Genomic DNA, 1153433 nt, shown 5'->3' on the forward strand with positions numbered 1-1153433 from the left:
TTACATACTGCTGACTGAATACTTCTGCCTTTAGATCCTCGCATACATACTCCCCTTGTTCATTAATAATTCGTGGAATGTTTCTAGGAACCTGTTTCTGCCTTGAAGTACCTATAATACCCTCCCATTTTTCACTACAATTTGTAAGACGGCCAGTTATGCTTGCCATCATGTTATCCTTAGCTGAATTTTTTGCTAGTTTCAATTTCCTTGTAAGTTCCTTCATGATTGACTCCACTACTGCAGACACTACTATTATCCAGGTTAATTCGCAAAATGATCTAACCTCCAAGTCATATTAGATATTCGGCTTCGAAATTCTAATGTGAAGCGTAAGGCTGAGAGGCTGCATATCCCTAAGATGACTGCGTACACGTCGTCCAAGTCTTACCATGAAGCGTAACCCTAATTGTCTGCACACTCCTACCATAAATACATACACACCCTCCAATTCGTATCATGAAGCGGAACAAAAAATACTTGGACATCCCTACCATAACCCTCCAATTCGTATCATGAAACGAAAAAAAAAAAAGTACTTTGACATCCCTAGCATAAATACATGCGCAACCTCCAAGTCGTATTATGAAGCGTAACAAAAGTGCTTGGCCATCTCTGTCATGATTATGCGCACGGCCTCCAAGTCGTATTATGAAGCTTAACAAAACGTACTGGGGCATATAAACCATACATGAAATACGAAAAGAAAATACAGTGTCCTGACGACAATGTAACACTCATAAAATTCCCACATATCATGGTCATATATATTATTTCAGTAGTATTGTTCCCTTTTGCGGCGCTCACAAGTAACAGATCGTGGCAAACGTGCATTCAAAAGAAAGAGAATAGACATTAGCAGTGACAAATTGCGCTCTCATTTCATAAACATCGATATTAATTAAAATGAGTTTTTAAAAAATTGTACAAAAGATGCGATTTGCAAATACCGTTGCTGTAGGAAAATACGCGCCATCATTGCTGACCACTGCACATTTTGGCCGCTGGGACGCTATTTTATACCATTATAATATGCTGTAATTATCAGTTAGAAAAGAATGATATTAAAATCAAAAATTACTTCCGGAACATTCGTCAGTATAATAATCCACTTGCATTTGCTTCCGTTCAAGTGGATACCATAAAATTTAAAAAAATCAAAAATTGCATTAAGTGGTAAGGCTATCTAAAATTGTACTAATTTGTGTATTCCTTAGTTCACCAGTAGTTAAGCAGGCGGCTACCCCTCCATATATTTTATGAAAAGGCGAGGTTTCTCCCACGGGTCCCTAGTAGTATAGAATGAATTCGTTAAAGCAACGTAATTCGTGCAAAGCGATACGAAAACAATAATGACGCTTGTAATAATTCTCGTGGTCTAACTAATGCCGTGAAGATCCGATTGACCTCATACGCATGGCAACATAAATTCTCCAACGCATTGAAAATTACACCAAACTCACTCGCAGTAAACTATCAATCTCCCGAAGTCGTTTTCCTAACCATCAATGTTTCCAAACGCGATGCATTTTGTTACGTAAAAATCTGACAGAAAGATGAAATTGAATCCCCAACATGCAACACGCTGTCTTAATCCTGTGCTGAAAGTTATTTCATCCGTGAGGTCGGAAAACAAACTACACATCCTTTACTCAACAGGGAATCGTCATATGGCCTGAACTAAATTTATATAAGGTGTAACGTTCCAGACGTTACAGTGTAATTATGTTAATTTTATTATGTGTAATTAATTCAGGAATTTAACGTCATGATATTTATCTTGGTATGTAATTGTATTATAATTCATGTTTAATCATTTGCTCACTATCATTTCATTACTTTGTAACTACGACTTGTAAACGAGGGTTGAATATCCTCATATTCACTTAGATTCTTGCGACAGTCGGTTAAAATTAACTTGCAGTAGATTTCCTCTATCTTGCCACATCACCGAGGAAGAAGGAAGGACAAATTTAGACATCAAGTTCTGAGAAAAGCGAGCACGTGTTCACGCGTCCTAACGTAAGCTACCGTATTTCGACCAGAATTATTCAAACTGTTCACCGCCTATATTTTCAAAGGAGCGTCATGTTGCCATGGATACTGAGTGAAAGGACGAATAGAAGAACAGTTGATATCTTGGTTATGGCCCGTCAACTCTAATATCTGGAGTGGGGAGAGACGTGTCATCTGATTGGACCACGTGTAGCGACCTGTAATTAGCGCGAGAGAAGGTTATAAAAGGGCATGTTGGAGCTCTTGGCTTCATCTTCTACGAGTCTCTCTGCATTATTATTGATCTTCTACTGGACTTCTACGAGTTATTCTACATCTTCTACGTGATTTTCTTATTGATCTTCTACTTGATTCTTCGTCTCGATACTTAGAAATTCTGAATGAGGGGTGTAGAGCCACTCTCATCAGGAAGTACGTACAGCACGGCTACAAGACCGGTTTGAACCAGTCTAAGTCAATAGATAGTTTTAATCTAGATAGAAATGAAACTTCAGAGAACATTTTCAGTAAAGTTGGAAGGATTCTTAATTGAGTATCCTCTCCATATAACCCAAGGTGGTTCTTCTAACTATGACTTAGGGCTTATCTCCAATATATGGGATAGAGCATAATAGGGAGTGTTAGTTTTGAAGTCATCTTCCAATTAGTGGTGGGTGCAATTTGCAAGGCAGGAATGGTACTTAGCTGCAGATGAAGAGATCTCAAAGACGACCGATGATGTTCCCGCTACAAGGATGGAAGCTTTCCCAGGACCAGCAGAACAAGACTACATGGTGAGCAAGCGAGTTAAAGATATTGCAAGTTTTCGCGAAGTAGAGTCATTCAATTTTTTGTTAAATTCATTTTCTATTTTAAATTCAGTTCTCGTTAAACCGTCGTCATTTATATTAAATATAATAAATAGTATTTTTCTAGTTCACTTTAATCAATCTGCCTTAATTAGCCTTTTGATTTTTAATTCTCCTGCTTAATGATTAGTGCACTATCACCCCACCCCTGTGATAAGAGTCCGTCCAAGCTTGATTATAAATTTTTATCTTTAAGTCCTCAACTTAAAGATTGGCGCCCTTAGCTTGAATGGTTGCATTTCTCGTTCGATGATTGTTCTCCGAGAGGGGAAGTCACAAAGGTAACAAACGAAAACAATCTTGAGGGTAAATATCGGTTGTCTTCGAAATATGCGTCACAACACGCACACTTGGAGCAGTCCCTCTCCATTCTTATTCGCTACACAGAGCTTAAATCTGGGATCACTACAGGATGTCGTCTCCTTAAATAGCCTGTCTCAGAAATATTACCGTATCTCTCAATCAGACACACCCTGTCTCGAAAACTTTTACCAACCTCGATAGCTGCAGTCGCTTAAGTGCGGCCAGTATCCAGTATTCGGGAGATCGTGGGTTCGAACCCCACTGTCGGCAGCCTTGAAGATGGTTTGCCGTGGTTTCCCATTTTCACACCAGGCCAATGCTGGGGCTGTACATTAATTAAGCCCACGGCCGCTTCCTTCCCATTCCTAGCCCTTTCCTATCCCATCGTCGCCATAAGACCTATCCGTGTCGGTGCGACGTAAAGCAACTTGCAAAAAAAAAACTTTCCTTTACGATATTTGCAGGGCCTTTTCCTCTCGGGAACCTGCCTCAAAAATTGCGTGGCTTATTTCATTACAAAATATATAGGGCGCACATCGGCGTCAAAAGTATTCCTTCATCGCTATTCCCATAAATATTTCCTTCATAACTCCGATCCATTTCTTTTCAGATCTTAATTAATATTTACCCACAAGCGATATCACGACCAAATGCGTTCATACAAATCTCACATTGTTACCTACTTTACCCTGGACCTCAGAGACGAAATAAATGCCGCGATTCTAAATTGTCATATACACGGTGTCACGAAAGTAAATTTCAGTACCCAAAAATATCCCCTTTTCGCAGGATTTCAGTATAACTTCAAATGCATAATAATTTTGACAGACCTGTAATTGAGCTGCTGATGTGGCGTCTTCATGGATACATCTTGCAAGCCAGCTAATCTCTAAGAGATTTAGCAAATCATACTAACAATAGCCATTTTTACTTGAACCAACTCTTCATCTACACACGTAACACGTACATTTGAACTTCCTGATGCAATGAATTTACATACAAAGATAACACTTCGTTTTGTACACACGAAAATCTGAACTGTGCTACACCGCACCCCTTTGACTGCAACTTATGAGACTGTAGGAAGCTCCTACCTTTGACAAAGCCAAATGGCTACCAATTGAACTGTGAGAAATGCTTTCCCCCGTCTGTCTCGACGTCATCTTTCATCCCTTTCCAGGTAACTAAGACTGTGTTATCAAGAAAAGCTAGCTTTCTTAGACCTCTATGCCTCCTGTATTAAACTTTATAAAATATTCTATACAACTACACCAATGTTCCCTCGCATAAACACAAAGATCGTAGACTTTGAAATCAGAGTTAATTGTAATTTTATTTTATTTGCACTTTGAGAATTTTCACGCCTCTCAAGTCCGACGGATTTTGAGACTTTCCGAGTCTACCTAATACAATGAATTTACACAAAAAGATAACACTTCATTTTGTACACACGAAAATCTGAAGTGTGCTGCACCGCACCCCTCGACTGCAACTGATGAGACTGTAGGAAGCTGCTACCCAACAACTTAGAAAGTTTGTATCTTCCTCGTCTGTTGCGGACGAACGCAGCTTCGGCCCCTCGACCTGACGAATTGTATGTGTTGGCTTCTGGAGAAGTGGGGGTATTTAAGAAGAACCCGGCACGCTAAATCATGCATCCTCGATTATACAACGTAATGACATCTTCTGGACTACTGGGTCCATTCTTCTGTAACTCACTCCAGACATTCCTCAATAGAATGACAATTACGATGGTGGTATGCCCTGAATTTTCATGTCCTTCCAACGGTCCTTATTAATTAATTTCACTGCTGACCTTTCCCGCGCCGTTCGGGGGGATGACCCTGTCTCGTGCCGTTTTCACCCTGGTGACTAGAAACTGAACTTCCTTTATGTAGGTAATTAACCATATTCTTCCCTGTAGACTGAACTATACCAAATGGTTTTATAAATTTCCATTAGTTATTTCCCCTTTAATGATGTGCTGAGAAATCTCCATATTCGTAGCCTTAACTGATCAGCATAATTATGACTTTCCGCAACACACTGAAACATCCCGTTCTTGTTCGATGTCTTTGGTCACCTCCCGCCTTGAGTAATAAGCAAGGAACATGAATCTAATTTTGCCTGTAGGCTGGCAATTTACCAAAATGGATGCTCGCTTTCTCCTCTCGCATTTGGCCCTACATAGCCGTGCGACGGTTCTTTGGAAACGTACAACTATGGGCTCAATACAATCCTCCCCAAACAATCTGAAGTCATTTTGAATTTTGTTCCACAAAACGTTGATAAACGCCATAAATAGAAGTGTATTAGTCCCGACATTATAGGAACTTCGTCGGAGTATTTACCTCCCGTTTTTACTCATTGTGTACGGTCTAAAAAATCTCAGATCCACGGAACCACACGTTTATCAGTTTTTATTTCCACCAATTTTCGAATCAGAACGTCATTGGTAATCCGCCTGGAGGCCATGATCGTTAAGGCATCAGGTCTGTATCGTCGCTGCGCGAGCAAAACCTCGTATTCCACAATGCTCTTCCTATCCAGTATTCTCCTTAAGACTGGTCACGCCCCTCAGCTACATATTAGTATTAGTAAAACTGTATTTCCTCCGGATCTATACAGTATTTGAGCCTAACGATCTCTATGGAGAAAATAGAAATGCCAATAGTAGACGAGCTGCTCGACTAAGTGGTATGTTCCAAGCTATCAGTGGAAAGATGGCGTGGAATGACATTTGTAGACAAATAAGTTTGTCTTGTGTCTTTAAAAGTAGTAAAGATCACAATATGAAGATAAATTTGGAATTCAAGAGGACAAATTAGGGCGAAAATTCCTTTATAGAAAGGGGAGTTAGGGATTGAAATTACTTACCAAGGGGGTGTTCAATAAATTTCCAATTTCTTTGCAATAATTTAAGAAAAGGCTAGGAAAGCAAGAGACAGGGAATCTGCCACGTGGGCGGCTGCCCAAAATGCAGATCAGTAGTGATTGATTGATTGATTGATTGATTGATTGATTGATTGATTGATTGATTGATTGATTGATTGATTGATTGATTGATTGATTGATTGATTGATTGATTGATTGATTGATTGATTGATTGATTGATTGATAGTAAACAAAAAACTGAAACTCAAAACAAAAAAATAATGGCAACACGGCAACAAGCAATATAAGGTTAACTACCTCCCTACTTTCTGGGTAAGTGATGGCATGTGTAGCTTTATCTCTCCTGATCTAGCATAATACCTGTATGCTAGGACCCCCCCCCTCCGGTAACACATGCTCTCACCTCCCCCCTCTCCATCACTGCTAGCCAGTAGTGATGAAGGCCACCATTCTCCCGCGCTGAGTGAGTGAATTTTAACGCTTTTCATGTGTCAGGATTACCCACTGCCAGATTCTTTCTCCTCTTGACACAACTGAGGTTTATCTTTTATGGCGGCTATACTTCTGCTTCTAATTCGGTTCAAAAACTTACATAAATTACCAACACACTTCCGTTCAGACTCTAACCCCCTTTAAAAGCTTATCTCCATTACACGGATGAGCAATCAACTTCAACTGCTGCTCACTCATAAACATACGGCTCTCTTCAATCGTTTCTTAACATACTGTCAAAAAATGGAAATTAGTGATGTGCGCGAGTGATGCCTGGAATCGCGGTACTCGACTCTTTCGAGTCCAGGCTCGGGCTCGTTTCTCTTGCGAAGACTCGATGACAGCATGACGTCACACGTTCGCTCTCTCGCCCGCTCTTGGATGGACCATATGTACAAGTGGTCACCGAGGTTTTATGGGATTGCGATAGACCGGTACGATATAAATATTCTTAATGAGGGAGCAAAATAAATAATCTGAATTTGATGATGACTTGCGAAAAATAATAGTACAACTATACGCATAATAAATTATGAAAATATCCGTTCACGGCGTCTCTCACCCACTCCACTGAATATGCCCTATATTCTAATAATGATAGCACAGATTATCTTGCCTTCAGCCCAACTTGGCAGGTTAGATACCGGTTTAGTCCGGTGGTATTTGAAGGTGCTCAGATACGTCAGCCTCGTTTCGGTAGAATTGCTGGCACATGAAAGAACTCCTGGGTGACTAAATTCCGGCACCTCGGCATCTCCGAAAACCATAAAAATGTATGTAGTTGGACGTAAAACTCATAACATTATTATTATTATTATTATTATTATTATTATTATTATTATTATTATTATTATTATTATTATTATTATTATTATTTAAAATCACTTTCACGGTGTCCGGCTCCATGGCTAAATGGTTAGTGTGTTGGCCTTTGGTCACAGGGGTCCCGGGTTCGATTCCCGGCAGGGTCGGGAATTTTAACCATCATTGGTTAATTTCCCTGGCACGGGAGCTGGGTGTGTGTGTTGCTTCAACATCATTGCATCCTCATCACGACGCGCAGGTCGCCTACGGCGTCAAATCAAAAGACCTGCACCTGGCGAGCCGAGCCCGTATTGGGATCTCCCGGCACTAAAAGCCATACGCCATTTCATGTGTTTCAAAGTCACGGTATGCCTACAATCGTCCGAGGGGACAGGTGAATAGTTTATACTTACATCATACTTTCGGCAGATATAATGTAGGGTATTAAGATTAGGCGTCCAGAATGTGATGTATGTACACGAAGCAAATCATCAGATAGAACGTCATTCTGTTCTAGCTAAACAATGAACGCAATGAACAAAATACACCCTCCGTTTTAACGTTTATCATTGCAACACATGACTATGCAAAGGAACAAAACCGAGTGTAGTCTTTAGAAGTTGAGCGAAGGTCGAAGAACAGCTGCGGGATGAAAGCAGTACTTTTTTTTTTGCTATTTGCTTTACGTCGCACCGACACAGATAGGTCTTACGGCGACGATGGGATAGGAAAGGCCTAGGAAGTGGAAGGAAGCGTCTTTGGCCTTAATTAAGGTACAGCCCCAGCATTTGCCTGGTGTGAAAATGGGAACTCACGGAAAACCATCTTCAAGGCTGCCGACAGTGGAATTCGAATCCACTATCTCCCGGATGCAAGCTCATAGCCGCGCGCCCCTAACCGAACTGCGTGTTTCTGTGGTGATTTGTAGTGTAGTGTGTGAATATGAAGAGGAGAGTGTTGGGACAGACACAAACACCCAGTCCCCGAGCCAGGAGTATTATTCAGAAGCGATTAAAATCCCCGAACCGGCCTGAAATCGAACCCGGGACCCTCTGATCCGAAGGCCAGTACTCTGACCATTCAGGCAACGAGTTGAACAATAACAATAAGTGATACCACAGCACATGTATGTTTCTGAACGCCCTACACATGTATCTTTGCAATAAATTCTCTGGCAGTAATATTGTCATTATTTCGCACAATATTATTACAGGATTTCCTACAAGGACGTCGCGGGAATAAAATTTCACAGCTATCAACAAATCCCTGGTGGCTAATTCCAGGCTGCACATTAATAATAATAATAATAATAATAATAATAATAATAATAATAATAATAATAATAATAATAATAATAATAATAGAACGCTGTCGTTATCGACATTTGAAAAGGTCCCCACCACAGTGTGGAAATTGTCCCCATCCCACGCTCATCTTCGGTCCTACGTGTCTATCTTTCAAGTTGACTGCTTGTTAGTAAGTCATAAATATTTTGCCTATGATGATAATAATTATCGTAACAATCAAATGATTGACGACCGATGACTCAATAAAACCAATCATTAGCAGCAAACATATTGCAATCCACATCACAAAAATATTCTGTGAGTGATCCTGAATGCCGTGGAATCCAGTACAGTACAATAGATTATAGTTCTAAGACATGTCCACAGATAGCGACACTAGTATGCTTGGACTCGAGTCTGGAGTCGAGTATACCGATTCTAAGAGCACATTACTCGATTCTACTCGATTCCGTCGCTAGCCCATCACTAATGGAAATCCTCTCTCGTTTCGGTAGAATTGCTGGCACATGAAAGAACTCCTGGGTGACTAAATTCCGGCACCTCGGCATCTCCGAAAACCATAAAAATGTATGTAGTTGGACGTAAAACTCATAACATTATTATTATTATTATTATTATTATTATTATTATTATTATTATTATTATTATTATTATTATTCAACCTCTATTTATATATATATATATATATATATATATATATATATATATATACCTACCTAATAACGACCAAATTAAACCACTTCTCACCGTCCTATTTGCATTTGCCTCTCTCAAATTCAACATCTGATTTACCCTCATAAACACCTTTAGGGTAGCTCCCTTCCTACAATCGGCTACGAGCTCTTGTTCAGCAATATCTCTCGCCCTCATAACCAGATGTTTTCAATACGCACCCCTTCTCCTCCCCCATTCAATATTATAAAACTCACCTATCTAAGGCATTCTTCACCTTATCTACCCAGCAATCACCATAATTGCACTTCATTTGATACTGGTAAACCGACTGCAGATTAAGGCCACCTTCGCCTTCTCTCAATCTGCACCAGTAACTAAACACTCTTTTTAAAACGTCAATCATGATATACTCTTAACACATCACCCTTACTCCTGCACTCGCGGTACACAATGGCAACCCCAATAACAATCTTACAGAACTTACTCCCTCGTATCTTGCACAACTGCATTATGGATATTGTCTAATCTTTTCTCTACGATCTCGTGACTTTATTCCCGATTACTAGAAATCTTGTTATTTAACTGTACGATATTGTTATTATTTTCAGTACATGTTCCCTTGACTTCCTCAATCTGTGTATGAAGATCGTTCCGACTTTACTCCATTTCACCTCTAAGGTCAACACACTCTTTATTTAACTTATTTTCTAATAGATATTTGATTTGTTACCTCTACTATCTTAGTATTTATTTTGCAGTTTAGTGATTCACTTAACCCATCTATTTTATCATTGGTCAAATTAAAATTATCGTTACTACTACCAATCATTTCTCTCGTTCGTTTATTACAATTTTCGTTATTTATATCAATCTTTTCTCCATTTTGCTACTTAACTGTTTACTATTTTCGCTACTACTAACAATCTTTTCACTGGGCTCCGTCATTCTGGCCATCAGAAAATTTTAAAAATCTTGGTTCAACTCCCCTGAGATTTCCTTTTCAGTTCCGGTGTGCTTCAATACTTCTGCACTTTTCTGAATTACCTCGGAAACTTCCAACGGGTTCACCAGCTCCATATTTTCAACCTCAATTTGTATGTTCGTAGAAGCAATAGCCTCCTTGTCACGTAACTTACAATTATCTTCTTGTCCATCTTTGGTACACTAGTAATAGTATGCGACCTCAAATTGATTTCCCTTTTCAAATCCCTTGACATACCCCCAAAGTACAAATATGTAACACAAAATTACACTCCTCACATTTACCGGTTGTAATTCCATTGGCTTAGATGTGCATACTCTTCCCAAAATCAACCTATGGTATGCTGTCATTCAGAACAAGTTCTGAATTATTCGAGCCTGACGTTGGGATGACACTTTGTTACTTAAGTAGGGTCACACGTACATATAACTTTATATGGATGATAGTCTTGAATATCTGTAGGGTGTAAGGTAATAAGCTTACTTAGAAAGCATAACATATCGGTTCTGGGAAAAGGAGATTGGCGTTCGGTTTCCCCATTAAAATGTGAGGTTATCTGATCTACTACAGAAATGAAACAATCAATTATATTTGGTAATGAACAAAATATATTATTTAAAAATTGACTTTAACGAGTGAGACTTACTGCGATAATTCAAAAGATAATATAAAACTCTGACTTTATAACTGAAGGAAACTGTAGGGATAAAATTCTTCTTGACTGGACATTTAAAAGTTATACAAGAAATTTATCCCTCACTGTTCACTTCACTGTACCTCGAATACTTTGAGTGTTATAACGACGTATTTCTTTGAGTTGGAATCAGCTATAGGTATCTAAAGCCTACTTTTGTGATGTATCCTTTTAGTTTCACAGACGAGATATATAATGGCTTGAAATTATATTCGCACTTCACAATCAAATTTAGAAGTAATTCACTGATAACTGTTAGTCAGCATTACGACGACTCACTATTCGTCTGTCACCTAACTGACACATGAACTCAACCTAACAGATGCACGAAACACACTCCGAACATATAATCCATTTGATCACTGACGATTACGTATCCATACCACTGTACCCCATTCGTCTCCTTCCATTTGACTCTAACTGACTTCATGGCAAGTCTTTCCATTCATCTCCTTCCAACCAACTGCTTCCAAGCAACTGAACTACCCAACTGACTGACCAGCTGAGTCCTTTCCATCCAAATGACTATCCATCGACCAAGACTCAATCCATCTGACTGACTCTATAGATTTTTTTTTCGGGGGGGCCCCCGAAGCCCGCTCCCCCCGCGTGACCAACGACTCAATCTACATGGCCTCCGACATGCTATTATTTCTAAGAAGAAGAAAGAGATAGCAGGGAGGAGTGGGAAGTGATACAAGGAGTATCTGCCTGTTTCCATGTCAGACACGCTACCAGGCGATATTGTGTTAGGTATATGCTATTGAAGTATGGTATTGAAGGGTCAGGGAAAAACCACATAGGCAGAAAGAAGAAAGAGCCTACATGTAAAACCTGACATCTTGTGATAGCACATGCAAGGATGTGGGCTGGAGAAAGACCAGAGGTTGTGTTAGTTAGGAACAGGTAACATGCACAAAACATAAACCAATTCCTTGCCATTCCATCGCCTGGGGATCAGTCCGTCTGGGCACTGCTATGACTAGCGCGGTCCTTGCCGGCTGCGGAGCCATGCGTCGAGTACCACTAGGGCCCGTCGCACGACTCCATCTCCTTGGGGTACCTCGTACCCAGTCTCCGATCCCGAAGAATGAGGCCAAGCCCGCCGAGGCGGGGGCCTCCTGGAAGGGGGTGGGTCATGGCGCCGGGCCTCCTTCCTCTCTGCCCGCGCCATGGCCCGGTAGACAGGGCAACTGCGATGGGAGGCCGGGTGGCCTCCCGAGCAGTTGGCGCACACCGGCGCGTCTCTAAGTGCTGCGCAGGCCGTGTAGTGGTGATCACCACCACAGCGGTTGCACCTCACCTCAAGCCCACAGCTGACCTGACGGTGGCCCCACCTCAGACAGCGGAAACACTGTAAGAGCTGCTGAGGGGGACGTTTTACTCTCACCTGACCAGCGCTGCCCGCTGAGGTCCTCTCCTGATTGGCTCCTCGGTCGACTGCGGTCCTGGGAGCAGTCCTGGGTTGCGGCTTGGCGGTCCTCTCCTGGTGAGCCAGCCTCGCCTTCTGCTTCCTGGTGCGGCGTCGTCTTCTTCTTCTTCCCGGGGGTTGCTTCTCGGCGGGGGAAGAGGCCTCATCCTGGTGGCCCTCCTCCCGGCCTGGTGACTCCGGGGTAGTTGGTGGCTCCGCTGCGTCGCCATCTTCTTCTTTCTCCTGGCTGGCTGGCGGCGGCGGCGGCGTCGGTCGGTCCCAGGGGTTGCTTCTCGGCGGGGGAAGAGGCCTCGTCCTGGTGGCCCTCCTCCCGGCCTGGTGACCCCGGGGCAGCTGGTGGCTCCGCTGCGTCTCCATCTTCTTCTTTCTCCTGGCTGGCGGCGGCGGTGGCGTCGGTCGGTGCTGACACTCGACTGCGTTCCCTGTCCTGGGGGGCGCACATCGAGGTCTGCAACTCGACAGACGTGCAGGCTGGCTGGACCTGGGCAGCAGTCTCAGTACGCCAGGGGGCGTCCTTCTCCACCGCTGTGCTGCTTTCCACCATCACGGGCGCGTTCCTGGTTTGCGCCCGGGTAACAGGCCCTTCCTGGTAGGCCTGCGTCTGCGACCACTTCGCCCAGGTTGGTGCCTTGTTGGTCTGCGTGTACTTCATAAAGTACAGCTTTCCAACTGAAGTCGCGCCGTCGCGGCGCTCGGAAGCGTCGCCGTCGTCCTCGGTCATTGGCTCCGTCTGAGTGGCTGCCTCCTGGTAGCTCGAAACGTCCAGATGCTCCCTGAGTCCTGGTAGCCGGGCAACCTGGAACTGCTGGGACGCGCGCTCCTCGTAGACCTCCTGCGTCGTTAGGGCGAATGATGATCGCCCAGGTAGGAGCAATAATGCCGATGATCGGCAGGAGAGGCTCTCCGATGTACTCCGCAGTCGCATTGAGGTGGTCGAATACGTGCAGCGTCCCCTGGTGGTCGTTCTCCCCCAGCCGGTTGAACACCACCAGTCCCGGGCGTTCAAAGCTGGGGACATCCATCGTATCGAACGCGTCCAGTAGCTTCTCGACGGCTCCCTGGTAGTCGTAGTCGACCAGTCTCACTGGTGGGGTCGGCTTCTCCATCCTGGTCCTCCTGTATGAATCATGAAACAGAAGAAAGAGCGAGCACTGAAAAGTGCTACAGCCCAGACAATGCTCCTTCGAAGATGTACTAATAAGTACAAGTGCCTGGCTGATACTTGAGAAGTACAGAGCGCCTGGCAAGGAGAGAGAGAGCGGAGCGAGAGGCACGTACGACCTCTCGCTACGACAGTCAGCTGCTCCTTGACTCTATAGAAGACTCGTCCTTGTATATATAGACACCAGTTGTCACACCTACGTAATCTCCAAAAATAGCAATGATCTCACTCCCACCCAGCTACAAGTGTTACATACCGTCGCTTCACCGGTAGAAGGTTGTATTCCACAAAGCTCTTCTTATCGATTATTCTCCTTAAGGCTGGTCACGCCTCCAAGCCACATATGGTTATGCAGTCCATCAGAATAAATTTTGTTGTGTTCATTTTCCTATGCCCATGTGTAAAGGAAAATTAACCTTACTGTACCGTACTAAACGAATATATGCTTGCATTACGCATTTACGCACTCCTATTGTATAATGCATGTAAGGTTCATTTTCGGTTACTCGTGGCACAGGAAAACGAACACAACGGACATTGTTCTGATGGACTGTATATCCATATGTGGCTGGGAGGCGTGACCAGTTTTAAGGAGAATAATGGATAGAAAGAGCTTTGTGGAATACAACGTTTTACCGGTGAAGAGACGATATTATGTTGCAATAGCCTGGGGCAAACTAAGGACTTCCTAAATATGATCTCATAGCTAAATGCATACAATGATACAGCGATGACTCGACAGTTATGGTAGCAGTATTGCAACGTGTGTTGCAATGTTTTAAAAGGTAGTATTACAAATAATATATCCATATCAGATATTAGTCATTAAGTCTCACGTAACATTATTCTGATGCTAATATACACACACACACGCGTACATCTTAACACAATAAATCAAACACAATAATTCAGGCGATAATTAATGCATAGCGAAATCAGATTATAAAATATAATCACACAATAATAATAGTTACAATAATAGTAATAAAATAATAATAATACAGATAAATAATAATAATAATAAAATAATAATAATTTGTACCGCGAGGGCACATCCACCCCGTGTATTCAAATCAAGTGCCTTGTGAACTGACATCTTACTCTTAAAACTCTAAACAACTAGTGCAAGAAGTTTGGTCGTTGGTCAAGAGATGTGGCTACTAAAGCGATAAAGTAATTTGTTATTTTAAGGTTTCCTGAACTGAGTTGATTGGTTTTTGTATTTGTGCATCGCAGTTGTCAACACTTCGATCCCTTTCCGCCAACTTCAAAATTAACCAGTTGGAAATTTTCTGTATTTAATTTTCAACCAATCAGCGTTTTCTTCTACATATTTAGTTATCCAATTAAAAATTGGGGGTGTGTCCGGCTTTAGCCCAGATCTTTCTCGAACCTTCCTCTCGGGTATAAAAGCTGGCAATTTTTCGAGCTACCTTATCTTCTTGATCGTCTAGTGTTGTGAGTGTGTGCTAATAGCGGAGACGGGGGCGTTTCGCCCCTCAGCGAGCAGTCCAGCGCAATAAGGTACTAACTAGGCGATAGCCTCTGAATGCTAACACGAGGGGCAGGTTTCCTGGCTTTAAGAATGTAACTTTAATTTCCCACCTTGAATAATGTAAACTTCTTCTTCAAATGTAGATCTCAGACTAGACTAATAACTTAGCCCAAATTCAGGAATAGAGAGTGCGACACCATCTCGACTTCCCTATCAACTTGTATTTGAGGTGACTATGTTCATGTAACCGTTTCCTATCTGTAGCATTGTAACTTAAATTTTCTCCGTCTAGTCATCTCAGTAGAATAGGATTAGCCTCTGTAAACTTCGGGCCAGAAGCCCAAATAGGATTTTAATCTTGTGTGCACTTTTCTAGGAGAGCAAATATCTGCCTCCGCATCATTTTGATTTTTGGGCCAGTAACTTTAACCTCTGTTTTTTTTTCTTCCCATCAAGGCCCGTTAAAGTGAGTATTCGATACTCCTGTAAAACTTAGTTATTTCTGTTAAGTGTTAAACTGTTGAGTGCTGAATACAGTGAAATCTGTTTGAACCATTACAACATTTAACTTTTGCTGATTCTTGCATGCAATCATCTTTGGTCACTTCTTGCACGCAGCGGCGTGTTAGATACCTCAAAGTTGACAGTGAGAAATTGGAACCATTGTTTGAAGCTTTTTTTGTTACACTAAGTTCCAAATGAGCTCGACTGGATTTAGATCACTGTGATATGGAGTTAATCGCAAAACAGTAAACCCACTGTCTTTCAAACTCCTGCCCATCGAGTATACAGGTTCCGCTTTATTTTCTTTTACAATTTCCATCAACTCACCCTTTATAACGTCTACAGTCACAGCAATTATGTTGCCCTCGAACCACGAGACTAAAATGTCTGCGAGCAGCACGTGTAGATTTTATTTTTTTGAACGGTATGAGACGGTGCATTGCCAGCGACTACAATGCAGCCAGGCAGGAATTTGGGATGAGTCTCACTTGCAGCCACTTAGTATAATTTGTGCTGTTCATGTCACCGTGGTAATCCTGGGGTGGTGACTACGAGCCGTAAACCAGCTCTGCACCTTGAATGAGCCCTATTTCACCACCCGCATGAACGAAAATGGCTCTTTGGCCTACACTGCAAATCGCTATAACCCCTGGAACACCTTCGGGCTGCCAGCTCTTCTCGACTGCATAGTGGGTGAAATAAAGAATTTGTGTACACGACAGGCTTTTCAGGTCCATTTTTCATTCTGCCTCAAAGGTCGGAGAAATGGTGCGCGCTGTGCAATAGTATTACAACGCTCTATCAATATATGTCTCACATTTTTACAACCTTTAAATTAAACCCCATACATTTCGTGAATCTCCAGAATGTGTGACTCCATCCTGTCAATGGTTTCTTTTTCTTATGACAACATGAATAAGTCTACGTAAACTGGGGATTTTTCTGTCGAACTTTATAACATTCTAGAAATGTTCGGCGCACAACCCTCTTATCGAATCCGGGGAACTCTGTCTTCTTCCGGCGAGGACGACGTTTGCCTGCGGTACGAATCAACGTTCCACCTTCTGCAACTTTTTCACACTGCCTAGCAATATTACGCACAGTCCTTTCACTTCTAACGATAGCTTTATCAGACCACTCCACAGCTTTCTGAAGAAGGATTACGAGACACCTCATTTTATTTCTTTATTATTTATTAAACGTTCTGCTCTGAGATCAGAGAACTTAGGGCGATTTCTTCGGGGGCGTTTGTATTCTAAATACAATGTAATGCCATTTCAGACTGTGTATAATTTGCTCGAATGTTTACAAGCTTTCGAATACGGAATAGCAAGAGGCATTCAACGGGCAGGTTCGACCTTGGCGCAGTCTGATGGTACTTGAAGGTGCTCAAATACGCCAGCCTCGTCTCGATAGATTTACTGGTACGTAAAAACTCCTGCGGGACAAACTGTCGTCCCCTCGGCGTCTCCGAAAACCGTAAAATTAGTAAGTTGGATGTAAAATCCAATAACGTTATTAACATGCAGCCGAGCTGAGAGGCAGTGGCACAACGACACACGGGTGTAGACTGTACCGCGCGTTGTGATTCAACTTATTGCGCCACACACAACTGTTCATCCGCACGAATCCCGCCGGCGAAGACTCGTGCAACGGATAGTACGGTCGAGCCGTCAGAGATTCCTACACTTCAAGAAACAACAACTAATCGACTGGAAATAGATAGCACCGCATTCCTTTCCCAGAATTCCTTTCTGCAACAGACTCACAGCTGATCCTGCACTTTTTCCTACGATATTGATATTTCTATCCCAAGCTCATGGGAACGTCTCTATTACTTGTAGATATAAAATCACGTTCCGATCCTCTTCACTCAATACTAAAGTGGAAACTGTACAAAGTGAAATGAAGGAAGGTAAAGCTGAAATGACTGAACAGTTAGAGAACACTCAGACCACGCTTAAAACAGAACTTTCTGAAAAGTTAGAGAACACTCAAACCGTGCTCAAAGAGGAACTCACTAAAAACTTAACCGAAAATCTAACCGAACAGTTACAAAACACACGCACTGCATTGAAAGATGAACTGACTCAAAATTTAACTGAAAGTTTTACTGAAAAAGTAGAAGACACGCGGGTCATGCTCACTAGTGATGTAAAACTCTGTGAGGAAACACTTGACGATAAAATTTCTCATAGTCAGGGCGAATTGATGAAGGAATTTTTGGATAATCAGGAAAGTTGTTAAAACTTTGTGAAAGGAATAGGGCTCAGACTAAGCATGAACTACATAATTTAGCTGTCGCGCATAAACAGTTAATCAAGCAGATAGGTGATGTAGACATATCATTCACCAATAGCTTACAGGAGACTAAGGAGGAAGTACAGGCACAATGTGAGAAGATGTCCCAGAAGAATCTCAGGTTGAGGATAGGGTTAATGTGATTGAGACAGAGACACGTAATAACCTCAGTGTAGTCACAACAAAGGTTCAAGAAACCATGGAAAGGCTAGATCAGGGACTCAAAGCAGTAGAAGCCAACCGTGTGGCAGATCAAATGATGGTTACACAACAGTTCCATGGAATGAAACGAGGCATAGTAGAGTGGCAGAAGGACATGAATACAAAATGGGAAAGATTAGACAGAGATCTTATCCTTAGTGAAGAAGGGGTACGAGAAGAGATGAAAAAGGCTATGAGTAGTGAATTACATAAACTACAGGTGCAAGGCGAAAATCTGGCAACGTTAGTCAAATTTGTGACTGAGGAACAAGCCCAGATAAAGAAACATATACATCAAACCGTGACAACACCCAAGTTTTCGAATAATAATCCTTTTCGTGAAACATTCATGAATCAGGAATCTACTACTCAAACAGTCTCTGCGGAGAATGGACAAACAGTCGTTACACAGGCTAGTCTTATTAACGTGTTGAAAATCACAGATGAGCAACCACGGAAGTTCAATGGGTGTAATTCATTAACTCCAAAAATGTGTTTGCGGGATCTTAAATCGTATTTCAAAGAAATGCAGATACCTGAGGGAAAGAAGTTAAGGATCGCGGAGAGATACCTTTAGGGAAGTCCCAAAACTTGGTTTATTGGATTCAGATTTCTATTCGAAACTTTTGAGGACTTTGAAAAGGCTTTTCTTAATCGTTTCTGGGGAACGGATGCACAGCAAAATTTGAGACTTGAATTATATTCAAGGAAATACAATTCAAGTATGCCTACACGCTACAGTGACTACTTCTTACATCAATTGGTTAAAATGAAAGAGTTAGATAACCCTCCGTGTCAGCAGGAACTTGTACTGTGTGGAGATGAGAAGAATGCACGAATGAGGAATGTGGTCTGCAAGCACGAACTTCCTGTTCTGCCCAGACAGAAGGGCTCTTATCTGTTGTTATCTGCTACACGAAAACATTGACTCACACTTTGCAGTTTTCTGGATTACAACTGACAAGAGCGAAGAGCTACTAGTAGAAGTTAATATAAAGTCACCTGGCTAGTAGCGGAGTTACTATGGTAACCACTGCGTTACGGGCTCTGCTGATGAAAACCCCTTCGCCCCGTGCCTCACCGGGCATGTGCATTCTTCTGATATCCCAACAATACAAGCGATAGTAAAGCAATTTCCTCCCGATGTTCAGCGTATGATGATTACGGCTAAGGTACAGAGCCCGTAAGAAGCTGAGGGAATCTTGCGGCAGCTCGATAATACAATAAATTTGAGTATGCCTAGGCAAGCTAAAAAAGGAGAACATAGGGCATTCGTGATAGACGCTGTTAAATCCAATGGTAGCCAGGAAAGTAAAGGTCAGGATACTGGAGCAATTCCAAGACGCAAGCAGGAGGAAAGAAAAGGAAGGAATGGTCGGGAATGGTCGGACAGAACTATTTGTCATTGAAATGAAATGCTATGTTGAGTGACGATAGCGGTCAGAGATTTGTTGAGGTCCATATTTAACAGAATAGTGTGATATGTGATGTCATTCTCAAAGGAAAATTGAGAGATATGCATTAGCTGTTGACTGGAAAATGTAGAGAAATTAGCGATGCAACTGATGTGAGTTGAACGCCGGCATTATGAAGCCGAAGTAACATAGTATTGAAAGGCAGATATGCTAATGAACCAGTTGAAAATATTAAGTAGTTGAAAGGACCTAATGACGCTTTTGTAGGCTACTTGTGACGCAACATCGATTATTGATAGGTAATACTTTAGTGATCCGCCTCTGTGGTGTAGTGGTTAGCGTGATTAGCTGCCACCCCTGGAGGTCCGGGTTCGATTCCCGGCTCTGCCACGAAATTTGAAAAGTGGTACGAGGGCTGGAACGGAGTCCACTCAGCCTCGGGAGGTCAACTGAGTAGAGGTGGGTTCGATTCCCACCTCAGCCATCCTGGAAGTGGTTTTCCGTGGTTTCCCACTTCTCCTCCAGGCAAATGCCGGAATGGTACCTAACTTAAGGCCACGGCCGCTTCCTTCCATCTTCCTTGCCTATCCCTTCCAATCTTCCCATCCCTCCACAAGGCCCCTGTTCAGCATAGCAGGTGAGGCCACCTGGGCGAGGTACTGGTCATTCTCCCCAGTTGTATCCCCCGACCAAGAGTCTGAAGCTCCAGGACACTGCCCTTGAGGCGGTAGAGGTGGTATCCCTCGCTGAGTCCGAGGGAAAAACCGAACCTGGAGGGTAAACTTATGATGATGATGATGATGATGATGATGATGAAAACTTTAGTGAATGTTTAGATTGCCACTGAAATATTGTGTTGATACGTGGAACACCCAATTGATTTATTCAGATTGTTAGATTATTGCTTACCTTCAGAAACTACTTTTTGCGTGACACTACATATTATTATTATTATTATTATTATTATTATTATTATTATTATTATTAAAATATTTTTATATTTTATTTTCGGCATTAGTCATTAGTGTTATGAACCTCATTTTATGAGCTTATATAATGATTTTCACTGTGTATCAAGTTGAATTAACCACGAAAGTAATTGGTTTATGGTCGTGGTCAATGGTTGTTTCAGTGAGTTTACTATTACTTGGACACTGAAATTAACCAATAATCAGTTGAACTAAATGCGATAACCTGATATGATGAAAAAGAAATGAAATATCGTATGGCCTTTAGTGCCGGGATATCCCAGGACGGGTTCGGCTCGCCAGGTGCAGGTTTTCTATTTGACTCCCGTAGGCGACCTGCGCGTCGTGATGCGGATGAAATGATGATGAATACAACACATACAACCAGCTCCCGTGAAATTGGAATTAACCAATTAAGGTTAAAATCCCCGACCCGGCCGGGAATCGAACCCGGGACCCTCTGAACTGAAGGCCAGTACGCTGACCGTTTAGCCAACGAGTCGGACACCTGATATGATGATTTTCTTTGAGAAAAGTTGTAGATACGACTTTCAGTGTATATTTGTAAATAGTCAGTGATAGTTAGTTGTTCCAATTATTTTTGTTAACGTGTTAGGCTATTTCATTTGGCTGTGTCTCTTGTTGTAAATAATACAGTACTTTTAGGATTTATTATTTTTTAAGTGGGAGAGTTGTTTCTCTTCGATTTAAGTTATATTCATTTAGGGTAGGACTCGCGTACAATATAAGGAGATGTTGTATATTCTAATGCAACAACAACAAACCCCGTGAATTTGATGTGTTACTGAACTGGATGGTCTGAACTAACATGTATGTATTTTACAATTGTATGTTAATGGAATATGAATTATAGTTGGACGGTTCAGTAACTATTTGGTAAAGAAATTATTATTATTATTATTATTAATTTGGAAAAAATATTCTGTAGGCAGTTGACTTTTCTTTATTTTACACAGTGAGCAGTCTCTTTCTTTTGAATAGAAGCATGTCATGGCAGCTGTCATTAAAAACAAGTGTTTAATAAAAGTATGTAAATGAGAGTAAATTGTAATCACCGGTGGTGTGATCTATTGGAATGTGAACGTTCTGAATCATTAATTTCATATATACAGTGGTAATGAATTATAGTGGACACCAGTGGTTAATTATTATTATAATGGTTATTATTATTATTATTATTATTATTATTATTATTATTATTATTATTATTATTATTATTATTATTATTATTATTATTATTATTTTCAGTATGTTATTACTATGATTTACCTAGTATTTTGGAAGGCCTAATATAATGATGGAGGCATGTTATCAATCTTTTGAAGCGGTTAATTATGCATTTTTGGAATTAATTATAATTTTAATTAATTAGAATATGAATATATTTATTTAATTTTAGGCAACTTCTGAGAAATTGTACTATCGTTTTTAATTGAGTTTGGTGTATGATTGTTAGCACTTCTGATGCTTGACTTTGGTTAGCCACTGGAAAGTCATTTCGATAAAATTATTATTATTATTATTATTATTATTATTATTATTATTATTATTATTATTATTATTATTATTATTATTATTATTATTATTATTATTACATTTATACATGGTTACTATTACCATATTACCGTGCAAGTGTGTACATTTACACAAGTATTTAATGAATTTAAGTAACAGATTTGGTAATTAATTATAAAAAATTACGATTTAATTAACAAATTATTTATCATAAGAATTAATCAGTGATGTGATAACATATTTTATTTTATAATCATTACTCTTGGATATTGTGACATCGTAACATTAAAGGTTTGAGTCTAAGTTTACATCACATTCACTAATTATGGATTAATTACATTACTTCATTTTTCTTAATTATGATTAATACATTTTTTTTACAATTTTGAAAATCAGTCTGTGTTATGATTTTATTTAGTTAGATTACTATCCTTAGTTTAGTTATACCTTATGCATCCCTAAAATCGACGACAGGAACTGATCGCGACTGAGATGGATCTCACAGCTTCGGTAAGTATATTCTTTTCAGGGGCAGCCGTGGCAATAGTGATCTTCAAGTTAACACCGAAGCAGCTCTAAAAGGGTGCAGTAGAGCCCATCTGGTTACCTGTTTCAACAGCACAGGAACCCATTTTTCACTCAAGGAATTCTCCCTCATAAAGTGACACCGAATTCCGTTCTTCCGACGAAGGACTTCAATAGCATTTCACAGCCATGTGTTCCAACACGTGTTTTTAACTTCTGCCCAGGCATGCAGATGCTAGTAGTACAAAGAATGCAGATGGACGATGTATGGAAGACACTTTATCGATGGCTGACTTCTAAACCCTCGTATTTCCCAATGCTCTTCCTATCACTTATTTTTGTTAAGAGTGATCACGCCTCCCAACCACACATGGATATGCAACCCATTAGAACAATTTTCGTTGTGCTAATTTTCCTACGGCAAAGTGTAAATGAAAATGAAACTTAAATACATTATACTGTAGGAGTGTGTAAATTCGCCATGCAAACAACGTCCCTAAAATACGATATCGTAAGGTCCATTTTCCTTTACACACCGGCATAGGGAAATGAACACTACGAAAATGAGCCTATTCTGACGGACTGCATATTCGTATGTGGATAGGAGACGTGACCAGTCTTAAGGAATATAATGGGTAGGAAGAGCATTGGGACATACGAGGTTTTAGATAGATAGGTAGATAGATAGATATGGTTTATTTTAACTGGCAAAGTTAGGGACACGTGTCCCTGTCTTACACTTAACCAGTGAAATACATAAATAACATAAAAATACATAAAATACTGAATAAATGAAAAAAGAGACTGAAACAAATTACTATGGCACTATGCTATCCTGCTGTACATAAAAATATCTATTATAATGCACAATATAAATTAACGTTTTGCTACCTACGAAGAAATAATAATAATAATAATAATAATAATAATAATAATAATAATAATAATAATATAGATAAACCTCCTAATATTTACAATTAATTTGTCCAATTCCAGAAATATATCACATTGACGAATGTTACAGTTTTCGTGTGTTTACAGTGGGTGCAAAACATCACAAAATGGGGATTCGGGATAAGGATAACTATGCAGGAAAACCACAGCTGAGTACTCTCTAACACTATTTATGACTAATAATAGGAAGAAGAAGAAGTAAAAGGACCATGAGGAGAAGAAAGCTTAGAAGAAGAAGAAGAAGAAGAAGAAGAAGAAGAAGAAGAAGACTGTCGCACTACGAGCTCGCTTCATAAAGATATTTTGAGCACATACTTTTAAATCTTCCGTGGTTTGATATCCCTCTGACCTCTTGCGGAGGAAGTTCCATTCACGGCTGGCCACAACAGTGAAGGAATTGTTGTAGGTTGAGGATTTATGCTTAGGAATAGCGAGTAATGTCGAGCTCAGCACTCTAGTGTTTTTATCATGGTGTTCAGAAAGGCTGTGAAATGTCCGACTCGTTGGCTGAACGGTCAGCGTACTGGCCTTCGGTTCAGAGGGTCCCGGGTTCGATTCCCGGCCGGGTCGAGGATTTTAATCTCTCTGATTAATTCTTCTAACCCGGGGACTGGGTGTTTGTGTTTGTCCCAACACTTTCCTCTTCATATTCACACAACACACTACACTACCAACCACCACAGAAACACGCAATAGTGATTACATCCCTTCATATAGGGTTGGCGTCAGGAAGGGCATCCGGCCGTAAAACAGGGCCAAATCCCCATGTGCGACACAGTTCGCACCCGCGACCCCACAGGTGTGGGATAAGCGGTAGAAAAAGAAGAAGAAGAAGTTCAGAAAGGCTATGAAATCGTTCATACAGGTAAGATGGGGATTGTAAGGTAAGGATTCGGTGCAATGAAGTCAGGGTATGCAGCTTGCGTCTGTCTTCAAGGCGTAGCCATCCGAGGTCGACAGTAAGCCATCGTTATATTCCCAGTGTTTAATAAATATTTTGCCGTGAAATACAAAAGCTAGGATAGACAGAGTGTTACTGTATCTGTGCAAAACAAACGAATATTATAGAATATTGCAGTTGCTTTCAGCGATCACCACAGTATAATTACAAATTTTTCAGGCATGAAGTCGAATTTGGAAAATGAATAAACAATTTTCTAGAAATGAGCAGAGTATTCAGCGACTTAGCGCTATGTATCATCATTGCTAAAGCGTTATAGAAATATAATGCATTACTGGATGGAGGAATTGAAACCGGTAATTAAACTAGGAATATAGAATATGAACATCTCTTTGAATTTAATAGTAATTTAGAAGTTTATGTGCTAATAATGTCCGACTCGTTGGCTGAATGGACAGCGTACTGCCCTTCGGTTCAGAGGGTCTCGGGTTCGATTCCCGGTCGGGTCGGGGATATTAATCGCTTCTGATTAATTCTTCTGGCTCGGGGATTGGGTGTTCGTGTATGTCCCAACACTCTCCTCTTCATATTCAGACAACACACCACACTACCAAACACTACAGAAACATGCAATAATGATTACATCCTTCCATATACGGTAGGCGTCAAGAAGGGCATCCGGCCGTGAAACAGGGCCAAGTCCACATGTGCGACGCAGTTCGCACCCGCGACCCCACAGATGTGGGAAAAGCGGCAAAAAAGAAATAAAATAAGAATGTGTTACCAATGTGCAATTTACAATCCGAACGAAAAACGTGGAGATGATGAAAACCTACAACCTGTTATCCAGTCAATGACCGGGCCAGGGATGGGATGAATGAAGCCCCCAACTTGCGGCGAGGATAGGAATTGTGCCGGATGCCGAGGCTTTCGCACTCCACTGGGGCAATGATTAATGACTGACAGATGAAATGAAATGATAGTGGAGAGTGTTGCTGGAATGAAAGATGACAGGGAAAACCGGAGTACCCGGAGAAAATCCTGTCCCGCCTCCGCTTTGTCCAGCACAATTCTCACATGGAGTGAACGGGGGGGGGGGAAATGTGGAGAAAACGTCTAAAATGGAATGAAAACGATTAAACAGGCCATCTTACGACTAAAGGAACAAAATCTACATAGTTCTCAGCAACACTAAAAGATCTTCCCACTTGGAAAAGGAAAAGATCGATGGCTTACTTCTAAAACCTCGTTTGTCCCAGTGCTCTTCCTACCCATTACATTCCTTAAGACTGGTCACGTCTCCCAGCCACATATGTATATGCAGTCCATCACAATAATTTCCGTTGTGTTCATTTTTCTGTGTAAAGGTGTAAAGGAAAATGGACCTTACCAAACTGTATTGTAGGGATGTTGCTTGCAAGCGAATTTACGCGCTCCTGCCCTATAATGCATTTAAGGCTCATTTTCCTTTACACATAACAATAGGAAAATGAGCACAAAGAAAATTGTTCTGATGGGCTGCATATCCACATGTGGCTGGAGGTGTGACGGGTCTTAAGGAATATATTGGATAGGAAGAGCATTGGGAGATACGAGGTTTTAGAAGTAAGCCATCGAGATGTATTTGTACCTCATTGTGAATGTGCTTATATCTGCTAACCAACAATTTATCACAGTTCCGGCAAAAGGTTATACTTCAAAATGCCCTTCGTATCCATTATTTTCCTTAAGACTGGTCATGCCTCCGAGCCACATATGGATATGCAGTCCATCAGAACAATTTTCGTTGCGTTCATTGTCCTATGCCGGAGTTTAAAGAAAAATGAACCTTACCACACCGCACTCTAGGAATGTGTATTTGCACGACTTATTTACGCATTCCTACAGTATAATTTACTTAACGTTCATTTTCCTTTACAAACCAGCATACGAAAATAAACACAACGAAAATTGTTCTGATGGTCGGCATATCCGTATGTGGCTGGGAGGCGTGACCAATCTTAGGGCAAATAATGGATAGGAAGAGCATTGTGAGATACGGCCTTTTTCCCGAACTGCGACGAATTAATACACCAGTGGATAGATCTGAAAGGAACATTCATAACTTCAAAGATATGCTTCTCCGACATTTACACGAAATGTTCGAAGAAGATAACGTATCTGACATAAAGATGAAAAACATGCTTTCCTTTATAAAAATGTACACGGATACAGAAGGTAGTGCCTTCCTCGCATGACCTATCACGAAAGCTGAAATAAAAGTTTCTCCGAAAAGATGCCGCCAAGAAGACGCCCGGGATGGATGGCTTCCCTCACGAACGTTACAAACGCTTCTGGCGTATCACTGGAGACGACCTTACCCAAGTCCTTAATTACACATTCTACGAAGGATTTACGCCGGCAATTACGGAAGGCATTGCTATAATTACTCCTAAGAAAGCAAGCTACCGATATGTGTCGGATTATAGACAAATAACGATAATAAAACATTATAAATAATTTGTCAAGGTAGTAGCTGAAATGAAATGGCTTTTAGTGCCGCGAGTGTCCGGTCCCATGCTCGGCTCGCCAGGTGCAGGTCTTTTGATTTGACGCCCGTATGAAATCTGCACGTCGTGATGAAGATGACATATACACCCACCCTCCCGTGCCAGCGAAAATAACCAATGATGGTTAATGTACCGTATGTACACCAACTCCGCACATTTAAACTAAGCGCCTTTTAGAAGGCCATCTGTAATATGAACAGTGTAACTTCTAGCGAAAGAAGTTTCGACAATTATCATCAGATGTCTCTACTATCTACGTATGTGCCTCATCTGGCGGGAAGTGGAACGATTAATTTTCAAAGAAATTTGTAATTTCGAGGTTTTCAGAACTGAAATATTGTTAATTATTTTGTTGGTCTTAGGTTACTAGCCCTTCTATCTCTTCCCGACGCCTTAATATTTTAGTCAATAAGGAATTTTATACATTTATTGAATCAACCAACAGGAATTGTGGGTGTGTTCAGGGCTTCGGCCCGGACAATTCTGGAACCTTCCTCTCCTCTGTAAAAACTGGGATATTTTGGGCCATGTTGTCTTTCGATCGCTTCAGTCAAGAGGTTTATTCTGTGTTCATAGAGGCAGGGGGGGCTTGCCTCGTCCACCTCCGATAGGCACACCATCTCAAGATAATGGCCGACATTTTTTAATCATTTAAGAGCTTCAGAAAGCAAACTCGAGGGGAAGGCATCTAAAACCCTTTCTTAACGTAAATCTTTGAACAAGTCTAAAGACCTTACTCTAACTTAGGGAATAAATACTGTAAACCCTCTTTTATTACCCTTCAACTTGGTATTGAGTTGACTACGATTTCGTAAACTTTAAAATTTATCTCGTCCTTTCGTAATTTAAATATTCTCTCCATCCAGTCACTTCCGTGGTATAGGCTTAGCCTCTGTAACTTCGGGCCATAAGCCCATTTAGGGTGTTAATGATGTGAATTTCAAAGGAGTCCATCTTTTCGACTCCAAACATTTTGATTTACGGCCAAGAAATTCAACCTTTTTCCTTTTTTACTAAGGCCATGTAGAATGGGCGCTTAGTGCCTCTGTTAAAGTTAACTTCTCTTATTTAATTTCGTATTTAAATGTAACTTAGACTGTTGAGCGGGTAGGACAGTGGAAACTGTTTGAATTGATCTTATGTTAAAGTTAACTCGTGCCTTGGAGAGGCTTGAATCTTGTAAAATTTTGGAGACTAGCCTCCTAGAAATATAAGTGTATTGAGAAAAGACGCTATTTTGGACGTAGTGAATTATGGAGCACAGTCCCCTAGAGGGGTAATTGAATGGAGCAGTAGTGCTCTTGTGAAATTTGTAACTTGGGAGCTTCAAGCTCATTATGTTAAATCGTTGTTGTCTGATTGTTCTAGGCTTTTCTAAATTGTTACTCGAGCTCACGAGCTAACTTTATCTATCCAATGAAAAATAAAGATAGAATTTTAGAGTTTTAAAATGAAAAATTTGATGTGTTCTCCATCCATTCATGCCCGCACCTTCTTTCACCTCTGTACACCACGGTATTCCTTAACAGTTCAAGTTCCCGACCCCGCTGGTAAACGAACCCGGGACCCCTGTGACTAAAAGCCAGCACGCTAACCATTTCGCCATGGAGCCGGACAAGGCAGCAGTTAATAGTGTAAGACAATGAACCTAACTGTTTCATGTCATTGCCATACGAATATAATATAATGTGAATAATATTAAATGAGGTAGAGTTCATATTTGAAGCAGCATATATGTAGCAATCCGGCCTGCTGAAATCCTTAACGGCACACGTGTAAAGGAGCAGCGGAAGTTGCATCAGAAATATGGTCATGGAATTTTCCAATCTGAAGAGAGAGAAACGTGAGACTGATATAAGACAGTGATAATGGGGTAGTCCGCCTCCGTGTTGTAGTGGTTAGTGTGATTAGCTGCCACCCCCGAGGCCCGGGTTCGATTCCCGGCTCTGCCACGAAATTTGACAAGTGGTACGAGGGCTGGAACGGGGTCCACTCAGCCTCGGGAGGTCAACTGAGTAGAGGTGGGTTCGATTCCCACCTCAGCCATCCTCGAAGTGTTTTTCTGTGGTTTCCCACTTCTCCTCCAGACAAATGCCGGGATGGTACCCAACTTAAGGCCACGGCCGCTTCCTTCCCTCTTCCTTCTCTATCCCTTCCATTCTTCCCATCCCCCGCAAGGCCCCTGTTCAGCATAGCAGGTGAGGCAGCCTGGGCAAGGTCCTGGTCATCCTCCCCATTTGTATCCCCCGACCCAGAGTCTGAAGATCCAGGGCACTGCCCTTGAGGCGGAAGAGGTGGGATCCCTCGCTGAGTCCGAGGGTAAAACCGACCCTGGAGGGTAAACAGAAGAAGAAGAAGAAGAAGAAGAAGAAGATATTGAGTTAAGTTGGCAAAATTTTCGAATCAACGTGTCACGAGGTAGCGCGCGAAGGAGGAGTTGATGCAGTTACAGGAATACCAATGTGAAAACACTGTGATATAAGTCTCAATCCAGAAGATATTATTATTGAAGGCAAATAAGACGTTCATATATTTATAAAAATGTAGTTAAGATATCCTGGGAGCCTCCGTGGCTCAGGCGGCAGCGCGCCGGCCTCTCACCGCTGGATTCCGTGATTCAAATCCCGGTCACTCCACGTGAGATTTGTGCTGGACAAAGCGGAGGTGGGACAGGTTTTTCTCCGGTTACTCCAGTTTTCCCTGTCATAATTCATTCCAGCAACACTCTCCAGTATAATTTCATTTCATCTGTCATTCATTAATCATTGCCCCAGAGGAGTGCGACAGGCTTCGGCAGCCGGCACGATTCCTATCCTCGCCGCTAGATTGGGGATCCATTCATTCCATTCCTGACCCGGTCGAATGACTGGAAACAGGCTGTAGTTAAGATATCCTGGCAAATTTCTGTGATTAGATATGTGGTTACCAGAGACAGGACGTGATGCAATCGAGCCAGGGAATCCCTGAGATCTTTGGTCTACAAAGGCACAAGGACTGGACGACGCCAAGCACTGAGGAGGAGAGCCACTCTATGCTTCGGGATCGAGTATGTCGGACGCGTGTTGTGATCGTCGCCTTAAAACGTGCATTCTGATCATTTCTTGAGAGACGAACAATAACTTTCTTTCGATTCTGGACTTAATCCGCAGGAATTGTCCCCTAAATGAATTAACAGTATAAAATAGTCACAGATTATTAATTATAATGGTTAAGTACCGAGAGACTTTCTTCAAGCAGCATTTGAATTAGCTAATAATAAAGTTGCGGGGCTCGCTGGAACTTGAACTAACATTGAATACAATACAGATCAAACTGTTACGTGAATGGAGTGTTTTTGAGAAGAACTATTTATTGCATTTTGTAAATTTTTTATAATAATTTATTGTATGCTTAATGCTCAGTGAATCCCTGGATCGTACGGACACGAGTGTATCGATTGTGCCATAAATAAAATTGTGTCGGGACCATGAAATTCAAGACGAGATTCATGGAGGAGAGCCCTAAAGACGTAATGGAGTGAGCACCGCATCGATGAGCCGACCCAGTGGCTGAGATGGTACATTGCTAAATCATAGAGCGGAGCAGACAGGGATGAGTACATCTGATTAATTTCATTACATACATGACTAGCTGCCTGTGTACTGTACATTTGTAAATAGTAATTTCTTGCATGTAAAGTTTAAAATTTATTTCATTTAAATATGTAGCTGAAGTCAACTAGATTTATTTGGTTCATTTGTGGTACTAATGCCTTGGGGGTTTGTATTTGTGTTTATAATCTTCGTGTGACAGTGTTCATTTGATCTTCAGAATCTACTCTTAAGCCTGTGTTATATAATCTTCAGAAATAATATCAGCGTGTATTAATGTAATGTTCGTAAGATTAGATGGCTTTTAGTACATTTTAACTTGTTCGTGGGTTAGCAGTATGGCATGTTGCATGATTTTTCGCTCTTCGAGAGATATTCATCAATGTTGTGCTACGCATTTCAACCAGTGACCATCAGTGAATATTACAGTTTATATTTGGAGTCAATGTTCATGGATAAGGGATTTGATATTTATTCAGGTTAACGATATGTACCGTGAGTTAGTTCACATTTTTCAATATTTCGTTATTGAGTTTATTTTATGCCTTGTTTGAGATATGGTACTTTAACATTCGGAACGCTAGTGAGAGGAAGAGAACCAGTGATAATGTGGAATGAAACATGACGAAGTTGATATTTGAATCCAAGAGATTAAAGTATTTTGAGAAATAATATTTGTGAATCCCGGCGAGATTTGAACCTGTGGATGTTATAATTGAAGGCAAGGTATTGTGCATTCCTGAAGGTAGATTGCAAGGAATATTTTGTTACGAGCCTAAGGAGGCCAGTTAATACATGGTATTTGAAAGAGTCTGGGTGAGCTCTCCGTGTACGGAGATACCTCGGAGCGCTGAGAGATATATTAAGCCAAGGTGCGAAGAAACAGATGTGTTTATTTTCAATTCAAGACTCCCCACGGCATAGCGTTCTAATGTTAAAGCTTATACCTCGTTGAGTTACTGTCATTGAAATCGAATTACTATGTTATCTGATATAAGTCCAATTGATCAGGTGGGACCACAGCACAAAGCCATTTACATATTTAACGTCATCTGAGTGTCACTTTAGTTAAAGGTTAGGGAATTGCATGTTACTGTAACTGAATATCTTGAGGGACATATCTTCGACTCTCGACCAGGTCAATGGACATGAGGTTCACTGATGTCCATCATTTCTGGACTTATTTTGTTGTTATGTGTGAGTTATATGTTTATTGTGTACTTGAAAACTCAAATTCTGTTTTGTGGTTGTTGAGATTGTATTGATTGTGGGTTCAGTTCCATATGGTTGGTATGTTTGACGCAGGGGTTCCATTCCCACTGCAGTAGAGCCACTGTAGAGGTAAGATTTTGAGGATTTGTGTTTATTTATATTACATAGGGCCCTTCGCTGCAGAATGTTTTATTCAGTGTGATTATCAACGTGTAGTTCTTGTGTTGGTGTAACTTGGTATTGAGACGGCTGGTTATGTGTGTGTGTGTGTGTGTGTGTGTGTGTGTGTGTGTGTGTGTGTGTGTGTGTGTGTGTGTGTGTGTGTGTGTGTGTGTGTGTGTGTGTGTGTGTGTGTGTGTGTGTGTGTGTGTGTGTGTGTGTGTGTGTGTGTGTGTGAAGTAAAAAAATCTAATCAGATTTTCTCATGTAGTAATTTGATTGGATGTATCCGTTAGTCCGCGTCCGTTTCGTGATAGTTATTGTAGATTAAATTCGGCAAGCACAGAAAGATGGTGATTTAATAAATTGTAAATGGAATTAATGAATTTAATACATTGTAAATAGAGGTTCGATGGAATTAATGAATTTGATAATTGATAATTCGACCATTTAATAATTTGCCTTTAATTTTATAAAATTTAATTTAATGTTTTAATGAATGTAACTTAAATTAATTTGTCAAATTTGGTTTGGAATTAATGTTCAGTAATTTAATAATGAAACCCAATGAAATAATTAAGAAGAAATTAATTAATAACTGAAGTCGGTAAAAATTTGTTGTAAGGAAGCCGTAAATATGGATTGATCAAACTATGCAATAAGGTTTCAACCACTCAATATGTATTTTCTCAGGAGTTTGAGATTAAGAAAATTTTGTTTTCTGTCAGTCATTTAATGAGCGGAATTGAATTAAATTTTAAACAATCCGACCTATTAAATATAACAAACAAAGCAGTTGTGCTTATTGGAAGAGAATATTCAGAGGATATAACCGATTTTATTATATTGATGAATAATTATGGGTTTCAGGTGACTAAGTGAGAGCTGAGTAATAATTTTTATTTTTATAGTGTTGTCATGTATTTTCGTTATCGTTCTGCCAAAGACTTTTAATAAATTTGTTTGAAAAAAGGTTCTCATTCATACTATTTTTATTCGTTTTTGCACTTTTATCCTTCCTGCTTATTAATTTAAGATTAGTTTATTTTATTTTGTAATATCACCGGGGTCCGCCTCTGTGGTGTAGTGGTTAGTGTGATTAGCTGCCACCCCCCGAGGTCCGGGTTCGATTCCTGGCTCTGCCACGAAATTTGAAAAGTGGTACGAGGGCTGGAACGGGTCCACTCAGCCTCGGGATGTCAACTGAGTAGAGGTGGGTTCGATTGCCACCTCAGCCATCCTAGAAGTGGTTTTCCGTGGTTTCCCCACTTCTCCTCCAGGCAAATGCTGGGATGGTACCTAACTTAATGCCACGGCCGCTTCCTTCCCTCCTCCTTGCCTGTCCCATCCAATCTTCCCATCCCTCCACAAGGCCCCTGTTCAGTATAGCAGGTGAGGCCGCCTGGGTGAGGTACTATCATTCTCCCCAGTTGTATCCCCGACCCAAAGTCTGAAGCTCCAGGACACTGCCCTTGAGGCGGTATAGGTTGGATCCCTCGCTGAGTCCGAGGGAAAACCGACCCTGGAGGTTAAATAGATTAAGAAGAAGAAGAAGAAGAATATCACCGGGGATCACCCGTGTACGACAATGGAATTCTGACCGGCAAAAAAATCATACGCTGGAAGGGTAGAGAGAAGTTGTCGCCGAGAACGTGGACCCAAATTGATTATGGTGATGATAGAAATTTGAGGAAATTTTGAAAATACCTTAATTTCGTGTTTCACGATTTTTATATATATATTTTAGTAAGTGACGTGTAAATGTAATTTATTTTAGCGAAATGAATGAAAACAGATCACGAGTACCAAATTATATGAATACAGTTTTATGACTGTCACATAGTAGATATGTCCGATGAATAGATAGATTGTGTTAAATCCAAATGAGGTTAAAGTGTCTAGTTTATTCATCGAATATACTTAGCCAGGAACAGTAGTTAAATGATATTCGCAGTTTTTCGTGGAATGGTGCGATGACCTCGGTCTCATTTTGTGGAAAATGGCAGTAACAATTCTCTGATATCAGTTTACGACGGTACAGGCCTTTGGTTAGGTCGTATTCACCGTAATGCTGAGAGCATGTGTTTGTCTACTGGCATGTACTGTATGTAAAGTACGTAATAAATCGAGAGTGTCGCGATATTCGGTTATTCTGTTTCGTAAATCATTTTGGGGCGTAAGTTCATAATATATATTTCGAAAATTTCTTTCGGTGAATGTAATTATATAACTTTGTCAAAATGTAAGTTGAAGAAGGGAAATCTTCTAAATGGCAGTATTATATGCCTGAGCTTGGACTGACATAGTTTAACGTAAAGTAAAGAAGCTGGAATCAGAGTTACAAAGTATTATTTGGTGGAGATATGAAATTAAATTATCATCCTTCAATGATAATGCACCGGTAGGTCAGAGGCGATGCCCATTTTCTCATAGTAGCATATGGTTGACGTAAAAGAGATGAAGGGTCTGATGACCGAATTTATGAGGGAGATGATGACGGATATTAATGTACAGTTTCAGAGTGTAAATGATCAGTTTAGGGAAGTTATGGAAGGCGCAAATGAACAATTGGAAGGCATTAATGAACGGTTTAGGGAATTTATGGATGGTGTAAATGAACAATTTGAAGAAGCAACGGAACGTGCAAATGAACAGTTTCGGAAGGCAAGGAAGGTGTTAACGAACAATGAGAAGTTAGGGATCAGATGGAAAATATTAAAGAATAGCTGTCAACAGAAATAACCATAGCTAAGGAAGGTTGTGATAGAAATGCTCAAAGATTTGAGAAACAGATAGGGGAAGTACGAGTGGAAGCCAGAACTCGCAGTGACAAGTTAGAAGAGAAAAGAGATCAGTTTACCATGACAGTAGCACAAGATGATGCCAGTTTATCTTAGAAATTATTTCAAGTAGAAACTAAAGTAGTGGACCAACAAAAATTCGTGAATACTTTTAAGGATAAGATAATCGGCGTGGAAGAACGATTATTCTAACGGATGCTAAAGTCACGAAGTTGGAGAAGGAAACCCAGGAATCTTTTGTACAGGCTGGTAATGAATTTAGTGACCGGCTACTGCAGTTAAGGGATAATGATCATGGAGAAGTTAAGAAGGTGGAAGACCAGGTCAAAGAGGTAATCGCAATGAATAGAAAGGAAGTATTGGAAGAAATAAATGGAATTCGGAAGGATCGTAGAGCTGAAGGAAACGAGGTAAACAGACGGGTTATTGAATGGGCACACAAATATCACAAGACTGAAGTGAAGGCGGATATTCATGAAGCTCTAATGAAGGAGATGAAGGAAGAAACAGGACAGATAAAAGGAATATACCGTATTTTGAATTTATGAGGTTATCAAAGAAAGTTCACTGGCGGACCCGAAATAACTCCCAAAGGTTTCCTTAAAGAAATAAAAGAATGTATTCAGGACCATGGGTTTCACTCAGACAGGCAATTGAGGACAGTGGAACGTTTTGTTGATGAACAGCTGTTGATTTGGTTTAAAGCTTTTAAATACTGTTTTGAAGATTATGAGGGATTCATGCGAGCGTTATTACAAAAATACTGGGGACAATATGTTTCACAGCGCCTTAGACTTGAGCTATATTCACGCAAATTCCAGAGTACAGTACCCACAAGGTACGCAGTTTACTTCAGTGGGCAGCATTTGAAACTTCGCGAATTCGATAGTCCGCCTCGGGTGGAAGAGGTGATAGCATCTATCGAAAGACAATTACCAGTAGATGTACAGTACAAAGGACACTGATAGCAGCTAACGTCAAGACACCTGTGAATGCAGAAATATTTTTGTGGCAACTGGACCAGACATCAAATGTATGCCATTCGAGGGGTAGGAAATATCGATGTAGTCCATACAGTTGATTTAACTAACGGTAACTGCATGTCGGATAGGATGACCCAGGGAACCAATACTTACGACAAGAGAAATTATGGGAATCAAAATAGAGAGGATCGTGGGGGAAACCAAGGCAGGAATTGAAGAGGACAATCATTCGGAAGAGGAAGATTGAATGACAGGTGCCTTGAACTTAACTACAATCCGAGCTATGGAGGGAACAGGAGGCAAGGATACAGATATAGATATGGAAGGTTTACATACATGAAACGACCATATCCACAGTATAACGGATAAGGTGATGGGAGAGGTAGACCAAGAAGGGAAGAAGATGACGGATCAGTTACCCAAGCAAGGAGGAATGAATCGACGAAATACGTTCAGGAATTGGCCACAAAAGAAGTATCATCGGACCAATGGAAAGACGCAATTCAGCAAGGAAATAGAGAAAGGAGTCATGAGGCTGAATAGCTATGAATATCATACCCAGAGACAGAGAGAAGAACCCAGGTGCTTAAATGTGAACGCTCCGAGGTTTTCAACAGAGGGAAATGGAGCTAACAAAAGCTCAAATGTAGAACAACATGATATAAATGTTTCACGATTAAATGATCGGGATGAGAATGGATGGACAATCGCAACTATCGAATATGGATAGCGATATGGTTTCAACAGCGAGATCAGAAGACCTTGTGGAAGACAAGGCTATATTTGTCAGTAATTAAGTTAAGCAATTACCAATCATTCATTTTCGAGTTGCCAATTTGAAGATTAGACGTTTGGTAGACACTGGTCCAGCGTTAGCGTGACTTCTCAAGCTTTGGTTAATGAATTACGGAAGAAATGCCAGTTACCAATTATTCCTGTAGCGTCAGTCAAGATCCGAGGCATCATAACAGACAGAGTTACGAGATGTAAAAATTAAGCATATGTGGATGTCGAGGTTGGAAATGATACCATGCCTCACCCATTTATCATCATGCGTCGAATGGAATTTACCAGGATTATAGGGGTCTATTTCCTCCCAGAGTTTAAAGCAATCATTGACATGGAGAAAAACATAATAAAATTTAATTTCAGTAATTACCAGTCAGAAGTTCAACTAAAACAATCATTAAACTTCGGGGGAGAAGGAATGATTTAGATGAAAGTACATTCAGTCGAAGACACATTTGAAATGGGCATCAAAATAAGGAAGCTATTTTAGAAGAATTCGGGGAAATGATTTTCGCAATAGAGAATGAAAATTATCTACCAGATTTCGGCGACAAAGTGGAACCTAATTTTCAGAAGCCATGATAGGGGATGAATATAAATCGAAAGTGAAAGGAATTTTAGGCTACCATAAGACAGTATTCGGATCGAAACCAGGCAAAACTCCTTATTATCAATGTGAATTAAAGGTTAACAGCAGAAACCTTTATCCTAAAGTCAGGGATGTAATCAAGGAAATGGAGGTTAATGGCCTCATATCTAAAACTCCTACTCCATTCCTAAATCCAGTAGTAATTGTAGAGAAATCTAATGGCAATAGACGTATTTGTTTTGATGCAAGATCCATCGACCAACCACTCGTACCAGAATATGAACAAGCACCACTCAATGTGGAATCGTTGAAGAAATTTAGAGGAAAATATTACTTCAAGACCTTCGATTTGACATGTTCGTTTTGAACACTTTAAGGTACTTCGTAGGATACCAACCTTCCTTACCTATTAGCAAATCGGCATGAGATCCTTCTCTTGGGTCATTTATGGGTTCGATAGCTGCAGTCGCTTAAGTGCGGTCAATATCCAGTATTCGGGAGATAGTGGGTTCGAACCCCACTGTCGGCAGCCCTGAAGATGTTTTTCCGTGGTTTCCCATTTTCACACCAGGCAAATGCTGGGGCTGTACCTTAATTAAGGCCACGGCCACTTCCCTCCCACTCCTAGCCCTTTCCGGTCCCATCGTCGCCATAAGACCTATCTGTGTCGGTGCGACGTAAAGCCAATAGCATTTATGGGTTCTTCGTCACTTGCTTATGGAAGAGGCGGGTTTCGGAATTTTAAACTATTTTCTATAATGAAAGGACTCCAGTTAAAGAAATTGATATTTATTTATTATTGACGATGACGTCGAAGGAACTTGTGATATTATTTTCATCTCTAAACAATAAACTCAGTCTTGTCCGTTAAAAAATAATAACAATAATAACGACTATGAGAGACGCTGGCTATGGATACCTTAATTCAACTGCCCGAGGGGCATCCTTGCTAGAAACCACTGTCTTAATTTAAGAATGAAATTAAGAAAGTCTGGAGATCACTAAGATCGGATTCCATGTGAGACTGCATGTACCACCATAATGATTCGTGATGATCCAGCCCCCGTAACACGAGCTCTGGATTCTTGGTATAATTAAGGCAGTCCAGTCGGTATGTGTCACACAGTGGTTGTACGGCATGGATCCTTGATTGAATCGATGTGACCTGCAACTATGTCAGGGACCGACATCTAACTTTGTGATTTACGTTAAAGTCATTGTGGAAGATGACCGCAAGGAAAATGATGCTATAATGGCACATGGCCCTAACCTAAGTCACTGAGGTTGATGACTCCATGACCATCCAAACTTCTAAGCTGAAGGTTGAACACAATTAAATTACAGTAGTCGATGACCAAGGTTTCCACATTAATAAATCCCCAGCACATCTGGTTCTGAACAAACCAAAATAAAAAATAATAACAACAAAAAACGCTCACGACACTTGTGGCAGTAATGTCCCTTGCTATCGGACATGTCCCCTTAAACGTTACGTTAATAAAGTTGAGATTTCCCAGCAAATAAAACTAAGATTTCCTGAATACATTTTTCAAGTTAGCCACTTGGTTTTAAGCCAATTCCCAAAACACGATTCCACTGAATTTAACAAATTAATAAATGAAGTAAACTCATAATCCTAAATAACAACAAATTTTATCTACCCCGGACGAATGGTTTCTTTAAACTCCCTAACAGTTTAACTTCATTTTTATTATCACTCGGATCTGTTTATCAGAAACATTCCTTTGTTGAAAATAGTGATCTAATATTGTTTATGCTCTAAGTTTTCTACACCGCAGCTAAAAACCGGAATACATTGATATAATTGCCAGTATCATTTATTTATTTTATGAAGTCACTCAAGTTTACATTATTACAGTAATAATTATTAAGATACTAACTTGAATAACCCTAACCGTAAATTCTATAACTTTATGGAGGACGCAAAATAAAACAACCCATGTCAATTCGCTTACAGCGCCTACGGTTATCCCATAGACTAACTCCGGCAATCCCTACATTATACTTTCAGGTCGATGAGATTGTGTGTCGTAATGCACCTCGCCCAACTCCAGGGTGGATGGACTCCTGCATCCCATGTACTCCACAATGTGCCATTTCACTGTTTGCAGTGAAGTTTATCTGGAGCAAAAATGGTGACTGCCGTAAGAACGCCAGAAGTAAAACGTCAACATTTGCATAAAGACGACATCGGAATATTGTTAAAATTTATTATTCAGAAGGAAAGATTCGATTTCGCTAGAGACATATCAACAGAACAATACACGAAGCATTTGGAAGAAGGCTGATTGAGAAGGGAGAATATATAGAGCTGAAGATAAATAATAGTAAACATCTTCGCAAGTAGTACAAGTCATCGGCGATATAGAATTTATAACATTTCATGATATAAAACTGCACGATCTAATTGGCAAAGTACCTCAGTGCTCACGAGATACCGGCAAGAAGTCGTATATAGCGAAAGGATTCAATATCAAGAAGTCGCGGAATAATAACCACTGTCGCGCAAGAAATAGAAAGAATATATTACGGTTAAACTGAAGCCTTACTAGACATATTGAAATACTCTAAAACATCATAAGATATCATAATAAGAAGCAGTAATTACAGATGAATAATACATCGTAGTAGGCTTTGTTTCCAGAAAATGACGAAAATGACCATGTTGATCTGCTTTTCTATTTTCACTGCGCAAGAAACCGACTACGTCATGTGCTAGACGTGCAGAGGCGGAGGCTACCAAGATGATGGTAACATGATCGACAAGTCCAGCCCATGAGGACCGTAGATGAGCGAAGACCATCCCTAACATTCCCGAGAGGCTAATACGATGCCGTGAACCCGAGCACTGCATGTCCTAGCCAGCTGGACATGTGACAGCAGCAACGAGAGCAGGAGGAATATATAAGTCTTGACTAAGAACATTCTTCCAGTAAGTAATTCAGATAATATTTATTTGGGGAGTGCCATTTATATGTACATTCCTTACTTGAAAGATTTATATAAAAGTGCTATTTTAAGTGTCCTATAAGAGTGATGTTACGTGAATAGTCAACTGAATTCACAGTATCAGAGGTTATTAGGTAATCATCTAACATGAAAGACAAGTCCATTGATATAGGAAGTGATTAACCAGTGATAATTTAAATTTTGCGTTCGTAATGTTGCCAATGGTGAATGAAAAGAGCTTAATTCATGTAAATGCGATATTATGCGATATTGTGGTTAACATTAGGTTTATATTAAGGCATGTACTATTAAGCTGAAATGAAATGAGATCGTATATAGGTTACTATAACTTCATAGGAAGACATAATAAGATAATTTTTGGAATTTGAAGAAAATTTGAGAACAAAATATGATCTTTAGATGAATGATTAACGATGAGAGAGTAACATGCTTCAAGTTGAGATGAATTATTATGTTGTTATATATTAGGATGAGACATGAGATGTGTTGTACGAAATAAATGAGTTATATATGAAGAATGGTAGTATGGTATGAGGAATAATGATGGTGATGATTATTATTACGTCGCAAATGAAGAGATAGATAATTTCTAGAAATGAAATTATGTTAATTGACGCTATTCGTGACAAATAATAATTATAATTGGTTCTCAAACATATGTTATTTCTTCAGGAAGCTTTACATAGTACCAGTAACGATCCATATAACATGCCTAACATAACTACTTAGGTAATCATCGAAAATGATTCCATACATAGATGATAGCATGAATGTAACCTATTTATGTACATATTCCTAACCACAGATATTCTTACTTTGATAAGACAGGCTTAGAAGATTATTTATTTACATTATATGATATCACTGGTAACATTATTCATATTTGAAGGTTGATGGTGGCAGAGTCTTCTTACAAACCAGATTTCTTAATGTCTAGTTGAATTATATTAGATACTTGTTAGATGTGAGTGATAGCTGAATGTTAGGGCACATATAATTACTTAACTATCACATGAGAGTATATTTTTTGAAATTAATATTTATTTAATGGCCAACTCAACTAATAACAGTAATAACATTTCGGTTGTTTTAAATAGAGGAATGACTTAGAGGGTTATTTTTTCTTCAGTGCCAATGAAATACCGCATTGAGAACTCGGAAAAGTTATAGAATACATGTGAAATGTTTGTGATATTTGAGAAGAAAGTTTTCTTTGACAAATAATATCGCTGATAGAATGTGTTAGCTACTGACAAATGAGTTTGTCATACTGCGAATTGAGTAGCGAATAATTAATTAAATCAAGTGAACGTTTGTAGGACCAGATTATGTGATAATGAGAGAAGGTTATAAGCGTGATTCTGATTTTATATGTATTTAAAGCAATGTAAATTTCAATTTGCTGCCAATTAGTCTGTTTTTTTTGCTAATTAGCTGGAGGCCTCTAATTTTAAAATACTTTGAAAGCATTTGATGAGATGTGACATCAATTGATTATTATTCATTTCTTTACTGATATTCAAAGCACTTAAAGTACTTTCTCAAAATTTTCTTCATTTTAATCAAAAGTATTGTATAAAAGTAATGAATCTTTCAATGACTTCCTGGGATAAGCATTTAGTTTTTAAGTGAATATAGATTAATAATTATGCTATAATAGTTGGAAACGAACCGGATTCGCTACTAGGAGACGTCCGTTGCGTAGGTTTTGTTTACCCGATAGTTTACCACGATGGTGTTTTCTCTCGTTACGGAACAAATAGCCCGGAATTTCGTCCGCATTTTGGAAATTGATGTTGTCTTCGAGCTAGTCTGGATCTTACGCGACCCAACCTGGACGCGGGAACAGCGCAACAAGCATGACCTATCACAAAAACCTACATTTGTGCCTTGGAAACCAACAACAACATAACACAATCATCCATCACGAACTCTATGGATTTACAAGCTATCGTGAAGTTCAAATAAAATAATCGCGAACTTTGTACATCCCTCTACAACAAACAACACCACTAGCGATTGTCAAATTTTTACATCCCTGAAAGTGGTTATTTGCAACATAACGTACCATCGTGTCATTTCCATCGCTTCGCTAATGAATTCAAGTTTCTACTAAAACGAATCTCTTCAATGAGAGCTTATACCAAATAATTACTGAAAATGAGAAATCTTATTTACAATTTCTTTCTAGCAATAAACAGGTTCGACCGCCTAACAGTTGGCTTGCATAAAGGGAACACGACCCTCCCTCGATACCGCTTAACAAAAACACACATGTTACCTTAACTTGCATCAAGTGAAATCCTCGCCTCACTGGCAATTCACGTGAAATATCATTCTTGACCCACATAGATTATGCGAAGATATTTAATTTAAAACGTCACTTGAAATATTCTTATTCATCACGGTCCTACGGTTTCACAAGGAATCCTAGCTATGGACGGACTCTATTCCCATATCATTAAATTGCACAAAATAAATCTCCGGGTTCCCTACAATGAAAATCCCGGCATAAAGTCTCTTCAACACTGCAGGATTTCAATAACCTGATCCACATTCCTCCCCATTTACGCAAGAATCATTCCACTTGTTATCACGAATTATATACACAATAATATTAACAATATGGAATAGCACTCTTGGGTAACACACTATGATGTTACATGAAACATTCTGTGACAAACTAATCATCTCTCCTCGCATGACTGAGATTGACAACACAATATTTCCAAACCGAAACTCACAGCTTGACTTACAAAAATATTTATAGTTATTTTCATCTCATCAATTCTACACAGATTTTAACAGACTTTTGGAATAGCACCCCCTTTAAGAAATCACACCGGTCTCGCCTTGTAACTTCCCTGACAAAATTTACATCGCCGAACACACTAAGGTGTGCCTTCCTCAACCGCTGACACTCCACTATTATCGCTATTATCGCACACTCGCTCTAAATGGTCAATCACGGGCAACACTTACAGGAAATTTATCTTTACAATGAACAGAATATTGTGATAAGTTAATGTCTTAACTTTAGCAAACAAAAAATATAGGAAATAGACGTATGGAAATGACACTCTGCTCTAGACATTATATTCGCTTTACAACCATCAAATATACTGCTATACAACACTTCACACGCTAGTTCCGCGACTTTCCGATTATTCAAGAAAAATAAGAAATGACCTATTGTCATATTCGTCTGACATTTTCACGAAATTAAAGGGTGACCAAAGTGCGTCCCAGATACACAAATAAATGGTAAATCATGAAATAAATACATGCACTTTATAACAAACGTAGTTCACGTACCTGTAGTCGTACGTCATCTCTCATCTTAACAGGCCCACAGACTCTTTCAATCTTTATCTATCCAACTCGACAGACAGCGGCTTTACACATATATTCTTCATTTCGATTATTTTTTAACATCACTCATCTGAAAAAATGGCATAAACAAAACATGCCCTTCACACGTTCTCTTCCTCGCGAACCGAACACATTCGTCAAAACACCGATCCGCACATGCAATAGAGTTAAATAATATAAGGTAATTTAACTGCAGGACTTCGGCATTATAATGCCTGAACTTGAATTTATATTACGGTTCCACGTGGGAATACCGTTAATTTGACTGACAATCTCTCTCCGCTTGGATAAATAGCCACCTTTGGCCAAACTGCCTTCCCTTCTTTGCAAGGCTTAGTTTACACAACCGATATTAACCGTTATTGTGAGAAGCGTGCGGTCGCTTCAGATTCACTGAACAAAATGCGGGGTTGCAAAATGGTGCATCATTCTTTTATAACATTTACTCCCACTCCCATGCCATTAGCATTTACAGCCAAAAATTTACACACATTTTCCCACCCCATAGAAATGTACTTATGGCTGATCACGACATAACACATAATTGCTTAATTTAGTAGCGGTGTTAATGATAATCATTTAAGGGTTTCTCTTAATCTACTGAGTTGTTTAATTACATCATAAGCTAGGCGCTGTATTTTTGGTCGATGTAACAAAGTTTAAATGAACAGGCGCGTCTTTTGACAATTTTCCTTTTGTAATCATTTGGGGATCTAATGTGTTTACAATTAAGAATCAAATTGTTTCGCTTACGATTTCCTGACGTTTACTACGGTAGTTTCGTCGCCAATTCTTCTTAAAATGTACTTCAAGTAAAAAATAGTTCCGCCGAGCTACTTCGTATCCCTGCACATTCTACACGTGCGAGTGACGTAATTTCTCTAGCGTGAGAATGAGGACCACCACCTGTTCTCCACGTGCCTTCTCTGAGCAGAGATAAAATTGCAGATAGAGCTCATGACGTGTAATTTATATGGGGCCAAATGTAATAAATTTAGTACTCTGGCTCATTATGACGCAAAAGTCATGGGTTCATATCTCCCCAATACAACGTATTCCTTTCGCGGAGAGGTAAGGAATTCTACTTTACCATAATCCAGATGGTGAAATTTCTAATTTCGACGTCAGATGAAGGGATGGCCTTTGAACTATAGCTTCCACTCAATAGTTCTTCCCTCTTCTGCGGCTGTTACCTCCTGGCGTGAAGATACTGGTTGATCCGCTCAGCTTCTTCGTCGTCCTGCGTCATCATGTCCACCTCCAGTTAATTGAACTCGATTAATACTGGCAACTCGGCTGTTTATATCTATCATATGACGAATTTAAGTTTCCGTCAAAATGAGGTGCGTTTGGATTAAGATTTCTATTGTGATGGTACGTCTTCCGTATTGCTCCTGTATTAGACAGATCTTGGATTCCTACACAGTCAGTGTTCACTCCTCTCTGCTGGATACTCTCCATCCACTTGTCTCGTTCCGTACGTGGTCTAAGTCCTGTAATTAGTGATGGGCTGCGAATGGACTCGCGAAGACTCGAGTCTGGGATCATAAAACTCGAGGTACTCGAGTCCGGACTCGAGGCCGAGGACGCTGGCTGCGTTATCTGCGACCCGTGTATGGAAACAACACGATGCTTAATATTGTAGGTAGGCCAAGGACAAGTATTGGGTCCGTTTCCCAATAATGCACAGTAATAATGTACAAACTGATGCTGCGAATCGGTACTTAACATTACTTTAAAGAAGTGTGTACACAGTCACCCTTTGAAACAGTCGTTAATCCCGAAGCATACACACAGTACCTTATCGAAAAAATAACCACGATATTGTACGGCAGGACAAAATACCGGAGGTGGAAACAATATAATTGTTATTCTTGGATAACTCACCAAATGCCCAGAGCATTCCTTCAATCAATTGAACGTTGTGGACGTTCATCTAGGGCATTCGCTCTTCTACTGCACAACAATATATACAGCCGAACATGTACATTATGCCGTATTCACATGAATGTATATGCCTACATAACAAAACCATATTGTAACGTAAACTAAGGAACGTATGGACACAGGTGCTTATGAAGCACAGTCCGCCTCCATGGCTGAATGGTTAGCGTGCTGGCCTTTGGTCACAGGGATCGCGGGTTCGATACGCGGCAGGGTCTCGAATTTTAACCATCACTGGTTAATTTTGCCCACACGGGGGCTGGGGTGTGTGTTGTCTTCATCATCATTTCATCCTCATTATGACGCGAAGGGCGTCGACGGGTGTCAAATCGAAAGAGCTACATCTGGCGAGCCGAACATGTCCTCGGACACTCCTGGCACTAAAAGCCATACGCCATTTCATTTTACCGGCGCACAGTGTGAAATTGAAGAGATCAGGCAGGACAAAAGTACTTTTTCGACTAATCTATTTATATTATAAAGGGCATTATTGTACGCTCGTGACTATAAAAAGAATACCTGACCGCAAAGCTTTTAAAGCTGTGTGTGGTATTTCTGATCTCTACAATTTTGTGAACATTGCACCCCTTACCGAACCTTGCGTCTCGCACTGTCAATTGTCTGCAGTGTGTTCAGATGAATCTACGTAACTAGCGATTGTGTTAAGATATTTTTAATGTGAAATAGGGATGCAGCTAGATTGTTATCATTCTTTCTTAATCTGCTTACCCTCCAGGGTTGGTTTATCCCTCGGACTCAGCCAGGGATTCCACCTCTACCGCCTCAATGGCAGTGGCCTGGAGCGTGAGACATTGGGTCGGGGGATACAACTGGGGAGAATTACCAGTACCTTGCCCAGGCGGCCTCACCTGCTATGCTGAACAGGGGCCTTGGTGGGGGATGGGAAGATTGGGAGGGATAGACAAGGAAGTGGGAAGGAAGCCTACAATGAGTAGTTAAATTATGTTTCTAATCTTCACTCCGTATCTCAAGTTACTAAAGGCTAACCTACTGGGCAATATAATGCAAATATGCAAACTCATATACTCACCCCGAGGTGGTGCAGCTCCTTTCGGGAAAGCCCCCATTGCAGGTGAGCTGCATGTACCATTTCAATCACATACCAGCCTTCCTGACATTCTAAAATTTCTGATGGTACCGGGAATCGAACCCAGACTTCCAAGGATGGGAGTTTAAAAACTACCCGTTACGCTACATCGGCGCTGTAATGAATGGGCCCAAGTAAATATAGACGAAGAAGGAAAGGAAGATGTCATTGTGTGACAAACTAAACGAATGGCATTTCGAAACAAATATGTTACGGTCTTACATTCGCGTGTTTCACGTTATGGTCATCATTTACATAGCTGTTGTAATAGTGCTTAATGATTGGGGCATTTCTTCCGACTGCTCGGCAACAGGTCGCAGTTACGGATCGTGACGTCACAGTGGACACTCGAGTACTTCGCACGGGTTACTCGGCGAGGCTTGGACTCGCCAGACTTGATTCTCGCGAGTCCAAGCGTCACTCGCACACATCACTACATGTTAATATACAGACACCTCCCCTTTTTCTCTCCTCAGATTCATGCCAACGATCAGGACGTCTGGAATTATCATAACTATTCCATCTCTTATTCTGCCCTAGCCCTTTTCCATCCCATCGTCGAAATAAGTCCTAACTGTGTCGGTAAAAAGGATGGAGTTTATCCGACAAAATTCATTAAACTCAACCACAGACATCATGAGAGATTAGGTTCACTCTGCCATCTCGTGGTGTATAATATAAACGAAACATCGGAAGTGATGAGCAGACAGCCAGACTGCGACAAATTAAAAATGACCACACACGGTAGCTGAGGCCATTATTATTATTATTAATATAATTATTAGTAGTAGTATTATTCGTGCAGAAGAAATCGGCATCCCCACAACAAACAAATGTAACATCCTACATACCAAATTCTGCATAAACATACTTACTTCTAAAACCTCGTATCTCCCAATGCTCTTCCGATCCAATATATTCCTTAAGACCGGACACGCCTCCAGCTGCATGTGGATATGCAGCCCATCTGAACAATCTTCGTTATGTTCATTTTCCTATGGTTATGTGCAAGGTAGTTAGAGTAAGAGGTAGGGATCACGCGCAGGTCTCCCCACCACGCTTGGCCGTCGATGACGTCAACATGAACCCTCAGCGCCTTGTCTTCTGCATGAGGTAGGCTAATACACTGCTGTAAGCTATTCTGTTTTAGCCACAAGATAACTTCATTGATACCTTAACATCACCTAAGAAAATGCATTACACTTCACTATTACAGTAGAGTAATAATAGGAGATAAATACAGTGTGAATCCAGCTGCGTTTCTGAAGTATTTAGATCTGTATTAAAAGGTTGTAACAATGCTAAGACTGTGATCGCAGTGGAATGACCATTCCATATGTTCATGTTCTCAACACCTATGATAACAATAACAAGGGGCTCTAATTGTTACAGACTCGAACATTAAAGCTTGATGACTGCAAGAAATATGTCCGTTGTTACAAGCAATATTGGGAAACTATATACACTGTCAACAACACAAACAGCAAATGTTAGGAAACTGTCCACAACACAAACAGTACAGTAAATGTTCTTCTCCAAGTACCAGGAAATGACAAATTCCACGTTAACATTAGATAGGCCATATTAATGAACCTTTATGTTAACATTCTTAGCACTGGTTTCATATACAACGTAATAAATTGCCTTTCATAAAAAAAATAACAGGTATGTTATACACAAAGAATAATGCTGATATTAAAAAAATAATATCAAACACACTTATCCACAGCATCAGTGGAATTTCTTTGCTCTTCTTCTTTCTTTATCGGTGTTGTATTAACTGAAACCCGGTCTCTTCAATGTCTTACTTTTGTTTAAAGCGTCCATTCGAATAAAAGAACGGCTTCTCACGAAGCAACTTGCAAGCTCATAAATTTCGGGGAATTTCTTTTTCAGGATACCCGTAAGGTTTGTGATGATGTTAGAACCCTCTTTCAGTTCTTTCCCGTGGTAAAATTGAAACTACCGAGCTCGATAGCTGTAGTCGCTTAAGTGTGGCCAGTATCCAGTATTCGGGAGATTGGGTTCGAACCCCACTGTCGGCAGCCCTGAAGATGGTTTTCCGTGGTTTCCCTTTTCACACCACGCAAAAGCACGGGCTGAACCTTAATTAAGGCCACGGACGCTTCCTTCCCATCCTAGCCCTTTCCTGTCCCATCGTCGCCGTAAGACTTATCTGTGTCGGTGCGACGTAAAGCAACTTGAAAAAAAAAAATTGGGACTCTGTTTTGCAATTTAATTTCCACCCCTTGTATTTTGACCTGTTTTCTCTCCGTAATTACTTTCTATATCGAGGTTCTTCTTCTTTATCCTAAAAGCTATATAGCCAGTGAAGTCTTCAAGCAGCTCCTTGGTTTCACGACTGTCCTCCAGCTGTTTTACTAGATCTTCAAGGGCTTTAACGAACCCTTGCTTATCCTCCGATAAAAAATAGGATGTTGTGGGCTCAACACTGGCCTTAGACTGGCACACGATATCCGAGTTTTGATCGAGATCATTAGTACATATTTGGGCATAATATTTCATAATCTTCCGGAGAACAGTTGGAATTTCTTATCGCCTCGGAAGCATTGAGGCTAGAAGCAATGATTTCACCTTTCGCGTCACAGCTGTCGGAAGAGGATCATCATAAAGCCTTCCGAACCCTCAAAGCTGAGAAAGATAGCTATCGATAATGTCTTGATTACTTCTGTCACCATTTATTTACGTCAGTGGTTTTAGGGAATACATGAAAGTTGTTTCGTTCCTTCACGTGCCTGCTATGATTTGTGCAGCCTGCAATGGCATGACAAAGCATACTGAAAAGTGTACATTGTTACTGCTTTTTACGTTTTATCTCATAAAATAAACACACACGGTTTCTTATACACCACAGATATGTTACTACCGTGTATTATTAGCACCTAGCTTCTGCGTGCACAGCGATTCTTATTCGAACTACCTCTACCTCATTCAGGCAGATTCAACGCGAGGGTCCTGCGTGACGTCACAGCTCTGCTTCGCCACTGCGCACCTCTCTCGTGATCCCTACCTTGTATTCTACGTACCTTGGGTTATGTGTAAAGAAAAATGAGCCTTAAATGCATTATACGCTAGGTGCGCGTAGGTTCGCTTGCAAGCAACATCCCTTACAATACAGTATGGTTAGGTCTATTTTCCTGTACACGTTAACACAGCTAAATGAACTCAACGGAAATGATTGTGATGGACAGCATATAAATATGTGGCTGGGAGACGTGACCAGTCTTAAGGAATATAACTGGTAGGTAGAGCACTGGGATATACGAAGTTTTCGAAGTAAGCCGTCGACATGCAAAATAATAGAACTAAATTGGACCGCTCTATTGCACGGGATTCGCTTCAAGTTTGCAGAAATGCTCTCGCGAACGCTAAACGTCCTTGAAATACTCGGTTTGTAAACATTTTCGCCTGATCTAATGGACGGTACAATGCACAAATATATACTAACTGTTCCACAATGGATGTGTCCGACTCGTTGGCTGAATGGTCAGCGTACTGGCCATCGGTTCAGAGGGTCCCGGGTTCGATTCCCGGCCGGGTCGGGGATTGTAATCGCTTCTGATTAATTCTTCTGGCTCGGGGACTGGGTGTATATGTCCGTCCCAACACTCTCCTCATCATATTCAGACAACATACTACACTACCAACCACCACAGAAACACGCAATAGTGCTTACATCCCGCCATAGAGGGTTGGCGTCAGGAAGGGCATCCGGCCGTAAAACAGGGCCAAATCCACATGTGCGACACAGTTCGCACCCGCGACCCCACAGGTGTGGGAAAAGTGGCAGGAAAAGAAGAAGAAGAAGAAGAAGAAGAAGAAGAAGTTCCACAATGGGTGTGGCTCTACCGAATTTATAATATCAAGTGAGACTCTCGAGGTACTCATGCCAATTGCGACCAAGAGGCCTAAGCCTCTCTTATATATCAACTTACCGGACAACTGAGTTGATATATCACATGTTCCAATCATATTGAAGTTTTCTCTCCCTCTACTACATCAATCAATCAGTGCATCATGTCCATTCTAGTAGCTTCTTCTTAATAAGTCGAGCTTTCCCGCTTCGTACATAGCGTCCCACGCTAAGAGGCTCATGGGGTGTTGCGGTATTCAAATTGAAACGAACATGGAAAGTCTTAGATGTTGGTCTTGGCTGGCTGCTGTCTTGAAATTCCAGGAGCAAGGTAGCCTCCGCCTGGGGTGATTTAATACAGCTTCCTGTAGTCGTGAGCGGTCAAGTAAATCGTTAAGTTAATTTTAGCGTGTATCTTGCACTATACCAATTGTATGAAACATTTCTTTTCAGGTGTCGCTAATATTAATCGTACAATATAATGGAATGAAACGACCTCGATGTTACACCAGGATATAAAAGAAGGTTGGGATAAATTTCCCCATTGCGGTGTTTTATACAATTGTACGTAGCTTTTTCAAGAGTACGCAGATTCGTAGACGTCAAAGTACAAATGCAATCAATTTGGTTTGCAAGGAAAATCTACAATACCTGTCTTGATTCCATTCGAATGCCGTATAAAACCTGGAAACATACCAGGAAAATGCTCGGGCTGCACCTTAATGAAGGCCACTGCCGCTTCCTTCCCACAGCTTGCCCTTTCATGTCCCATCGTCGCCATAAGAAAATACTTCCATATGCTGTCAGTTTTGTGTAAATATTTCTGAGATTTTGTAAATACAATGAAAAGTTAGTAGAAAATCATTTTACCGCTCAGTCTGCTGTAAGTCATCCGTACATTGTGACAATTAAAGAAGCAAAGTCATCTCCGTACAGCCATGAAGGCCCTGAGAGGGGTGGAAGATGTAGGCTTCCACTATCCGTACCCTCGGCACTTGGTGGGATAGAGTGGTTATTTCTACGTCCGGTCGCGTTTGCCCCCAGGAATTAATCTGGTACTCATTTTTGGTGTATGCTGAGTGAACTTCCTGATGGGGAATCGAACCCACATTCGTCCGTGTGAATCGAGCACGCCTTTATCGCCTCAGCCAGGCAGCCCCTATTGGGACAATTAACTAAGAATGTACTGAAGAATACATTAGGTAGGGAAGTTCGATAAAACAATTGTACTAACAAAATGTAAGTGGAGTATTGTTTACAACTTTTATTTTGCCATTCTAATTTGATACATAACTGGTATCTCAACGCCGTACATGAACAGCTTAAATATACTTCCTTATGAATTATTAGCACTCAACTATGTGATCTCTACTACTAATATAAAAGGCACACATTAGCACTGAAATATCTCTATTACTAATTAAAAAGGCACACAATTATAGGATCAAACCACATTACAAAAAACGAACTGTGGTGTGTAGAATTCTATGTTAGAGACTATCCTCTAATATTTATATCAACTGAACGTTGGCATGTGTACTGTTATGGAAGTTAGAAACCAATAGCTCGGCCACCACCATCCCCTTCTGCCAATTTCTCATGTATATTTTAAAATATATGTATTGAATTCTTTCATGCTGAAAATAACATAGTACGTTATTTCCTGGTGAAAAAGCAAGGAGACACATATACAAAAATTCTTGCTTCTGAGTGCAGTAATTTATGGTACATGCATTTTCTAGTAACGCAGATTGCACTTGATGCAAAATTAGTAACTTAAATACGTACTAAAATTTAATAGATAAGCAAGGATATCATGATATCCCTGGAGTTAAAAATCATGTATTATTATTATCAAACACGTAGAAAACTACATAACAGCAAACAGGAAACATGTAAACATAATACTACAAATACAGTAAGTTTATCAGCCAAAATATCATGAAAAGGAAAAAAGAATAAAATACAAATTAAAAGTTACTTACAAGTAGTTTAACATAATAATCACATGTATTCGCATTAGGAAGCAAATTAAATTTTCATAGGAACGTAGAATATTTCCCAAACATAGAGTAACCAAATTACAACGCCTGGAGTTTTTGTACACTGTGCATTGTGTGTAATGTGTGCATTATATCGTCCAGCCGAGAAACTTGCCTCGCATGACACTGTGTCAGTACTTGAAGGCTTAAACAGTCGTCTATAGACTTCGGTACTTGATATTATTTGGGGGCACATTTTCTAATAAGTATTGTACTAGCAACTCAAAAGAGAAATTGTCTGCCAGGTCCTGCAGGGGTTCGTTTTGGTCTCCAAAGCTAGGTTGCGATGTTGACGGTTGCTGTTCTTCTTCTCCCACAAAACTTTTTGAACGTGTAATGCTTGAAATATCTTGTTCGACGTCCATAATTGTTGTCATTGTCCCGTTGGTTCCAGCAGATATATTTTTGTTTCGACGCTGCGTTTTCAAATGTTTGGATTTATTGTTTATAAAATATTTCATCACCCGTTGCACTCTTTCTGCCATTATACGTAAGTCACAAAGGGGAACGTCCACAGAAGGTTCGTCCAGGTGGGTACGTTGAGAAACAGGAAAACAATCTCGCAGCAAATTCATCATGGTTGCAATTGGTGTTTCCTCATTAATTCTCCTTTTGAGCCCTCTTAACATCGCTCCCCGGCGCATTGATCTGTTTCCTATGCTTCTTATGAAAATCTCCTGAAATTCTTCACCATCGGTGATAAATTTATTATTATCATCTGAGTCCTGGGCATTCATAGTTGTTTTAAATCGGTTACCAGATTTAGAACCAGCGGATATAATTTCTCCAGTTACTTTCAAGTCATGAACTCCTCCACTACTTGGAGATGTTGACAGTATTCTTACTTTTGTACCCGAAGCCTTCTTTAGATGCTGAAATGGGCTAGAACACGAAGGTTCCTCTGAGTTATCGGATTTTCTGGCTGTGAGATCGTTAAGTGTGGCATAGATATCTGGAGAAATATCTTCTGTTTCAGAATCATGAGAGGCTTCATCCTCTGGAATGTTTTTCTGCATGAAAAACTGAATGATTTTCACAAGTGCTTCAGAAGTTGTTAAAGGAATATACACAGTCACTTCGGATTCATTTTGAACAGAATAGTCATATACCTGTTCTTCACTTCCTAAATTAGAATACGTCGAAGGTGATTTATCACATCTTCTAAAACAGCCTTGATTGTCGGAGATGTCACTTGTCGTTCTGGATGACGCAGCGATCTGAGGTGTTCCGTTCTCTGTAAGTGTCAAATGGAAAAAATATGACATTATACTTACTAAAACTATATAAAAAGTCATTATTCATTTATTATTTAGCTATACCTTACCCGTCCCCCTTGGGTTGGAAGATTTGGAGCGACTGCCTTGATGGGATGTTGTTTTGCGTTTTGTCTGACTTGTCGGCATGAGGTTCGTTCGTTCCAAGTAATTCGATCCATATGCTTCCTCCTCCATTTTCTCATCCGGCGTTTTTTCTAAAGAAAATAAATTTAAGACATTAATAACTAATCTTGGAGGAGGCGCATGTAAAGGAAGAGAAAAATGAAGCAAGAGAGGCACGGGTTAAAGAAGGCAATGCAAGTGAAACATTTGTCATAAATTGAGAGGAATAGTGAACTTCATTTAAGCCTTATTCTCCAGAAGGAGATAAATTTAAGTAAATCATGATAACTGTTATGGTGATGGTCAGGAGAGTTTCCTCTAGCACTCGTTACAAATTCTTCAACTCATTTGTGATCACTTTCTCCGGACGTAGTGTGACCGTATGGGTCATACACGTAATTAATTAAAAATTTGATTTAGGCAGTGGAAACTTTTGTCAAGCTCCTTTGTCCATATTGGACTGAAGTTGGATCAGGTTGCATCAGTTTGCACAACACCTCCGACTTGGTGGTGTAAACACGAGTCCGTCATAGCTGTAGAAATCACCAGAAAGAGAGCGAGCCATGAAAAATGACAAGGAAGGAAAATATATAGTAATAACTCCGCCCACTAAAAATGGCCGAAACAGGATAATGCCAACTTGTAAGCTTGATTTGTATTGTAAGATTTCGAGATACGCATATTAATTAGTAAGGGAAAACTAGGCATGTCATATGTTTTTATAGCAGACCTCTGCAAAAATTAAAATTATTTATAAATTTTTAACGTGTGGAAAATTACGCCCCCAGTTGCTGAGTACGCGGACTCCGGATGGGGGACCCCGAAGAGGCATCATTTTGATAATAAATTTCAGATAAACTGTCGATCGATTTGTTTTTCGCACATAACAAAATTACTTAAAAGTCTGAGTCACACATTTGAGCGCACTGTCAATGTCACACAACTCGTAGAACCACCGATATGCAAAATATGGTGGGGACTGTTCACCGTCTATTGTTCATGCAGGGGTGAAACTATATAAGGGCCCGTCTTGTTGAGGAAGTTATTACTTGACGTGAAGGATTGGATTGGATTGGATGCAGACACACGGCCCGCTGGTGTCCTGCCTTACCTGTATTCGGGAGTGCTAAAATACATTGTGCCAGTACTCTGTGTGAAAAACTTTGTCCAAGTTACAGATAAAGTTAAAGTACAGAAAGTAGGCCTATGTGATAATTTTGACTAACGGGACAAGTATATCGCCGGAAATTCGATGCCGGGAACCGTGATAAAGTTTCGAAAATTGTATTAGTGAATGACGTACTTTAATCGAACGTCATTAGACTTGTTACAGTGAAGAAGAGGTCCCTAGGATTATGAAGGTGCTCAGCAGGACCAGAAGAGGATTCGAACCAGTGATCCACGCCTGCGCTATAAGGGTTTAAACGGCGCCAAGAGCCTTCCAATGCCCGAACCATGGATTTCTCGACATGACGATGAGTACATCAGATTTAAAGTATTATCCGAGTTAATTGCACGGTTATTTTCATGTAAATATATAGATCACATAAGCTAGGTTAGTAATATAAATTGCATGTATTTTTGAATCAGGGAGAGACTTGTGAGTGATCTTGATATTTTATTAAATAATGTTTACCTAGATGCGAACGGAAATTCTGTAATATGGGCTAAATTTTCGGGCCTGTAAAATGTAAATTTAAAGTAACGCGTGTGCATGATTTAATGATGAAATATCATAAAGGTTGAGAGTGCTTTAGATTGAGAGGGTAAATATAGATTTGTTTTATTGAAGATTCCAAACGTTAAAATTAATATCTTCCCTTATATGGAATATTTTAATCTAGAATATATTGGTAATGCATGACGACAGTGTCTTCAAAATGCCAGTATTTCATAATAATCATGCTCGTAGGAAGGCACTCTGGCTTTGAAGTAAATTTGCATGAGTAGAATATCGATGGCCTAGATTGAATACCTCGTATCTCAAAAAGTTCTTCCTATCCATTATTTCCCTTAAGACTGGTCACGCCTCCCAGCCACACACATGAATATGCAGTCCATCAGAACAATGTTCGTTGGGTTTCTTTTCCTATGCTCACGTGTAAAGGAAAATGAACCTTATAAAAATTATACTCTAGGAGTTAGTAAATATCTCACACAGACATACTTTCTTATAGTTCGGTACGGTAAGGTCCATTTTCCTTCACACTTCGGCATTGGAATAAAGAACCCAACGAACATTGTTCTGATGGACTGCATATTCATGTGTGGCTGGGAGGCGTGACCAGTCTTAAGGGAAATACTGGATAGGAAGAACTTTGTGAGATACGAGGTTTTCATTCTAGGCCATCGATATAGAAATTTGTGTAAGTTGTGACAAGCCTGGACACTAACGAACGTCCTCCCATCTTTAGGTAAAGTTTTCCTTCCATGTCAAGAAATGGATGCTTTTCTTTAAAATGAGAATAAAGGTATGGATACGCTTAAATCCGTTTGAGATGTTCGTCTGAGTTCAAATTTATAGGAAAACATAGGCTGATAATTCTGTGCGATCGACTAGGTGTGAACCTGGGTATTCCAAGTCTGTGGATGTGACACTGAAAACATTAATAGTGGCTTAATGTGAGTTAAATAATTGTAAGTGGGCAGAGAATTAATAAGCCCATGAAGCTTTTGAGTATGATAAGAGGATATCAGTTGAAATGATATGTACACTGACTGACAGAGCAAATGCAACACCAAGAAGGAGTGGTTCGAAAGGGATGAAAGTTGGGGGAAAAACAGAGACGGCACGGACGAATAATTGATGTTTATTTCAAACCGATATGCAGGTTACACAATGCGCACGGCATCGACTCAGTAGGATGTAGGACCACAGCGAGCGGCGATGCACGCAGAAACACGTCGAGGTACAGAGTCAATAAGAGTGCGGATGGTGTCCTGAGGGATGGTTCTCCATTCTCTGTCAACCATTTGCCACAGTTGGTCGTCCGTACGAGGCTGGGGCAGAGTTTGCAAACGGCGTCCAATGAGATCCCACACGTGTTCGATTGGTGAGAGATCCGGAGAGTACGCTGGCCACGGAAGCATCTGTACACCTCGTAGAGCCTGTTGGGAGATGCAAGCAGTGTGTGGGCGGGCATTATCCTGCTGAAACAGAGCATTGGGCAGCCCCTGAAGGTACGGGAGTGCCACCGGCCGCAGCACATGCTGCACGTAGCGGTGGGCATTTAACGTGCCTTGAATACGCACTAGAGGTGACGTGGAATCATGCGCAATAGCGCCCCAAACCATGATGCCGCGTTGTCTAGCGGTAGGGCGCTCCACAGTTACTGCCGGATTTGACCTTTCTCCACGCCGACGCCACACTCGTCTGCGGTGACTATCACTGACAGAACAGAAGCGTGACTCATCGGAGAACACGACGTTCCGCCATTCCCTCATCCAAGTCGCTCTAGCCCGGCACCATGCCAGGCGTGCACGTCTATGCTGTGGAGTCAATGGTAGTCTTCTGAGCGGACGCCGGGAGTACAGGCCTCCATCAACCAATCGACGGGAAATTGTTCTGGTCGATATTGGAACAGCCAGGGTGTCTTGCACATGCTGAAGAATGGCGGTTGACGTGGCGTGCGGGGCTGCCACCGCTTGGCGGCGGATGCGCCGATCCTCGCGTGCTGACGTCACTCGGGCTGCGCCTGGACCCCTCGCACGTGCCACATGTCCCTGCGCCAACCATCTTCGCCACAGGCGCTGCACCGTGGACACATCCCTATGGGTATCGGCTGCGATTTGACGAAGCGACCAACCTGCCCTTCTCAGCCCGATCACCATACCCCTCGTAAAGTCGTTTGTCTGCTGGAAATCCCTCCGTTGACGCCGGCCTGGCATTCTTAGCTATACACGTGTCCTGTGGCACACGACAACACGTTCTACAATGACTGTCGGCTGAGAAATCACGGTACGAAGTGGGCCATTCGCCAACGCCGTGTCCCATTTATCGTTCGCTACGTGCGCAGCACAGCGGCGCATTTCACATCATGGGCATACCTCAGTGACGTCAGTCTGCCCTGCAATTGGCATAAAGTTCTGACCACTCCTTCTTGGTGTTGCATTTGCTCTGTCAGTCAGTGTATCTATGATGAAACTCCCTCTCGCCATTTAGAGGCTAGCTACTATCACTGGTCACCTGTTAAATTTTATTCTTTAGGCGTGGGATGGAAGCGGACGTGGTCTTAATTAAGGTCCAGCCCATGCACTTGCCTGGTGTGAAAATGGGAAACCACGCAAAACTATCTTCAGGCCTGCTGACAGTGGGGTTCGAACCCATTATCACTATGTTGCTCGGTGGAATGTTTGCTTGCATGACTGTCTGCATGACAGGGGAGACCGGGGCTAGTTGTTACAGGGGCAGGTTGTTACAAACATCTTTTTGAAAGAACCAATAGGAGCATCGCACCCCTCTGCATACAATGCGTTGACCTTGCCGTCCCTCACAATCCAAGGGAGTCTCAGGCTGCGTGTGGATCTGTGAAATTTTTAAAATGGAAAAGTTTATTTTTGCTGTGTGTTTTGGCAGCGTCTTGCACCTTTCCGATCTTTAACAACGTGATCAAATATACAGGTAAAGAGATTTTTTTTTATGTTGGTGATTTAAACCCTCAGACATAAGCCTTTGTTTTCTAATGTAAGATAATTCTGTCTTTCCTCTGTGATTAACTGTAACACAAATTATAAGATGGCGGCTACTGGGGATAGTTGTTACTTACCACGCGGGGCATGTTGATACATGTAACAACGTACCCCATGCTGTTGTTATTGCGATTCTCTCGTTTCTTACAGAGAACGTGGTTCGTTCCCCCTAAGAAGACAACTGAAAGGGGTAACACAGACATGGAGACATTCGAAGCAGCCGCTTTAGAAGTAAGATCAGATAAATCTTCCATTAGGAAAGCTGCTATAGCGTTCGGAATTCAATTAATGACTTTGCATCATTTCACAGTATCTCGAAAGTATTTCCTCGGGAAAAGGAACATGTGAGGAACAGAATTACCAGCTGCGCTAACTGCGAACTAAATTTCCCCTTTCCCCTGATGTTACTGCACCAACTTGCTTTACACCTTTTACTGCCAAAATGTTGCTGGGACCCTGAACTCTTGTGACAGCTGTTTCATCGCAGTTCCAAAGATCTAACGCAGACGATTCTTCGTGGAACAAGCCTGACTCAAGCAGATCCACAGTTACCATTAGCACGGATAGTCTCAAATTACCAGAAACATTAGAAGATTCAAATTCAGCATTACGGCATGTTTGAGACATAAATGATTTTAGAGAGGCATATTTTCATATTTTTTGTCTTCACTGTAGGCTATGTGAATGAACTTAAGCTCAGACCATTATAAACTTAGTAGAGTATTGGTTTAAAATGATGTTAATTAGGTCATAGGGGGAGGTGATAACCTATTTAATTGTGTGTGTACGGCCAGTCCTAAGCCATAAGCCTGGTTGGATCCTGAACAACTCCGCCATCAGCTGTCATGGATGGTCTAGGCATCACTGAAGAGGCGTACAAGGGAAATGAGGAGTGAAGTAGTTTCCCGTTGCTTTCCTCACCGAGCCAGGAGTCGCGATTACATATCAGTCTGCCAAGCCCACTGAAATGCATGCACCAACTGACCTGATGAACAATATTTTCACACCATTCATAGCAGGGACTGGCTGTATAGGCCTAAGGAATGATATTACTAGCATCGCTCATACCTAAGTCACTTTTCATATTGTCAAAGCCAAGGATAAGACTGAACAGATAATTATGTTATATTTAATGAATGGGCTAAACATATTTTGAATTTAAAATGAAAATTATAAATATTTATCATATTTTCAGTGACATTTTACTCTATGTAACAACGTGCCCCTCGCATGTAACAACCTGCCCCGTTGTGGGGCATGTTGTTACAGAATACCTAGGGCCTAAGCAGATAAAAATATATTATATTGACAAATGTGTGCAAGAATTAAAATAAAAATGTTTAAGGTTCCACCTTGTTCAATACAAATACACTGTTGTTAGCTGATGATGGTGCTTTAATAGAGCGCCGAAACTAGTACTGCAATAAAATATATCGTTCGCTTTCTTTAAAAACCTCGTATGTCTCAATGCTCTTCCTACCCATATATTCCTTAAGACTGGTCACGCCTCTAAGCCACATATTTATATGCAGTCTATCAGAACAATTTTCGTTGTGTTCAGTTTCCTATGCCGTTCTGTAAAGGAAAATGAACCTTAAACATACTATACTGTAGGAGTGCGTAAGTTAGCCATGCAAACAGCATCCCCACAGTACGGTATGGTAGGGTCTATTTTCCTTTACACTTCGGCATAGGAAAATGAACACAACGAAACTTATTCTGATGGACAGGATATAAACATGTGGCTGGGAGGCGTGACCAGTCTTAATGAATAGACTATAATTAGTAGGAAGAGAATTCGGACATACGAGGTTTTAAAAGAAAGCCATCGATATGTTGTAAAAAGCCATCGAACAACAGTGTATTTGTATTGAACAAGGTGGAACCTTAAAAAATTTTATTTGAATTGTGATCTCAGTTCAATACGGGCAAATAAGATGAAGTTCCTCACGTTTAATTAAAAATGTGTGCAAGTTCTAGAATTTTTCAACTCCTATTCTTATGATAAAAGTTTGCCATTTCTATCAGCAAAATTGAAATTTAATTTACTATTCACCTTAAAATTTTAAAAAATGAAAACCAAAAATCGTAAAAACATGCCCCGGTCTCCACGCACTCCTACGTACAATGTAGGGCCTACTCTTCCTATCCATTATTATCCTTAAGACTGGTCACGCGTCCCAGCCACTAGTGATGGATTGCGACTGGAATCGCGAAGAATCGATTCCATATGCCTGAGGAATCAGGTACCCGATTACGGTAGGAAGAACATTGGGAGATAGGGCCTACGAGGTTTTAGAAGTAAGCCATCGATATGCAGCCCATTAGAACAATTTTCGTTTTGTCCATTTTCCTACACAAATATGTAAAGGAAAATGAAAAAGCCTAGCCTACATGAATACATTATAGCCTACTGCAGGAACTAATGCAGGAATGTGTAAATACGTCATGCAAACATATATTCCTACAGGGCTATACGATAAGGTTCATTTTCCTTTATATACACACTTATACGTAAATCAACACAACGAAAACAATTCTGATGAACTGCGTATCCATGCGTGGCTAGGAGGCGTGACCACTCGTAAGGAAAATAATGGGTAAGATAAGTATTGTCAGATACGCGGTATAATTTAGACTGTAAGTAATATACTATACTGTTGTTCAGTATTCTGGTATGTAGCAATGGACCAGGACAGAATGTTTAGAGATAGTCAACACGTCGAGAAATTTTCGGAGATCGGATTATGTTGCACTACCATCACATAAGCCCATTCGCAGAATAATTCAATTCAAATGGACATGTTTACATTAAATCCCTGAACATTGCCATCTAAATTTAAGGACGTTATAAATCTGGTTCTGTGTCATATAGCGGTCCCTAAACGAACGTTTTCTGTCTTCACTGATTGAGATAATTGTAACAAGAGGAAGTAGAGGTTTGAGAGAAGTTTACCTGGCCACCGCCATCTTAAATAGGAGGGGGAACTGTAGTGGTTGGTTGCACGTGATCTATACGCTGGGGAGGAAGGCGGGCCTCACATAATGCACCTGTTCAACGTTGCCAAAGGATTCTCTCAAGACATTCAATTCATGGTCAAACGACAATTTCTTTCATAGTTTATTGTTGCACAAACATAATAGAGTTTAACTGTTAATTTTTTACAAATTATGACATAACCCTTTCTAGTGCAGGACCGAAATGTACGTTAGGGTTCATCTATATGTACAGTGTGGCCAAGTCGAGTCCAACCGCCATGTTTTAGCTAACTACTCAATCAGCTGATAGATAGAGACGGAGAAAAAATAGGTAATGCGCTTGATTTAGGCTGTTGCGTGAAAGATGTGGATTGAAGTAGGTACATGGATAGCCTACATTTGCACTGATAGGCCCTAAAAGACTATGCTAAGTCCACTCAATTATGAAGTGTTTGAAAAGGGATGTAACTGAAACTACCTCACTTCTTCCTGGTCTTTTTCCAACTACTTGGGATTACTTGTGGATTAAGTCCAGTTTTACGGCCGGATACCAACCCTATGTGGAGGGATGTAGCTATTCACTATTGCACGTATCTCAGTGGTGTTTTATAGTGTGGTTGTGTTACGTGTATTTAAGTATGTATTAAGACGAACACTAACAACCAGCCCCCAAGCTAGGTGTATTTACCAGACGCACTTAAACTCCCCGATCCGCGGCCGGGAATCGAACACAGTACCCTGCGAACCGAAGGCCAATACGCTAACTACTCAACCAAAGAGCTGGTCATCGGTGCTAAATTACTGTTAGTTGCATATGCTGCTACCTTTCCGTTATTAACCGTAAGTACTGTGCTTGTACGGTAACCTATATTACGTCAAGTAGAAAATCGATGGCTTGCTTCTAAAACCGCGTATGCCCCAATACTCTTCCTATCCATTATTTTCCTCCCAGCCACATAGGGGCATGCAGTCCATCAGAACAATATTCGTTGCGTCCATTTTCCTATGCTAAGGTGTAAAGGAAATTGAGCCTTCAATAGCTACATTATATTGTACGAGTACGTAAACATCCCTACAATACGGTATGGTAAGGTCCATTTTCCTTTACACATTGTCGTAGGAAAATGAATATAACGAAAATTATTCTAATGGACTACATATAAATATGTGGCCGTGCGGTTAGGCGAGCCAAGCTGAGCTTGCATTCGGGAGATAGTGGGTCTGAATCCCACTGTCGCCATCTCGGAAGATGGTTTTCCGTGGTTTCCCATTTTCACACCAGGCAAATGCTAGGGTTGCACCTTAATTAAGGGCACGACCACCTCCTTCCCACTCCCAGACCTTTCCTATCCCATCGTCGCCATAAGACCTATTTGAGACGGTGCGACGTAAAGCAGATTGTAAAAAAATAAAAATAAATTAAATTAAATATGTGGCTGGGAGGCGTGGCCAATCTTAAAGAATATAATGGGTAGGGAGAGCATTGGGACATACGAGGTTTAAGAAGTAAGCCATCGATATGTTAAAATAGGAAGACCTGTTTTGTCAAGCCTCATTAACACTCTGGATAGGCCTATTACAGGAATCATGGTTGCAGCACATAAGACAGGAAGTTGAAAGCATGACACAGGATTTACATTATGACACGTTTATTCACAAAATATGTTTCATACTGTATCTTTCACATAATTTTGTTTTACATAAAGTTTTTAGTCATACAAAATTCATTCACACGTCAGTAGATGAACCCTTCACCCAGACAGCTTTTTCAGTTTCTTGATCCTTGGACGGTGAGTTCTGAAACATACAATCATACAGTTAAATGTCTATGGTTATACACCGTTCTTTGCAAAAAATGTACACATATTGCTAACATTGACTTGCCACTGCATGTAGGCCATCGGGGGAACAGGGATGAAGATAAATGGAACAGACTGTAGTAGATCAAATCTTGCTGGTTGTAAATACGCCCTACGCATGACCGCTTTGCTTCTTTAAAGATGTACCGTCAAATAGGCGCTTCAGTACGTAGTTGTTGGTTCAAATCTGTGACTTGAACATATGTTTGGTTCTCACCCTCGCATAATGTGTTGTGGGAGTACGAACTGTCCGATATTAAGAAATTTCTGTTGGAGTGCAAGGACCAAAGATGGGGAGGGGAAGGTTCTCAGAGATTTAAATTCCTTACTATCCAAGCAGGCCTGTTGCCAGAAATGGCTAGAAATAATAGGATTTAAAACTGCACACATTATCGCTGTTATCAGTGCAAGGATGAAAACCACGGAACCCTGAAGAGAACTACTTCCCTGGATCGTTTATTTCACTCGTTGAATATTGTACCTCTAAAACTGAAACTCGAGGGGCTGCCTGGCCGAGGGGGTAAAGGCGTGCTCGGTTCACCCGGAAGGACGTAGGTTCGAATCCCCGTCAGGAAGTTGTAAAAATTTAAGAAACGAGATTTTCACTTTCGGAGGTACATATGTCCCTGAAGTTCACTCATCCTACACCAAAAATGAGTACCAGGTTAATTCCTGGAGGCAAAGGCGGCCGGGCGTAGAACTAACCACTCTACCCCATCACGTGCCGCGGTTAACAATGGTGGAAGCCTTTACCTTCCACTCCTCCAATGGCCTTCATGGCCTGTACGGAGGTGGCTTTGTCTCTTAATACTAAAACTCGGCTATATTTCAGTCTTGAAACACAATTTTGATTCATTCGTATTGTTACGTGTCAGTCCTGTCGTTCGGTAGGCCTACTTTCAGGAAGTGGCTACTGAGTCAACTGGAAGCTGACATCCTGAATGCATGGCCGGACTCTCCTGGTATTGTTCTCTTCGGTTGGTTTTACCCTGCACCTTCTGGAACACGAAACAGGAACGTTCCGTCTCTATCCGAGTCGTGAATATTCTAGTAACACATCATCGCGATATACATATAAGGCCGCCGCTCGTGAGTATTTGTTGTAGTGTTGGAGTATGAAGAGTGTGGTGGGTGTTCCAGCCGTAAGTGTTGGAGTTCAGTCGTCGGACTGACGCGACAGTAGTTTTGGCTGCCGTCAATGTCCCACTGGTTCAGAGTATCTGAGCGGAGTACAATTTGTAGGCCTATACTGCGTTGGAATCCTGACTGGAGTATTGGACGTGTACCGACGTTGGGTGAGCGATTGGAGCTTGTCGGCAGATATGCTGGTTGTCGTCGGTGCAGCGCCGGAGTCAGATTACCTTCGTGTACTTTTAATTTCGTGTGGCTATTTCTAGCCGAGTGCAGCCCTTGTAAGGCAGACCCTCCGATGAGGGTGGGCGGCATCTGCCTTGTGTAGGTAACTGCGTGTTATTGTGGTGGAGGATAGTGTGAGTTGCAGGGATGTTGGTGACAGCACAAACACCCAGCCCCCGGGCCATTGGAATTAACCAATGAAGGTTAAAATCCCCGACCCGGCCGGGAATCGAACCCAGGACTCTCTGAACCGAAGGCCAGTACGCTGACCATTCAGCTAACGAGTCGGACTCTTCGTGTACTGAGTTGAGTACTACCTGCGTACTGCCTTGGAGTATTGTGTGTGTACTGCCGTGGACTGAGGACCGACATGGAGTCAGCGTGTGGAGCAGCTGTTGTGAGTGTAATTGGAACAGTGCTAATGGTCGTTGTTGTGAGGAGTATTGTCCTTATTGTCCTGCTGGTTAGCTCTGTTGAGCTGATTCTGTTTAGTTGTGAGTGTTAAGTAGATCACTTTGGTTGACTGTGTGAATTTCTGGACTTACTCTGGAGTCGAACCAAGGATTAGTCACCATGTGTTGTTGCAGGTCAGCAGCCCTGTTCGTATCTGTCCACCTGTAGCTAGTGTGTGAGGTGACTGGACTTGAGAGCAAAAGTTCAAGTAAGGCGAGCCTGTCGGGTGTTATCGACGAGCCGAACCGCCTACTGTGAAGAGGACAGAACCCTGTAAATCAGGCAGCAATTCGTTAGTGTGGTCATTCATGGTTGAATAGCAATGTCTGTGTGTACGAATCTAGGCCATCCTAGAAATTAAATTAGGCCCTAGAGCGATTAAACAGACTGTGTTTTATTTGCAACAGTATTTTAAGCCCATGATTTTCAATACCTTATCTTTCCTCAAAGAGCTGTCAATTTAAGAAACTCTTCATAGCGTAGTGTAGCTTATTCGGCGCTCTCCTGTGATGTTCAGAATTATGGAATCGCATCTCGACATAATCAATTGACATTGAAATATGCTCAGCAATGGGATACCGGCGCCCGTGATTAGTCCCACTATGTGCGGAGCACCATGGGTCTGCGTTGCTTGTGAGTAGTACCCTTATGTGCGAAACACCATGGGATTTTGTTACCTGTGAGTGGTGCCATTGTGTTTGACATACCATGGGACTACATTAACTGTGGTTAATACAACCATGCAAAAACACCTGTGATTAGTAGTCTACCAATGTAGGAGGAACACCATGGTACTGCTTTCCCAGTGATTTGTAGTCTACCATTATGAAGGGCCGGCGACCTGGATTTTGGAACCCTTTAGATAATAATGCTTCATCCCAGTAATTCAGGCTTTGTGAATTGGATCCACTGATTGTTTTCGTTTCACTATCATTTTTTCTTCATCATTCGTTTTAGATTCTAGTCAGTGGATAAATTTTGAAGTTTCAATTTTCGTTTCGTTCACCTCGTACCATTATGGGGCGATAACCTAGCTGTTAGGCCCCATTAAACAAACAAACAATATCATCATTATCTTGATGTGATCGTTGCATTAGGCCTACATCGCAACCCACAACCGAGGCGCTGAAGTTATCTGCTTAACTTCGCTGCTGACGTGATTTAGAAATGAAGGTGCACCATACTGGTTTAAAGAGCCCGGGGACTCGTAGTCACATAGAGATCCAACGAGGGAACGTCTAAGTTGTCTTGCCTATGTGTATGGACGAATTATAACTTACGAGGGGAACCCGCCAATTGTAATAATAATAGCCTAATGTTACTTGCTTTACGTCCAACTAAGTACTTTTTTCGGTTTTCGGAGACGCCGAGACGACGGAATTTAATCCAGCAGGAGTTCTTTTACGTGCCAGTATATCTACTGACACGAGGCTGACGTATTTGAGCACCTTCATATACCACCGGACTGAGCCAGGATCGAACCTGCCAAGTTGGCGTCAGAAGGCCACCGTCTCAGCAGTCTGAACCACTCAGCCCGGCCCCGCCAACTGTAACAACCCGATCTGCCAGAAACTTCACTCAGTGAAAGAGGGGGTCGGCTTATCCGTACACTTGACCGTACCGGGCGAGTTGGCCGTGCGGTTAGGGGCGCGCAGCTGTGAACTTGCATCCGGGAGATAGTGGTTTCGAACCCTACTGTCGGCAGTCCTGAAGATGGTTTTCCGTGGTTTCCCATTTTCACAGCAGGTAAATGCTGGGGCAGTACCTTAGTGAAGGCCACGGCCGCTTCCTTCCCATTCCTAGGCCTTTCCCCTCCCATCGTCGCCGTAAGACCTATCTGTGTCGGTGCGACGTAAAGCAAATAGCAGAACACTTGACCGCTTCCGAGAAAATGCCCGTCGAAGTTTCCGACGTGTTTACGTGCCTATTAGCGCGTATCAAGTTGAAGCGACTCGGGCGTAGTGGTTTTCGCCGCGGCTTTGCTCTTTTGCGTCCCGTGTTCAAATCCCGATGAATTGTACGGTTTTTTCATGTATTTATTTTAATCGATTGACGATTACTTCATAAATCGTTGTGTTGAATATATTTAGAAATATCGTTGTCCGTTTTCGTCTACTGATTTTCTGCGTGGTAAATTAATTTGAAACATCAACTGTTGTACACTCATCGCACAGCAAAGGGATGTGAGGACTAGACGCGACGCTATAAAAATCCACGCATTGCATAATCTATTGCAAGTGCCAGTTTTCAAAGAATGATCCGTTGTGCGTGGCTTGTCGCAGACTTATTGCTAACATGTGAAATCTTCCATAATGTTAACGACATTTCTTTCCCAAGTGACATTCCCACCCAGAAATGTAACTATGGCAAACCTGCCTTCGCGTGAAATTTTCTCTCGGAACTCTATGACCTCAAGGGCAGTGTCCTGGAGCGTGAGACTTTGGGTCGGGGGATACGACTGGGAAGAAGGACCAGTAGGGGTACCTCGCCCAGGCGACCTCACCTGCTATGCGAAATGTATATGTTTCAAATGTTTCTACGATCGGTATCATCCGAAGGAATTCACCGTATCTTCCTGAAGCGTTAATATAAGAATGAACTTGCAGAACATTGTAATCCCCGAAAAATACCATATATATAATACATACATAACAGTAGGCCTACGCCTCTGTGGTGCAGTGGTTAGTGTGATTAGCTGCCACCGCAGGAGGCCCGGGTTCGATTCCCGGCTCTGCCATGAAATTTCAAAAGTGGTGCGAGGGCTGGAACGGGGTCCACCCGGCCTCGGAAGGTCAACTGAGTAGAGAGAGGTTCGATTCCCATCTTAGCCATCCTCGAAGTGGTTTTCCGTGGTTTTCCACTTCTCCTCCAGGCAAATGCCGGGATGGTACCTAACTGAAGGCTACGGCCGCTTCCTTCCCACACCCTTCCACTCTTCCCATCCCCCACACGGCCCCTCTATAGCATAGCAGGTGAGGTCGCCTGGGCGAGGTACTGGTACTTCTCCCCAGTTGTATGCCCCGACCCAAAGTCTCACGCTCCAAGGCACTGCCCTAGAGGTGGTAGAGGTGGGATCCCTCGCTGAGTCCGAGAGAAAAAGCAACCCTGGAGGGTAAACGGATTAAGAAAGAAAGAAAGAAAGAAAGAAAGTCTACGGGTAAGCTGAAACATGTGTTCGCTTATTTCGACCCCTCTTTCGCCGAGTGAATTTTCTGGGAATTCGGGTTGTTACAGTACACTTGACGGAGTCCGCTCGTTAGTCGCATTCTTGCGCCTATTAAGAATCATATTCCTTCTTGTACTTCCTCCCCCACGCAGTTAAGAGGCTTGCGTGTGTCAGCGATCCCAAGAGCAATGCCAGCGGGAGTTTCTGCTCCTGGCAGGACCACCGAAGCCGGTAAGGTTGAGGAACGAGAGAGAATGACAGACTTTCCTTATCTATAATTGCCAGGTTTACGGTAATAAATAAATAAATAAATAAATAAATAAATAAATAAATAAATAAATAAATAAATAAATAAATAAATAAATAAATAAATAAATAAATTCATGGCAGCTGCGATAGGGAAGGATGGTGCAGTTGGCAGAAGAAACACTCCACTCTCTTGGGGCTAATAAAGACAGTAACCACTGCCTCGCGGAGGGGATGAATCCTCAAGGATTGAAGAAGAAAAAGAAACCTTACAGAAAATTAGCCTGCTTGGAGGCTTGGGTGCCAGCCTCAACTCCAACGTCGGGTCTGTGGGCTATTAACTTGCATACTTTAAATACTTTTACCGGTATTCATAAATATTTGCGAAGCGTTGCCGGACGGTCACGGTGAGAAGTATGACCTCCGAAGAGGCCTGGTGCGGATCTTTTTCTCGTAGACGACCTATTAGGCGACCTGAATGTCTGTGAAGACGAGGGCCCTACCTAGGATGATTTCTAATGCTGAATACGCCATACGCACACCCAGCCCCGAGCAATTGGAATTAACCAATTAAGGTTAAAACCCCCGACCCGGCCGGGAATCGAACCCGGGATCCTCTGAACCGAAGGCCAGTACGCTGACCATACAGCCAACGAGTCGGACACTTCATCAGTAAGAGAGTGGAATGGGATAGGTATTCACTATTGTGTGTTTCTGTGATGGTTTGGAGTGCGATGTGTTGTGTGTAGATGAAGATGTGGGTTGAGGCAAATACAAACACAAGCACCTAGCTCCCGAACCCAAAGGAATTAACTATACGCAGTTAAAACCCTCGACCTGGCTGGGAATCGAACCTGGGCCCCTCTAAACCGAAGGCCAGTACGGTAAAATGAAATGGCGTATGGCTTTTAGTGCCGGGAGTGTCCGAGGACAAGTTCGGCTCGCCAGATGCAGGTCTTTCGATTTGACTCCCGTAGGCGACCTGCGCGTCGTGATGAGGATGAAATGATGATGAAGACGACACATACACCCAGCCCCCGTGCCAGCGAAATTAACCAATGATGGTTAAAATTCCCGAATCTGCCGGGAATCGAACCCGGGTCTCCTGTGGTCAAAGGCCAGCACGCTAACCATTTAGCCATGAAGCCGGACGGCCAGTACGGTGACCTTCAGGCACGGAGCCGGACACTACTAATACTACATTATACGACACAATATTCTGTCCAATCACCCGTTAGGCTACTTGCGGAGAAATTAACTACACCTAGATTAGAAGAAAATTTGAGGGCTTTTTCCTGCAACATTGTTCCATTTACAACTAGGTTAATTTCTTAGCATGTTCTCTTCCTCGTGTGCCTGCCATTAACGGTTACGATTTGCAATACAGTTTTGGATTTTACTTATTCCGCACTTAAACTCATTTGCTACACTACATTGACATCTTCCTTTATCAGTCTGCTTTATTACAGAAATTCGTTCTTCCTATGAGAGAACATTCATTTTCTCTTTCACTGCTCTCTTATAACAATGAGAATCAGACATTCCAAGAATAGTGAATGTAGGAGTGTACAGGGATGTTCAAAACAGCAATGTAAATGTATTTTTCACAGCTTTCTGGTCGTCTGAAAGGGAATTTATAACCACAATTGATGGTAGTTGATCGGGGAAACGGGTGATCATCTTGAAGCGGGTGAAATGTGTTTTGTTCTTATGAGAATATTAGTCTACTCTATGTCCGGTAAAAGTTGTCGGGAATAGGGGTAGTTGTCTTAAAGAAGGGAGTGGGAGGGGGGTTATCTAGAGATGTTTCACTGTATGTTACTTGATTGGAATCCGCAGAGTGCTCGGAGCAGGGAAGGGCCTAAACATTCGTGGAGAGGATGAGGACGTACAACGGGGAAGGAGCTGGAGGGATGTGAAGAGGACAGCGAGCAACAGAATGAGATGGCGCAGCTTCGTGTTCTAATGGGAGCTAAAGGAAATAAGTAAGTCTTGCACTTACAAGACTGTACAAGGAAGCTGTTTATGTTTTAACCAATGGCCCTTGATATAAAAAATGATGTAGCAGGCGTTGAATGATCCATCCAAAATAGTAGACTAGCCTACTGTTACTAGACACTCACTGGAATAATTCTTTCCCCAATTTACGTCGTGATGAACCATCATTAGGCTACGAACTATGCCTTGTTCATTCCCTGAGTTATCCATCTAGGAACTTCTGAAATTAAGGGCTATGTAGGCATTCCACAGTCAACTCATGAGTCCTGTGATCCGGCACGTATTGGGTCAAAACAGTATCCTAGCTAACATATCAGAATGGAGCGCATGACGGGGTTAAGAAAATATAACACATGAAGATTTTTTGTTAACAAACTGTGATGCAGGTTAAACACTGGATGTGTAATTAAAACAGTGTGTAAGAAACATCCTACCTTCTACTTTGTGCGGTAAAGTATGCAAAAGCCCACTGTGGTACGGACGACCAAGCAACAGCTTTTCTTGATAGAAATAGCGCACACAACTCTCTCGCTTGCCATCAAGCACTGCCATGGTGTTTGTCGAGAAACCCTCAACATTTTCCTCACAATGTACGCCGCAACATTCTGAAATAAAGTAAATTTGATGAGCCCATTTCTGAAAAGAAACATTGTTTGAATTACACATGTGAATAATAAGACAATTTCTGTTCTCTACTAACCAGCCTTCTAACACGGTTAACCAGTGCCTTCCGGATCACAAACAAGGCGTAACGTTGCAGGGATGGCCTCATTGTGGAGTACATTAGAGTTACTTCCGGTAAATCCGTCCCTGAAACGAATCCAAATAAAACAATTATTTAAATTACTCTGTGCAATGTGCAATGAACGATCAGTAGTTCTGAGGGAATGATTTAAGTTGGCGTAAGTCCTGACCTTCATGACTGCGGGAGGAAGTGTAGGCTAATGTTAAGAAACCGCAGGTGGTTAGATGAGTTAGGACCCTTACTACCGTACTTTGATGTATAGGCGTACCGTACACGTGTAATTGTGGGACTTAGTAGGCTATATCTGTATAGCGTGCTGATTCAACAGGCGTTCTGCAAGAGTGGTTACAAAGCTGATCATCTTAAACGGTTTACCACAAAGAAGGAGTCTGATGGAGTGAACATTTGTGACCAGTGCAACCGGTAGTTATTCATTTACTGCTCATGGTGTTAGTTAAAATCTAATCTGAACATTTTTTGAACTCTGATGATGACTAATTTGTGCTCTTTTTTTTCTATTGGTTTTAAGTCACAGACTTTAACAGATCTTATGGAGATGATGGGATAGCACTGGAAAGGTGGCTCCATGGCTGAATGGTTAGTGTGTTGGCCTTTGGCACAGGGGTCCCGGGTTCGATTCCCGGCAGAGTCGGGAATTTTAACCATAATTGGTTAATTCCCCTGGCACGGCGACTGGATGCATGTGGCGTCTTCATCATCATTATTTCATCTTCATCGCGACGCGCAGGTCGCCTACGAGAGTCAAATCAAAGGACCTGCACCTGGCGAGCCCAAGTCCTCGGACACATCCCGGCACTAAAAGCCATACGCCATTTCATTTACTGGAAAGGAAACGACAGTGGCATTAATTAAGGTAACCTAAAGACCCAAAATTTTACTAGCGTGAGGATGAGAATGGGATGTGACGGAAAACCATCTTTGGGTCTGCCGACAGCGGGGTTCCAACCCACATCTCCCGAATTCAAGCTCACAGCTACGTTGTCTAAACCACGCAGTCATCTCGCTCGGTGGAGAAAGAAGCGACTGTGTTCTTAACAGAGGCACAGCTCCAACATTTGCCTGGCAAGAAAATAGGAAACCATTGTAAAACATATTCAGGACTGCCGATTGTGGGATTCGAACCACCACCTTCCAAGCGCAAGCTAACAGCTACACGGCCTAAGCCACGTGGCAGCTCACTCGGCATCAGCTAGATTCCATATTAGGCATAGGAAGAGTTACATTGGCCAAATTTCAATGTTATTAGTGGTTTTTGTGTTGTTTGCGTGTCGCTTTCGATCGCTGTATCAAATGAATTTACTAGAACAGCGGCTGCCTGTGTTAATATTTCCGCGTCATTAGAGCTGCAGCTGTGCCGTATCGTTAATCCTTCTGATCAGGTGTCAAGTTTCAGGCATGGAATTGAGTTTAGCCCACAAATATAGTTTACGGAATTATTCAATAAACCATAGGCTATTTGTGGGCTGGTTTCCAAGCGATCGGTCAAACTGTTTAGCCTACTGCTTTCTGTCAAGTTTCAGTAAATGATGGGTGCATACGAAAACAGTAAGGGTGAAAAATACAGCTCTATCTAACGGCTGTAACTGCTTTGAACCAAGAACTCAATCTATCATCAGTTCTCACTATGACCCGATGAAATGAAATGTCGTATGGCTTTTAGTGCCGGGTGCAGGTCTTTCTATTTGACTCCCGTAGGCCCTGCGCGTCGTAATGAAGATGAAATGATGATGAAGACAACACATACACCCAGCCCCCGTGCCGTAGGAATTAACCAATTACGGTTAAAATTCCCGACCCGGCCGGGAATCGAACCCGGGACCCTCTGAACCGAAGGCCAGTAGGGCTGATCGTTCAGCCAACGAGTCGGACCTTATGACCCGATCATCGACATAAAGGCCTTAATTACCTAATATAATCTACCATTGATCCCAAAATCAGCATGGCCAACACCATTTCACTTGGTATTCAGTCCCATGACTTCTCTAGTTCTGCGAATCCGTTTATTCCTCTCGTAGAAATTTTTATTGATGCATAGGCCTATTGAAAATCTAGTCCCGTGGTCCTCTGTAGTCTGAAACTGTTCTGGTGTACATACATACGTAGGCCCACACCATTGACTGTACCCTCTTTTCTAAAATGTCTGAATACCTTGACTAATATAGGCTACTGGTCAAATAAATACCTCGTTAATTATTGTAATTGTACCTGATTCAAATTCTATACGAATCTAAGAAGCCACTTCATTCTTGCCTTCCCAGTGTATATCATTGTTTCAGGTCTAATTTCCTTTTACAATGAACAGATTTGGAAAATATTCCTTCCATCTGCCCAGTGATTTCCTAGAATAGGCCGACACAATAAGTTCCCCCTGATTCAATAGCTACTTTTGACACTAGTTTATTTACCATCGTCTCCACTCCTAAGCTTAATTTCATTGCCATCATGTTCTGCTCCCTATGGAATTGAATGGCGTATGGCTTTTAGTGCCAGGAGTGTCCAAGGACATGTTCGACTCGCCAGGTGCAGGTCTTTTGAATTGACTCCCGTAGGCGACCTGCGCGTCGTGATGAGAATGAAATGATGATGAAGACGACACATACACACAGTCCCCATGCCTGAGAAATTAACCAATGATGGTTAAATTTCCCGACTCTGCCGGGAATCGAACCCGGGGCTCCTCAGACCAAAGGCCAGCGCGCTAACCATTTAGCCATCTGCTCACTATGAACTCGGTTGTTCCGGGCTTCAACTGATTCAATTTTTGCATTGAGAAGATTTTCAAAACATTCCTTCCATCCACGCAGTGATTTCCGAGAACTGTATTACAGTAGGCCTACATGTAATTTTGATTAATCCAGTTCGGAGGAAGACTGTTTGTGTTGCAACGAACCCTTTTCCACATCGACCATCACTCTAACGGTTTAGATACTGCGAGTGGATTGGTAGCCCTTGCCTCCTGAGAACAATGAGGTCAATGATTTAGAATATTTAGGGGAGACCGGGGAAGTTGACGATGATAAGCTTTCTTTCGACATTCCGCCGGAACATGGCGCGTTTTGCGGCGGTGATGACATGCTTATTGCTGCTTACCTTTTCGTGCAACAGTACTGCAATATTCAAAGTTCTTGTTTAAATAGCTTTTTCATAAATTAGGGAAGTTTAATATTATGTAAATTTGTCATCTTGCCCCGTGCCCGGGGTAAGTTGACAAACCTATTGGGGTAAGATGACGAGCACTCTTCTCAACTGTTTCAACACGGAACTTCACTGAAATATGTTAAACACACCATCAAAACGTGAAGTAACTTAATTTTAACTATGTAATACACAAGGAAATACATTTCTAAAGAACATATAGAAAAATGTTAAAATACTTTAAAATAAATTAAAAATAACTTTTAGAAGATTATGTTAAAATTAATAACTACTGTGCACTAGGCCTACATTACATGCAAGAACTCTGAAAGAAAACAGTTTTAAACTGGAATATACTCAGTACATATCACAGACAAACCGAACACTACCTTCATAAATTGAGCAGTCTTCATGCCACCACACTTTACAATTACAGTATCACACACTGATCCAGTCTTCATTTAGAGGATGAACATAGGCTAATTTTATTCACTGTTCTTCCATAACATCTTCCAGTTGTCACTGCTGGAGAACAATCTTCCTCATAAAATATTTGTGGGTTGAATGGGTCAATTCCACATGCTTCAAATCTTTCAATAACGTTGCTCATAGTTGCATTACGAGACATCTGAGATTCTTTGACAGCATGCATTGCGACTATCATGCTAACTTCATCCCAGTCCCGTCTATCCATCTTCCGTTGATAATTTCTAGGTATTTCTGTAATTAGCGTAAGGATACCGGTGACTACGTGTAGCCTATACCTGGCTTGGTGTAAGATGACGAATTCGACATCTTGCCCCAAGCTACTTAGGAAGCGGTTTGCCCTTATAATAGACAGGCGTCTTGCAATCAAGATTCGGTTAACACTGAAGTAAGTTGGAAATACATTGACATTTAAAGAAAATAAGACAGTTAATTCATTCTGTGAGCACACTAGTAGTAGCAGCTTCCTGCACATACCTCAGATATTTTAGTGTGACAGCGCCAGACACCCCCCTACCACTGCCTGTTACAGATTGAAAGAAATTTCCAAGGTCACACGGTAGCTAACTTAGTGAACACAATACTACAAAAGTTATGGTAGATTCGTCATCTTGCCCCGCTCGTCATCTAGCCCCGGTTTCCCCTACCCAAATTATATTCATTCCCCTTTACCTTCCTTTTCTTAGATACTTTATTACAATCCAGAAAGGCTTTTCTGCCACCTGACCTAGTCTTTTTGGGTCATTTCCAAATATTCCTATGATTTCTTCTTGAACTCTACAAATATTTGTTTTGCTCTACTTCTTTCCTCTGTGTACAATTCCCTATCTTCATAATTTCTTGTTTGGAGCGACAAAAAACCCTTTGCGTTTACAAGTTTCCCTGCGGTTTTCATTTCACCAAGATTTTCATTTTTCAGATATTCATAAACAGTCATTCCAAAGTAGCCTATTTCCCTTAATGTTCCTATCTCAGTATCCTTGTATTTCACCCATTGACTCTCTATACCCTCAATCTGATTATTCCCTATTCTTTGGAAATTTCTACAAATCGTATCTAGGCCTATGTAACATACTTCTAACTTTCACCTTGGAGATTTTCTGCTCTTATCCGCCCGCAGACGGACTTGACTTTGTCTATCCTAGGCTTCGTGGGACTCTACACCATTGTCTGTATCCTCTTTTCTAAAATTCCTGTAAACACCTTGTCTATTATAGGCCTATGATGCTGTGTCATCGGAAAAACTCCAGAATTTTTCGCTACTTGCTTTACGTCGCACCGACACAGATAGGTCTTATGGCGACGATGGGACAGGGAAGGGCTAGGAGAAGGGAAGGAAGCGGCCGTGGCCTTAATTAAGGTACAGCCCCAGCATTTGCCTGGTGTGAAAATGGGAAACCACGGAAAACCATCTTCAGGGCTGCCGACAGTGGGGTTCGAACCTACTATCTCCCGAATACAAACTCCAGAATACTGGTAGGCCTACATTTTTCTAGATTCAAAATCAGTTATGATTATGACATATCGATGGCTTTCTTCTAAAACCTCGCATGTCCCAATGCTCTTTCTACCCATTATATTCCTTGAGACTGGTCACGCCACCCAGTCACATACTAATATGCAGTCCATCAGAATAACTTTCGTTGTGTTCAGTTGCCTATGCTAATGTGTGAAGGAAAATGGACCTTATCATACAGAATTGTGGGGATATTGTTTGCATGGAGAATGTACACACTCCTGCAGTATAATGTATTTAATTGAAGGTCCATTTTCTTTTACACAGCAGCGTAGGAAATCGAATACTACGAAAATTGTTCTGATGGGCTGCATATCCATATGTTGCTGGGAGACGTGACCACTCTTAAGGAAAATAATGGATAGGAAGTGCATTGGGAGATACGAGGTTTTAGAAGAAATCCATCGATATTAGGCGAAGTATCCGGCACTCTATCCATCGCCATGCGTAGTGGTGAAAAACTATGGTATAACTTTACATCCCGCAGCCCAACGTTTATAACATTATAAGGAAGTGAAAATAATGCAAATCTTACTTGGAATTTCTTTTAGAGGAGAGATGTGTTCACTGCGATATGCATATACTTGGAGAATGCATTTATTATTATTATTAGACTATTATTATTATTATTATTATTATTATTATTATTATTATTATTATTTGGGCCCCATTAGATGGCAGTAAATCGCCATTGCAGAGCCACCCAAGCGCTGGGGGGAGATGTGGGCGTGGCGTTTCGTTGCGTATTTGCCGATGGAGAGAGGAAGCTGCCACGATTGTCTAGCCCAACGACGAATCACGTGAGGATCTAGTCTATCGACCTCTACTTGCAATGGCGATCAACAGGAAAGGCTAAGAAAGTACTGAATTTCCCAAGGGTTGACCATTTATAATTGTATGTATGTATTAGTGTCGTGCATTGTTCGAACTTCAGACGGGTAACCAAGACAGAACATCTTGTCCCTTGCTGCATATGCAACCAATATCATGCATGAGTGGAGCGTGTAAGCTAAAATGCCCGAGTTTGCTCCAATTCGTTCGACAGGGCATGTTCGAAGCGAAGCTTGCTGACTAGGGAGGATGGCCTTGCTTGCTTTACTGACGGAGCAAGCCATGTGGTTTTTCCAGATATAGGAAATCACTTGTTTACATAGAGCAAAGCCCGGGAATTCGAAGATATAAACGGGCGAAGGAAAACCATCTTCAGGGCTGCCGACAGTGGGGTTCGAACGCACTATCTCCCGATTACTGGATACTGGCCGCACTTAGCATACCTATATATACGAGGCCGCCCGAGTTTAGTATATTGTATAATCACAGTCTAAAAACACGAGTTTAACTATTGACAGTTACATGCCCAGTCATAAGTCCACCATTGAGGCAAAAGCGAATCTTTTGATAGATAAAGGTGCGCGAGATAAACAGCAGAGTACGGCTAAACAAGAATGAGGGTAAGCGAGCACGTCCACCTGTGCCTGAGACAGCGCATGGAGGTTACGTCTCACAACTCACGAGTCTCAAAACTCACGTGCTATAATTAGTAACAAATAGTATCAAAACTCACGACTACAAACTGGTAGCTAAAGTAAACATTCTAATGATTCTCAGAATTCACGAATCCTGACAGCAGGTGCTTGCGATGACTCACGCTTCCCTTCAACCCATGTTTTTCCACCGACTTACGGCAGTCACCCCGGTGGCAGATTGCCTATCAGTTGTTTATCTAGTATTTTCTTAAATTATTTAAGAGCCTCTGGATCCCCTTCTTAGTCGCTTCTTACGACAGGCAGGGGATGCTGTGAATGATATTCTGCTACCCCGACCCACGGGGGAAAAATAATGGTTAGTGAATGAAAGAGACCGAGGTGTATAATTATCATTATTTTTAAAATATTTTGCTGTTGTCTTAAAGTTAATATAATGAAATTCTTACCTTTCACATACATTTATAATACTGGCGTGTGGTCTCCGAAGAGATCTGGTGCAGGTCCTTAGGGTTGACGCCGTATAGACGACCTGCACGTCTGTGAGGATGAAGCCCTACCGAAGATGAAGTATATTGTTGAAGACGGCACGAACACCCAGTCTCCGAGCCAAAGCCATTAACTAATGAAAGTTAAAATCTCTCACCCGAACGGAAATCGAACCCGGGACCCCCTGGGCCCCTTGGACCAAAGGCCAGCAAGCTACCAATTTATGCATGCAGCCGGACGACATTAAAATTAAAGTAGGTAGATTGTCCGCTGCTAGTTAAAAGAAACTGCCAGTTTTAGTATTGGGGCTTAGTTCCATAATGCGGTCAAGACAGTTAATTCACTCTTTAGTTCCAACATTTGGAGATTCATTTGGGAAAAATGTGTATTTCTAATTTTCGTAAGCGTTCATCTATTCGCTTATTTCAATTGGTTATCTACTCGACACACATAAACCGAAAAATAAATATCTATGACGCATCCTATTATTCCGCGCGATCTAACGGAATGATATTTGAAACTCATTCGATCATTTTATTTGATTATTCATTCGATTATTTATATAATCGGATGGAAGTTATTTGATTATTAAAAGTATTCGATTATCCCGTCACTAATACGGTGGACATTTATCCATTCAAAGAAGGACTGGCCCTGCTCGTAAGTTTTGAGACTGGCGCAGGTAGAGACACTTTCTCTTTCTAATCCTCTTCTAGGAATTCGTGAGTTTTGACACTGGCCCAGGTAGAGAAACTTGTTCTTACTAATCCTCTTCCTGGAATTCGTGAGTTTTGAGACTCGTGAGTTTTGAAACTCGTGAGTTTTGAGACGACACCGCGCATGAAGGAGCGAGTATGAACGGACAAGTTCGAACGAACATAACTCGCCTCGCCTATGAGAAGCCTGGTTCGGTCATAACCATACTCGCCAAATATGAACCGAGCATAGAGCGTGTGTTGCACGACACTAGTATGTATGTATGTATGTATGTATGTATGTATGTATGTATGTATGTATGTATGTATGTATGTATGTATGTATGTATGTATGTATTATTGTTGTTGTTGTATCTGTATTCTTCTTATAATTACTATTATTATTGTTTGATTCAAATCTGTAATCTGATTTCGCTATGTATTAATTATCACTTGCTTCATTGTATTTAACCAGTATTCGGGAGATAGTAGGTTCGAACCCCACTGTCGGCAGCCCTGAAGATGGTTTTTCGTGGTTTCCCATTTTCACACCAGGCAAATGCTGGGGCTGTACCTTAATTAAGGCCACGGCCGCTTCCTTCCCACTCCTAGCCCTTTCCTGTCCCATCGTCGCCATAAGACCTACCTGTGTCAGTGCGACGTAAAACAACTAGCAAAAAAGTGTATTTAATTTATTATGTATACACTGACTTAGCTAATATCATGGGATAGTCACCTAATAGCGTATGGGGCCTCCTCTGGCCCTGCGAACTGCAGTGAGACGCCGTGGAAGTGAGTCGACAAGTCCCTGGTAGTCCTCTGGACGCAGCTGACACCAAATCATTTGCAGAGCGGCCGCCAATGCTGGTCTGTTCGTGGGTGCAGGATCCATGGCACGGAGCCTGCGTTCCAGGTCTCCCAGATATGCTCGATAGGGTTCATATCGCGGCTCTTGGTTGGCCATGGCAATCGTTGGATCTCCGCTGCATGTTCCTGGAACCATTCCCGGGAGACGCGGGAGCGATGTGGTGGCGCGTTACCATCTCGAAACATCGCAGAACCGCTTGGGGGCTCGAAGGTCAAAAATGGGTAGAGATGGTCTCCGAGCAGCTCAACATATCGCGTACCATTCATAGTCTCTTCCAGAACAACTAGGGGGCCATTCCATACCAGGAAAATGCACCCCAGACCATAACAGAGACACCAGCGCCCTGGACCTCACCTTCGAGACAGGCGGGATCCATCGCTTCATGTGGTCTGCGCCATACACGGTGCCTCTCATCGGCATGTTTAGAAATGGGCCAATGTCATTCAAAAATACCGACAGTTAAATTATCATATAATTAACATTGAGAGATAAACCTGAATAACTTTAAGTCGTTCATCTGGGGATCTTCCTGTTTCTGATGATGAGGGTAATGATTGTGGTTTAAAGGAGCTTAACATCTATATCTTAGTAGTCTGTGAGAACGGAAAAATTGGAAGATTTCCATCTAAATTCGTATTTTCTGGAATATTTTAAAAATCGGAAGATCTTCCAAAATTTCGGAGGTTCTGGCAACACTGGGCGTGTGGCCTCCGGAGAGAGCTGGTGCAGGTCTTTCGAGAGGACGTCGTATTTTGTCGGGTTGAGTAGCTCAGGTGGAAGAGCGCTGGCCTCCTGAACTCAAGTTGGCAGGTTCGATCTCGGCTCAGTCCGGTGGTATTTGAAGGTGCTCAAATGCATCAGCCTCGTGTCGGTAGATTTACCGGCACGTAAAACAACTCCTTCGGGACAATATTCAAGCACCTCGGTGTCTTCGAAAACTGTAAACGTACGCGTAGTTGATGGGATGTTTAAACGATAACATTAAAGGGGGCTCATAGACCGCGAGATATTAAAATTTCCGTTTTTTCTTTTTTGCATTTATATGAAAGACCGTGCCTTTCTTAGTAGGCCTACATCTGTCAAGTTTCATAGCTAAATTCGGCATTTTGGCAGAGATATAGCATATTGCGTGAGACCATGTGCGCATCTGTCAATGGAGTGGGTGTGGCATCAACTGTCAGTGTCCTCAGTATAAATTCTCGGTTACTGTTTTCGTATCACCGGACCGATTGCAGATTTGTTGTGGACTAAAAATGGCTGCCTGTAGTTCGAGAGACTTTGGGTGTAGTCAAGAAACCATTAACAGGAAGGTACAAGCTTCTTTTGTTTTGATATGTATTCCGGTTCCGATGTATTCCATGTGGTGAGCAGCAGTTTTGTGGTGTGTTATCTTTGTGAGTATTTATATGTTATTTCGGAATAACAATGGGAAAGAAAGGTAGTGTGGCGAGGTCCAGAAAGAGGCGTTTCCTTGGAAATCAACATACAAACAGGGATAATGAAGCCAGTGATCTTCAGTGACCTGGAACTTCAAAAAATAGTGAATCTGCCAGGAAGCATGATTTGAAGGTTAGGAAGGAAGTACACCGACAAGTGAAGAAACTGTGCATAGTCTACATAATGTTGGTTACAGGATTATATATCTTCCTAGTTTATATACTGCTATAAGTGAGAATCTGTGTTGTAAAGTCTGCCATAACAACATTACGTTGGTATGCAAAACGCCAACGAATCCTTCACTAATAAAGTGTGGACAATTTGCCCAAAAACACAAACAGTGGAGGAAAAATCGTGAGCATTGCTGCTTTTAATGCTGTGAATTCATTCACTGATGGCAATGCTAGCAAATTACAAGTGTTACAGAAACTGGATGTGACTGCGGGGAAGATATCAAAAACTGTTCTGAATCAGCGAGATATTCTTCGAGTGAAATCTGCAGAGAAGAGGCATCGACAGCCATCCAAGGAGGCAAGGAGAACCCGGAGAAGACTCAGACTTGAAAAACGAACTAAAAACATTGAGTTGGAAGGTGAAACATATGCTCCAGGAGCTTTTTGAGCACAGTGTAAGTCGATAGGAAGTGTTGAAATTTCAAAGCTATTTTCCCGAAAGTTTGTTTTTTTGGAGGGGAAAACACAATATCTCCGGAACTTGGCGCTTGGCATTAATATCCCTGTTAATGATCTCTACAGGATGAAGCACGTTCATGAAGTTATACTTTAAAGTAATTAAGATATACTTGGAAAATAAAGCAAAAAACGGTTAAATTTTTGAGAGAGAGTTTAATTTTTTAATTTTTTAAAAACAATTTCCATTATAACACTCATAGTGCTTCATTCTTGAGATTTAAGAATCGTCTTCACAGGAAAAAGAATCAATCAATTCAGATCAGTATTTTTTGTTAAATCGTGTTTTTGTGCTTTATAAAGTTAAAAAAGTCACGAATATGTTTTTTGAATAACTCATATAATACTTAATAGACTGTTCCCATTCATATATGAAATGGAAGCTCTATGTGTGTACTTTTTTTTTGCTAGGGGCTTTACGTCGCACCGACACAGATAGGTCTTTTGGCGACGATGGGATAGGAAAGGCCTAGGAGTTGGAAGGAAGCGGCCGTGGCCTTAATTAAGGTACAGCCCCAGCATTTGCCTGGTGTGAAAATGGGAAACCACGGAAAACCATCTTCAGCGCTGCTGATAGTGGGATTCGAACCTACTATCTCCCGGATGCAAGCTCACAGCCGCGCGCCTCTACGCGCACGGCCAACTCGCCCGGTTATGTGTCTACTATAAGTATGTCAGTTTTTATAATTCTATGTTACATATCAGTGAAGCTATAATGTAATATTTATCTGTATGCGCAAACCGACTCTCGCGGTGTACGAGCCCCCTTTTCCGGTGGTATTTGAAGGTGCTCAAATGCATCAGCCTCGTGTCGGTAGATTTACCGGCACGAAAAACAACTCCTTCGGAACAATATTCAAGCACCTCCGCGTCTTCGAAAACTGTAAACGTACGCGTAGTTGATGGGATGTTTAAACAATAACATTAAATTATTACGGCGTATTTTACAAATATCTTCTAGAGGAAAATTACCCCATATTCAAGAACTTGCATGGAGTTTCTCACTTCGTCGCTGCCGGGACAAAACCTCCTATGTGAAATATTTTAGCTTAGAACTTTGGCCGGTAAAGTTCTGTCATCTAAGGTGCAATATTGTGTGAATATTGTCAAGGCATTCTCGCTCTTCATAATGTATGTGCTGCGGGTCAGTAGGCCTATATCTCCAAAAATATTATCACATAGGAGGTTTTGTCCCGGCAACGACGATTTGTTTTTGGGACTAGGCCCTACTTATTGTTGCCAGTAAACCTTTTCATTGTTGAACTTTACAAAATCACAATACAGAGATAACGTGAGTGACCAATATTTGAAATAACTTATATTTAATTTATGCACTGAATAAAAAAAATGTTTCATTATCTCCCACTAAAATACATTGTAGCCTACACTAAAAGAATTCATAAAGCCTAATAACCTACATAAGGTAAATCCGGGACAGATGCCGCTCCGGTAGAGATGCCGCATACACTGTAGCTAAACGTTCCCATCGTTACAGCTAGATGGCAATATGTGTGGTTTTTCAGTTTCTAAGGAAGAACTAGGCCTACTGTCTGCGAGTGTGACGAAATTCGCTCGTATATTACGCCAATTATAGCCGATATCTTGAGGCGAGTAGGCCTACATGTTTCCTCTTGACCAAGTTTTTCCGTGTGTTAATTTATCGTATATTAAGTTGGTTTCAAATGCTTAAATCAGACGTTTTTAGTACAGTAGAAGTCAGAACCATAACTGTAATTGACAGTAAGCTAATTTTGGGCCATGATACTCTTCAGGTACGACAACAGGAGGGTGCGGCGTCTCTACCTGATAGTTGGGAGAGATGCCGCACAACGATCCGACTGAGATGTCTCATTGCTATCAGATTCTACAAGCGATCTGGAAACATTCAATACTATTCATAGTGTACCGGTACTTTATTTGAATATTTTATTGTCTCACGATTCTTAATATACATAATCTATTTTTATTGCTTTCATGGTAACATTATCTTGTTATATAAAATTATATTATTTTCAGAAATAAAAATTTGCGACATGCCTACTCAGTATAAAAGTAAGGGCACTGTTAAAAGACCTCAATGGACAGAGGAACATTTAAGAGAGGCTGTTAAAAGACTGAAAGCAAAGGAAATACTGGTCAGGGTGGCAGAATGATACTACACTCGTAGAATTCCGGAACGAACACTGAAACTTAGTATGTAGTCAGGAAATCTGGAAAAAGGCTTTCTGGGTCCAGCAGGTATAGCTACTTCAATAATCACCAAAGTCAAAATTATATTTAAAAAAAGGATGACTGTATCCAGTGTTTGAGTTACAACCAGTGACTGCATGCATCTTGCTCTACATATAACGACTGTTGCAGCAAAATTACTAGAGAACAAAGTTTTAAGAAATAATCTGTAAAAATTTGTAAGAGGATAAACATCAGTTCTTGATTCAAGAATCCTGCTTTAGACATGTTTTCAAATGACTGTGTCAGGACAGAATTACATTCATTACGATTTTGATGTTTCCTTTATATATCACGCCGGCCCCGTGGTGTAGAGATAGCGTGCCTGCCTCTCGCCCGGAGGCCCCGGGTTCGATTCACGGCCAGGTCAGGGATTTTTCTCTCGACCTGAGGACTGGTTCAAGGTCTACTCAGCCTACGTGATTAGAATTAGGGAGCTATCTGACGGTGAGATGGCGGCCCCGGTCTCGAAAGCCCAGAATAACGGCCGAGAGAATGCGTCGTGCTGACCACAGGCCCCTCGTAATCTGCAGGCCTTCGTGCTGAGCAGCAGTCGCCAGGCAGGCCAGAGCCATTTCAAGGGCGGTAAGCGCCGTGGGGTTTTTATATAACACCGTGAAGAATCAATTGCACATGCACATTCATAGTAAATCGAAATTAAAATAAGATTAATTTAATGTTGTAAATTATCAGCTAGATTCCTTTACATTGAATGATTATATTATATGGATGTAATTGTCTTGTAGTACGTTCTAATATTCGGTTATATTAAAGTTGAAGAAATTGGCTTAAATTTGATTTTGTCATTAATTATTTTACTTGCGGCATCTCTCCCGAGCAAAGTCGGCGTCTATACCGGATACCAGGGAGAGACGCCGCTGATGCAACAATTCCTTTGTTCTCTCCTTTCTCCCATTTACTTTCAATTACCAATATTTTGTTCATCTCTGATCAAATGTACATGTTCTCAAATTATTGTCGAAGAATTTGCAACAATTTTTAAAGTAAATATACCGAGATTTAACAAAAGACATAAAAAGTGCGGCAACTCTACCGGAATTACCTTACTTCTTAGGGTTTTTCTTAGCATTCATCGACCGGAAGGTCTTTTCAGACAGTTCGGTGTCATCGTATCATTGAGATACACCACCCGCGGGTCACGTGTAGGGCACTTTCAAGTAAAATCTACAGATATGAAGTAAGTCCTCATTCAGCGCCAAAGCATGAAAAACTCAGCGAAAACAGTCGTCAGTTTTCAACAAGGATCTGATTGGAAACCATGTGTGTACTAGGCTTCGACCTTTCCAGATGCAAGTGGAAGGACATCATCCGGATCCGCATAGGACAAGGGAGATATCTGCATAAAAGGAGCTGGACTGCTTTTGCAAACTGTGAGAGTATGACCAACCTAAAACGTTACAGCATATAGTGGACGACTGCCTCATATGAGAATTTAACTGCTGAGATGTGAACATTCATTATGCATCTGCTGAAGCGGTAGAATGGACTGTGAGGTATTAAGATTGCACCAATTTAATACTTACACCATTTGTATACATTCTGTATACATATGTGTGTGTGTACTGTATTCAGTAGTAGGGATGGGTTGCGAACGGAGTCGCGAAGAATCGAGACTGTTGCCTCTGGAACCGACAATCTTGACTCCAGTGTCAACTCTACAGATGCACTAACGCCATCAAACAACTGTTTTCGGAACTGCTTGGAATTATAGTTCCACGTTCCTCCCTTGATAACTTGTGATACGATGAATACAATATGATTACAAGCCAGCAAACATTAAATATTGTTTCGGGTTATTATCATCGTTATTGTTAGTGTTGTAGGTCTATTTTAGCGACGACGATGATGATGACGATAATGGTGGTGGTAATAATGATCTGACAGTATAGGCCTACTTTTAAATAATCGCCAATATTAATTTCAGTGACTATGATTTTACAACAAATATTTGACCAATTAGGGCCTATTGAAAATCCATAGCCTGTTTCCAGTCATTCGATCGGGTCAGGAATGGAAGGAATGAAGAGCCCATCTAGCGGCGAGGACAGAAATTGTGCTGGCTGCTGAACCCTGTCGCACTCCTCTGGGGCAATGACTAATGAATGACAGATGAAATGAAATGATATTGGAGAGAGTTGCTGGAATGAAATATGACAGGGAAAACCCGAGTACCCGGAGAAAAACCTGTCCCGCCTCCATTTTGTCAAGCACAAATCTCACATGGAGTGACCGGGATTTGAACCACGGAACCCAGCGGTGAGAGGCCGGCGCGCTGCAGCATGAGCCACGGAGGCTCTTTTTACCAATTGTTGTGCATCATAATAGCCACCTCTGCATTCTAGGGAGGCCCAGGAATGGATTCCTGCCTAGTCAAGAATTTTTACCTGTATGTCAGCTTTCGTGATGACGGTGAGGTGGAGGCCCTAGTCTAGAAAGCAAAGAATAACGGTCGAAAGGATTCGTCGTGCTGACCACACGTCACTTCGTAATCTACCGGCCTTCGAGCTGGACAGAGGTCACTTGGCAGGCCAAGGCCCAACAGGGCTGTCGCGAAAAGGGTATTTTGTATATAATAATAATAATAATAATAATAATAATAATAATAATAATAATAATAATAATAATAATAATAATAATAATAATAATAATAATAATAATAATAATAATAATAAATATTCTGACACAATAATCTTCAATAATCACCAACGTGGACTTGAACTACACAATACAATCAACTTTCATTTACTAATGGAGTATTACAACACATTTTTCACCAATTATTGTTTATAATATTAATAATGTAGTGTGACAGAATCTTAAGTAGGCCTAATCGCCAATATGAATTTCAAGTTCATAATAACAAAACACCGGTGAGCGTATTACGTAGACTATAATATAGCCTAACAACAAATTATTTTCAGTTATTGTTTCTAATAATAATAATAATAATAATAATATATTCTGAGAAAATATGCTTAAAAATCACCGATATGTACTGCGATTACACAAAAACAAAAACACTTGAGTACATCAACTTTCGCGATGACGGTGAAACATGCGCGAATTATAATATGGGCGTCATTGGTGTAGTTCAATCATGAAACGTCTTTTGTGGAACGAATATTAGGCCTATTTAGTGTTCACTGTCCGCTAAATAGCCATCAGCATGTATGCGAGACAACATTGGCGGGTTTGGTTAAGGCTTCATTCACAGTGTTTATTTTTTAATGGTTTTATCTATGTTCGAATTACGTTAGTGGCTTTACCCATGTTAAATTTGTTTTCATCTTTCATGTGTAGTTTATAATGGTTTACCGTCGATATCTGTTCATCAATTTCCTGATCATGACAAATAAAGACGAAATTAAATTCCCGTGGTCTGCTATGCCGGTACTTTCTGACTTGACATGTTTTATTTTATTTCAACTACACCATCACGGTACAATCTTCGTCTTGTTAACGATACCGTACTTCATTCTACAATACTCTTATAAATTCCCAGTGGGAAAATGAGCATTAACATGCATGATATTCCATGTTATTTTCCACGCTTCGACATACTAGCGGCCCCGCAACCAGCGTAAAGTTAGCTTGGAGTCGCGAGGCTTCATGCGAAGCGACCATGCGGCCCCGCAATGCGCATGAGATTAACTTTGGAGTCGCGAGGCTTCATGCGAAGCGGCCATGCGGCCCCGCAATGCGCATGAGGTTGACTTTGGAGTCGCGAGCTTCACGCGAACCGAGCCCGGTGTTCGGAGTCGATGGAGTCGGCACTCTCGATTCCAGGCTTCAGTCGCGCCCATCCCTATTCAGTAGAGTTTCGGTAATGTGAGACTACCTCGAACTAGGCCTATAAATAACTTGGACTTACGACATTACGCGAAATAGCCGGTGAAGCCTACATGAAAAGTTTACGTACCTTAAACTTTGCAGCACAGTAGTTTAGAGCACAAAACATACAGATTGCCTTACACTAAAATAGACTGTCAAGTGTCTTTTGATAAAATAAAATAAACTACTTAAGCTAAACATTGTAGAGCCTGTTTCAATAGTGATGAAAATCCCCACGCCCATACGCATATTTCATTGCATTAACAAAACTGTCAAATGTCTTCTGGTTTAACGAAATGCACCGTTACCGACCAGCAAAGTCATACCACGGACTATGGTCATACCACAGTCTAAAGACGAGGTTGCGTGCTGGTCGAGGTCGCCTCGGTCTATTGTTCGACATAATGCAACGTGCACTTCGCTGTGCTCATCAGCGGTACAATATCTGCCACATCCTCGTCACTTTCACATTGTGTAGCTGCACTCATCATTTCTATTATAGATTCATCCGTAATTTGCAACTTCTAGCTGTTCATCGCCCTTTAACTACTCCACGATTTCCGTCTCGTCGGTGCTTTCACAAACTGAAGTCCTGTAAGTTAGACAATGGCTGGTCGTCTTCAATCGTTGTTCTCTTCTGTAACGGTTCAAATCCCGTTACAAGATGATATCTGTATTTGTATTATTATTATTATTATTATTATTATTATTATTATTATTTCATCTGTGATATTATTACTATTACTGTAACTATTATTATTGTTCAATTCAATTCTGCAATGCTTGTCGCTTGCGTGATTGTAGTCAAATTGTTACGTATATATGTGTGTGTAGATTAACACTAAAAAGTTGTACAGTAAGAGTTGCTGTATATCAGATGTGGATGTAGTGTGTGCAATAACTTCTGACATTGTAATATTGCGAAATACTGCTGGAGTAACTGTCGAGTCATTGCTACGTCATCGTGAGCATTTAGCGGTGAGCTTACTTTCTTGGAGATACCCAAGGTGCCGCCGGCGGTTTCACCATAGGGTGTAACATTTGTCGCGAGGTGGGAGTAGATCATAGTTATTCCTGGAGATAACGGAGGTGTGTCAACTAACGTCTATATAAGGTGGCTGTATATTGTAGCGTCAGTCATTGAGTGAACGAGATGGAATGCCTCAGTCGGTCATTAAGTCAACGAGATGGAGTGGCCTCAGTCGGTCATTAGTCAAACGGAAGGTGAACTGTGAAGAAGTCAATTGGAAGGAGAGGCCACTGTTGGTCGGTCAGTGCAGTTGGATAGAATAGGCTTGCCACGAAGTCATAGAAGGTGTAATAAGTTGATGACTACTGATAAATAAAATCATGAATAAAATATATATAAATAAAATTACTCAAAAACTTAATAAAATTAATAAGCATAATTAACCGAAATGACCGTAGTATGGGCGCCAGAGTTCACCAGAATGGATCCCTCGAATTTAGATAAGAGCTTGATAAACTTTATATCCCGGGACGTGTACATAATGCTGCGTACTGGTACATCTGCTGCAGGCCTTACCTAACCTCCTGAAAACGACTATATAGGTAGGAACTGCACCTAGGTTCATCAATAACACTGATTCTAAAATAGCTAACTATATTCTTAACAAATTCCGTGCATGAGCACCTCATCAACATACAACATTATACATATAATACACACATAAAATATTGCTGGAAGACTCCATATTTACAACAACAACAATAATGAAAATCGTGGGAAAACGAAAGCGAGAACTAAGCTACCATTTGTAGATGGTCCGATGAACAATGTACATGTATGAAGATAAATACCCTTCACTGTCTCTATATCAATTCGACTTACCGATTCTCATAATCGGCAGTTATCACATCACACAGATACTGTACCTTGTACTACTGTGTTCACATATTTTAACACTTGTTGTAAAGATATATACACACGTCTGTCGATCCTCAACATAAATTATGGAAAGTCTGAGATAGCTTTCACCAACATATAATGCTAGGCCGCCACAAGTGCTACCATACTTAATGCGCAAGCACTCTCCACAATCATCCACTTTACACGAACATAACAAGACTACGCTCCACGAACGTTTGAAGTCCAGTCCATTGCAGCCGTGTCACTCCAGTACCGTGTATCAGCACTACTTCCTTCCCGTAGTTGTCGTTCAGTTGTAGTTGTAGTTATCTTCCTTCTCGTTCCTTTACAATCACCCTTACAATGTTTTTTCATAATGTCCCAGGTTGCCGCCGTATGATCCTTTATAGACATAAACATCCCCCTCCTCTCAGATGATACGTCTGGATTGGTGCTTGCCCGCCAATCATGAGTGATCTCTAGTCAAGACCAAGCCCTGAACTACTTCTTCCTCCCAAGACAATAACAAACTCTCGGGAGTTTTACATGAATCACCAAACTTCCCTGGTACAACAACAAGCTCATCTCATCAGGCTGGGATATATACATGACTAATGGAATTTCCTGACACAAGTACATCACAACACACACTGGGGTAGCCAGATGACTCATTCAAATTACCAGAGTTATTAAAGCAATGTTTTCCCACTCGTGCAAAACAAATTACTCATACCTACATATGTGGATATCTTCCAGCTTACCAATATAAATGGCAAAATATATAAATGAAATACTAATAATAATAATAATAATAATAATAATAATAATAATAATAATAATAATAATAATAATAATAAATCGAATACTGACAATAATATCTCTAACTTCTACATATAATTCGGGGGTGTGATATATGTACTATCACAAAGGATAGACTTTCCATGAAGTCATATAGGACATACTTACCAAGAAGTCATCACATGGATACTTAGTCGTCAGTGAAACAAAGAGGATATATCACCAAATTAGGCTTGATACATCTACAGCAAATACCAATTCAAAGGAATACGTCGTCATTACACTCAAAGTGTTGAAGGTACAGTCAAGTGAACCAGTGAGGGATAAATTTCGTGTATAATTGTTAAATGTTCGCTCGAGAAGAATTCAAATTCATGCCTAGTTTCTTTCAGTTGCAATGTCATACTTTTATATTCTCATCTGTTTCATCGCAGCAAGACTTACTCTTTTTTCTATACAATTTAAAGAATATATTTTGTTCTATCAAATTAATTTATTGTTTCATTTCTAGAGTAGAATTCCTTAACCTCAAATTTAATGGGGAAACCGAACGCCAATCTCCTTTTCCCAGAACTTATATGGCATGTTGTCAAAAGTAAGCTTATTACCTCACACCCTAGAGATATTCAAGATTCTCATTCTATTATTGCTGCACTGAGTTGTAGCTGGCGTCCTTCAAATAACGTATGTCGATGGCTTTCTTTTAAAACCTCGTATGTCCAAATGTTCTTCCTACCTATTATATCCCTTAAGACTGGCCACGCCTGCCGGTCATATATTTGTATGCAGTCCATCAGAATAATTTTCGCTGTGTTCATTTTCCTTTCCTATTGTCTAAAGGAAAATGGACCTTAACGTACCGTATTGTAGGGATGTTGATTGCATGGCAAATTTACACACTCCTACAGTATAATGTATTTAAGGTTCATTTTCCTTTACATATTGGCAGAGGAAAATGACCATAACGAAAATTATTCTTTTGGGCTGCATATAAATATGGGACTGGGAGGCGTGACCAGTCTTAAGGAATATAATGGATGTGAAGAGTATTCTGACTTACGAGGTTTTTAAAGAAAGCCATCGATGTGTAAGTAATCAGGTAAGAACCAAGTGTGAGTACAAGGTCCAACGATTGAGTATTTTATTTAATTTTCATATTTTCATTTATATGCAGATTAGTACGTTTTTATGTAAGTAAGCGAGTTAGGAACAACTACACTTCCTCACTTTCTGCACTTTCTTTCTTCAAAATTTTGTTCTATGACTTGACTCCCGTGTGTTGTTCTCAGCATTCGCCTTGTATAAGGCACCCGTGCACTGAAAACTGACAATATATTATATTTGTTCATTCAAATTTTTTAGCTCGTTTTAAAGGGAGGTGGTACCCCCTATCTTTGCAATGTTAAATTTACCTACTTCATGTACATTTTGTGATAACTGTCAGTAATATCACTTTGAAATTTGGTATTCATACAGCTTACGGGCTTTTGCGACAACAATTGTTTTTAGACTTTGAATAATAACCCGACTGAATTTTTATAATTTTTTAACGGACACCTATTTTATTGATTTTTTTACAAATTGTAGACAAATAAAATTTTATGAAAACACAGAAATGAGTAAAACACCCAAGAGTATAAGCGATTAAAATTGTTTGCTCATACGCCTAGTACTACCTGAAATATTGGTACCTTTTCTTAAAAAACCTCAAATGGAGAAAACGAAGGAACAAGTTAAGATTGCCTTTTTAATGCATACCAGCACCATATTCTGGATCATCGGGGTCATCAGCATCTTCCCTAGACCTTTCCTGGCTTCTCTGCACAGTTCTTAATGCTTTGGAGATAACAGAAGCATCCAGGTCAGAACTTTTCCTCCTCATATTAGCAATTTCTTGAAATGTACTGAGAGTGTTCACTCCTTGCTCGATCCCTAATTGCTGCATAACTTTCATCCTACCAGCACGTCCCTCATTGAAAGTAATTACAGCATCATAAACACCAATGCACAATGACTGATATCCTAAAAACACTGTTTTGGAACCCTACTCCATACGACACTTTTTAAAAACTGATTTCTGTCTAGGCATTTTGAAGACTTATTTACAACACGTTTTCATATGAGGGAAACATACAATGAACAGAAATGAAATGGCGTATGGCTTGTAGTGCCGGGAGTGTCCGAGGACATGTTCGGCTCGCCAGGTGCAGGTCTTTCGATTTGACTCCCGTAGGCGACCTGCGCTTCGTGATGAGGATGAAATGATGATGAAGACATCACATACACCCAGTCCCAGTGCCAGCGAAATTAACCAACGATGGTTAAAATTCCCGACTCTGCCGGGAATCGAACCCGGGACCCCTGTGACCAAAGGTCAGCACGCTAACCATTTAGCCATGGAGCCGGACACAACGAACAGAAGAGCGAGAATATGTGACACAGGCTAGCCACAACACAAATGAACACAACAAAAATATTCCCTTTGGTGTTCAACAACATTACTTTCACCACAGGAAGTAGAATATCAGAGTATATTTAAGCATTCTAACTCAAACTGAAAAGGGGGCGTAACCTCAAGTATCAACTTGACATTTAAATTGTATTTCAGGGCGTTAGGAATGATTGTGGCTAATCCTATTACTCATACATAATTAAATAAGTTACACTTCATTATTTAAAAATCCAAAAAAATATTAATGAATTATGGAACCAGAGGGGTACCAAGTCCCCTTAAGAGAATATCGAACTACCGAGACCCGAAATACTGAGACTCTACTGTAGTCCCTATATGTAATACCGTTAGCCTCTAGAATTCATACATTGTACGATGAATAACGTAATAATTGTATTCATTTCTTTATAGTCTTTTATTTCTGAAAACAATGTCTTGATCCGGCTTGCAGTGACACTTACCTGTAATTCGTCCATTAATTAGGACTACTGGCATAGGCCAAACTACTTAGACCCGACTATATTTGCACCTAACTGAATCCGCCGGGCTGAGTGGTTCAGACGGTTGAGGCGCTGGCCTTCTGACACCAATCTGACAAGTTCAATCCTGGCTCAGTCCGGTGGTATTTGAAGGTGCTGAAATACGTCAGCCTCGTGTCGGTAGATTTACTGGCACGTAAAAGAACTCCCGCGGGATAAAATTCCAGCACCTCGGCGTCTCCGAAAATAGTAAAGTAGTTAGTGGGACTTAAGGCAATTATTATTATTATTATTATTATTATTATTATTATTATTATTATTATTATTATTATTATTATTATTATTATTATTATTTCCGGCTCCATGGCTCAATGGTTAGCGTGCTGGCCTTTGGTCCAGAGGGGCCCGGGTTCAATTCCCGGCAGGGTTGGAGATTTTAACCTTAAATGGTTAATTCCCTTGGCTCGGGGACTGGATATTTGTGCTGTACCCAACATTCCTTCAACTCACCACACACAAAATTATCCTCCACCACAATAACACGCAGTTACCTACACATGACAGATGCCGCCCACCCTCATCGGAGGGTCTGCCTTACAAGGGCTGCACCCGGCTAGAAATAGCCACACCACACGAAATTATTATTATTATTATTATTATTATTATTATTATTATTATTATTATTCAACTGAATCCTTCCTTGCCACTTTATACCATTCAGTAAATAATCCATATATAGTCTGGACCTACTATGAACAACAAAGGTGAAAGATTATAATCTTATCTAACCCCTGTAACTACTTTAAATCAGGAACTCATTCTGCCAACAATTCACACAGCGGCTCGATTGTCAACATAAATGTCTTTATTAATAGCCTATAATGGTAGTGGCTTTACGTCCCACTAACTACTTTTACGGTTTGCGGAGATGCCGAGGTGCCGAAATTTAGTCCCGCAGGAGTTCCTTTACGTGCCAGTAAATCTACCGACACGCGGCTGACGTATTTGAGCACCTTCAAATACCATCGGACTGAGCCAGGATCGAACCTGCCAAGATGGGGTCAGAAGGCCAGCACCTCAAACGTACGATAAATGTCCTTAATTTACTGTAATAAACTACTGCTAATCCCATAATCCTTCAGTACGACCAACGTCCTTTCCCTTAATAAAGAACTCTGTCATAGATCCTATGGCGTCTCTAGGTCTACGAAACATACATCGACGTTGCGCCCTCGAAAACTGCAATGTGAGGATTGCTCGAAATTCAGCGCGCAGTATTGAATTTTAGACGGATTCTTATCAGGCAAAGTTCTAAGCAGAAATATTTCACATAGTGGTATTCGAAATATAACTGCCTATTTCTCCCGTAACATTTTTCAATTACTTGGCGCATACCGAAAGTCTGGTCCTGACAGCTTCTCTGTGGTCTGAAACTATACTGGATTTCATCCAACTTACTCTCCACCAATAATCGCATCCTCCTTTCTAAAAAGCCTGTGATCACCTTGCATGATTAGTTTATAGCCTACTGATCAATGAAATAAATATAGCCTAGCCTAGTTGTTGCAATCCTTCCCATTCCATTGCTTATACTCTAGGCCTATGACTAATAAATGAGCAAATACTGTTTTCGTCCAGTCAGAAGGTACCTTGCTAATCCTATTACTCCATGAAGCCATTTAATTCCTGCCTTCCTATTATATTGTATTACTTTAGGTCTAATTTCGTCTATTCCTACTGCTTTATGACGCTTTGTGGGCTGTAATCACGGCCTACTTCGTGAACCATGAGCAACGGTTGAGTGGCCTCGTAAATGGTCCTGAGACAGTAGCGTAGCCAGGCTCGGCCGATGGGAGCTTATAGTTACAAACTGATGATAGAACACGCTGAAGGTGCTTGTGCGTGTGTGGTGCGCGCATGCATGACTTGTCATTATAAGGACACTGATACAAGTGAATTGTGCTGATATTCAGATTGCAGTACACTAAAAAATATCATATTAAAATACAGATCAATCACAATGCGATCAAGGTCAACAGTTCTACAGCCAATGGTATGTTCAGTTTACAATCCAGAAGCCAACATTCGAGGCTTCTTAGAAAATAGATTCAACAGATCTGTTGGTTCTACAGTTATGTCTCTGAATGTTTATAGCCAGTTTCTGTTTATTTTGTTTTTGTAAATTTTCCAATTGGGGGGGGGGGTTCTAACCCCTCCCCCCTCGCCCAGTAACACCCCAACCATCTTGTCTACGCCCCTGTCCTGAGAGTCGAGATACCGTTCACTATGGGTTAGAGTGAACATCACGCACGTATTCTGAGCCGTGACACTCTGTGTTTAGGTGGCCAGGAATATAGCCTAATGTCACTCAAAAACAGAACGAGCGCATGGTATTGTATTCTCCTCGTAGGCCTACCTAATGTTTTATCAGAATTAATTTTCATTATTATGGAAATATAATCTTCCACGTTAAAAACGTATCCTGTGGGTACTTAAAACTAACAAAATATATAGGCCTAAGTTACATAAGCTAGGTTCAATTTTTTTTCTAGTCGGGCTGAGTGGCTCAGACGGTTAAGGGGCTGGCCTTCTAACCCCAACTTGGCAGGTTCGATCCTGGCACAGTCCGGTGGTATTTGAAGGTGCTCAAATACGACAGCCCCGTGTCGGTAGATTTACTGGCACGTTAAAGAACTCCTGCGGGACTAAATTCCGGCACCTCGGCGTCTCCGAAGACCGTAAAAGTAGTTAGTGGGACGTAAAGCAAATAGCATTATTATTATTATTATTATTATTATTATTATTATTATTATTATTATTATTATTATTATTATTAATTTTTTCTAAGAAAATGTCCCTGCCAGGAACTTTTACAGTACTGTAGGTACAATGTGCTCAATCTTCTTTTTCTTGAGCGACTGTACAAATCACCGATGATCCATAAACCGTCAAATTTGAGACACTTGGGCTATGTGTAAGCAGGGTAGCATCCCAGTTCACAGAAAATATGCTAAACGCGCTCAGAATGTTTTAAGCACGCCTCGGATCTACTGTGTGGGAGTATCGGATACAATTTCCACCTGATAGGCTCTAAATGATAATATAAAAAAACCATGGTGCAACAGCCCCGAAGGGCTTTGGCCTACCAAGCGACCGCTGCTCAGCCCGAAGGCCTGCAGATTACGAGGTGTCATGTGGTCAGCACGACGAGTCCCCTCGGCCGTTATTCCTGGCAGATAGCTCCGCAATTGAAACATGTAGGCTGAGTGGACCTCGAACCAGCCCTCAGATCCAGACCTGGCCGGGAATCGAACCCGGGGCCTCCGGGTAAGGGCCAGGCACGCTAACCCTACACCACGGGGCCGGCTCTGAAAGATAATAATAATAATAATAATAATAATAATAATAATAATAATAATAATAATAATAATAATAATAATAATTTCATGTGGCATTTCTTGAAAGGCAGACCCTCCGATGAGGGTGGGCGGTATCTGCCATGTGTAGGTAACTGCGTATTGTTGTGGTGGAGGATAGTGTTATGTGTGGTGTGTGAGGTGCAGGGACGTTGGGGACAGCACACACACACACAGCCCCCGGGCCATTGAAATTAACCAACGAAGGTTAAAATTGCCGACCCGGCCGGGAATCGAACCCAGGACTCTCTGAACCGAAGGCCAGTACGCTGTCCATTCACCAACGAATCGGAGCAAAATTCGTGTTCTCGTACCGAGGTGGTGCAGCTCTTTTCAGGGAGATCCCCAATGGAGGTGAGCTGAATGATGATGATAATAATAATAATAATAATAATAATAATAATAATAATAATAATAATAATAATAATAATAATATACAATTTGGTCCTATTGGCAGACTGTACTGAAAGCTTGCTGTCTAATATCTCGGAGTCAGAAAAGAGATGCGGCGAGTTGATATGAAAATTAATATTTCCATAACTAAGGTGATGTTCAAAGGAAAGAAACTTAAGAGGCCGGGATAACAAAACTGGAGCAGGTGGATCATTTCAAGTAGTTAGGATATGTATCATTTCAGGATGGTCGTAGCTTATACTAAGTGAAATTGAATCACCGAGCGAGCGGCTGCGCGGTTTAGGTCACGTAGCTGTCAATTTATATTCGGAAGATAGTGGCTCGAACCCCACTGTCGGCAGTCCACCAGATGGCTTTCCGCTGTTTCCCATATTCAACCCACGTAAATGCTGGGTCTGTACTTCTATTAAGGCCATGGTCACTTCCTTCCCACTCCTAGATAGGCTATTTCCTATCCTATCGTCGCCATGAGATCTATCTGGGCCGGGGGGAGAAGAACAAATGAATGAAGGTGCAGTAAAGCTAATGCAGTGAGATTGCAGTTGTGATCAACGGTATTCTGTACGAACGAAATGAGTTCTCGGACGAAACTATTTTTACGTCGGTCTGTCTTCTTTCTTCAGATCCTCCACAGAGCGTTGGCGTCAGGAATCATCCGACCTCAAAATTGAGCCAAATCATCATCAATTGCCGATCCAATTAATGGGGAAAAGGCCAGGATTAAGGATAAGATTGTTGCCGAGGTAAATAGCTCAGACTGTGGAGTGCTAGCTTTCTGAGCGCAAAGTGCCTGAGATTTACGGGGATATTAAAGAAATTATGCAGGGCCAAATTTTCAGCAACTTGACGTCTCCCAAAGGTTTAAGAGAAGGTATTTAATAGAAGGTAACACCATTATTATTAGTAGTAGTAGTAGTAGTAGTAGTAGTACGTCTCACTAAGTACAATTTTACTGTTTTCAGAGCTTTTACTCAGGAGATATTGGGTTTGAACCCTACTGTCGGCAGCCCTGAAGCAGGTTTTCCGTGATTTCCCATTTTCACACAAGGCAGAAATGGGACTGTTCCTTAATTATGGCCGCAGCCGCTTCCTTCCCACTCCTAACCCTTTCCTATCCCATCGCCGCCATAAGACCTGTCTGTGTCGGTGCGTCGTAAAACAAATATTGTAAAAAAACTGTTGTTAGAGACGCCGAGAGGCCGGAATTTTCTCCCGTGGGAGCTCACTTAAATCTGTCGACACGAGGCTGACTTATTTGGGCACCTTCAAATACCATCAGAACGAGCTGGGATCGAAACTGTAAACTTGAGCTCAGATAGCCAGCGTTTTACTATCTGAGCTACCCATCCCTATTATTATTATTATTATTATTATTATTATTATTATTGAGTTTATTGCCACTAGGTGGCACAATGTTGGACAGTTTTGAAATACAAGAGTGCTTCTGCAAATAGTAGGTGCAGAAGCACCATTATGAAATAATATGGATAGTTCAATTGAAATGAGGGTTTGATCATTTTAATTGCTTAAAATATTATTTTAAAATTGCACAAAAGAGTGAAATTTAGAGCCGGGTTGAGTGACTCATACGGTTGAGGCGCTGACCTTCTGACCCCAGCTTGGCAGGTTCGATTCTGGCTCAGTCCGGTGGTGTTTGAAAGTGCTCAAATACGTCAGCCTCGTGTCGGTAGATTTACTGGCACGTAAAAGAACTCCTGCGGGACAAAATTTAGACACATCGGCGTCTCCGAAAACCATCAAAAGTAGTCAGTGGGACGCAAAAATAATAACATTATTACTTAAAATGTGGATTTTAAATGTTTTAAAATCAAAAATAATCTGTTGAGAACAAGTGAATACTTGAAAAGAGGAACTAGTATTAAAGAATAATTAGTTCTGACTTGGGTCTATAAGGTGTATAAAAATTAATACGTTTTAGAATGAACTAATAAATGTTTTTGTGACATTTCTTCACACATCATTTCTTACAGTGCTCTCTTGGGCCGCAAAAAAGGCTTCACGGGCCACATGTTGCCCGCGGGCCGCCAATTGGAAACCCCTTTTCTATAAGCTGAGTAAAGGCAGTAAACCCCAAGATCATGAGCATCTCTAGGAGAGGAAATCTCTTTTTAAAATGTTTCGTTTCCTTATGGGAATCGATCCCAAATCAGTTCAGATGAAACCAGCACGTCCTCACGACCTTTATCAAGTGGATCCAGCAATCCAGCAAGCACCTACCTTTTCTAAATTAAACGATCATCAGCAATAAGTAACGTTATCTAACATTTCGCTATTCGTTATTCCTATATAAAATACAACAGTTCCAATTAGACCTATATCAACTTAAAGTAATCGAAGATTAGTCTGGTTCTTTGGCTGAATGGTCAGAATACTGATCCAGAATGCCCCGAGCTCGAACCCCGACCAGACCACGGATTTTAACAGAGTATGGTTGATTCCTCTAGCTCGGGGATAGGACGTTTGAATGCGTCTTAACACACTTCTCTCCATCTATATAAGTTTAAAAAATCCACCTTACTATCTACCATCATAGAAACGCGCAATAGTGAATACATCCCTCCACACAGAATTGGCGACAGGAAGGGCATCTGGACATAAAACTGGACCAAACCCACATCGAGTACCTTCTTCTTCTTCGTCTTCGTTTTCTTCTCCTTTCCTGGCCGTATGTGTGCCCGCAATGGACACTCCCAAGTATCACTCAGGGTCGGCTCTTCTGATCCGTAAAGAGTAGGCTACTCCCTCCGGTTGGAGTACCAACCCCAATAAATTGCGAATAGGGCCAGGAAGAAGAAATAATCCAAAATCAAAATTATGTAATATACATTTGCAATAATAGCCTAATAAAATACAGATTACAGACTGATCTCTCACAGAAATTCTATAATAATCTTATTGGATCTCGTTTCGAGACGAGCATTATATTTCTTTTGATGCCCTGGACCCAGTACAACACTGACCTTTGAATAATGGTGTTAGCGTTGTCTGCATCACATTTCATTATTTTCTGTTTGCTCTGCCACAATTTGAAGCCTTTTTATTTTCATTGAGTTCGTGCATTGTTCGCCAGGAATGTTTTGTCTACGTGGCACCACTCGAACTTTCCCAGTTCTGAGAACGCACGTGTGGTATTAATAATCAACTGATCTTGACTTGTACGCGTCATCACTCTTGCTTGTCTCACATCCTCACGTCCACTAATTTACTTCGAGGACAAAAGAATTAGGTCTTTTCTTTGCGAATATACATAATTCTAATCAATATTAAATAAATAAATAAATAAATAAATAAATAAATGCATACATACATAATTTGGGCAGATAACCCTTTGGCATTCTTTCGTTAGAATACACTTGTGAACACGATTTACATCTTCTTGATCAGTCTACTTAAAACTGCTACTTTTTTTTTACCAAGGGCGAAGGTAGTCTAGAAATTGCGGAGGACAGGGAAGCTAGAATTTTTAAACAAAACCCGTTCTGTTTTCACAGGCTGAGGTGTCGGGGAAAGAGGCCCCCATTATGGTGCACCATTACTGGACCTGTGATGATTTTTAATTTCGTTGCATTAATTCGTAATCATTATGTTTGGCTCCTTGGCTGGATGGTCAGACTTGTGGCTCTAGCTTTAGAGTGTCGCGGGTTCGAGTCAACGCCGGGTCGGGAATTTTAATTCCTCTGAAATGCCTCTTCAAATGCGCACAACACACCACACTACCAACCACCACATAAATGTGCAATATTGAATAGATCCGTCCACATAGTGTTGGCGTCGGGAAGGGCATCCGATCTTAAAACAGGACGAAGTCCATATAAGCAACACAGTTAACACCGCGACCCCACCAGGGTGCGGGGGAGAAGTGGCGGAAGAAAAAGAAGAGGAGGAAGGAGAAGAAGATATTTCATTGTTGAAGAGGTTATCAAATATATGAAACTCTAGAGCCTACTCCTGGCTATGCGGCCAGTATTGAAAGACTCGGGGAACGCGTGGATCGATCCCCACTCATGACAGTATTCATATATTCAAATAATCTTGCTGTATTCTATTCTACGCGAACGCAGGGACGGAGACATTCTGATAGGCTCCAGTCGCTTTCCTCCCAGTTTCTTACCTTGGCCCTTCGCATTCCTGAAACACATGAAGACGCTGGTGGCAGACCAGTCCGCTGTCACCTGCTCTGTTCCGAATCACAGTGATACCAAGATCTATCACACTGCGCGTATGAAGAGTTACGCCGCATTGGAGGATAAATCAAGGAAATAAAAAAAAGCTAATTAGTAATTCTTCCGGCCTCGTGGTGTAGGGGTAGCATGCCTGCCTCTTAACCGGAGGCCCGGGGTTCGATTCCCGGCCAGGTCAGGGATTTTTACCTGGACCTGAGGGCTGGTTCGAGGTCCACTCAGCCTACGTGATTAAAATTGAGGAGCTATCTGACGGTGAGCTAGCGGCCCCGGTCTAGAAAGCCAAGAATAACGGCCGAAAGTATTCGTCGTGCTGACCACACGACACCTCGTAAACTGCAGGCCTTCGGGCTGAGCAGCGGTCGCTTGGTAGGCCAAGGCCCTTCAAGGGCTGTAGTGCCATGGGGTTTGGTTTGGTTTGGTTTTAATTAGTAATTCTGTGTTCTGAAATTATGTTCGGTGATATAGCGTTGTTTACACCTTTAGTGTTTTCATTTGTTGCTAGAAAATACAGTACGGTAGTTATCTTCTGTTCAATATCGCTGTAATACAGAGTGTTCAGTTCAGTAACATCAATGATGTTCATTATTTGGTACCACGACTTCATAGCATGTAGGCCTACGTGTTCAAAGCTTGGTAACTCTGTATATCAAGTAATAATAATAATAATAATAATAATAATAATAATAATGGCGTGTGGCCTCCAGACAGGACTAGTGCAGCTATTTCGAGTTGACGCCTGATAGGCGACCTGCGCATCTATGAAAATGGGGCCCTACCTATGATGAATTCTAATGCTGAAGACGGCACATACACCCAGTCCCCGAACCATCGGAATTAACCAAAGAAGGTTAAAATCCACGACCCAGGCGGGAATCGAACTCGTACCAAAGGCCAGGGCGTTGACCATTCAGCCATGGAGCCGTACGTCTATCAAGTGAATAAGTTCAATAGACCTACTTAGGAGAAGTAATTCAGCCATTAGGCTTGAATCCCGAAGCAAACAAGGAGAGGATCTCCCAGTTTCTTGCCGCTTCTCATTCCTGAAACACATTAAGACACAGGTCGCAGACCAGTCCGCTGTCATCTGCTCTGTTCTGAATCATTATGATAACAATCCTTTATTTGTAACTAGCAGCACTGTGGCCTCGTTTAGTTCCATACCTATTATCTCTAAATCATTACATACTGAGTCAAAACCACCGTCGTCGTAGTCTTCCCCTACTTCTCTTACCCTCCATGACCGAATCCATTATTCTCCTAAGTAATCTATCCTCTCCCATTCGCATCACATGACCTCACCACCGAAGCCAGTTTATTCGTACAGCATCATCAATCGAGTTCATTACTAACTTAGCCCTTATCTCCTCATTCCGTATACCCTTCTCTCATCGTTCCCACCTGTTCATACCAGCGATCATTCCCGCTACTTTCATGTCTGTTACTTGTAACTTGTGAATAAGGTATCCTGAGTCAACCCAGCATTCACTCCCACACAGCAAAGTTGATCTGAAAACAGGCCGGTGCAAAGAGTTTCGTCCGGGAGCTGACTTATTTCTTACAGAATACTGTTGATCACAACTGCGAGCTCACTGCATTAGCGTTGCTGCACCATGATTACTACACTACCATCCTGACAGAATACACATCCTAAATAGGCTACTTGAAATGATCTACCTGGTCCAGTTCGGTATTCCCAGTCTGATATTCAATTCAATTTTCTTCCCTACTGGCATAGCTTTACTGTTGGAAATGCTAATTATCACATCACACTCATCGCGCCTGTTTTCAGTTCCAAGATAATAGATTGCAGGCTTTCAGCACAGTCTGCCATTAAGACCAGGTCGCCAGCATAGGCCAAACTGTTTTGTCTATTATATTTACACGTAACTTAATCCATCCCTACCACTTTATATCCTTCAGTAGATGATCCACCTGAACTAGGAACAACAAAGGTGAATGACTATAGCCTTGTCTATCACCTCTAAGCACCTTGAACCGTCCGGCTCCATGGTTAAATAGTCAGCGTTCTGGCCTTAAATTCAAGGGGCCCGGTAGGCCGGGGACTTTAACCTTAATTGGGTGTTCGTGCCGTCTTCAGCATTAGAGAGGTAGTGTCCTATTCTAACAGACCCGCAGATCGCCTATCAGGCGTCAACTCGAAAGACCTGCATCACGTCTCTGCGGAGGCCACACCCCATTATTATTATTATTATTATTATTATTATTATTATTATTATTATTATTATTAGTAGTAGTAGTAGTAGTAGTAGGCCTACCTTGAATCAATAACTCAACTTACCATCAATTCTCACTGCTACCAAATTGCCTTTGATTGCTTTTAATAATCTACCCTAATTCCATAATCCCCCAAAAGCAAAATCAAAGTCATCTCCGTACAGGCCATGGAGGCCCTTGGAGGGGTGGAAGGTAAAACCTTCCACTATCCGTAACCTCGGCACTTGGTGGGATAGAGTGGTTAGCTCTACGCCCAGCCGCCTTTGCCCCAGGAATTAACCTGGTACTCATTTTTGGTAAAGGCCGAGTGAACCTCAGAGCCATGTGCACCTCCGGAAGTGGAAATCTCATTTCTTAAATTTTACGAATTCCTGACGGGGATTCGAACCCACGTCCTTCTGGGCGTCCATAATCCCCCAGTACGGCTAAAATCTGTTTTCTTAAGTACGCTGTCATATGCCTTCTCTAGATCTACGAAACTATTGTCTATTTCCATCATAGCATTTTCCAATTAAGTGGCTCATACCGCTTTGCACTGTGGTCTGAAACCACACTGTTTTATGAAAAATTCTACCCGTATTCGTACTTAGTTGAATGCACACCAGATAGTTGTCTGTATCATCGAAAAGTCCCCGGAATACCAGCTCATTCCTGACAAATTTCCTGAATTCAAAGTCACTAACGGAAATTTACCCATCGCCTTTCCGTATCTTTCATTTCTACTTCTAACTCTCGCTTTGAAATTGACCATCTAGCGGCGAGGATAGGAATTGTGCCAGCTGCCGAAGCCTGTCGCACTCTTCTGGGGCAATGGTTAATGACTGGCAGATGAAATGAAATGATAGTGGAGAGTGTTGCTGGAATGAATGATGGCATGGAAAACCGGAGCACCCGGAGAAAATCCTGCCCCACCTCCGTTTTGTGCAGCACAAATCTCACATGGAGTGACCGGGATTTGAACCACGGAACCCAGCGGTGAGAGGCCGGCGCGCTCCCGCCTGAGCCACGAAGGTTTACACTGGTTTACATCCAACTTATTTACCCTCAACAATTGACTGCACCTTCCCTTCCGAAATGCCAGTGAACAACTTGCCTGGTAGACCTATAGGCCCTACTGACCGGGCGAGTTGGCCGTGCGGCCCGCTGTGAGCCCGCATCCGGGAGATAATGGGTTCGAACCCCACTGGTTTTCTGTGGTTTCCCATTTTCACACCAGGCAAATGCTGGGACTGTACCTTAATTAAGGCCACTGCCACTTCCTTGCCATTCCTAAGCCTTTCCTGTCCCTTCGTCGCCATAAGACCTATCTGTGCCGGTGTGACGTAAAGCAAATTGCAAAAAAAAAAAAAGACCTACACTGATCAATCAAATACCTCGATAGTTGTTGCAATCCTTCCTGGACATTCTCTTGATGTTTCTACTTCGGCATCCGTGAATGCTACCCATTCTCTTTCTATATCCTAAACTTTCTTATTTGTGTATTGTTTGCAGATCAGGTAGTTGTCTGTATCATCGAAAATTCCCCGGAACACCAGCGCATTCCCAACACATTTCCTGAATTCAAAGTCAGTAACGAAAATTTATCCATCACCTTTTCGTACCTTTCAGTTCTATTTCTAACTCTCGCTTTGAAATTGACCATTAGCACTATCCTCTCCTTGCTGTTGACATCGACTGCGATTTCACTCAGTGCTCCATAAAACTTGTCAACTTCATCCTCATTTGCACCCTCACATGGTGAGCAGACTGAGGTAATTCTCGTCCTAATTCCTCCAACAATTAAAAAAGCCCACATCATTCGCTCATTTACGTGCCTAACAGAAACTACGATGCGTCCAATAGTATTCCTCATGAACTGTCCTTCCTCACACTCTGCCCCTCCCTTTTTAACAACTGTTAAGAATATTTTATACTCTATCTCTCCCTCGTTACTCCCTCCCCAAACCTCAGCTGACTCAGCTAGTTCTGCTTTCTTTCTTCGATAAGCCCCATTAATATTAATAGCTCCCCATGGAATTCCAATTCGATCCCCAAGTTGTTTCCATGTAGTCCCTCACCTGTCACATACAAGTAGGACTCCGTTACTTCTATATGTCCGAGGCTTACTTAAGACGTTCTGAGTTCGGCAAATTCTATGAAGCAGGATGCTACCCTACCTGCACACAGTTCCAGTGAGAATCCCTCCTCTAATGGGTTAGGGAACACCGATGAATTGTACAGTGCTAGCCGCTTGAGCACAAGGAGGGCCATGACTCAGAATATGTCCGAGATACCCACTGCTATTCCATAGCAACTACTTCCCGAGTCTCAGGACCATTTACTAGGCTACTCAGCCGTTTTCACGAAACCAACTCACAGGCTTCTGAACTTTAGTCATAACGCTCACTCTCAGTCATACCTTTACATCACTTTTATTATTATTATTATTATTATTATTATTATTATTATTATTATTATTATTATTATTATTATTATTATTATTCATTTACTCACGCCTTTACACTCAGAAACTACTAATAAACAAATCCGACAGGCGCATAGTCCAAACCATAGAGCAGGCGCATAGCGCCACGTCGTCCATGTTGCAGTGTGAAACCGACTCACGTGGGGGTAGTTCGAAGTAGGTTCTGAGAGGATATAAGGAGAATTCTGAAACAGTTAGGCCTACATTCTAAAAGGCCAAGAAATCGGAAGGTGAGCGGTACCCTGCTTGGCTTTTGTGATTAAGCGTAAATTACAATAAAACCCGAGGGCATAAATGGGTACCTATTTATGACGGAAATACTTAAAACCGAAAGGGACCTTCCATAGGTTACAACCTCATTATGATCGTACTTTTTAAGTATCACATCCCCGTGAGAAACACTATGATTGTTTGTGAATTATTTGTTATAATGTAAGGGACATATTTATTCCAGTTACCGCAACATATCGATGGCTTACTTCTAAAACCTCGTATTTCCCAATGCTCTTCCTATCCATTATTTTCCTTAAGAGTGATCACGCCTCCCAGCCACATATGTATATGCAGCCCATCAGAACAATTTTCGTAGTGTTCAATTTCCTATGCTATTTATGTAAAGGGAAATGGACCTTAAATGCCCTACAATGCAGTATGATAAGGTCCATTCCCCTTTACACAATGAACACAACGAAAATTATTCTGAGGGACTGCATATTCGTATGTGGCTGGGAGGCGTGACCAGTCTTAAGAAATATAATGAGTAGGAAGAGCACTGGGACATACGAGGTTTTAGAAGTAAGCCTTCGATTATAGCCTTCAGGACAATTATAGAAAGAAAAGAACACGAATGTCATACTTCAGTGAACCGTATAGGCCTACCATCAACAGATGGCAACAAACGTGAGCTCTCAAGGGCAAAATATATACACAAATTTCACTTATAAGGAAAAATTCACTGAAGATCAATTGGCACTAGTAGTACCTATCAGTGAAGCAGGGGTGTTTTATAACGTAAGCAAATCTAACTTGCGTAATCGGACGTACTTTTAAAATCCCTTATCCAACAATTTAATTCATAAAAATTCGCCATTAGTAAAGATGGGTAGTACGTTTAATGACTTATTCAAAAACCACGGTATAGATATCTCAATGTCACTAACAGACTTCAAAAAAATGTCTAGTGAATTTCTTTAGTGAATATACTGAAACAATTCACAAATAGCATCTCATAAAAAGAAAATAGTTTTCATTACACTATCTCTTTGTCAATAATACAAATGGAATTCAATTGTCTATAAACTTCGAGATATTATTTTTTACACTGTTAATCATGCACCTGACCTGTTCGCATATGTGTGTGCCTGCACATAAAGTTTTAGTTCTTCCTACTCATGTAATCAGGAGCCGGTAATTGCAGCACTATCTAATCCTGATCTGTATATAATCTATTGGTTTTTTGTCATTTTTTCTTCTAAATTTGTTTATTATAATTTTTCAAAATCTGTTGTTAATTTTTCGTGAACTTTTTCTGTTTTGCAACATATATCATTGTACTATATTTTGTAATGTCTGTTGTAATTGGAGCGCAACTCTGTTACAGACATGTGTTATAAATAAATAAATAAATAAATAAATAAATAAATAAATAAATAAATAAATAAATAAATAAATAAATAAATAAATAAAATGCTGCTTCAACAACAAAATAATAATCATAATAATACAGGGATGCATAAAAAGCAACACAGGTAAAATTTCACTAAACTGCCACCTACTAAATTAGGCTTAGTTTAAAGCCCATCATAAACTAATGCACATCCTACATTTGAAGTAGGCCTACAAATAGGAGGTAAATCGGAAGAAAAGAAAACATCCTGCTGGTAAAAGGTGGGGTGGAAAAATTAAACATTGTTAGTACTGAATCTGGCTTCAGTTTAACTCCCACATCAAATGCTTCATTATCAACATATTCCGGTAAAAAACGTTTAGAGCACAATCATGAATGCTTTCCGGGCAAGAAATTCTCCTTAATGCAACTACCCATTGTTTTTTTTCCTTGTCTCATCAGCAGTAATACTGAAATCAATTAAAGCACAATATTCAAAATTGCAGTACCCGGGAACCAGGAACTGTAACCAATAAAATAAATAACCGGTACACGTAATTGTACACATTCTACAGACGTGACAATGACTTTAAAACCCTTACATCATCATAGTTTGTGACTGTCTAGAAACCACAGATTAATTTAGGTAAATATTAACTTATCCGTGAAACGAAACACCAGATCATTTCTTGAAAGTCTCCTTGCACGCATACGCTACGCAATAGTGCACCATCGCTTCATTAACAGCAGCTAAAAGTCACTTTTAAATACGCTAATCACACTATTCCTGCCTATAACACAATGTTTAAAACTCTCGCACTGTTTGAGATACTTGCTTCAAAAATGTGACCTGATCAGTCATCTATTGGATACATGATCGTATTTCCAAACACATCTGCTTTCTGGCATCGACTGTTGTTTCAGTATTATTAAACAAACTAAAGTGGCGGAGGACAATCCCTAAACTAGAACGACCGTGGAAAAGTTGCTTATATCAGTCTACAAACATCTCACTCAACGTTATCCACACACACCTGTACAATCAACTCAAAAACAAGGAGAAAGCACGTCAATCACACATCCTAATTTTCTTCTCGTTTGTCGATGCGACGTAAAGCAGATAGTAAAAAAAAAAAAAGCTCTGCACGTTGGTCTTTTCCTTTTGTAAATCTGGTGGTGTAAACCTTAATGAAATCCATAAGCTATGCATACCAACAAGAGTGGTACAAACCATGATTCGATAAATCTTTTCATTGCACCTTGCCTTGTTCATATAAGAAGAGAAAATATAAAACAATTGCTTACTTACCGATAGACATCCTTGAAAGCAAACAAAACGCTCTTTTCTTCCTCAAAAGTTCACTAAGTCAGCCAGTAATTCAAAACGCGTGCGTACTGCTCGCTGGGTACCTTGCAACTGGCTCGGAACTGGCGCGCTCTAGACTCCAGTGTCAGGCTTCTCGTCCACTGGAAGCGCAAACCTGCGAACTGCGAGTTCGTCCGAAATCGTGTGTACGCTATTGTCCTTTGGATGCGTAGGTGTATGTGTGAGATGATGGCGTCTCCTGAAGATTTGTGCGAGCGCTATGCATTAAGATACACCTCTGTTAGCGAGAAGAAGAGCTCAGAAAAGGAGACGGAAGCGGGTAATGTTGTTATCGAAAAGGCAATTGTTTGGTGAATTTTCACATATATGGGCTGATCTGGAATAGGACGAAAAACAGTACTTTGGCAATGCTCGCATGACATGTGAAACATTTCGATACATATTACAAAAAGTACAATATTAGTTAAAGAAGTACACTAACATTCGAGAAACTGTTTCACCTGAAAAACGTCTAGCTGTAATTTTGAGGTAAGCAATGTTCATTTTGAAATGGGAAGCTGGAGAATTTCTCCCCTTCTATTTATTTTTTTCAATTTTAACATTCATTTCCTAATTCCCATCCATTCAAAGGAAATCCTCTCTTATCCAAGAGTATGTTTTGTAACAGTCCGCCTCTGTGGTGTAGTGGTTAGCATGATTAGCTGTAATCCCCGAAGGCCCGCGTTCGATTCCCGGCTCTGCCACGAATGAAAAAGTGGTATGAGGGCTGGAACGGGGTCCACTCAGCCTCGGGAGCTCAACTGAGTACAGGTGGGTTCGATTCCCTCCACAGCCATCCTCGAAGTGGTTTTCCGTGGTTTCCCACTTCTCCTCCAGGCAAATGCCGGGATGGAACCTAACTTAAGGCCACGGCCGCCTCCTTCCCTCTTCCTTGCCTGTCCCTTCCAATCCTCCCATCCCTCCACAAGGCCCCTGTTCAGCACAGCAGGTGAGGCCGCCTGGGCGAGGTACTGGTCTTCCTCCCCAGTTGTATCCCCCGACCCAATGTCTCGCGCTCCACGACACTGCCCTTGAGGCGGTAGAGGTGGAATCCCTCGCCGAGTCCTTGGGAAAAGCCGACCCTGGAGGGCATGCAGATTAAAAAAGGAAGAAAGATGTTTTTGTAACAGCGAGAGGTAAAAATAGCGGAAATGATTCTCACTCATCAGTGCGATAAAGCTTGGTTCGAGCGGCCATAGCACACGGGAGTAGCCTATGTGTGGAGTTTCGCCGTCAAGTCACAGAACGATAACATTTATCTGAAATGAGAAACTGCGTCTTTATTTTCAATAATTCAAACACTGGAGCCACTGATTTATTCTATACGGCATTTTTAGAACATATTTTACAAAAAATAACAGTCGTAGGCATGAAATGATTGGACGGTAAAGTATAAATATTGCTAGAGGCTTTTAATAAGTAAAGTAAATTCGTGTCCTAATCCGGAGGTGGTGCAGCTCTTTTCAGGCACACCCCCAATGGAGGTGAGCTGCATGTACCATTTCAACCACATACCAACCTTCCTGTCATTCTTAAATTGCTAGTAGTACCGAGAATCGAACCCAGGCCACCGAGGACGGCAGCTAATAGTGTTAACAGTTACGCTACGGAGGCGGACAAGTTTTTAAATGAAAATTACACTTTGAACTTGTGTTGTAAAGAATCTTCAGATACAAGAATCAAGTAAAGTGGTATAAAATGACGACCTATATAAAATTTACCTGGCTCACCCATTTCTCTCGCCACCTCATTCCATAACAACGTTTGCACATCCCACATGTGGTAATGAGATTATCGCTGGTCCCACAAATACTTCCCATCTTGTACCGGAAGTATCAGCCTTTCAGCACTGATGATAAAACGCAGCTCTTCGGCCGAAAAATCCAAACCAATCTGGATAGTTCGCAGTTCGCAGGTATTCGTGCGTTCACTGACGAACAACGCCGGTTCCAATGGATGCAGTCCCGCTTGAATTCAGCAGTTTGGATCGTTCGTCCGTTTTCGTGCGTGTTCGTACGAATTCGTCATCGCAGCTTTTTGCAGGTTTCCGCTTCCAATGGACGAGAGCCCTTAGTCATGGCTGGTAAATAACGTAACGAGTATTTCTAACAGGTACGCGCTTGTAACGGTTACAGGAGATATCCGGTTCCTGAAATAAGTGCAACTCGACAATAAAAATCCACAGCCTGTTTCCAGTCAATTGACCGGGTCAGGGATGGAAAGAATGAAGCCCCCATCTAGCGAAGAGGATATGAAATGTGCTGGCTGCCGAAGCCTGTCGCACTCCTCTGGGGCAATGATAAATGACTGACAGATGAAATGAAATGTGAATAGAGTGTGTTGCTGGAATGAAAGATGACAGGGAAAACCGGAGTACCCGGAGAAAAACCTGTCCCGCCTCCGCTTTGTCCAGCACAAATCTCACATGGAGTGACCGGGATTTGAACCACGGTATCCAGCGGTGAGAGGCCGGCGCGCTGCCGCCTGAGCCACGGAGGCTCTGCAACTCGACAATACTGGAGTGAACTCGGTTAACACCGGCAACGCAGGGCCGTACTCGCTAGCAGTAGCCGTCTCTATTAACTATTAGTAATTTACTCTTGTCCGACTCGTTGGTCGAATGGTCAGAGTACTGGCCTTCGGTTCAGAGGGTCCTGGGTTCGATTCGCGGCCGGGTCGGGGATTTTAACCTTAACTGGTTAATTCCAATGGCTCGGGGGCTGGGTGTGTGTCGCGTATTCAAAATTAGAAATCATCCTAGGTAGGGCCCTCATCTTCACAGACATTCAGGCCGCCTAATAGGCCGTCTACGAGAAAAAGACCAGCACCAGGCCTCTCCGGAGGCCATACGCCTTTATTATTATTATTTTACTCTTAACGCGGATTTTTATCGTCACAGAAACTCCGGCAATACCCGAGTGAACTCGATTAACATCGGCAGCGCGTAGCCGTACTCCCCAGTAGTGAACGTCTGGTCGTGCAGGTTGCGGAAGAACTGTCAAATGGCGTAAAAGATGGATTTCAAAATATTGAATTCAGTAAAACAATTGCTCTATGTACATTCCTCGACCCACGCTTCAAACTCCTTGCCTTCGAGTATCCAACCGCTCGCCAGCATTGTAACTGAACGGTTTAATGTGGTTGCAACATGGGCACACTGCGAGATAACTTTTTTCAAAGCCGGAGCAGTACACGCCTCAGCTCCACGAAAGTATCACAGGTCATCTTCTTAAGTGTAAACAGCCACTAATATTGTGTTCAGAACTTCATCGCTTTTAAGCTTGTACTTTGCATTCATTTACAGTAATGAAATGAAATGTCGTATGGCTTTTAGCGCCGGGAGGTGTCCGAGGACTTCGGCTCGCCAGGTGCCGGTCTTTTGATTTGACGCCCGTAGGCGACTTACGCGTCATGATGAGGATGAAATGATGATGAATACGACACACACACCCAGTCCCCGTGTCAGGAATTAACCAATTATGGTTAAAATTCCCGACCCTGGAGGGAATCGAACCCGGGACCCCTGTAACCAAAGGCCAGCACGCTAACCATTTAGCCATGGAGCCGGACTCATTTAAAGTGTTCTTATATTACGTAGGGTTAAATTTGTTGTATTTTTATTATTGTTAAAACTGTCCGACTCGTTGGCTGAACGGTCAGCGTACTGGCCTTCGGTTCAGAGGGTCCCGGGTTCGATTCCCGGCCGGGTCGGGAATTTTAACCTTAATTGGTTAATTCCAGTGGCACGGGGGCTGGGTGTATGTGTTGTCTTCATCATCATTTCATCCTCATCACGACGCGCAGGTCACCTACGGGTGTCAAATAGAAAGACCTGCACTTGGCGAGCCGAACCCGTCCTGGGATATCCCGGCACTAAAAGCCATACGACATTTCATTTCATTGTTAAAACTTAAAGCCCATCAGTGCCTTGGCTTTTCTGTAAATAGTCACCGTAATTAATGTTGTATCTTGCATTCATTTACAGTATTCTTATATTATGCAGGGTTAAATTTATAGTGTCCGCCTCTGTGGTGTAGTGGTTAGCGTGATTAGCTGCCACCCCCGGAGGCCCGGGTTCGATTCCCGGCTCTGCCACGAAATTTGAAAAGTGGTACGAGGGCTGGAACGGGGTCCACTCAGCCTCGGGAGGTCAACTGAGTAGAGGTGGGTTCGATTCCCACCTCAGCCATCCTGGAAGTGGTTTTCCGTGGTTTCCCACTTCTCCTCCAGGCGAATGCCGGGATGGTACCTAACTTAAGGCCACGGCCGCTTCCTTCCCTCTTCCTTGCCTATCCCTTCCAATCTTCCCATCCCTCCACAAGGCCCCTGTTCAGCATAGCAGGTGAGGCCGCCTGGGCGAGGTACTGGTCATACTCCCCAGTTGTATCCCCCGACCAAGAGTCTGAAGCTCCAGGACACTGCCCTTGAGGCGGTAGAGGTGGGATCCCTCGCTAAGTCCGAGGGAAAAACCGAACCTGGAGGGTAAACAGATGATGATGATGATGATGAAATTTATAGTTCTTTTATTTTTATCATGATACCGATAACACTTGAAGTACCTATTTAGTATTTGTCTTGGTTTTTCTGTGAATATTTATTTACGTTTGTACTTATCATTCATTTATAGGAGTCTTAAATTACGAACGGTAACATTTCTTGCATTTTTGTTATGGTACTGTTAAAAGTTTAAGTTCTTCTTTAGCACTTACCTTGGTTTTTCTGTAAATAGTTATTTAAGCTTGTATTTTGCTTCAATTTTCAGTACAGTACCTACTGTTATATATTTTTGGCGTAAAATTATGTTTTAATTTTTTACTATGGTAACTTCAAGCAGTTAGTTATTAGTTATTTAAACTTGTATTTTGCATTAATTTACAGTATTCTTACATCATTTAGGGTTTAATGTGTTGTATTTTTATTACAATATTGTTAAAACATAAAGTTCCTATTCAGCAGTTGCTTTGGTTTCCTCTAAATAGTTATTTAAGGTTGCATTTTACATTCTTCTCCAGTATTCCTATGTTATGCAGGGTTAAATTTTTGATTTTCTTATTATGATATTGTTCAAACTTCAAGTTCCTATTTAGTAGTTGCCTTAGATTTTCTCTAAATATTTATTTAAGCTTGCATTTTTCATTCATTTACAGTATTCTCATACTATGTAGGGTTAACTTTGTTGTATTTTAACTGCAGTATTTTTAAAACTTCAAGTTCCTATTTAGCAGTTGGCTTGGTTTTTCTCTAAATATGTATATTTATTCGGGAGATAGTGGGTTCAAACCCCACTGTCGGCAGCCCTGAAGATGGTTTCCCGTAGTTTCCCATTTTCACACCAGGCAAATAAATAAGGCCACGGCCGCTTCCTTCCCACTCCTAGCCTCTTCCTGTCTCATCGTCGCCATAAGACCTGTCTGTATCGGTGCGACGTAAAGCAACTTGTAAAATATTTATTTAATCTTGTATTTTGCATTCATATGCAGTACGGTACCTACTCTTAGATTACTTAGGGTAACATTCTCTTGTATTTATTAGTATGGTTAAAACTTCAAGTTCCTATTTAACAGTTAGCTTGATTTTCTCTAAATGGTTATTGAAACTTATGTCAGTCCGATCCATGATCGTCCAGTCTGTAGGGTCTGGCATCGTGGTTAACCGGTTCGACAGTCGGTGATGAAAAATGAAACCACTTTTCCCTTTGCGAAAATCATATTATCATAAAGTTATGTCTCGCTGTCATGGCCATCCATCAACGGCTGCTAATAAGACAGCCTGTACGGTTGCTAAGTAACATTGTCTGACCCTTCATCCATACCTTAGATCACGCCTGCACGGTTACTACGGTTACACTTTCTTCGCAAATTTTGTCGCGTTACGTTACAGTTACGTGCAGTGAGCTCGCAGTTGCGATCGACTGTATTCTGTAAGAAGGAAGTCAGCTCCCAGACGAAACTATCTTTACATCGGTTTGTTTTCAGACCAACTTTGCTTTACGGGAGCGAAAGCTGGGTGGACTCAGGATATCTTATTCATAAGTTAGAAGTAACAGACATGAAAGTAGCAAGAATGATTGCTGGTACAAACAGGTGGGAACAATGGCAGGAGGGTACTCGGAATGAGGAGATAAAGGCTAATTTAGGATTGAACTCGATGGATGAAGCTGTACGCATAAACCGGCTTCGGTGGTGGGGTCATGTGAGGCGAATGGAGGAGGATAGGTTACCTAGGAGAATAATGGACTCTGCTATGGAGGGTAAGAGAAGTAGAGGTAGACCAAGGCGACGATGGTTAGACTCGGTTTCTAATGATTTAAAGATAAGAGGTATAGAACTAAATGAGGCCACAACACTAGTTGCAAATCGAGGATTGTGGCGACGTTTAGTAAATTCACAGAGGCTTGCAGACTGAACGCTGAAAGGCATAACAGTCTATAATGATAATGTATGTATGTATGTATGTATGTACGTTACACAAATTTTCGGAAGACCCCAGCCACAAGATATTTATACCAAAAAATCACCACCTGAATGTTGGCCGGCAGGGTAGAAGAGGTGGTGGTATACAATGTCTAATCACTAGATTGCGTGCCAGAAGCCTGGATTCAATTCCAAAACTCTCTGCAGTGCTCATATGGGGTGACGTCATATGACGCTGTTGATGGTGATTCGTCTTTCGGATGAGGACGTAAAGCCTTGAACAGACATCTTGGTGCTATTCGACAGGAGTAGGCTATTTGCCGACACCGGATATCACCCTCTCCCTTCCTACTATCATATATCACGTCATTCATTTCATCTCATTAATTCCTCTGTCCGGCTAAATGGTTAGCATGTTGTCACAGGGGTCCCGGGTTAGATTCCCGGGTTAGATTGACGTCGGGAAGGGCTTCCGGTCGTAAAATTGCTACGAAACTTCATCTCACTTCATACCCGACCGTACCGGGCGAGCTGGCCGTATGGTTAGGGGCGCACAGCTGTGAGCTTGCTTCATCCGGAAGACAGTGGGCTCGAACCCCACTGTCGGCAGCGCTGAAAATGGTTTTCCGTGGTTTCACATTTTCACAACAGGCAAATGCTGGGGCTGTATATTAATTAAGGCCACGGCCGCTTCCTTCCCACTCCTAGCTCTTCCCTATCCCATCGTCGCAATAAGACCTATCTGTGTCGGTGCGACCTAAAACAAAATAGTATTGTTTCTCTGAACATTAATTTAAGCTTGTATTTTGCATTCATTTGCTTCTTATATTATTTAGGGTAACATTCTCTTGTATTTTTTAATTATTGCAATTACCGTATTGTTAAAACATCAAGGTCCTATTCAGCACATGCCTCAGCTTTTCTCTAAGTAGTTGTTAACTAGCAATTACCCACGGCTTTGCTCGCGTGAATTTCGTAATTTTATCAAAATAATCGTTCCTCGGCATTGTACAAATAGAATATATTATCTGAAAATTCCGAAAGTACAAAACGCACCCAAAAATTGAGTTTCATTTACCCCAGAAATTCCTTTTAAACCATGTTTGTGGTATTATCTTTTGCGGCTAAGACGACCATGCGACATAGAACTGTACATGTGAGAAACAGTCTTTTCTCAAGACGAAAAATAAATACATGTATTTTTTATTTTTAAAGGAAATTGCGAATACCTATTCCTACATCTGTAATATCTTCAGTTTTTGAGATATACATAAGTATCCCCATAAAAATAATTCAACCCCTTGATAAGTCCTTCCCCAACCCCACCCCATCTAAATGTATTTTCCGAAAACAAAAATACATGTTTCCTTATTTTTAAAGGAGATTTCCGATACCAATTTTCACGTCTGTAACATCTTCAGTTTTTAAGATATAAGTATCCTCATAAAAAATAATTCAACTATTTTTCACTTCTTTTCACCCCCCGTTTAGTGCATTCTCCGAAAACAAAAAGGTACAGGTTCCAGTATTTTTAAAGGACTTTCCAAATACCAAGTTTCTTGTCTCTAACATGTTAAGTTTTTGACATATAATGTAGATATACCAGTACTCATTTAAAAATTCACCCGCTTTTCCAAATCTTTCAGTCTCTTGAATGGATTTTCCGAAAACAAAAATATACGTGTTTCATTATTTTTCAAAGGAGATTCCAAATACCAGTTTTCATGTCTGTATGTCTGTAACCCCTTCAGTTTTTGAGATAAATGTACAGTCATAAGAATAATTCAACTTCTTCAGCTTCACTTTTTTCGACCTCTCTCTCGCCTTAAGTGGACTTTCCGAAAACTAAAAAAAAAGTGTTTCTTCATTTTGATAGGAAATTCAAAATACCAACTTTCACGTCTCTAACAGATTCAGTTTTTAAGATAAAGTATCCTCATAAACATATTTAAACTCCTTGTTTACTTATTTTCAACTCCACACACTTTACGTCGATTTTCCGAAAAAAAACAACAAATGCGTGCTTCTTTATTTTAAAGGAGATTCCAAATACTAATGTTCACGTCTGTAACAGCTTCAGTTTTTGAGATATAAGTATCCTCATAAAAGTAATTCAAATCCTTCCTCCCCCCTTTCCTACCCGTTAAGTTGATTCCCCCCACCCCAAAAGTGCGCGTTTCTTTATTTTGAAACGAGATTCCACATACCAATTTTCACGCCTTTAACATCTTTAGTTTTTGAGATGTAAGTATCCTCATACAAAGAATTCAACTAATTTTTTAATTCATTCACCCCCTTAAGTGGATTTTCCGAAGACAAAAGAACACGTGTTTCTTTACTTTGAAAGAAGATTCCAAATACAAATGTTCATGCCTCTAACACCTTTAGTTTTTGAGATATAAGTATCTTCATAAAAATAATTCAACTCCTTTTTCACCCCAGCCCGTTAAGTTGATCTCCCCACCCCCCTCCAAAAATACGTGTTTCTTTATTTTTAAAGGAGATTCCAAATACAAATTTTCACGTGTGTAACCTTAAGTTTTTGAGATACCAAGATATAAGTATCCTCATAAAAAATAATTCAACTATTTTTCACTTCTTTTCACCCCCCGTTTAGTGCATTCTCCGAAAACAAAAAGGTACAGGTTCCAGTATTTTTAAAGGACTTTCCAAATACCAAGTTTCTTGTCTCTAACATGTTAAATAATTAATTTTTTTCACTTCCTTTCACATTCCCCACTCAAGTGAATTTTCTAAAATCTAACAGTACCCGTTTCTTTAAAAGAGCTTCCAAATACCAATTATCACGACTGTAACACGTTCAGTTTTTGAGATAGGCTATATGAATCCTCGTAAAAGAAATTCATCTCCGTTTCCATCCCCCTTACTACAAAGTTGATCCCCCCCCCATTTGCGTGTTTCTTTATTTTTAAAGGAGATACCAAATACCAGTTTTCACGTTTGTAACACCTTTAGATTGTTTGGTGTACAGTATATGCATATATTATCATAGAAATAATTTAACTATTTTTTCAATTCTTTCACACCCTCCCCCCCGTTAAGGTTTTTTCCGGAAACCAAAGAATACGTGTTTCCTTACTTTAATGGAGATTCCAAATACCAATTTTCACGCCTGCAACATGTTAAGTTTTTGAGATATACTGTAGATATGCTAATTTCAAAAATTCACCCTTTTCAGTTCCTCTTAATTAGATTTTCCGAAAAAAATATTTATGTTTCTTTACTTTCACAGGAAATTCCAAATAGCAGTTTTCAAATCTGTAATATGTTACGTGCCTGAAATAATTTGCAGATATAGTCTTTTTAAAAATTCACCCAGCTTGTCATTCCTGTTCACCCCCTATTCATCGGATTATCCAAAAACACAAAAATACCTGTTTCCTTATTTTCAATGATGAGTCCAAATACCAATTTTCATGTCTGTGACATCTTCAGTTTTTGAAATATAAGTCTCCTCTTAATAGGTTTTCAACCAATTTTCCCCCTTTTTCACCCCCCCCCCAAAGGGATTTTCCGAAAACAAAAAATACGTGTTTCTTTATTTTTAAAGGAGATTCCAAATACCAATTTTTACGTCTGTAAACGTTTAAGTTTTTGAGATATAGATATCCTCATTTTAAAATTCAGCCCTCTTTTCACCCCCTTAGTGACGGAATATCCAAAAATCCTCCCTTAGTGAGCACCTACACCCTAGTATAAATGTATCCCCAAAATTTAATTTCTTTATGTCCAGTAGTTTTGGCTGGGCGATATATATATAGATACTTTATATATATAGATAACATGTCCTGACTGACTGACTGACTGACTGACTGACTGACTGATTCATCATCGCCGAGCCAAAACTACTGGACATAAAGAAATGAAATTTTGGGGATATAATCATATTAAGATGTAGGTGCTCGCTAAGAGAGGATTTTTGGATATTCCGTCGCTAAGGGGGTGAAAAGGGGGGCGAAATTTTAAAATTAGTGTGTTTATATCTCAAAACTTTAAAAGTTTACAGATGTGAAAATTGGTATTTAGAATCTTCTTTAAAAATAAGGAAACACGTATTTTTTTGTTTTCAGACAATCCCAATAGGAGGGGTGAAAAAGGGTAAAAAAGGGGTTGAATGCCTAATCAGGATACCGGTGCTTATATCTCAGAAACTGAAGATATTACAGACCTGAAAATTGGTACATTTGATCTCTCTTAAAAATAAAGAAACACGTATTTTTTTGTTTTTGGAAAATCCAAATAATGGGAGGGTGAAAAGGGGGTGAATTTTTAAAATGAGTGAATCTATATCTCCAAACTTTTAAAGTTTGCAGATGTAAAAATTGGTATTTAGAATCTTCATTAAAAATAAAGAAACACGCATTTTTTTGTTTTCAGAAAATCACAATAGGAATCGTGAAAAGGGGTGAAAAATTGGTTGAATGCCTTTAATGAGGCTACTTATATCTCAGAACCTGAAGATATTACAGATCTGAAAATTGGTGTTTGGGATCTCTTTTAAAAATAAAGAAACATGTATTTTTTTGTTTTTGGAAAATACAATTAATGGGGGGGGGGTTGAAAAGGGGGTGATTTTTTAAAATGAGTGTATCTATATCTCAAAACTTCTAAAGTGTATGGATATAAAAATTGGTATTTAGAATCTCCTTTAAAAATAAAGAAACACGTATTCTTTTGTTTTCGGAAAATCCCAATAGGAAGGGTGTAAAAGGGTGAATAATGGGTTGAATGCCTTTAATGAGGCTACTTATATATCAGAACCTGAAGATATTACAGACCTGAAAATTGGTATTTGGGATCTACTTTAAAAGTAAAGAAACACGTATTCTTTCGTTTTTGGAAAATCCAAATATTGGGGGGTGAAAAGGGGGGTGAATTTTTTAAAATGAGTGTGTCTACATCTTAAAACTTTAAAATTTACAGATGTAAAAATTGGTAGTTAGAATCTCCTCTAAAAATAAAGGAACACGTATTTTTTGTTTCCTGTAAATCCCAATAGGAGGGGTGTAAAAGGGTGAAAAATGGGTTGAATGCCTTTAATGAGGATACTTATATTTCAGAACCTGAAGATATTACAGAACTAAAAATTTGTATATGGGACCTCCTTTAAAAATAAAGAAACACGTATTTTTTAGTTTTTGAAAAATCCAATTAATGGCGGTTAAACAGGAGTGACAAATTGGGGTGAATTTTTTGAAAGACTATATCTACAGAATATCTTGGAAACGTAAAATGTTACAGACGTAAAAAGTGGGTGTTTGGAATCTCCTGTAAATGTAAAGAAACATAGGTGATTTGTTTTTGGAAACTCCACTTAAGGGGAACTCAAAAGGGGTGAAATTTTAAAATGAGAATTTTTACAGTATATCTAAAAAAACTTAACATATTACAGAAGTGAAAAATGTTTTTTTTATCTCTATTAAACATAACGAATCGTGTACTTTTTTTTTCAGAAATACCACTTGGCTGGTGGGGGATGGGTAAAAGTGACTGAAAATGGTGTTGACTTCTTTGAATTAGGCTACTGATATCTCAAAAATGAAGATGTTACAGACGTGAAATTTGATATTTGCAATCTGCTTTAAATGTAAAGAAAGACGTATTCTCGGAAAATCCAATGAAGGGGGGGGTGCAAGAATTGAAAATTTAATTGACTTTATTGTATGAGAATGCATACATCTAATAAAAACTAAAGTTGTTACAGACGTGAAAATTCGTATTTAGATCTCCTTTAAAAACAAAGAAAAACGCGTTTTGGTGGGGAAACCATCTTGGAGGGTGGGAGTGTAAAGGAGTTGAATTCCTTTCATGGGGACACATAAATCAAAACTGAAGAAGTTAGAGTCATGATAATTGGTATTTAGAAGATCTTTTACTATTAAAGAAACAAGTATTTTTTGCGGGAAAATTCACTTAGGGGGGGGGGGAAGAGTAGTGTGAAATGAAGTGAAAAATGTAAATAATTTTTATGGGGATACTTATATCTCAAAACTGAAGGCAATAGACGTGAACATTGGTGTTTGGAATCTCCTTTAAACATAAAGAAACAAGCCTTCTTTTAATTTTTTTGGGGGGGGCGTGCGGGGGTGGCGGTAAATAAACTTAACGGCGGTGGGGTGTAGAAGGAGGTGAGACCAATTGATTTTACTGTTCCTAATGTACTTATAAGTATCCTCCGTTGCTCAGGCGGCAGCGCGCCGGCCTCTCACAGCTGGGTTCCGTGGTTCAAATCCCGGTCACTCCATGTGACATTCGTGCTGGAAAAACCGGAGGCGGGACCGGTTTTTCTCCGGATACTCCGGTTTTCCCTGTCATCAGCCACTCCAGCAACACATAATAGTAATAATAATAATAATAATAATGTTCCGGACCGTCGTCAAATGTGCGGACCGCGCTGGCAACGGCTCCTGGACGAGTAATGACTAAGAATGCAGTCCGGCCGCGGGTTCAGTGCCGCCAAAGCACCCAATATGACACCGCGCCGGATCTCCTGAAGGATTTTATACATATTACAATTATCATAGGAAAAGATGGCAAAGATTTACGGACTCAACTGACCGGGAGGAATACCTGAGCCTAGCCCGGGAAGTACGAAATCGATTGCTGGAAAGGAAGATTGAAAAATGGGAGGAAACGTGCCGTAATCTAATAGAAAACGAGTCAGATCGGGAATTTTGGTGGGTTCTCGCAGAAAACGAGGCAGATCGCGAATGTCGGTGGATTATATATCTAAAACAATAAGCATTCAATTATAAATTTCAGTATAATACCGTAGCGAAGCACGGGTATCTTGCTAGTTTTATATATATATATATATATATATATATATATATATATATATATATATATATATATATATATATATGTGCCGTTTACATTTATTTTACAGTACAGCTCTCTGTTATTGAGTAGGATTCCTTTTTTTTTTTTTGTATTTTCGTTCTTTTTTAAAAATGATCAACTTAATGTATTTCTCCATGGATGTCGGTTGTACAATGGTTACGGAGAAAATAGTACATAGGAGGAAATTACGAAGCTTAACCCACCCTACTTAGGTTTACCTTGCAGACGTTAACTTACAGGCAGGAAGTGATATTTCCATGAAAATTGTGCCTGGTAAATAACTTAACAAGGATCTTTCACCAGTACACGCTTGGGACTTGTAACAATTACAGGAGATACTCAGTTACTGAAATAACAGCGGCTCGGCAATACTCGTGCGTACTCGGTTAACGAGAGCACCGCGCGATCCTACACGCTACCAGTAACCGCCTCAAGTAATCAGTACTGACTCGTAAACGTTTAAGGCTGCTCGTCTACTGGAAGCGACTACACGCTATTACGACATGAGGCGACTACAGGCGACTTTGTTTCATGCGATTACACGTGACTGGGGTCGTCACTGCAGGCGACTTCGCGCGGCCGTCAGTTGGCATCTGTACTCCGTACAGGTCTGCGTGTGTTGCCGTAGTAGACGTTGCCAAGTTATTAAACGTATTAATATTCTGTGAGATGGATGATGAGGATTTAGTTTACATCCTGGAGAGTCCCTATCTGACGAGGCGTCAGAGGAAAAATCGCAAAAGAAGACATCGGTGCTGGGTAAACCCAATAGTAGCTGAAAGGAAGCCAATGGGATAATTCCAGCATCTGCACAATGATTCAGTCAATACTGATCTGCATTTAGGGCAGTCGCCCAGGTGGCAGATTCCCTATCCGTTGTTTTCCTAGCCTTTTCTTAAATGATTGCAAAGAAATTGGTAATTTATTGAACATCCCCCTTGGTAAAGTGATATGAATCGTTATTAAAATTTTTTATATTTATTTATTTTTATTTTTAATTTTATATTATTTTTATATTTATTTATATTTATTATAGAATCAAAGATCGAATTAAAGATTGTTTTGAAATTATAAAAATAATATTTTAAATAGTAATAAAGTTATTTGTTCTATGTACCGCTAACTACATTTTTATCATTTTTGGAGACGCCGAGGTACGGGAATTTTGTCCTGCACGAGTTCTTTTACGTGCCAGTAAATCTACCAACACGAGGCTGACATATTTTAGCACCTTGAAATACCACAGGACTGAGCCAGGTTTGAACCTGTCAAGTTGGGCTCAGAAGGCCAGCGCTCTACCGTCTGATCTACTCAGTCCGGCATATTATATCAATCAATCAATCAATCAATCAATCAATCAATCAATCAAGCAATCAATCAATCAATCAATCAATCAATCAATCAATCAATAAATAAGAGTACGTACCATTATCAACACCCACTTCCTCTGCATCCTTCGACCATAGTTTGCGTTGTATATCTCGAGAATGATAGCGTTTACCGTTCATATTCCATAGTGGTGTTCTTTCACAAACCGTACTTATCAACTTTTCACTATCTACAACCATGACAAATGTAGTAATGATGAAAAATAATTTTGCATATGACGACGACAGACAACCGGATGCTTGCAGGAACCGTGGAGTACAGGAGACTACACGCGGCAAATCCCATTCGAGTGGGATCTGTCGCTTGTCGCCTGTTGTCGCCTATAATCGCGTGAAGACAGCTGCTCGAGGTCGCTTGCAGTGGACGCGGTTCCGTTACAATCTTCGCTTTGGGATCAGTCGCGCTAGTACGCACGTAGTCGCCTGAAACCGTAATCGCGCGTATTATTAAATTATTTATTTATTTATTTATTTATTTATTTATTTATTTATTTATTTATTTATTTATTTATTTATATAATATGCCGGCAAAGTCGCGCGGCCGTACTCGCTACCAGTTTCCATCACAGTAATCACAGTTTATGCAAGTTATTTCAGCTTGTATTTGTGTTGTGTTCCTTGTTCATGCTCCTATTAAACACTTGCCGTGGTTTTCCTATAAAGTTATTTAAGCATGTATTTATTTTACATTTATTTACAGTATCCTTCTGTTATTTGGAGGTAGTTTTTCGTCATTCTTAAACTGATCGACTCCATGTATTTTTCCGTGAGTGAAGTAAGCCTATCTGCGGTAGAGTGGTATTTACATGAAAGGGAATTATGACTTAACTTACGCTCCTTACGTAAACCTTGCAGTTGGTACACATACTATACTTCCCTAATGCTTCCTGCTTCGAACGGCATTTGGCCTACTAAGAGACCGCTCCTCACCCCAAATGCCTGCAGATTATGAGGTGACGGGTGGTCAGCGTGACGAATCCTCCCGGTCGTTATTCTCGGCTTTCATGACCGAGGCTGTCATCGCCGTTGAAAATCCTTGACCAGCCCGGCACGCAACCATATTTCCTTTGTACAGCGAATATTAAGTACCACTCCTGTAGGCCTACTAGAGGTTATAATAATAATAGAAATAATAATACTCTTATTGACTTTACGTCCCACTAACTACTTTTACGGTTTTCGGAGAAGACGAGGTGTCGGAATTTAGTCCCACAGGAGTTCTTTTACGTGCTAGTAAATCTATAGACACAAGGCTGACGTATTCAAATACCACCGGCCTGTGCCAGGATCGAACCTGCTAAGTTGGGATCAGAAGGCCAGCGCCTCAACCGTCTCAGCCACTCATTTCGGCACTAGAGGTTATTTTTAACCGTTAACGTTAACGAGTATTTTTGAGTAACCGCTCCAGTTATATCCCTATCCAGTGTTACCACTACTTACCGCAAATGTTGCAATAGGCACTACCCAGAAGCGTACTTCTGACTTTTTTTCCTTTTTTTAAAATTTTTTTTGGCATTTGGTCCGTAAGACCATGCTGCCAGCTCTGTACATTTAGAAAACATGGACCGTTCATGGTATTGTGACTAATTGGTGATGGAAAGCCACGGTACGGGAACTTTGGTTGGATATTTTTTTTCCTTTGAAAATTAGTCTGTAGGGAGTGAGCACTGAATGCCACCCGTTGTCAGCGTTTATAAGTATGTAGAGAAGTGTGAAACGACAATGAGCTCTCGTGGCCTAATAGGCCCTTGACAAATTGACCGACGGCTGTTAGTCTTGCGAAAACACTGCATATATTGGATGAAAGTGATGGGGTCCTACTACTATTGATATCAATGTGAGGCATCGGAGCTGCTACTCTGTTTGGTAATATTTGGAGGTGTTTAAGTACGCCGGCCTTCTGTCGGTAGATTTACTGGCAGGAAAAGTAACTCCTGCGGGACAAACTTCTGGCACCTCGGCGTCTCCGTAAATCTCCAAAATTAGTTAGTGGGATGTGCTTTCCTCACTGTGTCAGAAAGTGCTGTTGCAGCACTGGTGACCCTGTGAGGGACACTTTCATAACACTCAGACGCACTCAGACGTACTCTGAATGTCACTACTCAGCACGAGCCATACCCCATCAAGTTCCATCCCGTCACAGGCATGGATGAGACTGGGATTTCACTGGAAGCTAGGCCTGTATTTTGCTCTGGCCTATGTCATGAGACGAATGCAAAACTACTCCATCCATCCAGAAATTGCAGTAGGCGAATAAACGAGTATTTGCCCTAATATGTGTTGAATTCCAAATTTATCTTTATATTATGATCCTTTCTACTTTTAAAAAGTTAATTCAAGCTTCTTCGTCGATTAATGTTAATCCACGCCACCTCTCCAGTGACAGACCGAAACATAACGCTTAGGCGAGCAGATCGCCTCCTTACTCCCAAGCCTTCCCAACCGAAAGTTTGCAGCATTTCCGTAACATTACGGTACTCCTTTTTGTCGGACACCTGGAAAATATAGTGCTGCTTTCCTTTCGATCTTTTCCAGTTCTCATATGAAGTAATCCTTGTGGGGGTACAATACACTGAAACCATACACTAATTGGTGTCTTACCAGCGACTTACACGCCCTCTCCGTTACATCCTTGCTACAGACCCTAAATACACTCCTAACCATGTGAAAATACCTTTATTTACAACGTCGTTAATGCGATTACACCAATGCAGATCTTTCCTTACGTAAACACCTAAGTACTTGCAGTGATCCACCCCATCAGCACAGTAATTCAAAGTGAGAGAACTTTACGTGGAAGCTACAACCTGACAACATCACACCTTCGTCTGCTGTCCATCTCACAACTTCGTCGAGTCATAGAGATATGCTGTATGGGCTGGGTGGAGTCAGGCCAAGGCCGTACCTTGTGGAGGACGTTAGGGGGTTTCAAACCTCTCTGAAATAAAAGCGAAGTTGACAATTTTAAACAGCATAACGATACCTCCCTTCTAAAACCTCGTATCTCCCAATGCTCTTCCTATCCTTTAGGCTATTTTCGTTAAGACTGATCGCGCCTCCCAGTCACATACGAATATCCAGTCCATCATAATACTTTTCGTTGTGTTCATTTTCCTATGACCGGGCGAATTGGCCGTGCGGTTAGGAGCGCGCAGCTATGAATTTGCATCCGGGAGATAGTGGGTTCGAATCCCACTGGTCGGCAGCCCTGAAGATGGTTTTTCGTGATTTCCCATTTTCACACCAGACAAATACTGGGGCTGTGCCTTAATTAAAACCACGGCCGCTTCCTTCCCACTCCTAGCCCTTTCCTATCCCATCGTCGCCATAAGACCTGTCTGTGTTGGTGTGACACTAGCAAATAAAAAATAAAGCATTTTCCTATGCTAAAGTGTAAAGGAAAATAGACCTTACCATACCGTACTGTGGGGATGTTGTTTCCAGTATAATGTGTTTAAGGTTCATTTTCCTTTACACCCCGGCTTTTCTGAACACAACGAAAATTGGTCTGATGGACTGAATATAAATATGTGGCTGGGAGGCGCGGCCAGTCTTAATTAGAAGAATGGATAGGAAAAGCATTTTGAGATATGACCTGCCCGAACAGCGACGATTTAAACACATAACGTCGTTGCGCCTCGAAATACCGCTATGTGACAGTGGTGAGGAGATAAATACTGACCCGCAGAACATGTATCGCTCAGAACGGAAATTCGTTGATAAAATTCATGCAATACGGAACCTTAGATGATAGAACTTTCTGGTCAGAATTCTAAGCTGAAATATAGTCACGTAGCAGGTTTTCTAGGTGCTATGACGATATAAGGTTGGCTATCCATGAAATTGTAGGCCTGCTTGGATTTTGCACAGTTTTAATATTTCTAGGTTCATAGAGTACGCTCACACACACACACTCTCTCACAACAAACACACACACACACACACACACACACACACACACACACACACACACACACACACACACACACACACACACACACACACACAAAAGCGCACTGCGACTGCTTTCGGTAACGCGAATTTTGTCAATACAGTTACACCGCAGACCTTATATTCCTGAACTAGCAAGATACCCGTGCTTCGCTACGGTATTATAATGAGATTTATAATAGAATGCTTAACGTTTTATGTATAATCCGCCGAAATTCGCGATCTGACTGGTTATCTGACAGAATCCGCCAAAATTCGCGATCTGACTCGTTTTCTAATAGATTACGGCAAGTTTCCTCCCATTCTTCAATCTTTCTTTCCAGCAATCGATTTCGTACTTCCCGGGCTAGGTCCAGGTATTCCACCCGGTCAGTTGGGTCCCTAAATCTTTGCCATCTTTTCCTATAAGAATTTTTAATATGGATTAAATCCTTGAGGAGATCCGGCGTGGTGTCCTCTTGGGTGCCTTGGTGGTACTGAACCCGCAGCTGGACTGCATTCTTAGTCATTACCCGTCCAGGACCCGTTTCCAGCGCGGTCTGCACATTTGACGACGGTCCAGAACATTATTATTATTATTATTATTATTATTATTATTATTATTATTATTATTATAGATGTTCTGGACCCCATAGCAAGATGCAAGATCGCTACTTGGCGGTAAATTACATCTGCTGCCACTGTCATTGTTAACAATGAGACCAGCACCATTACCGCGCGTAGCCAAGTGTGCGGGATTTCTGGTATTACGAATGACATACTCCGTGCGTTGTTGACCTTATTATAGAGGTGAACAATTGGACGGTCAATCTCATTCCTATCGTTTATTTCCCAAAGGTGTTTAAAATTTTATTTATATGCCAGGAGAATCTACTGTAATCTAAGAACGTTCTCCGAAGCAAAAGATGGCTATTGAAAACGAACCCAGGAAAGATAAAAAATGATCGGTTTATGATCAGAATAAGTACATCGGAAATCTACAGCCTGTTTCCAGTCATTCGACAGTGTCAGGAATGGAATGAATAAAGCCCCCATCTGGCGGCGGCAATAGGAATTGTGCCGGCTGCCGAAGCCTGTCGCACTCCTCTGGGGCAATGGATAATGAATGACAAATGAAATGAAATGATATTGGACAGTGTTGCTGGAATGAATGATGACAGGGAAAACCGGAGTGTCCATAGAAAACCCTGTCCCGACTCCGATTTGTCCAGCACGAATGTCTCATGGAGTGACCGGGATTTGAACCACATAACCCAGCAGTGAGAGGCATGCGTGCTGCCACCTGAGCAACGGAGGCTCCTTATAAGTACATTGTAAACAGTAAAATCAACTATTCTCACCTCCTTTTACACCCCACCGCCGTTAAGTTTATTTACCCCCCCCCCCAAAAAAAATAACAGAAAGGCATGTTTCTTTATGTTTAAAGGAGATTCCAAACACCAATGTTCACGTCTATTACCTGCTGTTTTGAGATATAAGTATCCCCATAAAAATAATTCACTTTTTTTCACTTCACTTCACACTCCTCCCCCTCCCCAATTTTATTTTCCGGCAAAAACCTTGTTTCTTTAATAATAAAGGATCTTCTAAATACCAATTATCACGACTCTAACTTCCTCAGTTTTTGATTTGTGTGACCTCATGAAAGGAATTCAACTCCTTTTCAATCCCGCCCCCCAAGATGATTCCCCCCCCAAAAAAACACGCGTTTCTTTGTTTCTAAAGGAGATCCAAATACCAATTTTCACGTCTGTAACAACTTTAGTTTTTATTAGACGTAAGTATTCTCATACAATTAAATCAATTAATTTTTCAATTCTTTCACCTCCCCCCCCCCCCCCCTCATTGGATTTTTCGAGAATACGTGTCTCTTTACTTTTAAAGCAGAATCCAAGTATCAAATTTCACGTCTGTAACATCTTCATTTTTGAGATATCAGTAGCTTAATTAAAATAATTCAACACCATTTTCAGTCACTTTACACCCCCACGCCCCCCCCCCATCCAGCCAAGTGGTATTTCGGTAAACTAAAAATACACGTTTCTTGAATTTTAATAGAGATAAAAGGTACCATTTTTCACTTCTGTAACATGTTAAGTTTTTGAGATATACTGTAGAAATCCTCATTTAAAAATTTCACCCCGTTTTTAGTTTCCCTTAAATGGAGTTTCCAAAAAAATCACCTATGTTTCTTTATATTTACAGGATACCACTTTTTACATCTGTAACATTTCACGTTTCTCAGGTATTCTGTGGATATAGTCTTTCAAAAATTTCACCCCAATTTGTCACTCCTGTTTAACCGCCAGTAATTGAATTTTCCAAAAAAAAAAAATACATGTTACTTTATTTTTAAAGGAGATCCCATGTACAAATGTTCAGTTCTGTAATATCTTCAGTTTTTGAGATATGTGTATCCTCGTTAATGGCATTCAACCCATTATTCACCCTTTTACACCCCTCCTATTGGGATTTTCCGAAAACAAAAAATGCATGTTTCTTTATTTTTAAAGGAGGTTTTAAATACCAATTTTTACATCTGTAAACGTTTCAAGTTTTAAGATGTAGATACACTCATTTTTAAAAATTCACCCCCCTTTTCCCCCTCCCATTAAATGGATTTTCCAAAAACAAAAAAAATACTTGTTTCTTTATTTTAAAAGGAGATCCAAAACACCAATCTTCAGGTCTATAACATCTTCATTTTCTGAGATATAAGTATCCTCATTAAATGCGTTCAACCCTTTTTCACCCCTTTCCCCCCCCCTCCTATTGGGATTTTCCGAAAACAAAAAAATACGTGTTTCTTTATTTTTAATGAAGATTCTAAATGCCAATTTTTACATCTGTAAACTTTCAAAGTTTTGAGATATAGATACACTCATTTTAAAAATTCACCCCCCTTTTCCCCTCCCATTAATTGGATTTTCCAAAAACAAAAAAACACGTGTGTCTTTATTTTTAAAAGAGATCAAAAGTTCCAATTTTCAGGTGTAATATCTTCAGTTTCTGAGATATAAGTACCGGTATCCTGATTAAAGGCATTCAACCCATTTTTCACCCTTTTTCACCCGTCCTATTGGGATTTTCTGAAAACAAAAAAATACGTGTTTCCTTATTTTCAAAGAAGATTCTAAATACCAATTTTTACATTTGTAAACTTTTAAAGTTTTGAGATATAGGTGCACTCATTTTAAAATTTCACCCCCATTTTCACCCCCTTAGCGACGGAATATCCAAAAATCCTCTCTTAGCGAGCACCTACATCTTAATATGAATGTATCCCCAAAATTTCATTTCATTATGTCCAGTAGTTTTGGCTCGGCGATGATGAATCAGTCAGTCAGTCAGGACAAGCTATTTTATATATATACTAGCAAGATGCCCGTGCTTCGCTACGGTATTATACTGAAATTTAGAATCGAATGCTTATTGTTTTATATATAATCCGCCGAAATTCGCGATCTGACTCGTTTTCTGAGAGAATCGGCCAAAATTCGTGATCTGACTCGTTTTCTAATAGATTATGGCAAGTTTCCTCCCATTTTTCAATCTTTCTTTCCAGCAATCGATTTCGTACTTCCTGAGCTAAGTCCAGGTATTCGACCCGGTCAGTTGGGTCCCTAAATCTTTGCCATCTTTTCCTATAAGCATTTTTAATATGGATCAAATCCTTCACAAGATCCAGCGGGGTGTCATCTTGGGTGCTTTGGCGATACTAAACCCGCGGCCGGTTCAATCGTAGTCATTACCCGTCCAGGACCCGTTTCCAGCGCGGTCCGCACATTTGACGACGGTCCAGAACATTATTATTATTATTATTATTATTATTATTATTATTATTATTATTATTATTATTATTATTATTATTATTATTATTATTATTATAGGTGTTCTGGACCCCATTGCAAGATGCAAGACCGCTACTTGCCGGTAAATTTTATCTGTTACCATTGTCACTCTTGAGAATGTGACCAGCGCCATTCTCGCGCGTACGCAAGTGTGCGGGATTTCTGGCCATACGAATGACATACTTCCGTGCATTATTGACCTTATTATGGAGGAGAAAAATTGGACGGTCAATCTCATTCCTATCGTTTATTTCAAATGTGTTTAAATTTTTATTTATATGCCAGGAGAATCTACTGTAATCTAAGAACGTTCTCCGAAGGAAAAGATGGCTGTTGAAAACGAACCCAGGAAAGATTAAAAATGATCGGTTTATGATCAGAATAAGTACATAAAAAATCTACAGCCTGTTTCCAGTCATTCGACAGGATCAGGAATAGAATGAATAAAGCCCCCATCTAGCGGCGACAATAGGAATTGTGCCGGCAGCCGAAACCTGTCGCACTCCTCTGCGGCAATGATTAGTGGATGACAAATGAAATGAAATGATATGATATTGGACAGTGTTGCTGGAATGAATGATGACAGGGAAAACCGGAGTATCGGGAGAAAAACCTGTCCCGCCTCCGGTTTGTCCAGCACGAATGTCACATGGAGAGACCGGGAACTGAACCACGGAACCCAGCTGTGAGAGGCTGGCGCTTTGCCGCCTGAGCAACGAAGGCTCCTTGTAAATACATTATGAACAGTAAAATCAATTGGTCTCACTTCCTTTTACACCCCACCGCCGGAAAGTTTATTTAACTCCCCCCCCCCCCAAAAAAAAAGCAAACTAAAAGAAGGCGTGATTCTTTATGTTTAAAGGAGATTCCGAACACCATTGTTTACGTCTATTACCTTCAGTATTGAGATTTAAATAATTCACTTTTTTTCACTTTCACACTCCTCCCCCCCCCCCCAAGTGAATTTTCCGGCAAAAAATACTTGTTCCTTTAATAGTAAAGGATCTTCTAAATACCAATCATCACGACTGTAACTCTGTAACTTCTTCAGTTTTTGATTTATGTGTCCTCATGAAAGGAATTCAGCTCCTTTTCACTCCCGCCTCCCAAGATGATTTGCCCCCCAAAACACGTTCTTCTTTGTTTTTAAAGGAGATCCAAATACCAATTTTCACGTCTGTACGCCCTAACAACTTTAATTTTTAATAGATGTAAGTGTTCTCATACAATTAAGTCAATTAATTTCTCAATTCTTTCACCTCCTCCCCGGCACTCCTTCATTGGATTTTCCGAGAATACGTGTTTCTTTACTTTTAAAGCAGATTCCAAATATCAAATTTCACGTCTGTAACATCTTCATTTTTGAGATAACTGTAGTCTAATTAAAAGAATTCAATACCATTTTCATTCACTCCCCCCCCCCCTCCACCCAAGTGGTATTTCCGAAAACTAAAAATACAGGTTTCTTTATTTCTAATAGAGATAAAAAATACCATTGTTCACTTCTGTAACATGTTCAGGTTTTTGAGATATACTGTATAAATTCTCATTTTAAAATTTCACCCACTTTTTAGTTCCCTTAAGAGGAGTTCCCAAAAACAAATCACCTATGTTTCTTTACATTTACAGGAGATTCCAAATACCACTCTTTACGTCTGTAACATTCTACCTTTCTCAGATATTCTGTAGATATAGTCTTTCAAAAATTCACCCCCAATATGTCACTCCTGTTTAACCGCCATTAATTGGAATTTCCAAAAACAAACAAAAAAATACGCGTTTCTTTATTTTAAAGGAGATCCCATATACAAATTTTCAGTTCTGTAATCTCATCAGTTTCTGAGATATATGTATCATCATTAAAGGCATTCAACCCATTTTTCACTCTTTTACACCCCTCCTATTCGGATTTACAGAAAACAAAAAAATACGTGTTCCTTTATTTTTAAAGGAGATTCTAAATATCAATTTTTACATGTGCAAAGTTTTAAAGTTTTGGTATATGGATATACTCATTTTAAAAATTCACCCCCCTTTTCCCCCTATCATTAATTGGATTTTCCAAAAACAAAAAATACGTGTTTCTTTATTTTTAAAAGAGATCAAAAGTACCAATTTTCAGGTCTGTAATTCCTACAGCTTCTGTGTATAAGTACCGGTATCCTGACTGAAGGCATTCAACCCATTTTTCACCCTTTTTCACCCGTCCTGTTGGGATTTTCTGAAAACAAAAAAATACGCGTTTCTTTATTTTTAATGATGATTCTAAATACCAAATTTTACATCTGTAAACTTTCAAAGTTTGGAGATATAGATACACTCATTTTAAAAATTCACCCCCTTTTCACCCCCCGATTAATTGGATTTTCCAAAAACAAAAAATACGTGTTTCTTTATTTTAAAAGGAGATCCAAAACACCAATTTTCAGGTATGTAATATTTTTTCAGTTTCTGAGATATAAGTATCCTCATTAAATGCGTTCAACCATTTTTCACCCCTTCCCACCCCTCCGATTGGGATTTTCCGAAACCAAAAAATAAGTGTTTCTTTATTTTTAATGAATATTCTAAATACCAATTTTTACATCTGTAAACTTTCAACGTTTGGAGATATAGATACACTCATTTTAAAAATTCACCCCCTTTTCGCACCCCCCCCCCGATTAACTGGATTTTCCAAAAAAAATACGTGTTTCTTTATTTTCAAAGGAGATCCAAAACACCAATGTTCAGGTCTGTAATATTTTCAGTTTCTGAGATATAAGTATCCCCATTAAATGCGTTCAACCATTTTTCACCCCTTTCCACCCCTCCTATTGGGATTTTCCGAAAACAAAAAAATACGTGTTTCTTTATTTTCAAAGAAGATTCTAAATACCAATTTTTACATCTGTAAACTTTCAAATTTTTTAGATATAGATACACTCATTTTAAAAATTCACCCCCCTTTTCCCACTCCCGTTAATTGGATTTTCCAAAAACAAAAAAATACGTGTGTCTTTATTTTTAAAAGAGATCAAAAGTTCCAATTTTCAGGTCTGTAATATCTTCAGTTTCTGAGATGTAAGTACAGGTATCCTGATTAAAGGCATTCAACCCATTTTTCACCCTTTTTCTCCCGTCCTATTGGGATTTTCTGAAAACAAAAAAATACGTGTTTCTTTATTTTCAAAGAAGATTCTAAATACCAATTTTTACATTTGTAAACCTTTAAAGTTTTGAGATATAGGTGCACACATTTTAAAAATTCACCCCCTCTTTTCACCCCCTTTGCAACGGAATATCCAAAAATCCTCTCTTAGCGAGCACCTACATCTTAATATGAATGTATCCCCAAAATTTCATTTCATTATGTCCAGTAGTTTTGGCGCGGCGATGATGAATCAGTCAGTCAGTCAGGACAAGCTATTTTATATATATAGATAGATGTGAGTCTTTTATTAACATGGCAATTGCTTCGTACACTTCTGATTGCGGGGAGGATAAAAAGTATGTTAAATGGGAGTTGTAATTTGAGTTTAAATAAAGTCTTTATTCATTTTTGCCGGTGCAAATGATAAACATGACATGAGAAGACAATGTGATTGAGATCAGCGATTGCTTGACATTGATAGAATAGTAGGGCGAGTCGAGGACTCCTATCCGGTTGGCTTCAAAACTGCCGTGGTTGAAACACGTGCGAGTAATAGAAATGACATATCGGCGACAGGCATTCCGCTTTCCGCTTGGAGAACCAATGGAAGTAACTTGTAGAGGTTATAGTTGTAGAACAGCGTGTGTTTTCTCCGCTGCATTTTTGTGATATTCCAGTCTTCTTCGACGTGTCTGGGAGCGTTGTTTGGATTCGTGGCACATAGTCTCTGACGGGTTCGCTGGTGAATCTAGGCGTTGACCCGTGTGAGTTGCTGCTCTAGCGGGATGGTTGACGTATTTGTTATGCTGATACCGATACCTCTATGGGTAGACATACAAGGGAAGTGCACCTCGATACTGAGACGTGAATGTTGACGAATTCTCTAAATGATTTGGACTTGATGGACCGTCAATTTGTATGTAGTACGTGACTATAGTGTCTTTGTAACTTCTAAAGGTTTGACGTTTAGACTTGTATCCCGGCGTGGACTGCGTGGATCCCTTGGTCGGCGGTTGCAGTATAGGCTAGCAATCCGACTGACCAATCAAGCAGAGAAGGTTTTGCCACGGCTCTACCGTGGTTCTACCCCTCTGTATTCGGGAGAAGGAGAGGGGCTGGCAGCCCGGAAAATGGTTTTCCACTGTTTCCTATTCTCCTGCACTAAGGCGAATGGCGGGACAGTTCCTAGTAGGCCTACAGGACATGGCTGCCAACCCATCACATTCTCCGAACATTTCCTTCACCGTAACAAATCTCCTAGCTTGAGAAATGGCGTCACCGTCTAGGAGGCCCGCTACCCCCTTCAGGGCGGGAATGAAAACACTGAATATTAGTGGTAGGATCCCAGGCTAGTCCAGTAGGTAAGTCGCACCAGACTTATGTCAGAGCTATTGTATTTCCTGTTGGTTGTCGGATATGTTTCCTAACTGCGCACGAGTTAAAGTTATTAATAGGATTAATTAAATTCGAATATCACTGAAATAAAAACACCGATAAATATATACTTAAATGTTGGTTCATTTTACTTTAATTTTAATTTCGTGTGGCTATTTCTAGTCCAGCGCAGCCCTTGTAAGGCAGACACTCTGATGAGGGTGGACGGCATCTGCCATGTGTAGGTAACTGCGTGTTATTGTGGTGGAGGATAGTGTTATGTGTGGTGTGTGAGTTGCATGGATGTTGGGGACAGCACAAACACCCAACCCCCGGGCCATTGGAATTAATCAATGAAGGTTAAAATCCCCGACCCGGCCGGGAATCGAACCCGGGACCCTCTGAACTGAAGGCCAGTACGTTGACCATTCGGCCAACGAGTCGGACGTCCATTTTACTGATTTGTATATAAATTCAATTGCCGCCTAGGATACATTGACAAATGTCAGAATCAGAATTTAGCACCTGATCCCTTGTATTTCCCCAATTCTGATGCAAAGAAAGTATCGCGGTAATCAATAAATAATCAACAGCCGATAGATCGAAAACTAATAATAAAACACGCTAAATCCAGTATTAATATCCAAATGATAACGCAATATCATTTCCAATTCTAGATGTAATCTTACTTCACATGACTGGAATCTATTTTGCATGAATTAGGCTACTTATCGTTCTTCCTTAAAAATAATGTAAAAATATTCCAATATTTTTTTTTTAATTTGCTTTACGTCGCACCGACACAGATAAGTCTTATGGCGACATATGCCTACGCTTAGGAAAATGAACACAACGAAAATTGTTCTGATGGGGTGCATAGGTATATCCATATGTAGCTGGGAGGCGTGATCATTTTAAAACCAAATAATGGGTAGGAAGAGCATTGGGAGATACGAGGTTTTAGAAGTGAGCCATCGATTTTTAAATACGCCAAAGATGCAGAAAATACAATTTAACAACTTATTAATATATACACATGCAGACATTCCACTCTATAAAACTCTATAAAAGGGTTGTTCATATGAAACCAAAACGAATACATATTATTATAGCGTCAAAGGTAACAAAATGAATGTGTCACACTTGCATCTACCAGAACATTTCCTTCTACAAATACACATAATAGATATGCTCAAAAATATGTCTCTGATGGTGCAGGCAGTGCTGAACACGTTTCGCAGCGTCTGCGCGGACACGTCTCAACATTTCAGGTGTCACTGCAACACAGGCCTCACGAAATCGTTGATGTAATTGTTAAGTATTTCCTGGCTAAGTTTCGTACACTTTCGATTTGATATAGCCCACAGAAGAATGGCCACTGTCAGGGTCCACTACGACCTATCCACCGTTTAGGATATCCTGCATCAAGATGTTCCCTAACGGCTCAAAAGTAGTGAGGTGGGGCACCATCATGCTGAACAAATGTTGCAGTACTAGCTGCAGAAGAATATCTTCTAGAAGGTTTCTTAGAGAGAAGTCGGTCTCTAAAAATTCCAGGTAACGCCTGCCGGTGAGCCTAGGGGCTATAAAAACAGGCCCTCTGACGTAGTCTCCCAGAATACCGCACCACACATTAACCCCCACTGGAGTTGCATATGCTGTGCTCGAACCCCGTGGGGGTTTGTTGGAGCCAATAATGGAGATTGTAAGTGTTGACGATGGAATCATACGAAAAGTAACATTCATCGCTCCACAGGATATTCCTGAAAAAATGTGGATCTTGCTATAATGGCGCGGGCTATTCTTCGGCAACATGTTATCCTGCGGTCAAAATCATCTCCTTATCTGTCTGTCTGTTAGGTCATCAGCCCAGAGGCTGGTTGGATCCTCAAATAGCACCACCAAAGGTTATGCGGTTATAAGGAAAACCCAAAAACAAATGGCAGCACCAAAATGAGGCGTACTAGGCAAGATGACGAGTGAGGTAGTTTGCCATCGCTTTCCTCACTGGGTCAGAAAGTACTATTGCAGCACGACTGACCCTATGAGCATCACCTTTCATAACACTCAGATGCACTAGTCATGCTCTCAATGTCATTACTCAGCACTACCCATACCACAGCAACTTCCATATTGTCACAGCCATGGATGTAGACTTGGATTTCGGTGGAAGCTACACTTTCCTCTGGCCTGTGCCAGGAGATGGATGTAAAAGTACTGTATCCATCAAGAAATGACAGCAGGCAGCATCTCCTTATATGGGTGCAATTTTCTCTCCTTCACGATTCTTTGTATTGACGTACGGGATACTCCACGTTCATCCGCAGCTCGTCTTTGCCCTAAGTAGCATTAAACATGTGCACGTTCTAAGAGTGATGGTTAGTACATTATTATTATTATTATTATTATTATTATTATTATTATTATTATTATTATTATTATTATTATTATTATTATTATTATTATTATTATTATTATTATTGTTGTTGTTGTTGTTGTTCAAATCTTGCGCCAATTGAAACTTCTCTACTGGAGAAACCCGGAACTTTAACAACTGAACTAACTCTACGGTTCATCAGAAGATGTCACTGAGTGTTTTTGATTTACTTTTGTTTTTCATTGATCAAGAAGTGTGGACATTCTCTAACAGATGTCTCTACCAAAAACTATGATAACGCACTCTGGTGTAAAGGAAAGAACCTTCTTGGAGAAATGTTGTATTCATAAGTTTTGTCTTTACTAAATTTTGTTCTGTGGTTTGTGGGTTGGCAACATTAATCCTTTCTTTCCGCCTGTTTTGAATTTAGCCAATCAGTAATTTCTGTAATTAATTTTCCTCCAATCATAGCTTTCTTCTTCAAATTTCCATGTGTAATTATTAGTCAACCAATAAAAATTGAGTGGGTGTGTCTACTCATTCCTGAAAGGTCTCGAATTTTCCACGAGGGTATAAAAACTGCTGATTTTCTTGTCTCCGGGCCACTTCAGTAACATCTAGATTAGGGTGTGGATATGTAGCAGGGGGCGGGAAGCGCCTCTTTCTACGGGCAACAGATCTCCAACAAGGTAATGGCCTTTTAACATCTTTATTTCGTGCTAGCTCAGCAGTTTAACTCTCGAGGAGGGTTCGAAACCTTTAATATGTAAACTATTAAACATGTAAACCCTTTTCCTGGTAAACTTCAGTATTCTTGAACTTTAATTCGGGGATAGAGAGTGCTTTACCCTCTCGAGCTCCCCTTCATTTGAAATTGAGGTGACTACGTTTTCGCGACCGTTTCTTTTCTTCCTTAATGTATTAAAGTTTTCTCATACGAGTCACCTCCCTAGCTTGGGATTAGCCCCTGTGTATCGGCCTAGCGCCACTTAGGTTTTAAAATGTGTATTTAGGAGTGCAAGTTCACGCATCCAGTCCTTTCTGTATTTTCGGCCAGTAACTTAACCTTTTTTTTTTCTTCATTCGAAGGCCCTATAGGTTGGGTACAAATACCCCTGTTTCTTGTAAGTGCGCCTTGAGGGCAGTTAGAAGTAAAGGTTGTTGTGGCCTTTGATAGGCTTGTAAAATCGAGAGCGGGTCTGCTCATTCTTGTATTTTGATGGGGGCCTATAGGAGGCTTAACATGGTAATTAGGAGAATGTGCTCCTTGGTATGATGGGGTTTTCTGCCCCTTAGTTCAAAATTGTACCTTGGTAAAGTTGGGCTAATAGCTAAAGGATTGTGAAAGTGGGGCACGAAGCCCAAAACTTGTAAAAATCCCTCAATTGGTAAAATTATTCTTGTACCTGCCTTTCATTATTATTCCATCCAATGGCAAATTGTTTTCTTCGTCTTGGACCGGATTGTTGGTTATTGGTTGACTTGCTGTTATTTGTTGAAGTCTAAAGCTCTTTGTTAAATCTTGTTAAGTTTTAGCATTTTTGAAAATATAAACTTTATTGAAATTTTAATTCATCTTTCGGACTTGTAGTTAGACCCATTCCAGCCCGCACCATCCTTCACCTCTGCTGTTCCACAGATACCTCGGAACAAATATTATTATTATTATTATTATTATTATTATTATTATTATTATTATTATTATTATACATACATTAGCATTAAAGACTGTTATGCCTTTCAGAGTTGTCTGCAAGCCTCCGTGAATTTACTAAACGTCGCCACAATCATCTATTTGCAACCAGTGCTGTGGACTCATTTAGTTCTATACCTCTTATCTTTAAATCGTTAGAAACTGAGTATAACCATCGTCGTCTTGGTCTCCCTCTACTTCTCTTACCCTCCATAACAGAGTCCATTATTCTCCTAGGTAACCTAACCTCTCCTCCTTCCGCCCCACATGACCCCACCACCGAAGCCGGTTTATGTGTACAGCTTCATCCATCGAGTTCATTCCTAACTTAGCATTTATCTCCTCATTCTGAGTACCCTCCTGCCATTGTTCCCACCTGTTTGTACCAGCAATCATTCTCGCTACTTTCATGTCTGTTACTTCTAACTTATGAATTATATATCCTGAGTCCACCCAGCTATCGCTCCCGTAAAGCAAAGTTGGTCTGAAAACAGACCGATGTAAAGATAATTTCGTCAGCGAGCCGACTTCCATCTTACTGAATACTGTTGATTGCAACTGCGAGCTCACTGCATTAGCTTTACTACACCTTGATTCAATCTCACTTACTATATTACCATCCTGGGAGAACACACAACCTAAATACTTGAAACTATCGACCTGTTCTAGCTTTGTATCACCAATCTGACATTCAATTCTCTTGAATTTCTTACCTACTGACATCAATTTAGTCTTCGCAAGGCTAATTTTCATACCATACTCATTGCACCTATTTTCAAGTTCCAAGATATTAGACTGCAGGCTTTCGGGACAATCTGCCATTAAGACAAAGTCGTCAGCATAGGCCAGACAGCTTACTACATTTCCACCTATCTGAATCCCTCCTTGCCATTTTATACCTTTCAGCAGATGATCCATGTAAACTACGAACAGCAAAGGTGAAAGATTACAGCCTTGTCTTACCCCTGTAAGTAAACTGAACCAAGAACTCATTCTACCGTCAATTCTCACTGCAGCCCAATTGTCAACATAAATGCCTTTGACTGATTTCAGTAATCTACCATTAATTTCATAGTCCCCCAGTATGGCGAACATCTTTTCCCTCGGTACCCTATCATATGCTTTCTCTAGATCTACGAAACATAAACACAACTGCCTATTCCTCTCGTAGCATTTTTCAATTATCTGGCGCATACTGAAAATCTGACCCTGTCAGCCCCGCTGTGGTCTGAAACCACACTGGTTTTCATCCAACTTCCACTACTGATCGCACCCTCCCTTCCAAGATGCCAGTGAATACCTTGCCTGGTTCACAAATCAATGAGATACACGATAGTTGTTGCAATCCTTTCTGTTCCCTTGCTTATAGATCGGTGCAATTACTACTTTTGTCCAATCTGAAGGTACCTTACCAACACTTCATGCTAATCTTACTACTCTATGAAGCCATTTCATCCCTGCCTTCTCACTATACTTCACCATTTCAGGTCTAATTTCATCTGTTCATGCTGCTTTATGACAATGAAGTTTATTTACTATCCTTTCCACTTCCTCAAGCGTAATTTCACCAACACCATTTTCCTCCTCCCCATGAGCTTGGCTGTTCGCAACACCACCAGGAAGATTTCCTTTTACGTTGAGAAGCTGTTCAAAATATTCCCTCCACCTCTCTAGTGATTCCGTAGGATCTATTATGGGTTCACCTGAATTACTCAAAACACTGTTCATTTCCTTTTCCCCTTTCTTCCTAAGATTCTTTATTACTGTCCAAAAAGGTTTCCCTGCTGCTTGACCTAGCATTTCCAGGTTATTACCAAAATCTTCTCATTACTTACTTTTGGATTCAACAACTATTTGTTTTGCTCTGTTTCTTTCATCTACGTACAGATCCCTGTCTGACTCGGCCCTTGTTTGGAGCCATTTCTGATAAGCTTTCTTTTAACGTTTACAAGCTGCTCTCACTTCATAATTCCACCAAGATGTTCGCCCTTTCCCATCTTTACACACAGTTGTTCCTAGGCATTCCCTTGCTGTTTCTATTACAGCATCCCTGTATGCCACCCATTCTCTTTCTATATCCTGAAGCTGCTTACTGTCTACCGTTCGAAACTTCTCACTAATCATATCCATATACTTCTGTATAATTTTCTCGTCCTGGAGATTTTCTACCCTTATTCGTTTGCAGACAGAGATACTTAGTTCACTACAGATCAGATAGTGGTCTGTATCATCGAAAATCCCCGGAAAACTCGTACATACCTAACAGATTTCCTGAATTCGAAGTCGGTTAAGATATAGTCTATTATGGATCTGGTACCCCTAGCCTCCCATGCGTAGCGGTGAATAGCGTTATGCCTGAAGAATGTATTCATAACAGTTAAACCCATACTAGCACAGAAGTCCAGCAAACGCTTCCCATTCCCATTAGCTTCCATATTTTCCCCACATTTACCAATCACACTTTCGTATCCTTCAGTTCTATTTCCAACTCTCGCATTGAAATCTCCCATTAGCACTATTCTATCCTTGCTGTTGACCCTGACCACGATGTCACTCAATGCTTCATAAAACTTGTCAACTTCATCCTCATCTGCACCCTCACACGGTGAATACACTGAGACAATTCTCGTCCTAATTCCTCCAACTGACAAATCTACCCGCATCATTCGCTCATTTACGTGCCTAACAGAAACTATGTTGCGTGCAATGGTATTCCTGATAAACAGCCCTACCCCATACTCTGCCCTTCCCTTTCTAACACCCGTCAAGTACACTTTATAATCTCCTATCTCTTCCTCGTTATCTCCCCTTACCCGAATATCACTTACTCCTAGCACATCCAGATGCATCCTCATTGCTGACTCAGCCAGTTCTACTTTCTTTCTTCCATAAGCCCCCTTAATATTGATAGCTCCGCATCGAACTCCATTTCGTTCACCAAGTTGTTTCCAAGGACTCCCTCGCCTGTCAAATGGGAGTGGGACTCCGTTACTCCCATAGGTCCGAGGCTTGCTTAAAATGTTCTGAGCTCGGTAAATTCATGAAGCAGGATGCTACCCTATTTATACATAGTCCAAGTGAGGATCTCTCCCCTAACGGGGTATGGACCACCGGTGGATTGTATAGTCCTAACCGCCTGAGCACAAGGAGGGCCATGACTCAGAATATGTCCGAGATGCCCACTCCCATTCCATAGCAACTGGTATCCCGACTCTCAGGACCACTTACTAGGCCACTCAGCCGTTGCCCATGGTTCACGAACTGGGACGTGTCTACAGTAATCCACACCATGAACCTTTATTATTATTATTATTATTATTATTATTATTATTATTATTATTATTATTATTATTATTATTATTATTATTAGTTGTATTTTATCAACACAGTAAGGTGAAGTTAATCTTACCGTGTAAAGTAATGCGTTCAAAGTATTGCAGTACATCGTGCACAACGTCAGTATTGTCGCAGACGTGTCTGTCCCTGCTCATACATGCCTTGAACGATCCATTAGCTCTTAATTGCAGCTCTCTTTGGCGAAATAACGTGTATAGAATTCAGCCGCCTGTTTGGAAACTCCTGTGCATACCACCTGCGAACTTCGGTTGCGTTCTGACTAGATTTTCCATGGATTAAATTGATGCTTGTGTACTCGTCGTTGCTAAACACACTAGCCATTACCGATATTGCACCCGTCCACCTCCCGAGTCCCAGACTAGCATTTATCTCAGGGGTGTCGGTTCATTATTTTAAGTCCACGCATATATAAATATAGAGGCATAATAGAACACGGGAATTAACGGAGCAATTAAAATTAAAATGGGGAAAGCTCGATTGTAAACTTGAATTTAAGGACTCCATGATAGGACTAGGAAGTTGCAGTTAACTTTAAAAAGGGTATCATCTAACTACAATAAAAAGATTATGAGAATGGTTTCCTTTGAAATAATTGCCAGAAGGAGCAGTTTATTACGCCATCCGACGTACGAAACTTTGATACATTTGGCAATGATATTTAAATTTCCACACATGTTACATAAACAAATCACTTGCTATACCGCAAGTGGTATCAATATGTTGCTGGGTTGCTTCTGAAAGAAATTACAAGTGGAGTATAACTTACGGATCGATTCCATTTGAATCGAACCGTTGTTCAAGGATATAGCTTCCTTCTATCGGGAGCCCGAGCATAACCCATGTTACGGTCGGCTTCTCGATTTAACTAAGATGACGTACCCCGGCTATATACATTTTTCCAAGACCGGTACTCGGACTGGGTAATGTTTCTCGTGAATTACGAAAAATGGATTACACGGACAGTTCCTATCTTACGATGTCCAGCTGATGCCATACCACTGAATTAGCATTTATATTTTATTTACACATATCTGAAATGTTACAAAGTAGCCTCAGTAGACTACTGCCACAGATGACATAACGAGAAGCGGTGGGAAATACCGTGCCGAAGACCTCCCCTCGCATCGCAAGCGAAGTAAACAAACACACAAAGTATTACTGTAACTCGTCCCGTGCGGAAACCGTACGATAACGAAGTAACAAATGACTATAATATGTATTATTCTTATTATTAAAACTACTCGAATAGAGGGATGTTGTCACCACTTATTTAATTCACTATCGTCAGAATATTCATTCATCCCCGAAATTATCATCCTTGAAATTATTATTATTATTATTATTATTATTATTATTATTATTATTATTATTATTATTATTATTATTATTATTATTATTATTATTATTATTCTCAACGGTTCCTGGCACTGCCACGTTTGATTAATATCGTCATTATTATGCGGGACGCAAACACAAATGGTTATTACTGTTATTATTATTGTTATATCCCTCTTGTAATTATTATTATTATATCCCTCTTGTGGTTATTATTATTATTATTATTATTATTATTATTATTAATGAATAGGTGACTCGAGATATTATCATTATTATTGAACCGGTCACTTCCGCAAAAATATATTAAGATATCGGTCGCGATTACAATTTTTTCGCTGTTCAACCAACGACATCATTACTATTATCATTTTGACAATTATTATTAATCTGACCGCGATGATTTATCATCGTCCTAATGTTGTTATTATTATCATCGGTTGCATATTATCATTTAGATTCCCGTTTAACATCTTTATCAACGCTCATTTAATCAAGGCGGTCCAATCCTTTATCTGCAATATTTATTATTATCATCACGCCATCATGATTGTCATCACTCGTCATTACAATGATTACAATATACGATCATTTATGTGGAATCTGAACTCTCATTATCCTTAGATCCGTAGTATCTCGACGAATAGCGGTGCAGTCTATTTATTTCGTACATGCTATCACGGGTTCGAATTCTACCCGCTACGTAACTCAGTATTTCTCTGTGACACTGCCCGTACATTTTACACTCATTTCAATATCCTAAGTGTCTCTCGTACGGAATTTATATCCCTTTCTATCTCAATATTCCTTGATTCATTTATTTCTCACAGAATTATCAACTGACTTATTTATTCCACTTCTGACATCGTACGACCTTTTATTATCTGACTGCAGGTTCTTTAACATTTTTCTATCTCATTTTGGCCTACGCCTTAATTCATTCTCCACAAATAATCGTAACATCTTGAAATTATATTTACCAAAATTTGACAATCATGGTTTCGTAATATTAGTCCTACGTGTTCCGGCTACTGAATTGCAAATTTAAGACACGACATTTATACGTAAAAAAATATTGGACCGTAATTTAAACCACACGTTCATTAACATGTACGGATTATTAGCACCGATCTACATTTCAATATTATTAATTTATCAAGTTAAATTACCACACACTTTAATTCCGAATTAAAAACGACCTCCCGTCATTAAATGATTCCCGACAAACTCAACACCTGATCACTTAAATTTTATTATTACGCACTGCTCACTAAAATTTCCAATATCTCATGAATCATTATTATTATAAATATCGCTTCTCACAAATTTAACAACTTCACTTTGAAAATATGAACACACTGATCAACAACAAAACACAACTGGTATGACAAGACTGGACTTTCCTTCAATGTCATTACATAACTCGTTAAAATGACAAACAGAAAAGCACATATCGGGTCTATTAGACTATGATAACAAAATCAAATGTTAAAAAAAAATATTCTTGACTACAAAGAAAATATGAATGCATGCATGACTTAACGTACTACCCTATATCTACAAAATTTACATCTACAACAAACTGAATACATAAAAAGACCCGATTATTTACATTGTTATTATTTAATACTGTCCGTGCTACAAATTTAGGATGGGGTCGTTAAGCGACTCATCTTGTTACAGAAGGTAACCAAGTCTAATCAAACCGGGCGAGTTGGCCGTGCGTGTAGAGGCGCGCGGCCGTGAGCTTGCATCCGGGAGATAGTAGGTTCGAATCCCACTATCGGCAGCCCTGAAAATGGTTTTCCGTGGTTTCCCATTTTCACACCAGGCAAATGCTGGGGCTGTACCTTAATTAAGGCCACGGCCGCTTCCTTCCATCTCCTAGGCCTTTCCTATCCCATCGTCGCCATAAGACCTATCTGTGTCGGTGCGACGTAAAGCCCCTAGCAAGAAAAAAGTCTAATCAAATTATTACCATTTTTCCAATCACGCTAACATTTCCCAAATATTATCTACATTTCAGTACTCATCTTAGTTATTGGTAATCCATTGCAGCTTGGCAGATGAGAGGCTCCTTTCGTCCCCTATCTGCCGTATTACTCCTCCATTCTTGATGGCGTAGTTCCACAAATGATTTCCTGGCACATTACCATTTTTACACTAATACCTTAATTATCACAATACTTCACCATTGACAATGTTAACACTGGAAACTTTACTTTTATAAAACAAATTAATACCCTAGACCCAAAAATTTAATATTTTACACTGTTTTAAGCTTCGTCCAATTACCGCACACATGGACATGGACACGAACGACGGTGTGTCGAATTTTACGCCCGTCGCGATTTATGTCGTCCGACGCGATACGCCTGTTTCATACGGCCCTCTTGAAGTGTTCACGATAGCGGTGCGATATTCCAAAGTACAGGCTATTATTCCCTCAAAGTACTGTTCGTCACACAGTATGTTATTTACGTACTTATTGCGGTGCAATTTATATTACTCACCCTTGCAATGCAATTAATTGACTTCACTATGATATTTATAACTGGCACACACTGTCCTAAGTTAACTACTTTCAGTTCATGTTGCTTGAGCGCGATCACATTTTATAAGTACTGGCGGATGCTCGCGCCATTAAATGTTGAGTTACTGTACGCCCGACGGATTTGAAGTCAGCTGCGAACGACGGTTCAGCTCCAGAGATTCATTTCAAGTGTGGTTGGCGAGTATCCCTTGCGCCCGTATATATGGATGAAGCTTTCCCTCGCGGATTCATTGACGTCATACCCATGAGGGAGGGGGTGGATTTTTAATATCGGCACTTGCACTCCGAATTGGACGTTAAAATTTATATCAAATTAATCCACTCCTCTAGCTTATTTGCTGGATTAAATATGAACTCCTGACGATCATAGATTTAGGAGATACGGGTGGATTTAGCTCCTCACATTTCGCGCCTTTGGGAAGCGTCCCTTACAACGTGGTTTTCGTCCAGCCAATGACATTCAAGCTGTCTGGTTTCCAAGAAATCCAGCCTTCAATTTATTTAATTCGCCAATAATTAGCGATTATTTTTCTATACGTGACATCTAATAAGTTCATTACATCGATCCGTGTACTCACAATAATTTATTACTGATTACTTTTGAAGTTACGAGAATATCTCATCCATCATTCCTTAAGATGGTATCCCTGAGTCTCCATCTAAATTTTCGTGATTGGCCTGCAAGTGGTCACGTGATTTAAATTTCAACCTGCGATTACCTAGGCTAGCGAATGTCCTCGCAACCACTGTACTTTTCCATTCAACCTTTCCTGGAATTCATGACGTCGCGGAAGTTTCCGTCCGCCAAAAATATCCCAGCGCACTACTCATGTTGCAAGCTTCCTTTGTGTCAAACTACCCCCTTCTCTTTCTGACCAAGACTTATTTGTGGACTTGTATTTTTCTGGTCGCCAACTAATGGGCTCTCCTGCTGTGAAGCAGCTAAATGTTGTTGTGTCGAGCTAATCCGTCAGGCTCCAGTCTGTCGTGTTCCTTAGCTCATATTTCAACACTACACAGATGAAATATTTTCAACTACACTTCTGTATTTCAATAAATGTACTATTTCCCTTCATAAATCAAATCATAATTGACTTTGGGCCTAAGTCACTCGGGTTCAATATGTAGACAGCAAATGTAATACTATGCGGTCGAAAACGAGGTTTACTAATGTAGGGGGTTGCATTAAACGGGTGGCGCTGAGAAACATGCTGCGACTGACCGTCCGGTTGATATCTCTTCGTTGGAAACTCATCGCATGCAGCCTATTTTTCATGTTTCACTCTGGCAAGTCCATCTGAAACCCACGAATAACTTTCCATTGTTCATCATTCTTGCTATAACAACCGATTTCAAACAAAAATATTTAAAATTTACATTTTTCTGGGGGAGGGAGGTAATTTACTTACAGGGGAATTAAATATCCCGTCTCCGCCGGTTACTGCCTCAAATAAACACTAGTAGTTAAGCCCCATGACCCTTCTCCCCACCTCACAACCCCCACCATTGCTTTCTGATTTCGCATTCTGCGGCGACACAGGACACCTAGCAGGGCCTAAGTGACCTTCCGCTTAGCTGGGGACACTGACTACATCACCAACGACCAGTGGACTAAGGCACCAAACGTTTCTCTTTTTATCATATCTATCATGAAACGAAGATTAACATATTTAGCATATAGGCAGGATAACATAGCTGATATGGTCAGTATTGGAGAAAGTTATTATGTTAAGAGTTCTTTGAGCTTTATACGCTATTCTTACCACCTCGTAACACCCTCTTGCATGCTACAGGCAGAATTACGTCACGCCACGCCACGTCACACCTACATCATCAGCCAATAACTTCTACTGACTTCATTTATAAATTATTATTATTATTATTATTATTATTATTATTATTATTATTATTATTATTATTATTATTATTATTATTGCTACGAAGATATTATGGAGAGCAGAGGTAAAAGAAGGTGCGGGCATGAATGGGTGGATATACGAAAATCGAAAGGTTGAATTAAAACATAAAAATTGGTAGTTTTAATTCTTTTCTTAACCTTTCCCCTTTCCTTCTTTTCAAATCTTAATACTTTGACAATTAATGAACAATTGGTTACAAAAGTTAGCTCGTAAGCTTGAAAAACACTTTTAGAGAGGTCTAAAATAATCCAATAACAATTTTACAGGTTGAGCTTGAAGCTCCCAATTACAAATGTTCCTTGAGCACTACTGCTCCATTCAATCAACAGTTAAAGAGACGGATCTCCCAGTTTTTACACCGAGGGTAAGAGCACCTTTGCTCTATCAATTAATTAGGAATTTATTTCCGAAATTCACACCTTCCAGGCCTATAAAAGGCACAACTTACGTTTAACAAAATTAAACATTATTCACTGTCTTGACTGCTCAACAGTCTGATACCTTTAACATAAAATAAAGGGAATTAAACAGGGGTAACCAGTACCCATTCTACATGGCCTTTGTTAAAAACAAAAGGTTAAATTACTGGCCCAAAAACCAAAATGGTAAGGAGGCGAACTTTTGCACTCCTAGAAATTTACTTTAAATACATAAAACCCTATTAGTATTTATGGCCAGACGTTACAGAGGCTACTGAGATGACTAGGTGGAGAACAATATTAAATTTACAGAAATTAAAAGATAGAAAAGGATACACAATCATAGTCACCTCAAAATCAAGTTGAGAGGGAATATGAGAGGATACCTCACTCTCTATTCCCTGATTTGGGTTAAGTTCTTTTCGACTGGTTGGAAATTTACATTTAGAGTTTGAAATTTACATTTTAGAAAACTAAACTTAAATTACTAAAGATCTGAAACTTTCCCCTCGAGCTTTGAAAGACTATCAGATTTTAAACTGGATCTACCATTACCTTGAGCTGGTGGACCTCCCGCAGATAGATAAGGCGGCCCCCCGCCTCCGTTACGAACACACTCTAGACTGGATTGATCACTAAGACAACCTGGTCCAAAAAGTGCCAGCTTCTATAGTAGAGGGGAAAGTTCCAGGAAACTCTGGGCTAAGGCCCGACACACCCTCAATTCTCGTTGGATAATCAAATAAATACCAGAAAGTTGGCGGGAAGAGATAGAAGTGTTGTAAACTTTAGCACACTGAAAACAAAGTATAAACAATTCAGTTTAGGAAACCTTAACATAAAAAAATACTCTAGAATTTTAATAGTTCATCTTCACATCAGAGGGCACATCATACAGTAAGTTTATAGCAGCGACATCTGTTGAGAAATGTTCAAACTTTTTGTATTACTTGTTGCAAGCCTCATATATCAGATGGCGTTCTCCAAGGCGCTTAATTTAAATGCGTGGGACGGGTGTACCTCCGGTACAATTATTATTATTATTATTATTATTATTATTATTATTATTATTATTATTATTATTATTATTATTATTATTACACTGGCGCAGAAATATTCGATTACCAAGAATGGGTTGTGTTAGATTAACGAACGTTGGTAGCCGTGTTTATACATCTGAAGGACGACGTTGATTCAAATTTCCCCCAAATCGCATTAGTGGGGCGCTAGTAGAGGCCCCATGACGTTGCACATCAGGTTTGCTTTAAATACGGTCTGTATTGTGCGCGAGGACGAGCTTGGAAGTCACAGCGAGAGGACGTACGTGCTTCCCGCTGACTCATTTTCCTCGCCATGCTATCTGCACTTCCCAAGTACTAGTCAGGCAACTGTACTAGTTGGTACATTTCCGAAAGTGCTTTTGTCTAAGCTGAAGCACTTCTCAGTGCTAGCATTATCTTTCAGGAGCTTTATTCCAGGACCAGGATGATTACGCGGACAACGGCGAGGGCAGCCAAATGAAGTGGGTGACGGCCGAGATAGACTTCCGGCGCTTAGTCCGAGACCTTTTTAGCCGAGTGCCATCAGCGCCGGAAGACAGCACGGGACCGGAGACACCCCCACCAGTGCCGGAGCCGGAGCAGGAGATCGAGGTGGAGACGGAGCCGTACAGGAACGGTTCTGACCACCCTGACGGCTTCTTCTTCTCCGAGGGCTACACGAAGCCGGAGTACGAGGCGCTGCTGGTCTACTACAGGCCGGGGCTTCTGTGCCTTCTGAACGTGGCCTAGTCCTGGACAGAATGCGGCGCCCTCTCCAAGAAGGCAAGATCATCTCGAAGACCATGTCCGTGGAGAGCTTTCTCCCAGGGGGCCTCATCATCAGGAATCACGATCAGGAGCGGATGCGCGACGTGGAGAAGGAATTCTCTACTCTGTTTCAAGTCATCCGACTACCAGGGAGGGACGGCGTGCCAGGGATGAACGCTGGCGCTCTCAGGAGCAAGGCCGAGACGGAGATGGAGACAAGGGAGGCATCACCCAGACGCCGAGGAGGATAAGGCATAAGGCGGTTAACACCGACTCAGTCCAAGCCACCTAGCCGGAGGCCAACGACGCCACCACCCAGGTGGTGCGCGCCGCTCCGCGGAGCAACGACAGTGCGACCCAGGCCGAGCGGTTCGGCTCTGCCAGGTGGACGCAGACCGAGGTCCCGAAACCCCCAGCGGTGAAGTGGACGAAGTGAACGCAGACCATGGCCTACCAGGCAGGGCCTATCACCTGGGCGCAAACCAGGAAAGCGCCCCAGATGACGGATGGCAGCACAGCAGGGGAGAAGGACTCCCCCTGGCGTTCGGAGGTTGCTATTCAGGCCTGGCCTGCCAGCGTGTCAGTCGAGATTCAGACATCGATATGCGCCCCACAGGACAGGGAACGCAGTCGGTTGTCAGCACAGACCGACGCCACCGCCGCAAGCCAGGAGGAGGGAGACGCCGTCTCTACAGCGGGATCACCAGCAACCCAAGGGTCACCAGGCCGGGAGGAGGGCCAACAGGGCGAGGCCTCTTCCCCTGCCGAGAAGAGACCCCCACCCCAGGGAAGAAAACGCCGCCCCCGGACCAGGATTAAGACGACGCTGGCCCACCAGGAGAGGGCCGTCCAGCCGCAACCCAGGACTGCTCCCAGGATAGCAGCCGACCGAGGAGCCAATCAGGAGAGGACTTCAGCGGGAAGCGGAAATTCCAGGACCGAAACGTCTCCCTCGGCAGCTCTTGCAGTGTTTCCGCTGTCTGAGATGGGGCCACCGGCAGGAGAGGTGTGGGCTCTTAGTGAGGTGCAACCGTTGTGGGGGTGATCACCCGGCCTCCCATCGAAGTTGCCCTGTTTACCAGGCCATGGCGCGGGCAGAGATGAAGGAGGCCCGGCGTTATGTCCCACCCCCATCCAGGAAACCCCGCCCTGGTGGGCTTGGCCTCGTTTTCCGGGATGTGTGACTGGGTCCGAGGGAGGCCAACGAGGCGGCGCTGTGCGGCGGGCCCTTGTGGCTATCGACTCATTGCACCATATCCTCTCCTTAAATCCAACTAACTCAGTGGGGGGTGGTAGAGCGCGTGATGTACGAAGAATGGGCGTAAGAAAATATCTAAATAAACTTATACTAATTAGTATATGGACAGGAAATATGGAAGCATATTTTGAAATCAGGAATATATGTAAAGCGTTAGAATGGATTTATGGGTCCAAAACACAAATACGGTTCTTACTAAAATGAAATCCAACATAAAATTAGCAATCTCGACCCCAAAATCGACCGTACAAATGCCACTCGCACATGATATACAAATGAATTATAACATAATGAATTCAAAGAAAAGAAAAACGGGCAACTACCCGTAAAATAATGTTATAAAATCTATTTACATGGAGATTTGATCCGTGTTACGAATTAATTGTGTAGCTGCACCAGCTAAGCTCCTAAGTCCATTTGCCCTAGGGCATCGATCTTAATCGTCAGTATTATGTTCCGGAAATACTAATACACTAGTACAAAAATAACTGACTATCTATATTTACACTCCGACATATTCGGATACAATAAATAAAACACATTGGTGCAGGGTGGTTCATAAACACACCGAGCTCGATAGCAGCAATCGCTTAAGTGCGGCCAGTATCCAGTATCCGGGAGATAGTGGGTTCGAACCCCACTGTCGGCAGCCCTGAAGATGGTCTTATGTGGTTTCCCATTTTCACACCAGGCAAATGCTGGGGCTGTACCTTAATTAAGGCCAAGGCCGCTTCCTTCCCAGTCCTAGCCCCTTCCTGTCCCATCGTCACCATAAGAGCTATCTGTGTCGGTGCGACGTAATGCCAATAGAGAAAAGTTCCTAAACATTACCTCCAAAATTATACACTGGTTCTAGTGTATGAGTCCGTACTCATATGCAAATTGGACCGGACAGAACTGGCTTCACAGCAAATTAGCTGTCCAGCTAAATATCCCAAATTTACACCACACGAGACACATAAAAACAAACAGATATACTCACACAAATAGAACAAACCTGTGGATAAAAACACGTAAAGACAAGCATATAAAATAATAGAGATATCAGGGATCGAACCCGACTTTGGCAGAATTCGTAGGCTTGCGTCTAACACGGACACGGTTGTCCATCTCTCTTGCTCCACGTGGTTAGGTCGATCAGCTGTTTGGAACGCAAAACATTATCTAACAGGCAAGGAAGTGCATATCTCTGGGAATACGTAATGAGGCCTTATAAATTCACTTTTACTTGACACGATGAGGGCTAGCCCTTGGCTGTCAAACGGGCCAACACGCTGGGGAGCTTACACAATGGGTCAGGCCTTCCGCCTACAATACGTTTCCTGAACGAGGAAACAATTTTTTTCATACACCTTCCCTCAGCTGTTACTTTCTTAAGCAACTCATCAGCTGGCTAATTATCTCCTATACAAACATGGCTCCCAGCAATAATACGACATTTCTAGCCTAATCACAAACATGTGGCCCCAAAATCACCCCTCTGGCATTTCAAGCCATTCATTCACTTTGCATGTCCTCGGTTCGATCCCATGATGTTCCCAAACTTGCCTTCTCGATATAAATGATATTATTCTGACCCAACGGTGAACATATTGTCATATCTTGGAGTTACTGAAAGTATCCATGCCACATGCATAGAACAACCTAACTAAACCACGTTACTAATTATCTGAATATAATCCAACGCCGCGGGCGTACAGCCCGTTTGATATTTTAATGAACTCTACCCGGAATATCTCTATGATAAATGACATAAAAGAAAAAATAGAATAAACTAATCAAGCAAAGAAAACCATCTATCATTATCCTATGATTACCATTTTTCCCATCTAGGTAAATATGTACACTTCAAATTGGCTAACAACATGCACACCAGTCCTGACCAAATTTAACGTTAAACAAACTAGAATAGAAACAATTGCCACTCTGGCTGACATTTAATCACTGAAATACTCAAATTAACCCTACTCTAGTGTATTAATACTTCCTAAAACATGCTTATATGGACATTAGAACTTAACTTTTTGCAGCTTCTCGCCATTCACCACGAATCACATGCCCGCTGTGTCACGATCGCCTTAGCCCATGGTGACAGCTGTCAGCAAAGCTTGAGTGGTGCTGGTTTCGATTCCTCGTACAGCCATCTTTGTCTTCTTCTCGTTCCTGGAAGAGTCGAATGCATATGCTAATTGTAGCGTTAATTGTACCTCTATTTCACTTGCAGGTCTCGAGCTATTATTCTCAGATTAATAAATATATGGAATATGAACGGTACCAGACCGCACTTGGTATTTCGAAGTATTTGATAAATACCAAGGTAGAGTTAAGTATCTTTTAAAAATACTTTTAGTCACAAAGCAAATTATTAGTTCTGGAACGCGCACATAGCGTGTAACGGACTTTGATATTCACAAAGAAAAATATCACCTCTCGCGGAGAACCACATGCACCACGTGCAACTCACTGAAAATACTTCTGGCGAATGAGAGAGCTTCACGTTCAAATGGGTCTTATTATCAAAAGCGCTCAAGTAATCATTATTATCACTTAGAAGTGAATGAGTGAGTGAGTGAGTGAGTGAGTGAGTGAGTGAAGTGAAGAGTCGAATAGATATGCTAATTGTAGCGTTAATTGTACCACTATTTCACTTGCAGGTCTCGAGTTATTATTCTCAGATTAATGAAAATATGGAATCTGAACGGTACCAGACCGCACTTGGTATTTCAAAGTATTTGATAAAGACCAAGATAGAGGTAACTGTTTCCAATTTCCCATTAATTCGGACCTGTCGAATTTTAGCTTGGTGGCGAATATCCTTGCTTGAATTCAAAGGATCCCAGTCCTGTGAAGATGAAGTTGGTCAACCTGATTTAGGTTGTCTCGGGGTTCCCGACGTCCAAATTTTACCTCTCCCCTAGCTCGTATCGGTTGGATTTGAAAAATATAGTGGGGTCTGCGTGCCTGGTTACATAGCCAACGGTTCGATTTGAACTTGAAAAAGTTTGTTGGTAATGGAAAAGTAATGGGCGTGCCTCGCCTATGTCGCGCCTCTTCTGACTTCCTGCCTTCACTCCCAGCTCTTTGCATATACATAAAATAAAATAGTTATACCGTGTCATAAGTAAATAATTGAGGCAGATACGATATGGCTCATCATGGCTCCGCAACCGGCAAAGCCCGCGCTAGTCACGGCAGTGCCCAGACGGACTATCCCTAGATAACTGGACAGGGGAGAATATGGATCATGGCTGGTGCATGATACCTTTTCTCTACTAACACAAACACCTGGACCTATTCAGAAACCATATCCTTGCATGTGCTATCAGAATTTGTCAGGTTTTTCATGTAGGCTCTTTCTTTTTCCGCCTATGTGGTTTTCCCTGACCCTTAATACCACGCCCTAACACCACATACCTAACACAAATTCTGACCTTGGTAGCGAGTCTAACTCGGAAACGGGCAGATACTCCTTGTATCACTGCTCACTCTTCCCTGCTACCTCTTTTCTTCTTAGAAATAAAAGCATTTCGGAGGCAATGTAGATTGAGTCAATTGCCACGCGGGGGGAGCGGGATTCGGGGGCCCTCTGAAAAAAAAGAGAGTTAGTTTCTTGCGAGATTGGACCGAGTGACTGTGAGTGGGTTAAGAATGCCTTTACGACGACGAATAGGCCAGTATCAACAGCTCACTGTGGTTGACCGAGGCCGTATAATAGGGCTAAGTGAAGGTGGATTTTCCTTCCGCCCTATTGCAGAACGACTTGGCAGGAATGTCTCCACTGTGCATGCGAGCTGGCAGCAGTGGTCACTAGAACGTACGCTCGCAAGAAGACCGGGCTCCGGACGTCCCCGTGGCACCACCGGCAGGGAGGACCGCCGTATTCGGCGTATGGCTGTGGCGCAGCGAACTGCGTCTGTAGCAGTAAATCGAGCGGCAGTTGGCACCACAATGACGCAACGAACTGTTCGAAATTGGTTACCTGAAGGACAGCTCCGAGCCAAACGCCTTGCAGCGTGCATTCCACTTACCCCAAACCACCGCCGTCTGCGACTTCAGTGGTGTCAAGCGAGAGCTCATTGGAGGATGGAGTGGAGGTCCATTGTGTTTTCCGATGAAAGCCGGTTCTGCCTTGGTGCCAATGATGGCCGTGTGTTGTTTGGAAGGGGGCCAGGTGAGCGCCTGCATTCTACCGGTCTGCGGCGTCGACGCACTGGACTTACACCGAGAGTTATGATGTGGGGAGCAATTTCCTATGATAGCAGGAGCACTCTCGTGATTATCCCACGTAGCTTGACAGCAGATAGTACGTCCGCCTGGTGATTCGACCTGTTGTGCTGCCATTCATGAACAGCATTCCCGGGGGTGTTTTTCAACAGGATAATGCAAGATCCCATGTCGCTGTTGCAACCCAACGTGCTATACAGAGTGTTGACAAGTTGCCTTGGCCTGCTCGATCCCCCGATCTGTCCCCAATCGTGCACGAATGGGACATCATTGGACGACAACTCCAGCGCCATCCACAACCGGCATTAACCGTCCCTGTATTGCCCAACCAAGTGCAACTGGCATGGAACTCCATCCCACAAGCTGACATGCGGCACCTGTAGGTCTACGACACAATGCATGCACATTTTCATGCCTGCATTCAACAGTCAGGCGATTACACCGGTTATTAATGGACCAGCATGGCACATTTGCGATGGCTTTTCTCTTGCGGATATTAATCTGTAGTCTTGTACCTTCAATCAATTAAACATGTTACCTCGACAAATATATTGCCAAAATTTCATTATTCTACATTCATTATTTCATGGTGTTTGGATATTCTTTCCACCAATGTATTATTATTATTATTATTAGCAGGAGTGGTTTAGTAGAAAACACAAGGTAATGCCTGGAAACTACTGTGTGTAAAGGTAGGAAAAAGCGATCATCTTGGTGGAATGATGAAGTAAAGGCTGGTTAAAAACGTAAAAAGAAGGCGTAGGCTTATCAGAAATGGCTCCAAACCAGGAATGATGCAGACAGAGAATTGTACGTAGTTGAAAGAAACAGAGCGAAACAAATAATATTTTTTTACATTTTTTTACAGTTTGCTTTACGTCGCATCGACACAGATAGATCTTATGGCGACGATGGGATAGGAAAGCCCTAAGAGTGCGAAGGAAGCAGCCGTGGCCTTAATTAAGGTACATCCCTAGCATTTACCTGGTGTAAAAATGGGAAACCACGGAAAACCATTTTCAGTGCTGCCGACAGTGGAGTTCGAACCCACTATCTCCCGGATGCAAGCTCACAGCTGCGCGGCCATAACCGCACGACCAACTCGCTCGGTGATAGTTGTTGAATCCAGGAAGAAACCATGGGGAGATTTCGGTAATAACCTGGAAAGGCTAGGTCAAGCGGCAGGCAAACCTTTCTGGACAGTAATAAAGAATCTTAGAAAGGGAAGGAAAAACCCAGGGAGTCAGTGGACAGGTGGAAGGACTATTTTGAAAATGTCCTCAGCGTGAAAGGAAATATTTCTGTTGACGTGGCGAACAACCGAGCTCATAGAGAGGACGATGATGTGAAAGAAACTACACTTGATGAAGTGGAAAGGATAGTAAATAAACTCCATTGTCATTGTACCAGTTTATAAAATGCGTACAAAATTATCTTGAAAGTTACGCGTATAAAGGGGGAATCTTTGTTCTGCAGATTATTATTATTATTATTATTATTATTATTATTATTATTATTATTATTATTATTATTATTATTATTATTATTATTATTATTATTATTATTATTATTATTATTATTATTATAAAGGAAACGAAATCTTAGTTCTACGCTGTAAAATGGAGACTGGTTGGCCCACCCTATGGCAGGCCTCGCTAGTTAATTCTCACGTCTTGCTGGCGCCTGAAGGAACCATTGTTTCTGGTGTTCTGGAGATTATCAGGGAGCGTGGGAACGGCGCACAGTGGGCCAGAACTGTAACGTACCTGGGAAAAATTACAAAAACCATGATTTTCTTGTCTCAATTTCTTCCTTCCGAAACTGTAGGCAAATGACCAGGGATAATTTCAACCCTGGTGACAACATATAAACATGTATGGCTAGAAATAACACTCTTTATCTCTCCTTTCTGGAAGAGGCAAGTTGTGTTTTTGCAGTGAACTTCGCCTTTCGCTAACGTAGTATCAGTGGACGGTAGTGAATAGGCCTAAAGCATGGGAAAGAAAGCTACAAGTATGCAGCTTCATATTAATTTAATTGAAACATAACTATTTTCATCATTTTTTTTTTTTTGCTATGGGCTTTACGTCGCACCGACACAGATAGGTCTTATGGCGACGATGGGATAGGAAAGGCCTAGGAGTTGGAAGGAAGCGGCCGTGGCCTTAATTAAGGTACAGCCCCAGCATTTGCCTGGTGTGAAAATGGGAAACCACGGAAAACCATTTTCAGGGCTGCCGACAGTGGGATTCGAACCTACTATCTCCCGGATGCAAGCTCACAGCCGCGCGCCTCTACGCGCACGGCCAACTCGCCCGATTTTCATCATTATTCCATGCCAATGACATATATCATGTAATGTGAATAGCGCGTGAAATTCTAACTCTACAATATTTACGTAGAGTTATAAAAATGTATCCAAATATTCCTGCCTGCATTTTGTTACCATAATGTAGAGAAATTCATGAATATTACGGCTAATGTCTCTTGCTTGCACTCTTCATAGAAGAGTAACTCTATCTGCAGTGGCGCGTGCTCTTCCGCGACCCGTAAGTTAATAACACACCATCAGCTGTGTGAAGTGTTGCGGGACAAGAATCAGATTGGAAACGAGGTAGTGGATTATGTATTTTTTTTACAGGTTGCTTTACGACGCACCGACACAGATAGGTCTATGGCGACGAAGAGACAGGAAAGGGCTAGGAGTGGGAAGGAAGCAGCCGTGGCCTTAATTAAGGTACAGCCCCAGCATTTGCCTCGTATGAAAATGGGAAACCACGGAAAACCATCTTCAGGGCTGCCGAGAGTGGGGTTCAAACCCACTATCTACTGAATACTGGATACTGGCCGCACTTAAGCGACTCCAGCTATCGAGCTCGGTGGATTATGTATTATCAATGATGAACATTCAGGACTGCTCTCCAGACGTTTTACAATATACATTGACAGTGAGTGTTTTCAAATATCGGTACAAATTTCTACAGCGATGGAAACGAAGTTATAGGATGAAAGACAGGTTTTTAAGAAGCAATTTCAATTGGCTAGCAAAGGATTTACATATTTTTGAAGAAGTACATAGAGCTGCAGTATCTATTCTTCACACGAATAGTTCAGCTCGATCCATCTTCATTGCATCCGGAGATAGTGGGTTCGAACCCCACTGTCGGCAGCCCTGAAGATGGTTTTCCGTGGTTTACCATTTGTACACCAGGTAAATGCTGGGGCTGTATCTTAATTAAGGCCGCGCCCGTTTCCTTCCCACTCCTAGGCCTTTCCTATCCAATCGTCGACATAAGACCTATCTGTGTCAGTGCGACGTAAAGCCAGTTGTGAAAAGAAAAAAAGAAGAAAGATTCATCTTCAGATTTGGAAGGCCTAGAATACTCTTCAAAGATAGCTGATTGAGAAGTAAACGGAGAAGGTTAGATACTTTAATACATCACAATTTAAATATGACCAAGGTAAATAGCAAATCCGCCTGTTGCCATTTCTTGATGGATGCAGTATTTTTGTATCCGTCTCTTCGCACAGGCCAGAGCAAAGTGTAGCTTCCACCGAAGTCCCAGTCTCATCCATGGCTGTGACAATATGGAAGCTGCTGAGGTATGGGTGGTGCTGAGTAATGACATTTGGGGCACAACTAGTGTCTGAGTGTTATGAAAGGTGTTGCTCATAGGATCAGTCATGCTGCAGTGGCACCCTCTGGTCCAGTGAGGAAAGCAATGGCAAACTACCTCACTCCTCATCTTGCCTAGTACGCCTCATTTGGGCTCTGCCATTGGTTTTTGCAGTTTCCCTATAACTGCATAGCCTTTGGTGGCGCTATTTGAGGATCCAACCAGCCTCCGGGCTGATGACCTAACAGACAGACAAACAGATAGCAAAATATTTATAATGCTTTGACAGCAACTTCTTCGCAGGTTTGGAACATATGCGGCAGTACTCCAAAACAATGAATGGCATTAATGTAGCGAACTGCAGTAGCATTGACACGATGCATTATTTTGGACTTTCTCCTTTGTGTGACTGGATTCGATTGAGTGCATTTTACACATTGCATACAGGAATAATATTCGAAAATGGCAAGAAAAGAAAACTGAGGAAAAAGCAATGGTTGGAGAGAAAAAGCGCATAATTCAACAGAGATATCGATCCGAAATGGGACTGATAACTGATGAACCAAGAGCAGGATGCAGTGGCACTTCAAACGACGGAAACCTGTTTATTTTTTTGAGAACTATACGTTATAAGTCGAATTTACATGTATCAGTGCAGAAATTATCAAACTTTTTTTTCACGGTATTACGGACCAGATCAAGTGGCTACAAAGTAAACGTAGAAGTTGTCAACAAGCATGCTCTGGAAACTGCAAACTTATATTAGATATGCATTCATGGTTTTACAAGCCTCCTTCTGTCCAAAAAAAAAAAAATAATAATAATAATAATAAAAAATAAAAATAAAATAAAAATAAAAATAAAAATCAAATTCATCGTGCAAAATTAATACATGCCGCTATTATGCCGACTGGAATGCTATCACAAGAAGACGTAGAAGTAGGAAATGAGCACTTACGAAGGTACAAGATAGAGCCTTGAGAGGAAGTACTCTAGAAGGTATACCGTATAGGATGTTTTTAATCTATTACTGGTAAGTTCTGACCCCAATAATTTCACATCTAGATCTAACTGCAATATCAAGGAGCAAGAAGAAGACATCATATCATTGGACGTCCGTTGTTTGATGAAGTAACCAGTGCCACCTGGGCAGTGATGAAGAAGATGATCTTCCTACAAATGACTAGTGTAACAGATGCCTGCCACAGTTCCAAATAGGTAAGTTCGGTTGTTACTAAAATGTAACATTTGTGATGGCTGACCACTGTGCTCAGGTGAATAACGATGACTCACTTCTAAAACCTCGTATGTCCCAATGGTCTTCCTGCCCGTTATATTTCTGAAGACTGGTCACGCCTCCTAAGCCGGCCCCGTGGTGTAGGGGTAGCGTGCCTGCCTCTCACCCGGAGGCCCCGGGTTCGATTCCCGGCCAGGTCAGGGATTTTTACTTAAACCTGAGGGATGGTTCGAGGTCCATTCAGCCTACGTGATTAGAATTGAGGAGCTATCTGACGGTGAGATAGCGGCCCCGGTCCCGAAAGCCAAGAATAACGGCCGAGAGGATTCGTCGTGCTGACCACACGACACTTCGTAATCTGCAGGCCTTCGGGCTGAGCAGCGGTCGCTTGGTAGGCCAAGGCCCTTCAAGGGCTGTAGTGCCATGGGGTTTGGTTTGGTCACGCCTCCTAACCACATACGAATATGCAGTCCATCAGAATAACTTTCGTTGTGTTTATTTTCCTATGGGGACGTGTAAAGAAAAATAGACCTTATCATGCAGTATTGTAGGGATATTGTTTGCATGGCGAATTTACACATACCTAAAATATAATGTAGGGTATTTAAGGCCTATTTTCCTTTACACAAGAGCATAGGAAAATGAACACTACAAAAATTGTTCTTTTAGGGCTGCATATCCATATGTGGCTGGGAGGCGTGACCACTCTTAAGGAATTAATGGATAGGAAGAGCATTGGGACATACGAGGGTTTAGAAGTAAACCATCGATATGTTGCTTTTCTTTCTCCTTTAGTGTGACTTTTATGTTAACCTGCCTTATTTCATCACACCATATAATATTAAATCATTATAGTAGGGGGGAAGCCTCCGTGGCTCAGGCGGCAGTACGCCGGCCTCTCACCGGTGGGTTCCGTGGTTCGAATCCCGGTCAATCTATGTAAGATTTGTGCTGGACAAAGCGGAGGCGGACAGGTTTTTCTCCGGATACTCCGGTTTTCCCTGTCATATACCATTCCAGCAAAACTCTCCAATATAATTTCATTTCATCTGTCATTCATTAATCATTGCCCCAGAGGAGTGCGACAGGCTTCGGCACAATTCCTATTCTCGCCGCTAGATGGGGGCTTCATTCATTCCATTCCTGACCCGGTCGAGTGACTGGAAACGCTGTGCATTTTCATTATATTAGGGGTCTATCTATCCAAATTGTATTTTATGCTAAGTAATTTTATCCCGCTTGAATTGCATTCTGGCCCACTATGCAATTAGGGGGTTTATATCCTAAGACGGGAGCTAGAGTCCATGATCCTAATTTTCGTTCTTAGTCAGAGTGAACGTCGTAAATCTAACACGTGGAATTCTAATGAGGCCCCTCAGAAACAACAAACATTCATTTTATCATATTCATTTTATTTTATGGTGTGTCGCAGATTCACCATGGTTGTTAAAGGAGAAAGCCTAGTTACGTTGAGCCAGAGAAAGTAAATTTATGTCTCTAGTATTCTTTTCTTGTCACAACACGTTGAATGACGCTACTTATTTGCGAGGTCACGTTTTTTATCAATGGTTTTACGTCGTAGACCCTATTAACTCGGACAGGTTTTCGGCGACAATAGAAAAGGACTGCGAAAAAGGCCGCGGCTTTAATTATTGTACAGCCACAGAATTTGCCATGGGTGAAAAAGAGAAAACACCGAAAACCTTTCTTAGGGCTGGAGATATTAGAGTTCGAACCTAACATCTCCCGAAAGAAAGCTCACAGCCACGCGGCACATTACCACGCAGCCAATTCGCTTCGTTTGCGAGGTCATGTTATATAGCGCAGACGTCTTCACGTAGTTGTTCTAGGGATCCGGTGTTACTTGGGGAGGCCTAAGATTCACCGCCATCTAGCACCACGCGTGACGTCACGCAAAGCCTAACATAGCCGACTCCACTCCTACCCGAAACAGTCTCTTACTGTAGCACCCGACAGGGCCCAGCGGCTTCGCGCGCTCCGGGACTCGCATTGTGTAATAATTTCAGAAAATACTGAAATATACACTTTCACTGTAGTACTCATGATGACATGAGATCATCCCCAGTAGTCATTATTAAAAGTAACTCGAAGTATATTTTAAAATTCGAAGTTATTTTTCTTTTCAGACATATAAATACAAAGTACACAATAAATTAGATATTAAATATCACTTTGTCAGAAATATAATGCTGAACTTCAGCGGGATAGGAATATAACTTACCATAACATAATTATATTCAGGATTATTTTTTAGTTTTGTACCTTCAATCAGAATCCTTGGAAAACTCTCTGTAAATAAAGAATAGTCACTGTTACAAACATAATATTTTCATGACAGCAAACGATATGTTTAAAATTCAGTGTAACTTTATTATTGAAGTAAAACGGAGATTCGTTTAGTTACCAAATCTCAATAAATAATACAACTGCACAAAGATAATACGGTACGGGTGTATTCTGCCCGAACGCAGGTCCGAACCTCCGCAGAGGTGTGCCTGAGCCGGAGTTTACGTACGGTAGGGTGGCCAGTTCCTTTCCGCTCCTCCATTCCCTTATCCCCCACCAACAGCGCGTGGCAACCCACCCAAATCTTGACCACGCCCAATGTTGCTTGACTTCGGAGATCTCACGGGATCTGGTGTTTCAACACGGCTACGGCCGTACAAAGATAATACACACAATTTTATTCATGAATAGCTGGTTATCTTCCTAGAAATTATGTCTTTAGTTAATTTCCGTTCAACCCAAACCTCGTAATTATCTCTGTTTCTGTTTATATCGCCAGGACAGTGAGAAAGTGGTGGTGATTATTGTTTTAAGAGAAAATGCATCTGGGCAACCATCAACGCTTAACAAACTGACCACAGGAAGAGGTCCGACACTTCGACAAATGAATGAATCGGCCAAAGAAAGACAAAAGTCACACAGGGCGTGAAAATGAAAGATTTCATTCGCAGATCTAATACCGCCGGGGTCGAAAATGAACAACAGTTGACCAAGAGAGGTTGGATAGGAGTGATGAAAGTGTAGAGCCTGTCACAACTAACGCGTTAGATGCCATTACTTAGCAAATTCATAGATTAATATAATGCAAGGGCGGTCAGTGGTATTGTTGCAGGGTTGCACAACTCCCAATAATTTTGCACTTCATTTGTCATCTTTTCTTCTAATGTTTTAGTTTAATAAACCTAACATGTATTCGAAAACATGTTAAAATCAACCATCTTCGGTCGTTCGCTGTACTAATGCTTTGTAACAGACCAACAAACATAGCTGGCTTCAAATCAAAATCAGGGGTGTCGCTTTCCTATGGCAACTCCCTAACGGACAGCATAGCGCAATGTACTTCAGCAGGGACGAGCCTAAGCCTGCATAGTATCAGGTAGTGAGCCGTATCCTCCCGGCCCATAATAATAATTGGAATATTATTTGACCAAATATGTGAAATTTATTTATAAAGGTTACAGTCCAATATGTTAAAGCATCGTAACCCAAGATAGTTAATACCGGATGTTGAGCAAGACTGTAAGTCGCTGGATGTTGCTTCATATTTCCGTATGACCGTGAGAAAGTAAGCGTACCCAAGCGTTGGCAAGGACGACACGTGTATTAGGTGCTGACCAAGCGAGATATTTCAACCAATGGGAACTTAAGGATTTGGCAAACCTGGAGGCTACACCGCGCCAAATATTAATTCCAGGATGACCAACATGCTCTGTGGATAAAGTCAGTTTCTGTAGACAATCGGTTTTCCACAGCTTCTGAAGTTAGATATATTTGGAAATGTATTATAGAAATTGGTGGAAGAGATTTGCTAATGTTTGAGCTGTGTTTTATAAATATATCACAATAAGTATTGTATCATCATACATGACGAACTCTATGATTGGTGGTTGGTTCAGATACCCGGGAACCCCAACATTATTAGCGTCACCGAAGCCTCCTCAGTAACCCAAGCTCTGGAGAGCGTCACTCTGTAGTTGAAATTTGAGCAGTACGGATGTACTAACTCGTCTCTCTGTAGTAAAAGTTTGAACAGTACGGATGTATTAACTTTGTGACTGGCGTTATTTCAGTAATAGTAACTGGTTATCATTGATACTGTAAATTGTGCAGTCGTAATATTTACTGTACTGGAGTAAATGAAGTAGTACAATTTTGATAGAGTTTACTTTTAATCGATAAAGACGGTGTAGTGACCGCTGAGTAACAAGTGTAGTGGAAACGTGCTAGTGTTTCACTATTTCGCGACGGGCGCGTATTCGCGTGGAACTTCTGTACCGAACCGTGTGCTGCTTTGTAAACTATTTTTACCCTTTAAGTGAAGTGTGTTATATATATGTGAATCAGTGGGTTAGCTGATCTGGTAAAAGAAAGGGTATTGCGGCTCGCAGCATTAAGCAGCGAAGAGATTATCAACTATAGTCTTCTGTGTTCCAGTGAATTGTTTTCCAGCAAGATGATGGATACGCCTGCAGAGGAAGGAAGTGCATTCCCACATGTTAAGGATGTGATTAACATGGAATAGAACCCAAAAACAGTGGGGATGTAAGCTGCTATCCTGGTTCCCCGGGAGTCATCTAAAGTAAGACGCACGTATTATATATGGCATGATATGTGAGTTATGTTAAGGTACTAGGGCAGTGTAGATATAATTTTTATTTTCATTTAAAGTAAGCCTGACGGCATGTATTGGTTTAACTTTGTTACTATGGTAGATTCGGATACGAGATTAATGCATGTTTATTTTATTTTCATTTTGCTTTATGATTAGATGTTTGGGAAAATGAGGGATTAATAGGATCAGTTATTGTTGTAAATATAGTACTTAGCGTAGGATATTCCGAGTTTTCCTTAAATATATGCTAGAAGGGCTAGATCGACAGGTTCATTTTTATATTACGTCAAACACGTATCAATTCATTTTATTTCGGTTATTCAGAGAGACAGGTATAGCTATTTTGCATGATGCATGGTTTTACAGAAGCTGCCAGAAGGAGCTGCAGAACGTCGTTGTTAAATTAAGATCCTTGAAGTTAAGTTGGATTCTGTTTGCCTGATGGTCTGCCAAGGACTCGAACAGCGTCTCGTTATGTGGAAAGGCCAGTGGGATTTATGAGGAATGATGAGATAAATATTGCATGCTTAATTATAATGTATTGGTGCAGGCTGATTGTATGCCTGACAAGATAGAGAGAAATTGTGCAGATGTGTGTGCCTGCCTAGCGTCTTCTGAGTATATTGTGATCAGAATGGACAGTGTTAATTCCAGACTATTGAGTCTGATGTTGTTAAATGGCCCAAGCATGCTAAGAAGCAATTAATATACGGGAGTTTCCGTGTAGTTGATGATGGGCGTTATCTCATGGCAAATTGATTCCTGGCCTGTGTTATCGGCATGTGTGAAAGAGACAGTATTTCCTTGTGGCGGCCTCGGGAGACAAAATTCAATCTTTAGCGTAGTGGAGTTCTATATTTCTTTACAGCTCGTAATCTACCCGGAAGTACATGACGGATGACCGCGCTGTTGAGCGCTCAAACGCAGCAGAAGGAGGCAATGTTGCCCATTGTTTTCTTCATGACATCAAGGATTATTTATATGTTTTTCTCTTACAGGATGGTTTTACCTTATTATTTTGTGATTGTATACCTTGTCTCATTGTTTTTAAAGGGAACAGCCCGAGTGCTGATGTATTGTTGGTTTATCTAGTTCTGTCTAGATCTTTTGTAGTGAACCGGGATTCACATTAGAAGCAGTGTAGCATTTAAGACTTTACTCGATATCCGATGTATATATATGTTTAGTTTGATTATTTGAATTATTGTAAATATAGTGTAGGATTTGCCCCTAGTATTTTGCATTACTTACATAGCGTCCGGTGCGTCTTAATTATTTTTCTTTCCGTCGTAAATTTTCATATGATGTAACTTTGATTTTACGGAAATAGTTTGATGACTCTCGGGAGTAACTTAATTTTGAAACCGTATCGTTGGGATGCGATAGTGTGAAACTCCATACTGAAACACCACGTGGCAGTGTTTGCGTACACTTGTTGCCATATAACATAAACATTGGACTATGAGAAGAAATTTAGTCGTGATTTTTATAAATGTTCTTTGTTGAACTTGTTTTTCCTTTAAATGTCAGATTTGTATTATCATTCCATTAACGTTTTTAATTTCGATTTGTTTCTATACTTTGAGATTAATTTTTTACAAATTTTTATTTTTCTTGATTCAATTTATTTTCGTGTGATTTGATCGGGGATATTTGTTAATAAATCCATCTTACCCCCTATGATTGTTTCTCATTCGTGTTATACCTCCATTTCCTGTCATTGATTGCTATTATAGTGTAGAACTTCGACTTTTATCCTGACCCAATCGACAACCAACCCACACTCTGCCCAACCCTGAGTTAGTCGGATGTTCATACAGGAATGGAGGCATCGTCCTAGAGGGTATTTTCCCCTGGGTACGGTACAGTAGCATGCTCGCCAGTATCGGTTTCAGGATGTTGCATGAAACTAGCAAGCCCCCTTCCGAGAAACAGTTCCAAATGTTCCCATCAGATTGTGCAACTCTGCAGACATTACTTAATTCCTACTTCCTCTCGCAAAAGTAATTAATTTCCATTGTTTAAATTTACAAATTTCATTTACGTTGCACCCATGTAGATAGATCTTACAGTGACTATGGGCTAGGAGTTGGAAGGAAGCAACTGTGGCTTTAATTAAGGCACAGCCACAGCATTTGCCTGGTGTGAAATTGGGAAAATGCTGAAAACCATCTTCACGGCTTCCAACAATAGAGTTGGAACCCACCATACCCGAATGCAAGCTCACACCTACGCGATCCTAACCGCATGGCCAACTTTCTGGGTAATTTCTTTTCCACGCCATACCAGACCACCCACAATATTTTCAACATCTTGCTTCAATCAAAAACAGGATGGCAAATTTTCAATTCAAGTGAGACAAAAATAACTGTGCCAGGCTGAGTGGCTCAGATGGTTGAAGCGCTGGCCTTCTGATCTCAACATGGCAGGTTCGATCCTGGTTCAGTCCGGTGGTATTTGAAGGTGCTCAAATACGTCAGCCTCATGTCAGTACATTTACTGGCATGTAAAAGAACTCTGGCACCTCTGCGTCTCCGAAAACTGTAAAAAGTAGTTAGTGGGACATAAAGCCAATAACATTATTAATAAGAATAACAGTAGTTATAGTGCATAATTAGCATCTTATTTCCTGGGTTGTAATTGCCAGATATATTACAGTTTTAGCAGGAATGTGGTTCATTACTTAACGATAATAGTTTCTTGTTATTTCTGTAAGCTATGAAAATGTGACACTGAAAATGTTGGTGCAACACCCAGCTTCGGATACCATCAGCCGTCACTGATATATATCATCATGCGCCCATGCGATTTTAAGAAGCGCAATGTTATTTTTATCAAGTAATAAATTAAAATTTGCCAGAATTTTCTCCAAATGGCTCCTAAAATCACTAGAAAAGCCACTAGTTGCTATCTTCACTAAATTACTAAAAACGACTCCAAATCTAGCAACTAGTCTCTAGAATAGACTAGACTGATGTGAATGAACACGAACATAGCATGCGAGAACGAGAGATTGACAGTCGATATACGCACCGCGATATACAAGTTTCAATAAACATCGCATATTCGCACGCATTTCTCGTATTAATAAATTTTGATATTTCATTTGAAAGTGGCCAATGAGCGAAGGTCTTCCGGCTACTTGCGTACAAAGCTGATATAGCGAGATTTGAAAACAAATGTTTGAAGTTCACCAAAAAATAAGCTAAAATCGGGAGAAATAATAGAATAAGTGGGAGGCAGGAAAAACTGTCGAAAATCGGGAGTCTCCCTCCTAAACCGGGAAAGCTGGCAGGTATGTAAGTTTTAATCTTCAGTGTTGCCTCTTTCCTACCACCTGTGGTACTACGGGAAATATGATCGATATCGATCAGTGAATTCCATCGAATTTGTACCGCATAAGACTTCATATAACACCCTGCTGTGCATCCAATGAACCACTCTAATCAAGCAGTCAGCTACTTGCACCTACTGTAGGAAGCGCGAGTTAAACAATCTTCTTATACCGGGTGTATCGGCACTATATCTACAAAAATCAGGGATGCTCTTCGTGTTATGCTAAGAACGATGGTGCAATCGAATTGGCGGAGAAAATTTTTCGTTTTGAGAAAATGAGGTTACTTTGTTACTTCCGGGTGGGCGATTCAAATTGACAAACTCGCTGTATTTGCTCTGCCAGAGTACAAGTTGCTGCCATGCTTCAGGGAAGAGAAGGGGAGGGAGAGGAAGTGGGGTTATGAGGAACAGACAGGGATAATGCCCCACGCACATGCACAAGTTTCCTCATTCAACTCGCACAGGATTGTCCTTGTCGCTTAAAGGCAATATCCACAGTTTATTTATTAAACAGCCGTAACACACTACAATTAATTAACTGTAATTAAGAGACACTTGTCAGTCAAGGAATGCACCAGATCGTTTCTCATCTCATCTGTCGGTCACAGTAACATTCTTTACTATTTAACATACTCAAAGATGCAACGCTGCGACCCTACGATTGTGTATTTCTTCACTCACAACAGGGTAAATAGAATGAAATACTGAACAAAGGAAACAATACCCCAAATGGTTTGATTACAGTAGATGTTCAATATGCACCCCTCCTACTTCGATACACAGTTCACAATGGTGTAGTAGTGGCCTTTGGACTCTGTTCAGGATGTGTGGGATGTGTCACGAACGACCTGGAAAGCTGTCTGTACCTATTCTTGGTACAAGTTCATTTTTTCTTTCTATGGGGTTACATATTAGTTCATTTGCGCAGAAAATTTTTTACACTGCCTACTGGGACTGGCAAGCAGCTATGCAAAGCAAAGCAAACAAGAAACTTGTTCGCTCTTCTGACGCACAGCAGAGGCAACGGCTGGCTCTCTGTCATAGCAAATACGGCAAGTTCGTCATTTTGAATTGCCCACCCAGAAGTAAGAAAGTAACCTCATTTTCTCAAAAAGAAAATTTTTCTCTGCCAGTCTGATTGCACCATTGTTCATAACATAAGACGAAGAGCATCCCCGAATTTTTTGTCGGTATAGTTCTGATGTACCCTTTATAGAGCAAGTTCTCACCACGTAGAGAGAGGAATCCCATGAGTTTACAATGGCCGGGCCGTCCCATATTCTTATGGGTGCAGACGTTTCTGAACTTTCATACAGAAGCGGTGAAATGACAGTACTGGGAGTGATGATACAGATGAAGAGAATGATAGTGATTATCTCCACAAAGAGACGTGGCAATCCAGGAAGATGAAGACAATAGTAACTTAGTATCTGTAGATATAGCAACAGCAACCACTCAGTCAAACTTACAGAGGGTATAGTGGTGCAATACATGATCTGAACATTACACGTGAAATTCCTTCACAGGTCAACCAAGTTTCAAAAGGACTTTGACAATGTGTTGGATACCTTTTTATTACTTCTTCATGACAAAGTTATTGAACTACGTGGTGAAAACTTGCTCTATAAAGGGTGTATTAGAACTATACCGACAAAATCAGGATTTGAGGCTCCATTCTAAAGTCCAGGACACACATTAGGAAGCCGGAGCCAGTGGTGAAGGAGGAAATGTATGTGCTTCTGGGACTTGTAATGTTAATGGGTACTATAAACAAGCCTTCCTAAACGACCTATTTAGTAAGGAAACACCAATTTTTGGACAAGTGATAGACTTGAGTGGAATCATGTTTTCCCACACGAAGCTGACCATGTAATATGCAAAATGAAAAGAAACTGGTGCATATAGTATGCATGTATAGTGTATATAACATAAATGAGTGTGTGTGATCTAATTACTGCATACCAGTGAACATATTTTATGTGCAAGTGAAATGTGTACCCACAAATTTATATTTACGCTACTGCTACAAGTCATTGGACCTTTCACTAAGCTATTCCACAGCATGGCTAGAGGTCTTGGTAAGTTGTCTGAATGATTTTAGTATACTGTCAATTCATTCTTGAGATATAGAATGTTTTGTGTTACACATACAGAATATTGAGTCACAGTGAATTTCATTATCACCAATAGACTGACAGGCAAGGAAATTAAGTATTGACTGGAAGGGTCAATGCTCACTGTACCGGGTGGTACACCTCCACGCCGCTAATTCAAACTTTGCGCCAGTTGAAACTCCTCTACTGGAGGAAGTCTGAACTTTATCTACTGTGTTAATTCTCAAGTTTCTCAGAAGATGTCCCTACTTGTAAATTTTGAAGTTTCTGAACTGGGTCGTTTTCGATGTATTTTTGTTTTGCCTGTAGTAAGAAGTGTGGACATTCTCTTCCAGATGGCACTACTGAAGAACTACAATTGTGCACCCTAGCGAGAAGTGAAAGAACTATGTTTTTGGAGAAATGTTGTGTTCATAAGTTTGTTCTTTGTTAAATTTCTTTCAGTTATTGTATAAGTTGGCAATATTAAACCTTTCTTTCCGCCAGTTTTGAATTTAACCAATAGGGAATTTCTGTAATTAATTTTCCACCAATAATGTGTTTCTTCTTCATCTTGTGTAGGGGTTTTCGTGGTTAGCCAATAAATTCTTGTGGGAGGGTGTTCTCATTCCTGAAACGCCTCGAACTTTCCACGAGGGTATATAAACTGCTGATTTTCGGGTCTCCGCGCCACTTCAGTAACATCTATCAGTGTGTAAAGTACGTAGCAGGGGGCGGGAAGCGCCTCTTTCTTCGGGCAGCAGTTCAGCCACCAGGTAATGGCCGTTTAATAACTTCTTTTCTTGCTAGCTCAGCAGTTTAACTCTCGGGGCAGGTCCGAAGCATTTCTACCATGTAACTTTTCCCCTAAAATGTAAAGACACTTAGTATCAATTCTATCTTTTAAACTACATATTGGGATAGAGAGTGCTTAACCCTCTCGAGCTCCCACTCATATTGCGTTGAGGTGAACTTATTTTCTCAACCGTTTCTTCCTTAATGTAATGTAAATTGTCTCCTTCTATAAGTCACCTCTCTAGTATGGGATTAGCCCTTGCAGTAACGGCCTAGTGCCAAGTTAGTTTTATATAAAGTGAATTAGGAGTGCAAGAACGCCTCCTCTCAAGTTGGTATTTTAGAGGCCATGTAATTGACCTGTTTCTTTACTTAATAGGCCTCAGTAGGTTGGGTATTTTTACCCCTGTTTTCATGTCCTCGGAGGACAACTTGAAAGTGGAGTTTGGTGTGGCCTTTGATAGGCTCGAACTTAAGAGCAGGTTGCTCTTTCTAAAATTTTGTTTTCTGCGCGCCTCGAGGAGGCTTTACTGTGTAATTGGGAGCAAGTGCTCCTGGGCATGATAGGGGTCTTCTGCCCCCTTGTTCAATTCTATATATCGTAAAGTTGGGCTTATAGCTCAAGAATTGTGAGTCTGGCTCTCGAAGCCCAAATCCTGTAATCACTGTAATTGTACATTTTCGAATTGTGTTTCGGCTACTGAGTACCTGTTCTATTTGTTATTTCTTAATCTTGAAAAGAAAATACACTGACTGACAGAGCAAATGCAACACCAAGAAGGAGTGGTCAGAACTTTATGCCAATTGCAGGGTAGACTGACGTCACTGAGGTATGCTCATGATGTGAAATGCGCCGCTGTGCTGCGCACGTAGCGAACGATAAATGGGACACGGCGTTGGCGAATGGCCCACTTCGTACCGTGATTTCTCAGCCGACAGTCATTGTAGAACGTGTTGTCGTGTGCCACAGGACACGTGTATAGCTAAGAATGCCAGGCCACCGTCAACGGAAGCATTTCCAGCAGACAGACGACTTTACGAGGGGTATGGTGATCGGGCTGAGAAGGGCAGATTGGTCGCTTCGTCAAATCGCAGCCGATACCCATAGGGATGTGTCCACGGTGCAGCGCCTGTGGCGAAGATGGTTGGCGCAGGGACATGTGGCACGTGCGAGGGGTCCAGGCGCAGCCCGAGTGACGTCAGCACGCGAGGATCGGCGCATCCGCCGCCAAGCGGTGGCAGCCCCGCACGCCACGTCAACCGCCATTCTTCAGCATGTGCAAGACACCCTGGCTGTTCCAATATCGACCAGAACAATTTCCCGTCGATTGGTTGAAGGAGGCCTGCACTCCCGGCGTCCGGTCAGAAGACTACCATTGACTCCACAGCATAGACATGCACGCCTGGCATGGTGCCGGGCTAGAGCGACTTGGATGAGGGAATGGCGGAACGCCGTGTTCTCCGATGAGTCACGCTTCTGTTCTGTCAGTGATAGTCACCGCAGACGAGTGTGGCGTCGGCGTGGAGAAAGGTCAAATCCGGCAGTAACTGTGGAGCGCCCTACCGCTAGACAACGCGGCATCATGGTTTGGGGCGCTATTGCGTATGATTCCACGTCACCTCTAGTGCGTATTCAAGGCACGTTAAATGCCCACCGCTACGTGCAGCATGTGCTGCGGCCGGTGGCACTCCCGTACCTTCAGGGGCTGCCCAATGCTCTGTTTCAGCAGGATAATGCCCGCCCACACACTGCTCGCATCTCCCAACAGGCTCTACGAGGTGTACAGATGCTTCCGTGGCCAGCGTACTCTCCGGATCTCTCACCGATCGAACACGTGTGGGATCTCATTGGACGCCGTTTGCAAACTCTGCCCCAGCCTCGTACGGACGACCAACTGTGGCAAATGGTTGACAGAGAATGGAGAACCATCCCTCAGGACACCATCCGCACTCTTATTGACTCTGTACCTCGACGTGTTTTTGCGTGCATCGCCGCTCGCGGTGGTCCTACATCCTACTGAGTCGATGCCGTGCGCATTGTGTAACCTGCATATCGGTTTGAAATAAACATAAATTATTCGTCCGTGCCGTCTCTGTTTTTTCCCCAACTTTCATCCCTTTCGAACCACTCCTTCTTGGTGTTGCATTTGCTCTGTCAGTCAGTGTATAACCTTGTTAAATTTTATCTTAACTTTAATTTCGTATTTTGAGACCTGTTCACCCCCGCACCTTCTTTCACCTCTGCACATCCACTATACTCCGTAACACTCACAATTAACAAAATGTACAGACAGGTGGAAACAATGGCAGGAGGGTAGTTGGAATGGGGAGATATAGGCTAAGTTAGGAATAAACCTGATGGATGAAGTTGAAACTGTATGCATAAATCTGCTTTGGTCGTGGGGTACTGTGAGTTGAATGGTTATTTATTTATTTATTTAGCGTATGGCTAGAGATACCGCGTCTATTGTTACAAGATCTACACTATATACATATGTCCAGATTGTTTATATAGTCTATAGCCTCTGGAGTCGCAAAAGCAAAGTCACTAGCGCTGCCATTGTATTTTCTAGTCCTGCATTCTTCGATGATGTGCTTCACTGTCTGTTGTGTAGCGCCACAGTCACACTCAGGCGTTGGGATTCTGTCCCACTTGTAGTGGAAGGCTGCACAGTTCCCGTAGGTGAATGGTTGTGGATAGGTTACTAAGAAAATGATGGACTTGGCCACAGAGGGAGACAGAGGTGACGGTGGCTAGATTCAGTTTTTAGTAAGAGGTGTGGAACTATTTTTACAAGTTGTTTTATGTCGCACCGGCACAGATAGGTCTTGTGGTGATGATGGGATAGGAAAGGGCTAGGAGTAGGAAGGAAGCAGCTGTGGTCTTGATTAAAGTACATTTTCCTGGTGTGAAAATGAAAAACACGGAAAATCATCTTCATGGCTGCCATCAGTGGGGTTTGAACATGCTATCTCCTGAATGCAAGCTCACATCTGAGCGCCCCTAAATGCGCGGCCAACTCGCTCGGTGGTGTAGAACAAAATGAGGCTACAGAGCTAGTTGCAAATAGAGGATTGTGAAGGCTCCTAGTTAATTCACAGTCTTGTAGACTGAGTGCTGAAAGGTGGAACAGTCTATGATGAAGATGAATGTAGCAATTCCACAAAACGTCCTTCATTTTAACCATGAGTCAGGCCACTGTTCCATGGACTAACTACTAAGGTTTGAGTTCAGTTTCAGTTTATCCCTGATCAGGTTCCTCCAATGATTTGAATGGCTATAAAATTACTATTTCTGTGGAAAACTAGGGCATTTTTTAAGATAATACTCTACTTTTCATTTATACAATTACAATTATTTTTGTGTGCAGGAACCGTTCATTTTTATTTATTTTCTTCTTACAAAATGCAGCCCTTTGTTTCTTTTTTTACTATGATTTTATGAGAATATCTGATTTTTATTTATTACACCTCACCTATCACTATTCTTTTCTTTTAGGACTGTGAAGAATAATCTTCCTTTACATGTTTTCTAAATGTAAGCACTGTCTCTTATTTTTATGTCACTTCATTCCATTTAATTTCTCTCCCATTTTTCATAATTATATTAAGAAAAAGCATGGTATGTGTTGTATGTCCGGCGCTCTCTTCTCGCTCCGTCAGCCAGCTGCACGCGCGCCTGTGTATCATTCTGCTAGCTTCGACGCGCAGCCCTCAGTGCGCGTGCCTGACCATCGAGTGTACTATAAATAGGAGCTCCCGGCCTGCTCACTTGCCCACTTGCCCCGGTGTCCAGCTCCAGAATACACCCTACGTCGAGCACGGAGGCTACTCCTCTTGAAAATGTGCTTCGACCAGGTGGACTGAATTTCTGGCAGTACGAGGTTTCACCTCTGGTCACCGCTCCCTTACCTGTTTCCGCTGCCTATGTCCCGTAATTCTTTTACAAGCCATTGTCATTCCCTAATTTATGCAAGCTCCCTTAGTTTCGCTAGGTGGAATTTCTTCAATCAATTGAACTTGCTTTTTAGGAATTCAGGCACTTCAACAAACATTTATGTTAGTGTGCCAGATAGTTCTCGACTATCAAAGTGTCAATTCACAAAGACTATCTTTTCAAGATAGAAGTGTATATAAAGACTGCAAACCTGTACATATTGTATAAAGACAGACTTTTCTCAAGATTCAATATTCCTCTTTGCTTCAAAATAAATTTCAGTTATTTGTGTAAATATCATAAAGTGAAGCAATAAAAGTTGTGTTCTGTAAACTTCAACCTTGGTTACAACAGTATGATATTTCAGTAAAAGAGTATGCCTTTAAATGAAACTTGAATCGCCTTACTAAGTTCTTAGTGAAGGTTACCTTCCTTCATTTTCATTTCTTGCGTCCAAATTTGGTATCCATGTATATTTTACTGCAAAATGGATCAAATCTTCATTTGACAGTGCTTGCAAAGTTATTAATGTAGAGTAATTTAATAGGTCCTATAATGACGAAAATAACACTCACTTTTTATTACAATGGTCGGGCGCGATGCCATTTGACAGTAAGGTCATGCTCGAGACCACTAACATTTCAGCCGGCCTTCACACAAAAGAATTACAGTAGAAGTCCGCTATAGCGAGTGCGGCATATAACGAGAACTCCGTTATAGCGGCAACATTTTTCTGTCCCTTCAAAATTCCTATATTAAACTGTGTATCGTCCTTTGGTTACAGCGAGAACCCTATCACTGGCGCATCCGTTATTACGAGCCATTAAGCGCGCGCGATTTCTCCGTTACCGATATTTATGCTCCCCAGCGATGATATTGCATGCGATCGATTACCTTCGGCATCGTTTCCTCGCCATGTGCACTAGCGATTTCTCTCGTCGACATTCGAAGGCGATGTCGGAGTCGATTAGTAATATCCGTCGACAGTTGTTCCGTAAAGAAAATTCGAAATGAAAGAGAACATATTTTCGTAATAAATGCGTAAATAACGTGTCCGATAACGGTTGTTAACTCGTTAAAATTAAGGCTGACTAAACGACCGCTTAATTTTGAGGCTAAATACTGCAATTAAGTAAGAATGGGATACACCTTGAGATATGGCAGAGTGCTTAATTGATTTCAGAGGTTGGTTTATATTTTGTCGCGTCTGGTTAAATTACGGAAAGGCTAATATGAAAATTTATAGCGAGAAAGGTATAGTTTCTCTACTGGCGCTTGAAGTGTGTTTTCATCATATGTATAGTACGGTTAAGTTAGGATACGTGACGCTGTTTGAATAAGAAAACTGAAACGTTTGCAACAAAATGCTATCGATCATCTTCGGTACGGTATAGTTTTCTCACTTTGTGCATTTGCGAGCTCTCTCGTTGACATTCAAAGGCGATGTTGGAGTTTATTAGTAATACCCATTGACTGACGTTCTCTAAAGAAAATTCGAAATGAAAGTGAAAAACACGTTTTCGTAATAAATGCGTAAATAACGTGGCCGATAGCAGTTGTTAACTCGTTAAAAATAAAGACTGAAGTAAACGATATCTTAATTTTAATGTTATATACGGAAATTAAGTAAGAATGTGATACACCTCAAGATATGACAGAGTACATCACTGATTTCAGAGGATATTTCATATCTTCTCGCGTCTAGTTACGGCTATTTACATGTAAAATTTTCGCGAGGAGGTTATTTCTCTACATACGTTTCAAATATGTTTTCATGATAGGCTACATATACGGTTAGGTTAGGTGACGCTGTTTGAAGAAGAAAGCTGAGGTGTTTGCCGCAGAAGTCTCTGGAATGATACCGTATTTCTCCGAATCCAAGACTTTTTCTTCTCAGAATCTCATGCGAAAACTCAAGGGTTGTTGCATTTGCGGCCTAACAGTAAGTTAATGGATACCACTGGCATCTACCGCGGTAACCACGCTGCTTCTTTTCACACGGGCACAGAACTCGTTGACAATAAACGACCGCCTCTTTACTACACATCGCTAGCCGCGACAACCGGTTGTACAGAGCCTGTGTGTTTCTCAAATCTGCAGAATGGCATCAAAGCCTGCGACCCTGCGAGCCTCAGTGGCAGAGTCATAACGCGTCTATTGTACTTGACGCTTAGTAAAATTAAGGTTTATAGACAGCAGGAATATTTTCGTGATGGATAGTCGTATTGTAAAGATACGTGGGAAAGGTATTGCCGGCAAATTTTCAACGGGTTCTAGTTGATATTATGATGCCAATTATAAGTTAATGTTTATTAAACACTCGGAAATGTAGAATAATTGTGCAGCCGCAAGAAAATACGGCATAGGCCTAACTAAAGCCAATATTTAGCGTTAGCGTGAAGACAAAGAGAAAAAAAAAATGCGTACTGTACAAAAAATACATTCAGTGGTCCGCAAACAAGGACGCTTTAAAGAAGTCGAAGATGAAATTGTGAGGTATGTGCACGAAAAAGCAAGGGCGGAATGGCCATACCGTGGCGCAATAAACTCGTTCGTTGACTTTCAACGTTCGCGATTAGGCCAATACATCGCTAGCCGCTGAATTTGGCCGAATCCGACAAGCGAGACGTGCGTGTAGCGGCAGCCGGTTATATCTGACGCTGCGTAAAAGTAACAGTTTTACAGACAGCAAGAATAATTTCCTGATGGATCGTTGTATTGTAGAGACGCAGGGAATAGGTATTGGCGGAAAGTTTTCAACGAGTTCTCTTCGGTATTATGATGCCAATGTTAAGTTAATGGTCCTTAAACCCGCGGAAATAAAGAATAATTGTGTGGCCGCCAAAAATAAAGAAGTACAGCGTGACGAAAGTCAATTTTCGGCGTGTAAAAGTAGTCTAAAATGCCTAGGGCTCCTGATTTAAATTTTTTGAAGGAAAAAGTGGGGTTCATCTTGGATTCGGAGATATACGGCACTATATTTTTTTCAGAATGAAATTAAACATACACCTTCACGTAGTATCGGATTACGAAACAAACAAGTAAGCCGTAGTGTGGATATCATCCTCGGAAACGCACGTTTTGACAAACTGATTGCCGTTTCATACCGATTTTAAAGTGCATGAAGGTTTTGCCGACTTTTATACAAAAATCGGATATAACGACAATCCGTTATAGCGAGTAAATTTTTCGCCAGCATGAATTCTCGCTATAACGGACTTCTAATGTACAAAGAAATAGGAGAATTTGACTGCCAATGAAATGACATATGAGTGCGTGTGGTTCCTTCAACCCCCTCTCTTACCACATATTCCAGATCGCGCCAGGAGGCGTGTGGGCAGGCAGGGAAGCAAGTACCTTCTCCTCTGTGCATGTTTGGTTCATGTTAGATCTCCTGTCATTCGCTCTCTCCCCTCGCTCTTCAGGTGTGTCTGTGTGTTATGCTTCAGCATGGATCTGACCAATGAGAGGGAGAGTGAAAGCTGGTACTAGGCAGTTCTGATTTCCTTAAATGAAATGAATATTTCTGTCCCGAGATTTTAATGAACACTAGTCTACACCAAGGACTGATGAACTGTGCATGTTATCAAGCCCTCTTACTTCAGTCAGTTGACTTTAGGGCGTTTAATGTCTACAATATCACCTTACATTTGACTATTTGTTCCTTACTAATGATGGCTTATTATTAAAATTTATATTAATACTAATTTCAACTGGCTGTTGCTAGACTAATGCAACCCTTGTAAGTCAGACCCTCTGACAAGGGTGGGTGGCATAATCTGTGTATGCGAAACTGAGTGTTAGTGTGGTGGACGATAGTGTTGTGTGGAGTTGCAAGAATGTTTGGGACAGCAAAGTCATTTACTCCTCAAGTAAAGGGAATTAACTGTGTTGGATTAAAATTCCTCGACCCAGCCAGGAATAAAACCTGGGGCCCCAGGGACCGAAGGCCAAGATGCTGACAACACAGCAATGGAGCCAGACAAACTTGTGTCCCTATATTCCTCGAGGTGGTGCAGCTCTTTTCAGGAACACCTCCAGTGGGGGATAGTTGCATATACAGTTGTTCAAGAAAAGAACGAGTGCATGGTATTATATTAGTTCCTCATAGGTACATTTTTTTCTCAGAAGCAATTGAACCAATAGATATGTTTGTATCTACATGGGAGGTGAATTGTATTTTAATAATAATTTGAACTGTGCAATTGTCGGGCTGGGAAGCTCAGGCGGTAAAGCACTGGCCTTCAGAGCTCAACTTGGCAGGTTTGATACCAACTCAGTTTGGTGGTATTTGAAGGTGCTCAAATATGTCAGTCTCGTGTCAGTAGATTTACTGGCACATTAAAAATCTTCTGCAGGCCCAAATTCCAGGATGTGATTAATTTCATTATTAAACCATACTGAAAGTCAATATATTAAAATTTACAACTAATTTATTGAAAACAACCTGTACAGTACTTTACAGTTTTCTTAAAAATTGAAATCTACCTGTTCAATACTTTACAGTCTTTATGACTGTACCGGGTGGTACATCTCTACGACGCAAGTTCAAATCTTGCACCAACTGAAACTCCTCTACAGGAGAAGCTCTGAACTAATTCTACGGTTTATCAGAAGATGTCACTGAGTGTTTTTGATTTGCTTTTGTTTTTCATGGATCAAGAAGTGTGGACATTCTCTAACAGATGTCTCTACCAAAAACTATGATAAAGCACTCTGGTGTAAAGGAATGTACCTTCTTGAAGAAATTTTGTATTCATAAGTTTTGTCTTTACTAAATTTTGTCCTGTGGTTTGTGGGTTGGCAACATTAATCCTTTCTATCTGCCTGTTTTGAATTTAGCCAATCACGAATTTCTGTAATTAATTTTCCTCCAATCATTGCTTTCTTCTTTGAATTTCCATGTGTAATTATTTGTCTACCAATAAAATTGAGGGGGGGGGGGGGTGTCTACTCATTCCTGAAAGGTCTCGAATTTTCCACGAGGGTATAATAACTGCTGATTTTCTGGTCTCCTGGCCACTTCAGTAACATCTAGCTTAGTGTGTGGATATGTAGCAGGGGGCGGGAAGCGCCTCTTTCTTCAAGCAGCAGCTCTTCAACAAGGTAATGGCCTTTTAACATCTTTATTTATTGCTAGCTCAGCAGTTTAACTCTTGGGGAGGGTTCGAAACCTTTCATATGTAACCTACCACTTTAAAATGTAAATTCCTCTTCTGTGTATGTGAAAACTACAAATCGCTTTCACTGTAAAGCGGGGATAGAGAGTGCTTTACCCTCTCGAACTCCCCTTCATTTTGAAATTGAGGTGACTACGTTTTCATAACCGTTTCTTCTCTTCCTTAATGTATTAAAGTTTTCTCATATGGGTCACCTCCCTAGCTTGGGATTAGCCCCTGTGTATCGGCCTAGAGCCACTTAGGTTTTAAAAAGTGTATTTAGGAGTGCAAGTTCTCGCCTCCAGTTCTTTCTGTACTTTGGGCCAGTAACTCATCCTGATGTTTTGTTTTCTTCATGCAAAGGCCCTGTAGGTTGGGTATTAGATACCCCTGTTTCACTGTATGTGTGCCTTGAGGGCAGTTAGGAGTGAAGTTTGTTGTGGCCTTTGATAGGCTTGTAAAATTGAGAGCGGGTCAGCTCTTTATGGTGTTGTGATGAAAGGGCCTTAGAGAGGCTTGAGATGTAAAGTGCGAGCAAGAGCTCCATGTAATTAAGGGTTTTCTGCCTGTTGGGTACATGTGGTTGTGAGCTGAGGGCTGAGGAATTGTAACTTGGGGCACGAATCCCAGAACTGGTAAGAACCCGAAAATCGGGCTTACCTTGTAAAGCTACTCTGGTACCTGATTTTGTTATTTTGTTATTTGTTATTAAGCTCAAAATTCTATGTTACCATTGTTAAGTTTTGAAAATATAACCTTGTTGAAATTTTAATTCATCTTTCAAACTTTTGTAGTTGAGACCTATTCCAGCCCGCACCTTCTTTCACCTTTAACTACCACGGATATCTCCGTAACAATGACTATGATATAATCATTCTATTAAGATTGTTATGGTACATGTTTCACCTGTCATAGCAGGCAACATCAGCCATAAATTCTACACGCTTAAGTCAGAGCTCAGGAATGAATGTTATATTTAAAATTATCCTTAGAAACTAGTTGTTTACAATGATTTACAATGATGTATAAGAACATTATGGTCATACTTTAGATTGTCTTAACGTTTCAATGGTTTATCATATTTGTGTTCCCATCTAATGGAGACAATGTGAAAATAGTATTAACATACATAATATTGACACTAGATTGACAATTGAAGTCAAATAGGAGTCAAAATATTTACAACAGATTTTTCAGTATGTTCAAGAAATCAATACACTTACCTTAAAATGATTTGTGGATTAGCTAAAATATTCTGTAGATTAAAATCTTCTCCTTGTTAAAATGAGAGTATTAATAACATTCGAAGTGAAAATGCTGGTTGGATAGCAAGTCTAGCTTGTGAAGGGTGCTGTAAAGTATTGAACAGGTGGTTTTCAATAAATTAGTCGTAAATTTTAATACAAAATACCAGCACTTCGGCATGTCCAAAAGCTGTAGAAGTACACTAGTTAGTGAGAGGTAAATCCAATAACATTATTATTAAAATTGTCTGATAAAATATTAAAAGCGAGGAACGTACAATACCATGTGCTCATTCTTTTTTTCTTCCGAGCAACTGCACCTTCTGCAACCACATCCCAGCCCTCCTGCCAATTTTAAATCTCTGGCTGTAATAGGAATTGCACCCGGTCTTCCTAGGACGTTAGATAATAGTGCTAACTGTTGAGCTACGGAGATGTACATTAAAATACTGTATAATGTTCTAGTATACTACATCCTTGCCTATGTAGGTCAACCTTCTGCTCTACATTTTTGTACCCAGCTTGGTCTAATAAACTATTTCTCATTTGTTCCTTGAATGGAAATGGTCAATGTGCTTTCTGACAAATGAAAAACTACAATGTGTAAACTGATGCTTTCTATTTTAAGAACTACAGAACTCATAGTTATCAAAGATAATCTTTATTAATTAAATTCTATATTCCACATAAGATGGATGGGATACTAATTTACTTACTTACCACATACCATTGCATCAAGTAGAGTTAATAAGGAAAATGATATTAAATAAAACATTCAATTTATCAGTATACAATTTATTTTTGGTACTTAAGGAGACTTTATTCAATATGAAAATAAACTTTGCATGCTGAAAAATCACAATTGCAATATGTCAATAGCAACTTGACTGGCATCACTTCTAAAGCAAATTTGAATCTTCATGTAAAATATGCCGAATGTGGATACCAATAGCTGCACCATAACTATGGAGTTCATTTAGTAAAATAACAATTTTTATTACATATAATTTGTATTTATGTTACAAATATATTCATTAACTTCACGCTAATATTTTTCAGCATGGTTTCCAGTAACATTTCTTGTGAAAAATCACTACAGTTTATCAATTATTGTAACTTGGAAACATTTCTTTTTGGGAATAAGGAACAAGACAGGGAATGCCACCAACATTGCTCACATATTTCTCGTTGGAACCTGTTCTCTGCAAGCTTTAATAATGAAACTTGCTCAGTTCAAGTTAACTAACATGTCATTAATATTTCCTCAGTTAGTCTTACGAATACCATTCAGTCACATTTCCACAATTCCACACACACATCCATTCATGCTACTCCACTCTCACCAATTGCCTCACTTTTTATTGTCAGCATAGCACACAACAGCAATATGCACAAGAACACAGTAACAAGGTCAGGTTTGGCATCATATGGAATTCAAGTATGGTGCTTCATGAGAAACTTGATGTTAAGTCTCTTTTCACAGTTATAAAAGATCATGGAGCATCTTCCAACACCACACCTGTCCACACATGCTTCAACACATGACATAGCGTAGATAACACAGACGGCTCGGCATTATGGCAACGCGAGTTGGGAAAAAAGCCTTGAAGCTCCAATTTCCTGCTACCTAATTTTATTCTTCTCTTTTTGAGGTTCCAAATAAATGGGTGTGATGTTTGATGGCTTGTATTTGCTATAAAGAGAAAAAAACCAAATGCACATTAGTCACATAATATGTAACTTATTAAAAAAAAAAAAGAAAGATCAATGCATTACTATATCATTATTATGATGTAGTAAGTCCTTCCAGATCACTTAAGAACTGTACTGCATGGTACATACTTGAAGTGGCAACTCATTGTAGTTCGCTCCCCAAATAGTGGAAGGACCTTCACACCATTTCAATCACAGTTCTCTCTTTGAAAGGAAAAAAAGGTCATTGTATGGTCTTTGAACACACACACAGTATCTATTGCCAATTTCAGGCAAATTAATAATGATGCTGATTATTTTCATGTCAGCATGGGAGAATAATCACTCACAAGGAAGTGCAGTGCATCCAGAATGTTTACGAACTCTCACTGCCGTAGCCTATTTGTAGAAGTTATTTTTCTGACAATATGCTGTAAAAAACTGACTTGCGCCATAAGAAAAGATGCAGAGTAAAATTAGTAAATTCTCACTTTCCCCCCTTTTTGTCAAACTATTTAACTAATCTGGAGATGTGGTGGGGGGAATTGCCTTCCATTTCTCAGAGCCTAGTATTACCATAAAGTAGGTTTTGCTGTAGCTAATACAAAAGTCCAAGATCAGAAAATTTTCAGGGATATTTCAGTAATCTGTAAGAAACTTTAAATAAATATTACAAGTACCTAACCATGTTTGTAAACAAGTATTATACACTTTAAACATTACAATAGACAAAAGCATATGTAATTGCATTAGTGGTATAGAGATGAAAAGGCTGGAATAAAGACACACTCACAAGGGAACATCCACAATGGTGAAGTCGCTGATCGCGATGAAACTTAGCAAACACATTGAGGTACATGTAAAAACAATGCCAGCATCAATTTTAGGCGCCAACATTCATTAGCGCGTTAACTAAGGGGCCTAAAAGTTGCGACATTTCAAGTTCTGCGCGATCAGCGATGAATGCCTGCTGGCCAATGCTAAGCCGGCACACACACTTCCCGTCTGGAGACACACCCTCTGCACCGCCTTTTACCCTCCAAGTGGTTCTCCCCGGCACGTTACCCTCCCTTCTCCTCGCGCTTGCCGGCTGCTTGGCTGTGGAACGAGACCGGCGCTATATTTTGCTTCTTTACGTACTATAATTATTGAAATCCTTTAAATCACATTCCGTTTCACACATAATGATAATAAATAACCTAAACGTATTTACTCATATTTTATGCAAATGTTATATTTTCATTCCTGCTAATTCCGGTGGGTTGTCAATTCGTGGGTACAACCCCGAGTTAAGCACCATCGGGTGTGGACAAACGTGGTATAAGGTACCGCGTCCGACCTAGGCTTAAATTATTATTTACGTCTGAAACACCTAGAAGCTGTCGGTAGTGTCATTTAGAGTGGACATACATATGAAATTTATTAAAATAAATCACCCACCTTGAAACAACGTTAAATATCCTTTTATTTAAAGAAATTACGTGCCCGGGTAGAGGATCTCAATGAATGTAATGAGATGTTGTACCTCGGGATATCAAAATATGGTTACAGGTCCAGACCTTCTTTTCAAGTCCACTCCCCTACCCCCATTTTGTGTACGCTATCAGTTGTGTCATAACGAAACGAAATCACGAACAACAGCAATTATAAACTCAGAAACTGCTGGTATTTCCCGTATTATGTACTCTGGTATAAGGAATTTAGATATAATGTTTTTATTTGTGCTTGTATTGAACGATGTATTTATGTTTTGCAGTGAAAGGCACAACACATTTCAATTGCAGCCATGGTTGTCGAACATAAATCAATTAAATGCACAGACAACTTTGATATGAATATGACATGGAATGATTGACGTAATAAGCAAAGTCTTTAAAAAGAAATAAAGATGTGCATTTATATATGCAGTAGATATACCGTAATCACAGGCAGAGATGTAGTCCTACTTACTCGTACTTTTGCGCTATAGCTGACAGAGGTCTATGTATTCAACAAGTAGCCATATTAAAGTATCACACTACAGTCTTCTGGGTACAATGGCAGTTACATACGTAAAAGTGTACATGGCTACTGTTCGAACTGGTACAACAATGTAAACTGCCTATACAATGTGGAAATTCCAAGGGAGAGCTATGAGGAAGGCTGATAGCGTACGCAGTGTAGCACAGGTTCTGTTCGACAGCTAAGCAGACGGCAGCGCGGGGAGAGGGAAACGACAGGTGCTGAACCAGGCAGGGCGGAGGGGAGGAGGAGCAGAGGTGTGGCACAAAGCAGTGTTCTGGCTAAGCGTTGGTCAGGAGGAATTCATCGCTGTTCGCGGAGAACTTGAAATGTCGCAACCTTTAGCCCCCTTAGTTAACGCGCTAATGAATGTTGGTGCCTAAAATTGATGCTGGCATTGTTTTTACATGTACCTCAATGTGTTTGCTAAGTTTCATCGTGATCGGCGACTTCACCATTGTGGATGTTCCCTTGTCAGAGGCTGCTCTGTTTATTTTACAGAAATTGGTCATATTCCTACTACAGTAGCAGCTTCAATAGCTAGCACACAGTGTTTGTTTCATGGACCTCTAATATACTATTATATTAATATTTTCTCTTCCTGACATTAACAACCAATAGTTAAAGTTTCAAATATTACACAGATATATTACCTCTGTATTTTAAGTTTTGGGTAATTCAGGCGAACTCATAATAGAACCCAGGGAATCACTGGAGAAGTCGAGGGAATATTTAGAATATCTTCTCAAAGTAAAAGGAAATCTTCATGGTGGTGTCACGAACAACCGAGCTCATGGGGAGGAGAGATGTGATGTTGGTGAAATTATGCTTGAGGAAGTGGAAAGGATGGAAAATAAACTCCATTGTCATATATTAGACCTGAAATGGTGAAGTATAGTGGGAAGGCAGGGATGAAATGGCTTCATAGAATAAAAGACGAGCATGGAGTGTTGGTAAGGTACCTTCAGATTAGACAAAAGCAGTAATTGCACCTATCTACTGTACAAGCAAGGGAACAAGAAAGATTGCAACAACTATCGATGTATCTCATTCATTAGTATATCAGGCAAAGTATTCACTGGCATCTTGTAAGGGAGGGTACGATCAGTGGTTGAGAGATCCTAACCGACCTTCCTTAGTCAACTCTTGTACTTCTCCTACCCCAACGGTATTAGGTTTCAAAGGTCTAGGAATCCTTCATTTTCATGCCCTTCATGGTCCTCTCTTTCTTTGCCTGATACCTTCATTTTTTGAAGTATTGGACACCTACCATTTTTTCTTCTGATTAGTACTAATAGAGGATGGTTGCCCAGTTGTACTCGCCCTTAAAACAGTAACCACCGCCTTTCCTTTCATTGTTTTCACCCCACATTAATTTGTATTAACCATTTACACATTTTCTTGACTGGGGCAAGAATCACTATCACAAAATATCCTGATCATCGTCATCAGCGATCTGGAGTCTTTCTGAAGTCATTTGGTGACAGAATTTCAAAGATAGCGACTTTGTCATATTTTAGAGAAAATTCTGACGAATTTTAATTTATAACTTCATAAATTTTGTGAGCCAAGTAGTCAATAATATAACATTGCACTTTGGGTAACTGCATGGCCATGTGATGCAATATATTAATCTGTGCATTTTCAGTAATGGCATCTGAGTGCATGACTCATTCATACATGTGGAACATGAGTTCGTATTAATTTTGGAAGGCTTATCAGATACTGCTCATCCTATCCACACACTTCCTGTAAGGGAATGGAGATAGGTAATTTTAATTTTCCTGTGATGAGATTGAAGAGTTGATGACAACATTGGAATTACTTTTCATTTGATTATTTCAAAAGCCTTCACTCTTCAATTGCCCCAATCATTCAAATGGATTTTCAAATTAATAACATTACATATATACATGATCATTAAAGACTGTTATGCCTTTCAGCGTTCAGTCTGCAAGCCTCTGTGAATTTACTAAACATCGCAACAAACCTCTATTTGCAGCTAGTGCTGTGGCCTCATTTAGTTCTATACCTCTTATCTTTAAATCGTTAGAAACCGAGTATAACCATCGTCGTCTTGGTCTCCCTCTACTTCTCTTACCCTCCATAACAAAGTCCATTATTCTCCTATGTAACCTAACCTCCTCCATCCGCCTCACATGACGCCACCACTGAAGCCAGTTTATGCGTACAGCTTCATCCATCGAGTTCATTCCTAAATTAGCCTTTATCTCCTCATGCTGAGTACCCTCCTGCCATTGTTCCCACCCGTTTGTACTAGCAATCATTCTTGCTACTTTCATGTCTGTTACTTCTAACTTATGAATAAGATATCCTGAGTCCACCCAGCTTTCGCTCCCGTAAAACAAAGGTGGTCTGAAAACAGACCAAAGTAAAGATAGTATCTTCTGGGAGCTGACTTCCTTCTTACTGAATAATGTTGATCGCAATTGCGAGCTGACTGCATTAGCTTTACTACACCTTGATTCAATCTCACTTACTATATTACCATCCTGGGAGATCACACAACTTAATACTTGAAATTATCGACCTGTTCTAGCTTTGTATCACCAATCTGACATTCAATTCTGTTGAATTACTTACCTACTGACATTAATTTAGTCTTTGAAAGGCTAATTTTGATACCATACACGTTGCACCTATTTTAAAGTTCCAAGATATTAGACTGCAGGCTTTCGGGACAATCTGGCATTAAGACCAAGTCGTCAGCATAGGCCAGACTGCTTACTACATTTCCACCTAACTGAATCCCTCCTTGCCATTTTATACCTTTCAGCAGATGATCCATGTAAACTATGAACAGCAAAGGTGAAATATTACAGCCTTGTCTAACCCCTGTAAGTACCCTGAACCAAGAACTCGTTCTACCATCAATTCTCACTGAAGCCCAATTGTCAACATAGATGCCTTTGATTTATTTTAATAATCTACCTTTAATTCTGTAGTTCCCCAGTATGGGGTACTCGGTACCCTATCATATGCTTTCTCATGATCTACGAAACATAAACACAACTGCCTATTCCTCTCATAGCATTTTTCAATTATCTGACACATACTGAAAATCTGATCCTGACAGCACTTCTGTGGTCTGAAACCACACTGGTTTTCATCCAACTTCCTCTCAACTACTGATCGCACCCTCCCTTCCAAGATGCCAGTGAATACCTTGCCTGGTACACTAATCAATGAGATACCTCGATAGTTTTTGCAATCCTTCCTGTTCTCTTGCTTATAGATAGGTGCAGTGACGGCTTTTGTCTAATCTGAAGGTACCTTACCAACACTCCATGCTAATTTTACTACTCTATGAAGCCATTTCATCCCTGCCTTCCCACTATACTTCACCATTTCAGGTCTAATTTCATCTATTCCTGCTGCTTTATGACAATGGAGTTTATTTATCATCCTTTCCACTTCCTCAAGCGTAATTTCACCAACACCATCTTCCTCCTCCCAATGAGCTTGGCTGTTCGTAACACCACCAGAAAGATTTCCTTTCACATTGAGAAGCTGTTCAAAATATTCCCTCCACCTCTGCAGTGATTCCCTGGAATCTATTATGAGTTCACCCGAATTACTCAAAATTCTGTTCATTTCCTTTTTCCCTCCCTTCCTAATACTCTTTATTACAGTCCAAAAAGGTTTCCCTTCTGCTTAACCTAGTCTTTCCAAGTTATTACCACAATCTTCCCACGACTACTTTTTGGATTCCACAACTATTTGTTTTGCTCTGTTTCTTTCATCTACGTACCAATCCCTGTCTGCCTTGGCCCTTGTTTGGAGCCATTTCTGATAAGCCTTCTTTTTACGTTTACAGGCTGCTCTCACTTCATCATTCCACCAGGATGTTCGCCTTTTCCCATCTTTACACACAGTTGTTCCTAGGCATTCCCTTCCTGTTTTTACTACAGCAACCCTGTATGCCACCCATTCTCTTTCTATATCCTGAACCTGCTTACTGTCTACTGTTCAAAACTTCTCAGTAATCATATCCATGTACTTCTGTCTAATTACCTCATCCTGGAGATTTTCTACCCTTATTCGTTTGCCTAGAGATACTTAGTTCACTACAGATAAGATAGTGGTCTGTAACATCGAAAAATCCCCGGAAAACTCGTATATTCCTAATAGATTTCCTGAATTCTAAGTCGGTTAAGATATAGTCCATTATGGATCTGGTACCGCTAGCCTCCCACGTGTAGCGGTGAATAGCCTTATGTTTGAAGAATGTATTCGTAACAGCTGAACCCATATTAGCACAGAAGTCCAGCAAACGCTTCCCATTCCTATTAGCTTCCATTACCAGATATTGTAATAGGAGTTGAATCATGGCTGAGAAGTGATATAATTGGATGCAGAAAAATTCTCACGGAACTGGAGTGTGTGTTGTAGAGATAGGATAGGAATAGTAGGAGGGGAGTATTCATTCTGGTGAAAGAAGAATTTGTAAGCTACGAAAAAGTTAAGGATGAAAAACATGAAATTCTGGGTGTAAGGCTCATCTCTAAAGATAATAGGCAACTTGATGTATTTGGAGTGTACAGACCGGGAAAGGGTAGCGCTGACGCTGATTCAGAATTATTGATAAGATAATCAGCTATGTTGGAAATGATATGGAAAGGAATATGATAGTAGCAGGTGATCTCAATTTACCAAATGTCAATTGGGAAGGTAATGCAAACGACAGGAAGTATGAACAACAAATGGCAAATAAGTTAATATGGGAAGGGCAGCTGATTCAGAAAGTGATGGAACCAGCTAGAGGGAAGAATATTTTGGATGTGGTGCTGATAAAACCAGATCAGCTCTATAGAGAAACCAAAGTAATAGATGGTATTTGTGATCATGAAGCTTTTTAAGTTGTTGTTAAAAATAAATGTGAAATAAGGAAGGTATTAAAATTAGGACTATTAGGCAGTACCATATGGCTGATAAAACAGGCATGAGGGAGAAAAAAAAAAAAGTAAATATGATTGCTGGAAAATGGTAAATGAAAATGTAAACAGACTCTGGGATGGGTTTAAAGCAATTATTGTGGAATGTGAAAAAAGGTTTAAAGGTGGTAAGGAATGGTAAAGATCCACTATATTATAACAGAGAAGTAAGGAGACTAAGAAGGAGGTGTAGGTTGGAACGAAATAGAGTTAGAAATAGTTATGGAAGTAAGAAATTGAAGGAACTTACTAGGAAATTGAATCTAGCAAAGAAGTCAGCTAAGGATAACATGATGGCAAACATAATTGATGGTCATACAAATTTTAGTGAAAAATGGAAGGGTATGTATAGCTACTTTAAGGCAGAAACAGGTTCAAAGAAGGACATTCCAGGAATCATTAATGAACAAGGGGAGCGTGTATGTGAGGATCTTCAAAAGGCAGAAGTATTCAGTCAGCAGTATTTAAAGATTGTTGGTTACAAGGACAATGTCCAGATAGGGGAGGTGAGTAATACTAATGAAGTATTAAAATTTACCTATGATAACAATGACATTTACAGTAAGATACAAAAGTTGAAAACTAGAAAAGCACCTGGAATTGATAAGATTTCTGGGGATATACTAAAGGAAATGGATTGGGATACAGTACTATAACTGAAATAAGCCTACTTATTTGATTATTGTTTGGTTGAAGGAGCTATACCAAATGAATGGAGAGTTGCTATAGTAGCCCCTGTGTATAAAGGAAAGGGTGATAGACATAAAGATGAAAATTACAGGCCAGTCAGTTTGACATGCATTGCATGTAAGCTTTGGGAAAGCATTCTTTCTGATTATATTAGACATGGTTGCAAAATTAATAACTGGTTTGACAGAAGGCAGTTTGGGTTTAGGAAAGGTTATTCCACTGAAGCTCAGCTTGTAGGATTTCAGCAAGAAATAGCAGATATCCTGGATTCAGGAGGCCAAATGGACTACAATGTGATTGACCTATCTAGCGCATTTGACAGGGTAGATCATGGAAGACTACTGGCAAAAATGAGTGCTATTGGACTAGAAAAAAGAGTGACTGAATGGGTGGCTATATTTCTAGAAAACAGAACTCAGAGAATTAGAGTAGGCGAAGCTTTATCTGATCCTGTAATAATTAAGAGGGGAATTCCTCAAGGCAGTATTATTGGACCTTTATGTTTCCTTATATATATCAATGACTAGCTGATGTACCCGTGCTTCGCTACGGGATTCTCAGAAAGACTGACTTGGTGGTTTTCCTAACTGAAGTCAACATAGGTCATTACAAAAACGTCAGTAGGAATGTAGCAATTAAAAGCAATGTTATATAAAATACTCGCTCAGGTGAAAAACCGCACACTTTCTCACTTTAAACGAACAATACTACGGTGCTGATCTAACAGTCCAAAGTTCCAGAGCTGGAATAACAAGGTCGCAGACTGCCGTGGACACTCCTCTGTCATTATTCCATTAAATATGCACACTACTCGTTCCAATCAGTGCCTCAGAGTAGGGATTGAATAGCTCGAATACTATGATGAACCAGTGAGTTACGTACCAGATATATCAGAAAAATGTATGAACCAGAGGAATGGCATGCTAAAGAAGAAAGTTATCTTACTCCCCAGCTACTTTCCGCCAATATACACGCACGCTGTTACAGTCGGTACGACCAGGCGAGTTGGCCGCGAGGTTAGGGGCGCGCAGCCGTGAGCTTGCATCCGGGAGATAGTGGATTCGAACCCCACTGCCGGCAACCCTGAAGATGGTATTCCGTGGTTTCCCATTTTCACACCAGTCACACCAGGCTGTACCTTAAAGCCAAGGCCGCTTCCTTCACACCACTATTCATTTCCTATCCCATCGTCACCATAAGACCTACCTGTGTCGGTGCGACATCAAGCAAATTTAAAAAAACCTCGGTACGCTGCAGTAATACTATCTATCGGAGATGAGAGGAAACAGAAGACAAAAAGCACATCACAACAAACAATGGTCAAAGTAATGTTATTGTTGATACAGTTTATGAGCTTTCTATATTGCAGGCTTTCACATTAGTTTTCTTTCGACTCTGTGATATTAGGGTGTCCTACAATATTATTTATATCATAGACTGTAGTTCCTTATTCTCAGACTTTACATACCGATTTTCACTAAATTCTGTTTACCCATTTTCTCGTGACTCGATGCTGATATGGACTTAATAACAAAAATCCAAATTCATGAATATCTCTGATTATATGCGGTACGGAAACAATGTATAAGACATAAGTGATCGGAAATTTAATAACATCTTACATAACTACCACTAACTTACGACATAAATAAAGTTATGTTAGTTATGTAGTATTTATCAATACGACCACTAATAACATAAATAACTTATTTGAGAATTACATTTCAGGCCTTCCCCTAAACTACCATTTCACTCAACGTGAATAAAATAATTTGTAGCCTAGATTGCAGTGGCTCATCAACCGACATTACATACCGATTTTCATTAAATTCTCTTCAGCCGTTTTCTATTGATGCGTGTACATACATACTGACAGACAGACAGAAATTACGGAAAAGTAAAAAATGCATTTTCTTGTTACCGGGGACATGACCGATACAGAAATACCATACTTTTCAAATTCTGAGCAATGTACAGACAAAACTCTCATTTTATATATAGATTACATTTCAGGCCTTCCCCTAAACTACCATTTCGCTCAGTGCGAATGACATTATTGATAGCCTAGATTATAGCGACCTATTCCCCGACTTTGCATACCAATTTTCGTGAAGATACGACCACTAATAAAATAAATATTTGACAATTAAATTTTAGGCCTTCCCCTAAACTATAATTTTTCTCAGCGTGTATAGCCTATATTGTAGCGAATTATTTCCCATCTTTGTCTAGCGATTTTCATTAAGACACGACCACTAATAACATAAATATTTGAGAATTAAATTTCAGGCTTTCCCCTAAACTACCATTTCACTTAGCGTGATTAAAATAATTAATCGCCTAGATTGTAGCGGTTCATCACCCAACTTTACATTCCGATTTTCATTCAGTTCTCTTCAGCCGTTTTCTCGTGATGCGTGTACATACTTAGACAGACAGAAATTACGGAAAAGTAAAAAATGCATTTTCTTGTTACTGTGGGCATGACCGATACAGAAATGCCATTCTTTCCAAATTCTGAGCAATGTACAGACAAAACTCTTATTTTATATATATAGATATGTGAAATGAAGTGGAATCAGAGATAAGGCTATATAATAATTTTGTGTGGCTATTTCTAGCCGAGTGCAGCCCTTGTAAGGCAGACCCTCTGATGAGGGTAGGCAGCACCTGCCATGTGTAGGTAACTGCGTGTTATTGTGGTGGAGGATAGTGTTATGTGTGGTGTGCGAGTTGCAGGGATGTTGGGGACAGCACAAACACCCAGCCTCCGGGCCATTGGAATTAACCATGAAGGTTAAAATTCCCGTCCCAGCCGGGAATCGAACCCGGGACCCTCTGAACCGAAGGCCAGTATGCTAACCATTCAGCCAACGAGTCGGACAGAGATAAGGCTGTTTGCAGATGATGTTATTATGTACAGAGTAATAAATAAGTTACAAGATTGTGAGCAACTGCAACGTGACCTCGATAATGTTGTGAGATGGACAGCAGGCAATGGTGTGTTGATAAACGGGGTTAAAAGTCAGATTGTGTGTTTCACAAATAGGAAAAGTCCTCTCAGTTTTAATTACTGCATTGATGAGGTGAAAGTTCCTTTTGGGGATCATTGTAAGTACCTAGGAGTTAATATAAGAAAAGACCTTCATTGGGGTAATCACATAAATATGATTGTTAATAAAAGCTACAGATCTCTGCACATGGTTATGAGGGTATTTAGGGGATGTAGTAAGGCTGTAAAGGAGAGGGCATATAAGTCTCTGGTAAGACCCCAACTAGAGTATGGTTCCAGTGTATGGGACCCTCACCAGGATTACTTGATTCAAGAACTGGAAAAATCCAAAGAAAAGCAGCTCGATTTGTTCTGGGTGATTTCTGACAAAAGAGTAGTGTTACAAAAATGTTGCAAAGTTAGGGCTGGGAAGACCTGGGAGAAAGGAGACGAGCTGCTCGATTAAGGTACTCATCGACCCTCCATACAGCGATTTTCAAGAAAATTTTGGAATTTTTTTTATTGGCCCATACGAATGTATGTTTTATCTAGTTTGCAGAAATGTATAATTTATATAGGTTTTCTTGTTATTTAGCTTATTTGTATACATTTAAATGATTGGTGCGCACGTGTTTCAGCAGCTGTCACTTTGACAACTTGAATTTCTGGCTTGATATTTCAATATCATTTCATTCAAAGCGCGGGATGTGTTTGAACGCTTGATTTCTCATACTCATGAGTTAGTTTTCCTGGTGGGCAGCAGATAGAAGCACTAACTATGTTGTATTCTTTGAATAAAGGAAGAACGTCTTTCTTCCTTGCCACGTGGTCATGTGAGTGATAGTTATTTTGTACATGTGGTCTTCATGTTATATTTTGAAAGATGGGCTCCAAGTCTCGTACGCAAAATAGAAGGAAATCACACGTGTTTCAAGGGAATTAACACGCTGAGACACCTACGGAATTTCAAAATAACAAGTGTTACTGATAGTGTGAATAATCATGTGCCAAAAAGTGATTCACATAGGTTAGGTTCAGACATTGTAAATACTGACGTATTTAGTGATGTTAATTTTTGTTCTGGGAACGTTCTGTTTGATTTAGAATGTCTACATACCATGATTTTATTTGTAGCATGCCCTGAATGTTTGACATGTGGTAGTTTAGTAATAAACGAAGTAGATAATAAGAGATTGGCTGGGCCATTTCTATATTATTATCATGTAATATGTGTGGCTATCAAACACAAGACAAGACGAAAAACCCTATAACTTGGAGGAATGGACAGTATTTGCCACTTTAACAACGGTTGTACGTCAGAACTGGACATTCTCAAGAAGGCTGGCATCAGTCCAGGCAAGTATACAGTGTCCAGCGTAGGTGCCGCAGATAAGGAGCACCTTACTGTGGCTCTGAATCAGTGTACTCCGGAGCAAAAACAACGTCGGTGATACTTACGGGCGAGGAGGAAGCACACGATTGATCTAAAATCCCGAGAAGAAGGCACCACCTATGCATCAGGAGGCTTTTAGGAGCATAGGAGTAAGCTACTTTACTCTAAATGTGTATCTCAACTTTAAGTGACTTTTTCTCACGTTTCATTTTTTTCAGCATTTGTCATTATTTTGGCAAATGAAATCTACACTTAGAATAGAGATATGAACTTCATTCAAAAGCTAAATTGTAGCTAAATAACTCAGCTATGTTGTATAGCAGAATAATACAATTACATTGAAATTAAGGGTGCGGACCCCTGCAATTAAATTATTTTTCTCTATGAGAATAATTCAATTTATGGAAAAACATGAATAAATTTGGCCCTATGAAATCTACGAAAACTATTCTGCTATGTAACACTCAGAATGTATTGCAAAGCAATCTGAAGCAACAATGAGCCTTTTATGTTGAATAGGAGCAGAGATATTACGTCCCAAAAATGCTTGTTATTTTTTCAAAATTTCTTTGGAAAAAAAAAAACAGAAATTCATTTTGGATTATTTTATGCCAGAAATCCACTAGTTTGCACCCTTAGAATCCATGATATAGGTTTCAAGAAAATAGAATAACTTTGCAGAAATTTCATCACTAGTGTCGATGAGTACCTTAAGTGGTATGTACTGAGCTGTCAGTGGAGATATGGCGTGGGAGGACATCAGTAGACGAATAAGTTTGAGTGGTGTCTTTAAAAGTAGGAAAGATCATAATATGAAGATAAAGTTGGAATTCAAGAGGACAAATTGGGGCAAATATTTGTTTATAGGAAGGGGAGTTAGGGATTGGAATAACTTACCAGGGGAGATGTTCAATAATTTTCCAATTTCTTTGCGATCATTTAAGAAAAGGCTAGGAAAACAACAGACAGGGAATCTGCCACCTGGGCAACTGCCCTAAATGCAGATGAGTAGCGATTGTTGTTGTTGTTGTTGTTCACCACATGTACCAAATCACCCTTTCATATCCTTCAGTTCTATTTGCAACTCTCGCATTGCAATCGCTCATTAGCACTATTCTATCCTTGCTCTTGACCCTGACCACAATGTCACTCAATGCTTCATAAAACTTGTCAACTTCACCCTCAACTGCACCCTCACATGGTGAATACACGGACACAATTCTAGACCTAATTCCTCCAACTGACAAATCTACCCACATCATTCGCTCATTTACGTGCCTAACAGAAACTATGTTGCGTGCAATGGTATTCCTGATAAACAGCCCTACCCCATACTCTGCCCTTCCCTTTCTAACACCCATCACGTACACTTTATAATCTCCTATCTCTTCCTCATTATCTCCCCTTCCGTATATCACTTACTCGTAGCACATCCAGATGCATCCTCTTTGCTGACTCAGCCAGTTCTACTTTCTTTCTTCCATAAGCCCCATTAATATTGATAGCTCCCCATCGAATTCCATTTCGTTTACCAAGTTGTTTCCAAGGAGTCCCTCGCCTGTCAAATGGGAGTGGGACTCCGTTACTCCCATAGGTCCGAGGCTTGCTTAAAATGTTCTGAGCTCGGTAAATTCATGAAGCAGGATGCTACCCTACTTCCACATAGTCCAAGTGAGGATCTCTCCTCTAACGGGTTATAGACCACCGGTGGATTGTATAGTCCTTGCTGCCTGAGCACAAGGAGGGCCATGACTCAGAACAGAATAAGCGATTATTTTATTTTCGATTATCCCATCACTAGTGCCAAGATTTCATGTAGCACTTTAAGATTTTGGAAATAATTTGAGATCATCAGATTTCCCTGCTCTTTATCTAGTTTCATGCACCATGGATACGAATTGGTATAATAAGTATGTTGTAAACTGTAAATTCTTGTATTTCTAAAAGTAATTATGAACTTAAAGAGATGACTGGCTGCAAAGGTAATCTATTTGCATTATGAGTCCTGAATTTATTTCTTCTTCTAAAATGTGTTCAATCCTCTACATAATCAATGCGCAAGAGTATACCATGGATATATGTCAAAACATTAAATTTTGCACCTAATTCAATACTGGGACCCAGACTTTTAAATTTTTTCACAGTAATTTCAATTTTAGCCGGGCCTGTGGTGTAAGGGTAGCGTGCCTGCCTCTTACCCGGAGGCCCCAGGTTTGATTGCCGGCCAGGTCAGAGATTTTTACCCGGACCTGAGGGCTGGTTCGAGGTCCACTCAGCCTACGTGATTAGAATTAAGGAGCTATCTGACGGTGAGATGGCGGCCCTGATCCACAAAGCCAAGAATAACGGCCGAGGGAATTCATCGTGCTGACGATACGACACCTCGTAATCTGCAGGCCTTCGATCTGAGCAGCGGTCACTTGGTAGGCCAAGGCCCTTCAAGGGCTGTAGTGCCACGGGGTTTGGTTTGGTTTTCAATTTCAATTTTAATTTTGCATTGAACCTAAAAAAAGTATCAGTTTATCATGAATATTAAACTGTTTTATTGCTTTCCAGATTTCTTGTTTTCGCTAGTTGCTTTACATCGCACTGACACAGATAGGTCTTATGGCAACGATGGGGTAGGAAAGGGCTAGGAGTGGTAAGGAAGTGGCCGTGGCCTTAATTAAGGTACAGCCCCAGAATTTGCCTGGTGTGAAAATGGGAAACCACAAAAAAACATCTTCAGGGCTGCCGACAGTGGGGTTCGAACCCACTATCTCCCAGATGCAAGCTCACAGCTGCGCACCCCAAACAGCACGGCCAACTCGCCCGGTTCCAGATTTCTTCATGTTTTTACAAACATACCATACTCCTTCAAACTGCCAGCATTTTTTTCATCACAGACATCTGATTTGATGTTTAGTATCCAGCCATAAAACCAGTTTGATGGTCTACAATGATCTCATGGATATATGAGTAAACTGCTTGAATAAGTCACAAACACTTCACATCTACTGCAGTGATATATGCAAGACTATTGCATTTACATGAAGTAATTTAGTATTAAGTAACACAATGTATATCATTCAATAACATATATTTTTTATTTATTTTAGTACTTACACATAAAGCCCAAGTCAAGGATTAATAAATATGGTAGTATAAAATAAAACAGTATACTTACGCATACTCCGAATTAGGAACACCAATTACAAGCATCTCGCTGCCCTTCATATGCATTCTCCACATACTTTTGTGATAGCCTCGGGCATCAAGATCCCATATTTTGAAGCACTAAAATGGAAAATATTAATGACAAAGATTCTATAGTTTAAAGTAGCAAAACAACAAAACTACAGTTTAAATATAGCATGCTAACTAACTGGAGCGAGTATTTTAATAACAGAGAAATTATTTTAAAACATATCTTTCAAATTACTTTTGTTAAACTTCACACTACGAACGCTGTATAACTACCACACTTAATAATTATCCAGATATTCATGTTATTACTGATGACATTTTTAATATGAACTGTCGTCAACCAATCTTCTTCTTCTTCCTCATTCCCCCTCCTCCTCCTCCTCCTCCAGGCCTTTTACCAATTACTTGGAGTCAGCACTTTGTATGGATTTAGCCCAGATTTACGGTTGGATGCCTTTCCTGATGCCATCCATATATGGAGGGATGTTTTCACTTTTGTGTGTTTCTGTGGTGGTTTGTAGTGCGATGTGTTGTATGCAAATGAAGATGTGTATTAAGGCAAACAAAAACACCCAGCCCCGAGCTAGAGGAAAATCCCCGACCCGGATGGGAATCGAACCTGGGGCCCTCTGAACTCACGGTCACTACACTGACTATTTGGCCAAAGAGCTAGAGAAGTCGTTCACTAATCGTTGTTTCATATTCATCACTTCTGAAATGCTCATAACCATTATTAATGCTGCATCCAGTAGCACCGGCTTTTGTGGGGCACTATGCCTCTCAACCTCCATCAATATCTTGAGGGACTGGGTGTCATTCTGCCCATCAAAAAATATTGAACATTCCATTTCATTGTGATACCTGGTTGTGATTCCTGTATCAACATCAACAACAGAGGTGACCATTTTACATCGTTGTTCCAATGATGAAGTTGCAAAACTGCACTTTTACAGTATGGGCAAAACCCTCTTCATTACATACATACAATATCATTATAGACTGTTATGCCTTTCAGCGTTCAGTCTGCAAGACTCTGGGAATTGACTAAACGTCGCCACAATCCTCGATTTGCAACTAGTGTTGTGGCCTCGTTTAGTTCTATACCTCTTATCTTTAAATCGTTAGAAACCGAGTCTAACCATCATCGTCTTGGTCTCCCTCTACTTCTCTTACCCTCCATAACAGAGTCCATTATTCTCCTAGGTAACCTATCCTCCTCCATTCGCCTCACATGACCCCACCACCGAAGCCGGTTTATGCGTACAGCTTCATCCATTGAGTTCATTCCTAAATTAGCCTTTATCTCCTCATTCCGAGTACCCTCCTGCCATTGTTCCCACCTGTTTGTACCAGCAATCATTCTCGCTACTTTCATGTCTGTTACTTCTAACTTATGAATAAGATATCCTGAGTTCACCCAGCTTTCGCTCCCGTAAAGCAAAGTTGGTCTGAAAACGGACCGATCTAAAGATAGTTTCGTCTGGGAGCTGACTTCCTTCTTACAGAATACTGCTGATCACAACTGCAAGCGCACTGCATTAGCTTTACTACACCTTGATTCAATCTCACTTACTATATTACCAGCCTGGGAGAACACACAACCTAAATACTTGAAATTATCGACCTGTTCTAGCTTTGTATCACCAATCTGACATTCGATTCTGTTGAATTTCTTACCTACTGACATCAATTTAGTCTTCGAGAGGCTAATTTTCATACCATACTCATTGCACCTATTTTCAAGTTCCAAGATATTAGACTGCAGGCTTTCGGCACAGTCTGCCATTAAGACCAAGTCGTCAGCATAGGCCAAACTGCTTACTACATTTCCACCTAACTGAATCCCTCCCTGCCATTTTATACCTTTCAGCAGATGATCCATGTAAACTACGAACAGCAAAGGTGAAAGATTACAGCCTTATCTAACTCCTGTAAGTACCCTGAACCAAGAACTCATTCTACCATCAATTATCACTGAAGCCCAATTGTCAACATAGATGCCTTTGATTGATTTTAATAATCTACCTTTAATTCCATAGTCCCCCAGTATGGCGAACATATTTTCCCTTGGTACCCTGTCATATGCATTCTCTAGATCTACAAAACATAAACACAACTGCCTATTCCTCTCGTAGCATTTTTCAATTACCTGGCGCATACTGAAAATCTGATCCTGACAGCCTCTCTGTGGTCTGAAACCACACTGGTTTTCATCCAACTTCCTCTCAACGACTGATCGCACCCTCCCTTCCAGGATGCCAGTGAATACTTTGCCAGGTATACTAATCAATGAGATACCTCGATTGTTGTTGCAATCCTTCCTGTTCCCTTGCTTATAGATAGGTGCAATTACTGCTTCTGTCCATCTGAAGGTACCTTACCAACACTCCACGCTAATTTTACTACTCTATGAAGCCATTTCATCCCTGCCTTCCCACTGTACTTCACCATTTCAGGTCTAATTTCATCTATTCCTGCTGCCTTATGACAATGGAGTTTATTTACTATCCTTTCCACTTCCTCAAGCATAATTTCACCAACATCCTTTTCCTCCTCCCCATGAGCTTGGCTGTTTGCAACACCACCATGATGATTTCCTTTTACATTTGGAAGATGTTCAAAATATTCCCTCCACCTCTCCAGTGATTCCCTGGGATCTATTATGAGTTCACCTGAATTACTCAAAACACTGTTTATTTCCTTTTTCCCCTCCCTTTCTAAGATTCTTTATTACTGTCCAGAAAGGTTTCCTTGCTGCTTGACCTAGCCTTTCCAGGTTATTACCAAAATCTTCCCATGACTTCTTTTTGGATTCCACAACTATTTGTTTTGCTCTGTTTCTTTCGTCTACGTACCAATCCCTGTCTGCCTTGGCCCTTGTTTGGAGCCATTTCTGATAAGCCTTCTTTTTACGTTTACAGGCTGCTCTCACTTCATCATTCCACCAGGATGTTCGCCTTTTCCCATCTTTACACATAGTTGTTCCTAAGCATTCCCTTGCTGTTTCTATTACAGCATCCCTGTATGCCACCCATTCACTTTCTATATCCTGAACCGGCTTACTGTCTACTGTTCGAAACTTCTCACTAATCATATCTATGTACTTCTGTCTAATTTCCTTGTCCTGGAGACTTTCTACCCTTATTCATTTGCAGACAGATTTCACTTTCTCTACCCTAGGCCTAGAGATACTTAGTTCACTACAGATAAGATAGTGGTCTGTATCATCAAAAAATCCATGAAAAACTCGTACATTCCTAACAGATTTCCTGAATTCGAAGTCGGTTAAGATATAGTCTATTATGGATCTGGTACCCCTAGCCTCCCATGTGTAGCGGTGAATAGCCTTATGCTTGAAGAATGTATTCGTAACAGCTAAACCCATACTAGCACAGAAGTCCAGCAAAAGCTTCCCATTACCATTAGCTTCCATATCTTCCCCACATTTAACAATCACCCTTTCATATCCTTCAGTTCTATTCCCAACTCTCGCATTAAAATCACCCATTAGCAGTATTCTATCCTTCCTGTTGACCCTGACCACGATGTCACTCAATGCTTCATAAAACTTGTCAACTTCATCCTCATCTGCACCCTCACATGGTGAATACACGGACACAATTCTTGTCCTAATTCCTCCCACTGACAAATCTACCCACATCATTCGCTCATTTACATGCCTAACAGAAACTATGTTGAGTGCAATGGTATTCCTGACAAAGAGCCCTACCGCAGACTCTGCCCTTCCCTTTCTAACACCCGTCAAGTACACTTTATAATCTCCTATCTCTTCCTCATTATCTCCCCTTACCCGAATATCACTTACTCCTAGCACATCCAGATGCATCCTCTTTGCTGACTCAGCCAGTTCTACTTTCTTTCTTCCATAAGCCCCATTAATATTGATAGCTCCCCATCGAATTCCATTTCGTTCACCAAGTTGTTTCCAAGGAGTCCCTCGCCTGTCAAATGGGAGTGGGACTCCACTACTCCCATAGGTCCAAGGCTTGCTTAAAGTGTTCTGAGCTCGGTAAATTCATGAAGCAGGATGCTGCCCTACTTGCACATAGTCCAAGTGAGGATCTCTCCTTTAACGGGTTATGGACCACCGGTGAATTGCATAGTCCTAGCCGCCTGAGCACAAGGAGGGCCACGACTCAGAATATGTCCGAGATTCCCACTCCCATTCCATAGCAACTGGTATCCCGACTCTCAGGACCACTTACTAGGCCACTCAGCCGTTGCCCATTGTTCACGAACTAGGACGTGACTACAGTAACCCACAAACATGAACCTTTTCATTACATATTAAAAATCAGGTTTTATTGTGATTCAGTTGAAACCAATGCAAGGTAAACTAACTTTCAAAATTCTTTATAATTATATCTCTTAGTAAAACAAATTATGAGAGCTTACATTCCAAAACAAAATTTGCAACTTGACTAGAGTGACAAATGATATTTCAGATCATTGACTGCCTGTACATTTAATAGTACATACTGAATGAAAATCTGCCTTAAGATTGCTGTGTTTATTATAGCTATTAAACACCATAAAGTCCTGGAATAAAACACCATATTCCTCTTAAAATTGATCATATAAATAATAATAATAATAATAATAATAATAATAATAATAATAATAATAACAACAACAACAATAATAACAATAACAACAACAACAACAACAACAACAACAACAATAATAATAATAATAATAATAATAATAATAATAATAAAAATAATAACAACACATCAGCTTTACTCTTAACCAATGCATTATTAACACAATGATTATTATTACAAGAACTAAAAAAAGGGATTAATTTTGTGCGGCATGAAAGATCTTAAACTATAGTGAAAAAAAATCAGTTTCCAAGTCTTCAAACACATTAGATACAGGTAAGACATCACTGACACTGATGCAAAATTATTTGATAAGGTAATTATATGTCTTTTCATGAGAGTTTAATCTTGATATAAACATGGTATGTCCACACCTCTGCTAAAGAAAGAGTTGTGATTCGCTGAGCATGAAGTACCGACCTCCACCCTGCCAATGTCTCGTGTTCAGATGTATAGGGCTGCGCATCGCATATGACAACAGTGCGAAGATCTGAACGTCTGAATAAATGACTAAACCTGGATTCTGTTCACTTAGTTTAATGAACACATTCACAGCGGTTTTCCTCTTTTGTGCTTTACTACACACAAAGGTCTTACCTCCTGCTCCATTTCTCTCACTATGAATATGGACTCACAGGCAACTGCAACAAGCAACACCTTATCTCCACGCTGTACAGCTTGGGACTTTCCCCCACATTGAGAAGACTTCCTGTATTACACCACGCCTTGCGCCTTCATTTCTCGTTATTTAATCACTATGCCATAAAACAAAGCATATGACAACCATATTTTAATTTGATTACGTACTCTTCCAAACCCTCTAAATGTAATAAACTAAACTAAAATAAAATAAAATTAATGCGACATACTACTTTTCTTTGAGCTTGCATACAGTCAAGCGAGTGAGACTGTGGCTTCTCGAATCAACTACGTCTATGTCGACGTGTAAAGGCAAGGTGCTCCGCCTATTTGTTTACACCAGGATTAAACTCTCGAGAAAAGCGGTATAGCTATGTGGGGAACGATACAGAGAGGAACGTTATTGTAGCGGGTGATCTGAACTAGTCAAATATTAACTGGGAAGGGAATACAAATGACAGAAAGCATAACCAACAAATGGTGAATAAGTTATTATGGGAAGGAAAGCTGAATCAGAAAGTGATGGAACCAACTAGAGGGAAAAATATTCTAGACATGGTGTTGATAAAAGCAGATGAGCTCTATAGGGAAACTGAAGTGGTAGATGGTATACCTGATCATGAAGCTGTCTTTGAGTCAAAAAATAAATGTGTTAGAAAGGAATGTGGTAAAAGTAGGACTACTAGGCAATACCACATGGCTGATTACAGGGGAATGTAGACAATTTTAGAAAGCAAATATGATCAATGGAAAATGGTAAATAAAAGAGGAGTGTAAAAAACAAATATGTAACTTTAAAAGTGGTAAGGAATAGTAAGGACCACATTATATTATAACAGGGAAGTAAAGAGATTAAGAAGGAAGTGTAGTATAGAACAAGAGTTAGGAGTGGTAGCGTGAGTAGGGAGAGATTGAAGGGAGCTCACTAGCAAAATTGAATTCAGCAAAAAAGTCAGCTAAGGATAACATGATGGCAAACATAATTGGGAGCCACATGAATTTTAGGGAGCAATGGAAGGGCATGAATAGATACTTTAAGGCAGAAACAAGTTTCAGGAAGGACACTCCTGGGATCATTAATGAATAAGGGAAGTGTATATGCAAGGACTTACAGAAAGCAGAAGTATTCAGTCAGCAATATGTAAAGGTATTTGGATATAAAGATAATTTTCTGATAGAGGAGCCAACTAATAATGGCAAAATACTGAAATTTACCTGTGATAATAAATAAATTTATAAAAAGATACAAAAGTTGAAAGCTAGACAAGGCTGCTGAGGTTGATAAAATTTCTGGGGAAATATTAAAGGGTACAGGTTGGGATATAGTGCCATATCTGAAATACTTATTTGATGACTGTTTGCATGAAGGATCTATACCAAATGACTGGATAGTTGCAACAGTAGCCCCAGTGTACAATGGAAAGAGTGAAAACATAAAGCGGAAAATTACTGGCCAGTCAGCTTGACATGAGTAGTTTGTAAGCTCTGGGAAAGCATTCTTTCTGATTATATTAGACATGTTTGCAAAATCACTTACTGGTTTGATAGAAGGCAGTTCAGTTTCTTTCTTCTTTTTTTTTACAATTTTGCTTTACATTGCACCGACAAGTCTTATAGCAACGATGGGATAGGAAAGGCCTAGGAGTGGGAAGGAGGCGGTCGTGGCCTTCGTCAACGTACAGCCCCAAGATTTGCCTGGTGTGAAAATGGGAAACCACGAAAGCAGTTTGCGTTCAGGAAAGGTTATTCCAGTGAACCTCAATGTGTAGGATTCCAGCAAGATATATTAAATTCAGGAGAACAAATGGACTGTATCGCTATTGACCTTTTTAAAGGATAGGGTAGATCATGGAAGATTACTGAAGAAAATGAGGGCAACTGGACTAGACAAAAGAATGCCTGAATGGGTGGCTACATTATTGGAAAGTAGTACTCAGAGAATTAGAGTAGGTGACACGTTATCTGATCCTGCAATGATTAAGAGGGGGGGGGGGGGGGGTTTCCCGCAGGGTAGTACTATAGGAAATCTTTATGTTTTCTTATATATATATATAAACTAGCAAGTTACCCGTGCTTCGCTACGGCTTTAAAATGAAAGTTATTATTCAAAGTTTTACATTTTGGAGAGTCCACTGTCAGCTGAGCCTGTATTCTACGTCCTCAGTTTGTATGACGAACGGTTTTGGGAGAATGATTATTTATTTTAAATCTACCATTCACTTGAACCCCGTACGGAAAAATTTGAATGTTTAAAATCATATCTGATTTAAGATCTAGGATGTAAAAGTGACCAACCTGTGAAATTTTGATTTGTACATCGAACAGTAATGGAGTAATGAATAATTTATTACGGGGTGAATGTTTTGAAATATTTATTAACATCTAGGATATAGAAGACAACCCTTCATAAAAAAGTTATGTTCCTGCCTAAAACGGTTTCGGAAGAATGGATATTGTGTTTTTCAGAGTCAACTACCATCTAAACCTCTTAGGGGAGAAATGTTTTGAAGTATACGGTATTTTACACCTAGGACATAAAAAGAAGACCCTTCTTGTAAAATTACAACTTCGTACGCCAAACGGTTTTGGAGGGATGAATAATTCAGTTTACAGAGCTAACTTCATTTGATACTTTAGCGGTGGAACGTTTAAAAATATTTCTTATTTCACACCCAGGATTTAAAATTTATATACCGCTATTTGAAATTTTATCTTCGCACATTAAACCATTTTGGAGGAAGGAATTAATATATATATATTTTCGGATCTTAACCACCATTTACCTCTCTGAGGGGTTAAATTTGTTTCAAACCTTTTGTTATTTAACACCTAGGATATCATTTGACATTTGAGCTTCGTAATTCAAACGGTTTCATATAAACGTATATTTTTGTCATCATTCCTCACCCCCCAGTCAAAACCCCTTACAGGTGTATTGTTGTAAGTCCACTTATTATTTGTATCCTCATAAAAAGAACTCAACTCCTTTTACACACCCTTAAGTCGATTCCCTCGGGCCCCATCCTCCCAACAAAAAATGTGTTACTTTATTTTTAAAAGAGATTCCAAACACCAATTTTCATGTCCGTCACATCCTTCGTTTCTGTGATATAAGTATCTTCATACAAAGAATTAAACTCATTTTTCAATTCATTTACCTACGCATAATTGGATTTTCCAAAAACAAAAGAATGCATGTTTCTTTATTTTTAAAGAAGATTCCAAATTCAAATTTTCAAGTCTATAACATCTTCAGTTTTTGAGATATAAGTAACAGAACTGACAAACGGAGTGATTTTTTAAAATGAGAACATCTCAAAAATGTATTTGTATTTTTATTCTCTTTTAAATATAAAGTAACACATATTTTCTTGTTTTTGGAAAAATCATTCGGGAGGGGGGGGGGGGGTTTCCACAAAAGACTGAAAAAGGGATTGAATTCTTTTTATGTGGATACTTATACCTCAAAAACTGACAATGTCACAGACATGAAAATTGATATTTGGAACCTCCCGTAAAAGTAAAGGAACACACATCATTTTTCTGAAAATCCACTTAAGGGGAAATGTTAAAGGAGTGAATTTTTAAAATGACCACATACCGTATAGAGCATACATCAAAAACTTAACACATTATAGACGTGAAAATTGGTATTTTTAATCTCTTTTAAAAATAAAAGTAACACGTATTTGTTTCTGGAGGAAAAAAACAATTCAGGACTGGAAAAGGGGTTGAATTCTTTTATGCGGATACTTATACCACAAAAACTGAAGAGGTTACAGACATGAAATTTGGTATTTAGAATCTCCTTTAAAAATAAAGAAAAACATATTTTTTTTAAAAATCTACTTAAGGGATGGTGAACGGGAGTGACAAAGGAGGTGAATTTTTTAAATGAGTATATCTAAAAAACATAACATGTTACAGACGTGAAAATTGGTGTTTGGAATCTCCTGTAAAAGTAAAGGAACACGCATAATTTTTCTAAAAATCCACTTAAGGTGAAGTGTTGAAGGGTAAAATTTTTAAAATAAGCACATACCGTATACAGTATACATAAAAAAATTAACACATTATAGACGTGAAAATTGGTATTTTAATAGATATAGAAATATATTTATTTAAAGTTAATTACAAGTAGGACCAGAGGTCCCTTTGGCTGTAACTAACTGCTACTTTAAATGTATCACCTAACATACAAAATCTAATAAAAGAATACATAAAAAGCGTAAGATACATTTTCCCACTGAGGATATACGAATAAGATTAAAAACTAAACATCTAGGAGATTACAATAATACTTTTAACATTTCATAAACATACACTATACTAACAAGGAAGCGAAGACGAAAGAGAAACCTAAGAATTTTAAAGCCGAGGATGAATTAAGAGTAAAACTGAGCATCTAAAATGTATCTAGGGGGTTATGATATTTCGTACTATTTAATTAATTTGGTGAAAATTCATTTACATGGCTTAATAAGTGGAAAGGTAGCGAAATTTAAGAAATTTTTTCTGAGTTCCCACACTACTTTGCTGAATTTCATATAGTTTTTTTTTTTTTTTTTTTTTTTTTGCTAGGGGCTTTACGTCGCACCGACACAGATAGGTCTTATGGCGACGATGGGATAGGAAAGGCCTAGGAGTTGGAAGGAAGCGGCCGTGGCCTTAATTAAGGTACAGCCCCAGCATTTGCCTGGTGTGAAAATGGGAAACCACGGAAAACCATCTTCAGGGCTGCCGATAGTGGGATTCGAACCTACTATCTCCCGGATGCAAGCTCACAGTCGCGCGCCTCTACGCGCACGGCCAACTCGCCCGGTTTTCATATAGTTTAAGATCGTTGTATAATTGAGAGGCAGTGACAATGAACGACTTACTGCACTTTACCGTACGATGCTGTGGAACCTGAAGGGTGTTAGCTTTAAACCTATTGTCCCGATCATGCACTTGGCTCATCTGAACAAAGGACTTGGTCAAATATGGGGGAGCATTAGATTTTAAAATTCTCAGAAGTAAACAAGCAGCTGAGTACGATCGTCTATCCCTGAGTTTCAACCACTCTGCGGCTTTGTAGTAAGATGTTACGTGACAGTCTTTACGAATATTGAAGAAGAATCGAACAGAGGCATTCTGAATACGCTGGAGTTTGCTATTATATTTCTCGGAGATATCGCTGTAAATTACAGCGCCATAATCTAAAATAGGAAATAAAATAGTTTGGATCAACAGCTTTCTCACCGAGAAAGAAAGATACGGCAAGTTTCGTCGAAATTGATGCAATATGCCAGACACTTTCTTGACCAAGTGCTTGGCATGGCAGGTCCAGGACCGAGTATTATCCATTAAAATACCTAAATTCTTAACACATTCCTGATACTTGACTACAGAAATGTTTATAATTACTGGAGGAATGTCCCTGCTGAAAAGATTTCATAAGTTTCTTCGATATCCTAGAAATATAGCTAAGGTTTTGTTTTCATTTAATAGTAAATTATGACTTAGTGTATATTGATGTAGCCTTTCTATATCTAGATTTATTTTACTAATACTTTCGACAACATGATCTGATTTGAAACAAATTTAACCCCTCAGAGAGTTAAATGGGGGTTAACATAAGAAAAAAAAAATTAATTCCTTCCTCCAAAACGGTTTAACGTACAAAGACAAAATTCCGAATAGCAGTATATATATATTTTTTTAAATCCCAGGTGTGAAATATGAAATATTTTTAAACGTTCCACCACTAAAGTATCAAATGAAGTTAGCTCTGTAAACTAAATTATTCATCCCTCCAAAACCGTTTGGCATACAAAGTTGTAATTTTATGAGAAGGGTCTTCTTTCATGTCCTAGGTGTAAAATACTGTATACTTCAAAACATTTCTCACCTAAGAGGTTTAGATGGTAGTTGACTCTCAAAAACACAATATTCATTCTTCTGAAACCATTTTAGGCACTAAAATAACTTTTTCATGAAGGGTTGTCTTCTATATCCTAAGATGTTAATAAATATTTCAAAACATTCACCCGTTAAAAAGTATTCATTACTCCATTACTGTTCAACGTACAAAATCAAAATTTCACAGGTTGGTCACTTTTATGCCCTAGATGTTAAATCAGATATGATTTTAAACATTCAAATTCTTCTGCAAGGGGTTCAAGTGAGTGGTAGATTTAAAATAAATAATCATTCTCCCAAAACCGTTCGACGTACGAACTGAGGACGTATTATACAGGCTCAGCTGACAGTGGACTCTCCAACATGTAAAACTTTGAATAGTAATTAATTTTAAAGCCGTAGCGAAGCACGGGTATCTTGCTAGTACTGTAAATATGCTCATTTTTTTTATTTACTCCCTTTAACACTTCCCCTCAAGTAGATTTTCCAAAAACAAAAAAAAATACACGTTTCTTTATTTTTAATGGAGATTCCAAATACCAATTTTCATGTCTTTAAACTGTTCAGTTTTCAAGATGTAGATACACTCATTTTAAAAATTCACACCCCTAGTGGTGGAGTATCCGAAAATCCTCCCTTAGCGAGCACCTACATTATAATAATAATTTCATTTCTTCATGTCCAGTAGTTTTGGCTTGGCGATGATGAATCACTCGGGACAAGTTATTTTATATTATTTTATTATTATGCGTGAATGGTCCCTTTCGGAACACACGAAGCTTTATTTACAATTTCGTTTGCGGAGGATCCAGGATGCTTTAATAATAATGTTATTTGCTTTATGTCCCACTAACTACTTTTTTTAAGGTCTTCGGAGACGCCGAGGTGCCGGAATTTAGTCCCACAGGAGTTCTTTTACATGCCAGTAAATCTACCGACACGGGGCTGTCGTATTTGAGCACCTTCAAGTACCACCGGACTGAGCCAGGATCGAACCTGCCAAGTTGGGGTTAGAAGGCCAGCGCCTTTACCGTCTGAGCCACTCAGCCCGGCCCAGGATGCTTTCATCTTCTGACTAAAGATCCTCTTTCTTTCTTCCGTCCACTTGGTACCTGCTCTTTTTGGTACTTCATTCTCTGGAGTAACTTCCCACTTGTCAATTTTCTTTCTATATATATTTAGATTCAAAATGTCTTCAGGTTGAATTTGTGCGTTCTTCATGTCCGCTTTTGTTTGTTGTATCCAAAGAAAATTCTTCAGTTTATCAACTCTTTCAAGAACTTGGTGGGTTAGTCTGGTTTCTGGAAGCCTATTGACATGTACAAAAAATTTTAGCCTTCTTTTCCTGAGGTCTGCCGCAATATTAGATAATTTTTCTGTGGATTTCCGGGTTTGGAGGTGGTACCCTTCTCCCGTGTGTCTTGGTCCTAAAATTTTCCTCATGATTTTTTGCTCTTCTTTTAGGATATTTTCCAGCTTGCCCTTTCTATGAAGCATTAGAGATTCCCCTGCATATAAAGCCTCAGGTTTGATTACAGTATTGTAATGTTTAATCCTAACGTGGAGAGACATACTTTTTTATTGTTGTAGATTTCTCTTGTTCTCCCATAAGCTCTTCTGAGTTTTTGGACACGGTTGTTTTGGGCTATTTTCTCTTGTCCGGTTGGTTAGAGGATTTCGCCCAGGTATTTGAAGTGAGGGATTCTGTTGATTTGTCCGTATTTTGTATTGAGACTATGGATGTCTAGTTTTGCACAGAAAAATTCAGTTTTTTGGAAGGAGATATGAAGTCCGACCTTTCAGGCACATTCTTGGAGAATTTCAACTTGCTTTATTGCTGTGACTTCATTGCTGGACAAAAGGGCCAGGTCATCTGCGAAGGCTAAGCATGGAATTTCAAGCTTATTTTTTTTGTGTCCCAATGTTTACTGGGTTCCAGCTATTTTGTGCTTTCAGTTCTTTTTCCCATTCCCTCATCACCTTATCTAGGACAAGGGTGAAGAGGAGGGGTGACAGTCCTTCTCCCTGCTGGACACCAGTTTTTATCAGGAATTCGTCTGAGATTTCTCCCATGAATTTCACTCTTGACTGTGTCAGTGAGGGTCTGTTTGGTCAAGTTTAGCGTTTTGGAGTCTAGTCCCTGTTCCTTCAGGATGCTGAACAGAGATTGACGATCAACTGAATCATAAGCCTTCTTGAAATCTACGAAGGTACAGATGATTGGAAGGTATCTGAGGGCCCTGAATTTTAGAGCGGTTTTGAGGTTGAAGATCTGTTCAGTGCACGATCTGTGAGGGCGGAACCCAGCTTGATATTCACCAATCTTATGCTCTCGTTGTTCTTGTATTCTTTTCAAAAGGCATGCAGAGAAAATTTTGTAGCCGACTTCAAGGAGGGAGATTCCCCTATAATTGTTGACATCAGTTTTGTCTCCTTTTTTGTGAAGTGGGTAAATCAAGGCACTTTTCCAGTCTTCTGGGGTTTTTTTCGTTTTTCCAGATTTTCGGTATGATTTCTGTAAGTTCCTTGAGTGAATTTGGACCAAGATTCTTAAGGAATTCCGCAATAATCCTGTCTCTTCCTGAGGTTCTGTTGTTCTTTAGTCGTTTAATGTGGCTCTGAACTTCTTCCTGGTTTGGTGGAGGTGATTCTGGGTGCTTCTTCAAGAAATCTTTCAGTGGGTTCGGGGCAGTTAAGAAGTTCTGAGAAGTACCGTGCAAGTTCTTGGCAGTTTTCTTTATTAGTAAGCGCCAATTTTCCGTCTTGTTTCCTGAAACATAAGTTCTGTGGAATGTATCCTCGGATTTTTTCTGTGAATGTTCTGTAGAAATCCCTTGTGTTGTGGTTTCTAAAGTTTTCTTCAATTGACTCCAGTTGTTCTTTCAGGTGCTTTCTTTTTTCTTGCCTGATGGTTTTGGATACTTGTTTTCTGGTCTCATAAAATTCTCGCCGAGTTTTCTGGGATTTTATACTGTTGTATTTATGAAACGCAGATTTTCTTATGTCTAGGGCTTGGTTGCATGTTGAGTTCCACCAGGGGTTTTTTGTATTCCTTTTTTAAGGGTACAATTTCTTGTGCCTTCTGTATGATTTTGGTGTGGAATTCTTCCCATGTTTTCGCTTCTTTTATATCCGTAACAGGAATCCTTTTTATGTCAAATTTCTGTTGTTGGCCTTTCTTGGGATGGTATTTTCGTGGAGTAAATTTTACTTTAACTCTTGTGAGATAGTGATCAGAGTTGATGTTTGCTCCTCTTCTCACTTGTACATCATGTACCTCTTTCTGTAGCTGATATGAGATAGCTACATGATCAATCTGAAATTCGCCAATGGATTTAATGGGGGACCTCCAGGTTTTTTGTTTCTTGGGATGCTTCCTGAGGGATGTGGACATGATTTTAAGGTTGCACTGGTGACATAGTTCAATGAATTTTGAACCGTTTTTGTTGGTAAATTTGTGCGCCGGGTAGAGCCTGACAGTTATCCTGTGTTCCTTTTCTCGGCCGATTTGTGCAATGAAATCGCCTAAGAGGATTTTGACGTCATCCTTTGGAATTTTTGACATTACTTCTTCAAGTTTGTTCCAAAATTTGTCCACGTTTTGGGGATTCTTCTTGTTGTCTATATTTGTAGGGGCATGTGCCTTTATTAATGTATATTTTTTATTGGCACACTGAATCATCATGGTCATTAGGCGACTGTTGATGGAATTAACTTCTTGGATCGAGTTCAGTATACTTTTATGTACTACGAAGCTCATACCAAATAAAGGGGTCCTATTTAGAATCTTTTGGTCTGTTTTACTTTTGAATATATGGTAATTTCCATAATCCAAGGTGGCATCATCAGTAAATCGAGTTTCCTGCAGGGCAAAGATAAGAATTTTTTTCCGATCAAGTTCTGTGACTACATACATACATACATACATACATACATACATACATACATACATACATACATCATCATCATTATAGACTGTTATGCCTTTCAGCGTTCAGTCTGCAAGCCTCTGTGAATTTACTAAATGTCGCCGCAATCCTCGATTTGCAACTAGTGTTGTGGCCTCAATTAGTTCTATACCTCTTATCTTTAAATTGTTAGAAACCAAGTCTAACCATCGTCGTCTTTGTCTCCCTCTACTACTCTTACCCTCCATAGCAGAGTCCATTATTCTCCTATGTAACCTATCCTCCTCCATTCGCCTCACATGACCCCACCACCGAAGCCGGTTTATGCGTACAGCTTCATCCATCAAGTTCATTCCTAAATTAGCCTTTATCTCCTCATTCCGAGTACCCTCCTGCCATTGTTCGCACCTGTTTGTACCAGCAATCATCCTTGCTACTTTCATATCTGTTACTTCTAACTTCTGTGACTAAATTTAGAAATTTTCCTGGTTGTATCAAAGTGTTGATATTGAATCTACCAATGTATGTGGGGGTTTTGTGGGATAGTTTACCAGAGAGCTCTGACTCACTCCCATGTTTTCGTGGTTGTCCAGGCTCCGCAGAATCCAAAAGCCTGGTTGCCGTCTCAATGCGAAGGGTGGACTGGGTACCACCTGTGGTAATGTTGTTACTACGCTCACGAATCATGTTTGGCTTGTAATAGGAGATCCAGCAGTGCTGGGTGCTTAGAACCAGGGATTGTTAGTTCCTGGAGCCTGGTATTGCCGCCGCACCTACAAGGTGTCAGATGTGGACCAGGAAGCTGGTGGATAAAACTCAGACACACCTGGATTTTAAACAGGCTTTTTATTACTATCCCAAAAAGCAAGGGTGCCTCTTCCGCCAGTTCCACCATACCAATGATCTTCATCTCCGCCTTCACTGCCGTTGAGGTCTTAACTCGTAACCCTGAGCTGGGACCCTTACCAGATGACGCACACCGGGTCAGTGTGCTCTGGGCCTCACATAGGTAGGGGCGCCACACCCTGGGCAGGGCTGCCTCCTAGGAGGGTCCCTACCTGCTACCTTCCAAGTTATTACATATATATAGATGATATGAGTAAAGATCTGGAATCACAGATAGGGATATTTGCGGAAGATGTTATACTGTACAGAGTAGTGAATGAGTTTCAAGATTGTGAGCGACTGCAGGGGGCTTAAACGATGTAGTGAGATGGACAGCAGACAATGGTATGAACGTAAATGGGATGAAAAGTCACGTTGTAAGTTTCCTCTCAGTTTTAATTATTGTGTTGATGGGGTGATATTACCTCATGGGGAACAATGTAAGTACCCAGGAATTAATAAAAGTAATGATCTTCACTGGGGTAATCCTATTAATGAGTTAGTTTAGGAAGGTTATAGATTATACTCATAAAAACAATAATAATGATATGGTAATAATTGGGGGAGATCTAAACTTGCCTGAAGTTGAATGGAATGGAGCTGCAAGTGAAGCCCATGAACAGAAACTGACAAGTAAGTTAATTTGGGAGGGAGGATTTACACAAGTAGTACAACAACTGACTTGTCTCAATAAGTTGCTAGATGTATTCTTGGTTAAACCTTGGGAAATTGTTGATAAAACTGAGGTAATTGAAGGAATAGGTGACCATAAGGCTGTAATAATGGATGTAGGACTGGTACCAAAAATGCTTAATAAGAGGGTCACAAAAGACAAGAAATTATACAGAAACTAAAGTTGATGAATTTGGGACTTACCTTAAATCACAATTCAGTTGTTGGATAAGTGAAGGGAGTAATGCGGATACATCTTGGGCTAAATTTAAAGGAATCATTTGGGAAGGAGAGAAGAGATTTATACCTGTTAAGAAGGGTAAAATGACCTCAGACCATGTTTATTATACAAGGGAAAAAAGAAAAAGAAAATGGAGAATAGTAAACAGGAAAATCAAAGAGGGTAGGGAGAATAGAGAAACTATACAACAGTCAATGAGGGAACTGAACAGAGTGAAAAAGGAATCAAAAGAGAATTATAATATGCATGGCATACTTCAAGAGGGTAATGACCACAAAGGGAAATGGAAAAAGCTGTATTCATATATTAGGAATCAAAAAGGAAAAGGAATCCAAATTCCAACAATGGTGGGAGAAGGGCGTGAACACCATTTAATAGATACTGAGAAAGCAAATCTATTTAGTAGGGAACAGAAATTCAGTAGAAGATTGTCAGGAGTTGGAAACCATAACAGAAGATAGAGAGGGAGAGACACAGAGGGAAACAAGAAGCTTCTCATTCACAAATGAAGATATTTTCAGAGAAATACAACTGCTTCAGCAAGGAAAAGCAGCAGGAAGTGATTAAATTACTGGGGAGGTATTAAAGACAATGGGGTGGTACATAGTGCCTTATTTAAAATTTCTCTTTGACTATGTCATAAATAATAGTGTAATACCAAAGGAATGGAAGGAATCTATAATAACACCAATTTATAAAGGAAAGGGTGATAAAAAAGGAAACCAGAGAACTACAGACCAATCAGCCTAACCAGTATAGTTTGTAAAATACTGGAGAGTTTAACAGAAAAGTACATCAGAGGGATATGTGATGATAAAAATTGGTTCATGAGGAGCCAGTATGGATTTAGAAAGAAATTTTCTTGTGAGGCACAACTGGTGGGATTTCAGCAGGACATATCAGATCAGTTGGATTCAGGAGGTCAGTTAGATTGCATAGCCATAGATCTTTCCAAAGCCTTTGATAGAGTGGAATATGGAATATTATTGAAGAAATTCGAGGGAATAGGATTGGACGTAAGGGTTATATGTTGGATAAGAACATTTCTAAATCCAAGGTTCAGAAAGTCAAAGTAGGAAATAATATATCACAGGAAGAGAAAGTTTGGAAGGGAATTGCACAGGGTAGTATAATTGTCCCATTTCTTTTCTTAATATACGCAAATGATTTAGGGAACATTACAACATCAAAAATAAGATTGTATGCAGATGACATTATTGGTTATAGGGAAATAAATAACATTGAGGATTGTTCAGAATTTCAAAGGGACCTTGAGAGTATCCAACAATGGGTTGAAGAAAATAATATGAAAGTTAATGGAGGCAAATCAACTGTTACAACTAGGGCTCGGATTCAAGCATATTAGCATAATTTTTTCCTGAATAGTACACAATGAAAGAAGCCTTTCGGTGGTATTTTCATCTCTCTGGGACCAACAGAATTTAAATTTATTGAGCATATAAATGCATAAAACTGCAGTTTTCAGAATAGAAGCATATAAATGCATATTCTTGTGGTTTTCGTCTAAATAGTTTGTTTTCCTTCGAATTCCCCCACGAATTCGGGCCCTGACCATCCTTAAGGTTCGAAACCAGAAATAATTATTGAAAAGCCTATCTGGTGCGAATAATAGAACTGTAGGTTTTTAACCTTTAGTGAGGTCATTCACACACCCTAATTGGCCTCTGCCGGATTAGAGTGCGACTCGTCAAATAAGCGATGGAAGACCCAAGCATCCTTTCACTTTGAAATGTGAGGTATTTTAGTGGTGTGCCTATTTTTGGAACCAGTATTGTTTAGGTGGCTTTTCCCATGAAGTGGTGGAAGATCCGACTGGGTCAAGTCAAGTTTCTGAATTCTACTCTTAGTTCTCAGTTTGTAATCATATCCGTATGTACCTATCAAGTTCTTGTGATTTCTAAGTACGCGATGCCTAAAGTTAAGGAATCTATGAGAGTTTTACTCTGACGATGTGCAAAGGAAGACCCTGACTCGTTTTCTACTGACGGGAAAATTCTTTTCTGCAAAATGTGCGAAAAAGAGGTAAGTTCTTATTGACATTTTCACATCTACGTTCTTAAAGATATTACTGGTCAAACGGTTGAAATTTCAAGTAAGCCGTATGTGCAGCATACGATGCATTGTATTTCGTATCATGGCTGACAGACGTGCGTGAGATCAGCTCCTCAGTCAAAGTGAATTAGCAGGTGATATTTCCTAGTGATATATATCAAACGTTGTGTTAACGTGTGCAAACATAGTCTGAACGTGTTTTCAGTGAAAGTGTCTCCCTGTCGTGGCCATATTTTGTTTTATCATTTCATTCAATATTTCATTGTGAAACAAGATGACCAGGAGCAACAAGCACAACAGCAAGGTAGCGAGTGGTAGTGCCAACCTCATGGAAGAGACCGTCACAAGGATCCTGAATGAGGCTCTCAGCTCGGGTAAGTTTCTGGACAGAATTATAGAGGCGATATCGGAGCGAGTGACTACACTTGTCGTAAAGGAACTGGAGAAATCTCTCCAGTTCAACGCTGAACTCGTAGCGGATTTAAAGAACAAACTTGAGTGTCGGGACAAGGAAATCCAGGCACTTAGGAAAGAATTCGAAGCTGGAAGCGACTCTCCCAACAATATAGTAGGAGAAATAATCTTAGAATCTTTGGAGTGCAGGAGAGCTCACAAGAGAATACTGACGAACTTGCCGCAAACATCTTCAGAGATATAGGCGTGAATATAAATATCAATGATATTGATAGAAGTTACCGTGTTGGGCCTAAATCTGTAGGGAAAACTCGGCCTATCATTGTAAAGTTTACTTCCTATCGTACACGACAAGAAGTATTCCGTAACAAAAGGAGACTAAAGGGCACTCATGTCACTGTCCACGAAGATCTCACGTCCACTAGACTCTCGATACTGACGGCCGCCATTCACCGTTTCCATGTAAGCAACTGTTGGACTGCAGACGGTGATATCATCATTAAGAAACCCGATGGGGGCAAAGTGCGCATTAAGCGGCTGTGTGACTTACCAGAGGATAGAGATAGCAACTAAACGGACAATTCACTTGACTGTTCTGATCTCTATTTACTATATTTCATTTTATATAAATGATCACCTTTGTGTAATTTAATTAGATTAGCTCACTGTAGTTAGTTTATTCATTCACTTAATTATTAATTTTTCATAAGGTGGCTACGAGAACTAATGGGTCACTCTCCTCTGACAGTACGGGACATTCCTTCCCAGCCACAATCCCTTTCAAGGCCTTACTCACCCCTCCACTCTCCACAATCAGAACATGACCTTGTGACAACTGTCCACTTACCCCTCCCGGAATTATCCCCTTTCCTTTTCTCTCAACTAGAGACCTGCTCCTAGCTAAAGTTTCCTCTTTCACTAAAGGTCTCCATATAGCTCATCTAAATGTACATTCATTGTCTGCCCATTTCCATGAACTTACACCGGAAACAACAATGCCGAATGTCGGCAGCTTATAAACGTGACTATGTCTTGCGATATGAGTATTTTGCGAACACTCCCTACTCACCACACCGCCACGTCACACACGACAATCGACTTAATGATTGTCAAGAATACAGACAAAGTACTACAACACGGACAGACATCTGTACCAGGAATTTCAGCTCATGACCTAATATACTTGTCCTACTCCTTAAAGACTATTACATTCAGAGATTTCTCTAAAACTGACTACAGTATGTTTACTGAAGACGCAGTAAATGTTCCATGGCACCATATACTGACAGTTGACGATGTTGACATTAAAGTACATATATTTAACGAATATCTGACAGCGCTCTATGATTGACACGCCCCGCCGAAAACAGTACGGGTAACACGAGCCCCAGCACCGTGGTTAAACCTGCAGCTAAAAGAGTTAATGGCAAGACGAGATGCCGCACACAGAAAGTTTAAGCGACAACCGACACAAGACAATTTTGATGCATTTAAACAGCTACGAAATAAAACATCACAGGCAGTACGCAACGCTAGAATTAGACATGCACATACCCTGTTAAAACAAAATACTAAACCTGGTATGGCTTGGAAAGAACTAAGACACTTGGGAATAGGTAAACAAAGAGACGATCATCCTACTGACATATCCCTGGACTCCCTCAATACATATTTTACCACTCCCGGACATACCACTGACAGAGAAAGGAAACATAGAACAATATACAGCAATTACAACTCCCCTGCACCTGACAGAGAAAAATTCTACTTTTCACATGTGACACCTTCGCAAGTTAAACAAGCCATATTTAGAATAAAATCGAAGTCCAAAGGGATAGACAACATAGAAATAGAACTTATTAAGACAATAATTGACATAATTTTACCTACTATAAATCACACATTTAACCATTCACTAATGACTGGCGCGTATCCCTCCATATGGAAAGCTGCCGTTGTTGTCCCGCTCGCTAAAAAATCACCGCCTGAAGACGTAACCGACTATAGACCTGTGAGCATATTATCGGTCCTTTCAAAAGTCCTAGAATTCATTGTACACCAACAAGTCTCCAACTACTTGCAAACACACGATATTCTTGACGAAAACCAGTCTGGTTTACGACGTTACCACAGCACTAGTACTGCACTACTTAAGGTTACCAACGACATTCGCAATGCGATGGACAAAAGACAAGTTACCATCCTAGCTCTTCTTGACTTCTCTAAAGATTTCGACTCAGTTGACATAGACATACTACTTTCCAAATTATTTAAACTCCAGTTCTCGACAAACAGTCTTCAGTGGATGAATTCATACATCCGCGGTCGTCTGCAGTGTGTAAGAAATAACAGTAATGAATATTCTTCCTGGCGATCCATAGAAGTTGGTGTTCCACAGGGGTCTGTCCTAGGACCGCTTCTATTTTCTGTCTATATCAATGATATTACGTCGTCGCTAAACAGCTGTAGACACCACATGTATGCTGACGATATACAATTATATTTGCACTGTGAACCGGAAAGACTAACTGACGAAATTAAAAATTTCAATAGAGACTTACAAGAAATCTGTAACTGAACTGACATGCATGGACTTAGATTAAATAACGTAAAATCTCAAGCTATATTAATTTCACATCCTCAGCTTTGTTCAAAAATCATAAGCAACTTCACTTTACCAAACCTCTACCTACAAAATTCACCCATTGATTTCAGTGAATCTGTCAAAGATCTCGGTGTTATTATAGACGAACATCTTTCCTGGAAGCAGCAGGTTACCAGCATCTCCAGGAATGTATTTGCGACACTTAACTCACTTAGAAGATTCCGCAACATATTTTCTCGAGTATTAAAAGAACGCCTCATTTGCACTCTTGTATTACCTCATTTCGACTACTGTGACACCGTGTACAACGACCTGACTGCTACTCTTAACGACAAACTACAATCCGCGCAAAACGCCTGTATTCGCTACATATGTGACCTACGTTACTTTGACCATGTTACACCTGCCTACGATGAACTCGATTGGCTAAAACTCAAACAGTGCTGTAATCTTCATGCTTTATGCCTTCTTCATCGAATACTCTCCTCATGCTCACCTCCCTACTTGTACAGTCAATTTCACCACCTCTCATCCAATCACAGTTTCAGAACATGGTCAAAATCTGATACACTCTTATCTATTCCACCTCACCGCACCATACGATACACAAACTCATTTGTTATTTCTTCGGCACGACAGTGGAATACACTACCCGTCTCTGTCAGAAGAGCCTCACCTGCTAGTTTTAGGCAACTCTGTCACTGGTACCTAGTAAGTAATAGATGAAGTCCTATATTGTTATTTGTATGTTAAGGAAATTTTGTAGATTTAGCCTTCCTCAAACTATAGACTTTATATAATCTCACTGTTATTATCAAGGTTAATTTAATTTAGGTAATCATGTCATAATTGTGTAAATAATCATCTTCATCATCATCATCATCATTTTTCTATTTTTCCTATTTTTAATTTTTGCTTTTCATCATAATATTGCGTTGTTTAGTAGTTGCAAGATGTTTCAATTGTAAGTCTATTTATTTTAATTTGCACATGTAGATACTGTATTTTCTGGTTAGATGGAAGAGAGGGCCTAATGGCCTTAATCTTGCCAGACAAAATAAATCCATTGTATTGTATTGTATTGTATTGTACTACGTAGGTAGAGAGAAGTCTAAGAATTTGGAGCGTAGACCCGTTAGATCCTCAGATTTTACATTTCCGAGACGGAAATTGACGTTTGGATTTGCTGATTTTTCATGGGATCATTGAGAGGGTGCTTGTATTTCTACTGCAGTATTTGAAAATAATTTCATATTCCATAATGCTTTATTTTTGTTCATTCAATGTATTTTTTCTCACTTATGCGTACCTACCTATTTATTTTAGGGACTGCCTGGCCGAGGCGGTAAAGGCGTGCTCGGTTCGCCCGGAAGGACGTGGTTTCGAATCCCCGTTAGGAAGCTGTAAAATTTAAGAAATGAGATTTCCACTTCCGGAGGTGCATATGGCCCTGAGGTTCACTCAGCCTACACCAAAAATGAGTATCAAGTTAATTCCAGGGGGCAAACCCGGCCGGGCGTAGAGCTAACCACTCTACCCCATCACGTGCCACGGTTAACAATGGTGGAAGCCTTTACCTTCCACGCCTCCAAGGGCCTTCATGGCCTGTACGGAGGTGTCTTTTGTTTGTCTTTGTTACCTATTTATTTTCAGATCAAGATTTCGAAGGGTTTTCAATTTTCCCAACATAAAGCCACAGGTGGGCACTCAGCAAAAGTTGAAGAATTTAAAAAAAGGAAATCGAAGAAACAAGCGCTGATACAACCTTTGTTCAATCAGCAACAGCACTCGGACGAGTTCTCTTCCACAGTTTGTAGGACGTTTTTAAGCGCCAACATACCCCTCTACAAGGTCAAACATGCTGAGATTAGAGCTCTCTTCAAGGACTTAGCAGGAAGAGAGTTGCCTCATGAGTCGACCCTACGTAAAAATTATGTGTCTTCAGAGTATGAAAAGGTACAAATTCGTGCACGATTGCCGTATTCCGCATTCTCGTTTAAACAATTTAGAAGTAATTTTAACAGGTAATCTCTTGATAAAACCTTCATTCCACGAAGAATATGCATTCAGGTACTTCCTTCACCAGGTTCTACACGCATTCAGGGATGACATCGGGAGCCACCCAATTTGGTTATCTATCGACGAGACCACAGACAGTTGTGGAAGATACATGGCCAACGTTATTGTTGGAAAACTCAATCCCAGTGAACCGAGGAAGGGCCACCTAATTCTGTGCAGAGAGCTAGATTTGACAAACCATGGTACCATTGTGCGAACAATGCAAGCAGCTCTGCGTAAATATAAATTTTTGTTAGTTTATTTTTCGAGCGTTTTGCCAAAGAAGAACAAGTACAGTCTGGCTATAATTTCAATGCATTCTACGTATGCTCATTGAAGACTCTGATAATTCTGATAGTTACAGTTCAGTTATTATGAGTTTCGACTTGACGTTTGAGCGCTGCCTTTTGGCGGAGGGTAAGTGAATTAATCGACAGCCAATCATAGGCAGCCGATCGCTCCGAAAGAGCGCGTTAAACTCGAGTTCCGGTTAGCAGTGTTGTCGTCCTGTTGTTTACGGTAACCACGTGCTATCAGCTGTGTGTCGTATTGAGCTCCGTTCTTTTCGCGGTCTTTGTGTGTCTTTGTGCTAGGCTGTTGTTCGTTTATATTTCGTAGTGTAGAGTTTATAAAAGTATTGTTTACTTTTTTAATAGTATAGCGCGTTATATTGTAGTGAATAGTGTGTAAAAAGTGATCTAGTTTATATAGTAGCTTAGTTTAATATTTCGTTCGGTAGTTATATTGTAGGTTAATTTTAGGCCTGTGTGTGAATTTGATATTCTGTCATGTCGACGCCTACGTCTAAGGATGAAACTCCCAAGAGAAGAAAGCCCTTCGGACGCGGTACTCCACTAAGGAGCCAGGCCCGGGAAATTGTTTGCAATGTTAGGGAGTATTTCGAGAAGGAGAAAGATAACGGCGCGCCTCTCTTGCCTGTTGCGAAAGCAGTTCAGAGAACAGCTGATGCGACCAAAATCAACAGGAGCACAGTTATAAGCATAGGGAAGGAGAAGTACTCTGCCGAGGACCAGACAGCGGGGCCGTTCAAACTTGAAACTCCAGGAAAGAATAGGAAAAAGCCTAAATCTGTAACGGAATTAGACTCTTTTCAACAAGATGCTATTCGCCGGCATATTTACGCCTATTACCGTAGGAAAGAATATCCTACTCTTGAGAAATTGGGTCGTTCTCTTGAAAGCAGTGAACTTTTTAGTGGGAGCAAATCTTCTCTTAGAAAAGTAGTTAAAAATCTGGGTTTTAGGTACAAGAAATTTAACGGGCGAAGAGTGCTGATGGAGAGAAGCGATATCGTGATGTGGCGGTGTAGATTTCTGAGAGAGATTATAAAGGAGAATTTTGATTCTATTGTATGGTTGGACGAAACTTGGGTTAATGCTTCTCATTCCCAGAGCAAAGGCTGGACGGATGATTCAGTAGAAGGCACTATGCCAGTACCTGTTGGGAAGGGGGGCAGAGTCATAGTGATTCACGCCGGTACTTCGCAAGGTTTTGTGCCAAATTGCTTGTACATGTTCCGATCTAAGAAAACCGGAGATTACCACGAAGAAATGAATAGTGGCACATTCCAGAAATGGTTTGAGGAAAGGCTGCCGAGCAACTTGCTTGAAAAGAGCATTATAATCATGGACAATGCCCCCTACCACTCCGTCATTCTTGACAAAGCACCAACAATGGCGGCTAGAAAGAATGAGCTGATTAATTGGTTGAAGGAGCACGATATTTCGGTTCGCGATGACATGAGGAAGGGAGATCTCATGCAACTTGTGAAACAAAACAAGCCCCAGCGCCCAGTTTATGTGGTGGATGAAATAGCTAAGAGGCATGGCCATAAAGTAGTTCGCCTTCCACCATACCATTGCCATTTTAACGCGATAGAACTGATTCGGGCCCAAGTGAAGGATTATGTAGCTGAAAATAACCGACTCTTCACAGTTTCGGAAGTTGAAAGACTTATTTTAGAAGCCATAGGCCGTATAAGTGCGGAGGACTGGAGCAACGTTGTGAGACACACGAAATCAGAGATGATTAAAGCTTGGGAGAAAGAAAGTCTTACAGACGATTATGTTGAAGAGTTTATTATCTCTTTAGGGTCAGGCGAGAGTGACACCTCAACAGACGATGACAATGCCGATAGTGACTCAGAAATGAGTGGTGTGTTCCCTTTGTAGGATTATTTCCTTCATTAGGGGAAATTGAATCTAACAGCAACGCGAGCTCTTCTACATGGTGAGTAGAAATTTAATTTAATTTACTCACGTTTTATCTTTATCTTTTCGAGCATTGATATATGTTTGTCTTGTAGTCTTATCCTAAATGTGTTGTGTATTGTTGTTCATCTTATGTGAGTTATGTATGTTGCTACAAAGAATAATTGATTATAGACATATTCCAGTATATATATTTCCGTTCGTGTTGTGTATCGTAAATCAGCTGTTTGAATTCGTAGCAGTTTGGCACCACAGTCTGACTTCCGGTTAACTGTCAAGTCGAAACTCATAAAAACGGAACTATAAATATCTATTCATTCTTCATACTTGCATTCTTAATTCACCAATACGGACAATGAAGCTGATAGATTATAATATCTCTTATAGTCGTACGACATGTCAGAATCCCATTAACTAAACTGTTCACCCTTCATTTTATGCATTCCTGTTTCAGGCTTGCTGTGGCCAACCTTTTCTTTTCTGCTAGGGGCTTTACGTCGCACCGACTCAGATAGGTCTTATGGCGACAATGGCATAGGAAAGGCCTAGGAGTTGGAAGGAAGTGGCCGTGGCCTTAATTAAGGTACAGCCCCAGCATTTGCCTGGTGTGAAAATGGGAAACCACGGAAAACCATCTTCAGGGCTGCCGATAGTGGGATTCGAACCTACTATCTCCCAGATGCAAGCTCACAGCCGCGCGCCTCTACGCGCACGGCCAACTCGCCCGGTCCAACCTTTTCAGATGAGGAGGTAAACAAAGTACACAATTAAATAAGCATTTAGTAGGTTCCACCTTTTCAATACATTTACAATGTTGTTATCTGATATTTACAACATTATTTATTACAAATTACAGGACATGTTTCGGTGTACAATTTTTAACACCATCATCAGCTGCATGAAAAGTGTATAGAAACTTGGCGGTCAAAATAATGAACAGCATATTATCATACTTAACTCCTTATATACAGGCAATAGAATGTTGTTATAATTAAATTTAACATCTTATTATGCTAGGTTAAAACTAATTTGTGTGACAAGGAGATTCTTGCAGGTCAAAATATAAAATTCTACATTTGGTTTATGAATGGACTTTGGTTCCTTAATGTCTAAAATATTATACACTCGTAATAACAGTTTCACATGCGATCCTAAATTAGAGGATTGAAGTTGAATCTTGAGGTGTTGATGTGATTTCTTTATTTCACAATATTTGAATGATGATGCGTCCCTTTGACTGCTACTACAAAACTTTGTGGTATTTGTTACATTACGGCGACTGTTATCCTTCGTGGTTCTACTTCTTCCCCCTCGAGCATTTTCAGTCGCTGTGCATTTCATTTCCATTTACTAGGGTTAGAAATTTAAGTGTGATCTTTCAAGTGAAGATGTTATATAGTCATCACCACTAGAATCACTTGGTTCCTCGACTGTTTCCTCACTGACTGGAATACTTGTCTTAATTCGGCATGTTCCTCTGTATACTCAGAATTGTTGTTTAAAACTTCCAGAGCTAGCTTTACTAGTCTGAGGCCCACGTCTATTAGAGGATTCCTTGGGATACATAGCCAAATCTATAACATAGCAACGGGAAGCCAAAAGGTTGTTTTATGAAACTCAATTCATTAAACTACCGGGCTGAGCACAATAAATAGGCCTTCTCAAGAAGATATCACATGGTAACGAATCACTTTAAAGTTTTTAGATAATTCAACAACTGATGCAAGTGGGCCAAGGCACAATTTATTAACATAACCTAAAAATTGATAACTCTTAAAAAACGTGTTTTATTAGTACCCTATGAAGTCATGATCCAAAATACTCAAATGGGTTCCTTATGAATTTACTGTTTTGTTTTTCTCTGTTCAGCCAGAACAACTAATATAAACAGATTTCATGTTTTAATTTGTGCACAATATTTGAACTTAATATCTTCCCTTATTAGAAAAAAAAAAAGTTCCTAGCCTTCACAATTCTATAAAGCTACTAGCAAGGTACCCGTGCTTCGCTACGGTATTATACTGAAATTTATAATTGAATGCTTATTGTTTTAGATATATAATCCGCCGAAATTCGCGATCTGACTCGTTTTCAGCGAGAATCCACCAAAATTCCCCATCTGACTCGTTTTCTATTTGATTACGGCACGTTTCCTCCCATTTTTCAATCTTCCTTTCCAGCAATCGATTTCGTACTTCCCGGGCTAGGCTCAGATATTCTTCCCGGTCAGTTGGGTCCGTAAATCTTTGCCATACCGTATTTTCCTATAATCATTTTAAATCTGGATAAAATCCTTCAGGAGATCCGGCGTGGTGTCATATTGGGTGCCTTGGCGGCACTGAACCCGCGGCCGGACTACATTCTTAGTCATTACCCGTCCAGGAGCCGTTTCCAGCGCGGTCCGCACATTTGACGACGGTCCGGAACATTATTATTATTATTATTATTATTATTATTATTATCATCATTATGTGTTGCTGGGATGAATGATGACAGGGAAAACCGGAGTATCCGGAGAAAAACCTGTCCCGCCTCCGTTTTGTCCAGCACGAATGTCACATGGAGTGACCGGGATTTGAACCACGGAACCCAGCTGTGAGAGGCAGGCGCGCTGCCGCCTGAGCAACGGAGGATCCTTATAAGTACATTAAGAACAGTAAAATCAATTGGTCTCACCTCCTTTTACACCCCACCGCCGTTAGTTTTTACTGCCAACCCCCCCCCCCAAATTAAAAGAAGGCGTGTTTCTTTATGTTTAAGGGAGATTCCAAACACCAATGTTCACGTCTATTACCTTCAGTTTTGAGATATAAGTATCCCCATAAATATAATTTACTTTTGTCACTTCATTTCAAACTACTCCCCCCCCCCCCCAAGTGAAATTTCCCGCTAAAATACTTGTTTCTTTAATAGTAAAGAATCTTCTAAATACCAATTATCACGACTCTAACTTCTTCACTTTTTGATTTATGTGTCCTCATGAAAGGAATTCAACTCCTTTACACTCCCGCCCCCCCCCCCAAGATGGTTTCCCCCCCAAAACGCGTTTTTCTTTGTTTTTAAAGGAGATCCAGATACGAATTTTCACGTCTGTAACAACTTTAGTTTTTATTAGATGTATATATTCTCATACAATTAAAGTCAATTATTTTTTCAATTCTTTGACCCCCTCCCTTCCCCCCTTCATTGGATTTTCCGAGAATACGTATTTCTTTACTTTTAAAGCAGATTGCAAATATCAAATTTCATGTCTGTAACATCTTCATTTTTAAGATATCAGTAGCCTAATTAAAAGAATTCAACATTTTCAGTAACTTTCACCCCCCCTCCACCCAAGTGGTATTTCCGAAAATTAAAAATACACGTTTCTTTATGTTTAATAGAGATAAAAATACCATTTTTCACTTCTGTAACGTGTTAAGTTTTTTTAGTTATATTGTAAAAATTCTCATTTTAAAATTTCAACCCTTTTGGGTTCCCCTTAAGTGGAGTTTCCAAAAACAAATCACCTATGTTTCTTTACATTTACAGGAGATTCAAAACACCCACTTTTTACGTCTGTAATATTTTACGTTTCCAAGATATTCTTTCAAAAATTTCACCCCAATTTGTCACTTCTGTTTTACCGCCATTAATAGGATTTTCCAAAAACTAAAAAAATACGTGTTTCTTTATTTTTAAAGGAGATCCCATATACAAATTTTCAGTTCTGTAATATCTTCCGTTTGTGAGATATATGTATCCTCATTAAAGGCATTCAACCCATTTTTCAGCCTTTTACACCCCTCCTATTGGGATTTGCAGGAAACAAAAAAATACGTGTTCCTTTATTTTTAGAGGAGATTCTAACTACCAATTTTTACATCTGTAAATTTTAAAGTTTTAAGATGTAGACACATTCTTTTTAAAAATTTCACCCCCCTTTTCACCCCCCAATATTTGGATTTTCCAAAAACGAAAAAATACGTGTTTCTTTACATTTAAAGTAGATCCCAAATATAAATTTTCAGGTCTGTAATATCTTCAGGTTCTGAAATATAAGTAGCCTCATTAAAGGCATTCAACCCATTATTCACCCTTTTACACCCTTCCTATTGGGATTTTCCAAAAACAAAAGAATACGTGTTTCTTTACTTTTAAAGGAGATTCTAAATACCAATTTTTACATCTATAAACTTTAACAGTTTTGAGATATAGATACACTCATTTTAAAAAATCACCCACTTTTCACCCCCCCCCCCCATTAATTGGATTTTCCAAAAACAAAAAAAATACGTGTTTCTTTATTTTTAAAGGAGATCCCAAACACCAATTTTCAGGTCTGTAATATCTTCAGGTTCTGAAACATAAGTAGACTCATTAAAATCATTCGACACCTTTTTCAACCTTTTTCACCCTTCCTATTGGGATTTTCCGAAAACAAAAGAATACGTGTTTCTTTACTTTTAAAGGAGATTCTAAATACCAATTTTCACATCTATAAGGTTTAAAAGTTTTGAGATATAGATACACTCATTTTTAAATATTACCCCCTTTTCACCCCCCCTTAATTGGATTTTCCAGAAAAAAATACGTGTTTCTTTATTTTTAAAGGAGATCCCAAACACCAATTTTCAGGTCTGTAATATCTTCAGTTTCTGAAATATAAGTAGCCTCATTAAAGGCCTTCAACCCCGTTTTCACCCCTTCTCACCCCTCCTATTGCGATTTTCCTAAAACAAAAAAATACGTGTTTCTTTATGTTTAATGAAGATTCTAAATACCAATTTTTATATCTGCAAACTTTAAAAGTTTGGAGATATAGATTCACTCATTTTAAAAATTCACCCCCCTTTCACCCTCCCATTAATTGGATTTTCCAAAAACAAAAAAATACGTGTTTCTTTATTTTTTAAAGAGATCTAAAGTACCAATTTTCAGGTCTGTAATATCTTCAGTTTCTGAGATATAAGTACTGGTATCCTGATTTAGGGCATTCAACCCATTTTCCCCATTTTCACCCCTTTTCACCCCTCCTATTGGGATTTTCTGAATACAAAAAAATAGGTGTTTCCTTATTTTTAAAGAAGATTCTAAATACCAATTTCTACATCTGTAAACTTTTAAAGTTTCGAGATATAGACACACTCATTTTAAAATTTCACTCCTCTTTTCACCCCCTTAGCGAAGGAATATCCAAAAATCCTCTCTTAGCGAGCACCTACATCTTAATATGAATATATCCCCAAAATTTTATTTCTTTACGTCCAGTAGTTTTGGCTCTGCGATGATGAATCAGTCAGTCAGTCAGTCAGTCAGTCAGTCAGTCAGTCAGTCAGTCAGGACAAGTTATTTTATATATATAGATTACGGGTAATTTCAGGTAATGATATTGTTATACACTTTCATAAGTTTACCAAAATGTGCCTTGATTTGTAACAATGAAAATAACATTATTCAAATTTCCCTGAAAATTCAGACTGGCAACTTGACCATTTGAACAACATTGTTCTCAAGGAAGCTGCTAAGGCGTTACATCGTTACATCTGGAGAAGGTGTCAGATGAGTTCATATCAAGAAATGAGCAAGTAAAGAGGACATTCCTTCAGAAAATGTATCTGGGAAGCAAATTTCAATGTCATGCTTACTTTTCCTCTGTTAGACCAAAATGTTAATATGTCTTGAACATAAATGGCAATATTCACTTTAATATTAATGTTTTCTTTCTTCCAAATCTCAATGTTCATATCGAACATGCCTCATGCCTACCCTAAAATTAATGTAAAGTCTGTGTCACTGGCTACATGATTGTCTTCATGCATCTCAAGTTCAATGATAAAGTGAGTGTTATACAGCTGATAGTAAGAGAGGAGATCCGAGATGAAACAGTTCTGTCTCTATATTATCTAGCAAAAAACATGAAATAACAGATATCTAAATTCAACTAAAAAGAATCATACAGACTATCAATCTTATATTTGGCTGTCCTTGAAAGATGAAGTATGATGAGCAAATGTACGTTATATTGGTAAAGTTCAAATGTGTCATTAGTTAGGCAAATAAATGTGATGAAAAAGGAGCAGCCAAACTTCCCTTTTCTCCCGATCATATTTATCCTGACCCCCAGCAGGTGTATGAGTGGATGAGAGAGTCATGACACTGGCCAAAGTCAGCAGGAATTACATGTGCTCTCTTTGCACCTTGACTCTTAGTCTGACATCAAAAAGTACATCATAAACCACCACATTAAAGCATAAGCTGAATTTTGTGATATTTCTACAAATAATTACATACAATAGCTAACAAATGGATCATCTTCAAGTTGTCATCAAGATGCTCCCCTAGGGATTTACTATCCTATTTTGGATTTCCTAACAAATCTTAAACAAAATCTGTTATCAAGACTCCATTTGTTGGTACTCTTCCAGCAGTTTGGTCACCCCTGCTTATTAATACTCCTAACATACTTTTTGAATTCCCATCACAATGGACTATGGCTAATACTTTTAAACACCATTTGGACTCAACTGATCATCAGTGGTCTGCATTTAGGGCTGTTGCCCAGGTGCTACATTCCCTATCAGCTGTTTAACCAGCTTTTTCTTAAATGTTTTCAAAGGACTTGGAAATTTAACCCTTATTCCTCACCTTATAAATCAATGTTTGCCCCAATTTGTCCTTTCAATTCCAAATTTGTCTTCATTTTATGATCTTTTCCTCACCTTATAAATCAATGTTTGCCCCAATTTGTCCTTTCAATTCCAAATTTGTCTTCATTTTATGATCTTTTCTACATTTAAAAGCTTCACTCAAATTTTTCATTTACTAATGACATTACAAGCCATTTCTCCACTGACAGCTTGGAACATACTGTTTAGTCTAGCAGCTCGTCTCCTTACTCCCAAGTCTTCCCAGACCAAAGTTTGCAACATTTTCGTAACAATACTCTCTAGTTGGAAATCAGCAACAAAAAAATCATGCTGCATTCTCTGGCATGGGTCCCATATGCAGGAACCATACTCTAACCGGGGTCTTACCAGAGACTTACACACCCTCTCCATTACAATTTTACTACAACCCTTAAATACCGTTCTAACCATGCGAAGAGATTTACATCCTTTCTTTACAACTTCATTAATCTGATTACTCCAATTAAGATAATTCCTTATATTAACACCCACCGAGCTCGATAGCTGCAGTCGCTTAAGTGCGGCCAGTATCAGTATTCGGGGGATAGTGGGTTCGAACCCCACTGTTGGCAGCCCTGAAGATGGTTTTCCATGGTTTCCCATTTTCACACCAGGCAAATGCTGGGGCTGTACCTTAATTAAGGCCACGGCCGCTTCCCTCCCACTCCTAGCCCTTTCCTGTCCCATCATCGCCATAAGACCTGTCTGTGTCGGTGCGACGTTAAGCAACTTGCAAGAAGTACATTAACACCTAGGCACTTACAGTGATCCCCATGGGATACTATCACCCCATCAACACAGTAATTAAAACTCGGAGGACTTTTCCTCTTAGTGATAATTACAACCTGACTTTTTATCACATTTACCATCATATAATTGTCTGCTGTCCATCTCACAATAATGTTGAGGTCTTTTTTGTAGTTTCTCACAATCTTCTAACATATTTACTACTCTATACAGTATAACATAGTAATACTCTGAGTTCTATTTTCCAGAAATTTACCCACCCATTCAACCACTCTTTTGCCTAGTACAATAGACCTCATTTTCGTCAGTAGTCTCCCATGATCTGCGCTATCAAAAGCCTTAGATAGGTCAACAGCGATACAGACTATTTGACCTGAATCTAAAATATCTTGTTGGAATCCTACAAGCTGAACCTTACTGGACTAAACCCAACCTGCCTTCTATCAAACCAGTTAGTAGTTTTGCAAACGTGTCTAATGTAATCAGAAAGAATCTTTTCCTAGACCTGACAAACAGCACATGTCATACTGACTGGCCTGTAATTATCTGCTTTATGTTCATCACCTTTTCCCTTACACACTGAGCCTACTATTGCAACTCCCCATTCATTTGGTATTGCTCCTTCAGGCAAACAGTAATCAAATAAGTATTTCATATAATTATGGCACTATCTCCCAACCCATTCATTGCCTTTAGTATATCCCCGGACATCTTATCAATCTTGGCTCTTTTTCTAGCTTTTGACTTTTTAATTTTTTAAATTTAAAATTGTCTTTATCATCATAGGTGAATATCAGTAATTTGCCAGTATTAGTTGCGTCCCCCACCTGAAGTTATCCTATTACCCAACTACCTTTGGACTCTATTTCCTTACACAGAATATCTGAACACAACAAGAGAGAATCTCCATTATGAATGATGTAACTGCAGTCAACATGGATACCTACAATTTATAATGATAGTCAGAGAGGATTAGGCAGTTTGTTGGTAATGTCAGAAAAATAAATGCTCCAAATCGCAAACTTTGGTTTCCAAACCAGTGAAAAACAGCAAGCAAAATTTCCACTCATCAGGAGAAAAGAAATTGCTCACTTTGCTCATAAATATTTGCAAATTAATGAGCACAATATGTCCATTACACTAAGTATCTGTAATACAAAGTCCTATTTTTACAGTTTGTGAAGTCATGAACTTGAGACCTAAAGAATTATATTAAAACAAAAAACAGAAACAAAAGGAATATGAAACAAGAATATTATAGGAATAAATTCAATGTTTAAGTTCAACACGATGATAAAACATGTAATCGTACCTTAGCAACTTGTAACCACGTCACAAAATCTTTTGGTTCTTCCATCTTGATGAACATCACATTAACCTCTCCCTGAAAAGAAAGTGAGTCAATTAAGGTAAATCATTTCAAAATTTGCAAAATTTAAATATAGAAGTTATACAAACTAGCAGATACATTATCTTTGAACATAATTAAAATACGGTACATGCCAATATATAAACAGTATTGAAATTCATGCAAGTGTGTTAATAGACAGGGTATAGCTGCAGTCATCTTCCCAGCAGTGTAAAAGAAGTTGTGCAGTTGTTACTGGAAATGGATCTGTCGATGGAGTAAAAAGTGTTCATAGTTGAGTATTACTTCCGCTTACAGGAGTGGTTGTGAAGTGGGACAGAGTTTGAAAAAAGTTGGCAGAACAATTCTGAGAAAGATTTGACAAGACAACAAGTAACACAGTTATGCTATCTACTATTATGAAATTTCACTGTACTCAGAGACAGATCCAGGATTCCCTAAAGGGAGGGGCTAACTTAAATAATACCATACCACAAAAAAAAAAAAACCACGAGTAATTGGGATATTTTACTTCCTGAGTGTACCTCCCTATAACCTTTCCAAATATATTTCCTAACTTATACGTACCACTGCGGTTTAACCCTTAATCGGGCGCGCTCTTCCGTCGAAGACTCTCGGGCGCGCGCGGTATTTTAGACCGCAGCGATTATTTTCATAATTTATTGTACGGCCTTGGAATCTAATAAAAATGTTGAAGTTTAATACTGTTGCAAGTAAGTTTACTTTTATTTAGAAAATATTTGAAACATTTTTACGTACTCAATGACCGTATTAGAAAAATAAAAACTTGTTGAAAATTGAGTTCATTTACAAATACATTTTGAAAGCTTTGAAAAATAACTTTCCGTTCTATTTATTTGTTCTGGTTTGTAAAATGGAAGCTGTTTGAACTAGATATATATTTATTCTCCCCTTCATCCACTGTCATTGTAATATTTCTGGCATAAGTAATCATAAATTAAAACACCATTTTTTCAGAAATATTTGTATTTCTAATTTTACAGCATAAAAACCACCTTTGTGAAAAACATGTATATGAGAGAATTATACAATATTTTACGTATATTTGAGTTCATATTCAAGTTTAATTTTGCACTATTTTCTTAATGTGAACACACTGAAGAATTATTGTCATTGTTTTGACCAAATATTGGTATAGTCGACAATCTTTTGTACAATATCGTCTGGAAAAAATAGCTCCCAGGTTTCAATTGGAGTTTTAACATTACTGGCTAAACCTTTAGACCTGTAAGGCATGTTACAATATTATGACCTGGTCCACGACCGGTCCTTGCGAATGTTGGGTGCGCACGCCATTCTGTCTTACCGTTCTTGCCTGTCAAATTCACTTCAGAAACACCAGCACCGCATCCGTCATCATGGTCAGTAACCTGAAGATTGTCAGTTTCACCATCATCACTTTGTGGCTGCTGTCTGGAAGTATCTTCTGCTGCCTCATCAACTTCTTCCAATAGGCATCCTACTGTTTTGTCTCTGTCTTTCACAAATGCAGTTATTCTTTCACTTTTTTCCTTTTCAACACTCTCTATCAATAATCGGATCCTTTCCTCTTCAGCAGGATCCATATTGAGATGTATATGCACACGAAAACTAAACGAATCTAGTAAAACACAGCCGGGCGTGTACTGGTCACAACGACCGACACACAAGTTACACTAACGGGCGCATCGGGGTAAAAGACCACAGACTGACTCGAACACCTACCATCCTGTCTACAGGGTGTCTGAGGAGGGGCCACCCTATCAGGTGGCTAGATGAACTCTTGGGGGAGATAGTCTGGAGGAGGGGGGGCATAGCTGACCTTCAGACGGATTCCCTGACCAAAACTTTTAGAGGTCGGTCGTTTCGACCGCTACGCGCCCGATTAAGGGTTAAGTGAAGGCCATCTGAGTGCACATCCCTATCTCCTACCCACCCATTAGGATCTAGATATCTCACTCCCAGTTTCCAAAATACCCACTCCATATTCTCATTTAAATCCCCAATCACCCTCCAGTCAGTATCCCTCCTACACAGTATTCCACCAACAACAAACTGAGTCGGTGCGACGTAAAGCCCCTAGCAAAAAAAAAAAAAAAAAAAAATCACCCATGCTGCATTTACCAGATTCCACACATCCCCAAATATGTTAGTACTTATAACCTGCTTGCCTTACATTGTTGGTACCAACATGAAACACTACCACCTTCTCCTTTCCCTCCTCCTCCTCTTCTACTTTACTCTACATCTGCCTCAACCTAATTCCTGGATAACACTCTACCCTGGTTCCCTTTCCTCCACATACTTTCCCCACATATCTAATAATGGAATCTCCCATGACCAGATCCTCAACCCTACGCACTTCATTTGATTCCCTCCCCTCCTGGTCAACCGTATCATTTCTGACAGCGGCAGAAGCTACTTCCTCCTGCCTTTTCTCCCTCCCATGACCCTGTTCCACCTGTCTTTTCCTATCCTCTATTCTACATTTCCAGTTCCTAGCTTTTTCCTTCCTCCTACTTCCACTCTTCTCAGCAACAGTTCTCTGTTCCTCATCTTCCCTCGGTTGTTCTACCTGCAGTGACTTGTACCAATTTATCACAGACACCTATTCTGAATTCTGATCCTGAATAGAGCCTTTAGCCTGCAATATCCTTCTCCTTAGAACATCAGACCACCTGTCTTCTATAATTCCCCCTCTTTCCTTCCCATCCCTTTTTTACACCTACTGTATCCTGTACATTGTTTGAGGGAGGCCTACCTTCCTTCCTGTCTTCTAAGAGAATCCAAGTTATCTCCCTCAAACTCTCCAACCCCTCCCTCATACTCCTTAATGCCTGGCCACACCCACAGTTCCTACATTTGCACTCCTTAGCCATTCTTTATGGAAAAATGAAAATAAAAAAAAATAAAAAATAACTTATTATGTGCAAAAAAGAATTAAAGGAAAGAAATATTGTCTAGGATAGTTCACACAGATCACACGACAATAAGGTAATTAACATACTACTGCAATACAATACTACTTAGTCGAACTCCTTTTATCCTAGGATCCAGAATTACCTCTCTGTCTTTCAGCCAAACAAGGGGAGAAAGCTGGTGTGACTAAGATGAAGGGAGAATTATGGGAGAAAGTTCGACCTTGAGCTGAGAGCATGTATACATACTACAGGGTATACCTTGTATTTATATTGACACATGTAGAATAAACAATGCAAGATAAAGTGGGGATTATTTTTCTCTCTGAATAAAAATTAGGGTGCAAAAGTTCCATACATACATACATACATAATACCCCTATTACTTCATAATTCTGAGGTGGAAATTATTATACAAATACCATAATTGCAACAGTGTAACATACCTTTCTTTCAGGGATAAAATTTTCTTCACATGGCGACTTGCTATGGTCCAGGATGTTGCCTCTTTTGATCATACTGATAATAAGCTCCTCATAGTTATTCTTCTTGACACTAGAAATTTTGATAGATATTAAATCACATGTATGACAACAAATATCATTAATGATTATTAATTATATTACCCTTAAAAATCATCACAAAAATGTTCTTGATATTTTTACAGACTGAAGCTGCCACCATGGTCTAAGATTTAGAATGGTAACTAGCCACCCAAATGGCCAGGATTTGATTCCCAGCCCTACCATGGATGATTAAAACCTAGAATAAAAACTGGAAGAGAAGAGAAGAGAAGAGAAGAGAAGAGAAGAGAAGAGAAGAGAAGAGAAGAGAAGAGAAGAGAAGAGAAGGATATGAATCCCTTCAGCCACCCACAAAGTGATTTTCCATTAATTTTACACTTAATATCAAACTTACAGACAAGAACTGGCTCTTTTCCAAGCACAGTCCCTTATATACACACACAATGTACAAGCACGTGGCTAGACATATTAAAAGAATTCACTTGCAACATGCACAAGGGGCTGTCATACATGGTGTCCATAAGATCATGCATGAAGCAACACATTGTTTACAATGAAATAATGCTATAAAAAAATCCATTATCCAAACCGATTATTTTAGACAGTGAACTTGATAAGAAATTAGAATACAATCTATTTACTGTAAGTTGTTTACGTGGTACATAAAGAAAAGTCTGCACTAGACAAAGCTGTACAGGTTTTTACATGGTAGATAATATATTAATCTTTGCACTTCTGTTGAGAACATACCAGTGTAAACAAGATAATCAACATTTGCGTAGCAATTCTTGATTTGTTATTTTAAACCCAAATTAATAACCTTTGATAAACATATATAATAACTAGCAAGAAACCCGTGCTTCGCTACAGCTTTAAAATGAAAGTTATTATTCAAAGTTTTACATTTTGGAGTGACCACTGTCAGCTGAGCCAGTAAAATACATCCTCAGTTCGTACGTCAAACGGTTTTGGGTGAATGATTATTTATTTTATAATCTACCACTCACTTGAAACCCATACGGAAGAATTTGAATGTTTTAAACCATATCTTATTTAACATCTAAGAAATAAAAGCGACCAACCTGTGAAATTTTGATTTTATACATTGAACAGTAATGGAGGAATGAATACTTTTATCAGTGGTGATTGGTTTGAAATATATGTTAACATCTAGGATATAGAAGACCACCCTTCATAAAAGAAAATGTCATGTTCATGCCTGAAACTATTTTGGAAGAATGGATATTGTGTTTTTGAGAGTCAACTACCATCTAAACCAAGGAAAACCATCTTCAGGGCTGCCGACACTGGGGTTCGAACCCACTCTCCCCCGGACGCAAGCTCAAAGCTGCGCGCCCCTAACAGCACGGCCAGCTCGCCTGGTCACTTTAAAAATTCACGAGACTTTTCACCCCCTTTGCAACAGAATATCAAAAAATCCTCCCTTAGTGAGTACCTACATTGTAATATGAATGTATCCCCAAAATTTCATTCCTTTATGTCCAGCAGTTTTGACTCTGCGATGATGAGTCGGCCACAAGTTTTTTACATATATATATATATATATACTAGCAAGATACCCGTGCTTTGCTACAGTATTATAACGACATTTATAATTGAATACTTAACGTTTTATATATAATCTGCCGAAATTTGCGATCTGACTCGTTTTCTGAGAGATTACGGCCAAGTTCCTCACATTTTTCAATCTTTCTTTCCAGCAATCGATTTCGTACTTCCCGGGCTAGGTCCAGGTATTCCACCCGGTCAGTTGGGTCCCTAAATCTTTGCCAGCTTCTCCTATAAGCATTTTTAATATGGATCAAATCCTTCAGGAGATCCCGCGTGGTGTCGTCTTGGGTGCCTTGGCGATACTGAACCCGCGGCCGGATTACATTCTTAGTCATTACCCGTCCAGGACCCGTTTTCAGCGCGGTGCGCACATTTGATGACGGTCCAGAATATTAATATTATTATTATTATTATTATTATTATTATTATTATTATTATTATTATATATTCTGGACCCCACAGAAAGCTGCAAGACCGCTACTTGGCGGTAAATTACATCTGCTGCCATTGTCATTGTTGAGAATGTGAATGGAATGAATAACGCCCCCATCTAGCGGCATTGATAGGAACTGTGCCGGCTGCCGAAACCTGTAGCACTTCTCTGGGGCAATGATTAATGAATGACAAATGAAAGGAAATTATATTGGACAGTGTTGCTGGAATGAATGATGACAGGGAAAACCGGAGTAACCGGATAAAAACCTGTCTCGCCCCTGTTTTGTCCAGCACGAATGTCACATGGAGAGACCGGGATTTGAACCACGGAACCCAGCTGAGAGAGGCCGGTGCGCTGCCGCCTGAGCAACGGAGGCTCTTTATAAATACATTATGAAAAGTAAAATCAATTGGTCTCACCTCCTTTTACACCCCACCGCCGTTAAGATTTTTAACCTACCCTACCCCCCCCCCAAAAAAAACTAAAAGAAGGCGTGTTTCTTTATGTTTAAAGGAGATTCCAAACAGCAATATTCACGTCTATTACCTTCAGTTTTGAGATTAAAATTATTAACTTTTTTTCACTTTGACACTCCTCCCCCCCCCCCCCCCCCCAAAGTGAATTTTCCGGCGATTATACTTGTTTCTTTAATAGTAAAGGATCTTCTAAATACCAATTATCACGACTCTAACTTCTTCAGTTTTTGATTTATGTGTCCTCATGAAAGGAATTCAATTCCTTTTCACTCCCACCCCTCAAAACGGGTTTTTCTTTGTTTTTAAAGGAGAACCAAATGCCAATTTTCACGTGTGTAGGCCCCAACAACTTTAGTTCTTATAAGATGTAAGTATTCTCATACAATTAAGTCAATTAATTTTAGATTCTTTCACCTCTCCCCCCCCCCCCCCCCATTCATTGGATTTTCCGAGAATAGGTGTTTCTTTAGTTTTAAAGCTGATTCCAAGTGTCAAATTTCACGTCTGTAACATCTTCATTTTTGAGATAACAGTATCCTAATTAAGAGAATTCAACACCATTTTCAGTCACTTTTACCCCTCCCCCCGTCCACCCAAGTGGTATTTCCGAAAACTAAAAATACACGTTGCTTTATTTCTAATAGAGATAAAAATACCATTTTTCACCTCTGTAACATGTTAAGTTTTTTGATATATACTGTATAAATTCTCATTTTGAAATTTCACCCCCTTTTTAGTTCCCCTTAAGAGGGGTTTCCAAAAACAAATCACCTATGTTTCTTTACATTTACAGGAGATTCTAAATACCACTTTTTACGTCTGTAACATTCTACGATTCTCAGATATTCTGTAGATGTAGTCTTTCAAAAAATTCACCCCAATTTGTCACTCCTGTTTAACCGCCATTAATTGGATTTTCCCAAAACAAAAAAATACGCGTTTCTTTATTTTTAAAGGAGATCCCATATACAAATTTTCAGTTCTGCAATATCTTCAGTTTCTGAGATATATGTATCCTCATTAAAGGCATTCAATCCATTATTCATGCTTTTAACTTCTCCTACTGGGATTTACAGAAAACAAAAAAATAAGTGTTCCTTTATTTTTAAAGCAGATTCTAAATATCAATTTTTACATGTGCAAACTTTTAAAGTTTTGAGATGTTGATACACTCATTTTAAAAAACCAACCCCTTTTCATTCCCCCCCCCCCCCCTATTTGGATTTTCCAAAAGCACAAAAAAAAAAAGTTTCCATATTTTTAAAGTAGATCCCAAATACCAATTTTCAGGTCTGTAATATTTTCAGTTTCTGAGATTTAATTACCCTCATTAAAGGCATTCAACCCCTGTTTCACCCATCTTATTGGGATTTTGCGAAAACAAAAAATACATGTTTCTTTATTTTTAAAGGAGATTCTAAATACCAATTTTTACATCTGTAAACTTTTAAAGTTTTAAGATGTAGATACACTCATTTTAAAAATTCATCCCCATTTTCACCCCCCATTATTTGGATTTTCCAAAAACGAAAAAAATACCTGTTTCTTTATTTTTAAAGTAGATCCCAAATACCAATTTTCAGGTCTGTATTATCTGCAGGTTCTGAAATATAAGTAGCCTCATTAAAGGCATTCAACCCTTTTTTCACCCTTTTCCACTCTTCCTACTGGGATTTTCCGAAAACAAAAAAACGTGTTACTTTATTTTTAAAGGAGATTCTAAATACCAATTTTTACATCTATAAATTTTAAAAGTTTTGAGATATAGATACACTCATTTTAAAAATTCACCCCCTTTTCACCCCCCATTAATTGGATTTTCCGAAAACAAAAAAAATACGTGTTTCTTAATTTATAATGAAGATTCTAAATACCAATTTTTAATAATAATAATGATATTTGTTTTATGTCACACTAACTACTCTTTAAGGTTTTCGGAGACGCCGAGGTGCCGGAATTTAGTCCCACAGGAGTTCTTTCACGTGCCAGTAAATCTACCGACACGAGGCTGTCGTATTTGAGCACCTTCAAATACCACCGGACTGAGCCAGGATCGAACCAGCCAAGTTGGGGCCAGAAGGCCAGCGCCTTAACCGTCTGAGCCACTCAGCCCAGCAAATACCAATTTTTACATCTGTAAACTTTCAAAGTTTTGAGGTATAGATACGCATATTTTAAAAATTACCCCCCTTTTCACCCTCCCATTAATTGGATTTTCCAAAAACAAAAAATGCGTGTTTCTTAATTTTTTAAAAGAGATCAAAAGTACCAATTTACAAGTGTGTAATGTTCGGATCCCACTATCGGCAGCCCTGAAAATGGTTTTCCGTGGTTTCCCATTTTACACCAGGCAAATGCTGGGGCTGTACCTTAATTAAGGCCACGGCTGCTTCCTTCCAACTCCTAGGCCTTTCCTATCCCATCGTCGCCATAAGACCTATCTGTGTCGGTGCGACGTAAAGCCCCTAGCAAAAAAGAAACAAAAAAAGCAAAAAAAAAAAAAACAAGTGTGTAATATGTTCAGTTTCTGAGATATAAGTACCGGTATCCTGATTAAAGGCATTCAACCCACTTTTCACCCTTTTTCACCCCTCCTATTGGGATTTTCTGAAAACAAAAAATACGCGTTTCCTTATTTTTAAAGAAGATTCTAAATACCAATTTTTACATCTGTAATCTTTTAAAGTTTTGAGATATAGATATTCTCGTTTTAAAATTTCACCCCCCTTTTCACCCCCTTAGCAACGGTATATCCAAAAATCCTCTCTTAGCGAGCACCTACATTTTAATATGAATGTATCCCCAAATTTTCATTTCTTTTTGTCCAGTAGTTTTGGCTCGGCGATGATGAATCTGTCAGTCAGTCAGTCAGTCAGTCAGTCAGTCAGTCAGTCAGTCAGTCAGTCAGGACAAGTTATTTTATATATATATATATATAGACTAGCAAGATACCCGTGCTTCGCTACGGTATTATACCAAAATTTTTAATTGAATGCTTATCATTTTATATATAATCCGCCGATATTCGCGATCTGACTCGTTTTCTGAGAGATGACGGCAACGTTCCTCCCATTTTTCAATTTTTTTTTCCAGCAATCGATTTCGTACTTCCCGGGCTAGGTCCAGGTATTCCACCCGGTCAGTTGGGTCCTTAAATCTTTGCCATCTTTTCCTATAAGCATTTTTAATGTGGATCAAATCCTTGAGGAGATCCGGCGTGGTGTCGTCTTGGGTGCCTTGGCGGTACTGTAGCGGCGGCCGGACTGCAATCACATGGAGTGACCGGAATTTGAACCACGAAAGCCAGCGGTGAGAGGCCAGCGCGCTGCCGCCTGAGCCACGGAGGCTCCTTATAAGTACATTAGGAACAGTAAAATCAATTGGTCTCGCCTCCGTTTTCACCCCACCATGGTTAAGTTGATTAACTCCGCCCCCCAAAAAAGAAGGCGTGTTTCTTTGTGTTTAAAGGAGATTCCAAATACCAATGTTCACGTGTGTTGCCTTCAGTTTTGAAATATAAGTATTCCCATAAAAATAATTCACTTTTTTTTTCACTTACTTTCACAATACCCCCCCCCCTGAAGTGAATTTCCCGGCAAAAAATATTTGTTTCTTTAATAGTAAAGGATCTTCTAAATACCGATTATCTTCAGTTTGTGAGATATGTGTCCTCATGAAACGAATTCAACTCCTTTTCACACCCACCTCCAAAGATGATTCCCCCCCCCCACGCCCCAAAACGCGTCGATTTAATTTTAAAGAATATCTAAATACCAATTTTCACGTCTGTAACAACTTTAGTTTTTATTAGATGTAAGTATCCTCATACAATTAATTCAATTAATTTTTCAATTTTTAACCCCCCCCCCTTTCCCTTAATTGGAATTTCCGAGAATACCTGTTTCTTTACTTTAACAGGAGATTCACAATACCAGTTTTTACGTCTGTAACATTTTACGGTTCTGAGATACAGTAGAAGTCCGCTATAGCGAGTACGGCATATAACGAGAACTCCGTTATAGCGACGTTTTTCGGTCCCTTCAAAATTCCTATATTAAACTGTGTATCGTCCTTCGGTTACAGCGAGAACCCTATCACTGGCGCATCCGTTATTACGAGCGATTAAGCGCGCGTGATTTTTTCCGTTACCAATATTTATGCACCCCAGCGATGATATTGCATGCGATCGATTACCTTCGGCATCGTTTCCTCGCTATGTGCACTAGCGATTTCTCTCGTCGACATTCGAAGGCGATGTCGGAGTCGATTAATAATATCCGTCGACAGCTGTTCCGTAAAGATAATTCGAAATGAAAGAGAGCATATTTTCGTAATAAATGCGTAAATGACGTGTCCGATAACGGTTGTTAAATCGTTAAAAATTAAGGCTGACTAAACGACCAGTAAATACTGCAATTAAGTAAGAATGGGATACACCTCGAGATATCAATCAATACTGATCTGCATTTAGGGCAGTCGCCCAGGTGGCAGATTCCCTATCTGTTGCTTTCCTAGCTTTTTCCGAAATGATTTCAAAGAAATTGGAAATTTATTGAACATCTCCCTTGGTAAGTTATTCCAATCCCTAACTCCCCTTCTTATAAATGAATATTTGCCCCAGTTTGTCCTCTTGAATTCCAACTTTATCTTCATATTGTGATCTTTCCTACTTTTATAAACGCCATTCAAACTTATTCGTCTACTAATGTCATTCCACGTCATCTCTCCGCTGACAGCTCGGAACATACCACTTAATTGAAATAATAACATTAAGTTATTTATTAGACCACGTAATCAATACAAAATCGTCTTGGATGATTTACATAAATTTGTTAGCTAATAGTGGTACATGTTTCACCTTCCCTGAAGGCAACATCAGCCATAGTCTTAACCTTAAATTAAAAATAAGCGTCTAAATAACATGTAGTAATGAAATGAATTTCTAAATCTTGACGAGATTTGAAGTAAAATAACATTAAAAATAACGATGGTTTGAAAATAAAAATAACGATGGTTTGAAAATACAATGTGATGAGATATAATAGTGGAAGTATTAACAAAATTAACATTAGAAGGCTGCTGAAATAAGTACAATGGATAAAACAACAGATTGTTATACAACAAGTAGTAAGATTGCATAAAAGTAAAGTTGATAGTCTGGCGGTTATAATTAGACGATGGCGAAAAATCGTATATAATCAAAGTAAAGAAGAGAGAATAAAAGTCAAAGTTAGTCGAGAGATCCGAAGTTAATCATGATCTTGAAGATAAAAGATGAAAGTCAGATGCATATGGTGAGGTTGTAGAACACGTTGAGGATATGAAGTTGGTGAATAGAAGTTGAAGAACAGTTTCAAATAGGATCACTATGGACCATCTCAAAATTTGAAGTGATGTTCAAATGTTGTAAATTGTGAGTTTGTAGATATTCTAGTTGAAAAAGTATATAAAAGTGGAATCATTTGACGGTGACAAAGATAGCTTGTAACATTATAAGTTAGAAGTATTTGCAACAGTAGACTTCTTGCTACGTGTGTTATAACTGAAGTTTTGTGCTGGAGGGGGATCTGTTTTCAAAACAGATGTTCAATGTTACAAGCTATCTTTGTCACCGTCAAATGATTCCACTTTTATATACTTTTTCAACTAGAATATCTACAAACTCACAATTTACAACATTTGAACATCACTTCAAATTTTGTGATGGTCCATAGTGATCCTATTTGAAACTGTTCTTCAACTTCTATTCACCAACTTCATATCCTCAACGTGTTCTACAACCTCACCGTATGCATCTGACTTTCGTCTTTTATCTTCAAGATCATGATTAACTTCGGATCTCTCGACTAACTTTCACTTTTATTCTCTCTTCTTTACTTTGATTATATACGATTTTTCGCAATCGTCTAATTATAACCGCCAGACTATCAACGTTACTTTTATGCAATCTTACTACTTGTTGTATAACAATCTGTTGTTTTATCCATTGTACTTATTTCAGCAGCCTTCTAATGTTAATTTTGTTAATACTTCCACTATTATACCTCATCACATTGTATTTTCAAACCATTATTGTTATTTTTAATGTTATTTTACTTCAAATCTCTTCAAGATTTTAAAATTCATTTCATTACTACATGTTATTTAGACGCTTATTTTTAATTTAAGGTTAAGACTATGGCTGATGATGCCTTCAGGGAAGGCGAAACATGTACCACTATTAGCTAACAAATTTATGTAAATCATCCAAGACGATTTTGTATTGATTAGGTGGTCTAATAAATAACTTAATGTTATTATTTCAATCAAATATCATCAATACGGACCAAAAATGATATTTATTACATGTAACATACCACTTAGTCGAGCAGCTCTTCTTCCTTCTCTCAATTCTTCCCAACCCAAACATTGCAACACTTCTGTAACGCTACTCTTTTGTCGGAAATCACTCGGAACAAATCGAGCTGCTTTTCTTTGGATTTTTTCCAGTTCTTGAATCAGGTAATCCTGGTGAGGGTCTCATACACTGGAACCATACTCTAGTTGGGGTCTTACCAGAGACTTATATGCACTCTCCTTTACATCCTTACTACAACCCCTAAACACCCTCATAACCATGTGCAGAGATCTGTACCCTTTATTTACAATTCCATTTATGTGATTACCCCAATGAAGATCTTTCCTTATATTAACACCCAGATACTTGCAATGATCCCCAAAAGGAACTTTCACCCCATCAATGCAGTAATTAAAACAGAGAGGACTTTTCCTATTTGTGAAACTCACAACCTGACTTTTAACCCCGTTTATCAACATACCATTGCCTGCTGTCCATCTCACAACATTTTCGAGGTCACGTTGCAGTTGCTCACAATCTTGTAACTCATTTATCACTCTATAGAGAATAACATCATCCGCAAAAAGCCTTACCTCCGATTCCACTCCTTTACTCATATCATTTATATATATAAGAAAACATAAAGGTCCGATAACACTGCCCTGAGGAACTCCCCTCTCAACTATTACACGGTCAGACAAAACTTCACCTACTCTAACTCTCTGAGATCTATTTTCTAGAAATATAGCAACCCATTCAGTCACTCTTTTATCTAGTCCAATTGCACTCATTTTTGCCAGTAGTCTCCCATGATCCACCCTATCAAATGCTTTAGACAGGTCAATCGCGATACAGTCCATTTGACCTCCAGAATCCAAGATATCTGCTATATCTTGCTGGAATCCTACAAGTTGAGGTTCAGTGGAATAATCTTTCCTAAAACCGAATTGCCCAAGATATCTGCTATATCTTGCTGGAATCCTACAAGTTGAGGTTCAGTGGAATAATCTTTCCTAAAACCGAATTGCCTTCTATCGAACCAGTTATTAATTTCACAAACATGTCTAATATAATCAGAAAGAATGCCTTCCCAAAGCTTACATACAATGCATGTCAAACTTACTGGCCTGTAATTTTCAGCTTAATGTCTATCACCCTTTCCTTTATACACAGGGGCTACTATAGCAACTCTCCATTCATCTGGTATAGCTCCTCCGACCGAACAATAATCAAATAAGTACTTCAGATATGGTACTATATCCCAACCCATTGTCTTTAGTATATCCCCAGAAATCTGATCAATTGCAGCCGCTTTTCTAGTTTTCAACTTTTGTATCTTATTGTAAATGTCATTGTTATCATACGTAAATTTTATTACTTCTTTGGCCTTAGTCTCCTCCTCTATCTCGACATTATCCTTGAAACCAACAATCTTTACATACTGCTGACTGAATACTTCTGCCTTTTGAAGATCCTCACATACACACTCCCCTTGTTCATTAATTATTCCTGGAATGTCCTTCTTGGAACCTGTTTCTGCCTTAAAATACCTATACATACCCTTCCATTTTTCACTAAAATTTGTATGACTGCCAATTATGCTTGCCATCATGTTATCCTTAGCTGCCTTCTTTGCTAGATTCAATTTTCTAGTAAGTTCCTTCAATTTCTCCTTGCTTCCACAGCCATTTCTAACTCTATTTCTTTCCAGTCTGCACCTCCTTCTTAGTCTCTTTATTTCTCTATTATAATAAGGTGGGTCTTTACCATTCCTTACCACCCTTAAAGGTACAAACCTGTTTTCGCATTCCTCAACAATTTCTTTAAACCCATTCCAGAGTCTGTTTACATTTTTATTTACCGTTTTTCACCGATCATAGTTACTTTTTAGAAACTGCCTCATGCCTGCTTTATCAGCCATATGGTACTGCCTAACAGTCCTACTTTTAAGACCTTCCTTTCTATCACATTTATTTTTAACTACCACAAAAACAGCTTCATGATCACTAATACCATCTATTACTTCAGTTTCCCTATAGAGCTCATCTGGTTTTATCAGCACCACATCTAGGATATTTTTCCCTCTGGTTGGTTCCATCACTTTCTGAATCAGCTGTCCTTCCCATATTAACTTATTTGCCATTTGTTGGTCATGCTTCCTGTCGTTCGCATTTCCTTCCGAGTTTACATCTGGCAAATTCAGATCTCCCGCTACAATCACATTTCTTTCCTTGTTGTTTCCCACATAGCTGACTATCCTATCAAATAATTCCGAATCTGCGTCAGTGCTAGCCTTTCCCAATCTGTACACTCCAAATATATCAAGTTGCCTATTATCTTTAGAAATGAGCCTTACACCTAGAATTTCATGTGTCTCATCTTTAACTTTTTCGTAGCTTACAAATTCTTCTTTCACCAGAATGAACACTCCCCCTCCCACCATTCCTATCCTATCTCTACGAAACACACTCCAGTGCCGTGAGAACATTTCTGCATCCATGATATCATTTCTCAGCCATGATTCAACTCCTATTACAATATCTGGTAAATATATATCTATTAAATTACTTAATTCTATTCCTTTCTTTACAATACTTCTACAGTTCAACACTAACAATTTTATGTCATCCCTACTTGATTTCCAGTTCCCTGTTCCCTTATCACCGCTCCCTAGACCATCCCGTTTCCCTGAATGTACCTCCCTATTACCCTTCCAAACAAATTTCCTAACTTATATGTACCACTGCGGTTTAAATGAAGGCCATCTGAGCGCAGATCCCTATCTCCTACCCACCCATTAGGATCTAGAAATTTCACTCCCAGTTTCCCACATACCCACTCCATAGTCTCATTTAAATCCCCAATCACCCTCCAGTCAGTATCCCTCCTACACAGTATTCCACTAATAATAATCTCCGCTTTCTTAAACAGAGTGCTTAATGGATTTCATAGGTTAGTTTGTATTTTGTCGCGTCTGGTTAAATTACCGAAAGGCTATTATGAAAATTTATAGCGAGAAAGGTACAATTTCTCTACCGGCACTTGAAGTGTGTTTTCATCGTACGTAGGATACGTGACGCTGTTTGAATAAGAAAACTGAAACGTTTGCAACAAAATGCGATCGATCATCTTCGGTACCTACGGTACAGTTTTCTCACTTTGTGCATTTGCGAGCTCTCTCGTTGACATTCAGAGGCGATGTTGGAGTTGATTAGTAATACCCATCAACTGCTGTTTTCTAAAGAAAATTCGAAATGAAAGAGTATAACACGTTTTCGTAATAAATGCGTAAATAACGTGGCCGATAGCAGTTGTTAACTCGTAAAAATAAAGACTGCATAAACGATATCTTAATTTTAGTGTTATATACGGAAATTACGTAAGAATGGCATACACCTCAAGATATGGCAGAGTACATCCCTGATTTCAGAGGATATTTCATATCTTCTCGCGTCTAGTTATGGCTATTTACATGTAAATTTTTCGCGAGGAGGTTATTTTTACATGCGTTTCAAATATGTTTTCATGGTAGACTACATATACGGTTAGGTTAGGTGACGCTGTTTGAAGAAGAAATCTGAGGTGTTTGCCACATAAATTCTCTGGAGTGATACCGTATTTCTCCGAATCCAAGACTTTTTTCTTCTTCGCAGAATCTCATGCGAAAACTCAAGGGTTGTTGCATTCGCGGCCTAACAGTGAGTTAATGGATATCACTGGCAACTACCGCGGTAACCACGCTGCTTCTTTTCACAAGCGCACAGAACTCATTGACAATAAACGACCGCCTCTTTATTACACATCGCTACCGGTTGTACAGTCAATCAATCAATCAATCAATCAATCAATCAATCAATCAATCAATCAATCAATCAATCAATCAATCAATCAATCCTGATCTGCATTTAGGGCAGTCGCCCAGGTGGCAGATTCCCTATCTGTTGCTTTCCTAGCCTTTTCCTAAATGATTTCAAAGAAATTGGAAATTTATTGAACATCTCCCTTGGTAAGTTATTCCAATCCCTAACTCCCCTTCCTATAAATGAATATTTGCCCCAGTTTGTCCTCTTGAATTCCAACTTTATCTTCATATTGTGATCTTCCCTACTTTTATAAACGCCATTCAAACTTATTTGTCTACTAATGTCATTCCACGCCATCTCTCCGCTGACAGCTCGGAACATACCACTTAGTCGAGCAGCTCTTCTTCTTTCTCTCAATTCTTCCCAACTCAAACATTGCAACATTTTTGTAACGCTACTCTTTTGTCGGAAATCACCCAGAACAAATCGAGCTGCTTTTCTTTGGATTTTTTCCAGTTCTTGAATCAGGTAATCCTGGTGAGGGTCCCATACACTGGAACCATACTCTAGTTGGGGTCTTACCAGAGACTTATATGCACTCTCCTTTACATCCTTACTACAAACCCTAAACACCCTCATAACCATGTGCAGAGATCTGTACCCTTTATTTACAATCTCATTTATGTGATTACCCCAATGAAGATCTTTCCTTATATTAACACCTAGATACTTACAATGATCCCCAAAAGGAACTTTCACCCTATCAACGCAGTAATTAAAACTGAGAGGACTTTTCCTATTTGTGAAACTCACAACCTGACTTTTAACCCCGTTTATCATCATACCATTGCCTGCTGTCCATCTCACAACATTTTCGAGGTCACGTTGCAGTTCCTCACAATCTTGTAACTTATTTATCACTCTATAGAGAATAACATCATCCGCAAAAAGCCTTACCTCCGATTCCACTCCTTTACTCATATCACTTATATATATAAGAAAACAAAGTTCCAATAATACTGCCTTGAGGAATTCCCCTCTTAATTATTACAGGGTCAGATAAAGCTTCACCTACTCTAATTCTCTGAGATCTATTTTCTAGAAATATAGCAATCCATTCAGTCACTCTTTTGTCTAGTCCAATTGCACTCATTTTTGCCAGTAGTCTCCCATGATCCACCCTATCAAATGCTTTAGACAGGTCAATCGCGATACAGTCCATTTGACCTCCAGAATCCAAGATATCTGCTATATCTTGCTGGAATCCTACAAGTTGAGCTTCAGTGGAATAACCCTTCCTAAAACCGAATTGCCTTCTATAGAACCAGTTATTCACAAACATGTCTAATATAATCAGAAATAATGCCTTCCCAAAGTTTACATACAGTGTCCAGTACCTGTGTGTTTCTCAAATCTGCAGAATGGCATCAAAACATGCGACCCTTCCTGGAGAAGATGGCGACTACTGTGTGTGAGTCTGTGATATCCGTTGTAGATAATGGTGTAAGATGCAGTGAAAAATGTGGCAAATGCAGAAGAGTAGTTAAAAATGGGATTCTGTGTCGTAAGTGTGATGAATGATACCATTTCCGTTGTGCAAATATTGTAAATAGGACTGATATTGAAGAAAGTGAGTGGCTGTGTCCCGAGTGTAAACAAACTGATAGTGAGGCAGAACAACAAGAAAGAGAGACTTACGAAACTATAATTAAGATTTTAGGAGTGCTACAAGAGGACTTATGCGCTCTGAAACATGAAAATGAATGCTTAAAGGACAGAATAAAGAAACTGGAAGATAAAGAAGACATTGGAGAAGAAAGATCGCCGTGGACGGAAGTGACGCGTGGCCATTTTAAGCCTAATGTTAAACATATGGGAGAAACTACGTACAACTTAAAACCGGGAAAAAACTCTTTGCAGTGCCAAAATAGATTTCAGTTATTGCAGCAAGTTCCAGAAGAAGACACACCAAGTTTTCCAAATAATTTTAAATTCAGTGGAGGCAAGAAAACCAACCGAAAGTCAAGATCGCCAAAGATTCATCTCTACGCAGACAGTCAAGGGCGGGGTATTGCAGAAGGCATCAAGGATGAGCTGCAGAATCCAGAGACTGAGGTTTTAGGACTAATAAAACCAGGTGCCAAAACTGAAGATGTCCTTTCAAGTTGTGATCCTGTGTTAGAGAAGGACAATTATGTGGTGATTGTGAGTGGTACAAATGACATTGCTGCAAATGAAGGTGAGGAACTAATTACGACTCTCAGAGGTAAGATTTCCAAACTACCTGACTCAAAAGTAATTGTAGTAAATGTACCACCCAGGTATGACCTTTTAGAGGACTCATGTGTGAACAAAGCTGTACATGATGTAAATATAAAAATCAAGAGATTATGTAAGAGTTTTAGAAATGTCTATGTAGTAGATACTTTAGGTCTTGGCAGGCAAATGTTCACTAGACATGGGTTACATCTAAATGGTAATGGAAAAGCAACTCTCTGTAGACAAATTGCTACAATTATCAACAGAGATTTGCAAACTAATCGGTACTTAAGAAAACCCATACCACTAAAGTGGCACATACAGGGAAACTTGCCAGAAAACCCAGACCCTTAAATCAAGATCTATGTACAAGGATCTGGGTTCCAGGGAAGTTCTCAACTCATGAGTCAAACGTTACCCAATTGCAACAGTCAAGTTTTAGGGAGGAAGGAGGTCTGAGATTGCTCTTGGTAAACTGTCAGAGTGTAGTAAATAAACAATTAAAATTCGGTACATTGATGGAATCTTATGAGACGGATGTGGTAAAGTAAAGTAAACTCGTGTCCTCATCCTGAGGTGGTGCAGCTCTTTTTAGGCACATCCCCATTGGAGGTGAGCTGCACGTACCATTCCAACCACATACCAGCCCTCCTGCCATTCTTAAATTTCTGGCAGTACCGGGAATCGAACCCGGGCCCCCGAGGACGGCAGCTAATAACACTAACCGTTACGCAACGGAGGCGGACGACGGATGTGGTGATAGGAGTGGAATCGTGGTTGAGAGAAGGGGTGGGTAATACAGAAGTATTTCCAGAAGGGTATACAGTCTATCGTAGAGACCGAGGAGATAAAAAAGGAGGAGGGGTATTTATTCTGGTGAAGGAAACTTATTGTTCGCATGAATGGTTTACTGATGAAAGGGATGAAATATTAGGGATAAAATTAGTTTGTGATAATATGAAGGAGGTGGGAATTATAGGAACATATAGGCCTGGAAGAGAGGAAAGAGATATGGAAATATTTGAGAAAATAATAGATAATACTCATAAAAACAATAATGATACGGTAATAATTGGGGGAGATCTAAACTTGCCTGAAGTTGAATGGAATGGAGCTGCAAGTGAAGCCCATGAACAGAAACTGGCAAATAAGTTAATTTGGGAGGGAGGATTTACACAAGTAGTACAAGAACCAACTCGTCTCAATAACTTGCTAGATGTTTTCTTGGTTAAACCATGGGAAATTGTTGATAAAACTGAGGTAATTGAAGGAATAGGTGACCATAAGGCTGTAATAATGGATGTTGGACTCGTACCAAAAATGTTTAATAAGATGGTCACAAAAGACAAGAAATTATACAGAAAAACTAAAGTTGATGAATTTGGGACTTACCTTAAATCACAATTCAGTTGTTGGATAAGTGAAGGGAATAATGTGGATACACTTTGGGCTAAATTTAAAGGAATCATTTGGGAAGGAGAGAAGAGATTTGTACCTGTTAAGAAGGGTAAAATGACCTCAGACCCTGTTTATTACACAAGGGAAAAAAGAAAAAGAAAATGTAGAATAGTAAACAGGAAAATCAAAGAAGGTAGGGAGAATAGAGAAACTAGAAAACAACTAATGAGAGAATTGAATAGAGTGAAAAAGGAAGCAAAAGAGAATTATAAGAATGGCATTCTTCAAGAGGGTAATGACCACAAAGGGAAATGGAAAAAGCTGTATTCATATATTAGGAATCAAAAAGGAAAAGGAATCCAAATTCCTACAATGGTGGGAGAAGGGGGTGAACACTATTTAACAGATACTGAGAAAGCAAACCTCTTTAGTAGGGAATTCCGAGATTCAGTAGAAGATTGTCAGGACTTGGAAACCGTAACAGAAGATAGAGAGGGAGAGACACAGAGGGAAACAAGAAGCTTCTCATTCACAAATGAAGATATTTTCAGAGAAATCCAACTGCTTCAGCAAGGAAAAGCAGCAGGAAGTGATCAAATTACTGGGGAGGTATTAAAGACAATGGGGTGGTATATAGTGCCTTATTTAAAATTTCTCTTTGACTATGTCATAAATAATAGTGTGATACCAAAGGAATGGAAGGAATCTATAATAATACCAATTTATAAAGGAAAGGGTGATAAAAGGAAACCAGAGAACTACAGACCAATCAGCCTGACCAGTATAGTTTGTAAAATACTGGAGAGTTTAATAGCAAAGTACATCAGAGGGATATGTGATGATAAAAATTGGTTCATGAGGAGCCAGTATGGATTTAGAAAGAAATTTTCTTGCGAGGTACAACTGGTGGGATTTCAGCAGGACATATCAGATCAGTTAGATTCAGGAGGCCAGTTAGATTGCATAGCCATAGATCTTTCCAAAGCCTTTGATAGAGTGGAACATGGAATATTATTAAAGAAATTGGAGGGAATAGGATTGGACGTAAGGGTTATACGTTGGATAAGAACATTTCTAAATTCAAGGGTTCAGAAAGTCAAAGTAGGAAATAATATATCACAGGAAGAGAAAGTCTGGAAGGGAATTGCACAGGGTAGTATAATAGGTCCGTTACTTTTCTTAATATACGCAAATGACTTAGGGAACAATATAACATCGAAAATAAGATTGTATGCAGATGACATAATTGTTTACAGGGAAATAAATAACATTGACGATTGTTCAGAATTACAAAGGGACCTTGACAGTATCCAAGAATGGGTTGAAGAAAATAATATGAAGATTAATGGAGGCAAATCAACTGTTACAACATTTACAAACAGGAGCTTTAAAACTGAATTTGAATATACTTTGGATGAGGTAGTTAGCCCAAAAGATGGCAAGTGCAAATACTTAGGTGTGAGATTTGAAAGTAATTTGCACTGGAAGGGTCATGTTGATGACGTTGTTGGGAAAGCATACAGATCGTTACATGTCATAATGAGGCTACTTAAAGGATGCAACAAAGAATTAAAAGAAAAAAGTTACTTAAGTATGGTTCGTCCATTATTGGAATATGCAAACAGTGTTTGGGATCCTCACCAAGAATACCTAATAAAAGAACTAGATGGTGTGCAGAGGAAAGCAGCAAGGTTTGTAACAGGGGATTTCAGGAGAAAGAGTAGTGTATCAGAAATGTTAAAGGAACTTGGGTGGGAAACTTTAAGTAAGAGAAGGGAGAAAAGTAGACTTATAGGATTATATAGAGCCTATACAGGAGAAGAAGCATGGGGAGATATCCGTGAGAGGCTTCGGTTGGAAAATAATTATATTGGTAGAACTGACAACAAGTACAAAATTAGAAGGAATTTTAGCAGAAGCGATTGGGGTAAATTTTCTTTCATTGGGAAGGGCGTGAAGGAGTGGAACAGTTTACCAGGGGTAGTGTTTGATCCTTTTCCAAAATCTGTACAGATATTCAAGAAGAGAATAAACAACAACAGAGATAATAAATTAAATGTTAGAGGGCATTCGACCAGTGCAGGATATTGTAAATAATAAATGTGTGTGATTAAATTAATTCCATCCCCTGGTCTAAGGAGTTTGGACAGCCCAAGTAGGGGACTGCCTGTAGGGGTGAAGTACAGTGGGGACTTCGAGGGCCCTGGGACCGCTACGGTAGCTGTGAAGGCCCTTCAGGAACTCTGAAAAGTGGTGGCAAAAGGGGCTCTGGTTAAGACGCAGCAGGTCGTTATGCTACTTAGGTTCCAAAATGGGTAAAATATAAATATGTAAATAAATTCAATGTTAATTTTAATCTTATACCAGTTGTATAGTATTATTAGACGTAATTTCACATACCGTACTGTATATGAGTTGACTATGTTTGTAAGATATTATAAGTAGAATTTTGTAAACAATATAAATTTATTAAGGATGATGTGTGTGTTTAATAGAAAAAATTATTAGCGTAAATTGTATAATATTGTATTCTAGGAAAATTTTCTTCGTCTCCTGTTAATTTAAAATTTAGTGCTTGACAATAATGTATTTTAGTGTACCATTTGCCACCGAGGTAGACACCTCATTTGCAAATAAAGAGATTTTGATTCTTAGAAAAGCCATGGCTACTCAGTGGCAGAGTCATAACGCGTCTATTGTACTTGACGCTTAGCAAAATTAAGGTTTATAGACAGCAGGAATATTTTCGTGATGGATAGTCGTATTGTAAAGATACGTGGAAAAGGTATTGCTGGCAAATTTTCAACGGGTTCTAGTCAATATTTTGATGCCAATTTTAAGTTAATGTTTATTAAACACTCGGAAATGTAGAATGATTGTGCAGCCGCAAGAAAATACGGCATAGGCCTAACTAAAGCCAATATTTGGCGTTAGCTTGAAGACAAAGAGCTAAAAAAATGCGTACTGTACAAAAAATGCATTCAGTGGTCCGCAACAAGGACGCTTTAAAGAAGTCGATGATGAAATTGCGATGTATGTGCACGAAAAACGCAAGGGCGGTTGGCCATACCGTGGCGCAATAAACTCGTTCGTTGACTTTCAACGATCGCGATTAGGCCTATACATCGCTAGCCGTTGAATTTGGTCGCACCCGACAAGGGAGACGTGCATGTAGCGGTAGCCAGTTATATCTGACGCTGCGTTAAAATAACAGTTTTATAGACAGCAAGAATAATTTCCTGATGGATCGTTGTATTGTAGAGACGCATGGAATAGGTATTGCCGGCAAATTTTCAACGAGTTCTCTTCGGTATTATGATGCCAATGTTAAGTTAATGGTCCCTTAAGCTGCGGAAATAAAAAATAATTGTGCAGCCGCATAAAAAAATGAAATACGGCGTGACGAAAGTAAATGTTCGGCGTCTAAAAATAGTCCAAAAATGCGTAGGCCTGTATGATTTTACAAACTTCTTTTTGAGCCTGATTAAAATTTTTTGAAGGAAAAAAGTGGGGTTCATCCTGGATTCGGAGAAATACGGAACTATATTTTTTTCAGAATGAAATTAAACATACAGGTTTACGTAGTATCGGATTACGAAAAATAACAAACAAGTAAGCCGTAGTGTGGATATCATCTGCGGAAACGCAAGTTTTGAACAAACTGATTGCCGTTTCATACCGATTTTAAAGTGCATGAAGGGTTTGCCGACTTTTATGCAAAAATCGGATATTACGACAATCCGTTATAGCGAGTAAAATTTTCGCTGTTATGAATTCTCGCTATAACGGACTTCTACTGTATACCGTAGATATAGTCTTTCTAAAAATTCACCCCAATTTGTCACTCCTGTCTAACCCCCATTAATTAGTTTTTCCTAAAACAAAAAAAAAGGTTTCTGTATTTTTTAAGGAGATTCCATATACTAACTGTCTGGTCTGTAATATCTCCAGTTTCTGAGATATAAGTATCCTCATTAAAGACATTCAACCCCTTATTCACACTTTTCACCCCTCCTATTGGGATTTACAGAAAACAAAAAATACGTGTTTCTTTATTTTGAAAGGAGATTCTAAATACCAATTTTTACATATATAAACTTTCAAAGTTTTGAGATAAAGATACATTAATTTTAAAACTTCACCCACTTTTCACCCCCCCCCCCCATTAATTGAATTTGCCAAAAACAAAAAAAACCGGTGTTTCTTTATTTTCAAAGGAGATCCCAAACACCAATTTTCAGGTCTGTAATATCTTCAGTTTCTGAGATATAAGTATCCTTATTAAAGGCATTCATCCCATTTTTCACCCATTTTCACCCCACCTATTGGGATTTTCCGAAAACAAAAGAATACGTGTTTCTTTATTTTTAATGAAAATTCTAAATACCAATTTTTTCATCTGTAAACTTTCACAGTTTTGAGATATAGATACATTCATTTTAGAAACTCACCCCCCCCTTTTACCCTCCCATTAATTGGATTTTCCAAGAACAAAAAGTACGTGTTTCTTTATTTTTAAAAGAGATCAAAAGTACCAATTTTCAGGTCTGTAATATCTTCAGTTTCTGAGATATAAGTACCGGTATCCTGATTAAAGGCATTCAACCCCTTTTTCACTGTTTTTCACCCCTTCTATTGGGATTTTCTGAAAACAAACAAAAATACGTTTCCTTATTTTTAAAGAAGATTCTAAATACAAATTTTTACATCTGTAAACTTTTAAAGTTTTGAGATATAGATACACTCATTTTAAAATTTCAACCCCCTTTTCACCCCCTTAGCGAAGGAATATCAAAACATCCTTTCTTAGCGAGCACCTACATCTTAATATGAATCTATGCCCAAAATTTCATTTCTTTATGTCCAGCAGTTTTGGCTCGGCGATGATGAATCAGTCAGTCAGTCAGTCAGTCAGTCAGTCAGTCAGTCAGTCAGTCAGTCAGTCAGTCAGTCAGTCAGTCAGTCAGGACAAGTTAGTTTATATATATAGATGGGTGGAAAATGAAATTCCAACACCAAGAAGGAATTGTACTAGATAAACTGAATTCGGGAGGCATGTTTCCATATCTGAAAGATGGCGCTTATTCAAATTTGCTCGCTAAATGACAAAGAGTGGTACTAGCAGTGCCATTTTGACCTTGCAAAGCAAGTTTTCTTTAAATATGCACTGTACACTTTGTGAGCATTTATTATAGTCTGGTGTTGACATTGTGAAGTGTGTGCGAGTCAAAGATGCCTTTAAGTAGACAAAGAAGGCAGTATCAGCAGCTCACTGAGTTTGAACGAGGCCATGTAATACAGCTTCGAGAAGGTAATGTTCTTTCTGCGATATTGCAGAAAGACCCAGCAGGGATGTATCCGCAGTGTATCGATGTTGGCAACAAAGGTCACGGAAAGGCACTGTCTCAAGAAGACCAGGGTCAGGCTGCACACGGGCCACTACAGGGAGGAAAGACTCCTGTCTTTGCAGTATGGCTCTAGTGGAACGTACTGCATCTGCAGCAGCCATTGGAGTTTCAGTTGGCATCTGAGCGACACAGTGAACTGTAACAAAAGGATTACTTTGTACTTGAGGGACAGTTCCGAGCCATATGTCCTGTAGCATTCATGCCACGAACCCCAAATCACTGCAATTGGCAACTTCAGTGGTGTCAAGCTAGAGCTAATTGAAGGTTGGAGTAGAGATCTGTTGTTTTTTTTAGACGAGAGCCATTTCCATCTTGGTGTCAGTGATGGCCGTAGGTAGGTAAGATGGAGGCCAAGTGAGCACTTAGAACCAGACTGTCTGCGGCATCGACACACTGGAGCTACACCAGAAGTTATGATCTGGGGAACAATTTCCTTTGACAGCAGGACCACACTCGTCATTATTCCAAAAACCTTGACAGGGGATTTATACATCAGACTGATGATTGAACAGGTTGTGCTGCCATTCACTTGCAGTATTCAAGGGGGTGTTCTCCAACAGGATAACACTCGTACTCATACCGCTGCTGTCAACCAACGTGCTCTACAGAGTGTCGACCAATTGTCTTTGGCCTGCGAGATCACCTGACCTTGCGCCCATTGAGCAGGTATGCAACATTATGGGATGACAAATCCAGCATCATCCAATACCAGCATTAACCGTTACCAATTTGACTGACCCAGTGCAACTGGTGTGGAACTCCATCCCACGAAATGACACATGACACCTATACGATATAATGCACGCATGTTTGCATGTTTTCATTGAAAGTTGTGGTGACTACAGCAGTTATTAATGTACCACTATGTCATATATCTTCTCGCACATACTTGAACCTGTGACTTGAAACAAATAAGCATGTTACCTAGACAACTACTAATCCTAAATTGCATTCCTCTAAACTAATGTCTTCTTGGTGCTGTGTTTTCATTTTCCACCAATGTATTTTATAGATAATTCACAGTTGTTTGTGTCGTCATTGGAACAACGCTGACGTCCTGCCATCTTTCCTCTTACTCTCTCCTCACTTCACTGTTTTCTGCCGACTGTGCTGATGGACAATGGTTTTACATGGCTGCCAATGTAACAAATATATAGTGCATTAACCATTGTTTGGACGACCATTAGTGTGAGACATGATGCCTCCAGGGAGGGCCATTTTGACCCCCCAACGGTTACTGCTAGTAACTGGGTTAGGTTAGAGTAATTAGTTCATGCAGTGACCTTAATACTTCCACTATCAGTATCAAAATTAATAATAGTATGGTTAGGTTATTATTTATGACAAAATTACTGAAACTGAATGGGTAGATCCTGTTCATCTAATTTTATCCATTTCGATGATTTGTTTACCTTACGCACTTTTTTACTTCATTATATGAAAGTATGTGATAAATCACGAAATACAGCGATCACATCCCATCTGCACAGTATCGATCGAACTATATTTGATATTATCTGGATGTGAAGCTTCTACAATTTGTCAAATTACTATTATGTTATTTTTCTGTGTCGAACTGTGTTGTTTATGTACTTTATGTACAGGTTACCAACGTTTCAAATACACTGCAGCATTTTTGGTGAAGGCCACTGATGTACCCCTACTCGATATGCGACAGTGTCTGTAGAGAGCTAAAATCAAGTTTGAAGGTGATCACAGTGCCTCACTTTATGTAGTCTCTCCTCCCTATAGCTTCCACAAGTCCTGGGGGCATCTTGAAACATCTGGAACATACCTCTCGCTTGACGGTCAGCTGTGTGTAACTTGAGGGTTCATCCTGTATGTTTGTGGTCTGACCTGAATATTGGTAATCGGATGCCTATTATACACAAATTACCAATATGAAGGTCAGACCATGAAAATACAAGATGAACCCTCAAGTTACACAACAGCACCAAAAACTCGCAGCTGACTGTCAAGTGAGAGGTATGTTCCAGACATTTCAAGATGCCCTCTGGGCTTGCGGAAGATTGGAGAGGAAAGACTACATAAGGCGAGGCACAGTGACCACCTTCACAGTTGGTTTTAGATGTCTGAGGAGACTAGTTACCTTGGATTGAGTATGGGTACACCAGTCAACGTGACAAAGAATACTGCAATGTATTCAAAACATCGGCAACCTGTACATGAAATACATAAAACAACATTGTTCCACCTGGAAGAAACATTTAATAGTAATTTTCTTATTTTCCTTGGAACTAACAGATTTCCTGAAACTAAGCTCACTGGAGAGGTGGTTAAGGGTAATATTGAGTGTGTGTTAATTAATGACTTTTTCTCTTCTTACCTCTCGATTGGCTAGTTTTTGCGGCATTGGCTATTAATTTGGGTAATTGTTTTTTTCAACTGTCGTTACGTTATGGGCGTATGTGGAGGGGTGTTGATTATTTTACTGCTTTTTGCTCCCTCTACTTCATCTTTTTTTTTTCAATTTTATCAATTTTGATGACTTATTTACCTTACGCAGTTTTTTACTTCATTATATGAAAGTACATACTAATGGGTAGAAGACTTATAGCCAGCTACGAGGAGAGGGTTACGTGGGTTTATTGATAATATGGACCAAATATAAAGTTTATAACTTAATGGGAAGGATACAGTCATCAGTATGTTTGTATGACCTGATGATTTTGAAATTCATACCCAGAACATTGAAGAGTTGATGAAATTGTTGACAACCAATGTTAAGAAAGAGGGACAGGACACAGAAGGGGATACTGATTATTTAGAGTTTCTCAGTTCTTGTATATTTAGAGGAAGGTGTAATTCTAGACTCCAAACGCCTGGGGAATTCATGCCAAGTTTCCCCCATAACATTGCATGAGTATATTTGGGGACTACCTTCTAATGGCAAAAAGGCATGCAGTGTTGTGGCTAGCAAGGTAGAAAGCAGCAGGGGAGGGCAAGCGGTGTGGTTGAGCGCGAGCCTGAACTGCTGCTGTCCACATTCCTGCACTCAGGCTACCTGTAGCTGGCGTTGGGAGTATCGCAGCATGTTGGTAGTCCTGACAGTCCACCGTGCCGCAGGATGCCTGGGTAGAGGAGTGGGGCAGTGCGTAATGTCAAGGTTACTTCTGTGCCAATTATGAATTCTTTTTACACATATACAGACCAATCACCAATCCTGTTTACAATAGTAATGGATGACATCATGAGAACAGCAAAAGCAGCATATGGAGGAAGAGAAATGAACATGATGTTATTTGCAGATGATATTGTGATTTGGGGAGAAGACGACAGGAAGGTTCAAGAACAGTTGAATGTGGTGAATGGGAAGATTGAAGAATGTGGATTGAAAATAAGTGGAGAAAAGAGTAAAACTCTTGTTATGACTAGAGGGGAGAAAGAAGGGAAAGGTCAGATTAGACTTGCAGACAAGCCCTTGGAAGTAGTGGAGACATTTAAATACCTGGGGGAGTGAATTAATGGAGAATGCTCGACTGGAAGCTGAAATTAGTAAGAGGATTCAAGCTGGAAGCTGTTTCTATCATAGTGTAAGAAACATGTTATGTGACAAAGATGTGCCAATGGAAGCAAAGGAAACCATGTACAAGATGTATTACGTACCCATAACAACTTACGGAGCAGAAACTTGGACAATGACAAAGAAGGATGAGAGTCGAATACAGGCAGCTGAAATGAAATTCTTGAGGAGTATGATACAGAAGAGTAGAAGAGACAAAATAAGGAATGAGAAAATACAGGAAGAAATTGGAGTGGAAAAAATGAATGATAGAATAGAGAAGAGCCGACTAAGATGATTTGGGCACATAAAGCGAATGAGCGACGAAAGAATGCCAAAAAAGGTGATGGAAATGCAAATCCAAAGAAGGAGAGGCCGTGGACGACCACGATTGAGATGGAAGGATACCATCCAATGCAGCATTATAGAAAGAAACCTGGACTGGGACACAGTGTTGGAGGAGGAGTGGTGGAAAGACCGAAGAAAGTGGAGAGGAACCATATTTGCCCCTACCCGGCTACAGCTGGATAAAGGGAAATGATGATGATGATGATGATGACAGACCAAATATGAAGTTTATAACTTGTAATGGGAAGGATACATTCATCAGTATGTTTGTATGACTTGATTTTGAAATTCATACCCAGAACATTAAAGAGTTGAGGAAATTGTTGACAACCAATGTTGTACAAATATTTTCCTTGTATAAGCAATAACCTTTATTAGAATAAAACTGATATACCTTTTCCTAATCTTCATTATGAACAATGAAAATGAAGCTGTTGTACAATATTCACATGCTTGCTTGCTTGCTAGGGTATTCCTATAATTGCAGTGATTACCTGGACTACAGCAAGATACCCATATCTACAGTGGTTTTAAAATGCATCCTACCGAGCTCGATAGCTGCAGTCGCTTAAGTGCGGCCAGTATCCAGTATTCGGGAGATTGTGGGTTCGAATCCCACTGTCGGCAGCCCTGAAGATGGTTTTCCGTGGTTTCCCATTTTCACACCAGGCAAATGCTGGGGCTGTACCTTAATTAAGGCCACGGCCGCTTCCTTCCCACTCCTAGCCCTTCCCTGTCTCATCGTCGCCATAAGACCTATCTGTGTCGGTGCGACGTAAAAAAAAAAAAAAAAGCATCCTTGGACCTAAAGCACACACCAGGTGACTACTGTATTTACTTACATGTTTATATATGTACCATATCAAAGTCTATATTAAAATATAAATCTTCGTGTATGAATAAATCTATTTCAGCAACTGAGAACATCAACTTAAATTTTATCACCCATGCACGGCAATTGTGATCAATGAAGTTTTTACAAACTGATAGGCATATTATTCTTGCTTCATCGTGGTGAAAGAAGAATTTGTAACTTATGAAAAATTAAAGAGGACAAATATGAAATTCAAGGTGTAAGGCTCATCTCTAAAAATAGTAGGCAACTTTATGTTTTTGGAGTGTACAGGTCTGGGAAGGGCAACGCAGACGCTGATTCGGAATTATTGGTAAGATGATCAGCTATGTGGGAAACGATATGGAAAGGAACATGATTGCAACAGGTAATCTCAATTTACCAAATGTCAATTGGGAAGGTAATTCAGACGACAGGAAGCATGACCAACAAATGGCAAATAAGTTGATCTGGGATGGACATCTCAATCAGAAAATGATGGAACCAACTAGAGGGAAGAATATCCTAGACATGGTGCAGGTAAAACCAGATGAGCTCTATAGAGAAACCAAAGTAATAGATGGTATTAGTGATCACGAAGCTGTTTTTGTCATAGTTAAAAATAAATGTGATAGAAAAGAAGGTCGTAAAAGTAGGACCATTAGGCAGTACCATACGGTGATAAAACAGGCATGAGAGAGTTTTTGAAAAGTAACTATGATTGATGGAAAACGGTAAACAAAAATGTAAACAGACTGTGGGATGGGTTTAAAGTAATGGTTGAAGAATGTGAAAACAGGTATGTGCCTTTAAAGGTGGTAAGGAGCAGTGAAGACCTGCTATATTATAACAGGGAAGTAAAGAGACTAAGGTGGAGGTGCAGGTTGGAAAGAAATGGAGTTTGAAATGGCTGTGGAAGTAAGGAGAAACTGAAGAAAACTTACTAGGAAATTGAATCTAGCAAAGAAGTCAGCTAAAGATAACATCACGGCAAGCATAATTGGCAGTCATACAAATTTTAGTGAAAACTGGAAGGGTATGGCAGAAACAGGCTGCAAGAAAGATCATTCCAGGAATCATTAATGAACAAGGGGAGAAGGCAGAAGTATTCAGTCAGCAGTATGTTAAGACTGTTGGTTATAAGGATAATGTCCAGACAGAGGAGGCGACTAATAACAACAACGACGACGATGACGAAGCATTGGAATTACCTACAATAACCAAGATTTTTTACAATATGATACAAAAGATGAAAACTAGAAAAGCAGCTGGAATTGATATGAATTCTGGGGATATACCAAAGATAATGGGTTGGGATATAGTACCATAACTGATGTATTTATTTGCTAGTGGCTTTACGTCGCACCGACACAAATAGGTCTTATGGCGACGATGGGATAGGAAAGGCCTAGGAGTTGGGAGGAAGCATTAAGGTACAACCCCAGCATTTGCCTGGTGTGAAAATGGGAAACCACGGAAAACCAGCTTCAGGGCTGCCGACAGTGGGATTAAAAACCACTATCTCCCGGATGCAAGCTCACATCCGCGCACCTCTAACCGCACAGCCAACTCACCTGGTAGTATTTATTTGATTACCATTTGCATGAAGGAGCTATACCAAATGAATGGAGAGTTGCTATAGTAGCCCCTGTGTATAAAGGAAAGTGTGATAAACATAAAGCTGAAAATTACAGGCCAGTCAGTTTGATGTGTCACATGTAAGCTTTGGGAAAGCATTATTTCTGATTATATTAGGCATGTTTACACAATTAATAACTGGTTCAATGGATGGCAATTCGGGTTTAAAAAAGGTTTAAAAAAAGTTATTCCACTGAAGCTCAACGTGTAGGATTCCAGCAAGAGGTAGCTGATATTTTAGATTCGGGAGGTCAAATGGACTGTGTCGTGATTGACCTATCTAAGGCATTTGATAGGTACAATGCTGTGCTAAACTTAAGGACGAAAGTAACTTCCGCATGTTGTGTCACTGCCAAGAAACATAGGTCGATGAAACTTGAACCACACATAGGAAGAACCGCTACAGTATGGTATGGTAGCCAACGAAAGGAATACGCGATGAGACTAAGAGAAATTATACTTTTGTATAGATACAACAAATTACAAAGTCACTGCGACTCATGATCGTCCCCTGGAGATCACAAAAGAAGGGACATGATTCTTAAAAGGATGTGTGATCACCACGGACAGTGATGTATGCTCTGCAACGTGTTCTCATGCTAGCCACAAGATTGGTAAGGAGTTCTTGTGGCATGGCATTCCATTCCTCCACTAGCACGGTTGTCTGACTTGTTGGCTGAATGGTCAGCGTACTGGCCTTCGGTTCAGAGGGTCCCGGGTTCGATTCCCGGCCGGGTCGGGGATTTTAACCTTCATTGGTTAATTCCAATGGCTCGGGGGCTGGGTGTTTGTGCTGTCCCCAACATCCCTGCAACTCACACACGACATACAACACTATCCTACACCATAATAACAATCAGTTACCTACACGTGGCAGATGCCACCCACCCTCGTCAGAGGGTCTGCCTTACAAGGGCTGCATTCGGCTAGAAATAGCCATTTAAATCAAAGAATTTCATTTTTGTCCGTATTGAACTGAGAATGGAAGATAGGAAACTTAAAAGGGGCCACCTTTTCAATACAAATAAATGTTATAGTTTATTTACAACATATATTTACACTTGGAACTACTTTCGACGCTGTTTGGCATCATCTTCAGCCAAAATGTGGGAAATAGGCTAGCATGTAGACATTTATATTACAAGGTGTCACATTAGTGTGATTAAATGAGAGAACATGAAGACGCGAAGTACAATGACAGTTTCAAAGTGGTCATGAAGGGTGAGTCAAAATTGTATAAACATGAGATAACATAATCACTTAAACAATAAAACATATAAACATATAAACTGTAAATAAACCATGCAGAAGTACGAGATGATTGGCACTGGAGATTTAAATTATTTCAGACACTCTTCCATTGAATGTTGCCTGCCGCGAGTGTAGTACAAAACATACGTTATATTTCAATAAACACAATCTTCTCAAAAATGTACATAACATTATAAAAAATATTTGGGTTGAGGTGAAATTTGGCAGTTAGGGATTGAAATCACTTATTCAATAAGCACCAATTCAAAAAACAGCTGTAAAGAGTGAGACAAGAATTGCACAAGCGTGAGTTTGGATTCAATAAATGCAAAAAACACATGAGACACACTCGAAAATGTAGGTTCGTAATGGATTTGGCACAAAAGGTCTGCGTTCAATCATTCGTTGAATGGCACCGGTGCGAAAAAAAAAGAAAGATAAAAGAAAGAAAGAAAGAAAGAAAGAAAGAAAGAAAGAAGAAAAAAGAAAGATAAAAAACCCAGCAAGGTTGACAACTGCTGGATGGTCGTTGGTGCACATGGACGTGCCGCAATAAGTCCAACATGTCCCACACGTGCTTGATGGGATTTAAGTCGGAGGAACTGGCAGACTAGTCCATTTGCTGAATATCCTCTCGTTCTATGAGATCCTCCACCTGCACTGTTCAAAGCTGTCGTGCATTCTCATCCATAAACATGAAGCCAAGGCTGAATGCACTCCTGAAAAGTTGCACTTTCATTCATTTCCACTGAGTAGTTGATATGTTATGTTGCTTTATCTATCATGTCCTTAAGTTTTGCACAGCAGTGTAGACAGATCATGGGAGATTACTGGCAAAAATGAGTGCAATTAGACTAGACAAAAAAGTGACTGAATGGGTGGCGAGATTTCTAGAAAACAGAACTCTCAATTAGAATAGGTGAAGCATTATCTAATCATGTAATGATTAAGATGGGGGTCCCGCAGGGCAGTATTATTGGACTTTTATGTTTTCTTATATATATAAATGATTAGAGTAAAGATCTGGAATCACAGATAAGGCTATTTGCGGATGATGTTAAACTGTATAAAGTAGTAAATGAGTTGCACGATAGTCAGCGACTGCAGGGGGACTTAAACAATGTAGTGAGATGGACAGCAGGATGAATATAAATGGGATGAAAAGTCAAGTTATAAGTTTTACCAAGAGGAAAAGTCCTCTCAGTTTTAATTACTGTGTTGATGGGGTGATAGTATCTTATGGGGAACAATGTAAGTACCTAGGTGTTAATGTAAGGAATGATCTTCACTAGGGTAATCATATTAACGAGGTAGTTAAGAAGGGTCTAAGATCTCTTCACATGGATATGAGAGTATTTAGGGGTTGTAGTAAGGATGTAAAGGAGAGGGCATATAAGTCTCTGGTAAGACCGCAGTTAGAGCTTCAGTGAAATAACCTTTCCTATACCCGAACTAACTTCTATCAAACCAGTTCGTAATTTTGCAAATGTGTCTAATTTAATCAGAAAGAATGCTTTCTCAGAGCTCACCAACTACACGTGTCAAGCTGACTGGCCTGTAATTTTCCAGTTTAGGTTTGTCACCCTTTCCCTAGTACACTGGGGTTACTATTGCAACCCTCCATTCATTTGGTATAGATCCTTCATGCAAACAGTAATCAAGTATTTCAGATATGACACTATTCCCAATCCATAGCCTTTAATATATCCCTAGAAATTTTTTCAATCCCAGCTTTTAAAAATACTAATAATGTCACTGACCACAGTTTGAGCCTACAATTTTGTTTTTTCCAGCTCTTGCTGGAAACTTCTTTCAAATGAATAATCTCTTTCTGGTCAGGTATGATTTAGCTTTCTGTGCCACCAAACAAATGCTTTGTAACTGTGCAATATATTACTGTATACATCATCTGAAATGCCCGTACATCATCCCAGCGGATTTATTATTTTAACCATTATGGTTTGATTTCATTCTGGTCCGTACTGTCTTTAATATACAACTGAAAGTCACTGTTAAAAATGTAAGTTCACCATATCGATACTATAAAAAGTTATTTAATGTTTTCTGTTGATTCACAGTGGCATTATACTCAAAAGGCCATTTGCCAATTTTGGCTTAGCCATATCACCTGAATATACATTACTTTGACTATATTAGGTAAATCAAAAACCTATTAAGACATACAATACTCTACACAACATTCCTAAATATACAGAGATACTGCAAGCAAACATTATGGTGCAGTAGAAGACAGAGAAATTAAGGAATGAACTAGAATGTAACATATTACCATTAACATTTATGGAACAACAATGGATAGAATCTGAGTAATATGCTAATTCAATATAATTCTTTTGGTGACAATGTGCATTTTTGCCACAAAATAAGTACATTAGAAGATGACTAGTAACCTATTATGTGGACAGATTAACGCTGTTTTTTTTACTAGTGGTTTAATGTCGCACTAACACAACAAAGATTTTTGTCTATGTATGGGAAAGGGCTAAGATTGGGAAAGTAATGGTCGTGGCTTTAATTGGGGTACAGTCCCTGCATTTTCCTGGTGTGTATATGGGAAACCATTGTACCTAGCTATCTAATTCGTTAGATAAAATGGCAGAGATCGCGGTTCAGAACGGATCAAAAATCGTCCGGATCCAGGCTCTTAGGACCTATGCTAAACCTCAAAAAACTAGTCTACTTGATAGAAACAATAAGATAAAGTCACACATACAGTATTTATTAAGGCACCAATGAACTAAATTGAGAAAAAAGAAGCTGAGTAATTCTATTACTAATATATACAAACACATGATTAAAAGATTGTGGTGCAGGGCCCGTGAACGTTCGTTAATAACGTAGTCATACACAGGATAAAGGATAACATTGGCGGTAGGCCACAACTTATGGACTTTGATTCCTTTATTTATTGGAGTTTTAAGATTATAAGAGGGAATTCCTATTACCTGGAATTCTCCCTCTCGAAATCACTCTTGTGATTGACATCGTTGAAAAATATCAATCTCAATTTAGCTCCTACTGCTTGCCTTTCTTTCTTGCTCACCACAAAATCAGTTGTTATTCTTCATCATTTTCAAGATAACGTTCCTGCTGTAAAGTCTACTTTAGAGCGGGGAAGACATAGTGCCACAAGGAGTAAAATATATGTGCAATGAATAAAAAATAAATAAAAAAAAAGGGAAAAAGGTTTACGTCTACCTGGGGCGCTTGATGTCACGATAACAAAATGCCCTCCCACAAAAGAACAGGGAAGGTTATGTAATGGCATACAAAATCCAAGAATTAAAATTAGAAACACGACGAGACATTAACACAGTCATTCAAAACTCAATCGCACAAGTAGGGAGATAAACAAGGAGACCAGAAAATATCGGATTTGGAATGCAATCTTATCACATGTAAATAGAGCACCAATAGTGAGTAGCTCCACATATCATCTCATACGATGGTAGAATCCCATCACTTAACTTCTGTACAAATACACATATTTCTGTGACAGGTAAATGAATGCAGTTTGGGTTCATAATACCTTACCTCGGCAGAACGTGTGGACAGATATGCAGTGGGAGCATGCATGACTGAACCAACAGTGCGTACCAAGAAAGGTCTCCAGTAAGCCATGGCAAATAAAAGAAACAGGAACAAAACCAAATGTCATCAAAATATCTCACGTTGTTTATAATCAAGATTCAAGGAACACAAAAGGTAAATAAGCGAAACCAAGGACACTGCCACACGGAATGGGCTGGCTGAATAATGAAAGAATAAATAAAATCAAAATAACTAAAACACCTCACATAAAGGAATGCAAATAGGAAACAATAATACAGGTTATCGTGTCCGCCAATACACATGCATAGAAGTGAAGCAAAACATTAACTTGGCATGAGGTTAATATGCTACTAAATATAAATTATAAGACTTCCACCTGGAACTATGCCTTACATACCATGCAAATACGGAGGTCATTAGAGGATCCATCCTAGTCAGATTATATATCGTAACATTTAATATAAGGAACACAATCCCTAATCGGGATAGTGAAAGACAAAAATCAGGTTAGCAAAATTCACGGAATAAAATAGCTCTTTCCTGCAGGAGATCAAAGATATTGTAACAGAGACGACAGAGATCACAAGAGCGATCTCACAGCCATCTGTTGTGACCACCATATTAAAATCTCACATCAGTAGGACAGAACAGATAATCCAGAGTCAAGAAAAGGTTTCTTGGCTCACCATGGAAAAACATCCTAATGGTTGCCAACGGTGGTATTCAAACCCACTATCTCTCAAATGCAAGCTCACAGCTAAAGAACATAGTTGGCCAACTTACACGGTTGCACTAAGATAAGTTCTTGGCAATACTAGGATAGGAAAGGTTTGAGACTGGGAAGGTTACAGCCATAGCCTTAATAGAGGTACAGCCATGGTATTTACTAAGTGAAAAATATACGAAAAACACAGAAAACCATCTTCAGGGCTGCTGACGACAGGGTTTAAAGCCACCACATCTCCCAAATGCAAGGTTAAAACTGCACAACTAGTGTGATGTAGCCAATTTGCTCACTAGGTAATATGACTCCAGCTAAATGCCAAGTCAGATGATGGTGACTCTGGAATGTAACGAGATGTAAGAAGGCATTAGTTGGTGAGGTTTGTTTTCACAAAGGACCAACAATAATGTTTTGTACGCACTATTTCTGGCACCCATTCCTTCCAATAACCATGTCATTTATTTGGTTTTGTAGTTGTTTGAAGTAAGTTTGGTTTAATTTATTGCTCATATCATGCTTACAGTATTATTATTCCACTGTGTTATCTCGTCCGTTTCCAATTCAGGACCAATGAAATAAAAGCTTTGGAACTCTGAAATGCTGTTTTCATACAGAGCATGTGCCAAATTTCTCCAAGTTCTCTCGAGATCAAGGACACCCCAGCAGATGACAATTTATGTATTTCAAAACAGAATGTTGGTATCTTTAACAGATCAGGGGATATTTGAGCTGGACATCTTATCTGAATAACTCTATTTATGAATTGGGATATTGTAGTGAACAATCTCTTATACAAGGTATGTGTGAAATCTTGAGCAACAACCTTTGTCAATGTGGTATATGCTCTAAAATGAGTGGTTATATTTCATTAGGACTGAAGAAGGAAGCAACCATAGAAACTGTAGAAAATAACTTTTGCCCCATTCTCCTGCACTCTTTCTACGCCAGTCAAAATAATTCTTAGAATGTAATTTTAAGATTCTTTTGATTTAAAGACTTAGAAATTAGATTCACTGGAAGTTATGGCATTGCTACTTGCGTAAAAAGTAACAAATTTTACTTATGTAATAAGGAGAAATATTCTCCTAAAAAGAAATATTGACGAAAAAGTTTTCCCCCATATCTTTTAAACTTTGTAATCTAACAGTGGTGATGGTGATTATTGTTGTGAGAGGAAGAACAACTGGGCAATCATTCTCTCCTAACATACTGGTGCAGATCAAGGTTATGGTGCTATGGAAGCACAAGTTGACCCTTCTTATTGTGGAATTGAATTACAAGCTGGAAGGTACATGCTCCTGCCTTATTTAAATTTGTTTTTGAAGCAGTCTACTGCACCTTAGTGTCCACTGACAGCATTTAGTAACCGGCCCGTATACTTAAATTTTGTGTCAAAGTAATCTTTACAATGATCATAAAGTTGAAAATCCATAATTTAAAAATTATATCAACTAAAAATAAAGGCTTGCTCTGCTTCAAAGAATGAATGTAATACAAAAAAATAGCAATTTGTCAATCATAGTTGCAATGGAAGACATCAGGACCAACATTAAGAGAAAGCTGAAGTTATGATCTTTACCTGTCAATATTTTTCAGTTCCACATAAGGTTGTGTATTAAAGGAATGTTTCTTGAAATAAACATCTTGAAAGTAGGAATTCATGTTAAGGCCAGAGGCTCCAAAATGGTAAGTTCGAGAAACATCTGGAATCACACACTCTCTTCCCTTGCGTACTTCAGGTAACCGCATCCACATGTCCCAGTCCCACATCTTCAAATAAGAAGTTAAACAACAGTTAAACAATGAAATATTTAAGAAAAGTGAAATACAAGAAAAAGGTGTAGTACAAAATAGTCCAATTCCCGTTTTTAAATTACAGATTTCACTTAACAATCATATAGTAAAAAGTAACCTAGATAGAACATTCATTAAAACAAAATCACATTTACTTACTGTGCAACCATTAAAAGTTCAGTTTTATAAGTGGGGAGAGGATAGTATAAGGAAATAGCAGACAGCTAGAGGCAGGACATGGCACAGAAAACAACACAGTAGGAAATTTCAGTCATGAACATAAAAGAGTCTCTTGAAGTGGAGCTAAAGTATGACCAATAAATGCCCTTTGCAGGCTGTATCAACAGATATGTGGTACCTTTATGCATAAAGAACAGAATTTTTGTGAATGAGCAGTTCAAAAATTAAATAATATTCTGTAAAAGGTTTACATGCAAATTTAAACACTACATTAATCAAGCGCCCAGGTTTCTACTCAAAATCACTACCTAGAGAGCTGTTATTAAATATGTAACTGACAGGCAGGTGAAAACTAATTTTTATTTTTTTATTTTGCAATTGGCTTTATGTAACACCAACATAGTTTTCTCATCACCATAAGATTTAACATCATGCATCTCAAATTATGTTATTCTTTTCTCATACTAAAGGTTAATGCAACAGGCATTTAAAAAGTCTGACAAGTCATTCCCTTGTCGCATATTTACAGGAAGACTTCCCTTGAAAATATATTTTGAATTCACATTTGGAATCTAAAAAAAGCAGTTACATAAAATTGTAGTGAAATATGAAGTACAAATAATTATAATAACAATAATAATCATCATCTTGGCCCTCCTCCCAATTTCTTGGGGTCAGTACAATGTATTTATTTATTGTATTTTTCTTCTGATATCTGGAGAAGCTATACATGCTAAAACAGGTAACCACTGAATGGGAGTGGACCGTATGCAAATAAGGATAATTCTTATCGTGTTGATTACATGAATGTCAACTTTTCTTGTATGGACACTGTTTCTCCACACTAGAGTACTACATCCAGCAGCCGAATACTCAAGGGTAAGCTCAACAGAGTACAGTGTATCTTCATCTATTCCATTGATGCTTCCTGGTGGTTTGTTGAGATGTACAGTTGAGTCTAGTTTCTTTGAGAGGTTAGTGCAACGTTATTTATACAACAAGGACCAATCAAGAGTTTCCCCTAGATATTTTGGAAAGTAGTTATGAGGAGATCCCACAAAATATCACTTTCAGCTTCCTGTGTGCTTCCATGTTACGCAAATGGAATGCTGTAACTTCATTCTTATATGGATTTGACTGTCTCCATTTCTGAAAGTAGTTGTTTAATACAACAAGGGCATTAGTTGGTATATCCTCAAAATGTGAGAGATCAATGCTTCGACATTTCAGCGCTCCTTGAGGCAGATCATTATTTAGAGTTCTACCCCTACTAACTTTTCCATTCAGGAAAACTGCAGAGCACCTATCAGAGAGTGCAGAAAATGCCTCCTTGATCATGGTGAACTGCAATCGGGCATTCCCCGGATAATGGTATTATATTGGCTAATTCTTCCATAAAGGTGCTGCAACACAGCAACAAGTAGATAAGCAGGAAAATTAAGATAAAAGGCATGTAATAGATGAATAAGTGAAAAAACAAAAAATCCAACACAAAATGTGTATGTTGTCGTAGTCTTCAGATTAATTTACACGGGACTATAAGATGGCTTTAATGTTATGATGCATGGGCTTATGGTGGTAGAATGCTGCAAGTAAGTTCACCAGACAAAAAATTAGTCACCCTAGTGCACAAGCACAGATGGATTGTTAGGCCTCTACAAATGGCGCAGCGAACAAGTTCCCTACTCAACCGCATGCGCACTGCCTCGACGGTGAGCAAATGGCAGTAGTGATCAGCGAGACATTGATGTTTCAAGCTGACAGTGCAAGTCAAGATGGGTAAATTTAAGGATGTGACAAGAGTGGCAAAAAGGAACAATCGTGTTTAGTCGTTCCCATGGCTATAAGGTGCGTGAAGTTGCTGGATTTGTTGGTGTTTCACAGCGGACTGCTCAACATGTCTACAAGCAGTAGTGTACAACATGTGGCCACAAAACACGTCATCAGAATTTTGGTCGGAAAAAGATCCTGACTGAGAGGGACCGGAGACCCGTTTCATGGCTTGTGAATCAAAATCTCTTTCAAATCCAACAGAAATTGCTGCAGTCAGTAAATAAAGATCCATCCCAACCTGTTAGTGAGAGAACATTGCGACGGGAACTGCATTCAATGAACCTTTCGAGCCAGTCACCTCGCAAGAGGCCACAGCTCACACGGGCGCATAAAGATGCGCGTCTTCAATGGGCTATATATCACTGAATGTGGGCAGTAACTGACTGGCGGAATGTAATATGGTCTGATAAATCGTGATTTTGCCTGTATTACAATGGTGCACACCATAGAGTGCGCTGAAGACCAAATTAAGCATTTCATCCTGGATGTATACAAGACCAGGTTCAGCCGGAGGTGGGTCTATGATGTTTTGGGAGCATTTTTCGTATAATGGATTGGGCCCGCTCTCCGAGGTGACCACTAAGATGAACCAGCATGTTATTTAAACTTTCTTTCTTTTCTTTTTTGCTAGTTGCTTTTCGTCGCACCGACACAGATAGGTCTTATGGCGACTATGGGACAGGAAAGGGCTAGGAGTGGGAAGGAAGTGGCCGTGGCCTTAATTAAGGTACAGCCCCAGCATTTGCCTGGTGTGAAAATGGGAAACCACAGAAAACCATCTTCAGGGCTGCCGATAGTGGGGTTCGAACCTACTATCTCCCGAATACTGGCTTTAAACATCCTGGATGATCAAGTGTTGCCTTTCAGTCAACATCTGCATGATAAGTATGCTACTGATACCTGATTTTTCAAGATGACAACAGCACAGTTCATCGCGCTGGATGCATATGTGATTGGTTTTATGAACATGAAAAACACAGACATCAGCATCGCCGCAATTTGGTGGAACTGCACAATGAAATCCTCAGCGAGTGGCTTAACCTGGATGCGACGTACCTACACAACCTTGTGGACTTGCTTCCTAACCAAATCCAGGCGGTTATCAAGTCCAGAAGTGGAGTTACATGGTATTAAATGACACTTGTAATGATTTCTCAAGCTCTCAAGGAGCTTCCTATATCATAACAGAAAAAATATTAGTAATATCTTCACTGAGCACGTGGCTATGATGTTTGGGTCATGTAGCTATTAACTTGCATTCGGGAGATAGTGAGTTCGAACCCCACTGTCGGTAGCCCTGAAGATGGTTTTCCGTGGTTTGCCAAATTCACACCAACCAAATGCTGAAGCTGTACCTTAATTAAGACCATGGTCGGTCCTTCCCACTCCTAGCCCTTTCCTATCCCATTGTTGCCGTAAGACCTGTGTGTGTCTGTGTGACATAAAGCAAACTGTAAAAGAAAACTTAAAAAAAAAAAAAGTAATGTATTCTTGTTTCTGTCCAATTCAAGAAGATTTAGTGAGGTGGACCAATATAGTATTCAGATATTAGAGTTTTTTTTTTTTTTTACATGCCTATGAAGCTTTTTCTCAAGGCTGGGATTTGCTTAGCATGTAATTACAGAAGAAAATTTAAACTTTCTTGCAGTATTTCAAATCATGTTCTGACATGCAGTGATAACAGTTAAATATATATGCTCAACAGCACAAAAATTGGCCATCGGAGATGACTTTCTTTCAAAATCTTCTACTTTGAGATAGGATGGACATACTGTGCAGGTGGTAGGATTTCAAGTATCATCTCTTCAGCCACCTGCTACCCACTGTTAATGAATATCCTCGCATTTCAAGAATGTTTAAAATTAAATTTCTTTGCCGGCCAATTTTTGTGCAGTTGAGTGGACATGTAGGTAAAGACTGGTATTAAAAATTAGCAAATAAACATAGAAAATCGGCTGAAAACTGATCCAAAGTCTCAGCAAGATGATATTAGAATGTAAGGAAAACAAATAGGCATGTCTTTCAGCACAGTTCTCACTTAAATTAATTGTGTTACAATGGCTATATCCGTTAATGATACAACAGGTAGAAGTTGTGTTGGTGTAACTTTGGAAATTGATGTAGGATAAATAAGTACAGATAGCAAGGAATACAGTTGTAGGTATTAAAAAACTCTTAAGTTTTCATCCCGGAGTCTGGTTTGATAATCAAATAGCACCATCAATGGTCATGCGGTTATAGAGGGAAGAAAAAGAAAAGATGATGATGATGATGATGATGATGCTTGTTATTTAAAGAGGCCTAACATCTAAGGTCATCGGCCCCTAGTGGAATGAGATGGACAACATGAAATGATACGATAATTAAAATTTTAAAATGTATCCACTGACTGGAGTTTAAGAAAATGGATATGAAAAATGATTATGAGATTAAAACAATCAGTCGATCTAATTCGCAATGCCTTATTTTCTAATAAAATAAAAGACAATGCAGGTGACAAAGGAATAAAGGCATTGCCTTATCTGCTAACTCATTTCCTTCTACACCCATGTGGCCTGGGAGCCTTACCGAGCTCGATAGCTGCAGTCGCTTAAGTGCAGCCAGTATCCAGTATTGGAGAGATAGTGGGTTTGAACCCCACTGTCGGCAGCCCTGAAGATGGTTTTCCGTGGTTTCCCATTTTCATACCAGGCTGTACCTTAATTAAGGCCAAGGCCGCTTCCTTCCCACTCCTAGCCCTTTCCTGTCCCATCGTCGCCATAAGACCTATCTGTGTCGGTGCGACGTAAAGCAACTTGCCTGGGAGCCACATGAACGTGATTCTGGTGCCGGCATCTGAACACCCGGTCAGAAGGTCCTGGATCTGCTGCACCAGAGGGTGCCGAGGGAAACAGGTATCAATAGACTGTAGCGAGCTCAAGGAGTCAGTACACAGAAGGAAGTATCGAAGCTCATCGGACAGTGCATACTGCAGAGCTTCAGAGACAGCATAGAGCTCCGCTGTCTACACACTACAGGTTTCTGGGAGAGCAAAACGAAACCTATCATTGTCGACAACGAACGCACAGCCCACCTTCGTTTCTGTCCTTGAAGCATCCGTGTAAACGATGACTGAACCTGGATACCGGCCAACAATGGACAGAAAGAACCTCCGATAAATCGACGGGTCCGTGCTTTTCTTCGAGCCAGTGTACAGAACCAGGATTAGTTCAGGTCGTCGTATAATCCACGAAGGTACCCCACTTGGTTGTCTGACAAGGCAGGGAACCGAAGGTAAATCAAACATTCTGTAACAGCTATCCAAGCGTATTCCAACCGGCTGCGTTGCTCGAGGATGAGCATTGTACAGCGGACGGTTTCCATTGTGAAATACGCAAGGATAGCTTGGGTGAAGTGGCATCTGTCGCAAATTTGCAGCATAGGACAGAAGCATTTGCTGGCGCCTCAGGCGTAAGGGCAGCACACCAGATTCAGCGAGCAGGCTAGCAATGGGGCTTGTACGAAAAGCTCCAGTCGCCAACCTAACCCCGCTGTAGTGGATGCTATTCAGATTGGCAAGCACGCTTTCCCTTGCTGATCCATATGCTGCACTGCCGTAGTCAAACTGGATAATATATGTGCCCTATAAAATTGTAGGAGCACAGTGCGGTCTGTACCCCAATTAGTGCTGCTAAGAAACTTCAAGATATTCAACTTCTTGGTGCACTGCAATTTCAACTGGCGCACATGTGGCTCCTACGATAATTTGCTATCGAAAAGGAGCCCAAGAAATCGGTGTCAACTACAGGAAGAGCAACGTTCCCTAAGGAAAGCTCAGGATCCCCATGAAGAGTGTGCTTCCGTCAAAAGTGGACTACAGTGGTCTTCTCGCTTGAAAACCAGAAGCCATGTTCTAAAGTCCACCCTTCCACTCTCCTAATAGCTTGCTGTAATTGCCACTCTGCAACTGCCATATTATGCGAGCTATAACGCAGAGCAAAATCGTCCACATATAGCGACGGTATTGCTGCTGAACCAGCAGCAGCGACCAATACCGTTGATTTTTTGTAATAACAAAGTTTTTATTGTAATCCAGCTGTTCAATACATTATAATGTTGTAACATTTAAAATATCTTCATTAACTGACAAGTTATTTGTGGGACATGTTTCGCTCCCAGCCAGATCTGAATCTCGACGAATGGTTATGTTCGTAAACAATGACTCCAGAACTATTGAAACATTTTTTCACAAACTTAAACCTACTCTATTAGAATATCATAAATTACATAAACTTTGATCATGCCTTAATAACATGGGCTTAGTAGGAGATATACATTAAAATTGTGGTAGAATGAGTTATTCTAAAATACTTAAAACAAGTAGCATGTTTAACATCTTTGAAATAGGCGAAATTCAATCTTAAGAACTAAATTTGAAAATTTCTTTGCAATGAGATCTGGTAAAAAAGTTTTGTATCCTTTAAGGACAAGAGTCTATAAAGATTCAAAGATCTTGTTGATTTGATAATTGTACTTGTAACAGGATAATATTGGTCTTCATGAAATTTAAATGCTTGTTGTCATTTGACCTCGGCAAGTGCTGTTGAATAAATAGCTCTTGTTGACGTCGGTGACCATATGTTGAAATTACAGACTTAAAAATGTATAATTGAAAGGGACGTAAATCAAAGATCGTGGTTAAAAGTTGTTAAGTAGTTTATCTTGTATTTCTGTAACAAGAAAAGGAATCTTGTAAGTAATCGGAAGTTGTGTTGCTAGTTAATTGCGTGCTTCTCGAACTTTACTTACCCCTCCAACCGCCGTTTGTCAGTTTGGTGTTAACTAAAGTATGACGACTGCTTGTTGTTCCTGTCTACTCCTAGTGTTGTATGAGTGAGGTGGTAGGAGTTGAGGGGAGGGAGTAGGGGTAGGAGGAGAACTGTTAGTAGGTGTGGTTTTGGAAGGGCAATGTCTAGTAGGGGCGCAGGGAGGGGTTGTGTTCTTTAATGTTCCATGATTATTATTTGTTTTGGGGATGAAAACTCTGGCAAAACTTCTTTTTCTAGATTAAGCGTTTGTAAAAGTTTAGGTAATTGTTTGTGTAAAGGATTTATTATTATGATTTCGTCATTTAAATTCTTTTCTTTATTGAAATGCTGGTCTAAATGGATATAGATATTTTCTAATACTGTCATTAATTTTCCCTTTTCTATCTTTTTGATAATTCTTAGGTCTTTTTCTACAGTTGTAAAATGGTGGCCTGATTCTCTCATGTGAGCACTCATCACAGAATGTTTGTTGTGTTTTGCAGCGTTAACGTGTTTTAAGTATCTTGTGAGAAAGCTATGGCATGTTATGCATGTTAATCTATAGATACCAGAATTTAGATAAGGGTTATTGTTAGAATTTATACTATTGTGGTTGAAAAAAATGTTTCTGTTTGTATTTTGTGTCTTGAACGCTATATTAACTTCTCGTTTTTTATTAGGATTAGTTATTTGATAAATGGCTGGATTAGTGAATGTAAATGTTGCAATTTTAGACTTCTTAGTTTTTTGGGAGTAAGATAAGTTGCTAACTTTTATTTTACTTTATTGATGATCAGGTTGATCATATTTATTTTGTATCTGTTAGTTGAGGCCAGATCTTTTATAAATTTGAGCTCTTTTCTTAAGTTAGTATCTGAGAGGGGAATTTTAAAGGCTCTATAAACCAAATTGAAAAAAGCTGCCTGTTTATGTGATTTTGGATGGAGTGAATCATTTTTTATTGTTAAAGGATCGTATGATGGTTTTCTAAATGTTTGAAATTCGAACCTATCTCCTATTCGTGTTACATTAATATCCAGGAAGTTTATTGAATTGTTGCTTTCATCTTCTTTCATAAATTTTCTATTTGGGTCAATATTATTTAAGAAATTTAGAATTTTTTCACAATCGGTTTTTTGACTATCTATTATGACAAAAGTGTCATCTACATACCTGATCCAAAGACAAAGTCCTTCTACGTTTGTTTTTATTTTGTTTTACTCTAAATGGTCCATATATATGTCTGCCAGTATGCCCGACGTGGGGTCTCCCATTGCCAAGCGTGTTTGATGGTAAATCTTTTTATTAAATGTGAAATAACGGTTTAAGGTACATTTTTTAATAAGTTAATGAATTCTTCTATTTCGCATTTACTTAATTTACTGTGTATACGGAGATTGTGTTTGATGATATTGATAGTTTCTTTAACCAGTATATTTGGATACATGTTGGTTACATCAAATGAAACCATTTTATGTTGTGGTTGTAAGTTGAATTTACTTAGTTTATTACAAAATTCTATTGAAATTTTGCCTGTCGATTCGCTATTGAACTAGAAATGTCTTTTGAGGAAGTAATGTATAAATTTAGATGTTTTATACGTAGGACTATTTCTACTGTTAATTATAGGACGTATGGGTATGTTGGGTTTATGTAATTTGGGTAATGCTCTAGCTGTTGGTAACTTTGGATTCATACTTATCATTTTTTGTGTTCTTGTTCAATAAATTAAAATGTTGAATTCTTAAGGATAATTTTTAGATTCTGTTGAATCTTATTTATGGGATCTTGGTTTAGTAGGGTGTAGGTTTTATCTGAAAAGAATTCTTCTGTTTTTTCACTACAGTCATTTTTATTTAAAAGGACTGTGGTTTCACCTTTGTCTGCTTTGGTAACAACTACATTATTTTTGCTTAACTTTGTTTTTAGTGTCATTATTTGTTTTGTGAGAGTGGGAAATAATCCACACACTCTAACTGGTGGTCTGCTAGTTTTACACTTGCTGGACACCCTTCTCTGTTGACTGCCATCACCACTGTCTTGGTCTTGCTGATGTTGAGATTATATTTCTGGAACTGGGATTTCCATATGTTGAGTCTGGTCTGTACTTTCTCTTCTCTTTCACTCCAAATCATGATATCATCAGCAAAGGCCACTGCATTCAGTTCACCTAACTTTTCCTTGACGTTCTCCATTATATTGTCCATAACAGTGATGAACAGTAGTGGGGACAGTGCACTTTCTTGCTGAACTCCACTCTTGGTCTCAAACCAGGATTATCAACCTTTCCCAATTTGTACACAGCTAGTACAGTCTTTATACAACATCTGAATTTTCCTTACCAGTCCTTCAGGCACATTCCTTTTCCTCAGGTGCTCCAAGATCTTATTTCTTATAACACTATCATAGGCCTCTTCTATATTCAGGAATACAATGACCAGGTTCTTGCCTTTCTCCCAATATTTTTCCATCAGCATGCAGGTTGCTAAAAATTAGATCCATTGTTGATCTTTTACTTCTGAATGCATATTGCTCCTCCTCTAACTGTGGTTAATGATGATTCTCAATCTTCTCTAGAATTTTTAGCCCATGAGACAGCAGTGTTATTCCTCTATAGTTGGTGGGTTTCCGTCTGCTGCCTTTCTTAAACAGGAGAATTGTAATGCCCTTGCTCCAAACTGCAAGTATTTTGTTGTCTGTTCATACGGCATTTAGTACTCTGTGCAGCCACTGTATACCCTGGATGCCTGCTGCCTTTAAAATGTCTGCATCTTAAGTTTTCCTTTAGGCATAGATTTTAAGGCTGTCTCAGTTTCTGTCCAGTGATGGGAGGTTCCCCATTGTATGCTTGGATTTCCAGTTCTGTATTTTGTTCTTGAACTGGTCTATTCAGTAGGTGGTCGAAATGGTTCTTCAGGACTTCTCTCATGTCACTTTCTGTCCTAACCAGATTTCCATTTTCATCTTCAAGTGCCTTTATGGTATTCATTGGTTTCCTTTTACCTCTGATAAAACTATACAGTAGTTTCTTATTGCCTTTGCTGTCTTTCTCCAGTTTCTGAGTGAATATATTCCATGCCTTGGTCTTTTCTTCTGTACCTGTTCTTTTAATATTCAGTTTCTTCTTTCCGTATATCTGTTCGAGGTTTCTGATCTTTGCCTCGTCTCTAATAAGATCCGGTTTATTTTTCTCCCGATCCCTCTCTTTCTGCAAGAGATTTCTTTCCCTGATTGCTGCTCTCACTCTTTCATTCCAACAAGGTGTTTCCTTCTCTCAGAAGAACTAAATATAGAACTATATTTTACAATTGGCTTCACGTCGCACCGGCACGGATAGGTCTTAGGACGATGATGGGATAGGAAAGGCCTAGGAGTGGGAAGGAAGCGGCCGTGGCCTTAATTAAGGTACAGCCCCAGCATTTGCCTGATGTGAAAATGGGAAACCACAGAAAACCATCTTCAGGCCTGCCGACAGTGGGGTTCAAACCCACTATCTCCCAGATAGAAGGTCACAACTGAGTGCCCCTAACTGCATGGCCAACTCACCCGGTATATACGAGGGTTGGGGCAATAGTCATGGCAACTATTTTTTTTCTTGAAGATACCAGTCCGGTTGGAAAATGTGACATATACAGACGAAAGGACAAGGTGTTAACGACATGTGTGGAAAATGAAAAGCACTGAAATATCGTAACACACTAATTTATTACGGTAGTATACAAGGCAATATGGCCTTCCTGGTGCAAAAGAATCACAACACAGTACACATAAAGTTGACATGACAAACCTGGGCCTAAAGACCCTCAAAGCAGTCTCCTGCTACTGACACCACACACTGCCAACGATTTGGGAGGTGCTGAATACCATCTGCCTCAGCATTTACCGCACCATGTGTGAATCGGGTCACCTGTTGGCGCACAGCATTAGCAATGTCCTCTCGTGTTGCAAACCGCCTACCATGAAATGATTCCTTAATGTTTAGAATGAGATCAAAGTCACAGGGTAAAATGTCGGGGGAGTACGGTGGGTGCTCTAATTCCTCCCATCCCCAACGTCGCAGTAGCTGCCCTACACACTCTGCTTTATGTGGTTTTGCATTGTTGTGCAGGATTGTTGCACTGTCCACAAGATCCGGACGTTTCTCCCGAACGCCGAGTCGTACCTGTCGCACCAGGAAGTCCCTGTAGTACTGTGCGGTCACTGTTCTGCCATGTGGAACAAAGTGGCAAACAATGACACCCCTGACGTCATACGCGACGATCACCACCAATTTGACTGGGGAAGGATTCTGACGGACCTTCTGCCTCCTTGGTGATCCAGCATGTCGCCACTCCGTGGACTGACATTTCAGTTCTGGTTCGTATGCCCTGGCCCAAAATTTGATGGCGATTATTCGTGACAAGAATTGATCACCGTTCTGTTGCCAGTGTACAAGGTGGTCGGAGCATACTGCATAGTGCACCCACCTTTGAACTTCCGTCAGTGCATGCGGTACTCACTGTGATGCGATTTTGCGCAGTTGCAGCTCATTACGCAATATACTGTGGACGGTGCGTTTCTCGATGCCACTTGCCCTCTCTAACTCCAGTAGCGTCCATCGTCTGTCTTCATCCAGGAGCTGCTCGATGACGGCATGTGCCACGTCGGTCCGCACACTGACAGATCATCCTGAACGTTGCTCATCACTGGTTGACACGTCCTTGCTGAAACTTTCCTACCCACCATGCTACTGTACGGTTTGGTAGGGCATTATTCTCAAGGGCTTCCACTAATTCACTGTGACATTCCATCGCATTTCTCCCTCAGAGAACGGCTATTTTGATGTAAGCACGCTGCTCAACACGGGATACATCCATCTTGCATGACACTCACCAGCCGACTGATTTCACAGCCCTCGCTGCGCTACTACCAGCATACACACTGCATACACACTATGCCTGCAGAACTTCCACATGACACATATACGTTTGTGATCCATTCACATATCTACAAGAAAAAAAAAATAGTTGCCATGACTTTTTCCCCACTCCTTGTATATAGAACTATTCTTACCGACTGGCATCAGGTGATTTGAAAGTTTTTATGAACAAAATACCCTGGAGTCATTTCTGAGTTTGATGTGTGACATACTGCAAAAAGCTTCGGTAAAAAGCTGAAAGCAGTAGTGGCCATGGCACCTGCAATATTACAATGGAAACACAATATTATTAATCATCTTTGGTGGTCAGCTATGGCGTGAGAACAATGAGAAGCATCGTGTTGAAATGTTTTTGTCCATTCCAAACCATTTTTTTGTGATATACATTCCTGGTTAGGAAACACTCACTTTCACAAACATGATCAAATGGGTGAAACACTTAGATACTCTAAAGCATTAAAAAAAAAGTGGATTAACAGCAAGGTCTACCGTGAGAATAAAATGGCTGGAGGTAATTGGAATGGTTGACACTAATGTGTATTAAGCCTATTTTTACAACCGGATTCCCTTTCTGTCCCCAACTCTAGAATACATCGAGACAATTCTAATCCTAGTTCCTGCATCACCGACTGAGTTGGCTGTGCGGTATGAGTCTAGTAGCCATTAGCTTGCACCTGGGAGATGGATTCAAAACTCAATGCTAGCAGCCAAGATGGTTTCCTATGGTTTGCCATTTTTACACCAGACAAATGCTGGGGTTGTTCCTTAACTGAAACCATGGCTTCTAAGTCCCAGCCATTTCGCATCCTACTACTGCCACCCCCCCCCCCCCCCCCCGCACATACACACACAACTACCCAGACTACTCAATTACTCATTCATTTTAATGTCAAACTAAGATATGTAGCATGGTTTTCCTAATGAACAATCCCACTTTGCATCCCCCTCTTCCGCATCCGTTAAGAACACCTTGCTGAGTTCATAATCGTCTGCTTAGGGCCTTCTGCTGAGTTTTTAACATTTTATTTTTATCTCGTTTAATACCAACAGATGACTCAACAATAGGAATTGTTTTTAGGATGTAGTGACTATTGGATGTGACAGCAGGTGGCATAATCATTGCTAAAAATGTCCTTGAAAGTGTGTGACATAAACAAATATGCATCAGACAGGGGAGTGCAAAAAATCAGTCCCAAACCATGATCATTGAATAAATGGGATTGTACAAGAGGTCATCTTACGTCCAGTGTTCAGGCATGTAACAATTGCATCCTACCTTGGTAATTTGCATTGTGTCAGCAGCATATAAGTACGTCACTCTCCAACATGTCTGACTATGCTATCCATAGATTGAACTCAGTGTCGCCTCATCATACAACCTTTGACGTCACACCGATCCAGACGGTTTCAGATTGCGTAAACTCTCTGCTTGTGATCTATGCATTTCTGTGAACCTCAGTATAAATAGGCCTTACCATGCAGTTAACAAAACAGTCCACGTTCATGATTGGTGGTGATACTGATCTCATATTCCCACGTATTTGGGAAATTTAATTGAGGAGCTCTTCATCTGGTGAGTGCAAGAGATGTAATTTAACACATCTTGGAAACTGGACTCTGTGCTAGGCCAGCTGTGGTCTTACTTTACTCTCACGTCAAGGCAAAATAAAGGTTAGCATGGCAGTGTTCAATTTACGAGTGCTGGACACTTAAGATATTTGTGATTTGTCTTTTAAAATCCATCTACCAATGGACTTGGATATGCATTACGTGAGATTTAACTTTGTCCATCTATGATTTCGTTTTAAACCTTTCTCTCCGGATGACAACTGTTCTTGTGCCTTTTCACTTGCTCCCCCTTTCTTTTCATACGTATCAAGTGTATTTCCTTTTCCCTTATCATTATAAGAGGTTAATGTTCTCTTCTTATGTTTCTCTTCCATTGTAAATATTCTATCAATTGGATTGTAATTTTATAGCTTATCAACCCTAGCAGCTGTCATATTTTTGCAAAGGCTTGGCTATCCTTTTCTTGTTAACTATAGATTTTTTAAAATTGCATATGGTCTAGGAACATTTCTTCTTAAGCATTCTTGTTGTTAATTCTAAACTATACCTACTTTAAGACAGGTTGTTAACCCCTTGATGCCTCCTTATGTCATACAGACCTCCTATTCTCCATCAGCTGCCAACCTCCATGTGTGGTAAAGACCTAAATAGGCCTAAATTAATTTTGTTCTAGCTTGTAAAGTTATAAAGTTGTGGAGATGGAAATGGTATATTTGTGAAGTTGAAAATCTCTGCCTTCACTCTATGTATCAGCTCAAATCAATGTTTTCTTTTCCTTTCTACACAGTTTGAAATAATCTGATCTTTCCTCTAGAGAACATATATACTTACATTTCTGCTGCATTCTAGTGGATATACGTATCACAACACGTTTCCTTATGTAAACAGATAGCATAAATCACACTCTTTCCACTGATATGCATGTTGAGATTATCTGTTGAGGATTCATATTATTCTTTCAATGCCTCAAAACCTCTTAAGACTTGTAATTACTTGGCTTGCTGTCACTTTGAGACACAATACTGCATGGTGCAGAAGTATGGAATGGCATAGTTTGAAAGAAAGTGAAGTAATTAAATTTAAACAAATCAGAAGATACCATTATTACACTAGACTGAACTGAGTAAAGTGAGAGTGGATGCATAACACAAGGAATGGGGAGTGCATGCTACACGCAACCAAGTTACACATGACGAAGCACGCCTAATTGCATGCCCTCTTTCCGATAAACTTATCATCCCATTAACCTGGGATTTGTGCTAAATGAATCTAATTTTTCCAGTTTTTCTGCTCAAGTTTCGGAGGCAATGATTATCATAGTTTTTATTTATCGCGTAACAACCCACGCAAATACAAGTACATCACTTTTATTCTGTATAAAATATGGAAGGTTTCTCCTCCATCAGAAGACTATTAAGAAAATAAAGTGAATGAATGTAAACTACATTCTAGTTAGTCTTTACTGTGGGCCGATGACCTTCGATGTTAGGCCCCTTAAAACAACAAGCAGCAAGTCTTTACTGTAAACACTTGAAAATAATCTGAGTAAAACTGTTGTAACATTGATGTTTTAGAGAGATCACTGCATTTTCTGAGTGCTCACACCTGAATCACCTTCATCTGCTGGGCAATGCAGCACTCAAATGTTCTGCATCATTGAGGGGTTAATCAAACAATTTTCTATATACAATTCATGTTTTCTTACTTAATTTTCTCTTTAAGATCTTTTTATCTGAATTTCTCTTTGTGAAATTCTTGTAAGAATGTAGTGCATTTATATTTTTTGCTACATACATACATACATACATACATACATACATACATACATACATACATACATACATACATACATACATACATACATACATACATACATACATACAGTCGTCTTACTCTCCTGTGAACCATGTGGCCTTGCCGCGGTGGGGGGCATGAACGTCCCACATAAGCAAATAGCCGAGCTGTACATACAACAATATCAGATGGGTATCTGTCAAGAGATCAGACTAATTAATGGTTCATGAAAGAGGGAAGCAGCCTTTTGGAAGTTACAAGGGTGGCAGTCTAGTCTGACTGATATGGCCTTGTAATAATACTTAACATGGCTTAGCTGTGTTGATAATGCTACACGGCTGAAAGCAACGGAAAACTACAGCAGTAACTAAATCCCGAGAACAGACTGGAAAGAAATAGAGTTAGAAATGGCTGTGGAAGTAAGGAGAAATTGAAGGAACTTACTAGAAAATTGAATCTAGCAAAGAAGGCAGCTAAGGATAACATGATGGCAAGCATAATTGGCAGTCATACAAATTTTAGTGAAAAATGGAAGGGTATGTATAGGTATTTTAAGGCAGAAACAGGTTCCAAGAAGGACATTCCAGGAATAATTAATGAACAACGGGAGTGTGTATGTGAGGATCTTCAAAAGGCAGAAGTATTCAGTCAGCAGTATGTAAAGATTGTTGGTTACAAGGATAATGTCAAGATAGAGGAAGAGACTAAGGCCAAAGAAGTAATAAAATTTACGTATGATAACAATGACATTTACAATAAGATACAAAAGTTGAAAACTAGAAAAGCGGCTGGAATTGATCAGATTTCTGGGGATATACTAAAGACAATGGGTTGGGATATAGTACCATATCTGAAGTACTTATTTGATTATTGTTTGGCCGAAGGAGCTATACCAGATGAATGGAGAGTTGCTATAGTAGCCCCTGTGTATAAAGGAAAGGGTGATAGACATAAAGCTGAAAATTACAGGCCAGTAAGTTTGACATGCATTGTATGTAAGCTTTGGGAAGGCATTCTTTCTGATTATATTAGACATGTTTGTGAAATTAATAACTGGTTCGATAGAAGGCAATTTGGTTTTAGGAAAGGTTATTCCACTGAAGCTCAACTTGTAGGATTCCAGCAAGATATAGCAGATATCTTGGATTCTGGAGGTCAAATGGACTGTATCGCGATTGACATGTCTAAAGCATTTGATAGGGTGGATCATGGGAGACTACTGGCAAAAATGAGTGCAATTGGACTAGACAAAAGAGTGACTGAATGGGTTGCTATATTTCTAGAAAATAGATCTCAGAGAGTTAGAGTAGGTGAAGCTTTGTCTGACCCTGTAATAGTTGAGAGGGGAGTTCCTCAGGGCAGTGTTATCGGACCTTTATGTTTTCTTATATATATAAATGATATGAGTAAAGGAGTGGAATCGGAGGTAAGGCTTTTTGCGGATGATGTAATTCTCTATAGAGTGATAAATAAGTTACAAGATTGTGAGCAACTGCAACGTGACCTCGAAAATATTGTGAGATGGACAGCAGGCAATGGTATGTTGATAAACGGGGCTAAAAGTCAGGTTGTGAGTTTTACAAATAGGAAAAGTCCTCTCAGTTTTAATTACTGCGTTGATGGGGTGAAAGTTCCTTTTGGGGATCATTGTAAGTATCTAGGTGTTAATATAAGGAAAGATCTTCACTGGGGTAATCACATAAATGGGATTGTAAATAAAGGGTACCGATCTCTGCACATGGTTATGAGGGTGTTTAGGGGTTGTAGTAAGGATGTAAAGGAGAGTGCATATAAGTCTCTGGTAAGACCCCAACTAGAGTATGGTTCCAGTGTATGGGACCCTCACCAGGATTACCTGATTCAAGAACTGGAAAAAATCCAAAGAAAAGCAGCTCGATTTGTTCTGGGTGATTTCCGACAAAAGAGTAGCGTTACAAAAATGTTGCAATGTTTGGGTTGGGAAGAATTGAGAGAAAGAAGAAGAGCTGCTCGACTAAGTGGTATGTTCCGAGCTGTCAGTGGAGAGATGGCGTGGAATGACATTAGTAGACGAATAGGTTTGAATGGCGTCTATAAAAGTAGGAAAGATCACAATATGAAGATAAAGTTGGAATTCAAGAGGACAAACTGGGGCAAATATTCATTTATAGGAAGGGGAGTTAGGGACTGGAATAACTTACCAAGGGAGATGTTCAATAAATTTCCAATTTCTTTGAAATCATTTCGGAAAAGGCTAGGAAAACAACAAATAGGGAATCTGCCACCTGGGCGACTGCCCTAAATGCAGATCAGTATTGATTGATTGATATGTCGAACAAGCAGCTTTCTCTCTGTGAATGATGTAATAATTATGGCTTCCTCCACAGCACAATATTCCGGGGGTAAGATAGCCCCCATTCGGATCTTCAGGTGGGGACTACACGAGAGAAGGCAATCAACAGGAAGATGAATACCGACATTCTGAGAGTTGGAGCATGGAATGTTAGAAGTTTGAATTGTTGTGATATGTAGAGAATCTAATAATGTTATTTGTTTTACGTCCCACTAACTACTCTTTTACGGTTTTCGAAGATGCAGCGGTGACGGAATTTAGTCCCGCAGGAGTTCTTTTACGTGCCAGTAAATCTACCGACACAAGGCTGACGTATTTGAGCACCTTCAAATACCACCGGACTGAGCCAGGATCGAACCTGCCAAGTTGGGGTCAGAAGGCCAGCGCCTTAACCGTCTGAGCCACTGTAGAGAATCTAAAAAGGGAAATGGATAGACTGAAGTTAGATTCAGTTGGTGTAAGTGAAGAACACTGGCAGGAAGAGCAGGCGACTACAGAATTCTCAACACAAAATCAAACACAAGAATGCACAAGTTGGTTTAATAATGAATAAGAAAATAGGGCAACGGGTTAGCTACTATGACCAGTACAGTGAAAGGTTTACCGTTGTCCTGATAAACATTAAGTCAATGCCTACCACAATAGTGCAGAACTATAAGCCTAATAGTTCTGCAGACGATAAAGAAATCGCAAGAATATATGAAGAGAGAGAAGATTTAGTACAATATGTAAAAGGTTATGAGAATCTAATAGTGATGGGATACAGGAATACAGTGGTAAGCTAAGGAAGAGAATGTAATACATTAGAAGAATTCAGACTGGGACAAAGGAAAGAAAGACGGAGTCGACTGATTGAATTCTGAACTGATCATAATTTTGTCCTTGCTAATACTTGGTTCAAACACCACAAACAACAGCTGTATATGGGGACAGGACCTCGAGTCAGAACTATAAGCCTACTAGTTCTGCAGAGGATAAAGAAATCGCAAGAATATATGAAGAGGGAGAAGATTTAGTACAATATGTAAAAGGTTATGAGAATCTAATAGTGATCATTATGATCAGGCAGAGATTCAGAAACTGGTGTTGGATTGCCAGACTTTCCCAGGAGCAGGCGTGGATTCAGATGACAACTTGTTGGTCATGAAACGACGCTGAAGAAATTAAAGATAGGAATGCAAAGAGACGGGATCTAGACAAGTTGAAAGAAAAGAGTATGAGGGACTGTTTCAAGGAACATGTTACACAAAGACTAAATGAAAAGGCTGAAGGAAACACAATAAAGTGAAACGGGAATGCCCTGCGAGCATTCGCGTTCATGTATTTCTTGAGGAGAACTCGCTAACACTCGGCTGTATGGATTCAAAATGAACGCCGAGCGCGCAGGCATTGTGGGGGAAGCATGCAAGCAAGCGCTGCTACAGAGTGCCAGCCAAGGCCAACTGACGTCACACCGAAAGTTCTGTTCGATTCTATGGCATTTCATCATGAACGGAAGGTTAAATCGTAATTTCGAGAACGTCACCTTGCAGGCCTAGTCAACAAATGCTACTACCCAAAATTTCATTAAAATCGGCGGAAGGATGGCTGAGATATGAATTTTTTAAGATGCTCACATTTTCAGTCTTGCCGTCCGACCTTGGGCAATAAAAGGAGGTCGCCAGCCTAGAGTGTGTCAGTGTGTGTGCGAGCGAGCACATCATCGTGAACCAGTCGCCTCGCTATGTGATACGGTTTGTTACTCTGTCCGGCTTAGGACCGGGGTTCGAAAGTACGTAATACTAGTGTTGAAAGCCTTCTCTGTGGACTCTAACTTCGTGTGTAAGCGAAAGCTTATTCAAGGATAACATTGCTCTGTCGAGCCGAGTAACATCATTTTGTTTTGTGAATTGTGTAATTGAAGGGACTGTATAGTAATCACTTGATATTCTGAAACTGTGCTTAAAGGACTTAGGGCATAAAGACTGTGCTTTAGTTGTTTCCTCTACAAGAGACTGTGTTAGGCTATTTCGTAAAATTGTGCCCTAGTTAAAGAATAACTCTTTTATGGACAGTGTCACTTTGTTTCATAAAGGACAGTGTCGACATTTTCTTTTCATAAAACTGTGCCAACTTCATTTTTAAAAGACTGTGTCAATCCATTTCACAGAACTGTGCGAACGTTTACTTCCATAAAACTGTGCCGATATTCCCTTTCAAGGACAGTGCTGATTCATGGAATACGGTACCTTTATTTCATTTCAAGGGACTATGTTAATTCCCCTCATCAAGACTGTGTCTAAATTTGCGTGTAATAGTGCCTCAGTGAAAATTTTACCTCTGAGAAATTACTTGATTTTTGTTAAGACTGAGTCGTAACAGAACTTGGTTCTCTTTCACAAGACTGTGTCATAAACTGTTTCCTTCTGTCTTCGCAGAAACTTTAATTTATTTCTACGAGTGTGTGTGCTAGGACATTGCATGTACTCATTACAAACAGTGCAGAGACTGTGTCCAAAGGACTTAATTTATTTTCTTTTGCACTGAGATTGAGTGAAGTGGTAAACCATCGTATCTCAGAAAGCTCCAGATTATTTTCATTGCTTATCACTTCATGTTCGATAGTGACTATTGCACGAACAATATTAATTATTCTCACAGAACTGTGACTTTGAATTCATCTCTTTTTTTTTCTCAAATGTGCGTCCAACACCATTTATAGTGGAACCTATTCGGCCAGTAAACAGTGTCTTCTCGCTTTAATTTGCAGTGCAGTGCGGAAGAGAAGTGTCGCATCAGATTCCATTGACATTCTGTGCAAAAGTTTTACATTTCTCTGCTCCTTTCATGGGACTTAGTGGAATACAAAACTCAACAACTATTCCAAGCTGCACTATCATCAGACGACTGCCCCAGGTTCGAGTCTCCTTCAACATCAAGGGCTGACAACAGCCGTGGGTCGACACTGACAACGTGGGACGACGCCGACGCCTCAGAACGACGTCTCCTCCACATCTTCAAGGACATTCAAACTATTCGTCTGTAAAAGGTGATATAATTTCTATGCATTTTTAAAAATAAACTGCAAGTTCCACTTTAAATATGAACTCATTTCACTACCCTTCTCTCGTACTCTCTAAAGCATGAACCGTACACGCCTTGGCGTTACCCATGCTCTCCGCAAAACTGAAATACAGGCGTTCCTGTTTCAAGAGGAAGAATGAGCAGTTATGAGGAATGATGTCAGTAGGGCTGCTGAAGAAAGGAAAGATCAACTAACAATCAATGGACAACTCAGGAGATACTAGACCTGATTAACAAATGATGAAAATACAAGAATGCAAAAAATGAGGAGGGCAAAAAAGAATACAGGCAATTAAATGTAAAATAGATAGAAAATGCAGGAGAGCTAAGGAAGAATGGCTGAAAGAGAAGTGCAAGTATGTTGAAGGTTGTATGGTCAAGCAAAAGTTAGATACTGCATAGAGTAAAACAAGGAAACTTTTGGAGAAAGGAAAACTAGGTGTATGAATATAGAGATCAGATGGAAACCACTTCTAGGAAAAGAAAACGAGGCAGAAGGATGGGAGGAACATGTACAACAGTTGTATCGAGGTAAAGAGGTAGACGACATGATTCTGGAACAAGAAGAGGCTGTTGATGCTGACAAAACGGGAGACCCAATATTGAGATCAGAATTCGACAGAGCTTTGAGAGATCTAAATAGGAAAATGGAGCCTTGAATTGATGACATACACTCACAATTACTGACTACCTTAGGAGAAACCAGCATGGCAATGTTATTCCATTTAATGTGGAAGATGCATGATACAGGAGAAGTGCATTCCGGTTTTCGGCAGAATGTTGTGATATCTATTCCCAAGAAAGACGGTGCTGAGAAGTGTGACAACTACTGCATCACTAGTTTAATATCTAACGCCTGCAAAATCTTAACACATATTATCCATAAAAGAATGGAGAGACAAGTTGAAGCTGAGTTGGGAGAAGATCAGTTTGGCTTCGTAAGTAATGTAAGAACACGTATAGTGATTCTGACCTTACATCTGATCTTAGATGACCGAATTAAGAAGGATAAGCCCACGTACATGGTGTTTGTAGAGGTACAAAAGGCATTTGATAATGTTGATTGGACCAAGCTCTTTGAGATACTGAAGGTGATCGGGATCAGATACCTAGAAAGAAGAATTAGCTACAATCTGTATAAAAATCAGTCTGCAGTGATAAGAATCGAGGACTTTGAAAAAGAAGCAGGAATCCAGAAAGGACTAAGGCAAGGCTACAGTTTATCTCCCCACCTTTTCAATGTTCACACAGAACAGGCGATGAAGGAAATCAAAGAGGAATTTGGAAAGGGAATCACAATCCAAGGAGAGGAAATCATAACCCTGAGATTTGCTGATGATATTGTTATTTTATCTGAGTCTGCAGAAGATTTGGAGAAATTGCTGAATGATATGGACAGAGTCATGGGGAAGGAGTACAATATGACAATAAATAAAGCCCAAAACAAAAGTAATGGATTGCAGTCGAACAAAGTCGGGTGATGCAGGAAATATTAGACTAGGAAATGAAGTCTTAAAGTAGATGAATATTGTTATTTGGATAGTAAAATAACTAAAGATAGCAGAAGTAAGAAGGACGTAAAATGCAGACTAGCACAAGCAAGGAAAGCCTTTCTTAAGAATAGAAATTTGCTTGCTTCGAACATTGATTTAGGAATGAGAAAGATGTCTTTATAGACTTTTGTCTGGAGCATGGCATTGTATGGAAGTGATTTCTTTTTGCTAGTGGTTTCACGTCGCACCGATACAGATAGGTCTTATGGCGATGATGGCATAGGAAAGGCCTAGGAGTTGGACTGAAGCGGCCGTGGCCTTAATTAAGGTATAGCCCCAGCATTTGCCTGGTGTGAAAATGGGAAACCATGGAAAACCATCTTCAGGGCTGCCGACAGTGGGATTGGAACCCACTATCTCCCGGATGCAACCTCACAGCCGCGCACCTCTAACCGCACAGCTAACTCACCCAGTGTATGAAAGTGAAACATGGATGATAACATAAGAAAGAGAATACAAGATTTTGAAAAGGGGTGTTACAGAAGAATGCTGAAGGTGACATGAGTAGACTGAATCACGAATGAAGAGACACTGAATCGAATTGGTGAGAGGAGAACAATTTGGTGAAATTTGACCAAAAGAAGAGATAGAATAATAGCACACATCTTATGACATCCAGAACTTGTTCAGTTGGTTTCTGAGGGGTGTAGGAAGTAAAGCAGATTAGAAAAGATGTAGTAGTTACCTAGAAATGAAAAGGTTAACACAGGATAGGGTGGCATGGAAAGCTGCATCAAACCAGTCTATGGACTGATGACACAAACAACAACACCTTCTTCATGGATCATTATGCCTTTCAGCGTTCAGTCTGCAAGGCTCTGTGAATTTACTAACCGCCGCCACAATCCTCTATTTATAACGAGTTGCGTGGTCTCGTTTAGTTCTCTACCTTTTATCTTCAAATCATTAGAAACAGTCTAAACATTGTCATCTTAGTCTCCCTACACTTCTCTCAGCATCCACAACAGAGTCCATTATTTTGCTAGAAAACCTATCCTCCTCCATTCGCCTCACATGACCCCACCACCAAAGTCGGTTTATGCGTGCAGCGTCACTCATCAGGTTCATTCCTAACTAAGCCCTTATGTCCTCATTCTGAGTACTCTCCTGCAATTGTTCCCACCTGTTTGAACCAGCAATCATTCTTGCTATTCTCATGCCTGTTACTTCTAACTTATGAATAAGACTAGCAATTAGACGCGGCTTCGCTCGCGTGGATTTTGTAATTTGATCAGAGTAATCATTTCTCGGCATTGTACTAAGAGACTACCTGAAAATTCCTAAAGTGTAAATACTCACCCAAAAACTGAGTTTCATTTACCCCAGAATTTATTTGTAAACCATGTATGCGGTATTACCTTTTGGAGCTAAGACGACCATGCGACATAGAACTGTACATGCGAGAAACAGTCTTCTCTCAAGTCAAAAAATAAATATATGTTTCTATATTCTTAAAGGAGATTATAAATACCTATTCCCTCATCTGTAACATATTCAGTTTTTGAGATATACATAAGTATCCCCATGAAAAGAATTCAACCCCTTGATCAGTCCTTCCCCCACCCCCATCTCAGTGTGTTTTCCGAAAACAAAAATACATGTTTCCTTATTTTTAAAGGAGATTCCAAATATCAATTTTCATGCCTGTAACATTTTCAGCTTTTAAGATATGAGAATCCTCATAAAAAATAATTCAACTATTTTTCACTACTTTTCACCCCATGTTAAGTGCCCTCTCCGAAAACAAAATGGTACAGTATTTTTAAAAGATCTTCCAGATACCAAGTTTCTTGTCTCTAGCATGTTAAGTTTTTGACATGCAATGTAAAATGTAAAGGCGTATGGCTTTTAGTGCCGGGAGATCTCAGGACGGGTTTGGCTCGCCAGTTGCAGGCCTTTTTATTTGGCTCCCGGAGATAATCTGCGCATCATGATGAGGATGATATGATGACGAAGACGACACATACACCCAGCCCCCGTGCCAGGGAAATTAATCAATGACGGTTATAAATCCTGGCCCCGCCAGGAATCGAACCTGGGACCTCTGTGACCAAAGGCCAGCATGCTAACCATTTAGCCATGGAGCCAGATGAGATATAATGTAGATATACCAGTACTCATTTTCAAAATTCATCCGCTTTCCCAATTCTTTTCAGCCCCATAACTGGATTTTCCGAGGAGGAAAAAAACAAAAACAAAAACAAAAAAAAAAAAAACCAAACGTGTTTCATTATTTTAAAGGAGATACCAAATACCAGTTTTCATGTCTGTGCGTCTGTGACATCTTCAGTTTTTGAGATAAACGTATACTCATAAGAATAATTCAACTTCTTCTCGACTTCTCTCCACCCCTCTCCCGACATAAGTGGACCTTCCAGGGGAAAAAAAAAAATAAAAGTGATTATTTATTTTGAAGGGAAATTCAAAATACCAAATTTCACGTCTGTAACAGCTTCAGTTTTTAAGATAAAATATCCTCATAAACATATTTCAACACCTTATTTACTTATTTTCAACCCCACACCCCTTACGTTGATATCACGAAAAAACAAATGCATGTTTCTTTATTTTTAAAGGAGTTTCTAAATACTAATTTTCATGTGTGTAACATCTTCAGTTTTTGAGATATAATTATACTCAAAGTAATTCAACCCCTTTTTCACCCCCCTTCCTACCCATTAAGTTGATTCCCCCTCCCCAAAAGTGCGTGTGTCTTTATTTTTAAATGAGATTACAAATATCAATGTTCACGTCTTTATAACACTTTTAGTTGAAATGAAATGGCGTATGGATTTTAGTGCTGGGAGATCCTAGGACGGATTCGGCTTGCCAGGTGCAGGTCTATTGACTTGACTCCCCTAGGCGACCTGCACGTCGTGATGAGGATGAAATGATGATGAAGACAACACATACACCCAGCTCACGTGCCAGGGAAATTAACCAATGATGGATAGAATACCCTACCCTGCCGGGAATCGAACCCGTGACCCGTGACCAAAGGCCAGCACGCTAAACATTTAGCCATGGAGCCGGAAAACATTTTAAATGTTTTGAGATGTAAGTATCCTCACACAGAGAATTCAAATAATTTTTCAATTCATTCACCCCCTTAAGTGGATTTTCCATAGACAAAAGAATACGTGCTTCTTTACTTTGAAAGAAGATTCAAAATGTAAATGTTCTTGCCTCTAACATCTGCAGTTTTGAGATATAAGTATCCACATAAAAGGAATTCAACTCCTTTCTCACCCCAGCCTGTTAAGTTGATGCGTGTTACTTTATTTTTAAGGTGATTCCAAGTAAAAATTTTCACGTGTGCAACCTTACGTTTTTGAGATACAAGTTTCTACATAAAAATAATTAAATTTTTCACTTCCTTTCACCCCCCCCCCCCCCTAGTGAATTATCCGAAAACCAAAAAAACTTGTTTCTTTGTTTATAAAGGAGCTTCCAAATGTCAATTATCACGTCTGTAACATAGTCAGTTTTGAGATATATGTTTCCTCACAAAAAGGAATTAAACTCCTTTTTCAATGCCGCCACCCCCACAGTTGACGTTCCTCCTCTCAGAAATGCGCGTTTCCTTATTTTTAAAGGAGATTCTAAATACTAATTTTCACGCCTGTAACATCTTTAGTTTTTGAGATATAAGTATCCTCATACAAAGTATTCAACTAATTTTTCAATTAATACACCTCCCTTCAAGTGGATTTTTAATAGACAAAATACAGTATTACGTGTTTCTTTAGCTTGAAATAAAATTCCATATGCAAATTTTCATGTCTGTAACATCTTCAGGTTTTGGGATAATAATATCCTCGTCAAAAGAATTCAACTTCTTTCTAACTCCAACCCCGCCCCGTTAAGTTGGTTTACCCCCACCAAAAAATGCGTGTTTCTTTACTTTTAAAGGAGATTCCAAATACCTATTTCCATGTCTGAAACGTTCAGTTTTGGGATATAAGTTTCTCCAGAAAAAGTACTCAATTTTTTTTACTTCCTTTCACACTCCCCACTCAAGAGAATTTCCCAAAAACAAACAGTACTTGTTTCTTTAAAAGAGCTTCCAAATACCAATCATCATCTGTAACATCTTCAGTTTTTGAGATATATGTATCCTCGTAAAAGGAAATCATGTCCGTTTTCGTCCCACCCCCTACCAAGTTGAATCCCCCCATGCAAACGCGTGTTTCCTTATTTTTAAAGCAGATGCCAAATACCAGTTTTCACTTTTTTAACATCTTTAGATTTTTTTGGTCTGTATACATACTGTACATTCTCATACAAATAATTCACCTAATATTTAAATCCTTCCACCCCCCCCGCCCCCGTTAAATGTCTCTTCCGAAAACCAAAGAATATGTGTTTCCCTATTAGCAAGGAGATTACAAATAGCAATTTTCACGTCTGTAACATGTTAAGTTTTTGAGATATACTTTTTTTTTTTTGCTAGTTGTTTTACGTTGCGCCGAAACAGATAGGTCTTACGGCGACGATGGGACAGGAAAAGGCTAGGAGTGGGAAGGAAGCAGCCGTGGCCTTAATTAAGGTACAGCCCCAGCATTTGCCTGGTGTGAAAATGGGAAACCACGGAAAACCATTTTCAGGGCTGCCGACAGTGGGGTTCGAACCTACTATCTCCCGAATACTGGATACTGGCCGCACTTAAGTGACTGCAGCTATCGAGCTCGGTTTGAGATATACTGTATATACTCTAATTTTAAAATTTTACCCCCTTTTTCAGTTCCCCTTAAGTAGATTTTCCGAAAAAAATATTTATGTTTCTTTACTTTTACAGGAAATTCCAAATACCAGTTTTCAAATCTGTAATATGTTACGTGTCTGAGATAATCTGCAGATATAGTCTTTATAAAATTTCACCCCGTTTGTCACTCCTGTTCACCCCCTGTTCACTGGATTATCCAAACACCCAAAAATACGTGTTTCTTTAGTTTCAAAGGAGATTCCAAATTTCAATTTTCATACCTGTAACATAGTTTTTGAGATATAAGACTCCTCATAAAATGTGTTCAACACCTTTTCTCCCATTTTTCACCCCCCTTAATGGGATTTTCCGAAAACAAAAAATACGTGTTACTTTATTTTTAAAGGAGATTTCGAATACCAATTTCTACATCTGTAAGCTTTTAAGTTTTTGAGATATAGATATCCTCATTTTAAATATTCACCTCCCTTTTTACCCCCTTAGTGACGGAATATCAAAAAATCCTCCCTTAGCGAGCACCTACATGTTAATATGAATGAATCCCCAAAAATTCATTTCTTTATGTCCAGTAGTTTTGGCTCGGCGATGATGAGTCAGTCAGTCAGTCAGGACAAGTTATTATATATATATACTAGCAAGATACCCGTGCTTCGCTGAAATTTATAATTGAATGCTTATTGTTTTAGATATATAATCCGCTGAAATTCGCGATCTGACTCATTTACTGCGAGGATCCGCCAAAATTATCTGACTCGTTTTCTAATCGATTACGGCAAGTTTCCTCACATTTTTCAATCTTTCCTTCCAGCAATCGATTTCGTACTTACCAGGCTAGGTCCAGGTATTCCACCCGGTCAGTTGGATCCCTAAATCTTTGCCATCTTTTCCTATAAACATTTTTAATATGGATCAAATCCTTCAGGAGATCCGGCGTGGTGTCGTCTTGGGTGCCTTGGCGGTACTGAACCCGCGGCCGGACTGCATTCTTAGTCATTACCCATCCAGGACCCGTTTCCAGCGCGGTCCGCACATTTGACGACAGTCCAGAACATTCTTACTACTACTACTACTACTACTACTACTACTACTATTATTATTATTATTATTATTAGATGTTCTGGACCCCACAGCAAGATGCAAGACCGCTACTTGGCGGTAAATTACATCTGCTGTCATTGTCATTGTTGACAATGGTGGCCAGCACCATTGTCGCGCGTAGGCAAGTGTGCGGGATTTCTGGCGATACAAATGAGATACCGTGCATTATTGACCTTATTATAGAGGTGAACAATTTGACGGTCAATCTCATTCCTATGGTTTTTTTCAAATGTGTTTAAATTTTTATTTATATGCCAGGATAATCTACTGTAATCTAAGAACGTTCTCCAAAGGAAAAGATGGCTGTTGAAAACGAACCCACTACAGATTAAAATTGATCGGTTTATGATCAGAATAAGTACATAAAAAATCTACAGCCTGTTTCCAGTCATTCGATAGGGTCAGGAATGGAAACAATAAAGCCCCATCTAGCGGCAACAATAGGAACTGTGCCAGCTGCCAAAGCAATCCTCTGGGGCAATGATCGGTGAATGACAAATGAAATTAAATATTGGACAGTGTTGCTGGAATGAATGATGACAGGTAAAACCGGAGTAACTGGAAAAAAACCTGTCCCGCCTGCGTTTTATCCAGCACGAATGTCACATGGAGTGACCGGGGTTTGAACCACGGAACCCAGCTGTGAGAGGCCGGCGCGCTGCCGCCTGAGCAACGGATGATCCTTATAAGTACATTAAGGACAGCAAAATCAATTGGTCTCACCTCCTTTTACACCCCACCGCCGTTAAGTTTATTTACAGCCAATGCCCCCCCCAAAAATTAAAAGAAGGCGTATTTCTTTAAGTTTAAAGGAGATTCCAAACACCAATGTTCATGTCTATTACGTTCAGTTTTGAGATATAAGTATCCCCATAAAAATAATTCACTTTTTTCACTTTCTTTCACATTCCTCCCCCCACCCCCTAAGTGAATTTTCCGGCAAAAAATACATATTTCCTTAATAGTAAAGGATCTTCTAAAAATCAATTATCTCGACTCCAACTTTTCAGTTTTGATTTATGTGTCCTCATGAAAGGAATTCAACTCCTTTTCACTCCCGCCCCCCAAGAGGGTTTCCCCCCCAAAACGTGTTTTTCTTTGATTTTAAAGGAGACCCAAATACCAATTTTTACGTCTGTAACAACTTTAGTTTTTATTAGATGTATGTATTCTCATACAACACGTCTGTAACATCTTCATTTTTGAGATATCAGTAGCCTAATTAAAAGAATTCAATACCATTTTCAGTCACTTTTACCCCCCCCTCCACCCAAGCGGTATTTCCGAAAACTAAAAATTCACGTCTCTTTATTTTTAATAGAGAGAAAAAATGCCATTTTTCACTTCTGTAACATGTTAAGTTTTTGAGATATACTGTAGAAATTCTCATTTTGAAATATCAACCCCTTTTTAGTTCCCCTTAAGTGGAGTCTCCAAAAACATATCACCTATGTTTCTTTACATTTACAGGAGATTCCAAATGCCCACTTTTTACGTCTATAACATTTTACGTTTCTCAGATATCCTGTAGATATAGTCTTTCGAAAAATTCACCCCAATTTGTCACTCCTGTTTAACAGTCATTAATTAGATTTTCCAAAAACGAAAAAACACTTGTTTTTTTTATTTTTAAAGGAGATCCCATATACAAATTTTCAGTTCTGTAATATCCTCAGTTTCTGAGATATATGTAACCTCATAAAAGGCACTCAACCCATTATTCACCCTCGTACACTCCTCCTATTGGGATTTACAGAAAACAGAAAAATACGTGTTCCTTTATTTTTGAAGGAGATTCTAAATATCAATTTTTACATGTGCAAACTTTTAAAGGCTTGAGACATATATACACTCATTTTAAAAGTCCACCCCGTTTTCACCCCCCCCCACCCCACTAATTGGATTTTCCAAAAGCAAAGAAAATGTTTCTTTATTTTGAAAGGAGATCCCAAATACCAATTTTCAGGTCTGTAATATCTTCAGTTTCTGAGATTTAAGTATCCTCATTAAAGGCATTCAACCCCTTTTTCACCCCTCCTATTGGGATTTTCTGAAAACAACAAATACATGTTTCTTTATTTTCAAAGGAGGTTCTAAATACCAATTTTTACATCTGTAAACTTTTAAAGTTTTAAGATGTAGATACACACATTTTGAAATTTAACCCCCCTTTTCACCCCCCATGATTTGGATTTTCCAAAAACGAAGAAATACCCGTTTCTTTATTTTTAAAGTAGATTCCAAATACCAATTTTGAGGTCTGTAATATCTTCAGGTTCTGAAATGTAAGTAGCCTCATTAATGGCATTCAACACATTTTCACCCCTTTCCACCCTTCCTATCGAGATTTTCCGAAAACAAAAAATATGTGTTTCTTTATTTTTAAAGGAGATTCTAAATACCAATTTTTACATTTATAAACTTTAAAAGCTTTGAGATATAGATACACTCATTTTAGAAATTCATCCCCTTTTCAACATCCCCCCCATTAATTATATTTTCCAAAAACAAAAAACATGCGTTTCTTTGCTTTTAAAGGAGATCCCAAACACCAATATTCAGGTCTGTAATATCTTCAGTTTCTGAGATATAAATATCCTCATTAAAGGCATTCAACAAATTTTTCACCCCTTTTCACCCCTCCTATTGGGATTTTCCAGAAACAAAAAATACACATTTCTTTATTTTCATGAAGATTCTAAATACCAATTTTTACATTTGTAAACTTTCAAAGTTTTGAGATATAGATACACTCATTTTAAAATTTCAACCCCCTTTTCACCCCCTTAGCGAAGGAATATCAAAAAATCCTTTCTTAGCGAGCACCTACATCTTAATATGAATCTATGCCCAAAATTTCATTTCTTTATGTCCAGCAGTTTTGGCTCGGCGATGATGAGTCTGTCGGTCGGTCGGTCGGTCGGTCAGTCAGTCAGTCAGGACAAGTTATTTTATATATATAGATAGATATTCTGAGTCCACCCAGCTTTCACTCCTGTAATGCAATGTTGGTCTGAAAACAGACTAGTATGAGGATAGTTTCATCAGGGAGCTGACTTCCTCCTTACAGAATATTGTTGATTGCAACTGCAAGTTCACTGCATTAGCTTTACTGCACCTTGATTCAATCTCACACTACCATCCTGGGAGAAAAAATATCCTAAATACTTGAAATTATCTACCTCTTCTAACTCTGTATCCCCAATCTGACATTCAATTCTTAGATTTATGACGTACCGACATCAATTTAGACTTGGAAAGGCTAATTTTCATAGCACACTCATTGCACTTTAGTTCAAGTTACACGATATTAGACTGCAGGTTTTTGACGCAATCTGCCATTAAGACCAAGTCGTCAGCATAGGCCAGACTGCTTACTACATTTCCACCTAACTGAATCCCTCCCTGCCATTTTATATTTTTGAGCAGATAATCCATGTAAACTACGAACAACAAAGGTGAAAGATTACAGCCTTGTCTAACCCCTGTAAGTACCCTGAACCAAGAACTCGTTCTACCATCAATTCTCACCGAAGGCCAGTTGTCAACATAAATGCCTTCGATTGATTTTAATAATCCACCTTCAATTCCATAGTCCCCCAGTATGGAGAGTATATTTTCCTTTGGTACTTGTCGAATGCCTTCACTAGATCTAAGAAACATAAGTTTAACTGTCTATTCCTCTCGTAGCATTTTTCAATTACCTGGCGCATAAAGAATCTCTGATCCTGACGGCCACTCTGTGGTCTAAAATCACACTGATTTTCATCCAATTTCCTCTCAACCACTGATCACATCCTCCCTTCCAGAATCCCAGTGAAAACCTTGGCTGGTATACTGATCAATGACATACCTTAAAAGTTGTTGCAATCTTTTCTGTTCCCTTGCATTCAAATAGGTGCAATTACTGCTTTTGTCCAATCTCAAGATACCTTACTAACATTCCGTGCTAATGTTATTAGTCTATGAAGCCATTTCATCCCTGCCTACCCACTATATTTCACCACTTCGGGCCTAATTTCATCTATTCCTGCTGCTTTATGACAGTGGAATTTATTTATCAGCCTTTCCATTTTCTTATATGTAATTACACCATCATCATTGTCCTCCTCCCCATGAGCTTGGTTGTTCGTGACGTCACCAGCAATTTTTCCTCTCCCTTCATAAGATACTTTATTACCATCCAGAAAGGTTTCCCTGCTGCTTGACCTAGCCTTTCCAGGTATATTACCAAAATCCTGCCACGACTTCTTCATGGATTCAGTAACTATTTGTTTCGCTCTTCTTCTTTCATCTGCATACAATTCCCTGTTTGCGTCAGTCCTTGTTTGGAGCCACTTCTAATATGCCTTCCTTTTACATTTACAAGCTGCTCTCACTCCATTGTTCTACCAATATGTTCGCTTTTACCTACCTTTACACATAAGTTGTTCCTAGGTATTCCCTTGCTATTTCTATTACAGCATCCCTTTATGCCACCCATTCTCTTTCAATATCCTGAATCTGCTTACTGTCCACTGTTTGGAACTTGTCTTCATTCACATTGATGTACTTCTGTCTCATTTCCTTGTCCTAGAGATTTTGTACCCTTGTTCATCTGCAGACAGATTTCACTTTCTCTATCCTAGGCCTACAGATACTTAGTTCACTAGAAATCAGATAGTGATCTGTATCATCTAAAATTCCCTGGAAAACCTGCACACTCTGAACAGATTTCTTTAATTCAAAGTCTGTTAAAATATAGGTACATAGTCTATTATGGAATTGGTGCCCCTACCCTCCCATGTGTAACAGTGAACAGCCTTATGCTTGAAAAATGTATTTGTAACTGCTAATCCCATACTAGCACAGAAGCCCAGCAAGTGCTTCTTGTTCCTATTAGCTTCCATATCTTCCCCACATTTGAATAAAATTTCATACGACTTACGTCAGTATTACCATACACGACACCAACAACTTGCTAGCAGTAATAAATAAGTAACGGTTACAAGTCATTTGCAATTTTACAAATTGGTAGCCTAAGCACTTTAAGTAGAATCGTAAGACCGTAAAATACCATGAAGATTAAGGTGAATTTACATTAAAAATATGATATTTAGAAGATCATTTCACCGAGTGCACATAAATAACTATGACGAAATGAGATGAGCTGAGATGATTAGTGGTGGTGTTGATTATTGTTTTAAGAGGAAGTACAACTAAACAATCATGAGAGTTTTCCATTGATGGTACATGTATAGTTAAAGTAGAAACAGTGAGTGGAAAATGGAAGAGGGTGCTGGATTCCTTTCAGACATGAAATTATTTCTGTATTAGTAAAAACATGAAAGAACAGTATTCTTATAAAAACAATCATCATCAGTCATCATTAATTTCTTCCAGTGAGCCAGATAGGATGTTTAAGAATGATGTGCCTCCATTAATTACGGTTCTGGTATGCTTCGTTTCTCCCTAGGGCATCCTATGTTTCTCCTCTCTCCTCTACGTCTTCTCTTATCTGATCTCACCACCTTTTTCTAGGGTGTCCAACTGGTCTTCGTCCAGGAACGATCTTTTCTTGCTTGATGATGCTTGTTGTTTAAAGAGGCCTAACATCGAACGATCTTTTCAAGATACTTCCTTGCTGTTCGAGTCTCCCGCATCCGCTTAATGTGTCCTAGCCACTTCAGCCTTTCTCCCACGGTCAGGTCGACCTGCAGGTCTCTTTATATCTGATCATTCCTAATTCTGTCCTACCTTGTTTTCTGTACAGCTGATCTAAGGAACTTAATTTCAACAGCTTGCAGTTAACTTCTCTTTTATGTATGACGCAATTCTCCAGACTATATGTCATGATGGGCAGGAGATGTCTTAAACAGGATCTGTTTAGCCCTCTGAGGAACTCCCTTGTCCCATACTATGTTAGTATTCCTCCCATGTCTCTGATAATGATCCCGTCCTCCGTTTCAATAGCTTTAATTTCTTTCCTAGTTGATGTTTTACTTTTCATTAACCCGTATAACATTTTCTGATTTCCTTTACTATCTTCCTCAATTCCTTGGATGAACATTTCCCAGCTCTTCTCCTTTTCTTCTTTCACTACTCTTTGTACCCAAAGAATTGAGGAAGATAGTAAAGGAAATCAGAAGAAGTTATATGGGTTAATTAAAAGTAAAACATCAAATAGGGAAGAAATTAAAGAAATTAAAGCTTTTGAAAGAGAGGATGGGACCATTAGAATCAACAATAAGAATATTTAAGAAAACTTCCTAGACCACTTACAATTTCAAAAAATCGTAACGGTTAACAAGAAAAGAGTAGCTAAGCCTTTACGAAAATGTGATGCTTGATTTATGAATTTCTTGATTTATGAATTTCATTTTCCGTATTGACATTTACCAATCTTCATAAAAGGAAAGAAAAATTCCACCTAATCAATACATTTATTTTCTTGTAAACTATTACAATCTAGGACCGGTTTCGACCCTTCATAGGTCATCCTCAGCTATCTCAGAATGACATTTGCATTTCTATCTTATACCTCTGAAAGACCTTCATGATGTATTGTTTCATAATTTTTCAGTGAAAACTTATCTAAAAACTTACAAATTTCTAAGCGTTGTGTTAAAATTAAAAATTAAAATTACAAAACTTTGTCTATTATATACATGCCCTTGGGCTGACAGAATGCATCCTTGGGTTGATTAAGCACATATCTTAAGTATTGCTTATTCTGTTGAATCGAAACCCTTTTATACTTATGTACAATCGTGAATAGACTATCAGTAAAATTTGATAAAATAAAGCTTGCGTGATGATTATAATAAAATATCATGTTACATCTTTATACCTTATTGCTGGAGTGATATTATTTTAGGCAAAATATAAATGCGTGTTGACCTCTATAAAATATTTTTACATAAACACACTAATGTATTTTAAAGTCTAATCATTGTACTTTAAAGTCTAAAATACTTATTGCTTGGATCTTGCGTTGTTATGTGGTAAAATATTATAACAATTTGTCTTGTATAACATCAGATATTGATAATGTTTGAATATGCCGTGTATGGTTGGCTTTTAAACCTAATGATTAAATGTCAGTTCCTTCTTGCATAAAATTACAAGTTTCATATTATGTTGATTATGTATTGTATGAAACACAAATGTCTATTAAATTGAATGCTTATCATTTATTACAGAAGTTTTAAAAACACTAGAATGTCTAGTAATATAGTCAGTGTGTTTAGTGACACTGAAACGTGTTGGCCTTGATTCTTGCGTTATATTTCCATAATTTGCCTTTTCTTATATATGTCGAATGTTGAACTTTATAGGTTCCATTTGTATAACTGTGAAATGGATCAATATAAGCTTGATACGTGTTAAATTATGGAATATATGTATGATTCAGTTCTGGCCTAACTTCTGGAGTTTTCTCCCATCAAATGCCGTAAGACTGTGGTGGTTCCTTTCCTTTTTTTAAGGCTGGTAAAGTCTGTAAGCCAAAATGAATGAAGTGAGTTAGATTTCAATAGAAGTGTAATATTGTGTGAATTTGTAAAGCCTGAATTAATTTACTTACTGCTGGATGTTTGAAATGCAAGTTTCTTGGCCGTTTGACGAGTAATGTACCTCGTACTGATGGTTCTAGTGTTGTCTGTTGTGAGAGGGGCGGAGGGATAAGCAGGGGAGGTTGCGTAAGTTATATGGGGCGTACAGGCAGGAATTTCACGACTAGATATAATGAGCACGTAAACGCAATTAGGCATAATCATTTCTCGGCAATAGGGCAACATATGCATGAATATAAGCACAATTTTACGGACATAAATAACGATTTAAAAATATTAAATGTAGAACCTAAAGGTCCTTTGCTTAATATAAGTGAAGAATTATATATAACACTAGATCAGTATGCAAATCCTAATTATAACATAAATGAGTTATCCGAAAAAACTAATATTTTGTTCAATAAAATCGTTCCTATCTTAAAAAACGACTACGTCAAAATAGTCAACAGACGACGTCATACACAAGCTACGGCGCAGACAGCGAACCTCAGTGACTCCGCCCATACACACGTAACAACCTCCCCTGCTTATCCCTCCGCCCCTCTCACAACAGACAACACTAGAACCATCAGTACGAGGTACATTACTCGTCAAACGGCCAAGAAACTTGCATTTCAAACATCCAGCAGTAAGTAAATTAATTCAGGCTTTACAAATTCACACAATATTACACTTCTATTGAAATCTAACTCACTTCATTCATTTTGGCTTACAGACTTTACCAGCCTTAAAAAAAGGAAAGGAACCACCACAGTCTTACGGCATTTGATGGGAGAAAACTCCAGAAGTTAGGCCAGAACTGAATCATACATATATTCCATAATTTAACACGTATCAAGCTTATATTGATCCATTTCACAGTTATACAAATGGAACCTATAAAGTTCAACATTCGACATATATAAGAAAAGGCAAATTATGGAAATATAACGCAAGAATCAAGGCCAACACGTTTCAGTGTCACTAAACACACTGACTATATTACTAGACATTCTAGTGTTTTTAAAACTTCTGTAATAAATGATAAGCATTCAATTTAATAGACATTTGTGTTTCATACAATACATAATCAACATAATATGAAACTTGTAATTTTATGCAAGAAGGAACTGACATTTAATCATTAGGTTTAAAAGCCAACCATACACGGCATATTCAAACATTATCAATATCTGATGTTATACAAGACAAATTGTTATAATATTTTACCACATAACAACGCAAGATCCAAGCAATAAGTATTTTAGACTTTAAAGTACAATGATTAGACTTTAAAATACATTAGTGTGTTTATGTAAAAATATTTTATAGAGGTCAACACGCATTTATATTTTGCCTAAAATAATATCACTCCAGCAATAAGGTATAAAGATGTAACATGATATTTTATTATAATCATCACGCAAGCTTTATTTTATCAAATTTTACTGATAGTCTATTCACGACTGTACATAAGTATAAAAGGGTTTCGATTCAACAGAATAAGCAATACTTAAGATATGTGCTTAATCAACCCAAGGATGCATTCTGTCAGCCCAAGGGCATGTATATAATAGACAAAGTTTTGTAATTTTAATTTTTAATTTTAACACAACGCTTAGAAATTTGTAAGTTTTTAGATAAGTTTTCACTGAAAAATTATGAAACAATACATCATGAAGGTCTTTCAGAGGTATAAGATAGAAATGCAAATGTGATTCTGATATAGCTGAGGATGACCTATGAAGGGTCAAAACCGGTCCTAGATTGTAATAGTTTACAAGAAAATAAATGTATTGATTAGGTGGAATTTTTCTTTCCTTTTATGAAGAATGTGATGCTTGACGCTTGTTGTTTAAAGGGGCCAAACATCAAGGACCACAAAAATATTACACAAAGGGCAATTCAGGTACAAAGATCTTACAAGAGAAAATTAACTTTTTTTCAATTTGCTTTATGTCGCACCGAGAGAGATAGACTTATGGCAACGATGGGACAGGAATGAGGTAGAAGTGGGAAGAAAGCGGCTGTGGCATTAATTACAGTCCAAGCATTTGCTTGATGTGAAAATGGAAAGCCACAGAAAACCATCTTCAGGCTGCTGAGAGTGGGGTTCAAACCCACTATCTCCCGACGCGAGCTCACAGCTGCGCGACCCTAACCACACGGCCATTTCGCTGGGTGAGAAAATTAAGTAAGAGATAACTTTGAAGGTATAGAGAAAACCGTCTGATTAACAACCTGTTTTAAAGCAGGATTTTCTTAGAATCAACAATAAGAATATTCCTATACCACTTACAATTTCAAAAGTCATATCAGTTAACATAAAACAGTATCTAAGCCTTTACGAAAATGTGATGCTTGATACTTGTTGTTGTTTAAAAGGTCCGAATATCTAGGTCATAGGACCACAAAAATATTACACACCTACTAGGCTTGATCAGTTATAAAATTGCAATCCAATTTATAGGATAATATTTACAATAGAGGAGAAATAAAAATAAAACATGAACCATTTATAATGATAAGGGAGTGGTGGAGAGATAGAAAATTGTGGAGGTCTATGATTCACAACCTGACCCAGAAGAATGGAAATGGAGCAGAAGTGATAAGGGAGACAGAATATACACTTGAAGATAGGCACAAAAAGGAAGAGGGATCAAGCGAATGGGTAACAAGCAGAAGTCATCCATAGAGAAAATAAAAATTCCTAGTAGACTAATCTTCATAGTGATATGATAAAGTCAACAGGTAGACAAATTAAATCTCACGTAATGTACACTGACTTAGCAAATGTCATGGGATAGCCACCTAATACCGTGTGGGGCCTCCTCTGGCCCTGCGAACTGCAGTGAGACGCCGTGGAAGTGAGTCGACAAGTCCCTGCTAGTCCTCTGGATGCAGCTGACACCAAATCGTTTGCAGAGCAGCCACCAATGCTGGTCTGTTCGTGGGTGCAGGATCCATGGCACGGAGCCTGCGTTCCAGGACATCCCAGATATGCTCGATAGGGTTCATATCAGGGCTCCTGGGTGGCCATGGCAGTCGTTGGACCTCCGCTGCATGTTCCTGGAACCATTCCCGGGCGACGTGGGAGTGATGTGTTGGCGCATTATCATCTTGAAACACCGCAGAACCGCCTGGGCGCTGGAAGGCCAAAAATGGGTGGATATGGTCTCCGAACAGCTCAATATACCGTGTACCATTCAAAGTCTCTTCCAGAACAACTAGGGGGCCCATTTCATACCAGTAAAATGCACCCCAGACCATAACAGAAACACCAGCGCCCTGGACCACACCTTCGAGGCAGGCGGGATCCATCGCTTCATGTGGTCTGCGCCATACACGGTGCCTCCCAGCGGCATGTTGCAGTTGAAATCGTGATTCGTCTGACCATATCATGTTACGCCATTGTTCCAGTGTCCATCCCTGGTGACTGGCAACAAATGCGCGTCGTTGGGTTAACAGTGGCACCCGTGTGCGGCGCCGGCTCCCATACCCCATAGAACCCATTTTCCTATGGATTGTCAACTGGGAGACGTGTCTAACACGGCCTGTGTTGAATTGAGCCGTGATTTGTTGCACGGTTGCCCGTCTGTCACTATTGACAATCCGTCTCAGACGTCGCCGGTCACGGTCATCGAGGGTGGCTAGACGGCCGGTCGTTCATCTGTTGTAGATGGTGACACCCGCATTCAAGCATTCACAATATACCCTGGACATGGTTGATTGTGTGAAGCCGAATTCCCGCACCACTTCCCATCCGTCGGGCACCGACCACCATACCCCGTTCGAATGGTGTCAGCTCACGACGACGTTCCATGTTACACCTCTCACATGCACAGCCACTGCTCACAAGGTCTCCTATACAACTGCCAGTGGTACAGGGGGCGTGTGGTGTGCAGACAAAACACCTGCGCATCAGTTCTCCGCTATCCCATGACATCTGCTCAGTCAGTGTATATCCAAGTCCACTGGTAGATGAATTTTAAAAGACAGTCACAAAAATCTTAAGTAGCCAGCACTCATAAACTGAACACTGCTGTAACATTAATTTCGCCATGACATGAGAGTAAAGTAAGATAAAGAGCTGGCCTAGCACAGTGTCCAGTGTCCAAGATTTGCTAAATTATGTTTTCTTAGACTCACCAGATGAAGAGCTCCATAGTTTCAGTTCACAAATACAAGGGAATAGGAGAAGATGAGTACCATCCTCTAACTAGCACCAATGATGAACTTTGACTGTCTTGTTAACTGCTTGGTAGGACCTATTTATACCAATGTTCACAGAAATACAAAGAAAACAAGCAGAGAGTTTACACAAACCCGAAATGTTTGGAACAATGTGACACTGAAGGTTGAATGATGAGGTACTATAATCTATTAGCTTCATAGTCCGCATTGATAGTTCAAGCACACAAGTATGAAGGATGAGTTTTCCACCTAATCAATACTTTATTTTACATAGTGTCAATATCATTTACATAAAAGGACAGTACCGGTTTCGACCTGTAAATAGACCATCTTCAGGTGTTGAAGAACCTGCTTAATAGCGAATGTACACAATAAATACTACTAAAATTAAAGTTAAACAAGAATGCCTTTAAAATAAACATGAATGCCACTATTCTAAAAGATAACTGGTTGGTTATCAACATCCGTTCAACTTCATAGACGATCGGGATCTTTTGGCCGGTTGTTTAGCGGCATAATGTGTATCAGCTAGCAAGTCGGCTGTTACCTACATAGAGTCGGGAAGTTTTTGTTTAGTAATAGTTTATTCACCTCACTAATAATGGACATGGAAAATCTCATCAGTTTTGTTAAAAAATGTAATTTCCTCTACGACAAGTCTCATAAGTATTATTGCAACAACAACGTAAGAGAGAATGCCTGGAAGGGAATGAAAAACCAAACAGGTTAGAATATTCAATGTCGTGGTAGATTAGGCCTATATGGTACTTCATTTATTTTGCAGTTATTGTTGACCTTATTTCAGAAACATTACAGTATCATGTTGGAGTCCATATACAGTACGGTATGTCAGTACGATAATTGACATTGCTTGGAATGTACGATCTTTAAGTGTTTATTATACAGTATTTACCATGAACAATTTTATAAGTGGCATTCCCTACATTCGTTGTACATGTATTCGTAACAAACAGTAATGCATAAGAAGCTGCTCTGTTGTGGACAAATACATTTTAAGGTTTTTAATTTATGTTCAGGCCACCTCAATGATTTCACCCGTTGCGGCAGGCAACTTACTGCATCAAAGTTTTATCAAACCATCCATTGTGTGTTTTATGTTTCCCGCGTAGAATCCTCTTCGATTCTATTCCGCTAGATGTGAACGGTGGAGTGGAAATTTCGACTGATGGGTTCGATTTCTATAGAACACTTTTCTGCCTTGTCAATACTTTACATATTTTATTATACTTAATTACCATACATGTTTTGAGAGCTAACTACTCTCTTCTTCAGCGGTGCCAAAACATCAATAATCTTTGGTCTTGGTACATTGGTACACATATACTTATCAACAGAACAATTATATATAAATCCAGAAATTGTTAAAATACTTCTTTGTGTTTCAACTTTTACTTACTATGTCATTTATTACAGACTTTAAAATAGAAATTTACAAACTTACGTGCAAGTTCCAAGAGCAGAGCAGATTTAAAATTTACTCTTACTAATTTAATAGATTTTATTCATTTATGACTTGAAAATTTCTATTTTAAAATCTGTAATAAATGACATAGTAAGTAAGTAAAAGTTGAAACACAAAGAAATATTTTAACAATTTCAAGATTTATATATAATTGTTCTGTTGATAAGTATATTTGTACCTATGTACCAAGTCCAAATATTATTGATGTTTTGGCACCGCTGAAGAAGAGAGTAGTTAGCTCTCGAAAAATGTACGGTAATTAAGTATAATAAAATATGTAAAGTATTGACAAGGCGGGAAAGTGTTCTATAGAAATATGAATGTAAGTCAATATGGACAGGATTAACCAACATGGTGAAAATAATCAATTCTGATGGGTTTGATTCGATTCCACAAGGTGAGAGTGAGCATCTGGTGTTCCTGTTGTCATAGCACGACGTCGTATGGCCTTGGCAAGCCTGGACAGGCTCCGTGACAACAGAGACATACCGCAAGTGCGCAAATGGTCTAACACAGGGTGCAACTTGCGCAGAGACTGGAGGGTTCTAATCATGAGCTGCTTTGAGCAGACGTTTCCTATCTCAAGGGGCTCTAAAATCTGAACTGCTTAACCGGGAAATATATTTACAAAAATATACATACATCTTAATGCAACCACCAATCAAGGGACCAAGAATATCACACTTCTTAGGTAGGAAAACTTCTTATGCGGGAACTTCTTAACCAAATTTTACTGTATTACCAACTGACTTAGTGTCGTTTTTATGCTCACAGAGGAACACCAACTACTCTTTTAACCTATTACCGCATTGCACTCAGCATACAGCTCTCTGCATATGTTGTGGCTACCAATGCCGCACAAAGGACCCAAATCTATAAAAAAGTTTAAGGGTGTCAAAGCCTTTGAACTTGTTTTTCTGTGAGGCTCCTCAGCTTCAGTTTTTTATTTGTGACTAACAAGTTGTCAAACTTGTACAAATTGTGTATTCAAACCTGAACATGTAGCATTATTATGCTTTTTATTTTAGCTTGTTATAGACAGTTTTAATTATAAGGGTCAATTTTGTATGTTTAAACTTTACTATGTATCTTTGTATAATTACCCTACTTGGCTGATGATGACGTCCATGGATGTTGAAACCGGTACCATAAATAAATGAGGTTGTAATTTTAACCAACTGTCCGACTCGTTGGCTGAATGGTCAGTGTACTGGCCTTCGGTTCAGAGGGTCCCGGGTCCGATTCCCGGCCGGGTTGGGGATTTTAATCTTCATAGGTTAATTCCATTGGCCCGAGGGCTGGGTGTTTGTGCTGTTCCCAACATCCCTGCAACTCACACACCACACATAACACTATCCTCCACCACAATAACACGCAGTTGCCTTCACATGGCAGATGCCACCCACCCTCATCAGAGGGTCTGCCTTACAAGGGCTGCACTCGGCTAGAAATAGCCACACGAAATTATTATTATTATTATTATTATTATTATTATTATTATTATTATTATTATTATTATTTTAACCAACAACATATCTTGTATTGAAAAGGTGGATCTTGTACAATCTAATTCATTGTTTTTTTTTTGTATTTTTTTTTGTAGGTGAGTTACTGTTCAGGACAATACATTATAACACTCCTGGAAAGTTCAGTGTTTAAAAATGGTAAAGACACCACCTTTGGTTTACACATGCAACCATAATACAAGCAAATAAAATCTGTTTTATGCAGGGTGATGTATGTGCCAGGACATTATCTGACTTTTATGATATCCATCTGTTTTCTATTTCATTCCATCTCTTATGGAATAGTGTAACATTTGCCTAAATGGACTTATTGGAAATTCTAACTTTTCTACTTCAACACTGCATTTGTCGGCTGCAATCTCTTCCCTCCCTGGTCAACCACCATTCACTGTCCGTGCATACACACACTGATCGCTGACCTGCTCTGTGGGCCGTCACCTATGTCACCAACTCCCAGAAGATTCAAAGGACTCTATCTTCTTATAGTGTGTTCTGTGAACTGTGCTATATAAACCCCATCGCTCAAGCAGTACACTCTCGACTCCGAGGGCTCCACTTCATCTCTTGTACCACTGCCCTTTATTCCCAGACTTCAACATTGTACAGATGTTTGGTGAGCAAAAGAGACATGTTATAAAATTATGGGCCTTAGTTTCTTATAGCCCCTCAGGCTTGTTTCACTTCTCAGCTAGCCTTGCTTATGTGCTTCGGCAGACTATTATTTACGAGTGCTGGCCACTTTCATGTTGTGAACAGCCTACCAAAAGTTTATACAGTACATCCTGTGCAAAGCGAGCTTGTGTGTGGATATTTTAGTCACGTATTCAACGAGGACTCTTCAAGTCTGTTTAATGGATGTTCTTTAAAAATCAACTTCATTGTATTCCTAGGGATGTTTTCTCTCATTGTGAACTCACCTTTTCTCCTTCCCTTTCCTTCCACGGTTTAGTGTGTTTCTCTGCAAGTTACTTATACGGCCCCAATTCGTATGTAATTCCATATTCCATTATTTGTAGACAACTGAAAATGTTGGCAAATTGTGGTTCCGATATAGTTATACCTGTGATTCATTTTACATTTTTTTGTAACACTACATATTTTTACACATTATATGAAGAATGTAACATTTTTATACATATCTAGGTAATTATTAAAAAAAATTGCATCCACTCGTTTAATTTTCAGACTATAGTCAAATAACTCCCTCGGGGGAGCCTGCTAACCCCTAGAGGGTGCGTCCCCGGGTGGCAGATAGTGGGACCCTACAATTCAGTAGGGCTGGTTGAAATACCCAATACAACCCATGGACCAACAGGCAGCCCAGTTCCTGGGGGCTTTAAAATACTGGGCCACCCTCTCTCCAGGGGTCACAAATATGGAGGGCCCAAGCCGAGGGTATGGGTGAAGACCCCAACGGCATCAGTGACAGAGAAGGTGGACTGTGGTACGAGATCGGTGGCAGAAGAGGGAAACTTGTAGCATCTGTACTCCAGGGGAGCAGCTACAGAAGGCGTATGTACTCCAGTGGAGTGGCCTAAAATAACACCTGGCAGTAGGTATAAAATGCCTTTGGGAGTGGTGACCCCATCGCGATAATAGCCTATATATGGTATGGTGTTAGGAAATCAACCTCGGAAAAGGCTAGAGCATCCCCGGCTTAAAGCGATGTGGAGTTCTCAGGGAACTGGGGGAACTGTGAGAAATGGGCGGCTAGTAACCAACATTAAGATAGTAATGGTAGCCTAAATCTTATGACCCTTACAGGAAAGGCAGAGGAAGTAATAGATTTCATGGAGAAGGGGAAGATGGAAATGATGGAGCTGAGTGAAGAAATTGAGGAAAGGATACAAATTATATTGGAATGGTGGCCAAGAGGCAATAAACGGAGTGGGATTAATCATTTCAAAGCAGTTGGAGGAGTATGTTGAAGTGGTAGAATGTGTGAGTGACAGAATAATGAAGATTAGACTAAAGATGAAGAATGAAGTGACTGACTTCATACAAGTGTATGCATCACATATGGGAAACAGGAAAGAAGATATTGAAGGATTCTTGGAGAAAGTAGAAAGAGAAATTTCAGGTGTGGAAGTGGTTATTATGGGAGATCTGAATGCACAGGTCGGAAACGAGAGACAATGAAAGGAAGAAGTCATTGGACCATATGGATATGGGAAAAAGAATTGCTAAGGAGAGGAACTAGTGGACTTCTGTGAAAGGAATGGACTTATAGTGGGGAATGGTTTTGAAAGAAAAACAGCAGGAAAATTATGAGATATGAGTGGGGTGACAGAAGAACAAAATCAATAATTGACTACTTTTTGGTGGAAAGGACAAATTGCAGGAAGTTCATGGATGTGACAGCTTTACCAGGAGAAGCATCTGATGGGGACCGTAGAGTTGTGGTGGCAAAATTACGGTTGGGACAAATGGAAAAACTAAAAGATAAGAGAATGCAAAATTAAAGTATGGAAACTGAAAGACGAAAATGTACAGGATGATTTTCAGGAGAGATTGAAGCAACAAATCCCAGTTACTGAAGTGCAAAAAGGTAGAAGAGGAGTGGGCCAATTTTAAAAAGGCATTTGTTAGTGCAGCAGAGAGTGCTTGTGGCAGGACATCTACAAGGGTGAAAGAAAAGGAGACACCGTGGTGGAATGAGGAAGTGAGGAAAGTGGTGAAAGAAAAGAAGACAGCCTGGCGAGAATGGAGCCAAGATCAAACAGAAGAAAGCAAAAGGAAGTATCTCAACAGTAAACGGAGATGTAAGAAGGTGGTAGGAGAAGAAAAGAAGGAGTTGGGAAGAATTTACATAAAAAATGGAAGCGGATGTAAGTGGCAGTAAAAGGATACTATATGAACTTATAAGAAGTAAGAGGACAGAAAGAGTTACCACAAAGCTAGTGAAAAAATAAGATGGGGAACTGTTAACACACCCAGAAGAGATAAAGAGAAGATGGAAGGAGTATTTTAATAAGCTACTGAATGTGAACAACTGTACAGGAGAGATAAGAGTAGAAGCAATACAGTGTGAGGACTCAACAACAGAGGATGATATAACAATGCGGGAGGTGGAGTTAGCGGGATAAAAGATGAAGATGGGAAAAGCAACAGGGATGGATGAAATCAGAGTGGAAATGATAAAGGCTGCTGGACCTGTTGGTCTGCAATGGTTGTACCAACTACTAAAGTATATGTGGAAATACAAATGTGTACCAGAAGACTGGAAAAAAGGGATAAATACCAGTGTTTAAGAAAGGGGACAAGAAAGTTTGTGGTAACTATAGAGGAATCACACTTATACTGAAGGTAGTTAAAATACTGGAAAGGATATTACAAAGAAGAATGAGAAGAAAGATTGAAGGAGAGTTACAAGAGGAACAATATGGCTTCAGGAGTGGAATATCTACAGTGGACCCAATCTTTAGCATGAGACAGCTGATGGAAAAGAACTGGTCATGACTTTCATAGATATAGAAAAGGCATATGATAATATACCCAGAGAGAATGTTTGGGAAACCATGGCTGAAAAGACTCAGAAGAGAAATGTTAGAAATGGTGCAAGCAACGTACAACAAGTGTGTTAGCAGAGTACTGACTCCAGCTGGAAAGACAGAATGGTTTAGGAACAAGACTGGACTAAGACAGGGGAGTGTGCTCTCACCTCTTTTGTTTATTACGGTCATGGACAAAATTGTAAAGGAAACAAAGGAAGCCTATGGAGATAAAGGGGTGAAGATACTGCTATTTGCAGATGATGATGTGATCTGGGGAAAGGACAGCAAGAAGTGCAACAACAACTAGATGTACTGAATGAAAACATTGAGAAGTATGGCATGAAAATCAGTAGAGAGAAAAGCAAGACTATGGTGATGTCGAGAGGGGAAAGGCAAGGAAAGGACGCTGTGCAAATTGGAAGTCAGAGTCTGGAAATTGATGACAGCTTCAAATACCTAGGAAGTGAATTAATGCAAAATGCTACGGTGGACATGGAGATTAGCAGGAGGGTACAGCAAGGTAATGCATTCCACCAAAGTGTAAGAAAACTTGTTTGGAGCAAAGAAGTACCAAGGAAAAGTAAAGAGATAATGTAAAAAATGTACTATGTACCCATACTGACTAATGCAGCTGAGACTTGGACTTTGACTAGCAGGCCAGAAAGTAGAATTCAAGCCAGTAAAAAGAAATTCTTAAGAAGTATGATAGGAAAGACAGAGTGAGAAATGAAGATGTTAGGAAGGAAGTTGGGATAGGAAAGCTAAATGAGAAGAGAAGAAAAGAATAAACTAAGGTGGTTTGGACATGTAAAGAGGATAGAGGAGAATAGAATTCCAAGACAGATGCTGGAGGCAAAGTGCAAGGGCAAAAGAGCAAGAGGAAGACCTAGAACAAGATGGATTGAATAAGTAAAGAGCAGCATAAGAAGACAAAATTTAGACTGGGACAAGATCGTGGAAGAGGAATGGTAGAAGGAAAGAGGAAGATGGAGAAGTACCATAAATACCCTGACCTGGTAGGAGCTGGATAAGGGAAAATAATGATGATTATGATGATGATGATGATGAGTAAAATAACTTGTGAATTTGATCTCATAAGGAATATATTTCAATTTCTACAGCTGGCTTCAATATTCCTTTAATATTGGGTTTCTAACTCTCTTTCTGTGAAATACAGTAGGTCCAAGTGCCTCACTACATACTACAACACTCATCTGGGATGAATGGGTGCCTATCATTGGTCAGACTCCATGCAGTCTTGAAACAAAATCTAGTTTGTTCAAGCTCTCTGTCTGTTCACAAGATTATTAGTGGTGGACAAGAATAGCTCATAGAAGATATTTCACCGAGCCAGATTTTTTTTTTTTAAATATGCACTGGTGACTTCCTATATGTTGAACGGTCCTTCTCAGCCTACAAGAGAATTTTATCGGATCAGCACCAAAAAATCACAATGGAAAACATAGATAAGTACTTGGTGACACTCTGCACATCACGATAGAAAGTTACTTATTTTCTTACTGAAAGTTATATTGACCACCTAATCCATACAATATTTTTTACTACGACTAGTTTTGGCCGATGTAAACGGCTATCTTCAGCTATTCATAGCAAGATAGTTTAAAAGAAGGACATAGTGTCATTAAAATTGAATATCTTAAAACAAACATCAAATAGAACTGAATCTTAAAAAGCTATGACCACAAACATGGTCGCAAAAACACGCATATATACACAATTAAAATATTCAGTATGGTCCATATGCAAGGATTATTTATTTTGATGAACACTTGTTAATTAAAAATGACAATCTATCACTGTCCGTTGATACCCGTAAAAGAGTAAGTTGTGAACATGCATATTACAAGGTGAGGACTTTATAATGCACTCCTTGTGAACACCAAAACTGTCGTGTTAAATTATCACAGTGTTGAGCTTAAATAATAAATAACACTTCTATGTTTAACAACCTCACAACTACAACTACCGAAATAGAAGTGGCTACTAAAAAACTCTTCATCAACAGGAAGAATTACGCTATGAAATAAAAAACAGAATTCAGACCTTCATTCAGAGTTTAAAAACCAACAGTTACAAAACTGTTGAATGAGAACAACTCAGCGACTTAAAAAAGAAAATTTAGGAAGCGGATAAAGGTAATACTACAGTGATCCTTGCATATGGACCATACTGAATATTTTAAGCTCTCCCCAAGATCCACAAGGCCAATGTTCCCATGAGACCAATAATAAACTGTAGACCTAGCCTATCATACAAACTTTCCAAATCTGTCCAACATTTTTTAAGCAGTTCCTTGCAGACAGAACAGTTAAAAATTCTATTCATCTCTGTAATATCTTAAAAAACTTTATATCACAAAAACCGAAGAATTCCTTTCAGACAAAAATTTAACAAAGTCAAAAAAGACCCTATTTATAAACTTCAAAGAGATGTCAAGCAGACTCTCAAATACAGCACTTCCCTTTTCACTAACTCTGAAATACAGAAGTTAATCAGCATGAACCCTAAACTTCTGAAAGCCAAAGCTCTCCCCTAGATTCACAAGGAAAATGTTCCCATGAGACCCATAATAAACTGTAGACCTAGCCTATCTTACAAACTTTCCAAATTAGTCCAAATTTTTTAAGCAATCACTATAAATGTCTTGCAAATAAAACAGTTAAAAACTCTATTCAACTCTACAATATCTTTAAAAAAATTTAAAAAGGCTCCATATAATACCTTGGCTTCATTTGATATCACCAATATGTATCCGTCCGCCTCTGTAGCGTAACGGTTAGTGTGATTAGCTGCCGTCCTCGGGGGCCTGGGTTCGTTTCCCGGTACTGCCAGAAATTTAAAAGAATGGCAGGAGGGCTGGTATGTGATTGAAATGGTACATGCAGCTCACCTCCAATCGGGGTGTGCCTGAAAAGAGCTGGACCACCTCGGGATGAGAACACGAGTTTACTTTACCAATATGTATCCGAGCAATCCCATAAAAGAAAACATAACTACTATTAATCATAATTTATGAGAGCACAGTAACTTGAGCACTCTTGAAATTGAAGAGTTTATGAACATTCCAGAGTTTATTCTCAATAACAACAATTTTATCTTCTATGATATAATTTACAAACAATATGGTCTTCCCATAGGTTCGCCGGCCTCGGGGATCTTGGCCGAGATATACATTGATCACCTTGAGCACACAAGCATTGATAACATAAAGAATATTGAATACAGGTTAAGATACGCGGATGATGTCCTCGTAGTCATGGACGAATGGTCAAATGACAGTGATTTTTTATAATTTTTAGAATTTGCTTTACGTCGCTCAAAGCAGCCCATGGTTAGAACCCTCCAGTCTCTGCGCAAGTTGCACCCTGTGTTAGACCGTTCGCGCGCTCGCGGTGTGTCTCTGGTGTCACGGAACCTGTGCGGGCTTGCCAAAGCCATACAACGTCATGCTATGACAACACGGACACCAGATGCTCACTCTCACCTTGTGGAATCGAATCGAACCCATCAGTCGAAATTTCCACTCCACCCTTCCATCTAACGGAATAGAACCAAACGGGGTTCTACGTGGGAAACATAAAGCATGCAATGGATGGTTTGATAAAACTTTAATGCAGTAATTTGCGGGCCACGACAGGGTAAAGTCGTTAATCGAGGTGGCCTAAACATTAATTAAAAACCGTAATGTATATTTGTCCACAACATTACTGTTAATCTACCACAAAATTGAATATTCTAACCTGTTTGATTTTTCATTTCCCTGCTTATTTCCTTCCAGGCATTCTCTCTTACATTGTTGTTGCAATGATACTTATGGGTCTTGTCGCAGAGGAAATTACGTTTTTGAACTAAACTGATAAGATTTTCCGTGTCCATTATTAGTGAGGTGAACAAAAACAACTTCCCGACTCTATGCAGGAAACGCCGACTTGCCAGCAGCCAGCTGATACACATGCCGTCAAACAACCGGCCGAAAGATCCCAATCGTCTACGAAGTTGAACAAGTGTTGATAGCCAACTGGGTGTTGGTGGGAGGGACACAGAGGCATTGCAATAACACGTGTTGGCATAAAATTGAAAGTTATTTTTAATTTTACCTTTATACGAGCTAAACATTGTATTATTGTGTCACTCATAATTATTACATCGCATTATTAGAACATAGCACAAGAATGAGGAGACATGAAATAAAATTTTCGCGGGGAAAGAAACTGTTTACGTTTAGATGTGCTAGCATTGCTACTGCGCCTTTATCACTCCCACGTAATACCACAGATACTTTCCATGCACTCATTTCTGCAACTTCGAACCTGTGTTTCTTTTCTTCATTACGTATAGCATGAAGAGGATTGAAGTGGGAAAATAAACGCAATACTGGCTTGGCCATGCAGTACTTGTGAAAAAGCCAGAAACTACGCCCGTTGCCATGACAACCAGTAGGTATGCAGGGGTGATTTAGGCCTAGGTTCTAAGAATCTCTAAGAATAAGTTGCCAGATTTCCCATTTGCTGCCATTATCTTTGAAGCAGGTGTCGGGGGGTGTGAGGAAGATAGAAAGCACATGCTAACAAACTGCAGTACATGTTTTGTCTTTGCGTCTTGTAAGCCTAAGCTACGGATTGCCAAGCATAGTGTAGCATCGTAATTTGTATGAATAGGAGTCGGTGAAGTTAGTTGTACTTGTAATATCAACGTACAAACGTTTTAAGTGAAAATGAGCGGAACTCAGAAGAAAGAGATCAAGCGAAAGGCACTAATAATAAAAGACAAAGTGGAGATTATAAGGAAAGTGGAGTCATCTACACTTTCCCGGGTTGCTTTGGCAAAGGAGCTGGGGATGCCGCCGTCTACTTTGAACTGCATTATAGCAAAGAAAGAACAGATCTTTGCTTCTGCAGGGAATACTTCAGCAAATTGCAAGGAAGTTAAATCTGATGAAATAGAACAAGCTCTGCTAATATGGTTTAAACAGCAGCGAGGTTTAAACATATCTTTCAGTGAGACTATTGTGAAGGAGAAAGCCGAAAAAATTGCATGTAAATTAATGGTACTTTTTACCGTGTCGAACGGGTGGCTAGACCACTTTAAAAATCGAGCCGGCATCGTTTACAAAACAATTTGTGGCGAAGCAGAGAGTGTAAGTGCAGAGGAAAGGGAAGCATGGAAGGAAATGGTTCTGCCTGCTAAAATAAGCAAATCTTGCAACGTTTTTAATCTCGATGAATTTGCACTTTTTTTATCAGCTTATTCCGGATATGTCTACTTTTGAAGGGAGAATCTTGCCACAGGGTAAAATTAAGTAAAGTGCAAGTTACGGTATTGGTTGGTGCTAATATGGAAGGAACTGAAAAACTACCTCAAATGATGATAGGGAAGTCTAGGAAGCCACGTTGTTTAAGAAATGTCAGGAATTTACCGTGCAAGTACACCAGCAATAAGTCAGCTTGGATGACAAGTTCCCTGTTTGAAGAGTATATGCAGGCATTAGATGCGAAAATGGGGAGCTAGAACAGGAAGATTGTGATGTTTACGGACCACTGCCCGTGCTCATCCCAAGGAACAACAAGGTAGAATTTTTTCCACTGAATACTACATCGGAACTACAGCCCATGGACCAAAGAATTGATAAGGTATTGAAGCAGAGGTACCGAAAATCAATTGTGCACCGTATGCTGCTACTGCTACGCATGGAAGCAGGCAAACCTATCTATAAACCATCTCTTTTGGACACAATGCATTTCACTGCCTCATTATGGGATTCAGTGGAGCCTCTAATAATAGCAAATTGCTTCAAGAAAGCAGGCTTCGGTGGTGGTACCAACAGCATTGTTATGGAAGATGGTGATGAGCAGCCTGGGTGCTGAAAAACTATACAGGAGAAGATGGAGATTACCAGAAGTTTCAACGACTTCACTGCCATTGATGATATGGTAATCACTCAATTCTATTGAAGTGCGATATGGACCATGAAGCTGATTTTATGTAATGGTAATCACTTGCGAGGAGCAGGCCATTGATCAGATCTGCAAGGAAATTCAGGCAGGAGACGAGGAGAATGAAGAAGAAGAAGAGGTTGAGGAAGAGCATCCCCCAAGACCATCGTGCAGTGAGGCAAGCATCTGCCTTGAAAAACTGAGGCGGTTTATGGAACGTTCAGCCAGTGTGCCTCCGAACACATAAAGGCAATGTGGGAAATGGAGAGGTTTATACTTCAAGAATGCAGTAAAAACCTGAAACAGTCAACCCTGGACAATTTCTTTTCCAAGTAGGAGCCTAGACTTTTGTGTTTGAAAATGTATTTAATGTCTAATGCAGTACAGAATTTATATTATGTACAGTTCCCATTTACCGTTTTAATGTTCTTAGTATTTCTTCTTATTTCTTGTGCAAGGTTTTATATAATATGTTCCCTTCTCTTATCAAATATATTTATAATACAATATGTTCAATTATTTTAATTTATCTCTAAAAATATTGTCATGATAATCGAATTTTTATATTGTGGCTTTCTGTTAGCAGCTCTTAAATATCGGCCTATTTCGGTATTGTTCACAAACAAGGAAATCTGTTGGCTGTGTGTTTCACATGTATTTCAAAGAACAGAATAAGTTTTTGGGCATTACCCCTTTTAAGAAGTTGGTTTTTTTTTCAGTCCCTTGAAAAACTTCTTAACAGAGTTTCACTATTACACATTTCACTGATACAACATTTTAATGTACATATTTTGAACTTAGATATTAGGCCTACATAAAAATCCAGGCCCAAGTTATTTGTGAATGTGTGTAGGGTTTTTGCGATGTTTTCATAGTATTGTAATTGCACTGATCTTAAATTCTAATGGTTTAAAAAGTTTCTTCAAAATCCAAGCTTGTTTGGTTCACTGTACTGCCTACTTGTTCAAAGGTGCTATCTTGGCAGATTTGTTGTAATTTTATATTGTGTTGCCTATATCAAGAGTAAGATTTAATCAAAAGCTAAAAGTTATGTTAAAGATATATCGTCTTGTTAGCTGCTGTTATTGGGGTTTTTAATATATATATAAAAAGCTGTTTCCAAAGATGATTCTTCTTCTCATCCTACATAACCTTAATAAATGTTTATATTTTGTACCTACCATGGAAACCTCACTTAGCCCAGCCCCTTCCATTTGCATTGCGATCTTTTGATTATTCTAGTGCATACTGTATACCGTATACATGGTTATGAATATCAATCGTATTTGAGGAGCAGCTAAACATCACATGATAACAGAGCATGAAAACTCAACCCGAACGTCAAAATAGGGAGATCGAGTTATCACAACCAACCAACCAACCAACCAACCAACCAACCAACCACCCACCCACCCACCCACTCACTACTGATCTGCATTTAGGGCAGTCGCCCAGGTGGCAGATTCCCTATCTGTTGTTTTCCTAGCCTTCTCTTAAATGATTGCAAAAAAATTGGAAAATGATTGAACATTTCCCTTGGTAAGTTATTCCAATCCCTAACTCCACTTCCTATAAACGAAAATTTGCCCCAATTTGTCCTCTTGAATTCCAACTTTATCTTCATATTGTGATCTTTCCTACTTTTAAAGAGACAACTCAAACTTATTCGTCTACTGATGTCCTCCCACGCCATCTCTCCACTGACAGCTCGGAATGTACCACTTAATTGAGCAGCTCGTCTCCTTTCTCCCAGTTCTTCCCAGCCCAAACTTTGCAACATTTTTGTAACGCTACTCTTTTGTCGGAAATCACCCAGAACAAATCGAGCTGCTTTTCTTTGGATTTTTTCCAGTTCTTGAATCGAGTAATCATGGTGAGGGTCCTGTACACTGGAACCATACTGTAGTTGGGGTCTTACCAGAGACTTATATGCCCTCTCCTTTACATCCTTACTACAACCCCTAAATACCCTCATAACCATGTGCAGAGATCTGTACCCTTTATTAACAATCATATTTATGTGATTACCTCAATGAAGGTCTTTTCTTATATTAACACCTAGGTACTTACAATGATCCCCAGAAGGAACTTTCGCCCCATCAACGCAGTAATTAAAAGTGAGAGGACTTTTCCTATTTGTGAAACTCACAACCTGACTTTTAACCCCGTTTATCATCATACCATTGCCCACCGTCCATTTCACAACACTATCGAGGTCACCCTGCAGCTGCTCACAATCTTGTAACTTATTTATTGCTCTGTACAGAATAACATCATCTGCAAACAGCCTTATCTCTGATTCCACTTCTTTACACATATCATTGATATATATATATATAAGAAAACATAAAAGTCCACCAATACTGCCATGAGGAATTCCCCTCTTAATTATTACAGGGTCAGATAAAGCTTCGCCTACTCTAATTCTCTGAGTTCTATTTTCTAGAAATATAGCCACCCATTCAGTCACTCTTTTTTTCTAGTCCACTAGTACTCATCTTTGCCAGTAGTCTTCCATGATCTACCCTATCAAATGCCTTAGATAGGTCAATCGCACAATGCAGGCCACTACGTAGGCTACTTGGAGCCGCCAGCAGTGCCAATGCACTACGAGAGACTTTGTCTCACCTCCAAAAATCGATGCCTGTCTGGCCATCCTGGTAAGCCCTACAATAAAATATATAAACAGGAAGAAACACGTGCCAGACTACCATTCTACCATCTTATGGTATCCAACCAAGTAAGTAATTTAATTCAGTAAATGATGAAAGAGGGTTACATAAGCAGAATGCAAGCTTGTACATTTGTGTGAATGCTGATATCATGACCACAGCCATGTGATCTCCAGTGTTACATGATCACTGAACCACACAAACGTGACTTCTCATTTCAAAAATCCACATGCACTGGCCAGGATTCAAATTACAGCTGCCTTGATGAGAAGCCAGCGACTAAGCCACTCGGCAATGATGTCCGTGTTTGAATTAGAAAAGGAAACTCTCATAAAATGAATGCATATCCACAGTTATATCGTAAGCTAGCAATGTACGACCCTTCACAAAATCAAATCTTCTGTAGCATGTGGATATCTCAGGAGATAATGGTAACTGAGGAAAGGAATTTCATTATCTGGAAAGGCTGTTAATAAGAAATTGAAAAATCTACATGCTTAAAAAAAAAAAGTTTCTCCAAGTGTCAAAGTACTAATATCTTGCTCTGAAAACAAATTGTTTAATATGTAATTAAATCTACAAACATAGGTCTCTTAAATCATTCATCTTAAGAATATTTGTTCAAATGGCTTGCATAATTCAAAACATCTTTACCACTGCTTTACTGGACTGGGCAACTCAGGCAACAGAGCACTGGCCTTTTCAACTCAAACTGACTAGTTCAATCCCGGCTCAGTGCGATGTATTTGAAGGGGCTCAAATATGTTAGCCTTCTGTCGGTAGATTCACTGGCAGTAAAAGAACTCCTGTCGGACAAATTTCCGGAATCTCGGTGTCCCAAATGTCATAAAAGCAATTTGTGGGACGTTTAACACTAGAACAGCTGAGAATCTCACATTCCTAGAACAGCGGTAAGGGGTAATTTTGACACTGCATAAGAAATGCTTGGAAACATTCAATTTTTTTTTTTTTTTACAATTTGCTGACGTCGCATTGACACAGATAGGCCTATAGATGGTAGAAATAATAACAGTAAGTTATTTATTAGACCACCTAATCAATACAAAGTCTAGTCTTGGATGAATTACATAAATTTGTTAACTAATAGTGGTACATGTTTCGCCTTCCTTGAAGGCATCATCAGCCATAGTCTTAACCTTAAATTAAAAATAAGGGTCTAAATAACATGTAATAATGAAATGAATTTTAAAATCTTGAGGAGATTTGAAGTAAAATAACATTAAAAATAAGAATGATGGTTTAAAAATACAATGTGATGAGATAATAGTGGAAGTATTAACAAAATTAACATTAGAAGGTTGCTAAAATAAGTGCAATGGATAAAAACAACAGATTGTTATACAACAAGTAGTAAGACTGCATAAAAATAAAGTTGATAGTCTGGCAGTTATAATTAGACGATGGCGAAAGATCGTATATAATCAAAGTAAAGAAGAGAGAATAAAAGTCAAAGGTTGGTCGAGAGATCCGAAGTTAATCATATTCTTGAAGATAAAAGACGAAAGTCGGGGGCATATGGTGAAGTTGTAGAACACGTCGAGGATAAGAAGTTGTAGAATAGAAGTTGAAGAACAGTTTCAAATAGGATCTCTATGGACCATCTCAAATTTTGAAGTAATGCTCAAATGTTGTAAGTTGTGAGTTTGTAGATATCCTAGTTGAAAAGTCATATAATAGTGGAATCTGTAAAAGGAAGCAAGAAACGTAGAGTTAATTGTGTGAAAAGATAATTGAAAATATTGAAGTAGAATCGTGTGCACTTACCATTTGACGGTGACAAAGATAGCTTGTAACGTTATGAGTTTGAAGTACAGTAGAAGTCCGCTATAGCGAGTACGGCATATAACGAAAACTACGTTATAGCGACGACATTTTTCTGTCCCTTCAAAATTCCTATATTAAACCGTGTATCGTCCTTCGGTTACAGCGAGAACCCTATCACTGGCGCATCCGTTATTACGAACGATTAAGCACGCGCGATTTTTTCCGTTACCGATATTTATGCACCCCAGCGATGATATTGCATGCGATCGATTACCTTCGGCATCGTATCCTCGCTATGTGCACTAGCGATTTCTCTCGTCGACATTCGAAGGCGATGTCGGAGTCGATTAGTAATGTCCGTCGACAGTTGTTCCGTAAAGAAAATTCGAAATGAAAGAGAACATACTTTCGTAATAAATGCGTAAACAAGGTGTCCGATAACGGTTGTTAACTCGTTAAATATAAGGCTGACTAAACCGCCGCTTAATTTTGAGGCTAAATACTGCAATTAAGTAAGAATGGGATACACCTTGAGATATGGCAGAGTGCTTCATTGATTTCAGAGGTTAGTTTATATTTTGTCGCGTCTGGTTAAATTACGCAAAGGCTATTATGAAAACTTATAGCGAGAAAGGTATAATTTCCCTACTGGCGCTTGAAGTGTGTTTTCATCATATGTATAGTACGGTTAAGTTAGGATACGTGACGCTGTTTGAATAAGAAAACTGAAACGTTTGCAACAAAATGCTATCGATCATCATCGGTACCGGTACGGTATAGTTTTCTCACTTTGTGCATTTGCGAGCTCTCTCGTTGACATTCAAAGGCGATGTTGGAGTTTATTAGTAATACCCATTGACTGCTGTTCTCTAAAGAAAATTCGAAATGAAAGAGGAAAACACGTTTTCGTAAAAAATGCGTAAATAACGTGGCCGATAGCAGTTGTTAACTCGTTAAAAATAAAGACTGAGTTAACGATATCTTAATTTTAATGTTATATACGGAAATTAAGTAATAATGTGATACACCTCAAGATATGGCAGAGTACATCACTGATTTCAGAGGATATTTCATATCTTCTCGCGTCTAGTTACGGCTATTTACATGTAATTTTTTCGCGAGGAGATTATTTCTCTGCATGCGTTTCAAGTATGTTTTCATGATAGACTACATATACGGTTAGGTTAGGTGACGCTGTTTGAAGAAGAAAGCTGAGGTGTTTGCCACAGAAGTCTCTGGAATGATACCGTATTTCTCCGAATCCAAGACTTTTTTCTTCTCAGAATCTCATGCGAAAACTCAAGGGTTGTTGCATTCGCGGCCTAACAGTAAGTTAATGGATACCACTGGCAACTACCGCGGTAACCACGCTGCTTCTTTTCACACGCGCACAGAACTCGTTGACAATAAACGACCGCCTCTTTACTACACATCGCTAGCCGCGACAACCAGTTGTACAGAGCCTGTGTGTTTCTCAAATCTGCAGAATGGCATCAAAGCCTGCGACCCTACAAATTCTTAGAAAAACCATGGCTACTCAGTGGCAGAGTCATAACGCGTCTATTGTACTTGACGCTTAGTAAAATTAAGGTTTATAGACAGCAGGAATATTTTCGTGATGGATAGTCGTATTGTAAAGATACGTGGGAAAGGTATTGCCGGCAAATTTTCAACGGGTTCTAGTTGATATTATGATGCCAATTATAAGTTAATGTTTATTAAACACTCGGAAATGTAGAATAATTGTGCAGCCGCAAGAAAATACGGCATAGGCCTAACTAAAGCCAATATTTAGCGTTAGCGTGAAGACAAAGAGAGAAAAAAAAATGCGTACTGTACAAAAAATACATTCAGTGGTCCGCAAACAAGGACGCTTTAAAGAAGTCGAAGATGAAATTGTGACGTATGTGCACGAAAAACGCAAGGGCGGCTGGCCATACCGTGGCGCAATAAACTCGTTCGTTGACTTTCAACGTTCGCGATTAGGCCAATACATCGCTAGCCGCTGAATTTGGCCGAACCCGACAAGCGAGACGTGCGTGTAGCGGCAGCCGGTTATATCTGACGCTGCGTAAAAGTAACAGTTTTATAGACAGCAAGAATAATTTCCTGATGGATCGTTGTATTGTAGAGACGCATGGAATAGGTATTGCCGGCAAATTTTCAACGAGTTCTCTTCGGTATTATGATGCCAATGTTGAGTTAATGGTCCTTAAACCCGCGGAAATAAATAATTGTGCAGCCGCCAAAAATAAAGAAATACGGCGTGACGAAAGTCGATGTTCGGCGTCTAAAAATAGTCAAAAAATGCGTAGGCCTACTGTAAGACAAGGCATTCATATGATTTTACAAACTTCTTTTTGAGCCTGATTAAAATTTTTTGAAGGAAAAAGTGGGGTTCATCTTGGATTCGGAGATATACGGTACTATATTTTTTTCAGAATGAAATTAAACATACATTTTCACTTAGTATCGGATTACGAAAAATAATAAACAAGTAAGCAGTAGTGCGGATATCCTCTACGGAAATGCAAGTTTTGAACAAACTGATTGCTGTTTCATACCGATTTTAAAGTGCATGAAGGGTTTTCCGACTTTTATACAAAAATCGGATATAACGACAATTCGTTATAGCGACTAAATTTTTCGCTGTTATGATTTCTCGCTATAACGGACTTCTATTGTATTTGCAACATTAGACTTCTTGCTACGTGTGTTATAGCTGAAGGTTTGTGTTGGAGGGGGATCTGTTTGCGTTGATGTAACTATTGGCTTGTTTGTAGTATTTGGAGGGGGGCTGCTATTGGTGGGAGGGAAGGAAGAGAGTGTATTACTGCGCGTGCTGTATCGGTGTAAGGCCATTGGAGGGAGCGATGTTACGGTGGGTGTGGCTATGGGTTTATTGGTTGTATTTGAATTAGAGGTACTAGCGGTGGGGGGAAGGGAGGGGCGTATATTAGCTGTAGAGGAGGTGGGAACACTAACTGATGTGAGGTTGAAGATTTTTAAGAATATGTTGGTGAGGGGAGTTGATTCTCGTAATAAAATAAGGATCTGTTCATACAAGGGGCTTTTTTTTTATCAATAGTGTCATTTACTGTAGGTTCTTATCTTTATTAAAATGTTGGTCGAGGAAAATAAATAAGTTTTCATATTCTGTCATGAGTTTACTTTTATCGACTCCTTTTAGGATATGGAGGTCTTGTTCTATTGTGGTGAATTTATGCCCTGTGTCCCTCATGTGGTTGGCCATTGCAGAGAATTTGTTGTGTCTTTGGGCATTGTAATGCTCGGCGTATCTGGAGGAGAAGCTGTGGCCAGTTTGGCCAACATAAGAAAAATTACAAGTAGAGCATTTCAATCTGTATATTCCTGATCCAGAGTAACTATTGTCTGTGATGTTAATAGAGTTGTGATTAAAGAATAAATTACGATTAGTGTTTCATGTTGTGTAGGCTATTTTTATTTCATGCTTCATTAATGAATTGGTTATCGGATAAATACTATGGTTAGTGAAGGTGAATTTAGTGTATTTTGGTTTGACGGGTATCGATGGAGTTAAATTTGTAGCTAGTTTCAGTTTGGTTTTATTAATGATTTTATCAATCATACTCGTGTTAAATCCATTGAATTTAGCAATTTCCTTAATGAATAATAATTCTTTCTTTAAATTAATAGAGGACATAGGGATCTTTAATGCTCTATATATTAAACTGTGATAAGTGGCTTTTTTATGTGAGTTGGGATGTAAAGAATAATTTTTTATGGTTATTGGAGAAAAGGTGGGTTTTCTGTATATTTGGAAGTCGAGTTTGTTCAATGCTCGTGTGATTTTGATGTCTGAGAAGTTCAAAGAGTTATTGATCTATCTTCTTTAGTGAATTTAATATTATTATCTAAGTTGTTGAGAAATGATAGTATGTTATTGCTGTTGTTGATTTGTTTATCAATGGTAGCTACGGTATCGTCAACATAGCGATGCTAAAGACAGAGTCCGTTGATGTTATTAATAATATTACTATGTTCGAGATTATCTAAGTATATATTGGCTAGTATTCCAGATAACGGGTCTCCCATCGCTAGACCTTCCTGTTTGTAAATTTTCTTATTGAAGGTAAAATAGTTGTTGTCTAAAACGAAATAAAGTAATTTTAACCATTCATCAATTTCGATTTTACTCAATGTGCTATGTTTCAACAGATTGTTTTTTATGATGTTAATAGTAATAGATGTGAAAGCTGGTATTTTGAATTTCCTTTCAAAAATAAAGAAACATGTATTTTTGTTTTCGGAATGTCCACTTAAGGCGGGAGAGTGGTGGAAAGAAGTGAAGAAGATGAAAAAGAAGTAGTTGAATTATTCTTATAAGTATACATTTATCTCAAAAACTGAAGGTGTTAAAGACGTACAGACATGAAAACTGGTATTTGGAATCTCCTTTAAAAATAACAAAACACGTATTTTTTTGTTTTCGGAAAATCCAGTTAAGGGGCTGAAAAGAACTGGAAAAGCGCGTGAATTTTTAAAATGAGTACTGGTATATCTACATTATATGTCACGAACTTAACATGTTAGAGACAAGAAACTTGGTACCGGTATTTGGAAAGTCCTTTAAAAATACAGGAACATGTACCTTTTTGTTTTTGGACAAGGCACTTAACGGGGGTGTGTGTGAAAAGAAATGAAAAACAGTTGAATTATTTTTTATGAGGATACTTATATCTTCAAATCTGAAGATGTAACAGACGTGAAAATTGGTATTTGGAGTCTCCATTAAAAATAAACAAACATGTATTTTTGTTTTCAGAAAATGCACTTGGGTGGGGGTGGGGAAGGATTGATCAAGGGGTTGAATTCTTTTTATGGGAATACTTATGTATATCTCAAAAACTGAAGATTTTACAGATGTGGGAACAGGTATTTCGAATCTCCTTTAAAAATAAAGAAACATGTATTTATTTTTTCGACTTGAGAGAAGGCTATTTCTCACATGTACAGTTCTATGTTGCATAGTCATCTTAGCCCCAAAAGATAATACCACAAACATGGTTTACAAAGAATTTCTGGGGTAAATGAAACTCAATTTTTGGGTGTTTTTATATTTAGGGAATTTTGATATACTGTACGAGGAACAATTACATTGATCAAATTACGAAATCCACGCGAGCAAAGCCGCGGGCAATTGCTAGTATGTACATACAGGCCGACAGACAGAAATGACGGAAAATTAAAACGTGTATTTCTCCTTGTTAATAATAATAATAATAATAATAATAATAATAATGTTATTTGCTTTACGTCCCACTAACTACTCTTTTATGGTTTTCGGGGACGCCAAGGTGCCAGAATTTTGCCCCGCAGGAGTTCTTTTACATGCCAATAAATCTACCGACACAAGGCTGACGTATTTGAGAACCTTCAAATACCACCGGACTGAGCCGGGATCGAACCTGCTAAATTGGGGTCAGAAGGCCAGCGCCTCAACCATCTGTGCCATTCAGCCCAGCATTTCTCCTTGTTACTGTGGTCACGACCGGTACAGAAATAACATTCTTTTTAAATTCTGAGTAATGTACCGACACACTATTTCATTTATATGGAGATAAATTAAAATTAGTCAGAATTGTCTCCAAATGGCTCCTAAAATCTCTGGAAAAGTCACTAATCGTTATCATTGAAATTCTGTCACTAAATTACAAAAAAGAATCCATATCTAGCGACTAATTTTTAGAACTGACTAGACTGATATGAACGAACAGGAACATAGCACGCAAGATCGGGAGACTGACAATCGATATATGCGTTGCGATATACGGGTTTTGATAATCATTGCACATTCGGGAACATTTCTCGCATTAATAAACATCAATATTTAGTTTGAAAGCGGCCAATGAGCGAAGGACTTCTGGCCACCGGCATAAAAAAAGCTGAATTGGCGGGATTTGAAAACAAATGTTTGAAGTTCTCAAGAAAAAAAAGAAAGCTAATATCGGGAGAAATAATCGAATAATCGGGAGGCGGGAAAAACTGTCGAAAAACGGGAGTCTCCTGCCTAAATCAGGAAAGTTGGTAGGTATGAACATGTAATGATTAACTGCAACGAACTCAAAGTGTCAGTACAGAAACTGTAATGCTGCTGCTCATTGGACAGCATGTACTACAGAGCTTCGAAGATTACATAGAGCTCTGCTGTATACATGTTGCAGGTTGCAGGAAGAGAAAACTATCATCATTCACAATGAATGAACAGCCCACCTTCCCCTCTGCTCTTGAACCATTTGTGTACAGCACATCTGATCCTGGATACAAGCTTACAACCGAGCTGAAAATCCTCCAATGAATGGATCAAGCAGCCCAGATAGAACTCTCTAGGCATGCCGTTGTCAGTGATGGATTGAGCAGCTTGAAATCCACACTGGTACTCTGACAACAGTACTCTTTTCTTCAAACACTATACAAGTTGTCAATGTATCATCCTCTTAAACAGCTTACAGAGACAATTTGTTAGACATATCAGTCTCTAGCTCCCTGCTTGCTTTAGATATTTGCCAGGCTTCAGGAGAGAAATTACTATTTCCTCACAGCAATGAGATGGAAATTCCCCTTCCAACGAGATTTGGTTGAAGACTCCTAGATAGCCTAGGCTATCCTTACTGAGATATTTCAACATATGGTTGTGGATGTTATCTGGTATAGGAGCTGTGGCCTTACAAAGTGCCAAAGCACTCTGGAGTTCCCAGTCCATAAAGGGCATCTTCTGAAATGTGCTGTGTGGGGACCAACATTTTCAGGTTACTGTTGAGGTACAGAAGAACAATAAAAAAATTGTTAAGAAGAGGCCATACTTTTCAGCATCGACTCAGTTTATGTAATTTTTTGTCGAACACTAACACTAAACCATGCCTTTAAAAAACCACACTATTAAACAACGAATGACATGTTTTGTTCTTGAAAGAATACCATCAGATTCTATCAAATCACATTTCTTTTTTTAACTGATGAAAATTGTTTAGAATTGTAGAAAGTTTAAATTCTGTTTATAACTTTTAATACTTGAAAGTTAGAACTTACCATAACGATGTGTTCCAGTAATACAACCTCTCCCCTTGCTAGTCCAACAAAGAGTGCAATAAGCTCACTGACGTGAGTCCAGCTGGCTAGTTTGTTGGCAACCTTCCGTTATGTCAATTGTAATCTTAGTTTCATTATTAATGATTTAAAAAAAAAAAATGTTATTGCTTCTACGTCCCACTAACTACATATTGTCAGTTTTAGGAGATTATTAATATTATTATCGTATTTCAACTGATTTGAAAATTATATAGGGGTTGTTTAATGAGCATTTAATGGGCTGGCTGGCTTACCGGTAATTTTACATTAATTTTAATGATGGTGGTAATACTAAAACTACCAACAGACTTCCACAAATTGTGCTGACAGCACCAGAAAATGACATAATGGAAAATTTTGGTAAATTATCGAAAACCACAGAAAACCATATTAGCATCAAAGTTAGCTCGGCCGAACCTGGTGTGTTCGTTGCCTAACATCATGGTGTATTCATTAGGGGACAAAAAAAATTGTTTCACCAAGATTTGAACCTTACCTGTTATGGTAGGCACGAATTTGTAGCCTACTCTCCGCTACGTGGGAATGTATTAAGCTTATAATTTTACAGTGCTGCATGCAAGTGGATGTCACGTGGAGGAGAGAGAAGTGTGAGCAACTAACACAATGAGTGAGAACTAAGAGCCGTGTTGCAAAACACTCAGCTGACTGTACGAAGCCGAATATAGCTAAAGCGGACTTTCTTATATTTCATGTCTTCAGAGATGCGTCAATTGCTGATTGTTCATCTGTACAGGGTGCTCCCACCCAACAGGGTATGGATACCATCTGGGCTTTTGTATATAGCTGCACACATAAGAGGCCCTTACCCAAGCAGCACGCACATTAAATGCTGAATGGGTCACACCCTCAAGAAAGGACTGATGACTTTATACGGCAGGCTACGGATCACCTGTGGACATATTCACACCTTCTCACCCACAGGGGTCCAATTCAGGAATCCAATTTCACAGTCCAGAATCTTGTTATGGTTGCCCCCTTACGACAAGCAGGGTATACCATGGGTGTATTCCATGCCCCCACCCACAACAGGCCTATGGCCATACCATGTTGAATAGACAGGTTCTTGTACGATCACCACAGTTAAGCAACATTGTGCGGGGTCAGTACTTGGATGGGTGACTGCTTGGGGAACACCATGTGCCGTTGGTTCAATTCCCTTTTAGGGGCTACCTGGCTGAGGCAGTAAGGGCGTGCTCGGTTCACCCGGAAGGACGTGGTTCGATTTCCCATCAGGAAATCATATATTCATATATTTAAACACCTTGTCAATACAATTAACGGTTTGTTGTTATTAAAAAGCCATAGATGTTTCGAGAAACTTGAACTGTTCTCTTCTTCAGTGGCGTAAAATTACCAAACATACTCTTGGACTTGTTGCATCATTATAATCCCAAATTCTTAACTTGATACATTAAAATACATAATACAGGACCTGTTTTTTTTTTCTTTCAGTATTTAGACAAGCAAGTATATCAAACCAAAGAAAGATCGAGAAGAACCATGAAGTAAATGAACTGATTGAGACAGTGAGAGCTGCTAATAATTAATGTTTTAAGACGCATCAATCTGGAATTTTATACAAACTCTCTTAGCAAATTTTTCATTATATGTTTTGTATTGTTAAGGGTACTGTAATCTAAGATTTTAATTGATGTTTGTAATTTATAAGATTATGCATTTAATGTTTTTAAATCATTTAATGAAAATATTTCAACAGTTATTATATATGTTTAAGATTATTTTGATGTTTCAAGTTAAGAATTTGGGATTATAATGATGTAACAAGTCCAAGAGTATGTTAGGTCATTTTACACCACTGAAGACAAGAACAATTTAAGTTTCTTGAAACATCTACGATTTTTAATGACAACAAACTGTTAACAGTACTGACAAGATGGAACAAGGTGTTTAAATAAATAAATGTACGATTATCAATACAGATGTAAGATAGTTGACGATTATGGTTAAATTAATTAATTCCCCGTCAGGAAGTTGAAAAATTTAAGAAACAAGATTTCAACTTCCGGAGGTGCATTTGGTCCGGAGGTTCACTCACCCTAAGCAAAAATGAGTACCAGGTTAATTCCTGAGGGCAAAGGCGGCCGGGCATAGAGCTAACCACTCTAACCCCCATCAAGTGCCAGAGCTGTGGATAGCGGAAGCCTTTACCTTCCATCCCTCAAAGGGCAAGGCCTGTACAGAGATGACTGCTTTGCTTTGCTTTGCTTTGCTTTGCTTTGCTTTGCTCTGCCCTCACAGGAGGGATTTCTGTCTTAGTCATTGTTCGATTGCCCAATTTCACAAGCTCGCAATGTTCTTATCTGAATTGTACATCATGTTACAATTTCACATCAAATCAGCAGCATATCCGTATTTGGAATTTGTCACATTTCATCATGTTGCACCTTCTTTACTGTCTTCCTTCTTCCATGACGGGGCCTATAAGTCTGTACGTAAACATGACATTATGTGTTCCTTAGGACGGACCGAGTTTGATTGTACACTCAGAACCAACAATTATTATTATTATTATTATTATTATTATTGCCATATGGCATTTACAAGCATAATGTGTAAAAATATAAAATAAACATATAAATTACAATATAGAATTAATTAAACTAGAATGTCCAGCTTCGACAACCAGTCCACTGCACTTGGTGTCAAATCATGCTGAGCCCGTAAACCGTCCTTAAATGCTGACAGTGGACAGCTCTCAACAACATGAAACAATGTCTGCTTCTCAGCACCACACTCACACGCAGCACTTACACAATATCCCCATTTTTTCATAATATATCGGCACCTGCCGTGGCCTGTTCTGAAACGGTTGAGTTTTGACCACTCATGTCGAGGAAGATCGAAACCTGGCACTTTCTTCGTTGGGTCTTTAATCAGAAAGGCGTTGGTGGATGGACACTGTTCCCATCGCTGTCTCCTTTCTGCTGTTACACTGAATTTTTCATAGGAGTGTAGATCAGTCCAGAGTGGATTCAGGGATTTTAACCTCATCACAGGTGGATCTGTTAAGGCATTGAACAAGAGCGAGTTCCTGTGTACAAAGGTCTTCTTGAGCAACTGTACTTTTGCTGCTTTTCTCTTCAGATCTGGAAGAGCAATGTTTGCTAAAATAGGCAAAATAGGCAGCCACTGAGTAGGAGTGGACCTCACTGCACCAGTAACAACTCTCATGGTTCCATTGAGCTGTACGTCAATCTTGCTCGAATGTACGCTGTTTTCCCACACAGGAGCACAGTACACACCAACCGAGTATGCTAGAGAAAGTGAAGCAGTGCGAAGAGTGTTCGCATCTGCACCCCAGTTGCTGCCCGCTAATTTATGCAGCAGATTTACTTGTACTCAGCTTCTTTGACAGATTCAAGTAATGCTGTTTGAACGACAAGGATCGATCCAATGTGACACCCAGATATTTTGGGAAGAAGTTGTGGGAGACTTCTGTTCCGTTAAAAACCACATGTAGCTTGCGATTATAATCTATTATATAATTATAATTATATAATCTATTATAATCTATTAGTTTCATGGTCCGCATTGACAGTTCAAGTACAAGTATGAAGGATGAGTTCTCCACCTAATCAATACTTTATTTTACATAGTGTCAATATTATTCACATTGAAAGACAGTACCGGTTTCGACCTGTAAATAGGTCATCGTCAGCTGCTAGAGAACTTACTTAATTGCGACTGTACAGAATAAATACTACTAAAATTAAAAATGAATGCCACTATTCTAAAATTACTTAATGTTAAGATATATACATATGGTACAGTTTTGGGGTTAAGGGGCTATTTCCCTGGCCCTATGATTCCTACAAATTTCAAAAATTACATTTACTGAGGTTGGAATTGTACAGTTCTTAGAGTTTATCAAGAATCACCGACATTCAGGTGTCAAGTTATCTGTGTTAAATGTAGCTTCCATGTTATGCAAGTGGAATGCTGTTACTTCTGTTTTACTAGGATTTGGCTGGAGTCTCCATTTGTGAAAATAGTCACACATGGTAGCTAGGGCCTCTGTAACTACATCCTCACAGTGTGCCAAATCCGTACTCTGAGTAATTAAAGCTAGATCGAAGTTGTTCTTGGCAGGTCATGGATGTAAAGAATGAATAGAATGAGAGACAGTACTGACCCTTGTGGTAAACCATTATTTAGAGATCTCCACCTGCTTCTTTCACCGTTCAGAAATACAGCAAGTCGATGGTTGGATAACATGTTGTTTAGTAAGCATGCTAGCTTCTAACAAGGGATGACTTGAACAAACTTGAGCAACAGTCCCTCTCTCCAGACCGTGTCATAGGCTGATGTAAGGTCAACAAAAGCTGCAGCAGTCTTCAGTCTTTTCTGGAATCCTGCTTCAATCTGTGTTGTCAGTGTTAACACCTGATCACAACAACTATGATTCTTTCTGAAACCCCCTTGTTCAACTGGGATGACTTTCTTTTTTTTGCTAGGGGCTTTACGTCGCACCGACACAGATAGGTCTTATGGCGACGATGGGATAGGAAAGGCCTAGGAGTTGGAAGGAAGCGGCCGTGGCCTTAATTAAGGTACAGCACCAGCATTTGCCTGGTGTGAAAATGGGAAACCACTGAAAACCATCTTCAGGGCTGCCGATAGTGGGATTCGAACCTACTATCTCCCGGATGCAAGCTCACAGCCCTGACTCTTTCTATTGCTTCCTGGATACGGTCAAGTATCATTCTTTTGAGCATCTTGTAGATTACGCTAAGGAGTGAAATTGGTCGTTAATGTGAAGTATCAGCTCCTTCCTTTCCAGGTTTCAAGACTGCAATTGCTTTGGCTTGTTTTAACAACTTAGGTAATTTACCAGTTTGTAGAATTTCATTGAAGAAGTTGACTAGCCAATGTTTTGTACCAAGGCCTATGGCCTTCAGAAACTCAGGATAGATTTCACCCAGATCAGCAGTTTTATTTATCTTTATCTTGGATAGAGCCTTGTCCAGTTCTTCGGTACTGAAATCAAAGGAATACTGCGGATGGGATGTCAACTGAGATCTTCTCGTTCTTAATTGCTTCTTAAAACCCCTTGCGTGTACCTTATCCATCTTCGCTCTAGAGATTTGTGTCAGTCTGGAGGCAATGGTGTTTGGGTTCATTGGCCAACTTCTGCGTTTCATAGTAGGGTCACTACCAAGTTTTCTTATGAGGTTCCAGGCTTTACGACTAGAGTGTGTAAAGTCCATCTCTGCTGTAGTTCTGTGCCACTTCTCTCTCCTAGATTTATTTAGAGCCCTTAGCAACTCATTAGCTGTCGTTTTATTAGGAGAGTTCTAATATTCGGTGTAGAGCTGATTACATTCTTCTGACCATCCTGGTATATACGTCTTACGATATCCCCGGGGAATGAACTTCATAGCATTAGCTTTTATGGCGTTGACATATCTTCTGTCATTTTCAGGAACTGGTGGTATCCACTGTACAGTGTTGTCAAGCCCTTTTGCAAATTTATCCCACATTGCTAGTCAAAAATTCCACTGAGGTTGTGGTACTGAAGACACAAGAGGGATCTCAGTGCCATAGTGAATAATAACTGGTCTGTGTTGACTGTGAGGAAAGGAACTGATGACCTTTCGTTGTACCATGTGTTGATTCTCAGGAGTTGACTGTGACACTATGCACAGGTCAGGAGAACAATCCTTTGCTATCTGCCAGAATGAAATGTGCCAGGATGCTTAGCATTGTGGACAAGTTGTAGGGAGTTTGCTTCAGGTTGGACCCATTGTCACCTTCAAATTCGTATCCCCATGCTGGGCTGTGACTACTGAAATCTCAAACGTACAAAACAGGGTGATCAAAAACTTTTAATGATCGGCTGGACCAACTGACTCCTGGTAGTTTATAGACATTCACAACAGTAATGCCTGAGATTTCCACTGCCAGGACAAAGATATCTGTTGTGCTGTCTTCATAAACAACTTTAAAATCAGTTAACTGGGATCTGATGTACATTGCAATCCCATAACGTTCATCATTGATTGCCCCAGCAAGATTGTAACCACCTATTTTTCCTCTTCTGAAGAGGTCTTCACTGTCACTGGTGTGTGTTTCCTGTAGTGCAATCAAATTCACATTGTTCTCCAGCATAAGACGAGACACATACTGACTCTTTGGTGGTGATATTGATTCGATGTTTAAGTGACAAATGCGGAGATTGTTACCAAGTCTGATCGACATGTGTTCTGGTTGGTTCTGAAAAGGACTGTTAGCAGACATAGTACTTGCTATCATCTGCTTGTTGCTGTGTAGCAGCGCCTTCGTGGAAGAATCAGCCGGTGTACCACCGTTGCCTAGGGAACGCCCGAATGCCTTATCTAGCACTCTTCGGGGAGGCTCCTTCCATGTTCCCCAGAACCAACAATAGTGTTCCTTCATTGTAAGTACCACAACTAGTGGGGAACAAAATGTTTCAAGTAATTACCACTGAAGTATTCTGAACTTTTTGTTTTTATGTGCATTTTATCATTTAAATAGATAGTACAGTAGAGTCTCGCTCATCCGACCTTCGCTTATCCGACACTGGTAGACTTCAATTGAACTTTTGGTGGAGACTAAATTCAGGGACACCCAGTGTGGAGGGTGCGACGTGGGACAAGCACTGGCCTGACCGCTGGCGGTAGGACCGATCTTTTTTTTTTTCAAGGACATGTGCAGCGAGTCTTCAGTCATTGTTCATTGTAGTATTGGTTGGGTGCGGATGTTATAGTTTTCATATACTCTGTGAGTATGGCGAGTAAACGGAAGAAAGTGATTGTTTCTATGGAAGACATGATGAGTGCATTAAAGAGACTGGACACAGGGGAAAATCTTCAAAAAGTGGCTTCAGCTTATGGTGTTGGACGTGTTACAGTGGCAGACTGGAAAAAAAAAAAAAAAAAAAAAAAAAAAATTAAAAAGCGGTACTCTACCAGAGCAGCAAGTGATGCAATGAAAATGAGAAAAACAATGAAAAAATGTGAGTACGAAAAAGTAAGTGAAGCACTATTTCTTTGATTCACTCAAAAACCAGGAAAAGGGCCTGCCAATATCTGGCCCCATTCTGCAAGAAAAGGCGGTGTATTTCCAGGAGGAGTTTAATGAAGGGGACCCTAATTTTACTGCCAGTACTGTTTGGCTTGATCAGTAGAAAAAACAGTGCAGCATTAGGCAGCTTAATATCTGTGGAGAAAAACTGTCAGCTAAGTCTGATGAGGTTGTGAAATTTTAAAAGGAATTTCAAGAAGTAATTCCTGCTGAAGGATTAACCAGTGATCAGATTTTTAATTGTGATGAGACTGGGCTATATTTCAAGATGCTGCCATCAAAAACTCTCACAGCCCAAGCCGAGATGTCTGCACCTGGCTACAAGCATAGTAAGGAAAGAGTTACTGTTCTTGCCTGTAGTAATGTTACTGGGAAATTGAAAAGCAAAATTGCTTATGATCGGTAAAGCAAAGAAGCCTAGGGCATTTAAATACATTTCTGTTAATGCTCTTCCAGTCCATTACATGAATCAGAAGGCTGCCTGGCTGTCTGCTGACATCTTTAAAGACTGGTTTTTTACACAGTTTGTTCCAGATGTAGAAAAATTTCTAGCTTCGAACAATCTCCCTAGATAAAAGCACTTCTTCTATTAGACAATACTCCATCGCACCCAAATGAAGAGCAACTTAGAAGTGGTGACATCAAAGTCATGTTCCTCCCTCCTAACGTGACGTCATTATGCCCGCCAATGGACCAAGGTGTGCTGGAAACATTGAAGAGGAAATATCGGTGGAAACTCCTTTCATCCCTGATAGAGGAAATGGACAATGGCAACGACATGATAGAAAAGTTAAAACGAATCACCATGAAAGACGTGGCATACTGGATAGTGCAGTCTTGGGAAGAACTTGAAACAACGACATTAGCAAAGTCTTGGAACATATTGTTGAGCGAGGTTCAACGTCGAGAGGAGGTGGTACAAGAAGACATGGAAAATATTGTGCCCTTACTGAACTGCATTCCTGGCTGTGAGGATGCTACAACTCAAGATGTGAGTAAGTGGTGTGCACAAGATCAGCTGTTTGAACTAACTGACACTGATATTATTGGTTTTGTGAATGCTAATGAAAATGAAGATGATGATGAAGAACGAGGCATTGCAGAAGAAAAAGGAGAAAACGATGACTCACAGTGAAGGATTAAGTGCATTGGAAATGGTATTAACCTACGTTGAGCAACAGCCGGAAGCAAGCGCAACGGAGGTGTTGATCTTTCATCGATGGTGGGATCTCGCAGCAAGAAAACGTGGATCAGCAGGCAAGCAGACATTGTTGACAAGTTTCTTCTCGTAAGACATTTGGAATGTTTTCGTTCAATACTGCATGTACTGTACAATTGAACTGATAATTCAATAAATAGAGTACCGTAAAACATGTCATTGTTTTAGTACTACAATATAACCTTCCTGTTTGTTTCAGTCCATTTTCAAAGTTATTCTGTATTATCTGACATTTTCGGTGATCCGACGTACTCCAGGTCCCGTTTAGGTCAGATAATCGAGACTCTACTGTATCCTCATAATGTACAGTCCAATGTGAGTAGTGATTAAACTTGAAGTATTTCATGCAAAGGCAAGTGATAAGCAAAGATAATTGTTTACATGTTAACATTACAGACAAGACAAACGCTGGCAGCCAGGAATGAGTTAGCTGGAAAATTTATAATGTCCAATAACGGCCCATTTATATTGGTATAATAAATTTACTCATTCGGAACAAATATTTCAGATTCCCTACGGGAATCAACATCTAATCATCTGATGGCCAAGCAGGCATCAATTTTTGATAATGAGACGAAGTGTCTCATAGTGCATTGGCACTGCCGGTGGCTACAATTAGCCTACGCAGTGGCCTCCCCGGTATGCACTAGCCAGCGTCTTGGTAGGTGTGCTAGGTACCAACTGATGAGTCCATCCTAGCACACGAGGGCGAAACGCTGGCAGCCAGGAATGAGTTAGCTGGAAAATTTATAATGTCCAATAACGGACCATTTATATTGGTATTATAAATTTACTCATTCGGAACAAATATTTCATATTCCCTACGGGAATCAACATCTAATCATCAAGACAAACACATTCATGCACAAAGAAAGAAAGAAAGAAAGAAAGAAAGAAAGAAAGAAAGAAAGAAAGAAAAGAAAAAAAAAAACAGATATAAGTAACATACTGGTTTACTGAAATCTGTGGTCTATTTTAAAGCAATCTACAAACCCGTTTTCTATTTGTACAAAAGGGAGAAAGGTACAGGGCAGATATAGCAACAACTCATAATTATACCCTATTAAAATTATCTTTCTTTACATCTGCTAATACTACATATTCAAGAAATGTACCCCTGTCTCTTTGTCCCCTTTATACACAGATTATTTCTTGCATGGCCATACAAAATGACATTTTCCCCTTAACAAGTAGATAAATGCAACTCACCAGTCTGTAACTGCTTTTAACATTCATTGTATCTTTTGGCAATGTAATTTTAATGTGTTGTCCAAAACTGAAGGCCACCGTCCCTTTTCCATGTCAGATTAGATCATTGTAAAATAAATTCTTGACTATAATTAAAAATCATGACAAGAATATCTGACAAGGTATCTTCAGCTAAGAATAACTGTCTCTTCCTTCCTTCCTTCCTTCCTTCCTTCCTTCCTTCCTTCCTTCCTTCCTTCCTTCCTTCTTTCTCTTCAATTCTTCTGATTGTCTGCCATAAAAAAGTAGTCCACAAAATACAGTTGAACATTTTCCCATCAAACTTCTTGTATGGTTTTCTAGATGACTGATAAAATATTTCAATTCAGATTGTAGCTGCTGGAGAACCATACTGATGAGTAAAATTCATGTATGCTTTTCTAGTCGAGTGATAAAGCATTTCATTTCAGATTGTAACTGGAGAAGTGTACTGATGAGAGACCTAAAACTGCCATTCTGACAGTGTGTTGTGATGTACTATTTGAATCACACATCCAAATGTCTAATTTAATTACTTTAAAATAATAATAATAATAATAATCATCATCATCTAAATTTCACTCTTCCATCTCTCTACTTTTATGGTAAGTGCTGGTATGACCACTATATTGACAGCAAATGGGCTCTGTTGTTTCCAGTTCATCAGTTAATCAACTCAAACTGAATATTCGGCCAATCATTCAAAATATCTCTCTCTTTTCTCCCAAATATGTACTGCACCAAATAACAGAAATGAAGGAGAGACAAATTTACGCAAAATATTCAGTTTGAAATATCTACAATGAAGATCTGGCAAGAAAATAAAAATTAATTCACGCTCTTCATATTTCACCAAAATGTATTTTTATCTCTCCACATGTACATAAAAAAGTAAAATTTGTAATATTTTGTTTCCAGGATATGATATGCTGTTTATGTTACAGTTCATTACCTACTCAACTTCAATGATCACCGTAATAAAATTTCAATTAACAGGCTCCTGCTGCATTTACCTAATCTCCTTTAGTGGTCTGGAACCAATATGGCAAAATTCATACACAGTTTGGAAACGAATGTATTTATTAATGGTAATTACAAAGAAAGAATATTTCTTGTATTTCACTCTTGCAAAATATTCACAATTTTATTTTTCTTCCTCTTTTATGTAAGAGCTCTTCAAAACACTTACTGCTCCTCCGCCTCATCAAACAGAGGTAACATAACTGAAGGATAATGTTTGGAACCATATTCCTTCCACACATTCTTACATTGTTCAGTGTGACGTCAATACGCTTTGCAGTTATCATATTCATACACAATGTATCAGGATGACATGAGCACTGTAGGAGGTATATGCCTCAACATTCTACCATTACACTATGGTAAGTTTTGTTATGATCTGTTTTCTTGCTTTCTATTCAGTACTTTCATTGTCTGTCAGGGGGATTGTCCAAGAAAAAAATGTCAAGCTTCATTTATCCAATGTAATCCATTTGTATTTTTTTAATTTAACATGTTAATCTTCCTTTTTATTCTATGACTTAAAGAGAGGAGCTTTCATGTTCAAACCTGAAGTCACATGGCTCATCATATACAGAGTAACTGCTCATGGCATGAAGTATTAAGTTTACATAATGCAGATCACATAGTAGCCAGATTTCATCATAAAAAAATAGATTATTTCACTCAGGAGCAAGCAAAACAAGATGAGGGTTTCATGGTGTCACTCCAATAATTTCCACTGCAAACTCACTGTGACAATATTCTTTATGAACTGATGGAGCCAAACCTCATGACAAGAATTTTACCAAAACTGGATTTCAGGTTAGCTGCTATTGCCAATTCTTCATTGCATTCACATTATTTAAAAGGCTAACATTGTTAAGCTGATAATTATAAACAGCAGAGAAATTTATCACCAGTTTCACAATGGTATCAAGTGTTAAACCAGGACAGCCATTACTGACAGACACCTGGACAATATGTCTTTCTTTATTAAAACAAAGTCAAAAATTAATGACTACTTGCAGGAGAGCATTCATTCAGGAAGAAATAGTTCCATCTGGATTCCAGTTATAATCATTGAAGTGCAATTCTAAATGTTAGTGGCATGATACTGCAGTTAACAGATATAGTTCTTCATTTTTATTTCAGTAAACTATGTTATTCATAGTAATGGTGACCATTTTGTAACACCACCTTACTGTTTACAGAAGTGTTACCTGCTCTTTCAATAGGTTAAAATAAAATATCTCTCAGAAAGCAGTATGTCATATGGATCTCCCTACAGATTCACAGTTTTCAGACTTAGGTTTTTTGTACATTTTTCCTTAAAGTTTGCCATCCTGCAAATAAAATAATGGGAAACATCTCCAGATTACTGATATAATACATATAGTGTACAACTATACTGAACACTTTTAGGTACTCAAAATGTTGCGACTTTTCATTTTGTTTGTTCAATTCATCTCTAATTTGATATCTCAAAGTAATCTATGTATTCTTGCAGATATATTCAGAATTACAAAACTATGTGGTGAACTTGTAGAAGTTTTCCAGTATTTCTGTAATTATATTACGAATTGCTGAATTTTCATTCACTGTACCTTTCTGCCCCTTTTGTACATAGTTATTTTACATACATTCTTCAGTTTCTTCAGTAAAATATATATTTCAACTTAACTCTGATATGCCATCATGATCAACAAAATCATACTTCGGTGGCTGAAGAAACTGAGCACGACACTGACCTTCTCTGGAGTTGGCCACTTAGATTCCAGTTCATCTTTGTAGAGAGAACGTTTGAGAATCCACCCAAGACCAGGCATTGTTTCCACTCGATACAGAAGGCTGGGATCATCACTAGTATGTTCATAACCTTGATCGTTCCATGCAGAAATACAGTAAACTGTATCATCTTCCTCCAGCAAGCGGCGAGTTTGACTGAAGTAGCTTGAAATAAGAAAAACAAAGAACAATTAAAACAAACAATTGAAGTGCGGGTACTCTTAAGTACAGTGCTACATAATACTTCAAATTACAATTTTATTAAAGAAACATATGAGGAAGGAAGGAAGGAAGGAAGGAAGGAAGGAAGGAAGGAAGGAAGGAAGGAAGGAAGGAAGGGGCAGACAGATGACAGGATACTACTATAAATACATATTAGTGGTTGCTCTGGTCTAGGGGTTAGAATTGTAGTTTTCCAAATGCCTGGTTCAGAATTCATTTCGACTCTGCTATGAATTCATGACCAGTTTGAAGATCTAGAACAGGACCCAGCATCAGTAATAACTGAGAACCGAAAAGAGTTAAAGAATTAATACCCCTCCCCTGACCATCTGAGTGATTTTACATGGTTTCCAACTTCTCCTCAACACAAAGACCGCAATGATACCTAATATGTATGTGCATCTAAATTTTAGCCCCTATTAATTACACTCTCTCTCTTTTCCTCCAACCATACAGGTTAGAAAATAGAATTCAAATGCATTTTGATTATTTGTTGGAGGTGCTCCTTAACATAGCCATTATTTTGAATCTTGTCCTTACAAGCTTCTTCCTTTCCCTGTAGACTTTGTAACAACTCTGTGTTTATAAACTCTCCCCACAAAACCCAAACTATCAATATATTGGATTCTTATTTCAGTCACTACATATCTGAATGATTATAAAAGGAGCTAAAAACCTCATAATCTCTTATTATACATTGTCTGTTGTCATTTGATGCATCATATATTTTTTTCAGCATAAAATAGCACCATTTGATATACCAAGAGATCTGGGTTTCTACTTACGAAGGAATGGTACGAAGTCAGATGGCAAATTTTGATTTTATTTTTACATACTTGTGAAGGTCTTTCTAAGCTGAAACAGGTAGTGGTGGTGGGTGTCTAATTTTTCACTAGTCCTTTTTAATGAGGTATTTGGGAGATCCAAGTTTGCGCTGCACACTATGAATAGAACAGAAAGTGCTGGTACACATCAGTACTCACAGCCAGCAGCTGTTTTGCCTCACTTCCCTCTCTGCACATTGCGTTCTCCACCGCCAACCACCCCATACAGTTGCCTATAGTTGTGTTTACGGGATGAAGAGTCCTATTCCATATGGTCAAGTTATTCATGACGGCCAGCTATTCTATATGCAGGCAGGCGCACTGGATTTGTTGCTTTTTATGAGCGCTTGTGACATTATTGCACCTCTTATTAATGCTTACAGCATTAATATTCAGGAAGGTAAAGAATTTTCTGACAAAGAGCAAATCATGTGCACATAGATAAGGACAATGTTTGATGCAATTTTGGAGGAAAAGTGCAAACTTTTTTGGAAAGATAAAGAAGCTGGTTTTGTTGATTCAACAGACGAAGATGACATCGGGGAAGGGACACCATCATTGAAAAAAGTGTAAACCTGAAGATGAGTTTAATGAAGATAACATGTCTTGTGATGGCCAAGGACAACCTCATAAATTAGTGGAAGATTAAGATTCCAAATCACTGTTGGTCAATGTATCAGAAAATAAAAGAACGAGGAACTACGTATGCTGTACGAAAGGTTAAAAAGACCTGGGACACAAATTTATGGAGTTGTCAAGCATATTGAACACAATGGAGAAACGGTTCATAAAGGCAAGGATGCATTATTTATAATTGTTAAGAAGGAAGCCATACTCTCCAGTGTCGACATAGTAAAATGTAACATAAAAACTTTCCAGTCTCTCAAACACACAAAAATTTCAATATAAATTATAACACTATAAACATACCTGTAAAAAGATGTACGCTACAAAATTGGACATGAAGTATTGGACTTAGGACAGAAAGTTGATTTGCCCCAAACACTCCCTCCAGAGTGACACCACTTGACAAAAGAGAATGATGAAAGGATATAAACTATACTGGAGTGGTGATCGATAAGCAAAAAATGGTGTGGGCCTGATCATTTCAAAACAGTACGTGGATAGGGTACAGTGCATCTTTGACAAAATAATGAAAAAAAAAAAAAAGACTGAGAATGAGAAATGAAGTGAAGGACTTCATACAAGTGTATGCACCACATACAGGGAACAAAGAGGAGTATATAGAAGAATTCCTGGAAAAAACCAGGAAAGGAGATAATTGATGTGGAACTGATTGTAATGGTAAACTTAAATGCACTGGTGGGAAATGAAAAACAATATGAGACCACATGGAATGGGAAAAAGAAGGAAGGAGAGAAACTGAGTTTCGTGAGAGGAATGGAATGATTATGGTTAAAACACAGTTACAGAACATAAACAGCAAAAATGTGGCTGGGGTGACAGAAGAATAAAATCAGTAATGGATTACTTTCTGTTGGAAACAACAAATCGCAGACAGTTGATGGATATAACAGCTTTACCAGGAGAAGCATTCGATGGAGAGTAGTGATAGCAAAAATGATAATGGGGAAAATGGAAAAATTAAAGGAGATAGAGAGATAGTAACGTAAAAGCGTGGAAATTAAAATATAAGAAACTGCAGGAAGAATTTCTGGAGAGATTAAAACAATGAATTCCAGTAACTAAGATGAATGGTCTAACTTCTGGTAAAAGAATAAAAGTTGGGAAGAATTTACACAGAAGATGAAATAGGAAAGAGTTTATACAAAGCTGATGAAAGAGGAAGGTGGAGAGATAACACATCAAGAAAAATTGAAGATGGAAGGATTATTTTGATAAGCTGCTAAATGTGAGAAATTGTGCAGAGGAAACAGTAGTAATACAGTGCGATGACTCAACAATGGATGATATAACAATGTTAGAGGTAGAATTAGCAGTCCATAAAATGAAAACGGGGAAAGCACGAGGGATGGTAAAATTACTGTGGATATGAAAAGACTGCTGGACTACAATGGCCATAGAGATTTTTAAAGTGCATGTACCAGAAGACCGGGGAAAGGGAATAATAATACCAGTCATTAAGAAGGGGGACAAAAAATGTGTAATAACTATAGAAGAATCGCACTCTTATTACAAGTGGCAAATATACTGAAAAGGTTATTAGATAGGGGAATGAGAAGAAAGGTAGAAAGAGAGTTGCAAGAGGAACAAAAGGCTTTAGAAGTGGACCCAATCTTCAGCATTAGACAACTCATGGAAAAGAACTGAGAATATGGAAAGGATCCAGTCATGACATTCATAGAACTGATCAGATGTAAGGCTTTTCAGGTGTTTGCTCTATCAACCAGTGTTTTGTCTTAGGTCTGACACTAGACTCATTTGAGATGGATGTGTCAGACCCTATCCACTGACGCTGGGGTGTATGCATTCGGAATTGCTAGGCGGGCAATAATTCCATCGTGGAGATTTATCTCCCATATGCAGTTATCAGACTGTGCCTCTTATAATGGGCTTCTGATAAGTTCACCTGCATACACCCCAGCGTCAGTGGGTAGGGTCTGACACATCCCACTCTGATGAGTCTAGTGTCAGACCTAAGACGAAACACTGGTTGATAGAGCAAACGTCTGAAAAGCCTTACATCTGATCTGTTTTTTGACATGCTCTATTGGTGGAAAAATATCTAATTCCCTCCATGGGAACTTAGAATTTCCATTCATAGAACTAACAAAAGCATATGGTAGTGTTCGCAGGGAGAAGGTTCAGAAACCATGGTCAAAGAGAGACTGGGTACAAAGACTGTAGAAATGGTGCAAGCAATGTACAACAATGTACAACAACTGCATCAGCAGCATACAAATTCCAGTTGGAAAGACTGAATGGCTTAGAAATGAAACTGGACAGACAGGGGAGTGTGCTGTCACCACTTTTGTTTCCAATGGTTATGGATTGTAAAGGAGACAAAGGAAGCATATGGAAATAGGGATATGAAGCTATTACTATTTGCAGATGACATTATGGTCTGGGGAACAAACAGCGTAGAAGTACAAGAACAACTGAATGAGAAAATTGAAAAGTATGATGTGAATATCAGAGCAGAGAAAAGCAAGACCATGGTTGTTCCACCTGCGCCGTTCGATACGATCGTGCATTGTCATCCATGAAAATGAAGTCAGAGCCAAATGCACCCCTGAAAATATGCATGTGGGGAAGGACTACATTGTCACAATAACACTGACCGCTGAGTGTACCCCGTTTGGAGGTCAGTACGCCCATGCAACATTATGCCTCCTCACACCATAACACCTGGACCACCAAAATGATCATGTTCGATGATGTTCCTGGGTGCAATACGTGTTCCAACTCTCGCCAGATAAGGGTATGTCTAGAATCACTACTCAGACTGAATCTGCTCTCATCTGAGACAAACACGCGATCCCACTCCTCGTCGGTCCAGACCTGATGCTTTTGGCACTATCGCCAACGGTGCCGCCGATATGCAGGTGCCAATGGAACACAACGCAATGGTCGTCGAGCAAACAGACAACCTCCATACAGTTGCCGTGCCACTGTGGAGCGTGAGATTGGGTGCCTTGCAGTACTGTTATGTGTGGTTTCAATTGCACCCACTGTTCGATGTGAGTCCCTTCTTGCCTGCTGCACAATGTAGCGGTCATCTGCTGCTGTAGTTGACCGTGGTAAACTCCCTCCTCTCCTTCGGGCAGCATTGCCTGTGGTTTGGAACACTCTCCATGCATATGAAACAATGCTGTGAGCAATACCAAACTCCTGGGCTACACTCATCACACTTTGTCCTCCTTCCAGTTTCCTGATGATTCTTCTCCGGGTGAAGCCATCCACATGTTGTTTCCGGGCCATGTTGTAATGAATAACACCAACACAGTGCACCATAACAGCTCGCTGATTGACTCACACTGTCTTGTCCCACTCTCTCAACTGCCTCGTTTTGTGGGGCCATACCCATTTGGCACTATAGTTGCACTGACCTCACGCCAGGTTTCTATGCACACTTGGAAGATCACTGGCAAAATGTTACCGCACTTTCATTCATTTCTACTGAGTAGTTGATACGTTATGTTGCTTTATCTATTTCGTTCTTAAGTTTTGCACAGCAGTGTATAATTGGAATTCATGACAACTGTAACGCGTTGATTTGCTGACCTTGGCAAGAATGATAACAGTTCCCTTGTTGTTAGTAAATTATTGAATGTTTTATAAAAAAAACTAGCTCCAAAATTGTTCATGTTTTAATATTCAATAATATATTCTGACATAAATATTACAAATAAATTTTAACCCATTGCCATGCAAATATTCTACTTGAAAAATGTACCTTGGAATGCAATTATTTTTTTTACATTTTAAGTTATGGATGCTAAGATGGTTATAAAAGCATACTGCATCGAGCTAATAATATTGTGGGTTACAGTTTAACTTCCTACAATTAACTAAAGTCTTTTAATGGTATGGTACACCTTGAAACATCCATCCACATGGAGGGCAACTTTGTGCATTTGTTGCATTCGAAGCAAGATTCCTTCCAGATTCCACGTTCAAAACAGAATTTAGATCTCCTTGATGGGGCTGATTTACATGCTGTAGGAGCAATCTTCTCAGGACAATGACCCCAGTGCTTTCCCTGTAGTCTCACTGGTGTGCTATGTGAGAAGAACATCCTCTAGTGGCATAATCAGGAAACGTGACATCTTCCAGAATTTGCTCCGCAGTGTTGACTCGGAATGATGAGAAGCTCATTCTCTTTTTCCTCGCGCTCTGCATGACATGTATGTAGCTAGAATTCTACAATGTCACATCCAGCAATTTGAAGTACAATTTCTGGTAACCTTTTACATACCTGCATTGCCTTTCGGAACATTACTGGCCAAATTCCAGTTACAATTGCTCGATGTGGTGACGTTATGTATGCAGTTACCTTCATTCTCACTGTCGTTTTGATGAGCGGAGTCACAATTCTCAGACACACTATCAATGCTAAAACTACCATAAGATAATTCTGAGATATCTTCAACACCACTATCAAGAAGAAATCGCAGAATTCTTTTCTCTTCCTCCTCGTGATATTTACACATATTGCTCAGTAGTGTTCATTTCACGAACAAGATAACCAATTTTAGAAGAAAAATATACATTGACGAAATGGCCTTTGGATAATAACATTGGCATGTAAACATGCTAGCACTACCTAGGAACATAATTTTAAAGTACATCACAATCGAAAGAAATCGATGGTCAGACAGATGTATTTCCGACTTGAGTACATGGTGACGGTTGTACTTGTCATTGCACGTTAATGAATGCAGATCTCTTGACGGTTGTACCCGTCACTGTAGTGGAATGGATTAAAATCGGAAATAATGCCCAGTCCTCAAAATAGAACGCTGGTCTTAAATGGGTTAAATACTTGAAATTTGGAATTGATGTTAATTAAGTCTTCCAACAGTGCTTTAGTCACTCCTTACTAGTCTAGTATAGATTGCAAGGAGGTGTAATACTCTGTTGTTGGCATTAGTCCAGCTGGCTAGCTTGTCAGTTAACTTTCCATTACGTCTTGCTCTGATTAGGTCAATGGCACACCGAACTGCACTTTTAGATTTTATTACCATTATTATTACTGCTCCCATGACTATTAATATCATTATCGTATTTTAATTGTTTTGTAAATTATATCAGGGTTCTTTAATGAGCATTTAATAGGCCGGCTAGTTTACCAGTAATTTTCCGTTATGTCATTTTCCTTTGACGTAAACACCTTTTCTGGAACTGTAATTGTAGGTTAATTATTTTTTTATTACTATTATTTTATTTTTTCAACAATGTCTTCTTAATGCCCATATATTTTCTGTTATTTCTGATGTATAAAATTTTTAGATCTGTGTTGATGTCTTTGAACTGGTATGAGATGTCGAATACTTGCTTTCCGAAGGCTGAATGCCGATTGTATCTAATCAAAATTTTTAGTTCTTTGTATCTGGAGTGGAAATTACTCTTGCTATACTCTATTCTGATAATAATTGGTAAATGGTGTGACACTCCCCAGTCCTCAACCTTCATACACTTAATCGTAAGCAACACAATCCTTGAACATAGCACCATACCAATTACACTGCCCCATATCTCTGTTATATAAGTCAGGTTCCACAGTTCATCTCCACACCATCACCTATTCAAAATGTATAGTCCTTCAGTAACACAAAAGGTATCTCAAAATAGACATACAACTGGTTGATGTTTAGGACCTGCATTAACACACCCTGAAGATGATGAGAAACCTTGCAATTTTTTTTTCTCACACCTCACCTGTGTTGTGAGCAACATTCAACCATCCACTTATTGCCAGCTTTGAAGTCCGTAATTCTCCACTTTCTCACTGTCAGAGCCAGTGGTAATCATTGCCATTTCTCACATGTACTCACACTTTCTATATTTCCTCTGTTTCAGAATATTGCTTTGAAATAACAAATCCTCCTTTCACCAGTCCCTGATGTATTTTTCACACATATAGAAAATATGATCTGAATTGTAATTTAAAAAATTTTTTACAAGTTGCTTTACGTCACACTGACACAGATAGGTCTTATAGTGATGATGGGATAGGAAAGTACTAGGAATGGTAAGGAAGCACCTATGGCCTTAATTAAGGTACAGCTCCAGCATTTTCCTGGTGTGAAAATGGGAAATCACGGAAAACCATCTTCAGATCTGCCGACGGTGGGGTATGAACCCACTATCTCCCGAATGCAAACTCACAGCTGTGCGCCCCTAACCGCACAGCCAACTTGCTTGGTGAATCGCAGTTCCCACACCATGTCCATTTCTCTGATTATTTTTACCTATAATCATTAACCTCAAATGACTGCAACTGCATTCCCTTCATATTCATATTTTTAACACAAAATATTTTTCACTGTGAAATGAGGTTAACTTCCCTCTGGACAACCACACTACACTACACCATAAGATGACTGGAGCAGCAATAACACAACTAAAATGTTGCTTGCATAATGGCTGATAAACATATAGTGGGAGAGTCAAATACAATGCAACATAGGAAAACAATGATGCTTAAAAATTTGATGTGAATAAGCCACACATTCAAATTTTTTACAGGATTTCTTTCAAGAAAAGTTGTGCATGTTATTGTGTCTAGTTCTGACGTATTACTGTGAGGCCTTGAGCAGAACACCTGAGCCCTGACTGGCCCAAAAATGGCGTCGTCAAGTTAGGGCCTGCCTCTCGCCACACAACATACCAATAAGATAAAGCCAGCCGTGCAATTGGCCAGCCCTTCTGCCACCCTATTGTCATCGCCCCATTACCTCACTGGAGGTCTCTGGCATTGTGAGGATCTCAACGAACCCAGCGCTGTCCATCTTCAGAGATTTCCAGCAGCTTCTGCTTGTTCGAAGGAGATGACGGGGCAACCTCTCTATAACAGGGCAGGCAAACGAGCGTGAAATGGTTGGCTCAGTCAGTGAGCAAAACGGGTTCAGTTGGAGTTGAGGAGTGCAGTTAGTTAAGTCTGAGTAAGTGTGTGAGTCAGTCACTGCCATGCTGTTGTGGAGCACTGATGAGTCAGTCTGTGAATGTTCTGTCTGTGGATCTGAGTGTTCATTCTGTCTGTCTGTCTGTCATCGATGATTGGAGTCTCTAGTGTCTGGCTGCTATGAGTAAATGTCGTATTCTCAAGCAGCGTGAGAGAGTTTGACAGGGTATCGGCATGCAACAGTGAATGAAGTCTGCTGAGAGGTACGAACAGTGTACATTATATGGAATTGTGAGACTGTCATGCACGGGCAATGAAGTGTGTGACTGTTGTACACAGGCTATGAACTGCATGACTGTGACAGTGACAACTGCAGAACTGATTGAGACTGTCAAAATCAGTTGTGAAGGAATGAGTATGATTTGTGTTAGTCTATAAGCAATAGTAGAAGCCTCCATGGCTCAGGCGGCAGCGCGCTGGCCTCTCACCGCTGGATACCATGGTTCAAATCCGGGTCACTCCATATGAAATTTGTGCTGGACAAAGCGGAGGCAGAACAGGTTTTTCTCCTGGTACTCTGGTTTTCCCTGTCATCTTTCATTCCAGTAACACTCTCCACTATCATTTCATTTCATCTGTCAGTCATTAATCATTGCCCCAGAGGAGTGCGACAGGCCTTGGCAGCCGGCACAATTCCTATGCTCGCTGCAAGTTGGGGGCTTCATTCATCCCATCCCTGACCCGGCCATTGATTGGAAAACAGGTTGTAGGTTTTTTCATTTATAAGCAATAGTGTGAGTAAGTTTAACTCTGAGAGCAGAGAGCGAGTTGGCCATGAGGTCATGGGCGCGCAGCTGTGAGCTTGTATTCAGGAAATAGTGGGTTCAAATTCCACTGTCGGCAGTCCTGAAGACTGGTTTCTGTGGTTTCCCATTTTCACACCAGGCACACCTTAATTAAGGCCACAATTGCTTCCTTCCCACTTCTAGCCCTTTCCTATCCCATCACTGACGTAAGACCTATCTGTGTCAGTACAACGTAAAGCAGATTGTTCAAAAAAAGAGAGAGAGAGAGAACAGAGAGAGCATGAACTGTGTACTGTGCAGAGTAAGTAGTGGTCCTGGTGTGCCTGTGTAGTTGTGTATGAATTAGTGTTACTTAATAAATCTTAAGAGTAAATGCTACCAGTTGTGTTTATTTATCTATTCTGCCAACACATTACAACATTAATGAAAATACAGTGACAGGATTGTTATATTAACAGATCAATTGGAGAAAGGACCAAGGGTTCAGATTTAAGCATATGCCCCTCAAATGAGAAATCAAGCAGTTTTTGGAAGAAGCGGAGAAATTCATATAAGATAAGGAAGTAATGGAAGATGTCACTACCAAAATTGGAAGAAAAGGAAGAGGACACGGCAGTAAGAATCAAGGGTTGAGATTTCATACAGAGGAACCAGCTAATTAAAGGAAACACACAAGTCAAGAAGAAAAATTATAAAATATTACCATGTATGGATGGAAAGATAAAAGGAACAATCTTTAGTTATCAACATGATGGTGTAAACAACAAAGAACTGAAATAATACAGCCATGCTAGTGGAAACTGAAAGATAAGTAGACAAAAGAAGAGTTTGTTGATGAACTAAAAGTAATATGAAGGACAAGAATGGAAATGTTGAAAAGGAATGGTGTACATTTGTTGGCAGAGTAGAAAGAAGGAAAGATAAAGCAAAAAGTAATTTCATAGTGAAATGACAGAGGGAATGAAAAAGTGAAGAGAAGAAGTCGTGGAGGGAATGGAAAACAACAGCAGTTGAAAGAAGTACAAGGTGGTATAATGAAGCAAGTAGTTACCAAAAAAATGAGGAAAATTGGAAACTATTCACTCTGCAAATAAGAGATGATGTGAACTGTGAAAAGAAACAAGTAAGTGGACTTAGAAAAAACAGAAAGAGTGAATATGCCAACTCTAGATATGTGAAAGACACAGATGGAAAATTGTGATATTATCACGGGAATAAATATGGATGGAAAGAATGATTTCATGACTTGTAAAAATGTAAGAGCATGCCATAATTAAACAAAGGAGGATGTTCAACCACCAGGAGAAGGAGTAGAAAAAGATGCTGGTATGACAGAGGTGAAACCGACAATTAAAATGATGAAAGTGGAGAAAACTGTCAGAAAAGATGAAGTAGCGGTAGAAATTTATAAAGGTAGTTGCCTGTACCTTCGGAATTGCAGCAGACATACAGACAGCTTAATCCACTTGCATCATTTGACTAGCTGTGGTCGCGCGTGGTGTTTTGGCAGATGAATCAAATTACGAGCTCAGCTCACAATGACGCAGTGTCTTGCTTATCCTTGTATATTAGATTCCCTTTGCAATGTAAGTTCTCACAATACACACTGTAAGGAACTAGAGGCATGTACTTTTGGTAAAGAATGCTGTCTGTATTACTGTCCGACAATGGCATTTTTGAACAACTGTTTATTTTCATTGGTATTCAGTATTTACTTTGCAGTAGAACCGGCATCGTGATAATGATGACGAGAGTTTGAAAGAGCTTGTAGACAGTGTTTTAAATGACAATTATGGCAATAATGATGTTTTGGAAAATTAATCCGAGTTTGAAGGGAGTAACAGAAACAGTGAAAGTTATTCGAGTGCGAAGAGCAGGGAAGAAAGTGAGGGGGAAAGTGCCGTGTCATCTCCTTCCAAACTTGCGCGGCCGGTGACACAAAAGAACTGTAGTGGTTGTAAATAGGAGAATAAAGACAATAATCCTGATACATATCCATTTCGTGGATACAGCGGTGTTTCAGAAATACTTACAAAAAATTCAGATTCCACCCACTATCCCAACTTGTGATGTTTTTAGAGTACACGGATCAGCTCTTTTTGAAATTATTTCAAATGAAGCATTTGTACCACAGTCAGCAGTCATTCAAGGGTAAGTCATAACTTTCAGTGACATGAACAGTCGTAAGCACGGCATCCTACACATAACGTAACTCATGTAAAACCAAAGTACGACTATACCCTGTAAATACGTATTGTACATTTGTATGACCTCAAATACATATTGTGAATACGTCTAACCTCAAAATACGTGTAGTGGAAAACTGTATAAAGCTCTGTAATATTCATATATTGGGTATAATCCACTATCATTCTGATACATATGGAGGTTTCTGGAAACTTACTGTAATGATTTATGTTCGGATGTATTCCATTTAGAATGTTATAAGAACATAGTGGGTGTGAAATCCACTGACGGCAGCACTGAAGATCGTTTTGTGTGGTTTCCCATTTTCACACTAGGCAAATGCTGGGGCTGTACCTTAATTAAGGACACGATCACTTTCTTCCCTCCTAGCCCTTACCTATCCCATTGTCGCCATGTGTGATGCAAAGCAAATTAAAAGAAAAAAAAAAGGATCTGGATAAGGACAAACTACTACTATTGATATTACTACTTGCACAGTTACTTGTCATATAGTTCAAGTAGAAATATATAAATCAAGCACACTTTGAAAACATAAATGAAAATAGAAGACCATGTAAAACTCGTAAACCTATCTACGTAAATATCACTTTAAAAGAATTATTTTGAAAGTTTCAGAAACGTGGATTAATATCCGGCTTAAGCATAAAATTAATATCTTGGGTATAATTTCTAGATTTCCAAAGTTCCTTTGAAGTTACCCTAATCAATTTCAACTTCCTTATCTCAATCCTGATTTTTCATGACTTACCAGATTGTGGTCATCCTGTCTATGTTATTTTTTGCCTTATGAGAGCAAAAGAAAATTACCTGAAGAAGTCTGGTGAAACATCCAAATCCTCCTCCACAATGATGGCATATTTAGCACTGGGGAATATGTTGAAAGTAGCTGTAAGGGAGGCTTTGTAATGCTGTGATATTCTTGCATTTTTAACACCAATAGGAGTATGCTGGATGCCACGGAGTCCAAAAAGTTTCGTAACTTCTAGCGGTTCCTCAAAATATCCATCAATAAATACTGTAATCATCTCAGGATTTGCTCCATGTGCTGAGAGCAGAGAACGCAGCATCCTTGGAACACAGGGAAAAATTTGTTACACAATGTACAAACATTTTGCTACGTCATTCTTATTCTATGATAAAGAGGCTGTTGATATAACAATAAATCATTTTAAAGAAACAAGACATCTGAAATGTATATCATGCCCTAAAAGTACCTTGCTTTAATGATAATGGGCCCGAAACAGGACATTAATGGACAAATGTTAAAATGAGTCTTCATACCATAGCTCTTGATATTTCACATGCCAAGCTACACAATTATTAACTCTGGTCACTACAGCATACACAACATTTATTTGAAGCAAACAGCATTCTTATAACACTACCAAGGGAGTGTGATTTCTTCTTCGTTCACAATTTTAAACTTGAATGAGCCCTACCACATATATTTTCAAAACATCCACTATATATCTGATAAACATCATAAGCACTAATTTCACTGTAAGTTGCAAAGGAGAGCATCCAAACAAATGCCATCCAAATATGTTTTGAGTTAAAACACAACAAAATAAAAACAATACAGTTAACAAAGAATGTGTACGTGCAGGTTTGGACAAACATTTTTGACCATCGGTTCTGACAAACAAATCAAATAACCAGCACTGACTACAGTGCAAACCAGAGTAGACTTCATTAATGTGCATAAATTATGTCAGTGTCTACTACCGCTAGAGTGCTGTCTTCTCTGGTCCACTCTACTTCATACTGACCACTTGCCTAATCATTATTGCTCAACTCTGGCATGATATCTGTCACCTGTAGAGGAACGGCAAACTGGAAATAAGCATTGTGTTTCGTAAAATTATATCACTGAAGTTCGGACATGTAAACTATCCACCTTTTATTTTAAGAAACCTCAAGAAAGGAAATTTTGACTCGTGAACTTTTGAAAATCATCAATTACAGAATTGCTTAATTTACCTATTATTTGGAACTGTAAATGAAAATTGCAAGAATTATTTTCGAAGTGATCTCTGTATTTAAATTTTATGTAGTTGTGTTTTATTGAATTTTGAAAAGGTTGTGTATCATTTAAATTAATTTCAAGAAACCTAAAAAAAAAATTAACATTGTTTGAAGAATGTATAATTGGTAGAGTTATTGTTTTCAAGTATTGTAAAAAATATGAACTGATGGACTTTGAAGAAATATATTTTGAATGTAATTGGAAGAGAATTGTAAAATTGTCTTGGTAAAATGTGTGCAGTACATTATTTTTTGAACAGTGGATACTGGCATGTGGAGAAGATAGGTGATGAAATTCTAATTCATCAGCAGTTAAGAAACTGGCCATATATGGTCATGCATTTGTATTGGTCAGAATAACGACCTTTCCTATTGGCAAAAAAAGGAATCTAGAGAAATTCGGTGTCCTATTGGTTACTTGTGATTGTCCATTTCCAGCCTTCTGCCAGCTTTGTGTGTGTGATGCGTGTTGTCTGCGTCTTTTCCATCTGAACGGCGTAGTGAGTGGTAACATTACAAGTTATAAATCTCATTTTTCAACCGTATTGGAGTTCAGAGTAATAAATTATTATATTTATAATATATTTGAAGAACCACCTTTCCAATACACAAAATCCTTATGTTTAGGATGAAACCGTTAAATCACAAATTGGACATGTTTCGCTCAATCTTAGTGAGCATCATCAGCAATAGAAAACCTAAAACATTGGTTTGACTGTGTTTTAGACAGACAGTCACCGCATCTTGTTATTGGCAACTTACTGTAATTCATCATCAAATCCATGTTAAGCCTTGTGTTTTATCAATTTATTTAAATATCTCGCTTTCCTGAATGACTGTGTTTTAGACAGTCACTGCATCTTGTTATTGGCAACTTACTGTAATTCAGCATCAACTCCATGTTAAACCTTGTGTTTTATCAATTTATTAAAATATCTTATTTAGGTTGTGTTTTTCATCGGCTATGCCTTTGTTTTGGTTTACTTGATTTTGTATCTTTTGTTAATGTTAATAGATTTGAGCTCATGGGTAACCGATGCGCGCTTCCCTTTCTCCACATCGATATATGTTCCTATGGCCTTATTAGGGTTCCTCTCACGTTCCACAATCCTTCCTCAGTTGTCCTTGTTAAACCTGTAAGTCATGTTTATAAGTCAACCGTCTCATTTTCCGGCCTAGATGTGATGCTGCCGCTACATTCTTATTTTCATATTTCAATAATTTATTTTTATTATTACTATTATTGGTTTTATTATTATTACCATTATTATTTAGTGTGAACACCGACTGCTGCTACAAATTCTATTTTTGATAATGTTCAGTATCATTTTCCAGAGAAGCTCACAATGAACAGCAGATATTTTAAATCTTACAACCAAGTCTTTAACCATACATGAGAGAGAGAGAGAGAGAGAGAGAGAGAGAGAGAGAGAGAGAGAGAGAGAGAGAGGGATATATATATATATATATTGTATGTCCCTCCTGAAAAACAAGAATGTTATTTGACTCCAAGTTGTCTGAATTTTGTCCTGCAGTCAGGCAGCCTCAAGTCAATGTCCTATGACGTCATAAAGGAATGCCCTGCCGCCCAATATTCTGGAACGGATGGTGTGCTGATGATAATGTTAGCAGTGCTCACCCTTTGTATTTGTGAGAATTATTGTTCATACTTGAGCAAATTAACCTTATACTAATGTTAACATTTATTATACCACGCATTCATTTTTAAACTTCCCACCTTAAATAAATTTCATGGTTTTTATTGGGAAAAACATATCAATTTAGGGGCAATATATAATATTAAAAAACTAAGTTGACATGATTTCCCTTAATAAGAACCAATCAATTTATCCCAGGTGAGAAGTTTTGAATGAATGCACAGTATATTTAGTCATATAAAATCAACTGATTGCAAATGAATTATTTTCAGTTTCAAACAAATTAATTATTTTATAACTGCTATTACACCAATTATATTCTAAACATATTCAACAATTTTGATAAATAAATTAATGAATAAATGAATAAATAAATAAATAAATAAATAAATAAATAAATAAATAAATAAATAAATAAATAAATAAATAAATAAATGTTTTCATCATTAACAATTCAACACCTTTACTTCTTATTAAACTTTATCATTACCCTTGTTGTACATTACTATGCGCTCATTCTTCTTTGAGCAACTGGTCATGCCTCATTAAACTGTATCTTCTTTCCTACAGAAATTAATCACCATACAGCTTTTAAATTACCATTTTTTTTTTTTTTTTTTACCACTCAGAAAGCCAAAGATGAATGAATACATTTACCTGTATAAATAATGTGGCCTGTTACTGGCAATTATCGCAACAGGGACATCGTGAACTTGATTATTTAATACCTGGAAAGATACAACAACATAAGAATATTTAACATAGTTTATATATCATACTTAAGATTTTTTTTTTTTTTTGCTAGGGGCTTTACGTCGCACCGACACAGATAGGTCTTATGGTGACGATGGGATAGGAAAGGCCTAGGAGTGGGAAGGAAGCGGCCGTGGCCTTAATTAAGGTACAGCCCCAGCATTTGCCTGGTGTGAAAATGGGAAACCACGGAAAACCATTTTCAGGGCTGCCGACAGTGGGATTCGAACCTACTATCTCCCGGATGCAAGCTCACAGCCGCGCGCCTCTACGCGCACGGCCAACTCGCCCGGTTACTTAAGATTGAAGCTGCTAGGGATTAGCTTTAAAAAAAAAAAAAAAATACAATTTGTTTGACGTCACACCGACACAGAGAGGTCTTATGGCGATGATGAGACAGGAAAGACCTAGGAGTGAGAAGGAATCAGCTTGGCCTTAACTGAGGTACAGCCCCAGTATTTGCCTGGTGTGAAAATGGGAAACCACGGAAAACCATCGTCTGGGGTGCCAACAGTGGGGGTTTGAACCCACTAAGAGATTAGCTGTTATACCAAAGTCCTTATGTAAATAGAGTGTAGCAATATGAACACCTATCAGAAGAATAATTAGGAATTTGTTCCTCATTCAGTTTCTGCTCTATGAAAAAAATAAAAAAAATAAAAAAATAAAAAAAAAATGAAAAAAATAATATATATATATATATATATTCGTACCACATTTCAGATTCTGAACCTGTAAATTAAAAGTAAAAAATCAGTCAATACTAACAGTCTCCCAATGAAAGATCTACTAAACAACATGCCAATCATGCAAAATGTGTAAACAACAAGGGTGCCCTATTGCTATAATGCTGATGGTACTTCCATGATATGCAACACTTTCTTCAGTCAACTTTAAATCAATGTGAATAAGCAAGTCAGAAACACAGGAGTATTGGGAAGGAACAAATAAGTGTCAAATCAATAATTCTGTCCGTATGATAAGATGAGTTTCAGCAGACTGAAGAATCTGACAGTTATAAAGTAAGTGCGTCAAAACTAAAAAGAGATTTCAGATATCACACATGATAAGAAACACAGAAGAGTACCTTAGTCAAAATACAGTAATGACAACAAATATAAGATGTATTCTAGTCAGCTTTACATTGAAATGGTGACTCATTTTCTACTGGTGATAAGGTATGGGAAGGAGGATCTAAATAGAGAGGAATGGTTAATGAAGGGGGAAGATAGGTTCATCATGTTGACTCAGTCTGCAATAAAAGATATTGTGAAATACGTTTTCTAGTCCGTCTGGTGGCCAAGATCATTAAAGCATCAAATCTATATGGTCTTGACACCGTGGTTAGCCAGTTCAAATCCCGTTGGTTGAAAATTTTCACCATCAGAAAGTCGGCCAGAAGGCTAGGAGGGGTGATGGTATACAATTTATAATTGATGAACTTTATTGCTGAAGATGACACACACACACACACACACACACACACACACACACACACACACACACACACACACACACACACACGCACACACACACACACGCACGCACATACACATACAGCCCCCGAGCCATTGGAATTAACCAATGAGGGTCAAAATTGTCGAACAGGCTGGGAATCAAACCTGGGACCCCTTGGGCCAAAGGCCAGCATGCTAAGCATTTATCCATGGAGCTGGACAACATCCTGCTAATTGTGGCAAATTGTGAGCTTCCTGCATTGGGCTATGCAGCCATCTCAAGACCCACATATGAAGTTGAAAGATTAACCTACTCGTGTTTGAGTGTTTGCTATTAATTAACACATACAACTGAAACAGGCTGAAACAGGCCTACATCCAAACCAAAACATTTAACAAATTTAAGGCCCTTAAAAAATTTGCAATTTTACATAAATGTTGCTCTGATAGTAGATAAGTCGAAGATAAGTCACTTAAATGAAGTAAGATGCAAGTTCTTGAAGAGCAGCACAACATCTATATAATTTTAGAACTTCAAATTTCTTAAATTGTATTATAACTTCACGCCTAGCAGTATTTGCAGGCTTGTTCAGTGAACTATTCACCAATTCTCATAAACATTTTGAAGCACAGTGCCAGACATTATGTATGTTATGCTGCTTGTAACTTATTTATTACTCTGTAGAGAATAACATCATCTGCCAGCCATATCTCTGATTCTACTTCTTTACACGCCATATCATTGATTTATATATAAGAAAACATAAAGGTCCAATAATACTGCCTTGAGGAATTCCCCACTTAATTATTACAGGTTCAGATAAAGCTTCGCCTACTCTAATTCTCTGAGTTCTATTTTCCAGAAATATAGCCACACATTTAGTCACACTTTTTTCTAGTCCAATTGCACTCATTTTTGCCAGTAGTCTCTTATGATCTACCCTATCAAATGCCTTAGATAGGCCAATCACAATACAGTCCATTTGACCTCCTGAATCCAGGATATCTGCTATATCTTGCTGGAACCCTACAAGTTGAGCTTCAGTGGAATAACCTTTCCTAAACCCAAACTGCCTTCTGTCAAACCAGTTATTAATTTTGCAAACATGTCTAATATAACCAGAAAGAATGCTTTCCCAAAGCTTACATGCAATGCATGTCAAACTGACTGGCCTGTAATTTTCAGCTTTATGTCTATCACCCTTTCCTCTATACACAGGGGCTACTATAGCAACTCTCCATTCATTTGGTATAGCTCCTTCATGCAAACAATAATCAAATAAGTACTTCAGATGTGGTACTATATCCCAACCCATTGCCTTTAGTATATCCCCAGAAATCTTATCAATTCCAGCCACTTTTCTAGTTTTCAACTTATGTATCTTACTGCAAATGTCGTTATCGTAGGTAAATTTTAATCCTTCTTTAGTATTAGTCACCTCCTCTCTCTGGACATACTCTTTCATTTTTCACTAAAATTTGTGACAACCAATTATGCTTGCCATCATGTTATCCTTAGATGACTTCTTTGCTAGATTCAATTTCCTAGTAAGTTCCTTCAATTTCTCCTTACTTCCACAGCCATTTCTAACTCATTTTTGTTTTCCAACCTGCACCTCCTTCTTAGTCCCTTTACTTCTCTGTTAATAATATAGTGGATCTTCACCATTCCTTACCACCTTTAAAGGTACAAACCTGTTTTCACATTCCTCAACAACTGCTTTAAACCCATCCCAGAGTTTGTTTACATTTTTATTTTCTGTTTTCCACCGTTCATAGTTACTTTTTAAAAACTCCCTCATACCACTTTTATCAGCCATATGGTACTGCCTAATAGTCCTAATTTTAATATCTTTCTTTTTTTCACATTTATTTTTAACTACGACAAAAACAACTCCTCCAAATTCTCTTAAGCGTTGTCTATTCTGCTTATCTACTTTGTCTTCATGCACAAACTTATGCAGGTTCCCGATTGTAGTCACTGACTGCATCAAAATATTTCTTCTCATCCTTTCTATCTCACGTAAGGTTGACATCATAGTAGGTTATGATTCGCCTTGACACAAATTAGCAGCATTCATTCGACTTGAATATTCACGTCTGATCATAGAGAAATATACTCCCAATATGAGATGTATTCACTAACCACGCCTTACGGTACGTCGTAAAATATCTGCGGTGTAATTCGTCGTCTTTTCGTTGGCACCTTCACAACTGCGTCATGTCTTCAGCAAGTTTCTCTGTCTTCCGTATTTCGCATTTTCCCCCATCCAACCCATACGAGCCCCCAAGATTCGTATGAAATTACATATATTTGGATAGAAGAACAATACAAAAAAAAAAACAAATTAAAATTGCCAAAATACAGGCACCAAACACATCATCCAAGGAGTCTATATCAGCATCTTCTCCTTGTGCCTCATCCTCGTTTTCTACTGTTTTTTTCCGTACTGCCAACACCAACACCACATTAGTATTGATAACACAGTCGAACCTGCACCTTTATTCAGTGGACACCTCCCTATATTGACATTTTCCCACAGAACCGATGTTATTTTACACGGCAATGTTAAATAAGCCTCATTTACATGGACTGCTTGAAATCCGGACACTGGACATCGCAATTAGTCTCGTTCACTTGTCTTGAGCAGACACATTATACATATTCCAGGACACTTTCTTTACACTAGGCTATATCATCCTTTCTTTGAAAACCATTCTGCAGACATACCAGAATTCCCTTCGAATGTTTGCATTATTTTGAATTCAAGGAAAAAAGATAAAGAAATGTACATAGGAATGCTATCATTGCCATGAAGTCAATTCCTCTGTACAGGTCTCCTTCCAAATGTTTCGTTATGGTCATCTTGCATTCTAAATAGTGAACATTCTGAGAATTCTAGTTGCCCAGAAATGCTGCCAGTTACTGTATATTCACAAATTACCAATGAATTTTCCAACCCAGGTTGCATCATTCTATTCATAACTCAGACTGTCGCTGATAACATCAAGGTTAGGCAGTTCAGTTCATCTTGACAACGAAGATAGATACATGTGCTAATTATTGTTGAGACAGAAATACTGTAGCATTTTAATAGCCAAGTAAACACGAGTAACAAGGGGCAAGCAAGTTTAGGTCTTGAAACAAGAAATGTAATTACAGGGAGTGCAAAAGGATTTTCAGTGAGAAAGCTCGCTGGAAAATTCATATGCTGGAAAACTCAAACACAACTGCAAACAATAAAAATGAAATTTTGAGTGGGTGGGAGGGAAATGTGAACCAGAAGTGAAAAGAAAGTAGAGTCAATTTTTGCAGAAGCAAATGTTGCAGTATAGTGAGTCAAGTGCTACTTTCTCAAGTAAAGAAATGGAGTAAGTGGGCCAATATTACATGAAATAAGTGCGAGAAATTGCAAGTAATCTGAACGTTGGGATTCTTAAACAGACAGAGAATTGGTGTGTCACACTGGATCGTAAGTATGATGGTAACACAATAGAACTATTTAACAGACTTTATTCCCTTTTTGAGAATATCACAGTAAAGAAAATGTGCTAAATTTACACAAAGTTGAATGATTACGTCTTGAAGCTGTAACATTTTAAAGGCTGTAAAATCACTTCCAATATCACCCATGCAAATATGTACGTAAAAATGATTCAGAATAATAAAAATAAAAATGTATGCTTATATTAAGGTGTATGTTCTTTGCCACTACTTTCCGCAACCCTGTTTCAGCGGACACCTCTTGTAATGGCCATATATGCACAGAACCGATGCTGTCCGCAGAAGAGAAGTTCAACTGTATTACCCTCAGATGAAAGAAGAGAATGTGTAAAACTGTGGAAAATACAATCATTTCCGATCATGACACCATGAGGGGATGGACTTCACATCTAGCTGCTAATTTGTGAATAAATTTTTATTTCTTGAGTAACATTATCTGTGACTTGAATTATTGCATGTGATTTGTACGCCATTACACAACAGTACTAGGTGTGTAAGGGCGTATTTCCTTCCTTGTTGATGGTTCTCTAATTTAATTAGTCTCTTATCAATTGTTTAACAAAAGAATAACACAGAGACCATGATTTCCTAAAAATATAACATCTAAAAAACAAGAATAAGCAGGTATTATTCCATTCATATTAACCCTTAACGATCATTATATTTTCATGCATTCATATACCGACTGTTTAACTGCTTTTTTTAAAAATTTGTTTTACGTCGCACCGACACAGATAGGTCTTATCGTGACGATGGGATACGAAAGGCCCAGGAATGGGAAGCGGCCGTGGCCTTAATTGAGACCCAGCCCCAGCATTTGCCTGGTGTGAAAATGAGAAACCATGGAAAACCATCTTCAGGGCTGCCGAACCCACTATCTCCTGGATGCAAGCTCACAGCTGCGTGCCAACTCGCCCGGTACTGCTGTTCTTATGCCAGTTAGTATTTAAAAATAATGTTACTGGCTTTACATCCCACTAACTACTTTTACAGTTTTTGGAGACGCTTGGAATTTAGTCCCACAGGAGTCCTTTTAAGTGCCAGCAAATCAACCAGCATGAGGCTGATGTATCTGAGCATCTGCAAACACCACCGGATAGAGCCAAGATCGAACCTGCCAGGTTGGAGTCAGAAGGCCAGTGCCTCAACAGTGCAATTAGTATTTAGACCACTCACCTGATTGGATATACAAAGTCAGAAAAAAAAATATATCAGAATACCTGGAAGGATGAAGCCGCTTTTGATTAGATGACAGCATATGACACCTGGTGGATAATAGACGTACTGACGACGGTTTTAACATCAACTGCCAGCATGTGGCATAGTGGCATAGCTACCCAAGCAACAACTTATTTAATTACCACATGGCATTACACAAGGAAGAAAAACAACTATACATACAAACTACAGGGTGCGGCAGAAATACCTGATGAATTTCAAACGTAAATAACTTGGCAATGCAACAAGTCGTTTAAAGATTTATTGCACAGTTGGAAAGAGTAGTGTCTGCCATTTGCGTCACATATACATAAAAACTAGGTTTTGAAAATAATGTCCTCCAAATTCCGACTGTCCTGTTCGATGCACCTCTGAAGCCTCTCCTTGTAGTTCTGCATGACTCGCTTGAGCATGTCTTGTGGTATTGCCTCAATTTCTTTATGGATGGCAGCTTTCAGGTCATGTAGTGTTCGCGGCTTACGTCGGAAGACACGATCCTTCAAATATCCCCAGAGAAAGAAATCCCATGGGGCGAGGTCATGGGAACAGGCTGGCCATTGAATGTCACCCCGTAAGGAAATGAGACGTCCTTGAAACATTTCTCTGAGTGTGCAGTGGCATCATCTTGTAGGAACCACACAGCGGGATTCCGTAAGTCGGTGAGTGTCAGCTGCAGGAAGTTGCGTAACAGCTGTACGTAACGATCTGATGTTACTGTTACAGTTCTGTCCTCCTCTTCAAATAAGTAAGGGCCTACAATTCCAAGATCAGCGACAGCACACCAAACAGTAACACGCTCGCTGTGGAAAGGTCACGCATGGATCTGTTGAGGATTGGTTGCGGACCAGTACCGGAAATTATGTTTATTAACGTAGCCTGACAAATGAAAGTGCGCTTCATCACTTGCCAGGACAATGGTGTCAGCTGCTACAGCTTCCAGGATAGTCTCACAACACGCTCTGCGGTTGACCCAATCACGTTCACTGAGTTTCTGAACACCCACCATTTTGTACGGATGGAACTTCATGTCTGCGTGTAAAATCCTCCTTACGGTGCGATCCGAGAGTCCCATAGCATGCGAATGCCTACCCACCAAACGTTAAGATCGCGTAACAGCATGTCTCATTGCACGGGCGGTCTCTGGTGTTCGGACGCTACGAGGCCTACCAGCGGCTTTGTTTTCACACTCTAAGCACTTTTTCCCAAACTGTTCACCCATAACAGAATGGTGTTCCTGCTCGGAACTTTCTCATGTCGACCTAAGTGAAAGTGTCTGCAAAACAAACGCTGCGTTGTGGTAACAGAGTCGGCATTTTTGAAATAACTCTCAATCACGAAACCTCGGTGTTCACCACTTCACGCCATGCTAGCGACTGGCTGACTGACTAGCCCAGACGAGACGATGCACATGTTCTCCAAGGCCAAGGACAAGACCGCGCGCACCATGACAATAACACCTGTTTGAAAGCTGTGGCCAATACAACCTTTAGTTCGCTCCAATCTACTGTTTGTGACATAAATGGCAAACCCTGCTCTTTTAAACTGCGCAACAAAATTGTGAATGGCTTGTTGCGTTGCTGAGTTATTTACATCTGAAATTTGTCAGGTATTTCTGCCCCATCCTGTGCTATAAACATAAATAATCAAATGCAATAATAAATAATAATACATAAAAATAACAACAATCATCATCATCATCATCATCATCATCATGATCATGATCATCATCAATTCCCCTTTTACAGCTGACAGTGGGTGGGGGCAAATATGGGTCCTCTCTACTTAATCCTGACCCTCCACCATTCCTTGTCCAACACTGTGTTGCAGTCCAGGTTCCGTTGTCCTATAACATTCTTCACAGAGTCCATCCATCATAATGTTCATCTTCCTCATCCTCTCTTCCCTGTCATCTGTCTTTATAGTGCTTGTCTTGGCAGTCTTTCGTCCACTTAATAATAATAAGCAAAATGCTGGCAACCAGGAATGAGTTAGCTGGAAAATTTATAATGTCCAATAACGGACCATTTATACTGATATTATAAATTTACTCATTTGGGACAAATATTTCAGGTTCCCTATGGGAATCAACATCTATATCATCAACTAGTGCTGTCGAAGATTCACCTGGAGGACAGAATAGCACACTGTTGTCTTCAGCAACGAAAGAATAATCTGCCTGCATGTAAGTGATGGTCGTTCACGCATATGACGTAGACCTGGTGAACGTCTTCCAGTCTGTGTTGCGATAAGCTTTAACTCTTATTTACCTTTGGTGTTTGTGGAGAGAATGCTGACCAATGCTTAGTACACACAGAATGTAGTTTGACACTTTATTCCGTCGTTCAGGAAGGTGATGGTGCTGTTCCAACATGACAGGGCTCGTCCACACATATGTATTAGCATGTGCAACTCAATGTGATCTGCAAGATGTGAAGCAACTTCTCTGGCCAGCACAATTGCCAGATTTATCTCCAATTGAAGACATGTGGGACATGATGGGATGACAAGAGACTTTTGTGAATCGTCCACCTCCAACTCTTAAAGAGTTATGCGAAGAGGTCGAGCAAGCATGGAATAATGTACCTCAAGACATTATTCACATCTGTATGATCCACTGCATGCAGAGCTAGTGCTTGCACTGCCACCTGTGGAAGTTACACCGCATTCTAGTATGGGTGTTATTTCAGCATGGGTCCATACGTGGTACCTCAGAACCAATTAAGCAATTGATCTAAAAATGTAATAGTGTACTACATATACTTTCCACAATAAATGTTGAGTGAAGTGGAAACCTTCCAAAGCGTGTCATAATTACCCCCCCCCCCGGTAGTGTATTTGTACTGCCTGTCATGTTCACTGAAATTGGATAGTATGCCAGGCCTTTCTTCAATCCTAGTCATCATAATGTCACTATTTAGTCCTAGTCATATTTGAAAACAAGAACCTAAGTTTTTCAATGAACTTAGTTAAGGAGTACATCATTTAATGTAATGGGACCAAGCCACATACAGGTTGTACATACAAGCTGATCAAAGACACAAACATGAAGAAATAAAGGAAAAGTTATTCATGAGTTCTATTTTTGGGCTTATGCCGTGTAAATAATTATAAAACACACTCAACGTTTCAAAAGGAACCTTGCCTTTCTTCATCAGGAGACAAAAGAGAAGAGAAACGACGTATTGATGGTTGCTAGGAGAAAGCAACAAGGAAGCTACAAATGGTGCCCAAGATGTAAAGGGGACGCCATTTTAGCCCCATGCTAGAGACAATGAATAGTGGCAGCAAAGCATTACTCTCTAATGGTTCTGATTATAGGTAGCCATGATTCACTGAGGTTGTAACCTGTATCGCGGTTGAAATTATCTTGATGTTTACGTATTTCAACCGCCTCCCTGATAATTCTTGGGCGATATTGCTTTATACGGGCAAGAACATCCACTTCTTGGAACAAGACATCATGACCAGGTGTTAGGGCATGGTCAGCAACAGCTGATTTATCAGGTTGGTTGAGTCTGATACATCTGGTATTTTCTTTGATGCGAGTACACACCGTTCTCGAAGTCTGCCCAATATAAACCTTGCCACAAGTACAGGGAACTCTGTAGATACCAGGTTGTTGTAATTTAGGCAAACTATCCTTAGTTGGTCGCAGGAGTTGCCTAATCTTAACTGATGTTCCAAAAACAGTTCGTACATGGTACCTACGTAAGATTTTAGCAATACGATCCGTTGTGTTATGTATGTAAGGTAGGTAAGCAGTTCCTTTTACATCTTTTTTCTTAACAGACGTCCGATTATGTGCCGATTTCAGAACCCTTGAGATTAAAGCTCTGCTGTAACCGTTGCTCTTAAAGGTGGTTCTCAAGGTGTTAATTTCCTCTTGTAGATCTGACGCTTCACAAATCCTCCTGGCCCTGGTAGTCAGAGTTGTAAGGATACCATGTTTTTGGGCAGGGTGATGGTGAGAATCTGCGTGGAGATATCTATTGGTGTGTGTGGGCTTACGATACACGCTGTGTCCTAGAGATCCATCCTCTTTCTTGGTGACGAGAACATCCAAAAAAGATATCTTGCCGTCAGATTCCATTTCCAAGGTGAAACAAATGGAAGGGTGCTGGCGATTAAGGTGATCCAGAAAGTGACCAAGATTGTCTTCACCTTCCGTCCATACGATGAACGTATCATCCATAAATCGCCACCAGATCTTCGGTTTGCAAGGTGCCGACGACAAAGCTTTCTCTTCGAAGTTTTCCATGAAGAAATTGGCCACAACAGGAGAGAGAGGACTTCCCATGGCCACACCATCTGTCTGTTCATAATATTTCCCATTCCATAGAAAGTAGGAGGAGGTCATGCAGTGATAGAAAAGCCTTGCGATCTCTTCAGTAAAAATATCATTAATGAGAGACATAACACCATCAACAGGTACTCTCGTAAACAGAGACACCACGTCGAGACTCACCAAGATATCGCCTGGCTGAAGTGATATAGTTTTTAACTTCTCAATGAAGTGTGTGGAATCCTTAATATATGAAGGGGTGTTACCCAGGTGTGGTTGAAGAAGACTACCTAAATATTTCGAAAGGGCATATGTCGGGGAACCAATCGTACTGACAATAGGCCTAAGAGGAACACCCTCCTTATGTATTTTGGGAAGGCCATACAGTCTCGGAGGAATAGCATCCCCTGGAAGGAGACTCTTTGCTGTATCTTCTGGAATAGAAGATTGCTTGACCAATTTGACGGTCATATTTGAGTAGCGAGTTGTGGGATCACGACTGTTAATCCTGTATATAGGATCAGCTAACAAGGACGAGATCTTGTTGTCATATTCATCTTTATCCATCACCACCGTCGCGTTACCCTTGTCAGCGGGGAGAACGATTACATCAGAATTGTCTCTTAGATCTTTTAGCGCCCGGATTTCACCTTGTTTTAAGTTGGACTTAGGTGGATTAGCGGTCTTGAGAACTTTGGAACATTCTTGTCTAACTTCCTCAGCCTCTTCAGGTGTGAGGTTATGTACCGAGGATTCTATAGATGTAATAAGTTCCTCAATTGGAATTCTTCTAGGCGCTACAGCAAAGTTGAGACCTTTAGCGAGAACTGCCTCTTGGGTTTCATTCAAAGGCATACTGGATAAATTTACGACAACTTTGTTGGAATCGTGTCTAATGGTATGTGGTTTCTGCTTCTGACATAACCTTTCATATTTGGAAATATGCCTACCCCTAACCTGATCAAATATGTTGTTGGCTTGCACTGCAGTAATACGGTCAAACACCTTCCATAATTCCTCATCTACGAAGTTTGAGAGGCGTAGATGTAGCTGTAGTAACTCCCTCGAGACTGAATCCAACTGCTTACAAGTCTGCTGTATCCTCTCTATCAGTAGCGCCTTGCTAGTACGACGATAGATTCTCATAGCTTTTGGTGTTCTGAAAGTATGCTTCAACATAACAAAATTTGGTAGTATATCATGGTCCCGGCATCTTAGGAGAAAAGTGAGAGAGGAAATAAGACACACCTTCTTGCGTCGTAATCTACTAAATTTAGACATCGATCGAAAAATATCCTCCCCATAGAGGTTTCTAATATTATCATTTAGACTTTCACGACCCGTGTAACTATTCACGAGTTCTATTTTTGGGCTTATGCCGTGTAAATAATTATAAAACACACTCAACGTTTCAAAAGGAACCTTGCCTTTCTTCATCAGGAGACAAAAGAGAAGAGAAACGACGTATTGATGGTTGCTAGGAGAAAGCAACAAGGAAGCTACAAATGGTGCCCAAGATGTAAAGGGGACGCCATTTTAGCCCCATGCTAGAGACAATGAATAGTGGCAGCAAAGCATTACTCTCTAATGGTTCTGATTATAGGTAGCCATGATTCACTGAGGTTGTAACCTGTATCGCGGTTGAAATTATCTGGATGTTTACGTATTTCAACCGCCTCCCTGATAAGCTTCCTGATGAGCTTCCACCGATTCCGGACTCGCTCGCCTGCTCCCTCGCTCGCTGCGGCTTCGCCTGTGCTCCCTTTACACGCATCTCGCGGTTTCCTATATAAGGAACCCCGGATCGGGAGCAGGCGACAGTCGATAGCGGGCGGGGGAGAGGCCTTTGTCGTCGGCACCTTGCAAACCGAAGATCTGGTGGCGATTTATGGATGATACGTTCATCGTATGGACGGAAGGTGAAGACAATCTTGGTCACTTTCTGGATCACCTTAATCGCCAGCACCCTTCCATTTGTTTCACCTTGGAAATGGAATCTGACGGCAAGATACCTTTTTTGGATGTTCTCGTCACCAAGAAAGAGGATGGATCTCTAGGACACAGCGTGTATCGTAAGCCCACACACACCAATAGATATCTCCACGCAGATTCTGCCCAAAAACATGGTAACCTTACAACTCTGACTACCAGGGCCAGGAGGATTTGTGAAGCGTCAGATCTACAAGAGGAAATTAACACCTTGAGAACCACCTTTAAGAGCAACGGTTACAGCAGAGCTTTGATCTCAAGGGTTCTGAAATCGGCACATAATCGGACGTCTGTTAAGAAAAAAGATGTAAAAGGAACTGCTTACCTACCTTACATACATAACACAACGGATCGTATTGCTAAAATCTTACGTAGGTACCATGTACGAACTGTTTTTGGAACATCAGTTAAGATTAGGCAACTCCTGCGACCAACTAAGGATAGTTTGCCTAAATTACAACAACCTGGTATCTACAGAGTTCCCTGTACTTGTGGCAAGGTTTATATTGGGCAGACTTCGAGAACGGTGTGTACTCGCATCAAAGAACATACCAGATGTATCAGACTCAACCAACCTGATAAATCAGCTGTTGCTGACCATGCCCTAACACCTGGTCATGATGTCTTGTTCCAAGAAGTGGATGTTCTTGCCCGTATAAAGCAATATCGCCCAAGAATTATCAGGGAGGCGGTTGAAATACGTAAACATCCAGATAATTTCAACCGCGATACAGGTTACAACCTCAGTGAATCATGGCTACCTATAATCAGAACCATTAGAGAGTAATGCTTTGCTGCCACTATTCATTGTCTCTAGCATGGGGCTAAAATGGCATCCCCTTTACATCTTGGGCACCATTTGTAGCTTCCTTGTTGCTTTCTCCTAGCAACCATCAATACGTCGTTTCTCTTCTCTTTTGTCTCCTGATGAAGAAAGGCAAGGTTCCTTTTGAAACGTTGAGTGTGTTTTATAATTATTTACACGGCATAAGCCCAAAAATAGAACTCATGAATAGTTACACGGGCCGTGAAAGTCTAAATGATAATAAAGGAAAAGTTGTGTGAATATCTGTAGGCAATAGTCAACCAGTAATGCTTGAAGAAATGAAATGCTCACTTGAGACCTACTGTCTGTTATTGCTACAACACACCTTGGACATGATGACATTTACATAAATTTATCTCACTCAGTGTACATCTGGAATGTGTATATTTCTGTTGGTATAAGGAACAAGATATTTAATTATATAGAACAATTTGGCAGGTTATATTTGTTTTAACAAATAACAGCCTTAACAGACACCAGAAAACCAAACCAAACCCCATGGCACTACAGCCCTTGAAGGACCTTGGCCTACCAAGCAACCGCTACTCAGCCCGAAGGCCTGCAGATTACAAGGTGTCGTGTGGTCAGCACAACGAATCCTCTCAGCCGTTATTCTTGGCTTTCTAGACCGTCAGATAGCTCCTCAATTCTAATCACGTAGGCTGAGTGGACATCGAACCAGCCCTCAGGTCCAGGTAAAAATCCCTGACCTGGCCGGAATCGAACCCGGGGCCTCCGGGTAAGAGGCAGGCACGCTACCCCTACACCACGGGACACCAGAGTTGTATTAATTTTGACTAGAAAGAGATCTTTATCATGCAGAAGCCAACAACATGGAGATGGCAAATTTACACATCTCCATGTGCCACTAACCTTAACCAGAATCAATCCCATTATCATGAAAACAGAAGGTCAATTACTAACCGACTGTAATTAAGGTTGGCATTGACAGTATTCAACAGGTTCATACCGAGAAGAAAACAATTGGAGAAAAGAAAAAAACCCTCAACAAAGTAAGAAAAGAAACGATGATTATGAATAGTACTGCTGTTTTAAGGAGGTAAGCATCGAGATAATCATCCCCGAAAATAACTGTCAGAAACTTTTGTTGAAGTATTTTAACTCCAATCTATATATATAAAATAACTTGTCCTGACTGACTGACTGACTGATTCATCATCGCCGAGCCAAAACTACTGGACATATAGAGATGAAATTTTGGGGATATATTCATATTAAGACGTAGATGCTCGCTAAGAGAGGATTTTTGGACATTCCTTCGCTAAGGGGGTGAAAACGGGGGTGAAATTTTAAAATGAGTTGCTCTATATCTCAAAACTTTAAAAGTTTACAGATGTAAAAATTGGTATTTAGAATCTTCTTTAAAAATAAGGAAACACGTATTTTTTTGTTTTCAGAAAATCCCAATAGGAGGGGTGAAAAAGGGTGAAAATGGGGGAAAATGGGTTGAATGCCTTTAATCAGGATACCGGTACCTATATCTCAGAAACTGAAGATATTACAGACCTGAAAATTGGTACTTTTGATCTCTTTTAAAAATAAAGAAACACGTAATTTTTTGTTTTTGGAAAATCCAATTAATGGGAGGGTGAAAAGGGGGTGAATTTTTAAAATGAAGGAATCTATATCTCCAAACTTTTAAAGTTTGCAGATGTAAAAATTGGTATTTAGAACCTTCATTAAAAATAAAGGAACACGTATTTTTTTGCTTTCGGAAAATCGCAATAGGAGGAGTGAAAAGGGGCTAAAAAGTGGTTGAATGCCTTTAATGAGGCTACTTATATATCAGAAACTGAAGATATTACAGACCTGAAAATTGGGGTTTGGGATCTCCGTTAAAAATAAAGAAACACGTATTTTTTTGTTTCTGGAAAATCCAATTTAGGGGGGGTGTGAAAAGGGAGTAATATTTTAAAATGAGTGTATCTATCTCAAAATTTTTAAAGGTTATAAATGTGAAAATTGGTATATAGAATCTCCTTTAAAAATAAATAAACACACGTATTTTTTCGTTTTTGGAAAATCCAAATATTGGGGGGTAAAAAGGGGGGAGGGTAAATTTTTTAAAATAAGTGTGTATACATCTTAAAACTTTAAAATTTACAGATGCAAAAATTGGTAGTTAGAATCTCCTCTGAAAATAAAGGAAAACGTATTTTTTGTTTCATGTAAATCCCAATAGGAGGGGTGTAAAAGGGTGAAAAATGGGTTCAATGCCTTGAATGAGGATACATATATCTCAGAAACGAAAGATATTACAGAACTGAAAATTTGTATATGGGATCTCCTTTAAAAATAAAGAAACACGTATTTTTTAGTTTTGGAAAATCCAATTAATGGCGGTTAAACAGGAGTGACAAATTGGGTGAATTTTTGGAAGACTATATCTACAGAATATCTTGGAAACGTAAAATGTTACAGACGTAAAAAGTGGGTGTTTGTATCTCCTGTAAATCTAAAGAAACATAGGTGATTTGTGTTTGGAAATTCCACTTAAGGGGAACTCAAAAGGGGTGAAATTTTAAAATGAGAATTTTTACAGTTTATCTCAAAAAACTTAACATGTTACAGAAGTGAAAAATGGTATTTTTTATCTCTATTAAACATAAAGAAACGTGTATTTTTAGCTTTCGGAAATACCACTTGGGTGGAGGGGGGGGGGGGTAAAAGTGACTGAAAATGGTGTTGAATTCTTTTAATTAAGCTACTGATATCTCAAAAATGAAGATGTTACAGACGAGAAATTTGATATTTGCAATCTGCTTTAAAAATAAAGAAACACGTATTCTCGGAAAATCCAATGAGGGGGGGGGGGGTGAAAGAATTGAAAAATTAATTAAATTAATTGAATGAGAATACATACATCTAATAAAAACTAAAGTTGTTACAGACGTGAAAATTCGTATTTGGATCTCCTTTAAAAACAAAGAAAAACGCGTTTTGGGGGGAAACCATCTTGGAGGGCGGGAGTGTTAAAGGAGTTGAATTCCTTTCATGAGGACACATAAATCAAAAACTGAAGAAGTTAGAGTCGTGATAATTGGTATTTAGAAGATCCTTTACTATTAAAGAAACAAGTATTTTTTGCGGGAAAATTCACTTAGGGGGGAGGGGAGTAGTGTGAAATGAAGTGAAAAAAGTAAATTATTTTTATGGGGATACTTATATCTCAAAACTGGAGGTAATAGACGTGAACATTGGTGTTTGAAATCTTCTTTAAACATAAGAAACAAGCCTTTTTTAATTTTTTTTGGGGGGGGGGTGCCGGTAAATAAACTTAACGGCGGTGGGGTGTAGAAGGAGGTGAGACCAATTGATTTTACTGTTCTTAATGTACTTATAAGGATCCTCGGCAGCGCGCCGGCCTCTCACAGCTGGGTTCCGTGGTTCAAATCCCGTTCACTCCATGTGACATTCGTATTGGACAAAACGGAGGCGGGACAGGTTTTTCTCCGGATACTCCGGTTTTCCTGTCATCATCCATTCCAGCAACACATAATAATAATAATAATAATAATAATAATAATAATAATAATAATAATAATAATAATAATAATAATAATGATGTTCCGGACCGTCGTCAAATGTGCGGACCGCGCTGGAAACGGCTCCTGGACGGGTAATGACTAAGAATGCAGTCCGGCCGCGGGTTCAGTGCCTTCTAGGCACCCAATATGACACCACGCCGGATCTCCTGAAGGATTTTATCCCTATTAAAAATGATTATATTAAAAGATGGCAAAGATTTACGGACCCAACTGACCGGGAGGAATACCTGAGCCTAGCCCGGGAAGAACGAAATCGATTGCTGGAAAAGAAGATTGAAAAATGGGAGGAAACATGCCGTAATCTAATAGAAAACGAGTCAGATCGGGAATCTTGGTGGGTTCTCGCAGAAAACGAGTCAGACCGCGAATTTCGGCGGATTATATATCTAAAACAATAAGCATTCAATTATAAATTTCAGTATAATACCGTAGCGAAGCACGGGTATGTTGCTAGTCTATATATATAAAATAACTTGTCCTGACTGACTGACTGACTGATTCATCATCGCAGAGCCAAAACTACTGGACGTAAAGAAATGAAATTTTGGGGATATATTCATATTAAGATGTAGGTGCTCGCTAAGAGAGGATTTTTGGATATTCCTTCGCTAAGGGGGTGAAAAGAGGGGTGAAATTTTAAAATGAGTGTGTCTATATCTCAAAAGTTTAAAAGTTTACAGATGTAAACATTGGTATTTAGAATCTTCTTTAAAAATAAGGAAACACGTATTTTTTTGTTTTCAGAAAATCCCAATAGGAGGGGTGAAAATGGGTGAAAATGGGGAAAATGGGTTGAATGCCCTTAATCAGGATACCAGTACTTATATCTCAGAAACTGAAGATATTACAGACCTGAACATTGGTACTTTTGATCTCTTTTAAAAATAAGGAAACACGTATTTTTTTGTTTTTGCAAAATCCAATTAATGGGAGGGTGAAAAGGGGGTGAATTTTTAAAATGAGTGAATCTATATCTCCAAACTTTTAAAGTTTGCAGATGTAAAAATTGGTATTTAGAATCTTCATTAAACATAAAGAAACAAGTATTTTTTTGTTTTCGGAAAATCGCAATAGGAGGGGTGAAAAGGGGTGAAAAAGGGGTTGAATGCCTTTAATGAGGATACTTATATCTCAGAAACTGAAGATATTATAGACCTGAAAATTGGTGTTTGGGATCTCCTTTAAAAATAAAGAAACACGTATTTTTTTTGTTTCTGGAAAACCCAATTAAGGGGGGGTGAAAAGGGGGTAATATTTTAAAATGATTGTATCTATATCTCAAAACTTTAAAATTTACAGATGTAAAAATTGGTAGTTAGAATCTCCTCTAAAAATAAAGGAACACATATTTTTTTGTTTCCTGCAAATCCCAATAGGAGGGGTGTAAAAGGGTGAAAAATGGGTTGAATGCCTTTAATGAGGATACATATATCTCAGAAACGGAAGATATTACAGAACTGAAAATTTGTATATGGGATCTCCTTTAAAAATAAAGAAACACGTATTTTTTTAGTTTTTGGAAAATCCTATTAATGGCGGTTAAACATAAGTGACAAATTGGGGTGAATTTTTTGAAAGATTATCATGGAAACGTAAAATGTTACAGACGTAAAAAGTGGATGTTTGGAATCTCCTGTAAATGTAAAGAAACATAGGTGATTTGTTTTTGGAAACTCCATTTAAGGGGAACCCAAAAAGGGTGAAATTTTAAAATGAGAATTTTTACAGTATATCTAAAAAAACTTAACATGTTACAGAAGTGAAAAATGGTATTTTTATCTCTATTAAACCTAAAGAAACGTGTATTTTTAATTTTCGGAAATACCACTTGGGTGGAGGGGGGGTGAAAGTGACTGAACATGGTGTTGAATTCTTTTAATTAGGCTACTGATATCTTAAAAATGAAGATGTTACAGACGTGAAATTTGATATTTGCAATCTGCTTTAAAAGTAAAGAAACACGTATTCTCGGAAAATCCAATGAAGCGGGGGGAGAGGGGTGAAAGAATTGAAAAATTAATTGACTTTAATTGTATGAGAATATATACTGAAATCTTTCTATTAAATATAAATATAAATAATAATAACTAATGGAATTTGGGAGCCATAAATATACAAATAAATAATTCTTAAACTTTGCCGGCTGTTGAAACTCATCTTCAGGGTCGTTGCCTTGTGACAAGGAGATCTGAATCACTTGATACCTAAAAAATTAATATTGGAAAAGGAGTCCATCTGGTAATTTCCCCCACCCATAGAAATTAAACAGAATATATATTAATTTTATACAATTTACTTAGTCAATTAAACCTGTATTTACCTAGAAATCCGAGCAGAGCTCGTCGTGATACACCCTTGAACATATATAACAAAATAAAGAGAATATTGATATAAATAATAAATGTCTTAATTTATGAAATAACTCTCTCTCAATAACTGATACTCAGTTTATTCCGCAACGCAAAATATTCACACGCAGTCATGACTCATTTTTCAAGAATGGACTCCACTTTGCTGATGGCGTTGGTATAGTTTAAAAAGGCCCAACACGTTACCTTACGTAGACTCTCCGTAGAATTATATATGGCTAACATTCATAACCATAGAATGTTGTTACACTCCAGCATCTTTCTCCCTGGTTCCTTCAACAGCAGATCTCGAACTCCCAACATGGCATGGGACATCTTCCCACAACTCGTACAAAACACCTCTCAGATTACCACCAGTATCACCTCTGCACACTGCAAGCTGCAACTTCCAACTGCCGACGCGTGCTTGCACCACACTAGCCCAAGCCAACACAACAGCATCTTAAAATAGCCCAGTTCCTGGAATTTTCCACCTCAGCTCCGTCAACACGTAAACCCCCGCTCGGAGACTCGTCACGTACACAACCGGGAGATAAACTGAGTGATCGAAACACAGTAGTCCCAAATAAAATATAGAGAGTATCCATAATAACGAGAGTTCCAAAAAGAGTTACTAAGCCGCGACGGCTAAATACACACATAAATGAAATATACACATGAATAAATAATAATAATAATAATAATAATAATAATAATAATAATAATAATAATATCTGACCGGGGTTTGTCAGGTTACAATACTCCCCCTTTGTTTTCCAACAGATGCAAATGTTGGCAAAACAACACAAATCAGGTGGCTGATGGCCCAAGGACAGCTCCTCAAACTACCCATCAAATATACAATATACAACATTAGGGATCCCGATGGTATCTCCTCAAATTGAACACATTATAAGTTCCAATACATTTCCTATTAGCATCAATTAAGGAATATGCACACCTCCCTATCCTTCTCGCAACAATAAAAGGACCCTTAAACAATTGAAAAAACTTAGACATGGTCTTATCCTCAGCGTTAGATGGGTGAGGCACTCGCAACAATACTTCATCTCCTACCTCTAAACTATCAGAGCACCTATTCTGAACTATCCTCGCACGTTTCTGACCAGACTTAATCAGCTTCTCCCTAGCAAGCTGTACAAATAGATCCTGAGGAACCTCCTCCATGCTCTCCAACCTCAATATCTTGGCCAACTCAAAATCAGGCTTTCTCCCAAAGTGCACCTCAATGGGTGTAAGACCAGTACTCTCATGTCTTGTGACATTGAGCCAATTTTCCATCCTACTTAAATGTTCATACCAAGAGCTATGATTATGACTTACATAGGTCCTAAACATCCGTCCAAGTTCCCTCATGACTCTCTCAGACATGTTTCCACAAGGAAACCTTATAGACGAATATGTTACCTGAATACCTCTGTCCTGTAGAGTCTTCTTCCAGATGTTCGAAGTGAACTGTGAGCCGTGATCGGATAGGATCCTCCTAGAGTTACCGAATTTCTCGCAATACTTACTCACTGCATTGGCACATCCTCTAGCAGAAGCCTTCCGAAGTGGGTATAATGTAACGAATTTAGAGAACGAGTCAAGTATTACAAATATATATCGGTAGCCATACCTAGACTTAACCAACGGTCCATAGATGTCCACACACAGTAACTCACCTATATCCTCGGTTATCACAGCCTGCCTCGGCCCGTGCATATACCTATTTGGGTGTTTACACTTCTGACACACATCGCAAGTAGCCAAAGTCTGACGGACTTGTCTACCCATATTGCGCCACACAAAGTGATACTGAATTGCACATAATACCTTCTCCGCACCAAAGTGACCTAATTCCTTATGGAAATACCAAATCATGTCTTTCCGCAAGGCTTGAGGCACTACAACCCTCCATACATCCTTATGACATATGCGAGCTACTAAACCACTCAGAAGTTTATACCTCATATTCCCTTTTTCCACAATAGTGTCAGGCTCAGCAGCCTCTAACTCAAATAAAATATCACACAACTCCTCATCCTGTCCCTGTTCCAATTTCATCTTCGAGAGTTTCCTTCTCTCCTCTCTACATTCGTCATACTTATCAGCACATACCAAGATATTCTCACTAAAATCAGTGCTGACCTCATCAGCTGTCACAGAAATATTCCGACTCAAATAGTCAGCTAACACATTATCAGTACCCTTAACATGAACAACTTTAGGGTCATACTCCTGTATCGCCAGAATCCAGCGTGACATCCTGTTGGAGGTTAACTTACACGTTTTCATAAAGACAAGAGCATTATGATCTGTATGGATCTCAAAAGAATGGCCTAAAATGTAAATGCGGAATTTCTCTAAAGAATAAACAATCGCTAAAAGTTCCTGTTCGCTCGTAGTATACCGCCGTTCCGCTGTGCTAAGTCCTCGACTTGCCAGGGAAACAATGCCTAGATTACCTTGTTCATCACGCTGACAGAGAGCACCAGCTATACCTGAATTAGACGCATCCGTCATTACAATATAAGGCTTCTCAGTACATGGAAATTTCAGCGTGACAGCTTGGCGGAATCCACTTTTCAGGCGCTCAAATGCCTCATTGAGGTCATGGTTCCATCTCCATTTCGCATTCTTTACTAATAACTCGCGGAAAGGTTCAATTAAACAAGAGTATCTGATTACAAAGCGCCTGAAATAATTGCAGAGACCTAAAAAGGACCTTAACTGCTTCGCATTGCGTGGGGTGCTAGCATTGAAGATGCTGTCCAGTTTCTCCCCCTGTGGTGTGACCCCGTTCCGATTGATGGTGTGCCCCAGAAAACTAATTTGATGCGTTGCGAAATTAGATTTAGATAGCTTCAAAGTGAAGCCCGCTTCCCTTAATTTTGTAAAAACACTCCGTAAGTGTGTCATGTGTTCAGAAAATGTACGAGATGCAAGGACCAAGTCGTCAATGTAACACGTAGTGAATTCCTCTGTGTCCGGCCCTAGTGCAATAGATAGGGCTCTAATAAGCCCTGATGACGACGTCTTGGTTCCGAAAGGAATTCTGGTGAATTGAAACAACCTGTTCTTATAGAGAAAAGCAGTAAAAGGCCGGTCCTCCACCCGTAATGGTACCTGCCAGAAACTACTACGCAAGTCAACCGCAGTAAACCAATGACAACCTTCAAATCTCTGAACTAAACTCTCAATATTCTCAGGCCTCTGCTGATCCTCAGCTATCCGATGGTTCATAAGCCTAGCATCTAAACACAGTCTCACAGACCCATCCTTCTTGCCAATAACAACCAAAGGATTAACGTACTTGCTACAGGAAGGCTCAATAATCTTACCTGTAAGCATATTATGTATCACTTCCTGTACCGCCTGAGCATGAGCATGAGGAATCGGATATCTAGGACTATTAAAACTAGACCTATCTAAAATATCAAATGAGTGTTCGTACACAGTAGTACACCCTAATTCACCAGAGAACACCTCCTTGTTCTCCATCAAAACATTCAAAAGTTCCCTCTTCTGCTGCTCCTCCAGGCATGTCTGTCGCACCGCTTTCTCCACCTCACTGACCAAATCCTGACTTTCCGATACCATACTGTCATTAATTCTGATACTTGCATTATTAACTTTAACATCGACTTCATCCTCAACAATTTCCTCAATAACCTGAATATGACTACAATGAAGCACAAAACTACTCCTATCCACCTGATAATTAAGCTTAATCGGTTTACGTTCTTCACCAACAAGAAATTTCAAAACAGCAATATCATAGTCAATCACACACTTGGTTTCAGATAGCCAGTCATTCCCCAGTATAACGGAATATACCAGATTAGGCACAACAAGACAACATTGCAACATGGTCTGACCACCAACCTCAAGAGGAACAATAACCTGACTACGAATACGATTACTCTTAGCACCAGCTGCTGTGATAATAAATGTGTTCCTCACAGGAATCTCCTCAATAATCTCACCTCTGCGACGAGCTTCCTCACAAAATTTAAAATTTACACAAGACTTATGACTCCCCGAGTCTACAAGCAATTTCTCCTTCACACCCCATATGGTAGCCTCCATAGCTGGGTTGATCAATAATTCAGACGAACCACCTTCCTTAGCACTATCCTGGTCACACAACAAATCCTTACCAACATCAATCTCAAAAGCCTCCCTGATAACATGGATTTGCACATCAAGTGGGGATCTCCTAACGGACCTATTTAGGACATCCCGTTGGAGTTTAAATTCTGATTCTGCTGATTACCACTATTATTACCTCTCTCATCCCTTCTCCCCCTATCATTCAAATCCCTAGACTGATTACTAGAATTAAAATTCCTACTATCTTGATTCCTGAAATTAATCCTGTTTTCTTCCTGCCTATTCCCATTACCCTGATCCCTTCTGCTATAGTCATTCCCATTCCTACGATTACTTTCAAATGCTACTCCTCTCCTGTGATTATTTTCCCCCACACTCCTATGTCCTACCTGCCTACCCAAAGAATCGAAACGTTGCAACAGCCCTTCCATTCCCTTAATGGTCTTAACCTGCTGGATGCACATGGCCAACTGAATATCTTCATTAAAATGTCTAGCCATCCTCCTAACAATATCCTGCTCTGGCAAACTCTCTTCTAAGTTCTGACTAATAGCCACGTGCACAAGAAAATACTCCGTACGAGAAATACCCTCATTACCCTTATACTTCCCAGCCATAATCCTATCTCTTTCCCTACCCTGAATCTCCTCATCCCAAAACTTATCCATAAACAACTCCCTGAATCCCCTTAAACCCTTAATATGACCTCTATAAACATCATACCAACTCCTAGCTTCACCCGTAAACGCACTTGCTAACATATCATCTACCAAGTCCCACTCTAACACACCTTCTTCCAAGCTCCTAGTAAAACGTTTCTCCACTACCTTGAGAAATTCCAGAGGGTTAAACTGCTTACCATTAAACGTAGGCAGCTCAATTTCCTTAATAATATGCCTTTGTATGCTAGAACTCTGAACATCACCTGAGGACCTGACTGATTGAATCTTTTCGTCAACCCTCTGCAATACATCTGCCTTCCATACATCAATATGACTAGCGTTCTCTCTGACCTGATGTTCAATTACACCTTGTTTACTTATCACATTGTGAATACTGTTAAAGTTATCTAAAATTTTATCCTGACATTTAGAATTATTTTCAACAAGTTTAGCTTCAAGATTATTAGCAACGTTACAAATTACTCGGTTAAATTCACTTTTATTTGATTCAGATATACCCCTAATTTCTTCAATTTGCCTATCATGCTCAGACAATTTACCATTAATTTCTACACATTGATAGTTTAATTCCTTCCTCATCTCCATAATACCTGAATCGACTTTCTCACTTAACCTCTTTACTTGATTATCCATCCTATCACTAATTTCCTGAACATGTTTTTCAATTTTAGCAACATTAATTTCCATTTTCTGATTATTATCCTCAAGTTTACTTTCAAGTTTCTGTGTTAACTCATCATTCTGCTCTCTAAGTTTACTTTCAAGTTTATTAGTAAATTCACTCAAAATATGAACTAATTGGTCTAGCTGCTGGTCACTATTATCGCTACTCTGCTCCGATAGAGATGATGAAGCATTGTCCCCGGTTACCATCGATTCTAACACAACATTTAAATTATTATCGCCCATTGTGGCTTCACTCTCTGAATTAATCATGTCAACGGTATAGTTTGCTCCCCCTGTACTACAATTAATATGCACTTTCCTTTCCACACTCCTATTTCTTAATTTTAACAGATTAATATTTTCTCTCGTCCAACTCATCACCTTGCGTTTCCCACATACGCAAAATTTCCACAAGACATATTATACACTCTACAGCGAACAAGAAATCTCCACAACAACTGTACATATCATGAAATTTGAGAGCAACTATACCATTTCTTTGTGCATACCCTATCGTGACTCAGATCAGTCTTGCCCCACGTTGCTAGCGACATTGAAATCTCTCTATTAAATATAAATATAAATAATAATAACTAATGGAATTTGGGAGCCATAAATATACAAATAAATAATTCTTAAACTTTGCCGGCTGTTGAAACTCATCTTCAGGGTCGTTGCCTTGTGACAAGGAGATCTGAATCACTTGATACCTAAAAAATTAATATTGGAAAAGGAGTCCATCTGGTAATTTCCCCCACCCATAGAAATTAAACAGAATATATATTAATTTTATACAATTTACTTAGTCAATTAAACCTGTATTTACCTAGAAATCCGAGCAGAGCTCGTCGTGATACACCCTTGAACATATATAACAAAATAAAGAGAATATTGATATAAATAATAAATGTCTTAATTTATGAAATAACTCTCTCTCAATAACTGATACTCAGTTTATTCCGCAATGCAAAATATTCACACGCAGTCATGACTCATTTTTCAAGAATGGACTCCACTTTGCTGATGGCGTTGGTATAGTTTAAAAAGGCCCAACACGTTACCTTACGTAGACTCTCCGTAGAATTATATATGGCTAACATTCATAACCATAGAATGTTGTTACAATCCAGCATCTTTCTCCCTGGTTCCTTCAACAGCAGATCTAGAACTCCCAACATGGCATGGGACATCTTCCCACAACTCGTACAAAACACCTCTCAGATTACCACCAGTATCACCTCTGCACACTGCAAGCTGCAACTTCCAACTGCCGACGCGTGCTTGCACCACACTAGCCCAAGCCAACACAACAGCATCTTAAAATAATGAATTTTCCTGGAATTTTCCACCTCAGCTCCGTCAACACGTAAACCCCCGCTCGGAGACTCGTCACGTACACAACCGGGAGATAAACTGAGTGATCGAAACACAGTAGTCCCAAATAAAATATAGAGAGTATCCATAATAACGAGAGTTCCAAAAAGAGTTACTAAGCCGCGACGGCTAAATACACACATAAATGAAATATACACATGAATAAATAATAATAATAATAATAATAATAATAATAATAATAATAATAATAATAATAATAATGACAATAATAATAATAATAATATCTGACCGGGGTTTGTCAGGTTACAATACATCTGATAAAAACTAAAGTTGTTACAGACGAGAAAATTCGTATTTTGATCTCCTTTAAAAACGAAGAAAAACGCGTTTTGGGGGGGAAACCATCTTGGGGGGCGGGAGTGTAAAGGAGTTGAATTCCTTTCATGAGGACACATAAATCAAAAACTGAAGAAGTTAGAGTCGTGATAATTGGTATTTAAAAGATCCTTCACTATTAAAGAAACAAGTATTTTTTGCGGGAAAGTTCACTTAGGGGAGGGGGGAGGGGGGAGTAGTTTGAAATGAAGTGACAAAAGTAAATTATGTTTATGGGGATACTTATATCTCAAAACTGAATGTAATAGACGTGAACATTGGTGTTTGGAATCTCCCTTAAACATAAAGAAACACGCGTTCTTTTAATTTGGGGGGGGGGGGGGGGTTGGCAGTAAAAACTAACGGCGGTGGGGTGTAAAAGGAGGTGAGACCAATTGATTTTACTGTTCTTAATATACTTATAAGGATCCTCCGTTGCTCAGGCGGCAGCGCGCCGGCCTCTCACAGCTGGGTTCCGTGGTTCAAATCCCGGTCACTCCATGTGACATTCGTGCCGGACAAAACGGAGGCGGGACAGGTTTTTCTCCGGATACTCCGGTTTTCCCTGTCATCATTCATCCCAGCAACACATAATAGTAGTAATAATAATAATAAGAAGAAGAATAACATTAATAATAATAATAATAATAATAATAATAATATTGTTCCGGACCGTCGTCAAATGTGCAGACCGCGCTGGAAACGGGTCCTGGACGGGTAATGACTAAGAATGCAGTCCGACCGCGGGTTCAGTGCCGCCAAGGCACCCAAGAGGACACCACGGTGGATCTCCTCAAGGATTTGATCCATAATAAAAATTCTTCTAGGAAGAGATGGCAAAGATTTAGGGACCCAACTGACCGGGTGGAATACCTGGACCTAGCCCGGGAAGTACGAAATCGATTGCTGGAAAGAAAGATTGAAAAATGGGAGGAAACTTGCCGTAATCTATTTGAAAACGAGTCAGATCGCGAATTTTGGCGGATTCTCTCAGATAACCAGTCAGATCGCGAATTTCGGCGGATTATATGTAAAACAATAAGCATTCAATTATAAATTTCAGTATAATACCGTAGCGAAGCACGGGTATCTTGCTAGTCTATCTATATATCTATATATATAAAATAACTTGTCCTGACTGACTGACTGACTGACTGACTGACTCATCATCGCAGAGCCAAAACTACTGGACGTAAAGAAATGAAATTTTGGGGATATATTCATATTAAGATGTAGGTGCTCGCTAAGAGAGGATTTTTGGATATTCCTTCGCTAAGGGGGTGAAAAGAGGGGTGAAATTTTAAAATGAGTGTGTCTATATCTCAAAAGTTTAAAAGTTTACAGATGTAAACATTGGTATTTAGAAACTTCTTTAAAAATAAGGAAACACGTATTTTTTTGTTTTCAGAAAATCCCAATAGGAGGGGTGAAAATGGGTGAAAATGGGGAAAATGGGTTGAATGCCCTTAATCAGGATACCAGTACTTATATCTCAGAAACTGAAGATATTACAGACCTGAACATTGGTACTTTTGATCTCTTTTAAAAATAAGGAAACACGTATTTTTTTGTTTTTGCAAAATCCAATTAATGGGAGGGTGAAAAGGGGGTGAATTTTTAAAATGAGTGAATCTATATCTCCAAACTTTTAAAGTTTGCAGATGTAAAAATTGGTATTTAGAATCTTCATTAAACACAAAGAAACAAGTATTTTTTTGTTTTCGGAAAATCGCAATAGGAGGGGTGAAAAGGGGTGAAGAAGGGGTTGTATGCCTTTAATGAGGCTACTTATATTTCAGAACCTGAAGATATTACAGACCTAAAAATTGGTATTTGGGATCTACTTTAAATATAAAGAAACACGTATTTTTGTCTGTGGAAAATATAATTAATGGGGTTGAAAAGGGGCTGATTTTTTAAAGTGAGTGTATCTATATCTCAAAACTTTTTAAGTTTATACATGTAAAAATTGGTGTTTAGAATCTCCTTTAAAAATAAAAAAAACACGTATTCTTTTGTTTTCGGAAAATCCCAATAGGAAGGGTTTAAAAGGGTGAATAATGGGTTGAATGCCTTTCATGAGGCTACTTATATTTCAGAACCTGAAGATATTACAGACCTCAAAATTGGTATTTTGGATCTACTTTAAAAGTAAAGAAACACGCATTTTTTCGTTTTTGGAAAATCCAAATATTGGGGGTGAAAAGAGGGGGTGAATTTTTTAAAATGAGTGTGTCTACATCTTAAAACTTTAAAATTTACAGATGTAAAAATTGGTAGTTAGAATCTCCTCTAAAAATAAAGGAACACGTATTTTTTTTGTTTCCCGTAAATCCTAATAGGATGAAAAATGGGTTGAATGCCTTTAATGAGGATACACATATCTCATAAACGAAAGATATTACAGAACTGATAATTTGCATATGGGATCTCCTTTAAAAATAAAGAAACACGTATGTTTTAGTTTTTGGAAAAGCCAATTAATGGCGCTTAAACAGGAGTGACAAATTGGGGTGAATTTTTTGAAAGACTATCTACAGAATATATTGGAAACGTAAAATGTTACAGACGTAAAGAGTGGGTGTAAATCTCCTGTAAATGTAAAAAAATATAGGTGATTTGTTTTGGGAAACTCCACTTAAAGGGAACTGAAAAGGGGTGAAATTTTAAAATGAGAATTTTTACAGTATATCTAAAAAAACTTAGCATGTTACACAAGAGAAAAATGGTATTTTTTTATCTCTATTAAACATAAAGAAACGCGTACTTTTAGTTTTCGGAAATACCACTTGGTTGGCGGGAGGGGGGGGGTAAAAGTGACTGAAAATGGTGATGAATTCTTTTAATTAGGCTACTAATATCTCAAAAATGAAGATGTTACAGACGTGAAATTTGATATTTGCAATCTGCTTTAAAAGTAAAGAAACACGTATTCTCGGAAAATCCAATGAAGGAGGGGGGGGGGGGGTGTGTGTGAAAGAATTGAAAAATTAATTGACTGAATTGTATGAGAATACATACATCTAATAAAAACTAAAGTTGTTACAGACGTGAAAATTCTTATTTGGACTTCCTTTAAAAACAAAGAAGAACGCGTTTTGGTGGGGAAACCATCTTGGAGGGCGGGAGTGTAAAGGAGTTGAATTCCTTTCATGAGGACACATAAATCAAAAACTGAAGAAGTCAGAGTCGTGATAATTGGTATTTAGAAGATCCTTTACTATTAAAGAAACAAGTACTTTTTGCGGGAAAATTCACAGGGGGGGGGGGGGAAGGAGTGTGAAAGGAAGTGAAAGAAATTGAATTATTTTTATGGGGATATTTACATCTCAAAACCGAAGGTAATAGACGTGAACATTGGTGTCTGGAATCTCCCTTAAACATAAAGAAACAAGCATTCTTTTAAATTTGTTGGTGGGGGTGGGGGGCTGGCGGTAATTAAACTTAACGGCGGTGGGGGGTGGGGTGTAGAAGGAGGTGAGACCAATTGATTTTACTGTTCTTAATGTACTTATAAGGATCCTCCGTTGCTCAGGCGGCAGCGCGCCGGCCTCTCACAGCTGGGTTCCGTGGTTCAAATCCCGGTCACTCCATGTGACATTCGTGCTGGACAAAACGGAGGCGGGACAGGTTTTTCTCCGGATACTCCGGTTTTCCCTGTCATCAGCCATTCCAGCAACACATAATAATAATAATAATAATAATAATAATAATAATAATAATAATAATAATAATAATAATAATAATAATAATAATAATATTCCGGACCGTCGTCAAATGCGCGGACCGCGCTGGAAACAGCTCCTGGACGGGTAATGACTAAGAATGCAGTCCGGACGCGGGTTCAGTGCCACCAAGGCACCCAATATGACACCACGCCGGATCTCCTGAAGGATTTTATCCATATTAAAAATATTATAGGAAAAGATGGCAAAGATTTACGAACCCAACTGTCCGGGAGGAATACCTGAGTCTAGCCCGGGAAGTACGAAATCGATTGCTGGAAAAGAAGATTTAAAAATGGGAGGAAACGTGCCGTAAAATCATAGCAAACCAGTCAGATCGGGAATTTTGGTGAATTCTCGCAGAAAACGAGTCAGATCGCGAATTTCGGCGGATTATATATCTAAAACAATAAGCATTCAATTATAAATTTCAGTATAATACCGTAGCGAAGCACGGGTATCTTGCTAGTTTCTATACATAACTAGATCATTATCAGAAATTCTGTTCATGCACCAACAGAGTTTCATCAGCAAAACCAATATCAGAAGGTAACTATAGTAGAACTTGGTTAATTCGAACCTATGAATTTGAATTAAACTATGTCATACACCGTACTTATCCAAATCTCAAATTCAAAACATCCTTACATTTTCAATGGTTCCTGGAGTTGCAGTGACAGTAAAATATGATGAAACATTAACTCTCAGACAGTTCTGAACATAACACACCTCTGGAAGAAAACTGCCACAAGTCAAAAACTATCACTTTTCAGGAGAATCTGTCAAAGATTTGAATAAATGGGGAAAAATAGTAAATACTATTTTATGATAACGATACTTGTATACAATGGTCCTCTGATATTCAGCATTACAATGGCACAATGCATTATAAACATACTATAGTAGAAGTTCATAAAGCCTCCGTGGCTCAGGCGGTAGCACGCCAGCCTCTCACCTCTGGGTTCCGTGGTTCAAACCCCAGTCACTCCATGTGAATTTGTGCTGGACAAAGCAGAGGTGGGACAGGGTTTTCTCTGGGTACTCAGGTTTTCCCTGTCATCTTCCATTCCAGAAACACTCTTCACTACCATTTTATTTCATCCGTCACTCAATCATTGCCCCACAAGAGTGAGACAGTCTTTGGCAGCCGGCACAATTCCTGTCCTCGCCGCTAGATGTAGCTTCATTCATTCCATTCCTGATCCGGTCGAATGACTGGAAAAAGGCTGTGGATTTTCGTATAGTAGAAGTTCATACATTTTAAGTCATACATTAAAATTCGACGTTCGGCAGTTTTCTATTAAGTGGTTGCAGGAATACCAACACTTATGGCCATAGCGTTAATCAATGATTTAATTAAATATGTACTTTAACAAACTCTTCCGCAGTTCTATACCATGCTCTTGTACACGGAACAATGTTTGAAAATATCTTTTACTGTATTTGTCACAGATGAATTGCTAATATTCTTTTAATAACAATGATTCTACTTAGTGTATATGAAAATAAGCAACTGGCTTATAGACGACAAAAGAAAAGAGAGACTTTTTAAATCTTCTTCTTCCCTGCCTATATCTCAGTTTATTGGGGTAAGCACTTAATGTAAATCTGGCCCAGTTTTATGACTAGATGCCCTTTCAGAAGAAGCTATCAAAGATTTGAATCAATGGAGAAAAATAGTAAATACTCCTCTGTGTGTTTTCACTATTGCACACTTCTATGATGGTTGATAGTGTGGTGTGTTTTTTATTAGGCAGAACACAACCACTCAATCCCAGAACTAGGAATTAACCATGCACACGTAAAATTATCGGCCTGGCCAGATTAAAATCTGAGGTCCTCTGAACCAAAGACCATTACGCTGACCATTTGGCCAAGCAGCTGGTTAATAGAGGCCTTCAAATGTTGAACATAAATCTCAGTCTTTTATACCATGATCCCAAAAGAAAACATGTCATAACTGACATGTGGCAGTCTTCTTCCAGGGGTGTGATAACATAATAAGTGAACTAGTTTGGCCTCAATATGGTACTGAAAAACAAAAGAAGTGTACATTCCCTTATTAGTTTTGAGTCAGTAGCAAAATCTACTTGTTGTCACTTGATCCATCTTCAATTAATGACTGATATTTTACCACGTATTCCCATCTTTTACCTTCCAAGCCCTCAAGAGCCAGTGGATTATATCATTTCTGGGTTTAGGCCTAACGAGTTGGATTTTTCTGATTATCGAAAATCAATATTTGCCAAGGAACATGTCCTCAGAGCCTGAATCTTTTCTTGCTTTCGCAACAACTAAGTTCCATTTCCAGTACCAACATGATTCTTCACTACTTTCCTCTTCCATCCAGGCAGCATTCCATCATCCACCAAGATCGTTTTTTTGAAAATATGGGAGTTCTTCGAACTAAACAATGCAACGGACCATGAGAGAAATTCGAATTACTCATAAATTCAAATTAAAACTGCTTGAATTAACCAAATTTCACTGCACATACATTTTCAAAGTAGAATGTATTATGAAACTTGCAATATATCCCATTTATCTGTACATAATAAGAAAATTAAGACTTACTGGTTCTGGACTGAATATCAGTGGAGCAGGATCAGAACAGCTACAAACACTCCCATACCCTTCAATGTGATTGCAAAATTCCCTTCGTCTTCGATTCTCTTCAGTATCTGGCCAATCGCATTCACTATCTGAAATTAGATTAATTATTGTAATTGAATTTTAGAGTTTTTAAAATCCCCATACTGATATTTGTACCAAAATATCTTCAATTCCAACAGAAATGATGATCACTTCAGTTCTACTCAACAAAAAACTACAAGACCAAAATATAATTGAATATTGATTCCATCTTACAGACTTTTACTATGGAATTAAAATGGAACCCAGTTTATCTGGTTCAAAGAGGACTGGGTATGATGACTAAAAATCTACTTGGAAAATGCTACGAGGAATACTCAAGTAAAGAATGCTTTATGAAATGCATGGATTCATATGATGGATATATTTATATTTCACAGATCTACATTAAGAACCTCCAGACAGATTAGACTCGAGTTGACTATGTGCCCTGGTGACTACAGGGATGGAGTGTCTCCAGATGCTTCTGGTTTCTACAAGGCTAGAAATCCAAATTAATGAGATCTAGTTGAACACTGTTCAACAGAGCATGAATTTTCAGAGCGTTGTTAATACATTCATAATCTGACCCCTCTATGCTAATGGGGTGGACCGTACAGCCAAGGTCTCAATGTCAAGTGTTGGGCGGCAGTAAATAACTTGGGAACCAATTGCTTCAGGTGGATAAGTTCTCTTAGGTGGGGGTGGTAGTCCCTTTAGTGTAGGAAATCACACTGGAACACAAAAAGTAGCAACTGTTCCCAGGTTAGGAGCAATGATGAGAGGTATCCATACTCCATATTAGGAACAGCCTGATCAACTGCTGGTAGCAGCTATAAAATGTCTTTGAGAGTTCCGAGCCCATTGTACTCATTGGCTACATCACCTATTCTCGAACAATTAACATGTATTTGGTAATAATAATATTTGTCTGAGAAAGAGAGAGAGAGAGAGAAAAAAAAGAAACTTCATGGTTGAGACCCACAAAGTAACAGGATTCGTGTTGCAAATTTTTTCTTTCATAAAAAAAACAATTGTTCAACAATGTTTATGGTTTTATGGAGTTTGGATATTCCATCCAGCTTGATACATCTCTCTTTCTCTATCAGGTTTGATATTTTATGAAATATATGATACTACTTACTCTACTCTCACCTACAAAGATAGGGAATTACTGTTGCAAACATGAATTGGGCAAAATTAAGTCTTTATTGTTGTCTCTCTTCTCAACCTGAATTAGTTATAGTCGTCTCACTTCCTGACCCACCAACAAATAAAGCAGATTGCCGCTCCAAATTAAATGGAGACATGTTTTATACAGTTTGGAAATTAAATTCCATTGTTATGTCTTTTCTCGGCTTAATAGCTTTCAGTTGTTGGAAAATAATCTTATGAGGTGGATGTAGTCTGTAGTTTTTTTAGATTGGTGTGTTCATGGTCCATAATTGTAGGCATGATAATAAGGTTTTGGGCTTTTGCCATGTCAGAAAGCAATTCTTTACACTTCGCAGACAAATTTGCTCCAGGTCTTCAGAAGAAAATCTCATCCGTTCACAAGCAAGACTTCCCTAATTAAGGTGGTTTGATTTTAAGAACATTTTACTGTTGGGTCTATGGTAAGCGGTGCTCTCATTCGTCACAAGATGGCGGGCTCACTGAGCACTAGCCTTCTGAGTGGAGGGTGACATCATCTAGCTCCAATTAAGATGTATCTTGTTCCATCATATGTGTGTACGAAGTAAGCAGTAAAGTCATCAGGAAATTAGGGATGAATGTGGTTGGTTGGTTGAATAAATAAATAAATAAATAAATAAATACATAAATAAATAAATAAATAAATAAATAAATAAATAAATAAATAAATAAATAAATAAAAAAAATAGTTCAACGAAAGACTGACAGGGTAGAATCAAGCGGAAGATGGAAAGAAAAGTGTGTAGAAAAAAAAACGAAAAAATGGGGTGAGTCAGGCGGTGGGAAGTAGGACGTAGAGGGGTCGAGGGAGGGGGATGGGACAAGGACATACCACAAGGTTGAAGACATGAAAGTGAAAAGAAGTAAGAATAATACCGTAACAGGTGTATAAAAGTTATGAAAGTATGGCCCATAGCACATAACCTAGGGTGAAGTTTCCTATCTTCCATGAACCATCTAGTGATGAGGAGAGTACAAATTTGGAAAACAATGAAGTGAAATAACAATAGTGAAAAGACAGGGAAGAGAATTACCTACATAAATCCTTAATGGCTGGCAACAATGTATTACTTCATCGATAGCCAGTGTCCTTGTTGAAATTGTTAGGATTTTTACTTATTTCCACAACTTCCCATATAATCTTAGACCTGTAGTGTTTAGTGTGGGTAAGACCTCGAATATCTTGGAACACAACATCATGACCTGTTGATAAGGTGTGCTCAGCTATTGCTGACTTATCTAGTTGGTTGAGATGGATATTTCGTTTGTGTTTCTCGATACGAGTACAAATAGACTGGCATGTTTGGCCAATGTATACCTTGCCATAAGTACAGGGAGTTTTGTACATCCTAGAGGGTAATAGTGGGGATAATTTGTCCTGGTTTTTACCAAACGGCAAACAATTTTTGTGACCTGCAAAACAATACTTTTATATTGCGCTTGCGGAGGACCTTGACTATTCAATCTGTAGTATTGTGGATGAAAGGTAGGTAGGCAGTTCCCATCACTTCTTCGTTTTGTGAATTTTGCTTAGTCTTCCCTCTGGGATGCAGGGCTCTATGAATCAGTACGTCATTGTAACCATTATCCTTGAACATGACTGAGCGTGTCCGTCTCCTCCTGCATATTTGATAGTTCACAAATCTGTTTTGCCCTCGGGGTGAGAGTTGTGAGAATGCCCTGTTTTTGTGCTGGATGGTGGTGAGAATCTGCATGGAGATAGCGATTTGTGTGGGTAGGTTTATGATAGACGGTGTGTCCTAAGTAGCTGCCTGGTTTCTTTCTTACTATGACATCCAAGAAAGGAAGGCAGCTGTCTCACTCCATCTCCATAGTGAACTTAATTGAAGGATGCTGCTGATTTAGGAGATTCAGAAATAGATGAAGTTTCTCAAGACCCTCTGTCCAGACCACAGAAGTATTGTCGACATACCTCAGCCAAATCATCGGTTTGACGGTTGCCGAAGCAATAGCCGCCTGCTCAAAATGTTCCGTAAAGAAATAAGCCAATATCAGCAATAGTGGACATCCCATCTGTTTGTAAAATTGCCCATTACACAAGAAATAGCTGGAAGCCATATAGTGATGAAATAACTTAGTAATGTTCTCAGGGAATAGATACTCAATGAGAGAGACAACCAAGTCAATTAGCAATTTCGTGAACAAAGATTAAACATCAAAACTCATGAGAAGTGCATTGGGTTGAAGGGTTATGGGTGACAGCTTGTTAACAAAATATAGAGTCCCTAAAGTATGATTCAGTATGTCCTATATGTGGCTGAAGCAAGTTGTTTAGATATATTGCCAGAGCACAGCTAGGAGAACTTATCGCACTATGTGTCCCAGGGAGTCAGATGTTTAACCTCCACATTTGAAATTGAGGACTGCATTAAGATCTTCACTGTGGTGCTGGAAACACGAGTGCTATGGTCACGCGAGTTCAGTCTATAAATAGGATTTGACAACATAGCTGAGGTCTTATACTCATCAATATCCATTACCACAGCTGTATTACCTTTATTAGCTGAGAGAATGGTCTGTTCAGAACCATGTTTCAGGTTTCATACAAGGGATTGCCTGTTACAAGATATAAATCTCATCGTTGGGCCTGTGTTGAGCAACATATACCTTTCTAAAAGAATTTTACCTTTTCAATACATTATGCTTTTTTATTGATTTACATAAATATTTCTACATTATTGTTATATCATAAGCAGGACATGTTTCGCCATTTTTTTAGGCATCTTCAGCTGCTGTTCCTACTACCTAAAATCGAAATACTTAAAATGGTTAAACTGGCATGAATTGTTTTAACTAAAAATATTTTTGTGTGTATTATACATTCTGTAGTAATATCCGGCTGATGAGAATTGTTATGACTAGTGAATTGTGTTAACATGTACCATACATAAAAACATTTAGCTTGTATACAACTGCTCTGTCTATGAAAGGTGAATATAACATATTATACATTTGATAAGAACATAAACTTGTGATGACATTAGTTGTTTTAGGTTTTTTAGTCTGTAATATCCAATGTGCGTGCTCTCACTGGAATCTTCATGGACCTGAGTGCCACCTTCGGAATAAAATTTGGTAGCGTTTCCATAAGATATTGCGTGATCCGTTGTCTGAATGTTGCTTTATGGTGATTAAAATTATGTAAAATCCTGCCGCCTGTTGCTGAGTGGGTTTGAAGAGGGGACTTCTCAAGGTCGTCGTGACATTTCTTGTGGTCTTGTTGCATCTTTTAGGGGTTGATATTGGTGGATTGAGAGTCTGTAAAAAAAAAAAAAGGTGTTAGTTGTGAAGTTTGTGTGAACTGAAGTATAAAATGGGGACGTTAAGCGAGCTCTTACTCACCTTCTCAGCTCTCTTGCGGCAATTGCTTGCGGCTTGCTCTTGTGACACCTGCTGTCTGACTGGCAATGGCTAAATCTGTGCACCTCGTGTTGTATCTGTGTGTGTTATATGAAAGGGTATGGGCTGGGGAGGGGTGGGCAGATGAGGTATTGGCTGTTCTCGGAAGAGGGTTTTTTCTGTGGGCGGAGCTTTTACATGTGGAAATTCATTGATGTTTTGGAACACGTTTTCTTATATTTTTAGTAATTGTGGGATTTGATCGTATAAAGGATTTTTAGTCTTTATAATGTCATTTAAATTGTGGTATCTATTGAACTGGTCTATGAAAATGTAGATTTTTCGTATTTGTTCATCAATTTGCCTTTTCTAATTCTCTTTAGTATAGTTAAATCTTGTTCTATGGTCGTGTAGCATGTCCAGTTTCTTTCATATGTACGCTCATTGCCGAGAATTTATGATGTTTGTTTACATTATAGTGTTCTAAGTATCTCGCTGAGAAACTTCGACCTTTTTGTCCTATGTATGAGACGAAACATTGGGTGCAGGTGAGTTTGTAAATCCCGGATCCTGAGTAATTGGTCTTTGTTGGAGTTGACGCTATTGTGGTTTAGGAACATGCTTTGGATAGTGTTTTGTGTTTTATTTGAAGTCATGTTTCTTGAATGGGTTAGAAATTTGATATATGATGGGATTACTGTAATAAAAAAAAGGTGGCAAATTTAGACTTTTTTGTTTTTCATCCAGAATTAATTTTGAAATTTGTCTATTTCTAATTTTTCTTATTATTTGATTGACCATTTCTACGTTAAACCCATAGAACTTGGCTATGTTACTTATATATTGTAATTCTTTGTTGAGGTCTTTTGGTGTGAGGGGCAGTTTTAACACTCGATGCATTAAACTACAGTAGGCTGCCCGTTTTTGAGTGTTGGGATGTAATGAGTTGTTCTTTATTGTGTTTGGTGAAAAGGTTGGCTTCCTATAAATGTGGTATTCGAAGCTATCATCTTTCCGTGTGATGATTATGTCTAAAAAAATGTATGGACTTATTGATTTCATCTTCTACTGTGATTTTATATTTTGATCTAATGAGTTGAGGTATTGCAAAATATTTTTACTGTTGTTGAAACGTTGGTCTAGGTCATGAACGTGTCATTGACATACCGCATCCATAGACTTAAACCTTATATTTTCGTTTCGATTTTTGTGTGTCAAGGTAGATGTCTGCTAAGATGCCTGACGCTAGATCTCCCATTGATAAACCTTTCTGGCGATATATTTTCTTACTGAAGCTGAAAAAATTGTTGTCGAGGACGAAATTTAAGATGTTGATAAATTCATCAATTTCCATTACAATGACATGGCCATGTTTAGTTAAATTGTCTTTAATGATGTTAACTGTTTCTCTTGTTGGAATGTTTGAGTTCATATTGGAAACGTCAAAGGAGCACATGACATGATTTGGTTGTACTTTAAAATTTTGTAACATATCACAAAAATCAATGGAATTTTTTAGAGGAGAATTATTACGGAATCTATAATGATTTTTAAGAAAACTGTGTATGAACTGTGAAGTTATATATGTTGGACTAATTTTACTGTTGATGATTGGCCTGATGGAAATTTCTGTTTTGTGTATCTTTGGTAGTGGTCTGGCTGTTGGTATATTGGGGTTCATGTTTATTAATTGTTCTGATTCTTGTTCATTTAGTAAAAAGGATGAGTTTTTGAGCAAAGTCTTTAGATTGTGATTGGATTTGGGTTGTGGGATCCTTGTCTATTAAAGAAAAAGGATTATCTCTGAAAAGGCTTCAGTCTTATTAGTGTAGTCATTCTTGTTCATTATCCTAACGGCCTTTGTGACGATTACATCAGTGTTTTATTTTGTTTGTGATCGACGTGTGTTGAATTTATGTTTTATTTAATTAGCCAAACTGGAGAGCTTCTTCTCGATTTCGTATCTCGTGTCATTTCCAACCTTCTCAATTCGTCAAGTCTATACTAGTCATATTGGACAATTCCCTCTGCACCATTGTGGATCTCGCTTTTAGAACCTTCCAGAAAAATAAGAACTTACATAAGATTTCACTCAAATTTAAGTGTGTAACACAAGTTCAACCGTCAACCTAAGACTGTCATCAAGTGATTTTATACGACATCACAGTGTTTTTATTCATCTGTTAATTTTAACATATCCTGGTCATATTTATTGTAACACATGTACAAGGTTTTTACTTTTGTATGTGATTCCATCACCATCCCATCCCCTTGTTCATCCACATCACTCCATTTTTAGATTATGTCTTTTGCTTGTAATTTTGGCTAGGCTGATGATGGTCCAAAAAAGGGACCGAAACTAGTACCTGTTATTATTATATTGTAATGTTTTGATAAACGTTCAATGATGTTAAGTATTGAGATGGTGGAACAATAAAATTTTGTACTCATTTTAAAGTTAAGTCTTAACTCAATACGGAACCCAACCACGAAGTTTATTACTTTAAAGGCCGATACCAAGCCAGACAAGCTAAGGGGAAACCAACAGCTGCGAGCAGAGGAGTCTTCCCTTGGAAGGTTGGATAAGATGAGACCTTTGTGTGGGAAATAACACCAATTCATCACTTGATGCCTTGCAGTGAGGCAGGGGACTGCCAAAGGCTAAGAGAGACCACCCTGAAAGAAAATCCTCCAGTACGTTAGGCCTAGCAAGTCAGTACAGGAGTACAATGCAGCTGCTTTCAAAACGAAAACAAACATCGGAAAGAAACATATTCTGAACGTCGACAATACTTCAAGTACTCTTGGAACTAATGATGTCATGTCCGATGTTCATTCAAGATGCACGAGAAGAACCAATCATAAAAACAAGCTTCGGATTGGAACCTTAAACGTAATGACTCTAACAGGAAGATGCAACGAAATCACGGATTTAATGAACCGTAGACATATTCACATCCTAGGGCTAAGTGAAACCAAATGGGAAGGTTGCAACACAATGTTATAGGACGGATATAAATTATACTGGAGTGGCAATCGTGCAGTGGCGAGGAATGGAGTTGGTTTTATACTCCATAAAGACATTGATAGTGTAACAGATGTCTCATTCATCAGTGAGAAATTAATCCAACCTAAAATATGCCTAAATGGAGAAACTCAAACTGTGATCCAAGTTTATGCACCCCAGCAGCGTTGTACGATGACCAAAAAGCAAGCTTCCTAGAAAAACTAGAAGACATCATTGATTAAGAGAAAATGATAATTGGGGATTTTAATGCCCAGGTAGGAACTGATAGGTCAGGTTATGAAGGAATTATTGGTCCATATGTATTTGGTAATAGAAATGAGGAGGGTGAACTTCTGCTTGATCTATGTACACGAAACCAACTTCTGGTGAAGAACTCGTGGTTTCAGAAATGGGATAGCCACAAGATGATGAGATACAGCTGGGATGGTCAGTATATTTCAGTGATAGACCTTATCATCACAGATGGGTCAAATGGAGAAAAGGTGCATGATGTAAAAGTGATACCTAGTGAGAGCCTTGATAGTGACCATAGACTCTTCATTGCAGACATAAGAGTCACCAAACCTATTATTAAAGTAAACAAGAAGAAAAAACCACGAATTAAAGACTGGAAATTGAAAGATCTGGAAGTCAAACAGCAGTTTCAAGAGGAAATCAGAGCAAAAATATCAATAACAGACACAAAGAAAGATAATGAAGAATGGAATGATTTTAAGGCAAGTCTGGTTGGTAGTGCGGATAAAATATATGGAAGAACAAGCAGAAGAGTTAAGAGAGAAAAGAACATCTTGGTGGAATGATAAAGTGAAAGAAGACGTAATGAAATGGAGTAAAGCCAAAAAAGTTCTTGATATGGCTAAGTCTGACAGAGGAATAAACAGCAACCAAATAGACAACAATAAATTGGAAGAAATGGCAAAGGAATATAGATACAGGAAGTTGGAAGTCAAAAGAATTGTAAGGGAAGAAAAAGAGAAAAGTTGGAAAGAATTTACAACTAAACTGGAAGAAGACAGTAAAGGGAATATGAAAATGATATCTGGAATAGTAAAGAGTAAAAGATCAGATAAAGAAGCAATTACAACTCTGGAGACAGCAGATAGGAATATGGTTCGCAATATGAAAGATATTACGGATACAATGGGACAGTATTTTGACAAGCTCCTAAATGGCTCTAATGAGATCTCTGTTGAGGATGTAGGACAGAATACAACAGAGGAAGGTATCCCAATTACATGGACAGAAGTAGAGCAAGCTCTGCATAGGATGAGAAGTGGTAAGTCAGCAGGAGCTGATGAAGTTACAGTTGACATGATTAAATCTGCTGGTCCGCCAGGAATACAGTGGCTGTATAGAGTTCTCAGAAAAATATGGAAGGATGACGAAATACCTGAAGACTGGATAAAAGGGGTGGTAGTTCCTAACTTTAAGAAAGGGAGTAGAAGGAAAAGTGAAAATTACAGAGGCATTACCCTCTTATCATACCGCCTTAAAATTATGGAGATCACTGAAGCCAGAGAAAGGGATATACTAGAGCCTATCTTAGAAGAGGAACACAACATGGCTTTAGGGCTGGAAGAAGCACAACAGATCTGATATTTGCTTTGAGGATATTGGCAGAGAAACAGTGTGAAAGATGAAAAGACCTAATTATTGTGTTTATGGACCTTGAAAAGGCGTATGATAATGTTCCTAGATCAACTATTTGGAAAAGTCTTAGAAAACTTGGTGTACCGGAGTACCTTATTAGGAAGATCCAAATGCTATATACTAATTGCAAAAGCTGTGTCAGTATTGGAGATGGTCACTCTGAATGGTTCAATACAACAAAAGGAGTACAACAGGGAAGTGCCTTATCACCTCTTCTATTCATAGCAATTATGGATACCATTTTAAAGGAACTAAAAGGAAAAGGTAATAAAGATCTTCAGGCTCTGGTGTTTGCAGACGATGTGGCAATATGGGATGAAACAGAGGAGGAAGTGCAAAATAATCTGAATGCATGATGTAAGAAATCTGATGATTATGGAATGAAACTGAACCCATCAAAAACAGTAGCAGTGAAAATCAGCAGACATAATACAGAATGCAACATAAAAATACAGGACCACCAAGTTGTAGTACACCAATTCAGATATTCAGGAAGTGTAATGGCTAGTAATAATAGAGCTGAGATAGAAATAACAAACAGAAAAACCAAAGGCTCTAACTTTTACAGTATCATTAGACACCTACTGTGGGATGAGAAGGCTATGAAGCCTGCTATTATGCCAAACCATATAATTATGCACCTATATAAACATAATATACATAATATACTGACCCTGTACAAGTCATATTTCATTCCCATCCTTACATATCCTCTGGAAACCTGCACACTAACATCAAAGGATTGTAGTAGGATTCAAGCCTGTGAAATGAAATTTTCTAGAACTGCCCTCAAAAAGACACGACTTGATCACGTGAAAAATGATAAGATCCGATCTAACCTAGGTCTAAATGAATTGATGGAGGAAAGACTTAGGTCATCTAGACTTAAATGGTTTGGGCATGTTAAACGAATGAATAGCACAAGGTTACCATGTGCTTATGTGGAAAAGAGAATAACAGGTAGAAGACCAGCTGGAAGACCAAGAAGATGGATGGACCAACTGAGGGAAGACGTGGAGAGAAGGGGATGGAATTGGGAATCTGTCATGGACAACAAAATCTTTTTGAACAGGAAACTTTGGAAGACACTCGTTTGCAAACACCCTACCCGGCTCGCTGGAAGGGCAAACCAATGATGATGATGATGATGATGATGATGATGATGATGATGATGATGGTTTGTCATAAGCAGGATATGTTTTGCCTATTTTTTTGGGCATCTTCAGCCCCTGTTCCTACTATCTAAGATCAACATAGCCAGGATCCTGGATTTTTCTTAATAACAAAGTTCTTAAAATGGTTACGCTGACATGAATTGTTTTAACTAAAAATATTAATCACCATAGAGCAACATTCAGACAACGGATCACGCAATATCTTACGGAAACGCTACCAAATTATATTCCCAAGATGACACTCAGGTCCATGAAGATTCCGGTGAGAGCACGCACATTGGATATTACAGACTAAATAACCTAAACACTCCGGGCGAGTTGGCCGTGCGTGTAGAGGCGAACGGCTGTGAGCTTGCATCCGGGAGATAGTAGGTTCGAATCCCACTATTGGCAGCCCTGAAAATGGTTTTCCGTGGTTTCCCATTTTCACACCAGGCAAATGCTGGGGCTGTACCTTAATTAAGGCCATGGCCGCTTCCTTCCAACTCCTAGGCCTTTCCTATCCCATTGTCGCCATAAGACCTATCTGTGTCGGTGCGACGTAAAGCCCCTAGCAAAAAAATGAAACAAACCAACGTCATAACAAGTTTTTTAAAGCATATCATTATGTTTTTATCAAATGTATAATAATTGTAGACTCATCCTTTATAGACAGAGCAATTGTATACAAGCTAAATGATTTATGTATAGTACATGTTAACACAGTCCGCCTCTGTGGTGTAGTGGTTAGCGTGATTAGCTGCCACCCCCGGAGGCCCGGGTTCGATTCCCGGCTCTGCCACGAAATTTGAAAAGTGGTACGAGGGCTGGAACGGGGTCCACTCAGCCTCGGGAGGTCAACTGAGTAGAGGTGGGTTCGATTCCCACCTCAGCCATCCTGGAAGTGGTTTTCCGTGGTTTCCCACTTCTCCTCCAGGCGAATGCCGGGATGGTACCTAACTTAAGGCCACGGCCGCTTCCTTCCCTCTTCCTTGCCTATCCCTTCCACTCTTCCCATCCCTTCACAAGGCCCCTGTTCAGCATAGCAGGTGAGGCCGCCTGGGCGAGGTACTGGTCATACTCCCCAGTTGTATCCCCCGACCAAGAGTCTGAAGCTCCAGGACACTGCCCTTGAGGCGGTAGATGTGGGATCCCTCGCTAAGTCCGAGGGGAAAACCGAACCTGGAGGGTAAACAGATGATGATGATGATGATGATGACATGTTAACACAATTCACTAGTCATAACAATTCACATCAGCTGGATGTTACTACAGAACATATAATAAACACAAAAATATTTTTAGTTAAAACAATTCATGTCAGCTTAACCATTTTAAGTATTTTATTATTAAGCAAAATCAAGGATCCTGGCTATTTCGATACTAGGCAGTAGAAACAGCGGCTGAAGATGCCTAAAAATATAGGCGAAACATGTCCTGCTTATGACATAACAATAATCTACTGTATATATACAAAATACCTTGTCCTGACTGACTGACTCATCATTGCCGAGCCAGAACTACTGAATCACAAAGATAAATTGAATTTAAGGGTTCTACCTTTTCAATACAATACAATTCTGTTGCACAGTATTATGTTACATGTTTATTGTGGTACTGGTTTTCACACATTTTTTAGTGTCATCATCAGCCTATCACATAAACCGAGTAAGAGGACAAATTATATATATATTACAATAATATAAAAACATTGATACAATTCATGTAATGAAAGTTCACACTTAAAAGTAAGAATTATATCTAAAATAGGTAGCAGTGTTTACAACGCGTTAGCGGTGTAATAGTCTTATGTAATCTTTATGTAGGTGTTGAAATCACTCATTCTAATGTTGAATTTATGATTGAATGTGAGTTAAAAACTTGATAAACATATTAAAATCTTGATGGTTGACTCTTTGTGAAATGGTAAAATGAGTCTCAAAGAGGGATGCAACTTTTGTACTGTTGTTGTTTGACAGAGTCTTCTAAGCTTATGTTGTACCGGCACGTCAAAAGGTGGATTGCTGTATACATGTGGGTCCTATGTTAGTGTGCAGGACCAAGGTTTCTTAGTCCTATGTGGAACGTGAGGCCTTTCACATAAACATGTTGTAACATAATCCTGTGCAACAGAATTGTATTGTATTGTATTGAAAAGGTGGAACCTTTAAATTCAATTTACCATTGTGATTCTCAGTTCAATATGGAACTATGAAGTTTTTAACTTTGAACCAAAACTACTGGACAAGAAATTAAATTTTAGGGATATATTCATATTACAATGTAGGTGCTAACTAAGGGAGGATTTTTTGATATTCCATCACTAAGAGGGTGAAAGGGGGGGGGGGGGAATGTTTAAAATAAGTGTATCTATGCCTCGAAAATTGAACAGTTTAAAGATGTGAAAATTGGTATTTGGAATCTTCTTCAAAAATAAAGAAACAAATATTTCTCTGTTTTTAGAAAATATACTTAAGGGGTGGTGACCAGGAGTGACAAATGGGGTGAATTTTTAAAATGAGTATATCTACAATATATCTCAAAAACGTAACATGTTACAGACGTGAAAACTGGTATTTGGAATCTCCTGTAAATGCACACGAACACACATAATTTGTTTTCTGAAAATCCACTTAAGGGGAAGTGTTGAAGGGGGTAAACTGTTAAAATGAGCATATCAACAGTATATATAACAAACTTAACATGTTACAAATGTGCAAATAGGTATTTTTAATCTCTTTTAAAAATAAAAGTAACACATATTTGTTTATTTTCGGAAAAAGCATTTCAGTGGGGGGGAGGTTGTAAAAAGGACTGAAAATGGGGCTGAATACCTTTTATGTGGATACATACATCTCAAAAATTGAAGATGTTACTTTCATGATAATTGGCATTTGGAATCTCCTTTAAAAATAAAGAAACATATTATTTTGTTTTTGAAAAATCTACTTAAGGGGAGGTTAACAGGAGTGACAAAGGGAGTGAATTTTTAAAATGAGTATATCTACAATATATCTCAAAAACGTAACATGTTACAGACGTGAAAACTAGTATTTCAAATCTCCCATAAAAGAAAAGGAACATGCAGAGTTTGTTTTCTGAAAATCCACTTAAGGGGGTGGGGTAGGTGAAGGGAAGTAAAGGAAGAGTTTAATTCTTTTTATGAGGATACATATACATCAAATACTGAAGATGTTACAGACAAGAAAATTGGTATTTGGAATCACCTTTAAAAATAAGGAAAAAAAATATTTTTTTTTGTTTTCTGAAAAATCCTCTTACGGGGGTGAAAAATGTGAGAAAGAGGTTGAAATACCTTTTTTGAGGATACTTATAATTCAAAAACTGAAGATCTTACAGTTATGAAAAGAATCTCCTTTAAAAATAAAGAAACACATATTTTGTTTCTGTAAAACCTACTTGTGGAGGGGAGGTGAACAGGACTGACAAAGGGGGTGAATTTTTAAAATGAGTATATCTACAGTATATCTAAAAAAACGTAATATGTTACAGACATGAAAATTGGTATTTTTAACCTCTTTGAAAAATAAAGTAACACATACTTTTTCGTTTTAAAAAATCACTTAAGGTAGGCGGCAGGGGGAGGTAAAAAGGACTGAAAGAGGGGTTGAATTATTTTTATGAGAATACTTATATCTCAAAAACTAAAGATGTTACAGACATGAAAATTTGTATTTGGAAATCTTCTTTAATTAAGAAACACGTATTCTTTTGTTTTTAGGGAATCCAATCAGGGTGGGTAAATGAATTGAAAAATGAGTTTAATTCCTTGTATGAGGATACTTATATCTCAAAAATGAAAGACGTCACGGATGTGAAAATTGGTATTTGGAATCTCCTTTAAAAATAAACGCACATTTTTTGTTGGGGCGGGGGGGAGGGGGCGGCGGAGGGAATCAACTTAAAGGGGTATAAAAGAAGTTGAATTATTTTTATGAGGATACAAATAAGAAGAAGTCTTAAAACAATGCACCCCGAACGGGGAATTGACTGGGGGATGAGGAATGATGACAAAAATATACCTTTGTATGGAACCGTTTGAATTACAAAGTTAAAATGTCAAATGATATCCTAGGTGTTAAATAACAGAAGGTCTGAAACAAATTTAATCACTCAGAGAGTTAAATGGGGGTTGAGATCCGAAAACATATATATTCATTACTTCCTCCAAAACGGTTTAACATATGAAGACAAAATTCCAAATAGTTGTATTTATTTTGAATCCTAGGTGTGAAATAGGAAATATTTTTAAACATTACAACTGCTAAAGTGTTAAATGAGGTTAGCTCTGTAAACTAAATTATTCATCCCTCCAAAACCGTATGGCGTACAAAGTTGTAATTTTACGAGAAGGGTCTTCTTTTATGTCCTAGGAGTAAAATTCTGTATACTTCAAAATATTTTTCTCCTAATGGGTTTAGATGGTAGTTGACTCTCAAAAACACAATATCCATTCTTCCGAACCGTTTCAGGCATGAACATAATTTTTTTTCTTTTTATGAAGGGTGGTCTTCTATATCCTAGATGTTAATAAATATTTAAAAACATTCACCCCTCAAAAAAGTATTCCTTCCTCCATTGTTGTTCGACGTACAAAATAAAAATTTCACAGGTTGGTCGCTTTTACATCCTAGATGTTTACATAAGATATGGTTTAAAACATTAAAATTCTTCCATACGGTGTTCAAGTTATTGGTAGATTATAAAATAAATAATCCTTCCCCCAAAACCATTTGACATACGAATTGAGGACGTATTTTGCAGGCTCAGCTGACAGTGGACTCTCCAAAATCTAAAACTTTGAATAATAACTTTCATTTTAAAGCCAAAGCAAAGCACGGGTATGTTGCTAGTGTAAAAATATTTATGTAAATCAATAAAAAAACAATGCATTGAAAAGGTGAACTCAAGAAAGAAAAAAAAAATGGAAAGGATTGCCTGTTTCCGAGATGCACAAAGGAACTTAGATGTCTGCCAGTATGCCACCTGGTTGAATATGCGTTCAGCTTGTGTAGCAGTAATCCTGTCAAAAGACAATCAAAATTCCTGAAAAAGAGTATTGCTTAAAAGGAGGTGTAACTACAATGGCTGTAGAGAGACAGTCAAGCTCCTTATGAGTGTGATGCACTTTCTCAATCATAAGAGCCTTGCTAGCATGCTGATAAATTCTCCTGGCCTTAGGAATATTCAACATGTGCTTCAGCTTAACACAGTTGGGAAATTACATTATGGTCCCAGCATCTCAGAAGGAAGCATGAAGACAAAAGAATGGCTTTATTTCTCCTTAACTTGCTGAGTTTAGAAGCTTTCCTAAAAGTATCTTCCCCACAGACCTTTCTAATATTTAGACTGACGCTTTCACGACCCATAGTAATAGACATGATAATGCAGCTTTTGAGCTCTTGCCGAGTCAAGAAAACAAGGAGAAATTATTTACATTTCGCGGAGACTTTGTTCCGTGTCCTTAGAAGGGAATCACCTGTCCTCGAGGAACCCTTCTCCAATAATGATGGTTTGAACTTCGAATACTTAACCGTTTAGTCTACTCTTAAACAGAGGAAATAGGGGGCTCTGGCCACTTCCTCCACCTCATGCGCCGGAACATCATATGATATAATTTTAATAATGATCTGTATTAACCCGTTCGATGGGCGATGCGGCGAGATCCGCGGCTCCAAGTCGCTTGCTCGGTGGGGAACGCGGATATATCCGTCGATTCAAATTATATATTTTTTCTCAGTTGCCTGCCTGCAGAGGCTTATTTCTTTTTCAGCAGCGTATTTCGGATGAGTCTGCCCTCTGATGTGAAATTTTTCAACTATGTTCTCCCAATACCAATATGTCATCCATGAGTTACAACATAAAGAACGCAGCTGAGTCCGGGCAAGAACGACCTAAGGCCTAATAGTTCCGCGCTGAAGCTTTAGCTCATCGCCTAATCGTCCCTTGGATGTAATAATATTGCTGTAGAAGGGATTTCTAGAGATTATGGCACTGAACAGACCTCTCTGATGACATTTTAGAACTGTGACCTGATTTATTATCCCCAGTCTTGAGTTCTTCCTTCACGACTGGAGCGTGTGTTTATTGCGAGTTACACAACATTTTATTATCGTATGCATCCGTAATACAGGCTTATTTCATGATTTCCGTCCAAACTGCTGAGACCAGGTTTCTATTCGATCCTTTTTCTTACATTTTTTTCCACTAAAATATCTATAACGAATCACCGGGCCCCACTGTTTGAGGAAGATGATTTACTGTTCATGATAAACGAAATGTTGGAATTTAGTGGGGAGAATTGTGATATTAGTGAAGTAAGTTCTGCCGAAGAGGAATTTGTAAGTGACAAGTAATTACCTGGAATAAGTACAGCAAGCTCGAATATACAGGGTTTGGGAGTAGCTGATGCGAATGTTCAGCAGTCGCAAAAGAGATAACACGTGTTCGATTCCAGTTCAAGTAGCAATCATGACAGCGACAGTTGTGACGATAATATTGATTACAATCCAACCATTGCAAGTTCTTCGTCACTTATACTGAAAATTGACAAAGAAATTCCCGCTTTGATCCAAATTTCCATCGTGATTAAAGAGAGTGTCACATCATTCTGCCGGAACGTTGCGACATTAGTTCTCATAGTATCCACCCGCAGCATCACAGTGTTATACGCACGGAGCCTATATATCGTCCCACACTGTCTGTTGTTCCATCTATGCATACCCATATGCTTCCGTCTCCTACCCTTATCCTTATTTCTTGTAACGTTTTGTCATAGCACCATCCAACGTAGGTTCTTCTTAATGCTCTGGGATCTGGTATAGATTTTCCAGTCTCCTCTTCTAAGAACGTATGCAGCTTTGGATGTTTCAATTTGTTCAGTGGAATATCAGCGCATAAAAATGCTGTACACAGTTTCTCACAAAATGGAGAAAATGTTGAAGATTCACCCGGTAGTGTCTGGTGTAAGCCACGGTTTCTTTTATCTTCAAGTCGCTGCACACCACGTTACTGTTTTTCTCATGACACATGTTGTTCAACTGTAAACTTCTTTTCTGCTGTAACTTGCACATCACACACTTTGCAAAATAATATTTTCCCATCAGTGGAAAAAAATATTTTCTCCATATTGTGTAACAAATTGTTTTAATTTAACAATTGCACTTCCTTTAACTTTCGGCATCTTGCAGTACTTGTCAACAAAGAACTTGCTCGACTCTCAGCGCGCGGGCGAGTGACTTCCTTCTTATCTAGCTGAAGATAAGGAGCAATGCCCACCTTGGGCGAGTCTATTATGCGTCTTACATACAGGAGAAGCAGGTACTGCTTATAGTATGTTTTCTTGGAAGTGTAATCGAGCTGAAAATACTCTTTCCTTGAAAACTAGTGGCAGCAGGTTATGTTGCAAGTCTACTTTCTTTCTTGAGCAAGTTATTTGTCTAAGTTAAACATAATAGAGAAGTATTGTAAACATAAATAATAATAATTAAATATCCAAATATATCACTTACCAGAAAACAATTTAAAATGCCAAAAATTGCTCCAAAAATGACCTCTCTCTTGTAAACGGCAAAAAATGCCAAAAAAAAAAAAAAAAAAAAAGCCCTAATAAATTGCCCTTATTTAATCAGTCAATTCATGAAACACATGTATATATACTCGAGCTATCTTTCGGCCTTCATACAAAAAAGATGCAAAATCATCAAATGCCTTGCCCTAGTAATTACGGCCAGGCATGCGCCTTTAATTGGGGAACGGCAAAGGGTTAAGGAAGCTCTAGGAGGGCAACGATTTGAAGATGATGAGTGTAGAAGACTTCGTGCGCAACTGGCTGGTGACACGACCCTGTTCCTTTTACGATGAGGGCATCGAAACGCTGACCATACACTGGGACAAATGCATTTCCAAAGCAGGAAACTCTGTGGAAAAATAAATTGTTATTGCCTTGTGTTTTTCAATAAATGAATTTAAATAAAGAATAAAATCCCATTATACCTGATCCCCCCTTGAATTCTTCAGATAAGAAGGAACAGGAGAATGTGCTGGGCATCGATCCATGAACAATAAGATCTTAAGAACTTTCACTCCCATTTTGGTTCCACGTTTCGAAGCCAGTCTTTAAAAACTTTCGTAGTGACCCAGGATTTCTTATTGTTGGTGGATTTCGTGGGAAGCGTAGCAACGTTTTTAAAACAATGCAGCTTTGAAAGTTTGCTGACCGCCAGTGAAGGCAATTTTTAACATCCGTCACTACTGGTACATAACAGAACTATTACGCGTGTACTTTGTTTCCTAATAATACCAATATAAATGGTCTGTTATTTGACATTATAAATTTTCCAGCTAACTTATTCCTGGTTGCCAGTGTTTCGCCCTCGGGTGCTAGGTTGGGCTCATCAGTTGGTACCTAGCACACCTACCAAGATGCTGGCTAGTGCATACCGTGGAGGCCACTGCGTTGGCTACTTGGAGCCACTGGCAGTGCCAATGCACTATGAGAAACTTTGTCTCTTTACCAAAAATTGATGCCTGCTTGGCTATCAGATGAGTGGCCTCCAGGGTATGCACTAGCCAGCGTCTTGGTAGGTGTGCTGGGTACCAACTGATGAGCCCAACCTAGCACACGAGGGCGAAACGCTGGCAACCAGGAATGAGTTAGCTGGAAAATTTATAATGTCCAATAACGGACCATTTATATTGGTATTATAAATTTACTCATTCGGGACAAATATTTCAGATTCCCTATGGGAATCAACATCTATATCATACTTTGTTTCCTGCCGTGACATTTTTCCCCTTTGAATGCCACTGTAATTCCAGGCATTAAATTATAAAAGAGGCCCGTCTCAACCGCATTGAAAATGTCCTTAGAAGAGAATCGAGATGTCAATTCTTTCAAATGATTTTCTTTCCAATCTTGCACAGTCTTGGCATTGACACTTCTGCTTTCCCCACACACATTAAAACTGCCAATACTGTGTCTAACCTTAAATTTGTGTAGCCAACCCGACAAAGCACTAAAATCTTCTACACCAAGTTTTATCGCTAGTTCACTTCCCTTTTCGCAAAGCATTGGTCCGTTGATTGGAATGCCTTCTGCCCTATGTCGCCTGAACCACTGTAATAATCAACTTTCCACGCATTCGTATTTTCCGCCTTGAATGCTGGTCCGCTTATTCGTCATATTACCTAAGATGCACACTTTCTTCAATTTCTGCAGCCTTAGCTACTATCGTATTTAAGGTAGATGGAGTAATCCCCAATTTCTTAGCAATTTCAACTCGTTTCATGTTGCCGTATAAACCAAGTATTTTGCCTTCGAGGACTCAAGATATAAGTGTATAAGCATAAAAATCGAGTTAAGTGAAGGATGTATAAATGAAATAACTCACTGTAATACGTCTAGGATTTTTTTTGGACGGCTGTAAATCCCCCGTATAAGTGTGAAACTGGGGGTTAGAGACTTCATTTCGAATGGTCCGTATTGAACTGAGATTACATATATATTTAAGTAAAATTTACAATTATGCCCTTAAAAAGAGGATTCACAACAATGATATTATCGTTACCAAGGCCGACAAAGGTAACACAACCGCGGTTAACAAAACAAAGAATTTCTTTACAGACAGTTCCTTTTCCATAGTCAAAAAGGACCCCACCCAGAAAATCCAACAACTACTTTAACAGACCCTTAAGAACACCCCTTACCTGTTTACAGACCAAGAAAAAACAAAACTCAGAAGCATGAACCCAGGTCTCCCTACAGCAAAAGCCCTTCCTAAAATACACAAGGCTGAAATTCCCATTCGTCCAATCATCAATTACAGACCAAGCCTCTTATACAAAATGTCAAAACATTTTGAGAAGAAATTGGCAATTTCTGTCTAAAAAATCGATTAAAAACACATCAGAACTAATAGATAAATTAAATAGGTTCAACATTCAATCTAGTCATTCCATTAATCGTGAACATGTACCCTAGCATACAAGTACCTAAATTATACCCATTACCAAGAATAACTTAAATAAATACAGCCATTTGAGCAAATTAGAAATCCAAGATTTCATGACCGTTTTAAAATTAGTCGTAAACAATAACGTCTTCACTTTAGATAACATCATACACCACCAGGAAGGATTGGCTATGGGATCGTCAGCCTTGGGTATTTTAGCAGAAATCTACCTAGACTTTCTAGAACACACTAAAATCGAAAATGACAAAAAATTTGTCAATATTCACTTTTGGGCCAGGTATATTGATGACATTTTTGTAATTATGGATGAAAAAACAGCCGACACTACTACCACTCTCCTCAGTCTTAACAACATCGATTCTCATATCAAATTTACACTTGAATCAGAGAATGATTACAAAATCTTTCTAACTTATAAGATTTTCAGGAAACCCACTCAAACTGCTTCCACTATCCGCCAAGATTCAATACACCCCCAGACCCACAAACGAGCGACTTACAATAGCTTAGTTTATCGGGCATTCAATATACCGATGTCTAAGAAAGATTTAAGAAACGAACTGAACACTATTCGCAGTACCACAAAATCCAAAGGTTACAATAGTCATTTCATAGAAAGAATAATCAACAAATACAAACATTGTCCTAAAACCACACATAAGAAAGAAACACCCAACTTCCCTACAATTTCTACTTTCACATTTAATAAAGAAATCTACAAAGTCAATAACAATCTCAAGAAACACAATGTAAAAATAGCTTTTAAAACCAGCAATAAAAATGCAGATGTCTTACACAATACTACGTCTATCAACAGGATTAAGAGATTTCTAAAATCGGGAGTTTACAGGATTAAGTGTAATTCTTGTAATTTTTCGTATGCGGGACAGACGAAGAGGAATTTCAGCATAAGATATTTGGATCATACTAATGCCTTAGATAAAATAAATTCTCAGCAGTCGGTCAACACATGCATGATTACAACCATAGTTTCAACAGCATAGAGCAAGATATGGAAATCCTTGAAATAGTAAGCGAAGGCCCTTTACTTAATATAACGGAAAACTGTTTTATACACTTAGACTAGTACTTTAATTCTAATTATAATCTTAATGACATCTCGGAGAAACATAATATTTTATTCGACCCACTTATTGTTATTATCAGAAATGCTAATCTAACAAATCAGAAATCGGTTTTACGTTCAATCCAAGGCACTTTTCTGCAGCGATTACCCTCTTTCCCACACCCTTCAGCCCTGCCGTAAACGTAGTCCCTCCTTCTCCCCCTCCCTTCCCCGCTTTCTACATGCCGCCTACCCCGCCTCTCCCCTACATTCCCGTCCTTCCTCATTCATACACAATCTGCCATGCTTCTCACACCGCTGCGCAAGGTGAGTAACTTTCATTATTCAATCCCCCGTTTCTTCTTTGGCCTTTGCACCAACTTTTTTCTTTTTTTCCTTCTTATTGTTTATTAGGTCCAATTGCTCTGCAATGAACTGAGAAATCTTTACCACCCTTTTCTTACAAATATTTATTTGAGCTTCACAAACAGCACTTGCCCTCAGCATCATAGATATCTACTTGAAGTTCATATGACATGTTTTCTAATTTATTTACATCATGTGTATGACTTATTACATCAGTGTCAAGCAAGGTCATACAACCATCAGAAATTGTGTGAAAGATATGCATTTTAAGAACAATTAGTACCTCAAAATCTATTAGTACTACTCCAACGGCATATAATTGCCATATTCTGAAGCATTTGTGCTTATTTTACGTCATGTGTATAACTTATTTCCTATACATCAGCATTAAGCAAGGTCATACAACCGGCAGAACTTGTGTGAAAGATACGCATTTTAAGAACAATTAGTACCTAGTAATATATTAGCACTATTCAATGGCATTCTGAAGCAATTGTGCTTATTTTACAAACTTTTGTCATATTTGTGTCTATTTAGTTCATACTGATCAGTGCTACACAAGGTCATACAACCTTTAGAACTTTAGTATCTGAGTCAACTATAGCCACTCTATATGGCTTTCAATTTGCCATACTCTAAAGCATTTGTGCTTATCCATTAACTTTTATCATCATTGTGTCTCATCTTCATCTAATATTTTAACTTGACAATGTCATATTTGTCTATTTTAATCTTAATGTTATGTTAAAATTGTATTGTTTTAGGACCTTTCGAATGAATTGTACAATTTATGTTTATGGCTGATGACCCCGAACAAAGTCGAAACTAGTACCAAATAAATATTTAACCATAATGTAAAACTGCATTGCAAAAGTATGTTGTATTGAAAAGGTGGCATTGTAAATTTTACTTAAATACAGTATATATATGTAAGTGTGAAATGTATAAAAGAAGTTTTACTGTATAACCCTGGACATAATGTAGATGTTTTACAAGTACAAACATTTGCCGAAACTCGTTCCAACTTGAAGTACAGCTGTCAAAATACGCTGTCTCCTTCCAACAGTCATGGCCTCTCTGCTTTATAATTTCCGAGGATTTCCTAAATAATACAGCTGAATGCAATGCTGAGATGATCCCTTATGCAAGTTCACTGCCGATAGCTTTCCCAGTATAGTACTTGCTCTAATTATCGCAATGTCCTGATGTTAACATCAAGATCCATGGGTACGTCGTAGCCACCCTTTTGTGAAATACTTTTTCTTGAAAAACACTTGATCGAGGATTTAGTGTTGCTGGGACAAATTTCTGGAAGGTTGATCCAGGAAGTTGTTTCTTCGAGGAACAGATAACGTGGGATTTTTACAACATGATTTAATTAAGATGTTCACAGGACCATACAATTTGAACAAATAATATGGGAAAACGTAGTTTCTGGGAACGGATAATAGAGGTTCCACTGTACACAAAGATATTTTTATTCATTATCATAGAACTTTGACAACAATTTAGCTTTATAATTACAGTAAATGGATAAATGTGATCCGTACTGCATTCCACAAAGATGTTACAAATGAAAACACACAATAGAAAAATTATAAAAGTACCTTCCACAGGCACAAGTGGTACTTCTGTTCGAAGTATCACAGGAGCACCCCAAGTGTTGAATTCTGTACTCTTACTGTAGGACTCCCCAAACATTTTAGCTCCTTTTTGCGTAACCATAGCCCACATATCACGCCACCCAATAACCTGAGCTCTCTTGGAACCAAGGCGCTTTAGTAAGTCACGGGCTGGCTGCTTCATCTGGAAAGTACCCTCATCCTGCAAAAAAGAAATTATTCTCTGTAATTCATGAAGTGTACACAACACTCTACAGATGATGTTTACCTTATTCGGGAGGAAATCTCAAAACATAAAGAGGGACAAAGAAGGGTGTTCATGTTCCAATAATTGAATCGGATGGTAGCCGATATGCATTAAGTCGAATTTGAACATTATTTAAACATTCAGTATACTGAAGTATTGAACCAAGGACCTTCGAATGGCATAAGAAAAAGACTATATAGAGATTATAGCCAATAGTAGGAAAAATGTAGAGGTTGTAGTGGAAATTGGTGAGGTAACAAATTTAAATGAATTATGGCCATCCCTGTTCAAGAAGCCTGTCATATCCAAGCAAAGTGAAGAACTCCCTAGAAGCCACAAGCAACCATCTACATCCATGAGATCCAAACAATTTAAATATACAGCAGCCAGACTGGACTGGTTCAAGCATCTATCTACACAGACTCTCCGAGTCATGCATAAATTCTTTTTCAAGAAACCAACATTTTTAATCAACTCTACAATGCCTTATGAGAGGGTGTAAAAGGGTAAGGTGCCAATAAACTTCAAGAAGCTGCAGGATATTGGAAAAATCATACAATATATTCAACATGAAAAACTAGATTTTTGAGCAGATATTCTGAAGTGGCCAAATATGGCAAATGAATGTCATTCGAGTGGTGGTGTAAAATATATTTGTACAGAATTTAAGTAGGTTTTACGTTACAAATACCTTTTTAGACAAAATATCAACATGAAATATTAACTGAAGATGCGTTTAACTATATATATAAAAAAAGAATTTTGTCTGTACATTGCTCAGAATTTGAAAAGAATGGTATTTCTGTATCGGTCATGTCCACAGTAACAAGGAAATGCACTTTTTACTTTTCCGTAATTTCTGTCTGTCTGTATGTATGTACACGCATCACTAGAAAACGGCTAAAGAGAACTTAATGAAAATCAGTATGCAAAGTCGGGGAATAAGTTGCTACAATCTAGGCCATAAATAATTTTATTCATGTTGATTGAAAAGGTAGTTTAGGGGAAGGACTAAAATTTAATTTTCAAATATTTATGTTATTAGTGGTCCTATCTTAATAAAAATTGGTATGGGAAGTCGGAAAATAAGTTGATACAATCTGGGCTATAAATTATTTTATTCACACTGAGTGAAATGGTAGTTTAAGGGAAGGACTGAAACTTAATTCCTAGATATTTACATTATTAGGGGTCCTATCTCATTGAAAATTGGTATGCAAAGTCTGAGAATGAGCCACTAAAACCCAGGCTATAAATAATTTAATTCATGCTGAGTGAAATGGTAGTTTAGTGGTAGACATAAAATTTTATTCTCAAATATTTATATTATTAGTGGTCGTATCAATAAATACTACATAACTAAAGTTATATATAATTAAATTTCTGACCATTTATATCGTACATTTTTACTGTACCAGCTATGATAACACAGATATTCATGAATTTGTATTTTGGTTGCTAAGTCCGTATCAACGCCGAGCCACGAGAAAACGGGTTAACAGAATTTAATGAAAATCGGTACATATAGTCGGGGAATAAGAAACTACAGTCTAAGCTATAAACAATTTTATTTACCCCAGACGAAACTGTAGTTTAGGGAAAGGCGACTAAAATGTAACTTTTAAATACCTATGTTATTGGTCCTATCGAAAAGTACTACTGGTACATAACAAAAGTTATACAGAATACAATTTCCAGTCATTTATGTTTCATTCAGTTTTAACGTACCAACTACGATAAGAGTGGTATTTCAGAGTCGGAAGAAAACTAAATGTGAAGGCCTACAATATCGAAAGCGCATAACATTTATCAACGATAACATTACATTGACTTACATTGACCATTGTTTGTTGTGATGTTCTTTGTCTCTTACGGTACCACTCAACCCCGATAGATGGGATTACTGCTGCGTATCGAGTACAACAGCCTGACTGAATATTGGTAGTAAATACCTGGGGAGTTAGAAAACTTCCTTCTTTAGCATGCCATTCCTCTGGTTCATACATTCTCTGATACAGCTGGTACGTAACACTCTGGTTCATCATAGTATTCCAGCTATTCGATCCCTACTCTGACGCGCTGTGTTGAATGAGCAGTGGGCACAGTTAAGGCAGAGGTTCACTTAGTACAGTAGTAGTAGTAGTAGTAGTAATATGGCCTGGTCTTGAATAACAATTAGGGCTATTCCAAATTATAGCAACACAATTCACTAAATAACACAAAATTCAACCCTGAAAAGAGCTGTTTCTTAAGAAAAGCTTATTATTCTTCATTTTTATTAAATTCTACATTCATTTTATTCCAAATTAGCAGTGAAGAGGGGGTTTCTCCTCTGGCTTGGAGGAAAAATTTGCCTCCAAGTCAGATTTTTCCGCCGCCAGTGTAGTGAATTGATACTTTCCGACTCATCGGGTACTCCTAGGAAAGAGATTAGTAAAAGGGCATAGTTTTTGCTCTGGGACACTGCAATATTCGACTCCTCCCACCGAAAAAAGACAGTGTTCACGGCTCAAGGCTGTCTGCGGTTTGGTCATTCCAGCTCTGGAACTTTGGACTGTTAAATCGGGAGCTTAGCGCTGTTCATTAAAAGTGAGAAAAAGTGTGGTTTTTCATTTGATCGAGTATTTCATATGAAAGCATTGCTTTTAATTGCGCCATTCCTACTTATGTCATTGTAATGTATGTTCATTTCATTTGGGAAAACCACTAAGGCAGTCTTTCTGATAATATAAAAAGACAGGTGGAGAGTGAGTGTCTACCATTATAATGAAAGCTCCCCAACCTGATTGTGACTGATGGTATGCAAGCAGGTCTACCATTACAGTGAAAATTCCCTAACTCCGTCTTCATATGAGAAACGATGTTTGGTGACTTCCCAGTCGTGTTTCTATGGTAACATTAAGAGCTATGCAATTTCATACTATCTCGCTCACAACGTGTACACTACCTAACCTAGAATTCTGTATAAAATGTAGAATTCCGTAGCGAAGCACGGGTACATCAGCTAGTGTTATATAAAATTGACCACGGAGATGAAAAGCATGAAGTCACTTCTTCAAATCTGGTTTCAAAAGTTGTTTATTAAATTAAAATTTGCCTTCCACTAATACAAATACAACCTGAGTAATTGCTCCACAATACGAAACATTAATACAGTGTGTTGTTAAGTTCTCTTTGAGTAATGATATTTTTTCTTTCTCTCCTGGAATGTAGTAAAAACTTACTTAATGCTTTTCAGCTCCGGCTGATTAAGTTACTGACGAGTAGAGAAAATAGTTATCCTGAAAAGCACTTAAATGTGCCTCTCACATCAAAGTACTGTTTAATGTCAACAAATGACATGATCATTCAACCTTGTACAGACGCGGCAAATACCATATTGGCCCAAATGTAGGACCTCTTTTTAACGTTTTTTTCACTTGGCTTACATTACACCGACACAGAGAGGTCTTACGGTGACGATGGCATATGGAAGGGCTAGGAAAGGGAAGGAATCATCGATGGCCTTAATCAGTGTTCTCCCTAGAACATTTTTAATGGGCCACCGCCCTACCATTTTTACAGACCGCCCGGCTAACATAACCTAGATATGAGGTAGTTACATAATACCGTATTAATGCATATTCAAGTCATTGAGTGTTCCAAATTAAACTTAAAACTTAAATACTATAAAATGGTTTATTTAAATGATAAATCTTCATTATTTTCAGCATAATTGCATCAATTTAGCTTGTCATGCGCGAGTGATGTCCGCAGTAGCATGGAATCACATGCGAGCACTCAATTCTGCCATAAAGATTCAAAACCATATGGTACTCCACAACAAACAAGTGGTAAGCCCCAGTGTTACATGATTATGAACGAGCTGGTTAGTGTGATGGCCTTTGGTCACAGCGGTCCCGGGTTCGATTCCTGGTAGGGTTGGTTAATTTTGCAGGCATGGGGGGTTGGGTGTATTTGTCGTCTTCATCATAATTTCATCCTCATAATGTGCGAGTCAAATCAAAAGACCTGCAACTGGCGAGCCGAACATGTCTTCTGACACTCCCGGTACTAAAAGCCATACGCCATTTCATAAGTATGCTAAAAGTATAAAATACAGGTTTTATCTATAAAAGTACACCAAGATTGTGTAGAACACTAGATAAATTCCATGTTCATAATCCAGATCATGCTGGTCTGGAATCTCTCCATAAATAAAGTAGCACAAGATGTTCTGTATTATCTCCTGGGAACTCCGTGTACTTGATCTCTTCTTAAGAACTTTTCAAAGACAGTCTCTGAGTAGTGAATAATGAATATCACCAATGAAAGTATTAAAATATTTCTTTCAGCACTCATGATGTATCAATAACTCTAAAGAATCATATTCTTTATATTTTCAAGAACTCCCATCAGTAGGAATCTGCATTTTTCGTTTTATTTTTTGGTGGAAATTGGGGTTATTTTTTAAGAATTTCACGTTACTTTTTTAGAATTTTGTGTTATTTTAATTCATGTTATTATCACATTTTGGGATTTTTAAAGGTACTTTTTTATGTAAATAAATTACTGAAGAACAATATGTAGTTTTATTTAAAGACACACACATTTTTACCATTTAATTATCGCTGAAGAATGCATAATATGAAAGAAAGGTACAATTTTTTTTTTTGTCACTTTCCTGTTGCAACCCAAGTCACTCAAAACTCCTGAGTAGCACGAAGAGAAACGTTCACAGTCAACATTAGCACATGGTTACCACACTGACTGGAGAGTTCTGCCATTAAACTCAGGATGACTGTCAAGCAAACTAATCAGAACTTTCACAATATTTATTTTTCTATCTTGCAATTTGATTGGTTTTCTTCTTGAAGTTCACTGTAACCTTTTATGATCACTGAATAATTCTCATTTTTAAAGAATGGAATAGACTTCACTTTTTCCACTAGTGCTGAATCGACATTTCTGTTAATGATGAATACTGGACTAAACAGTTCTGTATATAAAATGTATAAAGTTGACATATTTGCATTATTGTCTCATTTTGTTTTATTTTGCAAAATAAATCTGTTCAATTTTCGAATTGTTAACAACTTTATGTATAGGTAACTGTTTCCCAAGCATTTTTTTTTCGCAAATGAGAAAAACCCATCAGTGCTCATGATCTACTGTTGGTTGGCTTTGGGTCAGTACATTAAGTTTTGGTCACTACTACAGTTCTGGTGGATCATGTGGAAAGGAGAGAGAGTTCATCACTTCGGTTAAATAAAGGAGAGAGAAGTTATGATGAACTTCAAATTGCAGGATTTACTTGAGGTAAAATGTAATAATAGTGTACAGGCAGCAAAAAAGTCTGGTGATTCTGAGTGTAATGTATGACATTGGCAGAAAGATAAAGAAAAGTTTAAGAATGCTAGCATATTACAATCACCAAAGCTGACCACGACAAATTCAGGTGAAATAAGATTTTTTTTCATCAGTTAAGAACTTCATGTATTATCAGTATTGAAATCTATTCAGGAGACTAGGTATGAGGTTATCCATCTTTCAATACACTGCAAGTAATATGTCAAAGAGATTATTAGACCATTTTACAATTTAAGGGACCAGTTTCAATCCAACCAGGGGTCATCTTCAGCCTTATAATTCTAAACATCGGCAAGTTACACAATGAATGTACAAACATTAAAATCCCTTATAGTATGCATTATCACAAGAAATAACACACACATCTCTATATATATGAATGAATGAAAACCTACAACCTGTTTTCCAGTCATTGACCGGGTCAGGGATGTAATGAATGAAACTTATATAGGCTGTTATTACAATGGGGTCGCCACTCCCAAGGTGATTTATTAATGAGTGATAAATGCTATGAAATGATAATGGAGAGTGTTGCTGGAATGAAAGATGACAGGGAAAACCGGAGTACCCGGAGAAAAACCTGTCCCGCCTCCGCTTTATCCAGCACAAATCTCACATGGAGAGACCGGGATTTGAACCACGGTATCCAGCGGTGAGAGGCCAACGCACTGCCGTCTGAGAAACGGAGGCTCCCTCTATTTATATATATATAATTCGCTGGGGCCATCAAGGACCACGTTAAGTCTTGCATTTTACACTGAACTTGGCCTTCTTTAGAGCCCAAATTTCCCTCATTCTTTGTGAGTGGGCCTGCTTACGCTCCTCTGTCCAAGGGGCACCGTGTCTTCTCTTCGGTTGCTCGTCTCGGTTTAGTCCGTTCGTCAATATTTTCTTGTGGAAGAGATCTCTGTTAAGGGCGTCTTCAGCTGAGATATGTAGCATTTGCAGGTCTTCTTTGGTATTTCTAAACCAGGGAATTGTGGTTTTGGGGTTTGAATAAAAAAGTGAAAGATTTCTTTAGTTAACTTTCTTCCGTCCATTCTTTTCAGATGACCGTAAAATCGTGCCCGTCTTTTTCTGATTGCGTCGGTAATTTTCTCTATTTTGCTGTAGACTTCCTTGTTGGTTGATGGATTCCATTTCTGTACTTTGATCCCAAGATTCCTCTCACAATTTTGCGTTCTCTTTTCTCCAGTTCTTCAAGGAGTCCTTTGTTGGCATTTAGAGACAGGGTTTCGGCTGCATATAGAACTACTGGCTTCAGAACTGTTTCATTGTGACGAATCTTGATGTTTTGGGAAAGGCATATTTTGTTGTAGATTGTGCGGGATGTTTGGTAGGCTATTTCCAGTTTGCGTACTCGCTCCTGAAGTGCTTCTTTGTCCAGTCCATTTTTCATGATGATCTCACCCAGGTATTTGAATTTGTCTACTCGGGTGATGTCCCCGTATTTTGTATGGAGTTTTGGTGGAGCCTCTTTGATGTTAGTCATTACTTCTGTTTTCTCAAACGATATCTGCAAACCAGTTTGTTCGGCAATTTCCTTTAAAATTTCAACTTGAGCTCTAGCGGTTTCTATGTCGCTTGAGAGAACAGCAATATCATCAGCAAATGCTAAGCAGTCTATTGCGATCCCCCTTGGATTTGGTTCCTATTTTCAATGGACTGTAGTTGGTTTCCTGTAATCTCACCCGCCAGGTTCTGATGATCTTTTCAAGAACACAGTTGAAGAGTATCGGGGATAGCCCATCACCTTGTCGGACTCCTGTTTTGATGTCAAAGGAATGTGAGAAACATCCGTGGAACTTCACCTTGGATTTTGTATCGGTCAGGGTGGCTCTAATTAATGCCAGCAGTTTCAAATCAACTCCAAATTCATTTAAGATGTTTAACAGGACTTCCCGGTCAATGGAGTCGTACGCTTTCTTAAAATCCACAAAGACGGACACATACTGCTTGGACCTTAGTGTACAACATCTGATGATCGTTTTGAGATTTTGGATATGTTCAGCTGTTGAGCGACCTTTTCTGAACCCTCCTTGGTATTCACCTATTTCATGTTCGACTTGTGCTTCCAAACGCTCCAGGATGGCAAGTGATAGAATTTTGTAAGTCACGGGTAGCAAAGATATTCCTCTGTAGTTGTTGATGTTCTTCATGCTGCCTTTTTTTTTGTAATGGATGGATCAAAGCTATTTTCCAATCTTCGGGTAGGGTCTCCTTGTTCCAAATTTCTTCTATTTGCTTTTGCAAGATATCAAGTGATTCCTCTGGGGCATATTTCCATAGTTCTGCTACTACAAGTCTTCCCCCGGCGCTTTGTTATTTTTGAGACGGGCAATGTGGAGCTTTATTTCATCTCTGTCGGGTGGTCTGGTATCTGGGTACCTGAGTAAGGGTTCCTTGGTCTCAATGGCGCTTTGCGGTTTAGAGCAATTAAGTAAATTCTTGAAGTAATCTGCCAGAATGCAGCAATTTTCTTCATGTGACGTCGCCAGTGTGCCGTCCTCTCGCTCAAAGCATAGAGATGGTGGTTTATACCCAGTGAGTTTGTGTTTGAAGGCTCTGTAGTACTCTCTGCTTTCATTCTTCCTAAAGTTTTGTTCTATCTTTTCAATGAGAGATTTTTCGTATTTACGTTTCTCAGTTCTGAACACCCTAGCTGCTTGGGCACGTTGGGTTTTGTAGGTTTCCCAATCATTTTCTGATTTCATAGAGTAGTACTGTTTCCACGCATTGAGTCTTTCTTGGAGGACTGATTCGCAGGTACCATTCCACCAGGCATGCTTTTTGCTTCTCTTGATTTCTGCAACGTCTTTGGCGGCCTCAACAAGGAGACTTTTGGCATTGTTAAAGTCACAGTCATTTGGTCTAGCCTTCTCCTGGAACTCCTCGACCCTTTGCCGAAGTTTATCATTGTCGAAGCATGTGATCTGTTTGGTTGTCTTCCTTGTGTTTGCGGGAATTGGTTTGAATTTGATAAGAGACATAATGATCTGAGGCCACATTGATGCCTTTCTTTACCTTGACATTCATAATCTCAGGGCTGTTTCTCCTGGAGATTGCAACATGATCAATTTGGAACTCTCCGAGAGCTTGGACGGGAGAACGCCAAGTCATTTGCTTTCTGGGTAGATGGCGAAAGTGGGTCGACATGACCTGCAGGTTGTGATTTTCGCAAATGGACACCAGTCTTTTGCCGTTGGGATTGGTTCTTTTGTGAGCAGGGTAATTTCCTATAACTTTCTTGTACTTCTGTTCACGACCTAGTTGGGCATTGAAGTCACCCAAAAGAAGCTTGACATGGTGTTTGGGGATTTTGTTTAATTTTTCATCGAGTAGGTCCCAGAAATTATCAACTTCGTCTGGATCAGACTTGTTCTTATCGTTTGTAGGAGCATGTGGGTTAACTAGGGCGTAGTTTTGTCTGTACATTGCTCAGAATTTGAAAAGAATGGTATTTCTGTATCGGTCATGTCCACAGTAATAAGGAAATGTACTTTTTACTTTTCCGTAATTTCTGTCTGTCTGTCTGTATGTATGTATTTATGTATGTACATGCATCACAAGAAAACGGCTGAAGAGAATTTCATGAAAATCGGTATGTAAAGTCGGGGGATGAGCCACTACAATCTAGGCTATAAATCATTTTATTCACGCTGAGTGAAATGGTAGTTTAGGGGAAGACCTAAAATTCAATTCTCAAATATTTATATTATTAGTGGTCCTATAGATAAATACTACATAACTAAAGTTACACAGAATTAAATTTCCGATCATTTATGTCTTGTACATTTTTACCTACCGGCTATGGTAACACATATATTCATGAATTTAGATTCTTGTTGTTAAGTCCACATGAACACCGTGCCATGAGAAAATGGGTGAACAGAATGTAATAAAAATCAGTAAATAGAATCAGGGAATAAAAAACTATAGTCTAAGCTATAAACAATTTTACTGACCCTGGATGAAATGGTAATTTAGTGGTAGGTGCCTAAAATTTAATTTTTAAATACTTATGTTATTGGTCCTGTAGAAACGTACTACATAACAAAATTTATGGACAATACAATTTCCAATCATTTATGTTTTATTCAGTTTTACCATACCGACTATGATAAGAGTAGTATTTCAGAGTCAGATGAAAACTAAGTGTGAAGGCCTACAATATCGAAAGCGCGTAACATTGATCAAAATTAACAGTACATTGACCATTATTGTGATGTTCTTTGCCTCTTATGGTACCCTCAACTCCAATAGATGGGATTACTGCTGTGTACCAAGTATAAGAGCCTGACTGAATATTGGCAGGAAATAACTGGGGAGTCAGAAAACTTTTTTCTTTAGCATTGTGTGGCTCACACATTGTCTGATACTGCTGGTACATAAAACACTCGTTCATCACAGTATTCCAGCTATTCGATCCCTCCTCTGACACGCTGTTTTGAATGAGCAGTGTGCACAGTTGGCAGAGGCTCACTTAGTAATAGTAGTATGACCTGGTCTAGAATTACAATTTAGGCCTATTCCAAATTATAGCACCACAAGTCAGTAAATAATTACAAATTCAACCCTGTAAAGAGCCGTTTCTTAAGAAAAGCGTCTTCCTCTTCACTTTTATTAAATTCTACATTCAATTTATTCCAAGTTAGCAGTGAAGAGGGGTTTACTCCTCTGGCTTGGAGGAAAAATTTGCTTCCAAGTCAGGTAGAATTTTCACCGCCAGTGTAGCAAAATGAGATTTTCCGACTCATCGGGTACTCCTAGGAAACACAGTAGTAAAAGGGCATAGATTTGCCCTGGGACTCCACTATTCAACACAACACCCCCCCCCCCCCCCCGCCGAAAAAAGACGAAGAGTGTTCACGAATCACAGCTGTCTGCGGCTTGATCATTCCAGCTCTGGAACTTTGGACTGTTAGATCGGCAGCGAAGTACTGTTCGTTAAAAGTGAGAAAAGGTGTGGTTTTTCATTTGATCGAGTATTTCATACTGCATTTAATTGCGCCATTCCTACTGACGTCATTGTAATGACCTGTGTTCATTTCACTTGGGAAAACCACTAAGACAGTCTTTCTCAGGATGTAAAAAAGCAAGTGAAGAGTGGGTGAGATCATGAAAACTCGCAGACCTGATTATGACTGATGGTAGGCAAGCGGGCCTACCACTACAATGAAAATTCCCTAACCCAGTCTTCGTATGAGAAAAGACGTTTGGCGACTTCCCCGTCGCGTTTCTAGGGTAACGTTTAGAGCTATGCAATATAATACAATGTTGCTCACAACATGAACACTACCTAACCTAGAATTTTGAATGCAATGTAGAATTCCGTAGCGAAGCACGGGTACATCAGCTAGTTAAAATATATAACAACAATATGAAAGACATTTAAAACACCACATAAATTTGGACAAAATTTTTAAACATATTCAATAAAGTCTTAACATTGTATAAACTGGTACTATCAAAAAATGGGACACACACAAGGAACAAATGTAAACTGAGTGACACACTTCAGACTTCCAGTCCAACAGAACTTGTTTACAAGTGGTCAATTTACAAAAACTTTTATTTGAATATTTTACATCTGGTGTTTTTAGTCTCTTGTATGTTGTCATTATATATTTTAACTAGCAAGATACCCGTGCTTCGCTACGGTATTATACTGAAATTTATAATTGAAAGCTTATTGTTTTAGATATATAATCCGCCGAAATTCGCGATCTGACTCGTTTTCTGCGAGAATCCACCAAAATTCCCGATCTGACTCGTTTTCTATTATTTTACAGCACGTTTCCTCCCATTTTCAATCTTCCTTTCCAGCAATCGATTTCGTACTTCCCGGGCTAGGCTCAGGTATTCCTCCTGGTCAGTTGGGTCCGTAAATCTTTGCCATCTTTTCCTTTAATCGTTTTTAATATGGATAAAATCCTTCAGGAGATCCGGCCTGGTGTCATATTGGGTGCCTTGGTAGCACTGAACCCGCGGCCGGACTGCATTCTTAGTCATTACCCGTCCAGGAGCCGTTACCAGCGCGGTCCGCACATTTGACGACGGTCCGGAACATTATTATTATTATTATTATTATTATTATTATTATTGTGTGTTGCTGGAATGGCTGATGACAGGGAAAACCGGAGTATCCGGAGAAAAACCTGTCCCGCCTCTGTTTTGTACAGCACGAATGTCACATGGAGTGACCGGGATTTGAACCACGGAACCCAGCTGTGAGAGGCCGGCGCGCTGCCGCCTGAGCAACGGAGGATCCTTATAAGTACATTAATAACAGTAAAATCAATTGGTCTCACCTCCTTCTACACCCCACCGCCGTTAAGTTTATTTACCGCCACCCCCACCCCAAAAAAAATTAAAAGAAGGCTTGTTTCTTTATGTTTAAGGGAGATTCCAAACACCAATGTTCACGTCTATTACCTTCAGTTTTGTGATATAACTATCCCCATAAAAGTATTTTACTTTTTTCACTTCATTTCACACTACTGCCCCCCCCCCCCCCCCAAGTGAACTTTCCCGCAAAAAATACTTGTTTCTTTAATAGTAAAGGATCTTCTAAATACCAATTATCACGACTCTAACTTCTTCAGTTTTTGATTTATGTGTCCTCATGAAAGGAATTCAACTCCTTTACACTCCCGCCTTCCAAGATGGTTTCCCGCCCAAAACGCGTTTTTCTTTGTTTTTAAAGGAGATCCAAATACGAATTTTCACGTCTGTAACAACTTTAGTTTTTATTAGATGTATGTATTCTCATACAATTAAGCCAATTAATTTTTCAATTCTTTCACCCCCCTCCAACCCCGCTTCATTGGATTTTTTTTTTTTTTTTTTTGCTAGGGGCTTTACGTCGCACCGACACAGATAGGTCTTATGGCGACGATTGGATGGGAAAGGCCTAGGAGTTGGAAGGAAGCGGCCGTGGCCTTAATTAAGGTACAGCCCCAGCATTTGCCTGGTGTGAAAATGGGAAACCACGGAAAACCATCTTCAGGGCTGCCGATAGTGGGATTCGAACCTACTATCTCCTGGATGCAAGCTCACAGCCGCGCGCCTCTACGCGCACGGCCAACTCGCCCGGTTCATTGGATTTTAAGAGAATACGTGTTTCTTTACTTTTAAAGTAGATTGAAAATATCAAATTTCACGTCTGTAACATTTTCATTTTTTATATATCAGTAGCCTAATTAAAAGAATTCAACACAATTTTCAGTCACTTTTACGCCCCCCTCCACCCAAGTGATATTTCCGAAAACTAAAAATACACGTTTCTTTATGTTTAATAGAGATAAAAAATACCATTTTTCACTTCTGTAACATGTTAAGTTTTTTAGATATACTGTAAAAATTCTCATTTTAAAATTTCACCCCTTTTGAGTTCCCCTTAAGTGGAGTTTCCAAAAACAAATCACCTGTTTCTTTACATTTACATGAGATTCCAAACACCCACTTTTTACGTCTGTAACATTTTACGTTTCCAAGATATTCTGTAGACATAGTCTTTCAAAAAATTCACCCCAATTTGTCACTCCTGTTCAACCGCCATTAATTGGATTTTCCAAAAACTAAAAAATACTTGTTTCTTTATTTTTAAAGGAGATCCCATATACAATTTTTCAGTTCTGTAATATCTTTCGTTTCTGACGTATATGTATTCTCATTAAAGGCATTCAACCCATTTTTCACCCTTTTACACCCCTCCTATTGGGATTTACAGGAAACAAAAATACGTGTTTCTTTATTTTTGGAGGAGATTCTAACTACCAATTTTTACATCTGTAAATTTCAAAGTTTTAAGATGTAGGCACACATCATTTTAAAAAATTCACCCCCCTTTTCACCCCCCAATATTTGGATTTTCCAAAAACGAAAAAATACGTGTTTCTTTACTTTTAAAGTAGATACTAAATACCAATTTTCAGGTCTGTAATATCTTCAGGTTCTGAAATATAAGTAGACTCATGTAAGGCATTCGACCCCTTCTTCAACCTTTTCCACCTTCCTATTAGGATTTTCCGAAAACAAAATATACGTGTTTCTTTATTTTTAAAGGAGATTCTAAATACCCATTTTCACATCTATAACCTTTAAAAGTTTTGAGATATAAATACACTCATTTTAAAATATTACCCCCTTTTCGCCCCCACCCTTAATTGGATTTTCCAGATACAAAAAAATACGTGTTTCTTTACTTTTAAAGGAGATCCCAAACACCGATTTTCATGTCTGTAATATCTTCAGTTTCTGAGATATAAGTAGCCTCATTAAAGGCATTCAACCCCTTTTCCACCCCTTTTCACTCCTCCTATTGCGATTTTCCGAAAACAAAAAAATACGTGTTCCTTTATTTTTAATGAAGATTCTAAATACCAGTTTTTACATCTGCAAACTTTAAAAGTTTGGAGATATAGATACACTCATTTTAAAAATTTACCCCCTTTGCACCCTCCCATTAATTGGGTTTTCCAAAAACAAAAAATACGTGTTTCTTTATTTTTAAAAGAGATCAAATGTACCAATTTTCAGGTCTGTAATATCTTCAGTTTCAGAGATATAAGTACCGGTATCCTGATTGATGGCATTCAACCCATTTTTCCCCATTTTCACCGCTCCTATTGGGGTTTTCACAAAACAAAAAAATACGTGTATCCTTATTTTAAAAGAAGATTCTAAATACCAATTTTTACATCTGTAAACTTTTAAAGTTTTGAGATATAGATACACTCTTTTTAAAATTTCACCCCCCTTTTCACCCCCTTAGCGACGGAATATCCAAAAATCCTCTCTTAGCGAGCACTTACATCTTAGTATGAATATATCCCCAAAATTTCATTTCTTTATGTCCAGTAGTTTTGGCTCGGCAATGATGAATCAGTCAGTCAGTCAGTCAGTCAGTCAGTCAGTCAGTCAGTCAGTCAGTCAGTCAGGACAAGTTATTTTATATATATAGATGTATGCTTTATGCCCTGTGATAATGCATACTGTAAGGGATTTTAATGCTTGTTCATAGATGGTATAACTTGTCAATGTTTAGTATTGTAAGGCTGAGGATGACCCCTGGTTGGGTTGTAACCGGTTCCTTAAATTGTGAAATGGTCTACTCTTTGTCATTTTACTTGTAGTATACTGAAAGGTGGATAACCTCATACTTATTCTCCATGGCAACTAAAGTTACCTGCTATAGGTCTTTCACGGCCAAAGAAAAGCTACAGATTATAGAAACGCAGAAGATATTGGAAATCGTGATGCAGGAAGAAAATGAGATGTGGACGAGAGCCGTTTCCACGACTGACGAAAAAATCAATTACGGCTTCAGCAAACTACAGTAGAAGTCCGCTATAGCGAGTATGGGATATAATGAGAACTCTGTTATAACGTTGGTTCTTTTCTGTCCCTTCAAAATTCCTATATCAAACTATGTATTATCCTTCGGTTACAGTGAAAGCCTTATCACTGACGCATCCGTTATTATGAGCAATTAAGCGTGGGCGTTTTTTTCAAGTCACCGATATTTATGCACCCAGCCATTATATTACATATGATAGATCATTTTTGGTATTGTTTCATTGCTATATCAACTAGCGAGCAAATATTTCAGATTGCCTATGGGAATCAACATCTATATCAGGCGATGTCGGAGTCGATTAGTAAAACCTGTCGACAGCTGTTCCGTAAAAAAGAGAAAATGAAAGAGAAGATGATTTCGTAATAAATGCGCAAATAACTTATCCGATAGCAGTTGTAAACTAGTTAAAAATAAAGGCTGGAATAAACGATCGCTTATTGCTTATTGCAGTTAAGTTATAATGGGATACACCTGAAGATATGGCAGAGTGCATCATTTATTTCGGAGGTTACTTTATATTTTTATTAACGCCACAGCAATTTTCGTCCCACTCCTAGGCCTTTGCTATTTCATCGTCGCCATAAGACCTATCTGTGTCGGTGAGAAGTAAAACAAATTGTAAAAATATGTTTTTATATTTTCTCACGTCTGGTTAAATATCAGAAAAGCTATTATCATGTAAACTTATTGCGAGAATGTTATAATTTCTCTACTGGCGCTTGAAAAATGTTTTCATGATACATAAATAGTATGGTTAACTTAGGTTAGTTGACTCTGTTTGAATAAGAAAACTGAAACGTTTGCCACACAATGCGATCCCTTATCTTCTTCCTATGTGCACTTGCAAGCTCTCTCGTCGACATTCGAAGGCAATGTTGGAGTCGATTAGTAATATCCGTCAACTGCCGTTCCGTAAATAAAATCAGAAATGGAAGAGGAGAACATGTTTTCATAACAAATATGTAAATAACATGGTCGATAGCAGTTGTTAAATTGTTAGAAATAAAGGCTAAGTAAAATATCGCTTAATTTTAATACTCTGCACTGAAATTAAGTAAGAATGCGAAACACCTCAAGATATAGCAGAGCGCATCACTTATTTCAGAGATTAGATTATATTTTTTCACGTCTGGTTATATTTTGGTAAAAAAAACTATTCCTATGTAAATGTATAGCGAGAAACTTATAACTTTTCTACTGGGACTTGATATATGTTTCCATGATACATACGCAGTTAAGTTAAGGTAGGCGACACTGAATAAGAAAACTGAAGCGTTTGCCACAAAATTGACCTTCGGTATTGTTTTCTCACTATGTGCACTTGCGAGCTTTCTCATCGACATTCAAATGCGATGTCGGAGGATTCGATTAGTAATAGCTATTGACTGCTGTTCTCTAAAGAAAATTAGAAATGAAAGAGGAGAACATGTTTTCATAACAAATACGAAAATAACGTTGTCGATAGCGGTTGTTAACTCGTTAGAAATAAAGACTAAGTAAAATATCGCTTAATTTTAATACTCTACACTGAAATTAAGCAAGAATGTGATACACTTCAAGAAATGGTAAAGCTCATCACTATTTTTAGAGGTTAGTTTATATTTTCTGGCGGGTGGTTAAAATTCGGAGAGGCTAATCCCATGTAAATTTATACCAAGAAAGTTAGGGCCTATCATTTCTCTACTAGCGCTTGGAATATGTTTTCATGACACATATAGTATGGTTAAGTTAAGTTAGGTGACGTTGTTTGAATAAGAAAACAAACATTTCTTTACAAGTTGTTTTACGTAGCACCGAAACAGAAAGGTCTTATGGTGACGATGGGACAGGGAAGGGCTAGGAGTGGGAAGGAAGCGGTTGTGGCCTTAATTAAGGTACAGCTCCAGCATTTGCCTGATGTGAGAATGGGAAGCCACGGAAAACCATCTTCAGGGCTGCCGACAGTGGGGTTCGAACACACTATCTCCCGAATGCTGGATACTGGCTGCACTTAAGCGACTGCAGCTATCGAGCTTGGTAACTGAAACATTTGCCACAAAATGTGATCGATCATTAAACCGTATAGTTTTCTCGCTATGTACACCTTGCGAGCTCCCTCATTGACATTCGAAGGCGATGTCGGAGTCGATTAGTAATACCCGTCGACTGCTGTTCATGAAAACAAAATTCAAAATGAAAGAGGATAACACATTTTTGTAATAAATGCGTAAATGACGTGGCCGATAGCAGTTGTTAACTCATTAGAAATAAAGGCTAAAGTAAACGATCCTTTCATTTTAATGTTATATACTGAAATTAAGCAAGAATGTGATACACCTCAAGATATGGCAGAGTACATCACTGATTTCAGAGGATAATTTTTATTTTCACGCGTCTAGTAACATTTCGGAAAGGGTAATCCCACATAAATTTGTATCGAGGAGGTTATCATTTCTGTACGTGCACTTGAAATATGTTTTCATGATACATACGCGGTTAGATTAGCTGACGTCGTTTGAAGAAGAGAACTGTAACGTTTGCCACATAGGCCTCTGGAATGATACTATAATTTTTTCAGAACAAAATTAAACACAAACCTTCACATAGTATTGGATTTCGAAACATAGCAAACGAGTAAGCCGTAGTATGGATATTATCTGCGAAAACACAAGTTTTGAACAAAGTGATCGCTGTTTCATACAGATTTTAATGTGTATAGTGTTTTCCAAACTTTTACGAAAAATTGGATGTAACGACAATCCGCTAGAGCGAGTAAATTTTCCACCGTTATGAATTCTCTCTAGCGGACTTTGACTGTAGTAGGAATCGCCGGGCATTTTGTGGACAGAAAGCAAAGTTTCCTGAAATTGAAGCAAGATTATGTGCGTATATCAAAGAAAAGAGACAATTCGGATGTGCCTTACGAGTGAAATGTGCCAACTTAAAACCCTATTGATTGCAAAGGAACTAGGCGCTACGGGATTCACAGGTAGTCGTGGACGGCTTACGCGACTTTATGTTCGTTTATGGCTACAATTTTTGAAGAAAAACTACCATCGTACAGAGTCTTCCAACAGATTATGAATATAAAATTGTGAATTTCCGCAAATATGTGATCAATTTATGCAAGAAAATCTTTCACAAACAGGCAACGCAGACCAGATACCAATTTTATTCAAAATACAGGTTGATTATACTGTAAACAAAAAAGGTGCGTCCAACGTCATAGTTAGAAATGGCAGGAATAAGAAGCAAAAGTGTACAGTTACACTTTGTGTAACAGCAGATAGAAAAAACTGCCCCCCATACGTCATATCCAAATGGAAAACAATTAAAAAAATTAACGTGAAAGGCATTATCGTCTAAGCGCAACACAAAGTGTGGACAGATAATAGCCTAGTAGTAGACTGGGTGAAGCAGGTTTGGCAACAGTGCCCTGAAGCGCTACTAAATCTCAGAAATATGATCATTTTAGACAGTTTTCATGGGCACACTACTAAAGAGTTTCATAATGTTTTGACAAGGGGTAGAATGGACTTGTTAATAATTCCCGGAGGTCTAACATCCATTCTCCAACCAATTGACGTATGCATTAACCAGCCTTTTAAGGCAGCAGTGAAACAACTGTACACATGTTGGATGGCAGACGAAGCGCACAAATTTACGCCTACTGGTAAAATCAAGCGTCCAGAAGTGAAGCAGATTTGTGAATGGATAAATCATTGGGATTCCATTCCTCTGCAACAGGTGGTCAAGAGTTGCAAGAAATGCAGTATCTCTAATTTTTATTTTCTGATTAATGTACTTAATTTAATTTTTATTTGCTAATGTATGTACTGTTTATATTTTTTTATTTATGGCTTTCTAACTTATTCCAATAAAGTAAGTAAAAAATACCACACTTTCCAACCAGAGAATAAAGTAGGTGTGAACATAATCACGTGATTTCGACCGCTTCACACTTCTTTTGTCTGCTCAGCTAATAGTCCATTTCTAAATTTCGTACAATTGTAATGAGTTGCTGATGACAGTTTGAAGAACGAAGTATTGAGTGTGAAAATATTAGGTCTACTGTTCTAAGCTTCTAGTGAATATTTTAAACATCCAATATCTGCTCACAGAAATCTTCTATTTATCTCCTAGCTGTGGCAGCTGTGGAGATCACGAATGCATGACCTTGATTCTGTTCACTGCAATGGTTATGCACAGAGCAGTTCCTGCCCATGTAAAACATAAAAAGAGGGAAACCTCTGAAAAAGGGAGAGAAGACCATTGTGTTGAATGTATTTAATAAGTTTATGGAAATTTAACCCGACTGAATAATTGATGCATACCTGCCAACTTTACAAAACCAAAAATCAGGAGAAATCAGGAGATACAATTGGTCAAAACTGCTTATTCTACTTGTCTTGCGCAAAACAGTACTATGATATATTTATAACACTTATTGTCTCAAAGCCCGACTGCTGCTATACGAGGCTACAAGGCTAAAAATTACACATCTCTATTCTGTCACAGGAAGTAAGTGAGTGAAATGATCGGTCTCTGATAAGCCTTCCGAAAATAGTATGAACTAATGCTCCACTTGTGTGAATCAGTCATGCACTTAGATGCCATTACTTAGCAAATGCATAAATTAATATATTGCATCAAGCGCCTGCGCGATTAAGCAAAGCTCAATGCTACTTGTATCAAATAACTATCTGATGTACCCATGCTTCGCTATGGAATTCTCAGAAAGACTGTCCTTAAACTTTTCAAAATTGAAGTCAAAATAGGTCATTACAATGATGTCAGTACGAATGTCGCGATTACAAGCAATGCTGTCATATGAAATATTCGATAAAATGAAAAACAGCAGATTTTCTCACTTTTAACGAAAAGTACTATGGTACCAATATAAATGGTCTGTTATTGGAAGTTATATATTTTTCAGCTAACTCATTCCTGGTTGCCAGCATTTTACCCAGTGTGCTAAGTTGGGCTCATCAGTTGGTCAGGCATCTGATGGCCAGGCAGGCATCAATTTTTGGAAATGAGACAAAGTATCTCATGGTGCATTGGCACTGCCGGTGGCTCTAAGTAGTCTACGCATTGACCTCCATGGTATGCACTAGCCATACGTCTTGGTGGGTGTGCTATGTACCAACTGACGAGCCCAACTTAGCACACTGGGGCGAAACGCTGGCAACCAGGAATGAGTTAGCTGGAAAATTTATAATGTCCAATAACGGACCAACTACATTGGTATTATAAATTTACTAATTCGGGACAAATATTTCGGATTCCCTATGGGAATCAACATCTATATCAGACTGATGTGAATGAACATGAACATGGCACGCGAGAACGAGAGATTGACAATCAATATATGCGCCGCGATATACAGGTTCCAATAAACACTGCACATTCGTGCACATTTCTTCCATTAATAAACGATATTTTGTTTGAAAGCGGCCAATGAGCAAAGGACTTCTGGCCACACTGGCGTAAAAAAGCTGAAATGGCGGGATTTGAAAACAAATGTTTGAAGTTCACCAAAAAATATGTTAAAATATCAGGAGAAATATTTTAATAATTGGGAGGCGGGGAAAAATGTCAAAAATCGGGAGTCTCCCGCCTAAATTGGGAAAGTTGGCAGGTATGTTGATGATATCAGAAAATTAACATCCGAGTTCGCTGGTGTGTGTGTTTCAAGTGCACGAAAAGAATCGCCCACCACCAGTAGTGTTACTGAGTAAAAGGGGACTGCGTATGAGGAGTGTTTTAAACGTGGAGCGTGCAAATTTGTAAGTAATTTAGAAGAGGATTCTAGTGATGCAAGAGACAACAAATCCTCAAATCCGACAGGGAACAGAGCCTCTTGCAAGTTCAGATTAATGAAATGCTTGTCATATAAGTAGGCCTATTTGTTAATTTTCATGGCAAATATATTTTATAGCAGTGATAATGTATTTTTATCATCTCCAATATGTTCAGGCAAAGCAGCCATATTCGTAAATTTACAGGTTCATATTTGGGTAAAGGCCACGTGGACATCGTGGAGTGATATGAAATGTTTATGCATATTTTGCTCTTTTGATGGAAGGAATTTTAGTTCATTTCATTTTTTTTTTCAAAATGATCCTTCCTAAAATTAGAACGCAGGGATTATTTGAGTAAATAAGGTAATATCAGGCCCAAGATATAGACAGTAAAGTCTGTGCGCAAAAGGGTAAGGTTCCAGTGTATGGGACCCTCACCAGGATTACCCGATTCAAGAACTGGAAAAAATCCAAAGAGAAGCAGCTCGATTTGTTCTGGGTGATTTCAAACAAAAGAGTAGCGTTATAAAAATGTTGCAAAGTTTGGGGTGGGAAGAATTGGGAGAAAGAAAACGAGCTGCTCGACTAAGTGGTATGTTGCAGGTTATAAATTTCATCTTCTTTATCCGTATTGAAGATCTACTTGTGATACAAATTCTTATAATTTTGTTAATTACCACCTATTCAATATGGGCTCCATGGTATGCACTAACCATATGTCTTGGTGGGTGTGCTATGTACCAACTAACGAGCCCAACTTAGCACACTGGGGCGATTGATGGACAGACGGAAGGAATATTGTGAAGGGAAATGTTTCTTAAACGGCATATTTATCATATCAAAAAGAAGGCATATAAAAATGACTGCAGAAAAGAGCTGATGTTGATGGGTAATTAACAAAATTATAAGAATTTGTATCACAAGTGGTATGTTCCGAGCTGTCAGCGGAGACATGGCATGGAATGACATTAGTTGACGAATAAGTTTGAGTGACGTCTTTAAAAGTAGAAAAGATCACAATATGAAGGAAGTTGGAATTCAAGGGGACAAATTGGGGCAAATATTCATTTATAGGTAGGGGAGTTAGGGATTGGAATAACTCACCAAGGGAGATGTTCAACAAATTTCCAATTTCTTTGAAATCATTTAAGAAAAGGCTATGAAAACAACAGACAGGGAATCTGCCACCTGGGCGACTGCCCTAAATGCAGAGCACTTTTGACTGATTGACTGAAAAATTATGGGTATGGAAATTAAGTAAAGTACTCGGACATAATCAGCAAAAGGTTCCAAAGAACAGACAAGGAGCATATTCAGGATAAGGAAAGATAGTAACGGCATATTTATCATATCAAAAAGGCATATAAAAATGACTGCAAAGAAGAGCTGATGTTAATGGGCTCTTACCCATGCAGAGGAAAAAAGTATTCAAAAGAGAACTTTCAAAATAATGTGGATAAGCTAAGTCGGGTGGCAAAGAAACCTTCCTGCTAAAAATAATGAATTGTAGAAGGCAAGGGAAAAGCAGGAACTCATTTCAGGTTTGAGGGGATTGCTGGACAGACGGAAGGAATATTGTAAAGGGAAATGTTTCTAATGTTGTTTTGAATGATAGGTTTGATTGGAGGAGAATAATAATGATGGAAATGAAGTCATATTCAAAGTGGAGAGAATGGTAAATAAGATAGTCTCAGTAAGTAGCAGTAATAGACAAAATTTGTCTAGAAATGGTGCAATATAATGAGAAGACAGAGATAAAATGGCCTCATAGAGTAATAGGATTAGTATGGAATGAATCTTCTGAATGAATGAATTAAAGAGCATTAGACTCCGCAATGACCTTAAATTTTACATTCCCAACCATACCAGTAAGTGCATGAATCTGCAAGGCAAAGGAACAGAAAGGATTGCAAGACCTATCAAAACATCAAACTACTAACATTCTGAAGACTGAACTCCTGACAACTGGAAGAAACATAAGGGAGCTGAATACCAGGTAGAGAAATACAAAACTTAAAGAAATAAAAAACTGGAACAGTTGGGCTGTTTCAGGTACTCAGGATGTATACTCTGTCAGGATGGTAGAAAAGCAACTGAAATCAGGTCAAGGTGTAGCAAAGCTAAAGCCGTAATTTCACAGTTACGAACAATGGCAGAGGTGCCAACCGTTGAAGTGGGTTTTCAGTAATCTCCCCTCCCCCCTGAGAAAATGTTTGAGTCAATTCAACAGTATCCTCCAACCTACTTAATAATGACACCAGCTTTGCCGTTCCAACAGCAATCTATTGTAAAGTATTTCAAATTAAGTTATACAATAAAATTTTCACATTACCAGTTAAATCTGTCATATAACATTTCTTGCAGCTTGTTTCGAACCCAACAGCTGCTTTTCAGTGTGGATTTTCTTGAAGCATCCTTCTGCCTTTGATGGCATTTATGCCTTCTGAACCATAAGCGATTCCAGTGTAATGTGCTTAATGTAGGCCTGAATTCCCTCTGATTTTTCCTATCAACACTGAAAACTCTTTGTATCAGGTACACTTAATACTGAAAATACAATATTACCGACGGTTTTGTACTGGAGAAGAGCAGAGTAGAGCTCCTTCAATCACAACGAATTTCAGAACGCTGACGGGTAGCAAAAGAAAGTAGAGATCGAAGTACCGTTGCCAACTCACAAGCGCCGAAATGAGGAGGGTTGAGCAGTAATGCTCAAAAGGATCCATTTTTCCTGCTTTCCTTTCCCCCCCCCAGCATAATAATAATAATAATAATAATAATAATAATAATAATAATAATAATAATAATAACAACAACAACATTTTCGTATGACTATTTGTAGCTGGGTGCAGCCCTTGTAAGGCAGACCCTCCGATGAGGGTGGGCGGCATCTGCCATGTGTAGGTAAATGAGTTTTATTGTGGTGGAGGACAGTGTTATGTGTGGTGTGAGAGTTGCAGGGATGTTTGGGACAGCACAAACACTGAGTCAAGGAAATTAACCATTTAAGGTTAAAATCTCCGATCTGGCCGGGTATCGAACCCGGGACCCTATGGACCAAAGGCCAGCACGCTAACCATTTAGCCATGGAGCTGGACAAAGTAAACTTGTGTCCTCATCCCGACGAGGTGCAGCGCTTTTCAGGCACACCCCCAATGGAGGTGAGCTGCATGTATAATTTGAACCATACACCAGCCCTCCTGCGATTCTTAAATTTCTGGCAGTACTGGGAATCGAAACCGGACATGTGAGGACGGCAGCTAATAGTGCTAACCGTTAGACTATGGAGGCAAGTAAACTCGTGTCCTCATCCCGAGGTTGTGCAGCTCTTTTGAGGCACACCACCAATGGAGGTGAGCTGCATGTAACATTTGAACCACATACCAGCCTTCTTGCCATTCCTAAATTGCTGGCAGGACCAGGAATTGAACTTGGGCCCGCAAGGATGGCAGCTAATAACACTAACCATTCGTGATATTGTCACTTTTTCGTAATAATTTCCCCATTGACCATAATACCGTAATTGTGAGGTGAAATCCGTAATAGCTGGCACCTCTGCAATGGTATATTGTAAGAAGGAAGCAAGTTCAATGACAAAACTATCCTTGCATTTCTATGTTTATAGACTGACTTCGTTATAAGGAAGTCAAAGCTGGGCTGATTAGAGACACCAAAATCGTAAACCTGAGGTAACATATACATGAAAGTACAAATAAGTACAAATAAGTACAAATAAGTGGGAATATTAGCAGGAGGACTAAGTTAGGAATGCTGAGTAAGAACCAGCATCGGTGGTGAGATCGCGTGAGGTGAACTGAAGAGGATAATTTACCTGGGAGAATTATGGTATTTGTCAATGGAAAAGAGAGAGAGAGAGAGAGATGATGGTTAGGCTCAGTTTTTAATGATCTGAAGGTAAGAGATGGAGAAGCTGAACAGGTCACAGAGCTAACTGCAAATAGATTATGGTGCTTGGAGGCACTTATTTCATTTAGAGGCCTCCAGATGATTGCAGATAGGCATAACAGTTGATAATTAGTTTCTCTCTCTGCCTCCCTCTTACCTATCCCAAGTACTCTCTGTACAAATGAATTATTTCCAGATGAGGTACCAAACATGTAGTTGGCAAGTAATTAGATGTAAAACTTATGAACATGTATAGTATTCAATGATTATTTTTTAAAATTGCTATGAAATGTCGCTCACATATCTTCAATGTTCTTTACAAATAATTAGACACGCAAGATCCTTCAGCTCAATCTCTTTTTCCAAAATATACAGCAAACAGAACAGGTCTTCAGCTAAACAAGCAACATTTATATACGGACGACTATGTGACCAACTACAAAAGGTTTTCAGATAAAGAAGCATCATTTACTTAATAAACTTAATATAAATAACTGAGCAGTTACTTACTTTGATAGCAAATATGATAATTCTTCCATCAGACACCATATTCAAAAACAATGCCATAGCCTCATCCTCATGTGGAGAGTACGTGTCAAATGTTCGTTGAGCCATAACACTTCCACTAGCCTGATTTAGAACCAGTACATGAATTCCACGGCCTTTATGTTCTTCTCCATCTTCAAGTATCTGTAACAATAATAATAATAAAAATCCACATATAATTACTACATGCACATTCTGACAACAAAAAAAATGTTACGGCCGCAAATTTTGATGTAAAGTTGATGTATTCACAAAGACGCACACACGAAATGCTGTCAGTTGTGTATACTATTTTATTTACATGTTATTCACACAAATTCTATACACACAAACTAATAAGCTGCCATCATAAAACAAAACACTACTACGGAGAATAAGGAGAAGACTGCAACCGTTGCATGTCAACTACCAACCCAACAAAATTCACATACACTTGGCTAATACTACTTCCACAAAAGTTTCGCTAAAAACAACTCCACTCTACTCCCAAGACTGCCTCTTTATATACGTTGCCTTGCCAGGCTTCTAGAAGTGTGACCAACATTTGAACAGCCGTGTGCAGAAATAAGTGAAGCCACCGAAATCCTTGTCATGTAATGTGTTATTTAAGTTTGGCCTTGTCATCATTTTAAAATTTTTATATAAAACAGCTGTTTGTAAATAAAAAAGGAACATTTAAAGATTTTAATCTCAAGAGCTTTATGCAAAATATTTATGTTTTGAAAATTGATGTTGATTGAAAATTTTAATTAGAATAAGGTTTTTAGGACTCTCAACAAAGGACATTACTGAAGAATATATGGAAAGTTAAAAAAAAAAAATTGTTGTAACTGATGTGTTTGAAGAAGAAAAATATTTTGGACTCTTTGAAAACAGGATTATGTTGGAAGAAACTTTTGTAATCTATATATATATAAAGTAGCTTGTCCTGACTGACTGATTCATCATCGCCGAGCCAAAACTACTGGACATAAAGAAATGAAATTTTGGGGATATATTCATATTAAGATGTAGGTGCTCGCTAAGAGAGGATTTTTGGATATTCCGTCGCTAAGGAGGTGAAAAGGGGGGTGAAATTTTAAAATGAGTGTGTTTATATCTCAAAACTTTAAAAGTTTACAGATGTGAAAATTGGTATTTAGAATTTTCTTTAAAAATAAGGAAACACGTATTTTTTTGTTTTCAGAAAATCCCAATAGGAGGGGTGAAAAAGGGTGAAAAAGGGGTTGAATGCCTAATCAGGATACCGGAGCTTATATCTCAGAAACTGAAGATATTACAGACCAGAAAATTGGTACTTTTGATCTCTTTTAAAAATAAAGAAACACGTATTTTTTGTTTTTGGAAAATCCAATTAATGGGAGGGTGAAAAGGGGGTGAATTTTAAAAATGAATGAATCTATATCTCCAAACTTTTAAAGTTTGCAGATGTAAAAATTGGTATTTAGAATCTTCATTAAAAATAAACACGCATTTTTTTGTTTTCGGAAAATCGCAATAGGAATCGTGAAAAGGGGTGAACAAGGGGTTGAATGCCTTTAATGAGGCTACTTATATCTCAGAACCTGAAGATATTACAGACCTAAAAATTGGTATTTGGGATCTCTTTTAAAAATAAACACGCATTTTTTTGTTTTTGGAAAATCCAATTACTAGGGGGGGGGGGGGGGGGTTAAGAGTGGGTGACATTTTAAAATGAGTGTATCTATATCTCAAAACTTTTAAAGTGTATGGATATAAAAATTGGTATTTAGAATCTCCTTTAAAAATAAAGAAACACGTATTCTTTTGTTTTTGGAAAATCCCAATAGGAAGGGTGTAAAAGGGTGAATAATGGGTTGAATGCCTTTAATGAGGCTACTTATATTTCAGAACCTGAAGATATTACAGACCTGAAAATTGGTATTTGGGATCTACTTTAAAAGTAAAGAAACACACGTATTTTTTCGTTTTTTAAAAATTCAAATATTGGGGGGTGAAAAGGGGGGTGTGAATTTTTTAAAATGAGTGTGTCTACATCTTAAAACTTTAAAATTTACAGATGTAAAAATTGGTAGTTAGAATCTCCTCTAAAAATAAAGGAACACGTATTTTTTGTTTCCTGTAAATCCCAATAGGAGGGGTGTAAAAGGGTGAAAAATGGGTTGAATGTCTTTAATGAGGATACTTATATTTCAGAACCTGAAGATATTACAGAACTGAAAATTTGTATATGGGACCTCCTTTAAAAATAAAGAAACACGTATTTTTTAGTTTTTGGAAAATCCAATTAATGGCGGTTAAACAGGAGTGACAAATTGGGGTTAATTTTTTGAAAGGCTATATCTACAGAATATCTTGGAAACGTAAAATGTTACAGACGTAAAAAGTGGGTGTTTGGAATCTGCTGTAAATGTAAAGAAACATAGGTGATTTGTTTTTTGAAACTCCACTTAAGGGAAACTCAAAAGGGGTGAAATTTTAAAATGAGAATTTTTACAGTATATCTAAAAAAACTTAACATGTTACAGAAGTGAAAAATGGTATTTTTTATCTCTATTAAACATAACGAATCGTGTATATTTAGTTTTCGGAAATACCACTTGGTTGGTGGGGGGGTGGGTAAAAGTGACTGAAAATGGTGTTGAATTCTTTTAATTAGGCTACTGATATCTCAAAAATGAAGATGTTACAGACGTGAAATTTGATATTTGCAATCTGCTTTAAAAGTAAAGAAAGACGTATTCTCGGAAAATCCAATGAATGGGGGGGGGGGGGGGGTGAAAGAATTAAAAATTTAATTGACTTAATTGTATGAGAATGCATACATCTAATAAAAACTAAAGTTGTTACAGACGTGAAAATTCGTATTTAGATCTCCTTTAAAAACAAAGAAAAACGCGTTTTGGTGGGGAAACCATCTTGGAGGGTGGGAGTGTAAAGGAGTTGAATTCCTTTCATGGGGACACACAAAGCAAAAACTGAAGAAGTTAGAGTCGTGATAATTAGTATTTAGAAGATCTTTTACTATTAAAGAAACAAGTATTTTTTGCGGGAAAATTCACTTAGGGGAGGGGGGGGGGGGGGAGAGTAGTGTGAAATGAAGTGAAAAAAGTAAATTTTTTTAATGGGGATACTTATATCTCAAAACTGAAGACAATAGACGTGAACATTGGTGTTTGGAATCTCCTTTAAACATAAAGAAACAAGCCTTCTTTTAATTTTTTTTTGGGGTGGGGGGGAGGCAGGGGTGGCGGTAAATAAACTTAACGGCGGTGGGGTGTAGAAGGAGATGAGACCAATTGATTTTACTGTTCTTAATGTACTTATAAGAATCCTCCGTTGCTCAGGCGGCAGCGCGCCGGCCTCTCACAGCTGGGTTCCGTGGTTCAAATCCCGGTCTCTCCATGTGATATTCGTGCTGGAAAAAACGGAGGCGGGACAGGTTTTTCTCCGGATACTCCGGTTTTCCCTGTCATCAGCCATTCCAGCAACACATAATAATAATAATGATAATAATAATAATAATAATAATAATGTTCCGGACCGTCGTCAAATGTGCGGACCGCGCTGGAAACGGCTCCTGGACGGGTAATGACCACCGAACTGTAGGTAATACTGGAACGCTGACTGTATGGGAGCGACGTGCGGCTTCCGGGGCGACTAGCTGTACGGCATGGAGGCATGATTGACATACACGTAAATGCGATGAGACATAGGTATCTTGGCGAATTTTAAACATTTAGGCGGAATGTCTCTTGCAGATTTCACCTGATTAACGGTGAAATATATATTTCAGAGGATTAATAGCAATTTGAAACTGAATATGGCTAGGAATATTGGATAAAATGAAAATATTTCTAGGCCTGATTATTCTCAAACATTTTTTCTTCAAGGGATCACAAGACAGTAAATGCGTATACCTACACTAAAAACAAATACCAAACCCCTGGCGCTACAGCCTCGAAGGGCCAGGGCCTACGAAGCGACTGCTGCTCAGCCCTAAGGCCTGCAGATTAGGAGGTGTCGTGGGGTCAGCACGACGAATCCTCTCGGCCGTTATTCTTGGCTCTCGAGACCGATACCTACACTAGAAAGGCAATAAAATAGACGCCATACAAACGAAACATATGCATAAAAAATTATAGCTTAGTGAGTTTAGACGGGAAATATCTGCGAATGATGGTCAATTGAAAATACATTGTAATCAGGTTTTGAACCATATTTATTATCAGGACAAAGGCAGCATGCGTATGCATGTATACATATTAATACATACACACACAACTTCGCATAGGAATATACACTTAATAAACAAAATATATACACGTTACAAAATAATTGATCTGCAATTAGGGCGCCAACCCAGGTGCCAGATTCCCTATCAGTTGTTTCCTTAGTCTTTTTTGAAATGATTTCACAAAAGTTGAAAATGTATCGAACATTTCCCATTTTGTTCGGGTCCAGTATTTCCTTCTCACAGCTATAACTCACTTTTTTTAATATTTCCGGACGTTTCCACGGAAATCTGCAATTGAAATTATAAATTATGTAACAATATCATTCTGACTATAACCTATAAAACGTAACGTACGACATTTAATATGCCAAAATATCATGTGAGATATCTCCATAGACATAGAATACCTAATGACAAAAGCCAAACCGGAAGAAAATAGTAATTATCGTTTTAAAATACCACATATATAGCTTTGCAGTGAGATAAAGCTGAGATTGCTTACCTGTGGAAATGAAGCTTTTGTGAGGTCACAAATGGTTTCTTCGGCTACCTGTTAGCGCAACCGTATGCTATACGAAAAATAGGCATCTTGATTGTATCACAAATTTGACGTACGGTCAGATATTAACAAAAGAGTCCATCAAACACAATACATCAGCTAACTTCCAGGCTCTGTATCTAGTCAACTTTGCCGTACACGAGGGGGCGTGACTAAATAAGGAACAGGAAGCAGTTTTCTGCGAGAGCTACCACTGCAGTCAGCATTCCAGTATAACCTATAGTTCAATGGTAATGACTAAGAATGCAGTCCGGCCGCGGGTTCAGTGCCGCCAAAGCACCCAATATGACACCACGCCGGATCTCCTGAAGGATTTTATACATATTAAAATGATTATAGGAAAAGATGGCAAAGATTTACGGACCCAACTGACCGGGAGGAATACCTGAGCCTAGCCCGGGAAGTACGAAATCGATTGCTGGAAAGGAAGATTGAAAAATGGGAGGAAACGTGCCGGAATCTAATAGAAAACGAGTCAGATCGGGAATTTTGGTGGATTCTCGCAGAAAACGAGTCAGATCGCGAATTTCGGCGGATTATATATCTAAAACAATAAGCATTCAATTATAAATTTCAGTATAATATCGTAGCGAAGCACGGGTGTCTTGCTAGTATTGTATAAAGGTATGTTCATTTCGATATATAACTTTTGTGGCAGTATGAACTGCCACGTGGAGGTTATAGGTGATGCAATTCGAATTACATGAGCAATCTTCTAGAATTTACTGGACTGTAATCGAAGTGTATTTTAATTGGTTGGAATAACGAACGACCTTTCCTATTGGTGAATGTAGGAAATGCGAGGGTACTCCCGTGCCCTAACTGGTTATCTTCTGATTGTACCATTTCCGGGATATGGTGACTTTGCCAGAGCCAAGCTTCTCGTCCGCGTCTTTTGGAATTGACCAGCAACGAGAACAGACGTAGTCTCAGTCTGTCCCGAGATGGGATTCCCAGCTCTCAAGGTGAGCACAGTAACTGTTTCTATTTTCGGTCTTACACCTTAAATGTAAATTTTAATTAATTGTTTGGATCTTACCCTCGGCATGTTCGCATTCACCAAGTTTTGTTTCAAATGACTTAAGCGTCTAGCTAGTCACTACAACTGTTCTATTCGAGGCAATTCCCTTTGTTTTGAAAATTTTAATTAAATATAAATGTAAGGTGGTTTTAAGTAAATGTTAATTTTCCCCGGGGTTGCCTCCCGTAGAGCTGTTACGATTTATGGTATACCAGTTATAGCTATGCGCCTTTTACTGAAGTGATTTTGAAAAGGCAGCAATTTAGCTGGTCCGAACTTTAAATTTTTGTCTATAAATTCTCACTCCTTCTCTATTGGTAATTGTTTCAATGTTCTTCTTCATCTTACTGTTAGAGTGGATTAGCTCTTGGAAAAATCTATTAGCTTCACTGTATTTTCACCTTTACATTGTGGACTTTAATGTGCTAACCTTGGTAATTATGGTAACTGACTATTGTCTTTGAACATTTTTGTAACTATAGGTTTGTATTCAAGTTAAAAGACTGCTTCAAGAAAAATGAATAGTAGCGAAGTTTTAATAATTGATGTGCGGCAATGTGAGTACATGGAATTTAAGTTGTCTGAATCCAAGAATTATTTGTATAAACCTTGTGGTTTACTAGAACTTTATTTCTGAATTTGTCTGCGTGATGTCAAATTCCTTTCTATTGTATTGTTATTTGTATGCAATGTCATGTTTATTTATTTAGTAAAACTAGGGTTTTATGGGTGATTATGACTTCTTCTTCCTGCAACGACGTTCCTTCTCATGGACATCCTAGGGCCCTCCACTCCTGCTTCCATTTCCTCTCCTTATTGTTCTTATGTTGGTATCCCTGGTTTGTTTTGTTTTACGCAGTATTTAATTTTGATGACCTTATGTGCGGGGTACTTTGGTTAAATAGATTTCTGGAGTTTCATAACATTTATTATTAATAATAATAATAATAATAATAATAATAATAATAATAATAATAATAATAATAATAATTTTAATTTCTTCATGATGTGTTGTGTAGCCGTCCCGGTTACAAGAAGAATATGACATAACATGTTTCTCTCATAAATTCTAGAGTCTCCAATAGCCTATTTACAATGTAAAGAATTCTCTATACATTTCTAGTCGCACCATGCGTTGTTCTGGACTTATTACAGTGTATTGCACAATATCGCAGTGGATTATACATCATATATACAGGTAATAAATTACATACTATTAGTTACGTGTTCTAACATTAAATAAACTCATATTAATATATACAGCAGATGTTTGATGACATAACCTCACAAATAATACGATCGTGATTTATACCAAATAAAGTCCAGACATAACTAAGTAAACAATAACACTAATACATAAAAACAACCTGACAGCCACGTCACAAGTAATAATAATAATAATAATAATAATAATAATAATAAATATTTGCATTATTTACCCATGGGTTAAAGAATTATGTGGTCCAGTGCTCCACACCTCATTCCGTCATCACTTGCTGCCACCTCCTTAACGTGAACTGACTCTCGTTGTCTGACAGAATGCACCGTGAATAACCGTAGCGGCTGAATACCTCATCTTGTAGCGTCGCACCGACAAGATACATCTTATGGCGACGATGGGACAGGAAAGGGCTAGGACTGGGAAGGAAGCGGCCGTGGCCTTAAATAAGGTACAGCCCCAGCATTTGCCTGGTGTGAAAATGGGAAACCACGGAAAACCATCTTCAGGGCTGCCGACAGTGGGGTTCGAACCTACTATCTCCCGAATACTGGATAGCTCAGTCATCTTATAGAAGACTGGTGATGCGTCCCGTCATGGCTTCTGGTATCGGAAAGGCCTCAATCCATCTTGTGAAGAGGTCGGTGATTACTAGGAGACCTGTTTTACCCCGTGGTGTTCTAGGGTACGAACCCATCAAGTCCAGGGCTATGACCTCCCAAGGGCGTTGCGGCCATTTTCCTCGCTGACTGGAATCTACCTTCCTGCTGCTCGTCTTGGTGCACGCGCAGATGTAACACCCTTTCACATAGTCCAGGATGTCTTTCTGCATGCTGACCCAGAAGAATCTTCATCTGATAGACTGATATGTCTCTTCACCTCCTGGATGTCCGGCTTCAGTGCTGTTGTGGAACTTCGAGGATGTTCGTCGTGTGCTGTCTACGGATCAACCACTACTGCAGGCATGTTGGAGAGGTGCGATGTGTACATTAAGAGTCCTCTGTCAACCAGGAAGTTCTTGTAGCACATCTTGAATTCTCTCGGGAAGAGTCGGCTATCTGTGTTCTGTCTCCTAATCCACTGTGCCATGGTCCTACAGAGCTTGTCTTGTTCTTGCCATTGCTTAATTACGAAGCGTGTTTTTAAGTAAGGTCCGTTTTGTTGTAGACACTAGTAGTTCGCGCGCATATCACAACGAGCGCATGCCTCGGGAACAACTGTGCTCAGTTTAAGCTCTGTAGCTAACCCGTACGGTTCTGTTCTGTGCTTTCAAAATGTTTAAGACTATCAATTCGCCTGCCGCGTGTGAGGTTCGGTCAGTGATACGGTTTTTGTCAGCAAGGAACCTGTCTGCTGTAGAAATTCGACAGATTTGCGAAGTGTACAGTGATACTGTTATGAGTGAAAAGCAAAGTGCGTAAGTGGGTACGACAATTCAAAGATGGCTGTGACAATGTCCATTATGAGGACCGCTCCTGTCGCCCTTCTTTGGTTACAGACGATTTGGTGGTTTCAGTTGAAGCGAAAATTCATGAGAACAGGTGCTTCACAATAACAGGTATCAAATGTATTTCCTGATGTGTCGAGATCAGTGCTTTACAACATTGTTTCTGAACACCTAAAGTTTAGGAAACTGTGCTCCCGTTGGGTCCCGAAACTCCTAACAGAGGACCACAAAAACCAAAGATTTGAGTGTGCAATGAAGTTCTTGTCTCGTTATGACGAAGAAGGTGACAGCTCCTTGAGTCCGATCATAATAGGAGACGAAAAATGGGTTTCGCATATCACACCTGAATCGAAGCAACAGAGCATGGAATGGAGACACACACACTCGCCTGTAATGATGAAGGCCAAACAGACTCTGTCCCAGCGCAAAATCATGGCGTCGGTGTTTTGGGATAGGCATGGTTTTTTGTTTGTCGACTTCATGCAACGAGGAACCACTATCAATGCAGAAGCATACTGCCAAACCCTGAGAAAGCTACGCAGAGCGATTCAAAACAAAAGACGCGGCATGCTAACAAAGGGAATTGTCCTTCTCCACGACAATGCAAGACCTCACACTGCAGGCCAGACCCGCGATTTATTGGACAGTTTTGGCTAGGCAGTTTTAGACGACCCACCCTACAGTTCTGATCTTGCGCCGAGTGATTACCATCTGTTCCTCCACCTCAAACATCATGGCAACCATTACAATGATGACGGCGACGTGAAAACGGCAGTGAACTCTTGGTTATCGGAGCAGGCAGAAAGTTTCTATGAAGAGGGTATTTTAAAATTGGTTACGAGGTATGATAAGTGTTTGAAAAAACTTGGCAACTATGTCGAAAAATAGAATGAAGTATGTACTTTCTGAAAATAAATTTACTTTTTTGAAATAACCTTTCGTTGTGTACTTATTTTCAAATGAACCTTACTTAAAAAACACGCTTCGTACCTCTAGATCAAGTTCCTTCTTGATGGTCATAAGAACAGGTTCCCTGGGTTCACTCTGGTATTTTCGTGGTGCCTCTCGACAGTGGTTGTTCTAGCTTCAGGTTCCATCGCCAGGTGCCTAGAAGATGCCTTGCCTTGAAGGTGCATTAACTGGATATCTCCCAGGTCTAAGTCGACTTCCACATCCTTGCGAGCCCGGAGGTCTCAGTTATGCCAGGCAACCTCAGACATCTGTCTTTCCCCAAAAAGACTCATGAGCTGCATAGTCTAGGATCACCTTGTATTCTACCAGAAAGTCATAACCTAATATGATGTCGGGTATTAGGTTGTGAATCACTGAGACATTAACTACAATAGGCAGGTCCATGAATTTAGCAGTTAGGTTAGTCTGTCCTTCGATGGAATAGGTTACCCCGTCCGCTGCTCCCACTACCCATCCAAGATGTTGAGACTTCATAGGCGGTAGTAATCTAGCAACAAGCCCATTTACAGATGAGTGCTCGCTAGGCTGTCAAGTTTGTCTGAAAAGTTCTCGCTGCATACCCTCAAGATAATCGCTGGGTGAGATTGATCTGTTCTGCCCACAATCTGACCAATCCCCCTCCTGCTTTTCCAGGGCTGCTTGTCTGAGAGGTATTGAGGCACCTTCCTGTTCCTGGTCCCATCCCCCCCTTAATCCAGAACGGGCTGGACCTAGTCTCTCTGACGCCAGAGTGGGGCATTTGTTCTTCAGATGTCCCGTTCTCCCACACTGGTAGCATTTCTTAACCAAGCTAGTCTCTTCCGTGGCTGAGCTCTTGTGTTCCTCTTCCAACTGGGCAATGATTCTATGCAGATCATCAAAGGATCTCGGTTGTGATACTTTCACTTATCGTGGAGTAGCTCTAAGATGTCTGGTAAGATCTCGTTCTTGCTTCCTTCAGGGTGCAGCCGTTTGAAGAGCTGATACTTTTGGAGGATGGACACGCTAGCTCTCATGCTGGAGGGTTGTCCTTTTTTTTAAATTAAAAATGTCATTGGCTTAACGTCCCACTAACTACTCTTATTCAGTTTTTGGAGATGCCAAGGTGCTGGAATTTTGTCCCGCAGGAGTTCCTTTACGTGCCAGTAAATCTACCGACACGAGGCTGACGTATTTGAGCACCTTCAAACACCACCGGACTGAGCCAGGATCGAACCTGCCAAGTTGGGGTCAGAAGGCCAGCGCCTCAACCGTCTGGGCCACTCAGCCCGGCGTACCTTCCTTTTCACAGAGCTCTTCACCCCTTCGGAATTAAACCTAGCAAGGAATTCTCTCTTGAAGTCCGACCAGTTTAAATTTTAGCCCTTCAAGTTATTCCACCAAGTAGCGGCTTGCCCCTTTAACCGCAGTGTGATGAGTTGAACGAAGATGTCCTCCAGTAGACTAGTCCTTCCTAGTAGACTGACCAATCCCTCGATGAAGCTAGTTGGGTTCTCTTCCAGACGCATGTGGAATTCTGGAAGGCTCTCTATAATCATCTTCGGGTCTAGGTGTCCTGTACTGACGGTTAGGTTTGAGGGGATTAGAGGCGTGGCGATAGATCCTGTTCAAGTTAATCTATCTTCTACAGCGTGAAGGATACTTTCTCTTATATTCTGCACATCTCCCTTGATGGCCGAAAACCGGTTTTCTAACCTTCCTTCAACAGCAGAATACGGCTCCCAAAATTTCCCTCAACGGCAGATACGGCTTTCAAAATTTCCCACGGTGGTAGAAATTCTCCCCTCAACCTGTTGATTTATTTAACGTAAGTAACTTTGAACTACAACCATATCACACAATACATTCGCTCGACGTGGTCAACATGTTCCCAAGTGTTAATACCAGTAAGATAATACCGATCATTTATAAAAATTTAAAAACTTATAGTCACCTTAGTGAACTAGAGATACAGGACTTTATGAGTTTATTAAAGTTGTTAATCAACAACAATTATTTCACTTTCGACAACACGATTTATAAACAAAACGGGCTATCCATGGGGTCTCCCGTTTCAGGGATACTTGCAGAAATTTATATGAAATTTTTGGAAGGTTCCGCGATTAATAACATGAACACGTTCAACAATATACACTATTGGTCTAGGTATGTAGACTACGTATTCGTAGTGTTAGACGAAAGGCTAGTAGATGCTAAGACCAATTTAAATAAACTCAATGACATAGACCCGCACATCAAGTTTACATTGGAGACTGAAAATAAGGGATCAATGAACTATTTGGATTAGACTTTAAGAGACAGCCCCCGTCATTTTCTTTCAGCATCTATAGGAAGCCAATACAAACCAGCGTAACCATAAGGCATGACTCAATACACCCACACGCCCATAAAAGAGCCACTTATTTCAGCCCAGTAGACCGTGCTTTTAGAATTCCAATGTCAAAAACCGATTTAAACAAAGAGTTGAATATTATCAGTAAAATATCTCATGTTAACGGCTACAAGACTTCTTTTATTGAAGGCATAATCAATAAGATTAAACATCGCCCACAAACTAAGCTCATTAGGGATAAACCAAGCTATAATTCTTATTCAACCTTTATGTTTAATAATAACATTCATAGAGTTACCAACATATTCAAAAAGAACAATGTAAAGATTTCTTTTCGAACGGATAATAAAAGTTCCGATGTTTTACACAACACAGCTACCTTAAATAAATCCAACCCTTATCTAAAATCAGGTGTTTACAGATTTCAACGCAATGACTGCGGCAGCACCTACCTAGGGCAAACAGGGCGCAACTTTAAGATTAGATACGCTGAGCATGTCAACGCAATAAAATATAATAGATTCTCCGCTGTCGGGCAACATATACATAATTTAAAACATAATTTTACAAATTTGGAACTTTGAGTAAAGGACCATTACGCAACGCTACGGAATTATGCTACATTCATATAGACCAATACTTTAATGCCAATCTTAATCTCAATGATATTTCTGAAACTCCGAAAGTCCTTTTCGACTTTTTGATAACATTTCTTAATAAAGTCCAGATTCCAAATAAGAATTTAATCTTACGTATAATACGCAATGAGTTCTCTCAGTATTTGTTCTGCAGCCCACGCCCACCTGATTCCCCTCACATGCACGACCCACACACGCCGCCTCGGCCTGCTCCTACTCCCCCCTCCTAACATCGTCCGACTGCGAACACACACTCAGTGCTGTCTCGCCGGTCATAGCGTATGGCTAACAGGAATTTCGTCCTACGGCATTCTGAGGTGAATCTCTCCTCCCCCCACCTCCCTTTTATAAACATTTCATCAATATAATTCAGGTTGTACAGACTAAGACAATTCCAACATAGGTTTTTTAACAGCGTTTCATTTTATTACAGGTTCCATATTGAACTAAGAAACATACACTCTAGTAAGATCTTAAGAAGCCATCTGAATGTTTTCCGCCTCATAAGCCTAGGATATAAACTAAAAATTGCAAGCCTTCACAACTTTTATGATACTGCTGCATTATCCACATGAATGAAACACAGCATTTTACCAAGAGCACAAATTCAAGAACATCGCAACCGGCTGTTTATAAGGAGAACTTAATGAACTCTTTTAACATATAACTGACTTGCAAATTTTTTACTTGTTATAAATGTTTTTAATGTTTAATATTTTCAAAACAGTTTTAAATAGTTTTTCCACACTCATTACTTTAAGCCATATTATGAATTGTATGTATGCCTATTTTTCATTAACAGCTGAGGATGACACTAGTATGTGTCGAAACTAGTTCTGTATAATTCTATAAATGTAGTTGAATAACAGCATTAAATTATGTATTGAATAGGTGGAAATACCAAAACTTTATATATTTGTAGCTGTTGATTTATGCCGGAAACCTGGATTTCCACCTCCTCCTTGAGGTTTGAGATGTCACCTTCCAGCTGGCTTACCCCACTATCGATCTGCTCAACCTGTCCCAGTTTGGACCTGATGTCCGATATCTGCTATGTTAATTGATTGGTCAAGTCGCTAATTTGAGATGAAAGTTTTGTCATCTATGGTTGAAATTTTTTTTTCCTACGCATTGTCCTACTTTTTAAACCTGCGTGTACACTTGTGATATTTGTTTGGTTAAAACTGTATTAGCTATTTTGTCTGAAATAATGTCATTCACTTTTGAAATCTGGTCCGCAATCTGTTCTGTTAGGCCGCAATTGACGTCTGAAATTTTGTCATTTACTTTCTTGAAAGTGGAATTAACTTGTGAATCAACATATATGATTTTGTCACTGAGTGCCTGCATCATGGTCATTAAGTTGGAACATATTTAGGCAATATTTACCTCCTCTTCTGATGCCGAGTCCGATGTTTTGTCAGCTTTGATAAAGAACTTTTCAGGATCTTCTCCTTTTCCGATGAGACCTTCTCGTAACCGCGTCTTCAGCGTTTTCTTCTTGCTGTTCGTAGGAAGATTTCTCTTTGCGAGATCGTCTTTGAGTTGTTGTACGGACGTATTTTCTAATATCACTTGCATTTTGTTCTAATTCACACTTACACTCGTATTCACTCGAAAATTATTCGTACTTCCTGTCACGGTCATCAGATGATGTATTCACAAAGACGCACACATGAAATGCTGTCAGATGTATACACTATTTTATTTACAAGTTATTCACACAAACCGCATACACACAAACTAATAAGCTGCCATCATAAAACAAAACACTACTACAGAGAATAAAGAGAAGACTGCAGCTGTCGCATGTCAACTACCAACCCAACAAAATTCACATACTTGACTAAAAACACTTGGCTAATACTACTTCCACACAAGACTCGTTAAAAACCACTCCACTCTATTCTCAAGACTGCCTCTTTATATATGTTGCCTGACCAGGCTTCTAGAAGAATATGACATAAGCTGTTTCTCTCATGAATTCGACAGACTCCAATAGCATATTTACAGTGTAAAGAATTCTCTATACAATTCTAGTAGCACCATGTGCTGTTCTGGACTTATTACAGTGTATTGCACAATACTGCAGTGGATTATACATCATATATACAGGTAATAATAAATTATATACTATTAATTCCTCCCCTGCGAACCATGTGAACTTGCCGCGGTGGGGAGGCTTGCGTGTCCCAATGAAGCAGATAGCAGAGCCGCAGGTGTAACCACATCGGATGGGTATCTGTTGAGAGACCAGACTAAGGAATGGTTCATTGAAAGGGGGGTAGTAGCCTTTCGGAAGTTGCAAGGGCGGCAGTCTGGATGATTGATATGGCCTTGTAATAATACTCAACATGGCTTAGCTGTGTTGATACTGCTACACGGCTGAAAGCAACGGGAAACTACGGCCGTAACTAACTCCCGAGGACATGCAGCTCTCTCTGCATGAATGATGTACTGATGATGGCTTCCGCCCGGGAAAAATATTCCGGAGGTAAACTAGTCCCCCGTTTGGATCTCCGGGTGGGGACTACACGAGAGGGGGCGATCATCAGGAAGGTGGATACTGACATTCTGCGAGTCGGAGCGTGGAATGTTATTAGTTTGAATCGTTGTGGTAGGTTAGAGAATCTGAAAATGGAGATGGATAGACTAAAGTTAGATGTAGTTGGTATAAGTGAACTACGTTGGCAGGAAAAACAGGATTTTTGGTCAGGCGACTACCGAATTATCAACACAAAATCAAAAAGGGGAAATGAAGGAGTTGGTTTAATAATGAATAAGAAAATAGGGCAGCGGGTAAGCTACTATGACCAGCATAGTGAAAGAATTATTGTCGTCAAGATAGACACCAAACCAATGCCCACCACAATAGTGACGGTCTATATGCCTACTAGTTCAGCGGGTGAAGAGGAAATCGAAAGAATATATGAAGAGATAGAAGATTTAATACAATATGTAAAAGGTGACGAGAATCTAATTGTGATGGGAGACTGGAATGCAGTGGTAGGCCAAGGAAGAGTAGCTAATACAGCAGGAGAATTTGGATTGGGAAAAAGGAACGAAGGAGGAAGTCGGCTGGTTGAATTCTGCACTGACCATAATTTAGTCCTTGCCAATACTTGGTTCAAACACCACAAACGACGGCTGTATACGTGGACAAGACCTGGAGATACTGGAAGGTATCAAATAGACTTCATTATGATTAGGCAGAGATTCAGAAACCAGGTGTTGGACTGCAAAACTTTCCCAGGAGCAGACGCGGACTCTGACCACAACTTGTTGGTCACGAAATGCCGTCTGAAGTTGAAGAAATTGAAGAAAGGAAAAAATGCAAAAAGATGGGATCTAGACAAGTTGAAAGAAAAGAGTGTGAGGGATTGTTTCAAGGAACATGTTGCACAAGGGCTAAATGAAAAGGCTGAATGGAACACAATAGAGGAAGAGTGGATAGTCATGAAAAATGAAGTCAGTAGGGCTGCTGAAGAGATGTTCGGAAGGAAGAAAAGATCAACTAAGAATCAGTGGATAACTCAGGAGATACTAGACCTGATTGATGAACGATGAAAATATAAGAATGCTAGAAATGAAGAGGGCAGAAAAGAATACAGGCGATTAAAGAATCAATTGGATAGAAAGTGCAAGGTAACTAAGGAAGAATGACTGAAGGAGAAGTGCAAGGATGTAGAAGGTTGTATGGTCATGGGAAAGGTAGATGCTGCATACAGGAAAATCAAGGAAACCTTTCGAGAAAGGAAATCTAGGTGTATGAATATTAAGAGCTCAGATGGAAAGCCCCTTCTAGGGAAAGAAGAAAAAGCAGAAAGATGGCAAGAACATATCCAACATTTGTATCAAGGTAAAGATGTAAATAATTTGGTTCTGGAACAAGAAGAGGCTGTTGATAATGATGAAATGGGAGACCCAATTTTGAGGTCAGAGTTTGACAGAGCTCTGAGAGACCTAAATAAGAACAGGGCACCTGGAATTGATGATATTCCCTCTGAATTACTGACTGCCTTAGGAGAAAGCAGCATGGCAAGGTTATTCCATTTAGTGTGTAAGATGTATGAGACAGGAGAAGTCCCATCCGATTTTCAGCAGAATGTTGTTATACCTATTCCCACGAAAGCCTGTGCTGACAGGTGTGAAAACTACCGCACCATTAGTTTAGTATCTCATGCCTGCAAAATTTTAACACATATTATTTACAAAAGAATGGAAAAACAAGTTGAAGCTGAGTTGGGAGAAGATCAATTTGGCTTCAGAAGAAATGTAGGAACACGTGAAGCAATCCTGACTTCACGTCTGATCTTAGAGGATCGAATCAAGAAGGACAAGCCCACGTACATGGCATTCGTAGATCTAGAAAAGGCATTCGATAATGTTGATTGGACCAAGCTATTTACGATTCTGAAGGTGATTGGGATCAGATACTCTGAACGAAGAATTGTCTACAATCTGTATAAAAATCAGTCTGCAGTTATAAGAATCGAGGGCTTGGAAAAAGAAGCAGCAATCCAGAAAGGAGTGAGGCAAGACTGCAGTTTGTCCCCCCTCCTTTTCAATGTTTACATGGAACAGGCAGTAAAGGAAATCGAAGAGGAATTTGGAATAGGAATCACAATCCAAGGAGAGGAAATCAAAACCTTGAGATTTGTCAATGATATTGTTATTTCATCTGAGACTGCAGAAGATCTCGAGAAACTGCTGAATGGTATGGACGAAGTCTTGGTAAGGAGTACAAGATGAAAATAATTAAGTCCAAAACAAAAGTAATGGAGTGCAGTCGAACAAAGGCAGGTGATGCAGGATATATTAGATTAGGAAATGAAGTCTTAAAGGAGGTAGATGAATATTGTTACTTGGGTAGTAAAATAACTGACGATGGCAGAAGTAAGGAGGACATGAAACGCAGACTAGCACAAGCAAGGAAGAGCTTTCTTAAGAAAAGAAATTTACTCACTTCAAACATTGATATAGGAATTAGAAAGATGTTTTTGAAGACTTTCGTGTGGAGCGTGGCATTGTATGGAAGTGAAACATGGACGATAACTAGCTCAGAAAGAAAGAGAATAGAAGCTTTTGAAATGTAGTGTTACAGAAGAATGCTGACGGTGGGATGGATAGATCGAATCACGAATGAAGAGATACTGAATCGAATAGGTGAGAGGAGATCGATTTGGCTAAATTTGACAAGAAGAGATAGAATGATAGGACACATCTTAAGACACCCAGGACTTGTGCAATTGGTTTTTGAAGGAAGTGTAGGTGGTAAGAACGGTAGGAGTAGACCAAGGTATGAATATGACCAGCAGATTAGAGCAGATGTAGGATGCAGTAGTTACGTAGAAATGAAAAGGTTAGCACAGGATAGGATGGCATGGAGAGCTGCATCAAACCATTCTATGGACTGATGACTCGAACAACAACAACACTATTAATTATGTGTTCTTACATTAATATACTCTCATTAATATAAACAGCAGATGTTTCATGACATAACCTCACAAATAATACGACTGTTATTTATACCAAATGAAAAGTCTGGACATAACTACGTAAACAATAATAATGCTAATACATGTAAACAACTTCATAGCCACACCTCACAAGTTATAATAGTAATAATAATAATAATAATAATAATAATAACAATAATAACAACAACAACAACAATAATAATAATAATAATAATAATAATAATAATAATCAATATTTGCAGTATTTACCCACGATTTAAAGAATATTGTTTCCAAGTTATATTAATCTATTACACTTGAGTCAAAATATGTAACACAAGATGAATATAGTCAAAATAAAGTATCTAGTCAGTATAGGTTTGAAAGTTTAATGTTAACATTTTATTTCTTAAATTTAAACAAATTTACACGTCATATTCAAGATCATGAATTCCAGATAATTTTCTACCTCCAGGGCATTAAATATGCTCCGCTGAGGCTCAAGCAGTGCAGAACTTGCTTCACGATGTCTGGCCACCTTCATTTTAACACACTCTGTATAAGACTTTTGACGCTCGACATTTTCTAAATTCTGACAAGGCTCTCTACTCTCTCCTTTGTGTTTTAGATCATTTTGAAGCCAATCACTGACCCATACGCTGCAGAATTTTATGAAGGAAAGAAAGAAAGAAAGAAAGAAAGACTTTTTCGCAATTCTTCACACCGTAATTTTCTCAGTGCTCACTATTTGTGTTGTTTTTGTTGTATATGTGTAGAACCAATCAAATGACACCTCACATCACACACAATCACACCTGAGCCTACAGCCATACTAACTGTTAGCCATGTAGATGATGAGGCTTCTTGTTTAAAGGGGCCTAACATCTAGGTCATCAGCCCCTAATGGAACGAAATGAGACAAGATGTAATGACAATTTAAAAGTCCAAAGTCATCCACTAACCAGAATTCAGAACGTGATGATGAAGAATGCATGGATGAATATGATTTTAAGACAATCAGTGGATATGACCTGCAATGCCCCACCTTCCCCGAGACTGTCTTAAAACAATACTACTGCTGACCAAAGGACTGCTTCTAAGGCACATTCTTGAAACGATGATGATGGATGTCTAAAGGAGTCCAAAATCCAGGTCAATAGCCCCTCATAATGCTACTTATCGCTAGTAAAGTAGAACCATAGTATTTGTCATGTTGCGGTACTAATCAAAAGTAGCGTAGACTCGCGGTGTTCCACACATAATGGTACTACTCTCAAGTATCGTACACAGGTAACACAGACCTACGGTGTTTCTTACATAATGGCATCACTCATAGGCAACACAAACCAATGGTATTCCTCACACACGTGTACTAATCACGGGCGCCGGTATTCCCGTGGTATTCCTCACATAGTGGGTACTAACCACAAGCAACACAGGTCCATGGTGTCGCTCATATAGTGGTACAAATCACAGGTACTGTAAAACCACAGTGAAGCCACTCTCTGCTGCTACTAATCACTAACCTGTTGTGTACCTAATATAGTGGTACTACTCACAAGTATATGTGACCCATGATGTTCCCCGTGTGATTGTACTAATCACAAGTAGTTTCATGGTTCTAATACAATCATCCCTTCGTTGCCCCTTGCAACAGGCAGGGGATACTGTGGGTGTTTTCTTGCCTGCATCCCCCACCCACAGGGGATTGTTAGCCATGTAACAAAGCGATTTTAGTACCTCAAGATGGCAGCACTACTGCATCACCCAACGACACCATATCGAGATCAGACTCTCATTACTAGATACACGTGTCTTCCTTCTTTAAAATGAGACTGACGACTCTAAATATTAACATCATTAGACCAAAAATTGCCAAAATAAGTTATGATCATTGCCAAAGCCGTTACTTAGGAATTTTTCCCCAGTATAAAAATCGTATCTCCAGCACCTCAACCTAAGATGCAATACACATCTTTAGAATATTGTCACCGAGCGAGTTGGCCACATGTTTGGGTCGCGCAGGTGTGAGCTTGCATTTGGGTGATAAAGGGTTTGAACCCCACTATCAGCAGCCCTGAAGATGGTTTTCCGTTTTCACACCAGGCAAATGCTGTGGCTGTACCTTAATTAAGGCCACAGCTGCTTCCTTGTCACTCCTAGCCATTTCCTAACCCACTGTTGCCGTAAGACCTTTCTGTGTCAGTGCGATGTAAAGCCTATCGTAAAGAACACCGTAAGTCATCTCAGGAACTCGCTCACCAATTTAAAGAATCGCAACTCATGGTATGAAGTTTCTACTGGGAGAATGATAGCACAATTAAAATAGTAACTGTAGGTACGATGTTTGCACAGGGAAATGTTTACTGTTTAGAAGTGTGTGATGTGCATCGATGTTTATCATTCTCGATATAATTAGGAGCACTGTCATCTAGGGCTGCTACTAGATGCCTATTGTAGATGCGGTCATCAATAATGAAAAAGAAATCCAAAATGTGACTGAATCATGAAGATTTTGAACAATACATTCCTTAATAGTTGATGGGAATAACATTAAGGTGCCTCAGAAAATGTTTCTGCATACCTTCTCTGTTACAGATACGTGGGTAAGGACTGCACTGGAAAAGCTGGGAGCAGATGGAATTTTATCTCTCGGTATGAGGGGAGTATTTTCCAACCGAGGGGAAAAAATGCAACCTAAAATTATCTGAAATTAAAGGAGCCAGTGCGAAAGCATATCAACAACTTCCCATGTGTAGAGTTACATTACAAAAGGAAAGACACAAGCAGGATATACCTCAATGCCAAACTGAGCATTGTGAAGATGCACAGAGTGTACCAAACGTGGATCAAGGAAAAGAAATATGCCTCTGAATCCTGCCCCATTAAGGCAATACACTGATATAATCAATCAATAATAAAATTTGGCATTTTTTCAACAAAAAAAAAGGATAGGTGTGAACTATGCACACTTCAAGCTGGTTTGTCTGGAAAGAAGGCAAACTTGGCTCAGAAATATGCTTCACGCATATAAAGGAACTGTCAAAGAACTGAAAGAAAACTGTAAAATAACACTAACCAGCGGCAAAGCATCTGATACGTGATTTTAACTAAATAAGGTCTCCTGATTTCAGAAATGTCATTGGTTCTATTGTATCATATCTAGTTTTTGTGTTATTTGCCATTTACTGTCTAAAAACGTGTCACTGCGGCAAAGTGCTGTTTTGTGATAACAGCGAATCGGCTGTTGTTAGAGTGGCCGTGGTTTGCTTTGTTAATGTTGCGTACGTTTGTCAATCCAAACCTCCTCCACCGATGTCCCCTCCATTGAATTAGTCAGATAACAGAGTCTATTTTTAGGTCGTGGTAGTGGCAATGTAGTGAAGCCAGTCAGTTGCATCGTGAGTGTGGCAGAAGTCTGACCTATTTATACAGTGTTGTGTTGTGAAAATGGCAAGTGTGTCAGGAATTAGAAGATATGTGAATAAGCCAGACTCATTCTGTTATGTGTGTGGGTGCTATATTATGAAGGGACAGAGTAGGCCAATAACTGCATCAGTGAAACGTTTATATTATGCATATTTTAAGGTAAAATTAAGAGAGTCAGACAAACCCTGGGCTCCCCCGCGTAATTTGTAGAACGTGCCTTGAAAACCCAAGACAGTGGAGCATTGCGAAACATAAGGCCCTTCCATTTGGGATAGGAATGGTTTGGCGTGAGTTCCAGAACTATACCAGGGACTGTTACTTTTGCCTGTGTAAAGTAGCGGGATTCAATAAAAGAAACAAAGACAGTATTGTGTACCTGAATTTAAAGTTGAGGATGAGACCTGTTCCTCAAGGACCGGAAATTCCAATATCTTCTCCTCCTACCAGTTTACCTGACTCTGATGGTTCCTCAAATTCTGATAACGAGCAAGTTGATACTGATTTTTCACCTGCCGCCGATGCAGTAGGTCCACAATTGTTTAAACAGTCGGAGTCGAGTGATCTGATACGAGACCTTGGTCTCACGAAGGACAAAAGTGAACTGCTAGGGTCATGATTGAAAGGAAAAAACCTTCTTGTGCCTGGAACTACCTTTTCTTGGTACTGTGACAGTTTCGATAGGGTTGATGACACGACTTTAAGAGACCGAGTGGTATATCTTTGAGTTAGTGTTCTTTGCATTCGTATGGATTTCACCTGTGGACTTTGTACCCTTCAAATTATTTGTTTGGTCATAATGTAAGCCATAAGACTTCATACTGGTGTCAGCGGTTGAGGAGTAAACCTGTTTGTGAGCATTGAAAGAACAAAGAAAGGAATAGAAACGTGCTTAGCGAATGTACCAGAAACCTGAAGACTCTAACAGGGAAGTTGTACGAACTAGAGCAAACCCTAAATGATCAAAAAATAGAAATACTGGCACTCCAAGAAACGAGGCTGACTGACGAACACGCAATGGATTTCGGGAACTACAGACTCTTCAAAAGTAAAACAGACAAACGGATTCTCAAAAACACACCCCATTTAGGAGCTGCTTTTGCAGTCACGAAGAGCATACTTAACTCGGTAACAGGTATGAAATGTGTAAACAATAGGCTAATGACAATCACCCTAAAGTGTGCAAACAAATCATACACACTGATCAATGCACATATGCCAGTCAATGAAGACAATAAAACAGACCGTGAGAAGGTAGACAAATCCTGGGAAATACCAGAAGAAACAGCATCAAAAATTCCTCAAAACCACGTCAAAATTCTGTTAGGAGATTTCAACGCTCAGCTAGGCAAGGAAAGGAAATACAGGAAAACAGTTGGAAAATTCCCAGCACATAAATAGACAAACCAAAATGGAAGGAGATTAGTCGAATTCTGCAGGGCATTCAACCTTAAAGTCATGTCGACTCACTTCAGGAAGAAACCTTCTAAACAAATGACATGGAGATCACCCAACTCCCTCTTGGGCGAGTTTCAAATTGACCACGTGGCAATTTCGTACCCAAACCACAGAGAAATTATGAATGTCCAAGTAAGGAAGGGTGCAAACATAGACTCAGACCACTATCTGACAAGAGTCAAACTACAGTTGATACCCCAAAGGTTCAGAAGAAGGAAGCAAATAATTCCGAAATTTGATACTAGTCGGATCCAGCCATCTCTCACTGAAGAATTAGAGAAAAAGCAGTCCAACAATTGGCAGCAACTCAAGACCAAACTAATTGAAACAGCACAAACACTGATTCCTCTGCAGAAAAGAAAAAAACACCCTTGGTGGAACGCAGACTGTGAACAAGCCATCCAATCCCGGCAGAATGCATACAATAAGTGGAACAGCAAAAAGACCGATAAGAATCACAAAATGTTTTTGGCAGTCAGGAAAGAGGCAGCGAAATTAATCCGACAGACCAAAAGGAAATTTGAGAAAGATCAACTACTAGAAATTGAAAAGGACTTTGAAAAAAACCACACATGAAATTTCTACAAGAACTTCAAAACAAAGCTAACAGGGTATCAGCCACAAAACCTTTGCTTTAAGAAAGTAAATGGGCAATTTGCACTGAACAATCAAGAAAACTGCACTGAACTTGCAAGGTATTTTGAAGAACTGCTTAATTGCCCAGAGCCAACACAAAGATTTCCACCGCAGGAACCTGACTTCACAAACCCAAATTCAGTACCACCGGATGAAGAAGAAATTACCAGACAGATAAAACGACTTAAAATGAATAAAGCTGCAGGTGAGGATGGGATCATAGCAGAAATTCTCAAATCAGCAGGCCCAAATACTATAAAAGAATTCACCGGTATCATCCAAGAGATTTGGGAAACAGAACAAATTCCAGACGATTAGAAAAGTGCACTAATTCATCCTTTACATAAGAAAGGAGACAGAACACACGTAAATAACTACAGGGGAATCTCATTGGTATCTGTTGCCTACAAAATTTTATCTCAGTGCCTTCTCGATAGAGCCCAACAGCAACTAGAACAAAAAATTGGAGAATATCAAGCAGGTTTCAGACCAGGCCGTTCATGTCCAGAGCAAATCTTGAACCTAAAGTTAATCCTAAGGCATCAGAGAATTTGTAGCAAAAATGTAGTTTGTACTTTTGTTGATTTCAAAAAGGCCTATGATTCAGTTGATCATCAATCACTGTTTCAGATATTAAAAGAACAGGGTCTAGACCGGAAAACACTCGCAATTGTAAAAGAGACATTGACAGACACAAAATCTAAGGTTAAATTCTTGGGGGAAATCTCAGACCCTTTTCCGATCAAAACAGGAGTAAGACAGGGAAATGGGCTCTCTCCACTACTCTTCAACTGCGTCCTTGAAAAGGTAATATAGGAATGGCGCAAACAGAAGTCTGTCCTCAAGATTGACCAACCAATCACTCTTGGTAGGGGTAAATTAGCAGTAGACTGCCTGGCATTTATGGACGATCTGGCAATCTTAACTCGTGACGTTTCAACAGCCATAAACCAGATCGAACTCCTGAAAGAAACAGCGGAAAAAGTCGGCCTCCAAATATCGTTTGAAAAAACTGAATACATGACCTGCAACAAAGAAGCCCCTAAATTCATGGAGACAAAATATGGCAAAATAAAACGGGTCCAGCAATTCAAATATCTCAGTGAAATAATTCAGGAGAATGGAATGGAAACAAAAGCCAATGAAGTTAGATGCCAAAAAATGGAAACTGCGTATAGACTCAGCCAAAATATCTATAACAAAAAGTGTCTCTCCAAGCATGCAAAACTAAGACACTATAATACAGTTATAAAACCAGAATGCCTCTATGGATGAGAGACACTAATTTTGAACAGGAAAACTGATCTAGAAAATATTCAGAAAAAGGAACGCAAGATCATTAGAAAAATTTTAGGCCCAAAACTCGTAGATGAACAGTACTGCCTTAGAGGGAAACAGGAAATCAAACAATTTTCTAACATTCACAGCGACATCAGAAAACGCAGATTAAGATTCTTTGGACATATAAAAAGGATGAACCCAGATAGACTTACCAAGCAAATAGTTGAATTTTACGAAAACCGAAGTAAAGCCAAAACGGACACAATGAAATGGATTGGCGAAATTAAAACAGATCTCAAACTGGCAGGAATTACACCTGAAGACATCCAAAGCCGGGTTATCTTCAGAACCAAAGTTCATAAGTGGCAAGTTGACCAAGAGGAAAAACCAAAGAAGACCGGAACAACATGGTCTCAAGAGAGAAAAGAAGCACACAGCAAACGAATGAAGGAAGTGTGGGCACAAAGAAAGGCAAATGCCTGTCTCTAAGTACTTTGCGTAGTCCTAATGGGCTCATTCGCAAAATATAATAATAATAATAATAATAATAATAATAACAACAACAACAACAACAACAATAATAATAATTTTGATTATTATATTACAAGTAAAACAAATATTGGATATTATTAACATAGTTGTGAACTTGATGATGCTTCCGGCATGTGCAAGTGAGGTGTGAGATACATCAAGGACACACTCGCCAGCTGTTGTTGGAAGTAGGTTACTGGGTCAATGAGTCGCCAGACGTCAGTCGCTCTCCACATATCGTTCAGGCGAAGGACTTCGTTCGCTAGCAGACAGTCATTCTTTCTGCGGAATCTGGGGAAGTGAGACTTTGCTTCTGAGTAACTGTGTGCCCCGCAAACATATCACTTGGGCTATTCTGATTGATAACGTGCATAAAATAACAGACGTCAAGTTAAATCGAGATTACTTCAGTACGTATTTTTTGACAATATTTTCAGGAATCGGTGGTGTGACAACTTTATTAATTCCTATTGTGCAAGTTTCAGCTCTAAATCAAGAAGAGGACAACTACAAATTCGACACGGTGATGTTACCTAATACCGTGTGTGCTAGTGCTGATATGGAAGCTTAAACCCTGAGACCGTAGCTGACAGCGATGGGTTGAGAAGAAGCCACATATAATTGTACCATTGAGGACAACCAGCTGTCCAGCATCATGAAGACATCGAAAAGCTAAGTTGACACAATAGTATAATAAATATCTGTTCTGTAGTGGGATAGTTAAGTAGTTTAAATTTGTAAATAGTCTTGCATTCTCGTATGGTTGTGTAGTTATAGTATTTTGCCATGTAGCTGTATCAGCAGATGATCATCACATACTTTGTTTCCGTTAGAGAGATTTGATATAATTTTGTATGGTTCATGTGATTTAAAAAAAATATTATATTCGGCAAATCGGTTGGTAATACTTCCTGTTATTTCACTTTATAACTTCAATGTAGGCATAACTTGTGGAGAATTGTGTCAGGATCTTTGTGTACGTAACTTAGATTTTCTCGGATATTCAGTCGTCTCATTGAATTGGATTGTAGTTTCAAATAGTGTCTGTTTGAATATAAATCGAGTGTGATCTTAAAACTTAAGTCTTGGAAATTATTCCATTCCTTTGAATCAAAACCTGTTAACATGAATGCAGAGGAGAGATACTTAAGTTGAGACACGAGAACCGATAGATAGGTTGAATCTTCGAGAATTCAAATATGTTATGTACGCAGAGGACTTGTTGTGTGATGCTATATTTACGAATTTGTGACATCCTGGGGCGGATCACAAATGTATTGCTATGTTACATGGGACATTATAGTAGACTTCGTGATTATTAACGTGGTAGTCCTTTGTCTTCGAGAGAGAATTAATTATGGTGCATAATGGATGCATTTCTTCGAGAGTAAAGTCACGCCATGATTATCAGAGATAATTATTGATGAAAATGGCAGTTATTTATTGTGATATTTTGGATATTTGCGTGATTTTGGATAATTAGAGTCTGCGTATAGTTGATTTTGACTACGTCTTCGGTTAGTTGTGTCCAATTATGTTATATTCCGAATTCTCCGCAGTTGGTTACTTTAATATTCACGTTGGTTCTGGGACGTTCTTCGAGACCATGCCCGAATATTTGAGGACTTTCATCCGGGTCATCTACCTAGATTTTAGAGACAGTGATGTACATTTAACAAAGCTAGGAATATTCGACTGTATTCGGACGTTATGATCATCTTCCGTGTTGCCAAATGTGTAAATATTGTAGTATATTTTGTAGATATTGTGGTGACGTAGAATTATAATCATGGTTTACGATAGTTTGAGTTCATCTTATATTTCTTTATTGTATCAGACATTATCTTGCTGTTTGGGCAATGTCATTTTTTAATATTTTAGCATCTATGAATTTTGATGTGGTGTTATCTGGCATTGGATTTTGAGTTAAGCAGACCATTCGAAGTGATATTTCCAGACTTTAATTTATTTATTGAATTTAGTTAATCCAGTAAGGAACAGGGAAACGAACAGATCATTATTTCATTGCGTCGATTAAGTTTTATGGAAAATTATTGCATCGAATTATGTAGTAATTAATAACAGTAAATTCAAACTTTGAGTAAATAACTGAGAATTTGATATAATTGTCGTACAGAATTAAAGTTTTCCTTTTCTTTTCTAATATTTCAGATTGGATCATCAGAACCCAGATCTTTCGCAGTTAGTTAAATGAAACAGTTTGCGTTAATAAATAATAGAAATCAATCTGTAACTTTGATTTGTTAGGGCGAGATAGGGCCACCCCATTTGACTTATTTTATGTATTTCAAGAGCAGCATTTAAGTTTTCTTAACGATCATTTCCACAATCATTATTTAAAAAGGATGACAATAGGAGACTTTTATTTTGTTAATAAACCATGCCGATTTTACTCTGTATTTTCTTTATTACATGCCACAATATCAATAATTTTCCTATACGTGCCACATCCTTTGTCATTCCACTCATGCGTCATATTTGCGAACTGAGCACCCCTGAGGTGTCTCTGTGCTCTTCGACTGTTGTTTAGGCTAACGGGTACAGTACAGACATAGAGATAAGGAGTTCAGGAAGTATTTCAAGAAGGAAGATGATCTGACCTACTGCTGAGACATTCCAGGATTGACAGATCAGCTAGGGAGGGATTATAATCCTGAAGAATGGAGATTGTGGATTCCCCTAAGAGGAGCTTAAAGGCTGTTCTACTTCACAACGGAAACATTCTAGTTCGATTCCTGCGGCACGTTCCGTTTCAGTAAAAGAAAATTATATCACAGTGCAAACTGTTTTAGATAAAATTAAATATCATGAGCACTGGTGGGATGTGTGTAGTGACTTGAAGGTGTGTGGTATTCTAGAGCTAGGGACAAACACTGGTGTATACCTTCCTGGCCCAAGAGACAGACAAGTTTTGACACCTGGTGTGAAAAATGTTACAAATGCTGCTTAAGCTGACCCACAAAAAAATATTTTGCCACCGCTACACATCAAACTGGGAATCATGAAGCAGTTCGTTAAGGCCTTGGACAAAAGTAGCCCCAGTTACAAGTACATTGCAAGCAAATTTCCACATTTATCTGATGCAAAAGTCAAGGAAGGCATTTTTAATGGACCACAAATTAGAAAACTTCTGAAAGACAGAAACTTTGAACAGACAATGAATGCTGTGGAACATGCTGCATGGAATTCAATACAAGACGTTATAAGGGAGTTCCTAGGAAATGTAAAGGATGAACAATATGAAACAATAGTGAAAACGATGTTGGATGATATGAAAGAGTTGGGGTGTAGAATGAGTCTGAAACTGCACTTCATTCGCATCTCGATCACTTTCCAGAAAATCTTAGGGCTGTTAGTGAAGAGAAGGGAGAGAGGTTCCACCAGGACATCAAGGAGGCAGAAAGAAGATACCAGGGGAGGTGGGATGAACCAATGATGGCCGATACTGTTGGTATTTGAAAAGAGAAGACAAACTTGATGCAGTCAGACGCTGGGCAGCTAAGTGTTCATTCAAGGGGACATCTAGGACTGTTAAAGTTCATTTTGTTCACATTTATGAATTCATAAAGATACTGAATATAAGTTACACTGTTTGCTTGTAAATCATGTTTAATTGTCAAAATAAATTGCTTTCATTGCCTCAGAGTTTTATGTTTATGTGTTTTTGTGTAAATCAGTATTATATTACAATAAATGCTAAATATTTCATTATAATTTTATATTCAATAACTACTCATTGTATATAATAATTCAAGACAATATTCAACTATTTCAAAATATATATAATAATACAAGAAATTATAAATATTTCCAAAATTATCAACATTTTTCAGTGCTTTTGATATGCAATATTCAGGTCTATCTCTTATTTTGTTATATCTATTGCGAGAAAACGTGACGTGATATGTAGAAACGCACAACGGATTCGTGTTCAGTGACCCAAAATTAGTTAAGATCACCTATCACACCTCTTGCTGCAAAAAAAAAGTTTGAAAATGCCGGGTTGTGTAATTTCAATCCCAGGTAAGTCTGTCATCAGAGCAAGTTTCAATCTGCAGAAAGTTGTAGCTACTCCTCAGTACGGTGCGAGTCTACATTACTACAAACAGAAATATTCCACCAACAATTTCACAGTCTAGACATCGGGAGTAAGGAACACAGTGCTATGTTTGGCACGAGACCATTGTTCGCTGTGGTCCACATGAAACAGCCAGCTGCCTTTACCATTTATTACAGATGCAAGCTGGCATAGGTGGCAAAATGTTCAAACTCTAATCAGGAGCTGCAGAAGGCAAAACAGGAACAGATTTCTATTTACTGTGTTGTTCTTGGCATGTAAAAAGTTTGGAAATTCAATCATACATTGCTTTCTAGAACGGGGGCACTCCCATAATTTGGGGGGGGGGGACTATGCATGCCCTGATCAAAAGAAGAACAAAACCAAGTATATTCTGGATCAGTGAGTCACATTAATTGGAATTAATAAGGTCACCGGCAAGCCATATACAGTCCAAGAAATTACTTTAATGGCAGCTGATTAATACTTTGTATTCTGAGTGAAGAAACAACAGTGGTAACAAGTGATTAATTCAAAGAAGCATTTGCAGTTATTTACTGTGAGTGAAAAACTTAAAGTTGTTACAGAAGCTGAAACTATCAGAAATGGTGTCACCGGCAGAAAATATGATATTGATAAATCATGTATTTGTGATTGGAGGAAGAAGAAGGAAATGTTATTGACAAGTAATGATTATCGTAGAGCTTTCTGAGGGCAGAGTGCATAGATTCCTGAAATGGAAAAACTGCTTGAATGAAAGACGTGAACTACATCATGGTATATCGACTGAAATGTGTCAACCAAAATCATTAGAGATCGCAAAGGAATTTGAAAAAGAGGGGTTTATTGCAAGGCATGAGTGGATAAGGAGCTTTTATTGATAACCATATTAGTAATCTGCAAGGCTTTAGCACGATCCGATTAAAATAAGCAGTAGTATCAATATATTTCTAAATCATAAAAGGCTTTGCACTCTAAGATGACGAAACTGACCATCCTAATCTATATTTCTGTTTCAATTGCGCAAGAAATGGCCAACGTCATGTGCTAAGAAGACCGAGGCAAAGGCTGTCTGGAGACGGGGACTTGAAGCCGACAAACCTATTCCCTGATGACGGTGAAGAAGGAGAGACCTACCCAGATGTTTCCCAGAGGCTGATACAATGTCACAGTAGTATTGACGGCAATGAGGGAAAACAGGAAGAAAAGATAAGTTTATTAAAGTACTGATTCTGTAAGAAATTTAATTATCATGTTTTTAAGAAGTGCCATTTTCTATTCTTGTGAAATATATATATGTGCAGTGCTGTCGTGAATTATATTCAAAGGAAGTGATGTTACGTGGAAAGGCAATCAATTTAATAACATAAGAGGTTATTAGGTAGTCATCTGACCAGAATGACAAGTTCTTTGAGTTAGGATATATTTAATCAGTGATAACAAAACCATGCATTCGTAATGCAATCAATATTGAGTATAGAGGTTAACTTATGTCAGCTGTTGATATGATATGACATTGTGGTTGATGTTAGGATTATATTAGGATATTATACTACAAAATGGAGTTAATGTAATGTCATATACAGGTTATATCGAAGTCACAGGAAGACGTATGAAGAAAATTAAAGGAATCTGAAGAAAATTGAGAACAAAATGGAATATATAAGTGGATGAATAATAATTATGAAGTAATATGCATCAAATTAAGATGGATAGTTGTGGTTATTGTAATGAAGAGTGAAATATGAGATGTGAAATGTGAAGCAGATGATATATATGTGAAGAATGGTCAAGTAATAAGAAGAGTAATGATGATTATTTTTTTGTCGAGATTGGAGAGATGGATATTTTATTGACAATGCTAAGTTAGCTGACACAATTTAAGGTTGAGAATAGTAATATTTGATTCCATAATGCATATTAATCCTTCAGTATTCCATATATAACACAAAATACGATTCATGTAACGTGCATATGTTAGTTAAATACTTGTAGATCATAAAAACAAATCCACATAGGGAAGTTAATGTGAACTTAGCTCATATTGTCATGAATTGCTAACCACAAATGTTTTACTCAAATAAATAGAGTTAGGAGGCTTGTTTGATCATATTAAATGATATCACTGGAGAGGTTTTCTGTAATTGAATGAAGTTTACACTGATTAGTAGAATCTTCTTAGAGGTCAGACTATAGAATTTCCAGAAGAATAACATTAAATAGATGTCAGGTGTAACTGATAACATAATGACAGATCACATATGGTAAATACATTGACACTTAACTTGATTGTGGAAACTGATATTTATTTTTGATGAATAACTTAAATAATTAACAGTAATGGTAACTTTGGTTATTTTTTAGAGCAAAAATGATGATTTAATGACTTGTCTTATCTTTTCTTCCTGAAGTGTGAATGTTAGGGACAAATATTTTGAAATACTCAAATTAACATGAATGAAAAGATCAGTGTTTTTCTTTTTATGATGACTGACAAGTGTGATGATTGTGACAATGAGATATTAACAGATAGATGTAGGCAAAGCTAACTGAAATCGTGTGAACTGATTGGCAAATGTGATGTATATATAATTTAAGTGGAAAATTTAAGAGATTATGTTGCGTAAAGACAAAAGCAATAATATGAAACGTGATTATTTATTTGATGAGTTATATCGAATAATGAGCATCAGAAACATTTTCTATATACCACTAAAAACATGTATGTAATATGAATTTAATTTTTTTCAATTAAGACTAAAGACCTTTAAGTGTTTTATAAATAACTAGCAAGATACCCGTGCTTCGCTACGGTATTAAACTGAAATTTATATTTGAATGCTTATTGTTCTATATATAATATGCCAAAATTCGCGATCTGACTCTTTATCTGATAGAATCCGCCAAAATTAGCGATCTGACTCGTTTTCTAATAGATTACGGCAAGTTTCCTCCCATTATTCAATCTTTCTTTCCAGCAATCAATTTCGTACTTCTTGGGTGCCTTGGCGGTACTGAACCGGCTGCCGGAATGCAATCGTAGTCATTACCCGTCCAGGACCCGTTTCCAGCACGGTCCGCACATTTTGACGACTGTCCAGAACATTATTATTATTATTATTATTATTATTATTATTATTATTATTATTAGATATGTTCTGGACCCCACAGCAAGATGCAAGACTGCTACTGGGCGGTAAATTACATCTGCTGCCGTTGTCATTGTTGAGAATGTGACCAGCACCATTGTCGCGCGTAGGCAAGTGTGCGGGATTTCCGGCCATACAAATGACGTAATTCCGTGCATTACTGAACTTATTATAGAGGTGAAAAATTCGACGGTCAATCTCATTCCTATTGTTTATTTCAAATGTGTTTAAATTTTTATTTATATGCCAGGAGAATCTACTGTAATCTAAGAACGTTCTCCGAAGAAAAAGATGGCTCTTGAAAACGAACCCAGGAAAGATTAAAAATGATCGGTTTATGATCAGAATAAGTACATCGAAAATCTACAGCCTGTTTCCAGTCATTCGACAGGGTCAGGAATGGAATGAATAAAGCACCCATCTAGCAGCGACAATAGGAATTGTGCCGGGCGCCGAAACCTGTCGCACTCCGCTGGGGCAATGATTAATGGATGACAAATGAAACGAAATTATATTGGACAGTATTACTGGAATGAATGATGAAAGGGAAAACCGGAGTAAACGGAGAAAAACCTGTCCCGCTTCCATTTTGTCCAGCACGAATGTCACATGGAAAGACCGGGATTTGAACCACGGAACCCAGCTGTAAGAGGCCGGTGCGCTGCCGCCTGAGCAACGGAGGCTCCTTATAAATACATTATGAACAGTAAAATCAGTTGGTCTCCCCTCTTTTTACACCCAACCGCCGTTAAGTTTATTTACCCCCCTCCCAAAAAACTAAAAGAAGGCGTGTTTCTTTATGTTTAAAGGATATTCCAAACACCAATGTTCATGTCTATTACCTTCAGTTTTCAAATTAACATAATTCACTTTTTTTCACTTTCACACTCCTCCTCCACCCCCCCCCCCCCAAGTGAATTTTCGGCAAAAAATACTTGTTTCTTTAATAGTAAAGGATCTTCTAAATACAATTATCACGACTGTAACTTCTTCAGTTTTTGATTTATGTGTCCCATGAAAGGAATTCAACTCATTTTCAATCCCACCACCAAGGAATTCCCCCCCCCCCCCCAATGGGCTTCTCTTTGTTTTTAAAGGAGATCCAAATACCAATTTTCACGTCTGTAGGCCCTAACAATTTTAGTTTTTATTAGATGTAAGCATTCTCATACAATTAAGTCAATTAATTTTTCAATTCCATCACCTCCCCACCCCCCCCCCCATTCATTGGATTTTCCGAGAATACGTGTTTCTTTACTTTTAAAGCAGATTGCAAATATCAAATTTCACATCTATAACATCATTTTTGAGATAATAGTAGCCTAATTAAAGGAATTTAACACCATTTTCAGTCACTTTTAACACCCCCCTCCACCCAAGTGGTATTTCCGAAAACTAAAAATACATGTTCCTTTACTTTTAATAGAGATAAAAAAATACCATTTTCCACGTCTGTATCATGTTAGGTTTCTTGAGATATACTGTATAAATTCTTAATTTAAAATGTCACCCCTTTTTAGTTCCACTTAAGAGGAGTTTCCAAAAACAAATCACCTATGTTTCTTTACATTTACAGGAGATTCCAAATACCACTTTTTACGTCTGTAAGTCCGGCTCCATAGCTAAATGGTTAGCGTGCTGGCCTTTGGTCACAGGGGTCCCGGGTTCGATTCCCGGCAGGGTCTGGAATTTTAACCATCATTGGTTAATTTCGCTGGCACGGGGGCTGGGTGTATGTGTTGTCTTCATCATCATTTCATGTTCATCACGACGCGCAGGTCGCCTACGGGAGTCAGATTGAAGGACCTGTACCTGGCGAGCCGAACATGTCCTCGGACACTCCCGGCACCAAAAGCCATAGCCATTTCATTTCATTACGTCTGTAACATTCTACGTTTCTCAGATATTCTGTAGATATACTCTTTCAAAAAATTCACCCCAATATGTCAATCCTGTTTAACTGCCATTAATTGGATTTTACAAAAAGAAATTTTTTAAAAATACGTGTTCCTTTATTTTTAAAGGAGATTCCAAATACAAATTTTCAGGTCTGTAATATCTTCAGTTTCTGAGATTTATGTATCCTCATTAAAGGCATTCAACCCCTTTTTCACCCCTCCTATTGGGATTTTCCGAAAACAAAAAATACATGTTCCTTTATTTTTAAAGGAATTTCAAAATACCAATTTTTACATTTGTAAACTTTTAAAATTTTAAGACGTAGATATACTCATTTTAAAAATTCACCCCTCTTTCACCCTCCATTTTTTGGATTTTCCAAAAACGAAACAATACCCATTTCCTTATTTTTAAAATAGATCCCAAATACCTATTTTCAGGTCTGTAATATCTTCTGGTTCTGAAATATAATTAGCCTCATTAAAGGCATTCAGCACATTTTCACCATTTTCCAACCTTCCTATTGGGATTTTCTGAAAATAAAAATATACATGTTTCTTTATTTTTAAAGGAGATTCTAACCAATTTTTACATCTATAAACTTTAAAAGTTTTGTGATATAGACAAACTCAATTTTAAAAAATCACCCCCTTTTCACCCCCCAGTTAATTGGATTTTCTAAAAACAAAAAATACGTGTTTCTTTATTTTTAACGGAGATCCAAAACACCAATTCTCAGGTCTGTAATATCTTCAGTTTCTGAGATATAAGTGTCATCATAAAATGCATTCAACTCTTTTTCCACCCCTTTCCACCCCTCCTATTGGTATTTTCCAAAAACAAAAAAATACGTGTTTTTTAATTTTTAATGAAGATTGTAAATACCAATTTTTACATCTGTAAACTTTCAAAGTTTTGAGTTATAGATACACTCATTTTAAAAATTCACCCCCTTTTCACCCTCCCATTAATTTTTTTTTTCTTAGTTGCTTTACGTCGCACCGACACGGATAGGTCTTATGGCGACGACGGGACAGGAAATGGATAGGAGTGGGAAGGAAGCGGCCGTGGCCTTAATTAAGGTACAGCCCCAGCATTTGCCTGTTGTGAAAATGGGAAACCACGGAAAACCATTTTCAGGGCTGCCGACAGTGGGGTTCGAACCTACTGTCTCCCGAATACTGGATACTGGCCGTACTTAAAAGACTGCAGCTATCGAGTTCGGTCCTCCCATTAATTGGATTTTCCAGAAAACAAAAAAAAATACGTGTTTCTTTATTTTTAAAAGAGACCAAAAGTACCAATTTTCAGGTCTGTAATGTCTTCAGTTTCTGAGATATAAGTACCGGTATCCTCATTAAAGATATTGAACCCCTTTTTCACCCGTCCTATTGGGATTTTCTGAAAACAAAAAAATACGTATTCCCTTATTTTTAAAGAAGATTCTATATACCAATTTTTACATTTGTAAACTTTTAAAGTTTTGAGATATAGATACACTAATTTAAAAATTTCACCCCCTTAGCAATGGAATATCCAAAAATCCTCTCTTAGCGAGCACCTACATTTCAATATGAATGTATCTCCAAAATTTCATTTCATTATGTCCAGTAGTTTTGGCTCGGCGATGATGAATCAGTCAGTCAGTCAGGACAAGCTATTTTATATATATAGATAAGTAGGTTAGTTAGGTGATGAAATAATTAGATTCTTTTCAAGATATTAAGATTTTCAAATCATTTTCAAGATCTTTATAATTTAATAAAATCATGTTAGATAAAATTTATTCATTCTTTCAATGACTACTTATGTTAAGCATATTGATGGCATTGTTGGGAAAGCATACAGATCGTTACATGTCATAATGAGGCTACTTAAAGGATGCAACAAAGAATTAAAAGAAAAAAGTTACTTGAGTATGGTTCGTCCATTATTGGAATATGCAAACAGTGTTTGGGATCCTCACCAAGAATACCTAATAAAAGAAATAGATAGTGTACAGAGGAAAGCAGCAAGATTTGTAACAGGGGATGTCAGGAGAAAGAGTAGTGTATCAAAAATGTTAAAGGAACTTGGGTGGGAAACTTTAAGTAAGAGAAGGGAGAAAACTAGACTTATAGGATTATATAGAGCCTATTCAGGAGAGGAAGCATGGGGAGATATCCGTGAGAGGCTTCAGTTGGAAAATAATTATATCGGCAGGACTGACCATAAATATAAAATTAGAAGGAATTTTAGCAGAAGCGATTGGGGTAAATTTTCAGTCATTGGGAAGGGTGTGAAGGAGTGGAACAGTTTACCAGGGGTAGTGTTTGATCCTTTTCCAAAATCTGTACAGATATTCAAGAAGAGAATAAACAGCATCAGAGAAAATAAAAGAAGTGTTAGAAGGCATTCGACCAGTGCAGGTTATTGTAAATAAAAAAATGTGTGTGAATAAATTAATTCCATCCCCTGGTCTAAGGAGTTTGGACAGCGAAAGTAGGGGACTGCCTGTAGGGGTGAAGTACAGTAGGGACTTCGAGGGCCCTGGGACCGCTACGGTAGCTGTGAAGGCCCTTCAGGAACTCTGAAAAGTGGTGGCAAAAGGGGCTCTGGGTAAGACGCAGCAGGTCGTTATGCTACTTAGGATCCAGAACGGTAAAAAAAAAAAAAAAAATTAATAAATAAATGCAATGTAAATATTAATCTTATACCAGTTGTATAGTATCATTTGAAGTAATTCCACATACTGTATATCAGTTGACTATATTTGTAAGTAGTACAGGAGATATTATAAGTAGAATTTTGTAAACAATATAAATTTATTAAGGATGAGCTGTGTGTTTAATAGAAAACATTGTTAGCGTAAATTGTATAATATTGTATTATAGGAAAATTTTCTTCTCTTGTTAATTTAATATTTAGTGCTTGACAATAATGTATTTTAGTGTACCATTTGCCACAGAGGTAGACACCTCATTTGCAAATAAAGAGATTTTGATTTTAAAAAAATGTATTTATAAGTGAACATAGGCTAAGAATCATAGAAATTTCTGAGGAAATGAACCAAATTGTGAGATGGAGACGTCCAACACATAGATGTAATGTAAATTCAGCCGTTTATCTCGTTCGGCGACTCTCTATCAGAACTCATGACCCCAATTTGACAATGAACTGAAGATTAACGATAATTTCGAGCTAGTCTGAATCTTATTGCAACTCGACCTGGATGCGGGAACGGCGCAGTATCCTTTACAGAGTGAGCACTACTCTATAATTACAGATGCCTACAAGTTCCATGTGGGCATTCTGTAAAAGACCCAACCAGGTCTCTATTTGTTTGTCAAACTCTGTTTTATTCTTCTATGAGATAATGTACAGTGGGAGTGGTGGTGTACACCGCATGCACATTCTGGAGCGGTTGTGTTGTTGTGCACAGAACTAATTCTTGCTAAAGGAAATCAATGGTCAAGTATGCAGCACCTCAGTTGTAGAAACGTGAGGGGCCACATTAACCTGTGTTGGAAGCTGGGATGATTCAAGACATCGATGAAGAGGAGTGTAAATAAGGTTAGGGATGGTCTTCATAAAGAAGGGTGCAGCCATTCGTAAAAAGGTCGTCGTACTATCTTTACTGGATAAGTGTTTTACTTTTGTAGCAGTAGGCAGTGCAAAGGGACTGTTACCTGGAGGTATATTATATAAAATATATACAGCGAAACTAATTGTATCTAAATTGTGGATAGATGACTCACTGGTGGTTTGTAGATGTTTGTATATTAGACATTTTGTAAACGGCAAGACGAGTTGGTCTCATCATGTGATGATAGATGTAGGTGATTTTTTTGTGTGTGCTTTTTTGCTATTTGCTTCACGTTGCTCCATCGCTATAAATTGTAGATGTAAATAATTCTACACTATTCTTTAACAAACTTGCGAATGTATTTGAGTTATACTGGCTATATTCGATGCAAGGCAGTATTTCTAATTGTAAAAAGACAATCAATGGAGAACACGACTTTTAGGCCTAGACCTACATACAAAAGTAAACAGTTTTAATTACTCTAATATCATGTCATTCGTTACATTTCATTAATTCCTCTGATGAGGTTGACATCAGGAAGGGCATACAGTCATAAAAACTTGCTGCGAAGATTCGTCTCGCCTCATACTCGATCCCGTAGTGAAAAGGGATAAGGGTATCGTATTATCATATAATGCAATATTGATACAAAATAACTTAATAGCCAGTCATTTGTCTCCGAGTTGAGCAGTAGGCCTACCACACAGTAAACCTGATCACTGCTTTCATTTGAATTATCGTCTTGCGCCGCCAACTTCCCTGCTACCGGAGAGTCGTCATTCCAAGTGACGTCATTTTCACTGCCATCTCATCAGCCAGGCACTGCAATCGACAGCATTCAAGGTCCCTGTTGTAACCAAGGTTGAATTTTACAAACACAACTTTTATTTGCTTCACTTTATGATATTTACACAAATAACTGAAATTTATTTTGAAGCAAAAAGGAATATTGAATCTTGAGAAAAGTCTGTCTTTATACAATATGTACAGGTTTACAGTCTTTATATACACTTCTATCTTGAAAAGATAGTCTTTGTGAATTGACACGTTGATAGTCGAGAACTATCTGGCACACTAACATGAATGTCTTTGAGAGTCCTTGTTTGTTGAAGTGCCTGAATTCCTAAAAAGCAAGTTCAATTGATTGAAGAAATTCCACCTAGCGAAACTAAGGGAGCTTGCATAAGTTAGGGAATGAAAATGGCTTGTAAAAGAATTACGGAACATAGGCAGCGGAAACAGGTAAGGGAGCGGTGACCAGAGGTGAAACCTCGTACTGCCAGAATTCAGTCCACCTGGTCGAAGCACATTTTCAAGAGGAGTAGCCTCCGTGCTCGACGTAGGGTGTATTCTGGAGCTGGACACCGGGCAAGTGGGCAAGTGAGCAGGCAGGGAGCTCCTATTTATAGTACACTCGATGGTCAGGCACGCGCACTGAGGGCTGCGCGTCGAAGCTAGCAGAATGATACACAGGCGCGCGTGCAGCTGGCTGTCGGGGCGAGAAAGGAGCGCCGGACATACAACACCCTCCCCTCCTAAATACGCCGGTACGGCGTGAAACGGCGGCGGCACTGGCGGCGACTGCGATGCTGGGGCGGAGCTGCTGATATCTCTGTTGTATTGTCCGGAGCTGGAACTGGGCGGAGTGGCGCTGTCTCGTCCTGAAAGGAACCCATGGTTATTAAATGATCTAAAGCGCGTTCAGCAATAGATTTATCTGGTTTAGCAATAGCATCAATGGCTGGACAGGGGCGGTAGCGCAGACGTATCTGATCTTGATGGCGGCAGATACGTTTCTCCGTAGTCTGTATCTCGTAGAGACGATGACCCAAAGATCTGCAGATGACTCCAGGTACCCAGAGTGGGTTGGATTTGAATGTCCTGGTGTAGACCTTGTCGTTGAGGGAGAACTTCGTTGGTGAGGTCTTATGCTGGGCCGGAAGAGGCTGTAACAGAGAAAGTAAAGTTCTGTGAGGTCGTCCATGGAGCTTCTGTGCAGGAGTGATATTATCCGCGCCGGGTAGAGTTCTGTAATTGTTTAAGAGTTGGAGCAAGGCTTGGTCTTTAGTTAAGCCTGAAGAGACAGCTTTCTTCATACTTCTTTTAAATGTTTGTACGAAGCGTTCAGCTTCACCATTAGATTGAGGGTGAAAAGGTGGTGCTAGGATATGACGAATGCCATTATGTGTACAAAAGTTCTGAAAAGCAGTAGCTGTAAATTGAGGTCCGTTGTCCGAAATGAGTACTTGTGGTAAACCTTCTGTAGTAAAGATTTTCTGGAGAGCACGAATGGTAGCTTCGGTTGTAGTAGTCGAATGCATATCCACGACATATGGAAAGTTTGACAGTGAATCGATGACTATTAACCACATGGAATTGAGAAAAGGACCTGCGAAATCGATGTGAACTCGTTCCCATGGAGTAGTAGCAGGAGGCCATGAAGCAAGATCAGAAGACGGGGCGTTCTGATTCGTTTGACATTGCTCACAATGACGTATTAGCTTTTCGATGGCGGCATCAATACCGGGCCAGTAGCAGTGTTGACGGGCGAGTTGCTTTGTTCTGGAGATACCCCAATGGCTTTGGTGTAATAATTCGAGAACTTGTGTCTGTAGGCTAAGTGGGATAACCACGCGGAAGATGGTGCCTGCTTCTAGTAGTACAACTCCGGCACGAGTCGTGAGACGATGCTGCATACGATGATAAGGTGCCAGGTGGGCAGGAAGTGTGCTCTGAAGAGGCCAACCGTTGCGGATGTAAGTACGTACAGTAGCAAGTGTACTGTCCTTATCCGTAGCTTTAGCTATGCAGGTAGCATCAATAGGAAAACTGGATACAGTATCTTCAAGTTCTATGTCCAACTGAAGACATTCAGATTCTTGAGAATCGAAGGCAGTATCAGGACCAACGGGTAAGCGGGAGAGGGCATCAGCATTACAATGCTGGGATGTGGCTCGATATACAATCTGATAGGAATAATCAGAAAGGAACATGGACCATCTTTGAAGCTTTCTGAGGGAATTCTCTGGGATCTTATTACCAGGATGGAATAAGTGTACGAGAGGCTTATGATCGGTAATGATCAGGAAATGGTTGCCATAGAGATATTCATTGAAACGGCGAATACCAAAGATGATGGCTAAAGCTTCTTTCTCTATCTGTGAGTATCGACGTTGATGGTCATTAAGTGTTTTCGAAGCGAAGGCGATGGGGCGTTCTTGTCCATAACGATCCTTCTGGGAGAGAACGGCACCGACACCGTAGTCTGAAGCGTCAGTAGCTAGCGTGATGATCTTGTCGGGCTGAAAGTGAGTGAGTTGTATAGCTTGAATTAAGGCGTTGTTGATTGTTTTCCATGCCTGTTGGCATTGCGGAGTCCACTGAAACTTAACACCTTTTTTACGTAGAGCGTTTAATGGAGCTGCCACTGTAGCGAAGCGTGGAATGAACTTATTATAATAGTTCGCTTTGCCTATGAAGGACTGAAGCTGCTTGAGGTTCTGAGGTGCTGGCATGTTTACTATCGCTGAGACATTCTGTGTACTAGGACGAATTCCATTCTTATCAAGTATATGTCCTAGGTAGTGAACTTGAGGCTGAAAGAAGGTACATTTAGCGAGATTCGCTCGTAGGCCATTGTCTTTCAGTTTCTGGAGAAGGAGGCGTAGATTGGTGAGATGTTCCTGATGATCTTTTCCAGTAACAATAATATCATCCAGGTAGTTAGCGCAACCGGGAATGGAGGCGGTGAGTTGAGCCAAATAGCGCTGAAAAATAGCCGCTGAGGATGAAACACCGAATGGGAGCCGCTGGAGCTGGAGCAGTCCGAGAGGAGTGTTGAGTGGGAGAAATTTCTTAGATTCTTCGTCTAAAAGTAGCTGGAGATATGCTTCTTTAAGATCAACTCGAGAGAAGAATTGTCCACCAGAGAGACGACGGAATAAGTCTTCTGGACGTGGAATAGGAAAGATATCTGTGTCGAGTTGTGCGTTGACTGTAGATCGAAAATCGCCACAAAGTCGAACATTACCATCAGGTTTCTTGATTACCACGAGTGGAGTAGCCCATTGACTAGAAGTAACTGGTATAACAATTCCAGTTTGTATCCATCTTTCTAATTCTTTCGTGACCTGGTCTTGAAGTGCTATGGGTACTGGACGTGCTTTGAGGAAGCGAGGCTTAGCTCCGGATTTCAGCTGTATGTGAGCTGTATAGTCTTTGGCTGTTCCGAGCTGAGAGTCGAAGACTTCAGGAAACTGCGCTAGGAGAGCGGTAACGTCAGAAGTAGGATGCAATGTAGATACGACGTTGATGTTGTCATGTATCTGGAAACCAAATAAGTTAAATAGATCCATGCCCATAATGTTTGATGCAGTGTAGTTGTTAACTACGAGAAGAGGAATGGCCTTCTGAATTCCTTTATAACTAGCCTGGAGCTTGATTTGACCTTTGATGTCAATTTTCTTCTTGTTAAATGTCACGAGCTGGATGTCAGCTGGAGAGCATGAAGGTGAACCTAAGTCGTGGTAGGTAGTCAGGTTAATAATAGAGACAGGGGATCCAGTATCTAATTGAAAATCGACAGATCGATCAGAGAATGAGAGAGGAATGATGATTTTGTGAGAATCCTTTGTGGGAAGAATAAGATTGATTTGATCAACTTCCATGTCTTGGCGGGGCTGTATATGCTTCCGGCGTGCTGCAGTAGTCTTAGCAGTGCGGAGCGAACTTTGACAGACAGTCTTAAGGTGTCCAAGTTTATTACATCGTTCACAAGTAGCTTTGAAAAAACGACAGTCACGACGTTCATGATGCTTGAAACAGCCTCGGCAGGAAGGCAGGAGTTTCGAGGTGCTTTTAGAATTGGGCTTCCGTGTAGTATTACGAGAGGGAACCTGGCGAGAATGCTTGGTGGAGAGCGCCTTATCCGTACGGTTCACTGTAGCAGAGGACTTGCGGGCCTGAGGCGAGACTTGTGCAACTTCGTGTGGAGAAGCTATGGCTGCGGCAGTCTTGGTAGTAAGCTCATAAACCGTAGCAATACGCTGGACGTCTTCTAAAGAAGGGTTACTCTGCTTGACAGTGTCAAAACGTATTTTGTCTTCAGGAGTATGTAAAATGATCATGTCCCGAATGAGAGAATCAGTGTAGGATGAACCACAACCGTCCTTGGAGCAGAGGAACTGGCAGGGTTTAGCTAGACCACGCAATGCAGTTATCCATTCAGTATGTGTCTGATGGGGTTGTTTTCTGCACTGAAAAAATTTATAGCGAGCAGCCACTATGTGAGGAGCTTTGGCATAGTGTTCCGTGAGACGGGCCAAGAGCTGCGTGAAGGGTACCTCAGATAAGTGTTCTTCCGGACTTAATTTACGTAGTAATTCACACGTAGCATTGCCAACCGAACTAAGAAATAGTGCGCGGCGGCGTTGATCATCTGTGACAGAATGGCAGATGAAATGCTGTTGCAAGCGGGCTAAATAAACTGACCATTCTTCCTTAGCTGGATCAAAAGCAGAGAACGGAGGAATAGCTGATGGCTGTGTAGAGACAGAAATAGCTTGAATAGCCTGAATTAACGCTGCCTGTTGTTGTTGCATAAATTGTTGTTGTTGCTGCTGTAAGGCTTGGAAGATCGTAGCAAGTTGTTCCGCAGTAGCCATTGCGAGATGCGTGCAAGAAAGAGTAAGGTAAGCTGTGTGTCAGAACTGGTTGGAGTGTCGTTGTTGTTTAGCACGTCGCCGTAGAGTTGACAACTGGGCCTGTTGAATTGTAGTGTCGTGTTTACCTCGTTGCTATAGAGTTGGCGATTGGGGCTGATGACGTGTAGTTTGTTGCTTTGTACCTCGTCACTATAGAGTTGGCAACTGGGGTCGAAGAATTGTAGGTTGTTGCTGTTTTTACCTCGTCGCCATAGAGTTGGCGACTGGGGCCGAAGAATGGTAGTGTTGTGCTTTTTTACCTCGTCGCCATAGAGTTGTGTTGTAACCAAGGTTGAATTTTACAAACACAACTTTTATTTGCTTCACTTTATGATATTTACACAAATAACTGAAATTTATTTTGAAGCAAAAAGGAATATTGAATCTTGAGAAAAGTCTGTCTTTATACAATATGTACAGGTTTACAGTCTTTATATACACTTCTATCTTGAAAAGATAGTCTTTGTGAATTGACACGTTGATAGTCGAGAACTATCTGGCACACTAACATGAATGTCTTTGAGAGTCCTTGTTTGTTGAAGTGCCTGAATTCCTAAAAAGCAAGTTCAATTGATTGAAGAAATTCCACCTAGCGAAACTAAGGGAGCTTGCATAAGTTAGGGAATGAAAATGGCTTGTAAAAGAATTACGGAACATAGGCAGCGGAAACAGGTAAGGGAGCGGTGACCAGAGGTGAAACCTCGTACTGCCAGAATTCAGTCCACCTGGTCGAAGCACATTTTCAAGAGGAGTAGCCTCCGTGCTCGACGTAGGGTGTATTCTGGAGCTGGACACCGGGCAAGTGGGCAAGTGAGCAGGCAGGGAGCTCCTATTTATAGTACACTCGATGGTCAGGCACGCGCACTGAGGGCTGCGCGTCGAAGCTAGCAGAATGATACACAGGCGCGCGTGCAGCTGGCTGTCGGGGCGAGAAAGGAGCGCCGGACATACAACAGTCCCGTCTTTTTGAACTTTTTAAGAATAGTTTTGCTCCCGACTATAGAGTCCAAACAGTGTGAATCTATTCTCAAATGATTTGTGGACATCCAGATGCTCTTATGTAACATCTTTGTAATTTTGTCCTATGTCTGTAAATTTGTGTGCTAGCTGATGATGGCCAAGATAGGTCGAAACCGGTACTAGTGCAATAATTCATTCACAATAAATGTATTGATCGGTGGAACATTTTTCTTGTCTATTACACTGAATCCAATCAATACGGAATATGAAACTTATAAATAATAATACATTAGTACCACGTCATTAAAAAACTGCTTATGAACATTTACTTGGAACCACAAGCAGAGTGGCTAGTTTCACTTTCGTTTTGCATATACCAGTCGGGAATGTGATGTTTTTTGGTAATATTTTGTGTTTAAATATAAACGTACAGAGATAGTTTATGAATTTCAGCAGTAATAGCAAACATCACCATACACTGTAACATTTCATTCCTGGTAGTATTAATTAACACTTGAAGCTCCTTACTCAGAAACAGTAGTATTCCTTGGCACGTCAAAATACACAGGGGTTTGGTCAGTATTGCCGATCTGCGAGAGGAGATACGAGTTTTGCTGCTTTAACTTGATCAAATGCCCGTGAAACTCTATAGCTTTATCAGAGCAGTCCTTAGGCAGTTTTGGGCACATTTTCCACCACGATGACAGGTTATTACGTCATATAAACTGAGCAACCCACCCGACTTGCCTTGAATAAGTTTCCCGGAATATCATTGGATCGTGCAATTTTCCACGCTTTTAGTTGTAACATTTTGTGAGAAACACTGCAACCGCTGGCTGTTCCTCATCTTTCTCACCCATTCCATTAATGGTTCCTCAACATCTGGGAATTTGTCCTGTTTTGGGCCACGAAATGCCACTTGCTGCTTTCTCGAATTCCTCCCTTGTTTTTTCATGAAAATATAACTTATGGCCCGCTGCTCTGTTTATCATTTTCTTCTGTGAATTTTACCACTTTTAGCTTGAATGAAGTTGTGTAACAGTTAACTTCACCATGACAAGGATTTAATAACAAGCTCCACAATGGTTGAGTTAAGCCTATGCGCGGCAGTGGCCCTTTCTTTGTTACTGCAGACGCACATTCTTGCACCAAGCACACAATTTGGATGTGTGGCTCCTAATCGGCACAATAATTTATGCGAATATTCGGTCAAAAATTAAGGGTGCAGCTGATATGCGAGTAAATATGGTAAGTCTGCAAAGCCCATTTCTGAAAATCATTAGAGCCAATGTTAATAGGCTGTTTAAATCCCATCATTTGTAACTGATCATCTGTGAAGTTTCAATAAAATTGTAATAACATTTCATTTACACTGTTCATTTAAAATTCTTTTGCTTCTCCTGTACATTTTACAATTTGAAGTTACGAAGATGACCACGCAAATGGTGGTGAGGTGGGGGTTGCATGGCTGTGAGCTTGCTATCGGGTGAGAGTGGATTCAAACCTCGCTGTCGGCAGCCGTGAAGATGGTTTTCCATGGTTTCCCATTTTCACACCAGGCAAATGCTGGGGCTGAACCTTAATTAAGACCACGCCCACTTCCTACCCACTCCTAGTCCTTTCATATCCCATCATCGCCATAAGACCTATCTGAGTTGGTAGGTCGTAAAGCGAGTTGTAAAAAAATTAAAAAGTATGATGTTAATACTTGGAGCTGTCGAGATACTGTAAACTGCTGTCTAGAAATTGTATCGATTTTAATACTTCCACTTTTTTTAACACTTATCAGCCGAAGCATGGTTTAAAAACTACTGACATATTCTACATCAAAAAATCCCTTCAAATATAACAATAAAAAATAACCAGATTAAAATCATAAATTGAATAGCCTGTACTCAGTAGGCTGATGTCATCTGAGCTGAGCCATGGAAGACGCGGCAGGCGCGCCTCATCATCTGAGATGAATGGCCTAATCAGGTAAGTTGAAGCTTAACACGTTCGCGGCCGCTCGGATATCGGCAACCATTACCATGGTACCGTAATACTTTTTTCGCTTATTGACTTCATTTCTGTGTCCTTATGCATTTTAGATTATTATTTTAATTATTTCAATATTATTTATGTGCATACGAGCCATGACGCACACGCTGCGTCAGCGGCACTACCGATGAGTTTTTCGCCTTCGGTGCCATTTGACGCAGTGTGTGCGTCATGGCTGGTTATGAAGTGAAACAAGGAAAATAATGTTTTGCTCGAATGTAGAACTTCTTTACAACAGAAAAATAAGTTTTTAACATTTCACACAAAGATACTGTGCAGTAGAATCTTATTATTGCTGTGTGAACAATGTATACTTACATTAGGCCTACTCCATAAGCTGTACAATGTAACTAGTCAATACAGTGTGCTACATTTCAGTGATGTTTCCTCGCAAAAATTACTCTTCTGCAAATGCGTTACATTCAGTTACAATGTTATTCAGCAAGTTGTCATCTGCAAGCAAGCGAAAATGATCAATAGATTTTGCGTCACATGGCAGTGGAACCTTCATTTCCCGCCGACCAATAAAGTTTATTTGTTTCATTGAGGACGAATATGAACTCCAAGAAATGACCCCTGAAATATTGCACATATTATTTGGCGGGAGATTAGGAGATGAGATATTACTTACTTCTTCCTAATCTTCTGTAATGTGAGAACAGGGAGTAGACACTCGACACACACATCCGCGATTATGATTCTCTAGTCAGGTGGCTACTGTCACTTTACACACCGTCATCTCTGTCGTCACTATCAATGCTGTCACTGTCACTGGCGTTCAGGAGAGCTTCCAGACTATCATCATTAATTGCAAATCGCCTGTTTATCCCGCTAAGATGGGGTTTCTTCCGGAGAGAAGTTTCTGAAACTTCACTCTTCTCTCTTGACATCGCAGAATGGTATGCCGACTTGTAATGCCTACAGAGATTGTAACTAACAATTGATCTGATGCCCGGATGGCACATATGTTTAATAACACCTTAACAATGCACAGATGAGAGGTCTGCTTGTTTACATACATATTGGCGGAAATACGAGCTTTAATATTTGGCGTGGAGTGTGACGCACGTGTGTCGTCATCGGCACTGAGTAGAACTGGAGTCATGACGCATATGTGTCGTCATAGGCCGTGAACGTGTTAACTTCAACCCTATTTTTGCAATGTTAATGTTACTAACAGACTAAACAGAAAATCAACATTATACAGTAAAATCTTGTTAATTCAAAGTCGTTGGGATGCAAAAATCGGACTTCGAATTACTGTATGTGATTTCGAATTAACTGCCAACTTGTAGTTCAAATATGCCAACCCTTGCCACATCACAAAATGTTCTTAAGACCTGTTACTGCATGCAATTAAACTTGATACACAGTTTAAACCTTTCAAATGCCATAGAAAAAAACTATTTCTAAAATGTATCCAACAAGGTGCATTTACAGTATTCAAATCACTTGGACAACTAACTGACAAACATAACCTCATGCAACGAAGGAAAAAAAGCATGATTCAAAGACGAGAAGAAATCTATGCTAGCTACCCTGTGCAAGTCCTTTATTCATGGAATTACTGTACTGTATGCATTTTAGATGTCCTGTACTTGCACGGAAAGTACGTATCCGATGCCTTCAAAACATCATGGCTTATCAAACTTTTCTATGACAAGGGGAGGAATTCTCTCGCTTCGGTCTGCATTACAAGTTTACAATACAGTACAGTGACTATCCTTGTACGATTTACCGCTACGGTACTTCTCTCAAAATTCTTCTCGTAATTGCCGCGTCACAAAGTATTCTAAGACCCATTAATGCATGCAATCACCTTGATTCACAGTTTAAAACTTTCAAATGCCATGGAAAAAGCTATTTCCAAAAAGCACCCAACAAGGTGCATTTACATTATTCAAATAGGCCTAATGCACTTGGATAAATCACTGGCAAACATGACCTTATACAATGAAAGAAAAATGCATACGATTCAAATAATGCTGGCTCCGTTGTGCAAATGCTTTATTTTTTGGTTTACTGTACTGTTTGCATTTTTTTAGATGCCTTGTACTAGCACACGGGAAGTGCCCGATGCCCTTAAAACATCGTAGGTAGCTTGTCGAACTTTGCTATGACGAGGAAAGGAAGTCTCTCGCTTAAATGTGTATTGCAACAGAGTACAATGACCCCCATCTTTGTACGATTTTCTGGCTGGCACTCTCTGCTTTAAAACAAAGTCCGTTTGGGCTCGGCATTAAAAAAATGCAGTTTTATTGGCATTTACAATATTGTTTGGTGCGTATGAATTGAAAATATGCACACTTTTTCGCCAACTGTCAGCATCACCACTGTTCGCGGATTCTGCTTCTCCACACACTGCCTGCTATGTGATATTGTGGCGTTCTTTAAAACGCTGAATACAGAAGAATTATGATTTCACTTGAATTTAGCAAATATGGAGCACACTGTAGACACACTGAAGTGAGTGAAGGTATGGAAAACTACCCCAGCAGGTTCTGGAAGACCCATTCTATCATGACCTGGATAAATTTTGAATTTACCGTATTTACTTGTGTATTACCGTATTTCACAGCATAATCATCGCCACCGCGTAATCGTCGCATCCTTTATTTTCAATACAAAAATCGGACTTTAACCCTTTAATTACATAATCGTCGCACGTCCAAATTTTGTTCACTAATCTGATTAAAAGGTAAATGGAACTGCAACGTAAGTTGCACGTGAATGCGCAATTTAAATACGTGTATGGTTTATGGGCAATTTGGCAACACAGTCACGTTTGCGACATGTTGCACAACGTATAAATAAATAATACCGGTATAAGAGCCGAAACCGGTACTAGCTTAATATATTAAAATAAATTGTGTATTGAATGGTGGAAAAACACATTTCTTATCTATACTTTGAGTCTGTCAATACGGAAAATGAAATTTATAAATAATAATACGGAAGCCAACCAGGCAAAACGTAAGGCATTTAAATATCAGAACTTGAAAATTAAACTAATGAACACAACCAAAAGCATTGCCTTTTTGAAGGAATGCCTTTCAAACAACTTAACACCGAAATTTCTCCAGAAATACAATAATAAACACAGACGAACTGCTCAGACACGCAAAACACAAAACAGGACTAATGAAATTTGGTTAAAAGAAGAAATAAAATTCCTATATCGGAAGAAACAACACCTTAATAATGAACTTTACTCAACACACCTGAAAGCATCCCATGAACTCCCACACAGCTATTGGAATTATTTTCAACGAATTTCCAGAGAAAAAATAGAAGACTTAGCCATAAAGAAACAAAACACACTAAACAAAAAACTGGAAACACTGAAACAACAACAAAGTAAACCAAAGTCACTAACCATAATCCAAAACAAAGATCCCTCTCTTCCTAACAAGAATTCCCAACATAAATTCCATCCGTCTATAAAAAATCTTACGCAAACCGTATTTGACGACGTAGAAACGGATATATTGAACAGGGGACCCAAACACAACTGGGGTAATGCATCATCCTACCAGAATATTATAACTACCATTACCGAAACAGAACTTGCTTTACAAAAGATCCCATATGACATACGAGACGAAGTAAGACACGAAATCAGTAGAAAGATTCCGCAATACATCAATAGCATCCACAATAATAACCCAAACACGAATACTACCAATAGATCGAACTTAAACAAACTTAAAAATAAAATAAAACAAAACAATCTACTAGTAACGAAGGCCGACAAAGGCAACACTACGGTCATTATGGATAAAAATGAATACATAGCAAAGACTAAAAAATGTTTCCAAGATAATACTTTTTCCATTAAACGCCGAGATCCAACCAACAACATACAAAGGAATTTAAAAATTTTACTTAAAAACACACATTTTCTTCTCACCGAAACTGAATCTGCTAAACTCATAACAATGAACCCCCAATTACCGACTGCGAAAGCCTACCCAAAAATACATAAAGAAGACGTACCTATGAGACCTATTATAAACTATAGAGCCAGTCCAACCTACAAATTATCGCAATTCATCCAAAAATTTTTAAAAAAGCACTATACATTTTTAGCAAACAAAACAATACTAAACTCAATAGATTTCTGCAACAGAACCAAAGAGCTAAAGATCGAACAACACCATACCCTTGCTTCATTTGACATAATAAATATGTACCCTAACATTCCTGTTAAACAAACAATCAAAATAATAGAATCTAACCTAAAAAACAATAGCAACTTGAGCACCTTAGAAATAAACGAATTCATAAACTTACTTGAATTCGCCATAAACAATAACTATTTCAGATTTCACGATACCATTTATCAGCAACAAGGCCTACCTATGGGGTCTCCTGCCTCCGGAATATTAGCAGAAATATATATAGATAACTTAGAACACACGTCAATCAAAGAAATAGATAACATACATTTTTGGTGCAGATTTGTTGACGATGTCTTCGTAGTGTTAGATAATAGATCCACTGACGCACAAACTATACTAGACAAGCTTAACACTCTAGATCCCCAAATTAAATTCACCAAAGAAACCGAAAACAACCGTACACTAAATTACCTAGACTTAACAATAACCAGACACGACAACCACCTATCTTACAAGATCTACAGGAAACCCACACACACCTCAAATACCATAAAAAATGACTCCATTCATCCCAATACACATAAAAGAGCAGCCTATTATAGTATGATTTATAGAGCCTTTAACATCCCAATGACAACAGAAGACCAAAATAATGAATTGAAGTTAATCCACGACATAGCTAAACACAACGGATACAGCAAAGAAATGGTTAACAAAATCATTCACAAAATAAAATCACAACCTAAAACTAAATTAGCAAAAACAGCCAAACCCAAAAAAGACTATGCCCTATTTACCTTCAACAACACCCACATATATACTATAACTAATATTTTCAAGAAGCACAACATTAAAACAGTATTCAAAACCACACACAATAGTACCAACATTATACATAACACTAAAACAGTCAATAATAACAATAAATACAACCAATCAGGTGTCTACCGTATCAAATGTAACAACTGTGACATAAGTTACATAGGACGTACAGGCAGAAACTTCACCATCCGCTACAATGAACATATAAATGCAGTAAAACATAACCATTTCTCATCAATAGGCCAACATGTAGAAGAATCCAAGCATAGTTTCACAAACATCAATAACGACATGACGATACTTAATATAAACTCCAAGGGCCCCCTGCTCAACATAACCGAAGATTTCTACATTTCTTTAGACCAATACGCCAACCCCAATCATAACATTAATGATATTAATGAAAAAACCAGCATCATTTTTGACAAAGCCATTCCGACATTAAAGAATGATTATCTCAAAATAGTAAACACACGCTCTAACAAACCAACGAATCACAAGCCTGACCCCGCCCCTACTTCTCCAACAGCCACTCCTTCTTCCCCTCCACAGCTAATATGAGCCCCAGACGCACTCGCAGCAGAACACAACAAGCCTTCAAACACATCGGCACAAGACCTCCACAACAACCATAGTAAGTACTCTTTCCATACACACACTAGGCATTCCTTCATACACACACTACCGGCATACTTACATCACTTTATCTTTACAGACTACAAGAACAAACATAGACGAGAGAGGTGTTACCACCGACCACTTCTAAATACAAGCTCGAGACCTGCTGTTTGCTATATTGAAACCTGCCATAGTATATCACAAGTTGGGATATATAACACAACAAAATTTCATCACGACAAAGGCCCACATCAATAAGACATACACTAGTTTCAAAATGTCCTTGAAGATTACCTTACGCAATATAATCAACATAACTTAGAAGTAACTGCACAGAGGACAGAAGAATGGAATCTATATAGCATGAACTGAAGATTTTAACAAGTGTCTACCCATACGCACCATTTTAATGTGTTGAAACTTTTTTAAATGTTGTATATTGTGGCCTGTATGTTTTTTAATATGTTTTACATACTCATACTCTATTTGTAACTTTTTACCCTAACCACTGATATTTTAATTATATGCTATTATATACATTTCCATCCCCCATTAGACATCCGGATGCCTAATATAACAACTTGTGTATTGTCTAATGGCTAAACAAAACATGTACTAGCTGATGATGGCCGTTAAAGAGCCGAAACCGGTACTAGCTTAATATATTAAAATAAATTGTGTATTGAATGGTGGAAAAACACATTTCTTATCTATACTTTGAGTCTGTCAATACGGAAAATGAAATTTATAAATAATAATACGGAAGCCAACCAGGCAAAACGTAAGGCATTTAAATATCAGAACTTGAAAATTAAACTAATGAACACAACCAAAAGCATTGCCTTTTTGAAGGAATGCCTTTCAAACAACTTAACACCGAAATTTCTCCAGAAATACAATAATAAACACAGACGAACTGCTCAGACACGCAAAACACAAAACAGGACTAATGAAATTTGGTTAAAAGAAGAAATAAAATTCCTATATCGGAAGAAACAACACCTTAATAATGAACTTTACTCAACACACCTGAAAGCATCCCATGAACTCCCACACAGCTATTGGAATTATTTTCAACGAATTTCCAGAGAAAAAATAGAAGACTTAGCCATAAAGAAACAAAACACACTAAACAAAAAACTGGAAACACTGAAACAACAACAAAGTAAACCAAAGTCACTAACCATAATCCAAAACAAAGATCCCTCTCTTCCTAACAAGAATTCCCAACATAAATTCCATCCGTCTATAAAAAATCTTACGCAAACCGTATTTGACGACGTAGAAACGGATATATTGAACAGGGGACCCAAACACAACTGGGGTAATGCATCATCCTACCAGAATATTATAACTACCATTACCGAAACAGAACTTGCTTTACAAAAGATCCCATATGACATACGAGACGAAGTAAGACACGAAATCAGTAGAAAGATTCCGCAATACATCAATAGCATCCACAATAATAACCCAAACACGAATACTACCAATAGATCGAACTTAAACAAACTTAAAAATAAAATAAAACAAAACAATCTACTAGTAACGAAGGCCGACAAAGGCAACACTACGGTCATTATGGATAAAAATGAATACATAGCAAAGACTAAAAAATGTTTCCAAGATAATACTTTTTCCATTAAACGCCGAGATCCAACCAACAACATACAAAGGAATTTAAAAATTTTACTTAAAAACACACATTTTCTTCTCACCGAAACTGAATCTGCTAAACTCATAACAATGAACCCCCAATTACCGACTGCGAAAGCCTACCCAAAAATACATAAAGAAGACGTACCTATGAGACCTATTATAAACTATAGAGCCAGTCCAACCTACAAATTATCGCAATTCATCCAAAAATTTTTAAAAAAGCACTATACATTTTTAGCAAACAAAACAATACTAAACTCAATAGATTTCTGCAACAGAACCAAAGAGCTAAAGATCGAACAACACCATACCCTTGCTTCATTTGACATAATAAATATGTACCCTAACATTCCTGTTAAACAAACAATCAAAATAATAGAATCTAACCTAAAAAACAATAGCAACTTGAGCACCTTAGAAATAAACGAATTCATAAACTTACTTGAATTCGCCATAAACAATAACTATTTCAGATTTCACGATACCATTTATCAGCAACAAGGCCTACCTATGGGGTCTCCTGCCTCCGGAATATTAGCAGAAATATATATAGATAACTTAGAACACACGTCAATCAAAGAAATAGATAACATACATTTTTGGTGCAGATTTGTTGACGATGTCTTCGTAGTGTTAGATAATAGATCCACTGACGCACAAACTATACTAGACAAGCTTAACACTCTAGATCCCCAAATTAAATTCACCAAAGAAACCGAAAACAACCGTACACTAAATTACCTAGACTTAACAATAACCAGACACGACAACCACCTATCTTACAAGATCTACAGGAAACCCACACACACCTCAAATACCATAAAAAATGACTCCATTCATCCCAATACACATAAAAGAGCAGCCTATTATAGTATGATTTATAGAGCCTTTAACATCCCAATGACAACAGAAGACCAAAATAATGAATTGAAGTTAATCCACGACATAGCTAAACACAACGGATACAGCAAAGAAATGGTTAACAAAATCATTCACAAAATAAAATCACAACCTAAAACTAAATTAGCAAAAACAGCCAAACCCAAAAAAGACTATGCCCTATTTACCTTCAACAACACCCACATATATACTATAACTAATATTTTCAAGAAGCACAACATTAAAACAGTATTCAAAACCACACACAATAGTACCAACATTATACATAACACTAAAACAGTCAATAATAACAATAAATACAACCAATCAGGTGTCTACCGTATCAAATGTAACAACTGTGACATAAGTTACATAGGACGTACAGGCAGAAACTTCACCATCCGCTACAATGAACATATAAATGCAGTAAAACATAACCATTTCTCATCAATAGGCCAACATGTAGAAGAATCCAAGCATAGTTTCACAAACATCAATAACGACATGACGATACTTAATATAAACTCCAAGGGCCCCCTGCTCAACATAACCGAAGATTTCTACATTTCTTTAGACCAATACGCCAACCCCAATCATAACATTAATGATATTAATGAAAAAACCAGCATCATTTTTGACAAAGCCATTCCGACATTAAAGAATGATTATCTCAAAATAGTAAACACACGCTCTAACAAACCATCGAATCACAAGCCTGACCCCGCCCCTACTTCTCCAACAGCCACTCCTTCTTCCCCTCCACAGCTAATATGAGCCCCAGACGCACTCGCAGCAGAACACAACAAGCCTTCAAACACATCGGCACAAGACCTCCACAACAACCATAGTAAGTACTCTTTCCATACACACACTAGGCATTCCTTCATACACACACTACCGGCATACTTACATCACTTTATCTTTACAGACTACAAGAACAAACATAGACGAGAGAGGTGTTACCACCGACCACTTCTAAATACAAGCTCGAGACCTGCTGTTTGCTATATTGAAACCTGCCATAGTATATCACAAGTTGGGATATATAACACAACAAAATTTCATCACGACAAAGGCCCACATCAATAAGACATACACTAGTTTCAAAATGTCCTTGAAGATTACCTTACGCAATATAATCAACATAACTTAGAAGTAACTGCACAGAGGACAGAAGAATGGAATCTATATAGCATGAACTGAAGATTTTAACAAGTGTCTACCCATACGCACCATTTTAATGTGTTGAAACTTTTTTAAATGTTGTATATTGTGGCCTGTATGTTTTTTAATATGTTTTACATACTCATACTCTATTTGTAACTTTTTACCCTAACCACTGATATTTTAATTATATGCTATTATATACATTTCCATCCCCCATTAGACATCCGGATGCCTAATATAACAACTTGTGTATTGTCTAATGGCTAAACAAAACATGTACTAGCTGATGATGGCCGTTAAAGAGCCGAAACCGGTACTAGCTTAATATATTAAAATAAATTGTGTATTGAATGGTGGAAAAACACATTTCTTATCTATACTTTGAGTCTGTCAATACGGAAAATGAAATTTATAAATAATAATACGGAAGCCAACCAGGCAAAACGTAAGGCATTTAAATATCAGAACTTGAAAATTAAACTAATGAACACAACCAAAAGCATTGCCTTTTTGAAGGAATGCCTTTCAAACAACTTAACACCGAAATTTCTCCAGAAATACAATAATAAACACAGACGAACTGCTCAGACACGCAAAACACAAAACAGGACTAATGAAATTTGGTTAAAAGAAGAAATAAAATTCCTATATCGGAAGAAACAACACCTTAATAATGAACTTTACTCAACACACCTGAAAGCATCCCATGAACTCCCACACAGCTATTGGAATTATTTTCAACGAATTTCCAGAGAAAAAATAGAAGACTTAGCCATAAAGAAACAAAACACACTAAACAAAAAACTGGAAACACTGAAACAACAACAAAGTAAACCAAAGTCACTAACCATAATCCAAAACAAAGATCCCTCTCTTCCTAACAAGAATTCCCAACATAAATTCCATCCGTCTATAAAAAATCTTACGCAAACCGTATTTGACGACGTAGAAACGGATATATTGAACAGGGGACCCAAACACAACTGGGGTAATGCATCATCCTACCAGAATATTATAACTACCATTACCGAAACAGAACTTGCTTTACAAAAGATCCCATATGACATACGAGACGAAGTAAGACACGAAATCAGTAGAAAGATTCCGCAATACATCAATAGCATCCACAATAATAACCCAAACACGAATACTACCAATAGATCGAACTTAAACAAACTTAAAAATAAAATAAAACAAAACAATCTACTAGTAACGAAGGCCGACAAAGGCAACACTACGGTCATTATGGATAAAAATGAATACATAGCAAAGACTAAAAAATGTTTCCAAGATAATACTTTTTCCATTAAACGCCGAGATCCAACCAACAACATACAAAGGAATTTAAAAATTTTACTTAAAAACACACATTTTCTTCTCACCGAAACTGAATCTGCTAAACTCATAACAATGAACCCCCAATTACCGACTGCGAAAGCCTACCCAAAAATACATAAAGAAGACGTACCTATGAGACCTATTATAAACTATAGAGCCAGTCCAACCTACAAATTATCGCAATTCATCCAAAAATTTTTAAAAAAGCACTATACATTTTTAGCAAACAAAACAATACTAAACTCAATAGATTTCTGCAACAGAACCAAAGAGCTAAAGATCGAACAACACCATACCCTTGCTTCATTTGACATAATAAATATGTACCCTAACATTCCTGTTAAACAAACAATCAAAATAATAGAATCTAACCTAAAAAACAATAGCAACTTGAGCACCTTAGAAATAAACGAATTCATAAACTTACTTGAATTCGCCATAAACAATAACTATTTCAGATTTCACGATACCATTTATCAGCAACAAGGCCTACCTATGGGGTCTCCTGCCTCCGGAATATTAGCAGAAATATATATAGATAACTTAGAACACACGTCAATCAAAGAAATAGATAACATACATTTTTGGTGCAGATTTGTTGACGATGTCTTCGTAGTGTTAGATAATAGATCCACTGACGCACAAACTATACTAGACAAGCTTAACACTCTAGATCCCCAAATTAAATTCACCAAAGAAACCGAAAACAACCGTACACTAAATTACCTAGACTTAACAATAACCAGACACGACAACCACCTATCTTACAAGATCTACAGGAAACCCACACACACCTCAAATACCATAAAAAATGACTCCATTCATCCCAATACACATAAAAGAGCAGCCTATTATAGTATGATTTATAGAGCCTTTAACATCCCAATGACAACAGAAGACCAAAATAATGAATTGAAGTTAATCCACGACATAGCTAAACACAACGGATACAGCAAAGAAATGGTTAACAAAATCATTCACAAAATAAAATCACAACCTAAAACTAAATTAGCAAAAACAGCCAAACCCAAAAAAGACTATGCCCTATTTACCTTCAACAACACCCACATATATACTATAACTAATATTTTCAAGAAGCACAACATTAAAACAGTATTCAAAACCACACACAATAGTACCAACATTATACATAACACTAAAACAGTCAATAATAACAATAAATACAACCAATCAGGTGTCTACCGTATCAAATGTAACAACTGTGACATAAGTTACATAGGACGTACAGGCAGAAACTTCACCATCCGCTACAATGAACATATAAATGCAGTAAAACATAACCATTTCTCATCAATAGGCCAACATGTAGAAGAATCCAAGCATAGTTTCACAAACATCAATAACGACATGACGATACTTAATATAAACTCCAAGGGCCCCCTGCTCAACATAACCGAAGATTTCTACATTTCTTTAGACCAATACGCCAACCCCAATCATAACATTAATGATATTAATGAAAAAACCAGCATCATTTTTGACAAAGCCATTCCGACATTAAAGAATGATTATCTCAAAATAGTAAACACACGCTCTAACAAACCATCGAATCACAAGCCTGACCCCGCCCCTACTTCTCCAACAGCCACTCCTTCTTCCCCTCCACAGCTAATATGAGCCCCAGACGCACTCGCAGCAGAACACAACAAGCCTTCAAACACATCGGCACAAGACCTCCACAACAACCATAGTAAGTACTCTTTCCATACACACACTAGGCATTCCTTCATACACACACTACCGGCATACTTACATCACTTTATCTTTACAGACTACAAGAACAAACATAGACGAGAGAGGTGTTACCACCGACCACTTCTAAATACAAGCTCGAGACCTGCTGTTTGCTATATTGAAACCTGCCATAGTATATCACAAGTTGGGATATATAACACAACAAAATTTCATCACGACAAAGGCCCACATCAATAAGACATACACTAGTTTCAAAATGTCCTTGAAGATTACCTTACGCAATATAATCAACATAACTTAGAAGTAACTGCACAGAGGACAGAAGAATGGAATCTATATAGCATGAACTGAAGATTTTAACAAGTGTCTACCCATACGCACCATTTTAATGTGTTGAAACTTTTTTAAATGTTGTATATTGTGGCCTGTATGTTTTTTAATATGTTTTACATACTCATACTCTATTTGTAACTTTTTACCCTAACCACTGATATTTTAATTATATGCTATTATATACATTTCCATCCCCCATTAGACATCCGGATGCCTAATATAACAACTTGTGTATTGTCTAATGGCTAAACAAAACATGTACTAGCTGATGATGGCCGTTAAAGAGCCGAAACCGGTACTAGCTTAATATATTAAAATAAATTGTGTATTGAATGGTGGAAAAACACATTTCTTATCTATACTACCTGTAGGCTATCGGCAGTTTGACAACGTGGTCGCGAGACAGTGTACTATTTATTCACCACCTACATATTATGAGTTCCCATTTGAAATACGTAAGGCTGTAAGTTATCGCTTATCGGCAACGTCGCCAGGAAATACCGGCTAGGTAGGTTGAATGGACCTCGAACCAGCCCTCAGATACAGGTAAAATTCTCTGACCCGGCCGTGAATTGAACCCGAGGCCTCCGTGTAAGAGGCAAGCACGCTACCCCTACACCATGGGGCCGGCTCCTGTGTTATTGCGCACGAAGTGAAATCCAAGACGATAACGCAGATTTCCACGGAATTATTCAGCCGAATTATTTACGATGTCTCAGTTGTCATCGCTAGACTCTTATCTTACTACTACGTCATAAGTGTCCGGGCATGGGATGAAAACTTTTATCCAAGCAGTCAAGATAATTATTATCCAATGCTATTAAAGTTTTATTTTATAAACTCGTCAGTAATGTAATGTAAAATCATCAATAACTGGGAAGAAATATTAACCTAATTACCGTATGTTTAAAAGAAATTGAAAAAAATGAATGTTTGTTACTGACGTCTCGGAATACAGTCAACTATACAGTAGATCTACACCGCGCTAGCTAGAGCTCCGGTTTGCGAGCTTTGCTCAAGCACAGTAGTGTGTCGCAACCAACGAGCTAAACTGATAAATTGTTGCATGCTTCCTTGCTGCCTAACAGTATTGGCTGCTCTGGAATGGACAGATCACAGATGCATTTATTTGTTTCAGATTTACGTGATTACTGTAGACATGTGTGCGTGAGAATTTGTTTTTAATTTGTGTTTTGGGTGCTTGCAGAAATAATTTGTTTTAATAGTGAACAATTACGGAAAGTCATTTATATCGCAAAACATTAACGTGTGAAGCATTTATAAGCGATTATGGGTAAATATAGAAACTATTCTGCGGGCTTCAAGCTAAGCGTAATTGCCTTCACTGAACAGCACGGGAACAGAGCTGTAGAAAGAAAATTTTCTGTGAGTGAAAAGTTGGTGCGTGACTGGCGGAAAGTAAAAAACAAGCTAAAAAGCACAAACCCTTCTGGACGCGTGTTTAGAGGTCCTAAAACAGGGAAGTTTCCTATAATTGACGAAGAAGTGTTTAGGTACGTCAGTGAAATACGTAACAATGGCTGCAGTGTATCATATGAAATGTTACAAATTAAGGGACAGGAGGTAGCGCGCAAACACAACATACCGGTAACTCAGTTTAAGGCGACTCGTGGTTGGATTAAGGGGTTCATGCGACGACACAATCTGTCAGTGCGAAGGAGAACAACACTAAGCCAAAAGTTGCCTGCTGATTACACGGACAAGATTGTAAATTTTCACCAATTTGTCATACGTTTGCGCAAGGAAACTTCGTACTTGCTTTCTCAAATCGGTAATGCCGATCAGACTCCAATCTTTTTTGATATGCCTCGCAACAGCACTATTGCGCTAAAAGGATCACGGAGTGTATTAATGAAAACCAGCGGTAGTGAGAAGTTGCGATGCACGGCAATGCTAGCCATTACAGCTGACGGGAGAAAGTTGCCGCCTTACATCATTTTCAAGAGGAAAACGATGCCTAAGAATATACAGTTTCCCCGTGGAATTCATGTACGAGTGCAACCAAAGGGTTGGATGGACGTAGAACTCATGCTGGACTGGGTTAAAACTGTGTGGAATAGAAGACCTGGTGCACTACTAAAACAATCAGCTCTGCTTGTTTTAGATAGTTTCCGAGGTCACCTCGTGAACGAAGTGAAGCAAATTCTCACTACAAATAAGACACGACAGATAGTCATTCCTGGTGGCCTAACATCTGCTTTGCAGCCACTAGACGTATGTATTAATAAACCCTTTAAAGACCACTTACGTCGATTTTACAACGAGTGGATGATGAGCGGCGATCAGCAATTGACGCCCACCGGAAATATCAGGCGTCCACCCTTGGACTTGTTACGCTCGTGGGTGAAGAAGAGTTGGGATCTTATACCACCTGAACTAGTCTCCAAGAGCTTCAAAAGGACTGGGATTTCGAATGCACTAGACGGTTCCGAAGATGACGCAGTGTGGCAGGGAGACGAAGAATCTGATACTGGTATTAACAGAGGCGAGGACGGCGCATCAGATAGCGAAACCTGCGATAGCGACACCGAAGATTTGGAATAAACTGCGTACCGGTAAGTCCGCATTTCACAACAAAGCGATAATTTTTTGCAAGTGAAATATTTTAACTTTAATACTCAAATTAATGACAAATTAACTTAATACGTTCATTTTTATTTTCAGGTAGGAAAAACGTTCGCCGAATTGTTGCGAAAAATTATGAATTTTGTTTTAGACTATTTTAATTATTTTGATGTATAAACGCGAGTATTACGTGCATCTTAAATTTGTATCAAATACAATTTAGTTATAAATACATTTTTTGAGTAATACAAATACTGGTATTAAATATTCATCGTATAATGGTCGCACCCTACAATTTTTTTTTCGAAAATTTTGGTATAAAAAGTGCGACGATTATGCCGTGAAATACGGTAGACCCCTTTTTTTCCCTCACTTTTACAGGTGCAGCGAACACATGACTTCTAGGTTATAAAGAGCTATAAATTGTACGTGTGAACATTCTATACGTACTATTATTTAACAAACTTAGAATGTATTTAAGTTATACTGGCTATTTTCGTCGGAAGGCAGTATTTCTAAACGTAAAAACAATAAATGGTGAACACGACTTTTAGGCCTACGGTACATATAAAAGTCCGTTTTAGATACTCGTATCACGTCATTTGTTACATCTCATTAATTCCTCTGGTGAGGCTGATGTCAGGAAGAGCATACGGCCGTAAAAACTTGCTAAGAATATTCGTCTCGCTTCATACTCGATCCTGTAGAAGAAAGGGATAAGGATATCGTGCTATCATATAATTAAATATTGATACAAAATAACTTAATGGCCAGTCATTTGTCTCTCTCAGTTCTGCAGAGTAGGCCTAGCACACAGCAAACCCGATCACTGCTTTCATTTGAATTATCACCTTGCGCCGCCAACTTCCCTGCCTTGCCTACCGGCGTGTCGGCATTCTAAGTGACGTCATCTTCACTGCTATCTCTCGCCAGTCACGTCAGCCATGCTTCATTCTCTTCATCCTCTTTGATTCCCTTTGAACCATGCACTGCAATCAAGAGCATACGAGGTCCCGTCTTTTTGAACCTTTTAAAAATAATTTCGTTCCCGACTATAGAGTCTAAACAGTGTAAATCTATTCCCAGATGGTCTGATATTCCTAGTTGGTGTATATGTAGCAGAAGCCACTCCTTCCGAATAAAGCCATGCCAAACCATCAGCTGATATCTAGCGTATGTTACGAGTTGTACTTTCGAATGTAATACATAGTAACTGGAAACATTCTTTTGATAACTGCGGCTGTTGAAACACAGACCCTTATTTTTAAGCACATTTCATGCTTGTTCTCTACATTTATCACATCAGGATTTGCGTAAACAGCTGTCCATGAGATAAGACAGACCACATTGTTTATGTTAGGTATATTATCGCCCTGATAGTGCCAAAAGTTCGACGGAAAAAATAAATAACAGGAAAATATACCGCATTTATGGATATCTACAGGTGTGGCGGTAATGCGTTTTATTATCATAATGTTTAATTTCGTATGTTCGTTGTCTCTGTTTTTATTAATGCATACCCTAGTATGTTTTGTTTGGCATCTCCGAAAATCGTTTAAAGTACGTGGGGACATAAAATTATTATTGTTATTTGTTAGGTATGTTGGCGAGTAAAGCAATCTTTTTAATTGGATAGCTTTTATCACGCTTTAAACTTCTCTCCAAATATATACCATTGGCCCGAGTTACGAGATATTAAATGACCACTTTGTTAATGATCTCGCCTGTTGTATAAATAGCAACAACCGTGAATATTTCTGAACTAAAGTAAACTAGTTTCCTCATCCTGAGGTGGTACAGCTCTTTTTAGACACCCCCAGTGGAGGGGAGTTACATGTACAGCTTTTACCGCACATCAACCTTCCTGCCATTCGTAAATCTCTGGCAGTACGGTACCGGGAATCAAAGTCAGACCCCCAAAAACAGCAACTAATTGTGCTAACCATTACGCTGGCGGACATTATTAACTACAAAACACAGACATATAGCAGACTGATGCATGCTTGCAATGCACGGGTTGGACACGAAGCTAGGCCTATTCATCTATTTGTGTGACATCATCAGAGCTGCAGTAGACCTACGTTACAGAGGCGGACATGTCTTAACTACGAAATACAGATGTACCGCATGGATTCGACGAGTTTTCATTGCGTAGGTCTTACGGACGAAACTATTTACAAATTTGTGCGACGTCATCAGAGCTGCAATAACACTTGTACCCGCTTCGAAGCGGAATCGTCGTCGTTCTCTGACGAATTACGTTGGGGGGGTCTTATAGGTGAGATTTATTTTTTTCATTTTCTTCGTCTCGAAAAGCCAGGGGGGGGGGGGTCTAATACACGGGTAAATACGGTAATTACTCTGAAAAATAGTAACTTTTTTAAATGTTGAGGCAATTTTGAATTAAAAGTCTGAATTTTGGTAGCGGGGACCGACACTGTTCTTCGAATTACGAATTATCCATATTTCGAATTAAACAGTATAAATAACATGCAAAACCGTACCTCATGTTTCCGGGAACAGGAGCTGCTTCGAATTGGGCGGGATTTTGAATTAACTGATTTTGAATTATCGAGGTTCTACTGTAAGTGAGACAATTCCATTTAGAGAAATTCAAAGTCATCAAATACAGCTTTGTGTCTTCCAGCTGTTTTACAATGTTATGTAGTCTAGCAATATTTAACAATATATTCCAGTCCTGTACATGACTTTCAGTTTGAAGGTAGTATTCAGTATGTTACACACATACATATATTATCATTATAGACTGTTATGCCTTTCAGCATTCAGTCTGCAAGCCTCTGTGAATTTACTAAAACATCGCCACAATCCTCTATTTGCAACTAGTGTTGTGACCTCATTTAGTTCTATAAATATTATCTTCAAATCGTTAGAAACTGAGTCTAACCATCGTCGTCTTGGTCTACCTCTACTTCTCTTACCCTCCAGAACAGAGTCCATTATTCTCCTAGGTAACCTATCCTCCTCCATTCGCCTCACATGACCCCACCACCGAAGCTGGTTTATGCGTACAGCTTGATCCATTGAGTTCATTCCTAAATTAGCCTTTATCTCCTCATTCCGAGTACCCTCCTGCCATTGTTCCCACCTGTTTGTACCAGCAATCATTCTTGCTACTTTCATGTCCGTTACTTCTAACTTATGAATAAGATATCCTGAGTCCACCCAGCTTACGCTCCCGTAAAGCAAAGTTGGTCTGAAAAGAGACCGATGTAAAGATAGTTTCGGCTGGGAGCAGACTTCCTTCTTACAGAATACTGTTGATCGCAACTGTGAGCTCACTGCATTAGCTCTACGACACCTTGATTCAATCTCACTTACTGCATTATCATCCTGGGAGAACACACATCCTAAATACTTGAAATTATCGACCTGTTCTAGCTTTGTATCACCAATCTGACATTCAATTCTGTTGAATTTCTTACCTACTGACATCAATTTAGCCCATGAAGGCTAATTTTCATACCATACTCATTACACCTGTTTTCAAGTTCCAGGCTTTCAGCACAATCTGCCATTAAGACCAAGTCATCAGCATAGGCCAGACTGCTTACTACATTTCCACCTAACTGAATCCCTCCCTGCCATTTTATACCTTTCAGCAGATGATCCATGTAAACTACGAACAGCAAAGGAGAAAGATTACAGCCTTGTCTAACCCCTGTAAGTACCCTGAACCAAGAACGCATTCTACCATCAATTCTCACTGAAGCCAATTGTCAACATAAATGCCTTTGATTGATTTTTATTTCCATAGTCCCCCAATATAGCGAACATCTTTTCCCTCGGTACCCTGTCATGTGCTTTCTCTCGATCTACGAAACAAACACAATTGCCTATTCCTCTCGTAGCATTTTTCAATTACCTGGCGCATACTGAAAATCTAATCCTGACAGCCTCCCTGTGGTCTGAAACCACACTGGTTTTCATCCAACTTCCTCTCAACGACTGATCGCACCCTACTTTGCAAGATGCCAGTGAATACTTTGCCTGGAATACTTTTTTTTTTTTGCTAGGGGCTTTACGTCGCACCGACACAGATAGGTCTTATGGCGACGATAGGATAGGAAAGGCCTAGGAGTTGGAAGGAAGCGGCCGTGGCCTTAATTAAGGTACAGCCCCAGCATTTGCCTGGTGTGAAAATGGGAAACCACGGAAAAACATCTTCAGGGCTGCCGATAGTGGGATTCGAACCTACTATCTACCGGATGCAAGCTCACAGCCGCGCGCCTCTACGCGCACGGCCAACTCACCCGGTGCCTGGTATACTAATCAATGAGATACCTTGATAGTTGTTGCAATCCTTCCTGTTCCCTTGCTTATAGATAGGTGCAATTACTGTTTTTGTCCAATCTGAAGGTACCTTACCAACACTCCATGCTAATCTTACTACTCTATGAAGCCATTTCATCCCTGCCTTCCCACTATACTTCATTTCAGGTCTAATTTCATCCATTCCTGCTGTTTGATGACAATGGAGTTTAATTACCATCCTTTCCACTTCCTCAAGCGTAATTTCACCAACATCATTTTCCGCCTCCCCATGAGCTTGGCTGTTCGCAACACCAGCAGGATGATTTCCTTTTACATTGAGAAGATGTTCAAAATATTCCCTCCACCTCTCCAGTGATTCCCTGGTATCTGTTATGAGTTCACCTGAATTACTTAAAACACTGTTCATTTCCTTTTTCCCTCCCTTCCTAAGATTCTTTATTACAGTCCAGAAAGGTTTCCCTGCTGCTTGACCTAGCCTTTTCAGGTTATTACCAAAATCTTCCCACGACTTCTTTTTGGATTCAACAACTATTTCTTTCACTCTGTTTCTTTCATATATGTACAAATCCCTGTCTGCCTTGGCCCTTGTTTGGAGCCACTTCTGATAAGCCTTCTTTTTACGTTTACAAGCTGCACACGCTTCATCATTCCACCAAGATGTTCGCCTTTTCCCATCTTTACACAGTTGTTCCTAGGCATTCCCTTGCAGTTTCTACTACAGCATCCCTGTATGCCACCCATTCACTTTCTATATCCTGAACCCGCTTACTGTCTACTGTTCGAAACTTCTCACTAATCATATCCATGTACTTCTGTCTAATTTCCTCATCCTGGAGATATACTATCCTTATTCGTTTGCAGACAGATTTCACTTTCTCTACCCTAGGCCTAGAGATACTTAGGGCCGTTTTCCCCAAATGAGTTTAAACTAGGTTTATTTTAATCTGGTTTAAGTCTGAGTTTAAACTAACATTCATTTTCCCCATATTGGTTTAAACTTTGCATCAAGTTTAAACTTGGTTCAAAGTTAAACCTTCTATATTGTTGGTTTAAACTGCTGTTTATATTCAACCTTCTTGACATTTTATTAACGTATCTGTGATTTTCCTAGTAGAATGGTTAGTTTTGACTACCAGTACTGCAGCACTTTACTAGAAAACGTACTAAAATTATAACATAGTATTAGCATTAGAAAAATGGGAGAATTTATTGAAGTCTTTGGTTAAATAGGAAATAATTTTGATGTGCAAGTGAGATTAAGAAGCCGCATTCCAACAAAAATTGACAATCTTGGAAAATCGGATGTAACAGAGTTTTTTGACAGATTTATAATTCATAAGCGAACAGCAAGGATTGTCTAGTATCGAGGAAGGATTCATTTAAAACATTAACTGCACGAAATAATGCTATTTCGCTAGAAGCAATGATTCTGGTTGCTTTAAGATATGATGGAGCAGGCATTTTTCTTATTAACAACGGAGACCTTAGACCTTAAATTGCAGTCTCCTTATAATATTATATACTGTAAAATACTGTTGGTGGTATGAATACTGTAATGTGAAACATAATAATATTCCTACATAAGTCGTGTAATACGTCCGCTCTTCATGCGATTCCTGGTGGCTGTGGTCGCTAAAGCGTTAGGTCAGCATCGTCCGAATCCGTGACTAGACGGTTCGAATCCAGTTTGTCGAAAATGTTTTTACCATCAGAATGTTGACCGGCACGGTAGGAGAGGCAGTGGTATACAATTTCTAATCGCTAGATTATATATTTATAGAATCAGAAAAACAATAAAGTGTTTCATGCTTGCTAGTAAACTTGTAACAGAATAAATTATAGTTAAGAATGTTTCATCGTAAATATTGCCCGCATACCAGCAATAGAAATATTAATGCTATAGGGAGAAGAGTATTATGCATACAGTACAACATATCGCGAACTTGGTTATGTTATGAACAAATATGGAATCCAGTAATACATCTCCAAATAATACATCCTCAGTGGTCTGTCTGCTGGATCCAAGGCCGAGGGCGATGGATTTTAATAGGAGATAGATCCCGAACATGCCTGGAATTTGTTTACTTGAAATTCACATAAATGTTGATTTTCTGAGGAAAGGAACACCGTATGCCTATTGCTGAAAGACCAGGATTTTAATATTTCAACATTCCCGTGTGTTCCGTAAGACAATACAGACATCAAAAGACACGTATTAGGCCCACGGTACTTGTTTATGGTAAAGCATGACAGAGAAAAATAAGAAATAAAAGTGCATTCCAAGAAATTGTAGACAGCAATAGGTAAAATTATATGACAACACTTCGCACAAATGTAAACAATTTATTTATCAGTAAAGCTAATATCCCTCCGAATTTGTTCTTTATTCACTACGTACGATAGCATTAATTTGCCACAAACAGCTGATATTATTACAAAAATGTCGGTCATTGAATTACATGGCTCTGATTGGCCAATTCCAATCAACCATGCCTTCGACTATTCCTTCAGTGCAGCCAACGTTAGTGCCAACGACAGCTCGCCCGTTTAAACTAAACGAGTGTCAGAAATTGGTGGAGAAAATGGACGCAAGTTTAAACTAGGTACTAAAGTTAAACAGGTTTAATTTATACCATGTTTAACTCGATTTGGAGAAAATGGCCCTTAGTTCACTACAGATCAGATAGTGGTCAGTATCATCGAAAAATCCCCGGAAAACTCATACATTCCTAACAGATTTCCTGATTTCAAAGTCGGTTAAGATATAGTCTATTATGGACCTGGTACCCCTAGCCTCCCATGTGTAGTGGTGAATAGCCTTATGCTTGAAGAATGTATTTGTAACAGCTAAACCCATACTAGCACAGAAGTCTAGCAAATGCTTCCCATTTCCATTAGCTTCCATATCGTCCCCACATTTACAAACCACCCTTTTGTATCCTTCAGTTCTATTTCCAACTCTCGTATTGAAATCGCCCATTAGCACTATTCTATCCTTGCTGTTGACCCTGACCATGTCACTCAATGCTTCATAAAACTTGTCAACTTCATCCTCATCTGCACCCGTACATGGTGAATACACAAGAGACAATTCTAGTCCTGATTCCTCCAACAGACAAATCTACCCACATCATTCGCTCATTTACGTGCCTAACAGAAACTATGTTGCGTGCAATGGTATTCCTGATAAAGAGCCCTACCCCAGACTCTGCCCTTCCCTTTCTAACACCCATCAAGTACACTTTATAATCTCCTATCTCTTCCTCGGTATCTCCCCTTATCTGAATATCACTTACTCCTAGCATATCCAGATGCATCCTCTTTGCTGACTCAGCCAATTTTACTTTCTTTCTTCCATAAGCCCTATTAATATTGATAGCTCCCCATCGAATTTCATTTCGTTCGCCAAGTTGTTTCCAAGGAGTCCCTCGCCTGTCAAATGGGAGTGGGACTCCATTACTCCCATAGGTCCGAGGCTTGCTTAAAACGTTCTGAGCTCGTTAAATTCATGAAGCAGGATGCTACCCTACCTGCACATAGTCCAAGTGAGTATCCCTCCTCTAACGGGTTATGGACCACCGCTGAATTGTATAGTCCTAGCCGCCTGAGCACAAGGAGGGCCACGACTCAGAATATGTCCGAAATGCCCACTCCCATTCCATAGCAACTGGTATCCCGACTCTCAGGACCACTTACTAGGCCACTCAAGCGTTGCCCATGGTTCACGAACTAGGACGTGACTACAGTAACCCACATCATGAACCACTTCGGTATGTTAAATACAGCAAATTTTGAACTGAATGATACCATACCTACATAAAACACTTACCGTTGTTCCATCAACAGATACAGAAACTTTGGACTGACTCGAAAGTACTTCAATAGCTAATGACTTAGGTTGACTTTCTTGAAGTCTTAAGCTATTCCTCCGACTCTCACCATCCACAAGTTCTCCCCCATCACCTGAAAAGAGAAACGAATTATGACATATGGAATATTTATATCACAAAAAGGAAAATGAAGCTAAACCACTTACAGTACATAAAATGCATTTTCACTTCAGAATCTTATACATACTTTAATGTAGATTTTCATGGCCTTCTATGTGAAAAGTTGGAATAACTTATAATAACTTTTGCAGCACCGTAATACAGATCACTGTTGAGATGCTGATTCTGTTATGAACTGCATGATGAGGAAACATTTATCAGGTGTTTGAATGGAACTAAATTTCGTTAACAAGATTAACATTCCACAGAGGTTAAGCAGATTTGATTTTAACACAATAATCTCACTTTTAGACACAGAGTATCTTAGTTGTTTCAAAACTCTCCATATTATACCTAGTCTGGCTAGAAATCAAGTTACATACTATGACAACAATACTGTATATGGGCTACAAGTTGGGAAAAAAAAAAAAAGAAAAAAAAAAAAACTATTTTTAGGTGTGAAAGAACAAGTATTTATACTAAGAATTTTGGTAAACTATTTTTCTTGAACAAAGAACTACCTGGCCCTGCATCAATTTGGTCAAGCATGATGGTCATGGGAAATTTGGCTACAGCAGTCTTCAAGGCTTCTTTTCGGCTGTCACCATTAGGATCTTGCAGACCATATCCTCAAGCACTGACACAACTTGAATTTTTTTGTTTTTGTTTTGTTTTTACAATTGGATTTACAATGCACCTACACAGATAGGTCTTATAACGACAGTGGGCTAGAAGTGGGATGGAAGCGGCCATGGCCTTAATTAAGGTGCAGCCTGGTGTGAAAATGGGATATCAAGGAAAACCTTCTTCAGGGTTGCCGACAGTTGCGTTCGAACCCACTATCTCCTGAATGCAAGCTCACAGCTGCGCGCCCCTAACCGCATATTTAAAATCCAATGATTGAGACCATGATTGTCGGATCACCAGACAACAACAGAAATTAAATCAGGAACATTTGTTTGCAACCATTTTTGAGTGGTCTTGTTTATCATGACTATTACTGATACAGTGCAGCCAAGTCAGTTCAATTTGTAAATGGGCACACCTGGAGTTGCACTCGACCTGCCATATTCCTCCCTAGCAGTATATTGTAAATACATTGTTTTAATGGTCATAGTTCACAGAGTTGGTGAAAATGACATGTTGTTGTGCATTCAGCTGTACCATCAGGCCCAAGGAAGGATTTATCAAAAAGGTATTTCCCAGCGACCCAATTCGAAGGAAGCAATGGGCTGCCATGGTTAAGAGAGAACAGTGGTCATGTTCATGTGAAATAAATGCATGATACTTAACGTTCTCAAATGTAACGTAAGTATCCACAATATAGTTTGTTGCAATGACCGGTATGTTATTTCATTTCACTAGGCACACTTTGAACCGAATATATATGGCAAAAAGTACGGGAGGATGGAAAAATAATTCTAAAATGTAACAATGTTCCCAAAATTTTCTCTCACCAAGAGCCTCCGAAAAGGAGAAAGCCTCTCATCACTCTGAAACCATGCATTCAAAAAAAGATATGATATGAAGGAAAAGAGGAGAATACACCATGTTCTACACTACCAGACATTGCAGTGACAGGTATGAAAGGGAATGCTCTAATTTTTAATTCAACAACTAGCAGTTTCCTGCTGGCTCCGCCCGCAATGTACAAAGTATGGTGTTGTTCATTACTATCCTCATGGATGTATTTGCAAAGTTTCGAGTTAATGAAATAAAGCACATGATCTGCTGTGGTAATATAATGTAATATTATGTCAACAAAACACTTGAAAATACATCACGCAAAGAAATTGAATTAAACGTTCCTTGGAACAACACTACGCATCGAACTGTTAAAAAGTCCTTCAAAGATCTTCGTAATGGAGACAAATATACTCGTAACTTTTCTCGGAACCTACCAATTTAAGTAGTTATAACCTCAAAAGAAAGCGCTTGATCCATTGAGTGTTTTTAGACCAAAATGAATTGCGTACCTCAATTAGAACCAAAGATATGATTGTTTCAAAGAGACAAAAAATTGAAAAAAATCAAATAATTTGAGGAAGGCAAAAGTTAAGTTATATATAGTGCCTGATGACAAATCTGTGCATGAATACCTTTCAGTTTAAAAAAAATGAGGGAAATCGACCGGATAGAATGGCCAGACTGACTTTAGTTTCCATAAATTTTTTAAATATATAGATTGCTTCACCAAACGAGCCTGCAACAGCAAGTTGCAGCCTGCCTTATTCAAATATAGACATGTTTCAGCTTGTATTAGTAATCGAAGAATTGTTTTCTAACTATATTAATAAACTGAAGTCACAAAGCAAGTCTACTGTCATAAATACAAGGGTTGGGGCAAAAGTCATGGGAACTATTTTTTTCCGTGAAAATACAAGTCCGGTTGAAAAATGAGACATATACAGACGAAAGGACAAGGTGTTAACTACATGTGTGGACAATGAATAGCACTGAAATATCCTAACACACTAATTTACTAATTTATAACGGTAGTATACAGGGCAATACGGCCTTTGCGGTGCAAAAGAATGACTACACAGTACACGTAAAGTTGACACGACAAACCTGGGCCTAAAGACCCTGAAAGAAGTCCCCTGCTACTGACACCACACGCTGCCAACGATGTGGGAGGCGCTGAATACCATCTGCCTCAGCATTTGCCGCACCATGTGTGAATCAGGTCACCTGTTGGCGCACAACATTAGCAATGTCCTCTCGTGTTGCAAACCGCCTACCACGTAGTGGTTCCTTAATCTTTTGAATGAGATCAAAGTCACAGGGCAAAATGTCGGGGGAGTACGATGGGTGCTCCTGTTCTTCCCATCCCCAACGTCGCAGTAGCTACCATACACACACTGCTTTATGTGGTTTTGCATTGTCGTGCAAGATTATTGCAGTGTCCACAAGATCCGTACGTTTCCCCCGAACGCCACGTCGTACACGTCGCACCAGGAAGTCCCTGTAGTACTGTGCGGCCACTGTTCTGCCATGTGGAACAAAGTGGCAAACAATGACACCCCTGACGTCATACAAGACGGTGATCATCAATCTGACTGGGGAAGGATTCTGATGGACCTTCTGCCTCCTTGGTGATCCAGCATGTTGCCACTCCGCGGACTGACGTTCCAGTTCTGGTTCGTATGCCCTGGCCAAAAATTCATCAATGGCGATTATTCGTGACAAGAATTGATCGCCGCCCTGTTGCCAGCATGCAAGGTGGTTGGAGCATATTGCATAGCGCACCCACCTTTGAACTTCCGTCAGTGCATGCGGTACCCACCGCGATGCGATTTTGCGCAGTTGCAGCTCATTACGCAATATCCTGTGGACGGTGCGTTTCTCGATGCCACTTGCCCTCTCTAACTCCAGTAGTGTCCATCATCTGTCTTCATCCAGGAGCTGCTCGATGATGGCATGTGCCACGTCGGTCCGCACACCGACAGGTTGTCCCGAACGTTGCTCATCACTGGTTGACACACGTCCTTGCTGAAACTTTCCTACCCACCGTGCTACTGTACGGTATGGTAGGGCATTATTCCCAAGGGCTTCCACTAATTCACTGTGACATTCCATCACATTTCTTCCTCGGAGAACGGCTATTTTGATGTAAGCGCGCTGCTCAACACAGGTTACTTCTATCTCGCACGACACTGACCAACTGACTGATTTCACAGCCCTCGCTGCGCTATCACAGCTATCACAGAGCCATCTATTGTTCTGCATACGCACTATGCCTGCAGAACTTCCACACGACACATATACGTTTGTGATCCGCTCACATATCTACAAGAAACAAAATAGTTGCCATGACTTTTGCCCCAATCCTCGTATTATTTTGTAACTAAAGTGATGAACAAAATTTCTGCAATTCCGGTACCTGACTGTCATGATTTATTGAACACATTCATAACAGTGTACATTGTATTTAGGCTAAAAAATTGATTTGAGAATAAATAAAAGTAAAACTTGTCTTTAGCAGCAAATTTGAGGCAGAACACTAATCTGTACTTTAAATTGTGTTAGATACACTAAGGCAGTGGTATTCAAAATGTGGTACACGTACCACTACGGGTATGAGGTGTCATCTCAAGGGGTATGCAAATTTATCGTAGCTTCTGTTTTTAGAAATGCGTTGAGCATGCTGATTTTCAACAAAACCTTGTTTTGATTTAGTGTTTTTGAATAAAATCTTGTTTTGATTTTGTGTTTTTGCCTATCACTACACAGACGATCAAAATGGTTTGAAACAAAGAGAGGTGTCCAACAAGGAAGTGCCCTATCACCATTTCTGTTCGTAATACTAATGAACAAGGTCATAAAATCCATCAAGAAAATGGACAGTGAACCAAATGGTATTTGCTGATAATGTGCTTTTATGGGGACAGACAGAGGCTGAAGTTCAGAAGAAACTGAATGAATGGAACAATACATTCAAAAATTTTGGATTGAAGATGAGCAAAACAATGACAGTGAAAATGACCATCAACAGGGAAGGAACAAGCTCAAACATACAGTTATTCTTTTTTTTTTTGCTAGTGGCCTTACATCGCACCGATACCGATAGGTCTTATGGCGATGATGGGATAGGAAAGGCCTAGGAGTTGGAAGGAAGCACCTGTGGCCTTAATTTAAGTACAGCCCCAGCATCTGTCTGGTGTGAAAATGGGAAACCATGGAAAACCATCTTCAGGGCTACCACCAGTGGGATTCGAACCCACTATCTCCCGGATTCAAGCTCACAGCTGCGCGCCCCTAACCATATGGCAAACTCGCCCAGTAAACATATTTCTGGAAAGAGTAAAAATTGAATCAGCTTCCCATTTCACAATCTCGAAAGACAACACTGTTAGGCACAAAATACTCAGCAGGCCACAGAAAGAATCAAACTTCTACAGTCAAGTCAGAAATCTTTTCTGGGACTGCAAAATACCATAAAAAGCAAAGACAATCATGTACCACACTTACTTCGTACCAATCCTCAAGTACGGTTTAGAGACATGTACTCTACTAAACAAAGACTTCAGCAGAATCCAAGGAACTGAAATGAGATTCATTAGAACAATGGAACAAACTACCAGAAAGGACAAGATCAGAAATGAAGTGAATAGGAAAGTTCCTATGACCAGTGTCGTAAAGAAATGCAGACTTCAGTGGTATGGGCACTTAATGAGAATAAACAGGGAATGACCAGCCAGAAAATATTTTGAACTTAATCTCATAGGAAGAAGACCACAGGGAAGACCAAGAAAATGCTGAATACAGGCTGCAAGATCAGATGTGGAGGAGAGAGGACACAAATGGGAGGATGTACTGCAACAGAAGATGATAATAATGTTATTTGCTTTACGTCCCACTAACTACGGTTTTCGGAGACGCCGAGGTGCCGGAATTTAGTCCTGCAGGAGATCTTTTACATGCCAGTAAATCTACCGACACGAGGCTGACGTATTTGAGCACCTTCAAATACCACCGGACTGAGCCAGGATCGAACCTGCCAAGTTGGGGTCAGAAGGCCAGCGCCTCAACCGTCTGAGCCACTCAGCCCGGCAACAGAAGATGTATGAAGGCAGAAGGAGATGGCGAGCGCTTGTACAGCACACCTGGGAAACTGGAGTGGGGAAGTGATCATGATGATTACACAGTGTCCTATTCATTCTAAACTATGTCAGTTTCAGTTTCTACCTCCCATTGACTAGGTATGTAAAAATGCTTACATATGCTGCGTGGCTCTTTTTAAATTTTTGTTTCAAATTCCACTCAACTTCTTTCATTTTCAGAAGCAGTGTATATATATCAATAATGTTACTGGCTTTGCCCCCGCTAATTACTTTTACGGTTTTCGGAGACGCCGAGGTGCTGGAATTTAGTCCTGCAGGAGTTTTTTAACGTGGTAGTAAATCTACTGACATGAGGCTGACATATTTGAGCACCTTCAAATACTACCGGACTGAGTCAGGACCGAATCTGCTAAGTTGGGGTCAGAGGGCCGGTGCCTCAACAGTCTGAGCCACTCAGCCTGGCTGTAGGCCTATATAATATAATAGTACTTCTTGCATTAACAATTCTACTCTTATACATACCATTGCTGGGCAATGAAAACCTCGCAATTCCAGTCACAAGAGAAACACGTTTCTCCATCTGTCTTGTGAATGCTTGCCTTGAGAAGGGAACAGGAGACTCCAACGGTCGAATAACTGGGCTATTGTTAAGCAATGAAAATGCCAAGAACAGTTCTCCCGCAAATGCTGACCACTCAGTTTTGGGCTTCTTCTGTAAACTTTACTCTGAAGGAGTTACGAGGTTTCCTTTGCCCAGTGCTGACACCGTATATTTACAGTACATTATTGTTATTATTGGGGAACAGGGTGGTGTAGCGGTTTAGCTGCTTGCCTGTCAACCCAGCGACCGTGGTTTGATTCTTGGTGTTGCTGGGGTGGGATTATCTGTTGAAAATCCTGTGGTGTCAGGAAGGGTATGCGACCTTAGTTCCCTGGCCACAACTCTTTCATGCTTTAGTGCGAGCAGAGACCCCAAGCAAGCGGGATAATCTGTGGATGATGATGATGATGGCTAATATTATTTGGCAGCCAGCAACAATCATTTTTTATTTCTGGTATAACCGCAATATACTCGTACGTCAGGGGTACGAAGGTAAAACAATTGGATTTTCGGGGTACGCCAACCAAAAAGTTTGAATAGCACTGCACTAAGATGACCAGATTTCTTTTGACCAAGTACAGGGCGCTGACATATTTTGGCACCAACTGCAGCAGTTTTCATGTGTCATTTGGTTTCAATTTTGGATGTGTTACCGGACTTCATCAATGTTTTAAATATGGATTGTAAATCGAGACATAACAGATTGTTTGCTTTATTATAGGTTGTATGTGAGCATACATTTTCCAATTGGATCGTGGCTGAAGATGACCCAATGTATGTGGGGTCGAAACTAGTCCCAGTTATATAGGGCACTATACAAGCTAATGGTACTGAATAGGTGGACCCTTCTCTACTCTTTGATAGCAACTACATGTTGTAACACATTGCTAACCGGTTTTTCTGTACGCTGCACATTCCTTGTGCCCAGCCATTTCCTGAGCAACTTAATGTGAAATCGCACACAAAGAATAAATGAGCCTGGTTTCACTAACCTTGTACTGATTGTGATAAAATTTACTGGAAATCTTCTGAGGGAGTCCTAATAATGTTTTCTGGTGTGGTAAGTTGTGTAACAATGATGTCGGTGAAGGGGCACACAGTAACCTGTACAGATTTCATGTTGTTTTGAAGGGTGTATATGTTCAGCATCACTATTCACACTTTCCTCAGAAGAGTTTTGAATATGAAACTTTCATTCTTCAATGTTACTTGGACATTCCAAATAATTATCCACATAGAGTTCATTAAATATTCCTTCCGGATCTATACATGCGGTCAATCTGAAGCGCCATCTTGCCCGCCATACGGCTCACTGAATGACGTAAGCATGTGGTTCGAAAACTAAGAAAATTAATCATAACACACAAGAACAACGAAAAGTAGGTAGCAAGCATGGAATAAACAGAATCTTAAACACCGACATTCTATCAACCTGACTGCTGGCTAGTTTCAGGAGTTCCAGCAGATGTCACCGAATGTACAGTACAAGTCTCGTGAACACGAGTTAACTCGGGACCAGTCAGCAATGTTCGGCCAGCCAAACCACGAGTAAATTTGGGTCCCGTCAGCAATGTGTTAATGTAGTAAATCAATGGGAATATTGGGAAATTTTGTCAAATGTGCCTGCTTAACTTTGACTGTGTAACTCAAAATGGTATGCAGATGCAAGTAGTTGATAATATGGGGCAATCACTTTTAATACTTCTGGGAGAATTTGCCACCTCCAGCAATTTGAGCTACTCCTCTCTTACTGTCAATCCCAACACTTCATAAATCACTTTAATCTTAAATTTCAGTTTCATCACATGCCTCAGTGTCAACTACAAACATTTCACCACTATTGTAAAGGGATGGAGTGTAACAGAAGGTTTGGGCAGACAGAGAATAATGCACAATAACTAAACCCATATAAGAGCAAAATTCAGTTAAACAGAATCCATCTGTTCACCGTATGTTGAAGTCATCTGTTGCACTGAATTTTACAGTATACACTGAAGAAATTAACATTGAAAACGTGTGTGCAATAAAAGAAAAAGCTGACCTACTTCAATCGCTATGAGCCATCATGTCATCACCTCATAATTAAGAAAGCCAGATATCCAAGAGACTTCTTTCAATTCAGCGTTGTCTGGTATTGAATAACTTGTGAAATTGTGCTGTTATCCATTGTAAATAAAACATTTTCTCACATAAATTATGTACAGTATATATATTATGTAGCCTAGACAACATGCTGTGAACCTAATAGAAAATTTGGGTGTTGTTACATGTGTCTGCTGGTGTCATAATTCTTCTGTTTGGTCAAGTAATAAATATGTAATAGAAATTATAATTAAGAGATTCGGTGTGTTTCTTTAAAATTAATTAATACTTTCTTCGCCCCTAACCTTGTAATGACACAATCAGATGTTGGAGCGGTTTAGAGACGTACAGCAGCTGCACAGACTTGGCTACACTGTATTTTTTTTTCCTATAGGCTTTACGTCGCACCCACACAGATATGTCATATGGTGATGATGGGAGAGGAAAGGGCTAGGACTGGGAAGGAAGCGGCCATGGCCTTAATTAAGGTACAGCCTGAGCATTTGCCTGGTGTGCAAATGGGAAACCATGGAATACCATCTTCAGGACTGCCGACAGTGGGGTTCGAACCTACTATCTCCTGAATACTGGATACTGGCCGCACTTAAGCGACTGCAGCTATCGAGCTCGGTGACACTGTATTACCATAGTCACTGTAGTCTTGGTCTTGTACGATGGAGCAGAGTCCTGCTGAAAGCTCCAATTCTGCTCCAAGAATGAAGTTTGATTTAAGGGTTTTACAACACACCATCAAACTGGGTTTTGGTACAATTATTACATCACAAGCATAGACACAGTAATTTTGACAGTTACAGTGCTCTTCAACAGTGAAAATTTTCCCATCAGTAAAGGAAATTTTCGGATGACCATTTTGCGCATACCATTTACGTAGAGCTTGGTATTTCACCAGTCTCTGCTTCCTCAATTCTGTTGTTAGGAAATACCTCGTGTTGCAAAAAAGTGCTTCCAGACCGAGGTCACTCACTTCTTAGCAACCTAGACTTTGTTCTTCTCCCGTACCAGTTCACAAAGGATTTCTATCAATGCTTTATTTCACAGCACTTATGAGCTGTGGTGTCCTAGCAGAATTCGGACGCCCTGAACAAGGGTGGCCAGGCATACTCCTGATCACTCCAAAACATTTCAGTGTTTGATAGATGAACATTCTGCCAATGCCAAGCTCGGTCACAGCATATTCAACAACCGTATGCTGCTCCTCAACATGGTTAAATAATGCACATACAAAGAGGTAGATGTCCAACTGAACAACTAAATGATGGGAAATTCTGGAACAATCTGGTTTACTCCAACATACTGGCAACAATTCCTACCAGATCTGAGGCGCTCAAATGCACTACTTTGAGAATACAATATTACCTTGCCCAACACTCCCCTACCAATACACAGACTTCAAGGATCTTTGCAGCTGAAGACTAAAATCTTGCCCATCAATCTTCACAAGCAAGGAACTTTCAGAAATAGGATTTAGTCTAAGTGAGATATTGGGGAAAAAAAAAAAAAAAAGGCATTGGACACATGTACTGTATAATCTCGAGTACCACCCGCACAGTTTTTTTCGAAAATATCGCTTCCAAAATTGGGTGCGGGTTTTATTTAAAATTTTGGGAAATTTATCAATCCGAATGCGTGTAAACTGGGCATCACCGCCGGCGCGGCTTGGCAACAATGCTCTCTCCACACTCAGTAACGCTGCTTCCGCGCTTGGCGTCAGTCTCACGCACGTTCTTGGAGTATCAACGTGAATTCCATAAAGCGTTTGTGATCTTTTACTGCGAGTGAGAAACTGAAATTAGTTCGGGAAGCCGAAATTATGGGAAATCGTGCTGCCGGTAGAAAATACGATATTGACGAATCGTGTATTCGCGATTGGAGAAAGAAGAAAAACGTGCTATCAACATGTAGCGGTGATCGTAGAGCTTTTCGTGGACTGAGTGTACAGTTTCCAGAAACTGAAAAAAAACTTTATAAACATGTGACGGAAAGGCGGGAATTGGGATATGGTGTGTCAACCAAAATGTGTCAGCTAAAGGCATTAGAGATCGCAAAGGAACTTTCAACTGAAGGGTTTAAGGCAAGCCAAGGATGGGTTTGTAATTCTTATAAAAGAAATGGGTTGTGCATACGAAGGTGCACCTCAATTTCACAGCGTGTTCCTGGTGTCTATAATGAGAAGTTATTGTTGTTTCAGCGTCACATAATTTGGTTGCAGAAGGAAAATGGATATTTGCTTTCCCAAATTGGCAATACAGATCAGACGTCAGTCTACTATGAAATGCCAGTGGACAAGACTGTGAATGTTAAGGGTGCGAAACGTGTTACCTTTAGAACAGGTGGTAATGAAAAACAACGGTGTACAGTAATGTTGTGTATTCTCGCCGACGGAACCAGCGCCCGCAAGTTCAGCTGCTGTGTTAGTCGATTTTGACAGCATGGAATCGTATCCCTGGAGACCTCATATGGAAGAACTTCAGGAAATGTAGCATTTCTAATGCTATGGATGGCAGCGATGACGACATTTTGTGAGAAGGTGATGGTGATGAAAGTTCCGAAGTTGGTACTGATGATGATGAATGAACTCATTGGATATCGTTCTGGAAATGTTTGTTTACTTTTATTTGTATTTTCTAATCATTTGATGTGTGTTAAGATTGTAAATAATTTTGACTTCACTTTTTTTTTTTTTTTTTTTTTTTAATTTGTTCATTCAAAATAAGTGTGCGGGTCTTATTCAGGGGCGGGTGGTATTCGAGATTATACGGTATCTACAGAGTCGTTCAGAATGTTCACTCCAAATCTGCTCCAAAATGCTTTCATCTATCTTGGAGGGCTTAGTTAGCACTAAAGCACTTTCGCATAACACATGGTCAATGTGCACACTCACTTCATGAGTGTGGCTTCAAAAGCTCAGCCGACTATGATTGTGGAACTTTCCAACAGACCACAGAACACATCTTTTCCGAATGTTTGTTGTGCTCATACTGAGGATCACAAGCAGATCTTGTAAGCGCTCTATCATTAATCCAGTGGCTGAATGAACATGATTTTCAACTCTAAAGCTGTGATCTTTATCTTTGGATGTTGACACCTCACTGTGGTACATATAGTATATAGGTTATACGACATGCCAACAAAAAGTAAGTTACACATGATTATGGGAGGTCATGTGAACGTTAAATGTGTTGCACAGTACAATGCAAAGGGACACACACTCACACACCACACTATTTTTCATCATGGTCACCCAGTCTTTGTAAACATCTGTTGGGAAGTTCTACCAATCATTCAATTCCCTGATGATGGAAATCTGGTCCTTGGTCCTGGAACCATCAGAGAACTGCTGTTTGAACTTGTTCATTGTTGGCAAATTTTGCTCAACCCAGATGTTCTTTCAGCTTGCCGAACACCTGGAAATTGCATGGTGCAAGATCCAGACTATGATGGATGCTGTCATACTCGCACCCCAGTTGTTGAATCCAAGGTTGTGCTGTGCATGCCTTGTGTGGTGTTGCGTTGTTGTGAATGAGAACAAGGCTTTCTCTTAACTTTACCTGCCTCTCGTTCTTTACAGCCTTGCAAAACGACCTCACTGTTTGGCAGTAAAAGTTGGCATTAATAGTTGCATCCCACTGCATAATTTCTGTGTAAATTCCCTCACAGTAGAATAAAACCATGGCCACGACCATCTCTGATGATGGCGCAACTTTGAATTTGGCGAGGATGCGCATTTCCTTTTCACAGGTGCCCTCTATGTTTCTGGTATGAAATGATGCACCCACGTCTCATTACCTGTAATGATGCATCTTAGAAACACATTGCCATACACAGAGTAACATTGAAGGAAGTCCAGGGGAGCTATAAATCTTGCTGCTTTCTATGTTGGACATCAATTATCAAAGAACCCATTGCGAGTACAATTTCTGATAATCCAACTGGCGTCAGACGATGGCATGCGCACTGCCAATTGAGAGGCCCGTCTCCAGCATAATGTCTGCGATATGCACTCTGCTATTGCTGTGGACCATTGCATAGATTTGCAGGACACAGTCTTCTGTGGTCGACACTGATGACCTTCCTGTCCAGTCAGCAACACCCAGTTCTATGTGACCTTGTTCAAATTATTGGCACCATTTCACAACAGCTGGACATGACACTGCATTTGGTACATACACTGCCAAAATTTCACGGTGAATCTCAGAGCAATTGCAATGATTTTCCCACAAGAAATGTACAGTTCTGCGTACTTCAAGTTTAGAGTAAGCTTCCAGTTAATGTGCCGATTCACTTGCATACTACAATGTATTATAACACTATTGTTTCTGCAGGCAGCTGTAGACATCTACTCCACTTGGACAATACGCCGCGCTTGTTGCGCAATGCTCTTCAGTTCTGGGCGACATGCGTAACATACTTTGATGCACCTCATATATTTACTTTCTAATTCTATATGCAGTCTTATAATAACCAGACCCTAAATAAATACACTGCAACATGATTTTCATAACTGCCCTATTCCATGATTATGAGACATTGGATACAACAGAATCATTCTGAAGGTTAATTAGACTGTTTACAGAAGAGATTCTTGTAAATGCCAGTGGCGGCTGGTGGTATCTGAAGCTGAGTGTTGCACCAACATTTTCAGTGTCACATTTTTATAGCTTACAGAAATACAGGGTGGGGCAGAGTGGACTCCCTAGTTTCAATAAATCACTGAAGAGTGTGCACGTGAGTAAGCGGAGTGGGAGTAGTACCATTTGGTGGGGGGAAAGACGCCATTTTAGTAGTCACCATGCCGTGGACTGGCGAGCATCGTGGTTTTGTAGTTGAAACGTGTTTTGAAAATAACGATAGTGTGGTGGAGACGCAGAGGGCATTTCGTAGGCGGTTTGGTAGCAAAATTTTCGTTACTGGGCAGCTGAAAACCCACGCAATCTTCACCAAAGACCTCTTCATTCACCAAAAGTGACTGTGTGGTGTGCTGTGTCCTCCATAGGCATTATTGGCCCCTACTTTTTTGAATCGGAAGATGCAACCGTTACTGTGAACGCTGTGCGCTATTGTGAGATGTTGGAGAAATTTTTCTTCCCCAAAATGGAAGAGTATGGTGAGGAAATGGAAATGGAAGCCTTTTGGTTTCAACAGGACGGTGCCACGGCTCATACCGCCCGTCGCTCTCGCCAACTTCTGCAAGAACAGTTTCCCGGCCGCGTGATCTCATTACGAGGGGATGTTTCATTGCCCCGTCGATCCCCCGATTTAAGCCCATGCGATTATTTTCTTTGGGGTTACCTCAAATCTGAGGTTTATAAAGTTCGACCAAGGACTGTGGAAGCCCTTAAGGAAGCAATTGCTGATGTCATCGCTGGAATAACGCCAGATATGCTGCGCAGAGTTTTTGAAAACTTTATTGAACGGCTGAATATGTGCGTCGCTCGTCAAGGTCGTCACCTGGAATATATCATTTTTAGAACCAAATGAAAAAAAATGGCATTGTATGTAGATTTCAGAAATAAAAAGCTTTTGTAATAATTTTGTACGGTTTTTATACAGTTAATCCATCAAATCAGGGAGCCCACTCTGCCCCATCCTGTAAAAAGAAACTTAAGTAATGAACTACATTTCTAGCTAAAACTGTAATATATCTGGCAATTACAACCTAGAAAATAAGAGGCTAATTATACACTGTAACTACAGTTACTTTTAATAATAGTGTTTTTGGCTTTACGTCTCACTAACGACTTTTTACGGTTTACGGAGACGCCGAGGCGCCGGAGTTCTTTTACATGCCAGTAAATCTACTGACACGCGGCTGACGTATTTGAGCACCTTCAAATACCACCGAACTGAGCCAGGATCGAACCTGCCACGTTAGGGTCAGAAGCCCAGCGCCTCAACTTTTGTCACACTTGAACTGAAAATTTGCCGTACTGTTTTTTCATGTAAGCAAGATGTTGGTAATATTGTGGGTGGTCTAGTATGGCGTAGAAAAGAAATCACCCACCAAGTTGGCCGTGCGGTTAGGATCATGTAGCTGTGCGCTTACATCCTGGAGATAGTGGGTTCGAACAGCACTGCCGGAAGCCCTGTAGATGGTTTCCCGCGGTTTTCCATTTTCATACTAGGCAAATTCTGTGGCTGTGTTTTAATTAAAGCTACGGTCACTTCCTTCCAACTCCTAGCCCTTTCGTATCCCATCGTCGCCGTAAGACCTATCTGTGTCGGCGCAACGTAAATGAAATTTGTAAAGTTAAAAAATGGAAACGAATTACCTTCGGAAGAGGAGAGAAAGTAGGAATGAAGTAATCTCCCCACAGTAGTGCAATCTAACGGGGACATTTGGAACTGTTTCTCACCAGGGGACTTGCTAGTCTCGTGCAACTCCCTGAGACCGATACTAGCGAGCATGCTACGTCATGCTATGCAGGCTTAGGCTCATCCCTGCTGAGGTACATTGAGCCGCGCTGTCCGCTAGAGAGTTGCCGTAGGAAAGTAAACCCCCTGCGCTTGATTCGAAGCCAGCAGCGTTTGTTGGTCCGTTACGAAGCATTAGTTGAAGATGGTTGATTTTAACATGTTTTCGAATACATGTTACGTTTATTAAACTAAAACATTAGAAGAAAAGTGCAAAATTATTGGGAGTTGTGCAACCCTGCAACAATACCACGCACCGCCCCTGGTACATGCCACAGGGCGGTATTTGAAAAAATGGTGAAATATGGTGGGAACCTTGAAATAGTATTTATGGTCAAGCTAGGTACACTGTATGTAGACATGCTGGCATGATATCTGAACACAAGAATGCTTTCTTTCCAATTAGTAAGGGGCATGTAGAAACCAAAATGGACAGAGAACAAATAATATAACTGTTTTTGCAGAATAAATTTTGAACAACTCATATAGCAGAATGGAAGAGCATTGGGCACAAATAAAATATACAAGAGTAAGAATTTCCAACACCTATGGAGTTGTTATATCACTATACCAATGGTTGATGAAACCAGTATATGTTGCAGTATGTTACCTTTTCTACATTACTACTACAAAAGTTACAACATATACTCTGCATGAGTGATATCATTAGCATTTAAATGCCAAAAATGCTCATTCAAGTAGGCTCACATGGACACATGTTCCTTTTTAATAAAACATCTACATAACATGAAAAAACTAGCATAGATATCATAATCATTCTGACAAACAATTGGTAAAATCATTTCAATTGCATTACATATAGTGTGGTTCCATTGCTTTCAGAGTTATACTTGGAAACAACAGAGTGTCATTTTAGAACGCTGCTTTCACACCCTGGTGTATTGATAATATGATAATTTTCTGAGTTTTTGTAGTGGGAAAGAAGTAACCTTTACATATTGCAAAGACAATTTAATACTTTCTTTTGTGAGTGTAACTGTCATGTTTTTCAGTCTGCTGGAACTAATTTTGAGTAATAAATTTATCAACTACCTGAAAAAGAAAAACATACGGCAACAGTATTATACCTGAAAAAGAAACAACTTAATTAAAATAGAATGACATGTTTCATTCTTGAACGAACGTTATCAGATTTTATCAAACCACACTCAAATATTTAGAAATGTATAAACATTTATGTTTATTTCTGTTTGATATTTATGAACTTGATCTGGAACTTATCTTAATGAAGTAATCTTTCGTCTCCAACTGAGCACAGAAAGCCTCGCATACAATAACATAGAGGGTATTTGAGTGTGATCCGACAGAATCTGATTATGTTCTTTCAAAATAAAGTCTTGTGGTCTTTCTTACGTTACTGTGACTACCACAACAGACATTAGTCACAGTAATGTAAGAAAGACCACAAGACTTTGTAGCAGCAGTCAAAGGGATGCTTCACCCATTCTATTACCTCGAAAGAAACAAACAGCTACTCAAGATTTGGATAGAAGCCCCCCCCCTTTAACCACAACTACATTAATACAATCTGCTACCAATGGATATTCAAGTTGCAATAAACAAGAACTAATTTTTCTAATATTTTCACTGATCAAATCACCAAACTGCAGTAAGCCTCGAAAATTCTAGAAGCTGGTCTCCAACGGTTCCAAGATTTTAATTTTTAGAATATCATTTCGACTCAAATTACACATGGAGTCAAATCATAGTTGTTTTTAAATAACTGCATTGGAGATCACAATTATTAACCAAATTCTCAATATCGGAAGTTACTGTGTTCCAGGAATCAATGGATTTTAGAAAAAAATGGCTCCTATATTTTAACCTTCAGTTTATATTTATGACTCAAATTTAAAGCCATATTACAGTTGATTCAACCAACCACAGCACTGTGAAAACAATTTTAGCCAAATTTTCAAATTGTAGTTGCTATGTTTTGGACGTCAATGTATTTTAGAATTAAGGGTTACTCCAATTCAACATTGTAATTGTGAAAACAATTTTAACTAAAATATTTTTAAATTGTAGTTGCAATATTTTGGACGTCAATGTATTTTAGAATTAAGGGTTACTTCAATTCAACATTGTAATTCATATTGTCATACTTTTAATGTGTACATAATTCCTATGTTTTTTACATATTATTACTAAACATGGATTTATACTCAACCAAAAAAATTTGTAAAACCAATCCAAATATGACAGGTCTTAACCTTGAGACAATTATGTAGGCTGAAGATGCTTGTAAATAAAGCGTAACATGTCCCTGTAAATTCGTGTTGTAGTATTATGAACTAGCAACACAAAACCAATTTGTATTGAATAGGTGGATTAAAATAATCACTATATTGTAAGCATTTACATATCACTTAGTCAAGCAGCTCGTCTCCTTTCTCCCAAGCCTTCCCTGCCCAATTTTGCAACACTTTTGTAACACTACTCTTTTGTCGGAAATCATCCAGAACAAATCGAGCTGCTTTTCTTTGGATTTTTTCCAGTTCTTGAATCAAGTAATCCTGGTGAGGGTCCCATACACTGGAACCATACTCTAGTTAGGATCTTACCACAGACTTATATGCCCTCTCCTTTACATCCTTACTACAACCCTTAAATACCCTCATAACCATGTGCAGAGATCTGTACCCTTTATTTACAATCATATTAACGTGATCACCTCAATGAAGATCTTTCCTTATATTAACACCTAGGTACTTACAGTGATCCCCAAAAGGAACGTTCTCCTCATTGATGCAGTAATTAAAACTGCGAGGACTTTTCCTATTTGTGAAACTCACAACCTGACTTTTAACCCCGTTTATCATCATACCATTGCCTGCTGTCCATCTCACAACATTTTCGAGGTCACGCTGCAGTTGCTCACAATCTTGTAACTTATTTATTATTCTGTTCATTAATGATTCCTGGAATATTCTTCTTGTAACCCGTTTCTGCGTTGAAGTACCTATACATACCCTTTCATTTTCACTAAAATTTGTATGACCGCCAATTATGCTTCCCATCATGTTATCCTTAGCCAACTTGTTTGCTAGATTCAATTTCCTTGTAAGTTCCTTCAATTTCTCCTTATTTCCACAACCATTTCTAACTATTTCTTTCCAACCTGCACCGCATTCTCAGTCTCTTTACTTCTGTTATAATATAGTGGACCTTTACCATTCCTTACCACGTTTAAAGGTAGAAACCTACTTTCACATTCCTCAACAATTGCTTTAAACCCATCCCAGAGCCGGTTTTCATTTTTATTTACCGTTTTCCACCGATCATAATTACTTCTTTTAAACTCCCTCATGCCTGTTTCATCAGCCACATGGTACTGAATAATAGTCTTAATTTTTTAACCTTCCTTTCTATCGCAATTATTTTTTACTACAACAAAAACAGCTTCGTGATCACTAATACCACCTATTACTTTGGTTTCTCTATAGAGCTCATCTGGTTTTACCAGCACCACATCCACAATATTCTTCCCTCTAGTTGGTTCCATCAGTTTCTGAATCAGCTGCCATTCCCATATTAACTTATTTGCCATTTATTGGTCGTGCTGCCAGTCGTTCGCATTACCTTCACAGTTGACATTTGGTAAATTGAGATCACCTGCTACAATCACGTTCCTTTCCATATAGTTTCCCACATAGCTGATTATCTTATCAAATAATTCCGGATCAGCAACAGTGCTACCCTTTCCTGGTCTGTACATTCCAAAGACATCAAGTTGCCTATTATCTTTAGCGATGAACCTTACAACTGGAATTTCATGTTTGTCATCTTTAACTTTTTGTATCTTACAAATTCTTCTTTCACCAGAAGGAATACTCCCCCTCCTACCATTCCTATCCTACCTCTACAATACACATTCCAGTTCCGTGAAAATATTTCTCCATTATATCATTTCTCTGCCATGATTCAACTCCTATTACAATATCTGGTAAGTATATATCTATTAAATTACTTAATTCTATTCCTATCTTTACAATACTTCTACAGTTCAGCACTAACATTTTTATGTCATCCCTACTTCACTTCCAGATCCCTGTACCCTTATCACTAGAGTTTGTGGTTTTTAGCATTTGCGGTAAATGCGAAATATGTTGAAACTTTGTCAGTGTAGATGCCTTCATCTTATATGACCCCTACGAGTGGTTTTTAACGATTTTGAATTAGCGATAAAATGTGAAATTGGTTCAAAGTGCAAGATTATACCATTTATGCGAAATAGATGCAAAATTCTCGGTTTTATGCAAAACAAACATATATTTTAACAACGATGGATGTTTCTTAAAAATAAAATATTTGTTGTTAATTTCAGGGGAAAGAATTATTACGGCGTTTTAAATCTTTCAACGTGTGGAATATCTTTCAATGACCAAAGAGCAGTACAAAGAACAACCAAACAAACAGTTAAATAATAATAATAATAATAATAATAATAATAATAATAATAATAATAATAATAATAATAAAAAATTGCAGCCGAACAGCTAAATACACTTTCAAGCACATGCGTTCATTCACTTGGTATTGACCCTTGATCATAGTCGGTTATTCTTGACATAGGTGTTGAGTAGTAGTTCTGTTTTAAAGTACGGTAGCGATTTATTGCCTGGTAGCCATGAGCAGAAGCGAAGTGAAGATCAAACAGCGTGCCAAGAGTTACAAATCGGAACATTTTTATGTAAGCGATACAAATATACTGATGTGCCGACTTGGCAATCAAAGACTTGAATGGAAGAAGAAAGTTGTTTTGTATAAACGCTGCAAAAGCAGAAAGAAAAGGAGCGATTTTTTTCCAACTAGCATGTGAACAGCGTGGCGTCAAGTGTCAAGCCACAACAGCAGAAATGGATAGAAAGAGAAAAAGAGCAAAAATCGAGAAACAAACGTTCGTTGAGGATACTGTGAAGATGTGCCTGCAGACTAATATCCTTATCCACAAGCTGGCCCATCCTGCATTCCGAGACTACCTTGAAAAGTAAGTGCCGATTTCAGATATATTTTTGGACGTTACTTTTATTTTTGTTTAAAATACATTTACACCATTTTGAATGGTATAGCCTACCTTACTGTGAAATATTCATAAACTAGCCTATATCCCCCCCCCCCCCTCATCCCCCAAAAGGAACCATGTGGATGGTTGTTCCGAAGTATTACAATTGCTATACGGCCTTATTGAATTTTAGGTTAAGTCTCTTAAACTTTCAACCAAAAAACCACGTGGATGCATGTTTCCTAATTAATACGACGACTCCACCTGGAATTTAAGCTTAGGTTATTCAAATTTTCAACCAAAAAAAACCACAATCAAATGTGGATGGATGTTATTTTAAAATGCTACATTTTAATAGATCATCTAGGATGTAAAATAATAGCTTGTTTTGATGTAAATTTACACAATTGGAAGTTTATAGGGGAAAGCTTCAAAACTTGCTAGGCCAGCACTACACCAAATGTTTAAGTATTTGTCCTTAGCTCTAAACTTTATTATTATTATTATTATTATTATTATTATTATTATTATTAGCATGTTTAACGAAATGTTACTGCCCCATAGGTACGTCTCTGGATCAGGAGATTTGTCTCAAGGTAGTACCCTTAGTAGAGATCATGTTCCATGTTGCGGAGATTCAGCAAGGGCAGAGGTGAATGCTGCATTGGACGCCAAGTCCACTGCAATAATCGCAGATGAGACTTCGGACAACCGAGGCAGACGTGTCTTTGCTGTTATATTCAGCATGGTCACACCAACTGCAGAACAACAGTTTATTTGGCAAACAATATGAAGAAAGAGGAAATTTAAGGTGCATTTTAAACAGTGTATGCTTAAATGCATAACTAAGCTCTCGAAGCACATGGGCGTCAGTGATACTAACGTATTTTTCAACGAGATGTGCAATTTATTTATTCCTGCAGTTGGAGGACAAAACAGTGCTCTGGAACCCAAATCACTTGTGCTTTTGAAGTGTCACTATTGATCAGTTTGTTGAGGGCTGCGAGGCAAATCACCAACAGATGCTGCAGAACATTAAAATGGAAGAAAACACTGACACTCTTCAAATGTTGATGAAAATTAGGTTGAAGTTTCCTACCTTTGCCTCTGCAGTACTGCAGTGCATTTGGGCCCCTACGAACAGTGTCGACGTAGAGAGTTTTTTTTAGTAAGTAGAATATGACCGTCACTGATAGGCGGTCTCGAGTGAAGGAGGATACCATTCAAACAATTGGCATATTGTACTTCAATCACCATTGAAATTCCTCTTCCTTTTAGGTGTGTTGTACTGTGATAAATGAATATGCTCAGAATAGTATTTTTCACTTTGAAATTGTGTTTGTAAATTTGTAAATATGCATATTCATGTGTGTGTTATTACTTCATGCAGTCTTGATGTTGATGTATGTCTTATTTTCCCTAGTGTAGTCAAAACTGCATGACGAGCAATGTGTGAAGGAAGTATGATTTTTTTTGCTATTTGCTTTACGTCGCACCAACACAGATAGGTCTTATGGCGACGATGGGACAGGAAAGACCTAGGAATTGGAAGGAAGCAGCTGTAGCCTTAAGGTACAGCCTGGTGTGAACATGGGAAACCATGGAAAACCATCTTCAGGGCTGCCGACAGTGGGGCTCGAACCCACTATCTCCCGATTACTGGATACTGGCCACACTTAAGCGACTGCAGCTATCGAGCTCGGTGAAGTATGATTTTACTCCCAACTCTTGTATGTGCAATTTTGCAAATTACACCTATTTTTAACAAATTTGCTACAAAACGCTAAATTTGAGAATTATAGATGCTACAAAATGCTAAATTTGAAAATCAAAACGCTAAATCTCTGATTTTTAAATGCTATAAACCACGAACTCTACTTATCACCGCTCAATAGACCACCCTGTTTCCCTGAATGTACCTCCCTATAACCCTTATAAACAAATTTCCTAACTTATATGTACCACTGCGGTTTAAGTGAAGGCCATCTGAGCACAGATCCCTATCTCCTACCCACTCATTAGGATCTAGAAATCTCACTCCCAGTTTCCCACATACCCACTCCATAGACTCGTTTCAATCCCCAAACACTTTCCAGTCTGTATCCCTCCTACACAGCATTTCACTGATAACAATCTCTGCCCCACTGTCGGCAGCCCTGAAGATGGTTTTCCGTGGTTTCCCATTTTCACACCAATCAAATGCCGGGGCTGTACCTTAATTAAGGCCACGGCCGCTTCCTTCCAATTCCTAGGCCTTCCCTACCCCATCGTCGCCACAAGACATATCTGTGTCGGTGCGACGTGAAGCTTCTCTGCTTCCTTAAACTTAACCCGCGCTGCATTTACCAGATCCACACATCCACAACTATGTTGGTACTTATACCTGCTTGCCTTACGTTGTTTACACCAACGTGGAACTCTACCACCTTCTCCTTTCCCTCCTCGTCCTCTTCTACTTTCCTCAACATCTGCCTCAACCTAATTCCTGGATAACATTCTAACCTGGTTCCCTTTCTTACACACACATTCCCCACATGTTTAACAATAGAATCCCCCATGAACAGAGCCTCAACCCTACCCACCTCATTGGATCCCTTCCCCTCCTGGTCAGCCCTATCTTTCCTCACTGCTGCAGAAGCTACTTCCTCCTCCCTTTTCTCCCTCCCATGACCCCGTTTGCCCTGTCTTTTCATATCCTCTGTTCTACATTTCCCTTTCCTACCTTTTCCTTTTCTCCTACTTCCACACTTCTCAAAAATAGTTCCCTGTTCCTCATTTTCCCTCTGTTGTTCTACCTGCAGTGACTTGTACCAATTTCTCACAGACATCTGTCCTGAATTCTGATCCTGAATAGAGCCCTTAGAATGCAATCCCCTTCCCCTTAAAACATTAGACCATCTGTTTTCTACAATTCCCCCCTTTCCTTCCCATCCCTCTTTTACATCTACTGTATCCTGTACATTGTTTGAGGGAGGCCTACTTTCCTTCCTGTCCTGTGAGAGAATTCTAATTATCTCCCTCAAACTCTCCAACTCTTCCCTCATACTCCTTAACGCCTGGCCACACCCACAGTTCCTATACTTGCACTCCTTTGCCATTCTTTACAGAATAATGAAAAGAAAAGAAAAAGAAAATAACTTATTCTGTGCAAAATAAAAACGAAAGGAAAGAAATATTGTCTAGCACAGTACACAAAGATCACATGACAATAAGGTAATTAATATAGGCTACTATGACTATACTACAATACTACTTAGCTGTACTAAATTTTCATCGTACAACATCCTAACAGGATGAAAACTGCTGTTAATTACTGAAAACCGAAAGGAATACACAAGAATTACACAATTCTAAACTGCAGTTAAATCTACCCTAATTACTACAACAGATTTCTAGTAAGAGTTACTACAGATACTTCTACTATACTACACAAATATTTCAGAGTAATAGAATAAGCACACTAATTTCTAATAAGATACTACAATACACTACAATAATTTTAAACTACGTTCAGACATATCCTAATTACAATAGGTTATTACTAAGCACAGACAGAAATGGAAATTACAATTAAAGTTTGAAATTATCAAAGATTACCGACAAAGCTGAATGCGTAGACAGATTATTATTAGTACTATTTTATCCTAATATGCTCTAATAGAAATGAAAACTGCAGTTTTGTTAAATGCTGAAGGAGCAAGAGGGCTACCGTACACAAAGATACACACAAATATATCTGGCAAGATACTATCTAATATACTGTACTGTATCTACACTACAGTTCTTAATTGAAATGCTGTTATGTTATTTTTACACTGGTGGATTACTATTATTTTCCTTACTATGCGGGACGGAGAATAAGAGTGTCCTCAAATGCTGAAAAATAAGAGGTTGACTACAATAATTTCTCTAAAAAACTTTTGTCGAACTATGCCGGGGACTTGAATTGCAATTATTGGGATATAGGAATTTGATTAACTTTTACTTGATGAATAATCGAAGATGCAAAGTACAAAGTATGCTGAGGGTTTGGAACTACAAACTCTCAGAATATTGTAATCAGCTGATTCTTGTATTATTGTTTACTCAGCTACCCTCTACTCTTAATCCACTTAATAACAATGAAAAAAGCAAGATATGTTAACTGTTATGACTACCGGTATGTGAAGATAACAGTGCGTAGAACAGAACGCTTTGGAATTGAAAATGGGCTAAAACAAGGGAGTGTATTGTCACCTTTCCTCTTCATAATGGTGGTGGATGACATTGTAGAAGCAGTAAGGGAAGAATATAGAGGGGAAAGAACGAATGTAATGATGATGTAATATGGGGAGAAGATGAGGAGGAGGTACAACAATAGCTGAATGTACTGAAGAGAAGGATTGAACAATGGGGATTGAGGATTAACGTGGAGAAGACCAAGACAATGGCGATGAGCAGAGGAAGCAAAAAAGGAGAAGGAGCTATCAAAACTGGAAACAAGGAACTGGAAATAGTAGAACACTTCCCCAGGAAGTGAACTGACAGAAAATGGAAGAGTGGATACAGAAATGAATAGAAGGATACAACTGGGGAGTGCCTTTTACCACCAGGTACAGAGATTAATATGGAATAAAGATGTACCAATTAAGGGTAAAGAAGTAATGTACAAGGGATAATACTTACCTACTGTATAATGACGTATGCAACAGAAACCTAGACAATGACTCAGAGAGATGAGAATGAAGTACAGGCAGCTGAAATTAAATTGACCATGCTGAATGGTTCACACAATTGGGGTGCTGGCCTTCTGACCCCAACTTGGCAAATTCGATCCTGGTTCAGTCGGGTGGTATTTGAAGGCGATCAAATATATCAACCACATAACGGCACGTAAAAGAACTCCTGTGGGACAAAATTTTGGCACCTCAGTGTCTCCGGAAGCTGTCAATACTATTTAGTGGGACGTAAAAGAAATGAAATTAAATTCCTGTGGAGTATGGTACAGAACTGAAGGAGGGATAGAGTGAGAAATGAAGACATGTGAAAAGAGCTAAGTGTGCAAAACTCAAATGACAAACTGGAACAGAACAGATTGATGTGGTTTGGACATGTCAAGCAGATGAAAAAAGAAAAACTACCAAGACGAGCATTGGAAAAATGGATGAAATGGAAGAGAGGATGAGGGAGACCAATATTACTATGGATGGACTCTGTGAAGAACAGCATAAGACAACGGAACCTGGATTGGAACACAGTGTTGTATGAGGAATGGTGGAGAGACAGGACAAAGTGAAGAGGAAACATATTTGCCCCCACCCGGTGTCAACTGGAAAAGGGGAATTGATGATGATGATGATGATTATAATTAATTTCTCTGGCTTGGGACTGGTTAGTTGTGTTATCCGCATTTATCTTCAACTACATACAACATATCACACTACTGACAACCCCAGGAACTCGCATTAGTGAATACATCCCTCCACATAGGGTTGACATCAGGCTGTAAAACTAGGCCACATCCACATCATTTGCCAATCCCTATAAATTGGGGGAATAAAGGCCACGAGAAGACTACCACGGAATCGTAGAAACAATGAACATTAGTTTTATATGGAAATTTGATCACAATGCATGCTTGTTAATAAAGTTAAGCATGGAAAATGATTTCAACTGTAATTCATAAGTGCATACCTGCATGAAGTGCTTCTTCCTGTAGACGACGACTAGTGTCCAAGATGAACATCACGTTGATGCCAATGGTGATAAGGAGTACTATTACCAATAGACCCTGTAAGGTAAATAAGAATTGTTTGCCACAGTAGCACACTATGTTATTTCATGTAGTGGTTAAAGACATCTCGGCTATCAGCCCAATATTTGTGTATTTAAATACTGTCTCATAACCATTCTTATTATAATTCTCTGCAGTGGTGTGTATAAATATAATTACTTGGATACTAATAAGGTGTGATTAAACTTCAAAGAATGAGCAGATTACAGAAAATCTACTGCAAGATATATTTAGAAATTAACTGTTAATACAATAAAATCAAAGTATGCTGACTACCAGAAGAACTTTCGCTTGTATTCCTGACAATGTGTACACTGCATTCAGACCCTGAAACTAGTATAAAATTTTTGTAAGTGAAGGGAATTGAATGTGGACCAACCAGATGGCAAGCAACAAAGTTAAACCGATATGTAGTGATATGTAGCTTATTGCAAATTTAACACAAATAACTATATTGTTGCATCAATTATGTTCTATGATAGAGATTTATCCATCAGATTTCTTAAAAAATAGAACAATCATGCTTTTAGGGCTGCAGGATTACTGTCAATCAATTGTGATAAAAAACCTTGTTGCGCACTACAATGTGTCAGTAGTTCGGAAGAAATATTACTAATGACATCTCAAGCACTTGCACATCACTCACAGTAATATTTAATTAATAAAACATAGCAGTCTGTATCATCTACACAGAGAAACTTTGAAATTACGATATCTGATTTTACGTTTTACCCGATCATGCGTCATAAAATGTAAGTCTGTGTAATCAATGTAAAAGTTTCCTTGAACTTACATTTTCTTGATTTTATGATTTTCCCAAAAATAAGCTAGGATTCTGAAGTCCCGCTGTAAGGAACGATCTTGACCATGTGAGTTATTGGGTGGAATATACCACGTATTAGACCCTGTTTTCCCCCCCACATTTACAGCCACAAAATATAAATGGGGGTCCAATTTCCGATAACCTCAAATTTTGTGCGGTGAACAAATGAGTTCCCAGCTGGTGTATGTGTAGCAGAAGCCACTCCTTCTGAATAAAGCCATGTTGTTGAAAGCGTGCCAAACCACCAGCTGATAACTAGCGTATGTTACGAGTTGTATTTCCGAATGTAATACATAGTGACTGGAAGCACTCTTTTGATAACGGCGGCTGTTGAAAGCCAGACCCTTATTTTTAAGTACAGGGTCTTTTCTTTTGGCTCGCTCCGTATGTCAGGGGAACATGCATGGAAGGCGATAGCGTGGCCGGGTGACTCATTTGCTTCATGGCTGGCTAAGATGATCTAATGCAGTATGGTAGAGATAACCATTGCTTCACAGCAATAGTTTAGTTTAACATCTGTGGTACTGGTAGCATGTTCAATATGTTCACTTTAATATAGCGTCATTTCTGTAGGAATATTAAAGTATTTGTGTGTTTAATGAGTGATGTATACAGTAGAACAGCGTGTATTCATTGTGTTGTGCTATGCGAAGCGTTCTTCTTATACAGAGTGCCGCTTCCGATTCATTTGCGAATTTTCTGACATCCTTCCTCCCCACAGGAGTACGGTACATAAATTAGTAAAGAAGTTCCACACCACCGGGACTATTCTTAACAAGAAATCACGCAGGAGACGAACCGTTTTAACAGAGGAAAAGTTTGATGAAATAGGAGCTCCCTTGGAAACAACTCCAACAAAATCCCTGACACACCTTGCCGTACAAGCTAATGGATGGTGTGAATAAAAATGAGTCTAAGCGAGTGAGCGTGTGCTCGCTGAGTGCCTGAGTGTCTTCCTGCCGATGAGCTTCCACTCCGCATTTGCGGTGAATAAAAATATAGAGCAAAAGCACAGCGTACACTCGAGGGTCTGGAGCAACCACTCAGTGTCACTGATCAAGGTCGTGCACGTGCCATGTTTATAACACCTTAGACTGTAATAACACTTCGATGACTTCTGGGTAGTTCAGTGCAGACGACAGTGTGGAATTTCAGTCCCCTTTTATCTCCATTTTAAAAGAACACACAATTATGTTTTCAAAGTCACAGTTACCGGATAAGAAGCACAAGAAAACAAGTGCAATAACTGCAGTTCAGTGTGAACTACTCGCTAAATTTAACTTAAACATTTCCGTCCAACAACTGTCTGATTGGCTGAATGGTCAGCATTGAGGCCTTCGGTTCAGAGGGTCCCGGCTGGGTCAGGGATTTTAATCGCCTCTGATTAATTCTTCTGGCCCGGAGACTGGGTGTTTGTGTTTGTCCCAACACTTTTCTCTTCATATTCACACAACACAACACAACACAACACAACACAACACAACACAACACAACACAACACAACACAACACACTACGCTACCAACCATCACAGAAACACGCAATAGTGATTACATCCCTCTATCTAGGGTTGGCGTCAGCAAGAGCATTCGGCTGTAAAACAGGGCCAAATCCACAGGTGCGACACAGTTCGCACCCTGGACCCCACATGGGTGGGAAAAGTGGTAGAAGGAGCAGAATAATTTCCATCCAAGAACTGTTGGTAAAAAATTACAAAACATGAAAGCAAGACTGAAATATAAAGTAGAATTAAAGCATACGGGAAACAAATGCATATCATTAAAATAATTGGAGAAGCGGCTGATGAATCTGATGCAGGGGAAGAATAACCCCACCATCGGCCGTCTGAAAGGTAGGAAATCATAGCCTGAACATTACGACATTAATAAAGTGAGGAAAATGGTAGGCCTATAATGCAAATAACAAATATTAATTATGATGAAAATAATATATTGACAATTGAATGAATTGCAGGACCGGATGTGTTGGCTGTGCGGTTAAGGGCGCGCAGCTGTGAGCTTGCATCCGAGAGATACTGGGTTCGATCCCCACCGTCAGCATCCTTGAAGATGGTTGTCCGTGGTTTCCCATTTTCACACTAGGCAAACGCTGGGGTTGAACCTTAATTAAGGCCACGACCGCTCCCTTCCTACAGAGGCGTCACAATTCTGCAAACATCGGAGTTTCTCCAAATTCGGGAATCATAGACAGAGTCAGGCCGTGGTACATCTGCACTGGTTGAATTCTTCCTTTCCATTGCAAGTGGCCTGTACATTAATGCTAGTGATGCATTTTCTGTAAATGTAGTCATTCCCATGGACATGTGGCTTCTGAATGTGTACATGAGTACAGTCTACAGTTCTGACAGCATAAGGGAAGCTCAAACGTTCTTGCCACTTAGTCCGTGCTTCCTGCATCTAAGCAACATTTGCTGGAATTTTATCTAATAATCTGCTTTCATTTCTGTTCATGTCAAAACCTGTGAAAATGTTTTTGACACAGTTCTCCGAGATGTCTTCACCAACTCCGCTCTGAAACCCAGAGTCACCAACATAATATGCTCCGCTAACCATTCAGCATGCTCCTTGAAAATCCACAGCCTGTTTCCAGTCATCTGACCGGGTCAGGAATGGAATGAATGAAGCGGTGAGGATAGGAATTGTGCCGGCTGCCAAAGCCTATCACACTCCTCTGGGGCAATGATTGATGACTGACAGATGAAATCTAATGATATTGGAGAGTGCTGCTGGAATGGAAGATGACAGGAAAATCTTGAGTACCCGGAGAAAAACCTGTCCCGCCTTCGCTTGGTCCAGTACAAATCCCACATGGAGTGGCCGAGATTTGAACCACGAAACCTAAAGGTGAAAGGCCGGTGCGCTGCCATCTGAGCCACAGAGGCTCTTCACCATGCTCCTTAGTGGATCTTTGTAACACACTGTAATCAAGTTGAAATGATTCTCTGCAAAGTTTATATAATTTTCTTTTCCGATTAACCACCACCATTACCTCTGCCATGTTATTGAACTTGACACTATCATTTGGAGTCACCTACCGAATTAGCTCAAGGAAACATGAGCAGGCGCTTACCGGAAAGAGTGCCTGCTTTATCTTTATTCACCAGAAATCTGGAGCGCCCACTGCTACTCGAGCGACTGGAGTGTGTGTTCAAGGTCACAGGTCTGCTGTGAGCGACTGCTTCCGACAAGCGGTTTTTATTCACCTCATTGAGAGTACCTGCTCTAAATTCACGAGTAAAGAGTGTGTGCTCATTTTTATTCACACCACCCAATGTGTCATTATCTCCTGCCCACAAAGCAAAACCGTACAAAGCCACCCCTGCCCAATATTTAAGAGGACCTGACAGTTTTGCTAGGGTTCGGTATTGTAACTGGTTGCTTCAGTCAGTTCACGATGGGTATGTTGACCCATAACTTTTATTTTATAGTGATGAAGCATGGCTACACTTAAGTGGCTACGTTAATAGTTAAAACAATCACTAATGGTGTGCAGAAAATCCCCAGGAAGTGCATGTCTGTCCACTTCATGATGTAAAGATAGGAGTTTGGTGTGCAGTAAGTGCTTGCAGAATTATAGGCCCTATATTTTTATGCGAAACAATAAATTCTGATCGATATATAGGGTGTAACAAAAATGTACGGGACAAATTGCAGGACACATTCCTCACATGTAGACAAAGAAATTATGTTACATGAACATGGGTCCGGAAGCACTTTGTTTCCATGTTACACTGCATTTTCTTCAACTCATTAATCATGGGAAATGTGCACTCTTGGTTATGTCTGGTAACGGCATCATTATTGTAGGTGCACTGCCAGTGTTTTGTTTTACATGTCCCTGTTGCCATGCGACTTATGCCATTGCTTGTTTACAGATAACAACTGTTCCAGTGATCAGTACAACCTTGACAAGCATGTATCAAAGCTCACGGAGGGCATATTGAACATCTCCTGTGAGAAAGAGTTACATGTGGTATGCTGGTACATTATATTCTTGTGTGTTTCCCATGATTAATGAGTTGAAAACAATGAGGTGTAACTTGGAAACAAGGTATAATTTCTTCATCTATGCATGAGGAATGTGCCTACAATTTGTGACGTACATTTTTTTGTTACACCCTGTATAGACGTCATTCTCAGACCATTCTTTCAAGAGCTGACGGAAGAAGAAAGGAGTAATGGTTACTTTATGCAAGATAATGCGACGGCACACAATGCTAATCGGTCTATGGAGGTAATACAGGAAGTTTTTGAAGATTGTGTGGTTAATTATCCCATTAGATCTCCTGATTTAAATCCCTGTGATTATTACCTGTGGGGGATGCTGAAGGGAAAAGTATATGTGAACAACCCTCACACAAGAGAAGAACTACAAGAGAACATTACACAAGTTATTTCGAACATCACACGGGCTGAGATTCGGCGAGTGTCTGCAAACCTATTTACGAGGTTTCAGGCATGTTTGACAGCTGAGGGACAACATTTTGAATATCAAATGTAATGCCAGGTAGGTTTTAGATTAATAGTTTCACTAGAAATGGATTTCTGTAAGTGTGAATTGCTGTGAGTAGTGGAGAGGAAAAGCATGCGTTATACCAGCTAGTGACAGAGTGTCATTGCACCAGCCGCGCCGTTCTCTGAGTGGTGCTGCGAAACGAGCTAAAAAAGACTCTGTATATTTCACGCTTGTTCTCTACATTTATCACAACAGGATTGACCTAAACAGCTGTAAATGAGCTATAAGAGAGACCGCATTGTTTAAGTTAGGTATGCTATCATCCGGATATTGCCAAAAGTTCCACGGCGGAAAGAATAAAAATAAATAACAGGAAAGTTTGCCACATTTATGGATATCTACAGGTGTGGCGGTAATGCATTTATTGTCATAATGTTTAATTTCATACGTTTGTTGTCTCCCACTTTTTATTAACGCACACCCTGGTATGTTTTGTTTGGAGTCTCCGAAAATCGTTGAAAGTTAGTGGGGACATAAAAAAATCAATATTATAATTATTATCTGTTAGGTACGTTGGCGAATAAAACAATTGTGATTGTATTGTTTTTATCACATTTTAAACCTACTTCTCTCCCAAAAACCCTATATTGGCCCGAGTTATGAGATATTAAACGATCACTTTGTTAATGATCTCGCCTGCCTATATTAATAGGCCTAGCAACAACCGTGAATATTTCTTAACCAAAGTGAGCTCGTTTCCTCATCCAGAGGTGGTGCAGCTCTTTCTTAGACAGGCCCCACAGTGGAAGGGAGTTGCTTGTACCATTTTTACCGTAAATTAACTTTCCTGCCATTTGTAAATCTCTGGCAATATGGTACTGGGAATCAAACTCAGGCTCCCAAGAACGGCAGCTAATTGTGCTAACCAGTACGCTGGCGGACATTCTTAACTACAAAACACACACATATATACATGAGTGATGCATGCTTGCAATGCGGGGGTTGGACATGAAACTGTTCACCTATTTGTGCGACGTCATCAGAGCTGCAGTAGGCCTATACTACGGAGGCGGACATTTCTTAACTACGAAAGACAGGTGTACCACATGACTTCGACACGTGTTTTCATTGCGTGGGTCGTACGGACAAAACTATTCACAAATTTGTGTGATGTCATCAGAGCTGCATACGGCTTGTACCTGCTTCGAAGAGGAATCATTGTTCTTCTCTGACGAATTACGTTGGGGGTCTTGTATGCGAGATCTATTTTTTTCATTTTTTTCATCTTGAAAAGCCAAGCAGGGGTCTAATATGCGAGAGGGCCTAATACATGAGTAAATACGGTAATACATGCTTCTCTACTGGTGAGCAGAATGAACTGAAATGTTTGCGGCATTATGTGCATTCTAATTGGCAGTTGTGGAGAACAATGGCAATAATCGATACATCACTGAGTGAGCTATATGGTTTCTTTTTCATAAACAAATTAGAACAAAAACAAGTTAAACATTCTAGATAGGGTATAAACTCCTTTACATTAAACCAATGCAAATTATTCTCCCCCATTCTTCCCTCGTATTGAAGAGTGGAACTGGTGAGAAAATAAATCAAGAGACAAGAAAATACAATAACTTAAATGAAATCAAATTGAGGAAAACTCCACCCAGTCAGAAATCCACTAACAGAATTAAGTGGAAAGAGCAATTCTTGAATATTTTGCACCCATTAGAACAAACAAAATTAAAACTTGGCCACATCCCATGACAACATTCAGCACAAAAATGACAGGAAATGGATAATGTCAATACAACAATAAATTACCACTCTCTGTTAGTATTATGTAACAACTGACATTACGATCTTAGTCCCAGGAACTCGCAGTTATACAATCAATCCAAAACATGGGTACTTGAATTTCCATTTCAAAAAACCTACATGAATAGGTTGGGATTTCAACTGTGACTGCCTCGATGATTAACCAGTGGCTGTGCCAATCGGTTATCACATCCCCAATACTAGGTTTCAAAAAGTGGAATTAGGCATGCAGGTGGGTTAGTTCACATTCAGCATTCACCTCTTACCTGGAATATCTTAGTTAAGATTCGACGGCGGCCTAGTGGACGTGATATAAAGGCCTGTGGGTTGTAAAGGCCAAGTCCTCGTTTTGGAATGAAGGGTTGGGCACGAGGATTAGGTTGCCACGACTCCATAATGTAGTTTAGGGCAACTGTAGTGGTGTAGAACAGTCACATAGGTCTCTCTCTACTCATCTGTTCCTGCAAATCAATCACAATTCCCTTATCTGTTCAGGTTTAAAGTAAAAAAGATATACCTAAAAATTAAGGAGTAAATACATGATGAAATCCACCACTGTCAAGAGTAAAATTTGTGTCATGCAAGCCACTTAAAAAAAATTTATTAGGTATTCCTTTAACAAAATTAGCCATGTCTCTACTCTAAACACAAGCTTGGACAGAATTATTAAAACATTATTTAAAAAGAGTCTGATCAATTTCTAGCTCCATTTCTCCAATCATGGCTACTGGGCAAAAGTTACGCCTGTAAAAAGCAATAACAATCATCATCTACAAAAGGAAACCATGATGTTGGATTGCCTTTTTTACTTAAAACCACATAGATTTCAACAAGTCTCATACCATAGAAGGTATGCTTAAACTAGAGAAATTTCTAAAGTACAAACTCAATGTTAAAAAAAAAATCTTTTAAAAATGTGAATTTCAAAATCTAAAATAAGGTACTCATCAATATCCAACCCCATATAGCAAGCCACCACCGAGTTTTACACAATTATGCAATTGCAAAAGGTTATAGCTATTGTGATAGTACATATACCACACTCCTGCATTATATAATTGATCATTACGTCTATTCTGTATTTATTAATTTCATATGCTAAATGTAGATGCTGGAAAGTTGTCCATAGTAGATGATATATTTGTAGAGTATGTGGAAAAATCAAGGCTAACTATATCTTGGAAAGTTACGCGAGTCATCGGACAGAACCTAATGCTTGCCAAGTTTTGGGTATGGCAAGTTCGTTGATATGAGCCCCATAGCAAGCCACCTGTAAGTGCAGATCTCTCCATACTGGATGCAGTGAACATCATGACAAGATCGATGGGTAAGGTGGAGGCCCATATAAGGCTCCGTTTGACACGGTCCAAGAACTGTTATTTTGGGTCTATTATCAATGCTTCATTGGCAAGTGTTCGTTGTCCAGTTGTCTATTGTACAGAGTTCATGGGCTGACTAAGGTCCAGTATCTACTGGCTGCTGTCTGATAGATTGTATGTGTTATTGAACTGCTATGAGACATAGCTAAGTCTTCTAAAAGAGACAATGTGCGTTATTGAGAAGTGAACAGTATGATTATGTTAATTGCACGAAGTATTGAAGTGTGTTGCCATTGCCTATCTGATTCTATAAATAGTAGAAGATTGTAGTGCTCAATTTCTCATGTATTTATTTCAGCTTTAGACTTGTGTTTATATGTTAATGTGTTAGAGGAAAACTTTCCAGTCCAGTTCATTTATTTTGAAGGGTTGTTTATATGTTTATTACAAGAGTCTGATGAAGTGGATCTCCATGTATTCTGTCATGTTAGAAGTCGCTGCCACCATATTAGGCGGGTCAGAGAAATTACGCTGTTGCCAATTTATATAGCAACTAGCGAAGAAATGTCTAACTGAACACATAATTTCAGAGCGCAAGGCAGTTTGTTCTCTCTCAAGCTCCTCGTGTTACCTCACACAATGTTCCAAAACAAATTATACTACAAGCTTCTGAAAAGACTGCTGATTTCAGTGGTGCAACTATTTTCCATATAAACCACTTAAAATAATTATTAAGAAAGAAAACTTGAACAAGTAAATTAAAATGTGTAGAATCATGCATGGAAAATTTCAGCAGCGGCCACGTTTTTGTTTCTTGAGCCAATAAACTTTTGCCTTCAGAATAAATTTAGAAAATAGTCAGATTTAATTCTTTTATTTAAACATATTTCTGTGAGTCTTTTTGATTTCCTGGAAAATGGTCCGGAAAGCAATCAGATAAATCTTGCTACCCGAGATCATTTGGGTTGCACACGCCAGCACAGGACACGATAAGTACTTTTGGATTACATATTAATCTCTATCAGTTTTATTAAAATATTTGTCTATAGTTTACAAATATAAATATTTGAATACTATATTATACTGGACTGTGTAATACAGAAAAACAGCTACTTTAATGAATAAGTTTACATTAAATTACAATGTCTTAAGAATCAGTTTCTAGCTTAAAGACAGTCTAAAATTTCTTAGGTAACGTAAAACGGGGTTACTTGCAACAGTCATTTCAATTTCATACAATGTGTGAGTTTGTGAACAACTGGAGTTACTTGCAACACTTATTAAATTTTTCTAGCATTCTGAAGTTCTTAGGTTACAAGAATACCAGTTCAAAAATTTTGAGAAATTATTTAACAGTATTTTATTTAATATTTGTAATAGAAAAATATTTACAAAAGTTAACATTGGAAATCTGTAAAACCCTCAAACTATACTGTACGGCAACTTGAAAATATTCATTGAGAGAGTGATGTCCCCTGTTGATTGTTGGAGACTTCAAACATTTTACAATGTTTTCCAGTTTCACGTCCATGATGTCATCAAGCAGGGGAAAAATAAAAATGTCAACCTTTTTACTTCTACACAAAAATGAACAAGTAATGTTCTCCTTGTCTTTTATATGCTTCACCCGAGCCACAAACCACTTGAATTCCTTCTCGTTTCTTCTGACTTCATAATCTAATTTTACAAGAACAGATTTCCCTGCCGTAATGTCATTGAAGATAAGTGGTTCTACATCTGGTCCGGGGGTTGGTTCATCATCATCATCATCACTGGTAGAAGTTTCAGATTCTGGGGAAACATGGAGCTGAGAAAGCCTTCTTTTTGAGGCAGTTTTAGGAGTCGATGTTTCAACATTCGCTGTCAGCAATAATTGCGTCAAATCATCTGGTGTGACAGTTTGACTGGGTTCAACATGAATTCTTCATTTGCATCCCTGAACAGGGGAAGATTGTCCAAATCTGGCCTCCAACACACTGACAAAAGTGCCAGACCATGAGTCAGAAGCATTGTTTTTACCATCTTCTGAGTCATCAGGGATTTTGGTAAGCACTTGATCAGGACTAAATGAATAAATGCCTGTTGCTCGAACTTTGCACCTCGCCAATTGCCATTTTCGGTGTTTCACGTGAAAAATTAGCATATTGACGACTGCCTACTTTTCTAACATACGTTCGCGGTATCGTAGCCGATTGCCAGCAGATCTGTAAATGAATGCAAATGATTAGTGTATGGTACCGTACTAATTTGATAAATAGAGAGCCGAATGCAAAGCCCCTAAATTTAGGACATCTATGTTGTAAGGGCACTGCTAAACAATAAAAAAAATATTTCAGTATGAAGTTTCAAGAAATATTTAATTTCTTTAATGTCATTTTGTCAACAACTAAATGGTATAGGACAGGGATGGCAAACCTTTGTCGACTAGCGTGTCAATTAAGGTCTTGGCTATTACTTTTTACTGTCCAGTGTGCCACCAGTTATTGTCTTTTAAAATCATCATGAAACCCATCATCTGACTTAATTTGGGTATTATATTGCATTACGAACAAAATCCATTCGACAGAATGTTTCATGATTTTGTGCAAACATCACTTCTTTTCCTACCGCTTTTTCACACACCTGTGGGGTCGCGGGTGCGAACTGCGTCGCACATGTGGATTTGGTCCTATTTTACGGCCGGATGCCCTTCCTGGCGCCAACTCTATATGGGGGGATGTAATCACCATTGCGTGTTTGGTTGGTAGTGTAGTGTGTTGTCTGAATATGATGAGAAGAGTATTTGGACGGACACATACACCCAGTCCGAGTCAGAAGAATTAATCAGAAGCGATTAAAACCCCCAATCCGGCCGGGAATCGAGCCCGGGACCTTCTGAACCGAAGGCCAGTACGCTGACTCATTCAGTCAATGAGTCAGACTTGAGCAAACATCACTGAAAATTACATTTTTTTAACCGATAAATTTTAATAACGTATATTTTTATTGCTTTAACCTAATAAAATGTGTACAAAATATGGCCATAAAATTAATTGTGACATACTTCTTTATTAAAGCGTAACGCTAAGTTGGTAGATTTTAGACCTATTTATTGCATGTTAAAAACATTAAAACATGTTAGTATGTTGTCTGACGTGCCACTGAAGTCGTGTTCGCGTGTCACCTAGTGGCACGCGTGTCATAGGTTCGCCATCTCTGGTATAGGAGGACACTACCCAGAAAAAGATGATAAGCAACCGTCTGAATAAGATAGATGATGATATTCAGGTTAGTTTTATCTCTAAAATTAAAGAACAACTTACCAGTAGTAGAAAGACACAGCAGAACAGTGCAAGACATCCATTATGAGCACCAACACATGTTATAACAGGCCAACCACAATGTTTTCAACACTTCTGACTGAAGTGTAAACACACAGGCTCGCCAATGTGAAAAAACGAAAATGGCGCGCAAATGTTGCAAGTAACCCCGCTGTTACAAGTAACCCCGTTTGACGGTACTGTCTTCGCTCATCTCACTATCTGTAAAGTCGTCATTCATACTGATGATGAATGGCTCCATTCTTCTGTCCCTTACTATTTCCTTGGCCCAATCGTCTGTTTGAAGATTTTCTATATGATTGAAGCACTTTTCCCAATTTGTAGCAGTCACACGATCGATTGCTTCCGATGTGAATTTTTCTACATTTTTTTTTTTTAAAGATCTTGTTCCTCTCTGCCACTTCTCTCTTGACTTGAGCCCAAATCAATTCAATGGGGTTGTATTGGCAGTGGTAGGGTGGCAACTTTTTTTTTTTTTTTTTTTTTTTTGCTATTTGCTTTACGTCGCTCCGACACATATGTCTTACGGCGACGATGGGATAGGAAAGGCCTAGGAATGGGAAGGAGGCGGCCGTGGCCTTAATTAAGGTACAGCCCCAGCATTTGCCTGGTGTGAAAATGGGAAACCACGGAAAACCATCTTCAGGGCTGCCGACAGTGGGGCTCGAAATCACTATCTCCCGATTACTGGATACCGGCCGCACTTAAGCGACTGCAGCTATCGAGCTTGGTGGCAACTTTACTATCTTACGGCCCTATGAAAGAGCTAATTTATCAAGCTCATACGTCCTTTCTACTTTGAAGGGATAAACTTTTTCCAAAAGTTAAGCTCAAGTTTCTTGCTCACTAAAAGATATATTTCTCTTTGTGTCGAGTTTCATCTTCCAGCTTGCATTGGGTAATTTTTCAAGTAAGGCTGAATGATACAGGTCAGAAGGCCAGCGCCTCAACCGTCTGAGCCACTCAGCTGGGCTATTCTACTACTCAGGTAACAATATTCATCTACCTCCTTTAAAACATCATATCCTAATCTAACATTCCCTTCATTACCTGACTTCGTTCCACTGCAATCCATTACTTTTGTTTTGGCTTTGTTTATTTTCATCTTGTACTCCTCCAAGGCTGTGTCCATACCATTTAACAATTTCTCCACATCTTCTGTAGACTCAGATAAAATAATCATCAGCAAATTTCAGAGTTTTGATTCCCCCCACTGGACTGTGATTCCTTTACCAAATACCTCTTTGATTTCCCTTATTACCAGTTCTATATAAATATTGAAAAGGAGTGGGGGCAAACTGCAGCCTTGACGCACTCATTTTTGGATGGCTGCTTCTTTTTCATAGCGTTCAATTGTTATTACTGCAGACTGATTAAAAAAAAAAAAAATACAGACTATAGATAATTCTTCTTTCTCGGTATCCAAACCCGATAATTCAGAATCTCAAATAGCTTGGTCCAATCAACATTATCGAATGCCTTTTCTAGATCTACAGATGCCATGTATGTGGACTTGTTTTTCTTGGTTCGATCCTCTAAGATCAGACATACTGAGCTCGATAGCTGCAGTTGCTCAAGTGTGACCAGTATCCAGTATTTGGGAGATAGTGGGTTCGAACCCTCACTGACGGCAGCTCTGAAGATGGTTTTCTGTGGTTTCCCATTTTCACACCAGGCAAATGCTGAGGCTGTACCTCAATTAAACCCACGGCTGCTTCCTTCCCACTCCTAGCCCTTTCTTGTCCCATCATTGCCATAAGACCTATCTGTGTCGGTGCAACATAAAGTAACTTGTAAAAGATCAGACGTAAAGTCAGGATTGCTTCATATGCTCCTACATTTTTCTGAATCCAAACTGATCTCCTTACAACACAGCTTCAATTTGTCTTTCCATTCTTCTGTAAACACGAGTTAAAATCTTGCAAGCATGAGATCCTAAACTAATGGTGCAGTAGTTTCCACACTCGTCAGCATCCACTTTCTTGGGAACAGGTATAACAACATTCTGCCTAAAATCATATGGCACTTCCCCTGTATCATACATCTTACACACTATATGGAATAACCTCACCATGTTGGCTTTTCCTAAAGCAGTCAGTAATTCTGAGGGTATGTCATCAGTTCCACGTGCCTGGCTCCTATTTAGGTCTCTCAACGCTCTATCGAATTCTGACCACAAAACTGGGTCTCCCATTTCATCAGCACCAACAGCCTCTTCTTATTCCAGAACCTTCCCTTGGTACCATTGTATAATATGTTCCATCATCTTTCAGCCCTGTCTTCCTTCCCTAGAAGTGGTCTTCCATCTGAGCTCTTAATATTCATTCACCTAGTTTTCCTTTATATTTTTGAATGCAGCCTGTACCTTTCCTACAAACCATACAACGGTCAATATACTTGCACTTCCCTTTCATTTTTCCTTAGGAAGTGCAGAACAGCTAACTACTTCATTCTTTAATCGCCTGTACTTTTTCTGCCCTCATTTTTAGCATTCTTGTATGTTAGCCGTTCATCAATCAGGTCTAATATCTTCCAAGTTATCCACTGATTCTTACTTGGTCTCACCTTTCTTTGAAACTTGTCTTCAGGAGCCCTACCAATTTCATTCTTCACGACTGTCCAGTCTCCATCTATTGAGTTTCCTTCAACCTTTTCATTTAGTCCTTGTGCAACATGTTCCTTGGGTAAGTAAGAGTGACAAAATGGTTAACAGTAATCAAGATCTATCAGCACCAATAAATGAGGATTCTGGTGAGGAAACAAGTGCTCTAGCTCAGACTAAGCATGTAGTTGCTGATAAGGAAACAGGTCAAGGGAAGCCTTCCATTATGCAGATGCTTCAATTATTTATCGGTAAAATGGATAAGCAAAGGTATGGAATAGAATTCAGTTAACAATAAAATCAATAACCAGAGTAAGGAATTGAATTGTCAATAAAACTGACAAACCACAGTAGGGAGTTTAATTCTGTAAGTTGTCACACTGGGCTTTGCATCCTGTTCTACGTACAGTGATTGAGATATTTCTACTGATCTGATACTGCCGCTGGATAATGATCCTATGTCAGCTACTTACATATATTTTGGCACACGCCCCTCTCGCTCTCTTCACACTCACTGGTCACTAACTTGACCATCGCACCAAACTTATGCTTAAAAGGAAGCCCCATGTCCCTCTCCGTGTCCACAAAGTAGCGTACTATTGGAGTGAACAGCGGGGTGATGTTTGGCTGCAGTAGGGTAAGCAAGAGATAGTTCTGTTTCACTTTCTTTTAAGTTTCAAAAGCTTATTCTTGGCCACTATGAACTTAGCCATTTAGCAATAAGTCACTAAGTTATATAAGTAATTGTGCTCATCTTCCATCTCCATGAGCATGTCACTTAAAATGACAAATGTCTTCTAGGGGCATTACTAAGTGAACTGGCAGTTTGGCAATAATTCAGAGTATCAGTTACACCAAACACTATGATAACAAACTTATTTCTTCGTTATAATTAGACAAATTATTACAAAGTTAGTATGAATTCAGACTGCATTTCTGACAACTCAATGCTTCATTTTGATTAGGAACAGTATGTTCACTCTTCTACCTAATGCTATGCTGTTGAAATTTTTGTGACTCTTTCAATCATTTTATTTCTGTGAGGAACATCCATTTCCTTTGTACATGATATTTACCCTGAGTGTCTTTTATCTAGTTGAAGGGTGAATTAACCCTCTTGCACTCAGCACGCCGATCTATCAGCACGAGAGATTATGGCGAGAACACTCACGGCGCCGATACATCGGATCTGCCCTATTTAGGGATTCTGCTCATTTGTGTGGCTGTTAAATGGTAACAGATGATTGTGACAGTAACTTAAAGCGCTGAATTTGCATTTTACTCAACAGATATATCCACCAGCCCTACAAAATACTTTTTATTTTCGACAAATAAAATCTGTTGACTGTAAATGTTTATGTTGTGGTTGTGCGAAGTTGTTGCAGCGTAGATTTGTTTTTTGTTGGCTCCTGAATAAAACACTTTGATCTGGCTTCAGTTTAGTTTAGAGCTTATTTGTTTCAGAGATTTGGAACAGTTTGAAAATATTACGGACTGTATCACATGAAGAATTTCGTGGCTGATGTGAAAATGGGAAACTACGGAGAAACATCTTCTGGGCTGCTGACAGTGGGGTTGGAATCCACTATCTCCCGCATGCAAGCTGGAAACTACGTGACCCACACCACGCAGCCAGTTGCTTGGTTTGAGAATAGTAAGGAACTTGACATGAGAATTAAGGTACTTGAGGAAAGAGTGGAAGAAATTACGGTAATTAAGACTAACAACATGTGTTACCACAAAAAATTGATGGGAGGAATGAGAAGTTGAAAAAAAAAAAAAAACGTGAAGTCAGTAAAATATTTTTTTCCTACAATCTGCTTAACGTTGCATGTTTTATGGCAATGATTGGACCTTAATTAAAGTTCAGCCCCAGCATTTACCTGGTGCGGACATGAGAAACCATGGAAAACCATCTTCAGGACTGCCTACAGTGGAGCCACTATCTCCAGAATGTAAGCTGATAGCTAAGTGATACAAACTGCACAGCAATTTGCTTGGTCGGTAGAAGAAAAAATTAAATCTTGTCACATTCAGTTAAAGCAGATCAGGTCAGATCCAGGTAGGTATATCTGTAGTAGGAACTAGTCTTTCACACAAAGTACTCTTGAATTACCTAAATTTAATGGCAGACAGTTCAATTCGATGGAATTCCTCAAAACTGTGGGGAAAGAGGTTTTCCAAGTGTTTAGAGGATGGAATGATTGACTGGAGTATGATCGATGAGATGTTGGCTGTTGCATTTATCAGAGAGGCTAAATCTTGTTTCCAAGGTTATAGGCAGTGTATTTCTAATTTGGGGGAATCTGGGAGAAATTTAGTGCTAAATTTTTGAGAAAAGCTATTCAAAAAAGGGATCCTCTGCTATTTGGGAAGTATAGAGCTCACAAAAGTGTCTCTATTATGGAGTATTTCTTGGCAAATGCTCTGATCAGCTGTAATATTAGGGTTTAGCATTTGAGAGAGATACTGTCTCTCAGATGTTAAGGCATTTTTCTGAGAGGGTTGGATTAGCCACAAGTACGCAAAAGTTAGTAACTATTAAGGAGCTGAAGAAACTGGTAGAGTTTGATGCTTTGGAAGGGCAGGGAAAGAATAGACAGGGAGGAGATAGGAATTATGAACGTAAGGTGAGATAGGGTAATCGGACAGAGGGAAATAGGAACAATCAGTCTAGGCAGGGGAATCAGGGTGGTAACTACATTATGATGATGCTTGTTGTTTAAAGGGGCCTAACATCTAGGTCATCGGCCCCTAATGGTATGAAATGAGATAAAATATAAAGACAATTTAAAAGTCCAAAATCATCCACTGACCAGAATCCAAAACGTGATGACGAAGAATGAATGGATGTATATGAATTTAAAACAATCAGTGGCTCCGATCTGTAATGCCCCACAATTCTAAAAACTAGCCTTAAACAATAGTATTACTGACCAAGGGACTGCTTGTAAAGCACAATCCTGAATTGATGATGCTTGTGGTCTAAAGGGGTCCAAAATCCAGGTAATCGGCCCCTCATAATGGTATGTGTCGCTAGGAAAGTAGAACCATGGTATTTGTCATGTTGCAGTAGTAATGAAAAGCAGCGTAGACTCGTGGTATTCCACACATTATGGTACTACTCACAGGTAATGTAATGCACACATGTAACACAGACCTATAGTTTTTCTCACATTGCGGTGCCATTTAAAGGCAATGCAAACTTATGGTGTTCCTCACATAGGTGTACTAATCGCAGGGACTCGTACTATCCCATCGTGTTCCTCACATAGTGGGTACTAATTATAGGCAAGATAGACCCATGGTGCCGCTCACAGTGGTACTAATCACAGGTACTGTAAAACTCACCTGATTCACACACTGTCGCTACTAATCACAAACCTATCGTGTACCTAACACAGTGGTACTACGTGCAAGTAAAAGCGGCCCATGGTGTTCCCCACATGGTGGTACTAATTCCAGGTAGTCTTATGGGTCTAATTCGATCATCCCTTGGTCACCCCTTTTAGTCACCTCTTACGACAGGCAGGGGATACTGTGGGTGTATTTTCTGCCTGCGTCCCCCACCCACAGGGGGATGTGTGTTTGGTCCACGAGAGCTATTTTATTTCACTCAAGTCCGCCGGCAAGCCGGTTAGGGACCCCACTATCCGCCACCTGGGAGTATCACCTCTCCCCCTGCTATGCCAGCTTAGTAGGTTCGTGGGGCTGGTAACTACAGAAGGGGAAACAGACAGTATTATCAGGGAGGGAATCAGTAGGAGTTTCAAGCGGGAAAACAGGATCAAAAGGAATTACAATGTAGGGAGAGCAAAGAACCCAGAACTTATACGACTTGCTTTACATCGCACCGATACAGATTGGTCTTATGGCTACGATGGGATAGGAAAGGCGTACGAATGGGAAGGAATCAGCCATGGCCTAACTAAGGAACAGCCCCAGCATTTGCCTGGTGTGAAAATGGGAAACCATAGAAAACCATCTTCAGGGCTATTGACAGTGGGGCTCGAATCCACTATCTCCCGGATGCAAGCTCACAGTTGCACACCCCTAACCGCACGGCCAACTCGACCAGTGAACCTAGAACTCAGAACCAGCTGACTAGGAGCAGTTATGTAAACAAAGCCAGAATCAGACTTCTTAGTGGGTCATATAGGCAGTGTGATGAAATTCCAATTCTTGCAATGAAACAGGTAAGTTATGAGTAAGAGATGAAAGAAAAGTTATTGTGTGGCCAAGTATTTTATGATCACGAGGAGTTTGAAGTTATCCTTATTATGCCTGTAGGCCTAACTGAATTAAATATCTGGGGTGGGAAGGTAAAGGCCTTACTTGATTTGGGTAGTCAGAAGTCATGAGTAAACCTTAAGTTTTCTGATGATGCTAAGAGTAAAGGGCATATCATGGAAGAAATTCTGGTCAGTTAACACGTTCATTTTATCTGCAGTAAGCAGTAAATCACACAGAATTAAGAGTCAAGTGGCAATTCCAGTTAAGACTGGTAGTAAGATTGTTTTCCAGATAGGTTTTGTTAGTGCCTAATTTAGTTTATCCCTCGATTTCTGTGGCTAATTGGTTGGGTAGTCAAGGGGTTAAGTTAGATTATGATAGTGCGACAGTTCAATTCTTTTGGGGTAGTTTTTGTGATTTCATGAGATAAGAGTAACAGAACAATGAGGGAATTTTTGTTCATGAGTTGAGATGTATTCAGGTTACTTACAATATTAACGTAAATGTAGGTTGCGATAGTGAGTCACAGGTAAGTATGTCACATGTCCGGGAAGTCTAGTCAGAGGGATCAGTTTCACGAGGTTGTAGATAGAAGTAATTTAGTGGAGGAGGATTGTTTGTTTTTGATATTAGCAGAGCATAGAGATTTTTTTAGTGGTAAGCCTTCTATAACACACCTTTACGAACATAAGTCTGACATTACTGATCACTTGAGTTGTGTTGGACCGTGGTATCCTATCTCATATGTTCATGCCAGAGCAACAGATAAGTAAATACGAAAACATTGAGAGGACAGAATTATTGAACCTTCATGTAGTCAGTATGTTAATCCTTTAGTGTTTGTGGCCACGAAGTATGGGAGTGTTCACATATGTTTGGAAATGAACTAATGCACAGCACCCGATCAACAACAATCTGAGACTAACCAAAACCTGATCCAACGTTTCGATGGTAGGAAACGGTTCACGACTGTACACTGAAGTTTGAGTTTCTGGAAGCTTCCCTTAAAGGAGGAGGATAGAGAGTTCACTGCATTTCTCTATAAAAATAGGTTATTTCATTTTAAATGGATACCTTCAGGAACAAAGGCATAATCTGCTGTTTTCATAAGGGCTTTAAACAGTGTTGGGACAGGACACAGAGTTCACAACGAATTATGTTGATGACCCTGTCACTGGACCACACATGTTTGAAGAACACAATGGAGGACAGTCTTTTGTAACTTGAGGGGTTTACTTTGAAACTAAATAAATTTACATTTTTTGCACAACACACAACATTTCTAGGTCACAATCATTACACAACAGGTTGTTAGTCCAGAACATACAAATTTCTACACCCGAACACCACATATATATTTTTATTTTTTACAATCTGCGTTAAGTTGCGCTGACACAGATAGGTCTTATGGCGATGATATGATATGAAAGGCCTAGGTGTGAAAATGGGAAACCACGGAAAACCATCTTCAGGGCTGCTGACAGTGGGGTTCAAACCCACTATCTCCCGAATGCAAGCTGTTAGCTACGTGATCCAAACTGCGCTACCATTTACTCGGTCACATAATTTAAGACAACTTCAATCTTGTTTTGGAGGTTTGGAATTATTTTGATTGATTGATTGATTGATTGATGTTTGTTGTTTAAAGGGGCCTAACAACGAGGTCATCGGCCACTTATGGTACGAAATGAGACTAAATGAAATGACAACTTAAAAGTCCAAAACCAGAATTCAAAGCGCGAGGACAAAAAATGAATGGATGGATATGGATGTGGATCCGACCCACAGTGCCTCACATGTACAGAAGCTGAAACAAAACAATAGTATTGCTGACCAAGGGACTGCTTCTATTGCACGATGCTGAATCAATTACAGTATGCTTATAGCCGAAACAGGTCCAAAAACCAGGTCATCGGCCCCTCATAATGGTACTTATCACTAGGAAAGTAAACCATGCTATGTGTAATGTTGCGGTACTAATCAAAAGTAGCGTAGACTCGCGGTATTCCACACATTATGGTACTATTCACAGGTAGTGTAATGCGCATATGTAACACAGACCTATGGTGTTTCGCACATTGCGGTGCTATTTACAGGCAACGCAAACCTATGGTATTCCTCACATAAGAGGACTAACCACAGGGACTCGTACTATCCTGTGGAATTCCTCACATAGTGGGAACTGAGCATAGGTAAGGCAGACCATGGTGACACTAATCCCATGGTGTCACTCATATAGGGGTACGAATCACAGGTACTGTAGGACCCACCTCCAGATTCACACACTGTCACTAAACTAATCACAAACCCATTGCGTACCTAACTTAGTGGTACTACGCGCAAGTAAATGCAACCCATGGTGTTCCCTGTGTGATGGTATTAATTACAAGTAGTCTCATGGTTCTAATTGGATCATCCATTGGTCGCCCCTTTTAGTCGCCTCTTACGACAGGCAGGGGATACCGTGGGTGTATTCTTCCTCTGCGTCCCCCACCTACAGGGGCTGGAATTATTTTAAGGCGTTAATTATTCATTATTCACCTCTTCCTGAGACATCTAGGGAACTCCTTAAGTTTAATGATAGATGGAATTGGGGTCTGGAATATGACACAGCTTTCACACAACTTAGGTACGGAGATGAAGAAATTGCCATGTGAACAGCGCAGGAAGGCACTGCTTTAGGCCTACGCCCGCTTAAACTGTGAGAGGACCTGCATCATCCCAGCAGTGACCCAGCTGGATGAGACTGTGGATGTGGATGGAGCTGCTGGAGGTTTAATGGCCACTGTGGAGTATGAATATCAGAACTTTCAAACCAAGGGTTTACTGATAGCCAAAACCTTGATCAACACCTCTCGTCAGCCTTACATTCGACTGTCCAACTTGAATGATTATGACATTGCCATCCACCTAGGCACAACACTTGGAGTTTGCAAACCTGCTGTGTGGATTGCCTGCTGCAAAGCCATCCAGTTGAACTGGCCACTGCAAGCAGACAGAAGTGAGAGCAGGGCGGAACATGTGAGAGGCCCTGCGGAAGGTGTATGAAAAATCTGACAATAACCTCAGTTAACGCTATGGTCACTTCCTTCCTACTCCTAGCTTTTCCTATCCCATCGTCGACTTAAGACCGGGTATGATGCGCAAAGGTATCACCCAAATATCACTATAAAATTTGTCACAAATGGAACATAATAATTGCTTTTACACATATCAAGTGAAAAATCCCTGGCAAATTAAGAAATACCGTCGTTATTTGAGAAATATGAAAACATATTTAAGGCTTGTAGACAGGACTGGTTTATGTCGTACTACGCTGCTGGTGCCGTCTTTTGTTACTTTCTTCAGGTCCAGGGCTAGCACCGTGGAATGGGAGGGCTATGTCTGTGGATTCTCATTATCTTTGTCCATTCGCTGCTGGTGCCGTCTTTTGTTACTTTAAGAAAATCATTACAATGGGAATCCAATCTTCTATGTTGGTTTATATTTTACTGAGCAGTACTGAGTATTTCCCCTTCTTTCTCAAGCAAAAGAAACAACAAAGTTACATGGGTTATGATTTGGTGTAAAATAGCATTGCAGTGCATTTCAACTACTAATCACTGGGCTTATTACAAAGTTGATATATTTCATAATACAGTGGAACCTTGGATTGCGAGCATAATTCGTTCCGGCAACGTGCTTGTAATCCAAAGCGCTCGTATATCAAAGCAAGTTTTCCCATAAGAAACAATTGAAACACGGATGATTCGTCCACAACACAAAAACATTTATTCTCATACCATTTCTAAAACAAAATATAACGTAAAATAAATTAAAGTGCACTTTTCCTTACAATAGAATCATTGTTGGTGTGAGGGAGACGAGAGATGACATGAGAAGAGTTACTGTGTAGCACAAATTTCACTAACGGAATCACTGCTATCTGTTGGCTCACTGGAATTGCTTTCTTTTCGTACAAATTTAACAAGGAACCTGTCCAGTGACGGTTGCTTTTGCCTCTTTTTGATGATTTCACGAAAATGTGACATTGCATTGTCACTGAAGAGATTCATCGTTCGCATTGCTACAGCCTTATTCGGGTGGTGTTTTTCTACAAAATTTTGCACTGTTTCCCACATTTTGCACTTCTCCCGAATCTCAGTTGAAGTGAGAGATTCCATTGACTTTTCTCCTCTTCCCCGGACGAGATCTCCATAACTTCCTCCTCTTGTTCGCGATGCAGGTCCATCAGTTCGTTGGTAGTCAGTTCCTGCCTATGTTCTTCCACTAGCTCTTGAATGTCTACGTCATTCACCTCCAGCCCCATAGTCTTCCCTAAGGACATAATTTCATCGACAATCAGCGGCTCATTGTCACCAACAATCCCCTCAAAGTCACGTCCAAGAACACAGTGGAAGTGCGAGTTCTCTTGGTGACTCCATCCCAGGCTTTATCGATGATCTTCAGGCAGTACACGATTGGAAAATGATTTCTCCCAAACTCACGCAGGGTAAGGTTTGTTTCTTCGGTCACTTCGAAGCATCGCTGAAATAGTGCTTTGATGTATACCTTCTTGAAGTTCGAAATGACTTGCTGATCCACAGGCTGGAGTAATGGAGTAGTGTTGGGAGGAAGGAACTTAACCTGAATGAACTTGAATTCCTCCAGCAAGCCATCCTCAAGGCCTCAAAGCCTGGAGGATGAGCAGGAATACTGTCCATAACCAGCAAGACTTGAGCGGCAGATTATGTTCTGAAAGGTATTTCTTCACTACAGGAGCAACGACCTCGTTCATCCATTCAACAAACGAACAGGGGAAGCAAAAACGTAGGCACACGTGACGCTCGTATTGCGGAACCTCACTCGCTTATCAAGTTACAATTTATTTAAAATGTCTGCTCGTCTTGCAAAACACTCGTAGACCAAGTTACTCGCATTCCGAGGTTTCACTGTATAATTATATTTTCAGAGAAAGTGCAAACCTTTCAAAAGCTGTCTGGTATCGATAAATAAACTAGTGTAAAGTTAAGCAAAATCAAGCTGTCTAGCAACATTATAATAGTTCGTTATATAATTTCCATCTACCATAAAATGCTACGTTTTTATTGTTGATCTATATTTATGAATATATAATTTCTGAGCATTCCTAATGGAGAATAAATGTCAATCACATGACCCTACAAGTCAGGACAAGCACCCGTCATCTGGAAGTTGAATCGATAATATGATCGATATGAATTTTCTAAACCGTTATTATCTTAAGCCAACAACTGTGTCAGACAAACATTATATAACACTTCTCAATGTGAATCTTGTTCCTAGCATGAATTCTATAGTTTGGCTTTGTTGTGTAAACAACAACAGTACTAGTACGTAGTGTATGCCAGATGTCTCACAGCGATGCATAAGCGATTTATAGTTTGTGTTTCAAAGGTTGCCAATACGAATCTCGAAGATAACCGAGGTCTACCGATTCAGCACTAGGGAGCCCATGTATCACTAAAAGTTGCGCGAGTTACATGCCTATCTTCATTGTATATTTCATCTTCCATAATTTTGACTTAAACACAGCAATTACCTTCGTACTTATCAACCCACTAACTTATCAAGTTTTGTGTAACATATCTTCTAAACTGACAATTCTTGTGGAGGAATTAAAGACTTCATTAACTGTCAAAAATGTTTCAGGAAGTTCAAAATTTAGTGGTCAGTCTACTGACTCCATCACCAGTAAATTGAGCTGAGAGTAATGAAATCTTTGTTTGCCTCGATCGAGGTCAAACTCAAGAACGGAAGGTAATGACTTGAACTAAATCTTCAGATGATTTTCAGCTGTAACGAGCAAAGGTTACAGTTTCTTAAGTCCAGGTCTTGTTGAAATTCAATAACATACAAACTATTAATATTCTTTCAAATAAGACACTGTAATCTGAGTATTGAAGCTTCCACGATCTGTTAACTGAATATGTACTTAATGTCCGAGTTGGAAAACATCTCAGCCTTATGTAATCTTGCATATTCAAAATACTGCAATTTCTCCACAAACTCCCATTTCAGGAAGGATACAAACCCCAATACTGCCTGATAAGCTAACAATGGCTTCCTTCAGTATTTGCTCCTTCTATGAATTTTCTAGGAATACTATTTTATTTAACACCTAAGATAAGAAACTTCATATTCTGAAATGCCACAGGCCTACTTAACAAAAAAACAGGCTAAAGCAGAATAAAACTGCCCATTCAATTCAACTACAGTTGACTGGAAAATGATTTCACATCTATACCAGTATCATCTTACCTTGCTCATGAATGTATACAAGGCTAGGTAAATGCCTTACAATGGGCTAATAATGGAAAACTTTGAAAAATGTTTGAAGATAGGTTTTTACTCCTAAGTGTCATATTCAATCCTCTAAATTGAAGATTACGTTTCTACTCTTTAAGTGCCATTTACAGTTCTATTACATAAACAAGATTTAAATATGAGCACATTCTAGTCAGAGTGTCGAAGTGAATTTTGATACAGGAATGCGGTACCTTGAATACTATTAATTTAAACTGTTGAGATACGAGTAACCAACCCTGGGAAGGTCTGGTCACTGAAAACCTAACCTGATATCAAAAAGGCACTTGCAGCATGCTGTTTATAAAAGGCGACTTCAAAAATGAGGTAAACTGTTGACGTTTTTTCCTCTTCATGTCGATTTTACACAACTTTCAACTGTATACGAAAGAGAGAAAATTTACAAGCAATTTTAACAAGTCCAGTATGGCCATCATTACATGCCGGTTATAGGTCCACTTTTTAAAATATCCACAAGTTATAAGGAATACATTTCCCATTAACCATAAGAAACAAATCCAGCCGGTACGAGTAAAGTTAGAAAACAATAAATCACATGCGCATAGCTTCGCCGACGTTACCGCCGTTCAAATCAAATATCCGCTCTGCACAAGGAAAGTAAAAGACAACAGTCCAGTGAAAACTGCAACATGTCAGACCGAGAGTTAATAAACGGAACAGTTCCCGCGCATTTAAATACTTAAGAATTTAGATGTTCTTTAAAATAATTTAGCAGGGTAATAATTAGCCAATTCCATTCAATGCGAATCGTTACCCATTTTACAACAATGCTTGATATCAATAAATGGCCATTTACAGATTTGCAGACGCAGGTAAAGGATTCGTATACCCTTTCACCCTGATAATATAAGAGTTCTCCCTAGTCTCCCACACACAAACACACACATACACACGTTTCGCCACTGATGTTCACCCTGATAGTCGTTATCCCTAGATGTTTTACACCCCATGTGTGTCATTGCAACACCAAATTGATACCAATCATTTCACTTCATTTTACAGTGTTTTAAAGTGATGGGCCGGGTTGAGTGGCTCAGACAGTTGAGGAGCTGGCCTTCTGACCCCAACTGGATAGGTTCGACCCTGGCTCAGTCCGGTGGTATTTGAAGGTGATTAAATACGTCAGCCTCGTGTCGGTAGATTTATTGGTACCTAAATGAACTCCTGCGGGACAACATTCCGGGACGTAAAAACCCAAAACATTATTAACGATCTTCCTGCTTAAAGTCTTCATATCTAAGCGTGATGGTTACCGGTACTTTTGCATACCGGTAGTTCTTACGTTGGGCCTCTATCGCCTTCTTTACCGCCTCAACTTCAGCAAACATGCATTCGACGGTGTTTTGTTCGTTATGAATTTCTTGAATAAATGGTACAATGTGGGCTGGCACATTTTAGCTTGAACTGGAAACTATTGTCCAATCTTCAGTTAGGTTGTTGGTGTTCTACACTCCTAAATGCATGTTTTCATTTAGAAGAGGCTTCAGTCCGGCCTCATTGTTGTCAGTAAACGAGGAGTCAATCAGAAGTATTCAAGGAGAAGACGCCTCAATCACGGACACCAGTCCATTCTCCTCAAAACGCTAATGCTGGTATCTATCGGACGCTCAGAGATACGTGCAACAGCAACTGTTTGTTCAGCCGTTGCCTACGAGATACACAAGGTCGGGAAATACAGCACACTAGACTCTTCCTCGAGATACTTCCGACAAGCGCCGCTAGAGTACTCTTTACTAAGCTTCTCGCCCGCTCATTACAACACGTTCCAGTACGAAAACCTATAAAAAATTCATTAAACCTAGCAATTTCATACGACACCTATCAGACGTGAGATAAAAATATAGACCAAGAGCAGTTGTATGACTTACAGTACTTTCTACAATATTTCTTACACTTTACTTAAACGAAATAAGTCATTCACGAAATAAGCAGAGAAGTCTATTAGCGAGTTTGTCACTTCTTCCCGTTTTCTCTAATTCTGCCTCAGGGTGTCCGATTAAATGATCGAGATTGCGGTCATAAATAACTTTGGGTGTAATCACCATCTTATAAAGTATCAGCTATCCTACCTTTTCCTCCACACAGCTGATGTTTCGACATTCGTATTGAAGCCGCTGTTTGGAGAGCGATGTTATGCCCACTTCGTCATTAGAAAATCCTATATAAATTTTCAGCATCTTCTGATGTAGTACAGTTAGGCAGTGCAAGGATCTCAAATCTGTAGCCGGTAGGTGCTTTCCTATGCCAGAGGACGCAAATTTTTAGCGTCGCTTCTCCGTATTTCACTCTTTCTTCCCGTAAGATTCGGTTTGTTCTAACAGGAATAAAGCTCCTAAATGATCATTTGTACCATTATTTTCAATTTGGTTTACATTTTGGTGAAGTTCAGATACCGTACCTTAAATCAATTTTCTGATTTAAATACCGTATCCTACTTCTATATATAAAGACCGTTTTCCGTAATCTGGCATTTGAAATCTCATCAATATATATTTAGATTTAACATAGATACTCGTAGCCTTTCCTTGACATAGAAACGAGACTTGTCGGTACTTCTTTTTTGTTTGTGGGTGACCTAGATCAGTTATATGCTGAAGATGTGGTATGTTCATTGTTATCTGAATCAGAAATTCTACTAAATTTTGATGGCAATACGTCATTTCCTTGAGCTGGAGCCTTCCTGCGTTTGACACTTTTCTCTTCTGAACAGGATATACACTAAAAACAGAAGGAACATCGTTGGGGAGAATTCGCTTCATTGATACGCTTACACTGACATCTGATGTATAAAAATGCAAGCTACATACTCGTGCCTCGAAATAGCTTGCCTGCAATTTCTCTCTTAAACCACACCCCGAAGGAAAATTATGGAACGTCACATTTTCTCGCTTTTTACCGAAGTACACAGAGGTACACAACAGTGCACCATGCTTTTCAACCTCACGGACACTCACCGACAGAAACAATACGCACAATAAATTGCATAAAATCAACACAACATCACAATGTTAAAGTCCGCCAAGAGCAGAACAGAAACCTGACATCTAGCGGCCAAACCGTGAACACGGTCGGGCCGTTTTATCAGGGGCAAATTAGTAGCTATGTCCCAGCCTTGTATATTTCGTAGGCAACGGTTCAGCACAGCTGATTAGCTACACGCGCTCGTCTAATTAAAGTGTTTTTTGTGTTACATATTCTGTAATTTTTTTTTTTTTGCTAGTTGTTTTACGTCGCACCGACGCAGATAGGTCTTACGGCGACGATGGGAGAGGAAAGGGCTAGGAGTGGGAAGGAAGCCGCCGTGGCCTTAATTAAGGTACAGCCCCAGCATTTGCCTGGTGTGAAAATGGGAAACCACGGAAAACCATTTTCAGGGCTGCCGACAGTGGGGTTCGAACCTACTATCTCCCGAAAACTGGATACTGGCCGCACTTAAGCGACTGCAGCTATCGAGCTCGGTATTCTGTAATTTATACCGCGTTATACATCAAAGAATCATTCAAGTCCAGCACTATGGAAGAAGTAGGAAGGAAGCGAAAGAACATACATGCGTACGAAAGAACTTTTTTGCTAGTGGTTTTACGTCCCACCGACGCAGATAGGTCTTATGGCGACGATGGGATAGGAAAGGCCTAGGAGTTGGAAGGAAGCGGCCGTGGTCTTAATTAAGGTACAGCCCCCTGCATTTGCCTGGTGTGAAAATAGGAAACCACGGAAAACAATCTTCAGAGCTGCCGACAGTGGGATTCGAACCCACTATCTCCCAGATGCAAGCTCACAGCACAAAAGAACTATAATTAAAAAGCGCGAGTTGGAGGAACTGAATATACCAACTAGAAAGGATACAACATTTCGAAGAAAGTCATAGGCCATCCTTGCAGGTAAATATTTTCATACGGTACACAAACTGTTGCTTGATAATATAAGCCTAGTTTTATATTATACTTGGTATAAACTCTGCAAATACCGTACCGTATAACATGTAAAACATCTTAAACTTATTGTGCAGATTATGTTGACTTGTTCTCAGAATGTTGTTTTTAAAACTCTGCAAATACCGTACCGTATAACATGTAAAACATCTTAAACTTATTGTGCAGATTATGTTGACTTGTTTTCAGAATGTTGTTTTTATCGTCAATGGAAAGTTTGTCATTCATATTCATAATTCTTGCTTAATATATAGCTTCTCTTTTAATTTTTTGCAATACCATTGGTCTTCTCATGCTATGTACACACAAAAAAAAATTTCTCTGTTTTAGGTGCCGAAATAATTGCTTTTCGTAGTTTTCACCTGAAGAACAAGAAGAGATCTTCACACGGTTCTGCTCAATAGACTCCCAAGATCTACAGGACATATTCTTAGAAGGTTTGATTGATGTTAATCCTGTTAAAAGACGTCGTCCGAGGAAGGAAACAAACGCCCGACTCAACTCACACAGCTATCAGTATTTTGTGTATATTGGCACCGTGAGGACTCTGGTATGCATTAAAGTTTTTCTCTCTCTTTATGCCATATCAATGAAGAGAGTGTCCGACTCGTTGGCTGAACGGTCAGCGTACTGGCCTTCGATTCAGAGGGTCCCGGGTTCGATTACCGGCCGGGTCAGGGATTTTAACCTTAGTTGGTTAATTCCAATGGCACGGGGGCTCATCACGATGCGCAGGTCGCCTACAGGAGTCAAATAGAAAGACCTGCACCTGGCGAGCCGAACCCGTCCTGGGATATCCCGGCACTAAAAGCCATACGACATTTCAATGAAGAGAGTTAAGAGAATTAGAGGATTAAAAGTGCGTGGTATTTCCCCAAAGGATAAGAGAGGTAAGAATCCACCTCCAAATACCTTGTTGAGTGAAATCAAATGTCTCGTGAAGGAACACACTGAACCTATTCCTACAATTCCAGCCACTATTTTGGAAAAGAAGTGATGTATCTTGATGAAAAGTTGAACATTAAAACTATGTACAAGATGTTCAAAGATAAAATCCTACCGTGAAAATTGGCTTCATTTCTTTTTATAATTATTTCAAAGATAATTTCAATTTAAAGTTGGACGTCCGCAAGTGGCCGTATGTAGCACTTGAGAGGAACTAAAATAAAATAATAAAAAGCCCTCACATCAGTGATGCAGCAATGAGAAATGCATCAGCAGAATTAATGATCCACGTTCGAAGGAGTAAAAAAAATGACAACGCTATTAAATCTGAAATGACTCAGAAAATAAAAACAAATCCAATGTTTGTGCAATTGCCTTTGACTAAATACAAATTATAAGTCATCCCAAGATCCCAGTCCAGGATATGTTTTATTGGAGACAGCTAACTGTGTCTGTATTTTGTACCCATGATGTCAAGTCTGGAAAATCTGTAATATTTCTATACCAAGAAGGTCAGGCAAAAAAGGGACCAATCGAAGTTTGCACTTTTTATATCACTACCTGAATACTTACGTTCCTTCAACAGTTGAACTCCATTTGTACGCAGACAACTGTGGTGGACAAAATGAAAACCACGCACTAAGTAGTGTGCTGTTAGCTTTTACTGAAACTGGTCTATTCAGGAGAATAGTTCAGTATTTCCATGTGCACGGAGGTTTTTTTGGCCATGCGACAGGGATTTTGTATTGTTTAAAAGTTATCTAAATAAAATTGATCGGCTATATACTGTTCATCAAATTACTCAATGCATTTCTTTATGCAAGCCAGAAAAGTTTGAAGTCATTTTAGTTGATGTGGACGATATACTGGACTTCAAAAATTGGTGGTCCTAGTACTACCAGAAGCACACAATTTCAATGGAAAGCAGGTCATTAGGGACCAGAAAATGAATTTTACAATAGCTTTACAATCTCAACTTGTTTGTGAAGCACAATATCCCAGTACAGTAGTTACTTCACAATTTATTGATAGCAGTGTAAGGCATACATTTCCTTTGAGGCAATCAGGCAAACATTTTTCAGACATTAATTTTCCAGTGATCCGAGCTTATAAAAATAAGATTCCAATAAAACTACCGTGCCTAAAATGAATTACATCATAAAGGCCCTTCCATACGTTAATCATCAATACAAGGACTTATGTGAAGAAAATCTTCTCTGGTCTACTTCCGTTCGCTGCAATGAAGATAAACACAGCAGCTAAGACAATACCAAGAATGTGATAATATTTTCTGTTGTATTTAGGACATCTGGGAGCCAATAGTGATCAATAGCAGTTGTAAACCATATTCTGTGAATCTGATAAGTACACTTAAGAAAATGGAAATTGCTACACCATGAAGGCATTGGTCGTTTGTGTTGATTTTCAAGATAAGCAACGATGCCATGTAGGTATGTAAACGATCAAAGTTTCAGATCCATTGGATTGTTGCTACAAGTCTCCCCACGTGATTGGTCGCGGAGGAATCAACTCCAGTATACGGACTCTGGTGTAGCGTAGTTGACTTGCAGTCTGTGCAGTGAAGTGTTCCCCGTCAAACATGCCTCGACGACAGAGAAGAGCACGCTATCAACAACTGTCGCCGTTTGAGAGGGCTCGGATAATTGGTCTGTTTGAGGCTGGATTATCGCTAAGGACTGTCGCTGCACATGTTGGCCGACAGGCATCTACGGTACAATATGTATGACAGCAGTGGTCAAATGAAGGTACCCACACTCGTAGACCTGGCACAGGCCCAGCGCGACAGACAACTGTGAGAGAGGATCGCCGCATCATTCGGATGACCCGGATGGAACCCCGTGCAACAGCAGCGCAAATTCGAGCAGCTGTGGCACCCCACGTTACACAACAAACAGTTGGTAATCACCTGCGTGCAGCTGGCTTACGAGCCCGTGTCCCTGCAGAAGGTGTTCCATTGACCCCACAACAGCGACGTGTAAGGCTGGCCTGGTGTCGAGAAAGATCGACGTGGGTCGGCGAATGGCATAGGGTCGTCTTTAGTGATGAATCGCGCTTCTGTCTTGCCCGCAGTGATCGCCGGAATCGTGTGCGCCGACGTACCGGGGAGAGGGGCCGCCCAGATCTTATTGTCGAGAGGCACACAGAGCCAACACCAACCATTATGGGCTGGGGAGCTATTGGCTTTAATGTGGAATCACAATTAGTGCTTGTTCAGGGCACTATGACTGCTCGACAGTGGTTGATACGGTACTCAATCCAGTGGGATGTTTCAGCAGGACAATGCTCGGGTTCACACTGCACGCATCTCCAGAGAAGCTCTCCACGACATCACAACCTTAGAATGGCCCGCCAGATCCCCGGACCTCAGTCCTATTGAGCATGTGTGGGACATGATGGGTCGACAACTGGCCAACCGTCCTCAGCCACCCACAACTCTGGAACAACTGACCCGTACAGTGCAGCAAGCATGGGCCACAATTCCTCAGGAAGCGATCCAGGGCCTTATTGACTCCATGTTTCGACGAATTCATCAATGTATTGCAGCTCGTGGTGGGCACATCCTGTATTGATTGTTGTCCAAACTTGCCTTCAGAGGGACTTGAAAGTGTAATCATCAAATCATAACCGAACACTCGTCCTGCATGTTCAATTGCAGCAAAGTAGCACAACTCCTTCTGGGTGTTGCAATTTCCATTTTCTTCAGTGTATGTTGTATAAATAATCACATTTATTTATCATTTTTGTAAAATATTTAGTGCTTGCCTATAAATGTTTTTTATTCATGCATAAAGGACCATAGTCCACCAACATTTAAAGCCCCTAAATAGGAATTACGTAATCGAAAATTAAATACTGTTACATAGTTCGTAACTGTTCTATAACCTACTTATTGCACAAATTTTTAATGTGTTTTGGGTGATATACTGGTTCATAATATGCTTTTCCCCAACTATTAACTATTTTGGATTAAGGCCCATTCTGCATGAAGCGAATCATTTTGGGACGAGTCCCATGAATGGAGTTTCCAATAACATTCACAAGTAAACATAAACATAGAGCTTGATTCAAAAATAAATATTTTGAAGGAATGTCGTATGTTCGATGCTATCAAAAATGATCACAAGTTAAAAAAAATAGTACTTGCTTCATAAATACATTTTCTGAATAAATGCCCTACTACTGTATATTGTTCATTTCGTGATGGGAAATATAAAAAGCTCTACGACCAGATGTACCGCCTGATCAGTCTCAACTGGGAATAGTTCTCTGAAGGAATGCCCGGCTTCCTAATCTCAGTTCTTGGTGTAAAATAATCTGCCACCATCTCCCGATTTAACTATTTAGCAGACTCCTTGAGTAGGCCAATATGCAGAACGCTCAATAAATTTAATCTCTGCTGTCCTATAGCTGTACGGAAATAAGCTGAAGTCTTTTAAGGCATGATAAAAACCTCTCAGCTGTTGAAGTTGCTACGGGAAATGTCATAACTATTTTTTTAATTTGAGCATCTCCTAAAGCAAACCCCTAAGATAATAATGGCGCATGGCTTCCAGAGAGGCCTCGTGTAGGTATTTTCCTAATAGACGGTCTATAGGTGACTTGCATGTCTATGAGGATCGAACTCTACCTAAGATGCTTTCATATGATGAAGAAGGCACGGCACACATACCAAGTCCCCGAGCCAGACGAAGTAAAAAACTACGGTTAAAATCCGCGACCGGGCTGAGAATCGAATCCGGGACTCTGAACCAAAGGTCAGAACGCTAACTATTTAGCCATTGAGCCGGGCATCCTTAAGATGAACTACATTCTTGAAGTGATTGGTAATGTCCTCTAAGTTATCAATTACATTTTTCTTCATTCAGCAACGACTCATGAAGCATTCCTCTGTAAAGGAAGATACGATCCGAGTCCACGTCAACATCATGGAGTCGTCAAATTTTGTCTTTGTTTGTATCACTCCCAAGTAGAAACGAATTCAAGTAAGAATTTGCAAAATGATGTGTGAAGACGGGGAGCCAAACAATGAACATTGGCCCCTGTAATTGCAGCCCGCCTGTGTGGTGAAGTGGATAGTGTGGTTAGCTGCTACCTCTGAAGGCTCGGGTTCGGTTCGCAGCTCTGCCACGAAATTTGAAAAGTGGTACGAGGACTGGAACGGGGCCACTCAGTCTCGGGACGTCAACTGAGCAGATGGCGTTCGATTCCCAGCTCAGCCATCCTTGAAGTGGTTTTCCATGCTTTACCACTTCTTCTCCAGGAAAATGCCGGGATGGTACCTAACTTACAGCCACGGCTGCTTCCTTCCCTCTTCCTTGACTATCCCTTCCAATCTGTTCAACATAGCAGGTGAGGCCACCTGGGCGAGATACTGGTCCTCTTACCCAGCTGTATACTCAAACCCCAAAGTCTCACGCTCCAGGACACTGCCCTGGAGGCTGTAGAGTTGGGAACCCTCGCTGATTTCGAGGGAACACTCAACGCTGGAGGGTAAACCGATTATATAAATAAATAAAATAAATAATCTATTATTGCAAAGAATGTACTCATGTACCATTGTTCAACTGCACCAAATTGTTCTGCTTAATTATCTTCAGAATAGCCATACCGTTTGGGAATCTTTCTCCTTCTAGGCAGAGTGGGTGAATGAACTTCTGCAAGTTCAATGGCCGTTCACATAGTGTGACCGTCCACATCATCATTAAAGGCATGCCATGATACCCAAAAAATGAAATATGCCGTTTTCTGTGCGATTCTACGACAAATAGTGTCAAAACTAGCACTTTTCACCCGTTCCGGAACACGAGTGACTCTTTGTTGGCTCGCGCGACTAAAGGCTCATTGCGCGTAATTAGAGAGGGAAGCTAGTACAAGCGCCTGTACTTGAAAACGTTCTCTCTTTTGTGCGACAGAGATCAGGAGACATACCTCACGTGACTACGAATCTAAGTCACCATGCAGGACTCAAGTAGGCGTCTCAACATCAGAAATAGTATAATCTCGTGAATTCCCCTGCATATTCACCAGTACCAAAGTACAGTTTTCAACTGTTAATAATAATAATAATAATAATAATAATAATAATAATAATCATAATAATAATAATAATAATAATAATAATAATCACTGATGTTGCGAAGTATATGATGGATATTTACAAGTTAATATTCCTCTGAATCAGGAAATTTTTTGCCAAATTATAAGGCCAAGAAGTGCTCTACGTAATTGAATTAACGATAAATACGTAGTAAACAAGGGTGCGACTTAATAAGAAACAGATGTTGGACTCTGACAACTCGAGCAAGCTCTATGAATCCCACGGGCCTAGCGCCGCCCATTGGAAAATGCCAGATAATGCTTTCAAGATTACACAGAAACCCACGATGCGATCGTAATGAAATTCGATCAGTAAGAACGGGAGCACATATGCTCTAATTTGATACCTCAATCAATCTCGAAGGTCGCGGATTAGTGGACCACAGTTTGGCAACGGAGCGTGTTTTTCCCTTTCTTCACACCAGGGATGCAAGAGCCTCGAGACAGACTTCGTTCTACTTTCTATTCTATGTGACTATGTCCACTTGCTACTTGTGCGCATTACTACAATTGACCCAGATCTTTGTTAAAGTGTAATTCTGATTGTGAACAGTGTAGCACGGTGATATAATAGTTATTTGTGATTTTCTGTGAAATTGATCACAGAATACTGAAGTGATTTGCATGTACAGTGCATATAAAGTCTGTCGCTAGAGAATTTATAAAAACGGCACGAAATGGTTGTCCGTGTGATAGGAGGTTGCGTGTTAAACCACGTAAATGATTGAAACGAGTGCGGCTTAATTACCATAAATTACACACGCCGTATAACCAAGTGTGTAGACAAAGACGGCGAGGGAGTGATTTAGGAAATTATTAACTGTGTGTTAGTATTAGTCCGGAGGTAGACCTGGTGATAGAACGGACGGCTTATTGGCTTATCGGATTGCATTGTTGGATGCGCTTGTGAACGGTTGGCTGTTGAGAGAGCTCTTGCACTATTGTAGTGAAAAAGTAGCTAAAACCTATTAAAATTATTTAAATTTTGTGTGTGCGTGTTCCATTTATTGTTATTTATATATTGGTGTTTAGTGCTTGTTGGTAGAAATTGGGAATAGTATTATTTATTTGAATTTTATAACAAGTAATTCAATTGGTGTTCAGTAGATTACGTTTTCTAGGTTAAGTAGGCTAGCTACTTTATTTCGAATTTAGGTTTAGGAAATACTTTAGGTAATAATATTAACTTTTAAAACAATATTTTTAAATATCTGTAGGTTCTTTGGTACAATAGCCTACTTACAAAGGCAGATTATTATAAGGAGTTGTAAGTCATTGAAATTTCCGCCACTACTTTTCCGATATTTCGTACAGATATCCGTTCAAACTACCACGAAGGTAATAATTTATTACATTAAATAACTCGATAAGCCTGTAAACATCGATTTAAAGAGAAGTTAAAGAGAATTCACGGTAATTTCACTGGATAATTACGGTACTTAACAGTTTTTTGGATTGTTGACGATTGTTGCTACATGCACACGATAGTTGTGTAAATAAATACAAAATCAGCTGATTCATTATTCCCATAATTTGGAGTCTTAGTTACCTGCATACTTTGTACTTTCCACCTTCGTTTATTCATCGAGTAAAAATTAATAATCAAATTCCTATATCCTAATAATATTGCATTTCAAGCCCCCGGCGTGGTTTTGACAGAAATTATAGTAGACAACCTCTTATTCTCAGCATTTAAGGTCACTTTTATCCTCCGTCCCGCGTAGTAGGGAAAATAATACTAATCCACCAGCGGTAAAAGTTAATATAACCACACATCAGCTGAAAACTGTAGTGTAGATACAGTGTATTTAGATAGTGCCGTATCTTTCGTGCTATATTCCTGTGTTATCTGTCGTGTGTATCTATTAGAGCGCAGTTCTAATTGGTTCTAATCATAATTTGTCTAAGCATTTAGCTTTGTTGGTAATCTTTGAGTACAGTAGTTCTTGCAAATTTCATTTCTGTTTGTTCTTAGTAGTGACATAAGCTACCGATATTGTAACTAGGATACGTCTGAAAGTAGTTTAAAATTACTGTAGTGTACTGTACAGTAGTAAGTAGCCTAATATCCTATCAGAATTTAGTGTGCTTATTTTATTATTGTAAAATATCTGTGTAGTGCTGGTGTAGTAGAGGTATCCGTAAAAAATCTTACTAAAATTCTGTTGTTGTAATTAGGATAGGCTTAATTGCAGTTTGGAATTGTGTAGTTCTTGTGTATTCCTTTAGATATTCAGTAATTAACAACAGTTTTTATCCTGTTAGGGGTTGTAGGATAAAAAATAGAGTAGTATTGTAGTGTAGTCGTATATTAATTACCTTATTGTTGTGTGATCTTTGAGTACTATCCCAGACAATATATCCCTCCGTTCATTTATTATTTGCAATAAGTTATTTTATTTTTATTTTCATTGTTTCCGTAAAGAATGGCTAAGGAGCGCGAGTGTACGAACTGTGGGTGTGGCGAGGCATTTAGGGGTATGAGGGAGGAGTTGGAGAGTTTGAGGGAGATAATTAGGATTCTCACAGAAGACAGGAAGGAAGATAGGACACCCTCAAACAATGTACAGGTTACAGTAGGTGTACAAGAGGGAGGGGAAGGAAAGGGGGTGTTGTATGTCCGGCGCTCCCTTCTCGCTCCGCCAGCCAGCTACACACGCGCCAGTGTGTCATTCTTCTAGCCTCGATGCGCAGCCCTCAGTGCGCATGCCTGGACCGTCGTGTGTGTACTATAAAGAGGAACTCCCAGCCTGTCCAGATGCCCACTTGCCACGGTGTCCAGCTCCAGAATACACCCTACGTCGAGCACGGAGGCTACTCCTCTTAAAAATGTGCTTCGGCCAGGTGGACTGAATTTCTGGCAGTACGAGGTCTCACCTCTGGCCACCGCTCCTCTTGCCTATTCCTCTGCACATGCCCAGTCATACTATTACATGCCGTATATTTCCCTAATTAATGCAAGCTCCCTTGGTTTCGCTAAGTAAGAATTCCTCCAACATTGAACTTGCTTTTATGAACTCAGCAAGGAAGGACTTTCAAAGACATTTGTGTCAGTGCTTCTGATAGATTTCGACTATCAACTTTTCATATCACAAGGACTATCTTTTCGAGATAGTAGTGGATGTAAATACTGCTAACTTGTATATAGTGTACAAAAGATAGACTCTTTCTCAAGATTCCTAATTCATTTTGCTTCAAGTTAAATTTCAATTTTATTTGTGTAAATAGTGTATTTTGCATTTGAAGCGAATAATAAAGTTGTGTTTTGTAAATCTCAACCTTGGTTACAACAGGGGGGAGTTGTAGAAGACAGGTGGTATAATGTTCTAAGGGGAAGGAGACTGCAGGCTAAGGGCTCTATTTAGGATCAGAATTCAAGACAGGTGTCTGTGCGAAATCGGTACGAGTCACTCCAGGTAGAACAACAGAGGGATGATGAGGGACAGGGAACTGTTGCTGAGATGTGTGGAAGTAGGAGGAAGGGAAACGGTAGGAAAGGGAAATGTAGAGTAGAGGATAGGAAAATACAGGTGGAACAGGGTCATGGGAAGGAGAAAAGGGAGGAGGAAGTAGCTTCTGCAGATATCAGGAAAGATAGGGCTGACCAGGAGGGGAGGGGATCAAATGAGGTGGGTAGGGTTGAGGCTCTGGTCAAGGGGGATTCCGTCGTTAGACACGTGGGGAAAGTGTGTGGAGGAAAGGGAACCAGGGTAGAATGTTATCCAGCAATTAGGTTGAGGCAGATGTTGAGGAAAGTAGAAGAGAGGGAGGAGGGAAAGGAGAAGGTGGTAGTGTTTCACGTTGGTACCAACAACGTAAAGCAAGCTGATATAAGTACCAACATAGTTGGAGATGTGTGTGATCTGGTAAATGCAGCACGGGTGAAGTTTTAGAAAGCGGAGATTGTTATTAGTGGAATACAGTGTAGGATGGATACTGACTGGAGGGTGATTGGGGATTTAAATGAGACTATGGAATGGGTATGTGGGAAACTGGGAGTGAAATTTCTAGATCCTAATGGGTGGGTAGGAGATAGGGATCTGCAAGTTAGGAAATTTGTTTGGTAGGGTAATAGGGAGGTACATTCAGGGAATCAAGGTGGCCTAGGGTACGGTGATAAGGGAACAGGGAACTGGAAATAAAGTAGGGATGACATAAAATTGTTAGTGTTGAACTGTAGAAGTATTGTAAAGAAAGGAATAGAATAATTTAATACATATACATATACATATCTTTATTGCCCACCCTAGTGTACACCATCGGCTTACAGGCAATAAAGACAGACAGAGCGAAACAAAGGAAAACAAGCAATAATAGCAACTACATCTCTCTTAAAACTACTTAACTACATTTACTACCTCTACATCTACTCAGTATCATCCCACACGTACGCGGATAGCCAGCACACATGCAGGACGATACCGCACTACTAACTACCCAAAGCCCAACCCCTGACTACCACCTAAAAAAAAATAATTAGACTGGTCGCTGCATCAGCCCTGGCATGGAACACACGCCCACCAACCCGTCTACAGCAGCCACCAGCCTTGCCACGTGAGAACTGGTATCGTATCTCACCGACCCTCGCAATAGAATAATTTAATAGATATATATTTACCAGATATTGTAATAGGAGTTGAATCATGGCTGAGAAGTGATATATTGGCTGCCGAAATTTTCTCACGGAACTGGAGTGTGTATCGTAGAAATAGGATAGGAATGGTGGGAAGGGGAGCATTCATTCTGGTGAAAGAAGAATTTGTAAGCTACGAAAAAATTAAATATGAGACACATGAAATTCTAGGTGTAAGGCTCATTTCTAAAGATAATAGGCAACATGATATATTTGGAATGTTCAGACCGGGAAATGGTAGCACTGACACGGATTCAGAATTATTTGATAAGATAATCAGCTATGTAGGAAACGACAAGGAAAGAAATGTGATTGTGGCGGGAGATCTGAATTTACCTGATGTCAATTGGGAAGGAAATGCGAACGACAGGAAGCATGACAAATGGCAAATAAGTTAATATGGGAAGGACAGTTGATTCAGAAAGCGATGGAACCAACCAAAGGGAAAAATATCCTGGATGTGGTGCTGATAACACCAGATGAGCTCTATAGGTAAACTGAAGTAATAGATGGTATTAGTGACCATGAAGCTGTTTTTGTGGTAGTTAAAAATAAATGTGATAGAAAGGAAGGTCTTAAAAGTAGGACTATTAGGCAGTACCATATGGCTGTAAAAGCAGGCATGTGGCAGTTTCTAAAAAGTAAATATGATCGGTGGAAAAAGGTAAATAAAAATGTAAACAGACTCTGGGATGGGTTTAAAGAAATTGTTGAGGAATGCGAAAACAGGTTTGTACCTTTAAGGGTGGTAAGGAATGGTAAAGACCCACCTTATTATAATAGAGAAATAAAGAGACTAAGAAGGAGGTGCAGACTGGAAAGAAATAGAGTTAGAAATGGCTGTGGAAGTAAGGAGAAATTGAAGGAACTTACCAGAAAATTGAATCTAGCAAAGAAGGCAGCTAAGGATAACATGATGGCAAGCATAATTGGCAGTCATACAAATTTTAGTGAAAAATGGAAGGGTATGTATAGGTATTTTAAGGCAGAAACAGGTTCCAAGAAGGACATTCCAGGAATAATTAATGAACAAGGGGAGTGTGTATGTGAAGATCTTCAAAAGGCAGAAGTATTCAGTCAGCAGTATGTAAAGATTGTTGGTTTCAAGGATAATGTCGAGATAGAGGAGGAGACTAAGGCCAAAGAAGTAATAAAATTTACATATGATAACAATGACATCTATATATATAAAATAAGAGTTTTGTCTGTACATTGCTCAGAATTTGAAAAGAATGATATATTTGTATCAGTCATGTTCACAGTAACAAGAAAATGCATTTTTTACTTTTCCGTAATTTCTGTCTGTCTGTCTGTCTGTCTGTCTGTCTGTCTGTCTGTCTGTCTGTCTGTCTGTCTGTCTGTCTGTATGTATGTACACGCATCACGACAAAACGGCTGAAGAGAATTTAATGAAAATCGGAATGTAAAGTCGGGTGATGAACCGCTACAATCTAGGCTATAAATTATTTTAATCACGCTGAGTGAAATGGTAGTTTAGGGGAAGGCCTGAAAATTAATTCTCAAATATTTATGTTATTAGTGGTCGTGTCTTAATGAAAATCAGCAGACAAACATGGGAAAATATAAGTCGCTACAATATAGGCTATACACGCTGAGAAAAATGGTAGTTTAGGGGAAGGCCTTAAATTAAATTGTCAAATATTTATTGTATTAGAGGTCGTATCTTCACGAAAATTGGTATGCAAAGTCGGAGAATAGGTCGCTATAATCTAGGCTATCAATAATGTTATTCACACTGAGTGAAATGGTAGTTTAGGGGAAGGCCTGAAATGTAATATATATATATATATATATATATATATAAAAATAAGAGTTTTGTCTGTACATTGCTCAGAATTTGAAAAGAATGATATATTTGTATCGGTCATGTTCACGGTAACAAGAAAATGCATTTTTTACTTTTCCGTAATTTCTGTCTGTCTGTCTGTCTGTCTGTCTGTCTGTCTGTATTTACACGCATCACGAGAAAACGGCTGAAGAGAATTTAATGAAAATCGGAATGTAAAGTCGGGTGATGAACCGCTACTATCTAAGCTATAAATTATTTTAATCGCGCTGAGCGAAATGGTAGTTTAGGGAAGGCCTGAAATTTAATTCTCAAATATTTATGTTATTAGTGGTCGTGTCTTACTGAAAATCGGTAGACAAAAATGGGAAATAAGTCGCCACAATATAGGCTATACACGCTGAGAATAATGGTAGCTTAGGGAAAGGCCTTAAAATTAATTGTCAAATATTTATTGTATTAGTGGTCGTATCTTCACGAAAATTGGTATGCAAAGTCGGGAAATAGGTCGCTATAATCTAGGCTATCAATAATGTTATTCACACTGAGTAAAATGGCAGTTTAGGGGAAGGCCTGAAATGTAATCTATATACAGAGTGAAGCGAAATTCGCGCACTCGGGCGTCACAGTGCGACTCCCCACATGCCAGCAATAAAAAAAATGCATTTCACAAAAGTGCGTCCTGCGAGTATATCAGGCAGAAAAAGGACGTTGAATAGTGGCAATCTGGCAACACTGTAACCACATGTACGGTAAGTACCTCTGTCAGCATCGTATACCCGTGCTGTACAGTGGGTGCAGTGGATATATTTTAGGGTTGGCATGCAGGAGGTGGAGGGTTCGATCCTTGGTTGCAGCGCATTTTTTATTTACTAATTCCCATCGGACATTACATACTGTTATACATTACGACACCGTACCTTAGGTCTCATGTATCCTACATTTACAACATTTTATAACGCTGAACACAACAAATACCTTGCTAGGCCTACTGGTAACGTAAGCCCTAACGAAATATAATGGACTTGAACGAGGCAAGAATAATAGTTGCTACTAATCTATGAGATCATTGGAGGAGGGTAGAAAGAAAACAAGTTTCGCATTTAGTATATGAAGTGGTGCGAATAAATTCACGCCCACGACGTGGAAAGGACGTCTTTCAAAGCTGGCCAAGGAAAACAATTGTTCGTCCATTTGTAGGATCGTAGTATGTAAGTGCAAATGGTTTCTAGAGGACCCGCTGCAATGGCTGTTGACAATTAAGTTGCCACATACCATACAACCTGGACTACATTTATGGAATAAAAAAAACACGCTTCAACCCAGGATCGACCCCTCAACCTCCTGAATGCTAACCCAAAACTGTATCCACTGCACCAACTGTACCGCACAAACAGTACGTGCTGACAGAGGTAGTTACCCTACATGTGGTTACAGTGTTGCCAGATTGCCACTCTTCAACGCCCTTTTTCTGCCGGATATACTCGAAGGACGAACTTTTGTGAAATACATTTTTTTTATTGCTGGCATGTGAGCAGTCGCGCTGCGACGCCCGAGTGCGCGAATTTCGCTTCACCCTGTATATAAAATAAAAGTTTTGTCTGTACATTGCTTATAATTTGAAAAGAATGGTATTTCTGTATCGGTCATGTTCACAGTAACAAGAAAATGCATTTTTTAATTTTCCGTAATTTCTGTCTGTCTGTCTGTCCGTCTGTATGTATGTATGTACACGCATCAAGAGAAAACGGCTGAAGAGAATTTAATGAAAATCGTCATGTAATGTCGGGTGATGAACCACTACAATCTAGGCTATAAATTATTTTATTCACGCTGAGTGAAATGGTAGTTTAGGGGAAGGCCTGAAATGTAATTCTGAAATAAGTTATTTATGTCATTAGTGGTCGTATCGATAAATCTATATATATATCAATCTCACAGCTGCGCGCCCCTAAACACACGGCCAACTCGCCTGGTCGTACCGACTGAAACAGCCTGCCTGTATGTTGGCGGGAGGTAGCTGGGGAGTAAGATAACGTTCTTCTTTAGCATGCTATTCCTCTGGTTCATACATTTTCTGATATATTTGGTTCGTAACACACTGGTTCATCATAGTATTTGAGCTATTCAATACCTACTCTGAGGCACTGATTGGAATGAGTAGTGTGCATGTTTAACGGAATAATGACAGAGGAGTGTTCACGGCAGTCTGCGAGCTGTTTATTCCAGCTCTGGAACTTTGGACTCTTAGATCGGCACGGTAGTACTGTTCGTTGAAAGTGTGCGGTGTTTCATTTGATCGAGTATTTTATATGATAACATTGCTTTCAATCGCTACATTCCTACTGACGTTTTTGTAATGACCTATGTTGGATTAAGTTAGAAAAACCACCAAGTCAGTCTTTCTGAGAATCCCGTAGCGAAGCACGGGTACATCAGCTAGTTTACAGTAAGATACAAAAGTTGAAAACTAGAAAAGCGGCTGGAATTGATCAGATTTCTGGGGATATACTAAAGACAATGGGTTGGGATATAGTACCATATCTGAAGTACTTATTTGATTATTGTTTGGTCGGAGGAGCTATACCAGATGAATGGAGAGTTGCTATAGTAGCCCCTGTGTATAAAGGAAAGTGTGATAGACATAAAGCTGAAAATTACAGGCCAGTAAGTTTGACATGCGTTGTATGTAAGCTTTGGGAAGGCATTCTTTCTGATTATATTAGACATGTTTGTGAAATTAATAACTGGTTCGATAGAAGGCAATTCGGTTTTAGGAAAGATTATTCCACTGAAGCTCAACTTGTAGGATTTCAGCAAGATATAGCAGATATCTTGGATTCTGGAGGTCAAATGGACTGTATCGTGATTGACCTGTCTAAAGCATTTGATAGGGTGGATCATGGGAGACTACTGGCAAAAATGAGTGCAATTGGACTAGACAAAAGAGTGACTGAATGGGTTGCTATATCTAGAAAATAGATCTCAGAGAGTTAGAGTGGGTGAAGTTTTGTCTGGCCCTGTAATAGTTGAGAGGGGAGTTCCGCAGGGCAGTGTTATCGGACCTTTATGTTTTCTTATATATATAAATGATATGAGTAAAGGAGTAGAATCGGAGGTAAGGCTTTTTGCGGATGATGTTATTCTCTATATAGTGATAAATAAGTTACAAGATTGTGAGCAACTGCAACGTGACCTCGAAAATGTTGTGAGATGGACAGCAGGCAATGGTATGTTGATAAACGGGGTTAAAAGTCAGGTTGTGAGTTTCACAAAAAGGAAAAGTCCTCTCAGTTTTAATTACTGCGTTGATGGGGTGAAAGTTCCTTTTGGGGATCATTGTAAGTATCTAGGTGTTAATATAAGGAAAGATCTTCATTGGGGTAATCACATAAATGGGATTGTAAATAAAGGGTACCGATCTCTGCACATGGTTATGAGGGTGTTTAGGGGTTGTAGTAAGGATGTAAAGGAGAGTGCATATAAGTCTCTGGTAAGACCACAACTAGAACATGGTTCCAGTGTATGGGACCCTCACCAGGATTACCAGATTCAAGAACTGGAAAAAATCCAAAGAAAAGCAGCTCGATTTGTTCTGAGTGATTTCCGACAAAAGAGTAGCGTTACAAAAATGTTGCAATGTTTGGGTTGGGAAGAACTGAGAGAAAGAAGAAGAGCTGCTCGACTAAGTGGTATGTTCCGAGCTGTCAGCGGAGAGATGGCGTGGAATGACATTAGTAGACGAATAAGTTTGAATGGCGTTTATAAAAGTAGGAAAGATCACAATATGAAGATAAAGTTGGAATTCAAGAGGACAAACTGGGGCAAATATTCATTTATAGGAAGGGGAGTTAGGGATTGGAATAACTTACCAAGGGAGATGTTCAATAAATTTCCAATTTCTTTGAAATAATTTAGGAAAAGGCTAGGAAAACAACAGATAGGGAATCTGCCACCTGGGCGACTGCCCTAAATACAGATCAGTATTGATTGATTGATTGATTGGTTGATTGATTGATTGTTGGTATTATAAAATGGGCATCGTCTGCCAAGTAATCGCAAAATGCAGTGAACAACTCGTCTTACCTATAACTAGTGCAGTGAAGTAGGCAAAATTATAATTATCAACACGTGAGGTGCTAAGAAAGTCGACAGTGTATAGCCAGTGACGTTAACCAAACGAACGAGTGTAGCTTCAGGGCCTAAATCTGATGTAAATGAAGAAGATAAGCAACAAAGACTAACACATTTACACTCAGTCAATTCTTCTCATTTGCATAATTGACCTAGCGAGGACGTGGTGTACTGAACGAGACATCGAACCGCTTGCCTGGTATTCATCGTACACAGCGGAGAACTTCCAGATCGTCGAATGTGGATCTAGCCACCATGCAGGCGACTCATCAGCAGGTGAACCTGGGACTCCACGCCGTTGAAGTCATCATGATGTCTGTGTAAATTCATGATTGTACCTACCTGAGGACCTGTTCGTGATGCAGAATTGATGAGTACACTTTTTAAAACCCATCTTTGGCATGAAGCTAGTACCACAATATAAATATTAAATCAGAAACTTTGCATGTATGTATTTCACAACGTAGATTGTTAATACGCTGTTTCAGAGGGATGAAGTATTTTATTTAATGGGTTCTTTATAGGATATTTTCTTCATGGTTAGTGATAACCCTGTTATTTCCATTTAAACAAGGGTTTTGTAGTGTATGACGTATTTTAAGGCCTTAGATTTAATTAAGTGTGAAGTGCTTTAAAGTAAAAGGGTTTTAAATATTCGTTGAATTACCCCACTCATCACCGTTTCATAAATTGATGATGATGATGATGATGATGCTTGTTGTTTAAAGGGGCCTAACATCTAGGTCATCGGCCCCTAATGGTACGAAATTAGACGAAATGTAATGACAAATTAAAAGTCCAAAATCCTCCCCTGACCAGAATTCAAAACGTGAGGACGAAGAATGAATGGATATGAATTTAAAACAATCAGTGGATCCGACCCGCAATGTCTTGCATTCACGAAAACTGACGTGAAATAATAGTATTACTGACCAAGGGACTGCGTCTATAGCATAATACAGAATCGATGATGCTTTTAGTTTAAAGGGTCCAAAATCCAAGTCATCGGCCCCTCATAATGGTACTTATCGATAGGAAAGTAGAACCATGGTATTTGTCATGTTGCGGTACTAATCAAAAGTAGCGTAGACTCGCGGTATTCCACACATTATGGTACTACTCACAAGTAATGAAATTCGCACATGTATTACAGACATATGGTGTTTCGCACATTGTGGCGCTATTTATAGGCAACGCAAATCTATGCTGTTCATCACGTAAGTGTACTAACCACAGGGACTCGCGCTATACCGTGGTGTTCCTCATATACTGGGTACTAATCATAGGTAAGCCAGAACCATGGTGTCGTTCATCCCATGGTGTCGCTCATATAGTGTCACTAATCACAGGTACTGTAAAAGCCGGCAACCTACTCTTTTGCTACTAATCACAAACCTATTTGTTACCTAACATAGTGGTACTACGCGCAAGTAAAAGCGACCCATGGCGTTCCCGCGTGGTGGTACTAATCACCAGTAGTTTCATGGTTCTAATACAATCATCCCGTTGTCGCCCCTTTGAGTCGCCTCTTACGACAGCCAGAGGATACCGTAGGTGTATTCTTCGTCTGCGTCCCCCACACACAGGGGGTTGTGTGTTTGGTCCGCGAGAGGCATTTTATTTCCCTCAAGTCCGCCGGCAACCCGGTTAGGGCCCCCCTATCCGCCACCTGGGACTTGCCACGTGGGAGTATCACCTCTCCCCCTGCCAGCGTAGTAGGTTCGTGGCTTTCATAAATTAATATGAGTCATCAAGAGATTCTCAAATTGTTTATTTGTGCACTTCACACATGAGATAGGAAGGTATAATTTAAGACTGCTGGACCAGTGGATGAAGATATGGCATTAGGGTATATTCGTGTGTTATTTAGCTCGTGAGTGTATGGTACAATTTTGTCCCGAGTGGCAGGGTTTCATCTTAAGAAAGCATGTGTTCGTGGTACCGAGAGGGAAGGCAAAGCTTATTATGCAGGCTGTGGTCCTGATGTTGTGCTGAGAGATGAAATGTGAATTTCCCCAATGTGTAATGGATAAGTGCGAGGTGGAATACCGCGTTATAAATGTGATAATTAAGGCTAGATGAGAGCCGATATGCGATATTGCTCCTGAAGTAGCCAGGAAATAAAAAGATGAAATAATTTGCCGCAATAATAAGAGGATCCGAGTTGTACCGTTATACCCAGAGAGTGAAAGTAAGGACGGCTGTCTGCTGATCCGTGATTTATAGCTCCCGACAAGGCAGGGCCTGGGCTAAGTTTGCTCCCCCGTATTGGGAACAGAATTCAGGCAGCTAGCTTTTTCTCTTCTCGATACGACTACATGCCACAATTTAGATATTACCGCCGTCGCAGAGATTCCAGTGTTCATTAGAGGAAGAATTCCACCATTTTCTTTTCATAAATATTTAAATCGTGTAGGGAATTTCAGGTAAAATATACCGCATGTGCCGGAAGATCTTCGGTTCATTCCCAGGAGACAGTGAAAGCTTAATGCTCACTGTTGCCAACTGGAGATGGATTGTGCCATCAATGATTCATCTTGTGAATGTGAAGTGTATCTTTCCTTGTCCTTTCTTACAGGGAGTGCTAAAATGTTATGTTACGTGATGTACTGGATATTGGGTCACTATATGTGTTGTTCACAGGAAACAACGTTGTTAAAATCATGTCGTGTTAATTGTGTTCGGTAAAATCCCAATGAAACAAGCGCCTTGTATGATACAGTAGATCCATAGATGATTAAATTAGCTTGCTAGGAAATGACGTGATACGACCTTCATGTGCTTGAAAGTGTGCTCATGATAACGTTATTGTTTACCTCAGTTCACATTATGCTAGGGGATCGTACCTTATTATTGTGAAATGTATTAATTAACGTCATAATAGAATGAACCGCCGCAAGAATGCCCATATTATTAATACCTGTGTATAGTGTTATAGTGCGTATTGTGACAAGTGTTTATCTGGTAGTTAAATAATCAGAGATTATCTTCTCGAGATTTGAAAGGTTAGCGAGTGTAAAATGCAATTGAGGAATAGACTTACGGACATTTAAAACACTCAAGATAAATTTGAATATATCTTTTTGTAATTTATAGTGAAATGACACATCCGTGCAGATATTAATATGTGTTTTCTTAGTCTAATAAACCTGTGTTCAAAAAACGGAATCATTATTCTCATTCATTAGTGTACACGTATTCCTCTCACAATTAAGGTTCACCTACTACAGAGATGTTTAGTATATTTGCCCTCCGAACGCACCATTGACCCGTAATACTCTACGACTCAGCTAGGACGTTATTCTAGTAGGGGAGATGGGACTTCGACCCCGGGATGAGTTCGAAGTTCTCATCAAAGGTGCTCCATTCTGATATCATATTTATGTGCCACGATAATTTATTTATGTACTGAAGCCTTGGGCAGGTACAATATCTCGTCACGCACCTTTCTTTTTACACTGTTCGAAATTAATTCTCGATTGATCGTACGACATGGTTCGTGATTGTGAGACCCACATAACAGAAAGTTACTACTACTGAACATGTCTTGCTCGAATACTTCTACTTCAGACAGCATTGTGTTAACTCACACTTACGAAAATGATTTTTCCTTTATGTTTAGTCCTCAGCCCTAAGGCTGGTTGTATCCTCAACAGCTCCACCATTGGCTGTCATAGATGGCGTACGCATCACTGAAGAGGTGCACCAGGGAAATGAAAAGTGAGGTAGTTTCCCATTGCCTTCCTCGCGGAGCCAGAAATTGCTATTATATATCAGTCTGCCAAGCCCCCTGAAATGCATGCAAAAACTGGTCCTATGAGGAACATTTTCACATCATTCATAACAGGGACTGGTTGCATAAGAAATGGCATTACTAGTATCGTTCATACCTCAGTCACTTTCATGTTGTCAAAGCCAAGGATAAGACTGAGACAGATCAATTAAAGTAACGAAATTGTTCTAGTCCATACCAGAAGACATAGTGCACTGTAAACTATAGGTCTCACCACCAAAAACTCGCAATTCGGCACCTCTTTTTCTGTACATAGATAACATATTAATTGCACTGATTACTTCTACGGAAACTCCAGGGAGTCCAGGTAGCTGTCGTAAGTATCAGTCAACTCGAGTCACCCGTCAACTCATCGCTCAATCAACGTTTCAAGGGATGTATCCCACTCTCTTCCCAAACCCATTAGCGAGAGCTCACTGGACTCTCTGGGTATAACCCCATCAGCGCAGTTCAACTCATCCCGCAGTAGACTTGGGACTTTCTTTTTAAATCTTGTTACACTGTAATTCTCAACTCGGGGCTCCGAAGACTACCGAACTCCACGTCTTGAGGGGGACTTAACATGTAGGAGGAGACATTTGGGGGGGGGGGGTTAGTACTCTGCCCTCGTAAGATGCCTTAAAATGCCTTGATCCCCGCGCACAAAATCGGGGTCACTAGTGTGTATCAACACGGTAGCTTGAAGAGATGGTACTACATGACGTTTTGCTTCACAGGCGATATAGTAGTGACATAATATTAGTCATTGATCTGCTTCATAATTGTTCATAAGAAAATTGTCCCGCTCCATGACTAAATGGTTAGCATGCCGGACTTTGGTCTGAGGAGTCCCGGGTTCGATTCCCGGTTTGGTCGGGGACTTAAACTTTCAATAGTTAATTCTTCTGACTCGGGGGCTGATAGTTTGTGTCGTTTTCAGCTATAGCATTCATCTTAGGTAGGGCCGCATTCTCATTAGACGCGCAGGTCGCCTATAGGGCGTCAACTCGAATGAACTGTACCAGGCTTATCCGGAGACCATACACCATTAAAATTACAGGAAAGTAGTAAATGCCTTTTATTTTGTATTTCATTGCTTATGGTAACCTTTAAACAATTATGCATTTTCCTGGTAGGTACACGGTGATTACAAAGCATACTGTTTCGCACATTTTATGCAAACGCCGAGTTGGACACATTTAATTATGTATGTCCTTATATGAAGGATCATACACATGTATTGAACGGAGTACCGTTGTTATTAACGTGTAATTTACACCCATGCAGGCTCGCGCTATCTGATAACGTCCTGGGCTAGCCCTCGAACAGTTGTTGCTCATGCATATAGAACAGAGGTGCTCAGCTGGGCGCCCGTTGAGCCTAGCCCAGTGCGGCCGGGCTGGCGTGACGTAAATGCGGGCAGTTTACGTAACAAGCATTAGTCACAGTGAAGCGAGAGAGCGAACACACTTTGCAGGAAAGCGAGGGAGCATTGGCCTTCGATTGTGATTATGAAGTTCCCCTCCACTACTCAGCGAAGTGCTGTTGAAAATAAAACTATAATCGCAACGACAAGACTGACTTTTTCAAGAGATTCCGGTTTGATTTATACTACACTCGACATAAACAGTTTTATTTTCTTTTATATTCATTCATTCATTCATTCATTCATTCATTCATTCGTTCATTCATTCGTTCATTCACGAAAACTGACTCGTTATAATTCTTGTGTTACAATCTACAAAAGTAAGTTACAGAGTTTAAGTGTACAAGCTACGAATTACAATTCCTTGGATTTTCATTTAAAAAATAAAATTCCTGTTATTCATTCAGCAAAAAGTAATTTAATTACATAATGCAGCAATGATTTTGCACAGTGTTATAGTGTTGTGTGACTTTCCTTGTTCATTGAGTTTCTAAAAATAGTACTTAAAATGTAACAAGTTCGCCACTAAATGGCGAGAGGGATTTTCATCACGAGTGAGGACATAGATATTTACTATCCAAGATGAAAGTGCAACTACTACTACTACTACTACTACTACTACTACTACTACTACTACTACTACTACTACGTAAATGTATCTGCCGACATGTGCAGTATGCCTTCAAATAAATAACCTCACTGATTTTGTTCCCGGTAAGTATGATTGGATTGTTGGTGAGTTTATCAGATAATTTAAACCCAAATAACCACAAGTCACAGCTTATCCACCAAAACTCCGTATTATATTAGAACTGTTTCCAAAGCATCTCCTAAAATGTAATGATGAAAATTATAGAACTATTTGAGGATGTAGGCCTAACTCTTTCTTGTATCAGGTCAAAGTACATAAACTGCAATGAACACTAATAACTTTTTTCTCACAACGTAAATTGAAAATGAGGCGTATTTTAATTATTTTCTGACTCCATTTCAAACTCTGGTATCGCAGCAGTGATCGAGAGTGACTGGGATAACTTCTCCCTAACTTCACGGCCTGTGACGTAGCCACAACGTCAATGTGCTTGAATAGCATACGCTGAGCTCATCGTCTGCCAGCCCGCCCACTTAATATACGCGAACCTTTTCTTGATACCTGAGCTCTCTAGTGCTGAATCGGTAGACCTCGGTTATTTTCGAGATTCTTATTGGCAAACTTTGAAATACAAAATGCAGTATGAATCGCTTATGCATCGCCGTGAGACATCTGGCGTACACTTCACGAACTAGTACTGTTGTTGTTTACACAGCAAAGGCAAAGTATAGAATTAATGCTAGGAACAAGATTCGCATCAAGAAATGTTATATAATGTTATATAATGTGTGTGTGACACAGTTGTTGGCTTAAGATAATAAAAGTTTAGTAAATTAATATCGATAGATCATATTATCAATTCAATTCAGATTTCATTCCCGTTCAGTTGGCAGTATTGGCTGACTGAGGCTGTTCGTATTTCACACAATACGCATTGCGGCGCAATCTCTTATTGCGGACTGAAACTACAAGGGGCCATCTATCTTGAAACCGAAATTTATTATTTACTTTCATCTCTATACTATTAAATCCTCTTCGTGGAGAACTGTCAGTCAGCTCGTGACCTTGATACGCCTGCAGTACATGCAGTCAGCTGTGGTAGGTCGATGTAAACAAAGCAGAAGTTGGGCTTGTCCTTCCTATTGCGTGGGTTCGAAGGATAAACAGGTGCGCTGAGTCTCATATGCTGATGCTTAAAGCGCAGTGGCGGCCAGGTCATTTAGAGGTTTAGGTTTTGGAGATTAGTTTATCACTAAATGCACGACACGTACGAATCAATTTGAACAATGTAGAATAGATTACAATTCTATGTCAGACAATATTTTTTGTAGGTTTGGAGAGATTTTAAAGAGCATAAGTTGTGTGAAGACTTTTTTGGGAACTTCAACCATTCAAACGAAAATAAATTAACAACATTGTATCTTTACAATAACAGTAACTATAAATTTTAATCTAACCCAAAAATATCACAACTTCTATATTTACAAGTGGTGAAAATTCAATTTTAAATGCAGTTTCCAGTGTGCGTAATACTTTCAAATTATATAATCAAATAATAAACGACATTACGACAAATCAATGCATTATTATTAATACAACATATACAACATCAATTTTCGCAAACATGAAATAATATTTTCACAGTAAGAAAGTTCAAATTCCTCAAGCACGCTTCTGACTGTACGATTATCCACAATTGCACGAACAACGGCGGTGTCTTGTTAGGAGTGGTATTTCTTTCTTTCTTTCTTTCTTTCTTTCTTTCTTTCTTTGTCTTTCGATGGTCTCGTAGGGCTATACCACCTGCTTCTATCCATCTCTGAAGGGTCTCCAGTTTGCATGATATTGGATGTGCGATTTGTTCTGGAAGCATATATGTGCCTCCCATTCACCAACAATTCGACTTCTACTGACTTATGAAAGCACTGGACCCATGCTAGTTACGGAATAATTTGCCAACTACTGAACGAGAAAGAGAATGCGCTGGACACCTTGTACAGGATGCAGGTTGGCTTGTAGGTCAGGTTCAGGTAGGTTATGAAGCCACCTGGCTTGCATCGTATGAACGTTCACTTGCTTGACCAGCTTCCGAGGTATCTGTGCAGGTAACCTACAGGCCGCTTTCCAGCAAGTCGGGTTGATCGGCAGAAGTGCAGTTTTTTTTTGCTAGGGGCTTTACGTCGCACCGACACAGATAGGTCTTATGGCGACGATGGGGTAGGAAAGGCCTAGGAGTTGGAAGGAAGCGGCCGTGGCCTTAATTAAGGTACAGCCCCAGCATTTGCCTGGTGTGAAAATGGGAAACCACGGAAAACCATTTTCAGGGCTGCCGATAGTGGGATTCGAACCTACTATCTCCCGGATGCAAGCTCACAGCCGCGCGCCTCTACGCGCACGGCCAACTCGCCCGGTAGAAGTGCAGTATACTTGCGAAGATTGTAACAACTTTCAGTGAAGTGGCGTTACTGGAGGATTACCTGCTTGTAACTTGGTTCATTTGGATATGCACGTGTTGATTCAGCCATTATTTGGAGAAAGCGACTTTTTTGGCTAGTGGTTTAACGTCTTGATGATTTCTTCGGCGACGCAATGATGGGAAATGGCTAGGTAGGATTGGAAAGGTAGCGGCCGTAGCCTAAATTAAGGTACAGCCCCATCATTTGCTTGGTGTGAAAAAGGGAAATCACGGAAAACCATCTTCAAGGCTGCCGAAGGTGGGATCTCCCGAATGCAAACTCACAGCTACACAGAATATCAAAATGAAGAGACAGGTAACCCTACATTCGAAAATAGGTCCAGTGGAATGCCTTATAACTCAAGGAGAATTAAACGACCTAGTTCGGGATTTAAAACTTTCGAAACTACAGGCTGAACTTTTAGGTTCTAGATTGAAATGTTGAAATCTTCTTCAAAACGACACTAAAGTGTGTTTCTTTCGCAACCGCCAGGGAGAATTTCTTAACCCTTTACTGCATGAATTATTTTTTCGTTTTCGTTTGGTGAAGAAAATTTCAAGCTTCAATGTTCAACTTACGTTCAGTGTTTTAGATTTACCAGCAATTCTTAACTGGGGCTAATAGCTTAACACTCGTTTGTGATGTGGATTGCCATAACGGGGTATATATACGATTTTCTTTCTCCAAGACACGCTTCTCGATCACAGGGAACACGGACGATTCGATGCATCCTTTCGGTTTTTTTTTTTTTTTTTGCGACCGGGTGGCCCTCATCTATAGCTTGCTACCCAGCCGACCCTCAAAAACCAAGGCTGACGCCTCGTTGGCAGTCGCCATGTACACATGTATCATAGGTGACATCTGTATCGCCATCCGCTCCGCCGGCTACCGCCTCCACGACGCCTATCGCCTGTTAGACGGCGCAAGCTCCACACCATCGTCAGTGATTCTTCTGTACCTGCTCACGACAGTGGATCAGCAACGACTCCTTGACTACGGCGTGTCCATTCATGACCGTTTCTACCCCGTGAACCCCACTCCATCTATCCTTAACCAGCTCTCTGCCGACCCTACTATTGTCCCAGTGGTCCATATGCCACTGATCACACCATCGCACCAACCCACATCGACTTCCTCTCCCCTCTCCCCTGCCACAACTATCACCACCACGACCTCTACCTCGACACTTTTGTCCTCCCCGCACATCCCCGTTACTCTTGTTACAACTTGCCATCCCTCGCCTATTGTGACCTCCTCCCTCCCACTCGCTACAACGGCTCATTCTTCTCCCCTTCCCAACAACCCCTTGACATCCGCCGTCACACCGCCGACATCGCCCTCAGACAACGTCGCAGCAGCACCATCGCAGCACTCACCACCTCCTCATGGTCTTCCCAGCTGTGTGATCCGCGGACTTGACCCTTCCATCTCCAGCGAGGACATCATCCAGGAACTTCACGCCGCCGGAATCCCAGCCTGTAGTGCGTGTCGCATCCAGACCAGTTCAGGTCCAACATACATGGTTCGTCTCTTCCTCCCGACTGCCGCCGACGTCCAGCAACTCATTGCCACCGGAGCCATCCTTCATTAGCATCGCTACAGAGTAGAGCCTTCTCGTTCACCACCTTCACCGGCACGCTCACCATCCCGCACCACCTCTCGCCGCCCCCGGCCGACCACTCCTCCTGTTCCACACCCACAACCCGTGTGTCCGCCCCCACCTCCAAATAGCTTCTTCCCTCAACCCTTTCCAACACTTGAACTTTTCCGACTTCTCACCACCTCCCTCTGGAATATTTCTACTACCCTTCATCTCCTCACCCTTCATCTACAACCTGGAACTCTACACCCTTTATTCACGTCCCAATAATAATACCCTAGCGTAGCTCTCCTTTTCTACTTCTACACTTCGCTTTCCCATCTTCCTCCTCCTTCGCTTCTCCCGATTTTCTCACTTCACCCGTCCTGAGTGAGGGCGTAACCCTCAAGCAGGCCCACCCCGCCCTTCAGGCGGGGAATGAAAACATTGGAAATTTGTTTTCTCCAAATACAGAATTTCGAAATGAAGAGACAGGTAACCCTACATTCGAAAATAGGTCCAGTGAATCTCACCTTATAACTCAAGGAGAATTAAACGACCTAGCTCGGGATTTAAAACTTTCGAAACTACAGGATGAACTTTTAGGTTCTAGATTGAAATGTTGAAATCTTCTTCAAAACGACACTAAAGTGTGTTTCTTTCGCAACCGCCAGGGAAAATTTCTTAACTGCTTTTCTGAAGGAAATGATTTAGTGTATTGTAATGTTAATGCTGTAATGGACATTCTTGTTCATATAAACATAACGATCTGATTCCTCGAAACGCAGTTTAAGACTGTGCTATTGCACATTGGTAACAATCTTCCTTCCGTTCCATTCGCTTATGCAACTGATAGGGGAGGGTGGGGCAAGCGAGTCGTGCGGGACAAGAGTGTCCACCCCAACTAATTTTGAGAACTGTAGGATTTTGGCCCTTCGCGAGGTTACATGCTGTGAACTTGGTTTGTGAGATGTGCAGGCTGAGTTACGAAACGCTTCGCTACAAAACTTCGAAGTCAGTATTGTTTCTTTATTTTAGCCGTTTTTCTCTCTAAGAAATACCGCTAATTTATTACCAGCCAGGCAGATTCATAAAAATGTGGAGCTATTTTTAAGATGGTATTTCGTAAAATCATCATATTAGGTCTGTCAGGTTGACTTGGCAGCAGCGTTCACTGTCCAGTATCTATGATAGGAACCAATCTGTTTGAAAGTGCAGTGCGGGTTAAGGGAGTCCACTGGCGCCTGAACGAACTTAAACTTTGAAATGATGTACTGATATCCAAATTATACCGCTTGGGCAATTTCATTCATTCCTTTTCCTATATCTTCTTTGTAATGATGTGATGGTCAGAGATTACATGTACGAGTGGGACAGCAGAGACAAGAAAAATCACTACCGGTACATTAAGAAGAAATGGCCAGCACGTCAGTCGCTTACACCTGGAGAGCGTCCGGTTCCATGGCTAAATGGTTAGGGTCCCGGGTTTGATTCCCGGCAGGGTCGGGAATTTTAACCATAATTGGTTCATTTCGCTGGCACGGGGGCTGGGTGTATGTGTCGTCTTCATTATCATTTCATCCTCATCACGATGCGCAGGTCGCCTACGGGAATCAAATCAAAAGACCTGCATTTGGCGAGCCAAACATGTCCTCGGACACTCCCGGCACTAAAAGCCATACGCCATTTCTTTTTTTTTTACCCGGAGAGAGTCCGCCTCCGTAGCGTAACGGTTAGTGTTATTAGCTGCCGTCCTCGGGGTACTGCCAGAAATTTAAAAACTGGCAGAAGGGCTGGTATATGGTTGAAATGGTACATGCAGTTCCCCTCCATTGGGGGTGTGCCTGAAAAGAGCTGCACTATCTCGGGATGAGGACACGAGTTTACTTTACCTGGAGAGAACAATGCTGTTAATGCTGCACTAGGCAACAGTGACGTCATTCATCTGCCTCCTCTTCACATAAAACTGGAGCTTTTCAAAAACTGTTTCTGGTTTTCTTTACTTGAAGGAGAAATACCCACGTGTGATGCTAAAATCACGGAAGGAATTTTTGTAGGTCCCCAAATTAGAGCTTTTATTCGCGATGGAGTTTTCGAAGAACAGCTAAGCCAAGCTGAAAAAGCCGCATGGAGGTCATTTAAAAATGTTGTTCGAAATTTTAGGAATCCACAAATCTCCGAATTACCGTAAAATTGTAGATGAATTATTATAAGGCATACCAAAATTTGGGGTGTAAAATGTCCTTCAAGGTGCATTTTTTGGACTCCCACCTGGATTCCTTTCCTGAGAATCTCGGTGCGGTCAGTGATACACGTTGGGAGCGTTTTCATCGAGATATCTCCGCCACGGAAAGAGGTACCGTGGAAAATGGATTGAGCGTTTGCTTGCTGATTACTTCTGGACACTGAAAAGGGACATTCCGATGCCAACTACAGAAGAAAATCAAGAACTGTTAAGTTTTAGGTAAGTCAAGTATCGCGAAGTATAATTTAAATGTAAGAATTTCATGAAAAACTCAACATTGCGTCACAGAAAAACTGTACGCGATGGAGAAAAACTAATTACATACTGTATTTGAAATCAGGATGGGATACTTTCCCTCGTGTGCCAAAAACTCAGTTATTATTTTGTTGCTCAGTGATCAATGTAGTCCCATTGTCTCCTTATTGACGATCTTGGTCTCGCCACATTCTGTATGTATCACTGGCACTAGAAGTGTCATTTTTAGTGGTGAATGACGGGTATGACCTGGTTATCTGGCTATCACCATTCTGCATAATAATTTGATAATGTGCTCCACCAGAAGTGTTGTCAACTTCCTTTTCATCAGAGAACACATGTTCATAATTGCTACTGTAGATCACTTTTGTGAAATACTTGCATAAAGAGAATCTATCTCGTTGCACATTTCCTAAAAGCTCCACCACTTCTTAAGCTGATCAGCTGGAAAAGAAATGGCAATACGTTAAATTATGCCTTGATAATTTACCTTTTTAAACTTGCTAGTACGTTTCAGTCCACTGATACATTTACCGTGGTTAGAGTTTTTCATGTTAAAAATAATTTTAATTTACTGTACCTATTAAATAGCCGGCCCCGTGGTGTAGGGGTAGCGTGCCTGCCTCTTACCCGGAGGCCCCGGGTTCGATTCCCGGCCAGGTCAGGGATTTTTACCTGGACCTGAGGCCTGGTTCGAGGTCCACTCAGCCTACGTGATTAGAATTGAGGAGCTATCTGACGGTGAGATAGCGGCCCCGGTCTAGAAAGCCAAGAATAACGGCCGAGAGGATTCGTCGTGCTGACCACTCGACACCTCGTAACCTGCAGGCCTTCGGGCTGAGCAGCGGTCACTTGGTAGGCCAAGGCCCTTCAAGGGCTGTAGTGCCATGGGGTTTGGTTTGGTTTGGTACCTATTAAATTCATTTTGACTTGAAAAATGAAATGCCGTATGGCTTTTAGTGCCGGGATATCCCAGGACGGGTTCGGCTCGCCAGGTGCAGGTCTTTCTATTTGACTTCCGTAGGCGACCTGCGCGTCGTGATGAGGATGAAATGATGATGAAGACAACACATACACCCAGCCCCCGTGCCATTGGAATTAACCAATTAAGGTTAAAATCCCCGACCTGGCCGGGAATCGAACCCGGGGCCCTCTGAACCGAAGGCCAGTACGCTGACCGTTCAGCCAACGAGTCGGACCATTTTGACTTTATTCATGTTCACGTTATAGGTAAAACAAAACGAGCATTTGTGTTTCAAAACTCATATTATTTAGGAATTAAGAAATAAAATGCTTTACTGCCTGTAATGTAAAGATATGAACTTACCATGTTTCCCAACAGCATCTACAATTTTCTTCCATACGTTACTAATTTATTCTATTTAAGTTCCGAATATCCCCTGTTCGTGATCAGAAACCACACGACATTTCCGCACATTCTCTGTGTTTCATCATCATACTCAGTGATTTTTCTCCCCCCCCCCCCCTTATTTTTACAACTTCACGACGAAAACTCTGAACGTCAGAGATAACCTATCGACGTTTTTGAGACATTTTATCGTACTGTGTAGTTTGTTTTGATCAAGCCTTCTTAGGGGTACGCTACAGTATGTGTATGTTTGGTAGGAATGAAGATAAACTATGTGATACTATCGCATGTGCAAGGAGAACCGCGCGGAAAACAATGATAAGTAATCATACAATAGTTCAGCCTTATGCCGTCCGCCGCACTCCTTGACTTTTACGATAGCGTTTACATCTCACTATCAATGATACCTTTACTTCGGCGGTTAGCGTTGAGGAACCTTGCTTCGGTGGCGTCATCCGTACTGTGAACCACGTGCAAGTACTGGATGATTGTGATTCTTTTTGTTTGCGACAAGGAGCCGAAGAATAAAATTGATCCTGTTACTGGCAGGACTAAAATAATCGTGGAATTAGCTCTCTTGTTTGAACAGGCAAGGAAATGTATGAGTATGAAATTGTTGCTTGTTGTTTAAAGGGGCCCAACATGTAGGTCATCGGCTTATATGAAAGTGAAAAATGTTATTCGTTATAATGGATGAGAGACGAGGTTCAATTACGGATGTTCCCGCGATTCAGGAGAATAATGAACAGAGCACATTACCGCCAGTCGTTCGTGGAGCCTACCGCATCTGCAGAAGCAGCTCATCCTACTGACGTTAATGGCTGTTTAGAATATACTGAACTGGCACAATTCGACTGCTTCTCATACGATCAATCAAAGAAATGGCCTTACAAATCATATTACGGTATGCCGTTTGAATCCAGATGAATTCATCAGATTTTATATAGGCCTAATATTGCTAATTTGCTTGTTTACTTACGTAAATTAAACTCCGAATGAAGTCGAAAATGAACTGAGTGTCGAGAACGTGACCTTACATTCTGACAACATTATTGATGGATTCGATATATTACTAATTAATGAGGAATTCAAGACACCACAGTTTTCAATGTTCATTTTGGTTAGACGACTGACATAAATTTACATTAAGTGTAAACAAATTTCATTTAGATCGAAATGCTTATTTCCGTTATTTAAATTCGATAAAATTTGTGATTTTAATCCTTATTTCTTCTGTCAAAATTTGGTAGCTTCCTTATATTTTGAGGTCTGCTGACTTTTGTAAGTGCTAGCTGAGGACAAACGTTTAGGGCTCGACCATGAAGATAGCTCTGATAACGATGACCTTAACAAGGACCCTGACTGTGAAACAGACGGAGAAGAGAGTGAATACAATCCTTGTGAGTCTGATGGACTCATAATTGTGAATCGGATGGCTGATATTAATAATAATAATAATAATAATAATAATAATAATAATAATAATAATAAAAATAAAAATAATAATAATAAAAATAAAATAATAATAAAAACGAAGGTGAGATTGATTCAGTGAGTACTTTATTTATATCTAAGGGCATGGAAACCATTAATACTGTCAACGCACAAACAACATTTCTCAAGAGGCAAGAAGCGAATGCGTCACCACTATGAGTGGAAGTGTACGGTATGTAAAGTAAAGACGCGAGAGGCAGGGGCGGAGTATAGAATATTCTTTTTAGAATTTGTTTTACGCCGCACCGACACAGATAGGTCCCATGGCGACGATGGGATAGGGAAGGCCTAGGAATGGGAAGAAAGCGGCCATAGCCTTAATTACAGCCCCAGCTTTTGCCTGGTGTGAAAATGTGAAAACACGGAAAACCATTTGCAGGTCTGCCGACGGTGGGGTTCGAACCCACTATCTCCCGGTGCAAGCTCACAGCTGGGCGTCCCTAACCGCAAGGCCAACTCGCCCGGTGGGGCGGAGTATAAATAAAAAACAGGTAGAGTAGTTCCGGAAAAACAAGTTAAGTCTGCGTGGAAACTTTTCGTAAAAAGAAATGTTCAGAAAACATTACTGCTGAAACATTACTGTTTTTAACAGTTTCTGGAGGGACGGAAATACTAACGATTTTAAGAGGTCATACATAGCCTCACACGTAATTGAAAAACACTTAGGTTGAAGGGTAGTATAAGAGAGGGAGTTTAGGCGTAACGTAACTCATCGTAGGGCCCGGATGTTTATGACCGAAAAATGTTAGAAATATGCAAGCATTTATGACCTAAAAATGTTTTTAAATATGACAATAAATACGACTTACAAGTGTTTTGGTCATATTTTCGAAATTTTCAAAATTTTGCCTCTGTTTAAGTTAACATTATAATGAAAATATACTGTTAAAATCTAGAACATTCAATAATAATAATAATATTCATTTTATTATTATATTTTGAATTTATTTAATTACTCAATCCAGAGGTAACTCTCGAATCTGTCACATTTTGAAGGGCGACCATAAAGAATTACAGCATCAAAGTACATATACACTGACTGACAGAGCAAATGCAACACCAAGAAGGAGTGGTTCGAAAGGGATGAAAGTTGGGGAAAAACAGAGACGGCACGGACGAATAATTGATGTTTATTTCAAACCGATATGCAGGTTACACAATGCGCACGGCATCGACTCAGTAGGATGTAGGACCACCGCGAGCGGCGATGCACGCAGAAACACGTCGAGGTACAGAGTCAATAAGAGTGCGGATGGTGTCCTGAGGGATGGTTCTCCATTCTCTGTCAACCATTTGCTACAGTTGGTCGTCCGTACGAGGCTGGGGCAGAGTTTGCAAACGGCGTCCAATGAGATCCCACACGTGTTCGATTGGTGAGAGATCCGGAGAGTACGCTGGCCACGGAAGCATCTGTACACCTCGTAGAGCCTGTTGGGAGATGCGTGCAGTGTGTGGGCGGGCATTATCCTGCTGAAACAGAGCATTGGGCAGCCCCTGAAGGTACGGGAGTGCCACCGGCCGCAGCACATGCTGCACGTAGCGGTGGGCATTTAACGTGCCTTGAATACGCACTAGAGGTGACGTGGAATCATACGCAATAGCGCCCCAAACCATGATGCCGCGTTGTCTAGCGGTAGGGCGCTCCACAGTTACTGCCGGATTTGACCTTTCTCCACGCCGACGCCACACTCGTCTGCGGTGACTATCACTGACAGAACAGAAGCGTGACTCATCGGAGAACACGACGTTCCGCCATTCCCTCATCCAAGTCGCTCTAGCCCGGCACCATGCCAGGCGTGCACGTCTATGCTGTGGAGTCAATGGTAGTCTTCTGAGCGGACGCAAGGAGTGCAGGCCTCCTTCAACCAATCGACGGGAAATTGTTCTGGTCGATATTGGAACAGCCAGGGTGTCTTGCACATGCTGAAGAATGGCGGTTGACGTGGCGTGCGGGGCTGCCACCGCTTGGCGGCGGATGCGCCGCTCCTCGCGTGCTGACGTCACTCGGGCTGCGCCTGGACCCCTCGCACGTGCCACATGTCCCTGCGCCAACCATCTTCGCCACAGGCGCTGCACCGTGGACACATCCCTATGGGTATCGGCTGCGATTTGACGAAGCGACCAACCTGCCCTTCTCAGCCCGATCACCATACCCCTCGTAAAGTCGTCTGTCTGCTGGAAATGCCTCCGTTGACGGCGGCCTGGCATTCTTAGCTATACACGTGTCCTGTGGCACACGACAACACGTTCTACAATGACTGTCGGCTGTGAAATCACGGTACGAAGTGGGCCATTCGCCAACGCCGTGTCCCATTTATCGTTCGCTGCGTGTGCAGCACAGCGGCGCATTTCACATCATGAGCATACCTCAGTGACGTCAGTCTACCCTGCAATTGGCATAAAGTTCTGACCACTCCTTCTTGGTGTTGCATTTGCTCTGTCAGTCAGTGTACTTTAAAGTTTTCAAATAGGAACGATCTCCTACTTTTACGCAACACTGACTTGTAACGGGAATAAAAAGACCGCTCAACATCGCACGATGTTATTGGGCTATATTTGAAATACGTTCAATCATTAGAGCTCATTTGAAGCTCACTATTCTATCGCTTTATACGCATCTGTCTCTTTCTATACAGCTTACCCTCCAAATTGACATAAATATATATTTGTAAGAAAGATAATTGTAAGAAATTACAGACAACATTTAGCAGATGTGAAAAATCCGTCTTTGAGACGACTGCAAGCAGGTATGCGAAATGGAATAAAAAGATAAAAATATGACAAAGACACGAAAATTCACGGGGAAATATGACAATAATATGAAACCTTCATGAGTTAACCGGTATCTTAGCCTCGTAAATTTTCCGTTTCGTTCTTGCGAGGATCAGTCGATAGGTGACCTGAACCATCTGTTCTCAGATGTATACATTCTACCGAGCGCAAGCCTCATTTGTGAAAAGATTGCCGTAGTTAAACCGGAAATGTCGTTTTTGATAATTCAGTGCCGCGTACGCTGCTATTATAAAAACTTTAGCTCCTTATGTTCGTAAAATCGTATGTCCTTATTTTTGCTTTCTATATTCCATTCATCTCTATATAAACTGACTTAACATAATTTGAAAAATGTAGGATGTAGTTTGCTGTTATGGTCAAAAGAACTCAAAGCCAGTGGGATTCATTTATAAAAGCTGCACCGAGGAACATGACTAATTCTATATTCCAACTGTCCATAGATATAAGAATATGTTGTTATTTTTCCTCCAGACCCAGGTGTGGTCGCGAGTGCGATGTGTGTTGCACACGTGAACTTGGCTCAGTTTTACGGCTGATGCCTTTCCTGACGCTAACCGTATATAGAGGAATGATTTTTTTTTTCTAGCGTATGGCTTTTAGTGCCGGGAGTGTCCGAGGACATGTTCTGTTCACTAGTACTGTAGCTGCCTTTCCCTGTACACCCCATGGAGTGTGAGTTATATGTACGGCTGTGTGCGAGTGTTGCCTGTAGGTGTAGGTGTAATTGTACGGGCTAGGAATGCGAACGAAGTGGCCTTGAGAAAGGTACTATCCGGGCACTGCCTGGAGGTGAAATAGGAAACCCTGTTTGATATGGACTATTACATGTGGTGGTTAGCAGTGCGCTGTGGTGTGTTTAAATGAAGAGGTGTGTATTAAGACAAAAAGGAGCACCCAGCCACCGAGCCAGAGGAATCAACTAGACACTGCCAAAATTACCGGCCCGGCCGTGAATCGAACCCGGGACTCTTTTACTGTTTAGACATAGTGCAAGACTTCCACAGATATAAAGGTAATGGGGAAAACTTTGAAAGTGAAGTTAAAATGCTTGAATTCGAACCATATATTGTAGATCTCCGATGGCTATTACGAATGTGATTCGGTCCGAATTTACGCACACTGAGATTTCTTGCTTTTTATTTTACGTCGCAGCGACTGGTGTGAAAATGGGAAACCACGGAAAACCGTCTTCAGGGCTGCCGACAGTAGGGATCGAACGCACTAAATCCCGAATGCAAGCTCAGAGCCACGTGACCCAAATCGCGAATACAATTTGCTCGTTGCAGAGGTTTCTTTCCTTCTTTCAGCTGCAAATAAACACAAAATGATTCACAAAATCTGGTGTAACAGTAAAACGGTCTATCAGACAACACCTGGGAATGAAACGCCTCAGTATTTGAACGTGTCTTCGCTTGGCGTAGCGAGAAGCGTATGACTGCTTGCCAAGTAAACTCCAATGGGCCCTGCTGAACTCGCAGCGAGTGGGACGGGAGTGACCACTCCCGACTAAGCCGGTTTCATGGCTGTAATAGCGTTAATATGAACAATTTACTCGAGGAATGAATGCGCTGAAACACTAGAACGACACAATTTAATTATAGGTTGACCTTCTTTGCTACAATTAATTTACGTAAAATCACCATGGATTAGAGTTGCAGTTCATCAAACAATTATATTCTTGACTACTGTATAAATAAAAATGTTGAATATTCCTGAAAGTCTATTCAGAATCTAAGATAACCTGACTGAGGAAGATGTCAACAGTAAGAGATTTTGACGAAATATTAATTATGTTAATGAGTTTACGCCTCACTAACTACTCTTACGGTTTCGGAGATGCCAACGTGCCGGAATTTTGTCCCGCTGGAGTTTTATGTGCCACTAAATCTACCAACACAAGGCTGGCGTATTTGAGCGCCTTCAAACTTCCTAGGACTGAGCCGAGATCGAAACCGCCAACTTGAGTTCTGAAAGCCATAGCTCTATGGTCTGAGCTGCTCAGTCTGGCAATGACAGAAATAATCCAATACATTTAAGATAATAGTTGCTGGGATTGCTGGTCTCCTCTGTCAGATTCATTCCAATAACACTCCATAATCAACCATCTAACATTGTCCTGGAGGCGTGAAAGAGGTCTTGGCAGTCGGTACGATCTTTCACCATCAGAATTTTGGCCAGAGGGGTACGAGAGCTGGTGGTATACAATGCGTGCCAAAAGCCTGGGTTCAATTCCAAACCTTTCCACCGTGTTCAGATGGAGAGATAAGATATGGCGCTGTTGATGGTGATTCGTCCGTCGGATGGAGACGTTAATAAGCCTTGAGCAGAACCCTTAGTGCTATTTGACAGGAGAAGGCTATGTGTTAGCACCGGGTTTCACCCCCTCACTTCCTTCTATCATATATCACGTCATTCATTTCATCTCATTATCTCCTCTGATGAGGCTGTCGTCAGGAAGGACACCTAGTTGTAAAAACTCGTTACGAAGGTTTAACTCACTTCATACCTGACCCCGTGGAGAAACGGGGCAAGGTTTGGACGCACATTCCCCATGTGAAAGAAAATATGATGAGATGAATGAGTTTTACGGGGCACTGAGCTATTTTTTTTTCTGTGAAGGTCAACATGTAGATAGCTGCTCGTATAGTTGAAAATGCGACAGTGGGGGTGGAGGGCATGGTTTATATTTGAGAAAGATTATGGAATCTGTAGGGAATGAAGACATTTGCTGAAATGTTATACTGGCAGAAGTGTATCGTGGTAAATACAGTAGTTGTCGTTTCAGTGTACCAACTTTTTATCAAGTCAAAAGCAAGTTTGTAGTTTTACGTGATTGTTGATATCGTGATCATAGTCACGGGACCTGCAGTTTTAAGTGGTGGAATCTGAACCATAGTATTGCGACTCTTCATTCTTAAAATCTCACATGCACTGGCCAGTGTATTATTATCATCATCATCATTTATACATGATTAGCGGATATAATTTAGGGTGCATTATTATTATTATTATTATTATTATTATTATTATTATTATTATTATTATTATTATTATTATTATTATTATTTAAAACCATATTTAAACGTTTAACGCGCCTTTCCTCTGAATGTCCCACTTTGAGAAATGCTAAGCAATGTAAAATCTGCATGGTTTACGTCGTACAATTCTCACTTCATAAACGCATGTGTGTGGATTCCTCTCACCAGCTTTACCATCATTACTCGTATCGTAGAAAGTCCCTGATTCAGAACTGGTCTTTGCGTGGTATGCGACCACTATGAAAGCAGGTCAATAGTAAAGAATGAGAGCGCTAACCACGCGGTCAAGTCCATCAAAACCAATCTATCAACAACAACAACAACAACAACAACAACAACAACAACAAGTGAATAAAATATGTCATTCTATTACGACGAGAAATGAATGAAATCTATGTTGGTAAGCCTCAGAGGAAACGTCCATTCATACGCGAAAAGAAATTTCGCTGTTGTTGTTTCTCCTACTACTTTATTTAGGGGTTTGAAACATTATAGTTATCAGTCTCGTGTATTCATGGGAAGGGGGGGGGGGATTCTGACTGACAACCTATGTTATCTGCAACCGCAAATGTTTTTGTATTAAATGGAGCTGAGATGGTTGAAAAAACCACTATGTTCTTCACAAAGGTACCATCTCGGTATTTATTTTGAGTTGAACTGGGAAATCAATCAATCAATCAATCAATCAATCAATCAATCAATCAATCAATCAATCAATCAATCAATCAATCAATCAATCAATTCGTCTTTATTCGTGGTGAAGTTAGGGCTCAAGCCCTCTCTTGTACTTAACAACAAGCTGAAATCCATTACACTGCAGGAGAGCGTAAATACGACTCGCAAACGTACATTCCTAGAATACGGAACGGCACGGTTCCCTTACACATTGGCATAGGAAAATGAACACAACGCAAATTGTTCCGATGGACTCTATATTCATATGTGACTGGGAGGCGTGATCACTCTTAAGGAGAATAATGGATAAAAGGAGCATGGTTGGATACGACGTTTTGCTCACCCTGTGACGATATTATGATCTCCACACAAGTTTAATACTTCGTCTATTAATGTCATTCCACGCCATCTCCCCTATGGCAGCTCGGAATATACCCCTTAGTCCAACATCTCGTCTCCTTACTCCCAAGTCTTTCCAGCCCAAAATTTGTAATATTTTCGTAACACTACTCTTTTGTCGGAAATTACGCAGAACAAATCGAGCTGCTTTCCTTTGGATCTTTTCCAGTTCTCATATCAAGCAGTCCTGGTGTGGGTCCCATACACTGGAACAATACTCTGACTGGGGTCTTACCAGACACTTGTACGCCCTCTCCATTACATCCTTAGTACAATCCATATATACCCTCACAATCATGTAAAGAGGTCTGTAACATTTCTTTACAACCTCCTTAATATGACTACCCCAATGAAGATCATTCCCTTTATTATCACCTAGGTACTTACAGTGATCGCCATCAGGTACAATCACCCGTCAACACAGTAATTAAAACCGAGAGGACTTTTTCTCTTGGTGAATTTTACAACCTGGACTTTCATCCCGTTTGCCATCACACCATTGTCTGCTGTACACCTCACAACATTGTCTACGTCTTTTTTGTAGTCTCTCACAAACCTACAACTTATTTACTACTTGATATAGTATAACATCATCCGAAAATAGCTTTATCTGTGATTCCAGTTATTTACCGCAAGAAAACAAAGGAGAAATAATACTGCCCTGCGGGAACCACCCTCTTAATCGTTACAGGATCAGAAAACACTTCACCTACTCTAATTCTCTGAGTTCTATTTTCTAGAAATGTAACCACTCTTTTGTCTAGACCGATAATCCTCATTTGCCTCAGTATTCTCCCGTGATCCACCCTATCAAAAGCCTTCGATAGGTCAATAGCAATATCTGCTATAACTTGCTGGAATCCTACAAGTTGAGTCTCACTGGAATAATCTTCTCCAAACCCGAACTATTTGGTAAATATTATATTAAATTGCTTAATACTATTCCTTTATTTACAATACTTCTACGGTTTAACACTAACAGTTTGATGTTATCCTTACTTGACTACATGCTTCCTATAATATCAACACCGCTCCCTAGTCCATCCCGTTTCCCTTAAAGTATCCCCCTCCTCCCCGCCATAACTTTTCTAAACAAACCACCTAACTTATATGTACCACTGAGGTTCATGTGAAGGCCATTTGAACGTAGATCCCTATCTGCTATCCATCCATTAGGATCTACAAATCCGATTCCCAATTTCCCCACATTTCCATTCCATAGTCTCATTTACATACCCAATCGCCCTTCAGCCAGTATCCTTCTTATACTGCACCCCGTTCATAACAATCTCTACTTCATTAAACATCGAGCTCGACAGCTGTAGTCGCTTAAGTGCAGCCAGTATCCAGTATTCGGGAGATCGTGGGTTCGAACCCCACTGTTGGCAGCCCTGAAGATGGTTTCCCGTGGTTTTCCCATTTTCACACCAGGCAAAAGCTGGGGCTGTACCGTACATTAATTAAGTTCACGGCTGCTTCTTTCCTACTCCTAGCCCCTTCCTGTCCCATCGTCGCCATAAGACCTACCTGTGTCCGTGCGACGTAAAGCAACTGGCAAAAAGAAAAAAAAGAAAAAAACGTCATTAAACTTCTCCCGTGCTGCCGTAACCATAACCCACACATCCTCAACTATGTTAATACGTATTCCTGCTTGCTTTACGTTATTGGTATCACCTGCTCTTTACTTCCTCCTTCCCTTCTATTTTCTTAAACATCTGACTTAACCTAATTCCTAAATAACACTCTGCCCTGGTTCCCCTTTCTGAAATGCCTAACAATTGAGTCACCCATGATCAGAGCCTCTATTCCACCCTCCTCATTATATCGCCTCCTCTCCTGGTCTCCCTTACCTTCCCTGACGGCTGCAGAACGTACTTCCTCCTCCCTTCTCCCCCTCTCACTACCCTCTTCCACCTCCTTCTTCCTATCCTCTACTCTAAGTTTCCCTTTCCTACCGCTCCCATTCCTCTTGCCCAGTCCCTCCTCTGTAACACTTGCCTGATCTTTGTCTTCCCTCTGCGGATCTACCTGCATTGACACAAACCGATTCCCCACCGATATCTCTCCTCGGCCCACTCCGTGAGGAGAAACCTTAACCCACATTTTCCTTCCCCTTTAAACATTAGCCCACCTGTCTTCCAAAACTTCTCCCTTTCCTTCCCCTCCCTCTTGCGTACCTACCGTTCGAGCGACCTATCTTCAATCCTGTCCTTTAAAGCCTAATTATCTCCCTTAAAATCTCTCTCTCTCTCTCTCTCTCTCCTCTCACTTTCCTTCATTTTCACTCACACCCACAGTCCTTACACCTACCTCCCTCGGCCATTCTTTTATCTCTTAAAGTAAGATATAAACCATACCTGATGGTGAAACATCTTTAATACGCTTGACGTGTTACGTATACACATATTTTAAACTGGAAGAATGTGACACTTCCCTTAAGAACTGTTCTTCTGAAAGTTTTTCCAACTGGTACAAACAAGAGCTTTATAATCCAAAGAAATGCTTACTGGGAAACAAAATATCTGAATATTTAAGTATGCACCATGCTAACCATTACTAACCGAATTGTTCAGATATTAAATCAATGTACTGCACTGCACGTACATTTTATGAATGCCTTTAACTTGTAGTTTGTTATTGAATTTCACATTATCACCGACTAGGAATGTACTCTATTACCTATAGCTCACACAAGTTGTACATTTTGGAACAAGAACACTAACTCATCGAGATGGCCTTGTGTTAAACAGTGCCGACGTTCAGTTGCTACATTTACAGCACTTGAAATTACGCGTTCACTTGAAACTTCAGTTGCTAGAATACCCAAATATCGTCGGACAATCGGCAAGATTAAGCTGAATTTTTGCTGATTATTCTTCTAAAATGAACAAGGATTGCTTTCATGTCCAGGAAAGACCATTAAGATCTGAAAACTAATCAGCGTATTTAATTATACTGTTAATATCAATATATTGTTATATTTCGCAAATAGCTTTCATCAGTCATTGAAAGAATTTAAATACTAATGCTGTACTATGTCTGTGTAACTTATTGAAATATTTTTGCAACTTCAGCAGTCGTAGACCTCAAAAGAATTTTGATATGAGTTTTACGAAGCAAAAATTTGATTAAGATTCTTATCACTTGCTTGCTGATGGGAGTAAAATGCACGCATTGAACTAAATTGTGATCAGTGCACCATCACTCCTAGTAAGTAACGGTTTGTAATTTGGAGGGCAAGTGTTGTAGAACGTAAGACAAATGTCCTCGTATATATCTGCCAAGGAGTAGAGTTGAAGTTATTGGTACAGAATAAGGGACATGCAAATTTGCATCGGAATAAGCTGCGAACGGTTGACTTCACAAAAGCTACTGTACAGTATCTACAGCTTTTTGTTAGACTAAATCTCCGGATACTTCATTAAAATGATACATCTACTAAGCTCAATAGCTGCAGTCGCTTAAGTGCGGTCAGTATCCAGTATTCGGGAGATAGCAGGTTCTAACCTCACTGTCGGCAGTCCTGATGATGGTTTCTCGTGGTTTCCCATTTTTTTTGCTCTTGGCTTTACGTCGCACTGACACAGATAGGTCTTACGGCGACGATGGGAGAGGAAAGGACTAGGACTGGGAAGGAAGCGACCGTGGCCTTAATTCAGGTACAGCCTCAGCATTTGCCTGGTGTGGAAATGGGAAACCACGTAAAACAATCTCCAGGGCTGCCGACAATGGGGTTCGAACCCACTATCTCCCGAATACTGGATACTGGCCGCACTTAAGCGACTGCAGCTATCGAGCTCGGTGTTTCCCATTTTCACACCAGGCAAATGCTTCATTCCCATTTATAGCTCTTTCCTATCCCATCATTACCATAAGATCTCTGTCGGTGCAACGAAAAAACTTGTTAAATACACATCTTCTAGGAAGTTTTATATATATACGCGTATTCAAATGATTTACCGTTGATTTCCCCTATTTGAAGACATGAGACCTAATTACAGTAGTTTCACGTGTCAACATTAAACAAGTAAAGTCACATGCAACTAAGAAATGCTTTCGTTTTCAGCTCTACACAGGTGAAATATGTACGAGACTCTGCTCAACTCTACAGAAGTCGTATCGTGTTTTCCCGTCATCTCGCTCTTCCAACTCGTCTAATCATGAAGAACTCCACAGACTTTCTTTAATCTTTGAAGCGGTTAAGTCGGGAATTTCTTTCCCAGTTGCGAGCATTATGAAAGGCAGTAATTAAATGCTGAAATTTTAAATAGTCGACGAGAGATGTGCTAATTTCTCAGAGAAGTTCCTCGGAATGAAACACGTAGCGTCAGATGTACTGACAAACATACGCTTCTTGTTTTCTCAAATAATTGCAGTGTATTCCATATTTTGAACATTTAGACGAGTGCTCGTTTAATCATGGAGGAACGAGTGGAGGATAAAAAATGTAGCGAAGGGTCACCGTGTCTCAGATATAATTGAAGTAGTAATCCATAATTGAATCGATCAGGATAGAGAGGGCTCACTGAGTGGAGTGATACACTGAACTTAACAATATAATATAGATAACAGAAACAATTATACAGAATTGTTCACAAGTGGTGGTCAATAATTCATCAACCAAAATTGCAAACTGAAAAAACTACTACTACTATTTCAGCACCCTGGCAGATTCGCAGGTGCATATTGCGGGCGGGATACCCTTCGAAACGTCAACATTACGTGGAGGAATATATTCAATCATTACGTGTTTCTAATGTGGTTCAGAAGGTAGAGCACTAGGTGTAAATGAAAAGGTGTATACTAAAATTCCCACTCTGCCCGGGAATCGAGCAAGGAACCCTCTGAACTAAAGGCCGCTAACGTGACCATTCAACCAAGGAGACGGACAAAAGGAGTAAACTGAAACTAATTTACTAAAAAATCCCGGATTCCATTTGATCATTTGTAGTCTGTTAGACAAGAAACGATGCATATAAACATTTGATTTGAGCAGCATAGGACTTTACCGATGTTACACGTGGAAAAAGATATTTAATATGTTGGCCTTGCAGAGCCTTGGTAGTGTACACATCCGATGGCAAGCTAGTCTTAGCTATTAGAACTCGAGCTGAGAATTCATTACTTAATCAGCATCTAGGAAGGCATCAGAGGTCAACACAGTGAAGGCTGAAGACTTGTGTAAGTATGGAGAGGCAGCATTTGCAACACATGTTGCAAAATGTCACATCGCCCTTATTTTCATCTTTTATTTCGCGTATGTGTATAATAAAATCGTATTTCCCCGTGAACCATATGACCTTGCCGCGGTGGAGAGGTTTATGCATCCCAGTGAAACAGCCGAGCCGCAGGTGCAACCATATCGGATGGGTATCTGTTAAGCGACCTAACTAAACGAATGGTTCGTCGAAAGGCGGTAGCAACCTTTCGGAAGTTGCAAGGGCGCCAGTCTAGATGACTGACTGATATGGCCTTATAATCATATTACCATTGTTTAGCTGTGTTGATATTGCTGAAAGTAACTGGAAACTACAGCCGTAACTAAGTCCCGAGTACATGCAGCTCCCTCCCTATGAATGATGGCATCCTTCCGCTAAAAAATTCCGGAGTTAAAATAGTCCCCCATTCGGATCTCCGAGAGGGGACTGCTCGAGGAAGGGGGCAATCGTCAGGAAGATTGATACTGACATTATGCGAGTCGGAGCGTGGAATGTTAAGAAGTTTGAATCGGTGTGGTAGATTACAGAATCTGAAAAGGGGGATGAATATATGTAGTTGGTATAAATGAAGTGCGCTGGCAGGAAGACCATGATGTTTGGTCAGGCGACTACAAAATTATCAACATAAAAACAAATAGGGGATTTTTTTTTTTTTTTTTTTGCTATTTGCTTTACGTCGCACCGGCACAGATATGTCTTATGGCGACGACGGGACAGGAAATGCCTAGGAATTGGAAGGAAGCGACCGTGGCCTTAATTAAGGTACAGCCCCGGCATTTGCCTGGTGTGAAAATGGGAAACCACGGAAAACCATCTTCAGGGCTGCCGACAGTGGGGCTCGAACCCACTATCTCCCGATTACTGGATACTGGCCACACTTAAGCGACTGCAGCTATCGAGCTCGGTAACAGGGGAAAAGCAGGAGCTGGTTTATTAATGAATAAGAAAATAGGGCAGTGGGTAAGCTACTACGAACAGGATAGTGAAAGGATTATTGTTGTCAAGATAGACATCAAAAGAGTGCAGGTCTATATGCCTACAAGTTCAGCGGATGATGAAAGCATCGAATGAATATATGAAGAGATAGAAGATTTCATACAATATGTAAAAGGTGACGAAAATCTAATTGTGATGGGAGACTGAAATGCAGTGGTAGGCCAAGAAAGAGAAGAAAATACAGTAGGAGTTTTCCGACTGGGAAGAAGGAATGAAAGAGGAAGTTGGCTGGTTGAATTTTGCACCGATTATTTTGCTAATACTTGGTTCAAACACCACAAATAACGGCTGTAAAGACTTCATTATGATTAGGAGAGATTCGGAAACCAGGTGTTGGATTACAAGATTTTCTCAGGAGCAGACGTGGACTCTGACTACAACTTGTTGGTTATGAAATGCCATCTGAAGCTGAAGAAATTGAGGGAAGCAAGATATACAAGGAGATGGGATCTAGACAGGTTGAAAGAAGAGATTGTTAAGAGATTTTTTCATGGTACACATTGCACAAGGGCTAAAATTAAAATGCTGAAGGAAACAATAGAGGAAGAATGGACAGTCATGAAGGCCGAGGTCAGTAGGGCTGCTGAAGAATCGTTAGGAAGAAAGGAAAGATCTATTAAGAAACAGTGGATAATTCAGGAGATACTAGACCTGACTGATGAATTTAGAAAGTACAAGGATGAAAAAATGAGGAGGGCGGAGAAGAATACAGGCGATTAAGGAATGAAGTGGATAGAAAGTGCAGGACGGATAAGGAAGAATGGCTGAAAAAAATTGCAAGTTAGTTGAAGGTTGTAGGAAAGGTAGCTACCTCACACAGGAAAATCAAGGAAACCTTTGGAGAAAGGAAAACTAGGTGTATGGATATTAAGAGCTCAGATGGAAAACCACGTCTAGGGAATGAGGACAAGGCAGAACGTTGGCAGAAACATATCCAACGGTTGTATCAAGATAAAAACGTAGATGATATGGAAGATGCCGTTGATGCTGATGAAATTGGAGACCCAATTTTGAGGTCGGAATTCAACAGAGCTTTGACAGACCTAAATAGGAACAAGGCACCTGGAATAGATGACATTCCCTCTAAATTATTGACTGCCTTAGGAGAAACCAGCCTGGCAAGGTTATTCCATTTAATGTGTAAGATTAATGGTACAGGAGAAGTGCCATCCGATTTTCGCAGAATGACATTATACCTATTCCCAAGAAAGCCAGTGCTTCCAAGTGTGAAAACTAGAGTACCATCAGTTTAGTATCTAATACCTGCAAAATTTGAACACGTATTATTTACAGAAGAACGGTAAGACATGTTGGAACTGAGTTGAGAGAAGATCAATTTGGCTTCAGAAGAAATGTAGGAACACTTGAAGCTATCCTGATTTTACGTCTGGTCTCGTTAGAGGACGGAGTTAAAAGGACAAGGCGGCGTACATAGGATGTTCGTAGCTCTAGAAAAGGCATTCGATAATCTTTATTGGACCAAGCTATTTGAGATGCTGAAGGTGATTGGGATCAGATATCGAGAACGAAGAATTGCCTACAATCTGTATAAAAATCCGTCTGCAGTTATAAGAATCACGGACTTTGAAAAAGAGCAGCAATCCAGATAGGTGGTAAAGGAAATCAAAGAGGAATTTGGAAAGGGAATCGCAATCCAAGAAGAGGAAATCAAAACTATGATATTTGCCGATGATATTGTTACTTGATCTGAGACTGCAGAAGATCTGGAGAAATTACTGAATGGTATGGACAGAGTCTTGGGGAAGGAGTAGCCTACAAGATGAAAATAAATGTCTAAAATAAAAGAATGGAGTGCAATCGAATTCAGGTGGTGCAGGAAGTATTATATTAGGATATGAAGTAGATGAATATTGTTACTTGGGTAATAAAGTAACTAACGATGGAAGAATTCAGGAGGGCATAAAAATGCAGGCTAGCACAAGCAACGAAGTACTTTCTTAAGAAAAGAAATGTGCTCTCTTCGAACACTGATAGGATTTGGAAAGATGTGTTTGAAGATTTTCGTATGGAGCGTGCCATCGTACGGAAGTGAAACAGTGACGATAACTAGCTCGAAAAGAAAGAGAATATAAACTTTTCAAATGTGGTGTTACAGAAAAATTCTGAAGGTAAGATGGATAGATCGAATCACGAATGAAGAGATACTGGATCGAATTGGTGAGAGGAGATCGATTTCGCTAAATTTGACGGGAAGAAGAGATAGAATGATATGAGATATCATAAGACACCCAGGACTTGTTCAATTGGTTTTGAGGGAAGTATAAGCGGTAGGAACGGTAGGTGTAGACCAAGGTATGAATATGGCAAGCGGATTAGAGCAGATGTAGGGATGTAGTAGCTATGCAGATATGAAAGGATTAGTACAGGATATGGTGGCGTGGAGAGCTGCATCAAACCAGTCTATGGACTTTTGACAAACGACAACAACATATAAAATCGTCTTTCTTTCTGCCTTAAATTTCTGAATATTAAGAATATTAACTAGGTTTTTATACCGGACAGGGCAGGGTTCAGTTCAATCTGTCCCTGTCCTTTTCGTTCGTTTGGTGTTATAGCATTACGGGAAGAAGAATTTTAATAACATTTTGGTATTTAAATTTAGGATGAGGGCGAATGAGATCCTAGCTATATGTTATTAAAAAGGTCATCAGATGGGGGCTTCAGTGAGAGCCTAAAGCATAACACTCGATGTATCTCTCTTACGCTTGTTTTTAAAGGAATACTTTCTCATAACAAAATTTATTTTATTAGGATATTATTTAGAAACATTTTCGTTCTATCCCTTTTTCCAACGGAATGAGAAATAAGGGAGATATCCGTGGTGACCGTGTGAATATAAGTGTAATGTCTAAGTCGTTACAGACCACTCAACTATTGTATCATGTGTAATTAATTTGAATGTGTGTATATTCTCACTACTTCATATAATTTATACGTAATGTATATATTTACAGGGTTATTCTCTCATATAGGTTTCTCATAATCATTCCATTATGTTGTATTACAGTACTTGATAACATGAACTCAACGATCTTTCTTAAGGGTAGCGTCTTACGACACGTAGTCTATCTATGACTTGCAACTATTTCTCCAAACGGGTATTACATCAGGCTGAAAGACACAGACTCGAATAAGGAAAACTCCTACCAAATCGACGCCAGGTGACCCTGGAGCTCAACGATAATAATTTCTCATTTCGAGCTCGGTTATTTGAAAAGGTCACTGCCCATCTGCTTTAGGCAGAGTCATGATGCACCTAGTGTCGGGAGATTCCACCCTATAAGAAAGCGGCTATCTGAGAAGATTCCATGAGGCATTGGAGAAAGAAGAAAGGTGGCAGCACTATGATATAACTGGAACACGTTCGATTCCCGGCAGGGTCGGGGATTTTAACCTTAATTGGTTACTTCCTCTGGCACGGGAGCTGGGTGTATGTGTCGTCTTCATCATCATTTCATCCTCATCACGACGCGCAGGTCACCTAAAGGCGTCAAATCAAAAGACCTACATCTGGCGAGCCGAACTTGTCCTCGGATACTCCCGGCATTAAAATCCATATGTCACTTCATTTTTTTTACTGGAACACGTGACAGACGACCAACGAAGTGAGTTTCACCCATATATACGAATTACGCATTCTACGAAGCCTCAATTCTCAATTATCACCAGTCACTTCTGGATTCGCACTTCGCAACTGTCCGCCTTCGTAGCGTAACGGTTAGTGTTATTAGCTGCCGTCCTCGGAGGCCTGGGTTCGATTCCCGGTACTGCCAGAAATTTAATACTGGCAGGAGGGCTGGTATGTGGTCCAAATGGTACATGCAGCTCACCTCCTATGCGGGTGTGCCTGAAAAGAGCTGCATCACCTCGGTATGAGGACACGAGTTTACTGTCCGACTCGTTGGCTGAATGGCCAGCGTACTGGCCTTCGGTTCAGAGGGTCCCGGGTTCGATTCCCGGCCGGGTCGGGGATTTTAACCTTCATTGGTTAATTCTAATGGCCCGGGGGCTGGGCGTTTGTGCCGTCCCCAACATCCCTGCAACTCATACACCACACATAACACTATCCTCCACCACAATAACACGCAGTTACATCCATATGGCAGATGCCGCCCACCCTCATCGGAGGGTCTGCCTTACAAGGGCTGCACTCGGCTAGAAATAGCCATACGAAATTATTAATTAAAACTTCGCAACTATTCGCACTTGGTACTTGCCATGCTGATTAACGTTTTGCGATTGTTTGCAGTCAGATATTTCTACAGTAGTCCGGAATGGACCAACTTTTATATCAAGACTTGTTAAGTCTTGTTACAAGTATAGTTAGCCTTGGATATGTCTTTATGTAATTTCCTTAACTTGGAAGTATTCCTATCTGCGATTCTCTGCATAAAACTGAACCCATGATGGTTGATATTTTATCAGGGCTGATATTCTAGCTATGAATATTAGCATAACAGAGAATAATAAGGTTAGCCAAGACATCATTCAGTTAGTGATTGGTGCACTCATGAACCAGGACTGGTACGAAGTTGGCGAGATGACCTACTCTACTGTCGATGACCACGAGGAATACAGAAAAATGGAAGGAGCCCAGATGAGAGAATCTACAATTGGTGAGCCTTTGAGTAAATTGATGCAAGTCACCGTGTGACTTAATTCCTTAGTAATGTTTAACGTCCAATCTTCATTTAACGTAAAATTTCAGTTCTTGGTACAACTTCGTCATTCCATTTTAAGTTCAATAAACCGTTATATTTGCTCTTAAATTTAATCAGAGCACGTTAATTCTCCTTGTTTCCTCTCAAGAAAGTACTTAATGATTAGTGTCCCGTCACCTCACCCATGGGAAATACTAGATCTGTCTTTCTATGTATAAATTTTGTCTCAGAGCCTTCTGCTCTGGTCTTGCACCCGTTCACCATAGAAAGACGAGTTCATGCTAAATCGGAGTGGGAAACCTCGGATATTGTTTTATATAAAAAAAAAATATTTTTAACTGCCCAAATCAGCATCCAAAGTGAGTGGTGAGTTCTGGGTACGTCACATAAGGGCTAACTCTATGAAGATAGTCCTGGCAACGCTTAAATGACTGAACTGTCCACTGTAATGTACTATATATGCATCAATTGAAATTGTTACATTCATAGTGACTGACCACGAAAATTGTACACAGTCCTTTCTGTTTAAAAATAACGTGCAGGTACCGATAATGGATTTCTGATTAGCATCGACTCGACGCCAAGACAACCAGCTATTAAATATAGCGTTTCAGCCAATTACTTTGTCAAATGCATACTCTCACACTGAGATAACGCAATAATTATGAATCCTACATTGCCTCTCACTGTAAGTTCACTCGTAACGCGTTTTATGACTATACTATTTCCCTCGCGACTCACTCAGAGTTTAGTTCCCAACACTGGACTTGGCCAACAAAATACAGTTTTCCATTCTTATGCAAAGATGCGTAGATTCGCATCCAATCTCGAATAACATTGCCCTCGTTTTATCGGCTTACCTATACCCTCCATGCCCAACCATCGATGTAACCGACGGACAAGAAACAAACCTTTCCTTCGGGAAATTTCACAGATAACAGGCACCATCGAAATCTTCTTTCCTCACCGGGTGAGTTGGCCGTGCGGTTAGGGGCGCGCAGCTGTCAGCTTGCATCCGGGAGATAGTGGGTTCGAACCCCACTAGCGGCAGCCCTGAAGATGGTTTTCCGTGGTTTCCCATTTTCACACGAGGCAAATGCTGGGGTTGTACCTTAATTAAGGGCACGGCCGCTTCCTTCCCTAAGACTTTACTATCCCATCGTCACCATAAGACCTATCTGTGTCGGTGCGACGTAAAGCAAATAGCAAAAAAAAAAAAAAAAGCCCTGTTCCCACGAGAAGTAAAGTGACGCCAATGCCACGTGCGGTCAGTGTAGGACTACAAAATAATTTGGTGCGGAGCCATTTCTGCAGTAATTGAGACTTGAGAGGAATTAGAAGGGAAAATTTCAGAGAATGTTTTCTGTACTTATCTTAAAAGCCAAGTCTGGTTTCACGTCATTCTGTTACTACGGTAATAGTTTCTTTTTGCATATTTGTTATAGTGCCATTCTGTTACTATCAATCAATCAACTAACAGTTCTTTACAGGTTTGTTGTAGTATTCTAATTGTTATATTTCGTGTTTTGACAGACTGGAAAAACTGAGTCCACACCGAGGAGGAATGGCCTCCTCCTATATAAAAAAAAAAAATTATAGTTTCATTTAACAAACAACTTAGTGCTCGAAAACGACTTTCCGAGCATTATTGGAATTGCTGTATTTGCTATATTTATGAGCTCGTGTATGTTCTTCCACTCTGTGAAAACAGTGTACCGATTGCACAACTCGTTCAGGAAATATTCGCGGTAGTAATTTTAGGTGATTCACCGAGTCTATATACTTCCAAGGTGATTTTGATTTTCATTTGATATGGTTTGAGGACTCGGAAGATGTCCACTCCATTGGATGAAATGTGTATTTCTGTGTTTCAGATATTATGCCCTAACATTTCCATTAGACTATAGACTAGCTGTTCTGAACTCGTCATTGACGGATAAGTATTCGTATTTGCGGTAGTAATGCTATCAAACGGAGGTGAATGGCAGCACCTCAACTAACAATTGTCAGTCAGAGTAGACCTACTGTTGACAACATTTGGACTGAAGAGTATTTATTTCTGTCAGCGATGCTCGCCGTTGGTGAACTTGGTAATAAAAAATCTAAATTCTTCAATATTTCCAGTATTAGAGATCGTACGGAAAATATGTATCCGATATAAATGATTGGAAATCAGATTTTATACAATTATTGCTTGCTATGTGCACTTATTTGATACAACTAATATTACCGGAGATATTTGAAAGTTTGTGAGAATTGTAATAATCAAGAACATCTCTGCTATAATTACCCTCAGTGTAAAAGCGCATAAAACCTAAAAGATCGGAAAATATATTTCATTTTCAGTTTTTCGGTATAGGCCTAGCTAATATTAACGGAGAAATTGACGTTTCCTCTTTCAGTCCCCTTAATACTGCTACGCCACTGTACACTAATCAAATAATCTATATATATATAAAATAACTTGTCCTGACTGACTGACTGACTGACTGACTGACTGACTGACTGACTGACTGATTTATCATCGCCGAGCCAAAACTACTGGACATAAAGAAATGAAATTTTGGGGATATGTTCATATTAAGGTGTAGGTGCTCGCTAAGATAGGATTCTTGGATATTCCGTCGCTAAGGGGGTGAAAATTGGGGGTGAAATTTTAAAATGAGTGTATCTATATCTCAAAAGTTTAAAAGTTTACAGATGTAAAAATTGGCATTTAGAATCATCTTTAAAAAATAAGGAAACACGTATTTTTTGTTTTCAGAAAATTCCAATAGGAGGGGTGAAAAAGGGTGAAAAAGGGTGAAAAAGGGGTTGAATGCCTTTAATCAGGATACCGGTACTTATATCTCAGAAACTGAAGAAATTACAGACTTTAAAATTGGTACTTTTGATCTCTTTTAGAAATAAAGAAACACGTATTTTTTTGTTTTTGGAAAATCCAATTAATGGGTGGGTGAAGAGGGGGTGAATTTTTAAAATGAGTGCATCCATATCTCAGAACTTTAAAAGTTTACAGATGTAAACATTGGTATTTAGAATCTTCATTAAAAATAAAGAAATACGTATTTTTTCGTTTTCGGAAAATCTCAATAGGAAGGGTAGAAAAGGGTGAAAAGGGGGTTGAATGCCTTTAATGAGGCTAATTATACCTCAATAACTGAAGATATTACAGACCTGAAAATTGGTATTTGGGATCTACTTTAAAAATATAGAAACAGGTATTTTTTCGTTTTTGGAAAATCCAAATAATGGGGGGTGAAAAGGGGGGTGAATTTTTAAAATGAGTGTGTCTACATCTTAAAACTTTAAACGTTTACAGATGTAAAAATTGGTATTTAGCATCTCCTCAAAAGATAAAGGAACACGTATTTTTTTGTTTCCTGTAAATCCCAATAGGAGGGGTGTAAAAGGTTGAATAATGGGATGAATGCCTTTAATGAAGATACATATATCCCAGAAACTGAAGATATTACAGAACTGAAAATTTGTGTATGGGATCTCATTTAAAAGTAAAGAAACACGTATTTTTTGTTTTTGGAAAATTCAATTAATGGCGGTTAAACAGGAGTGACAAATTGGGGTGAATGTTTTGAAAGACTATATCTCCAGAATATCTGAGAAACGTAAAATGTTACAGACGTAAAAACTGGGTATTTGGAATCTCCTGTAAATGTAAAGAAACATAGGTGATTTGTTTTTGGAAACTTCACTTAAGGAGAACTAAAAAGGGGTGAAATTTTAAAATGAGAATTTCTACCGTATATCTCATAAAACTTAACATGTTACAGAAGTGAAAAATTGTACTTTTTATCTCTATTAAAAATAAAGAAACGTGTATCTTTAGTTTTCGGAAATACCACGTGGGAGGAGGGGGGGTGAAAGTGACAGAAAATGGTGTTGAATTCTTTTAATTAGGCTACTGATATCTCAAAAACGAAGATGTTACAGACGTGAAATTTGATATTTGGAATCTGGTTTGAAAGTAAAGAAACACGTATTCTCGGAAAATCCAATGAAGCGGGGTGGCGGGTGAAAGAATTGAAAAATTAATTGACTTAATTGTATGAGAATACATACATCTAATAAAAATTAAAGTTGTTACAGACGTGAAAATTGGTATATGGATCTCCTTTGAAAACAAAGAAAAACGCGTTTGGGGGGGGGGTTGGGGGAGGGACATCTTGGTGGGCGGGAGTGAAAAGGAGTTGAATTCCTTTCATGAGGACACATACATCAAAAACTGAAGAAGTTAGAGTCGTAATAATTGGTATTTAGAAGATCCTTTACTATTAAAGAAACAAGTATTTTTGCTGGAAAATTCACATAGGGAGGGGGAGTGTGAAAGGAAGTGAAAAAAGTGATTTTTTTTAAATGGGGATACTTACATCTCAAAACTGAAGGTAATAGACGTGTACATTGGTGTTTGGAATCTCCTTTAAACATAACGAAACACGCCTTCTTTTAATTTTTTTTTGGGGGGGGGGGTAAATAAACCTAACGGCAGTGGGGTGTAAAAGGAGGTGAGACCAATTGATTTTACTGTTCATAATATACTTATAAGGAGCCTTAGTTGCTCAGGCGGCAGCGCGCCGGCCTCTCACAGCTGGGTTCTGTGGTTCAAATCCCGGTCACACCATGTGACATTCGTGCTGGACAAAACGGAGGCAGGACAGGTTTTTCTCCGGATACTGCGGTTTTACCTGTCTTCATTCATTACAGCAACACTGTCCAATATTTCATTTCATTTGTCATTCATCGATCATTGCCCCAGAGAAGTGCTTCGGCAGCCGGCACAATTCCTGTTGTCGCCGCTAGATGGGGCTTTATTCATTCCATTCCTCACCCTGTCGAATCACTGGAAACAGGCTGTAGATTTTCGATGTATTATTCTGATCATAAACCGATCATTTTTAATCTTCCCTGGGTTCGTTTTCAACAGCCCTCTTTTCCTTCGGAGAACGTTCTTAGATTACAGTAGATTCTCCTAACATATAAATAAAAATTTAAACACATTTGAAATAAACAATAGGAATGAGATTGCCCGTCAAATTGTTCACCTCTATAATAAGGCCATTAATACACGGAAGTATGTCATTCGTATCGCCAGAAATCCCGCACACTTGCCTACGCGCGACAATGGTGCTGGTCACATTGTCAACAATGACAATGGCAGCAGATGTAATTTACCGCAAAGTAGCGGTCTTGCATCTTGCTGAGGGGTCCATAACATCTATAATAATAATAATAATAATAATAATAATAATAATAATAATAATAATAATAATAATAATAATAATAATAATAATAATAATAATAATAATGTTCTGGACCGTCGTCAAATGTGCGGACCGCGCTGGAAACGGGTCCTGGACGGGTAATGACTAAGAATGCAGTCCGGCCGCGGGTTCAGTACCGCCAAGGCACCCAAGACGACACCACGCCGGATCTCCTGAAGGATTTGATCCATATACAAATGCTTATAGGATAAGATGGCAAAGATTTAGGGACCCAACTGACCGGGTGGAATACCTGGAACTAGCCCGGGAAGTACGAAATCGATCGCTGGAAAGAAAGATTGAAAAATGGGAGGAAACTTGCCGTAATCTATTAGAAAACGAGTCAGATCGCGAATTTTGGCGGATTATATATCTAAAACAATAAGCATTCAATTATAAATTTCAGTATAATACCGTAGCGAAGCACGGGTATCTTGCTAGTATATCATATATAGCCTAGTGCATACCCTAGCTATCCCTGAACCTAAATACTGACTTTCAGGAAATTCACTTAAGCCATTTATTCTCCTGATATCGTCACAGACAGATAGAAAAAAAAATTGAATTTATCTTGGACTTTTGTCTACCTAACCAAAGATAAATAAGAAGTGTTGGAAACAAAGAAGTATATAGTCAAAATTGTATTTTTATTTATATAGTTCGTGTTCGTACGAATATATCTAGACATTCTCTCAATGAAATAATGTGGATATTGCCGAAGTATATCGTAAACTCCAATTATGTACAACATATTCAAGCCAATATACATTTCAAGGGAAATGTTTCCTCGTATTAGAGTGTGTGAACTTGTTTGACGCTCTTCATCCGTGTCAATTGCCCAATCAGAAAATGTGGCCACGCAATGCGACGTGTAAATGAAGATCGTGAGCTATTCTTGTAGGAATGACGTCAGCTACGGCTGAGGGGCGTGGGGGAAGCTGGTCATCGTCTCAAGTCATCTATATAATACAATTCAGGCATAGGTTCTTTAATTAGGAAAGTATTACACAAGTGGATCAGTTAACTGTTTATATAAGTTCTATTTTCTCCTTTATAGCCGAGTATATTGTTTCCTTTAGTCATCGTTATGCTAACAGTCGATGCTAACCTCCTTGATTTCTTCTGTGGACATTAATGTACTTTTATAGATATCATAAGTAATTTTAAAAGCACAGGTGCAGTATATCGGCATATGTGCCTTCTTTCTGATTTCCTGTACACTTTCCCTCCACAGCTAAGTACTGCTTGAGTACCGTACCGAATTTTCCTTTCGCTCTAAGAGGCTTAACGAGAAATAGAAGTCTGTGCAGCTACGTATTGAACCCAGTTATACAAGGAACGACATGGCATAATACTTTCGAGCTAAGAATTAAAGATTTAAAAAACGTTTCCTCTGATCTTTTGTGTCCTAGGACTAGAAATTGACACTGTCTCTCAGCGATGGGATTCGAGCCTTGGTGGCTCCCAGAACGCAGAACCTTCTCTGTCCTATTTTGAAATGGACTTATCCAATCAGTTACAAAGATAGGGTTGTTTAGTATATACATGATGACAGTACAGAGCCAATTTTCAAAGACCCTGAGCCTTATCTTAGAGCTTACTCATTGAACATGTCTGACGGCGCGTTTGAATGACTTACCTGAAGCCTGGAAGAGCTTCCTCTCCTTGCTACCCCATCCATCACTCTACGTTCATTCAGCAGCGGTCTGTAAACAAAAAAAGCACCGGCATTACTTTAAAATATTTACAATGATTATCAGCAAAAGCATTGCATAAAAGCAATCAATATCCTGTACAACTGTAACGAAAACTTCCCTGACGCTATCATTCAAACGACCGCATAATTCGGCGTCTGAAATGATGTCCAGGAGGTTTTCACATCGTAGGCAGTTACATAAAACAAAAACGCTAACTCATCACAACGGGGAAACCGAATTATCAACTGAGCTTTGAATGAATCGAATGTAACAGCATTGTTATTTTTCGTGAGACAAATGTATAACAGGATCCGGTAACTGACAAGCACAAAAGGGAAAATCTAATATCTAATATTTTCATACTTGCAGAATAGTCCAGAACACCCAACAACATTCTTCTTCATCTGATTCAGACTAGTTTACAGGTCAGAGGATGGTATCCCATAAAGTACAGACTTACGGATACATGCTGACTGAGAAGAGGGCAACTCTGGTGCGAACAGAGCATATGATTATCTGTTTAGCGTACCTTACACAGCTATACGTTTTTAAAGCAACAGTGTGTCGACATTTTATCTCAAAGGATTTCTTCAGCGTGCCAGAATCTAATGATACGGATTTGTATTTAAACACCCTTAAATGCCAATGATCTGCGCCGGGATTGAAACCGCTGTCTTGAGGAAAGAACAACATCGACTAAACGAGTGTACCTCTGAGGCTGGCTGCGAACAGAGTGATCTAGAGCTCTGGTATTTTTCTTTTTGTCTTTACATTTGCCTGGTGTGAAAATGGGAAATCACGGAAGACCATCTTCAGGGCTGCCGACAGTGGGGTTCGAACCCACTCTCTCCCGAATGCAAACTCACAGCTTCGCGACCCTAACCGCATAGCCAACTCACTCGGTAGAGTTTCATTAAGTAAGGACTGGTCAATATGGAGTACTACTGAAATGAATGTGATTCAGTAAACAGAGATTCTGGAAAAATGGAGTGAAAAGCTAAAATCTGACTATGACCAACAGCGGTGTCTAGAATTCTCGAAGATATTAGTTGCTTTTATAACCTTGCTACTGGCTAGAAAAGTCGTGAATAGCAGTCCGTGTGCAAGTATTGTTCAATACCCAGTATTCTTGTGAAGTGTAACTATATAATTATTTAGACCAAGGTCCCAGTATCAAAGAGCCTCCGTGGCTCAGGCGGCAGCGCGCCGGTCTCTCACCGCTGGGTTCCATGGTTCAAATCCCGGTCACTCCAAGTGAGATTTGTGCTGGACAAAGCGGAGGCGAGACAGGTTTTTGTCCGGGTACTCCGGTTTTCCCTGTCATATTTCATTCCAGCAACACTCTCCTATATCATTTCGTTTCATTTCATATGTCATTCACTAATCATTGCCCCAGAGGAGTGCGACAGGCTTCGGCAGCCGGCACATTTCCTATCCTCGCCGCTAGACTGGTGCTTCATTCATTCCATTCCTGTCCCGGTCAAATGACTGTGGATTTTCATTTTCATTTCATTTCCCAGTACCAAGGGTACTGCGGAATTTTAAACAAGGTGGTATCTTCAGGCACATGCCGCAACTCCGAACACATTTCTGTATGCCCTCTACAATGAAGGACTCATTTTGCTCTTCAGGGCTTTCATCAGTAGACCACGTCGCAAGGGGAGAAATCTTGGCTGTAAGGTGGGTGATCCATAACATCTCACCGAAAACAGCGCCGAGCGGCCAATGAAATATTATGTGATCTTGTAGGAATTAAGAGGTTGTTCTGCAATGCAGCAGCATTATGTTTGCTTGCATATACTGTACATATATATATTGTACCCTTTATTTCCCCTGTCTTCTTTCTTGCACGGCTGCAGTGGCGGCAAATATACCTACTCACAGACTCTTATGTAACTCATGGCGTTTCTTCTCTTCTGAGTAATTTTGTAGATTGGCCGACTGAATTAAGATTTATTTAGACTAAATAAAGTATGGAAACAAATTAACGAAGTTTAAGTTATATAAAACAAGAACAAGAAATAAACAAAGATAATTTTAATTATTATCTGGAAATGACTGTCAATAAATACACTGCTTCCTTATGATTAACTTTCATATATTTCTGTGACTGTTATCCTGCTTGAAAACTACAGTAAAAATCTATAAATTAACATTGGAACCGTTTTTCAAGCGGAATATTTGATCCATGAATATTCAGTCTCTCGTAAACGAGTTCCAAAATTTTGTTTAATATGAGGTTGTCCACCGATTAAACACCAATGTAGGACACCATAAGAGTTACGATGGGTTAGGAAAGGGTTACTAGTTACCTATAAGCGACCCCCTTGACATCCTAACTCAAAGTAAGTCAACTCGACAAGAATAACACTACAGCCCTTGAAGGGCCTTGGCCTGCCAAGTGACCGCTGCTCAGCCCGAAGGCCTGCAGATTACGAGGTGTCATGTGGTCAGCACGACGAATCCTCTCGGCCGTTATTCTTGGCTTCCTAGACCGGGGCCGCTATCTCACCGTCAGATAGCTCCTCAATTCTAATCACGTAGGCTGAGTGGTCCTCGAACCAACCCACAGGACCAGGTAAAAATCCCTGACCTGGCCGGGAATCGAACCCGGGGCCTCCGGGTAAGGGGCAGGCACGCTACCCCTACACCACGGGGTCCACTTACAAGAATTATATAGAACACACTTATTACAAGAACGACTCCCTTCCGTCAGTTAAACTTCAAATTTAACTTTCCAAGATTTACAAACCATGGATAATCATTGAAGTCATATCACACCCTATGTCAACCTTAGTTTAATGAAAGATAGGCCCTAATACTCATCGGTCACACCACTTGCTTTGTGAACCGTCATTGATGAAGCTCCAACCAACCTACATTATGGATGGTCACTGAAAAAGATCCAACCGACCTACATTATGGATGGTCACTGAAGAAGATCCAACCGACCTACATTATGGATTGTCACTGAAGAAGATCCAACCGACCTACATTATGGATGGTCTCTGGTGAAGTTCCAACCGACCTCCACTACGTCCAGCATATCCTAATAAGTCCGTCATGAAAATGAAACTCGACTGAGTGTAGTTATGTAAATACTAGCAAGATACCCGTGCTTCGCTACGGTATTATACTGAAATTTATAATTGAATGGATATCGATTTATATATAATCCGTCAAAATTCGAGATCTGACTCGTTTTCTGAGAGATTACGGCAAGTTCCCTCCCATTTTTCAATCTTTCTTTCCAGCAATCGATTTCGTACTTCCCGGGCTAGGACCATGTATTCCACCCGGTCAGTTCGGTCCCTAAATGTTTGCCATCTTTTGCTATAAGCATTTTTAATATGGATCAAATTCTTGAGGAGATTCGGCGTGGTGTCTTCTTGGGTGCCTTGGCAGTACTGAACCCGCGGCCGGACTGCATTTGTAGTCATTACCCTTCCAGACCCGTTTCCAGAGCGGTCCGCACATTTGACGACGGTCCAGAATATTATTATTATTATTATTATTATTATTATTATTATTATTATTATTATTATTATTATTATAGATGTTCTGGACCCCACAGCAAGATGCAAGACCGCTAATTGGCGGTATATTCCATCTGCTGCCATTTTCATTTTTGACATTGTGACCAGCACCATTGTCGCGCGTAAGCAAGTACGCGGAATTTCTGGCGATACGAATGACATACTTCCGTGCATTATTGACCTTATTATAGAGGTGAACAATTGGACAGTCAATCTCATTCCTATCGTTTATTTCAAATGTTTTTAATTTTTATTTATATGCCAGGAGAATCTACTGTAATCAAAGAACGTTCTCCGAAGGAAAAGATGGCTCTTGAAAATGAACCCAGGAAAGATTAAAAATGATCGGTTTATGCTCAGAATAAGTACATCGAAAATCCACAGCCTGTTTCCAGTCATTCGACAGGGTCAGGAATGGAATGAATAAAAAGTAAAATCAATTGGTCTAACCTCCTTTTACACCCCACCGTCGTTAGTTTAATTCCCCCCCCCCCCCCCCGCAAAAGCGAAAAGAAGGCGTGTTTCTTTATGTTTAAAAGAGATTCCAAACTCCAATTTTCACGTCTATAACCTTCAGTTTTGAGATATAAGTATCCCCATAAAAATAATTCACCTTTTTCACATCTTTCACACTCCCCCCCCCCCCCCCAACAAACTCGTTTCTTTAATAGTAAAGTATCTTCTAAATACCAATTATCACGACTCTAACTTCTTCAGTTTTTGATTTATGTGTCCTCATGAAAGGAATTCAACTCTTTTTCAATCCCGCCCCCAAGATTATTCCCCCACAAAACGCGTTTTTCTTTGATTTTAAAGGAGATCCAAATACAAATTTTTACGCCTGTAACAAATATAATTTTTATTAGATGTAAGTATTCTCATACAATTAAGTCTATTAATTTTTCATTAATTTCAACCCCCCCCCTCCATTGGATTTTCGGCGATTACGTGTTTCTTTACTTTTTAAAGCAGATTCAAAATATCAAATTTCACGTCTGTAACATCTTCATTTGTGAGATATCAGTAGCCTAATTAAAAGAAATCAACACTATCTTCAGTCAATTTTACCCCCCCCCCGCCCAAGTGGTATTTCCGAAAACTAAAAATACACGTTTCTTTATTTTTAATAAGATAAAAAATACAATTTTTCACTTTTGTAACATGTTAACATTTTTGAGATATACTGTAGAAATTCTCATTTTAAAATTTCACCATTTTTAGTTCCCCTTAAGTGGAGTTTCCAAATACAAATCACCTATGTTTCTTTACATTTACAGGAGATTCCAAACACACACTTTTTACGTCTGCAACATTTTACGTTTCTCAGATATTCTGTAGATATAGTCTTTCAAAAAATTCACCCCAATTTGTCACTTCTGTTCAACCGCCATTAATTGGATTTTCCAAAAGCAAAAAATACGTGTTTCTTTGTTTTCAATGGAGATCCCATATACAAATTTTCAGTTCTGTAATATCTTCAGTTTCTGAGACATATGTATCCTCATTAAAGGCATTCAACCCCTTTTTCGCCCCTCCTATTGGGATTTACCGAAAACAAAAAATACATGTTTCTTTATTTTAAAGGAATTTCAAAATACCAATTTTTACATCTGTATACTTTTAAAATTTTAAGAAATAGATATACTCATTTTAAAAATTCACCCCCCTTTTCACCCCCATTTTTTGGATTTTCTAAAAACGAAACAATACCTTTTCCTTATTTTTAAAGTAGATCCCAAATACCAATTTTCAGGTCTGTAATGTCTTCAGGCTCTGAAATATAATTAGCCTCATTAAAGGCATTCAACACATTTTCACCCTTTTCCACCCTTCCTATTGGCATTTTCTGAAAACAAAAATATACGTGTTTCTTTATTTTTAAAGGAGATTCTAAATACTAATTTTTACATCTATAAACTTTAAAAGTTTTGTGATATAGACACAATCAATTTAAAAAATCACCACTTTTCACCCCCCCCAGTTAACTGGATTTTCCAAAAACAAAAAAATACGTGTTTCTTAATTTTTAACGGAGATCCAAAACACCAATTTTCAGGTCTATAATATCTTCAGTTTCTGAGATATAAGTGTCCTCATTAAATGCATTCAACTCATTTTTCACCCCTTTCCACCCCTCCTATTGGGATTTTCCGAAAACAAAAAATACGTGTTTCTTAATTTTTAATGAAGATTGTAAATACCAATTTTTACATCTGTAAACTTTCAAAGTTTTGAGATATAGATACACTCATTTTAAAAATTTACCCCTCTTTTCACCCTCCCATTAATTGGACTTTCCAAAAACAAAAAAATACCTGTTTCTTTATTTTTAAAATAGATCAAAAGTACCAATTTTCAGGTCTGTAATGTCTTCAGTTTCTGAGATATAAGTACCGGTATCCTCATTAAAGGTATTGAACCCCTTTTTCACCCTTTTTCACCCGTCCCATTGGGATTTTCGGAAAACAAAAAAAATACGTGTTCCCTTATTTTTAAAGAAGATTCTATATACCAATTTTTACATTTGCAAACTTTTAAAGTTCTCAGATATAGATACACTCATTTTCAAATTTCACCCCCCTTTTCACCCCCTTAGCGATGGAATATCCAAAAATCCTCTCTTGGCGAGCACCTATATTTCAATATGAATGTATCTCCAAAATTTCATTTCATTATGTCCAGTAGTTTTGGCTCGGCGATAATGAATCAGTCAGTCAGTCAGTCAGTCAGTCAGGACAAGCTAATCTATATATATAGATGACCCGACCTTCCTGAATATCTATTTGCTCTCAAAGATACTATACTCTTTTTTCGCGAAAGTTTAATCCTGATGTAAACAAATAGGCGGAGAATCTTGTCATTGTGTGTGGACATACAGTAGACATAGCTCACTGGATTGTAGATTTAAATTCGATCAGGTTGCCATATTCTAATAAAAGGATGAACTTTATATATGAGCAACCGTCACACTCATTACACTGTATGCGAGCACTAGGAAAAATAGTGCGTCATATACCATTATATTTTATTACTTTTAGGTAATTTGAAAGATATTAAAATATGTTTATCATATACATATATGTGCATTGGCACGTGTTTTTAAAAGATTTATAAAATAAGGAGATATTAAATCACACGGCGTGGTGTAATGTGGGAAATCATCTCGTAGTGCGGGAAGTCCCCAGCTGTACAGCCTGAAGGTAAGGTGTTGCACACTGCATCGGCAGTCGGTGAGACAATGTCAGTATTCAGTGCCATAGAAATGGAGCAAGAGGTAGGACCATCAATTGTAGTGGAGCATAACCACTCAGAAGTGACCATAGACAGTCACTGTCACTGTGTTCAATAAGTTAGGTTAATAGAATCCAGGTTTAGCTTTAAAAGAGGTAGCGAAACTACGTGCAGAATTGTGGTTCATCGGCTGGTTCAGTCCGTAATGAGCAAATTAACAACCGCACATAACCGGAAAAATTTCATTCGGCACACCACGAAAGAAAACCAGATGTGACAACTAGAAGGCCTAACAGTTGATGTGTGTTCCTGGGGTGCTAAGAGTTGAACTGCATTTCGTTCTGTGGGATCTAAGAGGTTCGTAGGTATAGAGAGTCGCAAGCGGATCTGACCATTCACTGGTGTGAGCGGAAATAACGATCAGTAGGCAAAGGTAGCAAGGGAATCCACGTTGTAATACTTACTTAAAACCAGATGAGCTCTATAGAGAAATTGAAGTAATAGATGGTATTAGTGATCAGTGATCACGAACCTGTTTTTGTCGTAGTTAAAAATAAATGTGATAGAAAGGAAGGTCTTAAAAGTAGAACTATTAGGCAGTACCATACGGCTGATAAAGCAGGCATGATGGAGCTTTTAAAAAGCAACTATGATCGGTGGAAAACGGTAAATAAAAATGTAAACAGACTCTGGGATGGGTTTAACGAAATTGTTGAGGAATGTGAAAATGGGTTTGTACCTTTAAAGGTGGTAAGGGATGGTAGAGACCCACTTTATTATAACAGAAAAATAAAGAGACTAAGGAGGAGGTACAGATTGGAAAGAAATAGGTTTAGAAATGGCTATGGAAGTAAGGAGAAATTGAAGAAACTTACTAGGAAGTTAAATCTAGCAAAGAAGTCAGCTACGGGTAATGTGATGGCAAGTGAAAAATGGACGGATATATATAGGTATTTCAAGGCAGAAACAGGTTCCAAGAAGGACATTCCAGAAATCATTAATGAACAAGGGGAGGATATTCAAAAGCCAGTATTCGGTCAGCAGTATGCAAAGATTGTAGGTTACAAGGGTAATGTCCAGATAGACGAGGTGACTAATACTAAAGAAGTATTAAAATTTACATATGATTAACAATGACTTTTACAGTAAGATACGAAAGTTGAAAGCTAGAAAAGCAACTGGAATTGATAAGATTTCCGGGGATATATTAAAGACAATGGGTTGGGGTATAGTACCATATGTGAAGTACTTATTTGATTATTGTTTCCATGAAGGAGCTGTACCAAATGAATGGAGAGTTGCTATAGTAGCTCCTGTGTATAATGTAAAGTGTGATAGACATAAAGCTGAAAATTACAGGCCAGTCAGTTTGACGTGCCTTGTATGTAAGCTTTGGGAAAGCATTCTTTCTTATTATATTATTAGACATGTCCACTTGTAATTCACACACACGTGACTCACAAAACAAATAACTCTTCAGTACCATGTTGAATTTTCATTGCTAGCAATGACAGCTTGAGCCTCTTTGGCTCGGAATAGACTAGTTATGCCGTTATTTCTGGGCCTATCTTCTGCGACTCTTTAAGAACTATTTGCTTCCAACTTTCCTTACTTGTAATTCTCTTTTGCTTCAGTCTCCGCTTTATTTCCGCCCAAAAACGTTCTAAGGGGTTTAAATCTGGCGACTGGGGTGGTTAACTAGATGATGTTGTTTGAGTCATAAGTCCATAGACTGGTTTGATGCATCTCTTCATGCCACCCTATCCTGTGCTAACCTTTTCATTTCTACGTAGGCTAACTACTGCATCCTACATCTGCTCTAATCTGCTTGTCATATTCAAACCTTGGTCTACCGCTACTGTTCTTACCACCTACAATTCCTTCAAAAACCAACTGAACAAGTCCTGGGTGTCTTAAGATGTGTCCTATCATTCTATCTCTTCTTCTTGTCAAATTTAGCCAAATCGATCGCCTCTCACCAACTCGATTCAGTATCTCTTCATTCGTGAATCGATCTATCCATCTCACCTTCAGCATTCTTCTGTAACACCACATTTCAAAAGCTTCTATTCTCTTTCTTTCTGAGCTAGTTATCGTCCATGTTTCACTTCCATACAATGCCACGCTCCACACGAAAGTCTTCAAAAACATCTTTCTAATTCCTATATCAATGTTTGAAGTGAGCAAATTTCTTTTCTTAAGAAAGCTCTTCCTTGCTTGTGCTAGTTTGCACTTTATGTCCTCCTTACTTCTGCCATCGTTAGTTATTTTACTACCCAAGTAACAATATTCATCTACTTCTTTTAAGACTTCGTCCATACAATTCAGCAGCTTCTCGAGATCTTCTGCAGTCTCAGATAAAATAACAATACCATCGGCAAATCTCAAGGTTTTGATTTCCTCTCCTTGGATTGTGATTCCCTTACCAAATTCCTCTTTGATTTCCTTTACTGCCTGTTCTATGTAAACATTGAAGAGGAGGGGGGGACAAACTGCAACCTTGCCTCACTCCTTTCTGGATTACGTCTTCTTTTTCAAAGCTCTCGATTCTTATCACTGCAGACTGATTTTTATACAGATTGTAGATAATTCTTCGTTCTCGGTATCTGATCCCAATCACCTTCAGAATCGTAAATAGCTTGGTCCAATCAACATTATCGAATGCCTTTTCTAGATGTACGAATGCCATGTACGTGGGCTTGTCCTTGATTCGATTCTCTAAGATCAGACGTAAAGTCAGGATTGCTTCACGTGTTCCTACATTTCTTCTGAAGCCAAACTGTTCTTCTCCCAACTCAGCTTCAACTTGTTTTTCCATTCTTCTGTAAACAATACGTAAATAATACTAGATCATACAGCATAAGAAATACAGTGAAACTCGTCCACAGAGGAACCTGTACATAGCGGAAACTTGGTTAATACGGCAATATCCCATGCTCCCTCGAAATAAATGCTATAAATACATTTTAAAATATCTGTACCTAGCAGAACCTGTCTACCGCGGAAAAGGAAACTTACTGTACGCAGTGGAAAATATTACAACATTTTAAATATAACCTAAAAGCTATTCAGTCTGTCGAACACACAGGTTAAATATAAATATTACACTATAACATACCTGTAAAAACACATTATTACACAAGGAATATAAATACACACTATTAATCAAAGAATGGCAGTAAATGCTGGCGTAGATACAAAGGAGGACATCATTAAGGTGCGTTCCACATTTCAAGTTCCTAGCCGGGCTGAGTGGCTCAGACGGTTGAGGCACTGGCCTTCTCACCCAACATGGCAGGTTCGATTCTGGCCCAGTCCGGTGGTATTTGAAGGTGCTCAAATACGACAGCCTCGTGTCGGTAGATTTACGGGCACGTAAAAGATTTCATGCGGGACTAAATTACGTCACCTCGGTGTCTCCGAAAACCGTAAAGGTAGTTAGTGGGACGTAAAGCAAATAACATGATTTATTATTCAAGTTCTTAAGTATTAAATAGAAGTAAACATAGGCCTACATATTCTAAATATTTTAGTGTAATTTGATAGATTTTTTTAAAGAACGAAACATGCCATTCATTGTTTAATAGTGCGCAGTTTTATTCCTTGCGTAATTGTTTAAAGGTATGTTATAGTGTAATATCTAGAGCCCGGAATTTAGGCAAAATGTTTTAAATCTGAGTGTATATATCGAAGTGTCGTCCGCCTCTGTGGTGTAGTGGTTAATGTGATTAGCTGCCACCCCCGGAGGTACGGGTTCGATTCCCGTCTCTGCCACGAAATTTGAAAAGTAGAGGTAAGTTCGATTCCCACCTCAGCCATCCTGGAAGTGGTTTTCCGTGGTTTCCCACTTCTCCTCCAGGCAAATGCCGGGATGGTACCTAACTTAAGGCCACGGCCGCTTCCTTCCCTCTTCCTTGTCTATCCTTTCCAATCTTCCCATCGCCCCGCAAGGCCCCTGTTCAGCATAGCAGGTGAGGCCGCCTGGGCGAGGTACTGGTCATCCTCCCCAGTTGTATCCCCCGACCCAGAGTCTGAAGCTCCAGGACACTACCCTTGAGGTGGTAGAGTTGGGATCCCTCGCTGAATCCGACGGAAAAACCGACCCTGGGGAGTAAACAGATAAAGAAGGATAAGGATATATCGAAGTGTCACATAGAGGCAAACATGTTTCAGTACGTTTGGGAAAGGTAGGTCAAGTCATTATTTTGCCTAATTTAGCTTCCGTAGCCTATTTGATAGTATAATGCCTTTTTTAGCCTTTTAAAAGTTGTTCTGGATATTTTCTGCTGTTATTTAGGTTTAAAAATGAATCAATGGAAAGAAAAAAATATAATTTCAATTTACTGTATTAATAATAAAGAAAAATCAATTTAATAAATAAAAAATAACACTTACATGAACGATGTTTTCATATTACACAAATCTCTACTGTAAACTCCACAAGCCACATGGTGGAGAGGATTGCCAGGTCCCATTCTTGCTACGTAAAATTAAGTGCTGGTGGTTATCATTGTTTTAGGAGGAAGAATATCTTGGTAACCAACCTCTATAACAATAATCAGTAGGAAAATGGAAGAGGTCCGATACTTAGATAAATTATCGGCAAAAGTAAAGAAAGGACCACGAAGAGAGAGAAAATGAAAGACTCCCTGTGTCTCACAAATCTAGTACCATCGGGGTCGGAACAGAACAAGAGTTGATCAAGGGAGGTCAGACAGGAAAGGTAAGAGCGAGGAACCTGACACAAGTAAGTGGAAGCAACGCCATACTCAGCTGGGGGAACTGTGGTCGCCATACCATACCCAAGTTGAGAGGCCCTGGTCGCCTCCTCTTACGACAAGGGATACCGTTGACGTTATGCTATCATCCCAACCCATAGGGGGTGTAAGATTAAGAACTAAAATGTGATGCAGATGTATGTTACGTAGCTTACGTTAAAGCATCTTTATTATTTTTGTCATTATAAATGCCTATTTCAATTACTTTACTGCCTATTTCCTAAATGTTAAGTGCTTATTTGCCTGCCTATTTTAGCAAAAATAAATGCCTGATCTTCCGGGCTCTAGTAATAGCTATATTTAACTTGTGAGTTCGACAGACTGAAAAGCTTTTAAGGTACATTTAACTGAGTCGACACTGGAAAGTGTGGCTTCCTTCTTAACAAATTACAGTATACAACGTTTACAATGTTATTCTTTAATAATGACGAAAGCTGAACTGTTTAAAAGTGTACGTTTTCGAGCCTTTTGAAACCTTAAAAAAAATGTTGGCTGAATGTTGACTGAAAATCATCTATGTAGTGCAACAAATTATGTCCAGAAATCAATTCTTGATTACTTCAAAGGTTCATTCCTGTCAAATTGTTGCGTGTAATTCTTGAGAACAAAATGGCGAGTAGGGAAATTATTGTAGTGTTTCTATCTTGTATAATAAAGATTAGCCAATGTCCATTGTACCTCAAAAGAGGCCCGCAATGCAGCAACGAAATTTTAGATAGCATCCCAAACTACTCTACGGTATCCCAGTACACAATGCAATGTTCTTTGTATTATGTTTACCTGTTCTCAACGGAAAGCTATGAGCAAGAAATGTGCACAGGTTTCAGTGTAATAGTTTTCACTTTCGACGACGTGAATTTTTGGTTTATGATTGTAGGATTGTTAGACACTAATGTATAGATAATAATGATATATCATTCAATGATTGTACGGCGCCATGGCTAAATGGTTAGCGTGCTGGCCTTTGGTCACAGGGGTTCCGGGTTCGATTCCCGGCAGAGTCGGGAATTTTAACCATAATTGATTAATTTCGCTGGCACGGGGGCTGGGTGTATGTGTCGTCTTCATCATCATTTCATGCTCATCACGACAGGCAGGTCGCCTACGGGCTTCAAGTCGAAAGACCTGCATGTGGCGAGCCGAACTTGTCCTCGGACACTCCCGGCACTAAAAGCCATACGCCATTTCATTTCATTTCATTTCATTCAATGATTGATCACTGTATATACATCATGAAATTGGATTTATTTACAGCATCTTATGTAACAAAATATAAGTGGAAAGTGTTTGGGCTTATATTTGACATACACACAGTTGCCGAATTGTGGCTACTGTGTTGTGTTACTTTTTTTTTGTTAGGGGTTTAATGTCACACCAAATCAGGCTTTTTGGTGATAATGGGACAGGAAAATGCTAGGACTGGGAAGAAAGTAGCCGAAACTTTCAAAAAGGTACAGCCCCAGAATTTGCTTGGTGTGGAAATGGGAAACCATATAAAGTCATTTTCAAGGCTGCCGATAGTGGGGTTCGAGCCCACCATCTCCCGAATGCAAGCTAACAGCTACACGCCCCGAACCGCGCAGCCAACCTGCACGGTGAGTTTAGTTATACCGTATTTGATTTTCCGCTAATGTTAATATTTGAAAACTCCTCTGGTTTGGGAGTTATGAGTAGAAACAAGTTCCTTTTTACCTATAAAGGAAGAAACATAGTCTGAAGACGTATGTACTTTTGCAAATATAGGACCAATTGCAGACACGTATTTATACGATCTTTACGGTTAAACAACGTCTAAGTATGGCTGCCGCATTGCAAATACATTATTTATCACTTAGACACTGTCTACAACCGATGTTCAACCGGCCATGTTTAAACACTGCTGAGAACACTGTTTAACCTCATAGTTTAGGAGTGAATCACAATTATTACTTGCGCAACTTTTAGTGATACTTCTTTGTACGGGGGTGAGAAGTAAGGAGGCAGCACTCTCGGTTCCGGTCAACAGAATGAAAATGAAATCTGAATTCAATCGATAGTATGATCGATCGATATGAATTTTCTAAACCTTCATTATCTTAAGCCAACAACTGTGTCACACACATTATATAACATTTCTCGATGCGGATCTTGTTCCTAGCATGAATTCTATAGTTTGGTTTTGCTATGTAAACAACAACAGTACTAGTACGTAAAGTGTACGCCAGATGTCTCACGGCGATGCATAAGCGATTCATAGTTTGTGTTTCAAAGGTTGCCAATACAAATCTCGAAGATTGACGAGGTCTACCGATTCAGCACTAGGGAGCCCAGATATCACTAAACGTTGCGCGAGTAATAGACATACGACACAAGGGACAGTCCGGTAACTGTGAACTTGACTACGATTCTTGGCAACCGATATATTTTATTATATTTTGGATAATTTCCCTGGAAATATAGGTCACTTCGACTACATCCTTATCAGAATAATTTGTTCTGTTCCGATCGTCAGAGGTCTGTCACATACATCAACCGGGAGGGATTCAGTTATTACATTTACTGCCAAATAAGCTCACATAATAGTGAAAGAAAAAGGTAGGTTTTGTGTGTGTGTGTGTGTGTGTGTGTGTGAGAGAGAGGTTTTTGCGGATAATCGTCGCGCTAATTCAGGTAAGTTTTCGGAATTTTTTTAACAACTGGCTTCACGTCGCACCGACACAGATAGGTCTTGTGGCGACGATGGGATAGAAAAAGGCAAGGAATGGGAAGGAAGAGCTGTGGCCATAATAACATCCCCAGTATTTGGCTAATGTAAAAATGGGGAAACTACGGAAAACAATCTTCCGATGGTGTGTTTCGAACGTATGATCTTTGGAATGCAAGCTACATCGATATGGCCCGTACAACTCATTCGGTTACACAGTAATATAGTTTCATCTTCCCCTCCCGAAAGCGATTTCTATTACATTTACCATCAAAGCTACACTTCCTCGCACGGTGGCATGTCACTTTAGTGTCTATAATATTATGAGATTTCACTTCCATCGAAAGATATATTCTTATCTGTGGGCAAGTCATGCTCATGCTTAGCCATATGTGTAGGAAGATGGCAGCTGACTAAATGTTTGGCGCACGAACTGACGATTTTCATTGGTTGCGATAAACAAAGAGTTGCATGGAATGTACTTCTATTTCAATTTTCGAACCAAAATTGAAACTTTAAACGACGTCTAGCTAAACATCTCCTGAATATTGTTTATGCAGTGCAAGATCGTGATCGACTTAGGCGTTGTTTAGTTTTAAGCCTTAGACAACGTCTACCTAGTCATCGTTTCTACAATCGGCCCATACTGTCCAGACAAACAAGGCGAAGAGGACGAACCTCTGCGTTGTTTACAAACATGCAGTATGTGCCTGGCCGTAAAGAAATTAACCAATAGTGTTGGGCCTAGACTGACTGATCACTGAAATTTCAGTAATATGGAAATTACACAAAGTAGCATTACAATTTTGATGTTTTGATAATGTGTTTCGATTTACAAAATGTTTAATAACAACACTGACGTTCTTTCTAGTGTTTATTTATTTATCGTGTCAGAAGTACAAAATAAACGAGATTAACTGAATTTGTTCACTGTGGTTAAGATTTTAATGAATTTGCATGCTTCTTTTGTTGCTTATTTTGTGATCAATTTTTAAGTGGATGTATTTAGGCATTTTTTTTACATTACTCGTCCAATAAGGCATTCAATTTGGCAATTTTGGTACGGTTTTGCCATTTTCTTTCTTCTAGAATTCAAACATTTCTAAATTTAACGATTTATTAAAAATAGTGTTTTTCCTTTTCTATTTTACCTATTGAGCGGTCTTGCCGTAACGAAAATTCACTGTCCACTGCCTCTCACTAACGGTTTGTACTCCCATATAGCCTTCCCACAGGGTGACATAACTTCACAATAGAGGGCAATCATTCCCCAGATAATTCTGCTTATAAAAGCTGGAAAGAGCTTAGGCCTGTATGGACGGGTCTGAAGGATTTTCCGATAGCGGTGATAAAACAAAAGAAGGCCACACATCACCCCCGCCGATTATGTATGTTGATGATAATTATGATGTCTTATATTAGGAGTATGGTATATCTACAGTAGATAATCAACCTAATATATATATGGTTGTTTTCTCACTGGAAAGAAACGTTGTTAACGTAGTAAAGGCAAGTTCTGTGGCAATGTGTGTAACTCTAATTAATTTGGCGTGATATTGTCGTAAGTTAAGAGCCTACGTGGCTCAGGCGGTAGCGCGCCGACTTCTCATCGCTGGGTTCCGTGGTTCAATCCCGGTCTCTCCATGTGAGATTTGTGCTGGAGAAAGCGGAGGTGGGACAAGTTTATCTCTGGGTAACCCGGTTTTCCCTGACATCCTTCATTCCAGTAACACCCTCCAGTATCATTTCATTTCATCTGTCAGTCATTAATCATTGCCGCAGAGTAGTGTGACAGACTTCGGCAGGCGGCATAATTCCTATCCTCGCCGCTAGATAGGGACTTCATTCATATAATTCCTGACGCGGTCGAATGACTGGAAACAGGCTGTGGATTTTCATTTTCATTGTCGTAGTTACCGTACAACTTGAAATACGTACAACCTCTGCACCTATCTGAAGGCTTAGTGGAGAATCTAGGGAAGAAACTACACCACAATAGTTGTCATCTGCGCTAGGATTCGAACCTCTTATCTCAAAGTTGTGTAGGTTCCCTTATTTTACCACGATGTCCTGTGAGACTTGCCGGACTCTATAAATGGAGAAAATCAGAGATACAGATGATGGTGATGATGATGATGATGATTTGTTTAAAAGTGCCCAACATTGTAGCTGTGAGCGCAGGAGAATATGAATGAGGAAACGTGGATCGAACTATCACTGGGTAGAAGAGAATTTTGTGATCCAGTTCAATAGTTTCCTGAATACCGCTTACTGAACTAGCTGGATTTGTGCCAGTAAAGGAGGAGACCAATACTTTCCCACTTCGCTCTCCTGCTTGCCGCTGTGCTGAAAAGATTGGATCAAATACCATGCACCATGTAACTTCCTAGAAGAGGTTTGTGCAATTCTTGAGCCTGCTCCTATGGAAGGCCTGTTTTTACACTTATTACAGGTCCATGAACTGGGCGTACTGAGGCCTGCGTTGCGACTGTGCCGTTTATCTTTCCAGATACTGACCTACGCCGACCATGATCTTCGAATATTGAATTTATAATTTTGTGGAGTTCTTTCCGGCAGAGATTATCAGTCATGTGTTTCGAATCAAGTTTTATCAGCCTATGCGCTGGTCTTTTGTACTACCAGGGCAAACGCCCACTTACATAATAATTGAAAATCAACAGCCTGTTTCCAGTCACCCGACCGGGTCAGGAATGGAATGAATGAAGCCCCCAACTAGCGGCGAGGATAGGAACTGTGCCGGCTGCCGTAGCCTGTCGCACTCCTCTGGGGCAATGATTAATGACTGACATGAAATGAAATGATACTGGAGAGTTTCACTGGAATGAAAGATGACAGGGAAAACCGGATACCCGGGGAAAAACCTGTCCCACCTCCGCTTTGTCCAGCACAAATCTCACATGGATTGACCGGGATTTGAACCACGGAGCCCAGCGGTGAAAGGCCGGCGTACTGCCGCCTAAGCCACGGGGGCTATCACTTCGATCATCATTCATCAATTATAAAGATTAGGTGTAGTTTATTGTTTCTGTTTCAACTTGACCTTTGAAGGGACTGTGTCTTCATGTAACCACTAGGCTTTGGAAATTTGTTACTAATATCTAGCTCTTTGAACACGGAGTCTACCATACAGTATACGGTTTGTATTTTCTCTTTTGCAGACTGATAGGTTTCCTGCGACCCAGGTTTACATAGGGCTATGATTAATAAGATTGTGGATATTGCCCTAATGAAGGTAAAACCCTAGCATTTGCCTGGTTTGAAAATGGGAAACCACCCATCATCTCCCGATTGCAAGTTTGCCGCTTCACAACTAGCAATGCGTATCTATCTCGCTCGGTAATAATAATTTCCGTGTTCTGCATAAACGAAAACCAAGACCGTACCAAACCCCATGGAAGGCTCAGTCAGAAGTCATGCAGATTAAGAGCTGTCGTGTGGTCGGTACGACGAATCCTCTTGGCCGTTATTCTTGGATTTCTAAACCGGAAAAGCTATCTCACCGTCAGATAGCTGGTCAACTGTAATCACGCTGGCTGAGTGGACCTCGAGCCAGCCCTCAGATCTGGGTAAAAGTCTCTGGCCTGGCCGGGAATCGAACCCAGCGCCTCCGGGTAAGAGGCAGGCACGATACTCCCTACACCGCGGGATCGACTCTTTTGTTCTACACACCTTTATATTATAGTCGTGCTCTGCCGCAGAAAAGGGAAGTTCGTTTTGTTGATATTAAGGTAACTCAAAAGGACTTTCTGGTCTTCACACATGAAGAGCTCAAATCAGGCGATGTTTGAAGGAGACAGGACGGCTGAGCTGAACCATTCCATAATGTGCAGACGCTGCACGGTAGAGCAAAGCATTTCATCCGTGGAAGTAAATGGATGATTATTTTGTAAAGTACAATGTTTGGTACTGTTTAACGATCAAGGATAACGCGACACGAGAAAATAATGCTAAAAAAGGACAGAAAGAACAGAAGTAGAATAAATTAGTTTTAGAAAATTTAAGTTTATTCAGTAAGACAATGGCCGGGGTTGAAGAGTCTTTGGAGTTCGTTAATTATATCTTCAATTATGGTATGCAAATTAAAAAACGTGTTTTAGGCACCCCATGGTTGGGACATTTACAGATAAACCCTCCTTAATCAATCAATCAATCAATCAATCAATCAATCAATCAATCAATCAATCAATCAATCAATCAATCAATCAATCAATCAGTCAATCAATCAATCAATCAATCAATGATCTGCGTTTAGGTCAGTCGCCCAGGTGGCATATTTCCTATCACTTTTTACCTCATATCTAAACGTATTTATAATTGTTCACCTAGCTTTTTATTAAATATTTTCAACGAACTTTGAAATTTATCGAACATTCCTCTTGATAATTTATTCCAATCCCTTACTCCTTGTCCTATGAATGAATATCTACAAATTGCAAACATCTGTCAGACCGGCCGAGTTGGCCGTGCGCGTAGAGGCGCGCGGCTGTGAGCTTGCATCCGGGAGATAGTAGGTTCGAATCCCACTATCGGCAGCCCTGAAAATGGTTTTCCGTGGTTTCCCATTTTCACACCAGGCAAATGCTGGGGCTGTACCTTAATTAAGGCCATGGCCGCTTCCTTCCAACTCCTAGGCCTTTCCTATCCCATCGTCGCCATAAGACCTATCTGTGTCGGCGCGACGTAAAGCCCATAGCAAAAAAAAAAAAAACATCTGTCAGGGGCCATGAAAAATATCTCCCACTGCTGAACGACATATTACACAGATTAGTAGTCCAAGGTGTCTTATCAGCGGCCATGAGACCTGTAAGTATCGCTGAGGCGGTAATAATAATAATAATAATAATAATAATAATGTTATTGGTTTTACGTCCCACCAACTACATTTTGACGGTATTCGGAGACGCCCAGGTGCCGGAATTTTGTCCAGCAGAATTTCCTTTACGTGCCATTTAATCTACCGATCAGAGGCTGACGTATGTGACCACCTTCAAATACCACCGGACTGAGCCAGGATCGAACCTGGCAAGTTGGTGTCAGAAGGCCAGCGTCTCAACCGTATGAGCCACTCAACCCGGCACTGAGGCTGTAGAACTAACGCTAGATTAGGGATTTCCTGTAGTAGTGGGTGAGGTCCGTGGTTCACATCAAGCCTTGGCGACAGAGAGACCGAGCAAAATGTTAACGAAGGTTTCTTATTATTCCTTCCAGGTGAATTATCGGGTGGTATCTTTCGGATAGCAGCGAGGTACCTTTCTTATTGCTATTCTCTCTCTCTCTCTCTCCTCATAAGTTCTGAAACATCCGACGGATGCTAGCTACTGTTATTCATATTCACAAGACCACTGAGCAATGGAGTACCTTTAGTAATTTTTGAAGAAAGAAAGTCGCAAGCAATTTTCCTGTAAGAGAGGTAATATTCATCTAACTTTCGCAACTACATCTGCAATACACTTCCTGTGAACTTCTTGAATTAGTTGTTGCAAGTAATCACAACTGCAATACACGATATGTGGTTTACTGCCTACGCGATTTGTGGAAGGGAGAGACTAAGGACGTTATTAGTTGCGTTATAATAAATGTTCACAAGGAAAGATTGAAACTTCAAATTTCAGACTGCTAAAGAAGCCAAGAGATGGAATCATTTGACCAGAACTGGCTACATTTCCATTCCCCTCCAGGCTACGTTTTTGTGCGAGAGCAAGTGAGTAGTACTATCTGCGTTTGAGCTTGTGGTAACAGGCACGAGTAACAGATGCTACACTCATTTCTAACAATAGTTGTGACAAAAGAAAGAAATGCATGATCGATATCAAACTGTTCATTATGCGGTACTTATGATTACAGGAAATGTGTAACTAAAGCACACGGTCTGAGCGGCTCAGACGGTTGAGACAGGGTGCCCTCGATAATGTTGTGAGATGGACGGAGGGCAACGGTATGATGATAAACGAGGTTAAAAGTCAGGTTGTGAGTTTCACAAATAGCAAAAGTCCTCTCAGTTTTAACTACTGCGCTGATGGTGTGAAAGTTCCTTTTGGGGATCACTGTAAGTACCTAGGTGTTAATATAAGAGAAGACCTTCATTGGGGTAATCACATAAATATGATTGTTAATAAAGGGTACAGATCTCTGCACATGGTTATGAGGATATTTAGGGGTTGTAGTAAGGATGTAAAGGAGAGGGCATGTAAGTCTCTGGTAAGACCCCAACTAGAGTATGGTTCTAGTGTATGGGACCCTCGCCAGGATTACTTGATTTAAGAACTGGAAAAAAATCCAAAGAAAAGCAGCTCGATTTGTTCTGGGTATGAAATGAAATGTCGTATGGCTTTTAGTGCCGGGATATCCCAGGACGGGTTCGGCTCGCCAGGTGCAGGTATTTCTATTTGACTCCCGTAGGCGACCTGCGCGTCGTAATGAGGATGAAATGATGATGAAGACAACACATACGCCCAGCCCCCGTGTCACTGGAATTAACCAATTAAGGTTAAAATCCCCGACCCGGCCGGGAATCGAACCCGGGACCCTCTGAACCGAAGGCCAGTACGCTGACCGTTCAGCCAACGAGTCGGACTGTTCTGGGTGATTTCCGACAAAAGAGTAGCGTTACAAAAATGTTGCAAAGTTTGGGCTGGGAAGACTTGGGAGAAAGGAGACGAGCTGCTCGATTAAGTGGAATGTTCCGAGCCGTCAGTGGAGAGATGGCGTGGGAGGACATCAGTAGATGAATAAGTTTGAGTGGTGTCTTTAAAAGTAGGAAAGATCACAATATGAAGATAAAGTTGGAATTCAAGAGGACAAACTGGAGCAAATATTCGTTTATAGGAAGGGGAGTTAGGGATTGGAATAACTTACCAAGGGAGATGTTCGATAATTTTCCAATTTCTTTGCGATCATTTAAGAAAAGGCTAGGAAAACAACAGATAGGGAATCTGCCACCTAGGCGACTGCTCTAAATGCAGATCAGTAGTGATTGATACATATGAACTTTGCAGGTTCGATCCTAGCTCAGTCCGGTGGTACCCGAAGGTGCTCAGATATGTCAGCCTCGTGTTGGTAGATTTAGTGGCACTTAAGATAAATCTTGCAGGATTAAAATCCGGCACCTCGGCGTCTCCGAAAACCGTAAAAGTATTTACTGGGACCTGAAGCCAATAACATTATTATTAACTAAAGCACAACTGCACTACCACTTCGACATTTCACAATAGCACCTCAATTATTCGCAAGTCACCGAGGACGGAACATATTTATTGTCAAGCGTTGAGACTTGAGATAGGTGCACGCGTGGTAGCCATGCACCCCTTTCCTTGCAAACACACGACTTGTTGTCGGTCGACCGTATTACATGTCCAGTGGATCGCCTACACTAGTCTATCCATATTAATAATGCTGCTCTAGCGGAAGAGAGGTGCATTATATAATTTCAGTAAAGTCTCCATTATTAAAATACTAGCTGTGGTACCGGACGTTGATGGTACAATCACTTAGCATGGAAGTGATTACATTTTTGTTCACTCCTCAATTCGTTTCGCAGATTCTGAGGGAAATAAGTGGACATGCCTCTCCCTGTAAGCGGCTTGTCGTGATGTGCTCGTTTCCTTGCTCTCTGAGGCCCCTTGCACTTTCATATGTTTTACATTATTACTAATCTTGATTTGATCTCTTCTTTCTGGTATAAAATATTATGATGATTGTTGTTTAAAGGGTCATCGGTCCCTAATGGTACGAGGTGCAACGAAATGAAACGTTAATTAAAACTACAAAATGTATCCACTGACTAAAATATAAAACGAATGATGATGAAATAATGACCATGAATCCAAAACAATCAGTGGATCCAATTCACAATGCCTTAATTATTAGGATGATACGTATTATCTAAAGGGGTCCAAAATCCAGGTCACCGGCACCTCATAATAATACTAATCACTGGTAAAGCAGAACCATGATGTTCCTCCTATAGTGGTACTAATCACAGGTAACGTAGACTCGTGGTGTTCCTCGTAAACACAGGTAATGCAGACCCATGATATGTCACACATAATGGCACCACTCACAGACAACACAGACCCATGGCGTTCCTTACAATGTGTTACTAATCAGAGGCAACGTAGACCCGTGGTGTTCTTCATATAGTGGTACTAATCAGAGGCAACGTAGACCCGTGGTGTTCTTCATATAGTGGTACTAATCAGAGGCAACGTAGACCCGTGATGTTCTTCATATAGTGGTACTAATCAGAGGCAACCAAGGGGTACTACTAACAGGTAACGCAGTCACATTTGAACACAGGGGAACCGTCACATTCTAGCGCAGTGAACGGCACCTTTTCTCGCAAGGACATTAGTCCGCGCAGCCGAGTGCCCGTCCCCTCGCCTCGTTGTGATACACACGAAGGTACTAACCACAGGCAACGTCCAGACCCGTGGTGTTCCTCACTCGAGGGTACTACTCCTAGGTAACGTAGATCCATGGTGTTCCTCACATGGTGTATTCATCGCAAGTAGTCTTACGGTTCTAATTTCTTCATCCCTTGGTCGCCCATACTGGTCACCTCATACGACAGGCAGGGAATACCGTGGGTGTATTCTTCGTCTGCATCCCCCACCCGCAGGGAGTGGGTATAAAGGAAAGCTAAGCATTGGGTTAATATTCAAAAAATACAAACAGATGCACTGTTCTCTATTAAACTTGAGCCGGGCTGAGTGGCTCAGACGGTTGAGGCACTGGCCTTCTGACCCGAAGTTGGCAGGTTCCATCCTGGCCGAATCCGCTGGTATTGGAAGTTGCTCAAATACGTCAGCCTCGTGTCGGTAGATTTAGTGGCACCTAAAAGAACTCCTGCGGGACAAAATTCCGGTACCTCGGCGTCTCCGAAAACTGTAAATGTAGTTAGTGGGACATAAAGCCTATAACATTATTATAAGAGCCTATAGAGCTACCCTTTCTTGGACAACTTTAACATAACTGCCACTCATATTTTTCCCTTGTTTTTCACTGTATCGGAAAAAGGTATGGAATAAAAATTTGCCAAGAGAAATTTTCGTGTATAGAGTTATATCGAGTTCAGGGCCTTTATGAAACTCCCCCTCCTGCTGAAAATATTTGAACAACTTACAGCTAAAATCCTACTCGATCTTATTCTAAACCTAAATACAAGTTTCATTAAAATCCACTCATCAATTTTCCCGTGATGCTGTAACAGGTACAGAGAAACATTAACGTGAACCCGACATAGGTCGTTACAATGACGTCAGTATTCTTGTCAGAATACAATATTAACCTACTTCAATGCCTCGGTTAAAAGCAATGTTGTCATATGAAATGCTCGATCAAATGGAAAACGGCACAGTTTCTCAATTTTCACGAACAATACTACGCTGGCGTTCTAACAATGCCAAGTTCCAGAGCTGAAATGATCCGGCCACAGACAGTGGTGAACATGGCTCTGCCTTTTTCCATAAGTGTGCACATTCCCCGTTCCTATCAGTGCCTCACAGTAGGGATCGAATAGCTGCAATACTACGATAAACCAGTGTGTCACGTACCAGTAATTAACAGAATATGGGGAATGGCATGTGAAAAAAAATTATCCCACTCCCGAGCTACTTCCCACCAATATTCAGAGAGGTTGTTCAACTCGGGTACGGAACGCTCTTAGCTCTCGCAGCAGGTACTGTAGCAGTCGGAGAAGTGTGGCAGCAGAAGAGACAAAGCAAATCATAACAAACAAGAGTCACTGTACACTGTAATGTTATTGTTGATCAATTTTATGGGCTGTACGGAATTATACAAAGCAATAGGAAAGAAAGAGTTTATACAGAGCCGATGAAAGATGAAGGTAGAGAGTTGGTAACACATGCAGAAGAAATAGAGAGAAGATGGAAGGAGTATTTTGATAAATTGCTGAGTGTGAGAAATTGTGCAGAGGCGACGGTAATAATTGCGATGACTGAACAGTAGAAGGTAATATACCAATATTAAAGGTGGAATTAGCAGTCCGTAAAATTAAAATGGCAAGACACCAGGGATGGATGAAATTAGTATGGAAATGATAAAGGCTGCTGGACCTGTTGGTCTACGGTGGGTATACAGATTGTTAAAATGCATATGAAAACAGAAACATGTGCCAGAAGACTGGGGAAAGAGAATAATAATACTAGTCTTTAAGAAAGGGGACAAAATGTTCGTGATAACTATAGAGGAATCACATTCTTATCACAAGTGGAAAAAAATACTGGAACGGATATTGGAGAGGAGAATGAGGAGAAAGGTAAAATGAGAGTTGCAAGTGGAACAGTGTGGATTTAGAAGTGGGAGATCTACAGCAGACCCAATCTTCAGCATGAGGCAATTAATGGAAAAGAATTGGGAACGTGGAAAGGAGATTCTGGTCATGACATTCATAGATCTAACAAAGGCACACGATAGTGTTCCCAGTGAGGTTTGGGAAACCGTGGTCAAAAAGGGGCCGGGTAGACAAACTGTAGAAATGGTGTAAGCAATGTACAAGAAGTGCGTCAGCAACATACAGACGACGGCTGGAAGGACAGAATGGTTTAGATATGAAACTGGACTAATTCACGAGCATGTGGTGTTACCTATTTTGTTTCTAATCGTTATGGACGAAATTGTAAAAGATACAAAGAAAGCATATGGGAATAGGGAGACGAAGTTTTTACTATTTGCAGACTATATTGTGGTCTGGGGAACGAGCAGCAAAGAAGTACAAGAATAACTTGATGCACTGAACGAGAAAATTGAAAAGTATGATCAGAAAATCAGCGCAGAGAAAAGAAAGACCATGGTGAAATCAAGAGGAGAAAGACACGCTAGAGGCATTGTGAAAACTGGTGGTCAAAACCTTACAATTGTTGACGGTTTCAAATACGTAGGGAGTGAATTAATGTAGAATACAAGGCTGGACATGGGGATTAGGAAGAGGATGCAACAGGGCAATGCATTCTACTAGAGTGTAAGAAACCGTGCCTGGAATAAGGAGGTACCAGGGAAGTGTAAGGAGGTAGAGTAAAACATGTATTTTATTTGATTATTTGATTAAGACCTGCACAATGACCAGTAAGGAGGAGAGTAGAATTCAAGCCAGCGAAATGAATACCTAAGAAGTATGATGGGAAAGACAAGGAAAGGCAGATTGAAAAACGAAGATGTGAGAAAGGAATTTGGAATGGAAAACGTAAATGAGAGAATTGATAGGAGTAAACTAACATGGTTTAGACGTAAAGAGGATGGAGGAGAAAATAATACCAAACCAGACGATAAGTTCGAGGGAAAGAGAGCGAAAGGGAGATCTAAAACAAGATGGACTGATTCAATAAAGAGTAGTGCAAGAACAAGAAACCTGGACCGGGACAAAATGATGGAAGAGGAATGGTTGAAGGAGAGAAGAAGGAGGAGAAGTTCCATATATGTCCCGACCTAGCAGGATCTGGAGAGGGGGAAAGGAGAATGCTACTGTAACTTACAATGGTAACTGTTCATTTACATCACACTTAAGGTCATTAAATGAAATGCAGAAGTAAACTTCTGAAGCATAAAAGCGCCATAACCAACCAACAACGATTCACTCTCTTACTTCTTTCGATACATTTCACTATTTAATTGTCCGACTCGTTGGCTGAATGGTCAGCGTACTGGCCTTCGGTTCAGAGGGTCCCGGGTTCGATTCCCGGCCGGGTCGGAGATTTTAACCTTCATTGGTTAATTCCAATGGCTCGGGGGCTGGGTGTTTGTGTTGTCCCCAACATCCCTGCAACTCACACACCACACATAACACTATCCTCCACCACAATAACACGCAGTTACCTACACATGGCAGATGCCGCCCACCCTCATCGGAGGGTCTGCCTTACAAGGGCTGCAGTCGGCTAGAAATAGCCACACGAAATTATATTACTATTTAATTTTGTAATAAGAACGAAGTCCATCTCTGTAGTGTAGTGGTTAGTGTGATTAGCTGCCACCCCCGGAGGCGCGGGTTCGATTCCCGGATCTGCCACGAAATTTGAAAAGTGTACGAGGGCTGGAACGGGGTCCACTCAGCCTCTGGAGGTCAACTGAATAGAGGTGGGTTCGATTCTCACCTCAGCCATCCTCGAAGTTTTTCCCCGTGGTTTCCCACTTCTACTCCAGGCAAATGCCGGGATGGTATACCTAACTTAAGGCCACGGCCGTTTCCTTCCCTCTTCCTTGCCTGTCCTTTCCAATCTTCCCATCTCTTCACACGGCCCCTGTTAAACATAGCAGGTGAGGTCGCCTGGGCGAGGTACTGGTCATTCTCCCCAGTTTTAACCCCCCGACCCAAAGTCTGACGCTCCAGGACACTGCCCTTGAGGCGGTAGAGGTGGGATCCCTCGCTGAGTCCGAAGGAAAAACCGACCCTGGAGGGTAAACAGATTAAGAAAGAAAGAAAGAATGAAAGAAAGAATAAGAACGAAAAATAAGGGGCCATGTACTCATAGTAATTTGCAAAACACAATTTAGACTGGTTTGATCCTGTATTTATACATCGTGATTTGCATATCTTTACAAGAGGAGAGAACTGATGGCTATTTACAATTCAAAGCTCAGCCAAATCTATTTATGACGATATGGAGAGGATATCTACTGAAGTTAAGAAAATGATTATGAGGGAAATATTTTCAGAATTCATATACATCTGTTTCAATGTCATATTTATCTTTTAACTCATCACACTGCAGGTCTACAATTTCGTCCACCGCCGTTTTGGAATAACAAACCTATTAAGTATGAATCTGGCAGAGCTAATTCCCAGTCTGCAGCTCTGAGGAACTTGACTTGCTCTCTACGTGGGCAGATTGTCAAGGTCTTAACTTGTCCAAAAGGGTTCAAGTATGAATATGAAACGAAACCTACAACCTGTTTTCCAGTCATTGACCGGGTCAGGGATGGAATGAATGAAGCAGATATAGGCTATTATTACGATGGGGTCGCCACTCCCAAAGTGATTTATTAATGACTGATAGATGATATGAAATGAGAATGGAGAGTGTTGCTGGAATGAAAGATGACAGGGAAAACCGGAGTACCTGGAGGAAAACCTGCCCCACCTCCGCTTTGTCCAGCACAAATCTCACATGGAGTGACCGGGATTTGAACCACGGTATCCAGCGGTGAGAGGCCGACGCACTGCCGTCTGAGCCACGGAGGCTTTTCAAGTATGAATAATCGCCAGTTAATACTAAATCCATATTATTTTTTTCACTATGGCCTTGAAGTAATGCATTTGCTATCACCAAAGACTACGCTAAAGAGTCAGAACTGAAATGAGTTTCACTTTGGAGCAAAATAGCTGAAGAAGGCGATTGTTGCACTTGGCAGTTAAAGTGTTATGTATCAGGTGAAACAGTATTTCAAATTTAGTGTATAGTATAAAACAACTATCTTGCAACAGTTGCACGGGAGTAGACGTTCCACAAGATGGAAAAAGCTTCTATTATAATCAATACAACATGCCACTACCTGCGATGTCATTGTAAACAATACCCATTGTGTGTAAGTACGCAGTAAAAATGTCGGGACAGCGTGGGTAGATCAGCTTGCTAAATTGCAGGCCAGCTTGACGGTGATCTATACATTTAAGAGACAGAAAGGTTCTGATCCACCGTTAGTCTCCCTTGAAATTTTTTTCACATGTTAATATATTTGGGCTCCCAAGAGATGGACGAACCTATCACTCCTACATACACGATGCCTATATTTTCGGTATAAGAATGTCTTATTTAGCCAGCACCGAACACCACAGGGATTTGGGTAAGGGGCAGTTCTTAGTCTGTTGCTTTGCTTAGTCCGTTTCCTTTCTACAGTACGCAGATGATGCTGTATTTTTACTGAAATGAAATTAAATCGCGTATGGCTTTCAGAGCCTGGAGTGTCCGAGGACAAGTTCGGCTCGCCAGATGCAGGTCTTTTGATGTGACTCCCGTAGGTGACCTGCGGGTCGTGATGAGGATGAAATGATGATGAAGACGACACATACACCCAGCCCCCGTGCCAGCGAAATTAACCAATCATGGTTAAAATTCCCGACGCTGCCAGGAATCGAACCCGGCCAGCATGCTAACCATTTAGCCATGGAGCCGGACGTATTTTTACTATAGCGAAATCAATAACAGCTATCAAGCGTCGACTTGTTGATGCTATTCCACAAGTAAATGTTTGGTTTTTCCAACTCGGCTTGGACTTCTCCGTAATATTCACGATAAGAATAATTAATCTTCTAATACGTAAGTTTATACTGGGGTCTCACAATATTCTGGTCAAACTTCAGACTAACTTCCGGCTAGCCTGGGCTACTCATACGTACACCTGCTGGAAACTGCAGAAATGTCACTGGATATACGGGTACAACATTACGGCAATCGATTTACAGAAAGTATATATGTCGTATATAAGTCGAGTCAGATCGGAATATCATGGAAGATGATAAGAGCAATTGAAAATCCATACGAGGAACTTATATGTTCTATCAAAGTGAAAAATGGGGTGGTAGTGGTAGAGATATATTCAAAACTGTCTCAAACAGGGTTGAAAATTATTGTCAATATTATTTTTATTAAGGAGATTTTCCAATAGGAAGGCTTTGAGAAAGGAGCCTCACCATGTCTCGTGAACCAAGACATTCCGGGTCTGATTTTCGCAGACGATATCCTTCTACACACATTAACATCTGTCAAAATGCAAAATAGTATTAATGGGATAGTTAATTACTGTAAAGAGTGGAATTTAAAAATTAAGCTACAGAATAAGAGAGTTATGGTGTGTATAAACGGTGACACACTTTTAAAAAGTGAACAGTGATGGATGTGTAAGACAAAATTAGAAGTTGTTAAAAAATGGAATGCCTACGGACGACAATAAGCTGCAATAGCAGATGGACAAAACAGATAAAAAGAGCAAAACTGGAGTGACAGACAATACAAGACTTCAACCATATATTTTTATAGTGTCGACAGTATCCGATACAAAAGACCAACCTGAATAATTATCTTTTGCTCGCCCATTAACAGCTACCGTGTAGCAGTACTTCTGTTTTGGTGAACAATGTCCATGGACAGTATACAACATCATAAAAAAGAAACTAACTTTGACGTTTAGATTAATCAAATACCATAAATAACTTGTCACATTAATGTAATTTTCATGCTGACTGTATAATCTCCTTTTGATATAAGGTCAAAATAAAAAAGTGAAAATTAAAAACTCCGTAGACAATAATGGGAACACTTACGAATTCCAACTCGGTAAATTCCAGAATGTTTTCTCCTTAAAGGCAACGCCTTGACACATAACAGAGGTAATATACACAGGGATCATGAACACGATGCCCCAAGGCTGTAAATTAAACGTCAGAAACGACAAATACCGGCACTGGTATTGGCATTGGCAATCTTAAATGTGGTTTATGAATGCAACTTCACGTTTCATGGCACAATCGGTTAGTCGTCCTTCTCTTCCCAAATGGCGGGCTCGATTTCAGCTGAGGTCGGTGGCATTTGAGAGTGTTTGAACGTGACAAATCCGTGTCGTTGGCGTCCAGCACGTTAAAGAATATTATCGTAGGACAAAAATCCGATAACACGCTATTAGTTTCACGTCGCACTGACACAGAGAGGTCTTATGGCGACGATGGGAAGGAAGTGACCGTGGCATTAACTAACATACAGCCCCAGCATTTGCCTGGCATGAAAACGGGAAACCACGGAAAACCATCTTCAGGGCTACAAACTACTGTGGGATTCGAACCCATCACCTCCCGAATGCAAGCTCTAAGTTACGTGGTCCAAACCACGTGGCCAAATCACTCATAGGGTCTGCTGTAACAGTACTTAAATACGAGACGTCCGTTTGAATAGATTTATTAACACTTCGAAACACCACTTTTTCATGTAAAACCCTTGCACCACAGCGTCTCTTTCAGTCCAACAGTGCGGCGTGATAGCCGAACGGATCATCACTGGCTTCCCACCAAGGTATCCACACTGGCACTTCCACACACTGCCAAAAATACTGACACTTCCCCACAGCCCTTGGACGCGGCTACCTGGTTAATGACTCAGAAATAATCTCGACTGACAATTCCACACACATCTTCCCCCACCCCCCAAAGGGTACCATCCACTTCCGACACTGCCGGTCACTGCCCCAAGGGGGTAATCGCACAGAGCGCATACAGTGGTGGCGTGCAAAATGCGCTATACTCATACACTTCAAAGGCTAGTATGGGGAGGAATACTTGGAAATTTCTCATTTTTAATGTACAACACATAATATTATATATCTGAAGATTATTCAATTATTAAATAGACGCATCAAATAATTATAATAAATGTACGGGAAGTGGATGGTGCTTGGTGGCAATTCCACATCTCGACTGGAATGTCTTGGTTGTCTAGCCAGTTTTCAATAAAGTAGTCAAAAAACTGTCTAAGTTTGGAACTTTCTGGAGCTGGAGAGTGTATTTCCAACCACCCATCGAGCACATCTTCAGGCTTCAAAAACGCAAGTGCTGCGCACATACGGACATGAAGGCTGATTTCGCTATTCTCCCGGTACTCCATCGACAATCCGAGATCCTGTACTTTTCTCCATAAGCATTTTGTCATGTGAAAATGGCAGCCATGCATTTTTGTTGTTGGAAATACCTCTTGCAGAGAAGAAATGACAGCAGTTTCAAAATCCACGTTTATATTTTCTGGTCTCCACTCCGGAACAGCCGGCAAGGCACAGGACAACGAACGCTGTTGAGGGCTGGAACAACCGTCTCAACAATCTTGTCGGGAGACCTCACCCCAAATTAAGAGAGATTGTCAAAGTGTTGAAGACGGAAACTGAGAGGACAAACTGCGCTTTCCTGAAGGCTGAGCTCCACATGGAAGGGGAAAAAAGAAGACGAAAATATGTCAAACTAGACGGACGGATTGAGGAAATCCAGAAAAAATTCGAAAATGACAAAAAATGAAAAGTTTTCTGAAGGCAGTTGCATATTCACAGACAATGGAGTAGATTAATAATTATTATTGTTGAGAAAATTGGACCAAAACCAAAAATACAAAACACAAAAAAATGACGAAGCCGGATAAACTGATTTTAAACACGCCAAAATGATAACACCAAAATTATCAATTCTGTTATTATTTTGCCAGTCCAAAGCCTGGATAAAGTGTGATGGAAATCAGACTCTTTGCATTTATTTTATTTCGATGGAAATTATACTACATCAGTGATATTTTCCAGACCGTATTAGTAATGATAATGAAGTACCTAGACAGAGCGCCTTCTTCACTGCAAAAGAATAACATGTTAACTTTAAAGGTCAGTGGGGCGAGCCTTGATGTTAACAGGCGAGCGAATCGCTTCGGCAGTTCGCCAGGGCGAACTCGCTGCGCTCGTTCACATCATTTAAATAAAATATACATTTTTTAAACATTATATATTTTAAAGTATAGTTTGGGCGCAGTTATAAGTAGCCGTTTTCGAGATAAGCCGGATACACACATGTACATGCACGCACAGCTGCTTTATTAGTATAGATATATTATTATTAGTACAGTATAGATTAATAATATTCTATTATTCATCTTTTTATTTAGGGCGGCGGGAGGTAGTTTGTGGAGTGGTGGTGGTGGTGGTTGGGGGGGGGGGGGGAGAGTCACGCTGTAGCCTTGGGGGGGATTTGTGTGGAACTGTCAGTCGAGATTACTTCTGAGTAATCAGGTAGCCGCGTCCAAGGGCTGTGGGGAAATGCCTGTATTTTTGACAATGTGTGGAAGTGTCAGTGTGGGGAACTGTCATGTAACCTCCCACCAAGGCGGCCGTGGTTCGAATCCCGGCCGATGCATGTGTGAGTTTTGAAATAAGTCACGTCCCTGCAGTTCCAGTTCCATGTAATATTAGAGATCCCGTGGTTATTATCACGATATCAACGGTCACGTTGATTGCTCATTTTATTTCGATCAGTAGTCAAAAGAATAGCTACAATGAAACAATGAAGTGGAAATACCACTGGGTACAAGTCGTTGCAATTTGTGATGAAGGTGCTAAAGGATAATAATAGCACGGCGAAGGAACAGGTTTAACATCGTTTATGTGGTCAATCCTGGAATATCGATTAAATGCATGGGGCTCGTATCAAACAGGGTTTATCAGTGAATTAGAGACAGCACATAAGAAGGCTGCAAGGTTCGGGACAAAAAGTATCGAGAAACTTGGGAGGGAATCGCTAGAGGCTAGAAGATGAAGGGGAAAAAATCTCGAATATGTGTCATGTGCAATTCCTATACAAACAAGTCCGCATGGGGAAAGTTGAACAGTCGGCAAGATTATCCGTGATAGGAAGTAGGGCAGTATTCATCTCAAGTACCGCTAAAGGAAAGATCGCAGAAAACTATGTCAATCGGAGTAATGGAAATTGGAATATATTACCTATATCAAATGTAAGTTACAGTATCGCTTAACGTGCAACAGATTGCACACGAGTTACGTTGCAAGTGGATATCGCTGAAGTTATTTAAAACAGCGTAACGTCAGAAGTGCAGAATATTTCTCCTGTTGTTATTTTCTCGTTATGTTTAATCGGTAGTGTTTAAATTATTTCTCCTGTTGTTATTTTCTCGTTATGTTTAATCGGTAGTGTTTAAAATTATATTTTGAGTTAGCTGTGAGTCATCGTGTAATACTTCTGAAAATTACATTTATAAGACATTTGCTATATTACTGTGGTAAAACGCTGGCAACAGGATGTCTCTCGGTAATAATAATAATAATAATAATAATAATAATAATAATAATAATAATAATAATAATAATAATAATAATAATAATAAATATGATAATAATAATAATAATAATAATAATAATAATAATATATGTCTATCCCTTAGTCCCATTTCCTGATACGGGGTCTGGGATGAGATGGGATGGGATAAAATTTCTTGCATGTTCTACAGCCGGATGCCCTTTCTGACACCAACGTCAATTGACGAGTTAACAAAGATGAAATAAATGAGGGGTGAATGAAACTCTGTAAGGAGGTGGAATGAATCGTCTGTGCTCTATGAACAGAAACTGTCCCGGCATTTGCCTCGAAGTGAAAATGGGAAACCACAGAAAACCACTCTCAGGAAAGCCGACGGTGGGGTTCGAACCCACTCGTCTCCCGAATGCATTGAGCTTGGCTCCATATCCCGTTCTAATCTCCAGGAAAATTCCACGATAGTTCCCTTTACAGCCCACAGCCTTTCCACCCTTCACCGCACTACAAATCACCATCACACATCTCCTGGCCAGAGAGAGAGAGAGAGAGAGATAGAGAGTCACCGTCTAAGAGGCCCGTAGTGCCCTGTCAAGGTACCGAATGAAGGGAACAAAAGAAAACTCGGCATACAGTCCTAATGGGTATTGGCTTACCAAGCGACCACTACTGTCCCTAGACTAGTAGATTACGAGGTGAAGCGTGTTCAGTGTGACGACTCCCCTCGTCCGTTAGTTTTGACTTTCTAGACCGGAGATATTATCTCACCGTCAGATTGTCCGACTCGTTGGCTGAACGGTCAGCATACTGGCCTTCGGTTCAGAGGGTCCCAGGTTCGATTCCCGGACGGGTCGGGGATTTTAACCTTAATTGGTTAATTCCTACGGCACGGGGGCTGGGTGTATGTGTTGTCTTCATCATCATTTCATCCTCATCACGACGCGCAGGTCGCCTACGGGCGTCAACTAGAAAGACCTGCACCTGGCGAGCCGAACCCGTCCTGGGATATCCCGGCACTAAAAGCCATACGACATTTCATTACCGTCAGATAGCTTTACTACTCTCATATAGGCTGAGTGGACCTCGAACCAGCTTTCAGATGTTGGCAATAATCCCTGACCATCCCTGACCTGGCCGGGAATCTAATTCGGGGCCCCCGGGTAAGAGGCAGAATCTTTAAATTTTAAGGGCCGGCTCCTTATTCATTTATGAATAAAATTATTCAATTTCTGTAGAAACCTCCCAAGTTCATAAAACACGGAATGCTTTGGTAGAAGAAGTTTCATTTTGTAAATTGGTAATGTTTATGGCTCTCTAGAATGCAGTACTTGGTTAGCAATTGACTGCTTTATAGTATGAGTGTTCATAACAATTTCTTTTGATCGCACCTTCTAACATTTCACATTTTCACTGTAGTATGTAAGCTTCCTGTTTATGACAAACTAGTGACCGGATTATTATTCATCCCGGACTGAGTGGCTCAGACGTTTGAACCCACGTAGGCGGATTCGATTTCGACTCAGTCCAGTGGTATTTGAAGGTGCTTACATACACCAGCCTCGTGTCAGTAGATTTACTCCTACGGAGCAAAATTCCGCCACCTCTGCGTCTCCGTGGACCGTTAATGTACTCGGCAAGGCGTAAATAATAATAATAATAATAATAATAATAATAATAATAATAATAATAATAATAATAATAATAATACCGGGCGAGTTGGCCGTGCTCGTAGAGGCGCGCGGCTGTGAGCTTGCATCCGGGAGATAGTAGGTTCGAATCCCACTATCAGCAGCCCTGAAGATGGTTTTCCGTGGTTTCCCATTTTCACACCAGGCAAATGCTGGGGCTGTACCTTAATTAAGGCCACGGCCGCTTCCTTCCAACTCCTAGGCCTTTCCTATCCCATCGTCGCCATAAGACCTATCTGTGTCGGTGCGACGTAAAGCCCCTAGCAAAAAAAAAATAATAATATTTTGCTTATGTCCCGCTATCTACTTTGTTACGATTCTCGGAGACGCCAAGGTGCCAGAATTTAGCCCCGCAGGAGTTCTTTTACGAGCCAGTAAATCTGCTGGCACGAGGCTGACGTATTTGAACAGCTTCATATACCACTGGACTGAGCAAGAATCGAACCTGCCAAGTTGGGATCAGAAGGCCAGCGCCTCAACGGTCTGAGCCATTCGTCCGGCGAAGAATGGAGAAAAAAGCTAAAGATGAGTTGGAAGGAGAACAGTTTGGCTTCAGAAGAAATGTAGGAACACGTGAAGCAATCCTGACTTTACGTCTGATCTTAGAGGATGGAATTGAGTAGAACAAGCCCATGGCATTCGTACATCTAGAAAAGGCATTCGATAATGTTCATTGGACCATGCTATTTGAGATTCTGAAGGTGATCGAGACCAGATACCGTGCTGAGAATGAAGGATTACCTACAATCTGTACAAAAATCAGTCAGTGATGAGAATCGAACGCTACGCAAAAGAAGCAGAAATCCAGAAATAAGTTGAGACAAGGCTGCAGTTTTTTCCCGTCCTCTTTTCAATATTTTTATAGAATATGCGGAAAAGGAAATCGGAGAGTAATTTGGAACGGGAATCACAATTCAAGGAGAGGAAATCATAATTCTTGAGTTTTGCCGAGTATATTTTTATTTTATCTGAGTCTACAGATGATCTGGAGGTATTGCTGAATGGAATGCATACAGTCTTGGAGAAGGAGTACAAGATGAAATACCGAGCGAGTTGGCCGTCCGGATAGGAGCGCGCAGCTGTGAACTTGCATTCGGGAGATAGTGGCTTCGATCCCCACTGTCGGCAGCCCCGAAGATGGTTTTCCACGGCAAATACTGGGGGTGTAACTTAATTAAGGCCACGGCCACTTCCTACTCCTACTCCTATCTCTTTCATATTCCATAGTCACCCTAAGGCCTATCTGTGCCGGTACGACGTAAAGGAACTTGTAGGAAATAAAAAAATAAATTAAAAAAGATGAAAATTAATAAATCCACAACTAAAGTCATGTGATGCAGGAAATATTAGATTAGGAAATGAAGTCTTAAAAGAAGTAGGCGAATATTGTTACTTGCGTAGTAGAATAACTAACGATGCAGATGTAAGGGGAAAGTAAAATGCAGATTAGCACAAGCTAGGAAGGCCTTCCCTCACTGCGAACATTAATAGATGATTCAGAAAGATGTTTTGAAGACTTCCGTCAGAAACATGGCATTGTACGGAAGTGAAACGTGGACACTAACGAGCTCAGAAAGAAAGAGTATCAGCTTTTGAAATGTGGTGTTACAGAGTGCTGAAGTTTAGATGGGTAGGTGGAATGACGAATGAAAGAATTCCGAATCGAATTGGCGAAATTTCACTAGAAGAGATGGAATTATAGGATACATCTTAAGACACTCAGATTTGTTCAGTTATTTTTTTAGGGAAGTGTGGGCGTCGGTAAGAACGGAATGGGGGAGAGGGCGATGACCTAAATGTTAGTCCCCTTTAAACAACAAGCATCATCATCAGAACGGTAGGGGTAGACCAAGGCAAGGATATGTCAAAAATGTTAGAGCAGATGTAGGTTTCAGCAGTTATGTGGAAAGGAAAGGTTTAGCACATGATAGGGTGGCATGCAAAATGCATCAAATCAGTCGAAGAACTGATGAGCCAAACATCCATAAAGGTATAGGCCTACTGAAGGATAACCCAAGAAATATGCTGTTACGAAAGCCCACAGCATGGGACGAGGTATAAAAGTTTGATACGGGTTCTTCAGTAGTGGAGTCCGGTCAGATTCTGTGTCAGACACTAGAAATAATGATAACATACGGAGGTTTGGGGCACTGATAAAATGGGGACCGTAAGTTGCGTCCAAATACAAAATATCCCGTAAGTTGCGTCCTATTTTTTCTTCGTGGGTACGTAAGTTGCGTCCCGTGGTTCTCAAGGATAAAGGAGTGTCCTTGCACATTAATGGATTTACTATTTATAGCAGAATGCTGCATTACTTTACAGTCGTCCGACTCATTAGCTGAATGGTCAGCGTTGAGGCCTTCGGTCCCAGGCTGGGTCGGAGATTTTATTCGTCTCTGATTAATTCTTCTGGCCTGGGGACTGGATGTTGTGTTTGTCCCAACACTTTCCTCTTCACATTCACACAACACACTACACTACCAACCACCACAGAAACACGCAATAGTGATTACATCCCTCCATATAGGGTTGGCGTCAGGAAGGGCACCCGGCCGTAAAACATGGCCAAAATTCACCTGTGCGACACAGTTTGCACAGGTGTGGGAAAAAGCGATAGAAGAAGAAGAAGAAGAAGAAGAAGAAGAAGAAGAAGAAGAAGAAGAAGAAGAAGAAGAAGAAGAAGCTGCATTACTTTACAGCGATATTTCATGGATATATTTTCCGCCTCCGTAACGTAACGATGGGCATTATTAGCTGCCGTCCTCGGGGGACAGGGTTCGATTCCCGGTATTGTCAAATATATAAGAATGGCAGGAGGGCTGGCATGTGGTTAAAATGGTACACGCAGCTTATCTCCATTGGGGTTGTGTCCAAAAAGAGCTACATCACCTCAGGGCGAGGACACGAGTTTTTACAGGTGTAGTGAACATGTATAAACTGAGTCTGTCGAGAATAGAATATCGAGTTATAGACAAACGTTATCTTTACCGTTTACAGGATTAACACTGCAATATTTATCATAATAAATAATAATTATATCTATAATATGAATTATATAGTGTTGGGAAGAATCTACTATTAATGTGCGATGACGCAATATGCTACACATGAAGGGTGAATTAAGAATAGCTTATATTTAGTTAGCTTGTTAAAAAAAAGCTTGGTACACTCCTTGTAGGACGCAACTTACCTGCATCGAAATTTCTGTCGCAAAATCACAAACAACCGACGAAGATCAGACATGGGGCGCGATTTACCAGCTTCCCTGATAACACAGCGGTTAATAAATATATTTACAAACTTCAATCAAGGTTGAAATAAAAATAACATGTAATTCTTTACTGTATAGCTAAAAGTCGGATTATTAGGGATAAAATACGTTGTAATTTAAAGGAATAAAAAAGTAGACCTAAGTACAGAAACCCACAATACAATACCGCAAAAAGATGTTGGAGCACACAACACCGGCAAGAGCCTCTCACTGAACAAGACACTCAAGTACATTCGGAACTCTAGTTCAGTCATTCGGAAGCCCACACAATAACGCAGAACAATAAGCCTCTTAACTCGATGACGTAACTGGCCGCTTCCCTATTATAATCCCAGTGAAAGCAAGGATTGCTCCAACTCTTAAAGTTTTTAAACTCATTTTTCTTCCCAATTGTTCGGGAAATACACAAGCGGTCTATACACTATCAAAACAAACATTGACATTTATGGGCTTTTGGTACCACTTTGACAGTAATTCGATTCACAGTTCGTGAGGACAGACCAAGAAAATAGTACGTGAAGTGAACGTCAGCTACTTCTTTCAGGCTTACGGAGAAATGAAACATGGATTACATTGACATTTGCCGACCTGAATTTCACAGAGAGTTAGACATTACCTTCAGGACCCAAGATCATTTTAATAATAATAATAATAATAATAATAATAATAATAATAATAATAATAATAATAATAATAATAATAATAATAATAATAATAATAATAATAATAATTCTTTCTTTCTCTCTTAATCCATTTACCTTCCAGGGTTGGTTTTTCCCTCTGACTTGGCGAGGGATCCCACCTCAACCGCCGCATGGGCAGTGTCCTGGGGATAGGAAAGGCCTAGGAGTTGGAAGGAAGCGACCGTGGCCTTAATTATGGTACAGCCCCAGCATTTGCTTGGTGTGAAAATGGGAACCCACGGAAATCCATCTTCAGGGATGCCGACAGTGGGAATCGAACCCACTATCTCCCGGATGCAAGCTCACAGCCGCGCGCCCCTGACCGCACGGCCAACTCGCCCGGTATGGAATTTTTGGGTCGGGGGATGAAACTGGGGGCGAGGTCCAGTACCTCGCCCAGGCGGCCTCACCTGCTATGCTGAACAGGGGCCTTGTGTGAGGGATGAGCAGATTGGAAGGGATAGACAAGGAAGAGGGAAAGAAGCGGCCGTGGCCTTAAGTTAGGTACCATCCTGGCATTTTGCTGGAGGAGAAATGGGAAACCACGGAAAACCACTTCGAGGACGGCTGAGGTGGGAATCGAACGCCCCCCCCCCCCTTCCCTACTTAGTTGACCTCCCGAGGGTGAGTGGACCCCGTTCCAGTACTTGTATCACTTTTCAAATTTCGTGGCAGAGCCGGGAAAGGAACCCGGGCCTTCGGGGGGTGACAGGTAATCACGCTAACCACTATACCACAGAGGCGGACATAATATTAATAATAATATAATTTCGTGTGCCTATTTCTAGCTATTTCGCCTCGTATCCTCGATGAGGATGGGCGGTATCTGCCATGTTTTTTTGTTATTTTACTGCTACTTGCTTTACGTCGCGCCGACACACATAGGTCTTATGGCGACGATGGGAGATTAAAGGCCTAGGAATGGGAAGGAAGCGGCCATGGCCTTAATTAAGGTACAGCCCCAGCATTTGCCTGGTGTGAAAATGGGAAACCACGGAAAACCATCTTCAGGGCTGCAGACAGTGGGGTTCGAAGCCACTATCTCCCGGATGCGAGCTCACAGCTGCGCGCTCCTAACCGCACGGCCAACTCGCCCGGTATCTCCCATGTTTAGGTAAGTGCGTGTTATTGTGGTGGAGGATAGTGTTATGTGTGGTGAGTGAGTTGCAGGAATGTCGGGGACAGCACAAACACGCAGCCCCCGGGCCACTGGAATTAACCAATGAAGGTTAAAATCCCCGACCCGACCGGGAATCGAACCCGGGACCCTCTGAACTGAAGGCCAGTACGCTGACCATTCAGCCAATGAGTCGAGCATCCTGATCTCTTTATGGTACGCACGGCTACGAATGCAAAGAAACTCATGACCGAAAAAATTATCTTAAGTATGGGTCATACACGCGCTGTCTACCATCGATAAGCCAGCCAGTACTGGGGTATGCAGTGCGTCACAAAATCAATTTTAATGCTCATCTTAGTTTCTTCCTTCCGCAATTAAAATCTATTTTCAGAGACATTTCAATTTATGACATCATTACGGTAAACACCGCTCGCAGCTACTACTTGGAACAGCTGCCTTAATTATTCTCCGAGTCACAATATGACAGGATCAAACATTGAAAAATATAGCGATTTTAACATAACTAATGATCTATTCAGAGAAGGGCGAACTACTGTATACTACAGTTGTAACTAGAGCCTGGACCGCCATATAATTACCCATTTTGATCCAGCACTATTCGTCACGTGAAGATCGTTAATAATAATAATAATAATAATAATAATAATAATAATAATAATAACGTAAAAGCAAAGCAACGCTGATTTCTTTCTGTAGTCCCCACCTCCTTCCCACTTCTTAAAAACCGCGAAGATTAAGTCTACTTCAGTGTGAAGAATGGGAGTTTATAATATCATTCGTGCGAGCTCTCATTTATTGAAGTTTTTAGTTATGAAAAGACAAGATGGTGGTGGTGTTGGTGGCACTCTTCTCTCGTGAGCATGTTCTGGTAACACTCAAGAAGTGAGTTGCCACAACTTCATGCACGGCTGAATGAGTATTTCACTGCGAAGCTATGTTAGATTATGGAGACCACTGGTGGCGATGTTGAAGGTTACATTCTACTTATTTCAAGAACTACTGAACCTCGTTATTATGTCAGCTTTTCAATCTCTGGAATTCATATTGCCGCATAATCACATATCGAATCGATATTGCTTTAAGAGCATTTTCAATACGCTGCATGAGCTCATCTCTCGTAGCAGGTCGTACTAAAAATCACACAAAATACTGTATTCACTGACCAGATATTAGTGAATGACTTCAAGATGTTGTCAATGACAGATGGGTTACATCTTTAGATTCACCTATCCATATAGTTCTCCTAAATAATAAACCCGCAGCACATAAAGTCCACTGAGGATTTTGGCCTGCCAAATTGACTGCTGCCCAGCCAGATGATAAGCATGTATTAGAATTCCATACGGTCACCGTAACGACTTCCTCAATCATATAGCCTGGTCTTCGTGACCGATTCCGCTGCCTCTCGTACCAGATAATACCTGAGCTGGTCCCACGAGTCTACGTGAACACCGTTCCAGCCCTCAGCTAAGAATTGAAATCCATAGACTGGCCGGGAAATGAACACTGGCCCTCTGAGTAAGAGGCAGATACTTACACCGCAGTCTGGCTCTAATAATAATAATAATAATAATAATAATAATAATAATAATAATAATAATAATAATAATAATAATAATAATACAGTAATAATAATAATAATAATAATCTATCTGCCTATGTGGATGGTTCAGATGGTAGCGTGCTGGATTTCTGATCCCATGTTGGCGGGGTAGATCCTGGCTCAGTCAAGTGGTGCTTGACGGAGCTCAAATATCCCACGCTTGAGTCGGTATACAGTATTTAATGGCACGTAAAGAACTAACTCCTGCAGGACAATGTTCCTGCACCTCAGCGTCTATGAAAACCGTCAAAAGTAGTCACAGACGTAAAACCAACATTTTTTTTTTTGCTAGTTGTTTTACGTCGCACCGACACAGATAGGTCTTACGGCGACGATGGGACAGGAAAGGGCTAGGAGTGGGAAGGAAGCGGCCGTGGCCTTAATTAAGGTACAGCCCCAGCATTTGCCTGGTGTGAAAATGGGAAACCACGGAAAACCATTTTCAGGGCTGCCGACAGTGGGGTTCGAACCTACTATCTCCCGAATACTGGATACTGACCGCACTTAAGCGACTTCAGCTATCGAGCTCGGTGAACATTATTATTATTATTATTATTATTATTATTATTATTATTATTATTATTATTATTATTATTATTATTGTACCGGAGGTACACCTTCACCGTTCACCGTTCATTTGAACCGAGCGCCTCTTCGAAGGCCATCTGTGTTATAAATCTGAAACTATGTATGGGAAGAAGTTTGGAACTTTAATCTTCTGATGTCTCTACTGTCGACTTATGTGTCTCCCTCTGGTGGGAGGACGGACAATTAATTGTCAAAGGAATTTTGTAATTTGTAGGTGTGTAAAACTAAAGTGTTTGTAGATATTTTTTGGTGTGCTAAGGTTGCTAGCACTTCTATAACTTCTTTCTTAAATTAGCCAATTAAAAAATTGTGTATATAGATTTTGTTGTCAGTCAAAATTGGGGGTGTGTACACGCTACCAGCCTAGGGAGTTCTGGAATGTTCCTCTCTACTATACAAAGCTGGGAGCTTTTGGGCCATTTTGTCTTCTTCGCTCCAGTTTAGGGTGCGTACGGTTAGTGGAGGCAGGGGAAAACTTTGCCCGTCGTCGGAAGGCCCACCAGCTCAAGGTAATGGCAGACATCTTTTAAATATGTGATAGTTTCGGAAAGCTAACTTGAGGGGAAGGTTTCAAAAATTCTTTCTTAATGTTAATTTCCAAAGTTTAACATTACCTTTTAAATGTAAATTTTCAGTCAAGACTCTATTCAAAGCCCTGCTGGGAAATATTTAACTCAGGGAATAAAGAGTGTTTACCCTCCTTTAATTCCCATTCAATAAGGTACTGGGGTGAATATGATTTTATAAAACTTTACATTTGAACTCTATTTTTGGAATTTAATATTTTTTTTACCATCTAGTCACCCTCTGTAGTATAGGCATAGCCTCTGTAACTTCAGGCCAAATGCCCATATAGGATTTTATGTGTTTTTCAAAGTGTATGTCAAAAGTAGTGCAAGCGCTTCGCTTCCTAACATTTTATTCATGGCCGATTTTCTTAAATCTGTTTCTTTCTGTACACGGAGACCATTTAGTATGGGCACTTATTGCCCCTGTTTACCTTCTAATTATTTATTGGCAATTGTGAATCAGACTGTCGAGCAGAGAAGACAGTAAAAACTCTTTTCAAAGTGATCTAATGTAAAATTTTCATTAGAAACTGGTGCTTTTGAGAGGCTGGAATGTAGGAAATTTTGGAGCTCAGTCTCCTACAGTGTAATTGAGTGGAGCAAACGTGATCTTGGGAATAGTGTAACTTTGGAGCTACAAGCTTATTTTGTTATTTACTGTGTACCTGAAGTTTGACATACGCCTTTCCTGTCATCAGAGCTGACGAGCTCATCGTAATTCTATATAACTGTTATTTGTTGTTGTTCATCAAAGCTTAAAGTCAGAAAAAGAAAGGAAAGAAATCAAATTGCAAAATTTTATTGTTTTAAATTACGCTCTCATCTTTTCCCTGTCCACCCATTCAAGCCCGTACCTTCTTACACCTCTACAATCTACCAACATATTATTAATATTATTTTGGCATTCACGACCAGGTTCGCTGTCTCTCATTCTGATAGCTCCGCCAATTGACCAGGCTTACTAACACCTAATGTTGAGTGGCAGTTCAAAGGCTGGTAGGATCATCAACGGATCTACCATTGGCTGTTACTTAAAGCCTAGGCGTCACTGAAGAGGCCCACTACGGAATGAGGAGTGAGGCAGTTTCCCGTTGCTTTCGTCACTTACGAAGTCATATGGTGCTTTTACATATCTGTCTGCCAAGCCTACTGAACTGCACACAGCAACCGACTGTATAAGCAACACTTTTACACCATTCGTCATAGGGACTGGCTGCATAAGGAACAGTGTTACTAACATCGTTCATGCCTTCCATATATATATACATATATATATATTTTTTTTTTGCTAGGGGCTTTACGTCGCACCGACACAGATAGGTCTTATGGCGACGATGGGATAGGAAATGCCTAGGAGTTGGAAGGAAGCGGCCGTGGCCTTAATTAAGGTACAGCCCCAGCATTTGCCTGGTGTGAAAATGGGAAACCACGGAAAACCATCTTCAGGGCTGCCGATAGTGGGATTCGAACCTACTATCTCCCGGATGCAAGCTCACAGCCGCGCGCCTCTACGCGCACGGCCAACTCGCCGGGTCTTCCATATTTTCAAAGCCAAGGATGGATCTGAGACAGATCAAGGAAAATATCAAACTTTATCTAGCCTGTACCAGAAGACAAACTGCACTGTAAACACCAGGAATGGATCTGGACAGGGACCAACGATAAAACCAAGATTAAAACTCGTGGATGAGTTGAAGATCGAATTCAGTGCTGGCAGGTGAGAGGTAAATACACTGTTCATACACCACGAGGCAGGCTGCGTAATAATATATTGACAGCCATTCGATCTGAACTACATAACTATAACTATAAAAATAGGTCGGCTCGCTGGACAGCTATGATCAAGAATACGCCGGAAGAGAACAAATGCTGTTATATTACAAGGTCACTTCATCCGTGCCATAATGCGAGGCGGCTAGGTTCCCACTGCCGGTGCGTAACCGGAGAAAGATGTACCATAAAAGTTATTCACACTGGGCGTAGTTACAGTATAACAGAGCGAACTAAAACTGGGTCAGGTCATCGCATCGCAGAAGTTATCCCATCACAACACCACTGCACATGCAATCTACCAGATAAGAGGTTTTTAAAACTGTGCAGTTTGATTGCCTTTGCCTATAAACTACTTTCAAGTATCACTGCTTGTTGCCTGCCACTTGAGTGAATGCTGCTTGTTAAGTAAAGGAATGCGCTGTAGTTAGGTATGGCATTAGAGGTATGCCTCTCTTAAAGCAGCTGTTTGTAGACGAAGATGATTTAAATAGTTGGAACGCTCAAATCCTCACGGTTAGCTAGTTTTCTGATAAGTAAGCAGTCAGCGAGTAGAAATATGAAAATCGCAGCGTTTTGATGTGTAGAAAACTTTTCCACTCTTGAGTTGACAGAAAATTTACTAGAGCGGTGGCGAGATAGTATCCTCTTTGTGTAGGAAACCGACGTGATCCGGGTTCGAATCTCGACAGCGACTATCTTCTCCGCTCATCCTTGTTTAAAGTTTTAATATATTTAATTTAGAAATTACTATTCTCTCTCCCTACCCCCCTCTCTCACTCCCACTCTCGCTCAGAGGCTGGTTGGATCCTCAATGGATCTACCATCGACTGTTACCAAAAGCCTAGGCGTCAGTGAAGAGGCATACTAAGAAATGAGTGAGGTAGTTTCCCGTTGCTTTTCTCTCTTAGTCATACGGTGCTGTTACATATCAGTCTGCCAAGCCTACTGAACTGTACACAACAACAGGTTCTATGAGCAACACTTTTACATCATTCGTCACAGGGACCAGCTGCATAAGGAATGGTGTTATTAGTATTGTTCATGTCTCTGTCACTTCCATACTGTCAAAGTCAAGGATGAACCTAAGACAGGTCAATGAAAGTATCAAACTTGATCTAGCCCATACCAGAAGAAAATATTCACTGTAAACACTGTCTAACCAGGAATGGATCTGGACAGGAACCAACGGTCAAACCAAAATTAAAGACTGGAACTCTCATGGTTATGTAGAGAGAGAGAGAGAGAGAGAATAAACAAACCCCACACAGCTGCAGCCCTGATGGGGACCGCGGACCACCAAGTGATCGCTGCTCAGCCCGAACACCGACAGATTACAAAATGCGCATCGTCAGCGCGACGAATTCTCTCGGCCGTTATACTTGGTTTACTACACCGGGACCACTATCGCACCGTCAAACTAGCTCCTCAATTGTTCTCACGTAGGCGCAATGGAGCTCTAGCCAGCCCTCAAATCCTGGTTTAAAAAAGCTGACCTGGCCGATAATCGAAACCGTGGCCTTCGGGTGAGAGGCGGGCTTGCTACCCCCTGACGCGAGGCCTCTGCAGTGATAGAAAGAGAGACCTCATTTAAACAAGGAGCAAGGAATGATGTAACCGTGGCCTATAAGAAAAACACCATCTCGGTAACTTTCTGTAAATGGCAGTGGCGGTTTCTGGTATAGCGCAATGGAGCAATGAACCTCCAGTTTATATCAAATTGTACTCAACTACGTAATTTTCATAACTCCCTTGTCAATCTCGAAGCTCTTGCTAAGTCCCTCTATCCGTAATATACTCGTACTGGCTTTCAATTCATGTGAGCTGCGCAAGGTCTATGGCTGGATACTTGTCTGGAATGAACCCCCTTGCAAAGACGATCTCTCCGTCCGTACAAGGGCAAAGGGAGTGGCGAGGTGCGGGGGGACGAAAGCCAGCACTAAGGCAAGACCAGGATATCGCAGAAACGGATCTCTGTTCTTTACGCATGCGCAATAGGCCACTGTCTCAAGACTAGCTAGTCGTGTTGTTGGGGTTGGGGTATGTGCCTGCAATCTGTTGGCCTTACGGGAATTTGACTAGGCAACAGAGAATAGAACACGTAACTAGCGCTAGTATTGAAAAGCATCGTTACTACCAAAAGTCACATTAAACTGTCAAATTCCAATTAATATTTTGTTCCAAATATATCATTACTTACTAAACACCTATTAATTTGCCTTCTTTGGAATAATTACCTTTTGGAGAGAAACTTAACTCAAAAATCATTGAGGCAAAGAATAGCGGCAAGGTAATACAATGAAAACTTTTAAATATAGTTGTTACTATTCCCATGACATCGGAAGCAGAAAGGTGTTTCTCTACCCTGAAGAGAATAAAAACTTTCTAGCGCAGCACAATGACCGAGGATAGACTTATTGCTCTTGCTATGTTGTCAATTGAAAGGAACTTTGTTCGAGACTCTGCGGACTTCAATGAAGCAGTTATTTCTTATTTTGCATGTGGTAAAACTCGGCATGTAGGCCTACCGTATTTTCTGCTCCTCTTGTATTTGATCACTTTCTAGAACTTGTCATCTTAGTTTAGGAGGTTACGGCCCACGATGGAAGAGAAGCTGGCGGAAATGGGAAGAGGAGAGGTTGGGGGGGGGGGGGGGAGGCAATTTTTTCTTCTTTTGAACCCCCAGTGATGAAAGTTACGCGCCGCCACTGGTAAATGGTAAACCGCCAAAACTATTCCAAGCAAGCCCTATATGCCCAACAGAGAGATTCGAATACACGTGCGTTGTTGTACTTTCAGTTCGGATTTAGACACATCTTTACCAACAGTGAGTATTTAATAATAATAATAATAATAATAATAATAATAATAATAATAATAATAATAATAATAATAATAATAATAACGCGGGCTGAGTGGCTCAGACGGCAGAGTCTCAGTTGATGGGTTCGATACAGACATTCCGGTGGTATTTGAAGATGCTCACATATGCCAGCCTCGTTTCGATAGTTTTACCAGCACGTGAAAGAACTCTAGCGGGACAAAATTCAGGCACTTAGGCGTCTCTGAAAAGTGTAAAAGTACGATAGTTAGCAGAACGTAAAACCAATGTTATTATTAGTATAGGACGTTAAACCATTATTACTATTATTATTATTAGACTAAGGACCACGGTATCCGTAGCCCCGTTCACGAAACAATAAGCTTCTAAACACGCGAGTGCACGGGGCTCATTTTATTAACATTTGAATTACTTATGTAATATTTGAATTGTTTATTTTCCCGAATTCGGAAGAGTTAATTTGTTACGTTAACTGATGTGTTTTCATTATTATTCTAACAATGGCAGATTTGTAATGAAATATCAGTCGTTTGTTTAAGATATCTAGTTCTCTGAGAAGTGAATTTAATTCAGCATTCGAGGGTAATTTGTGAATTTGGGTATAAATTATTAGTCACAAAGCCCATTTTTACACATCAACAATGACCTATATAACAAGTGAAGACGTGGCTGGCAATCCTCATATTCTCGTTTCCTGCTATCAACTGCGTGTATACTACAGGGTGGCCACAAAGTCCCATTTCCCCTTTATAAATGCCAATGTAAATTGTTTTTGTTACATGTTTCAGATTGTGTGAACTAAACGATGACTGATACGTCCAATTACAGTATTGAAGAACGTGTTATTGCAAGTGGTTGGGTGCGTGAGATAAATCAATCAGGGGAGACAATTGCAGAAGTTCGTGCTGACTTTTGGCCGCGGTTTCAACGAGATCCTCCTCCGAAACACACTTTTGCGTTGGAAACATAAACTCTTCGCCACAGTATGTCAGGATATCTTAATGAAGCCCTTGGTCGTGGTTCTCCTGGCCACCACGAAGCCCAGACCTCTCCACATGTGAAAATTCAAAGGGTATCGTTTCACAAAACCGTTACAATACCACTGACGACCTGAAAGATGCTGTGAGACAAGCTTTCACTCAAGTTACGGCAGCAATGCTCCGAAGAATGTCGCATAGAATTTCGCGGTGAATGAGAATGACGATACACAGACTAATTCTTTGGACAAGTAATGGTTTGTATCTCAAGAAAACTCCTCTAGAGAGCTGTTGTTCGTGTTATTTATTTAAGTTTAGGGGTTTATGTTGGTCATTATAGGGGTAACGGGACTTTGTGGCTTCCCTGTAGATAGGACGTTCTTTGCTCCCGTTCTTTCGAACATTAATGAGACACCTGTTGTGTGATTTTGTAGTACAGTACTATTTTACGTTGCACCGACACAACATGTCTTATGGCGACGATGGGATAATACTGGGAGAGGAGTGGGAGGGAAGCGACTGTGGTACACCCCCAGCATTTTTCTGATGTGAAAATGAGAAATCACGGGAACCTATCTTCAGAGCTGCCGACAGTGGGATTCGAAACCACCATCTCCCGAATGTAAGCTAACAACTACGTGACCCAAAACGCGTAGCCAACTCACTCGGCAAAGGTACAGTTTATGGTTTGGCAATTTATATGCCTGACTAACCGTAATTCTCTGCACATTCTAGGGTAAAGTCGCAACTTATCCGCATAGGATTAATTAAAATAAATCCGACTCTTTGTCTGAATAAGCAGCGTAGCCTTCAGTTCAGAGGGTCCTCAGTTCGATTCTCGGTCGGGTCAGGAATTTTAACCGTGTCTGGCTAATACTTCCAGCTCGGGGACTGAATTTTTGCTTTCGTCTTAAAAAACATCTCTTCCTAGCCATACAACACATTACACTCCACTACTACAATCATTCCACCATATATGGTTGGCATAAATGTGGGCCCAATCCATCTAGAATGGACCCCAAGTAACTGGAAGAAGACCACTAATTATAATAAAATGGACACTTCAAATATATGTGAAAAATGCACATTAACAGAATCCGAATATTACATAAAAAGAACTAAAAAACCAAACTTGTGCCACATGCAGGCCAAGACAACTGCTGACTAATCAGATAGACTGCAGATGTTACAATGCAACGCGGTCAGTACGATTTCCTCAGCTGTATTGCTTGGCATTCTTCACTAGGCCTGCTGCCTCTCGTGTCAGCCAGCTACTACATTGACTTTACAAGGCTGAGTGAACCGGTTGCAACTCCGCGTCGAGTCGCGAATCGAACACAGAATTTGCGGATAAGCTGTAGACATGCTACCCCTACACCACGGGGCTGGTATAATTTATATAAAATATCTCTGAAACCTACTATGCCTATGTTATGTAACCATCTCAGAAAACCCGAAAACAAGTTCAGTGCAAACAATAACATTTATTATTATTATTATTATTATTATTATTATTATTATTATTATTATTATTATATCCCCGAAATCGATAGCTGCAGTCGTTTAAGTGCGGCCAGTATCCAATATTCGGGAGATAATGGGTACGAACCCCACTGTCGGCAGCCCTGAAGATGGCTTACCATGGTTTACCATTTTTACACCAGGAAAATGATGGGGCTGTGCCTCAATAAAGGTCACGGACGCTTCCATCCCACTCCTGGCCCTTATCTGTCCTATCGTCACCATGAGACCTATCTGTGTCAGTACGACGTAAACCAACTTGTAAATAATAATAATAATAATAATAATAATAATAATAATAATTATTATTATTATTAAACGCCAATGTCAACTACATACTTGCATGGTCTACGTTCCTCGACCTTGACTGAAATTAAAACCATTGAAGAGAGAGACACAGATACCCAGATCTTTGTTTTTTCTTGCTGCTTGCTTTACGTCGGCACCGACACAGATAGGTCTTATGGCGACGATGGGACAGGAAAGGCCTAGGAATGGGAAGGAAGCGACCGTGGCCTTAATTAAGGTACAGCCCCAGCATTTGCCTGGTGTGAAAATGGGAAACCACTGAAAACCATTTTCAGGGCTGCCGACAGTGGGGTTCGAAACCACTATCTCCCGGATGCGCACTCCTAACCGCACGGCCAATTCGCCCCGTGATACCCAGATCTACAATTGACAAAATGAGACACACATCGTAGACGAGTCTTCCTTTCAGCAGTCATCTGTGTGCAGCAAATGTATAATTCAGTTATGGCTAGTAATTTCGGTGACGGAGTAACAAAAGATTGCATTTTCAATTGGAGTTTGAGAAAGTTTCATAAAATATTTTACGATATCTCTGCATTAGACGATTCTTATAGGATTTTGAACTATACACAATAACAAAAATTTGCATCAGCTTGGACCAAAGAGTTCCTAACCTTTTACAACAACAACAACAACAACAACAACAACAACAACAAACGTTATGTATTGCCCAAGAAAACAATAAATCAGAGCCTCGGTAACGAAACAGCTTCGGGAGATAGTGGGTTCGAACCCCACTGTCGGCAGCCCTGAAGATGGTTTTCCGTGGTTTCCCATTTTCACACCAGGCGAATCCCGGGGCTGTACCTTAATTAAGGCCACGGACGCTTCCTTCCCACTCCTAGCCCTCTCCTATCCCATCGTTGCCATAAGACCTATCTGTGTCGGTGCGACGTAAAGCAAAAAAAAAAAAAAAGCAAACGACACAGCTTTGCTTTCTCAATTTCAGTTACTGAATACGGCACACACGGGTACTTTTAATACCAGGTAACATGTCCCCTTGCATTGATGCATCCCTGAATTAGTCTTGGCATACTGTCCACTAGTTTATCAAAATAATGTTGGTCCAAGTTATCCCACTGCTCAGTGATGATTCCGCGGAGATCTCTCAGAGTAGTTGATGCGTCGCTGACATCCGTAAACAGCTTTCTTTAATTGTACACAGGCATGTTCTACAGGGTTCATGTCCGCCAAACACGGCGGCCACCCCAGTCGAGCGATAGTGTGATCACGAAGGAAGTCATTACCGAGAACCGCACGATGGGTATGCATATTTTCGTCTATTATGAAAAGTTATCCTTCAAAATGCTCTCGGTATGGTGTCACTATGGGTCGAAGAATGTCGTCCCTGCATCCTACAGCCGTGACATTGGCCTGCATGACTAGGAGTGGCGTACGGTAGCCCTATATACTGTCACCCCAAAATATCAGGGGACCACAACCTCGCTGCACGAGGTCAACAGTGTGTCTGAGGCATGAAACCAGACAAGATTGTGTCCATACACTTTGCTGACGATCATCAGGAACAAGGTTTATGCGCCACTCATCGGTAAAAGGGACTTATTGCCAATTCTGAAGAGTCCATTCAGCATTTCGCTGGGCCCATCTATACCTCTAGCCGTGATGTCTACTTTTGAAAACTGGTCTTCGCCATGGGCGTTGCGAATGAATTTGTGCCTCTTTGAGCGTATTTTTTACAGTTAGAGTTGAAGCGTGGCGTCCTGTGGCTGCCCGAATTTCATTACCTAATAATCATGCTGGGGTGGCATTGCGTTCAGGTTTCCTCCGAGCTGGAATAGGAAGGTAACGGTCATCGACTGAAGTCGCAGCCCTTGGACGACCTGTGTAAAGCAAGTCATCAACCATGTTTCTCATTCGAACAACATCACTGACATTACTGCTCACACGCCAAGCAATTGCCCTTGTTGACCACCCTTCTTGACATAATGTGATTAAGCGTACATGTTCACATGTCGACACTGCACGTCGTCCTATCCTAGATGCTCACTACACTGCTTAGAACATACCTCTACAGCTTCCACACAAGTGCTACAACTTCATCTGAAATACTACGTCCCACCTCAGCATGGCGTTCCGCCAGTGGGTTGGGGTACGTGTAGTTGTATGTTTACAAAACGTAATGGTCATATTTCCGATCTGCAGAGGCCAGGTCAAGATAGCAACATACTTGAAGTGTGATGCAAAACTTTTTATTTATGTTTAATAATATTAATGCCGGGCTGAGTGGGTCAGACGTTTGACGCGCTGGCCTTCTGACCCCAAATTTTTTTGCTAGTGGCTTTACGTCGCAACGACACAGATAGGTCTTATGGCGACGATGGGATAGGGAAGGCCTAGGAGTTGGAAGGAAGCGACCGTGGCCTTAATTAAGGTACAGCCCCAGCATTTGCCTGGTGTGAAAATGGGAAACCACGGAAAACCATCTTCAGGGCTGCCGACAGTGGGATTCGAAGCCAATATCTCCCGCATGCAAGCTCTCAGCCGCGCGCCCCTAACCGCACGGCCAACTCGCCCGGTGACCCCAACTTGGCAGGTTCGATCATGGCTCAGTCCGGTGGTATTTGAAGGTGTTTAAATACGTCAAACTCGTGTCAATAGGTTTACTGGAACTTAAAAGAACTCCTGCGGGACTAAATTCCGGTACCTCGGCGTCTCCGAAAACCGTAAAAGTAGTGGGACATAAAGCAAATAACATTAATAATAATATTAATAATAATAAAATACAAAGCCCCATTGAGACCAAAGATGAATTCAAGCGCCACAGTGCCCGTCTCAAAACCAACAAAGCGTCTGGAGGAGATTCAGTGGTTACAGAATTGTGGAAATATACCCCCGAGGAATCAGTTAAAATCTTGCAAAAGCAAACAGAAACATTGTGGATTGAGGAAACCCTATCCGAAAATTGAAAAACGGCCTTGATCCATCCACTGCACAAGACAGGCAGCATGAAAAACATCAACAACTACAAAGGAATATCCCTGCGACCGGTAACCTACGAAATTCTCTCACTTGCTATCCTTGAGCGTTCAGAAGCGCAAGTCGAGCATCAAATAGGTGAACACCAGGAAGGTTTCAGTAAAAGTTGCTTAGCAGCCGAACAGATCGTTAAGCTCAAAACGATCATGAGGTATTGTGTCCGGCTCCATGGCTAAATGATTAGGGTGGTGGCCTTTGGTCACAGGGGTCCCGGGTTCGATTCCTGGCAGGGTCGATAATTTTAACCATAATTGGTTAATTCCCGTGGCACGGGGACTGGGTGTATGTGTCGTCATCATCATTTCATCCTCATCATGACGCGCAGATCGCCTACGGCCGTCAAATGAAAAGACCTGCACCAGGCCTCTCTGGTGGCCGCACGCCATTATTATTATTATTATTATTATTATTATTATTATTATTATTATTATTATTATTATTATTATTGTTACCGTGTTTTTGTGGTAGTTATGCGTGAAAGAAGGTGCGGGGTGGTGAACAGGTCTCAAGCTACGAAAGTAAAATTAATTTAAAATTTAACAAGGTTATATTTTCTTTTCAAAAGAAAGAAATAACAAGCATGGCAGGTACAGAGTAGCAAGTCAAAAAGGTAGTTAGAATATTTACAGGATTTGGGCTTCGCGCCCTGACTTTACAATGCTTGGGCAATCAGCCCAACCTTACTTCAAAATAAGTATTAACAGAGGGGCAGAAAACCCCATTCATGCTCAGGAGCACTTGCTCCAAATTACACCGAAAAGCCTCCACGAGGCATACAACACTCAATTTTCGAAAAAGAGCCACTCGCTCTCAACTTTAAGCCTCTCAAAGGCCACACCAAACTCCACCTTCAAGTTGTCCTCTCTGGACATAGACACAGGGGTAAAATACCCAACCTACTGAGGTCTATTAGATAAAAAAAGGGGGAATTACATGACCTCTAAAATAACAATTTGAGAGGAGGCGATCTGCACTCCTAATGTATTTGTTTCAAAACCTAATTTGGCTGTAGGCCACTGATGCAAGGGCTAATCCCATACTACGGAGGTGACTTTAGAAAAGAAACAAATTTACATAATGTTAAAGAAGAATAGGTTGAGAAAATAAGTTCACCTCAAAGCAATATGAGTGGGAGCTCGAGAGGGTTAAGCACTCTCTATCCCAATATGTAGTTTAAAAGATAGAATAAATACAAGTTTCTTTACATTTTAAGGAAGGTTACATGATGGAAAAACTTCGGACCCGCCCCGAGAGTTAAACTGCTGAGCAAGCAAGAAAAGAAGTAATTAATCGGCCATTACCTGGTTGTTGACCGCTGCCGGAGAAAGAGGCGCTTCCCGCCCCCTGCTATGTACTTTACACACTGAAAGATGGAACAGAAGTGGCCCGGAGACCCTAAAATCAGCAGTTTATATACTCTCGCGGAAGGTTCGAGGCGTTAGGGGAATGAGAACACCCTCCCACAAGCACTTTATTGGGTAGGATACAGCAACATGTTCAAGTTGGGGGAAGATACATCCGATTGGTCAGAAATTAATAAAAGAAATTCGGGATTGGCTAAATACAAAACAAGGGGAAAGAGAGGGGTATACAGCCAACTTAAACAATAACAGAAAGAAATTTAACAAGAAACAAACTTTTGAAATAAAAATTTCTCCAAAAAACAGTTCTTTCAATCCGCACTAGGGTGCACTATTGTTGATCTTCAGTAGTGTCCTCTAGAAGAGAAAGTTCACACTTCTTACTACAAGCAAAACAAAAATACATCGAAAATGACACAGTTCAAAAACTCCAAAATTTCCAGGTAGTGACATCTTCTGAGAAACTTGAAAATTTATACCGTCAATAAGGTTCAGACTTCCTCCAGCAGAGGAGTTTCAATTGGCGCACATTTTAAATTAGCGGCGTGGAGGTGTACCGCCCGGTACAATTATTATTATTATTATTATTATTATTATTATTATTATTATCATCATCATCATCATCATCATCATCATCATCATCATCACAACGTATTGTACTCTAAGGTCTAAACAGTACGTGTCAGTCTTTGTGGACTTAAAGATATCACACGACTCGACAGACCGCGAGGTCCTTCTAAACATCCTCAATGAATTAGGGGAAGACCTGAAAGTGCCGGCATTAATCAGAGCCACCCTGACGAACACAAAATCAAAGATAAATCTCTAAGGATGTCTCTCGGATTCTTTTTAAGGACAAAACAGGATTCAGACAACGCGATAGGCTCTCATCGATGCTTTTCAACTGTGTTCTTGAGAAGATCATCAAGACCTGGCAAACGAGATTAATGGAAATAGACTATAGCCCACTGAGAATGGGAACCAAATCCAAGGGCATCATGTTTGAATATATAGGCTTTGCCGATGACATCGCCATTCTATCAAACGACGTACAAACCGCTAGGGTTCAAATAGAACTGTTAGAGGAATCGCCGGACAAAATGGCATGCAGATATCGCTTGAAAAAGAAAAAACAGAAGTAATGACTAACATCAAAGGCGCACCACCAACACTCCGGACAAAATACGCGAACATCAGTCGAGTAGAAAATTTTAAGTACCTGGGTGAGATCACCATGCACCGAGGGAGGGAGAACGCGAATTACAGTAAAAATCCCACTCTCAGCCATAGTAGAAAGATAGATTTGTTTAACAATTAAAAATGTGGCTCAGTTACGGTTTACCATTATAGGATCTGAAATATATTGCAATCATGTTTTAAGCTTGCATTTAAAAGATGGCGAGTTCAAACTCCACTGTTAGCAGATCTAAATAGGGTTTTCCTTGGTTTAGTACATTCCTACCAGATATATGCCGCGGCTGTACATTAATTAAGGCCACGGTCGCTACCTTCCCAGCGTTGAGGGAAATCTACAGGTGTTAGAGTGAAGTTTAACAGCTAGCAAAGGAAGTAACTACAGTACTTCACGTCAACTCTCAAGGCCTCACCTGTGTCTTACTATACACAGATAAAGAAGCTATTTCCACGTACACAGTTTTATATTATTATTATTATTATTATTATTATTATTATTATTATTATTATTATTATTAGCAGCAGCAGCAGCAGTATTAGGCCGAACTAACTCAGAGAGGTTTCCCGCGACGATGGGATGGGGAAAGTGCTAGGGCTGTGAAGGAAGCCACCATTGCCTTAATTTAGCATTTGCCTAGTGTGAAAATGGGCTACCACGAAAAACTATCTTTAGGGCTGCCGATGGTGGAGTTCGATCCCACCCTCTCCCGCACACATGCCTACAACTACATGCCCAGTACCGCGCAGTGAACTCACTCGGTGTATACACAGTATGTTTTGCTCTGAAGACTCCCCGAATCAATGGGCCAGGAAGTGAAGTCCACCACACAATAAGACTTGAAAGTTGCATAGTTACAAGATCCGAGTTTCGAATCCTGGTGCACATTAGCTGTCCAGAATTGATTAAGTTACTTTTTTAATACATTCAGTGTCACAACTAGAAAATGCTGGGATTGTACCTATTTTAATTCATAGGGTATCTGTGCCATCCTAGATCCAAGTGATTAAAAGTAAACATACTCTTCCAGACATACTAAACATGTAAATCCATCTCCGTAGAGTCCATGAAGACTATTGGAGGAGTGGAAGGTAAAGGCCTCCACTATTCGTAACCTCGGCACGAAGTGAGACAGAGTGGTTAGCTCTATGCCTGGTCACTTTTGTATCCAAGAATTAACCCGGTATTGTATTCATTTTTGATTTACATTGAGTGAATCTCAGTGTCATATGCCTCTTCATGGGTGAAAATCTCGTATATAAATTTTTCGAATTCCTGGCGGGAAATCGATCCCACGCCTTTACCGCCTCCCCTAGGCAGTCCCAGACGTACTAAATACCCAATACAATTTATCGACAATTTCCACAAGTAGGCTTACACGAGGTGGATGGCTAAGTAGGCATCAAGCCTCGAATAGGTATCAACATATTTTGTCGGTGAATAGAAAATAAAGTCCTCTTGTCACTGGTACACATTCTCTCTGTTTCCCTATCCCTGAGAGGTGCCGGTACATTGTTCACAAAAGAAGTTCTATAGCGTCACTAAATTTACTGATACAGATCTTTCATTTAATCACTCTAAAATGTATGTAGACTGCTTCGTGATTCGATCACACAACCTGTTCAGAGAGGAGCTCTTAGCTCATTCCGACGAGAATATGTGTCCAAGATGAATACGTGCAATCAACGGAACTACTGTATGTATAAAGAGCTGGATCCGTCGGACGATGGGAATGGAAGACAACTGCGAGAGCGATTAGCACGAGGGCGGACGATTGTGTGAGGAGTGAGGAGGTGGTCGGTGGGAGGGAGGGACCCGTATGTTCCGCTCTACGGCTGAAAAGAGCTTTTGTACAGCCGTAATCGGCAGCTATAAAGCAGAGCTAGTCGTTGAAAATAAAATATAAAAGTTTAGGAGTACAGGAACAGATTAACTCTATTGTTTCACTTCAACTTTTTCTTGTGCGATGTCCTTTAGTTAGCAACAGTACCTTGACCTACTGTTTGCTTCAGCTGATAACCCTTAGTCCACTCAAATATCAACTCTGATCAACCAAAGTATACTACGAACGTTGCGTCAAGGGACGAGAGAATTCTCACGAAAGAAAATCATAACTTCACAATGAAAATTCCGAATAAAGGATAATTCAAGATTAAATTTGGGAATCAAATGGAAGAGATAACGGGTGTCTTCTCTCACTGAAGAGGAGTGAAGAAATGACAAAAATAAAATACGAAGGAATCATATTTACCTTTTCTTGCTAGCGATTCACCGTCGCACTAACACATCGAAGGATTTCGGCGACGCAAGGATGGGAAAGGGTTAGGATTGGGAAGGTAGTGGTCATGTCCTTAATTAAGGTTCAGTCCCAGCATTTTCCTGGTGTGAACTTGAGAAACCACGGAAACATATTTGTCTTAACTTGGCTGTATGTGAATAAGTGATAACGATGTTAACAGTATTGAGCAATAATAAGATACAGTGCATATTCACATGTCCTTCTGGCGGTGCGCCAGATTCAGGCTTACGGAGTACACTCTAGTCTTCAATCAATCAATCAATCAATCAATCAATCAATCAATCAATCAATCAATCAATCAATCAATCAATCAATCAATCAATCAATCAATCAATCAATCAATCAATCAATCAATCAATCAATCAATCAATCAATCAATCAATCAATCAATCAATCAATCAATCAAAAGTTGTTGATCTTGTTTGTACAATGGACTTAGAAAATCCTAGTTCATCAGCCCGTGTACTTGTGATGATATAAACTGTCTTATAACCTGTGTTATGTGAGGTCAAATATTACTGCATGCGTTCTGGGATTTGAAGTAAATACTATGCCAATATTTTCTTGAATCTTTAAGGGTCAACCACAATAAAGGTAAATGTTGTCAGCGCTCAAATTTCAACCTCAAATCTTCGAATGGTGAATCTTCCCAACGCTATCGCTATTGCCGTGTCTACTAGAAAAGGGAAGTGCTTCCACTAACAATAAGAATATCAGTAGACTGCAAATCTGTCACGTCAATATGGCTGCATTCCGATTTGTAGCAAACAGATCGTGAGGAATGCGCGGTCAGCGCAACATCTTCGGCACTTGACTTCAGATAAGTGTCGCAGTTTCTTAGGTCCAGCAGGTGCTCGACTGTTTTCACGAAGTTCAGTCAACGCCGTTCTAGTTCGGATGCCAATCATAAACATTGGTCGGGGAACACTGAAACAACTGGAGTGCGATGACCGATCAAATGGATATCCTGGCTTCAGTGAATACGTTTGCAATTGAAATCAAAGAGCAGAACATCTACCGGCGTTCGCTCAGTGAAGCCTTAACATCTACTTCCTGTCTATGGAACCATGATGCACTCGCTCCACCTTGCATCCATGAGGGAGCAAATTAAATGTTAGCTTTTTGTTAACGAGAGCAACTTATTAAAACTCAATGTTGAACAGGAATATCTATTGAGAGAGTGGCTCGTGCAGCCACGGCACTTCTCTTTAGTACGTCAAAGCAAACCGGTTGTAGAACTACGCCCATATATGGCTACCATCTGTCTCAGATGAGATTTTTAAATTGTAACTTAATTGTAGATTTCATAAAAGAAGACATGTAAATTGCGATTTACGCATAAACCATCCTTTCTTGGGTAAGAAGTAAATTTCCCCTCGTAGGAAATGACAAAGTGGGTAAGATCCTTCCCACCTTCTTCCAGACTTATTACTGGCAGATTTTACTATAAGTGTAATCCATTAAAAGCTATCACTATGTCATTTCCCCTCTCAGATATCACTCGCCTGTGTTTCATATGTTCCGGTCACATTAAAAAGTACAACAGGCTCCATAATATATGACTGTATAATCCGCACACCTTTTAGCGATATTTCTTTGTACGAGGGGTGGAGTAAGGAGGGAGCTCTCTCAGTTCCGGTAATACTGCCAACTGAATGAAAATGAAATCTGAATTGAATCGATAATATTATCGATCGATATGAATTTTCTAAACCTTTATTATCTTAAGCCAACAACTGTGTCATACACACTTTATACATTAATGCGAATCTTGTTCCCAGCATGAATTCTATAGATTGGCTTTGTTGTGTAAACAACAACAGTACTAGTACGTAAAGTGTACGCCAGATGGCACACAGCGATGCATAAGCGATTCATACTTTGTGTTTCAAAGGTTGCCAATACGAATCTCGAAGATACTCGAGGTCGACCTATTCAGCACTAGGGTGTCCATGTATCGCTAAAAGGTGCGCATACGGTATGTTATGCTATTCACGTCATGTTGAAGGAGGTTAGGTTACATGGTATGTTTTATAGGTTGCAATATTAATATTGTATTAGTTTATCTCATTCACATCAAATTACTCAATGTTATGTTATACTGCATCATAGCACTTACTGCCGACTTGAGTGGCTCAGGCGGTTGAGGCGCTGGCATTCTGATCCAAACTCGGCAGGTTCGATCCTGGCTCAGTCCGTTGGCATTTGAAGGTGCTCAAATACATCAGCCTTCTGTCAGTAGATTCACTGGCACGTAAAAGAACTCCCTCGGGACTAAATTCTGGCACTTTGGCATCTCCGAAAACCATAAAAGTAGTTAGTGGGACGTAAAGCCAATAACATTATCATTATTATTATTATTATTATTATTATTATTATTATTATTATTATTATTGCACTTACTGGCATAAACGGCAAACAAGCGTATGGTCAGTCGGTGACAGACCTACTAAACTGCCGGTTCATTAGACTTCAACCTCCCAATTCGTCGATGTCGCATCAAGTTCAGTCGTAAATTACATGCAGCTTCAACGACTGCACCGAGTGCGTTCAGTCACAGTTTACATGCAATCTGGTCAAACCACTCCACTGACACACGCTCGTCTCAGAGAGCTTGGGAGACAGTATAAACACAGCTAACCGCGTGCGTACACTGCCACCGACTTCTGCGAAAAACTTTCATTATCTCACCCTGCACCACACTAAGCAACATTAAATCATATACACAGTTCAAAAGATTAGGGGAACATGTTTTTTAACGTCTGGTATGTGAACCTTAATTTGGTAGATGGGGTTCCAATGGTCGTACAGCATTCCTTGAGACCTTAGCTACTCAGACTCAGGGTATGTCAAATCGAAGTTATACTCCATCTGTAGGCGTAGCGATGCATTCAACTGTCAGGTGACCCCTCAAAACAAAGTGAACAGCGGTGCGTCCGTGTGTCGTTGTGAGGTACATAGACTAGTACGGTCATTTGAGCACATTGTACGTAAACCAGCACATCCCATGAGGCATCTTAACCCTTTCACTCCCACTCCCGAGTTAACTCGGGAACCTGTGTCTTTTGCTGTCCCAACCACGAGTTAACTCGTATTTTAAATTTCACGCTCTCTCCCGGTCACGTGTTTAGTCTCTTCTTCTTCTTCTTGCCTTATTCTTTGACAGTTGCCTTTAGTCGAGCAAGATGGCTGCATCCACTAGTACACAAAGTTAAATGGAAGATGATGTTTTAGGTAGCGATGATGATTCTGACTGTTACGAGGATAGTGAAGGTTATATCTTAGTAAATGATTCTGTGGAAAGTTATAGGAGTGATTTATCTGGAGGTGAGGAGGAGGAGGAGGAGGAGGAGGAGGAGGATGAGGAAGAGGAAGCGAACAATCAGCCTGCTCATATGGTGTACACCCATGCATGGAAATTTATCACAGAGTCGTAAAATTTCGATGAAAATGTGAATACATAATGTTTTAATCTCACATTTGTCCTAAAATTTCGTACATAGTTGTAAACATCAGCCTATTTCATCTAGTGTCGAAATATCCAAAATAACCTGGGATGGAATATACTGTACCAGTAAAAGAGCCCGACTCTCAGATTAAATTTTAAGGTAGCATGAAATAGAGTTCTCAGGGCGAAAAACTGGATTAATTGTAGCTAGGGCTCGGTACAGGAGGTAGGGTCCTATCTACAGAAAAACTTTGACTCTGATTGTATAAGGGCTGATTGCAGAAACGGCATTTAGACGATGTCTACGGTTAAACAATGCCTAAGTATGGCTGCCGCATTGCAGATACGTTATTTATCACTTAGACACTGTCTAAAACCGATGTTCAACCGGTCATGTTTAAACACTGCCGAGAGCACTGTTTAACCTCAAATGACAGGAGTGAATCACAATCAGAGGTTATGTACCGTGAAATATGTAATTTGTATTATCATGTTGAGACGATTCCGGGAAGAAAGGTTAGTCCGACGGCCTCTCTGTGGGTCGCCTGCTGCTAAATCGCAGCAGTTCATTTGACATGCACGGGGAGATAATCATAAAATAAGGTTTCGCTTTACGAGAGACTTGTTTCTTGAGACTGACAAAGTGACAGTCCGGTAACTGTCAACTTGAATACAATTCTTGGCAATCGATATATTTTATTATATACATGGGGTAATTTCCATGGAATTATAGGTCATTTCGACTACATACATATCACAATTACGTGTGTCGATCGTCTGAGGGCTGTCACATACATCAACCGGGAGAGATTCACTTATATTTACTGCCAAGTAAACACACATAATAGTGAAAACTAAAAAGTAGGTTGTATGGGATTTTTATATATATAATCGCATAGGTTTTCGGCAACTATCAGATAGGAAAAGGCAAGTGGTGGTGATTACCGTTTAAAGAGGACTGGGGAAGAAGAGCCGTGGCCATAATAACAACCCTAGTATTTGCCTGGTGTAAAAATAGGGAAACTACGGAAAACAATCTTCACGGCTGCCGATGATGCGTTTCGAATCTACGATCTCCAGAATGCAAGCTACATATATATGGCCCGTACAACACACTCGGTTACACATTACTATTGTTTCATCTTCTCTTCGTCGAAGCTACTGTATTTATGAGTAAATTACACTCACTGTAACAACGCTATAATGAAAGCTACACTTCCCCGTACGGTAGCGTGTCGATAATATTATGAGATTTAATTTGCACCGAAAGCGATACTCTTATTGCGGGCAAGTCATGCTCAGCCATATTTGAGTAATGTGTAGGAAGACAAACAGCTGACTGGCTTCTGGCGCGCGCACCGACGAATTTCATTGGTTGCGACAAGCAAAGAGTTGCATGAAAGATACTTCTGTCTCCATTTTCAAACCAATATTGAAACTTTAAGGGATGTCTAGTTAAACATCGACTGAACATTGTTTATGCAACGGAAGATCGTGAATGATTTAGACGTTGTTTAGGTAGACGATGTCTAAGGCTTAAAACTAGTCATCGTTTCTGCAATCGGCCCTAAGAGTTTATTCAAATAAGTCATGAATTTGCACATCACCTCTAAGTAGAAATGGACTGTCTTCCTCGTATTCCAATAGTATGGCTCGGGTTCTCCAGCTCACCAAGCCAAGCTGGTTGAAGCACGTTCCAGAAGACTCCAGGGATTCCAGGGACTCCAGATACTCCAGACAGAGGCACCTGGACTGTCTGGATTGACGGCAAGTAGAGATGTCTCGAACTCTGAGGCCCGGGTTGAACCCCGATGATCCAGGCGATGTTGTAGATAGTCATGTACTGCCTCAGCCCAATAAGACTGAGAGGTCACTAGTAGCACTGAGTCCACGAAAACCTTGGATGATCAACTTATAAGCAGAGGTCTTGATAATTGTACATCAAGACTTCCAACACTCCTAAAATGATATGAGTGGTATTAATAATTTTAGAGTTCATCACTAGGAAAATCTTCGTCTCTGAATAACGTTTGGCAACGAAAAATACAAGTCCCTTCTTGTGAAATTATAGTTAAACTCAAAGTTCATTACTGGCGAAGGTGCAAGTCTTTGCCTAAACTCGAACGAAACAAAACACAAGTCCATTCACTTGGAAGTCTGAATATATTTAAAATTAATCACTGGTGAAATTCATAAAGTCTTTGAGTGACCACTGACGAAAACACAAGTCCATTCACATAAATAAATTCGTTGACGAAATTTATAAGTCTTTTAAACCAACACTGGCAAATGTACAAGTCTTTGAGTAAATGCAAATGAAATCCTAACTTTGTTCAAAGCCGTTGGAAAGTTAAAGTTCATCACTAGCAATGTTAATCAATCACTATCTATTAGAAGAATGAGTTCCTCAACAGTTGCAAATATTCCACGTAAATAACACAAGTCCATTTTACGAACACTTAGAAAATCTCGAATACTCGTAAATAATACAAGTTCATTCAGTGAACACTTAGAAAAATTCCAGCTTCGAAGACGCGTAAATAATACAAGTCCATTTAGTGAACACTTAGAAAAATTCCAGCTTCGAAGACGCGTAAATAATACAAGTCCATTTAGTGAACACTTAGAAGAATTCTGGTCTCGAACCCATGTAAATAATACAAGTCCATTTCACGAACACTTAGAAAAATTCCAGCTTCGAAGACACGTAAATAATACAAGTCCAAACACTTAGAAAAGTTTCAGTCTCGAAGGCACGTAAATAGTACAAGTCCATTTAATTAACACTTAGAAATATTCTAAGTTCAATTGCGAAGACTTAGAAAATTTTCTACAACACTCGAAGTCTTATGAGTCCACTTTATAGTACTTGGAAGAATCGTCTTCCCACACTTGTATAATGACCGAGTTCCACGATGATAGTAGCAGCAAGAGTGTCCCCGCTGACTACTCAGCTGAGACTGTGTGAATAGGCTATAGTAGGTCCTCCTTTTATTCGATTCGGGACGTCTACGTCATAATACGGTTTGATTGAATATCTCCCGAATCCCTCGATGGATTTGCTTGAAACTCGAGCATTGGGACATTTAGGTGATCCCAAACAAGATGACATATCGCTCGACTCGCTAGCACAATTATTATAGAAATTTCAAAATTTTCTCCATCGAACTCACTAGAACAAGTGACGTGGAATCCAGAAAATACCAGTCAAGGCTGGTAACACGTGCTGAGACGAGCGGGCGGTCTAGCTAGCCCCTGTGGCTACGTCACAGCTCATAGTCTTCATACGCTCGCTAGCTGGTCCTCGCTGCTGGTAAACAAACCAGGCGCGCTCGGAACATTACGCGTGGTATATAAACGTAACTTATGCTCAAAAAAATACTTATGTACAGGTCGTAACCGGTACAATACATAAGCAGGGAAGATACTTGGGAGTGAAAAGGTTTCGAGGTTCAAGTCGCAAGGGCCGCTTCCTTCCAATTCCTACGCCTTTCCTATCCCATCGTCGCCGTAAGACATATCTGTGTCGGTGCGACGTAAAGCAAATAGCAAAAAAAAAGGTGATCTAGAATATAAGGGTATAATGCATCATTACGAGAAGGCGAAAGACGACAAACAGGAAGAGACAACTAAGAGAGTCCAATGATGCAGCTTCTGAGAAAAAAATACATAGGCTACATACACTGACTGAGCAAATGCCATGGGATAGCGGAGCACTGATGCGCAGGTGTGTTGTCTGCGCACCACACGCCCCATGTGCCAGTGGCAGTTGTATAGGAGACCTTGTGAGCAGTGGCTGTGAAGTTACAGGTGTAACATGGAACGTCGTCGTGAGCTGACACCGTTCGAACGGGGTATGGTGGTCGGTGCCCGACGGATGGGAAGTGCGATTTCGAAAGTGATGGTCACCAGGGATGGACACTGGAACAATGGCGTAACGTGATATGGTCGGACGAATCACGATTTCAACTGCACCATGCCGATGGGAGGCACCGTGTATGGCGCAGACCACATGAAGCGATGGATCCCGACTGCCTCGAAGGTGTGGTCCAGGGCGCTGGTGTCTCTGTTATGGTCAGGGATGCATTTTCCTGGTATGGAAAGGGACCCTAGTTGTTCTGGAAGAGACTTTGAATGGTACGCGGTATGTTGAGCTGCTCGGAGTCCATCTCCACCCATTTTTGGCCTTCCAGCGCCCAAACGGTTCTGCGGTGTTTCAAGATGATAACGCGCCGCCACATCGCTCCCACGTCGCCCGGGAATAGTTCCAAGAACATGCAGCGGAGGTCGAACGACTGCCATGGCCACCCAGGAGCCCCGATATGAACCCTATCGAGCATATCTGGGATGTCCTGGAACGCAGGCTCCGTGCCATGGATCCTGCACCCACGAACAGACCAGCATTGGCGGTCGCTCTACCAACGATTTGGTGTCAGCTGCGTCCAGAGGACTACCAGGGACTTGTCCACTCACTTTCACGGCGTCTCACTGCAGTTCGCAGGGCCCAGAGGAGGCCCCACACGTTATTAGGCGACTATCCCATGACATTTGCTAAGTCAGTGTGTATCTGCATTATTTACTGACTGTTATGCTTTTCAAGTTCAATCTGCAAGCTTCTGTGAATTAACTAGGAGCCTCCACAAGCCTCGATTTGCCACTAGCTCCGTGGCCTCATTTAGTTCCATACCTTATCTCTAAATTATTAGAAATTGAGTCTAAACTTACCCTCTGTGGCCAAGTCTATTGTTATTCCTTTGTTTCTTTTTTAGCTAGTGGTTTAACGTCGCACTAATACATCGAAGGTTTCCGGCGACGCAAAGATGGGAAGTTGGCGGTCGTGGGGGAAACCACGGATAACCACCTTCTGGGCTGCCGCCGGTGTGATATGAACCCACCATCTCCCGAATACAAGCACACAGGTACGCGACTCTAATCGCATGGCCAACTTGTTCGGTCCCATTGTTCTCCTAGGTAACATATCACCCGTTATTCGCCTCATATGATCCCACCACAGAAGTTGGTTTATACGCAAAGCTAATACTATGAGCTAGCAGTTGCGATCAACGGTATTCTGTAAGAAGGAAGTAAGTAAGCTCTCGGATGAAATTATAGTGTATTTTTGCTGTGCGAGAGTGTAAGCTGGGTGAACTCAGGATATTCTATTCACAAGTTGGGAGTAACGGGCATGAAACAAGCGAGGATGATTGCCTGTACAATGCCAGGGAAGCACTCGGAATAAGGAAATATTGAGTTACGTAAAAAGTAATTTCGTAGTTTTACGCGACTGTTGATATCATGATCACAGCCGTGAGATCTCAAGCTTTACATAATATCCTCACCACAGGAACGTGAATTTTTATTTTAAAAACTTCCGGATTCATGGGCCAGGATTCGAAGCATGACCGCCTGGGTAACAAGCCTGTGATAATGTCACGCGACAATCAGGGCTCCTGTTCATCTCAGGTATTTCATGGGAATGTTCACGATATTCGCCTCTTACAACAAGCAGGGGTCATCAAAGGCATGTTTGTACCTACACTCACTAGGCGAAGAATGAAAAGCTTACGCGTTCTCACGCCTCGAAAAATTTATGCGCGTAGTCGAAAAATGTATGGGACAGGAGAAGTACAATGAATGTATAATAATAATAATAATAATAATAATAATAATAATAATAATAATAATAATAATAATAATAATAATAATAATAATAATACAATGGGTTTCACGTCCCTTCAACTATTATTATCAGCCGTAAGAGATGATAAAGTGCAGGAATTCTGAAAAGAGTCCTTTTACGCGCTATTACGTCGGGATTCAATCCCAGAACTATGGGAACCGGGTGAGTTGGCCGTGCGGTTAGGGGCGCACGGCTGAGCTTGCATCCGGGAGATAGTGGGGTCGAATCCCACTGTCGGCAACCCAGAAGATGGTTTTCCGTGGTTTCCCATTTTCACATCACGCTGTACCTTAATTAAGGTCACGGCCGCTTCCTTCCAACTCCTAGGCCTTTCCTATCCTATCATCGCCATAAGACCTATCTGTGTCGGTGCGACGTAAATCCACTAGCAGTAGAAGTATGAGTGCATAAGGCAAGAACCTAAACACTTTGATTACACAGAAAGTCAGATAGAAAATATGAGACAGAGGCTACTACAACTACTGCTATGTTTAAGACGTCCTTTCAGTTACCATTGATCTCAACAGGCACCGGCGAGCCGGAATATTGGGTTGAATAGGGTGTTATTTATTGTACCAGCAATGTTTTTCTTTGTTCTTTTTTGGCATTCGGGACGAAGCCCAGTCAGCCAGTGAATTATACAGGAAATGATTTATTTATTGTATTTGTTGTTGGGATACAGGAGAGATGGATTCATCTTCTCGTCGTAAGGCTCTTTATGACTTTCAGTGGTATACGTGAGTAGGCCAAGGAACAGAAGGAGGTAGGTGTGGTATAGTTCTGGTATGGTAAGATTGATGCTAGGTGAAGGTCTCAGATCCCCAATCCAAACTCAAGATAGGCAGATTGTCATTTTGTAGAGAACTGACGAAATAGTAGGTGGCAATTTGGTACCCAAGTGGCAATAATTTTTGTAGTAGAAAAATAGTGCGAACAAATTGGTGTGGACAATCAAAGAATATGTGATAAACATCTGTATCAGCTGAACGTGAACAGAACTGAGATCGTAGTACTTGGATTTAGTGAAGGTGCTGTGGGAAACAACCGGGGTGAAATTTGTTTCTTGCGATTGCTCTGATCCATTGGCGCGTGTAGGGACGCTTATGGTGCCAAAGTGTGTCGGAATATCTTCATAGATAGCGGTATAGTGATCTATGTTATTGGGAGGTATAATGCCATTCGTTGTTCCACGCCGTCAATTGCCTTCGACGAAGCAAGGAGGTGTAATCCGATGCTGGAACTGTAGTTTATGTCTGTTGGCCTTCAGTGGCAGCTGATCGTGCTGCTTTGTCTGCTAGCACATTACCTGGGCTTCCAACATGGGTTTTTACCTACACAAATGTAACTTTTGATGTAGACTACCACAGAGCTCGATAGCTGCAGTCGCTTAAGTGCGGCCAGTATCCAGTATTCGGGAGATAGTGTGTTCGAACCTCACTGTCGGCTTTCCGTGGTTTCCCGTGTTCACACCAGGCAAATGCTGGGACTGTACCTTAATTAAGGCAACGGCAGCTTCCTTTCCATTCCTAGCCGTTTCCTATCCCATCGTCGCTGTAAAACCTATCTGTGTTGGTGCGACGTAGCGAAAATTTTTAAAAAATGTAAAAAAATCGATGTACCACTTCAATATTCTCGAGACGAGAATCAAGGATGTTTTCCCTCAGTTAATGGTTAGTAGACTCGGCAACGCTGACTTGGAATCGGACAACCGCACAATCAACCGCTCAGGTGAGTTGCAGCATATTGTAGCACACCCAAAATACCCGTAAGCGGTAAATATGGATGCTATCGGAGGCAGCTTGAATTTGCCACAGCTACCTGGTTGTATATCGATATAAGCACTACCCACTTCGATCGATCTGTGTAGATATGTCGGTCGTATGGCCATTCTGCCATGTGACTTTTCACGCTGACATCTTTGCAGTGTACAGTGACCTCAAATGATGTTTCTAGTATTACATCCAGGTTCTTAATCGTGGCTTCATAATAACAGAACTACCAGTAAATTTAAGGTTAGTTTACACCGGATGAGTATTCGCCCGAACACCAGTCTTGACCGAGTAGGTATCTACTGTGCAAGCATAGCAGATTTTAAGTTACGCAGTTCACTTTTGGCATCGTGACACCAAACAAGTTCGCAATATAAATGACCGTCATTGAAGGACGAAAATGAAGAAAATGTTCAAGTATTACACTAAGTCGAGGAAATGAACAGAAGCGGACGAGGAGTAGAAAATGGATCTTAAAACAGTATACTCATCAAATATCGGTTGGACTTCTTCGAGAATTGGAAACTGAAGATACCACAGAGTACAGAATGTCCATGAGCATGAATACTGAACAATTATATATATTATTGCGAAATAACTTCTTCTTCTTTATCTGTTTACCCTCCAGGGTCGGTTTTCCCCTCGGACTCAGCGAGGGATCCCACCTCTACCACCTCAAGGGCAGTGTCCTGGAGCGTGAGACATTGGGTCGGGAATACAACTGGGGAGGATGACCAGTACCTCACCCAGGCGGCCTCGCCTGCTATGCTGAACAGGGACCTGGCGGGGGGATGGGAAGATTGGAAGGGATAGACAAAGAAGAGGGAAGGAATTGGCCGTGGCCTTAAGTTAGGTACCATCCCGGCATTTGCCTGGAGGAGAAGCGGGAAACCACAGAAAACCACTTCCAGGATGGCTAAGGTGGGAATCGAATCCACCTCTACTCAGTTGACCTTCTGACCTTCTCTTGTACCACTTCTCAAATTTCGTGGCAGAGTCGGGAATCGAACCCAGGCCTCCGGGGCTGGCAGCTAATCACACTAACCACTAAACCACAGAGGTGGACCTATTGCGAAATATGCGGTATAAAATTGCAATGAGCAAATGCTGTTATGAGAGAAGCTTTGTCAGCGATGGTGAAATTTGCTCTTTATTTTCGTGTTTAGCAACAAGGAAAGCCAATGTGATTGCGCAGTCCCACTAAGAAGCCATTTTATACAACTTTGCGCGAGACACGTATACGCCAACGACTTTACTGCTACAATTGGTGGAGGCATGCACTCGCCCAAGAAAATATAAACGGTTTCGACCACATCAAAATTTCTATTCCATTGAAAACCTAAGCAAAACCAGCATTTCGTTACATAAATTCAAATGGAAAACTAGTACTGTACCGGTAAATGATTGATGTGTCACCATGGCTGCTGCCCGTACGAGAAAGCACATATACCTCCCCAATTAAATCACACTTATTCTGATGTACCAGCGGGACCTAAGCCGGACTCAGTATTATTAAATCACAAAGAACTTGGTAAGAGGAGCGCACAGTGCATCGGAGACGAAAATAAACTCCCTCTCTCTGTCCAGCAAAAGACAAGGACGGGGTAAACACTGGTCACAGGGGTATAGGTTCCCATTCATTCACTCAGCCATTTATTCGTCACACGATTCGGCCGAGCGTTGCACTTTGCCATCTGAATGAGGAAGTATTCGGCTGTGTCGAAGTCAGGTGTAAACTAGACTTTACTGACACAGATGACTCAGATCCGAGTGCAAGTGAATTCGATCGCGCTTTAGAGCAGGGGAAGCAGTGCCTAACAAATTTCGCTTCTCAAAAGTAGCAAGGATTACTTCCGTAAAGTCACTAAGCATATCCTAAAGGCTGTATGTAGGCAATGGGATATCCACGAAGGTATTGGAAAGAAAGCGTCCAACAGTGTTATTTACAATCTGTCATATGAACTTACTCCTGAAAGAAGGACCGTAGCTCAACAGTTTAGTTGAGAAATGGAACCAGACAGTGCTGGTAGCTGTGAAGAGGATGACGAACGACTCGGACATAAAACTACACAACACATCTGTCAATGTAAGCAACTTCCTCTCCAGAGAGAAGTTTTTTTAAACGTTTTACCAGGGAGCTCCTGGCTAACCATCGAGTGACGTGGTTGGTATACAAGATTCAAAGGCACACACAAATCGTAAGGGTTATAGTATGTTTCATCAGCATGGACAATGGCGCTGCTCCTTGTTTCCTGTTTTTCTCTCAGATAGCCATCCAAACAGCAAACAAATGAAGAATACCAGCAGCCAGAGTCTTACTCCTATTGGGGCAAACTCCCGTGTACCTGTCAAATTAATTAGCTGTTCGTAGAAATTATTGATAGAAGTACTGATTTACAGAAAAAAGTGCAATTTTACGATGCAAATACAGCTGAGAAATTTGACGCAATTCTTACAAAATTTGAAAAACACCAAGAGAAAACGTCGTATTTTATATTCTCTTCTTCGAGCGCCATCTTTATTTGGTCATAGTGAATGCAGATATGAAAAATGCGTCTCTTGTAAGTTAGCTTCTTCTACCACTTTTCCCACATCTGTGGGATCGCCGTACGAACTGTGTCGTACAAGTGGATTTGGCCCTGTTTTGCGGTCGGATGCCCTTCCTGACGCCAACCCTATATGGAGGAATGTAATCACTACTGCGTGTTTCTGTGGTGGTTGGTAGTGTGTTATGTTGTCTGAATATGAAGAGGAAAGTGTTGGGACAAACATAAACACCCAGTCCCCGGGTCAGAACAATTAATCAGGTGCGATTAAAATCCCCGATCCGGCTGGGAATCGAACCCGGGACTCTCTGAACCGAAGGCCACAACGCTGACCATTCAGCCAATGAGTCGTACCGTCTTTTGTAAGTTATAAATACTGCAAATGGGTACCGATGTCTAACTCGTTTAAGACGCAGGCTTCTTGCTCTATTCACTACAATGACTGCGTACATTGCGAAGTAGAATAGATAACAATTAAGAACAAGCTGGCCAACGAAGTGGAATCGCAGAACTATCACTGGCCATTTAAAAGTGCGTAACTTCGAGAGACCTTTATCGGTAAGTTTACTGGTATGTTAAACAACTTCCTTCACGTTACTCCAGCGTTTCTCAATGCAGTCAAAAGTTAAAGGGACATTAAATACATCGCCCGTGTGTCAGAGTCCGTAGGATGGTTGAAGCCTCACAATGCAACGCTGAAGTTCATGTGGTATTTCTTTCCTTTCTGGTCTTTTATCATTTGTTTGGCTTCAGCACTTTGAATAATTTTTTTTTTGCTAGGGGCTTTACGTCGCACCGACACAGATAGGTCTTATGGCGACGATGGGATAGGAAAGGCCTAGGAATTGGAAGGAAGCGGCCGTGGCCTTAATTAAGGTACAGCCCCAGCATTTGCCTGGTGTGAAAATGGGAAACCACGGAAAACCATCTTCAAGGCTGCGGATAGTGGGATTCGAACCTACTATCTCCCGAATGCAAGCTCACAGCCGCGCGCCTCTACGCGCACGGCCAACTCGCCCGGTCTTTGAATAAATTAAACCTAGTTTTACGGCCGGATGTCCTTCCTGACACCAACCCTCTGTGGAGGTATGATGATGATGATGATGCGTGTTGTTTAAAGTGGCCTACCATCTATGTCATCGGCCCCCAGGTATGTATTCACCATTACGTGTGTCTGTGGCGGTTGACTGCGTGGTGTGTTGTGTGTGAATGCAGAAGTGTGTATTAAGAGCGAGAGGATTTAACCAGAAACGGATTCATTCCTGGCCCGGCCGGAAATTTAGAAATTTAACCTGGGGGCCCTCTGAACCGAAGGCCGCTACGCTGACCTTCCAGCCAAGAGCCGGACTGAAGGTCATTATTATTATTATCATTATTATTATTATTATTATTATTATTATTATTATTATTATTATTATTATTATTATTATTATTATTATTATTATTCACGCTGGCAAACTGGGGCAGTAAAGGCATCCTTCGTTCAGTCTAATGCCATGAATTAGATTTCCCTTCCAGAAGAGGAGGTATTTAGAAACTTGGAATACACATGGGTTTATTATAGCCTACAACAGAACTGTGTATCAGTTTGTTCTTTTACTTAGCACTGACGTTACAGGCAATGCAATCCTTTATCTTTAACAACTCCACGAGACCTTCACGACCTTTCTATCTTTCTTTCATTACCGGTATATCATCATTTATTACAATTATCAATTAAAATAAACCATGAAATATGCACATAGAAGAAAATTAAAGTTAGAGAGTGATCTCAGAAACTGATAAAGTGCCATATGGTTTATAGGAGGATGGACGCATGCTCTTTCGTTCAATCTCTCATTCTATCCGTTTTTTATAATCATTATGGCCTATATTGGGAATGATATGAGATTTCAATGTGCAATGGAAGCGAGTACCCTAATATCAATTAGTGGTGAAAAAAGAACTACAACACTCACGCAAGAAATGCAACTCCTCCCCATAAACCAAGAGCGCTTTGCCTCAGCAGCCGACGGTCTGTAATATCGTATGTTCCATGTTTGCTCAAAGGCCAGCAATTTATTAGTAGATTAAACGAATTAAATACCTCACGTTCAACAGAAGAGCATGTTCTCTAAGCAAACTTAATTCCATCAATTACATAAATATTAATCAAGGATTAATTCTCATAAGACCATACAGCTAATCTCACAATCCGATCAAGTTATAGTTGCAAAAATGTAGAGGCTGGAGCAGAAAATGATTACAGACTTAATACTGTCATTAAAGTGTATCATATGTATATAATATCTACGTCTGTATTGATTCATAGTAATCAATAATATGTATAACTAGCAAAATACCCGTGCTTCGCTATGGTTTTAAATTGAAAGTTATTAGTCAAAGTTTTACATTTTGGAGACTCCACTGTTGGCTGAGACTGTAAAATACACCCTCAATTCGTACTTCAAGCGGTTTTGTGGAAATGATTATTTATTTTCTGATCTAACACTCATTTTGAAACCCGTAGAGAAGAACTGGAATGTTTAAAACCCTATCTTATTTCATATCTAGGCCGTAAAAGCGACCAACCTGTGAAATTTTGATTTTGTACGTCGAACAGTAATGGAGGTATGAATGCTGTTTTAGGGGGGGAATGTTTTAAAATATGCATTAACATCTAGGATATAGAAGACCACCCTTCATACAAAATTTTAAGTTCGTGCCTGAAACGGTTTCGGATGAATGGATATTGTGTTTTATAGAGTCAACCACTATTAAAACCTCTTAGGGAAGAAATATTTTGAAGTATACCATATTGTAATGGTTATAGCGTCCGCCATGCCAACTGGCTATGGGCCCGGCCCGGCACCGTATAGGCCCACCCCTTAAGCTTCAACCGCGCCAATCATGAGCAGCACTTAAGTGCTACGCCAGCCCCACTCGCTTCCGCCCGCGGTCCCGTAACAGAGGAGTATGGAAATGACTCCACGATTAATCTGGATTTTTCCATCTCGCGAGGTTCCTGGATCCATCGAGCATCCGGATTATTCTAGAAGGGCCAGCGCAGGCATATGAGAGAGGAACGAAATGCCTGTAGTTAGTGAGAGACTGTGTTAGAAAAGTTGGTGTGGCTTAGTCGTGAGCGACTGCCAGTGTAGTTAAGTGTGTGAACTGCCGTGATTATCGGACTAGTGTGCTACAGTGCGGATTGTCGGCGGAGAGAACGTGTAGCCGTGCGACGTGAGACCTAGGACATAAAATTACCTCCTCGTAAAATTAAACTCTGTACGTCAAACGGTTCTGGATGGATGAATATTTTTTTGTTTCCGGAGCTAACCCCATTTGAACACTTTAGGGGTGGAACGTTTAAAAATATTTCCTATTTCATACCTAGGGTTTAAAATATATATCGCTTTGGGGAATTTTGTCTTCGTACGTTAAACCGTTTCGGAGGGAGGAAGGAAGGAATATACCTGTTTCCGGACCTTAATCCCCATTTAACTCTCCGAGCGGTAAAATTTGTTTCACCGAGCTCGATAGCTGCAGTCGCTTAATTGCGGCCAGTATCCAGTATTCGGGAGATAGTAGGTTCGAACCCCACTGTCGGCAGCCCTGAAGATGGTTTTCCGTGGTTTCCCATTTTCACACCAGGCAAATGCTGGGGCTGTACCTTAATTAAGGCCACGGCTGCTTCCTTCCCACTCCTAGACCTTTCCTGTCCCATCGTCGCCATAAGACCTATCTGTGTCGGTGCGACGTAAAGCAACTAGCAAAAAAAAATTTGTTTCAAACCTTCTGTTATTTAAGACCTGGGATATCATATAAAGTTTGAACTTCGTAATTCAAATGGTTTCATATAAATGCATTTACTGTCATCATACTTGAGCCCCCAGTAAGAACCTCTTAGGGGTGTATTGTGTTGTTATTGTTTATTTAAAATCTAAAACAGAATATTATGTTTATAGAGGGCAGCACCAATCTCTGATACAAATTTGAGATGAATGATCCATTATTACTTAAACCTATTATATCTATTAAGCTTGTGGAATTTGAATAGTGATTTGAGAGGTTTAAATCTAAAAATCAGACATGCAATGTGTGCAAGAATACGTAGGTACCATTAATGGTATATAGTCTCGAATAATGTTCCTCCACTCGTGTACTAAGTTTAAGATTATTTCAGTTAAATCCCTAAGTTAAGAAAATATGTTTGGCAATAAAGAAGAGAAATCGGAAATTCGGTCGAGTACCTTGGCTGTTGTGAAGACTTAGGCCGCGTGCACACCGAGCGCGCTTCGCATAGTGTGTGTGTTGCTCAACGCTAAGCGTCACGCTAAGCATAACCAGTGCCTTGTTCGTAATCCAGGTGTTCACATCGTCCGCGCTCTGCTGCGCTGAACGGCTATCTTACAGCTAAGCGAAGCGCCAGACAACGCGCAGTGTTGGTTAATTGCTAGCGTTACCTAGCTGGTTCTGAATCTATGGAAGAAGAAATTATTCATGCAGTGTTTCAAAGTGAAGAAATATGGAACCCAAGCCACAAAAACTACAAAAATGTTACTGTTTTGCAAAATAAGTGGACTTAAGTATCTACAACAGTTGTATCGCATTCCTACAGTAAACACATACAGTAATATTACTTCTACTGTCACACTTTACTGGACAGGATGAAATTGGGTATGGATTTTAGTGTCGGAAGTGTCCGAGGAGAAGTTCGGCTTACCAGGTGCAGGTCTTTTGAATTGACGCCCGTAGATGACCTGCATCTAGGTGAGGATGAAATGATTATAAATACACACATACACCCAGCCACCGTGCCAATGCAATTTACTAATTATGATTACATTTCCCGAGTCTGCCGGGAATCGAACCCGGGACTCCGTGACCAAAGGCAGGTACGGTAACCATTTAGCCACGTAGCCGGAGACTTTGTGACAAAGTTCATAGAATCTTCCAGACTCTGTCATATCGGTTTATAATTTTGCCAATGGAGGGTGGTAACATGAAGAATATCACTCTGCAAGTTAGTAGTGGGCTTGGAAGTAAATATTTCTGTTTGTTAATTATATTTGTCACACATATACTCCACTTTTACTACAATGATTAATTGTGTATGCTAATTGTAACAATATTGCAAAATGCTATTTATAATTATTATATAAGGAGCGTGATTTAGCCGGAAATTTAATTTCCACGTGTTTGCTGCACGGTGCTCCTAGATAATTCGGAAAATTGAATTTCTCCCAATACTTCTTTGCTACTTGACGCCACATTTCAGTTGCAGGGTTTGGAAGGTCAAAGGTATTTTTTGTCATTCTTAAGTAATCATAAAATTTAACGCGATAAAGTCTTGCATCTCTGTGCAAACGATGGAATTCTCTGAAAGTACCGTAATTCGTTCTTCATTCAATTCATGAAACCATTTTCGATTCTGTTTCCTAATTTTCAATTTTGGGTAACTGTTATCCATCAGTATTTTTCTAGTGTACTTGGATAACGGCATTAGTTCGTGACCACCCTAAAACGCCTCGCACCAAACTAAGCTGAGAGCATGGCGTAGAGATTTCGGTGTGAACAGCAAGCACGCCTTGCGCTATGCATAGCATTTCACGCTACACGCGACACACTATGCGAAGCGCGCTCGGTGTGCACGCGGCCTTAGTTTTATAACTTCAACGTCTACAGGGTCCCAGTCCGTATATACATGAAATATTTTTAATGATATATTTGACACCTACGACATCCAAAGTTCTTGTGAAATTATAAATTCGTACGTCAAATGGTTTAGAGGGATGAATAATTTTGTCATAAGTCCTCACCCTCAGTCAAAATCACTTGGGGGTGTATTGTTTTAAGACCACTTCTTAGTTAAAATGTAAGGCATACAGGAACAATAATCATTTTAAGTTTCAATATCGTATGTCAAATTATTTCAGAGAATTTAGTGGTTCATCATCAGGTCCCAAATCTTAGTCTAAACACCATAGGAATATATTGTATCGAGATACTTATTATTTAAAATAGGAGCAACAATCATGCGAAATTTCAACCTCATATGTCAAACGGTTTCAGAGAAATAAATATATTTGTCATCGGATATCACACCCAAGTCAAACTCCTTAGCGGTGAATTGTTTGAAGACCGCTTCTTATTTAAAATCTAAGACATTGAGGAGTAAGCACCGTGTTCAAATTCAACTTCGTATATCAAGCGATTTCAGAGGAATGGATACTTTTGTCACCGGGCCTAACATCCACCACAGTCAAAACCCCGAGGGGGTGTGAGACGTTGTTATAAGACTACTTTTTATTTAAAATACATTGCATATAGCAGCAACTATCATGTGGAATTTCAACCTCGTAAGTCGTACAGTTTCAGAGAGGCGAATATTTATATTTTCCAGCCTTACCATCCTACATAAAACATCTTAAGGGTGTATTATTTTAAGACACCATCATGTTAAATTTCAAGCTAGTATGTCAAACGGTTTTCAGAGAAATTAATTCTGATGTCGTCAGCTACCCCCCTCCAGTCAAAACCTCTTAGGGTTGTATTGTTCTGTGTTTCCTTATTTTTTTAAAAGGAGATTACAAATGCCAATTTTCACGTCTGTAACATCTTCAGTTTTTGAGATATAAGTACCGGGCGAGTTGGCCGTGCGATTAGGGGCGCGCAGCTGTGAGCTTGCACCCGGGAGATAGTGGTTTCGAACCCCACTGTCGGCAGCCCTGAAGATGGTTTCCCGTGGTTTCCCATCTTAACACCAGGCAAATGCTGGAGCTGCAACTTGATTAAGGCCACGGCCACTTCCTTCCCACCCCTAGGCCTTTCCCTCCCCATCTCCAACGTAAGACCCGTCTATGTCGGTATGACGTAAAACAAATATATATATGTAAGTATCTTCATAAAAATAATTCAACTCCTTTTTCACTTCTTTTTACTCACCCCTTAAGTGGATTTTCCGAAAACAAAAGCATACGTGTTTCTTTATTTTTAAAGGAGTTTCCAAATACCAATGGTTACGTCTGTAAACTGTTAAACTTTCAAAATCAGATATACTTATTTTAAAATTTTACCCCCCTCCCTTTTTCACCCTCTTAGTGGAAGAATATCCAAAAATCTTTCCTTAGTGGGCACCTACACTGTAATAAAATGTATCCCCCAAAATTTTATTTCGTTATGTCCAGTGGTTTTGGCTCGGCGATGATGAGTCGAGTCAGTCAGTCAGTCAGTCAGTCAGTCAGTCAGTCAGTCAGTCAGTCAGTCAGTCAGTCAGTCAGTCAGTCAGTCAGTCAGTCAGTCAGTCTGTCTGTACGTGTTATTTTATATATAGATGTATAGACAGGCCTGAAGAAAGTTTGTGGTTTTCAGGAAAACCACTGAAGCAGAAAGGTACCTTCTAGTCGGAAGAAGGAAAGGAGCTACATTGGGAGAAGTTGCGACAATCCTGTGCAATGATGAAAGCCCAATGGTAGAATAATTCTTTTCACGGACGCAATTGAAGGGGAGTGGATTAAGTCCGTCACTTTGTCTGATCCCCATTTTGATCTCAAAGATTTCCGAAATCTCCCCTCTGAATTTAACCATGGAGTGTATGTCAGTCAGGGTTTATAGAATTAGTCTTCGTGTTTTGTTGTCTAGTCCGAGTTTTAGTTTCTTAAAATTTACCGTATGCTTTGTTAAAGGGCACAGGTTCGCCCATTTGCAAGCGGTGCATGATCAATTACTGAACCTATCATTGAACGTTTTCTAGATAACTAAACCGTCAAATAGAGGAAAGACAACCAACCACTTAGTTAAGTTACAGTTCTATTTGAACTCTTAATAATATCTTCAATATTCTTAATATCATCTTCAAGAATTCAACGGAAATATCATATTCATGCGAGACAGTGCTATTTTCACTGAAATTACTTCATTTACTGTCAATATTTTGTGAATGGTACTATCAAGCTACAAACAGTCTACCTTAGTGGCGTATCAGTTAATTTCATCAAGATAATTTTAGCCTAACGAACGTTACGTTATTTTGCTGGATCCAAAATCGAGTAAACATGTCTATCTCCCTCATAAAGAAATATGGCACCTCTCAGTTTTCGTAGTCGTAGAACGGAAGGTGGTGACAAATTGAATGTTTACTTCAAAGTAATAATAATAATAATAATAATAATAATAATAATAATAATAATAATAATAATAATAATAATAATAATAATAATAATAATAATAATAATAATAATAATAATAATAATAATTTCCTCTCATATCAGTGATTACAAAATTTGAATTACTAAATTAAATTTCATAAATATTTCCTGAAGTCTGGCAACGAACCCAGAACCCATTACAACGGAGACGAGTAGCTACTGTATACCATTTGACTTCCATGCATGTAATACCTACACCATGTCAAGATATCAGTATCCAAGTATTGTTGTGTCTTATTTTTAGTTCCTGGACGCCGACGACCTGAAGAGTTAACATATCGCCAACACCATAAAGCCAAGGAAGCATGAAGATTATATCCCAACCCATATTTACCATAATATAGTGTGTCCAGTTCCCTTCACCTTCCAAGGTTGATCACCAATGGTCATGGGCCTATCTTTCCAAAAGTCAATTGTCAACCGGGATCGAATTCGAGATCTATATTCCAAGTAGCGAGGCCAGCTGCCAACTGAACAAACCTGCTTTCAAACGAACTTAGTCCATGATTGTAGCTTTCTGAAAACACAGCAGGAGCATCATCTCCACCTGTTGCATCACCCTTATGATCAGCGGAACTTGTTCTGGGAAAATATTCCGAAGAGCCTCCAACGGAACTTATCAGAAGAGGGTTGAGCGATATCTCTTGAATAAAATAACATGGTAATGAATGGTAATGCCTCTAAACTTCTGAAATGTTGATAATGAACTGTAGATTTGAAAGAAAGACAAAAATATGAAATAGTCTTACATAAAAGGGGAAAATTCTCCTCTGTTATATGCATTTTCCTAGATAAAAACAGTCGTTCCATCTTCATATTAGAGGTATATTTGAAGCAATTTCCATTACACTTAAATATATTCTCAGAATTAACTCTCTCTACGTTTTAATTGTCCTATAGCAAAAGTAGTTATTCAGAAGCCTTAACACGGTCGGTCGGTCAGTCAGTCAGTCAGTCAGTCAGTCAGTCAGTCAGTCAGTCAGTCAGTCGGTCGGTCGGTGCCTTTCTACGCCTGGATTTCATTGCAATTTTCTGATTCTGCAAGATTCTTTCACTCTTTAAGGAGCATGAAAACTTTCTATCTAACTTATATTCACTCTTCAAATTGAAATCAAGCTGTTTCCCTTTCTGTCGAGGAAGCAACTGGTTTCCGTGTAACAGGATTTCCTAATTATTGGACTACTCTGAAGCCGAGGTACTAAGTGAGTTATCTGGAAAGGGATGAAGGGATTGTACAGTACTGTACATAGTTTATATAGGGTGTATGAAAAAGGCCATCCAATAATCACAGTCCATGATACAGGAAATCAGGACAATTAAAATGAGGATATAACCAAACATCTAAGTCGTAATTTTCATCGAAAGTCAAGTAGGGTAAATAGCGTAATACACTGAGTGGCAAAAAGTAATGGGAAGACACTGAATGTGATGTTAATAACGAGTTGCTCCTCCGCGAGCCCTCAAAATGGCACCAATACGGCGAGGCATCGACTCTAAAAGGTGTTGGAATCATTCCGGAGGGAGCTGGATCCAAGCATCTTGCACTACTACCCACAATTGGTCTTGTGTAGTTGGTGCGGGGTTCATGGAGCGTACACCAGCATTGACAGCATCCCATAAATGCTCGATTGGATTAATATCGGGGGATCTGGTGGGCCAATTCATGGCCGTAACTTCACTGGAGTGCTCCTCCAACCATCTGCATGCCACTACAGTGCAGAGCGGTGACATGGCACATTGTCTTGCTGAAACATGGCTTCTCAATCAGGGTACTCTAGGACCAGAAAGGGATGTAGGTGGTCTGAAAAGAATGTCCACATAACGTGAGCTCCCTGCAGCCGGACAATGTAGCCTAATTGCGACCATGAGAACGCCACCCAGACCAGAACTGAGCCACCCTCCCGCCTGGACACAACCTTGTTGACACGCAGGATCCATAGCCTCATGGGGCATACGCCACACTCTCACGTGCCCATCACCTCGATACAACTGGAACCGGGATTCATCGGACCATACCACACGCAGCCACTGTTCCATGGTCCATTGCCGATATTCGCGGGCCCATGCACGTCGTTGAGCTCGAGGTGTCAGCAAAAGGACATGAGTTGGTCGTCGGCTGGTGAAGCCTGTGCGGTGTAGTTGCCTCCTTACAGTCCTGGTAGAAACGGTTTCCTGACTCCCAACAGTCAACTGGGCGGTGATTTGACTTACAGTAGCCCGTCCAGCGCCCAGTATGGTTCTGTGGAGGCGACGTGATGTCCGTTCGTTAAACATCTGTAGTCTTCCAGTGCGGCAGTTTACGCGTGTGGTAACATTATCTCTGCGATATTGAAGATCCACCCTCGACGCTGTTGACCTCAGAGACCCGAATTTGCGTGTAATCTCCGCGGTCTTATGACCCATGTGCCGTGCGCCGATGGTCATCTCACGTTCAAAGTCGATTAACTCGTGACGTGTTGTCATCTTCACGACACTGCTGTCTGTGACAGACTGCTCAGTTACACCGCAGCGGGCCGCAACGATCAGGGGTCATACACGGCATATTTTCTAATGGGACACCCCTTCCCGTGACTTTTGGCCACTCAGTGTATTGTTTAACTCAGCGGTGCCCAAACGCTGCACAGTTCACAGTGTGTACAGTTACTGCACTTCGAACGCGAGAAGAGCTTGGTAGGCGTGTCAGCTCTCGGGGAGAGGGAGACGTACTACGGTGGGGAGCTCTGACCGAAGAGCTGACCAGGCGTGTTGTATGAGTTTGACGGATAGGTGACATAGCATACTAGTTCTGAACGGCTGTTCGTTAACGTGCTGTTGCAAACGCATTGCATTATGGAAAGCACATCAGAAAAGAGAAGAAATGATAAAAATTTGCAATCCTTTAAAACAGATGTTCGTGAGAGGTTTTCCTCTGTAAGGAAACTTCACAAGCCATGGTTGCGTGCGAGATTATCTGACGAAAGCTTGCGAAACAGCTTGCGCTTGTTTGTGTGCCGTATGTTTGTGCTGGGCATTGGTTTCATCATTACTTCGACAAAGCGTTAATAATATACGATACAATAGCATTTTGTATGTGATATCTTCTTAAATAGAATGTATTGTCACAGGTTTACTCAAACATGTGCATAATGTACGGATTTTTATTTGTTTATTGTATATGGCGTATAAACCACAGTAAAATAATAACATAATAAAATATAATTATGTGCGGTGGGAAATTTTCGGACTCAAAGGATGACTGCTACGACTAACAGTATTCCCTTTCTGAACGGCTAGTCGATGTGGTCACGCTGAAAGGAGCAGGTCCGGAGGGGTGGTAACCTTAATGTGCAAGCATGAGCCCAGCTCATTGCACAACATATCAGTATCAGTGTGCTTCACAGGTGCGATATTCCTGGCCACCGCTGGTTTAACTCTTTAATGCATGATCTTTTATTACGGCATTTAAAGTCATTTTTGGATTTCTTGGAAGGTTTAGAGCAAGACAAAAAATACACAGAAATCCCATGTCGGTAGATTCAAGAGCGAAAACATTTATTTTGAATGTTGCATATACGCTACAATTGGATATATGCTAAATCGTGGACAACCATTCGTTTCCCAATCGACATGTTATTATGTAGAACGTATACTGTACATAACCAAGTATTACGTTTCTTGACTTTCCATTTATTTGATTTTAATTATTTGGGTATGGCGCGAGTTCAATCACTGTAAAAAACTGTAGCTGAACCCATGATTCAAACTTTTTCCTTGGTTTCCGCTTTTCTCACTTTAGAAAAACGTACAGGTGTAATCACACCAGGCTATTGTCGGAAGACTCTGTAGCAGTTCCGGTGTTTCTCGATAGACAGAAACATTTCATACTATGTGCAAGAAACCAAGAGGAACCTACTGCATTCTGGAAAAATTGTATCGGTTTCTTTTGGTATTCCACTTGATCAGTGATGAGCTGAATCTTTAGAAATGGCTTTTAGTGAGGTAAAACTAATTCAAACTTCAATTCAATGCAGCATGGAGTAGCAGTGCAGACTACCGCTGAGAAACCTATATCAAATATATCCTTTTAACATCATGCAGTACATGCGAAGTACGCACTTGTTCTCGAAATTACCTCCAGAGATGCTTAAATCATTTTTGAAACAATATTTCAGGTATGCTACACCATGCACTTAAGGATTAAGACAAGGTATACTGCTCAAGTAACCCTCGAAATGCTTCGAAAAGAGCTCACACAACGTCTTAAAACCAGAGTTATGTCGCGTAACCCAATATTTCAGTGTCTAGGGACCACTAAACATCAAGATGCGTCACAAGACGGAGATCGAACTTTTGCACGAATACTGTACTTCTTTTACTTCTATCGTTTTCGAAAGAAATAAATGGAACCGAGACCAAGCAGAGCAACAGCGCAGATGCTCATCTGAAAAATGATGACTGTGAAACTGGTTCTGTCTGGATACAGAGGAAGACCGAATTCGAGTCAGGAGACTTTCTGGTCAGTGCAGTAATCCACGCTTCATTGTAGAGAAGCACACAACTCCAAGGAGAGGTGTCATGGTGTGCGGTGTCATTTCCTATGATTCCCGCTCCCCAGTGGTGGCAACTGATGGAACCCTGCTGATACGTCCAGAAAAATTCTGCGACCGTGTGTGCTTCCCTTCCTAGTGCAATTTGACATCCTCATTTTCCAGCAGGGTAATGCTCGATCTCGCACAGCACGGGTATCTCTGGCTTATCTTCGTGATGTCAACATGCTTCCTTAGCTAGCAAGACCTTTCGCTCATCAAGAGCATTTGGGACCAGATTGGACGACAACTTCGACCAGCGGCAACTACAGCAATCAATCACTCAATACTGACCTGCATTTAGGGCAGTCGCCCAGGTGGCAGATTCCCTATCTGTTGCTTTCCTAGCCTATTCCAAATGATTTCAAAGAAATTGGAAATTTATTGAACGTCTCCCTTGGTAAGTTATTCCAATCCCTAACTCCCCTTCCTATAAATGAATATTTGCCCCAGTTTGTCCTCTTGAATTCCAACTTTATCTTCATATTGAGATCTTTCCTACTTTTATAAACGCCATTCAAACTTATTCGTCTACTAATGTCATTCCACGCCAACTCTCCGCTGACAGCTCGGAACATACCACTTAGTCGAGCAGCTCTTCTTCTTTCTCTCAATTCTTCCCAACCCAAACATTGCAACATTTTTGTAACGCTACTCTTTTGTCGGAAATCACCCAGAACAAATCGAGCTGCTTTTCTTTGGATTTTTCCCAGTTCTTGAATCAGGTAATCCTGGTGAGGGTCCCATACACTGGAACCATACTCTAGTTGGGGTCTTACCAAAGACTTATATGCCCTCTCCTTTACATCCTTACTACAACCCCTAAACCCCCTCATAACCATGCCAGTAGTCTCCCATGATCTACCCTATCAAATGCTTTAGACAGGTCAATCGCGATACAGTCCATTTGACCTCCAGAATCCAAGATATCTGCTATATCTTGCTGGAATCCTACAAGTTGAGCTTCAGTGGAATAACCTTTCCTAAAACCGAATTGCCTTCTATCGAACCAGTTATTAATTTCACAAACATGTCTAATATAATCAGAAAGAATGCCTTCCCAAAGCTTACATACAATGCATGTCAAACTTACTGGCCTGTAATTTTCAGCTTTATGTCTATCGCCCTTTCCTTTATACACAGGGGCTACAATAGCAACTCTCCATTCATCTGGTATAGCTCCTCCGACCAAACAATAATCAAATAAGTACTTCAGATATGGTACTATATCCCAACGCATTGTCTTTAGTATATCCCCAGAAATCTGATCAATTCCAGCCGCTTTTCTAGTTTTCAACTTTTGTATCTTATTGTAAATGTCATTGTTATCTTATGTAAATTTTATTATTTCTTTGGCCTTAGTCTCCTCCTCTATCTCGACATTTTCCTTGTAAGCAACAATCTTTAATACTGCTGACTGAAGATCCTCACATACACACTCCCCTTGTTCATTAATTATTCCTGGAATGTCCTTCTTGGAACCTGTTTCTGCCTTAAAGGGAGGTCAGTTGCACCAGCTGTGGGAGGATCATCCTCAGGAGAATATCCAACGTCTGTGTGCCTCCATGTCCAACCGTATCGCCACTACCTCCGTGCTGCAAGTGGTCCAGCATTTGTTACCCTGCAATAGAAGCTTGGTGTGGTGCAATGTGCGTGCGTGTGTGTGTGTGTGTGTGTGTGTGCTTGTATTTGATGCTAGGATTAGGAAGTAAGCGATCGCGGCGTGTAGGTTAAAAACCATCTAGGCCAGGCTTGGCTCGCTAGAACAGCCCACGAGCAGCCACCGCCAGTACACTAGCGATGACCTTCGGACTGGCATCAACAACCCGTACGGTCACGGAAGGTTTGCCTTTCAAGCGCCGTTTTTCAGTCTACTGTTGTATCACTACCATTAATAACTTATCTGATATAATGATACTATCTGTTTAATCTTATACAGTCCGACTCGTTGGCTGAATGGTCAGCGTACTGGCCTTCGGTTCAGAGGGTTCCGGGTTCGATTCCCGGCCTGGTCGGAGATTTTAACCTTCATTAGTTAATTCCAGTGACCCGGGGGCTGGGCGTTTGTGCTGTCCCCAACATCCCTGCAACTCACACACCACACATAACACTATCCTCCACCACAATAACACGCAGTTATCTACATATGGCAGATGCCGCCCACCCTCATCGGACGGTCTGCCTTACAAGGGCTGCACTCGGCTAGAAATAGCCACACGAAATTAAAAAAATTAAATAAAAAAATCTTATACCGTACAAGAAAAAATATTAATTGCGTTTTTAATTTTAAAACTTTCCCTAATAAGAGGCAGCCGTAAATACAAATTAAAAATATTTTAAACCAGATAATATACTCACAACAAAAGGAAAAAGATGACAAATGAGAAATGATATAGCCTACGGGGTGGGAAAAATAAAACTGGCCAGCAAAATATTTATCTGACGCAGAGTTGACCCTTGTTAATGAACAGGAGAACTGCCAATCACAGGAAATGTTGGAAACCGAGATTTCGATGCACCAATCACTTGTTGTCACATATCTGCGCGTGCGCACCTCTCGTATGCTCTGTTCGGAGCATGTCTCTCTGCCATTATGTGTGAGTGAGTGAGAGGAGCAGACGTGTTTAGTGATCAGTTGAATGTAACACAAAATGGTGCTCACGATAAAACATCGCGTGTTCATTGTCTAGTGTTAGGCCTATGCGAAGCACGATTCGTGGAAAACCAGTGCGGAACTGTTTACAAAAGAGTTTAAGACTGAAAGTGTTTTGTCAAAACCTCCAGCAAAGTCTGCAATGCAAAACTTAGAGGCAAAATGGCGCGAAACGGAATCTGTAGCGAATGAAACCAGTAACTATCCGAAAAGAGTTCGAACACCAGAAAACTTTGCTCGAGTGAGGGAAAGGCTGTAACGAAGTCCGACGAAATCTCAACGCCGTTTATCTGTGCGAGTGGGAATTAAGAGAGCGTCGTGTCGAAACATTATCAGAACAGACCTGCATCTGCATCTTTAGAAATTTAATATCGTGCATGCGTTAAAGCGTCCAGACGAACCTTCGCGTGTTAAATTCTGCCGGTGGTTTCCAAGTGAAGTGGATTCAGGGCTTTTGAACCCTCAGTCTTTCATTTCTTCAAATGAGGTCTGGTTCAGCCTGTCAGGATGTATGAACTCACAGAACACGCGCCATTATGCATCAGATAATCCCCATGAGTACGTCGAAAGGCCGTTACATAATCTGAAGTTTGGTGTGTGGTGCGCTATGTCTGGTGTCCGCATCGTAGCACGATTCATTCACCAAACTGTTAATGATAACCGGTATGTCCAGGCACTGTTTAATCCACATGTGGATTAACTCAAAAGTGATGAAAATCTTGTCACTAGTGCCTGAGGTGTTCGGTGAGGAGAGGACAATTAGCAGAGGCAGTACAATAGAATGGCAACATCGATCACCTGATCTCTCTCTCTCTCTCTCTCTCTCTCTCTCTCTGTGGGGAAAATTGAAGGGTAAGGGGTATTACAATAATCCTCACACACTGCAAGAGCTACAGCGGAGCATTGAAAACCCTACTGCTGCTATTCCTCAGGCAGAGCTGCTATGCGTGTGTCACAAATTGATAAATAGAGCGCTGCGCTGCATCGACGATAACGGTGTACATTTCCATCATCTTCTGTGATGTTCGTTAACGAGGGTCAATGCCGCGTCAGTCCTATTGTAAATATTCTCTGGGCCAGTTTTAACTTGCCCACCCTGTACATGATTCACTCGTACATTTTTTTTTGCAATTGGCTTTACGTCGCACCGACACAGATAGGTCTTATGGTGACGAAGGGATAGGAAAGGCCTTGGATTGGGAAGGAAGCGGCCGTGGCCTTAATTAAGGTACAGCTAGTGATGGGCAGTCTGAGACGAGGTCTCGAGATTTCTCGGGATTTCTCGAGACTAGCGATATATGACGGTGCAATGTGAACTGTGCCTAATTGTACGCGACTTGAAGACGATATCCGAAACGCAACGTAAGTCGTGAATGGCGGTTATTTTTAAGAGATGTCACATAGCACAGCCCACTGTGTTCCTTATTGAAAAGAAGTAAAATACATCGGCAGAAATACTTCTGGGATGATCCGGCACTTACAAACGCATAATATCAATGAAGAGGTATCGTCACAGAACACCTCCGGCCCGGTCTGAATCACAAGAAACTACCCTGCCGACAACGATTGTGAGGCATCCAGGTAGGTTTACATCCTAATAACAATTATTAACAAATTATACGGGTTATTCAGCTAAGAATTCCACCTGACATAACTCGTGAAGAGTTTAAGATACTGGCATTCTGTATTCACTTTCGTTAATGGTAAGGAGCTCATAGTTCAACATGCAGTGCTTTCTTCGAATTTTGACAAAATTTATCGTCACACACGTTTCCATGTGAGAACTGCTGATGATAACTATCAAGCTTACACTCGTAGTTACTGGGACGTCGCACAGCTCGCAGCACACGAGAATCGGTCTCGAGAGCGTTGCCCATCACCCCTGTTGAAAGAATTGGAGCAAAGTCGGGCATTTTAGATTACACGTTCCACTCATGTGTAATGGGGGTTGCGTATGTAGCAAAGCACATCTTCCCCGTCTCAGGTTCGAATAATGCACGCCTCTAGTATCCAAGTAGGTGTACATCCTATCTACAGTTATTCACAAATTATGCATTGTTATTCACCTAAGATGTCCACCCCAAATAAGTCGTCAACAGTTTAAGATACTGACATTCTGTTTCCACTTTAGTTAATGGTATTAAGGGGTTCATAGTTGAACATGCAGTACTTTTCCAGGCTTTTGACAAAATGTATTGGCTCACACGTTTTCATATGAGAACGTTATTTCACGCAATAACTGCCAGTGATATACTATCAAGTTTAGGGTCGCAGTTACTGGTACGTCGCACAGCTAGCGCTACAGGAGGATCGGTCTCGAGATCTGCGACGTCAGTCTCGAGAGTCTCGAGCGAGAGCGTTGCCCATCACTAGGTACAGCCCCAGCATTTTCCTGGTGTGAAAATGGGAAACCTCGGAAAATCATCATCAGGACGGCCGACAGTGGGGTTCGAACCCACTATCTCTCGGATGCAAGCTCATAGCCGTGCGCCCCTAACTGCACGGCCAACTCACCCGGTACCATACATTTTGTAAATGGAAATGGATATTCCTCTTCGTGCTGCAAGGGCTATTATGACACCATCATTAATAATAGGAAAGGAACTATACCCCTATTTTCAGTCAACAGAGGGACACCTTTTTACTGACTACATTTTCTATGAATAAATTGTTCAATATTTGGTGTTATGTTTTTAACTGAATGTATGCGTAGAACATGGTTAAGGTTCAAATCAGATAGTCAACTTCTGTTGCCGGTGTTGCGTATTTTCATAACTGAGAAAAGCTGTTTAATTAAGTACCTCAATCCAACCCTTGAGCTTCCATAAATAAGTATAATACTTCCCATTCATTATGAAACGACAATGAAGTCGAGAGCCTCCGCTTCGAACCTTCCGCAGTACGTTCCATTGTGTTTCTGAGAACAACTATAACGCAAGCTATAGTCATACAGTCCACTAGAGCACAGTGGACTGTGGCGTCGCATCCCTATGCCAATGCAATATGTTCCTTGTCGGGTAACCGCTCACTGACAGTTTCCCAGCATCTGCACATCGCTGATCTAGGCATTCTGATGTAGGTGAGGAAGGAACTACAGAAACACACTTTAAATAGCTGACAGTGGTATTAAAACCCAATTCTCTTTCCATTTGTGTACCCACATCTGGATGTACAATGCCCCAGAACTTTCTACCAATCTAATTTTCGCAATAGAAATTCGAACACAGACCAGTCAGATGAGGAGCTACCAACCCAACCCCTAGACCTAGGTCGTGCCACGATTTTACTAGTGTAAGTATCGGCCATTTGTTCGGACTAGTTCTGGACGAGTTGCGCAATTCATTCAAATAAAGTATGTCTGGCGGAAGATAAAAAATACTACACTCAGGATTGTTATCCAAAGTCATTGTGACCTGGATTCCATTGCGCAAGGTTATTCTGCTACTGCTTGAAATGCCCGTGTCTTAGAAGGCAAAGTCGTAGAATACACTCTAAAAGGAAAATACAATTATTTTAATTCGTTCTTTGCTAGTTCTATTCTGATTTATACATTAAGTGGGTAATATGTCTACAATACGACCTTCAACTGCAGTACTCGCTGTGTAATAAAAGGAAAGTAGGAGTGTATACTATGGCTTCAATACCTAGCGTAATTACAGCCAGCGAGACCGTGGGTTTTACAAAACTCTCTCTCTAACTCACGGCACGTTGCGTGAGTGAAGTGTATGTCTCTTCCATTACATACATATTTGTAGAGGACATCGTAATATGATCCAGATTTTGAAAGGAACTCAAAGTCAGTGTGTGCTGCCTAGTTTTGAACTTATCTTTGGAATGATACTGTCGTAGTCAGCTTTTATGACAAATCAAACCTACAGCTGCGAATCCTGTAGAACACTATGTTATCTACCCCTAGAAATATTCCACTGCATTTTCAATGAATTCGCCAAATTTCTGTACGATTCGTTACGTTAGTGTTGAATAAGGTGCACGAATCAATTACTGGGTGTTCACACTAGAAAGAAGTATAACAAGATGAGAGCTTGAATGTTTTTAACATTTGGAATCTATAATTACGGTTTTCTTCACGGAACTTAATTTTTGATATAATAGCCAAATGCAAGCATTTATACAAGTGAGGCACATATTTCCCCAAATGCACCGTCATTGTAATGTCCTACATAGCTGGCCCGCCTCTCTCTTCAGGTGAAGAATGCAAACATTGTGTAGTAGTAGTAGTAGTAGTAGTAGTAGTAGTAGTAGTAGTAGAATTTCGACGGAGCACTGGTCGCCATCGTCTTAAGTTGTGGCAATATGGGCCCACTGCGACACTGAAGCGAATCGCTGCTAATCTCATGACTGAATTAGCCTAAAGAGCTTGAATGTTTTTTTATATTTGCAATCGATGAAACTGCAGTTTGGTTTTCTTCTGGGAAATTAATATTTGATAAGATAAGGCCTTTTTTGCCTTCCTTTCCTAGTCTTTTCCCAGCCATATGGGGTTGGCACTAATGTGAATTAAGTCCGGGTTCATGGTCGGATGCCCTTCCTGACGCCAACAGGATGTACGGTACTCACTATTGCATGTTTCTGTGGCGGCTGGCAGTATGATGTGTGCCTTCTTGCCGATCGTTTATACAAATTACTATTATTTGCATTGCTGGTCTCTTAGTAATACTATTAGCTTCACTGCTGATTGACGATTAATTTCCTTGTGGATCGCTTAGTAACACTATTTGCTTCTCTACTAGTGGCCAGCCCTGTGATCTATGGTTAGCAAGCCAGCCTCTTATCTGGGAGCCCCAGGCTTGATTCCCGGCTAGGTGATGGATTTTCACCCAATCAGAGGGCCGGTTTGAGGTCCACTCAGGCTACTGAGAAAGAGTGAGCAGCCATTAGACGGTGATATAGCGGTCCCAGTCTAGAAAGCCTAGAATAACGACAGAGAGGGTTCATCACGCTGACCAATGCGTTACCTCGTAAACTGGAGGTTTTCGGAATGAGCAGCAGTCACTTGGTCAATGTCAAGGCCAATCAGGGGTTTGTTCACTGTTAGTCGCTTGTGAATACTGGTCTGTTACTTTCATTGCTGGTCGCTTATTAATATTATTAGCGTCAGTATTAGCCGCGTATTAACCTAACCAGCTTTACAGCTGGTCCTTTATTAATGCTATTAGTTTCAGTGTTATTCTCTTACGAACATTATCGAGTTTACAGCTGGTCCTTTATTAGTACTAGACTATCATATTCACTCTCAGTCGCGTATTAATACAGTTAGCTTCACTGCTGGTCGCTTATGAACGCTATTAGCTCCAGTGTTAGCCTGGTGTTTCGGATGGCCTTTATTTATAGAATTAGCTTCATTGCGGGTTGCTCACTAACTAGTCGCTTATTTATACTGTTACATTCACTGCTGTGTATGTATGTATGTTTAGTCCTCAGCCCGAAGGCTGGTTAGATCCTCAACAGTTCCGCCATCAGCTGTCGTAGATGGCCGAGGGATCACTGAAGAGGCGTACTAGGGAAATGAGGAGTGAGGTAGTTTCCCGTTCCTTTCCTCACCGAGCCAGAAGTTGCTATTACACATCAGTCTGCCAAGCCCACTGAAATGCATGCACCAACTGACCCTATGAGCAATATTTTCACACCATTCATAGCAGGGACTGGCTGCAGAAGGAATGGCATTACTAGTATCACTCATACCTCAGTCACTTTCATTTTGTCAAAGCCAAGGATAAAACTGAGACAGATCAATGAAAGTAACAAAATTGCTCTAGCCCATACCAGAAGACATAGTGCACTGTAAACACTAGGTCCCGCCAGCAAAGGCACCATTCACTGCTAGCCGCACACTAATATTACAGAGAACATTACTGGGCGTCTTTTAATAATACAGGCTTCACCGTTGATCGCTTGCTCAGATTATCGGTTCTACTGCTAGTCGCTTATTTATAGAATTTGTTTCACTGATAGCAACTTATTAATACTGTTAACTTTATTAGCTCTACTAACAGTCGCTTTTAATACTGTTAACTTTACTACCGGTCGCTCCTCAATACTATTAAATTCACAGCCAGGTTCCTATTTGTACTATTAGTTTCACCACTAGCCGCGTGTAAAGATTATCCACCACACTGCAGATCGCCTATTAATATTACCATCAGCTTCACCGCTAGTCAGTATTACTTGCCACTTATTGCGATTATCAGATAATGAGATTCATTGCTGACATATTATAAAGTTCACTACATTTGCTGATCTCTTGGGGCCTATTTAGAACACCAGCTTCATTAGCTGTCCGCTTTTTTTTACAATAATCAGATAATCGGTCCTCTTTGTTGAACGCTTAACCGGCTTTCTTCGCAGTTAATTTTTACGATCAATTTCATTATGTACTGATTAGTACTGGCTTCACTTCTAGACACATATTACGATTCTTCAAATTAACTGCTGGTCGCTTGCGAAGTCTGTCGGCGCTTTTTATAATCATTTCATAGCACCCGCTGCTGGCTTAGTCAATACTCAGAACACTATAAAGTATCCTATTCATTCTACTTTATTTCAGTATTTTCAGTGAACTAATAAAGCGGTTCTGAACGTCTATACTATTCATCAATCGTTCATTGTATGCGGGAAAAATCTTCTCTCAAACACATGGTTGTGACTGAAAGCATTTATTGCCACCCACATATGGTGTTCGCGTTTATACGAAAAATATTGAGTTAGAGATTATTATGATTAATTCCGTTTTATATGATACGTATTAATCAATTTAAATGCCACAGTGCGTTACTTTGATGTTGTTCTTTATTCTGTTCCATTAACGTATTATTTAGAGCTTATGTATTTGCATTTCATCCGTGCTTCTGCTCGGTTTCTCACGCAGAGTGGCCAATTCGCCTCTTCGGATCGCGGCCTGGTGTGATCATTCTTTTACCCAGTTTTAAGCCGTCTGCAAGTCCTTCCAGGACTCAACATGATCTTACACTGTCAAGATTAGCCAGCGTAGCTCAAGATCTTGTGTATTTTAACTTTTAGCATCTCTATGCAGCTCCTTCGAAGAAGAAATCAAATGTCTTAACTTCAATATAATTGATAACTTCAGAAACCTTTGCCAGTCTAGTGGCATTTAATTATTCATTTCCATAATATTTATCAGTGTAATACTTCTTCTTTCGCAATAGTGTTCTGGAAGATTTATCTTAAAGCACACTACAAAAAATCTTGGACTATCGAGTTCTCTCGCATTTCTCGGAATAAATTTCCTCATGAATTTATATTCAATGAAAATATTCTTTATCCTCCCTTTCTAGTCAAGAAATGTACCTTTGTATAATCAAGTTGTTAACCTTTTGTATAAAAATTGTTAAATTTCAAATGATTTACTGTATGAATTGTTGCTGGAATAGAGTATTTGTAACTACTGGGTTTCTTTTTGCAAGTTGCTTTACGTCGCACCGATACAGATAGGTCTTATGGCGACGATTGGACAGGAAGGGGCTAGGAGTGGGAAGGAAGCGTCCGTGGCCTTAATTATGGTACAGCCCCAGCATTTGCCTGGTGTGAAAATGGGAAACAACGGAAAACCGTCTTCAGGGCTGCCGACAGTGGGGTTCGAACCCACTATCTCCCGAATACTGGATACTGGCCGCACTTAAGCGACTGCAGCTATCGAGCTCGGTACAGGGTTTCTTCTCTTTATATTCGCTACCTTCCAAATTCTTAATGCATCATACCTGTCCCATCTCCTGAAAATGAGTAGTCCTATCCTCGTACTTAATCACATTTTCTCACATGGAGAGAGAAGTCAAACTTGATGAAGTTACTGAATGTGATGATCGGAAGATTTCTACAACATCTAAGCACCCAGTTACAATATTTACAAAGTCGTCATTTGAAAGAAAGAAAGAAAGAAAGAAAGAAAGAAAGAAAGAAAGAAAAAAGAAAGAAAGAAAGAAAGGAAATACCGTGGCTAACTCAGAAACCTTTATTTGAGAGAGCTCGCAATTTTCGGGCATCATTTATAGCAGTACTTCTTCAGTTACTTGATTTATTGTTTACTGTGATGTTAATAAATAAATAAATAAATAAATAAATAAATAAATAAATAAATAAATAAATAAATAAATAAATAAATAAATAAATAAATAAATAAGTAAATAAATAAATAAATAAATAAATAAATAAATAAATAAGAGATCGTACGTCCGTAAACTCGTTATTTTGGTAAAATGTTCAGGCTATTGCCCCGCGGTGTAGGCGTAGCGTGCCTGCCACTTACCCGGAGGCAACGGGTTCCATTACCGGCCAGGTCACGAAATTTTACTTGGATGTGAGGGCTGGTTCGGGGTCCACTCAGCCTACGTGATTAAGAGCTAGTGAATCGTTCAAGGCACATACCACACCTTTGTGATAGAGTGGATTGTCTGTACGTAAGGAGTTATTAAACCATTTTCTGCATCGTTGGCGTATTTACAAATTCACTCTCTTACAGAGCGTATGTAGTAAAATGACTATTACTTTTAAATCCAAAAGGTAGCACACTGAAGCACCCTTTGTAAACCAGCCGTTAAGCATCCCATCCATCACTAGTGCATGCGGGACACTTAAGTAGAAAGCACGGGGCTAGAGGAGCTTTTGGTACTGTATATTTCACAACTGTTATCCTTTACAGTTTTTCGATGCAGCCGATAATAACGCAGAAATTCGACATTTCTTGTTTGCCTCCGTTAATATTGTTACACCACTGTATAATAATCAAATATTATATTTCCTAATACACAACCCAACTATCCCTGAAAAATACTGAGTTTCAAGAAATTATTTTAATAATAATAATAATGTTATTTGTTTTACGTCCAACTAACTATTCTTTTACGGTTTTCGGAGACGCCGAGGTGCCGGAATTTTGTCCCGCAGGAGTTCTTTTACGTGCCAGTAAATCTACCGACACGAGGCTGACGTATTTGAGCACCTTCATATACCACCGGACTGAGCCAGGATCGAACCTGCGAAGTTGGGGTCAGAAGGCCAGCGCCTCAACTGTCTGAGCCACTCAGCCCGGCAGAAATTATTTTAAGATGTTTACCCGCTATACCAGACAAAATGAATCTGTACCTATTTTCGACTTGAACATACCTAATCCGAGACCAAAAGGAAATATGAGGCAAATGAAATGGCGTGTGGCTTCTAGTGTCGGGAGAGTCCGAGGAAATGTTCGGCTCGCCAGGTGCAAGTCTTTTGATTTGACGCCCGTAGGCGACCTGCTCGTCGTGTGGATGAAATGATAATGAAGATGACACATACAGCCCGCCCCCGTGCCAGTGGAATGAACCAATGAGGGTCAAATTTCCCGACCCAGCCGGGATTTGATCCCGAGACCCCTGTGACCGAAGGCCAGCATGCTAACCATTTAGCCATGGAGCTGGGACATGAGGCAAAAATTTGAAATGTAAAAACAAAATAAACTATATCTTTAAAAATATATATTTAAGACACGCAGATTAGCTTACACGATATTGAAAAACATCTATGTGTTTTAAAATAAAGTTCGGGAAGCGTGTTTAGTACTGCTATGAAGAAGGTCAATGTGATCTCTCTCCTGCCAATGTCACTGGGTTAAAACTGAAAGTAATAAATGTTGGGTCAATAAACAACAAATAGCACATCACATACAGTCAACAGAGTCGATTTTTGGTCTCACAGAACAACAATTATAATCACATACAATACGACTATACACTGAGTGGCCAAAAGTCACGAGAGGGGGTGTCCAATTAGAAAACGTAACGTGTATGACCCCTAAGAGTTGCGGCGTAGCTGAGCAGTCCGTCACAGACAAGCAGTGCAAGATGCGTGGGTCCAGATCCCCACAGAACGATTCCAACACCTTATAAGGTCGATGCCTCCCGTATTGCTGCCGTATTGAGGGCTCGCGGAGGAGCAACTCGCTATTAACATTATATTCAGTGTTTTCTCATGACTTTTGGCCACTCAGTATATAATATAAATGGGGCAATCTTCAAGTCCTGGCAATGGTGTGTAACCAGGATCACAATCGACAGCTACCACTCTATTCCGCATCGGTTTCTTACCAAACATGTACATCACAAGTGGGCAGAACTGATAAAACGAGATGATACCTTGGCAGTATATCTGTGAGTCCTTGATAAACTCCTTTTTTTTTTGCTAGTTTCTTTACGTCGCAACGACACAGATAGGTCTTATGGCGACGATGGGATAAGAAAGGACTAGGAGTGGGAAGGAAGCGGCCGTGGCCTTAATTAAGGTACAGCCCCAGCATTTGCCTGGTGTGAAAATGGGAAACCACGGAAAACCATCTTCAGGGCTGCCGACAGTGGGGTTCGAAAACCCTATCTTCTGGATGCAAGCTCACAGCACGCGCCCCTAACCGCACGGCCAAATCGCCCGGTGATTAATTCCTATCAAGCCGGGCTGAGTAGTTCAAGCATTATATAGACTGGAATTCTGAGCTCCAGTTGACGGTTCCGATCCGGCCCAGTCCAATAGTATTAGGGGGTTTCAAATACGCCAGGCTCGTGCCAGCCAGACTTACTGGCACGTACAAGATCTCCTGGGGGACAAAATTCCAGCGTCTCGGCGTCTCCGATAACCGTGAAAATAGTTAGTGGAACGTAAAACAAATGTTATAACTATTATTATTAAACTCCCATCAAACCGTATATAGTTCCATCTCTCCTCCATAGCACCAATGAAGTCGGCAACACTGACGTGGTAAAGTCATTTCTTCACAGAGCTACAACTGTACGTATAATATTTATTATTGAAGTAACTGTCGTAAAATCTCTGATTGCGCTGGCATTAAAACTACAACAAATTTTAGTGAATTACGTTAAAATAAGTTGTGCATTTTATGTATTGTTATGTAAAAAGACATCATCCTAAAGTAGCCTTAATGCCAATATAAATGGTCCGTTATTGAACATCATCAATTTTCCAGCTAACTCATTCCTGTTTGCCAGTGTTTCGCCCCCGTGTGCTAAGTTGGGCTCATCAGTTAGTACATAGCGCACCCACCAAGACGCACGGCTAGTGCATACCGTGGAAGCCACTGCGTAGGCTACTTGGAGCCACCGGCAGTGCCAATGCACTATGAGAGACTTTGTCTCATTACCACTGCGTAGGCTACGCCCATTAGAGGTCCGTTTCCGTTTCTCTGTCATTTGGTAGAGTCAAAGAGAACGTCGAAATTGACATCCAGGCAGCATGAATTGCATCAAACAAAATTGCTTGTACATGGTAGCTGAAGTCATACGATTAAATGAAAAATCCGTTGTATTTCCAAAGGACTAGCGGTGTAGCCATGGTGAAACACTGGATTCTACGAGATTTCTAAAGTTAAGCAACACTGGGCATAGTCACCACGTAGATGAGGTTCGTATGAGCTGTTAGCAAGAGGAGGAACAGATAGGAACTGGCCAGTAGCCACACTACCACAAGTAAACTCTAGCCCAAGATGCCTGATCAGTGAGGGCTGGCTCGCTTAAGTGGAGGCAGACTAAGTTGGTCAACGCCCAGGTTTGGAAAATGCACTGATTATTTAAATATTTGAGAATGAATATTATTTCTGAATTAACACACCTTTTATAATGCTCTCGGAAATCTCATCTCGAATAACTGTATGCCATACGCTTAAGATCTAACTATTACGTCGGATTCAAGGAACCTTACACGATGCTATCTCGTGATAAACCATATATGCACCATGTATGTATGTATGTATGTATGTATGTATGTATGTAGAAGTGCGAATAATAATAATAATAAGCCGGGCTGAGTGGCTCAGACGGTTTAGGCGCAGGCCTTCTGACCCGAACTTGGCACGTTCTATCCTGGCCCAGTCGGATGGTATTTGAAGGTGCTCAAATACGTCAGTCTCCTGTCGGTAGATTTATTGGCACGTTAAAGAACTCCTGCGGGACAAAATTGTGGCACCTCGACGTTTGCAAAAATCCTAAAAGTAGTTAGTGGGACGTAAAGCATTATTATTATTAGTTTCAAGTCCCACTACCTATTTTTACGATTTTCAGAGAAACCTACGAGCCGGAAGTTTTACTCAATAATAGCTCTTCTACGAGTTGATAAATCTGTCCACACGAGGTTGGTGTATTTGAGCAACTTCAAATACAATCAAACTGAGCCGAGATCGAACCCCCAGTCTTGGGCTCAAAAAGCCAGCACGCTAGCATCTGAGTCACTCAGTCCGGCAGTTCATGAGATTATTATTATTATTATTATTATTATTATTATTATTATTATTATTATTATTGTTGTTGTTGTTGTTAACAGCAGGAGCAACAACAGCATCAATGCTTACGACAAAGACGCTACTTTCACTGAGTGCACAAACTAATCGTAGGCTAGATTATTCCGGCATTAACCACCAACATCTGCCCATTGTCCGTGTTGCTAAACCGGATGCCTTTTATTTACGGACTGTCATGAAATATAAAACGCTGATCACCTATCTCACTGTTCATGGCCAACTCGATAGGATCAAGATAGCAGTGCACTGACCGCTACGGTTAAAGAACGCACGTTACAGACGATCCAGTGTAAGTGGCCTTGCTCAGTTTTCGCAGAGGCACTGCGATCAGAAGTGCTGTCTAAGGCAATCGACCTTGCCCCGCCCGATCAAGATAATGTACTTGAATGATGTACGGAACATCGACAGCTGGGTCATTAGCGCCCGAGAAAACAATAAATTCCCTTTGCCAATAATGGACTGCCAGGAGATTGTCATTAGCATGCCTCCCCCCAATCGAAGGTGCTTATGATCACGAGGCCATTTTACAAATAACAAAAAGAAGAATGGATCTGACAAACTTCAGCCCGTGCCTATGGGAGTTTACGTGAGAACAGGCATGAACTAAAACATGGTAATACTATTTTAAGTAGATAACCTTCATGATTATTGAATCAGCTTTTATAACAATGCAGAAAAGAATGAAGAGGAGTCCAGGGATATAAATAAATGGAAGGAAGAGGTATTAGACAGATGTATGACGTCTTTACTCGCGGCGAATTTCACAAGGCTTTCTCTTACACTTAATGACAACATTACAATTATGTTACAGAAATAGTAATAATTACAACAATCCATGGAAAAATTAAATAATGCAGTAGTACTAATACAAGCATGAGACAGTAACAGAAATACATCAGTATACTTATAGTACGTACAACATGAGTACATAAACGAAGATGAAAACAATTATAAAAATAACAACAGTAATAATAATAGAAGAAATTGCAGTATAAACCTGTAACTAGGTAATTTATGGCTTTCAGGAAAATATAACCACTCACGCACTCATTCGCACTTCAATCATCCTACAGGTCAGCTGGAAGCACTCAGCAAGTAAAGCAAAGCAAGGTAATCTCCATACAAGCATTGAGGTTCCGTAGTCTCGGCACTTGGTGGGGTAGAGTGGTTAGCTCTAGACCCGGTCGCCTTTGCCCCCAGGAATTAACCTGATACTCACTTTTGGTTATGCACACCTCCGGAAGTGAAAAACGGGAAATCGAAACCACATTCTTCCAGGTGAACTGGGCAATAATTTACCGCCTCGGCCAAGCAGCCCCTAATCAGCAAGTGATTTCGACAATCCATCTCAAATTTCCCAAGAGAACGCAAGTAGGGAGGGTATTCCATAACGTAGCGGCAGTGGCGGAAATTAATATCTTACAGCACCCAGTCACAAAGTCGGTTAAATTAATTTAAGATGCTGGATGTCATTGTGTTTGGAATATTCTGCTAGATGTTTAATGTCACTTTACCTAATTCTGAAGCAGGCCATCCCAAGTCCCATTATCAGCTGTTAATAATTGTATGTGTTTAACATCTACAGCTACTATGGGTGTTCACAGATGCCGGAGTACCTAATATATGTCTAGAAAACAGATCCTTCAAAATGTCAGTAGTTTTATGTAACAGTTTAATTCGTGATCATAGTCACGGGACCTCTAGTTATACGTAGAAATCGAATCAAAGAGACGTGCCATTTCAAGAATCCCACATGCAATGGCCAGGATTCGAACCGTGACCGCCATGGTGAGAAGTTAGTTACTATGTCACTCAGCTATCACGCCCCGAAATGTACTGCCTTTAACCGCTCATCTTCTGAGCTACGCCTGATGGCAACAGTAAACCTTCTACCCATCGCACAGATTATAGAATTCGTGCTCAACGAATGAGTTTATTTAACACTCTTTGAAGCTTTTTTAGATCGCCTTTCTGCTCACACTCCTGCCCCATTATCTAAGTCGTACCGTGAGCTATAATGCTCGCCACATTTTTTATTTTGTCCAAACGATGCACCTCAATGAGATCAAGATCTCCGAGACCAGCTAGAAAACGGGAAATTCTTCCTCATTTTACGCTCGTTGCCTGCCTTTTATGGCCATTCTAAGAGATCGAGGATCTGTTATCCTTTCCTTTTGGTAACAACAATAGAGAGCATAGACTCATCATCATCATCATTATCTGTTTACCCTCCAGGTTCGGTTTTTCCCTCGGACTTAGCGAGGGATCCCACCTCTACCGCCTCAAGGGCAGTGTCCTGGAGCTTCAGACTCTTGGTCGGGGGATACAACTGGGGAGTATGACCAGTACCTCGCCCAGGCGGCCTCACCTGCTATGCTGAACAGGGGCCTTGTGGAGGGATGGGAAGATTGGAAGGGATAGGCAAGGAAGAGGGAAGGAAGCGGCCGTGGCCTTAAGTTAGGTACCATCCCGGCATTCGCCTGGAGGAGAAGTGGGAAACCACGGAAAACCACTTCCAGGATGGCTGAGGTGGGAATCGAACCCACCTCTACTCAGTTGACCTCCCGAGGCTGAGTGGACCCCGTTCCAGCCCTCGTACCACTTTTCAAATTTCGTGGCAGAGCCGGGAATCGAACCCGGGCCTCCAGGGGTGGCAGCTAATCACGCTAACCACTACACCACAGAGGCGGACGAGCATAGACTCAAGACTGATAAACACATACATCTATATATATAAAATAAGAGTTTTGTCTGTACATTGCTCAGAATTTGAAAAGAATGCTATTTTTGTATCGGTCATGTTCACAATAACAAGAAAATGCATTTTTTACATTTCCGTAATTTCTGTCTGTCTGTCTGTCTGTCTGTATGTATGTACACGCATCACGAGAAAACGGTTGAAGAGAATTTAATGAAAATCGGAATGTAAAGTCGGGTGATGAACCGCTACAATCTAGGCTATAGATTATTTTAATCACGCTGAGTGAAATGGTAGTTTAGGGGAAGCCTGAAATTTAATTCTCAAATATTTATGTTATTAGTGGTCGTATCTTAATGAAAATCGGTAGACAAACATGTGAAATAAGTCGCTACAATATAGGCTATACACGCTGAGAAACATGGTAGTTTAGGGGTAGGCCTAAAATTTAATTGTCAAATATTTATTGTATTAGTGGTCGTATCTTCACGAAAATTGTTGTGCGAAGTCGGGGAATAGGTCGCTATAATCTAGGCTATCAATAATGTTATTCACATTGAGTGAAATGGTAGTTTAGGGGAAGGCCTGAAATGTAATCTATATATATAAAATAAGAGCTTTGTCTGTACATTGCTCAGAATTTGAAAAGAATGGCGTTTCTGTATCGTTCATGTTCACAGTAACAAGAAAATGCATTTTTTACTTCTCCGTAATTTCTGTCTGTCTGTCTGTCTGTCTGTCTGTCTGTCTGTCTGTCTGTCTGTCTGTCTGTCTGTCTGTCTGTCTGTACACGCATCACGAGAAAACGGCTGAAGAGAATTTAATGAAAATCGGAATGTACAGTCGGGTGTTGAACCGCTACTATCTAGGCTATAAATTATTTTAATCGCGCTGGGCGAAATAGTAGTTTAGGGAAGGCCTGAAATTTAATTCTCAAATATTTATGTTATTAGTGGTCGTGTCTTAATGAAAATCGGTAGACAAAGATGGGAAATAAGTCGCCACAATATAGGCTATACGCGCTGAGAATAATGGTAGTTTAGGGGAAGGCCTAAAATTTAATTGTCAAATATTTATTGTATTAGTGGTCTTATCTTCACGAAAAGTAGTATGCAAAGTCGGGGAATAGGTCGCTATAATCTAGGCTATCAATAATGTTATGGACACTGAGTGAAATAGTAGTTTAGGGGAAGGCCTGAAATGTAATCTATATGCAGAGTGAAGCGAAATTCGCGCACTCGGGCGTCGCAGTGCGACTCCCTACATGCCAGCAATAAAAAATGTCTTTCACAAAAGTTCGTCCTGCGAGTATATCAGGCAGAGAAAGGACGTTGAATAGTGGCAATCTGGCAACACTGTAACCACATGTACGGTAAGTACCTCTGTCAGCATCATATATCCATGCTGAGCAGCTGGTGCATTGGATAGGGTTTTGGGTTGGCATGCAGATGGTAGAGGGTTCGATCCTGGGTTAAGGCGCAATTTTTTGTTCACTAATTTCCATCGGACATTACATACTGTAATACAGTAAGACACCGTACCTTAGGTCTCGTCCGCCTCTGTGGTGTAGTGGTTAGCGTGATTAGCTGCCACCCCCGGAGGCCCGGGTCCGATTCCCGGCTCTGCCACGAAATTTGAAAAGTGGTACGAGGGCTGGAACGGGGTCCACTCAGCCTCGGGAGGTCAATTGAGTAGAGGTGGGTTCGATTCCCACCTCAGCCATCCTCGAAGTGGTTTTCCGTGGTTTCCCACTTCTCCTCCAGGCGAATGCCGGGATGGTACCTAACTTAAGGCCACGGCCGCTTCCTTCCCTCTTCCTTGCCTATCCCTTCCAATCTTCCCATCCCTCCACAAGGCATAGCAGGTGAGGCCGCCTGGGCGAGGTACTGGTCATACTCCCCAGTTGTATCCCCCAACCAAGAGTCTGAAGCTCCAGGACACTGCCCTTGAGGCGGTAGAGGTGGGATCCCTCGCTAAGTCCGAGGGAAAAACCGAACCTGGAGGGTAAACAGATGATGATGATGATGATGACCTTAGGTCTCATGTATCGTACATTTACAACATTTTGTAACGCTGAACACAACAAATACCTTGCTAGGCCTACTGGTAACGTAAGCCCTTACGAAATACAATGGACTTGAACGAGGCAAGAATAACAGTTGCTACTAATCTATGAGATCGTTGGAGGACGGTAGAAAGAAAACAGGTTTCGCATTTAGTATATGAATTTGTGCTAATAAATTCACGCCCACGACGTGGAAAGGACGTCTTTCAAAGCTGACCAAGGGAAACGATTGTTCGTCCATTTGTAGGATCGTAGTATGTAAGTGCAAAGGGTTTCTAGAGGACCCGCTGCAATGGCTGTTGACGATTAAGTTGCCAGATACCATAGCACCTGGACTACATTTATGAAATAAAAGAAATACGCTTCAACCCAGGATCGACCCCTCGACCTCCTGAACGCTAACCCAAAACTGTAACCACTACACCAACTGTACAGCACAAAGAACACGTGCTGACAGAGGTAGTTACCCTACATGTGGTTACAGTGTTGCCAGATTGCCACTCTTCAACGCCCTTTTTCTGCCGGATATACTCGAAGGACGAACTTTTGTGAGAGACATTTTTTTATTGCTGGCATGTGAGCAGTCGCGCTGCGACGCCTGAGTGCGCGTATTTCGCTTCACCCTGTATATAAAATAAGAGTTTTGTCTGTACATTGCTTATAATTTGAAAATAATGGTATTTCTGTATCGGTCATGTTCACAGTAGCAAGAAAATGCATTTTTTACTTTTCCGTGATTTCTGTCTGTCTGTCTGTCTGCACGCATCACGAGAAAACGGCTGAAGAGAATTTAATGAAAATCGGAATGTAAAGTCGGCTGATTAACCGCTACAATCTAGGCTATAAATTATTTTGATCACGCTGAGTGAAATGATAGTTCAGGGGAAGGCCTGAAATTTAATTCTCAAATATATATGTTATTAGTGGTCGTGCCTTAATGAAAATCAGTAGACAAATATTGGAAATAAGTCGCTACAATATAGGCTATACACGCTGAGAAAAATGGTAGTTTAGGGGAAGGCCTAAAATTTAATTGTCAAACATTTATTGTATTAGTGGTCGTATCTTCTCGAAAATTGGTATGCAAAGTCTGGGAATAGGTCACTATAATCTAGGCTATCAATAATGTAATTCACACTGAGTGAAATGGTAGTTTAGGGGAAGGCCTGAAATGTAATCTATATATAAAATAAGTGTTTTGCCTGTACATTGCTCAGAATTTGAAATGAATGGTATTTCTGTATCTGTCATGTCTACAGTAAGAAGGAAATGCATTTTTTTACTTTCCCGTAATTTCTGTCTGTCCGTCTATATGTATGTATGTACACGCATCAAGAGGAAACGGCTGAAGAGAATTTAATGAAAATCGTCATGTAATGTCGGGTGATGATCCACTACAATCTAGGCTATAAATTATTTTATTCACGCTGAGTGAAATGGTAGTTTAGGGGAAGGCCTGAAATGTAATTCTCAAATAAGTTATTTATGTCATTAGTGGTCGTATAGATAAATCTATATATATCAATCTCACAGCTGCGCGCCCCTAACCACACGGCCAACTCGCCTGGTCGTACCGACTGAAACAGCCTGCCTGTATATTGGCGGGAAGTAGCATGCCATTCCTCTGGTTCATACGTTTTCTGATATATCTGGTTCGTAACACATTGATTCATCATAGTATTCGAGCTATTCAATCCCTATTCGGAGGCACTGATTGGAATGAGTAGTGTGCATGTTTAACGGAATAATGACAGAGGAGTGTTCACGGCAGTCTGCGACCTGGTTATTCCAGCTCTGGAAATTCGGACTCTTAGATCGGCACCGTAGTACTGTTCGTTGAAAGTGCGAAAGTTTGCGGTGTTTCATTTGATCGAGTATTTTATATGATAACATTGCTTTCAATCGCTACATTCCTACTGACGTTTTTGTAATGACCTATGTTGGATTAAGTTAGGAAAACCACCAAGTCAGTCTTTCTGAGAATCCCGTAGCGAAGCACGGGTACATCAGCTAGTCTATATATATAAAATAACTTCTCTCTATACAGGATGAAGCGTAATTCGCGCACTCGGGCGTCGCAGCGCGACTCCTCACATGCCAGCAATAAAATAATGTCTCTTACAAAATTTCGTCTTGCCAGTATATCCGGCAGAAAAACGACGTTGAAGAGTAGCAATCTGGCAACGCTGTAACCACATCTAGGGTAACTACCTCTGTCAGCAGACATTAGTCGTACTGAACAGTTGGTGCAGTGGATAGAGTTTTGGGATAGTTTGCAGGAGGTCGAGTGGTCGATCCTGGGTTGAGGCGTATGTTTTTTATTTCGTAAATGTAGTCCAGGTGGTATGGTATCTGGCATCTTAATCGTCAACAGCGATTGCAGCGGGTCCTCTAGAAACCATTTGCACTTACATAATACGATCCTAGAAATGGACGAACAATCGTTTTCATTGGTCAGCTTTGAAAGGCGCCCTTTCCACGTCGTGGGCGTGAATTTAATATGGACAATATTAGTGCTAATGTGCTACATCTGCGCGAGCATATTACATGTAGTATGGTGGCATCTCCGAAAACCTTAAAAAAGGTAGTTCGTGGGACGTGAAACAAATAACATTATTATTATTATTATACATTTAGTATGTAAATGACAAGGTAGACGTTGTGTTACAGTACTGTGCTATCATCTTTAGCATATCGAAAGTGATATTGTTTGTGTAGTTATTCTGTCCTATGACTGGGCATTTGTTTCAGTTGTCTATTTCTTATTAGTCTAACCAGGTATTTGTTGTTTCAGCGTTACAAAATGTTGTAAATGTAGGATACATGTAACCTCAGTAACGGTGTCTTACTGTATTACAGTAGGTAATGTCAGATGGAAATTAGCAAATAAAAAATGCGCCTCAACCCAGGATCGAACCATCGATCTCCTGCATGCCAACCAAAAACTCTACCCACTGCACCAAGTGTACAGCATAGCCAGAATGCGCTGACAGCGGTAGTGACCCTACATATGCTTACAGTGTTGCCAGATTGCTACTCTTCAACGTCCGTTTTCTACCGGATATACTCGCAGGACGAAATTTTGTAAGAAATATTTTTTTATTGCTGGCATGTGAGGAGTCGCGCTGCGACGCGCGAGTGCGCGAATTACGCTTCATCCTGTATATAAAATAACTTGTCCTGACTGACTGACTGACTGACTGACTGATTCATCATCGCCGAATCAAAACCACTATTATTCATATTAACATGTAGGTGCTCGCTAAGGGAGGATTTTTGGATATTCCGTCACTAAGGGGTGAAAAGGGGGGTGAATATTTAAAATGAGGATATCTATATATCAAAACTTAAAAGCTTACAGATGTATAAATTGGTATTCGGAATCTCCTTTAAAAATAGAGAAGCACGTATTTTTTTGTTTCCGGAAAATCCTGTTAAGGGGGGGGGGGGGTGAAAATGGGAGAAAAGGGGTTGAACACCTTTTATGAGGAGTCTTATATCTCAAAAACTGAATATGTTACAGGTATGAAAATTGAAATTTGGAATCTCCTTTGAAAATAAAGAAACGCGTATTATTGGGTTTTTGGATAATCCGATGAATAGGGGGTGAACAGGAGTGACAAACGGGGTGAATAAAAAAAAAGACTATATCTGCAAATTATCTCAGACACATAACATATTAAAGATTTGAAAACTGGTATTTGGAATTTCCTGTAAAAGTAAAGAAACATAAATATTTTTTCGGAAAATCCACTTAAGGGGAACTGAAAAAAGCGGTTAATTTTTAAAATTAGTGTATCTACAGTATATCTCAAAACTTAACATGTTGCAGACGTGAAAATTGGTATTTGTAATCTCCTTTAAAAATAAAGAAACACGTATTCTTCGGTTTTCGGAAGAGACCTTTAACGAGGGGGGAGGTGAAAGGATTGAAAAATTAGTTGATTTATTTGTATGAGAATGCCTGGCCGAGGCGGTAAAGGCGTACTCGGTTTGCCCGGAAGGACGTGGGTTCGAATCTCCGTTAAGAAGTCGTCAAATTTAAGAAACGAGTTTTCCACTTCCGGAGGTGCATATGGCCCTGAGGTTCACTCAGCCTATACCAAAAATGAGAACCAGGTTAATTCCTGGGGGCAAAGGCGGCCGGGCGTAGAGCTAACCACTCTACCCATCACGTGCCGCGGTTAACAATGGTGTACGCCTTTACCTTCCTTCATGGCCTGTATGGAGGTGACTTTGTCTTTTTTATTTGTATGAGACTGTACAGTACATATACACACCAAAAAACCTGAAGATGTTGAAAACGGGAAAACTGGTATTTGGAATCTGCTTTAAAAATAAGGAAACACGCATTTGCGGGGGGGGGGGGGGACGGAAACGATTTCGTTTTACGAGGATACATATATCTCAAAAACTGAAGATGTTACAGAAGTGATAACTGGTATTTGGAAGCTCTTTTAAAGAAACGAGTACTGTTCGTTTTTGGAAAATTCGCTTGAGTGGGGAGTGTGAAAGGAAGTAAAAAATTGAGTACTTTTTCTGGAGAAACTTATATCCCAAAACTGAAGGTTACAGGCGTGGAAATAGGTATTTGGAATCTCATTTAAAAATAAAGAAACACGCATTTTTTTGGTGGGAGTAAACCAACTTAATGGGCGGGGTTGGAGTTAAGAAGTTGAATTATTTTGATGAGGATATTATTATTCCAAAACCTGAAGATGTTACAGACATGAAAATTTGCATATGGAGTTTTATTTCAAGCTAAAGAAACACACAATACTGTATTTTGTCTATTCAAAATCCACTTAAGGTGGGTGTAACAATTGAAAAATTAGTTGAATACTTTGTATGAGGATACTTATATCTCAAAAACTAAAAATGTTACAGGCGTAAAAATTAGCATTTGGAATCTCCTTTAAAAATAAGAAACACGCATTTCTGAGGGGAGGGACATCAACATGGGTGCGGGGGTGGTGAAACAGGAGTTTAATTCCTTTTTATGAGGAAACATATATCTCAAAGCTACGTTACAGTCGTGATAATTGACATTTGGAAGGTCCTTTATAAACAAAGAAACAAGTTATCTTGGTTTTCGGAAAATTCACTAAGTAGGGGGGAGGGTGAAAGGAAGTGAAATATTTAATTATTTTAATGTAGAAACTTATATATCAAAAACTTAAGGTTGCACACGTGAAAATTTTTAGTTGGAATCACCTTAAAAAATAAAGTAGCACGCATTTTTGGAGGGGGTGGGGGTGGGAATCAACTTAACGGGCTGAGGTTAAAAAGGAGTTGAATTCCTTTTATGAGGATACTTATATCTCAAAACTGAAGACGTTAGAGGCAAGAACATTTACATTTGGAATCTTCTTTCAAAGTAAAGAAGCACCTGTTCTTTTGTCTATGGAAAATCCACGTAAGGGGGTGAATGAATTGAAAAATTAGTTGAATTCTCTGTGTGAGGATACTTATATCTGAAAAAATTAAAAATGTTTTCCGGCTCCATGGCTACATGGTTATCGTGTTGGCCTTTGGTCACAGGAGTCCCGGGTTCGATTCCCGGCAGGGTCGGGTATTCTATCCATCATTGGTTAATTTCCCTGACACGGGAGCTGTGTGTATGTGTTGTCTTCATCATCATTCCATCCTCATCACGACGCACAGGTCGCCTACGGGTGTCAAATCAAAAAGACCTGCGCCTGTCGTGCCGAACCGGTCCTGGGATCTCCCGGCACTAAAAGCCATACGCCTTTACATTTTACATTACATGTCAAAAACTTAACATGCTAGAGACAAGAAACTTGGTATTTGGAAGGTCTTTTAAAATTACAGGAACCTGTACCATTTTGTTTTCGGAGAGGGCACTTAACATGGGGTGAAATGCAGTGAAAAATAGTTGAATAATTTTCTATGAGGATTCTCATATCTTAAAAACTGAAAATGTTACAGACGTGGAAATTGGTATTTGGAATCTCCTTAAAAAATAAGGAAACATGTATTTTTGTTTTCGATTAATACACTTAGATGGGGGTAGGGGAAGGACTGATCAAGGGGTTGAATTATTTTTATGGGAATACTTATGTATATCTCAAAAACTGAATATGTTACAGATGTGGGAATAGATATTTGGAATCTCCTTTAAGAATATAGAAACATGTATTTATTCTTTGACTTGAGAGAAGACTGTTTCTCGCATGTACAGTTCTATGTTGCATGGTCGTCTTAGCTCCAAAAGGTAATACCGCAAACATGGTTTACAAAGAATTTCTGGGGTAAATGAAACTCAATTTTTGGGTGAGATTTTATACTTTAGGAATTTACAGGTAGTCTCTTAGTACAATGCCGAGAAACGATTACTCTGATCAAATTACGAAATCCACGCGAGCGAAGCCGCGGGTAATTGCTAGTATACATACATACATACATACATACATACATACATACATACATATATAGGCCTACATACATACATACATACATACATACATACATACATACATACATACATACATACATACATACATACGAGACTGTTATGCCTTTCAGCGTTCAGTCTGCAAGCCACTGTAAATTAACTAACCGCCATCAAAATAACCTATTTGTTACTAGTTCTGTGGCCTCGTTTATTTCTATACCTCGTATCATTAAATCTAGAAACTGAGTCTAACCATCGTCGTCTTGTTCTCCCTCAACTTATCTTACCCTCCATAACAGAATTCATTATTCTCCTAGGTAACCTATCCTCCTCCATTCGCCTCACATGACCCCACTACCGAAGTCGGTTTATGCGTACAGCTTAATCCATCGAGTTCATTCCTAACTTAGCCTTTATCTCCACCTTCCGAGTGCCCTCCCGCCACTGTTCCCACCTCTTTGTACCGGCAATCATTCTTACTACTTTCATGTCTGTTACTTCTAACTTATGAATAAGATATCCTTAGTCCACCCAGCTCCCGTAAAGCGAAGTTTGTCTGAAAACAAACCGATGTAAAGATACTTTCGTCCGGGACCTGACTTCCTTCTTAGAGAATTCTGTTAATCTCAACTGCGAGCTCACTGCATTAGCTTTACTGCACCTTGATTCAATCTCACTATATTGTCATCCTGGGAGAACACACATCCTAAATACTTGAAATTATCTACCAGCGCCAGCTTTGTATTACCAATCTCACATTCAATTCTGTCGAATTTCTTGCCTATCAATTTAGTCTTCGAAAGTGTAATTTTCATACCATATTAATTGCACCTATTTTAAAGTTCCAAGATTTTAGGCTGCAGGCTTTCAGCACAATCTGCCATTGAAACCAAGTCGTCAGTATAGGCTAGACTGCTTACTACATTTCCACCCTACTGAATCCCTCCGTGCCACTTTATACCTTTCAGCAGATGATCCATCTAAACTACGAACAACAAAGGTGAAAGATTACAGCCTTGTCTGACCCCTCTTTGTACCTTGAACCAAGAGTTCATTCCACCATAAATTATCACTGCAACCCAATTGTCAACATTAACGCCTTTACTTGATTTTAATAACCTACCCATGATCCAGTAGTGCCCCATTACGGCGAACATCTTTTCCTTCGGTACCCTGATATATGCCTTCTGTAGATCTAAAAGCATAAATACCATCTATTTCTCTCGTAGCATTTTTCAGTGAACTGGCGCATACTGAAAATCTGATCCTGACAGTCCCTCTGTGTTCTGAAACCACACAGGTTTTCATCCAACTTCCTCTCAACGACTGATCGCACTCTCCCTTCAAAAACCCATAGTTGTTGCAATCCTACCTTTTCCCTTGCTTACAGATAGGTGCAAGTACTGCTTTTGTCCAATCAGAAAGTAACTTACTAAGATTCCAAGCTAATCGTATTACTCTATGAACACATTTATCCCTGCATTCCCACTTTATTTCACTATTTCAGGTCTAATTTCATCTATTTCTTCTGATTTATGACAATGGGGTTTATTTACCATCCTTTCCACTTCCGCAAGCGTAATTTCACAAACATCATTGTCCTCCACCCCATGAGCTCGGTTGTTCGCGATGTCAGCAGGAAGATTTCGTTTGGTGTTGAGAAAGTAAATATTCCTTTTCACCTGTTCAATGATTCCCTGGGATCTATTATGGGTTCACCTGATTTACCCAAAACACTATTCACTTCCTTTTCCCCTCCCTTTGTAAGATTTTTCTTTTTTCTATCCAGAATGATTTGCCCTGCTGCTTGACCCAGCCTTTCCAGGTTATTATCAAAATCTTCCCACGACTTCTCCTTGGATTCAACAACTATTTCTTTCGTTCCGTTTCTTTCCTCTATGTACAATTCTCTGTCTGCATCAGTCCTTGTTTTTTTGCTAGTTGCTTTACGTCGCACCGACACAGATAGGTCTTATGGCAACGATGGGACAGGGAAGGGCTAGGAGTGGTTAAGGAAGCGGCCGTGGCCTTAATTATGGTACAGCCCCAGCAATTGCCTGGTGTGAAAATGGGAAACCACGGAAACCCATTTTCAGGCTGCCGACAGTGGGGTTCGAACCAGTCCTTGTTTAGAGCCATTTCTGAGACACTTTCTTTTTTTACTTTTACAAGCTGTTCGCGCTCCATCATTCCACCAAAATGTTCACTTTTTTCTATCTCTACACACAGTTGTTCCTAGGCATTCCCTTGCTGTTTTTCTAGAGCATTGCTGTATGTCGCGCATTCTCTTTCTATATCCTGAACCTGTTTACTGTCCATTGTTTGGAACTATTCATTAATCATAAGCCTATCCATGTACTCCTGTCTAATTTCCTCTTTCACCGGGCGAGTTGGCCGTGCGCGTAGAGGCGCTCGGCTGTGAGCTTGCATCCGGGAGATAGTAGGTTCGAATCCCACTATCGGCAGCCCTGAAGATGGTTTTCCGTGGTTTCCCATTTTCACACCAGGCAAATGCTGGGGCTGTACCTTAATTAAGGCCACGGCCGCTTCCTTCCAACTCCTAGGCCTTTCCTATCCCATCGTCGCCATAAGACCTATCTGTGTCAGTGCGACGTAAAGCCCCTAGCAAAAAAAAAATCCTCTTTCTGAATATTTTCTAGCCTTATTCGTCTGCAGACAGATATCACTTCCTCTATCCTACGCCTGGAGATACTTAGTTCACTACAGATCAGAAACTGGTCCGTTTCACAGAAAAATCTCCGGAAAACTCGTATATTCCTAACAGATTTCCTGAATTCAATGTCGGATAAGATATAGCCTATTATTTTTTTGGTGCCGCTACCCTCCCATGTATATCGGTAAATAGCATTATGCTTGAATAATGTATTCATAAATGCTAATCCCATACTATCACAAGTCCAGCAAAGGCTTCCCATTCCTATTAGCTTTCACATCTTTTCCACATTTACCAATCACCCTTTTGTATCCTTCAGTTCTATTTCCAACTCTCGCATTGAAATCGTCCATTAGTAGTATCCTATCGTTGTTGTGGATCCTGACTACGATGTCACTCAGTGCTTCATAAAATTCGTCAACTTCATCCTCATTTGCACCCTCGCAATGTGAACACACTGAGACAATTCTCGTCATAATTCCTCCAGCTCGCAAATCTACCAACATAATTCACTCATTTACGTGCTTAACAGATGCTATGTTGCGTGCAATCGTATTCGTAATGAACAGTCCTACCCCACAATCTGTCCTCCCTTTTTAACACACGTTAAGTATACTTTATAATCTCCTATCTTTTCCTTGTTGTATCCTCTTACGCGAACATCATTAATTCCTAACACATCCAGATGCAACTTCTTCGCTGACTCAGCCAGTTCTATTTTCTTTCTTCCATAAGCGCCATTAATTTTGACGGATTTCCATCGAACTTTATTTCGTTGGCGAAGTTGTTTCCAAGGAGTCCCTTGCCTGTCAATTGGGAGTGGGGCTCCGTTACTCCCATAGATCCCAGACTTGCTTAAGATATTCTGAGCTCGGTAAATTCTGTGAAGCAGTATTCTATCCTACTTGCACATATCCCAGTGAGAATATTTCTCTAAGGGTTTATGGACCAAAGGTGGATTTTATAGTCCTCGCCCCTGATCACAAGGAGGCCCACGGATCAGAATATGTCCGAGATGCCCACTCATATTCCGTAGCAACTGGTATCCTGACTTTCAGAACCACTATGTAAGTCAACCGTTGCCCATGTTTCAGAAACTGGGACGTGACTGCAGTAAACTACACCACGAACCACATGAAAACATGAAGTTGTAAAAAACTGTTATTTTATTCTAGGCTATTCCTTACTTATATTTCTGTAGTGGCTTCAGATGTTGTTCAGATGTGCACGTTAAGTGAATTAGGTGCATACCTAGACCTGTTTATGGGCCAGTCTCGGAAAAATACAGGTATCTCCTGATGAACTGAAACAGAATTTGATCACTGGAGGATCACAACTGTTAATATGGTAAGAAGCATGGCACCAACAGCGATTTCTTCATAGACAAATGCATAAAATATTACTTTATAGTTACAATTTGGAGGGAATATTATGATTTTGAAGTTCTTTTTATATTTACGTGTACACTGCAGTATTTTGCATATGGTTTGTTCTAAATTCACTCAACATCGATCCTGTAACCTAATGGAAGAAGACTCGCGGAACATTGATCGATCATCTTTCAGACGGATTGGTATTCCGTTAAAGACAAGAACAACTGCCGCTATCGTATCAATAGAAAATAAAGGCCAGTAGTCTTATGAAGTTCTTAATTCTGAATACGTCACTGGTTAAAAATAAAATGTCTTCTTTTTACGAATCCATGAGAGTACATATAAAAGGGAACTGCTGAAACACCGTGTGGTTGTCGACCTCTGTCAGAGCGATGTTCTTAACCAAGTTTGCAAACAGAATTCATTTACATATTTCCCTTACAAAGAACACGCACTCCACTATAACTGGTATGTTCCCTGATTAAGAAGAAATAGAGCAATTTATTTCCCTCTTTCATGGTTATTATACCCCTGAGATATCGTCAGCAACAGCTTCTGAAGAAAGACACCTACAATTCGAGTCCAGGTTAACGCATATATGGTTATCCCTGTGATTCGATTTCAACGTTAAAAAACCCCAGACTGAGTGCCTTATGAGCCCAAGTTGGAAAGATCAATGCCGACTCACTATAGTGGCGTTTGAAGTTGCTCGAATATGCTCGTCTCGTGTCGGTAGATTTACGAGTATATGGGACAAAATTCCGGCATTTGCGCATCTTTGAAAACCGTACAAGTAGTTAGCGAGACGTAAAATCATCAGTGATGATGCTTGGTGTTTGAAGGGCTTAGCATCCAGGTCATCCGCCCTGATGGTATGAGATGATATGAACTGAAGTGATAGATGAACATTTAAAATTTACTCATTGACTAGGGTTTAAAAAAAAAAGATGATGATGAGGAGGAAGATGATCATGAATGTAAATTAACCAGTGGATATAATTCGAGATGCTTTACTTTTCTATAAAATGACGTTTAAGGAATAGATTAAAACGTAATAAAATTTAATAAAGCACTGTCTTAGAAGTGAAATAATGTATATTATTAAATTGGAAAGCTCAAAAGATATTGAAACATACAATAATATAAATAAAACGTAATCAAAAGAATTAAAACTGAGTTTGCAATAAGGGGAAAATTAAAAATTCAATTTTAAAGGCGATTAAACAGCCCGCTATCCCCCACAAAAGGAATCACGAGGTCTACAGATTGCTCGTCATCTTGTAGAACGAGGGAGATCGTACTCTGAAGTTTTGGATTACGGCACAGATCGGCCAGTTCAGCGCACTCCGTAAGGATGTTTACTATGGCCAGATGTCCGCCGAAAGTAGATGCCGGGGGAGCTTCTCTCTTCAGTAAGCAAGAGTGCGTTGCTATACCATGGTCGAACCTCAGACGACATAATACCATTGCTTCTCTCCGAGAGACCCGAAGGGAGATTATCCATACCTTCGTTGTTCCTTGAATCGTCCTCAGCTTATTTGAAGGAGGACCGAGCGAGTTGGCCGTGCGGTTAGGGTCGCGTAGCTGTGAGCTTGCATTCGGGAGGTAGTGGGTTCTAATCTCACTGTCGGCAGCCCTGAAGGTGGTTTCTCGTGGTTTCCCCATTTTCACACTAGGCAAATGCTGGGGCTGGACCTTAATTGAATCGTTTATTTCAGAAACCACCTAAGTGACACTTTTATCAAAATTGAGTTTTTGACGGGATTGTACTATTCGGAGATAAATACATTGTTTTTTTTAGCAGAAACAACCCATATTCCATACAAGCAATGCTGTTAGGCAGCTGTGTAAATAATGTGTTTATTTCAGAAAGAACCTAAGCACCGTCGCTTAGGTTCTTTCTGCGGTAAATTCATTCCTCCACTCATGACGATCGGTGGCCCTGTTAGGATAGCCTATTTTGTGACTCACACAGAATCACACAGTTGTGCGTTTCTTATTGAATCTCTGTGACAGAGGTCATTTTGAAGCGATTACGCGTAACTTTCCTGTCCGTGGCCTTTTTTTTTGCCCTGTGACAGGGATTTTGGAAGTATTAAACGGCTCTTGAGGAAGGTGGTCAGAATTTATACTCTAGATGAGTATGCTGAGCAAGGCAAGTGTGTCAGGTCGTTTTACCGTTTATCATCTTACCTCGGACGATGTCTTAAGTTTTAAACATTGGCGGCCTATATCGTACTGGAAAATAACAAACTCTAATGAAACGTCGGGCAGGGAAGTACCAAGAGAACGTAACAAGCCATTCAAGGTTTCTAGGTACAAACAGTTTCTGTACTATAAAGATACTTCAGGACAAGTTGTGACAAAAGCGTTTATTGGAGGATTTGCATCTACTTTCGCACAACTGAAAACTGACAGCCCACCTGAGCTACCTTCCGAGAAAGCTTATCCTTTGGGAAAGGTAAGTTGATTACAATAATATTATTAAAGGGATATAAAATTATTGAGCAAGTAAAACATGTTGTAGCCTATAATAACTTTATAAACTTTTAATGGGTTCTGCACAACGCAATTTTTGATTTTAGGTTCCAGTCAACAAAAAGAAAGTAAAAGACGAAAAAATTAATGGATTACACCGTTGGTTAGGAAGACTTTTATGACAGCATCATTCAGTGGCCAACAACCGAGAGAGAACCTGCTGAGGATATGCCAGAAGCTGAATAAAACCAGAAAGGGTTTTACTGTTCTAATTTGTATTTTGTGGTTCATTAACTGATGTCTGTTAAATCTTGTATGAATAGAACGGTGTTTTTTACGTAACCTTTCATCTTAAAACTTGCATAGATTAATCAATTAGCAGTTTTTTTAATAATTGCTACAAAAAATAACAGGAAAAGTTGTTCATTTCAGAAACAACCTAAGTGCAAAGTTTAAAAAAATGTTTATGGCATTTAAAATTTTTTAAAACTTATTTATTGTTTACTACACTTTTATAGCACATTAAAGTTTAATTTTTTAAAAAAATCAGAAGGAGATCAGACTTCAACTTATACTCCCACACAGTTTTTTCATTTTCCCAACAGATTGAAAAAGTGCACTTAGGTGGTTTCTGCAATTAGCGATTCAATTAAGGCCACGGCCACTTCCTTCCCACTCCCAGCCCTTTCCTGTCCCATCGTCGCCATAAGATCTGTGTCTGTGCGACGTAAAGCAAAGTAATTATTACCTTTTAATTTGTTGTTGTTGTTTAAAGGGGCCTAACATCTAAGTCATCGGCCACCTTTTAATTTGAAGGAGGGGTGGCCTGTCTCTCCTGCTCCCAATGGGACATTACCGAATGTCTCAGCTGAGAAGGAATATCACAGGCTGGAAGTTAGTACGGCAACGGCGGCAATGTGACTGCCTCCCTGGCAGCCCTAACATCTAACCCGTTTCCGGCTGCACCCATGTTGCTTGGGAGTCAGAGAAACATATTTCTGGTACTAACCGTCCACAACCTGGCCACCAGGTCCTGGATCCGCTGCACCAGAGTGTGTCGCGGGAAATATTTCGACTGACTGTAACGAAGTCAAGCTGTTAGTACACAGCAGAAAGTGCCGACGTTCACTGGAAAGCGCGTACCGAGAATTAGGGATAGCATAGAGCTCCGCTGTGAACACACTACAGGATTCAGGTAGAGGAAAAAGAAACCTCTTATTATCGACAGTGAACGTACAGCATAATTTCGATTCTGGCCTCGAATCATCCATGTAAATAACGACTGACCCTGGATACCGACTAACCCCGGACATGAATCCCTGATAAATGAAGAGGTCCGTGTTCACTTTTGGGCCGGTGTAAAGATCCAGGATGATTTCAGGTCAAGTAGGTACCTCACAAAGCGGAGGTCGGACAGGTTTTTCTCCGGGTACTCCGCTTTTCCCTGTCATATTTCATTCCAGCAACACACTCCGTTAAGATTTCATCTGTCAGTAATTTATCACTGCCCCAGAGGAGTGCGTCAGGCTTCGGCAAACAACACGTTTCCTATCTTCGCGGCTAGATAGGGGCTTCATTCTTTCCATTCTTGACCGGGTCGAATGACTGAAAACAGGCTGTGGATTTTCATAGGTATCTTACTTGGCCGTCTAACAAGACAGGGAGCTGAAGGTACATCAATCAATCTGTAACAAGTATCCTAGTGTATACCAACCGACTGTGTTGCTCGTGGATAAGAAGTATACAGCCGACGGTTTTCATTGTGGAATACTCAGGGATAGCTTGCGTGAAGTGGCATCTGTCAAAAAATCGTAGCATAGGACAATAGCGTTTGATGGTTTCTCATATGATTCAGCGAACAGGCTAGCAATGTGACTTGTACGGAAAGCTCCCGTTGCCAGCCAAACACCGCTGTGGTGGACGTTATTCAGTTTGCCAAGAACATTGTTCCTGGGTGATCCATTATGCTCACTGCCGTAGTCTAATATGTATAACACATCTGCCCTATAGTAGCGTAGAACCACCGTGTAATCATACCATACGTAGTGCCGCTATGAAACCTCAAAATATTGGCCTTCTTACGGCATTTTACTTTAAATTGATGCACGTGCGGTCTCCCAAGATAATTTACCTTTGAAAAGGAGCCCAAGAAATCAGCACGAGTCTACTACACGAATTGTGACTTTCCATAAATAAAGCTCAAGATGAGGATGAGAGTGCGCTGCCGGTAGGAGTGAACAACGGAGGTCTTGTTCGTTCAAAACCGAAAGCCATGTTCTAAGGTCAACTGTTTCACTTTCCTGATAGCTTGCTGTAACTGTCGCCCTGCGACTGTCATGTTTTGTGAGCTACTAAGTATAATGAAGAGCAAATTCGTCAAGATGTAGTGACGGTATTACTGCTGAACCCGTAGCAACGACTATAACGTTTTTGGCAATCGCAAACAGAGTGATACTGTGATCCTATCTCTATAGAACTCCGTTACCCTGGACGTGGTTCTGCGAATATGCACTCCCTGCTCGGACATGCAATAGACGGAGCGACAAAATATTCTCATTAAAAGCAGGCAAGTTACCTGGGAATTTCCAACGATACAGGGCTGAAAGGATACCATATCGCCACGTGGTGTCATAGGCCTAGCCCATATCGAAGAAAAAACAATTACCAAATGCTGTTTTCAGAGAAAAGCGTCCTGGATAGAACTCTCCAGACGTACCAGGTTGTCAGTGTTGGAGCGAGCAGCTCGAAATCTTCATTGGTACTTCTTTAGAGTATAGTCCAAAATTTCTCAAGAACGTATGTTGATCTGGTCTGAGATTATTTCCATGAATATGTGCTATACATGCTACGAACTGATTTATTAGCCGTCGCAGCTCAGTAAGATATCTGCCAGAACCGTCAGAATTCCACAATAACAGTGCCATAGTGTGGACTTCATTATTTAGGTTACAATTGGCGAGATACGCTTTAGCCTAACCGCTAACGTCTCCATCTGAGGATGGAAATTAACCCTCAACGTCCATAACCTCGTCTAGAGACGAGGTTTCGAAGGGGTTGAGGTTCTCGCAGCGTTTCTTCGACGCCAATCAATCAATCAATCAATCAATCAATCAATCAATCAATCAATCAATCAATCAATCAATCAATCAATCAATCAATCAATCAATCAATCAATCAATCAATCAATCAATCACTACTGATCTGCATTTAGGGCAGTCGCCCAGGTGGCAGATTCCCTATCTGTTGTTTTCCTAGCCTTTTCTTAAATGATTGCAAAGAAATTGGAAATTTATTGAACATCTCCCTTGGTAAGTTATTCCAATCCCTAAACCCCCTTCCTATAAACGAATATTTGCCCCAATTTGTCCTCTTGAATTCCAACTTTATCTTCATATTGTGATCTTTCCTACTTTTAAAGACACCATCCAAACTTATTCGTCTACTGATGTCCTCCCACGCCATCTCTCCACTGACAGCTCGGAACATACCACTTAGTCGAGCAGCTCGTCTCCTTTCTACCAAGTCTTCCCAGCCCAAACTTTGCAACATTTTTGTAACGCTACTCTTTTGTCGGAAATCGCCCAGAACAAATCGAGCTGCTTTTCTTTGGATTTTTTCAGTTTCTGAATCAAGTAATCCTGGTAAGGGTCCCATACACTGGAACCATACTCAAGTTGAGGTCTCACCAGAGACAAATATGCTCTCTCCTTTACATCCTTACTACAACCCCTAAATACTCTCATAACCATGTGCAGAGATCTGTACCCTTTATTCACAATCATATTTAGGATCAACTGCCGCCTTGGGCGCAACGCTTATCACATGTGTTGCTGAAAGAATCGACGAACTTAGTAGACTCTGTGCTATAGCGCTGAAGTATAGTGGCTTGGCAGCTGTATTCAAGGAATTAAACTTACGGCGCCCTGCCTGGAATGAAAGATTATCCAGTGTTTTGCTCTCTTGGATCATTTTCTCACCGAGACAGACGGGAACGTTTCTATCTTGAGGAGAATGAAGACCTGGACTGTTAGTGCACCCGTTAGGAGATGTGTACTGCTCCGCGCCAAGAGCTCCTATCTCATATGTAACACACAGAAAGTTGACTGATTTGGACAGTGGGATACCATGTGTCCGAACCTTTGACAGTTACAGCACCGCATGGGAGATGGTATGTGCGACCTCACATTGCACCGATCGGTTGTTACAGTGACCTTCTCCGGTAACACTGAAAACTGGAAGGAGACGATGAAAGCACCGGTGACAACGTCTTCACCGTTGACTTTGCACGCAATGCGTCGGTTGTGCGTCACGCCACGGGTCTTCATGACCGCCATAAGCTCATTGTCAATGTTCAAGATCACGTCGCGGTGGAAGAAGACTTCGCAAACCAGATTCAAAGATCTGCGCTCTTCCACTTTGACAAAAATGTCACCAGAGTGGTCGCACTTGAGCAACTCATCAGCCTGAGCAGCGGTGCAATTTTTGAGCAGCAAACTACTATTGCGCATTTTTTTCAGATCTTGAAGTTCGTTGTAGACATCTTCGATGTTTCTACTGGAAAGGATCGATTTAACCCGCTTGAAGTCACACCCATCGGTTATGGTAGCAATTATTAACCTAGGGAAGCTGCATCCCATCATTTCACGCTACGCATGAAAAGTTAAAGAGTTGGCTGGGGGAACACCCCGGAGAGGTTTTTGACGTTTGTTAACCATGCCCTAAAAATCCTCCCCCAATGGCACCCACTCCGATCAGGGGCCTCTATAGCCGACCACGCAGCCAAGGCAAGATCCACCTGGCATAGCAGACAATGCCCGGAGTCCGATGTTTAACTATGCCTAGGACGGGCTGACACCCAGCTCCAACTCCTCAGTGCTATCTCACTGTCGCTTGCAACGGAGACTTTCCGTTACTAGGTTTCCCCTCTGTGTAGTCAGGTGGATACTGTTGCAGAGTATATGGCGTTCCCACCCGACGGGTTGTGGATACCGTCTGGGCATGGTCAACTCGATAGGTAGTTCCGCCCTGCTACACTTGACAGTTCACATGGATGACGTCACACTTGTAGTGCTTCGATATGGAAGCACGAGCCTTGTTTTCATGATAGTTTGTTAGCACGTTGTTGTTATTTCAACATTATTAGTGGTGTTCGTTGGTGTTTTAAAAGGATAATTGTACGAAAAAGCACCAGTAAAAGACGTGTTTTCGGCAATAGTATGTGTTCGCTACTACAGCATTGTAATTTGAGCAGCCTGATGTAAAGAAGCATTGCTAGGTTATGCGATAGGTTACGTGAACCCACTGAACTATAATAAATTATCTAACATACTTCAATAAAGTTTATCGTTTAGTTATTTAATTATGATTAGTATTAGAATGTGTTAGTAAACGCTCCTCTTTGCTATATGGGACGAACGTGTAGTGTGCCTGGTTGTACGTATACTGTAATTACCGTTCAAATAAAGAAGGGGCAATGTCAACATTTTCGTTTCCTAGCGGTCTTCTTCTTCTTCTTCTTCTTCTTCTTCTTCTCCTCCTCCTTCTTCTTCTTCTTCTTATTCTTCTTCTTCTTCTTCTTCCATGGCTCTACAGATCATTGTGAACCTTGGCCTCTTCAACAATCTTCCTCCATTTATCTCGATCCATCGCTAAAACTTTCCAATTCCTATAGCCCATTTCCCGAAGATCTTCAGTAACTCCATCTATCCATCTGGTTTTGGTCGACCTCGTCCTCTCTGCCCCCCTGGATTTCCATTTAATATCTTTTTAGGTACTTCCGTATCACTCATCCGTACTACATGCCCGGCCCACCTCAATCTGGCTGATTTCACTATTCTTCTAATAGGTGGGTTTTTATAAATGTTGTACAATTCATGATTGTACCTCCTCCTCCATGTTCCTCTTTCACAGACTGGGCCGATGATTCTTCGAAGTATCTTTCTTTCGAAGACATGCAGCATTCCAGTATCTTTTGCTGTTAATGGCCCAAGTTTCCGAGGCATATGTAAGCACAGGTCTTACAGGTGTTTTATAGATGGTTAATGTAGTGGTACGGGGCAAGAGACTTGAAGAGAGAAGCCTTGTTAGAGAAAAATAGGCTCTGTTGGCGCTATTAATCTCTGTTTAATTTCATGAGAGGTATCATTTGAGTAGGTGGCTGTCGATCCTAGGTATTTCAACTGCTCAACTCTCTCAAAGGTGTAATTGCCCAAGGTTATTGAGGGTGGCATGTTCTCCTTACGTGCTTTCCCAGCAGCCATATATTTGGTTTTCTGCTGGTTGATGTTCAGTCCCATTTTCCTACTGGCCTGTTCAGGGGCGATGAATGTCTCTTCCATTGCCTTTCGAGTTCTTGCTACTATATCTATATCATCGCCAACAGCCGTAGTCGTGTTGAAACACCGGATCCCGTGATATCTCCGAAGTTAAGCAACATTGGGTGTGGTCAGGAGTTGGATGGGTTGCCACGCGCTGTTGGTTGGGGGTAAGGGATTGGAGGAGCGGAAAGGAGCTGGCCACCCTACTGCACGTAAACTCCGGCTCAGGAATACCTCTGCGGAGGTTCGGACCTGCCTTCGGGCAGAATAACCCTTACCTTACCTCTATATCATCGGCATAAGCAAGTATCTGCACTGATCTAAAAAAATTGTTCCCCTATTCAGGAGGTTTGCATCTCTCATCACCTTCTCCAAAGGCAACATGCCAGCGCGTCTCCCTGCCGTACCTCATTTTGAATATTTAATGGCTCAGACATCATTCCTCCCGTTCTTATACTACTTCGTGTCCCACTCATTGTCATTCTCACCACCCTTACCAATTTTCCAGGAATTCCCAGTTCAATCATAGCATGGTACTATTGCTCTCTGTCTATACTGTCATACGCTCCTTTGTAGTCAATGAAGAGGTCATGCGTGCCAATCCCAAATTCGATTGTCTTCTCTAAAATTTGCCTTAAGGTGAAAATCTGATCTATAGTGGACTTTCCTGGGATAAATCCACGTCTCTCTCTGAACAATTGGGAGAAGACGGTCAAATAGAGTGTTGGAGAATACTTTATATCCCAAGTTAAGTAGCGTAATTCCTCTATAACTATCACACTCAAGCTGATCCCCTGTTTTATATATAGGACATATAATTCCTTCTTCCCATTGCTGAGGCATTTTCTCCTCATCCCATACTAAAGTAGCTATTTTTAGGAATGTCCGTCCAATTCATTGCCACCTTGCTTGAGCAGTTCCGCTGGAATATAATCTGTTCCTGTTGCTTTGTTGTTCTTCAATTTCTTCATGGCAGTTATCTCCTCTTCTAAAGTTGGTGGACCTATATTTTCGTCAGGGTCATTTTCTCCTAGCGCATCAATTGAGTGTCTTGTTATCATTCTGAAATTCAGGAGTCTATCAAAATGTCGCCGCCATCTTTCACATCTCTTTCCCCTCGCTAACAATTTTTCCTGTTTCATCCTTTATCAGGCTAGTTTTGCCACAGAAGGGTTTCCGTGCAGCATTTACCTCTCTGGAAAATTTCCTCGACTCAGTTTGATTTCTCAGAAGCTCCATTTCTTAGATATTTGCCTTCATCCACTCTCTCTTTTTCCTCTGATGGATCTTCTTTTCAATCCTCAGTAGCTCAGTAGCTGTTGCTACGCAGAAAATTCTCAAACTGAAGACACCATCCTACCTTTATAATGCATTTAAACCTATGGACTCGGTACATAACAGAGATAATAGGTTTACAAAAACCACCCTTCAAATTCCCCTTCATCGTACCACTAAATTTAACAAATCCTTTGTTTGCACTGCATCACGTATCTTTAACGTATTTAATCTTCACCGTTTCGCAAGTAACACTAACTGTACCCAACTAAAGCAGTTCTTAACATCTATCTTTCTGGAGGAGTACGCAAGAGTCTGAGATCAGGCATTCTTGTGTCGAACAATCAGGAATATGTATATTTCGAAGAAAATTGTTTCTCTGCTTTAGCTTTATATTCTTTAAACCCATGTAGTCCAAAATAACAGAAGGGCTTAATGATTTACTTTCTTACTTATTATATAATGTATGTCTTAACCTTACTGGATTTGGTATCTGTATTTTCATTTTTTTTAAAGTTTCTTGTTTACTTTAATACTTTAATATTATAAAAATGTAGTTACTGTTTTAATAAATCTGCATTGTATTATAAGAAGACGCTGCATAAAGGGGCTTTTCAGTCTCAGTGGCATGTAAATCATGATCAATAAATTCAAATTCAAATTTTTCTTTATAGACTTCCTTCATCCTTCTTGTTTCAATTCCCAGTGTTTCATTTGCTGACATCTCCACTGCATTTTTCATCATTTCCCACTGATAGTCAATGTCCTTGCATTCTTCAGTATTTTCAAGGACCTGTATTATCCTCTCCTAGTATTGCTTTTTTAACTTCAGATGATTCTAGAGCTGTTATATTGTGTTTTGGTATGTTGGTTCGGGTTCCTTTGAATGCACTGGAGATCCTAGCCCTATTTCGCGCACGTACCAGGAAGTGGTCTGAGTGTATATTTGGGTATCTGAGACTCCTCACATCCAAGAGATCTGACTTGTGCCTTGCATCTATCAACACATGATCAGTCTGGTTAACTATGTTTCCGTCCGGCGATGTCCACGTTCCTTTATGTATATCTTTGTGTGGGAACAATGAGGAGCCCACAACCATTTTTCCAGATGCTGCAAATAATATAAGTCTCGTTCCATTATCATTACTTACAGTATGTTTGCTGTGGGGACCAATTGTTGGCTCATATATCTGTTCCCTTCCCACCTGAGCATTTAGATCACCAGTAACTATTTTAATGTCATGGCCTGGGCAACCGTCATATGTTCTTTCCAAAAGTTCATAGAACAATACTTTCTCTTCTTCCTCAGATTCTTCTGTTGGTGCATGGGCGTTAATTGTAGAGTAATTAAAGAATTTACCCTTTATCCTGAGTACTGACATTCTTGGACTAATAGGTGTAAACCCAATTACAACGTGCTTTATCTGGTGGTGTACCACAAATCCTGTGCCGAACTCGTGCTCTTCCTCGCTACAGCTATAGAATATACTAGCTTCTCGCTTTTCTAGAATTCCACTTCCGGTCCACCTTACTTCTTCTAGAGCTATGATACTCTGTTTCAGCTTCACTGTTTGGTTCAGCAGCACCTTCAGGGCTCCTGGGCGATACAAGGATCTCACATTCCAGGTACCAATATATACATCTGACTTACGCTTTATATTTCTTTTCTTTCATTCATGCACTGATGGTCGATTATCATTGTCCTTTTCCACGCCAAGTTTGTCTCCATTGATCAGTCTGGCTTTCTTTCGTTGAAGTTTCGAAACTTGACCTTTTTTACAGAGCGGGGTGTCAGCCCTACGTCCAACCTCTTCCGGAGGACGGGTAATTTTTAATCAGGGTTTTCTTCCCTTAGCCTTTGGAGAACCAACCCCACATACTACAAGGCAGCAGCATCTTCACCATAGCCCCGTTAGCCGCCACTTTTCAGGGTTCCTGCGGGGCCTTCACAGCTACCGAAGCTTTCACGGGACACACGCAGTCCCCACTGTACATCACCCCACTAGGCAATCCCTTACTTTATGACGTTACCCGTCTCCCACGACGTGGACGAGGGGTTGGACTTATGGGAGACGTTTCCTAGCGGTAAGGAGAACGAAATAAGTGGATTCATGCTATACATCGAGTAAATATGCCTGTGTCTGTACTGAACATTTTTTTTTCTGAAAATCATATAATTCGGGTAGACACGGTGAAAAGACCAGGCGGTTTCGTTTCAAATGTGCCCAGGGAAAAGTCAAAATTAACTTATGATGCTGGGCAGTCGTCATATATGTCACAACACAGTGGAAAGCTTAGGGATGTGTTGAAAATGAAAGTTGAAGAACCTGGCTAATTTCCGTGACAAGCGTGGGTGTGTGGTATAGAATTAATTAGTGTTGTGTCCAAGATCTGTCATATTTTGGGAAATTCGTCTTAACAGTTATTCATAAACAATTAACAATATAATGTGCTCGAACAAGCATAAAACAATGACATTATTTTTAGGGAGAACAATTCGCCTAGTGACTACCATCGTACAGTCCAGCCTTCATTCCAATATTTTTAATATGCAACGTATGTTGAGTGCATATATTTCTGCACTTGTATGTAATTCCTTTTGATAACGCTTCTTCAATGTTATGTGTTTATATGCTTATTATTGCATTTCGTTTGCTATATTATGATAAAAAGTATCGTATCAGTCGTATAGGAATTACACGCGACAACGAAGACTTAGCACTAAGCGTGTGACGACACAACTCTTGGTAGCAGGCTTCTATATCAAGATGGCTTAGGCTTTTGAGCGTAGTCGCATACGTAAGAGGTCCTTCCCCAAGCAGCAGGCACGTAAATATTCATCGGTCTACAACTAACCCTCGAGAGGGAACCGATGGCTACATAACCTTCTTATTCGCCTTCTACGACAGGCAGAGATTACCTGCGGATGCATTCAAACCCTCCTATCCGCAAGGGGTCCAATTAACAATCCCAAAGCCATAATCAATTTCCACGCCATGGTCGTCCCTTTTAGTCGCCTCTGATGAGAGGCAGGAGTACCTTGGATGCATCCTGCTGCCACCCCCACCCACTTGGGGTAAATAATAATAATAATAATAATAATAATAATAATAATAATAATAATAATAATAATAATAATAATATATATTACCAATCAAATAAAAAGGACATTTATATGACCATTATCGAATTAATGAACGATGAAAATTATTCCGACATCATTTAACTTCCATGAAATGTTGAAGCTACATTTTCCTTAGGCTATTAAAGAGTAAAGCGAATATAGCAATTTCCCTACCATTGGCATAATCTCGCTTATACATTTCGTCAGTGATTGATAACTGATAGTACAGTATAACTAATGTCAGTGTGATGTAAGTGCAGTAGGACTTCATATGTTAGTAAAAAACGTCCTTTGAGTTGTATTTTATTTTTTAGGAAACCAGTTTATCCCATCTACCCGGATACATTTTCAAGTGTGTGTAAGGTAAGGTCTACCATTGGAATTAGATGCCAGAAGCATTCGACTCGCTCTGGAGACATCTCTCTTTTGCTAGTTGCTTTATGTCGCACCGACACAGATAGGTCTTACGGCGACGATGGAATAGGAAAGGGCTAGGAATGGGAAGGAAGGTACAGCCCCAGCATTTTCCTGGTGTGAAAATGGAAAACCACGGAAAACCATTTTCAGAACTGCTGACAGTGGGGTTCGAACCCACTGTCTCCCGGATGCAAGCCCATAGCTGCGCGCCCCTAACCGCACGGCCAACTCGCCAGGTGCGAGACATCTCGGGACTGGTTGTGAGTACATACAGGGTGGTCGGAAACAACATGAACCGGATAAAAGGCATGGTTTTGTAGATACGAAGAAAGTTCGACTCGGAATTGAAAAGAAGAGCTTTTGACTACTGGAGCAAGAAAGAGCCTAAAGGCAAAGGCAAACTGTATATTCTAGCTAATACATGGATTCGGGATCATAAAGGATTTCCTTGCAATAAATAGCGCGAGGCAATAAAAATGAATGCCAATGTCTCTGCTGTGCGCACTGTACCTGACAGATTCTAGGGCAACAGCCTCTGTCGGCGTTGCCACAGAGAGTTCGAAACTCTCTTACATGTCCTGGGAGCCTGTTCACATGGTGATATAGTACGCACCTCACGCCATAGTGCAGCCGTATCAATGATAGCTAACGCTTTGAGAGGACGAGGTTATAATGCCTATGAACAATACACGGTCTCTCCAACAGAGGAAGCAACCAACGCATTGACATTATTACTTTTGTCATCCTGTTCTGAAGGTTGGTCCAATAATTCGATCTGAAACCAACGAAAACCAGCCAGAGAGGTCGATGCGGAAATAAAAGAATCTCTGTAATCGGCTTTGTTAGGTGCTCGAGGAACCATACCTAATTTTTTTGTCAACTTCTGCAATACCTTTGGGCTGAATAGAGATTTCATCCATAACATCACCATTAGGGCCTACTACTCTTAAGAAGTCCATCATGATCTTCAAGAACCGCGTTTGCGGACCTTAGATAAATGTTTGACTTGCGTCACTCATTTGCCTACAAGTAACCTCATACTATCTCATATATTTACTTTATCTGTATCCATTATTGTTGTTGTTAAGGTACTCTTTGTCCTTGGGCAACCGGAAGCTGTTGCAGGAAGATTGAATAATAATAATAATAATAATAATAATAATAATAATAAACGTGAGAGGGTTGGTCATTCTAATAGATAATCAGAAATAAATAATTCGTTAACTCGCGCCCTCATAATTTTATCAGCTGCTGAAGTTTACCAGTCAGATTGCTTTCAAACACTGATGCACTGTGGATACATCGGGTACTTCCCTGTCAAGTCTGTCCGCAATATCGCGGAAAGAACATCCACCTTCTCGTAGCCCTATTATACGGTACCGTTCAAACTCAGTATGCTGCTAATACTGAATTCTTCGTCTCCGTAAAAGAATGTCTGACACACCTATCTCGCGAAGTCAACGCGGACGATGACTAGCGCTCAAGAAGTGTACAGCGCGTATTTAAAGCAAATTTCCTTTGCAAATTCATAGTGGCTCAACTAGCACTACTCTTCGTCGACTAGCACGCAAATCTGAATAAGCGTCATCCTTCAGATGTGCAAACACGCCTCCTGAAATTCGTTTATATACCACAATTCCTTCTTGGTGTTTGGGGTTTGATTTTCCGCCAGTGCATTAGTTACCGGGCGAGTTAGCCGTGCGTTTCGAGTCGCGTAGATGTGAGCTTGCATTCGAGAGTTACTGGGTTCGAATCCCACCATCAGCAGTCCTTAACATGGTTTCCTGTGGTTTTCCATTTTCAGACCAGGCAAATGCTGGGGTTGTACATCAACGCCACGGTCACTATCTTCCAAGTCCTAGCCCTTTTCCATTCTTCCGTCACCGAAAAACCTTTGATATGTTAGTGCGACGTTAAAACCACTAGCAAAAACTATTAATTAGCTTTCTGGGCCGGGTCCGATAGCTCTTGTATCAGGCAGTTTCTCAGTTACTCTTAAGTCCGGCTCCATGGCTAAATGGTTAGCGTGCTGACCTTTGGTCACAGGGGTCCCGGGTTCGATTCCCGGCAGGGTAGAGAATTTTAACCATAATTGGTTAATTTTGCTAGCACGGGGGCTGGGTGTATGTGTCGTCTTCATCACAATTTCATCCTCATCAAGACGCGCAGGTCACCTATGGGTGTCAAATCAAAAGACCTGCATCTGGCGAGCCGAACTTGTCCTCGGACACTCCCGGCACTAAAAGCCATACGCTATTTCATTTCATTTCATTTCATTTCAGTTCAGTTGGTCTCAAAAGGCTGAGAAAACACCTTTCCAGCCCTCAGTCTTGAATTAAAATTCCTGGACTGGTAGGAAGTCGAACCTGGAGCCTCTGGTTAGGAGGCAGTCCTGTTATCCGTACACAACGAGGCTGGCACCGAATTTGATGAGCACAATATTGTTACTTCATGTTTAATCCTAGTAATTCTTATGTCATTCATGCCTAAAAGTAAGGCTGAACAAGGACTACGTTATCTTAAACATAACCATGGTTTACTGTTTTGTTTTTTTTGTTTTTTTTTTTGCTAGGGGCTTTACGTCGCACCGACACAGATAGGTCTTGTGGCGACGATGGGATAGGAAAGGCCTAGGAGTTGGGAGGAAGCGGCCGTGGCCTTAATTAAGGTACAGCGTTATCCGTGACTGAATTACTTCGTTAAGGAATAATTAATACTGTAATAAATTCATGATGTCCGACTCGTTGGCTGAATGGTCAGCGTACTGGCCTTCGGATCAGAGGGTCCCGGGTTCGATTCCCGGCCGGGTCGGGGATTTTAACCTTAATTGGTTAATTCCAATGGCCCGGGGGCTGGGTGTTTGTGCTGTCCCCAACATCCCTGCAACTCACACACCACACATAACACTACCCTTCACCACAATAACACGCAGTTACCTACGCATGGCAGATGCCGCCCACCCTCGTCGGAGGGTCTGCCTTACAAGGGCTGCACTCGGCTAGTAATAGCCACACGAAATTATTATTATTATTAATTCATGATGCACATAGCCCCTACTCTTCAATGAAATAATATTATTTGAAAACAGTTGTGTATCAAATAGAGTAACAATTATTGAATGTCATCATTTCACGACCTGACGATCGCGTTGTTCAATGCCGCAACACAATAAAAATTGTGACTGGTAACAATATCAATATTATTTATTTAATAACGAAGGACTAAGTTTATGTCTGAAGCTCGTCTGTAGAGAATTCATCACATTATGCACCTCTAGGAATCTTCGCAGATAGATATGATGTACGCGTAATCAAAATTTACGGAGAGAGTCCATAAAATACTTACAATGTGATAGTTGTAACGTTTCAAAAATGGTGCATAATTGCATGCTTTCTCTGTGACAGCAAAGTGTTTCTGATGACATTAGAAGTTACATATTATACCGATCGAGTTGGCCGTGCGGTTAGGATCAAGCAGCTGTGAGCTTGCATTCGGGAGATGGTGGGTTCAAATCACACCGTCAACAGCCCTGAAGATGGTTTTCCATGGTCTCCTATTTTCAAACCAGGCAAATGCTGTGGCTGTACCTTAATTAGAACCACGGCTACTATCTTCCCAATTCTCGCCTTTCCCATCCTTGCGTCGCCGATAACCTTCGATGTGTAAGTACGAAGTTAAACCAGTAGGAAAAAATGTAGTTACAAGCACATGGGTCAATACGGGACGAATGTCATCCAAAACTAGATCTAGCATTTCAGAGCTTATGTTATCCTCCTCGTTGAAAGTTGTAGAGGCGGGTGATAGCCGAGTGGCATCATCACTGGATTCTCACCAAGATAAAGGAATATTCATGTCCCAGTGTTTCGGATTCTGCGTAAAACTGGAGGTCCCATGGCCGTGCTTACGGTACCAACAGTCACGTAAAACGAGTTTTCTATTCTTCAACCCATGTTTGTATGAGGTTAGGGTCAATTTTACTTGAAAATTGCATGATTCGAACCCAGGACGTTTGAGTTGGAAGTAGAGTGGCTACCGCCCCCCCCCCCCCTTGCTTCCTTCCTCCTTCATGGTACATAACATCGGTTTGAACTGGATCATGGAAACTATTTTCATACCAATTGGCTTTAGTTTGTAGGCCATCGGTGCGATGTGTGAGTTAGCAAACAAGCTACCCACTTTAAGTGCGCATTCTGTCTCGGGAACAACAGAGTATTTTTTTTTTTTTTGTTAGTTGCTTTACGTCGCACCGACACAGATAGGTCTTATGGCGACGATGGGGCAGGGAAGGGCTAGGAGTGGGAAGGAAGCGGCCGTGGCCTTAATTAAGGTACAGCCCCAGAATTTGCCTGGTGTGAAAATGGGAAACCACGGAAAACCATTTTCAGGGCTGCCGACAGTGGGGTTCGAACCTACTATCTCCCGAATACTGGATACTGGCCGCACTGCTATCGAGCTCGGTACAACAGAGTTTAAAAAAGAAGACATTAAAATCTCGCTCTACGCCTTCCGAGAAGTAGTTTTCTGTGGTTACTCGTACCATCTTCAGACGAATACGAATATGATATTCAACATGCAGGCCACAGCTGCTTCCTGTATAACCAAAGCTCCAGTTAAATACTCACACCACTACAGACACCAGATCCACACTGTGCTGTTGAACACCATGTTCTAAGGCCTTGTTGCCGTGTTTTACGGCCGGATGCCCTTTCTGACGCCAACTCTATGTGGAGGGATGTATTCACTATTGCGTGTTTCTGTGATGGTTGGTAGTGTGGTGCGCTGTTTGAATATGAAGAGGAAAGTGTTAAGACAAACACTAACACCCAGTCCATGAGCCAAAAGAATTATCTTAACCGAAGGCCTCAATGTTCACCATTCAGCCAAGGAGTCGGTCTTAACAACTTCAGACTGAGAAACCTTATTCCTTAAGGATTCTGTAACATTCAAAATCCTTGTATGTATGTTGGGTATACAGCCCGAAGGCTGATTGGATCCTCAACAGTTTCACCATTAGCTGTCATAGATGGCCTAGGTGTCACTGAAGAGGCGTACTAGGGAAATGATGAGTGAGGTAGTTTCCCGTTGCTTTCCTCACTGAGCCAGAAGTTGCTATTGCACATCAGTCTGCCAAGCCTACTGAAATGCGTGCACCAACCGACCCTATGAACGACATTTTCACACCATTCATAGCAGGTACTGGCTGCATAAGGAATGGCATTACTAGCGTCACTCATACCTCAGCCACTTTCATATTGTCAAAGCCAAGTATAAGTCTGAGACAGGTCAATGAAAGTAACAATTTTATTCTAGCCCATACCAGAAGACATAGCGCACTGTAAACACTACATCTTGCCAGCAAAGGCATTCAAAATCCTTATCTGTTTATTATCTCCGTGGCTATGATCGCGATTTCAACAGTCACGCAAAACTGAAATCTTGCCGTTTTGTTTTATGCAATACATGTGTAATATCTAGTCACTCAGAAACGTTGAGCTACTAATCTATTTTTATGACTACGATTAGTTATTTCGTGACAGTTTACTCAGATTTCACGCACTGGAGCACATCTGCCTTACAATTAGACTCTTAGCATTAACGATGCAGTTGTCTACTGTCAATCATAAGCACGCAGCCGTGAGGCTTTTATAGCAATACATTTAAGAGCCTCACATTTCCATGTGACTGAAAGAGATTTGTCAGTCGAACGCAGAGTTTACGACATATACATGTGTTAGTCTGTTTGAAGAAGTGTGTTGATATGACTAGTACTGGGAACTATCCGTGCAGTGCGACTTTCTACGGAGAGTTTTCTATCATATTTATTAAATTCAAGAAAAATTCTGAGTTGCTAGTGAAATGGCTAACCTCCAGCTGGAGTACACATAAGTGACGGAAACATATTCAGTATAATTAGTGAATCTCCTTTCGTTTGAGAGGGAGGTTACAACCGAAATTATCCACCATAGTTGTATGGTTCTTACCAGCTGACGTGATCATGACGAAAGTTACATACTTGGTAAGTGGATAGTAGTTTATGACAGGAAGGAACTTCATGGCCGGGCTCCTTCCGTTAAGCAAATGTAGTAAAAATCATTTTACTCCTCCAATCATCCCTAACATGCCGTTTCTTGCTCCATCTGCACATGAAGTCTTGCAGTTTCTAAGTAGTAGTCATAATACAGTGATTAGAAAAAAATCACTGCAAATATATCAATACTTACTTCACACTAAATATAGTGAGAATTCACGTTGATGACAGGAAGGGTCTGTGGTGTACTAACACAGCTTGCAGCAGCAAGATACTGGTGGAGCTATTTAAAGATCGGTCCTTGGTAAGGGGAGAGGTGGACCTGGAGAAGACAAAGATACGTAGTATTTCCAACAAGTTAATGGAGAATTCTGAAGAAGGCAGGTCACTGGACACCAAGCCATTAGGAGATTACAAATGATGAGACAACTAATTTCCAATTAACACTAGAAAATCTCATTATTGCAGAAAATATACCGTGTATCCAAATATAACTAAACCAGAATGCATATGCTGCTAAACAAGATAGAACTAACTTCCACAGCAGTTGAAAATGCATAGAATTTTAAACTGATTGTCAATGTAGTACTGTTGATTGTTCGTCCACGTTAACATTTCGGGGCAGAACCCTGGTACAGTCAGTTTGAATCTTGAAAGTGCTCAATACGAGGGGCCTATGTCAGTAGAGTAGTTTGTGTATTGAAAATATATTTAGGTCAAAATTCAGCCAATTTTGTATTTCTTAATTAAGATTGGTACAAGTTCAAAGGGCTTTATTAACCATTAGTATGTTACTTGGGTAGTACAATAGTAGAGGTAGATCAAGACATGAATATGGTTAACAAATTACAATAGATGTAAAATATAATAGTAGGACATAAATGAAAAGGGTAGCCCAAAATACGGTGGCATGCATGGCTGCATCAAACCAGCCTATGCACTGATGACCCAAACAATAACAGTCATTTAAGGAAATTTAATCGAAATATGAGCTTATAGGGCCTATCCCCCTAATTATGAGAATAATATCCAAGAAATGAAAACTGCCCAAAATGTACTCTTATATCCAAAATATGCTTGGAGTCAAGGTAGTAAAAATAGTTTACACCTCATTAAGCCTTAAACTCGAGATTATGTATATCATTAATAAAGGACTACTACTACTACTACTACTACTACTACTACTACTACTACTACTACTACTTGTTTCTGTCCCACTTACTTATTTTAATGTTTTCGGTGACATCAAAATGCCGTAAATTTTGTCCCGCAGGGGTACTTATACGCGTCGGTAGATATGAGTACCTTCAAATACTACTGGCATGAGCCATGATCGAACCCACTACCTTGGACGCAGAAAGTCTGCGCTCTAACATCTGAGCCAATCAGCATGGCACCACCACTATCATCATCATCATCATCATCATCATCATCATCTTCATTATCATCACCACCACCACTAAAAGTACAATCGAGCAGGCCTATTAGGATGATTCCTGATTATTTATTGTCAGTCGATATTGAACCGGAATAATAGCATCACCTTTCTCCAGCAGATATACTTCTACGAAGAAAGATAATTCGTCGTGTCCCTAATGACACCAAGAATTATTCTGGTGGCTTCCTCGAAAGCAAGACATATTACAATGAATCTTTACACCTGAAGGAACTAATATCTAGGTGATCGGCCCATATCTGAGTGAATTGGCACATGCTGTTAGCCTTAATAATTTACTTCGTGGTAAAAATAGATGGAAACGGACTGTGTAGGAAAGTATATAAATAAAGATTTTTCTTAAACATCTTGGTAGTTGATTTTGATGCTGCTGATGATGATGCTTGTTGTTTAAAGGGGCCTAACATCGAGGTTACCGAGCTGGATAGCTTCAGTCGCTTAAGTGCGGCCAGTATCCAGTATTCGGTAGATAGTGGGTTCGAACCCCACTGTCGGCAGCCCTAAAGATGGTTTTCCGTGGTTTTCCATTTTCACACCAGGCAAATGCTGGGGCTGAACCTTAATTAAGGCCACGGCCGATTCCTTCCCAGTTCTAGCCCTTTCCTGTCCCATCGTCGCCATATGACATATCTGTGTCGGTGAGACGTAAAGCCAATGGCAAAAAAACAAAAAACGGAGTTCATCGGCCCCTAATGGTAGACTACGAAATGAGACGAAATGGAATGACAAATTAAAAGTTCAAAATCCTCCACTGATCAGAATTCAAAACGTGAGGACGAAGAATGAATAGATGGATATGAATTTAAAACAATCAGTGGATCCGACCCACAATGTCTCGCGTTCACAGAAATTAAAAATGAAGTGGCGTATGATTTTTAGTGCCGGAAGTGTCCGAGGACAAGTTCGGCTCGCCAGATGCAGGTTTTTCGATTTGACTCCCGTAGGCGACGTGCATGCCGTGATGAGGATGAAATGATGATGAAGACGACACATACGTCCAGGCCCCCTGCCAGAGAAATTAACCAATTATGGTTAATATTCCCGACCCTGCCGGGAATCGAACCCGGGACCCCTGTGACCAAAGGCCAGCACGCTAACTATTTAGGCATGTAGCCGGACTTCACAGAAACTGACGTGAAATAATAGTATTACTGACCAAGGGACTGCGTCTATAGCATAATACTGAATCGATGATGCTCAGAGTATAAAGGGTCTAAAATCCAAGTCATCGGCCCCTCATAATGGTACTTATCGCTAGGAAAATAGAACCATGGTATCTGTCATGGTGCGGTACTAATCAAAAGTAGCGTAGACTCGCGGTATTCCACACAGTATGGTACTACGCACAGGTAATGAAATTCTCTCATGTAATACAGACCTATGGTGTTTCGCACATTGCGGCGCCATTTACAGGCAACGCAAACCTATGGTGTTCATCGCATAAGTGTACTAACCGCAGGGACTCGCGCTATCCCATGGTGTTCCTCATATAGTGGGTACTAATCATAGGCAAGCCAGAATCATGGTGTCGCTCATCCCATGGTGTCGCTCATGTAGTGGTAGGCCCTACTAATCACAGGTACTGTAAAAGCCGGCACCGTACTCTGTTGCTACTAATCACAAACCTATTTGGTTCCTAACATAGTGGTACTACGCGCAAGTAAAAGCGACCCATAGTGTTCCTCGCGTGCTGGTACTAATCACAAGTAGTTTCATGGTTCTAATTCAATCATCCCTTGGTCGCCCCTTTTAGTCGCCTCTTACGGCAGGCAGGGGACACCGTGGGTGTATTCTTCGTCTGCGTCCCTCCACCCACAGGGGGTGGTAGTTGATTTTAGCTGCCCGTTGAGACCGATTACCTTGGACCGAGTAGGGGTACATCAGTCACCTTGACAAAGAATAGTGCAATATATTTGAAACGTCAGCAAACTGTACGTAATGTACATAAAACGACAACATGATTCAACCCGAAAGAAAAACTAAATAATTTAACAGAACGTGGAATCTTCATATCTACTGTAAAATAAGCCTACCGTAATGAAACTGAACGCTCGCACGTGCTGCTACCGCTTACCGGTGAGTCCAGCAATGGACTGCGGCCAATTTGTTTCCTCGACGTCCTTTGCATCTTGTGATAACTTTTCGGTGTCTCTCCCTGTATAGACTATATACCAGATGAATTAGCTGCCCCTTCCAGTACTGTTTTATGCAAACCGCAGTTTCATGTACTGTACGTTCAGAAAACATCTGTCCGTCCGGTACGCACAGTAAAGACAGTAGACTGGATATCTTTGTATTTAGCCGGGCTGAGTGGCTCAGACGGTTAAGGCGCTGGCCTTCTGACCCCAACGTGGCAGGTTCGATCCTGGCTCAGTCCGGTGGTATTTGAAGGTGCTCAAATACGACAGCCCCGTGTCGGTAGATTTACTGGCACGTAAAAGAACTCCTGCGGGACTAAATTCCGGCACCTCGGCGTCTCCGAAGACCTTAAAAAGTAGTTAGTGGGACGTAAAACAAATAACATTATTATTATTATTATCTTTGTATTTACGGCCTACACAAAAATAGGTAGCTGTTATGCTATTATATCATTAAATAATAGAAATGACGCGTGTGCTCTCTCAATTATATGACAAACAAAAGACAAAGACACCTCCGTACAGGCCATGAAGGCCCTTGGAGGAGTGGAAGGTAAAGGCTTCCACCATTGTTAACCTCGGCACGTGATGGGGTAGAGTGGTTGGCTCTAAGCCCGGCCGCCTTTGCCTCTAGGAATTAACCTGGTACTCATTTTTGGTGTAGGCTGAGTGAACCTCAGGGCCGTATGCACCTCCGAAAGTGGAAATCTCGTTTCTTAAATTTTACGACTTCCAGACGGGGATTCGAACCGACGTCCTTCCGGGCGAACCGAGCACGCCTTTACCGCCTCGGCCAGGCAGCCCCTCAATTATATGACACGTCTGTGAAATAGGACACTATGACCGGGACAAAACTATCACATTAGCTGTAATGTACATGCTTTTTGCCGTGGTAAATTATAGCGTAGATGGTAAGAGAAAGCTGAAAGCTACAGTGCGCCAGTCTTACATGCGACAGGTTCGAGTCCGAGGCAGGTATTTATTTATTTTTTCTACTGGCTCTTAATGTACGTGAAATATTTTCTTTTATGCCCATTTTCAGTGAATGAATATGTATGTGGCCTTAATAAGGGCCGATATGTCATCACGGTCGGACGATAATGGGATATGTAGCGGGAGAAACAAACTGCACTAACAGCGGTTAGTTACGTTAGCAAGTGCTCGAAGTGATGACCTTCATGGTTTATACACATCTGGATGGATACTTTAGTGCGCTGTAGCATCGTCCGTGTTAGTGATCTGCAGGTTTCGGCGATAAGTTGTCGATTGCGCTCAGGATTTTTCGGGTTCTGGTTTAAGCTGTTTGTTTTAAATGCCCTCACAGGAAGGAGTCTAATGGCGTTAATTCCGGTGACGTGGCGTGCCAAGAGACATGTTCCCCTTATCCTATCCATTTTCCTGGATGTCTCTCTTTCAGAATGTTGCGGACGGCTCATGTCCAATGTGGTAGAGCTACATTCTTTTGAAACATCGTTAAACCTTCTCCAAGGGGCACATTTTCCAGCAGAGGTAGGGTAGCAGGTATGGCAAGTAGCGTGCGCCTGTTAAATGACCCTCAAAGAAATACGATCCAATAAAGCGATAATCCAATCAATCACTACTTATCTGCATTTAGGGCAATCGCCCAGGTGCCAGATTCCCTATCTATTGCTTTCCTAGCCTTTTCCCAACATTCCAAATTATATATTCACTCCCCATTGCACTTGATAGGTAACCTGTCGCACCCAGTGGGGACTGTCAGCAGTCCAATAGTGGATGTTACGGCGGTTGACAGTAGTGATGGGACATTCGATTCATTTTACTGAATCGATTCATTTAATTCCGTTCACGTTACTGAATCGATACAGTGATCCGATTCACGGCACATCAGTCACCGCTCCTACTGCATCTGTGTAGTATGTACTGGTAAGGCAGCAGCAACAGCATTCAGTGCTCGCAGCTGCCATGTGGTGTTCATACTATGAACTCCTTTCTTAGAAAAAAGCTAGTCACTCTAATACATCGAAGGTTTCCGGCGTCACAGGATGGGAAAGGTCTAAGATTAGGAAGGTAGCAGCCATGGCCTTAATTAAGGTACAGTCCCAGCATTTCCTGGTGTGAAAATGGGGAACTACGGAAAACCATCTTAATGGCTGCCGACGGTGGGATTAGAACCCACCATCCCCCGAATGTAAGCGCATAGCTACGCGATACTAACAGCATGTCCAACTCGCTCAGTCATTTTTGAAAATATGTATTTTTCTATCAGCTGAGGATTTTTTAAAATCGTCATATTTTGTATAGGCTACCCGAGATGTACAGTAGCCTGCTGGTTTTCTTATTCAACATACTGTTGGTTAAGTTATTGCGTCAGTCGGCTCACTTACTGTCCACATATGATTGAAGTCGTGTGCAATGATGTGACATATGAACTGAGAGAATACTGAGCCGTTCTTCCCAATATAAAACAGGTACTTTTGAGTGGTCATGAGCATGACTCATAATCATAGGGCAGGCTAGAGTCGAGTTTAATTGTCAAATGTCAACTAAGTTATAATACTAAGATTCATTAAACTAATAAATAGTATAACCTAATAGCCTACCTACTTACTAGCTACTTCAGAATTATGTTTTGACTACCTTTTTAACACTGCAAATAAATCCATCTATTATTTAAACCTCCCTGTAAGTGAATACAAGTGGGTATTATTTCCAAATGAGCTGAGCTCGAGAGTCCATTATAGCATACGATTCTTTCAGTGTACTATGGCTCACTGTATGTCTCGCTGCAGCGGAAGCTGGGCTCTCCGCCAGTGTCTAGTGTGCCGATAAGGAGCCGTGTGTATCTTGTGTCTCACTGAGCCGTGCTCGTTCACGATTCTTTCGATGTGCCATGATTCACTGTCTCGCTGCAGCGGAAGCTCGGCTCCCCGTCAACATCCAGTGAGTGCGCCACTCAGCACTATCCGCTCGGAGTAAGCTGAATCGTGTGCCGTGAGCTCGCCGTTCCTGTGAATCGATTCACTCGGACACTTGAATGAATCGATACACTGCTTCGAATCATGCATTCAGTAGACAACACTAGTTGACAGTACCATTATTGTGGAAACGCGGTTCCTTCAAGAACAGGCTTGTTGACAGGAATGTTGTATCTTTTCCATATTTCCTGACAACCACTGACAGTAATTAATTCAAACTTCGATATCCCGTCCGCGGATCTCCTGGTTTAGCTGCAGATGGTAGGGGTGGGCGTATACTGTAATCGTAGCACGAAAGCCTGGCTGATGTTCACTTGTGAAATTGCTCGTGCACTCGTGTGTTGGTTGTTGCGACCTGTGTCAAGAACAGGATCCTTGTTCTCACCAAAAACGAACTTCTCTCGAACATGTGGTATCGTATGAAGTACCCCTGTTGTTCGTAAACGTCCTTTAACACAGCGGAAAGTCTTTGCATCGGATGCCGCCTGTCCGGATACCTTTCCTGCAACGCATTCTCTCCTGATTCCCCGTTGATAAGGAGTATGTTAATGTATTCATCTGTGTAATACATGGCGAATGACTGGAGTGACTTAATTCTGACCGTATAGCATGCACAATGCACATAAACAATAACAGTCCCGTTTTACTGCTTGCGTTGCAAACACAGGCCTGTGTTTAAGCACTGAAGCTTCATATAAATATAAAAAATTTCTACAATGTATGATTCGAACTATCGAGTTGTTGTGTGCTCCGTACTGTTAATCGGAAAACTAACATTTGACTAGACGCGCTACGCCACAGTTGTGGATGATAACGTGCATTAAGAATGCCTTAGAATACGTTTCTCCTCCAGTTCGCTGTTTCGTATGCTCTACACGTCACAGTACGGTAGTTTTAAGTGTTAATTTAGCGTTTTGCTATGCCTGCTTTCTTGGCACGATATTTTGACACTGTTATATGCTAGAGTAAAGTACGATATACAGTATAATCGAAAGGATGCCATGTTTTTCAAACGATCTATAACCATATGGCGGGAACGATAATAGTCTTCAGAATCGCTTGCAAGATGTGCCTATACTGCATTAATACCATACGGTAAGCTAGCAGAGAAATATCGACCTCACACGTTTGTTGGGCTGCAGAGCAAAATATTGGTAGGGGCAGCTGATTGTATGTCCTGTTTCATGATAAGGGGTCGGGGGATGAAGGGGCAGCTGTTTCACCTAGTATACTGTATATTGCTAACGGTTTAACGGTGACATGGGACGTTTTAGGTGACGTAAGGATGGGAAAAGGCTAGGTTTGGCATGGAAGCGTTTGCGGCCATAACTTAGGTGTGAAAATCGGAAACCACGGAAAACCATCTTTAGCGCTGCCGACAGTGGGATTCGAACCCTCTATCCCCCGAATACAAGCGCACACTTACTCTATAGAAAAACTATACTTTACTGTGCTACTACAATGATATAGTGCTCTTCAAGATAATCGCTGTCAAGGATTTTTAGGCAGTGTCAATAGACTATGCTATAATAGAAACGACACTATTTTGAATCATATTTGCCAAATATTTGACCAGAATTGAGTGGTCTCAAAGTTTCATAAAGGGGCCAGAACTGTGACCGCTGTGTAACTGCAGCGCGTCCACTGTATTGTTATGCACTCCTTCACACCACGTACAGTTTATAATGGCAGCACACAACTCAAGGAAGTCGAAGGCTTAAGTGTCTCTGAGGACATTGCTCTGCGTAGCCTTCAACTGCTCGCCTGCCAAATTGAGGCACATCCGCACATCATTGAAGACAGCCCACTATTATATGAAACGTGTCCTTCCATTGCCCACGCCCTGTGTGCACTTCACTTCCTAAGCCAAACCTCACACAGATGAGAGCTTGCTGTGGATTAAGAACGTATGATTGGAATAAATTCGTATTTAAAAAACAAACAAATCAAGATGAAATACTCTTCGATCTTTTGGTGTGATCTCTTGTGCTAAGCTGTTCTGTTAAGACAACCTTTCAAATATTTTAATTCTCAGTCCAGTCAGATAAGTGAGAGACGGCACCGGATCTTGACATACGTCTGCAGTTCCGGCTTACATTTTAACTTAGAATAACGAGGGAGAAAGTTTAAATAACAACAAAAAGATGATGTCGACAACGAACACCCCTCAAAAATCTCTAAACAAGCAAGCTTGCAGTTTTACGCAGAATCCTAAGCGCAGAAATGTGACATTTCATGTCAAAAATCCCACTTGCATTGATCAGATTCACGTTTCGCGAGAAGCCAGCAACAATATCACTCCGTTATCACGCTGAGAGTACCAGTGACTGTATATTACTAGGTTGCCGGAGTGTACTATATAGAAGAAATGAAAGGACGATGCAAACTGCCTCCGTGAGAGGGCTGTTTACCTTTCTGTAAGTACGTAAATTGCCCCCCATTTGCCTAGGACGTCGAATCTTCAAATTCACCGCTCATTTACTCTCACGCTGAAACGCTACTCATCGAGCTGAATTGTGCCTGCCTTTGTTATACACCTATGTGACATTTAGAAGCCTAGAATAAATCTATTTTACCTAAATAATTACTTTCACAAAATGAGATCATTTTAGTTCGTCAAGAACAGATTACTCGACTTGTGTTTGTAAAAACTGTTCAAGTTCCTTCCTCTTTAAAGAAGTCGGTACTTACTGTTTTGAACACATTTTCAGTTTGATGACGAAGTTTTGTCTAACTGTAGTTGACCAATATTTCAACCATAACCATAATTTGTGCGAATTATTACTGGCAGTTGCAAGTCTGCAAATGGAAGGAAAATGTAGTTAGAATGGCGTATTTAACTTATAAATGGGAAACCCGTAAGCTCTCTCAGGCAAAGAGAAGGTAATTTACGCCACATTTTGACCTGGGGAGGCAACTTACCGTCTCTGGAAATGAAATATATTTATGCTTTCTATCATCCATTCTTCTTCTCCTTCTCCTTCCACCACTTTTCCCGAATTTTGGTGGGCTCGCTGGTACTATATGTGTTGCACATGTAGAACCTGGCTCTGTTTTATGGTCGGATTCCCTTTTCATGCCAATCTTGTGTAAAGAGATGTATTTACTGTTTGTTTGAAGTGTGATGTGCTGCATGTGAATGAAAAGGAGCGTATAAAAACAAACACAACACCCAGTCCCCGAGGCAGAGGAGTTCACCAGACGCAGCTAAAGATCTCAGCCCAGTCGGCAAATGAACCCGGATCTCTTTGAAACAATGGTCTCTGTACTGACCACTCAGCCTAAGAGCCGGACGGGTTCTACACTTCATTCGTTTTACATAAATTCAGTTCATTATTTCGGCAAAGTTAAATTCCATTAGTGTAGAACTAGGTTAACTTGAGGCTAATCTGAAGATGAAGAGGTTCTAAAAGTGCTGTTTTGACAGCTCTGAAATTACTGTCCGTTTAAGGAATTCTACCCCAGTCCTACTCAAATGAAAGTAACCACTGCACAACGTCCACTATAACGTATATGGTGACGGCTGCTTTCTGCGTGTGAAAGACAACATGCGAGGTGTCACTTTTCCTGTTCACTAGTTCTAGTCTCTCTTTTCCTTCTTTTAAAAAAGTGGTTTAACGTCGCACTAGCACATCGAAAGTTTTTCAGAGACGCAAAGATGGGAAAAGGCTAAGATTAGGAAGTAGCGGCCATGGCCTTAATTAAGGTACAGTCCCAGCATCTGATTGGTGTGAAAATTGGAAAACGTAAAAGATTATCGCCAGGCCTGCCCACGGTCGGATTCGAACCCACCATCTCTCTAGCCTCCTCTGTATAATGCTTCTCATGTAATTTCATGACATCGCTGCTGTACTCATCCGAACAAACTGTCGGATATTGAGGATTTAGGTCACAATAGTAATTTGACTTTGGAATCTCGATCAAATAACTGTTTTCGGAGACGACCTGGTACCCAAATATTGCCCCTCAATAGTTCTTATATAAAAATGAGGCTGGGGTATCTGAGTACGATCAAATACCACTGGACTGAGCCGGGATCAAACCCGTCAATATAGTTTTGAAGGCTAATGCTTTAACGTCTGGCCTACTACCCAGCTGACTATTGTAAGAATCAACTGTTGATTCACCTACAAAACTCCATCTACACCTCAAAACGATTATTATTTAGAGACCGTTAAACGAGCGAGTTGCTGCGTGGTTTCGGTTCCGTAGATGTTAGCTTGCTTTCGGGAGATCGTGGGTTTCAACCCCAATATCACCTGCCCTGAAGATGATTTTCCGTGGTTTCCCAATTTCACACCAGGAAAATGCTCGAGCTGTACATTAATTTAGGCCATGGTCGGTTCCTTCCCAACCTTAGCCATTTTCTGTCCCATCGTCGCCAGAAGACCTGCTTGTGTCGGTGCGGCGTAAAGTAAATTGTAAGAGAAGAGAGACCGTTAACGAGAAAAAGTATCCATTGTCATCGCAGAGAAAGTCTGAAAGTGAAATATCCCGAGTACCCAAAAAATGTGTAAGTTAATATTTTTACTAGTTGTTTAGCGTCGAACAAACTGAAAGGTTTGTTTGAGTCTTTGGGAAAGGATTGTGAAGGAAATGAGCATGGCCTTAATTAAGGTAAAGACCTAGCAATCGCCTGGTGCGAAAATCGGAAACAACGTAAAACCATCCTAGATGTAAGCTAACACCAGCGCAGCCAACTCGCTCGATTTTCGGTAGCTTACGTGTCATTTTTTGAGTTTGTGTGAAATAAGCACACTTAATGAACAGGGCAAACTACTCAATCGCACATGAAAATGAAAATCCACAGCCTGTTTCCAGTCATTCGACCGGGTCAGGAATGGAATGAATGAAGCCCCGATCTAGCGGCGAAGATAGGAATTGTGCCGGCTGCCGAAGCCTGTCGCACTCCACTGGGGCAATGATTAATAAATGACAGATGAAATGATATTGGAGAGTGTTGCTGGAATGAATTATGACAGGGAAAACCGGAGTACCCGGAGAAAAACCTGTCCCACCTCCGCTTTGTCCAGCACAAATCTCACATGGAGTGACCGGGATTTGAACCACGGAACCCAGCGGTGAGAGGCCGACGTACTGCCGCCTGAGCCACGGCTCTCAATCGCACATGTATGAAAGAAATTCATTGTTCCCTTCTGAATGCAGTGAGTTCACCGGGCAATAAGAGGTGAACATAAAAGCCCATGGGAGTCCAGGGTTACCCCAGTGGTTAAAGAGGCAAATATAGTTTGAAATGAAATATTTATGAACATACGAAACAAGCAGTAGAGCACGCTGAATCCAAGACACCACACTCCAAATCAACTACAATTACAATAATAGTATAGTCAAAGAAAGTGTCCGACTCCTAGAGGCCTCTAATGAATTCTTCTGAGTCGTGGATTGGGTATTTATGTCTGTCCCAACACTCACCTCTTCATATTCAGACAACACACCCCGCTACCAACCACCACAGAAACAAGGAATAGTGATTACATTCCTCTAGATACGGTTGGCGTCAGGAAGGGCATCTGACCGTAAAACAGGGCCAAATCACACGTGCTACAAAGTTCGCGACCGCGACCCCACGGGGTGGGAAATGCGGTGGAAGGATAAGAAGAAGAAGAAGCGGAGTCAAAGAATGTGCAAAATTTATTTGCGAATGTTCGAGTCATTGTAATGATTCGACAGCACTGAGATAACTGGTGGGTGCACGTACGATAAATCACTCGCCGCCTTTTTAAAATGGCTACTCCTTGTACTGCAGCATTGTGGAAAGGTCATAGGCTTGCCACTTTTTGATATAAGAAATAAGGGACATTTACCTGAAAACACGGGTTTTTTCACAACAATAAGGGACACATAAATACTAGAAAATCAAACGTTAGGTACCGTACCAATTTCAATTAGATAATAATTAGTTCCATTAACAGAATAATTATTGAAATTCGTAAAAGAAACTTACTTCCACCCTTTGAACAGTACATACAGTACAATGCATCCGATATCTTAACACTGATGTCTTCGACGAGCTTTGATAACTTCACGATTTACGTAGATTTAGTCTCAAACATCATGAACAATCACCTTAGAAATTGGAATGGAAGACTTACGAAAGTACGCGGCAGAAGACGAGGTAAATAACCCAGCATGATCAGCTTTACCAGAAAATGGCGAGACAACACGAGATTTCCTTCCTCTGAAGCTCCAAAGAGAAAAAAAATAATGGAGCCACTTTGAACTTCAATGGCGCTCAAGTCAAATGCGGATTTTAAAACGCTTAGAGACAAGAAACCTCTCGTTTTTACGGGACAACAGTTCATAATACGGGACGCAAATTTTTCTCCTCAAATACGGAACAGGTGGCAACCCTAGGAAAGGACATTACTTAAAAGGAGGGCGACACACACAGCGTAAACGCGTATGCATGCAACTTAGAAGTGAAGTTTCCGCGGTGTGTAGAATTATTTAGTTCTTTTTCCGCTTGAACCATGTTGCTGTTTTTTTGTTCATTCTGTACAGTTTGCCGACGTTTCGAATACATTACAGTAAAATGAAATGGCGTATGGCTTTTAGTGCCGGGAGTGTCCGAGGACAAGTTCGGCTCGCCAGATGCAGGTCTTTTGATTTGACTCCCGTAGGTGACCTGCGCGTTGTGATGAGGATGAAATGATGAAGAAGACGACACATACACCCAGCCCCTGTGCCAGCGAAATTAACCAATGATGGTTAAAATTTTCGATCCCGCCGGGAATCGAACCCGGGACCCCTGTGACCAAAGGCCAGCACGCTAACCATTTAGCCATGGAGCCGGACTATATTGCAGTAATCTTTGTCAAGGTGACTGAAATACCTCTACTCGATCCGAGGTGATCAGTCTCCCAGGCAGCAGTCACAGTACCAAGCTGCATGCAAGCTTCCCTTAAGAGAGACGAAAACTCAAACTATTTGACACGGTGTTCATACCACAGAACAAATCAGGGTGGGTGATATACACTACCAATCGTTAATTCCAACACTGTCTGGCTCCATGGCTAAATGGTTAGCGTGCTGGCCTTTGGTCACAGGGGTCACGGGTTCGATTCCCGGCAGGGTCGGGAATTTTAACCTTAACTGGTTAATTTCGCTGACACGGGGCTGGGTGTATGTGTCGTCTTCATCATCATTTCATCTTCATCACGACGCGCAGGTCGCCTACGGGAGTCAAATCAAAAGACCTGCATCTGGCGAGCCGAACTTGTCCTCGGACACTCCCGGCACTAAAAGCCATACGCCATTTCATTTCATTCCAACACTACTGATAATTTTCACGAAACTAGCATTTCAATCAATTGAGATTCCTTATTATACATTTGATTATGTTTAATTACCGAAGTCAATACGGTAGTATATTTTACTTTAAAATGTCAGTCTAATCTTTATTGCTTTGACGAAAGAGCGGCTGTTTGCATTTAGAGAAAAATTTACTGTGTGCATAAATTAGAAAAAGCATTGTACTGCATGTTTTATTGGCCGGTTCAAGGATCAAATGTGCCAGTCTATATAACGTAGACGTCGATGCTGTCATTTTTTCTTTTTGCTAATGGCGTTCGGCCTCGGAAGACCATGCGGCCAGTATTTACACATTGAGAGAGCATACATTTATAGATCTTCGTGGTTGAAAAAGAGTCATACCTTATAACTTAATATCACAGTCTGATAAATATTGACAAATTACAGCCTGATTTTACATATAATCAATAGCGTAAGAGGAAACTGAAAAAAAACTTTTTCTTATCTTCCGATAAACCCCCAGTCTTTTCAGTGATATTTAAATGATATGGATATCAAAACGTGTTCCTCTACGATTAGTCTCTAAATATTAAGTTTGGTCGAGATATAATCAATATATTTTTGTTTGCTACTTGTTTTACGTCGCACCGACACAGATAGGTCTTACGGCGACGATGGGACAGGAAAGGGCTAGGAGTGGGAAGGAAGCGGCCGTGGCCTTAATTAAGGTACAGCCCCAGCATTTGCCTGGTGTGAAAATGGGAAACCACGGAAAACCATTTTCAGGGCTGCCGACAGTGGGGTTCGAACCTACTATCTCCCGAATACTGGATACTGGCCGCACTTAAGCGACTGCAGCTATTGAGCTCGGTAATCAATAGTGTAAAACATTGAAAAGACTCTTCTGGTCTTCCTATAAACCCCCAGTCTGTTAAGTGTTTTTTTAAATATAATATGCATATTGAAACCTGTTCCTGGATAAGTAGACTCTAAATGTGAAGTTTAGTCGAGATATAATCAACATAGTATGAAAGAAAATTTTTGAAAAATCCCTTTTGGTCTTCTTGCAAACCCCCAGTCTGTTCAGTGAGTTTTAAGAGATATTCATATCAAAACATGCTCCTGAATGAGTAGACTCTAAATATAAAGTTTGGTCGATATTTAATGAATAGTGTAAGAGAAAACTGAAAAAAATCTTCTAGTCCTCCTACAAACCCCCAGCCTATTCAGTGATTTTCAAATGATATACTGTACATGTCGAAACCTAATCCTGTATGAGGAGACTCTAAATATGGAGTTTGGTTGGGATCTATTCAACCTTTTACCCGTAATGGTGGAACAAAGAAACAAAGAAACAAACAAACAAACAAACAAACAAACAAACAAACAAACAAACAAACAAACAAACAAACAAACAAACCAACAAACAAATAAACAAACAGACATGATAGCTAAAAACTACTGATTTGATCTCGGGTTGACCTAAAACGGATAAGTACATAAAAATTTGGCGAAATAAATAACATTACAGACAACAGACCCTCTAGAATTTTATTTATAAGATGAAAAGATGTCTTCGTGTTAGTTTCAAATCCTTGATCCAGACTTGCTTTGGGATGGTGGGATGAATTTTAGCATAGTACTTTCCACTTGCAAGTTGACATTTTCCAGTACTCAGACCATTCCCTGTAGAGCTGTTGCTTGACTGTGTGCAGGAAATCAGAATGTGGTAACTGTTTGTTGAAGTGGTATTCCCATGTGGCTTCTTTCACTAGCTGGTATACTATATCATTTCCCTGTTGTACTAGGAAGTACAAGGTGTGCATCAATGTATTATTATGGTAAAATGTCAGCTCAGTTTGTTGATGGAAGAAAGTGCAAAGTTTCTATAGATCCAAGGATGCAATTATCACATGAAGAACGCGATGAAATGGTACATGCAGCTCATCTCCATTGAGGGTTGTCCCTGAAATGAGCTGCACCACCTTGGGATGAGGACACAGTTTATTTTAACCGACATATAGCACGCCATATTACTAACCACCACAGAAACACGCAGTAGTGAATATATTCTTCCCAATTGTGTTTGTGTCAGGAAGGGCCCACTTGCCGACCCCAATACAATAAATTTGGAAAGAAGGCCAGGAAGAAGGATAATAATTTAGAATACATTATTAGCTTTGGTTATAGCCTACATAGTTCAGTATCCAGGTAAACGTTTAGAGCAGTTATCTTTTCTACTCGACAAAATCAACATGGTATTTCGTCATACTTGAAGAATTTAATGGCATTGTTTCTGAACCAGCGTTCCTTCAATTTGAACAAAATCCCCCAACTTTATTTCCGGAAAAATATGACCTAAACATGGTAGACTTCCCCATCATGTTTGACTGTTGGCGGGACACCCTGATGGAAGACCTCTGCCTTAAGCCGACCGTTATACAGTTCATTCTTCTTTTAGTACCAAAGTATCTGTGAAATATACTTTAGATTAATCATCTGGTGTCCAGTCCCGATGTTATTTAACCTATATAAATCTCACTTTTTGCTGACAGGCTTGAACGATGGTTTTCTTGCTGCCAAATGTCCCTTAGACCAGCTTCTGAAAGTCTCCTTTACCCACTCTTATTGTTCATTTCTACGTATTTATGCAAAAGTAAAGTCACCTCCGTACAGGCCATGAAGGCCCTTGGAAGAGTGGAAGGTAAAGGCTTCCACCATTGTTAACCTCGGCACGTGATGGGGTAGAGTGGTTAGCTCTACGCCCGGCCGCCTTTGCCCCCAGGAATTAACCTGGTACTCATTTTTGGTGTAGGCTGAGTGAACCTCAGGGCCATATGCACCTCAGGAAATGGAAATCTCGTTTCTTAAATTTTACGACTTCCTGACGGGGATTCGAATCGATGTCCTTCCAAGCGAACCGAGCACGCCTTTACCGCCTCGGCCAGGCAGCCCCTCTACGTATTTATGACTTAGTTTTAAATCTATTCCTTCCATTGGTAATTCTAATCAATTTATCATCGCATTTTGTAATGTTGAGAGGCTATCCGGTCGTGGTAGGTCTTGGTTTCTATCTGTATTAGTGCGGTGGACAATAGTGTACTGCATTCTCCAAACAGATACATCACATTATTTAGCAATTTGACGATTCGACAAACTGAACTTCCACAGTCAACCCGTGATGTATTTCCTGTAAGGGTGAACATCTACCTTCAGAAAAGAATGTCCAGAGCACAAGAAATGGGCTGAAGTGAAACGACTGATGACATTGAACAACATCACCCAGCAAGCTGCTCTTAATGTGTATGATAATAAGGCGCATGGAACAATTGCTTCCTTGCAACTGGTAAAGCAGGGAGGATTTTCCTCCTCTCCCAACGGCAACCCCTCAAATACGAAATGAAAGGGCTGTCACCCCAACTCAGGGAACAGATTTCTCTGATCTTACAATTCCAGTTCAAGTACCGGTCAACGCTTCTAGCTTACAGGGGCTGTTGATTCAAAACCCCATTAATATACCTCTAAATACGGTTCCTACTCCATCCTACCCTCCTAATCACCCTATCAGTCAGTCTTCTGCAGTCGTTCGCCAACCGAACTATCCCTCCATTTCTGAACGTACTTATATCCCTCAACATTTCCCTGTAACTCCTATACAATATAATCCGTACCTTCCGCAACCACATCGCATAGACCCAACCATAGAGCGATCATATGAACAACTAATCGAACAAGTCTTCAACATCATTATGGTCATCATCACCCAACTGCAGTCCCCCACGTCACAGACCTTAGATCCGGCTTCTCTACGTTAAATGATTACCGGCATTTTTAACAACTCCAATGCACTGTAAGGTACTGTAGTGGAATGCCTGATCTGTTAATGCGAATCGGGAATTTTTGCAACACGAACTATACGCTTAAGAAAGTCAAATCGCCGCCCTCACTGAAAATTGGTTCCGCCCCGGATCAAATGTGTATTTCAGAGGCTACAATGCAATACGTTCCGATCGTGGCGCTGCTTTGCCCATTATGCTAATGTTAACATTGATCATTCTAATATAGACAGTTTTCAGGCAACGGCATGTCGCGTCTCACTTCAAAATTTACACTTCACAGTAATACCCATCTACTGTCCTCCAAGAATGACGATTAATAGGAATGATTGGAATTTACTTCTCCAACAACTGGAACCCCCCTACTTGATCTTCGGTATTTTAATGCTCATCACACTTCGTGCGGTTGTGCTTTCAATGACACTTGTGGGTACGCCATAATGAACATTATTGAAGACGATAATTTATTTACTGTTAAATGATGGCTCGCCAACCTTTGTACCTACCCCAGAACATAGACGTTCCGCTATAGACCTTACTTTTTGTTCAGCGTCCATCTCTAATGATTTGCAATTGAAAGTTCTGCCATATATGTTGGGATCTAATCATTATTCAATAGAAATTACGATTATTAAAAAACAGGTGCACCGATAACGTACTACCCCACTTCAAAATGGGTAATTAAAGAAGCTGAATGGGTAAAATACCGTAATTCCATCGAGGGACAACTTCTTGGTGTGGCAATATTTGGTGACTCACTAATTTAGTACGACGCATTCATACACATCATTAATTCAGCTGCAGTTTCAACCATCCCACAACGAAGGACAGCTGCTTACTCAAATGCTCCTCCAGTACCATGGTGGAGCTCGGAATGCTCTAGAATGATTGCGAGAAAGAAGACAAGCACTCCGGATCTATTAAACAATCGTCAACTTGGGATCATTATCTGGCATATCGAAAAATGGACGCCGAAGTGAAACGATTTCTTAAACGACAAAAACAGAATAGTTGGCGACAATATTGTGAGAAAATAAATAACGATACTCCTCTGTAAAATGTCTGGTGCATGATTAAGAAACTCAAAAGGAAACCTACTCACCACAGGTCTCTTCGGAACTGGACTGAAGAATTTTCCAGACGTTATCGCCCCTCCCACAGCAATACCTGCAGAGCCCCTGTTATCTAATCCTGATTCTTCTACATCCTCTCAGCATATTCTGCTGAAACCTTTTACATTTCAAGAATTCCTTACAGCAGTAAAGTCTTCATCAAACACTGCACGAGGTTACGATCAGATACATTACCCCATGATCTCTCAATTACAATTTGAAGCCATGAAGATACTACTACGACAGTTCTCGGATGTTTGGACAAGAAGTGTATTTCCTACGGATTGGCGAAAACGATCGAACGACTTCTGAAACTCGGTATAGAATGGTGGTTGGAGCACTTCAATATCTTGCCAACTTCTCAGTAGGGTCCGGCTCCATGGCTAAATGGTTAGCGTGCTGGCCTTTGGTCACAGGGGTCCCGGGTTCGATTCCCGGCAGAGTCGGGAATTTTAACCATCATAGGCTAATTTCTCTGGCACGGGGGCTGGATGTATGTGTCGTCTTCATCATCATCATCATCATCACCACCACCACCACGACGCGCAGGTCGCCAACGGGAGTCAAATCAAAAGACCTGCATCTGGCGAGCTGAAATTGTCCTCGGACACTCCCGGCACTAAAAGCCATACGCCATTTCATTTCTCAGTAGGGTTTCAGGAAATCAAAGTGTACCGAGGACAACCTCGGCATATTTGCGATGGCTACAGAACGGATTTATTGCATCAATGAAAATCTTTATACATATCCGGAGCTTACGATAATGTCATTATACAAATCCGTATAAACAAACTTTGACTTGTAGGATTTTCTGAATTATCTGCCAGGGATTCACACCTTGTTACACTACCGCATCACTTACTCCGACAAGAAGACAACTCTCTATTTGCAGCACGAATTGAAACACGAGGCTTGCCCCAAGGCGCCATTTTAAGTCCACTCCCGTACGCATTGTATGTTGCAGACCTTGACCACATCTTCACTCCAAATATTAAGATTCTCCAATACGCTCACGACGTTTGTATCTATTATTCATCTCCCAGCTTTGCGATCGCATGTTTATAGATGGAGAATGCAACAAGGACACGCTTCAACTGGACTTTACAGACCGGCCTCACACTTCCGCCCACCAAACCGTCAGTGGTCACATTCACGAGAAAACAACAAACACATGTACAATCTGATATTCATCTTGGCCCGTACATCTTCCCTGTGTGAACACCAGTCAAACTTCTGGGATTACATTTCGACAGCAAATGAACGTGGAATCGCCATGTTATGCATATATCAACTACAGTCGATCGAGTGTTAAATCTTGTACAGGCTCTCACTCGCACCTGGTGGGGAGCCGATTCTACCACTCTAGTGTTACTATGAAATGAAATGGAGTATGGTTTTTAGTGCCGGGAATGTCCGAGGACTATTGTTACTATATCGACAACTAATACGTCCTGTCCATGATTACAGCGATATGGTCTTCGGAAATGCACCAACATATGCATTATGAAAACTCGATTTATTACAATATCGGGCCATCCGCGTATGCCTCGGCACCATGAATTCTACACTAATTAATGCTCTTTTGGTAGAAGCTACGGAAATGGGACTCTCACATCGTCGACAAATGCATTCCGACATATTCTTGCTAAGTCGATCTTCAATTACAACATACCCTCTTCCTTCAAGAGTCCAGCAAATGCATAGGCTTCTTCGCACCAAACGGATTGCTGAACACCGCATTCCTTTGATAATTAGAAGCCACCAAGATCTTCAACATCTGTTTCCAATTATACTAAAGACCATCTCTGTACCTGCCTTTTGTCAAGCGTATGAATTATTCCTTTCTCCATTGCAAGTCTTCACTTTGCTGGACTTCATCATTTCAATCCCTTCCATAACCAGTATGGTAGATTAATTCCTACATCAAGTTTGGCCCGATTTGATTCAAATTTATACCGATGGATCCAACACATCTAATGTAACAGGATACGCTTATTTCTGGCCTATTACTTCAGCTACCGAACAACGTTATCTACCTGAACCAGCAACCATCAACTCGGCAGAAATGATCGCCATACGTTCAGCTGTACAGTATGGAATTACCCAGAAGTTTTCTAAAATCCTGATTCATTCAGATTCTCGTAACACTCTTCAGCGACAATAACATCCACGGTGGTCTATAAAACCCCCCAAATATATCTATGACATCCTACATATGGTAACATGTGCGAGAAACGCTGGAATCACGATACACTCCTTATGGATAAAAGGGCACATAGGAATACAACACAATGAACGAGCTGATCATCTTGAAAAACTGAGTAGTTAAGGTTGCGTTTACACTAGCGATCAAAAGAGGGAAGAAGAAAAATCGGTGCCCTCGAGGATGTTGGAGCAAACAATTATTCCTTGGAAGTAGCCAATATGGAAACAGCCTTATGAGAGAAATGGTACAGGAACCCAATGACGATACAATTAAGAACTCCGTCCACATAAGTATTCAAGATTTTGAACAACTCGTTTCACTGATCAGTAAAAAAGTTGGAAAAAAGACACGACATTCAGAGATGCAGTAACAGTGAGAGAAAGGTTGGCGGTCACACTGAGTTTCTTAGCAACTGGTGATTCGTACACAAGTTTGAAGTATTTATGGAAATAAGAAAGTTTAGTAGAGAACTAGTTTCCTTCCACGCATCTTCTCTTTTATTGCGATTGAAACAGTTTTCGTTTTTCGGATTCCACATCAAATCTCGATTTTAGTAGAGCTCGATGAGCTGCAAGCACTGTTCTTGATTCATCACTCGCGCAACTATGGGGACCACGTTTACACTGAGCGAAATTCGATGAGCGAAACCCTTTGATGCGCGGACAAAAACCGACTGAGCTCCGGCTCGCAGCGAGGGCCCTCACTCCGCAATTACTCAGGGGTGAGGGAGCGTCTACTCCAAGCGCAATTTCCTCGCAAAATTATTTACTGAAGCTTTACTGAAGGTCTGTTTAACGGAATCCAGCTTCCCTATATGGACTTCCTTCCATCACTATGTCAAGGATATATCGTAAAGTGGTCGGCTGAGTGGACAGATTCACAGACTCAAAGAGGAAGACATTATGCAATCATCCAACCATAAGTTCCCACAAGACCCTGGTTTCAATATTTGCGTCTTCAGAGGCGCTATATTACATCTATCATTTGCATGCGTTTGAGACATGACTGTTATCCCAGCCATTTTATATAATCAGTGCGTTGAACTCTCCCATGTGTGATTGTGATCCGTCAAGTGTTGCAGATCTGAACCACATTATATTAGCTTGTAAACACCATCAAGTTGCTCAAAACCGCCTGTATAAACGGCTACACGAACTTCGAATCACCCTCCCTACCCGTGTTACTGTGCTACTATCTCTTTTTAAGAGTGAAGTGTATTTAGTTCTAGTTCAATATCTTCGTGAAACAAATTTGACCATATGAACGTTTCTGGGACCATAAGAAAGTGTTGAATGTTTAATAACGTTATTTGATTTACGTCCCACTAACTACTTTTAAGGTTTTCGGAGACGCCGAGGTGCCGAAATTTAGTCCCGCAGCAGTTCTTTTACATGCCAGTAAATCTACTGAACGAAGCTGACGTATTTGAGCACCTTCAAATACCACTGGACTGAGCCAGGATCGAACCTGCGAAGTTGGGATCAGAAGGCTAGCGCCTCAACTGGTATTTGTTTATTACATGCTTCTCGTATGTATCCCATTAATTGCCGTATTCTTGTATATGCGTATGGTGGCTGTATGGTTGCACGACCGGAAGTCAAGAATAAAAAAATATTGACGTTTAAATTGACAATGTAAACTAAAATTTCTAAATACATTTTTTGGACGAATACTCAGTTCAACACTTTTTTGTTTTTATTATATTTTTGTATTTACTCTCCATAGTTTTGGGCTGTCGCATTGGACAAATTTTAATGTTCGCACATATAATATAAATGAAAGTGAAACATCACATTTTAAAAGTTCATCCACAAATCGATTTAACAAACATAATGAAAGTTTCGGTAATGAATGTTTACTGCTCGTTCAACATGGTATCTCCTCGTATGACTTGCAATGGTAGAAATAATTGCTTATGTAGTTGATGCCTGGATGAAGAGACCCACGTGGAGACTTCATCAGGGTGAACATTCCGTATACGAAATTGCATGGAACCCATCAGATACGGGCTTCGGCAGATATGATATACCAGCATTGCTACTGAGTTTGTGCTTCCGGAATCGGTTACTTACCGCCTGAAATCCAATATAATCCGAATTTCGTAGCACTCTTCAGTGACTAGAACATCCACGGCGGTCTAGAAGAACCTCCACATATATCCATGACATATGGTAACATTTAGGAGAAACGGTGGAATCAAGTATTATGTATTAAAAATCTCCATTTTACTCGCCAACGAGTGAATGCATATGATGACTACAACGACGACGACGATGATGAGTATGATGATGATGATGATGATGATGATGATGATGATGATGATGATAGGTAGGTAGGTAACTTACATTGAATCTAAAGTAAAACAGAGTGCTGAAGATATGACTTAGCCGTCCCAAAGTTCTAACTGAAATCCTGTATAACCATTATGGGACGAAGGAAGTAAGTATATTGAGGTATCTGGTAAGAAGGATAGACCATCTGTGGGAAGTTATCCAGAAAGAAGCGTATGGAAGGGTGTAAGATCAGAATACTTCCGGTGATTTATAAACCCACTGCCTATAGTTTTAAAGCACTTATTAATGCTAAGGATGGTGTATACCTTAATGAAACATTTACAAATAAAGATGGTGTTCCATGTAATGGGTATATTTTGCCTCCACTGTATTTTTGATCTAATAAAAATATATCTGTGCTGTTTCGTTTATATGTCTCTTCTTAGAAGTACTAAGAAACTATTCGATGTGTTGATATTAATGAGCTGCAGTGAACGTCACTAATCCTAAGGATCGTTCCTTTCTATACAATTTACTTTACGCCGCACTGACACAAATAGGTCTTATAGCGACGATGGGATAGGAAAGGGATAGGGAAGGAAGCGCCCGTGGCCTTAACTAAGGTACAGTCCCAGCATTTTCCTGGAGTGAAAGTGAGAAACCACGGGAGAACATTTTCAGGGCTGCCAACAGTGGGGTTCGAACCAACTATATCCCGAATGCAAGCTGGTAGCTACATGGCTCAATCCGCTCAGCCACTTGCTCAGTTCCTTAAGGATAAAAATAACATGAATTTGAAATAAGAACTACCCAACATTTTCGCAAAACAGATTAGAATGTTCTGAGTTACAGTATTTTATGGCATGAAATATCCAAAACACGGATTTAAAGACATTCTGATTACAAGGAAGTTCTGGTGTGTATTGATTTCGCTTGGACTGTTAAGTGAAATTGTAGCCAGGTGGATTCAGAACACGCCATTACATTCTAAAGGTGGTTCAAGGAGGCATAATTTACTACGTTATGGCTTCAAAGCCTTCAATTCGTATTTGCTCCGCGAATGACGTCTGTGAGTTCAGTACAGACTTTGCAAGGGACCACTGCGACAATTTTTTCCTGGAAGCCTTGCGTCTTCCCTGAATAAATCATATACATCTCATATATCAACGTAGCAAAGACGCAGGCAGCTCCGAGACTTGACATGAGAAAGTTCAGGAACCCCCTTCCCTCCTTTTCCAGAGCACACGGCAGGGAGCAGCATAACACTCCCTTCTTCTTTATTGCGCCACTTTCAAACGAGGTGCAGTACCCTCTCGGAAGCTTTATTTCATAGTAACGTTGATTTTTTTCCGTACTGTGTGAGTGAGAAGCCTATGATAATTATTCAGGAAGTTTGACAAGAAGATATGCGTATTTAATTCAGGCCAGCAAGAGTGAGAACATTGAGCTGTAACATACGGTGTTCCATACACAGAGTAATGCAGTTTACAGTCTCCTTTTGTTTCTACTTAACGAATAACCGAGGACATTTCCCTGATTTACCGTTTACGCTAGCACTAATCAGGACTTGCTTTCCAAGATAAGGATATACGTAGTTTCATTTTGCGAGCAACCTAAACGAGCTTACAATCTTTGTTCTCCCAGTTACTTCTTATTTCATGTCCCGTCTACCCTTCTCCAGCAAAGAATATTCGCAATATTGTACAATTTATCTACTACTGTAGGGGCTTTGGTAGCAATTTTAACCCCGTTACAAACGCTCATAACGGAATCCTACTGAGCTGGATCAATACACACGACTCACTTAAGTTTCACTTCCCATACAGACTGTAATAAGAATGTCGCGAAGCGGAAACCATCACGTATTTGCCTTAAGTACAACGTACAAAATAACCTATTTTGAAAGTAAATAAACATCCGCAAATTCAATATGTTGTCTATATCCAAAATAGCTCACACACATTTATTCCATTCTACACTGTTGTGATATGGACGTTCAAGCTAATGATCTGGCTAAAATGCCAGACAGTATCGGAAACATTTGGTTTAACTTATTACAACTTAAAGACGAGTGCAGAGAGCTTGGTGAAAACCCCCCTGAATTTTCAAGATGGAAGCGATTTCGGTAGAAAAACACAACAGGAGATCGACTGTCAGGAACGTGTGGATCGTGTAAGTCACGCTATTCCAAGTGGGCAATCCCGGACTTTCAGTGATGAGGGGAGACAGAACGAGAGAGTGCGAAAGAGACCGAAGGAGTGAGGTGTATGGATGGTGGATTTTTTGAAACAGAAAGAATTCAAGAATGACAAAAATCAGTCAAACTTTTTCTGTATTAATGACGATGCCTGACATCTCTTTTATTTCACCAATTTAGTGATATCGGGAAAACTGTTTGAACAGAATGAATACGTAACCCAGTGGCGAAGCGTGCTAGTATCCACTGTTACCACTGGTAACAGTTTGAATATAAAAATCGAATATTATTTAATATTAATATTTAATATTTTTGTTTCTTCGCCTGAACGTGTCGCGAGAATTCTCTTGCAGCAGTTTGCCACCGTCAAAGCTGAGCGAGAGGCTGTTACCACTCCATGCAGTGGTTACGCTTTGAATCTCTTCTAACAGCTACGCAAGTATTACTGAGCCTGCGCCAAGCAAGGCCCCATTCCCGTCGACACTGAGATGTATCCTACTACGTTCTCCGGCCGTGTTACCACAGTGGAAATTGGAAACAAAATTGGAAACAAAAACGCCGGTGCTGAGCTGCCCCATCCGTTCGTTCCGCCGCGCTAGTTTTCTATTATAATACGATGTGACTTCTCTTGTCAAAGTGTGAATTTATATTTAATCTATGTTAGGTTAGGATAGCCTACAGAACTGCACAGCGTATTAAACATTAAAATGAGTGCTGTCTCTTCCACCTAAAAATAAGTGAGTTGGCGGGCTCAGAATGTTCATGTATAATAGAAAGCTTAATGAACACGCCATTTTCGTTAAGAAATTTTGAAGAAAAGAAAAACATAATTGAAAAAGGTGGACCCACGTCTTCTTCTTAAAAACTGATTCAAGTAATCGAAAAGAACAGTACGATATTTTTATGATTCGTGGTACATAAATCTGGACTGGTTATGTGGTTGTGCAAAAATGAATAAACTGTACTGTTGGCCATGTATTCTATTTTCCTCAGAATATAATGCTTAGAATAAAGACGGTGTGGACAAATGAGATAGTTTCAGAGTTTTAAAGAGACGCCATGAGCACACATCAACGCTGTTGCAGATATGATTCAGTTCGGAAGATCCAGAATAGAGTTCTGTTTGAGTACAGCTTACAGAAAGAAAACGGACGAGCATAATAAGCTAGTAAACAGTAACATATATTGTCAGTACTTTAACAGATACTGTGTGTTTTCTTTCAAAACAAGGATCACCTTTCAGGGGTCATCGAGAAGCTGAAGAATCCGATAACAGAGGTAATTCTAGGGAGTTACTAGCATTAATTACTAAGAAAGATGACGTATTTCGACACCACGTAGAAACATCTAGAGTTTTCTCAGGACTTTCATCTGATATGACTTCAATTTATCATTTTGTATAGCTACTTTTATGACCAGAGAAATTAAAGTTGAGGTTAAGAAAGCAAACTTTATTTCCGTTATTTTGGATGAAAATACAGACTTTCTAAAAGAGCGCAACTCTCGACTGTATTTAGATATGTTAGTCCCGAAGGCGAAATTTATGAGAGATATTTTGAGATTCAGTGATGTAAGCGGTGACCGTTCTGCTGTTTCTCTCTCTCTAAACGCCTCTTTGGAGTGTTACAAGAATATCAGTGCGGTGAAAAGTTAGTAGCAGAAATATTTGATGGCGCAACAGTGATGGCAGGACAGCACAGTGGGTTGCAGAAGCCAGGGATAAATATGACCAGACTATATTTGTTCACTGCTATGGTCATAGGCTCAACTTGATATTACGTACAGCAATCTGTTAATCACATCAAGGAATGCAAAGTATTCTTTTAGACCTTGTCCGGGCTAGCAGAGTTTTTTCATCATCCCCTAAAAGGGCTGCTGCTCTTGACAAAGTAATACAGAGACGATTACTAACAGTAGCGCCTACCCGATGGATATTTGCTGGTTGGCTCGTTGAAGTTATATCCTCTCTCTACACAGATCTCCTTGAATTCTTCAGAGAAATGAAAGATAACGCAGACGAATGGGATGGTGGGACGAGAATTCAAGCTAAGGTTTACTATGTTACCCTGCAAGACTTTGATTTCTATCTGCTATTAAATTTATTTGCTGAAGTGCTTCCTCAATCTGATGTTCTGTATCAGATCCTTCAGAAGAAAATATGTGATATTGCCTTCTGCTCCAGAGAGATCAAGCAATTTAAAGCGTTTTTGCAGCCAACCAGAAATAATTTTGAAACTGTGTGGTCAAAGATGCAATACAATGTAGGGCGGCAAGATTACCCTCAAAAGCGCCAGAGAATGGATTTTAAAAGAACTAAGAAAACATCGTATCTCCGATTGTATTTGGAAATAATTTTACATCATATCCGTGCAACTATCAGATATATTTTCTGATATTAACAAGCTGGAGTTCCTTCAGTTAACTGATATTGACCAGTTTAACAATTTCGCGAAGGAGTTCCCGAACAGTGCCTATCAGTGCCAGTACAGTGCCTATGGACGAAATTTTGACTGAATGAAACTTAAAAGTGAATTGTCTGTCCTGTACACGAAGCCGGACCTTGTGAAAAATAATGCATATAACCTCTACCAATATTCGCACACCAGTGGTCTTAAAAAGCATATCCAGGAGCAACGAAATTGATTGACCTCATTCTCACCATCCCAGCAACTAGCGCTTCCGATGAAATAAATTTCTCGGCCTTTAAACGGATACACACCTTCCAAAGAAATTCACAAGTACAGGACAGGCTCTCTGCACTTTCTTTGATTGCGAATGAGAAGAATTTTTTGAGTGAATTAATGAAGAGGCCTAATTTCTACGATGCTGTGATAGATATTTTTGATGCCACAACATGCCGTCGTATCGACCTGAAGTACAAATAGGAAATACTGAGGTAAGCCTTGAAGCTCCTTTAGAAATTAATTTTAAACTTTATGAGTGCATGAGTAGCCTGCCATACGTTTTTCATGATGTGAACTATTTTCAATTAGTGCATGATCGAGACTGCTAGTTTCTATGATGTTGATGCTCACTAGTGTTCAATACATTATGTGCCATTTCATTATTTTCAAATTTACAAAAGTAATATCAATTATAAAGTCTTTCGCTTTTATGAAATGACATCTGTACTGCTTATAAAAATGCTGCGGTGCGAGCGACAATATACTCTCAGAAGGAGTGTGGGAACACTTTTCAAAACGTCACGCGTCACAACTGCGTAACCCTGCTTTCATGACCAAATTTTATTCAGGTTCATGGATAAGAATATATATTTGCAAAGGTTTGTAGAGCCAAACACGGTGAGTAATTTGCATGCCAAACTCTTTGTTTTAGGTTCTTATAAAATGAAAGGAAGCCGCCTGGAATATTGTAATACCTATCTAAGTTGTTCTTGAAATTTGACTCGATCCTCCTCAAAATTTCCAGAAAAGAGCATAAGAACGTTTAATTCAGGCGAAATTTCTTCGATATTTCTAAATAATTGTCGAATTGTTTAAGGGCTGCATAGTTACTATCTGTGTTACAATCGGACAAGTCCCATGGTTTGAAAAGTGATAAATCTTCTGTAATTATCTTTCGCACAGCGGAAGTTCCATCTTTAAAACAAATTCCGTCCCACACAGTGCCGAAGAACATATTTTTCGCTTGTAAAGAAACACTTAAATCACCCAAATCGTTCGTAATGCCGGCTTAGTGGTTAGGGTCGCGTAGCTGTGAGCTTACATTCTGGAGATAGTGGGTTCGAACTCCAGTGTCGACAGTCCTGAAGGTGATTTTTTTGTGCTTTCCCATTTTCACACCAGACAATAATACCTTAATGAAGTCTGTGGTCGTGTCCTTCCCACTCCTATCCCATCGCCGCCATAAGACCTACGTGTGTCGGTGCGACGTAAAAATAAAACAACAAAAATGTCAGCTTCCAAGGAAAGTTCATCCGGGTTGAGTGGCTCCGACGGTTGAGGCGCTGGCCTCCTGATCCCCGCTTGACAGGTTCGATCCTGGCTCAGTGCGGTAGCATTTGAAGGTGATTAAATACGTCATCCTCATGTCGGTAGATTTATTGGCACGTAAAAGAACTCCTGCAGGACAAAAATTCCGGCACCTCGGCGTCTCCGAAACTGTAAAAGTAGTTAGTGGGACGTAAACGCCAATAACATTATTATTATTGTTATTATTATTATTATTATTATTATTATTATTATTATTATTATTATTATTATTATTACTATAAGACGAGTTCAGCAACCCACTGTGTGCGTTTTTACATCGTCAAAGCCGCAGCGAGAGAGAGAAGTGAGGGTCAGCCCTGGATAGGCACGGGGCTGCTTCAGGGCTCTCTAGCCCTCAAACGCTGAGTTGGAATCGCCTGGTGTAACTCGTATCCAGTACTTTCGCTAAGAATGCTCTTCGTTTTTTTACTGTTTGTTTTACATCGCACTTGCACAGACAGGTCTTATGATGACGATGGAATAGGAGAGAGCAAGAACTGGTAAAGAAGCAATGTGGCCTTAATTAAGGTACAGCCACAGCATTTGCCTGGTGTGAAAATGGGAAACCAGCGAAAACTACGTGTAGGGATGCCGACAATGGGGCTCGAACCCGCTATTCACCGATTGGAAGCTGACAGCTACGTGACCCAAACCACAAAACTATTCGCTCGGCACGAATGCTCCCAGGATCGCAGTTTATTGAGAGCAATTCAATGAAGGTATAGAAAAGATAAAGCAGTAAGTTCATAGTTTCCAACGACACAATTTTATAGGAAAAAAATTTCTCAAACGTAATTATCGCTGTTTCGAGGCTGAATTTGCGGCAAAGAAGTGACAAATTAGTAGACTGTGGTTTATTCTAAGGCTGGAAATAACAAACATGAATTGGTTAGCCAGGAAAGTAATGTGTACGAGAGACATAGGAACACTAAGGAAACTGTAGTCAGATTCAGATTCAATAAACCCGATAATTTAACAGAAATACACTGACTGACCGAGCAAATGCAACACCAAGAAGGAGTGGTCAGAACTTTATGCCAATTGCAGGGTAGACTGACGTCACTGAGGTATGCTCATGATGTGAAATGCGCCGCTGTGCTGCGCACGTAGCGAACGATAAATGGGACACGGCGTTGGCGAATGGCCCACTTCGTACCGTGATTTCTCAGCCGACAGTCATTGTAGAACGTGTTGTCGTGTGCCACAGGACACGTGTATAGCTAAGAATGCCAGGCCGCCGTCAACGGAGGCATTTCCAGCAGACAGACGACTTTACGAGGGGTATGGTGATCGGGCTGAGAAGGGCAGGTTGGTCGCTTCGTCAAATCGCAGCCGATACCCATAGGGATGTGTCCACGGTGCAGCGCCTGTGGCGAAGATGGTTGGCGCAGGGACATGTGGCACGTGCGAGGGGTCCAGGCGCAGCCCGAGTGACGTCAGCACGCGAGGATCGGCGCATCCGCCGCCAAGCGGTGGCAGCCCCGCACGCCACGTCAACCGCCATTCTTCAGCATGTGCAAGACACCCTGGCTGTTCCAATATCGACCAGAACAATTTCCCGTCGATTGGTTGAAGGAGGCCTGCACTCCCGGCGTCCGCTCAGAAGACTACCATTGACTCCACAGCATAGACGTGCACGCCTGGCATGGTGCCGGGCTAGAGCGACTTGGATGAGGGAATGGCGGAAAGTCGTGTTCTCCGATGAGTCACGCTTCTGTTCTGTCAGTGATAGTCACCGCAGACGAGTGTGGCGTCGGCGTGGAGAAAGGTCAAATCCGGCAATAACTGTGGAGCGCCCTACCGCTAGACAACGCGGCATCATGGTTTGGGGCGCTATTGCGTATGATTCCACGTCACCTCTAGTGCGTATTCAAGGCACGTTAAATGCCCACCGCTACGTGCAGCATGTGCTGCGGCCGGTGGCACTCCCGTACCTTCAGGGGCTGCCCAATGCTCTGTTTCAGCAGGATAATGCCCGCCCACACACTGCTCGCATCTCCCAACAGCCTCTACGAGGTATACAGATGCTTCCGTGGTCAGCGTACTCTCCGGATCTCTCACCAATCGAACACGTGTGGGATCTCATTGGACGCCGTTTGCAAACTCTGCCCCAGCCTCGTACGGACGACCAACTGTGGCAAATGGTTGACAGAGAATGGAGAACTATCCCTCAGGACACCATCCGCACTCTTATTGACTCTGTACCTCGACGTGTTTCTGCGTGCATCGCCGCTCGCGGTGGTCCTACATCCTACTGAGTCGATGCCGTGCGCATTGTGTAACCTGCATATCGGTTTGAAATAAACATCAATTATTCGTCCGTGCCGTCTCTGTTTTTTCCCCAACTTTCATCCCTTTCGAACCACTCCTCCTTGGTGTTGCATTTGCTCTGTCAGTCAGTGTAAATAATGTAGTCCGAATTCACGGAGTGGAATATAATCTATTTTGTTATGTCGTGCATTGCTAATAAGATCTGCAATGAAATGGACTGGTCTGTGCTTGATGTTGACATAAATAATGCATGTTTCTTATCCTTTTTTTCCACGATCTGCTTTACGTTGCAACGACACAGGTAGGTCTTATGGAGACGATGGGATAGAAAAGGGCAGGAGTGAGGGGAAGCTTTAGTTTATTTTTAATTTATTTTTATTTTTTTGCGTTTTGCTTTACTCCGCACCAACACAGGTCTTATGGCGACGATGGCATAAGAAATGGCTAGGAGTGGGAAGGAAGCGACCCTGGCGGGGGTTCGAACCCACTATCTCCCGAATGCAAGTTGACAGCTACGTGACCAAAACCGCACACCCACTTGCTCGATTTTATTCTTTTATCTATGGTCATAATTGATATTGCACCGGGCGAGTTGGTCGTGCGGTTAGGGGTGGGGATATAGTGTGTTCGAACTCCACTGTCGGCAGTCCTGAAGTAGTTTTCCGTGGTTTCCAATTTTCACACCAAGGAAATGCTGGGGCTGTACCCTAATTAAGGCTACGGCCATCTTTCTTCCTTCTCCTAGGCCTTTCCTATCCCATCGTCGCCATAAGACCTATCTATGTCGGTGCGACGTAAAGCAAGTTGTAAAAAAATCATATTGCAAGCATCCGCCGCCGTGATTTAGGAATTAGCTTTCCATTCGATTGGCTAAGTTCGATTCCTGCCCCTGCCATACATTTAAAGACTGTTTTGAAGGACAGAAAAATGTTGGATTCATCCTTAGGCAACACAGCTGCTGGGTCCCTCTGAGCCATCCTAGAAGTCATTTACGGTGGCCTCCACTCTTTTCCAAGTTTTCAAGGGAACTGCTTGGGTTGGAGCACACCGATTGTAATGAAACTTGGTAGGATGATCAATTAGGACATGGTTAATTTAATGATAACAGTAATGTTTTTCTGTAAACTAATATTACGCAATTTTAAAAAAAACTGTAATTTGTGCTGCAGTTTTGAATGGAACGTGTTGTATTAAAGGTATCGATTCCAATGAAACTTGCTTGCATTATCAGTTTAGACATCAGAAATACTTGCACGCCTGCCGTTGTTACATAAGATGTCCGTAGTACGGCAAATAACAGATTCCGAACAGGAATCCGACTGTTTCCTCCTTTTTATTAATAAATGGGTATATTAATAGCACGTACGTTTATACAGTGCACCAGGGATTCTTCAGCTTTACAGAAAGCGAAATTGGTGGCGGCGGCAGCAGCCAGACTGGGTCACTGACATGGTCTTGAATGGCAAAGACAAAGGGTATATTTAGGGTAGACAGTTCCGGCTAGGTTAGTGAGCAGTGCATGCATTTAGTCAAAATTCTGGTGACAATGGTCGTTATTAATGGGAGAGCTTTTTTGGTGAAATACGTTTGTCACGAAGGTGATCGATCAGTTTACGGAAAATGTGAAACTGGAATTACGGACGCGTTTTCCTAACTTCGAGTATCCAGATAGCGATACTATACGTTATTTGATATGTTGTAATAATGTTATTGGCTTTACGTCCCACTAATTACTTTTCTGCGCACAAGGTTCACTTACGGAAGAAGCGCATAGTAGTTTGTCCTATGTAAATAAGAAACGCATTATACTTATCATCGGCTCATGAATTACTAATGAATAACCTACTAAGACATTAAGGGTTCAAGAATACAATGGCAGAGTGTGAAGTCATTCATTCCCACAGTGAAGTTGAGGTTTTCTCATTGCGTTATTTACATGTTCTCTCTATAGCCGACCTGAGTAGCGCAGACAATAGAGGCACTGGCCTTCTGAGCCCAAGCTGTAATGCTCGATCCCGGGACAGTCTGGTGGTAATTGAAGGTGCTCAAAGTACTCCTCTGGGACAAAATCCTGGCACTTCCGTTAGTGGGACGAACCAATAGGGGTTTAAATGCCGTGTCAATGGCTTCCGGTATCATGCAAAAGTCTCCTAAAATCTATGGCAATTGAAAGGATCTTCTGTTATTATTATTATTATTATTATTATTATTATTATTATTATTATTATTATTATTATTATTATTCCTCTCTTCGGCTAAATGGCCGGGGTAGCGGCCTTCGAGTCAGAGGATTTCGGGTTCTATTCCCGACCGGGCCGGGGATTTCCCTCGCGTGTGATTAACTTCTCTGGCTCGTGGACTGGGTGTTTGTATATTATCTTAATACATGCCTGTTAATTTACACACACGACACTAAACTTCCAACGACCATAGAAACATTTAGATTAACAGTCGAGTACAACCTTCCACGCACGATGGCGTTAGGAATGGTATCGGACCGTAAAACTGGATGAAGTCCACGTGCACGACACAGATCGCACCTGTGACCCTAGTGGGTTATGGACAATGCTGAAAAGAATTTTCTTCTTCTTCTACCGCTTTTACCGAGCTCGATAGCTGCAGTCGCTTAAGTGTGGCCAGTATCCAGTGTCGCACCGACACAGATAGGTCTTATGGCGACGATGGGACAGGGAAGGGCTGGGAGTGGGAAGGAAGCGGCCGTGGCCTTAATTAAGGTACAGCCCCAGCATTTGTCTGGTGTGAAAATGGGAAACCACGGAAAACCATTTTCAGGGCTGCCGACAGTAGGGTTCGAACCTACTATCTCCCGGATGCAAGCTCACAGCTGGGCGCCCCTACGGATGCCCTTCCTGATGCCAACCCTATGCGGAAGGATGTAAATACTATTGCGTGTTTCTGTGGTGGTTGGTAGTGTGCTGTGTTGCCTGAATATGGACATGAGTACCAGTTCATTCTGGTTACCTGAAGTAGCACCGTACCACTTAATGGATATGGTTTGTGTGTAGGTGGCCCCCTTTACCTCGATGGTTTCTAATTTTTTTCTAGCGGTTTTTCTAGAGTTCAGGGGGCCCAGATTCCCCGACATTTTTTCTGCCTTTTTAATGTTCAATATATTTGCGGATCTTCAAGTTATAAGACTAAGTCTTGAGCCAAGTCATTAAATATTGTGCTGTGTCTATAAGCATATAAAGTAACGACGTATAATAAAATGCATTATTAATTTATAGATAATATAATTTATTCTAGCCGGCCGCGTGGTGTAGAGATAGCGTGTCTGCCTCTTACCCGGAGGCCCCGGTTTCGATTACTGACCAGGTCAGGGATTTTTACCTGGACCTGAGGGCTGGTTCGAGGTCCACTCAGCCTACGTGATTAGAATTGAGGAGCTATCTGACGGTGAGATAGCGGCCCCGGTCTAGAAAGCCAATAATAACGACCCAGAGGATTCGTTGTGCTGACCACACAACACCTCGTAACCTGCAGGCCTTCGGGGTGAGCAGCGGTCGCTTGGTAGGCCAAGGCCCTTCAAGGGCTGTAGTGCCATGCGGTTTGGTTTTAATTTATTCTAAGTTTCATTAACAGCTTTTGCTATTTTCAGAGACGCCTAGGTACAGGAGGTTTGTCAAACGAAAGTTCTCTTATGGGGCAGTAAATCTACCGACACGAGCAGGCGCACCTAAATTCCTTCAAATGCCACCGGATTGGGCCAACTCAGTCCAGCAATGTATGGAGAACTTCCACTGGACACCTACAGTGTTGTGGGCTCCAGTAGATAGAGTATCTTTTCTCTTGTTATTGGGAAAGTTGAGAATGTCCGACTCACTGGCTGAGTGGTCAGCGTTGAGGCCTTCGGTTCAGAGGGTCCCGGGTTCGATTCCCGGCCTGGTCGGGGATTTTAATCGTGTTTGATTAATTCTCCTGACTCGGGGACTGAGTATTTGGGTTTGTTCATATTCAGATAACACACTACACTGCCAATCATCACAGAAACACGCAATAGTAATTACATCCTTCCATATAAGGTTGGCGTCAGGAAGGGCATCCGGCCGTAAAACAGGGCCAAATCAACTTCTGAGACATAGTTCGCATCCGCGACCCCACAGGTGTGGGAAAAGCGGTAGAAGAGGAAGAAGAAGAAGAAGAATACTGGGATAGTTGAGAATGCAGACCAGGAGCTGATAACAGACGGAGAACACACCAAATAGAGAACTTTGGGGCCAAAACGTATTCAAAATTAAGGAAGTATGTTAGCAGATGAACAACTAGTTATGTTTAATTACTCTTCTTGAATAAATAATACTAATAAGATTAATAGTAACACTGCAGTGTTCATTCATTAGTGATATGTAATCGTAACACGTGTCAGAAAAATATGAGAGAGTATTGTACGTACATTAAAGATGCCAAACGAAAGTGTAGTCATTCGATCCTTGTAAGTTTCTAACTTCTTTCCAAGCCATCCATGCTACGCAATCTGCCCTCTAAAATTTTGGAGATGAAAATACATTTAAAAGAATCAAGATTTACTGAGCCAGTGAACGATTAAACTAGACGTATGAGTGTAGTTATATTACGTAATGGTTATGGACTCGATAGCTTGGAATCTGCTATTGAAAGATCTATTGCTCTTTCTTTGAAGGCTTCCTGAAAAATAATAAGTGGCATTTCTGCTCTGAGTCACACTAAGAATGCACTGGAGAACTTAAGTGATCTTTGTGTGAAGAAATATTAATTATATTTACTCTTTTGCGAGTGTTATTAGCCCGGTAATCACCTACTCAAGAGTTTGAAGTTTCCGTTATGTCGAACTTTTCGTTCTTAGAAGGCTGTACAGACTAGCGTGTTTTTAATTAAATGAAACCTCTTACTTACATTAAACGCTAGAAGATGATTTTGAAGGTAAAATTTTCTGTTTAACCACTGCCTTTAGTGAGGGAGGACACAATTCAAATCTCTGTCATGTGACATCTTTGTTTCCCTTTCATGTAACTTTATTTGCTAGAAATGCACGAAACTGCTTGTACAGTATCTGATTATAAGTCATGGTGCAGGCATCTAATCTAGGTAGCAGCGTTCCCTTATAATTGGTCCCCATGGAAAAATAGCCAATCATGCCTTGCGCAATAGGACATGTTGCAGATAACACTGCATAGTGCGAATATCCACAGTCCAGAGACAGAAGTGACTTGGCTCTGAGTGATTAAAAGTAAATTATTTGAAATGCTACAATGCGCCCGATTGCCTGACTGAATGGTGAGCGTCGATTCCTTCGGTACAGAGGGTCCCTGGCCAAATACACACGCGGAACACAGTTTACGTACGCGATTCCACCAGGGTGTGGGAAAATAGGTAGAAGAAAAAGAAGATGTTATTCTTTTTACGTCCCACTAATTACTTTTGGCGGTTTCGGAGTCGCTGAGGTGTCGGAATTTTGTGCCGCGGGAGATATTTTACGTGTCAGTAAATCTACCGACACGCGGCTGATGTACCGTACTTGAGCACCTTCAAATGCCACCGGACTGAACCAGGATCGAACTTGCAAAGTTGGGGTCGGAAGACCAGAGGCTCAACCGTCTGAGCCACTCATTCCCGCGAAGAAGAAGAAAAAGAAGAAAGAAACGCTCTAATGCATGCATGTAATCCAGGACATTGGCGATCTGATTAATGCCAATAATGAATGTCACTGGTTTTACATCCCATTAACTACTTCTACGGTTTTGGGAGACGTCGAGGTGTCAGACTTTTGTCCCGCAGGATTTCTTTTACATGCCAGTACATCTACTGACACGAGGCTGACGTATTTGAGTATCTTCAAGTACCACCGGTCTGAGCCAAGTTGGACTCAGAAGGCCAGCGCCTTACCGGCTGATCTACTCAGCCCGGCTGATTAAGATTACTACAGTAAGCGAAGGATTGTTAGTCAAGCATCTTATGCTGGAATTTACTTGCTGTCAGAGTTGGCAAGGTAATTTACTTCCTGTAGAAAACCAGCCTTTTATGCAGATATTAAAAAAACGTGTCACGTTCTTTGACGTAAGTTACACGTAGGCTAATTTAATAGTAATTTACTTTGTATAGAAAACCAGTCTTTTGCGTAGGTATGAAAAAATATCAGAACTCCCACATAATATAATATGCATATAGTATCGACTTTAATTGTAAGTTATTACATTTTGAACTTTAATTTCCTTACATATTTCAGCAGCAAGTCATTATTTTCTAAAGTGTGCTTATACCGGCATCTACAAGAGGAGTAATATTCTTCTTCTTCTTTCCTGTCCATTTCTTCAATTATACAGAGCCGACACTAAAGTGGATTAAGTCCAGTTTTATGGCCAGATGCCCTTCCTAACGCAAATCTTGTGCGTATGGTTGTATTTACTATTGCGTGCTTCTGTGATGGTTCGTAGTGTGATTTGTTGTGCGTATATTAAGATGTGCATTAAGAACGCACTTGCCCAGCCTTTGAGCAAAGATAATTAACCACATGTGGCTAAAATCCCCGGTCTGACCAGACATCGAACCCGGGCCCTGTGAACCAAAGGAGAAATAAAATAATAGATTTGTTCTTTCTGATATCTTTAAAAATAGATTAAACCTGTTACGTTCGACTTTCAATAGTGCTTGTGTAACGTCAAGTTATTGAAATGAATATTTCAAAATTTTAGTAAGCGCTTCAAATCCCTTCACAATAGACTGTACAAGAGGGAAAAAGTTGACTGTTATATGTCACACTAAAAATACATTTTGCTGTTGTTTTTGTTGTTGATGATGATGATGATGATGATGATGAAAATGAAATGAAATGGCGAATGGCTTTTAGTGCCGGGAGTGTCTGAAGACATGTTCGACTCGCCAAGTCTTTTGATTTGACGCGTCATGGTGAGGACGAAATGATGATGAAGAGGACACACACACCCAGCCCCCGTGCCAACGAAATTAACCAATGATGGTTAAAATTCTCGACCCTGCTGGGAATCGAACTCGGGACCCCTGTGACTAAAGACCAGCACGCTAACCATTTAGCCACGGAGCCGGAAATGATAATGATACATTTTACTAGTACTTATTTATTTGCACTTCCTACAGTGATAGGCTGCCTAAATCTGAGAACGTATTCTATACAATAACACTTAAATATTGGATGTATGTTTAACCATGAAGAGTTTTCGGTAGTTAATCCTTACTTTAAAAATAGCTGATTTTGCTTCCCACACTGAATATATTACAGGATAATAGAGTACTTTGTAATTAATTTACTTTTGACTGCAGAAAATGTTATGTACATCGAATGTTTTAACCCTGTGTTTCCTGAATAAACTTGTTTTGGATAACATTTTAATACGATTTGCCGATATGTTGCGCCCTTACTGCGTCCAGCAACGGCGTAACAAAATTCTCCGACCGCTCAATTTATCTCAGGGTAAATTTCCTTTTGTAGCTCCGCTTAAATGTGAGTTCCGAAGAGAGGTGCGACTGCATATAATTCGCTACTCAATGTATCGGATGAACGTCTCCATCCCCTCGCACCTAACTCAACGCTTAAAATGCCATAGATCGCACTATCTCTACTTATCATTACACTATTCTACTGTATCAACTTATAAATTAATACGTCACACATGTTCAATCTTAACCAACTAGTTTATTATCATGATATCACGCATAGGAAAGAGACAACTTAAATTAAGTCTTTGTTCCATATCTTTGAAATAAAATAAAGATCATCCATTGACTTCATGTACAATTGCTCTCATTAACAACGTTTATCTTCAGTCCTGACATGGGCTAACTTTATATTCTCGATCGTTACTTGATGTCTGCATTAATGCTGAAAATAACAAATATTTTCCGTCTTCGAGTTTTGAACTTTGAATCAGATCCACTGAATTGTTTATTTGTCATTGCTGTTTCTCTTAATTACCATTGAATAACTTGATAAGCTTCCCGTCACCTACTGCCATACAAAATCTTCGCACCTACTATCCCAACTGCATTATGTTTAATCATTTGAATATCAACATATAACCTTCTGAAATTCATATATGAAACTCATTTCTAACTATTCTAGTTCTTAATTAACTATCGCTTCGATTTAACATTCCAAATTTAACTCTCAATTAAATGTAATTTACCTTGAAAATTAAGTTACTCCGTTCAAATCAATATGATAGCTCCATTATAATCCCAGGAGTCAATGTTATTCATCACAGCAATATATATCATCTAATATCTAGTGCAATATCTCCATAGAATATTTAATATGGGTATTTCCTAATAACACAACCACATTTCAGTTATAGCAAGAATTATTTACCTGGATTTATACGTTTGGATTAGCTATGCCTACCTTTTATTACTATATTCCCTCGATGTGAATTCTTTTCATGCATGTGCTTCATGTCTACGATCCAGAAATTAAATATACGTATTCTGCGTCCATCATTTTATAACATCTGCACCTAATTCCATATCAACTCTCTTCAACGCTTTCTTATTTCTTCATTACAACCTACATATCATTCAATTCATTCGTCACAAATTCTTGACGTAACCATTTTCTTAAATCTCATAACCTCTTCTTGTATACAACATTTCCCACGACGTATTCTACTTCATTGAATCTATATTCGCTTCACTGAATCACATTCCATACCTCAGAATAACATTTAACCATCTAGTATACTGAGATACTTCTTCACGTTATACATCGACAAGGTATAATTCGTATTAGTTGCATAGCCCTTCTATATCATACTGTTACGATGATCATTAAATATGTTTGGTTTCCTAACCCATTTAAGATATCCACAACTCACATATGCCTTCAATTTTCTGTGTTAATCTCTACTCATTCCTGCTATAAATAATTAATTCTCCATAGCTATCATATTACACTCAATATATACGGTCACTTCTTACTGCAAAATTCGTATGAATGGTAATCTATATCCAAACGCTCAACTGCTGAAAGAAAGCAAAATAATAATTTGCAGTTAGCACTGATGCTATTTGCAATGAATAACATATTCAATAACTCATGGGTACTAACAGAGTTAGGTTCCGTGGTTCAAATCCCAGTCACTCCATGTGAGATTTGTGTTGGACAAAGCGGAGGTGGGACAGGTTTTTCTCCGGGTACTCCAGTTTTCCCTGTCATCTTTCATTCCAGCAACACTCTCCAATATCATTTCGTTTCATCTGTGGGGGCTTCATTCATTCCGTCCCTGACCCGGTCATTGACTGGAAAACAGGTTATAGGTTTTCATTTTCACTAATGGAGTTGAAAACTTCCAAACATAAATCTCAACCTCTTCTTTTTATCTCCGGTACTTGACAGAACGTTGAAGTCCCCAGTATATTATTACACCGGAATTCCATAATACTTCATAATGAATATTAGTTCATAAAGAAGAACTTGTCGCCTTAGGCATTCATTTAGAGAGGGGGGATGTTAACTTTCCATTCGAGGGGTAGAAATTCTATTACGTCTCTTTTTCGCTCCAACATTCATCATAATGGCTTCACCAATACTGCGTAGTGCCACGCATGCCAACCAGATAGCTGCTGTATATTGTGCGTGATTGGTGCCGTTATCTCTCACTTGTGATAGTACATATGTATCACACCCTCGCACTGTATGTAGAAGTGAGAGATATTATTGTCAGTATTATTATTATTATTATTATTATTGTTATTATTCCATTTGTATATATATTCTTAATAATGTAAGCTGGAAGGTCTCCATATATGAGATGAGTAAATTTTTTGTACAAACTGATGGGAAAATCATTGCTATCGTAACTCAGGAAATTCGTATGACTCATGTGTATATCCCAATGTCTGATGAGGTAGACTTGTTATTATAGTCGAAAAGTTCCGATGACTCATGTGAAACACCCTAGAGTCCGTTGATGGTGTTATTGTCTTGGGGCCAGGAAGAAGTTCAGAGCTTGGTCTTGATTAGAGGATCTACTCATGACTGGCTGGCCAGAATGAATCCAGACGGATCATGAGAGAGGAAGGGGAAGACTGAGATCTATATATGCATGTGTCATACGGCAAGGGACAACGACACTGTACGGGAATGAAGGAGTGCTAACACAGATACGGGAGTGAAACTTCACAATACGATACTGGAGTGAGACTGCTGTATTGTACTGGACTGGACTCCAAACGTTTGTGGAACGTGACTGACCTACAATTATGGAGTGCTTAGGCACTGAGTACTGTAGCACTTGCGGCGGCTTGGTATTATATGTCGGTGAAAGCTGTGGGGTGCTTTATCTCAGACTTTCCAGAATTTGCGTTTTAGAACGTCAAGCATGTGTAGCTCAAGTGAATGTATCTTTAAAACAAGTGTTAAGAGTCAGTGAACACAGTATTATGAGGTACAGTATCTGCGTGACATAATATGTGCCAATTATGATAATCTACAAGTCGTGTTGATACACAGAGACAGTGAAGGGAACGTATCTACATGTTTGTGGATTGTTCAACAGACTAACTGCAAATGGTGGCTTCGTTCTCGCTTTCGTTTTCCCACTGTTTTCATTGTTGTTATTGTTGTTGTTGTTGTTGTTGTAAATATGGAGTCTTCCAGCAATGTTTTGTGTGCGTATTATATGTATATTTTGGTGTGTTGATGAGGTGCTCATGCACGGATTTTTACTGATTGATCGATGTTTGCTGTTTCAAGAGGCCTAACATCGAGGTCATCGGCCCTAATGGTACGAAATGAGATGACAAATTAAAAGTCCAAAATCCTCCACTGACCAGAATTCAAAGCGTGAGGACGAAGAATGAATGGATGAATTGATATGAAGTTAAAACGATCAGTGGATCCGACCCACAGTGCCTCACATGCACAGAAGCTGGCGCAAAACAATAGTAGTACGGACCAAGGGACTGCTTCTATAGCACGATGCTGAATCGATTAGAATATTCTTGTTCTCGAAACGGGTCCAAAATCCAGGTCATCGGCCCTCATAATGGCATTTATTGCTACACTTAAGAAAATGGAAATTGCAACACCATGAAGGCATTGGTCGTTTGTATTGATTTTCGAACGATGCCATGTAGGTATGTAAACGATCAAAGTTTTAGACCTATTGGATTGTTGCTACAGGTCTCCCCACGTGATTGGTCGCGGAGTAATCAACTCCAGTATACGGACTCTGGTGTAGCGTAGTTGACTTGCAGTCTGTGCAGTGAAGTGTTCCCCGTCAAATATGCCTCGATGACAGAAGAGCACGCTATCAACAACTGTCGCAGTTTGAGAGGGCTCGGATAATTGGGCTGTGTGAGGCTGGATTATCGCTAAGGACTGTCGCTGCACGTGTTGGCCGACAGGCATCTACGGTACAACGTGTATGGCAGCAGTGGTCAAACGAAGGTACCCACACTTGTAGATCTGGCACAGGCCCAGTGCGACAGACAACTGTGAGAGAGGATCGCCGCATCATTCGGATGGCCCGGATGGAACACCATGCAACAGCAGTGCAAATTCGAGCAGCTGTGGCACCCCACGTTACACACAAACAGTTGGTAATCGCCTGCGTGCAGCTGGCTTACGATCCCGTGTCCCTGCAGAAGGTGTTTCATTGACCCCAAAACAGCGACGTATAAGGCTGGCCTGGTGTCGAGAAAGATCGACGTGGGTCGACGAATGGCATAGGGTCGTCTTTAGTGATGAATCGCGCTTCTGCCTTGCCCGCAGTGATCGCCGGAATCGTGTGCGCCGACGTAGTACCGAGGAGAGGGGCCGCCCAGATCTTATTGTCGAGAGGCACAAAGGACCAACACCAAGCATTATGGTCTGGGGAGCTATTAGCTTTAATGTGAAATCACAATTAGTGTTTGTCGAGTGCACTATGACTGCTCGACTGTACGTTGATAGGGTACTCAATCCAGTGGTTGTCCCTATGATAGCGAACATTGCTAATGGGATGTTTCAGCAGGACAATGCCCGGGTTCACACTGCACGCATCTCCAGAGAAGCTCTCCACGACATCACAACCTTAGAATGCCGCGCCAGATCCCCGGACCTCAGTCCGATTGCGCATGTGTGGGACATGATGGGTCGACAACTGGCCATCCGTCCCCAGCCACCCACAAATCTGGAACAACTGGCCCGTGCAGTGCAGCAAGCATGGGCCACAATTCCTCAGGAAGCGATCCAGGGCCTTATTGACTCCATGCCTCGACGAATTCATCAATGTATTGCAACTCGTAGTGGGCACATCCTGTATTGATTTTTGTCCAAACTTGCGGTCAGAGGGACCTGAAAGTGTAATCATCGAATCACAACCGAACACTCGTCCTGCATGTTCAATTGCAGCAATGTAGCACCACTCCTGCGTGTTGCAATTTCCATTTTCTTCGGTGTAGAAAAGTAGAACCATGGTATTTCCCATGTTGCGGTACTAATCAAGCGTAGCGTAGACTCGCGGTATTCCATATATTATGGTACGATCACAGGTAATGAAATTCGCACATGTATTACAGACCTAATGTGTTTCGCACATTGCGGCGCCCTTGACAGGCAACGCAAACCTATGGTGTTCATCACCTAAGTGTACTAACCACAGAGACTCGTACTATCCCGTGGTGTTCCTCACAGAGTGGGTACTAATCATAGGCAAGCCAGAACCATGAGCTCCTTCATACCATGGTGTCGCTCATATAGTGCTACTAATCACTGGTACTGTAAAATCCGTCGTGCCCACATTTGCTACTAACCACAAACCTATTTGGTACCCAACATAGTGGTAATACGCGCAAGTAAAGGCGACCCATGGTGTTCCCCGCTTGGTGGTACTAACCACAAATAGTTTCATGGTTCTAATTTGATCACCCCTTTGTCGCCTCTTTTAGTCGCCTCTTACGACAGGCAGAGGATACCGTGGGTGTATTCTTCGCCTACGCTCCCCACCCACAAGGGGTACGGATTTGATTGAGAATATAGTTAGTTATTTTAGAATCAGTGGAGTTATTGATGAACCTAAATGCAGTTCCTACCTATTTAGTCGTTTTCAGAAGGTTAGGTAAAGCCTGAAGCAGACGAACCAGTACACAGCATTATGTACACGCTTTTTTTCCTTTTTTTTTTTTTGCTATTTGCTTTACGTCGCACCGACACAGATTTGTCTTACGGCGACGATGTGATGGGAAACGCCTAGGAATTGGAAGGAAGCGGCCGTGGCCTTAATTAAGGCACAGTCGCGGCATTTGCTTGGTGTGAAAATAGGAAACCACGGAAAACCATCTTCAGGGCTGCCGACAGTGGGGCTCGAACCCACTATCTCCCGATTACTGGATACTGGCCGGACTTAAGCAACTGCAGCTATCGAGCTCGGTATGTACACGCCCTGGGAAATAAAGAATTATCATACTCTATCTAAATTCAAGGGATCCATTCTGGTGAACTCTTGCGCCCATAGTACGGATATTTCGATTAATTACTTTTATTAATTTAATTTTTTCAATTATTTTATTAAGTTTTTGCGTATTTTTCTTTATGATCATTTATTAATATTAACAGTAAATTTACAGACTAGATTCTGAAATTATTTATGAAAAAGGACTGAGGAGTCCCGTCAGGTTCCAGGTAACGTGTAATTTCTGCAGTGATTTTTAAAAGTGGGACTTTAAGGTCCTATAAGTAAACAAATGGTTAATATTTGACAATGAGACACATGCACGCGAATCACGATATATACATAGGCCATTTATGGTGTAAATATGGCTGTTTAAAAGAATCAATTAAAGGTCTCATAAATATTCGGAAGGAATTTTAAAGCCGTTTTTTAATATCAACAACTTTCGCATAAATAAACTTTGTTTTCATGTTTATGTTTGTTTCTAGTTTTCTACGCACTTCACGTCTCTTGCGCGTTTTTGACCCGCAATTTAGTTTTTGCATATAAAACCTTTTAATACGTTTAATTGTGCAACCCTGCTTTTAGTAGGGTGGCCACTCATCAAGCAGCTATCGCTCCCTTCAAGATAGCAATTATAGCTTTTGCCGGGTGTTTGGACGTAAACGTGCTCAAATGGGCCCTCTCGATGTCTGCTGACGGAAGCTTACGCTCTTCGTAGGGCTACCTATGCCGGATAGATCTAGGGCTATTTTTATTTTACTTGACTTTAATATAATTGAATTTAATTAATTGGGCATACAATAGGGCACAAACGTCATCAATTACAATATACCTATCCAGATGCATTACATATTTTACAAATATATATATACTCCACCTTTATGGACGATAATAAAAATAGCATCAATGAAAATAATCTTACTTGTAAAGTTCATATAATAATAATAATAATAATAATAATAATAATAATAATAATAATAATAATAATAATAATAATAATAATAATAATAATAATAATAATAAGCCAGACAGAGATATACCTTAGTCCCCCAGGTTGAGGGTTGGCTGAATATCTGACAACCCTACCCTGTAACGAAGCTAGTTACTGAGAAGTGTGATCATAGGAAAAGGGGAACGACCTCTTACCAATGACGACCAAGGCATGTTACACGTCATTTTAACACATGGTACGTGAGAAGTATCTCCCAGGCCGGAGCAAGCAGAACATTGGGAGGAGAGTTACTCAAGTATAAAACGGTTGTAGCACTGCAGGATTATATATACGATAGCCTATCCCAATATACTGAAAGTAAGTGTCATAGAACTACAGTAAATATTACTTTTTTACAATTTGCTTTACGTCGCACCGACACAGATAGGTCTTATGGCGACGACGGGATAGGAAAGGCCTAGAAATGGGAAGGAAGCGACCGTGGCCTTAAGGTACAGCCCCAGCATTTGGCTGGTGTGAAAATGGGAAACCAAGGAAAATCATCTTCCGGGCTGTCCACAGTGGGGTTTGAACCCACTATCTCCCGCATGCAAGCTCACAGCTGCACGCCCCTAACCGCACGGCCAACTCGCCCGGTGATATTACAGTTTGATATATGGCGCTGGATAAATTAATAGGTTGCGAACGGTTTTTATGGTGTGAAATTAGTCGTTCAAAATATGATAGAATACAAAGCAGTACGAAGCAGTAAACCTCACTCCTTGTTGACTGAGATCAACAGGGACGTTCTTTAATATTCCACTAATGATCCAACTGAAGATGCAGATAATAATAATAATAATAATAATAATAATAATAATAATAATAATAATAATAATAATGATGATGATGATGATGGCGTATGGCCCCCGGAGAGGCCGGTGCAGGTCTTTTTCTAGTAGACGGCCTATTAGGCCACCTGCATGTCTGTGAAGATGAGAGCCCTACCTAGGATGATTTCTAATGTTGAATATGCCACACACACCTAGCCCCCGAGCCATTGGAATTAACCAATTAAGGTTAAAATCCCCGACCCGGCCGGGAATCGAACCCGAGACCCTCTGAACCGAAGACCAGTACGCTGACCATTCAGCCAACGAGTCGGACAAGGTGCAGATGAGAAAGGGCAAAAAGAACTTTATGAGAAAATTGGAAAGTGAGTGTACGATAAATGACCAATGTGTCATGAAGTAGTCTAAGGGGACTGCAAAGTGGAAATAAAAAAATCCATGTTGTGGGATCAAACAGTCCACATCAAGGAACAAATAAAAATGATCAAAAGCTGATAATGTTCGTAACTTCAACAACTGCTTGCCCCTAAACAGTGTGCCAAATGAAATGAAATAGCGTATGACTTTTAGTGCCGGGAGTGTCCGAGGACATGTTCGGCCCGCCAGATGCAGGTCTTTTGATTTGACTCCCGTAGGGAACCTGCGCGTCGTGATGAGGATGAAATGATGATGAAGACAGCACATACACCCAGCCCCCGTGCCAGAGAAATTAACCAATGATGGTTAAAATTCCCGACCCTGCCGGGAATCGAACCCGGGACCCTCTGAGCCGAAGGCCACTACGCTGACCATTCAGCCAACGAGTCGGACAGTGTGCCAAATGAAACATTACTTGACTGAACCTGAAATAATAATAATAATAATAATAATAATAATAATAATAATAATAATAATAATAATAATAATAATAATAATAAAATATTTAATATTTAATAATTAATATTCAATAATAAAATTTAAAGAAGACGTTAAAAATGCACAAGGGCAGACTAAAACAGAACGAATAGAATATAACACAGTTAACAATATAACAGAAATTTTAAAAGATAGGAATTACAGCACTGGGCAGAATCTGTAATTTTTCCAATGTAATATAGGATCACGTACGTAATGCAAAAATTATCGCGACATCTAACTGTTGAGAGTTGTGTACTAAATACATGTTTACTAAGATAAATGAAACGACACAGTAGGGGCTTCAGGCATAAGAGGCCAATTATTTTGGAGAAAACCTACGAATGTTTCGGACACCTGCTTATAGATTTTAAACAGGCGTTAAGTTATGACAGGGTTAGACATTTCTACTCTGCGGGAAAGATGAGAGAATTCAATATCACACTCCCCATCCAAAGCTGATCAGCTCAGGATAATAGTAAGAATGAAAAGAAATTACAGAGTTCCTCTGCAAGAACACTTCAACTGAAAAAATATCTAAGACAACGTGATCCATTATCCTCAGTTTCATTCACCTAATCCTGGAGCGATCACAATCAGTCCTGGAGGATATGTACAATGGCCAGGTATTTCTAACCTATGCAGACGATGTAATTGTAACAACTAAAAAACAAAGCAAAGCTGAGCAAAGCCATTTCCGTACTGGCCGTGAAGGCCTGCAGGAGTGGAAGGTAAATGCTTCCCCTATTCGTAATCTGGGCACGAAGTGGGATAGAGTGGTTAGCACCGACACAGATAGGTCTTATGACGACGATGGGATAGGAAAGGGCTAGGAGTGGGAAGGAAGCGGCCGTGGCCTTAATCAAGGTGTGAGAATGTGAAACCATGGAAAACACGTTAAGAACTGCCGACATTGGGGTTCAAACTTACACTCTCTCGAATACAAACCAACAGGTGCACACCTTGAATAGTGTCATCAGCTCGCTCGGTCGCATCTTCTTACGAATGGACGTGTAACTTCAGGTCTGAATCCTGAATTTGTAATCGGGATTTCGTTATCTGACAACATTTACTGCTTGGTTCAATTCTGCAGTTAATACAATACAAAATTCATTATTGTAACAATAATAATAATAATAATAATAATAATAATAATAATAATAATAATAATAATAATATGAATATGAATAACAATCTTCCGCCACTTTTCTTACACCGTAGTGGGGTCACGGGTGCGAAATGTGTCGTCTGCTTTATGGCCAGATACCCTTACAGACGCCAACCCTATGTGAAGGGACGTGGTGTGTATACATGAAGATGTGTGTACTGAAACCAAAACACTCGGCCCTCGAACCAGTTAGATTAATGAGACGCGGATAAAATCCCCGACCCGGTCGGGAATAGAACCTGGGTTCCTCTGACCCTCAAGAGGTTTCGCCAAGACTACGGATTTTCTACGAGCCTCAGAGATGACATCGTCAATATTGACCTTAGGTCATGTCAGATTTTATTTTACCATCTGAGTGCTTACTCACAAGCGACATGTCACTGATCTGTATAGTCTACATCTAATTTTATTATTATTGTTGTTGTTGTTGTTGTTGTTGTTGTTGTATTATAGGAAAGTACAAAAAGCCCTATGTTGAGAGCATAGCACAATAAAAACTGTAAATAATAATAATAATAATAATAATAATAATAATAATAATAATAATAATAATAATAATAATAATAGCTGTCTACTCGTCGCTGAAGTGTTACAGAAAATACAAACCATAGGGGGAGCAGGACAAGCTAGTTAGCTACCACTCGTGTGGACCGTGATCAATAGAAATTCATGACCACGCGATTTTGCACCTTATAAAAACAATCACGGCAACAACCATCCACATCGCCATTTGATTCGTGTCCACGATGACCTTTCTTTTTTCGATTATCCCTCACCTGTGGGGTCACGTGTGCGAACTACGTCGCAATGAGGACTGGGCCCTGTTTTACGGCGTAATCACTTTTGCGTGTTTCCGTGGTGGTTAGTAGTGTGGGGTGTGTTGTCTGAATATGAAAAGTAGAGTGTTGTGACGAACACACACACCCAGTCTCTGAGTTAGAAGAATTAATCACGGACACAAACACCCAGTCTCTGAGTCAGAAGAATTAATGAGAAGCGATTAAAATCCCCGACGCAGCCAAATCGAACACGGGACACACTGAACCAAAGGGCAGTACGTTGACCATTCAGTCAAGGAGTCTGACAACTCGTTTCCATAACTACTGAATAATATTTCTAGGTCAGCATTATTCGTCGCAGACGGACTTAATAAAAATCTAAATTCATGAATAACTCTCTTAATATTTCTCGTAAGGGAAAGAGGTATCAGATGTAAGAAGTGTTTGGTACACCTTTTAGGTAGAACTAATATTTTCGAAGATATTTGAAAGTTTGTGAAAAATGTAATAATTGCGAATATCTGCGCTATTATTCCCTTACGGTAAAAAATGCATGAACATTAAATATAGGAAGTTATGTTTTGCTCAAACTTTAATACTTACAATTGTTTCGATATCAAAGTTTACAAATAATCTTCAGACAAAGGAAACCCCCAACAAAGGAACAGTTTATAATACGTTAAATTAGATTTCAAGATGAGTGTCTCTGATGTCTCTGATATCTCTGAGATATTAATTATTGCCAGGTAAATAACTTATTTCTCTCTTGTGAAGCGAGCACTGCACGTTTGTCTAGTGATCTTACGGAAGTCTCCTGTTGTTTTCGAAATATACTGCAGGGGAGGAACAGATGGTTAATATCTCCAATAATATTCCCGTCACATACACAGAACGGGAGAATCTCTACATTTATACGATGGAGAAGACTTGGAAAGCTAACATGAGTGAAGCGCATCCTGATAATTGATGTGATGTATCTTCTGTTTTTATTCCATTTTGAGAACCATGATTTAGCTGCAGGGTATGGCTGTATTGTCGCGTAATGGTGGCCTGCAGTATTTTTTGATGCTGTCCATTCTTTATTCCACTGTGCAACTAAATCGGGGAGATGTACAGATTACGTTGTGCAGCTGTCTTCGCCAGTCGATCCACGTAGTCATTATGCAGGATAACGTGATGAGAAGGAATCCATATAAAATAGGTTGATGTCTCGTATCTTTATTCAGCAGTCAGTTTAAAGATGTTAATAATGTGTATATGGGCAGTTTGAGGGTTGACAGGACACTTAAGGAGTAAAATAAAATAAACAATTCCTGGGCCTGAATTAGGCCTAATTTGGTGTATTTAAAGGCTTCGGCGTTGATATTTCTTTTACATACAGAAACTAATTTACTGTTTTGTTGCTTTCTTATTCAGATTCTTCGAGAAAAACAATTCCGTGTAAACAGAAATTTAAAATGTATGGTTTAAACGCCAATTGCCAATTTTTTTAATTATGAAGTTTACAGACAAATTACCATTTTATTTATACAGGTTGAACACACATTATTGCAGACACCACAATAGTACAGATTAGTGATTATCAAACACACACTCAAGACCGCGGTGGTGATGGTCGACGACGTTCTAATCAACAGTATAATTACACTGACAGACTATTGTTTATTGAAGAGGGATCTGTCATTTCTGCTGCCACTCATCTCCACTGGATAGTATTATTCCGCTATAATTGAACTAGAACTAACCCTTCGACGACGCATAGTGTTCTGAAATTAAAAATCGAAAAAAATATAGTTATTTTTGTTTTCTGCTAGTGGTTTTAACATCGCACTAAACACATCGATGGTTTTCGGTGACGGAAACGATAGGAAAGGGCTAGGATTGGGGAGGCAGTGGTCGTGGCCTTAATTATGGATGCGGAAGTGGGATATCACGCAAGCCCACCATCAGGTCTGCCGACGGTACGATTCCAATCCACAATCTCCCGAATGCAAGCTAAGAGCTTCGCGATCCCAATCACACGACCAACTTGCTCGGTGAAATTGTTTGTTATAGCAGACTGAATACAGGTTCCCGGAAGTTTCTGCGGATGCAGATTTCAAATCTTGATCGTAAGTTCACTGTGAGGGTATCCCGTTAAACATGTGTTACGACCGAACAAGTGGCTGCGCGGTTTGGGTCACATACCTATCAGTTTGTATTCGGGAGACAGAGGGTCTGAACTCCACTATCTCCCGATTACTGGATACTGGCCGCACTTAAGCGACTGCAGCTATCGAGCTCGGTATGTACCTTAATTAAGGCCACGGTTCCTTCCTTTCCACTTTTAGCCCTTTCCTACGTCATCGTCGCCATAAGACCTATCTGTGTCGGTGTGACGTAAAGCAAATTGTAAAAAAAAGGTGTTACGGCATGTTAACAATCTTATCAGAGCTCTCGGGGATTCTTACTAGAAGAAATTAAGCAAATCAAACGGAATGGTTCATTTTCAAAAGAAGGCCTGTCTAGTGGTTTTGGATTTGCGTCGATTACTTGATATAGGATAGACCTACAAGCGGCAACATTTCATGGAAGGTACTGGGAAGTGCACCGAGAAGCAAACTTTGATCGCTAATATCGTGGGGATGGCGGAGAGGCAAATTGGGGCAAGATCTGCTTCTATGACCTCATTTTCGACTATGGATATATTTAATAATAATGTTATTGGATTTTTAAGTCTCACTAACTACTTTTGACGGTTTTCAGGGCTGCCGAGGTCTAGGAATTTTGCACCACACGAGTTCTTTAAGTGCCAGTTGATCTATCAACACAAGGCTACGTATATGAGCACCTCCAAATACCACCGAACTGAGCCAGGATCGAACCTGCCAAGTTGGGGCCAGAAGGCCAGCACCGCAACCTTCTGAGGCCCTCAGCTCGGCTGGATATATTTAACTGGTGCACAGAAAACTGCGGTACAATGCCGGGTAAGTGCTCTAACTCATTGTAAACATTTGCAAATTTGTAGTTCTTTTGACAGGATGAAGATGATGTTTCAGTGTATGCTATACACGGTCATTTACTTGTTTTATTTACATCGCACCAACGCTTATGCCGACGATGGGATAGGAAAGGGCCAGGACTAGGAAGGAAGCGACTGTGACTTTAATTATGGTACAGCCCCAGCATTTGCTTGGTGTGAAATGGGAAACCACGGAACACCATCTTCTTCAGGGCTGACGACAGTGAGGTTCGAACCGAATGCAAGCTCACAGCTACGCAACTCAATCCGTTTAGCCAACTTGCTCGGTCGTCATAAAGTCACTTGGGGTTGCATATAGACTAATGGAAATGCGTATGAAATGGTCTGGCGTTTCATTTAATGTATCGGCTGACACCTTTACGTTTCGGAAGCACCAAGAATGGGCCTGCAAAGTGAATGTAAGCAAACCAGTCAACGTACTGTATAGCTCATAATAATAATAATAATAATAATAATAATAATAATAATAATAATAATAATAATAATAATAATAATAATAACAATAATAATAATAATTATTATTATTATTATGTTATTAGCTTTACGTCCCACTAACTACTTTAACGGTTTTCGGAGACGTCGATGTGCCGGAATTTAGTCCAGCAGGAGTTATTTTACGTGCCAGTAAATATACCTACACGAGGCTGACGTATTCGAAACCCTTCAAATACTACCGGATTGAGCCAGGATCGAACCTGCCAAGCTGGGTTCTGAAGGCCATCGCCTCAACCGTCTGAGCCACTCAGTCCAGCACGTATAGCTCAATATTAAACTTGCAAACAGGCTCATTTTGATCGACTGTCATGGCTTCATATACATATCGACGAAATCTGAGTCATAACATGATGTCATGGACGTTTATGAATGCAAGCATGGTGGTTATAATTAACTACAACCCTAACACGCTCATTCTAAAGCACCTTGGTTTCACTCATGTTGGGGGCCAATTTTGAATTTCATTTAAAAAAGATTATTGCCTTATCAACTTTAAGTCAATTAGGTTTAATAATAATATACCTCTACTTTGGTTTCAATTAAAGGTAAATGAGGATGTAATTCGTTTTGTTATTTGGTTTCCTTTTCTCTTTTATTCGATTTCAGACCACTGTGCGACGGGTAACACAGCTAGTCACAAATACGAATTATCTACATCCATCTACAAAAGGACGTAAACACTAATACGGGAAGCCCTGTGGACTGCATAAGATCTGTCGAATAATTAAATGCGATCCATGGACATTTCAGTGAAAAGAAGACGCCGAAAAATAAACAACTTCGATGACTGTGACGCAATCGTTGACATTGAGGAAAGTAGACAAAGTTAGTAGTTTTGTAAGCTTCTCATTAATGAGTGTTCCAAATAACAGCAATTAGCATATTTGGTTATCATATTAATGAAGTACAGGCATAAACATGACTTGGAAAGTAGTTGAAGTTTTATTCTTCATTTTTAATGAATACTGCTCCAACTGATGCCGGCAACTGTTCTCACAAGACTGAGGTTGGCTGATTTATGTTTGAGGGGACTGACAGCAAGGTCAACTTCCCCATAAGAGGAAACGAAGAAAGAAGCCTGGTCCCTCTGGGAGGAGAGGTGTGGAGTGCAGAAAGTGTACGGCCATGAACTGACCAGGGTAGCTCAGTCCATTAACACACTGTCCACCAAGGCTAGTGCTCAGGGGTTCAGCGATACTGCAGGTGCATTCTCGACCATCCTTGTACGATACGGTCTTACTAGTTCAACTCCAGGTAAATACTGGGACTGTACTCTTCTCAGTGCCACGGCCATTACCTTCGCAATCTGTGCCTAGTCAATAACAAGTACATACACAAGAACAGGGGGTTCCTCAGCACACGTTACCAGATAGAATGTCCGACTCGTTGGATGAATGGTCAGCGTACTGGCCTTCGGTTCAAAGGGTCCCGGATTCGATTCTCGCCGGATCGGGGATTTTAACCTTTATTGTTAATTCTAATAGCTCGGGGACTGAGTGTTTGTGCTGTCCCCAACATCCCTGCAACTTACACACCACACATAACACTATCCTCCACCACAATAACACGCAGTTACCTACACATGGCAGATGCCGTCCACCCTCATCGCAGGGTCTGCCTTACAAGGGCTGCACCCTGCTACAAATAGCCACACGAAATTATTATTATTATTATTATTATTATTATTATTATTATTATTATTATTATTATTATTATTATTATTATACCAGATATAATTAATACAGCCGGACTAAGAGACTTACGCAGTAGTGCGCTGGCTTTGTGCGCCAAAGTAGGCGGCTATGATCCCGGCTCAACTCAGAGGTATTTGAAAAAACCCATAAACGTCGATCTCAAGTCGGTAAGCTTACCAGCATGAGAAAGAACGCCTACGGGACAAAATTCCAGCACCTTGGCGTCTCCGAAAACCGAAAAAGCAGTTAGTGGGACGTAAATCCAATAACATTCTTCTTCTTATTCTTCTTGCACGCAGTGCGGTAGGTACACGGAGTTGATGACCACAGTGTTCCAAGAGAGCCGAAACCACAACCATATAACTAACAGAAATGATACAAATTAAGGGCACTCTCCGAATTTTGTAATAGTTTCGCAGACGGAAAAAAATTCATGTTGATGGAGGGAATTACAGCAGAAGAGACAGAAAATAAAGAGGCACTCATCTCGAAACTGGCCAGAATTTTGATGACATACAATCTCTTAACTGTTGTTCATGGACATTGCTAGCTTAGATATAAATCCTGACCATAGTCCCCAGATTACAGACATGTGTATTTGTGAAGTCATCCTTTTGCCATTTCTTTCTTTTAAGTCTTCTTATAATTCTGAGACATTATTTTATCAAACATTAATTTTCTTGACTTGTTATTTTCGAGTCATTCGTCCTTGTTCAGCGTTATTATGTAGTCATTTTAATACATTTGCTTCCAGAACTTAATATATATGAATATTACAGGAGCTGGGCTGACAGTGATTGCATACTGTCCCAATGTGATGACGGACAGATTCTCGTTGTCGAAACGGGTCCAAAATCCAGGTCATCGGCCCCATATAATGGTATTTATCGCTAGAAAACTGGAACCATGGTATTTGCCATGTTGCGGTACTAATCAAGAGTAGCGTAGACTCGCGGTATTCCACACATTATGGTACTACTCACAGGTAATGAAATTCGCACATGTATTACAGACCTACTGTGTTTCGCACATTGTGGCGCCATTGCCAGGCAACGCAAACCTATGGTGTTCGTCACCTAAGTGTACTAACCACAGGGACTCGTACTATCCCGTGGTGTTCCTCATATAGTGGGTACTAATCATAGGCAAGCCAGACCATGGGTTCCTTCATTCCATGGTGTCGCTCATATATTGCTACTAATCACAGGTACTGAAAAAGCCGTCGAGCCCTAGTTTGCTACTAATCACAAACCTATTTGGTACCCTACATAGTGGTACTACGCACAAGTAAAAGCGACCCATGGTGTTCCCCGCGTGGTGGTACTAATCACAAATAGTTTCATGGTTCTAATTTGATCATCCCTTGGTCGCCCCTTTTAGTCGCCTCTTACGACAGGCAGAGGATACCGCGGGTGTCTTCTTCATCTGCGTCTCCCACCCACCGGGGGTAAAGAAAGGAATGAATGTAAGGAGATGGGATCTAGAGAAGCTGAAAGAAAAGAGGAACATGTTGCACAAGGACTAAATGAGAAGGCTGAAGAAAACACAATTCATGAAGAATAAGGTCAGTAGGGCTGTTGATGAAAGGAAGAAAGGAAAGATCAGCTAAGAATCAATGAATAACACAGGATATACTAGACCTGATTGATGGACGACGAAAGTAAAAGACTGCAAAGAAATGAATTTTTATACAACTTGCTTTACGTCGCACCGACACAGATAGATAAGACGATAGGATCTGAAAGGGCTAGGAGTGGGAAGGAAGCGGCCGTGGTCTTATTTAAGGTACAGCCCCAGCATCTGCCTGGTGTAAAAATGGGAAACGACGGAGAACCTTCTTTAGGGCTGTCGACAGTGGAGTTCGAACACACTAGCTCCCGGATACTGGACACTGTCCGCATTTAAGCGACTACAGCTATTGAGCTCGGTGCAGAAAATGATGAGATTAGAAAAGAATACAGGCGATTAAAGAATGGAGTGGATAGAAAGTACAGGACAGCTAAAGAAGAATAGACGAAAGAGAAGTGCAAGGATGTCGAAGGTTGTATGGTCCTAGAAAAGGTTGAGCTGCATACAGGAAAACCACGGAAACAATTGGAGAAAAGGAAACTACGTATATGAATATTAAGAGTTCAGATGGAAAACCACCTCTAGGGAAACAAGACAAGGCAGAAGGATGGCAGGAACATATCGATCAGTTGTAACAAGGTAAAGACGTAGATGATAATGGTTCTCTAACAAGAAGAGGCTGTTGTTGCTGATGAAATGGGAGGCCCAATTTTTGAGGTCAGATTTGAACAGAGCTTTGAGAGACCTAAATAGGATCATGACATTCCCTCTGAATTACTGACTGTCTTACGAGAATCCAGCATGGCGATGTTATTCCATTTGGTGTGCAAGATATATGATACTGGAGAAGTCCTATCCGAAGTGCCATCGACAGATTGTTGTTATACTTGTTTCCAAGAAATATGGTGCTGACAAGTGTGAAAAGTACCACTACATTTGTTTAATGTATTACGCCTGCAAAATGTTAACACGTATTATTTACAGAATACTGGAAAGAATAGTTGAAACTGAGATGAGGGAAGATCACTCTGGCTTCAGAAAACAATATAGGAGCACGTGAAGCAATCCTGACTTTACGTCTGATCTTCGAGGACCGAATCAAGAAGGATAAGCCTACGTACATGACATTCGTAGATCCAGAAACGGAATTCGATAGTGTTGATTGGAACAAGCTATTTGAGACTCTGAAGGTGATCGGGATCAGATACCGAGAACGATGAGTTATCTACAATCTGTATAAATCAGTCTGCAGTGATAAGAATCGAGGGCTTTGAAAAAGAAGACACAATCCAGAAAGGAGTGACGCAAGGCTGCAGTTTGTCTCCCCTTCTTTTCAATGTTTACAGAAAGGAGTGACGCAAGGCTGCAGTTTGTCTCCCCTTCTTTTCAATGTTTATACAGAACAGGAAGTAAAGAATATTAAAGAGGAATTTGAAAAGGGAATCACAAACCAAAGAGACGAAATCAAACCCCTGAGATTTGCCGATGATATTGTTATTTCATCTGAGACTGCAGAAAATCTCGATAAATTACTGAATGGTATGGACAGAGTTTTGGGGAAGGAGTACAAGATGAAAATAAATAAGTCTTAAACAAAAGTAATGGAGTGCAGTCGAACGAAGTTAGATTATGCAGGAAATAGAGTATTAGATTAGGATATGAAATCCTGAAGGAAGTAGACCTAGACGAATATTGTTACTTCGGTAATACTGTAAAATAACTAACGATGGCAGAAGTAAGGAGGGCGTAAGCAAGGGAAGCGTTTCTTAAGAAAAGAAATTTTCTCACTTCTAACATTGATATGGGAATTAGGAAGATTTTCTGAAGATTTTCGTACGGAACGTGGCATTAAAGGAAGTGAAACATGGACGCTAACAGCTCAGAAAGAAAGAGGACAGAAGCTTTTGAAATGTGGTGTAAAAGAAGGATGTTGAAGCTGAGATGGATAGATCGAATCACGAATGAAGGGATAGTGAATCGAATTGGTGAAAGGAAATCTATTTTGCTAAATTTGACTAGAGGGAGGGATAGAATTATAGGAGACATCTTAAGAAACCCAGGACTTGTTCAGCTGGATTTTGAAGGATGTGTAGGCAATAAGAACGGTAGGGGTAGACCAAGGTATGAATATGATGAGCAGATTAGAGCAGATGTAGGATGTAGTAGTTCCTACGTGGAAATGAAAATATAGCACAGGGTAGGGTAGCATGGAGGGCTGCATCAAACCAGTCTATGGACTGATGACTCAAAATAAACAACATCAAAATCTGGGCCCTTGTTGTTGTTTGTTTGTTTGTTTGTTTGTTTGTTTGTTTGTTTGTTTGTTTGTTGTTTAAAGGCACCTAATCGCTAGGTCATCGGCCCCTAATGGTAGGAGGTGCAACGAAATGAAACATTCAAAATGTATCCACTGACTAGAATATAAAACGAAAGGTGATGAAAAATGATCGTGAAACAAAAACCAACCAGGGGATCCAATTCACAATGTCTAACTAAAACAACTAACGATGGTAGAAGTAAGGAGGGCATAAAATGCAGACTAGCGCAAGAAAATAAATTTGCTCACTTCTAACACTGATATGGGAATTAGGAAGATTTTTTTGAAGATTTTCTTATGGAGCGTGGCATTATAAGAAATGAAACATGAACACAGGAGAACCGACAAATTCCAGCGCAGCGTTACGGCACTTTTCTTAAAAATGAACTTCATAGTCCACAAAATATGATTGAAAAGGTTCCAGGCCCCCGGTAAATAATGGCGGCATCGTTTGTATGACACACGAAAAAGAAGTTTTTATCGTCCGTGTTCGATTCTTGGCACCGGCGGGAGTGTCTTCATGCAACTTATTACTCTGTGGTGTAAAATAAGAATGCTAAAGCCGAATGCCCCCTCCCCCTGCCTCGGTGGAATACAGACGGTACGACTAACCATAGGCAATGCCCAGACCCGTGGTGTTCCTCACATGGTGGTACTAATCACGAGAAATTTCGACCCATGGTGTTCCTCACGTAATGGTACTAATCACAAGTAGTCTCATGGTTCTATCATCATCTTTGTTGTTCGCCCTTTTAGTCGCCTCTTACGACAGGCAGGGGATACCGTGGCTGTATTCATCGTCTGCGTCCCCCACCCACAGGGGGTCTGAGCCCTTGTGATCACTATATACATTCCATGAGTTTGGTACTACATTTTGCGATTTCTAGTTGAGGGCTGGACCACAATAAATAGTTCGTAATCAACTGATGCTAGTTCAGTTGGTTAAGTGTTCACATCCCACAATCAAGATTGCGGGAACGAATCCCAGCGGAATCGGGTGATATCTAAGAGTACTGTACTTAAATTCCAAAGATTCTGATTAGTATATTTAGTAGCGCAATTAATAATCCTTTATGAGGACAAAGCTCCGACATTACAGTATCACCAAACGACAGTAATTGAAGTGACTTCGAAGGCATAGCCTTATTTTATAATATGCATGATCGTTGCGGTTTACACATGACCTTTCCTGTATAAAGACCACGTAGTTCTGAAAATTATATCACGGCCCGTGTTATTGATGGAGTCAATGGTAAGTAAACTCGCGTCCTCATCCCGAGGTAGTGCAGCTCTTTTCAGGCACACCCGCGCTGGAGGTGAGCTGCGTGTAGTATTTCAACCACATACCAGCTCTCCTGCCATTCCTAAATTTCTGGCAGTACCGGGAATCGAACCCGGGCCCCCGAGGACGGCAGCTAATAAGCACTAACCGTTACGCTACGGAGGAGGACGGAGTCAATGATAATATGCATATTACTAATTATTTGGATCTAGGACTGAGACAGGTGCCTCAGGTAATAACGTAGTATTTTCCTAACGTGAGCTGTCGAAAGCCCAGGAAAAAGTACACTGAGGACAACCACTATTAGCGTTAAGATTTTAACCTCCGATTTGGAAATGAGGTAGGATCTAAGCGAAAGCTAACATATCCGGCCATTAAGATAAAACTGTAATACGTAAGAGAGCTGTGATGTTGTTTTCGGTCACAGTGTAATAAGTTACATCAAAACACTCCCGCCAGTGCCAAGAATCGAACACGGACGATAAAAACTTGTTTTTCGTGTGTTATACAAACGATTCCGCCGTTATTTGCCGGAGGCGTGGAACATTTTCAATCATATTTTGTGGGCCATGAAGTTCATTTTTAAGAAAAGTGGGCGTCATAGTTGAGTCACTTCATCGTCATCCTCTCACCAAGGTGCCCGTGGTGCTAGTGAGATTATCGAAATGGAACATCACGCCCCATGGTTCGGATTTAAAACCGTAAGTCCCATGCAAGCAAATAGTTTGCTAGTTGGATCAGGCTCGTTTTTAGAAAAGCAGTTGGCACAGCTGATACATAGAGATATAAAATATCACGCATCCATCCACACTCCAAGTTAGGCTAATAAACGAAATAAATAATGAAATAAACTAAATGAAACAAGTGTTAATATCGTTCCAGTCCATCTGCTAGTCATTAATCACGATTGATCTATATTTAGGGCTGTCGCCCTGGTGGCAGATCCCATTTCAGTTGTTTGCCTAGTCTTTTCTTAAATGATTTTAAAGAACTTTGAAATTTATCGAACTTTTCCCTTCATAAATTATTGAGTTCCAGAGAAGAGTGACGTAAGTCCATATTTGGCCAAATTCAGATTATTTTCTGTTTCAGGTGGTTTAGGTCATATCTTGCTATAAGAATAGTGTGATATTAGTTCCAACAATTTTGCTTTACGTCGCACAGACACAGACAGGACTTATGGCGACGATGAGATATGAAAGGCCTAGGAGTTGGAAGGAAGCGGCAGTGGCCTTAATAACGTTACAGTCCCAGCATTTACCTGGCGTGAAAATGGGAAACCATGCAAAACCATCTTTAGGGCTGCCGACAGTGTGGTTCAAACCCCTTATCTCCCGGATGCAAGCTCACAGCTACGCGCTCCTAACTGCACGGCCAACTCGCCCGGTATGTGATATAAGTCAAGGCTAATATAAACGTGGTGAAATATTCATGGGAAATTATGATTTAAGTAATTTTGTTGTAGTTTTGAATGGAGAAAAACAGCAATGTCACTTTCCCCTGGAGCTCACGAATTATTCCGTTCCCCAATTCGCCTTTCTATAATTCAATATTTGCCCCAATTTGTCCTCTTGAATCCCAAATTTATATTTACTTTACGACCTTTCCTACCTCCACTCAAGATTATTCGTCTACTAATGTCATTCTACGCCATATCGGAACATACCACTCAGTCGAGCAGCTTGTGTCCTTACTCCTCAGTCTTCACAGCCCAAAGATTGCAACATTTTCGTAACACTACCCCTTTGTCGGAAACATCCAGAACAAACCGTGATGCTTTCATTGGGACATTTCCCAGTTCTACAAACCAAACTCCATTGCGCAACAGCCCCGATGGGCCATGGCCTGCCTAGTGACCAATGCTCAGCCGAATGCCTGCAGATTACGAGGTGCCGTGTGGTAAGCATGACGAAGCCTCTCGGCCGCTATTCTTTCTAGACCGGGGCCGCCATCTCACCATCAGATAGCTCTTCAAATGTAATCACGTAGACTGAGTGGACCTCAGATCCACGTAAAAATCTCTGACCTGGCCGGGAATCGAACACCGGGCTTCCGGGTAAGAGGCAGGCACCCTACCTCTAGACCGCAGGGCCGGCTTTGCCAGTGGTGTGGGTCCCGTAAACTGAAACTATACTTTAATTGGGGTATTACCAGAGACTTATACAACCTCTACTTTACATTCTTACTACAACCCCTAAGTACCCTCATAACCACGTGAGGTGATCTGTCACTTTTATTTACAGCCTTTTAATGCGATTACCCCAATCGACAAGTTCATCAAAGTAATCATATTATCATATTTTCCAATATATTTCATAACGATTATTATTATTATTATTATTATTATTATTATTATTATTATTATTATTATTATTATTATTATTATTATTATTATTATTATTATCAGTGTTGTTGTTGTTGTTGTTTAAAGGGGCCTAACATCTAGGTCATCGGCCCCTAAAGCTTTATATTTTTAATTTATTTTTTGCTATTTGCTTTACGTCGCACCGACACAGATAGTTCTTATGGCGACGATGGGAGAGGAAAGGCCTAGGAACTGGAAGGAAGCGGCCGTGGCCTTAATTAAGGTACAGCCCCGGCATTTGCCTGGTGTGAAAATGGGAAACCACGGAAAACCATCTTCAGGGCTGCCGACAGTGGGGCTCGAACTCACCATCTCCCGATTACTGGATACTGGCCGCACTTAAGAGACTTCAGCTATCGAGCTCGGTCCTTTGTATTTAATTTTGCATTAACTCCGATATGTGTTCGACTTCGATGGTGTAGGAGAGTACTAGAACTGGGAAGGTAGCCGTCGTGGTATTCATTAAGGTACAGCTCCGACATTTGTCGTGTGTGAAAATGAGAAACCATGGAAAACCACCTTCAGGACTGCCGACGTTGGGACTCGAACTGTCCATTCCCCGAATGTAAGCAATCTTAAGAGGAAACCGCTCTATGAAAGCTGTTGGTAACGAAATTAGGAACCGAATTCAAAATAAAAGGCGAGTATTTGAAACCATGAACATGTGCACACTTCATGGATAATAATCCCTAGTGTGAGAATAAAATCTTAGGATTCCAAGAGAGAATGAATTTCGTTAAGGAGCGATGAGATTGAGACAGGTTTACATACAATACTTTCTGAAGATACGCTATCATAGAGTGTACAATAAAGCGAATGTTTCTCATTCTTAGATGACCTAAATAAATGCCTTCCCACAATTGCATGTTGTTTGATTCCCTCAGAAAACTGCCATGGGCCTGGATTTATTGCACAGTACAAAAAAAAGAGGCATTTTAGATCACAACATTCAGTCACTTTTAATGACCTGGCAAAACCTACTATGATGGACAACACTAGTACACATAAAAGCTATATTTTTAAAATAAAAGGGATACCCTGGGAGAGTAAGTGGTCAACCAACCACATAAATTATTGCACTTGTGATTAAAGTACAATAGTAAACTCGTGTACTAATACTCCCCGAGATGGTGCAGATCTCTTCAGTCACACCCACAATGGAGGAGAGCTGCGTATACATTTTCATCCACATACCATCCCTCCTACCAATATTATAGCTCTGGCAGTATCGGGAATAGCACTCGGGACTCTCTGAACCAAAGGCCACTATGCTGACTATTCAGCCAAGGAACTGGACATATATCTTAACGTACTACATGCACTAAGGAAATCTTTCTGGCAAAATTCCAGTAATTTCTGTCTTCCAAATATCCTATAACGTATAGAATGACCAGGCAAAATCGTTTTAAGAGTATGATACTTTTTTAAGACCTAAGTACTCTATACTCTTCAGTTCTCTCTAAAGAGCATGCTATACTATACTTTCTTTGTTCCTCTTGCGGAGGGAAAAAAGTGAATATACCCACTTAACTATTTCATATAGCCTACGCTCTAACTTTGCTGATAACTAATGAAGAATGCGAAAAAGTTTTCAGTGATATCAAGAATTATTCGATAGAGGGTAAAAGTCAAATACTGGTATCGACACTCGAATAAGTAGTGAATGTGAATAATAATAGAAATGTTATTCGCTGTACGTCTCACTAACTACTTTTCCGGTTTTCGAAGACGCCGAGGTGCCGGGATTTAGTCCCACAGGAGTTCAGTTATGTGCCAGTATATCCACCGACACGAGGCTGTCGTATTTGAGCACCTTCAAATACCACCCGACTGAGCCATGATCCAACCTGCCAAGTTGGGGTCAGAAAGCCAGCGGCTCAACCATCTGAGCCACTCAGCCCGGCTAGTGAAAGTGAAATACAATGTTAACAAAGCCTACCAAACTCTCGGACCAACCATTAATTATTTTTTACAGAAAAAGGCAATAATATAACACAAATACCAATAATGTTCAATTAATTATGCGGTCAAACAAAGGTTTATTTCCATATCCGGTTTCTTGGATTGATAGTGAGCGTTGGGGTCGTCTGTTCATAGGGATCCGGAGTCGATTTCCGGCAAGGTTGGGGATTTGTACCACGTCTGGTTAATTCCTTTGACTCTGCGACTAGATGTCTGTGTTTGCCTTAATACACGCCTCTTTGTATAAACAAGCAACTCTACCAGCCACCACAGAAACACGCAATCTATATATATAAAATAACTTGTCCTGACTGACTGACTGACTGACTGAGTGATTCATCATCGCAGAGCCAAAACTACTGTACATAAGAAATTAAATTTTGAGGACAAATTTGTACAACAATGTAGGTGCTCACTAAGGGAGGATATTTGGATATTCCGTCGCTAAGGGGATGAAAAAGGGCTGAATTTTAAAAATGGGTGTTTCTATATCTCAAAAACTTAATAGTTTTAAATATGTGAAAAATGATATTTGGAACCATGTTTAAAAATAAGGAAACACGTATATTTCTGTTTTTGGAAAATCCTCTTACCGGGAGGGGGGGAGGTGAAAAAATGTGAAAAATGAATTGAAGACCTTATATGAGGATACTTATATCTCAAAAACTAAAAATGTTACAGTCCTGAAAATTGGCAATTGGACTCTTCTTCAAAAATAAAGAAACGCGTATTTTTTTTGGAAAATAAACTTATGAGGGGGTAAACAGGAGTGACAAACGGGGTGAATTTTAAAAATGAGTACGCATATATCTACAATATATCTCAAAAACGTAACACGTTACAGACGTGCAAAGTGGTATTTGGGATCTCCTGTAAAAGTAAAGGAACACGCATAATTTATTTTCTGAAAATCCACTTAAGTGTGTGAATTTTTAAAATGAGCAGATCTACAATATGTCTCAAAAACTTAACATATTACAGACGTGAAAATTGCCATTTTAATCTTTTAAAAATAAAGTAACACGTATTTTTTGTTTTCAGAAAGTAAAAATTAAAGGGGGGTGTAAATGGCTGAGAAAGGGGGTTGGATTATTTTTATTAGGATATTGGTATCTCCAAAACTGAAGATATTACAGACGTGAAAGTTGGTATGTGAAATCTCCTTTAAACGTAAAGAAACACGTATTTTTTGTTTTCGGAGAATTCACTTAAGGGGGTTGTAAAATGGACTAAAAATGGGGTAGAATTATTTTTATGAGGATACTTATATATCAAATACTGAAGATGTTACAGACGTGAACATTGGTATTTGTAATCTCCTGTAGAAGTAAAGGAGCACCCATAATTTGTTTTCTGAAAATCCACTTAAGGGGAAGTGTTAAAAGGGGTGAATTTTTAAAATGAGCGCATCTACAGTATATCTCAAAAAGTTAACATATTACAGATGTGAAAATTGGTATTTTAACACCTTTATAATGAAGCAACCGTTTGTTTGTTTCGAGAAAAACACTTAATGGGCGGGGTTTTCAAAAAGGACTGAAATAGGGGGTTGAATTCTCTTTACGAGGATACTTATATCTGAAAAACTGAAGATTTTACAGACATGAAAGTTTGTATTTAAAATCTGCCTTAAAAATAAACACGTATTATTTTGTTTTCGAAAAAATCCAATTAGGGGGGGGGGGAATAAATGAATTAAAAATGAGCTGAATTCTCTGTTTGAGGATACTTATATCTCGAAAACGAAGGATGTTACGGACGAGAAAACTAGAGAGTTAAATAGGGGTTAAGATCCGAAAACAAATGTATTCATTCTTTCATCGGAAACTGTTTAACGTATAAAGACAAAATTCCAAATAGCGGTATATATTTTAAATCCTACGAATTTTTTCAAATGTTCCACCCCCTAAAGTGTTAAATGAGGTTAGCTCCGTAAACAAAATTATTTATCCCTCCAAAACCGTTTGACGTACAAAGTTGTAATTTTACGAGAAAGGTCTTTTTTATGTATTAGGTGTAAAATATCGTATACTTAAAAATATGTCTCCCCTAAGGGGTTTAGTTGGTGGCTGACACTCAAAAAACACAATATCCATTCTTCCCAAACCATTTCAAGCACGAACTTATTTTTTTTTATAAAGGGTGTTCTTCTATACCCGAGATGTTAATAAATATTTAAAAACATTCACCCCTTAATAAAATATTCATTCCTCCTTTACTGTTCGACGTACAAAATCAAAATTTCACAGGTTGGTCGCTTTTACATCCTAGAAGTTAAATAAGATAGGGTTTAAAACATTCAAATTCTTCCGTGTGGGGTTCAAATGAGTGTTAGATCAGAAACTAAATAATCATTCCCCAAAACCGTTTGACGTACGAACTGAGGGCGTATTTTACAGGCTCAAGTGAGAGTGGACTCTCTAAAATGTAAAACTTTGAATAATAACTTTCACTTTAAAACCGTAGCGAAGGAAGGGTATCTTGCTAGTCTATATATAAAATAAAATGTCCTGACTGACTGACTGACTGACTGACTGATTCATCGTCGCCGAGCCAGAACTAGTAGACATAAAACACGAAATTTTGAGGATATATTTATATTACAAAGTAGGTGATCACTGAGGAAGAATTTTTGGATATTATTCCGGTAAGGGGTGAAAAGGGGGTTAGCGTAAAATTTAAATATTAGTATGTTTATATCTGGAAAGGTTAACAGTTTACAGACGTAAACATTGGTATTTGGAATCTCCTTTAAAAATAAATAAACACGTACTTTTTGTTTTTGGAAAATCCTCTTTGTGGGGGAGGGGGTGAAAAAGACGAAAAGGTTGTTGAATACCTTTTATGAGGATGCTTATATTTCAAAATCTAAAGATATTACAGATAAGAAAATTGGTAGTTTGAATCTCTTTTAATAATAAAGAAATACGTATTTTTTGTTTTTTGAAAATCCACTTAGTGTGCGTGTGGCGGAGGGGGAGGAGGAGGGCTGAACAGGTGTGACAAAGGAGATGAATTATAAAAATGAATATATCTAAAGTATATCTCAAAAACGTAATATGCTACAGACATGAAAATTGGTATTTGGAATATCATGTAAGGAAACACGGATAATTAGTTTTCGGAAAATCCACTTAAGGGGAAAATAAAGGGGGGTGAATTTTAAAATGTGCATGTCTACAGTATATCTCCAAAACTGAACATGTTACAGACGTGAAAATTGGAATTTGGAATCTCCTTTAAAAATAAAGAAACACGTATTTTTTGTTTTCGGAAACACCATTTAAGGGGGGGGGGGAAGGATAAAGATGACTGAAAAAGGAGTTGGTTTAAAAAATAGGATTCAGATATCTCAAAAACCGAAGATGTTACAGACGTGAACATTTATATTTGGAATCTACTTTAAAAATAAAGAAACGTACCTTTCTTTCGGAAAATCCACTTGGGGGGGGGGAGAAGAAGTGAAGAAAAAGTTGAACTATTTTTATGAAGATTCTCCTGTATCAAATACGGAAGATATTAGACACGTGAAAATCTGTATTTGGATTCTCCTTTAAAAATAAAAAAACAAATATTCTTTTGTTTTCGGAAATTCCACTGAAGGGGGCTGAAAGAATTGAAAAATTGGTTGAAGTCTTTGTATGAGGATACTTATATCTCAAAAACTGACGTGAAAACTGGTATGTGGAATCTCCTTGAAAAACAAAGAAACGCATATTCTTTTGTTTTTCGAAAACTCACTTAAGGGGGTTTGTACGAAGGACTGAAAAAGGGACTTAATTCTCTTTATGAGGATATATCACAAAAGCTAAAGGTGTCACAGAAGTGAAAATTGGTATTTGGAATCTTCTTTAAAAATAAAGAAACACCTATTTCTTTCCTGAAAGGCCACTTAGGGGTGGGGGGAGGTGTTGAATTCTATTTTTATTTGTGAGGATACTTATATTCCAAAAACTGAAGACGATACAGTCCTGAAAATTAGTATTTGGAATCTCCCCTATAAATAAAGAAACAAATATTTGTTTGTGTTTGGAAAATCCAGTTAAGGTGTGAATGGTGAAAGGAAGTAGAAATTATTGAATTATTTTTAGGAGGATATTTATATCTTACAAACGGAAGGTTACACACGTGAATATTGGTATTTGGAGTCTCCTTTAAAAATAAAGAAACACGTATTCTTTTGTTTTCCGAAAATCCACTTAAGTGGTGAGTGATAAGAAGTGAAAGAGGAGTTGAATTATTTTCATGAGGATAACATATATATATTTACAATTTGTTTTACGTCACACCAACACAGATGGGTCTTATGGTGACGATGGGATGGGAAAGGCCTAGAAGTGGGAAAGAAACGACCGTGGCCTTAATCATGGTGCAGCCCCAGCATTCGCCTGGTGTTAAAATGGTAAAACACGGAAAACCATCTTCAGAGCTGCCGACAGTCGGGTTCTAACGCACTATCCACCGGTTGCAAGCTCACAGCTGCGCACCCCTAAACGCACGGACAATTCACCCGGTACTTATATCTCAAAAACTGAATATGTTACAGACGTGAAAATTGATATTTGTAATCTCCTTAAAAATAAAGAAACACGGAACATTACAAACCTAAGGGGTTTGACTTGAGGGAGGTAGTTGACGACGTCAATATTCATTTCTTAAAAACCGTTTGACATACGAGCTTGAAATTTAACATGATAGTCTTCCTACATGTCTTAGATTTTAAATAACAATGGTCTTAAAATAATACACCCCTAAGGTGTTTTGTCTAGGGTGGTAAGGCCTGGAAATATAAATATTCCTGTCACTGAAACTGTGTGACTTACGAGGTTGAAATTCCAAATGATGGTTGCTCCATATGTTATAGATGTTAAATAAAAAGTGGTATAAAAACAAAAACTTACACCCCCACGGGGTTTTGACTGGGGATGATGTGAGGCCCGATGACAAAACTATCCATTCCTCTGAAATAGCTTGACATACGAGGTTGAATTTTAACATAGTGTTTATTCCTCAATGTCTTAGATTTTAAATAAGAAGCGGTCTTCAAACAATTCACCCCTAAGGGGTTTTGACAGGGGTGTGATATCCGATGACAAACATATTTATTTCTCTAAAACCGTTTGACATACGAGGTTGAAATTTCGCATTAATGTTGTTCCTATTTTAAATAAAAAGTAGTCTTGATACAATATATTCCTAAGGGGTTCTGACCGGGTTTTGGAACCTGATGATAAAACACTTAATTCTTTGAACACGTTTGACGTACGAGGTTGAAACTTCAAATGATGATTGCTCCTGTATACCTTACATTTTAAGTAAGAAGTGGTCTTAAAACAATACACCTTTAATGGGTTTTGACTTGGGGTTAAAATTTTAAATGATGGTTGTCCCTATACGTTTTAGATTTTAAATAATAACAGGTCTTAAAACAATAACCCCCCCTCCCAAGAGATTTTGGCTGTGGGTGAAGACTTATGACAAAATTATTCATCCCTCCAAACCGTTTGACGTATGAATTTATAATTTCACAAGAACTTTGGATGCCATAGGTGCCAAATATGATATAATTCAAAATATTTCATGTATATACGAACTGGGTCCATATACAAGTTGAAATTATAAAACTAAGTCTTCACAACAGCCAAGGTACTCGACCGAATTTCCGATTTCTCTTCATTATTGCTAAACATATATTTTTTTTAAATTAGGGGTTTGACTGACATAATCTTAAACTTAGTACGCGAGTGGAGAAACATTATTCGAGACCATTAATGGTACCTACGTATTTTTAGACACACTGAATGTCTGATCCTTAAAGATTTAAACCTCTCAAATTACTAATCAAATTCCACAAGCTTAATACCTATACTAGGCCTAAGTAATAATGGAGCTTTCATCTCAAATTTGTATCAAAGATTGGCACTGCCCTCTATAAACATAACATTCTGTCTTAGATTTGAAATAAACAATAACAATACAATACAGCCCTAAGGGGTTTTGACTGGGGAGGTGAGGTATGATAACAAAAAATACATTTATATGAAACCATTTGAATTACGAAGTTCAAACTTCATATGATATCGTAGGTGTTAAATAACAGGAGGTTTGAAACAAATTTAACCCCTCAGATAGTTAAATGCGTTCGAGATTCGGAAACAAATATATTAATTCCTTCCTCCGAAACGGTTTAACGTACGAAGACAAAATTGCACATAGCAATATGGATTTTAAATCCTAGGTGTGAAATAGGAAATATTTTTAAACGTTCCACCCCTAAAGTGCTAAAATGGGGTTAGCTCCGGAAAAAAAAAAAAAAAAAAAAATCTTCCCTGCGGAACCGTTTGACGTACAGAGTAGTAACTTTATGAGAAGATTCTTCTTTTACGTCTTAGGTGTAAAATATCGTATACTTCAAAATATATCTCCCCTAAGGAGTTTTTAATAGTGGTTGGCTCTATAAAATACAATATCCATTCATCCAAAACGTACGTTCTAGATATTAAATAAGATAGGGTTTAAAACATTCCAATTCTTCTCTACGGGTTTCAAAATCATAATCATTCCCACAAAACCGCTTGACGTACGAATTGAGGGTGCTTTTTTACAATCTCAGCGAACAGTGGACTCTCCAAAATGTAAAACATTGACTTTTAACTTTCAGTTTAAAACCGTAGCGAAGCACAGGTATTTTGCCAGTATTAAATAAACAACCCTCCAAATACGGTTGGCGTCAGGAATGACATCCGGCCGTAAGACAGAGCCAGGTCCATATGCGTGACATAGCTCGTACCCGTGACCCCAACGGGGTGTGGGAATGACTGTGGAGCATGTTGTTATCTTGTACATTCATACATAACACAATCAATATGTCTTTCGAAAATAAATTAATGAAGTTATATTGACAATATGTCCGCCTCTGTGGTGTAGTGGTTAGTGTGATTAGCTGTCATCCCTGGAGGCCCGGGTTCGATTCCCGGCTCTGCCACGAAATTTGAAAAGTGGTACGAGGGTTGCAAGGGGGTCCACTCAGCCTTGGGAGGTCAACTCAGTAGAGGGGCTTCGATTCTCTCCTCAGCCATCCAAGAAGTGATTTTCCGTGGTTTCCCACTTCTCCTCCAAGCAAATGCCGGGATGGTATCTAACTTACGGCCACGGCCGCTTCCTTCTCTCTTCCTTGTCTATCCCTTACAATCTTCCCGTCCCCACACAAGGCCCCTATTCAGCATAACAGGTGAGGCAGCCTGGGCGAAGTACCGGTCCTCCTCCCCAGTTATATCCCTCGATCCATAGTCTCACGCTCCAGGACACTACACTTAAGCCGGTAGAGGTGGGATCCCTCGCTGAGTCCGAGGGAAAAATCAAGCCTGGAGGGTAAACAGATTATGAAAGAAAGAAAGAAAGAAAGAAAGAAAGAAAGAAAGAAAGATATTGATAATATTTGTAGGATGCGCATGGTAAAGTACGCGTAAATAAAAATGATCTTTATACATGTATAGACTTGCGAATTTTGTTACTGCACATCTTGGATATGTTCTTTTCAATCCAAACATTTTTGGCCAGTCTAATCCTATAATTATATGCTAAGGTTGATAGAAGACGGAAGGGAATGTTATTAAAGAGAAGGGACAAGTCTGGCGGGTGAGGGCTAACCGCACCCCACTGACATCCCCCTGCAGGCGCCCATGCTAACTAAATAAATGCGAGTTACCATGTAAATAACAGTCTAGGAGTGCCGTGACGCGGAGGAGCAAGGGGGCGTAGACCACTGGTAGCTGACGCAGTCCATGAGATAAGCTGTGTATTTAGGGCTCACCCTGATTGCGCAAAATAATATGTTTAAGCTTTAACATGTTCTCCATAACGTGGAATATTATGATTTTTACACTTGGGGATGCTTTGAAATGTTGCATTTCTTTATTTGCATTCAAAGAACATGGCATGGTTAAAATTTGTTATTGTTTAGCATGATCAAACAAAATACACAGCATAGCTGCAGTCTTTTAAGTGCGGCCAGGATCCAGTAATCGGGAGATAATGGGTTCGAGTCCCACTGTCGGCAGCCCTGAAGATGGTTTTCCGTGGTTTCCCATTTTCACACCAGGCAAATGCCGGGGCTGTACCTTAATTAAGGCCACGGTCGCTTTCTTCCCCTTCCTAGGCCTTTCCTATCCCATCGTCGCCATAAGACATATCTGTGTCGGTGGACGTAAAGCAAATAGCAAAAAAAAAAAGTATATATATATATATATATATATATATATATATATACACACACACAGCGTACTTCGTCGCACCGACACAGATAGGTCTTACGGCGACGATGGGACAGGAAAGGGCTAGGAGTGGGAAGGAAGCGGCCGTGGCCCTAATTAAGGTACAGCCCCAGCATTTGCCTGGTGTGAAAATAAGAAACCACGGAAAACCATCTGCAGGGCTGCCGACAATGGGGTTCGAACCTACTATCTCCCGAATACTGGATACTGGCCGCACTTAAGCGACTGCAGCTATCGAGCTCGGTAAGTTTTCATCACCTACTAAGTCCCCCACGAGTACTTTGCCCTGGAGGAGGTACTACAAGATTCAGGTAAAATACTGACAGATCTCTTGCTCTGAAGCACCCTTAAATTCCGACCTAGTGAGCCGGCAATCCATCTGCAACTTCGAGTAATTGAGGGGCGTGATAGGCGAGTGGTATCGCTACTGGCTTCTACCACCGCAGTCTCAGTTTGAATCCCGGCGAATGGATGTGAAATTTTTGAAATAAAAAAAAAGAGGCCGCCTCTGTGGTGTAGTGGTTAGCGTGATTAGCTGCCACCCCCGGAGGCCCGGGTTCGATTCCCGGCTCTGCCACGAAATTTGAAAAGTGGTACGAGGGCTGGAACGGGGTCCACTCAGCCTCGGGAGGTCAACTGAGTAGAGGTGGGTTCGATTCCCACCTCAGCCATCCTGGAAGTGGTTTTCCGTGGTTTCCAACTTCTCCTCCAGGCGAATGCCGGGATGGTACCTAACTTAAGGCCACGGCCGCTTCCTTCCCTCTTCCTTGCCTATCCCTTCCAATCTTCCCATCCCTCCACAAGGCCCCTGTACAGCATAGCAGGTGAGGCCGCCTGGGCGAGGTACTGGTCATACTCCCCAGTTGTATCCCCCGACCAAGAGTCTGAAGCTCCAGGACACTGCCCTTGCGGCGGTAGAGGTGGGATCCCTCGCTAAGTCCGAGGGAAAAACCGAACCTGGAGTGTAAACAGATGATGATGATGATGAAAAAAAAGAGTCTTTGTGGTTCACTGGCTATGATCAAGACATAAACAGTCACGTTGAATTACAACCTTGCTTGTTTAGAGTAGTAAAGTGCCTACTCGACCGCGATACACAGCCGGCTGCACATGCAATGGAACTACGAACGAAGTGATATATAACAAAGAGAACACTGCATACCACGGGAAAATAAAGTTTGTTGTTGTCTGAAAGCAGAATCCTACATCGACCAGTTGCTTACTCATCAATGCAAAGGGATTTTAAATAGGGGGTGTGGCTATCTGCTCATTCAAAACTACAAGATATGCTTTGAGCAGTCAGTCAGTTTTACGTATGATAATGAGTGTATTTCATTGAAGCACGTTTCTCACCAGAGGCATTACTTCTCTACTCGTCAGTCTAACGCTCAGGAGCCGCCACGGACTAGTCTTCACCTGTTGCAGAGCGTCATGTAAGCACGCTGTCTAGAAATGACGGCACTCCCATCCTCAACATGTAAACATCATAGCGGCGCAGCATGCTTTGAGCTTGCCTCGCCTCCCCTTCGTGAGCCTCATAATTGGAAATTTATGTAGCTTACCCATGTATCCAGTTACACACAATCACACGCAGAGAAAAATGTGATATTCCATTGCTGAGACAAGAACATGACAACACCAGCACATTTCACACAGACAGTCTCACAGTCGCATACGCACCGCACTGAAGTCACAGGTCAACTGCCAAGCAGCACTTGGGCAACACTCCACTCGTTCACTGCTACCAACATACACTTCAGGGTTCCCAGCAGTCGTACCACATGGCTATGCGGCGACTGCACTTCACTCACCTCAAGCGCTTGGCGGGGGTCTCGGAGCCATGACGTCACTCGCAGCGCTGTATAATGTGGGCGGCTAGTTGCCGATAAGGAGCCATCAACTTTTTTCACGCACCGCTCCTCCAAAAGTAAAAGGACCACAAATTCCTTGCGACAGGGTTATATTATGTATCATTCAACAGATTAACGAGGCACTGAAATTGACTGGAGCATGGACACAAATTCCTCAGTGCCGATTTGTACATTTTCTCTCTTCTGTTTGTTTCTTTTGAATCAACATTCCCCCTCTGATTTTAAAATAAAGTATTAGGACTAATGATCCTGCGGGTGATAGAAGACATTCTGGATTGACATGGAAGGAGTCAGTGCCTGATCTGTAATATTTGAGCCTCCTGAGCCTATTAACAGCAACAAAAATCCGCAAATAGCCTATTTGTACTGAACTGAAAATTTTTACTAATTTCTTTCTTTCTTTCTCTCTTTCTTTCTTTCTTAATCTGCTTACCCTCCAGGGTTGGCTTTTCCCTCGGACTCAGCGAGGGATCCCATCTCTACCGCCTCAAGGGCAGTGTCCTGGAGCTTCAAACTTCGGGTCGGGGGATACAACTGCGGAGGATGACCAGTGCCTCGTCCAGGCCCTCACCTGCTATGCTCAACAGGGGCCTTGGTGGGGGATGGGAAGATTGGAAGGGATAGACAAGGAAGAGGGAAGGAAGCGGCCGTGGCCTTAAGTTAGGTACCATTCCGGCATTTGCCTGGAGGAGAAGTGGGAAACCACGGAAAACCACTTCCAGGATGGCTGAGAATCGAACCCACCTCTACTCAGTTGACCTCCCGGGGCTGAGTGGACCCCGTTCCAGCCCTCGTACCACTTTTCAAATTTCGTGGCAGAGCCGGGAATCGTACCCGGGCCTCCGGGTGTGGCAGCTAATCACACTAACCACTACACCACAGAGGCGGTTAACTTATTTCTAAAGACAAAAGGAGTATCATTGCACATTCCGGGCATGATTTCAGTGTAATATGCCTCTCTTCTTGATTTCATTCTTGCATATTCACTTAAGAGTTCCTTTTCCCCCTAAGCAGATGGATTCTCATCATTTATGGAAATTAATGCCAGGTCATTGGGGTGCGGCTCTTGCCTGAATGGTCAACGTAGTGGAGCGACGGCCCCGGGTTCAACTTCCGGTTTTAATCCTGTTTGGTTAAATCTTCTAGCTCGGGGGCTCATTTTAATACACATCTGCATTTACACGCAACATATAACACTACTAATCATCACAGAAACACGTAATAGTGAATGCATCCCTTCAAAATGAGTTGGGGTCAGGAAGGGCATCGTGCTAAAAACTATGTAGGCTTAATCTAGATAAGTGCCGACCCAAGATGACTGGACAGAGGCCAGTAAAGAAGAAATATGCCAGGTCACTAAGTCACTGCTGTCCCATGGAATTCCAGAGATGTTTTATTCTTTTCAAAGTCGAAAATGATCTTCCAGCTGATGCTAAAGAAGTGGTAGAGTTAAAAATAGAATCAAAGCAGTAGACACGTCTGGAAAGCTAGGGAGAATTGTACTATACTTCGCAAACAATAGATTTACGAAGCCATATACAGAAGATATATATTATAGCAACTTTTGAGAGTGAAATGTAGTGGTCGCGCTTGTTAAAGCCCTACGGCTATGGAGCCAAGCTCTACATTCGGGAGACGAGTGGGTTCGAACCGCACCATCGGCTGTCCTCAGAGTCGTTTTCTGTAGCTTTCCATTTTCACTTCCAACCAAATGATGGGACAGTTTCTATTCATAGGCCACACCCTACTGTATTTTTCCAACTCTCCTTACCCAATTTCATTCGTTACCATTCATTTCGTCATCATTCACTCCTCAACTGAGTTCGGCGTCTGTAACGGCATCTGGCTGTAGAAACATGCCATGTAATTTCTTTTCACCTCATCCTCGACCCCGTATCAGGCAATGGGACCACCGGCCGAGCTGTCCGTGCGGTTAGGGCCGCGCAACTGTGAACTTGCGTCCGGGAGATAGTGAGTTCGAACCCCACTGTCGGCAGCCCTGAAGGTGGTTTTTCGTGGTTTTCCACTTTTCATACCAGACAAATGTTGGGGCTGTATCTTAATTAATGCCACGGTCGCTTCCTTCCCACTCCTAGGTCTTTCCTATCCCATTGTCGCTATAAGACCTATCTGTGTCGGTGCTACGTAAAAAGAATTCTAAAACAAAAAGGAAGTGGGACTAAGCGATAGACATACTTTTGAGAACTGTCTGAGGAGAAATTAGTTCACCTGGATGTGACTGACCCTCTGCTCTCGATATCAGTTCTTCATCTGGCAAATAATAATAATAATAATAATAATAATAATAATAATAATAATAATAATAATAATAATAATAATTTTGGGTTTACGTCCTACCAAACCGGGCGAGTTGGCCGTGCGTGTAGAGGCGCGCGGCTGTGAGCTTGCATCCGGGAGATAGTAGGTTCGAATCCCACTATCGGCAGCCCTGAAAATGGTTTTCCGTGGTTTCCCATTTTCACACCAGGCAAATGCTGGGGCTGTACCTTAATTAAGGCCACGGCCGCTTCCTTCCAACTCCTAGGCCTTTCCTATCCCATCGTCGCCAAAAGACCTATCTGTGTCGGTGCGACGTAAAGCCCCTAGCAAAAAAAAACAAAAAAAACGTCCTACCAACTATATTGACAGTTTTCGGAGACGCCGAGGTGCCGGAATTTTATCCCATAGGAGTTCCCTCATACGTCGGTAAATCCACAGATACTAAGCTGACGTATTTGAGCACATTCAGGACTGGTGCCGCAGGGGAATACGCCAACTTGAACTCAGGGAAACCAGCCCTCCACCGTCCGAACTATTCTGCCCAGCATATCTGACAATTACTATCACCTGCGGAAGAACAGTAGAGAACTTATCAATGACAGGACCAAGTCACAATCGTTTGTGAACCTGACACCTGCCGTGCGGCAAAAAACTGAGATAAAAATCAGCAGAATTAAAATATCGACGTTAAGCAAGCCCCACCGATATTAAACCCCACGAAAATTCCTACGAGTCCGCCCCCCCCCCCCCGGCTCCTCGAAACGCGGGGCTTTTGGTCCATAGGTTCGGGCATGGAATGTAGTCTAATAGCAATCGATTTGAATCGAGTAGATATGCATGTATGTCTACCCCTTGGTCCGTTTTCCTAATACGGGGTCGGTGATAGATGGATAAGTAGATATATATAGATAAATAGATGTATAGATGGATAGGTGATTATTTTAACTGTTTAACTGGCAAAGTTAGGGACATATATCCCTGTCTTACACTTAACCGATGAATACATGAGTAACATAACTGTATATTATGCAACAAGCCTATAATGACAATAATTAAGACAACAGGATGTTTATAAAACGAGGGAAGCGAGTTTTATAATTTCCACACTCGTGTCTTAATTACCATTATAGGCGAGTTGCATACGACTGTTTATGCTCAACGATAATTATAACTCTATTTTTTTTTTATATTCATAAATGTCTGTCGAGATGTCGCTTGACAGTTGAGGTTACTGAACAGAGCGCAGGGCGCATGCGCCGAGTTATTGATTTTCCGTGAGTGGATCAGAGACCTTGACAATGTCATATGTTTTAAAAGCTTTGATAGAAGGTTATCATAACCCAGCCTTATTTCGGATACAAATTGTTTATTGTACAATTGGTGAAGTGAATTTACGGGAATGTGCCGTGTGGTTGTGGAAAATTGGAAGTAGAAGGTGCAATGATGTTAATAAATGTGTCCGACATGTTTGATTTTGGAAACAAGTGCGAAGCTAGTGCGTTGAGCGCAGGTGCGATGCTATCCGTACCCAGTTGGTCAAACAGTTATATCATAATGAAATTATGAATTCTGATTGGTGGAGAACCTGTATCATAATGAAAATCTGAACTCTGATTGGTGGAGAACCTGTATCATAATGAAACTTTAACTATAATGAGCCTCATTAAGATTCAGATTTCAGTTTTCTGTCATATAATATTTATATTGCGGCATCGTCGAGCAAAAAATAAAATAAAGTCCGCCTCTGTGGTGTAGTGGTTAGCGTGATTAGCTGCCACCCCCGACGGCCAGGGGTCGATTCCCGGCTCTGCCAAGAAATTTGAAAAGTGGTACGAGGGCTGAAACGGGGTGTCCACTCAGCCCTTCCCTGTCCCATCGTCGCCATAAGACCTATCTGTGTCTGTGCGACGTAAAGCAAAAAAAAAAACCACTTTGTTATGTTTGAGATCTGAAAAGAAATATAACCTTTATTTTAAAGTTTTAAATTAATCTTTGATACCGTAGATAGACCCATATAACCCACACCTTCTTTCACCTCTCTGTGTTCCACGGATAACCCCGGAACAATAATCATATTATCTCTCAAAGATGTTCTTTGTCGGTACGCCATATCTTCCTTAATACTTTTTTTTCCTAGGGGCTTTACGTCTCACCGACACAGATAGGTCTTATGGCGACGATGGGATAGGAAAGGCCTAGGAGTTGGAAGGAAGCGGCCGTGGCCTTAATTAAGGTACAGCCCCAGCATTTGCCTGGTATGAAAATGGGAAACCACGGAAAACCATTTTCAGGGCTGCCGATAGTGGGATTCGAACCTACTATCTCCCGGATCCTTAATACTTTATCAAAATTAATGATTGAGACATCATTTTGAAAAATACGTTCCCCACTATTGTCGACAAATACATAAATACTTTAAACTTAATGTTTTCGTTAAGAAACTTTATTTTAAAACCCGTATTTGCATACAGAATGTGGAAAGCGCCATCTGCAGACAATATGTTTAACTAATATGCACGACAGCTGTCGGTTGGAGTTGTTCATATTGTCTAAAGAATGTAGAATGCGCCATCTATTTACAATCTGTTTCAAAATCAAGTAAATACCGTATACTTTTATTGCTCCTAACCTCAAAAAAATATTCGTCCGTCAATTCATTCCACGATTCCAAGGAGCACAACAGGCAGGACCGAGAGGGAGACCTCCAACCATAAGTCGTTCCACACCATTGGAACGTGTCACAGATCGTAGAAGGAGAAATTCCAGAAGTGACGAACAAAGACAACTTCGACTTCAGAAAGATGGAGAAGCTCAGCGCAATCTCAGACAAGACAGATTCAATGCTCAACAACAACAGTTAGTGCAAGGTAACAACTTTGTGTCATCAATATGCCTACTTCACCTCCATCAAAACATCAGTGCAAGAACACAATTATATAAACTTCCAAAAACATGTCGTTCTGCCCGTCTTTTCCCTAAAGGCAATGAAGTGCAAAAATATAGTGTTGGTGATATGGACAAAAAGTGCGTACATTGCTCTGCAAGGTTGTTTGCAGGGGAGTTCATTGAAAATTCAGCTACAATGTGTTACCACAAGGGAAAGGTTAATTTAGAGCCTATTAAAGTTCGTGAAGAGCTTCAAAACCTTATAGAGCAGAATGATGAATACCGGTGTACTAAGAACTTCTTCTAAGTCTGTTTACCCTCCAGGGTTGGTTTTTCCCTCGGACTCAGCGAGGGATCCCACTTTTATCGCCTCAAGGGCAGTGTCCTGGAGCGTGAGACACTGGGTCGGGTGATACAACTGGGGATAATGGCAAGTACCTCTCTCAGGCGGCCTCACCTGCTATGCTGATCAGGGGCCTTGTGGGGGTATGGGAAGATTGGAAGGGATAGACAAGGAAGAGGGAAGGAAGCGGCCGTGGCCTTAAGTTAGGTCCCATCCCGGCATTTGCCTGGAGGAGAAGTGGGAAACCAGGGAAAACCACTTCGAGGATGGCTGAGGTGGGAATCGAACCCACCTCGGCTCATTTGACCTCCCGAGGCTGAGTGGACCCCGTTCCAGCTCTGGTACCTCTTGGAAATTTCGTGGCGGAGCCGGGAATTGAACCCGGGCCTCCGGGGGTGGCAGCTAATCATACTAACCACTACACCACAGAGGTGGACCATAAATAAATACCAGTCAAAAGTAATAGTTATATGCCTCGATCTCATTGTTTTGGCAACCTATGAATACCTTACTAGAAGCCTCTAGGGAGGCGGAAGAGTCAGAGATCTCTCCTCAGAGGGTTAAACATGGGAAGAACGCAGGGCACCGTCTAGACTAAACGGCAGATATATAGAATCTTCTATCACGATTTGCGTACAAGAGCGTCTCTTTCGCGGGAGACGTGTTGTCTGAAGTTGCTGTATGACATTACAACACTGGAGTCTAACATTCCTGACCTCTGCCTCTTCATGCATGCACACAGTTGTTCACATGTATTACAATATACATTTGACGGTAGCATTTTCTGGGAGAATTAGATGAGTATCGAATCCATTTCATTGAAGAAACCGGTTAACATCGCTTTTGAAGTTCTTTGAGCAGTTTAGAATGTTTCCTGTGGTTGTGATACTGATTGGTTTCACGACATGTTGCTTCGTTTTGCTTCTGATTCGAAGACTCAGCCGTGGCGGAATTTTGCCCGACAGGGGATTTTTACGTGGCGGTAAATCAACCAACACGAGGCTGGCTAATTTGAGCACCATTGAATATCACTGGACTGAGCCAGGATCAATCCCGCCAGCTTGGAGTAACAACTTCCATAACATACAGACGCACTGGTCTTGCTCCGAGTGTTATTACCGGTACTCATTACTCAGCACTACACAGACCTCACTAGCTTTCATTCTGTCAAATTGAAAAGAACTGTCGGTCATTTGTATAAGTTAAGCCTTCATGTACCAGAACTGTTTCTTTTTTTTCAATTTAATTTACGTCGCACAAACACAGATTAGTCTTATGACGACGATGGACAACAAAGGGCTAGGAGTTGGAAGGAAGCAGCCGTGGCCTTACTTAAGATACAGCCCCGGCATTTGCCTGGTGTGAAAAAGGGAAACCACAAGAAAACAATCTTCAGGGCTGCCGACAGTGGGGTTCGAACCAACTATCTCCCGGATGCAGGCTTACAGCTGCGCGTCCCTAACTGCACGCCCAACTCCCCCGGTACTTGTAAAAAAGAAATAGATAAAAGGTCGGCTTTTCAAGTTTGATCAGGTCCGCGGTGTAGAGATAGTGTGTCCAACTCCTCACCGGACGCCTCGGGTTCAAATCCCGACTTGTTCAAGAAACTGAACACCGGAACGTGATTCACAGGAGCTGTCTACCATGAGAGGTTAAAACGCCAAGAAATACGACTGAAGAAATAGTTATGCTGATCATACAGGCTAACACTTCATTATCTCCAGTCCATCCGCTTGGACATCAGCTGTTTTGTCAGGCCATCGCTCTCAATGTGCTGAATGTGCCGCAGGATTTTAAAGTCTTGCGCAAATGCAGACAATCCTCAATGACACTGGGGTAACAGTCGAATTCAAGCACCCTTAAGCGCCATTGACCTCCGGATTCGAACGGGGAATGATGGATCTGAACAGGTCTTAACCGCCTGGACGTTCTGCTCACTTATTTACTTTGGGAGGAGATAATAATTTGATGTTGGATATTTGTTCGGATCCTTGGATGCATACTAAGCTTAGTGGTCTCCGGATCAGAGGGCCTCAAGCTCGATTCCCGGCTGGGCTGTGGATTTTAACTGCGTATCGTTAATTCCTTTAGCTCAAGGATTGGATGAGTGCGGTCATATTTGTACACATCTAAGTAGCGTGCACCACACACAGAAACACACAATAGTGAATATATATCCTCCCCCCCCATATAGGAGTCGCCGAGGTAGTGGCTGTGCGATGTGTACTGTAGTTATCAACTTGCATTCGGGAGATAGTGGGTTCGAAACCAACTGTCGGCAGCCCTGAAAATGTCTTTCCGTAGTTTCCCATTTTCACACCAGGCACATGCTGGGACTGTACCTTATTTAAGGCGACGGTCACTCCCTTCCCACTCCCAGCCCTTTCCTATCCCATCGCTGCCAACCTATGTCGGTGCGACGTAAAGAAAATTTTAAACATGAACAAAAACTCTAGGCATCAGGAAGGGCATCAGGCTGAAAAACTGGACCAAATCCACCCGAAATGCCTACCCCCAGCATATTGGAAAAAGAATAGGAAGAAGACGGAGAAGAAAAAGAAGAAGTATATTGTTGTTGCGTCTGCGAAAATCACTATGCGATAATGTTATGGGAGGAATACTGACATGCAGCACATATATCATTAAGAACGAGAACTCTTGGAAATTACTCGCGCAATATTGAACATTAGATGGCAGAACCTTACCGACCAACGTTATTAGCTGAAATATTTCACATAGCGGTTTTCGCAGGCGCAACTACTATATATGTGTGTAATAATACAAGAAACTCTAATCTTAATAAGGTCAAACTTAGCCATTCGCATCTGTCTGGAGCGAGGACAGTACAGCAACACTACAGTACTGATGGTCCTTTCAGCAACTGGGATTATAATCTTGAATGTCCAGATAAGTTGTAACCATTATGTGCCCAAAACATGCTTTCCTCTTTGATGCTATAGAACTCAATCACAGTAGAGCTAAATAACTTGACATCTTGACATTTCTGCGTCAGATGAGATATATAACTAGAAAGCAGTGACCTATAAAAGGAATGACCAGGTTGGATTCACGACTTTGAAACCGTGATGTGGAGCGACCGTCACGTAGCGTGCTGAGTACCTGCCTGTATTATTATTGTGGCAAAAGATCTACAGAGGTCGACGCCACGAACAATTATCATTTTTCTTAAATTCCCGCCTGTATTTCGTTGAGTGTTCTAATGTCAACAGCACACTCTGCCTCAGCGTCGGAACGTACTAGTCAACTTGTACCTTAGTAAGTGTGATTAACTGCCACCCCCGGAGGCCCGGATTCGATTCCCGGCTCTGCCACAACATTTGAAATGTGGTACGAAGGCTGGAACGGGGTCCACTCAGCCCCTGTCCTGCATGTGTTAACATGTTTCACAATCAGTTTTCAGGAAAATGTAAAGTAATTAATGCCATGAACTCTTTCGGCAATGAAACGGTTCGAAGGGAACTGGCACTTATGACGACACACTTCCAACTCGTACCAGAATCAATCAAGAATCTAGAAATACGTGGGTTGCGTCTTAGAGATTCGCTAGACATTATGTAGAACGTGAATCCTGCACTGTAAGGTATCCCATGAAACCTAGAACTTCGTCTGCAAACAAAATATCATGATGTCCTTAAACGAAATCCGGGCTACGGCATCATGGTAGCTATAAGGGTAAGGTAAGGGTTATTCTGCTCGAAGGCAGGTCCGAACCTCCGCAGAGGTGTTCCTGAGCCGGAGTTTACGTGCGGTAGGGTGGCCAGTTCCTTTCCGCTTCTCCATTCCCTTACCCCCCACCAACAGCGCGTGGCAACGCATCCAACTCCTCACCACGTCGAATGTTGCTTAACTTCGGAGATCTCACGGGATCCGGTGTTTCAACATGCTACGGCCGTTATGGTAGCTATAAAGAAATATTTGATTGGTACTGATAATGTGGATCCAGCAGAAAGTTAACACCTACACTCGCTCCTGAATTCAAGTACTGTTCTGTCACATCCGTAAATGTAGAGAGATCATTTTCCACATTGAAGCTAGTTTTAACAGAAAAACGTCACAGGTTTATACCAGAAAAATGGGAAAGACTCTTGTAGTGTACTGCAAGGAAAATTATGGACAGGAAATGTAGGGTTTGCAGTGTAAAATGAAACAGGAATATGTATTTGCTTCACGTTAGAGTTTTTTACAGCGTTTTCTTATCAACCTTACTAACTGATTTATCATGTGCATTAATTAACATACTGTGTCTTATCTAGGAGACGTGTGCAAATTGTTTTAACAGTGAACACTGATAGATTGATGCGTCTCTAAAAACTATGTACCGATCTCGATAGCTGCAATCGCTGAAGTGTGGCCAGTATCCAGCACTCTGGGGATAGTGGGTTCGAGCCCCATTGTCGGCAGCCCTGAAGATGTTTTTCCGTGGTTTCCCATTTTCACACCAGACAAATGCCGGGGCTGTACCTTAATTAAGGCCACGGCCGCTTCCTTCCAATTCCTAGGCCTTTCTTATCCCATCGTCGCCGTAAGACCTATGTGTGTCGGTGCGACGTAAAGCAAATAGCAAAAAAAAAACAACAAAAAAAACAAAACAAAAAAAAACTATGTAGGATTGTTTGTAATAGTTGAACAGCCGCAGCTGTAAGTGGTGCAATTTTTTGTTTTTCATTCAGTTGTTTATCCTTGAACATTATTTTATGTATTGGTGTGGGTGAATCGCGTGAGTCTAGGAAAGGAATGTTACGTTTGCATGAACATAAGTGCATATTTAAATGCATATTTTACCACATTTTTCAGCATAGTTGCATGCCTATATTGGTGATTTATACAGCATATAAATCCGATGTCCTGTAATGAATGAAAACCTACAACCTGTTTTCTAGTCAATGACCGGGTCAGGGTTGGGATGAATGAAGCCGCCAATTTGCGGCGAGGATAGGAATTGTGCCGGCTGCCGAAGCCTGTCGCACTCCTCTGGGGAAGTAATTGATGACTAACAGATAAAATGAAATGATAATGGAGAGTGTTGCTGGAATGAAAGATGACAGGGAAAACCGGAGTAACCGGAGAAAAAACTGTCCCGCCTCCGCTTTATCCAGCACAAACTTCACATGTAGTGACCGGGTTTTGAACCACGGTATCGAGCGGTGAGAGTCCGGCGCGCTGCCGCCCGAGTCGCGGAGGCTCTACGTCTTGTAATAATACGGGCGATATTTAACAAAGTGTGTGTTGTTGACATCAGAACACAACGAAATACAAACAGCTGCTTCGTGCGCTATGTGCTAGTCAATTCATGTCACGGTTTCAAGGACGTGAATCAACGTGGCCATTCTTGTCTCATAAGAAGGACAGTGAGCAAACATATACATTACATTAGGTATTTCGGAAGTGTGATTAGCTGCCACCCCAGGAGGCCCGGATTCGGTTCCCGTCTTTGCCACGAAATTTGAAATGTAGTACGAGGGCTGGAACGGGGTCCGCTCAACCTCGGGAGGTCAACTGAGTCAAGGTGGGTTCGATTCCCACCTCAGCCATCCTCAAAGTGGTTTTTCCGTGGTTTCCTTTCCAAATTTCCCATCTCCCTACAAGGCCCCTGTTCAACATAGCAGATGAGGCCGCCTGGACGAGGTACTGGTCTTTCTCCCTAGTTTTATCCCCCCGACCCAATGTCTCACGCTCCAGGACACTGCACTCGAAGCGGTAGAGGTGGGATCACTGGCTGAGTCCGAGGGAAAAATCAACCCTGGGTAAACGGACTAAGAAGGAAAGAAAGAAAGAAATCATTTATTTAGGAAAAAAACATTGATAAATTCAATAGCTGAGTAGACTGGTTTATTAACTTCATTCAAGAGTAAATCTAACGCAAATAATCACACAACACAACAATTCAAGGCGCTGTAAAATCGCTTCTGCATGGACTATGTCTGAGAGCTTATATAACTTGAAGTTCAAAATTTTGGTAACTTACAGAATTTCATAATGCAGTTTGAAATTAACAATAAATCATAGTTATTTTCCCATTTCTTAGCCTATTTTTCTCCAAAATACTGACAATTTCTGAGTCTAATGCCTGTGTTATGGAATGTAAACTTCCTTAAGTCACCTGAAACAGAATCAAATGCCTGCCTGCAAAGCCAGAACTGTGTCCTTGAAAGAGGACAAGGGACTGATCTGGGTTAATGTGGCAGTAGACGAGGCGATTAGTCGAGTTTACGTTAAACTTCCTTTCCTATGATATTCATTTCTGTTCGAGACTGGATGAACTCTGGAGCTACAGTATATGAGCCTAGGAGAAGTTCTCACATTCCAAGTACATAACGGGGAGTAGGAATTCACGTCGGTTCCATCGGGTGAGCCAAGCACGCATTGGTGTCGTGCAGCCCGTTCTAATCAAGATACAGAAGAAGTAACACCTCCTCACTCTGCCTTTATTTAGTGTTCCTTGTTATTTAGTGCAGGTGACAGACAAAATTCGTCCATCACTTTAGGATCCCGGATATATTTTTTCTTGTAATATCAATTAAGCTTTATCCAAACCTGTTAATGCTACGAGGAAGGGCATTTCTCTGCATTCTCTCCTTCTACGATCAGCCGAAGAGAGGAAAACGAAAATATTTTTTGTATTTACATACTTTTCCAGAAATCCACAGTTCTTGATCCACCTCTCGTAAGATTTATTGTCGTATGACATGGGCGACATGTTCATCCAAATGTCTCAGTCAGGTATGGAAGTGAATGAGAGATGAGCGATTCTAGTAATGCAATTCCTTAGGTAACCAATTCTTGTGACGAATTGTTTGAATGTGAGGACTGTGACGTCTTTTGGTGTATACGTTTGTGTGGGCTGGGCAGATTAATATGCGGTAGCACATTCTGGCTTAGTGGTGAATGCAACGGGAAACCAGCTCACTTGACAGTTTCCCATTACACCCGCTCACCGACACTCGAGCTTTCTATGATAATAATCAAGTTATTGCGTTACGTCCCACTAACTAGTACTGTCGTCGGAGATTTTGAGGTGCCGGAATTTTGTCTTGCAGAAGTTATTTTATGTAGCCTACCGATAGATCTACCGACATAAGGCTGGCGAATTTGAGCAGTAAATCTCCAAGCTGAGCTCCGATCGAACCCGCCAAATAGGGCTCAGGAGCCCTGCATTTATACCGTTTGAGCCAGTCAACTCGGCGGTTTTTATAAATGTTTATAACAGTTGTTATTGGAACTACCAGGGATTAGACCAGCCTATGAGAAGAGGACTCTACATACATACATACATACATACATACATACATACATACATACATACATACATACATACATACATACATACAGTGCCCTTTTTAAGGCACCCAATGCGGTGGTCTTCTTTCTTGATATGTGCGCCGGCTGCTCCTGCAAATAATGACATTTAAAAATACCTACCGCCTCATGTAGACTCTTCTCCTCGGGGGTGGTGCGTCCTTGGATCCCTCGGGTTGATGGGCCACACGTCGATCGGGGGGTGAGGAAATGAAAGATGGGTGAACCAAACTATTAAATGACGGTATCCAAAGACTGAATTAAAATTGAAATAAATAAAATGGTTTATTTAACAAAATTTGCAAAGTATAAAAATGAAAGTCAAATGGTGTATAATAAAATAATGTGAAATGAAATTAAAATTTAAAACAATTAAAGGATCTGCATTCCAATAAGTTAATTATCTGCCTTAATAAATTTCGACTGAAGGTCGCTTAGATTTAAATATTCTGGGTTACATCGAACCACTGTCTCCATGACAATGACGTGACCACATTTAAAACACTGGTCAAAAATACAGTCTCATTTGAATAAATGATTTACAATACCTTGGAAAATGTCCTCTCAAAATGAATTTGAGTAATTACTTAATTAATTTGTTAATTCAACGAATTGACATTGACTTTGAGGTGTCTATCAAATATTTAACCCATATGCAAATTCAGTTGGGAAACACCCAACTCTAAAATAATAGTAGAATACACTAACCATGTGTAACAATAAAAAGAAAAAGAGAGAAAAACCATGAACATGGTACTTTATCCGTTATATAACCTTTGCCACATATTTAAACTACTCGTGGCTGAAAACAAGAAAATTTATAGAACCAAAAACCTGAGTGCTACCATCACTCATTTAATTAGTTAAACCTTACTTATTTAACTGTGATAGTCTGGACGCTTAAAATACTCAAATTAATTAGGCCAAGTGCCACAAGTTTACATCTCAAATGAAAGCGATCCCTTTACATCGTTAACTTTACCTAGTTTGCCGCTGCCTGCATTTTCATTGCGAATGCATACTTGTGTGGTACCAACTCTAGATGGAGGCAGATCCCATCTTATTTATGTAACTCATCTGCGGCACTTGTGATACAACTGCTTATTAAAGATCGCTTCATTTGCCTAACTGAAATGTAGTGGATTTCTAAGGCTTGGTGATTACTAACTGTCTTCTGGTGTGAGCATACCACTACTATGGTTTTGACTATGAACTAATCGATGATCTATTACCCTAACATATGAAATCTTATTTACATAAATGAACATGTCAATGGAGAAACACTGCTCCCAAGAAATACTGAAATTAAAGTAACCTGACATTGACTTTGAGGTGTCTATCAAATATTTAACCCATATTCAAATTCAGTTGGGAAACACCCAACCCTCAGACGAAAAATGTCTGGACCTGACCCCATTCAATCTTTAAGGACAATTTATTTACATAAATCAAATACAAACACTATTCACGTATCATCAGATTCTAAAATAATACGGTGACAAAATATATACAAAGAAAGGATATTATAACAAAAATCCAGATCCCAAACATCGCTGCCTAATAAAATTTAAAAATAAAAATGCGCAATATCGAAGTATAAAATATTACCCTGATTCAAGTCACAAAAGTATGTGAATTTGATGGCAATCTTCTCACCTCAGGCGAAAAATGTCTGTACATGACCCCATTCAATCTTTAAGGACAATAATTATTGGTATTACATGTCATCAATGATTATACATGACTATCGAAACACACATTGATCGGTCGCTCTGTTCACAATTCACCTCGGACTCTAACTTGCATATTTTCCGAGCATCTATTTTCCCTGGGAACTATTTGAAACAATACAGGCTTTTCACCTACAGCCAATACACATGTCATCTCATATTTAACACTCTCGGTTAAATTATTCATCTCTCAATTCTATTTATTCATCAATATTCTCGACGTAGTAACTCAATAGTACGGCCTCCTTCGTATCAGGCGGGCGAAATAACTGTGTCGTTCACATATCCATTTTTACGACATTATTCATGACATGGTCCAAATATCACATCTTCCATTTTTCAACGCAGAACATCAGGGATATTACTATTACTTTGCTCGTTATTTTGATCATCTACCGTTTCACATATTATGAAATATCAGAGCTAACTTATCAATGGCTTCCTGTCACTAATTAATTAACTGAAATAACGAGATTGCCTCTCAAAAACACGGCTATCGAAATGTGTAACCACGTTTACATAAAGAAATTTAACTTTTGCGTTTCAACCATATCGTCGCTAAATACCAAGTATGAGAGCTACCGGAAACGGTCATCTGAATAATGATTATATAACATGAAATAATACACATTTAAACTAACATGGCGGCATCTACAAAATCAAAACGTCAACAAAAGTACCGCTCATTACCATTGTTATTATTATTATTATTATTATTATTATTATATCATTATTTTAAAATCTGCACTACACTGTATGTTAATTTCTTAGTAAAATAGGATTCTCATATGTCAAAATGACTTACTTCAGAATGGTCCAGAAATAATATGAAAAACATTCTACTTAAGGAAACTACGCACATAACACTCGCTAACATTTATTATTATTATTATTATTATTATTATTATTATTATTATTATTATTATTATTATTATCATGATTTTACAATTACAATTATTGTGACACTATGGCATTTATATTCCGAATCGCCAAATATAATTGTCGTAGTCTCACGTTTAACTCAAAAATGAAAATGATATCAAACTACAATTAATATCATCCGACACGTGAATTATTTACAATCCTATCTAAATTTCTAAACTATATTTTGATCATCGATTGTTCATAGTCCTACATATTTACATATTTACATTCTGCTCATTTACCTTATTTGTGCTGGAGGCAGGTCAGATCACCCTCCGGACTCCGTCATGATGAATTTAGTACTCCATCTTCAAGCTGATGTGGTTATACAAGAGGTCACACGCACAAACTTGATGCATTTTTACGATAGCGTTACACACGTCCACATTTATATTAGCACTCGCATTTATTAACACTCCTATGAAGATTATTCAATGACACTGCATTGAGCACCTGACGTGAAGTTGAAAGTCTGGATTCCGCTACCTGCCTAGCCTCCTACTGTCGTCTCTCTCACCCCTCTCAGTTTGTTTGTGTAAAGGATTATTGGTTATTCACCTTCTCTGACCAAAACACTGGACTCAAGGTCTTAGTGCCGCAGCATTCCATTAGCGAAAACAAAGTCCTTCTCCCCGTAACTGGCTTGACTAATTCTGCTCCCAAATATCTCACTTGCAGTAGTAGTTCTATGAGAGTGTGGAAAAAATTAAATGTAATGTTCCCGATGATATGTGGAGAATTTTTATAATAATCGTCCTCCAAAATATGACTTTTCCACGAAATATACAAGCTACACATGAACTAGGGAAAATGTTATGCAGCTACGTGTTATGAAAAGATTCATTGTTCATCTTGGTCCTAGCATGTTATAAGTTCATTCAAGGCAAGTGGTGAGAATATAACTACCATTGTCATTCGTTAATTTAATTGCCTGGTTATCTCTGCATAAACTAAAGTTGCATAAAAGTTTGTCAAAGTGTTCATTTCGGCTAAGATATTACTCACACAAGTAAATACATTACTCACTCGGATGCCAACAACTGTACAGGACTGAGAATTCTTACAAGACTGAAAATTCTTACGAGACTGAAGATTCTTACAAGACTGTGAATTCTCACAAGACTGAGATTCACCACAGTGGTGTCGTCGGTTTTGTAAACAGTCCTCCCCCACTTCGAAAATAGTTCTGTGGAAGGGATGTGGCGTAATAATCCTGCACTTGGGATCGATTTATCATACGTCCGTAGGTTAGAATTTTAGGAAATGTGTTCTAAACATTCCTAATTTTGGTCCGATTTACGTGTTACATTGCGTTACGAGAAACGATCACAGGTTAATATACACGATGGCGCGCGTCACTGGCTCTATTTTCTGCAAGAGTATGGCGCCTTCCCGCCATGACTGTTCATTTCCTGGGCGATACCGCTCTTCCATGTAAAATTGAAAATTCTTATTTAACCATTGATTAACCACACTTTTGCACTGATAAATCCTCAAATATTGTTTGGAAGTCAGCACACAATCTTTCACAGCTACTTCGGGCACCAAATCGCGAAATACTAGCTGTAGATTCCCGCTATGACAAGGCATTAAAATTTGCAATTTTGTGATTGGCTGAGACGTTCGCGCTCTTAGTAGCTTGGATTCTTCCATTTTCTGCCAAGGGATGACGGGCATTATTCGTTTCTCTCTCGCACCTCTGGGTAGGGCAGATTCCGATGTGCGGATTCACGTGGGAACTGGGTAGAAAGTTTCCACTTCTCGTCGGCATCATAAACATAATTGGACGTACCACTCAGGCTAGCTACTTCCTGTTCGTGCCTTAAGACGTATTCTGTGGATATATTTTCAGTCTGAACGGCGCCTGAATGTTGCTTTGTGAGACTGCAAGCTTTTCCCAGCCTACTGCAGTATTCCCATATGCGAATTATTAAACATTTAATTTATGCATCTATTATGCACATTCGCTTATGGGTGCAATACATACACACATACATACATACATACATACATACATACATACATACATACATACATACATACATACATACATACATACATACATACATACATACTGAACCCATAACCTTTGAGCTATGAAGAACCAGAGTCTTGAACCCGAGGGGTGAACCCAAGTCCGTAACTGAGAAGTTCGGAAAGTTTGAATCAGTCGGACAATCAGCATGAGGAGTTCGACTCATATTTTTCTCTTGGTCAGCCTAAACACGTGGAAAGGCAAGGAAGTATTTTGTTTCCCAGTAATGAAGAAATGATGTCAGGAGCACGTGTGGATAGGGTGAAAGAATACAGGATGCTTGGCGGGAGTTTATGTCAGCCGTATTTGATCTACAGAGGAACTGGGACGAAGCTGCCGGACGAAAAGTTGCATGGACTACAAGTGTAATTAATTCATTGTTAATGATGAAGATTTGAAGTCTATCGTTGCTCACATAAGGGATATCCTGAAGAGACGCGCCTGATTATTAAAACTATGCGACATTGTCGGAAGTATAGTACTAGTACCTGAGTGAACTTTCAGTTTGGAAGGTAAAGACCTCTAAATTATATCTCTTAATCATTGGACGAACAGAAAAAAAAACTATTTTTCCAATGCTGTATGACGAGTGCCGGTTAAAATTATTTGGACATTTAATTTTGTCACTATCCGATCTATGACATCGTTACGATGGAATAAAACAGCTCCCGCCATCTTAATTTTGGTGAATGCACGTCGCTTTGCATCCGCTCCAAATCACCGTTTTAGAGACTAAGTCCGAAAACGGGACTTAGGTTTTGGCCGTGTAGGCTAGCCTGGAACATAGCCTCCAGCAGTAGAGGTGAAATATTTCTGTACCACTAGTGAATTTTGTCTTCGATATTTGCTAGTCAGACAGATCGCATTTGACAGTAGCCAAAGAATTAGTAAAACACTTTGAATCGCGAATAAGGTTGTCAGTTATAACAGTTAAACGTATTGTCGGTATTCCAGATGTGGAATAATGTTAAAATTCATACACGACCGGGCGAGTTGGCCGTGCGGTTAGGGTCGCGCAGCTATGAGCTTGCATCCGTGAGATAGTGGGTTCGAACCCCACTGTCGGCAGCCCTGAAGATGGTTTTCCGTGGGTTCCTATTTTCACACCAGGCTAAGGCCACGGCCGCTTCCTTCCCACTCCTAGGCCTTTCCTATCACATCGTCACCATAAGGGCTATCTGTGTCGGTGAGATGTAAAGCAAATAGCAAAAAAAATCATAGACGGTAAAATAGACTGTCGTACTTACGCCGAAGTTCCGAACTGAATTATAATAGGTGGTGTTCTTGTACATACAATTAAAACGTGTGCGAGAAAACATTCGTACAAACGAGTGCGTATTTGTAAAAGCCAATTTTCATGTGAGGCTATATTTTTGTGTAACTATTTACAGGTTCAGAAAAATGTAAAAGCCATTTCATCAAAAGGAAAATATCAAATAAGGGAAAACAATATATAAAAATCCAGGAATGTATTTACGATGGCCGGCTAAGGCACAGAGAAAGATGGTGACAACCTTCGCGATGGATTCTGATGTGTACATAAGGTAATGTGACTTAGTCCTTTCATAAAATGTTTGTTTCATTATGTCACCATGTCTCGTAAATTTTGTGACGAATTTTGGTCAACCATTTGTTTGTGTTTCAAAGTCTGTAATGTACGACGTAAGTTTCATATCTTGGGAAATCATTATAGGGAAATACTTGCGTGTGCGTGCCTAATTTCGTGTATTTAATGAGGGTAATATGATATTTGTGTCGAGGGCTGGACTATTTTCGTCAAGCCGATTTTTTTGTCTTTATATATATATTTCGAAACTTTTATGTCAGTTGTTTGAGTTGGGAACCGTCTAGTTATGTTCAGTATAAGATTTGACGTGTTTTGATACCCCTATTGCCTATTGGAGATTAAAAATAAAACATTTATGAACATTTTCTGGTATTTGTAACGTATGACGTGAGTTTTGCAATCGGGTCGCGATCACCTGTTATATAACGCGTGGAATCTGTAAGGGAAGGAGCAAAGCGCATATTTTCGATAAAATTAGTATTGTCTTATAGCGTTTGTTTTTGAGAAGGGGAATGTCATTTGAACGTTATGAATTGTCGTGAGACGAGTAGTGAATAATTATTGGGAAATTTTGTCGGGGAGTTTAAGCTCCAAGTTTCGGTTTAGGGAGTAAATGTTGTTAATGCTAAGAAGTATGTGGGAAATTGCTTTACGCCGACAGAAGTATATTTGTCATAGTGTAAGATGCAGATGTAGATCAGGTATTCTGTGTCAGTGTTGTAGAAGGGAGGTTGAATTTGGCTTAGGCGGTTGAAGTCCTGTAATTTTTGAGAAGTAGATTGCCAGGTGATTGTCCTGAGGTATTGAACCCTTGATCTTACCGTTCCATCGTTGGTCCTCTGCCTCGGCTAATTCCGTAGAGCAATGTCGTACTCTCGGATCTTGGGGTCATTTGGAGTTTTTTCTGGCACTTGAATGACCAATCGATAGGGTTCAGAGGAAACATAACTACTTCAAACGAGGAGCAAAACCGTGCTTACTAAAATTATTTATTCCATGTAATCACGAGAATTTGTTTATTAAATAGGCAAAAAAGTCAGTTAAGTTTGTCACAACTTGTTATAACGCAGTCACAATGCATAACGTGAGTGGTAAAATTATCTTGAAATTGTTTATATTATTTTCTTCCAAAGAATGAAAACGCAATGTAAGATTCGTGGACAGCAAAAAGCAGAAAAAAGAATAGAAAACGTGAAAATCGGACAACATTGATCCAAACGATAACTGAGAGTTAACCCACACGATCCGAGGAAAATCTAACCTTCAACAAGTAGAATTCCAGATTTACATTTAATTAAGGTTATTCAACAGTCGGTTACCCTATCGAATATCGGATCATCCCCGAACTGATCCTTAATCGAACCAAATCGACTATCACTTGCTTTAGTTAGGTTGCGAAAAATTACTTGAAAACATGGTGTTCATTTACAAGATAACAGCAATTGTCACAATCAAAAATAAAATTTCCACCACGTATTGTCATCTCGTGACACCCTTAAATTATAGAGTAATCCCGATGCTAAAACATGCATCACCATAAAACAGATGTTCAGGAGGAACCAACAACACTTGATCCGACGGGATCTTACGCTATATGGTTCTGAAGGAACTAAACCGCGAAATGCAGGAAAAAGTTAATTCAATATGCGTTTAGAAGAAACGCCAAACACTGGAGTTAAAGAAAAGTGGTAAATCTGTTGAAAATGTTCTTACTAAACCAAATTTCAGGTTATGAAACAGTTACGTCATTAAATTCGTTAAAATACAAGTTCACAATATAAAACAAACAATATGAAATCTTTCCCATTCTCTATAACTACGACTACAATTACAAATCTGTCTACCTACACTTGTCCCATTAAGCCAAACTAGAAGTGATCGGTAGATTAATGTCTCACGTAAATAATGTTAATAACGAAAAATGAGAATAAAATATACTAACAGCTAACGAATCAAAACCGCATTCGTAGTGTAAATCCTACATACATTAACTGTCAACACATGTCACTATCAGAACATATCGTACACCCGAACAATAAATCTTAAAGTGAAGAAAGAGAAACAGATAGAAACAAAAATTCATCGAACTTGAACGCACGCGGCTAAGTAGTAGGGATCAGTCTCCATTAGCCAGGTTTTCACGTGGGACAACCCCTACATTCATGCCGCTACTGATGCAACGCTATTACTAATAATACACTGACTGACAGAGCAAATGCAACACCAAGAAGGAGTGGTCAGAACTTTATGCCAATTGCAGGGTAGACTGACGTCACTGAGGTATGCTCATGATGTGAAATGCGCCGCTGTGCTGCGCACGTAGCGAACGATAAATGGGACACGGCGTTGGCGAATGGCCCACTTCGTACCGTAATTTCTCAGCCGACAGTCATTGTAGAACGTGTTGTCGTGTGCCACAGGACACGTATATAGCTAAGAATGCCAGGCCGCCGTCAACGGAGGCATTTCCAGCAGACAGACGACTTTACGAGGGGTATGGTGATCGGGCTGAGAAGGGCAGGTTGGTCGCTTCGTCAAATCGCAGCCGATACCCATAGGGATGTGTCCACGGTGCAGCGCCTGTGGCGAAAATGGTTGGCGCAGGGACATGTGGCACGTGCGAGGGGTCCAGGCGCAGCCCGAGTGACGTCAGCACGCGAGGATCGGCGCATCCGCCGCCAAGCGGTGGCAGCCCCGCACGCCACGTCAACCGCCATTCTTCAGCATGTCCAAGACACCCTGGCTGTTCCAATATCGACCAGAACAATTTCCCGTCGATTGGTTGAAGGAGGCCTGCACTCCCGGCGTCTGCTCAGAAGACTACCATTGACTCCACAGCATAGACGTGCACGCCTTGCATGGTGCCGGGCTAGAGCGACTTGGATGAGGGAATGGTGGAACGTCGTGTTCTCCGATGAGTCACGCTTCTGTTCTGTCAGTGATAGTCACCGCAGACGAGTGTGGCGTCGGCGTGGAGAAAGGTCAAATCCGGCAGTAACTGTGGAGCGCCCTACCGCTAGACAACGCGGCATCATGGTTTGGGGCGCTATTGCGTATGATTCCACGTCACCTCTAGTGCGTATTCAAGGCACGTTAAATGCCCACCGCTACGTGCAGCATGTGCTGCGGCCGGTGGCACTCCCGTACCTTCAGGGGCTGCCCAATGCTCTGTTTCAGCAGGATAATGCCCGCCCACACACTGCTCGCATCTCCCAACAGGCTCTACGAGGTGTACAGATGCTTCCGTGGCCAGCGTACTCTCCGGATCTCTCACCAATCGAACACGTGTGGGATCTCATTGGACGCCGTTTGCAAACTCTGCCCCAGCCTCGTACGGACGACCATCTGTGGCAAATGGTTGACAGAGAATGGAGAACCATCCTTCAGGACACCATCCGCACTCTTATTGACTCTGTACCTCGACGTGTTTCTGCGTGCATCGCCGCTCGCGGTGGTCCTACATCCTACTGAGTCGATGCCGTGCGCATTGTGTAACCTGCATATCGGTTTGAAATAAACATCAATTATTCGTCCGTGCCGTCTCTGCTTTTTCCCCAACTTTCATCCCTTTCGAACCACTCCTTCTTGGTGTTGCATTTGCTCTGTCAGTCAGTGTAATAATGTTATTTGTTTTACGACCCACTAACTACTTTTTTAAGGTCTTCGGAGACGCCGAGGTGCCGGAATTTAGTCCCGCAGGAGTTCTTTTACGTGCCAGTTAATCTACCGACGCGGGGCTGTCGTATTTGAGCACCTTCAAATACCACCGGACTGAGCCAGGATCGAACCTGCTAAGTTGGGGTTAGAAGGCCAGCGCCTTAATCGTCTGAGCCACTCAGCCCGGCACGCTATTACTGTAGCACGTTCCGGCTAGTAAGTATTATACCGAAACATGGCCTAAATAGTCACTGCTGATATCTTCCACACTCATATCCACTACTGGAAACACTAAAATCGTTCATGTCGATTCGCAAAAATGCCTAACCTATAACTTGGATGTGTACAGACGGCGTCCTAATCCTGTCATTGAGTCAACGTTACAGTGTCTACTGATCCTTAACGATAATTATAATGCACGCGGCGTCCTAAATCTATCGTTGAGCCAACGTATGTTATCTACACATCACGTGTACTGCCAGGCGAAATCGAAACTTTAACACAATGACCGGATATTTAATTCTGATCCTCGTTGAAACACTAACACATGAAGTGAAATTCGCTACAGAAATGAACTCGAATCTGGAAATATTACTGTGTCTATTTCCTACAATAAAGTGTGAAATTGGACCTTTATGTTTTCTTATATATATCAATGACATGTGTAATGAAGTGGAATCAGAGATAAGGCTGTTTGCAGATGACGTTATTTTGTACAGAGTAATACATAAGTTACAAGATTGTGAGCGGCTGCAGGGTGACCTCGATAGTGCTGTGAGATGGACGGTGGGCAATGGTATGATGATAAACGGGGTTATAAGTCAGGTTGTGAGTTTTACAAAAAGGAAAAGTTCTCTCAGTTCTAATTACTGTGTTGATGGGATGAAAGTTCCTTTTGGGGATCATTGTAAGTACCTAGGTGTTAATATAAGAAAAGACCTTCATTGGGGTAATCACATAAATATGATTGTTAATAAAGGGTACAGATCTCTGCACATGGTTATGAGGTTATTTAAGGGTTGTAGTAAGGATGTAAAGGAGAGGACATATAAGTCTCTGGTAAGACCCCAACTAGAGTAAGGTTCCAGTGTATGGGACCCTCACCAGGATTACTTGATTCAAGAACTGGAAAAAATCCAAAGAAAAGCAGCTCGATTTGTTCTGGCTGATTTCCGACAAAGAGTGCCTAGCTTTACAAAAATGTTGCAAAGTTTGGGCTGGGAAGAGTTGGGAGAAAGGAGACGAGCTGCTCGATTAAGTGGTATGTTCCGAGCTGTCAGTGGAGAGATGGCGTGGGAGGACATCAGTAGACGAATACGTTTGAGTGGTGTCTTTAAAAGTAGGAAAGATCACAATATGAAGATAAAGTTGGAATTCAATAGGACAATTTGAGGCAAATATTCGTATAGGAAGGGAGCTGGGGATTGGAATAACTTACCAAGGGAAATGCTCAATAATTTTCCAATTTCTTTGCGATCATTTAAGAAAAGGCTAGGAAAACAACAGATAGGGAATCTACCACCTGGGCGACTGCCCTAAATGCAGACCAGTAGTGATTGATTTATTATCGAAATTAAACAACAGGTTCGAATAGTTTAATCTAATACGCATTTCAATGTAAACACATGCTTTGAAATTCGCTAAATAGAAATAAACTCAAATCTCGTTTGATATTACGTAATATCATGTAAAACAATAATCACGACACACGATATTCACGGCATAAATTGAGTGTGAGGCTCCAACTGACCTGCCATGTCAGCACTCCGAACATGTATCATCGTGAACTGTCCGGAAAAGTACCTTCTCATCATCATACGCAGGCTGAACTCCCGGTCTAATAAAATTCATTCTCTCACCCGCAATGTTCCAGTCCGCGATGTTTTCTTCTCGTAAAGATACAGAATAGAATTCAACTTACAATAATTAAGTATTATCTTGACCGTGTGTCAGAATGTATTTTGTTCGTGAGGTCGGCTATAGCAAAATGCACTTCGCCAGTTATCAAACAGAATCGTCACCTAGACTTAACTGCCGTTACCTACAGTCTTACATAAAATCATGAGAGAACATCAATTTGTACTTAAAATAGGCGTTACAACGCACTCACTTTGATTTGACAACCCTTATATTCTTCATTCGTTCTGTATCGCTACAGGACATCGCTCCAATTATACAGCCTGTCTCAGAAATATTACACATCAAGTTATACACCATGTCACAAAAATTCGTCTCCATCAAACTACAGGGCCTCTTATTGTCGGCGCCCTGTTTATTCTACATCATTCATAAAATTCAGGCTTACTCTGCCTTTAACACCTTCCTAACTATTCTCATAATATTTCATTTCCATTACAATCCATTTTCTTCTTTTAAATACTTTTAAAATACAAGCGATCCCACAACCAAACAACTTCACAATGATCTCAAAATTAACTTCTAGAAATTTTTCCGGACCCCAGGAGCAAAATATCATACCGTAATTTTCAATATCACAAATACACGGTGTCACAAAATTTAAATTTCCCAAAATGCCAAACTTTATCATACTTCACTGGATTTCAATTTAACTGAAAATCTCGCTTACCTAACTGCTGAACGCATTATTATGATTATCATCATCTCAAATTAGTCCTGACGTGATTATTATTATTATTTATATTATTATTGTTATTATTATTGCTATTGTTATGTTGTTATTTGACTTTATCGCACTTATAATGGTTATTTGTATCGTTATCATTTTTATAAGTTTTACCAGTCCGAGCATTATTTCATTGATTGTAATTGTAATATTTAACTTCATTTAAAAATAAAGAAATTTAAACACAGTTTAACATCTCGCACGTTGACATAAATACCAGACAGTTCATCTGTACAATGGAATATCGACAAGACACATCATCGTAATCGCAACATACGTAATTCTACACACACCACATATACAACGCGATGTTATGATTAATTAATTAATTTAAAGGGACAAGCATTTACATATCTAACTACAAAAACATAATACTTTAATTTGACAGACCTGTTATTGTGTCGTTTGACGTAGCGTTATCTTGGCTTCATTTTTCACGCCAGCCACCTCTGAACTTAAACCCACATAATGGTAGGATGCATTCTTCACTTAAATACTACTTTATCAATACAATGTTTCTGCCCCCGTCTTGAAGCAACACGCATGGATTTCCTTGAAGTGATTAACTTAACGAGAAATTTTATTAGAGACATATACAAAAATTAAACCACACAGCCTCGTCTCGAGTATTCAACTGATGTAATTTGTGGACAATTCCCACCTCCTCTTCAGCAGGTTTCGCACACATGTGAATGGAGACAAAGGCTTATCTCTGCCAGACTCCAACAGTCCTCCCTTACCGATTATCAAAATAACCTTGACCGCAATAATTCAAAGGAGCTATCTATGACTCTGCTGTCTCCCTACCCAGATGTTCAGGAATCCTAAAAAATGAACTTACGATATTCCCACTTAACAGGATGGATGTCGTAAATACAATGTTTCAATAGCTACGTTGTCTTCGCTCACCATTGTCACTTTGGAAAATATTCATCCCTTAAGCCAGCTGGCTTTTGAGATTCCCCAAGTCTATTTAACACACTTTAAGTTTAGAAGTCCTCTTAGGTTCACCCTCTCGGACAACTGGATGGTGATTGACTGTCTCGCTTGTAGAGGGGGTATTTAAGCATTCTCTAGAGACGTGCTGCATTGCATTATCTGCTGTTGTGCAGTCATTCCAATTGATGACCGCTGGACCGACTTCCTTGGGACTCACCCGCAGAGATTCCGCCTATTTTTCCAGTCACGATGGTGTTGTTCGCTGATTTTTCCTGTTTCTTTAACGGGCGTAATTAATTACTTAATTAAATAATTAATTAATTTCGTGCACGATGGTTCCCACGTTGTGGTTCACACGTGTATTCCACTCTGCCAGGATGGATGCTAACTTCTCTCCGAGCTGATAGGTAAGGAAGGTAGGTATCCTTCCAGGGCAGTAAAGTATTCAATTGTGATTTCAGCGCACCACCACTATAGTCTTCGTGGACGCTGCAAAATTTTCTCCATGTTTTCCTCCTTGACAGGACTTCAAGCGATCAATAATTTTTCGAGTGTCACCTGTTTGCTGTTCTGCGCCCGAGAGAACATGAGTTTATGATCTCTTTGGAGGGAGGATCGCTCCAAGATATTATTCTCCGATTTTGGCGCAATCAGTCTGAATCGCGACTTTTCACTACGTTCGGGAAATATTTTCGGAAGGAACTGAAGTTGTTAAGGCATGTTTATAGCCATGTTTAGAAAGACGGATTGCTGGTATTATGTGTAATTTTCCCATGCTAAAACATCGTTTAAGATGGAGGCCTGTGAATATTGCAAATTCAGAGTCGTCCGACAACAGGTGGTGCAGTCACCGAGGAGAGATGCGCGTCCAGTTAAAACATTTAAGATTTTAGGATTAACATTAGTGCCGATGATGCTTTGAGAATTTTACCTATTATTCATATGGTGAAAATAATGTTATTGGCGTCAGTGTGACGGCACGAATTTTCGGAACCAAGTGAGATAAATTTCAAATATTGTGAATCTTTTTTTTTTTTTTGCTAGTTGCTTTACGTCGCACCGACACAGATAGGTCTTATGGCGACGATGGGACAGGAAAGGGCTAGGAGTGGGAAGGAAGCGGCCGTGGCCTTAATTAAGGTACAGCCCCAGCATTTGCCTGGTGTGAAAATGGGAAACCACGGAAAACCATTTTCAGGGCTGCCGACAGTGGGGTTCGAACCTACTATCTCCCGAATACTGGATACTGGCCGCACATAAGCGACTGCAGCTATCGAGCTCGGTATTGTGAATCTTTGAGGAAAGAAAAATGCCTTTCGTCACGAGGACGTGCTCGAAAATTTTGCGGTATTAGAAGTGGCTACATAAAAAACGGAGCGTAGGAGACGCCTCGTCATTAAATCGTGGAAGAGCGGAATGTGTCTGTATGAGTCTGTATCAGAATTGCATCGTGCCGAGAAATCGATACTGAGAGAGATTTTCGACAGTATTAGTCAGAACTGTAACTTTGTAAGAGTGAATCAGAACTTGCATGAAAGTTTATAGGGACTTGAGTTATTTTCATCGGGATGAGATCCTCGAACTCTTAAAATTGTCTTCACGAGGAGGCGATAACTTAGATAAACTTAGGACGAGGTTCCAAGAGATTTGTACAATAGAAATTAAAATTTTATCTGTGATTGTGAATACTGTATACTTGGCAAAGATGTATATTCTGTGTTGGATAGTTGAACGGAACTAAGTAGGTTTAAGAAACCGGGTGTTAGATACATTTGCTCTAGGTGAGACAAGATTGTTTTTAGCGAAGGGTGACTTTTTATCCGACCAGAGCCTACCGGTCGTAGACAACAGGCAGCTGAGAGACACTGTCGCCTCAGAGAAAGACGTGTGCTTAGTGCCGCGGATTTTCGTGTAGTGAATAGACCAGAGGACGTTACCGTACTAACGCGAATCGAGTGTAGGAAGTGTGTGTGTTATATTCACGCACTATATGTGTAAAGTGTAAATCATTAAGATGAATCGAAATGTTGTGAAATTGTACCCACCGGGCGAGTTGGCCTTGCGGTCAGGGGCGCGCGGCTGTGAGCTTATAACCGGTAGATAGTGGGTTCGAATCCCACTCTCGGCAGCCTTGAAGATGGTTTTCCGTAGTTTCCCATTTTCACACCAGGCAAATGCTGGGGCTGTACCTTAATTAAGGCCACGGCTGCTTCCTTGCAACTTCTAGGCCTTTCCTATCCCATCGTCGCCATAAGACCTATCTGTGTCGGTGAGACATAAAGCCACTAGCAAAAAGGAAATTGTACCCATAAAGAATGGTTCTTGTAGTTGTAGTTACGATTAAGTAAATAATATGGGGCAGCCGGTGGGCTGATAAGTATGTCAAGGAGAACGGTCTCAAAAGGTCTGTCATGATTTGATTAAAAGTGTATATTTTGTTGTTGTAATTGTTCCATCATGTTTTGTCCGACTCGTTGGCTGAATGGCCGGCGTACTAGGCTTCATTTCAGAGGGCCCCGGGTTCGATTCTCGGCCGGGTCGGGGATTTTAATCTCTTCTGATTAATTCTTCTGCTCGGGGACTGGGTGTTTGTGTCCGTCCCAACACTCTCTTCTTAATATTCACACAACACACTACGCTACCAACCACCACAGAAACACCGCAATAGTGATTACATCCCTCTATATAGGGTTGGCGGCAGGAAGGACATCCGGCCGTAAAACAGGGCCAAATCCATATGTGCGATGCAGTTCGCACCCACGAACCCACACGTGTGGGAAAAGCGGTAGCAAAAGAAGAAGAAGATTGTTCCATCATGTTTTGTTTTTGCCTGAGTAGCGCCACATTTCAACTAACGTAAACGAGTAGATCACCGTTATGAGGTTAGAGTTGGCATGTGGACATGAATAATCATTGTAGCTGCATTGTAGTTGCAAAGTTGAAAGCAAATACTGTATTTTCCGATGTTGTATTTCTTTCTTAGGATTGTGTCTAAAGTTAATTCTAAATTAATAATCAATTACACCAATAGTAAGAATACATGTATTCCATAAATAAATGAATAATCCTTAATAAGGTAGGTATTAACGGATTCAGAATTTATAGATTTGAAATGATGTAGTTTAACATGAATTTCGGATAGATTTGAGGCCCACGTCTAAGTGCAGATTGTGGAATTTATAGTCATTTAATTTGGAGTAAGCGGTAGTATTACTTAATTGTGGGACCGTATTACAGACATGGTTGTGGCGTTACAGTGATTGGAATCTTGTCCAGGTAGAGCGTGATCGTCTCTTCGAGTGTTTGGTACAGGATGTGGCCAGGTTTGAGCGCCCGCCCCCTCCCAGTTGTGTTGACGTGTCGTGCAGTTTTGGAATCTTATCCGTGGAAAAGCGTGAGAATCTATCTAGATTCTGAGGTGTCTGAAGTGATTTTGTGAACTTTTCATCCCGCGATTCGGATTATGCCTTACGCTACAGGTCAATGAGGTTAAAGGTTAGATTTTTGTCCCACAATTCTTGCTGAAGGTATATTATTCTTAGGTCTTAATGATTTGAATTTGGAGATTAAATGGGAAAACTTGTCGTTTGTTATAATGTCAAGTTTGTTAACGTTGACAGCGTCATGCTGTGTTCAGTATTTTGTTTGATGACGTGCCGAGTGTTTGTCTGAGAGGAGTAAACATACTTTCATGGAAGGATGGTGCAGATTTTGTTAGCAGATCTAGTGTAGTTTCCGTTTCATATTTTCCATTTCTCACAAATAACCATCAGCGTTGTAGACAGGGTGGATCGGCTAAAGTTGTAATATAATAATAATAATTTCGTGTGGCTATTTCTAGCCGAGTGCAGCCCTTGTAAGGCGGACCCTCCGATGAGGGTGGGCGGCATCTGCCATGTGTATGTAACTGCGTGTTATTGTGTTGGAGGATAGTGTTACGTGTGGTGTGTGAGTTGCAGGGATGTTGGGGACAGCACAAACACGCAGCTACCCGGCCCAGTAGAATGAACCAATGAAGGTTAAAGTCCCTGACCCAGCCGGGAACTGACCAGGTATCCCCTTAATCGAAGGCCAGGACGCTGACCATTCAGCCAACAAGTCGGAAACCAGTTGTAATGAAGGTCGATTACAGTTTAACTAGTGAATATTTTGTAATGCCACTGATGTATTTATTTATTTATTTATTTATTTATTTATTTAGGTTTCATTCGTATTAGTTGGACATATACGCGATAGGACTGCGCCGGTCAATTTTTGTTTTATCAATATTATACATTTTTGCGATTTATTTATTCAAGAGATCGTTTGTGCAGTAAATGTGATCTGTATTGCTAGTGGTGTGAGTTAACTGCGATAACCTGAAGGAAGTTTGACCGAGACGTGCTACGGCTATGGAGCAACACAGGTTCATTTTGGTTTCGGCCGGGGTCTAAAGTCGGATGTCTTTCCTGATGCCACACGATTTTTGAGATGAAACTTCCAACGCATGATCGACCGGTATTCGAACCTCAACATTCTGGGTGGGAAGCTAGCAGCTAAACCACCGAGCTAATAATGACTCCACATCAATCAATCAATCAATCAATCAATCAATCAATCAATCAATCAATCAATCAATCAATCAATCAATCAATCAATCAATCAATCAATCAATCAATCAATCAATCAATCAATCAATCAATCAATCAATCAATCAATCAATCAATCAATCAATCAATCAATCAATCAATCAATCAATCAATCAATCAATCAATCAATCAATCAATCAATCAATCAATCAATCAATCTTTTCGGCGAAGCAGGGATGGGGAAGTGCCGGATACTAGAAGTAAGCGCTCGTGGTTTTATTTAAGATATAGTCCCGGCATTTGCTTGGTTTAAAACTGTGAAGCCACTTTAAACCACCTTAAAGGGCCGTCTACACGTAACGTTTTATCGTCAGACTTGCAGAACTTGTTGGCCAACATGCTCTCCGACGTGTCTAAGCAACAGGAACTGCCAATTGCAATAGGCCTGCAAATAGTGATGGAAAATGGTAGAAAAAGAAGAAGGATATAGACAACGCAGTGGCTATTAAATCGCAGAAAATACACTCATATGAATTTGTTGCGAGAACTGAAATCTACGGAACCAGCAGACTTCCAGAACTATTTAAGAATGGACGATAATACGTTTGCCACTCTCTTAGAGCTAGTGAGACACAGCACGAATTACTTGCAGTCGTCTTCTTCAGATTTCGAAGATGTCAACAGCGGTGAAATGAGATAGGGTGACTGGCGTCGAGAAGTAAATCGGTTTTGAGTCTTCAACGCTTACGAGGATGGAAACAAACATTATTACGATAGACAGGAATTAGAGACTGATACAAAACTTATTACAGTAGCAATGCTGGATGTGTACCTTTTCAAGAAATAATTATCAGTCATTGAACTGACTAATGGACGTTAGCAGTTGGATATTGTGTACCTTGTGCTAAGAAAACTAGAATGTGATACAAATAATTTGTATTAATAATGACAATTACTTACCGGCGTATGACCTCCCTCATCTTCACTATTGCTAGAAACATGGATTATAGATTACACGCCATCTCGAACAATTTCACAATCGGCAGTGAACAAAAGCAGGCCATAGTACCATACAGACGACTCATAAATGTCGTCGGAAGATGCACCAGTACTCTTCGACGTTAACACTTTCCTGAGTTCTCTTCTGAGCGATGCCCTTAAATTCTTATTTTTTAAATTTACTAACTCCTTGTCCGCATTAGAATAAACACTTTGTGACATTTTTCCATTAATGCCTGTATTGCTTCATTCATTATTTCATGTTATTTTCCTTAACATCCCACAAACATGGTGAAGGTTCATATAGTTCAACTAGCTGATGTACCCGTGCTTCGCTACGGGATTCTCAGAAAGACTGACTTGGTGGTTTTCCTAACCTTATTCAACACAGGTCATTACATAAACGTCAGTAGGAATGTAGCGATTGAAAGCAATGTTATCATATAAAATACTCGATCAAATTAAAAACTGCACACTTTCTCACTTTCAACGAACAGTACTACGGTGCCGATCTAACAGTTCAAAGTTCCAGAGCTGGAATACCCAGCTCGCAGACTGCCGTGAACACTCCTCTGTCATTATTCCGTTAAATATGCACACTACTCATTCCAATCAGTGCCTCAGAGTAGGGATTGAATAGTTCTAATGCTATGATGAACCAGTGTGTTACGTACCAGTAATATCAGAAAATGTATGAACCAGAGGAATGGCATGCTAAAGAAGAAAGTTATCTTACTCCCCAGCTACTTCCCGCCAATATACAGGCAGGCTGTTACACTCGGTACGACCAGGCGAGTTGGCCGTGTGGTTAGAGGCGTGCAGCTGTGAGATAGTGGATTCGAACTTCACTGCCGGCATCCCTGAAGATGGTATTCCGTGGTTTCCCATTTTCACACCAGTCACACCAGGCCGTACATTAATTAAAGCCAAGGCCGCTTCCTTCACACCTATATTCCTTTCCTATCCCATCGTCGCCATAAGACCTACCTGTGTTGGTGCGACGTAAAGCAAATTTTAAAAAAACCGCGGCGCGCTGCAATAATCCTACCTATCGGGGATGAGTGGAAATAGAAGACAAAAAGCACATCACAACAAACAATGGTCAATGTAATGTTATTGTTCATAAAGTTTATGAGCTTTCTGTATTGCAGGACATCACATTAGTTTTCTTTCGACTCTGTGACATTAGGGCGTCTTACAAAATTATTTATATCGTAGACTGTAGTTCCTTATTCTCAGACTACATACCGATTTTCACTAAATTCTGTTTACCCATTTTCTCGTGACTCGGCGCTGATATGGACTTAGTAACAAAAATCCAAATTCATGAATATCTCTGTGATTATATGCGGTACGGTAACAATGTATAAGACATAAGTGATCGGAAATTTAATAGCTTCTTACATTACTACTAACTTACGACATAAATAAAATTATGTTAGTTATGTAGTATTTATCGATATGACCACTAATAACATAAATTACTTATTTGAGAATTACATTTCAGGCCTTCCCCTAAACTACCATTTCAATCAGCGTGAATAAAATAATTTGTAGCCTAGATTGTACTGGTTCATCATCCGACTTTACATACCGATTTTCATTAAATTCTCTTCAGCCGTTTTTCTCGTGATGCGTGTACAGACAGACAGACAGACAGACAGACAGACAGACAGACAGACAGACAGACAGACAGACAGACAGACAGACAGACAGACAGACAGACAGACAGACAGACAGACAGACATTACGGAAAAGTAAAAAATGCATTTCGTTGTTACTGTGGACATGAGCGATACAGAAATACCATTCTTTTCAAATTCTGAGCAATGTACAGACAAAACTCTTATTTTATATATATAGATGTAAATTATATGAGCATGGATATTTGAGGCTGATGTTATAGCGTACTAGCTGATGTACCCCTGCTTCGCTACGGAATTCTGTATTGCATACGGAATTCTAGTGTACACGTTGTGAGCAAGATTGTATTAAATTACATAGCTCTTAACGTTACCCTAGAAACGCGACGGGGAAGTCACCAAACATCTTATCTCATATGAAGACTGAGTTAGGGAATTTTCACTGCAATGGTAGACCCGCTTGCCTACCATCAATCACAATCAGGTTGGGGAGTTTTCATTATAATTGTAGACACTTACTCTCCACCTGCCTTTTTACATCTAACAGTCCACAGTTCCAGAGCTGGAATGACCAAGCTGCAGACAGCCTTGATCCGTGAACACTCTTCGTCTTTACATCTTAGTGGTTTTCCCAATTGAAATGTACATTCATTACAATTAGTAATTAGTAGGAATGGCGCGACCAAGGGCAATGCTTTCATATTAAATACTCGATCAAATGAAACACGACACATTTTCTCACTTTTAACTACACTGCCGATCTAACAGTCCACAGTTCCAGAGCTGGAATGACCAAGCTGCAGACAGCCTTGATCCGTGAACACTCTTCGTCTTTTTTCGGCGGGGAGAGGTTCGAATGGTGGAGACTCCCAGGGCAAATCTATGCCCTTTCACTAATCTGTTTCCTAGGAGTACCCGATGAGTCGGAAAATATCAATTCCCTACACTGGCGGCGGAAAAATCTGACATGGAGGCAAATTTTTCCTCCAAGCCAGAGGAGAAACCCCCTCTTCACTGATAATTTGGAATAAAATTAATGTAGAATTTATCAAAAGTGAAGAAGAAGAAGCTTTTCTTAAGAAACGGCTCTTTTCACGGTTGAATTTTGAGTTATTAAGTGAAATGTGTTGCTATAATTTGGAATAAGTCTAAATTGTTATTCTAGACCAGGTCATACTACTACTACAAGTCAGCCTCTGCCTTAAGTACCTCGTATGCATACTGCTCATTCAAAACAGCGCGTCAGAGTAGAGACCGTACTATGAAGAAATAGTGTGTTACGTACCAGCTGTATCAGAAAATGTCTGGACCAGAGGAATGACATGCTAAAGAAGAAAGTTTTCTAACTCCTCGGCTGTTTCCCGCCAATATCCAGTCAGGCTTTTGTACTCGGTACGCAGCAGTAATCCCATCTATCGGAGTTGAGAGGCAGCATAAGAGACAAAGAACATCACAACAAGCAATGGTGAATGTAATGTTATTGTTGATCAATGTTATGCGCCTTCCATATTGTAGGCCTTCACATTTAGTTTTCTTCCGACTATGAAATACTACTCATCATAGTCGGTAGAGTAAAACTGAATAAAACATAAATGATCGGAAATTGTGTTCTCTGTAACTTTTGTTATCTAGCAAAAACATAGGTATTTAAAAATTAAGATCTAGGCGCCTTCTCCTAAACTACAATTTCATCCAGGGTGAATACAATTGTTTATACCTTAGATATAGTTTCTTATTCCCCGACTCTATATACTGATTTTCATTAAATTCTGTCAACCCATTTTCTCGTGGCTCGGCGTCGTTATGGACAAAAATACAAATTCATGAATATCTGTGTTATCATAGACGGTACAGTAAAAATGTATAAGACATAAATGGTCGGAAATTTAGTTCTATAATACTTTGGTTATGTTGTATTTATCGATACGATCACTAATAATATAAATATTTGAGAATTACATTTTAGGCCTTCCCATAAACTACCATTTCATTTAGCCTGAATAAAATAATGTATAGCCTAGATTATAGTAGCTCATTCTCCGACTTTGTATACCAGTTTTCAATGAGATAGGACCACTAATGACGTAAATATAAAGAATTAAATATTATGCCTTCCCCTAAACTACTATTTCTTTCTTTCTTAATCTGTTTATTGTCCAGGGTTGGCTTTTCCCTCGGACTTAGCGAGGGATCCCACCTCTACTGCCTCAAGGGCAGTGTCCTGGCGATTCAGACATCGGATCGGGGATACAACTGGGGAGAATGATCAGTACCTCGCCCAGGCGGCCTCACCTGCTATACTCAACAGGGGCCTTGGTGGGGATGGGAAGATTGGAAGGGATAGACAAGGAAGAGGGAAGGAAGCGGCCGTGGCCTTAAGTTAGGTACCATCTCGGCATTTGCCTGGAGGAGAAGTGGGAAACCACGGAAAACCACTTCCAGGATGTCTAACTACTATTTCACTCAGCGTAAATATAATTATTCATAGCCAAGGTTGTATCGACTTATTCCCCGACTTTGCATACCGATTTTTATTAAATTCTCTTTAGCCGTTTTCTAGTGATGCGCGTACAGACAGACAGACAGACAGACAGACAGACAGACAGACAGACAGACAGACAGACAGACAGACAGACAGACAGACAGACAGACAGACAGACAGACAGACAGACAGACAGACAGAAATTACGGAAAAATAAAAAGTGCATTTCCTTGTTGCTGTGGACGTGACCGATACAGAAGTACCATTCTTTTCAAATTCTGAGCAATGTACAGACAAAACTCTTATTTTATATATATATTAATTCTTTCCAAAACTCTCTGTTATCACTGAACTACATCGTGTACGCTATATATTGCAAGCAGACCACTATCTAACTGGTCGTCAATACGTTGCAACATGTTACAATTTACAGTTTTTTTTTACGTCGCACCGACACAGATAGGTCATATAGCGACGATGGGATAGGAACGGCCTAGGAGTGGGAAGGATGCGGACGTAGCCTTTATTAAGATACAGCCCCAGCATTTGTCTGGTGTGAAAATGGCAAATCACCGAAAACCATCTTCAGGGCTGCCGAGAGTGGGGCTCGAACCCTCTATCTCCCGGATGCAAGCTCACAGCTGCGCGCCCCTAACCGCACGGCCAACTCGCCCGGTTGCAACCTGATGAGGCAGCGGCACACACGGAGCAACATGCTCGGCTCGTGTGGGGGCTTTTGTGTAGTTCTTCACGAGCCTGCAACTTGCTAGCAACTTGGCAGCATGTTGACCAACCAGCCTACACACAAGTGAACTTGGTGTAGCAACTTGTGTTGACGAGCATGTTGGCCAAGTTAGCTCGTGAGTGGACTGCTTAAAGGCCGCTGACAGAGTGGTTCAAACCCCGCATCTCCCAAAGGCAAGCTTACAGCTATACAAAGTCGCTCGGTCGATTCACGAACTGCCTGGGTTGTGAATGAATTCCCAGCCGTAGCACACGTAACGTTTTTAAGGTTGAGAATCGTCTGTTTCCTGTTGTTGCACATTCATATTTAAACGAACATATGTTAATATATACATATATACATATATATAATTTTCTCACATCTCAAGCATTTTACGACCACTGCTCATTTTACGACCACTGCTGTACACTTCAATACACTGAAATAAAAAACTAGGGAGGGAGGAATTTTAGTTTCTCACTATCGCAGGAACAGATGGTACGCACACCTCCACGTCGAAGTTTACACTATTTGCTTGCCAACTGGAGCACCCAAAGAGCTAAAGCTGACCTAATCTGGACTTGAACTAATCACGTGCAGTAATTTAAAGATAATCGTTTTGAAACCAAGTCTTTCCAATAAGAAAATAAAGCATCATGTGGAAAGTCATATTCGGAGGATGAGGCAGGACTCAGATTCAATTTGCAATATTCCTGTGCCAGGGTAAATACACTCGAGTGCCAGGCAGATGATTTGAAGTGCAGCTCCAATTGCTCCCGCGCTGTATTTATACTTGTCTGTCATTTTCAGGGGAGAGGTGACAGAATGACAGCCGTTCTTAGTGACGGTGGGAAGATGTCTCTTACCTTTCCAGTAGACCATTATTCAATCTGCACAAAGAGTGAACTGTTGTATAGTATGGTTTGCATATTCGATTCGGTATAGCAAAAGCAAATCCATCTTCGTGTAGGCCACGAAAGCCCCAGAAGGAGTGCAAGATTAAGGTTTCCGCTTTTCACAACTTAGGCAATAAGTAAAATGCAGCGGTTAGCTTCATGCCTTTCTTTCTTGTAATCATTTCAGGTGTAGGCCGTGTGAAACCCACGGTCATGTGCTTCCCCAGAAGTGAAAGTCTCCCGTCTGAATTCTTCATCCCCTTGATGGGGAATCGAACCCATGTCATTTGAAGAGAACCGAACACGTCTTTACCAATTAGACTAGGCAACCGACAGCGATTCTTCACAGGGAATATAGCCCACGTCGGCGTGATAGATGATTGGAACATCACCTTGGTGGCCGTGGTTCCAATTCCTGTCAATGCATGTGAAATTAAAAGTCACGTCTTGATGGTTCGGATTCCACGTAAAATTGGAGGTCACGATATCAACAGTCACGTAAAACTACAAGCCTATTTGCTTGCTTGCTTGCTTGCTTAGTTTTATAGCGCACGTCGTTCTGGGTGAACTGAACACATCCTTAAGACCTCCGTTACCTAGCCCTCAGTGATTCATAACGAGGAATATAACCCACATTCTTCTGGGTGAACTTCAACGCCTCTGCTAGGCAACTCCTTTATCCGGTAAAAGTACTGTTATTGTATTTTATTTGTCGTATATGCTGAGTAAAACCCAGAAGTGTAAGACATGATTCAAAATTTCTTTACCTCCTCACGGATAAATGAACCTATGTCTTACCAGACGAACCTCGCGTAATTATTTCGATGATATTATTTTTCCAACAATTAAATTAATTAAAGCGCATTTTATGGTTGTGCAATATATTTCTTATCATTCAACTACTGTAACGGTTGAGTGGCCTAGTAAGTGGTCCTGAGAGACGGGATACCAGTTGCTACGGAACGGGAGTGAGCATCTCGGACATATTCTGCTTCATGGCCCTCCTTGTGCTCAGGCGGCTAGGACTATACAATCCACCGCTGGTCGCTAATCCCTTAGGGGAGAGATCCTCATTTGGGCTATGTGTAACTAGGGTAGCATCCTGATTCATGAATTCACAGAGCTCAGAACATTTTATGCAAGCCTCGGACCTATGGGAGTAAGAGTCCCATTTCCATTTGACAGGCGAGGGACTCCTTGGAAACAACTTGGTGTACGAAAATGAATTCGATGGAGAGCTATCAATATTAATGGGGCTTATGGAAGAAATAAAGCAGAGCTGGCTGAGTCAGCAAAGAGGATGAATCTGGATGTGCTAGGAGCAAGTGATATTCGGGTAAGGGGAGAAAACGAAGAAGAGCTAGGAGATTATAAAGTGTACTTGACGGATGTTAAAAAGGGAATGGCTGAGTCTGGGGTAGGGCTGTTCATCAGGAATACTATTCCACGTAACATAGTTTCTGTTAGGCACGTACATGAGCGAATGATGTGGGTAGATTTGGCAGTTGGAGGAATTAGGACGAGAATCGTCTCAGTGTATTCACCATGTGAGGGTGTAGAGGAGTATAAAATTGACAAGTTTTATGAAGCATTGAGTGACAGCGTAGTCAGGGTCAACAGCAAGGATAAGATAGTGCCAATGGACGATTTCAATGCGAGAGTTGGAAATAGAACTGAAGGATAAGAAAGGGTGTTTGGTAAATGTGGGGAAGATATGGAAACTAATAGGAATGGGGAGCGGTTGCTGGATTTCAGTGATAGTATGGGCTTAGCAGTTACGAATACATTATTCAAGCATAGGGCTATTCACCGCTACACATGCAAGGGTAGGGGTACCAGATTCATAATAGACTATATCTTAACCGACTTCGGAATCAGGAAATCTGTTGGGAATGTATGGACCTTTAGGGGATTTTTCGATGATACAGACCACTATCTGATCTGTAGTGAACTAAGTATCTCTAGGCCTAGGATAGAGAAAGTGAAATCTATCTGCAAACGAATAAGGGTAGAAAATCTCCTGAACAAGGAAATTAGACAGCAGTACATGGATATGATTAGTGAGAAGTTCTGAACAGTGGACCGTAAGCAGGTTCAGGATACAGAAAGATTATGGGTGGCATACAGGGATGATGCAGTAGAAACAGCAGGGGAATACCTAGGAAACACTGTGTGTAAAGATGGGAAAAGCGAACATTTTGGTGGGATGATGAAGTGAGAGCAGCTTGTAAACATGAAAAGAAGGCTTATCAGAAATGTCTCCAAACAAGGGCTGATGCAGACAGGGAATTGTACGTAGATAAAAGAAACAGAGCGAAACAAATAGTTGTTGAATCCAAAAAGAAGTCGTAGGAAGATTTTGGTAATAGCCTGGAAAGACTAGGTCAAGTAGCAGGGAAACCTTTCTGGACAGTAATAAAGAATCTTAGGAAGGGAGGGAAAAAGGAAATGAACAGTGTTTCGGGTAATTAGGGTGAAGCAATAATAGATCCTAGGGAAACACTGGACAGGTGAAGGGAATATTTTGAAAATCTTCTCAACGTGAAAGGAAATCTTCCTGATGGTGTTGCGAACAACCGAGCTCATGGGGAGGAGGAAAGTGATGTTGGTGAAATTACGCTTGAGGAAGAGGAAAGGATGGTAAATAAACTCCATTTAATAAAGCTGCAGGATAGATGAAATTAGACTTGAAATGGTGAAGTATAGTAGGAAGACAGGGATGAAATGGCTTCATAGAGTAGTAAGATTAGCATGGAGTGTTGGTAATGTACCTTCATATTTGACAAAAGCAGTAATTGCACCTATCTACAAGCAAGGGAACAGGAAGGACTGCAACAACAATCGAGGTATCTCATTGATTAGTATGCCAGGCAAAGTATTCACTGGCATCTTGGAAGGAAGGGTGCGATCAGTGGTTGTGAGTAAGTTGGATGAATACCAGTGAGGTTTCAGACCACAGCGGGGCTGTCAGGATCAGATTTTCAGTATGCACCATGTAAATAAAAAAATGCTACTAGAGGAATAGACAGTTGTGTTTAAGTTTTGTAGATCTAGAAAAAGCATATGGCAGGGCACCGTGGGAAAAGACGTGCACCATATTGTGGGAGTGTGGAATTAGGGTAGATTATTAGAATCAATCAAAGGCATTTATATTGAAAACTGGGCTGCAGTGAGAACTGATGGTAGAATGAGCAATGCAGGGGTTACACAAGGCTGTAATCTTTCTCCTTTGTTGTTCGCAGTTTACTTGGATCATCTTCTGAAGGGTATAAAGTGGCAGGGAGGGATTCAGTTAGGTGGAAATGTTTTAAGTAGTCTGGCCTATGCTGACAACTGGGTCTTAATGACATATTGTGCCAGAAGCCTGCAGTCTAATATCTTGGAACTTGAAAATAAGTGCAATGAGTATGGTATGAAATTTAGCCTTTCGAAGACTACATTGATGTCAGTAGATAAGAAATTCAACAGAACTGAATGTCAGATTGGTGATGCAAAGCTGGAACAGGTAGATATTTTCAAGTATTTGGGATGTGTGTTCTCTCAGGATGGTAATATATTAAGTGAGATTGAATCAAGGTACAGTAAATCTAATGCGATGAGCTCGCAGTTGTGATCAACAGTATTCTGTAAGAAGGAAATCAGCTCCCAGACGAAACTATCTTTACATCGTTCTGTTTTCAGGCCAACTTTGCTTTACGGGAGCGAAAACTGGGTGGACTCAGGATATCTCCTTCATAATTTAGAAGTAACAAACATGAAAACAACGAGAATGATTGCTAGTACAAACAGGTGGGAACAATGGCAGGAGGGTACTCGGAATGAGAGATAAAGGCTAAGTTAGAAATGAACTCGAAGGATGAAGCTGTAAGCATAACCCGGCTTCGGTGGTTGGATCATGTAAGGCGAATGGAGGAGGATAGGGTACCTAGGAGAATAATGGACTCTGTTATGGAGGGTCAGAGAAGTATAGGGAAACGGAGACGACGATGATTAGACTCAGTTTCAAAAGTTTTAAAGATAAGAGGTATAGAACTAAACGAGGCCACACCACTAGTTGCAAACAGAGGATTTTGGCGACGTTTAGTAAATTCATAGAGGCTTGCGGACTGAACCTTGAAAGGCATAACGGTCTATAATGATCATATATGTATGCATGTTAACTACTGTAGTTGAACTAGCTGTCACTGTTGGGTTATTGATATTTCCATATCAAAGGTGATCGCAGTTGATGGAGCTAGCAATAAAAATGCAAGTTTCTTAATATCTCTGTTATTATAAATTATACAGTAAACATGTATGGGATATAAAATATTTGAAATTGCATTTTCTACATTTTTTATTACTTACAAGTACATTAGAACGCAATTATCCGAGGTCCCCTTGGAGAAGTGAAAGCTCGGATAATACGAACGTTCTCAAGGACATAAAAATAAATAATAAAAATATCTTATAGTAATACTAAACTTCTTCCCGTATGTTGCCATTGATGATATCACGGCCAGTGCTTAGATGCATGATATAGACTTTTGAGCTTATGCCGTGTCAAGAAAATAAGGTGAAATTCTTCACGTTTCGCAGAGAAATTTGCTCTGCGTCATCAGAGAAAAATATTGACTGTCCACCAGAAAGGCTTCTCAGACAATGAGCTTTGAATTCAGACATTATAATAGAAGTGAAAATGGTACGTTCATTCATCACCAGATGGCTTCCGAGACGCGGTACCGCTCTAGCATTCGAAGCGGAAACTGACGGAACCATCAGAATCAGTCCGTCAATATCATATGTTGCGTACACTTGTTATGTTATGTGACCCTCTCAGACTGATTCTGATGGTTCTGTCAGCTTCCGCTTCGAACGCTAGCGCTGTACCACGTCCGGGGAGCCATCTGGTGACGAATGAACGTACAATTTTCACTTTTATTATATCGTCTAAATTCACATCTCATTGTTTGAGAAGCCTTTCTCGTGGACAGTCGAGATTTTCTTCTAATGACGCAGAGCAAAGTTCTCTGCGAAACGTAAAGAATTTTACCTTAATTTCTTGACATGCATAAGCCCAACAGCCTATATCATGAACTTCCCGTATCTTAGTGAATTTGATATAATTTTAAAACAAGGAAAATAATACATTCATATTCACGTTTATTTTGGCAGAAAGGAATACACTACGGTATGTAAGCAAGTCGAATAATGAATATAAATGCTGTAATAAAATGCGTATTATTAACTACTGCCTTGTTATATTTTAATACGTGATGATGATGATGATGATGATGATTGTGCTCTGGTCAGTTTATTTATTCTGTTATGCCATGCTGGCTTTTCATTGAAGTTATACGTTATGATTTCTCCCAGATATTTAAATTTATCTACAATTGTGATTTCTTGGTTTCCTATGGCAATTTTGTTTGTTGGTTACAAGCATAATGTCCACATAGGGGAGGTGAGTAATACTAAAGAAGTATTAAAATTTACCTATGATAACAATGACATTTACAGTAAGATAAAAAAGTTGAAAACTAGTAAAGCAGCTGGAATTGATAAGATTTCTGGGGATATACTAAAGGCTATGGGTTGGGATTTAGTACCATATCCGAAATATTTATTTGATTATTGTTTGGTTGGAGGAGCTATACAAAATGAATTGAGAGTTGCTATAGCAACCCATGTGTATAGAGGAAAGGGTGATAGACATAAAGCTGAAAATTACAGGCCAGTCAGTTTGACATGCATTGCATGTAAGCTTTGGGAAAGGATTCTTTCTGATTATATTAGGCATGTTTGCGAAATTAATAACTGGTTTGACATTAGGCAGTTTGGGTTAAGGAAAACTTATTCCACTGAAGATCAGCTTGTAGGATTTCAGAAAAATATAGCAGATATCCTGGATTCAGGAGGCCAAATGGGCTGTATTGCGATTGACCTATCTAAGGCATTTGATAGGGTAGATCATGGAAGACTACTGGCAAAAATGAGTGCTATTGGACTAGAAAAAAGAGTGACTGAATGGGTGGCTGAATTTCTAGAAAATATAACTCCGAGAATTAGAGTAGGCGAAGCTTTATCTGAGCCTGTAATAATTAAGAGGGAAATTTCTCAAGGCAGCAATATTTGGACCTTTATGTTTTCTTATATATATCAATGATATGTGTAAACAAGTGGAATCAGAGATAAGGCTGTTTGCAGATGATGTTATTCTGTAGAGAGTAATAAATAAGTTACAAGTCTGTGAGCGGCTGCAGCGTGACCTCGATAGTGTTGTGAGATGGACGGTGGGCAATGGTACGATGATAAACGGTGTTAAAAGTCAGGTTGTGAGTTTCAAAAATAGGAAAAGTCCTCTCAGCTTTAATTACTGCGTTGATGGGGTGAAAGTGCCTTTTGGGGATCATTGTAAGCACCTAGGTGTTAATATAAGAAAAGACCTTCATTGGTTTAATCACATAAATATGATTGTTAATAATGGATACAGATCTCTGCACATGCTTATGAGGGTATTTAGGTGTTGTAGTAAGGATGTAAAGGAGAGGGCATATAAGTCTCTGGTAAGACCCCAACTAGAGTATGTTTCCAGTGTATGGGACCCTCACCAGGAATACTTGATTCAAGAAGTGGAAAAAATCGAAAGAAAAGCAGCTCGATTTGTCCTGGGCGATTTCCGACAAAAGAGTAGCTTTACAAAAATTTTGCAAAGTTTGAGCTGGGAAGACTTGGGAGAAAGGAGAGGAGCTGCTCGATTAGGTGGTATGTTCTGAGCTGTCAGTGGAGAGATGGCGTGGGATGACATCAGTAGACGAATAAGTTTAAATGGTGTCTTTAAAAGTAGGCAAGATCACAATATTTATTTTAACTTTATTATTTTTCTCCAGATCTACACTAAACAAATACCCATTTGATCTGATAAATGTGAATAATATCAATGTCCATCCTATAGCCAGATTTAAACTAAAATGACATGAACAACAGATGCTGATAAATGGCCATGCACAACTCCTTATCGGAGATCCAATGGCCATGGCACTACGGCAGTTACGGCACACGTATGTTACACAAACAGGCAAAATTAAATTGGTAAAATATAATGGCAAAGTTAAATACAATAAGACCAACTAAAATGAAATGCGCTACTGGTAGGGTCAAAATTAAATGACAATGAGCGACAGATGACTTGACAATGTTGACTTGCGCACCCGCTGGGGTTACGCAACATTAACCATGTCCCAGATTTGCCTGCCTGAGTAAGCTAGTCTGGCAACACAATTCCACTCCAAGAAAACCCAGGCAAGATCACGTTTACTGCTGAGTGCGCTGACTTTTCTGTTTACACAGGGCAGTCCTCTACCATTTAAATTTCTTAATGTCATTGCTACACTTACTCAATCTGCTGCGCTGTACTATCTCCGTTACCACACAAGCACTGCACTATTTAGAGATCCAGCTTACCCTCAATTTATTGTGCAGTGAGAAGATAGACCAACGTTTCGAACTCTTCAACTATATAGTCTGCGAAACAAACTTTCTCAATATCATATTTACCTTAACAGTTCAAATACATCACTCCCAACTCTACTTCCAATTTCCATTACATGCCTTCTTCACTCATTAGCTTACTTACCGTTCTATTTACTCTAATACCATACACTTATATCCAATACATCTGCTCTAATAATTACACAACGAACTTCAAATACCAACTATCAGTACACCAAATATTCACTTTTCTCAACCTTATACCACCATAATCAAACCTCGGAACAAATAACACTATCAAATGATCCACTAATTACTTTTCCACATTACCTTCAAACTTACAAATAGCATCCAACATGTACATCTATCATTACACTAATTATTCACTTTTCTCAACCTTCAAATTACCTTCAAGCTTGCATCATCAGTACACCAAATATTCACTTTTCTCAACCTTATACAACCATATTCATCAATTCACTATTTATACCAAACACATTCACATAAAATTGCCATACTTCACTCCTAAATCCAATAAACAACACACTAATTACTTTACCACATTTCCTTATACCTCCCATTCGCCTCTTATTCCTTCATCATATCAAACACAGATTCACATACAAATAACATAAAATTACCATAGCCCATTTCGCATAGATACCACGCTCACTCCTTTTGTTGTCACCCTGCCTTCTGTAACAATTTTCGTACTTCTTGCTAACATTATTAACGTTTTTACTTCTTGTAACAATACCCTCATCATTTCCTCCTATTCTCCACACGTTTCTCAAGCTTCTACTCCTTCCTTCGTCCCATCTGCTCCTTCCTTCGTCCCTTAAAATTCTGCTCCATCCTTCGTTCCAGCGCCGCTCTACTCTCTTCCAGGTTGCCTCCGAACATTCCATTCCCCTCTGAGCCGCCATTTCTTCACTGATTCCACTCTGCTGACTTCCTTTGACTCTAGCTGTGACTGTGTCTGTATCCCTAGGCCTACCTGTTCTCTCCCCATTATCCATTACTCCTTCCTCATCGGTGTTTATGATCGCATTTTCACTTGGCACCTCTCCCTATCTCTCTTCGCTCCGCACACTGATACTTTTGGTATTAAAATTACTACCTTCCCCATCTTCTCCTATATCACTATCTTTCACTTGCCTATCTTCCCCACTAATCGCTACACTTCTCTCTGTTTCTTCGACTTGTTTTATCTTCATTTCTAAGTCCATCAATCTATTCACAGACCAGATTCTACTCCAGCTGCTGCTTGACACCACTAGTTCTTGTCCTCTGATAATTGCTCTCAGCCCTTGATGCCTAGCTCGTATCATATGTTTTCTCAGAATTTTTTCGTTCCTGATCGCTTCAATTCTCACGTTCCTCTTGATCAATATTTTTTCCCTCTGCATGTTACCCGCATTGGCAACCACAATATCATCCATCAACGTAGAAAACAGTTGTACTTTGATAGGCCTGTTGCCTCTAATTCTTCCCACTCTCTGCACATCGTCTATGCCCACTTCACTAAAATTAATTAGCATTTTCCCCTGAATTAGGTCCATTACTTTATAAATTGAAAGCACTTTGTTCTCCCTCTTCTGCTCAGGCACACCGTATATAAATAGGCATTTCTTCCTGCGATTTAGAGTGTTCGCTTCCACTTCTGTTTTCAGTTTCAGCGTCTCCTCTTCTAATCGTCCTATTTTCTCCCTTAATGCTGCAACTTCTTCGGCATTTTTCCTCACTTGCGATGTTGTGTCGTCTGCCCTTTCTCGGAACCATCCCTTCAGTTTCTCAAACTCCGTCGTTTGCTCTTGTATCATATTTTTGAGTTGCTCAAAGGGGCAGACTTCTAAAACCACCTCTTTTTCAACTCTTCTGATTGCTTCCATGTCTTCCCAGCTCACATTACCACTGGAAGTCGGACCTGGGTTCAGCTCGATCCCCCCAATCCATAGCAATATTATAATCACCGCCGCTGATAGCATTAATTCTCCTTTCGTTTCCATTTCCATATTACACCCGCCTGGTTTCACTTCTTTCTTCCCTGCCATCCTCCTATGATCGCCCTGTATTGCTCCACACCAATCATTGACAGTAAACTCCCTTCTCCCACTCCAGGGACCCTCCACTCAACACGTCTGCACTCGTCAGTGGCTTAGGCTGTACTGAAAGATGACAATATGAAGATAAAGTTGGAATTCAAGAGGACAAATTGGGGCAAATATTCGTTTATAGGAAGGGGAGTTAGGGATTGGAATAAGTTACCAAGGGAAATGTTCAATAATTTTCCAATTTCTTTGCGATCATTTAAGAAAAGGCCAGGAAAACAACACATAGGGAATCTGCCACCTGGGCGACTGCCCTAAATGCAGATCAGTAGTGATTGATGATTGAGTGATTGATGATTGAATAGTTCCTATTCCAATAGCCTACAGTACTTACAGTATATTGAAGTTAAAATAAAATGAAATAACATAATAAAAACTAACGGCTTAGTATGATTTTACAAATTAAGCTTTCTGAAGAAAGTGTCCTAGAGTTGTTTTGTTTCATTGTGGTACCTCGTTTCTCTGTCATAATATACATGCATGGCACAGTATTCAAGACAAAACTTTCAATAATTACGATATTAAAAGAGTAATGTTGTGTTCTAAACTTGCATATTTAGCTCGTATAATATGGCGCCTCGGGTAATCGGAGCTTGAATAATCGAGGTACTACTGTAATGGATAGAACTGATTTGTGGAGGCGGCTGGATGTTTGTGAAAAATGTAATGGTCGTTTTTTAATGGTTTTACTTTGCACATACAGGTATTAATGGCGACGATTGCATAGGGCAGGGCTAGGACTGAGATGAAAGCGACCGTGGCCTGTGAATCCCGCCAAGATTTGCAACAACTAGTCCAACGTTGGAAAAAATCCTTGGACAGATACGGGCTGAGACTTAACGTTGGGAAGACTGAGTAACTAAAGTCTGGAGTACAAAGTGATGGGTCAATTATCATCGTCGACGTTGATTTGCCTGGTCTGAAAATGGGAATCTACGAAAAACCATCTTCAAGGCTGCCGACAGTGGAGTTCGAAACCCCCAGCTCACAGCTAAGTGACTTGAACCGCGAAGCCAACTCGTTCGGTAATGTAATAATGTCGATTAGGCCTATTTCCGTTATTGTTACTCGTAATGTAAAATCGTAACAAACTTAAAAATCGGACATTTTATTTTACACAACTTTTATTATTTTCTGTTTTTCGATACGGCTAATATTAACGGAGAATCAATCAATCAATCAATACTGATCTGCATTTAGGGCAGTCACCCAGGTGGCAGATTCCCTATCTGTTGCTTTCCTAGCCTTTTCTGAAATGATTTCAAAGAAATTGGAAATTTATTGAACATCTCCCTTGGTAAGTTATTCCAATCCCTAACTCCCCTTCCTATAAATGAATATTTGCCCCAGTTTGTCCTCTTGAATTCCAACTTTATCTTCATATTGTGATCTTTCCTACTTTTATAGACGCCATTCAAACCTATTCGTCTACTAATGTCATTCCACGCCATCTCTCCGCTGACAGCTCGGAACATACCACTTAGTCGAGCAGCTCTTCTTCTTTCTCTCAATTCTTCCCAACCCAAACATTGCAACATTTTTGTAACGCTACTCTTTTGCCGGAAATCACCCAGAACAAATCGAGCTGCTTTTCTTTGGATTTTTTCCAGTTCTTGAATCAGGTAATCCTGGTGAGGGTCCCATACACTGGAACCATACTCTAGTTGGGGTCTTACCAGAGACTTATATGCACTCTCCTTTACATCCTTACTACGAGAAATTGTCCGGCCCCGCGGTGTAGGGGACAACGTGTCCGCCTGTCACCCGGCGGCCCCGGGTTCGATTCCCGACCGGGTCAGGGGTTCTTAATTGTAAAGATTAAAATCCCTGGCCTGGGGACTAGGTGTTTGTGTCGTCCTTAACGTTCCTTTCCTCACATTCAACACATTACACTTCCGCCACTTACATAATATACGCAGGTTCCTCACATATGGTGCAAGTAGGGGCAAAATATCTTCATAGGTCGACGCCCCGAACAAATAGCATTTTCTAAAAGCGGAGAAATTTGAAAATTCCTGTTTCTTTGGCCCCCTTAATGTTGCTATATCACTGCACACCAATCAAATAAAATGTAGCGTAATGCACAACGCGGTTATCCGTGAACTTACTGTAAGTTTAAGAAATCCCGTTAGGCCACTTTCCCGTGGTGTAACAAACAAACAAACAAACAAACAAACAAACAAACAAAACTGAACTAAACTTACTTTAGAGCTTTGTACAACAAATTCGACGTAAAAACGAAGTATGAGGAAAATATTATTGGAGTATACAGACAAAATTATAGAGAGCTCATAATAGTTTCCGGGTGCTTGGTTGAATAGTCAGCGTACTGGCCTTCGGTTCAGAGGACCCCGCGTTCGATTCCCAGCCGGGTTTGTGATTTTAAATTTGGTTAATTCTTACAGCTCGGGGACTGGGTGTTGGTGTCCGTCTTGATACACATCTTCATATACGAAAGCCCTACTACACATTACACTGCAAACCACCACAAAACACGTAATACAATATATTCCTCCATGTTGGGTTGATGTCAGGAAGGGCATCTTACCGTAAAACAAGACCACTGTTTTCTCCCGTGAACCCACCAGCGAGTGGGAATAGAAGGAAAAGAAGATGGCTGTAAGTAATTATTCTAGCAGATTAACTAAAACCTTATTTCCAGTGCAAGAATTTCTCGGTCACCTGTGCCAAGTACGTGAACTACTACCCACGGTGAAATAAGGAGGATGTAAGAATATGGCTTAATTCCCCGCAAATTCTACTTTCACTAGGCAGAGACAGGGGCAGAGGCGATTTTAGTCAGGGTCTGACGAGCAGGTGCTCCCGATCTTTAGGGTAGTCAGTGAAGTGTGAGATGCGGGGCAAATATGGCAGGATAAGTTGGAGACCTCATAGAAACAACGGAAGAGAAGACAGTATTTCTCTAGACTGTAGGTGACTGTTCCAGGAGGGATATTCCACCGTTGCTGAGCCCTGACTTTCAGGAATTTCCTGTTAAAAGAAAAAATCGTGTCCTCATTCTGAGGTTGTGCTGCTGTTTTCAGGTGAGATGCGTATAACTGTAACTACATACCAGCTCTCCTGTCAGTATTAAATTTCTGGCGAGTTGGCTGTTCGGTTAGGGGCGTGCAGCTGTGAGATTGCATTCGGGAGATAGTGGGTTCGAACCCCACTGTTGGCAGCACTGAAGATGGTTTTACTTGGTTTCTCATTTTCGCGCCAGATAAATGCTGAAGCTGTACCTTAATTATGGCCATGCCGCTTCCTTCCTACTCCTAACCCTTTCCTATACCATCGTTGCCATAAATCTATCTGTGTCGATGCGACGTAAAGCAACTCGTAAAAAACAGAAAAAATGTCAGTACTGGGAATCGAGGTTAGGTTCCCAGTTGACGGCAGGTAACAGCGCTAACCATTATACTACAGAGGTGGAAAGGGCATCCATCACCATTGAAATTTACTTTGTGGCATATATGAATCTGCATTAACATTCGCTAATTTTATATATAGTTGCAGCTTTCATCTTTTATGCATTTTGTAGATATACTGTGCATCCAAATATAGCTATTTACGACGTGAATTTTAAACAAAATGTCCCCCTCTTAGTTATCACTCTAGCAAAAGTCGTCATACATGTGTGAAAACCAGAACATACACACGTCAAGTGAAAGTAGATGATGCTTACAGCTTCCCTAGCTCTCAAATAAATAAAAAGAACAGCTATTGTCCAATTACTGCTCCGAGCCATATATGTTAACTCACATACACTAGCTAGTATTACATCTTATCTGTAGAGGTATTCCTTGCAATGTAACATGTAAGCATTCGAGTCTTTAGAATAATCACTACATGTTCGGTTTATCCAATAATAATAATAATAATAATAATAATAATAATAATAATAATAATAATAATAATAATAATAATAATAATAATCTTTCTTTCTTTTTTTCTTCCTTTCTTTATCTGTTTACCGTCCAGGGTCGATTTTTCCCTCGGACTCAGGGAGGGACCCCACCTCTACCGCCTCAAGGGTAGTGTCCTTGAGCTTCAGAATCTGGGTCGGGGGATACAACGGGGGAGGATGACCAGTATCTCGCCCAGGCGGCTTCAACTGCTATGATGAACAGGGGTATTGCGGGGTATAGGAAGATTGAAAGGGATAGACAAGAAAGAGGGAAGGAAGCGGCCCTGGCCTTAAGTTAGATACCATCCCTGTATTTGCCTGGAGGAGAAATAGGAAACTACGAAAAACCACTTCGAGGATAGCTGAGGTGGGAATCGAACCCACCTGTACTCAGTTGACCTCCCGAGGCTGTGTGCACCGCGTTCCAGCCTTCGTACCACTTTTTAAATTTCGTGGCAGAACCGGGAATCGAACCCGGACCTCCGGGGGTGGCAGCTAATCACACTAACCACTACACCACAGAGGCAGAAATAATAATAATAATAATAATAATAATAATAATAATAATAATAATAATAATAATAATAATAATAATATTATAGATGCTACGGATCAATAAGAAAATTATGATAATTATGTTGGCCAATGTGTTTGGATGTTTAATGAAGCTAATAAATATACTGCTTCCGGATCTTCGGCAGAATGGTCAGCATAAGGCCTCTGGTTGAAAGGTCCGCGGTTTCGATTGCCGGCCGGGTCGAGGATTTTAGCCATGTCTCGTGAATTTCTGTGGCTCAGTGGAATGTGTGTTTGTGTTCGTCTTAATACTCTCCTCTTCATTTCAACACAACATACTACTCTACCAACCACCACAGAAACACGCAAGATGAATACATCCCTCCATATAAAGTTGGCGTCAGGAAGGTCATCCGGCGTTAAAGCAAGACCTAGTCCACATGTGTGACGCATTTCACTCCCGCAACCTCAACAGGGTGTGGAAATAGTGGCATAATAAGAATAATAAGAAGAACAGCTGTCCAATATAAAATGCATTCTGTAGATTTAGTTGGTGTAGATTTGTCCTTAGCTGTTTTGGTATTGGGCCTACTACAGTTGTCAAGATCACAATATAAGGGACAGGTGCAACAATGGGCTGGCTCTGTTTATATATACTTGTGGGAAACAAAGAGCTTCTCAGAAAATTAAAATGATGACTAAACAATTTTTTCTTTTCCACAGCACATACTAATTAGGTAGGCCTGTTATTACAGAATATATTAATTTATTACAATCGTACATTTATATGGTTAAAATGTAATGGAAATTTGGAGCTGTCTACCTTATGCATTAAAATGGGCTATAATTCAGCACAATTTCACGGAATGCACTATTCTAATCACAGTATGAATTACAAGAAGGGAAGCGAAACGGTATGCATTCAGCACAGTTGTGTGTCATTTAGAGTAGGCTAATGATACACACACCCATACATTAAAACAACCGGGTGAGTTGGCCGTGCGGTTAGGGGCGCGTAACTGTGACTTTGCATCCGGGAGATAATAGGTTCGAGCCACACTGTCGGCCGCCCTGAAGATGGTTTTTCGTGGTTTCCCATTTTCACACCCGGCAAATGCTGGGGCTGTACCTTAATTAAGGCCACGGCTGGTTCCTTCCCATACCTAGGCCTTTCCTATCACATCGTCGCCATAAGACCTATCTGTGTCGGTGCGACGTAGAGCAAAAAGAAAAAAGAAAAAAAAAACAAATATTAAAACGTTCTTCACGCACACTCCTTGTTTTCTTTTACGGAGGTGGTGTCAGTTCTGTCTTCTTAAGAAGTAAAGGAACTGTAGGAAGGAAGTTCATGTGGCAGGTCCGTGTTGAAACCAGAAGTTTGAAGGAAAAGCGAGGTAGCTCCAGGAGCCACAAAATCAAACAGTGGGTTAGCTACCACCATACTGTAACGCACTAACTTTCTTTATTTTTTTTACAATTTTCTTTACGTCGCACAGGGACAGATAGGTCTTATGACGATGATGGGATAGGAAAGGGCGAGGAGTGGGAAGATAGAGCCGCAGCATTTGCCTGGTGTGAAAATGGGAAACCACGGAAAACCATCTTCAGGGCTGCCAACAGTGGGATTCGAACTCACCATATCCCGGATGCAAGATCACAGCTGCGGCCCCCTAACTGCACGGCCAACTTGCTCGTTAAACGCACTAACTTATGGTCGGAGCGACACCGTTCTTGTACCAAAAGATCCGGCGAAACGAAATCATCGATTTATGAAATCATCAATATTTATGAATTCAACTAAAAAGTGGTACTACGCCGTTTTTGTGCCGAACCCTTCACTTGCAGTAACATTAATTGTTTGTTGTTTGTCGGACTCGTTGACTGAATGGTCAGCGTACTGGCCCTGGGTTCAGAGGGTCCCGGGTTCGATTCCCGGCCGGGTCGGGGATTTTAACCTTCATTGGTTAATTCCAGTGGCCCGGGGGCTGGGTGTTTGTGCTGTCCCCAACATGTCTGCAACTCACACCACACACAACACTATCCTCCACCACAATAACACGCAGTTACCTACACAGGCAGATGCCGCCCACCCTCATCGGATGGTCTGCCTTACAAGGGCTGCACTCGGCTAGGAATAGCCACACGAAATTAAAAAAAAATTGTTTGCTACAAGCAGAGGAGTTTGAGTTTTGCTAACAGGTCCATGTAAAATATTTGCTGGATTTTTCTTTGATCTTAGTTCTCATGTTATGGGTGTTTGGTATAGCAAAATTTAGGTTCCATGTGTTCTTATACAGTTTATCTGTGGAAATGAGGTCACGTTTGTTAGCAACTATTGTTCTGTTAGTGATAAGATGACAAAGGAATTCCAATATATTTTATAACTTTCATTTTCAGTTAGGCTATGGTATAGCTTGTGGTTGGAGTCTGTAATATGGCTTTGCATATGCTGCTAGAACACTGTTTACATAGTTCTTGGTAGATTAACTTAGCTACTTTGTCTACTCTTCGTACATAGTCCATCTTTGTGAGTAGTGAGTATGTTGTCAGAATATGATCAATGTTATTATCATTATCATCATCATCATCACATGTATTTAAAGAGAATAGGAATGGGAAAGCTTCAAGCTTAGTCTGTAAATATGGACCCCAGTTTAAAAATAAAACAACGGGATGTAGTTGCGCAGCTGTCCTCATGGGAGTTGTCTTCACAGTAAAAACAGCTGTAACCGCTCTGAGCGTTCCAAACCATGCAGTTGGCGGCAAATGCCATTCTGGTCTGCCTCCCGAGTCACAAGGATTCATTCAAGGTTTTACTGCCACAGGTAGTTTGTGGAAAAGCAAGCGAACGAAGACGATTTGGCCTCTCAACTCGTCCAAAGAAAACAAGAGAAACGTCAGCCAGATGGGAAGGTAACTTTCTTGAATGCGAAAGAAAAAAGAAAGAAGAGAAAAGAGAAAAAAGAAACCATGTTCTATATACGGAAGCGGGCTGTTACTTTCAAGTCGTCTACAGTCAAAAATCGTTGTTCGTACCCAACTTCGTTGTTAAGTCCATTGGATTTCGACGCTTACAAAAAGCTGCTCTAGCTGCCTTCAGACCAGCATGGTGACCCATATGTCTAGCGTAGCATGCTAATATTGGAACAGGGCCAGAGTTCATTGCCACGCGACGGTTTCATTGATTCAGATTACTTGTAGCGTCTTCTCTTTGTTACTTACTGTCTGGTAGTCGTGGTACATGTACTCCCCCCAGTTTGATGGAGATTCTGGTCGACTAATCATGACAGTAGAGTCTTTCAGTTTTTATTCTACTCTTCTTTATTTGCTCAGACTCAATGGCGTCACTCTTCCCCACTCTTTTTACTCTGCTCATCAGATCTTGTTAATGCCATGCGAATTCACATCTCCAGTCGGAGTTACTCCGCATACATTATATCATGTGAGAAGTTCTATGCGTGGTATCCCATTTTGTGTAGAGGGCTTGGGTTTTATACTAAACTCCTCTCCTGCGCGTTTGCCATGCAATGCATGTAATGAGTAGGTTCCGGGTTTTGATGCCCTAAATGATGTTAAAACCGGGCAAGTTGGCCGTGCGGTTAGGAGCGCGCAGCTGTGAGCTCGCATCCGGGAGATAGTGGGTTCGAACCCCACTGTCGGCAGCCCTGAAGATGGTTTTCCGTGGTTTCCCATTTTCACACCAGGCAAATGCTGGGGCTGAACCTTAATTAAGGCCACGGCCGCTTCCTTCCCATTCCTAGGCCTTCCCTGTCCCATCGTCGCCATAAGACGTATATGTGTCGGTGTGACGTAAAGCAACTAGCAAAAAAAAAATGATGTTAAAATGATCTATATAATTACAAAAAATCCTCAATAAGGACTTATAATTATCAAAATATTATCCAAAAATATGAAGGAAAATATTAATTTACTGAAAATTGTAAATATGTCCGTTGCCCGCATCGCCTTGAGTTCGCAGTGTTGTGAATGTCTATGCACTGCAAATAAAATTATAACTTTGTCTGTATACTTCCAAGTTTTGCCTTGTTTGTTTATTTATTTATTTATTTATTTATTTATTTATTTGTTTGTATTGCGAGAAATCGGTTCAACAGAATTTCTCGACACTCGGTATTTATGTTCAGGGACAGCCGGGGTTGCACACTGGGCTAAATTTTATTTTACTTGTATACAGTGGTTTAGGGTTATTAACGGGGCCAAAACAGGAATATGTCAACTTTCTTCGTTAATATTAGCTGAATCGAAAAAAAAAGTACTGTACACAATACAAGTTGTGTAAAATACAATATCCGATTTTTGTGGTGCACGAGTTTTACCCTAAAAGAGTAGTATCGGAGGTATTTGCGACTATTACATCTTTCACAAACTTCCAAATACCTCCGGAAATATTAGCTCAATCTAAAATGTGTGCATAAAACAATATAGAAAATCCAATTTTCATTCCCTTATGTCTTTATCTCTTCTCTTTATCGTACGGACTGTAGGAAAGGAGGCATTCACGAATTACATTTGTATTACTAACAAGGGAACTATCCGAGTTGGAATAGACTAATTTCAATGAAAGTAGGTAGGATGGTCTTTTTCTTTTTTTTTTTAATTTGCTTTACGTCGCACCGACACAGACAGGTCTTATGGCGACGACGGGATAGGAAAGGGCAAGGGATGGGAAGGAAGCGGCCGTAGCCTTCAATAACGTACAGCCTCAGCATATGCCTGGTGTGAAAATGGGAAACCACGGAAAACCACCTTCAGGGCTGCCGACAAGGATGGTCAATTAAGAAACCTTAAACTTAATGATAGCTTTTGATATGTAGTAAAAAAATATCCATGAAATTAAAAAGTAGTAATTTGTTGCCGCATTGTCACATAGACTGTCAACAGCATGACGGAATGAGTGTTAGACAGGAATCCAGCAGTTACTTAGTTTGTGATCTAAAAAAAGATGGTATTAATAGCATGCGTGCGTATTTACTGTAGAGATGACCAGGATTTCATACAAAAAATATTTTAGCTTCCATTATATATAGAAGCACTTAAACCCTAACATTTTCAATAAAAAATTCAATCAACATTGATTTCCATTTAGGGCAGTCGCCCAGGTGGCAGATTTACTATCTGTTGTTTTCGTAGATTCTTCTTAAATGATTGCAAGGAATTTGGAAATTTATTGAACATGTCCCTTGGTAAACTATTCCAATCCCTAACTCTCTTACCTATGAACAAATATTTGCTCCAATTTGTTCTTTCTGTTTGCTAGTTGCTTTACGTCGCACCGACACAGATAGGTCTTATGGCGACGATGGGATAGGAAATGCCTAGGAATGGGAAGGAAGCGGCCGTGGCCTTAATTAAGGTACAGCTCCAGCATTTGCCTGGTGTGAAAATGGGAAACCACGGAAAACCATCTTCAGGGCTGCCGACAGTGGGGTGCAAACCCACTATCTCCCGGATGCGAGCTCGCAGCTGCGCGTTCCTAATCGCACGGCCAACTCGCCCGGTCCAATTTGTTCTCTTGAATTCCAACTTTATTTTCATCTTGTGGTCTATCCTACTTTTAAAAACACCACTCAAACTTTTTCCACGTTATCTCTCCACTGACAGCTCGGAACATATCATTTAATCGAACAGCTCGTCTCCTTTCTCCCAAGTCTTCCCAGCCCAAACGTTGTAATATTTTCGTAACGCTACTCTTTCGTCGGAAGTCACACAGAACAAATTGAGCTGTTTTTTTTATTTCTTCCAGTTCTTGCATCAAGTAATCCTGGTGAAATTCCCATGCACTGGAACCATAGTCTAGTCTCCTTTACATCCTTACTACAACCCCTAAATACCCTCATAATCATGAGCAGAGATCTGTGTTCTTTATTTACAATCACATTCATGTGATTACCCCAATGGAGATCTTTCCTTAAAGTAACACCTAAGGAACCGTTGACCGGGCAAGTTGGCCATTGTGACTTTCAGAGAACTGTGGAAAACCGTAAGTTGGTGTATAAAATTTGAGTTATGTCAGTTATTTTTCTTTCTTCTTCCTGTATTAATCTGTTTACCACCGGGCGAGTCGGCTGTGCGGTTAGGAGCGCGCAGCTGTGACCTCGCATCCGGGAGATAGTGGGTTCAAACCCCACTGTCGGCAGCCCTAAAATGGTTTTCCGTGGTTTCCCATTTTCACACCAGGCTAATGCTGGGGCTGTACCTTAATTAAGGCCACGGCCGCTTCCTTCCCATTCCTAGGCCTTTCCTGTCCCATCGTCGCCATAATACCTATCTGTGTCGGTGCGACGTAAAACAAATAGCAAAAAAAATCTGTTTACCCTCCAGGGTTGTTTTTTCCCCACGTACTCAGCGAGGGATCCCACCTCCACCGCCTCAAGGGCAGTGTCCTGGAGCGTGATACTTTAGGTCGGAGTTAAAAGTGGGGAGGAGGACCAGTACCTCGTCCAGGCAGTCTCACCTGCAATGCTGATCAAGGGAGTTGGTATGGGATGGAAAAACTGGAAGCGATAAACAAGGAAGACGGAAGGAAGCGGCCGTGGCCTTTCAAGCTAGGTACCATCCCGGCATTTGCCTTGAAGAGAAATTGGAAACCACTCCAAGGATGGATGAGGTGAGAATCGATCTCACCTCTACTCAGTTGACCTCTCAAGGCTGAGTGGACCCCGTTCCAGCCCTCGTACCACTTTTCAAATTTCGTGGCAGAGCCGGGAATCGAACCCGGGCTTCCGGGTGTGTCAGCTAATCACGCTAACCACTACACCACAGAGGTATCGAGTTCGATAGCTGCAGTCGCTTAAGTGTGGCCAGTATCCAGTATTCAGGAGGTAGTGTGTTCGAACCCCACTGTCGGCAGTCCTGAGGATGGTTTTCCGTGGTTTTCCATTTTCACACAAGGAAAATGGAATTGTACCTCAGCTAAGGCCACGGCCGCTTACTTCCCACTCCTAGCCCTTTCCTGTCCCATCGTCGCAATAAGACTATGTGTGTCGGTGCGACGTAATGCCAATTGTAAAAAAACACATAGGCGGACTATATCAATTATTATTATTATTATTATTATTATTATTATTATTATTATTATTATTATTATTATTATTATTATTATTCGGTATGTAATTTCTGTACTGTAACTTAATACGAAAGTACTGATGTACCGGAGATGCATAAAGAACGGTGACTAGTGTGCCGTAAATTGGATCACTGCATCCATTGAGTAACGTTAACGGAATCAAATGAATCAATTCAGTAAAATGAATCGAATATCCCATCACTACACAGAAGAGCTACAACTTCAACTGAAATACTGCCTCCACTTCAGTATGGCATTCTGCATCCCAAGGGTCGTCTTTCCAGTCTGAATAAGATAGGCGATGACAGTTACATACAGGTGCAAATCTATTTTAATGGGTGTAAATACAAAAACATTTTAGGCAATAATATTTATGCCCTTTTTTAATGGACCCGTTGCGCGGAAAGGGACCTAAAGTCAAATATTTTATTTTTGAGATTTTTCTTTCTTTCTTCCTTTCTTTCTTTCTTAATCCGTTTACTCTCTAGGTTTGGTTTTCCCCTCGGACTCAGCGAGGGATCCCACTTCTACCGCCTCAAGGGCAGTGTCCTGGAGCGTGAGATTTTGGGTCGGGGGATACAGCTGGAGAGGAGGACCAGTTCATCGCCCAGGCAGCATCACCTGCTATGCTGAACAGGAGCCTTGTGGGGGATGGGAAAGTTGGAAGGGATAGGTAAGGAGGAGGGAAGGAAGTGGCCGTGGACTTAAGTTAGGTACCATTCCTTCATTTGCCTGGAGGAGAAGTGGGAAACCACGGAAAGCCACTTCGAGGATGGTTGTGGTGGAAATCGAAACCCCTCTAATCAGTTGACCTCCCGAGGCCTAGTGGATCCTGTTCCAGCCCTCGTATCACTTTTCAAATTTCGTGGCAGAGCCGGGAATCGAACCCGGGCCTCCGGGGGTGGCACTTAATCACACTAAGCACTACACCACAGAGGCGGACTTGGAGATTTTTGTGGTTCTAAAACTGGCACATGATACTGAACATTTCAGAAAAGAGTTCATGCTTCTAGGAGCAATACTTCAGAAGATATTAATTATTTACTGTTGTTATTAAGAAAACTGAACTTTGAGGAAAACGCAGTTACCACTTTCACTAATTTTCTTACCAAATCTATAAAGTTGTCATGACATCGAGTGGCGAAGGCTCGAACGTCTGTGTAATTTAGTTCGTTAATAAATAAATAACGCAAGAAAGTAAAATATAGAAATGCAATGTTTACACCCCAGACACTTTTGTTCAGTTCTGCTGTAAAATTTCCATCGCGACTCTTGGTCCATTTCTGCGCAATGGTTCACACATGCAGCCCTTTTACATGCAATGTGTATGAGCATTTAAATGCGCCTCATTATTGGGAGATAACGCAATCCCTAAAGGGAAAATATCTTCAAGGAAGGAGTAGAACTTCGCTGTTAACTGAGAATATATCAAAAGCAATGTGTATCTGAATTTTTCTTTTACAATACAAGCATGCCTTGTGGCGACGATCGGATGGAAGGAAGCGGCCATGGCCTTAATTATGGTACAGCCCCTGCATTTGCCTGGTGTGAAAATGTAGAACCACGGAAAACCACCTTCATGACTGCCGACGTTGGGTAAGAACCCACTATCTTCCGAATGCAAGCTCACAGCTGTGTGACCCTAACCTCGCGGCAAACTTGCTCGTTGTATATCTGAATAGATTTCAGTATTAACCTCTTTGCAGTAGATAACGGTTAACGGTGGTCGTTATCAGGTTCTCGAATGTAAGTTCATTATCTGCCAGCACGTTCTTGTTTGTCGAATAGCTGCGAAATGAGAATTGACCCTCTTTTCGAAACTTCGATGATGTGCAATATATTGAGTACTTCGTAAATGCATGAAAATGACTACTTAATACGGTAGGTAAACCTGACACATAATAAAAAATTCAAGAAAATTAGTTGCTGAAAATGAGAAAATGACATAAAATTGAAGAATATGACCATACAATTAAAAAAAAAAATTGGCAGTGACGACAATATGGTTTAATTCAGAAACATTTATGTAATCTAGGGGATATGGTCATTATTTATATATACGTTAGAAATGTCTATGAAGCACCAGTTAAAAGATGACATGTCATCAAAATCCGAGTCCTAGTAATAAGGATTCTTCTTATTTATTATTATTATTATTATTATTATTATTATTATTATTATTATTATTATTATTATTATTATTATTATTATTATTATTATTATTAAATTTGGCCATTATGTCATTATACATGAGTAGACAACGTCACAATGCATTGAAACATTTGTATTATTTATTGACATATTTTCAGCGGGTCCGGCTCCTTGGCTGAATGTTCAAAGTATTGGCCTTCGGTTCAGAGTCTCCGGGTTCAATTTTCGCCCTGGTCGGGGACTTTAACTTCGTCTAGTTAATTCCTCTATCTCGGGGGCTGGGTGTTTGTGTTTGTGTCAATACATATCTTCATTTACATATAACACATCACAATACCGAACACCACGGACACACGCAATAATGAATATATCTCTCTCCATTGGGTTAGTCCATGAAAGGCATCTCGCCGTAAAACCGGGCTAAATAATTAGGAAAATGTCAGGAAGAAGAAGACTGAAATATTTCCAGCGATATGTACACTGACTGACAGAGCAAATGCAACACCAAGAAGGAGTGGTCAGAACTTTATGCCAATTGCAGGGTAGACTGACGTCACTGAGGTATGCTCATGATGTGAAATGCGCCGCTGTGCTGCGCACGTAGCGAACGATAAATGGGACACGGCGTTGGCGAATGGCCCACTTCGTACCGTGATTTCTCAGCCGACAGTCATTGTAGAGCGTGTTGTCGTGTGCCACAGGACACGTGTATAGCTAAGAATGCCAGGCCGCCGTCAACGGAGGCATTTCCAGCAGACAGACGACTTTACGAGGGGTATGGTGATCGGGCTGAGAAGGGCAGGTTGGTCGCTTCGTCAAATCGCAGCCGATACCCATAGGGATGTGTCCACGGTGCAGCGCCTGTGGCGAAGATGGTTGGCGCAGGGACATGTGGCATGTGCGAGGGGTCCAGGCGCAGCCCGAGTGACGTCAGCACGCGAGGATCGGCGCATCCGCCGCCAAGCGGTGGCAGCCCCGCACGCCACGTCAACCGCCATTCTTCAGCATGTGCAAGACACCCTGGCTGTTCCAATATCGACCAGAACAATGTCCCGTCGATTGGTTGAAGGAGGCCTGCACTCCCGGCGTCCGCTCAGAAGACTACCATTGACTCCACAGCATAGACGTGCACGCCTGGCATGGTGCCGGGCTAGAGCGACTTGGATGAGGGAATGGCGGAACGTCGTGTTCTCCGATGAGTCACGCTTCTGTTCTGTCAGTGATAGTCACCGCAGACGAGTGTGGCGTCGGCGTGGAGAAAGGTCAAATCCGGCAATAACTGTGGAGCGCCCTACCGCTAGACAACGCGGCATCATGGTTTGGGGCGCTATTGTGTATGATTCCACGTCACCTCTAGTGCGTATTCAAGGCACGTTAAATGCCCACCGCTACGTGCAGCATGTGCTGCGGCCGGTGGCACTCCCGTACCTTCAGGGGCTGCCCAATGCTCTGTTTCAGCAGGATAATGCCCGCTCACAAACTGCTCGCATCTCCCAACAGGCTCTACGAGGTGTACAGATGCTTCCGTGGCCAGCGTACTCTCCGGATCTCTCACCAATCGAACACGTGTGGGATCTCATTGGACGCCGTTTGCAAACTCTGCCCCAGCCTCGTACGGACGACCAACTGTGGCAAATGGTTGACAGAGAATGGAGAACCATCCCTCAGGACACCATCCGCACTCTTATTGACTCTGTACCTCGACGTGTTTCTGCGTGCATCGCCGCTCGCGGTGGTCCTACATCCTACTGAGTCGATGCCGTGCGCATTGTGTAACCTGCATATCGGTTTGAAATAAACATCAATTATTCGTCCGTGCCGACTCTGTTTTTTCCCCAACTTTCATCCCTTTCGAACCACTCCTCCTTGGTGTTGCATTTGCTCTGTCAGTCAGTGTATGTTGGTTTAATTTTTGATTTTTTAGTCGCTTTCGTTGTACTTTAATTTCTTTCTAAGTTCTAATTAAATAGCATGTATGTGTATGAGTGTAGAAAAAACGAATAAGTTGTGAGAAAGGGCTAAAGAAACCTAATTTTCGCCGTGTAGACCTAAACAAAATTTTGCGTGACTTGATATTATGATAGCTACGAGACCTCCAGTTACAAGAAATTCGAATCACAAGGATAAGAATTTTCATCTCACATTTTAATTACTAATTCTAATTACCTATATCGTAATGTATTTATCCCAGTTTTACGGCCGGATGCCCTTCTTGACCCCAAGCTTATGTGATGAGATATATTCACTATTGCGTGTTTCAGTGGCGTTTGGTAATGTGAAGTGATGTATGTAGATGGAGAGGAGTTTCTTTTTCAATTTGCTTTACGTCGTACCGATTCAGATAGGTCTTATGGTGACGATGGGCTAGGGAAGTGCTGGTAGTGGGAAGGGAGTAGCCGTTGCCTTAATTAAGATACAGCCCAGCATTTGCCTGGCGTGCGTGAAAATGGAAAACCACGGATAACCATCTTCAGGGCTGCCGACAGTGTGATTGTAATCCACTATCTCCTGAATGCAAGTTCAGAGTTGCGCGACTCGAACCGCTATTACTCGGTATAGGAACATCAAGTTGAAGGCTGGTTATTATGTTGTATGAATCGCTTTGTGACCTAGTGTTAACTTACTTGCTTGGGCTTGGTGGTTCATTTATATGTCGAAAACTTGCACATAGCTACCTTCAGACCAGCATAGTGACCTATATGTCACCTGATCTGGCTGCCAACCAGACCCAGGGGTTAAATCCTGACTTTGCAACTAATTCTAGAACAGTCTGAGGGTCTGGGGACGATTTTCTACCAGTATCATGATGACAACTGAGAACGTATTAAATCCGAAAACCCTTGTGTGTCAGGTATGGTAAACTGACATAAATTAGGGTGAAATCAGTGGTTTTTGGGCTCTCGGGACTTAGTCCTACTATAACGACGGTAGCTATCAACATGTTGATGATGATTGTTGTTCAAAGGGGCCTAATATCTAGGTCATCGCCCCAAGGTACTTGTAGTCAGTAAGAAATGGGGTCATGATACTCTTGTAGACATGTGATCTGGTTTAGTCTCTCCGTGCCTTCTGTGAATACTAGAATAGACATCAACGAGAAGAACTTCTTTACACCCTCGGGAAGGCGCTTGTTCTCTGTGTTCAAGGTTGCAGTGTAGTTCCCTTGGTCAGACAATTGGTATCCTGCTTAAATATTACAGAAAAGTGCAACTCAAATAACACAGAATTTACACTTAACATTTCGCGCAGCTCTGCATTCCAGACGTTGAGCAGTAACACTGCCGACATAATGTCCTCAGTAGTTCCCAAATGAGGAGCTATTTCGGTCATGCGGATAGCAGAGCAAGGTTGCCAACCTTACCGCGCCGACAGTCATTGTTACTTCTCTTCTCTTTTAGAGGAAAAGCAGATAATGTTATTAGAGTCTGCATCATAAAATTAGTGACCTTAGATTTTTTCTCACTAGACTTTAAATGTGTGTCTGAACAAAAAGTAAACAGTAATAATATATTTGTCTGGACATATAACTTCGGAGATTTCCTGCCCAACCGTATTTTGGTGAAATTAATATGAATTAAACATTCTTCGGACTAATGGGAGCTGGAAAACTTGTTCAGAATTTTTTATTTTTGTGTCTGTGGTAAAAGGAAATTGGTTTTACGTCCCCCTAACCATGGGCATAATTTGAGCATTTTGATTATGGGGAGGGGCCAGGAATTACCGGGAGGTCCACAGGTCTTTCTTTTTGAATGAAATTTGTGATCACAAAATGATTCCTAATATTCTCTATCTTTCCCTTAATATTCTATGTTAATAACTTTAATTTAATAATCAGATCTCCACAAAGTAAAGAACATTCTCACAGAATGGTAAAGTATATCTACACAAATTCAAATGTTTTTGTTACTTGGCCTGTTTTTGTCCGTAATCAAGAAGACGATATGGACAAACAGCAAACATTTTTTATTTATAAATAATATGATCACATCGTATTTTTACACAAAATTAAGTCTTCTCTTTCGATTTGAATTAAAGTCATGAATTACTTTGTAAAAGGCTAAATTAGCCTTTTAATCGCCAAAAAGCCAAGTAAAAGATTCTCTTAAGCGATCGTGTTCCCACAGAATTCTTTTAAACGCCGCAAGCATGAAGAAAACCTCTCCCAGATTTTTGAATTCATTGGAACTGTAAAAAACAAGTTGGAAAGTTCAAAAGAGGAGAGAACACTCTTTTAAAATTCTTCTCTACAATAATGGCAGCTCTTTCTTGGATATTTGTTTTTGATTCTTCCATTTTGTAAAACAAACCACTGTAGCTCAGACAGGAATTTCATGTCCAGAGTGTTAACATTTGGAAATATATTTAACTCTGGACACTTCTTTTTCGCTGCCATTTATAAGTTGACTTAAGCGGTCGAGAACATCCAAATTATTTTCTTGAACCTTGGCCTCTATCTCTTGCTCAAGTATGTAATAACAGGAAACACCATTGTAGCTTTGTAGCTTTGTTGAGCTGTCTCAAATGGAGCTTTATTCCCACCGTCAATTTTCGCCGGAATGTTGGCTTTTCTTGGCAACTCTGCTGCGCTAAATCCACATTTCTCTGCTACCTCCGTGCAGTGATTGAACAATATTGAGTAAAAAATTCTTCAGTTGTAAAAAATCGTAAAGCATCAAGTGTCCTTTTGTTCCGAGTTCGTACGACACACTGCTTGACTATAGGGTCTTTGATAACGAGTCACATTGCGTTAGAACTCTACTGAGTTAAAGCAAATCAAATAAAAAGTTGAAATCCTCCATGTTTTAACGGAGCATTCAGAAGTCAAATAGCTATTGCTTTTTTCCAGTCTTTACCTTCTAAATAATATAATAATTCAGCACTGCCATGTCAGTCAGGTAAAAAGACAACTTCACATATCAGTTCAGTGCTTTCCTGGTATTCTCTGTCAAGTGGGTCCATGTTCTCATTGTAATTTAGTACACTCAAGGGTTTCTTCTTATCCTGTCCTGTGGCGTGATCTGTCTTATCTCTTTCTACCATACGACCCCGTGTAAGGGAGTAAGCACAATAACATCCCTTTTGTCATGCCAGCGTATCACTGGTTGTTTCACTTATGTACCGGTAATTTACCAACACGAGGCTATCGTATTTGAGTTCATTCGAGGACCACCGGAATGAGCCAGGATCGAAACTGCCATCCTCGTTTAAGTAATTTAGTCTCGTTTAAGTAATTTAGTCCAGAGAAAAGGTGACTTTTATTCGAAGTACTGAGTCCACCATTCTACATCTCGGAAATGTCAACTACGAGATGGAGAAGAAAACGCGCATCCATGTTGTTATTGCAAGCTCACCTCGTGTTCCGTGGCGTGTCAATTCACAGCGGGAGGCGATCCCCCAAACCATCGAACGAGGTCGGAACATTTCGGAAGACCTCGGGTAATTAATAATGAAATTCTGGCTAATAACCCACATTGTGAGAGATTTCGTCACTGTCAGTAACGAAGAAATAAATAATTAAACATTTTGGGAAACATTTGATGAAGCTAATTTCACAGGGTGGAAATGTATTATGCTCGGAGAGAAGTTAGCATATATCCTGGAAGAGTCGAATACACGTGTCAACCACACGCGGGATCCATCGAACACAAAATTAATTAATTAATTAATTACACCCGTTAAAACAGGAAAAATCAGTGAACATCACCATCGTGTCTGGAAAAGTAGGCGGAATTTCTAGGGTGAGTCTCAAAGAAGTCGGTCCAGCGGTCATCAATTGGAATGATTGCACAACAGTAGATAATGCAATGCAGCGCGTCTGTAGGGAATGCTTAAAAAACCCTCTACAAGTGAGACAGTCAGTCACCATTCAGATGTCCGAGAGGGTGAACGTACGTGTACGTCGAGTGATATTAAGAAGAGGACTTCTAAAATTAAAGTGTGTGAAATAAACTTGGGGAATCTCAAAAGCCAGTTGGCTTGTTGAGCGATGTATATTTTCCAAAGTGGCAATGGTGAGCGAAGGCAACTTAGATATTGAAACATTGTTTTTACGACATCCATCCTGTTAAGTGGGAATATCGTAAGTTCATTTTTGTGGGATTCCTGAACTTCTGCGTAGAGAGACAGCAGAGTCATAGATAGCTCTTTTGAATTATTGCGGACAAGGTTATTCTCAATCAATCAGTACTGATCTGCATTTAGGGCAGTCGCCCAGGTGGCAGATTCCCTATCTGTTGCTTTCCTAGCCTTTTCCTAAATGATTTCAAAGAAATTGGAAATTTATTGAACGTCTCCCTTGGTAAGTTATTCCAATCCCTAACTCACCTTCCTATAAATGAATATTTGCCCCAGTTTGTCCTCTTGAATTCCAACTTTATTTTCATATTGTGATCTTTCCTACTTTTATAAACGCCATTCAAACTTATTCGTCTACTAATGTCATTCCACGCCATCTCTCCGCTGACAGCTCGGAACATACCTCTTAGTCGAGCATCTCTTCTTTCTCTCAATTCTTCCCAACCCAAACTTTGCAACATTTTTGTAACGCTGCTCTTTTGTCGGAAATCACCCAGAACAAATCGAGCTGCTTTTCTTTGAATTTTTTCCAGTTCTTGAATCAGGTAATCCTGGTGTGGTTCCCATACACTGGAACCATACTCTAGATGGGGTCTTACCAGAGACTTATATGCACTCTCCTTTACATCCTTACTACAACCCCTAAACACCCTCATAACCATGTGCAGAGACCTGTACCCTTTATTTAGAATCATATTTATGTGATTACCCCAATGAAGATCTTTCCTTATATTAACACCTAGATACTTACAATGATCCCCAAAAGGAACTTTCCCCCCATCAAGGCAGTAGTTAAAACTGAGAGGACTTTTCCTATTTGTGAAACTCACAACCTGACTTTTAACCCCGTTTATCAACATACCATTGCCTGCTGTCCACGTCACAACATTTTCGAGGTCACGTTGCAGTTGCTCACAATCTTGTAACTTATTTATCACTCTATAGAGAATAACATCATCCGCAAAAAGCCTTACCTCCGATTCCACTTCTTTACTCATATCATTTATATATATATAAGAAAACATAAAGGTCCGATAATACTGCCTTGAGGAATTCCCCTCTTAATCATTACAGGGTCAGATAGAGCTTCACCTACTCTAATTCTCTGAGATCTATATTCTAGAAATATAGCAACCCATTCAGTCACTCTTTTGTCTAGTCCAATTGCACTCATTTTTGCCAGTAGTCTCCCATGATCCACCCTATCAAATGCTTTAGACAGGTCAATCGCGATACAGTCCATTTGACCTCCAGAATCCAAGATATCTGCTATATCTTGCTGAAATCCAACAAGATGAGCTTCAGTGGAATAACCTTTCCTAAAACCGAACTGCCTTCTATCGAACCAGTTATTAATTTCACAAACATGTCTAATATAATCAGAAAGAATGCCTTCCCAAAGCTTACGTACAATGCATGTCAAACTTACTGGCCTGTAATTTTCAGCTTTATGTCTATCACCCTTTCCTTTATACACAGGGGCTACAATAGCAACTCTCCATTCATTTGGTATAGCTCCTCTGACCAAACAATAATCAAATAAGTACTTCAGATATGGTACTATATCCCAACCCATTGTCTTTAGTATATCCCCAGAAATCTGATCAATTCCAGCCGCTTTTCTAGTTTTCAACTTTTGTAACTTATTGTAAATGTCATTGTTATCATATGTAAATATTATTACTTCTTTGGCCTTAGTCTCCTCCTCTATCTCGACATTATCCTTGTAACCAACAATCTTTACATACTGCTGACTGAATACTTCTGCCTTTTGAAGATCCTCACATACACACTCCCCTTGTTCATTAATTTTGATAATCGGTAAGGGAGGACTGTCGGAGTTTGGCAGAGATAAGCTTTTATCTCACGGTCATTCACATCTCTGGAATACCTGGTGAAGAGGAGGTGGGAATTTTCCACAAACTGCGTTAGCTGAATACTCGACACGAGGCTGTGTGGTTTAATTTTTGTGTATGTGCATATAATAAAATTTATTGTTAAATTAATTGTTCCAACGAAATTAATGTGTGTTGATTCAACACGAGTGCAGAATCAGTATATTGATATGGCAGTATTTAAGCGAAGAATTCCTCCTACCATTATGAGGGGCTAAGTTCAGAGGTCGCTAGCTTGCAAGAACAGGGAGCATGACCAACAAATGGCAAATAAGTTAATATGGGAAGGGTATCTGATTCAGAAAGTGATGGAACCAACTAGATGGTAGAATATTCTGGATGTGGTGTCGGTAAAACCAGATGAGTTATATAGAGAAACTGAAGTAATAGATGGTATTAGTGATCACGAAGGTGTTAGGTGTTAGTTAAAAATAAATGTGAAAGAAATGAAGATTTAAAAATTAGGACTAGTAGGCAGTACCATCTTGCTGATAAAACAGGCACGAGGGAGTTAAAAAAAGTAACTATGAACGGTGGAAAACGATAAATAAAAATGTAAACAGATTCTGGGATGGATTTGCAGCAATTGTTGAGGAATGTGAAAATAGGTTTGTTTGTACCTTTAAAGGTACTATATTGTAACAGAGAAGTAAAGAGACTAAGAATGAGATGCAGGTTGGAAAGAAATAGAGTTAGAAATGGCTGTGAATGTAAGGAGAAATTGAAGGACCTTACTAAAAATTTTAATCTAGCAACGAAGTCAGCTAAGGATAACATGATGGCAAGCATAATTGGCAGTCATACATATTTTAGTGAAAAATGGAAGTGTATGTATAGGTACTCTAAGACAGAAACAGGTTCCAAGAAGAATATTCCAGGAATCATAAATGAACAAGAGGAGTTTGTATGCGAGGATCTTCAAAAGGCAGAAGTATTCAGTCAGCAGTATGTAAAGTTTGTTGGTTACAAGGATACTGTCCAGATAGGGGAGGTGACTAATACTAAAGAAGTATTAATATTTACCTATAACAACAATGACACTTACAGTAAGATACAAAAGTTGAAAACTAGAAAAGCAGCTGGAATTGATAAGATTTCTGGGAATATACTAAAGGCAATGGGTTGGGATATAGTACCATATCTGAAGTACTTATTTGATTATTGTTTGCATGAAGGAGCTATACTAAATAATGGAGAGTTGCTATAGTAGCCCCTGTGTATAAAGGAAAGGGTGATAGACATACAGCTGAAAATTACAGGCCAGTCAGTTTGACATGCATTGCATGTAAGCTTTGGGAAAGCATTCTTTCTGATTATATTAGACATGTTTGCGAAATTAATAACTGGTCTGACAGAAGGAAGTTCAGGTTTAGGAAATGTTATTCCACTGAAGCTCAACTTGTGGGATTCCAGCAAGATATAGCAGATATCCAGGATTCAAGAGGTCAAACGAACTGCATTGCGATTGACCTATGTAAGGCATTTGATAAGGTAGATCATGGGAGACTACGGGCAAAAATGAGCGAATTGGACTAGGGAAAAGAGTGACTGAATGGGTGGCTGTATTTATAAAAAATAGAACACAGAAAATTACAGTAGGCGAAACTGTATCTGACCCTGTAATAATTAAGAAGGGAATTCCTCAAGTCAGTATTATTGGAGCTTTACGTTTTCTTATATATATATCGATGATACGTGTAAAGAAGTGGAATGAGAGATAAGGCTGTTTGCAGATGATGTTATTCTCTACAGAGTAATAAGTAAGTTACAAGATTGTGAGCAACTGCAGAATGACCTCGATAAGGTTGTGAGATGGACAGTAGGCAATTGTGTGATGATAACCGGGGTTAAAAGTCAGGTTGTGAGTTTCACAAATAGGAAAAGTCCTCTCAGTTTTAATTACTGCGTGGATGGGGTGAAAGTTCGTTTTGGGGATCACTGTAAGAACCGAGGTGTTAATATGAGGACAAATCTTCATTGGGGTAATCACATAAATCTGATTATAAATAAAGGATACAGATCTCTGCAGATGGTTATGATGGTATTTAGGGGTTGTATTATGGATGTAAAGGAGAGGGCATGTAAGTCTCTGGTAAGACGAGAACTAGAGTATGGTTTCAGTGTATGGGACCCTCACCAGGATTACTTGATTCAAGAACTAGAAAAAATCCAAACAAATGCAGCTCGATTTCTTGTGGGTGATTTCCGACAAAGGAGTAGGGTTACAAAAATTTTGCAACGTTTGGGCTGGGAAGACTTTGCAGAGAGGAGAATGTTGATATTACAAGTGAATTGAAACTCTACCGTTCTTATAGTGGTAAAGAAAGTAACCTTTTACGGATGGCAGGATGGTGTCCGAAAACTAATAACAACTGGCTGATTAATCTCTTTTTTTTGCTATTTGCTTTACGTCGCACCGACAGAGATATGTCTTACGGCGACGATGGGATAGGAAAGGCCTACGAATTGGAAGGAAGCGGCCGTGGCGTTAATTAAGGTACAGCCCCGGCATTTGCCTGGTGTGAAAATGGCAAACCACGGAAAACCATCCTCAGGGCTGCCGACAGTGGGGCTCGAACCCATTATGTCCCGATTACTGGATACTGGTCGCACTTAAGCGACTGCAGCTATCGAGCCCGGTGGTTGATTAATCAGGACGGTACTTTTTCTGGTATGTTACTATTAAAACATATTCTCGGCTTTGCTGATGATTTTAGACGTATTATAATTAACGCAAAACAAGAGCTAATTCTGATCCGTAATCGAAGTGATTATAATTCTCTTAAAACAGCAGAATCACCAGTAGATTCGAAAATTACTCTTCATCGTTTCCTGTGGAGGATTCCACTTGGATCTGATGTAGAAAAACTTCGTTTGCTCAAGATTATAGAAAATAATGCATCATTACCTATACGTTTTCGAAGTTGGGAGCTCCATGAGTATCCTGTTTTACCACCTACAAACAAGCATAACTGGGCTGTTAAAACGTCATGTTTTACTGAAAGTCCTTTGTATATTATTTGTTGATTTCAAACCCATCGTAAATTCAACCATGAAAAGGATAGCTCACAGTTTGATCACTGTAAATTAAGAAATATTAGACTATATCTCAACGGAATTACATATCCATAATAAAACATGGATATAAATTTTGAGAAGAATAAATTTGGGTTGCTCTATGACATGTTTTATAAATTCCAATCATCGTATTATCGGAAAGAAGATCGTCCGCTATTTTCGCCTGAAGAATTTAAATATAAAGCACTCATTGTAGTTATAGACTGCTCTTATCATGAACAATCTACAAAACCGGGCGAGTTGGCCGTGCGGTTAGAGGCGCGCGGCTGTGAGCTTGCATCCGGGAGATAGTGGGTTCGAATCCCACTGTCGGCAGCCCTGAATATGGGTTTCCGTGGTTTCCCCATTTTCACCCTGGGCAAACGCTGCGGCTGTACCTTAATTAACGCCACGGCCGCTTCCATCCAACTCCTGGGCCTTTCCTATCCCATCGTCGCCATAAGACGTATCTGTGTCGGTGCGACGTAAAACCACAACCAAAAAAAATCTACAAAAGACTCTCCTATCGATATTCCTGCTAACACAACAGCCTATTTTCTTGTTATTCATATGAGTGATGTCCCTTACCATCCAGTAACGAATATTGTTTCAAGACTATAAATATCGATAGCCCTTCATCATGATCATTAGTGTGTGCTTCTACACCGTACACTATGGAATGGAAAGAAGAAAAAATGCTACACGGTTACAGACAATCGTCTTGAAGATAAGCAAAACTGTGAATGTGCTTCCTGTTTATTTATTTATTTATTTATTTATTTATTTATTTATTTATTTATTTATTTATTTATTTATTTATGTCTTTCTGTACATGGCGGGGCTTAGGATATGAGGCCTGCTATTATGCCAAACCATATAATTGAACACCTGTGTAAACAGAACATCGAAACTACCATCGAAACTAATACGCTACATCTTATTTACCTCACTCAAGTAAGTGAGGCTATTAAGATGTTCTATAAACATAGAAACTTATGAGATTCCAAAACATCTGATTCGGCGTTTACCACCAGGATTTTTATCTACGTGCGCTGCTCCCTTCGTAGATGCTTTTTGGGTCATCCTACCTCCCCACAGTAAGATGTCAATCAATGTAGCAGACGCTGTCGACGACATTACTAGCATCGAAGTGAAGATGACATCGAATGCGATTGCGATGGACCTAGTCCGAAGATTGTAAATTGTAGACAATGTGTGGATGAACTTTTCCCTTCTTTACAGTACCTGAAAATGATTCGGAAAGGAACTAAGCACATGGATGACATCAAGGTAAAAACTGCATCAACTTCCTTGCGAAGCATAACATGCATACTACAATTTATTTTGAAAACTGAATTACATAAACAATAAATGTTTAGTTTAGTTTGAATGGTGCACTCGGCATTACAATTTTGGAAGCATGCCACCTCTTCACAGTAAGATGTTACGGAGTACAGCAACCTTGTGTGCAGCCTAACAAAGACTGTACTGTAGTATAACCGGTAGTAGTTTATTTAATTTTTTAAATAGTTACACAATAACTATTTCATTAACATTAAAATGTTCTTCTTATTGCATTCCTTTGCCTCCTCACACCTATCAAATATTTTCCTTGTCGTCACCATTTTATTTTTATGAAACGATGTAGACCGCACAGAATCCCCTTGCTTCTAAACACACACATACAAAAGTTTAAAATTAGCGCCTATGTCATCCGTCATGCATGCATTCTACACCTATCCGAAGGATGGAGAACTGCTTGTCATTTCTTTAGATAGATAGCGCCCCTGCAATCCTACCTTCTCCCACGGCTAACAGAGCGTGTGAGTAATCCGTTTTACAGTAACTTGCAAATTCGCCGTCAGAGTGTACCCCAAGCTGATGTACATGCGCTCATCTCTTGGCACAGGTGCTCATCTGAGCAGAGATGCGTTTTAGGAGGAGTAAGAGTAGGAGGAGGAGTGTTGATAGTTATTTGTCCGTCGGATGGATACGTAAAGCCTTGAGCAGACCTCTTGATGCTACTCGACAGGAGAAGGCTATGTGCCACTACCGGGTTTTACCCTCTCCCTTCCTACTATCATGTATCATGTCATTTATTTCACATTATTATCTTCCCTGATGAGGCTGACGTCATGAAGGGCATCCGGTTATAAAAATCCATCTTGACAGGTCCAACCCTTGTCCCGTTTCTCTACAGTGTCGTGTATGGGGTGAGGTGAACCTGTAAAGTTTTTGACGTAAGGTCATCGTCTCAACCGTCTGAGCCATTCAGCCTGGCAGGGTGGTGGTATACAATTTCTAATTACTAGATTGTGTGCCCTCAAAAGCCTAGATTAAATTAAATCCTCTCCGCAATGCTCATATGGAGTGAGGGCATATAACGCTGTTGATGGTTATTTGTCCGTCGGATGGAGACGTAAAGCCTTCAGCAGACGTCTCGATGCTATTCGAGGGGAGAAGGCTATGTGCCACTACCGGGTTTTACCCTCTCACCCGGTAACTCACAAAGTCGCCGCGAGAGCGTACTGATATGTCTGTAGCGGGTTCTGATAGCCATGCCATTCATTTCATCTTATTATCTTCCCTGATGAGGTTGACGTCAGGAAGGGCAGGCGGTTATAAAAATCCATCTTAACAGATTCATCTCACCACAAACCCAACACCGTAGAAAAGCGAGACAAGGAATGGACGCACGTTAGGTTATAACGTCATGCACCCTTAGCCTGCAGTTCGCATTTCAAATCACCCACGCTCTGACGTCACAGCTCTGTCAGGTGAAGGCCTGTGAGTTCGGTTGTGTAATTAAGTATGCATTTTTAAATCGCCCGGTAACTCACAAAATCGCCGCGAGAGCACACTGATATATCTGTAGTGGGATCTGACAGTCATTTGTCACGCTGTGACCTCACAGATCTGTCAGGTGAAGGCGTGCGCTTTCGGTTCTGTAAAGATAAGCCTGCCTTTTTAAATCGCCCGCGCTTATTACGTCACAGCTCCGTCACTACTCCAAGGGGGAGTCGGGCAAAGAGCCTGTGAATGCGTGAGTAATCCTTTTTACAGTAACTTGCAAACTCACCGTCAGAGTGTACCTCAAGATGATGTACAGGCTCACATGCACCCTAGCTATTCCCCCACCCCCTGTTATGTCTCTAGTGGGATCTAATAGTCATTTGTTTACAGTAACTCACGAAATTCCGGCGAGAGTGCACTGTTATGTCTCTAGCGGGATCTGACAGTCTTTTGATTTTAGTAGCTCACGAAGTCGCTGCGAGATCGCACTGATATGTCTGTAGCGGGATCTGAGAGTCATTTGTCACGCTGTAACGTCAGAGTTCTGTCAAGAGAAGGCATGCGCGTTCAGTTATGTAAAGATAAGCATGCATTTTTGAATCGCCCGCGCTTATTACGTCACAGCTCCGTCACTACTCCAAGGGGGAGACGACAAAGAGCCTGCGTGAGCTTAGGTTACCGTTCGTGGCGAAGGTTAGGTTAACACACGTGTTAACCACACCTACAAGTCACCTCACTAGTTCGGCTCCTCCAAGAGGAACCCGTCTGAGGTTAGATTAGCGTTCCTCGCAGCGAGGTTAGGTTAACACGTCATAACCTCACCTACCAGTCAATTAACTGATTGGACTCCTCCATGGGGAGCCTGTGTGTGTGTGTGTGTGTGTGAGGTTAGCGTTCGTGTGCAAGGTTAGGTTAACACGCCATAATGACACATTAACCTCATCTGCAGGTCACCTAATCGATTTGTGACTCCACCATGGGTGCCCGATCGATTCGGCTCCTCCAAAGGAGTCCGTGAACTTTCCGACTCTGCTCCTCCAAGGGGGACCGTTCGATTCGGCTCCTCCAAAGTGGCCCGTGAGGTTAGCATTGCCTTCGTACGTAATGGTATGCCGTCATAACCTCACATAGCGGTCAAAACACTCCAGGTTGGCCAGTGAGGTTAGCTTTGTTCTCGTACGTATGCGTATGACGTCATAACCACACTTAGGGGTCAAAAGGGCCCCAGATCATTCCCTGACCAATTAGGTCCCTGTGAGGTTAGGCTTGCTCTCGTACGCAAGGTTATGACGTTATTCCGCGATCAATGGTTTAGAACCTACTGTACATTGCCTTACTACTCAACTAGGGGTCAATGACCTCGTGAGAAAATGCTGACTCAGCACCCATTATTATAGAAGATACATAGCTCATCTACTGGAAAGATTTCATGTTGTTTTCTAATATTGTGGGCTTGCATATTAACGAATTTAACGACGTAATTGTTTCATAACCTGAAAGTTGGTTTAGGAAGAACCTTTTCAAGTGATTTATCAATTTTCTTTAACTTCAGTGTTCGGCGTTTCTTCTTTATGGATAATGCATTAATGTTTCCCTGCATTTCGCAGTTTTGTTCCTTCAGGACGATGTAACGTAAGATCCCTTTGGATCAAGTGTTGTTGGTTTCTTCTGAACATCTGTTAGGAGTGATGCATGTTTCAGCATCGGGATTCCTCTGTAACTTAAGGGTGCCACGAGATGACAATAGATGGTAGAATTTTATTTTTTATTGTGACTATTGCTTTCGAGTAATATTTCGCAATCTATACAAAGCAAGTAATAGACGATTTGGTTCGATTAAAGATCCATTCTGGGGATTATCCGATAGTATAGTCGACTGGTGGATAACCTTAATTAAATGTAAATTTGGAACTACATTGAAGGTTAGATTTTCCACGGACCGTGTGGGTTAACTCTCGGTTGTCGTTTGGATCAATGTTGCCCGATTTTCGGGCTTCTATTCTTTTTCTGGGTGTTGCTGTCCACGAACCTTACGTTGCGTTTTCATTCTTTGGAAGACAATTGTATAAGCAATTTTAAGATAATTTTACCACTCACGTTATGCATTGTGACTGCATTATAGCAAGTTGTGCCAAATTTAACTGATTTTTCTTGCCTATTTAGTAAAACTGATTATCGTGATTACATTGAATAAATATTTTTAGTAAGCACATTTTTGTTCCTCATTTGAAGTAGTTATGCTCTCCTCTGAACCCTATCGAATAGTCAAAGAAGTGACAGAAAAAAACTCGTAACGACCCCAAGATCCGAGAGTACGACGTTGCTCTACCGAAGCAGTAGAGGCAGACGACCAACGATGGAACGGTAAGTTCAAGGGTTCAGTATTATGTTATAATTGTAGACAAGACAGATTCATTCAGAAAAGTTAGAGGTACGGTATTGATAATTATTCAACTTGCTTTGAATCATTTACAAAGGGCGTACTTTACGTGGTGATCTTGGACGGTCCGTGATGTGAAGAAAGATTGTTGTTTCTACTGCTTCATTTTAGGGGCTTGAGTCATCGTAGTTAAAAGTCTTATTCTTTTTCTCCTTATTATTATTATTATTATTATTATTATTATTATTATTATTATTATTATTATTATTATTATTATTATTATTATTATTATTATTTTCTACCGCTTTTCCTACACCTGTGGGGTTGCGGGTGTGAACTGCGTAGCACATGTGGATTTGTCCATATTTTACGACCGGATGCCCCTCCTGACGCCAACCCTATATGGAGGGATGTAATCACTATTGTGTATTTATGTGGTGGTTGGTAGTGTAGTGTGTACCTGAATATGAAGAGGGAAGTGTTGGGACAAGCACAAACACCCAGTCCCCGCGCAAGGAGAATTAATGAAAGGCGATTAAAATCCCCGACCCAGCCCGGAACCGAACCCGGGACCCTCTGAACCAAAGGCCTCAACGTTGACCATTCAGCCAATGAGTCGGACTCATCGTAGTTAAGAGTCCCGTCCACTCTGCATATGTAAAGTACATCCGAAGCCTGTGGATCAAGATGCATATTTTAAATTAATGAAGTACCGGGCGAGTTGGCAGTGCTGTTAGGGGCACGCGGCTGTGAGCTTTCATCCGGGGAATAGTGGGTTCGTATCCGACTGTCGGCAGTCCTGAAGATGGCTTTCCGTGGTTTCCCATGTTCACACCAGGCAAATGCTGGGGCTGTATCTTGTTAAGGACACGACCGCTTCCTTCGCACTCCTAGGTCTTTCCTATCATATCGCCTATCTGTGTCGGTGCGACTTAAAGTCACTTGCAAGAAAAGGAAATCAATGAAATGATCGTAAGCATTCTTTATGTGAGAAACAATATTGATAGTCATATGAGCACTTCAGTTACTCTGTACTCTATAGGCTTCTACTGTATAAGGTCCCTATGAAATATGGGTTTAGCAATGTGGAAATTCTGAATATCAGGGGTGCTATACTTGGAGTTCCCTTCAGGGTCTGGGACAGAATCTTCTCTGAGGGATCCAAGGTAAGGTCACGGAAGGATGGTGGGAAGGACGCCTACTAACAACATTGCGGTGACCGACATAATAACTGGCATCGAGAGAGTTTAATCCGGTTGCGGCAAATTCTGTTGACTGGTAACTTCAACTACTGTTGTTGTGGCCAATCGTATGTTTCTATCTGTTCGACGACTGACAGGCACTCTGAATACTCATTTCTATACTAATCAATTTGCACGTTTATTGTATAATAATATAATCAAGCGGAGTAGTCGCGCGTGTTAATGGCCTACGGCTATGGGACCAACCTCTGCATTCGTGAGACGCATGGGTTCGAGGCCCACCGTCGCCTATCTTGGGAATGGTTTTCTGTGCTTTCCATTTTCTCTTCCTGGCAAATGCATGGGCAGTTACTATTCCTTCCGCCACCTTACCCAGTTTCAATCACATCATTCATTTCATTTTCATTAGCTCCTCAACTGAGGTTGCGACGTTAAACCAGTAGTAAGAATGAAATGTCGTATGGCTTTCAATCCCAGGACGGGTTCGGGTCGCCAAAGTGCAGGTCTTTCTATTTGACTCCCGTAGGCGACCTGCGCGTCGTGATGAGGATGAAATGATGATGAAGACAACACATACACCCAGACCCCGAGCAGTAGGAATAAACCAATTAAGGTTAAAATTCTCGACCTGGCCGGGAATCGAACCCGTGACCCTCTGAACCGAAGGCCAGTACGCTGACCGTTCAGCCAACGAGTCGGACAAACCAGTAGTAATAATAATCAACTGAGGATGGCGTCAGCAAGGGCGTAAACAAGTGCCGTATAAATTCATCTCATCTCTTCTCCGACCCCGTATCTAGAAACGGGACAAGGGGGAAGGTATACATACTACTGTGTATTTATATAATCATTACTTCTATGTTTTTAAGCTCGCATTTCTTAGCTGGTTAGTTATGAAATTGTTTTGGTGGAGTGCGCATAATTTTTTAAAAAGCAACGAAGGATATGAGAACTTGACAGAGAAATTTTGGGCGGCATGTTTCCGTCATGAAGAAAAATAGTTTTCAGCTTGCTCTCCCCTCGCATCAGCACATGGTCCGTAACACAACAACGCTAGCAGCTGACTCTTGCTGTGCATCCGTGTGCAGGCCCGGCAGGAACCTCGAGGTTTACCAGTCGAAGATCAATGGATAGAATGAGCGTCTGGACATGACTGACAAAGCCGCTACCCATAAGCTGTGTGATCTTTGGTTGAGGTGTTCTAACATACGATCAACCTCCATTGGGGCTGTGACTGAAAAGAACTGTACCACGAATTTTGCAATTTTATCTACCTATTGGGTAGATAGATTAGGTTTTAGCATGTCAGACTGACGGGTGAAACTCCTCGACTTAGTAGAAATGGAGCTAGGGTTTATCATATTCGATTATAATGTTTGGAGTTCTAATTTTACCGCGAATTTGAAACTGCTTTTGGTTCAAGGAGCCCTGGGTTCGATTCTCGTCTGGGTCGGTGATTTTAACCTTAATTAGTTATTTCCGCTGGCTCGGGGACTGGGTGTGTGTGTCGTCCTTAATGAACGAAAACAAGGAAATAATGAGAAAAATAAGAAAATATTGAAAAAAAAAACAACTAGCGTCTAGGACGGGGAGCATATCAGTGAAAGGAAACCTATCGGCCATTCTGAAAGTGATTTTCAGTGGTTTCCTGTTTTAACGCATTTATAGTATTTAACATGCAAGTGTCCTATGCGCATCAGATGTAGAGTTTCGGCTTCTGGATCCCAAGATTGCAGGTTCGAACCGGCAAAGGTAGTCAGAGGGCGGAAAAAGGACTATTCAGCAATCCATGTCGTAAACAGTCGGCATGTAGAAGATCGCTGGTGACACATTTGGTGTTTTCGCGATGAAATTACTCAAACATCGCAAGGGAAGGCCTCAGCAATGGTGATCACAGATTGCGTGCGAACTTCGGGAGGTTAATCTACTTCAAAAATAGACGGATACGTGTCCGAGCGTTTGTGCCATAGGCCCTTGTTTGAGGAGGAAATAGCCTTTAAAATTTAACGGCCCGCGTAGCTGTTGGCAATTTGCTTGCGAACATCTGCAAGCAACGCTGCGCTAGTGTTCAACGTCTTTGACCTCCAAGCAAGAGTCTGGGGTTCGAGGCGTTCTTAATCTTTACTTCATTTAATCTGTTTTTGTCTTTGTCCACGAGTACAAGAAAATGCGCAGAAAAAAGTATAGTTTGCATCATAAAGTTGTTTACAAATGCTCCGTCTAGCCACTCGTGGCTTGGCAAATGTTCGCTTTTTCGGTTATTCTTATAATCACCGCCGGAGTTACGATGAGAAAAGGAGAGGGACTGAAACTGTTTATGATTTGCAACAAGAAACAATAAAAGTGAAAAACACTGATTTGAGGAAGTTAATTGTTCAAGTTAGCAGCCCGGCTCCTTGGCTGAAGGGTCAGCGTTCTGCCCTTCGTTTTAGAGGGCGCTGGGTTCGATTCCAAGACCGGTAAAGGATTTTAACAGCGCAAGGTTAATTTCTGGTTATGGGATGCCATCTGAAGTTAAAGGAAGGAAGGAAGGAAGGAAGGAAGGAAGGAAGGAAGGAAGGAAGGAAGGAAGGAAGGAAGGAAGGAAGGAGGGAAGGAAGGAATGCAAGTAGTTAGGATCTAGATAAGTTGAAAGGAAAGACTGTGAGAGATTGTTTCGAGGAACATGTTGCAGGACAAAAGAAAAGGCTGAAGGAAACACAATTGACGAAGAATGGACAATCGGCAAGAATGGGATCAGTAGGGCTGCTGAAGGAAGGAAAGATCAAGTAAATATCAACGGATAAGTTGGGGGATACTAGGCTTGATTGACGAACGGCAGAAATACAAGAATGAAAATATGAGGAGGGCAGAAAAGAATTCAGCCAATTAAAGAATGAAGTAAATAGAAAGTGCAGGTCGGCTAAAGAAGAATGTCTGAAAGAAAAGAGCAGGGATCTTAAAGGTGTTGTGGTTGCAGGAAAGGAAAATCAAGGAATCATTTGAAGAAAGGAAAAGTAGGTGTATGAATATTATTAAACATATCAAACAGTTGTATGAAGGGAAAGAAGTAGATGATAAGATTTTGGAGAAAGAAGAATCTGTTCATGCTGAGAAATGGGAGTCCCAATTTTGAGGTCAGAATTTGACGGAGCTTTCAGAGACCTAAGTAGGAATAAGGTACCTAGAATTGATGACATACCCTCAGAATTACTGATTTCCTTACGAGAAACCAGCATGCGAGGTTACTTCACTTAGTGTGTAAGGTATACAGTATCTATAACGCAGCAGAAGTGTCATCCGATTTTAGACAAGTGTGTAAACTACCGCACAATTAGTTTAGTATCTCACGCCTGTAAAGTGTTAACACGTATTATTTACAGAAGAATGGTAAAACAAGTTGAAACTGAGTTGGGTGAAGATCGCTTGGGCTTCAGAACAGATGTAGGAACACGTGAAGCAATCTGGACTTTACGTCTGCTGTTAGAGGATCGAATTAAGAAGAAGAATCCTACGTGCATGGCGTTCGTAGATCTACAAAAGATATTCGATAATGTTGGTTGGACCAAGCTATTTGAGATCATGAAGGTGATCAGTGATAAGACTCGAGCGCTATGAAAAGAAAAGGAGTGAGACAAGGCTGCAGCTTGTTCCCCCTCCTTTTCAATGTTTTATAGAACAGGCGGTAAAGGAAGTCAAAGAGGAATTTGGAAAAGGAATCTCAATCCAAGGAGAGTAAATCAACATTCTGAGATATGCTGATGACGTCATTATTGTCTGAGTCTGCAAAATATTTGGAGACATTGCTGAATGGTATGGACAGAGTCTTGGAGAAAAGTACGAGATTAAACAAAAGTAATGGAGTGCAGTCGAACGAAGTCAGGTAATTCAGGAAATATTAGATTCGGAAATGAAGTCTTAAAGAAAGTAAATTAATATTGTTGCTTGGATAATAAAATATGTAATGATGGAAGAAGTGAGGAGGACATAATATGCAGAATGGCACAAGCAAGGAAGACCTTCCTTAAAAAGAAAGCAACTTGCTCACTTCGAACATTGATATAGGAATTAGATATTTTGAAAACTTTCGTCTGGAGCATTTTACGGTATGGAACTGAATAGTGGACGGTAACTAGCTCAGAAAGAAAGAGAACGGAAGCTTTTGAAATGTGGTGTTACAGAAAAATTCTGAAGGTGAGATGGTTACATCGAATTACAAATGAAAATATAGTGAACAGAATTGTAGAGAGGAGGTCCATTTGCTTAAATTTGACCAGAACGAGAGATAGCATGATAGAACACCTCTTAAGACACCCAGGACTTGTTCAGTTGGTTTTTGTGGGAGGTGGAGGTGGTACGGATGGTGGTACAATATATGGACTGATAATCAAAACAACATAAACATGGTTAATTCATCTGGATAAGGGACTAGGTGTTAGTGTTCATCTTAATACACCACTCTTCATCTACAAACAACACTACCAATCATCACAGACACGCACTAGTGAATACATCCTTCCACATAGGTTTCACTTTAGGAAGGGCAAACATCCGTAAATCTGGATCGTATCCACATCAAGTCCAGACCCTAATAAAAACGAAAACATTATCGTAGGGAAAAAGGAGCATGAGAAGAAGGTAGAACTTTGCCATATATTTTCTTGGCAGCTTCAAAGATCGCGTACATTTGTCGTAGAATGAACCATTGCGCGGCAGCATTCTAAGATACTGTGTACCTATGCATGATCTTCCAGCAATTACATTATTAATTACATATTTTGATAGAACTTGGACACCTTTGTTTTGTTCTGTAATTTGCGCAATATTAACCGCGCGGATTGGCTGCGTGTGTTGATGCGCTACGGGTATGGAGCCGAGCTCTGCGTTCGATAAATGAGAGGGTCCGAAACCCACCATCGGCTCTCCTGAGAATATTTTTTTGTGGTTTCCCATTTCCACTAGCAGGCAAATGCCGGGCCAGTCCCTATTCATAGGCCACAGCCGATTCCTTCGATATCCTTACCCAGTTTCATTCATTTCATCTTCATTAGCTCCTCAACTGAGGTTGGTCTCAAAAAGGGCATCCAGCCGCAAAAACCTGCCATATAACTTGACTTCTCCTCATCCCCACCCCGTATCAGGAAACGAGACTTACGGTTAAACGTACAGTTTGTGGAATATTATACGGCATATTTTGTAACAAGAATTAGTAGTTGTCAAAGAAAACCGGTATTTTTCAGGTCCGTTAGAGAAAGAGAAAAAGAAAATAAACATGAGTGGCTGGGACTGATCGAACTCGAGACGCTCGTGCGGAAGTCTCGAATGCTTACGACAAGACAGCTACAGATAAGCAAACGCAAGTTGGAATGTGCACGCAGACTATTAAATTCCAAGGGCTACTCTATCGTTAAGTAAAGACCAATGAGTCCGCCTCTGTGGTGTAGTGTCCGACTCGTTGGCTGAACGGTCAGCGTACTGGCCTTCGGTTCAGAGGGTCCCGGGTTCGGTTCCCGGCCGGGTCGGGGATTTTAACCTTAATTGGTTAATTCCTACGGCACGGGGGCTGGGTGTATGTATCGTCTTCATCATCATTTCATCCTCATCACGACGCGCAGGTCGCCTACGGGAGTCAAATAGAAAGACCTGCACCTGGCGAGCCGAACCCGTCCTGGGATATCTCGGCACTAAAAGCCATACGACATTTCATTTTGTGGTGTAGTGGTTAGTGTGATTAGCTACCCCCCCGCCCCCCGGAGGCCCGGGTTCGATTTGGCTCTGCCACGAAACTTGAAAAGTGGTACGAGGGCTGGAACGGGGTCCACTCAGCCTCGGGAGGTCAACTGAGTAGAGGTGTGCTCGATTTTCAGCCATCCTGGAAGTGGTTTTCCGTGGTTTCCCACTTCTCTTCCAGGCAAATGCCGGGATGGTTCCTAACTTAAGGTCATGGCCGTTTCCTTCCCTCTTCCTTGTCTATCCATTCCAATCTTCCCATCCACCCTCAAGGCCCCTGTTCAGCATAGCAGATGAAGCCGCCTGGGTGAGGTACTGGTCATCCTCCCCAGTTGTTTCTCCCGACCCAGAGTCTGAAGCTCCAGGACACTGCCCGTGAGGAGGTAGAGGTGTGATTCCTCGCTGAGTCCGAGGGAAAAACCGACCCTGGAGGATAAACAGATGAAGCAGAAGAAGAAGAAGAAGAAGAAGAATAAGAAGAAGAAGAAGAAGAATGATCCAAACCTTCGGACATTCATCAGATTATTTTTGAAGTGCTGTATGTACATCAATCTCCCAAAGTTTGAACGAAATCAGTGACTCCATCGCCATGGCCTCTCCTTGTCTGGTACAGATCGCCCTACAGAAATGCGTAGCTCTGCCAAATATTAGAAAAAGACGCAACGTCGAATTTGGCACGAGGGAGCCTAAATGGCATCAAATCAAAATTACTGGATATGACACCTGATGCTGTGAATAATAATAATAATAATAATAATAATAATAATAATAATAATACACTGACTGACAGAGCAAATGCAACACCAAGAAGGAGTGGTCAGAACTTTATGCCAATTGCAGGGTAGACTGACGTCACTGAGGTATGCTCATGATGTGAAATGCGCCGCTGTGCTGCGCACGTAGCGAACGATAAATGGGACACGGCGTTGGCGAATGGCCCACTTCGTACCGTGATTTCTTAGCCGACAGTCATTGTAGAACGTGTTGTCGTGTGCCACAGGACACGTGTATAGCTAAGAATGCCAGGCCGCCGTCAACGGAGGCATTTCCAGCAGACAGACGACTTTACGAGGGGTATGGTGATCGGGCTGAGAAGGGCAGGTTGGTCGCTTCGTCAAATCGCAGCCGATACCCATAGGGATGTGTCCACGGTGCAGCGCCTCTGGCGAAGATGGTTGGCGCAGGGACATGTGGCACGTGCGAGGGGTCCAGGCGCAGCCCGAGTGACGTCAGCACGCGAGGATCGGCGCATCCGTCGCCAAGCGGTGGCAGCCCCGCACGCCACGTCAACCGCCATTCTTCAGCATGTGCAAGACACCCTGGCTGTTCCAATATCGACCAGAACAATTTCCCGTCGATTGGTTGAAGGAGGCCTGCACTCCCGGCGTCCGCTCAGAAGACTACCATTGACTCCACAGCATAGACGTGCACGCCTGGCATGGTGCCGGGCTAGAGCGACTTGGATGAGGGAATGGCGGAAAGTCGTGTTCTCCGATGAGTCACGCTTCTGTTCTGTCAGTGATAGTCACCGCAGACGAGTGTGGCGTCGGCGTGGAGAAAGGTCAAATCCGGCAGTAACTGTGGAGTGCCCTACCGCTAGACAACGCGGCATCATGGTTTGGGGCGCTATTGCGTATTCAAGGCACGTTAAATGCCCATCGCTACGTGCAGCATGTGCTGCGGCCGGTGGCACTCCCGTACCTTCAGGGGCTGCCCAATGCTCTGTTTCAGCAGGATAATGCCCGCCCACACACTGCTCGCATCTCCCAACAGGCTCTACGAGGTGTACAGATGCTTCCGTGGCCAGCGTACTCTCCGGATCTCTCACCAATCGAACACGTGTGGGATCTCATTGGACGCCGTTTGCAAACTCTGCCCCAGCCTCGTACGGACGACCAACTGTGGCAAATGGTTGACAGAGAATGGAGAACCATCCCTCAGGACACCATCCGCACTCTTATTGACTCTGTACCTCGACGTGTTTCTGCGTGCATCGCCGCTCGCGGTGGTCCTACATCCTACTGCGTCGATGCCGTGCGCATTGTGTAACCTGCATATCGGTTTGAAATAAACATCAATTATTCGTCCGTGCCGTCTCTGTTTTTTCCCCAACTTCCATCCCTTTCGAACCACTCCTTCTTGGTGTTGCATTTGCTCTGTCAGTCAGTGTAATAATAATAACGTCCGCCTCCGTGGTGAAGTAGTTAGCGTGATTAGCTGCCACCCCGGGAGGTCGGGTTCGATTCTCGGCTCTGTCACGAAATTCAAAAAAGTTGTACGAGGACTGCCGCTCAGCCTCTGGAGGTCAACTGAGTAGAGAGGGATCGATTCCCACCTCAGCTATTCTCGAAGTGGTTTCCCGTGGTTTCCCACTTTTCCTCCAGGCAAAGGCCGGGATGGGACCTAACTTAAGGCTGCGGCCGCATCCTTCCCTCTCCCTTGTCTATCCCTTCAAATCTTCCCATCCCCCACATGGCCCCTATTCCGCATAGCAGGTGAGGCCACCTGGAAGAGGTACTGGTCCTTCTCCCAAGTTTCATATCCACGACTTAAAGTCTCACGCTCCTGGACACTGCTCTTGAGGCGGTTGAGGTGGGATCCCTTGCTGAGTGCGAGAAAAAACCAACCATGGAGAGTAAGCAGATTAAGAAATAATAATAATAATTATAATAATAATAATAATAATAATAATAATAATAATAATAATAATAATAATAATAATAATAATAATTTTGCTAGTGGTTTAACGTCGCACTAACAAATTGAAGGTTTTCGGTGACGCAAGAATGGGAAAGTGTTAGGTTTGGAAAGGAAGTGGCCGTGGCCTTAATTAAGGTACAGCTCCAGCATTTTTCCTGGTGTGAAAATGGGAAACCACAGAAAACCGTCTTCAGGTCTGCCGACGGTGGGATTCGAACACAATTATTATTATTATATTATTATTATTTAACATATTCTTTAAGCTGCTGGTGCTATTTTTTTTTAATCGAAGCCACTATTTACTTACAAATGAAAGCATCAGAAAATCAGGACATTTATATCAACTGCACATAAAATTAGTAAGAATAAACAAAAATAATTATTTAGGGCTTTTGAATATGTTATCCTCGGCAGAATGGTCAGCATTGAGGTCTTCGATTCCAAGGGCCCTGGGTTCGATTCTCGGCTGTGTAGGGGATTTTACTTGCATCTGGTGAAATCCTCTGACTAAGGGACTGGGTGTTTGTGATTGTCCCAACACACTCCTCTTCATATTCATAGAATACACGCACGCAATTTTAAATATAAAATCCTAGGGGGTCCGTTCTCTGCAATGTCATTTATTTTGCAAAATTTTGGTATCTATCCGTTTCAGGTCAATTCAAGGTCGTATCCGTAATTTTTAGCTTTCGCGTCTGTTTGTTGGTTTGTTTGTTTGTTTGTTTGTTTGTGCCACCATCACGGGTAAAGGGCTGAATATATCTCGACCAAACTTCATATTTAGAGTCCACTCATCCAGGAGCAGGTTTCGATACGCATACCATTTAAGAATCACTGAATATACTGGTGTTTTAAAGGAAGACCACGAGAGATTTTTTTTCAATTTTCTCTTACACTATTGAATTTATCTCGACCAAACTCTATATTTAGTCCACTCATCCAAGCGCAGGTTTCAATATGCATCTCATTTAAAAATCACTGAACAGACTGGGGGTTTATAGGAAGACCAGAGGAGTTTTTAAATTTTCTCTTACACTGTTGATTATATGTGTCCGACTCGTTGGCTGAATGGTCAGCGTACTGGCCTTCGGTTCAGAGGGTCCCGGGTTCGATTCCCGGCCGGGTCGGGGATTTTAATCGCTTCTGATTAATTCTTCTGGCTCGGGGACTGGGTGTATATGTCCGTCCCAACACTCTCCTCATCATGTTCACACAACATACTACACTACTAACCACCACAGAAACACGCAATAGTGCTTACATCCCTCCATAGAGGGTTGGCGTCAGGAAGGGCATCCGGCCGTAAAACAGGGCCAAATCCACAGGTGTGGGAAAAGCGGCAGGAAAAGAAGAAGAAGACTGTTGATTATATGTAAAATCTGTGGACTAAGTGCGAAACGCCCGTTCATTTTAAATATTTTTTGTTATGTACATAATTTCTCTTTCTATTTGTTTTACGTCGCACTGACACAGATAGGTGTTATGGCAACGAAAGAATAGGAAAGGCCTAGGAGTGGGAACGAAGCGGCCGTGGCCTTAATTAAGGTACAGTCCCAGCATTTGCCTGGTGTGAAAATGGGAAACCACGGAAAACCATTTTCAGGGCTGCCGACAGCGGGGTTCGAACGCACTATCTGCCGGATGCAAGCTCACAGCCGCGCGTTCCTAACCGCACGGGCAATTCGCCCGGTGTGTACATAATTTCGCTTACTCTTTAAATGACGGAGAAAATTACTATTTTCTACGGGCTTCATGCTCTGCAGCCAGTGACGAACATCCTCGCAGACGTACAGTTATTTGAAGGATTCATAACAGGAAAAAATCAGAGGCTGCATCATATTTCTATCGGCTTTAAAATTACTCTCACCTAATGTATCTGAACACTGAGGTAACACGAGGTAGAACTTTTCCCTTTGGTGTCAGTGTGTCTGTTTGTCTAGTTATCTACCTGTTTTACATTCCTAAAAATGAAAAACTGCTGGACTTATTTCCACCAAACTACGTATTTGTATTCTACTCACTCAGTATTGTGTTATCAGGTGCATATGATGTCATGGTAATCACATGGAGTTGGTATTTATAGGAAGATTATTCTCAAATATTTTCCTTAACATTAGATCTAACAAAATACTGTGTACAACAAACGTTTAAGTATATGTCATTTCCGTTCCTGTATGCCATGCTCGCATTTATCGTACGACGAATAATAACTCAGATGATTACGAAAATTTGGACTTTTAGTCTAAGTCCCGTGCGACATCTCGTGCAAGTCACTTCAAGGTGGACAACGGGAAAAACTATAGAGCCATTTTACTTTTTTTCGATAGGACAGTTGTTAAGGGAGGAATCATCAACGTCAGAGATACAAAATGCAACATGAGAAGCACTGATAATTTCGCACAACTTCGGACCAGGAACTGAACCGTACAATAAATTCGGAAATCGCCATCATTCTCTCTCGACTTTGTTCAGCTGCATCATATTCCACCTTACTGCCACGCTCTTTCGTACAAAAATATAATTTCAACAAGTCGCATTAAACGCGTGAATAGAGCCGTGTTACTTCGCATAAATTCCTGAAGGTAACATGCAATCCGGTGAAAATTCCCTTGCGAAGAACGGGTACAAATGCTAGTAGTGAATAAATCCCTCGACATAGGGTTGGCGTGTGGAGGGGCATCCGGCCACAAACACCCGAGACCTCACCAGCGTGTGGGAAAAGCGGAAGAAGGGGATGGACAAGAGTTAGCATGTCCCTAGTAACTCATATGAAGGAGCAACAAGGAAGACTTCATGAGTGTAGTGTACGGAGCGAGTTGGCCGTGCCGTTAGAAGTGCACAGCTGTGAACCTGCATTCGGGAGATAGTGAGTTCGAACCCTACAATCGGCAGCCATGAAGATGGACTTCCGTGTTTTCCCATGTTCATACCAGGCAAATGCTGGGGCTGTACCTTAATTAAGTCCATGGCCGCTTCGTTCCTGCTTCAAGCCCTCCCTATCCCTCATCGTCACCGTAAGCCTATATGTGTCGGTGCGACGTAAAGCAAATTGCAAACAAAAAATGATAGAATGCTGGGTTTTAATGCATAGTTTGAATCGAACACCTCATTTTTTCATCTATCAGTATTGGTAACATACCAAATAAGTACAAGAAATCTATGAAGCACGATTTACAAACTAAATTAATTGTCTCTGCTCGTCTGAGAATAATATTTTTAATGAATTCCAATATAATTAGTAAAATTAGTAAGAGGGAAGTAGAGACAGTACCTTTATTATTATCATTGTTACAGTGATTTCCACGCAGCAGAGAGGGAATGAAGCGTGAGGAGTGGATGGCTGGACAAAGCATGAACCAAAGTTTATAATTTGCCAACAAGATCTACTGAAAAAGATATTTTCTTTCTTTTCTCATCTTTTCCAGCAAGAACAACAAAGATTAGACAAGAAGGAACCCTTGATAATAAATACAGGAGAGCTTATGAGCTCAGAAAATTTACAATATAGGGAGAAGAACTCCTATCTGGTATAGGTCAGTCAGAGAACTCAGACCATTATGTCTTACAGGCTTGCTTTTACATAGCAGAGAGAAAATAAAGTCAATTCCGTTCAGAGAAAGAAGCCGTAGCTTCTGGAAAAAAATTACATAGGACGGGTCTAGAACCCTGAAGCATAGTTTATAATTATACCTTATAAACGCCTTTTATGGTGCCAGGAGATTACATTAATGTTCATAGTCAAACACCACCAGTGGCGGCTCGTGCTGAATAATGTTGGTGGTTCTGCTCTGTGACGCACAGTACATTGCAGTGAATGTAATAGACAAATCTAAATTCGTATTGCATACGGAAAGTGTCAGCTGAGCTCGTTTGAATCCGTCCTCCAAGTCCGCGGAAACGCTTTACTCCATGTCCTATCAGTGTGAAGTTCTCGAAAAGAACCGAAATAATACAATGTAGACGTTCTTCTCAATTTGTAAGACCCCGATTTCGAGGGACATCGACAATATAAATAACTAACTTGTACAGAAAACAACAATTAAAAAGTTACAAAATAAAGCCCCTCTTCTACTTATCGAAAAAAATGTTGACCTATCGACACATATTTACAAAGGTTCCGATACCTGCATACATCTTTGGCAGCCGGCTTTCTTAATGGAGGGGGAACATCATCAGATGGTACTTGCGTTTCTGTTTTCAATTTCATGACTACCTAACTCGGAAGAATTCACTACCGTTACGGGGAAACATAGTCATTATTACTGTATATACTTGTAGGCCTAAGCACTCGCTCATTCGCTTCGTACGGGAGAATGTTTTCGGCCGTTGGATAGAATTTTGCTGAAGTCCTGGTCATTTACACCAAAGACAGAAAAATATACATACCCCTAATCATAAGGTACGTTGTTTGAAGACGTAACATGGACAGTAAATTGAATTGTGCTACTTAATCACAACCATCCTCTTTTATCACGCATTTATCCTGTATTTAAGCTATTTGGGCTTTCTTTCTACTGAACAGAAGCATCCCAACTATACTGTAGTATCTGAGAATGTTGACATGTAAGAATTTTAAACCATATCAATATCCACACAGTTTTATAAGTTCTCTGTTTACACTGATGAGTACAATGGAGGGAGTTTTTCCCAAACAGCTGAGATTATAACATGCTCGTTCGCTACAGCGATTCTCTCACGGACGGTGGCGCTGTCTAGTGTATTTACTAACTCTATGGTCACGGGAATAGGTCAGACGTACTGCAAGGCGTGCAGTTCATACAGAACCCTATGGGCGACTCTTAGCCACCTATCGGAAGAAAGCTGTAGTTACGTGTGCTCTCCTAATATTCTGTCGTTCACAGTTCAATTATAATTCAATCAATACTGATCTGCATTTAGGGCAGCCGCCCAGGTGGCAGATTCCCTATCTGTTGCTTTCCTAGCCTTTTCCTAAATGATTTCAAAGAAATTGGAAATTTATTGAACATTTCCCTTGGTAAGTTATTCCAATCCCTAACTCCCCTTCCTATAAATGAATATTTGCCCCAGTTTGTCCTCTTGAATTCCAACTTTATCTTCATATTGTGATCTTTCCTACTTTTATTAACGCCATTCAAACTAAACAGGGTTTCCAGATCACCAGCAGCTGTATGGATATCGATCTTTGGCTCTATATTGAACCCGAGTGACATAGGTCCATAGTCAGTCATGATTTGATTGATAAAATAATATATGGTACATTTATTGAAATACAGAAAACTTATTCCGTACAAGCTTTGTTGAAATAATAGGTTGAGTACGCGACAAACTGGAGCCGTGAGGCTTAGCTCGACACAACAACATTTAGCTACTTCACAGCAGGGGATCTCATTAGTTGGCGAACAGGGAAAATACAAGTCCACAAATAAGTCTTGGTCAGAAAGAGAAGGGGGTAGTGGACACAAAGGAAGCTCGCAACATGAGTAATGCGCTGGGATATTTTTGGCGGACGGAGATTTCAGTGACGTCATGGAAAAATACAGCGGTTGCGAGGACATTCGCTAGCCTAGGTTCGGGCAGGTGGAAATTTAAATCACGTGACCACTTGCCGGCCAATCGCTAAAAGTTGATGGAAGACTCAGGGATACCATCTTAAGAGATATTCTCGTAACTTCAAAAGTAATCAGTAATAAATTATTGTGGGTGCACGGAGCAATGTAATGAATTTATTAGATGTCACGCATGGAAAAATAATCAATAATTATTGGCAAATTAAATAAATTGAAGGCTGGATTTCTTGGAAACCAGACGGCTTGCATGTCATTGGCTGGACGAAAACCACGTTGTAAGGGACGCTTCCAAAGGCGCGAAATGTGAGGAGCTAATTCCACCCGTATCTCCTAAATCTGTGATCGCCAGGAGTTCATATTTAATCCAGCAAATAAGCTAGAAGAGTGGATTAATTTGATATAAATTTTTACGTCAAATTCGGAGTGCAAGTGCCGATATTAAAAATCCACCCCCTCCCTCAAGGGGATGACGTCAATGAATCCGCGAGGGAAAGCTTCATCCATATATACGAGCGCAAGGGATACTCGCCACCACACTTGAAATGAATCTCTGGAGCTGAACCGTCATTCGCAGCCGACTTCAAATCCGTCGGGCGTATAGTAACTCAACATTTAATGGCGCGAGCATCCGCCAGTACTTATAAAATGTGATCGCGCTCAAGCAATATGAACTGGAAGTAGTTAACTTAGGACAGTGTTTGTCAGTTATAAATATCATAGTGAACTCAGTTAATTGCATTGTAAGAGTAAGTAATATAAATTGCACCGCAATAAGTACGTAAATAACATACTGTGTGACGAACAGTACTTTGAGGGAATAATAGCCTGTACTTTGGAATATCGAACCGATATCATGAACACTTCAAGAGGGCCGTATGAAACAGACGTATCGCGTCGAACGACATAAATCGCGACGGGCAAGAATTTGACACACCGTCGTACGTGTCCATGTCCATTGTGCGGTAATTGGACGAAGCTTAAAACGGTGTAAAATATTAAAAATTTGGGTCTAGGGTATTAATTTGTTTTATAAAAGTAAAATGTTCAGTGTTAACCTTGTCAATGGTAAATTATTGTGATAATTAAGGTATTAGTGTAAAATGGTAATGTGCCAGGAAATCATTTGTGGAACTACGCCATCAAGAATGGAGGAGTAAGAACGGCGGAGAGGGGCCGAAAGGAGCCTCTCATCTGCCAAGCTGCAATGGATTACCGATAACTAAGATGAGTACTAAACTGTAAATAATATTTGGGAAATGTTAGCGTGATTGGAAGAATGGGAATAACTTGATTAGATTTGGTTACCTTCTGTAACAGGATGAGTCGCTTAACGACCCCATCCTAAATTTGTAGCACGGACAGTATTAAATAATAACAATGTAAATAATCGGGTCCTTTTATGTATTCAGTTTGTTGTAGATGTAAATTTTGTTGATATAGGGTAGTACGTTAAGTCATGCATGTATTCTTATTTTCTTTGTATTCAAGAATAATTTTCTTTACATTTGATTTTGTTATCAGAGTCAAATAGACCCGATCTGTGCTTTTCTGTTAGTCATTTTGACGAGTTATGTAATGACATTGAAGGGAAGTCCAGCCTTGTCATACCAAAGTGAAGTTGTTAAATTTGTGAGAAGCGATATAATAATAACAATAATAATAATAATAATAATAATAATTCATGAGATATTGGAATTTTTAGTGATCAGTGCGTAATAATAAAATTTAAGTGATCAGGTGTTGAGTTTGTCAGAAATCATTTAATGACGGGATGTCGTTTTTAATTCGGAATTAAAGTGCTAATAATCCGTACATGTTAATGAACGTGTGGTTTAAATCACGGTCCAATATTTTTCTTTACGAATAAATGTCGTGTCTTAAATTTGCACTTCAGTAGCCGGAACACGTAGGACTAATATTACGAAACTATGGTTGTCAAATTTTGGTAAATATAATTTCAAAATGTTACGATTATTTGTGGAGAACGAACTAAGGCGTAGATCAAAATGAGATAGAAAAATGTTAAAGAATCTGCAGTCAGATAATAAAAGGTCGTACGATGTCAGAAGTGAATAAATAAGTCAGTTGATAATTCTGTGAGAAATAAATGAAACAAGGAATATTGAGATAGAAAGGGATATAAATTCCGTACGAGAGACACTTAGGATATAAATGAGTGTAAAATGTACGGGCAGTGTCACAGAGAAATACTGAGTTACGTAGCGGGGAGAATTCGAACACGTGACAGCATGTACGAAATAAATAGACTGCACCGCTATTCGTCGAGATACTACGGATTTAAGGATAATGAGAGTTCAGATTCCACATAAATGATCGGATATTGTAATCATTGTAATGACGAGTGATGACAATCATGATGTCGTGATAATAATAATAATCATAATAATAATAATAATAATAATAATAATAATAATAATAATAATATCTGGAGTCACCTATTCATTAATAATAATAATAACTACAAGAGGGATATACTAATAATAATAACAGTAATAACCATCTGTGTTTTCGTCCCGCATAATAATGACGATATTAATCAAACGTGACAGTGCCAGGAATCGTTAATAATAATAATAATAATAATAATAATAATAATAATAATAATAATAATAATAATAATAATAAAAATTTCAAGGATGATAATTTCATAGATAAATGAATATTCTGACGATAGTGAATTAATTAATTAATTGGTGACAACATCCCTCGATTCGTATGTTTGAATAATAAGAATGATAAATATTATAGTCGTTTGTTACCTCGTTATCATACGGTTTCCGCACGGGACGAGTTACAGTAATAACTTGTGTGTTTGTTTACTTCGCCCGCGATGCGAGGGGAGGTCATCGGCACGGTATTTCCCACCGCTTCTCGTTATATCATCTGTGGCAGTAGTCTACTGAGGCTACTTTGTAATATCTCAGATCATGTGTAAATAAAATGTAAATGCTAATTCAGTGGTATGGCATCAGCTGGACATCGTAAGATAGGAACTGTCCGTGTAATCCATTTTTCGTAATTCACGAGAAACATTACCCAGTCCGAGTACCGGTCTCGGAAAAATGTATATAGCCGGGGTACATCATCTTAGTTAAATCGGGAAGCCGACCGTAACATAGGTTATGCTTGGGCTCCCGATAGAAGGAAGCTATATCCTTGAACAACGGATCGATTCAAATGGAATCGACCCATAAGTTATACTCCAATTGTAATTTCTTTGCGGAAAGCAACCCAGCAAGATATTGATACCACTTGCAGTATAGCAAGTGATTTGTTTATGTAACATGTGTGGAAATTTAAATATCATTGCCAAATGTATCAAAGTTTCGTACGTCGGGTGGCGTAATAAACTGCTCCTTCTGGCAATTATTTCAAAGGAAACCATTCTCATAATCTTTTATTGTAGTTAGACGAGACCCTTTTTAAAGTTAACAGTCACTTCCTAGTCCTATCATGGAGTCCTTAAATTCAAGTTTACAATCGAGCTTTCCCCATTTTAATTTTAAATTGCTCCGTTCATTCCCGTGTCCTATTATGCCTCTATATTTATATATTCGTGGACTTAAATAATGAACCGACACCCCTGAGATAAATGATAGTCTGGGACTCGGGAGGTGGACGGGTGCAATATAAACACTCAATATGAATGATGGGATCGCTAATCGCTATATATTACTGTATATCTTTCATTGTGGTGGTTCTGCAGCTCTGCAGATCGTGTTATGGAGCCGCGCCTGAACACCACTGACACTTGAAGCATCAAATATATTCTGCTTTGAGAACTTCATAAGCCTTATCTAATAGGGAAGCTATTTTCTGTGCAATGAAAAGCAAATTTAAAAAAACGAACATTCAAAGATAGTTTGAAGATATACATCTTAGCTCAAAAATCTCGCAGCATTTATAGAGGGGCTGGCTGACAGTTGTAGAATAATGATGTAATGTATTTCCTTATTGGTGGAATTTAATATGATAAGGCAGATTGTATTTGATTAATAAGCCTTAGAACAGTGGTAATGATTCCAAAATAACAAACAACTGAAGAGAGATCAGGTTACTAAACCTCCAAACAGAAATATTCTCAATATTCCGTTGCAGTACATAACACAAGGTAGCACTAGAAAATTGCAGCTAAAGAACTCTAGTCAAATACGTAGAACTTCTTGGATGTAAAATTGTTCAAACACTTCTTAATAACACCTCTGTCGGAGATACGGTGGCAGTTTAATCTTAGGGAGAGACCTAACTACTGGTACACTTATTATTATTATTATTATTATTATTATTATTATTATTATTATTATTATTATTATTATTATTATTATTATTATTATTGTACCGGGAGGTACACCCCAACGCCGCGCATTCAAATTCAGCGCCCAAACGAACTCCTCTAGTGGTAAAAGAGTGAAACTGAAACTACACCAACTTAGAACTTTACTCAGAACATGTCACCACAGAAATATGGAATTTAGTTATTATGAAGTTTCCTAAATTTTTGAAGATCTGAAATTAGCTCTTTGTAACGCCCCGGTTTTTGCCATGCCCGATTTTTCCAAGAAATCCATTGTCCAAACCGACGCCTCATCATCAGCGGTGGCCGCGGTGCTTCTGCAGGAAACTGAACTCGGAAGGCGACCCATCGCCTATGCGTCTAGGACATTATCGGCCCAAGAGGCCAAATATTCCATCTATGAACTTGAAGGTTTGGCAGTCTTATTTGCATTAGAGAAGTTCCACCTCTATCTGGAACATGTCAAGTTCGACCTGGAAACTGATAACCAAGCCTTAAGTTGGGCCTTAGCTAGGCCGCGTCGTACTAGTCGTATAGGCCGCTGGGCTATCAGGATGTCTGCTTTCCAGTTTGATGTTAGGCATATCAGAGGATCTGAAAATATGGTTGCGGATGGACTAAGCCGCATGTTTTCGCATGATGTGGAGACCACCGAACAGGAAGATATTCCTCCTCTTCCCGCGCCCATGCCTTCGGGTGTAAATGCCATTCTAACTGATGGCCCCATGTTGTTTAGGGATATTGAAAAATATCAGCATGAAGATCTCGTGCTGGCCCCTATTATTGAAACCATTTCTTCTGGGGAACATGTCGTCCCTTATGTGTTGAGGAACGGGGTTTTGTGTTGCCCGTCGAGGCATGACCAAAAGATGAAGTTAGTGGTGACAGCCGTGCTTGTACCTATGATCTTCAAGTACTATAATGAGACCCCATTATGGGGGCATTTAAGCATCTTCAAAACTCAGGAAAAGATCCGAGAGATGTTCATTTGGAAAGGTATGAACAGCGAAATTCGTGAATTGGTAAAAGCTTGTAAATATTGTTTGCTTAGTAAACCCACCTTGTCCACTAAGCTAGGTCTATTATCATCTCACCAATCGTCGATCCCCATGTAACGCCTCTATATAGAATACGTCGGACCCTTCTCCCAATCAAGGGGGAACGCCAATAAATTCATTCTGGTATGTGTAGATGGTTTCAGTAGATTTTCCTGGTTATTTCCGACTAAGCTGGCAAACGCTCAGTCCACCATCTCCTGTTTAAATAATATATTTTGGTCCCAGTCAATATATAGTTTCTGACAATGTTAAAGCCTTTACATCCAACCTCTTCCGTAAATTCTGTTTTGATCTGTCCATATCACATGTAACTACTTCGGCGTATTATCCTCAACCATTTCTGGCTGAGCGGGTCAATCGTAATCTGAGATCGGCTCTCATTGCGTTTCATCATGAAGATCACTCCAGGTGGGTGGGTGGGATACGTCCCTGCATTGGTTGGCCTTTGCTTTAAATTCGGCGGTTCATGAGTCTCACAAGTTCACACCTGCTTCTCTGATGTTTAAATTCGTTCCTAACGCGCCGCTCTCTAGGTTAACCTGTGGTCACTTAATGATGACAATAGATCCCGATAATATTAGAGATCTATGGAAGAACGCTAAGGCCAATCATAAAGTGTCCCATGAAAAGGTTAGGGAAAGATATGATCGTGGACGGAGGCCCACCAATTTAAAAGTCGGAGATCAAGTCATGGTTAGAAACTTTGCTCCCGCGTGCAAGCTTGCCTTTAGATTTCATGGACCGTGCATTATAATGGATTTTTTGACGCCAGTTACATTATTAGTGAGCAATCCAGCCACAGAGAGGATCATTAGAATGCACCTCTCTCAGGTGAATCCTGTATAAATACCAGTACATTTTTTGCCGCTAAATTTAGCAGGAGTTTGAAGGTTATTTTTTAATTATTATTCGAGGCCTTCTGCCCCGATTATGTTATTCAATTTGAAATATGATCTGTTTGTAGGATCTTCCCCGCTGGTTTTCCTGCTGTCATTCCTTAGTGGCCATTACTAAGCCCTCGTCTCCTGCATCTCCGCACTATTGGCACACAAGAACCTTCCACGCCGCCCGCCCCTCTACAACACCAATAAAGATCGTACTCTCAAGCCTGCAACAACAATTCTCTGTCGCCGAGTCGCCGAGATCTTACTGTTTCAGTGCCCCCCCCCCCCCAGCCGTTCGCCGCCGTACTGCAACTGAAGTGGGGTAAGGGCCCACTCCACTCTCGTGAAGACTCCCTGTGAACGGCGCGCTGGAGTCCTTCTCCCGGCAAAGGATGAAGTGCGGGGTCCCTACCGCCAAACTCATCTGGGGACTGTTACATATACTTCCAATCTGCGGCGAACATCACCACGACTACCACTCTCATTGTGCGGGGAAAGGTGTATCTGAGAGTACTCGGGGGGTCCGGGCGACCTTCACCTGGGTATCGGCAGCGGCGGCAGGTCTTGCCGTCAAAACTATCAACAAGTTGTTAATACTCTACAACACTCTAAAGCTGGAGTTAATCAAGTTTCTACCTATCAACTTAAAAAAAATAGAATTTTTTTCTCTTCACCTGAAAATGTTTTCTCAAAATTCTTCTGTGTCACGCCAAGGAAGGACATTTGGGGGGGGGGGGGGGGAGGTCTGTACCGGGAGGTACACCCCAACGCCACGCATTCAAATTCAGCGCCCAAACGAACTCCTCTAGTGGTAAAAGAGTGAAACTGAAACTACACCAACTTAGAACTTTCCTCAGAAGATGTCACCACAGAAATATGGAATTTTGTTATTATGAAGTTTCCTAAACTGACTGAATTTCTACTAGTTTTGTTTGCTTTGCATCAAGAAATTTGGACATTCTTCTACAAATGGCACTACTAAAAACTACGGTCATGCACCCTGGTGTAAGGTGGAAGAACTCATCACTTAAAGAAGTTTTGTATTTCTAGGTCTTTTTTAACTGATTGATGTTCATTTATTTTTGGGTTGGCAATATTTCCTTTTGATTTCCGTCAGTTTTGAATCTAGCCAATCCCTAATTTCTGTAATTAATTTTCCCACTATCACAGGTTTCTTGTTCGATTTTGAGTGTTACTTTTGAATTGACCAATTAAATTGAGAGGGTGTGGCTGGTGTAGTCTTGAATGATCTCTAACCTTCCCTGAGGGTTTATAAACTGCGGCTTTTCACGTTTCTTGGCCAATTGATCGTCATCTTACTGAGTGTGTGTGTCAAAGCGGGAGGCGGGCGGCCTCTTTCGTCGGCAACCTGACATCTACAAGGTAATGCCCACATAACTGTATTCTTTCTTATATCTCCGCAGTTTAACCCGAGGGAAAGGTCCGAATCTTTAACTATGTAACCTACCTTTCTAAAATGTAACTTCTTCCGGCTAATGTAAAAGGTTTTATAAATCTTTGACTGTAAATCGGATATAGAGAATGATCTACCCTCTCGCGCTCCCCTTCATCTTGATTCGAGGTGACAACGTTTTGTAACTGTTTTTCTTCCTTTTCGTAATGCATTAATTTAACCTTATACGAGTCACCTCAGTAGTTTGGGAATTGCCCCTGTTTCATCGGCCTAGAACCCTTTAGGTTTTTCTTTAGGGTTCATTATCTCGGAGCGCAGTTCGCCTCCATTCAGTTTGTGTTTCGGGCCGTTTACTTGACCTGTTCTTTTCCGCAAAGGCCCTATAGGTTGGGTACGAGATAACCCTGTTTCAAATTGTAAGTTGGGCCATGGAAGGCCAGAGAGTGTAAGAGTTTTGAGATTGCCTCGAGGAGGCTGAAAGAAACGGAGAGCCTGTTAGCTCTTTTGGAAGTTTTGTAACTGTAAAGTGTGCGTCTGGAGGCTAGATATTGTGATTTAGGGAGCAAGTGCTCCTGAATTAAGGGGACTTCTGCCCCTCATTAAATAATACCTCTTCCTCTTGTAAAATTGTAAAACTAGGGGCTTGGTGGTGTTAAGGTTCTGAATCTTGGAATTTTCCCAATCTCGTTCAGTGGTTGCTATTTGTAGTTTGAAGTTCTAAAAGAAATATAACCTTTGTTAAAGTTTTAAATCTATTCTTGACATCGTAGTTAGACCCATTCACCCCAGCACCTTCTTTAACCTCTTTCTGCTCCACGGGTATCCACGGAACAATTATTATTATTATTTTGACCGCGATGTCCGAAATGATGAAAATTCGTTGCATTGTTAAGGAAGCTGTCATTACTTCTTTTTACCAAGGACTATACAGCGTGTTAAATTATAACATGATAGGCCTATGTTTGTATACTAAGTAGTAGTCGAAAGTAGAAAGAAACGATGTCCATTACATGTTTGAGTCCGTGAACGGATAGATATTGGGATTTGAGTCATTTTGTGGTTTAACCACAGGGAATACTATGCCTGCCGTTTCCGACGTAGAATAATGTTTCCATCTGACCATTTGCGGTTTACGCTGCACAGAATAACACATGCGCACCGTAGTGAAATTACTTATTGCTAACAGGTATATGAACCCTGCGCTGATATTCGCAAACTCAATTAACAACTGCCTGCTGTTAAATGACTTCCACATAAGAGATGAGCAACGAAACTGTCAGTCAGACTCGCATTTCTCGAGAACCCTGATTCTGTTCTGCTGCTACTACTACGAAAATGTTTTCATTCCTCCCCTGATGGGGGTGGCGGGCCTCTTACACGGCAACGCCGCGCCGTCTCTCAGGCCGGGAGATTTGTTACGGTAAAAAGAATGGCGTATGGCTTTTTAGTGCCGGGAATGTCCAAGGACAAGTTTGGATCGCCAGGTGCAGGACTCCCTTAGGCGACCTGCGCGTCGTGATGAGGATGGCATGATGATGAAGACGACACATACATTCGGCCCCCGTGTCAGCGGAATTAACCAATGACGGTTGAAATTCCCGACCCTGCCGGGAATCGAACCCGGGACTTCTGTGAATAAAGGCCAGCACGCTAACCATTTAGCCATTTTTTTACGGTAAGGGAGATTCTCGGAGAAGGTGAGGCGGTTGGCGGCCGTGGCCTGTACTAGGAACTGTCCCGCCATTCGCCTTAGTGCAGGAGAATGATAAAACACGGAAAGCCATTCTGAGGACAGTCGACGGTTGGGGCCAGCTGTGAGGTCCAGCCCTTTCCCGTCTCCTTGTATGCAGAGGCGTAGAGTCACGGTAGAGCCGTGGCCACCTCTCCTCTGCTCGGTTGGCCGAGCGGAGTGCAGAGCTGTTGGACCAAGAACCAGCCGTGGCCACTTTGCATCCACCGACGTTCTGTACTGCCCTGTGTTAAAATTTTTATCCAAACGCTGTTAACAAGGCGGAGAACACAGTGAGACACCAAGATTGGACGTCAAAACGATCAACGTGTTCTCGGAGCCAACGCTACTCGGCAATAATTGATTTCAAAACCATAAGTAATCATAATATTTATATTATCTTAACATTTCAGAATGACACACGCACTGTATTTATTTTAAATTATTAAAATGCTCCCGAACCAATAGTGAAAGTTAGGTACTCCTATCTTCATTGGGTATATGACGGGGAATGTATTTCGGACCAACTCAGTATCCATTTCCCGACTCAGATAAATTAAAATTGTAATCTATGGGCTTGTATCTTTAGAATCACTTAAATGAAGCTACACATGCTGTACGCTTGATTACATTTCAAATTAATGAAGTTTACAAAATGACCAACTTACATTTAGGTCAACGTAACTTATACAGATGAAAAGACTGAAAAGATTTCCCTTGTACTTTAATAACTTAATTATTCTTTTTTATTTAATCTGTTTACCTTCTAGGTTTAGATTTTCCCCAGGACGTAGCGAGGGATACCACCTCTACCGCCTCAAGGACAGTGTCCACGAGCGGAAGACTTTTGGTCGGGTATACAACTGGAGGGCTGAGCCAGCACCTTGTCCAGGCTGCCTCACCTTCTATGCTGAACAGGGCCATTGTGGCGGATGGGAAGATTGGAAGGGATCGGTAAAGAAGAGGGAAGGAAGCGGCAGTGGCCTTGTGTTGGGTACAATCCCGACCTTCGTTTGGACAAGAAGTGGGAAACCACAGAAACCCACTTCGAGGATGGCTGAGGTGGGAATTGAACCTCCTCTATTCAGTTGACCTTCGAGGCAGTGTGGACCCCGTTCCAGTCCTCGCACCACATTTAAAATTTTGTGGCAGAGCCGGGAATCGAATCTGGGCCTCCAGAGTTGGCAGTTAATCACACTAACCACTACACCACAGAGTCAGACAATATTTAATTACTAGTGCAATTAAAAACACGTTTTTCGCCATGGGTTTTATCAAACATAGGAAAGTAGGAACAGCATTTAAAAATAATTGTAAATTATCTGTTTATAATAGCGGTATTTAGTTTGTAACTGCAGCGTGGTAGTCGAGTGGCACTATCACTGGCTTCTTACAAAGGAAATTCACATCCCTTTAGTTCGGAGGAGGGCTTTAGCATCCCTCCTAGTTACACTTAAAAGTTTACAAAGTTGTTTTTAGTTAATGAAATTAAACCTAATAGCATAGCGTATGGTCACAAGCCTCGAGATTTTTCAGTAATAATAGTGATAAATAAATGTTACCTATACGACCCTCTTCAAAAGGGCTAGATTTGGCGAGATACCGCTCACATTGACAACACTAGGTTTGGCGCTTTGGAAAACGTAATGGTTAGGTATTTCATGTAGTTTGATGTTTCGTTGTTGGTCGGCACGGCATTTTAATGAATTTATACATATATTTACAATTTGTTTCACATCGCTCCAACACAGATAGGTCTTATGGTGACGATGGCATAGGAAAGGCCTAGGAGTGGGAAGGAAGCGGCCGTGAACTTAATCGAGATACAGCCCCAGCATTTGCCTGGGGTGAAAATTGGAAACCACGGAAAACCATCTTCAGGGCTGCTGACAGTGGGGTCAAAACCACTATCTCCCGGATGTAATCTCACAGCTGCACGCCCCTAACCGCACGGCCAACTCGCCCGGTAATGACTCTATATTCTGTTAATATATTTAGTACTACTAAACGTAAACTCGTTTTTTCTTTGTGGTATTGTATGCTTTAAAAGTAGTCCTTTAAGGAATCCTGGATCTGCCTCTTGACTAAATTACTCTGATCACATTAGTGTAATTTAATTAATAATATTCTTGAAATTTCAAACTTTATTTTACCTTTTTCTTCTTCTTCTTCTTCGTCTACTTTTCCCAGCCCCTATTTGTGTCATACCCGAGGACTTGGCCCTATTTACAGCGGTGTGGTGTGGTGTGGTGTGTTGTGTTGTGTATGTGTTGGGACGAACTCATTACCCAGTCCCCATCTCAGAGGAATTAACCGGACGCAAGTTAGAATCCATGAACCGGCGAGAATTATTTGATTTGTGTCCAAGATGTGTTTCTAGCTATGTTCTGATAAATTAACAAACATGAATATATTGCGTACACATTGATTTGTAATACGAAAAGTTCTCTTTATAGTAAACTAGCTGATGTACCCGTGCTTCGCTACGGAATTCTACATTGCATACGGAATTCTAGTGTACACGTTGTGAGCAAGATTGTATTAAAATGCATAGCCCTTAACGTTACCCTAGAAATGCGACGGGTAAGTCACCAAACACCTTTTCTCATATGAAGACTGAGTTACGGAATTTTCACGGTAATGATAGACCCGCTTGCATACCATCAGTCACAATCAGGTTGGGGAGTTTTCATTAAAATGGTAGACACTCACTCTCCACCTGCCTTTTTACATCCTCAGAAAGACTGTTTTCGTCGCCATAAGACCTATCTGTGTCGGCGCGACGTAAAGCAACTAGCAAAAAAAAAGACTGTCTTAGTGGTTTTCCCAACTGAGATGAACATACATTACAATGGCGTCAGTAGGAATGGCGCGATTAAAAGCAATGCTTACATATGAAGTACTCGATCAAATAACACACCACACATTTTCTCAATTTTAACGAACAGGACTACACTGCCGATCTAACAGTCCAAAGTTCCAGAGCTGGAATGACCAAGCCGCAGACAGCCGTAATTCGTGAACACCCCTCGTCCTTTTTCGGCAGGGAGATGGTCGAATACTGGAGACTTCCAGGGTAAAAACTATGCCCTTTTACTAATCTGTTTTCTAGGAGTACCCGATGAGTCGGAAAATATCAATTCACTACAATGCCGGCGGAAAAATCTATCTGACTTGGAGGCAAATTTATCCTCCAAGCCAGAGGAGAAACCCCCCCTCTTCACTGATAATTTGGAATAAAATGAAAGTAGAATTTAATAAAAGTTAAGTGGAAGAAGCTTTTCTTAAGGAACGGCTCTTTTCAGGGTTGAATTTTGAGTTATGCACACTGCTCATTCAAAACAGCGCGTCAGAGTAGGGATCGAATAACTGGAATATTATGAAGAACCAGTTTGTTGCGTACCAGCTGTATCAGAAAATGCATGAATTAGAGGAATGGCATGATAAAGAAGACAGTTTTCTAACTCCCTGGCTATTTCCCGCCAATATTCAGTCAGGCTATTATACTCGGTACGCAGCAGTAATCCCATCTATCGGAGTTGAGAGGCAGCATAAGAGACAAATAACATCACAACAAACAACGGTCAATGTAATGTTATTGTTGCTCAATGTTATGCGCTTTCGATATTGTACAGTAGGCCTTCACATTTAGTTTTCTTTGGACTCTGAAATACCACTCATCATAGTCGGTACAGTAAAACTGAATAAAACATAAATGATCGGAAATTGTATTCTGTGTAACTTTTGTTATGTAGTACTTTTCGATAGGACCAAAAAATAGGTATTTAAAAATTAAATTTTAGGCTCCTTCCCCTAAACTACAATTTCATCCAGGGTGAATACAGATGTTTATAGCTTAGACTGTAATTTCTTATTCCCAGACTCTATATACCAATTTTCATTAAATTCTCTTAACCCAGTTTCTCGTGGCTGGGCGTCGATGTGAGCTTAGCAACAAAAATACAAATTCATGAATATCTGTGTTATAGTCGGTACTGTAAAAATGTATAAGACATAAATGGTCGTAAATTTAATTATATGTAACTTTGGTTATGTAGTATTTATCGATACGACTGCTAATAATATAAAATATTTGAGAATTACATTTTAGGGCTTCCCGTAAACTAGCATTTCATTCAGCGTGAATAAAATGATTTACAGCCTAGATTGTAGTGGCTCAATCTCCGACTTTGTATACCAGTTTTCAATGAGATAGGGCCACTAATGACGTAAATATTTAAGAATTAAGTTTTAGGCCTTCCCTTAACTACAGTTTACTCAGCATGAATAAAATTATTTATAGCCTATATTGTAGCGACTTATTCGGATAGGACCAATAATAACATAAATATTTGAAAATTAAATTTTAGGCCTTCCTCTAAACTACCATTTCTATCAGCGTGAATAAAATTATTTATGGCTTAGATTGTGGCGACATATTTCCCGACTTTGCATACCGATGTTCGTTAAATTCTCTTTAGCCATTTTCTAGTGATGCGTGTACAGACAGACAGATAGACAGACAGACAGACAAATAAAAAGTGCATTTCCTTGTTACTGTGGACATGACCGATACAGAAATACCATTCTTTTCAAATTCTGAGCAATGTACAGACATAACTCTTATTTTATATATTATATAGATTCCCTTTCTCCGTGTGTTCCCGATGCACTGACACTATAAACGCACCGAAAGCTGCGAGCGGGTTTCAACCGGAGTGACTGCAAGAAGAGACTCGCTAGCCAAGGCTACGAGACTGATGAGCGAGATCGGCAGACTTTAGCCCACACCACCCTTCGTGCACTTCAGTAATAAGAAAAGAGCAAATGAGCTGAAACTGAAGGCCAGTCAACACTGCTGAATACTCGGCACAAATAAGAAGATAGCTGACTAGGACCGTTGTGAATTTCACTGTTGAAGTATGTTGACGGTTTATGCCAAGTGAAAGAGACAAAGTGGTGGGAAACTTTACGTTTATCGGATTCCTGAGAGTGAACCACGACCAACCACGACTGTTGAATAATGTCGAAAGGTTTTAATTCGTCAGTGTTACCAGCAAGATAAAATTAATCTCCACTAAATCAGTGCTCGGAATCCACAAGAATCCCGCTAAAAATGAAGCTACACGAAGGTAGACGCTGAAGAATGCGGTCGTAATATAAGATGGTTGCCCCTTTTCCTTAAGAAGTATGTCAAGCCATCAGTCCGAAGGCTGTTTGGATCCTCAACAAATCCTCCTTAACTGCCATAAGTATCCTAGGCGTCACTGAAGAGTTCTACTAGAATATGATGACTGACATAGTTTCCCGTTGCTTTCCTCACACAACCATGCAGTACTCTTTCTTATCAGTCTACTATATCCACTGTAATGTAAGCGCCAACTGACCCTTTATCGCAGGGTCTGGGTGCATAAGGAATGGTGTTACTAGTAATACTCAAACGTCAGTCACATACATATGGTCAAAACGAAGGGTGAGACTGAAACAGCAACATGGAAATGCAAAATTGATCTAACTCATCCCGGCCCTGCGTTGTATGAGTAACAAGATTGCTTCTTACCTGGAGGCCCCGGGCTCGATTCCCGACCATGGCAGGGATTTTTACCTGGATCTGATAGCTGGTTCGAGGCCACTCAGCCTACGTAATTACAATTGAGTAGTTATTTGACGGTGAGATAGCGGCCCCGGTCTAGAAAGTCAAGAATAATGACCGCGAGGATTCGTCGTGCTGACCACACGCCACCTCGTAATCTGCAGGTTTTCAGGCTGAGCAACAGTCACTCGATAGGCCAAGGCCCTTCGGAGTTGTTGAGCCATGGGGTTTGGTTTTGGATCTAGCTCATACCAGGAGGCACAGTCTCTACACTGTATCTCAGCAGAGATAGAACTGGACAGAAGAAATGAAGAAGATAGTTCATAGTTATCACAAGACGACAAAACTGAGTTTTCCTGCAAAGACTCGCGCCAAATTCTAAATCGGAATTGAACGTTTTCTCCCTGACTTCTCTTCAGTTGACGATGAAATTACCGTACAAGCTTCGATACAGAAAATTCTACTAATTGTTTGAATGAACTTCACTCACTGCCATCACAATGATTAATTAAGCACATACAGTAGAGATATAGTTTTACTCGTGTGCGTCCATTTAACAAGTGTCAGCTTTTGCCGTAGGTAATTAATGGTAAAAATTGAATTGAAATGAAATGAAATGTTTGCAATTCACAGACTTCATTAAGTATTACCAATATCGTCATATAGTATGTCGCAGAGTTTTTGAGAGCGAAAGTTTCTTAGCACTTCATATTATCGGAAAGTCATTGCTGCACTTCGATACCAAGAACAAGAGAAATAGTAATACTTTTTTTTTTCTAGTTGCTTTACATCGCACCGACACAGATAGGTCTTACGGCGACGATGGGACAGGAAAGTTCTAGGAATGGGAAGAAAGCGGCCATGGCCTTAATTAAGGTACAGTCGCAGCATTTGCCTAGTATGAAAATGTGAAACCACGGAAAACCATCTTCAGGGCTGCCGCAAGTGGGGTTCGAACCCACTATCTCCCGGATGCGAGCTGACAGCTGCGCGCTCATAACCGCACAGCCAACTCGCCCGGTAATAATAATAATTTCGTGTGGCTATTTCTAGCCGAGTGCAGCCCTTGTAAGGCAGACCCTCCGATGAGGGTGGGCGGCATCTGCCATGTGTAGGTAACTGCGTGTTATTGTGGTGGAGGATAGTGTTATGTGTGGTGTGTGAGTTGCAGGGATGTTGGGGACAGCACGAACAACCAGCCCCCGGGACATTGGAATTAACCAATGAAGGTTAAAATCCCCGACCCGGCCGGGAATCGAACCCGGGACCCTCTGAACCGAAGGCCAGTACGCTGACCATTCAGCCAACGAGTCGGACACTCGCCCGGTAATAGTAGTAGTTTATTTTTGCTAGTTGTTTTACGTCGCACCGACATAGATAGGTCTTACGGCGACGATTGGACAGGAAAGGGCTAGGAGTGGGAAGGAAGCGGCCGTGGCCTTAATTAAGGTATAGTCCCAGCATTTGCCTGGTGTGAAAATGGGAAACCACTGAAAACGATTTTCAGGGCTGCCGACAGTGGGGTTCGAACCTACTATCTCCCGAATACTGGATACTGGCCGCACTTAAGCGACTGCAGCTATCGAGCTCGGTTAATAGTAGTACTAGTGATCTGTCTGTCGTAAGAACTTTTGAACACACTATGAGGAAACCATACATTCTCTGCTGGTGGTTTAACGTCACAATAATTTATATTTTCGAATTTAGTCTTTGATGATAATTAATTTCACATGACTATTGCTAATCTGGTGCAGCCCTTGTAAGGCAGACCCTCCGTCGTGGGTAGGTGGCACCTGCCGTATATAGGAAACTGCGTGTTTCTTTGGAGGAGGGTAGTATTGTTTGCGGTATATGAGGTGCAGGGATGTCGGTTACAGCAGAAACACCTAGTCCTCGAGCCAAGGGAATTAGCCTTCCCGACCCGACCTGGAATTGAATCAGGGGCTCTCTGAACCGTAGGCCGTTACCATTCTTTGACGATACAATGCAGAGTAATTGGATTTAAGCCACTTAATTTCTACTAGTAACCATGAAGTCCACTAGAATTCTCAATAGACGCTAGCCCGAAATAATACTCACTAAATAGATATAAGACATCAGATTTTAGTGGGGAAACCGCTAAATTGGCCAGTATGGAATTCGTTCGACTGTTGCTCTATTGACGAAATGGTACCCTCGTTGGTCACCAGATGGCTCACCCTGCGCTATTCTGGGCCGTGTATGCATTAATCTAAAAACTGAGAAATGCTTTTAAAACTTTCGAACGTTGTTTTGTATTTTAAAATGAATGACGTTAGGAGATTATATTGGTTTTAAAGTGGCTACTCAGCAGACAGGTGAGGATAATAGACCACAACACATCATGGCTCATATACCAACATGTATCCCTTTCAGCAAACGTGCTACTTCTTCTGCTTTTGCCGAGTACTGTCAACTGTGGAAACATAAAGTGTCTCTATTTATTCACTCTCGCTTTATTTTTTTTTGCTATGGGCTTTACGTCGCACCGACACAGATAGGTCTTATGGCGACGATGGGATAGGAAAGGCCTAGGAGTTAGAAGGAAGCGGCCGTGGTCTTAATTAAGGTACAGCCCCAGCATTTGCCTGGTGTGAAAATGGCAAACCACGGAAAACCACTTTCAGAGCTGCCGATAGTGGGATTCGAACCTGCTATCTCTCGGATGCAAGCTCACAGCCGCGCGCCTCTACACGCACGGCCAACTCGCCCGGTACTCTCGCTTTATAAAATACCGTAATTCTACAAGAAACACCAATATAAGAGGGCCATATTCAAATGACAATATGAACTATGCATTAATCGAGTGCCATATCTGAAATACAAATTTTATACTGTAAGTTCAAATGACAGAACTGCTATAGGCCTACTATGCTCAACCACGTCTACACCTGTCAGAAAATGGGATGAACTGCTCCTGTTGACTTACTTGAAATGCATTTGTACTAGTCATATAATGAACATATATTTTCTTAATGTAGAGTGATAAGTGTTAAGTCATACTCCTTGTATGAATCATCAGCGAGTCCTCGTTTCGATCCCAACCGGGATGCGGATTTTTGCCACGTCTTTTTAATCCTTCTGCCCTGCGGTCTGGGTGTTTATGTTAATACACATTTCTTTATTTACACAACAAGAACAACAACAACAACAACAACAACACCAACAACAACGGCAATAATAATAATAATAATAATAATAATAATAATAATAATAATAATAATAATAATAATAATAATAATAATAATACGAAGAATAATGTCAAGGATTATGTACGGAACTAATGAAAAAAATAATTTTATCTAAAAATGCACTTTCAAGCATTGAACTTAAGCATAAATAACGACAGGATATTATACTTATTGGTTGCGTAGTGGTTGTTGCGATCACAGCCTTTGAATCGAGGTACGCTGGACTAGCAACTAAAACTCCTAGTTCAAGAAACAAACCGACACTTATCATTAGACGGGGATTGAGAAACAATTGCTCACTTTCGATCTTACGCTCCCTTGAAGAGAGTGTAACGCTCATCTGGGATCAACCATATTGCATTTTAGTACGTCAGCTTCAGTGGATCGGTTAGGCGTTGTCCTTTAGTTCCCAAGAAAGCTTGTTCGATCCTGACAGCGGTCGGTGGTATTTGAGTTTGTATAAATGCGACAACTCCGTGTCCTTGATTTCCGGTACGTTAAAAAACTCCAAGATTCAACTTTCCGATACCCTGGCGTCTCTTAAAATCAACATCAATTGAAGAAATCTTAAATAAAATGCATCTCCTTATATGTTTAATAGTTAGGTTTATTGAGGAAAGATCGGGTAAATGCTGAAATACAGCACTGACCTGAAGATTCATTTGACAAGGACGTAACGGTGTTAAAGCAAAGTAATGACTTATTTCTTATAGACGGTTTGATGAGGTAGGATATTCTTATCTTGAACCATTTTAACATAATAATCAGGAAAGTAGTACTGAAATTTTGGTAAATAATGTTGTTGACGATGATTTTAATTTGTATCTCCGACCTCAGTATCGTTTACGGCGTACTAATATTGCCGTCCAGTAATCACAGGCTGGGGTACAGGAGATAACGAGGATAGGAATCGATCCCCTAACTCGCTATTTTCATTGAATGCAAACTGGAGTAACTAATGTAATGTCTTTTTTTTTTCTGCTTTACGTCGCACCGACACAGATAGGTCTTATGACGACGATGGGCTAGGGAAGGGCTAGGAGTGGGAAGGAAGCGGCCGTGGCCTTAATTAAGGTACAGCCCCAGCATTTGCCTGGTGTGAAAATGGAAAACCACGAAAAACCATTTTCAGGGCTACCGACAGTGGGGTTCGAACCTACTATCTCCCGAATACTGGATACTGGCCGCACTTAAGCGACTGCAGCTATCGAGCTCGGTATAATGTCGTTTAGAATGAGGTCTGCGCCCTAAGTATCTCTTGAATTGTGTCAAAAGGAGCCCTCTTAGCGTCAAGATCCTTGAAAAAGAGGAGGCCGATGGTTTTAGGAATACAATACCGTATTCTTCACTCCTGTTGTGCTTCGAAAATTTAAAAATAAAATCGAATTGAGACTAAATAAACGACCACGGAGACTGTCATCTGACTAATGGTGGTTGAAAAACTATATTACGTAATTTTACCGAAGTTGACTCTCGATGAAACTTACGAGTTAGGGGGTTCGTTTCTATCCTTATTGTTCGTAGTTTTCTTTATATTATTTACGAAGGCCTGTAATAATTGGACGGCATTTTTCGTAAAACCTACATATAATAATACAACGCCCTTTACCAAGGAAAAATGGGCGATTAAACAGTGCACCGTTCTTCATCCGGAATTGAAACGTTTTAAACCTTGATTCTTATTAAACACAGAAAAAAAATTCTCGACACAGCAAAATTTTTCGAACAAAATGAATCATTACGCTTGAGAAAGGGAAAACGATGTTAAATCAATTCCACTGTCATCAAGCTGCAGCAATAGATGAAATCAGACCTGAAATGTGTAGGGAGCTCTGTTACCATATAGTGGTGTAGCGTGTGATGTTACAGAACTGGAGGCGTGCGATAAACAATAGTATCAACTGAAATGCACGGCAGTAATGATAAATGTACATACGATAGTGATATAATATAGTATAGAGCTTAAACAAAAAGGTCATAGAAAGAGGAGGCTCGGATAATAATAATAATAATCATAATAATAATAATAATAATAATAATAATAATAAAACTATGGAAACGCGCAGTAAGAAGGGGTAGGCCAAGAAATGAAAGAATATGAGAACAAGAGAAAAACCAAAGATTAACAATATGAATAAGATATATTTAACAATGAGACATTTTGCAATAAATATATGAAGACAAATTTTAATAAGTAGTGAAAGATATATACACTGACTGACAGAGCAAATGCAACACCAAGGAGGAGTGGTTCGAAAGGGATGAAAGTTGGGGAAAAAACAGAGACGGCACGGATGAATAATTGATGTTTATTTCAAACCGATATGCAGGTTACACAATGCGCACGGCATCGACTCAGTAGGATGTAGGACCACCGCGAGCGGCGATGCACGCAGAAATACGTCGAGGTACAGAGTCAATAAGAGTGCGGATGGTGTCCTGAGGGATGGTTCTCCATTCTCTGTCAACCATTTGCCACAGTTGGTCGTCCGTACGAGGCTGGGGCAGAGTTTGCAAACGGCGTCCAATGAGATCCCACACGTGTTCGATTGGTGAGAGATCCGGAGAGTACGCTGGCCACGGAAGCATCTGTACACCTCGTAGAGCCTGTTGGGAGATGCGAGCAGTATGTGGGCGGGCATTATCTTGCTGAAACAGAGCATTGGGCAGCCCCTGAAGGTACAGGAGTGCCACCGGCCGCAGCACATGCTGCACGTAGCGGTGGGCATTTAACGTGCCTTGAATACGCACTAGAGGTGACGTGGAATCATACGCAATAGCGCCCCAAACCATGATGCCGCGTTGTCTAGCGGTAGGGCGCTCCGCAGTTACTGCCGGATTTGACCTTTCTCCACGCCGACGCCACACTCGTCTGCGGTGACTATCACTGACAGAACAGAAGCGTGACTCATCGGAGAACACGACGTTCCGCCATTCCCTCATCCAAGTCGCTCTAGCCCGGCACCATGCCAGGCGTGCACGTCTATGCTGTGGAGTCAATGGTAGTCTTCTGAGCGGACGCCGGGAGTGCAGGCCTCCTTCAACCAATCGACGGGAAATTGTTCTGGTCGATATTGGAACAGCCAGGGTGTCTTTCACATGCTGAAGAATGGCGGTTGACGTGGCGTGCGGGGCTGCCACCGCTTGGCGGCGGATGCGCCGATCCTCGCGTGCTGACGTCACTCGGGCTGCGCCTGGACCCCTCGCACGTGCCACATGTCCCTGCGCCAACCATCTTCGCCACAGGCGCTGCACCGTGGACACATCCCTATGGGTATCGGCTGCGATTTGACGAAGCGACCAACCTGCCCTTCTCAGCCCGATCACCATACCCCTCGTAAAGTCGTCTGTCTGCTGGAAATGCCTCCGTTGACGGCGGCCTGGCATTCTTAGCTATACACGTGTCCTGTGGCACACGACAACACGTTCTACAATGACTGTCGGCTGAGAAATCACGGTACGAAGTGGGCCATTCGCCAACGCCGTGTCCCATTTATCGTTCGCTACGTGCGCAGCACAGCGGCGCATTTCACATCATGAGCATACCTCAGTGACGTCAGTCTACCCTGCAATTGGCATAAAGTTCTGATCACTCCTTCTTGGTGCTGCATTTGCTCTGTCAGTCAGTGTATGTATAACCTGAGAAAGTAAGAAAAATGTGCCACATTTACAAATAGTAATATCAGATATGTATCAAAGAAAAGCCTTATGACCAAATACAAGCCTACAATGAAGAATATAGAAGCTGAATAAGAAAAAGAGGAGCAAAACCTGAAAGAAAAGAGGTACGAAAGGAAGGGAAACGGGAAATGGGAAAAGGGTCAAAAAACGGGAAAAGGATTTTCTTCACCGGGTATTAGGATGTTGCGGGAACATAATTTATGATATTAATAATACAAAATAGAATACGTCTTAGGAGGCAACTGAAGTGATTACAAATTTTTGTATTGTCCGTAGCGCAGTTCGTGATTAAAAAGGTGTTGTAGAAGTGAAGTCTTGCATATGAAATTTGAAAATACGAAATTTAAGTCGCCGGAAGAAAAGTTCAGCAGTGGCAGATGGCCCAAATGAAAAATTAATGTCCAAATAATGATAAAACTTGCTCACCAAATTGCTTGAAGATTAACAGTCCAGATGGAAGTGACATAATACAAAGTAGCACGGTTATTTTGGTGCTCCACCACTCCGAGACGAAGGCAGACTCAAATTGTGGAGCAGCGGAGTGGGAAAATATAGCGGTATAGAAAGATCTAGAAAAATAAGGAGGCTAAAGGCCAGCAAGTTCCAGAAGCGTATTTATCAAGGGACCAATAGGAAAGCACCAACACACACACGACGGAGAAGGCGAAGCGTGGAGAGGATGACGTCAGAGTCACGTGATGAATGGAGCAGCCAAAGCACAGGTGAGTGGAGTAGTTGAATGCGTGGAGCAGCGGCGGCGTGTTCGGCGAAAAAGCAGCATGCAAGGTAGGGAATATAAGTAATGTAAGCGGAGATCGTAACAAATGGTCAAACATAGTGGGAAGGCACGATGATATGTCTTCATAAAGTATTAATATTAGCATTAAACGTTCGTAAGATACCTTCTGATTGGACGAAAGAAGTAATAGCACCTATCTATAAGCAAGGGAACAGGAAGAATTGCAACAACTATCGAGGTATTTCATTGATGTGTTCACGAGCATTTTGAATGGGATCAGTAGTGAAGAGTAAGTTGGATGAAAAGCAGTGTGATTTCAGAGTTCAGAGGGGCTATCGGGATCAGATTTACAGTATGCGCCAGGTAAATGAAAAATGTTACGAGAAGAGTGTTTCGTATATCAAGAGAAGACATATGACAAAGTACCGAGAGAAAAGATGTTCGCCGTACTGGGGCACTGTGGGATTAAGGGTAGATTATTAAAAGCAATAAAAGGCATCTATGTTGACAATAGGGCTGCGGTGAGAATTGATGTAGAATGAATTCTTGGTTCAAGGTAGGTCTGCCGAAAGTAGAAAATAGGTGGTTACACAACAAACGTCTGCCCCATCGGAAGAAGTATCTGATCATCTGAAACAACTTCAACCTTTCTTTATCAGCAGTGCAGCTTTTGAACCCCCTCAAACTCCATTGCCGTTCCCTATTATCTTGCCAGGTTTTAGCCGCTTAGCCCTTAGCCATGTTACTTAAAGGCATATCCAAATTTCCTGTAAATTCAAGTAGTGATGTGATTTCTTTTCTAAAATTCCTAGTAGAATTCCAGGATCATGCTTTGGTGTTTGCTCTGTCTCATTCGCGAATTCCCCAAATAATTTACCCATATTCTATGGGCGTCATCTCAGATAAAATTGTGAAGGCAATAGCTGACAAATGTTCTATAGAAGACTTCCATGCCCGTCTCTTGGCTAACTTCATTCCAGCTAGAGCAATGTCATCTTTAATACAGAAGTACTACTTCCGAGTCCAAAGGTTGGACGAGAATTCAGCTGATTTTATTCAAGATACAAAGTTTTACACAAGGGTATTCGCTCTTCATTTCCCCGGAGATCAAATTGTATAGAACATTGTCGAAGGGATTTCTCCATCTTACAGGTCGTACTTATGTTTTGCTTCTCGACCTCAAACCTTCCACAATGGCATCGGCATTGGCGGCCGCTCTTGCCGTCAAACTTGGATTGTACTTCCCGGACATCTACGACTCCATAAACACTTCAAGACTTATTTTCTGCAAAATAACTTCTCTCCATCAAGAAATTTTCTGACTTCAATCTTTAAATTCAAATGTTTTCTATAAAGTAAAATCTCAAAACCGTGTCAACTGTGGAAGGACTTCCGGGGTTGGAGTTCTGTACCGGAGGTACACCCGCCCCGTGCATTTAAAATAAGCGCCTTTTAGAAGGCCTTCTATAACACAAATCCTGAAACTGCTAGTAGAAGAAGTGTGAATGTTCATCGACAGATGTCTCTACTACCAACTTTGGTGCGCCCTCTATGTGTCAAGGTTTCCTGAACTGAATTGTTTATTGATTGTTTTTGGTGTTCTAAAGTTATCAACACTTCTATATCTTCCCGCCAACTGAATACTTCAGCCAATAAGAAATTATGTACATTTATTTAAGTAACCAATAAGAGTTTTTGATATTTATTTTATTTTCCAATGTAAATTGGGTGTGTGTTTCGGTTTAGGCCCAGAGAAATCTGGAACTTTCCTCTCCGCTATAAAAGCTGGGACCGTTCGGGCCATGTTGTCTTCGTGATCGCTCCAGTCAAGAGGTTTAGAGTGTATTCGTAACGGAGGCAGGGGGAAGGTCTGCCTCGCCCATCTCCGGGAAGTCTACCAGCTGAAGGTAATGGCAGACTCTGGGTAATCATGTAATAGTCTCAGAAAGATTGTTTGAGGGGAAGGTTTCAATTTTTTTGTAATGTAACTTTTATTTTCTTCATGTCAATTTAAAAGTTTAAATGTAAATTTCAAATAAGACTGAGGACTCTAGTCTAACTAAGGGAATAAAGACTGGTACCCTCTTGTATTCCACTTCATATTGATATTTAGGTGACTATGTTTTCATAAAACTTAAACTGATCTCGTAATTTCGTAAATTAATATTTTCTTTTCATCTAGTCACCTCCGTAGTATAGGCTAAGCCTCTGTATAGTCGGGCCATAAGCCCAAATAGGGTTTGAAGTATTTTCGTGTGAATATCAAGGAGTGCAAGTGCTCACCTCCTAACATTTTGTTTTTCGGCCAATAACTTAACTTTTTTTAAAAATAGAGGCCACGTAGAATCGCTACTTGTTACTCCTGTTAATGTTAAATTCTATTCATTTCGTTTGAAGGTAAAACAGACTGTTGAGCATAGAATTCAGCGCCTAATGTTTGTTTTTGTTGAATGTAGCTTGTGCCTTTGATAGGCCCGGAATATGAACATTTTAGAGAATAGTTTTTAAAGAGTAACTAGCGAATGTACCCGTGCTTCGCTACGGTATTCTACATTGTATTCGAATATCGAAGTAAATAGTGTACATGCAGTAAATAAGATTGTTTTAAAATTGCATGTCTCGTAGCGTTATCCGAGAAAGAGCATGGGGAGGTCACCGTACGTTGTTTCCAATGTAATGTGTTTGTTACGGATTTGTGATATAACGGCAGGCTCACTTGCCTAAGGCCATTCACAATCGAGTTGGGAAGTTTACATTATAATTGCAGGCCCCATTGCCTACTACGCGGACAGAATCGATATGGGGAGTTTTCGTTAAAATGGCAGCCCCCTTTCCTACTTCCAGACAGATTACAATTGAGGAGTTTCTATTATAATGGCAGGCAATTACCCTACTATCACTCGAAATTGAGTTGTGCAGTTATTATAATGCCAGGCCCATTTTCCTACTGCCAGCCAGCTTACTGCCAGTCACACCAAGTTGGTGAGTTTCCATCAAAATAGCAGGCCACTATGCCTAATGCCAGTCACATTTTAGATGAGGACATTTCTTTATAATGGCGGGCACCCTTGCCTACTGCCAAACACAATCGGGTAGGGGAGTTTTAAACAAAACTGCATGCTCACTTGCCTTCTGCAAGTCAAATCGAGAAGTGAACTGTTCATTACAATTGTAGGCTTTCCTTACTAATGACAGTTACACAGGAGTTGGAGAAGGAACCCTTTCCTACTGCCAGTCAAAGTCGGTGTGGGGAGTACTGATTACAATAGCAGACCCACCCTTTCTCGATCGCTACAAATCGACATCAGTGAATATATATAGATCGACATACGAAAGTATATGCGTGTTTACAATATTGAAGACCTTCATTTACAGATTAACTGCTACTAAACGTACGTCATATCGACAAAGGATTATAACATAAGACTCGCCGGATTTAGTGGCCTAAATGGCTGGTCCTATGATATGTCATCTATTCTTGGGTCAGATTGAGTTAGAAACGTGGAACAGGGTAAAGGTTTTGTAAGATTATCTCACATTACATTACTTTTCGGATAATTATATGACAGCTACATACATAGCATTTGGCTCACATATGGCTACTGGGTGGGCCAATTTTCGTGAAGAGTTCGATGATTCTGTATTTGATATAAGTAATTGAAAGTATGAATTATGCATGTGAAAATTCCAAATTGACTTAACATCGATTAATAGAGAAAAATCAAACGTAAAAAGGATACAGATACGGCAAGGGTCATAAGACCAAGGTTGTAGATCATTCCAAATTGAACGGAGATTGTGCAATCCGTTATGTGATAGGACTTTCCGAAGGTCTGCACCATCATTAAAATTGCCTGCATATTTCGATATTCTTCGCGGATAAAAAGTGAAAAATTTAATGATCCCGGATGTTTTCCGTTCGTTACAGGCTAAAACGTGTAATTTTGTCAAATTTCAATTATCTTCTTTTTCTTCTGGCAGATTATGCCGCAATCTGGATTTTGGGCGAAGCGGGTAAAAATTAGGACTTTCAGGAAACTAAACCAAAAATTATGGAGATGGTCATTATTACCCCTTAAACGGAAAGCTGTACGAAAATTTCGCCAAAATAGTCAGTGTAGAGGCACACAGTCGTTACGATTTGATTTATATAGATAAGGAATCTGCTCCATGTAAAACACCTTTTGGGCTATGTCCGCTGGACTTAACCTGCAAAAGTGACCATTCATGATATCTCCCTTATTAAACCTCCTGACGAAAAAATGCTCACGAAAGAAAGGTTTAGAGGTGGAATTCCATCACGTTTGGTCGATTTCCAGTCAGGTTGGTCTTGTTACCATTTCGGCTCCCTATAAACCGCCAGTCCATTCCGGAACATGAAATGTTATTTACGTTCAAAACCTACCTTTGGACAGGTGGATGCTAAATATAAATTTTGGTTCGAATGTCTTCAGTAGTTTTCAAGTTGTAAGGAATACGCTTTACACGCACCCGCTCGTGAGTTAAGTCTCCGTTATTAATCCTCGTATCGAAATGATGCACATGAGAAAAAAAGGTTTAGAAATTAATTTCTACCAAGGTAGGTAGATTTCCATTAAGTTTGGTTGTGTATATTTTGTGGAAGTGCAAAATAACTGTTTCTGTTTCGTATAAACCCCCAGTCAGTTCAGGGATTTAGAAACACTATTTGCCCTAAAACCTATCAAGGACAGGTGTATTCTAAATATGAATCTTGGTGGAAATACATCCAGTTGTTTCTAGCACTCGCGTACATACGGCGTAATTAAGGAAGAAAATAATACAGAAAGAAAGTCGAAAGTAATAGAAAATGGATTATAACTGAGGACAGCCGGATAACGACAAATATGTAAATGCCAAGTTAATGTATTGGAAAATCAAATGCCCCTCAATAAATTATGCTAGTGTGAGTTATGGATATAATAAAGCGGTAACAGAGGAGAAATTTAGGTCCAGTGATTCTTAGGTAAACAAATAATAAGAAGATGACTAATGGTGTTATTACTTAATCTATTCGAGGGCGGTTATAACCTCCAACGATATTCCGCCAATATCCCGCAGATAGGCCGATTGACGCCTCTATTGCCTTCTACCCAAGGAACAACCACGAATTTAAAAGCATGATGAGGAAAATGGCAATACGTTACTTCCCTGCTGGCATGCAGTCAGAGACGTTGCCATGGTAACCTGTAGGTTCGTTGTCGGTCTGTCGGTCACTCAATGCAGAGCATGGTACCAGCAGAAAATTGTAAATTTCTCCGTCATGTGAAGAGTAAGGTAAATTATGAACAAAACGAAAGTTGTTTATAATGAAGAGACGTTTCACGTACGGTAAACGAAGTTTACAGAAAATCAATAGTATAAGAGAAAATGGAGGAAAACCATTCTGGTTTTCCTATAAACCCCCCGTCTATTCAAAGATTTTAAAATATGTATATCAAAACCTTCCACGGGTTGAGTATACTCTAAATATGAAGCTTGGTTGAGATCTATCCAGCTGTTTCGACGTGATGGTGGAAAAACCATTCTGGTTTTCCTATAAACCCCCCGTCAATTCAAATATTTTAAAATGATATGCATATCGAAACCTTCCTCGAGATGAGTATACTCTAAATATGAAGTTTGGTTGAGATCTATCCAGCCGTTTCGACGTGATGGTGGAAAAACCATTCTGGTTTTCCTATAAACCCCGCGTCTATTCAAAGATTTTAAAATGATATGCATATTGAAACCTTCCCCGGGATGAGTATACTCTAAATATGAAGTTTGGTTGAGGTCTATCCAGCCGTTTCGACGTGATGGTGGAACAGACAAACAGACAGACAAACAGACAAACAAACAGACACGAAAAGTAAAAAGCAGCGATTCGGTCTTGAGTTGACCTAAAACGGATAAATATCTGAAAAATTGGCAAAACAAAAGAAATTACAGACAGCGGACCCCCTACAATTTTATTTATATAGATTGTGTACAGTAAAGACGCTCTTCCTACTGATTTAAAACTTGGAGCTCCGTCTCTTTGAGTGTGGGTTGAAGGGAGCAACAGTGCACTTGCTAAAGGTGTAATTAGGGAGCTTCAAGCTCTGGTTGTTAAATGCTTGTTATCTGATTATTCGAGATTTTTTTAATATAGTTACCCAAGCTCACGAGCTAGACCTTGTACCTGATTTCTGTTATTTGCTTAGCAAAGTGTAAAGTTTGAAAGAAAAGAGGAAGAAATATAATCGCAAAGTTAAAGTTTTAAATTAATCTTCCGTCTTTTATATATCCACCCACTCATGCTCGCACCTTCTTCCACCTCTGCGTTCCACAGAATCCCCGGAACAATAATAATAATAATAATAATAATAATAATAATAATAATAATAATAATAATAATAATAATAATAATAATAATAATAATAATAATAATATTTCTTTTTGCTACGGTTTTTACGTCGCACCGACACAGATAGGTCTTATGGCGACGGTGGGATAGGAAAGGCCTAGGAGTTGGAAGGAAGCGGCCGTGGCCTTAATTAAGGTACAGCCCCAGCATTTGCCTGGTGTGAAAATGGGAAACCACGGAAAACCATTTTCAGGGCTGCCGATAGTGGGATTCGAACCTACTATCTCCCGGATGCAAGCTCACAGCCGCGCGCCTCTACGCGCACGGCAATAATAATAATAACAGTGTGTTCAAAGACTGCGTGTTGATTTAGAATACAGACTACAAAAACGAATCCCGTGGACCATACATACAGTGTTGGCCTGTCACGACAACCACTGCACCGTGAGATGGCCTACAGTTCTACACTTATCCAGATCTCTACCTCTCATATCAGGCAGTTTCCCATTTCACCTCATGAGGCTGACTGAATTCTATTTACACCTTTAGTTCAGAATTAACATAACTGGCCTTGCTACCCATAAAATGTTATAATTATAGTTCGAAATAAAACATTAAATGGGATAAATAGTAATATTTTGCTGTTGCTAGTGGTGTTATATTGGTTTTTATAGGTTTCATATCTTCCAAACTATTTCTTTGATTTTCGGAGTGTCCTTATTCTAGAGGGACTGGCAATATCGAGATCATCAAATGAGCATAGTTTACATTAATTATGTAAAGATCAAGCTTAGAATTCCTGCATAATAATTTAAATGATCTAAAATTATACTTTGAATTCGCATTAAAAAAGCGACTTTCTGCTGAGAAAGGATCGGGCGAGTTGGCCGTACGGTTAGGGGCGCGCAGCTGTGAGCTTGCATCCGGGAGATACTGGGTTTGAACCCCACTGTCGGCAGGCTTTGAGATGGTTTCCCATTTTCACACCAGGCGAATGCTTGGGTTGTACCTTAATTGAGGCCACGGCCGCTTCCTTCTCACTCCTAAGCCTTTCCTATCCCATCGTCGCCATAAGACATATGTGTCGGTGCGACGTAAAGCAACTAGCAAAAAAAATTGTATGAAGAAGCTACGAAAGGATTATTATTTCTAGTAAAAAGCACGAAGTTTCAGATTTCATTCTTTAAAATTAAAAGAAAGCTTTCAAGTAATGTGACATCACATATTTATTGCTAATCAAGAATCAAACATGTTTCCCCATTTTTTCTGGAACAGTTATTTCTGAGCTGAACGCGGCGAATATTTCATATTCAATAAACAATGGAATTTCGAAACTGCGCGGAACAAAGATCCTCCATCTGAGTTAAGGGGGTTAGGGTTACACGGTCTGTAATGGTCTATAATGAATCTCTTACAATGAATACTGCGGAAATACGAAACTCTGCCATGCTAGCTAAGACGGTTCTGTTGAGAGAGGGTCTTATATTACCCACATAATTTTCGCATAATATTGTTTGTTATTTCTAGTTATACTGTAATTGTGTTTCTAAAGTTTTGAAGTCGTGATTACGGATTTAAGTTTTATTTTATCATCTGTAATTGGGAGTGCATAGATGCATAGATGATAAATACACCTCTTCTATTCTACTTCAATATGTTACTTTCTTTTCGATTGTGTTCATTATATCTGCAGCTGAGTGAATTTTCTGTGAAACATGAGGAATTTGTTGTCTCAAATTCAACAGAAGAATAACTGACATTTCCATAAATAAGCCATTTTAGAAGAGTTTCAATTAAGATAAAGGCACATAACATCAATATCAAAATCTAGTCACTCATATTGAATTTTTCTGGTGTGATTTATTCATAATATTTAAAAATCAAACTGATATCTAACAATATTCTTACAGGTGCTATGGAATGAACAAAGCAGGCTTGACTGACACAAAATATAATGTACATACTATTGTTGTATAGGAACTTGTAATATTATTAGCGGTACTAAAACAAGAACAAAACTAGAATGATCCATATACAGTGCTGAATCATACCATTATGATTACTGATCTAAAATGCTGTTAATCATATCCCCAATGTAGCCTGGACCTGGCCTAGTGTTGACCAGTACCAGAATGCTTTCAGAAAATTCTATCAATTCTGTAACTTGCGAAACCAAGTCACCACGGTGCAAAACGTTGTTTCCACACATCTTACAGGTCAATTGGATTGAGATCCAGAGGATTTGGTGGTGAAGGAAAATCTAAAGTTTCCTCGTGTTCTCGAGAAATATATGTAACTTTAGAGATACTTTCAATACTTGTGAAAGGAATTACGGCATCATTCGTATGAAGGTAAGAACGCTCATGTCCATGGCACATTAGGTATATTATTGTTCACATCAATTGTAGCATTAGAGTAAAAGGCTTATGTAATCTTGTGCTATATAGAATAAAGATTCAACCACTGTGCAGTATGTTGTACCGTTCTATAACTTATATAGCTTTCTGGCGAAGCTTTGGAAGTGTTTCTCACGGCGATTGCTTTAATCGAGCACCGGTATAAGTCAGTCCGTTCAAATGTGGCGTCTTCGATAGCTATCTTGTGATTTTGAATTTGATTACTATTTTGTGTACTAGTCTACGCGTACTTGACGGATCAATTTAAGGAAAATGTTCACAACATTGTCCTCAAGTTGGATACGATGCGGGTCAAGAAGTTGTAAGCTTGTGTTAGGAAGATGATGCTTCGAACCCCACCATCGGCACACTTGAAGCTTTTTATCTGTAATTGCCCATCATCACTAGAAGCAAATACCCTTCCAATCCAAATGTCACAGAAAATTTACGCATTATCTTCTTCTCCTCGGCCTTTCACCATCGTAGTAGGATCGGCACCTAATGTGGATTTGGCCCAGTTTTACGGACGGATGCCGGAGGGATGTATTCACCATTCTGTCTTTCTGTGTTGGTTGGTAGTGTGGTGTGTCAATGAAGAGAAGAGAAGAGAAGAGAAGAGAAGAGAAGAGAAGAGAAGAGAAGAGAAGAGAAGAGAAGAGAAGAGAAGAGAAGAGATTAATAAAAACACCCAGTCGCAGAGCAATGGAAATTAACCATACGCAGTTAAAATCCCCTGCCCTAGCGGGAATAGAATCCGGGCTCCTCAGAAAGCCAATCATTCAGTCAAGGAGCCAAACCGCCGAATATCTAGGTGTATTTGTAAGGTTTTAATCAATCACCCTAAGAGGATTTCGGCTATGGAAGCAACACATTCATCACTCTGTCCGTGACGTCGGCGTCCTGTCCAAATCATGACCATTCGCACTAGGTTTCAGAGGCCAAAGAACTGACAAGTCAAACGTTGCGGGCTGTACGGAGTATATACTGCATCACCTCCTAGCTGAACCTTTTAGATGAACATTTCTTTCTTTGGGTATATGTGAATGAGCTAGGAAATATCCCAATTAGAAGATAATGCTTTCTTCTCTTGCAACTTTGAGCAATGTCCGTACGATAAGCAGTGTGTGTGTTTGGTCTTGATCACTATACGCGGTTGTTACAGCGTTGAAGGTACGCTTAAGAAATTGATAGTAAAGTAGTTATGTCCCTGTATATAAGGAAGAAGAATGTATCCCGGTGCACATGGATATCTCAAGTATCGTGTTCCCCTCAAATATTATTCTAAGACTTAACTTTATTCTTCTATTTGTTTTACGTCGCACCGAGTCAGACAGTTCTTATGACAACGTTGGGATAGGACGGGGCTAGGTGTGGGAAGAGACCGCGGCATTATTTAAAGTACAGCCTCTAGCATTAGCCTGGTGAGAAAATGGGAAGCAACAGAAAATCTTTTCCAAGGCTGTCGACAGTTGGGTTCGAACCCACTATATCCTGAATGCAAACTAACAGCTACACGTCTCGAACCATGGCTTGAGAATTAACATGCACAAAATATCAAATATCAAGTGAAGTTCCTGCGTCCATGAAGTAATAGATCGATTTTCAAGTTTGAGGATCAAATGTCTTGAATTTAACTTCCAAACCAAAGCAATCTTCTTACAGAATATGAAGGCCCCTGAAGGAATTCAAGGTAAAGGTTAGTTCTATGTCCAGCCGCCTTTACCTGTTGGAATTACGCTGAGTGAATCCCAAGGCCATGTGCCTCTCCAGAAGTGAAAATCTCGTTTTTAATTTTTCGACTTCTTGATGGGGGATCGGACCTACGTTCTTGCGGGTGAATCCATCCCTCACACGTTTACTACCTCGACTAGATTCTAAACAACCCCGCAGAAATAGGGGAGGGGGAAGGTAATAAGCATTATTTCAAAGAGAATTCACATCTGATAATTGTCCTACATGGTTGGACATTGGAACTGTACGAGCATGTCAGATTTACTTTCTGTTTGCTTCGAAGAACGTCGACGTATTGATTCTACTAACCTTTCTGTGATTAAAAATGCTCTAACTCGTCCGGGTTGACAGTGTGTGTTGGCACATGGGGGATTGTTCTCTGCTCTCCGCTTTCACCACCCCCACGTGTAGAATTGCTATCCTATTCTAAACAGTCAAAGGCACTGCCAGACGGAAAAAAGCAAGCGAGATTAAACATTGACCTGAGCCTAACGGTTGATGATCTCTAAAGGCTTCAGAAAGAAAGGAAGATGAAAAATTTTGCGTAAAGGGTCTGTTATTAAAGAGCATCTAGAACGAATGAACCATCAGCTGAATTAGAGAGTATAGCTTGCATTCAACCGTGTCTGTGTTTATGGAAGCGGCAGTAACAATTATTCCGATAAGTAAATCTCTGGTTAAGACATAAACTTCTTTTATTTGACTTAGTTGGGGGAGACAGGATGAACTGACATTGTGTAACGATACGACCCAGGATTTAGAAGAGTACATTAATTTTCCTTTAAAAATTGGATTTTAATCTATACGAGATTTTATAATGCTCGGCACAATGTAAGGACAAGACGCATAAAGATACAAACAAACAAACAAACAAACAATTTTATTACGCTCAGCACACTGAGAAGACAAAATGTATGAAGATATAAACAAAGTAATGCGTTGGTGTAGTGAAAATATGACTTGTTCTAAAGAAAATGAATTCTGCAGGTTGAGTTGCTCAGACGTTGGAGTGCTGGCTTCCTGAACCCAACTTCGCGGATTCGATCTCGGCTCATTTCAGTAGTGTTGAAACGTGCTTAGACACTTCAAAATCTTGTTGATAGATTTATTGGCACGCAAAGGTACTCCTTCGAGAAAAAGTCCCGGCGCCTTGATGTCTCCGAAAACCGTAAAATTAGTTAGTGAGACGTAAACCTAACGATTAGCCTATTATTAAGAAATTCCGATCTAAACATGGAAAGACCATGCAAGCTGTTATTCATTATTTCTGTATATTGCTCACTAGAAGGAAAATTCGATAGCCAGCCCTGAGGTGTAGGGGTTGCACGCATGCCCAGAAGCGCTGGGTTACATTCCAGACCAGTTCAGGGAATTAATTCTGGACTGCGGGCTGGAACAGGGCTTATTCAGCCTCAAGAGACCGATTGAGAAGTAAGTGATACGAGAGGCAGCGGATCCGGTCATGAAAGCCAGTCAATATGCCTTCGTCGTCACGCTGGCCACGTGGTACTCCAGTACCTGCAGGCCATCTGACTGGCCATCGCTCTTCTTGGGAGGCCAAGGCCCTAATATGCTATTGCGCTGCGTTTTCGTTTTTGTTTTGTTTTATGTAATGATTATAAGTTATGTGCGTCTCGATTACTTCTTCGAACACAAGGAGGTATATTGTGGATGTTTGTGGTGTGAACTTTGGTCTCTAGCATTTTTTCGGTAATGAATAACTTAAAAGCTCACAGCTGCGCGCTCCTAACCGCACGACCAACTTGCTCGGTCAATGGTTTGCTGATGCTGACATAGGGGAAAAAGGATATGCAGTGAGACCGTTGATGAAAGTCGATGTTTACTTTTAAATCTCCAAGAAGGTAATATTGGCTGTATGGTGTGATAGTCGGGTGATAGTGGGCAGGATTCCACCAAGTGACGGTGCCATTATTGTAAAATACGAGGGGAGCAAATTTAACTTCTGTACTGTTAGCCAATTAGACTGGATCGAAATGAAGCTCTGCTCACGGATTACAAAGAAAGAGGTGAAAAAATAGAGGGAATGATAACCGTTAGCCTTCTTAACCTTCTCATGCATGATAAGAAACTTTTAGTTTTACTTTACTTGACTGTGTAATCAGAGCGCCAGGATTTTCAGTTTTACGTTGAATCCGAACCACCGAGACGTGGCTTATCATTTATAAGAACTCCGTGTGCAGTGACAAGGATTCGAACGCAGACACCTTGGTGGGGAAAGGTGTGGTAGTGGTCCATGTGTTATGTGCCTTCTAAGCACCAAGACGTGATTAGAATTGATTTATTTAGTCTGGCAAGATTACGATTGGGGTCTTCATAGTGGGGCGCGCTAGTGAACTGTCAGCTCTTGAAGATGCTCTGTATTTTCTTAGTAGTTACTACTTTACATAATAAAAAGAAATGTGTGGACCGCGCTCGATAGCTGCAGTCGCTTAAGTGCGGCCAGTATCCAGTATTCGGGAGATAGTAGGTTCGAACCCCACTGTCGGCAGCCCTGAAAATGGTTTTCCGTGGTTTCCCATTTTCACACCAGGAAAATGCTGGGGCTGTACCTTAATTAAGGCCACGGCCGCTTCCTTCTCAGTCCTAGCCCTTTCCTGTTCCATCGTCGCCATAAGACCTATCTGTGTCGGTGCGACGTAAAGCAACTAGCAATAAAAAAAATGTAGTGTGAGTGATCCAGTTAGTGAAATAAATAACTTGTGTTTGGTGTTTGTTGGAAGTAATTAAAATCAGCGATTTAAAAAGTTGAGTTGTTCTGCTGGTGATCTGTAGACAACGTACTGTATATTTTTATTTATTTCATACCACCAACAGAGATGTTTCTCCAATTACAGGTGGCTTAGTCACTATACATTTATTATTAAAAATAACAAATGTCAGAAAGAACTTATCTAAAAATATACAACATTATTAATAAGTAACAAACGGAATTTACAGCACATTCATACATTTTCAAGTTGGAAGTTGACTTATGACTTAAAATACTTAATATATAAAAATGAATAAAAAGTAGAAATTCAGAAACATGAAATAAATTAAGAATTAGTATCTACAAAAGAAATAACTCTAATCTTAAACTGACACCAGTTCACGCAACTGACATATAAAAAGAAAATCATGGAAAGTAAGGCATGAAATATATGTGTTTGGTAAGAGATGAGTTGTGGCAATCAGTTGGTTGGTTACGTAGGTTACTTCCTTTAGTATGTGAGTTGGGAGAAATAGGAAATAATATTCCATTTTCGTTCAAATATCTATAGATTTGTAGGCAGGTTACTTACAAAGAGAGGTTATTATAAGGAATAGTACCTTCAGCAGTTTCTACATTTACATTCATACTGGTACAAGACTCGACATTATGTAAAGCACTTTTAGACACGTTGTACCTGTCACAAAGGAAACAATGTCTTTAAATAAACAATATGACACTGTATGCTTGTTGAGTGTTTAGCCCGGAGGCTGGTTTGGACCTCAACAGCTCCGCCATCAGTCGTTAGGTGGTCCACGCATCACTGAAGAGGCGTACTAGGGAAATTAGGAGTGGGATAGGTTCCCGTTGCTTTCCTCACTGAGCTAGAAGTTGCTATTACATATCAGTCTTCCAAGCTAACTGAAATGCTCGCATCAACCGACCCTATGAGCAACATTTTCACACCATTCATAACACGGATTGGCTGCATAAGGAAAAGTGTTACTAGCATCACTCACACCTCGGTCACTTTCATGTTGTCAATTTACATCAAAGAAAGGACAATAAGTTCCACCTTTTCAATACTATATATTGTGTGAAAGTTTTACATTACAGTTAAAACATCACAACTTTTTTATATTCGGTACCGGTTTCGACAGATTCTCTGTCATCATCAGCCAAGGATTACAAAGACAAGTATAAATCATGAGTCTTATGGTGTGATTACAATGGTGAATTAAAAATATACATTGTATGAATTTCTCTCAACAAGTTATCCCTTTAATTAGAAATATTAAGGTGTACACCTTATAGAAATATGACTATTCTCATTTTACTGACCTTCAATCTATATATGTATATACTATTTTAATCATACAATGTATATTTTTAATTCACCATTGTAATCACACCATAAGAGTCATGATTTATACTTGTCTTTGTACAATTATCCTTGGCTGATGATGACAGAGAATCTGTCGACACCGGTACCGAATGTACAAAAGTTGTGATGTTTTAACTGTAATGTAAAACTTTCACACAATATATAGTATTGAAAAGGTGAAACTTATTGTCCTTTCTTTGATATAAATCTTGTTTCAATACGGAACCTAAGTATGGAATTCTTAACGTTAAATGTTGTCAATGCCAAGGATGAGACCGAGACAGGTTAATGAAAGTATCAAATTTGTTGTAGCTTACACAAGAAGACATGGTGCACTGTAAACAGTAGGTGTCACCAGCAAAGGCAATACGGCACTGATTCAACTGTAAATTTAGTCAAAGAAAACACAAAGACTTCAAGAGAATGTACGGTATTTCACCGACGAGATAGTTAACGGTATATACACTGTTGTTGATAAGTGCTGCTCTTTGTATTCAAATATTCTACTGTTGACATACGACCGAGTAAATCAGTTGATTCATATATTTCGATATTTGTAGTTCAAGTCTCCGGCATAGTTTCAAGAGACGTTATTGAATATCTGTTTTATACATCTTTCCGTGTACTTTCGATATTCCAGTAATTAATAACACATTTAATTTCCATTAGCGCGTAGTAGAAAAATAGTACATATTAAATATCTACTTTTAACTTCAGTTCTATAGTTTCAGTTAACTTGTTACAATTAGGATACACCTAAACAGTGCTGTAGTATAGTTATTTTATTAGTTAGCATCTTGGTTGATGCATTTTCTTGTAGTTCTTGGGTAGAATAGAGTATTTCATTCCTTTGATTTCTTTTATTCACAGAGTGTCCGACTCGTTGGCCGAACGGTCAGCGTACTGGCCTTCATTTCATAGGGTCCCGGGTTCGATTCCCAACCGGGTCGGGGATTTTAACCTTAATTGGTTAATTCCAATGGCACGGGGACTGGGTGTATGTGTTGTCATCATCATTTCATCCTCATCACGACGCGAAGGTCGCCTACGGGCGTCAGATAGAAAGACCTGCACCTGGCGAGCCGAACCCATCCTGGGATATCCCGGCACTAAAAGCCATACGACATTTCATTCACAGAGTATGCCATTTTTTTTAAAATTTTCATGATATTTCATATTTTCGTAAAGAAGATTGCCAACGGACGTAGCCGTGTTGAAACACCGGATCTCGTGAGATCTCCGAAGTTAAGCAACATTGGGCGTGGTCAGGAGTTGGATGGGTTGCCACGCGCTGTTGGTGGGAGTAAGGGAATGGAGGAGCGGAAAGGAACTGGCCACCCTACCGCACGTAAACTCCGGCTCAGGAACACCTCTGCGGAGGTTCGGACCTGCCTTCGGGCAGAATAACCTTTACCTCACCGTAAAGAATATTAAAGAATGGCGGAGGAATAGAGGTGTAGGGACTGTGTTTGAGACAGATAATTAGGATTAGGGTATGGTTGGTTGACAGGAAGGAGGGGAACGAACGTAAGAAGTTGTGGAAGACAGATGGCCTTCACTTGAATCACAGGGATACGTAGAAGCAAGGAGATTTCTTCAGAAGGCCTATAGGAAAGTACATTCAGACAAACGGGGAATACAAGGGAGCTGTGATGAGAGTACAGGGAGATGGAAGTCAAATAAAGGTGACATTAAATTGTTCGTGGTAAACTGTATAAGTATCGTGAAGAAAAAATAATTAGGTAATTAAGTAATGTAATAGGAGTTTAATCATGGCTCAGAAGTGGTATTATGCATGTGGAAATTTTCTACCGGAATTGGACTGGTTAGCGGTATCGTAAGAGACAGAACAGAATCGCAAGGAGGGGGAATATTCATACAGATGAAAGAAGAATTTGTAAGCTATGAATTAATTAAGAAATAGAAAAAGGCCCATCATTAGAAATAATACGCAACTTCATGATTTTAGGGTGTAGAGTCCTGGAAGGGGAGACGCTAAGGCTGGCTTATTTGATAAGATTATCAGTTATGTAGGGAACGCCAAGGAAAGGAACGTGATTGTTACGGGTGTTCTCAATTTACCAAGTGTTAACTGGCAAGGTAATGAGAATGACAGAAGCATGACCGACAAATGGTAAATAAATGAATCTGAGAAGGCACAGCTGAATCGGAATGTTATGGAACCAACTACAGTGAATAATATTCTAGACGAGGTGCTGTTAAAACAAACCGAGATCTATAGAGAAACTGACGTAATAGAGGGTATAAATGATCACAAAGATACTTACGTCGCAATTTAAAGGAAAGGAAGAAAGGAAGGTTGAAAACGTAGGATTATTAGGCAGTACGATGTGACTGATAAGACGGGGTTGAAGTAGATTTAAAAGTTAATTATGATCGGTGCGGAATGGTAAATAAATATGTAAACTACATATTGGATGATTTTAAAGCAGTTGTTGAGGAGAATGAAAACATGTAAGTATCCTTAAAAGTGGTAAGAAATGGTGAAGACCCACTATTTTTAATTTAGAATTATAGGAAGTGCAGATTAGAAAAATAAAGTTTGAGGTGTTTATGGAAATAAGGACAGATTGAAAGAAATTACTAGGGCATTGAATATAGCAAAAAGTCAGCACAGGATAATATGATGGCAAACATAATGGGCAGTCATGAATTTTAGGGAAAAAAGGAAAGGTATTTTAGGCACTTTAAGGCAGAAACAGGTTCCAGGATGGACAATCCAGGAATTATTAATGAAGAAGGGGAGTGTATATGTGAGGAATTTATAGAAAGCCGGATAATGTTCAAGTAGAGGAAATGACTAATAGGCCTACTAGCTAAGTACTGAAATTTACCCGTGATAATAAAGATAGTTTACCGAGAGAGTTGGCCGTGCGGTTACGGTCGCACAGCTGTGAGCTTGCATTAGGAATGTAGTGGGTTCGAACCCCACTTTCGGCAGTCCTAAAGGTGACTTTCCGTGGTTTCCAATTTTCACGTTCATTAAGGCCAGCTCTGTAATATCGCACGCTACACCACAATAAGGTAGCAGAGCTCCCTACACACTTCCTTCCCACTCCTAGCTCTTTTCTATCCCATCGTCGCCACAAGACCTGTAGGCTATGTGTCAGTGCGACTTAAAGCAAATTGTAAAAAGAAAAAAGAAGAAAGAAGATATTTACAAAAGATACGAACGTTGAACACTAGAAAAGCAGCTGGAATTCATTTCTGGAGATATGGTAAAGACTATGGGTTGGGATGTAGTGCCATATCAGAAGTACTTATTTAACTGCTGTGTGTATGAACGCACTATATAAAATAAATGGAGATTTGCTATAGTATCCCATGTGTAAGATAGGAAAGGGTGACCATAATAATTACAGGCCAGACGGCTTGACATGTGTTGCATTTAAGTTCTAGTATAGAATGATTCATGATTATATTATACAAGTTGGCGAAATTACTGACTGGTTTGATAGAATGGAGTTCGGGCTTAGGAAAGATTATTCCAGTGAGGCTCAACTCAGTGGCCTGCAAGGCCTTCAATGTAATTGGGCCCGGGGTTTAACGTGGCCTGTCGTCGCCATAAGACCTATCTCTGTCGCTGCGACGTAAAGCAACTAGCAAAACAAACGTAGCCTTTACAGACTACCGCCTCAGTAAATAAATAAATAAATATAGCGGCAATTATTCAACCGATGTGATTAATAGAGGAATAAGCTATTAATTTTCGTAAGGAATAAATAAATAAATAAATAAATAAATAAATAAATAAATAAATAAATAAATAAATAAATAAATAAATAAATAAATAAATAAATTCCACCGAATATTATTCTACACAGGAAATGTGATATCAGGATATTTTTGTTGAATGTGTTGAAAAATATCTTTTTCACAGTTCGAAATTAGAAGGATTGTCAGGTGGTTGCATTTAGCTTCAGTTATTATTGTATTGAGTCTAGCACAGACATCGCTCATAACATGAAGACTTCCCCACAAAACGGTGTAAAAAGAAAGTCGCGTTGCAAACCTCTGATGATAATTACGAAGCTATTAGTAGTAGATAACTCAATCATAATTTCAAGCCTTATGTATAGCGTTCTATCTGTTTTTAACTCTTCCTGTTACTGTTTCTTAAATTTTTTATGGAACGACCATTTTCGAAAATAGAATGTAGACAGAAATATCTAGAAAATGGTATGACCCAATACAGGCTCAGTGACATCAGCATTATCAATATGATGTCAGTGTAATAATGAATAACTTTGCATCCCAGAAAGCATATCACATGACCTAATTTCATTAGACTCTGATGTGAATGCAGTGAAGTTAAAAAAAATGAAAACCAAAAATAGAAGCGTATAACTTATTTATGATGCACTTCAATTCCTACAAAATATGCAATTTTAAATCTTATAGTATTTTGTATATATTAAAGAGATATGGATTGCATTAAGTTTTGCTTGTATCTGCTGCAGTAAAATTTATGAATTATTGGCCGGTTATACACATTTTCTTTGAAGAGGTTCAATGTTATTTTCTGCAGACGGGCTCGTATCGTATTCGGTACGCCTCTGGCTCAACTTGTAGTATTCCAGAAAGATACAACCGATATTTTCGATTCAGAAAGTCAAATGAAATGCATCGCTGTCGAACAATCCAAAGCATTTGGTACGGTAGATCAGGGCCTCCCAAACGCCCAAAATCTCACGCGAGCAAATTGAGGCGCAGAGTTCCTGTGCACAGTGCATCGGTCCCATTCGGCTCGGTTTGGACAAACGCCTCGTCTCTGGGCTACTCGGCTAAGCTCGGCTCAACTCGGCACCGATTTGGAGAGTTACGGAGCAAGTGAGGAAGAGGGAGACAGGCGGAGCGAGCGAGACAGGCGTGGAGAAAGAGAGAGACAGCGCTATTGCTCCAAATCGGGGAGTGGGGGTCTGCACTCTGGTCTACCAAGCGAAGTCGTCTTTTGCACCGTGCACAGAGAATGCACCAGGTGCATGCACTCTGAGAGGCCCTGCGGTAGATCATTAGAGGCTATTCAATTATTAAAAGCATTTTGACTCTTTATTTGAAGCTTAGGTACAATGAATGAATAAACAAAACTCTGTCTACACACACATCTCAGCCGTGACGTCAATAAATAATAACAGATATCAACGAATAAAAGCAATTAAACATATTTCAATGGATAATTAAATAACATTAAAATAAACACTTTAATACTCTCTTTCACAGAATACAGTATGTACATCCCTGCAACTCACACACCACACATAACACTATCCTCCACCACAACAACACGCAGTTACCTACACATGGCAGATGCCGCGGACCCTCATCGGAGGGTCTGCCTTACAAGAGCTGCACTCGGCTAGAAATAGCCACACGAAATTATAATTATTATAACAAAGCCGTGAACTGTTTTGAGATGATAACTTACCTATTTACTCGAATCTAATGCGCCTTCTAATCTGAGGCTTACCACAATTTTAAAAGTCTTCAGATAATAAAATCGTTCGCATTAGATTCGAGTAAATACGGTAGCTTTGCTGGTACCTAAATAACTATATTTTACCCACTGCTAAATAATATTAACTAGCTTCGGTATATTGTGTTCGTTTCAGGTCAATGTGCTTGTAAGAACGCCTGTTTCGCCAATACCGTCAAAGTGCAGGAGAAGCAGGAACTTCCGTATAGTGGATTGCAATGATCAGACATCATACTTAGCATAAATGTCCTTGAAGTTGGAGAACGCAAGAGGCGGCGGGTAGAGGAAGCTGTATCTCGACGACGAGCCATTATAATCTACCGGCTGAATCGCGGTACACACAAAGTGAGGGTTTGTAAGAAAAGAGTGTGTGACACATTTAAAATGATCCCAAGAACGCTTCAATGCTTTATAGAAAAAATCAAGCACAACGTTCAGTTGCAGGATATGAGAGGTCCTCATCATATTCGACCTCGAAGTGTTAACGAACCTACCGAAGTTTTAATTCGTTAACACATTGGGTCATTCCCTAAACAAGAGATTTATTACAGTAGAGGAAAGAATCATTAATTAATGTACTCCTGCTGAGCTTACTTTTAGTAACATACATGGACTTCTTACTGAAATACTGTATGTCCAGATTTCACCCCATTCACGGCTAACATATTCAGACGTGTTTTGCAGTGAGTATACACTAATATTTGGCATGCCTCACTGTGATATGTACATAACATGTGATAAATTTTACATTATACTTTGTTCGTGTGACGATGAGACTGAAGGACAGAGGTATTGATTGAAAGTCATCTACATCATGCTAGGGCAGAGTGTGCATATAACAACCTAAAGGCTATTACTATGGTTGCTAATGTATACTCTCAATTATATGTACTGCTCACTGATTTGCAACGGGTAATATTCTGTCCGAATCTGAAACACTCGTCTCTCTTTTACCAAAACCAGTATGCAAGATACAACTACTACGTGCAAGATGCTGCTACCAACAATGCTACTATTCTTCTGTGGCATGAATCTATTGCCCACAACAATATCCTCGTGATTATTAAAGTATGTTACGGACAATTTCTAGTCACTAAAATCAGGCAGAGAACAGAAATTAGTTGCTCGGTCAGGCAGGTGTGTTGGACAAAACAGCAATTTTTGAATCCTTGTAATGTTTCAGTTGTCAAATTTTCAAATTAACCAGAAATTTATAGCCAGCTGCCATAGATTCATTACCTGTGACAGAGACTTCCTCATATAGAACAGTATAAGAAGAGTGCAATCATAAATGTGCAGTTTACCGGGCGAGTTGGCCGTGCGCGTAGAGGCGCGCGGCTGTGAGCTTGCATCCGGGAGATAGTAGGTTCGAATCCCACTATCGGCAGCCCTGAAAATGGTTTTCCGTTGGTTTCCCATTTTCACACCAGGCAAATACTGGGGCTGTACCTTAATTAAGGCCACGGCCGCTTCCAACTCCTAGGCGTTTCCTATCCCATCGTCGCCATAAGACCTATCTGTGTCGGTGCGACGTAAAGCCCCTAGCAAAAAAATGTGTAGTTTGACTGGGTTGAAATTATAGTTGAATCAGGACTTGCCACTCTCATGGAAAGATTCGATTTTAGATATTTCTCGCAGGTTGAAAGTTGCACGAGACGAGATCCCTCGCTTAAAATCACCCGAGTCATGTGGCTACAGATGACGAGTGATAACCCTACATTAATTCGCACAAGGAAAGCCCATAACGTCTTACAACCGTGGATATCTTAATCCTTCAACGAATCCAGCAAAGGAAGAGATGTTCAGCGTGTCCTACCTACAAGATATTTCACAATTACGATCAGCATATCGGACACCACTTCCTATCAATCGAGCTAGAAAGAAGCATTTTTGAACATGAGTCGGTTCTTTTGCCTGAATACGGAGTGTTATATGCAAGTCTGCAAGTTTAAAATGAGGGTGTTTAACGTTAGTCTTCATAAAATATTAAGTTTCAATTAAACATGTACTACCTTACGTTTTTTTGTTTTTAAGTCAGAATCGACGTGTTCTTTTTATGTTTGTGAATGTGCGATAATTGAAAACAATGTTTAAGATATTGTTACAAATAAAACTCCGTCCGTTTCATTACTCCAATTTATTTCAGGATGACCCAATAAATGCACACACACATATATATACCCACACAATTCTAATCAACCATGAATGTCACTAATTGCTGCCTAATTAAAAGTCTCTCTCTTCCTTATGGTACAGTAGGCGGTTCACCCCGTTGCTATACCTGCGGACGCTTATTCCTTACTTTCACTTTCCCAAGTCCAGTCACCACATACAGCACCTGTATGTAGACCACTGAATCTGAACACACAGCTACGAGCCACTAGACACACGCTATTTGTTCGTCGGTTCGGCTCCACAGACAGTCCAGTAATTCACACAGTAACATGCAGTGAACAACTAAACAGCTCAAAAGTTTTCAACAGCAGGAGGATACAACAGCGAACATTAACACAGGTCCACCCTTTACCTTCACACACGCGATAGCGGCTTCCCTCGCTGACTCACCGCGAGCTTCAATCCACAGAAATACACGAACACACAGTACAGTCTTCCGTTCCGTTGTCTCCAGCCCACCCACTCACTGGTCTCTCCAACACCACAACAATTGCTCGCTCTCAGGGGCCTGTATTTATACCTCGATGTTGGGCCACTAGGTCATTCAGGGTTCGACTGGAGATGGAACTTTCCTGTTGTATCTTCCAGAAAACGCATGGAAGAACTAGAAACTTTTGAACATGATGGCGACTATACAATACCTGGTTGTTAGGGGACTAGCGAGGTGGCGCAAGAGTTAATACGCATACATTGCTTATATAGAACTAACTCAGCAGGATAACTACAGGGATTTGGAGCTGAGCTTGGTGAAAATATCTCTTACATTAGCAATTCATTATCTCCTCAATCGATCGTCGTAGAAAACAGATTTTAGCTTAAAATTTATCAAAAGTTATCCTCTAACAGGTGATGTATACAAACTCATCCTTAACTGTTTCATTTCAAAATTTCGGGGTACTAATAACTTCCAATGTCAAAAAAGTATCGGATGATACTTTAAATAGTTTGAAGGTGAAAACAACTCTTAACTTAAAAGAATAATCGAGTTAACAGATGCACATACCAAAATTTTCCAAGACTTAGGCTCTACTACAGAAATGCGGAGGAGATGCTAGAAACTATGAGCACGATAGAAACTCAAGAAGGAGTAGTACGAAGTGAGCTTCATTCTTATCAACCTTCTACGTTTGGACTCAATAACAATGATGAAATTCGCATCTATATCAATCAGAACGATGTATACACCCTTCCTCATGAAAATTACCTCTATATCAAAGGAAACATAGATAAGGCGGATGGGAGTGGCCTGAGCACATCTCAAGTAAATAATCATGGTCTACCCTTCCTCTTTTCTGGGACGCGTTATGAAGTAAATGGTGTAGAAATAGATAAATCGAAGAATGTCGGTATTACAAATGCAATGGAACTACCCTTCTTTTAGTAATACCTTACAGATGGCGGGGTGGTGTCCAAAAGCTATTAACAACTGGATGATTAATGAGGATGATACCTTTACATGTATGGTATTATTAAAACGTATTTTCGGCTTCGCTGAAGACTATATACGTGTTATGATCAACGTAAAACAAGAGCTAATTCTCATCCGTGTTAGAAGTGATTACAACCCTCTTAAAGCAGCGGAAACACCAGTAGACTCGAAAATTACCCTTCAACGTTTATTATGGAGGATTCCATATGTAACATTATCTGATCAATGAAACTTCGAAGAAGTAAGCGTTGACGATCGGCAAGCAAGTGGATAATTAATGAGGATGGTACCTTTACATGTATGGTATTATTAAAACATATTTTCGGCTTCACTGAAGACTACCGTATATACGTGTTATAATCAACGTAAAACAAGAGCTAATTCTCCCTCTATTACCGGATACAAGACCGACCGCTATTTTCTCCTGAAGAATTTAAATATAAAGCACCGATTGTAGGTATAAACTGCTCCTACCATGAAGAATCTATAAAAGAATCTCCTGTTGATGTTCGTTTAGAATTTGAAACTTCTGAAAATATTCTTGCTAGCAGTACAGTCTTATTATTCACATGACTGATGCCACTTACCATCCACTATTGTAGCGGTGCCCAAACGCTGCAAAGTTCACAGTGTGTACAGTTACCGCATACTGACTTCGCTGCGTGAAGAGTTTGGTAGGCGTGTCCGCTCTCGGGAGAGAGAGAGAGAGAGAGAGAGAGAGAAAGAGACGTAATGTGGTGGAAAGCACAGACATTAGAATTCGCCAGGTGTATTATATGAGTTTGGCGGCTAGGTAACATAGCATACACGGTTCAGGACGGCGGTTCGTTGGAAGTGCTGTTGCAAACGCATTGCATTATGGAAAGCACATCAAAAAAGAGAAGACGTGGCGAAAATTTGCAAACCTTTAAAAGGAACGGGAATTGCAATTCTCTTTCACGCCCGACGGAAACAATTCTAAATGCTTATTATGACATTGGACTATCGGCGGACATCGCAAATTTACTGTAGAGCGTCAATATAACGCTTCCCACAAAGAAGAATATGAAACGTTAGTAGGCGAAGAACGCGAACCAAGGAGTAGGGATCTGAAAATACGTGATCGCAATCAACAGGCAGATTCCGACGTAAGTTAAACATTTGAAAACATATTTTAAGATCCAATCTTCTCTGGCTCACAACAGCAGCATGTTCAATAGTGTGCTTATCTCCTACTTTCAGGAAGATGTACTGTAATATAATAATAATATAATGTGCAGTGTGAAATTTTCGGACTCAGAATGATGACTGCTACGACTAAATGGGTGTTGTGTGGTACTATTGTTAATCGGTGGTGAGGGAAAGTAGTATTTCCCTCCCGAATGGCTAGTCGAGTCGGTCACTCTGGGAGGAGCAGTTGCGGAGGGGTGGTAACCTTAATGTGCAAGCATGAGAGCAGCTCATCGCACAGCATATCAGCGTGCTTCACAGGTGCGACATTCTGGGCAACGCTGCACTATTGAATATCGTTACAAGACTATAAATAAGGATAAGTCTACATGATTATCATCAGTGTGTGATTCTGCACTGAATATCATGGACTGGAAAGAAGATAAAAGACTGCACGGTTACAAACAATCGTCTTCATAACAAAGAAAACTGTGGATGTACAACCGATTTGCCTAGCTACATGTTATTTACCTCTCCCAAGTAAGTGAGGCTATTAAAAAGTTCTATAAACACGGAACCTTACATCGGATGGTAAAATATCTGATTTCCTTTCTACCGCCAGGCTTTTTTCTACGTACACTGCCCTACGTTGATGATTTTTGGTACACGCTGCCGCTCCACAGTAAGATGTCAAGCGGCGTAGCTGCATGCAGACGCTGTCGACGACATTGCAATAACAAGATGAAAATTGTAACGATTATGATGAACCTAATCCTAAGATTGTAAACTGTGGACAGTGTATGCTTCAACATGTACCCGTACTTGCTGTAGTGTAAACACAGTCTCAGATCTATACCAGACAAGAATCGGACTACAGGGGAAATTAGTATTGATTGACTGAGTGATTGAATCAGAAATTCACGGAAAAGAAGCCACCAGTTGTAAAATTTGACACCACTAGGATCCAACCATCCCTAACAGAAGAATTAGAGAAAAAGGAGGCAAACAATTAGCAACAACTCGAAAGTAAACTGATAACAACAGCACAAACACTAATTCCTCTGCATAACAGAAAATGATAAGGCGCCCTTGGTGGAATGAGGAATGTGAACAAGCAATCCAATATCGATAGACTGCATACAACATCTGGAACAGCAAGAAGACACATAATAAATATAATACGTTCCTGGCGGTGAGAAAAGAGACAGCACAATTAATAAGACAGACCAAAAAGAGATACGGAAAGGTTCAAGTATTTGAAATCAAGAAATACTTCGAAAGAGACAATACACGAAATTTCTATAAAAACTTCAACATTAACCTAACGTCTCTGCCTTAAGGAAGAAAATTGGCAATTGGCACTAAACAACCAAGAAAACTACGAGGAACTTGCCAGATACTTTAAGGAACTACTGAACTGCCCGGAACCAACACGGTGATTTTCACCACAAGAACCTGAAAACACTTATCCAAATGCATTACCGCTAGCTGAAGAAGCAATCGCTAGACAGATCAAAAGACTTAAAAACAATAAAGCATGGGTTGAAGACGGAAATATAGCGGAAGCTCTCAAATCAGCAGGCCCAAACACGATAAAAGAAATCACCAAAATCATGCAAGACGTTAGGCATTCAGAACAAATCCCAGAATACTGGAAAAATGAATTAATTCACTCGTTACACCAGAAGGGAGACAGAATGCATTTCAACAAGTACAGAGAAATCTAACTAGTGTCAGTTGCATACAAAATTATATTCCAGTGTCTTCTGCATGGAGAACAAAAACAACACCAACAACAACTATAATAAAAATCGGGGAATATCGAACAGGATTCAGACCAGGCCTATCGCTTCGGGAGCAAATCTTGAAACTAAAGCTAATCATAAGACATCAGAGAATTTGTAGCAAAAATTTAATCTGCACATTTGCTGATTTCTAGAAAGCCTATGACTCAGTTGATCGGGAATCACTCTTGCAAACATTGAATAACAAGGTTTAAACATGAAAACATTTGCAATCATAAAACAGACACTGACAGGCACGAAGTCCGAGGTTAAATTCATGGGGTAAACCTCAGATGTCTTTGAAATGAAAACGGGTTTAAGACGAGGGGATGGACTCTCTCTATTCTACTCTTCAACAGCGTCCTTGAAAAAGTGATACAAGAATGGCGCAAACAGGAATGATCCTCCAAAATCCACCAAGAAATCGCATAAAGCAGAGGAAAATTAGCCTAGCATTTGTAGACGACCTAGCAATCTTACCTCGAGACATTTCGACGCCAAAAATGCAGAAAACGTCAACCTCCTGATATCTTTTGAAAATACGAAATACATGACCTGCAACAAACAAGCACCAAAACTCATGGACACAAAATGTGGCAAAATTACACGAGTGTCACAGTTTAAATATCTTTATGAAACATTTCAGACCGAGCGAGTTGGCCGTGCGGTTAGGGGCGCTCAGCTTTGAACTTGCATTCGGGAGATAGTGGGTTCGAACCTCAATGTCGGCAGCCATGAAGATAGTTTTACATTTTTCCCATTTTTACACCAGGTAAATACTGGGGCTGTACCTTAATTAAGGCCAGGGCCGCTTCGTTCCCATGCCTTGCCCTTTCCCATCCCATCGTCGCCTAAAGACCTATGTGTGTCGGTGCGACGTAAATCCAATTGTAAGAAACAGTTCGGGAAAATGAAATTGAAACAAAAGCAAACGAAATTTGATGTCAAAGGATGCAAACTGCACACCGACTAACCCAAAATAAATACAACGAAAATGTACCTCCAAGTACGCAAAACTAGGATATTGCAGTACAGTCATTAAACCAGAATGTATTTATGGATCAGAAACGCTATTTTTGATCAGGAAAGCAGACATCGAAACCACTGAGAAAATGGAACGTTAAATCGTAAGAAAAATTCTAGGGCCAAAACTCGCAGATGGATAATACCGACTCAGAGGCAAACAGGAATTCAAACAATACACACATATTCACAGTGACATTAGACAACATAGGTTAAGATTCTATCGACATATTGAAAGAATGGATGCATCCAGACAGGCTTACAAAGAAAGTAGTCAGATTCTATGGAAATAGGAGTAAAGCCAAAACTGACAAAATGAAATAGAGAGGAGAACTCAAAACCGATTTGAATCAGGCAGGAATTACACCAGCAAATGTACAAAACCGGGCAATCTTCAGATCCAAAATTCACAACTGGCAAGTTGACCAAGGAGGAGACCTGGTCTGAAGAGTGAATGGTTGTTGTGTTGTTTGAGTCATCAGTCCATAGACTGGTTTGATGCAGAACTCCATGCCACCCTATCCTGTGCTAACCTTTTCATTTCTACGTAACTATTGCATCCTACATCTGCTCTAATCTGTTTGTCATATTCATACCTTAGTCTACCCCTACCGTTCTTGCCACCTAAACTTCCTTCAAAAACCAACTGAACAAGTCCTGGGTGTCTTAAGATGTGTCCTATCATACTATCTCTTCTTCTCGTCAAATTTAGCCAAATCGATCTCCTCTCACCAATTCGACTCAGTATCTCTTCATTCGTGATTCGATCTATCCATCTCACCTTCAGCATTCTTCTGTAACACCACATTTCAAAAGCTTCTATTCTCTTTCTTTCTGAGCTAGTTATCGTCCATGTTTCACTTCCATACAATGCCACGCTCCACACAAAAGTTTTCAAAAACATCTTTCTAAATCCGATATCAATGTTTGAAGTGAGCAAATTTCTTTTCTTAAGAAAGATCTTCCTTGCTTGTGCTAGTCTACATTTTATGTCCTCCTTACTTCTGCCGTCGTTGGTTATTTTACTACCCAAGTAACAATATTCATCTACTTCCTTTAAGACTTCGTTTCCTAATCTAATATTTCCTACATCACCTGCCTTCGTTCGACTGCACTCCATTACTTTTGTTTTGGACTTATTTATTTTCATCTTGTACTCCTTACCTAAGACTTCATCCATACCATTCAGCAACTTCTCGAGATCTTCTGCAGTCTCAGATAAAATAACAATATCATCGGCAAATCTCAAGGTTTTGATTTCCTCTCCTTGGACTGTGATTCCCTTTCCAAATTTCTCTTTGATTTCCTTTACTGCCTGTTCTATGTAAACATTGAAAAGGAGAGGGGACAAACTGCAGCCTTGCCTCACTCCTTTCTGGATTGCTGCTTCTTTTTCAAAGCCCTCGATTCTTATCACTGCAGACTGATTTTTATACAGGTTGTAGATAATTCTTCGTTCTCGGTATCTGATCCCTATCATATTCAGAATCATAAATAGCCTGGTCCAATCAACATTATCGAATGCCTTTTCTAGATCTACGAATGTCATGTACATGGGCTTGTCCTTCTTGATTCGATCCTCTAAGATCAGACGTAAAGTCAGGATTGCTTCACGTGTTCCTACATTTCTTCTGAAGCCAAATTGATCTTCCCCCAACTCAGCTTCAAATTGTTTTTCCATTCTTCTGTAAATAATACGTGTTAAAATTTTGCAGGCATGAGATACTAAACTAATAGTGCGGTAGTTTTCACCCCTATCAGCACCGGCTTTCTTGGGAATAGGTATAACAACATTCTGCCGAAAATCGGATGGGACTTCTCCTGTCTCATACATCTTGCACACTAAATGAAATAACCTTACCATGCTGGTTTCTCCTAAGGCAGTCAGTAATTCAGAGGTACAGGAAACAAGGTACCCAGATGAAGAGATTTTAGAATCCGAAGGCTACCGATTTTTCAAGAGCAAAGCGCAAAGAGGAATCCTCAATGGAGCTGTGATGCTTGAACCGCGTTTGCTGTTAGAACCAAGATCCTTAAATCGGTCGCAAATTTCGAACCTGTGAATGACAGATTGTCTATACTCACAATTAAATGCGCGAACAAAACCTACGCTCCAGTTAACGCACATGCTCCTACAAACGATAAGAACAAGTCTGATCCAGACGAAGTTGATAATTTCTGGGATCTACTGGATGAAAAATTAAACAAAATCCCCAAACACCATGTCAAGCTTCTTTTGGGTGACTTCAATGCCCAACTAGGTCGTGAACAGAAGTACAAGAAAGTTATAGGAAATTACCCTGCTCACAAAAGAACCAATCACAACGGCAAAAGACTGGTGTCCATTTGCGAAAATCACAACCTGCAGGTCATGTCGACCCACTTTCGCCATCTACCCAGAAAGCAAATGCCTTGGCGTTCTCCCGTCCAAGCTCTCGGAGAGTTCCAAATTGATCATGTTGCAATCTCCAGGAGAAACAGCCCTGAGATTATGAATGTCAAGGTAAAGAAAGGCATCAATGTGGACTCAGATCATTATATGTCTCTTATCAAATTCAAACCAATTCCCGCAAACACAAGGAAGACAACCAAACAGATCACACGCTTCGACAATGATAAACTTCGGCAAAGGGTCGAGGAGTTCCAGGAGAAGGCTAGACCAAATGACTGTGACTTTAACAACGCCAAAAGTCTTCTTGTTGAGGCCGCCAAAGACGTTGCAGAAATCAAGAGAAGCAAAAAGCATGCCTGGTGGAATGGTACCTGCGAATCAGTCCTCCAAGAAAGACTCAATGCGTGGAAACAGTACTACTCTACGAAATCAGAAAATGATTGGGAAACCTACAAAACCCAACGTGCCCAAGCAGCTAGGGTGTTCAGAACTGAGAAACGTAAATACGAAAATTCTCTCATTGAAAAGATAGAACAAAACTTTAGGAAGAATGAAAGCAGAGAGTACTACAGAGCCTTCAAACGCAAACTCACTGGCTATAAACCACCATCTCTATGTTTTGAGCGAAAGGACGGCACACTGGCGACGTCAAATGAAGAAAATTGCAGCATTCTGGCAGATTACTTCAAGAATTTACTTAATTGCTCTAAACCGCAAAGCGCCATTGAGACAGAGGAACCCTTACTCAGGTACCCAGATTCCAGACCACTCGACAGAGATGAAATCAGGCGCCACATTGCCCGTCTCAAAAATAACAAAGCGCCGGGGGAAGACTCAGTAGTAGCAGAACTATGGAAGTATGCCCCAGAGGAATCACTTGATATCTTGCAAAAGCAAATAGAAGAAATTTGGAACAAGGAGACCCTACCCGAAGATTGGAAAATAGCTTTGATCCATCCATTACACAAAAAAGGCAGCATGAAGAACATCAAAAACTACAGAGGAATATCTTTGCTACCCGTGACTTACGAAATGTTATCACTTGCCATCCTGGAGCGTTTGGAAGCACAAGTCGAACATCAAATAGGTGAATACCAAGGAGGGTTCAGAAAAGGTCGCTCAACAGCTGAACAGATCCAAAATCTCAAAACGATCATTAGATTATTGTGCAGTAATTTCCAAGCAGTATGTGTCTGTCTTTGTGGACTTTAAGAAAGCGTACGACTCCATTGACCGGGAATTCCTGCTAAACATCTTAAATGAATTTGGAGTTGATTTGAAACTGCTGGCACTAATTAGAGCCACCCTGACCGATACAAAATCCAAGGTGAAACGGATGTCTCTCGCATTTCTTTGACATCACAACAGGAGTTTGACAAGGTGATGGGCTATCCCCGATACTCTTCAACTGTGTTCTTGAAAAGATCATCAGAACCTGGCGGGTGAGATTACAGAAAACCAACTACAGTCCATTGAGAATAGGAACTAAATCCAAGGGGATCGCAACAGACTGCTTAGCATTTGCTGATGATATTGCTGTTCTCTCAAACGACATAGAAACAGCTAGAGCTCAAGTTGAAATTTTAAAGGAAATTGCCGAACAAACTGGTTTGCAGATATCGTTTGAGAAAACAGAAGTAATGACTAACATCAAAGAGGCTCCACCAAAACTCCGTACAAAATGCGGGGACATCACCCGATTAGACAAATTCAAATACCTGGGTGAGATCATCATGAAAAATGGACTGGACAAAGAAGCACTTCAGGAGCGAGTACGCAATCTGGAAATAGCCTACCAAACATCCCGCACAATCTACAACAAAAAACGCCTTTCCCAAAACACCAAGTTACGTCACTATGAAACAGTTCTGAAGCCAGTAGTTCTATATGCAGCCGAAACCCTGTCTCTAAATGCCAACAAAGGACTCCTTGAAGGACTGGAGAAAAGAGAACGCAAAATTGTGAGAGGAATCTTGGGATCAAAGTACAGAAATGGAATCCAGCAAAAGAGATCCAACAAGGAAGTCTACAGCAAAATAGAGAAAATTACTGACACGATCAGAAAAAGACGGGCACGATTTTACGATCATCTGAAAAGAATGGACGAAAGAAATTTAACGAAAGAAATATTTCACTTTTTTGATTCAAACCCCAAAACCACAATTCCCTGGTTTAGAAATACCAAAGAAGACCTGCAAATGCTACATATCTCAGCTGAAGACGCCCTTAACAGAGATCTCTTCCGCAAGAAAATATTGACGAACGGGCTAAACCGAGACGAGCAACCGAAGAGAAGACACGGTGCCCCTTGGACAGAGGAGCGTAAGCAGGCCCACTCTCAAAGAATGAGGGGAATTTGGGCTCTAAAGAAGGCCAAGTTCAGTGTCAAATGCAACAAGACTTAACGTGATGTATTTGAGCATCTTCAAATTCCACTGTACTATGTAAGCCACGATTGAAGCTGCCAAATTGAGCTCAAAAGGGCAGCGCTCTACGTAGAGGTTGATATTGTCATCATAGCCATGGGACCGCTATTTTTACGTAATGCGTAATCATTTTAAAAATCCCACATACACTGGTCGGGATTCGAACCGCTTCCTCTTTGATTTCATGTCATCTATCATTCCTTTTTATTTATTATTGCCAGTAGTTCTACGTCGTACCCCTACAGACAGGTTTTTTGGCGACGATGTGTCAGGGAAGAGTTGGAACTGGGAGAAAATTTATCGTGGCCTTAATTAAGATACAGCCCCAGCATTTGCCATGTGTAAAAATAGAAAACCATACAAAACACCGAACCCGCCGTCTCTGGAATGCAAGTTAACAGCTTCATGGCTCTAACTGCGTGGCCAACTCGCTCGGTTCATATCTATCTATTCTTTCATATCTGTGTTTATTTTGAACGACGTCAAATTTACGGTTCGGTCTCTGTTGAACCCGAAACGATGCCAGTCACTAAGCTTCATAAAAATCAATGTGAGCGCGAGTCTAAAATTGTCCGTTGCACATAGGTTACTGTAGAATTATGGGAAATATATCTTCAAGGAACATTCATAACTCAGATACACAGTTATTGATTTTCACGTCCTGTATTTTCATATTTGATGCTGAAATTTAGAAAGAAACATGAGGGGCAATCAGTGTACACATATTTAAATGTTGGTATTATTTCAGAGTACTAATTTATGGCTGTGCATTTTCATTAAAAATATAGTATGTATTGTACGTATACCTCACAGGAAGCAGGTAGTATCGTACAGTCTACGCTGTTCTTGTAGCAGCGCCAGAACTCACCTGGAAAGAAACGAGGAAGACATTAACTAGAGTTGTCAGATGCCCCGTATTTTAAGGGACAGTTCTGTATTTAAGAGGAATATCCTTTGTCCCGTACAAATGACTTACAGATAGATAGTTCTGCGTTTTCACTATCGGAAATATAGATTTTCCTTGTTATCTGAAGAAGAAATGTAGGACTACAACAATGCAATTTGAAAATAATAGTTCTTCAAGCAATATTGTAGTGTAAATGCAGTTAAAGATAAAAAAACTTGATTTCTTTAATTATTCCACATTCTGAATATGCCGACCGTCGTTAAATAAAGGAAAATTCAGTAATAGACAACTATGTGTTCGACACGTCACCGGCTCAACAGGAGGTGCTACTCTACATTCTCACTTGCCTGTAGTCCAGTGTATGCTACTGTGATATTCAGATGTGCTGAGATATATTATACCCCAGCAAATAAAACTATACTGTTTGCATTTTGATAGGCAAACGGAAATAAGAAGAAGGCAATACTAAATGCTCTAAACGACTGTGAGAGTAGGATTTACTGAATGATTCCTTTTCTTTCATTCCTTTGCCTTGTAATATAAAGGTAAATTTCATGTATTGTTCGTATAAAGGAAGCACGCTTTTAGTTTTACATGATTAGACTACTGAAATAGTGATAATACCAGTAACTTAGACAAGTGACCTCCAATTTTACGAGTGATTCGAACCACAGGGTCGTGACTTTTCAATCCAAAAGTCCATTTTGCGTAGAGTACTGCTAATACAAACTACTTTTTTGCTACTTGCTTTACGTCGCACCGACACAGATAGTTCTTATGGCGACGATGGGACAGGAAAGGCCTGGGAATGGTAAGGAAACGGCAGTGGCCTTAATTAAGGTACAGCCCCACCATTTGCCTGGTGTGAAAATGGGAAACTAAGGAAAACCATCTTCAAGGCTGCCGACAGTGGGGTTCGAACCCGCTGTCTCCCGGATGCGAGCTCACAGCTGCGCCCTCCTAACCGCACGGCCAACTCGCCCAGTGATACAAACTACTAAGGTTAGAATTTAAATAACGGAGCGGATTAGTCGCGCGTGTTCACGTGCTACCTCTATGGGCCCCAAGTCTTATTCGGGAGACGAGTAGCTCCGAGAGAATGGTTTTCTAAATTTGCCCCATTTCCATTTTAAGGTAAACGCCGGGACAGTTACTGTTCTTAGTCCACAGTCGATTCCTCCTATCTCCTTATCCAATTACATTCAACATCATTCATTTCATCTCCATTAGCTCCTCACTTAAGGTTGGCGACGGGAAGTTCATCCTGTCGTAAAATGATGCCATATAATTTCATCTCGCCTCATCCCCGAACTCGCATCAGGGAACGGGACTAAAGGGAAGACTATAAGGATTTAAACTTTTAACAATTTGTTTTACGTCGCACCGTCACAGGCAGGTTTTATGACGTCAGTGGGACAGGAAAGTGTTAGGAGTGGGGGTAAGCGACCTTAGCCTTAATTAGGGTACAGCCCCAGTTCTTTCTCAGTGTGAAAATGGGAAATGATGGGAAAAGCATCTTCAGGGCTACCGGCAGTGGAATTCGAACCCACGACCATCTGAATGAACTGACTCAGACCGCGTAGCCAACTCACTAGGATCTAAACCCGCGTCGTAACAATGATGGAGTATGTGATAACCTATAGCTATTTAGTAGATACAAATATAGCCCATTCCCCTTATTTCAGGATGTAGAATGTTGAAAATGAAGTGTTGATTAGAACTTGGAACATTTTTGTTCTTTGGATACATCTATCAGGGCCGGCACCGTGGTGCAGAGGTAGCGTGCTTGCCTCTTACCTGGAGGTACCGGCTTCGATTCCCGGCCAGGTCAGGGATTTCTACCTGGACCTGAGGGCTGGTTCGAGGTCTACTCAGCATACGTGATTAGAATTGAGGAGCTATCTGACGGTGAGATAGCGGCCCCGGTCTAGAAAGCCAAGAATAACGGCCGAGAGGATTCGTCGTGCTGACCACACGACACCTCGTAATCTGCAGGCCTTCGGGATGAGCAGTGGTCGCTTGGTAGGCCAAGGCCCTTCAAGGGCTGTAGTGCCATGGGGTTTGGTTGTTATTTTTTGGATACATATACCAATACAGATAAATAAGAGTTTCTTAATACACCAAGATTTGTGTTCCTATTTCTGATTTGGGAATTCTGATAACCCTGAATTACTATTGAATTCTTTTAGATAATATTTGTAAATAAGCTTCAAATTCAAAGGAAAGAGGTAAACATATTTTTACTAGTTATTTGATGACACACTTAACCAAGCGGAGTGGCCGCGCGTGTTAACGCGCTACGGCTATGAAGCCTGGCTCTGCATTCGGGAGACGCGTGCGTTCGAACCCCACCGACAGCTGTTCTGAGAACGGTATTCTGTAGTTTCCCATTTTCACTTCCTGACAAATACCGGGAAATTCCTATTCACAGGTCACGGCCGATTCCTTTCACCTCCTTGCCCAATTTCATTCACCATTTTCATTAGCTCCTCACGGAGGCTGGTGTAAGAGAGGGCAACCGGCCATAAAATATCGTCCCTCCTATGCCAAAACCTCGAATGTGACAATGCTCTTCTTATCCATTTGTACCTGTCCCAGGCCTCGACAGAGTACTGAGTATAAAATCCTGCTTCACAAATATATCGTCGGATGGAATTCTTATGGATGAAGAACTTCGGGAAAACAAAACCGGGCATCGAAGTCCCATCCTCCCTACTTTCACTCAGCACAACGGCTACGCTCGAGAGCGTACGGTCAATGGTCCTGTTCGTTAAAATAAAGTGAGCATGTAATCTAAATATCTTGAAAATAGGGAACTATAGTAAGAGGAATACGCTAATCTACCAAATGATAAGAATGGATTTTCCCAAATTCAAAAACACAATTTTAATCACTGAGAGAAATCATTTATGAAAATTTTTACACACACGAAAAATGCCACATAATTGCCTACGTAGCAATTTTTAAAATATGATACACAACGTTATCGTATGGGTAATACCGTTAAATGTCTTTATCAGCTCGTTGTTCAGTCCTGAGTCTCATTCTGGCATTTCCAAACCAAAATCATTAAACACTGCATGTGTACACTTCACTACAGATTAGTAAGGATCTGTTCCTTTTACCTCGATATTGATATCATATAGATATCCACTATATTATAACATAACATAAAATAAATGAAGATTGTGGCCTTCTCGTGAGAATAAAAATATTTTACATCATTATCATGTTACTGAGAACATATGATACGTACATTCCCTTTCTTCTACCTAATTATCTAGTCATGAAAATAACGTCATCGCATGTCGCTCATAATGTCTAACCTTATCACATTAAATATTATCACACTATCGAATATACGTGCTTCTCCGGGGTAACAGACTTATTACTAATACTTACAAGGCGGACAGTCCGACGTTGGTTAACCTGTAATTCCACACAAATCAACATACACTTACACAATACACAAACAATAAACACACTTTAATGCTCTTCAGGAATCTATGACCCTTTTCAGGTCTCCTGGACTTCAATACCAGTCGGGTACTTGCCTTTGAGGTGCTATCTGAAAATCCCTACTACGAACTTATTTAAATACCCTAATCGGAGGGAGTACATCACCTATCGGCTGAATGAAAAACACAGCCTTGCGATGATATAACAAATTATTAGCAAGTGAATATTTCAGTAAAATGTTGAAATGAGCAACCCTCTCTCGGCTAGTTACACTGTGCAGGCTAAAAAAATATCTCTAATGGGACAAGCAGCTGAAGGTCTAGAATTCACTTTCTTTTACCCTCCATTGTAAGGTCGTAAATCAATTACTTCGAAGACAGTCGAGCTTCAGCACAGCTGAGCATACACACAAAATTTCATCCGGAACAAACGAGTAATTCTTAATTCAATTATCGTGTGCTTTCCTGGCATATTACCCTCCATGGGCACTCTTCACATATCACCATTTTATCATAATATCTCAGCCAGTTTCAGTACTGGCCTATCTGATTATTATTATTATTATTATTATTATTATTATTATTATTATTATTATTATTATTATTATTATTACTATTATTCATTCCTGTCCAGCACGTTCTCATCTATCTTGTTTGCCCTCAATTTCACACACGTGTACATAATATCCACATTATTCAAACAATTTTGAGATGATCCAACCGACAGGGATATAATATATAATATATCACTCACTCCTCAGCCCGAAGGCTGGCTCGTTGGATCCTCAACAGCAAATGCATGCAAATATTTTTATTATTTAAAAACGTAGTAGCAGACACCACAATGTAAACGCACTCTGGACTATTTAAAAATGATATGCTGTGTGTATGTGGAAACGCGTGTTTAGACAATTATAGGCAATCAGCCCGGAGCAAATGAAATTAACCTAACGTGGTCAAAATCCCTGGCCCGTACAGCAATCGAAAACAGAGCCCTGTGAACCGAAGGCCGCTATGCTGACTTTATACAACCACAGAATGAAGCCTAAATGAGATAATTTTCTACAACTGCTAACCATATTACTGGCAGTTGTTGGGTTCTACAGTCGTGCTAGCCGTGCTGGAAGAGTCATTTCCCGCGGAGAGAGAGAGAGAGAGAGAGAGACAGAGAGAGAGAGGGAGGGGGGCAGTCTGCCTGCTTGCGTCAGTGTGACTACGCTCAGTTCGGAGAGCATCGTGCTAGAATATGGTCAGGCGTACGTGTGATGCTTGTGAACACACGGGTTACTGTTTTCTCTTTGTGCAGTACCACGCTGTCAGCACAGCATGCGGCGTGCTCTTCACCAGGTGTTTATCTTTCCGCGAGGCCAAAGTTCCTAGCAACTGGCAGTAACTCGGTGACGCGGCTGTTCGGCGTTACGTTAATATCACTACGCGCGACTGAGAAACCTGTGCGGTTCATCTACAAAACTGACCAGTCATGCAGTATTTCAATTCTGTTCTGTGTAACAGTCAAAGGTTTGAAGACAGCCATTTTTCCATTCGATCACATACTATTTTTACTCTCAGCGAGCTGACTGTGCGGTTCGGCCCGTGGAGCTGTAAGGCATTTTCACAGCAAGTAGGCAGTGCATTAATTAAGGAACCAGCCACTTTCTTCTCAGTCTTAGCCCTTTCCCGCCCAATCGTCGCCGCAAACCTATTCGACTTCGTGCGACGTTGAACCACAAGCGTATATAACTAGTTCCGCTGATGAAAATGTTAGATTAGATCGGTACCCGAATATGAGTGCCGCCAGGTGTGATAAATTAACTGAGAATTAAAAATAACCTAACCTGACTAACCCCATGGCACTACAGCCCTGGAGGGCCTTGGCCTACCAAATGACCACTGCTCAGCCCAAAGGCCTGCAGATTACGAGGTGTCGTGTGGTCAGCATGACGAATCCTCTCGGCCGTTATTCTTGGCTTTTTAGAACCGGGCCGCTATCTCACCCTCAGACAGCTCCTCAATTCTAACCACGTAGGCTGAGTGAACCTCTTTTTTTTTTTTTTTTTTTTGCTAGGGGCTTTACGTCGCACCGACACAGATAGGTCTTATGGCGACGATGGGATAGGAAAGGCCTAGGAGTTGGAAGGAAGCGGCCGTGGCCTTAATTAAGGTACAGCCCCAGCATTTGCCTGGTGTGAAAATGGGAAACCACGGAAAACCATCTTCAGGGCTGCCGATAGTGGGATTCGAACCTACTATCTCCCGGATGCAAGCTCACAGCCGCGCGCCTCTACGCGCACGGCCAACTCGCCCGGTAAGAGTGAACCTCTAATCAGCCCTCAGATCTAGGTAAAAATCCCTGACCTGGTCGGTAATCGAACTCGGGGCCTTCGGGTAAGAGGCAGGCACGCTACCTCTACACCACGGGGCCGACAGAATTATAAATAGCATTTCATTATACCGCGCTCTGTATACAGTCGGCACTGGATGACTCGCATGCTACATATAGCTTTTCACGGAACTTCACTGCACGCGCGTTGCTGTGCGCTAACATGGGTGTGGGTGTGTGATGGCTCAGTTGTATTATCGTTGGCTCCTCACCAAGGCGTTGGCGGTTTGAATACTGATCATCGTACTGTATGTGACATTTAGTGACTTATGGTTTCAACATTTGAGTCTTGTAGAAATGACCAGCTAGATTTTCTACTTTCCCTGCTACAGTGGCTCGTTAACTCCCTCCGAGGATCAGTAGTAGATTGTCGGCTTCCGCATCCTATGAATACGGGCTCAAATCAGGCAGAAGTAGTAAGATTTTGAAGGACGGAAAATATCCATTCTACACTCCGTGTTGAACGATACTGGCATGTAAAATATTTCTAGTGACACGTTTGGTGTTCAACCGATAAAATTAATTAATAATAATAATAATAATAATAATAATAATAATAATAATAATAATAATAATAATAATAATAATAATAATAATGATAATAATAGTTTTACGTCGCACTAACTACGTTTACGGTTTTACAGAGACGAAGAGATGCCGGAATATTATCCCGCAGGAGTGCCTTAACGTGCTAGTAAATCTACCGAAACAAGGCTTCGTATACTACCGGAATGAGCCGGGGTCGAACCCACCAACTTGAGCTCAGAAGGCCCGTGTTCTACCGCCTGAACTACCCAGCCTGGCACAAAATGAATTAAAAACTCGGCAATAGGACGCTCATAAGAGATCTGGTTTCTCTGTCATTAGGTAGAGGGAAGAAAACGGAATGTCGAAATAACACACACTCACGTGCACAATCACCACTGATCTGCATTTAGTTATTATTATTATTATTATTATTATTATTATTATTATTATTATTATTATTATTATTATTATCATCCAATTTTCGTTTACGTCGTCTTATGGTGACGGTGGGATAGGAAAGGACTAGGAGTAGGAAGGAAGCGACCGGGGCCTTAATTAGAGGTGTGGAATGGAAAAGCGTGGAAAACCATCTTCAGGGCTGTCGAAAATTTGGTTCGAAGACACTATCTCCCGAATGCAAGATCACAACTACGCGACCCTAACCTCACGGCCAACTCGCTTGGTGATCTGGTGGCAGATTCCCTATCAGTTATTCACCTATTATTTTCTAAAATAATTACAAATTGGAAATTAATCGAACATCTCCCTTGGAATATTATTCCAATTCCTAATTTCTCGTCGTATAAACGATTTTTTGCTCCAATTTGTCCTCTTGAATTCCAAATTTATCTTCATATTATGATCATTCCTACTTTTAATAACACCATTCTTTTCCTACACTTCACTGACGGCTTCGAACACACCGCTGAGTCGAGCAGGTCGTCTCCTTACTCTTAAGGTAGGGAGCCTAAATGGTGTCAAATCAAAATACCTGCATATGGCAACTGCGGCCACAATAGTCTTCTTCTTCTTCTTCTTCTTCTTCTTCTTCTTCTTCTTATTATTATTATTATCATCGTCATTTTTCGTTCTATCAATGTATGATAACCTATGAACTACATCTCCTTCTTAATCTGTTCACCCTCCAGGGTTGGTTTTTCCCTCGAACTCAGCGAGGGATTCCAACTCTACCCTCTCAAGGGCAGTGTCCTGGAGCGTGAGACATTGGATCGGGGGATACAACCGGGGAGAATGACATGTACCTCGCCCAGGTGGCCTCACCTACTACGCAGAACAGAGGCTGGATGGGAAAATTGGAAGGGATACGTGAGGAAGAGGGAAGGAAGCGGCCGTGGCCTTAAGTTAGTTACCATCCCGAAATTTGCCTGGAGGAGAAGTGGGAAACCACGTAAAACCACTTCCAAGATGGCTGAGGTGGGAATGGAACCCATCTCTACTCATTTGACCTCCCGAGGCTGAGTGGACCCCGTTCCAGCCCTCGTACCACTTTTCAAATTTCGTGGCAAAGCTGGGAATCGAACCCGGGCCTGCGGGGATGGCAGATAATCACACTAACCACTACACCACAGAGGCGGACTATGAACTACATACTGGGTGTAATCATAAGGTACGGCCAAATATTCAGGGCAAATTCTTCACACTTTGAAGCAGTATGGGTGAAGTACAGTGGGGACTTTCAAGGCCCTGGGACCGGTACGGTAGCTGTGAAGACCCTTACAAAAGGGGCTCTGGTTAAGACGCAGCAGGTCGTTATGCACGTCAGGTACCAAAATGGGTTAAAAAGAATTATGTACCTTTAAATCTTATAGCAATTGTATAGTATTTTCAGAAGTGATTCTACATACTGTATATGATTTGATTATGTGTGCAAGTTACATAAGATATTATGAGTAGAATTTTTTAAATAATGTAAATTTATTAAGGATGAGTTTTGTGTTTAATAGAAAAATTGTTAATATAAATTGTATAATACTGTATTTTTGGAAAAATGTCTTCTTTTCTTTTTATTTAAAATTTAGTTGCTGAGAACAATGTATTTTTGTGTAAACACCTCATTTGCAAATAAAGCATTTTGATATCATTTGATTTGATTTGAAAGAAAATATGTTTTATGGACATGGGTCCGAATACGCTATAATTCTATTTTAGAACGTATTTTCTACAACTTTACATAATACATTAATCATGGAAAACACACAGGATTAGTGTACCACGTAGAGTTGTAGAAAATGAGTTCTAAAAGGAAAATGACACGTTTCCGGACCCATGTCCATATAACACATTTTCTTCTTTTACGTGTGAGGAATGTGCCCTGAAAGTTTGTCCGTACCTTATTTTTGCACTCTGTATAACCCTTCTTTCTCTTGTACTCTATCCAGTCAGTGTATGATGACTTGTAAGCTACATGCAGCCATTCTCTACGGCCAGTGAACCCTCCATTTGCATTGGCATGTGTTATCAGTAGAGCCCGGAAGTTGAGGCATTTATTTTTCCTAAAATAGGCAGGCAAATAAGCGCTTGACATTTATAAAACAGTCAGTAAAATAATTAAAATAGGGATTTATAGTGAGAAAAATGCGCACAAAAAATAATAAAGATGCTCTAATGTAAGCTACATAGCACACATCTGCTTCACATTTTAGTACTTAATCTTACACCCCTCTGTGGGTGGGGATGACAGAATAACGTAAAAGGTATCCCCTGTCTGCCGTAAAAGGAGGCGACTAAATGGGGGACCAGGGCATCTTATCTTGCGAGTGTGGGTTGGCGACCACGGTCCCCTTAGCTGAGTCTGGCTTTGCTTCCACTTACTTGTGTCAGGTTCCTCGTTCTTACTTTTCTTGTCTGATCCCCCTTGGTCAACTCTTGTTCTTTTTCCGACTCCGACAGTATTCGATTTTCGAGGCCTAGGGAATCTTTCACTTTCGCGCTTTTCGTGGGCCTTCCCTTTCTTTTGCCGATACCTTCATTTCTCGAAGTATCGGACATCTTCCATTTTCCTTCCGAATAGTGTTAGTAGAGGATGGTTACGAAGTTGGTCTTCCTCTTAAAACTATAATCACCACCAGCACTAAATTTTACGTAGCAAGGATGGGATCTGCCAACCCTCTCGGCCATGGCTTGTGGAGTTTGCAGACGAGATTTGTGTAATATAAAAATATCGTCTGTGTAAAGGTTATTTTTTGTCTATTAAGTTAAATGATTTTTTCTGTATTACCAATACAGTACGTTGGAATTACATATTTTTTATTTTCATTGATTAATTTTAATACATAAATAACAGCCGAAAATATCCACAACAATTTAAACAAGCAATAAAAAGCAATCTATCATATAGGCTACTGAAGCTAAAATAGGCAAAAAGGCAAAATAATAACTGGTCCTACCGTTCCCAAACGTACGGAAACATGTTTGTTTCTATGTGACACTTCGATGTATCCACCCAGACAAAAAAAACGTTTTGCCTAAATTCCGGGCTCTAGTTATCCGATGCAGCTTCAGTACTCAGCAGGACATCATGCGCTGTAATACGATCACCTTGCGTCGTTCTCCTTAGATAAGGGACTATTTAGCGTGACGATTATCTAAGTGAACGTTTAATTCACAAAAAGATATCGTAGAGAAATTATTCCAAATGCTCACTTAAGATTAAAATACAAGAGAGCATACAATTATGCAAATTAACTTACAAGTACAAGGAATAATATCCTAACGTAAAATACAGACACACTGTACAGTTAACTTATTGACAAGCAAGAAATGACAGTTCAGAAAATACGTGTGAAATTGAGTTCGTAAAGTAGCAAGACTTTCCGCTGTATAAATATACGCTACTCCTATCGAAACTGAACTGGATCCGTGGCACACACAGCCCATGAAAAAAAAAAAAAAAAGACTTTTGGCCATATTAGCCATACAGCTGGTGAAATATTGACTTTGTACATAATAAAGTAATATGACACATTCCTGAAAAACGAAAGGTTTGTACAATCATTGTTGAAGAAATTAATAATAATAATAATAATAATAATAATAATAATAATAATAATAATAATATTTGCTTTACGTCCCAGTAACTACTTTTACGGTTTTCGGAGACGCAGAGGTTCCGGAATTTTGTCCCGCAGGCGTTCTTTTACAAGCCACGAAATCTACTGACACGAGGCTGACGTATTTGAGGACCTTCAAATACCACCGGAATGAGCCAGGATCGGACATGCCAAGTTGTGGTTAGAAGGCCAGCGCCTCAACCGCCTGTGCCACTTAGCCCGGCGTGAAATAATTAGTAAACAAAGGAGGGCACTTGCAGACATACCGCACTTTTAAAGCAGATTCATTCACTGGATGTTTCTAATTCTCACAGTTCCTTCCTTTGTATGATCTCGACCGAGCTCGATAGCTGCAGTCGCTTAAGTACGGCCAGTATCCAGTAATCGGGAGATAGTGGGTTCGAGCCCCACTGTCGGCAGTCCTGAAGTTTGTTTTCCGTGGTTTCCCATTTTCACACCAGGCAAATGCCGGGGCTGTACCTTAATTAAGGCCACAGCCGCTTCCTACATCTTTCCTATCCCATCGTCGCCATAAGACTTATCTGTATCGGTGCGACGTTAAGGAAATAGCCAAACAAAATGTATGATCTCGAAACAGAACATCGGTGAAATATAATTTTCGATGCGAAAAATGAAAGCTATAAACAAGTCAGAGACATTGTGAATATTTAATTTTTACGACCGCAATGTACTTGAACCAGGGGCCGATGGCCTAGATGTTACTATGGTTGTCTGACGAGAAGTCGTGTGCATGCCGGGTAGGGGGCGCAGAGGGTAAACATGGCTGCTCCGCATGCACCAGTCTCAAGTCTAAAGCCCTGACAATAAACATTGGTTCCGTGCACGGTGATTGTTATGAACTAAGGTGCTGCTGTGAAGTTTCAAATTGGTAGTGCAATTGTGCTTTAGTTACACATTATTTTACTGTAAGTACTGCATAATGAACAGTTCAATAACGAACCCGCATCTCTTTCAGAGAGTTCGCACTGTTTATCACGACTAATGTTTGTAGTCTAGTATAGTATCTGATAGTGATGATGATGCTTGTTGTTTGAAGGGGCCTAACATCTAGGTCATCGGCCCAGTGTAGTATCTGTTATTACCGGGCGAGTTGGCCGTGCGGTTAGAAGCGCGCAGCTGTGAGCTCGCATCCGGGACATAGTGGGTTCGAATCCAACTGTCGGCAGCCCTGAGGATGGTTTTCCGTGATTTCCCATTTTCACACCAGGCAAATGCCGGGGCTGTACCTTAATTAAGGCCACGGCCGCTTCCTTCCCATTCCTAGGCCTTTCCTCTACCATCGTCGCCATAAGACCTATCAGTGTCGGTGCGACGTAAAGCAAATAGCAAAAAAAAAAAAAAAAAAAAAAACCGTATCTGTTAGTCGTGCCAGCTTCATCAGCATCTTCATCGTCATCTAATTAAACCAGTGGGTGGGTTTGTTTTTTACTGGAAGAAAGTCAGCCAAAATGTATATATACTGTAGTACTGTGATTAAATGGAGAAAATAAACAATGCACGTTTGTAGGAGATGGAGTTCCGATTTGTATAAGTTTTTTGAACAACAGTGATCATGGTACACTATGCTTTGTACAAACAAATACGGTATGGTTCAAATCTGCAACTCACTGGGGAACGTATCACACATGAGGGAGTCCAGCAGTTTAATCCCATGAAAATAGCTGGCATTGCATCTGTGTCCAAATCTCGTGCGCATAAGCGATGCAACTTGGCGTCTGGTTAGATTAATGCAGGCGAATCATGGTTTAGTAGGAATACTGGTTTGAAGTGTTGCATAATATCGCCCATTGTGAAGACCTGTTGTAGTCCGTTCCACTCACCGCCTCTCGCGAGCTTTCATGTGAATAATGGGGAGGAAATCTGTATAAGGAAGTAGAAGTCGGAATTGAGCTTTAGTTGTACTTTGTTTAGCTGGGAGATTGTTGTGTTCAATTGAGGCACGTCCTTTAATTCACAAGAAATGAATTTCGATTCTTTGGAGTTCATTCACCCCATTATGAGCCTTAACCTGCCAAGACGACGGGGATAACACCTGGTCAGCTTGAGGACATTTTCAGGAGTACTGCCTGGCTTCCTCCAGGTCCGGCACCTCTCATATAACACAGCTCCTCAGTTGGTTTTACGAGGTTTGGGAACCCCTTTCCAGTCCTCAGTCCAGAATTGAAATCTTTGGACGTGCCAGCGATCGACCTAGAGCTCTTCAGGAAAGAGGCAGACAAGCTACCCCTACACCATGGGGCGTTCTACACACACGTTTAGTTGAAATAATTGGAAGGGGAGAGGAGCAATTATTGTGTCTGGAGTTCAAACAATCCAAGATCATCTAGAAACAACACTGCTTACAGAGAGCAATGAGTTCGTTGGGAGGTAATGAGACGCATAGGGAGGAAATGTGAAGTGCCGTGAAAATTAAAGTTTTACCGCACCCAGTCGAGAATACCATGCTCCGACCACTCAAAGGTTCTAATTACCAAAAGTCTTAACAGATCTCAGGGTGTCAGCAATTAGTCATAAAGACGTGCTTTAAGATTCTGGAGGCCAACCACATGGTGTTGTCACACTTAAACACCCTCAAGTGCTACCAAAATTACTCGAAATAGAGCTCATCATCTTGGGAATAGAAGGCCGACAACTTACGAACTACGCCAGAGAGGACGTATTATTATTATTATTATTATTATTATTATTATTATTATTACAATATTTCACCTTTGTTGTTCATAATGTACATGGATCATCTGTTGAAAGGTATTGAGTGACAGAGAGAGATTCTGTTAAGTGAAAATATATTAAGCAGTTTGCTGACGACATGATATTAATGGCAGATTGTGTCGAAAGCCTGCAGTCTAATATCTTCTAACTTGAAAATAGGTGCAATGAATATGGTAAGAATATTAGCCTTTCGAAGACTAAATTGATGTAAATACGTACGAAATACAAGATAATTGAATGTCAGATTGGGGATAGAAGGCCGGAACAGGTAAATAATTTCTAGCATTTAGGATGTGTGTTCTCCCAGGCTGATAGTATAGTAAGAGAGATTGAATCAAGGTGCAACAAAGCTAATGCAGTGAGCTCGCAGTTGCGATCAACAGTATTCAGTAAGAAGCAATTCGGCTCCCGGACAAATCTATCTTTACATCGGTCTGTTTTCAGACTAACTTTGCTTTACTGGAGTGAAAGCTGGGTGGACTCAGGATATCTTATTCATAAGTTAGAAGTAACAGACATGAAAGTAGTGAAAATGATTGCTGGTACAAATTGGTGGGAACAATGGCAAGATGGTAGGTTGAATGAGGAGATAAATCATACGTTAGGAATGAACTCGATAGATTAAACTGTACGCATAAACCAGCTTCGGTGTTGGAGTCATCTGAGGCGAATGGAGGGCGATAGGTTTCTTGGGTTTCTAAGAGAATAATGGACTCCGTTATGGATGGTAACAGAAGTAGGGAGAGACTAATACGACGATGTTTAGGCTCAGTTTCTCACGATTTAAAGATAACCGTTATAGAACTAAACGAGGCCACAGAACTAGCTACAAATATGGGATTGTGGCGGCGGTTAGTAAATTCACAGATGCCTGCAGACTGCATGCTGAAAGGCAGAGCAGTCTATAATGATGATGTATGTATGATGTTATTACAATCTTTGTTACATCAGACTATTAATGGAATTGACGTCATCTCACGAGGCTAACTGAACCAAGGCCCAGCGCTCCATCCAGGATTAAAATCCTGGAACGAGCTGGGAATCGAACCTGAGGCCTCTAAGTAGGGGACCCGTACATCACTGGGCTGGCAAAGTTACAATCAATAATAATAATAATAATAATAATAATAATAATAATAATAATAATAATAATAATAATAATAATAAACATCATTTTGCTGAAAAACCCAACAACCACTGCATGGACGGAAGAACGGAAGAAAAAATAACTAGATGAAGAAGATAATCTCTGAAGAGAAGAAAGGAAATTCATCTGATCAATAAGTTCAATCGCGCTCCTTAGTTGGGCACAAAGTTGTGCAAAATAATAATAATAATGTAATAGTGAATGGCCTACGGAGAAGCCTGTTGCACTTCTTTAGATTTGACTCCCATGGGCAGCCTGCGCGTCTGTGAGGATGGAACTCTACCTAGTACGATTGTAAATAACAAACTACTCTTACTACGATCTTCTGTTCCCAAGATAGCGAGTTCGTTCCCGGCTGATTTTGACGGGATTTGTTCGAAACGGTCCCCGAGCCAGAGGAGTTAACCAATGCAGGTTAAAGTACCCGACCTGGCCGGGGCTCGAGCATGTGACCCCTTGAACCAAAGACCGGCTTGCTAAGAGGTTAGCCGTGGAGTCGGACAATACTACTGCTACTACTACTAATGTGTTACTACACCAGTTGCAATGGACTTTTTTACAATTGCTTTGTGTCGCACCGACGGCATGGATTTTTAATAGATCATGTGGTGTCGAAGTTTGTCCTGAAGAAGTTTCTTTTCTAACTTTCCGAAATACAACGCGCGGCATTGTAGGGGCATGAGTGGAAAAAAAGCGACCGAGGCCTTAATTAAGGTACAGCCCCAGCATATGCCTCGTGTGGGAAACAACGGATTACCATCTTCAGGGTTGCTGACAGTGGGGTTCGAACCCACTATCTCCCGAATGCAAGCTGACACCTAGGTGACCTAAACCATACAGCACACGCTCGATAGTGGTAGCAGCAGTATTTTATATCCAGTATTGTGTATACCCTCATTTGCGAGTGCCGTGGTGTAGGCTAGCATGCCTGCCTCTATCCCGAAAGCCACGGTTTTGATACCCAGCCAGTCCAAAGATTATATAATTATGGACTGAATCTGGAACGGTGTTCAATCATCCTCGAGAGAACAAATGACGGTGAGTTACTCAGGAGCGGTCTGATACGAGGTAAATGACCTGGTCAAAAAAGCCAAGCAATACTTCTGAGGATGTCACCAAGCTGACCACATGACACTCCAGTATTTGCAGGGCAGCAGGCATCTTGGTAGACCAATGTCCTAATGGGCTGCTGTGCCACGGACAATACATCTACTACTATAATTCTAAAATGTTTGCAATACTCCCCTGTAGGGGAGACGGGCCCCTTGGGCGATATAGGAACTGTCCCGGCATTCGCCTTAGTGCAGGAGAATGAAAAACCACGGAAAACCATTCTCAGGACAGCCGACAGTTGGGGCCAGCCGTGAGTTCCAGCCCTTTCCCATCCCCCGAATGCAGAGGCGTAGAACCTTGGTAGATATATCGAACTACCCTCATATAAAAGCGCTGGATACGCTATTACTATGGTAAAGTCAGGTTTTATGAGTAATAAGAAATTTCACTTCGTCCTTAAATTGGATAGAGTGCACGCTTTAGCATCAAACTTTACTTCTTCTAAAAACTCAAGTAGATACATTAAATGTTTTATATGGAGCAGGAAATAAAGGAAATGAGTACATTATCAATAAAGTAATATACTTAGTTCTTCATAAAGCTCTTGCAAGTGGCGCGTAGTACAACCATGTCAATACTTAACCCATCATCTCATGGAAGTAATTTCCTTAAGACGGGCTGTAGCCGACAATGGCGTGATCAGTTGTGCGGGCAGCCTGAAGATTTATAGCCAGACACTTGCTTCCTTAACTTCTAGCAGACTAACGTGCGATACAAGAAAATCTATATACGGCGGATATCCGTTTAAAAGTTTCCACCCTTTTTCTGTGCCATACATACGTGCACAGCACTATCGTATCAAACTTCAACTCAGGAGTGGTGGCTTAAACAATTTATTGAAATATTGCGTGATGTAATGTTAAATCAGCATAGTTTAATACAACTTAATAATAATAATAATAATAATAATAATAATAATAATAATAATAATAATAATGGTTCTCCAGAATCGTTAGATGAGACCAGCAAAAATTTAATACAACTTTTCAAAAAGGTTGTGAAACCAGCAGGTTAAAAATAACATCGCTTGTGATAGAGTTTCCATTACAGCATATACGTGTTGAACATGTACAAGTCCGCTTAAACTGTATTGATTAGCCATGTTGCAAAATCTGTATAGCAGATTAATTATTTCATTAATAATAATAGTAAAAATAAAAATAATCGCCTTTTAATTGCCTCAAATTCCACCGACCTCAGCCAGGATCGAACCTCACTGTCATTGAAGTAAGAAGATAACGACTAACCCAGTCATTAAGGTACATATGAATAATAATAATAATAATAATAATAATAATAATAATAATAATAATAATAATAATAATAATAATAATAATAATAGTGCCGGGCGAGTTGGCCGTGCAGTTAGGGGCGCGCAGCTGTGAGCTTGTATGCCGGAGATAGTGGGTTCGATCACCACTGTTGGCAGCCTTGAAGATGGTTTTGCGTGGTTTCCCATTTAAGAAATTTTAAACTGTATTTTTGTATAGCTCTATAAAAAGGTTGGCGTCAGAAAGGAAATTCGGCCGTAAATCTGGGCCAAATACAGAACCAAGTGCCTACCCCAACAAATTGAGAAGAGTGCCAGAAAGAAGAAGAAGACGACGATGATTGTTATTATAATCATTAATTAATTACTGTTTCAGCAACTGCCCACGAACTTCAGAGGTGGAAAAATGTCGGTATTTTTGTCATTAAACTGCTGCTGCTGTTGTTGTTCTTGTTATTATTGTTACCGGTAATTGATATAAATCGGATCACTGCGACGTAATTCCCTTGCACTACCGTTTGATAACTTGGGGTATTGTAAGATTTTTAATAATGTGTGTACAGTATGATTGCTGTAGTTACCTGACATCGGCTTCTAGATTTTCCAGTGTATAATAATTTGTTCCGTACGCCTGCAATGCACGGAGTGTTAGTTATTTTTTTAAGGCAGTGTGATCTAATAATTTTCGCTTTAGAGGCCAAATTGTATCTTCGAAATATTTTCTCGTGCGAGGATATACAGTATAATTCCGTGACAAATTCGTTTTGGTGTATACACAGCTGGAGGAAGTTTGAATACACCAGTGCTCCCGTAAAGCCCAGTTAAACACCTAGGCCCAGCGATTCTTATCTCAAAGCCCCGTCAAAGAAAATCGTTTTACTTCGTGTAGGCATTATACTTACTTAAATTTATTTTTCGTAACTATTGAACAAGAAATCTTGAACGTAAATTATACTAGCCATTTTAAAAGGCCAAACTCTATTATAAATGATTTTTACCATTTGTTTTACGGAACACTAACTCTAATAGATTTTCGAAGGCGATAGAATAGGTTAGTTAGGATAAGACTGGCTGGAAAAAGGGAGTGATTGGTAGGTAGCGATCGTATGGTAGGGTACAGACACGACATTTACCTGGCGTGAAATCAGGAAGTCGCGGAAAGCCATCTTCAGAACTGTCATGTTCTGAACGCAAGTGTACTTTTACGTGACGAGTACCGTGATTTTATTATCGCACGCTAAAAGTTTTACAATTACTTGCACGTACAAGCCATCAAAATTGAAAAGCTGAAGTAAATAGATTTATATTTTAAAACCTACCGGTTTTGAATGAATTTAGATTTTGAATCATACAGTATGTCCCTCAGTAAGGAATCAGGTAATCATTAAACTGTTAATGCAAACTGCTGCTAAATATTTCAGTTTCCTTAAAGAGCCCACGAGTTGCCATTTTGACGACACCATTTGAAGGTTTCTGAAATGAATGGCGAACATTTTCAGAAACTTTCGTGAACAGGCAATACTGTTCTACTTTTCAAGAAATTTAAAATGTATCACTGTAACGAAATCATTTGCGACTTAAATTTAATTATGCAACAGCAACAACAACATGAACAACAACAGAGATCTTCCGTGCAGATATATAATGGTTTCTCAGATTCGATTGAAGTGTTTGTTAGTTTGCACTTTAAGTGCACAATGGGGTAATGGCCTCCCTGAAGAAAAATATTAAAGTTCATTTATCCCTTCAATTTTATTACACTTTTGCTCCTGGTCTCGCATTTTTTCTGTCGTAAGAACACGAGACTTAAGGGGGCTCATACACCGCTTAATTAGAAAATGATCGATTTTTTGTTTGGGGTCTCATCTGAAATACATTTTCTTTCTGAACATATATATGAAGTTTTATTCAAAAATATTTATATTTCGCTGAGTTATCGCAGTTTTAATAATACTATGTGCTGTTCTGTCAGCTGAGTGGGCGTGGCTTGACAAGCAGATATATTTTTCAGTATTTTTTTCAGTGCATCGTTTTAATCTTGTTGGACTGACAATGGCTGCTGTACGTTCTGGTTGCCACGGAGATGTTCTTTTAACCATGGAATAGAAGGTTGCTTTGTTAACTACTCCTTGGCAACTGGGCAAATTCAAGTTTAAAAAGTTAAATACGGACAGCGTAACATAATACACAGTTCAAAAAATTAGGGGAACATGTCTTTGAACGTATGCCATGCTCCACAAAGCAATACCTCACACCCAGGTATATATATATTTTTTGCTAGTTGCTTTACGTCGCACCGACACAGATAGGTCTTATGGCGACGATGGGACAGGGAAGGACTAGGAGTGGGAAGGAAGCGACCGTGGCCTTAATTAAGGTACAGCCCCAGCATTTGCCTGGTGTGAAAATGGGAAACCACGGAAAACCATTTTCAGGGCTGCCGACAGTGGGGATCGAACATACTATCTCCCCCCAGGCATATTACCATCTAAACCTTTATTCTTTACCGTTGAAGGATACAAAAGAAGATCGATGGATTCGCATTCATTTTCAGAACACAAACGGAAATGTCCAAATAGGGGCGAAAAGAAAGTGATAACAGTCCTCCAGGGTGGATTTTCGCCACAGTTGGAGAGCTTCAGTATGGTGTATGTCCTCCACGAGTATTTATCACAGCTTGGCACTTACGTGGCATGCTCCGTATAAATCGATGAAGGTCACTTTACGGTTTCAGGCCCCATTCTTCAATGAGAGCCTATTCGAGGTCTTGGAGAGTCTGTGGTGGAACAGGACGCCCACGAACACTTCTTCCAAGCCTATCCCACACATGTTCGATGGGATTAAGGTCGGAACTCACTGTTGGCCATCCATCTCTTGAATGTCCAGTTCTCAAAAGACAGCTCAGGTGATGCGCGCTACATAAGCCCTGGCATTGTCGTGCATGATTACAAATTCAGGGCCAACACCGTATGTAGCAACCAACACATGCTGCAGCAGTATCTGCTCGATGTATCCGGCAGCGGTAAGATTACCACGGACGACGACAAGATCCGTACGGCCATCAATACTGATGCAACCCCACATCATCACAGAACCTTGTCCGAATCGGTCGCCTTCCTGGACAATATTAGGCGTGTAATCTTCACCATAGCGTCTCCATACACGTTAAAGTCCATCACGCTGTGTCAGGGGAAATCTGGACTCGTCTGTGAACAACACAGTTCTCCATTGGCGAAGTTGCCAGTTGACGTGGGTGCGGGCTAACAGGAGGCGAGCTGCGCGATGTAGCTGCGTTAAACGTGGCACTCGAACAGGACGTCTGGATCGTAAGCACATTTCTCTTAACCTGTTCCTTACTATCTAGTCAGACACCGTGACTCCAGTGACCCTCCTGAGGTCTTGTTGCAGTTCTCTGGCAGTTGCTGTGAACGACGCCGCAACGTCACAGATGGTCAGATATCGGTCATCCTGTGGGGATGTCGTGCGTCCACGACCTTGTCAAAACCTCCTTGTGAACTAACCTGTCTCTTTGTAGCGATTCCACAAGCGGATAATAACTGACGGATAGACATTAAGATCAACAGCAATACGACGAAAAGTCCATCCTACCTGGATCAATGTGACGGCCCTTGCGACTTGAACCTCATTAAGATGTCTCATGGGATGTGCTGGTTTACGTACTACGTGTTCTCCTGACCGCAGTAGTCTGGGTACCTCACAACGACACACGGACGCACCGCTATTCATTTTGTTTTGAGGGTCACCTGACAGTTTAATGCATGGCTACACCTACAGACGGAGTATAACTTCGATTTGACATACCCTGAGTAGCTAAGGTCTCAAGGTATGCTGTACTACCATTGGAACCCCATCAACCAAATTAACGTTCACCTACCAGATGTTATAAAACATGTTCCCCTAATATTTTTGAAGTGTGTAATATGAGAATAGTTTTATCAAAGGTCGATTACTGGATGTAAAGTTTTTTCGATAGATTTGCACTTCTTGTCCGCACCGGGAAGGTATGAGTCTTTTCAATGACGTTTCATGCCTTTAAAATATTCAAGCTGACATCTAAAATGCAGAAACGCAATTGAAAATAATGCATATCTTCCCAGTGCAAAAACAAAACAAAAGAGACAACAAACAAACAATGTATCAAAACTACTTTACATGTATTTAGAAGAAAGATACACAGCTGCGGTTAAAGCAATCTCCGAATTAAATAAAATTGAGAAACTCTCGCTAGGAACAGCTTTGCGCTTCTTTTGTACCTACGTATTAAGATAGCACCAATCGTCTGCTATGCAATCAGTAAGATATGGCTCTGCCTTACGCCTGCAAACTTGAAGAGAAAGGAGGCAGTTAAAGCAACATGCTTGAAACGGCCCCTTGTTCTACCGAGAAAAACGTTAACACGACTAGTGTACCGAATGGCTGCCACCGACATCTTTATCACGCAGCTAGTACAGATCAACGGCCTAGAAAATACAGTCGCATATGAATCTCACATCAGAGACAGGGACAAGATGGGTGCGAGCATTGATCAGCACTTCTGCTTACCACCTGCTTCGAATTCAAGCGAATGGAAGAAGCCTAACTTTGCAATACGGCACCTCTTCACCAGGTCCGCGGTTCACGGCTTCCACTACTGGATCTGTGGCCAAATAGGATTTTACCAGCATCGTTCTCACGTCAGTGCTTCTGCGCTCTCTGAAGATAGCAATGCGAACAGTATCACATACTATTCTGTGTAGCAAGAACTAATTCACTAGCGTACTATACAGATGACATGAACTTTATGTGCGGTAATTATATTATTTTTACACAGTGTGTTTAATAAATTCTTATTAATTTACACATATTTAGAGACTTTCGAGAAAATGCTCCTCATTTCCACTGAACAGTTCTAAAATGTCGAGAGACAAATATAATATCAGGGGATTCACAGGCATTGAAAATAATCACCTTTCAGGGCAACATTTTGGAACTCCAGCCTTTCTTCAGCTCGACAGTAGCTGAAAAGGACATTTAAAAATTGTTATTAGACCTACATTATTATTATTATTATTATTATTATTATTATTATTATTATTATTATTATTATTATTATTATTATCGGCTCCCTGGAGGATGAGTGGTCAGTATCATGGCCTTCGTTCATCGGTCTCCGGATTAGATTCCCAGCCGAGTCCACGAATTTTAAACGGCTAATTTCCTTGGCTTGGAGATTGTGTGTTTGTACTGTCATCAAAATTCCTGCAACTCATACACCACGCACAAGACTCTCCTCCATCACACTAACATGCAGTATGCCACACATGACAGGTGCCGTCCACCATCATAGGATTTCTTTTCTAATGTTGCACCACGCTAGCAACAGCCACATGACACAATTATTATTATTATTATTATTATTATTATTATTATTATTATTATTATTATTATTATTATTATTATTATGGGAATGAAGCACGGCTAAAAGTCCAATTGCCAACCATCCCACCGGTGAATACAGTTAAGAATTATTGATAGTGAATGGAAACTGCAAGTATACAATAGTAATCTTCTTAGAATATGCAGAAGCAACACCGCGGTTAAATTTACAATTAAATACCAAAACGGGTTGATTTGACGCGGCATACTGTATATCCCTGAGTAACGTGTGTGGCCTTCGTAATTTCGTAGATCGTCCCAAACACGGTGGAGCATGGCCAAATCCAAATTATCGAGAACATATCCCATATGCCTGATGTCGACAGACTATAGTTCTGTACTAGCTTCTCTGGGTCTATCTGCTCCTGCTGTAGAATAACACCCGGAACCTTCACCACCTTCTCGGATCGTCACTGAGACTATGTGCTACCTTCACTTGTGATATATCTTCCTTTATCAAATGGCTCTCCTGATGCGATATGCTGCTGATGAGTGATTCCGTAATGTAAGTATTAAGGCAACGCAACTACTCTCACCGATCTAGTCATATGAAAAGTCTTTTGCCTCTAACTGCCAGTCGTTGAGTGAGGGGATAAAAACCTGTTTAAAATCCAAGAGACATACCCGCTCATTGTTGGCATGGTCATTTGTAAATGCAATTCATTTTGACTCATGGAACGGTTTTTATAGGTTTATTCATCGCAGTAATTCCGTGTTCCTACTGTATTTTCTAGCCTCTTGCGAGATAAAGAATGTTTCAAATATCTCTATATAATTATAAAAGAACATGTCCTGACTGACTGACTGACTGACTGACTGACTGACTGACTGACTGACTGACTGACTGACTGACTGACTGACTGATTCATCATCGCCGAGCTAAAACTACTGGACATAAAGAAATGAAACTTTGAGGATACATTTATATTACAATGTAGATGCTCGCTAAGGGAGGAGGGTGAAAATGGTGGTGATTTTTTAAAACGAGTGTATCTATATCTCAAAACTTTGAAAGTGTACGGATGTAAAAATTGGTATTTAGAATCCCCTTTAAAAATAAAGAAACGCGTATTTTTTGTTTCCGATAAATCCCAATAGGAGGGGTGAGAAAGGGTGTAAAAGGGGTTGAATGCCTTTAATGAGGATGCTTAAATCTCATAAAGTGAAGATATTACAGACCTGAAAATAGGTATTTGGGATCTCCTTTAAAAGTAAAGAAATACGTGTTTTTAGTTTTTGGAAAATCCAAATATTGGGGGGTGAAATGGGGGGTGAATTTTTAAAATGATTTTATCTATATCTTAAATCTTTAAAAGTTTATACATGTAAAAATTGGTATTTATAATCTCCCTTAAAAATAAAGAAACACGTATTTTTTATTTTCGAAAAATCCCAATAATAGTGGTGAAAAGGGTGAAAAAGTGTTGAATGTTTTTAATGAGGATACTTATATCTCAGAAACTGAAGATATTACAGACCCGAAAATTGGTATTTTGGATCTCCTTTAAAAATAAGGAAACATGTATTTTTTGCTTTTGGAAAATCCAATTAATGAATGTTAAAAAGGAGTGAAAAATTGGGGTGAATTTTTAGAAAGACTATATCTACAGTATATCACAGAAACGTAAAATATTACAGACGTAAAAATTGGTATTTGGAATTTCCTGTAAAGGTAAAGAAACATAGGTGCTTTGTTTTTGGAAACTCCACTTATGGGGAACTAAAAAGGGGGTGAAATTTTAAAATGAGCATTTCTATAGTATATCTCAAAAATTTAACATGTTACAGAAGTGAAAAATGGTATTTTTCATCTCTATTAGAAATGAAGAAAAATGTATTTTTTCGTTTTCGGAAAAAACACTTGGGTGGAGGGGGGGGGGGGTAAAAGTGACTGAAAATGGGGTTGAATTCTTTAAATTAGGATACTGATATCTCAAAAACTGAAGGTGTTACAGATTTGAAATTTGGTATTTGGAATCTCCTTTACAAATAAAGAAATGCGTAATTTTGTTTTCGGAAATCCACTTAAACGGGGGAGGGGAATAGAAAAATTAGTTGAACTATTATCTCAAAAACGAAAGATTTCGCAGGCGTGAAAATTGGTATTTGGAATCTGCTTTAAAAGTAAAGAAACACGTATTCTCGGAAAACCCAATGAACGGGGGTGGGTGAAAAATTGATAAATTAATTGAATTAATTGTATGAGGATACTTCCATCTAATAAAAACTAAAGTTGTTACAGACGTGAAAATTGATATTTGGATCTCCTTTAAAAACAAAAAGGACGCGTTTTTATTTTGGGAAAACATCTTGGTGGGGGGGGGGGGAGGCGGGGATGAAAGTGAGTTGAATTCCTTTCATGAGGACACATATCTCAAAAACTGAAAATGTTAGAGTCGTGATAATTGCTATTTCGAAGATCCTTTACTATTAAACAAACAAGTATTTTTTCCCCGGAAAATTCTCTTACGTGGGGGGGAAGTGAAAAAGTGAATTCTTTATTTGGGGATACTTATATCTCAGAACTGAAGGTAACAGACGTGAACATTGGTATCTGGAGTCTCCCTTAAACATAAAGAAAAAGGCCTTCTTTTTGGGGAGGGGGTAAATCAACTTAACGGAAATGGGGTGAAAAAAGTGTTGAGACCAATTGATTTTACTGTTCATAATGTACTTATTCTAAACATAAATCGATCATTTTATATCTTTCCTGGGTTCGTTTTCAAGAGCCATCATACCGGGCGAGTTGGCCGTGCGGTAGGAGCGTCTAAGTGTGAGATCGCATCCGGGATGTAGTGGGCTCGAACCCCACTGTCGGCAGCCCTAAAGATGCTTTTCCGTGATTTCCCATTTTCACACCAGGCAAATGCTGGGGCTGTACCTTAATTAAGGCTATGACCACTTCCTTCCCATTCCTAGGCCTTTCCTGTCCCATCGTCGCCATATGACCTGTCCGTGTCGTTGCGACGTAATACCAAATAGCAAGAGCCAACTTTTCACTTGGAGAACTTAAAGTTAGATTACAGTAGATTCTCCTGGCATAGGCTATGAATAAAAATTTAAACCATTTGAAATAAACGATAGGAATGATATTCACCGTGCAATTCTTCACCTCTATAATAAGATCGGTAATGCACGGAAGTATACCATTCGTATCGCCAAAAATCCCGCGCACTTGCCAAAGCGCGACAATGGTGCTGATCACATTTTCAGCAAGGACAGTGGCAGCAGATGTAATTTACCGCCAAGTAGCGGTCTTGCACCTTGCTGCGGGGTCCAGAGCATCAATAATAATAATAATAATAATAATAATAATAATAATAATAATAATAATAAAAATAATAATAATAATAATAATAATAATAATAATAATAATAATAATAATTTAAATTCAACTAATATCACCCACCCTAATAATAATAATAATAATAATAATAATAATAATAATAATAATAATAATAATAATAATAATAATATTGTTCTGGACAGTCGTCAAAATGTGCGGACCGTGCTGGAAACGGGTCCTGGCCGGGTAATGACTACGATTGCAGTCCGGTCGCGGGTTCAGTACCGCCAAGGCATCCAAGACGACAACACGCCGGATCACTTCAAGGATTTGATCCATATTAGAAATGCTTATAGGAGAAGATTGCAAAGATTTAGGGACCCAACTGACCGGACCAAATACCTGGAGCTAGCCCAGGAGGTACTAAATCGATTGCTGGAAATAAAGATTGGAAAATTGGAGGAACTTTGCCGTCAGATCGCGAATTTTGGCGGATTATATATAAAATGTTAAGCATTAAATTTTAAATTTCAGTATAATGCCGTAGCGAAGCCCGGGTATCTTGCTAGATCTAATATAAGAGAGTACTGCATAGGGACATTGACTCAGGACAATACGCGTTTGTTGAAGAGTAGGGAAGTACTGAAACTGAAAGGAAAAAGGAGACAATATATAATAATTAAAATGCAGTACAGCCCAACTGGCCTTCGAATGTTTCTGAAACACAGTGCATTCCTGTGTCATCGAAATTAATTCTACCACCGATATATTTCAGAGAGGAGCAAATTTTAATTCATACTTCAATGGGGTTGACAAGGAAATTAGAAATAAGCGATTAGTAAATGGATGAAATGACCGCAACAAAAATTGCAGACCTCGTCGGCTAAACACACAAACGCTCATTGATTCGCTTCACGTACAGTACATAATCGTGTGCTGCACAATATTTAATTCAGGATATAATTTTTACAACGCTTTGATCCTGCGAGAGCTACTTAATATACGTTTGTAGACTTCAGTCTGACTGAACTAAATGCATAAAACAGACTTATCTCAGCATCCAAATCTCTGGCTCTCCACTTCTCTCACTGGTCAACAGAATTCTTTGATATTTAGGAACGCTGGATGTTTTAAACATGCAATCACAGAATTTACTGCTCTGTTAACGAATGTCCTTTAGAGGGGTTGATGTCGAAATTCTCCAGCTTTATCCAATTACTTTATGAACGGACTGTAGGATGCACAATTCTACACTCGCTACAAAAGCCACGTTAAACCATTAACGCACCACGATAGAAGTAAGGAGATGTCATGTGGAAATTGGAGCTTCGATTTCCAGTTATAATAATAATAATAATAATAATAATAATAATAATAATAATAATAATAATAATAATAATAATAATAATAATAATAATAATAATAATAATAATAATAATAATAATAATAATTAGAGCTGTTTTATGATATTGAAATATGTTTACCATTCTGCGACTTGGGGGTGTGCTTAGCTCAGAGGCTTAGCTGCTCGCTTCCCAGCCGGAAGGCTGAGGTTGAAATCCCGGTCGATTCTGTGTTGAGATTTTCTTTCAAAAAATCACATCGTGTCAAGAAGGGTAGCCAGCGTTAAGCCCAGAGCTAAAATGAGACTGGGCAGCTCCAGCGACCCCAAAAATAACTGGGATAGGCTGAAGAATGCTTCCCCTATCGGGAGACGGGACTAAGGGGTACACAAACTAATCACCAACTAGGACTTCCCCAACATCGTATTCTAATTCCAATATCACTCCCAACCTTCTTAATTCTGTGATCTGTCTAATCTTAAATATTGGGACTGGAAACGGTGTACAAGAACGTCAATGAAGGGACTGTATAACCTCGGCATTTTCTGAAGTGTAGGTCAAGAATCCTTAAACATTTCTAATAATAATGTTATTTGCTTTACGTTCCACTAACTACTTTTACGGTTTTCAGAGACGCCGAGGTGTCGGAATGTAGTCCCGAAGGAGCTCTTTTACTTGCCAGTAAATCTACCTACACGAGACTGACGTATTTGAGCACCTTCAAATACCACCGTACTGAGCCAGGATAGGAGCTGCCAAGTTGGGGTCAGAAAGCCAGTGCCTCAACAGCCTAAGCCACACATCCCGGCTAATCATTTCTAAGAATCACCGGGCTGAGTAGCTCAGACGAAAGATCACTGGCCGTGTTAGCTCAAGTTAGTACGTTCGATCGTGGCTCAGTCCGATGGTATTCGAAGGTGCTTAAATATGCCAAATGCATGTCGGTAAATTTACTAGCGTGCAATGAACTCCAGCGGGATAAAATTCCGGTACCTGAGCGTCTCTAAAAACCATAAACGTAGTTAGAAGGATGTAAAACGAATAACATTAATGATTATTTTTAATAATCTTTATTACACTACGAATACGTTTTCCTGCTAGTATATAAAAAATTCAAGTTCATTTCGAAGTATTTCAACGAATTTTTTCTGAACTCTACAGTTATCTATTTATCTTTATTTCTTCCCAGTGTAGAATGTTCTCTACCCATAGAATTCATTCTTTAAGCCATTTTTAAAAATTAAATAGGCCTATCCCGAAACCCGTTACTATCTACTACTTTAGTGTGCGACAATTCGCTGATCTCACCGATGAATTTATGTTTATTTCCCTCACCTATTCTGAAACTTTTCCTCCCTTATCTTTCTGCATTTAGGCTTAGCAATACTCAGTCATTCAAGGTCCTAGGACTTGGACTCACATCGCAACGCGAGCCACGAGCAGGTTTAGCAACACCGCCTCGGAAATCCCGTTGAATTCGCCCGCGAAACGAACTGATTGGCTAAATTTAACAGCCGATAAAATTACAAAGGCACGAGATGTCGAATTATTTATCAGTATGGCCAATCTTCTAACGTCCATATACCCAGTTCACGTTGTTTCCAACCACCCTGTATATTCTCATTAGATTCAGCAGGAAACTGTCATACGGCTACAGGAGTCAAAGTGTATGGCGTGACTAGCGTCGCACCTGGCTCTAATAAATACATCGACGAGAAATACAGTAATTCCGGATATAATCAATAATGGTAGGAAAACTAGACAACCATACAAATCTCTACGGTCTTATTGACTGTGTTAATGATTAAGGGATGAATGAATACTCCTAAAGAGAACTGGACTACCATTCGAGGTAATCTTGACAAGAAAAATAAAAGCAGATCGCGCATGTACCAACGATGGTTTTTGCCAGCCATTTTTATTGGCCATAGTGTTCCACCGTTGGTACAAGAAAAAGTACGTGGAAGAGCACCTAAAGTACACTCTAAGCGTTGTTAAAAAGGACGCAGTTTTCTTACATCTACCACAACAACACGGAAACATTCCACTTACGATAGGAGGGAGGAAACGTAATTTTCAACTCTGTCATGTTAAGGTACTCCATCTGACCATCAAGGAAAATGCAAGGGAAGAATGACCATAATTTACTCCCACGATATAAAACACATTGGTAAAATGACCTTCAGTTCTTTATCATAAACAATCGGGCATTTATTTTAATCCTGGCAGTTTGTTTACGACCAGCGTACAGGACAGAAATAAGGTTCTCTCGCAAAGCACGTTCGTCTTTAAAGCAGGGGCACTTAAAACTTTCTTTCCGTTTCAGTATGCATATAGGTATGTTTCTACATGTGAAACTGTCTCGAGAAGTTAAGTGTTTGTAAAGTACGCTGAATTACTCAAAGCCGTATCACAAACTTCGCGACAGCAGTCAGCTTACAAAATGAACTCCACCTTCGCCAGTAGGAAATCGATCTTCCACTTTTAGTAAAACGGCCCGGAGAACAAGAAAGTCGGAGAGAGAGGTAAAGAGAGAGGGTAGAAGGTATGAAGGAACACTGATTTACACTTCGCCAAGTTGGTATCACCTGCCGCTTCTATGTTCAACACTTCTCGAGATCCAAAGAACCGACGTGCCAAATTTTAGGAGCAGAAGTTGCGACTAACTTTATTTATTACAGTGAGGACTGAAATACCGTTAGCAGATTTGAAACTGATAATTCGTTGTAACGTACCGGGTGTAGAGAGCGACAGATGTTTTTATATGGTCCAAGAATATCACAGATTTCTTATGTTAGAGAAATAAAAGGAATATGCACAGAGAGAACCCTACTGGTGAAATGAAGACCATATCGTTTCATCAAAACCAGCATTTACTATTGTAAATTGTAAATAAGGTATTTTACTACTACTACTACTACTACTACTACTACTACTACTACTACTACTACTACTACTAATAATAATAATAATAATAATAATAATGGGGCTTCCTAGTCGAGGCTGTAAGGGCGTACTCGATTTATCCCGAAGTACGAGGGTTCGATTTACCTCCAGGAGTCGAAAAACGAGTCCTCCAACGGCCTTCATGGCCTGTTCGAAGATGACTTCAATAATAATAATAATAATAATAATAATAATAATAATAATAATAATAATAATAATAATAATAATACTAATAATAATAATAATAATAATAATAGTTACCATGTTTTGTGGAACAGAGAGGTGAAAGAAGGTGCGGGCATGGATGGGCAGATATATAAAAGACGGAAGATTAATTTAAAACTTTAAAATTTGTGATGTATTTCTTTCCGTGGTTTTCTTTTTTCTTTTCTTTTCAAACTTTACACTTTGCTAAGCAAATAACAACATCAGGTACAAAGTCTAGCTCGTGAGCTTGAGTAACAATACTAGAATAATCAGATAACAACACTTTTAACAACATGAGCTTGAAGCTCCCTCACTACTGCTCCCTTCAACCAACATTCAAGGGGACCGAGTTCCAGAATTTACAATGATAGAACAAGAGCGTCTTTGCTCCACACAATTATTCACTAGGAGACTTTTCTCCCAGAATTTACAGCTCTCTTAAAGGCACACTCTACATTTAAAAAAACCAACAGCGCCCCGACCTTACAGAGGCTAAGCCTATACTACGGAGGTGACTAGATGAAAAGAAAAATTTTAAGTTACAAAATTACGAGATCACTTTAAGTTTTACGAAAACATAGTCACCTCAATACCAAGTTGAAGGGGAATACAAGAGGGCACCACTCTTTATAGATGGACGAGGTGGACCTTCCCATTGCCTCCGTTACGAACACACAGTAAACCTCTTAACTGGAGCGATCACAAAGCCAACATGGCCCGAACGGTCCCAGCTTTTATAATGAAGAGGAAGGTTTCAGATTTCTCTGGGCCGTGGCCCTGACACACCCACAATTCCTATTGGTTAATTTAATAAATATCAAAAATTTATTATTGGCTGAAATATTAAGTTGGCGGGAAGAAATAAAAGTGTTAATAATGTTAGAACACCAAAAACAATTTACCAACAATTCAGTTTTACCAACTAGTGAATAACGAATTTATCTTGAATTTTAATTATCCATCCTCTCATAAAAGGGAGCACTTACTTTGACAGTAGAGACCACTGTCGAAAAACTTTCAAACATCTTTTACCACGTAGTTTGATGTCCCAGTTACAGATGGCTTTCACAAAGGCGCTTAATGTAAATCCACGGGGCGGGTGTGCCTCCGTTACAACAACAAAAACAACAACAACAATAATAATAATAATAATAATAATAATAATAATAATAATAATAATAATAATAATAATAATCATTAAGGATGGAATAATAAACAAGAGACCACGGTACTCAGTGCCTTGAAGCGCAGGCCAATGTGGAGAGTACTCATGTATTCTGAACAAAGATGATTTCGATTCAAATCATATGCTTTATAACTGCTTTCCAATTTTCCAAATTAGAGAACTAGACCAGAAAGCGTGCTTTATTTACATAGAAGGAAGTAAGTTCTGTTCTCCTTAAGCTGGCCAAGAAACGATACTCTTATCTTGGAAGGCGCAAAAGGTCCTAGATTTAACGTAGTCTACAGCAGATATGATAACCTGAATAATTTATGGGAGCAAAAACGGCTGGTCTCTACGCTGGGTATGATGCGCAAAGGTATCACCGAGATATCACTATAAAATTTGTCACAAATGGAACATAACAATTGCTTTTACACATATCAAGTGAAAAATTCCTGGCACATTAAGAAATACCGTCGTTATTTGAGAAATATGAAAACATACTTAAGGCTTGTAGACAGGACTGGTTTATGTCGTATTCCGCTGCTGATGCCGTCTTTTGTTCTTTTCTTGAGGTCCAGGGCTAGCACCGAGGAATGCGAGTGCTATGTCTGTGGATTCTCATTATCTTTGTCCATTATGAGTAGAGCGGCTAGTTCAAAAAGCAAAATGGAGGTGAACAGTATTCATTTTTCGATGAGGCAAATGAACAGGTTATTGTTAAATTACAAGACCTTAAGCTATTGCCGAAGTAGCATGATCCCTGGACCAATAAATAACTTAATGAATCAGTTAGGGCACAAGTCCACAACTCGTCGTGATCAAAGAACTTCAGCGAACAAAGACATTACACACGAAAATGTTCAACGTGTGAGACAAAAGACATACGTGTGTCACTGTGAGCGTAACACCAAATGTACTTGTAAAGTGGTAAAGTACGCATACATAATATACTCCAAAAATGAAATATTTCCTAATGTGCCAGGAATTTTTCACTTGATATGTGTAAAAGCAATTGCTAGGTTCCATTTGTGACAAATTTTATAGTGATATCTCGGTGATACCTTTGCGCATCGTACCCCTCTACGCTATTTCACTTTGCACGGAGTTACGTACGCAGTGGAAGCCTTTTACCTTCACTTCAGTTTGGCTTCAGCAATGAATTTGTATATATCATCTCTTGATATGAGACGATCTTGTGATTGCTGCGAGGTAATATAAGAGCCACTTATTTATCCCAAATGAACACTAGATTTTCATTTAACCATGTGATCACTCTTAAGTCCAAGCAAATGGCCGTATCAGCTAATATGGGAATTGGTTCTCTACTCATCTTCACTGGTTTGAATAAAGAGTTCTAAATCATATCTCACGTGGGTTGTTTGATTGAAGTGAAGGCTATTTCAAATTTACGTTCATCGAATCGATTTGTTTATCGGAGATATATATATTAGTTCTACATCCTATCAAATGACCTGAATCAGTCATTGAATTCTATAGGAGCGCAAACTTCATTTTCTTTGTTATTCCGCAGTTAGTTAGATGTAAGAGTAGCTTGTTCAACAGCATCTAGGGTTATTTTAGGGGCGATAAAGTACTCCCCTTCATTTATAGTTTTAATCGTCCGGCTCCATGGCTATATGGTTAGCGTGCTGGCCTTTGGTCACAGGGATCCCGGGTTCGATTCCCGACAGGGTCGAGAATTTTAACCATAATTGGTTAATTTCGCTGGCACGGGGGCTGGGTGTATGTGTCGTATTCATCCTCATCACGACGCGCAGGTCGCCTATGAGCATCAAATCAAAAGACCTGCATCTGGCGAACCGAACTTGTCCTCGGACACTCCCGGCACAAAAAGCCATATGCCATTTCATAGTTTTAATTCAAACAAGCATCGTAATTTGCCAACAAAAGCAACGTACACCTATCATAGTACTCTCTTTAAAGTGTATTGTTCCTCTACAGGTGTCTAGATGATGAGCACTTTCTGCCATGTGCAGGTCTATGGTTGTTCTGGAAAACCATCCGTACGAGTAGGAGAATGGTATTAGAAACAGATTACCTTCTTCGTTACCCTAACAAGACACACTGCTCCAGACTTCTTACGCGAAATTAAATACTTACATGACACGGACTGAAATCACACCCAAGTCAAACGGGTGGTACGCTAAGCTCCAAGACGTGACAGCCTAATAGTGAAGTTTGATGGTACGGGAAATGAAATGTCTCTAAGGTTGAGCACGGAAATGGAAGACGTTCTCATCGTCGCCTTCTTCTTCTATCGCGAGTGTGAACTGTCTAGCAAATGTGTAGTTCACCCTGTTTTACGGCTGGATGCCCTTCCTGAAGCGATCCCCATGTGGAGGGATGTGTTTCACTATTGCGCTTTTCTTCTTTTACTTGTGGCTTACATCGTATTAACTCGGATATATTTTCGGCGACGATAAGATAATAAAGGTCTAGGAATGGGTAGAGTGTGGCCGTGGCCTTAATTATAGTACACACTGAGCTCGATAGCTGCAGTCGATTAAGTTCGGCCAGTATCCAGTATTCGGAAGATAGTGGGTTCGAACCCACTGACGGCAGCCCTGAAGATGTTTTTCCGTGGTTTCCCATTTTCACACCAGGCAAATCCTGGGGGCTGTACCTTAATTAAGGCCACGGCCGATTCCTTCCCAGTCCTTGCCCTTTCCTGTCCCATCGTCACCATAAGACCTATCTGTGTCGGTGCGACGTTAAGCCAATAGCAAAAAAATGATACAAAAAAAAAACTAAACCCCATGGCACTTAACGCCCTTGAAAGGGCCTTGGAATGCCCAGCGACCGCTGCTTAGCCCGAAGGCCTGCAGATTGCGAGGGGTCGTGTGGTCAGCACGACGCATCCTCTCTGCCGTTATTCTGGGCTTTCAAATCCGGGGCCGCCATCTCACCGTCAGATAGCTCCTCAATTCTAATCCCGTAGGCTGAGTAGACCGCGAACCAGCCATCAGGTCGAGAGAAAAATCCCTGACCTGGCCGAACACGGGGCCTCCGGGAGAGAGGCAGGCACGCTACCCCTACACCACGGGGCCGGCTTAATTATGGTACAGCTTCGGCACATTCCTGGTGAGGAAATGTGAAACGACAGAAAAACATCTCTTAAGCAGCCGATGGTGGGTTTCGAAACTACCATCTCCCAGATGCAAGCGTACAGAGTGTTTGTCAGGTGATTGGTAGTATGGTGTGTTGTGTGTATATGAAGAAGTGTGGACTGAAAGAAACACAAACAGTGAATGCCCCAGCAAGAGGAACTGACTAGATGCCATGATCCCCAAACTGGCTGGAAGAAGCATGAAGCATGAAGCGTGAGAGGCTTCAGTTCAGGCTTCAGTTGGAAAATAATTATATTGGCAGAACTGACCACAAGTATAAAATTAGAAGGAATTTTAGCAGAAGCGACTGGGGTAAATTTTCATTCATTGGGAAGGGCGTGAAGGAGTGGAACAATTTACCAGGGGTAGTGTTTGATCCTTTTCCAAAATCTGTACAGGTATTCAAAAAGAGAATAAACAGCAACAGGGAATATAAATGAAATGTTAGAGGGCATTCGACCAGTGCAGGCTATTGTAAATAAAAAAATGTGTGTTAAAAAAATTAATTCCATCCCCTGGTCCATGGAGTTTGGACAGCGAAAGTAGGGGACTGCCTGTAGGGGTGAAGTACAGTGGGGACTTCGAGGGCCCTGGGACCGCTACGGTAGCTGTGAAGGCTCTTCAGGAACTCTGAAAAGTGGTGGCAAAAGGGGGCTCTGGTTAAGACGCAACAGGTCGTTATGCTACTTAGGTTCCAAAATGGGTTAAAAAAAGTAAATAAATGCAATGTAAATTTTAATCTTATACCAGTTGCATAGTATTATTTGAAGTAATTCCACATACTGTATATGAGTTGACTATGTTTGTAAGTATAGGATATATTATAAGTAGAATTTTGTAAACAATATAAATTTATTAAGGATGATCTGTTTGTTTAATAGAAAAAAATTGTTAGCATAAATTGTACATTATTGTATTCTAGAAAAAAAATTCTTCTCTTGTTAATTTAAAATTTAGTGCTTGACAATAATGTATTTTAGTGTACCATTTGCCACCGAGGTAGACACCTTATTTGCAAATAAAGAGATTTTGATTTGTTTTGAATTCGAACCGAGACTCTCTGAACCTAAAGTCACTATGCAGACTATTCAACCAAACAGCTGGACAAATAAAAGACATGCTCCTATCAATTCCTGTATTACTCGTATTTTATCCCAAGAAGGATGCTCGTTAATTTCTTCTTCTTCTTATTCGATTTACCCTCCTGGGTTGGTTTCTCCCTCGGACTCAGCGAGGGATCCCATTTCTACCGCCTCAAGGGCAGTGTTCTGGAGCTTCAGACTCTGGGTCGGGGGATACAACTGGAGAGGATGACCAGTACCACACCCAGGCGGCCTCACCTGCTATGCTGAACAGGGGCCTTGTGGGGGATGGGAAGTTTGGAATAGATAGACGAGGAAGAGGGAAGGAAGCGGCCGTGGCCTTAAATTAGGTACCATCCCGGCATTTGCCTGGAGGAGAAGTGGGAAACCACGGAAAACCACTTCCAGGATGGCTGAGGTGGGAATCGAACCCCTGTCTACTCAGTTGACCTTCCGAGGCTGAGCGGACCCCGTTCCAGCCCTCGTACCGCGTTTCAAATTTCGTTGCAGAGCCGGGAATCGAACCCGGGCCTCTGGGGCTGGCAGCTAATCACACTAACCACTACACTGCAGAGGCGGACATGTTCGTTTATATTGTCTGAAATTTAAAACTCTAAAAGGACCGAACGGAAGAATGAAGCTGAACACACATGTGGCAACCCTTGGATGAATGGGTTTAATCACGATTGTCTCTAGTCATGGCTGCGTTATGGTAAATGCAGCAACGCCTCAGCTCTTCCATTCAGCTGACTAGAGTGCTTGATGACTTCATGTAGACACACTTGACGCTTGTATATTTGTACCGGTATTTCCATTATTTGGTGTTTGTAGTGATGTGATAATGTTTTAATCATGCTAAATAGAAGTGCGGTGTTACTGCGCCTCAGCAACTACGATATTCCAGTAAAATTAGGATGATACGTAAGTTGTTTTCATTTGCCTAACGGTCCTGATTTTCGCAGTAAAGAGATTCGTTCACACCACGCACAGATTGATTTCAACGAACATATTAGCAGTGTGTTTAAAGCATTTAGTCCGCCGCTGTGGTGTAGTGGTTAGTGTGATTAGCTGCCTACCGCGGAGGCCCGGGTTCGAATCCCGGCTCTGCCACGAAATTTGAAAAGTGGTACGAGGGCTGGAACGGCGTCCACTCAGCCTCGGGAGGTCAACTGAGTAGAGGCGAGTCTTGATTATTGTAAATTGAATTCTATTCTGTACCTTTACGAGACGAACATATCGCTGACTGGAAACATTGCGAGTGCGAAAAAAATGAATTCTGTTAGAATGAGAGTTTAGGTTGCGTAGATTGATGAGTAGTTACCGTACTTCACTTGACAGTTCAGGGCTATTCATGCTTGGAGTGGTGACATGGAAGGTCAGTTGGAGCCTCACACTATTTTTTGCCGGGAATATCGCGATGGAGGTGATTATTGTTTTCAGTGATATTACGTGTCCGACTCGTTGGCTGAATGGTCAGCGTACTGGCCTTCGGTTCAGAGGGTCCCGGGTTCGATTCCCGGCCGGGTCGGGGATTTTAACCTTCATTGATTAATTCCAATGGCCCGGGGGCTGGGTGTTTGTGCTGTCCGCAACATCCCTGCAACTCACACACCACACATAACACTATCCTCCACCACAATAACACGCAGTTAGCTACACATGGCAGATGCCGCCCACCCTCATCGGAGGGTCTGCCTTACGTAATGTCAAACGAGAGTTGAGTTTATTTTACTTACCGAACTTAAGGGGGTCACGAGATGACAATACATGATGGAATTTTATTTTGATTGTGACAATTGCTGTTAACTTGTAATGAACAACATGCTTCTTCTTGTTCTTCTTCTGTATCTGTTTACCCTCCAGGGTCGGTTTTTTCCTCGGACTCAGCGAGGGATCCCACCTCTACCGCCTCAAGGGCAGTGTCCTGAAGCTTCAAACTCAGGGTCGGGGATACAACAGGGGAGGATGACCAGTACCTCAACCAGGTGGCCTCACCTGCTATGCTGAACAGGGGCATTGCGGGGGTGGGGGATGGGATGATTGGAAAGGATAGACAAGGAAGAGGCAAGGAAGCGGCCGTGGCCTTAAGTTAGGTACCATCCCGGCATTTGCCTGGAGGAGAAGTGGGAAACCACGGAAAAACCACTTCCAGCATGGCTGAGATGGGAATCAAACCCACCTCTACTCAGTTGACCTCACGAGGCTGAGTGGACCCCGTTCCAGCCCTCGTACCACTTCAAATTTCGTGGCAGAGCCGAGGATCGAACCCGGGCCTCTGGGGGTGGCAGCTAATCACGCTAACAACTACACCACAGAGGCGGACGAACACTATGCTTTCAAGTAATATTTCGCAACCTATCCAAAGCAACTGATTTCGATTTGGTTCGATTAAGCATCCATTTGGGGGATGTTTGAATAGCAGATAGGATAGTCGACTGGTGGATAACCTTAATTAAATGTAAATATGGAATTCTACTTGCTAAAAGTCAGATTTTCCATGGCTCGTGTGGATTAATTCTCAGTTATCGTTTGGATCAATGGTGCCCGATTAACAGGTTTTTAAATTCTTTTTCTGGTTTTTGCTGTCCACGAATTTTAAACTACGTTTCCATTCTTTGGAAGACAATAATAAACAATTTAAATATAACTTGACCACTCTCGTTATGCATTGTGACTGCGCGATAACATGTTGTGAAAATTTTCACTGATATTTCTCGCCAATTTCATAAACAAATTATCGTGATTTACACTGAATAAATATGTTAGTAAGCACATTTTTCCTCCTCATTCGAAGTAGTTATACTCTCCTATAAACCCTATCGTTTGGTCGATGAAGTGACAGAAAAAACTCGGAAAGCCCCCAAGATCCAAGAGTACGATATTGCTCTACTGAAGTAGCCGAGGCAGACGACCCACGATGGAACGGTAAGTTCAAGGGTTCAATGCAACGTTGAAATTGTTGTTGGACGACGCTAAGGATTGTGGTGATAATTGCCTAAAAAGGAACTTTACGTAATCAGATCGGTCTCGTTCATACTATTTTAAGTTATATTCTGGGAGCAAAGTGCTATGATGTCTTAAGATAAAGTAAAGTAATATTTTGTCATTTTCACCCTCTCGATGTTTGAGAAAATCATCCGCTTCATTTGTGCGACAGGCTTCGGCAGCCGGTACATTTCCTACCCTCGCCACTAGATCGGGGCTTCATTCATTCCATTCCTGACCCGGTCGACTGACTGGAAACAGGCTGTGGATTTTCATTTTTATCCGCTTCATTTCCTTAGAAAATGGGAATACACATATCCTTACACATGTCATTCAACATTACAGAACGAAAAGATTGTGAATACCGACCTCGATAGCTGCAGTCGCTTAAGTGCGGCCAGTATCCAGTATTCGGGAGAACCCCACTGTCGGCAGCCCTGAAAATGCTTTTCCGTGGTTTCCCATTTTCACACCAGGCAAATGCTGGGGCTGTACCTTAATTAAGGCCACGGCCGCTTCCTTCCCACTCCTAGGCCTTTCCTGTCCCATCGTCGCCATAAGACCTATCTGTGTCGGTGCGACGTAAAGCAAAAAAAAAAAAAAAAAAAAGATTGTGAATATTCAAGTTGAAGAAATTAATGTAAAAGGTTTATACTTTATATACACGAGTATGGCAGGAGTGTTGGTATGTGGTTGGAATGCTCCGTGCAGCTCACCTTGATTGGGGGTGTGCCTGAAAAGAGCTGCACGACCTTAGGATGAGGACACTAGTTTATTATGTTTAAAGACCGAACACACACACACACACACACACACATCCCACGAACCATCAGAATTAGCCAATAAAGATTAAAATCCCCGACGCGGCCGGGAATCGAACGGGGACCTCTTGGGCCAATGGCCAGCATGCTAACAATTTAGCCATTGAGAGGTACGTATAGACCATCAAATTGCACGACTGTTTTGAGTTACCGGGAATAAAATAGCATTTTTACTTCCTTTTCACCTTTGATCTTTCAAAGAGGTAATGAGACTTATTCCGGTTAAACAACTTATAGGTCAGATTTTGCATAAGTCTGGAAAGATGTCTAACTAGAAATATAGCCTATTAATATGTATTGAAAAATGTGTGTTTATAAATAATAATACTAATCATAATAATATTAATTTTAATATAATAATAATAACAATGTCCATTTCTGTGATGTAGTGGTTAGTGTGATTAGCTGCCACTCCCGGAGGCCTGGGTTCGATTCTCGGCTCTGCCATGAAATTTGAAATGTGGTACGAGAACTGGAACACGGTCCACTGAGCCTCGGGAGATCAATTGAGTACAGGGGGTTCAATTCCCACCTCAGCCACCCTCGTAGTGATTCTCTGTGGTTTCCCACTTCTTCTCCAGCCAAATGCCGGGATGGTACCTAACTTAATGTCACGGCCGCTTCCTTCTCTCTTCCTTGCCTATTCTTTCCAATCTTCCCATCCCCCACAAGGCCCCTGTTCAGCATAGCAGGTGAGGCCGCCTGAGCGAGGTACTGGTCTTCCTCCCCAGTTGTATCTACCGACCCAAAATCTCACGCTCCAGGACATTGCCTTTGAGGCGGTAGAGGTGGGATCCCTCGCTGAGTCCAAGGGAAAACCAGCCCTTGAGGGTAAACGGATTAAGAAAAGAAGAAAGAAAGAAAGAAATAATAATATTAATTAATAATGATAATACACTGGGAGCCTCCGTGGCTCAGGTGGCAGCGCGCCGGCCTCTCACCACTGGGTTCCGTGGTTCAAATCCCGGTCACTCCATGTGAGATATGTGCTGGACAAAGCGGAGGCGGGACAGGTTTTTCTCCGGGTACTCCGGTTCTCCCTATCATATTTCATTCCAGCAAAACTCTCCAATATCATTTCATTTCATTTATCATTCATTAATCATTGCCCCAGAGGAGTGCGACAGGCTTCGGCGGCCGACACAATTCCTATACTCGCCGCTAGATAAGGGTTTCATTGATTTCATTTCCGAACCTGTCGAATGACTGGAAACAGTCTGTGGATTTTCAATATTAATACATTGGAGGAAAATAAAATTCCAGCACCAAGAAGACATTGGTTTAGCGGAATGGAATTTAGGCTAAGCAATTTTCTAGGTAACATATTTATTTGATTTAAGTTGCCAGGTCAGAGGTTCAAGCATGCGTGAGAAGACATGTCACAATTATTACACTAATAACCGCTGTAGTCGCCACTGTTTTGAATGCAAGCTTGGAAACGTTCATGCATTGTATCGTACAGGTGCCGTACGGTATGTCATTTTCTTGGATGGAGTTTCACGCATGTTGAACTTCGTCAGTCAAATCAGCATCGCTTACGGCTGGTATTGGATGACGCTGGATATATTGTCCCATAATGTCCCATACGTGCTCAATGGGTGAAAGGTCTGGTGATCTTGGAGACAAAGACAACTGGTCGACACCCTGTAGAACACGTTGGGTGACAACCACGGTATGAGGACGAGCATTATCCTGCTGGAAAACAATCCCTTGAATGCTGCGAATGAATGCCAGCACAGCCAGTTCAATCAGCAATTTCACATACAAATTATCTGTCACGTTTCTTGAGATAACGACGAGAGTGCTTCCACTGGCAAAGGAAATCGCTCCTCAGACCACAACTCCTGGTGTAGGTCCAGTGCGTCGACGCCACAGGCAGTCTTGTACGGAGCGCTTCTTCTGGCTTGCTTCTTACTAACATATGGTCATGACTGGCACCAAGAGAGTAACGGATCTCATCTGCGAACACAACAGATCTCCACTACGCCTTCCAATTAGCTCTAACTTGGCACCACTGAAGTAGCAGATAGCTGTGATTCGGAGTTAGTGGCATGGACGCTACAGGACGTCTGGCTCGGAGCTGTCCCTCAAGTACCGGTAATCAATTTGTTACAGTTCGTTGGGTCACTCCGATGCCATCTGAAGCTCTTATGGCTGCTACAGGTGCAGTACGATCCACCGCAGCCATGCGCCGAATACGATGGTCTTTCTTCTCCGCGGTGGTCCGCATGCGGCCGGATCCCTGTCCTCTTGAGACAGTGCCTTACCCTAAGCATGGTTGCTAACATCGATGTACCGTTGAGACGTCCCAGCCATGTCTTTCTGCAATATCGCGGAAAGAACATCCATCTTCTCGTAGCCCTATTACACGGCCTCGTTCAAACTCATCAAGCTGCTGATACTGCCTTCTTCGTCTCCTTAAAGGCATGTTTGACTCACACCAAACTCACAACGTCAATACGGGAGACAACTGACGCTCACAAAATGTACAGGGCGTATTTAAAGCAAATTTGCTTTTGCAAGATGCAAGGTCATAGTGACGCTACTAACGCGCAAATTTGAATAGGCGTCGTCTTTCAGGTGTGCAAACACGTCTCCCGAATTGCGTTTATCTAACACATCCCCTTCTTGGTGTTGTAATTACATTTTCCCGCCACTGTAATAATTACAATAATAATGACGTGTGGCCTTCGGAGAGTCCTGGTGATGGTCCTTCGAGTTGACGCCATATAGGCGACCTGCGCGTCTATGCGGATGGAGCCCTACCCAAGATGAATTCTGATGCTTAGGACGACATAAATATCCATCCCCTTGGCTATAGGCACTAATGAAAGTTTAAATCCCCGAACTGGCCTGTAATCGACCCGGGACCCCTTGAACCAAAGGCCAGCATGCTAATCGTTTAGCCAGAGAGCCAGAAAAGTGACAATGCTTGGGTGAACAGTGTAATGATTTTTGAACTTACTAAGTATTCAGAAAGCAGCTATTTTTTAAAAAATTGAAAACTATACATCAAATGTTGTTACCTGCGAGCGTGTGCACGTATTTATAAACATTCGCTAGGGAATAGTCCTTAGACAAATGTAAAAATGGAGGGAAATTACAAATGGTGGCATCGTCATAAGGTCATCAGGCAAACTTGTACGGTGTGTTATAAATAAAGAAGTACGGTATTTGATGACATTCAATTTATTTGTTTTGTTGATTGAGTTTTTAAATATTCAGTGTAAATACGTTTAAGCTTAAAAGGCAATGTTTACAGTGATGTAGGTCAATAATCTTTACCCCTGTTTTGAATAACATATAGCTGGGTTTTGATGTTATCCCCACCTCTGTCTAGTTAAAGCTCGACGACCACCTCCCTACATGGTGTGGGCCAGGCCGTGGCGAGTGATAGCCGTGGTTAAATACAAGTCAACAATATCACACAATACAAGTTTCGAGGGAAATACAGTTTTACTAAGATTTAATATTCAGGACTTATTTGGAACGATTATTGCATTTTATGTATGTACGAGAAATGATTTCTAAGTTATGTGACCCGAAATTCATGGAAGATATTTTCAGAGGATTTAACATGAATCATTTGAAGTAAAGTCAGAGTGAGTTGCTGCTTGCACCGACGATTTGTTTCAAGGAAACTGTGGATGGTTTCCTAGCCTATTCCAAATCGTGCGGGATACCTTTTTGAAAATATTTCGTGTTCTGTGTCTTTTGCCGCACCTTCCCCATTGATCTGACTGAACATAATGCAGTGAGATATGGTGTTTAAGATCGTGATGGTCGATTGTGTTATGTTGGCAATAGGGTACGTCCCGCTGAGGGTTTCGGAATACGGACGATGTGTAATGGTGTGAAGTTTATTAAGTAAAACTTCAAAGTGAAGTAAAATGTTTGAACACAGGGTACTTTATGGTCGTACACAACGTCAAATAACCGGGGAGTGAAATTCAGTTTCACAGGTTAGTCATTCCCATCCGATGGGTAGCTGTTGAGAGCGCATACTAACGAATGGTTCATCGAAAGGGGAGTAGCAGCCTTTCGGAAGTTGCAAGGACGGCAGTATAGATGATTGACTAATATGGCCGTGTAATAATACCCAGCATGGCTTAGCTGTGTTGATACTGCTGCACGGCTGAAAGCAGCGGGAACTAGAGCCGTAAGTAACTCCCGAGGACATGCAGCTCTCTCCGTATGAATGATGTACTGATGAGGGCTTCCTCCCGGACAAAATATTCCGGAGGTAAAATAGTACCCCATTCGGATCTCCAGTTGGGGACTGCACGAGAGAAGGCGACCATCAGGGAGATTGATACTGACATTCTGCCAGTCAGAGCGTGGAATTTTAGAAGTTTGAATCGTTGTGGTAGGCTAGAGAATCTGGAAAGGGAGCTGGATCGACTAAAGTTAGATGTGGTTGGTATAAGTGAAGTACGTTGGCAGGAAGAGCAGGATTTTTGGTCAGGCGACTGCAGAATTATCAACACTAAATCAAACAGGGGAAATGCAGGAGTTGGTTTAATAATGAATAAGAAAATAGGGCAGCGGGGTAAGCTACTACGACCAGCATAGTGAAAGAATAATTTTTGTCAACATAGACACCAAGCCTATACCAACCACAATATAGGTCTGTAAGCTTACTAGTTCAGCGGATGATGAGGAAATCGAAAGAATATACGAAGAAATGGAAGATTTAATACAATATCTTAAAGGTGACGAAAATCTAATAGTGATGGAAGACTAGAACGTTGTGGTAGGCCAAGAAAGAGAAGGTAATACAGTCGGAGAATTCGGATTGGGACAAAGGAATAAAAGAGGAAGTTGACTGGTTTGAATGTCCGACTCGTTGGCTGAATGGTCAGCGTCCTGGCCTTCGGTTCAGAGGGTCCCGGGTTCGATTCCCGGCCGAGTCGGGGGATTTTAACCTTCATTGGTTAATTCCAATGGCCCGGGGGCTGGGTGTTTGTGCTGTCCCCAACATCCCTGCAACTCACACACCACACATAACACTATCCTCCACTACAATAACACGCAGTTACCTACACATGGCAGATGCCGCCCACCCTCATCGGAGGGTCTGCCTTACAAGGGCTGCACTCGGCTAGAAATAGCCACACGAAATTATTATTATTTACTGGTTTGAATTCTGCACTGATCATATTTAGTCCGTGCTAGTACTTGGTTCAAACGCCACAAACGACGGCTGTATACGTGGATTAGACCTGGATACACTGGAAGGTATCAAATAGACTTCATTGTGATTAGGCAGAGATTCAGAAACCAGGTCTTGGATTGCAAAACTTTCCCAGGAGCAGACGAGGAATTTGACCACAACTTATTGTTCATAAATGCCATCTCAAGTTGAAGAAATTGAAGAAAGGAAGGAGTGCAAGGAGATGGGATCTAGATAAGTTGAAAGAAAAGAGTGTGAGGGATTGTTCAAGAAACATGTTGCACAAAGACTAAATGAATAGGCTGAAGGGAACACAACAGAAGAAGTATGGGTAGTCATGAAAAATGAGGTCAGTAGATCTGCTGAAGGAAGAAAAGATCAATCTAGAATCAGGGGACAACTCAGGAGATACTAGACCTGATTGAGGGGAGAAAGATCTTTGTAGGTCGACGAACCGAACAAGTAGCATTTTATTATTAATTAGACCTGATTGATGAACGACGAAAATATAAGAATGAAAGAAGTGAAGAGGGCAGAAAAGAATTCAGGCGATAAAAGAATGAAGTGGATAGAAAGTGCAAGATAATAAAGGAATAATGGCTGAAGGAGAAGTGCAAGGATGTTGAAGGTTGTATGGTCCTAGGAAAGGTAGATGTTGCATACAGGAATATCAAGGAAATCTTTAGAGAATATAAATCTAGGAGTATGAATATTAAGAGCTCAGATGTAAAAGCCACTTCTAAGGATGGAAGACAAAAAAAGCAGAAGGATGGCAGGAACATATCCAACAGTTGTGTCAAGGTAAAGACGTAGATGATTTGGTTCAGGAACAATCAGAGGCTGTTGATGCTAATGAAATAGGAGACCCAATTTTGAGGTCAGAATTTGACAGAGCTGTGAGAGACCTAAATAGAAACAAGGTACCTGGAATGGATGACATTCCCTCTGAATTACTGACTGCCTTAGGAGAAACCAGCATGGCAAGTTTATTCCATCTAGTGTGTAAGATATATGAGACAGAAATGCGATCCAATTTTCGGCAGAATGTTCCTATACCTAATTCCCAAGAAAGCCGGTGCTGACAAGTGTGAATACTATCGCACCATCAGTTTAGTATATCATGCCCACAACATTTTGATACGTATTATTTTCAGAAGAATGGAAAGACAAGTTGAAGCTGATTTGGGAGATGATCAATTGATGATGATGATGCTTGTTGTTATAAGGGGCCTAACATCGAAGGTCATCGGCCCCTAGAGATGATCAGTTTGGCTTCAGAGAAAATGTAGGAACACGTTAAGCAATCCTGACTTTACGTCTGATCTTAGAGGATCGAATTAAGAAGGACAAGCCCACGTATATGGCGTTTGTAGATCTAGAAAAGGAATTCGATAATGTTCATTGGACCAAGCTATTTGAAATTCTGAAGGTGATTGGGATCAGATGCCGAAAACGAAGGATTATCTACAATCTGTATAAAAATAAGTCTGCAGGGATAAGAATAGAGGGCTTTGAAAATGAAGCAACAATCCAGAAAAGAGTGAGGTAAGGCTGCAATTTGTCCTCCCTCCTTTGCAATATTTATGTAGAACAGGCAGTTAAGGAAATCAAAGAGGAAATTGGAAAGGGAATCACAATCCAAGGGGAGAAAATCAAAACCTTGAGGTTTGCCGATGATATTTTATATGAGACTGCAAAAGATCTCGAGAAGTTCCTGAATGTTATGGACGAAGTCTTTGATGAGGAGTATAAGATGAAAATAAATAATTTCAAAACAAAAGTAATGGAGTGCAGTCGAACGAAGGCAGGTGATGGAGGTAAGGAAACGAAGTCTTAAAGGAAGTAGAGAGAGAGAGAGACCGAGCTCGATAGCTGCAGTCGCTTAAGTGCGGCCAGTATCCAGTATTCGGGACATAGTGGGTTCGAACCTCACTGTTGGCAGCCCTGAAGATGGTTTTCCGTGGTTTCCCTTTTTCACACCAGGAAAATGCTGGGGCTGTGCCCTATTTAAGGCATTGGCCGCTTCCTTCCCATTCCTAGCCCTTTCCTCTCCCATCGTCGCCATAAGACCTATCTGTGTCGGTGCGACGTAAAGCAACTTGCCAAAAAAAAAAAAAAGAAGTAGATGAATACTGATACTTCGTTAGTAAAATAACTAACAATGGCAGATGTAAGGAGGACATAAAATGACGACTAGCACAAGCAAGGAAGGCCTTTCGTAAGAAAAAATATTTGCTCACTTCAAACATCGATATGAGAATTAAGAAAGATGTTTCTGAAGACTTTCATCTGAAGCGTGGTATTATTAGGAAGTGAAACATGGATGATACCTAGCTCAGAAAGAAAGAGAATAGAAGCTTTTGGAATGTGGTGTTACAGAAGAATGCTGAAGGTGAGGTGGATAGACCGAATCATGAATGAAGTGACACTGAATAGAATTGGTGAGAGGAGATCGATTTGGGTAAATTTGACGAGAAGAAGAGATAGAATGATAAGACACATCTTAAGACACCCAGGACTTGTTCAGGTGGTTTTTGAAGTAAGTGTAGGCGGTAAGAACGTTGGGGGTAGACGAAGATATGAACATGGCAAGCAGATTAGAGCAGATGTAGGGAGCAATAGTTGCGTAGAAATGAAAAGGTTAGCAGAGGATAGGGTGGCATGAACAGCTGCATCAAACTAATCTACGGACTGATGACTCAAACAACATATTTCTCCTTAACATTAATTTTCTTTATTTTCTTTCGAAGTAGGTATGGCAACATGTTTATCTAAGTGGATACCTCTTCGATATTACCTGACCTCAGAGGTTGTGTCCCATTTGCGATCACTGTAAAATTATCAGCAGCCAATCAGGGTTTTCCAACGTCCATGCAGCACGGAGACTGCTAATTAGGGGGGTACTCCGCACAACCTCTCTCTTGAAGGTTTTTTTACGTCGCACCAACGCAGATAGGTCTTATGGCGACAATAGGATAGGAAAAGGCTAGGAGTGGGAAGGAAGCGGCCGTGGCCTTAAGGTACAGCCCCAGCATTTTCTTGTTGTGGAAATAGGGAATCATGGAAAACCATCTTCAGAGCTACCGATAATGGTATTCGAACCCACTATTTCCCGAATGTAATCTCATCTTTTCGCGCCATCATTATAGAATTATAATTTTTTCAACTTATTTTAATCTAAACAGTTCCTTAACGTTAAGTTCTGGAATCTTGTACATCTAATCCGAGCGTATAGACAAAAATTATAATTTTATTTATGTAGGTGAAAGTAGGCTGAGTGGCCGTGCGTTTTAACGCGCTGTGGCTGTGGAGCCCAATTCTGCATTCTGGAAACACGTGGGTTCGAACCCCACCGTCGGCTGTTCTCCGAATGGTTTTCTGTGGTTTAATATTTTCACTTGCAGGTAAATGCCGGTACAGTTCCTATCCGTAGGCCAGAGCTGTGTCCTCCCACCCCTTACCCAATTTCATTCACCATAACACATTTCATCTTCATTAGCTCCTCAACTGAGGTTGGTGTCAGGAAGGGCATCCGGCCGCAAAAATATCCCGTCGAAATTAATCTCATCCCGACCCAGTATCAAGAAACGAGACTAAGTGGTAGACCTACATAGAGATAGATGAAAGTAGGCCAATTATATTTTGAGCAGCTGTTTACTTAACGTGTCAGAATGAATAATCGAACAGTTTGAGCATTATTTAAGCAGTAATTTAATAGTTTCCCCTATTATATAAGAAAGTGTAAGTTAACTGTCAAGTTTGAGACGAGCTACAATTGCTTCAAAAAGGATAGCACGATCGAAGAAGCAAAGTGTTACAGCAAAATAACTTGTTTTGAAATTGGAAATTGTAAAATCGAACGGTTTTAATACGCCCATTTTTTGTCCTACTTCCTAACACTCATTTAACCGCCTTTACATCCGCAGCCATCTGGTAACTCTAATAAAAGGTTCACTTGAGTCCTGTTTATTCTCTGTTAGTCCCGATATTAACGCATCAGTACCAAACGGTACATATAAGTAATTTAATGAGTTTCAATATACAGTTCGTAAGAATCCTAGTATGTAGTTTCGCCAGTTACTTGAGGGATGTCTTCCTGTACCAGTTCTTCAGTAGGGAATTCCTCACAGCAACCTGTACCTGATTATTTGTATGTCACTGTCCGGCTCCATGGCTAAATGGTTAGCGTGCTGGCCTTTGGCCACAGGGGTCCCGGGTTCGATTCCCGGCAGGGTCGGGAATTTTAACCTTAATTAGTTAATTTCGCTGGCACGGGGCTGGGTGTATGTGTCGTCTTCATCATCATTTCATCCTCATTACGACGCGCAGGTCGCCTACGGGAGTCAAATAAACAAAGACCTGCATCTGGCGAGCCGAACATGTCCTCGGACACTCCCGGCACTAAAAGCCATACGCCATTTCATTTCATTTGTATGTCACTGATAAGAGTGATCGCAAATGGGACAATACTTAACTCGTCAAAAATAAACTGGTCTTGTATTCTACCTGAGTGATCGCAAATGGGACTGATCGCAAATGGGACGACACCACCTCAGAGCACCTTTTGTTTATTCTTGTCGTTTGCCCCTCTCGTTGCGTCAGCAGCGTTATTTACTTCACTGCCCCTTGAAATCTCCTTCGGGATTGTTAACATGGTAGAATGAATCTTGTGTGGGTGTAAGAATGATTTTCTTGATTCACATGTAATTAGAAGAGATGAATTCTTCTTATCTTTTGGGTTAATTCTGATAATGACCGGTATTAACAAGATGAGTCCGCCTCTGTGGTGTAGTGGTTAGCGTGATTAGCTGCCACCCCCGGAGGCCCGGGTTCGTTTCCCGGCTCTGCCACGAAATTTGAAAAGTGGTACGAGGGCTGGAACGGGGTCCACTCAGCCTCGGGAGGTCAACTGAGTAGAGGTGGGTTCGATTCCCACCTCAGCCATCCTGGAAGTGGTTTTCCGTGGTTTCCCACTTCTCCTCCAGGCGAATGCCGGGATGGTACCTAACTTAAGGCCACGGCCGCTTCCTTCCCTCTTCCTTGCCTATCCCTTCCAATCTTCCCATCCCTCCACAAGGCCCCTGTTCAGCATAGCAGGTGAGGCCGCCTGGGCGAGGTACTGGTCATCCTCCCCAGTTGTATCCCCCGACCAAGAGTCTGAAGCTCCAGGACACTGCCCTTGAGGCGGTAGAGGTGGGATCCCTCGCTCAGTCCGAGGGAAAAACCGAACCTGGAGGGTAAACAGATGATGATGATGATGATGATGATGATGATGATGATGATGACGATGATGATTAAGAAGATGGCCGGAAAGTAAACTATCCTGTACCATACTATTTGGATTTGTGATCGAAGTGAAATGTTTCTACGGTGTTGTAATATTAAAGTTACCGAAGGCAGTAAAGTGAGTAATGTTTTTGTTTTACTCTTCACGTATCCTTTGTTTTTCACATGAGGCATTTAGTAATGTTTTCTTGTGAGTAAAATATATATTCCATTTTATATCTGTTTTCCTACTTATGTAGTTGCTTCGTATGGCTGTGTCTCGGGTTACGAGGCTCAAGTCCAGCTCCAGACCGTATTCTGTCTGCTTCGGTCGAGTCCTCAATTACAATAACGATATTGATATTAATACTTTGCTTCCACTGCGTGATGAACTTCTGCTATGTTTATGGTTCCTTACTAAGATAACCTTCCTGGTACGGCTCTCTTCTAAGTACTATAATGAGGGATGGGTGAGTGTGACACATTTACTAGATGAAAGGAAGCGTTTTTATGCGTATCTTGTTTATAAGTTAGGAGTGCCATACGTAATGGGCCATAGGGTTTATTTAATGCGTGTGGACATTAGATTAAATATTACATTTGGGAAGGAGCCTCCGTGGCTCAGAGGGCAGCGCGCCGGCCTCTCACCGCTGAGTTCCGTGGTTCAAATCCTGGTCACTCCATGTGAGATTTGTTCTGGACAAAGCGGAGGCGAGACAGGTTTTCCCTGTCATAATTCATTCCAGCAACACTCTCCAATATCATATCATTTCATTTCATCTGCCATTCATTAATCATTGCCCAAAGGAGTGCGACAGGCTTCGGCAGCCGGCAAAATTCCTATCCTCGCCGCTTGATCGGGGCTTCATTCATTCCATTCCTGACCCGGTCGAATGACTGGAAACAGGCTGTGGATTTTCATTACTGTTTGGACTAATATATTTGTTATTTATTTTTGGGACTTAAGCGTGTGTTAAACCGTAACCTAATTCTTGTTAAAAAATGATAGTGGAAGTGCATCATTACTGAGCAATGCTGTGTATTTACTAAAGGAATGTTGGCTACTTAAAATGTGTCTTGTGAAGGCTGTCACCTTGTCTAATGCCAAATTATGTCCAGTTAGGTCTAGAAGTTTTCACTGTAGCACACTCAATGACACTGATAGGTCTTATGGCGACGATCGTCAGAATATGAAGAGATAAAAACGGGACTGTCGCTCGCAGCATGTTACTTGGCCTACCGATCTAATGCACCCCATGCATTAGTAAACATCGTTTTCCACCACACAGTTCTAGGCTGGTGTATGGTACAGCCGCGCTATATTTGCTGTCTGCATATCGGCAATGGCTACTGTGTTCAGCAGCGACGAATACATAGACGTTATTTTAATCTGGACAACCCGGTCGGAATGCAGCCGAAGCTCCAGACAGACGTATGCCTTCTACACACGTATTTCGCCGAACAGTATTAGTTTTTGTTTCATACAAGCAAATCTTTTATCGAGTGGAATGTCTACACGTGTATAAATTAATAATTAAATTTCCTTTCCTGCATCTTTGGCGTGTTTACAAAGAGTAGCGGCAATTAGAGGGTGGGGCGAGGAGTAAACGTTAAATTTTTACTCCACTTTAGCCAGCTGGAACTAGGAATTACTTAAAAAAGGGCTATTTGTACAAGCCCTGTCTTCTTATCTACTAATTCTTTCCTTTATTTTATACAATTATTAATAAATTGGCGGAAATTATACACACAAAGGAAGCGACGATGAGATAGGAAAAGGCTAGGAGTGGGAAGGAAGCGGCCGTGGCGTTAATTAAAGTATGAAAGTGGAAAACCATCTTCAGGGCTGCCGATAGTGGGGTTCGAACCCGAATGCAAGCTCACAGCTGCGCGACTCTATCCGGGACAAGTATTTTATCAAATTATTAACGCAAAGTATGTATGTCCTTAAATTCCCTTTGGCTGGGTTGGTGATTTTGGCCGCTTCTGGTTAGTTCGTCCGGTTAGGGGACTGGGTAACCGTGTTCGTGTTTTTACGCATCTCTGCATATAAAAAAGACACATCGCACTACCAACTACCACAGAGTCGTGCAATAGCGAATACATCTCTCCTTACAGGGTTGGTGTCAGGAAGAGCATCCGGTCATAAAACTGGGCCAAATCACGCGTAGTGGTGACTTGAAAATAGTAGACAAAATACCAAGAGGAAGAAGAATCCTTACATTCCTTTTATCCATAGCTGATCTCTAAAAATGAATTTTTGGTCTGAATGTGAGCCTACATATACAGTAACGGTGAATATACTGATATAGGTCTTTTGGTATTCAGTCACTCTTAATTGCTTATAATGTGTGCTGGGATTCGAACCGCAAACTTGAGCACAAAATTTGAATAACTGATCAATTGGCAGCTATCATGTAGCCTAATCATTTTTTACGTCTAGATGCTTGATAGCACATACAGGTGAAGGACATAATACTGTATTTCAATTTCTGGGGGTACCTCTACAATATGCCAATATAATGTTATAGTCGCTTTTTCATTTTATAAATTTGATTTATATGATATTGTGATTGAAATTCCAGTAAAAGGCGCATTTGCATTACAGCCGACAGAATTACAATCATCGATCTATTGTGTCGGCAAACGTTAGCTTGATAAAAAGTAAAAAAAACGTATTTCCCATTCTGATGTCATTTACAACATATAATATATATAACTTCTATTGTGGACTTTGTTTCTACAACTAAGCCACTGGCAAATATCTATACGTGGATGTGAATGATCACGTGAAACACTCAGAATAATATAAATAGTATTCATAAATCACAATGCAACGATGCTTCCTTTGTTAACATTTGCTGCATTCAAACAATATACCCAACAGTGTTTGTAGAATGAGCTATCATAGCGATAGAAATATCAAAAATTGACAACCAATAGATAAATAGATTAAGAAAGAAATTCTACCTTCATAGCATAGCACGGTGAGTTAGGTTTTACGCTAATACGGGACTAAAAATTTGCACCCTGCGTACTTTCGAGTTTCAATACCAGCTCTGCGAGCAACGACCGCGGCGTATAACACCATTAAAATATTATACAGTTGACTATCACGAACGTGTGGTAAACTTAAGAGGACTAATTTAAGAATGATTACAGCATATTAGATGAAGCTGTGTGTATGAACCCGTTTCAGTGTTGAGATCATATAATAATTATAATTTCGTGTGGCTATTTCTAGCCGAGTGCAGCCCTTGTAAGGCAGACCCTCCGATGAGGGTGGGCGGCATCTGCCATGTGTAGGTAACTGCGTGTGATTGTGGTGGAGAATAGTGTTATGTGTGGTGTGTAAGTTGCAGGGATGTTGGGGACAGCACAAACACCCAGCCCCCGGGCCATTGGAATTAACCAATGAAGGTTAAAATCCCCGACCCGGCTGGGAATCGAACCCGGGTCCCTCTGAATCGAAGGCCAGTACGCTGACCATTCAGCCAACGAGTCGGACGTTGAGATCATATGAGGGAACAGAACAGTTGGTAGGCGAATATTCTCGGCCAACTAAGACAGACACAGAAAGACAAAGGGCATGATGATTTCACAGTCCGCGGTGTGGAAGCAGATAAAACAATGATGTGGACTGCGACAAAGGGATTGAAAGCCCAAGTTCTTCACACAGACTTTAACGCTGAAAGGCATATTATTCTGTAATGTATGTGACTATAGGTGATTTCTAAATTTTCGATGAACGAAACATCTTATGCATGCTGATCTGGTATGCTTTACTCCGGCGCGCACTCGATTGCCGCGTGCGGGTCGAGGTCCTTAACGGGCAGGTAAACCATACAACAGTAACACAAACAATATAATTATACAAGTACACTACTTACCAAATTATGAAAGGAGGTGTCGAAACCACCCGCTTTCGTTCCCCACACATCTTTGGCACATCATTAGGAAATTATTCATCACTCGCTGTAGTTCACATTGAAGAAACTCGGTAATTTCCTAACGAATATTTTGTTTCAGTTTTTGTATGGTATGGGGGGGGGGGTCCGTCCTGTAAACGGCATTTTAAAATCTCAGAGATAATAACTGCAGGTGGATAAATAGGGGTACTGAAAGCCCACAACTCCCTACTTGTTCTTTTGCATTAACAAATCATTTACTTTAGCATAATCACAATTTTATTCAGGCAAATCAGCATCAGCTTCAAAACTGCAACCAAGGAAACTACATAACAAAATGAAAAAACACAACACTGTCTTTCCTCTGCCGGAAATCGATTACTCGAACAAGGTATAACTTGCTTTCTCCACACTACTAATAACTCTTCTTCTTCCTCTTTATCTGTTTATCCTCCAGTGCCGGTTTATCCCTCTGACTCAGCGAGGGATCCCACCTCTCCCGCCCCAAGGGCAGTGCCCTGGAGCTTCAGACTCTGGGTCGGGGGATACAACCGGGGAGGATGATCAGTACCTCGCCCAGGCGGCATCATCTGCTATGCTGAACAGGGGCCTTGCGGGGAGATGGGAAGATTGGAAGGGATAGGCATGAATGAGGGAAGGAAGAGGCCGTGGCCTTAAATTAGTTACCATCCCGGCATTTGCCTGGAGGAAAAGTGGGAAACCACGAAAAACCACTTCCAGGATGGCTGAGGTGGGATTCGAACCCACCTCTACTCAGTTGACCTCCCGAAGCTGAGTGGACCCCTTGCCAGTCCTTGTACCACTGTTTCAAATTTCGTGGCAGAGCCGGGAATCGAACCCGGGCCTCCGGGGGTGGCAGCTAATCACACTAACCACTACACCACAAAGGCGGACCTACTAATAACTCTGTTCTGTGAAAACACTTCGTGAATTCCTCTCATAGAATTATTTGCAGTGTCAGCAGTGGCAAAGTCCTGTTGGAAAAATACAAAATCATGATCCCTGTTGTTTAATTGTCCGAAGAAGGGGGTTAGTACAGAATTCACATAAGCAAAAGAATTAACCTATTCTAAAAATAAAACGGTTCTATTTTTCTTTTACCACTGATGTCACACTATACACCGTCCTTTGCGTCATGGAGGGCACTTCATGTACCAAGTTAGGTTTAACAGCACTCTAGTAACGATTGTTTTATGTACACACATAACCATGGAAGTGGAACCACGCCACGTCCGAGACGAATATTAAATGTGGGTCTATTTGTCCACTGAATACATTTTCCAGACTCCACTCACAAAATTTGCGCGTACGTACAGAGTCACCTAGTTGAAGAGCATGTGCCAGAGTTATTTTATAAGGCTTTAAGTGCAATAGTTTACCAGCCCTTTGCACAGACCCGTGTGAAATTCCCACTTGCAAAAGACGACGAAGTGATAATTTTTGGAGAATTTTCCAAACGATGACCAATATTATCTAATTATTTTTCGGTGAGAACCCTACGCCACCAGTTTTTTTGGTTTCTTATACTGGATACTTTCAGTTTCCTGAAATGTATTATAAAGATTAGGGACTGTTTTGCGGCTTGAAATACGAATGAGACATTGGACACGCGTACAAGCTGTACAAGGTCAACTAGGAGGGATGCGCGCGCGCATAAAACAAAGGCCGGGGTCAGAGAACAAATCACTTTATGGCACACCACCCTATCCTTTCCTCGCCCGCGGCGAATAAGCGGGAAGTTCGTCCATAGGAAGAAGCCGCGAGCGCTGACGTAAAGCATATCTGATCAGATCACTCAATATATACAATATACTAACGGTATCCGGCCGCTTAGCTGCACGCACAAATCGAAAGGAAATTTAAGAAAAAAGTTAAACGACAAGTGTAGCTTATCAATCGAAAGTACCGAGTTACATAGTAATATTAATCAACAGGTGAACCAGAACCATCGTGTTCTTGAAATTGAAATTATATACATTATTTATACACGTCTTTTGAAAATGCTTTCTACTGAGTGAAAAAATGCGTATGCTTGAATAATTACGTTGTTTTGTTTCTGAGCCCCAATTTCGAACCCTCAACTCTACCCCCTCGGGGAAGTTTTGGAATTTTCTTCTTCGGATCTTGGTGGTATCAAGTTATAGTGAGGTGAGCTGCATGTACAGTTTTACAACATACCAGCCCACGTGCATTACGAAATTCCTGGCAGTACCGAGCATCGAACCTGGACCCCCGAGGACGGCAGCTAATAGTGCTAATTTAACGCTATGGAAAACATACCAATTTATAACAAGGTTTCTGGGGTATCTGGAATTGCATCATTAACACATGCCTATTTTCATTTTTATATCTACTACACCACTACATTTTGACCTCTTTAATAACTCAAACATTTCCCACGAGTCTCTCTTAGGGTTTGAAGTTAAAAATTTATTTGAACTTTCAGGGAACTTTTAAACTCATAGTTCATAGTAACTATTGGTCATCGCTTAGGGAAAGGAGTTTCCTACTGGGCGATAGTGGTGGGACATTCGATTCATTTTACTGAATCGATTCATTTGATTCCGTTCACGTTACTGAATCGATACAGTGATCCGATTCACGGCTCATTGGTCACCGCTCCTACTGCATCTGTGTAGTATGTGCTGGTAAGACAGCAGCAACAGCATTCAGTGCTCGCAGCTGCCATCTGGTCTTCATACAATGAACTCCTTTCTTAGAAAAAATGCTAGTTACTCTAACACATCGAAGGTTTCCGGCGACGCAGGGTGGGAAAGGTTAGGAAGGTAGCAGCCCTGGCCTGAATTAAGGTACAGTCCCAGCATTTCCTGGTGTGAAAATGGGGAAACTACGGAAAAACCATCTTAACGGCTGCCGACGGTGGGATTCGAACCCACCATCCCCCGAATGCAAGCGCATAGCCACGCGATATTAACCGCACGACAACTCGCTCAGTCATTTTTTTTAAAAAAAGTATTTTTCTATCAGCTGAGGATTTTTTTTAATCGTCATATTTTGTATAGGCTACCCGAGATGTACAGTAGCCCGCTGGTTTTCTGATTCAACATACTGTTATTGCGTCTGTCCACATATGATTGAAGTCTTATGCAACGATGTGACATATGAACTGAGAGAATACTGAGCCGTTCTTCCAAAATATAAAACAGGTACTTTTGAGTGGTCATGAGCATGACTCATAGTCATAGGACAGGCTAGAGTCGAGTTTAATTGTCAAATGTCAACTAAGTTATAATACTAAGATTCATTAAACTAATAAATAGTATAACCTAATAGCCTACCTACTTACTAGCTACTTCAGAATTATGTTGTGACTACCTTTTTAACACTGCAAATAAATCCATCTATTACTTAAACCTCCCTGTAAGAAGAGGACAGTGAATGCAAATGGGTATTATTTTCAAATGAGCTGAGCTCGAGAGTCCATTATAGCATACGATTCTTTCAGTGTACGATGGCTCACTGTATGTCTCGCTGCAGCGGAAGCTCGGCTCTCCGCGTGTCCAGTGAGCCGATAAGGAGCCGTGTGTATCATGTGTCTCACTGAGCCGCGCACGTTCACGATTCTTTCGATGTGCCATGATTCAGTGTCTCGCTGCAGCGGAAGCTCGGCTCCCCGTCAACGTCCATTGAGTGCGCCACTCAGCACTGTCCGCTGGGAGTAAGCTGAATCGTGTGCCGTGAGCTCGCCGTTCCTGTGAATCGATTCACTCGGACACTTAAATGAATCGATACACTGCTTCGAATCATTCATTCAGTAGCCAACACTACTGGGCGAAAGAAAATGCTTATGCTTGCGTAGGTACTTAGGATGTTTTGGTTCTGAGATTTATAAATTTAGAATTGGCTTTACATCGCACTAACACATAAAGGTCTTAGGCGACGATAGGATAGGAAAGGCCTAGGAATTGGAAGCAAGTGGCCGTGGCCTTAATTAAGGTACAGCCCCAGTATTTGCCTTGTGTGAAAAAGGGAAAACATGGAAAACTGTCTTCAGGGCCTTAATAAAGCCACAGCCGCTTCCTTTCCATTCCTAGCCCTTTCCTATCCCAACGTTGCTATAAGACCTATCTGTGTCGGTGCGACGTAAAGCCAGTTGTAAAAAACGAGAATATACCGTAGTATCCTAGCTGTTTAACGTCGTTCTGATCCGGGAAAGTTTTCGGCGACACCAAGAGAGAAAAGTACTAGTGCTGTAAATGTAACGACTGTAGTCTTAACTAGGGCACACACCGGTATTTGCCTGATGAGAAAATGGGAAATCAAGACCACTGACGGTGGTGTTCAAGCCCACTAACTTTCGAATGCAAGCTCATCATCATCATCATCATCATCATCATCATCTTCTTCTTCTTCTTCTTCTTCTTCTTCTTCTTCGCATTTGCCCCCATTTTATTAGAGTTGTTACTCGATGTGAATTTGGCCCCGTTTACGGCCAGATGCCCTTCCTGACGACAGCCCTGTATGGAGGGTGGTGTTCACTATTTCATTTTTCTTACGGTGGTTGATAGGGTCGTGCAGCCAACATGCTCGGCGAGTTTTTATAACACGCGACGCTGTAAATGGTGCTTATATGCCGCGATATGTTGAAGAGAGAGCACAGCGTGCACTACTGTTTCCATGTTCTTATTTCACTGAGGTAAGTTGCCCTCTTCATATAGTCATTTATTTTACATGAGGCGTGACGACGCATATGTTAAGAGTCCATTTGATCACTCTCGATTCTTGAATCGATGTTTAGTCTTGGTGTTAAGATTTTTGTAGTGTTAACATGTGCCTAAACCACGAGGCTATTATCGTGAACTCCCGACTCCGACAAAATGCGCTATCACTTGTTATATCAGCACATGCGTGGATTGTGCGGTGGGAAGGAAGGAAGGTGATTATTTGTACCTTAGTTAGGCATACTTGTTACCAGACCTCAAGATATATTAAAATATATAAACTTATATATATATATATATATAAACATATATATAAACTTATATTAAAATATATAAACTTATGTGTTTGGTACGGAAGGTCATGAGAAGATAATAAGAATAATGCTTTGTGAGTTCGCAAGTTAACGTATAATAATAATAATAATAATAATAATAATAATAATAATAATAATAATAATAATAATAATAATAATAATAATAATAATAATAATAATAATAATAATAATAATGCTCTGTGAGTTCGCAAGTTAAAGTATAATAGACTAATAATAATGCTTTGTGAGTTTGCAAGTTACAGTGAAGGAAATAATAATAATAATAATGCTTTGTGAGTCCGCAAGTTAAATAATAATAATAATAATAATAATAATAATAATAATAATAATAATAACCCGTGTGGGGATTTACCGGTTACCTCCATCGGGCGCGTCCCATTGGAATTGGGGAAGCTCGCTGGCTCTGCCGCCAGCAGAGTCAGAGGGTAGTAGGGAAATAAAATACCACCGTGAAAAAAACACTGGTCCCTTGCCAGGGTTACGGCGAAGACTGGTAAATGACCAAAAACCAGAAAACATCTTGAGGCAACCTCTAGGGCTAACAACCCTAGTTGAAAAAGGATGGGTACCCGTCCAAAGCAAAGTCAAGTCAGAAAGCATGATGGCACAACATTTCAAGAAACATACCCCAGGGGGTAAATCTTCGGATAAATCCCTAGTCGTGAACGCCAAGGCGCACGAGTCTCGTTCGGATTCTGGGGGAGACTCGACATCATGCAGAAGACGAGTCGGAGCGTCTCGGTGTACCCCGAAGAGTCAAAACTCAGGCCAAAATCTAAAACCTTTCTAGCAACTTTCAACATAAATTCACTTACACAAACTGGCAAGCTGAAAACCCTCACCAAAGCTCTTCACGAAAATCAGATATCCATAATGGCCCTACAGGAAACAAGGTACCCAGATGAAGAGATTTTTGAATCCGAAGGCTACCGATTTTTCAAGAGCAAAGCGCAAAGAGGAATACTCAATGGAGCTGTGATGCTTGGATCCGCGTTTGCTGTTAGAACCAAGATCCTTAAATCGGTCGCAAATTTCGAACCTGTGAATGACAGATTGTCTATACTCACAATTAAATGCGCGAACAAAACCTACGCCCTAGTTAACGCACATGCTCCTACAAACGATAAGAACAAGTCTGATCCAGACGAAGTTGATAATTTCTGGGACCTACCGGATGAAAAATTAAACAAAATCCCCAAACACCATGTCAAGCTTCTTTTGGGTGACTTCAATGCCCAAATATTTCGTAAACAGAAGTACAAGAAAGTTATAGGAAATTACCCTGCTCACAAAAGAACCAATCCCAACGGTAAAAGACTGGTGTCCATTTGCGAAAATCACAACCTGCAGGTCATGTCGTCCCACTTTCGCCATCTACCCAGAAAGCAAATGACTTGCCGTTCTCCCGTCCAAGCTCTTGGAGAGTTCCAAATTGATCATGTTGCAATCTCCAGGAGATACAGCCCTGAGATTACGAATGTCAAGGTAAAGAAAGGCATCAATGTGGACTCAGATCATTATATGTCTCTTATCAAATTCAAACCAATTCCCGCAAACACAAGGAAGACAACCAAACAGATCACACGCTTCGACAATGATAAACTTCGGCAAAGGGTCGAGGAGTTCCAGGAGAAGGCAAGACCAAATGACTGTGACTTTAACAACGCCAAAAGTCTCCTTGTTGAGGCCGCCAAAGACGTTGCAGAAATCAAGAGAAGCAAAAAGCATGCCTGGTGGTATGGTACCTGCGAATCAGTCCTCCAAGAAAGACTCAATGCGTGGAAATAGTACTACTCTACGAAATCAGAAAATGATTGGGAAACCTACAAAACCCAACGTGCCCAAGCAGCTAGGGTGTTCAGAACTGAGAAACGTAAATACGAAAAGTCTCTCATTGAAAAGATAGAACAAAACTTTAGGAAGAATGAAAGCAGAGAGTACTACAGAACCTTCAAACGCAAACTCACTGGTTATAAACCACCATCTCTATGCTTTGAGCGAAAGGACGGCACACTGGCGACGTCAAATGAAGAAAATTGCAGCATTCTGGCAGATTACTTCAAGAATTTACTTAATTGCTCTAAACCGCAAAGCGCCATTGAGACCAAGGAACCCTTACTCAGGTACCCAGATCCCAGACCACCCGACAGAGATGAAATCAAGCGCCACATTGCCCGTCTCAAAAATAACAAAGCGCCGGGGGAAGACTCAGAAGTAGCAGAACTATGGAAATATGCCCCAGAGGAATCACTTGATATCCTGCAAAAGCAAATAGAAGAAATTTGGAACTAGGAGACCCTACCCGAAGATTGGAAAATAGCTTTGATCCATCCATTACACAAAAAAGGCAGCATGAAGAACATCAACAACTACAGAGGAATATCTTTGCTACCCGTGACTTACAAAATTCTATCACTTTCCATCCTGGAGCGTTTGGAAGCACAAGTCGAGCATCAAATAGGTGAATACCAAGGAGGGTTCAGAAAAGGTCGCTCAACAGCTGAACCGATCCAAAATCACAAAACGATCATCAGATATTGTACACTAAGGTCCAAGCAGTATGCGTCTGTCTTTGTGGACTTCAAGAAAGCGTACGACTCCATTGACCGAGAAGTCCTGCTAAACATCTTAAATGAATTTGGAGTTGATTTGAAACTGCTGGCATTAATTAGAGCCACCCTGACCGATACAAAATCCAAGGTGAAGTTCCACGGATGTTTCTCACATTCCTTTGACATCAAAACAGGAGTCCGACAAGGTGATGGGCTATCCCCGATACTCTTCAACTGTGTTCTTGAAAAGATCATCAGAACCTGGCGGGTGAGATTACAGGAAACCAACTACAGTCCATTGAGAATAGGAACCAAATTCAAGGGGATCGCAACAGACTGCTTAGCATTTGCCGATGATATTGCTGTTCTCTCAAACGACATAGAAACCGCTAGAGCTCAAGTTGAAATTTAAAAGGAAATTGCCGAACAAACTGATTTGCAGATATCGTTTGAGTAAACAGAAGTAATGACTAACATCAACGAGGCTCCACCAAAACTCCATACAAAATACGGGGACATCACCCGAGTAGACAAATTCAAATACCTGGGTGAGATCATCATGAAAAATGGACTGGACAAAGAAGCACTTCAGGAGCGAGTACGCAAACTGGAAATAGCCTACCAAACATCCCGCACAATCTACAACAAAAATGCCTTTCCCAAAACACCAAGATACGTCACTATGAAACAGTTCTGAAGCCAGTAGTTCTATATGCAGCCGAAACCCTGTCTCTAAATGCCAACAAAGGACTCCTTGAAGAACTGGAGAAAAGGGAACGCAAAATTGTGAGAGGAATCTTGGGATCAAAGTACAGACATGGAATCCATCAAAAGAGATCCAACAAGGAAGTCTACAGCAAAATAGAGAAAATTACCGACACAATCAGACAAAGACGGGCACGATTTTACGGTCATCTGAAAAGAATGGACGGAAGAAAGTTAACTAAAGAAATCTTTCACTTTTTTATTCAAACCCCAAAACCACAATTCCCTGGTTTAGAAATACCAAAGAAGACCTGCAAATGCTGCATATCTCAGCTGAAGACGCCCTTAACAGAGATCTCTTCCGCAAGAAAATATTGACGAACGGGCTAAACCGAGACGAGCAACCGAAGAGAAGACACGGTGCCCCTTGGACAGAGGAGCGTAAGCAGGCCCACTCACAAAGAATGAGGGAAATTTGGGCTCTGAAAAAGGCCAAGTTCAGTGTCAAATGCAACAAGACTTAACGTGGTCCTTGATGGCCCCAGCGAATTATATAATAATAATAATAATAATAATAATAATAATAATAATAATAATAATAATAATAATAATAATAATAATAATAATGCTTTGTGAGTTTGCAAGTTACAGTGAAGGACATAATAATAATAATAATAATAATAATAATAATAATAATAATAATAATAATAATAATAATAATAATAATAAAAATGCCTTGTGAGTTCGCAAGTTAAAGTATAATAATAATAATAATAATAATAATAATAATAATAATAATAATAATAATAATAATAATAATAATGCTGTGAGAGTTCGCTGGTGAAAGTAATAATCAATGTGGCGATAACATGTGGTAGTAAATTAGAGTTTTACGTAAATTGTTGATTTCACGTTTTTGGACTCTATAATAACCATAAAAATTTGTTTAGGAGTGATAGAGGCACGTGTATAGGATGGTCACGATATGTTGAAAGCCCAGAGTGGTTTGAGCCCAATTTTAATGTTGGAAGTCGTGCGGGACAAAACTCCGGCATGAGGTGAAATTTGAGCCGTACTGTTTTTGATGATGAAATAGATAAATATCGAGGCCTAAGACGATATAATATGCCGATTCCGGTATTATGAGTGGCAGAATCCGCGCACCGACGATTATTTATTGAATTAAATGTTTGAAGAGTTCCAGTGGAATAAATGGACTTCAAATGAAAAGGAAGGAATAATTTAGCAATCGCAGGCATTGGATGTATTTGCCCAGCCGCGATGTGCCATGGAATTTGAGATGTGTCTTGGGAGGACATGGTGTCCCCATAAAATTAACGGCAGTACGAAAATGAAGGTTGCAGTTCCGAATACCGTGGCGTCCCGACCGATGTAAATCGGATCTTGGTGGTTTATAATGGGACTTAACATAGGTGAATAAATTCTAAAGAGTGAAAACTAAAATATAAAACTATCAATTTAATAATAATAATAACCCAAGTAGATCTTATCTTAATTGATTGCTTAGTGCCAAACTATACCGAAATTGTAAAAGCTTGTGCATTAACCATAAATATCGCTAACGGTAGTGGAACATGTGAAATTAAGTTATCATGATAATAATAATTTGAATAGCGATAACAGGAATAAGTTATTAGATTATTTCTGAGAATAATAATAATGGTGAAATAAAATTAAAAGGTTAAATCCATGATGAATAAGTGATACGATAATGATAATCTCCACTGATGAAAATAATAATAATAATAATAATAATAATAATAATAATAATAATAATAATAATAATAATAATAATAATAATAATAATAAGTTAAAGAAGAATAAGAAGAACGTGCAATATTATTTCTGAGAATTATAATAATGATGAAAGGAAATTAAAATATTTAATGGACGATGATTCAGTGTTACGAATATGATAATCTCTAATAATAATAATAATAATAATAATAATAATAATTTATTATGAAACAGATCATTAATTTGTGCGGATTAATTACGAGGAAAGAAGACCCTTCGTTTGAAACGTCGGCATAAGGTTAGCATATAATCATCCCGAATGATAAATGATAATAATCAACTATAGGATGATAATTGAAATAAATTATAATAATAAAATAATTAATGGTAATCACAAAAAATGATAATGATAATTATTTAATAATCATAGGAAGATATGATTGGGACAGTCGTCATGTGTCGAATTGATCGGAACCAAATGTTGGTTTTCTATATGGGAGATTGTTGGCGTTATGTGCGAAATAACCCACGGACAGCACATGTCTTAATTGTGCGAGCATAAAAAGGAACCTCTCCGTACGTCTTGTCATATTGACAAATGTAAATATTGAGATAAGCTTTGAGTTGACGAGCTGGCATGTTTGAAAATTGGAAATATAGGCTCGAGTTCGTCCGCACAATTAGATCCCGTCTTAGATACGATAACATTTCCACAGTGGGAATCCGGCCTACTAGAATGTAAACACCGGTAGTGACTCAAATCCAACGGAAAGTAGAGATGACAGTAAATAGTTACTCTCATGCCCACGTCTCCGAAGGAAGATATCCAGCAGTGAAACGTCCACTCATACGAACGTGGATTCGATCCCCAGTGACCAGTGGGGCGAATTCACCAAATATTTCACACTAACAGAGTAGAGAGATGAATCCAAATTTATGTATTCCTTTTCAGGATGGAAATTTCTAAGTTAATAAGTGTCATCACTTGCAGTTTGCGAATTAAGTAAATAAATTGCTCCTTATTGCAAATTCAATAGGAAACAGTTTTCATATCTTTTTATTGCAGTTAGTCCAGTATGCCCATTGAATTTAAGTTGTCACTTCCGAGTCCTATTGTGGAGTTCTATAATTAGTATCTATGAATGAGCCGTCCCCTTTACCTTTATTTGCATGGCCCATTCATCGCTGTGTTCATTGGTGCGTCTACATATATATATTTTTTTTATTGTTATTGATTAAATATTTTAACATTTTTACGAACTGATCACTCCTGAGATTAAGGCTAGTCTGGGACTCAGGAGGTGAGCGGGTGCAATACATACATACATACATACATACATACATACATACATACATACATACATACATACATACATACATACATACATACATACATACATACATACATACTGTCCCCTTCAAAAGTGGAAATAATTTATTAAGGGAGAATGATTTATTTCATCAGTGAGTTGAAACATTATTTCGATCGCCAGGAGGGTGAGATTTTACACTCCCGTGCCAGCATGAACAAGCCGCCTGCGAAACGGTTTTCCCAACCTACCAAGAGAACGAGGAAGCAGGGTGAAATTCATGTTAGGTGTCCTTCAGACACATGTGTGTGTGCCACGTGATCAGGCGGGCAGCGTGATTGTAATCGATCAATAATGGCAAGGTCGTGTGACGTGAAACTAGGGCAGCCAATAAAAATGACAACCTTCACAGGAATGTAACAGATCCACCAATCAGATATAATCAAGAGGCACACCTCCGTCTTAAGACAGTGAATTTATGGTAATTCCAAAGGAAATTTTATAGAGGGTTTTTACTTCTGAACACTTGATTTGAGCGTTACTCTGAATGCAGCTATGGTCGAGACTGGACGTCGTTTGCTTTACTGGGAGACTTTGCATTAGAGAAGGCACTGAGGACTGAATAAACTGCAATTCAGGCATTTTAAAAACTTCTCTACGATTTATTTATGACTGTCATAAGTTAAGTGTCCATCTCGAAATTATTAAACATCGTGTGTGTATCCTGGACTATTGCTAAGACTTTTATTAGTTTCAGCTTTTCTACGAGAACTCAGAAGAAGGAAGGTCATTGATTCGAGCTCGCTTCAAGATGGCTACCCCTTTCCGAGATGAATCCTACTGTTTCCTGTGCACCTTCATCTCCTCCATGAGTCACTAATTATGTAAGGCGTCGGACATGGGCAAGACTTTGTTCGATGGAAGGTGATGTAACCACGTACTAGGTCATCAGCCAGAATCCAGTTAACACCAGCCACATGAGTATTCTTTAAGAATTCATCTTTCTATCTTTCTGTAAAATGTCTGTAAAACGTAGCCTTACCTTATTCATTTAGATTTTCTATTAGTTTAGCAGTAGTTTGACTTTTCATTCTTCTTTCCTCGGTGGGAGGTAGTTTGTGCTCTGGAATGAATGTGTTTTCGGTTTTATTAGTTAGAGATAAGAGTGAATGTCATCGAGAGAGACCTCAACTGTCCTAAAAATTTAAGACGGCAGGAGAAATAAAAGTAAATGACCCCTACGTTAATCTTGAATGATTTTGAAATAGTTTGAAAATTAATTGAGACAGATTAGGACAGTGTTCTAGTGTTTTTCTGAGTGTCAAATTTCATTCTACGATTATACGACATTTCTGTGGACTTGAGTTCGTTTAGAGTCATCTGAATAATTTCGTACGATAGCTTTGCAAGTGTGATTAGGCACGGTCAATAAATAATAATAATGAATAAAAATAATTAAACCTAATTACGGGCTAAAATTTGAATAAGGTCATGGGTTTAATATTGGTTTGTTCTTGGAAAGAATTGATGTGTGCTCACTGTATGTAAAGTAGGCCTGGAACATGGCATCCTCCGGACGGAGTAATGATGAATTATACGTATATTTTACTGTGCTATTAATTTGATTATGACTTGCAGATGGACATTATATTTTGTGTGATAATTTATGCATCCATTAGAGTCATTTTTGGAAGAAATGTGTCACTGGACATGATTTCTTCGAGATTGAGCGCAGTTTAATCGAGAGCCACGATATAGTAGGAGAATAAGAATAAATGCCGCAACTCATGTACCGTAAGCGCGTATTCTAATATTTTGACCTGTGCTGTAGGTAATTTACTTGCTTATTTTGGATGATTTCTGTTTAAAAGATTCCCTTGAACATCGTTGTATAATTAATTTTTGCATAAAAGTGATAACCTCAACTCTATCACGTCCTAGATCGACACCTGGAATGTACATGATATTGTCATCTAGAGAATGATTTCCCTAATTTGGAATAAATCCAAAAATTAATAATAATGGGTTAGTGTCCGTGTGAATAATATTGTAATATTGTCGTGTACCTGTGTGTGAATGTGTGATGTGTGATTTGATTATATTCTGTTTTTTGTGATTTTTCTTGAATGGTTTTATGATGATGTTTTCCACTACGCGCGTCAAATTTTGACCGATTTACGTTATTTTCGCGTGTCCGTGATTTGATGAATTATGAATCTTTAGAAGATTTTATTATAATTTAAGGTAGATTAGGATCTTATTCACTAAATAAATTGAATAAGAGAAGGCAACGTCCGTGGATTGATGTCACGAGGCTGAATTTATAGTTATTGTAGTCACTTATTGCATAAAAACGAGTAACTTTTAGGTTGACATGAGATCAAATCAGAATTAATTATGAGAAGTTCAGTCACTTAATAATTATACAAATGAATTGATTGATGAAGGAAAAGTCTAAGGAAGACTTATTAACCACAATTTCTTGAATTAAACATTTTTCAATAATTTTAATAAGGGAAAGAAAGTGATCATTTTCTTGTAGAATTAAGCGAGATCCAGAAGGAATATTTTAATATAAGCAATTTAATTATCGTTATTTGAGAGAGTGATACCAGATATTATTTTGATTTTCAATCCAGTTTATAGTAAATTAATGATCCCTATTATTATTATTACAGACAAGAACATTCGTTGAGCTTTAATTTGGTCAAGATTTCTTATAGACGATAGCACGAGGAGAAGAGATTTTCAAGAATTATTCCCAGATTTTGTAAATTTAATTGTTTATTGGAAGAGTGATAGTTTTTAATAAATGTTTAAAACCTATTTTAGCTTCTTTTCATTTGTCGCTAGTCCTTCATATATTCCTGCCTTTAAAATTTTCTGCACAGCCGATAAGCGAACGGTCTACCTCTGAGACTCTCGCACACCGGCGAGCTGAGCCCGGCATGATGGGGGCAATACATACATACATACATACATACATACATACATACATACATACATACATACATACATACATACATACATACATACATACATACATACATACATACATACATACATACATACATACATACATACATACATACATACATACACACTGTACCAGGAAATGCCCATGGCCTGGAACATAATTTTGGTTTCATTAATATTTGCAACGGGACGACTCGAACGTATGTGTAGAATGCACGAGGTAACGATACTGCACGGAGCTGCGAGCAGCGAGCGAGATACGTCACCAGCTGCAAGTATGCGGATGACGCAACTATCACGTGAACTTCATCTGACACTCTAGAATAAACCAGATGTATTTTACTAACTTCTAAACCCTTTGAGATATTGAAAAATGACATATATCATCGTGTAGCCCATTATCTGAATGTCAACATACTATAATTTCGTGAAAATCGGTCGAGGGATTTTGGAGTTATTGATCTACAAAGAAACTGCATTTTTCACGAGGAGAAACAGCTGACCTTGACAATCCGTATAAAATGACAGGGTCCGGCAAGGTATATTCAGTTACAACTTGCAACTCACAGCTGACAGACTGTCATGGTTGTCTCCGCGTACGGGTCTGCATGAGTCGCGTATCTTGTCGCGTATTATCTTCGATACAATCTTCGTCGTACTTGTACAAATTTTATAGTATTTTGGAACTTTAGAAAATTTCCAGTGCTTCGAGACGAACTTAAACATTTTACGGTGCTATTTCAGAACTACCGGGCGAGTTGGCCGTGCGCGTAGAGGCGCGCGGCTGTGAGCTTGCATCCGGGATATAGTAGGTTCGAATCCCACTATCGGCAGCCCTGAAAATGGTTTTCCGTGGTTTCCCATTTTCACACCAGGCAAATGCTGGGGCTGCACCTTAATTAAGGCCACGGCCGCTTCCTTCCAACTCCTAGGCCTTTCCTATCCCATCGTCGCCATAAGACCTATCTGTGTCGGTGCGACGTAAAGCCCCTAGCAAAAAAAATTATTTCAGAACTTATAATATTTCTGCGATTCACAAACTTAGTATTTTTTGTGCTAGATAGTGAACGACTTCACTTAACTTAATCTTGTGCTAACACTCAAACGGGATTTACTTTGAACTGTTATAGAGAATAACCGAGTGAACATTATGGCTATTTTACGACAATTTAGCTGAATATTAACTTTATTCAGTGGAAATAATCAATAATATCTCTTTAATTCGTATGTGGCGAATATTTAGGAAAGTTTGAACTAAACCAGACTTGTGCCACGAGTGAACTACATTTTACACTTCTCAGCATAATAGTCATTTGAACTCGTATTCAATTAGAATCCAAACATTTGTTATACATTGAACAAACTTTGAATTACGTGTGTAAATAGTATAAACTGTATACGATATACTGTGTTTCGAACTGTGCTTCCAATCAGCCAAGCAATAATTACTTTCCGCTAGTGACTTAAGATTTTTGCACTTAGTAAAATCGTACCAATTTGACACTCGTAACCCATACCGTCAGTTGAACTTCCTTGTGTTCGCTAAATTCATTAGTTACACCAGAAACCCTGACACACTGCCTCTTTCACCGTATCAACCTGATGTTCAAGTCGACGTGGGACTTTAAGTTGTACATCGTGGGACTTAACGTGGTACATCGTGGGACTTAACGTGGTACATCGCTGGAGATGGTACGTGGAACTATGGTGGACATCACGACATCGGTTGCAAAGGAGTTTCGAATGCTGTCCGCTGAACCGCATTTTCCAGTTCCAGTTTCAAGACTAATCAGGTGATATAAGTGCCTTTACCAACAATCTTACAGCAGAATCAACTTTTTCTCAATGATTGAACTGTAAGACAGCGATTTCTTCATTTACGGCGAACTATCATTGCTGATTGGAAATCACATAATTCGCATAACATTTCCAAGTGTTGAACAGTACTTACAAAATAGAACACAACACTAGACTTTGCAAGGATATTAACTTCACGTTCATTTACATTCTCAAGTGTTAACTTTATAAAGAGACTGTAGGTATTTTGAAGTGATAACTTTAGAAAGAGACTGTAGGAATTTTGAAATAATAACATTTTAGAGAGACTATAGGTTTATAGGGATATTCATTCTCAAAGTGAAGTGATATTTATTTTCACATGGTATTTTGCGTTATTTCTCAAGTCGAGCTCTATGAACTTGATGAAATGAAGTATCAATTTTGGATTTCATTTATTACATTCATTGAAAATTTATGGTATTGCCAGTGTCGGGCAACATAAAATTCAACCGAAGATATTTAAATTTTATTTTCTATTTTCAAATTCGAAATAATAGAGGAATTATTCATGCTATCTACAAGTTAAATAAGCTTAAAATTTTAAAGTACCATCTATTAGTTCGCACTGCGAATACCATTCTCTCTACATGCTCCTAAGAACTGAACACCCCTTAGTTAAGTCTTATGCCGCTTTTCCTTCGACTTTTTTTTTGGTATTTTGCTTTACGTCGCACCGACACAGATAGGTCTTATGGCGACGATGGGATAGGAAACGCCTAGGAATACGAAGGAAGCAGTCGTGGCCTTAATTAAGGTACAGCCCCAGCATTTGTCTGGTGTGAAAATGGGAAACCACGGAAAACCATCTTCAGAGCTGCCGACAGTGGGATTCGAACCCATTATCTCCCGGATGCAAGCTCACAGCTGCGCGCTCCTAACCGCACGGCCAACTCGCCCGGTTCTTTGACTTTTCCTGGTACAATACATACATACATACATACATACATACATACATACATACATACATACATACATACATACATACATACATACATTCATACATACATACATAGATACATCATTAGAGAATGCTATGCCTTCAGCGTTCAGTCTGCAAGCCTCTGTGCATTTACTAAATACAATCACAATCCTCTATTTGTAACTAGCTCTATGCCACGTTTAGTTTTATACCTCTTATCTTTAAACCATCGTCGTCTTTTTCTCCCTAGTATTTCTCTTACCGTCCATGTCCGAGTCCTTTATTCTCCCATCCACCTCCATTCGCCTTGCATGACCCCACTGTCCAAGCGAGTTAATGCGTACAGCTTCATCAATCGAACTCATTCCTAACTTAACCTTCCGACTACCCACTTGCCCTTGTTCCCACCTGTTTTTACCAGCGATTATTCCCGCTGCCTTCATGACTTACTTCTAACTTGCGTTTAAGATATCATGAGTCCACCCAGCTTGCACTCCCATAAGGCAAAGTTGGTCTGAAAACAGACCGATGAAAAAATAGTTTCGTCCGGCAGTTGACTTCTTTCTTAGAGAATACTGTTGATCGCAACTGCGAGCTCACTACACTAGCTCTGCTGCTCCTTTTTTGTAAAATAAGTAAAAATATGGGTGTAAAGAGGAAAATGTTAACAAGAAGGGAAATGAGAGGGATAATTGAGTGACTAATGGGAGTATGTAAGAATAAAGCCATTAGATGAAAAGGAATGAGGAAATCTATGCATTTTATGCAATAAAGATATGGAAGTGGCATACCTACTAAAATACTAAAGAAACAAGAAATATCAAAGAGAAACATCTGTAAATGGGAAGGAGATATGCAACATCGAAAACGAACCTGAACTTTACACTCTTGTTAAAACTAGGTAATAACATAAGATGAGAATGTGGGAAAGAAATCTAAATAAGGCGAAAACAGAGAAGATGCATGTAGCTAATATTAAGGGTATGCATGAGGAGGTATACTAGATTCTATTCGATGATTTAGTTAAAATTTAGAAAATAACTTAAAGGCTTTGTTTATCGAATCATTCAAAATACACCGAAGAAGTATATATGTGATGTAAAGTATACCAGTACATTACACTGAGTGGCCAAAAGCCACGGTAATGGGTGTCCCATTAAAAATATGCCGTGTATGACTCCTGAGTATTGTGGCTAGCTGCGGCGTAGTTGAGCAGTCTCTCACAGACACCAGTGTCGTGAAGATGGCAACATATCGCGAGTTAAGCGACTTCCAACGTGGGACATCGGCGTACGTCGCATGGGAACATACCATTCCGAAGATTACACGCGAATTCGGGTTTCCGAGGTGAAAAGTGTCGAGGGTGGATCTTCAATATCGCAGAGAGAATGTTACCACCCGCGTAAACCACCACACGGGCAGACTACAGATGTTTAACGAAAGGACATTACGTCGCCTCCGCAGAACCATACTGGGCGTTCGATGGGCTACTGTGAGTCAGATCACCGCCCAGTTGAATGTTGGGAATCAGGAATCCATTTCTACCAGGACTGTAAGAAGGCAACTGCACCGCAACATCTTCACTAGCCGACCACCAACTCGTGTCCCTTTTGCTGACACTTCGACACAGAGCTCAATGGCGTACATGGGCCCGCAAACATCGGCAATGGACGATGGAACAGTGGCTGCGTGTGGTATGGTCCGATGAATCCCAGTTCCAGTTGTATTGAGCTGATGAGTGCGTGAGAGTATGGCGTATGACCCATTAAGCTGTGGATGCTGCGTGTCAACAAGGTTTTGTCTAGGCGGAAGGTGGCTCAGTTCTGGTCTGGGTGTCGTTCTCATGGTAGCAATTAGGCACCATTGTCCGGCTGCAGCCAGCGCTGACAGGTACACGATATGTGGACATTCTTTCAGACCATCTGCATCCCTTTCTGACCCTAGAGTACACTGATGGAGATACCATGCTTCAACAGGACAATGCGCCATGTCACCGCTTTATGGTGACACGCAGGTGGTTGAAGGAGCACTCCACTGAAGTTACGACCATGGATTGGCCCTCCAGATTCCCCGATCTTAATCCAGTCGAGCATTTATGGGATGCTGTCGATGCTGGTGTACCTTCCATGAACCCTGCACCAATTACATAAGACCAATTGTGGGTAGCAGTGTAAAATGCGTGGGTCCAGATCCCTCCAGAACGATTCCAACACCTGGTAGAGTCGATGCCTCGCCGTCCTGCTGCCGTTTTGAGGGCTCGCGGAGGAGCAACTCGTTATAAACATCACATTCAGTGTCTTTCCATGACTTTTGACCACTCAGTGCATACTTACATAATTTGATTATATTTTCTTAGTTGGATTACTTTTAATATTTTCTTTATGCAACTAAATGCATATATTAATTATGATTGCGATAAATGAATGCTCTATCCCAGTCGGTGGTCATCCGTAACCTTGAAGAGGATTCCATTTATTCATTCATTCATCCATCCATCCATAATTCCTGTAGCTTGGGGACTGGGTATTTGTGTTCGTCTTAATAAATTTCTCTTCATCTACACACGACACAACACTTCGTGAAACACCATAGGAACACGCAATTATGAATATAACCCTCCACATTGGTTTGGGACCAGGAAGAACGTCCAGCCGTAAAACTGGGCCAAATCATATTAAAAGCCTACCCCAAGAACTTGGGAAGATGACCAGGAGGAATAAGGAAAAGAAGTGATTATTTTCTATATACTGTATAAAAAACACTAGGCTAATTGTTGTTACCGCGAGTTTGAGAGAACGGCTGAACCGATTGATGTCGTGAAGTATTCTGACGAAAGCTCTTGTCTTATAGATTTGTGGAGTGTCTTTAAAAGCATAAAATATTCTTGCCATATATTTTTAAATTATTAAAGGAAATGTAGGAATTTGATTTCTAAATAAAACGTTTATATATTTCTAATTATTCGAGTATGATTTTGATCGAATCTGGTGATGTTCTTCTAAGAGCGAAACATGCCATTTTATTTTAATTAACCCATTTCCTTTTCAGCTATGATGCTGTTGCCATAAGTTTTCTTTTGCAGATAGTTTATAAATTTATTACTCAAACTTAGTTTCGGCAGACTGAAGAACCTAAGAGTTGCATCGTGATCAGTAAACCTCAAGGGATGTGAAGATCTTATTTATCTCAGCCAGTTTTCAGCCAAGGCGGGTTAAATGTTGCAATGTCAAGAGAGCGATATTTCAAAGTTGCAAAAGTGCCAATTGTACAAGGAATACATCGAGCAAGTGGCCGCGTGATTTGACTCACTTAGCTATCAGCTTGCATTCGGGAGATAGCGAGTTCGAGTCCCACTGTCGGCAGACCCGAAGATCGTTTTCTGTGGTTCTCCATTTTCCTACCAGGCAAATGCTGGTGCTGTACCTTAATTAAAGGCACGGTTGTTCCTTCCGCACTTCTAGCAATTTGCAATTTCCTATCCCATCGTCATCATAAGACAAATCTGTGTCAGTGCGACTTAAGGATAATTGTAAAAAATAACAAAGTACAAGGAATGTCCTATATAAGGAAGTCGTTCAATAAATATTTACCCCATTGACCGTCTTATCTTGACATTGGTTTGGGACCAGGAAGAACGTCCAGCCGTAAAACTGGGCCAAATCATATTAAAAGCCTACCCCAAGAACTTGGGAAGATGACCAGGAGGAATAAGGAAAAGAAGTGATTATTTTCTATATTATTATTATTATTATTATTATTATTATTATTATTATTATTATTATTATTATTATTATACGAAAGTGTCATATCATAAGTCTACTCTGGAATACATGGTATGCAAACTTCTATGAATGATCCACCAAACATCTATTTAATTACAGCAGAGTAAGTTTGCACGCAAGCAAACTGTTGTTTCGTGTGAATATAGAATATTTAAGCCACAAATCCTTCAGTTTTAAGTGAAACTCGAACCACAGGGAATCGCAATTTCAGAAATCCATCTGATTATGGCTTACACCTATTTACTGTTCGAATCCTTAATGCTCTGAGGTATCTTTACTGTTATTCTATGCACACACTCACTGACTAGCTCAAGTTGGCAGGTTCGAACCTGGCTCAGTCTGGTGGCATATGAAAGTGCTCAAATACGTCAGCCTTGTGTCGGTAGATTTACCGGCACGTAAAATAACTCCTGTGGGACAATATTTCGGCACCTCTACATCTCAGAAAACCGTAAAAGTCGTTATTGGGAAATAAAAAAGTAGCATTATTGCACACACACACACACACACACACACACACACACACACACACACACACACACACACACACACACACACACACACACACACACAGAAGCGTGCTGAGCAGAATATTGTGCGGAAGAATCAGTTTCAGACATTGTTCTGTACACCTCGGACAGTGATATGGACTTTCGTGGTGATTATGTATTTCTTATCTTAGTCTTGAATATAAATTTGCTCAATACACATGTTGTCAATACTCGTCCGTAGTTCTATTATGTTAGTTATGTTAGGGAAGGTGTCAAACAGCGTTTGGGGCAGTTTGTAGGGAATGTTATCATTTAAACTCGGTATAAAATAACAGAGGTCCACTGGGCTGAGTGGCTCAGACGGTTATGGCGCTGGCTTTCTGACCCCATATGGGTAGGTTCGATCATGGCTCAGTCCGGTGGTATTTGAAATTTCTCAAACACTTCATCCCCGTGTCGGTAGATTTTCCGGCACAAAAGAGAACTCCTGCGAGACAAATTACCGCACTTCGGCGTCTTCGAAAGTAAAACAAGTACACTAATGTTCATAAAAACTAGAGCACCTTGAAAGACTAGAGATAGGAGGTTCATATTCACCAGACATGAGCATTAGTATCTTCTGCAGAAATGATTAACATTTGAACCATATCGGCCCTCAGGTTCAGTGTCCACATCGATATCTCGGCGCACCACCACCGACTGGTAAAATGTGCCTGCGGCTCTCGTAGTCGCTATAAACCGAAGGTAATGGATCAGTGTGACTTGAACAGACGTGCAGGCCTCGCAGATGTATGCGAGGATCGTACCGTCAAATGAATGAGTTTGAAAGAGGGTGCATTATTGACATGAGAGGACGTGATCAATCCATCCAGAAATTGCTGCTCGTGTGGGACGAATTGTGTCGGCAGTGCAACGGGTGTGTACAGAATGGTTCACAGAAGGGGTCTGATCGCACAAGCCACACCCCCGCCCACGATAAGATCACACCTCATCCGAATGGCATTGCAGGAAAAATCTACATCCTCGGCGGCTCTGGCGCAACAGTGGAACAGTGTAACACTTTTCGCCTACCTTTGACTAATGTGCATAAACATGCTGGACTGCAATAGTGTATGGAACGACGTCACTGGGGACAGGAATGGCAGCAGATAGTGTTTTCGGACGAATCCTGGTTCTATTTGCTTGAAAATGATGGCCGCATTTTAGTTCACAGCAGACAGGGTGGAGACATCAGATTGACTGCATTCGCACAAGACATATAGCGCCGACTCAAAGCCTTATGGTGTGGAGTACTACTGGGTACAACCACAAATCACAGTTGGTGTGTGTCCAGGGCACTGTGACCAGTTTGACCTACGTGAATGACATCGTGCGACCCGTAGCCGTACCCTTTCTACACGACACCCCAGACGCCAAATTTCAACAGGACAATGCGTGATCACATGTTGCTGCACGAACACGTGCCTTCTTATGTTGTCATAGGATGTCAGACTGTTTCCCTGGCCTGCCCGATCACCGGACTTGTCGCCAATCGCAAATGTGTGGGATATGGTGAAATGACGGATGCGGTGCTGTGACCCATTGCCAACCACCATAGGTGAACTGTGGAACCAGGTGAATGCAGCATGGATTGCTATACTCCAGGCCGCCATTCGCGCCGTAAACGCGTCGATGCTATCACGCATGGAACAAATCAGCGCTCATGGAGGATCCAGTGCCTACTAGGCAACAAGATACGTGCTGAACCTAGGTGACCGAAATGCTAATCGTTTATGCAGAACATACTAATGACCATATCCTGTGAATATGAACTTCCTATCTCTAGGCTTTCAATGTGTTCTATTTTTTATGAATGTGAGTGTAGTTAGCGGGACGTGAAACCAATAACATTATTAATGGAAATGCATCCGTTTATTTGAAATCAGTGTATAAACCTATAGTACTGTAAGTCAAAGTTCTAAGGGTTCATGCTGAATCAGACAGCCAAAAATCTCTATGATAATGTACTATTTCCTTGCAGTCGTGCTCGTAATCGAGAACTTAACACACTTTCAACCGATCATTTTCCTATGTCAGGAAGTACACCATGTATGTAACTACGATTATATATTGCCTATTGCACGAATATAGGGGCTGTCTACCCGAGGCGGCAAAGGCGTGCTTGTTTCACCCGGAAGGACGTGGGATCTATTCCATGCCAGGAAGTCGAAACATTTAAGGAACGAGATTGCCAATTCTGGAGGTGCACATGGCCCTGAGATTCGCTCAGCCTACACCAGAAATGAGTACCAGGTTAAATCCTTGGACCAAAGACGGCCAGGCGTAGAATTAACCACTCTACCCAACCAGGCCTGGACGGAGATTACATAGCTTTTTATTGCTCGAATATCACATATTATGCACGGAATGGACCCATAGAGTTAGAGGCACCTTTTGACTTTCGTGGGGATTTGTAAAGCTCACCAAAACATAGGGCCATTAGAGCGATATAACAGACACAAAACTTGAATATATAGCTTTAAAACTGTTATTCACAAATAGTAACATTTTCAAGTAAGGTGATCAGACGTAGACTGTGAGTTAACACTTAGAATAGCTCAGTGTGTTTTAGCATTGGCCAGTCAGTCTACATACGTTGCAGTTTGAATCCCGAGTAATATTCTATTGTTTTCCATTTCAAATTCCTCCAAATTCTGTTTTATTCTTCTTCCTTCTTCCTGGCCTCTTCCCCTTCGGTGTAGGGTCAGCGCTATACGTTGATTAAGCACAGTTTTACGACAGGATGACACTAGTCCTTCATGAAGGGAAATAATCACTTTTGTGTGTTTCTGTGTGTGTAGTGTGATGTATCATTTGTAAATGAACACGTGAATTGAGAAGAACAAGGACACGCAGCCTCGAGCTAGAGGAATTAACTGGGTGCTATTAAAATATCCGGCCCGGCCTGGAATCGAACCCGGGGCCCTCTGAACCGAAGACCACTACGCCAACCATTCAGCCAAGGAGCCCTTCCGAATGCTGCTGGAATACCATAATAAGCTATTCCTACTAACTTCGTGACAGAGAGCGTTGGCTATTCGGCACAGCTCGTGTAACCGGGAGTTTGCATTCGGGAGGTGGTGCATTTGAAGAAGGCCACGAGCGGTACCTTCCCAATCCCAGCTTCGCTGAAAACCTGAATGTGATCGTAGACGTTAAACCACTAACAAGAAATATCTGTTCACGAGCTGATGTAAGTTCTATGCGAATTTTCTGGCTTTTATGAGCACAGGCTGGTGACCAGAGAGATTCCAAACGACCTGTTTTCTGAATTCAATCCACGAAGACTTACCATTTGGCGAGAATGTAAATTGACGGAGTCACATTATCCGGTAAATTGTTACTATTCTTCTGGCTGTTGCGGACTTTGCTGTATGGAAGAACAATCTTTTCCAGCATCTGTTCACTTTGTTTGCCACAACTGTCTGTATTTTGTCTGTTGATGTACTCTGAAATGGGCCAATTTATTTGACCAGTTCGATAGCAAGTTCCCGCCATAGCGGTTCCTCACAGCTGCACACCCTACGTTCAGTTTGTAACAGGGGAGCTTGGAGCAGAGGGTGAACCTACGAACTCTGCTTCATTTAATTACATCTGAACTAACAGACGCCATTTACTGTAGTCCGTGTGTTTACTTTTGGCTAGAAAATTAATCTGGTTTCTCTAGAAGGAAGAGTGATATCGCATGAACGTTTGTGACAACATACTTTTTGTTTGTTTTAGACGATGTGTTGTCTACAGGAGAGCACAGGATCCATTTAAGTGCTCAAGACTTGTCGACTTAATGCAGCTCTCTCTACCCCTCCCCAAGTGTCTGTCACTCCGCTGTCGCCTGCGCGTTTCCCCGCACCCCGGACGGTTTTAATCTCTTCATAAGCTTAGTCATGCGACTAGCGCCGAGCTCTGGGCCTCTTTTCTCCTTCTTGCACATTTATACAAAGTATCAATATTTCTTTGACCCCGACCGACGGGATGGAAGGTAATTACCCCACTTCCCACTGACCTGGAATCTAATATCTAGATAAGAGTAACAAACATATTGCTCCCAGTCGCTCAAGTGAAACGTTGTAACAGTGGCTTCCAATTTGTTTCCTGTTGCTAAGCGTCCATCAAGAACCCACGTGCAAGATACCGACGGTGCCCAGTTAAGATGGAAACAACTTGAGCTCTATGTGCAAATAATCAGTACGCTATTCACCCACGGCATCCCCCAGCCTGACCCACGTGTGGTTAATTCATCTATCTCGGGGGCTGGGTGATTGTGATTGTCTTAATACACCTCTACATACAACAAACCACACTACAAAGAACACAGAAGCGCGCAAGAGAGTACATTCCTCTACTTATGATTGACGTCAAGAAAGGCATCCGGCCGTAAAAGTGGGTCAAACCCGCATTAAGTGCCGGCCCAGTAAACTGGGAAAAATGCCTTGAAGTAGAAAAAGAAGAAGAAGAAAGAGGCAAATCGTGCGGCGTTCTTCTCGTTTTATTTTAGGGGAAGGGGCATCATGCTCAAGATTCTGGTACATTTACTACGATCATAACGAGAAGAAGGAAAGCGTGTCATCACTCCCTCCCTTATCCATGGTGGGTAGTGGGTCAGCCACCATTGAGCAATGTATAAACGACCTTGTAATGTTTTATCCCCGCATTCCCATGCAACTTGATCTCTTGCCGATACAACCAGCACTTGCCGACTCAATTGTAGACTGAACTGCTCTACAGCTGCCTGACCCTACCTAAGGCTCTATAAGATGAGTATGCTTATCCGCCATTTTGGTTCATACAAGCGCAATGGGTCATGTGATCAAACTCTAGTTTCTCCTACGAGAGCTTACTTCGTCATATTGAACGTATCGCTTTAATCACCACGTGCATGGACGGAATAGTGCTATATTTGTGTGAATATTTATTACACAATGGTGGGTTGTTCTGCACCTAATTGTAGTAATGCCTCTACTGCAGGATACAGGTTGTTTAGATTCCCTTCTGATCTGCATTATGCCTCCACTGCCTCTGCTACACCTTCTACTTCAACCGCTGACTTCAACTTGCATCCAGCTCCCACTGACATTACTACACCCCTTAATTCAATCACATTGATCATTCAATATTCAGTTTGCCCCCAAAGTCCGGCAACAGGAGTTCAACATACAAACACCACAGTTACAATATTTGTCAAAATTACGGTAACTTCATATGACAGAAATAATTTGTTTAACATTGGTGGTAGTACAACAAATGCATTATTGAAAACCAAGATCTGTAGTAGGCCTATATGCAGACAGGTTTTAAACTATAAGCTTTCCGACTCAAGCTCTGAAACATTCGTACTTTTTTTTTAAATTTGGGTGGTCGAAAGAAACCAAATTGTGAAGTTATGAAATTAATTTGTTACTGTGAGGTCTTCCAAAGGGACTATACGCATTATATAATGCAAAATGGTGCAAATCTTGTAATGAAGGAAATTTTGAATGTTAAATGTACCAGCAGCCTACATGTTATCCAACGTCCTGTAATTTAAAAGAAAAAATGTTAGACACTTTTTCAAAATTCGATCCTATGCTGCTGTGGACTTTAATAAGAATGTACGGAAACGAGGTAAATTGTATCGGGCTGCTTTGGAAAAGAAGAGAAAAATGTAAACAAGGAATTGAATGTTATTGTTTTGTAAATACTGTAATAAAAGGAGACAGTAAATTTGTAAAATATATATTTTTTAATGCGCTGCCTGAGCAAGTTAACCAATGTTGCAACCCTTTAAAGTTTAATAAGGTGAGTCGTGTTGAGAAATCATACCTCTTCTCCTCAAACCAGAGGAATCTCTGTTGAAAAAAAGCAATGTTCACCTTGCAAGTCATTGGTAACTGATTTATGAGCGCAATACTTCAGGTTGGGAGAGAAGATTCAGCTACCGGTATAGAAGTAGTTAATCTATTCCTATTTTCTTCCTGAATGTAATTTATAATAACATGTTTCATGAATGTTCGGTTGAATAAAGTAAAATCCTCTGTTCATTACAACTCCATAAGCTGATGAAATTCATAACACTCACCAAAAATTAAGTTTATTTTGCACATAGAATGTATTTTTTAAATACAAGTAAATAAGAAAAGGGACTGAATTTTAAAAGGAAGAAGTAAACTTAAAGAATCCCAGTTATTTGGGCGTGTTCGTCTTCGTATCACATTTCAGCGTTATTTTTGTTCGAAGAATATTTTTCTTATTATTTCGACAACATTGAGAATAGCGCTGAATCAATTTCACGCAAGTATGAAATATCGACTGAGTTCATATGGTATCAAAATCTTCTATCACAATTTATATATCTTCGACACTGACCGATTACCACGTCAAATTCCACGACTTAAGAATGACGGTATCCTATATCAATACCACGGTGTCCCTCATTTCATTTGACGGTACCGCGGCGCATAACTTACAAACAACCTATTTTACTTATCAATAATAATAATAATAATAATAATAATAATAATAATAATAATAATAATAATAATAATACCGGTTTATTAGTAAGCTATTTTTCTAATATTTCTCCGGTGAGAGTACATGCATTTGTTTGTTTGTTTGTTTGTTTGTTAAAAGGCAAATTATCAACGATATTGCTTTTATAATCACCGTCTCGATTAAAACTTACACAATAATGTACGAAATATACCGTACTAATATTTATGTTGAGTAATCGTTTGAGTAATACTGAGAATGAGTATTTTTACAGTATGTTAGTTTAGCATAATTTTCTAGCGTGGTGAACGTTAAAAAAGAGGGATATACAAGGCTGGGGCGGTCAACTGCCTTACCAACGTAGTGCAGGAATGAACCATAATGGCGGGCGAGCATACCTAGTCTTTAGAGAGCCCTAACTATCGTCTACGTCACCTCTGACGTCATGTACTTTTTCGACTTTCGAGGAGATTCAGCCGTTCATCTGTGTTCTAGTGAGTTCCGTGCACATTCGTATAAACTGCCCGAGCAACCACCCGGCCATCGTTATCGGTATGGTTGGAGGGTGTTCCTCACATTTATCTGGAAGCCTTGCCGTTGTACTTCTGCATATGGTGAGCGAATAAACACACTCATTTACATCTAGTCCACGGAACTTTCTTTTCGTTCAGTGAGAGTCTTACTTTACTTTGATTGATTGATTGATTGATTGATTGATTGATTGATTGATTCATTCATTCATTCATTCATTCACTGTTATTTCATTCTCTCTCATGGGAGTAGGCCGTCTGCTATACGAGGTACGAGGAGCTCTTAGGTCATTGATACATGGTTTTTATTTACAAATTTATTGTGTGTGGGTGGTGTGCTATGTCACACATTTTAAAAGGTGTACATTTGGAAAAGAACATATAAAGTATACACGTATACAAAATTGAATTATTTTTTCCTTTTCTTCTTCTTCTTGCTGTTTAGCATGCTTTTGATCTTCTTTGCTTCTATTTTAAATTGCCTTGATTAAAACACTGCCATTTGTACATATATATACAAACTAAAGTTTCAAAATGAATGGTTTCTAGTGTTGATATTGATGGTCCGACTCATTGGCTGAATGGTCAGCGTAATGGTCTTCGGTTCAGAGGGTCCCGGGTTCGATTCCCGGCCGGGTCGGGGATTTTAATCGCTTCTGATTAATTATTCTGTGTCAGGGACTGGGTGTTTGTGTCCGTCCCAACACACTCCTCTTCATATTCAGTCAACATACCGCACTACCAAACACCACAAAACGCAATAGTGATTACATCCCTCCAGATAGGGTTGGCGTCAGGAAGGGCATCCGGCTGTAAAACAGGGCCAAATTCACATGTGCGACGCAGTTCGCACCCGCGACCCCACAGGTGTGGGAAAAGCGGTAGGAAAAGAAGAATTGATATTGATGCTTTCACGGCCCGTACTTGTAGATATGATATGAGCTTTTGGGCTCGTATAGCAGACGGCCTTTTCGTTCAGTGAGAGTCTTACTTTACTTTGATTGATTGATTGATTGATTGATTGATTGATTGATTGATACATGGTTTTTATTTACAATTTTATTGTGTGTGGGTGGTGTGCTATGTCACACATTTTAAAAGGTGTACATTTGGAAAAGATAGATAGATAGAATGATAGAGCTGAAGAATGGAAAGAAATTATGTGGACAAAACCAGAGGATGATAATGATGTGTAACAGCAGTGGTACACTCATTCGTCACCAGGTGGCTCGCTGTATGCTGACACAGCGCTCCAAGGGGGAGCTGACGACAACGTTAAGCTCCAATTAGCATGTTCTATCTCTGTGTGTGCGTGAGAAGTAACAAAGAGGACCGGACGAATCAGGGACGAATGTGGTACAAGAAATAAATGGAAACTAATAAAATACAACGAAAGGCACCAGGATAGAATGATAGAGCTGAAGAATGGAAAGAAATTATGTGGACAAAACCAGAGGATGATAATGATGTGTAACAGCGAGGGGAGTTGGGGGAGGGGAGGGGGCATAATCGGTGTACGCACGTTATTAAAGTATGTCACTTAACACATAACACATAGCTTGGAATGAACCATCTGGTGACGAACGTACGAAATGGTTTCTTCTTCCTGGCTTAAATCTATATATATATATATAAAAATAAAATAAACAGTCACGTAGTTATTTCATACCCGCCTCCATAATTGAAGGTGGGTAGGTCTTCTGATAAACAGGTAGCTCTTAGGACTGAGAAAAGGAATTTATTTGTTTTAGTTTAAAATATCTTATCGTATGTGTTGTAGATATATATTGTTCACATTCTATAGTCTATTGGCACAGCAGTCACCGATGCCCAACAAAGCAGGACCCACGGGGCTACCCACACCACACCCGCTATAGTTGGACCCAGCTACACCGCTTATTTTGTTAAAGGTCGGAAGTTTGCAAACGGGGTGTCACAAGGGGAGTAATAGCCTATGCGCAGTGCGTGACGGTCGAGTTTCAGAAACTGTAAATGCTGTCTGTTGTTCGCAGTCAACCATATCAGGGAAGCGTAGTATGTGACAGGACGTATGAAGGATTTGAGTAGGTCTGAATTGCCACGTATTACCTGTGAGCATACGTAGGGCACGGAAACCTTGCATGGCTCTTTTGTAAATATCAGTGAGGTGATGGTTCCATTGAAGGTTGTTTTGGAATTCGATGCAATGTATTTAAGGAGGTTGGTTTCTGTTCGTCTGTTATCATACATTATTATTAGGACACGATGTTTAGGTCGACAAAAATGGGGTTTCTTAGGAAGGACAAAGACTTAGGTCTTGAGGGATTGACGACTATGAGCCAGGAATTTAAGCAAGTTTCTAAAGTATTGAGGTAAATATGGAGCTGTTCGGTGAGAGTACGGGTAGTTGAAACAAGGGCCAGGATAGCCAAATCATCGGCGTATTGATAGAGACGGAGTGGACGTTCAGGCTGGGGGACGTCGTGGGTGATACATAGAGAAAATGGGAGAGTGCGGATCCTTGAGGAAGACCAGCAGCCATCTGCGGGTGTAGGATGGATATTTGTTGGGGCGGTTCGATGTTGCAGAAAGTTACTGATTAGTCGGATAATGGTAGTGGGAGGTAGCACTTTTTAAGTAGCAGGCTGGGATGCCAGACAGAGTCAAATGCTCTGTCAATATCACGGCATACAAAAGCAGCGGATTTCTTTTTGCTACTTGCTTTACGTCGCACCGACACAGATAGGCCTTATGGCGACGATGGGATAGGAAAGGGCTAGGAGTGGAAGTAAGCGGCCGTGGCCTTAATTAAGGTACTGAGCCGTATCCTGCCGGCCCATAATAATAATTGGAATATTATTTGACCAAATATGTAAAATGTATTCATAAAAGTTACAGTCTAGCATGTTAAAGCATCATATCCCAAGATAGTTGATACCGGATGTTGAGCAAGACAGTTAGTCGCTGGATATTGCTTCATATTTCCGTATGACCGCGAGAAAGGATAGCGTACCCAAGCGCTGGCAAGGATCGACACGCGTATTAGATGCTGACCAAGCAAGATATTTCAGCCAATGGGAACTTAAGGATTTGGCAAACCTGGAGGCTACACCGCGCCAAATCTTAATTCCAGGATGACCAACGTGCTCAGCTGATAAAGTCAGTTTCTGTAGGAAATCGGTTTTGCACAGTTTCAGAAGTCAGATATATTTGGAAATGTAATATAAAAATTGGTGGAAGAGATTTGCTAGTGTTTGAGCTGTGTTTTGTAAATATATCACAATAAGTATTGTGTCATTATATACGACGAACTCTCTGATTGGTGGTTGGTTCAGACACCCGGGAACCCCAGCATTAATGGCGTCACCGAAGCCTCCTCAGTAACCCAAGCTCTGGAGAGCGTCACTCTGTGTTAAAGACTTGGATAGTGCGGAAGCACCAACTCTGTATCTCTGTGTTAAATGCTTGGATAGTGCGGAAGCACAAACTTTGATTGGTGATCGTGATTAACGTGGTGTTATTCCAGTAACAGTAACTGGTTCTCAATGATACTGTAAATTGTGCAGTTGCTATATTTTACTGTTCTTGAGTAAATGGAATAGTATAATTTTAGCAGAGTTTACTTTCAATCGATAAAGACGGTGTTTAGTGACCGCTGAGTAACAAGTGCTGTGGAAACGTGCTATTGTTTCACTATTTCGCGACGGGCGCGTTTTCGCGTGGAACTTCCGTAACGAACCGTGTGCTGCTTTTCAAACTGTATTTTTACCCTTTAAGTGAAGTGTGTAATATATATGTGAATCAGTGTGTTTAGCTGATCTTGTAAAGAGTAAGGGTATTTCGGCTCGCAGCATTAAGCAGCGAAGATATTATCAACTATAGTCTTCTGTGTTCCAGTGGATTAATTTCCAGCAAGATGATGGATACGCCTGCAGAGGAAGGAAGTGCATTCCCACATGTTAATGCTGTGATTAACATGGTGTAGATCCCTAAATCAGTGGGGATGTAAGCTGCTATCCTGGTATCTCGAGAGTCGTCATGTAAAATACAGTAAGGCGCATGTGTTATCTATGGCATGATATGTAAGTTATGTTAAGGTACTAGGGCAGTGTAGATAGAATTTTTATTTTCATGTAAAGTAAGCCTGATGGCATGTGTTTGTTTAATTTTGTTACTATGATAGATTCGGATACGAGAATAATGCATGTTTATTTTATTTTCATTTTGCTTTATGATTAGATGTTTGGGAAAATGAGGGATTGATAGGATCAGTTGTTGTTTGTTTGTGTATGTTACTTAGCGTAGGATATTCCGAGTTTTCCTTAAATATATGCTAGAAGGGCTAGATGGACAGGTTCATTTTTATACAACGTTAAACACGTATTAGTTCATTTTATTTCGGTTATTCAGAGAGACAGGTATAGATATTTTGCATGATGCATGGTTTTACAGAAGCTGACAGAAGGAGCTGCAGAACATCGTTGTTAAAATAAGATCTTTGAAGTTAAGTTGGATTCTGTTTGCCTGATGGTCTGCCAAGGACACGAACTGCGTCTCATTATGTGGAAAGGCCAGTGGGATTCATGAGAAATAATGAGATAAAAATTGCATGCTGAATTATAATGTATTGGTGCTGTGGCTACTCCGACCACTACTATTATACCTTCATATCTTCCACACAATATAAATAACATTTGTTTGAGCGCCAGTTGCTTTTTTAAGAAAAACAACAAAATTCGGTAGAGCATACCTCTTATATCAAGTATCTCAAGGCGTGAGGTGATAAACTCACATATCTGGCAATATACAGGGATATGGATCAGGACAATATTAAATTACTGTTGCATTTCCACAATTGAGGATTGTACATGGAACTGGAATCACTTATTATAATTAAAATAAAACTGAGTTTATGACTAAATTTACGTCACAATGAACAATCATTTACGTCTTTTAATTTAATAAAAGAAATATATCGTGAGATTTGCGGTACAAAGAAAAGGAAAATTTAATCTAAACAAAGAAGCTATTGGCATGAACTTGAAGTGAGATGTGATATCGCCGCTGATTACTCTCTTCTTCATGTTATGAATGCATAACATGTCTGATGCTTTAATTACCTGTTGTCTACATACACCGCTGTTGAACTTGAAAATTCTTGGGAAAACCTGTGAGCTGAAGTCGGGAGCCGTCTGTTGTAATCTTCTTATATAACAAGGAGTTGGCCTACATACCATGTACGCGTGTAGGGAGCTCCAATGTAATTACGTCCACTCAATATATTTTAAATAATTGGAAAATATTATTGAAACATCTTGTGAAGTCCATCCTCACAAGAAGATGATGTTTCTTTATCAGCATAGTACCCGTCTCTGCTCGGATACAACCACCACTTGTAGACCTCCTCGATTATTACCGGACCTCTTGAAAACACAACTCTTAGCTCTTACCATCACACTAAGACTACTTCTTCCATTTGATACCTCTGACTGTAACATATGATCTGCCTATGAACTGAGTAAGAACAGAATACCTCTCCCCACCGTCGCCTTGACTTTATATCACCTCGCGATGACGACTCATCTCCCCACTCACTGTTCATCCCTTCCACTTCCACATACAGTAGCTGGCGAATACTGACACATGGTCGCAATCACGTGTCCACGCACTGATGTCATCAGTCACGCGCTGTCTAAGCGTACCCAAGCGGACCAAGAATGACTAGGCCGAATGCGTCACCGGGAAATCTCCTTGTACACAACATTCCCAGTTAAACATAGCCTCGATTGCAAAATACTATGCCAGCTCATCTAGCCAAAGTTACAAGCCACAGCATGACAATATGAAACCAACAAATCTCACTTACTACAATACAGAATAATTACAAACATATTCACTTAACCTATGATTAAATACAATAATATACGCGATACCTAATTATTACAGTCTAAATGATGAGAAACAGAATATATAAAATCTAATTAATCGGGTTAATAATAATAATAATAATAATAATAATAATAATAATAATAATAATGATAATAATAATAATAATAAATACAGAATGGAGTCTGTAACCCAGTTGTACGGTTACAGTGCAGGTTGATTGTATGCCTGACAAGATAAAGAGTATTGTGCAGATGTGTGTGCCTGCCTAGTGTCTTCTGAGTGTATATTGTGATCAGAATGGACAGTGTTAATTCCAGACTATTGAGTCTGATGTTGTTAAATGGCCCAAGCATGCTAAGAAGGAATGAATTTACGTGAGTTTCCGTGTAGACGATGAAAGGCGTTATCTCATGGCAAGCTGATTTCTGGCCTGTGTTTATCTGTAAGTGTGAAGGAGACAGTATTTCCTTGTGGCGGCCTCGGGAGACAAAATCCAATCTTTAGCATAGTGGAGTTCAACATTTATTTTCAGCTCGTAATCTACCCGGAAGTACATGACGGATGACCGCGCTGTTGAGCGCTCAAACGCAGCAGAAGGAGGCAATGTTGCCCATTGCTTTCTTCATGATATCAAGGGTTATTTATATGTTTTTCCCTACAGGATGATGTTTTACATTGTTTTATTTGTGATTGTATACCTTGTCTCGTTGTTTTAAAAGAGAACAGCCCGAGTGCTGAAATATTGTTGGTTTATCTAGTTCTGTCTAGATCTTTTGTAGTGAACCGGGATTCAGATTAGAATCAGTGTAGCATTTAAGATTTTACTCGATATCCGATGTATATACTGTAGATGTGTCTAGTTTGATTATTTGAATTGTTGTAAATATAGTGTAGGATTTGCCCCTAGTATTTTGCATAACTTACATAGCGTCCAGTGCGTCTTAATTATTTTTCTTTCCGTCGTAATTTTTCTGTATAATGTAACTTTTATTTATTTGTAATTTCGGCGACTCTCGGGGTTAACTTAACTTTGAAACCGTATCGTTGGGATGCGATAGTGTGAAACTCCATACGGAAATACCACATGTCAGTGTTTGCGTACACTTGTTCCCATGCAATATGAATATTGGACTATAAGTAGAAACTCAATCTTGATTTATATAAATGTTCTTTGTTGAACTTGATTTTGTTGTCAAATTTTGTATGATCATTCAATTAACGTTCTAATTTCGACTTATTTCAATACTTTGAGTTCATTTTGTTTTACAAATTATTATTTTTCTTGATTTAATTATTTTCATGTGATATGATCGGCGATATTTATTAATAAATCCATCTTACCCCCTATGATTGTTTCTCATTCGTGTTATACATCCATTTCCTGTCATTGATTGCTATTTTAGTGTAGAACTTCGACTTTTTATCCTGACCCAATCGACAACCAACCCACACTCTGCCCAACCCTGAGTTAGTCGGATGTTCATACAGGAATGGAGGCATCGTCCTAGAGGGTATTTACCCCTGGGTACGGTACAGTACATCCCCAGCATTTACCTGGTGTGAAAATGGGAAACCACGGAAAACCATTTTCAGGGCTGCCTACAGTGGGGTTCGAACCCACTATTTCACCGGATGAAAGCTCACAGCTCCGCGTCCCTAACAGAGCGGATTTCTAGGACGAAGATGTGAGTTAAGGGACTGAGATATTAAAGACGTGGTCTTGGGTAGCGTGACGATTACGGAAGCCTTATTAGGATTCGGGAAGGTATCCTAGTGAACTGACATTAGAGGACATTCTCTTACTCATTAATCCTTCTAGGATGTTAGGTAAGACAGGGAGGAGGGATTTAGGTATGTAGGACCGGAGATCTGAGAATAATTAGTTAGGTTTGAGAAAGAGATCGATGATGGCTTTTTCTCAGTGTTCGGGAAAAGAACCGGTATAGAAGATGAAGGTATAGATATTACTCAGTAGGTCAATAAGGGTTGGTGGGGCTTCTTAAAGTTGGCGGTATGTAATATGATTGGAGCCAGGAGAGGTGTTATTTCCTGCGGATCTGTTGTATATCATTGGGTGTGATGGGTGTATTTAATGGATGGAAGTAGTCTGCAAGACAGCAGTGTTTGAAAGAGGGTTGGAGTTCTAGAAGGTCTTGGTGGGTATACATATTAATGCTGGGTTCACCTGCGTGATCATCCGAGGGAGAAAAGACTTTAGAGCAATGTTCAGCGAAATGGTCATCTTTGTCTGTGTAATCGAGTGATTATCGGGGTTCAGTATTGGCTATTGAGGGAGATATTTATTAGGTTTAGTCAGTCTACGAAAAGTAGTCCAGAATTGTCGAGGCTCATATAACTCAGCTAGTTCATTGAATTTCTCAGTCCAAAGTTTAGGTTTTATTGCTTTAACATAAGAACGAGCGTGACGTAGTGTGCGTTGGTGTTGAAGTCCTTAGTTCGCGTGTAGGCGTGAGAGTAGTCATGCATAAGTCGGAGAAGACGTAAGGTTTTGGGTGGGATAGGGGGTTTGGAAGGGTGAAAAGAGTGGTGCATTATATGGAGGTTGTCGGCTGTGATAATAGCGTGTTCAGTTTTGGTGATGAGGGAATTTAGGAAAGTGATTTGTGTGAGAGTGTGTGAGTCTTGAAGTATTTCGGTGATGGTTTGCCGGTGGTTATTCCAGTTTGTTGGGAAAAACTTCAGGAGGGAGGGGATCAATTGCTGGGGTGCTCGGTTTTGTAAAGGGATTCCTGGAAGTGTAAGGAGAGAGGGAGAGTGTTTACTACCAATGTTGCTTACAGCAATTGCTGTTTAAACCTCACTGTCGGCAGCGCTGAAGATGGGTTTCCGTGGTTTCCCATTTTTACACCAGGCAAGTGCTGGGGCTGTACATTAATTAAGGCTACGTCCGTTTTCTTTCAACTCGTAGCCCTTTCCTATTCTATCGTCACCGCTATCTGCGACGGTGCGACATAAAGGCAATTGTAAAAATATGCTGTATGGTGGGCGAGTTTACTAGAGAAGATGAGAGGATGAGTACGTCAGGGGTGGTGTTATAAATAGGCAAGGTGGGGACAGGGAACGGAGATGCCCCGGAGATGGTCACAAATATCTTTAAATTCCGAGGATTTACGTGGAGTGTAAGTGTTAATATTTATGCCAGCAAGAATAATATATTCCTTAAATTTAGAATCGTGTTTTTAATGAAGTCGGATGGAATAGGGTTGTTAGAAGGTAAGTATATTGTTGCTACGGCGATTGCTTTGGATGAAGTGAAGATTCCTCTAATTGGACATTCAGTAAAGTTGTTTGGAAATTAAAAAAACGACGAATCCCGAGCCCCTTTCTGACGCCAATCACCCCGAGCTTCGTAGAGGCGAACATCTCGGAAGAGGTTGTAGGATCTGAACTGTGGCTGTAGAACTGGCGTCAGAAAGTTCTCGTTGAGGACGAAAATGTTCGGCACATTTTGGAAGAGGGAAGTGTCAAAAGACAGTCGTTGGTGGAGAGTGATCGTATATTCACGTAACAAATCTTCAGAAACTCAACGTATGAATTGGACTGTACCTAAGAGAAATGATATAATATACATCCTGTTTCCCGAATACGTCACATCCACGTGGGTATTTAGAGTCATCCGAGCCGCCAGTTGAACTTGAGCAAGGATTTGGGGCCGGTGGAATGGAAGGATGTTCTGAAGTATCATCGTTGTAAAACGGACGACATATTCAGAATTAGGGGATGGGAGTATAGAAGAAATTGCGGGGGTGGGAAGGTCCTGAAAAGTGACGGGGACTACGGTCTCGGGTTTGGTGTACTCGGGAGTGCGTTCGGCCTTACATGTGTAGTTGAATGCTTGTTGCTTGTTGTTTAAAGGGACCTAACAACTAAGGTCATCGCCCCTTGTGTATTTGAAGGCGGGATAGGGAAGGTTGCAGTTGACGCACATAACAAGGGAACTGTCCATACTCTCATATCGAAATCGACAATGAGATTTGTTGGAGAGGATGAGGGGTCCATAAGAAAGCAATGTTCAAAATTCAGCTGCCATTTCGATCTGTAAGGTTCTGAAATCGATAAGGAAATGTCTAATAGAATTGCACGCATTAGCGTATAGCTCGACGTGAACAGAGCAGGTGACCAGCTGAAGCAACCGGGTTACCTCGAGCTTTCTGCGCTAGCCAGTTGACACGTGTTCCTTTGAAAAGTGCAGTCATGAATCCGGCTAATGTTCTAGAGGGTTCTAGGACATTTCATACCACCGGATATTTCGTACCACTTGACCGGCTGATTACCTGAGAAGTGTCAGCTAATGAGTTTAAACTATTTAGGAGAGGACATTCCGTACCACTTAAAAGAGTGGGAAGTATTGCGAAGTAAAAAAGATATCCTGCTGAATGTATTCATTTATATATCCATTGTCCACTACTGGCGCAGAAGCCTCCGCACGATGTGACCACTACTGCTGTTAACCTTCCGTCGGGCGCAAGTGATCTCACTGGCACACGTGTTAATTCTTATATCGTATTCGTCATTTGCGGGGACGTAGCTACTTCCACCTTTCAGTAGTTTCTGTGTCCACGTGACCTTCAAGCCCATATCGGCCAGTTCATCAGAATCTTTTATTTGACTTGATCGTGGATTAAAGCAGTAGTTTATAAATGTTCAAAATAATACAGTGGAACCTTGGATTGCGAGCATAATTCGTTCCGACAACATGCTCGTAATCCAAATCGCTCGTATATCAAAGCAAATTTTCCCATAAGAAACTATTGAAACTCGGATGATTCGTCCACAACACAAAAACATTTATTCGCATAACATTTCTAAAACAAAATATAACGTAAAACAATTAAACTGCACTTTACCTTACAATAGAATCATTGTTGGTGTGAGGGAGACGAGAGATGACATGAGGAGAGTTACTGTGTAGCACGAATTTCACTAACGGAATCACTGCTATCGGTTGGCTCATTGGAAGTGTTTTATTTTCGTGCAATTTTAACGAGGAACCTGTCCAATGACTGTTGATTTTGCCTCTTTTTGAGGATTTCACGAAAATGTGACATTACATTGTTATTGAACAGATTCATCCACTGTAATCATCTCCTTCCTCCGACCGAATTTCTTTTAGCCTTCTTTTCGTTCACAGGGCCCACCGTTGCAGAACAGTTATATCACAGATGACAGAAACAAAACATGTACACTCGTACGGTGTTGACTATGCGAGCGAGGTACGCCAACTGAAGTCCAGCGCGGGAAATGATTACACACACTTTCCCAGGAAAGAAAGTGGCAGGGGGAGGGGAAAAAAGGCACAGGGGAGGTGGAAACGTACGTACACGTGGCGCTCGTATTGCGAAACCTCACTCGCTTATCAAGTCACAATTTATTTTAAATATTTGCTCGTCTTGCAAAACACTCGTAGACCAAGTTACTCGCAATCCGAGGTTCCACTGTATATTATCAATCCTCATGCTCGTCAGGCACATTGCGCCCAAATACGATGTATATTTCTACTGTATTGTTTTGTTTCAAGATTTATACTTTAAAAATCGACTTTTTAATGATAATATTTATGTAAACATAAGTGATAGGTACAGTTTAAAAGACAGTTATTAAAATAACATAGAAGTTTCCTTCAGCAAATGTAAATTATTTTTGTTTCTGATTTTTAAAGTGTGTCTGTCAGGCTCATTGCGCCCGCTGGCGTGGAAATGGAATTCCATTTTTCATCGAGTGGTATGGATTGTCCTGGCGTAAATATTTGGGGATTACGGGAAAATCGTTCGCAGGTAGACAACGACCTAGGTGGTACGAAATTTTCTCAAAAATCAAGTGGTACGAAATGTCCGGACACCGTTCTAGAGTATGCTTTACGTTATTTCCGTGAAAAAGTTTTCTCCCCTTCCTGTGAAATAACTTTCGAAGAAAGGGAGATGTGTCGACTTGTGATCGAACTCATTGAACTCATTGGGTGACAGCATCGTCTCTAAGTCGTGTCTGGAGAGAAATAGTGACAATGAAAGTGACAGTGGAAGCAGCGACACCTCATCTGCATTATCTGAAAGAGAAGGCAGCACACCATTGCCAGGAACAAGATGTGTTACGGATCCGATTTTGAGCCCCGTGTCTGACTCCTGTCAATCCAGTGAAGAGACACCGCAGTCACCTAGCAAATCTACTAGTTCAAGCTGTGCTTCCAGTCCACAGAAGAAAGTGAAACAAACTGTAGATCTTGCATGCAAGAGAAAAGCTGTAAATTTATGGTTAGATATGGGGGGTAAGAAGCGGCTTTCATTAACCACTGTTCGCAAAAGTTGTCGTAGCTAAGGTGACGTCAGTACAACCTACAGGTGGAATAACCAATTAGAATCTACATCAGTATGCCCCACTGAACACAGGAAAATTATGCATAAAATTTTTTTTCTCGCTTTACAGAACCAAGAAGACAAGCGCAATGTATGCGATGAAGACCTGGGAATGTGGGCCTTAGAAATTTCAAGAGAGATTTCAGTGGGACGAACTAATTTCAGCGCATGTGCTAGTTGGTTGAGTCGTTTTAAGAAAAGGTACAGTATAAAAAAGTAGAAAAATTACGAAATTTGTATCCCGTACGTATCTGCAAGAAGAAGACGAAAACTATAAAGTCGCAGAAAAATTTGTGGAAGCATCTACAGAGCGATTTTGAGACTACACTCCTTCTTTAATATACAATACTGATCAGAGTGGTTTCGTGCGCGAAATGAAAGCGCAAAGGACTCTATATCGTATTTTAGTGAGAAACATATAGAAACAGTTGCTCAATCAGTTAGTGCACTCACCCATTCGTACACAATTATGCCTACAATTAGTATGGCCGATACTCTTTTCCAGAAATTATTGATTGTACTACAGGAGGCAACTGGAACTTTCGGTTCGAGAGTTTCCAAAGAAATGTTTCATACCAGAAATATAATAAAATTGTAACAGCCACAAAATCAAGGAAAATGGGGAAAAGGAATTAAAGTATTGGTTTAAATAATCCTTCTTCCCATTTGCGGAAGAAAAGTGTTTGCTAGTGTTAGATTCCTGGACTACTTAAAGTGATAAGAGCTGTCTTGAAGACATTCTTCCAGGAAATAATATAGAAATTCTCCAGATTCCTCCCGGACTACAGGGAAAATACAGCCCTTGGACAAGTTTTTCTTCCTGCAGGGGAAAGCTTTGTATTGCCTCTTAAACAGACATTGTGCCGAGTTGTGAATTCTCTCAGTTTGATTTTTATCAGAGAAAGAGCATACTGAAAATGTAGTCCTTCATTCATTTCCAAATTTCTTCCCCACGTTTCAAGGACATGATTAAATATTCGTGGTTCGCAACCAATTATACTGTACAACGGAGAGACTTCCCGAGTTCGAAGTTCCTGAGAAATATTGCCTTCAAACAAGTAAAGAAAATTGCGAAGGACAGTTTGGCCTCAAAGTGCTTATTCACTGTGCATGGTGCCAAAAATATTTGTGTTTTTGTCATGTGATCAACGCACCTCATTTATGTTTTACATTCGTCCCGTAACAATAAAGTGATCTTGGCGCGTGGTAGCCTGCCAGGTCGCGCTTTCTCTCTCCAGCACAACTGCAACTCCACTCCGCTTTGCGCCGCGCGAGCCAGCAGGAAGCATGGGTTGTCCAGTAAGCTGCGTTGTCACACGAATTTTATATCAAGATTTCGAAACCTTCCTGCTCGAAATGGCAGCTAATTTTTTGCACATCGCTATTTTACGGGTCTTCTCATGGTCTCAGCGAATTTTCATTGTCGATTTCGACATGACAGTATGGACGGTTCCTTTCTTAGGAGCGGATTTGTTTGGACACTGAGAGGTGGGATGCTTCTCACTGGAGCAGATGGTGCGCCACTTGGTGTGCCAGACGGATGGTCGTATCTCTGGCATCGGCCACATCTAATCTTTTGAGGAGGTGATGACTGGGACGGCTGCACCCCGTGGCGTCGCGCGTACACCATGACGACATCTCGAAGTAGCGCATCCAGAGTGGCCACATCCCGTGAAGGAATCCTGATGAGCAATTTAGGTCTCGGGGCGTTGCGAATACGCATCACCCGTTATATGGTGGCCATCTAGATGTAGCTGGGCGGCGATTTCATATTCTCTGACCACTCCGTAGGCCACAACAGATAGAAGTGGAGCAGGGAGGAAGGGCGGCTCCAGGCGTCTGGCTGGTCTTTGCTGAGTGATATAAGTTGCTCTGCAATGCGTAACTAGTCGATATGCTTCAATATTTGTTTAAAAATATTTGTAGAATTGTTTTCGTGTCTTATTGTTGTATCCCTCTCAGGTCCTTTGTAGTGGAGATTGGGAGTGAATCGGGATAACAGTTGGTAGATCTTCCTGGTATTTGCTTTGTCATTGTCAATGCTGGCAAGTTTGATGGTAAAGAAGGTGGATTTGATCGGATTTGGTGATGTTTGGATGATATTTCTCTGACGAATATTACGGAGGAAGAGCAGGGTTGCGCGCAGTCTGCGCATATCTACGTAAATTTAATGACATGTGCGGTGCAGGCTAAAGTGGTATTAGTGTTGGGCTGGGCAGATGGTATCCAGCCATGGTAGTATATCCCAACGTAGAATTTCCTACTACCTCCTGCCGCCCTATCACAGAGTTCGGTGAAGTATATGTGGACCACATTGTCGCTTGAGATGACTGGTCGGCGTACATTTTCTTCCTGCTATCGTTCGGACTAAAGGAACCAGAGTCCTGTCATCGTTGAGATTGTTTTCCCTTCTCGCTGTGTTCCATTTCGGCCTTGCGCTCTGATGATCTTCTGTTCATTGTTGTAGTTGATAGGCTGTAGCTTCTAGTAGAGAGTTCCATTTTATCGCGGAGAGCGTCCTGAGGTGAAACATCACTGCAGTTACCATTAATTCTCACAGTAGCCCAATTGTCAATTTAAATGCCCTTGATTGTTTTTAATAGCGTGCCATTAATCCCACAATCCCTCAGTACGGCTAACACCTTTTCCCTTGGTAGTCCGTCGTATGCCTTCTCTAGATCTATGAATTGGCCGTGCGGCTAGGGGCGCTCAGCTGTGATCTTGTATCCGGGAGATAGCGGGTTCGAAGCCCACTGTCGGCATCCCTGAAGATGGTTTTCCGTGGTTTCCCATTTTCACACCAGGGAATTGGAATGGGAAGACCAGAAGGGATAGACAAGGAAGAGGGAAGGAAGTGGCCGTGCCTTATGTTAGGTACCATCCTCCTAGCCTTTTCCTATGCCTTCGTCGCCATAAGATATATCTGTGTCGGTGTGACGTAAAGCAAATTGAAATAGAAAATTGAAATATAAACATAACTGTCTATTTATCTCGTTATATTTTTCATTTAGCTGGCACATACTGAAAATCTGGTACTGACAGACCCTGTGTGATCTCAAACCAAACTGGGCAAAATGCCAGTGAACACCGTCCTTGTATACTGATCAGTGAAATACCTCAATAGCTGTTGCAATGCTTCCTCTTACCGTGCTTATAGATAATGTAAGTGCAATTACTGCTTTCGTCCAATCAGAAGGTACGTTACCAACATTCTTTCTTTCTTTCTTTCTTTCTTTCTTTCTTTATTAATCCGGTTACCCTACAGAGTTGATTTCTCCCTCGGACTCAGTGAGGGATCCCACCTGTACCGCCTCAAGGACAGTATCCTGGAGCGTGATACTGGTAAGGAGGACCAGTATCTCACCCAGGCTGCCTCACCTGCTATCACGAAAAGGGTTCTTGTGGGAAAATGGGAAGATCGGAAGGGTTAGACAAGGAAGAGGGAAGGAAGCGGCCGTGGCCTTATGTTAGGTACCATCCTGGCATTTAACTGGAGGAGAAGTGGGATACCACGGAAAACCACTTCGAGGATGGCTGAGATAGGAATCGAACCCCTCTCTCTACTAAGTTGACCTCCCGAGGCTGAGTGGATCCTGTTCCAGACCTCTTACCACTTTTCATATCACGTGGCAGAGCAGGGAATCGAACCTGGGACTCCGCGGGTGGCAGCTGTTTACACTAACCACTACAGCACAGACTACTTTACTATCTATGCTAATCTTATAACTCTGTAAAGCCATTTCATTCCTGCCTTCCTACTACATTTCACACTTGCGAATCTATTTTAACCTATTCCTGCTGCTATATGGCTTCTTCTTCTTCTTCTTCTACCGCTTTTCCCACACCCGTGGCATCGCGGGTACGAACTGTGTCGCACGTGTGGAGTTGGACCTGGTTTACGGCCAGATGTCCTGTCTGACGCCAACCCAATGTGAGGGATGTAATCATTATTGCGTGTTTCTGTGTGGTGTGTTGTCCGAATGTGAAGAGGGAAGTGTTGGGACAAACATAAATACCCAATCCCCGAGTCCGAAGAATTAATCAAACACGATTAAAATCCCCGAAATGGCCGGGAATCGAAATCCAGGACCCTCTGAGCCGAAGGCCTCAATGCTGACCATTCAGCCAAGGAGTCGGACTCCTACCGTTAGGCGGTATATGGCAATAGAGTTTATTTACCATTCTTTCCACGTCCTCAAACGTAATTTCACTAATCATTCTCCTCCTGCCAGTGAGGTCGGTTGTTCGCGACGTCAAAAGAAAGATTTCTTTCTACCTAGAGAATATTTACAAAATATTCCTTCCACCTGTCCAGTGATTCCCTGGGATCTACTGTAAGTTCACGTGAATGACCCAAAACACTATTCCGCCAACAGCTGTCATAAATAGCCTAGGAGTCACTGAAAAGACGTACTAGGGAAATGAGGAGTGAGGTAGTTTCCCGTTGCTTTCCTCACCCAGCCAGCCGTTGCTATTACATATCAGTCTGCCAAGCCCACTGAAATGCATGCACCAACCGACCCTATGAGAGATATTTTCACACCATCCATAACAGGGACTGGCTGCGTAAGCAATGGTATTACTAGCATCACTCATACCTCAGTCACATTCATATTGTCAAAGCCAAGGACGAGACTAAGACAGGTCAATGAAAGTGACAAATTTGATACAGCCCATACCAGAAGACATAGTGCACAGTAACACTACATCTCGCCAGCAAAGGCATAGTTATAGATTGTTAAAGTCAAATGTATATCACCGAAATAGGTGACAGGTCGTAGGGAGCGTCGCTACCGGGAGGCCAATTTTGACAGGGCGCCAATTACTTCATTAAGGAAATTCATAAACCAGTCCCAAAAGAATTAGGTTTGCACCACTTAAAATTTTGCGGTCCGCCTCTGTGGTGTAGTGGTTAGCGTGATTAGCTGCCACCCCCGGAGGTCCGGGTTCGATTCCCGGCTCTGCCACGAAATTTGAAAAGTGGTATGAGGGCTGGAACGGGGTCCACTCAGCCTCGGGAGGTCAACTGAGTAGAGGTGGGTTCGATCCCCACCTCAGCCATCCTCGAAGTGGTTTTCCGTGGTTTCCCACTTCACCTCCAGGCGAATGCCGGGATGGTACCTAACTTAAGGCCACGGCTGCTTCCTTCCCTCATCCTTACCTATCCCTTCCAATCTTCCCATCCCCCTACAAGGCCCCTGTTCACCATAGCAGGTGAGGCCGCCTGGGCGAGGTACTGGTCATACTCCCCAGTTGTATCCCCCGACCAAGAGTCTGAAGCTCCAGGACACTGCCCTTGTGGCGGTAGAGGTGGGATCCCTCGCTGAGTCCGAGGGAAAAGCCGAACCTGGAGGGTAAACAGATGATGATGATGATGAAAATTTTGCGCCGTCGGCATTCATCTAGTCTGTCCACTTATAAAATAGAGCCAGTTTCTTCGAGAACATTGGTGTATGTGTCCGCCTCTGTGGTGTAGTGGTTAGCGTGATTAGCTGCCACCCCCGGAGGCCCGGTTTCGATTCCCGGCTCTGCCACGAAATTTGAAAAGTGGTACGAGGGCTGGAACGGGGTCCACTCAGCCTCGGGAGGTCAACTGCGTAGAGGTGGATTCGATTCCCACCTCAGTCATCCTGGAAGTGGTTTTCTGTGGTTTCTCACTTCTCCTCCAGGCGAATGCCGGGATGGTACCTAACTTAAGGCCACGGCCGCTTCCTTCCCTCTTCCTTGCCTGTCCCATCCAATCTGCCCATCCCTCCACAAGGCCCCTGTTCAGCATAGCAGGTGAGGCCGCCTGGGCGAGGTGCTGGTCATACTCCCCAGTTGTATCCCCCGACCAAGAGTCTGAAGCTCCAGGACACTGCCCTTGAGGCGGTAGAGGTGGGATCCCTCGCTACGTCCGAGGAAAAAACCGAACCTGGAAGGTAAACAGATGATGATGATGACATTGATGTATGGTGATACTGAAGAAACTGAGTTATAAAAATTCGACTTATAGAGGGTGTATCCGTGATGTTACAAACTTTGAGGTATGATGGTAAATCGATGAATTTGAGATAAGGAACCATATTCCGGAAACGATCGAGTCAAAGTTAAGTATATATTATAGTCATTTAAGTCCGTTTACCTGCACAAGTTTCACAAGCTGCTCCATTAAACTTTACCGCCTAGCCGAGGCGGTAAAGGCGTGCTCGGTTCGCCCGGAAGGACGTGGGTTCGAATCCCCGTCAGGAAGTCGTAAAATTTAAGAAACGAGATTTCCACTTCCGGAGGTGCATATGGCCCTGAGGTTCACTCAGCCTACACCAAAAATGAGTACCAGGTTAATTCCTGGGGGCAAAGGCGGCCGGGCGTAGAGCTAACCACTCTAAAGCAAATTGTAATCAGTAGAGCTAATTAAAGACTCGCTTTTTTATTCCCTTGAATACAATGCCACTGGCGATCTTACCAAAGCCAGTAAAGGAATGGCAACTGGGAAATGAGGAGTTTGATGACTCGGTAGGTACCACGATCGTGGTCTACGTCGCAGTTGCCTTTCCTCTCACTGGCTAAATATAGGCCAGTATCCTTGTATTGAGTCAGGGTTAAAGAGGATGAGTGGGTCTTAGTCATCTCCTGGTTGAAGAGAACCGGAAATGCCTTCTTTCAATTGCAAGCGCGAGATTTTCCACTGTAATTCAACTAAAAGATGCGGCTAAGTTAAAGCTACGAATAGCCCTACCAGCATAATTACTGAGCTACACATGGCTATTACGAAACGACTAACTCTTGTTGATACTGGCTGGCGGGGAAATGGGGAGCGGGGAGGGTGCTGGTGTCGAAGGGAGCTGGGCGGGGAGTGGGGGCTTTACGTGGATGCCAGCTCGCTTTTTTGCTCTCCATCCGGATGACACGCCGGGATGACGCGGCTTCGTGCTCATCTGTTTCGAGGCCAGTTCGGCGCCACTTCCGGGCCATTAGCAGCAGATAATAGGACAGCTATCCAGCAATCAGCGATGGAACCTCTGCAGAAATAACTCGGACACGAGTGTCATGTATCAAGCGCGTTTTATTCCTTTAAATATTTTCACATTACGAAGATAAATACATTTTTACTAGTAACAGCCAGTCGGGCGTTTGAATGGGGTTGTGTCCAATTACTTTATTTTTCAAGTCAAACATCCCACTTCTATTAATTCATAGTAACTATTCTCATCAGCCGTAAGCCTACTTAACTAGTTATCAAATACAAATGTTCGGGTGAAAATACACGCTTTAACGATTTTAAAGTGAATTTAAACGTCAAGCCCCTTAAATCCTTGAGATTGAAGTAAGAGCCTACATGATGGGCCATGCAGAACTAGAACTGAGGTAGTGTATCTAGTATCAAAGACGGACATCCACCATGAAAAAATGGTTTCATAGGAGAAGCACGTTTACTTGGATGTTTCGATGTGAATCTCACTACCGGGCGAGTTGGCGGTGCGGTTAGGAGCGCGCAGCTGTGAGCTAGCATCCGGGAGATAGTGGGTTCGAACCCCACTGTCGGCAGCCCTGAAGATGTTTTTCCGTGGTTTCCCATTTTCACACCAGGCAAATGCTGGGGCGGTACCTTAATTAAGGCCACAGCCGCTTCCTTCCCATTCTTAGGCCTTTCCTGTCCCATCGTCACCATATGACCTATCTGTGTCGGTGCGACGTAAAGCAACTAGCGATCTAACTAGAACATTTTGGAATTCTCTGTTTATTGCGACTTCTTGATGGATACAGTACTTTTGCATCTGTCTCTTGGCACAGGCATGAGCAAAATGTAGCTCCCACCAAATTTCCAGTCTCATCCATGACTGTGACAATATAGTATGGGTTGTGCTGAGTAGTGACATTCAGAGCAGGACTAATGTGTCTGACTTTTTTATGGAAGTTTTTGCTCATATTGTCAGTCGTGCGGCAATAGTACTTTCTGTCCCAGTGAGGAAAGCAATGGTAAACTGCCTCACTCCTGATCTTGAATAGTACGCCTCATTTTGGCTCTCCCATCGGTTTTTGCAATTTTTTAAATAACCGCGTAACCTTTGGTGGTGATATTTGAGGATCCAACCAGCCTCTGGACTGATGATCTGACAGACATAATTTTGATCTAATTTTGGTTGTACGTCCATTTTTGGAACAAATTAAGATTCACGTGTCACTTTTATACTGAATTTAATTTTTCTAGGCACTGTGTTGAAACTAAAGTACTGAAACTTTAATTTTTTGGGGGAAAAACTGTCTAAAATTGTTTTTAAGAAGTATTACTCCATTCTCACTTGTCTCTAGACTTACACGTTACTGTCCATGCTTTAGCCATCAGCTTCCTGAGGTTGAATTTCTGCGACGTGCAGTATATTGTGAGATGAGGTCAGTGGAACCGCCTTTGAATTGCTTCTACAGACGGGCAAAGAAGGCCGACAATTAACTAATTAATGTTCTGCACTTTGATAGCTCATCTAATTTGCCATATGGTATACAAGTAAGTATATGTGAAGCACACAGCAGTGAGGTACAGTCTGAAATGAAATGTCGTATGGCTTTTAGTGCCGGGATATAGTGCTCGCCAGGTGCAGGTCTTTCTATTTGACTCCAGTAGGCGACCTGCGTGTCGTGATGAGGATGAAATGATGATGAAGACAACACATACACCCAGTCCCCGTGCCGTAGGAATTAACCAATTAAGATTAAAATCCCCGACCCGGCCGGGAATCGAACCCGGGACCCTCTTAACCGAAGGCCAGTACGCTGACCGTTCAGCCAACGAATCGGACAGGTACAGTCTGAGGTACCGATAGAAAACTTACCAACTTGCGTAGCTCCATTTTCATTACGCAGAGCAGTACTAGGGTGTAGAGACTCATATGGTGGATGGGATGGGTAGGCAATGTATGGAATTATGCGCTAACCAGTGACAGAATAGAACATGGTACTTGAGAATATCGGTCAGCTCACAAGTTTAGCGTCAAATAGAGTCTGGCCCTTATGTCCGGTACCAATCCTTATTTCTCTCTATCGAAAAAACAACAACAATAACAAAACACCTTGGGGCAACAGCCTGTGTAGGGCCTTTGCCTACTAAGCGGCTACGAAGTGGCATGTGATCAGCACGACGGTATTGTACCGATTTCGAAGCCCTAGAGAACTTCTTTAATGGTAGTCTCCTTGAGCCTGCTTGTGTTATATTTCACTCTTCCATATTGAGCTGATCGTCTCGCTGATGCTATCTCAATGCGTACACTTGCTGTGACTAAATAGTGGTCACCACCAACGTCTGCTCCTCTTCTATTACTCACATCGAGTAGACAGGTGCTCCAGTTCTTTTGATGGCAAAATGATCAGTCTGGTTTTCAGTCTTACGATCAGGAGAAACCCAGGTTACCTTATGGCATTCTCTGTGAGGGAAAATTGTACCACCAATAACTAATCCAAACATATCACACAGATCGACGAATCATTCTCCATTATTATTTCGGGTTCACATACCATAATTTGTTCCAGGCCTTCGTTAGCACTTCCAATTTTTGCATTTGAGACCCGTTACCATAACAATATCTCTTTTCTGTATACTTCGTAAAGTTTAGTGTAGTTTACAATAAAAGCTGTCTTTCTTTTCTTCAGCAATCGTAGTCGGTGCATAACACTGTACTATGGCAACCGGTCTTGCTTTGGATGCAAATCGTGCCGTGATTATCCGTTCAGAAATAGGATGCCACTCTGACAAACTCTTCTCTGCTGTGCTACTCAGTACGAGAGATAACCCCCCAGCATGGTTTTCATCAACCCTTTCCGAATACAGCAGAATAGTTCCATTCCTAGTTTTTATTTCTCCAAAACCTGTCCATCTCGTCTCACTATGATCCAGAATTGTCAATCCATGCCGCATTATAACTCTCGACATTTCTTCACGTCTGCCAGTCTGCCACAAGGTCCGAATGCTCCAGAATCAAATTCAAGTGCCCTTTTTCGTAGAAAATGTCACATCCTTAGAATCAGTCCGGTCATTTCTTGTTTCAATTTCTTTGATGAGGTTTATTCGGATTAGCATGAGTTATCGGTCCAAGCGCCCTATCCTGGTTGGAGGCTGCAGACTTCCGCTTTGAGCCAGTGTTATGGCAGCTGCAAATAATTTTGTGCGGATAAGAGCATATTGGCCTGGAGCTGATGTATCTTGACCAAATATGTCTTCATCGGGCTCATGAAATAGAAGTTGATTCTTTCTTTCTTTTGGCCCTATTAATGACAGATGACGCTCCGCTCACATATCTATCAAACATGTATTTCTTTCTCGCCTTACCTTGACTTTTTGTTTTCCTTGACTTGACTCTCTGGAATTGTTTTTATGAAAATGGAGGCTATGTGTATTCGCCCCTTTTCCTTAACTTACCGACTGTATTTACATCATTCAAATGTGTTCCATGCGAGCACTCGCCTATTTCTGGATTTTAATATTATTTATCTCCTGTGACGTCTCAAGGTAATGTTACCTTAACATTTTAAAAATTGATATGTTCGTCATGGCTATCTTGTGCTTTATGATTTATTCGTATTTAACTCCTTTTGGCTGAATCTAGCCAGATTTTCGTCTTGTGTATTTTTCTACGAGTCTTTTTATTTCGCTTGTGATTATGAGAATTATCGGAGGTATACAGTACGTCCTGTTATTTTGGTGTGTGTGTGGTGGAGCGGATCTGGTACCATATTTTATATGTAAAATATGTGTGTGGTGACGATATTTGCTCGTGCCTAGAGGTCTGATTTGAATGTGTTAGTGTGGTGGCTCCTTAAGTCTTTGGTTGTGGAATGATGTTGATAGGTGAAAGACATCTTATTGTGTGCCTTGTATTATGGTTGACTGTTTGACAGTATACTATGAGCCATTTACTTGAATTTGCTCATAGTGGCAACCGTCTGAGTGTGTTTTGTCACCATATTGCCGTTTCGGCCATTGAGTTTGATATTTTGGGTCCGTGGATGTGTGGGTGTGTGAATGAGTTTTAATAGGACGTGTATCACTGTCTGATTCCTTTTGATTGGTTGATGTGCCATTTGCTTTATAATGTTTGACATATTTCGCCATTTTAATGCTTTATTTCCCACGCATGTCTCCCTTTTTGTCATTTATTTCTTTTCTTTTTGAGGTAGCTATGGCAACGAGTGAATTTGCCAGTGATCCACTCCCTGGTCAGTTGCACTCTACGCGTTTCTCTGACCCTGTGTTTCGTCAGCGACTTAATTTTCTTTGATGTTCCTTGAGATTTCCTGAGGGAATATTAGCAAGAAGAAAATGTTCTACCGTGTTTGTATATATAAAAGGAGATATCTATCTTTTGACTACGAGTTAAGTCTGTAGAAAAGGTAAATTTCCACGAGCTTAAAATATATCATGTAACGTATTACATAACACTATTAAACCAGTATCGGTTCTTGGCTGTAGGCCTACAGAACTGTTTCGAGGAAATTGACGTGAGAAATCTCCTTTAATATTCTATTAGGTTTTTCTTACGAGGGTCATAAACTCATCCTATTTCTATGATTATGAATAAATCATTTACCTATTTTAATGTTTGTTGATGTTATTTATATAATTGCCTCATTTGCTTGTTCTCTTTGGCTTATGAGTCCCAGGTTCAGCTCCGGACTATTTCTGTCTGATCCGGTCGAATCCATTGGGTAACTCGTATTTCTTTCTGGGATACTGTTCTTACGTTTTCACTGCACGGCGATTTCTACTTTTTTTTTTGCTATTTACTTTACGTCGCACCGACACAGATATGTCTTATGGCGACGATGGGATAGGATAGACCTAGGAAGTGGAAGGAAGCGGCCGTGGCCTTAATTAACGTACAATCCCAGCATTTGCCTGGTGTGAAAATGGGAAACCACGGAAAACCATCTTCAGGGCTGCCGACAGTGGGGCTCGAACACACTCTCTCCCGATTACAGGATACTGGCCGCACTTTAGCGACTGCACCTGTCGAGCTCGGTACGACGATTTCTGCTCAGTATATGATTATTGTTGAGTTTACCTCAATGGTCTCTCTCTTTGATATTTTATTGAGTAAGGGGGTATCGGTACAGCTTTCAGACATGCGGGAATGTTCTGTAGGGGTTCTCTCCCTTAGCATTTAGGGATCACTCCCCTTCCCCACAAGGCAGTGGTTGCTAATTCTATTTACTCCGGAAAGCTGGGTTGCTTCTTCTGCAAGTTCTGCCGTTCCAAGAATTCTTCCTTTCACTTTCATTGCCATTGAAGACTTCAGTAGAGTCCACCAAAACCCCATTATCCGTCATTTTTCAAAGTTCATGCAGGGCCTTTGCTGCTACCGTGGCGGTCCTAGGGTACACGAATTCCCCGATGTAATTCGCCCCCGCAGGCCATCCCCTACTTCATACCGTTGCCCGTCTCCCACCACGGTGGTGTTGGACTTTTGAGAGACCCAGTGTTGTAGGCTGTAGGCAAATACACGTGATCCCGCTTCTGTGTCGATATACGCGGTGCACAACTTTTAACCGGAGAATTCAGTTCCAGTTTTATTTTTATTATTTCGTTACAAGTTACATTCTGCCTTTCAGTTCGTTACCACTCTCCTCTACAGCGAAGTTAGTAAGTTTATGGTCTTCCAAAATATCCTGACTTGCTCAGTATGACACTTTATTATTGGATTTAATTCTGGACATATACAACTGATGCGGTTTTCAGTTTTCGTGAATAATACGCCGAAATACTATAGCTAAGAGATAGCATTAAAATAATTCCCCGAATCCCTTCAATCAGCGATGACGTATACATACTTTGTGCTTGATTGCGCTCTACTTGACAATTTTTATATAGTTCTTAACGACCTAAAGTTGCTTGTCTTGGAACGACCTAGAATTGCTCATCTCCCGTGTTTAAGTTTAGGGAATCGAATTTCTGCTCTGTAGGTTGGCAATTTAAGCGATTACGAGCTATCTATATCAGTGGATTTACCAGTGCTAAATACCGGTTCTCCGTTGTGTCTTACAAATAACAATAGTTGAAGAGTCACTGAACAATTATTATTATTATTATTATTATTATTATTATTATTATTATTATTATTATTATTATTATCCATTGCTGGCGAGAGTCAGTGTTTACAGTACAGTGCACTACATCTTCTAGTATGTACCAGAACAGCAACTTGTTACTCTCAGTGATCTTTGTCAATGTCTGAATAGGCATACTATGGTTATGAGGGCCGGCCCCATGGTGTAGGGGTAGCGTGTCTGCCTCTTACCCGGAGGCCCCGGGTTCGATTCCCGGCCAGGTCAGGGATTTTTCCCTGGACCTGAGGGCTGGTTCGAGGTCCACTCAGCCTACGTGATTAGAATTGAGGAGCTATCTGACGGTGAGATGGCGGCCCCGGTCTAGAAAGCCAAGAATAACGGCCGAGAGGATTCGTTGTGCTAACCACACGACACCTCGTAATCTGCAGGCCTTCGGGCTGAGCAGCGGTCGCGTGGTAGGCCAAGGCCCTTCAAGGGCTGTAGTGCCATGGGGTTTGGTTTGGTTTGGTTTTATGGTTATGAGGAGTGAAGTGGTTTCCATTTGCTTGCCTCACTGAGCCAGAAGTTTCTATTACACATCAGTACGCCAAGTCTACTGAAACGTATATACAAATCAACGCTGAAAGGCACACTTTCACACTATTCATCACACGAATTGTACTGCGAAATGAACAGTATTGTTGGAAATAAGAAATATTATTTGGACGACCTTAAGCAGAAAGGAACCAGCCTTCAGAAGTTTAAACACTGAGTTGGTGGCATTTTTGAGCGTGGTTTGCCATTGCCTATTTTCAGCTAAAAAGAACTACTGTAGTCCTGTAATTCATAATTATTTATTCGTATTCTTATTGGATCATTTTACTGATATGAAATACTGTACAGGATTTCCGTTTCACGAGAAAGAAACAAGGCAGTGGCTACTTTCAGCTTAAGAGAAAATGGCCACTTTTATAAAACGGGAATATGTTGAAATGTTGACTGGAGACTCATCCCTCTTTGGAAACTATCGGTATGAAATATATAATTAGTAGACACAGCATTTTACCTCACGATTGAGATTTCGACAATACTGAACGGGCATTGTAACACGTGCAAGGGCTTTATCTACCCAGTGACTTCATTTATGTAATGAAATGTGCTCGGTAAAAGGAGCCATTCGTTGTAACTGAGATGCAAACTGATCGAGCGAGATGGCCGCGCGGTTACGGTCGCACAACTGTGAGCTTGCATTCGGGTGACAGTGGTTTCGAACCCCAGTGTCGGCAGCTCTGAAGATGGTTTTCCGTGTTTTCTCATTTTCACACCAGGAAAATGCTGGGTCTGTACCTTAATTAAGGCTACGGTCGCTTCCTTCCCACTCCTAACTCTTTTCTGTCCCATCGTCACCATAAGATCTATTGAGCCCTTATTGAAGTGCTAATTTGATTGATCATTCATTTATTGAGAGTACAGTGATTATTAAATTTTATTTAGTCTTGGTAACTTACAGGGACCAGGGCATGGATTCCAGAATTTCAACAGGAAGCTTGGAGCCGAGGGTCTATTTGTTCGCAAGCTATGTTAAGAAAGAGGGGTTGCTACATGACGCACTCGACCTTCACGTACTTGCTTTAGAACAAGGAAATGGCGTGGACCAACGAACCACATTTCGGAAGCCTGGCGAGAGGCTAGGATATCATACGACATGAGTTTGAAGTGAGCGTCGGTGACGCAATGATTTGAACCAATGAAAAGGTATCATCATTCCAATAATGGCTATACATTGCTTAAAGCGGGAGATGGCCCTGGACGAGCATAGGACAGCGTCTGTGGAGGCGAATTAATAAAAGTGACTAGTGCGTGGGCTAGCTACCCTTATTCGGCCGGAGTCTTCGAAGTAGTTACGTCGTGAGAAGAAGTGTGTACTTACGGCGAGTGCGGAGTCAGGTATTATGTGTCTTGATCGTGTGGGGACTTTCTAACATTTAGCTCAATACGCTCAAACTTCACTTAATAACTCATGATTTAGGAGCGAGCTAAGAATATTTGTAGGCATGGGGGCCTGTAAGAAGAATGCCAAGACAATAACTTTACCTTTAAGCGCTAATATTTCAGGGTGGAATTGAACTTTGATAAAATTTGCATTTTAGTGTCTTCAAATTTCAGACGGAAAGAACAGTTTCGATATGAACATTTATACCCTTCAAGGGCTGTAGTGCCATTGGGGGGATTTGCCTGCCTATTTCAGGAAAAGATTTTCCGAAGACACGAACGCCACAATCTCTAGTCCAACATTGTGTACTTTTTTCCAGATGTTGAGCAGTGACATAATACAGTTGAAGTGCGAAGTGAGTGGGAAATTGACCTACTGTAGTTACGATGTTATATAAGCGGAGTGCTGTCGCGCGGCAGGATGGGAACTGGTTTTCACGGTCACGGGAAATTACTTCGACTGTTGTAAATAGTAACTGGCAGGTTGCATTGACCCAGTTGTAATACTACGAATGAATGGAATGTTATAATCAAGGTCCGAACCAGCAGTAGCAGGAAGACGACGAGTACACGTTTTTCTACGTCAGGATGGAGAACCACGGACTGAACTAGTTCCAAATTGAAGGCATCACAGTCAATATGGCTGGTTAGGAGGATTGGAAGCAGGCTGACTGGAAGCGGGCGGCCGAATGAACAAACGATGAGTATTCAATTTGCAAGGCAATAACGTATTTGTGAACGTGTTTTAATGTAGCCAAAGGGATTGTTTCTTTTCTTATTATCAAATTCCAGTAGGTTTAGCTGTTGGTTGGAAGGACTACGTCCTCTTTCGGTAAATGTAAGGAAGCTTGTATATTTAAACATAAATAACTGTAAAGTATATGTGGACAGATTGCATAAGGTCACAGCTTGCCTTTTCTTTTATTGAGATTTTATAGCTGAGTGGTTAACGTCTTTCCTTTTACAAGTCAGTTTCTTGTTTTTGGCCTTGTTGTTTACTGATTTGCTTTTCTTTGATGTTTGAGACGCAGAGAACCTCCCGGGGCTTAAATGTAAATATAAAATAGATTTAAAATAAAGACTGGAAGGACTAGATTCATTGGATAATGGGATTTCAAAGTGTACGAGAACATGCTGTCATGTTTCCTCTGAGTTATTGCATGAAGTGTGGACGAAAGTGTGTGGGATGGTGGAGATTGGATCCACGACCTGTGTTACCGTCATCTTCATGATTATTTCAATGTAATTTTGGACGTGAATTTGTGATTGGTTCACGATTTTCCCGAACGCAGTTTCGTATTCCAAGTTCCGAATATTAGAATCAGTTTTATTTAAATCTTGCTATTATTATTATCATTATTATTATTATTATTATTATTATTATTATTATTATTATTATTAATGCGATTTTCTCGCATTGAACGGGTAAGATATTTCAGTAACTTTCAGATTTTCAGACATGATCTATGTCTATGTGGTAATTTCTCAGTTTCTTGTTATTGTATCATTACAGAGTCTGCCATTTTATTTAAAGTTTAACTTTAAGAGCCCGAGTGCTCTGGAATGTGACCAGCGCGGTATTGTTTTTCTTCTTGAGAGCGAAGGTAAAGCGAAGTCATTTATATTTTTATCAGCTTTGGCAGCTTTAGCACATGTGATATTTTTGTGTGATGATGAGTAAGGGGACGCGTTCCTCATTTTTAAAGACCTGCATTTTCTTGTTTGAGTAACTTTCCTCGGGTAGACTTGTGAGCAGCGTGTGTTAAGGGTTGGAACCCGGATGTTTTTGGTATTTACTGCAATTTCGGGAGACTGAATCTCCGCTTTTGTGTCATTTTGCCGTGTGGTAGGCGAGGGTGATGCGTGTTTCTACCGAGGAGTGTTGTATTTTAGCGGCCTATTTGTGTTAACTTTATTGGTGGTTGTCTATGTTACTACGGTTGATGCTGTAGGCGGGACTTGTATATCGCAATCCTTAGTTTTGACTTGTCTTTTATGAGAAGACCTCGCTGAGGATACTTTGTGCCATGTAATCTTTTCCAGAGACCAATTTTGAGTTATGTGTTGAAGGTGAAAGCCTACTCTGTTATTTTCTTGAATTTTGTGTCATGTAATATATTTCAGGAAACCACGTTGATTTATGCGTTACGTTGTAAGGTCCACCAGATGATTCATTTTGTCTCATGTTATATATTTCAGGAACATGTGTTTAATAGGAAGTGATTGCTCAAAGTGTAAAATTTCTCTCATTAATATTTCAATTGAGACTATGTGTGAGTTGCATAAATGCGGCGAGCTTTCTTCTTGGTGATGCCAGGAAAATATGACAACATATTTTATTCCTTGATTTGTGGATATTTTGCCATTTATGTGATTTTCATAGATGTTTGGTTCCGATCCACGGTTTTATTTTGTGTTCATGAGTATACCAATGATCGAGGTGTATACTTCGGTAAAATATTTTACCACTCAGCGTAGTTTTATAGTGTACAGTAAAATTAGTTATATTCACCCCCAAACGCATTAAAACACGCCTTTTCTTGTTAGGGTACCCCACTGTAACGTAAAGTGTGCAGGAAAGGGGATAAACTCATCTAAAGTGGAAAGAATTTAAAAACCAGCCAGAAGCGTGGTGCGAGCACGCAGGCCACAGTGTTAAAGTGCTAAAATTTAGGAATTTTTCTTGCTAAATGTTACGTATGTGTGTCGGCATACACTTGTTAAAATATATTTTTGATCCTCAAGATGAACTCTGTAAGCAGTGAGAAAGATCTGAGTCATATATTTTATTGTCACATTTGAAGATTTTGCTACATATTTTCGTATTTCTTGTCTTACCTTAATAAACATGTTTTTCCTCTAAATTGACGTCACCGAGCCCGATAGCTGCAGTCGCTTAAGTGCGGCCAGTATCCAGTATTCGGGAGATAGTAGGTTCGAACCCCACTGTCGGCAGCCCTGAAGATGGTTTTCCGTGGTTTCCCATTTTCACACGAGGCAAATGCTGGGGCTGTACCTTAATTAAGGCCACGGCCGCTTCCTTCCCACTCCTAGCCCTTCCCTGTTCCATTGTCGCCATAAGACCTATCTCTGTCGGTGCGACGTAAAGCAAAAAAAAAAAACCTGACGTCATGACTCGCCTTGTATCATTTATAGCTATTAGTTGATCTCGTCTTGTCTATATTAGATATATGCTCCCCATCAAATCCAGGGTGTCATTTTTAAGTTATTTTTCATAATTCGAACTGAGCACGCCTGGGAGCGGCTGACTAGTCTGGGGCAGATTACCTTGATGGTAGGAAACGGAGACACTATCTTTGTTCATGTAACGTAAAATCGGACTGTAATAGATGCAAACTGGAGATTTTTTGGTACAGAAGGTAGAAAACCGGATCGTCAGTAGAAAAATTAAAGAAGAAAAGAGAAATTAACTAGGTGAACTTTCGAGATACAGGTTTGTAAATGAACGGCCTCTAAAATTATATTATCGAACTGGTTGTAAATCACAGTATGCAGTAATTAGCATTGAAAGACGACAAATGAAGGGAAGAGAGCAGGAATGTATCAGTCCTAGCAACTATCTTCAATATCGCTCAAATCAGTGTATCTGGGAAAGAATCTGTGTCCAGGAATCAATTAATATCTCATATTGAGAGTTTCCTAAGTAGAATAAATTTTTCAGGCAACATTTCATGAAGAGAGAGAGAGAAGGAACACTGAAGCATCTAAATTAAAAGCCTTTAAGTCCGACTGGCATTGATGCCAAGGGACTTTGCCACAGTTGAAGTGGTAACTGTGCAGTGGAAGATTATATTGATGGTTTTTGTGTTTCCTTTAATTTTGAACTTGAAGATAAGTAGTGTTACATATGGTGGAAATTAGGAAGCAACTTTAACTACAGAAAGTCATCTGGCATGACATTTTCAAACTCCCAAGTCGAAAACATGTGACCGTACTATACTCTGTCATTCAAAGACTCGAGTTCGAACAAGTAAAAAAAAAAGTCATACATCCAGTATTCAACAGCAGAGTATCAGGAAGGTGCTGGAAAGACGGAGGGGTGCGTGATAGGTGCAAAAAAAATGCAAATATGAGGAAATGAGAAAATATACAATTATCTCAACACCAAGAGATAACATGTATTTTAAAAGAAAACAGACATTAACAAGATGAATAGAATAGGAATCGAGAGAACAACATGTATCAAAAGAGAAAGTTGAATCCACATATAAGAAGATGTTACACAACTGGTTAAATCGGCCACAGAAAATTACAATTCAATAAAAGCCAAGCGTGCGAAAGTTAATTAAAGTATTTCTTGCCAGCGAAAATGAATACAAAGCTGAACTACATAAAAACAACATGTAGGGAGCAGGGAATGGGTAAGAGAGGGGAGGGAGGTCGAATCCTGCATCGGTATTTATTTGAATTTCAGATAGAGGGAAGCAATGGAACACTGTTCTTTGTTTATTATTTCGTGTAATAAGTTTGAAAGTAAGTCCCTGTCCACATGTCGTCGCACTATATCTTCCACAGAATTAGATTTAAATAATTGAAAATTAAGTTCTTGCTGTAGAGGAATGAACGAGAATTTACATAAAGAACAGAACAAAATTCAAGTTCGGTCGGTAGATGCAGAGTGGGTATCGGCCGTTGGATTTTGCCCCTTAAGTGGCCACGGCTCTACCGTGGCTCTACGCCTCTGCATTCGGGAGACGGGACAGGGCTGGACCTCACGGCTGGCCCCAACCGTCGGCTGTCCTGAGAATGGTTTTCCGTGGTTTTCCATTCTCCTGCACTAAGGCGAATGCCGGGACAGTTAGTAGTATAGGCCACGGCCGCCAAACCCCTCACCTTCTCCACACATCTCCTTCACGTGACAAATCTCCCGTCCTGAGTGTCGGCGCAACCGTCTAGGAGGCCTGCCTTGCCCTTCAGGGGAGGAATGAAAACGTTTAGTAGTAGTTCAAATTCGAGCCTGAAGGGCGAAACGGGAGACAATCTCCCAATATTCAGTGCTTCAATAAAACATTACAGTTCGCTCACCCAGCGTCACACGGTGCACAAATTCAGTCTGTCAGTATTAAAATGAACGTGCACAAGACATGCACGTCTGCCGAAGGTCCTCTACACAAGACCACTATCAAAGCCCGACTAACTTGAGAGAGAATTAATTGCCATACTTGTAGAAAAACAGACTGAATGTCCTCGAACAGTGGAGGCATGGAGCAGCTTCAAAAAAATTCCGTGAGGACAGTTGCCACATGTCAGAGAAGCCGTTGGAAGTTAAGCATGGTTAGTAGGTTGATGGTAGGTGAAGATGGCGGTTGTACGAGTGTGATGAGCAGGTAAAGAGTTATTTTTCTTGCTATTTTAGGGAACACGTTACAGTAGACAGCCTTAGTTTCTACTGAAGTATTCTCGGTTGTAACATACGATCTCGCTTCTTGCCCTGTTGCACGTTTGTACTGATGAATAGAATAATGTTCATCTTTGAATGTGTTTTTATTTCTCAGTAATTCTTTCAGTATATTTATAGTAATTCAGAGAAAGGAACCACATTAACAGTCTTATTCAGTATTTTTACAGCCCTTCAATTTTCTAAAATGGGGAAAGTAACCAGACTTCAAAATGTTAATAGTTAATAAACAAATACATCGAAGATATTTACTTTCAATCAATCAATCAATCAATCAATCAATCAATCAATCAATCAATCAATCAATCAATCAATCAATCAATCAATCAATCAATCAATCAATCAATCAATCAATCAATCAATCAATCAATCAATCAATCAATACCGATCTGCATTTAGGGCAGTTAGACAGGTGGCAGATTCCTTATCTGTTGTTTTCCTGGCCTTTTCCTGAATGATTTCAAAGAAATTGGAAATTTATAGAACATCTCCTTTGGTAAGTTATTCCAATCCCTCACTTCCTTCCTATAAACGAATATTTGCCCCAATTTTTCCTCTTGAATTCCAATTTGTCCTCTTGAGATCCAACTTTATCTTCATATTGTGATCTTTCCTACTTTTAAAGACACCACTCAAACTTATTCGTCTACAAATGTCATTCCACGCCATCTCTCCACTGACAGCTCGGAACATACCACTTAGTCGAGCACATCGTCTTCTTTCTCCCAAGTCTTCCCGGCCCAAACTTTGCAACATCTTTATAACGTTACTATCTTGTCGGAAGTCAACCAGAACAAATCGAGCTGCTTTTCTATGGATTCTTTCCAGTTATTGAATCACGTAATCCTGGTGAGGGTCCCATACATTGGAATCATACTCTAGCTGGGGTCCTACCAGAGGCTTGTACGCCCTCTTCTTTACATCCTTTTTTAAACGCTATTTGTTCTGGGCGTCGACCTATGAAGATCTTTTGCTCCTACATGCACCATATGTTAGGAACCTGCGTGTATTATGTAAATGGCGGAAGTGTAGAGTGTTGAATGTGAAGAAAGGGAAGTTAAGGACGACACAAACACCCAGTCCCCGGCCAGGGATATTAATCATTTACAATTAAAAACCCCTGAACCGTTCGGGAATCGAACCCGGGTAACAGGCGGACGCATTGTCCCCTACACCGCGGGGCCGGACCTTTGCATCCTTACTACAACTACTGAACACCCTCATAACCTTGTGCAGAGATCTGTACCCTTTGTTTACAATCCAATTTATGTGATTACCCCAATGAAGGTCTTTCCTTATATTCACACCTAGGTACTAACAATGACCTCCATAAGAAACTTTCACCCCATCAACGCAGTAATTAAAACGGAGAGGACATTTCTTATTCGTGAAACTAACAACCTGACTTTTAACCACGTTTATCACCATACCATTGCCTGCTGTCCATCTCACAACATTATCGATGCCATTTTGCATTAGCTGACAATCTTGTAACTTATTTATTACTCTATACAGAATAAAATTATCCGAAAAAACCGTATCTCTGATTCCATTACTTTACTCATATCATTTATAAATATAAGAAAACATAAAGGTCCAATAATACTGTCTTGAGGAATTCCCCTCTTAATTTTTACAAGGTCAGATTAAGATTCGCCTACTATAATTCTCCGAGATCTAATTTTTAGAAATATAGCGACCTATTCAGTCACTCTTTTGTCCAGTCCAATTGCCCTCATTTTTGCCAGTAGTCTCCCATGATCCACCCTATCAAATGCCTTAGACAGGTCAATCGCGATACAGTCCATTTGACCTCCTGAACTCCGAGATATCTGCTATATCTTGCTGGAATTCTACAGGTTCAGCTTCAGTGGAATAACCTTTCCTAAACTCGAGCTGCCTTCTAACGAACCAGCTATTAATTTCACAAACATGTCTAATATAATCAGAAATAATGCTTTCTAAAAGCTTACATGAAATGTATGCCAAACTGACTGGCCTGTAATTTTCAGCTTTATGTCTATCAATCTATCCTTGTTCTCAGGGGCTACTATAGCAAGTCTTCATTCCTTTGGTATAGCTCCTTCATGCAAACAATAAACAAATAAGTTATTCAGATATGGTACTTTTTCCCAACCCATTGTCCTTAGTATATCTGCAGAATCTTATCAATTCCAGCCGCATTTCTAGTTTTCAACGTTTGTATCTTACTTTACATGTCATTGTTATATAGGTAAATTTTAATACTACTTAGCATTAGTCACCTCCTTTATGTGGACATTATCCTTGTAACCAACAATCATTACATACTGCTGACTGAATACTTCTGCCTTTTGAAGATCCTCACATACACACCCCTCTTGTTCATTAATCATTCCAGAAATGTCCTTCTTGGAACCTGTTTCTGCCTTCCATTTTTCACTAAAGTTTGTATGACTTCTAATTATGCTTGCCATCATGTTATCCTTAGCTAACTTCTTTGCTAGATTCAATTTCCTAATAATTCCTTCAGTTTCTCCTTACTTCCAAAGCCATTTCTAACTCTAATTCTTTCCAATCTCCACCTCCTTCTTAGTCACTTTATTTCTCTGTTATAATCAAGCTGGTCTTTACCATTCCTTACCACCTGTAAAAGTACAAACCTGTTTTCACATTCCCCAACAATTGTTTTAAACCAATCCCAGAGTCTGTTTACATTCTTATTTATCGTTTTCCACCTTTTGGATGCACAGAAACCATTCTGTGTATGAAATAGAAGATATTCATGAAAATCATTATCCTGTATCTTGCAACCAAACTACATAAGTGAGTCACTTAAGTGTACGAAAGAGGTTCACTTAAAGGAATAACTGGGATAGTTAAGTAGGTAATATGAAATGAAATTACCATTTGTTGCTGTTGGCTTGTACCAACCGCTTGTCAGATTGCATCAAACGTTTCTGAAATCATAACATCCTACATCAAAAGGTACATCAACTTTCCTACAGATCATCTTCTAACCACAAAAAGGCAACGATTGGCGTACAATGTATTTCGATATTGCTGTTAGAGGCGCGTGGCTGTGAGCTTGCATCCGGGAGATAGTGGGTTCGAATCCCACCGTCGGCAGCCCTGAATATGGTTTTCCGTAGTTTCCCATTTTCACACCAGGCAAATGCTGGGATGTACCTTAATTAAGGCCACGGCCGCTTCCTTCTAATTCCTAGACCTTTCCTATCCTATCGTCGCCATAAGGGCTGTCTGTATCGGTGCGACGTAAAGCCACTAGCTTAAGGGTTTCACTTATTTATAAGTGCTGTCTATGAATTCGGCCCTTTTAAAGAGATTCAAGCGGTAAATAATGATTAATAATGATGCTAATTTTAAAACTGAGTAGAATAACATACTGTTTCGTTTGATTGAAATACTTGACGATGTTAATTATTCCGAACCTGTACTTCAAAGTGCTACAGTAATTTTGAAGAGTCAAGGTGGTATTTCTCATTTTGTAATTGTGCACTTCTTCTAGTACGCACTCTCGTTACCGAAATTCTCGTTTTGGCTTCGCTTCAGGTAGAGAGCAAATCTACTTCAGCCTATTATTGCAAAATATCGGTTTCGCTTCGCGCCACTGCAGACAATAATCGGCTCAGATAGTCCTCAGCCATCTCGTTAGTCTTCAGTCGACCTTTGTAATTCAGGCTGATCAAATTAGAAACACCATTGTTATCGAGCTACAAAACATAAGACGACAATATCATCATTACCTCCGTGGAAAGCCGGCCTGGTGGCTATGATCGTTAGGCGTCAAATCTGTATGGTCTGACACCATGATTAACCAGTTCCAGTTCCGTTGGGTGCTGGAACTTTGTTTACCAGGGATTTTTCTACGTGTCAGTAAATATACCGATACGAGGGTGGTGTATTTGAGTACCTTCAAATACCATCGGACTGAGCTAGGATCGAACCTGATAAGATGGGCTCAAAAGGTCAGCGTTTTACCACCTAAGCTACTCAGCCCGGCGATTCAATTCCAGACCTATCCACAGTGTTCATATACTGTAGAGCATCGCCGTCTGCTACTCTCGCCCACTAGTCTGCTTCCCCCTAACTGACATTCTCTCCACAAGATTTGCTGATATTTCGACACTCGCAGCTGCTTGTCCTCTTCAGTCTGCACTGACTGCTTTTGATGTTACGGTTGTTTGCAAATTGTAAAAACACAGTAGTGTTTCTGGAGGCGTTTGAGCTGGTTTTAGGTCGTTTCGATACATATTGGAAGCTGAATCGGCGTGTTTTGGTAAGATAATTGTTTTAATTCCTGATTCAAAATTGTGCACGTTGCTGCTTGTATTAATTGAAGCTTCTTTAACTTGAATTATTCTCCACGCGCTTGCAGTTTTTACCAGTTACCCATAATACTGATTTGTCGTAGATTATCGACAACCGAAATGGTATATTCTTGCGTCACATACTGCAAAAGTACGAGCGGGAAAGCTAAAGATAATTCGTTCCACGAATTCCCTTGTGATCCAGACCTCAGGCAGAAATAGATTAAAATAATTTTTAGAAGTAATTGTGAGCCTAATTTAGAATCAAAATCATCTCATGTATTCGGAAGACACTTTCTTGTATCCGAATTTGATCGTGGACTGAAAATTAAGTTGAAAAACAATGCTTTTCCCAGAATATTAGATTATCTGCCCATTATGTTCCTGAACGATGACTAAATATGACAAGAACCGTAGAAAGGAAAGTAAGTGAGATGATGAAGGAGTGGATATTGCAGCCGAAAACGATGTTTTTACTGCTGAAACAGAATTTTTTTGCTAGTTGCTTTACGTCGCACCGACACAGATAGGTCTTATGGCGACGACGGGATAGAAAAAGCCTAGAAGTTGGAAGAAAGTGGCCGTGGCCTTAATTTAGGCATAGCCCCAGCATTTGCCTGGTGTGAAAATGGGAAACTATGGAAAACCATCTTCAGGGCGGCCGACAGTGGGATTGGAACCCACTATCTCCCGGATGCAAGCTCACAGCCACGTGCCCCTGACCGCACGGCCAACTTGCCCGGTGAAACAGAATTAAAATCTTCTCAAACATAAAGTGAAGTGCAAATGATTGAGATGAGAGATGTTAACAAGTCTGTCGAAGCTCATACGGAAAACAACAATGAGAGTAAATTTATTCGAGTAGGAAAGCTCGTGTCTTCTCTTCGATTAAAGCTGTTTTCGCGCCAAATGAAAATGAATAAACTAGAAATGTAATTGCAATACCAGAAGAAACAACTGCTGCAATAATATAATGAGTACCATGCATCTTTGAAAAGCATTGTTAATGACAACGAGCGTGACCCTATAAACACAAAATATTAATTTATATTGGAGAAAGTTATATATTGCTGTAATAAATTACCTAGATGATCAGAAACGCAGTAAAGCACTATGGGACATGGGAATTCATTTCTCCGAAAGGGTACATTTACGCCAGGAATAATATGTTTAAATTGCCATCGAGGAGTACACATAGTCGCTATATTGGAGAAACATCATGCGAGAGATACTTTCCTTGGAATCTGAACGAATGGATGACGTTGAAAATACGTACTCTTTAATTATTGACAAAATATCAATGAAGAAACACTTACAGTATGGCAAGAAGTTAGACACATTTTTTGGTCGCAAAGCCACTTTTCAACTTGTTGGAGCGCTAAAGATTAATAATGCCTCCCCAGAGGTGTCCGCTCGGCAAGATACGAAAGAGAACACGGCAGTTCTTGTGAACAGTTCATTGTGTTTTTTGATACGCAGTTTATCTACTCGTTACAGAATTCCTGTGGCGTACTTTTCCTCTAAAAGACTTTCCGGAGTAGATTTTCATGATTTAACGCTGCCGGTAATGAAACAGGTGGAGGCTTCTGTGTTTGTGATTTAAAGATTAGTTATAGAAACTCATCATAAGACAAACGCAAATATGATGAGAAGGAAAGGAAAGGAAATAAATCCCGAATATGTCATCGAGAAGACCAAGGCAGACATTTGTTTCTGGATTTTGACCAATGCCATATACTGAAGAAGGTTAGAAACCACACAGCTAGGGAAGAAAATGACAGATGGATGTGAACGAATAACCGGAAAATATGTCAACAATTTGTATGAAATTCAGTCAAAGGAAATTGTTAACAATGTTCCAGTTTTAACTCGGAAATACATGTTTTTGGTCGGAAAGACACTCTTCAACATGTTGGAGCGCTAAAGATTAATAACGTTTCCCCAGAGGTGTCCACTCAGCAAGATACAAAAGAGAACAGGGCAGTTCTTGTTTTTTGAGATGCACTTCACCTACTCGTTATTATATTCCTCCAACCTCCATCCACCATCCAACTTCGAAAAGACGAATGTGGGAAGGGCGAAGAAGGTATTTTCTACTGAGGTCTTAACTGCTTTTGAGTGTTTGAAGGGCAATTCTACGCGAACTTTCCAGTCTTTTAATGCGACTATAAATTTCCTGAAAATATTGAAAACGTGGTTTGATATTTGTTGCGACTGACGAATCAACATATCGGACGCGCATAAACAAAGTTAATTTCCATAGCGCACAAATACAATGTTAATTCAAGTCAGATAGAGGACCAGACTGCCCTACTTGAGCAGACACATCACATCACTCAGAAGGTGATTTAAAATATTCATTACACATGAATATACACCACATATTTACACATACGTACAATAACTTTAGAGATACACCAATGTGCGTCTACTGCTGTTGATCGATATTTTCTGTTGTTTGATAATAAATGACGTAGCAGCGCGTTGCCAACTGTGAAATGACAAAATGAAATGCGGCAGGCGAGTTTCCAACACAAAATCCGCAAATACTCTCCCCTTTGAGGGATCTCAACAGTCAAAATCAATGTCGAGTGCCTAACACACAATCACAGTAAAAATGAATGAAAAACGATACATACAATATTTACAACATATACAACATAGACGGTACAAATTATACAAAACCTTCGGGCAATGGACGCAATCTTACTATGGAACGGCGAAGGAGACTAGTTTTTGTTTTCACAGTAACCACACGAGTAATATTATCACAACCAGGTCGGAGCTCCTGGATTATACCAGTCTTCCAAACCAGAGGAGGATGAAGCATCAAATCTCCTACAGCTGTAGTTTATTTTCCTACGGAAGACCATTTTCATGTTTCTTGAAGTGATTGCATGTATTCCTTTGACCACCTCTGCCAGAAAACTTGATACGGCAGGTGCTGCACCAAATTCCATTTAGTCAGACCGGATTGGGAGCTGTTGGGTATGTCTGGAGAGGGGGCAGAGGTCAATCGTCTTCCAACTAGAAAATGTCCAGGTGTCAAATAGCATTGATCATTGGGATCGTCAATCATTGAACAGAGAGGACTCCAGTTCAACACAGACTCAATTTGATACAAACGGGTACTCAACACTTCAAAATTAAGAATAGAATCTCCTACGTTCGGCTTCAAAAGTGATTTTGCGAATTTTATTCCAGCCGCCCATAGCCCACCGAAATGAGGACTGGAGGGTGAAATAAACTTCCATTTCACATTCAAATTAGATTACTATTATTCTGTTTCAGTACAGATATCCTTAATAAATCTTAATAATTCATTGTTGAAAATCCTCTGCGGGCCGTAAATCTTCTAAAGACAGCAAGGAAGTCCTGTGTCTTTAGACTCTTCACAGTTTCCAGATGTATTGCCTTAGTGACAAGACAAACAAAGAGATCAATGCGTGCTTTATTTATCTTACTCCTCGGGTTATCACCTTTTGTAATGACTGGGCCACCATAATTAAGACCAACGTTAACAAAAGGTAAAGACGGTTCAACTCTATACGAGGGTAACTGATCCATTATGTGAATGGTGAGTGGAGGTTTGCTTCTGAAGCACTTGTAACACGAATGGATCACACCACGAATAACTGTCTTCCCACGTGGAATCCAGAATCTGTTACGCAAAGAAAACAGTACAGCCTGAGGGCCGGAATGCAATAGCATCTCATACTCATGTTTAACAATTAAGTTAGTAATAAAATGTTTTGGAGGAAGAACAATAGGGTGTTTTTCATTATATTCCAACAGAGAATTCACGAGTCGACCACCGACCCTCAACAAGTCATAATCATCAAGGAACGGATTCAAAGTTTTTAACGCGCTCGAAGAGGCAACTACATTATTGGACATCAAGTCATGTAGTTCCTTCCCATATTCACTAGCTGGCATCAGACTTATTATTTTCATTTCGCTAATCCTCAATTATTGAGGGGTAAGTGGACCAATGAAACGAGTACACTTAGTGGGGCGGACATTGGTAACAAATCTCAGAACACAGCTATAAACTCGCTTGAGTTTGAGAAAGGAAGATAATTTCTCTATCTCGGTTGGGTGTACCTTAACTAGCAGGACTCTCAAAGAAGGGTTCGATTCTGTATTCACAGCAGATGGTGTACTACTGGCAACACAATCAGGATACGCTGTGTACAATTCGTGCAACCAGGAGAGATAATATGAAGAGAGAACATTTGATAGGGAAAAACACCTCGAGACAAGTTGTCACCTGGATTGCTCTGGGTAGGTACATGTCTCTAATCTGAGACTGAAGTGAGAGACTGAATTTCAGCAACTCAATTGGCAACAAAGATTTTCTAACAATTGGCGGGTTTTTGTAACCAACACAGGACTGTCGTGTTGACAGTCCAGCAGTATGTGGAGAATGGGATGTGCAATTTCAGTGATTCAGTGACCTTACTCATAAGGCAAGAAAGCAATTGAGCAGCACAAAGCTCTAAGCGGACAATAGACTACTATTTCAATGGAGCAACCCTCGATTTGGAAGCCAACAGGATCACTGATAACTCATCATTATCAGATACTGTCCTAACATGCACACAAGCAGCACCATAAGTAGCTTCTGAAGCGTCAGAAAAACCATGAATTTCAGTAACCTTATTTTTAGCAAAGGGCATTACATTTCTCTGCAAGGGGAGCTCAGTGCAGATAGCATTCCTTTTTACTTTGCCATGGGCTTTACGTCGCACCGACACAGATAGGTCTTATGGCGACGATGGGATAGGAAAGGCCTAGGAGTTGGAAGGAAGCGGCCGTGGCCTTAATGAAGGTACAGCCCCAGCATTTGCCTGGTGTGAAAATGGGAAACCACGGAAAACCATTTTCAGGGCTGCCGATAGTGGGATTCGAACCTACTATCTCCCGGATGCAAGCTCACAGTCGCGCGCCTCTACGCGCACGGCTAACTCGCCCGGTAGATAGCATTCCATATTTCAATAATTTCAAATGAAGGCTCTAAAGGATCATCCCAATCGATTTTCACTTGCCAACGAGACTGCAGGATAAGTTTGCTCTTAAACACGGCACGTCCTAACAATCCAAGGGCATCAAATATGGAAGCAATGTTAGTGAGAATGCTTCTCATAGTGACTTCTTTAGGTGCTTCCTTCAAATTCATTTGAAATTGAAACTCATCATATTTAGGATACCACACAATACATAATGTTTTAATAGCTTCATCCTTAGTGAGGTTACAAGGTGACAAAATTTCTTTGTCCTCTACAGGAATATTGGCAAGAGCTTGTGGACAATTTGACGTCCACTTTCTAAGATGAAAATGTGCGCTATCAGGAAGGTAAGAAATTTCTGTTTGAAGCTCCTTAGCTTCTACAAATGAGCTCTTACCTCTCACCAGGTCGTCTACATAAAAACAAGAGCGAATGGTCTCTGATACAATGGGGGGAGATTCTTTGTATTCATCAGCAAGTTGAACTAGACATCCCGTTGAAAAAAATGGGGCAGAACTTGTACGTATGCAACGGTAGTAAGACGGTAGTCCTTGATCCATTCATCAGTAGACTCACGCCAAACAATTTTCGGAAGATTTCTGTGGTCAGGATGAATTAGCACACCTCTGTACATATTAGCAATGTCAGCTAAAAGAGCAACAAAGTAGGTTCTGAACCGTAAAACAATAGACAGCAAGTCAGGCTGAATATGATTCACAACTTCCGCCAGAAACAACTCTCAGCTTGGTTGTAGTGCTAGAATCCTTGAGTACACAACGATGGGGCATGTAAAAACTTAATGATTTAGAAGTCTCACTGTATTCATGTATGAAATCTACATACTCCTTTTTTTCAAGTCTGGAAGTCTATCAGATTTATTTTCAATTTGTTTGAACTTCTAACAGCATTATGCTTAGACGCAGCTACAGGTGATACTTCAGGACGAATAGAAAGTTTGACAACAAACCTACCAGAACCATCTCTTTGACCATTATTCACAGAAAGTTCTTCACAATCCATTTCTTTAGGAGTAAGATCTGGTTAATGAATTTCTTCAAGCCCTCAGAACCTTTGGAGTTTAGTGTCAATAGAATCAAGTTTTACAAAATTGGCACGACGAGCCTTGGTATTATTATTAATGCACGACTCACGGAAAGTGCCTGACAATGCCCAACCAAATTCGGTATCTAACAAGTCGGGATAACCTTTCTTATGCAAAATATTAGAAGACACAGTTTCATAGTAGACATAAGCTCCTAGCAAGATATCAATAGTAGAAGATTGATTAAATGTCCTGTCACTCAAAATAATATCATGGGGGATAACCCAGTTGGAACAATCTATTTCTTGCGCAGGAAGTGGATTTGCGATTGTGTTAACAACTACACAGTTCAACTTCGGTGTATAATCTGAGATATTAGAGCACAAAACAAGGTTACATGTGGAGCTTACAGGCGAAACATTGGCATTGGTTATAGACGACAAGCCCTTGTACGGTTACCAGGCTTCTTGACAAGATCAGAAGTCACTAAGGATAACTGACTCACAGAGTCTAACAAAGCTTTAACTAGTACAATCTCTCCTGAACTACCTTTCACCTCTACACAGGCTGTGCTCAGCAAAACATTTAGAGCGTAATCCTGAAACAACGCTCATAGTGGTGGATGAAACAATTGCAGAGCTAGTAGCCTTTATATTATTATTATTATTATTATTATTATTATTATTATTATTATTATTATTATTATTATTATTATTATTATTATTATTATTGGGAGTTGTTTATTCATCGTGAACCAATAAGTTGTGGCGTCCATTACCCTGCGGGGACTTGTTTTGCTTACACTGTTTAGAAACATGAGAAGCGGAAAAACACGCATAACAAAGTTTATTTTCCCTCGTAAACTTGCGACGATGATCGTTTGCATGTTTGAACTTTCTACAGTCAGAAAGGCTGTGATTATCATGTTTGTAAAACCTAGAACTCAAGGAAGTGCGGTTTTTGGTAGTGTGAAGTGTCTTTAGGTTGGATTTTAACTCTCGTTTTTGTTCAATAACATGTTTATTGGATTCTGTCAGCTCTAATGCTTGACATTTTCTTTCCAAGAAATCAATCAAATTATTTAGTGTTGGGATATCAGTGGAGGCAAATTTTGTTCCCAATTCACTTCTATGGTTGGACTTGATCTTATTTAGAATCGATTCCTGTAGCAAAATTTCATGAAGTGGAACTTGACCTTCCAAAATTTCAATAGCACTAAGGTTAGATTTTACTTGCTTTATCAATTTGCGATATTCAAAAGAAGATCCATTAGTGCAATTATGGAGATGCAGCAAATGTTTTACGTGCTGTGAAACCATCAAGCGTTTGTTATTGTACCTTTTCATCAATTAAATTCCGATCAACAGTGAAGTTTTCAGCACATGTGGCTAGGTTATATAACAAATCCCTAGGTTCGCCTTGAAGAGACGACTATAAGTAGTGTAATCTTTGCACGTTGTCATTGCGGGTATTATTAATAAGTAAGCTTTGAAAGGTGTTCCTGAAACTCTAGTATTTTGTCAAATCTCCTTTAAAAAACAGGCAGTTCAATGGGAAGGATTTTCAAACCAGAGTCAGATCGAGTAGAGTTATCAGAGACAGTGGATGCATCACTACGACTAGTGGGTCTCGCAAATGAGCAAAGCAATTCTTGAATCCTACCAACTATTGCAACATATCTATTTTGAAATTCATCATGCTCTCCAAAGCGATTTTCGCTAGATGTTGAGTCTAATTCACATTCTAGATACTCCCTAACAATACTGAATTTCTTCCAATTTTCTGGCAGACTATTCTGTTTGGAAATCAGTTAGTAATGGTTGATGCTCTGTTGCTTCAAGTAGTGTTCAAGATGAGTTAATTACCATTTAAGTAGGCCACATTTTTGAACAGCCTTTGCTTCGGTATCAAACACCATGCTGAATAGTTCGGGTAATCAATTATTGACAAGATAATAATGGAAGTCAATCCTACAATTATGGTGACTATGCAAACAAAAAGCTGTGCACTCAGTACACTGGATTCATTTCGCATTGTCAGAATGAGTCACAATATTTGAAGCGAAAAATGTAAGAAAATGCATACAAGCATGAAACAATGTATTAGTCACGTAGTCCAAAAATATGTAAAATACACTATGGGGCACAACGAATTATAACTACGGGGCTTTGTATTGCCCATGAGAAATCAAGATTAATCTGTTCTTTCTATACACGGAAAGTGCTAGCAATAGGGTTACGATATTAGGCAGTATGCCCACCCTAGTTAAGATAGGAACTATGAAGACAAATGGAACAGACTTACAGTACATAGCGGCCCTGTATCATTAATCATCACTACCACTGGAACCACTCTTTGACTGGAACTGATCCTTGACTGGAACCACATGGCCAAGGTGACTAGAAATTCTAAAGGATGACGTCTACAATGTAATGTTCGCCGGAGTCCCAATTCCAAGCAGCATTTAACATCTCGAACATCAGGTTATCAGACACAAACTGGTGAAAACAGCTCACAAGAGTTGATGCGTTACCACGTGGTAACATTCCACAAATTGCTAACATATGATATTAAAACAATTCGAATGCAATGTAGACTTCGTTGAAATCACAATATAACGTATTCAAACATTCGTAGTAGTTAGTTTTTAGCAGTGGTCTGCGGTGATCAGGTTCGTTACCCCCAACTGAAATAAAAGCAGCCCCACCAAATTACCACTTCCAAATTTGGATTCACGGCAGCATCATAACTGAGATACAGGATATTTTATACAATGCACTTACAGTTTCACCCGGTGAAACATCGTAATCGTACAGTTATGGTTTTCACAGAAATATACAGGGAATTTTTTAAACTTACAATCCTAACCTAAACTCAGTGAGCAAACGTTGGACGATATTTTAGCGACGAGAGACGTGGGAAAGTATTCCCAACGACGAATAACACTGTTATATTCATGAAGAAGGCCACAGACTTGCAGAAACTTCACTCATAATACAAGAATAACACTACAAACATTCACAAGCCCAAATACCATTACAGACAAACCTACGGGAGCACAGCAACAAAATACAAATATTCTTGTATTTCGCGCTCGGCTCTCTGTTCCAGCTGGGCAACCTAAATACACTTAAGAAAATGGAAATTGCAACACCATGAAGGCAATGGTCGTTTGTGTTGATTTTCAAGATATGAAACGATGCTATCTAGGTATGTAAACGATCAAAGTTTCAGACCCATTGGATTGTTGCTACAGGTCTCCCCACGTGTTTGGTCACGGAGGAATCAAGTCCAGTATACGGACTCTGGTGTAGCATAGTTGACTTGCAGTCTGTGCATTGAAGTGTTCCCCGTCAAACATGCCTCAACGACAGAGAAGAGCACGCTATCAACAAATGTCGCCGTTTGAGAGGGCTCGGATATTTGGACTGTGTGAGGCTGGATTATCGCTAAGGACTGTCGCTGCACGTGTTGGCCGACAGGCATCTACGGTACAACGTGTATGGCAGCAGTGGCCAAATGAAGGTACCCACACTCGTAGACCTGGCACAGGCTCAGCGCGACAGACAATTGTGAGAGAGGATCGCCGCATCATTCGGATGGCCTGGATAGAACCCCATGCAACAGGAGCGCAAATTCAAGCAGCTGTGGCACCCCACGTTACACAACAAACAGTTGGTAATCGCCTGCGTGCAGCTGGCTTACGAGTCCGTGTCCCTGCAGAAGGTGTTCCATTGACCCCACAACAGCGACGTGTAAGGTTGGCCTGATGTCGAGAAAAATCGACGTGGGTCGACGAATGGCATAGGGTCGCCTTTAGTGATGAATCGTGCTTCTTCTTGCCCGCAGTGATGGCCGGAATCGTGTGCGCCGACGTGCCGGTGAGAGGGGCCGCCCAGATTTTATTGTCGAGAGGCACACAGGGCCAACACCAAGCATTATGGTCTGGGGAGCCATTGGCTTTAATATGAAATCACAATTAGTGCTTGTTGAGGGCACTATGACTGCTTGACAGTACGCTGATAGGGTACTCAATCCAGTGGTTGTCTCTGTGATGGCGACCATTGCTAATGGGATGTTTCAGTAGGACAATGCCCGGGTTCACACTGCACGCATCTCCAGAGAAGCTCTCCACGACATCACAACCTTAGAATGGCTCACCAGATCCCCGGACCTCAGTCCTATTGAGCATGTGTGGGACATGATGGGTCGACAACTGGGCAACCGTCCTCAGCCACCCACAACTCTGGAACAACTGGCCCGTGCAGTGCAGCAAGCATGGGCCACAATTCCTCAGGAAGCGATCCAGGGCCTTATTGACTCCATGTCTCGACGAATTCATCAATGTATTGCAGCTGGTGGTGGGCACATCCTGTATTGATTGTTGTCCAAACTTGCGGTCAGAGGGACCTGAAACTGTAATCATCGAATCACAACTGAACACTGGTCCTGCATGTTCAATTGCAGCAATATAGCACCACTCCTTCTGGGTGTTGCAATTTCCATTTTCCTCAGAGTATTTTCCCGAGTGTACCGAAAACAACTTCTCTACATGTGCCATCAATGAATAATCCCCAAAATTTTATACACGTCGAGATCCAAAAATAAAATACATACTTTAATTACAATTGATTTCATAAACTAGCTATAGCCTATCCCTTTTTCTCTTCATTATCTTTTCAAAAGTTAGACTTTACAAATTCAGGTACCAAAATTTAGCTCACAAGCTAGGTATCAACTTTTAGAAAATCAGAACAATCAATTAATAACAAATTAGCAAGCTTTAGCTTGCAGCTCCCTAATTACCAATTTTACAGGAGCACAAATTCTCCCATTAGCAAACAATCAAGGAGACGGGTCTCCCAATTTCTTTTACATCAGCAGGAAGAGTGCTATTGCTCTATCAATTTACACTCAGGAATATTTTCAAAAAATTCCAGGCCTATAAAGAGCACAACCTACATTTTACAAAATCAAACAGTATTCACTGTCTTAAATGCCCAACAGTCTGATATCTTTACCATTGAAGAGAATGAAATAGAGTTTAACACGGATAGCAAGTACCCGTTCTACGAGGCCTTTCTTAAAAACAAAAGGTTAAAGTTACTGGCCCAAAAATCAAAATGGTGAGGAAGCAGACACTTGCACTCCTTAAAATTTACATTAGATGCATAAAACCCTATTTGAGCTTGTGGCCCGACGTTACAGAGGCTAAGCCTATACTACGGAGGTGACTAGATGGAGAAAAATACTTAAGTTGTAGAAATTAAAATATAGAAAATGTTACAAAGTCATAGTCACCTCAAAATCGAGTTGAGAAGGAATACAAGAGAGTACCTCACTTTCTATTCTCTGATTTCGGATAAGTTCTTTCGACTAGCTTGAAATTACATTTAGAGTTTGAAATTTATATATATATATATCAGATTTTAATCAGGATCTGTCATTACCTTGAGCTGGTGGACCTCTCGAAGATGGACGAGGCGCCTCCGCCTCCTTTACAAACACACTCTAGACAGGAGCGATCACTAAGGCAACCTGGTCCGAAAATGTGCCAGATTTTATAGGCGAGGGGAAAGTTCCAGAAAACTCTGGGCTAAGGCCTTGACACACCCCCTAATCTCATTAGATAATCAAATAAATACCTAAATTTTCTCATTGGTGAATAAGTAAATGTACAACATTTTTGATAGGTCAACGTCTTGAGTTGGCGGGAAGAGACAGAAGTGTCGATAACTTTTGAAAATCAAAAAACAAACGTTAAACATTCCAGTTTAGGAAACCTTTATATACAAAATTACTCTAGAATTTTAATAGGTCATCTTCACCCCAGGGGGCACAGTATAAGTTTACAGTAGCGACATCTGATGAGAAATATTCAAAATTCTTGCACTAGTGGTTGGAAGTTTTATATTTTGGATGGCATTCTCCAAGACGCTTAATTTAAATATGCGGGGCGGGTGTACTTCCGCTACAGACCTCCACCCCCTAAAGTTCAACACCGGTGACATAATTTAGAAAATTTACTTTTTAGGAAAATTTGAAATTGAGATTTTCAGACAGAAAATTTCTTGATGAAATTTCATTTGTAAGTAATTATGTCGAAAACAAGAGTGTGGAAGTCTTCCTTAAGCCGTAGTAGTCCGGGATGTACAGTTCAATTTTGACGGCAAGAGCGCCCGCTACTGCCGACACCCGGGTGCGGTACCCCTGACCCCCCAAGTACTGTTAGATACATCTCTCCCCGCTACCTTGAGAGGGGTAGCCATGGTGATGGCCGCTACAGACCAGATATTGAGACACTGCTCCAAGATGAAGTAGGTGGTTGTGTTACCGCACCTCAGCCCTTGCCGGTAAGGATGGTGCTCAAGTACGCCGTCATGAAGGAGACTGGGTCAGAGTGGGGTGGGCCCTTACCACCACGCCAGCATCTCTCGTCAGATGTAACTCGGCCGCAGGAGGCGGGGGAAATGTAATGGCAGCCGGGCAACGGAGGAAAAGCAATCTTCCTCTAGAGGGGAAGGTTTTATAAGGTGATACATCAACAAGGTAATACCATAGATGCTTTTCATAGGGCAGAAAGCCTCGACATAACACAAATTAAATAATGAATTTCAAGATTCTAAGCTGTTAAGGAAAGAAGTATAACTACCTCCTCACTGCTAAAACTCAGTGGCCTTTACTGCAAACAGGATGATTTCATACGGGTGTTACTTGGGACAAATTCACCCTAAATATCCTTTCTGTGGTTGGATTGCTCACCAAAATGGTGACCGGAGTTATGAAATCCAAAATAATACACGGCCCATGAAATCTGGGGGCAAGCTTGCCTGCCGGTACAAAATTCTTAACCATGACCTGATCTCCGACCTTTAAATTGAAGGGCCTCCGTCCACAATCATATCTCTCTTTAACTTTCTCTTGAGAGGTCTTAAGGTTACTTTTAGCCTTCTTCCACAGGTCCCTAATGTGATCGGGATCTATTGTCCCTGGCAATATTTCGTTGATGGATCATAAATTAGACAACGGCGTGTTGGGAACAAACTTATACATGAAGATGGTTTTCCGTGGTTTCCCATTTTCACACCAGGCAAATGTTGGGGTTGTACCTTAATTGAATCGATTATTTCAGAAACCAGTCAAGCGCCAAATCTGTCATTTTTGGGAAAATGAAGAAAACTGTCTAGCATCAGACAAAATGTTATGGTAGGAGTTTTAATGTTTTAGCATGAAAGTATTATATCTTTTAATACTTTCTATCTAAGGAAAAATATTTTGTGCTCATTAACTTTGCTGCAAAAAATTCCAAAAAATTTCTACTTAACTGGTTTCTGAAATAAACAAGTGTTGCAAACATATTTTTATGGGATGATTCTTGAATTTTGAAAGGATTTTGTCATTAAAACCCTTATTTGTGGAAATAGAAAATATTTTAATATGTTTAGACTACATTGCTGATACAAATATAATTATTAAAAGGATGAAATCAGTAATGACAGGAGGTAATCAATCCTCATAAATAAACTCTACAGCACATACTGTCTCTGTAGTAGGCCATTGTAAAATGCTGTCATAAGTGTTCATATCCCATCAGGTAAGGTTTTAAGGGATTTAGGTCACGTGTCTTCTTGATATTGATGGGCAACTAAAACAAACAATAACAAAGAATAATGTAAGGCTCAGACCAGTTATTTCCTTGCCTGAGTAAGAAATATAACCTTCTCCTTTCACCCTTGCAATCCGAATAATATTACGCATGTGAGTTTGTTTGTCTATCACCCCTCGTTTCATTTTAGATACAGGTTCGTCTTCTGAACTTTCAGACATATCACTACTGTACCGTGAAGAAAATTTTCGTTCTACTCCTCGTCTTATTTTTATTTATGTGTAATTGTGCTTGCAAGCTGTTTTAATTCAGGTGTTATTTATACATGTTATATTGTATTATGTTTTTGCATTGCCCTTTCCTTAAATAAAACGTTGTCCTCATTCCCTCATGGTCCCAGGATAAAGGGAAGTTTCTTCCCGTCCTGGGGTATTTTCTATCTTATGTTGGCTATCGTCCTCTTGCCTTCACGATCTGGTGAGAAAACTCCCCTCCCCTTTGGGTGTGCGCGCGCCTCTCCCTGCTGGGCAGGCGAGCGCTCGCTGGACCTTGCCGGTGATTCTGACTGACTTAAGGTAATCGCCCACTGCAGGGAACCGCGCCGCGCCGCGCGGAACAAGCTTGTGGAACATTCCACGGGTCATTTTCCGAGACTTCGCCCATACAGCACACCTCACCGCGCCGCCTCTCTCCAGTTGGGGAAGTGCAGCTCACACAGAAAGATGAGTTCCAGTTCCGAGGAGGATTTATTATTTGCAGTTGCGCTACTTGCAAATGAGGAAGAAGAAAAACGCGAAAGAAAAGTTTGGGTCCACAACATTTATGAGAAAAGGGAAACGTACGGAGAGTTTCACCATTTATTTCCTGATCTACTAAAGGACCGAAGTAAATTTTTCCACTACTTTCGTATGTCCCAAGAAAAATTCTATGAACTATTGAACCTAGTTAAGCCGTGTGTAGAGCGAGAAAATACCACCTTTCGCCGAGCTGTACCATGTGAAGAAAGACTTGCTGTATGCCTCAGGTAAGTTATTTGATTCATTTATATTTTAATTTCATATTTTCTCGTACAAACAGAGTAACACAATATAGCTACAGTAATAGTAGTTACTGATAATTCAATGTAGCGTATCGAAAAGGTTTTTATTTATTTATTTATTTTGTTGTCCGATACACAAAAGCCTATTTTATCCGAAGTTACTTTAGGGCTAAAGATGATAATAGATTATACAATTGCATCAGATTAAATAGTATGAAATTATCACAGAGCTGCTGAAAATTTCCATCCTAAGGTAAAGCACTAAATCATTTTAAGACTATACAGGTTCTGGAGGAAATAAAATATAAAATCATTGATTCAGTGTTTTTTTCAAAAGGCGTAGGTGAACAAAAGTTAGTTGGGAAACTAAATAAAACTTCCCCAAAGGCTGAATTTTTAATATACTTTTTTAAAATGGATTTTTTTACTAACATACTTTTATGGAACATGTTCCACTCTCTGAAATAATTGTAAAAATGTTTGTCCGGAAGATATGCGCAAAAGAAAATCGTGCAACTACGCCCTTTCCAAAAAAATAGACACAAAAACGTTCATTAAATTGTTTTAAAATGCAATTTATTTGCTAGAGACAGATATTTACAGAAATACGTGACAAAGACTAACACAAAATATAATATCAGTTTAGGACTTAAATTGGAATGTTTCGCAACACTAAGAAATTAGTGCAAATCTAAAGCACAGACAATTTGTTCAGATGGAATGTATTTGCTACACACTAAAATTACCGTACTACAAATCTGAAGCACAGAGAACCACTTACAACATAACAAAGCCATTGTTACTCAGCAGTTTAGGTTTGAAAACCTAATATACAGTATTATTTAATGCAAATCTAAAGCAAAGGAACATAGTTATAAAAAAACATTACTAAATAGAAATTCAAGTTGTTAAATTGAACGTATTTGCTACACTGAGAAATGAAAGCAAATCTGAATCACAGAGACAGATACCATGAACATATCATTGTTGCTCTAATAACATCTTATAACAAAAGCAGATGTCTCAATAATTTTGTGGGAGGCGGTATGTAGTTACAGCTCATGGAGAGTAGCGAAATGGTTTACACTTTAATTGTCGTTCACTGGGTGGTTGTCATCATTCGTCTGGTGATTTTGATTGAACTGGGGTGCCTGAATATGGCCTGGTGTTGGTGAGATTGGGATCTGTGAACCTGCTTGAGTGTGTGTAAGGATACTGGAAGAAGTCAAACTTGGTGGAAATCGATACTGGACAGGAATTTCGGGATGGATAAAATTTGGTGCTGGAAATGACTGCATATTGATTGCTTCAAATTCTGCCTGATGAATGATGGTGGAAATCTGACTTTTAATTTTTACTTGTAACTGTGGTGGAAATGTTCTTACTGTCTCTTCTACACTTTGAAAGTATTTGCGGAGATGGTCACCCTCTTGCCCCAGAGAAGATTGTCGCGATTTCTTCAACTCAACAAACTCTTTAAAAATAGCAGCCGAAGGTGTTAAAGGCGCAGTTTTCTTTCTCTTGCCACTCCACAATCCTGGTCGTTTGTCATTTTTCTGAGTATCTTCAGTTGTATGTGAGGAACCCGAGTCGACATTCTGAGATTCTTCCTGAACCTCAGAAATATCTGTTTGTTCATCGTCATCGGATGGAGTTCCTACATTGCTCACCTGGCTTCTCTGCATTGTGATGAAGGGCCTGATGAACTCCATTTGTGCCTCGAGGCGCCAAGGGTTGATTTTCTTGGCTGCTTGTCCAGATTTTGGTTGTCTTTTTCTTAAAGCCTTCCGATAACATTCCCGCAGGGACTTCCATTTGGCTCTGCACTCATCAGCTGAAAGTAAAAAAAAGATGTAATATAAATAAATAAATAAATAAATAAATAAATAAATAAATAAATAAATAAATAAATAAATAAGTTAATTATCTAACTATGCATAAAAGTTTAAATAATTTCTTAAATGTTTATATCATTATTGAAATATAAAAGCAATCAATCAATCAATCAATGAATTCAAATCAATTATCTAAAGGCTAAGCCTTGTCGCTGTAGCCACATCCCACGGTCTTGAGCAGTTCTCTTCATCGTGACGTAGGAAGCAAAACTGAGTATATCATATTTATTTCGTCCACTAGAAATTAAGAGAAACACGTAACCATCAATGGCTCAAAGCGAAATTGTACTAAATTTTGAGATGTTAAGAGACGTGCAGGATCTCTCCGAATATTTTACCAGTCAGAAAATTGTATCCTTTCAGTTTAGGGATTTCACAACTAAATTACAGGCTTTTGATCAAAATGACAGGGCATTTAATATTATCAAATTATTTCTTGTTAGCTGGAGAAAGAAAGTAATCAGATCAGAGATGAATTAAAATTTGTGATCATTTAACAAACGCAAAGAATTAGGCAAGAAGCAATAATATTTATTTATTTATTTTATTTATTTATTTATGTATTTATTTATTTACTTTTTCTTTTCAGATTTCTTGCTACCGGGAACTCTTTCAGAACACTTGCATTTAGCTACAGACTTGGAGAGACAAGCGTCAGGAGGATTGTGTACGATGTGTGTGACGCTGTGTGGACAAAGTTGGTTCCTATTTTCATGCCTCAACCAGACAAAGAAATCTGGGAGAGAAATGAACTAGAGTTCCGAGAAAGATGGAATTTCCCGAACTGTGTGGGAGCAATGGACGGGAAACATGTGGTGTTTGACAAGCCAGCCAACAGTGGGTCATTGTTCTACAATTACAAAAAAAGCTTCTCCATTGTGCTTCTAGCTCTAGTCGATGCCAATTATAAGTTTGTGATGGTAGATGTAGGGGCTTTGGGAAAAAATAGCGATGGGGGAATATTTTCTAATAGTATTTTCGGAAGAAAACTTCAGCAGAACAAATTGGACTTTCCTCCGGATAAAATTCTACCTGGAACGAATGAGCTCATGCCTCATGTTATTGTTGCAGATGAAGCATTTCCTCTGCAACGGAACTTGATGAGGCCTTATCCCGGTGATGAATCAAAAAGAAACACGGAGAAGAGAATATACAATTACCGACACAGCAGAGCTAGAAATACCTGCGAGGATTCATTTGGCATTTTATCTAAGAAGTTCAGAATATATCAGAGGAAAATGCAAGTTTCGCCAGAACATATGACGAAATTTGTTTTGGCAACCTGCGTGCTTCATAATTTCTTACGCGAAGATCATCCAAATCTGCTTGCAGAACTTATAGAAGAAGCTACACCTGCGCTTCAAGATTTGAGAGGCACTGGAGGGACGTACACAGGATCAGCTCTTCGGATCAGGGACAGATTTAAGGACTATTTCAGCTCCCATGCAGGATCGGTTGAATGGCAAGAAAGAATGATAAATGTTGGCCGAAGGAACACTAACGAATAAAAATTAATTCTTAACGTATTGTCCTCGTTGAGAACTTAACATGATAGCCTACAATTATTAGTAAACGTTTTACATTAACTAAGTAGTATAATTTTAGACTTTTCATCATAATGAACCTAAGTTATCGTTTTTAATCTCTATATATTTGTTTTGATGAACAATTGCCTGACCGGAAACATAATCATGAAATGCATAGGATATGGCAATGAATATGTGAGGTAATAATTATTATAACAAACAATAAGTTTCTTAAGTAATAAGAAAACAAAAATGTGATCAATTGTTAAACATATTTATAATGTTTAAATCTGATGTCTTTTTCAGGTTGCACTACATCTGTTTATCTTTTAACTCCTTTCGTTTACTCTTTCTTTTGGTATAGGATCATTGTTTTCTTGTCACGTAGTACAATTTTGTAGCGGCTTTTGCTTTTACGCTACTACTTTCCTTCCAACACGTTTTGCTGATGGATAGAAGGCTGAGCGTTAATTATGGTGTCCTTAGAATTTAATGGCTGTATGTATTTGATATGTCATTTTTTTAAAATTCTTGTTCACTGTACTGGGTAATGAAAAGTTTTAATATTATTTTATTTTATAATAGCTTTAACGTGCTTGTCAATTGGAAATAAATATACTTACCACTGAGGCCCATTTCCTTGCTGATTTCATCCCACGAATTGTCCTTTGCCAGATTATCGTGGTACTTGGGATGAGAGGGATCGTACAGATGGGGATATTCCTTCACCAAAAGCAGCAATCCTTCTTCATTCATTCTGAAAACCTGAATTTAAAAAACGAAATGAAAACCTTAAATTTGTTTTACTTAACTTAATAAACGTGACTGAGGAGTTTGTTGGAGAACTAACACGTTTACATTTTTAAATTATATTCTAATTAAATTTACAATATAAAAACCACATGAAAACATCCGGCTCGATGTTGATTTTGTTGAATTCTAGCTCAATTTGGTTATGCATGATTTTACTTACCACAATGAACGATGAGAACAGGACAGAAGAGGAAACACAACTCAGAAGACAACAGAAACACAGACAAGATAACAGAAAGGCGTACAGTGCACAATACCACTAACCGCGTGAAGGTACGAGCATGCTGGCACTAGTCGAGGACTCCCGAGGACCGCCGAAACGGCACGAAACCACATTCTTTCCGTTATTCCATCCTTCTACCCTCGCCCAGGCAAGCGCGCCGAAAGGAAAAAGTTCCGTTCCAGAAACCTGGGGGCTTCTGGCGCGGAAATTCCACAAGCTTGCTCCGCGCGGCGGGGCGCGGCTCCCTGCAGTGGGCGTTAAGCCATTTCATTTCACAAGAAGCAGACCACGGAAATTTCTTCTCGGCTGCGCTGCGCGGCGCGGCGCGGTGTAGTGGGCGATTACCTTTACTCGCTCGCTGCACATTTGCAGCCGGTCCCGCTGCGGCCTCGAACCGAGGACTCACCAGACGTGGAGGTAAGACCTTAGAGAGTTACCCCCTTGTGTAGCGCGTTATGAAAGTTGAGGAAGCGGATCGCAATCTTAAAGAATTTCATGTTAAAGCTCTAGTTTACGTAAGGTTTTAATGGGTTCTCGCCCCGGGCAAGTTTTCGCTAAAAATATAGTATGTATGATGGAGGTACTTTAGGGTCTTAAGACCTGTGTTTCCTTTTGCCATGTTGTCCTTATGTATGGGACAGATTACTTTTAAACAATGTTTTTAAATTTGTATTAGCGTAAACCATTTTGGTCTCAGAAGTTTAAAAGAGTTTCGGTAAATGTGTGTAATTACTGAGTACGAGAGGGTACCAGAAGGCTATGATGTATTGAGCAAGTATTATGTGTTTAAAATTCTTGCTGTTATGTACGATACTTTTGTGGTAAACGCTCTTGCGTAGTTTTCTAAGTTAAAGATTATACTGGTATGATCTAGAACCTTTTGGTACTATTGAGGAATCTGGGATACCAGGAGACCCTAAGTTGGGTGTTTGTAAAGTAAATGATGTATTGTTTACAGGGCTAGGCCCCGGTTTCTAACGAATATTATACTAATCAGTAAATTGTGCTGGTCACATGTATTTAAATTCTTTTAGAATGGTACTTTAAATTGGGACATGTCCCTGGTGTTGTTAAATATTGTATACCGAAGTAACGCAAGCTTCCATTTATATAATAAATTGTTATCTGGCAAACTTATCGTGCCTTTACGCCCCATTCCCTTGGCCCACTGCTTCTTTCCTTGAAAGCTACCGGGTATAAACCCAGTACAACTACGATTATAAAAACACTGCACTAAACCAAAGAAACACTTTTTCAAACAGTTGTTCACAAAACTACGAACATGGGATTCCAGAAACACAACAATGACAATATGAACAGCTGAACAGCTAGCTATTCTGGATTCAGAGCAGCCGGCAAGGTGCGGCACATTACAAAATGTACCAGCAGTTTACTGCAGAAACCAGCCAAGCTGGTTTCTGAACTAAATACGAAATACAACGTAATGCCTGACCATAATAGCAGGATGTTTCTTGATTGTTTTCAGCACCAAAATGTGCGTATATCTTCTTAGTAACATATTCTGCCATTAACTCATTTTTTCACTTTTTGGCACATGACTGCGTTCTGAAATAATCGGTTCAATTAAGGCCACGGCTGGTTCCTTCCCGCTCCTAGCCCTTTCCTATCCCATCGTCGCCATAAGACCTATCTGTGTCGGTGCGACGTAAAGTAACTTGTGAATTAAGGTACAGCCCCAGCATTCGCCTGGTGTGGAAATGGGAAACCACGGAAAACCATCTTCAGGGCTGCTAACAGTAGGGTTCAGACCCACTATCTCCTGAATACTGGATAGTGGCTGCACTTTAGTGACTGCAGCTATCGAGCTCGGTATATATATTATATTGATATTGAGGCTAAAATCTAGCGTGTTGTGAAACTTTCAAACAAACAGGGTAACCTGTTTAACTTTATTATCGTTGCATTATACTTGATATAGACACAAACTCTTAAATTTCTTGTGAAATGTTATAAAACTGTATTACATTTCACAATATCGTATTATTTACAATGTGTATTTAAACGAATGGTTTATAATCAATTAACGTGCCAGGTACTCATGTTTTAAACCTATCATTTAGGGATTTTTCGTTGGGGTACACTGAATTTTATCCATGAGTGAGTGGTACAATCACAAAATAGTTTGAGAACCGCTGCTCTATACGATTCGTCGCAGGTATTGCCGACTGAAAATGAAATGGTGTATGGCTAAAAGATCTGGACGCACTCCGAGCAGAGTGGGCTTCGGCTCAACTAGCCTGGCAGTTCTGTATTTGGGAGGCGCATGGGCTGGTCCCCACTGCCGGTTGTCCTGAAAATGGTCTTCTGTGGTTTTCCATTCTCCTGCACTATGGCAAATGCCGAAAGAGATCCTTTTGTTAACCACGGCCGCCACCCCAGCACCTCCTCCGCACCTCAAATAAACTCTGTGGACGCTATTTTCAAGAACGGACGTTTTTCTTTTGACAGTAGATTAGAACTGAACTGAAAAGGCTAGGACCTCCGAAACCCGATTTAAATATTGCACAGGTTCAGAATCCTTGCAAAAGTAAATCGCACATCGTATAAGCATGCAGACCGGTTGTGTGGATGTGAGATAAGAAATGCCTACTTTTGCTACACGGGTTTGGCTATGAAGTCTCGCGATCTCGCGTAGACATTAACTGATGTTACGGACCGAAAACTGTTGAATGAGTTAAATACAACAACGTAAATCTAGAAGTAGTGAAAAGCATACAAACAATAGTATTCAGTTCGCGGTGCTTGGTAAGGCAGACATCAGGTGCTAGTTAGATAGCTCGTATAGGTTGAAAATTAACCAGTTCAGTAAGGACGTATCGAAAAACTGTTACATACACAGTAAACTGATTGAGTGCATTGAGTTCATGGAAGATCTGAGATCGCACTGCGAGGACACAATTAAACCAATTCATCGGATAATCCTGGGATTTTTCGTGAGTTGGGTAATGTAGTGGTCGAGCTAGAGTCTATTTTAAAGGGGCACATTCAAAAATCTAAGATCCGTGTTTTTCTGGGACTATCTAAATCTATACAGAACGATTTTTTAGGCTCAATCTATTCCACGCGTTTTCAGTTGATATATGACGAGATTTCTCTGAGACAACCAGAATAAACTTTACAGTCATCCAAAATCTTTACTCAGTTCAGTTTTGGAGACGAAAACAGTTATTATCAATCAATCAATCAATCAATCAATCAATCAATCAATCAATCAATCAATCAATCAATCAATCAATCAATCAATCAATCAATCAATCAATCAATCAATCAATCAATCAATCAATCAATCAATCAATCAATCAATCAATCAATCAATCAATCAATCAATCAATCAATACTGATTTGCATTTAGGGCAGTCGCCCAGGTGGCCGATTCCCTATCTCGATAATGATGAGCGTAACAATGAACAAAGTGGGCATTTTCGTGCACGGCCTTCTTTCTTGCCTTTACACCTGTGTGTTGCCCGCTTATCACATTCGAACCATCATAGCTTTGAGGTATTGTTTTTCCAGGGGACTTATTTACCTCCAGTTAAACTAGTTCGGCAAATAACGCTTGGCTAATTCCGTATATAGGCCTACGTAATTTTCATATCAGATCCTCAGTGACGACATCATTTAAATGTAATCATCATTGTATATCCAAGTGGCCAAAACAGCTGATAAGGGCAGCCTTAAGACCTCAATTTTCTCTTCTATTTTCTGCCAAAGTTGTCAAGAAAGAGGTGTGGTCTGACCTCATTTCCTTGGCAACAATCTCTCTTACTCACTTCTAGCCCCCTCCCCCCCAGGCAGTTAGTAAGCGGACCTCCCTCTAAATATTGTCAGAGCGCATCTTTCTGTAGTACGAGTATAGTAAAAGGACGATTACGATACAAAAATAAATAGTATATACGTCTTTGGAATGTGGTACTAAAAAAATATTGAAGTTAAGAAAAGTGGATGGGATCTCGAAGAAAGAGGTAGAGAATAAAGATGGCAAGAGAACAAAGCGGTGAACTCTGACAAGTAGCAGAGATGGATAGACAGGATAAATCTTAACACAGTCAGAACTTATTCCCATACATGTAAAACGAAGTATGGTGGGTAAGAGCGTGAAAGGAGACCAACACCGTCCTATTACAAACGGTTTTACATTAATATATCTGCAACAGTTATGCAGAGAAGAAAATATCTTCACAGGACAATGTGGTATAAAGAGCTAAATGAAAATTGTCGATGGGCGGATGACCCAACGGCAGTTTTTGAATGATCATACCTTCAATTGTACCATCAAACATTCTTTTATCTAGGAATATGGCCTTCGTCTTGTTCTTGTCATTGTTCTTCTGTTCCCAAGATAGCTTATTAGTTTCCCACTAACGTCGATGGAATTTGAGGGTGTTAAAGAGCAACACCACCTCGATGTTTGGCTCCTGGCATGTTAAAATATCCCCTGCGAGATTTACCCACTACGTCTCTTAAAATCTATGGCAATGGAAGGGCTGTAACGGTTCAAATCCCGTTACAAACATTCATTTGTATTATTATTATCTTATTTGTATTACTATTATCATTATTATTATCATCCTTTATTATTATTATTATTATTATTATTATTATTATTATTATTATTATTATTATTATTATTATTATTATTATTATTATTATTGTTGTTGTTATTATTGTGTCTGTATTTTTATTATTACTATTATTGTAACAATTATTATTGTTTGATTCAATTCTATAATCTGATTTCGCTATGTATTATTAAATTATCGCTTGCTTCGTTGCAGTTAATTTATTGTGTATATATATATGTGTGTGTATAGTAGCATTAAAACCATGCAGAATCATAGTTGCTGCCTAATACCAGATTTGGATATGTTTTGGGAAACCTTTTGAAATTGCAACATATGGTGTAATACTGTTACATTAACTGTCGAGTCATCGCTCTCTCATTGTGTGCATTTTGTGATGAGATCATATTTAAGGAGTTCCAAATTTGCCTGAGGCTATTTCAACACAATATGTAACGTTTTTAGCTAGGTGGAAGTGACATTATAGCTGTTTCTAGCTCTGACGTGGGTGTTATACCATGTGACAACTTCTGTCTATATAGAGGTCTGTATCCTATAGCAGCTAATCAGTTTTTAATTAGAGTTAGGCCACAGTTGCTCAATGAGTAAGGGGATGAAGAAGAAGAAGCAGTCACATGGATACGTAATCGTCAGTGACCAAATGGATTATATGTTCGGTGTGTGTATCGTGTATCTCTTCGGTCAAGTTCTAGTGTCAGCTGGGTGACAGCCGAATATTAAGTCGTCGTAATGCAGACTAACAGTTATCAGTTAATTACTTGTTAAGTTGATTGTGAAGTGTGAATATAATTTCAAGTCATGCTATATCTAGTTTGTGAAACTAAAAGGATACATCACAAAATTAGGTTTGAGATACCTACAGCTGATACCAATTCAAAGAAATACGTCGTAATAACACTCAAAGTGTTCAAGGTACAATTAAGTGAACCAGTGAGGGATACATTTCTTGTACGACTTTCAAGTGTCCCGTCAAGAGGATTTCAAATTTAATGCCTACACTTTCGTTCAGTTGCAATTTCAGAATTTTGTATCATACCTATATTATCGCAACAAGTCTTGTCATTTCAGTTATCAGTTTAAATAATAATTTTGTTTAGTATCAAAGACAATTAATTGTTTCATTTCAATAGTAGATAAGATAACCTCACATTTTAATGGGGAATTCAAACTTCAATATCCCTTTCCCAGAACCTATATGTTATGCTGTCAAAGTAAGCTTATTACCTCACACCCTAGATACATTCAACTCTCTCATGCTATTATCGTTACATTTGTCCGGCTCCATAGCTAAATGGTTAGCGTGCTGGTCTTTGGTCACAGGAGTCCCGGGTTCGATTCCCGGCAGGGTCGGGAATTTTAACCATCATTGGTTAATTTCACTGGCACTGGGGCTGGGTGTATGTGTCGTCTTCATCATTTCATCCTCATCAGACGCGCAGGTCACCTACGGGTGTCAAGTCGAAAGACCTGCACCTGGCGAGCCGAACATGTCCTCGGACACTCCCGGCACTAAAAGCCATACGCCATTTTTATCGTTACATTCATTCGAAGTTACAAAGTGTCACCGCAACGTGGGACTCCAATAAATTCAGAACTTGTTCTGAATGACAACATGCCATAAGTTAATTTCGGGAAGAGTATGCACATCTAAGCCAACGGAATTATAACCGGTAAATGTGAGGAGTGTAATTTTGTGTTATATATTTGTATTTTGGGGGCATGTTAAGGATTTGAAAAGGGAAATCAATCTGAGATCGCGTACTATTACTAGTGAACTGAAGATGGACAAAGAAGGCAATAGCACGTAATGTGACGAAGAGGCTATTGCTTCTACGAACATCCAAGGGGAGGTTCAGAATAGGGAGCTGATGAACACGATGGAAGTTTCTGAGGTCATTCAGGAAAGTGCAGAAGTTGAGAAGCACACTGAAACTCAAAAGGAAGTCTCAGGGGGTAAGGACCGACAACTTCTTAATTTGCTGATGTCGAGAATGACAGAGCTCAGTGAAAATTGTAAAAAACAGATTGATACTAGTAATGAAAATAATAATAAACAGATTAACTTTCTAAGTAGTAAAATGGAACAAATTATTAGTAATAAAGAAAATAGTAAGAAACAGATGGAATAAATGACAAGTAGTAACGGAAATAATAAGAAACAGATAAGTAGTAACATGGAAGAAATGATTCGTAATAAAAACGAAAATTTTAATTCAATCAATATTAAAATAGATGGGTTAAGTGAATCGCTAAATTATAAAATAGATACTAAAATAGTAGAGGGTACTAATCAAATATCTAAGTTAGAACATATGTTAAATACAGAGTTTGTTGAAATTGGAGGTGAAATGAAGTTGAGTCGGAGCAATCTTCATACTCAGACCGATCAAGTCAAGGGAACGTGTACAGAGAACAGTAACAATATCGTACATTTAAACAATAAGATTTCTAGTAACCTGGAAGAAATTTATGAGGTGTTCGAGAAAAGATTGGACAAGATTTACAATACCGTTGGGCAAGAGACGATGGGACAGGTTAGTAGAATCGAACAGATTGAAAGCAAACTTGGGTAGGTCAGTGAACTACAGAACAAGCAGGAAAAGCTATCACAGGAAGCGACAGAGAAAGAAGAAATAATACAGGAAGCAGTGAGAATAGTGAAAGGGAATGCTGAGAGAGTAGCGGAAGAATAAGTTTTGAATTGCCAGAGAGTGCTAAGGCAAGAATTTAGAAGTCATACGGCGGGAGAGGTGGTACTAGCGAGTGGTTTGTTCAGTAGGGACCAAGATTTACCTATGTTTTCTGGAAAACAGTTAAATACTATGTAATTTGTAAAACTAGTTGAGAAAAGATTTGCAAGTAAGTTGAGGAATAATATTATTGAATGGGAATACGTGTTGGAGATCTTGTCGAATGTTGTTATCGGTAAAAGTAAAATATGGTTTCAATTGTACTGGAATAATATGTCCAATTAACGAGAATTTAAAGAGAAGTTCATTGATAAGTTTTGGGATGAATATGTACATGGTCGCGAGAGAGAACTTCTTTTCGTAAAAATAGAGCATTAGAGGGAGGGGGAAGCATGTCAGACAAGTATAAGAGGAAATGTAGTAATTATGATCAGGAGAAGAACAATAGAAATTTCAATGGTGATAGGGATAAGCAGAGTAACCAGAGACAATTCGAAAATGGGAAGCGTGAGGATTTGAGTTATCAGAGAGATAATGATAGGCCGAATATGAATGTTATTCGGGAGTCGTCATCGAGCCAGAGTATTTTAAACTCTCGGGGGATTGGATAAAATTGATCAGGACGACAGGCCGAAGGAAGAAGTTGAACAGGTAAAAATGAAATGGCGTGTTTCTTTTATTGCCGGGAGTATCCGAGGAATGTTCGGCTCGCCAGGTGCAGGCCTTTTTCGATTTGACGCTCGTAGGCAACCTGCGCGTCGTGATGAGGGTAAAATGATGATGAAGACGACACATACACCCAGCCCCCGTGCCAGCGAAATTAACCAATGATGGTTAAAATTCTCGATCCTGCAGGGAATCGAACCCGGGGCCTCTCTGACCAAAGGCCAGCACGTTAACTATTTATCCATCGAGCCGGACGTTGAACAGGTAAGCAGTATAAATAGGTGTGTAGTGAAAGTAGATTTAAGAGAACAGTGTGATCGTGACCTAAGTAATGTTAAGCGAGATATTTTAAGTAATGAGGTAGTCATAGTTAATAAAGTAATTAATGGTAGTAGTAATTTAGACATAAGAAGTGATCGATTAAGATATGTAAGTAAATAAAGTGCAAATCGGACGAATTCAGTTTGGGTGACAAGATGCTACTCAGAGTTCTATTTCCTTCATCAGCTGAGGCGGGAAATATCTCTAATTCTTTTCTTTGGTATCAGGGGTATTTCACGATTGTGAACCGTATCGGGAAGTGTGCATAATCTTCAAAAGATCAGGAAGGGAATATTGTCGGTACTTATAACATCAGAAATTTAAAGAAGTACGTCACGTGAGATTTGTTGAGATATTAATAATATGATTAATTTTTGTAAAAAGCTGATATAAGATCAACTATAACTTCTGTGAATTAATGTGTGAATGAAGTGTCGTATTGGTGCACTGAACTCCAGTACATGGAAAAATAAGTGCTATATTGTTGTGAATTGTATGATAAGGAGGGAACGGCACACTCAAGAGTTATCTATGATGACAATGTGCTAGAAAAGGTCTCATATAAGTGATATTTTATAAAAATTATTGATGTGTTAAAAAAGAAAAATAATTGTTGTATGCTCATTCAAAAGTGTTTATATGTGTCAATGTCAGTGTTATATATATTATGTTGTTCATAAATAAATTGACTCTTTGTTCTTCGATTTATTTATGAGGGAGGCGAATTGTAAAGGTTCAATCCCGTTACAAGCATTCATTTGTATTATTATTATTATTATTATTATTATTATTATTATTATTATTATTATTATTATTATTATTATTATTATTATAACACTTATTATTGTTTGATTCAAATAAATAATTTGATTTTGGTATGTATTAATTAATTATAGCTTGCATCTTTGTAGTTAATTTATTGTATATATATATATATATATATATATATATATATATGTGTGTGTATGTGTATATTAGCATTAAACCTCCATGCAGGGTGAGAGTTGCTGCCTAATATCAGATATGGATATGTTTCTTGAAACCTTTTGACATTGCAACATAAGGTGTAATACTCTTACAGTAACTGTCGAGTCACCGCTCTGTCATTGTATGAATTCAGCGATGAGATCATATTTAGGGAGTTCCAAATTTGCCTGAGGCTACATCAACACAATATGTAACATTTGTAGCTGGGTGGGAGTGACATCATAGCTGTTTCTAGCTCTGACGTGGGTGTTATACCATGTGACAACTTCTGTCTCTATATAGGGCTGTATCCTATAGCAGATAATCAGCTGGAAGGAGAGTTAGGCCACAGATGGCCAGTGAGTCAGGGAGATGTAGAAGAAGCAGTCGCATGGATACATAATCGCCAATGACCAAATGGATTATATGTTCAGAGTGTGTTTCGTATATCTGTTCGATTAAATTCTTGAGTCGGTTCGGTGACAGCCGAATATTGAGTCGTCGTAATGCAGACTAACGGTTATCAGTGAATTACTTCTAAAGTTGATTGTTAAGTGTGAATATAATGTTAAGTCATGCTATATCTCGATTGTGAAATTAAAAGAATACATTACAAAATTAGGTTTGAGATACCTACAGCTGATACCAATTCAAAGAAATACGTCGTAAGAACACTAAAAGTGTTCAAGGTACAATAAAGTGAACCAGTGAGGGATAAATTTCTTGTACAACTTTTAAATGTCTGGTCAAGGGGACATCAAATTTAATGCCTACAGTTTCGTTCAGTTGCAATTTCAGAATTGTATATCATATCTATATTATCGCAACAAGTCTTGCTATTTCAATTATAAATTTAAAGAATATTTTTGTTTAGTATCAAAGACAATTAATTGTTTCATTTCAATAGTAGATCAGATAACCTCACATTTTAATGGGGAAATCAAGCTTCAATATCCTTTTCCCAGAACCTATATGTTACGCTGTCAACGTAAGCTTATTACCTCACTCCCTAGAGATATTCTCTCATTCTGTTATCGTTACATTGATTTATAGCTGGCGCCCTTCAACAATTGTATGTGTAAGTAATCAGGTAAGTACTAAGTGTGAGTACATAATCCGACGATTGAATATTTTAATATTGTTTCATTTTAATTCAGTAAATAATCACAGGGCGTACAACAAAATTATTATTATTATTATTATTATTATTATTATTATTATTATTATTATTATTATTATTATTATTATTATTATTATTATTATTACTATGCCATCTGAAATGAAATCGAATCACTCTACTGTTGCTTCCTGTTCTTCTCATTGAAAGTGTTTGAGCGCATTAAATTTATTAGAAGGGGAGAACTTTCTTGCGTTCTGTTGATGAATATAAACATTTAAAAATAGCAGAGGATCATTTTCCATTAAATTGAGTGATGAGGTACGTAATATAACGAATATGCGTTAAAGTATCAGCGAGTGTCAAATAAACGCCAGGGAATTTCTTTCAGTACGGTTGTAATACAAATGTAATTAAATGGCTCAATGCACCCATGGTATAATGTTGATTTATGGGAGTAATCTCAAGTAATGAAGGTTATCTTTCATATTAACGCCTCTTTTAAATTTCACTCAGAACATGAAGGGCAATTCATTTCATTCCCAGTACTACTGGTGAAGAAAAGTAAGTGGTAGTGAAATCCAACGAAACTCAAGAATGACATTATCCATCTTCTCGAGGAGATTAAAGGAAATATATATCCTGTTTAACGAGCAATGAATGGAGTTCTCAGTGCTGTAAGTTTAAATGGGATTGCTTAAATTAGACCTCAGAATTAAGGGAGCCTACTGTGATTGGGTAACCACCGCCTTCATTTTAATCGACTCAGTTTCAAGACTTAAAATAAGAACACTGGATAAAGACTTTTTCTTTGTCTTGAAACTAAAGTGCAGACGTAGCCATAATTTTATTATAGTTAAAAGAATGAAGCAATATGAATGAATTATAATGCAACTCTTAGGAAACATTGCCGTGTTTGATAAATGAGTAACAATTTTAACTCTGCACTCTCAAGGGTACAAAGCGTACTCTCGATATTACGCTTATCTTTATGTATTGTATAGTGCAGGAATATGAATATACAGAGTGAGTCAATAAGAACCTACACCACCGGGCTGAGTAACTCGGGTGGTAGAGCGCTGGCCTTCTGAGCTCAAGTTGGTGGGTTCGATCCCAGGTCAGTCCGATGGTATTTTGAGGTGCTCATATACGTCAGCTTCGTGTCAGGAGATTTAATGGCACGAAAGAAACTCCTAAAGGACAACATTTCGGCACCTCGGCGTCTCTGAAGACCATACAAATAGATAGGTCATCAACCCAATGACATTACGATTATTTTTTAGAACGTCCGCCAGTGCGATGCGTGCTACTATCCACCGTTACCACTGGTAACAGTTTGAAAATATAAAAATCGAATATTATTTAATATTAGTATTTAAAATTTTTGTTTCTTCGCCTGGAAGTGTCGTGCGAATTCTATTGCAGCAGTTTGCCACCGCCAAAGCTGAGCGAGAGGCTGTTGCCACTCCATGCAGTGGTTACGCTTTGGATCTCTTCTGATAGCTAGGCGAGTATTACTGCGCCTGCACCAAGCAAAGCCCCTTTCTTCTCGACACTGTGATGTATCCTACTACGTTCTCCGGCCGTGTTATCACAGTGAAAAATGGAAACAAAAGATTATAACGCCGGTGCTGAGCTGTTCCGTCCGTTCTTTCCACCGCGCTCAACAGTGCATTGTTATATTATTGTGTTTTTGTTTTCTATTGTAATACGATGTGACTTCTCTTGTTAAAGTGTGAATTTATACTTAATTTATGTTAGGTAAGGATAGTATATAGGACAGCAAAACGTATTAAACATTAAAATGAGTGCTGTCGCTATCACCTAAAGATAAGTGAGTTGGCGGGCCCAGAATATCAATGTATAATAGAAAGCTAAATGGACACACCATTTTTGTTAAGAACTTTTGAGGAAAAGAAAAACATAATTGAAAAAGGTAGACCCACGCCTTCTCTGAAAAATTTATTCAAGAATCGAAAAGAACAGTACGATACTTTCATGACTCGTGGTACATAAATCTGGACTGGTTATGTGGTTATGCAAAAATGAATAAACTGTATTGTTGACCATGTATTCTATCTTCTTCAGGAAATAATGCTTGGAATAAAGACGATGTGGACAATTTAGATAGTTTCAGAGTTTGAAAGAGACGCCATGAGGTGTCTCAAGCACGCATCAATGCTGTTGCGGATATGATTCAGTTCGGAAGATCCAGAAGAGAGTTCTGTTTGAGTACAGCCTACATAAAGAAAATAGACGAGCATAAAGAGCTAGTAAAAGTAACAGATATATTGTGAACACTTGAATAGATACTGTGTATTTTCTTTCAAAGCAAGGATTACCTTTCAGGGGTCATCAGGAAACTGAAGAATCCGACAATAGGGGTAATTCCAGGGAGTTACTAGCATTAATTGCTAAGAAAGATGACGTATTTCGGCACCACTTAGAAACATCTACAGTTTTCTCAGGACTTTCATCTGGTACATAATATGATAAATTGAAGCCATATCTACTTTTATGACCAGCGAAATTAAAGACGAGGTCAAGAAAGCAAACTTTATTTCCGTTATTTTGGATGAAAGTACAGACGTTTCTAACAGAGCACAACTCTCGACTGTATTTAGATATGTTAATCCAGAAAGCGAAATTCAAGAGAATTTTTTGAGATTCAGTGATGTAAGCGGTGACCGTTCTGCTGTTTCTCTCTCTAAACATCTCTTTGTAGGGTTACAAGAATTTCAGTGCGGTGAAAAGTTAGTAGCAGAAATATTTGATGGCGCAACAGTGATGGCAGGACAGCACAGTGGGTTGCAGAAGCCAGGGATAAATATAACCAGACTATATTTGTTCACTGCTATGGTCACAGGCTCAACTTGGTATTACGTACAGCAATCTGTTAATCACATCAAGGAATGCAAAGTATTCTTTTAGACCTTGTCCGGGTTAGCAGAGTTTTTTCATCATCCCCTAAAAGGGCTGCTGCTCTTGACAAAGTAATACAGAGACGATTACCAAAAGTAGCGCCTACCCGATGGATATTTGCTGGTTGGCTCGTTGAAGTTATATCCTCTCTCTATACAGATCACCTTGAATTCTTCAGAGAAATGAAAGATAACGCAGACGAATGGGATGGTGGGACGAGAATTCAAGCTAAGGGTTACTATGTTACCCTGCAAGAATTTGATTTCTATCTCCTATTAATTTTATTTGCTGAAGTGCTTCCTCAAACTGATGTTCTGTTTCAGATCCTTCAGAAGAAAATATGTGATATTGCCTTCTGCTTCAAAGAGATCCAGCAATTAAAAGGGTTTTTGCAGACAACCAGAAATAATTTTGAAACTATGTGGTCAAAGTTGCAAGACAATAGAGGGATGCACGATTACCCTCAAAAGCTCCAGAGAATTGATTTTATAAGAACTAAGAAAACATCGTATCTCCGTTTGTATTTTGAAATAATAGGTGAGGAGTTGTCGGAGTAGTTTTTAATTATTTCAGAGATAGTAAAAATACGCTGTTTTCTACTTATCGCTGGTGTACTCAGTGTTCTGGATAGTGACTGCTGTTCGTTCATTGTTTTGGAAAGTTAACCTCAATTTGGTGTCGCTTAATTTCCCTTATCCTACTGCATCTACAGTACACCCTTCATAGATTATAAGTACAGTACATACAGGGAGTGAATTGCCAATTAATGCTCAATAACATGTTACTTTATTTTATTTTATTGTTTCGTTAGTTAGCACGCCACCAAAGCCTTGGCACCAAAAATATACATGGTATACCATATCACGACAACTGCACTGAATGATTGCAAGTGTGAAGGGGCAAGACTGGGTAGACTAGAAGAGGGGCATCTCTATGTCACGTGATTATCAGAAGCATGCTATTGGCTAAAAATGAATGAGAGACTATGATATGAGCTAGCTCTTCTTGGACCCTCAGTTCATCAGAGAGTCCGTTCTCTCATGAAAGTGTCGACTCGTATCTGAAATACCAGCTCCAAGGAGAGAGTCATTTCAAAGAGTCAGTTCGTTCATGAACGACTCATCACTAGTATATGCGCATTCGCTCTTAAGCGCAGCACTCTGCGCGCTATTCGGCGAATGTGTTTTGTAATTTAACCTTGAAATGCTGGAGGATGAAGCCTGTAAAGTTTACTTTAAGATGGAATCGGTGTACAAATCTCGGTTATTAATTGTTGTACCAAAAAGAAAAGAAAGAAAGAAAGAAAGAAAGAAAGAAAGAAAGAAAGAAAGAAAGAAAAAGGAGGGAGCATATTGTTTCACGGCTTCCTTTATTAAACAACTTTGCTACCAGCATACCATCAACATATTGACTTTTGTTCCGGATGAGGTTTTCACAATGAGTAGTGAATGAAGGAAGAGTCACTACACTGATTACAAACGTTTACTCCGTCTTAATCAAGTACAAGAAAGCGGTGTTGGTTCATTCAAGCAATTCAATCGGGTATTTTGTTGTGTGGTCTCCATAAAAGTGTCTGGAGACATTGTATAGCCACAAGGAAATAATAAAACTGTGACAGCGGTCCAGAGGGTGTGGGGAAAGAATTGTCAGAGCAATAGGTGTGGACAAAATAGAAAGGAAAATACTAATATATTTTTCTCTATCTCACTCTCTCTCTCTCATTCTTTTCCTTTCTTTTTGTTTTGTTGCTCTTTCCTCTTTAACAAGAAACCATCACAAGTAGTAAACAATTGTAATTGATCACACTTAACAATAATCGGTAAATTCTCTAAGGACTGTTGCACACGATCCAATTTTTCAAATTTAACACTTCACAAGACTTTACAAGAATGTTGAATACTTCACAAGTTTATTGTCAAATCGCTTGCAATTCTTAACAAGTCTTGAGAAGTCTTCAAAAGTCTTGAAAGTGATTTAGAACATGCTATAATCGATCAACGAGTAGCCAAGTCTTTGACAGAACTGACAATGGAATTCGAGTATTGACGGTGCGCGCTATGCCGCTAGGCATGCTGGGATTGCCGGGACGGGTATCAAAACAACAAAAATGGCTTCGTCTTCACGACCAAGTGGTGTGTGTGTGTGTATTAATTGCTAAATATGAGGCACATCGCTGCCTATATTCAGTGGGTACCCTAGACTACCTAATAAAACGGCAGCGTGCGAGGAGATTGCACGAGAAGTATCTCACAGAAGTGGACAGCTTGTATGTATATTACTTTACGGTAACATGTAAGTAAACAATGTCAGGAATGACCGATTTATGACGATCTTCACACATTGTTCTGATTCTTATTCTTATTCTTATTCTTATTCGTATTCTTATTCTTATTCTTATTCTTATTCTTATTCTTATTCTTATTCTTATTCTTATTCTTATTCTTATTCTTATTCCTATTGTACCGGGAGGTACACCCCAAAGCTGCGCATTCAAATTCAGCACCTAAATGAACTCCTCTATTGGCAAATCAGTGAAAATGAAACTACACCAACTTAGAACGTTACTCAGAAGATGTCACCACAGAAATATGATGTAATTTTGTTATTGTGCAGTTGCCTAAACTGAGTGAATTTCTCCTTGTATTGTTTGCCATCCATCAAGAAGTTTGGACTTTTTTCCACAGATGACACCACAAAAAAACTATGATCATGCACCCTGGTGCAAAGTGAAAGAACTAATTTAAAGAAGTTTTGTATTTCTAGGTTTTTGTAACTGATTGATGTTCATTTATTTTTGGGTTGGCAATGTTTCCTTTTTATTTCCGCCAGTTTTTGAATCTAGCCAATCCCTAATTTCTGTATTTAATTTTCAACCTATCACAGGCCTCTTCTTCGATTCTGAGTGTTACTTTTGAAATCTACCAATAAAATTGAGAGGGTGTGGCTAGTTTAGTCTTGAATGATCTCGAACCTTCCCTGACTGTTTATAAACTGCGGCTTTTCACGTGTCTTGGCCATTTGATCGTCTATCAGAGTGCGTGTGTGTTAAGCAGGAGGCGGGCGGCCTCTTTCGCAGGCAGCTAGATCATCTACAAGGTAATGGCCACATAACTTTATTCTCTCTTGCTACCTCCACAGTTTAACCCGATGGAAAGGTCTGACCCTTTAGTTATGTAACAAGCTTTTCTAAAATGTAACTTTCTTCCGGTTAATGTAAAACCTTCATTAAATATTTAACTGTAAATCGGAGATAGAGAGTGAATTACCCTCTCGAGCTCCCCTTCATCTTGGTTTGGGGTGACTACGTTTTTCTCTAACTGTTTTTCCTACTGTAATGTGTTAAAGTAATTTCTATACGAGTCACCTCAGTAGTCTGGGAATAGCCCCTGTTTCATCGGCCTAGAGCCCCTTAGGTTATTTTAGTGTTCATATCTAGGAGTGCAAGTATACACTTCCATTCAGTTTGTGTTTCGGGCCATTTACTTAACCTGTTCTTTTCCGCAAAGGCCCTATAGGTTAGGTACGAGATACCCCTGTTTCAAATTGTAAGTTGGGCCATGGAAGTCCAGAGAGTGTAAGATCTTGGATTTTTCCCAATCTTGTTTAATGATTGCTATTTGTACCTGTAATATTGTCATGAAAGAGATTGTTAAGTCTGAAGTTCTAAAAGAATAATATAACCTTTTACAATTTTAATTCAGTTCTTGATACTGTAGATAGACCCATTCACCCCGGCACCTTCTTCAACCCCTCTGCGTTCCACAGAAACCCCGGAACATTTATTATTACTATTATTATTATTATTATTATTATTATTATTATTATTATTATTATAGGGTTTGGCAATATGTTTTCACGTAATAAGATATGATTTTCCGTTGCATTTCTATCATATTTATTCAATTAATGTGAGTGAATATGATATAACGTAACCTCTGCAATTGAAGTTATGGTAGTGAATTATGCTGAAGATAACCACATTAATATTTTCCCCATGAAAATTATGGTTTATTGCGAGTTTCTCTTCTTTCAACAATGTATCCCACTGCTAATCGAAGAACAAAACTGCTGTTTGCCTTACCTCCAAACAAAAACAAAATGCTATCAAACCTTTGCCAAATATTTTCAAATCTTGTCAAATCCTCGGCTATGTTAAACAGTCTTTGGTAAGATTTGACAACTTTTCTTGTGAAGTATTAAACTGAAAGAAAAATCTGATGGTGTACAACATTCATAAGTAACTTTATAATAAGGCGTCAGCTCTCAAGAAGGGAGAATGGAGCTCCCAATTTCCTAGAACTGCGAACCTTCACATAGCATAATAAAGGACCGATGACCTAGATTGTAGGCCCCTATAAACAAGCACAAGCAGATTAGCCTCTGCATCGGGCGAGTGGGCCGTGCGATTAGGGGCGCGCAGCTGTGAGCTTGCATCTGGGAGATAGTGGGTTCGAATCCCACTGTCGGCAGCCCTGAAGATGGTTTCCCGTGGTTTCCCATTTTCACACCAGGAAAATGCTGGGGCTGTACCTTAATTAAGGCCACGGCCGCTTCCTTCCAACTCCTAGGCCTTTCCTCTCCCATCGTCGCCGTAAGACCTATCTGTGTCGGTGCGACGTAAAGCCACTAGCAAAAAAAAAAAAAAAAAAAAAAAAGTAGACTCTGCTGAACACTCGTTGCGCTTTTATTTCTGAGGGAAACCAACAAAAATACATAATTACACGAATGGGAAAAAATCCTCAACTAATCAGGAACTAAACTCATATTACAAATATAGGACAAGTGCAGGTTTAATTCCAAAAGATCCAAAAAATGAATATTTGAAAAATAGGCCAACACACCAAAAAGCAAGGGGATGCTGAAAATAACCGACCGATTCCATAACACTGCATAATAATAAAAAATAATGCGGCTAGAGGCCCAGTGAAGTAGAGGATAATCCGATACTACCTTAGAAGGAAGGAAAATTAACGACCGAAAAGTGAAAGATGCACCTCAGTTTTGAAAATTCTAGTCACCAGAGACAAAATTGAGGAAAGGGGAAATTGGGTCTACACACGTGTTTGCTTTTAAGACATTGCACCCATTGGGATGGTTACCTTCGCTGCTTGAAAAAGATAAACCTACATGACACAAAATAACTTAAGTTACAGAAATCCCTACATAAAAGCCGAAGTAGGTGTGGCACAACCCTAAACTGTATATTCTAAGGGAACAATGTTATCTTCACGATGCCACTAGAATCTTCTAGAGTTACAAGGTTTAGGATACAGAAGTCTACCTTACTTGTTCCACCCTGCACGCCAGCACGCGAGGTGACAACCTCGTTCGATGAACCCATAGTGAAGATAATATTTAGCGGGCAGCTAGACCTTCCTTTTATAATGGTAGACTGGGATATGATTGGTTAAATAAAGTTCAGTTGGAGCAACCCTTAGAAGTGACCAATGAGAAAGAGTTGCCAATCCCTAACTATTGCATTTTTTACTAAAGGAAAGTAAATTAAAGTTCTAACATAGGTTGCTAGGTGGCAACCTCAAACTGGAAAGGTAGGCGTCAGATTTCATATTATGATACATTTGAGCATATCTCCACAAGACGTCACTGTCACTATAGGTAGATGTTCAAAATGCTGCCTAACTCCAGGGAGAGTCCCTCTTCATGTCACAAAACTATATTTCGAAAAAAGGCAAATATAAAGTCTCCGCTCCTAAGCGGCTGGCTGAATATCCTTGGATTTTCATAAGGAAGTAGGACCCCCTCACTCGTAGAGGTCCAATGCTTGCTAAAACTGAACTGCTAAAAATAGCATATTACGATTTTACACGGCAAATGTCACGGTACGGTATCTCATAAACATTTACAGTACGCAATGTAGGCTAATGTCTCAGACACAAAGTGACGCTAAACCCAGGTCAGATTCGATATTTGTTCAATAGGAGGCATTTGTCATGTCGGTCAATTTAATATCACTTGAATACTTGAATCTTGAATACTGGAACATGTGGAAGTAGGATAACCCCCTCAAAATACGTTTTGCATAGCACGATTGTACACTGTATATGTTACGGTAGCTCAAACTTATTTGCAGTATGCAGTGTAGGAAAATGTCTGAGACAAAAAGTGACGCTCAAACCAGACCAGATTCGTTGTCCAATAGGAGGCGTTTATCGTGTCGGTCAGTTTAATAATATCACTTACAATGTCGGTGGTGTTTAGAACTGAGGTGAGAATGGGAAGACTACGATTTCTGCCACTGATCGTATTCGCATTGTGACATTGCTGTAAGATGGACGGCGACACGTAAATTCCACTATTCGAGTTGGAGTGAGTCAGACTAATGTTCCTAGAGGTTGATAAAAAAAGATTAGGGAAGCAAAAAAAAAAAAAAAAAAAACAACTCGCAGGGAGAACCGGTATCGAGTGAGTCAGTATGACATGTTTAGAGTTTGAAAAAAGATTAGGGAGACAACTACTAAACAACTCGCAGGGGGGATCGATATTTGTTGCCTTCAGTACGTCATAGGCCTACTGCTACTTCCACCTCGTTCCGCCAGGATTTTAGAGGGCTACCGCAGCGAAGGTGTCATACCAGACGGTGCGAAATTGGTTGTCCGATGGAGGATTGATGTTAAGGAAGCCTGTGCCAAAAGCTCTTCTCAAATTACACCGTAGGACAGCCAGTGTGAGGTGGGCAACAACTCATAGTTCATGGCATCAGGGACAGTGGGGCGTGCGCTCCTTTCTGATTAGGTCGCTATAAGCTTGCTTCCATACAACAGGAGCGTTAGATTGTGGAGGCGTTCGGGTGAGAGATGGAACGAGACCTTTATCCCTGAACGCCATCAGCAACTCCTTGATGTTTTGGGGTAGGATCATGTTTGGTCGATGTACGCCTCTAATTCCTATGCAGGGTAACATGAATGGTCTGGTATACAGAGACAACATCCTTCAACTTGTAGTTAGAGGCATTACTACCATAGTGAACAAAGGGCTACACACCAGTGGATGACAATGTTCATGTCCAGAGTTGTCAGTCAGTTCCTTGAAGTGCATGGCGTACAGCGAAAGGTGTGGCTGGCGTATTCTGCGGACACGAACTGTGTTGAACATTAATGTAGTGAACTGAATATAGTAATTTCTCACCGTTCTAATCCTCCTACTAACATTCAGCAACTGGCAGAAGGTGGTATCCAAGAGCGGTATAATATTTCCCAAAACCAGTTGGATTCTTTGGTGCTGAGTATGCTTCGTCGTGTTGAAGCATACCTCAGGGTCCGAGGTGGCTATACACAGTACTGATCTTCCACACAATGAATGATAATTTTGTGTACAAAATCTCACATTACCAACTTTGTGCATTTGTTGCCTTTCTACCGCTTTTGCATAGCTAACTGCATGTTGTTCTTCTTTGTATATATCCTTCGTAATGGATAGGGTACCTACATACACATAGCAATATAAAAATGCATTAATGCATTAATCCCAAACTTTTTTTGTTGAGCACTGAATTAGGAGCGCTTTAAGTATGTGTGTGAAGTACGTTGCTGACCTTACTGATATTGCCACGGTCAGATTTTTATTTCAATGTTTTTGGGGGCCACCAATGAAGTAGATAATCCTAGCCGCTTGAGTACAACGAAAGCAACAACTCAAATCCTTTAGAGCTGTATATAATTACTTCACAAAATGAATTTATATATACAGTATACTATAACCTTCCAATGTATGTCGGGATGAGGTTGGTGAACACATTGGAAGTTTTTGTTGAGAAATAATGTCAATGAAATCTTATGTCCGGTCATCATACGTCCAGAAGAATTTGAATTCAGTTGACTTGTCTAATTATGTGAACAGCATCGCTGAATTGAAGACATCGGCGGAATGATAACAAGTTCTAAACCCCGTGGTGCCTCGAAAATATTGGTAGACAATAAAACATCGTGAAACATAAGGCAGGATTAAATGAATAATACACATTCCTCAAGTAAAGTTACTGAAATGCGTATGAACGGCAGAAAATGTCAGTGACAGAATGTTACTTAGGGCCATGAAATGTGTGAATAATTTGGAATAAGCAAAGTTTATATGAGAGGGCCATACCTTGTGCATCTAGTCTCGCACGATTCGACGATCGAGATGGAGAATGAAACTGTCGATTACTAACCTAAATACGAGGCAGCAAATTATTAAACAAGTTTCTTTGCCGGTACAGCTGATTTATACGAGATCGTTATGCATTATGTGTCAAATGTTTTCAATTGTCAAGAACACATGGGAGCTGGAAGCACAGAAGAATTATGAAGAGCAAACCGTCCGCGATTATTATATTGATGTAGAATTTGTTTTTGTCTCTGAGGAAGTTGACTCTCAATCTGTGTGTCTTAGAAGGATCGGAATCGTAAAATTCGTGGGGAGAAAGATTGTTTTGAAGAGATATATAACGTGATATTGGCATATTGTAAACAAATATTATATTGTAAAACAAGATATCTTGTTATCGAAACGTAAAGGCAAGTGTGTTGATTGAACTGTGAAATTGTATCAAGGTGCATGACCCTGTCCTAATAGACATTTCTGAGTTTCAGGTAACATGGAACCGACGATTATTGAATATAAATATGAGATGACAACACGTATTAACATGAACAACAAAAATAGAGGGACCTCGAAGGATCTGGCCAGGAATGTGATGGACACTAATGGATAAATATTAATAATTGAGAGCTGAACATGGAAGGTGATACCGTCGTGGAGCAACAACCCAGGATGAGTACTTAAATATCGTCTACATATTCCGCCATGTAGTTGCTTATTTTAGATGTAGAGTAGTATTCATTTTTTTCTTTATGTCGATTTATGACATGTGTAATTTTCAACTTGAAGGCGACCGTTATTTGTTAATCATTGCGTTGTGTTGATTATGATCGCTGCGGTAGGATCTTTGAAAATATGTATACGGATAATGAAATGTGGATGATTATAGACGTGTCATTAGGATTGCGTATTTTGAGATGATGCAATGTGAAGGTCCTGATGAAGGTCTTGACGTTAGGAATTGTGTTGGTCGTGCGTGAATTTTAATGTCGTTATGATGAATGATTTATTTAGGCACGAGGCCGTATTTAGGATAATGTTATAGGATTTTCGTACTCGTGAACACTGATAGATGGTCGTCACATTTATCCTATTTAAATACAATATAGACCAGAGCGCACAGTATCAAGGGGATGTTAGGATCTTCACAAAATGAACAGTAACATAAGAATATTGGGTCATGTCTTAAAGGGAATACGATCTCCAACGGTAAGTAAATCATTTCTTTGCTAGTTGGATATGTTTTTTGTAGATCATTTGAGTTGGTGCCTCGTGCTGATGTAGTTTATTTCAGGCCAAACTTCGCAGTGGAATCCGGTGGCGCAGAATCAACGTAGTTAGAGAAGGTTATTGTAGATGCTGCAGTGTCTCTTGATGTCCTTTATCTAGGTGCAGTCTTCGATGAATGTCCGAGAGGATCGAGTCTGTCTTTTAAGTGCATGATATTGATGGATGTTATATTATGCTACGATCCTGTGTCTTTCAAACGATTTCTCTTGCATGTGCGATGATTTATGAATTTAGAATAACGGTGTTTTCAAGTTGCTAGGTAGACAGTTTACCGATAAATAATGCGATGATTTAAATGAGAGTGACGGAATACTACGACATATTTAAGTAGGAACAACATTTCGACGCGGACGATTCAGCGATACCCAGTTATATATTTTAAAAATGTGTGATATATAATACATCTTTCACTGTATGCCTTCAGCAGTGAGACACTTTGTCTCTTTTGTTTTCGATTTCTCTTGATTGACGATGTTGTAATTCCTTTTGTAACAAGAGCAAGAAGTTAGGTGTTTATTTCGAATTAACGTAACATTCATTTTTCCTCCTATATCCGTTTGTGTTGCTATTAATTTGTTCATTATGTAGCTGTTATTCGAAGTCATTTTGTAGTCATTAAACGGAAAATCCTTCCATAAATGAAACATTTCACAGAGTTCTCATTTGATGTAGTGTAGGAATACTAGGATAGTTATTTAATTTAGGATGAAATGAAATAATGTTCAATGAATCTTGATGAATATGCCAATATCTTAAATCTCTTGACATTCTGTTGCGGAATATTTACGTAATTTTGGGTAGGAAATGATGATTACTTTCTACGTTTAAACTATACTGATACCAGTCCACTATATAAACCTGTGACCCAACTCGTCGAACTTGCACGTCCCTAGAGTGGAGGCTTCATGGATCACCGACTGTTTTGCATTGCCGTGGCGTAACCCAACACCGAGATTCAGAATTGAGATGTGCAAAATGGTCACAGGGAGTGCTGTCAGGGCTCAATACGTGTTATTGATAGAATCAAAACTCAAGTGACAAAGAATACTTCTAACCAAAAAGCACAAGAAGGCGCTGTCTGATGTGTCCGAGAATTACTGGGAGGATGTTATTTGATTTTGATGTTGTTTTCTCCAGTATGGCCCAAAACATATCTCATGGATTTTATGACACCTGTTTCCATTGATGGATGCAATACGTTTGCATCTATCTCTTGGGGGAGGCCAGAGCAAAGTGAAGCTTCCACCGAATTCCCAGTCTCATCCATCGCTGTGAAAATGAAATGGCGTATGGCTTTTAGTGCCGGGAGTGTCCGAGAACAAGTTCGGCTCGCCAGATGCAGGTCTTTTGATTTGACTCCCGTAGGCGACCTGCGCGTCGTGATGAGGATGAAATGATGATGAAGACGATACATACACCCAGCCCCCGTGCCAGCGAAATTAACCAATTAAGGTGAAAATTCCCTGCCCTGCCTGGAATCGAACCCGGGACCCCTGTGACCAAAGGCCAGCAAGCTAACCATTTAGTCAATCCATGGCTGCGACAACATACAAACTGTTGAGGTGTGTGTGGTACTGGATAATGCCATTCATAGCACAACGAATGCCGGTCTAGAAAGCCAAGAATAACGGCCGAGAGGATTCGTCGTGCTGAGCACATGACACCTCGTAATCTGCAGGCCTTCGGACTGAGCAGCGGTCGCTTGGTGGGCCAAGGCCCTTCAAGGGTTGTAGTGCCATGGGGTTTGGTTTTTTTTAGCACAACAAATGTATCTGGATTTTATTAAAGATGCTACCCACAGGACTGCTCATGCAGGCCCTGTGAGGACAGCAACGGAAAACTATCTCACTTCTCGCCTTGCCTAGTACGCCTCATTTTTTCGTCGCCATCAGTGTTTGCGCTTTCCCTATAACTACGTATTCTCTAGTGGTGCTTTTTGAGGATTCAACCAGTCTCTGACCTAACAGACAGACAGACAGACAGACAGACAGACAGACAGACAGACAGACAGACAGACAGACAGACAGACAGACAGACAGACAGACAGACAGACAGACAGACAGACAGACAGACAGACAGACAGACAGACAGACAGACAGACAGAAGTGTTATGGAATTTCCTTAATTCTGCCAAGGTGAAATTATTTCCATGCTTAGTAGTGTACATAATTCGTTTTGAGGGTCAAACGTGAAGAACTGCAGTAGGTAAGCATCCGAATTAGTTAAAAGTTTAAAGCAACCGCAAGGGGAGGAAGTGTGGAATGAAAGGCATGTGTTTTTTTAACTTTATTCCCTTGTTAATACAGGCATGCATTACTTTATGTGTTGCGCTGTAGACAAAAATATTCCATACCCCTTATGAGAAGCAACAAGAAGCAAGAACCGTGTTCGTGTATTGACATCACTTTAAATGGGACGGAACGAGCGTGATAATTTCCATAGAAATTACTGATTCAAGCTTCTGTTTAAGCGTTCTCTCCTTATATTCGTACGGCGATTCTAATATGCTTCAATGAGGACATATGAGTAGCCGCTTACTCCCTTTGGAAGGTTATTTTTAATACTGGCTGTTTATGTCGCAAGTTAACGGCATTCTACGCGTTCATGATGGGATAATGTGTTTATAGGGATTAGACACGCATTAGCAAAGCTTAGCTGGTATAGCGCGTGGTAGAGCTTGTAGCAGCAATATCGAGTGAAGCCCATGTTTAGCATCCTATTCCAGTTTCGGTCAGTTTCCATGTTTTTCTTACCCACCGGTAGAAATGGGTAGAATGAAACTTTATAAACTTCTGAGATGTCTTTCGCATTTGCGACCACACCCACAGTCACTCACTTACATTATAGCCTAGCCACGATTATACTCTACAGGGAACATTCTAATCTGTGGTTTGACTGACCTCAGCAAGCTGGATATTGAATTACTATAACCCACTTTATCAACTTGACAGGCATGATTATTTACTATCAACGACAAAACACCTCGAAAAATAAGAACAAACATGGTGAAACCAATCCACGATACATGCAAGAATGATTTAAAATGATGCGATTTCTAAATATTGCATGTATACAATTAGTTTAAAATAAATGTGGTTGGCAATAGTACTTGCCGCCTCGCTGTGAAAGTTGCTTATTACTGCATGCACACAGGTGACCGCACGCATTCTTAAAGGGTAATAATGCTATGCCCTTTCATAAATCACTACAGGTCTTAAGATATGCCCTGGGAAGCGGATTTTTGCTGTGCTAGTAAATGCACGAACACATGTCTAGCATTTACTTTTAAATTGTTTTTTTAATGTGTTGTGATTTATCAAGGTACACCTTCGCAGGTTTTTTTATAAATGATATTTGAAAATGAATTTTGAAAGGCTTTTAACGTAACCTCCATCGTTCTGTGAGGGCTATCGTCGAGAGTGCACTCAGTCGAGAAATTTAGAGACGATACTTCAATTTCCGGGGAGGAACATGACCCTTGGTTTATGATATTGTAAGTACCTTATCTATAATCCCTGAAACCAGCGTCAAATTTGTGGCAGAGCCGATACTCAAAACCGCGCCAAACCGCTTGACCACCATGTCGGACAGAGCAATACCGACTTCTGTGGGTTACGAAGATCTCCCAAGTCACATCAAGAAACATTTCTCTGTAGCCCTTGTGTTAGACCGTTGCAGAGACCTGTTTAACCTTGCACTATCACATCGAAGGGTTTCAGCGATGCAGGGATGGGGAAGTGGGAAGTGATAGGATTGGGATTGTGGCGTCCGTGATCTTAATTAAGGTACAGTCCCGGCACTTTCTTGGTGTGAAAATGGTAACCCACGGAAAAATGCCTTCAGGGCCGTCGATAGCGGGATTCGATTCATCATCTCCAGAATGCAAGCTCGCAGCTAGGCGACCATAACCGCACGGCTAACTCTTCGGTGCAGAGACTTGCCATAATGTGAATTACAGAGGACGCTTTTAGAATACTTATCGTTTTTGTTCACTTATTTTGGGGGTTACAGAAGAACATTATCATCACATACGCGGACACAGTGAGTACGAATTATGGTTGATATTATATTGTGATTCCTTCTAATTTCTATAACTAGCATATTAGTATAATTATTATTTTGAAGTGATATTTCGGAAAACAGTGGTAGGACTTAAGAATCTCGTTTCTTGGTGTAAGTGTAAGTGCAAAGGAGAATGATCGTTGTCCTTGTCAAATTCAGAACTGTAACAGCCAATTCGTGACGCTGCCTAGTCTCACATACTCGTCTTACCATTTGTGCTAAGGAGAAAGCTAAACATTCAATAAACTGAACTGAACTGTCTATTTTGAAATTTCAATTTTTGGGAAGTTTCGTTCTGCCTTGATGACTTACCGTGGGGATCACTGGTTGGATTACCAGCTACGTCCTGCACTGCCTTTATGAAAAAGGGGCGTTATGGCCAGGTGGAATTACCACCGGTGCCTTATAAATGAAGTCGCAGTTCCAGCCCTGGCCAGTGCACGTGGGATTTCTAAACCAAAAGTCACATCTCTTTGATTCGGGTTCGATGTAAAACTGCAAGCTTGGTTGATTTGATTTTCTCAAGGTTCTACTGACGTTAAGTAAAGTAGTTCTGAACAGAGATGGAAGGAGAACGCTCTGCAGCGGTGAGAACAACGGCGTACGTTAAGGAATTAGATCGAACTTGTCCGGTAAAGAGAAGACATAGCAGAGGCCGGAGTGACTCAGGCGTGAAAGCTCTGGCTTTCGGAGGTTAAGTTGGCGGATTCCAAACCGGCTCAGGCCGGTGGTATTTGTAGGTACTCAAATACGTCAGCCTTGTGTCGGTACGTTTACCGGCTCGTAAATGAACTCCTGCAGACAAAATTCAATTATCTTGGCTTCTCCGTAAATCGTAGAAATAGTAAGTGGCACGTAAACAAAATATATTAATAATAATGATAATGATAATAAAATAACAACTCCGCCTGCAGTAGGCACTGGGTGGATTGAGTAGCTCAGTAGTAGCTGTTGCCGGTCCTCATCGCGGATAAAGGAGGAGCGTTGCCATTAGGTCGTAAAACAAATGCCTCAATAACAACCAAAACCCTCCAGGACTAATATTCCTGGTTGTATTTGCATGGAGCAATCGCTCCACAGCAAACTCAAGTTTACAAGTATGATGGCAAAACAGAAACAAACTATTACCCCATAACTCTTTGCATAAATCCACCGTCGCTGGCAAGCGACAAACGCATCCCATTCGGACTCAGGGGGGAGGGGAATGCATCGTCATGCTGAAGACGAGTCGGAGCGCCTTGGAAACTCCAAACAGTCACGAAAACTGAAACCCAAATCTAAGACTTTTCTGGCATATTTCAACATAAACTCTCTCACACAAATTGGCAAAGTGAAACAACTGAATAAAGCCCTCCATGAAAACAATATCTCCGTAACAGCACTGCTGGAAACCCGCTCCACAAACGAAGAAACTTTCGAATCAGATCGATACCGTTTTTCAAGAGCAAAGCCCCATAAAAGAGTAATGAAGAACACTCCAATCTTCGGCACGGCATTTGCGATCAACACCTCAGTCCTTAGATCTGTCTCAAATTTTTAACCTATAAATGATCGGTTTCTATCCCTGCGCTGAGCAAACAAAATGTTGACCAATGTCCACGCCCCGACTAACGACCGAAACCAGAATGATTCCGCGAACACAGATAGGTTTTGGAACACCCTCGATATCAGAATCGCAAAAATTCCAAAATACCATGTCAAGATATTAATGGGTGATTTCAACGTAAAACTAGGACGGGTACAGAAATACAGATACGTCATTGGGCGATACTCGGCTCACAAGATGACCTACGAGAATGGAAAACTTCTTGTTGAATTATGTGAAAACCATAACCTCCAGATGACGTCCACCAACTTTCCACACTTTCCCAGGAAACAAGCTATATGGCGATCACCAAACATAGCAATGGGAGAATTCCATCTAGACTATGTTGCAATATCTCGAAGGTAGAGTCCTTAAATGATGAACGTCATAGTCAAAAAGGGGATGAACATAGATTCAGACCATTATGCCTCTGTAGTTAAGTTCAGACTCATCCCTTTAAACAAGAAAAAGAACAACCTACCATAACCCGCTTCGACACAAAGAAACTTAGACTTGGACTTTAAAAGTACAAAAAGGCAGATGGTTCAAGCTCCAAAAGAAATAGCAGAGGTTAAAAAGAGGAAAACACATGGATGCTGGGACGAAAGCTGCGAACAAACCTTGATGGATAGTCTACGTACCTGGAAAATATACTACACGTCCAAAAGAGACGAAGACTGGAACATCTGCAAAATCCAACGGGCACAAACGACGAAGATAATACGGAGTGAGAGACGCAAGTACGAAAAAGAACAAATTAACAAGATTGAGCAAGACTTCCAGCGAAGTGTTCCGAGAATATTACAGGGGCTTTAAAAATAAGATACAAGTGTACACGCCCCCCCCCCCTCTGCTTTCAAAGGAAAGATGGAACTTTAGCAAAATCAAACGAAGAAAACTGTGAGGTCCTTGCCAAAATTTCTAAATTGTGAAAAACCAGTTAACCAAATTAGAACCAACAAATCAACATGTCAAAACCTGCCGTCTTCTCCACCGGATCGCGAGGAGATCAAACGCCACATAGGGAGACTAAAAAACAACAAGGCCTCTGGTGAAGACTCCATGATAGCAGAATTATGGAAATAGGTACCGGAAGAAGCAATAGATGTCCTGCATAAAATCATCATTGATATATGGGAGAAGGAACAACTAGCGGTGGACTAGAAGGTAGCTATAATCCATCCTTTACCTAAGAAAGGAAATAACAAAGATATTAAAAACTATCGTGGTATCCGATTACCACCAGTAGCATACATGATTCTATCGTTATCCATCCTTGCACGACTTGAACAGCAAGTTGGGCGCTCGCTTTTAAAATACCAAGGAGGTTTCCGGAAAGGCCGATCAGCAAAAAAGCAGATCCCCAATCTTGAAACGATAATAAGATATCGTATGTTGAGAGACTGAACATACGTGTGCACATTTGTAGATTTCAGAAACGCACAAGACTCCTTTGACCGCGGTGTGGTGCTTCAAATAGTTGCAGAAATGGGAGTCGGGGAGTAGAGGTCCAATGCTTGATAAAATTGAACTACCGGGCGAGTTGGCCCTGCGGTCAGGGGCATGCGATCACACCAGGCAAATGCTGGGGCTGTACCTTAATTCCTACTGTAGGAAGGTGTGGATCTTATGAAGCCTGAGATCATTCTCATTGTGTTGTTCAGCTGGGTGTCGACAAGCTTCACGTGACTACTGTTGAGCCATACTGGACAACACTATTCAGCTGCAGATAAGACTAGGTTCAGTGCAGAACACATCGAGGTAGTGGCAGAGGCACTCCAAAGTTGTTCCACAAACCCTCCGTAAAATGTAATTACGGCTCCTTATTTCCGCTGCAGTGTTTGAATGGTGCTGCTTAAAGGAGAGTGTCTCGTCAAGCACTACACC

At 40.2% G+C, this 1153433-nt stretch overlaps 3 protein-coding genes and 1 pseudogene across 5 annotated transcripts; 2 read left to right on the forward strand and 2 right to left on the reverse strand.

Moving 5' to 3' along the window:
• Positions 1 to 184251: 184251 nt before the first annotated feature.
• LOC136864197 (protein O-linked-mannose beta-1,2-N-acetylglucosaminyltransferase 1) lies at positions 184252 to 836955 on the reverse strand. Of its 3 annotated transcripts, none has more exons than XM_067140873.2 (16): positions 836857 to 836955; positions 628527 to 628593; positions 550497 to 550691; positions 543018 to 543114; positions 517480 to 517613; positions 447507 to 447686; positions 422336 to 422552; positions 398859 to 398986; positions 366095 to 366165; positions 362562 to 362822; positions 350109 to 350310; positions 274009 to 274199; positions 238774 to 238882; positions 235353 to 235424; positions 200354 to 200463; positions 184252 to 185157 (listed from the first exon to the last, which is right to left on the reverse strand). In XM_067140873.2, exons 3-16 carry the CDS (start codon positions 550623 to 550625, stop codon positions 185088 to 185090), a joined length of 1971 nt encoding a protein of 656 aa, XP_066996974.1. In that variant the 5' UTR covers positions 550626 to 550691; positions 628527 to 628593; positions 836857 to 836955; the 3' UTR covers positions 184252 to 185087. The 3 variants fall into 3 exon arrangements, with proteins under 3 accessions (XP_066996974.1, XP_066996973.1, XP_066996976.1); XM_067140872.2 differs by having other exon boundaries at positions 836739 to 836896; XM_067140875.2 differs by lacking the exons at positions 628527 to 628593; positions 836857 to 836955 and adding an exon at positions 568298 to 568610.
• Positions 338877 to 338996, forward strand: LOC136865073 (5S ribosomal RNA; annotated as a pseudogene).
• Positions 836956 to 1118448: 281493 nt separating the features above from the next.
• LOC137498359 (uncharacterized) lies at positions 1118449 to 1122592 on the forward strand. Its single transcript, XM_068225806.1, has 2 exons — positions 1118449 to 1118757; positions 1121257 to 1122592. The coding sequence occupies exons 1-2, from the start codon at positions 1118456 to 1118458 to the stop codon at positions 1122173 to 1122175; spliced, it is 1221 nt and encodes a 406-aa protein (XP_068081907.1). The 5' UTR covers positions 1118449 to 1118455; the 3' UTR covers positions 1122176 to 1122592.
• Positions 1119338 to 1123509, reverse strand: LOC137498360 (uncharacterized). The gene is made up of 3 exons (XM_068225807.1): positions 1123271 to 1123509; positions 1122817 to 1122958; positions 1119338 to 1120606 (listed from the first exon to the last, which is right to left on the reverse strand). Exons 1-3 carry the CDS (start codon positions 1123340 to 1123342, stop codon positions 1119861 to 1119863), a joined length of 960 nt encoding a protein of 319 aa, XP_068081908.1. The 5' UTR covers positions 1123343 to 1123509; the 3' UTR covers positions 1119338 to 1119860.
• Positions 1123510 to 1153433: the final 29924 nt, after the last annotated feature.

This window comes from Anabrus simplex, chromosome 2, assembly GCF_040414725.1.
Source record: "Anabrus simplex isolate iqAnaSimp1 chromosome 2, ASM4041472v1, whole genome shotgun sequence".
NCBI classification, from domain to species: Eukaryota; Metazoa; Arthropoda; class Insecta; order Orthoptera; family Tettigoniidae; genus Anabrus; species Anabrus simplex.

Bases quoted from the DNA above. Each gene is read 5' to 3' on its own strand.
- LOC136864197 (XM_067140873.2), bottom strand. From the start codon at position 550,625: ATGGAGTCGTGGCAACCTAATCCTCGTGCCCAACCCTTCATTCCAAAA. The intron at 422,553-447,506 runs GTAAGTAACTGC...TCTTTTTTGCAG, and splicing joins TTATCATATTTGCTATCAAA to GATGAGGGTACTTTCCAGAT. The intron at 398,987-422,335 runs GTACTTTTATAA...ATCTAATTTCAG, and splicing joins ACCACTTGTGCCTGTGGAAG to ATAGTGAATGCGATTGGCCA.
- LOC137498359 (XM_068225806.1), top strand. From the start codon at position 1,118,456: ATGAGTTCCAGTTCCGAGGAGGATTTATTATTTGCAGTTGCGCTACTT. The intron at 1,118,758-1,121,256 runs GTAAGTTATTTG...TTTTCTTTTCAG, and splicing joins AGACTTGCTGTATGCCTCAG to ATTTCTTGCTACCGGGAACT.
- LOC137498360 (XM_068225807.1), bottom strand. From the start codon at position 1,123,342: ATGTGGTTTCGTGCCGTTTCGGCGGTCCTCGGGAGTCCTCGACTAGTG. The intron at 1,122,959-1,123,270 runs GTTAGTGGTATT...TTTTAAATTCAG, and splicing joins CATGCTCGTACCTTCACGCG to GTTTTCAGAATGAATGAAGA. The intron at 1,120,607-1,122,816 runs GTAAGTATATTT...TTTTACTTTCAG, and splicing joins CAAGGAAATGGGCCTCAGTG to CTGATGAGTGCAGAGCCAAA.